The 1,030,798-nt window shown below is 44.8% G+C and overlaps 5 protein-coding genes and 4 long non-coding RNA genes across 20 annotated transcripts; 3 read left to right on the plus strand and 6 right to left on the minus strand.

Annotated features, from left to right (window-relative positions):
• Window positions 1–6,456: 6,456 nt before the first annotated feature.
• LOC146042591 (leukocyte antigen CD37-like) lies at window positions 6,457–109,128 on the minus strand. The gene is made up of 9 exons (XM_083162664.1): window positions 108,930–109,128; window positions 60,879–60,957; window positions 51,391–51,466; window positions 50,137–50,261; window positions 34,373–34,447; window positions 23,112–23,216; window positions 22,032–22,235; window positions 20,947–21,030; window positions 6,457–8,201 (listed from the first exon to the last, which is right to left on the minus strand). The coding sequence occupies exons 2-9, from the start codon at window positions 60,942–60,944 to the stop codon at window positions 8,124–8,126; spliced, it is 813 nt and encodes a 270-aa protein (XP_083018790.1). The 5' UTR covers window positions 60,945–60,957; window positions 108,930–109,128; the 3' UTR covers window positions 6,457–8,123.
• LOC146041854 (uncharacterized) lies at window positions 56,759–58,706 on the plus strand. The gene is made up of 2 exons (XM_083161730.1): window positions 56,759–57,386; window positions 57,584–58,706. The coding sequence occupies exons 1-2, from the start codon at window positions 56,774–56,776 to the stop codon at window positions 58,045–58,047; spliced, it is 1,077 nt and encodes a 358-aa protein (XP_083017856.1). The 5' UTR covers window positions 56,759–56,773; the 3' UTR covers window positions 58,048–58,706.
• A 31,785-nt stretch (window positions 109,129–140,913) lies between the features above and the next one.
• On the minus strand, window positions 140,914–891,446 carry LOC146042592 (uncharacterized). 7 transcript variants are annotated; one of them, XR_014463935.1, is made up of 8 exons: window positions 891,141–891,446; window positions 211,926–212,053; window positions 206,241–206,368; window positions 203,121–203,248; window positions 200,648–200,771; window positions 197,136–197,263; window positions 169,862–169,968; window positions 140,914–142,248 (listed from the first exon to the last, which is right to left on the minus strand). It is a non-coding gene; the product is annotated as an uncharacterized LOC146042592 (long non-coding RNA). The 7 variants fall into 7 exon arrangements; XR_014463934.1 differs by having other exon boundaries at window positions 200,648–200,775; window positions 206,241–206,364; window positions 891,141–891,445; XR_014463936.1 differs by having other exon boundaries at window positions 197,136–197,259; window positions 200,648–200,775; window positions 891,141–891,445.
• On the minus strand, window positions 606,097–638,838 carry LOC146041855 (uncharacterized). Its single transcript, XR_014463625.1, has 5 exons — window positions 638,711–638,838; window positions 635,687–635,817; window positions 620,391–620,521; window positions 611,951–612,081; window positions 606,097–606,210 (listed from the first exon to the last, which is right to left on the minus strand). It is a non-coding gene; the product is annotated as an uncharacterized LOC146041855 (long non-coding RNA).
• Window positions 891,447–913,889: 22,443 nt separating the features above from the next.
• Window positions 913,890–929,278, minus strand: LOC146042593 (uncharacterized). Of its 3 annotated transcripts, none has more exons than XR_014463938.1 (4): window positions 929,156–929,278; window positions 921,166–921,289; window positions 918,720–918,847; window positions 913,890–915,589 (listed from the first exon to the last, which is right to left on the minus strand). It is a non-coding gene; the product is annotated as an uncharacterized LOC146042593 (long non-coding RNA). The 3 variants fall into 3 exon arrangements; XR_014463937.1 differs by having other exon boundaries at window positions 921,166–921,293; window positions 929,156–929,257; XR_014463939.1 differs by lacking the exon at window positions 929,156–929,278 and adding an exon at window positions 928,273–928,387 and having other exon boundaries at window positions 921,166–921,293.
• Window positions 929,279–938,636: 9,358 nt separating this feature from the next.
• On the minus strand, window positions 938,637–975,922 carry LOC146041856 (uncharacterized). Of its 2 annotated transcripts, XR_014463627.1 has the most exons (6): window positions 975,746–975,922; window positions 971,804–971,917; window positions 971,091–971,274; window positions 967,123–967,236; window positions 941,449–941,476; window positions 938,637–940,479 (listed from the first exon to the last, which is right to left on the minus strand). It is a non-coding gene; the product is annotated as an uncharacterized LOC146041856 (long non-coding RNA). The 2 variants fall into 2 exon arrangements; XR_014463626.1 differs by lacking the exon at window positions 941,449–941,476.
• A 13,229-nt stretch (window positions 975,923–989,151) lies between these two features.
• Window positions 989,152–994,491, plus strand: NDUFA3 (NADH:ubiquinone oxidoreductase subunit A3). Its single transcript, XM_083162665.1, has 4 exons — window positions 989,152–989,245; window positions 990,091–990,165; window positions 993,458–993,535; window positions 994,268–994,491. Exons 1-4 carry the CDS (start codon window positions 989,230–989,232, stop codon window positions 994,357–994,359), a joined length of 261 nt encoding a protein of 86 aa, XP_083018791.1. The 5' UTR covers window positions 989,152–989,229; the 3' UTR covers window positions 994,360–994,491.
• A 5,738-nt stretch (window positions 994,492–1,000,229) lies between these two features.
• On the minus strand, window positions 1,000,230–1,007,519 carry TFPT (TCF3 fusion partner). Of its 2 annotated transcripts, none has more exons than XM_083162668.1 (6): window positions 1,007,061–1,007,519; window positions 1,005,429–1,005,675; window positions 1,003,901–1,003,971; window positions 1,002,542–1,002,611; window positions 1,001,318–1,001,560; window positions 1,000,230–1,001,233 (listed from the first exon to the last, which is right to left on the minus strand). In XM_083162668.1, exons 2-6 carry the CDS (start codon window positions 1,005,663–1,005,665, stop codon window positions 1,001,099–1,001,101), a joined length of 756 nt encoding a protein of 251 aa, XP_083018794.1. In that variant the 5' UTR covers window positions 1,005,666–1,005,675; window positions 1,007,061–1,007,519; the 3' UTR covers window positions 1,000,230–1,001,098. The 2 variants fall into 2 exon arrangements, with proteins under 2 accessions (XP_083018794.1, XP_083018795.1); XM_083162669.1 differs by having other exon boundaries at window positions 1,002,545–1,002,611; window positions 1,007,061–1,007,508.
• On the plus strand, window positions 1,007,146–1,019,568 carry PRPF31 (pre-mRNA processing factor 31). Of its 2 annotated transcripts, none has more exons than XM_083162666.1 (14): window positions 1,007,146–1,007,289; window positions 1,010,303–1,010,485; window positions 1,010,615–1,010,675; window positions 1,011,585–1,011,668; window positions 1,012,208–1,012,305; window positions 1,013,161–1,013,267; window positions 1,013,358–1,013,527; window positions 1,015,098–1,015,255; window positions 1,015,345–1,015,434; window positions 1,015,518–1,015,666; window positions 1,015,770–1,015,842; window positions 1,016,778–1,016,906; window positions 1,017,529–1,017,627; window positions 1,019,008–1,019,568. In XM_083162666.1, the coding sequence occupies exons 2-14, from the start codon at window positions 1,010,312–1,010,314 to the stop codon at window positions 1,019,131–1,019,133; spliced, it is 1,518 nt and encodes a 505-aa protein (XP_083018792.1). In that variant the 5' UTR covers window positions 1,007,146–1,007,289; window positions 1,010,303–1,010,311; the 3' UTR covers window positions 1,019,134–1,019,568. The 2 variants fall into 2 exon arrangements, with proteins under 2 accessions (XP_083018792.1, XP_083018793.1); XM_083162667.1 differs by having other exon boundaries at window positions 1,015,539–1,015,666.
• Window positions 1,019,569–1,030,798: the final 11,230 nt, after the last annotated feature.

The following is a 1,030,798-nucleotide window of genomic DNA, read 5'->3' on the forward strand; positions in this document are numbered from 1 at the left end:
TGGATAAGTTTGTAGCCCTGCCTACTCCTAGAGGTCAATGTACAAGAGGTACTGGGATAAAGGTGATTCTACTCAGATTGTTGCACTACTCCTGGCATACTGTACCAGCCTCTACAGTTTCCTATGATGAGATAGTCAGAGCCATAAAAGAGACCGTAACAAAAACAAGCAGACAAATGTATAAGTGTGGCGGCTCACCTTAACTCTCAACCTCTGTCTCCCATCAGGTCTCTGCAAATGAGAATAGGATTGGATCTGATTTCCACAATATTTACCACCTGAAGCAGCAAGTTGCCTCTTTATCTTCTACCCAAACAATAGGCCCGGTTCAGACCTGCTCGCTAGGCTGCGCTATAAGCCTAACAAGCAGGTTAACGCCTCCCCGGCAAAGCACACACACCCGCAGCCAGAATCACCTCGCTACGTTGCGAGCGGATGTCTACTTACATTATTGATTATTCACCATCAAATTATTTTTCCTCCGTTCGCTGCTGAAAGAAAGCCAGGACTTACTTTTCAGTTGACCGGTCTTCTGCAAATTGGGCACGGGCGCTGACTTCATGTGACATCCACCCGCCTTGATCAGACAGGGGCGTGCCTGCGTTCGCAGGGGCCCTCCCAGAATTTCTATGGGCGCGCCCACCATTTTTGTGGGCACACCCATGAAATGCTGGGTGTACACCCGGAACGCCCCTTGCCTGTCAATCAGGCAGCGAGCACCCCGTGAATTACATTTTCACTGAGGGCACTCGCTTCGGGGGTCTGCACATGCGCATTAGCGCCTATGCAGTTCCCCAGCATTGGGGACAGGGACGAATTTGGACCTGTGTGAACCGGCCTGAATCAGTGCCGATATTCTTCACGAAGGTTAACAATCTCTAGAACAGATCCAAATGGAACGACTTGAGAATTGTGGACCTCAAGGAATCATTAAAAGGCCCCGATCTAACCAGTTGTTTCTCTCTGAGCGCCCACAACTACTGGGTATCATTTAGAAGTCTCATCCTTGGAATTTGGAAAAGCTCATAGTTTAGGCCTTCAACGTGATTCTAATGTCTCCAGTCCTCAAGCCGTTATATCAAATGTCTGAACTTTCAACATAAAGAAATCATTTGGTTTTCAGCGAAACAGAAAGGCCCATTGCAATTGGACGGACTACACCTTCTTATTTTCCAAGACTTCTCGGGAGCATGCAGGAATATGTCCTCTGCTTGCAATTGAGCAAAAATTACACAAAAGTCACTCTTTTGTATCCTACTAAACTCCATATTGACACCCCCCAAGGCTCCAGAGAATTTACAGATGAGGTTGATTCCCAGACATTTGTGCACAAGGTTATTCAGGCCTCTGATTCACAATCCATGGACAATAATCCAATACAGGATACAAGAATAATGTAATAATCTAATTCAGGTTTAGTATTACTTATCCAAATATCCGTTATCCAAATTCCAAAAGCCAGTCTCCAAAATGTACTTTTATTTTTTGCTAAAAACCTACTGATTACATCTGTAACTGGCACTACTGGTGAAATAACATGTAACTGGCACTACTGATTACATCTGCAACTGGCACTACTGGTGAAATAACATGTAACTGGCACTACTGGCTACATCTGTAACTGGCACTACTGGTGAAATAACATGTAACCGGCACTACTGGGTACATCTGTAACTGGCACTACTGGGGAAATAACATGTAACTGGCACTACTGGCTACATCTGTAACTGGCACTACTGATGAAATAACATGTAATCGGCACTAAATATGTGCAAGGACATGATTGCTTGGCATTCAAATTCAGTGCCTGAGATTATACACAAACTTTGTTTCATTTTTTAAAACCTTGTTTCATGCACAAATAAAATATATTTGTATGTATTTCATGTGTTTGATGTGCTTATACAACATAAATGTAAGATACCTCAAGATATCTCATTCAAATATAAAAATATTCCAAAATAATCCGTTATCTAAAATTCTTCTGGTCCCGAGCATTTTGGATAAGGGATACTCAACCTGTATTGGGATAAGCCCTTCTCCAAATCTCCTTATCTATCATCACCTGCTGTGTTGGCTGCACTGTTGGTAATGTCATTAATTACTATAGAGGTTGTGAGGCCAGAGGAGTTGTTATTCTGCTCCATAAAGTTATCCCCAATACCATCCATTCACTGAAGTCTGATCCACAAGGCCGCTTTGGTTCTAGATATACATTGTGTAATGTATACAGTCCTAAATCATTCATTCTACATATGATCAATGAATTGCTTCCTTGGGCAGACACCCAACTTTTCTAGACTCAATTACTTGTATGAATCCGATTCTTTATCTGCAAGGGTGTTGGAGGCATTTGTACCTTGTATTGAACCTATCCCTATTTCTGACAATGCGCCAGTGTGGATAGATATTCAAGGCCAGTTCCTTGTAAGAACCAGCTCTCAGTGGCGCTTCCCTGCAAAGCTTACATCTTCTAGGAAATTTAAATCTACGTTAGAAGCAGCATGGGTAGATTTTGCTTTTCATAACCAATCCCATACAGATAATCCTGGTTTATTTTGGCAAAGGTGTGGCAAGGGTGTTCGCTAAATCCACTCTGTTTAGATATGTAGCCGATTGGCTTTTCCGAAATGAACAATATTCTAATTTATCAATAGATGAGGCATTATTTCACTCGTATGCTCCAGCAGTGCCGTTACATACCCCCAAAGCCCAACTCCCCATACAACTCCTTTCAAATGTCCTCTTTAGGGATACTTATGCCTGGATTTTCATTAATATGCACTTATGTGGAAACCCACACTTTTCACCATCTCTCGAAAATTCCAGATACAAACTCTGGTGTCAAAAAGGCATCTTATGAATCCACTCTCATTTGTATATGTGCTTACAATTTCGTCACTATGTCCAATCTTTAAATTCACCACTATTGTGTCCACAACCCCCCGATAACATCATTGCTCTCCATATGCAGATCCACTTGGTTTAGGAAGCAGTACCTTTATTGGCACTTCATTGATATGCCTACTAATAGGGATATAATTGCGAAGACTTGGTAGTCAGAAATTTCATGCCTGCCTGAGTTTCATACACTTTTGGCACCACTACATAGGGTAGTATTTAATGTTGGGGTGAGCGTCCGGCAAGGGAGTTAAACGGCTGGAATCGCAGAAAATCAGCTACCTTTGCTGTTTAACCCCCTCGCCCGGCCGCTCACCCAATTCTACATTCCGGGGGAATCCTCGCTGTCACAGGACGGCGAGGATTCCTCCAAACAGCGAGGCCCGCGGCTAATGCAGGGAACCCGCTGCATTTAGCCGCGGGTGTCGCTGCTTGTGCAGCCGCATATGGCGATTCCCCCTCGCACCAATAAAGTTTTAAAAAAAAAGACATGACAGCTTTATCTCACCCACCGAGTTCACCCAATCTCACAATGTGCAATTTTTATTTTCCTCAAATGAAAAGAGACTTTAATGAAAAACGTTTCCCTGATATTGAAGAGGTGGAAAAAAAAAACAGCAAAAGTCATCAATGACGATGAGTTGAAAACATGTTTTGATCGATATAAAAAAACAAACATTTGCCATTTGGGGCAGCTCGGGTGGTGTAATGGTTAGCATTACTGCCTCACAGAGCTGAGGACATGGGTTTGATTCCCACCCTTACTGTGTTTGTATAATCCCCCCGTGCTTGCTTGGGTTTCCTCCAGGTACTCCCATAATCCAAAAATATACTGGTAGGTTAATTAGCTCACATCAAAATTAACCCTAAAATGAATGTGTGCATTTGTACATGTGGTAGGGAATATAGATTATAAGTTCCACTGGGGCAGGGACTGATGTGAATGTTCAAATATTCTCTGTAAAGCGCTGCTGAATATGTGTGAGTGCGCTATATAAGAAACTGGTAATAAATAAAATAAATACATTTTGAAAAAAATGTATTGATTCAAGTGGAGGGAACTTTGAAAGGTAACTGACGCTTCAAAATTGACAAAGAAATATACTTTATCTTATAAAATCAATACAGTTTCTTATAAGTACCCTCTCTTTTTTTGGCAGATGTGGTTATATTTGTTTCCTTGTATTTTTTTCTGTTTTCATATGTGGTCATTTACTTAGGATCTACTGTATAATGGTAGCGCATTTATGTAAGATATTTTTTTATATGTTCTATGTTCTCAGGATAAGTGAACTCAAATGGCGCCATCAGATACTTGTATATTCTGTTTCTATGTTATGAGGTTTGGCATGTTTCCTGTTTTGATTTTGATATTGATTACTTTTTTACTCTATATGCCAAATGTATAAACATATATGTCTGCCACATTCCGTCTTCTTTTTATTTTATGTTGATGCATTGTTTAAAAGGAAAAATTCCATTTAAAAAATTACTCAATTTAAAAAAAAACGTTAATTGTGACAATATGAATACTGGATAAATAATTTATACATTTTACAATTGCATTTCATTGGAAAATTATTTATTAAATCCCATGCTAATACTGTTGTAAATGAAAACATACAAAAAATACATAGCAAAACGTAAAACAGATAAAATTTATGAACTGTTCAACTTTTTTGATTTATTTTGTCGGTGAACTGTACATTTGATTGCAATGCATAAGATAAAAAAAAGTTCTGCTCAGTTTATTTTGCAAAAGGAGGAGGTGGTGTAATATTATTGTGATCTTACATCAAGGACAAGACATAAGCTAAGTTTCTTTGTACTGGGATGACAAGTTTGAATTATGATATGACCCATTTCCCAAGATGGGCACAATACGGTGTATGAATATTCTCTGTAGGGTGTACAGCCGGGGCCCCCTATGAAACCTGAGCTCATGTGCACCCCATATTTTGCATCTGTTATAGTTTTGCTACTGACTCACTGTATTGAAGGTAATTCTGAGATTTGAGGTTAATTAGCATCTATTGGTTGTTCAACGGTCAACTAAACCTCCAGATCCCATGGCCTCCCATTAGTGTGATTAGGCAATTACCAACCACCTAACAGTCATGGTGACCATCTGTATTTTGAGCTAGGGAAGGACCTGATCTAACCTTTACTGGCTGAATAATCCTCAACATCAGTGACAGTGTGGCAATTACTGTCTAATTGGTCTAGATTGATCAAAGGAATGGCCTTATATATAGCCATGTTATCCCATCATCTAGCACAACAGGAACACGAAGCACAGTTACAACTCGTCCCAGGACAGTGTAGACAACACATCACTTAATATGTATATACCACCATGATAGGATCTTTGAGAAAGCCTCCGATGCACTAAGGAGGAGAAACGCGTCAGTTCGGATCAACTGTGGCCACAGAGTATCACCGGCCGGCACCTCGACTGACAGACTTGTAACTACGGGCGGAGGCCGCAAGTATAATTCACCTGAAGTCTGGTGGAGCAGAGTCTGCCGCCGCTTTAATATCTGGAGGGCTACTTTCCCTAGGTTTTAAATTATTACCATTAACCCTTGCGAGTAAAAGGAAATACAGTATTGGGGACAGAGGAATTACTAACCCCTGACAAACTAACCATTAACCCCACTAACCCAATGTAGACAAAGGACTGGCTATTCTAAAGCATCATATTAGCGATTTGGGAATTGCCGGACTTACTCTTTTCTTTTTTACTAATCACCAGCCGGTGTTTATACCCTGTGTATTTTATTTATTCTGTTTTTTATTTAATTAAAATGCATATATTACTTTCGTAATGATAATGGTATTTTGTCGCATTCGTAGACTTTGAATGTTTAATAGAACACCCAGTTTCAAGCACTGTCTAAACTCCTTGGTTTCCATTCTCTGCATGATTGGGGATTGAGTATTCCCCTACAGTCAGCAGCTGGTTATATCCCCCTAGCGCGCAACATATTTCTACGTGAGACCTTTTTTACCACCATATTCAGCTGGGTGTGGTATAGGGGTCCGACAGTCGGGGTCCCGACAGTCATTAGCCCGACGTAGGGATCCCGACTGGCCGGACTCAGACAGCATGGTGAGCGCAACAAATCCCCTTGCGGGCTTGCTGCGCTCGCCACGCTGTGGGCACGAGGGAGAATAGCAGGTGGCCGTCGGGAACCCATTCAGGTTCTCAGCTTAAACTATAAGAGCCATATTTTACCAAGCTCAGGGTGGCTGCTGTGAGTCTGCGTTGTGTGCGATAGTTTCAAAGGCAGAAGACAATGAATGATTCAGTGCAGGATGGCGAATGAAGCAAGTAAGTTATCTGACTGTCTATGGGTTAGTGCAAGTTATTATCTCTGCACTGAGAATAATCATTGCCTAAATTGAGCCAGGAACATATCATAAAGACAACAACTGTGCTTGTGTTTTCATGAGGGTGTGATAAATAAATCTGTAGTTCAAAGATTGGACTTATATACAGTATATATATTACAAAATGCATATTCATTATGACCAAAGCACAGAACACCGTGGTCTACATAGTTTTTCTTTAATCACATTTATGTTTGATCAATGAAAACTTCAGCTGTGTTATCATATAATCCAGGCTTCCAACCATCACACAGAACTATCACATATTTATCAAAGAATCACAGATTAAACCCATACTGTAAATGTTATTTTTCAGCGGAGAATATATGCAATTTGACTCTCAAACACACACACACATACACCCACTTACCTGGAATGGTTGAAAACCTATTGTCATACATATTTTCTTATATAAAAAAGAACCTATCCTTTCTTAATGTCTAATGGCTGGGCACTTCATAAATGTCAATTTTATTTTTAATCCAAACAACATAAATTTAAAGAGCAAGATGGCTTCTCTGGCCAATAGGAGGTGACATAGTGAGAATGCTCCTTGTAAAATATAAGTGAAGTTTTGGGGATGTGTTTCCCTTCTTCAGGATATATGTGTTTGTGCGTGTGTGAGAAAGAGATGTAGTTTCACTACTGAAACAATCATGTAGTAGAAGGTGGCAGCAGTTTCTCTATTAAAAAAAAATATGTGTATTTATGGGACAAAACAGAGAGTAGTAAATTCCAAAAAGGCCTTAATTCTGCACTGGTGTCCATGTTCCCTCAATTGTATTATTAAAAATAAAGGTGAGTGTGAGTGTGTGTGTGTGTGTGTGTGTGTATGTATGTGTGTTTGGGAGGGGGGTGTCATGTCTTTAGATCAATTGATAGAATTTTTTTTTACTTACGTAGGATACACACTAGAACGATCATGATCTGCTCCCAGCAGAAGGGATCTTTTACAAACCCTGACTGCAGCAGGTAGGATCTCCAAAACGACCGGCGGGGGCGCACATCGGATCAGAATCGGATCTAAAACATGCCAAAATATGCCCAATTTACATACAATCTGTTGAGATTGTATCAAATTGGGGGAATTGAGACCACATTGTTCTGATGTGTAGCCAGCATAAGGCAAAAACAAAACAACAACAAAAATAAAATGCACAAGAAAAGCAACATGGAAGAAAAACAATTAATCAAAATGGCCTTGTGAACCTATATTAACCAGAGCACTAATTCGCTCCATTAAGTAAAAAAATTTTTCTCCTGTATTGTAGTTTTTGTTTTTTTTCTTCAATTCCGTATCCTTGGTATCAGAAGTAATTAAACAAATAAGAAACCAAACGATTTTGTAATACGCATAATGGCCACTAGATGTCTCTGTTGTATTGGAGAGCTGGCCATAGTACCAGAGACATAAAGTAAATTCCTTTAGTTGTTCCTTGAGGATGATGGCTCTTGAAGTACATAAAAACACAACATAAAAAACTACATGACAATTCACCAGTAGGGTTCTCTAAATACTGCAAAAGGTAAGGTCTTGGTTAAACATTTCACATATAAAAATAAGTCTGATTGTGAGGTCCTTATTAAATGGAATGCTGCTTTTGCTAACCATGTTTCCAAATCCATAAACTCCAAATACTTGAAAAAGTGGCGATTGTTGGTATAGAGAACCGATAAAGCTGAAGTGGGTGTGGTAGGTGAGGTCTCTCCTAATGGGTGAGATATGGATAACAAGCAGAAAAAGAACATGCAGTTTCTTGGCTGTGGTTTGATGCTCATTTAACAGTCCTCCTCCTTTCTCATACTGTGCCAGGCGACTGAGTGGTCTTCTAGGAATAGCGGGCAAGTTTGTTGTAGTTTTGATCCAGATTTCTACACAGACACATCGACAACGTCATGACAAAGAGCTGGGAAACAGACAAGAGGGTATCAGCGTGTTAGAGATTACCAAAGGAATATGTCTGGCAACACACTAGGAGGTACATTTACCAAAGAGGGTGTTTACTATTGCGGAGCTGTTGCCCATAGCAACCCGTCAGATTCCACTTATCATTTACACCTTCTAGAAGATAATAGCTATAATTTGATTGGTTGCTACGAGCAACACCATCCACTTTTGTAAACGCAGTCGTTAGCAAATAAACCCCAGAACTTGCATTTAATTCTACAGAAAAGATACTGTAATCAGAGGCGGAACTACCAGATGCTGAGCACCTGGGCCCCCAAGTACTAAGGGGCCCACCGCTGCCCCTGTCAGCCTCTTCCTGTCACCCACTGTTTTTCCCTGTCACACTCTGCCCCGCCTGTCACCCACTGCCGTGTTGCATATTGTGATCTTGGGTTGGGGTGCAGGAGGTGGCCCAGTTTATATTTTGCACCCTGGCCAACCACGCACAAGTTCCTCCACTGACTGTAATACTGCATATTGTAAATCCAAGAAACACAAGTGGTTCTCCTGTTGTGGGACTATAGGAACCCATTGGAAACTGTAAAGCCATGGACTTCCCAAGTCAGCTGTACTTTCTTAAGGAAGGCATACAACCCCTCCCCCACACACACACACCTAATTTAACATTTAAAATGCACTGACTGAACATACATGTTAATGAAACTGAGAAGATTTGGCTGTAGACCAAAACCACTATCAGTTGTTTGTCACATTGGAGAAATACATTTATAGCTTATTAAAAAACATTGTTGAAACTGCTAGAGAAATTATATTTTGCATGTATGATAGCAAAGTGTTAATGCGTGTCATAAGTACTTGCTCTTCAGCTCATTACGTACAGATGAATGACATTTCCATGTCATATTCTTCCAGAATATACACTAAAGCCCTGTACACACATATTGCTGGCTAAACGGTCACTGAGGGACATATCACCCCTGTTTTTTGTGTGTTGTGGGCGATATTTAGCTAGGAGCATCGATGGCAGTTTATCCAAGAACCATCGATGGCTATAAACCATTCTATTGGCAGCCATCGATGGTTCCCACCATGCGCAGAAGAAACCTTATTATCCAGCGCGCCAGGTATAGTTCTATCACGCATGCGCGCACCTCCCGGCGTCGACGGCCGCCCCGGGCCCGTTCTTCCTCTCTGCATGGGCAAGTAGACGATGGTGAGAACCATCGCCCGGCCGGCTCCTGGCTCCTGCTCCGACTAGGACTCGGAGAGGGTAGTATAGCCGGGCAGCTGGCCAGCAGGGGAAAAAAAATAGCCATCGGATGCCATCAAACTATTCAACCCTCACCTATCGATGCCCAAAACATTGAGTACTAGGTCCCGACCATCAATGTTTTGGGAACGTCGATAGTCGATGGCCATCCCTACCTACTTCCCCATGCTGCAGCCTGACTCAGTGTCTGGCATCAAGATCAGGTAAGCAGCCTGTGGGGTCCAGTTATTATTATAAGGGGGAGCAGCCTGTGGGGGTCCAGTTATTATTATAAGGGGGAGCAGCCTGTAGGGGACCGTTATTATTATACAGGGGGAGCAGCCTGTGGGGTCCCGTTATTATTATACAGGGGGAGCAGCCTGTGGGGGTCCCGTTATTATTATACAGGGGGAGCAGCCTGTGGGGTCATGTTAGGAAAAAACATTTGGTATCCCAATTGCACACTGAGTGAAACATAACTACATATTAATCTGTATGTTGGGGGCCCACACCCCAAACCCAGTATTAGGGACCCCCAGTGACAGAGATGCCTTGACGTACGGCCTGGGGACTTAGCCCTATATCTGCAGATATACGCAACCAAAATCTCTGTGTTATCTGATTAATATGTAGTTATGTTTCACTCAGTGTGCAATTGGGATACCAAATGTTTTTTCCAAGACAGAATTGCCCCTCCCTTTTGGCACCTGAGTGACACACCTCTGTTAGAGCAGCTTACCAACAAAAATGTTGTGGGGTCATGTTATACAGGGGAGCAGCCTGTAGGGTCCTGTTATTATACAGGGGGAGCAGCCTGTGGTGTACTTTTATTATACAGGAGGAGCAGCCTGTGGGGGTCCTATTATTATACAGGGGAGCAGCCTGTGTTGTCCTGTTATTATTATAAGACAGGGGGAGTAGCCTGTGGTGTCCTGATATTATACAGGGGAGCAGCCTGTGGGGTCCTATTATTATACAGGGGAGCAGCCTGTGGTGTCCTAGTATTGTTTTTATTGTTTTATTAATACATATTTTTAAACCGAAAAACCTAAATTTAACGATGCGCTGTTACTTATGGGCCAGTGCTCTGGACTTGCCCCCCAGGCTAAAAGTTGCCAGCCGGCCGCTGTGCACAATGCACTGTACACCAGTGATTTCTAGTCAAAATGAGGTAGAGAGAGAATGAGACAGAATATCGTGTAATTTTCATCCAAAGTCACTGGTCGCTGATGAAACCGGTACACTGAGCAGTATGGTCGCTAAGTGGTACAGTATATTACTGAGAGATATTAAGCCAAAATTGATGAGTAACCAAATTGCACCGTATGTATACAGGACTCACTTTCAGTACCTGTACAGAATATAATAAGCTTATGTGTGGGAGATTTAAATGAGACCACCCCCAGCCCCCACCCACCCAACAAAGCAGGGTCCTGTTGTCTTAAGGATTACACTATTAAACAAGCACTTATGGGACTGATTCTGACACTGCCTCCGTTTTGTACAGAACTGACGCTCCCACTCGCAGCATCTGATGCTTATTTAGACGCAGCACAATGGTGGCTGCAGTTTCTCCGTCTGAGAGTGGCTTCCTGTGGAGCGGCTGTGCATCATTGAACGCAGCCTCTATCTGTGACATGACTGCAGCACACACGCATCGCCTTCTCCACCCCCATTACCACCCAGGAACACCCACTTAAATCCTCAGACTGTAACCCAATTGGGACCCATTCGCTATGTGACTCAGATGCATGTACTGATTTAAAACATTGACCACCTGAATTAGGCCTTATATGAGGACACCAGGCATCACTGAGAAGTGGAGAGAAGGTTTCAGAAAGCTTATGAGTGAAATATCTGGGTAATGTACAGCTTACAGGGTGGGAAGGGTAGTTATGTGTAATGTATGACTTAGAAGTGGGTAACTGCAATATATGGCTGACAAAGGAGTGGGGAATATTTGACTGGCTACAATGCCAATGTATAGTACTATGAGTGTATACTAGATGTATAGCTAGATAACTACACTAAGGGGCATATTCAATTAGCTGCTGTACTTACCGCGGGCTTGTAACAAGCCTGCCATAAGCCCGCAGTCTCCACCTACCACAGACTTCTATTATACCCTCCGGAGGTGCAAACTGAAATCAGCAGTATTCAGGGTATACCCATAGCTCTATGTAGCTATTGGCTTAGTGTGGAAGGAAATGGGCTAACAATTGAAAAGCTCTGTGAGTTCAGGCTCAAGGTTATCTTGCCCATGGTACAATACAGCTAAATTGTCCTCAGTGACAGCTACAATACAGCATACTTTTAAACAATGTGGAGGCATCCATGGAGGCAAAGACTTAGCTATGTTGTGGCCACATGCATTAAGCTCTAGAAAATATCACTTTCCAAAGGGGGTGTTTTTCAGCTAATGTCATCATTTTATAGTGAGAACTATAGAAACCTGTGGGCTTCTGCCCCACCTGCAGTGCACATGGTTTTGTCCATTTGAGAAGGAATTTGCCTCTGAGAGTGAACCAGAATAAGGCCCTCTGTGAGGAGATCTGGAAAACATGCACTGTGTGGGGTCCTGAGGACCAAGTCTGAGAACCTGTGCTCTAACCCCTTTGTGTGATAAATCCTGACTAGTTTTGACAGTAATTGTGAGCAGAGATTTGAAAGTAGAACTGGCATCTGAGGTGACCCAAGAGGTTTTTTTTAGGTTTGCAGTTGGTTTATTGGGCATGGTGAGAGCAGGTTACCTAATAGGGTCCTCTTTTGTTTAGTAACTTGCTCCATCATGCACATTATAATATGTGCTCATATGTGTTTTTTTTCCATTCTGGCCCAGAACTAAGTTCATCTCATCCTGTGTTCTGTAAACATCAGTTAACTATTATAACCATTTGGCAGAAATCCTTGATCATGACGTTGATGAAGTAAAAAAAAGTGTTCTCCCTTCTGTAACTGATATGCAGATCCTGGAAATAACCACCATGCTCCTACTCTAAGCTGGCAATCCAGTTACAGTATGTTGTATGTCTGTGACGATGGTATCAGGTAAATACAGTAGTCATGTGTTCTCCTGCATAATTAGCAGCCTCAGTTCTGTCAAGTGTTACACAATTTGCATAATAGAGCAATCCGAGGCTGACATGCAATGTGTAATATCATAACTTTCTGTCACATAATTTTCTGCTGTACTAGGTGAACAGACCAAATTATTACATTCAGTTGTCATTGTACTAAACTTTTGCAACCAACATTACCAGTAATACCCATTTGGAGCCAAAGTACCTATGTGAGGTAAATTTACTAAGATGGGGCTTGCCCATAGTAGCCAGTCAGATTATACTTCTTATTTATTTAGCACCTTCTAGAAGTTAGAGTTGTACAATTCGGGACTTTATGGCACATGGTCAAAAATCTGGGGCGTGGCCTATCGATCAGGGGGTGTGGTCTCACTTCTGCGAGGCCATGTCCCCATTTCCGCCGCTATGGGGACATGGCCAACGGCTTTGTGAGCTGCTGGCCACGCCCCCAGCCCCTCTGTCTTCGGGAATAGACGATGTACGCATTCGGTCCGGCGGAAATCGATACCTATTATCAATGTAGTCCAATGAGGTGTTACTGTCTCAGTCACACCCCACTTTATTTTGCTAGCTTCAGAACTTGCTCTAGCTTATGACCAGCTAGGCCTATGCCACAACCCAATAACACCATATCTTACACAGCTAAGGAACCATATAGGATTTTTACATTGTTGCAGTTACTGTACCTTGCCAATATTCCGTATAAAAGTCTCTGTAGGACAAGGACATAATGCAGATAAATATTACTATAAACAAGAAACAATACCTAATAGCAAGTTACCTTTCTCCATTATATATATATATATATATATATATATATATATGTATATATACACACACACACACACACACACAACAAACAACAAATGTATATTTTCTGTATGTCAAATCCAAATATTTTCACTGGCACATGTATAATCCCGGAAAGCAGACAAGAAGCACTACAAACAACTCACAAGATTATGCAATGTGACAGTTTCCATTTACTTTGTGCCTGAGAAGACATACAGGGCTTAGCATGCAAGCTACAATGAATGTTTAACATTTTTTATTTGATGCTTTTATTATAATCAGGAAAATGCAACAATATTATTGGTTGTGCGTGTTATTGTAATCCAGTTACTCAGAGGGAGGTAAAAAAAAAAACATTAGATTTTATGTGACAGTGGAAAGAATATTCTACATGCAAATAAATAAAATGAAAAAGCAACTAACCAATAAGGAACATAGCCAGAATCAAACATTAACCCTCTGAAGATCTGCCAAAAGTCATACATGCATTTGTATCATCTAATTTGGATTACTGCAATGCCCTCTACCTTGGTCTCCCAGCAAAATAACTGCACCGATTACAGCTGGTACAAAACACAGCTGCCAGACTGTTACCCAACCAGCCACATAACTTCCATTCTCTATTCCCTTCACTAACTGCCTATAAAATGGCGAATCATCTTCAAGATTAATTTACGGAGTTTCAAAGCCCTACATGACCAAGTCCCAAGACCAGATTACTGCGATCTGTAGATGAAGGACTTTTAGCAGTACCTAGGATCTCCCATAATTCATCTGGGGGTCATGCTTTTAGCCATGTGGCTCCAACTTTATGGAACGCACTTCTCTGCACAGTTCTAGAGGCATCCAATCTAGAATGCTTTATAAACAAAATCAAGACATTCCTGTTTACTCAAGCACTGCCTTCATTCCCTTAAGTATTGTTTATGAAAAGCTTTTCTGTACTTCACTGTTTCTGTATTACATTCATTCTATTAAGTGCATTAGTCCTATTGGAGAAAGAGCACTATATAAATAAAATTATTAATTATTATTATTATTATGTCCTTTCTTATAACTATTGAGCTTGAATATTACCATTGTCTTATACAGAAAAAAGGGATTAACAAAAGTTAATTATGATCTCTCGTCCTGTGTTGTTTCTCAAAGCAGCTGATTGAATCGAGTAGTCAGCTCCCTCTTGGAACAATTGTAGAAAAAAAGGAACAACTGAATCAATTAAAACATATTTAATAACAGTTATATAACAAATATCAGAATTTGATAAATATCAGGAAATAGTGACCATGTGCATCAGCAAATCAACCCAATGGGTAAAGTTATAACCTGCACTGACCCAAAGCAATAATCCCATGTGTTGGAGTCCAAGTAACAAATTAAAGTCCTGGGTGCCACTGGAGGTGCTGATCCTGATGTTTTAGATCAGTGTTTTTCAACCACTGTGCCGTGGCACACGTGTGCCTTAAGCTGTTCTCAAGTGTGCCCCCAGATCTAGAGATGCCCAAACCAGTTCACAGCCACCACCAGTTGAACTGTTATTTACTGGTCTCTTCTTTTCATGTAAAGGGCCAATATAATTTATTTTTGTTACCTGTGGGGACCAGTGTGATTGTTTTTTTTATGGGGCCGAATAGGTTTTTTTTCCCTGTGGGGCCAATGTGTTTTGCTCTGTGGGGATCTCATGGTGTGCCTTGGCAATTTTAAAATATTATTTAGTGTGCCGCAAGGTAAAAAGTTTGAAAATCACTGTTTTAGATGATATTGGACCAGATACAGGAACCTCAACGATCTTGCAGGTTGTAGATCAAGGACTTTCAAAGTGGTGGGATGTGGTGGTCAGAATGCGTATCGCTGATATAGCTAGCAGCTTTATCAAGGTGTTAGTTATATCATCGAAACACGTTGGTACAACCTGGACCTCTGGTACAGAACTTGAATTTCACCTGCTGATTCTTTTGATTCTTTTTGATTCATCCCACCACTTTGGAAGACCTTGCTCTACAACCTGTAAAATTAGCCGCAAGATCGTTGAGTTTCCGGGATGTGGTACAATATCTAAAACATCCAGATCAGCACCTCCAGTGGCACCCAGGACTTTAATTTGCTACTTGGACTCCAACACATGGGATTATCACTTTGGTTCAGTGCAGGTTATAACTTTACCCATTGGGTTGATTTCCTGATGCACATGGTCACTATTTCCTGATATTTATCAAATTCTGATATTTGTTTTTATATACATTTTATTAAATATATGTTTAATTGATTCACTTGTTAGATTGTTTTCATAGTGTTGCTTTCCTTTCTTTTCTACTATTGCCTTATACAGATGTGTCCTCATACTGTACATCATGCCTCAATACACCATGCTGCGGGAGATGCCTGGAGTGTGTGAGCTGACAGGTCCTGTGCAACTCCATTAGCGATGGGCCTCTTTTTTTCTGTGACTTGTTGGCATCTTTGTATGACTTAAGTGCTTAAGCAGACTCTGCTGACTAAAATAATATGCAGCATGCCTATATTCTGTGTGAAACCGCGCTTGTATCTGCATATGAAATGGAAAGTTTCTACATTTTGTATGCAGATAAAGCTGCAGTCAAACACAGAATATCGTTATACCACATATAATTTTAATCAGCATCAGCTGCTTGTGCATTATATTTGCATTGTTTTGTGATTATGATTAATTTTGATGGAAAGAGTTAGATGAAAAGACACTCAGTGCTACTGAATCACATCACGACATGAATAGAATGGGTATTTAACATGCAAGGAGTGCAGATGTAGACATGTTTGGGGATCTAAATATAAGGGATGTAGTCCACCACAGAATGCTGACATGGTAGTAATGCCTAATGCTTTAACCTCCTTTACTTCATCATTATGCTGTGGAAATTTTTGGACTGATTCCATGTTTTACGCTAGTGAGAGGCTGAAGGGTGCAAGTTGTTCCCATTTTATAGAAGGGAAAACCAGGGGTCTTCTTGTCAGCAGGTAGACTTCCTGGCGTCACAGACTAAGTTTCCAGGCTTACTCAGCTGGCCTTCTTGCATCTTGCAGGCTATTGCATTTGGGCAAAAGTGTCTTTCTACATGGAGGTGGAGAAGGGGACAGATATATCAATAGCATATCAGTGTTATAGAGCACAGACCACGGTGTAAGGGAGTGCGTCAGTGTGGTAGAGTGAAGGCCGCAGGGTGAGGGAGCACGTTGGTGTGATATAGCGCAGGAAGCAGATTGAGGGAGTGCATCAGTGTGATATAGTGCAGGTCGCAGGGTGAGGGAGTGAGTCTGTGTGATAATGCGCAGACCGCAGGTTGAGGGAGTGCGTCTGTGTGATACAGCGCCGGCCTCAGTGTAAGGGATCGTATCAGCATGATAGAGCACAGACCGCAGGGTGAGGGTCAGTGTGATAGAACACAGGCAACACAGGAGAGCGTCCAGTTTATATTCCAGCATGGGAGGGGTTTGATAGCGTTTGATGGGGTGGGTCCCCCAGAGATATCAGTGTATGGGGCCCCAAGATTTCTGTTGCAGGCCCTGAAGATACCATCATATAGTAAAGCAAGAAACTCTGTGATTAGCCTTTTATTATGAGAAACACTTTCCAGTTTTTTTTCTCTTGAATTAGGCTGCGTCTTTTTTTTTTATAGAGTCCTATTTATGCTGTTGCTATAACACAGTCACGGCTCAGGGAATACAGTTGCCTGTAGTCTCCCTTTGGGAGGTCATAAGGAGTTTAAACTGGAACACGGATTTATGATTCACAGATTTTCATTTATTTAAGGATTTCTTCCTTCATTTACTTCTATATAGGGCTGCAGCCAATAGATTGAGCAAACCTAAGGATTTATTTGGTGTGTATTACTTTAAACCCTGGAGATGTTTTGTGCATTTGCTACCACCTGTGTTCTAGGATTTACCCAGCAATGTGTACATAGGTCAGAGAACAGAAATGAGGAACACAAGTTTAGAATGTCTGCCCTCCCGCAGTCATGTGCTCACAACATGCATTATGCAGATAAGGGGTCAGCACCACTAGGAAAGGAAACTACAAAAAGTAACATAAAAAATAAGCTGTGTAATGATGACAGAGAGGCAAAATATGAGCACAGGTGTGTTTTCATAAGGGGAGTAGGGCATTGTTTTGGATAACAAAATAACCATGGAATTAATCTGTGACATCATGCTGAAGGTGTTTCATTTACTCAATGGCCATGCTGTAAATAAGGCGGAGATTCAGCAACTAATGGGCCCCATACATCAGCAATTAATTGTGACAATCCTCAGATCTGGAGATGATTGTCACAATTAATCTTGTGTGGGCTCCCCCTTTTGGCGATCCCGATCAAAAATTGATCGGGTTGGCCAATCGATTGCTGAATCAGATTTTATGTTTAATAATCTGGTATTATCTGCGGTTCTTTTTTATATGTGTGGGCATCCCCAATTCGTCTTCTTCATCTATTTAAATTATGAAAAGAAGTAAAACAGCTGAATTGACAATCGATTGAGGTGATGTATGGGCACTTTCCAGATATGAAGATGCAATCTTTAGATGGGAAAAATCTGCAGATCACGGAAATAAATCTGTAATGTGTGGGCAAGTCAAATAGATTGTAGAAACCATTTATCTGGCCAAAAAATCACTGGATCTGGAAAACCATTAATTGTGATTGCTGATGTATGGGGCCCATTAGCCTTTATATATGGATGTAGGGATGATAGTAGTAATGTGGGAGGACCGGGACCCCCTCTATCAGGCCTGGGTAATTAGTACCTTTCCCCCTCTTGGTGCCCCAGTATATATATATGGCTTGTGCATTGATCTTGTGTTTTGAATGATCCAGCTCAGATTACCATACAACAAATCTACTGATAATTGTGCATAGCATTGGATTACTATCAATGCAAGCAGACTAAACAAGTGGAAGACTGATAAGGAAGTATCAGGTGATAGTTTCAGAAGGATATTAACCCTTTGAGTGCCAACATCTCTGTGAGAGATGATCAAAATATTCACTAAAAATGTCACTCATATTTGTTATAAGTTCACATAAAATGTGTAAAAAAAGATTACATTTCCTATAGAAGGTAAACATTACCAGTCATTACTATGAATTAAAATGTTTGGCAATTTTCACACCTTTAAAAAAAATAAAAAATTTACTTGGCGCTTAAGGGTTAATGACTGACAACCTTTCTTGCTAGCCACAATGGTCTTGAACACCATTCAAAGTTAGGTTCTATATGTTCTTGTATGGTCTATACAGGAAAACAGTTATATTTGCAGCAAACCAAAAAGCAATTGCAGCCTTTATTAGCTCAACTTGTCTTAAGCTGTGTACACTCGGCTGCGATATGGGCTGAAATCGCTGGAAATAAGGTCGCTGGGGACCATATTGCCAGTGATGGGAGTGTGCCCCGGCGATAAATCGCCGGGTGCGCGCTCCCGTTTTCAGCCCCCTTCTAATCGCTGGTCGCAGGAGATTTTTTTTAATTTTTTTTTTTTTAAATTAAGTCACCAGAATCGCAGCAGTTCCTGCAAAATACACGCTATCACAAATGCAGAGGTTTCCTGCTGAACCACGCCACACAGAACATGCATAGCAAAAACATAACACAAGACATCACACAAGACGTAACCTGACGGGGAAGAAGAGAATATCATCGGAAGAACTTCTCATTAATCTTTTCTCTAGAGCCAAAGCCAGCATGTGGCCCAGGAACTGCAGAAACTAAAAGGCGAGTTACAAAGCCGGTTAGTAGTGCAAAGCTGTGTACACACGGGGGCGATATATTGCTCAGTGTCTCCTTTTCATCAGTGACTAGAGATGGTCGCTGATGAAAGGGAACCTCTGCCGGGAGAGCCGCAGAGGGAATCAGGTCACAGGAGCAGCGATCATACGGAGGCTAAAAACAGGAGAGCACACTCAGCGATTTATCACCGGTGCACACTCCACTCGCTGGCAATTTGGTTGCTCAGCAACCATATTGCCAGCGAGTAGAGTGTGCCAGCGATTATAGCCCGTGTGTACGCACCTTTAGTCCTTGCCTGCTCATGTTCTAGAATGAGGCAGGTGGGGAGAGTCTCACAGAGTAATGCAAATTATGATACACAACAAATAACTGCATTTAACCTTCATATGAATGGAGTGAGCACATAAAAAAGTAGATGTGACTTAAATTCCTGTAAAATGGGTCAAAAAAATGATGAGTAAAAGTGCCGAACAGGCTCCCACATCCCAAAACATAAAAATTTAGGGCCCCATATAACAATGACGATTATTACCAGTGGCAAGGCCCATCTATAAATGGCATAATCAGTAGAGTGATAAAACCGGTCAGCTAAATTTTTCAATGTTTGTTAAACATTGGAAGGAGGACATCAGTTCTTAAGGGGTATGGGTCATAGGGTCGACAAGAACAAGGTCGACATAGGGTTAGGTCAACAGGGACATTAGGTTGACAGAAGCATTAGGTTGACAGTAAAAAGGTCGACATGGGGGTTTTCACTTTTTTGTCCCGACTGTTGTTGCTGTTGACATGGACACTAAAAAAAGTGCACTCGATACGCTCGGCACACTATTTTATTTCCCCCCCCCCCCCCCCCCATGCCCTAGTGCAGTGATTTTCAACCTTTTTCAACTCACGGTGCACCCAACAAGATTTTGAAATAGCCAAGGAACACGATCAGACCCCATGGGGAAAAACACATTGGCCCTCACAGGAAAACAAACAAACCCATTCACCCACATACTGTATGAAAAAAAACAATCACACTGGTCCACACAGGTAACAAAAATAAAATACATTGGTCCTCACATGCAACCATTTCATTACAGTGGTGGATGTAACCTATTGTGGACACCTTTATCTCTGGGGGCACACCTGAGAACAGCTCAAGGCACACTAGTGTGCCATGGCACAGTGGTTGAAAAATGCTGCCCTACTGGATGGTAGGGCATGAAATACCGCCTGTCGGCACATGTCGGCTCCAAAAAGAAAAAAACCCATGTCGTCCTTTTGACTGTCAACCTTGTGCATATCGACATAATGACCCTGTCAACCTAACCTCACGTCGACCTTCAGTCATGAATATACCATTCTTAAGTGATTGCTAAAGGGATTGTGTTTCATTATGAAATGGGCCTCCTAACCTGATCAACCAATCAGTGGAGCCTGTAAACAGCAGATTATGCAGCTTGGGAGAAATGTATTGAGTCACATGTCTGTGTTCTTCTTGATGCCACGTAATGTCCACGGCATCGTAAGTAGTGCATGTATTCTTGTAGTTGTTACTGTAAGGACATTACACGCCAACAATCAGTGCTGTCACCAGATCAGTATTTTGCGTGGATCTCTAGATATTACAGAGCTACAAACCCTCTGGCAGAGCATTTGGAGACCCACAATTGATTAAGAGGTGCAGATGCCTCGGCCTCACGCGCACGGTTACACAAAGTGACCTACTGTACTTGACACAAATGTAAACTTACTAATAATGAATATGAAAAAAATGTCACAGTATAGGTCTCTATTACTGTCGTCATTCAACAATCATCAAAGCCATACAAAACAGCAGACTGATTGGTCAGTGAAAATAAGTCATCAACACTTACCTCCAGCAGGGCGATACCTATGCAGACTCCAACAATATAGATGCTATTATTTAAAATAAAGTTCTGAATACTGTTCATGCAGCCCTAAATGGGACAGCAAAGGTAAAACATAGTTACAGGTGAATAGTGCTTAGACAAGGAAATATACACAACATATAAGTAACATAAACCAAATGTGCCTGTATGTGCTGTATGAAGAGAAGTTATTGGGGAAGGGGGGGGGGGTCATTTGACGTTCCCGACAGTCGGATTCGAAGCTGTTTTTGACACATTCTGACTGTAACTCGAGAGTCGGTATTAAATGAAGCAAGTGTCGGAACAACCGCATTTTGTCATAAACGATTGGTGAGTGCCGCTATATCCACCGCCGGAAATAACGTCACAGATTGAATTCTATCTAAATCTACTTATTGCAAGGGTTGGACTGTTAAACTACATCCCACACAATGGCACGCCAGCATAATATTACCCGGTTCTCAATGACCTGCTTCTTCTCCGTAGAGGAGACACAGTGAAAGTTTATTTGGCGCCACCTCTGTTTCTGCAGTATGGCTCCTGCAAACCTTTTTATTTCTATAAGCATGGCAATGGCATACACATAGGTTCTGCCGGCACCATAACCCTTAGACTTAGAGCCAGATAAAATGGTAGGGAAGCACATACCCCAGCACTCTGGGGGGCACATTTACAGGGCATTAGTAGTGAGGGTGGGCTGTATATATAAAAATGCTCCTTGTATCATGTAATGTAGGACCAGAATAGGGATGCCTAGACGTGGCTGGCGGCTTACCATGTTCTGTGCAGATAGAAGTCTCTTTTGCTGCCCCATTGTTGTGTTTTTTTTCTAGTTTAGATTAACCCCTCCTTTGCATGCACCTATAATTGGCCAATAAATTGTTTGAGCATATATCCCACCCCTTTTATTTACTCAATTTTCTTAACCGATGTTTCTTTGTAAGATAGATGAATGGAAGAGAGAATAAAAAAGGGGGTGGTTTGGTTGGAAGACAGGGATTGACCAGAACCAGCCATGGCTGTACATAATGTTATGTTAACACTGTTCTCACAAGCAAGGGCTGACTTACTGTCTGGTACACAGGCCACTTCTCCCCAACATTAGTTGTGCAGAATCCACTCGTGGTCTCCAAAATGTCTGTGATATTGGAGATGTCATTTTTGGTGGCAGACGCATTTCTGCAGGAGCAAGGGTACAAGCTGACTGATGAGTTTTGAGAGATCTTATGATTTGTCGTCCAATCTTCAGGTGCATACCAGCCGCAGCACCCCACCTGTAAGATACAGCTGGTCAGATAAGCACTGAGGCAGTCATCCATGCAGGCTTTGAAAGTAGACAGTTTTTCAAGCAGGCTCACTTGTTTATGTCAGGATGCATGGGGGGGGGGGGGGGGGGATTCAGGTTGCTTTGCAAAAGCAAACGCCTTCTTTAATGGACAAAACCATGCGCACACAGAGTTACATTTGGGTGAGTTATTTTGTTTCTGTGCAAAGTAAATAGAGGCTGCTTTATTTTTACACTGCATTATAGATTTCAGTTTGAACATACCCCACCCCAATGTAACTCTCTCAGCACATGTTACATCTGCCCCACCTGCAGTGCACATGGTTTTGCCTATTAGAGATTTTGCTTTTGCGAGCCAACCTGAATTATGCCCAAGGTTCGTTAAAGTATACTCACAGTGGTGGCAGCCATTTTGTAGGCTTAACCAATATTTACGAGAATGGCACTATTCATTTTATTAGGAAAGAGGACACCACAGAGGCACTAAGTAGCCAGCATGAAAGGCTCTAATTGCAACTGAATTGATACTGCATTCTCATACATGTATAGCAAACAAAATGGCTTCCTCCACTGTAGGAAACAAGTGCTCCTTATGACAGCTTAACAATACTCAATGCTTGGAATAAGATAAAAATACATAATCGTTATATTTTTAATACATAAACAGTGTTTATCCCTGATACAACGTTTCCATAAGAAAGTTTTAATGTATTTTATGCACATTTATTCCTAGTTTTTTTGCATCGCCAATTGAATTGTGTCTTCATATATGGAACACCGTCAGTTCTGGTGATATCATGCACGTGGCATTGACAGAGACGGATGTGTGAAACTGGCAGTCATATGATTGCATGTACAGTAATACCTGTTCTTGAGTAAAGTCCAAATTCTCTTCCATATCTGTCGGTTTTGTTTGATTTCCATAGTTCTTTATGATATCTCTCACATATTCCCCCACTGTGTTTTTCAACTTGGAAGAAAACAAAAAAATAAATGGGACCATTCAATAGCAAACTGGGCTACAATATGACAGGGGTGTATACAATAAAGGGTATGCATTACTAAGCTGACAAATAGTATACACTACAAATTGAGGCATATATTTTAATATAGTATTGGCAGCAAGCAAGCAGCTCAAAAATACCAAGATTCATTGGCTGTAGGTGAAAGAAGCTGAAACTTGAATAATTAGCTATGTGTGGGTAGGAGAGGTTCTGTACGAACAGCTGCTAAGAAGTTTATGGGCAGTAACATTTTAAAAAAGATTAAAACATGGGCTTAGACTTTATGTAACTCATACAGTACAAAAATGTAAAAAACTGTAAAAGCCAAACATGCCAGTGGAATCTGGGAGATACCTCGCTCCTAACAGGAGTACATTAATGTATTTTGAAAGAATGTGTTCTAGATTTCAAAGTAAACTTTACAAGCTTACTAGACTCATAGACCAACCACCTAATGGTAGAATGTAAGTACCCTCATGTAAGCGCATGCCACTGTAAATAGCAATAATCACCTCAAACCATACTTGCCTACTTTTGAGATCTAGTTTCAGGGAGATTATAGTTGTTAGTAGAATTTTGCACAGCGCCCCATTGAGTGTTAGGATCCGCCTCCAGCGGATCTGTGTTATGCGCAGATTTCCATATTCTGTGTGTAGTTTCATGTTCTCCCTGGATTCTGCTCCCTGGGTTTATCTCAGCCTGTGTGTGTGTTTACTCGCTAGTGGCATCCAGTGGTCAGCCTGGGCCATTGCAGGTTACTTTCAGTACTGTGTGTTCTGGACTCAGGTGTCTTGATTAGGCTCCTAGCCTGCAGTGCACACCTTTAGGCAATGTGTAATCAGCACCACATTGTGCTCTCTATATAAACCCTCTGGTTGTTCAGTCCCATGCCGGTTATAGCTTTTGCACCTCAGGGTCTCAAGTGTTCCTGGTTCCTGCTTACCCACTGCTCCTGGTTCCTGTGTCCAGTCATCCTGCATCCTGTCATTGATTCCCAGCTGTGTCCTCCATCCAGTCTCCTGTCCTCCCGGTGTCCGTGTGTCGTCCTTTATCCGTCTCCCGGTCCCTGCAGCTCCTGTTGGTCTTTGTGGGATTCCTTCTCCAGATATTGATATCCCTCGGTTCCAGATAAGTTGGGAAGATTCCCCCTCTTTGTCTCCGTACTAATCATTTGCTTATTGTGTCAGCGTATAGTGTATTGTTACACCTGTCAGCAGTTCTTAGTGTGTCAGCATATCGTGTATTGTTACACCCGTCAGCAGTTCTTAGTGTGTCAGCATACTGTGTATGGTTTCACCTGTTAAGCATTAGCACAGCGGGTTCCTGTTTAGAGTGCTATCCACTGGCACCCCTCTCCGCAGGGCAGGGTGGTCCTCGCCTCTTTGTTTGTAGATAGGTTTCCCCTTGTTCATCACTGGCCTTGGCGTGTGTGTTGTCCTAACATAAGACCAGGTGGCATCGAGGTGGGAGCCTGACTAACGGGCTCCCACGAACGCGGCTATTATTGGTGAAGCCTAGCACCCCGCACACACACGTCAACTCCATCTGAGTACAACGGAGTCAGGTTGGCGAGGCTGCCCTGGTCCTGTCACTATCTCCTTCCAGCCAGTGTCACGTGGTGTCTCGCCAGACAGCGTGGCACAGGAGATCCTAACATTATAACCGGCCATACAGCACTCTGGAGCTGAGTTCTGCCCTCTCAGTCCAGAGATTTCCAGCCGTGTCAGTTTTTTGCCCATGTCAGTTTATTCTTGTATCAGTTTTTTTCTTGCTGGTGTATAAACTTGCATGGCCATATCATGCAGGCCATGCAAGAGTCATTAGCGGCTCTAAATTTGGCATTCAATGCCGTAAAACCTGGGCAGTGGGAGATTTTGCAGCAGTCTCTTCTGCAGCTGCAAAGACTCATCACTGATATTTTTCTGATCCTCCCAGAGGTCACTGGGGTTTGTTCAGCCCCTAATGAGGCCCTGCCTAGGGAAGTATTAGGCAGCAAGTCCTCAGACCCAGAGGGTCAGGTAAAGCATAGAAGTTATCTACGACCGAAGCTTCCGTTAGAGGAGCGTCAGCGGCGTAGAAACCTTAACCTATGCTTATACTGTGGAGATTCTGGCCACTTCTTGCAGACGTGTGGCTTGCGTAATTCCGGTGGTGCCGTCAGGGTATCTCCTCTGGCCAGGTCTGAGCAGGTTGTCAGATCTAAGCCTGTCTCCACTGTGGCAGAGGAGCTCTCTGCCGAGTCTCCCAGTAAAAGCACTCTGCCTTTTTCTACTGGTTCCAGTGCTGATGTTTTAATGACCAGGGAGTCAGAGTTGCAAACCCTTGAAGGGAAAACCCAGGTGGTTGACTCAGATACCGGGGGCCCGCTGAGCCAGTCTGATGCCGGGGGCCCGCCGAGCCGGTCAGAGGCCGGGGGCCCGCCGAGCCGGTCAGAGGCCGGGGGCCCGCCGAGCCGGTCAGATGCCGGGGGCCCGCCGAGCCGGTCAGATGCCGGGGGCCCGCCGAGCCGGTCAGATGCCGGGGGCCCGCCGAGCCGGTCAGACGCCGGGGGCCCGGAGGCCGCAGCCCCGAGTGGGGGCCCGGAGGCCGCAGCCCCGAGTGGGGGCCCGGAGGCCGCAGCCCCGAGTGGGGTTCCGAAGTGCGCAGCCCCGAGTGGGGTTCCGAAGTGCGCAGCCCCGAGTGGGGTTCCGAAGTGCGCAGCCCCGAGTGGGGTTCCGAAGTGCGCAGCCCCGAGTGGGGTTCCGAAGTGCGCAGCCCCGAGTGGGGTTCCGAAGTGCGCAGCCCCGAGTGGGGTTCAAGTTGGTGTTGCCCCAGAAGGGGTTCAAGTTGGTGTTGCCCCAGAAGGGGTTCAAGTTGGTGTTGCCCCAGAAGGGGTTCAAGTTGGTGTTGCCCCAGAAGGGGTTCAAGTTGGTGTTGCCCCAGAAGGGGTTCGAGCCGGTGTCGCCCCAGAAGGGGTTCGAGCCGGTGTCGCCCCAGAGGGGGTTCGAGCCGGTGTCGCCCCAGAGGGGGTTCGAGCCGGTGTCGCCCCAGAGGGGGTTCAAGCCGGTGTCGCCCCAGAGGGGGTTCAAGCCGGTGTCGCCCCAGAGGGGGTTCAAGCCGGTGTCGCCCCAGAGGGGGTTCAAGCCTGTGTCGCCCCAGAGGGGGTTCAAGCCTGTGTCGCCCCAGAGGGGGTTCAAGCCTGTGTCGCCCCAGAGGGGGTTCAAGCCTGTGTCTCCCCAGAGGGGGACTCTGTCCATCTAGTCCCTAAGAGGGATTCTGATTGTCTTGTCTCTGAGCAGAGTTCCAGCCATGTCGGTAACATGGAGGAACCATCTGTTGGTCTTTTTGTTGTTGCCCAGCCAGAGTTTCACTATAGTGCTGCCCACTTAGAAGTGCGTCACAATGGTGATCAGCCAGAGACTCATCATAGTGCTGCCCAACCAGAAAGACCATCAGACTTGGAAGAGGTCATAACCTCTAAGGGGGTCCCTAAAGTCTCAGCCTCAAGGGCCATAATTCCAGCTATACAGTCCAGTCAGTTAGCTGATAATGAAGTTACTGTTGATGCTTTGAACGATATCTCTACATCTATAGTTTTTGATGGGGACCTAACCCAATTTGTTGCGCTCACTAACCATTTTGTCACTATTTTGGAGTCCAGACCATTTTTAGGTATCACTTCAGATAATGTGGTGCTCTATTTAATTTACTGCTTCAGAGGTGAACCTTTCGAATGGGCATGCAAATTTTTTCAATCTGAGGATCCCATTCTTAAGAATCTCCCAGCATTCAGTGATGCTGTGGTGAAAAAATTTGGTCCCAATAAAAGTGGTTCAGATGCCTCTGGGCCGACCATCTTGTCTGCAGAGACTCCATCATGTTTAAGAGAGTCAATACAAAGGGCTCAGCCCATAGCTATTACCGCTGGATGTGCTCAACTATCTTCTCCCTGCAGGAACGCTCCTAAGGTTTCATTTCCTATGGGAATGGAACCAATCTATGGTCTTTTCTCAGATTCTGAAACTGAGGAGATTCCGAATGTGCCTAGGCATTCAGGTGGGAAAGGGAAGAATCATCTGGTTGCTCGACCTATATTTTTTGAAGATTATTTTGAACCAGAGATCTCTTCCTTTCCTAGTGTCTCCAAGCAGGCACAGGGGAAAAAGAAGAGGTATAAAAAGAGGCGCTGACAGTTGCCTTGACCCTGCTTGTTTTTTGTCTAGTCTTGTTGTGTCCGAAGGCCACCTTTGAGAGGGGGGCACTGTTACAAGCTGCAGTCACAGCTTGTTCCTGCTTGTTGGTTGATATCCCCATTCCAGGGTTTGGTATTCTCCATGTAGTGGAGAACCTGGTATTGGGGTCCCTTGACCCCTCTTCAAGGGGGGGGGTACTGTTAGGATCCGCCTCCAGCGGATCTGTGTTATGCGCAGATTTCCATATTCTGTGTGTAGTTTCATGTTCTCCCTGGATTCTGCTCCCTGGGTTTATCTCAGCCTGTGTGTGTGTTTACTCGCTAGTGGCATCCAGTGGTCAGCCTGGGCCATTGCAGGTTACTTTCAGTACTGTGTGTTCTGGACTCAGGTGTCTTGATTAGGCTCCTAGCCTGCAGTGCACACCTTTAGGCAATGTGTAATCAGCACCACATTGTGCTCTCTATATAAACCCTCTGGTTGTTCAGTCCCATGCCGGTTATAGCTTTTGCACCTCAGGGTCTCAAGTGTTCCTGGTTCCTGCTTACCCACTGCTCCTGGTTCCTGTGTCCAGTCATCCTGCATCCTGTCATTGATTCCCAGCTGTGTCCTCCATCCAGTCTCCTGTCCTCCCGGTGTCCGTGTGTCGTCCTTTATCCGTCTCCCGGTCCCTGCAGCTCCTGTTGGTCTTTGTGGGATTCCTTCTCCAGATATTGATATCCCTCGGTTCCAGATAAGTTGGGAAGATTCCCCCTCTTTGTCTCCGTACTAATCATTTGCTTATTGTGTCAGCGTATAGTGTATTGTTACACCTGTCAGCAGTTCTTAGTGTGTCAGCATATCGTGTATTGTTACACCCGTCAGCAGTTCTTAGTGTGTCAGCATACTGTGTATGGTTTCACCTGTTAAGCATTAGCACAGCGGGTTCCTGTTTAGAGTGCTATCCACTGGCACCCCTCTCCGCAGGGCAGGGTGGTCCTCGCCTCTTTGTTTGTAGATAGGTTTCCCCTTGTTCATCACTGGCCTTGGCGTGTGTGTTGTCCTAACATAAGACCAGGTGGCATCGAGGTGGGAGCCTGACTAACGGGCTCCCACGAACGCGGCTATTATTGGTGAAGCCTAGCACCCCGCACACACACGTCAACTCCATCTGAGTACAACGGAGTCAGGTTGGCGAGGCTGCCCTGGTCCTGTCACTATCTCCTTCCAGCCAGTGTCACGTGGTGTCTCGCCAGACAGCGTGGCACAGGAGATCCTAACATTATAACCGGCCATACAGCACTCTGGAGCTGAGTTCTGCCCTCTCAGTCCAGAGATTTCCAGCCGTGTCAGTTTTTTGCCCATGTCAGTTTATTCTTGTATCAGTTTTTTTCTTGCTGGTGTATAAACTTGCATGGCCATATCATGCAGGCCATGCAAGAGTCATTAGCGGCTCTAAATTTGGCATTCAATGCCGTAAAACCTGGGCAGTGGGAGATTTTGCAGCAGTCTCTTCTGCAGCTGCAAAGACTCATCACTGATATTTTTCTGATCCTCCCAGAGGTCACTGGGGTTTGTTCAGCCCCTAATGAGGCCCTGCCTAGGGAAGTATTAGGCAGCAAGTCCTCAGACCCAGAGGGTCAGGTAAAGCATAGAAGTTATCTACGACCGAAGCTTCCGTTAGAGGAGCGTCAGCGGCGTAGAAACCTTAACCTATGCTTATACTGTGGAGATTCTGGCCACTTCTTGCAGACGTGTGGCTTGCGTAATTCCGGTGGTGCCGTCAGGGTATCTCCTCTGGCCAGGTCTGAGCAGGTTGTCAGATCTAAGCCTGTCTCCACTGTGGCAGAGGAGCTCTCTGCCGAGTCTCCCAGTAAAAGCACTCTGCCTTTTTCTACTGGTTCCAGTGCTGATGTTTTAATGACCAGGGAGTCAGAGTTGCAAACCCTTGAAGGGAAAACCCAGGTGGTTGACTCAGATACCGGGGGCCCGCTGAGCCAGTCTGATGCCGGGGGCCCGCCGAGCCGGTCAGAGGCCGGGGGCCCGCCGAGCCGGTCAGAGGCCGGGGGCCCGCCGAGCCGGTCAGATGCCGGGGGCCCGCCGAGCCGGTCAGATGCCGGGGGCCCGCCGAGCCGGTCAGATGCCGGGGGCCCGCCGAGCCGGTCAGACGCCGGGGGCCCGGAGGCCGCAGCCCCGAGTGGGGGCCCGGAGGCCGCAGCCCCGAGTGGGGGCCCGGAGGCCGCAGCCCCGAGTGGGGTTCCGAAGTGCGCAGCCCCGAGTGGGGTTCCGAAGTGCGCAGCCCCGAGTGGGGTTCCGAAGTGCGCAGCCCCGAGTGGGGTTCCGAAGTGCGCAGCCCCGAGTGGGGTTCCGAAGTGCGCAGCCCCGAGTGGGGTTCCGAAGTGCGCAGCCCCGAGTGGGGTTCAAGTTGGTGTTGCCCCAGAAGGGGTTCAAGTTGGTGTTGCCCCAGAAGGGGTTCAAGTTGGTGTTGCCCCAGAAGGGGTTCAAGTTGGTGTTGCCCCAGAAGGGGTTCAAGTTGGTGTTGCCCCAGAAGGGGTTCGAGCCGGTGTCGCCCCAGAAGGGGTTCGAGCCGGTGTCGCCCCAGAGGGGGTTCGAGCCGGTGTCGCCCCAGAGGGGGTTCGAGCCGGTGTCGCCCCAGAGGGGGTTCAAGCCGGTGTCGCCCCAGAGGGGGTTCAAGCCGGTGTCGCCCCAGAGGGGGTTCAAGCCGGTGTCGCCCCAGAGGGGGTTCAAGCCTGTGTCGCCCCAGAGGGGGTTCAAGCCTGTGTCGCCCCAGAGGGGGTTCAAGCCTGTGTCGCCCCAGAGGGGGTTCAAGCCTGTGTCTCCCCAGAGGGGGACTCTGTCCATCTAGTCCCTAAGAGGGATTCTGATTGTCTTGTCTCTGAGCAGAGTTCCAGCCATGTCGGTAACATGGAGGAACCATCTGTTGGTCTTTTTGTTGTTGCCCAGCCAGAGTTTCACTATAGTGCTGCCCACTTAGAAGTGCGTCACAATGGTGATCAGCCAGAGACTCATCATAGTGCTGCCCAACCAGAAAGACCATCAGACTTGGAAGAGGTCATAACCTCTAAGGGGGTCCCTAAAGTCTCAGCCTCAAGGGCCATAATTCCAGCTATACAGTCCAGTCAGTTAGCTGATAATGAAGTTACTGTTGATGCTTTGAACGATATCTCTACATCTATAGTTTTTGATGGGGACCTAACCCAATTTGTTGCGCTCACTAACCATTTTGTCACTATTTTGGAGTCCAGACCATTTTTAGGTATCACTTCAGATAATGTGGTGCTCTATTTAATTTACTGCTTCAGAGGTGAACCTTTCGAATGGGCATGCAAATTTTTTCAATCTGAGGATCCCATTCTTAAGAATCTCCCAGCATTCAGTGATGCTGTGGTGAAAAAATTTGGTCCCAATAAAAGTGGTTCAGATGCCTCTGGGCCGACCATCTTGTCTGCAGAGACTCCATCATGTTTAAGAGAGTCAATACAAAGGGCTCAGCCCATAGCTATTACCGCTGGATGTGCTCAACTATCTTCTCCCTGCAGGAACGCTCCTAAGGTTTCATTTCCTATGGGAATGGAACCAATCTATGGTCTTTTCTCAGATTCTGAAACTGAGGAGATTCCGAATGTGCCTAGGCATTCAGGTGGGAAAGGGAAGAATCATCTGGTTGCTCGACCTATATTTTTTGAAGATTATTTTGAACCAGAGATCTCTTCCTTTCCTAGTGTCTCCAAGCAGGCACAGGGGAAAAAGAAGAGGTATAAAAAGAGGCGCTGACAGTTGCCTTGACCCTGCTTGTTTTTTGTCTAGTCTTGTTGTGTCCGAAGGCCACCTTTGAGAGGGGGGCACTGTTACAAGCTGCAGTCACAGCTTGTTCCTGCTTGTTGGTTGATATCCCCATTCCAGGGTTTGGTATTCTCCATGTAGTGGAGAACCTGGTATTGGGGTCCCTTGACCCCTCTTCAAGGGGGGGGGTACTGTTAGGATCCGCCTCCAGCGGATCTGTGTTATGCGCAGATTTCCATATTCTGTGTGTAGTTTCATGTTCTCCCTGGATTCTGCTCCCTGGGTTTATCTCAGCCTGTGTGTGTGTTTACTCGCTAGTGGCATCCAGTGGTCAGCCTGGGCCATTGCAGGTTACTTTCAGTACTGTGTGTTCTGGACTCAGGTGTCTTGATTAGGCTCCTAGCCTGCAGTGCACACCTTTAGGCAATGTGTAATCAGCACCACATTGTGCTCTCTATATAAACCCTCTGGTTGTTCAGTCCCATGCCGGTTATAGCTTTTGCACCTCAGGGTCTCAAGTGTTCCTGGTTCCTGCTTACCCACTGCTCCTGGTTCCTGTGTCCAGTCATCCTGCATCCTGTCATTGATTCCCAGCTGTGTCCTCCATCCAGTCTCCTGTCCTCCCGGTGTCCGTGTGTCGTCCTTTATCCGTCTCCCGGTCCCTGCAGCTCCTGTTGGTCTTTGTGGGATTCCTTCTCCAGATATTGATATCCCTCGGTTCCAGATAAGTTGGGAAGATTCCCCCTCTTTGTCTCCGTACTAATCATTTGCTTATTGTGTCAGCGTATAGTGTATTGTTACACCTGTCAGCAGTTCTTAGTGTGTCAGCATATCGTGTATTGTTACACCCGTCAGCAGTTCTTAGTGTGTCAGCATACTGTGTATGGTTTCACCTGTTAAGCATTAGCACAGCGGGTTCCTGTTTAGAGTGCTATCCACTGGCACCCCTCTCCGCAGGGCAGGGTGGTCCTCGCCTCTTTGTTTGTAGATAGGTTTCCCCTTGTTCATCACTGGCCTTGGCGTGTGTGTTGTCCTAACATAAGACCAGGTGGCATCGAGGTGGGAGCCTGACTAACGGGCTCCCACGAACGCGGCTATTATTGGTGAAGCCTAGCACCCCGCACACACACGTCAACTCCATCTGAGTACAACGGAGTCAGGTTGGCGAGGCTGCCCTGGTCCTGTCACTATCTCCTTCCAGCCAGTGTCACGTGGTGTCTCGCCAGACAGCGTGGCACAGGAGATCCTAACATTGAGGGGGCGTGTCATGCTCCACCCAAAGGGCGTGTCTAGTTCCATATATGGAGAGATTGTGAAAAGAGATTGTGAACGTGGCACCTAGAAGCGTGGGTGTGTACCACTACATCTGAGAGGAACCTATTAAAATTACTTCTATGCAAATGTAGATGAGCCCCAAAGCAGGTAGCAAGAGCTACTATACTTGGTAAAGTGCTGGGAAATGGTGCTGATAATTCAATGTAAATGTATCTATCTCTCATTCCTTTTTCCCCCCAAAAAATGTAACAGTGTAATGTGGGCTAGGTGACATGAGGAAAATTGTTACACTAATGAGGGAGATTGCTGCTATTTCAGGGAGTCTCCTGGAGAATGCAGGAGGGTGGCCAACTACAGTATGCCTCAAACATTAAACAGCAGGGGAGAGCACTAAACTGCTATCCAGGTAAGCCTGTTGCCTGTTGAGATATAAGACCTACAAGATCTAATTGGATGTACAAAGTAATATAAGAAGACAGAATATTGATGGCAATATCTTCTAGTGTGTATGCCTAATAACATTGACATCTTCCAGACATGCAGGTAAATCTGGCAATGTTGCTCATGCACCCAGTGTTCAGTGTGAATGCACAATATCTTTCATGATCAGCTCAAGGGAAATTGTTTACCAATATATTTTGTCGTTTTGTCTGTAGGACCAATGTGTGTCTTTTTCCATGTTTAGGGGCAAATGGTCAATTGTCATTTGCTCCCAAAAATTTCCAGATTTTCCTTCCAACCAGCTAAATTGGACAGATTACAGTTATGGGGCCTACACACATAGCGATTTTTAGCCATTTTCTAAGCAATCTGACTAGGTTGCTTCGAAAATGACCCTACATCCTACAGAGCTGTGTGTGTGTAAGGGCCAGTTATAGCGGTACGCAGCCCCGCGCAGCACTATCGCCGGTAGAATAAAGAATGAGCAGGGACCATAAATATCGTCATCGCCAGTGTTCTCTCATCGGAGAACACTGGCGCTGACAGCTCACTGAGCACACAACATTACACATGTGTGTGCGGAGCAGCGCTGTGTGCTGAGCGATCTAGCATAGCTCAGATTGTTCAGCACACTCGCTATGTGTGTAGACCCCATTGCAATAATTATATTCTAAGAAGTTTTTTTTTTTCCCATAACAAAAATGTGCATTTTCAGGTTATTGCATTCCCAATCCCTAATTACAATGTTCTTTGCCTGACTCCCCTCATGTTCCAACACTAGCCCTTATTGCAGAGGCGGAAATTGTGGGGGGTGAGCCCAGGTGTAAAAATATAATTTGGGCCCCCCTACTCCATCCCAACCCAAGTTTACAATATGCATGGTAGTGGTTGACATGGATAGGCAGGGGGAGGCAGTGGGCCTGGGAAAAACAATGGGTGACAGGAAAGGGTAACAGGGACAGCAGTGGGCCCTGTAGTCCTCAGGGGCCCAAGTGCATTGCATCTGCTACACCAATTCTAGTTCCGCCTCTGCCGTATTGTAATCATTTTTCAGGTAAGTTCAATAAATTAGAACACTGGTCAGCACAGATAGCTAACTAGATTTATACTGCATGCATGTCAGGCGATGGCGACACGTGGGATCGCGAATCACCATTGCTCAGGGGTATACACGTGCTTAGTTTCTAAGCAATCTGGTCAGATCACTTAGAAATAGGGCAAAAATTGTCCCGTGTGTAGGCCCTAATAGATTACATCATGTTATGTTGGTTCTTCTGGGAAGATCATACTCATAATAATTCCAAACAAGGTAATTTAATGAATACAAACTCTCAGCATGATCATAACATGAATACAGCATAATATATAAAAGAGTGGGTGCATCCTGTCTCCAACAATGCAAAGTTGTAAGAAAGCGTTCTCAAATAGCATGTCATATATATGTCATCACTTACGGTATTTCTCTGTGTATATGCCAGCACCCCCACAGTAACCTGAGCAGCAAACAGCAGGAGGAGGAATGCAAAATACTACAAGGATAAAAAAACAAGCAGTGATTAATATTAGAACTGCCACAGTACTAATGCAAAATAATGTGTGTGCACTGGCAATAGCTCTACTGTATTAATATTAGGTATCATCAGTGGCCTGAGAGGGCCCAGGTCAGATGGAGGGGCCTGGGGCCCGCTACCCTCCTCCACTGTTTCAGTGAGCCGGGGCACGGGGAAAGAGAGAACGACTGTACTGTAACTGCCACTGCAAAAGCCTCTCTCCCCAGCCCAGCACACGCTGTGTGCTGGGCTGGGGAGAGAGGCAGCTGAAGCAGAAGCCTGTCTTCTCTCTTCCTGTGTGGTCCCACCCATACCCAGCACACCGGCACCTCTGCTCATTTTTTTAAAGGTGTGTGGTTATGCTTTCTTCCATTGGTCACACCCATTTATTTTACCGGGGCCCGGCAGAACCGTCGGCGCCACTTTTTATGTGGGAACCTGGAATGTACACCCCCTTTGCATGTAATTGAATTCTCCCTAAGGGCCAGATGTATCAAGGGTACTTGTTTCCTAGCACGGCCACACCGATTTACATCGGGGTGGTCGTGTCGGAAAAATCGGGTCGATCGCATCGCATGCGATTTGGTCGCATGCGATGCGACCGACCGATTTTAGACCCGATTTTTTCATTGAATGAAATGTAAATAGGGTCCCTGGGACCCTATTTTACATTGGATTCAATGTAAAATATTCCCAACCCCCCCAAATTTGACGGCGTACACCCCACCCCACGATAGACGCCAACCCGAAGCGTGGCGAGCGCAGCGAGCCTGCGAGGGGCGGCGGTGCGCGTCCTCCGACCTTTTCATTCCCCTACTATCCACGCCGGCGTGGAGTTGAGAATAGAATAGTGTGGCGAGCGCAGCGAGCCACCGAGCCCGAAGCGTGGCGAGCGCACGCGTATACCTGTGAAGTTATACGCGTCCCCTCGCGGGGCTCGCTGCGCTCGCCACGCTTCGGGCTCGGTGGCTCGCTGCGCTCGCCACACTATTCTATTCTCAACTCCACGCCGATGTGGATAGTAGGGGAATGAAAAGGTCGGAGGACGCGCACCGCCGCCCCTCGCGGGCTCGCTGCGCTCGCCACACTTCGGGTTGGCGTCTATCGTGGGGTGACGACAGGGACATCTATAATGTGAAATGGGTCATATTGGCCCATTTCACATTTTTCACATTTTTTCAAGATTTCAATGTTAAAAAATATTTTAACATTGAAGCCTATGGAAAAATCGGGGGCATCGCGTCGGGACCAATGTTAATTGTCCCGACCGACGCGATGCCCCAGATATTTTACCTTTCCCGACACGATTTCAATGTTAAAATATTTTTTAACATTGAAGCCTATGGGGAAATCGGGGGCATCGCGTCGGTCGCGTCGGGACCATTGTTAATGGTCCCGACCGACGCGATGCCCCCGATATTGTGTCCTAGCCGGCAAAATGGACCTGATTTCAAAGGAAATCGGGTCCATCTTATGGATCGTGTACCTTAACTTAAAGGTACACGATCCATAAGATTGTGGCCGTGCTAGGAAACAAGTACCGTATCAAGCTTCAAAAAGTGAATACTGATACTGTCATTTTTCAAACCCAGCCTGTAACATGGCAATCATAAGCTGATTGGCTGCCGGTATATCACGCTTTTTGAAGCTTGCTATATCATTTTGCTTACGAAGTTGTTGAGGTATCTCATGCGATATCTTGGCCTAGTGTATGGTGGCCATAAGTCAGATGGATCTGTGACATTTTTCTACTGGAAATGAAATGTGTCAATTTCAGGTGTTTTCTTTCACCCAGCATAGGGGGGTATTCAATTAGTGTCGAGTTTTCCAACAGTTGTAAAATCTGCACTTGTCGCTGATTTTCAGTTGAATTTACATTCAACCTATTCTTAACTGTCAGAAAAATCAACATGGTTGGAATACACACCTGATTGGACGGAAATGTGGCCATTTTCGACTATATTCCGCCGATGCAGATTTGACTTTTTAACAAAATCGAAACTGCATTAGTGGAAAAAACATCTGAAAATGGATGCATTGAATAGGTATGTCCGGATTTTTCAGCTAGCCGAAAAATCTGGACAGCATGGAATGCCCCCCATTGTGTAGGTATACTAGTGGTGGTGACTGCAATGGCAGGTGGAACACAGTGGGGTGGAGCGATGCATACAGATGGTGCTGCTCGCATAGTTTCTGCCAGAACGCCATCTGCAGGTTTCTGGCAGATGGCAACCCGGCGGACGGGGACAGGACATGGACGTGCAAGCGTATCACACACTCGTGTGTCCATTGCCGAGAATGGGGCGAGCAAGCGTCTGATGTGCGTGTGGCTAATTGTGGTGCAGGGGGCGCACGGCGCGATGGAAGTTGCTGAGAGAAGAGCGGCCCCATCTGGATGCTCTAGGGCCTTGATGGCTAACCTTGACACTCCAGCTATTGTTGAACTACACATCCCAGCATGCTCTGCAACAGTTTTGCTATTTGGCCATGCTAAATCTGATGCAGAGCATGCTGGAATGTGTAGTTCAACAACAGCTGGAGTGTCAAGGTTAGCCATCAAGGCTCTAGGGTGAACAATATACTACTATTGTATTACTGTTTCATGATATAGGGCCTTATTTTGGTTCACTCTTTCTGACAAAATCCTTCTTAGATGGACAAAACCATGTGCACTGCAGGGGAGCATATGCAAAATGTGCAGAGAGAGTTAGATTTGGGTGGGGTTTTACTTCAAAGTGAGATCTACTGTATATTGAAGTGTAAAAATAAAGCAGCCAGTATTTTTCCCTGCACAGAAACAAAATTACTCACCCAAATCTAATTCTCTCTGCACATGTTACATCTGCCCCCCTGCAGTGCACATGGTTTTGTCCATCTAAGAAGTATTTTGTCAGAAAGAGTGAACCAAAATAAGGCCCATAGAGAGAAATAGATTAGCTATAAAATGACAGTAGCCGAGTGATTAGTACTTTGTCTGTCCACATTATCTCTCGCAAAGCTTTTTAAATGGACCCTTAAATGCAATTGGACTCAGGCCCACTGTGTATCAGGAATTAGAAGGTATAATATTTTATAAACAAAAAGTGCTGGGAGTTATTCAAAAATAAATATATGGGGTACTCTTTACTTAGAAGGGCGCCCATCATGGCCATCTCGGGCATTGAACGCACTAAAAAATCGGTGCGATGCGACCGACGAGATGCCCGAGATTTCCCATAGGGAACAATGTTAAATGTCTCAATTGACCCGATTTTCCTGTTCAATGCCTCAATTGACCCAATTTTTCCATAGGAAACAATGTTAAATGGGCCACAGAGGCCAAATAGGCACCCTGAAGTGAATAATGGCCACCCGAATTGTTAACGCCACCCCGCGATCAACGTCAACCCGAAGCGTGGCGAGCGCAGCGAGCCCGCGAGGGTCGGCGGTACGCGTCCTACGACCTTTTCATACCCCCACTATCCACGTCGGCGTGGAGCAGTGGCGTAACTATAGAGGGTGCAGGGGATGCAGCTGCTATGGGGCCCGGCAGTTTGGGGGGCCCCAAAGCAATCCCACTGCACCCTTTTTCCTATTACTGGAGTCTTGGAACTTTGGATAGACAGCAGGGACAGTTTCCAACAGTCACGCAGAGCGAGGAGGAAAGAGGGAGGCGGGGTGCAGTCCGCAGACCCAGGAGTTACCCGGAAGCAAGGAAGCGGAAGGAGGAGGTGGGGTGTTTGCGCGGGCAGGCTGCTGGCACATCGCTGATGATGATTGCTGCTGCCGCGCGATTGCGTACTGTACTACTATCAGTTGTCGTTCTATAGAAGAGCAGCAGCGGCTTCAGCGTTGTCCCGGACTCCTCCTGTGTGCCTCATCTAGCCTTCTCCTCCAGCCTGTGATCGGGAACCGCGGATGGAGGAGAGGTCACTGTCCCAGACTGTCACTGGCTCCTATGATGCTGCCTGACAGCATGCTCGAGTCTCAGCAAGCAGACAGTGCTGCATCCAGAGAACAGCGCTGCTGCTGGCTACTATGTCACCTGATTTACTGGACTGCCAGCAACAATAAGTGAGTTATAATAAATGGCATCCAATTAATAATAATGTAATATGCATAGAGGGGGAGGGTGTGTGTATTTGTCATAATGTATATATTGGAAAAGGGATGGGGGTGGGGGGTAGGCATGAAAGCACCAAGCATATAAGGGGTGGGGTAATTAACATAAAGTATATAAAGGTGTCATAAACTTATACTACAGCATGTGTCTATGTCCACTCACTCCCATGAGTCTGCATGTCCTTTTATGCCCCCTCCCACCCCTCAGTTTGTCCATCAATGCACCCTCCTATCACCCTCCTGTTCACCTGTGCGCCCTCCATCAATCTGTCTATAACCTCATTGGTGCTCTGTCTGTTTTTCTGTCCAATAATACCACCTCTTATCTTGCCATCAGTCTTTGCCCCGCCTATCTATGCCCCTCCCTTCTGTCTATACCCCCTTGCAACCATCCGTCTGTCTATATAAGCCCATTTCCTCCCTTATGTCCATCCGTCTATGCCCTTGTCTGTTCATCCGTCAAGCTATGCCCATCCTGTCAATGTGTGCCCTCACATCTGTCCATATATACCCCTCCCATCTATGTCCCCTCCCTTCTGTTTGTCACTGCCCCCTCCCCTCCATTTCTCTCTTGGTCTATCTATTTATGCCCTCTCCTTCCCTCCCAGCCATCCGTCTGTCCGTTGTTGATGCCACCACCGCGTCCTGTGCTGTAGTAGTGTCTCTCCTGCTCACTCCTCCCTCTCTCTCTCTCCCTAACAATTTTCTGCTCTCTCTCCCTCCATCTTTAGCTCACTTCTCTCGCTCTCTCTCTTTCCCCCTTACACCCTCTTTCTCTCTCTCGCTCTCCTCTCTCTACTGCACCTGAGGAGCATTGTAGTGCCGAAGAGATGGAGGGGGGGCCCTTTCAAGATTTTGCTATGGGGCCCATCGAGTTATAGTTACGCCTCTGGCGTGGAGTTGAGAATAGAAAGTGTGGCGAGCGCAGCGAGCCACCGAGCCCAAAGCGTGGCGAGCGCAGCGAGCCCCGCGAGGGGACGCGGATACCTTCACAGGTATCCGCGTCCCCTCGCGGGCTTCACAGCTGTCCGCGTACCCTCGCGGGGCTCGCTGCGCTCGCCACGCTTCGGGCTCGGTGGCTCGCTGCGCTCGCCACACTTTCTATTCTCAACTCCACGCCGACGTGGATAGTGGGGGTATGAAAAGGTCGTAGGAGGCGTACCGCCGCCCCTCGCGGGCTCGCTGCGCTCGCCACGCTTCGGGTTGACGTTGATCGTGGGGTGGCGTTAACAATTCGGGTGGCCATTATACACTTCAGGGTGCCTATTTGGCCTCTGTGGCCCATTTAACATTGTTTCCTATGGAAAAATCGGGTCAATTGAGGCATTGAACAGGAAAATTGGGTCAATTGAGACATTTAACATTGTTCCCTATGGGAAATCGCGGGCATCTCGTCGGTCGCATCGCACCCGATTTTTTAGTGCATTCAATGCCCGAGATGCCCGAGATTTTTTACTAACGATGCCCACGATCAAAATCGTGGGCGCCGTTCTAAGTAAAGAGTACCATATATGGCTTAAAGACTTATTTTTGGCAAGTTATTTCAGTAGGTGATGAAGTAAAGATTCCTTCACCCAGCGTGTGGAGTTTCAGTATAACCGCTAGGGTTTTCACTTCTCCATTTTATTACTGAGGCATCCGTTGGTCAGTGAACTGCGACTGGTAGACAAGTGCAGACTCAAGTATGTTTACTGACAACTTATTATAAAAAAAAAAAGCATTTGAAAGTAGCACATTATTATGGCTATAGTTACCAAAATGTATAGCCATATAAACATACCTAGTTAGAGTACTTATGGAGGAGGAAAGGCATACATTGTAGAGAGTCCCAAATCAACCACATATTGCGCCTAATTCATGTTTATATGCAAATGCAAGTGGTAGGGAGCCTGAATCGGACCTGATCATTCATATATAATTTGCAGATGATTGTGATTGGTTAGCTGCCACCCAGATAGAGGAAAAACCTGCCCAGTGCAAATCTGCAAGTGAATTGCTAAAAGTTCGCAATATGGTTTCCTGTTGCACAATCATACGCAATTCACTCACCATCTAATGATTTTTCCAGTCTGTGCAAATTTGCAGTGTAATCCACATTGTGAGCTGGATGTATCAAGCTTCAAAAAGAGAGAAAATGGAGAGTGATAAACAACCAGCCAATCAGCTCCTGCCTGACATTTTTCAAACCCAGCCTGTAACATTGCAGGTAGGAGCTGGTTGTTTATCACTCTCCATTTTATCACTTTTTGAAGCTTCATACAGATGGAGCCAGGCTCATTGAGCCTGCTACAGGCCCGCCAGTCGCCACACCGGCGAATGTGGTGCACGTGTATCGGAGACGCTTGTGTGCTCCATTCCCAGCAATACACGTGCGAGCACATGCGCTGCGTGCCAGCCACCAGATATGGGCTCCCAGTGCACCAGCAGAGCTGATGAGAATGGCATCTAGCCCGTCGAGAAGGTTCACAGCAGCAGCACCTCATGCACATCTCAATCCATTGCAAAATAATTTTCCATTGTGTACAAATACAATTCATTTGATTAAAAAACACAGTATAACACTTTTTTTTTATTTATTTCAAATATTAAGATAGTGTTTACAAAAATGAAAACACTAAATATAAAATGAATGGCAAACATTACTGTCGAAGTGCAAATGTCAAAGGATAAATCTGGCAGATTTACGACTACCATGAACGTGTCGGTGGTCTTTGAATCTGAGAAGTTCAATTGTATTTTAGACTGGTTAAAACATGTTCTACTGTCTCTATTCCCGGATGTCGTGTCACAACACTACAGTGACACAAAACCAGTTATGTAATAATCAGGTAGGACAGCAGATATAGTACAGTACTTTTGAAGAAACAGCTTAGTTTTTTTTTTTACTGGCAGATTAATTTTTAGTTTATCATAAATGTCTATTTATACATTTATCGATGGTTTGCCACCCATTGCCAAATATACAATAGTTCCTGCTTCTGACTGACTAACTGATCTTTTTTTTAAATATTTGTTGTTATGACATGAGCATGACTTGAGCAAACTGCTCTGAAAATGAAACAGGTGTTTGCGGCACTTACTGTACAGATGAGCAGTTGTAGGTGCTGCAAAATCATGCACAGGGCTGCAAGGAAGGGTGTGCAACTGGTGCTTTCATCGGGTTCAGTATGATTTACCGACAGACATGTTCAACTGACCAACATAGTCAAAATACAGACATTTAACATGCCGAAAGGTCAATATGTGTCTCTGGGCATTATGGTGTCTATGTCGACGTAAGTCAACATAGACATCTGCTAAGTTCCCTCGGATAGCATGTTGCTCTAGATATTCTTCGGGCACCCTCCAGGGCCGCTGAGAATATAAACTATAAAGTCTGTTTTTGGACAAATATTGCTTGAAAACTCATGTCGATGTGTTGACCTGTCGGCATGTTAAATGATGGTATTCTGACCATGTCAGTCAACTGAACATGTTGGTATATTGATCGTGTCGGTATTGTGACTGTCAGTATTATGGCCATTGGCCAAATGTCCATTGGTAAATGAACTGCATCCCCTTTCATCCAAAGCATAAAGTCAAGGGGCATGATGTCATGTGCGCTGGGGGCAGGATTGCTAGGTCCAGGAGCATATGTGCACTGCAAATACATTGATCATGCATGTAAAACACATAGATCCAGGCATGTCCAAACTATGGCCCTCCAGCTGTTGTGAATCTACAAGTCCCAATATGCCTTGCCACAGTTTTGCTATTAGGGAATGCTAAAACTATGGCAAGGCATGCTGGGATGTGTAGTTTCACAACAGCTGGAGGGCCACAGACATGCCTGGATTATACCAATAAAACCAGAAAAACTTACTGATGTCAATAATGTACTCTCCATAACTGAAACCAGATATTCCACTGTATGGAAATACCAACAAGGCTCTGACCCTCAAAAACTTACTGAAGAACCTAAAAAAACAGAAGGAACACTGTCTTCTCACAGGGAATAATATCATTCTCATAAAAAACTTTTATTGCTCAAAACATAATACACAATAGCAAATAAAAAGCATTATAATTTTGACATGTGTCGCATATTAGGGTACTTTTATTTCTTATTGTGTATTATGTTTTGAGTAATAAAGGCTTTTTATTAGAATGAGATTTTTCCTGTGAGAAGACCGCGCAACATCTGTTTTATTATACATGGATCACACTGTTGTTTGTCTGGACAAGTTTAAAGGCACCAAGATTGTTGATTGTTTATAACTAGGTTGGTGCTTCAAGGCTCCGAGAACCAACCTAAGATCTGGACTACCGTCATGGCTATATTTTGAATAAATTATGAGGAATACAATTCCAAAACAGATTTTAGAAAAAAATATGATAATAGTTGATAATGGTTTCATGAAGGACGGATTGTATCTACCAAATATGATGGACAAAGGTATCTTCCAACAGGATCTTGGGAGTAAAATTGATACAATTGGAAAAGAGTTCTTTCTGTATGATGTATATAATATTACAGTACATAAATGTAGTACTGCAATATCTGACCTATAACATTCTAGTAATTATTTAAAAAAACTTCATGGAACATATAATCAAGGATTGGAAATATAGGCCTGTTTCACCAGCACTAAGATTCGGTTTCTTTTAAGTGGCAATAATAAAAAATACTGGATTCCTGCATTTTATCAAACAATATCTTGTCATGGCAACTGAGCAATGCTGACTGCCCTGGATTGGTGAGGGTTAACTTTCTACAGACCAGCTTCCACAGGCTCAATGGAACTGAAAACCTAAGTTTGGGCTTTCAGTTCCGCTAAAAAAATGTATTAAAATATGCTATTTAATAGGATGGAAAAAAACACTTCAAAGACTAAAAAACGCTTTCTTCACAGGTTACGGCATTATTTTTCAAATGGTTGACATCTTAAGTTACTTGTTAAGTTAGGGACAAGCCCTCTCAGGGTGTAAGGTGTAAGCTGGTGAATCTTACCAACAGAGAGAGCAGTCTTTTTGTCAGTGGTAAAAGCTTTATTGCTGATAAAAGAAGCCAATTGAGGGGCATGCATGCTCAGCATAAGAAAATCCATTCTAACATTTTCAGTATTAGGAAAAGGTAAGGATATTTTTTCAGATTTTCACAGAAACATTTTCCATGAATTGTGCCTTAAACCACTTGAAATTTTCCCACTGTATAAAAATTATAGGTCTACAGATTTAATACGACATGGTTCAGGCTTGATTTAAGTGGTTACAATGCAAATTCCAGGACACAATGGATCTCCGTTACAATTCTTAACCAATTCCAGATGACCTAACACATGGCTTCAATAGCTTTCATTCTCACACAACTGGAGACCTTACATCCAGGATGACTTATAAAATGAGTGGCACAGATGGCCTCAGTATTTTTCCTACAACCATCAAATTTCCAAACATAGAAACATTGAATTTGATGGCAGATAAGAACCATATGGCTCATCCAGTCACAATTTAGTAGACATAAATGTTAGTAGGTGTCTGCCTAAATCTAACTAAGCTAAGGGGTTATTTACTATTATTATTATTATTTATAGTAACGTCAATTCTCAATGGCCTCAAATTGTAGGTGTTGCATGAACTGAAATGTTTTTTTTTTCTAGTCCAGCAGGTTCAAAGTGCTGCCTTAGAACCACACATCCCAGCTTGCCCTGACACAGTACTTCTTTTGTGTGCCCTTTATTTATCATTGGGGTATTAAAATCGCACCTTGCGATGAATAGAAACATAGACTATGATGGCAGATAAGAAACTGCATGCATCCCACCAACCATCACAGACACATGCACCTGGATATACATGCAACCTCCACCCCACCATTGGAGAGGCATGTGCCACCCCTCCCCAACCATCGTAGAGACATGCGCCCCCCGCCAGAGAAGCATGCTCCCTCGCAATCACCATTAAATATGCATGCACCTCCACCACCACCATCATAGGACAAGCATGTACCTCCAGTGGCGGATTCAGGGGGGGGGCACCCGGGCACGTGCCCCCTGTCATTTATTTTGTAGCTGAGGACCAGGGCTTTCCAACGAGCCCAGCCCCGTGTCTCTAGCCCCCCGGGAACCGGAGATATCGCCTGGCAAACCTGTAACGTTTTTTCCCCATAGGATAATATGGGACCCGTCAATTCGGACCCCCACCCGGTTCCGACGGCTGCCAGTTCTCACCCTGGCATCACCGAAGCTTGTGGTTGATTTTATTCAATTCCAAATCGCTGGGACTTCAATATGATACCAGGCTGGTCCAAATCAGTCAATCGGTTCCAGAGATATTGCGTGTAAACCGATTTTTTTATTTTTGAAATGTAATTTCATGGCTGTTCATGTTTTTGAGGGCAGATTACTCTGGAACCAAACGTTCCAGTTTCACTGGACCAAAATCATTCAAAGCCCACTCAAAAGTTCTTCAATATAATACTTGTCTCATGTAAATGGGTCAGTTGGTTCCGAAGATATAGCTGGTTAAATGAGATAACTGGTTAAAGGGGGGAGGGGTGGTTTTCTCTCCCCCTCACACCATAAAATGCAAGGACTAGGCTGGTGTAATAGGGGCCAACCTGGCAATGCATTTTCTGGTGTGAAAGGGGTATTATTTCAAATAGCCGGGACCTGCAGTGCTCTGAATACAGCCAGGCTCTGCCACTGTCAGTGGCAATCACTTCTGCCTGGCGGCAGCGGTCCCCCATTTACCATGAGCATGTATTCCCCCTTGGCAATGAGCATGTAATCCCACATGGCAACGAGCATGGAACCTCTGGCAATGAGCATGGAACCCTTGGCAATGAGCATGTAGAGAAGCAGCACTTATGTAGCATAATTTTTAATAGGCATTATGGTGTTTGGCATAACACATAATGGACATAATGGCGTGTAACTTAACGTGTAATGGTATGTATGTATGTAATGTAAATGTTTAATGCGCGCGTTTGGTGGACAATGTCCCTGTTTATGAAGTGTATTGTGAATTTTGGCTTTATCTGTGTGGCATTATGTGAATTCTGGCTCAATCCATGTGGCATTATGTGAATTTTGTCTCAATCCGTGTGGCATTATGTGAATTTTGGCTCAATCCATGTGGCATTATGGGAATTTTGGCTCAATCCGTGTGGCATTATGTGAATTTTTTCCCAATCCGTGTGGCATTATGTGAATTTTGGCTCAATCCGTGTGGCATTATGTGAATTTTGGCTCAATCCATGTGGCATTATGTGAATTTTGGCTCAATCCGTATGGCATTTTATGCATTTGGCTCAATCCGTGTGGCATTATGTGAATTTTGACACAATCCATTTGGCATTATGTGAATTTTGGCTCAATCCGTGAGTGTTATTATGTAAATTTTGGCTCAATCCATGTGGCATTATGTGAATTTGACACAATCCATGTGGCATTATTTGAATTTTGACTCAATTCATGTGGCATTATGTCAATTTTGGCTCATTCCATTTGGCATCATGTGTAAGGGGCAAGTATAATGGGGTCTAGTATTTTGTTGCATAATGTGTAGAAGTTGTATATGGTGTTGACACGCCCCCTGTTGAGTGGCCACACACCCTTTTCCGGAGTGCGCCTTTGGCGCGCGCACAACTACATCCTTCACTTTTGTCGCCATGGTGGGCCTGCGTACTTTAAATGCCAGGGCCTATTTTTAATTCCATTCCCACCCTCTCCTGCCGCTCTCTTAGCATGTACACTGGCACCACTAACACCGCCCCTCCCACACCCAAACCCTTTTTTATCATGGTGCCCCCCCTGTCATTTTATCCTGGATCCGCCCCTGTGTACCTCCACTCTCAAAGGGGCATGCATCTCCACCATGTCACCGCCATCAGAGAGGCATGTATCCCCCCCACCCACATCATTGGAGAGGCATGCACCCCCACCACCATCATAGAGAGGCATGCAACCTGACCACCACCAGAGGCAGGCACATCATTTATTATTTACAAATCGTTTTACAATCTTGTTTGATTAAAATATTCATTACATAATGATACTACACACTATCTTTATTATTTATTTATAATTGGAGTGTCTATATTCTAAATTAATATTTGGAAGATATTATATCATTGGAAGCGTCAGATAAGCACATATTCATCATTTTCCAGTACGAACATACACAACCTTCACATTAGAAAGTAAGATGCATTTGGGGGGTTATAGACAATACGCTTATAACTGATGCCAGTCTGTGATCTTAGAACCAATTACTTAGACCCAGGGTATGCTTTCATATAAATACGCTGTTTTCATGTCATAATTTACCATGTTTCAGCAAGGTTCTACAAGTCGGGCTGCTAGCCAAATAGTATCAGTATTATTCTATTAAATTTCTAAGGTGCCACAAAGGGTTTGCAACACCATATCTATGGCACACATTAGAGCAATACAGGGTACACAGAACTTAACATTACAGTAACTTTAAAAAAACAGAGCATGGCTAACAATTAGCACCAAAATTCTCAGTACACAATACAGCTGATATGTAGGGAAGCAAATAAGTTGGCCATGACAGACAGAGATCAGGCAGCAAGGTCTGAGAGCGCAAAGGAACTGGAAAAAACCTTTCTGTCAACTACTAGGGGCGGGTTGTCAGAAGCGATGAATGATTTATGAGAGGATGTGGGTTGCTGAGTAGGACAGTGTTAAGAGGCCAATGGTCTGGCTTGTGTGGAGGAGGAGAGGATGATCCATGGTGTCAAAGGTCGCAGAGAGGTCCAATAGGATAAGCAGAGAGAAATTACCCCTGGTCATTGGTGACTTTGACCAGGGCATATTTCGGGGAGTAGGCGAAAGCCATATTGATAAGGATCAAGGATGGAGTTAGCTAGTGAGATGGGTGTATGCCAGCTGCTCAGGTAGTTTGGAGGTGAATGGAAGAAGAGAGATAAAGCAGAAGCTAGAGGGTGAGGAAGGGTCAAGTTTAGTTATTTAAGAGTATGTTTGAATGGTGAGGGAAAGATGCCAGTAGAGAGGAATAGGAGGATAAGGTGAGCAAGGTGAGAGCGCACAGTGGTGGAGAGGATGGTGAGAAGGGAAGGTGTTCAGGGGACAGGTGGTGGAGGGAAAGGATGAGTGATTGAACTTCATTGTTTGTGACTGGGTGGAAAGAGCACAAGGTAGGAAGGTTGGAGGAAGAGGATGGTGTAGGCAGCTTTATCCAATAAATTGACATCGACGTTGAAGGTTAAACACATTAAAATGATTGAAAAGATTTAATTTTCTGCCCTGAACAAAAACTGTAAAATATTTTCTGGAATAGAAGTAAAAAAAAAACTGTATTGCTATTTAATATATCTATTAATATAAATTATGGAATACTAAGCAAAGTGTCCATCTTTGAAGATGATACAAAACTGTGTAATGTGTTTAGAATGGATCAGGATGTATCCATGCTACAGAGGGATCTAAATAAACTACATTATACGACGATTGGGCAGATAAATGGAAAATGAGGTTCAATGTTGATAAATGCAAGGCCATGCATCTTGGGAGACATAACCTGTGTCCTATCTATAATCTTAAGTGGGATAGAATTAGCCAAATCATAATTTTTAAAGAACCTAGAGGTGCACAATGATAACATATTTGGGTACAGTGCTCAGTGTCAGGGAGCAGCCACTAAGGACAATAGAATACTAGACTTTATAAAAAGGGGCATTGAAGCGAGGGACGAAAATGTAATTATGCCACTCTACAAGGCAGTAGTTAGACCTCATCTAGAATTCGGAGTGCAATGCTTGGCCCCACACTACAAAAAGGACATTACTGAACTGAAAAAAGGTCCAGAGAAGGGCAACAAACATAATACAAGTCAAGGAGTCCTTAAGATATGAGGACAGATTATCCAAATTCAAGCTAGAAAAAGCAAGGTCTAAGAGGAGATATGCTTAACATGTATAACTATATAAGGGGGCAATACTGTATAAGGAACCCTGTTTACTATGATGCAGGTGACTAGGACACATGGGCATTCACTTATATTAGAGGAGAGAAGATTTCGGACCCTTAGTTAGTAAGCCTAAAGTTAAAAACAAACGGAATAATCCGAGTGAGGATAGCATATATAGACCATACACTCTAATGGGTCATGTAAACAACAGGTTGAACTTGATGGATGTCCGTCTTTTTTCAACCTCATCTACTATGTTACTATGTTACTTTACATTAACAGATACAAGGTGCCATGTTCCTGCAAGGATCAGAAATATGAATACAAAGAGAAAACCAGAGGGAGCTACACAATGAATGATCAGTTCTCAAACATAGAAATGCAAAAGAATCCTCCTTGTGAAGCTGAAGAGTTTCTTATTGAGCCTATGGGGCTAATTCAAGTTGGATTGCATAAGCGATCCAACCCCCATTATGCCTGATGGTAGTGTCCTGCGATTGCAGAACAGCGAATGCCTGACATGTCGACAGTGACAAAAGTTCTTCACTTTATGTCAACATGTTGACATTTTACTTGTGTCCAACTTACGTCACTGTTGAACTAGTGCAATATATTGCTTCTCATAGTCACTGACACATATAAACTGCAGAAACAAGACACAGACCACTCTGGATATGAAGAATAGATATTACATAAACAGATGCAGGAAACTGGATCTCAGTTACTTACAAATATGGTTTGGTTCCTTGAGAGGCTAAACATGAACCCTACTGAGGTAGGCTCATCAACTGCCAGCAGACAAAGTGCTTCAACACCGTATAATCCTTGTGTGTACACTTGTGATATTGTATTGTACCTTGTATATTTTGCTCACGTGGGGATTTTGTGTCCACACTAATCCATGGGGTGGTGCACAGTGTTCTTAAGGATTAATCCCCTTCCCTGTCTCTGATAGTGGAAGAGTACATAGATGCTGAGCTGCTCACATTGGTGGTCATACTATTAGAGAATCTGTATCTAGCTTCGGGGCAAGTTGTAAAGGGGAGACCCATGACGGCGAATCAAGCTGGCCATACATCTGAATGATGTGCACACAATCTGCACCATTCGACAGGTTGTGCAATTGATTAAGTGCACATCATGTGCACGATGCGCGGTCCTGTGGGTCAAGAGGTCGGCCCTCACGTCAGACGTGCTGCACGTCTGATCTGTCAGTTTCCATTGCGGAACCGACAGATCAGTGAGCAGATCGTATGTAATATTAAAGCATACGAGGTATATTAAGGTTTACGATCGCTCATTCAACCGCACTTTTAACCTGCCTGTATGGGAGCCTCAAAGAGGCACCAAGCATGATTGTATTGTCTGGAGACACTCATGGTGGGCATCTCAGTTCACGCACATTCAGTCGCACACGTAGACAATTAAGTATGTACACAAATAAGTCACAAATGTATGGCTGGAAAAAGATGCGTACATGGATGCCGCTGCGTCCGATCAGAATCAGGCCCTTTATGTCTAGCCACTGTAGGTTTTTATGTCTTGCCAAAAATATTCATCCAACTCAAAAATAACATTGAGCAATTATCACATATACAGTAACAGAGCAACGATATGTCAAGTTTGCTTACAAATCCCAGGAGACATTTGATCTCTTTTACTGAACCGAGGCAGCCCAGAAACCCCAGCAGCATGGTAAGGATCCCAGTTCCTGAGAACACATAGGACCAAAACTTCAAGGTGGGCGATGATGACCCTGAGGAGAGCAAAAGAAGGGGTGTGAGGGATTAGGAACATGTTACATAAACATCAAATGCTGAATCATTCTGCTTTCTGCTGAACATTTCAGCCCTAGCCTGAAGGGATCACACTACAATGATTCCTGCAAGTTCCAGCACAGTCTATAGTTCCCTGTCTTCATTCTCTACAGCTCTATTAGGGAAAGACAGGGATTTATTCATTGAGTTGTTATATTGCAGTGGAATTGCTTTCCTTACATGACCTAATATTTCAAAGGTGTGTTTTTAAGTGCGTTATGGAAATATATAGAAGACAGATGCTATTGTGGTGGCGCTGCTTGCTGGATAAAGCCTACAGAACATGAGTACCATATATTACTATCCTATACGTAGGGCATGGTGGGAGAATAAAATAGTGTGCTGAGCGTAGCGAGGCACCGTGCCCGAAGCATGGCGCGCGCATTGTGCCATGCGAGTGGATGTGGTGGTACGTTTTTGTGTCCATGTCGACATAGCATGTGCCGACAGGCGGTATTTCATGCCCTACCATCCACTAAGACATAAGGGTAAAAAAATATTTAAAAAAAGAAAAAATATCGACTTTATCACTGTCGACCTTACCCATGTCGATCTAACGACCCTGGCGACCTTACCCATGTCGTCCTAATGACCCTCTCGACCTAGACTCATGTCGACCTACATGCACGTCGACCTAATGGTGTCGACCTAATAACTTGCTGGTGACCAACTGTTCCACACCCAATAATTTGTATCTTGAAAGAAAACAATTGACCTATTAAAATGATTCCTACAACATGTGCTGATGCTGATATGAATGTGGATAGATAGATATATTTATAAAAACAAATTATTACAGATGAGGACCTGGTTGAATCTCTCAGTTAAAGAAATAATATTACAATATAACATAAAATAACAGCACTTTTTTAGGCCTTGTTTTGCTGAGAAACAAAACCAGATATCAAACTGCTAAACGGCAGTTCCCAAAATGTTTTAGTAACTGCTTGCATCAGAGTTGGCGAATGAACTGAAAATGACTGAACTATGCTGACAAAAGCTCTCGTACTGTTGGTGTATGTAAATAATAAGACATGGTATGTAAGCAGCAGAAACTCTCTCACTCACCTATTATTAGAGAGGCAAAACTGTTTCTGTCAAATAGGATCCAGAGTCCGAAACACAGCATCAAGCCTCCCAGTATCTGCCAGAAGCAGAGAAACAAGGTCAGGCAATAAAGCTTATACACAGTGCAAAATGATACTGCAGTATATGTACTGGACTGAAACAAAATTGAGTATGATTAAATATTACAGAGCAGATATAGGAACATTGGAACCACATCTTTACAGTAGATCTACTAGTCACTAATTTAATAACGTGATAGATATTTCAGTAATTAATGCATCACATCCATTTTTATTAAATTGGTTTCAGATCACTATTTTTAAATATGGAAAACAAAGGTACTTTGAGACCAAAGATCATTGGGACAGGGGACTCTTTGTAACCTGTAGCATGCATTCAGACACTGATTGCACCGTAATACAAACACTGGTTACCGATCTCTTGTAAAACAACCATTATCTCACTCAGTTAACATTTATTTTTATTTTTATTAAATGCAGTGGTGGCTCGTACCTTATGGCAGGAAGGGGGCTGCCGCTGGCCGTGATGCAGGCACCCTCCTCCCTGCCACAGCCACTCCTCCTGGTCCCCACCACAGATGCAGCATTACTGGCACCTGTACTGTAATGAGAGGCGCCGGGACTGACACATGCACAGTCAAACCTCTGTACTGCTCATGTGCCCAGCTTCTATGGGCTGCTTCTATGGGCTGCTTCAGCAACAGTCCGTAGAAGGGATATCACAGTCCCAGCACCTGTATAACACAGACGACCAGCACAGGGACCGGCCGGTGTACCGACATAGGTACTGTGCATGTGCGATCCCCAAAGTTTATGGGCTGCTGCTCGGCAGCCCATAGAGAGGCATTGCGGAGGGAGGGAACACCTGCTAAAGGGACTACCTTGGTGACTGTAAGGTGTGACTTCCAATAAGAAGTCACTGCCAGTCACAGTGAAGCCAGTACAGTCTCACAGACTGCATCTGGCTTCACTACAGTGACGGATTTTACCTGGGGGGCTGCAACCCTGTAGCCAAGTACTAGACCTGCATTCGTTACCTGGTCTCATCCAAAGCCTTGCAGGCATGGGTGAAGGATTCACTGTAACTGGGCAATTTGTGGCAACTCACGCATATTCAGTTTGTATTTAAATGTGCCTATACACTGTATCATTTTTCAACCAATATCGTTCATTTTGGCACTTCTAAACAATATTGGTCAACGTTTCGTTCAGTGTGTATGCTACGAGCAATGAACGATGATGCGCAATCCTGCAGTTGGTACATTAAGGTTGTTTATTGACTGTGCAGGCAGCTCAATTTTTATATCTTTAAAAAAAAAAGCTTATGGACTGTAGCTAGATCGTTCGTCATTCATCTTTTGTCAAATCGCTCATTGTGTATGCACCACATCTTTCGTCCAGGACACTAGGGAAATTCAAGGGAAATTGGTCCTCAATGTCTTTCAGTGTATGCATCATCCAGTGTGTATCCACTTTAAGTGTGTGCTTCAGAATGGGTGTGATGTTGTTAGGCAACCAGAGATATTACTGAACGGAGCTGCTAATTGCCTATGCGCGTTTCGCGGGCAGCTCATCTGGGCATCTTTTTTTTTTTTTTTTTCAGATGAAGTTGACCACGAAATGCACATAGGCAATTAGCAGCTCCATTCACTAAGGAGCTATGCTTTTTAATGTGCCCTGTAACTTGTGTCCGAATAACTAATTTCATGATACAATGTGGTATATACTCTCTGTAATCTAATGCGATAACCAGAGCAATGGTATTGCTAATTAACTTACTCCAACATTAGCTACAATTGTGGTGACGCTCTATAATATGTGCAATTAGCAATCGGAGGCTACTTAAGATAATTAACTACACAGTGTGATACTACCCAATGATTTAAAAGTAGGAATCCAGAATTATCATATAACTGAGATTCCACTAGACAATATATCAGTGGCATACTATGAAACATCATCAGCTGTATGGGTACTTATGTATTATCTGGGCTCCCATGTTAAATGCACCCCATTTTTTCATACCCCTACTATCCAACTACGCATGGAGTTGATTTTTTATAGTGTGGTGAGCGCAGCGAGCCACCATGCCCGAAGCATGGCGAGCGCAGCGAGCCCCACGAGGGGACGCGGTCTCATAAGAAAAACGGGAGCCCAGATATTACATAAGTACCGCTGTATGATATAACAGATGAAATGGTGATATATTGAGTGTTATATAAAAAGACACGCTAGCTCTGAAAACCGGCACTCAGTTTTAACATCTCTATGCATCTGTTGGGTCGACATGCAACTAGGTCGACAGGGTTCTAGATCGACATGGTTGAAGGTCAACAGTTGTCTAGGTCGATATGGGACAAGGTCGACGTGGGTTTAGGTCGACATAGCTTTAGGTCGACATGGGCGAGCTAGACAGGTTGCGAGGTCGACATGGTTTTTTTCACTGTTTTTTTTACCTGAATGTCAACACAGTCGACATGGACACAGTAGGAAGTCAACCGCAGCCCCTCGCTTCACTCGCAATGCTTCGGGCACGGTGTCTCACTGTGCTCGGAACACTATTGTCTTCTCCCACTACGCCCTAGTGGATGGTAGGGCATGAAATACCACCTGTCGGCACATGTCGGCTCAAAAATCAGTGAAAAAGCCCATGTCGACCTGTCGACCTAACGCTATGTCAACCTAAACCCATGTTGACCTTGACACCTGTCGACATTCAACCATGTCGACCTAGAATCCTGTCGACCTAGTTGCATGTCGACCCAACGGTGTTGACCTTATGACTGTAGACCTAAGTGTGCTCGATAATACCGTATACCCTTGTTAGAAATACCCCATATTTAAATATATTAATAGAACCATACAGTATTTATGCAATTAAATATTTGAATTGAATCCGGTGGACAATCAATATAGGTGGTCCCACTACAATAATTATAACATTATACTGCTATTAAACATAATAAAAACAGGTGGGAAGATTAAGCATATGATATGGGAGCGCACAGTAATGCAGGTGGACTGTTAATTTGTAACAAGTTATATCACTATACACAGTTGTATCTAAATATGGCAACATAGTATATGAATATTAGACTCTACAGCAGTACATAATAAACATCTATTTTAATATGCTGCTAATTTCAATTCAAATGTAATTTGAAATAACTTGTGATAATTATTGTAGATGCCACATTACAGTATCTGTTTGATTGAAGTCTCCACATTGATATTAACTCATTGTGAACAAGATATAAATTAGAGAGGATAATAGAGTTCAAACAATCGGGAATAATAGAAGTGACATTTTTGCTGTGTACTGACCAACAAGGCTAAATAAGTACAATTGCGGCAGGTAATATATGCATAATTACCTAGAGACAACTATAATACCCCTTTTACATCTCCGCAAAAACCTGGGTTTTTCACTTGTGGACCCAGGTCAGCGGCAATGTAAAAGGGGTTAACCCGTGTCCCTTTACACGAGACTTCTACCCAGGTCCTGACCAAGGTAGAACATGGGCAGGATCGGGGTAGTGGTCAGTGTAAACAGGTATGCCAGGTCACAGCAATGGGGGGGGGGGGGGGGACCTCCGGTTTACAGCAATGGGGGAAGCCCAACCTCCGGACCACAGCGTTCTGTGGTCAACATTAAGGTTGGGCGGGGGCACACACAGCCTCCGCTGCTGACAGACAGCAGCAGAGGCAGCCTCCGCTGCTGACAGACAGCAGCAGAGGCAGGGAGGAGGTGAATGGATGCCAGTGTGCGGCATCCATTCACCTCGCGGCTGGGGGCTGGGGGGGAGGGGGGGTGCACAGAGGCTGGGGGCAGCCCAGCAGCTTACCTTGGAGCTGGGCTTGTTCTCAGCGTGGTGGTCCAGGGCCTGGTGATTGGTGGGCCTGGCGCTTGGAGATGATGTCATCTCCAAACGCCGCCCCTGCTACACTGCCGGTCAGCACCGCAGTGTAAATGGACTAAAATTTCAGATCTGACCTGACTCGGAACCATGTTCCAAATACGGTCGGATTCTGGATTGTGGTGTAAAAGGGGTATAAGAGAATTATAGTGTCTACTACAGGAATGTATGTCCAGAAACACAAATAGAGGACCGTGCAATGGGAGGTTAATTTGCAACTGGAGGGCGGCAATTTGGAGCAGCACCCCCCCCCCCCCCCCCCCCCCCTCCAGAGAGAGTAGACCGCATCACCCTTTCCCCTACCCACCCCTGGAGTTACTTAGAGGCACTGGCCGCATCCCCCATCACCCCCCGCCCCTGGCAACCCCCCCCCCCCCCATCCCGCAGGGCGATGCAATACCCGCAATACCCGGCACCCCCCTGTGTGGAGCGGCCGGCCTGCCGCCGGGGGGACCGGTTTTTGCTGCGGGCGAATACCTGGCGGGGGAGCGGGTGAGTGCCGGCACACACACACACACCCCCCGCGCCGGAGCACCCCCACCCGCCTGGAGTGCTCCAGTGTCTGGCACCGGCCCTGGTTGACTGGCATTTTTTTTGCAGTGCAAGCACCGGATTACCTAGCCAGCGATACCGATGCGCGGGTTCGAGCATCGACATTGCTGCAGGGCATACACCAGGAGCGTTCCGTGCGCCTTTTCTAAGAGATCTAGAGCCAGATTTACTAAGCTTGAAAAGTGATAAAATGGAGAGTGATAAACCACCAACCAATTGGCTCCTTCCTGCCATGTTACAGGCTGGATTTGAAAAATGACAGGTAGGAGCTTATTAGCTGGTTGTTTATCAATTTCCATTTTATCACTTTTCAAGACTTAGTACATCTCGCCCCTAATCAGATCACTTAGTAAAGGGGCTGAAATCACCCCCTGTGTATGCCCCTTTAGATAAACCTTAAAATAAATAATAATAAGTCCAGTGAGTGCCCCAATGAGGAATACTTATTTCTCTTGTTTTTGTATGCATGTCTAATACCCCTTTTACACCAGACTTTGGACCCGGGATATTGCCGCTCCAGTCCGGGGCAGGGCTTGGTGTAAATGGGGTGAAAAAAAATAACACGGGTACTGTTCCCCGGGAATCTGACCCGGCAAATGTTCAGGGTCGGACACGGGGCTTATCCGGGGCTCAGGGCAGTGTAAACGGCCATTATCCGGGTTATTTGGTGGGAAGAGGGGCGCAAAGACCTGATTGGAGCTTCTACGGCTCTGGCAGATGATGTCATCAGCTGGAGACCCGCACAGGGCGCATGTAGCAGCGCAGCAGCAGCGCAGCAGCAGCGTTACCGCGCTACCACGCTACAAGCTGACTCCACAGTCTCATCGGCTGCAGCACACACTGCCTGTGCAGTGTTTTCCACTTTGGCTGACCCCAAGCCTGATCTGAGCCATCATGTCCACTTCCAACTGGTCTGACAAGGAGGTACGTGAGCTCCTGCAAATCAGGGCAGATGAGGAGATTCGCCGCCAAATGACCGGCACCGTTCGGGATGCAGTGGTGTATCGCAATATCGCAGAATTGCTGGCATCCAGAGGTATTCAGCGCAGCCAACAGCAGGTTGTAAACAAATTGAAATCTCTGCGGAAGCAGTTCTGCAAAGTGAATGACCAGAAGCGCAAGAAAAGCGGTGCAGCTAGGCCCGATTGGGTGCACTATGACCTGTGCTACAGTGCGTTTGGAAACACGGCACTCTGCAACCCTGTAGCCCTGTCCTCCTCCATAGCACCCCATTGCAGCCAAACGGACAACAGCCAGGACAGCCATGATGTACCGACTACCCAGGCTTCCCAGCTGTCCCCGCCAGTCTCAACGCCTTCTGAAGCCACGCAGATGTCAGCACACATGAGCCCGGCTTCACCGCTGCTGTTTGGTGATGATGGTGCAGCAGAGAATATAATGGATGCTTCCATGCAGTCTGACAGCGCACAAGCAGCCACAGATGATGTTGTGGAAGAAAACAGTCAGCCGACGCTCCCCAATCGAAGCACTCCATTACGTTCTAATTGTAAGTAGACATTCAATATATTTACACCCATTAAACAACCAACGTGGGGTTAGGGCGGGATGAGGCCCAGTACCTGTTGCAGTATGTTGCGAGCATGCAGGTGGAAGAAGGCCACTAGCACATTTTGGCAAACAATACTGCTGTTTATTGTACACTAAACATGGAAGTATAATGTTAATTTATTTTTAAAATTACAGTGTACAGCGTTCCTGCCAAAAAGAAAAAGCTTAATCGGTCTGAACTAGCGGCTAAAGCGATGACATCGGTGATCGTGGACCATCTACGCCAATTGGATACTGATGTCCAAGCAAAGGAGGATGCTCGCATGGACAAATATTTGGAAGCTGAGAGACAGAACCAGCAGGCATTTATGTCTCAATTGCTGGCAATGCAAGATAGGCAAATGTCCTTTTTAGAACGTACATTTGGAGGTTTTTTCACACAACCTGCACCACATCCCCACCACCCACCTAACTACCCACCCAACCCATATGATCATTACAATAGAGGTGTCAGTTTCAAACCTGCCACATCTACCCAACCAAACCAGCTGACACCAGAATACAGAGGGCCCAATTATAACTTTGGCAATAGTGCTGCTAGTAGTGACCCGCCAATCCTAGAGTCCCCAGAGTTTTCCGTGTACCGGAATTTGAGCTAAGTTTTAAAGTCTTCAAATATTGCTCCAAAATGTTGCACTTTACTTATTTTTGAAATCTTCAAAAAGGTTGCACTAATGTTTTTATAGTCTTTAGAAAGGTTGCACTTTATTGCTGAATATTTGTGTGATTCTCTATAGGAGCAGTCACCATACAGTTCTATTTTATAATAATGTGTCCTATGATGTTAAACTGTATGGGCACAAAGTTTTACAATTGTTCTCTATTCCCAGTTGGACTCTCATATCTTGTTCTTTACATCTATAAACAAGATGTGAAATGTATGTACAGTTTGATGCATATTTTCATTATAAAGCAAACAACTGGAAGATTTCTGTCTGATTTTTATTTTAAATCATTGAGGGAAGGTTTGCTGCAATGGTGGCATTGAGAAGCTGCTTCAAACTCTCTATTGCAGAAAAGTACAGCACAAACTGCAACACAGCCACTCCGTCTGCCATCTTTGCTGTGAGCAGAACCCACCCCCTCCCTTTTCCCTTTCTTGTGACCTCATCTCAAACAGCCCAAAGGTCCATTTTTAATGACACCAGCAAGGAAAGACAGGGCTGATCCGTTTTCAGTGTAAAAGGGCCTTACCCGGGAATAACCCGGATTGAAGTGCAGTGTAAATGGGGTCTGAGGCAGGGCATGCCCTGGCAATATCCCGTGTTCAATTTCCCGGGTCCGATCCGGTATTCTGGTGTAAAAGGGGTATAATATTCCAGGGAGCACCTCCAGCCTAATGGATAGATATCGGGGTATGTTAATCTATCAGGAGACGATATCACTAGGAATGGACTAAAAAACACTACGGAATGAGAACAGTGGTCTGTGCGGACACCCCCAAATCTATACATCATCCTGAAATAATCTCATTGGATTTACTTATTAATAAATGCTTTGATCTCAACTTTGTCAAACACAGTTGTCGATATTGTTTTTTATAGGCTTAGGTGAAGTTTAGAATTAAATAGAAAACTCTGAATTAAGTTGAAACATACCAATGCTGTAAAATGTAAAAAAAAAAGTAACTTCCTTAATAATTACAGCATATGATGTTATTACAGTCGTTAAAAATAAATACAGATATCAATCATAGTCCTCTTATAGTAGTCAAGTCTAGTTATTTTATTTGTGAATCTAAATGTGGATATTGGTTCTATTATATTGCTGTATGTCTATATATATATTTTTCTATATGCAATATGTAATATTTTTGTACTTTGTACATTAATTCAGTCATATATATCAATTTGTATTTGATATATTGTGTATTGTGTATTCACGCTTCAATAAACATAGAGGTCATAGAGTCAGTGCTATTTTTCAGCAGGAACCAGCAGGAACTCAGTTCCTGAACCTCTTATTAAATATGACATCATCAGGAACTGAGTTCCTGAACCTGTTCTGGGCCAAAATGTACTTTCCATAAGACAAGTTTTTTTTTCTAAGTCCTCTGCGAGTGTCTTTGTTTCTAAATAAAATATATACCGCACCTCTCTCTCTCTTTCTCTCTCTATATATATACAGGCTCCTGGAGACCCCGTGATACTCGGTTGATACGCTTTCTAGGTGCCATATCCAGCCATTTGCACATAGACTCCTGGGGACCCTGTGATACTTGGTCTACACGTTTTTTAGAAATTGCATTTATTTGTGAACGGAGTGATACCCCATTTTTTGTATATGTGATTCCATTGTTGGTGTTGAAGTTCATCTTTCCACCCTAAAGGGTTGTATAAATACACCCGCTAGAATCTGAAGAAATCCACACTGTTATTTATCTATTGATCTGTGCAAATCCTGCTTTTGGTCAAAGAAGACCACATTCATTCCGAAGCGGTACAAAACCTCTTTTACTGGAACAGAGCTCTCTCAGCCTAAAGAGACTTATTTACTCTAATAGGCAACTCTAATTGAAGCCTCTAAAAAATACAAATCCCACCCACAAATTGTGTAGGTGATTTCTCCTTATTAGATTGATTCACTGCCCCTGATGAAGTCCTAAGGGACGAAACGCGTTGAGCCGCGGATTTACAGTATATGTGGCACACGTCTGAAAAACTCTGAACAAATGAAATTTTTTTTTACTGCTGGATGAACCTTCAATAAATGTTTTTCTGTTTTTATGAAAATTACAGTTTTATTCATTGTATGCATAGCCACTAAGTGGTACATCTAGCGCACCCCTATTCCTTTTTCTATATCTCTCCCCCCCCTTACCTTCACTGACAGCAGGGTACTATAGAGGTGCTGCTCTCCTAAGCGCATTATTGGGGCTACTATCCTTTCTCTCCATATATATATATGTATATATATATATATATATATATATATATATATATATATATATATATATTATATTTATTTCATCAACCCACCCCCAGACCCGGAGTTCTTGGACCTATTTTTCCATAATAATAGTACAGTCCACTGTACATAGTAAAACCTCCCAGATAAAAGGGTTGTATATTGGCGTACTGCATTCCAAAAAATATCTAGGCTTCGTAAAGCAGTTGATATAGTTTGATAAATGTTTAATGCTTTTCAATTATTAAACATGAAAATGTGGCCAAATGATCCCATAGGAATGCCTGAAAGGAAGCATTGAGAAGTGTTTTAGGTGATTAGTTACAGATTCTTCACAACTTAGAATGTTTTTAAAAGCAGCCTATCTCCTAAATCGCTATAGGGAAGAGAGTCCTCAGATAATCAGCATACGTGGGTGACATAGACAAAAGATTATAATGGAAGTTGCATTCTATACAGCAGAGCATTAGGCGCTAAAAGTGTCATTAAGAAAACAAAAACTCAAAATGAACAATGTACTTACAAAGAAGAAGAGGTTGAAGACAAACAGGAAATATTTGGTTACGCTCAGGCAGCCTTTCATCGCCATCTTCTGCCTCTTCCTGCACAGAGGAGACAAAAACAAGAGATGTACACAGTTACTTATGTGAGCACCATTACAATATGTCAGCCACTTGTCTGGTGACAGTAACCGTGGCCAATGCATTTGTAACTCACAGATAAGCAATAACATAGGGATCCTCATTATCTACAAAACATCAACAGCTACATCACCACTGTCTGCCAGCTATATTACAACAATTCCTCTAGGCAGGGTTGCCTACTTTTAAAGTCTTCTCTCTGGGAGAAGCCTGGAGAGGAGACTGTCAGAAGCACTTTCGGGAGGGGGGAGGTTTCGCATCTTTAGCCCCCCTTCCCCAAAAAGCTGCAAATCGCTGGAATTTACCACTGCGGACAGGGAGATTCGGGGGGTACCGCCAGTATCTGGAAGGGTCGCCCACCTTTTGCTGGGGGGGGGGGAGGGGTGTGGCGGGATAAGGACATGATTTTTGGGAGCCTATTCTGGGAGGGTAGGCCCCCCTGCCTCTATGACTGCTCAGCTGAACTTACATTATACCACAATACCGCAACGTCTTATATTCAATGAGCAAGAGTGAAGTTAGATTCTGACTTGGGTCCTGATTCAGACCTGTTCGCTAGGCTTCTTCCGTGGCCCTGACAAACGTCCACCCCCTGCAATGCCGTAATCCACTCACTAGCATGCGTGCAGATGCGTTCACATACACATCTACTTGCCGTGATCGCTCACCATCCAGTTATTTCCCCCCCCCCTTCGTTAATTAAGTCAGTCTAGACTGATATTTGTTCTGCCCGCAGATGGCCAAATTAGGGGAGGGTGCTGTCGTCATGTGATGTCAGCAGACCGCCCCAATCAGGCATCAACACACCCAGCTTTTCCATGGGTGCGCCCACCATTTTTGTGGGCACATGAATGCTGCTTGGTCCACCCCCTCACTCACTGAAGGCGTTTGCTGCAGGTTTTTGAACAGGCGCAAATCCCCAACATCGGATGGAGGAGGGCATTTGTCCCGTAATGTTTGCCAATAAAGTTATTCCTATTTAGCTAAACAGTTGATCATCTCTGCTCGGCTATATCGCTGGCTCACCACGGACTGCTAGACGGAAATCAGCTTGGCCGAGTCACTATATATTGGTGCTAAATTCTCACTGTAATAAAACTGTATGAAAAATAAATACCCATATTATTAATGTTATATTCCATGAGCAAATGAATATAATCTAATACTGTCAATTAACCAGCCTATTAGTGCCGGCACATACCAACATCATAACTACTGATGTATTCTAGCTTTAATATTGTTAAGTTATAATTTGTAACCCTACTATTGGCAGCACAACGTATGCGCAGTTACTGAGCCATAAATGCTCAGAGTCATTTCAAGCAACCAATGACATTAGACTCTGAATCAGGAGTTTTGACTTATACACTTTTTTCTATACTTTTTCTCACTTTTCTCAATTCTTTTTTTTTTTTTCATTTGAATGCAAACCTGCTCTTTAGAACAGTTCTATATGGTATGTAAATCCTCCCTAAGATGGTAACAGTACTTCCTGCTGCAGAAACCTCCACCGTTACTGTTAATGTAAGATAACAAGGCGGTAGGCTGCTAGTAAGCAGAAGCAGGAGTATGTGCTGCTGCACTGGATGTACTTCTATGTTCACCGCAAAGTGCAAACACTATTATATCTAGTTTTAGCATCTGCACGTCCTAGCAAACTGTGTAATAATATAATATTTTTCAAATAATTCTATCTAAAACTATGAAGCAAAAACCTGCCTTTAAAAATGACATAGCTAGGTCTGAGTCACATGACCCCTGGTCCCCTTGTATATGTTTCAGGTTGGCTTGGTAAGGTGCAAACATCGCATCTTACCAAGCACCTGAGGCGCCTCACAGCCGAATACCCTCCCCCGCCCCACGGAATCTTCTCGGTACCATGCGAGGGGATGTGTATGAGAACACATCCCTTGGCATGCCTCCTCTAGCAGGAGAAATCATTCGATGATCGCTGACCATCGATTGATTTCTCCTGCATTTGCAAATAAAAGTCAGTCAGTCTCAACTGACTTTTATTTATGAGCGCTACGACGAATGCAGGAGGCCCGACCAGGTACACATGAGAATGCCCAGCGTTTTCAAGTGGATGCCCCTAAAATGCTGGGTGTTCCCATGGTCCAGCGCCATCACAGCCCCGGGCTGGATCAAAACAGGGTCAAAAGACCAAAAGGTGAAGAGGTCAACATGGTCAAACGGTCGATATGAAACAGGTAGATAAATGAAAAGGTCAACATGAGTTGTTCACATTATTGTTGTCATTGTCAACACCTGTCAACATGGACCCACAAGTTAGTGTAATATGTGCCCTCGCATGGCTCGCCATGCTTTGGGCCTAGTGCCTTGCTCAGCTTCGCTTGGCACACTTTACCATTCTCAATTGTAGTCTATGTGGATAGTAAAGTATAAAAAAGTCCAAAACGTTAAAAACTAATGTTGACCTTTTTACATGTTGTCCACTTAACCCTGTTGACCTTTTGAACCTGTCGACCTATTGACTGTTTCTATCTAGACACTGTAGATATATCAACCTGAGCCAATAAGAATGCACCTCACCCTGGAAGACCCCTAAAACCACAACACAGGGAGCTGCAAAAGAATAGCACTGTTAGAACGTGCAGCTTCTAGTGTGCGTAGTTACATAGCCCTCATTTGTCTTAGTTGCTAATAAACTTTCATTAATCTATTTGCTGTCAGTGACCAATTACTTTTGTCTACATACCGGAAAACAAAATCCCTAGGACAGAAGTGGCTGAGGTCTAATTTGCATAACCTCAGAGATGGTGGAAAAACATGTCCATTATGTATAAGAAGATGGACTCTGCTAAAATGGAAAATTCTCCATAAAGGCATATACCCTCTTTCCCCAAAGTCCCCACTGCATTAAATCTTGTTTGTACACTAACGACCACCAAATTTAAAATGTCCCTTCTTATAGCCATACTTTCAGATCACAAAATCTCATCCACTTGGACTACTCTCACTGCACATTGGAGCAATGGTCTTTCAATTGAATTAGACAAGCAATCTCTATCTGCTCACTTCTCGTCGTCAGTCTTCTCGAAATCCTTCACTCAGCATACCTTCAAGAAGTTCACTTTAAAACTTTACATATATTATATATAGCTCCAGCACAGGGCAAACATATGTCTCCTAACGCACTTGGGGAATGTGTCAAATGTGGAATGACAGATGCAAAAAAATTTCACTGCTTTTGGTCGTGTAGGAAAATCTTGAAATTCTGGAGAAACGTCATTCACTTTATGAATGCCTTATTCTCTGCGTCAGTTAACATAGACCCCCTGGCTTGCTTGTGTCTCAATTTCAGAAATTGGCCCTCCATCTCTCATCCTAAGAGCAACATCCCTCTTCTTACTGTCATCCTCACCTTATCGAAGAAACTTATTTCCACTGGTCAAATCAACAGTTCCTTCTATATCTGAATTAAAAGACAGAGGGCGGGATGTTCTAACATCCACTTCCCATTTTCGCCCCCCCCCCCCCCCTTCGCCAGCCACCGCATTCTTAATAATCGCATATGCTCTAACATATGCGATTATTAACGCAAGGGACAGCTCTTGCGATGAGCTTTCCCTTACGATGCGGTGCCGGCACTAGACTTCCGGGTCAGAGACCCGGTAGTCAGTCTGCGCATGCGCAGAGTGACGGGGACGGCGGGGGGCATGCTGGGAGGGATCCGTGATGGATCCCTTACAGTAGCGCTGCGGTAAGAAGCCCATAGGCTTCAACAGGGAATTGCGAGCTTTTGCTGGCGATTCCTTCCGCAGCGCTGTTACTGCTGAGGGGGGACAGAGCATACAGAAATGCGGTAAAAACCCAGATAATGGGGTTTTTACCGCATTTCTGCTTTAGAGAATCTCCCCTAGACCCCTCCAACTCCTACTATTCGACTTACGTTCTCTACAATTTAGTACATTTCCTTACCAAAATAAATTTCATCAGAAATGGGGCTTGTTTATCAAAATATTGGACTCAGGGCTAATGAACCAGTCCAATATTCAACCCCCCAAATCTGTATGATTTACATATTAACCGGAACTGGAGATAGTCTAACTAGGTTGAATAGTTCTGCTTCTGGAGATACAGTAACGCTATACTCAGGTATGACTTCTGCCCATTAAGTGACTTAACACCCAAATTACCGCTCCTCCCTTCCCCATTATCCCTTATGTGTTCTCTGTTTCGTCTCCCCTTTAAATAGTGTTACATTTGAATATTACTTGTATGTTGGACTGACTGACTTTATCTCTGATAGCTACATTATTTAGTGTTAAACAACATCAACCTTATGTGTCAAGATATGATACTTTTGGTCCTCCCATATTCACAATATTTCAAGGTGGTATATCAGTATTGTACTCTCGACCATTTCGTGTAAAATTGATAACAATACAACACTTGTTTATCTCTTTATTTTATGTAAAACCCAATAAAACTTTAAAACCAAATCTTGTTTGTGCATATGTATGACTTTTACACATCCTGTAGAGCTTCTTGCTGTATACAAAGTCTCCCTCCTGGTGATAACTATCACCACTGCTAGCCTTCACCAGTGGCTGCAGCGATGGATTACCCATATCAGTATGGTGTTAGCTGAGGTGCACACAGGAAAAAAACAATATGAGTTATTATTTTAAATATTTTTTGTTCCATCGATTTTTTTTATTTTTTTATTTCTGAACAAACATATTGTTTGGGGGGAATCTAGCTGTCCAAGCCTGTATTCCTGGTTAAAATAATAATAATAATTTTATTTATATAGCACTCTTTCTTCAATAGGACTCAATGCGCTTAACAGATAGAATGAATGTAATACAGTACAGGAACAATAAAGTACAGAAAAGCTTTTCCTAAACAATAATTAAGGGAATTATAGAAATGCTTGAGTAATCAGGAACATCTTGCGTCTGTTTTTGAAGGATTCTAGAGTGGGGGCCTCTCAAACTGTGTGGGGAAGTGAGTTCCATAGAGTTAGAGCCACATGGCTTAAAGCTCGACCCCAGATGAATTACGGGAGATTCTAGGTACTGCTAAAAGTCCTATATTTACAGATCTCAGTAATCAGGTGGGACAGTATGGAATCAGAAGCTGCTTTAGGTAACTTGAGCCTTGGGCTTTGAAACTCAGTCAATCCATGAACTGCCCCCAATGCTTTGTCCTTTTATTAAACTGCATGAAATAAGATTTTCGATTCTTGTTCAAAGCCCTGGAAGTGCTGAACACTTTGTTTAATTTTACTGTACTGTTTTCTTTTGAGTGTTTTTGAATGACACCCATTTCATTGTTTGTTTAGCTGCATTCAGTTTTATTGTGCGCACAGAGATTCAGATATCTTTTTTCGATTGTTGTTCAATGAGCAGAGCTGGAAAATCTTATTAAATAGACCACTAAATTGTATATTATTCTATGAGGAATAATTTCCTGCATGTCCTCATACTGTACAGTATATTGCTTTACCGTAGCACTAGTGTAGACCAGCAGTGAACACCATTTTTTCTAGCTTGTATCATATATGTCAGTATATAGAGTTTTTGAGAGAGGCTGGTCCCTACAAAATGTTTTGCATATCCAACATTTACAGGACCTTAAAATGATATTCTTTAATGTCCCACCTAAATTCTCTGACGTTCTACCTCAATCTCAATCAATCATATTCTTGCCAAAAATGTTTGTTACTAAAAAATATTTTTTGACGATATTTATTACAGTCAAAAAATGATTACATTCTTAGTGATGTCACTGTGAATGTTAAAGAAAGAGAACACAAAACACATCTGGAAATTTGATTACAGGTTTCGGAGAAGTGAAATTACCTAAAAGAGTTATTATGCGTCATTATTCTGGGGAAATACACATGCTGCAATTGTCCTATGCTGAGACATAATGGATTTAATAGCTACTCAAACTAGTTAACTTTTAATCAGCCTCATCTTCAGCTGAAAGCACTCTGGACAGTGTACCAAGCCTCAATGCACTAAATAATATAAACATTTTGACATGCACCAATCATGTTCATGCATGATTACATAGATGAATAATTCAGTTAGTATGTAATGTAAACATACAATTAAACATTGATGGAGTGTGTTAAAAATGAGGAAATTGCAATTAGATTACTAAATTGAGTAAACGTCAGCGATAACTGGCGATGTAAAAATGCACATTGTAAGGAAAAACACATGGAATGCATTATTCAATTAGATCGTTGTGCAACGCCTGCCTTTTTGAGAAGGTGAAGATATGGTTCAAAGGTCAGAGAGAGTACAGTCACCAAGAATTATAATGTATAATAGATAGGACTGATCTGGTGATGACTCGCAACTGGGAGTGTTCATTGACAGATGGCTTAGTGTCAACTGGCAGCAAACAAAGCATGTGTAAGATACTGTATGTATGTATGTGATTCTTCTTCGATGCAAATGGACTCTAATATCAAACTGATATTTCTTCTTTTTGTGTTGTGCTCAAGAAAGTAGTTATATAGTAGATGAAAATACTGCCCCAGGAATAGACTCTTTCCCTTGTTGCTTTACGTAGTCCTTCTGCTTTCCTATTATCTCTCTCTCTCTCTCACACTCTCACTCTCTCTCCTGCCATCCTCTCTTCTCAACAAATAAAGCTTAAGGGAGTGGTGCAGATGCAGGGGAAGGCAGGAGTTTATAGCATGAAGATAAATATCTGGAGACAGGAACAAATTATCTTTAAATGGGCTGTTTAACTGCTGTTTGCAGCAGGCACTGTCATATACGGGCATCACGGACAATGTAATGGTTAGCATTACAGCCTCACCGATCTGAGGTCATGGGTTCGATTTTCACCATGGTATTAACAGTGCAGAGTTTGAATATTCCCCCGTGCTTGCGTGGGTTTCCTCCGGGTACTTTGGTTTCCTCCCACATTCCCAAAATATACTGGTAGGTTAGTTGGCTCCAAACAAAATGAACCTTAGAATGTCTGTGTGTGTGTGTGCGTACATGTGGTAGGGAATATAGGGGTTATTCTGTTTCATTTGTTCGGATGCGAATTCGCATCCTTGCGAGTGAACCAGATCCCGCCTTGCAAATGGTGATATGCCTACCATTCGCAAGGCGCTTTCCTTCACACTGGCACTGTTTTACATAAATATCCATTTGCATGTCAGTGGAACTTCCCTCATCTTTCGATGGTCACCGTGGAAGGTGCACACATATGTAAGGTTGCAACCTTACATATGTGTGTATGCTCGGGGAGAAGTGGGCGGGCAGCTGACATACGGTGATGTCAGCTGCCCAACCTCCGCATGTGTGCCACGGCCCCATTATCATGCTGGGCGTTCCCATATGCTAATGAGGCAGCCCGGCGCCCCACCCAACCTGGCACCTGTTTCCTGTCGGTAGTCGGGATGACAGAGTCGGTATTGTTAACGCTGGCATCTCCAACACCAGGATGCTTAACCCCTTCCTGACAGAGCTAGTTTTTGCGTTCCTGACAGAGCCATTTTTTTCAAATCTGACATGTCTCACTTAAGTGGGGATAACTTTTTTTTGCTTTTACTTATCCCAGTGATTTTGAGATTGTTTTTTCGTGACACATTGTACTTCAAATTAGTGGTAAATTTGGGTCGATACAGTCTGTGTTTTTTTGTGAAAAATACCAAAATGTCGTGAAAAAATGGAAAATTTAGCGATTTGCAAAATGTTAAATTTTCTGCTTGTGAGACAAATAATCATACCACTCAAAATAGTTAATAACTAACATAGACCATATGTCTACTTTATGTTTCCATCATTATTTCAACTTCCTTTTAATTTTTTTGGACACTAGGAGGCTTACAATATGAATAGCAAATTCTCAAATTTTCAAGAAAATTTCAAACACTGATTTTTTTAGGGACCAGTTCAGTTCTGATATGACTTTGAGGGACTTGTATGTGAGACACCCCCATAAATGATGCCATTTCAAAAACTGCACCCCTCACAGTATTCAAAACAGCATTTTGGAAGTTTGTTAACCCTTTAGGTGTTTCACAGGAATTAAAACAAAGTGTAGGTGAAATTTCAAAATTTCATTTTTTTTGCAGATTTGCAATTTTAATACATTTTTCTAAGGAACACAGTACATTTTACTAGAGAAATGTGACTAAAAATTGATTCCCCCAATTCTTTTGTTTTCAAAAATATCCTATATGTGGCCCTAGTGTGCACGTTGACCAAACCACAGGCTTCATAATAGAAGGAGCACCTACTTGATTTTGGAGCCTCCTTTTTATGAGATTATTTTTTAGGCACCATGTAGGTTTCTAGGCACCATAAGATGCTAAAATTTAGGAACCCCCCCACAAGATACCCCATTTTGCAAACTACACCCCTCAGGGAATTCATCTAGGGGTATAGTGTACATTTCAAACCCCCAGGGGTTTCACCAATTGTGGTACAACTGGGCAGTGAAAATGAAAAATTACATTTTTTACACAAAAATGCAGTTCTGGCTCAAAATTTTTCATTTTCAGAAGGTATGAAGGAGAAAAAGCACCCCAAAATCTGTGCCCCAATTTCTCCCGAGTACGGCAATGCCTCACATGTGACCAAAAAATACCAGTTGGGTGCATGGCAGGACTCAGAAGGGAAGGAGTGATTTTTGGATTTTGCAGCTCAGATTTTGGTGGAATGAATGGTGGGTGCTATGTTGCACCAATACAGTGGAACCCCCCCACAAGTCACCCCATTTTGCAAAGTACACCCCTCAGGGAATTCATCTAGGGGTATAGTGTACATTTCAAACCCCCAGGGGTTTCACCAATTTTGATACAAGTGGGCAGTGAAAATGAAAAATTACATTTTTTTACACAAAAATGCAGTTCTGGCTCAAAATTTTTCATTTTCAGAAGGTATGAAGGAGAAAAAGCACCCCAAAATCTGTGCCCCAATTTCTCCCGAGTACGGCAATGCCTCACATGTGACCAAAAAATACCAGTTGGGTGCATGGCAGGACTCAGAAGGGAAGGAGTGATTTTTGGATTTTGCAGCTCAGATTCTGGTGGAATTTTGGTGGGTGCTATGTCGCATTAGCAAGACCCCCCAAGCACCAAGACAGTGGAACCCCCCCACAAGTGACCCCATTTTGCAAACTACACCCCTCAGGGAATTCATCTAGGGGTATAGTGTACATTTCAAACCCCCAGGGGTTTCACCAATTTTGATACAAGTGGGCAGTGAACATGAAAAATTACATTTTTTTACACAAAAATGCAGTTCTGGCTCAAAATTTTTCATTTTCAGAAGGTATGAAGGAGAAAAAGCACCCCAAAATCTGTGCCCCAATTTCTCCCGAGTACGGCAATGCCTCACATGTGACCAAAAAATACCAGTTGGGTGCATGGCAGGACTCAGAAGGGAAGGAGTGATTTTTGGATTTTGCAGCTCAGATTCTGGTGGAATTTTGGTGGGTGCTATGTCGCATTAGCAAGACCCCCCAAGCACCAAGACAGTGGAACCCCCCCACAAGTGACCCCATTTTGCAAACTACACCCCTCAGGGAATTCATCTAGGGGTATAGTGTACATTTCAAACCCCCAGGGGTTTCACCAATTTTGATACAAGTGGGCAGTGAACATGAAAAATTACATTTTTTTACACAAAAATGCAGTTCTGGCTCAAAATTTTTCATTTTCAGAAGGTATGAAGGAGAAAAAGCACCCCAAAATCTGTGCCCCAATTTCTCCCGAGTACGGCAATGCCTCACATGTGACCAAAAAATACCAGTTGGGTGCATGGCAGGACTCAGAAGGGAAGGAGTGATTTTTGGATTTTGCAGCTCAGATTCTGGTGGAATTTTGGTGGGTGCTATGTCGCATTAGCAAGACCCCCCAAGCACCAAGACAGTGGAACCCCCCCACAAGTGACCCCATTTTGCAAACTACACCCCTCAGGGAATTCATCTAGGGGTATAGTGTACATTTCAAACCCCCAGGGGTTTCACCAATTTTGATACAAGTGGGCAGTGAACATGAAAAATTACATTTTTTTACACAAAAATGCAGTTCTGGCTCAAAATTTTTCATTTTCAGAAGGTATGAAGGAGAAAAAGCACCCCAAAATCTGTGCCCCAATTTCTCCCGAGTACGGCAATGCCTCACATGTGACCAAAAAATACCAGTTGGGTGCATGGCAGGACTCAGAAGGGAAGGAGTGATTTTTGGATTTTGCAGCTCAGATTCTGGTGGAATTTTGGTGGGTGCTATGTCGCATTAGCAAGACCCCCCAAGCACCAAGACAGTGGAACCCCCCCACAAGTGACCCCATTTTGCAAACTACACCCCTCAGGGAATTCATCTAGGGGTATAGTGTACATTTCAAACCCCCAGGGGTTTCACCAATTTTGATACAAGTGGGCAGTGAACATGAAAAATTACATTTTTTTACACAAAAATGCAGTTCTGGCTCAAAATTTTTCATTTTCACAAGGAATGAAGGAGAAAAAGCACCCCAAAATCTGTGCCCCAATATCTCCCGAGTACGGCAATGCCTCACATGTGACCAAAAAATACCAGTTGGGTGCATGGCAGGACTCAGAAGGGAAGGAGTGATTTTTGGATTTTGCAGCACAGATTTTGGTGGAATGAATGGTGGGTGCTATGTTGCACCAATACAGTGGAACCCCCCACAAGTCACCCCATTTTGCGAAGTACACCCCTCAGGGAATTCATCTAGGGGTATAGTGTACATTTCAAACCCCCAGGGGTTTCACCAATTTTGATACAAGTGGGCAGTGAAAATGAAAAATTACATTTTTTTACACAAAAATGCAGTTCTGGCTCAAAATTTTTCATTTTCAGAAGGAATGAAGGAGACAAAGCACCCCAAAATCTGTGCCCCAATTTCTCCCGAGTACGGCAATGCCTCATGTGTGACCAAAAAGTGGCAGGACTCAGAAGGGAAGGAGTGATATTTGGAGTTTGCAGCACAAATTCTGGTGGAATGATGGTGGGTGCTATGTCGCATTAGCAAGACCCCCAAAGCACCAATACAGTGGAACCCCCCCACAAGTGACCCCATTTTGCAAACTACACCCCTCAGGGAATTCATCTAGGGGTATAGTGTACATTTCAAACCCCCAGGGGTTTCACCAATTTTGATAAAACTGGGCAGTGAACATGAAAAATTACATTTTTTACACAAAAATGCAGTTCTGGCTCAAAATTTTTCATTTTCAGAAGGTATGAAGGAGAAAAAGCACCCCGAAATCTGTGCCCCAATTTCTCCCGAGTACGGCAATGCCTCACATGTGACCAAAAAATACCAGTTGGGTGCATGGCAGGACTCAGAAGGGAAGGAGTGATTTTTGGATTTTGCGGCTCAGATTCTGGTGGAATGAATGGTGGGTGCTATGTGGCATTTGCAAGACCCCCGAAGCACGGTGAAATTATGAACCTAATATTCCATAGATGTGTGGTATATTTTAAAACACTCCTTTATACATAGGCCGGGTTTGTCGGGGCAAGTGTCACACTGGAAAATAGTTTGCTTTCTTATTCCCTTTTTATAGCAAACTTTGCACCTTTTTTGTGTCCTGCCCTTTTTTCCAGTGGAGGGGATTTCATCAGGAAAATGCTGCCCTGGTACAATACGGGGGCCAGTACTAGAAGTACTGGGGCCCTCTGCCTGCTGGTTCCCAAATATTAGGCCCTTTATGACTTCCTCTTGAAAGTGCATAAATGTCCCCCTCTGGCCGGTAGAACGGAATAGCACGTAAGCGTTATACAGTGCCATCTAGATGATATACACGGCCACCTTCTTGTACCAGATTTTTGTTTTCCGCAGGGCACTGTACGGCTTCAGTACCTGATCTGAAAGATCCACTCCGCCCATGTACCTATTGTAATCCAGGATACAATTAGGTTTGGAGGTGTGGGTACTGGTACCTCGTACAGGGACGGAGGTGGTACTGTCTCCGTGAATTGTTGTCAGTATAAGGACATCCCTCTTGTCCTTATATTTGACCAACAACATATTTTCGTTGCATATTCCCCTGCTTTCACCCCTTCTCATTACTTGGGCAATGTGCGTTTTTGGGAGGCCTCTTTGGTTCTTGCGCACAGTACCGCAAGCTGCTGTACCTCTTGAACCAAGGGCCTTAAACAGGGGGATGCTAGTGTAAAAGTTATCCACATAGAGGTGATAACCTTTATCCAGGAAGGGGTGCACTAAATCCCAGACAATTTTCCCACTAACACCTACGAGGGAGGGGGGGGCATTCTGGCGGTTCAATTCTTGAATCCTTCCCTTCATAAACCCTAAACCTGTGGGTGTACCCTGAGGTGCTTTCACACAGTTTATACATTTTTATGCCATACCTTGCCCTCTTACTGGGAAGGTACTGGCGGAATTTAACCCTTCCTTTAAAATGTATAAGGGACTCGTCGATACAAATAAATTTTTCAGGGATGTACACCTCTTCAAATTTGGCACTGAAATGATCAATGACCGGCCTGACTTTGAATAGCCGGTCAAAGGTGGGATCATCTCTGGGTGGGCACTGTGCATTATCGGTGTAATGTATAAATTTAAGAATTGTCTCAAATCGAGTCCGGGTCATGGCCATACGGTAAAATGGAGTACTGTACAGAACATCTGTACTCCAATATTGCCTAATTTCTGGCTTTTTTACTATGCCCATATGAAACACCAGACCCCAAAACGTCATCATCTCTACTGCATCTACAGGGGTCCACCTAGCAAATGATGACGTGGGGTTTTGAGCAATAAACTGCTGGGCATATAAATTAGTTTGGTCCACCATTAAATTTATAAAATCATCAGAGAAAAATAATTTGAAAAAGTCAATTTCTCTGAGACCTGTGGAATCAAATTGGATTCCTGGCATGGCCAAAAACTCAGGAACCTGGGGCTCAAAATTGTCTGGTGGTGGGGTCCATACGAGATCAATTGTTGGGGGGGGGGGGGTCTCAGCTGCTCTACGGGGGCGTCTTTGAGGGGGTCCCTCATCACCAGAGGAGGAAGAGGAGCTTAAGACGAATCCTTCAAATTCCCCGCTTGCATCACTGGCTGTGTCTGAGTCAGAGGCAAGCATGGCATATGCCTCCTCCACTGAATACATTCTCCTGGATGACTGGGAGGACATTTGGGAGGACATTTGGGAGGACATTTGGGATGCCATTTTTATTTTTGTGTTACTGGTAGTGAAATGTTTCAACACGTGTATAGTGTAGGGGGGGGGTACAAACTTTATTTCAACCCGGGGGGTATGTAGTGTGTAGTGTGTATGTAGTGCAGAAAAAAAAAAAATACTTTATACCAATAAAAAAAAAAAAAATGAAGGGGTTAAAAATAAAAAATTGAAGGGGTTAAAAAAAAAAAAAAAAAAAAAGGTCCTGCGCCAAAAATTGAGCACAGATGTTGGTCAGTAACGTCTGTCACTGAACAGCGCTCAAAGGCAACAGGAATTTGATCAAAAAAAAAAAAAAATAGATCAACCCTGTGCCGAAAAAGATGATCAGTGATGTACGTCACTGATCAGCGCACAGCGGCCACAGGACACCCACAAAATCACAGTGTGTGTAAAAAAAAAATTAAAAAAAGACCCCACAGCACACACACAAAAAAAAAAGGTGATCAGTGATGCGACACTGATTACCAGTGAGGTGCAGCAGGTGCACAACCTTTGGTGCAACTGACAGTGCAACTGACAGGTATATATAAAAAAAAAAAAACCTCTGTACCCCCAAAAAAGTTGCTGATCACCTCAGATATAGTGATCAGCACAAAAGGCGGGGGCAGCAGACACAAAATTTAGCACTCTCTATCACTCTCTGTCACTATCTCTCTCTATCTCTCACTATCTATCACTCTATGACACTGCAGCAGCAGCACTGACAGGTATATCTATATATAAAAAAAAACCTGCGCCCCCAAAAAGTTGCTGATCAGTTAATTTATACTGATCAGCACAAAAGGAGGGGGCAGCAGTCAGTTATATAAAAAATATATAGCACAATCTGTCACTATCTCTCTCTATCTCTCTCTCTCTATCTCTCTCTATCTCTCTATAACTATCACACTGCAGCAGCACAAAATATAGCACTCTGTCACTAGGCCTCTCTATCTATCTCTCTCTCTCTATCTCTCTCTATCTCTCTCTCTCTATCTATAACTATATCACACTGCAGCAGCACAAAATATAGCACTCTCTGACACTATCTCTCTCTCTATCTCTCTCTATCTCTCTATCTCTCTCTATCTATCTCTCTATCTAGCTATTACACTGCAGCAGCACAATTTCACAGCACAGGAAGGCACAAGTAGCAACAGGATCCAGGAAGCATCCAGCACACTACAAGCACAGATCAAGCAGTGATCAAGCAGTGATGAAGCAGCGATCAGGTAAGTATGGAGCAAGGTTCTGGTCAGTATATGGCGGCAGGGGGGTACGGTGACCGCACTGCACGCTATTCCAGACCGGAATGGCGTCTGCAGTGCAGTCACCGTTAGTTTAAATCCCCCTCCTTGGCTGTGATTGGTCCGTCGGTCCGACGGACCAATCACGGCCTTTGGGGGCGGGCGGGGTGAGGTGGGGTGACACCAGTGTCACCCTTACACCCCGCGGTGATTGGTGCTGTACTTTACAGCACCAATCACCTCTGATCCCGTGTCACCGGCGAACGTTATTCGCCGGTGACACAGGAAAACGCTGTGAATGGCTGTTCACACTGAACAGCCAATCACAGCGATCGCCGACGGGGGGGCGGCATCGCAGCCCCCCCTGGGCATGCACGGACATGTCTGCTGTCAGGGACAGCAGACATGTTGAAACTGTCACCGCGTCTATAGACGCGGTGACAGTTTAAATCCATGACGTACATTTACGCCATGTGTCGGGAAGTGCTTCCCGACCATGACGTAAATGTACGTCAAATGTCGGGAAGGGGTTAAAATGTGTTCAGCTCAGTTTCTCTCTTCTTTCTATGTTCGTACACAACGTACCTACTAATATTTTAGAGAAAATATTTCAATCTATTTCTAAAGTTCTCTGATCACTACATTATAGGCCATTTCACTGGTGATTGCAGGACGGATAACTATAAATCCTTAAACAGTAAGAAAAAATGAATCACATCTCGGAATTTTAGCTTTTATTCTAGCAAGATGAAGTAGCAAAAGAAAACAAAACAACTTAAAAAAATGGGAGAGATTTATCAAATCGTCGAGAGAGCTTACAGTAAGTCATACTTAACTGCTTTTGAAAAAGCCCCATACACACTAGTAGGGAAGCCAATCCTGGGGCATTTTTTCAATCCTGGGATACGGGATTGGCTTCCTTATTGAAAAAAACTTGCCCGGCTGTCCTGAATATTTACATACATGTGCGGTGCGGGTGGGAGCCGGTTGAGCAGGCAATGTTGCCGGGAGGCGGGTGGGGTGCCTTGGCTGTTTATTCGGGAGCCAGGCAGAAGTCAGGACGCAGAAGGAGGGGCAGGCAGTGCACCAGGATCAAGGTGGACTGTGCGGCCTGTGCAGCATGACCTCTGACGATGCGCAGAGCCGCACTGCTGGGGATGGGAGAAGCCGGGCAGCATCTGAGCGGCTGTTCAGACGCTGCCTGGCCTTAAACTGCCCATGCACAGTATTTACCGAAATCCTGGGATTGGGGACTCCAATCCTGGGATTGAAATCCCAGCATTTTGGGGCCAAATCCCGGGATCCCGCCGATCATGTCTCCAGGAGATCAACTGTCACCACTCATCCCTACATATTGGGCCTGATTTTGAGTCTAGCAAGCTGCCAAAATCAGAGCATTTTGTTTCACACTTCTGTGTATGTGATTGTGTTACAAAAGATCAGGGACGCACAGTGCAATCCACAGTATACAGTGTTTGAAGTGCCGGTATGACATACCATTGTATACCGGCACACGTCCAGTACTGCTTGTACATATTGCTCCCTCTGTACTTTCTGCTTGACTTCCACAACTACATTGTGTTCCTATGAATATTTTCCATGTGATTTGTATGTATTGTCTGCTTCGTGTTTGGTGGACTTATATGTAGCTACAGTATATGTTCTATGCTCGCTGTTTTTTTTGTTTTCTATTGAAAATGTAATAAAATATACTTGATTTGAAAAATAACATGTACTCCATTGTGAAAAGACATATATTCAGTTCAGGGCTTTTGTTTTGCTTGATAACATATGTGAGATATGATGATGTCATATGGTTTGGTCTAGATCAGTGGTTCTCAACCTCAGCCCTAAAGTACCCCCCACAGTGCACGTTTTCCAAGACTTCTGATAGGTGCACAGGTGCACTCATTAGTCACTGACACATTTTAAAAGATCACAGGAGGAGCTAATTATTTCACCTGTGATTCTGTGTGGAGACCTGAAATACGTGAACTCTTTGGGGTATTTGGAGACTGACTGGTCTAGATATGTGGATCACTTGTCAGGATTTTTTTTTTCAAAATTTCCGTGTGTTTACCTGTTGGAGGACACATAGGATATATTTATTAGTTATAGGCTTTGTTCACTGGATTTTTTTTTATCTAACTTTTTATTGTAAACTAAGACAAAGCATATTCTGTTCCCTGGACTTTAAAGTCAAACAGAGTATACAGCAGACAAGACATTGGGTTACTGGTACATGGATCACTGCCAAATGTCCCCACATACTGTACAGTACACATGATGTTCAATTGGACAAGCCACACTTGGACTGATAGGGGGCATTACTTCTGGCTTAAATGGAGACCTAGATCTATTAATCCAGCAGATAGATAAATAAACAATACTGACAGTGGTTGTGTTTAGGCCACATTGTTCAAAATGCTTGCTAATTATGAAATTGATTTCAATTGGATTAATATTTACCATTGTTGTTATTTTGTGGCCACACAATCTGCATTCATGGGCCACTGTAGCAGGACTGGTGGCTAGTTTGTCTTTAATTCCCAGGTTAAGGCCCTTAGTTAAACTCAGTGGTGGCTCGTACCTTTTGGCAGGGGGGGCTGCTGCTGGCCGCGATGCAGGCACCTCCTCCTGCCGCTCCTCACGGTCCCCGCCACGCTGCGTTCCTGGCATCTGTACTATGATGACAGGCACCAGCACTGGCGCATGCACAGTACAAACCTCTGTACTGCGCTTGCGGCCAGCTTCTATGTGCTGCTTCGGCAACAGCCCATAGAAGGGGAATCATGGTCCCCGAGTCTGTATAATACAGATGACAGACACCAGGACCACCGTGTGCGCAGTACCAATGTAGGTACTGCGAATACGCAATCCCCAGGTTTTAGGGGCAAAAATGGTGTTGTAATTTGTCAAAATTGGTGTGAAAATTGGCAAGCAAATATTTTTTCATCATAATGGCAATGTTTACCTAATATAGGAAATATAAGCAACATTTTTTAGCGACACTGGAATTTTTGTTTTGATGTTGGCTTTCAAAGGGATAAAATGTGAGTTTAAATGTTATCATGCATTGGTGGGAACAAGCCCCTATGTTAATGCACTTTTCAGATGCTAGTGGATTGGTGTGAATGGACCTTAAATGATCTCAGCCTATAACAAACACCCGCACCCTCCATCCACCTCTTTGCTTTGTACAGAAGAATGGAAAATAAAATAAGTAAAAAATTGGGAGGGGAGAGTTCAGAGCGGGGGACACGTGTGAACCCTCTGGTTTGTATTTCTACTTGGCAAGCAGCATTCCCAACAGAAACTTTCCAGGCATAACTTCCTGAAAGTTCTCCATTAGAAAAATCATATTGTGTCAAGCATACGTATATTATTCAATCAAATGAATCTAAATAATAATAATATTAATGTAAAAGGAAAAAAACAAGAGTAATGCTATAAAGCTTTCATTTAATGTATGTCCCTTTAAGATTGGTGCTTCTTCTATATTTCTCCAGGGATTCAAGGAACAAGTCTGTCCTACAACTTGCGCAGTCAGCGGCAATTTGCTGTGTAATGTCTCCCAGATTCACTGGCAACAGAAAGCTTTAGCTTTTCCCTACTCCGGCCTTAGAGAAATGCATTCTCAACTGACACTTCTTTTCTTTCCTTCCTTAAAGAGTCTTTCCCCTATTGATACTGCTTAATTCCAACAGTTTTCCAAGCAGTGTACTTACTATTCACCTAAGATGAACTCACATAAGTTATGAGATCTCTCCAAAGGAAGTGTTCCAGGTTCTTCAACTCTCAACACTGTCCAGAGAGATTGCATGATACACGCAAGATTAAGATTTGAAAGTTATCTGAAGTGTTTTTACTTTCCTAATAAAAGATATTTATAGTTGCAGCAGGCTGAGAGGCACGAGGACATTGTACAGCAAAGTCCTGTCTGCAGAGCAGTGTTCCCTCTAAGCTGTGCGCACGTGCGCGCGCACACAACTCAACGAGCATGCGCACAGACATTACAGCAGAGCGCACAAAGCAGCACTGGTCCCTTTTTGCAGTTGTGGACTTAATTAATGTGTGTTTCACCCATTATCTACATTGTGTGCTGTGTTTTGAATGTTTAAATGTTTAATATCATTTTGAAGTAAAGTTAACACAAATTCTGAACGTCATTTTCCAGTTATATATAAGTGACGCACAAAAATTTAAATTTCCTTCTAAAGTTGCACAGCCAAAATCTTTTGCAGCACACAGCCTTCATAAAATTAGAGGGAACATTGCTGCAGAGACATTATTACAGCTGAAACAAATTGTACATTTGAAACATTCTCGCTTTTACATTAACCAGAAACAGGTAGTGTATGGCTGATGGGTGGCATGCTATGCATAGGAAACCAGCAACTATCTTTGTGTTTGACCTACTTCCCTTACTCAGCGGTGAATTAAAACTAGGATGGATGGTGAATGGAGCTGTAGCCCAGGGCCTCAAGCCACATGCATTTTTCATGCTTAATTACCCAGTGAAATAGTTCTAATTCTTGTGCTCTTATGGAGCAATCTGCAAGTCTGCAACAGCAGGGGGAGATTTATCAAATCTCGGAGAGAGAAAGTAGTAATCTAACAACTCCTGGTATGTTTCACACAGGCTATAAAATGAGTGAACAGCTAGCCGTTTGGTACTTGATCTCTCTCCATTTCATTCTCTTTAATCTTTGATATATCTCCCCCCAAGTGTTTTATGCATCAAGTGTATATGCATCAATAATCTCATACGCTCCAACATCTGAAGAGCAAAAACCGGTACAAATTCGGAAAGGGGGTTTGGCCACATCCCCTTTCCTACACTTACAATGGGCAGTTGGAGACCCAAAAAAAAAGGTACAGGCCATAAAAAAAATGGTACTGTAAAATGGTACAATTGGAGGTTATGCATTCTGCATTTATCCGTAGTCCTCCAGAAGCTTATTTTATATTTCCTGCAGGTAACAATTGTAACACGTATTAGTTTAGGGGGTTAGTTATCATTAGAAAGCATTGACAGGTGGTACATTTGGGTTAGTACTGCTACCTCTTGCAGTTATACAGTTATATTACCAATATTCCACTGGTCTGGTTAGGTCCAACAGACTCTCCCTAACTATAAGGGTTCAGAGAAGGGCAACACAATTGATAAAGGGTATGGAGACACTGAGCTATGCGGAAAGGCTCGCCAGGTTAGGCATATTTACTTCACAAAAGAGGCATCTATAATAAGATATGATTACTATACACAAATACATTAAGGGACACCCCAAGGACTGTACACAGACACATGGTCTTCCCCTAAGGTTAGAGGAGAGGAAGTTTCACAAGCGGCAAAGGAAAGGGCTCTTTACAGTAAGGGCAGTTAAGATACACTGACAGGGAAGGTTGTGATGGCAGACTCAATAGATATGTTTAAGAAAGGGTTTGACCAGGGGTTCCCAATCTTTTTCTAATCACGGCACCCTAGAGTATCAGAATTTTGTTCACGGCACCCTAGGCCCCAAAAAATATATATCAAATGAAGTAGATTGTGTTTATATGTGCTTCTTAGGTTCAGTTATGTGGTAAAGGGCAGGATTTGGTTCTGATTGTACATATTTTATGATTGGCAGCCACCAGCACTGGTTTTGTCCAGAAATAATTGATCATAAACAATTTGAATTGGTCCTGGACGACCAACCCGAGGCACCCCTGCAAGTGTCCCGAGGCACCCCAGGGAGCCGCGGCACACAGTTTGGGAACCACTGGGTTAGACAATGTTTTGCAAGAAAAAAGAGCATCCAGGGTAAAAACTGTTCATTAACATGCACAGTAGTGGGCCCAGAGAGAACTAGGACGGTCACTATGGGTCATGAGTGATTTATGGATTGAAGCAGATTGGTGGTTGCCTCATCTGGGTCATTTATAAATATAAGGGACCGCAGGAGATCCATTATAGGGTGAACTTGATGAACTGGTATCTTTTGTATTTAACTTTGTCAACTATGTAACCTTATTGGTGGCATCTTCCTCTATATTGCCTCATTGTCAGTGAAGTGTTAACCCTTTGAGTGCCAACATTGCTGTGAGAGATCCTCAAAGTATCCACTAGAAACGCCGGCCTCGCTCACAGCGGCTGTTCTTTTAGTATAAATATATACAAATACAGACAAGTCAATTCGTTGAAGTTTAGTTAAATATTTAGCCCAGAAAAGAACAGTCGCTGTGAGCGGTGCTGGCAATTCTAGCTGATATTTTGAGGATCTCTCACAGCACCGGTGGCACTCAGATAGTTAATGTGAAATACATGCACACAGTAACTGGCAGGGATCCAGCAGAGCCAGAAAATATTTCTGTCTTCCCATTTCTTTCAATGGGAACTTTATCGCTATAGCAATCTCTTGATAAAAACAGTTCAGCTGACAACCCTATAAGGTCTATTGACAATTGACAGTAATTGGGTGAAAGCTGCTCTGATTTCTTCGAATATAAACCTATGATAAATGACCCAAAGCAATAAAAAGACTGGGTGCCGGACGGCTCCCCGACAGTCGGGATTCTGACAGTTATTACTCCGACGTCAGAATCCCGACTGCTCCCTCGTGGGGGTCCACGACCCCCATAGAGGGAGAATAAAATAGGTGGTGAGCGTAGCATGGCGAGCGCAGCGAGCCCGCAAGGGGCTTCATTGCGCTTCCCCCGCTGTGCAGTCGGGATTCCGACGTCTGAGTAATGACTGTCGGAATCCCGACTGTCGGTGAAATATACCACACCCAAAAGACTATCGTGTTTTTGGCAGGGAGGAGGTTGGGGGATGTCATCTTTGGCAATGCAGACTGGAAGTGTGGCACTTGGTTGTGACATAATAGCAAAGCTCCACACTCCAAGCGTAAGATGGGCATAAAGGTTCAGCCAACAACTTCATGTGTTATAGCCGGGTGGCTGCTTTTCCTGTGTGCCAGTAGCCAGCACAACAGGTGCAGGTGCCATGGGGACATTAAAATCTCTGGACGAAGGCAATTATTAAAATGTTTTCGGTTCCTCTTAAAATCTTATTTATACTAGAATACATGTATAGTGTACATGTATGCTGTAATTAAGCACATTTCAGGAAAGTCTGACATCGCCAGTGATGTGGGCAAGCTTCTCTGCCTCTGGCCACAAACTAAGTGTGAGGATCCAACAACCTCACATTCTTACACTTTAATTCCTAAGATTCCACACTATCAGACATGAAATACAGAGCATTTGATGAATCCCAAAATACTGTAAGTTTTCTGGAAAATGTGCCTGGTCTCTGGAACTTGTCTGCAGAAAGACAATCCATGCCAGGGTGCCACTAAAGTTGTAAGACAAATAATTATAATTCGATTTTTATTTACATGAATATAGCACTTTTCTCCCGCAGGACTTGAAGTTGCTTTAAAACATGGTGCATTGTACAAAGGCATTAGAGCAAGCTATTAGAATAAGTACCCTAATAAGCATAATGTAGAATTGTAATAACTCTAAGTATCAGGTGAGATAATCGTTTTTGTTGCACTACGACTTATTACCCTTGTTGGCATAGGTCACACCCAGGAAAGATGACACAAAATATTTAGTTGCAGTGTCCCAAGCCTGAAAGAATTGTCCCATCCAAAAGCATACCAGGTGAGGCCGCCATGTTGGTTGCACTACCCAGGTTACACTGTGGGGGATAGCATACAATGTGTATAATCTTATGCTATCCCCCTGGTTATGGCCTTGGGGGGGGACCCCACACCCTTTTTTTTATTATTATTTATTAATTTTGTCTATTTTCTTTACACTGAAGCCTGCATGGATCAGTCAGATCCGTGCAGGCTAAAGCCAAATACGCCAGGAAAATGAGTACTTTCCTGGGGTATTTTTGCGGCAATTAGCGGCTGTATATTACATTTGGCCGCTTAGTCAATTAGGAATGAATAGTGAATAGTGAGATTCCTAGTCGTATTCTATCAATGGCGTATACATTCGTATTCGGAAATACTGAACGACTATGAATGTGCTATAAATACGAATAAGCATATTTTCGGCATAGTAAATGTCAAAACTACATGTAGTCAGTCGTATTTGCATACGAGTGCCTGCGAGTATTTTAAATCCAGGCATATTCCTGTTAGTAAATTTCCCCCACTGTGTGATATAATATGAACTAGGGAACTAATACAGATCTTAAAATAAACCTGGGCTTTAGTATGGGGCACAAAACTAGCACACTACTAAGATTTAAAAAAGTAACTAGGGCTCTGTTATTCAGTCTTAAAATAACTACTGTGGGAAGGTGTATCTCTAGAGGTACTGGGTCAAGGGTCCCTTCAAGATGATGCTATGGGGGCACAAAGCTCTTGCTATGCCCCTGCATACACAGGTACATTACTGAGCATGATAAACAGGTCTTGAATATGGAACAACATATTGCGCTTGCCAATGACATATGAGTTGCACAAGGCTATTCGGAGTGTTTGAGTACAGTATCATGACACTCGTATAATTGGTTTGAAAGTGAGAACAAAACATCAAATGAACTAAAACATTTCAGACTACTCAATAGCAAAATATAATAAATACAATTTTAACAAAAAAAAACATAAGGAATTTGTCAAAACCAAAACAAATACAATTAGTAAATTATATATGTAAAATAAATTAGATAAGTGAAAATCAATACATTTATTTAAATAAAAAGGTCTAGAAAAGGAAAAATAAAATAAGAAAACTCTCCTGACCATAGACCTTTTGACAGCGTGTGGTGCTTAGTACAACTACATAAGTATCTCACTGACACATTCCATTGTGTTTGGCTGATGAAATATTTAAAAGCTTCCATCTACAATCTATTATTAATGGCCTTAAATGATAAACTGTTCTACAAGACTTTTTTTTCTTGTTAATGAAAAACCGCATCATCTTGATAGTAACAAGGGTTAGTACACAGGTTATTTATCAATCCAGCATTAATGTCAGAATCGGCTGCTGTCACATTGTCACTATTGTAAAATATCTGTTAAAACACGACACAGATGAGTGATGACTCCATATGATGATTCTACAGCTGTGTATATACTGTGCGATTCTGGCTATCGATTTTGAGTATATAGATAAAATCGAATAGAAAGTTAGTCAGAATCGCAGTATTCAGCCACATTCGATGGATATTTGATCCCTATGCACGCCCCCTTTTAATCAGTATCGCATAGTAAAAATAGACTGTGTAGGCAAGTCTATCTTCATTATTTGGTCTGTAGAATGTATTTGGCCTAGGGACAAATTGCAAGATAGTCTAAAGCCCAGTACACATGGTTAGATGATGGCTAATTTCCAATTTTGACTAAGCAATTTTGACTAGATGCACAAGAGATTTTGGCTAAGCCATTTTGTCTAATTGGGCCTAGTAGTAGTAGTAGTAGTTTGTTTATTTATAGGGCACCACAAAGTGTCCGCAGCGCCGTACATAGCAAAAATAAAAACAAATTACAAGGTAACGTACAGGGTGTGATGATAAAATACAGCATAAATAGGGGTATAGCTGGGAGAACTAAAATCAGCATCAATTCTGAAGTAGGTGTCGAAATTGTCGAGGAGACTGAAGATGAAGTAGAGGAAGGGAACAACAGGGCAGGGGTGCTGGTGAGGTAAAGAGGTAGGGTGAGTACGTGAGGAAGGAGGGCCCTACTCATAAGAGTTAACAGACTAAAAGGAGGTGGGTGGAGGAATGAAAAACAATAGGATTTGTAGGAACAGATGGAGGGGTAGGGTAGGCAGGATAGGAGGAGCAAAAGAGGTTAGGAGGAGGAGGGATAGGCTAGTCGGAAGAAGTGGGTTTTGAGGGAGCGCTTAAAGGCGGTAAGGGAATCAGAAAGCCTGATGGGTGGCGGGAGGTTTTTCCAGTGCAGGGGGGCAGCGTGAGAGAAGTCTTGGACATGGGAGTGTATGGAGGTGATTAGGTAAGAGGTCAGGTGGTCAGCGGCGGAGCGAAGAGGACGGGAGGGAGTGTGGATAGAGATAAGTGAAGAGAGATAAGGAGTGGTGGAGTAGGAGAGAGCCTTGTAGGTGGTGGTGAGGAGTTTAAAGAGAACTTGGAAAGGAATGGAGAGCCAGTGAAGAGATAGACAGAGGGGGGAGGCAGAGGTAGAGCGGTGAGAGAGGAAGATGAGCCTAGCAGCTGTGTTAAAAATAGATTGGAGAGGGGCGAGGCGCACGAGAGGTAGCTCGGAGAGAAGGATGTTGCAGTAGTCAAGGCGGGAGATGACAAGAGAATGAATGAGAATTTTGGTCGCGTCAGTGGAGAGGAAGGGTCTGATGCGCGAGATGTTGCGGAGGTGAAAGCGGCAAGACTGTGAGAAAGCACGAATGTGGGGGGAGTGTTAGGGACAGGGAGATCTCGCCAACCCTAACTCCGTTATCACCCCTTGGAATTGGCGGATGCGTACTAAGCTAACCTTCACCAATAATAGCCGCGTTCGTGGGAGCCCGTTAGTCAGGCTCCCACCCCGATGCCACCTGGTCTTACAAGTGACAACGCAGCCGCCAAGGCCAGTGGTAAACAAGGGGAAATCTACCTAACAAACAAGGAGGCGAGAACCACCCTGCCCTATGGAGGGGGGTGCCAGTGGATAGGACTCTAAGCTGGAACCCGCTGTGCTAATGCTGTTGGCAACGGGTAAGACAATATACAGTAGCCAAGCTGACAGGTGTAACAATACACAAGGTGTACCCAAATGCTAAACAGGTGTAACAATACACAGTATGCTGACACAATAAGAACTGCTGACGGGTGTAACAATACACTATATGCTGACACAATAAGAACTGCTGACGGGTGTAACAATACACTATATGCTGACACAATAAGTACTGCTGACGGGTGTAACAATACACAGTATGCTGACACAATAAGTAAATAATAAGTAAGGAGACAAAGAGTGGGGAATCTCCCAACTTATCTGAACACAGAGGGGTCAGCAGGCAGGAACAGACACGGATCCTGGAGGCAGCTAGGAACAGGTGCTGGAAAACAGGAACCAAGTGTTGAGCTGGAACCTGGAACCGGAAACACTCTGGACGCAGAATCAAGAGCTATAGCCGGCGTCTGAGTGCCCCGGCAATCCAGTTTAAATAGCGCGCCAAGCGCTACCCTGACGCTGCGTCATCGGGGTTGTACGCCGGCAGCCTGACGCCCGTCATCGTCCGCCGGAAGCTCCCGACTGATGACGCGACGGCGTCGAGGTAACCCGGCAACCGCCGGGACGGCTTTAGAGGAGACTGCCGGGCGAGCGGAGGCGCTGCCCGTGCAGCTCCTAACAGGGAGAAAGAGAGAGGATGATGACACCGAGGCAGCGCGTTTTGTCAGTGGAGGTGATCTTGGTTTCACCAATGCTGATGGAGAAAGCCGGGAGAAGAGGTTATGTTCAGTTTTAGCCATGTTTAGTTTCAGGAAGCGTTGGGTTATCCAGGCTGAGATGGCAGTGAGGCATTCGGAGATGTTGGACAGGAGTGATGGGGATAGGTCGGGGTAGGAGAGATAGATTAGGGTATCATCAGCATAAAGGTGGTTATGGAAGCCATAGGAGCTGATGAGGGTGCCCAGAGAGGTGGTGTAGAGGGAGAAAAGGAGAGGGCCAAGGACTGACCCTTGGGGAACACCGACTGGCTGAGGGGTAGTAGGAGAGAAGGAGCTCGGAGTGGAGACGGAGAAGGAGCGATCGGAGAGGTATGAGGTGAACCAGGAGAAGACCGTGCCTGACCTACCATAGCTAGGTTGCCCTACACACATCACTATGTAATAATAGTCTATGATCTAGTCAAAATTGCCTTGCCTGCACAGTCTATGCTAAGCAATGCTATTTCATGCTATATTGAATAAGCAGGAGAAATACTGGGAGATTTTGGCTAACCTTCTATGAGATTTTGATTATCTAGTCAAAATCTCATGCCAAAATCAACTACATCTAAAGTGTAGTTAGTCAAAATCGGATAGTCAAAATTGGATAGTCAATATCTTCCATGAGACAGAATTGAACAGTGTGTACACAACTTTAAGCTCCATGTTATATACCCCAGCACTGACTGTTTCAAAGATGTCAACAGTATAAATGCACAGTGGTGTAACTACACATTTTGCACCCCTGTGACAGTCGTACCAACAGTTTTCCCAGCACCAACAAGACAGTGCCTCCAAGCGACCCAGTGTCTCCAACCCACTGTTAATTTTACAAAATTATTATATGAGAAGTTTATGTTTCATTGCTTCAGCAAACTAAGTGGTAAATGTGTGAAGCAAAATGCTGAACACGTCATTACAACAATTTTGGCTATTTTAAGGCACGATGTGTCTCCCCACATTACGCCTCCGGGGCTGGAAGAGGCCTCTTTGAGTAACAAAGAGCGCTCTTAGCACTGAAGCTTAGTCATAAAACACAGCTCAGCGTGACAGAAAGTTCTTTATCATGTACTTCAAGTTCCACATTGTCTATAACTCTGTAGCAGAGAAGTGAAGATATTGCTCATTAATAAGAATGAGTTACATGAAATCTAAGGGAGCATAATCTGATAGTCTTAGTTCTATTATGGAATAATGTACAGAAATGACTTCTTATTTCATAATAACTATAATACTAGTTAATAAGCCCCTATATGTTAAACTTCAGGATATTAATCTAGATTGGATAAACATTGCATATAGTATATTTCTGACTAGGGGAGAATTCCACCAACAGAGCAATTTGTTTATTGCTCCAATTTGGCACGCATGCAATTATTTCTGATCACGTCCTCTTGAGCATGTGAGCAGAAATGTACTAAAACTCTGATATTCCACAGATCTTTCTTGTTATGCCCAATAGTTTAGATGGGTATTTGGCTACAAAACCATGAACGACAAAAGGCAGTAGAGTCTGGAACAAACATTTGCTCATAGCCTCGTCTAAGGTGACAGTGATATAGTGAAAACAGGATACACTAAAACATTAGAATTACCCCTAAATGTCAGTTGTGCTCAGTCAGCCGCAGTAACATATGTAGTTGAATTTTGCCAGACATAAGCAATAGACCTTTACATCATATTCTAAACATTTATTTTATGCGTACCGACCGGGCAGCGCAGACAATGTAATAATTAGCATTACAGTCTCACAGAGTGGGGTCATGGGTTGGATTCCCACCATGGCCCTAACTGTGCAGAGTTTGTATAGTCTCCCCGAGCTTGCGTGGGTTTCCTCCGGGTACTCCGATTTCTTCCAATAATCCAAAAATATACAGGTAGATTAAATGGCACCCAAGAAAATTAGCCTTAGAATGAATTTGTGCGTACTGTATACATGTGGTACAGAATATAGATTGTAAGCTCCACTGACACTCTGGCACTATTACTCAGCATCATTTATTTAGTACTGGCAGGCTGGAGGTAGCATGATATAAAACAGATGCATGACATGCAATGACACCCCCAAAATGTAGTCTGGCCTTGAAGACACTGGACCACACCCGATCTGTGTGCACAAAATGCCCCAAAATGCAGAATTCAAATGTTTTACATGCATAAAATGTATTTAATCGAATTACTCATCACATAACCTACAACAATTGTCCAATACAGCAGAAACAACTATCTGTCTCACGTATACAAAAAAATATTTGGTACTTGTTTCCTATCTGGGCGCCCACTAAGTTAATTGAGCACCATGCTATTCTCCGTAGTGAAATCTGATCGCATCGCATCGTACACATACACGATATTGAACGATGCGATGCGATGCGATGCGATCCGATTCGATTTCCCATAGGAAACAATGTTAAATGGCTCAATTTAGCCAAATTATCATAGGAACAATAGTAAATGGGCCAAAAACACCCCTGAACATTGAAATGTCCCCCCAAAAGTAGTTGACGCCACCCCGCCATCAACGTGAACCCGAAGCGTGGCGAGCGCAGCGAGCCCGCGAGGGGCGGCGGTACGCGTCCTCCGACCTTTTCATGCCCTACTATCCACTAGGGCGTGGAGTGAGAATAGAATAGTGTGGCGAGCGCAGCGAGCCACCGAGCCCGAAGCGTGGCGAGCGCAGCGAGCCCCGCGAGGGGACGCGGATACCTTCACAGGTAAACGCGTCCCTTTGCGGGCTTCCCAGGTGTCCGCGTCGCCATGGACACCTGGGAAGCCCGCGAGGGGACGCGTATAACTGTGAAGGTATCCGCGTCCCCTCGCGGGGCTCGCTGCGCTCGCCACGCTTCGGGCTCGGTGGCTCGCTGCGCTCGCCACACTATTCTATTCTCACTCCACGCCCTAGTGGATAGTAGGGCATGAAAAGGTCGGAGGACGCGTACCGCCGCCCCTCGCGGGCTCGCTGCGCTCGCCACGCTTCGGGTTCACGTTGATGGCGGGGTGGCGTCAACTACTTTTGGGGGGACATTTCAATGTTCAGGGGTGTTTTTGGCCCATTTACTATTGTTCCTATGATAATTTGGCTAAATTGAGCCATTTAACATTGTTTCCTATGGGAAATCGGATCGCATCGCATCGCATCGCATCGCATCGTTCAATATCGTGTATGTGTACGATGCGATGCGATCCGATTTCAGTACGGTGCCGTACGTAGAAAACCTGGGCGCCCAGATAGGAAACAAGTACCAAATATTTAATACATTTGTTTAAACATGTTCACAAACAGCATGATGTATGACTGAGCACAGACGAACGCACCAATAAATGTCAACAAAGCTTTCACAAACAGCCATTCCCAAGCAGATCTCTACTGTGTGTAACAGTCATCATTATCTGTCCCATGACTACCTGCAAATAATACAGTTCTCCAATGAGTATGTATGTATTTTATACACAACAGGTATTTGCTATAGTGCAAACCCACCCTTACTGTACCAAACCTACATATGAACACCCTACCCCTATACCACCCATTCACATGCAAGATGGTGTAATCCAGCTGTTCCCAAACTTTCTTGAACCAGGGCGCCCTAGAATATCAGCATTTGTTCAAGGCACCCCATGTCAAAAGTTTCTTATGGATAAATAAGAATAAAGTAAATTGTACTTAACGGTCACCTTCAGATTCAGTTATGTGTTGGGGAAAATAGTTGCGGTTCTAATCCATACATGGTATGATAGGCAAAACCAGTGCTAGTGGCTGCCAATCAGTTTGGGCATAACTAATTTGTATTGGTTGTAGACCCACCAACCAGAGGCAACCACTGCAAGCACCCCTAGGTACCCCAATTTGCCGAGGCACACAGTTCAGGAACCACTGGTATAGGCATATCTTCATGGGAAAATCATATAAATGATAAATGCACTTTCCGATCATCTTTTCCAAGCTCCAGGTGGATTTATTTTAAATGCATTTGGAAACTAAGGGGCCAATTAAGTCGTATGTTAAGGCCAAATTCAGCCCCGTCCCTGATGTTCGCGGTTTGCGCAGGCGCAAACTCCAGAAGCAAACGGCGAGATTTGCACGTACAGAGCAATTCGCTTGAGGAGGAGAGGGAAGGAGATGGTCAGGGGAATGCCAACCCGATGATATGCAGCCTAACAGTTCTGAATGACGCCTTAAATTCCTTTGTCATTATTTGTAGCTCATTTACTGCAAATTGCATTAACAATAAATCCCTATGTGGAAGCTACAACGGGAATCACCCATGTGGGGAGGATGTAATCTTTCCCACCCCGCACAAAAATACGTTCAGCGCTACTGAGTCAAGCCATGGCATGACCTGACTATAAGGGTAAGATGTATGTGGACACAGCCGTACCAAGACCAGATTAATGACAAGGGATTAGGGGACACAAAAGGTCCATCTGCTGCCATGTTTTCTCTAACAACTTCTGTTAGCCCCTAGTAGGAGACCAGTGACAACCGAAACTGAAAAGCGCAAGAGATTGACGGCCCGATTTAGAGATGCCACAAACTCCATTGCAGCTACCAATAAATACGCATATGCTATGCAAAAACATGCCAATGTCACATCTGTCGGGAATTACATTAAGACGTCTACTGCAGGCCCCCTGGACCTCAGGTGCATTAGCAACAGTGGGCGCAGTGGACTCTTCACTGGGACTGTCACTTATCGGACCCCATCTCCAAGTAAGTTTCTTGCTAAATTCCAATTTGTCTGAAAATGATCACATCTGCATTGATAATGAGCCCATATTAGTGACAATGTTAAAATCATTTATGTCACATTTTAACAAATGGGCCAAAAAATGCCCATGTATTTCTTGTTTAAATTGCAGCAGCTGTTACTCCTGGAAGGTGTAAACATACCTTGTATTCAGTATTATGCTTTGGTGGCTAACAGCAGATATGCTCTATATCTAGATTACATATATAATTGTGTATATAGGAATCGGGTGTGGTACAGGGGTCCGACAGTCGGGATCCCGACAGTCATTAGCACGACGTCGGTATCCCGACTGGCCAGATCCAGACAGCATGGTGAGCGCAACTAAGCGCCTTGCTGGCTTGATGGCTCGCTACCCTCGCCACCTATTCTATTCTCCCTCTATGGGGGTCGTGGACCCCCACAAGGGAAAATAGCAGGTGGCCGTGGGGATCCTGGCTGTCTGTGTTTTGACAGTCGTGATCCCGACGTCGGGTAAATGCCTGTCGGGATCCCGACTGTCTGGACCCCGTCTGGCACCCATAGGAATCTAAATCAGGCCTTCTGCCCACATATGGACCTTTTGAGTTTACTTCATGCTTCTTCTGGTTGCCTTACCACCAATTTAACTAGCAACTCTTTAATTTTTACCCCAAGGTACGCCTGGAACAGTCTCAGGAAACAGGTTTATGATCTTCCATCTTCCTGTTCTGTATTTATCCCATTAATAACTTTTTTGTATTTTCTAAATGGTGAGGCAAACATAGTGGTTTTTGGATATGGACTGCTCTGCAGTTTTCACACCGTCTTAGGACAAGTATCCGTCTCTTAATTTTCCTCTTTTTGTTTCTTTTCAAGTCTGCAGAAAAATCCCGCAATTACTCTCCCAGCTTCCAATACTGACTTGTCTAGTTCTTTAGGGCCAGATGTACAGTATAAAGCTTCAAATAATGAATACAATAGAGAGTGACCAACCAGCCAATTAGCTTCAACCTGTAATTTTTTAAACATACCCTTTAGCATGACAGGAAGGAGCTGATTGGCTGGCTGTTTATCACTCTCCATTTTATCACTTTTTGAAGCGTGATACACCTGGCCCATAGACTGTGCTGTAACACACCACAGGGGTAATGTATCAAGCAATGAAAAAGTGTAGAAGTGGCATCATAGAAGTCAATCAGCTTCGAGATAGCATTTAATAAACACACAGAACTAGGGATGGCCATCGCTGCTAATGCCATCGATGGTGATAGTGCAAATGACCATTAGCATACTATGTGATGTATGACCATCAATGGTTTTAACTATCGATGGTCATCCCTTTTATTTGACTTAGTGGCCCGTGGGTCAATCAGAATGTGGAGGTGAGTCTTTGCAGGTGTCGGAGGTGGAGCTATGTCTCTGCCTCTTCGCTAAGGAATGGTTTTGCTTTGAAATCGATGGAGGGAAACCATCTGGTTCTGGGCCATTTGATACAGTATATCACTTTAAAACAACATAAAAATTAATCAAATCTGAAAATCGTTGAAAATTTTATTTTATAAATTATATTTTCAGAACAATATTGTGCATTTTACCCTGTAACTGTTAGCTCTACAGATGGAATATCACCCTAATAATCTGCAGCTTTAGGGGGGGGTATTCAATGTAGGGTCATGACTGTCGGGCTGGCCCAACAGCCATGACCCTGTCCTGTTTTCGGCCGGCTCCACACTGATTTTGCAGGCGGGATTCAATGTCTTGACTGCCGAGCGCCGAGAAGGGGCGTGGCCACTAGAAGCGGGCAGAAATTGGCAAGCTACAGCCGGGAGTTCGACAATTCCCAGACGTTCTCAACAGAACATGCCCGACTGCTTGTAAAGTCGGGCACTTTCTGCCAAGATTTCTGTTCAATGCTATCGGGGAAGACAACATTAAATAGGGCCACTCCGCCATTTCCCCCCTCGGAAAAATTACGGTGGGAGATTGAATACACCCCTTAGTATAACCTGAAATAGCAAATAAAACATAAAGTGTCTACACATTTATCTAACCAGTCTATCAGTATATTTCTGGATTTTCTCGCCTTTTGTAGCACATTTACCTTGGAACTGCAAAGCAAGCTCTGCACACACTCATCTTGTTACCATTGTTCTTTACACAGATATTTAAAAAATCAGACAAATGTTCCAGACAAATGTTTAAATTGAATACTCACTTGTGGGCTATAAATCTTCAGCTGTGCACTAATCTAAAACCCATGTTTCTAAGCAGAAAGTTTCACAGGTTTCCAAGGAGTACCTCTTTCATTTCTTTCCTGTAATGCAGCAATGCCATTTTATGGAATATATCAAATAAACAGTTTGCTGTGGCACCCTAGGGTGCCTTGAGGCAGTTCCAGGGGTGCCCTGGGTTGATGGTCCAGAACCATATAAAATGATTTAAGATCCATGTAATAGGCAAAGCTGGTGATTGGTCTTCCCATCATAAATCATGAGGACAATTTAAAGCAAATCCTGGTACTCACCCTAAGGTTGACATATATAAACAAATATTAATTACTATTTTATTTATATATTAATTTGCGCATTTCTGAAAAAAAAAACTTTTGTCCTAGGGGGTGCCTTTGAAAAAAATTCTGTTACTCTAGGACACTGCGATTCAAAAATCTTTGGGAACCATTGTGGAAGATTCCAAGAAAATTGTTGGCCTTTCCTTGGTTTACTTCTTTGTCATTTAGGGCCGGATTCTCTAAGCTTCAAAAGTGATAAAATAGAGAGTGATAAACAGCCAGCCAATCAGCTCCTGCCTGACATTTTTGCACAGTCTGAGACATGGCAGGTAGGAGCAGATTTGCTGGCTGTTAATCACTCTCCATTTTATTACTTTTGAAGCTTAGAGAATCTGGCTCTTAGTCTTTAAGTTATTCATAATATTGTAATAATAGAAAACCATGGTAACTACAGTCACATGGCACATGATGCAGTGAGCAGAAACGGTTTGAAATGCCCTCATTGGCTCTTCTTTCTATGTAATATAAAATCCTCTCCTTTCTGTTATCCCTTATGTCGGCATGAGAATATGGAATGCCATTGATTGGCTAACCATCTAACTAGGATACGTGGCTTGCCATTTAGAAAAGGTGGGTGGATGTAAGTGGTGCACAACAGGGACAGAACTGTATAGTGTGACATGTAGAAGGAAAGAGTTTTTTGCTCAGTATAGTTTTTGAGAAGGAACAGCAGTCAAAATTCAAAAGTTCACATTACTAACAGATCCCAATGCATATTTTGGGCTGCAATATTTTCGCAAACTGTGCAAAGCAAAATGCAGGTTTGCACGGTGCAGGATCTCACTGTGGCGGGGCAGTGTATACCTGATCACTAGGATCCAAAAATTAACAGCTGTGCGATCAAGTCTCAATCAGGCCCTTTGGCCCTATACCTAAACCGCCCAGCAGCCTAACCCTAATACCCCCCCCCCCCCCCTCCACCACAGCCCTATTTATTAAAATTCCTTAGAAGCGAATATTGAGAAGGTAAAAAAAAATGCATAGACTAATAGATTATCATTTAAATAACATGAACATATTAATAAAACAGACAGACATTAAGGTTTCCTTTTACCTACATTTTGTAACCTTAAAGCTTTTCTATAATTCATGAAGGAAAAATTAACACTTAGATGCCCGCTGCATGCAATATGACTGCAATCATTTTACTTTGGAAAGTAACTTTATTTTTAAAGCGGTTTCATCAGAATAAAGTGAATACTATAATTACTAATAACTTATATAGTGCCAGAATATTCTATTTTCCTTTACAATTGGGAACAATACAAACAATAGTTATAAAACAAGATTGGGTAACAATGGACAAACAAAAAAGAAGGAGGTGCCTGCTCGTAAGCTTAAACATAAACCCTTTTTATAAATAGAAACGATTTCAAGCGTCACCAATTGCCTAACCCAAGATGTTTGTGAAATCAGCGCTTTTTTTCTTAAGCAAAGTCTTCAGTTTTCTAAATTTGGGCACGGCGTTACAATGTGTGTTTACAAACACTGTTTTTGTACTTCTTGTTGGATGTCATCTTCAATCAGTAATGCAAACACCAGGCTCTTGTGGGTGCCGGATGACTTCCCAACAGTCAGGATTCCAACAGTCATTACAACGACGTTGGGCTATTCTCCCTGGTAGGGGTCCATGACCCCCATAGAGGAAGAATAAATTAGGTGGTGAGTGCAGCGAGCCACCAAATCCACGGCGTGGTGAGCACAGCAAGCCCGCAGGGGGCTTCATTGGGCTCGCCCCGCTGTCTGCGTCCTGGCAATCGGGATTCCGGCGTCGGACAAATAACTGTCGGAAGGTCATACCACACCCGCTCTTGTGCAACACGTCTGTGAAATCATTTATTAGCAATTATTTATATAGATCCACAGCTGGATTAAGGGAAGCACATGGGGTGGAGTATCTCCCGATCCCCTTCTCTCACAGGGCTACCCCTGGCCGCAGCTGATCAAACCTAGCTGCTGCTTGCACAGTTAGGCTGCACAGGGTTCCATGGCTACACTAGTAGCAGGCTAGCTTGACTGGACCACACCTCCTTCCAGCGTCACTAAGAAGAGATGGACCCTGGCAGACTAGACACTGGACAGACTTTTGGGCTGCAGCTCCTGCACTGATAAGAAGAGCTGAAGGCCAAGCAAAGTAGCTGGGACTTTGGAGAGGCGAGTACTCACCTCACATAGTAATAAGTGTTACAGGGGGAGATTTTCTAAACTAAAAATGCGGTAAAAACCCTGTTATCGGGTTTTTACCGTATTTTGGGATGCTCTAAGCATCCCCCACTGGGTTATCGCAACGGGGGGGCATCGCCAGAAAAATCTGCCAATGCCCCATAGAAGCCTATGGGCTTCTACCGCATACCACCGCAGCCCCGCATTGACCCCGCCTGAGCTGTGCTGCCCGGACCTGTGACCTCTGTCCCGCTGTCTCACCCGTAGGCTGCAGTTTCCTGCGGGTGGTGGGAAAGTTGCGAGAGATCACCGCTGCTCTGCAAAGCATCAAGTGATCGCAGAATAGATGCTGTGATAAACAGTTCAGAGAGATGGGCCGAGGAGTACCCAGCTGCCGAGTGAGTGCTGGGCATGCACTCAAAGGCCCTTATTCAGATCTGATTGCAGTACAAATTGTTCTCAAAATGGGCAAAACCATGTGCACTGCAAGTGGGGCAGAAGTAACATGTATAGAGAGAGTTAGATTTGTGTGAGTTATTTTGTTTCTGTGCAGGGTAAATACTGTCTGTCTTATTTTTACACTGCAATTTAGATTTCAGTTTCAACACACCCCACCCAAATTTAACTCTCTCTGCACATGTTACATCTGCCCCACCTGCAGTGCACATGGTTTTGCCCATTTTGAGAACAAATTTGTACTGCGATCAGATCTGAATAACAAAATGGCAAAAATGGGTGGATGTGCCTCTAGGCCATGCCCTTATCCAACTGACATTACATGGGAGGGTCCTGAGTTACAAGCAACAAAAATTGGGAGGTATGATATATATACATATGTTCATGGACTTACCATGTCACACACAGTTCAGAAATGACACTGACCATACCTAACTCCATATTGCGTAACAGCAGGGTCACTACTAAGGTGGTGTGGAGTGTGCCACATTAGATATAGCTCCAAGGTAGGGGGCGCTGTTGGTCGCACTTGTTAATTATGTTTTCTTTTCTTTAACTTGTAGTTATCTTCTTGTTTGAAGCAACGGGGGTTATTCTGATTTACAAATAACCTACCATGCGTTTGCATGGTAGGTTATTTGTCTCCTAACAAAAATTAAACCTAGAATAAATGAGTGTGCGTGACATGTGGTAGGGAATATAGATTGTAAGCTCCACTGGGGTAGGGACAGAGTGTTCAAATATTCTCTCTATAAAGCACTGCGGAATATGTGTGCGCTATATAAGAAACTGTTAATAAAAATAATAAATGTTTAGCGTCTGTACATGTGCATTTATGTGAATGCCCAGTGTTTCATGGGTGTCCCCATGAAAACGCTGGGCGTTCCCATGTAAATGCGCCCGGTTGCGGGGGACGGGCAGCTGACATCAGTGGATGTCGGGGGGCGGGCAGCTGACATCAGTGGATGTCGGGGGGCGGGCAGCTGACATCAGTGGATGTCAGCTGCCTGTCCGCCTGCTTCCCACACAAGGCGCGAGCAAACCTAAGATCACAGAGGTGTCTTAGATCTGTGAGCGGTTGCAAGATCATTAGATGGTCAGCGATCATTTTGTCCCCGCACGCAATCCTGCAAATGTATGTATATGCAAAACATCCCATGCTTGCGTAGTGGTGGGGGTGGTGGGGGTAGTGTGGACGGCATTAGATCCACATGCAAAGCGCAACATTTGCAGTTTTGCATATGGACCAGACTAAGGGCCTTATTCTGGTTGGTGCGGTCCGTACAGAATTCTTTCGGAGGGCACTTTTTAGCCATCTGCGCATGCGTAGGCAACGCAATGCGCATGTGCCACGCATGGTCTCCGTACTCGTTCTCACTAATACCGTCCAGAAATGTGCACCAAATCTACTCGGGAAATATGGGCGTAATATGGGCGTCATTCGGCCCTACACAAGGGCGTGGTTTCAAAGTGGGAAAAACTGGGCGTAAAACTGGGCGTAAATCTGGGCGTACACGAGGGAGTGCACGAACTGTGGTAGGTGTGCATTCGGACAATACACCGACTGCAAACGAACCATGAAATATGCGGTCTTCATAAGCAAGTTTCACTTTGCGGAGAGCACTTGTTCATGCGCTAGGCATTCGGTTCGCCCAATTAGTACGCCCACACCTGAAGCACTCTCAGCTGAACACAATACAATCCACTCCTCTACTCATTAGTGATTAATTACACTCTTTTCATAGCTTCAATTGGAAGCATTGCTGTCTAAATGGCCCATTACTAAATACACAAATATATGCTAAAAACACGACTGTTTGACACATTGTAGAATATTGCATTTGACGTGCAATTATTATATAATATGCATACATAAAACATAGGTAAAGGGGCAACAATAAATGAATAGCACTTTACATTATGTAAGGGTTAATCTAAAGTGGTAGTAATGTGTTAAAGTATCAATTAGGAAATAATTGATGACAATTCAAATCAATCCATTTTTTATGAGGTTGGCTAATTGCATAAGTGTGTCATGTGGCAGATGTATGAGTTCCGATTAGAGTAGTAAGGTTTGCGAAAAATACACTGCATTGGCGCATACGGGCAGCTTCCCGTCCGTTCGGACGCTGTAAGACCGTGCATAATCTTTGTGTTCCCACCGCACACGCACGGTTCGGATGTTGTCCGAAAACACACCATCTTCTTAGAGAGTGAGTCCGACCGAATGCGGACGACATGTGGGCGTTTGTTCTTACAATGTCCGCACAGCGTGGCGTTCAGTCAGCTTCGAAAGAATTCGGAACGGACGGCACCAACCAGAATAAGGCCCTAAGATCCAATATGTCAAATGCAGCCAGTTTGGGAATTACTGTGAATCTACGTATTTTGAAAGCGCCAGTCAAGTCCGTGTTGCCAGGTAAGGACCCGGAGTTGCCTTGTAAATGATGCCGCTTTCAAAATACGTTCTGGTCTGCAGAAAATTTGCAGAACAGTCTGCACCTCGCAGGCAATTACATACTGTCCCACTTCTCTGACTATGGCACAATTCCTAGATGATCACTACGAGTCTGGAACTGTTTATGGCATCCACCGAGCAGGATAAGAAAGCTGCACCAGTTTTTATTAAGAGTCATCAAAAAATTGAGAGGACATGTTTTAGCTGAATGAAAGCTGAGTCACATTTGGAATTGTGCGTCATAAATCCATATGGAAATTGTAGCTAAAACTGTAAAATGTAATTAATAAGGAAATTAGACATTTTTACAAATAAGTAATATTAAACTAGGTTTAGTAATTTAGCAAATCATTGTTCCACAGTAGACTTGCAAAGAGAGAATCGCTTGGAATTACTGTAGATGGTTTTTCCCAGACCTAGCCCTATGAACAGATCTCCCCATGGTCCAAAACACAAGAACATTTCAAGTGATGTAATAAAAACTTATACAAAGATAACTAACACGTAATAAAAAAAAAAAAGTCCAGATGGCTCCTCACTGATGACTCATTACAGCTATAAACCCAAGTGAACCAAGCAGTATTTTAGTAGAAAATAAAAAGGTTTATGATACTGAAGTGTTAGGAGGGTGGTGTTTGATGTGGTGTTTACACTTTTGCATAGAGCACATTTTCAGACTTTTCCACCTTGCATTCCTAGATGCAGTCTAGCTTGTGGAAGTGTCTCCTGAAAGCCCGATGTAGGTGTTTATCTTTCTATGCTCTGCAGCAATTTCAGGCAATGGTATACGGCAAAGTGCATGGCCCTAAGACATGTCCGATAGAAATATTAAATTCAAACGACTGGGAAAACGTGGTCAGAAGGGTATCACTATCAACCTTGCGACTGGAGAATTTGGTGCTGTTACCAGGTGCCAGAGTTTTAAATCTCCTTAATTTTCTTGGACTCGGCTTATTAGTTAAAGGTAAATAATCTGGGGGCTGTTATTGATATCATGCTACAACCAGTGGCAGATTTCCCACAAGTGCCTAGATACGCTACCTGCTGCAACGCCCGTCCCCAAATCATAGCCCTGGACTCTGTTATTGTAGCACCATTGAGTAAGGGGAGGGGTGTTGAGAGGAGTGATTTGCATGCAATGTAGTTATTGTCTGCTGAGAGGGTTCAACTTCAGAACCTGAGCCTGTAGTGACAATGGCCCTTATTCTGGTTGGTGCGGTAATATCCGCGTGCGTTCGTGCCGCCGATGTTTTGTGTCTGCGCATGTGCAGAGGCGTCTCTGCGCATGTGCGAGCGGGGCGTACGGCCAAATCCCGCATGAAATGTGAACACTCCGAACAGGGGGTGGAGAGGGGCGTGAAGGGCTGTTTGGGCTCATTACCATATGCATACGCCCCGCGTTTCATGGGCGTTCCCATGCAAACGCTGGGCGTACGTATGGTAATGCAGTCGTGACGCACGTGTATGGGGCGGACATATGACATCGCCGGATGTCAGCTGCCCGCCCAGATCCCTGCTTTTGCACTGAAAAATGTCCGTGTGGTCTGAGGTTGCGGGAGCTGGTGGAGCACTCGGTCCTGCATTCGATGGTCTGCGACCATCGTATGATGGGGGAGGTTCCCTGAGATGGAGGAGGCGTATTCCGTGAAAAATACACGTGCGGTCCGTTCGGCCAGCTTCTTACCGCGTACGGACGGAGTTGGCGATCCGTATGGAAGGCGGGGTTTCGCACGCACGGTCCTGGCCGCATATTCGGATCCGGCCGCACCGATCAGAATAAGGGCCCATATCATGTCTATGCAGAGTCACATACACTGTTGCAGGCAGGGTCTGCAGGGTTTACAGTCGATAAGTCAACAGTATAAAGGTAGGCATGGTTTAGGTCGACATAGCCACAATATCGACATGAAAAAAAGGTCCACATTTTTTTTACAAAAATCGACGTGTTTATACTTTACATTAATGGTCAACCTGTAGACCTAATTAGGACTGTAATTACTGTCGACAAAACAATCCACACCCCTGCAGCTATGCTTAGCTGACATGACAGTATTGTGATTTAGGCAGGGGGAGATGGGGAATGATTAACCCTGTCAAGTCCAACGTCTAGTCAGGCTCAACAGCCTAAAGGTGCCCATACATGCTGCGATTATCGCATGTGTTTTGTACTTTTAAACTACAAAACGCATCGCATGTGCGATAATCGCAACATGTACTGTACCTGCGGGGATGCGATGCAATGCGATGCGCGTCCCCGCAGGTACGATATTGTAAAGCACAAAAAGTATCTGCAGGCAGTACTTTTTGTGCTTCATTGCATCGCATCGCATCAGTACAGGAGTACTTGCGATGCGATGCAATGCGATGTCCATTAGTACCTATAAACTTAAAAAAAAAAGTTGCTAAAATCGCATCTCATCGCATCGCACCCACAAAGTACAGTACATCGCATCGCATCACATCCACTTCAATTGCCAAAATCGCATGGCAGCTTGAAGTACAAAACACACAGCACAGTGAAATCGGTGCATGTATGGGCACCATTAGCGCTAGTAGCAGATCCAATGGTGAGCCACTTTAAAATAAGAACATTAACATCGTTCAACATTCAATGTCGACCATTTTTGAATAATAAAAAAATGTACAATTAATTTAAACATTTAAACCAGACTGAATTGCAAAAAAAAAAAATTGGACTGCAAAAGGTTAAGTACAGGAAGGTAAATAATATTGTGCCTAGGGGCGACCTGAACCCTAAATTTGCCTCTGTCTACAAGAATCAAAATCTCTCATTCTAGAGTAAAGGAACACATCCCAGGAGCCGTGTACTTTAGCTCATAAGATTAGAAATTACTGCAGGTGCCTAACAGTTGGAAGTTATTGCTGTTGGTGCCAGATCTTCTGTGAACCCTTAGAAGATTGTGAGGTACTTGTGTATTAGCAAGGCGCCCACTAAGCAAATTGCTTAGTGGGCTATTCTGCATAAGAACATTGCATCGCATCGCATGGGCCGTTTTAGTGCTGTGCGATACGATTTTCCTATGTAATTTATTCACTGCTCTCTTGGCCCCGGCGGATCGCATCGCAGGCGATCGCACCGCACGCAAAATCGCATGCGATGGCATGCGATTTTATAGGGTGCGATGCCATTAAATATACTGTATACTTGTATGACATGCAATGAGGTTTTAGGCACTGCCCCCCCCCCCCCCACACACACACACACACACATACACTTATCTCTGTCCATCTCTCTTCATAACTTAATATAGAGACCCCTTAATCCAACTTAAAACCAACCAGTACTTGTTAATAAACCTACTGTATTTTACAGAATCTGTCACCACATTCTGGACCCGTGTTAATTATTTCAGTTTACGGATAACCAAATGCACTTCTAGGTTACAGAGGTGTCTCCTGGGATCAGATGGTAGAGGTGTATCTTGGCATAGAGTACTCTTGGCATACAACACATCCAATCTCACCAGTGCAAAAAAACAATACCTTTTATGGAGCATATCAAGGGCACCTGCTAGTTTATTCCTCAGTGACAATGTTAGTTCCTAGCTGCCAAAATGGCAGCTTCCACTGTATATAGGTGACAACTATACTTTAAAAGTCTGTAATGTATAAAGAACAACTTAAACCCTGTACAGGGCAACCTGCTCTCATGCTTTGTGCTGAGCAGGGGCTTTGCCTATTGTTTATGGGCAAAACCCCGCAATCTAGCCGGATTGGCTTTCCCTGTGGGCGGTGCTATACATATAGGTCCTGATTCTGGTTCACTAGCAAAACAGCACTATATTGTTGCTTTGCGAGCAAACTAACGCCACCCACATGAACACTCGCCCCTGCTACCTTGCATAAACATCCATTTGCAGCCTTGCGTACGGGCCCGAAATTATTCATTGGTCATCGACCATCAAATGATTTCTCAAGAGTTTGCTAATCTAAATCAATCCCTGGTGACTTAGAACAAGGTGGACAGCTGCCTGCCCCGTGAAGGCAGGATGCCACCATATCGTTTTCATGGGTACACCCAAGAAACGCTCCCAGCACACCTCCTGCACCCCCTCCTGCTGTAAGTCTCCGAGGGCGCCCGCAGAGACGACCTACACATTTGCATATTAGCATATGAGCATGCACAGATCTTTAATATCGGTCCCCGTCCCAAATTTGCAACGGGGCAAACCAATTCGAATGAGGGCCATAGAGAGATCATTACATATTGCCCCGTGTGTATGCCCCTTTACATGGCCACACACATCAAACTTTAGCTGACACTTTGTATATCTGTTGCAAGGAACAAAAAAAAAAATCAAAATCTCCAAGCATCTTTGGGTCACCTTATCTCATTTAAACGCCCTCTTTACAAATCATCCACTGTTGCCACAATACCATGTGTGCTCATACATAAATCAGAAACATATGACAAACATCATGCACAATCATCTAAAATGTCCTTGTATCAGGGCATGAATCACGAATTAAAGCTGTGAGTTTTAAAAGTAAACTTTTCCACAACATCTGGTATGAATCAGTTTTCCTAGCAACCATTACTCCATTACAGAAATGTCACAACTCTAGAATAATGCAATATAACATGCAGTTTACAAAAGAACATTTTCTTAAAATCTGTTCAACTATTGGAATACCCCAAACCAGTATATTGCATAGTGGTCTAATACCAAACAGAAATATATATGGTGAAACATGACAGACACAATCAGTTATGGCAGCTGCCAATCAAAACATATGTAAACAAACAATGCATAATCCTGTCCACAATACATAGGGTGTGGATCATTAAGTTTACAACAAGCATTAGGTTGACACCATTAGGTCGACATGCAGATAGGTCGATATGGATCAAGGTCGATATGTGTCTAGGTCGACAGGGTCATTAGGTCGACACAAGCATTAGGTCGACATGGGCAAGGTCGACAGTCAAAATGTCGACACATGGTTTTCCACTGTGTGTTTTTTTTTTTCAACCAAATGTCAAAACAGTCGACATGGACACAGGTTAAAGTGCAGCGCATCCCTCGCATGTTTCAGGCACACTATTTTATTCTCCCACCACGCTCTAGTGAATGGTAGGGCATGAAATACCGCCTGTTGGCACAAGTCCGCTCAAAAAATTTGAAAAACCCCATGTTGACCTTTTTAACTGTAGACCTTGCCCATGTTGACCTAGACCCATGTCGACCTTTCTGCATGTCGACCCAATGCTTGTCGACCTTCTTGTTGTAGACCAAATGACCGTATCCCACTAAATAAATGAAACAAGAATGAAAGCAAAGCCCAATTTACTTAGGGCCTGATTCAGGTTCATTCGGATGGGGCCAAACCCCTGTGCAAACACCTTTGGAAAGGATCACACGCGCTGTCGGGGGAAAGGGACAGGGCAGACAGGGGACGGCAGCAGGGGTATGGCCAGCATATCATGGGCTTCCCTATAAAACCGCTGGAGGTTCCCCTGGGAACACAGGCGTGTTGATGGCTGCTCGGGGCAGGCAGCTGACATCAGCGCCCACCCCAAATTCTGAGATCAGCTGCCAAAATCAATACTTACTTTGCAGACCGAGTGCTGCGGAATCATTCGATGGTGAGCAAAAAACCAAAGAGATGATGCTTGTAATTTGGGATGACATATAATTAACCCATGAGTTACATCACTAATATCTTATAATTAAATTAAAATAGCTACCACATGCACCAAGATGATAAACGTCAAATGGATTAGAAAAAAAGAAATTCCTCTTAACTGAAGGTCAGACAGTTCTCTAAATATGTGACGTTTGAAGTGAACAATCTAGTTACACCCTTAAGTGCCATACTAACATTCAAACATAGACATGTGACATCAGGACACAATAATCCCACTCGGGCAAAGCGCCACCACAATCTACGCAGAAAAAAGCCCACTTTTAGGTGAAACAATGCCAGTTTTAGCATGAGCTTGGACTTCTTTAAGATCCATCCACCAATTAGAATGAAGGTGGATGGATCTTACTTTTGCCCTCCCATAGGGATGTAAACAAACAGGGAAACAAATGCCCTAACATAATTGCTGCCTTTGTTGTCTGAATGGAAAAACATACACCCCAAACACTTAAAAATGATGTACTGTAGAAGCTACAGCAGCACATTCAAGGAACTAACATATGTGATAGCGATCTTCATAAACGGTAGTGATTGATATCACATATGTTACTTGTTTGAAGAGTTGTACAGATTTCACCTCATAAGGGGAGACACGAATGAAGAACAGCAGTGCTGTACTCTATGTGACCAATAGCTGGACACATCTGAATAGGAAGCAGGCCTATTGCCTCGGTTAAGTCTCTCATGTCTTGGTAGCCTTGGATGCCTGCATACATATGAATGTGAGGTGCACATTGCATAACAACTTTGTAATTGGGTAATGGTGCCTGGAAAATGCACAGTATAAAAATATAATGGTTCAATCACGGCTAATAATTAGTGCAGATAGGTAAGTGCATCAGGGGAAAATGTGGGCTTGTGGCTATGTATATGAACCACCACGGATTACTCATCTTCAGAAACATGTTTCCGCTGACTGCTTGCACATCTGTGACATAAACATTTACCCTTCTCTTAGGAATTTCCCCCTAACTCACACTCCTACACGTTCCAGGTACAGTATGTCACCCTGCTGATTACAGAGGAAGTGTGTGCACTGGTAGTTCCATCTCATCAGACTAGGAGGTCTATTTCAGTATATGGACACTTCTGCTTCACCTATGTCAGTAAAGGGAAGCACCCTGGCTTTTATTCTATGTTACTGTATATGTCATGTAAAGGTATGCAAAACATTATAAAATGTCTGAAAGAGATGAGTTTTAAACCTGCTTAAAGAGAGTTATCCATCCAATCTAATAAATCTATATTAAACTTATCCCACTAGTGATTTGATTGCTGCAGCACAGACATTTCTACACATCTCAGCTTCGTGATTCTACCCTGCCTGGAAAAGTCGACATAGGTCAAAATGGACACCCTATAAGTGCAACAAGTCCTCTCGCATGTCTTGCTGCCCTCTCCAAGTCAGTTTCAAAGAAAAAATCCTGAAAACTCATGTCGATTTTTGACACGTCAAATTTGAAATGTCAACATTATGACCGTGTTGGCATTTTGACCATGTCGGCATAAAGAATGTCGGCATTTTGAAGATGTCAGTAGGGATGGCCATCGTTGCCATTGCCATCGATGGTTGCCATCGATGGCAATTCGGCAACTGGCCATCGATAGTGCTTAACTATGCAATGGATGACCATCGATATTTTTACATATCGATGGTCATCCATTGTGTTTGATTGATTGGCCTGTGGGCCTTTTAAAACACGGGGGCGGGGCTTCGCGGGTGTCAGGGGCGGAGTTATGCTCTGTGTCCCAGCACTTTGAAAAAAAAAAAGCAAAACATCTGGTACTCCCCCATTGATGGCAAAAGTATTCGACATCGGCCATGAACCATCAATGATTTTGAATCATCGATGGTCGATGGCCATCCCTAGATGTCAGAATTTTGACTGACTGCCAATGTTGTCAGTATTTTGACTGTTGGTAAATTGACTGCATCCCAATAATGTGGTATGCCTGTAAATGTGTGTGTGATTTGCAGCACCATTTCCTCTGCACCACCCAAAAAGACTTCTCCTCCAAGGATATTAAAAACCATTTTACAGCAGGGTTGCCGACCCTCCCGGAATTTCCGGGAGTCTCCCGAAAATCGGGTCCCCCTCCCGGCCCCCCGTAAGGGTGGGCAACCCTCCCGGATTCAGGGGGGACCCCTGCTGACCCCCGGATCGCGGCATTAAAATGCCACAATCCTCGGGTCTCAGAGGAGGAGGCGGAGCTAAAATGACACAATTGCATCATTTTAGCCCCGCCCCCTTAACAGAGGTCCCTGAATTCGCTGGTTTACCAGCATGGGGGTGGGGCTTAGTGATTTCACGCTTAAGCCACGCTCCCCGAAGAGCCACTGAAACTCTCCTCTCCGGGCTTCTCCCGGAGAGGAGAATAAGAAAGTCGGCAACCCTGTTTTACAGTCATGTGATAGACTCTCCCAGCCTTCCAGATAATCTCATAGCAAAGGCCATCTCTACATGTAAACTTTGTATGTCCGTTATGTGTGTCCTGCATCCCACACTGAACAGTATGGTGCCTTAAAACAACAACAATAATAATAATAATAATATTTGTAGTTGTAGATTAATCAGCAAAACATTTATTTAGAAAATCTAGTGTGCAGTGTCGCTACAACTGCCGGTTGCGATGAGATGCGCGCTCCCGTGCACATCCCATTACACAGCTCAAACAGTATGTGCTGCACATACTTTTTTTTTCTTCAAAATTGTTTTTATTTTCGAGATCAAACAGAATAACAAAACATTTAGCAAGACATCATTGTAGCTTATAGTCATTTCTAATTTTCATTTCTCTTTTGCTGCACATACTTTTAAGGTGCCCATACACGTTGCGATTTTAACATGCGTTTTGAACTTTTAGAGTTTAAAACGCATCGCATCTGTTAAAATCGCACCGTGTACCTGCGGGGATGCGTTGCGATGCGTGTCCCCACGGGTACAATATTGTATAGCACAAAAAGTATGTGCAGGCAGTACTTTTTGTGCTACATCGCATCGCATCAGTTTTGTAGTACATGCGATGCGATGTCCATTAGGTAACTCTAAACTCAAAAAAAAAAGGCTAAAATCGCATTGCATTGCACCCGCACAGTACAGTAGATCACATCGCATCGCATCCCCCCCTACAAGTGCCAAAATCGCACGGCACAAATGAAGTACAAAACGCACAACACACATATCTGCAAGTGTATGGGCACCTTTAGTACTAGATTGCATTGCATTACATTGCACTGAACAGCGAAAAGCTGTACTGTCTATGTCTGTTTTTCTTTTTAATGTCCAGTAAAATGATGTGTCTGTCAGTGAAACTGCTTACATCTGCTAAACCTGGTAAACCTACAGTAGCTTCCTGAGGCGCAGATGGACCGATACTGTTTGCACATCTATTTGTTTCAGGAAGGAAGCTGTACATCAAGCCGCTATTTAGCAATAGGTTGCTCCCCACAAAAAAAACCAGACTATTATAATACTATAAACCAGAGGTTAGATCTCACTTCCACTGCAACACAATTTCATGATGACTGTCTGGACCGATTTACCAGTATCTCCGCAGGAACCCACAGAAATTGGGACTATCTGCCAAGCACATGTTACCCGTACATTCTATAACTCAGAACCGTTTAAATAATGAATACATCTGCATACACTTACTAGTCTGCACACACTCACATCCTCAGTTACTGGTTGTGTAAAAGCACATGTCACAATCACAAGCCCTGGTCTGTGGGGGGTTTATATAGCCCCAAATATGACAGAAATGATGCATTCTTATACAAACAGGAGCATAGCCATTATATAACACCAGGCACAGCGATAAAGCCACCACAATACATGTACATGAAAACATATATACTGTATAATAAAGACAGGAAAGAACTTTCTCAGTGGATGTGTTTCTCTGACTTTACATCTTTTATGTAATATATACAAATGAAACAAACTCCCAAGCTGCACAGAATACCCTGGATTTCATATATATACCCCCATAAGTGGGGAGCCACATTACACAATTACAGTACATGGACAGTAATGTAGCCACTGCCAGCTACACTGGATGCACAGTATCACACTGCAGACTAGTACACACTCACCACAATACAGTGACCGTCCTAGTAACCGCAGGTAATTGAGAAGGGATGGATTTCCACAATGAAGCAGCTGCCTCTGTCTCACGTCTTTGCTATAACACAGGATAGTGCAAACTTTCAGACTTCACCCTCTGTTCCCTCATTGACAGAGCAGGCCGGCCCCTTCCACATGTCACTGGCTGTCTCCGGCTGCCTCCCCAACAGGGAGGGGACATGTGAAGCCTGGATGTCTGCTTCTTATTGCCATCACTAGCCTTTAAGGTAGTTTGTTTTTTACAAATGATGAATCATTATTATAGTTTGATTATCACATTTCCTGCAGTGTGACCCGTCTCCCTCGCTGGAACAACCCCCCCATAGCACACACTTTATCATGAGACATACTGTAGCAGGTTCTTAGGGGGAAATTTACTAAGATGTGAAATACACTTCACAGGTCTTGTTGCTATGGGCAACCAATCAGAAGCTACTACTTATTTATTTTTCACCCTCTAAAAGATAGTAGACAGGATCTGATTGGTTGCCCATAGCAACGTGACCTGTGAAGTGTATTTCACATCTTAGTAAATAAATTTCCCCCTTATTCTGGTTGACTTGCAAGTCTGTGAATTTTGCAGCCTTGCGAGCCCACCAAGAGCCGCCCGCCCGTAGAACCACCCGACGCCCCACAGGCATGAAAATGGATGATTTGCATATCATCTATTCGCAGCCTTTGTGCAGGGGAGAAATCATTTGATGGTTGGTGACCATCAATTCATTTCTCCAGCCCTCGCAGATCTGGTGTCTCAGACCTGTGGGCGAACTGTGCGAGGACAGAGCGGGCAGCCCATGCCACTGGGCAATTTGCATGGGAACACCTATTGTTCTCATGGGAACGCCCATGAAACGCCGAGCATTCCCATATGCAAATTGCCCAACTTGCTGCTCCACGCCCCCTGTCTGGACTTCTGTGTGCGACCGCTGTAGGAGCTCGCACGTTGTGGCTGCACATGCGCATAAAACCCAATGCGCATGAGCTGTCGCAAACAATCAGTCCCCCCGTGCGAATGCGCGGGGGATCGATTGAATCAGAATACTTCCCATAGCACAAAGAGGATCAGTAGATACTGCCTGAGTAGTAAATTAGGGGCCTGATTTAGAATATAGGGATGGCCGTCGATGTTATCACCATCAAAGGTTGGCAATAGTGCAAATGATCATCAATGGTTGCATACTATGTGATGTATGACCATTGATTGTTTTAACTATCGATGGTCATACATCACATAGTATGCTACCATTGATGATCATTTGCACTATTGCAAATTTTTATTTGACTGATTGGCCCGTGTGCCAATCATAACCTGGGGGCGGGTCTTTATGGGTGTTGGGGGTGGAACTATGCTCCGTTTCCAGAACCCTAACTAAGAAAGGAAAAAAAAACTTTTCGGTTCTGTTTTGCAGTCGATGGAGGAAAACCATCTGGTTCTCCCTCATCAGTGGGAAAACTATTTTACATCGGTCATGAATCATCGAGGATTTTGAATCATCGATGGGCGATGGCCATCCCTGATTCAGATGAAATAGAGTGTGATTTTATTTAGACAGCTAAAAAATTTCCCGAAAATCGCACACGTAATTAGAACAAGCCAGAAATCATTTGTGAGTGTGCAATTACACAATACATATACTGATCTTCCTAAGGTCCCTCCCGAGTACCTGTTATCCATGCAATCCAGGGGTTAAAAAAATGCCTGATTCCACAGTGGACTGATTAAACATGTGTCTCCTCCCCGAGAATTAATGTTATGAAATAAATACTCCCTGCTATGGTGGGAAGTCTGGAGACTTTCATGTTAAGGGGGAAATTTACTAAGAATACGAATACAAAAAATTGTATTCGTATTCTTGCTACGAATGAATACGACTGCATACAGTACCTTGTATGCAATGTCGTGTTCCGGAGGAGAATTTACAAAGCAGTCAAATATGACTGCTTTGTAACCCTCTGATGTATTAATTCGTATTAGCTGGCCATATATACGGCCGCTAATACGAATTAGTGTAGGCAGTCTGCACGGACCAGTCAGATCCGCGCAGGCTGCAGTGTGTAAAAAATATATAGAAAAATAAATAAATAAATCAGCGTGGGGTCCCCCCCACAGCCGCGACCAGTACCAGGCTGAAAGAGCCGGGGCTGGTAATAAAAAATCAGGGAACCCGACAAATAGGGGTTCCCCGATTTTTTACAACCAGCCCCAGGCTCCATGTCCGGGGCTGGTTCCCAAAATAGGGGACTAGGGGTCCCCCGTATTTTAAGAACCAGCCCCAGGCCAGACCAGCCAGCAAGGTAATGTCACAGCCGGGGGACACCTATTATATAATGTCCCGCGGCCAAAACATCACCCTACTGACCAGTCAGCCTGGCCAGGGGCCTGGTGCTGTCCCCGGTGGCTCTGGAGCGGTGGCCACCGGGCTGATTTCAGTGTAAAAAATAGAATAAAAAACTATTGTTTTTAACTGTGGAACTATGAGTCTCAGAAGCCTCCCCCGCAAGCTGGGACTTGGAGAACCACAAGCCCCAGCCTACGGGGCATTAAAGGGCCCGCTGGCACTTGTAGTTCCACAGTAAAAAAAATAGTTAAATAAACACACACTGACCCTGCCTCCCCTGTCATTTGTAGCTGAGGACCAGGGCTTTCCAACGAGCCCAGCCCCGTGTCTCTAGCCCCCCGGGAACCGGAGATATCGACTGGTAAAACTGTAACTTTTTTCCCCATAGGAAAATATGGGACCCGTCAATTCCGACCCCCACCCAGTTCCGATGGGTGCAAGTCCCCCCCACAGCATCACAGAAGCTTGTAATTGATCTCATTTCATTCCAAATCGCTGGGCCTTCAATATGATACCAGGCAGGCCCATATCGGTCAATCGGTTCCAGAGATATTGCATGTAAACCGATTGTTTTATTTTTGAAATGTAATTTCATGGCTGTTCATGTTCTTTGAGGGCAGATTACTCTGGAACCAAACGTTCCAGTTTCACTGGACCAAAATCATTCAAAGCCCACTCAAAAGTTCTTCAATATGATACTTGTCTCATGTAAATGGAAAAAGTATATTCGCTAGGAAGAAAGCAGCTGCTTAAATGTGGGGGCAGTCACTCCCCACTCAAAAACAAGAGAAAGAGGACACACACAAGGCGAGTCAAGCAGCGCTTGTAATGATTGACAATATTAGATATTTAGAAAAGTATAACAAATTTTACTGAATAAAATTCACATGAAATTACAATAATACATAAAAGCAATATAACATGGTAGGGTGGGGAAATAAAAGTAAATTGGAATGAATATTAAAAATAATGATTGTAGCCACGCCTCAATGGATACGTCTGGAATATAAATTGAAAGTGATCACTTTTGGGGACAGGTAAGTGCACGTTACCAATTGGTGAGTTCAAATTCTTTCTGAGTATAGCAGAAGTGGGGTCCTCACGATGTCTGCGGCTGCTTGGATTGCCGCTGGAGGTAATGTCGCTCACTGATGATCATGATGATTGATCACCCCAAAAAAGAGGACTGAAAACATCAGTGAGCGACATTACCTCCAGCGGCAACTCAATGGGGGCTGTGTATAATGTATTACGAGGTGAGCTGTGTATAATGTAACATGAGGTGGGCTGTGTATAATGTAACATGAGGTGGGCTATGTATAATGCAATATGGAGGTGTGTATAATGTAATATGGGGGCTATGTATAATGCAATATGAGGTGGGCTGTGTATCTTATATAATAAGTTGAAGAGTCTGTGTGCGTGTGTGTGCGTGTCCGTTGCATTGCGGGTACACCGTGGCACTCAGCGCTGCCAAATTTGGCAACAAGGTACTTCTGGACCTGGTGGTGTGCACCTTGAAGCCGTTTTTGGGAAATTTCACTTAGAAATTTAAAAAACACCAAGTTTAAATTTGCCTTCATTGATGATCTGGGGAAAAAGATTGACGATCGGGGAAACCGTAGTCGAAGGAACAACTCCACACCTGATATCATTGCTGTCATTGAGTATGAATGACACATTCTAACATTATGGTGAAGGCTTTAAACAATTATTAGGAATAACTGAGGATATACATAGACCACACATCACACACACACACACACACACACACACACAGTACACCACATATGCACACAACACACATATATATAGGTAGCGCACCTCACACACTTACACATTGGACAGAAACACACAACAAAACACACACATAACACACCACAAACCCGTATACACTACAACACACACCCAAAAACAGTACAACAAACACACACACTTAAACATTGTGCAGATACAGAAACACACAAAACACACACTTAAGCATTGTCAGGATACTCACAGCACACTACACACACATATATATGTAGCGCACCTCACATTCAGCAGATACACATAACACAACACACACACATAACACACCACTCATGGTACAACACACACCCACATTCACTACAACACGCACCCAAAAACAGTACAATACAAAGAACACACACAAACATTGCACAGATACACACAGCACACTACACACACACACACATTTATACGTAACACACCTTACGCACTTACACATTGGGCAGATACACACAACACACACATAACATACCTCTAACAGCACAACACACACCCACATTCACCACACACACACACACACACCCAAAAAACAGTACAACACACAAAACACATACTTAAACACTGCACAGATACACAAATGCACAACACACACATACACATACTGTATATACATAGCACACCTCACACACTTACGCATTGGACAGATACACTACAACACACACACAAAAACAGTAACACACACAAACACATTAAAAAAATAATTTGCCATTTATTTAACAGTCTGTACCGGCTAATAAAAACTGTACCTAATGTACCAGCTTTTCTTTTTTCCCCATATCCATCTCTGCGCACCCCGGCCAGTTGCACTGAGAAATCTTTGTCCTGGCCAATGCACCAGTTGATCAATACAAAGTGGGTACACTGCACTCACCCTGTTAGTCAGTTGGATGTTAGGCACGGCTCTGCCTTAAGGGTTTCCCAGACTCTTTTGGTTCATAGATAATGTTTGGTCGATGGGCATGAGCGCTGCATGTATTTGTTTGAAGTTATGAGTGTAAGAAGTTGAAGAATAAGACTGAGATGAAGATTTGTCACGTTATAGTGTACAATTTACTCAATAAATCGTGAAATAAATATGTGTACATAGAAGTACAATCAAGAAATGAAAGTAGAATTAAAAAATAAATTCTGATTCAAACTGATAATTGTTTGGATGGGGTGGGTTGCGAAACAAATCTATAGGTGGAGGGGGTATGGATATTGTGGGCATAATTGGTGTTTGGTACACCTACAGGGGGTCCCCAGTTGATGAGAAATTTTCACTTCAGTGTCACCATAGGGGTATTTCCAATTGGGATTCAGGTGGTCTTTTAGGGGTCCCTTTACAATCCCGTTGGTCTCTTCTCCTGGAGCCTACGGTCTCCCTCAATGATTGACTATCATTAAGGGAGACCATAGGGTCAAGGAGGAGAGATCTACGGGATTGTAAAGGGTCCCTAAAAGACCAACTGGACCCCAATTGGGAATCCCGCTATGGTGACACTGTGACCGTGACACTGTACTGAAAATCCCATCAATTGAGGACCCCCTGTAGGTGTACCAAACACCAATTATGCCCACAATATCCATACCCCCCCACCTATAGATTTGTTTCGAAACCCACCCCCATCCAAACAATTATCAGTTTGAATCAGAACTTATTTTATAATCCTACTGTCATTTTTTAATTGTACTTCTATGTACACGTATATATTTTTTCACAATTTATCGAGTAAATTGTACACTTTAACATGGCAAATCTTTATCTCAGTCTTATTCTTCAACTTATTACACTCCAAACCTTATCGATGCACCCATTTATGATTGCGATGGCTGGATCGGTGTATTGGCCCGGTGGGTGTAGGGAAGAATTTGGCCCATTGCACCCGTTCCCAGCGGTTATGATGTCATGTGGCCAGGCCCGCGGACCTGCTCCCACACTCAGTGGCTGCCCCACTGCTTTACAGATCTCCAGACCTCAGAGACTGTTGCAGGCAGGATCGGTGAGGGGAGCGGCACTGGCAGGGAGCGGTGAATTTTTAATTAATTATGGCACGGTAAGTAATGCCCACCCCGGTCTCCACGCACTCAGCGCCTGTAATTACACACCCTAGAAACTGTACCATTGCAAGTATAGAAATGGATGTGTGGCCACGTCCCTTTCTGATTTTGTACCAATTTCTGACCCTCAGATGTTGGAGGATATGTCATAGGTGCTAAATCTCAGGAGTGGTTGTGGAATTCATCAACACATCAACTCAGGAGCGTTGTGTTTCAAACAACAACACCACACCTGATTTCATTGCCATCATTGAGTATCAATGCAAACACATTCTAACATTATGGTGGAATCTATAACAAATTACAATGTTAGGTCTTTGGCACAGCATATTGTAAGATTACATTTTTCAGCAATTTTGGAAATAAAAAAACCCCAAGGTTTTCCCGGGCAACGCCGGGGGGGTCAGCTAGTTGAACAATAAAACTTTGATGCAGCTCTGCCTAAAGGACAACATACGGAAACAGGTTTTGTGCTTTCCTCGTGCTCACAATGTCACAATCATATTTCCTACTGCATGAGGGCCACGAAGCCAACGGATTGCTTTGTGTTTGTTCACAGCATGTGGCTAGTAAGATCCCAGCATGAGGCTGTCATTCCCTGCTGAGGATAGAGCCCTGGGCCAAGAACAAGCTATATTTTAGGCTATGTTTTTCATGGAGAAAATAAAATATGTTAAACAATACATTTTATTATTTCATTTTATTAAAGTCACTTCTAGTCATCAAAAATCAAAAAGCTCAAAAAATAATTGATATCATTTTTTAAACAAGATATTATTTACTGCAAGGGTTTGACATACAATTATTTTTATTTATGCAAATGTCAGCACTTGGGGCGTCGTGTAGAATTGGAAGGCTCTTGAGTATGATTCAAATGTGGTTGCTATGCCAAGGCAGCAGCAATCCTTTTCAGTGACGGAACTGCAAAACTTTACAAATGTAGTAGCCGCCCACAAGTGAACAGAGACGCCCACTTTAGCTATCGCAACATGCTAAGTAACTGTGTATTCTGTCACAACACAGGAGCAAGGAACAGTGACTTCCTGAGTGCCTCCACAACCACACACAATGTCCGTGGGAGCTGTCACGCTGGTGCCATGTTTTATTTGTATGAGATTGCATTCACATTCAAAAAACACCCCCTAAACAGTCATGGCAAGCCTGCATTTTATATATATATATATATATATATATATATATATATGCAATAAGATCGCACTCCATACAAAAAATATGCAACCGCTGGGGTGACGTCCAGAACTTTCCTTACAAGAAACAAAGTCCATGTATATAAAGACCAAAAAGACACACTCTCCAGACTGTTTTGATGCAAAATAAAAAGCTGTGTATTTGTATTCACATAGACATCAATGTAAAAAGAAGGGTACTCAATGTTAGCGTTTCAGTCCATATAGGACCTTCCTCAGGAGTTAGACAACAAGGGCATCCATTTGGGGTGAAGCACAGCGTGGACCACACAGCAGGTTCCTACAGCCTGTAGGGTCCCATTGCATACTTTAATTAGTGGTATGCGATGTGATGGGCGCCCAGATAATACACAAGAACCAAAGGGTTCTATTGACCTCCCTCCAGAGTCCTGATCATATGCTACAGGCTTCGAATAGTATACTCAATGCCCTCATTCTGTTTGGTCAGCTGCCCACCATGTTCACAGAGCAAAGCACACATGGGGACAAATTTCATGGATTCACAATTTACATTTTAAGGATACATATGGAAGACCATGTTTGGAATGCCTGCACCCAAAAGGAGAGAAAGCCAATAGTGGTCAGGTAAGTATACTTACCCTCTGCCTGCTCCCCTAATTATCCCGCCTCAGCCTGATCCTAACCATCCCAGTTAGTGCCTAATCCCAACCCATGCACCTAGATCCCTACTAATGCTGCTTTCCCACTGCCTACACGGGTAATGACCTGTTTTTTTTTAAACGGATCTTTAAACGGGTATGAGCCATAAAGACCCTTTCCCACTGCAGCTTTTAAACGGTAAATTGTTGAATGGCCCACAGAGGCCAAATAGCCATCCTCAAGTGTGAAATGCCCCCCCCCAATTGTTAATGCCACCCCACGATCAACGTCAACCCGAAGTGTGGCGAGCGCCGCGAGGGGCGGCGGTACGCGTCCTACGACCTTTTCATACCCCCACTATCCACGTCGGCGTGGAGTTGAGAATAGAAAGTGTGGCGAGCCCGAAGCGTGGCGAGCCCCGCGAGGGGACGCGGATACCTGTGGAGCCTGCGAGGGGACGCAGATACCTGTGAAGGTATCCTCGCGGGCCTCGCTGCACTCGCCACGCTTCGGGCTCGGAGGCTCGCTGCGCTCGCCACACTTTCTATTCTCGACTGACGTGGATAGTGGGGGTATGAAAAGGTCGGAGGACACGTAACGCCGCCCCTCGCGGGCTCGCTGCGCTCGCCATGCTTCGGGTTGACGTTGATCGTGGGGTGGTGTTAACAATTGAGGGTGCCTATTTGGGCTCTGTGGGCCATTCAACATTGTTCCCTATGTAAAATCGGGTCAATTGGGCCATTTAACATTGTTCCCTATGTGAAATCGCGGTAATCGCGTCGGTCGCATCGCATGCGAAATTTGGTCGCATGCGATGCGACCGACGCAATTTTTTACCTTGCGATGCCCAAGATCAAAATCTTGGGCGCCGTTCTAGGTAAAGAGTACCCTATATTTATGTTCACTTTATATAATGCGCTGTTGTTTTCTTCTATTTTTCAATGGAAAGCGATGTAACAAAGATATGAGGAAGACAAGTCAGATGCAGGTGTGTAACCAGAACTTTGTGGTCTTCATAGCAATGTATTGAAGGAGACCCTATTACAATGCTTATTGAGAGACACCAATCTATTGTAGTGAGCCCGAAGCGTGGCAAGCGCAGCGAGCCCCGTGAGGGGCCGCGGATTACTTACAATGTATTCCACGTGCGCTCGCCACGTTTCGGGCTCGGTGGCTCGCTGCACTCGCCACTCTATATTAAATCAACTCTATGCCCACTTGGATAGTGGGGAAATGAACAGGACCATGTTAACATTGAATCCTATGAAAAATTGCAGCGAATTGCATGCGATCTCGCATGCAATTTCGATGCGATTCCTTAAGGTAAGGCATACAATCACAAAATCGGGTGCCCAGATATTACACAAGTACCGTAAATACGATGTGAAAAAGGGTATAAGAGTAGATCCTTTGAAGATCTTAATATTACAATTTATTACGTTTTAGATGCAGTTATGCATCAAGATTATACCCTTTTTCACATTGGGTCAGAAAGTTTTGACATCTGGAGTAAAACACCCATATTCAAGGTTAAGTTGCCTACGGAAAGTTACCCCTGAGGAAGTAGTTTTTCGACGAAACGCGTTGGATTTCCTTGCATTGACCGAATTGAATTAATGACTCCACACAGATGAAAAAGTGTTTTATTGTCTTTTTTAATGGTACTTATGTAGTATCTGGGCTGCCGATTTCTAAATCGGGTCGGATCGGGAGATCGCATCGCATCGCATGCGACCATGCGATGCGATGCGATGCGATGACCCGATTTTTCCATAGGAATCAATGTTAAAATGGACTGAGTTCATTTTAACATGGAATTCAATGGGGAAAATGGGTCATTTTCATACCCCTACTATCCAAGTGGGCATGGAGTTGGATATAAACCTGTGGCGAGCGTAGCGAGCCACCGAGCCCGGGACGAATACCGTCCCCTCGCGGGGCTCGCTTCGCTCGCCACGCTTCGGGCTCGGTGGCTCGCTACGCTCGCCACAGGTTTATATCCAACTCCATGCCCACTTGGATAGTAGGGGTATGAAAAGGACCCCTTTTTCCATAGGAATCATTTTAACATTGATTCCTATGGAAAAATCGGGTCATCGCATCCGATATCGGATGCGATGCGATGCGATGCGATATCGCATCGCATCTGATTGTATGCCTTAACTTAAGGCATACAATCAAAAAATCGGCAGCCCAGATACTACATAAGTACCTTTTTAATATTTGTATTAAACTGTTGTACAGTAACTTGTCTGCTAGTTCTGCAGTTTGTTTTGGGATATTTGGTGGTGGATATTTCCAATTAGGGGCGCACTTTGTTTCTTGCCAATCATATATATATATAAATATATATATATATATATGTAAACCCAGCAGGAGGATGTCACTCAGAGACAAACAGATATCAGCAATAATGACCCAGAAACAGTTTTCACGGCCAACGTTTCAGGGAGCTACCCCTTTTATCAAGACCTGAAAAACTATTGCAAACATAGACATATTTATAAGAAAAGACAAGACTTACAATTGCGTGCACCCAGCACCGGCCACGCATCCCGTCCAGGGTCCGGTGATGTCACACAAGCGCGACTGTACTGACAGCCGGACAACCCCCGGGGGGCGTGGCTACCACCCGATGCTTTCGTTGCCATGTGAACCAAGCCCATACTGCTGTGGCTTCTACCTACCCACTGGGAGAGGTCCAAAAAGCCGTCTAAGTCACGCTGACGGACGGACTCCTTTCGGGGGTACAGATGAGCATAATACTGTGACAACCACATCTGTGAAAAAAGTGAAAATATAAGGAAAATGTTAAAAGTCGGAGGTGAATGACATTTTAACATTTTCCTTATTTTTTCACTTTGTTTGCAATAGTTTTTCAGGTCTTGATAAAAGGGGTAGCTCCCTGAAACGTTGGCCGTGAAAACTGTTTCTGGGTCATTATTGCTGATATCTGTTTGTCTCTGAGTGACATCCTCCTGCTGGGTTTACATATTGTTTTCATCGGATGTGCACCAGAGCCAGTTGCACAATTTATTTAGAGTGCCGGACACCTTTGGACACATATATATATATATATATATATATATATATATATATATATATATATATATACCGGAGTGCCGGGAAAGATATTGTGTGTTTGTGTCTATGTATGTATGTATGTATATATATATATATATATATATATATATATATATACAGGGGCATAACTAGAACTCTGTGGGCCCCATAGCAAAATCTTGAAAGGGGCCCCCCCCAGCCGGCCGGAGGAATAATAGACAGAGACAGACTGACAAATGGGAGGAGGCTTTGATGAACAGGAGAGGGCATAGCCGGAGAGGCAGGGTGGCCCCTCTATCTACAGACAGTGCAGGGGATGCAAATTTTATGGGGAACAATGACTTGTGGTCCCAATGCACCCTTCAAAGTTTTATCATTTTTATTTTTAATCACTGCTGCCACAGGCCAGGTTGGGCCATCACCTCCTCCCTTTATATCCATTATTGTGCCACCCTCTGCCCGCATAGACCTAATTGTTCCCCATGTCCTCCAGTGTATAGCCATTGTTGTCCCCCCACACCCCATATATCCTTTATTATGCCACCTCCGCTGTTATGCAAATATGTCTCCACCCTCCCGATTCCCCCTCCCCATAGTTTTTATTGTAGCTGCCATTGCCCCATCCAGGTTGTGAGCCCTGGCTGTCAGTATGATTGAGCATGTAACTTACTGAGTGAGAGGATGGAGGTGAAGCTGCTTTGTGTGCAGACTCCGGAAGCATTGTATAGTAGCTGCCACTGCCCCATCCTGTCATCATGAGCAATGCATGTCACTTACGGGGTGAGAGGTCAGAGGTCAAGCCACTTCATGTGCAGTCTCTGAAACTACAGTAATTGTATCAGACGTTTCTCAAAAAAATATATAAACAATTTATTAAAACATACACATGAATAAAATCACACTATATATATATCATTTAAACTGAGAGTCCTTTTGTTGAAGGTATTGTCTCACTGAGAGCGAAATAGCAGGTGCTAGCTGAGAAGAATAATAATAAAGTGCTGTAATTTTTATATTACCATCCTGGTCGGTCTGGAAGATTTTTGTATACCAGAGTCGGGATCACAGTTCTGAATTAGGCCCTATGGCGGGCGGGGGTATATCACTCCTCTCAGATGGTGATGTCCTTAGGAGACTGGGATTAGGGATCATGCAGATATCTGCATGATCCCTAATCCCAGTCTCCTAAGGACATTACCATCTGAGGGGAGTGATATACCCCCGCCCGCCATAGGGCCTAATTCAGAACTGTGATCCTGACTCTGGTATACAAAAATCTTCCAGACCGACCAGGATGGTAATATAAAAATTACAGCACTTTATTATTATTCTTCTCAGCTAGCACCTGCTATTTCGCTCTCAGTGAGACAATACCTTCAACAAAAGGACTCTCAGTTTAAATGATATATATATAGTGTGATTTTATTCATGTGTATGTTTTAATAAATTGTTTATATATTTTTTTGAGAAACGTCTGATACAATTATTTGGAAGCAGCCAGCGCAGGCACAATCTCTTTTTTATTCTTATTCTGTACCCTAGGGCTTGACCGCCCTGTGCCAGCCGCTGTTGATTTGCGCACCACACAATTTTTTTCATTTTTTAGTCTGAAACTACAGTAGCTGAGGCGCCGGCTGAGCGCGGCAGACGGACGCGCAGTAAAGTGCTTGAACAGTCCGTCAGCCGCGCACAGCCGGCGCCACAGCTACTGTAGTTTCAGAGACTGCACATGAAGTGGCTTCACCTCTGTCCTCTCACCCGTAAGACAGTGACATGCTCAGGATGACTGGATGGGGCAGCGGCAGCTACTGTACAGTGCTTCCGGAGTCTGCAGCAGCTCGCACCGTCAGTAAGTTACATGCTGGTCTCACTATATTATAGAGGGTGCAGGGGATTGCCTTGGGGTCCCCCCAACCCACCGGGCCCCATAGCAATTGCATCGCCTGCACCCTATAAAGTTACGCAACTATATATATATATATATTATATGCCATTGCACTCTTTGGCTGGAGGGAGTGTGCATATATATAATCCAGTGCTCTCAGTGCTGGCGATACATGGTCGACACTGAAGCCCAAAGTCTGCAGCTGCCGCTGGAAGGTAAGTATATTCTATTTTTCCTCTTTTCTGTGCCAGGCCCTTGCATATGCCAACCTCTTTGCCATTTTCCACCCTATACTAAAGCCTTTGCATTTTTCCTATGCGAGCCCCCTGCCTTTTCCAGCATACACACACACACATTTATATATATATATATATATATATATATATATATATATATATATATATATATAGAGCTAGGGTTCTCTCAAAGAGACGCAAGCACTCTCCACTTTATCAAAGAATGATACTTTTGATAAAAATAAAGATAGTTTTATTTTCAACATAACATGTCAAGTAAATCCTGACTTCACCATAGCCCCGACGTTTCAAAAGTATCATTCTTTGATAAAGTGGAGAGTGCTTGCGTCTCTTTGAGAGAACCCTAGCTACATATTGGAGGACGGATTCCTGTCTGGACTCCTTCGCATGCACCCCACAGCTGATCTAGTACCCCCAGTGTGAGTGCGATCTTTTCCTGGAGTATATATATATATATAAAATTAGTTGAAAGTATTTACACAAATAATAGACACCCATGAGCAGACCACCCAACCAGAACACTGGTCACACCCCCACATTATTAGGTGCTGGTCACAACCCCCATTATTGCTCACAATAGGCCATTGATCATTTTCAGCTCCAGGCCCATTTAGACCTTAATCTGGCACTGCCGGGAGGAGCGCATGGGGCTATTCCAAACAGCCTGCTGTTAAGTCAGACTAGTGGATTTCTACTCATACATTTCCTGAGGTGGAAGCAGAAATCTGACAAAACAAAGTTGAAGATGCTGTTTTGTGTCCTAGCAAGGCACAGACAGCATTGTGTGTGTGTGGGGGGGGGCACTTTTGTCAGAACATGCCAGCTCTCGAGGCTAAACATCTGCGAGTACTTCCCTGCCTGACTGTGAACCTGTCTGTTAAACTAAGGATCCCAACACTGGGCTTACAGACAGGGAGATACAGAGCTGAGTCAGTCAGGATAAGCAGTTTTGTTTCTTGAGCTGGGCAAACTATTATTATTATTTTATTTATAAGGCGCCACAAGGATTTTGCAGCGCCATACGCTCGCCGCGCAGCGGGCCCGGTGCATCGCTACGCTCGGCACACTAATTTATTCTCCCTCCAGGGGTGTCGTGGACACCCACGGAGGGAGAATGTGTCGGCATTTCGGCGGTTGGGATTCCGGCGTCGGGATTCTGAACACCGGGATCCTGACCGCCGGGATTGTAACTGCATCCCGTCTGCAAAAAACAGTGAAAAACCCCATGTTGACCTTTTGACTGTCAACCTAGACACTGTCAAACTAATGACTTGCCAAACTAATGACATATTGACCTAGAACCATGTCGACCTAATGGTGTCGACCATCATGCTGTAGACCAAATCACGGCATCCCGTAATGAGGACTTGATGAACGCACTACTATGGGCTGGTAGCCAAAGAGGGACACAATGGGTGAGATTTAATAGGATGAGAGGTACAGAAAGTGAGAGATTTGGTAAGAAAGCTCCAAATTTTTTTTAAGCGGCAATCACTAAAGGTGCGTACACACGGGGGCGATTTTGTACAATATGGTCGCTAAGCGATATATTGGGGGGAGATATATTGCTCAGCCATATATTGCTAGCAGAGATGGTCGCTGATGAAAGGGAACCTCTGCCGGCAGTGCCGCAGAGTTAATCAGCTGGTCGCAGGAGCAAGCTCCTGCAACCAGCGATTAGAACGGGGCTGAAAACGGGAGCACGCACCCGGCGATTTATCGCCGGGGCACACTCCCATCAATGGCAATATGGTCGCCTGCGACCATATTTCCAGCGATTTCAGCCCCTATCGCCCCCGTGTGTACACAGCTTTAGAGAAGACATGAGTGAAGAGGGCCCTGCTCTGAAGAGCTTACAATCTACGAAATCATGCAATCACAAGGGCGCCAATGGGCATTGTTTACAGCAGTATTGTATCAGACACCAGTCACAATGAATACCTCTGAAAATGTCTCTGCCCAAATAGTCCCCATCTGAGAGGAGACGGTATGCAGTCAGTGGATGGACAATGTCTAGGTCGACAGACACTAGGTTGACCACTATTTTGACAGTGACTAGGTCAACACCTAAAAAGGTTAGACATAGGTTGACACTGCCAAAAGTTCAACACAAGCTTATGGTTGACATAGGCAAGGTCGACAGTCAAAAGGTTGAGATGACTTTTTCAGGATTTTGTTTCCAAAAAAGGTGATTTTTCATACTTTACTATGCAAGTGGGCATAGAGTAAGAATATAATAGTGTCCGAAGCATGGTGAGGGGACACAGTACATACATACGGGGACACAGTACAGTATAGTGTCCACGGCAATGTTTACATAGACAGCAAAAAATCATGAAAAATTCATGTCAACCTTTTGACTGTTGACCTTGCCTATGTCGACCATACGTTTGTGTCCACCTTTTGGCAGTGTCAACCGAAGGTATGTCAACATTTTATACACTGTGAGCACATACCTTCTTTTAACACTTCAGAGGAGTTTTTAAAGCTGTGTAGATCTAATGGGATGCATCTTTAAGAAGCGCGATTCAATAGTGTTTGCATGCCCTTATTGTTACGTATAAATTAGCCTGCAAACACCCTCAGCATAGCCCTCGCTTGCGATGTCCTCTGTCCAAATACATCAGAGGTGTCAAATTCATGGCCCTGCAGCTGTTGTAGAACTACACGTCCCAGCAAGCCCTGCCACAGATTTTATATAATGGATTGCTAAAACTGTGGCAGGGCATGCTGGGACGTGTAGTTCCACAACAGCTGGAGGGCCATGAGTTTGTCCCCACTGTACACTACATGTATAAATGCTGCAGGATGTGGTAGAGTCGGATAGTTTGAGGAAAGAGCCTGTGTACTCAAAAACAAATTAATTTTTTGGGGGATTGAATCATTGGCCACAGTTTATTTAGACTCCTAATTACATATTGCAGGGTAGGGACAGAGAACGGTGGGCAAGGCAAGCAACCTGCAAATGACCTTCATTGATTTATGATGTGGGGGCGTGCCCCTGCCTACGCTGTAGGCCCTCGGCTACGCCCCCCTGTCCCTGTGAGCCAGCCCCTGCCAATCACCCCTTGCCTGGTGCGCAGCCAGCCAGCGCGCCGTCGACAGCTAGAGCCTGGCATGTGGCCCCACCTAGGGTGAATCTGCGAACCTCAGCTGGCTCCTCCTGTCCCGATGCCTTGCGCACCGCTTCTTCCCGCCCTGCGACATACATCAAACCATTCAACTGTGACAATATTGCACAATTTTTTTTAGATTCGATAATTTTTATTGAAAGTTTTGACAATAATAATAAACAAAGCGACTGGACACAATAGTTATGACTGTGCATGAAGGAGATACATCGTGCTTGAACAGTTTCATACATGAAAGCAGATACAGCTCAAAAATGTACATATTAGTAGGATTAACAATAGAACACGGTGTATTGCATTCAGTGTAGAGGTCAAGCCAATACCCGAAGGAACCAATCGGGCAGGCATTTACAAGGAGGGAATATAACGACAGAGTCCCATGTATCCCATTTGGCATATACGACCGTTTCACAACCATTATAATTAAAAAACATGCGCATAGTACACAAGCCACCCACTACGAAAAAGAATATTAGACGTCCAGCCACTAAACACCCTAAATCTAACCTACCCTCAACTAACAAAGCAAAATCCCAAAGACCCCAAAACAAACCTCCCCAGAACCCCCCACCCTGTATGACCTAACCCCAACTTAGGTATACCTGGAGCCCATTAACATTCCCCCTACCTTCCTAACTATACTCAAAAGGAGTAAATTAGCGGCTTCAGCTATATTAGCTAAACTAGCCTAAACATAACTAAGTTACCCCTGCCTCCCGACCCACTACCCTTCTAACTTCCTAGACTATGCTAGTCTACCTAACTCCCCCCCCCCCCCCCACACCCCACCCCACCCCCCAACATCAGGATATTATTGCAGAAATGTAGCGAGGGGCAAATGAGTTTAGAGTATAGTCACATACGGATTGAAAGAAAGCTCTCCCAGATCCATAAACGCTTTTTTCACATTTGTACATACCAGATATAATATAATGTCAGATATTAAAAAATAAAGATATCCAATCAAGGAAAGCAGACAAGGAAAACACATCCAGGATGTTGGCAAAGGATCCTTCCATGGTTTTGTGTAACACACAGTGGACAGGAATAATGATGTTATCATCCAGGCACACAGGCATAGAACACCAAGGACCCTTGTAGCCGGACACGTCAATCCAGGGTAACCCGACCTGAGTAGTAGCAAATGTAGGTGCTGCATAGGTGGCAGGATCATGGCACTGAAGTGGTTTCTTCCCATCCTCAGGGTCATACTGATCAGGAGCAACGGAGGTTGACAGGGCACCCTCCTGCACCCCAGACAGTTTGGCAATAAGTCTGTCAGCAGAAGCGTTTATAGCCTGCAATAGTTGTTGAAGAGAGACTTCCATACTCATGGGATTGCTGTGTGCAGCCAGGGTTCCAAAATTTAAGAATGGTAATCTGACTGCCTTAAATGAGCCCTTATAGACAATGGTGGTGGCTAGCACACCACCAGATAAAACTAGGATAGTGGCAACAGGGGCACAATTGGCAGTGAACACCCCTACCTGCAGCCAGCAGAAGGTCTATCTATAGGAGCACGTGTCAGCGTGACTGGTCGTAGGGAACACGTGGAGCAGAGATGGCCACCGGAGCCCACACAGCAAGCCGGCAGAGGAGTGCAGGGGAGAAACAGCTGCCGCTACTATACAGGATAGTGCCGGAGTCCTTGTTGTAGATGGCCGCGTGTGAGACAGTAGTAGGCACGGCGGCCTCCCAGCAGGAGCGAATACGCCACCCCACAGCCCGGCAGGCACACTCACCACCAGAGCCGGGAGAGTGTCAGCAGGAGAGATCTCGGGGAGCAAAGAGGTGAAGGTGGTCTGCCAGTGGACCCTGGGTCAGGAAAATTAGGTAGGATTTATCGCGGAGCTCTCCCCACCAGCGTCCGCTCACATCCCAGGTCAAGCCACGCCCCCCAATATTCACTCAAAAACATTTTTACATGGCACAAATGGTTTTACATACAAACTAATAATGTTTCCTCAATTAATAAATAGTGGATTTAATGGCACGAAGAGGAATGGGCTATCACTACCGGCAGCCAGCACTAACTCTACTGTTACTCATATCAGAGCTTGTCTACACGGTAGTACTCAAGCCCCATACACACTAAGGTGGTTATTCTGGTTGACTCGCGAAGCTGCAAATTTTGCAGCTTTGAGAGTCATTTAAACACCGCCCACCGCCCACCGCACGCACCACGAATCTCCTCGCACACATGCGAATGTATGTTTTGCAAAAAAATCCATTCTCAGATTGTGTGCCGGGCGAAATCCTTCAATGGCCAGCGCTTGCAATTCTATGTCAGTCTCTCAGTCTCTGCTGACCTTAGATCTGTGGCACCCTGAATGGGAAGAGGGCAGGCAGCTGACATCAGCTGCCTGCCCCCTGCACCCGCATCATTGGCGGATTTTCATGGGAATGCCCATGAATCGCTGGCCGTTCCCATGGGCGCGACCATGGCCCTCCGCCCTCAACCCGCACTGCTGTGTGTGAGCAGCAGGCGAATAATCAATTTGCCGTGCCCGCTCGCACAAAGAGGCTTCACATGCGCATAAATGCTTATGTGCAGTCTCTAAAAAATCAATTAGAATAACCTCCTAGAAAGTAAAATATATCGCTCAGGAGGGCCCATCTAATCAATATCTTTTACTTTCTTATCTAGTATGTACACTCAATATTGTTAACAATGTGCGATCCTGTGCTCCTGTTAATGATCCCCTCCCTTGTCTGTTCAGTACAGATGATGGAGGACCTCTTTAACGAGGACCATTCTGCAGCATTGCTAACGTGCCCTCTACGCCATTGCTCCCACCCTGCCAGCATCGCCAAGTGTGTATGTACTTGCTGATACCAGCGCTGCACCTGGTCCTCGCCACCACCAATATTGCTGGGTACACAAATCGCCTAGTGTGTACACGGCGATACACTGGAAATGAATATGTGGGTAATCACTAGCCCCTGATGCTGCCCAATAACAGTTATAACAGTAGATTGTGTCAAGCATGCATAATGAGAAATACTACACTGATAACTGAAGCTGGGAATAATGTAATGATTTTACAGTTCAAGGTAATAAAATGATTGTTGCTATCTCTCATAGTGAAGCATAAGTACTGTACCAACCATCTTCTTTTTGGCAGGACTATCCCACTTTTGGAGGACTGTTCTGTGAACTCACAGTGACTCTTATTCAGATCTCATTAGTTATGCTTCCTGATATGGAAAGTACAGAGTGACAGCAAGCATGAAGCAGTGGGTTATAATGAGAGCTGAAAGGCTTTGATAAAGAACCATAGGTCCCATTTAAGAACTAGTTATACGCTGGAGGAGAAGTGCTGGATGCCGCAGGGACGCTGAAGCAGACGATGGGACCGGAGACTCTGGGGACTGGTGAGCAGGCTCATGCAATTACACTGTATCACCAACGTTAGTCGGCTGTGTGTTGGCTATAATACAGGATTATTGCATGTAGGAGATGGCGCACTAAGGAGGACTGGGCGCATTAACTAGGATTGGTCTCTGTGGTAAAAGGATCTTTCTGTGCAAAACCCAGCAAATCAGCAGGTACAAGCATTAAACCTGGAGTGCATTTTTTGTCTAGTGGGTTACACCAAAGGAATGTGGTTTGAACAGGGCCGGCGCCACCACTAGGCAAATCTAGGCATTTGCCTAGGGCGCCGGCCACTGGAGGGCGGCATTTTGCCCCCCCCCCCCCCCCGTGCCGTGGGGGTACCTGTCCTGCGGCGCTGTGTATTTAAAGCTGGCGGCGGAGGCAGCGAGGGGTCCCTGCAGTCAATTAGAAATAACGAGCGCTATCCGCCGGGCTATGCGGAAGCGCTTCTGTTGTGAAAACACTGGCAGCACGGCGCACGCTGATCTCAGCCAATCAGCGTGCGGCCAGTGTTTTCACAAAAGAATCGCTTCCGCATAGCCCGGCGGATAGCGCTCGTTATTTCTAATTGACTGCAGGGACCCCTCGCTGCCTCCGCCGCCAGCTTTAAATACACAGCGCCGCAGGACAGGTAACCCCCTCCCCCGGCACCGTACAGCGCCGCAGGACAGGTACCCCCCCCCTCCCCCGGCACCGGGGCGCCCCCACCCCGACTCACCAGGGGCGCTCCGGCGCTCCCTGGGTTTGAATTTGTATATTTCATATGCCCTGTAGTGCGCACCGCCTATAAATATGGAGGAGGGGAATCGGCAAGCAGCTAAAAAGTCAGGGTAAGCCTTGGATTTTTGTCAGGTGGTGCTTGGCATTTTGTCATTTTGTATTTTTTTTATTGCACCACTATGCTGTAAGGTTAAACACTAAGGACAGTGTGTTCTGTTGTTAGGTCTGAGACCAGCAAAGAAAAGGATATTAAAGCCAAGCATAAAAGGCCTCATGTGACTAAATGCAATGCATGTGATAAAGTTTTACCAGAAAAACATATGGGCAACCTATGTGAGGCATGTAAGACCCCGCAGAAGATACCAATGGTGCAGATGGGCAGTTTGGTAGAAATGCTGAAGAAATCACTGTCGGATACGTTTGTCACCAAAGATGATCTTTCCAAAATGAGGTCTAAAAGGAAACATGTTGTTTTGAGTGATGAATTAGAGGATTTGGTTGAGGAAACCGGCAGTGTCCATTTTCTGGATCAGGATCCTGATGTTGATGATGAGGATCATTTGCAGGACAAGTCAGACTCTGACTTTAATCCTGACATGATTGATCATTTGTTAAGACTTATCCATAAGTCACTTAACATAGAAGATCCCGCAGAGGACCTTAATTTGCAGGAAATGCTTTTTAAGGATAAAAAGAGGAATAGTAAAACTTTTCCATTGTCACAACCCTTCAAAGGTGTCATTTCTAAAGAATGGAAGCACCCAGATAAAAGGATAGCAATACCAAGCAGAAATGTAATCCTTTTGAAAAAGGAGCAGGTGTTATTTTGGGACGAGGCTCCTCGAGTAGATGCAGCTATTTCTAGATTATCTAGAAAGACCACGTTGCCATTAGAGGATGCTAACATATTCAAAGATCCAATGGAAAAGAGAATTGAATTTGGCCTTAAAAGGCAGCATATGATGGCAGGCGCATCTTTGAAACTGGCAGTGGCAATGGCGGTGACATCCAGGGTCCTCAGGGGCTAGTGTCAGCAGCTTAAAGGGGATGTCCTGGGTGGGATAAAGAGGTCGGAGCTGCTCAAGATGATTCAAGATATACAGTTGGCAGTCCAGTTTTTATGTGAAGCATCCATGGATTCTGTGCGTCTAGCTGCCAGGTCAGGGGCTACTACAGCGGCCATTAGGAGAGCTTTGTGGTTAAAGCCGTGGGCCGCAGACATCCAATCTAAAAATAAATTGCTGTCTCTTCCCTTCCAGGGAGACTATTTGTTTGGGAAACAATTGGATGACCTGATAACTAAGATTTCAGGTGGAAAGTCAGTCTGGCTGCCTCAAGACAAGGCCACTAAAAATGTACCAAATAAGTTTAACAGATTTCAGCCACAAGACTACAGAGAGGTCAGAAACTACAGGTCATGTAAGGCCTATAGAAGGGGAACTTGGATGTCCAGGGCAAATTTTTGTGCCCAAAGGGGCAAAGAGGGAAAATTCCCCTTCAGAAAGGATCAGCAATGACGCCAGCCCACAAAGGGTAGGGGCCAGGTTGCTGCAATTTTATCAGGCCCGGCAAGGGTCCACCACGGACAGGTGGGTCCTAGAAATTATTCAATCAGAATACAAGATAGACTTCAGAAGACGTCCGGGAACTCTAATGGTGAAATCTCCTATTCCCAGGGAAAGAGAAGAAAGGGATGCATTGCTATTAAGTCTGAAAGAAATGGTGGCTCAGGATGTAGTCACAGTAGTTCCAAAGGGTCAGGAACATCAAGGATGGTATTCCTGTTTTTTCGTTGTAAAAAAAGCATCCGGAGGCTTCCATACCATCCTAGATCTCAGACGTCTCAACAAGATGGTAAAATCAAAATTCTCATTCACTCATCTCCCACCTTGACTACTGCAACATCCTTCTCTCCGGGCTACCTCTCGCCCTTCTTGCCCCTCTCCAATCCATTCTTAACGCCGCTGCTAGGCTCATCTTCCTCTCCCGCCACTCTACCTCCGCCTTCCCCCTCTGTCTATCTCTTCACTGGCTCCCCATTCCTTTCCGAGTTCTCTTTAAACTCTGGACCACCACCTACAAGGCTCTCTCCTCCTCCACCACTCCTTACCTCTCTTCACTGATCTCTATCCACACTCCCTCCCGTTCTCTTCACTCTGCCACCGACCGCCACCTGACCACTCACCTAATCACCTCCTCCCACTCCCGTGTCCAAGACTTCTTTTGTGCTGCCCCCCTGCACTGGAACAACCTCCTACCACCCATCAGGCTTTCTGATTCCCTTAACTCCTTCAAGCGCTCCCTCAAAACCCACTTCTTCCGACTAGCCTATCCCTCCTCCTCCTAACCTCTTTCGCTCCTCCTATTCTGCCTACCCTACCCCTCCATCTGTTCCCATCTATTCCTACTGTTGTTTTTCATTTGTCCACCCACCTCCTTATGAGTAGGGCCCTGCTTCCTCACGTACTCACCCTACCTATTTACCTCACCAGTGCTTCTGCCCTGTTCTTCCCTTCCTCTACTTCTTCAATCTCCTCGAAAATGTCGACATCTACTTCAGAACTGATGCTGATTTTAGTTCTACCAGCTATACCCCTATTTATAGGGAAGAATGTAGTAGGACTGTCCCCTAGGGGTCAGAACTAGGGGGCGCAATGTCACAAGTGAGCTTAGCCTGCAGCTGTTCGATAAACGGGGTAGTTAGTCCCGTGAAAAATGGGGAGAATGCAAAAGAATTTGAACAGCGCAATAGTTTTGAGAATCGATTGAACAATTTATTTAACAACAATACATGTATACATAATAATAAGGTACAGTATTAAAAACTGGGGTTTTTAGAATAAAAAAATGAATGGTGGGTAGGTATAAAATTGAGGGGGCCCCCCTGCAAATGAAATATGGCTGGAAAGTCCGTTCCTATATATCCCTTGGATTAGGTTGATCAAAACAAGTATAGTTACCACCCTGATGGGTATAGAATATCCTCGTCCGAGTGTCCACTTATCGGCCCAAGTTGGCACAAATTACCGATGGTGGAGTGTTGGCGGTATATTCGGTTGCTCCCAGGAAAGATGTTAGTAGGTGTATTACCAAGAGCTGGTCCTTTCAGTGGAGACACGAGGAGACGATATCCTAGGGTGGTATTTGTATATCCAGGGAATGGTTCGGGCTGCAATCCAGTAGGGTAAAAGTAACCGAGGGAGCTACTGGGGAACCCATCCCCCCCTGCGGTTACTTTTACCCTACTGGATTGCAGCCCGAACCATTCCCTGGATATACAAATACCACCCTAGGATACCGTCTCCTCGTGTCTCCACTGAAAGGACCAGCTCTTGGTAATACACCTACTAACATCTTTCCTGGGAGCAACCGAATATACCGCCAACACTCCACCATCGGTAATTTGTGCCAACTTGGGCCGATAAGTGGACACTCGGACGAGGATATTCCATACCCATCAGGGTGGTAACTATACTTGCTTTGATCAACCTAATCCAAGGGATATATAGGAACGGACTCTCCAGCCATATTTCATTTGCAGGGGGACCCCCTCAATTTTATACCTACCCACCCTTCATTTTTTATTCTACAAACCCCAGTTTTTAATACTGTACCTTATTATGTATACATGTATTGTTGTTAAATAAATTGTTCAATCGTTTCTCAAAACTATTGCGCTGTTCAAATTCTTTTGCATACCCCTATTTATGCTGTATTTTATCAACACACCCTGTACGTTACCTTGTAATTTGTTTTTTGTTTGCTATGTACGGCTCTGCGGACACTTTGTGGCGCCTTATAAATAAACAAACTACTACAGATCAGGCCATTCAAGATGAAATCGGTCAAGTCGATAATTCCAGATATAGGTCAGGGGGACTTTATGATGTCCATCGACCTCAAGAACGCGTACTTACACGTTCCAATATTCGAATGTCATCGGAAATTTCTTCGTTTCCGAGTATTAGGAACAAGTTATCAGTTTACAGCACTTCCTTTCGGGTTGTCAACTTCGCCACGGACATTCTCAAAGGTGCTGGTGGTCCTCATGGCGAAATTAAGACAAGAAGGTATAAAACTATGGCCTTACTTGGACGATATCCTGATTATGGCAAAGTCAGAAGATGTAGTGGCCCAACACACGGAAAGGGTAATTCAGTGTTTAGAACAGCATGGGTGGCTGATAAATCAAAAAAAGAGTCAGTTAGTACCAACCCAGAGAATTCAATATCTAGGAGTGGTAATAGACTCCCAACTGATGAATGTGGCATTGACCCCAATCAGGAGAGCGAAATTGATTCAACAAGTCAATATGATGTTAAAGAAGTCAGTAGTACTATCTCAAGACTGTATGAAAATACTGAGCCTCATGGCAACCGCCTTGGAAACAGTCCAGTGGGCCAGGTTTCATATGAGGAAACTGCAGGCTTGTTTTCTAGCTCAATGGAACAAGGACAGCAAAAACCTGACCCAAAGGATAGTTCGGACAAGGTCTGCAAAATTAGATTTGGACTGGTGGTCAGACGAGGTTCGTTTGCAAGAAGGAAGATCATTTGCCTTAATGGATCAGATTGTTATAACCAAGTAGGCTGGGGTGCAACTTGCGGCTCAAAAATAGCGCAAGGAGAGTGGTCAGTGTCATGGCAGAGAGCACATTCCAACGTGAGAGAGATGGAAGCAGTGGTCAGGGCATGTCGCCAGTTTCAGCAACAGATACAGGGTAGGAAGGTCATCGTAAGGTCGGACAACCGGGCCGTGGTGGCCTATAAAAATCGACAAGGGGGCACAAGAAGTCGGAATCTTATGGATGTTGCATAAAGGCTGCTGTACTGGGCCGAACGGTACGTCTTAAACATAACAGCAGTGTTCTTGGCAGGGAAAGAGAATTGTTTGGCAGACGAACTAAGCAGAAGAACGTGCCTACAAGGAGAGTGGTCACTCAACAACAATGTTTTCGGTATGCTGGTGAGGAAATGGGGATGGCCACAGGTCGACCTCATGGCCACAGCCGAGAACAGGAAGGTACCGATAATTTTTTCCCGATTCAAAGATCTGCAGGCAGAGCAAGTAGATGCCCTAACAGTGACATGGTGGATGACGCGAGCATATGTACGTCCTCCAATTCCGGCACTCTCAAGATTATTACGGAAAATACAGAGAGAATGGGTGAAAGTGATAGCGGTGTTTCCGTACTGGCTGCAGAGAGCATGGTTCGCTACAGTATGTCAGATGGCGGTGGAAGAGCCTTGGACACTTCCATCAATGCCCGACCTTCTATTTCAGGGTCAAGTGCACCAACCACAGCCGCCGACTTGGAAGCTGATGGCATGGTTGTTGAGACCAAATCACTGACAGAGAGGGGATTTGAGAAAGTAGTAGTACAAACTCTACTCAAGGCTAGAAAAAGTTCCACCTCGTCTTCATATTACAAAGTATGGAAAAGGTATGTGACACAGTGCAAAGAGAGGCAACAACCTCCACGGAATGTGTATCTTCCGTATTAAGTTTTTTGCAAACAGGACTGCAGATGGGATTGTCTTTGAGTACGCTGAAAGTACAAGTTTCGGCCTTATCGGCAATGTTAGACTGGGACTTGGCAGGGGACCGGTATGTCCGCAGATTTATACAAGCAGTAAGAAGACTGAAGCCTAAGTTCCGGTCACCTCTAGCACCATGGGACTTGAATTTGGTTTTAGGGGTGCTTCTGAAAGCACCTTTTAAGCCTCTCCATGAGATTTAATTGAAGTTCCTTTCATGGAAAGTTATTTTCTTGGTAGCAATTACTTCCGCAAGAAGAATTTCGGAGTTACAAGCGCTGTGGGCGGAAGAGCCTTTCTTAAATTTCTTTGAAAATAGGGTAGTTTTGCGCACTAACCCTCAATTCCTACCAAAGGTTGTGACAGAATTTCACATAAATCAGGAGATCGTCTTACCATCTTTCTGTGTGAATCCCGCAAACGACAAAGAAAGTCGCTTACATAAACTAGATGTGGAAAGAGCTCTAAATATTTATGTCCAGAGAACAAAGGATATTCGTAGAGTCAAAAATCTTTTCCTTTTGACAAGTGGTAGTAGAAAGGGGCAAATGGCCTCGAAATTGACATTAGCAAGGTGGATAAAGGACTGTATCCTCAAAGAATATGAGGTAAGACAGAGGGAACCACCAGAGAGCCTGAAGGCTCATTCCACAAGAGCAGTAGCATCATCGTGGGCTGAGAAAGGATCCGCCTCAGTGGCTGAACTGTATAAAGCGTCAGGATGGTCCTCTATACATACTTTTACAAAGCATTACAGAATCGATGTAATGTCATCATCCGATGCTAAGTTCAGGAGAAAAGTTCTTAGTGCGGCATTGTGAGAAAGAAAGAAGAGGATTCTAAATTATTATTTACAGTTATTTAAAGCCAAAAGAAGCAGCAAGTTTCCATTTGGTTGTAAGTATACCCTCCCGAAAGTGAACTGCTGGGGTATAACCCATAAGTAATGGCTGCTATGGGGGAGGTAGAGGAAATATCAGATTATTTCCTGGTAATATGCTTTCCTCTACTCCACCATGGCAGCATATATTCCCTTCCCTATGTATTGTTGAGTGTCATGTGTTATGTGGAATACTGTAATTGTGTTTTATATTAAAGCTGGAGAATTCAAGACACCGGATCCTGGAGGTGGAGCCTTCTTATAGGGGCTGGTGTCTTTTTTCTTTTCTGAAGTACTACCCAGAAGGGAGAAACCAATAAGTAATGGCTGCCATGGTGGAGTAGAGGAAAGCATGTTACCCGGTAATAATCTGATATTTCTGAATTTAACAATCATTGGTAAACTTACTGTACTGCTTATGCCATCTACAGTATAGATGGGTTGAAACATGCATTAGGTCAACAGTCAAAAGGTCGACATGGGAGTTTTCACACTCTTTTTGAGCCGACAGGCGGTATTTCTTGCCCGATCAACCACTGGGGCGTGGTGGGAGAATAAAATAGTCTGCCAAGTGTAGCTAGGCACCATACCCGAAGCTACACTCACCATGCAAGGGGACGCAGTACACTTTTTTAGTGTCCTTGTGTTGACATTCGGGATTAAAAAAATGAAAAACCCCATTTCTTTTGACTGTCGCCCATGCCCATGTCGACCTACAGGTGTGTCAACCTTGATGCATGTTGACCTTCAGGGTTCTACACAATGAATTCTGACCCTATGGCCTATACCCCTATAGATGGCCAGAGCAATATGGTTCCCATTGCCAGCAATGGGTACTCAGAATCAGTCTTTGCGGCTTTAGCAAAGTTTTCCAGGGACTGCTGGGTCCATGCCGAGTGATAGAGATATAGGTCAGGGGGACTTTATGATGTCCATCGACCTCAAGAACGCGTACTTACACGTTCCAATATTCGAATGTCATTGGAAATTTCTTCGTTTCCGAGTATTAGGAACAAGTTATCAGTTTACAGCACTTCCTTTCGGGTTTTCAACTTCGCCACGGACATTCTCAAAGGTGCTGGTGGTCCTCATGGCGAAATTAAGACAAGAAGGTATAAAACTATGGCCTTACTTGGACGATATCCTGATTATGGCAAAGTCAGAAGATGTAGTGGCCCGACACACGGAAAGGGTAATTCAGTGTTTAGAACAGCATGGATGGCTGATAAATCAAAAAAAGAGTCAGTTAGTACCAACCCAGAGAATTCAATATCTAGGAGTGGTAATAGACTCGCAACTGATGAATGTGGCATTGACCCCAATCAGGAGAGCGAAATTGATTCAACAAGTCAATATGATGTTAAAGAAGTCAGTAGTACTATCTCATGACTGTATGAAAATACTGGGCCTCATGGCAGCCGCCTTGGAAACAGTCCAGTGGGCCAGGTTTTCGGTGACGTGCGGTGAGGTTAGTGGTTGGTGAGGCACTGGCTTGGTGGAGTCAGCGACCAGGGGGTCTGGGGGGAGGGCTGGGTCCGGGTTGCTTCAGCCCTGACAAACAGGTGTGGGAGCTGCCGTCTGCATAAGCAGCAGAGAGACCGGCAGAGCAGCTCCTGCCTGACAGCGCAGAAGCAACCCGGACCCCAGCACTTGCCACAAACCCCCTCGTCGCTGGCTCCACCAAGCCGTCACGGGGTCTGCCCACATACCTCTTCTACTAAAAAAAAAAAAAAAACACTTGTGGCCAAATGTACTAGACTGTGTTCAGTGGCTGTGCAGGATGCCAGCTGAACTCCGAGGTTTTTTTAAGAGGGCAATCATTTACAAGAGATGGGTTTGCCTTGTAAATGTCTGCCTCTTTAAAAGAACCTCGAGTTTAGCCGGCATCCTGCACAACCACTGAACACAGAGGCTAGTACATTTGGCCCATATACTTCACTTATTTTACAGAAACACATAGATACAGTGCACACCTCTATTACTTTACACATACACACACCTCTATTACTTTACACATACACACACCTCTATTACTTTACACATACACACACCTCTATTACTTTACACAAACACACACCTCTATTACTTTACACATACACACACCTCTATTACGTTACACATACACACACCTCTATTACTTTACACATACACACACCTCTATTACGTTACACATACACACACCTCTATTACGTTACACATACACACACCTCTATTACGTTACACATACACACACCTCTATTACTTTACACATACACACACCTCTATTACTTTACACATACACACACCTCTATTACTTTACGCAAACACACACCTCACAGCCCCCTCCCTCCACAATTGCCACACACACACAGCACCCTTTTTCACAGATACTGCTTACCTAAGCAGCACAGCACGTCCCTGGGCAGCTGTGAGACAGAATCAAGACACAGAACAGGAACTGGACAGGAGATGGTGCGGGCTGAGAGATCGCGTGTAGCACTGTGTGTGCCGGTGGGCAGATAATAGCGGGAGCTATCAGCCTGGCTCCGCACGCCCCTTCCATCCTGCCCCCCCCCTGCCGGTGCCCAGATAACAGCGGGAGCTATCAGCCTGGGCAGGGGCGGATCCAGGAGACAATGACAGGGGGGGGGGGGGGGGCACCATAATAGGGGGAGTGGAAAGGAGGAGAGCAGAGAGCCCTGGGATATAAAGTACACAGACCCACCTTGGTGTCAAACATGAAGAAACAGTTTTGCGCTCCACTCAAAAGGGACGTGTCCTTGAGTGCAGTGTACCACACCATATACCACTTCTACACATTATGCATATAGTAGATCCCACTTCTACACATTATGCATATAGTAGATCCCACTTCTACACATTATGCATATAGTAGATCCCATTATACTTGCTCTTTACACATGATGCCAAACGAAATGAGCCAAAGTCACATAATACCATACAGATTAAGCCCAAATTCACAATAAATACCATAATCAGGGACACCAAAAATTTACACCATAATGATAATTACACGTTAAGCCACACACCATGCCTATTACAAATTATGCTGCATACTGTAAATGCTGCTTACCTACATGCTCTTTGCCAGGGGTTCCGTGCTCGTTGCCATGTGGGATTACATGCTTGATGCCAGGGGTTCTATGCTCGTTGCAATGCGGCATTACATTGCTTGTTGCCATGTGGAATTACATGCTGACTGCCATGTGGGATTACGTGACTGTTGCCAGGTGTTCTATGCTCATTGCCATGGGAGGTTACATGCTCGTTGCCATGGGGGAATACATGCTCGTTGCCATGGGGGAATACATGCTCCTGGTAACGAGGGGACAGCTGTCGCCAGGAAGAACTGTGGGCACTGACAGGTGGGCAGAGAGCCAGGGGCTGCCCGGCTGTATTCACAGCGCTGTCCATCCCGGCTATTTGAAATCTCGCGCTGCCGCCTGCTGGGTCTCAGGAGCGGCAATGGTGGCTCCTGACTGGCTGGCGAACCCGGGAGACGGAAGCGCAAGATTTCTAATAGCCGGGACGTGCAGCGCTCTGAATACAACCGGGCAGCCCCTGGCTCTCTGCCTGGCTGTCAGAGCTTACAGTTCTTTCCAGCAGTGGCTGTCCCACACCCTGTTACCGGGAGCGGCCCTGCATGCCCTGTGGCACGGGCATAACTAGAACTTTGAGGGCCCCATGGAAACCTGGAGGGTGGAGACAGGAAGGTAAGAGAGGGCACTGAGAAGGCAGGGAGTGGGGAGAGGGGGCTGAGAAGACAGGGTGTGTGAAGAGGGGGTCTAGAGGGGGCTTGGGAGACAGGGAGTGGGAGAGGTGAGACAGGAAGGTAATAGAGGGCCCTGAGCAGACAGGGAGTGGGGAAACGGGGGGGGGGGGGGTGGGGGGGGGGAGAGATGGAAGGGGGATAGATGGGGGAAGCTTGGGAGACAGAAAGGTAAGATAGGGGCCTGAGCAGACAGGGAGGGGGAGAGGGTCGGGAAAGGCTGTGGAGAAAGGGTGAAAAAGACTGGGATTAGGGAGAAAGTGAGGGGGGAGTAGGGGGCTAGGTACACAGAGAGGTGGCTGAACAGACATGGAGTGGGAGAGAGAAGGTGGGTGGCGACAGTAAAAACTTTGTAAAGTGCCTCCTTACACAGTACCTGCCTAGTCCCCCTTCAATAATAGCGGTGCGGACCACTCGCTGTGCTGCGCTGGCATCTCCAGCTGCAGCCAGTGATTACTGCTGGCGCTGTGTCCCCCGTCGAGAGGCCCTGGCTATTCCCCGGAGTCCCGGAAGCTAGATCCCCAGCAGTGCGTCGGGTCTTACTGACAGGCTGCTGTGGGGGGAAGGACCCCACAGCAGCAGCTGCTGAGCGGCTCAGGTGACGGCAGCCACACTGTCACTACAAGCGCGGCAGAACAGCTAAAACGTGCCCGGGTGCCCCCCCCCCTAAATCCGCCAGCGAGCCTGGGCACAGGCTGATAGCAGCGGGAGCTATCAGCGTGCCCCTTTGCGCATCTTCTCCCCCCCCATCACGGCAATGCAAGTCGGCGCCTCCGGCTCTTCCCCCTATATAAGCGGCACTACTGTATAGATAAAACCCCTCTGTGACAGTAAGGGACGTGCTTTCTGCCTACATGAAAGCACGCCCCTGTCACTGAGGAGGCGCCACTGTCCCCAATCACATCTGCCGCAGTGACAGGGGCGTGCTTTCATGTAGGCAGAAAGCACGTCCCTGTCACTGAGGCACTGCTATAGGTGCCGTATATGCACCTTTTTTAAATGGGCTTTTGCAGCCCGATGCTCGGTCCCTCCCACTGCCCGCCCCCCTGTTTAATACTATAGTATAGGCAGCGGGAGGCACCGCACTTGGTGCCTCATAAACGGAGAAAAATGGAGAACAAAGTATTATAATAATACAAAGCATATACATATGACACATAATATGTGTCATAAGTATTTTCTTTGTATTATTTTATTATATTAATCATTAATGACAGGGGAGGCACTGCCTCCCCTGCCTCCCCTGACTGCACGTCCCGGCAGGTTTCATATGAGGAAACTGCAGGCTTGTTTTCTAGCTCAATAGAACAAGGACAGCAAAAACCTGACCCAAAGGATAGTTTTCCAGGGACTGCTGGGTCCATGCCGAGTGATAGAGTTATACGCATGTGCAGACTCCTCATTGCGCATACACATGACACAGTAGCCCATCACTGGAAGCAATAGTTTGCCAGTGACAGAATGTAGGACGCTGCTGAGGAGGGGTCCTTGCCAGGGAGGTAAGTAATGTTACATACAAACAGCGTGATTACTGCATATGTTTGTATAATTCATTTTTCTCAACATTTAAGAATAATTCAACGCTATTAAGAGTGAGTAGTAGTAGATGGATGCATAGGAAAAAAAGTGTATTTGGCGCCATCTAGTGTTGATCTATAAACAATCTACAGTTCATAAATTGGATGGTAAGGGGGAAACATACCAGTTTACATTTTGTATCCTTTTCATTTGTCATTTGTCAAAATAAAAAAATCTCATTAAATGCTCCAACATTTAAATATCAGTCCAGAGAAACACCTGCATACAACTTAAAAGCAGGTAGGCAATGTAACAAAGCAATGAAGAAGGCAAGTCAGATGCTTGGTTGCATAGGGAGAAGTATCAGCAGTAGAAAGAAAGAAGTAATAATGCCAATGTATAGGTCATTGGTACGACCTCACCTAGAGTACTGTGTTCAGTTCTGGAGGCCATATCTCCAGAAGGATATAAATACATTAGAGACTGTACAAAGAAGGGCAACTAAAATGGTGCATGGCCTACATCACAAAATGTACCAGGAAAGACTAAAGATCTTAATATGTATACTTTAGAGCAGAGAAGGGAAAGGGGGGACATGATAGAAACCTTCAAATATATCAAGGGTTTTAACAAGGTACAGGTGGGAGACATTCTTCACAGGAAGAGGAGCAACAGAACACGAGGACATGCACTGAAACTAGAGGGAGGAAGATTCAGGGGAAATGTGAGGAAGATTTTTCCACAGAAAGAGTAGTAAATAAGTGGAATAGCCTACCATCAGAGGTGGTAGAAGCAAATGCAGTAGTACAATTTAAACATGCTTGGGATAAGCATATTGATATCCTTACAAAAAAATAAGGATCAAATATGGTTTGAGGTAGCATGTTTAAAAAAGGGGCAGACTAGATGGGCCAAGTGGTTCTTATCTGCCATCAAATTCTGTGTTTCTATGTTTCTATGTAACTCCTAATGAAACAGTTAGATCAGCATTCCCAACATGGGGGTACTTGAAGATAATATTGGTAATGGTGGAAGAAGTAGTCTCCCGATGCGGAAGAAGTCTTGGATTGCCATGTGGATGAAACATGTTGTGCCACTTCCGGTTCCGTCTGCAGTGTCATCAGCGTCTCCTCATGCTTTTGCCCAACCAATCCGACATAGGAAAGAGATCCATCTATAAGTAGATCAAAGTGTGCAATCACATCAATTGTTAGCATCGTACTGATTACTGAGACAGGATTATATGCAACAAAAAAAGCTTGAAATATGCATGCAAATATGCATGAAAAAATACTTAAAATATGCATGAAAAGTAGGGATGTGCACCGGCCACTTTTCGGGTTTTGGGTTCTGATTACCTTGAGGTTTTGGGTTCTAATGGGTTTTGGCAAAACACCTCCGAAGTGTTTTGTGTTTGGATTTTTTGGATTTTGGGTTCTGATTTTTTTGTTAAAAAAGCATAAAAACGGCTAAAATCGCAGAATTTTTATTTTTTTTGCTCCTACGCTATATTAACCTCAATAACATTAATTTCCACTCATTTCCAGTCTATTCTGAACACCTCACACCTCACAATATTGTTTTTAGGGCAAAAGCTTGCACCGAGGTAGTTGGATAACTATGCTAAGCCACACAAGTGTGCGGCACAAACACGTGGCTCATGTAAGAGTGGCACTGCAGCGGTAGATACGCCGGTACTAGGCACCAGGTAGGTAGATACGGCAGTACTAGACACAAGACAGGTAGGTAAGGCAGTACTAGGCAGTGGGCCCCAGACCAGACAGGTAGATACGGCAGTATTAGGCAGTGGGCCCCAGACCAGACAGGTATATACGGCAGTATTAGGCAGTGGGCCCCAGACCAGACAGGTAGATACGGCAGTATTAGGCACCAGGCAGGTAGATACAGCAGTACTAGACACAAGACAGGTAGATACGTCAGCAATACTAGTATTGTGCACCAGCAGAATTTATAATAATTAATTTTATTATTAGGTACTGCTTGGCAGTGGCACTCAGTGGCACACGTCAGTGCACCGGCATCAAAAAAAGCTCGAGGCTGATCACTTTCGAACCCAAATTGCTGGGCCTTCAATCTGATACTAGTTATACAGTATGGGTTAATTGGTTCCAGAAATATTGCGGGTAAACTAATTTTATTATTACTGAAATGTAATTTCATGGCTGTTTTATGATCTTTGAGAGCAGATTTCCCTGGAACTAAATGGCCCAGTTTCATGGGACCAAAACATTTGAAGCTCACTTAAAATTTCTTCAATATGATACTGGTCTCACGTAAATGGGTCAGTTGGTTCCGAAGATATAGCTGGTGAAACAATATAGCCGGTTAAAGGGGGAGGGGGGTGGTTTTCTCTCCACTTCACACCAGAAAATGCAGGGACTAGGCTGGTGTAAAAGGGGCCAGTCCCTGCATGATCCTGGGACCATATTCCCGAATAAATCCCTGCATTTTCTGGTGTGGAAGGGGTATTATTTCAAATAGCCGGGACCTGCAGTGCTCTGAATACAGCCGCGCAGCCCCCCCCGCTCTTTGCCCGGCTGTCACTTCTGCCTGGAGGCAGCTGTCCCCCAGTTACCACGTGAATGTGTTCCCCCTTGGCAATGAGCATGTAAACCCACATGGCAACGAGCATGGAACCCCTGGCAATGAGCATGGAACCCCTGGCAATGAGCATGTAGGTAAGCAGCACTTATGTGCATAATTTTTAATTGGCATTATGGTGTTTGGCATAATACATATTGTAAATTAGGGTGTGTGGTTTAACATGTAATGGGCATTATGGTGTAAATGTTTAATGCGTGCCTTTGGCGGGCAATGTCTCTGTTTGAGAAGCATATTGTGAATTTTGGTTCAATCCGTTTCATATAGTGTGTATTTTGGCTCAATCAATGTGGCAAAATGTGAATTTTGCCTTAATCTGTGTGGCATAACATGAATTTTGACTCAGTGTGAATTTTGGCTCATTTCATGTGGCATAATGTGTAAGAGGCAAGTACAGTATAAGGGGTTTACTATTGTGTTGCCTGATTTGTATAAGAGGTATATGGTGTGGTAAACTTAGCTGACCACATAAAAGGTGATGAAATGTTGCCTACCAAGTTTTGGCTTTTAGTTTTTTTTTTTTAGAATGGAATGCCGCCTCACCCCGTAAGTATTTTAGGACATTGGCGTCCTGCAGCTGCACCTTTGGAGGGCTCTCGGCTATATATCTCCCTACATCCTGTGAGTGCCGAATTTGTAATATATAATTAGTTGAAAGTATTTACACAAATAGAGACACACCCATGAGCAGACCACCCAACCAGAACACTGGTCAAGCCCCCACATTATTAGGTGCTGGCCACAACCCCTATTATTGCTCATAAAAGGGCCTTGATAATTTTCAGCTCCAGGCCCATTTAGACCTTAATCTGGCACTGGGTAGGTACACTTAGGCAGTAACACTGCCAGTGGCCACAGTGGACTGAGTAAATAATACTGGCAACCTCTATTCACAGTATTCAGTGCAGTGCAGTGCAGTGGACTATATATAATTCAATTAATTATTAATAATATAGCAGCCTAGTAGGTAGAGAAAATAAACTACTGGGTAGGTAGGCAGGCAGGCAGGCAGTAGCACTGCCAGTGGTCACAACAAAAGGTAGTTATTATATTACACACTACCAGTAGCTTTATGCAGTGCACCAGCAGAATTTATAATAATTAATTTTATATTAGGTACTGCTTGGCAGTGGCGCACGTCAGTGCACCAGCAGCATGGAATTATTGGTACTCTTTACCTAGAACGGCGCCCATCGGGGTGATCGCGGGATCGCGGGCAGTACATAAACGGCCGCGACGCGATGCCCGCGATCACCGCGATTTTCCCATAGGGAACAATGTTAAAAAGCCAGATTGACCGCGATTTTGCATTCAATGCCTCAATGCCCGCGATTTTACCATAGGAATCAATGTTAAATGGGCTACAGAGCCCAAATAGGCTCAATTAACCCTTAAATGTCACCCCAATTTTTTGACGCCACCCCACGATCCACGCAAACCCGAAGCGTGGCGAGCGCAGCGAGCCCGCGAGGGGCGGCGGTACGCGTCCTCCGACCTTTTCATGCCCTACTATCCACGTCGGCGTGGAGTTGAGAATAGAATAGTGTGGCGAGCGCAGCGAGCCACCGAGCCCGAAGCGTGGCGAGCCCCGCGAGGGGACGCGGATACCTTCACAGTTATACGCGTCCCCTCGCGGACTTCACAGGTGTCCGTGGCGACGCGGACACCTGTGAAGCCCGCGAAGGGACGCGTTTACCTGTGAAGGTATCCGCGTCCCCTCGCGGGGCTCGCTGCGCTCGCCACGCTTCGGGCTCGGTGGCTCGCTGCGCTCGCCACACTATTCTATTCTCAACTCCACGCCGACGTGGATAGTGGGGGTATGAAAAGGTCGGAGGACGCGTACCGCCGCCCCTCGCGGGCTCGCTGCGCTCGCCACGCTTCGGGTTTGCGTGGATCGTGGGGTGGCGTCAAAAAATTGGGGTAACATTTAAGGGTTAATTGGGTCTATTTGGGCTCTGTAGCCCATTTAACATTGATTCCTATGAGAAAATCGCGGGCATTGAGGCATTTTACATTAAAATCGCGGTCAATTAGGCTTTTTAACATTGTTCCCTATGGGAAAATCGCGGTCATCGCGGGTACACGATTTTGATGTACCCGCGATTTACCCGTGATGCCCGCGATTTTTTACCCCTGACGCCCGCGATTTTTTACCCCTGACGCCCGCGATTCTGATCGCGGGCGCCGTTCTAGGTAAAGAGTACCGAATTATTTTTTACAGTCCCACACAGCACAAGTATTATTTTTTAATTAAATTAGATATAGCAGCCTAGTATGTACTAGGTAGGTACACTAGGTAGGCAGTGGCAACAGTGGACTGAGTAACTAAATAATACTGGCAGATTCAGTGCAGGCAGCACCAGTGGACTATATATATAATATAATTAATTGATTATTAATAGAGACAGGATTATATGCAACATAAAAAGCTTGAAATATGCATGCAAATATGCATGAAAAATACTTATTATATGCATAAAAAGTGTTAAAATATGGTACATTAAATAATAAAAAAAGTAATTTTTAACTTATTTATTTAAAAATCAGCATACAATTAGTTGCAAATAAACCTCAAAAATAGGCCCACAGCATTTGCAGATGTCTAGTGCTGTACACAGGATTTTTTCTCTTCCTCGCTGCTACAGCAGACTGCAGCGTCCAAAGCTCTTCTGGGATCAACTACACAGACCCTCATCTCCAGCGCCGATTGATCAAATGTCAGCATAGCGTGTGAGGGCGGCGCAGGGGAAGGCTTCCTCCCTGCGCCGCATACTCACTGTGACACGGCATTTCCTCTGCGCCGCGGGATGTCACAACCCTTCCGCCCACCTCCTCTGCTGCAGAAGTCTGTCTCTTGGTGTAAAGTCCCAAGCCAGGGGCAGGCAAAGGTTCAGGAGCTTCGTAATGGCATCCGCCGGACTGACTTTTATCAACATGGATTGGCAGCCTAGAGCAGTGTCAGACATATTGTACATCCAAGGTTCCCCATACTGCGCACATATTGCCCCAGCCCCAGCCTGCACACTCTACCACTACCTGGCCAGCAGCAGCAGGGCAAAGCAGTGCTGCAGGGCAAAGCAGTGCTGTAACTCGTGGGTGGGAAGAGGGCGGGGTCTAAAATATGCACCATCACTAGATTTTAGGTAAAATATGCAATAACCAGTGAGAATGGGCAAAATATGCAAATACATATGCAAATATGCAAATGCATATAATCCTGTCTCTAATTATTAATATATAATATAATATTACAGGCACAGCACAGCACCAGAGGTAGGCCCCAGCACAGAGGAGACAGTAGTACTACAGGTTCACAGTTAGACTGTTCTCCTAAGCAGAGAGGAGAACAGAGTACACAGCAGCAGTGAGGGAGACAGCCCCAGCGAATAAAATAATTAATTACAGCACAGCACACCAGAGGTAGACCGCACAGAGGAGACAGTAGTACTACAAGTACACAGTTATGCCTGGTACACACCAGGACGACTAGGGCACGATTCTGTCAATTTAGATCCAATTCCGACTGGTTGTATGCAGATTGTATGTACTTTTGTCTTTTTTTGTCATTTATTTGATCCGATTCCGATCCGATGCGCGTACACGCCACTCGTTTGGTCGCATCTTTGGTCCTACGTGCTGCAAGTAGGATCCGTCAATCCCAGGCCGACCGACCATCAATCGCATGCAGATCATTCAGTGTTTTTTGCCGCCTCCGTCGGCCGTCGGTCGGTGCGTCCGTCGTTTGATCCAGCCTATTTGAGTGGCATTTCCTAAACACTCCCCCGGCGCCATGTTTTTCCACATAGCAAACAGTGCTGGCGCTGCAGCTGGACTCTCCTTCTTGTCTCATCTCCCAGAACAACAACCTGGTACGTTTGCACTCCCAATGCTCTCCTATGCATGCCCACTGTTGCCACCAATGTATATAGTCTGTATAGAGCACTAGTTTGTCAACCGGGCACCTGATCATGTCACTGTTTGCTCAGGTGGGCCCCATGTGTGTGTGTATATATATATATATATATATATATATATAACCATTGTCCACCATTGCAGTATTCCATGCACTCCTCTCTGCTAGGCCCCATTCACCTGTTTGTTTGCGTGTGTGTGTGTGTGTGTGTGTGTATATGTGCATATATATATATATATATATATATACTGTATGTATGTGTGTATATATATATATATATATATATATATATATAGATATATAACCATTGTCCACCATTGCAGTATTCCATGCACTCCTCTCTGCTAGGCCACATTCACCTGTTTGTGCGAGTACCCACGTGGTTTATATTATCAGATGCCCTTGTGGTCTCCTCTATGTGGGGAAGACCACAAGGTCCTTTAAAGAACGCATGGGTACGCATAGGTCCACGATCAGACAATCCCTTGAGGGTAAACCTGCATCCAATGAACAGCCTGTTCCCAGACATTTTAGGGAAATGGGACAAAATTTGTCAACCCTGAGGTACAAGATAATTGACCAGATTCCTACCAATCAAAGAGGGGGTGACCGTGATAGACTCCTATTGCAGTGCGATACCCGCTGGATTCACCGTTTAAATACGGTGTTTCCAGCGGGCCTCAACGAGTACTGCAGCTTCCACTGTTTTTTGTGATTGCATATAGATTGTACATGTCGACACTTCAGGTCGACCATGCATGCCTTTCGTTTTTGGCATGCTTATTTCTTTGACCTTCATGGTCGTTACCAGCCTCTTGTATCATCCCCAGTATGCAGGTCGGTGCCGACACCCTCTGTATACACGGGACTTACGTTTTTTCCTTTTTATTGTTGATGTAGACATGCTCTAGTACATGCTGCCTTTATGCATTGTGTTATTCAGCCTGTTTGATATACTCTTTCTCTCATCGTGATGCGCAGCTGGTGCATCACGATTGCTCATTCTCTGTGTATCCACTACAGATTGTTTTTAACACATTTGTTTATTTTAGGTTGCCGGGCAACCACCCGCCCAGCCGGGTTACGGAGCCTTTGTGCGCCACAGGCGTGGTGACGTCATCGGGGACGGACCCGGAACTGGACGGGCGGCGTGCACGGTGACTGGGGAGCACGGTGGAGGTAAGGTGTATTTAAACGCTGTTTGTTTTACATTGTATTAAGCCTGATGAAAAGCGAGTAAAGCTTGAAACGTTGCTGCATACTGCAAGACCCTTGTGTTCAGTTTTTTCCTGCTATTGCTAAGTCTGACGAGTGCCTGTTCCTCTCCAGGCACCTAAATGCCAGTCATCCAGCGCATATATATATATATATACACATTACCTGGGTGACCAGGTGTCCAGCGCACCAAGGCAGTTTAATAACCCATCCTCACCTGAGTGCCAGTCATCCAGCGCATATGCATATATATATATATATATATATATATATATATATATATATATATATATATAAAACCATTGTCCACCATTGCAGTATTCCATGCACTCCTCTCTGCTAGGCCCCATTCACCTGTTTGTGTGAATAGCAATGTGCACAATAAAATGTATAGTGGTTTTCATAAAAGTTTATTAACTTTTCAAATACTTAAAACATATGAACTAGGTAAATTGGTAACTATAACTATAAAAATTTAAATATGAAACAAAACATGGCTATAAATATAATAACGAATGGTTTTATCTTTACAGTCCCAATGTCTAACGCGAAAGAACAGGAATTTTTGGAAGGTTTCATAGAGAAGTATAGTTCCCATGAATGCCTGTGGCGAACCAAGTCCAAGGAGTATTCGAATAAGATGAAAAGAAATCAAGCCTTGGAGGACTTGTCTCACCACAGTCTCCCATTTCACCCAGAGGCCAACGTAGAATGGGTGCGGAAACACATTCAGAATCTCCGGACTGTTTTCTTGAAAGAACAAAGGTGGAGGCTGCAAAGAAGTCTGGTGCTGGAGTCGACGAGATGTATCAAACATCGCTCTGGTACTACGACAGGTTGACGTTCACCCTCAGCCAGGAGTCGATGAGGACAGGAGCAGTTCTGATGGTCGAACATGATAACCAAGAAGTCATGGCGCATGAGGAGGATAATTCGCAGTCTGTGTTGGTGAGTCTAGTTTGTTGGCTATCTATATGATTCCTCCTGCCAATCCACAGCCCCCTCGCCATTAAAGTAGGCCATATACTCTTCCCTCACCTGTTTGGCTCGTGCACTCCCTGTGAAGTGTTGTGTTGGGGTTTGCAAGGAGGATATCTGCACTACCTCCTCTGGCAGATCTTGGTCTTCTTGGAGTGCTGTGCCTGTAGCCCTTTGCTGTGTGGCTTTTCTGCGGAGCAAATTGTGCAGGACACAGCACGCCGTGACAACCCAGTCAATTTTGTCCACCCTCAGGTTAATGGCAGTGTGGAAAATGTGAAACCGGCTAGCCAGGATGCCAAAAGCATTTTCCACAACATGCCGTGCCCTGGATAGCCTGTAGTTGAAGATCCTTTTGTCATGGTTCAGGCCCCTTTGCGCATATGGCTTCATGACGTGCTCGTGCAGGCCAAAAGCCTCGTCCGCCACAAACACAAAGTTAAGCCCCTGTTTAGTTTCCTGGACAGAGCAAGTGAAGGGTGTTCGCTGTGAGCCTTTCATAGAACTTTGTGTCCTTGAAAGTGCCACCATCCGATGCACGGCCATTCCTTCCTACATCCAGGAAGATAAACTCATAGTTTGCATTAACCACAGCCATTAGTACAATGCTAAAATGGCCCTTGTAATTAAAGTAGTAGGAACCACTATTGATAGGCTGGGCTATGCGGACATGTTTACCATCAATGGCTCCACCGCAATTTGGAAAGTTCCATCGTTGTTCAAACTCCTCTGCGATGACTTTCCATTCATTCACGCTGGTAGGGAACTGAAATTAGAAGTAAATAGAATTGATTAGTAAACATGTTGTTCAATTTTTTTACAGCTTGCTGACTACCCACCTCCAACGCCGGACCTGTCTGCGCTATCAGATAATGCATGTACATCGAGCGAAGCTCCTACTCCGGCACGCACTCCGCCACCCACCCTGGAACCCACTCCACCACTCCCCCGTGCAAAAAAAATGCGTGGCAAAGGAAAAAAAGGAGAAGCAGCAGCAGATGAAGAATTTATGATGCGGGCACAGCGAGTCCTGCAAAGAAACCCGGACAAACATGACAACTACTTCACTTATGTGGCAGAGTGTTCGCAACATGGCTCCGGACCAGCAACTGACTTTTGAAAAGTTATGCATGGAGTTGGTGTATAATGGCAGTTTAGGGTATCTCAGCAGAGGCACTAAAATAGTTGGCATGGGTAGTGCACCAGAAACACCACTGTCATTAGAATCACCAGTGCCTACTCCGCCTGCCACCGTACCAGGCCAGTCGAGCACACTTTCAACACACACACAGTCGACACCCACACAGGCTTCTCAACCCGCCAATTACCGTCAATTCTACAGTTCCTTACTGATAGAAGATCCGGAGTCTCCTGTTTTTGAGGATCTGTCTTAAAATATAGGCTATTTTGTCATTTGCCATCCACATGGTCTCAGCTGCAGATATGTGAAGGCCACTGCTCACATGGCGTATGGCGCACATCAATGGGACCGGGACCATTGCATCTGCGCCATGCGCCATGTGTGCCGCAGCCTTTACATATCTGCGGCAGACATCCTCTGCCCCACAGTACCTTATCCCTACTGTTGTAAGGGCCTGTTTCATAAGTTACCAGAGTGTCTTTTTTCTTGGTTTTCTACGTATATGCTGCTACCTGTACCTGCATTACCAGAGGGAGAACAGGATTCTCCTCAATCTGGAGAGCAAACTCAAATATTGCCCTTTTTTTTTTACCAATAGTATGGGGTACTGTGCGACAGACATGGTCTCAGCTGCAGATATGTGAAGGCCACTGCTCACATGGCGTATGACGCACATCAATGGGGACGGGACCATTGCATCTGCGCCATGCGCCATGTGTGCCGCAGCCTTTACATATCTGCGGCAGACATCCTCTGCCACACAGTAGCCCGTACTTATTGGGAAAGTTTAAACTGGGTCATACTTAAATGTTTATATATAGTAGTGTGTTTTTTTTGTAAAATATCTTTTATATGGTATTATAATATATTTGTGTTGACACAATAAATCTATATTTGTATATGTATTTACACATGTTTTACATATGAAAGGCCTAAAAAACCTGTTTAGGTACTTGTGAGTTATCTGGACGCCCGATTTTTTGATTGTATGCCTTAAGTTAAGGCATACAATCAGATGCGATGCGATGCGATATCGCATCGCATCGCATCGCATCGCATGCGACCATCGGATGCGATGACCCGATTTTTCCATAGGAATCAATGTTAAAATGATTCCTATGGAAAAAGGGGTCCTTTTCATACCCCTACTATCCAAGTGGGCATGGAGTTGGATATAAACCTGTGGCGAGCGTAGCGAGCCACCGAGCCCGAAGCGTGGCGAGCGAAGCGAGCCCCGCGAGGGGACGGTATTCCGTGTCCCCTCGCGGGGCTCGCTACGCTCGCCACGCTTCGGGCTCGGTGGCTCGCTACGCTCGCCACAGGTTTATATCCAACTCCATGCCCACTTGGATAGTAGGGGTATGAAAAGGACCCCTTTTTCCCATTGAATTCCATGTTAAAATGGACTCAGTCCATTTTAACATTGATTCCTATGGAAAAATCGGGTCATCGCATCGCATCGCATCGCATCCGATGGTCGCATGCGATGCGATGCGATGTGCCCGATCCGACCCGATTTTGAAATCGGGCGTCCGGATAACTCACAAGTACCCCTGTTTATGTTCTAGGCCTAAATTATAAATAAAACAATTTTGTTTGCACAATAAAGTGTACGGTGTATTTTTCATCCTTACCTTGCAATACTGGTACTGCAGCACCTTCACAATGGCTTTGCAGGTCTCCGGGATGATGAGGCCCAAAGCTTGCGGGGAGATGAGGGATCCAAACTTCAGGTCAGCAAGAGACCGTCCTGTCGCCAGAAACCTCAGGGTCACCACCAGCCGTTCCTCAGCAGGGATAGCCATGCGATACTTGGTATCCTGCTTCTCGATGCGGGGAGTCACAAGACGCAGCAATTCCTGGAAGGTGGCATCATCCATCCGCAAAAAGTTCCGGTAGTCGTCTGGGTTATTTTCCCTGATGTCCCTGAGCAGTGGCATGTGCGAACGAGTATGATGCTGCAGTAGCCACTGCTTTGTCCAGCATGATATTGCTCTCCTGTGCTGGGCCCTCTGATGCCTGAGCTTCAGCACAGCATAATAGAGCAGGTAATCTTGCTGGTGACGACCCATCACTGCATTCTCCATAGTGCAGGGTTAAAAGACACTTTGTAATGGCAGGCAAAACAAAGTAATGTGTAAAATAGCTATGTCCAGCGTTCAGCAGGTATAAACCAAGCCTCACTAGTAACAAAGCAGAAATACACTGGTTTAAAATGGCTGCTGCTATTCCTATCCCCCCAGCTAGTCCAGCCCCTTCATTTAAATTTCAAAGGACAATATGACGACGGTCGCATGTGTTCTTGCAAAAAAACAGCGATCTGACGGTCTTAACGACCATCATGGGCGCATCGGGATCGGATCTAGATCGTTCCGCAAAAAAAAAATTTTTTGCTAATCGTTTGCTGGGGACTGCCTGGGAGCTCCCGGGAAGTCCAAGGGAAATCGTCCCATGGTTGTCTATCGGTCGTGGACGACGGTGGTCGTCCTGGTGTGTACTCTTCATTAGACTACACAGCAGCACTGAAAGACAGCCCCAGCGATTAAAAAATATTGCATTCAAGGTCAAGGTCAAGCTCAAGTTTAAGCCCCAGCAGCAGCACCAACACACCCTCTCCCAACCCACTACTAGACTGGAGTGAAGATGGCGGGCGCAGCAGCCGCTTTTAAAGCCTCGCGAAATTCAGCGCCGGGAGATGACGTTCTGACCACGCGGATGTATCCGAGTCAGGCGGGAATCTCCGAGCACTGCTCGGAACCGGGCTCGGAATGATGACGTCCATGGGGGCTCGGATCTCTGGAATCCGAGTCTGCACATCTCTAATGAAAAGTGTTAAAATATGCTACATTAAATAATAATAAAAAGTAATTTTCAACTTATTTATTTAAAAATCATCATACAATTAGTTGCAAATAAACCTCAAAAATAGGCCCGCAGCATCTGCAGATGTCAGTATGCTGGCTGCTATAGCATACTGCAGCGTCCAAAGTTCTTCTTGCATCAACTACATGGACCCTCATCCAGTGCAGATGAATCAAATGTCAGTATAGCGTGTTAGGGCGGCGCAGTGGAAGGTTTCCTCCCTGCGCCGCATACTCACTGTGACACAGCATTTTCTCCGTGCCGCGTGATGTCACAACCCTTCTGCCCATCTCCTCTGCTGCAGAAGTCGGTCTCTTGGTGTAAAGTCCCAGGCCAGGAGCAGGCAAAGGTTCAGGAGCTTCATAATGGCATCTGCACTGACTGACTTATCAACATGGATTGGCAGCCTAGAGCAGTGTAAGACATCCAAGGTTCCCCACTCTGCGCACATATTGCCCCAGGCTGCACACTCTACCACTACCTGGCCAGCAGCAGCAGGGCAAAGCAGTGCTGTGACTCGCAGGTGGGAAGAGGGTGGGGTCTAAAATATGCACCATCACTAGATTTTAGGTAAAATATGCAATAACCAGTGAGAATGGGTAAAATATGCAAATGCATATAATCCTGTCTCTACTGATTACATATGCTTTATATATGTGCATTTTAAAACTTGCCAGAATTAGCTATTAAAAAGGTAGGGTGAAGTTTAATAGGATGAGAGATTTGGCAAGAAATCTCCTGTTTTTTAAAGCGGCAATCATTTACACAGCAAAACCAGTTTGATTTTGCAGTGTAAATGATTGCGGCTTTAAAAAAAAAATGGAGATTTTGGTACTTGTGTAGTTTCACGGCGCCCGATATAGCAGATGCGATATCGGCTGATATATCGATGCGATCCAAATCGATTTTTGACCTGGTTATAACCCCACTATCCACTACGCATGGAGTTGATTTTATATAGTGTGGCGAGCGCAGTAATCCGCGTCCGCTCGCCACGCTTCAGGCTCGGTGGCTCGCTGCGGTCGCCACACTATATAAAATCAACTCCATGCGTAGTGGATAGTGGGGTTATGAACAGGTCAAAAATCGCTTCGGATCGCAGCGATATATCAGCCGATATCACATCCAATATATTGACCGATATCGCATCCGATGTATCGGGCGCCGTGAAACTACACAAGTACTGAGATTTCTTACCAAATCTCTCACTTTCTGAATCGCTCATCCTATTAAATTTCACCCATTTTGTTGATCGAGCTTGCGTATTCGGGTTACTTATTAGGAGCACCACTACAACTATTGCCAGTGATCAACATATTTGATGAGTTGAATTATTTGCACCATATTTTAGTTTTTAGTCAATTTGATATGCAGCTTTGCATTTAGTAAATTTCATGGGCTTAATAAATCGCAGACAAATTACCAAAAACATGTGGTATGCACTTTTTCATTGGTTTTTACCAAATCTTTAAAATAAGAATAACTGTGTTTAGAATTTAGGCGCAGCCTCTATAAATTGGGCATTTCTACTTATTTACATTTACAAATGAGTGTTCACATTAGCATACAAATAATGCTCTTTTTTTTAGGGAGAGCACCAGTGGCGTAACGCGTAAGTAGGAATTTTGCACCCCCCTGCCAACAAAAGTTTCTGATCATAGCATTTCTGTACGCTCCTGCTCCGCCCGATATATGCGTCCGCTGCCTCCCCCGGCTCCTTCCCTGCAACCCGGCCATGTGGCCATGTGGGGACCTGCCTGAATGGAGACAGGAAGAATGCTAAGGGCTCCTGCTACTCCTGGCTACTACTGTGCACTCCCCTGCACAAGCACGCAGTGATAGCTGAGTGTGTGGCAGTACAGAGCTAGCTGTCTGCCTGTGACTCCGGAGGCTGTTCTACTCCACCAACAGCCTGCGCACAGTGCGCAGCCACAGGATTTCACTTGTCACCTTCTGACAGCTGCTGGAGCAGACAGACCAGCTATGTACTGCCACGCAGTAGGCTATCAGTGCGTACTTGTGCAGAGGAAAGCACAGTTAGTGCACCGGGGAGTAGCCGCAGCCCCCAGCATTCACCCTGTATTAACTTATCCGGTTCAGGCAACCAGGGGCAGATTGGGTTGGAAAACCAGCCCGGGAAATTTCTGGAACCAGCCCTAATGGGAGGCGGGGTCTGTTGAGGGTCGGGGTCTGTTATATGCAGTGGACAAAGTGGAAATTTCAAAGTGGGGGGGGGGGGGGTATGTAAAGAAGTGAAGGCTCTAATTATACACATGCCAAAAGCACGTACAATCTGGGAAAATGGGTGTGTCCTTAAGTGTAGTGTACCACCCCATATGCACCACAATAATAGGATACTTTATACTATCTAGTACAGGGAGAGCACAAAGGCTGAGGGAGGGGGGGGGGTACAGTGTGGGAGAAGGGACTTTACTGCAGTGGCCGCATGCACCAGTGCTGTAACTAGATATCCGTCCGGAAATGAAATTCCTACCACACACACCCACACACCCACATACAGAACAGGGATAGTGCGTGCCATTGGCATGTGGCTTCATGTGAATGGGCATGGAAACATAATAGCACAAATTCACATTACATCACACAGTGGTGTCCATTATTCACATCACACCACACAGCAGTGCCACTTACACACATTGTGCCAGGTAGACCATAACGGCCCTTAAACATTATGTCAAACACTGTAATATCCATTACACATTATGTCATACATCGTAGTGCCCATTACATATTATGTTGCACACCATAATGCCCCTTGGACATTATGCCGCACACCGTATTGCACATCACATTACGCCACACACCATAATGCTCATTATACATTGTCAAACACTTTAATGCCATTACACAGTGTGCCACACACCATAATGCCCATTACACATTATGCACATCATAATGTACATTACACATTATGCCTAACCATAATGCCCATTACACATTATGCCACAAACTGTAATGCTACCATCACTATAATATTCCCCACACACAATTAAGCCCCACAGTAAGGTTTATGAATGATTTTAAATTACCTGCTCGTTACCAGGTGGTTTTGTTGCTCGTTGCTAGTGGTTTTATGGTCGTTACCAGGGGGTTTTGTTGGTTGTTGTGATTAATTTCATGGTCGCTACTAGAGGGGTTATTGGGTACTCTTTACCTAGCACGGCGCCCATCGCGGGCATCACGGCCATCAAATGCACTAAAAAACGGGTGCGACGCGATGCCCGCGATTTCCCATAGGGAACAATGTTAAAAGTGTGATTGGACGCGATTTTACTGTTCAATGCCTCAATGCCCGCAATTTTTCCATAGGAAACAATGTTAAATGGGCCACAGAGCCCAAATAGTCCCCCTGAAGTCTGAAATGGCCCTCACAATTGTTAATGCCACCCCACGATCAACGTGAACCCGAAGCGTGGCGAGCGCAGCGAGCCCGCGAGGGGCGGCGGTACGCGTCCTCCGACCTTTTCATACCCCCACTATCCACGTCGGCGTGGAGTTGAGAATAGAATAGTGTGGCGAGCGCAGCGAGCCACCGAGCCCGAAGCGGATACCTTCACAGGTAAACGCGTCCCTTCGCGGGCTTCACAGGTATCCGCGACCCCTTGCGGGGCACGATGCGCTCACCACGCTTCGGGCTCGGTGGCTCGCCACACTATTCTATTCTCAACTCCACGCCGACGTGGATAGTGGGGGTATGAAAAGGTCGGAGGACGCGTACCGCCGCCCCTCGCGGGCTCGCTGCGCTCGCCACGCTTCGGGTTCACGTTGATCGTGGGGTGGCGTTAACAATTGTGGGGGCCATTTAAGACTTCAGGGGGACTATTATGGCTCTGTGGCCCATTTAACATTGTTTCCTATGGAAAAATCGCGGGCATTGAGGCATTGAACAGTAAAATCGCGTCCAATCACACTTTTAACATTGATCCCTATGGGAAATCGCGGGCATCGCGTCGCACCCGTTTTGCGATGGCCGCGATTTTTTACCCCCGATGACCGCGATGGACATCGTGGGCGCCGTGCTAGGTAAAGAGTACCGGTTATTGTTACTCGTTACTAGGGGTTTCAAGGTCCTTACCAGGTTTTTTTTGTCTTGATGGGAAGGGGAAGAAGAGGCAGCTTCACAGCTGCGGAGTGAGGGAACAGGAGGCTCAGTGGGGAGGAGAGATAAGAGGCTCAGCGGTGGCTCTGTTTCACCGGCAGACGCGCGGCCCGGGACATGAGCTCTGAGGCAGAGCATGAGCTTGTCACTCACATGTGCTCTGCAAAGGCCTATGGGAGGAGCTAAGAGGCTCAGTGGGAAGGTGGGACCTACCCCACTATCCATTACTCATAATTCAGTTATAAGACATCCCATGGCTGAGGACCTGGTCCTGGTCACTGTTTAGCTGATCCTGGGACTATACCTTGCACTGGGTGTTCTCTGCTCTAGTCCTTCCATCTGTCCACAGCCATGACAGGTACTTTCTTGCAGGACAGAGTCTGCAAACAAGATCTCACCACTGATCGCCATCATGGTGCAATCGTGTTGCCCAACTCACCACCTGTTCACCATGATTATTGTGAACAGTATAGAGCTGATGCTGGCGACGGGGGAAAGTGGAGTGAGGGAGCAGGGTAGGTGTCAGCATCACAGCTTCCCCGCTCGGAGGGTAGGGGGACAGCGGACTGAGGGAATGGGAGGCTCAGTGGGGAGGAGAGATAAGAGGCTCAGCGGTGGCTCTGTTTAACCACCCTTCCCCCCCCAAAAAAAGATAAAAATTACAGAAAACGTGTACAAGGTGTACTTTAAACTAAAAGCAATATGGAAGAAAAAAATATATATATAGAATAAAAAAATGCCCTTGGTAAGGTAGTTTGCGTTTATAATTACATCAGCAGCAGTGGGAATTACAATTGGCTTCCCCTCCAGCCACCTGTCTCCCCCTCACCTCAGAGGCAGACACCCAGAGCCAGCAGCTGCCGATGTGCAGGAGGAGATTCCTACACAGAGGAAGCGCACGTAGCTGCAGCAAATAGCGGAGCAGCCGCTCTACATATAACTGAGCAGGGAATCTCCGGCAGATGCAGGAAGGGAGGAAGCGGCAAGGAGCTGGACTTAGAGTACTTAACGCAGCTGCAGTGTCAAGTCTCACTGTCGAGTCCCAGGCACAGGGAAGCCACGCACAGAGCTACAGCTGCATGAGGCAGCCCAGCAGAGGATCCCCAGCAACCGCGGGTGCAGGGGGAGGGGAATAGATCTGTATGCTGAGAGGAGGTGGCTTAGGCAGGCAAGAGGAAAGCTATGACATGCCGCTGTGTCCTATCTCCCTCCTCAGCGGACTGCAGATAACAGGCCAGCATTTAGTCACCAGACAGGAAAAACTGGTCGCCGACCTGTCGACCTGGGTTTGTTGAGCCCAGCACTACATTATGTATATACCCCAACCCTAGTAATATATCTATATACACCTCACACTATATATATACCCCAGCCCTAATAATATATCTATATACAACCCACACTATGTATATACCCTAGCCCTAATAATATATCTATATACACCCTACATTATGTATATAATGTAGGGTGTATAATAATATAATATATCTATATACACCCCACACTTAGGGCAGTATTCAATGAGGATAATTCGCCCTGTTTCACGCAGAATTTGTGCTATTTTCGCGTTGGAAGGTGATTTTTTTGGGGGTCAGAAAGCGAATCACCCAATTCAACGTGCACTTCTCGCCGTCTTTCTAAGTGATTTTCGCCGTGTGTCGCCGTGTAGCAAATCGCCATCTTTTCATGGTGAAGTGGAAAGTGAACTTTTAAAATAAAGTTGTTGTTGTTTTACATTTGGTGTCAAAAAATCAGGAATTTTATTCTGTGAAGGGGCATGCTATTTGTATTCATGTGCTTATAGCACATGAATATATATTTAATTTGAAATAAAATAAATATATTTTTTACAAAGAGCAGCCAGCAGGGGGCCAGGAGCCGCTCATTAGATATTCATATGTTCACTGCAGCCGATCATTACATATGCACGATCGGGTGCAGTGAATACCTGGTCCCCTGCTGGCTCTCCTGGGGGGCAGCCTGTGCTGCCTGGTTCCCAGGGAGCCCACCTCCCCCCCACATACGTTCTGGGGCAGGCAGGGAGACTTCCATCTCCCTGCCTGCCACCGTCCTCAGGCTCCCTACGGCGTCCGACGCAGGGGTTCACACTCGCCGTCAGGGTCAACGAGCCCCTGCGACGTTGAATAGGGGGGACAGCGAGGCTCCGGAACACGGCGGGCAGTGGCGACTGTGCAGCGAATCCTAAACAGGATTCGCTGCACGCTGTGAATATTCTCATTGAATACGGCCCTTAGTGTTCCAGCTAGGCAGTTTTAGCGGTACGCTGCACCCTGCCCGATTTTTAGAGGGCAAAATGCGCCCTGCCCCTCTGGCAGCGCCCCACTAAAAAAGCCTGCCTCCGACCCCTCTGGTGTGACCGGGGAAGCCCGGCGCCGCTGTAGATAGCGATGCCCGGCACTTCCCCGGCAGTGTAGAGCCTTCAAGGTGGCAGGGGCCGCCACCTTCAGTGAAGCCGGTGGACGGGCCCGCCCCTTTTCTTAACGGCAGTGACCAGGCCCGCCCCTTTTCGTCATGGTGCGGCCACGCCCCTTTTGTTACGTTGGCAGCCTAGGACCGCTCAAAACAGTGACATTAGCGGGCTCGATCCGCACCCATTGCGCTGCCCCCGTGCAGCGGCGCCCTGTCCACCCTAGTTCCTATTAGGATCACTACACACTATGTATACCCAGCTCTTATAATATATCTATATACACCCCACACTATATATATACCTCAGCCCTAATAATATATCTATATATACATCCCACACTATGTATATACCCCAGCCATGATAATATATCTATAAAAACCCAACACTGTGTATATATATATATATATATATATATATACCCCAGCCCTAATAATATATCTATATAAACCCCACACTATGTATGTACCGCAGCCCTAATAATATATCTATATACACACTCCACAATATGTATATATCCCAGCCCTAATAATATATCTATGTAAATACCACTCCATGTATATACCCCCGCGCTAATAATATATGTATATACACCACACACTATAAATATATATATGTATATATATATACCCAAGCCCTAATAATATATCTATGTACACCCCACACTATATATATATCCCAGCCCTATTAATATATCTATATATACCCCACACTATGTATATACCCCAGCCCTAATAATATATCTATATACAACCCACACTATGTATATGCCCCAGCCCTAATAATATATCTATATAAACCCCACACTATATATATACCATAGCCCTAATACCATATCTATATATACACCCAACACTATGTATATACCCCAGCCCTAATAATATATCTATATAAACCCCACACTATGTATATACCACAGCCCTAATAATATATCTATATACTGTATACACTCCACAATATGTATATAACCCAACACTATGTATATACCCCAGCCCTAATAATATATATATGTAAATACCACTCCATGTATATACCCCAGCCCTAATAATATATCTATATACACCCCACACTATATATATATATATACTCCAGCCCTAATAATATATCTATATACACCCCAGCCGTAATAATATATCTATATACACCCTACATTATGTATATAATGTAGAGTGTATAATAATATAATATATTTATATACACCCCACACTTAGTGTTCCCGCTAGGCAGTTTGCCCGATTTTTAGAGGGCAAAATGTGCCCTGTCCCTCTGGCAGCGCCCCGCTAAAACAGCCTGCATCCGACCCCTCTGGGGTGACCGGGGAAGCCCGGCGCCGCTGTATATAGCGATGCCCGGCGCTTTCCCGGCAGTGTAGAGCCTTCAAGGTGGCAGGGGCCGCCACCTTCAGTGACGCCGGCGTCCAGGTCCGCCCCTTTTCTTATCGGCGGTGACCAGGCCCACCCCTTTTTATCACGGTGCGGCCAAGACCATTTTGTTACGTTGGCGGCCAAGGACCGCCCAAAACAGTGACGTGGCGGGCTCGGTCCGCACCCATTATGCTCCCCCATTCAGCGGCGCCCTGTCCACCCTAGTTCCTATTAGGAACATTACACACTATGTATACCCAGCTCTAATAATATATCTTTATACACCCCACACTATATATATACCTCATATATATACACCTCAGCCCTAATAATATATCTATATTAACACCCAACACTATATATATACCCCAGCCCTAATAATATATCTACATAAACCCCACACTATGTATATACCCCAGTCCTAATAATATATCTATATATACACCTCACACTATCTATATACCCCAGCCCTGATAATATAGCTATATTAACCCAACACTATATATATACCCCAGCCCTAATAGATCTATATAAACCCCACACTATGTATATACCGCAGCCCTAATAATATATCTATATATACACTCCACAATATGTATATACCCCAGCCCTAATAATATATATATATGTAAATACCACTCCATGTATATACCCCAGACCTAATAATATATCTATATACACCCCACACTATATATATACCCCAGCCCTAATAATATATCTATATACACCCTACATTATGTATATAATGTAGGGTGTATAATAATATAATATATCTATATACACCCCACACTTAGTGTTCCCGCTAGGCAGTTTTAGCGATTTTTAGAGCGCAAAATGCGCCCTGCCCCTCTGGCAGCGCCACGCTAAAACAGGAGGAAAAAAAGGTGGAGCGCTAAATGGATCAATTGGATATCACAATTTTAATGTATATAAAGTATTTTTTTTAAAAACAAGCAAAATATAGAAAGACAATAACATTAATGTGAATGACAAAAAACAATAAAAAAATATAATGAATATAAATAGGACAAGGAAGACAATACTTATGTCTTTCTATTTATATTCATTATATTTTTTATTGTTTTTTGTCATTGACATTAATGTTATTGTCTTTCTATATTTTGCTTGTTTAAAAAAAAAATACTTTATATACATTAAAATTGTGATATCCAATTGATCCATTTAGCGCTCCACCTTTTTTTCCCACTTTTGTATCCACAAGAGGGCTTTACACCCCTCAAGTAGGAGCAGCTTAGCAGCACACCCCACAGGGCGCCTATTTCTACTCTGAGTTTCCAATCTCGAGTATGCCCCGCTAAAACAGCCTGCCTCCAACCCCTCTGGTGTGACCGGGGAAGTCCGGCGCCGCTGTAGATAGCGATGACCGATGCTTCCCCGGCAGTGTAGAGCCTTCAAGGTGGCAGGGGCCGCCACCTCCAGTGATGCCGGCGGCCGGGCCCGCCCCATTTCTTATAGGCGGTGACCAGGCCCGCCCCTTCTCGTCACGGTGCGGCCACGCACATTTTGATACGTTGGCGGCCTAGGACCCCCCAAAACAGTGACGTTGGAGTGCTCAGTCCGCACTCATTACGCTGCCCTCATGCAGCGGTGCCCTGTCCACCCTAGTTCCTATTAGGAATACTACACACTATGTATACCCAGCTCTACTAATATATCTATATACACCCCACACTATGTATATAACCCAGCCCTAATAATATATCTATATACAACCCACACTATATATATATGCCCCAGTCCTAGTAATATATCTATATAAACCCCACACTATAAATATATATACCCAAGCCCTAATAATATATCTATATACATATACACCCCACACTATATATATACCCCAGCCCTAAAAATATATCTAGATAAACCCCACACTATGCATATACCCCAGCCCTAATAATATCGAATATCTCTATATACACCCCACACTATGTATATACCATTGCCTTAATAATATATCTATATATACACCCCACACTATGTATATATCCCAGCCCTGTTTATATATCTATATAAACCCAACACTATATATATATGCCTCAGCCCTAAAAATATATCTATGTAAATACCACTCCATGTATATACCCCAGCCCTAATAATATATCTATATACACCCCACACTATATATATACCCCAGCCCTAATAATATATCTATATACACCCCACACTATGTATATACCCCAGCCCTAATAATATATCTATATACACCCTACATTATGTTTATAATGTAGGGTGTATAATAATAAAAAATATCTATATACACCCCACACTTAGTGTTCCCGCTAGGCAGTTTTAGCGGTACGCTGCGCCCTGCCCGATTTTTAGAGCGCAAAATGCGCCCTGCCCCTCTGGCAGCGCCCCGCTAAAACAGTCTGCCTCCAATCCCTCTGGTGTGACCGGAGAAGCTCGGCGCTTCCCCGGCAGTGTAGAGCATTCAAGGTGGCAGGTGCCGCCACCTTCAGTGACGTCGGCGGCCGGGCCCGGCCCTTTTCTTACAGGCGGAGACCAGGCCCGTCCCTTTTCGTCACGGTGCGTCCACGCCCCTTTTGTTATGTTGGCGGCCCATGACCGCCCAATACAGTGACATTGGCGGGCTCGGTCCGCACCCATTACGCTGCCTCGGTGCAGCGGCGCCCTGTCCACCCTAGTTCCTATAAGGAACACTACACACTATGTATACCCAGATCTAAAAATATATCTATATACACCCCACACTATATATATACCTAAGCCCTAATAATATTTCTATATTAACACCCAACACTATATATATACCCCAGCCCTAATAATATATCTATATATACCCCACACTATATATATACCCCAGCCCTAATAATATATCTATATACCCCACACTATGTATATACCCCAGCCCTATTAATATATCTATATACAACACACACTATGTATATACCCCAGCCCTAATAATATATCTATATAAACCCCACACTATATATATATATATATCCCAGCCCTAATAATATATCTATATAAACCCAACACTATATATATAGACCAGCCCTAATAATATATCTGTATACACCCCACACTATATATATACCCCAGCCCTAATAATATATCTATATACACCCCACACTATGTATATACCCCAGCCCTAATAATATATCTATATACACCCTACATTATGTTTATAATGTAGGGTGTATAATAATAAAAAATATCTATATACACCCCACACTTAGTGTTCCCGCTAGGCAGTTTTAGCGGTACGCTGCGCCCTGCCCGATTTTTAGAGCGCAAAATGCGCCCTGCCCCTCTGGCAGCGCCCCGCTAAAACAGTCTGCCTCCAATCCCTCTGGTGTGACCGGAGAAGCTCGGCGCTTCCCCGGCAGTGTAGAGCATTCAAGGTGGCAGGTGCCGCCACCTTCAGTGACGTCGGCGGCCGGGCCCGGCCCTTTTCTTACAGGCGGAGACCAGGCCCGTCCCTTTTCGTCACGGTGCGTCCACGCCCCTTTTGTTATGTTGGCGGCCCATGACCGCCCAATACAGTGACATTGGCGGGCTCGGTCCGCACCCATTACGCTGCCTCGGTGCAGCGGCGCCCTGTCCACCCTAGTTCCTATAAGGAACACTACACACTATGTATACCCAGATCTAAAAATATATCTATATACACCCCACACTATATATATACCTAAGCCCTAATAATATTTCTATATTAACACCCAACACTATATATATACCCCAGCCCTAATAATATATCTATATATACCCCACACTATATATATACCCCAGCCCTAATAATATATCTATATACCCCACACTATGTATATACCCCAGCCCTATTAATATATCTATATACAACACACACTATGTATATACCCCAGCCCTAATAATATATCTATATAAACCCCACACTATATATATATATATATATATCCCAGCCCTAATAATATATCTATATAAACCCAACACTATATATATAGACCAGCCCTAATAATATATCTATGTACACCCCACACTATATATATACCCCAGCCCTAATAATATATCTATATACACCCCACACTATGTATCTACCCCAGCCCTATTAATATATCTATATACACCCCACACTATGTATATACCCCAACCCTAATAATATATCTATATACAACCCACACTATGTAAATGCCCCAGCCCTAATAATATATATATATAAATCCAACACTATATATATATATATATATATATATATACCCCAGCCCTAATAATATATCTATGTACACCCCACACTATATATATACCCCAGCCCTAAAAATATATCTATATAAACCCCACACTATGTATATACCCCAGCCCTAATAATATATCTATATACACCCCACACTATGTATATACCATAGCCTTAAAAATATATCTATATATACACCCCACACTATGTATATACCCCATCCCTGATAATATATCTATATAAACCCAACACTATATACAGTATATATACCCAGCCCTAATAATATATCTATATACACCCCACACTATGTATATACCGCAGCCCTAATAAAATATCTATATATATACACTCCACAATATGTATATAACCCAGTCCTAATAATATATCTATGTAAATACCACTCCATGTATATACCCCAGCCCTAATAATATATCTATATACACCCACACTATATATGTACACCAGCCCTAATAATATATCTATATACACCCTACATTATGTATATAATATAGGTTGTATAATAATATAATATATCTATATACACCCCACACTTAGTGTTCCCGCTAGGCAGTTTTAGCGGTACGCTGCGCCCTGCCCGATTTTTAGAGGGCAAAATGCACCATGCCCCTCTGTCAGCACCCTGCTAAAACAGCCTGCCTCCGACCCCTGTAGTGTGACCGGGGAAACCCGGCACCGCTGTAGATAGCGATGCCCGGCACTTCCCTGGCAGTGTAGAGCCTTCAAGGTGGCAGGGGCCGCCACCTTCAGTGACGCAGGTGTCCGGGCCACGCCCCTTTTCTTAAAGGCGGTGACCAGGCCCACCCCTTTTGTTATGTTGGCGGCCCAGGACCGCCCGAAACAGTGACGTGGCGGGCTTGGTCCGCACCCATTATGCTGCCGCCATGCAGCAGCGCCCTGTCCACCCTAGTTCCTATAAGGAACAATACACACTATGTATACCCAGCTCTAATAATATATCTATATAAACCCCACACTATATATATGCCTCAGCCCTAATAATATATCTATATACACCCCACACTAGTTATATACCCCAGCCCTATTAATATATCTATATACAACCCACACTATGAGCGGTATTCAATGAGCCTGATTCGCCATGTTTTTATGGCGAATTTGTGCTGTTTGGCGAATTTCTGACTAAAACGGTGAATCACCCTATTCAATGAGCAGATGGCGAATACATTTGAAGGTTTTTTTCACCATGATTCACCGAGTAGCAATCGCTATCTTTTTATGGTGAAGTGGAATGTGAACTTTTAAAATAAAGTGTTTTGTTTTTTACATTTGGTGTAAAAAAATCAGGAATTTTCTTCTGAGGAGGGGCATGCTATTTTTATTCATGTGCTGTAAGCACATGAATATATATTTAATTTTTAAAAAAATATATATATATTTTTTTTTTTAACACAGCAGCCAGCAGGGGGCGCCGGAGCCGAGCCGCTCATTACATATTCATATATTCACTGCACACGATCGTTACGATCGTGTGTAGTGAATATACGCTCCCCTGCTGGCACCCACGGGGGGGCAGCCTGTGCTGCCTGGCACCCGGGGAGCCCACCTAACCCCCACAAACGTTCTGGGCTAGGCAGAGAGACTTCCATCTCTCTGCCTGGCACCGTCCTCAGGCTCCCTGCGGCAATCGCCGCAGGAGCTCATATTCGCCAGTCAGGGGCAGCAAACCCCTGACACGTTGAATACCGGAGCCCGCCGGCTCCAGAACGTGGCGAATGTGCAGCGAATCCTAAAAAGGATTCGCTGCACCTCGCAGGTATTCTCATTGAATACCGCCCTATGTATATACCCCAGTCCTAATAATATATATCTATATAAACCCAACACTATATATATATATATATATATATATATATACCCCAGCCCTAATAATATATCTATGTACACCACACACTATATATTTACCCAAGCCCTAATAATATATCTATGTACACCCCACACTATATATATATATATATATATATATATATAAATAAACTCAAGCCCTAATCATATATCTATATACATATACACCCCACACTATACCCCAGCCCTAAAAATATATCTATATAAACCCCACACTATGTATATACCGCAGCCCTAATAATATATCTATATATACACCCCACACTCTGTATATACCCCAGCCCTGATAATATATCTATATAAACCCAACACTATATATAAATACCCCAGCCCTGATAATATATCTATATATACACTCCACAATATGTATATACTCCAGCCCTAATAATATATCTATATATACACCTCACACTATGAATAATACCCCAGCCCTGATAATATATCTATATAAATCCAACACTATATATATATACCCCAACCTTAATAATATATCTTTATACACCCCACACGATATATATACCCCAGCCCTAATAATATATCTCTATACAACCCACACTATGTATATACCGCAGCCCTAATAATATATCTATATATACACCCCACAATATGTATATACCCCAGCCATAATAATATATCTATGTAAATACCACTCCGTGTATATATCCCAGCCCTAAAAAATATATCTATATAAACCCCACACTATATATATACCCCAGCCTCAATAATATATCTATATTCACCCCACACTATGTATATACCCCAGCCATAATAATATATCTATATACACCCCACACTATGTATATACCCCAGCCCTAATAATATATGTTTATAAACCCAACACTATATATATATACCCCAGCCCTAATAATATATCTATATACACCCCACACTATTTATATACCGCAGCCCTAATAATATATCTATATATACACCCCTCAATATGTATATACCCTATCCCTAATAATATATCTATGGAAATCCCACTCCATGTATATACCCCAGCCCTAATAATATTTATATATATTACATACACCCCATATTATATACATATATATACATCTGCCCTAATAATATATCTATATACACCCACACTATGTATATATCCCAGCCCTAATAATATATCTATATACACCTCACACTTAGTGTTCCCTCTAGGCTGTTTTAAAGGGCAAAATGTGCCCTTCTCCTCTGGCAGAGCCCCTCTAAAACAGCCTGCCTCCGACTTCTCTGGTGTGACCGGGGAAGCCCGGCGCCGCTGTAGATAGCGATGCCCGGCGCTTCCCCGGCAGTGTAGAGCCTTTGGGGTAGCTGGGACTGCCCCTTTACAGTGATGCCGGCGGCCCACCCCTTTTCTTGATGGCGGAGGCCGGGCCCGCCACTTTTCATCACGTCCACGCCCCTTTTGTGACGTTGGCGGCCCAGGACAGCCCAAAACAGTGACGTCGGCGGGCCTGGTCCGCACCCCTTATGCTACCATCGTGCAGTGGCGCCCTGTCCGCCCTAGTTCATAGAAGGAATACTACACACTATATATACACCAGTATTCACACACACTTGGGTAGGATTAGGAAGTTGGTGGCTTCTTTTTTTTTTTTTATTGCATCAAAAGTTTTTTTAAACTTTACCCGCACAGTAAGCCACATATTCGGGAGACATGATTAGTGTACATTCATGTTCGTCCCTTACCCATGAAAAGTTATAGTCTACATTTCCAAACACATAGGCACACAAACACATACTGCGTTGCATGAATCATTAATTGCACCAGTGCTTGCTGGCAGGGTGACTTTTCACTATGGCGCCTATGTATTATGCCTTAAATTCTACAAAATTAGGTGGAAATTATGAATTTTACCTACTTTTGTACAAATTAAGTAGCGCTGCTATTCAATAGAAAGGCAATGCAGGAAATATCACTGATATCTCCTGCACAGATCTCAGTCCTGATCTGGCTTGCTATCCACATACAATAATATGAGGATATAATATAAGGAAGAGGGCCTTCAACAAATATACATTTTTGATAAATATCCATGTATGCCAGGAATATATTATCGCGCCTTATTACCTGTTGTGGGTCAGCTGCTCCGTTCGATCTTCCATATATCACAGAAGCCCAGAGAGGTAGCTGGCTTTGCTGTTGACGTCACAATTCAATTTACGGAGAAGGCCCAACTGAAAATAAGAAGATAGTGGCGTGATATGTTCATGACATACATGCATATTTATTATTACGGTTTATTTCTATCGTACCACACATAAACACAGTGCTGTACAGACAACACAATCATCCATATTAGTCCGTCCAGTCTAAAGTTTCTAACACACAAGATACCACACAAACACACACACACACTCACACACACAATTTTGAACAAAGGAGACAAAACACCTTCCTTACGAGAGAGACAGCTATTGACAGCCAATCAGCAGCTTATTACCATGCCAATTGCCTCTGATTGAGGGGGTTTCCATGGAAACCAAACTGAGCATGTCTATCTATGGGTAAAAGTCCTAGCACGGCACCCTCTAAAGTTTTTACAAAGGGAGGGGGGGGGTGGGCAGATTGCGCCCATCCCACCTTTGATGTCATTACATAATTATTTCAAGTGGTAAAACCCGTGATGTGTAGATAACACCCCCGTTCCCAGAACCCACAGACCCCATAACTGCGGTACATAGTTCACACAGGGCTCGCACCGTGGATGCACCGAGAAATGTCACATGTTGCTTCTGTAAAAAGCCGTTGAGCCGAGTGGGCGTAGCTTTGTCGCGATGGGCGTGGCTTATGAGTGATGCTGGAGATGATCCCGGTAGGCGTGGTTAGGCCTTGGGATGAAGCTGCTGGGGAATCGCTGACGGGGGAGAGTGTGTGCGTGAGTGTAGATGCTGACACTGCTGCTGTTCGGTGATAGATGCAGTGAGGAACTAATGCTGCTGTCATGATGTTGCAGCATGCAATGCATGCATTATGCGGAATGGCAGTGTGACAGGTTGGAGCAGTGTGGAGTGACAATGTAATGGGATAGTCTGGATGGAGTGACACGTGGCAGTAAGGTGGGTCAAGGCTGAGTGACAGTGTACTTTTTCTGAAATAATAGTGACTGACATTGCCTGCTATACAGTAAATGGCTTGTTAAGACGGTTAAGAAACATGACCGCTGCTCCTATACAATAGTAAGAAATGCACATAGGTTTAGATACACTGAGCAGGAAACAGACTAATATCTACAGAAGTGACAATAACACTAGATAAATGGCCTTAAACATTAGAACAGAATCCTTCTGGACAATAATTAGTCACATGCAAATAATGATCTAGAATGAGCAAAACAATAGCATAATAACAAAACTAGAGCTGTGATCCAGCCAAATGTCAGTCTCTGGGGAGTTGGCAGTAGGATAAATTGGGCCGTCAGCCCTCACACATAACTTTGGCAAAATAAATGTATAGGAACAAGTAACAGCTGAAGAAAACCGGATTAGGGACAAAAACCTCCACCCACGGTTTATGCCAAGCCATTGTTTGAAATAAATATTAAAGCGAAAAGCCATTCCCTCTTGTGGACTGAGAGCAAACTGGAGGATGTTATAGCGCCATTGTCCATCTTCATCGGATAAGTGACTCTGGGGGCGATTCTCTATCACAGAAATGCGGTAAAAACTCAGTTATCTGGGTTTTTACCGCATTTCTGTATGCTGTAATGTGAATCCGCAGTGGCAGCGCTGCGGAGGGAATCCCTGCAGAAGCCTATGGGTTTCTTACCGCAGCGCTGTTTGAGGGATCTGTCAGGGATCCCTCCCAGCACGCCCTGCGGCCAGCACATCACTCTGCGCATGCGCAGATGGACTCCCGGGTCACAGAACCGGAACTCCAGTGCCGGCACCGCATCGCAAGGGACAGCTCTTATTGCAAGAGCTGTCCCTTGTGTTACTAACAGCATTTGTTACAGCATATGCCGTTATTAATAATGCAATGCCTGGCGAAGGGGGGGCTGCGGATGTTACAACATCCCGCCCTCTGTGTGGCCGCAGATTGAATCTTCATGCGGGTCCGTGGAATCCCCACCAAAGAAACAGAGGCCGCCGGAGATTCCACACGCGCCATCACCAGCTGAATTTCACGGTGAATATGCGTAAGGTCATCCCTCAGCTCCTCCAGACTATTAGTAATTTGTTGCTCAAAATAACCCACAGCAGTAAGCACCTGCTGTAGTGGGGTTGTAAGTGGTGCAGGTAAAGTCTCACTAAAGGGCCCTGGGAGCTGCTGCACTGAATCAGGATTAAGGTACATAGAAGCAAAGCCATCCAATTTACCAGCTACAGTGGTAGAATTCACACATCATGACAAAGCTGGAGACTGGCCACAGAAATCCACAGGATACAGCCACCAAAACCCCTGCAGAGCACACTGGCCCTAAGCACTGGACACAGCAGAAGACAGGAGTGAGGACAGAGCTGCTGCAGCAGGAGCAGCAGCCATGCTCAGAGCAAACTCTGCCTCAGTATCCAGTCACAGATTTTACCAGCTGGTAAGTTTGGACTCTTGGTACCGAGGACCCCCAAATTCACACTGTGGGCGGGATGTATCAACGCTTACCGTGGCGTTGACATCCCGTTTTCGCGTTCATCACTTGTTCGCCTGATGTATTAATAAAGTTTTCGTTTTCTGTTGTTGAAAAAACTCCGCCGGGTTGAAGTATCGCGGAGTTTCCGTTGCGAAACATCCTCCCATTGGACAGCATTGTAGCTGAAGCGCTGTGTGATGTATTAACACTCGCAGCGCTCAGCTTCTCTTCCATATAATTCGCCTTATATTGCTGGCGAACTGCAGTTGTGACAGTTCAATTATTAAAGTATAATGTATTTTTACAGTGTGTTATTTACCTTATGGAAACAGGTTGTGCTGTGGGATGTATTTTACTTGTATGGGAGGCAAGATTGGTTCTTTTTTGGAAGGTGTGAGGCACAGATCATCAGGGCTAGGCAAGAGGCAGTGTGCCTCACACCTCACTGCCTCTTGCCTAGCCCTGATGATCTGTGCCTCACACCTTCCAAAAAAAAACCAATCTTGCCTCCCATACAAGTAAAATACATCCTACAGCACAACCTGTTTTCATAAGGTAAATAACACACTCTAAAAATACATTACTTTAATAATTGAACTGTTCGCCAGCACAGAAGCTGAGCGCTGCGAGCCGGGGAAACCCAGCCAGCAGCAGGACGCATCTGCGCATGCGCACTAAAAAAAAAAAAAAAAAAAAGATTTCGGGAGAGGTCCGCTTTAGCGCGGACCAAAGATATGCATAAAATCATCGTAAATAACGCGAAAATCATCGCAAAACAATCGCGAAAAAAGCGCGAAAAAACGGAGTCCACTTCACTACAGAAAAGTGAATATTGATACATCCCGCCCTGTGTGAGCAGAGGGGTATACTGCACTCTTGCAGATTTTTTCAGTCAAAAACCACCAGGCAAACTGGAGATAGAACAGGATATTTGCAGGAGCTCTGGCAGCAAGCTGCCTACACCATGCTGTGTCATGCCACGCCCCCCTAGATTAAAAGGGATTTTTGTAAGAACTTACCGTTCGAACCCCTTTCTCTGAGTCCAGTCCGGTGACACAGCTAACCTTGGGATGTAGAGGGGTCCGCCAGGAGCCAGGCACCTATGCTTCAAACTTTGGGAGCAGGCTCCTCCCTTCTGCATCCCATCATGCCTCAGTTCGACTTCAAAAGCACACTAGGATACATAACTCAGAACAATGCCTGAACATCTTTTATATATATATATATATATATATATATATATATGCATACAGTGGCGTAACTATATATTTTGCGCCCCCCCGCCAATTTTTTTCGGCGCGCCCCCCCCCCCCCCCAATTTTTTTCGGCGCGCCCCCACCCCTACCCCTACCCATACCCATACCTGTCTGCGCTGACTCCGCTGCGCTGCTGCCCGGCCGCATCTGCGTCACTGTCCCGTCACTCGCTCCCGGCGCCGGCTCCTGCTGATAATGAAAAGTGACTCTTAGAAAATGGCTGCCAAAACTGTCTGCAATACGGGGGCAGCCATTTTCTAAGTGTCACTTTTCATTATCAGCAGGAGCCGGCGCCGGGAGCGAGTGACGGGCAGTGACCGCAGATGCGGCCGGGCAGCAGCGCAGCGGGTAACTATAGCCCCGCAGCCCCCCAGGCGCCCATAGTTACTCTGCGCCTCCCCGCCATGGCGGGGGCTGCGGTGGCTTAGTTACGCAAGTGTATGCATATATCTTTTAAGGCAACATAACATTAACCATAACATGGAAAGATGTACACCATCTGGAACTCCCAAGTAACTGTCATGGTGTCCACCGCCCAAGCAGTAGGATCCCTTACCCGGGAGCAAAACGTCTGAACCTGACGGTTCGATCTCGTTGCCATAAGATCTATGTCTGGGAGACCCCAACGACTGACAATCTCCTGAAAAACTTCCCGATGCAGAGACCACTCTCCCTCCTGGAGGGATTCTCTGCTGAGATAATCCGCCTCCACATTTTTGACTCCCGGTATAAAAATGGCTGATAACGCTGGAACATTGATCTCCGCCCAGCTGAAAATCTTGGAGACTTCGGCCATCGCCATCCTGCTGCGAGTCCCGCCTTGATGGTTCAAATAGGCCACCGTCGTGGCATTGTCCGACTGAATTTTCAGTGGAGACCCTCTGAGAAACGTCTCCGCTTGCAGTAAGGCATTCAGTACTGCCCTCAGTTCTAGAATGTTTATGGGCAATTTTGTCTCCTCTACTGACAAAAGTCCCTGTAATCTTAAATGAAGGGTCACTGCCCCCCAGCCCTTCAGACTGGCGTCGGTCGTTATGACCAGCCAATCCCAAGACCTGAGAGATTTTCCCAGTTGTAAATTCTCCACATCCGTCCACCACAAGAGAGACCTCCTGGACTCCGTGGACAGGTAAAGAATCTCCATTTTCATCCTCTTGGCATCTCCTGACCAACAAGCCAGGATGTTCCACTGAAAAATTCTGGAGTGGAACCTGGCAAACTGCAAGGTTTCGAAGGTTGCCACCATCTTCCCTAGCAGTCTCACTCCCTGCCACACCGATGGTGCCGGAGCCTGGAGGATGTCCAAAACCATCAGCCGAATTTCCAGCGCTTTGGATTCTGGGAGAAACACCCTGTGAAGATGTGTGTCTATGATCACCCCCAAAAATTTCAGATTTTGCGTTGGTGTCAAGTGGGACTTGGGTAGATTTAAAATCCAACCCTGATCTCTCAAAAACTGTGTCGCCCTCTCCAGGTGGACCTTCAACTTCTCTGCCGATTCCGCCTTGAAAAGCAGATCGTCCAGGTAAGGGATAACAGTTATCCCCCCCAACCTGAGAGCTGCCGCCATAATGGACATCACTTTGGTGAATACTTTCGGAGCCGTGGCTAGTCCAAAGGGAAGTGCCTGGAACTGCCAATGCTTTTCTCCTATTGCAAACCTTAGCAAAGACTGGAATTCCCTGTGAATGGGAACATGGAGATAGGCATCTTGAATGTCTTTTGATGCTAAGAACTCCCCTGGTTCTATACTCAGCAGCACTGAGCGTAGAGATTCCATGCGAAAGTGATCCACCCAGAGATAAGCGTTCAAAGAATTTAAGTTTAGAATGGGCCTGAAAGACCCGTCTGGCTTGGGAACCAAAAAGAGTATCGAATAAAACCCTTTTCTTCTCTCCCCTAGGGGCACTGGAATAACTACCCCCTTCTCCTCTAGAGATATGGCTGCTGCCAAAAGAGAAGCTCTGAGAGAGGCTGTTCTTGGTAAGGGCGTTGGAAGGAATCTGTGAGGGGGCGGCCCCCTTAGTTTTATCCGATATCCTTCTGAAACAATGGAAAGCACCCACGGATCCTCCGTGGCTACCTTCCAACTGTCCTGAAACTGCAGGAGTCGACCCCCTACCCTGATTCCAGAACAGGGAGTCTCCGCCCCGTCATGCCGAGGGTTTGTCCTCCCCCTTGGCAACGTGCTTCTTATTAAAGGCGCCAAACCTGGACTTGGAAGCCCTACCTCTGCCGGCTTGAAATCTTCCCCGGCCTGACTGCCCTCTGCCAGACGCTCCGCCCCTAAAGGTGGGACGAAAGGACTGTTTGAACACTCCAAACTTCGACCCAGTAGACTTTGAAGTAGTAGGAAGAAAGGTGCTCTTACCACCCGTTGCCTGTTTGATTATCTCATCCAACTCTGAGCCAAACAACAACTCCCCTTTAAAGGGAATATTCTCTAAGGACTTCTTGGACTCACTATCTGCGTCCCAAGCTTTTAACCAGAGAGCCCTTCTGGCCGTGACAGACGTGACCGAGACTTTTGACGCCATCTTGGCGCCCTCCTCGCTGGCCTCACCAATGTACTCAGCGGCACACTTTAACTTTTCAACCATGGCCAAAGCTTCTGCATCAAGCTGCAAATGACTCTCCAATGACTCAGTCCACTTGATCATGGCCTTAGCCACCCAAGCTGAGGCAATGATGGGCCTCATAGTGAAACCCACTCCCTCAAAAATTGCCTTTAAACAGCCTTCTACCTTTTTGTCTACTGGATCTTTAAAGGCCGCGCCACCCTGCACTGGTAGTGCCGTGGCTTTTGACAATCTGGCCACGGAGGAATCCACCAACGGAACTTTCTCCCACACCTTAACATGATTCTCCGGCATGGGATACATGTTTGCATATTTTTTTGCCATTAATAGCCTCTTATCCGGGTCCTTGCCAGCCTCACCCAGCAGAGCCAACATGCCCTCATCGGATGGGAAAGAAACTGGTTCCTTTTTACTCCGCTTAAACACACACTGTGTAGAGGACTTTTCCTCTACAGGTAACCCCAATGCCTGTTTGACGGCCCAAATGAGGTCCTCAATACCAGAGGCTGAGAAATCTGCTTCCTCCCCCTGTGACCAAGTTAAATCCTCTTCCTCCACATCATCATCAGTATATACAGGAGGAACCACTGGGGACCCTTGCCGTAGCATAAATTCATCAGAAACCTTTGTGAATTGCTCCAAAAGGGAAGACATTTTATGCACCCCCTGAGCAGTATCCTGCATAGTCTGCAGCAACATGGGGTCTCCCTGTGAAAGGGAAAGAGATCCCTGAGATGAGGGAATAGAACCTGGTGATCCCACCAACGATCCCCTCTGCCTGTTTAAAGCCTCTGCCAAAGCTTTTACAGACTGTCCCAAAGCCACAGCCCAGGCCGGCTCAGCCTCCCTGGGACTTGTGGTGCGAGTACCACAGGGGACAGCTTCACAGGAAGGGCACAATTCCCCCTGGTCCAACTGTTCAACCGACATATTTACATTACATTTCTTGCAATGATAAAACATCTCAAGCGCTCCCTCCCCAGCAACAGAACTGCACTCGTCCGCCATGTTAATAAAAGTATTAAACACTGCACAACGTTCAGGCAAAGTCACAGAGCAATGCACCCAGTGTACTTATCTGTGTTCCTGTTGCTATCGATATAGTGGAGGAAGCGTTCTCCAGAGAGACTTCTGAGCAGGCTCTCTCTTTCTCAGCTCCGCAGCAAGCACAGAGTAATGGCGCCAGAAACGAGTGGAAGAGTCCAAATCTTCCTATCAGTGAGGGAAGTCGCGCTTTTGGCGCCAAATCCCCTTCAGGCGCACCCACCCTGTCTCTCTCTCATCTCCAGTGACTCCCCCTCTAGGGATCACTTGGAGTTGCCCAGAAACGCTGGGCGTCCTGTAAGGAGCCTCAACTCCCCTGGGGGATTTCAGCTCCCAAACCAGTAAAGATGGCGTCTGCCATCGCTGGAGGACCCTTCCCCAAGATCCCCTTCTAGCAAGGCGCTGGATGGGGTCCCCCGTGGCCCAGGACCAGTCTCCGTCTGAGCGGAGCTCAGCGCTGTGCAGAGCGCACATTCTCCCTGAATGTACCTCTCTGCACGCAGGACACTGACAGGACGCGCTTCTGTCTGTGTCCTGCTGCGCTCTCAGCATGTAATGACTTCCACAGAAGTCTCATGCTGGCAAAACCTGCACTATAAGTTAAGAAAATAATAAAACCTAACTAAAAACCAAAGAATAAAAGTGTGGCTGCACGCAGCCACTCAGCATTGCACCCACTCCTGTGGGCACCTAAACGAAACTGAGGCATGATGGGATGCAGAAGGGAGGAGCCTGCTCCCAAAGTTTGAAGCATAGGTGCCTGGCTCCTGGCGGACCCCTCTACATCCCAAGGTTAGCTGTGTCACCGGACTGGACGAAAGAGAAAGGTAATTTAATCGCTCATTCTGTTATACGTATTGACAGAACTGTGGCAAATAGTTTGGGCTATTTCTTTGGTCTGCTAAAAGTTTATACTGTCTCTGGCATTGTCCCTCTCTGGAACTGTGGGGTGTGTGGCTAGTAATGCAGGACTACTGACCTGTAGCATACACTGGCATTGGATCCAACTGATAATTGTGGGCTGGCAAGATGTCCTCTGTATCTGTAGCCACTGCACTCTACACATGACTGGATAAGTTCTTTGGCCACCCACGAGTTCCTGTCCTGGGATATGCCCTCCGGTCAACGGGAATGGGGTAAATAACACACAGGCACCACATAGTTTCTCTGCCACAGCCACCAACTGCCACCAACTGCCGTTCTGTCCAGTTGAAATCCTTGAGCAGCAGAGTACTCAGTGCATCTGTAATGTCCACCGCCGCCGAGGGGCCCAGTGCAAATAGTCCCTGAACGTCAATGACAACAGTGAAATTATGGCCTATTATATACCACAGTCCTAATAATATATGTATATACTCCCCACACTATATATATATAACCCAGCCCTAATAATATATCTATGTAAATCCCACTCAATGCATATACCCCAGCCCTAATAATATAGCTATATACACCCCACACTATATATATATATACATATATATATACCCCAGCCCTAATAATATATCTATATACACCCCACACTATATATATATATATATATATATATATATATATATATACCCCAACCCTTATAATATATCTATATTAACACCCCACACTATATATATACCCCAGCCCTAATAATATATCTATATATACCACACACTATATATATATATATATATATATATATATATATATATACCCCAGCCCTGATAATATATCTATAGACACCCCACACTATGTATATACCCCAGCCCTAATAATATATCTATCTAAACCCAACACCATGTACATACATATTTATATATATATATATATATATATATATATATATACATACCCCAGCCCTAATAATATATCTATAGACACCCCACACTATATATATATACCCCAGCCCTAATTATATATCTATATACACCCCACACTATCTATCTATCTATATATATCCCAGCCCTAATAATATATCTATATAAACTCCACACTATATATATACCCCAGTCCTAATAATATATCTATATATATACCCCACACTATGCATATACCTCAGCCCTAATAATATATCTATATACACACCCACACTATGTATATACCGCAGCCCTAATAATATATCTATGTAAATCCCAGTCCATGTATATACCCCAGCCTTAATAATATTTATATATATATATTTAACCCCTTCCCGACGCAGCCTGTTTTTGCCTTCCTGACAGAGGCCTTTTTTTCAAATCTGACATGTATCACTTAAGTGGGGATAACTTTTTTTTGCTTTTACTTATCCCAGTGATTTTGAGAATGTTTTCCCGTGACACATTGTACTTTAAATTAGTGGTAAATTTTGGTCGATACAGGTTTTTTTTTTTTGTGAAAAATACCAAAATGTCGTAAAAAAATTGAACATTTTGCTATTTGCAAAATGTTAAATTTTCTGCTTGTGAGACAAATAATCATACCACTCAAAATAGTTAATAACTAACATAAACCATATCTAAACTTTATTATTACATAATTATTTCAACCTCCTTTAATTTTTTTGGACACTAGGGGGCAGCAGAGTCTAAATTTTACACATCACACAGTTTAACGCTGCTTTTGGCTGTTCACGTTTGAACAGCCAATCGCAGCGATCGCCCATGACGGGGGGCATCGCTGCCCCCCCTGGGCAATGAGGGAGGATGTCTGCTGTCAGGGACAGCAGACATCGTCCCTCTGTCACCGCGTCTGTAGACGCGGTGACAATTCAAAGGCATGACGTACATTTATGCCATGTGTCGGGAAGTACATCCCGGCCATGACGTAAATGTACGTCAAATGTCGGGAAGGGGATATATATATATATACAGGATGCAGTGTGGCGGCACTCAGAATAATCAGACAGAGACAACGATGTCACCAACGTTTCTGAGCTGTTGCAGCTCTTTTATCAAGGTGCAGAAAACTCTTCTGCACCTTGATAAAAGAGCTGCAACAGCTCAGAAACGTTGGTGACATCGTTGTCTCTGTCTGATTATTCTGAGTGCCACCACACCGCATCCTGTACATACATCCAGGCAGTGGCACTGTCTGTATTCCGGAGGGCAACGGGTGATTCATTATTTATATCAAGTCGACACTGGAGTGCCGCGTCTACACATCCCTATATATATATATATATATATATATATATATATATATATATACATATATATATACACCCCAGATATATATGTATACATCTGCCCTAATAATATATCTATATACACCCCACACTATGTATATACCCCAGCCCTAATAATATATACATGTAAATACCACTCCATGTATATACCCCAGCCCGAATAATATATCTATATACACTCAAACAATGTATATACCCCAGCCCTAATAATATATCTAGGTACTTATGTAGTATCTGGGCGTCCGATTTAGAAATCGGATCGCATCGCATGCGACCAAATCGTATGCGATGGTCAAGATTTTTCCATAGGATTCAATGTTAAAATGGTCTGAGTCCATTTTAACATAGAATTCAATGGGAAAAAGGGGTCCTTTTCCTTTCCCCACTATCCAAGTGGGCATGGAGTTGGATATAAACCTGTGGCGAGCGTAGCGAGCCACCGAGCCCGAAGCGTGGCGAGCGTAGCGAGCCCCGCGAGGAGACACAGAATACTTTTTAAGAAATATGCGTTCGCTCGCCACGCTTCGGGCTCGGTGGCTCGCTGCGCTCGCCACGCTATATAAAATCAACTCTATGCCCACTTGGATAGTGGGGAAATGAACAGGACCTTCTTAACATTGAATCCTATGCAAAATCGCATCGAATCGCATCGCATCTGATTGTATGCCTTAAGGTAAGGCATACAATCACAAAATCGGACGCCCAGATACTACATAAGTACCTATATCTATATACACCCTACATTATGTATATAATGTAGGGTGTATAATAATATAATATATCTATATACACCCCACACTTAGTGTTCCCGCTAGGCAGTTTTAGCTGTGCGTTGCGCCCTGCCCGATTTTTAAAGGGCAAAATGCGCCCTGCCCCTCTGGGAGCGCCCCGCTAAAACAGCCTGCCTCCGACCCCTCTGGTGTGACCAGGGAAGCCCGGCGCCGCTGTAGATAGCGATGCCCGGCGCTTCCCTGGCAGTGTACAGCCTTCGGGGTGGCAAGGCCCGCCACCTTCAGTGATGCAGACGGCCGGGCCCGCCCCTTTTCTTAACGGCGGCGACCGGGCCCGCCCCTTTTCGGCAAGGCGTGGCCATGCCCATTTTGTTACGTTGGCGGCCCGGGACCGCCCAAAACCGTGACGTGGCGGGCTTGGTCCGCACCCATTACGCAGCCCCCATGCAGCGGCGCCCTGTCCACCCTAGTTCCTATAAGGAACACTACACACTATGGATACCCAGCTCTAATAATATATCTATATACACCCCACACTATATATATACCTCAGCTCTAATAATATATCTATATTAACACCCAACACTATATATATATACCCCAGCCCTAATAATATATATATATATATACCCCAGCCCTAATAATATATCTATATACACCCCACACTATGTATATACCCCAGCCCCAATAATATATATATATATATACACACCCTACATTATGTATATAATGTAGGGTGTATAATAATATAATATATCTATATACACCCCACACTTAGTGTTCCCGCTAGGCAGTTTTTTTAGAGCGCAAAATGCGCCCTGCCCCTCTGGCAGCGCCCCGCTAAAACAGCCTGCCTCCAACCCCTCTGGTGTGACCGGGGATGCCCGGCGCCGCCGTAGATAGCGATGCCCCTTTTCTTATAGGCGGTGACCAGACCTGCCCCTTTTCGTCACGTGCGGCCACGCCCCTTCTGTTACATTGGCGGCCCAGGACCGCCCAAAACAGTGACGTTGGCGGGCTCGGTCCGCACCCATTACGCTGCCCCCCATGCAGCGGCGCCCTGTCCACCGTAGTTCCTATTAGGAACACTACACACTATGTATACCTAGCACTAATAATATATCTATATACACCCCACTCTATATATATATATATATACCTCAGCCCTAATAATATATCTATACTAACATCCAACACTATATATAAACACCAGCCCTAATAATATATCTATATAAACCCAACACTATATATATGCTCAAGCCCTAATAATACACCCCACACTATGTATATACCACAGCCCTATTAATATATCTATATAGACCCCACACTATATATATACTGTATACCCCAGCCCTAATAATATATCTACAGTATATACAACCCACACTATGGCAGGTATTCAATGTGGAGAATCGCGGGCAGCAGCGAATCCTGTGTAGGATTCGCTGCACTTTCGCCGCAATTCTCCCTGTAGGGCGATTCGCCGGGCAGCCGCCCGTCCACCCTATTCAACGCGTCAGGGGCTCTCCACCCCTGACGGCGAAAATTCCCCCCTGCAGCGAATACCGCTCCCGGCACTCTCACCTGCTTCTGCGGCAATACTGCCACTGCAGGGGATGGAGCGGAGTCACGGCGGGGGAGCCCGCTGATGCCGCCAGGTGCCCCCGCACAGCCTCAGGTGTCAGGGACGGGTCCAGCAGCAGCAATAGCAGACCTCCGTCTCCAGCAGTCCCAGTGTGCGGACATCTGCTATCACCGCGCTGGGACTGCTGGAGCCGGAGGTCTGCTAGTGCTGCTGCTGCTGGAGCCGTCTCTCCCTTCTGTCAGTGTCCCACCTGTTGGGGTCGGGGAGTAGAGCGGGCTGCGTGTCGGATACCGGCTGAGAGGTGCCCGGGCTGCTGGGCGGCAGCTTCCTCCAGGTCAGGTGCGCCCCCCTCCTTTCCCCTCCGCAGAGGTTCGCAAAACACTGAACGGGCGGGGGGGGGAGGGGGCGCCGTTGATCTGACAGGTACCCCCTGTCCGCTGGTGGGTGGCATCCAGCAGGGTCTGGCAGGAGGTCACTGCGGTGTATGTGAGATCAGCGGCGGGGTCCCTGTAGTGGATGTGAAATACTAGTTCCCATCCACTGCAAGGACCCCGCCCCTGATATCACATACACTGCAGGGACCTCCTGCACGCCAGCACTACCTGACATGACCCTGCGCTGCCAGACCCCACTGCATGCCACCCACCAGCGGGCAGGGGGTCCCTGCAACCCTTATTTGAGATCAGCGGGGCCCCCCTGCAATATGTAACTGAATCAGCCGCACAGCATATGTAACCAGCAATATAATTAAAAATATATTTGTGTTACTTGTCCAGTTAAAAAAATAGAAAGACTCATAAAAAAATTTAATAACTGATTTTTTTACACCCCCCCCCCCCCCCCAAAAAAAAAAAAAACCATCATTTTAAAGGATCACATTCCAGTTCACCTAAAAAAGATGACGAATGTGAAATGGAGAATCATGGCATAAATCAATGGAGAAAGTAGTTCTCCATTTCAGCATTGAATACACTGTCGGCGAATTCCACTAAAAACCCCATTGAAAATCACAGGCGAATTGTGGAGAATCATTTACGGCGAATCGGCAGACATTCGCTGTTCATTTGTGGCGAATTGCCTCCATTGAATATGGCGAATTGTTTTTTCTAACAGAAAATTCGCCGTTAACCCAGCGAATTGCCAGATTCACTGAAAAAAAAACGGCGAATCTGAGGCATTGAATACTGGCCTATGTATGTGCCCCAGCCCTGATAATATATCTATATATAAACCCCACACTATATATATATATATATATATATATTTGCCCCAGCCCTAATAATATATCTACAGTATATAAACCCAACACTATATATATAACCCAGCCCTAATAATATATCTATGTACACCCCACACTATATATATACCGCAGCCCTAAAAATATATCTATATAACCCCACACTATGTATATACCAGAGGCGTAGCTACCGTAAGGCAGCCACCGCGGCTGCTTGGGGGAGCAAGCGCCCCCGGTGCCCAGGCACTCTGGTCAGACCCCCCCTTACCCCTCCGCATGCCGCCGCCACCGCATTCAGTCCGGCACCGCAGATAGCCTCTGGGCTCCGTCTCCTGCAGTAATGAAAATGACACGACAAAATGGCTGCCCCCTAATAGCAGACAGTTTTTAAGGATGCTAGAGGAGGCCGCCGCCTCCTCTAACATCCCTAAAAAAACTGTCTGCTGTACGGGGGCAGCCATTTTGTCGTGTCATTTTTCATTACTGCAGGAGACGGAGCCCGGAGGCTATCTGCGGTGCCGGACTGAATGCGGGGCCGGCGGCGGCGGCATGCGGAGGGGTAAGGTAATTTTTTGGCGGGGGGGCACCACAATATTAGTTACGCTTCTGGTATATACCATAGCCCTAATAATATATCTATATATACACCCCACACTATGTATATACCCCAGCCCTGATATCTATATGAACCCAACACTTTATATATACCCTAGCCCTAATACTATATTTATATAAAGCCCACACTATGTATATACCGCAGCCCTAAAAATATATCTATATATATATTTAGATACAGAAGTACCAACACACTCGCCATTCCTAGGAATGGGGTGCAAACAGCACCCACATCCCAGGGTGGGGTGCGGTGGCCTGTGACCACACACTCTAGTAAATACAAACACAGGGGGCCCAGCACTCACTACAACAAACTAACTCACCTTAACATTCAAATAATCAATAAATAAATAATGGGGTTTTAGTTCATGAATTGATCAATGCATTTAAGCTTGCAGCCCATCGCCAAGGGACCCCATTTCACTGCAAGTCCTACACTACCAACTGTTTTTCTTGAGAACCTGGCACCTGCTTACACATCATAGCTAAAATGAACATGTGTTTTTTTTCTGGGTTAATGCTCAACTGCCAAGTAACATGGCTTTTATAAGGTGAGACAATCCCAAACACAGCACCTGAATTAGAATTAAAGGGGCAGCTGTCACAGGTTTCAGGTAAATGAGCTTATCAAGGGTGCATGAGAAAGCTATGATCACAGTAACAGAGGTTAATTAAAAATCAACCCAAATATATAGATACAGAAGTACCAACACACTCGCCATTCCTAGGAATGGGGTGCAAACCGCACCCACATCCCAGGGTGGGGTGCGGTGGCCTGTGACCACACACTCTAGTAAATACAAACACAGGGGGCCCAGCACTCACTACAACAAACTAACTCACCTTAACATTCAAATAATCAATAAATAAATAATGGGGTTTTAGTTCATGAATTGATCAATGCATTTAAGCTTGCAGCCCATCGCCAAGGGACCCCATTTCACTGCAAGTCCTACACTAGCAACTGTTTTTCTTGAGAACCTGGCACCTGCTTACACATCATAGCTAAAATGAACATGTGTTTTTTTTCTGGGTTAATGCTCAACTGCCAAGTAACATGGCTTTTATAAGGTGAGACAATCCCAAACACAGCACCTGAATTAGAATTAAAGGGGCAGCTGTCACAGGTTTCAGGTAAATGAGCTTATCTAGGGTGCATGAGAAAGCTATGATCACAGTAACAGAGGTTAATTAAAAATCAACCCAAATATATAGATACAGAAGTACCAACACACTCGCCATTCCTAGGAATGGGGTGCAAACCGCACCCACATCCCAGGGTGGGGTGCGGTGGCCTGTGACCACACACTCTAGTAAATACAAACACAGGGGGCCCAGCACTCACTACAACAAACTAACTCACCTTAACATTCAAATAATCAATAAATAAATAATGGGGTTTTAGTTCATGAATTGATCAATGCATTTAAGCTTGCAGCCCATCGCCAAGGGACCCCATTTCACTGCAAGTCCTACACTAGCAACTGATTTTCTTGAGAACCTGGCACCTGCTTACACATCATAGCTAAAATGAACATGTGTTTTTTTTCTGGGTTAATGCTCAACTGCCAAGTAACATGGCTTTTATAAGGTGAGACAATCCCAAACACAGCACCTGAATTAGAATTAAAGGGGCAGCTGTCACAGGTTTCAGGTAAATGAGTATATATACTCCACAATATGTATATACCCCAGCCCTAATATATATATATATATATATATATATATATATATGTAAATACCACTCTATGTATATACCCAGCCCTAATAATATATCTATATACACCCCACACTGTTACACTGTTCTTGATAAAAGTGCACAGCACTGAAACGTTGAACACATACAGTGTGTGTCGACTCTTTATTTCGTCCTTGGAGTGCCCCCGTGGGAGTGAGCTATGGATACCTGACTTCAGGTTATTTCTGGAAGGAACCAGGCAAGATAAAGCACCAAGCACTTTGGAGTGCCGGCCTTATGCCCGTTACACCCCGCACTATGTATATACCATAGCCTTAAAAATATATCTATATATACACCCCACACTATGTATATACCCCAGCCCTGATAATATATCTATATAAACCCCACACTGAATATATACCCCAGCCCTAATAATATATCTATATAAACCCAACACTATATATATATATATATATATATATATATATATATATATATATATATATATACAGAAACAATACCACTGCGCACAACTTCAGAATGAGTGTGTATGCTTCCCACGTAGTGTGCAGCTATTCTCCAGGACTCAACCAGGGTCCAATGAAGGTAAGTATGCAAAAGAATGGAGAAACGCACAATGAGCAAGGTAAAATACAGTTCCTTTACTGACAATATATGCTCACATACATGTGGGTTAGGATATAACAGCTTGCCAAGCTTGTGGTGTGATGTCGGAACGGACCAGTTCGCAGGACACGGGCGCAGGGGATACTCGGTCTCAGACAGCCTCTCACGCTGGAATATGCCGGTCTCCACGCTCCGTCTCAATCTCCGTCCAAACACACAGGATGACGTTCTAGCGTCCACCGCATAGGCCACGCCCAACGCGTTTCACCCCCTGACGAAGACTTCGGTTAAAACGCGTTGGGCGTGGCCTATGCGGTGGACGCTAAAACGTCATCCTGTGTGTTTGGTCGGAGACGGAGATTGAGACGGAGCGTGGAGACCGGCATATTCCAGCGTGAGAGGCTGTCTGAGACCGAGTATCCCTTGCGCCCGTGTCCTGTGAACTGGTCCGTTCCGACATCACACCACAAGCTTGGCAAGCTGTTATATCCTAACCCACATGTATGTGAGCATATATTGTCAGTAAAGGAACTGTATTTTACCTTGCTCATTGTGCGCTTCTCCATTCTTTTGCATATATATATATATATATATATATATATATATATATATATATATACCCCAGCCCTAATAATATATCTATATAAACCCAACACTATGGGCGGTATTCAATGAGAATACCTGCGAGGTGCAGCGAATCCTTTTTAGGATTCGCTGCACATTCGCCACGTTCCGGAGCCGGCGGGCTCCGGTATTCAACGTGTCGGGGCTCGCTGCCCTTGACTGGCGAATATGAGCTCCTGCGGCGTATGCCGCAGGGAGCCTGAGGACGGTGGCAGGCAGAGAGATGGAAGTCTCTCTGCCTGCCCCAGAACGTTTGTGGGGGTTAGGTGGGCTCCCCGGGTGCCAGGCAGCACAGGCTGCCCCCCGGGGGTGCCAGCAGTTGACCTATATTCACTATACCCGATCGTAACGATCGGGTGCAGTGAATATATGAATATGTAATGAGCGGCTCGGCTCCAGCGCCCCCTGCTGGCTGCTGTGTAAAAAAAAAAAATATATATATATTTTTTTTTTAAATTAAATATATATTCATGTGCTTACAGCACATGAATAAAAGTAGCATGCCCCTCCTCAGAATAAAATTCCTGATTTTTTGACACCAAATGTAAAAAACAAAACACTTTATTTTAAAAGTTCACATTCCACTTCTCCATAAAAAGATAGCGATTGCTACTCGGTGAATCATGGCGAAAAAAACCTTCAAATGTATTCGCCATGTGGTCATTGAATAGGGTGATTCACCGTTTTAGTCAAAAATTCGCCAAACAGCACAAATTCGCCATAAAAACATGGCGAATCAGGCTCATTGAATACCGCCCTATGTATATACCCCAGCCCTAATAATATATCTATATAAATCCCACACTATGTATATACCGCAGCCCTAATAATATATCTATATATACACTCCACAATATGTATATACCCCAGCACTAATTATATATCTATGTAAATACCACTCCATGTATATACCCCAGCTCTAATAATATATCTATATACACCCACACTATATATATACCCCAGCCCTAATAATATATCTATATACACCCTACATTATGTATATAATGTAGGGTGTATAATAATATTATATATCTATATACACCCCACACTTAGTGTTCCCGCTAGGCAGTTTTAGCGGTACGCTGCGCCCTGCCTGATTTTTAGAGCGTAAAATGCGCCCTGCCCCTCTGGCAGCGCCCCACTAAAACAGCCTGCCTCCAACCCCTCTGGTGTGACCGGGGAAGCCCGGCGCCGCTGTAGATAGCGATGCCCGGCGCTTCCCCGGCAGTGTAGAGCCTTCAAGGTGGCAGGGGCCGCCACCTTCAGTGACGCAAGTGTCCGGGCCACGCCCCTTTTCTTAATAGCGGTGACCAGGCCCACCCCTTTTTTTCCCGTGCGGCCACGCCCCTTTTGTTACGTTGGCAGCCCAGGACCGCCCAAAACTGTGACATCGGCGGGCTCGGTCCGCACCCATTACGCTGCCCCCGTGCAGCGGTGCCCTGTCCACCCTATTTCCTATTAGTAACACTACACACTATGTATACCCAGCTCTAATAATAAATCTATATACACCCCACACTATATATATACCTCATGTATACACCTCACACTATCTATATACCCCAGCCCTGATAATATAGCTATATACACCCACACTATGTATATACCCCAGCCCTAATAATATATCTATATAAACCCAACACTATGTATATACCGCAGCCCTAATAATATATCTATATACTCACTCCACAATATGTATATACCCCAGCCCTAATAATATATCTATATAAACCAAACACTATAAATATATATATATATATATATATATACCTCAGCCCTAATAATATATCTATATACACCCCACACTATATATATATATACACCCCAGCCCTAATAATATATCTATATAAACCCCACACTATGTATATACCTCAGCCCGCAGTACTTGCTGTTGCCTCTTGAGAAAGGGGTACTAACCCCGAAACGAGCCGTTGAGGCTATGCAATAAATCTTTTTCAACTTTCTACAAACTGCTGCAGTGACGTGTTGTTCCTGGTGACCTTGTGGATATCTGGGAACCTTGCTTTCTATTTATATATATATATATATATATATATATATAGAACTCCAGAAGGGCCGTCACTCTGGGCTTAAGTGAGCTGCAGACAGTACAGTAGCTTGCCCCGGTGCCAACTTGCAGAGGGCAGCAGCGTAGCACTGCCCACAGAATATAGAGAAGAAATAACTGGGCACTCGAGGACTCACAGATGCAGGTAAAACAAGACCAATTTAATCCATAGTAGGTCTTACAGGCGTCATCAACGTTTCGGGGGCCGTACCCCCGTCGTCAGGACCAAGTGCAGACAGTGTGAAGTACAAAGTAAAGTGCAAGTGCATCGATATTTATGGAACATGTTAACGAATCAGCGCTAACTTACCTCCTCCCTGTAGCCATCCACCACGCACATCCACGGGCCGGTTTCCGGGATTCTGCGCTCAGCAGTGACGTCACCACGTCCGGCGGCGTCCAGCTGGGCGCACATCGTCACGGCCGTCATCCCGCGGTGACGTGGGTAGGCTATGGAAGAGATCGCAGCCCACATTAGAAAAACAGTTATAATAAGTGCAACAAAAGTTATATCATACAATACAGCATCCATGAATGAACAACAAACTTAAGAGGATGCTGGTGAGCAAAACTGAAAACAACGAGTGAATAAAAGTATTATAACTTGTCAGGTGACATCTAGTGCAAAAAAAGAGAAGACATATAAAATATGAACAGACATTTAAAAAGATTTATACACAAAGGTATATAAGCATACGGCCCCGTTTGTTAGAGCCGAGCTGGACAAAGAAAAACATGATATGTTTGCTGAGTGGGGTGCGAACCCTTTGGTGTGAGTGACAGTTATCTATTCAGTGTGAAACTGTCACTGGCAGCTATACAATTAATGCAGGTATGTGCTAATTTTATAAGACCCTGTCTATGGACAGTGGATAAAATATTGGAAACATATTGAGTTCCAAATAAGAACTCTGTGAAAGGCAGAACTGGCCCAATATGGGGTGATGCCGCCAGCATCACAGTTTGCACCAGGCTACAAAGGCCAAAGAATATGGCAGCAAAATGCTAGCATCTGCTATGTTGTCCTAGTGTATTACTAGGCCGCTAATCTCCCATCTTCCCTAATGATATATCTATATACACACCACAGTATGTATATACCCCAGCCCTAATAATATATCTATGTAAGTACCACTCCATGTATATACCCCAGCCCTAATAATATATCTATATACACCCCACACTATATATATACCCCAGCCCTAATAATATATCTATATACAACCCACACTATGTAAATGCCCCAGCCCTAAAAATATATCTATATAAACCCCACACTATGTATATACCCCAGCCCTAATAATATATCTATATAAACCCCACACTATGTATATAACACTAGGTGGTTCATCGCGCCCTACGGGCGCTCTTCACACCGGCGTAAGGGGCTACGCCCCTTAATTTGTGAACATTTGTATTGTGAGAAATATGGTTAGAATTGTATGAAAGATGCCCTGTATTGCAGCTTCTGGCAGTGGGTGAGGGTCCAGCGTGGCAGCACAGGAGTACCGGACGGTGGCCCTGAGTCAGTGTCTCCTCCTACTGGGTGGGAGTTAGGGTGCATGAGAGCAGGAGGCTGGGCTATGAGGCATGATAGGGGCATGTGGGCAAAACAGCGTCAGCGACTCCCCAGTGGTGGAAGTTACGGTTCAGGAGAGCAGGAAGCTGGGTAGTGATAAGGGTGTGTGGGCATACGGGGGACTAAAGAGGGTGGTAGACACTGTGCAGCTTCTGCCAGTGGGTGAGGGTCCAGCGTGGCAGCACAGAAGTACAGGACGGTGGCCCTGAGTCAGTGTCTCCTCCGACTGGGTGGGAGTTAGGGTGCATGAGAGCAGGAGGCTGGGATATGAGGCATGATAGGGGCATGTGGGCAAAACAGCGTCAGCGACTCCCCAGTGGTGGAAGTTACGGTTCAGGAGAGCAGGAAGCTGGGTAGTGATAGGGGTGTGTGGGCATACGGGGGACTAAAGAGGGTGGTGGACACTGTGCAGCTTCTGCCAGTGGGTGAGGGTCCAGCGTGGCAGCACAGAAGTACAGGAGTCAGTGTCTCCTCCGACTGGGTGGGAGTTAGGGTGCATGAGAGCAGGAGGCTGGGCGGTAAAGCATGATAGGGGAATGTGGGCAACACAGGGTGAGCGGGTCTCCACTGGCGGAAGTTATGGGGCAGGAGAACAGGAGGCAGGGCAGTGATAGAGGTGTGTGGGCATGAGCGGTAATAAAGGTTTTTGGCTGTTGCGGAGTAGGGATAGGCATTGGTGCAGACCCCATCGATGGTTGGCATTGATGGCGATTTTGCACAATGCCATCGATAGTAGTAACATATTACTTGGATAACCATCGATTGTTGTAGCTATCGATGGTCATCCATTATATCTGACTGAATAGGCTGTGGGTCAATCAGAACTTGGTGGCCTAAAAAAATTTGAAACTTGATCGGTTCTCCTTTGCCATCGTTGTAGGGAAACCATCTTGTCGTCCCACATTGATGGCAAAAGTATTCAACATCGGCCATAAACCATCGATTATTTGAAATCATTGATGGTCGATGGGCATCCCTAGGACTGGAGGAGGGTGGGGGACAGTATGCAGCTCCCGGCAGTGGGTGAGCGTCTCCTCCCACTGGGAGGGAGTGAGCGTGCATGAGAGCAGGAGGCTGTATAATAGTGGTATATGGGCAAGACATTGATAAAAGTTTTGGCGCTGGTGCAGAGGGCAGTGGGGAAACCTGCAGTGCGGCAGCCAGGGCCGGATTTCCCACCTAGGGGCAGCACCTGCTTGTGGTGGTACAGGATCCCCCATTGTCACGGGGGGTACGTGAAATGCGGGAGCGGGGTGGCGGTGGTCCGCTGGGGGGTGGAATTGCCGGAAGGGGGTCAGGGGGGTCTGCAAATTGCGGGAGGGGGGGTGGTGTGCGGGGGATCCGCAATTAGCGGGAGGGGGTGGGGGTCCGCAAATCGTGGGCGGGGGCGCGGGGGGGCTTGAATCGTGGGAAGGGGGGTCCGCAAATTGCGGGAGGGGGGTTGTCGGGGTTAGTGAATTGGGGGAGGGGGGTTGCGGAGGTCCGTGAATTGCGGGAGGGGCGCATGGGGTGCCGTGAGTCAAGGGGGGGTGGTGCGGGGGTCCATGAATCACGGGAGGGGTCATGAATCGCAGGAGGGGGGGTCATGGGGGGGCTGCGAATCGCAGGAGGGGGGGTGTGGGGGGTTGCCGTGAATTGCATGAGGGGGGAGTGAATCAAGGGAGGGGGGGCGCAGGGGGGTGGTGCGGGGGTCCGTGTATCGCAGGAGGGGGCATGAATCGCGGGAGGGGGGGTCGTGGGGGGCTGCGAATCGCAGGAAGGGGGGTCCCCGAATGTGTGAATTACGGAGCGGTCGCAAAAGGTGCCGAGGGGGCCCGCAAATTGCGGGAGGGGGGCGCTACGGGGGGTTCCGTGAATCGTGGGAGGGGGCGGGGCGAATTGCAGGAGGGGGGGTCGCAAATCGCAGTTGGGGGGTGCCGTGAATCGCGGGAGGGGGGGTCGCGGGGGGCCCTTTTAATGCCGGAAGGGGGGGTTGCGGGGGTCCCGCGAATCGCGGGAGGGGAGGATGCAGGGGTCCCGCGAATCGCGTGAGGGGGCTCGCGCGAGGGAGGGGTGGCTGGGGTCCCGCGATTCGCGGGAGGGTCGCGGGGGTCCCGCGTTTTGCGGGAGGGGTCCCGCGAATCGCGGGAGGGGGTGGTCGCGGGGGTCCCGCGAATCGCGGGAGGGGGGGTCGCGGGGAAAGCGGGGGTACCGCAAATCACCCGGTGGGGGGGTCGCGGGACCCCCGCGACTCGCGGGAGGGGGGAAAGCGGGGGGCCCGCAAATCGCGGGAGGGGGGGGTCGCGGGGGTCCCGCGAATAGCGGGAGGGGGGGCGCGGGGGTCCCACGAATCTCGGGTGGGGGGGGGTCGCGGGGGTCCCGCGAATCGCGGGTGGGGGGGGTGGTCGCGGGGGTCCCGCGAATCGCGGGAGTCCCGCGAATCGCGGGAGGGGGGGTCGCGGGGGGTCCCACGAATCGCGGGAGGGGGGGTCGCGGGGGTCCCGCGAATCGCGGGAGGGGGGTCGCGGGGGTCCTGGCAGAGGGTAGGGATGTGCAGGAGTAATGGTGGATGGTGGCTGTGGAGTAATGGTGGATGGTGGGCGTGTACTGTAGCCCTGGCTGGGCGGGGGGAGGTGATGTCAAGGGGGTGGAACGTCAGACACATGAAAGTGAAACTGTTCTACACAGGAACGTTCTCCACAGGGGTTGAGTGACAGATCTGGCTAAATATATAAGAGATAGCCTTCATAATATATCTATATATATACCCCACACTATGTATATACCCCAGCCCTAATAATATATCTATATATACACTCCACAATATGTATATACCCCAGCCCTAATAATATATCTATATACACCCCACACTATATACTGTATATACCCCAGCCCTAATAATATATCTATATACACCCCACACTAAGTGTTCCCGCTAGGCTGTTTTAGCGGTGCCCAATTTTTAAAGGGCAAAATGCACCCTGCCCCTCTGGCAGCGCCCCGCTAAAGCAGCCTGCCTCCGATCCCTCTGGTATGACCAGGGAAGCCCAGCGCCGCTATAGATAGCGATGCCCGGCGCTTCCCCGGCAGTGTAGAGCCTTTGGGGGGGCTGGGATAGCACCCTTACAGTGACGCCGGCGGCTGGGACCACCCCTTTTCTTGATGTCGGTGGCCAGGGCCGCCCCTTTTGTGACGTTGGTGGCCCAGGACAGCCCAAAACAGTGACGTCGGCGGGCCCGGTCCGTACCCCTTATGCTACCATCGTGCAGCGGCGCCCTGTCCGCCCTAGTTCATAGAAGGAATACTACACACTATATATACACCAGTATTCACACACACTTGGTTAGGATTAGGAAGTTGCTGGCTTTTCTTTTTTTTTTATCGCATCAAAAGGTTTTTTAAACTTTACCCGCACAGTAAGCCACATATTCGGGAGACATGATTAGTGTACATTCATGTTAGTCCCTTACCCATGAAAAGTTATAGGCCAGTATTCAATGCCTCAGATTCGCCGTTTTTTTCATTGAATCTGGCAATTCGCTGGGTTAACGGCGAATTTTCTGTTAGAAAAAACAATTCGCCATATTCAATGGAGGCAATTCGCCACAAATGAACAGCGAATGTCTGCCGATTCGCCGTAAATGATTCTCCACAATTCGCCTGTGATTTTCAATGGGGTTTTTAGTGGAATTCGCCTACAGTTTATTCAATGCTCAAATGGAGAACTGCTTTCTCCATTGATTTTCGCCATGATTCTCCGTTTAGCATTCGTTATCTTTTTTAGGTGAACTGTGATGTGTACTTGTAAAATTAATGTTTTTTTTTTTAATGTCATTAGAAAAACAGGTTTTAATTTTTTTTTAAGGTTCTTGCTTTTTTTCCCGCTTTAAAAGCACATCTATTTTATTTTGATTTTTTTTTCCCTCACCGAACTGACAGCCAGCTGAGCTGTGCCGGGGGGAGGGGGGGTTCGGGTAGGTATGCGGGTGCCGTCACATTGGAAGGCAACATATGGGGACGTGTAATTGTGTAACACACACAATCCTATATAACCTCTCTCACCCATTTCTTACCCTTACAGGGCCAGGCTGCCGCTGCAGCGTATACTGGCCAGCTTCTCCAGTTACTGCTGTCACTCACTTCTTGGATTTCTGTTTAATTTCTGTTTCTTGCAGCCAGGGGCAGATTCTCCATGACCCAGCCTATGGGAGTATCCTATTTACAGAGGCTCCCATACAGAGCAATAAAGTCATATGGTGACACAAGTCATCCTTATCAGTTCCTGCCCCAGTGATTGCAAATACATGCTACAGCACATATTAGACCCTTAACTGTGGACCCGTTACTCAGTTTTACAAACTGAGCAGGTCCCCGGGTATGTGCTCTGCAGCAGCCAGTCTTGAGGAGCTGTCAGGGACTATCACCCCCCAAAGCACCTCACAGTGCCTGGAACATCTCATGCGCCAGTTTAGGCTTTCACCCGCCTTCAAGCCCATCGCAAAAGCATGACAATCTCATGCGCCGGATCTGGCACCTCTCCAAAGCACCTCAACGCGGCCGGAACATTTCATGCGCCGCTTCCGGCTTTCACCCCCAAACACCACGCCGCGGGCAGAATATTTATTGCGCCGGTTCCAACTTTCACCCCCAAAAGCACCTCGTCGCAGCCAGAATATCTCATACGTCGGTTCAGGCTTCAACTCCTCCCAAGCACCTTGCCAAGGTGGGAACATTTCATTCACAGGTTCCAGCTTTTACCCTCCAGGCACATAGCTGCATATGGACAAGTTATTCGCCAGATCCAGTTTTCACACCCCAATCAAGTGTTATAACATTTCCTGCACCGGTTCCGGATTTCACTCCCAAAAGCACCTCGTCGCGGGCCAGAACATCTCATGCGTCGGTTCCGGCTTTCACTCCCAAAAGATCCTCGTCAAGGCCAAAACATCTCATGCGTCGGTTTCCGGCATTCACACCCCAATCGAATGTGAAAGGGTACAGCGGTGTGAAAGTAATATATGGGGCCTATAAATGATCACATTTTTTTTACCAAAGAAGGTGGAAATAACAATTTTCACCTACTTTTGTAGAAAATAAGTACCTCACAGCAGCCGGTACATCTCATGCGCCGGTTTCGGCTACCACCGCCAAACCGCCACGTCGCTACTGGAAAATTCCTTTCACCGGTTCTAGGTTTCACCCACAAAAGCACCTTGCCAAGGCAGTATCATTTCATTCACAGGTTCCAGCTTTCACCCTCCAGGCAGATAGCTGCATACGGACAAGTTATTTGCCGGATCCAGTTTTCACATCCCAATCAAGTGTGATAAGGGTACAGTGGTGTGCAAGTGGTTTATGGGGACTATATATTATCACTTAATTTCTACCAAAGTAGGTGAAATTGATAATTTTCACTTACTTTTGTAGAAAATAAGTACCTCACAGTGGGCAAAACATCTCATGCTCCGTTTTTGGCTTTCACCCCCCAACCATCACGCCGCAGCCGGAATATTTTCTGCGTCGGTTCCAGCTTTCATTCCCAAAAGCATCTCGTCGCGGGCCAGAACATCTCATCCGTCGGTTCCGGCTTTACCCCCCAAGCACCTTGCCAAGGTGGAAACATTTCATTCACAGGTTCCAGCTTTTACCCTCCAGGCACATAGCAGCGTACATAACAAGCTATTCGCCGGTTCCGGTCTTCACACCCCAATCAAATGTGAAAGGGTACAGCGGTGTGAAAGTGGTATATGGGGCCTATAAATTATCACTTTTTTTTTTACCAAAGTAGGTGAAAATTATTATTTTCACCTACTTTAGTAGAAAAAAAGAATTACTGACATTCAATAAAAAAGCAATGCAGACGATATCACTGCTATCTCCTGCACTGATATCAGCCCTGATTTGGCTCGCTGTCTGCATAAAATAATATAAGGACCTCAATTCATCAAACTTTAAACATAATTTACGGAAGACCATACATATTTGATAAATATGCATGTATGCCAGGAAGATATTATTGCGCCTGCTTACCTGTTGTGGGTAGCTGCTCCTGCAATTTGACGTTTGGAATATGCTGTAGTAAAAATTATGTCACAGTAGTCCAGAGACGTAGCTGGGTAAGTAGTTGACATCACAATTCATTTGTGGAGAAGGTCTACCTGAAAAAAAGAAGAAGGAGGCGCGATAATATGTTCATGACATACATGCATATTTATTAATAATGTGTCTTACATCGTAACACACATAAATGCAGTACTATACAGACAACACAAGTCATCCTTATCAGTTCCTGCCCAGTGATTGCAAATACATGCTACAGCACATATTAGACCCTTAACTGTGGACCCGTTACTCAGTTTTACAAACTGAGCAGGTCCCCGGGTATGTGCTCTGCAGCAGCCAGTCTTGAGGAGCTGTCAGGGACTATCACCCCCAAAGCACCTCACAGTGCCTGGAACATCTCATGCGCCAGTTTAGGCTTTCACCCGCCTTCAAGCCCATCGCAAAAGCATGACAATCTCATGCGCCGGATCTGGCACCTCTCCAAAGCACCTCACCGCGGCCGGAACATTTCATGCGCCGCTTCCGGCTTTCACCCCCCAAACACCACGCCGCGGCCAGAACATTTATTGCGCCGGTTCCAGCTTTCACCCCCAAAAGCACCTCGTCGTAGCCAGAATATCTCATACGTCGGTTCAGGCTTCAACCCCTCCCAAGCACCTTGCCAAGGTGGGAACATTTCATTCACAGGTTCCAGCTTTTACCCTCCAGGCACATAGCTGCATATGGACAAGTTATTCGCCAGATCCAGTTTTCACACCCCAATCAAGTGTTATAACATTTCCTGCACCGGTTCCGGCTTTCACTCCCAAAAGCACCTCGTCGCGGGCCAGAACATCTCATGCGTCGGTTCCGGCTTTCACTCCCAAAAGATCCTCGTCACGGCCAAAACATCTCATGCGTCGGTTTCCGGCTTTCACACCCCAATCTAATGTGAAAGGGTACAGCGGTGTGAAAGTGGTAAATGGGGCCTATAAATGATCACATTTTTTTTACCAAAGTAGGTGGAAATAATAATTTTCACCTACTTTTGTAAAAAATAAGTAACTCACACGCCGCGACCGGAACATTCCTTGCGTCGGTTACGGCTTTCACTCCCAAAAGCACCTCGTCGCGTGCCAGAACATCTCATGCGTCGGTGTCGGCTTTCAATCCCAAAAGCATACCGTCGCGGCCAGAACATCTCATGCGTCGGTTCCGGCTTTCACTCCCAAAAGATCCTCGTCACGGTCAAAACATCTCATGCGTCGGTTTCCGGCTTTCACACCCCAATCTAATGTGAAAGGGTACAGCGGTGTGAAAGTGGTAAACGGGGCCTATAAATGATCACATTTTTTTTTACCAAAGTAGGTGGAAATAATAATTTTCACCTACTTTTGTAAAAAATAAGTAACTCACACGCCGCAACCGGAACATTCCTTGCGTCGGTTCCGGCTTTCACTCCCAAAAGCACCTCGTCGCGTGCCAGAACATCTCATGCGTCGGTTCCGGCTTTCACTCCCAAAAGCATACCGTCGCGGCCAGAACATCTCATGCGTCGGTTACAGCTTTCACTTCCAAACCGCCACGTCGCTACTGGAAAATTCCTTTCACCGGTTCCAGGTTTCACCCACAAAAGCACCTTGCCAAGGCAGTATCATTTCATTCACAGGTTCCAGCTTTCACCCTCCAGGCACATAGCTGCATACGGACAAGTTGTTTGCCGGATCCAGTTTTCACATCCCAATCAAGTGTGATAAGGGTACAGTGGTGTGCAAGTGGTTTATGGGGACTATATATTATCACTTCATTTCTACCAAAGTAGGTGAATTTGATCATTTTCACTTACTTTTGTAGAAAATAAGTACCTCACAGCGGCCAAAACATCTCATGCTCCGTTTTTGGCTTTCACCCCCCAACCATCACGCCGCAGCCGGAACATTTTCTGCGTCGGTTCCAGCTTTCATTCCCAAAAGCATCTCATCGCGGGCCAGAACATCTCATGCGTTGGTTCTGGCTTTCACTCCTAAAAGCACCTCGTCGTGGCCAGAACATCTCATCCGTCGGTTCCGGCTTTACCCCCCAAGTAGTAGTAGTACATTTATTTATAAGGCGCCACAAAGTGTCCGCAGCGCCGTACATAGCAAACAAATTACAAGGTAACGTACAGGGTGTGTAGAAAGATACAGTATAAATAGGGGTATAGCTGGTAGAACTAAAATCAGCATCAGTTCAGAAGTAGGTGTCAAAATAGTCAAGGAGACCGAAGATGAAGTAGAGGAAGGGAAGAACAGGACAGGAGCACAGGTGAGGTAATGAGGTAGGGTGAGTACGTGAGGAAGGAGGGCCCTGCTCATAAGAGTTAACATACTAAAAATAGGTGGGTGGACGAACGAAATACAATAGGATAAGTAGGAACGGAGGGGAACGGAGGCAGGATAGGAGGATCAAAAGAGGTTAGGAGGAGGGATAGGCTAGTCGAAAAAAGTGGGTTTTGAGGGAGCGCTTGAAGGAGGTAAGGGAATCAGATAGCCTGATGGGTGGCGGGAGGTTGTTCCAGTGCAGGGGGGCAGCGCGAGAGAAATCTTGGACACGGGAGTGGGAGGAGGTGATTAGGTGAGAGGTCAGTCGGCGGTCAGCGATGGAGCGAAGAGGACGGGAGGGAGTGTGGATAGAGATCAGTGAAGAGAGGTAGGGAGCTGTGGAGGAGGAGAGAGCCTTGTAGGTGGTGGTGAGGAGTTTAAAGAGAACTCGGAAAGGAATTGGGAGCCAGTGAAGAGATAAACAGAGGGGGGAGGCGGAGGTAGAGCGGCGGGAGAGGAAGATGAGCCTAGCAGCAGCGTTAAGAATGGATTGGAGAGGTGCGAGGCGGGTGAGAGGTAGCCCAGAGAGAAGGATGTTGCAGTAGTCAAGGCGGGAGATGACAAGAGAGTGAATGAGAATTTTGGTCGCGTCAGTGGAGAGGAATGGTCTGATGCGTGAGATGTTGCGTAGGTGAAAGCGGCAAGACTGTGAGAGAGCACGAATGTGGGGGGTGAAAGAGAGGGAGGAGTCAATGATGACACCGAGGCAGCGCGTTTGCCAAGGTGGGAACATTTTATTCACAGGTTCCAGCTTTTACCCTCCAGGCACATAGCCGCGTACATAACAAGCTATTCGCCGGTTCCGGTCTTCACACCCCAATCAAATGTGAAAGGGTACAGCGGTGTGAAAGTGGTATATGGGGCCTATAAATTATCACTTTTTTGTTTACAAAAGTAGGTGAAAATTATTATTTTCACCTACTTTAGTAGAAAAAAAGTATTACTGACATTCAATAAAAAAGCAATGCAGACGATATCACTGCTATCTCCTGCACTGATATCAGCCCTGATTTGGCTCGCTGTCTGCATAAAATAATATAAGGACCTCAATTCATCAAACTTTAAACATAATTTACGGAAGACCATACATATTTGATAAATATGCATGTATGCCAGGAAGATATTATCGCGCCTGCTTACCTGTTGTGGGTAGCTGCTCCTGCAATTTGACGTTTGGAATATGCTGTAGTAAAAATGATGTCACAGTAGTCCAGAGACGTAGCTGGGTAAGTAGTTGACATCACAATTCATTTGTGGAGAAGGTCTACCTGAAAAAAAGAAGAAGGAGGCGCGATAATATGTTCATGACATACATGCATATTTATTAATAATGTGTCTTACATCGTAACACACATAAATGCAGTACTATACAGACAACACAAGTCATCCTTATCAGTTCCTGCCCAGTGATTGCAAATACATGCTACAGCACATATTAGACCCTTAACTGTGGACCCGTTACTCAGTTTTACAAACTGAGCAGGTCCCCGGGTATGTGCTCTGCAGCAGCCAGTCTTGAGGAGCTGTCAGGGACTATCACCCCCAAAGCACCTCACAGTGCCTGGAACATCTCATGCGCCAGTTTAGGCTTTCACCCGCCTTCAAGCCCATCGCAAAAGCATGACAATCTCATGCGCCGGATCTGGCACCTCTCCAAAGCACCTCACCACGGCCGGAACATTTCATGCGCCGCTTCCGGCTTTCACCCCCCAAACACCACGCCGCGGCCAGAACATTTATTGCGCCGGTTCCAGCTTTCACCCCCAAAAGCACCTCGTCGTAGCCAGAATATCTCATACGTCGGTTCAGGCTTCAACCCCTCCCAAGCACCTTGCCAAGGTGGGAACATTTCATTCACAGGTTCCAGCTTTTACCCTCCAGGCACATAGCTGCATATGGACAAGTTATTCACCAGATCCAGTTTTCACACCCCAATCAAGTGTTATAACATTTCCTGCACCGGTTCCGGCTTTCACTCCCAAAAGCACCTCGTCGCGAGACAGAACATCTCATTCGTCGGTTTCGGCTTTCACTCCCAAAAGATCCTCGTCACGGCCAAAACATCTCATGCGTCGGTTTCCGGCTTTCACACCCCAATCTAATGTGAAAGGGTACAGCGGTGTGAAAGTGGTAAATGGGGCCTATAAATGATCACATTTTTTTTACCAAAGTAGGTGGAAATAATAATTTTCACCTACTTTTGTAAAAAATAAGTAACTCACACACCGCGACCGGAACATTCCTTGCGTCGGTTCCGGCTTTCACTCCCAAAAGCACCTCGTCGCGTGCCAGAACATCTCATGCGTCGGTTCCGGCTTTCACTCCCAAAAGCATACCGTCGCGGCCAGAACATCTCATGCGTCGGTTCCGGCTTTCACTCCCAAAAGATCCTCGTCACGGTCAAAACATCTCATGCGTCGGTTTCCGGCTTTCACACCCCAATCTAATGTGAAAGGGTACAGCGGTGTGAAAGTGGTAAATGGGGCCTATAAATGATCACATTTTTTTTTACCAAAGTAGGTGGAAATAATAATTTTCACCTACTTTTGTAAAAAATAAGTAACTCACACGCCGCGACCGGAACATTCCTTGCGTCGGTTCCGGCTTTCACTCCTAAAAGCACCTCGTCGCGTGCCAGAACATCTCATGCGTCGGTTCCGGCTTTCACTCCCAAAAGCATACCGTCGCGGCCAGAACATCTCATGCGTCGGTTCCAGCTTTCACTTCCAAACCGCCACGTCGCTACTGGAAAATTCCTTTCACCGGTTCCAGGTTTCACCCACAAAAGCACATTGCCAAGGCAGTATAATTTCATTCACAGGTTCCAGCTTTCACCCTCCAGGCACATAGCTGCATACAGTTATGCAGTTGTTTGCCGGATCCAGTTTTCACATCCCAATCAAGTGTGATAAGGGTACAGTGGTGTGCAAGTGGTTTATGGGGACTATATATTATCACTTCATTTCTACCAAAGTAGGTGAATTTGATCATTTTCACTTACTTTTGTAGAAAATAAGTACCTCACAGCGGCCAAAACATCTCATGCTCCGTTTTTGGCTTTCCACCCCCCAACCATCACGCCGCAGCCGGAACATTTTCTGCGTCGGTTCCAGCTTTCATTCCCAAAAGCATCTCGTCGCGGGCCAGAACATCTCATCCGTCGGTTCCGGCTTGACCCCCCAAGCACCTTGCCAAGGTGGGAACATTTCATTCACAGGTTCCAGCTTTTACCCTCCAGGCACATAGCCGCGTACATAACAAGCTATTCGCCGGTTCCGGTCTTCACACCCCAATCAAATGTGAAAGGGTGCAGCGGTGTGAAAGTGGTATATGGGGCCTATAAATTATCACTTTTTTGTTTACAAAAGTAGGTGAAAATTATTATTTTCACCTACTTTAGTAGAAAAAAAGTATTACTGACATTCAATAAAAAAGCAATGCAGACGATATCACTGCTATCTCCTGCACTGATATCAGCCCTGATTTGGCTCGCTGTCTGCATAAAATAATATAAGGACCTCAATTCATCAAACTTTAAACATAATTTACGGAAGACCATACATATTTGATAAATATGCATGTATGCCAGGTAGATATTATCGCGCCTGCTTACCTGTTGTGGGTAGCTGCTCCTGCAATTTGACGTTTGGAATATGCTGTAGTAAAAATGATGTCACAGTAGTCCAGAGACGTAGCTGGGTAAGTAGTTGACATCACAATTCATTTGTGGAGAAGGTCTACCTGAAAAAAAGAAGAAGGAGGCGCGATAATATGTTCATGACATACATGCATATTTATTAATAATGTGTCTTACATCGTAACACACATAAATGCAGTACTATACAGACAACACAAGTCATCCTTATCAGTTCCTGCCCAGTGATTGCAAATACATGCTACAGCACATATTAGACCCTTAACTGTGGCGCCAGTTTAGGCTTTCACCCGCCTTCAAGCCCATCGCAAAAGCATGACAATCTCATGCGCCGGATCTGGCACCTCTCCAAAGCACCTCACCGCGGCCGGAACATTTCATGCGCCGCTTCCGGCTTTCACCCCCCAAACACCACGCCGCGGCCAGAACATTTATTGCGCCGGTTCCAGCTTTCACCCCCAAAAGCACCTCGTCGTAGCCAGAATATCTCATACGTCGGTTCAGGCTTCAACCCCTCCCAAGCACCTTGCCAAGGTGGGAACATTTCATTCACAGGTTCCAGCTTTTACCCTCCAGGCACATAGCTGCATATGGACAAGTTATTCACCAGATCCAGTTTTCACACCCCAATCAAGTGTTATAACATTTCCTGCACCGGTTCCGGCTTTCACTCCCAAAAGCACCTCGTCGCGGGCCAGAACATCTCATGCGTCGGTTCCGGCTTTCACTCCCAAAAGATCCTCGTCACGGCCAAAACATCTCATGTGTCGGTTTCCGGCTTTCACACCCCAATCTAATGTGAAAGGGTACAGCGGTGTGAAAGTGGTAAATGGGGCCTATAAATGATCACATTTTTTTTACCAAAGTAGGTGGAAATAATAATTTTCACCTACTTTTGTAAAAAAAAGGTAACTCACACGCCGCGACCGGAACATTCCTTGCGTCGGTTCCGGCTTTCATTCCCAAAAGCACCTCGTCGCGTGCCAGAACATCTCATGCGTCGGTTCCGGCTTTCACTCCCAAAAGCATACCGTCGCGGCCAGAACATCTCATGCGTCGGTTCCGGCTTTCACTCCCAAAAGATCCTCGTCACGATCAAAACATCTCATGCGTCGGTTTCCGGCTTTCACACCCCAATCTAATGTGAAAGGGTACAGCGGTGTGAAAGTGGTAAATGGGGCCTATAAATGATCACATTTTTTTTACCAAAGTAGGTGGAAATAATAATTTTCACCTACTTTTGTAAAAAATAAGTAACTCACACGCCGCGACCGGAACATTCCTTGCGTCGGTTCCGGCTTTCACTCCCAAAAGCACCTCGTCGCGTGCCAGAACATCTCATGCGTCGGTTCCGGCTTTCACTCCCAAAAGCATACCGTCGCGGCCAGAACATCTCATGCGTCGGTTCCAGCTTTCACTTCCAAAAGCACCTTGTCACGGCCAGAACATCTCATCCGTCGGTTCCGGCTTCAACCCACAAGCACCTTGCTAAGTCAGGAACATTTCATCACAGGTTCCAGATTTTACCCTCCAGGCACATAGCTGCGTACAAGTTATTCCCAGGTTCCGGTTTTCACACCCCAATCGAATGTAAAAGGGTACAGAGGTGTGAAAGTGGTATATGGGGCCTAAAAATTATCACTTTTTTTTTTTTTACCAAAGTAGGTGAAAATAACAATTTTCACCTACTTTTGTAGAAAATAAGTACCTTGCAGCAGTCGGTACATCTCATGCGCCGGTTCCGGCTTTCACTGCCCAAACATCACGCCGGAACATTTCTTGTGCCGGTTCCAGGTTTCACCCACAAAAGCACCTTGCCAAGGCGGTGATATTTTATTCACAGGTTCCAGCTTTCACCCTCCAGGCACATAGCTGCATATGGACAAGTTATTCGCCAGATCCAGTTTTCACATCCCAATCAAGTGTGATAGGGTACAATGGTGTGAAAGTGATATATGGGGCCTATATATTATCACTTCATTTCTACCAATGTAGGTGAAAATGATAATTTTCACTTACTTTTATAGAAAATAAGTACCTCACAGTGGCTGGAACATCTCATACTCTGTTTTTGGCTTTCATCCCTCAACCATTACGCCGTGGCCGGATCATTTTCTGCATCCGTTCCGGCTTTCACTCCCAAAAGCATCCCGTCGTGTCCAGAACATCTCATCCGTCGGTTCCGGCTTTACCCCCCAAGCACCTTGCCAAGTTGGGAACATTTCATTCACAGGTTCCAGCTTTCACCCTCCAGGCACATAGCTGCATACGGACAAGTTGTTTGCCGGATCCAGTTTTCACATCCCAATCAAGTGTGATAAGGGTACACTGGTGTGCAAGTGGTTTATGGGGACTATATATTATCACTTCATTTCTACCAAAGTAGGTGAATTTGATCATTTTCACTTACTTTTGTAAAAAATAAGTACCTCACAGCGGCCAAAACATCTCATGCTCCGTTTTTGGCTTTCACCCCCCCAACCATCACGCCGCAGCCGGAACATTTTCTGCGTCGGTTCCAGCTTTCATTCCCAAAAGCATCTCGTCGCGGGCCAGAACATCTCATACGTCGGTTCTGGCTTTCACTCCCAAAAGCACCTCGTCGTGGCCAGAACATCTCATCCGTCGGTTCCGGCTTTACCCCCCAAGCACCTTGCCAAGGTGGGAACATTTCATTCACAGGTTCCAGCTTTTACCCTCCAGGCACATAGCCGCGTACATAACAAGCTATTCGCCGGTTCCGGTCTTCACACCCCAATCAAATGTGAAAGGGTACAGCGGTGTGAAAGTGGTATATGGGGCCTATAAATTATCACTTTTTATTTTACAAAAGTAGGTGAAAATTATTATTTTCACCTACTTTAGTAGAAAAAAAGTATTACTGACATTCAATAAAAAAGCAATGCAGACGATATCACTGCTATATCCTGCACTGATATCAGCCCTGATTTGGCTCGCTGTCTGCATAAAATAATATAAGGACCTCAATTCATCAAACTTTAAACATAATTTACGGAAGACCATACATATTTGATAAATATGCATGTATGCCAGGAAGATATTATCGCGCCTGCTTACCTGTTGTGGGTAGCTGCTCCTGCAATTTGACGTTTGGAATATGCTGTAGTAAAAATGATGTCACAGTAGTCCAGAGACGTAGCTGGGTAAGTAGTTGACATCACAATTCATTTGTGGAGAAGGTCTACCTGAAAAAAAGAAGGAGGCGCGATAATATGTTCATGACATACATGCATATTTATTAATAATGTGTCTTACATCGTAACACACATAAATGCAGTACTATACAGACAACACAAGTCATCCTTATCAGTTCCTGCCCAGTGATTGCAAATACATGCTACAGCACATATTAGACCCTTAACTGTGGACCCGTTACTCAGTTTTACAAACTGAGCAGGTCCCCGGGTATGTGCTCTGCAGCAGCCAGTCTTGAGGAGCTGTCAGGGACTATCACCCCCAAAGCACCTCACAGTGCCTGGAACATCTCATGCGCCAGTTTAGGCTTTCACCCGCCTTCAAGCCCATCGCAAAAGCATGACAATCTCATGCGCCGGATCTGGCACCTCTCCAAAGCACCTCACCGCGGCCGGAACATTTCATGCGCCGCTTCCGGCTTTCACCCCCCCAAACACCACGCCGCGGCCAGAACATTTATTGCTCCGGTTCCAGCTTTCACCCCCAAAAGCACCTCGTCGCAGCCAGAATATCTCATACGTCAGTTCAGGCTTCAACCACTCCCAAGCACCATGCCAAGGTGGGAACATTTCATTCACAGGTTCCAGCTTTTACCCTCCAGGCACATAGCTGCATATGGACAAGTTATTCGCCAGATCCAGTTTTCACACCCCAATCAAGTGTTATAACATTTCCTGCACCGGTTCCGGCTTTCACTCCCAAAAGCACCTCGTCGCGGGCCAGAACATCTCATGCGTCGGTTCCGGCTTTCACTCCCAAAAGATCCTCGTCACGGCCAAAACATCTCATGCGTCGGTTTCCGGCTTTCACACCCCAATCTAATTTTACCCCACCACTGCTGCTGAAGTCCACTCTATCCTTCAATCCGCTTCTCCCTCCACCTGCCCGCTTGATCCTATCCCCTCCAATATTATCTGTCGTCTCAGTCCATCAGTCTGCTCTCACCTGGCTCACCTCTTTAATCTTTCCCTATCCTCTGGGATCTTCCCTTCCTCCTTCAAACACGCTCTTGTCTCCCCAATTCTCAAAAAAACAAATCTGGACTCCAACTCTCCATCCAACTACAGGCCCATCTCCCTCCTCCCTTTTGCCTCCAAACTCCTAGAACGTCTGACCTATAATCGTCTCCTAAGCCACCTTACTGCTAACTCCATTCTAGACCCCCTCCAATCCGGGTCCGCCCTTTACATTCCACTGAAACTGCCCTGACCAAAGTCACTAACGATCTACTATCGGCTAAATCCAAAGGCCTCTTCTCTATCCTCATCCAGCTTGATCTGTCGGCTGCCTTTGACACTGTTGACCACCCTCTCCTGCTCAACACCCTCCGCTCCTTTGGCATCACTGGCACGGTCTTCTCCTGGTTCACCTCATACCTCTCCGATCGCTCCTTCTCAGTCTCCACTCCGAGCTCCTCCTCTCCTACTACCCCCCAGCCAGTCGGTGTTCCCCAAGGGTCAGTCCTTGGCCCTCTCCTCTTCTCCCTCTACACCACCTCTCTGGGCACCCTCATCAGCTCCTATGGTTTTCATTACCACCTTTATGCTGATGATACCCTAATCTATCTCTCCTCCCCCGACTTTTCCCCATCACTTCTGTCCAAGGTCTCCGAATGCCTCACGGCCATCTCAGCCTGGATAACCCAACGCTTCCTGAAACTAAACATGGCTAAAACTGAACTTCTAATCTTCCATCCCCCGAACATCCCCTCTTCTCCCACTATCTCCATCAGCATTGGTGAAACCGAGATCACGTCCACCGACCAAACGCGCTGCCTCGGTGTCATCATTGACTCCTCCCTCTCTTTCACCCCCCACATTCGTGCTCTCTCACAGTCTTGCCGCTTTCACCTACGCAACATCTCACGCATCAGACCATTCCTCTCCACTGACGCGACCAAAATTCTCATTCACTCTCTTGTCATCTCCCGCCTTGACTACTGCAACATCCTTCTCTCTGGGCTACCTCTCACCCGCCTCGCACCTCTCCAATCCATTCTTAACGCTGCTGCTAGGCTCATCTTCCTCTCCCGCCGCTCTACCTCCGCCTCCCCCCTCTGTTTATCTCTTCACTGGCTCCCCATTCCTTTCCGAGTTCTCTTTAAACTCCTCACCACCACCTACAAGGCTCTCTCCTCCTCCACAGCTCCCTACCTCTCTTCACTGATCTCTATCCACACTCCCTCCCGTCCTCTTCGCTCCATCGCTGACCGCCGACTGACCTCTCACCTAATCACCTCCTCCCACTCCCGTGTCCAAGATTTCTCTCGCGCTGCCCCCCTGCACTGGAACAACCTCCCGCCACCCATCAGGCTATCTGATTCCCTTACCTCCTTCAAGCGCTCCCTCAAAACCCACTTTTTTCGACTAGCCTATCCCTCCTCCTAACCTCTTCTGATCCTCCTATCCTGCCTCCGTTCCCCTCCGTTCCTACTTATCCTATTGTATTTCGTTCGTCCACCCACCTATTTTTAGTATGTTAACTCTTATGAGCAGGGCCCTCCTTCCTCACGTACTCACCCTACCTCATTACCTCACCTGTGCTCCTGTCCTGTTCTTCCCTTCCTCTACTTCATCTTCGGTCTCCTTGACTATTTTGACACCTACTTCTGAACTGATGCTGATTTTAGTTCTACCAGCTATACCCCTATTTATACTGTATCTTTCTACACACCCTGTACGTTACCTTGTAATTTGTTTTTTTTTTGTTTGCTATGTACGGCGCTGCGGACACTTTGTGGCGCCTTATAAATAAACGTACTACTACTACTACTAATGTGAAAGGGTACAGCGGTGTGAAAGTGGTAAATGGGGCCTATAAATGATCACATTTTTTTTTACCAAAGTAGGTGGAAATAATAATTTTCACCTACTTTTGTAAAAAATAAGTAACTCACACGCCGCGACCGGAACATTCCTTGCGTCGGTTCCGGCTTTCACTCCCAAAAGCACCTCGTCGCGTGCCAGAACATCTCATGCGTCGGTTCCGGCTTTCACTCCCAAAAGCATACCGTCGCGGCCAGAACATCTCATGCGTCGGTTCCAGCTTTCACTTCCAAAAGCACCTTGTCACGGCCAGAACATCTCATCCGTCGGTTCCGGCTTCAACCCACAAGCACCTTGCTAAGTCAGGAACATTTCATCACAGGTTCCAGATTTTACCCTCCAGGCACATAGCTGCGTACAAGTTATTCCCAGGTTCCGGTTTTCACACCCCAATAGAATGTAAAAGGGTACAGAGGTGTGAAAGTGGTATATGGGGCCTAAAAATTATCACTTTTTTTTTTTTACCAAAGTAGGTGAAAATAACAATTTTCACCTACTTTTGTAGAAAATAAGTACCTTGCAGCAGTCGGTACATCTCATGCGCCGGTTCCGGCTTTCACTGCCCAACCATCACGCCGGAACATTTCTTGTGCCGGTTCCAGGTTTCACCCACAAAAGCACCTTGCCAAGGCGGTGACATTTCATCCACAGGTTCCAGCTTTCACCCTCCAGGCACATAGCTGCATATGGACAAGTTATTCGCCAGATCCAGTTTTCACATCCCAATCAAGTGTGATAGGGTACAATGGTGTGAAAGTGATATATGGGGCCTATATATTATCACTTCATTTCTACCAATGTAGGTGAAAATGATAATTTTCACTTACTTTTATAGAAAATAAGTACCTCACAGTGGCTGGAACATCTCATACTCTGTTTTTGGCTTTCATCCCTCAACCATTACGCCGTGGCCAGAACATTTTCTGCGTCGGTTCCGGCTTTCACTCCCAGAAGCATCCCGTCGCGTCCAGAACATCTCATCCGTCGGTTCCAGCTTTCAATTCCAAAAACACCTCGTCGCGGCCAGAACATCTCATCCGTCGGTTCTGGCTTTACCCCCAAGCACCTTGCCAAGGCTGTGACATTTCATTCACAGGTTCCAGATTTCACCCTCCAGGCACATAGCTGCATACGGACAAGTTATTTGCCGGATCCAGTTTTCACATTCCAATCAAGTGTGATAAGGGTACAGTGGTGTGCAAGTGGTTTATGGGGACTATATATTATCACTTCATTTCTACCAAAGTAGGTGAAATTGATAATTTTCACTTACTTTTGTAGAAAATAAGTACGTCACAGCGGCCGGAACATCTCATGCTCCGTTTTTGGCTTTCACCCCTCAACCATTACGCCGTGGCCGGAACATTTTCTGCGTCGGTTCCGGCTTTCACTCCCAAAAGCATCCCGTCGCGTCCAGAACATCTCATCCGTCGGTTCTGGCTTTCACTCCCAAAAGCACCTCGTCGTGGCCAGAACATCTCATCCGTCGGTTCCGGCTTTACCCCCAAGCACCTTGCCAAGTTGGGAACATTTCATTCACAGGTTCCAGCTTTTACCCTCCAGGCACATAGCCGTGTACGGAACAAGTTATTCCCAGGTTCCGATTTTCACACCCCAATCGAATGTGAAAGGTTACAGCGGTGTGAAAGTAATATATGGGGCCTATAAATGATCACATTTTTTTTACCAAAGAAGGTGGAAATAACAATTTTCACCTACTTTTGTAGAAAATAAGTACCTCACAGCAGCCGGTACATCTCATGCGCCGGTTTCGGCTTTCACCGCCAAACCGCCACGTCGCTACTGGAAAATTCCTTTCACCGGTTCCAGGTTTCACCCACAAAAGCACCTTGCCAAGGCAGTATCATTTCATTCACAGGTTCCAGCTTTAACCTTACAGGCACATAGCTGCATACGGACAAGTTATTTGCCGGATCCAGTTTTCACATCCCAATCAAGTGTGATAAGGGTACAGTGGTGTGCAAGTGGTTTATGGGGACTATATATTATCACTTCATTTCTACCAAAGTAGGTGAAATTGATTATTTTCACTTACTTTTGTAGAAAATAAGTACCTCACAGCGGCCAAAACATCTCATGCTCCGTTTTTGGCTTTCACCCCCCAACCATCACGCCGCAGCCGGAACATTTTCTGCATCGGTTCCAGCTTTCATTCCCAAAAGCATCTAGTCGCGGGCCAGAACATCTCATGCGTCGGTTCTGGCTTTCATTACCAAAAGCACCTCGTCGTGGCCAGAACATCTCATCCGTCGGTTCCGGCTTTACCCCCAAGCACCTTGCCAAGGTGGGAACATTTCATTCACAGGTTCCAGCTTTTACCCTCCAGGCACATAGCCGCGTACATAACAATCTATTCGCCGGTTCCGGTTTTCACACCCCAATCAAATGTGAAAGGGTACAGCGGTGTGAAAGTGGTATATGGGGCCTATAAATTATCACTTTTTTTTTTAACAAAGTAGGTGAAAATTATTATTTTCACCTACTTTAGTAGAAAAAAATTATTACTGACATTCAATAAAAAAGCAATGCAGACGATATCACTGCTAACTCCTGCACTGATATCAGCCCTGATTTGGCTCGCTGTCTGCATAAAATAATATAAGGACCTCAATTCATCAAACTTTAAACATAATTTACGGAAGACCATACATATTTGATAAATATGCATGTATGCCAGGAAGATATTATCGCGCCTGCTTACCTGTTGTGGGTAGCTGCTCCTGCAATTTGACGTTTGGAATATGCTGTAGTAAAAATGATGTCACAGTAGTCCAGAGACGTAGCTGGGTAAGTAGTTGACATCACAATTCATTTGTGGAGAAGGTCTACCTGAAAAAAAGAAGAAGGAGGCGCGATAATATGTTCATGACATACATGCATATTTATTAATAATGTGTCTTACATCGTAACACACATAAATGCAGTACTATACAGACAACACAAGTCATCCTTATCAGTTCCTGCCCAGTGATTGCAAATACATGCTACAGCACATATTAGACCCTTAACTGTGGACCCGTTACTCAGTTTTACAAACTGAGCAGGTCCCCGGGTATGTGCTCTGCAGCAGCCAGTCTTGAGGAGCTGTCAGGGACTATCACCCCCAAAGCACCTCAGGGTGCCTGGAACATCTCATGCGCCAGTTAAGGCTTTCACCTGCCTTCAAGCCCATCGCAAAAGCATGACAATCTCATGCGCCGGATCTGGAACCTCTCCAAAGCACTTCACCGCGGCCGGAACATTTCATGCGCCGCTTCCGGCTTTCACCCCCCAAAAGCACCTCGTTGCGGCCAGAACATCTCATGCGTCGGTTCCGGCTTTACTCCCCCAAGCACCCTGCCAAGGTGGTGACATTTCATTCACAGGTTACAGCTTTCACCCTCCAGGCACATAGCTGAGTATGGAAAAAGTTATTTGCTGGTTTTGGTTTTCACACCCCAATCAAGTGTGATAGGGTACAGCGGTCTGAAAGTGGTATATTGAGCCTATATATTATCATTTTATTTCGACCAAAGTAGGTGAAAATTATTATTTTCACTCACTTTTGTAGAAAATAAGCACCTCACCCTCCAGGCACATAGCTGCATATGGAAAAAGTTATTTGCCAGTTCCGGTTTTCACACCCCAATCAAGTGTGATAGGGTACAGCAGTGCGAAAAAGGTATATGGGGCCTATATATTATCACTTCATTTCTACCAAAATAGGTGAAAATTATTATTTTCACTTACTTTTGTAGAAAATAAGCACCTCACAGCGGCAGGAACATCTCATGCACCGTTTTCGGCTTTCACCCCCCAACCATCACGCCGCGGCCGGAACATTTCTTGCGCCGGTTCCGGCTTTCACTCCCAAAAGCACTTTGTCGCGGCCAGAACATCTCATGCGTCGGTTCCGGCTTTACTCCCCCAAGCACCCTACCAAGGTGGTGACATTTCATTCACAGGTTCCAGCTTTCACCCTCCAGGCACATAGCTGAGTATGGAAAAAGTTATTTGCTGGTTTCGGTTTTCACACCCCAATCAAGTGTGATAGGGTACAGCGGTTTGAAAGTGGTATATTGAGTCCATATATTATCATTTTATTTCTACCAAAGTAGGTGAAAATTATTATTTTCACTCACTTTTGTAGAAAAGAAGCACCTCACCCTCCAGGCACATAGCTGCGTATGGAAAAAGTTATTTGCCAGTTCCGGTTTTCACACCCCAATCAAGTGTGATAGGGTACAGCAGTGCGAAAAAGGTATATGGGGCCTATATATTATCACTTCATTTCTTGCGCCGGTTCCGGCTTTCACTCCCAAAAGCACCTTGTCGCGGCCAGAACATCTCATGCGTCGGTTCCAGCTTTACTCCCCCAAGCACCCTGCCAAGGTGGTGACATTTCATTCACAGGTTCCAGCTTTCACCCTCCAGGCACATAGCTGAGTATGGAAAAAGTTATTTGCTGGTTTCGGTTTTCACACCCCAATCAAGTGTGATAGGGTACAGCGGTTTGAAAGTGGTATATTGAGTCCATATATTATGATTTTATTTCTACCAAAGTAGGTGAAAATTATTATTTTCACTCACTTTTGTAGAAAATAAGCACCTCACCCTCCAGGCACATAGCTGCGTATGGAAAAAGTTATTTGCCAGTTCCGGTTTTCACACCCCAATCAAGTGTGATATGGTACAGCAGTGCGAAAAAGGTATATGGGGCCTATATATTATCACTTCATTTCTACCAAAATAGGTGAAAATTATTATTTTTACTTACTTTTGTAGAAAATAAGCACCTCACAGCGGCAGGAACATCTCATGCACCGTTTTCGGCTTTCACCCCCCAACCATCACGCCGCGGCCGGAACATTTCTTGTGCCGGTTCCGGCTTTCACTCCCAAAAGCACCTCGTCGCGGCCAGAACATCTCATGCGTCGGTTCCGGCTTTACTCCCCCAAGCACCCTGCCAAGGTGGTGACATTTCATTCATAGGTTCCAGCTTTCACCCTCCAGGCACATAGCTGAGTATGGAAAAAGTTATTTGCTGGTTTTGGTTTTCACACCCCAATCAAGTGTGATAGGGTACAGCGGTGTGAAAGTGGTATATTGAGCCTATATATTATCATTTTATTTCGACCAAAGTAGGTGAAAATTATTATTTTCACTCACTTTTGTAGAAAATAAGCACCTCACCTTCCAGGCACATAGCTGCGTATGGAAAAAGTTATTTGCCAGTTCCGGTTTTCACACCCCAATCAAGTGTGATAGGGTACAGCAGTGCGAAAAAGGTATATGGGGCCTATATATTATCACTTCATTTCTACCAAAATAGGTGAAAATTATTATTTTCACTTACTTTTGTAGAAAATAAGCACCTCACAGTGGCAGGAACATCTCATGCACCGTTTTCGGCTTTCACCCCCCAACCATCACGCCGCGACCGGAACATTTCTTGCGCCGGTTCCGGCTTTCACTCAGAAAAGCACCTTGTCGCGGCCAGAACATCTCATGCGTCGGTTTCGGCTTTACTCCCCCAAGCACCCTACCAAGGTGGTGACATTTCATTCACAGGTTCCAGCTTTCACCCTCCAGACACATAGCTGAGTATGGAAAAAGTTATTTGCTGGTTTTGGTTTTCACACCCCAATCAAGTGTGATAGGGTACAGCGGTGTGAAAGTGGTATATTGAGCCTATATATTATCATTTTATTTCGACCAAAGTAGGTGAAAATTATTATTTTCACTCACTTTTGTAGAAAATAAGCACCTCACCTTCCAGGCACATAGCTGCGTATGGAAAAAGTTATTTGCCAGTTCCGGTTTTCACACCCCAATTAAGTGTGATAGGGTACAGCAGTGCGAAAAAGGTATATGGGGCCTATATATTATCACTTCATTTCTACCAAAATAGGTGAAAATTATTATTTTCACTTACTTTTGTAGAAAATAAGCACCTCACAGCGGCAGGAACATCTCATGCACCGTTTTGGCTTTCACCCCCCAACCATCACGCCGCGGCCGGAACATTTCTTGCGCCGGTTCCAGCTTTCACACCCAAAAGCACCTCGTCGCGGCCAGAACATCTCATGCGTCGGTTCCGGCTTCACTCCCCAAGCACCCTGCCAAGGTGGTGACATTTCATTTACAGGAAAATGCTTTCACCCTCCAGGCACATAGCTGAGTATGGAAAAAGTTATTTGCTGGTTTCGGTTTTCACACCCCAATCAAGTGTGATAGGGTACAGCGGTGTGAAAGTGGTATATTGAGCCTATATATTATCATTTTATTTCTACCAAAGTAGGTGAAAATTATTATTTTCACTCACTTTTGTAGAAAATAAGCACCTCACCCTCCAGGCACATAGCTGCGTATGGAAAAAGTTATTTGCCAGTTTCGGGTTTCACACCCCAATCAAGTGTGATAGGGTACAGCAGTGCGAAAAAGGTATATGGGGCCTATATATTATCACTTCATTTCTATTAAAATAGGTGAAAATTATTATTTTCACTTACTTTTGTAGAAAATAAGCACCTCACAGCGGCAGGAACATCTCATGCACCGTTTTCGGCTTTCACCCCCCAACCATCACGCCGCGGCCGGAACATTTCTTGCGCCGGTTCCGGCTTTCACTCCCAAAAGCACCTCGTCGCGGCCAGAACATCTCATGTGTCGGTTCCGGCTTTACTCCACCGAGCACCCTGCCAAGGTGGTGACATTTCATTCACAGGTTCCAGCTTTCACCCTCCAGGCACATAGCTGAGTATGGAAAAAGTTATTTGCTGGTTTTGGTTTTCACACCCCAATCAAGTGTGATAGGGTACAGCGGTGTGAAAGTGGTATATTGAGCCTATATATTATCATTTTATTTCTACCAAAGTAGGTGAAAATTATTATTTTCACTCACTTTTGTAGAAAATAAGCACCTCACCCTCCAGGCACATAGCTGCGTATGGAAAAAGTTATTTGCCAGTTTCGGGTTTCACACCCCAATCAAGTGTGATAGGGTACAGCAGTGCGAAAAAGGTATATGGGGCCTATATATTATCACTTCATTTCTATCAAAATAGGTGAAAATTATTATTTTCACTTACTTTTGTAGAAAATAAGCACCTCACAGCGGCAGGAACATCTCATGCACCGTTTTCGGCTTTCACCCCCCAACCATCACGCCGCGGCCGGAACATTTCTTGCGCCGGTTCCAGCTTTCACACCCAAAAGCACCTCGTCGCGGCCAGAACATCTCATGCGTCGGTTCCGGCTTCACTCCCCAAGCACCCTGCCAAGGTGGTGACATTTCATTTACAGGAAAATGCTTTCACCCTCCAGGCACATAGCTGAGTATGGAAAAAGTTATTTGCTGGTTTCGGTTTTCACACCCCAATCAAGTGTGATAGGGTACAGCGGTGTGAAAGTGGTATATTGAGCCTATATATTATCATTTTATTTCTACCAAAGTAGGTGAAAATTATTATTTTCACTCACTTTTGTAGAAAATAAGCACCTCACCCTCCAGGCACATAGCTGCGTATGGAAAAAGTTATTTGCCAGTTTCGGGTTTCACACCCCAATCAAGTGTGATAGGGTACAGCAGTGCGAAAAAGGTATATGGGGCCTATATATTATCACTTCATTTCTATTAAAATAGGTGAAAATTATTATTTTCACTTACTTTTGTAGAAAATAAGCACCTCACAGCGGCAGGAACATCTCATGCACCGTTTTCGGCTTTCACCCCCCAACCATCACGCCGCGGCCGGAACATTTATTGCGCCGGTTCCGGCTTTCACTCCCAAAAGCACCTCGTCGCGGCCAGAACATCTCATGCGTCGGTTCCGGCTTTACTCCCCCAAGCACCCTGCCAAGGTGGTGACAGTTCATTCACAGGTTCCAGCTTTCACCCTCCAGGCACATAGCTGAGTATGGAAAAAGTTATTTACTGGTTTTGGTTTTCACACCCCAATCAAGTGTGATAGGGTACAGCGGTGTGAAAGTTGTATATTGAGCCTATATATTATCATTTTATTTCGACCAAAGTAGGTGAAAATTATTATTTTCACTCACTTTTGTAGAAAATAAGCACCTCACCCTCCAGGCACATAGCTGCATATGGAAAAAGTTATTTGCCAGTTTCGGTTTTCACACCCCAATCAAGTGTGATAGGGTACAGCAGTGCGAAAAAGGTATATGGGGCCTATATATTATCACTTCATTTCTACCAAAATAGGTGAAAATTATTATTTTCACTTACTTTTGTAGAAAATAAGCACCTCACAGCGGCAGGAACATCTCATGCACCGTTTTCGGCTTTCACCCCCCAACCATCACGCCGCGACCGGAACATTTCTTGCGCCGGTTCCGGCTTTCACTCCCAAAAGCACCTTGTCGCGGCCAGAACATCTCATGCGTCGGTTTCGGCTTTACTCCCCCAAGCACCCTACCAAGGTGGTGACATTTCATTCACAGGTTCCAGCTTTCACCCTCCAGACACATAGCTGAGTATGGAAAAAGTTATTTGCTGGTTTTGGTTTTCACACCCCAATCAAGTGTGATAGGGTACAGCGGTGTGAAAGTGGTATATTGAGCCTATATATTATCATTTTATTTCGACCAAAGTAGGTGAAAATTATTATTTTCACTCACTTTTGTAGAAAATAAGCACCTCACCTTCCAGGCACATAGCTGCGTATGGAAAAAGTTATTTGCCAGTTCCGGTTTTCACACCCCAATTAAGTGTGATAGGGTACAGCAGTGCGAAAAAGGTATATGGGGCTCTATATATTTTATCACTTCATTTCTACCAAAGTAGGTGAAAATTATTATTTTCACTTACTTTTGTAGAAAATAAGTACCTCACAGCGGCAGGAACATCTCGTGCACCGTTTTCGTCTTTCACCCCCCAACCATCACTCCGCGGCCGGAAGATTTCTTGCGCCGGTTCCAGCTTTCACACCCAAAAGCACCTTGTCGCGGCCAGAACATCTCATGCGTCGGTTCCGGCTTTACTCCCCCAAGCACCCTGCCAAGGTGGTGACATTTCATTCACAGGTTCATGCTTTCACCCTCCAGGCACAGAGCTGCTTATGGAGCAGGTTATTCGCCGTGTACAGTTTTCACACCCCAATCAAGTGTGATAGGGTACAGCGGTGTGAAAGTGGTATATGGGGCCTATGTACTATCACTTAATTTTTATCAAAGTAGGTGAAAATTATTATATTCACCTACTTTAGTACAAAATAAGTATTCTTGACATTCAATAAAAAGGCAATGCAGACAATATCACTGATATCTCCTGCACGGATATCAGTCCTGATTTGGCTCGCTGTCTGCTTAAAATAATATAAGGACCTAAATTCATCAAACTTTAAACGTAATGTACGGGTCTATAAAAAATATACACATTTGATAAACACGCATGTATGCCAGCAAGATATTATCGCGCCTCCTTACCTGTTGTGGGTAGCTGCTTCTGCCATCCGACGTTTGGAATATGCTGTAGTAAAAATGACGTCACAGTAGTCCAGAGATGTAGGTGGGTAAGTAGTTGACATCACAATTCATTCATGGAGAAGGTCTACCTGAAAAAAAGAAGAAGGAGGCGCGATAATATGTTCATGACATACATGAATATTTATTAATACTGTGTCTTACATCGTAACACTCATAAATGCAGTAGTGTACAGACAACACAAGTCATCCTTATCAGTCCCTGCCCCAGTGATTGCAAATACATGCTACAGCACATATTAAACCCTTAACTGTGGACCCGGCACTCAGTTTTACAAACTGAGCAGGTCCCCGGGTACGTACTTTGCAGCAGCCAGTCTTGAGGAGCTGTCAGGGACTATCACCCCCCAAGCACCTCACAGTGCCTGGAACATCTCATGCGCTAGTTTAGGCTTTCACCCCCCTTCATGCACATCGCAAAAGCATGGCAATCTCATGCGCCAGATCTGGCACCTTGCCAAAGCACCTCGCCATGGCCGTAACATTTCATGCGCCGGTTCCGGCTTTCACTCCCAAAAGCACCTCGTCGCGGCCAGAACATCTCATGCGTCGGTTCCGGCTTTACTCCCCCAAGCACCCTGCCAAGGTAGTGACATTTCATTCACAGGTTCCAGCTTTCACCCTCCAGGCACATAGCTGAGTATGTAAAAAGTTAATTGCTGGTTTCGGTTTTCACACCCCAATCAAGTGTGATAGGGTACAGCGGTTTGAAAGTGGTATATTGAGCCCATATATTATCATTTTATTTCTACCAAAGTAGGTGAAAATTATTATTTTTACTCACTTTTGTAGAAAATAGGCACCTCACCCTCCAGGCACATAGCTGCATATGGAAAAAGTTATTTGCCATTTTCGGTTTTCACACCCCAATCAAGTGTGATAGGGAACAGCAGTGCGAAAAAGGTATATGGGGCCTATATATTATCACTTCATTTCTACCAAAATAGGTGAAAATTATTATTTTCACTTACTTTTGTAGAAAATAAGCACCTCACAGCGGCAGGAACATCTCATGCACCGTTTTCGGCTTTCACCCCCCAACCATCACGCCGCGGCCGGTACATTTCTTGCGCCGGTTCCGGCTTTCACTCCCAAAAGCACCTCGTCGCGGCCAGAACATCTCATGCGTCGGTTCCGGCTTTACTCCACCGAGCACCCTGCCAAGGTGGTGACATTTCATTCACAGGTTCCAGCTTTCACCCTCCAGGCACATAGCTGAGTATGGAAAAAGTTATTTGCTGGTTTTGGTTTTCACACCCCAATCAAGTGTGATAGGGTACAGCGGTGTGAAAGTGGTATATTGAGCCTATATATTATCATTTTATTTCTACCAAAGTAGGTGAAAATTATTATTTTCACTCACTTTTGTAGAAAATAAGCACCTCACCCTCCAGGCACATAGCTGCGTATGGAAAAAGTTATTTGCCAGTTTCGGGTTTCACACCCCAATCAAGTGTGATAGGGTACAGCAGTGCGAAAAAGGTATATGGGGCCTATATATTATCACTTCATTTCTATCAAAATAGGTGAAAATTATTATTATCACTTACTTTTGTAGAAAATAAGCACCTCACAGCGGCAGGAACATCTCATGCACCGTTTTCGGCTTTCACCCCCCAACCATCACGCCGCGGCCGGAACATTTCTTGCGCCGGTTCCAGCTTTCACACCCAAAAGCACCTCGTCGCGGCCAGAACATCTCATGCGTCGGTTCCGGCTTCACTCCCCAAGCACCCTGCCAAGGTGGTGACATTTCATTCACAGGAAAATGCTTTCACCCTCCAGGCACATAGCTGAGTATGGAAAAAGTTATTTGCTGGTTTCGGTTTTCACACCCCAATCAAGTGTGATAGGGTACAGCGGTGTGAAAGTGGTATATTGAGCCTATATATTATCATTTTATTTCTACCAAAGTAGGTGAAAATTATTATTTTCACTCACTTTTGTAGAAAATAAGCACCTCACCCTCCAGGCACATAGCTGCGTATGGAAAAAGTTATTTGCCAGTTTCGGGTTTCACACCCCAATCAAGTGTGATAGGGTACAGCAGTGCGAAAAAGGTATATGGGGCCTATATATTATCACTTCATTTCTATTAAAATAGGTGAAAATTATTATTTTCACTTACTTTTGTAGAAAATAAGCACCTCACAGCGGCAGGAACATCTCATGCACCGTTTTCGGCTTTCACCCCCCAACCATCACGCCGCGGCCGGAACATTTATTGCGCCGGTTCCGGCTTTCACTCCCAAAAGCACCTCGTCGCGGCCAGAACATCTCATGCGTCGGTTCCGGCTTTACTCCCCCAAGCACCCTGCCAAGGTGGTGACAGTTCATTCACAGGTTCCAGCTTTCACCCTCCAGGCACATAGCTGAGTATGGAAAAAGTTATTTACTGGTTTTGGTTTTCACACCCCAATCAAGTGTGATAGGGTACAGCGGTGTGAAAGTTGTATATTGAGCCTATATATTATCATTTTATTTCGACCAAAGTAGGTGAAAATTATTATTTTCACTCACTTTTGTAGAAAATAAGCACCTCACCCTCCAGGCACATAGCTGCATATGGAAAAAGTTATTTGCCAGTTTCGGTTTTCACACCCCAATCAAGTGTGATAGGGTACAGCAGTGCGAAAAAGGTATATGGGGCCTATATATTATCACTTCATTTCTACCAAAATAGGTGAAAATTATTATTTTCACTTACTTTTGTAGAAAATAAGCACCTCACAGCGGCAGGAACATCTCATGCACCGTTTTCGGCTTTCACCCCCCAACCATCACGCCGCGGCCGGAACATTTCTTGCGCCGATTCCGGCTTTCACTCCCAAAAGCACCTTGTCGCGGCCAGAACATCTCATGCGTCGGTTCCGGCTTTACTCCCCCAAGCACCCTACCAAGGTGGTGACATTTCATTCACAGGTTCCAGCTTTCACCCTCCAGACACATAGCTGAGTATGGAAAAAGTTATTTGCTGGTTTTGGTTTTCACACCCCAATCAAGTGTGATAGGGTACAGCGGTGTGAAAGTGGTATATTGAGCCTATATATTATCATTTTATTTCAACCAAAGTAGGTGAAAATTATTATTTTCACTGACTTTTGTAGAAAATAAGCACCTCACCCTCCAGGCACATAGCTGCATATGGAAAAAGTTATTTGCCAGTTTCGGTTTTCACACCCCAATCAAGTGTGATAGGGTACAGCAGTGTGAAAAAGGTATATGGGGCTCTATATATTTTATCACTTCATTTCTACCAAAGTAGGTGAAAATTATTATTTTCACTTACTTTTGTAGAAAATAAGTACCTCACAGCGGCAGGAACATCTCATGCACCGTTTTCGGCTTTCACCCCCCAACCATCACGCCGCGGCCGTAACATTTCTTGCGCCGGTTCCGGCTTTCACTCCCAAAAGCACCTCGTCGCGGACAGAACATCTCATGCGTCGGTTCCGGCTTTACTCCACCGAGCACCCTGCCAAGGTGGTGACATTTCATTCACAGGTTCCAGCTTTCACCCTACAGGCACATAGCTGAGTATGGAAAAAGTTATTTGCTGGTTTTGGTTTTCACACCCCAATCAAGTGTGATAGGGTACAGCGGTGTGAAAGTGGTATATTGAGCCTATATATTATCATTTTATTTCTACCAAAGTAGGTGAAAATTATTATTTTCACTCACTTTTGTAGAAAATAAGCACCTCACAGAGGCAGGAACATCTCATGCACCGTTTTCGGCTATCACCCCCCAACCATCACACCGCGGCCGGAACATTTCTTGCGCCGGTTCCGGCTTTCACTCCCAAAAGCACCTCGTCGCGGCCAGAACATCTCATGCGTCGGTTCCGGCTTTACTCGCCCAAGCACCCTGCCAAGGTGGTGACATTTCTTTCACAGGTTCCAGCTTTCACCCTCCAGGCACATAGCTGAGTATGGAAAAAGTTATTTGCTGGTTTCGGTTTTCACACCCCAATCAAGTGTGATAGGGTACAGCGGTTTGAAAGTGGTATATTGAGTCCATATATTATCATTTTATTTCGACCAAAGTAGGTGAAAATTATTATTTTCACTCACTTTTGTAGAAAATAAGCACCTCACCCTCCAGGCACATAGCTGCGTATGGAAAAAGTTATTTGCCAGTTCCGGTTTCCACACCCCAATCAAGTGTGATAGGGTACAGCAGTGTGAAAAAGGTATATGGGGCCTATATATTATCACTTCATTTCTACCAAAATAGGTGAAAATTATTATTTTCACTTACTTTTGTAGAAAATAAGCACCTCACAGAGGCAGGAACATCTCATGCACCGTTTTCGGCTATCACCCCCGAACCATCACGCCGCGGCCGGAACATTTATTGCGCCGGTTCCGGCTTTCACTCCCAAAAGCACCTCGTCGCGGCCAGAACATCTCATGTGTCGGTTCCGGCTTTACTCGCCCAAGCACCCTGCCAAGGTGGTGACATTTCTTTCACAGGTTCCAGCTTTCACCCTCCAGGCACATAGCTGAGTATGGAAAAAGTTATTTGCTGGTTTCGGTTTTCACACCCCAATCAAGTGTGATAGGGTACAGCGGTTTGAAAGTGGTATATTGAGTCCATATATTATCATTTTATTTCGACCAAAGTAGGTGAAAATTATTATTTTCACTCACTTTTGTAGAAAATAAGCACTTCACCCTCCAGGCACATAACTGCGTATGGAAAAAGTTATTTGCCAGTTCCGGTTTCCACACCCCAATCAAGTGTGATAGGGTACAGCAGTGCGAAAAAGGTATATGGGGACTATATATTATCACTTCATTTCTATCAAAATAGGTGAAAATTATTATTTTCACTTACTTTTGTAGAAAATAAGCACCTCACAGCGGCAGGAACATCTCATGCACCGTTTTCGGCTTTCACCCCCCAACCATCACGCCGCGGCCGGAACATTTCTTGCGCCGGTTCCAGCTTTCACACCCAAAAGCACCTCGTCGCCGCCAGAACATCTCATGCGTCGGTTCCGGCTTCACTCCCCAAGCACCCTGCCAAGGTGGTGACATTTCATTCACAGAAAAATGCTTTCACCCTCCAGGCACATAGCTGAGTATGGAAAAAGTTATTTGCTGGTTTCGGTTTTCACACCCCAATCAAGTGTGATAGGGTACAGCGGTGTATAAGTGGTATATTGAGCCTATATCTTATCATTTTATTTCTACCAAAGTAGGTGAAAATTATTATTTTCACTCACTTTTGTAGAAAATAAGCACCTCACCCTCCAGGCACATAGCTGCGTATGGAAAAAGTTATTTGCCAGTTTCGGGTTTCACACCCCAATCAAGTGTGATATGGTACAGCAGTGTGAAAAAGGTATATGGGCCTATATATTATCACTTCATTTCTATCAAAATAGGTGAAAATTATTATTTTCACTTACTTTTGTAGAAAAGAAGCACCTCACAGCGGCAGGAACATCTCATGCACCGTTTTCGGCTTTCACCCCCCAACCATCACGCCGCGGCCGGAACATTTCTTGCGCCGGTTCCGGCTTTCACTCCCAAAAGCACCTCGTCGCGGCCAGAACATCTCATGCGTCGGTTCCGGCTTTACTCCCCCAAGCACCCTGCCAAGGTGGTGACAGTTCATTTACAGGTTCCAGCTTTCACCCTCCAGGCACATAGCTGAGTATGGAAAAAGTTATTTACTGGTTTTGGTTTTCACACCCCAATCAAGTGTGATAGGGTACAGCGGTGTGAAAGTGGTATATTGAGCCTATATATTATCATTTTATTTCTACCAAAGTAGGTGAAAATTATTATTTTCACTCACTTTTGTAGAAAATAAGCACCTCACCCTCCAGGCACATAGCTGCATATGGAAAAAGTTATTTGCCAGTTTCGGTTTACACACCCCAATCAAGTGTGATAGGGTACAGCAGTGTGAAAAAAGTTATATGGGGCTCTATATATTTTATCACTTCATTTCTACCAAAGTAGGTGAAAATTATTATTTTCACTTACTTTTGTAGAAAATAAGTACCTCACAGCGGCAGGAACATCTCGTGCACCGTTTTCGGCTTTCACCCCCCAACCATCACTCCGCGGCCGGAAGATTTCTTGCGCCGGTTCCAGCTTTCACACCCAAAAGCACCTTGTCGCGGCCAGAACATCTCATGCGTCGGTTCCGGCTTCACTCCCCAAGCACCCTGCCAAGGTGGTGACATTTCATTCACAGGAAAATGCTTTCACCCTCCAGGCACATAGCTGAGTATGGAAAACGTTATTTGCTGGTTTCGGTTTTCACACCCCAATCAAGTGTGATAGGGTACAGCGGTGTGAAAGTGGTATATTGAGCCTATATATTATCATTTTATTTCTACCAAAGTAGGTGAAAATTATTATTTTCACTCACTTTTGTAGAAAATAAGCACCTCACCCTCCAGGCACATAGATGCGTATGGAAAAAGTTATTTGCCAGTTCCGGTTTTCACACCCCAATCAAGTGTGATAGGGTACAGCAGTGCGAAAAAGGTATATGGGGACTATATATTATCACTTCATTTCTACCAAAGTAGGTGAAAATTATTATTTTCACTTACTTTTGTAGAAAATAAGTACCTCACAGCGGCAGGAACATCTCGTGCACCGTTTTCGACTTTCACCCCCCAACCATCACTCCGCGGCCGGAAGATTTCTTGCGCCGGTTCCAGCTTTCACACCCAAAAGCACCTTGTCGCGGCCAGAACATCTCATGCGTCGGTTCCGGCTTTACTCCCCCAAGCACCCTGCCAAGGTGGTGACATTTCATTCACAGGTTCATGCTTTCACCCTCCAGGCACAGAGCTGCTTATGGAGCAGGTTATTCGCCGTGTACAGTTTTCACACCCCAATCAAGTGTGATAGGGTACAGCGGTGTGAAAGTGGTATATGGGGCCTATGTACTATTACTTAATTTTTATCAAAGTAGGTGAAAATTATTATATTCACCTACTTTAGTACAAAATAAGTATTCTTGACATTCAATAAAAAGGCAATGCAGACAATATCACTGATATCTCCTGCACAGATATCAGTCCTGATTTGGCTCGCTGTCTGCATAAAATAATATAAGGACCTAAATTCATCAAACTTTAAACGTAATGTACGGGTCTATAAGAAATATACACATTTGATAAACACGCATGTATGCCAGCAAGATATTATCGCGCCTCCTTACCTGTTGTGGGTAGCTGCTTCTGCCATCCGACGTTTGGAATATGCTGTAGTAAAAATGACGTCACAGTAGTCCAGAGATGTAGGTGGGTAAGTAGTTGACATCACAATTCATTCATGGAGAAGGTCTACCTGAAAAAAAGAAGGAGGCGCGATAATATGTTCATGACATACATGCATATTTATTAATACTGTGTCTTACATCGTAACACTCATAAATGCAGTACTGTACAGACAACACAAGTCATCCTTATCAGTCCCTGCCCCAGTGATTGCAAATACATGCTACAGCACATATTAGACCCTTAACTGTGGACCCGGCACTCAGTTTTACAAACTGAGCAGGTCCCCGGGTACGTACTTTGCAGCAGCCAGTCTTGAGGAGCTGTCAGGGACTATCACCCCCCAAGCACCTCACAGTGCCTGGAACATCTCATGCGCCAGTTTAGGCTTTCACCCCCCTTCATGCACATCGCAAAAGCATGGCAATCTCATGCGCCAGATATGGCACCTTGCCAAAGCACCTCGCCATGGCCGTAACATTTCATGCGCTGGTTCCAGCTTTCACTCCCAAAAGCACCTCGTCGTGGCCAGAACATCTCATGCGTCGGTTCCGGCTTTACTCCCCCAAGCACCCTGCCAAGGTAGTGACATTTCATTCACAGGTTCCAGCTTTCACCCTCCAGGCATATAGCTGAGTATGGAAAAAGTTATTTGCTGGTTTCGGTTTTCACACCCCAATCAAGTGTGATAGGGTACAGCGGTTTGAAAGTGGTATATTGAGCCCATATATTATCATTTTATTTCTACCAAAGTAGGTGAAAATGATTATTTTCACTCACTTTTGTAGAAAATAAGCACCTCACCCTCCAGGCACATAGCTGCGCATGAAAAAAGTTATTTGCCAGTTCCGGTTTTCACACCCCAATCAAGTGTGATAGGGAACAACAGTGCGAAAAAGGTATATGGGGCCTATATATTATTACTTCATTTCTACCAAAATAGGTGAAAATTATTATTTTCACTTACTTTTGTAGAAAATAAGCACCTCACAGCGGCAGGAACATCTCATGCGCCGTTTTCGGCTTTCACCCCCCAACCATCACGCCGCGGCCGGAACTTTTCTTGCGCCGGTTCCGGCTTTCACTCCCAAAAGCACCTCGTCGCGGCCAGAACATCTCATGCGTCGGTTCCGGCTTTACTCCACCGAGCACCCTGCCAAGGTGGTGACATTTCATTCACAGGTTCCAGCTTTCACCCTCCAGGCACATAGCTGAGTATGGAAAAAGTTATTTGCTGGTTTCGGTTTTCACACCCCAATCAAGTGTGATAGGGTACAGCGGTTTGAAAGTGGTATATTGAGTCCATATATTATCATTTTATTTCTACCAAAGTAGGTGAAAATTATTATTTTCACTCACTTTTGTAGAAAATAAGCACCTCACCCTCCAGGCACATAGCTGCGTATGGAAAAAGTTATTTGCCAGTTCCGGTTTCCACACCCCAATCAAGTGTGATAGGGTACAGCAGTGCGAAAAAGGTATATGGGGCCTATATATTATCACTTCATTTCTACCAAAATAGGTGAAAATTATTATTTTCACTTACTTTTGTAGAAAATAAGCACCTCACAGCGGCAGGAACATCTCATGCACCGTTTTCGGCTTTCACCCCCCAACCATCACGCCGCGGCCGGAACATTTCTTGCGCCGATTCTGGCTTTCACTCCCAAAAGCACCTTGTCGCGGCCAGAACATCTCATGCGTCGGTTCCGGCTTTACTCCCCCAAGCACCCTACCAAGGTGGTGACATTTCATTCACAGGTTCCAGCTTTCACCCTCCAGACACATAGCTGAGTATGGAAAAAGTTATTTGCTGATTTGGTTTTCACACCCCAATCAAGTGTGATAGGGTACAGCGGTGTGAAAGTGGTATATTGAGCCTATATATTATCATTTTATTTCAACCAAAGTAGGTGAAAATTATTATTTTCACTCACTTTTGTAGAAAATAAGCACCTCACCCTCCAGGCACATAGCTGCATATGGAAAAAGTTATTTGCCAGTTTCGGTTTTCACACCCCAATCAAGTGTGATAGGGTACAGCAGTGTGAAAAAGGTATATGGGGCTCTATATATTTTATCACTTCATTTCTACCAAAGTAGGTGAAAATTATTATTTTCACTTACTTTTGTAGAAAATAAGTACCTCACAGCGGCAGGAACACCTCATGCACCGTTTTCGGCTTTCACCCCCCAACCATCACGCCGCGGCCGGAACATTTCTTGCGCCGGTTCCGGCTTTCACTCCCAAAAGCACCTCGTCGCGGCCAGAACATCTCATGCGTCGGTTCCGGCTTTACTCCACCGAGCACCCTGCCAAGGTGGTGACATTTCATTCACAGGTTCCAGCTTTCACCCTCCAGGCACATAGCTGAGTATGGAAAAAGTTATTTGCTGGTTTTGGTTTTCACACCCCAATCAAGTGTGATAGGGTACAGCGGTGTGAAAGTGGTATATTGAGCCTATATATTATCATTTTATTTCTACCAAAGTAGGTGAAAATTATTATTTTCACTCACTTTTGTAGAAAATAAGCACCTCACAGAGGCAGGAACATCTCATGCACCGTTTTCGGCTATCACCCCCCAACCATCACGCCGCGGCCCGAACATTTCTTGCGCCGGTTCCGGCTTTCACTCCCAAAAGCACCTCGTCGCGGCCAGAACATCTCATGCGTCGGTTCCGGCTTTACTCGCCCAAGCACCCTGCCAAGGTGGTGACATTTCTTTCACAGGTTCCAGCTTTCACCCTCCAGGCACATAGCTGAGTATGAAAAAAGTTATTTGCTGGTTTCGGTTTTCACACCCCAATCAAGTGTGATAGGGTACAGCGGTTTGAAAGTGGTATATTGAGTCCATATATTATCATTTTATTTCGACCAAAGTAGGTGAAAATTATTATTTTCACTCACTTTTGTAGAAAATAAGCACCTCACCCTCCAGGCACATAGCTGCGTATGGAAAAAGTTATTTGCCAGTTCCGGTTTCCACACCCCAATCAAGTGTGATAGGGTACAGCAGTGCGAAAAAGGTATATGGGGCCTATATATTATCACTTCATTTCTACCAAAATAGGTGAAAATTATTATTTTCACTTACTTTTGTAGAAAATAAGCACCTCACAGCGGCAGGAACATCTCATGCACCGTTTTCGGCTTTCACCCCCCAACCATCACGCCGCGGCCGGAACATTTCTTGCGCCGATTCCGGCTTTCACTCCCAAAAGCACCTTGTCGCGGCCAGAACATCTCATGCGTCGGTTCCGGCTTTACTCCCCCAAGCACCCTACCAAGGTGGTGACATTTCATTCACAGGTTCCAGCTTTCACCCTCCAGACACATAGCTGAGTATGGAAAAAGTTATTTGCTGGTTTTGGTTTTCACACCCCAATCAAGTGTGATAGGGTACAGCGGTGTGAAAGTGGTATATTGAGCCTATATATTATCATTTTATTTCGACCAAAGTAGGTGAAAATTATTATTTTCACTCACTTTTGTAGAAAATAAGCACCTCACCCTCCAGGCACATAGCTGCATATGGAAAAAGTTATTTGCCAGTTTCGGTTTTCACACCCCAATCAAGTGTGATAGGGTACAGCAGTGTGAAAAAGGTATATGGGGCTCTATATATTTTATCACTTCATTTCTACCAAAGTAGGTGAAAATTATTATTTTCACTTACTTTTGTAGAAAATAAGTACCTCACAGCGGCAGGAACATCTCATGCACCGTTTTCGACTTTCACCCCCCAACCATCACTCCGCGGCCGGAAGATTTCTTGCGCCGGTTCCAGCTTTCACAACCAAAAGCACCTTGTCGCGGCCAGAACATCTCATGCGTCGGTTCCGGCTTTACTCCCCCAAGCACCCTGCCAAGGTGGTGACATTTCATTCACAGGTTCATGCTTTCACCCTCCAGGCACATAGCTGAGTATGGAAAAAGTTATTTGCTGGTTTCGGTTTTCACACCCCAATCAAGTGTGATAGGGTACAGCGGTGTGAAAGTGGTATATTGAGTCCATATATTATCATTTTATTTCTACCAAAGTAGGTGAAAATTATTATTTTCACTCACTTTTGTAGAAAATAAGCACCTCACCCTCCAGGCACATAGCTGCGTATGGAAAAAGTTATTTGTCAGGTCCGGTTTTCACACCCCAATCAAGTGTGATAGGGTACAGCAGTGCGAAAAAGGTATATGGGTCCTATATATTATCACTTCATTTCTACCAAGGTAGGTGAAAATTATTATTTTCACTTACTTTTGTAGAAAAAAAGCACGTCACAGAGGCAGGAACATCTCATGCACCGTTTTCGGCTATCACCCCCCAACCATCACGCCGCGGCCGGAACATTTCTTGCGCCGGTTCCGGCTTTCACTCCCAAAAGCACCTTGTCGCGGCCAGAACATCTCATGCGTCGGTTCCGGCTTTACTCCCCCAAGCACCCTGCCAAGGTAGTGACATTTCATTCACAGGTTCATGCTTTCACCCTCCAGGCACATAGCTGAGTATGGAAAAAGTTATTTGCTGGTTTCGGTTTTCACACCCCAATCAAGTGTGATAGGGTACAGCGGTTTGAAAGTGGTATATTGAGTCCATATATTATCATTTTATTTCTACCAAAGTAGGTGAAAATTATTATTTTCACTCACTTTTGTAGAAAATAAGCACCTCACAGTGGCAGGAACATCTCATGCACCGTTTTCGGCTTTCACCCCCCAACCATCACGCCGCGGCCGGAACATTTCTTGCGCCGGTTCCGGCTTTCACTCCCAAAAGAACCTTGTCGCGGCCAGAACATCTCATGCGTCGGTTCCGGCTTTACTCCCCCAAGCACCCTGCCAAGGTGGTGACATTTCATTCACAGGTTCCAGCTTTCACCCTCCAGGCACATAGCTGAGTATGGAAAAATTTATTTGCTGGTTTCGGTTTTCACACCCCAATCAAGTGTGATAGGGTACAGCGGTTTGAAAGTGGTATATTGAGTCCATATATTATCATTTTATTTCTACCAAAGTAGGTGAAAATTATTATTTTCACTCACTTTTGTAGAAAATAAGCACCTCACCCTCCAGGCACATAGCTGCGTATGGAAAAAGTTATTTGCCAGTTCCGGTTTTCACACCCCAATCAAGTGTGATAGGGTACAACAGTTCGAAAAAGGTATATGGGGCCTATATATTATCACTTCATTTCTACCAAAATAGGTGAAAATTATTATTTTCACTTACTTTTGTAGAAAATAAGCACCTCACAGCGGCAGGAACATCTCATGCACCGTTTTCGGCTTTCACCCCCCAACCATCACGCCGCGGCCGGAACATTTCTTCCGCCGGTTCCGGCTTTCACTCCCAAAAGCACCTCGTCGCGGCCAGAACATCTCATGCGTCGGTTCCGGCTTTACACCCCCAAGCACCCTGCCAAGGTGGTGACATTTCATTCACAGGTTCCAGCTTTCACCCTCCAGGCACATAGCTGAGTATGGAAAAAGTTATTTGCTGGTTTTGGTTTTCACACCCCAATCAAGTGTGATAGGGTACAGCGGTGTGAAAGTGGTATATTGAGCCTATATATTATCATTTCATTTCGACCAAAGTAGGTGAAAATTATTATTTTCACTCACTTTTGTAGAAAATAAGCACCTCACCCTCCAGGCACATAGCTGCGTATGGAAAAAGTTATTTGCCAGTTCCGGTTTTCACACCCCAATCAAGTGTGATAGGGTACAGCAGTGCGAAAAAAGGTATATGGGGCCTATATATTATCACTTCATTTCTTGCGCCGGTTCCGGCTTTCACTCCCAAAAGCACCTTGTCGCGGCCAGAACATCTCATGCGTCGGTTCCAGCTTTACTCCCCCAAGCACCCTGCCAAGGTGGTGACATTTCATTCACAGGTTCCAGCTTTCACCCTCCAGGCACATAGCTGAGTATGGAAAAAGTTATTTGCTGGTTTCGGTTTTCACACCCCAATCAAGTGTGATAGGGTACAGCGGTTTGAAAGTGGTATATTGAGCCCATATATTATCATTTTATTTCTACCAAAGTAGGTGAAAATTATTATTTTCACTCACTTTTGTAGAAAATAAGCACCTCACCCTCCAGGCACATAGCTGCGTATGGAAAAAGTTATTTGCCAGTTCCGGTTTTCACACCCCAATCAAGTGTGATAGGGTACAGCAGTGCGAAAAAGGTATATGGGGCCTATATATTATTACTTCATTTCTACCAAAATAGGTGAAAATTATTATTTTCACTTACTTTTGTAGAAAATAAGCACCTCACAGCGGCAGGAACATCTCATGCGCCGTTTTCGGCTTTCACCCCCCAACCATCACGCCGCGGCCGGAACTTTTCTTGCGCCGGTTCCGGCTTTCACTCCCAAAAGCACCTCGTCGCGGCCAGAACATCTCATGCGTCGGTTCCGGCTTTACTCCACCGAGCACCCTGCCAAGGTGGTGACATTTCATTCACAGGTTCCAGCTTTCACCCTCCAGGCACATAGCTGAGTATGGAAAAAGTTATTTGCTGGTTTCGGTTTTCACACCCCAATCAAGTGTGATAGGGTACAGCGGTTTGAAAGTGGTATATTGAGTCCATATATTATCATTTTATTTCTACCAAAGTAGGTGAAAATTATTATTTTCACTCACTTTTGTAGAAAATAAGCACCTCACCCTCCAGGCACATAGCTGCGTATGGAAAAAGTTATTTGCCAGTTCCGGTTTCCACACCCCAATCAAGTGTGATAGGGTACAGCAGTGCGAAAAAGGTATATGGGGCCTATATATTATCACTTCATTTCTACCAAAATAGGTGAAAATTATTATTTTCACTTACTTTTGTAGAAAATAAGCACCTCACAGTGGCAGGAACATCTCATGCACCGTTTTCGGCTTTCACCCCCCAACCATCACGCCGCGGCCGGAACATTTCTTGCGCCGATTCTGGCTTTCACTCCCAAAAGCACCTTGTCGCGGCCAGAACATCTCATGCGTCGGTTCCGGCTTTACTCCCCCAAGCACCCTACCAAGGTGGTGACATTTCATTCACAGGTTCCAGCTTTCACCCTCCAGACACATAGCTGAGTATGGAAAAAGTTATTTGCTGATTTGGTTTTCACACCCCAATCAAGTGTGATAGGGTACAGCGGTGTGAAAGTGGTATATTGAGCCTATATATTATCATTTTATTTCAACCAAAGTAGGTGAAAATTATTATTTTCACTCACTTTTGTAGAAAATAAGCACCTCACCCTCCAGGCACATAGCTGCATATGGAAAAAGTTATTTGCCAGTTTCGGTTTTCACACCCCAATCAAGTGTGATAGGGTACAGCAGTGTGAAAAAGGTATATGGGGCTCTATATATTTTATCACTTCATTTCTACCAAAGTAGGTGAAAATTATTATTTTCACTTACTTTTGTAGAAAATAAGTACCTCACAGCGGCAGGAACACCTCATGCACCGTTTTCGGCTTTCACCCCCCAACCATCACGCCGCGGCCGGAACATTTCTTGCGCCGGTTCCGGCTTTCACTCCCAAAAGCACCTCGTCGCGGCCAGAACATCTCATGCGTCGGTTCCGGCTTTACTCCACCGAGCACCCTGCCAAGGTGGTGACATTTCATTCACAGGTTCCAGCTTTCACCCTCCAGGCACATAGCTGAGTATGGAAAAAGTTATTTGCTGGTTTTGGTTTTCACACCCCAATCAAGTGTGATAGGGTACAGCGGTGTGAAAGTGGTATATTGAGCCTATATATTATCATTTTATTTCTACCAAAGTAGGTGAAAATTATTATTTTCACTCACTTTTGTAGAAAATAAGCACCTCACAGAGGCAGGAACATCTCATGCACCGTTTTCGGCTATCACCCCCCAACCATCACGCCGCGGCCCGAACATTTCTTGCGCCGGTTCCGGCTTTCACTCCCAAAAGCACCTCGTCGCGGCCAGAACATCTCATGCGTCGGTTCCGGCTTTACTCGCCCAAGCACCCTGCCAAGGTGGTGACATTTCTTTCACAGGTTCCAGCTTTCACCCTCCAGGCACATAGCTGAGTATGAAAAAAGTTATTTGCTGGTTTCGGTTTTCACACCCCAATCAAGTGTGATAGGGTACAGCGGTTTGAAAGTGGTATATTGAGTCCATATATTATCATTTTATTTCGACCAAAGTAGGTGAAAATTATTATTTTCACTCACTTTTGTAGAAAATAAGCACCTCACCCTCCAGGCACATAGCTGCGTATGGAAAAAGTTATTTGCCAGTTCCGGTTTCCACACCCCAATCAAGTGTGATAGGGTACAGCAGTGCGAAAAAGGTATATGGGGCCTATATATTATCACTTCATTTCTACCAAAATAGGTGAAAATTATTATTTTCACTTACTTTTGTAGAAAATAAGCACCTCACAGCGGCAGGAACATCTCATGCACCGTTTTCGGCTTTCACCCCCCAACCATCACGCCGCGGCCGGAACATTTCTTGCGCCGATTCCGGCTTTCACTCCCAAAAGCACCTTGTCGCGGCCAGAACATCTCATGCGTCGGTTCCGGCTTTACTCCCCCAAGCACCCTACCAAGGTGGTGACATTTCATTCACAGGTTCCAGCTTTCACCCTCCAGACACATAGCTGAGTATGGAAAAAGTTATTTGCTGGTTTTGGTTTTCACACCCCAATCAAGTGTGATAGGGTACAGCGGTGTGAAAGTGGTATATTGAGCCTATATATTATCATTTTATTTCGACCAAAGTAGGTGAAAATTATTATTTTCACTCACTTTTGTAGAAAATAAGCACCTCACCCTCCAGGCACATAGCTGCATATGGAAAAAGTTATTTGCCAGTTTCGGTTTTCACACCCCAATCAAGTGTGATAGGGTACAGCAGTGTGAAAAAGGTATATGGGGCTCTATATATTTTATCACTTCATTTCTACCAAAGTAGGTGAAAATTATTATTTTCACTTACTTTTGTAGAAAATAAGTACCTCACAGCGGCAGGAACATCTCATGCACCGTTTTCGACTTTCACCCCCCAACCATCACTCCGCGGCCGGAAGATTTCTTGCGCCGGTTCCAGCTTTCACAACCAAAAGCACCTTGTCGCGGCCAGAACATCTCATGCGTCGGTTCCGGCTTTACTCCCCCAAGCACCCTGCCAAGGTGGTGACATTTCATTCACAGGTTCATGCTTTCACCCTCCAGGCACATAGCTGAGTATGGAAAAAGTTATTTGCTGGTTTCGGTTTTCACACCCCAATCAAGTGTGATAGGGTACAGCGGTGTGAAAGTGGTATATTGAGTCCATATATTATCATTTTATTTCTACCAAAGTAGGTGAAAATTATTATTTTCACTCACTTTTGTAGAAAATAAGCACCTCACCCTCCAGGCACATAGCTGCGTATGGAAAAAGTTATTTGTCAGGTCCGGTTTTCACACCCCAATCAAGTGTGATAGGGTACAGCAGTGCGAAAAAGGTATATGGGTCCTATATATTATCACTTCATTTCTACCAAGGTAGGTGAAAATTATTATTTTCACTTACTTTTGTAGAAAAAAAGCACGTCACAGAGGCAGGAACATCTCATGCACCGTTTTCGGCTATCACCCCCCAACCATCACGCCGCGGCCGGAACATTTCTTGCGCCGGTTCCGGCTTTCACTCCCAAAAGCACCTTGTCGCGGCCAGAACATCTCATGCGTCGGTTCCGGCTTTACTCCCCCAAGCACCCTGCCAAGGTAGTGACATTTCATTCACAGGTTCATGCTTTCACCCTCCAGGCACATAGCTGAGTATGGAAAAAGTTATTTGCTGGTTTCGGTTTTCACACCCCAATCAAGTGTGATAGGGTACAGCGGTTTGAAAGTGGTATATTGAGTCCATATATTATCATTTTATTTCTACCAAAGTAGGTGAAAATTATTATTTTCACTCACTTTTGTAGAAAATAAGCACCTCACAGTGGCAGGAACATCTCATGCACCGTTTTCGGCTTTCACCCCCCAACCATCACGCCGCGGCCGGAACATTTCTTGCGCCGGTTCCGGCTTTCACTCCCAAAAGAACCTTGTCGCGGCCAGAACATCTCATGCGTCGGTTCCGGCTTTACTCCCCCAAGCACCCTGCCAAGGTGGTGACATTTCATTCACAGGTTCCAGCTTTCACCCTCCAGGCACATAGCTGAGTATGGAAAAATTTATTTGCTGGTTTCGGTTTTCACACCCCAATCAAGTGTGATAGGGTACAGCGGTTTGAAAGTGGTATATTGAGTCCATATATTATCATTTTATTTCTACCAAAGTAGGTGAAAATTATTATTTTCACTCACTTTTGTAGAAAATAAGCACCTCACCCTCCAGGCACATAGCTGCGTATGGAAAAAGTTATTTGCCAGTTCCGGTTTTCACACCCCAATCAAGTGTGATAGGGTACAACAGTTCGAAAAAGGTATATGGGGCCTATATATTATCACTTCATTTCTACCAAAATAGGTGAAAATTATTATTTTCACTTACTTTTGTAGAAAATAAGCACCTCACAGCGGCAGGAACATCTCATGCACCGTTTTCGGCTTTCACCCCCCAACCATCACGCCGCGGCCGGAACATTTCTTCCGCCGGTTCCGGCTTTCACTCCCAAAAGCACCTCGTCGCGGCCAGAACATCTCATGCGTCGGTTCCGGCTTTACACCCCCAAGCACCCTGCCAAGGTGGTGACATTTCATTCACAGGTTCCAGCTTTCACCCTCCAGGCACATAGCTGAGTATGGAAAAAGTTATTTGCTGGTTTTGGTTTTCACACCCCAATCAAGTGTGATAGGGTACAGCGGTGTGAAAGTGGTATATTGAGCCTATATATTATCATTTCATTTCGACCAAAGTAGGTGAAAATTATTATTTTCACTCACTTTTGTAGAAAATAAGCACCTCACCCTCCAGGCACATAGCTGCGTATGGAAAAAGTTATTTGCCAGTTCCGGTTTTCACACCCCAATCAAGTGTGATAGGGTACAGCAGTGCGAAAAAAGGTATATGGGGCCTATATATTATCACTTCATTTCTTGCGCCGGTTCCGGCTTTCACTCCCAAAAGCACCTTGTCGCGGCCAGAACATCTCATGCGTCGGTTCCAGCTTTACTCCCCCAAGCACCCTGCCAAGGTGGTGACATTTCATTCACAGGTTCCAGCTTTCACCCTCCAGGCACATAGCTGAGTATGGAAAAAGTTATTTGCTGGTTTCGGTTTTCACACCCCAATCAAGTGTGATAGGGTACAGCGGTGTGAAAGTGGTATATTGAGTCCATATATTATCATTTTATTTCTACCAAAGTAGGTGAAAATTATTATTTTCACTCACTTTTGTAGAAAATAAGCACCTCACCCTCCAGGCACATAGCTGTGTATGGAAAAAGTTATTTGCCAGTTTCGGGTTTCACACCCCAATCAAGTGTGATAGGGTACAGCAGTGCGAAAAAGGTATATGGGGCCTATATATTATCACTTCATTTCTACCAAAATAGGTGAAAATTATTATTTTCACTTACTTTTGTAGAAAATAAGCACCTCACAGTGGCAGGAACATCTCATGCACCGTTTTCGGCTTTCACCCCCCAACCATCACGCCGCGGCCGGAACATTTCTTGCGCCGGTTCCGGCTTTCACTCCCAAAAGCACCTTGTCGCGGCCAGAACATCTCATGCGTCGGTTCCGGCTTTACTCCCCCAAGCACCCTACCAAGGTGGTGACATTTCATTCACAGGTTCCAGCTTTCACCCTCCAGACACATAGCTGAGTATGGAAAAAGTTAATTGCTGGTTTTGGTTTTCACACCCCAATCAAGTGTGATAGGGTACAGCGGTGTGAAAGTGGTATATTGAGCTTATATATTATCATTTTATTTCGACCAAAGTAGGTGAAAATTATTATTTTCACTCACTTTTGTAGAAAATAAGCACCTCACCTTCCAGGCACATAGCTGCGTATGGAAAAAGTTATTTGCCAGTTCCGGTTTTCACACCCCAATTAAGTGTGATAGGGTACAGCAGTGCGAAAAAGGTATATGGGGCCTATATATTATCACTTCATTTCTACCAAAATAGGTGAAAATTATTATTTTCACTTACTTTTGTAGAAAATAAGCACCTCACAGCGGCAGGAACATCTCATGCACCGTTTTCGGCTTTCACCCCCCAACCATCACGCCGCGGCCGGAACATTTCTTGCGCCGGTTCCGGCTTTCACTCCCAAAAGCACCTCGTCGCGGCCAGAACATCTCATGCGTCGGTTCCGGCTTTACTCCCCCAAGCACCCTGCCAAGGTGGTGACATTTCATTCACAGGTTCCAGCTTTCACCCTCCAGGCACATAGCTGAGTATGGAAAAAGTTATTTGCTGGTTTCGGTTTTCACACCCCAATCAAGTGTGATAGGGTACAGCGGTTTGAAAGTGGTATATTGAGTCCATATATTATCATTTTATTTCTACCAAAGTAGGTGAAAATTATTATTTTCACTCACTTTTGTAGAAAATAAGCACCTCACCCTCCAGGCACATAGCTGCGTATGGAAAAAGTTATTTGCCAGTTCCGGTTTTCACACCCCAATCAAGTGTGATAGGGTACAGCAGTGCGAAAAAGGTATATGGGGCCTATATATTATCACTTCATTTCTACCAAAATAGGTGAAAATTATTATTTTCACTTACTTTTGTAGAAAATAAGCACCTCACAGCGGCAGGAACATCTCATGCACCGTTTTCGGCTTTCACCCCCCAACCATCACGCCGCGGCCGGAACATTTCTTGCGCCGGTTCCGGCTTTCACTCCCAAAAGCACCTTGTCGCGGCCAGAACATCTCATGCGTCGGTTCCGGCTTTACTCCCCGAAGCACCCTACCAAGGTGGTGACATTTCATTCACAGGTTCCAGCTTTCACCCTCCAGACACATAGCTGAGTATGGAAAAAGTTATTTGCTGGTTTTGGTTTTCACACCCCAATCAAGTGTGATAGGGTACAGCGGTGTGAAAGTGGTATATTGAGCCTATATATTATCATTTTATTTCGACCAAAGTAGGTGAAAATTATTATTTTCACTCACTTTTGTAGAAAATAAGCACCTCACCCTCCAGGCACATAGCTGCATATGGAAAAAGTTATTTGCCAGTTTCGGTTTTCACACCCCAATCAAGTGTGATAGGGTACAGTAGTGTGAAAAAGGTATATGGGGCTCTATATATTTTATCACTTCATTTCTACCAAAATAGGTGAAAATTATTATTTTCACTTACTTTTGTAGAAAATAAGCACCTCACAGCGGCAGGAACATCTCATGCACCGTTTTCGGCTTTCACCCCCCAACCATCACGCCGCGGCCGGAACATTTCTTGCGCCGGTTCCGGCTTTCACTCCCAAAAGCACTTTCTCGCGGCCAGAACATCTTATGCGTCGGTTAAGGCTTTACTCCCCCAAGCACCCTACCAAGGTGGTGACATTTCATTCACAGGTTTCAGCTTTCACCCTCCAGACACATAGCTGAGTATGGAAAAAGTTATTTACTGGTTTTGGTTTTCACACCCCAATCAAGTGTGATAGGGTACAGCGGTTTGAAAGTGGTATATTGAGTCCATATATTATCATTTTATTTCGACCAAAGTAGGTGAAAATTATTATTTTCACTCACTTTTGTAGAAAATAAGCACCTCACCTTCCAGGCACATAGCTGCGTATGGAAAAAGTTATTTGCCAGTTCCGGTTTTCACACCCCAATTAAGTGTGATAGGGTACAGCAGTGCGAAAAAGGTATATGGGGCCTATATATTATCACTTCATTTCTACCAAAATAGGTGAAAATTATTATTTTCACTTACTTTTGTAGAAAATAAGCACCTCACAGCGGCAGGAACATCTCATGCACCGTTTTCGGCTTTCACCCCCCAACCATCACGCCGCGGCCGGAACATTTCTTGCGCCGGTTCCGGCTTTCACTCCCAAAAGCACCTCGTCGCGGCCAGAACATCTCATGCGTCGGTTCCGGCTTTACTCCCCCAAGCACCCTGCCAAGGTGGTGACATTTCATTCACAGGTTCCAGCTTTCACCCTCCAGGCACATAGCTGAGTATGGAAAAAGTTATTTGCTGGTTTCGGTTTTCACACCCCAATCAAGTGTGATAGGGTACAGCGGTTTGAAAGTGGTATATTGAGTCCATATATTATCATTTTATTTCTACCAAAGTAGGTGAAAATTATTATTTTCACTCACTTTTGTAGAAAATAAGCACCTCACCCTCCAGGCACATAGCTGCGTATGGAAAAAGTTATTTGCCAGTTCCGGTTTTCACACCCCAATCAAGTGTGATAGGGTACAGCAGTGCGAAAAAGGTACTGTATATGGTGCCTATATATTATCACTTCATTTCTACCAAAATAGGTGAAAATTATTATTTTCACTTACTTTTGTAGAAAATAAGCACCTCACAGCGGCAGGAACTTCTCATGCACCGTTTTCGGCTTTCACCCCCCAACCATCACGCCGCGGCCGGAACATCTCATGCGTCGGTCCCGGCTTTACTCCCCGAAGCACCCTACCAAGGTGGTGACATTTCATTCACAGGTTCCAGCTTTCACCCTCCAGACACATAGCTGAGTATGGAAAAAGTTATTTGCTGGTTTTGGTTTTCACACCCCAATCAAGTATGATAGGGTACAGCGGTGTGAAAGTGGTATATTGAGCCTATATATTATCATTTTATTTCTACCAAAGTAGGTGAAAATTATTGTTTTCACTCACTTTTGTAGAAAATAAGCACCTCACCTTCCAGGCACATAGCTGCGTATGGAAAAAGTTATTTGCAAGTTCCGGTTTTCACACCCCAATCAAGTGTGATAGGGTACAGCAGTGCGAAAAAGGTATATGGGGCCTATATATTATCACTTCATTTCTACCAAAAAAGGTGAAAATTATTATTTTCACTTACTTTTGTAGAAAATAAGCACCTCACAGCGGCAGGAACTTCTCATGCACCGTTTTCGGCTTTCACCCCCCAACCATCACGCCACGGCCGGAACATCTCATGCGTCGGTCCCGGCTTTACTCCCCCAAGCACCCTACCAAGGTGGTGACATTTCATTCACAGGTTCCAGCTTTCACCCTCCAGACACATAGCTGAGTATGGAAAAAGTTATTTGCTGGTTTTGGTTTTCACACCCCAATCAAGTATGATAGGGTACAGCGGTGTGAAAGTGGTATATTGAGCCTATATATTATCATTTTATTTCTACCAAAGTAGGTGAAAATTATTATTTTCACTCATTTTTGTAGAAAATAAGAACCTCACCCTCCAGGCACATAGATGCGTATGGAAAAAGTTATTTGCCAGTTCCGGTTTTCACACCCCAATCAAGTGTGATAGGGTACAGCAGTGCGAAAAAGGTATATGGGGCCTATATATTATCACTTCATTTCTACCAAAGTAGGTGAAAATTATTATTTTCACTTACTTTTGTAGAAAATAAGCACCTCACAGCGGCAGGAACATCTCATGCACCGTTTTCGGCTTTCACCCCCCAACCATCATGCCGCGGCCGGAACATTTCTTGCGCCGGTTCCGGCTTTCACTCCCAAAAGCACCTCGTTGCGGCCAGAACATCTCATGCGTCGGTTTCGGCTTTACTCCCCCAAGCAACTTGCCAAGTCGGGAACATTTCATTCACAGGTTCCAGCTTTCACCCTCCAGGCACAGAGCTGCTTATGGAGCAGGTTATTCGCCGTGTACAGTTTTCACACCCCAATCAAGTGTGATAGGGTACAGCGGTGTGAAAGTGGTATATAGGGCCTATGTACTATCACTTAATTTTTATCAAAGTAGGTGAAAATTATTATATTCACCTACTTTAGTACAAAATAAGTATTCTTGACATTCAATAAAAAGGCAATGCAGACAATATCACTGATATCTCCTGCACAGATATCAGTCCTGATTTGGCTCGCTGTCTGCATAAAATAATATAAGGACCTAAATTCATCAAACTTTAAACGTAATGTACGGGTCTATAAAAAATATACACATTTGATAAACACGCATGTATGCCAGCAAGATATTATCGCGCCTCCTTACCTGTTGTGGGTAGCTGCTTCTGCCATCCGACGTTTGGAATATGCTGTAGTAAAAATGACGTCACAGTAGTCCAGAGATGTAGGTGGGTAAGTAGTTGACATCACAATTCATTCATGGAGAAGGTCTACCTGAAAAAAAGAAGAAGGAGGCGCGATAATATGTTCATGACATACATGAATATTTATTAATACTGTGTCTTACATCGTAACACTCATAAATGCAGTACTGAACAGACAACACAAGTCATCCTTATCAGTCCCTGCCCCAGTGATTGCAAATACATGCTACAGCACATATTAGACCCTTAACTGTGGACCCGGCACTCAGTTTTACAAACTGAGCAGGTCCCCGGGTACGTACTTTGCAGCAGCCAGTCTTGAGGAGCTGTCAGGGACTATCACCCCCCAAGCACCTCACAGTGCCTGGAACATCTCATGCGCCAGTTTAAGCTTTCACCCCCCTTCATGCACATCGCAAAAGCATGGCAATCTCATGCGCCAGATCTGGCACCTTGCCAAAGCACCTCGCCATGGCCGTAACATTTCATGCGCCGGTTCCGGCTTTCACTCACAAAAGCACCTCGTCGCGGCCAGAACATCTCATGCGTCGGTTCCGGCTTTACTCCCCCAAGCACCCTGCCAAGGTAGTGACATTTCATTCACAGGTTCCAGCTTTCACCCTCCAGGCACATAGCTGAGTATGGAAAAAGTTAATTGCTGGTTTCGGTTTTCACACCCCAATCAAGTGTGATAGGGTACAGCGGTTTGAAAGTGGTATATTGAGCACATATATTATCATTTTATTTCTACCAAAGTAGGTGAAAATTATTATTTTCACTCACTTTTGTAGAAAATAAGCACCTTACCCTCCAGGCACATAGCTGCATATGGAAAAAGTTATTTGCCATTTTCGGTTTTCACACCCCAATCAAGTGTGATAGGGAACAGCAGTGCGAAAAAGGTATATGGGGCCTATATATTATCACTTCATTTCTACCAAAATAGGTGAAAATTATTATTTTCACTTACTTTTGTAGAAAATAAGCACCTCACAGCGGCAGGAACATCTCATGCACCGTTTTCGGCTTTCACCCCCCCAACCATCACGCCGCGGCCGGAACATTTCTTGCGCCGGTTCCAGCTTTCACACCCAAAAGCACCTCGTCGCGGCCAGAACATCTCATGCGTCGGTTCCGGCTTCACTCCCCAAGCACCCTGCCAAGGTGGTGACATTTCATTTACAGGAAAATGCTTTCACCCTCCAGGCACATAGCTGAGTATGGAAAAAGTTATTTGCTGGTTTCGGTTTTCACACCCCAATCAAGTGTGATAGGGTACAGCGGTGTGAAAGTGGTATATTGAGCCTATATATTATCATTTTATTTCTACCAAAGTAGGTGAAAATTATTATTTTCACTCACTTTTGTAGAAAATAAGCACCTCACCCTCCAGGCACATAGCTGCGTATGGAAAAAGTTATTTGCCAGTTTCGGGTTTCACACCCCAATCAAGTGTGATAGGGTACAGCAGTGCGAAAAAGGTATATGGGGCCTATATATTATCACTTCATTTCTATTAAAATAGGTGAAAATTATTATTTTCACTTACTTTTGTAGAAAATAAGCACCTCACAGCGGCAGGAACATCTCATGCACCGTTTTCGGCTTTCACCCCCCAACCATCACGCCGCGGCCGGAACATTTCTTGCGCCGGTTCCGGCTTTCACTCCCAAAAGCACCTCGTCGCGGCCAGAACATCTCATGCGTCGGTTCCGGCTTTACTCCACCGAGCACCCTGCCAAGGTGGTGACATTTCATTCACAGGTTCCAGCTTTCACCCTCCAGGCACATAGCTGAGTATGGAAAAAGTTATTTGCTGGTTTTGGTTTTCACACCCCAATCAAGTGTGATAGGGTACAGCGGTGTGAAAGTGGTATATTGAGCCTATATATTATCATTTTATTTCTACCAAAGTAGGTGAAAATTATTATTTTCACTCACTTTTGTAGAAAATAAGCACCTCACCCTCCAGGCACATAGCTGCGTATGGAAAAAGTTATATGCCAGTTTCGGGTTTCACACCCCAATCAAGTGTGATAGGGTACAGCAGTGCGAAAAAAGTATATGGGGCCTATATATTATCACTTCATTTCTATCAAAATAGGTGAAAATTATTATTTTCACTTACTTTTGTAGAAAATAAGCACCTCACAGCGGCAGGAACATCTCATGCACCGTTTTCGGCTTTCACCCCCCAACCATCACGCCGCGGCCGGAACATTTCTTGCGCCGGTTCCAGCTTTCACACCCAAAAGCACCTCGTCGCGGCCAGAACATCTCATGCGTCGGTTCCGGCTTCACTCCCCAAGCACCCTGCCAAGGTGGTGACATTTCATTTACAGGAAAATGCTTTCACCCTCCAGGCACATAGCTGAGTATGGAAAAAGTTATTTGCTGGTTTCGGTTTTCACACCCCAATCAAGTGTGATAGGGTACAGCGGTGTGAAAGTGGTATATTGAGCCTATATATTATCATTTTATTTCTACCAAAGTAGGTGAAAATTATTATTTTCACTCACTTTTGTAGAAAATAAGCACCTCACCCTCCAGGCACATAGCTGCGTATGGAAAAAGTTATTTGCCAGTTTCGGGTTTCACACCCCAATCAAGTGTGATAGGGTACAGCAGTGCGAAAAAGGTATATGGGGCCTATATATTATCACTTCATTTCTATTAAAATAGGTGAAAATTATTATTTTCACTTACTTTTGTAGAAAATAAGCACCTCACAGCGGCAGGAACATCTCATGCACCGTTTTCGGCTTTCACCCCCCAACCATCACGCCGCGGCCGGAACATTTATTGCGCCGGTTCCGGCTTTCACTCCCAAAAGCACCTCGTCGCGGCCAGAACATCTCATGCGTCGGTTCCGGCTTTACTCCCCCAAGCACCCTGCCAAGGTGGTGACAGTTCATTCACAGGTTCCAGCTTTCACCCTCCAGGCACATAGCTGAGTATGGAAAAAGTTATTTACTGGTTTTGGTTTTCACACCCCAATCAAGTGTGATAGGGTACAGCGGTGTGAAAGTTGTATATTGAGCCTATATATTATCATTTTATTTCGACCAAAGTAGGTGAAAATTATTATTTTCACTCACTTTTGTAGAAAATAAGCACCTCACCCTCCAGGCACATAGCTGCATATGGAAAAAGTTATTTGCCAGTTTCGGTTTTCACACCCCAATCAAGTGTGATAGGGTACAGCAGTGCGAAAAAGGTATATGGGGCCTATATATTATCACTTCATTTCTACCAAAATAGGTGAAAATTATTATTTTCACTTACTTTTGTAGAAAATAAGCACCTCACAGCGGCAGGAACATCTCATGCACCGTTTTCGGCTTTCACCCCCCAACCATCACGCCGCGACCGGAACATTTCTTGCGCCGGTTCCGGCTTTCACTCCCAAAAGCACCTTGTCGCGGCCAGAACATCTCATGCGTCGGTTTCGGCTTTACTCCCCCAAGCACCCTACCAAGGTGGTGACATTTCATTCACAGGTTCCAGCTTTCACCCTCCAGACACATAGCTGAGTATGGAAAAAGTTATTTGCTGGTTTTGGTTTTCACACCCCAATCAAGTGTGATAGGGTACAGCGGTGTGAAAGTGGTATATTGAGCCTATATATTATCATTTTATTTCGACCAAAGTAGGTGAAAATTATTATTTTCACTCACTTTTGTAGAAAATAAGCACCTCACCTTCCAGGCACATAGCTGCGTATGGAAAAAGTTATTTGCCAGTTCCGGTTTTCACACCCCAATTAAGTGTGATAGGGTACAGCAGTGCGAAAAAGGTATATGGGGCTCTATATATTTTATCACTTCATTTCTACCAAAGTAGGTGAAAATTATTATTTTCACTTACTTTTGTAGAAAATAAGTACCTCACAGCGGCAGGAACATCTCGTGCACCGTTTTCGTCTTTCACCCCCCAACCATCACTCCGCGGCCGGAAGATTTCTTGCGCCGGTTCCAGCTTTCACACCCAAAAGCACCTTGTCGCGGCCAGAACATCTCATGCGTCGGTTCCGGCTTTACTCCCCCAAGCACCCTGCCAAGGTGGTGACATTTCATTCACAGGTTCATGCTTTCACCCTCCAGGCACAGAGCTGCTTATGGAGCAGGTTATTCGCCGTGTACAGTTTTCACACCCCAATCAAGTGTGATAGGGTACAGCGGTGTGAAAGTGGTATATGGGGCCTATGTACTATCACTTAATTTTTATCAAAGTAGGTGAAAATTATTATATTCACCTACTTTAGTACAAAATAAGTATTCTTGACATTCAATAAAAAGGCAATGCAGACAATATCACTGATATCTCCTGCACGGATATCAGTCCTGATTTGGCTCGCTGTCTGCTTAAAATAATATAAGGACCTAAATTCATCAAACTTTAAACGTAATGTACGGGTCTATAAAAAATATACACATTTGATAAACACGCATGTATGCCAGCAAGATATTATCGCGCCTCCTTACCTGTTGTGGGTAGCTGCTTCTGCCATCCGACGTTTGGAATATGCTGTAGTAAAAATGACGTCACAGTAGTCCAGAGATGTAGGTGGGTAAGTAGTTGACATCACAATTCATTCATGGAGAAGGTCTACCTGAAAAAAAGAAGAAGGAGGCGCGATAATATGTTCATGACATACATGAATATTTATTAATACTGTGTCTTACATCGTAACACTCATAAATGCAGTAGTGTACAGACAACACAAGTCATCCTTATCAGTCCCTGCCCCAGTGATTGCAAATACATGCTACAGCACATATTAAACCCTTAACTGTGGACCCGGCACTCAGTTTTACAAACTGAGCAGGTCCCCGGGTACGTACTTTGCAGCAGCCAGTCTTGAGGAGCTGTCAGGGACTATCACCCCCCAAGCACCTCACAGTGCCTGGAACATCTCATGCGCTAGTTTAGGCTTTCACCCCCCTTCATGCACATCGCAAAAGCATGGCAATCTCATGCGCCAGATCTGGCACCTTGCCAAAGCACCTCGCCATGGCCGTAACATTTCATGCGCCGGTTCCGGCTTTCACTCCCAAAAGCACCTCGTCGCGGCCAGAACATCTCATGCGTCGGTTCCGGCTTTACTCCCCCAAGCACCCTGCCAAGGTAGTGACATTTCATTCACAGGTTCCAGCTTTCACCCTCCAGGCACATAGCTGAGTATGTAAAAAGTTAATTGCTGGTTTCGGTTTTCACACCCCAATCAAGTGTGATAGGGTACAGCGGTTTGAAAGTGGTATATTGAGCCCATATATTATCATTTTATTTCTACCAAAGTAGGTGAAAATTATTATTTTCACTCACTTTTGTAGAAAATAAGCACCTCACCCTCCAGGCACATAGCTGCATATGGAAAAAGTTATTTGCCATTTTCGGTTTTCACACCCCAATCAAGTGTGATAGGGAACAGCAGTGCGAAAAAGGTATATGGGGCCTATATATTATCACTTCATTTCTACCAAAATAGGTGAAAATTATTATTTTCACTTACTTTTGTAGAAAATAAGCACCTCACAGCGGCAGGAACATCTCATGCACCGTTTTCGGCTTTCACCCCCCAACAATCACGCCGCGGCCAGTACATTTCTTGCGCCGGTTCTGGCTTTCACTCCCAAAAGCACCTCGTCGCGGCCAGAACATCTCATGCGTCGGTTCCGGCTTTACTCCACCGAGCACCCTGCCAAGGTGGTGACATTTCATTCACAGGTTCCAGCTTTCACCCTCCAGGCACATAGCTGAGTATGAAAAAAGTTATTTGCTGGTTTTGGTTTTCACACCCCAATCAAGTGTGATAGGGTACAGCGGTGTGAAAGTGGTATATTGAGCCTATATATTATCATTTTATTTCTACCAAAGTAGGTGAAAATTATTATTTTCACTCACTTTTGTAGAAAATAAGCACCTCACCCTCCAGGCACATAGCTGCGTATGGAAAAAGTTATTTGCCAGTTTCGGGTTTCACACCCCAATCAAGTGTGATAGGGTACAGCAGTGCGAAAAAGGTATATGGGGCCTATATATTATCACTTCATTTCTATCAAAATAGGTGAAAATTATTATTTTCACTTACTTTTGTAGAAAATAAGCACCTCACAGCGGCAGGAACATCTCATGCACCGTTTTCGGCTTTCACCCCCCAACCATCACGCCGCGGCCGGAACATTTCTTGCGCCGGTTCCAGCTTTCACACCCAAAAGCACCTCGTCGCGGCCAGAACATCTCATGCGTCGGTTCCGGCTTCACTCCCCAAGCACCCTGCCAAGGTGGTGACATTTCATTCACAGGAAAATGCTTTCACCCTCCAGGCACATAGCTGAGTATGGAAAAAGTTATTTGCTGGTTTCGGTTTTCACACCCCAATCAAGTGTGATAGGGTACAGCGGTGTGAAAGTGGTATATTGAGCCTATATATTATCATTTTATTTCTACCAAAGTAGGTGAAAATTATTATTTTCACTCACTTTTGTAGAAAATAAGCACCTCACCCTCCAGGCACATAGCTGCGTATGGAAAAAGTTATTTGCCAGTTTCGGGTTTCACACCCCAATCAAGTGTGATAGGGTACAGCAGTGCGAAAAAGGTATATGGGGCCTATATATTATCACTTCATTTCTATTAAAATAGGTGAAAATTATTATTTTCACTTACTTTTGTAGAAAATAAGCACCTCACAGCGGCAGGAACATCTCATGCACCGTTTTCGGCTTTCACCCCCCAACCATCACGCCGCGGCCGGAACATTTATTGCGCCGGTTCCGGCTTTCACTCCCAAAAGCACCTCGTCGCGGCCAGAACATCTCATGCGTCGGTTCCGGCTTTACTCCCCCAAGCACCCTGCCAAGGTGGTGACAGTTCATTCACAGGTTCCAGCTTTCACCCTCCAGGCACATAGCTGAGTATGGAAAAAGTTATTTACTGGTTTTGGTTTTCACACCCCAATCAAGTGTGATAGGGTACAGCGGTGTGAAAGTTGTATATTGAGCCTATATATTATCATTTTATTTCGACCAAAGTAGGTGAAAATTATTATTTTCACTCACTTTTGTAGAAAATAAGCACCTCACCCTCCAGGCACATAGCTGCATATGGAAAAAGTTATTTGCCAGTTTCGGTTTTCACACCCCAATCAAGTGTGATAGGGTACAGCAGTGCGAAAAAGGTATATGGGGCCTATATATTATCACTTCATTTCTACCAAAATAGGTGAAAATTATTATTTTCACTTACTTTTGTAGAAAATAAGCACCTCACAGCGGCAGGAACATCTCATGCACCGTTTTCGGCTTTCACCCCCCAACCATCACGCCGCGGCCGGAACATTTCTTGCGCCGATTCCGGCTTTCACTCCCAAAAGCACCTTGTCGCGGCCAGAACATCTCATGCGTCGGTTCCGGCTTTACTCCCCCAAGCACCCTACCAAGGTGGTGACATTTCATTCACAGGTTCCAGCTTTCACCCTCCAGACACATAGCTGAGTATGGAAAAAGTTATTTGCTGGTTTTGGTTTTCACACCCCAATCAAGTGTGATAGGGTACAGCGGTGTGAAAGTGGTATATTGAGCCTATATATTATCATTTTATTTCAACCAAAGTAGGTGAAAATTATTATTTTCACTGACTTTTGTAGAAAATAAGCACCTCACCCTCCAGGCACATAGCTGCATATGGAAAAAGTTATTTGCCAGTTTCGGTTTTCACACCCCAATCAAGTGTGATAGGGTACAGCAGTGTGAAAAAGGTATATGGGGCTCTATATATTTTATCACTTCATTTCTACCAAAGTAGGTGAAAATTATTATTTTCACTTACTTTTGTAGAAAATAAGTACCTCACAGCGGCAGGAACATCTCATGCACCGTTTTCGGCTTTCACCCCCCAACCATCACGCCGCGGCCGTAACATTTCTTGCGCCGGTTCCGGCTTTCACTCCCAAAAGCACCTCGTCGCGGACAGAACATCTCATGCGTCGGTTCCGGCTTTACTCCACCGAGCACCCTGCCAAGGTGGTGACATTTCATTCACAGGTTCCAGCTTTCACCCTACAGGCACATAGCTGAGTATGGAAAAAGTTATTTGCTGGTTTTGGTTTTCACACCCCAATCAAGTGTGATAGGGTACAGCGGTGTGAAAGTGGTATATTGAGCCTATATATTATCATTTTATTTCTACCAAAGTAGGTGAAAATTATTATTTTCACTCACTTTTGTAGAAAATAAGCACCTCACAGAGGCAGGAACATCTCATGCACCGTTTTCGGCTATCACCCCCCAACCATCACACCGCGGCCGGAACATTTCTTGCGCCGGTTCCGGCTTTCACTCCCAAAAGCACCTCGTCGCGGCCAGAACATCTCATGCGTCGGTTCCGGCTTTACTCGCCCAAGCACCCTGCCAAGGTGGTGACATTTCTTTCACAGGTTCCAGCTTTCACCCTCCAGGCACATAGCTGAGTATGGAAAAAGTTATTTGCTGGTTTCGGTTTTCACACCCCAATCAAGTGTGATAGGGTACAGCGGTTTGAAAGTGGTATATTGAGTCCATATATTATCATTTTATTTCGACCAAAGTAGGTGAAAATTATTATTTTCACTCACTTTTGTAGAAAATAAGCACCTCACCCTCCAGGCACATAGCTGCGTATGGAAAAAGTTATTTGCCAGTTCCGGTTTCCACACCCCAATCAAGTGTGATAGGGTACAGCAGTGTGAAAAAGGTATATGGGGCCTATATATTATCACTTCATTTCTACCAAAATAGGTGAAAATTATTATTTTCACTTACTTTTGTAGAAAATAAGCACCTCACAGAGGCAGGAACATCTCATGCACCGTTTTCGGCTATCACCCCCGAACCATCACGCCGCGGCCGGAACATTTATTGCGCCGGTTCCGCCTTTCACTCCCAAAAGCACCTCGTCGCGGCCAGAACATCTCATGTGTCGGTTCCGGCTTTACTCGCCCAAGCACCCTGCCAAGGTGGTGACATTTCTTTCACAGGTTCCAGCTTTCACCCTCCAGGCACATAGCTGAGTATGGAAAAAGTTATTTGCTGGTTTCGGTTTTCACACCCCAATCAAGTGTGATAGGGTACAGCGGTTTGAAAGTGGTATATTGAGTCCATATATTATCATTTTATTTCGACCAAAGTAGGTGAAAATTATTATTTTCACTCACTTTTGTAGAAAATAAGCACTTCACCCTCCAGGCACATAACTGCGTATGGAAAAAGTTATTTGCCAGTTCCGGTTTCCACACCCCAATCAAGTGTGATAGGGTACAGCAGTGCGAAAAAGGTATATGGGGACTATATATTATCACTTCATTTCTATCAAAATAGGTGAAAATTATTATTTTCACTTACTTTTGTAGAAAATAAGCACCTCACAGCGGCAGGAACATCTCATGCACCGTTTTCGGCTTTCACCCCCCAACCATCACGCCGCGGCCGGAACATTTCTTGCGCCGGTTCCAGCTTTCACACCCAAAAGCACCTCGTCGCCGCCAGAACATCTCATGCGTCGGTTCCGGCTTCACTCCCCAAGCACCCTGCCAAGGTGGTGACATTTCATTCACAGGAAAATGCTTTCACCCTCCAGGCACATAGCTGAGTATGGAAAAAGTTATTTGCTGGTTTCGGTTTTCACACCCCAATCAAGTGTGATAGGGTACAGCGGTGTATAAGTGGTATATTGAGCCTATATCTTATCATTTTATTTCTACCAAAGTAGGTGAAAATTATTATTTTCACTCACTTTTGTAGAAAATAAGCACCTCACCCTCCAGGCACATAGCTGCGTATGGAAAAAGTTATTTGCCAGTTTCGGGTTTCACACCCCAATCAAGTGTGATATGGTACAGCAGTGTGAAAAAGGTATATGGGCCTATATATTATCACTTCATTTCTATCAAAATAGGTGAAAATTATTATTTTCACTTACTTTTGTAGAAAATAAGCACCTCACAGCGGCAGGAACATCTCATGCACCGTTTTCGGCTTTCACCCCCCAACCATCACGCCGCGGCCGGAACATTTCTTGCGCCGGTTCCGGCTTTCACTCCCAAAAGCACCTCGTCGCGGCCAGAACATCTCATGCGTCGGTTCCGGCTTTACTCCCCCAAGCACCCTGCCAAGGTGGTGACAGTTCATTCACAGGTTCCAGCTTTCACCCTCCAGGCACATAGCTGAGTATGGAAAAAGTTATTTACTGGTTTTGGTTTTCACACCCCAATCAAGTGTGATAGGGTACAGCGGTGTGAAAGTGGTATATTGAGCCTATATATTATCATTTTATTTCGACCAAAGTAGGTGAAAATTATTATTTTCACTCACTTTTGTAGAAAATAAGCACCTCACCCTCCAGGCACATAGCTGCATATGGAAAAAGTTATTTGCCAGTTTCGGTTTTCACACCCCAATCAAGTGTGATAGGGTACAGCAGTGTGAAAAAAGTTATATGGGGCTCTATATATTTTATCACTTCATTTCTACCAAAGTAGGTGAAAATTATTATTTTCACTTACTTTTGTAGAAAATAAGTACCTCACAGCGGCAGGAACATCTCGTGCACCGTTTTCGGCTTTCACCCCCCAACCATCACTCCGCGGCCGGAAGATTTCTTGCGCCGGTTCCAGCTTTCACACCCAAAAGCACCTTGTCGCGGCCAGAACATCTCATGCGTCGGTTCCGGCTTCACTCCCCAAGCACCCTGCCAAGGTGGTGACATTTCATTCACAGGAAAATGCTTTCACCCTCCAGGCACATAGCTGAGTATGGAAAAAGTTATTTGCTGGTTTCGGTTTTCACACCCCAATCAAGTGTGATAGGGTACAGCGGTGTGAAAGTGGTATATTGAGCCTATATATTATCATTTTATTTCTACCAAAGTAGGTGAAAATTATTATTTTCACTCACTTTTGTAGAAAATAAGCACCTCACCCTCCAGGCACATAGATGCGTATGGAAAAAGTTATTTGCCAGTTCCGGTTTTCACACCCCAATCAAGTGTGATAGGGTACAGCAGTGCGAAAAAGGTATATGGGGACTATATATTATCACTTCATTTCTACCAAAGTAGGTGAAAATTATTATTTTCACTTACTTTTGTAGAAAATAAGTACCTCACAGCGGCAGGAACATCTCGTGCACCGTTTTCGACTTTCACCCCCCAACCATCACTCCGCGGCCGGAAGATTTCTTGCGCCGGTTCCAGCTTTCACACCCAAAAGCACCTTGTCGCGGCCAGAACATCTCATGCGTCGGTTCCGGCTTTACTCCCCCAAGCACCCTGCCAAGGTGGTGACATTTCATTCACAGGTTCATGCTTTCACCCTCCAGGCACAGAGCTGCTTATGGAGCAGGTTATTCGCCGTGTACAGTTTTCACACCCCAATCAAGTGTGATAGGGTACAGCGGTGTGAAAGTGGTATATGGGGCCTATGTACTATCACTTAATTTTTATCAAAGTAGGTGAAAATTATTATATTCACCTACTTTAGTACAAAATAAGTATTCTTGACATTCAATAAAAAGGCAATGCAGACAATATCACTGATATCTCCTGCACAGATATCAGTCCTGATTTGGCTCGCTGTCTGCATAAAATAATATAAGGACCTAAATTCATCAAACTTTAAACGTAATGTACGGGTCTATAAGAAATATACACATTTGATAAACACGCATGTATGCCAGCAAGATATTATCGCGCCTCCTTACCTGTTGTGGGTAGCTGCTTCTGCCATCCGACGTTTGGAATATGCTGTAGTAAAAATGACGTCACAGTAGTCCAGAGATGTAGGTGGGTAAGTAGTTGACATCACAATTCATTCATGGAGAAGGTCTACCTGAAAAAAAGAAGGAGGCGCGATAATATGTTCATGACATACATGCATATTTATTAATACTGTGTCTTACATCGTAACACTCATAAATGCAGTACTGTACAGACAACACAAGTCATCCTTATCAGTCCCTGCCCCAGTGATTGCAAATACATGCTACAGCACATATTAGACCCTTAACTGTGGACCCGGCACTCAGTTTTACAAACTGAGCAGGTCCCCGGGTACGTACTTTGCAGCAGCCAGTCTTGAGGAGCTGTCAGGGACTTTCACCCCCCAAGCACCTCACAGTGCCTGGAACATCTCATGCGCCAGTTTAGGCTTTCACCCCCCTTCATGCACATCGCAAAAGCATGGCAATCTCATGCGCCAGATATGGCACCTTGCCAAAGCACCTCGCCATGGCCGTAACATTTCATGCGCTGGTTCCAGCTTTCACTCCCAAAAGCACCTCGTCGCGGCCAGAACATCTCATGCGTCGGTTCCGGCTTTACTCCCCCAAGCACCCTGCCAAGGTAGTGACATTTCATTCACAGGTTCCAGCTTTCACCCTCCAGGCATATAGCTGAGTATGGAAAAAGTTATTTGCTGGTTTCGGTTTTCACACCCCAATCAAGTGTGATAGGGTACAGCGGTGTGAAAGTTGTATATTGAGCCTATATATTATCATTTTATTTCGACCAAAGTAGGTGAAAATTATTATTTTCACTCACTTTTGTAGAAAATAAGCACCTCACCCTCCAGGCACATAGCTGCATATGGAAAAAGTTATTTGCCAGTTTCGGTTTTCACACCCCAATCAAGTGTGATAGGGTACAGCAGTGCGAAAAAGGTATATGGGGCCTATATATTATCACTTCATTTCTACCAAAATAGGTGAAAATTATTATTTTCACTTACTTTTGTAGAAAATAAGCACCTCACAGCGGCAGGAACATCTCATGCACCGTTTTCGGCTTTCACCCCCCAACCATCACGCCGCGGCCGGAACATTTCATGCGCCGATTCCGGCTTTCACTCCCAAAAGCACCTTGTCGCGGCCAGAACATCTCATGCGTCGGTTCCGGCTTTACTCCACCGAGCACCCTGCCAAGGTGGTGACATTTCATTCACAGGTTCCAGCTTTCACCCTCCAGGCACATAGCTGAGTATGGAAAAAGTTATTTGCTGGTTTTGGTTTTCACACCCCAATCAAGTGTGATAGGGTACAGCGGTGTGAAAGTGGTATATTGAGCCTATATATTATCATTTTATTTCTACCAAAGTAGGTGAAAATTATTATTTTCACTCACTTTTGTAGAAAATAAGCACCTCACCCTCCAGGCACATAGCTGCGTATGGAAAAAGTTATTTGCCAGTTTCGGGTTTCACACCCCAATCAAGTGTGATAGGGTACAGCAGTGCGAAAAAGGTATATGGGGCCTATATATTATCACTTCATTTCTATCAAAATAGGTGAAAATTATTATTTTCACTTACTTTTGTAGAAAATAAGCACCTCACAGCGGCAGGAACATCTCATGCACCGTTTTCGGCTTTCACCCCCCAACCATCACGCCGCGGCCGGAACATTTCTTGCGCCGGTTCCAGCTTTCACACCCAAAAGCACCTCGTCGCGGCCAGAACATCTCATGCGTCGGTTCCGGCTTCACTCCCCAAGCACCCTGCCAAGGTGGTGACATTTCATTCACAGGAAAATGCTTTCACCCTCCAGGCACATAGCTGAGTATGAAAAAAGTTATTTGCTGGTTTCGGTTTTCACACCCCAATCAAGTGTGATAGGGTACAGCGGTGTGAAAGTGGTATATTGAGCCTATATATTATCATTTTATTTCTACCAAAGTAGGTGAAAATTATTATTTTCACTCACTTTTGTAGAAAATAAGCACCTCACCCTCCAGGCACATAGCTGCGTATGGAAAAAGTTATTTGCCAGTTTCGGGTTTCACACCCCAATCAAGTGTGATAGGGTACAGCAGTGCGAAAAAGGTATATGGGGCCTATATATTATCACTTCATTTCTATTAAAATAGGTGAAAATTATTATTTTCACTTACTTTTGTAGAAAATAAGCACCTCACAGCGGCAGGAACATCTCATGCACCGTTTTCGGCTTTCACCCCCCAACCATCACGCCGCGGCCGGAACATTTATTGCGCCGGTTCCGGCTTTCACTCCCAAAAGCACCTCGTCGCGGCCAGAACATCTCATGCGTCGGTTCCGGCTTTACTCCCCCAAGCACCCTGCCAAGGTGGTGACAGTTCATTCACAGGTTCCAGCTTTCACCCTCCAGGCACATAGCTGAGTATGGAAAAAGTTATTTACTGGTTTTGGTTTTCACACCCCAATCAAGTGTGATAGGGTACAGCGGTGTGAAAGTTGTATATTGAGCCTATATATTATCATTTTATTTCGACCAAAGTAGGTGAAAATTATTATTTTCACTCACTTTTGTAGAAAATAAGCACCTCACCCTCCAGGCACATAGCTGCATATGGAAAAAGTTATTTGCCAGTTTCGGTTTTCACACCCCAATCAAGTGTGATAGGGTACAGCAGTGCGAAAAAGGTATATGGGGCCTATATATTATCACTTCATTTCTACCAAAATAGGTGAAAATTATTATTTTCACTTACTTTTGTAGAAAATAAGCACCTCACAGCGGCAGGAACATCTCATGCACCGTTTTCGGCTTTCACCCCCCAACCATCACGCCGCGGCCGGAACATTTCTTGCGCCGATTCTGGCTTTCACTCCCAAAAGCACCTTGTCGCGGCCAGAACATCTCATGCGTCGGTTCCGGCTTTACTCCCCCAAGCACCCTACCAAGGTGGTGACATTTCATTCACAGGTTCCAGCTTTCACCCTCCAGACACATAGCTGAGTATGGAAAAAGTTATTTGCTGGTTTTGGTTTTCACACCCCAATCAAGTGTGATAGGGTACAGCGGTGTGAAAGTGGTATATTGAGCCTATATATTATCATTTTATTTCAACCAAAGTAGGTGAAAATTATTATTTTCACTGACTTTTGTAGAAAATAAGCACCTCACCCTCCAGGCACATAGCTGCATATGGAAAAAGTTATTTGCCAGTTTCGGTTTTCACACCCCAATCAAGTGTGATAGGGTACAGCAGTGTGAAAAAGGTATATGGGGCTCTATATATTTTATCACTTCATTTCTACCAAAGTAGGTGAAAATTATTATTTTCACTTACTTTTGTAGAAAATAAGTACCTCACAGCGGCAGGAACATCTCATGCACCGTTTTCGGCTTTCACCCCCCAACCATCACGCCGCGGCCGTAACATTTCTTGCGCCGGTTCCGGCTTTCACTCCCAAAAGCACCTCGTCGCGGACAGAACATCTCATGCGTCGGTTCCGGCTTTACTCCACCGAGCACCCTGCCAAGGTGGTGACATTTCATTCACAGGTTCCAGCTTTCACCCTACAGGCACATAGCTGAGTATGGAAAAAGTTATTTGCTGGTTTTGGTTTTCACACCCCAATCAAGTGTGATAGGGTACAGCGGTGTGAAAGTGGTATATTGAGCCTATATATTATCATTTTATTTCTACCAAAGTAGGTGAAAATTATTATTTTCACTCACTTTTGTAGAAAATAAGCACCTCACAGAGGCAGGAACATCTCATGCACCGTTTTCGGCTATCACCCCCCAACCATCACACCGCGGCCGGAACATTTCTTGCGCCGGTTCCGGCTTTCACTCCCAAAAGCACCTCGTCGCGGCCAGAACATCTCATGCGTCGGTTCCGGCTTTACTCGCCCAAGCACCCTGCCAAGGTGGTGACATTTCTTTCACAGGTTCCAGCTTTCACCCTCCAGGCACATAGCTGAGTATGGAAAAAGTTATTTGCTGGTTTCGGTTTTCACACCCCAATCAAGTGTGATAGGGTACAGCGGTTTGAAAGTGGTATATTGAGTCCATATATTATCATTTTATTTCGACCAAAGTAGGTGAAAATTATTATTTTCACTCACTTTTGTAGAAAATAAGCACCTCACCCTCCAGGCACATAGCTGCGTATGGAAAAAGTTATTTGCCAGTTCCGGTTTCCACACCCCAATCAAGTGTGATAGGGTACAGCAGTGTGAAAAAGGTATATGGGGCCTATATATTATCACTTCATTTCTACCAAAATAGGTGAAAATTATTATTTTCACTTACTTTTGTAGAAAATAAGCACCTCACAGAGGCAGGAACATCTCATGCACCGTTTTCGGCTATCACCCCCGAACCATCACGCCGCGGCCGGAACATTTATTGCGCCGGTTCCGGCTTTCACTCCCAAAAGCACCTCGTCGCGGCCAGAACATCTCATGTGTCGGTTCCGGCTTTACTCGCCCAAGCACCCTGCCAAGGTGGTGACATTTCTTTCACAGGTTCCAGCTTTCACCCTCCAGGCACATAGCTGAGTATGGAAAAAGTTATTTGCTGGTTTCGGTTTTCACACCCCAATCAAGTGTGATAGGGTACAGCGGTTTGAAAGTGGTATATTGAGTCCATATATTATCATTTTATTTCGACCAAAGTAGGTGAAAATTATTATTTTCACTCACTTTTGTAGAAAATAAGCACTTCACCCTCCAGGCACATAACTGCGTATGGAAAAAGTTATTTGCCAGTTCCGGTTTCCACACCCCAATCAAGTGTGATAGGGTACAGCAGTGCGAAAAAGGTATATGGGGACTATATATTATCACTTCATTTCTATCAAAATAGGTGAAAATTATTATTTTCACTTACTTTTGTAGAAAATAAGCACCTCACAGCGGCAGGAACATCTCATGCACCGTTTTCGGCTTTCACCCCCCAACCATCACGCCGCGGCCGGAACATTTCTTGCGCCGGTTCCAGCTTTCACACCCAAAAGCACCTCGTCGCCGCCAGAACATCTCATGCGTCGGTTCCGGCTTCACTCCCCAAGCACCCTGCCAAGGTGGTGACATTTCATTCACAGGAAAATGCTTTCACCCTCCAGGCACATAGCTGAGTATGGAAAAAGTTATTTGCTGGTTTCGGTTTTCACACCCCAATCAAGTGTGATAGGGTACAGCGGTGTATAAGTGGTATATTGAGCCTATATCTTATCATTTTATTTCTACCAAAGTAGGTGAAAATTATTATTTTCACTCACTTTTGTAGAAAATAAGCACCTCACCCTCCAGGCACATAGCTGCGTATGGAAAAAGTTATTTGCCAGTTTCGGGTTTCACACCCCAATCAAGTGTGATATGGTACAGCAGTGTGAAAAAGGTATATGGGCCTATATATTATCACTTCATTTCTATCAAAATAGGTGAAAATTATTATTTTCACTTACTTTTGTAGAAAATAAGCACCTCACAGCGGCAGGAACATCTCATGCACCGTTTTCGGCTTTCACCCCCCAACCATCACGCCGCGGCCGGAACATTTCTTGCGCCGGTTCCGGCTTTCACTCCCAAAAGCACCTCGTCGCGGCCAGAACATCTCATGCGTCGGTTCCGGCTTTACTCCCCCAAGCACCCTGCCAAGGTGGTGACAGTTCATTCACAGGTTCCAGCTTTCACCCTCCAGGCACATAGCTGAGTATGGAAAAAGTTATTTACTGGTTTTGGTTTTCACACCCCAATCAAGTGTGATAGGGTACAGCGGTGTGAAAGTGGTATATTGAGCCTATATATTATCATTTTATTTCGACCAAAGTAGGTGAAAATTATTATTTTCACTCACTTTTGTAGAAAATAAGCACCTCACCCTCCAGGCACATAGCTGCATATGGAAAAAGTTATTTGCCAGTTTCGGTTTTCACACCCCAATCAAGTGTGATAGGGTACAGCAGTGTGAAAAAAGTTATATGGGGCTCTATATATTTTATCACTTCATTTCTACCAAAGTAGGTGAAAATTATTATTTTCACTTACTTTTGTAGAAAATAAGTACCTCACAGCGGCAGGAACATCTCGTGCACCGTTTTCGGCTTTCACCCCCCAACCATCACTCCGCGGCCGGAAGATTTCTTGCGCCGGTTCCAGCTTTCACACCCAAAAGCACCTTGTCGCGGCCAGAACATCTCATGCGTCGGTTCCGGCTTCACTCCCCAAGCACCCTGCCAAGGTGGTGACATTTCATTCACAGGAAAATGCTTTCACCCTCCAGGCACATAGCTGAGTATGGAAAAAGTTATTTGCTGGTTTCGGTTTTCACACCCCAATCAAGTGTGATAGGGTACAGCGGTGTGAAAGTGGTATATTGAGCCTATATATTATCATTTTATTTCTACCAAAGTAGGTGAAAATTATTATTTTCACTCACTTTTGTAGAAAATAAGCACCTCACCCTCCAGGCACATAGATGCGTATGGAAAAAGTTATTTGCCAGTTCCGGTTTTCACACCCCAATCAAGTGTGATAGGGTACAGCAGTGCGAAAAAGGTATATGGGGACTATATATTATCACTTCATTTCTACCAAAGTAGGTGAAAATTATTATTTTCACTTACTTTTGTAGAAAATAAGTACCTCACAGCGGCAGGAACATCTCGTGCACCGTTTTCGACTTTCACCCCCCAACCATCACTCCGCGGCCGGAAGATTTCTTGCGCCGGTTCCAGCTTTCACACCCAAAAGCACCTTGTCGCGGCCAGAACATCTCATGCGTCGGTTCCGGCTTTACTCCCCCAAGCACCCTGCCAAGGTGGTGACATTTCATTCACAGGTTCATGCTTTCACCCTCCAGGCACAGAGCTGCTTATGGAGCAGGTTATTCGCCGTGTACAGTTTTCACACCCCAATCAAGTGTGATAGGGTACAGCGGTGTAAAAGTGGTATATGGGGCCTATGTACTATCACTTAATTTTTATCAAAGTAGGTGAAAATTATTATATTCACCTACTTTAGTACAAAATAAGTATTCTTGACATTCAATAAAAAGGCAATGCAGACAATATCACTGATATCTCCTGCACAGATATCAGTCCTGATTTGGCTCGCTGTCTGCATAAAATAATATAAGGACCTAAATTCATCAAACTTTAAACGTAATTTACGGGTCTATAAGAAATATACACATTTGATAAACACGCATGTATGCCAGCAAGATATTATCGCGCCTCCTTACCTGTTGTGGGTAGCTGCTTCTGCCATCCGACGTTTGGAATATGCTGTAGTAAAAATGACGTCACAGTAGTCCAGAGATGTAGGTGGGTAAGTAGTTGACATCACAATTCATTCATGGAGAAGGTCTACCTGAAAAAAAGAAGGAGGCGCGATAATATGTTCATGACATACATGCATATTTATTAATACTGTGTCTTACATCGTAACACTCATAAATGCAGTACTGTACAGACAACACAAGTCATCCTTATCAGTCCCTGCCCCAGTGATTGCAAATACATGCTACAGCACATATTAGACCCTTAACTGTGGACCCGGCACTCAGTTTTACAAACTGAGCAGGTCCCCGGGTACGTACTTTGCAGCAGCCAGTCTTGAGGAGCTGTCAGGGACTTTCACCCCCCAAGCACCTCACAGTGCCTGGAACATCTCATGCGCCAGTTTAGGCTTTCACCCCCCTTCATGCACATCGCAAAAGCATGGCAATCTCATGCGCCAGATATGGCACCTTGCCAAAGCACCTCGCCATGGCCGTAACATTTCATGCGCTGGTTCCAGCTTTCACTCCCAAAAGCACCTCGTCGCGGCCAGAACATCTCATGCGTCGGTTCCGGCTTTACTCCCCCAAGCACCCTGCCAAGGTAGTGACATTTCATTCACAGGTTCCAGCTTTCACCCTCCAGGCATATAGCTGAGTATGGAAAAAGTTATTTGCTGGTTTCGGTTTTCACACCCCAATCAAGTGTGATAGGGTACAGCGGTTTGAAAGTGGTATATTGAGCCCATATATTATCATTTTATTTCTACCAAAGTAGGTGAAAATGATTATTTTCACTCACTTTTGTAGAAAATAAGCACCTCACCCTCCAGGCACATAGCTGCGCATGAAAAAAGTTATTTGCCAGTTCCGGTTTTCACACCCCAATCAAGTGTGATAGGGAACAACAGTGCGAAAAAGGTATATGGGGCCTATATATTATCAATTCATTTCTACCAAAATAGGTGAAAATTATTATTTTCACTTACTTTTGTAGAAAATAAGCACCTCACAGCGGCAGGAACATCTCATGCGCCGTTTTCGGCTTTCACCCCCCAACCATCACGCCGCGGCCGGAACTTTTCTTGCGCCGGTTCCGGCTTTCACTCCCAAAAGCACCTCGTCGCGGCCAGAACATCTCATGCGTCGGTTCCGGCTTTACTCCACCGAGCACCCTGCCAAGGTGGTGACATTTCATTCACAGGTTCCAGCTTTCACCCTCCAGGCACATAGCTGAGTATGGAAAAAGTTATTTGCTGGTTTCGGTTTTCACACCCCAATCAAGTGTGATAGGGTACAGCGGTTTGAAAGTGGTATATTGAGTCCATATATTATCATTTTATTTCTACCAAAGTAGGTGAAAATTATTATTTTCACTCACTTTTGTAGAAAATAAGCACCTCACCCTCCAGGCACATAGCTGCGTATGGAAAAAGTTATTTGCCAGTTTCGGGTTTCACACCCCAATCAAGTGTGATAGGGTACAGCAGTGCGAAAAAGGTATATGGGGCCTATATATTATCACTTCATTTCTATCAAAATAGGTGAAAATTATTATTTTCACTTACTTTTGTAGAAAATAAGCACCTCACAGCGGCAGGAACATCTCATGCACCGTTTTCGGCTTTCACCCCCCAACCATCACGCCGCGGCCGGAACATTTCTTTCGCCGGTTCCAGCTTTCACACCCAAAAGCACCTCGTCGCGGCCAGAACATCTCATGCGTCGGTTCCGGCTTCACTCCCCAAGCACCCTGCCAAGGTGGTGACATTTCATTCACAGGAAAATGCTTTCACCCTCCAGGCACATAGCTGAGTATGGAAAAAGTTATTTGCTGGTTTCGGTTTTCACACCCCAATCAAGTGTGATAGGGTACAGCGGTGTGAAAGTGGTATATTGAGCCTATATATTATCATTTTATTTCTACCAAAGTAGGTGAAAATTATTATTTTCACTCACTTTTGTAGAAAATAAGCACCTCACCCTCCAGGCACATAGCTGCGTATGGAAAAAGTTATTTGCCAGTTTCGGGTTTCACACCCCAATCAAGTGTGATAGGGTACAGCAGTGCGAAAAAGGTATATGGGGCCTATATATTATCACTTCATTTCTATTAAAATAGGTGAAAATTATTATTTTCACTTACTTTTGTAGAAAATAAGCACCTCACAGCGGCAGGAACATCTCATGCACCGTTTTCGGCTTTCACCCCCCAACCATCACGCCGCGGCCGGAACATTTATTGCGCCGGTTCCGGCTTTCACTCCCAAAAGCACCTCGTCGCGGCCAGAACATCTCATGCGTCGGTTCCGGCTTTACTCCCCCAAGCACCCTGCCAAGGTGGTGACAGTTCATTCACAGGTTCCAGCTTTCACCCTCCAGGCACATAGCTGAGTATGGAAAAAGTTATTTACTGGTTTTGGTTTTCACACCCCAATCAAGTGTGATAGGGTACAGCGGTGTGAAAGTTGTATATTGAGCCTATATATTATCATTTTATTTCGACCAAAGTAGGTGAAAATTATTTTTTACTCACTTTTGTAGAAAATAAGCACCTCACCCTCCAGGCACATAGCTGCATATGGAAAAAGTTATTTGCCAGTTTCGGTTTTCACACCCCAATCAAGTGTGATAGGGTACAGCAGTGCGAAAAAGGTATATGGGGCCTATATATTATCACTTCATTTCTACCAAAATAGGTGAAAATTATTATTTTCACTTACTTTTGTAGAAAATAAGCACCTCACAGCGGCAGGAACATCTCATGCACCGTTTTCGGCTTTCACCCCCCAACCATCACGCCGCGGACGGAACATTTCATGCGCCGATTCCGGCTTTCACTCCCAAAAGCACCTTGTCGCGGCCAGAACATCTCATGCGTCGGTTCCGGCTTTACTCCCCCAAGCACCCTACCAAGGTGGTGACATTTCATTCACAGGTTCCAGCTTTCACCCTCCAGACACATAGCTGAGTATGGAAAAAGTTATTTGCTGGTTTTGGTTTTCACACCCCAATCAAGTGTGATAGGGTACAGCGGTGTGAAAGTGGTATATTGAGCCTATATATTATCATTTTATTTCAACCAAAGTAGGTGAAAATTATTATTTTCACTGACTTTTGTAGAAAATAAGCACCTCACCCTCCAGGCACATAGCTGCATATGGAAAAAGTTATTTGCCAGTTTCGGTTTTCACACCCCAATCAAGTGTGATAGGGTACAGCAGTGTGAAAAAGGTATATGGGGCTCTATATATTTTATCACTTCATTTCTACCAAAGTAGGTGAAAATTATTATTTTCACTTACTTTTGTAGAAAATAAGTACCTCACAGCGGCAGGAACATCTCATGCACCGTTTTCGGCTTTCACCCCCCAACCATCACGCCGCGGCCGTAACATTTCTTGCGCCGGTTCCGGCTTTCACTCCCAAAAGCACCTCGTCGCGGACAGAACATCTCATGCGTCGGTTCCGGCTTTACTCCACCGAGCACCCTGCCAAGGTGGTGACATTTCATTCACAGGTTCCAGCTTTCACCCTCCAGGCACATAGCTGAGTATGGAAAAAGTTATTTGCTGGTTTTGGTTTTCACACCCCAATCAAGTGTGATAGGGTACAGCGGTGTGAAAGTGGTATATTGAGCCTATATATTATCATTTTATTTCTACCAAAGTAGGTGAAAATTATTATTTTCACTCACTTTTGTAGAAAATAAGCACCTCACAGAGGCAGGAACATCTCATGCACCGTTTTCGGCTATCACCCCCCAACCATCACACCGCGGCCGGAACATTTCTTGCGCCGGTTCCGGCTTTCACTCCCAAAAGCACCTCGTCGCGGCCTGAACATCTCATGCGTCGGTTCCGGCTTTACTCGCCCAAGCACCCTGCCAAGGTGGTGACATTTCTTTCACAGGTTCCAGCTTTCACCCTCCAGGCACATAGCTGAGTATGGAAAAAGTTATTTGCTGGTTTCGGTTTTCACACCCCAATCAAGTGTGATAGGGTACAGCGGTTTGAAAGTGGTATATTGAGCCTATATATTATCATTTTATTTCTACCAAAGTAGGTGAAAATTATTATTTTCACTCACTTTTGTAGAAAATAAGCACCTCACAGAGGCAGGAACATCTCATGCACCGTTTTCGGCTATCACCCCCCAACCATCACACCGCGGCCGGAACATTTCTTGCGCCGGTTCCGGCTTTCACTCCCAAAAGCACCTCGTCGCGGCCTGAACATCTCATGCGTCGGTTCCGGCTTTACTCGCCCAAGCACCCTGCCAAGGTGGTGACATTTCTTTCACAGGTTCCAGCTTTCACCCTCCAGGCATATAGCTGAGTATGGAAAAAGTTATTTGCTGGTTTCGGTTTTCACACCCCAATCAAGTGTGATAGGGTACAGCGGTTTGAAAGTGGTATATTGAGCCCATATATTATCATTTTATTTCTACCAAAGTAGGTGAAAATGATTATTTTCACTCACTTTTGTAGAAAATAAGCACCTCACCCTCCAGGCACATAGCTGCGCATGAAAAAAGTTATTTGCCAGTTCCGGTTTTCACACCCCAATCAAGTGTGATAGGGAACAACAGTGCGAAAAAGGTATATGGGGCCTATATATTATCAATTCATTTCTACCAAAATAGGTGAAAATTATTATTTTCACTTACTTTTGTAGAAAATAAGCACCTCACAGCGGCAGGAACATCTCATGCGCCGTTTTCGGCTTTCACCCCCCAACCATCACGCCGCGGCCGGAACTTTTCTTGCGCCGGTTCCGGCTTTCACTCCCAAAAGCACCTCGTCGCGGCCAGAACATCTCATGCGTCGGTTCCGGCTTTACTCCACCGAGCACCCTGCTAAGGTGGTGACATTTCATTCACAGGTTCCAGCTTTCACCCTCCAGGCACATAGCTGAGTATGGAAAAAGTTATTTGCTGGTTTCGGTTTTCACACCCCAATCAAGTGTGATAGGGTACAGCGGTTTGAAAGTGGTATATTGAGTCCATATATTATCATTTTATTTCTACCAAAGTAGGTGAAAATTATTATTTTCACTCACTTTTGTAGAAAATAAGCACCTCACCCTCCAGGCACATAGCTGCGTATGGAAAAAGTTATTTGCCAGTTTCGGGTTTCACACCCCAATCAAGTGTGATAGGGTACAGCAGTGCGAAAAAGGTATATGGGGCCTATATATTATCACTTCATTTCTATCAAAATAGGTGAAAATTATTATTTTCACTTACTTTTGTAGAAAATAAGCACCTCACAGCGGCAGGAACATCTCATGCACCGTTTTCGGCTTTCACCCCCCAACCATCACGCCGCGGCCGGAACATTTCTTTCGCCGGTTCCAGCTTTCACACCCAAAAGCACCTCGTCGCGGCCAGAACATCTCATGCGTCGGTTCCGGCTTCACTCCCCAAGCACCCTGCCAAGGTGGTGACATTTCATTCACAGGAAAATGCTTTCACCCTCCAGGCACATAGCTGAGTATGGAAAAAGTTATTTGCTGGTTTCGGTTTTCACACCCCAATCAAGTGTGATAGGGTACAGCGGTGTGAAAGTGGTATATTGAGCCTATATATTATCATTTTATTTCTACCAAAGTAGGTGAAAATTATTATTTTCACTCACTTTTGTAGAAAATAAGCACCTCACCCTCCAGGCACATAGCTGCGTATGGAAAAAGTTATTTGCCAGTTTCGGGTTTCACACCCCAATCAAGTGTGATAGGGTACAGCAGTGCGAAAAAGGTATATGGGGCCTATATATTATCACTTCATTTCTATTAAAATAGGTGAAAATTATTATTTTCACTTACTTTTGTAGAAAATAAGCACCTCACAGCGGCAGGAACATCTCATGCACCGTTTTCGGCTTTCACCCCCCAACCATCACGCCGCGGCCGGAACATTTATTGCGCCGGTTCCGGCTTTCACTCCCAAAAGCACCTCGTCGCGGCCAGAACATCTCATGCGTCGGTTCCGGCTTTACTCCCCCAAGCACCCTGCCAAGGTGGTGACAGTTCATTCACAGGTTCCAGCTTTCACCCTCCAGGCACATAGCTGAGTATGGAAAAAGTTATTTACTGGTTTTGGTTTTCACACCCCAATCAAGTGTGATAGGGTACAGCGGTGTGAAAGTTGTATATTGAGCCTATATATTATCATTTTATTTCGACCAAAGTAGGTGAAAATTATTATTTTCACTCACTTTTGTAGAAAATAAGCACCTCACCCTCCAGGCACATAGCTGCATATGGAAAAAGTTATTTGCCAGTTTCGGTTTTCACACCCCAATCAAGTGTGATAGGGTACAGCAGTGCGAAAAAGGTATATGGGGCCTATATATTATCACTTCATTTCTACCAAAATAGGTGAAAATTATTATTTTCACTTACTTTTGTAGAAAATAAGCACCTCACAGCGGCAGGAACATCTCATGCACCGTTTTCGGCTTTCACCCCCCAACCATCACGCCGCGGACGGAACATTTCATGCGCCGATTCCGGCTTTCACTCCCAAAAGCACCTTGTCGCGGCCAGAACATCTCATGCGTCGGTTCCGGCTTTACTCCCCCAAGCACCCTACCAAGGTGGTGACATTTCATTCACAGGTTCCAGCTTTCACCCTCCAGACACATAGCTGAGTATGGAAAAAGTTATTTGCTGGTTTTGGTTTTCACACCCCAATCAAGTGTGATAGGGTACAGCGGTGTGAAAGTGGTATATTGAGCCTATATATTATCATTTTATTTCAACCAAAGTAGGTGAAAATTATTATTTTCACTGACTTTTGTAGAAAATAAGCACCTCACCCTCCAGGCACATAGCTGCATATGGAAAAAGTTATTTGCCAGTTTCGGTTTTCACACCCCAATCAAGTGTGATAGGGTACAGCAGTGTGAAAAAGGTATATGGGGCTCTATATATTTTATCACTTCATTTCTACCAAAGTAGGTGAAAATTATTATTTTCACTTACTTTTGTAGAAAATAAGTACCTCACAGCGGCAGGAACATCTCATGCACCGTTTTCGGCTTTCACCCCCCAACCATCACGCCGCGGCCGTAACATTTCTTGCGCCGGTTCCGGCTTTCACTCCCAAAAGCACCTCGTCGCGGACAGAACATCTCATGCGTCGGTTCCGGCTTTACTCCACCGAGCACCCTGCCAAGGTGGTGACATTTCATTCACAGGTTCCAGCTTTCACCCTCCAGGCACATAGCTGAGTATGGAAAAAGTTATTTGCTGGTTTTGGTTTTCACACCCCAATCAAGTGTGATAGGGTACAGCGGTGTGAAAGTGGTATATTGAGCCTATATATTATCATTTTATTTCTACCAAAGTAGGTGAAAATTATTATTTTCACTCACTTTTGTAGAAAATAAGCACCTCACAGAGGCAGGAACATCTCATGCACCGTTTTCGGCTATCACCCCCCAACCATCACACCGCGGCCGGAACATTTCTTGCGCCGGTTCCGGCTTTCACTCCCAAAAGCACCTCGTCGCGGCCTGAACATCTCATGCGTCGGTTCCGGCTTTACTCGCCCAAGCACCCTGCCAAGGTGGTGACATTTCTTTCACAGGTTCCAGCTTTCACCCTCCAGGCACATAGCTGAGTATGGAAAAAGTTATTTGCTGGTTTCGGTTTTCACACCCCAATCAAGTGTGATAGGGTACAGCGGTTTGAAAGTGGTATATTGAGTCCATATATTATCATTTTATTTCGACCAAAGTAGGTGAAAATTATTATTTTCACTCACTTTTGTAGAAAATAAGCACCTCACCCTCCAGGCACATAGCTGCGTATGGAAAAAGTTATTTGCCAGTTCCGGTTTCCACACCCCAATCAAGTGTGATAGGGTACAGCAGTGTGAAAAAGGTATATGGGGCCTATATATTATCACTTCATTTCTACCAAAATAGGTGAAAATTATTATTTTCACTTACTTTTGTAGAAAATAAGCACCTCACAGAGGCAGGAACATCTCATGCACCGTTTTCGGCTATCACCCCCGAACCATCACGCCGCGGCCGGAACATTTATTGCGCCGGTTCCGGCTTTCACTCCCAAAAGCACCTCGTCGCGGCCAGAACATCTCATGCGTCGGTTCCGGCTTTACTCGCCCAAGCACCCTGCCAAGGTGGTGACATTTCTTTCACAGGTTCCAGCTTTCACCCTCCAGGCACATAGCTGAGTATGGAAAAAGTTATTTGCTGGTTTCGGTTTTCACACCCCAATCAAGTGTGATAGGGTACAGCGGTTTGAAAGTGGTATATTGAGTCCATATATTATCATTTTATTTCGACCAAAGTAGGTGAAAATTATTATTTTCACTCACTTTTGTAGAAAATAAGCACTTCACCCTCCAGGCACATAACTGCGTATGGAAAAAGTTATTTGCCAGTTCCGGTTTCCACACCCCAATCAAGTGTGATAGGGTACAGCAGTGCGAAAAAGGTATATGGGGACTATATATTATCACTTTATTTCTATCAAAATAGGTGAAAATTATTATTTTCACTTACTTTTGTAGAAAATAAGCACCTCACAGCGGCAGGAACATCTCATGCACCGTTTTCGGCTTTCACCCCCCAACCATCACGCCGCGGCCGGAACATTTCTTGCGCCGGTTCCAGCTTTCACACCCAAAAGCACCTCGTCGCCGCCAGAACATCTCATGCGTCGGTTCCGGCTTCACTCCCCAAGCACCCTGCCAAGGTGGTGACATTTCATTCACAGGAAAATGCTTTCACCCTCCAGGCACATAGCTGAGTATGGAAAAAGTTATTTGCTGGTTTCGGTTTTCACACCCCAATCAAGTGTGATAGGGTACAGCGGTGTATAAGTGGTATATTGAGCCTATATCTTATCATTTTATTTCTACCAAAGTAGGTGAAAATTATTATTTTCACTCACTTTTGTAGAAAATAAGCACCTCACCCTCCAGGCACATAGCTGCGTATGGAAAAAGTTATTTGCCAGTTTCGGGTTTCACACCCCAATCAAGTGTGATATGGTACAGCAGTGTGAAAAAGGTATATGGGCCTATATATTATCACTTCATTTCTATCAAAATAGGTGAAAATTATTATTTTCACTTACTTTTGTAGAAAAGAAGCACCTCACAGCGGCAGGAACATCTCATGCACCGTTTTCGGCTTTCACCCCCCAACCATCACGCCGCGGCCGGAACATTTCTTGCGCCGGTTCCGGCTTTCACTCCCAAAAGCACCTCGTCGCGGCCAGAACATCTCATGCGTCGGTTCCGGCTTTACTCCCCCAAGCACCCTGCCAAGGTGGTGACAGTTCATTTACAGGTTCCAGCTTTCACCCTCCAGGCACATAGCTGAGTATGGAAAAAGTTATTTACTGGTTTTGGTTTTCACACCCCAATCAAGTGTGATAGGGTACAGCGGTGTGAAAGTGGTATATTGAGCCTATATATTATCATTTTATTTCTACCAAAGTAGGTGAAAATTATTATTTTCACTCACTTTTGTAGAAAATAAGCACCTCACCCTCCAGGCACATAGCTGCATATGGAAAAAGTTATTTGCCAGTTTCGGTTTACACACCCCAATCAAGTGTGATAGGGTACAGCAGTGTGAAAAAAGTTATATGGGGCTCTATATATTTTATCACTTCATTTCTACCAAAGTAGGTGAAAATTATTATTTTCACTTACTTTTGTAGAAAATAAGTACCTCACAGCGGCAGGAACATCTCGTGCACCGTTTTCGGCTTTCACCCCCCAACCATCACTCCGCGGCCGGAAGATTTCTTGCGCCGGTTCCAGCTTTCACACCCAAAAGCACCTTGTCGCGGCCAGAACATCTCATGCGTCGGTTCCGGCTTCACTCCCCAAGCACCCTGCCAAGGTGGTGACATTTCATTCACAGGAAAATGCTTTCACCCTCCAGGCACATAGCTGAGTATGGAAAACGTTATTTGCTGGTTTCGGTTTTCACACCCCAATCAAGTGTGATAGGGTACAGCGGTGTGAAAGTGGTATATTGAGCCTATATATTATCATTTTATTTCTACCAAAGTAGGTGAAAATTATTATTTTCACTCACTTTTGTAGAAAATAAGCACCTCACCCTCCAGGCACATAGATGCGTATGGAAAAAGTTATTTGCCAGTTCCGGTTTTCACACCCCAATCAAGTGTGATAGGGTACAGCAGTGCGAAAAAGGTATATGGGGACTATATATTATCACTTCATTTCTACCAAAGTAGGTGAAAATTATTATTTTCACTTACTTTTGTAGAAAATAAGTACCTCACAGCGGCAGGAACATCTCGTGCACCGTTTTCGACTTTCACCCCCCAACCATCACTCCGCGGCCGGAAGATTTCTTGCGCCGGTTCCAGCTTTCACACCCAAAAGCACCTTGTCGCGGCCAGAACATCTCATGCGTCGGTTCCGGCTTTACTCCCCCAAGCACCCTGCCAAGGTGGTGACATTTCATTCACAGGTTCATGCTTTCACCCTCCAGGCACAGAGCTGCTTATGGAGCAGGTTATTCGCCGTGTACAGTTTTCACACCCCAATCAAGTGTGATAGGGTACAGCGGTGTGAAAGTGGTATATGGGGCCTATGTACTATTACTTAATTTTTATCAAAGTAGGTGAAAATTATTATATTCACCTACTTTAGTACAAAATAAGTATTCTTGACATTCAATAAAAAGGCAATGCAGACAATATCACTGATATCTCCTGCACAGATATCAGTCCTGATTTGGCTCGCTGTCTGCATAAAATAATATAAGGACCTAAATTCATCAAACTTTAAACGTAATGTACGGGTCTATAAGAAATATACACATTTGATAAACACGCATGTATGCCAGCAAGATATTATCGCGCCTCCTTACCTGTTGTGGGTAGCTGCTTCTGCCATCCGACGTTTGGAATATGCTGTAGTAAAAATGACGTCACAGTAGTCCAGAGATGTAGGTGGGTAAGTAGTTGACATCACAATTCATTCATGGAGAAGGTCTACCTGAAAAAAAGAAGGAGGCGCGATAATATGTTCATGACATACATGCATATTTATTAATACTGTGTCTTACATCGTAACACTCATAAATGCAGTACTGTACAGACAACACAAGTCATCCTTATCAGTCCCTGCCCCAGTGATTGCAAATACATGCTACAGCACATATTAGACCCTTAACTGTGGACCCGGCACTCAGTTTTACAAACTGAGCAGGTCCCCGGGTACGTACTTTGCAGCAGCCAGTCTTGAGGAGCTGTCAGGGACTATCACCCCCCAAGCACCTCACAGTGCCTGGAACATCTCATGCGCCAGTTTAGGCTTTCACCCCCCTTCATGCACATCGCAAAAGCATGGCAATCTCATGCGCCAGATATGGCACCTTGCCAAAGCACCTCGCCATGGCCGTAACATTTCATGCGCTGGTTCCAGCTTTCACTCCCAAAAGCACCTCGTCGTGGCCAGAACATCTCATGCGTCGGTTCCGGCTTTACTCCCCCAAGCACCCTGCCAAGGTAGTGACATTTCATTCACAGGTTCCAGCTTTCACCCTCCAGGCATATAGCTGAGTATGGAAAAAGTTATTTGCTGGTTTCGGTTTTCACACCCCAATCAAGTGTGATAGGGTACAGCGGTTTGAAAGTGGTATATTGAGCCCATATATTATCATTTTATTTCTACCAAAGTAGGTGAAAATGATTATTTTCACTCACTTTTGTAGAAAATAAGCACCTCACCCTCCAGGCACATAGCTGCGCATGAAAAAAGTTATTTGCCAGTTCCGGTTTTCACACCCCAATCAAGTGTGATAGGGAACAACAGTGCGAAAAAGGTATATGGGGCCTATATATTATTACTTCATTTCTACCAAAATAGGTGAAAATTATTATTTTCACTTACTTTTGTAGAAAATAAGCACCTCACAGCGGCAGGAACATCTCATGCGCCGTTTTCGGCTTTCACCCCCCAACCATCACGCCGCGGCCGGAACTTTTCTTGCGCCGGTTCCGGCTTTCACTCCCAAAAGCACCTCGTCGCGGCCAGAACATCTCATGCGTCGGTTCCGGCTTTACTCCACCGAGCACCCTGCCAAGGTGGTGACATTTCATTCACAGGTTCCAGCTTTCACCCTCCAGGCACATAGCTGAGTATGGAAAAAGTTATTTGCTGGTTTCGGTTTTCACACCCCAATCAAGTGTGATAGGGTACAGCGGTTTGAAAGTGGTATATTGAGTCCATATATTATCATTTTATTTCTACCAAAGTAGGTGAAAATTATTATTTTCACTCACTTTTGTAGAAAATAAGCACCTCACCCTCCAGGCACATAGCTGCGTATGGAAAAAGTTATTTGCCAGTTCCGGTTTCCACACCCCAATCAAGTGTGATAGGGTACAGCAGTGCGAAAAAGGTATATGGGGCCTATATATTATCACTTCATTTCTACCAAAATAGGTGAAAATTATTATTTTCACTTACTTTTGTAGAAAATAAGCACCTCACAGCGGCAGGAACATCTCATGCACCGTTTTCGGCTTTCACCCCCCAACCATCACGCCGCGGCCGGAACATTTCTTGCGCCGATTCCGGCTTTCACTCCCAAAAGCACCTTGTCGCGGCCAGAACATCTCATGCGTCGGTTCCGGCTTTACTCCCCCAAGCACCCTACCAAGGTGGTGACATTTCATTCACAGGTTCCAGCTTTCACCCTCCAGACACATAGCTGAGTATGGAAAAAGTTATTTGCTGATTTGGTTTTCACACCCCAATCAAGTGTGATAGGGTACAGCGGTGTGAAAGTGGTATATTGAGCCTATATATTATCATTTTATTTCAACCAAAGTAGGTGAAAATTATTATTTTCACTCACTTTTGTAGAAAATAAGCACCTCACCCTCCAGGCACATAGCTGCATATGGAAAAAGTTATTTGCCAGTTTCGGTTTTCACACCCCAATCAAGTGTGATAGGGTACAGCAGTGTGAAAAAGGTATATGGGGCTCTATATATTTTATCACTTCATTTCTACCAAAGTAGGTGAAAATTATTATTTTCACTTACTTTTGTAGAAAATAAGTACCTCACAGCGGCAGGAACACCTCATGCACCGTTTTCGGCTTTCACCCCCCAACCATCACGCCGCAGCCGGAACATTTCTTGCGCCGGTTCCTGCTTTCACTCCCAAAAGCACCTCGTCGCGGCCAGAACATCTCATGCGTCGGTTCCGGCTTTACTCCACCGAGCACCCTGCCAAGGTGGTGACATTTCATTCACAGGTTCCAGCTTTCACCCTCCAGGCACATAGCTGAGTATGGAAAAAGTTATTTGCTGGTTTTGGTTTTCACACCCCAATCAAGTGTGATAGGGTACAGCGGTGTGAAAGTGGTAAATTGAGCCTATATATTATCATTTTATTTCTACCAAAGTAGGTGAAAATTATTATTTTCACTCACTTTTGTAGAAAATAAGCACCTCACAGAGGCAGGAACATCTCATGCACCGTTTTCGGCTATCACCCCCCAACCATCACGCCGCGGCCCGAACATTTCTTGCGCCGGTTCCGGCTTTCACTCCCAAAAGCACCTCGTCGCGGCCAGAACATCTCATGCGTCGGTTCCGGCTTTACTCGCCCAAGCACCCTGCCAAGGTGGTGACATTTCTTTCACAGGTTCCAGCTTTCACCCTCCAGGCACATAGCTGAGTATGGAAAAAGTTATTTGCTGGTTTTGGTTTTCACACCCCAATCAAGTGTGATAGGGTACAGCGGTGTGAAAGTGGTATATTGAGCCTATATATTATCATTTTATTTCGACCAAAGTAGGTGAAAATTATTATTTTCACTCACTTTTGTAGAAAATAAGCACCTCACCCTCCAGGCACATAGCTGCATATGGAAAAAGTTATTTGCCAGTTTCGGTTTTCACACCCCAATCAAGTGTGATAGGGTACAGCAGTGTGAAAAAGGTATATGGGGCTCTATATATTTTATCACTTCATTTCTACCAAAGTAGGTGAAAATTATTATTTTCACTTACTTTTGTAGAAAATAAGTACCTCACAGCGGCAGGAACATCTCATGCACCGTTTTCGACTTTCACCCCCCAACCATCACTCCGCGGCTGGAAGATTTCTTGCGCCGGTTCCAGCTTTCACAACCAAAAGCACCTTGTCGCGGCCAGAACATCTCATGCGTCGGTTCCGGCTTTACTCCCCCAAGCACCCTGCCAAGGTGGTGACATTTCATTCACAGGTTCATGCTTTCACCCTCCAGGCACATAGCTGAGTATGGAAAAAGTTATTTGCTGGTTTCGGTTTTCACACCCCAATCAAGTGTGATAGGGTACAGCGGTGTGAAAGTGGTATATTGAGTCCATATATTATCATTTTATTTCTACCAAAGTAGGTGAAAATTATTATTTTCACTCACTTTTGTAGAAAATAAGCACCTCACCCTCCAGGCACATAGCTGCGTATGGAAAAAGTTATTTGTCAGGTCCGGTTTTCACACCCCAATCAAGTGTGATAGGGTACAGCAGTGCGAAAAAGGTATATGGGTCCTATATATTATCACTTCATTTCTACCAAGGTAGGTGAAAATTATTATTTTCACTTACTTTTGTAGAAAAAAAGCACGTCACAGAGGCAGGAACATCTCATGCACCGTTTTCGGCTATCACCCCCCAACCATCACGCCGCGGCCGGAACATTTCTTGCGCCGGTTCCGGCTTTCACTCCCAAAAGCACCTTGTCGCGGCCAGAACATCTCATGCGTCGGTTCCGGCTTTACTCCCCCAAGCACCCTGCCAAGGTAGTGACATTTCATTCACAGGTTCATGCTTTCACCCTCCAGGCACATAGCTGAGTATGGAAAAAGTTATTTGCTGGTTTCGGTTTTCACACCCCAATCAAGTGTGATAGGGTACAGCGGTTTGAAAGTGGTATATTGAGTCCATATATTATCATTTTATTTCTACCAAAGTAGGTGAAAATTATTATTTTCACTCACTTTTGTAGAAAATAAGCACCTCACAGTGGCAGGAACATCTCATGCACCGTTTTCGGCTTTCACCCCCCAACCATCACGCCGCGGCCGGAACATTTCTTGCGCCGGTTCCGGCTTTCACTCCCAAAAGAACCTTGTCGCGGCCAGAACATCTCATGCGTCGGTTCCGGCTTTACTCCCCCAAGCACCCTGCCAAGGTGGTGACATTTCATTCACAGGTTCCAGCTTTCACCCTCCAGGCACATAGCTGAGTATGGAAAAATTTATTTGCTGGTTTCGGTTTTCACACCCCAATCAAGTGTGATAGGGTACAGCGGTTTGAAAGTGGTATATTGAGTCCATATATTATCATTTTATTTCTACCAAAGTAGGTGAAAATTATTATTTTCACTCACTTTTGTAGAAAATAAGCACCTCACCCTCCAGGCACATAGCTGCGTATGGAAAAAGTTATTTGCCAGTTCCGGTTTTCACACCCCAATCAAGTGTGATAGGGTACAACAGTTCGAAAAAGGTATATGGGGCCTATATATTATCACTTCATTTCTACCAAAATAGGTGAAAATTATTATTTTCACTTACTTTTGTAGAAAATAAGCACCTCACAGCGGCAGGAACATCTCATGCACCGTTTTCGGCTTTCACCCCCCAACCATCACGCCGCGGCCGGAACATTTCTTCCGCCGGTTCCGGCTTTCACTCCCAAAAGCACCTCGTCGCGGCCAGAACATCTCATGCGTCGGTTCCGGCTTTACACCCCCAAGCACCCTGCCAAGGTGGTGACATTTCATTCACAGGTTCCAGCTTTCACCCTCCAGGCACATAGCTGAGTATGGAAAAAGTTATTTGCTGGTTTTGGTTTTCACACCCCAATCAAGTGTGATAGGGTACAGCGGTGTGAAAGTGGTATATTGAGCCTATATATTATCATTTCATTTCGACCAAAGTAGGTGAAAATTATTATTTTCACTCACTTTTGTAGAAAATAAGCACCTCACCCTCCAGGCACATAGCTGCGTATGGAAAAAGTTATTTGCCAGTTCCGGTTTTCACACCCCAATCAAGTGTGATAGGGTACAGCAGTGCGAAAAAAGGTATATGGGGCCTATATATTATCACTTCATTTCTTGCGCCGGTTCCGGCTTTCACTCCCAAAAGCACCTTGTCGCGGCCAGAACATCTCATGCGTCGGTTCCAGCTTTACTCCCCCAAGCACCCTGCCAAGGTGGTGACATTTCATTCACAGGTTCCAGCTTTCACCCTCCAGGCACATAGCTGAGTATGGAAAAAGTTATTTGCTGGTTTCGGTTTTCACACCCCAATCAAGTGTGATAGGGTACAGCGGTGTGAAAGTGGTATATTGAGTCCATATATTATCATTTTATTTCTACCAAAGTAGGTGAAAATTATTATTTTCACTCACTTTTGTAGAAAATAAGCACCTCACCCTCCAGGCACATAGCTGTGTATGGAAAAAGTTATTTGCCAGTTTCGGGTTTCACACCCCAATCAAGTGTGATAGGGTACAGCAGTGCGAAAAAGGTATATGGGGCCTATATATTATCACTTCATTTCTACCAAAATAGGTGAAAATTATTATTTTCACTTACTTTTGTAGAAAATAAGCACCTCACAGTGGCAGGAACATCTCATGCACCGTTTTCGGCTTTCACCCCCCAACCATCACGCCGCGGCCGGAACATTTCTTGTGCCGGTTCCGGCTTTCACTCCCAAAAGCACCTTGTCGCGGCCAGAACATCTCATGCGTCGGTTCCGGCTTTACTCCCCCAAGCACCCTACCAAGGTGGTGACATTTCATTCACAGGTTCCAGCTTTCACCCTCCAGACACATAGCTGAGTATGGAAAAAGTTATTTGCTGGTTTTGGTTTTCACACCCCAATCAAGTGTGATAGGGTACAGCGGTGTGAAAGTGGTATATTGAGCTTATATATTATCATTTTATTTCGACCAAAGTAGGTGAAAATTATTATTTTCACTCACTTTTGTAGAAAATAAGCACCTCACCTTCCAGGCACATAGCTGCGTATGGAAAAAGTTATTTGCCAGTTCCGGTTTTCACACCCCAATTAAGTGTGATAGGGTACAGCAGTGCGAAAAAGGTATATGGGGCCTATATATTATCACTTCATTTCTACCAAAATAGGTGAAAATTATTATTTTCACTTACTTTTGTAGAAAATAAGCACCTCACAGCGGCAGGAACATCTCATGCACCGTTTTCGGCTTTCACCCCCCAACCATCACGCCGCGGCCGGAACATTTCTTGCGCCGGTTCCGGCTTTCACTCCCAAAAGCACCTCGTCGCGGCCAGAACATCTCATGCGTCGGTTCCGGCTTTACTCCCCCAAGCACCCTGCCAAGGTGGTGACATTTCATTCACAGGTTCCAGCTTTCACCCTCCAGGCACATAGCTGAGTATGGAAAAAGTTATTTGCTGGTTTCGGTTTTCACACCCCAATCAAGTGTGATAGGGTACAGCGGTTTGAAAGTGGTATATTGAGTCCATATATTATCATTTTATTTCTACCAAAGTAGGTGAAAATTATTATTTTCACTCACTTTTGTAGAAAATAAGCACCTCACCCTCCAGGCACATAGCTGCGTATGGAAAAAGTTATTTGTCAGGTCCGGTTTTCACACCCCAATCAAGTGTGATAGGGTACAGCAGTGCGAAAAAGGTATATGGGTCCTATATATTATCACTTCATTTCTACCAAGGTAGGTGAAAATTATTATTTTCACTTACTTTTGTAGAAAAAAAGCACGTCACAGAGGCAGGAACATCTCATGCACCGTTTTCGGCTATCACCCCCCAACCATCACGCCGCGGCCGGAACATTTCTTGCGCCGGTTCCGGCTTTCACTCCTAAAAGCACCTTGTCGCGGCCAGAACATCTCATGCGTCGGTTCCGGCTTTACTCCCCCAAGCACCCTGCCAAGGTAGTGACATTTCATTCACAGGTTCATGCTTTCACCCTCCAGGCACATAGCTGAGTATGGAAAAAGTTATTTGCTGGTTTCGGTTTTCACACCCCAATCAAGTGTGATAGGGTACAGCGGTTTGAAAGTGGTATATTGAGTCCATATATTATCATTTTATTTCTACCAAAGTAGGTGAAAATTATTATTTTCACTCACTTTTGTAGAAAATAAGCACCTCACAGTGGCAGGAACATCTCATGCACCGTTTTCGGCTTTCACCCCCCAACCATCACGCCGCGGCCGGAACATTTCTTGCGCCGGTTCCGGCTTTCACTCCCAAAAGAACCTTGTCGCGGCCAGAACATCTCATGCGTCGGTTCCGGCTTTACTCCCCCAAGCACCCTGCCAAGGTGGTGACATTTCATTCACAGGTTCCAGCTTTCACCCTCCAGGCACATAGCTGAGTATGGAAAAATTTATTTGCTGGTTTCGGTTTTCACACCCCAATCAAGTGTGATAGGGTACAGCGGTTTGAAAGTGGTATATTGAGTCCATATATTATCATTTTATTTCTACCAAAGTAGGTGAAAATTATTATTTTCACTCACTTTTGTAGAAAATAAGCACCTCACCCTCCAGGCACATAGCTGCGTATGGAAAAAGTTATTTGCCAGTTCCGGTTTTCACACCCCAATCAAGTGTGATAGGGTACAACAGTTCGAAAAAGGTATATGGGGCCTATATATTATCACTTCATTTCTACCAAAATAGGTGAAAATTATTATTTTCACTTACTTTTGTAGAAAATAAGCACCTCACAGCGGCAGGAACATCTCATGCACCGTTTTCGGCTTTCACCCCCCAACCATCACGCCGCGGCCGGAACATTTCTTCCGCCGGTTCCGGCTTTCACTCCCAAAAGCACCTCGTCGCGGCCAGAACATCTCATGCGTCGGTTCCGGCTTTACACCCCCAAGCACCCTGCCAAGGTGGTGACATTTCATTCACAGGTTCCAGCTTTCACCCTCCAGGCACATAGCTGAGTATGGAAAAAGTTATTTGCTGGTTTTGGTTTTCACACCCCAATCAAGTGTGATAGGGTACAGCGGTGTGAAAGTGGTATATTGAGCCTATATATTATCATTTTATTTCAACCAAAGTAGGTGAAAATTATTATTTTCACTGACTTTTGTAGAAAATAAGCACCTCACCCTCCAGGCACATAGCTGCATATGGAAAAAGTTATTTGCCAGTTTCGGTTTTCACACCCCAATCAAGTGTGATAGGGTACAGCAGTGTGAAAAAGGTATATGGGGCCTATATATTATCACTTCATTTCTTGCGCCGGTTCCGGCTTTCACTCCCAAAAGCACCTTGTCGCGGCCAGAACATCTCATGCGTCGGTTCCAGCTTTACTCCCCCAAGCACCCTGCCAAGGTGGTGACATTTCATTCACAGGTTCCAGCTTTCACCCTCCAGGCACATAGCTGAGTATGGAAAAAGTTATTTGCTGGTTTCGGTTTTCACACCCCAATCAAGTGTGATAGGGTACAGCGGTGTGAAAGTGGTATATTGAGTCCATATATTATCATTTTATTTCTACCAAAGTAGGTGAAAATTATTATTTTCACTCACTTTTGTAGAAAATAAGCACCTCACCCTCCAGGCACATAGCTGTGTATGGAAAAAGTTATTTGCCAGTTTCGGGTTTCACACCCCAATCAAGTGTGATAGGGTACAGCAGTGCGAAAAAGGTATATGGGGCCTATATATTATCACTTCATTTCTACCAAAATAGGTGAAAATTATTATTTTCACTTACTTTTGTAGAAAATAAGCACCTCACAGTGGCAGGAACATCTCATGCACCGTTTTCGGCTTTCACCCCCCAACCATCACGCCGCGGCCGGAACATTTCTTGTGCCGGTTCCGGCTTTCACTCCCAAAAGCACCTTGTCGCGGCCAGAACATCTCATGCGTCGGTTCCGGCTTTACTCCCCCAAGCACCCTACCAAGGTGGTGACATTTCATTCACAGGTTCCAGCTTTCACCCTCCAGACACATAGCTGAGTATGGAAAAAGTTATTTGCTGGTTTTGGTTTTCACACCCCAATCAAGTGTGATAGGGTACAGCGGTGTGAAAGTGGTATATTGAGCTTATATATTATCATTTTATTTCGACCAAAGTAGGTGAAAATTATTATTTTCACTCACTTTTGTAGAAAATAAGCACCTCACCTTCCAGGCACATAGCTGCGTATGGAAAAAGTTATTTGCCAGTTCCGGTTTTCACACCCCAATTAAGTGTGATAGGGTACAGCAGTGCGAAAAAGGTATATGGGGCCTATATATTATCACTTCATTTCTACCAAAATAGGTGAAAATTATTATTTTCACTTACTTTTGTAGAAAATAAGCACCTCACAGCGGCAGGAACATCTCATGCACCGTTTTCGGCTTTCACCCCCCAACCATCACGCCGCGGCCGGAACATTTCTTGCGCCGGTTCCGGCTTTCACTCCCAAAAGCACCTCGTCGCGGCCAGAACATCTCATACGTCGGTTCCGGCTTTACTCCCCCAAGCACCCTGCCAAGGTGGTGACATTTCATTCACAGGTTCCAGCTTTCACCCTCCAGGCACATAGCTGAGTATGGAAAAAGTTATTTGCTGGTTTCGGTTTTCACACCCCAATCAAGTGTGATAGGGTACAGCGGTTTGAAAGTGGTATATTGAGTCCATATATTATCATTTTATTTCTACCAAAGTAGGTGAAAATTATTATTTTCACTCACTTTTGTAGAAAATAAGCACCTCACCCTCCAGGCACATAGCTGCGTATGGAAAAAGTTATTTGTCAGGTCCGGTTTTCACACCCCAATCAAGTGTGATAGGGTACAGCAGTGCGAAAAAGGTATATGGGTCCTATATATTATCACTTCATTTCTACCAAGGTAGGTGAAAATTATTATTTTCACTTACTTTTGTAGAAAAAAAGCACGTCACAGAGGCAGGAACATCTCATGCACCGTTTTCGGCTATCACCCCCCAACCATCACGCCGCGGCCGGAACATTTCTTGCGCCGGTTCCGGCTTTCACTCCTAAAAGCACCTTGTCGCGGCCAGAACATCTCATGCGTCGGTTCCGGCTTTACTCCCCCAAGCACCCTGCCAAGGTAGTGACATTTCATTCACAGGTTCATGCTTTCACCCTCCAGGCACATAGCTGAGTATGGAAAAAGTTATTTGCTGGTTTCGGTTTTCACACCCCAATCAAGTGTGATAGGGTACAGCGGTTTGAAAGTGGTATATTGAGTCCATATATTATCATTTTATTTCTACCAAAGTAGGTGAAAATTATTATTTTCACTCACTTTTGTAGAAAATAAGCACCTCACAGTGGCAGGAACATCTCATGCACCGTTTTCGGCTTTCACCCCCCAACCATCACGCCGCGGCCGGAACATTTCTTGCGCCGGTTCCGGCTTTCACTCCCAAAAGAACCTTGTCGCGGCCAGAACATCTCATGCGTCGGTTCCGGCTTTACTCCCCCAAGCACCCTGCCAAGGTGGTGACATTTCATTCACAGGTTCCAGCTTTCACCCTCCAGGCACATAGCTGAGTATGGAAAAATTTATTTGCTGGTTTCGGTTTTCACACCCCAATCAAGTGTGATAGGGTACAGCGGTTTGAAAGTGGTATATTGAGTCCATATATTATCATTTTATTTCTACCAAAGTAGGTGAAAATTATTATTTTCACTCACTTTTGTAGAAAATAAGCACCTCACCCTCCAGGCACATAGCTGCGTATGGAAAAAGTTATTTGCCAGTTCCGGTTTTCACACCCCAATCAAGTGTGATAGGGTACAACAGTTCGAAAAAGGTATATGGGGCCTATATATTATCACTTCATTTCTACCAAAATAGGTGAAAATTATTATTTTCACTTACTTTTGTAGAAAATAAGCACCTCACAGCGGCAGGAACATCTCATGCACCGTTTTCGGCTTTCACCCCCCAACCATCACGCCGCGGCCGGAACATTTCTTCCGCCGGTTCCGGCTTTCACTCCCAAAAGCACCTCGTCGCGGCCAGAACATCTCATGCGTCGGTTCCGGCTTTACACCCCCAAGCACCCTGCCAAGGTGGTGACATTTCATTCACAGGTTCCAGCTTTCACCCTCCAGGCACATAGCTGAGTATGGAAAAAGTTATTTGCTGGTTTTGGTTTTCACACCCCAATCAAGTGTGATAGGGTACAGCGGTGTGAAAGTGGTATATTGAGCCTATATATTATCATTTCATTTCGACCAAAGTAGGTGAAAATTATTATTTTCACTCACTTTTGTAGAAAATAAGCACCTCACCCTCCAGGCACATAGCTGCGTATGGAAAAAGTTATTTGCCAGTTCCGGTTTTCACACCCCAATCAAGTGTGATAGGGTACAGCAGTGCGAAAAAAGGTATATGGGGCCTATATATTATCACTTCATTTCTTGCGCCGGTTCCGGCTTTCACTCCCAAAAGCACCTTGTCGCGGCCAGAACATCTCATGCGTCGGTTCCAGCTTTACTCGCCCAAGCACCCTGCCAAGGTGGTGACATTTCATTCACAGGTTCCAGCTTTCACCCTCCAGGCACATAGCTGAGTATGGAAAAAGTTATTTGCTGGTTTCGGTTTTCACACCCCAATCAAGTGTGATAGGGTACAGCGGTGTGAAAGTGGTATATTGAGTCCATATATTATCATTTTATTTCTACCAAAGTAGGTGAAAATTATTATTTTCACTCACTTTTGTAGAAAATAAGCACCTCACCCTCCAGGCACATAGCTGTGTATGGAAAAAGTTATTTGCCAGTTTCGGGTTTCACACCCCAATCAAGTGTGATAGGGTACAGCAGTGCGAAAAAGGTATATGGGGCCTATATATTATCACTTCATTTCTACCAAAATAGGTGAAAATTATTATTTTCACTTACTTTTGTAGAAAATAAGCACCTCACAGTGGCAGGAACATCTCATGCACCGTTTTCGGCTTTCACCCCCCAACCATCACGCCGCGGCCGGAACATTTCTTGTGCCGGTTCCGGCTTTCACTCCCAAAAGCACCTTGTCGCGGCCAGAACATCTCATGCGTCGGTTCCGGCTTTACTCCCCCAAGCACCCTACCAAGGTGGTGACATTTCATTCACAGGTTCCAGCTTTCACCCTCCAGACACATAGCTGAGTATGGAAAAAGTTATTTGCTGGTTTTGGTTTTCACACCCCAATCAAGTGTGATAGGGTACAGCGGTGTGAAAGTGGTATATTGAGCTTATATATTATCATTTTATTTCGACCAAAGTAGGTGAAAATTATTATTTTCACTCACTTTTGTAGAAAATAAGCACCTCACCTTCCAGGCACATAGCTGCGTATGGAAAAAGTTATTTGCCAGTTCCGGTTTTCACACCCCAATTAAGTGTGATAGGGTACAGCAGTGCGAAAAAGGTATATGGGGCCTATATATTATCACTTCATTTCTACCAAAATAGGTGAAAATTATTATTTTCACTTACTTTTGTAGAAAATAAGCACCTCACAGCGGCAGGAACATCTCATGCACCGTTTTCGGCTTTCACCCCCCAACCATCACGCCGCGGCCGGAACATTTCTTGCGCCGGTTCCGGCTTTCACTCCCAAAAGCACCTCGTCGCGGCCAGAACATCTCATGCGTCGGTTCCGGCTTTACTCCCCCAAGCACCCTGCCAAGGTGGTGACATTTCATTCACAGGTTCCAGCTTTCACCCTCCAGGCACATAGCTGAGTATGGAAAAAGTTATTTGCTGGTTTCGGTTTTCACACCCCAATCAAGTGTGATAGGGTACAGCGGTTTGAAAGTGGTATATTGAGTCCATATATTATCATTTTATTTCTACCAAAGTAGGTGAAAATTATTATTTTCACTCACTTTTGTAGAAAATAAGCACCTCACCCTCCAGGCACATAGCTGCGTATGGAAAAAGTTATTTGCCAGTTTCGGGTTTCACACCCCAATCAAGTGTGATAGGGTACAGCAGTGCGAAAAAGGTATATGGGGCCTATATATTATCACTTCATTTCTTGCGCCGGTTCCGGCTTTCACTCCCAAAAGCACCTTGTCGCGGCCAGAACATCTCATGCGTCGGTTCCAGCTTTACTCCCCCAAGCACCCTGCCAAGGTGGTGACATTTCATTCACAGGTTCCAGCTTTCACCCTCCAGGCACATAGCTGAGTATGGAAAAAGTTATTTGCTGGTTTTGGTTTTCACACCCCAATCAAGTATGATAGGGTACAGCGGTGTGAAAGTGGTATATTGAGCCTATATATTATCATTTTATTTCTACCAAAGTAGGTGAAAATTATTGTTTTCACTCACTTTTGTAGAAAATAAGCACCTCACCTTCCAGGCACATAGCTGCGTATGGAAAAAGTTATTTGCAAGTTCCGGTTTTCACACCCCAATTAAGTGTGATAGGGTACAGCAGTGCGAAAAAGGTATATGGGGCCTATATATTATCACTTCATTTCTACCAAAAAAGGTGAAAATTATTATTTTCACTTACTTTTGTAGAAAATAAGCACCTCACAGCGGCAGGAACTTCTCATGCACCGTTTTCGGCTTTCACCCCCCAACCATCACGCCACGGCCGGAACATCTCATGCGTCGGTCCCGGCTTTACTCCCCCAAGCACCCTACCAAGGTGGTGACATTTCATTCACAGGTTCCAGCTTTCACCCTCCAGACACATAGCTGAGTATGGAAAAAGTTATTTGCTGGTTTTGGTTTTCACACCCCAATCAAGTATGATAGGGTACAGCGGTGTGAAAGTGGTATATTGAGCCTATATATTATCATTTTATTTCTACCAAAGTAGGTGAAAATTATTATTTTCACTCATTTTTGTAGAAAATAAGAACCTCACCCTCCAGGCACATAGATGCGTATGGAAAAAGTTATTTGCCAGTTCCGGTTTTCACACCCCAATCAAGTGTGATAGGGTACAGCAGTGCGAAAAAGGTATATGGGGCCTATATATTATCACTTCATTTCTACCAAAGTAGGTGAAAATTATTATTTTCACTTACTTTTGTAGAAAATAAGCACCTCACAGCGGCAGGAACATCTCATGCACCGTTTTCGGCTTTCACCCCCCAACCATCATGCCGCGGCCGGAACATTTCTTGCGCCGGTTCCGGCTTTCACTCCCAAAAGCACCTCGTTGCGGCCAGAACATCTCATGCGTCGGTTTCGGCTTTACTCCCCCAAGCAACTTGCCAAGTCGGGAACATTTTATTCACAGGTTCCAGCTTTCACCCTCCAGGCACAGAGCTGCTTATGGAGCAGGTTATTCGCCGTGTACAGTTTTCACACCCCAATCAAGTGTGATAGGGTACAGCGGTGTGAAAGTGGTATATGGGGCCTATGTACTATCACTTAATTTTTATCAAAGTAGGTGAAAATTATTATATTCACCTACTTTAGTACAAAATAAGTATTCTTGACATTCAATAAAAAGGCAATGCAGACAATATCACTGATATCTCCTGCACAGATATCAGTCCTGATTTGGCTCGCTGTCTGCATAAAATAATATAAGGACCTAAATTCATCAAACTTTAAACGTAATGTACGGGTCTATAAAAAATATACACATTTGATAAACACGCATGTATGCCAGCAAGATATTATCGCGCCTCCTTACCTGTTGTGGGTAGCTGCTTCTGCCATCCGACGTTTGGAATATGCTGTAGTAAAAATGACGTCACAGTAGTCCAGAGATGTAGGTGGGTAAGTAGTTGACATCACAATTCATTCATGGAGAAGGTCTACCTGAAAAAAAGAAGAAGGAGGCGCGATAATATGTTCATGACATACATGAATATTTATTAATACTGTGTCTTACATCGTAACACTCATAAATGCAGTACTGAACAGACAACACAAGTCATCCTTATCAGTCCCTGCCCCAGTGATTGCAAATACATGCTACAGCACATATTAGACCCTTAACTGTGGACCCGGCACTCAGTTTTACAAACTGAGCAGGTCCCCGGGTACGTACTTTGCAGCAGCCAGTCTTGAGGAGCTGTCAGGGACTATCACCCCCCAAGCACCTCACAGTGCCTGGAACATCTCATGCGCCAGTTTAAGCTTTCACCCCCCTTCATGCACATCGCAAAAGCATGGCAATCTCATGCGCCAGATCTGGCACCTTGCCAAAGCACCTCGCCATGGCCGTAACATTTCATGCGCCGGTTCCGGCTTTCACTCACAAAAGCACCTTGTCGCGGCCAGAACATCTCATGCGTCGGTTCCGGCTTTACTCCCCCAAGCACCCTGCCAAGGTAGTGACATTTCATTCACAGGTTCCAGCTTTCACCCTCCAGGCACATAGCTGAGTATGGAAAAAGTTAATTGCTGGTTTCGGTTTTCACACCCCAATCAAGTGTGATAGGGTACAGCGGTTTGAAAGTGGTATATTGAGCACATATATTATCATTTTATTTCTACCAAAGTAGGTGAAAATTATTATTTTCACTCACTTTTGTAGAAAATAAGCACCTCACCCTCCAGGCACATAGCTGCATATGGAAAAAGTTATTTGCCATTTTCGGTTTTCACACCCCAATCAAGTGTGATAGGGAACAGCAGTGCGAAAAAGGTATATGGGGCCTATATATTATCACTTCATTTCTACCAAAATAGGTGAAAATTATTATTTTCACTTACTTTTGTAGAAAATAAGCACCTCACAGCGGCAGGAACATCTCATGCACCGTTTTCGGCTTTCACCCCCCAACCATCACGCCGCGGCCGGAACATTTCTTGCGCCGGTTCCGGCTTTCACTCCCAAAAGCACCTCGTCGCGGCCAGAACATCTCATGCGTCGGTTCTGGCTTTACTCCCCCAAGCACCCTACCAAGGTGGTGACATTACATTCACAGGTTCCAGCTTTCACCCTCCAGACACATAGCTGAGTATGGAAAAAGTTATTTGCTGGTTTTGGTTTTCACACCCCAATCAAGTGTGATAGGGTACAGCGGTGTGAAAGTGGTATATTGAGCCTATATATTATCATTTTATTTCGACCAAAGTAGGTGAAAATTATTATTTTCACTCACTTTTGTAGAAAATAAGCACCTCACCCTCCAGGCACATAGCTGCATATGGAAAAAGTTATTTGCCATTTTCGGTTTTCACACCCCAATCAAGTGTGATAGGGAACAGCAGTGCGAAAAAGGTATATGGGGCCTATATATTATCACTTCATTTCTACCAAAATATGTGAAAATTATTATTTTCACTTACTTTTGTAGAAAATAAGCACCTCACAGCGGCAGGAACATCTCATGCACCGTTTTCGGCTTTCACCCCCCCAACCATCACGCCGCGGCCGGAACATTTCTTGCGCCGGTTCCGGCTTTCACTCCCAAAAGCACCTCGTCGCGGCCAGAACATCTCATGCGAAGGTTCCGGCTTTACTCCCCCAAGCACCCTGCCAAGGTGGTGACATTTCATTCACAGGTTCCAGCTTTCACCCTCCAGGCACATAGCTGAGTATGGAAAAAGTTATTTGCTGGTTTTGGTTTTCACACCCCAATCAAGTGTGATAGGGTACAGCGGTGTGAAAGTGGTATATTGAGCCTATATATTATCATTTTATTTCGACCAAAGTAGGTGAAAATTATTATTTTCACTCACTTTTGTAGAAAATAAGCACCTCACCCTCCAGGCACATAGCTGCATATGGAAAAAGTGATTTGCCAGTTTCGGTTTTCACACCCCAATCAAGTGTGATAGGGTACAGCAGTGAGAAAAAGGTATATGGGGCTCTATATATTTTATCACTTCATTTCTACCAAAGTAGGTGAAAATTATTATTTTCACTTACTTTTGTAGAAAATAAGTACCTCACAGCGGCAGGAACATCTCGTGCACTGTTTTCGGCTTTCACCCCCCAACCATCACTCCGCGGCCGGAAGATTTCTTGCTCCGGTTCCAGCTTTCACACCCAAAAGCACCTCGTCGCGGCCAGAACATCTCATGCGTCGGTTCCGGCTTCACTCCCCAAGCACCCTGCCAAGGTGGTGACATTTCATTCACAGGAAAATGCTTTCACCCTCCAGGCACATAGCTGAGTATGGAAAAAGTTATTTGCTGGTTTCGGTTTTCATACCCCAATCAAGTGTGATAGGGTACAGCGGTGTGAAAGTGGTATATTGAGCCTATATATTATCATTTTATTTCTACCAAAGTAGGTGAAAATTATTATTTTCACTCACTTTTGTAGAAAATAAGCACCTCACCCTCCAGGCACATAGATGCGTATGGAAAAAGTTATTTGCCAGTTCCGGTTTTCACACCCCAATCAAGTGTGATAGGGTACAGCAGTGCGAAAAAGGTATATGGGGACTATATATTATCACTTCATTTCTACCAAAGTAGGTGAAAATTATTATTTTCACTTACTTTTGTAGAAAATAAGCACCTCACAGCGGCAGGAACATCTCATGCACCGTTTTCGGCTTTCACCCCCCAACCATCACCCCGCGGCCGGAACATTTCTTGCGCCGGTTCCGGCTTTCACTCCCAAAAGCACCTCGTCGCGGCCAGAACATCTCATGCGTCGGTTCCGGCTTCACTCCCCAAGCACCCTGCCAAGGTGGTGACATTTCATTCATAGGTAAATGCTTTCACCCTCCAGGCACATAGCTGAGTATGGAAAAAGTTATTTGCTGGTTTCGGTTTTCACACCCCAATCAAGTGTGATAGGGTACAGCGGTGTGAAAGTGGTATATTGAGCCTATATATTATCATTTTATTTCGACCAAAGTAGGTGAAAATTATTATTTTCACTCACTTTTGTAGAAAATAAGCACCTCACCTTCCAGGCACATAGCTGCGTATGGAAAAAGTTATTTGCCAGTTCTGGTTTTCACACCCCAATCAAGTGTGATAGGGTACAGCAGTGCGAAAAAGGTATATGGGGCCTATATATTATCACTTCATTTCTACCAAAATAGGTGAGAATTATTATTTTCACTTACTTTTGTAGAAAATAAGCACCTCACAGCGGCAGGAACTTCTCATGCACCGTTTTCGGCATTCACCCCCCAACCATCACGCCGCGGCCAGAACATCTCATGCGTCGGTTCCGGCTTTACTCCCCCAAGCACCCTACCAAGGTGGTGACATTTTATTCACAGGTTCCAGCTTTCACCCTCCAGACACATAGCTGAGTATGGAAAAAGTTATTTGCTGGTTTTGGTTTTCACACCCCAATCAAGTGTGATAGGGTACAGCGGTGTGAAAGTGGTATATTGAGCCTATATATTATGATTTTATTTCGACCAAAGTAGGTGAAAATTATTATTTTCACTCACTTTTGTAGAAAATAAGCACCTCACCTTCCAGGCACATAGCTGCGTATGGAAAAAGTTATTTGCCAGTTCCGGTTTTCACACCCCAATCAAGTGTGATAGGGTACAGCAGTGCGAAAAAGGTATATGGGGCTCTATATATTTTATCACTTCATTTCTACCAAAGTAGGTGAAAATTATTATTTTCACTTACTTTTGTAGAAAATAAGTACCTCACAGCGGCAGGAACATCTCGTGCACCGTTTTCGGCTTTCACCCCCAACCATCACTCCGCGGCCGGAAGATTTCTTGCGCCGGTTCCAGCTTTCACACCCAAAAGCACCTCGTCGCAGCCAGAACATCTCATGCGTCGGTTCCGGCTTCACTCCCCAAGCACCCTGCCAAGGTGGTGACATTTCATTCATAGGTAAATGCTTTCACCCTCCAGGCACATAGCTGAGTATGGAAAAAGTTATTTGCTGGTTTCGGTTTTCACACCCCAATCAAGTGTGATAGGGTACAGCGGTGTGAAAGTGGTATATTGAGCCTATATATTATCATTTTATTTCGACCAAAGTAGGTGAAAATTATTATTTTCACTCACTTTTGTAGAAAATAAGCACCTCACCTTCCAGGCACATAGCTGCGTATGGAAAAAGTTATTTGCCAGTTCCGGTTTTCACACCGCAATCAAGTGTGATAGGGTACAGCAGTGCGAAAAAGGTATATGGGGCCTATATATTATCACTTCATTTCTACCAAAATAGGTGAGAATTATTATTTTCACTTACTTTTGTAGAAAATAAGCACCTCACAGCGGCAGGAACTTCTCATGCACCGTTTTCGGCTTTCACCCCCCAACCATCACGCCGCGGCCAGAACATCTCATGCGTCGGTTCCGGCTTTACTCCCCCAAGCACCCTACCAAGGTGGTGACATTTTATTCAAAGGTTCCAGCTTTCACCCTCCAGACACATAGCTGAGTATGGAAAAAGTTATTTGCTGGTTTTGGTTTTCACACCCCAATCAAGTGTGATAGGGTACAGCGGTGTGAAAGTGGTATATTGAGCCTATATATTATGATTTTATTTCGACCAAAGTAGGTGAAAATTATTATTTTCACTCACTTTTGTAGAAAATAAGCACCTCACCTTCCAGGCACATAGCTGCGTATGGAAAAAGTTATTTGCCAGTTCCGGTTTTCACACCCCAATCAAGTGTGATAGGGTACAGCAGTGCGAAAAAGGTATATGGGGCCTATATATTATCACTTCATTTCTACCAAAATAGGTGAAAATTATTATTTTCACTTACTTTTGTAGAAAATAAGCACCTCACAGCGGCAGGAACTTCTCATGCACCGTTTTCGGCTTTCACCCCCCAACCATCACGCCGCGGCCGGAACATCTCATGCGTCGGTTCCGGCTTTACTCCCCCAAGCACCCTACCAAGGTGGTGACATTTCATTCACAGGTTCCAGCTTTCACCCTCCAGACACATAGCTGAGTATGGAAAAAGTTATTTGCTGGTTTTGGTTTTCACACCCCAATCAAGTGTGATAGGGTACAGCGGTGTGAAAGTGGTATATTGAGCCTATATATTATCATTTTATTTCGACCAAAGTAGGTGAAAATTATTATTTTCACTCACTTTTGTAGAAAATAAGCACCTCACCTTCCAGGCACATAGCTGCGTATGGTAAAAGTTTTTTGCCAGTTCCGGTTTTCACACCCCAATCAAGTGTGATAGGGTACAGCAGTGCGAAAAAGGTATATGGGGCCTATATATTATCACTTCATTTCTACCAAAATAGGTGAAAATTATTATTTTCACTTACTTTTGTAGAAAATAAGCACCTCACAGCGGCAGGGACATCTCATGCACCATTTTCGGCTTTCACCCCCCAACCATCACGCCGAGGCCGGAACATTTCTTGCGCCGGTTCCAGCTTTCACTCCCAAAAGCACCTTGTCGCGACCAGAACATCTCATGCGTCGCTTCCGGCTTTACTTCCCCAAGCACCCTACCAAGGTGGTGACATTTCATTCACAGGTTCCAGCTTTCACCCTCCAGATACATAGCTGAGTATGGAAAAAGTTATTTGCTAGTTTCGGTTTTCACACCCCAATCAAGTGTGATAGGGTACAGCAGTGTGAAAAAGGTATATGGGGCTCTATATATTTTATCACTTCATTTCTACCAAAGTAGGTGAAAATTATTATTTTCACTTACTTTTGTAGAAAATAAGTACCTCACAGCGGCAGGAACATCTCGTGCACCGTTTTAGGCTTTCACCCCCAACCATCACTCCGCGGCCGGAAGATTTCTTGCGCCGGTTCCAGCTTTCACACCCAAAAGCACCTCGTCGCGGCCAGAACATCTCATGCGTCGGTTCCGGCTTCACTCCCAAAGCACCCTGCCAAGGTGGTGACATTTCATTCACAGGTAAATGCTTTCACCCTCCAGGCACATAGCTGAGTATGGAAAAAGTTATTTGCTGGTTTCGGTTTTCACACCCCAATCAAGTGTGATAGGGTACAGCGGTGTGACAGTGGTATATTGAGCCTATATATTATCATTTTATTTCTACCAAAGTAGGTGAAAATTATTATTTTCACTCATTTTTGTAGAAAATAAGCACCTCACCCTCCAGGCACATAGATGCGTATGGAAAAAGTTATTTGCCAGTTCCGGTTTTCACACCCCAATCAAGTGTGATAGGGTACAGCAGTGCGAAAGAGGTATATGGGGCCTATATATTATCACTTCATTTCTACCAAAATAGGTGAAAATTATTATTTTCACTTACTTTTGTAGAAAATAAGCACCTCACAGCGGCAGGAACTTCTCATGCACCGTTTTCGGCTTTCACCCCCCAACCATCACGCCGCGGCCGGAACATCTCATGCGTCGGTTCCGGCTTTACTCCCCCAAGCACCCTACCAAGGTGGTGACATTTCATTCACAGGTTCCAGCTTTCACCCTCCAGACACATAGCTGAGTATGGAAAAAGTTATTTGCTGGTTTTGGTTTTCACACCCCAATCAAGTGTGATAGGGTACAGCGGTGTGAAAGTGGTATATTGAGCCTATATATTATCATTTTATTTCGACCAAAGTAGGTGAAAATTATTATTTTCACTCACTTTTGTAGAAAATAAGCACCTCACCTTCCAGGCACATAGCTGCGTATGGAAAAAGTTATTTGCCAGTTCCGGTTTTCACACCCCAATCAAGTGTGATAGGGTACAGCAGTGCGAAAAAGGTATATGGGGCCTATATATTATCACTTCATTTCTACCAAAATAGGTTAAAATTATTATTTTCACTTACTTTTGTAGAAAATAAGCACCTCACAGCGGCAGGAACATCTCATGCACCATTTTCGGCTTTCACCCCCCAACCATCACGCCGAGGCCGGAACATTTCTTGTGCCGGTTCCAGCTTTCACTCCCAAAAGCACCTTGTCGCGACCAGAACATCTCATGCGTCGGTTCCGGCTTTACTTCCCCAAGCACCCTACCAAGGTGGTGACATTTCATTCACAGGTTCCAGCTTTCACCCTCCAGACACATAGCTGCATATGGAAAAAGTTATTTGCCATTTTCGGTTTTCACACCCCAATCAAGTGTGATAGGGAACAGCAGTGCGAAAAAGGTATATGGGGCCTATATATTTTATCACTTCATTTCTACCAAAGTAGGTGAAAATTATTATTTTCACTTACTTTTGTAGAAAATAAGTACCTCACAGCGGCAGGAACATCTCATGCACCGTTTTCGGCTTTCACCCCCAACCATCACTCCGCGGCCGGAAGATTTCTTGCGCCGGTTCCAGCTTTCACACCCAAAAGCACCTCGTCGCGGCCAGAACATGTCATGCGTCGGTTCCGGCTTCACTCCCAAAGCACCCTGCCAAGGTGGTGACATTTCATTCACAGGTAAATGCTTTCACCCTCCAGGCACATAGCTGAGTATGGAAAAAGTTATTTGCTGGTTTCGGTTTTCACACCCCAATCAAGTGTGATAGGGTACAGCGGTGTGAAAGTGGTATATTGAGCCTATATATTATCATTTTATTTCTACCAAAGTAGGTGAAAATTATTATTTTCACTCACTTTTGTAGAAAATAAGCACCTCACCCTCCAGGCACATAGCTGCATATGGAAAAAGTGATTTGCCAGTTTCGGTTTTCACACCCCAATCAAGTGTGATAGGGTACAGCAGTGTGAAAAAGGTATATGGGGCTCTATATATTTTATCACTTCATTTCTACCAAAGTATGTGAAAATTATTATTTTCACTTACTTTTGTAGAAAATAAGCACCTCACAGCGGCAGGAACATCTCATGCACCGTTTTCGGCTTTCACCCCCCAACCATCACGCCGCGGCCGGAACATTTCTTGCGCCGGTTCCGGCTTTCACTCCCAAAAGCACCTCGTCGCGGCCAGAACATCTCATGCGTCGGTTCCGGCTTTACTCCCCCAAGCACCCTGCCAAGGTGGTGACATTTCATTCACAGGTTCCAGCTTTCACCCTCCAGGCACATAGCTGAGTATGGAAAAAGTTATTTGCTGGTTTTGGTTTTCACACCCCAATCAAGTGTGATAGGGTACAGCGGTGTGAAAGTGGTATATTGAGCCTATATATTATCATTTTATTTCGACCAAAGTAGGTGAAAATTATTATTTTCACTCACTTTTGTAGAAAATAAGCACCTCACCCTCCAGGCACATAGCTGCATATGGAAAAAGTGATTTGCCAGTTTCGGTTTTCACACCCCAATCAAGTGTGATAGGGTACAGCAGTGTGAAAAAGGTATATGGGGCTCTATATATTTTATCACTTCATTTCTACCAAAGTAGGTGAAAATTATTATTTTCACTTACTTTTGTAGAAAATAAGTACCTCACAGCGGCAGGAACATCTCATGCACCGTTTTCGGCTTTCACCCCCCAACCATCACTCCGCGGCCGGAAGATTTCTTGCTCCGGTTCCAGCTTTCACACCCAAAAGCACCTCGTCACGGCCAGAACATCTCATGCGTCGGTTCCGGCTTCACTCCCCAAGCACCCTGCCAAGGTGGTGACATTTCATTCACAGGAAAATGCTTTCACCCTCCAGGCACATAGCTGAGTATGGAAAAAGTTATTTGCTGGTTTCGGTTTTCACACCCCAATCAAGTGTGATAGGGTACAGCGGTGTGAAAGTGGTATATTGAGCCTATATATTATCATTTTATTTCAACCAAAGTAGGTGAAAATTATTATTTTCACTCACTTTTGTAGAAAATAAGCACCTCACCCTCCAGGCACATAGATGCGTATGGAAAAAGTTATTTGCCAGTTACGGTTTTCACACCCCAATCAAGTGTGATAGGGTACAGCAGTGCGAAAAAGGTATATGGGGACTATATATTATCACTTCATTTCTACCAAAGTAGGTGAAAATTATTATTTTCACTTACTTTTGTAGAAAATAAGCACCTCACAGCGGCAGGAACATCTCATGCACCGTTTTCGGCTTTCACCCCCCAACCATCACGCCGCGGCCGGAACATTTCTTGCGCCGGTTCCGGCTTTCACTCCCAAAAGCACCTCGTCGCGGCCAGAACATCTCATGCGTCGGTTCCGGCTTTACTCCACCGAGCACCCTGCCAAGGTGGTGACATTTCATTCACAGGTTCCAGCTTTCACCCTCCAGACACATAGCTGAGTATGGAAAAAGTTATTTGCTGGTTTTGGTTTTCACACCCCAATCAAGTGTGATAGGGTACAGCGGTGTGAAAGTGGTATATTGAGCCTATATATTATCATTTTATTTCGACCAAAGTAGGTGAAAATTATTATTTTCACTCACTTTTGTAGAAAATAAGCACCTCACCCTCCAGGCACATAGCTGCATATGGAAAAAGTTATTTGCCAGTTTCGGTTTTCACACCCCAATCAAGTGTGATAGGGTACAGCAGTGTGAAAAAGGTATATGGGGCTCTATATATTTTATCACTTCATTTCTACCAAAGTAGGTTAAAATTATTATTTTCACTTACTTTTGTAGAAAATAAGTACCTCACAGCGGCAGGAACATCTCGTGCACCGTTTTCGGCTTTCACCCCCAACCATCACTCCGCGGCCGGAAGATTTCTTGCGCCGGTTCCAGCTTTCACACCCAAAAGCACCTCGTCGCGGCCAGAACATCTCATGCGTCGGTTCCGGCTTCACTCCCCAAGCACCCTGCCAAGGTGGTGACATTTCATTCACAGGTAAATGCTTTCACCCTCCAGGCACATAGCTGAGTATGGAAAAAGTTATTTGCTGGTTTCGGTTTTCACACCCCAATCAAGTGTGATAGGGTACAGCGGTGTGAAAGTGGTATATTGAGCCTATATATTATCATTTTATTTCTACCAAAGTAGGTGAAAATTATTATTTTCACTCACTTTTGTAGAAAATAAGCACCTCACCCTCCAGGCACATAGATGCGTATGGAAAAAGTTATTTGCCAGTTCCGGTTTTCACACCCCAATCAAGTGTGATAGGGTACAGCAGTGCGAAAAAGGTATATGGGGCCTATAAATTATGACTTCATTTCTACCAAAGTAGGTGAAAATTATTATTTTCACTTACTTTTGTAGAAAATAAGCACCTCACAGCGGCAGGAACATCTCATGCACCGTTTTCGGCTTTCACCCCCCAACCATCACGCCGCGGCCGGAACATTTCTTGCGCCGGTTCCGGCTTTCACTCCCAAAAGCACCTCGTCGCGGCCAGAACATCTCATGCGTCGGTTTCGGCTTTACTCCCCCAAGCAACTTGCCAAGTCGGGAACATTTCATTCACAGGTTCCAGCTTTCACCCTCCAGGCACAGAGCTGCTTATGGAGCAGGTTATTCGCCGTGTACAGTTTTCACACCCCAATCAAGTGTGATAGGGTACAGCGGTGTGAAAGTGGTATATGGGGCCTATGTACTATCACTTAATTTTTATCAAAGTAGGTGAAAATTATTATATTCACCTACTTTAGTACAAAATAAGTATTCTTGACATTCAATAAAAAGGCAATGCAGACAATATCACTGATATCTCCTGCACAGATATCAGTCCTGATTTGGCTCGCTGTCTGCATAAAATAATATAAGGACCTAAATTCATCAAACTTTAAACGTAATGTACTGGTCTATAAGAAATATACACATTTGATAAACACGCATGTATGCCAGCAAGATATTATCGCGCCTCCTTACCTGTTGTGGGTAGCTGCTTCTGCCATCCAACGTTTGGAATATGCTGTAGTAAAAATGACGTCACAGTAGTCCAGAGATGTAGGTGGGTAAGTAGTTGACATCACAATTCATTCATGGAGAAGGTCTACCTGAAAAAAAGAAGAAGGAGGCGCGATAATATGTTCATGACATACATGAATATTTATTAATACTGTGTCTTACATCGTAACACTCATAAATGCAGTACTGTACAGACAACACAAGTCATCCTTATCAGTCCCTGCCCCAGTGATTGCAAATACATGCTACAGCACATATTAGACCCTTAACTGTGGACCCGGCACTCAGTTTTACAAACTGAGCAGGTCCCCGGGTACGTACTTTGCAGCAGCCAGTCTTGAGGAGCTGTCAGGGACTATCACCCCCCAAGCACCTCACAGTGCCTGGAACATCTCATGCGCCAGTTTAGGCTTTCACCCCCCTTCATGCACATCGCAAAAGCATGGCAATCTCATGCGCCAGATCTGGCACCTTGCCAAAGCACCTCGCCATGGTCGTAACATTTCATGCGCCGGTTCCGGCTTTCACTCCCAAAAGCACCTCGTCGCGGCCAGAACATCTCATGCGTCGGTTCCGGCTTTACTCCCCCAAGCACCCTACCAAGGTGGTGACATTTCATTCACAGGTTCCAGCTTTCACCCTCCAGACACATAGCTGAGTATGGAAAAAGTTATTTGCTGGTTTTGGTTTTCACACCCCAATCAAGTGTGATAGGGTACAGCGGTGTGAAAGTGGTATATTGAGCCTATATATTATGATTTTATTTCGACCAAAGTAGGTGAAAATTATTATTTTCACTAACTTTTGTAGAAAATAAGCACCTCACCTTCCAGGCACATAGCTGCGTATGGAAAAAGTTATTTGCCAGTTCCGGTTTTCACACCCCAATCAAGTGTGATAGGGTACAGCAGTGCGAAAAAGGTATATGGGGCCTATATATTATCACTTCATTTCTACCAAAATAGGTGAGAATTATTATTTTCACTTACTTTTGTAGAAAATAAGCACCTCACAGCGGCAGGAACTTCTCATGCACCGTTTTCGGCTTTCACCCCCCAACCATCACGCCGCGGCCAGAACATCTCATGCGTCGGTTCCGGCTTTACTCCCCCAAGCACCCTACCAAGGTGGTGACATTTCATTCACAGGTTCCAGCTTTCACCCTCCAGACACATAGCTGAGTATGGAAAAAGTTATTTGCTGGTTTTGGTTTTCACACCCCAATCAAGTGTGATAGGGTACAGCGGTGTGAAAGTGGTATATTGAGCCTATATATTATGATTTTATTTCGACCAAAGTAGGTGAAAATTATTATTTTCACTCACTTTTGTAGAAAATAAGCACCTCACCTTCCAGGCACATAGCTGCGTATGGAAAAAGTTATTTGCCAGTTCCGGTTTTCACACCCCAATCAAGTGTGATAGGGTACAGCAGTGCGAAAAAGGTATATGGGGCCTATATATTATCACTTCATTTCTACCAAAATAGGTGAAAATTATTATTTTCACTTACTTTTGTAGAAAATAAGCACCTCACAGCGGCAGGAACTTCTCATGCACCGTTTTCGGCTTTCACCCCCAACCATCACTCCGCGGCCGGAAGATTTCTTGCGCCGGTTCCAGCTTTCACACCCAAAAGCACCTCGTCGCGGCCAGAACATCTCATGCGTCGGTTCCGGCTTCACTCCCCAAGCACCCTGCCAAGGTGGTGACATTTCATTCATAGGTAAATGCTTTCACCCTCCAGACACATAGCTGAGTATGGAAAAAGTTATTTGCTGGTTTTGGTTTTCACACCCCAATCAAGTGTGATAGGGTACAGCGGTGTGAAAGTGGTATATTGAGCCTATATATTATCATTTTATTTCGACCAAAGTAGGTGAAAATTATTATTTTCACTCACTTTTGTAGAAAATAAGCACCTCACAGCGGCAGGAACTTCTCATGCACGGTTTTCGGCTTTCACCCAACCATCACGCCGCGGCCGGAACATCTCATGCGTCGGTTCCGGCTTTACTCCCCCAAGCACCCTACCAAGGTGGTGACATTTCATTCACAGGTTCCAGCTTTCACCCTCCAGACACATAGCTGAGTATGGAAAAAGTTATTTGCTGGTTTTGGTTTTCACACCCCAATCAAGTGTGATAGGGTACAGCGGTGTGAAAGTGGTATATTGAGCCTATATATTATCATTTTATTTCGACCAAAGTAGGTGAAAATTATTATTTTCACTCACTTTTGTAGAAAATAAGCACCTCACCTTCCAGGCACATAGCTGCGTATGGAAAAAGTTTTTTGCCAGTTCCGGTTTTCACACCCCAATCAAGTGTGATAGGGTACAGCAGTGCGAAAAAGGTATATGGGGCCTATATATTATCACTTCATTTCTACCAAAATAGGTGAAAATTATTATTTTCACTTACTTTTGTAGAAAATAAGCACCTCACAGCGGCAGGGACATCTCATGCACCATTTTCGGCTTTCACCCCCCAACCATCACGCCGAGGCCGGAACATTTCTTGCGCCGGTTCCAGCTTTCACTCCCAAAAGCACCTTGTCGCGACCAGAACATCTCATGCGTTGCTTCCGGCTTTACTTCCCCAAGCACCCTACCAAGGTGGTGACATTTCATTCACAGGTTCCAGCTTTCACCCTCCAGACACATAGCTGAGTATGGAAAAAGTTATTTGCTAGTTTCGGTTTTCACACCCCAATCAAGTGTGATAGGGTACAGCAGTGTGAAAAAGGTATATGGGGCTCTATATATTTTATCACTTCATTTCTACCAAAGTAGGTGAAAATTATTATTTTCACTTACTTTTGTAGAAAATAAGTACCTCACAGCGGCAGGAACATCTCGTGCACCGTTTTCGGCTTTCACCCCCAACCATCACTCCGCGGCCGGAAGATTTCTTGCGCCGGTTCCAGCTTTCACACCCAAAAGCACCTCGTCGCGGCCAGAACATCTCATGCGTCGGTTCCGGCTTCACTCCCCAAGCACCCTGCCAAGGTGGTGACATTTCATTCACAGGTAAATGCTTTCACCCTCCAGGCACATAGCTGAGTATGGAAAAAGTTATTTGCTGGTTTCGGTTTTCACACCCCAATCAAGTGTGATAGGGTACAGCGGTGTGAAAGTGGTATATTGAGCCTATATATTATCATTTTATTTCGACCAAAGTAGGTGAAAATTATTATTTTCACTCACTTTTGTAGAAAATAAGCACCTCACCTTCCAGGCACATAGCTGCGTATGGAAAAAGTTATTTGCCAGTTCCGGTTTTCACACCCCAATCAAGTGTGATAGGGTACAGCAGTGCGAAAAAGGTATATGGGGCCTATATATTATCACTTCATTTCTACCAAAATAGGTGAGAATTATTATTTTCACTTACTTTTGTAGAAAATAAGCACCTCACAGCGGCAGGAACTTCTCATGCACCGTTTTCGGCATTCACCCCCCAACCATCACGCCGCGGCCAGAACATCTCATGCGTCGGTTCCGGCTTAACTCCCCCAAGCACCCTACCAAGGTGGTGACATTTTATTCACAGGTTCCAGCTTTCACCCTCCAGACACATAGCTGAGTATGGAAAAAGTTATTTGCTGGTTTTGGTTTTCACACCCCAATCAAGTGTGATAGGGTACAGCGGTGTGAAAGTGGTATATTGAGCCTATATATTATGATTTTATTTCGACCAAAGTAGGTAAAAATTAATATTTTCACTCACTTTTGTAGAAAATAAGCACCTCACCTTCCAGGCACATAGCTGCGTATGGAAAAAGTTATTTGCCAGTTCCGGTTTTCACACCCCAATCAAGTGTGATAGGGTACAGCAGTGCGAAAAAGGTATATGGGGCCTATATATTATCACTTCATTTCTACCAAAATAGGTGAAAATTATTATTTTCACTTACTTTTGTAGAAAATAAGCACCTCACCCTCCAGGCACATAGCTGCGTATGGAAAAAGTTATTTGTCAGGTCCGGTTTTCACACCCCAATCAAGTGTGATAGGGTACAGCAGTGCGAAAAAGGTATATGGGGCCTATATATTATCACTTCATTTCTACCAAAATAGGTGAGAATTATTATTTTCACTTACTTTTGTAGAAAATAAGCACCTCACAGCGGCAGGAACTTCTCATGCACCGTTTTCGGCATTCACCCCCCAACCATCACGCCGCGGCCAGAACATCTCATGCGTCGGTTCCGGCTTAACTCCCCCAAGCCCCCTACCAAGGTGGTGACATTTTATTCACAGGTTCCAGCTTTCACCCTCCAGACACATAGCTGAGTATGGAAAAAGTTATTTGCTGGTTTTGGTTTTCACACCCCAATCAAGTGTGATAGGGTACAGCGGTGTGAAAGTGGTATATTGAGCCTATATATTATGATTTTATTTCGACCAAAGTAGGTGAAAATTTTTATTTTCACTCACTTTTGTAGAAAATAAGCACCTCACCTTCCAGGCACATAGCTGCGTATGGAAAAAGTTATTTGCCAGTTCCGGTTTTCACACCCCAATCAAGTGTGATAGGGTACAGAAGTGCGAAAAAGGTATATGGGGCTCTATATATTTTATCACTTCATTTCTACCAAAGTAGGTGAAAATTATTATTTTCACTTACTTTTGTAGAAAATAAGTACCTCACAGCGGCAGGAACATCTCGTGCACCGTTTTCGGCTTTCACCCCCAACCATCACTCCGCGGCCGGAAGATTTCTTGCGCCGGTTCCAGCTTTCACACCCAAAAGCACCTCGTCGCGGCCAGAACATCTCATGCGTCGGTTCCGGCTTCACTCCCCAAGCACCCTGCCAAGGTGGTGACATTTCATTCATAGGTAAATGCTTTCACCCTCCAGGCACATAGCTGAGTATGGAAAAAGTTATTTGCTGGTTTCGGTTTTCACACCCCAATCAAGTGTGATAGGGTACAGCGGTGTGAAAGTGGTATATTGAGCCTATATATTATCATTTTATTTCGACCAAAGTAGGTGAAAATTATTATTTTCACTCACTTTTGTAGAAAATAAGCACCTCACCTTCCAGGCACATAGCTGCGTATGGAAAAAGTTATTTGCCAGTTCCGGTTTTCACACCCCAATCAAGTGTGATAGGGTACAGCAGTGCGAAAAAGGTATATGGGGCCTATATATTATCACTTCATTTCTACCAAAATAGGTGAGAATTATTATTTTCACTTACTTTTGTAGAAAATAAGCACCTCACAGCGGCAGGAACTTCTCATGCACCGTTTTCGGCTTTCACCCCCCAACCATCACGCCGCGGCCAGAACATCTCATGCGTCGGTTCCGGCTTTACTCCCCCAAGCACCCTACCAAGGTGGTGACATTTTATTCACAGGTTCCAGCTTTCACCCTCCAGACACATAGCTGAGTATGGAAAAAGTTATTTGCTGGTTTTGGTTTTCACACCCCAATCAAGTGTGATAGGGTACAGCGGTGTGAAAGTGGTATATTGAGCCTATATATTATGATTTTATTTCGACCAAAGTAGGTGAAAATTATTATTTTCACTCACTTTTGTAGAAAATAAGCACCTCACCTTCCAGGCACATAGCTGCGTATGGAAAAAGTTATTTGCCAGTTCCGGTTTTCACACCCCAATCAAGTGTGATAGGGTACAGCAGTGCGAAAAAGGTATATGGGGCCTATATATTATCACTTCATTTCTACCAAAATAGGTGAAAATTATTATTTTCACTTACTTTTGTAGAAAATAAGCACCTCACAGCGGCAGGAACTTCTCATGCACCGTTTTCGGCTTTCACCCCCCAACCATCACGCCGCGGCCGGAACATCTCATGCGTCGGTTCCGGCTTTACTCCCCCAAGCACCCTACCAAGGTGGTGACATTTCATTCACAGGTTCCAGCTTTCACCCTCCAGACACATAGCTGAGTATGGAAAAAGTTATTTGCTGGTTTTGGTTTTCACACCCCAATCAAGTGTGATAGGGTACAGCGGTGTGAAAGTGGTATATTGAGCCTATATATTATCATTTTATTTCGACCAAAGTAGGTGAAAATTATTATTTTCACTCACTTTTGTAGAAAATAAGCACCTCACCTTCCAGGCACATAGCTGCGTATGGAAAAAGTTTTTTGCCAGTTCCGGTTTTCACACCCCAATCAAGTGTGATAGGGTACAGCAGTGCGAAAAAGGTATATGGGGCCTATATATTATCACTTCATTTCTACCAAAATAGGTGAAAATTATTATTTTCACTTACTTTTGTAGAAAATAAGCACCTCACAGCGGCAGGGACATCTCATGCACCATTTTCGGCTTTCACCCCCCAACCATCACGCCGAGGCCGGAACATTTCTTGCGCCGGTTCCAGCTTTCACTCCCAAAAGCACCTTGTCGCGACCAGAACATCTCATGCGTCGCTTCCGGCTTTACTTCCCCAAGCACCCTACCAAGGTGGTGACATTTCATTCACAGGTTCCAGCTTTCACCCTCCAGACACATAGCTGAGTATGGAAAAAGTTATTTGCTAGTTTCGGTTTTCACACCCCAATCAAGTGTGATAGGGTACAGCAGTGTGAAAAAGGTATATGGGGCTCTATATATTTTATCACTTCATTTCTACCAAAGTAGGTGAAAATTATTATTTTCACTTACTTTTGTAGAAAATAAGTACCTCACAGCGGCAGGAACATCTCGTGCACCGTTTTAGGCTTTCACCCCCAACCATCACTCCGCGGCCGGAAGATTTCTTGCGCCGGTTCCAGCTTTCACACCCAAAAGCACCTCGTCGCGGCCAGAACATCTCATGCGTCGGTTCCGGCTTCACTCCCAAAGCACCCTGCCAAGGTGGTGACATTTCATTCACAGGTAAATGCTTTCACCCTCCAGGCACATAGCTGAGTATGGAAAAAGTTATTTGCTGGTTTCGGTTTTCACACCCCAATCAAGTGTGATAGGGTACAGCGGTGTGAAAGTGGTATATTGAGCCTATATATTATCATTTTATTTCTACCAAAGTAGGTGAAAATTATTATTTTCACTCATTTTTGTAGAAAATAAGCACCTCACCCTCCAGGCACATAGATGCGTATGGAAAAAGTTATTTGCCAGTTCCGGTTTTCACACCCCAATCAAGTGTGATAGGGTACAGCAGTGCGAAAAAGGTATATGGGGCCTATATATTATCACTTCATTTCTACCAAAATAGGTGAAAATTATTATTTTCACTTACTTTTGTAGAAAATAAGCACCTCACAGCGGCAGGAACTTCTCATGCACCGTTTTCGGCTTTCACCCCCCAACCATCACGCCGCGGCCGGAACATCTCATGCGTCGGTTCCGGCTTCACTCCCAAAGCACCCTGCCAAGGTGGTGACATTTCATTCACAGGTAAATGCTTTCACCCTCCAGGCACATAGCTGAGTATGGAAAAAGTTATTTGCCAGTTCCGGTTTTCACACCCCAATCAAGTGTGATAGGGTACAGCAGTGCGAAAAAGGTATATGGGGCCTATATAGTATCACTTCATTTCTACCAAAGTAGGTGAAAATTATTATTTTCACTTACTTTTGTAGAAAATAAGCACCTGACAGCGGCAGGAACATCTCGTGCACCGTTTTCGGCTTTCACCCCCAACCATCACTCCGCGGCCGGAAGATTTCTTGCGCCGGTTCCAGCTTTCACACCCAAAAGCACCTCGTCGCGGCCAGAACATGTCATGCGTCGGTTCCGGCTTCACTCCCAAAGCACCCTGCCAAGGTGGTGACATTTCATTCACAGGTTCCAGCTTTCACCCTCCAGACACATAGCTGAGTATGGAAAAAGTTATTTGCTGGTTTTGGTTTTCACACCCCAATCAAGTGTGATAGGGTACAGCGGTGTGAAAGTGGTATATTGAGCCTATATATTATGATTTTATTTCGACCAAAGTAGGTGAAAATTATTATTTTCACTCACTTTTGTAGAAAATAAGCACCTCACCCTCCAGGCACATAGCTGCATATGGAAAAAGTTATTTGCCAGTTCCGGTTTTCACACCCCAATCAAGTGTGATAGGGTACAGCAGTGCGAAAAAGGTATATGGGGCCTATATATTATCACTTCATTTCTACCAAAATAGGTGAAAATTATTATTTTCACTTACTTTTGTAGAAAATAAGCACCTCACAGCGGCAGGAACTTCTCATGCACCGTTTTCGGCTTTCACCCCCAACCATCACTCCGCGGCCGGAAGATTTCTTGCGCCGGTTCCAGCTTTCACACCCAAAAGCACCTCGTCGCGGCCAGAACATCTCATGCGTCGGTTCCGGCTTCACTCCCCAAGCACCCTGCCAAGGTGGTGACATTTCATTCATAGGTAAATGCTTTCACCCTCCAGACACATAGCTGAGTATGGAAAAAGTTATTTGCTGGTTTTTGGTTTTCACACCCCAATCAAGTGTGATAGGGTACAGCAGTGTGAAAAAGGTATATGGGGCTCTATATATTTTATCACTTCATTTCTACCAAAGTAGGTGAAAATTATTATTTTCACTCACTTTTGTAGAAAATAAGCACCTCACCCTCCAGGCACATAGCTGCATATGGAAAAAGTGATTTGCCAGTTTCGGTTTTCACACCCCAATCAAGTGTGATAGGGTACAGCAGTGTGAAAAAGGTATATGGGGCTCTATATATTTTATCACTTCATTTCTACCAAAGTAGGTGAAAATTATTATTTTCACTTACTATTGTAGAAAATAAGTACCTCACAGCGGCAGGAACATCTCGTGCACCGTTTTTGGCTTTCACCCCCCAACAATCACTCCGCGGCCGGAAGATTTCTTGCTCCGGTTCCAGCTTTCACACCCAAAAGCACCTCGTCGCGGCCAGAACATCTCATGCGTCGGTTCCGGATTCACTCCCCAAGCACCCTGCCAAGGTGGTGACATTTCATTCACAGGAAAATGCTTTCACCCTCCAGGCACATAGCGGAGTATGGAAAAAGTTATTTGCTGGTTTCGGTTTTCACACCCCAATCAAGTGTGATAGGGTACAGCGGTGTGAAAGTGGTATATTGAGCCTATATATTATCATTTTATTTCTACCAAAGTAGGTGAAAATTATTATTTTCACTCACTTTTGTAGAAAATAAGCACCTCACCCTCCAGGCACATAGCTGCGTATGGAAAAAGTTATTTGCCAGTTCCGGTTTTCACACCCCAATCAAGTGTGATAGGGTACAGCAGTGCGAAAAAGGTATATGGGGACTATATATTATCACTTCATTTCTACCAAAGTAGGTGAAAATTATTATTTTCACTTACTTTTGTAGAAAATAAGCACCTCACAGCGGCAGGAACATCTCATGCACCGTTTTCGGCTTTCACCCCCCAACCATCACGCCGCGGCCGGAACATTTCTTGCGCCGGTTCCGGCTTTCACTCCCAAAAGCACCTCGTCGCGGCCAGAACATCTCATGCGTCGGTTCCGGCTTTACTCCACCGAGCACCCTGCCAAGGTGGTGACATTTCATTCACAGGTTCCAGCTTTCACCCTCCAGACACATAGCTGAGTATGGAAAAAGTTATTTGCTGGTTTTGGTTTTCACACCCCAATCAAGTGTGATAGGGTACAGCGGTGTGAAAGTGGTATATTGAGCCTATATATTATCATTTTATTTCGACCAAAGTAGGTGAAAATTATTATTTTCACTCACTTTTGTAGAAAATAAGCACCTCACCCTCCAGGCACATAGCTGCATATGGAAAAAGTTATTTGCCAGTTTCGGTTTTCACACCCCAATCAAGTGTGATAGGGTACAGCAGTGTGAAAAAGGTATATGGGGCTCTATATATTTTATCACTTCATTTCTACCAAAGTAGGTTAAAATTATTATTTTCACTTACTTTTGTAGAAAATAAGTACCTCACAGCGGCAGGAACATCTCGTGCACCGTTTTCGGCTTTCACCCCGAACCATCACTCCGCGGCCGGAAGATTTCTTGCGCCGGTTCCAGCTTTCACACCCAAAAGCACCTCGTCGCGGCCAGAACATCTCATGCGTCGGTTCCGGCTTCACTCCCCAAGCACCCTGCCAAGGTGGTGACATTTCATTCACAGGTAAATGCTTTCACCCTCCAGGCACATAGCTGAGTATGGAAAAAGTTATTTGCTGGTTTCGGTTTTCACACCCCAATCAAGTGTGATAGGGTACAGCGGTGTGAAAGTGGTATATTGAGCCTATATATTATCATTTTATTTCTACCAAAGTAGGTGAAAATTATTATTTTCACTCACTTTTGTAGAAAATAAGCACCTCACCCTCCAGGCACATAGATGCGTATGGAAAAAGTTATTTGCCAGTTCCGGTTTTCACACCCCAATCAAGTGTGATAGGGTACAGCAGTGCGAAAAAGGTATATGGGGCCTATAAATTATCACTTCATTTCTACCAAAGTAGGTGAAAATTATTATTTTCACTTACTTTTGTAGAAAATAAGCACCTCACAGCGGCAGGAACATCTCATGCACCGTTTTCAGCTTTCACCCCCCAACCATCACGCCGCGGCCGGAACATTTCTTGCGCCGGTTCCGGCTTTCACTCCCAAAAGCACCTCGTCGCGGCCAGAACATCTCATGCGTCGGTTTCGGCTTTACTCCCCCAAGCAACTTGCCAAGTCGGGAACATTTCATTCACAGGTTCCAGCTTTCACCCTCCAGGCACAGAGCTGCTTATGGAGCAGGTTATTCGCCGTGTACAGTTTTCACACCCCAATCAAGTGTGATAGGGTACAGCGGTGTGAAAGTGGTATATGGGGCCTATGTACTATCACTTAATTTTTATCAAAGTAGGTGAAAATTATTATATTCACCTACTTTAGTACAAAATAAGTATTCTTGACATTCAATAAAAAGGCAATGCAGACAATATCACTGATATCTCCTGCACAGATATCAGTCCTGATTTGGCTCGCTGTCTGCATAAAATAATATAAGGACCTAAATTTATCAAACTTTAAACGTAATGTACGGATCTATAAATAATATACACATTTGATAAACACGCATGTATGCCAGCAAGATATTATCGCGCCTCCTTACCTGTTGTGGGTAGCTGCTTCTGCCATCCGACGTTTGGAATATGCTGTAGTAAAAATGACGTCACAGTAGTCCAGAGATGTAGGTGGGTAAGTAGTTGACATCACAATTCATTCATGGAGAAGGTCTACCTGAAAAAAAGAAGAAGGAGGCGCGATAATATGTTCATGACATACATGAATATTTATTAATACTGTGTCTTACATCGTAACACTCATAAATGCAGTACTGTACAGACAACACAAGTCATCCTTATCAGTCCCTGCCCCCAGTGATTGCAAATACATGCTACAGCACATATTAGACCCTTAACTGTGGACCCGGCACTCAGTTTTACAAACTGAGCAGGTCCCCGGGTACGTACTTTGCAGCAGCCAGTCTTGAGGAGCTGTCAGGGACTATCACCCCCCAAGCACCTCACAGTGCCTGGAACATCTCATGCGCCAGTTTAGGCTTTCACCCCCCTTCATGCACATCGCAAAAGCATGGCAATCTCATGCGCCAGATCTGGCACCTTGCCAAAGCACCTCGCCATGGCCGTAACATTTCTTGCGCCGGTTCCGGCTTTCACTCCCAAAAGCACCTCGTCGCGGCCAGTACATCTCATGCGTCGGTTCCGGCTTTACTCCCCCAAGCACCCTGCCAAGGTAGTGACATTTCATTCACAGGTTCCAGCTTTCACCCTCCAGGCACATAGCTGAGTATGGAAAAAGTTAATTGCTGGTTTCGGTTTTCACACCCCAATCAAGTGTGATAGGGTACAGCGGTTTGAAAGTGGTATATTAAGCCCATATATTATCATTTTATTTCTACCAAAGTAGGTGAAAATTATTATTTTCACTCACTTTTGTAGAAAATAAGCACCTCACCCTCCAGGCACATAGCTGCATATGGAAAAAGTTATTTGCCATTTTCGTTTTTCACACCCCAATCAAGTGTGATAGGGAACAGCAGTGCGAAAAAGGTATATGGGCCTATATATTATCACTTCATTTCTACCAAAATAGGTGAAAATTATTATTTTCACTTACTTTTGTAGAAAATAAGCACTTCACAGCGGCAGGAACATCTCATGCACCGTTTTCGGCTTTCACCCCCCAACCATCACGCCGGGGCCGGAACATTTCTTGCGCCGGTTCCGGCTTTCGCTCCCAAAAGCACCTAGTCGTGGCCAGAACATCTCATGCGTCGGTTCCGGCTTTACTCCCCCAAGCACCCTACCAAGGTGGTGACATTTCATTCACAGGTTCCAGCTTTCACCCTCCAGACACATAGCTGAGTATGGAAAAAGTTATTTGCTGGTTTTGGTTTTCACACCCCAATCAAGTGTGATAGGGTACAGCGGTGTGAAAGTGGTATATTGAGCCTATATATTATCATTTTATTTCTACCAAAGTAGGTGAAAATTATTATTTTCACTCACTTTTGTAGAAAATAAGCACCTCACCCTCCAGGCACATAGCTGCGTATGGAAAAAGTTATTTGCCAGTTTCGGGTTTCACACCCCAATCAAGTGTGATAGGGTACAGCAGTGCGAAAAAGGTATATGGGGCCTATATATTATCACTTCATTTCTATCAAAATAGGTGAAAATTATTATTATCACTTACTTTTGTAGAAAATAAGCACCTCACAGCGGCAGGAACATCTCATGCACCGTTTTCGGCTTTCACCCCCCAACCATCACGCCGCGGCCGGAACATTTCTTGCGCCGGTTCCAGCTTTCACACCCAAAAGCACCTCGTCGCGGCCAGAACATTTCATGCGTCGGTTCCGGCTTCACTCCCCAAGCACCCTGCCAAGGTGGTGACATTTCATTCACAGGAAAATGCTTTCACCCTCCAGGCACATAGCTGAGTATGGAAAAAGTTATTTGCTGGTTTCGGTTTTCACACCCCAATCAAGTGTGATAGGGTACAGCGGTGTGAAAGTGGTATATTGAGCCTATATATTATCATTTTATTTCTACCAAAGTAGGTGAAAATTATTATTTTCACTCACTTTTGTAGAAAATAAGCACCTCACCCTCCAGGCACATAGCTGCGTATGGAAAAAGTTATTTGCCAGTTTCGGGTTTCACACCCCAATCAAGTGTGATAGGGTACAGCAGTGCGAAAAAGGTATATGGGGCCTATATATTATCACTTCATTTCTATCAAAATAGGTGAAAATTATTATTTTCACTTACTTTTGTAGAAAATAAGCACCTCACAGCGGCAGGAACATCTCATGCACCGTTTTCGGCTTTCACCCCCCCAACCATCACGCCGCGGCCGGAACATTTCTTGCGCCGGTTCCGGCTTTCACTCCCAAAAGCACCTCGTCGCGGCCAGAACATCTCATGCGTCGGTATCGGCTTTACTCCACCGAGCACCCTGCCAAGGTGGTGACATTTCATTCACAGGTTCCAGCTTTCACCCTCCAGACACATAGCTGAGTATGGAAAAAGTTATTTGCTGGTTTTGGTTTTCACACCCCAATCAAGTGTGATAGGGTACAGCGGTGTGAAATTGGTATATTGAGCCTATATATTATCATTTTATTTCGACCAAAGTAGGTGAAAATTATTATTTTCACTCACTTTTGTAGAAAATAAGCACCTCACACTCCAGGCACATAGCTGCATATGGAAAAAGTTATTTGCCAGTTTCGGTTTTCACACCCCAATCAAGTGTGATAGGGTACAGCAGTGTGAAAAAGGTATATGGGGCTCTATATATTTTATCACTTCATTTCTACCAAAGTAGGTGAAAATTATTATTTTCACTTACTTTTGTAGAAAATAAGTACCTCACAGCGGCAGGAACATCTCGTGCACCGTTTTCGGCTTTCACCCCCCAACCATCACTCCGCGGCCGGAAGATTTCTTGCGCCGGTTCCAGCTTTCACATCCAAAAGCACCTCGTCGTGGCCAGAACATCTCATGCGTCGGTTCCGGCTTCACTCCCCAAGCACCCTGCCAAGGTGGTGACATTTCATTCACAGGTAAATGCTTTCACCCTCCAGGCACATAGCTGAGTATGGAAAAAGTTATTTGCTGGTTTCGGTTTTCACACCCCAATCAAGTGTGATAGGGTACAGCGGTGTGAAAGTGGTATATTGAGCCTATATATTATCATTTTATTTCTACCAAAGTAGGTGAAAATTATTATTTTCACTCACTTTTGTAGAAAATAAGCACCTCACCCTCCAGGCACATAGATGCGTATGGAAAAAGTTATTTGCCAGTTCCGGTTTTCACACCCCAATCAAGTGTGATAGGGTACAGCAGTGCGAAAAAGGTATATGGGGCCTATATATTATCACTTCATTTCTACCAAAGTAGGTGAAAATTATTATTTTCACTTACTTTTGTAGAAAATAAGCACCTCACAGCGGCAGGAACATCTCATGCACCGTTTTCGGCTTTCACCCACCAACCATCACGCCGCGGCCGGAACATTTCTTGCGCCGGTTCCGGCTTTCACTCCCAAAAGCACCTCGTCGCGGCCAGAACATCTCATGCGTCGGTTCCGGCTTTACTCCCCCAAGCAACTTGCCAAGTCGGGAACATTTCATTCACAGGTTCCAGCTTTCACCCTCCAGGCACATAGCTGCTTATGGAGCAGGTTATTCGCCGTGTACAGTTTTCACACATCAATCAAGTGTGATAGGGTACAGCGGTGTGAAAGTGGTATATGGGGCCTATGTACTATCACTTAATTTTTATCAAAGTAGGTGAAAATTATTATATTCACCTACTTTAGTACAAAATAAGTATTCTTGACATTCAATAAAAAGGCAATGCAGACAATATCACTGATATCTCCTGCACAGATATCAGTCCTGATTTGGCTCGCTGTCTGCATAAAATAATATAAGGACCTAAATTCATCAAACTTTAAATGTAATGTACGGGTCTATAACAAATATACACATTTGATAAACACGCATGTATGCCAGCAAGATATATCGCGCCTCCTTACCTGTTGTGGGTAGCTGCTTCTGCCATCCGACGTTTGGAATATGCTGTAGTAAAAAGGGGATTTTGTACTTACTGTTAAATCCTTTTCTCAGACTCCATAGGTGACACTGGAGAGTTACAGTGGGAATAGAAGGCGACCACAGGGAGCTTGGGCACTTTAGAATAAATTAATAGTGACTAACTCCTCCCCTTCTACTTCCTCTCCTAGGCAGTTAAGTATGTGCCCGGAGGGAGCTGGAAGAAAGGAAAAACAACCCACTTCCGAGAGGAGGTCAAACATAACATAACAAGTCACACACACACACTCACATAGAGTGAACATATAGTTTGAAGAATAGCATTCGTAACAGAATGAACTCATCCATAAAAACTTATAAAAAAGTTAGAACTCAGACTGAGTATAGTAGTCTCTTTAACCTCAAGTAATTGATTAACCTGAAAACCAACAGTAAACCGAAGAAGCAGCGTCGGGTGGGCGTCCAGTGTCACCTATGGAGTCTGAGAAAAGGATTTAACAGTAAGTACAAAATCCCCTTTTCTCTTTCCTCCACTAGGTGACACTGGAGAGTTACAGTGGGGACGTCCCAGAGCTCCCAACACGGGTGGGATGACGCTGAGAACCCCTTAACACAGAACGGCCAAACCGCGAAGCGGCCGCCGCAAAAGTGTCAAACTTGTAAAAGCGGACAAAAGTCCTCTGACCGGACCACGTAGCCGCTCTACATAGATCTTGTATAGAAACTCCACGGGCAGCCGCCCAGGAGGTACCCACCGACCTTGTAGAATGGGCGGAAATTAAAGAAGGTGGCACCCTAGAGGAGGCCACATAAGCCTGACGAATTGTCAATCTGATCCACCTGGCCAGGGCCTGCTTGGAGGCTGGCCAGCCAGGACGCAAGGAGTCATAGAGTACAAATAAGGCATCCGACTTACGTACAGACTCTGTTCTGGCCACGTAAATGCGCAAGGCCCGGACCACGTCCAGAGCCCTAGACTCCTGTGAGTCCTCCCGAAAGGCCGGCACCACAATAGGTTGGTTAATGTGGAATGCCGAAACCACCTTAGGGAGAAAAACACTGGAGGTGCGTAGCTCCGCTCTGTCCTCATGGAACCGTAAGAAGGGTGCCCTACAAGAAAGAGCACTGAGCTCCGACACCCTTCTAGCTGAAGCCAAGGCCAATAGTATGACAGTCTTCCAGGTGACGTATTTTAGTTCCACCTCCTCCATGGGCTCAAATACAGAAGACTGGAGAAAAGCCAGTACCACATCCAGGTCCCATGGAGCAGTAGGAGGTCTGAAGGGGGGTTGCAGCCGCAACACCCCCTGGAAGAAAGTCTGTACCTGAGGAAGAAGAGCCAGCTTCTTCTGGAAGAAAATGGAGAGGGCGGATACTTGAACCTTCAAGGACCCCAGCCGGAGTCCTGAGGCCAAACCCTTTTGCAAGAATAGCAGTAATCTTGCCAGTTTGAAAGTCACAGGTGAAACCCTCCTGGATTCGCACCAGGCCACATAGGCCCTCCAAATGCGATGGTAATGCACCGAGGTAACCTGTTTCCTGGCTCCTATCATGGTTGGAATCACCGCCTGCGGGATCCCTGCCTTCCTCAGGATGGACCTCTCAACAGCCATGCCGTCAAATGAAGCTGCTGTAAGTTGGGACAAGCGAATGGCCCCTGTGTTAGCAGGTCTTCGCAGAGAGGCAGAGGCCATGGCTCGTCTACTAACAGGCCTGTTAGTACCGTGTACCACGACCGGCGAGGCCAGTCCGGGGCTATGAACAGCACCGTCACCGACTCCCGTCGGATTCTCTGCAGAACCCGAGGGATGAGAGGCACTGGTGGAAAGATGTAAAGGAACTGATCCGTCCAGGGTGCCGTGAGAGCGTCCACAGCCTCCGCCTGTGGATCTCTTGTCCGAGCGCAGTACCGGGGCAACTGATGGTTGTGTCTGGAGGCCATCATGTCTATCTGCGGACACCCCCACCGACGGGTCAGGGTCTGGAAGACCAGAGGGTTCAGACACCACTCTCCGTGGTGTACGTCCCGCCGGCTGAGGTAGTCCGCCTCCCAATTTTCTACTCCTGGTATGAAAATGGCGGACACGGCCCCTGCGTGCTCCTGCACCCAGCACAGAATCCTCTTTACCTCTCTCATCGCTGCACGGCTGCGGGTGCCTCCCTGCTTGTTGATGTAAGCCACCGCCGTGGCATTGTCGGACTGCACCCTGATGTCCTTGTTCCGGAGAATCACTTCTGCCTGGAGCATGGCATAATACACTGCTCGCAGTTCCAGCACATTGATGGACATCTGTGCTTCCTCCGGGGTCCACAGGCCTTGGAAGTGGAGGCCCAGCGTGACCGCTCCCCAGCCCCTGAGGCTGGCGTCCGTGGTGAGGAGCGTCCAATTGTGAATGGCGAACCTCCTTCCCTCCTGCAGGTTGCTGGAGTTGAGCCACCACGCCAGTGACGCTCGAGCCTGATGGGAGAGAGAAATCCTCTGGTGTAGAAACAGGTGTGAGCCTGTCCACTGGCGGAGTAGACACAGATGGAAGGGCCGAGAGTGAAACCGCCCGTACTGCACCGCCTCGAACGTGGCCACCATCCTTCCCAGCAGCCTCGTGCAAAGAAGAACTGAGACTGTTCGATGTTGCAGCACCAGTCGCACAGCTTCCTGCAGGGACAAGATCTTGTCCATGGGGAGGAACACCCTTCTCTGGACCGTGTCCAGAATCATCCCTAAGAACAGGATCCTCTGCGATGGGGTCAGCTGTGACTTCTGGATGTTGAGCATCCAGCCATAGGACTCCAGGGTCCGACGTGTTAGTTGGATGTTGTGCAGCAGAACCTCCTTGGACGGAGCCTTCAGCAGAAGGTCGTCCAAATAAGGGACAATGGTAACTCCCAGAGCCCTGAGTATTTCCATCATGACGGCCATCACTTTGGTAAATACCCGAGGCGCAGAGGAGAGGCCGAATGGGAGGGCTCGGAACTGTAGGTGATAGTTTTGGACTGCGAACCGCAAGAATGCCTGGTGAGGAGGCCAGATGGGGATGTGCAGGTATGCATCTTTGATATCGATGGATACAAGAAACTCCCCAGGTTCCAGGCCTGCAATGACAGACTGGAGAGACTCCATCTTGAAGCGAGTGAACCGTAAGAAAGGGTTGAGCTGCTTCAGGTTCAAGATGGGTCTCACTGAGCCGTCCGGCTTGGGGACCAGAAAAAGGCTGGAATAGAATCCCCTTGCCTTTTCTGGTTCCGGGACCGGGATCACCACCCCCTGATCCCTGAGCTTTTGGATGGCGGCCTGTAAGGCCCTGCCTTTTTCCTGAGAAGCTGGCAAACCTGTGGGAAAGAACCGTTGAGGAGGAGGCAACAAGAAATCTATCTTGTAGCCTACTGCTACCAGGTCCCTTACCCATGCATCCTTGCATGAACCGGCCCATACCTGATGGTAAAAGAGAAGCCGGCCTCCCACCCTGTGATCTGGACAGGAGCTGGGAGAGTCATGCTGAGGGCTTTGAGGTAACCTTTGCATCAAGTATTGGAGCATTGGCTGATCCTCTGCCTCTTCCTCGGAAGCCTCTGGAGCTAGTAGCCGCTCCCCTAGACCTGCCCCTGAATCTGGGGGTGGGGCGAAAGGACCGAAAGGACTGCCCTCCAGTAGTAGGAAATGACCTACGAGGGGGAGGGGCTGCAGTGGGCAGGAACTGAGACTTACCCCCTGTAGCCTGTGAAATCATTTTGTCCAGCTCTGGACCAAAGAGGGCCTCCCCAGCAAAGGGCAATGCCTCCACCGCCTTCTTGGAGTCGGCGTCTGCATTCCACTGTCTCAACCAAAGAGTACGGCGAGCAGACACTGAAAGAGCAGAAATCCGGGCAGCAAGCATACAAACATCTGAAGATGCTTCCACTAAGTAACCTGCAGCCTCACGTATGTGATCCACTAGGAGCAGCATATCACTTGCCCCTGGGTCTAGAGCGGAGGCCACCTGGGATGCCCATACCTCCATGGCCCTATTGACCCAGAAACCCACCTGTGCCGGCCGTTGTAAAAGACCAGCGGCTGTATAAACATTCTTCAGGGCACTCTCTAACCGCCTATCAGAGACATCTTTAAGGGTAGAGGCACCTGGAATGGGTAACACTGTCTTTTTAGACAAGCGTGATACCGAAGAATCAACAGCAGGTGGCGTTTCACATGACTTTCTAGCCTCCTTAGGAAAAGGATAGGCAGTGAAAAATCTCTGAGACACCTGAAACTTTTTGTCTGGGTGTAACCAGGCTTTTTGCAAGTGTTCATCCAGCTCCTCTGAGGCTGGAAAATATGCAGACTGTTTTTGCCTTTTAGCAAACACTGAGGGACGCGCAGCTGGTGTCACCTCCTCTGCTACATTGAGGGTTAACCGGACTGCTTGTATTAAATCCTCTAAACCCTGAGAAGGGACATCAGTGTCCTGTATAAGCGGAGCATCAGGCTCAGCATCAGGCTGAGCATCAGGGTCATGAAATTCACCCTCCTCTAGAGCTGGCATGTCATCATCTGTATCATCTAACAGAGGGACCTGAGGAAACATCCTATTAGCAGAAGCCAGTCTAGGGGGAGGGGGTGTAGAGGTGTCTGCATGCAATGCTCTAGACAGACTCTCCACAGCAGAGGTTAACTCTGCCTGCTGATCCCTGGCTGCATCCCTGTCCTGTCTAGCAGAAGATAACTCAGACGCTAACTGAGAAATTACTGTAGACAATTGTGAAGCCCATACAGGAGGTTCCTGCCCCGATGTAGATGGGGTGGGGGCTGGGGATGCAGTACATGAGGGACATAAAATGGCGCCCTCCGCTTGTGGCGCGAACTTATTGCTGCACTTTTTGCACGCAATCTTTTTACCAGCCATCATACACTCCGCAATCTTACACAGAAAGGAGAGAAAAGCTGGAATACTGGACAGGAGAGGAGGTATAGGAAAGAGGCAGAGTCTGCCACGAGGCCGCTACGCGCACTGTATATAAATATAACTTGCGCCGGCTAAGGGACCTTTTTGGACACAGTCCAAGCTGCCCTGACCTCCTATGTCCCGCTGTGACTCACTGAACCAGGGTCACCGGCACTTCACAGACGCTTCGAGGGAGCCGCGGATCACGCTGCTTCTTCAATGGCCGCCGCTCCTACAAAGAAGGAGGAAGCGGAAGTACCCAGCATGCCGCGCTCTCGCTCCTCAGGAATGGCGCCGTGTTTAAAAAGTGCGCTGCCGCGGCTTTTTACACTGAATCCCCCGCTAGCGGGGAATCAGTGTTATACTTACCCCTGCCATAGCTGTCGGGTGCGGCATGCTGAGTGGTCCTCGAGTCGCGCTGCAAGCAGCGGCGACGGGACCTCAGGATCAGTGGATCCTGCAGCCAGGTACCGGAGGCGAGCTGCATGCAGCTGCGACCGGACCTGCCGACAGCGCCCGCGTCGCAAGCAGGTAGGGACAGGGAGCTACCTGCCTGTCCTCTTGCTGATTGTAGCATCGTATATTTAAAAAATCAATAAAGCTCAGGAGTGAGCCTTGAACGCACCCAGCTCCCGCAGGGCACATGCTAAAACTGCCTAGGAGAGGAAGTAGAAGGGGAGGAGTTAGTCACTATTAATTTATTCTAAAGTGCCCAAGCTCCCTGTGGTCGCCTTCTATTCCCACTGTAACTCTCCAGTGTCACCTAGTGGAGGAAAGAGAAAATGACGTCACAGTAGTCCAGAGATGTAGGTGGTTAAGTAGTTGACATCACAATTCATTCATGGAGAAGGTCTACCTGAAAAAAAGAAGAAGGAGGCGCGATAATATGTTCATGACATACATGAATATTTATTAATACTGTGTCTTACATCGTAACACTCATAAATGCAGTACTGTACAGACAACACAAGTCATCCTTATCAGTCCCTGCCCCAGTGATTGCAAATACATGCTACAGCACATATTAGACCCTTAACTGTGGACCCGGCACTCAGTTTTACAAACTGAGCAGGTCCCCGGGTACGTACTTTGCAGCAGCCAGTCTTGAGGAGCTGTCAGGGACTATCACCCCCCAAGCACCTCACAGTGCCTGGAACATCTCATGCGCCAGTTTAGGCTTTCACCCCCCTTCATGCACATCGCAAAAGCATGGCAATCTCATGCGCCAGATCTGGCACCTTGCCAAAGCACCTCGCCATGGCCGTAACATTTCATGCGCCGGCTCCGGCTTTCACTCCCAAAAGCACCTAGTCGCGGCCAGAACATCTCATGCGTCGGTTCCGGCTTTACTCCCCCAATCACCCTGCCAAAATAAGTGACATTTCATTCACAGGTTCCAGCTTTCACCCTCCAGGCACATAGCTGAGTATGGAAAAAGTTATTTGCTGGTTTTGGTTTTCACACCCCAATCAAGTGTGATAGGGTACAGCGGTTTGAAAGTGGTATATTGAGCCCACATATTATCATTTTATTTCTACCAAAGTAGGTGAAAATTATTATTTTCGCTCACTTTTGTAGAAAATAAGCACCTCACCCTCCAGGCTCATAGCTGCGTATGGAAAAAGTTATTTGCCAGTTTCGGGTTTCACACCCCAATCAAATGTGATATTGTACAGCAGTGTGAAAAAGGTATATGGGGCTCTATATATTTTATCACTTCATTTCTACCAAAGTAGGTGAAAATTATTATTTTCACTTACTTTTGTAGAAAAAAAGCACGTCACAGAGGCAGGAAAATCTCATGCACCGTTTTCGGCTATCACCCCCCAACCATCACGCCGCGGCCGGAACATTTCTTGCGCCGGTTCCGGCTTTCACTCCCAAAAGCATCTCGTCGCGGCCAGAACATCTCATGCGTCGGTTCCGGCTTTACTCCACCGAGCACCCTGCCAAGGTGGTGACATTTCATTCACAGGTTCCAGCTTTCACCCTCCAGGCACATAGCTGAGTATGGAAAAAGTTATTTGCTGGTTTCGGTTATCACACCCCAATCAAGTGTGATAGGGTACAGCGGTTTGAAAGTGGTATATTGAGTCCATATATTATCATTTTATTTCTACCAAAGTAGGTGAAAATTATTATTTTCACTCACTTTTGTAGAAAATAAGCACCTCACCCTCCAGGCACATAGCTGCGTATGGAAAAAGTTATTTGCCAGTTCCGGTTTTCACACCCCAATCAAGTGTGATAGGGTACAGCAGTGCGAAAAAGGTATATGGGGCCTATATATTATCACTTCATTTCTACCAAAGTAGGTGAAAATTATTATTTTCACTTACTTTTGTAGAAAATAAGCACCTCACAGCGGCAGGAACATCTCATGCACCGTTTTCGGCTTTCACCCCCCAACCATCACGCCGCGGCCGGAACATTTCTTGCGCCGGTTCCGGCTTTCACTCCCAAAAGCACCTCGTCGCGGCCAGAACATCTCATGCGTCGGTTCCGGCTTTACTCCACCAAGCACCCTGCCAAGGTGGTGACATTTCATTCACAGGTTCCAGCTTTCACCCTCCAGGCACATAGCTGAGTATGGAAAAAGTTATTTGCTGGTTTCGGTTATCACACCCCAATCAAGTGTGATAGGGTACAGCGGTTTGAAAGTGGTATATTGAGTCCATATATTATCATTTTATTTCTACCAAAGTAGGTGAAAATTATTATTTTCACTCACTTTTGTAGAAAATAAGCACCTCACCCTCCAGGCACATAGCTGCGTAAGGAAAAAGTTATTTGCCAGTTCCGGTTTTCACACCCCAATCAAGTGTGATAGGGTATAGCAGTGCGAAAAAGGTATATGGGGCCTATATATTATCACTTCATTTCTACCAAAATAGGTGAAAATTATTATTTTCACTTACTTTGTAGAAAATAAGCACCTCACAGCGGCAGGAACATCTCATGCACCGTTTTCGGCTTCCACCCCCCAACCATCACGCCGCGGCTGGAACATTTCTTGCGCCGGTTCCGGCTTTCACTCCCAAAAGCACCTCGTCGCGGCCAGAACATCTCATGCGTCGGTTCCGGCTTTACTTCCCCAAGCACCCTCCCAAGGTGGTGACATTTCATTCACAGGTTCCAGCTTTCACCCTCCAGGCACATAGCTGAGTATGGAAAAAGTTATTTGCTGGTTTTGGTTTTCACACCCCAATCAAGTGTGATAGGGTACAGCGGTGTGAAAGTGGTATATTGAGCCTATATATTATCATTTTATTTCGACCAAAGTAGGTGAAAATTATTATTTTCACTCACTTTTGTAGAAAATAAGCACCTCACCTTCCAGGCACATAGCTGCGTATGGAAAAAGTTATTTGCCAGTTCCGGTTTTCACACCCCAATTAAGTGTGATATGGTACAGCAGTGTGAAAAAGGTATATGGGCCTATATATTATCACTTCTTTTCTACCAAAATAGGTGAAAATTATTATTTTCACTTACTTTTGTAGAAAATAAGCACCTCACAGCGGCAGGAACATCTCATGCACCGTTTTCGGCTTTCACCCCCAACCATCACGCCGCGGCCGGAACATTTCTTGCGCCGGTTCCGGCTTTCACTCCCAAAAGCACCTCGTCGCGGCCAGAACATCTCATGCGTCGGTTCCGGCTTTACTCCCCCAAGCACCCTGCCAAGGTGGTGACATTTCATTCACAGGTTCCAGCTTTCACCCTCCAGGCACATAGCTGAGTATGGAAAAAGTTATTTGCTGGTTTCGGTTTTCACACCCCAATCAAGTGTGATAGGGTACAGCGGTTTATAAGTGGTATATTGAGTCCATATATTATCATTTTATTTCTACCAAAGTAGGTGAAAATTATTATTTTCACTCACTTTTGTAGAAAATAAGCACCTCACCCTCCAGGCACATAGCTGCGTATGGAAAAAGTTATTTGCCAGTTCCGGTTTTCACACCCCAATCAAGTGTGATAGGGTACAGTAGTGCGAAAAAGGTATATGGGGCCTATATATTATCACTTCATTTCTACCAAAATAGGTGAAAATTATTATTTTCACTTACTTTTGTAGAAAATAAGCACCTCACAGTGGCAGGAACAGCTCATGCACCGTTTTCGGCTTTCACCCCCCAACCATCATGCCGCGGCCGGAACATTTCTTGCGCCGATTCCGGCTTTCACTCCCAAAAGCACCTTGTCGCGGCCAGAACATCTCATGCGTCGGTTCCGGCTTTACTCCCCCAAGCACCCTACCAAGGTGGTGACATTTCATTCACAGGTTCCAGCTTTCACCCTCCAGACACATAGCTGAGTATGGAAAAAGTTATTTGCTGGTTTTGGTTTTCACACCCCAATCAAGTGTGATAGGGTACAGCGGTGTGAAAGTGGTATATTGAGCCTATATATTATCATTTTATTTCGACCAAAGTAGGTGAAAATTATTATTTTCACTCACTTTTGTAGAAAATAAGCACCTCATCTTCCAGGCACATAGCTGCGTATGGAAAAAGTTATTTGCCAGTTCCGGTTTTCACACCCCAATTAAGTGTGATAGGGTACAGCAGTGCGAAAAAGGTATATGGGGCCTATATATTATCACTTCTTTTCTGCCAAAATAGGTGAAAATTATTATTTTCACTTACTTTTGTAGAAAATAAGCACCTCACAGCGGCAGGAACATCTCATGCACCGTTTTCGGCTTTCATCCCCAACCATCACGCCGCGGCCGGAACATTTCTTGCGCCGGTTCCGGCTTTCACTCCCAAAAGCACCTCGTCGCGGCCAGAACATCTCATGCGTCGGTTCCGGCTTTACTCCCCCAAGCACCCTGCCAAGGTGGTGACATTTCATTCACAGGTTCCAGCTTTCACCCTCCAGGCACATAGCTGAGTATGGAAAAAGTTATTTGCTGGTTTTGGTTTTCACACCCCAATCAAGTGTGATAGGGTACAGCGGTGTGAAAGTGGTATATTGAGCCTATATATTATCATTTAATTTCGACCAAAGTAGGTGAAAATTTTTATTTTCATTCACTTTTGTAGAAAATAAGCACCTCACCCTCCAGGCACATAGCTGCGTATGCAAAAAGTTATTTGCCAGTTCCGGTTTTCACACCCCAATCAAGTGTGATAGGGTACAGCAGTGCGAAAAAAGGTATATGGGGCCTATATATTATCACTTCATTTCTTGCGCCGGTTCCGGCTTTCACTCCCAAAAGCACCTTGTCGCAGCCAGTACATCTCATGCGTCGGTTCCGGCTTTACTCCCCCAAGAACCCTGCCAAGGTGGTGACATTTCATTCACAGGTTCCAGCTTTCACCCTCCAGACACATAGCTGAGTATGGAAAAAGTTATTTGCTGGTTTTGGTTTTCACACCCCAATCAAGTGTGATAGGGTACAGCGGTGTGAAAGTGGTATATTGAGCCTATATATTATCATTTTATTTCGACCAAAGTAGGTGAAAATTATTATTTTCACTCACTTTTGTAGAAAATAAGCACCTCACCCTCCAGGCACTTAGATGCGTATGGAAAAAGTTATTTGCCAGTTCCGGTTTTCACACCCCAATCAAGTGTGATAGGGTACAGCAGTGCGAAAAAGGTATATGGGGCCTATATATTATCACTTCATTTCTACCAAAGTAGGTGAAAATTATTATTTTCACTTACTTTTGTAGAAAATAAGCACCTCACAGCGGCAGGAACATCTCATGCACTGTTTTCGGCTTTCACCCCACCAACCATCACGCCGCGGCCGGAACATTTCTTGCGCCGGTTCCGGCTTTCACTCCCAAAAGCACCTCGTCGCGGCCAGAACATCTCATGCGTCGGTTCCGGCGTTACTCCCCCAAGCAACTTGCCAAGTCGAGAACATTTCATTCACAGGTTCCAGCTTTCACCCTCCAGGCACAGAGCTGCTTATGGAGCAGGTTATTCACCGTGTACAGTTTTCACACCCCAATCAAGTGTGATAGGGTACAGCGGTGTGAAAGTGGTATATGGGGCCTCTGTACTATCACTTAATTTTTATCAAAATAGGTGAAAATTATTATATTCACCTACTTTAGTACAAAATAAGTATTCTTGACATTCAATGAAAAGGCAATGCAGACAATATCACTGATATCTCCGGCACAGATATCAGTCCTGATTTGGCTCGCTGTCTGCATAAAATAATATAAGGACCTAAATTCATCAAACTTTAAACGTAATGTACGGGTCTATAACAAATATACACATTTGATAAACACGCATGTATGCCAGCAAGATATTATCGCGCCTCCTTACCTGTTGTGGGTAGCTGCTTCTGCCATCCGACGTTTGGAATATGCTGTAGTGAAAATGACGTCACAGTAGTCCAGAGATGTAGTAGGTGGGTAAGTAGTTGACATCACAATTCATTCATGGTGAAGGTCTACCTGAAAAAAAGAAGAAGGAGGCGCGATAATATGTTCATGACATACATGAATATTTATTAATACTGTGTCTTACATCGTAACACTCATAAATGCAGTACTGTACAGACAACACAAGTCATCCTTATCAGTCCCTGCCCCAGTGATTGCAAATACATGCTAAAGCACATATTAGACCCTTAACTGTGGACCCGGCACTCAGTTTTACAAACTGAGCAGGTCCCCGGGTACGTACTTTGCAGCAGCCAGTCTTGAGGAGCTGTCAGGGACTATCACCCCCCAAGCACCTCACAGGGCCTGGAACATCTCATGCGCCAGTTTAGGCTTTCACCCCCCTTCATGCACATCGCAAAAGCATGGCAATCTCATGCGCCAGATCTGGCACCTTGCCAAAGCACCTCGCCATGGCCGTAACATTTCATGCGCCGGTTCCGGCTTTCACTCCCAAAAGCACCTTGTCGCGGCCAGAACATCTCATGCGTCGGTTCCGGCTTTACTCCCCCAAGCACCCTACCAAGGTGGTGACATTTCATTCACAGGTTCCAGCTTTCACCCTCCAGACACATAGCTGAGTATGGAAAAAGTTATTTGCTGGTTTTGGTTTTCACACCCCAATCAAGTGTGATAGGGTACAGCGGTGTGAAAGTGGTATATTGAGTCCATATATTATCATTTTATTTCTACCAAAGTAGGTGAAAATTATTATTTTCACTCACTTTTGTAGAAAATAAGCACCTCACACTCCAGGCACATAGCTGCGTATGGAAAAAGTTATTTGCCAGTTCCGGTTTTCACACCCCAATCAAGTGTAATAGGGTACAGCAGTGCGAAAAAGGTATATGGGGCTCTATATATTTTATCACTTCATTTCTACCAAAGTAGGTGAAAATTACTATTTTTACTTACTTTTGTAGAAAATAAGTACCTCACAGCGGCAGGAACATCTCGTGCACCGTTTTCGACTTTCACCCCCCAACCATCACTCCGCGGCCGGAAGATTTCTTGCGCCGGTTCCAGCTTTCACAACCAAAAGCACCTTGTCGCGGCCAGAACATCTCATGCGTCGGTTCCGGCTTTACTCCCTCAAGCACCCTGCCAAGGTGGTGACATTTCATTCACAGGTTCATGCTTTCACCCTCCAGGCACATAGCTGAGTATGGAAAAAGTTATTTGCTGGTTTCGGTTTTCACACCCCAATCAAGTGTGATAGGGTACAGCGGTGTGAAAGTGGTATATTGAGTCCATATATTATCATTTTATTTCTACCAAAGTAGGTGAAAATTATTATTTTCACTCACTTTTCTAGAAAATAAGCACCTCACCCTCCAGGCACATAGCTGCGTATGGAAAAAGTTATTTGTCAGGTCCGGTTTTCACACCCCAATCAAGTGTGATAGGGTACAGCAGTGCGAAAAAGGTATATGGGTACTATATATTGTCACTTCATTTCTACCAAGGTAGGTGAAAATTATTATTTTCACTCACTTTTGTAGAAAATAAGCACCTCACCCTCAAGGCACATAGCTGCATATGGAAAAAGTTATTTGCCAGTTTCGGTTTTCACACCCCAATCAAGTGTGATAGGGTACAGCAGTGTGAAAAAGGTATATGGGGCTCTATATATTTTAACACTTCATTTCTACCAAAGTAGGTGAAAATTATTATTTTCACTTACTTTTATAAAAAATAAGTACCTCACAGCAGCAGGAACATCTCTTGCAACGTTTTCGACTTTCACCCCCCAACCATCACTCCGCGGCCGGAAGATTTCTTGCGCCGGTTCCAGCTTTCACACCCAAAAGCACCTTTTCGCGGCCAGAACATCTCATGCGTCGGTTCCAGCTTTACTCCCCCAAGCACCCTGCCAAGGTAGTGACATTTCATTCACAGGTTCATGCTTTCACCCTCAAGGCACATAGCTGAGTATGGAAAAAGTTATTTGTCAGGTCCGGTTTTCACACCCCAATCAAGTGTGATAGGGTACAGTAGTGCGAAAAAGGTATATGGGGCCTATATATTATCACTTCATTTATACCAAAGTAGGTGAAAATTATTATTTTCACTTACTTTTGTAGAAAAAAAGCACCTCACAGAGGCAGGAACATCTCATGCACTGTTTTCGGCTATCACCCCCCAACCATCACGCCGCGGCTTAAACATTTCTTGCGCCGGTTCCGGCTTTCACTCCCAAAAGCACCTCGTCGCGGCCAGAACATCTCATGCGTCGCTTCCGGCTTTACTCCCCCAAGCACCCTGCCAAGGTGGTGACATTTCATTCACAGGTTCCAGCTTTCACCCTCCAGGCACATAGCTGAGTATGGAAAAAGTTATTTGCTGGTTTCGGTTTTCACACCCCAATCAAGTGTGATAGGGTACAGCGGTTTGAAAGTGGTATATTGAGTCCATATATTATCATTTTATTTCTACCAAAGTAGGTGAAAATTATTATTTTCACTCACTTTTGTAGAAAATAAGCACCTCACCCTACAGGCACATAGCTGCGTATGGAAAAAGTTATTTGCCAGTTCCGGTTTTCACACCCCAATCAAGTGTGATAGGGTACAGCAGTGCGAAAAAGGTATATGGGGCCTATATATTATCACTTCATTTCTACCAAAATAGGTGAAAATTATTATTTTCACTTACTTTTGTAGAAAATAGGCACCTCACAGCGGCAGGAACATCTCATGCACCGTTTTCGGCTTTCACCCCCCAACCATCTCGCCGCGGCCGGAACATTTCTTGCGCCGGTTCCGGCTTTCACTCCCAAAAGCACCTCGTCGCGGCCAGAACATCTCATGCGTCGGTTCCGGCTTTACTCCCCCAAGCACCCTGCCAAGGTGGTGACATTTCATTCACAGGTTCCAGCTTTCACCCTCCAGGCACATAGCTGAGTATGGAAAAAGTTATTTGCTGGTTTTGGTTTTCACACCCCAATCAAGTGTGATAGGGTACAGCGGTGTGAAAGTGGTATATTGAGCCTATATATTATCATTTTATTTCGACCAAAGTAGGTGAAAATTATTATTTTCACTCACTTTTGTAGAAAATAAGCACCTCACCTTCCAGGCACATAGCTGCGTATGGAAAAAGTTATTTGCCAGTTCCGGTTTTCACACCCCAATCAAGTGTGAAAGGGTACAGCAGTGCGAAAAAGGTATATGGGGCCTATATATTATCACTTCATTTCTACTAAAATAGGTGAAAATTATTATTTTCACTTACTTTTGTAGAAAATAAGCACCTCACAGCGGCAGGAACATCTCATGCACCGTTTTCGGCTTTCACCCCCCAACCATCACGCCGCGGCCGGAACATTTCATGCGCCGGTTCCAGCTTTCACTCCCAAAAGCACCTCGTCGCGGCCAGAACATCTCATTCGTCGGTTCCGGCTTTACTCCCCCAAGCACTCTGCCAAGGTAGTGACATTTCATTCACAGGTTCCAGCTTTCACCCTCCAGGCACATAGCTGAGTATGGAAAAAGTTAATTGCTGGTTTTGGTTTTCACACCCCAATCAAGTGTGATAGGGTACAGCGGTTTGAAAGTGATATATTGAGCCCATATATTATCATTTTATTTCGACCAAAGTAGGTGAAAATTATTATTTTCACTCACTTTTGTAGAAAATAAGCACCTCACCCTCCAGGCACATAGCTGCATATGGAAAAAGTTATTTGCCAGTTTCCTTTTTCACACCCCAATCAAGTGTGATAGGGTACAGCAGTGTGAAAAAGGTATATGGGGCTCTATATATTTTATCACTTCATTTCTACCAAAGTAGGTGAAAATTATTATTTTCACTTACTTTTGTAGAAAATAAGTACCTCACAGCGGCAGGAACATCTCGTGCACCGTTTTCGGCTTTCACCCCCCAACCATCACTCCGCGGCCGGAAGATTTCTTGCGCCGGTTCCAGCTTTCACACCCAAAAGCACCTTGTCGCGGCCAGAACATCTCATGCGTCGGTTCCGGCTTCACTCCCCATGCACCCTGCCAAGGCGGTGACATTTCATTCACAGGTAAATGCTTTCACCCTCCAGGCACATAGCTGAGTATGGAAAAAGTTATTTGCTGGTTTCGGTTTTCACACCCCAATCAAGTGTGATAGGGTACAGCGTGTGAAAGTGGTATATTGAGCCTATATATTATCATTTTATTTCTACCAAAGTAGGTGAAAATTATTATTTTCACTCACTTTTGTAGAAAATAAGCACCTCACCCTCCAGGCACATAGATGCGTATGGAAAAAGTTATTTGCCAGTTCCGGTTTTCACACCCCAATCAAGTGTCATAGGGTACAGCAGTGCAAAAAAGGTATATATATATTATCACTTCATTTCTACCAAAGTAGGTGAAAATTATTTTCACTTACTTTTGTAGAAAATAAGCACCTCACAGCGGCAGGAACATCTCATGCACCGTTTCCGGCTTTCACCCCCCAACCATCACGCCGCGGCCGGAACATTTCTTGCGCCGGTTCCGGCTTTCACTCCCAAAAGCACCTCTTCGCGGCCAGAACATCTAATGCTTCGGTTCCGGCTTTACTCCACCGAGCACCCTGCCAAGGTGGTGACATTTAATTCACAGGTTCCAGCTTTCACCCTCCAGGCACATAGTTGAGTATGGAAAAAGTTATTTGCTGGTTTTGGTTTTCACACCCCAATCAAGTGTGATAGGGTACAGCGGTGTGAAAGTGGTATATTGAGCCTATATATTATCATTTAATTTCGACCAAAGTAGGTGAAAATTTTTATTTTCATTCACTTTTGTAGAAAATAAGCACCTCACCCTCCAGGCACATAGCTGCGTATGCAAAAAGTTATTTGCCAGTTCCGGTTTTCACACCCCAATCAAGTGTGATAGGGTACAGCAGTGCGAAAAAAGGTATATGGGGCCTATATATTATCACTTCATTTCTTGCGCCGGTTCCGGCTTTCACTCCCAAAAGCACCTTGTCGCAGCCAGTACATCTCATGCGTCGGTTCCGGCTTTACTCCCCCAAGAACCCTGCCAAGGTGGTGACATTTCATTCACAGGTTCCAGCTTTCACCCTCCAGACACATAGCTGAGTATGGAAAAAGTTATTTGCTGGTTTTGGTTTTCACACCCCAATCAAGTGTGATAGGGTACAGCGGTGTGAAAGTGGTATATTGAGCCTATATATTATCATTTTATTTCGACCAAAGTAGGTGAAAATTATTATTTTCACTCACTTTTGTAGAAAATAAGCACCTCACCCTCCAGGCACTTAGATGCGTATGGAAAAAGTTATTTGCCAGTTCCGGTTTTCACACCCCAATCAAGTGTGATAGGGTACAGCAGTGCGAAAAAGGTATATGGGGCCTATATATTATCACTTCATTTCTACCAAAGTAGGTGAAAATTATTATTTTCACTTACTTTTGTAGAAAATAAGCACCTCACAGCGGCAGGAACATCTCATGCACTGTTTTCGGCTTTCACCCCACCAACCATCACGCCGCGGCCGGAACATTTCTTGCGCCGGTTCCGGCTTTCACTCCCAAAAGCACCTCGTCGCGGCCAGAACATCTCATGCGTCGGTTCCGGCGTTACTCCCCCAAGCAACTTGCCAAGTCGAGAACATTTCATTCACAGGTTCCAGCTTTCACCCTCCAGGCACAGAGCTGCTTATGGAGCAGGTTATTCACCGTGTACAGTTTTCACACCCCAATCAAGTGTGATAGGGTACAGCGGTGTGAAAGTGGTATATGGGGCCTCTGTACTATCACTTAATTTTTATCAAAATAGGTGAAAATTATTATATTCACCTACTTTAGTACAAAATAAGTATTCTTGACATTCAATGAAAAGGCAATGCAGACAATATCACTGATATCTCCGGCACAGATATCAGTCCTGATTTGGCTCGCTGTCTGCATAAAATAATATAAGGACCTAAATTCATCAAACTTTAAACGTAATGTACGGGTCTATAACAAATATACACATTTGATAAACACGCATGTATGCCAGCAAGATATTATCGCGCCTCCTTACCTGTTGTGGGTAGCTGCTTCTGCCATCCGACGTTTGGAATATGCTGTAGTGAAAATGACGTCACAGTAGTCCAGAGATGTAGTAGGTGGGTAAGTAGTTGACATCACAATTCATTCATGGTGAAGGTCTACCTGAAAAAAAGAAGAAGGAGGCGCGATAATATGTTCATGACATACATGAATATTTATTAATACTGTGTCTTACATCGTAACACTCATAAATGCAGTACTGTACAGACAACACAAGTCATCCTTATCAGTCCCTGCCCCAGTGATTGCAAATACATGCTAAAGCACATATTAGACCCTTAACTGTGGACCCGGCACTCAGTTTTACAAACTGAGCAGGTCCCCGGGTACGTACTTTGCAGCAGCCAGTCTTGAGGAGCTGTCAGGGACTATCACCCCCCAAGCACCTCACAGGGCCTGGAACATCTCATGCGCCAGTTTAGGCTTTCACCCCCCTTCATGCACATCGCAAAAGCATGGCAATCTCATGCGCCAGATCTGGCACCTTGCCAAAGCACCTCGCCATGGCCGTAACATTTCATGCGCCGGTTCCGGCTTTCACTCCCAAAAGCACCTTGTCGCGGCCAGAACATCTCATGCGTCGGTTCCGGCTTTACTCCCCCAAGCACCCTACCAAGGTGGTGACATTTCATTCACAGGTTCCAGCTTTCACCCTCCAGACACATAGCTGAGTATGGAAAAAGTTATTTGCTGGTTTTGGTTTTCACACCCCAATCAAGTGTGATAGGGTACAGCGGTGTGAAAGTGGTATATTGAGTCCATATATTATCATTTTATTTCTACCAAAGTAGGTGAAAATTATTATTTTCACTCACTTTTGTAGAAAATAAGCACCTCACACTCCAGGCACATAGCTGCGTATGGAAAAAGTTATTTGCCAGTTCCGGTTTTCACACCCCAATCAAGTGTAATAGGGTACAGCAGTGCGAAAAAGGTATATGGGGCTCTATATATTTTATCACTTCATTTCTACCAAAGTAGGTGAAAATTACTATTTTTACTTACTTTTGTAGAAAATAAGTACCTCACAGCGGCAGGAACATCTCGTGCACCGTTTTCGACTTTCACCCCCCAACCATCACTCCGCGGCCGGAAGATTTCTTGCGCCGGTTCCAGCTTTCACAACCAAAAGCACCTTGTCGCGGCCAGAACATCTCATGCGTCGGTTCCGGCTTTACTCCCTCAAGCACCCTGCCAAGGTGGTGACATTTCATTCACAGGTTCATGCTTTCACCCTCCAGGCACATAGCTGAGTATGGAAAAAGTTATTTGCTGGTTTCGGTTTTCACACCCCAATCAAGTGTGATAGGGTACAGCGGTGTGAAAGTGGTATATTGAGTCCATATATTATCATTTTATTTCTACCAAAGTAGGTGAAAATTATTATTTTCACTCACTTTTCTAGAAAATAAGCACCTCACCCTCCAGGCACATAGCTGCGTATGGAAAAAGTTATTTGTCAGGTCCGGTTTTCACACCCCAATCAAGTGTGATAGGGTACAGCAGTGCGAAAAAGGTATATGGGTACTATATATTGTCACTTCATTTCTACCAAGGTAGGTGAAAATTATTATTTTCACTCACTTTTGTAGAAAATAAGCACCTCACCCTCAAGGCACATAGCTGCATATGGAAAAAGTTATTTGCCAGTTTCGGTTTTCACACCCCAATCAAGTGTGATAGGGTACAGCAGTGTGAAAAAGGTATATGGGGCTCTATATATTTTAACACTTCATTTCTACCAAAGTAGGTGAAAATTATTATTTTCACTTACTTTTATAAAAAATAAGTACCTCACAGCAGCAGGAACATCTCTTGCAACGTTTTCGACTTTCACCCCCCAACCATCACTCCGCGGCCGGAAGATTTCTTGCGCCGGTTCCAGCTTTCACACCCAAAAGCACCTTTTCGCGGCCAGAACATCTCATGCGTCGGTTCCAGCTTTACTCCCCCAAGCACCCTGCCAAGGTAGTGACATTTCATTCACAGGTTCATGCTTTCACCCTCAAGGCACATAGCTGAGTATGGAAAAAGTTATTTGTCAGGTCCGGTTTTCACACCCCAATCAAGTGTGATAGGGTACAGTAGTGCGAAAAAGGTATATGGGGCCTATATATTATCACTTCATTTATACCAAAGTAGGTGAAAATTATTATTTTCACTTACTTTTGTAGAAAAAAAGCACCTCACAGAGGCAGGAACATCTCATGCACTGTTTTCGGCTATCACCCCCCAACCATCACGCCGCGGCTTAAACATTTCTTGCGCCGGTTCCGGCTTTCACTCCCAAAAGCACCTCGTCGCGGCCAGAACATCTCATGCGTCGCTTCCGGCTTTACTCCCCCAAGCACCCTGCCAAGGTGGTGACATTTCATTCACAGGTTCCAGCTTTCACCCTCCAGGCACATAGCTGAGTATGGAAAAAGTTATTTGCTGGTTTCGGTTTTCACACCCCAATCAAGTGTGATAGGGTACAGCGGTTTGAAAGTGGTATATTGAGTCCATATATTATCATTTTATTTCTACCAAAGTAGGTGAAAATTATTATTTTCACTCACTTTTGTAGAAAATAAGCACCTCACCCTACAGGCACATAGCTGCGTATGGAAAAAGTTATTTGCCAGTTCCGGTTTTCACACCCCAATCAAGTGTGATAGGGTACAGCAGTGCGAAAAAGGTATATGGGGCCTATATATTATCACTTCATTTCTACCAAAATAGGTGAAAATTATTATTTTCACTTACTTTTGTAGAAAATAGGCACCTCACAGCGGCAGGAACATCTCATGCACCGTTTTCGGCTTTCACCCCCCAACCATCTCGCCGCGGCCGGAACATTTCTTGCGCCGGTTCCGGCTTTCACTCCCAAAAGCACCTCGTCGCGGCCAGAACATCTCATGCGTCGGTTCCGGCTTTACTCCCCCAAGCACCCTGCCAAGGTGGTGACATTTCATTCACAGGTTCCAGCTTTCACCCTCCAGGCACATAGCTGAGTATGGAAAAAGTTATTTGCTGGTTTTGGTTTTCACACCCCAATCAAGTGTGATAGGGTACAGCGGTGTGAAAGTGGTATATTGAGCCTATATATTATCATTTTATTTCGACCAAAGTAGGTGAAAATTATTATTTTCACTCACTTTTGTAGAAAATAAGCACCTCACCTTCCAGGCACATAGCTGCGTATGGAAAAAGTTATTTGCCAGTTCCGGTTTTCACACCCCAATCAAGTGTGAAAGGGTACAGCAGTGCGAAAAAGGTATATGGGGCCTATATATTATCACTTCATTTCTACTAAAATAGGTGAAAATTATTATTTTCACTTACTTTTGTAGAAAATAAGCACCTCACAGCGGCAGGAACATCTCATGCACCGTTTTCGGCTTTCACCCCCCAACCATCACGCCGCGGCCGGAACATTTCATGCGCCGGTTCCAGCTTTCACTCCCAAAAGCACCTCGTCGCGGCCAGAACATCTCATTCGTCGGTTCCGGCTTTACTCCCCCAAGCACTCTGCCAAGGTAGTGACATTTCATTCACAGGTTCCAGCTTTCACCCTCCAGGCACATAGCTGAGTATGGAAAAAGTTAATTGCTGGTTTTGGTTTTCACACCCCAATCAAGTGTGATAGGGTACAGCGGTTTGAAAGTGATATATTGAGCCCATATATTATCATTTTATTTCGACCAAAGTAGGTGAAAATTATTATTTTCACTCACTTTTGTAGAAAATAAGCACCTCACCCTCCAGGCACATAGCTGCATATGGAAAAAGTTATTTGCCAGTTTCCTTTTTCACACCCCAATCAAGTGTGATAGGGTACAGCAGTGTGAAAAAGGTATATGGGGCTCTATATATTTTATCACTTCATTTCTACCAAAGTAGGTGAAAATTATTATTTTCACTTACTTTTGTAGAAAATAAGTACCTCACAGCGGCAGGAACATCTCGTGCACCGTTTTCGGCTTTCACCCCCCAACCATCACTCCGCGGCCGGAAGATTTCTTGCGCCGGTTCCAGCTTTCACACCCAAAAGCACCTTGTCGCGGCCAGAACATCTCATGCGTCGGTTCCGGCTTCACTCCCCATGCACCCTGCCAAGGCGGTGACATTTCATTCACAGGTAAATGCTTTCACCCTCCAGGCACATAGCTGAGTATGGAAAAAGTTATTTGCTGGTTTCGGTTTTCACACCCCAATCAAGTGTGATAGGGTACAGCGTGTGAAAGTGGTATATTGAGCCTATATATTATCATTTTATTTCTACCAAAGTAGGTGAAAATTATTATTTTCACTCACTTTTGTAGAAAATAAGCACCTCACCCTCCAGGCACATAGATGCGTATGGAAAAAGTTATTTGCCAGTTCCGGTTTTCACACCCCAATCAAGTGTCATAGGGTACAGCAGTGCAAAAAAGGTATATATATATTATCACTTCATTTCTACCAAAGTAGGTGAAAATTATTTTCACTTACTTTTGTAGAAAATAAGCACCTCACAGCGGCAGGAACATCTCATGCACCGTTTCCGGCTTTCACCCCCCAACCATCACGCCGCGGCCGGAACATTTCTTGCGCCGGTTCCGGCTTTCACTCCCAAAAGCACCTCTTCGCGGCCAGAACATCTAATGCTTCGGTTCCGGCTTTACTCCACCGAGCACCCTGCCAAGGTGGTGACATTTCATTCACAGGTTCCAGCTTTCACCCTCCAGGCACATAGTTGAGTATGGAAAAAGTTATTTGCTGGTTTTGGTTTTCACACCCCAAACAAATGTGATAGGGTACAGCGGTGTGAAAGTGGTATATTGAGTCCATATATTATCATTTTATTTCTACCAAAGTAGGTTAAAATTATTATTTTCACTCACTTTTGTAGAAAATAAGCACCTCACCCTCCAGGCACATAGCAGCGTATGGAAAAACTTATTTGTCAGGACCGGTTTTCACACCCCAATCAAGTGTGATAGGGTACAGCAGTGCGAAAAAGGTATATGGGGCCTATATATTATCACTTAATTTCTACCAAAGTAGGTGAAAATTATTATTTTCACTTACTTTTGTAGAAAAAAAGCACCTCACAGAGGCAGGAACATCTCATGCACCGTTTTCGGCTATCACCCCCCAACCATCACGCCGCGGCCGGAACATTTCTTGCGCTGGTTCCGGCTTTCACTCCCAAAAGCACCTCGTCGCGGCCAGAACATCTCATGCGTCGGTTCTGGCTTTACTCCCCCAAGCACCCTGCCAAGGTGGTGACATTTCATTCACAGGTTCCAGCTTTCACCCTCCAGGCACATAGCTTAGTATGGAAAAAGTTATTTGCTGGTTTCGGTTTTCACACCCCAATCAAGTGTGATAGGGTACAGCGGTTTGAAAGTGGTATATTGAGTCCATATATTATCATTGTATTTCTACCAAAGTAGATGAAAATTATTATTTTCACTCACTTTTATAGAAAATAAGCACCTCACCCTCCAGGCACATAGCTGCGTATGGAAAAAGTTATTTGTCAGGACCGGTTTTCACACCCCAATCAAGTGTGATAGGGTACAGCAGTGCGAAAAAGGTATATGGGGCCTATATATTATCACTTCATTTCTACCAAAATAGGTGAAAATTTTTATTTTCACTTACTTTTGTAGAAAATAAGCACCTCACAGCGGCAGGAACATCTCGTGCACCGTTTTCGGCTTTCACCCCCCAACCATCACGCCGCGGCCGGAACATTTCTTGCGCCGGTTCCGGCTTTCACTCCCAAAAGCACCTCGTCGCGGCCAGAACATCTCATGCGTCGGTTCCGGCTTTACTCCCCCAAGCACCCTGCCAAGGTGGTGACATTTCATTCACAGGTTCTAGCTTTCACCCTCCAGGCACATAGCTGAGTATGGAAAAAGTTATTTGCTGGTTTCGGTTTTCACACCCCAATCAAGTGTGATAGGGTACAGCGGTTTGAAAGTGGTATATTGAGCCTATATATTATCATTTTATTTCGACCAAAGTAGGTGAAAATTATTATTTTCACTCACTTTTGTAGAAAATAAGCACCTCACCTTCCAGGCACATAGCTGCGTATGGAAAAAGTTATTTGCCAGTTCCGGTTTTCACACCCCAATTAAGTGTGATAGGGTACAGCAGTGCAAAAAAGGTATATGGGGCCTATATATTATCACTTCTTTTCTACCAAAATAGGTGAAAATTATTATTTTCACTTACTTTTGTAGAAAATAAGCACCTCACAGCGGCAGGAACATCTCATGCACCGTTTTCGGCTTTCACCCCCAACCATCACGCCGCGGCCGGAACATTTCTTGCGCCGGTTCCGGCTTTCACACCCAAAAGCACCTCGTCGCGGCCAGAACATCTCATGCGTCGGTTCCGGCTTTACTCCCCCAAGCACCCTGCCAAGGTGGTGACATTTCATTCACAGGTTCCAGCTTTCACCCTCCAGGCACATAGCTGAGTATGGAAAAAGTTATTTGCTGGTTTCGGTTTTCACACCCCAATCAAGTGTGATAGGGTACAGCGGTTTATAAGTGGTATATTGAGTCCATATATTATCATTTTATTTCTACCAAAGTAGGTGAAAATTATTATTTTCACTCACTTTTGTAGAAAATAAGCACCTCACCCTCCAGGCACATAGCTGCGTATGGAAAAAGTTATTTGCCAGTTCCGGTTTTCACACCCCAATCAAGTGTGATAGGGTACAGTAGTGCGAAAAAGGTATATGGGGCCTATATATTATCACTTCATTTCTACCAAAATAGGTGAAAATTATTATTTTCACTTACTTTTGTAGAAAATAAGCACCTCACAGCGGCAGGAACATCTCATGCACCGTTTTCGGCTTTCATCCCCAACCATCACGCCGCGGCCGGAACATTTCTTGCGCCGGTTCCGGCTTTTACTCCCAAAAGCACCTCGTCGCGGCCAGAACATCTCATGCGTCGGTTCCGGCTTTACTCCCCCAAGCACCCTGCCAAGGTGGTGACATTTCATTCACAGGTTCCAGCTTTCACCCTCCAGGCACATAGCTGAGTATGGAAAAAGTTATTTGCTGGTTTTGGTTTTCACACCCCAATCAAGTGTGATAGGGTACAGCGGTGTGAAAGTGGTATATTGAGCCTATATATTATCATTTCATTTCGACCAAAGTAGGTGAAAATTATTATTTTCATTCACTTTTGTAGAAAATAAGCACCTCACCCTCCAGGCACATAGCTGCGTATGCAAAAAGTTATTTGCCAGTTCCGGTTTTCACACCCCAATCAAGTGTGATAGGGTACAGCAGTGCGAAAAAAGGTATATGGGGCCTATATATTATCACTTCATTTCTTGCGCCGGTTCCGGCTTTCACTCCCAAAAGCACCTTGTCGCAGCCAGTACATCTCATGCGTCGGTTCCGGCTTTACTCCCCCAAGAACCCTGCCAAGGTGGTGACATTTCATTCACAGGTTCCAGCTTTCACCCTCCAGACACATAGCTGAGTATGGAAAAAGTTATTTGCTGGTTTTGGTTTTCACACCCCAATCAAGTGTGATAGGGTACAGCGGTGTGAAAGTGGTATATTGAGCCTATATATTATCATTTTATTTCGACCAAAGTAGGTGAAAATTATTATTTTCACTCACTTTTGTAGAAAATAAGCACCTCACCCTCCAGGCACTTAGATGCGTATGGAAAAAGTTATTTGCCAGTTCCGGTTTTCACACCCCAATCAAGTGTGATAGGGTACAGCAGTGCGAAAAAGGTATATGGGGCCTATATATTATCACTTCATTTCTACCAAAGTAGGTGAAAATTATTATTTTCACTTACTTTTGTAGAAAATAAGCACCTCACAGCGGCAGGAACATCTCATGCACTGTTTTCGGCTTTCACCCCACCAACCATCACGCCGCGGCCGGAACATTTCTTGCGCCGGTTCCGGCTTTCACTCCCAAAAGCACCTCGTCGCGGCCAGAACATCTCATGCGTCGGTTCCGGCGTTACTCCCCCAAGCAACTTGCCAAGTCGAGAACATTTCATTCACAGGTTCCAGCTTTCACCCTCCAGGCACAGAGCTGCTTATGGAGCAGGTTATTCGCCGTGTACAGTTTTCACACCCCAATCAAGTGTGATAGGGTACAGCGGTGTGAAAGTGGTATATGGGGCCTCTGTACTATCACTTAATTTTTATCAAAATAGGTGAAAATTATTATATTCACCTACTTTAGTACAAAATAAGTATTCTTGACATTCAATGAAAAGGCAATGCAGACAATATCACTGATATCTCCGGCACAGATATCAGTCCTGATTTGGCTCGCTGTCTGCATAAAATAATATAAGGACCTAAATTCATCAAACTTTAAACGTAATGTACGGGTCTATAACAAATATACACATTTGATAAACACGCATGTATGCCAGCAAGATATTATCGCGCCTCCTTACCTGTTGTGGGTAGCTGCTTCTGCCATCCGACGTTTGGAATATGCTGTAGTGAAAATGACGTCACAGTAGTCCAGAGATGTAGGTGGGTAAGTAGTTGACATCACAATTCATTCATGGTGAAGGTCTACCTGAAAAAAAGAAGAAGGAGGCGCGATAATATGTTCATGACATACATGAATATTTATTAATACTGTGTCTTACATCGTAACACTCATAAATGCAGTACTGTACAGACAACACAAGTCATCCTTATCAGTCCCTGCCCCAGTGATTGCAAATACATGCTAAAGCACATATTAGACCCTTAACTGTGGACCCGGCACTCAGTTTTACAAACTGAGCAGGTCCCCGGGTACGTACTTTGCAGCAGCCAGTCTTGAGGAGCTGTCAGGGACTATCACCCCCCAAGCACCTCACAGGGCCTGGAACATCTCATGCGCCAGTTTAGGCTTTCACCCCCCTTCATGCACATCGCAAAAGCATGGCAATCTCATGCGCCAGATCTGGCACCTTGCCAAAGCACCTCGCCATGGCCGTAACATTTCATGCGCCGGTTCCGGCTTTCACTCCCAAAAGCACCTTGTCGCGGCCAGAACATCTCATGCGTCGGTTCCGGCTTTACTCCCCCAAGCACCCTACCAAGGTGGTGACATTTCATTCACAGGTTCCAGCTTTCACCCTCCAGACACATAGCTGAGTATGGAAAAAGTTATTTGCTGGTTTTGGTTTTCACACCCCAATCAAGTGTGATAGGGTACAGCGGTGTGAAAGTGGTATATTGAGTCCATATATTATCATTTTATTTCTACCAAAGTAGGTGAAAATTATTATTTTCACTCACTTTTGTAGAAAATAAGCACCTCACCCTCCAGGCACATAGCTGCATATGGAAAAAGTTATTTGCCAGTTTCGGTTTTCACACCCCAATCAAGTGTGATAGGGTACAGCAGTGTGAAAAAGGTATATGGGGCTCTATATATTTTAACACTTCATTTCTACCAAAGTAGGTGAAAATTATTATTTTCACTTACTTTTATAAAAAATAAGTACCTCACAGCAGCAGGAACATCTCTTGCAACGTTTTCGACTTTCACCCCCCAACCATCACTCCGCGGCCGGAAGATTTCTTGCGCCGGTTCCAGCTTTCACACCCAAAAGCACCTTTTCGCGGCCAGAACATCTCATGCGTCGGTTCCAGCTTTACTCCCCCAAGCACCCTGCCAAGGTAGTGACATTTCATTCACAGGTTCATGCTTTCACCCTCCAGGCACATAGCTGAGTATGGAAAAAGTTATTTGTCAGGTCCGGTTTTCACACCCCAATCAAGTGTGATAGGGTACAGTAGTGCGAAAAAGGTATATGGGGCCTATATATTATCACTTCATTTATACCAAAGTAGGTGAAAATTATTATTTTCACTTACTTTTGTAGAAAAAAAGCACCTCACAGAGGCAGGAACATCTCATGCACTGTTTTCGGCTATCACCCCCCAACCATCACGCCGCGGCTTGAACATTTCTTGCGCCGGTTCCGGCTTTCACTCCCAAAAGCACCTCGTCGCGGCCAGAACATCTCATGCGTCGGTTCCGGCTTTACTCCCCCAAGCACCCTGCCAAGGTGGTGACATTTCATTCACAGGTTCCAGCTTTCACCCTCCAGGCACATAGCTGAGTATGGAAAAAGTTATTTGCTGGTTTCGGTTTTCACACCCCAATCAAGTGTGATAGGGTACAGCGGTTTGAAAGTGGTATATTGAGTCCATATATTATCATTTTATTTCTACCAAAGTAGGTGAAAATTATTATTTTCACTCACTTTTGTAGAAAATAAGCACCTCACCCTACAGGCACATAGCTGCGTATGGAAAAAGTTATTTGCCAGTTCCGGTTTTCACACCCCAATCAAGTGTGATAGGGTACAGCAGTGCGAAAAAGGTATATGGGGCCTATATATTATCACTTCATTTCTACCAAAATAGGTGAAAATTATTATTTTCACTTACTTTTGTAGAAAATAAGCACCTCACAGCGGCAGGAACATCTCATGCACCGTTTTCGGCTTTCACCCCCCAACCATCTCGCCGCGGCCGGAACATTTCTTGCGCCGGTTCCGGCTTTCACTCCCAAAAGCACCTCGTCGCGGCCAGAACATCTCATGCGTCGGTTCCGGCTTTACTCCCCCAAGCACCCTGCCAAGGTGGTGACATTTCATTCACAGGTTCCAGCTTTCACCCTCCAGGCACATAGCTGAGTATGGAAAAAGTTATTTGCTGGTTTTGGTTTTCACACCCCAATCAAGTGTGATAGGGTACAGCGGTGTGAAAGTGGTATATTGAGCCTATATATTATCATTTTATTTCGACCAAAGTAGGTGAAAATTATTATTTTCACTCACTTTTGTAGAAAATAAGCACCTCACCTTCCAGGCACATAGCTGCGTATGGAAAAAGTTATTTGCCAGTTCCGGTTTTCACACCCCAATCAAGTGTGAAAGGGTACAGCAGTGCGAAAAAGGTATATGGGGCCTATATATTATCACTTCATTTCTACTAAAATAGGTGAAAATTATTATTTTCACTTACTTTTGTAGAAAATAAGCACCTCACAGCGGCAGGAACATCTCATGCACCGTTTTCGGCTTTCACCCCCCAACCATCACGCCGCGGCCGGAACATTTCATGCGCCGGTTCCAGCTTTCACTCCCAAAAGCACCTCGTCGCGGCCAGAACATCTCATTCGTCGGTTCCGGCTTTACTCCCCCAAGCACTCTGCCAAGGTAGTGACATTTCATTCACAGGTTCCAGCTTTCACCCTCCAGGCACATAGCTGAGTATGGAAAAAGTTAATTGCTGGTTTTGGTTTTCACACCCCAATCAAGTGTGATAGGGTACAGCGGTTTGAAAGTGATATATTGAGCCCATATATTATCATTTTATTTCGACCAAAGTAGGTGAAAACTATTATTTTCACTCACTTTTGTAGAAAATAAGCACCTCACCCTCCAGGCACATAGCTGCATATGGAAAAAGTTATTTGCCAGTTTCCTTTTTCACACCCCAATCAAGTGTGATAGGGTACAGCAGTGTGAAAAAGGTATATGGGGCTCTATATATTTTATCACTTCATTTCTACCAAAGTAGGTGAAAATTATTATTTTCACTTACTTTTGTAGAAAATAAGTACCTCACAGCGGCAGGAACATCTCGTGCACCGTTTTCGGCTTTCACCCCCCAACCATCACTCCGCGGCCGGAAGATTTCTTGCGCCGGTTCCAGCTTTCACACCCAAAAGCACCTTGTCGCGGCCAGAACATCTCATGCGTCGGTTCCGGCTTCACTCCCCATGCACCCTGCCAAGGCGGTGACATTTCATTCACAGGTAAATGCTTTCACCCTCCAGGCACATAGCGGAGTATGGAAAAAGTTATTTGCTGGTTTCGGTTTTCACACCCCAATCAAGTGTGATAGGGTACAGCGTGTGAAAGTGGTATATTGAGCCTATATATTATCATTTTATTTCTACCAAAGTAGGTGAAAATTATTATTTTCACTCACTTTTGTAGAAAATAAGCACCTCACCCTCCAGGCACATAGATGCGTATGGAAAAAGTTATTTGCCAGTTCCGGTTTTCACACCCCAATCAAGTGTCATAGGGTACAGCAGTGCAAAAAAGGTATATATATATTATCACTTCATTTCTACCAAAGTAGGTGAAAATTATTTTCACTTACTTTTGTAGAAAATAAGCACCTCACAGCGGCAGGAACATCTCATGCACCGTTTCCGGCTTTCACCCCCCAACCATCACGCCGCGGCCGGAACATTTCTTGCGCCGGTTCCGGCTTTCACTCCCAAAAGCACCTCTTCGCGGCCAGAACATCTAATGCGTCGGTTCCGGCTTTACTCCACCGAGCACCCTGCCAAGGTGGTGACATTTCATTCACAGGTTCCAGCTTTCACCCTCCAGGCACATAGTTGAGTATGGAAAAAGTTATTTGCTGGTTTTGGTTTTACACCCCAAACAAATGTGATAGGGTACAGCGGTGTGAAAGTGGTATATTGAGTCCATATATTATCATTTTATTTCTACCAAAGTAGGTTAAAATTATTATTTTCACTCACTTTTGTAGAAAATAAGCACCTCACCCTCCAGGCACATAGCAGCGTATGGAAAAACTTATTTGTCAGGACCGGTTTTCACACCCCAATCAAGTGTGATAGGGTACAGCAGTGCGAAAAAGGTATATGGGGCCTATATATTATCACTTAATTTCTACCAAAGTAGGTGAAAATTATTATTTTCACTTACTTTTGTAGAAAAAAAGCACCTCACAGAGGCAGGAACATCTCATGCACCGTTTTCGGCTATCACCCCCCAACCATCACGCCGCGGCCGGAACATTTCTTGCGCTGGTTCCGGCTTTCACTCCCAAAAGCACCTCGTCGCGGCCAGAACATCTCATGCGTCGGTTCTGGCTTTACTCCCCCAAGCACCCTGCCAAGGTGGTGACATTTCATTCACAGGTTCCAGCTTTCACCCTCCAGGCACATAGCTTAGTATGGAAAAAGTTATTTGCTGGTTTCGGTTTTCACACCCCAATCAAGTGTGATAGGGTACAGCGGTTTGAAAGTGGTATATTGAGTCCATATATTATCATTGTATTTCTACCAAAGTAGATGAAAATTATTATTTTCACTCACTTTTATAGAAAATAAGCACCTCACCCTCCAGGCACATAGCTGCGTATGGAAAAAGTTATTTGCCAGTTCCGGTTTTCACACCCCAATCAAGTGTGATAGGGTACAGCAGTGCGAAAAAGGTATATGGGGCCTATATATTATCACTTCATTTCTACCAAAATAGGTGAAAATTTTTATTTTCACTTACTTTTGTAGAAAATAAGCACCTCACAGCGGCAGGAACATCTCGTGCACCGTTTTCGGCTTTCACCCCCCAACCATCACGCCGCGGCCGGAACATTTCTTGCGCCGGTTCCGGCTTTCACTCCCAAAAGCACCTCGTCGCGGCCAGAACATCTCATGCGTCGGTTCCGGCTTTACTCCCCCAAGCACCCTGCCAAGGTGGTGACATTTCATTCACAGGTTCTAGCTTTCACCCTCCAGGCACATAGCTGAGTATGGAAAAAGTTATTTGCTGGTTTCGGTTTTCACACCCCAATCAAGTGTGATAGGGTACAGCGGTTTGAAAGTGGTATATTGAGTCCATATATTATCATTTTATTTCTACCAAAGTAGGTGAAAATTATTATTTTCACTCACTTTTGTAGAAAATAAGCACCTCACCCTCCAGGCACATAGCTGCGTATGGAAAAAGTTATTTGCCAGTTCCGGTTTTCACACCCCAATCAAGTGTGATAGGGTACAGCAGTGCGAAAAAGGTATATGGGGCCTATATATTATCACTTCATTTCTACCAAAATAGGTGAAAATTATTATTTTCACTTACTTTTGTAGAAAATAAGCACCTCACAGCGGCAGGAACATCTCATGCACCGTTTTCGGCTTTCACCCTCCAACCATCACGCCGCGGCTGGAACATTTCTTGCGCCGGTTCCGGCTTTCACTCCCAAAAGCACCTCATCGCGGCCAGAACATCTCATGCGTCGGTTCCAGCTTTACTCCCCCAAGCACCCTGCCAAGGTAGTGACATTTCATTCACAGGTTCATGCTTTCACCCTCCAGGCACATAGCTGAGTATGGAAAAAGTTATTTGTCAGGTCCGGTTTTCACACCCCAATCAAGTGTGATAGGGTACAGTAGTGCGAAAAAGGTATATGGGGCCTATATATTATCACTTCATTTATACCAAAGTAGGTGAAAATTATTATTTTCACTTACTTTTGTAGAAAAAAAGCACCTCACAGAGGCAGGAACATCTCATGCACTGTTTTCGGCTATCACCCCCCAACCATCACGCCGCGGCTTGAACATTTCTTGCGCCGGTTCCGGCTTTCACTCCCAAAAGCACCTCGTCGCGGCCAGAACATCTCATGCGTCGGTTCCGGCTTTACTCCCCCAAGCACCCTGCCAAGGTGGTGACATTTCATTCACAGGTTCCAGCTTTCACCCTCCAGGCACATAGCTGAGTATGGAAAAAGTTATTTGCTGGTTTCGGTTTTCACACCCCAATCAAGTGTGATAGGGTACAGCGGTTTGAAAGTGGTATATTGAGTCTATATATTATCATTTTATTTCTACCAAAGTAGGTGAAAATTATTATTTTCACTCACTTTTGTAGAAAATAAGCACCTCACCCTACAGGCACATAGCTGCGTATGGAAAAAGTTATTTGCCAGTTCCGGTTTTCACACCCCAATCAAGTGTGATAGGGTACAGCAGTGTGAAAAAGGTATATGGGGCCTATATATTATCACTTCATTTCTACCAAAATAGGTGAAAATTATTATTTTCACTTACTTTTGTAGAAAATAAGCACCTCACAGCGGCAGGAACATCTCATGCACCGTTTTCGGCTTTCACCCCCCAACCATCTCGCCGCGGCCGGAACATTTCTTGCGCCGGTTCCGGCTTTCACTCCCAAAAGCACCTCGTCGCGGCCAGAACATCTCATGCGTCGGTTCCGGCTTTACTCCCCCAAGCACCCTGCCAAGGTGGTGACATTTCATTCACAGGTTCCAGCTTTCACCCTCCAGGCACATAGCTGAGTATGGAAAAAGTTATTTGCTGGTTTTGGTTTTCACACCCCAATCAAGTGTGATAGGGTACAGCGGTGTGAAAGTGGTATATTGAGCCTATATATTATCATTTTATTTCGACCAAAGTAGGTGAAAATTATTATTTTCACTCACTTTTGTAGAAAATAAGCACCTCACCTTCCAGGCACATAGCTGCGTATGGAAAAAGTTATTTGCCAGTTCCGGTTTTCACACCCCAATCAAGTGTGAAAGGGTACAGCAGTGCGAAAAAGGTATATGGGGCCTATATATTATCACTTCATTTCTACTAAAATAGGTGAAAATTATTATTTTCACTTACTTTTGTAGAAAATAAGTACCTCACAGCGGCAGGAACATCTCGTGCACCGTTTTCGGCTTTCACCCCCCAACCATCACTCCGCGGCCGGAAGATTTCTTGCGCCGGTTCCAGCTTTCACACCCAAAAGCACCTTGTCGCGGCCAGAACATCTCATGCGTCGGTTCCGGCTTCACTCCCCATGCACCCTGCCAAGGTGGTGACATTTCATTCAAAGGTAAATGCTTTCACCCTCCAGGCACATAGCTGAGTATGGAAAAAGTTATTTGCTGGTTTCGGTTTTCACACCCCAATCAAGTGTGATAGGGTACAGCGTGTGAAAGTGGTATATTGAGCCTATATATTATCATTTTATTTCTACCAAAGTAGGTGAAAATTTTATTTTCACTCACTTTTGTAGAAAATAAGCACCTCACCCTCCAGGCATATAGATGCGTATGGAAAAAGTTATTTGCCAGTTCCGGTTTTCACACCCCAATCAAGTGTCATAGGGTACAGCAGTGCAAAAAAGGTATATATATATTATCACTTCATTTCTACCAAAGTAGGTGAAAATTATTTTCACTTACTTTTGTAGAAAATAAGCACCTCACAGCGGCAGGAACATCTCATGCACCGTTTCCGGCTTTCACCCCCCAACCATCACGCCGCGGCCGGAACATTTCTTGCGCCGGTTCCGGCTTTCACTCCCAAAAGCACCTCTTCGCGGCCAGAACATCTAATGCGTCGGTTCCGGCTTTACTCCACCGAGCACCCTGCCAAGGTGGTGACATTTCATTCACAGGTTCCAGCTTTCACCCTCCAGGCACATAGCTGAGTATGGAAAAAGTTATTTGCTGGTTTTGGTTTTCACACCCCAAACAAATGTGATAGGGTACAGCGGTGTGAAAGTGGTATATTGAGTCCATATATTATCATTTTATTTCTACCAAAGTAGGTTAAAATTATTATTTTCACTCACTTTTGTAGAAAATAAGCACCTCACCCTCCAGGCACATAGCAGCGTATGGAAAAACTTATTTGTCAGGACCGGTTTTCACACCCCAATCAAGTGTGATAGGGTACAGCAGTGCGAAAAAGGTATATGGGGCCTATATATTATCACTTAATTTCTACCAAAGTAGGTGAAAATTATTATTTTCACTTACTTTTGTAGAAAAAAAGCACCTCACAGAGGCAGGAACATCTCATGCACCGTTTTCGGCTATCACCCCCCAACCATCACGCCGCGGCCGGAACATTTCTTGCGCTGGTTCCGGCTTTCACTCCCAAAAGCACCTCGTCGCGGCCAGAACATCTCATGCGTCGGTTCTGGCTTTACTCCCCCAAGCACCCTGCCAAGGTGGTGACATTTCATTCACAGGTTCCAGCTTTCACCCTCCAGGCACATAGCTTAGTATGGAAAAAGTTATTTGCTGGTTTCGGTTTTCACACCCCAATCAAGTGTGATAGGGTACAGCGGTTTGAAAGTGGTATATTGAGTCCATATATTATCATTTTATTTCTACCAAAGTAGATGAAAATTATTATTTTCACTCACTTTTATAGAAAATAAGCACCTCACCCTCCAGGCACATAGCTGCGTATGGAAAAAGTTATTTGCCAGTTCCGGTTTTCACACCCCAATCAAGTGTGATAGGGTACAGCAGTGCGAAAAAGGAATATGGGGCCTATATATTATCACTTCATTTCTACCAAAATAGGTGAACATTTTTATTTTCACTTACTTTTGTAGAAAATAAGCACCTCACAGCGGCAGGAACATCTCGTGCACCGTTTTCGGCTTTCACCCCCCAACCATCACGCCGCGGCCGGAACATTTCTTGCGCCGGTTCCGGCTTTCACTCCCAAAAGCACCTCGTCGCGGCCAGAACATCTCATGCGTCGGTTCCGGCTTTACTCCCCCAAGCACCCTGCCAAGGTGGTGACATTTCATTCACAGGTTCTAGCTTTCACCCTCCAGGCACATAGCTGAGTATGGAAAAAGTTATTTGCTGGTTTCGGTTTTCACACCCCAATCAAGTGTGATAGGGTACAGCGGTTTGAAAGTGGTATATTGAGTCCATATATTATCATTTTATTTCTACCAAAGTAGGTGAAAATTATTATTTTCACTCACTTTTGTAGAAAATAAGCACCTCACCCTCCAGGCACATAGCTGCGTATGGAAAAAGTTATTTGCCAGTTCCGGTTTTCACACCCCAATCAAGTGTGATAGGGTACAGCAGTGCGAAAAAGGTATATGGGGCCTATATATTATCACTTCATTTCTACCAAAATAGGTGAAAATTATTATTTTCACTTACTTTTGTAGAAAATAAGCACCTCACAGCGGCAGGAACATCTCATGCACCGTTTTCGGCTTTCACCCTCCAACCATCACGCCGCGGCTGGAACATTTCTTGCGCTGGTTCCGGCTTTCACTCCCAAAAGCACCTCATCGCGGCCAGAACATCTCATGCGTCGGTTCCGGCTTTACTCCCCCAAGCACCCTGCCAAGGTGGTGACATTTCATTCACAGGTTCCAGCTTTCACCCTCCAGGCACATAGCTGAGGATGGAAAAAGTTATTTGCTGGTTTCGGTTTTCACACCCCAATCAAGTGTGATAGGGTACAGCGGTTTGAAAGTGGTATATTGAGCCCATATATTATCATTTTATTTCTACCAAAGTAGGTGAAAATTATTATTTTCACTCACTTTTGTAGAAAATAAGCACCTCACCCTCCAGACACATAGCTGCGTATGGAAAAAGTTATTTGCCAGTTCCGGTTTTCACACCCCAATCAAGTGTGATAGGGTACAGCAGTGTGAAAAAGGTATATGGGGCCTATATATTATCACTTCATTTCTACCAAAATAGGTGAAAATTATTATTTTCACTTACTTTTGTAGAAAATAAGCACCTCACAGCGGCAGTAACATCTCATGCACCGTTTTCGGCTTTCACCCCCCAACCATCACGCCGCGGCCGGAACATTTATTGCGCCGGTTCCGGCTTTCACTCCCAAAAGCACCTCGTCGCGGCCAGAACATCTCATGCGTCGGTTCCGGCTTTACTCCCCCAAGCACCCTGCCAAGGTGGTGACATTTCATTCACAGGTTCCAGCTTTCACCCTCCAGGCACATAGCTGAGTATGGAAAAAGTTATTTGCTGGTTTCGGTTTTCACACCCCAATCGAATGTGTTATAGGGTACAGCGGTTTGAAAGTGGTATATTGAGTCCATATATTATCATTTTATTTCTACCAAAGTAGATGAAAATTATTATTTTCACTCACTTTTGTAGAAAATAAGCACCTCACCCTCCAGGCACATAGCTGCATATGGAAAAAGTTATTTGCCAGTTTCCTTTTTCACACCCCAATCAAGTGTGATAGGGTACAGCAGTGTGAAAAAGGTATATGGGGCTCTATATATTTTATCACTTCATTTCTACCAAAGTAGGTGAAAATTATTATTTTCACTTACTTTTGTAGAAAATAAGTACCTCACAGGGGCAGGAACATCTCGTGCACCGTTTTCGGCTTTCACCCCCCAACCATCACTCCGCGGCCGGAAGATTTCTTGCGCCGGTTCCAGCTTTCACACCCAAAAGCACCTTGTCGCGGCCAGAACATCTCATGCGTCGGTTCCGGCTTCACTCCCCAAGCACCCTGCCAAGGTGGTGACATTTCATTCACAGGTAAATGCTTTCACCCTCCAGGCACATAGCTGAGTATGGAAAAAGTTATTTGCTGGTTTCGGTTTTCACACCCCAATCAAGTGTGATAGGGTACAGCGTGTGAAAGTGGTATATTGAGCCTATATATTATCATTTTATTTCTACCAAAGTAGGTGAAAATTATTATTTTCACTCACTTTTGTAGAAAATAAGCACCTCACCCTCCAGGCACATAGATGCGTATGGAAAAAGTTATTTGCCATTTCCGGTTTTCACACCCCAATCAAGTGTCATAGGGTACAGCAGTGCAAAAAAGGTATATATATATTATCACTTCATTTCTACCAAAGTAGGTGAAAATTATTTTCACTTACTTTTGTAGAAAATAAGCACCTCACAGCGGCAGGAACATCTCATGCACCGTTTCCGGCTTTCACCCCCCAACCATCACGCCGCGGCTGGAACATTTCTTGCGCCGGTTCCGGCTTTCACTCCCAAAAGCACCTCTTCACGGCCAGAACATCTCATGCGTCGGTTCCAGCTTTACTCCACCGAGCACCCTGCCAAGGTGGTGACATTTCATTCACAGGTTCCAGCTTTCACCCTCCAGGCACATAGCTGAGGATGGAAAAAGTTATTTGCTGGTTTTGGTTTTCACACCCCAAACAAATGTGATAGGGTACAGCGGTGTGAAAGTGGTATATTGAGTACATATATTATCATTTTATTTCTACCAAAGTAGGTTAAAATTATTATTTTCACTCACTTTTGTAGAAAATAAGCACCTCACCCTCCAGGCACATAGCAGCGTATGGAAAAACTTATTTGTCAGGACCGGTTTTCACACCCCAATCAAGTGTGATAGAGTACAGCAGTGCGAAAAAGGTATATGGGGCCTATATATTATCACTTAATTTCTACCAAAGAAGGTGAAAATTATTATTTTCACTTACTTTTGTAGAAAAAAAGAACCTCACAGAGGCAGGAACATCTCATGCACCGTTTTCGGCTATCACCCCCCAACCATCACGCCGCGGCCGGAACATTTCTTGCGCCAGAACATCTCATGCGTCGGTTCCGGCTTTACTCCCCCAAGCACCCTGCCAAGGTGGTGACATTTCATTCACAGGTTCCAGCTTTCACCCTCCAGGCACATAGCTGAGTATGGAAAAAGTTATTTGCTGGTTTCGGTTTTCACACCCCAATCAAGTGTGATAGGGTACAGCGGTTTGAAAGTGGTATATTGAGTCCATATATTATCATTTTATTTCTACCAAAGTAGATGAAAATTATTATTTTCACTCACTTTTATAGAAAATAAGCACCTCACCCTCCAGGCACATAGCTGCGTATGGAAAAAGTTATTTGCCAGTTCCGGTTTTCACACCCCAATCAAGTGTGATAGGGTACAGCAGTGCGAAAAAGGTATATGGGGCCTATATATTATCACTTCATTTCTACCAAAATAGGGTGCTTGGGGGAGTAAAGCCGGAACCGACGCATGAGATGTTCTGGCCGCGACGAGGTGCTTTTGGGAGTGAAAGCCGGAACCGGCGCAAGAAATGTTCCGGCCGCGGCGTGATGGTTGGGGGGTGAAAGCCGAAAACGGTGCACGAGATGTTCCTGCACCTCACAGCGGCAGGAACATCTCGTGCACCGTTTTCGGCTTTCACCCCCCAACCATCACGCCGCGGCCGGAACATTTCTTGCGCCGGTTCCGGCTTTCACTCCCAAAAGCACCTCGTCGCGGCCAGAACATCTCATGCGTCGGTTCCGGCTTTACTCCCCCAAGCACCCTGCCAAGGTGGTGACATTTCATTCACAGGTTCTAGCTTTCACCCTCCAGGCACATAGCTGAGTATGGAAAAAGTTATTTGCTGGTTTCGGTTTTCACACCCCAATCAAGAGTGATAGGGTACAGCGGTTTGAAAGTGGTATATTGAGTCCATATATTATCATTTTATTTCTACCAAAGTAGGTGAAAATTATTATTTTCACTCACTTTTGTAGAAAATAAGCACCTCACCCTCCAGGCACATAGCTGCGTATGGAAAAAGTTATTTGCCAGTTCCGGTTTTCACACCCCAATCAAGTGTGATAGGGTACAGCAGTGCGAAAAAGGTATATGGGGCCTATATATTATCACTTCATTTCTACCAAAATAGGTGAAAATTATTATTTTCACTTACTTTTGTAGAAAATAAGCACCTCACAGCGGCAGGAACATCTCATGCACCGTTTTCGGCTTTCACCCTCCAACCATCACGCCGCGGCTGGAACATTTCTTGCGCCGGTTCCGGCTTTCACTCCCAAAAGCACCTCTTCACGGCCAGAACATCTCATGCGTCGGTTCCAGCTTTACTCCACCGAGCACCCTGCCAAGGTGGTGACATTTCATTCACAGGTTCCAGCTTTCACCCTCCAGGCACATAGCTGAGGATGGAAAAAGTTATTTGCTGGTTTTGGTTTTCACACCCCAAACAAATGTGATAGGGTACAGCGGTGTGAAAGTGGTATATTGAGTACATATATTATCATTTTATTTCTACCAAAGTAGGTTAAAATTATTATTTTCACTCACTTTTGTAGAAAATAAGCACCTCACCCTCCAGGCACATAGCAGCGTATGGAAAAACTTATTTGTCAGGACCGGTTTTCACACCCCAATCAAGTGTGATAGAGTACAGCAGTGCGAAAAAGGTATATGGGGCCTATATATTATCACTTAATTTCTACCAAAGAAGGTGAAAATTATTATTTTCACTTACTTTTGTAGAAAAAAAGAACCTCACAGAGGCAGGAACATCTCATGCACCGTTTTCGGCTATCACCCCCCAACCATCACGCCGCGGCCGGAACATTTCTTGCGCCAGAACATCTCATGCGTCGGTTCCGGCTTTACTCCCCCAAGCACCCTGCCAAGGTGGTGACATTTCATTCACAGGTTCCAGCTTTCACCCTCCAGGCACATAGCTGAGTATGGAAAAAGTTATTTGCTGGTTTCGGTTTTCACACCCCAATCAAGTGTGATAGGGTACAGCGGTTTGAAAGTGGTATATTGAGTCCATATATTATCATTTTATTTCTACCAAAGTAGATGAAAATTATTATTTTCACTCACTTTTATAGAAAATAAGCACCTCACCCTCCAGGCACATAGCTGCGTATGGAAAAAGTTATTTGCCAGTTCCGGTTTTCACACCCCAATCAAGTGTGATAGGGTACAGCAGTGCGAAAAAGGTATATGGGGCCTATATATTATCACTTCATTTCTACCAAAATAGGGTGCTTGGGGGAGTAAAGCCGGAACCGACGCATGAGATGTTCTGGCCGCGACGAGGTGCTTTTGGGAGTGAAAGCCGGAACCGGCGCAAGAAATGTTCCGGCCGCGGCGTGATGGTTGGGGGGTGAAAGCCGAAAACGGTGCACGAGATGTTCCTGCACCTCACAGCGGCAGGAACATCTCGTGCACCGTTTTCGGCTTTCACCCCCCAACCATCACGCCGCGGCCGGAACATTTCTTGCGCCGGTTCCGGCTTTCACTCCCAAAAGCACCTCGTCGCGGCCAGAACATCTCATGCGTCGGTTCCGGCTTTACTCCCCCAAGCACCCTGCCAAGGTGGTGACATTTCATTCACAGGTTCTAGCTTTCACCCTCCAGGCACATAGCTGAGTATGGAAAAAGTTATTTGCTGGTTTCGGTTTTCACACCCCAATCAAGAGTGATAGGGTACAGCGGTTTGAAAGTGGTATATTGAGTCCATATATTATCATTTTATTTCTACCAAAGTAGGTGAAAATTATTATTTTCACTCACTTTTGTAGAAAATAAGCACCTCACCCTCCAGGCACATAGCTGCGTATGGAAAAAGTTATTTGCCAGTTCCGGTTTTCACACCCCAATCAAGTGTGATAGGGTACAGCAGTGCGAAAAAGGTATATGGGGCCTATATATTATCACTTCATTTCTACCAAAATAGGTGAAAATTATTATTTTCACTTACTTTTGTAGAAAATAAGCACCTCACAGCGGCAGGAACATCTCATGCACCGTTTTCGGCTTTCACCCTCCAACCATCACGCCGCGGCTGGAACATTTCTTGCGCCGGTTCCGGCTTTCACTCCCAAAAGCACCTCATCGCGGCCAGAACATCTCATGCGTCGGTTCCGGCTTTACTCCCCCAAGCACCCTGCCAAGGTGGTGACATTTCATTCACAGGTTCCAGCTTTCACCCTCCAGGCACATAGCTGAGGATGGAAAAAGTTATTTGCTGGTTTCGGTTTTCACACCCCAATCAAGTGTGATAGGGTACAGCGGTTTGAAAGTGGTATATTGAGCCCATATATTATCATTTTATTTCTACCAAAGTAGGTGAAAATTATTATTTTCACTCACTTTTGTAGAAAATAAGCACCTCACCCTCCAGACACATAGCTGCGTATGGAAAAAGTTATTTGCCAGTTCCGGTTTTCACACCCCAATCAAGTGTGATACGGTACAGCAGTGCGAAAAAGGTATATGGGGCCTATATATTATCACTTCATTTCTACCAAAATAGGTGAAAATTATTATTTTCACTTACTTTTGTAGAAAATAAGCACCTCACAGCGGCAGGAACATCTCATGCACCGTTTTCGGCATTCACCCCCCAACCATCACGCCGCGGCCGGAACATTTATTGCGCCGGTTCCGGCTTTCACTCCCAAAAGCACCTCGTCGCGGCCAGAACATCTCATGCGTCGGTTCCGGCTTTACTCCCCCAAGCACCCTGCCAAGGTGGTGACATTTCATTCACAGGTTCCAGCTGTCACCCTCCAGGCTCAGAGCTGCATATGGAGCAGGTTATTCGCCGTGTACAGTTTTTACACCCCAATCATGTGTGATAGGGTACAGCGGTGTGAAAGTGGTATATGGGGCCTATGTACTATCACTTAATTTTTATCAAAGTAGGTGAAAATTATTATATTCACCTACTTTAGTACAAAATAAGTATTCTTGACATTCAATAAAAAGGCAATGCAGACAATATCACTGATATCTCCTGCACAGATATCAGTCCTGATTTGGCTCGCTGTCTGCATAAAATAATATAAGGACCTAAATTCATCAAACTTTAAACGTAATGTACGGGTCTATAACAAATATACACATTTGATAAACACGCATGTATGCCAGCAAGATATTATCGCGCCTCCTTACCTGTTGTGGGTAGCTGCTTCTGCCATCCGACGTTTGGAATATGCTGTAGTAAAAATGACGTCACAGTAGTCCAGAGATGTAGTAGGTGGGTAAGTAGTTGACATCACAATTCATTCATGGAGAAGGTCTACCTGAAAAAAAGAAGAAGGAGGCGCGATAATATGTTCATGACATACATGAATATTTATTAATACTGTGTCTTACATCGTAACACTCATAAATGCAGTACTGTACAGACAACACAAGTCATCCTTATCAGTCCCTGCCCCAGTGATTGCAAATACATGCTACAGCACATATTAGACCCTTAACTGTGGACCCGGCACTCAGTTTTACAAACTGAGCATGTCCCCGGGTACGTACTTTGCAGCAGCCAGTCTAGAGGAGCTGTCAGGGACTATCACCCCCCAAGCACCTCACAGTGCCTGGAACATCTCATGCGCAAGTTTAGGCTTTCACCCCCCTGCATGGCAATCTCATGCGCCAGATCTGGCACCTTGCCAAAGCACCTCGCCATGGCCGGAACATTTCATGCGCCGGTTCCAGCTTTCACTCTCAAAAGCACCTCGTCGCGGTCAGAACATCTCATGCGTCGGTTCCGGCTTTACTCCCCCAAGCACCCTGCCAAGGTAGTGACATTTCATTCACAGGTTCCAGCTTTCACCCTCCAGGCACATAGCTGAGTATGGAAAAAGTTATTTGCTGGTTTCGGTTTTCACACCCCAATCAAGTGTGATAGGGTACAGCGGTTTGAAAGTGGTATATTGAGCCCATATATTATCATTTTATTTCTACCAAAGTAGGTGAAAATTATTACTTTCACTCACTTTTGTAGAAAATAAGCACCTCACCCTCCAGGCACATAGCTGTGCATGGAAAAAGTTATTTGCCAGTTCCGGTTTTCACACCCCAATCAAGTGTGATAGGGAACAGCAGTGCGAAAAAGGTATATGGGGCCTATATATTATCACTTCATTTCTACCAAAATAGGTGAAAATTATTATTTTCACTTACTTTTGTAGAAAATAAGCACCTCACAGCGGCAGGAACATCTCATGCACCGTTTTCGGCTTTCACCCCCCAACCATCACGCCGCGGCCGGAACATTTCTTGCGCCGGTTCCGGCTTTCACTCCCAAAAGCACCTCGTCGCGGCCAGAACATCTCATGCGTCGGTTCCGGCTTTACTCCACCGAGCACCCTGCCAAGGTGGTGACATTTCATTCACAGGTTCCAGCTTTCATCCTCCAGGCACATAGCTGAGTATGGAAAAAGTTATTTGCTGGTTTTGGTTTTCACACCCCAAACAAGTGTGATAGGGTACAGCGGTGTGAAAGTGGTATATTGAGCCTATATATTATCATTTTATTTCTACCAAAGTAGGTGAAAATTATTATTTTCACTCACTTATGTAGAAAATAAGCACCTTACCCTCCAGGCACATAGCTGCGTATGGAAAAAGTTATTTGCCAGTTTCGGGTTTCACACCCCAATCAAGTGTGATAGTATACAGCAGTGTGAAAAAGGTACATGGGGCTCTATATATTTTATCACTTAATTTCTACCAAAGTAGGTGAAAATTATTATTTTCACTTACTTTTGTAGAAAATAAGTACCTCACAGCGGCAGGAACATCTCGTGCACCATTTTCGACTTTCACCCCCCAACCATCACTCCGCGGCCGGAAGATTTCTTGCGCCGGTTCCAGCTTTCACATCCAAAAGCACCTTGTCGCGGCCAGAACATCTCATGCGTCGGTTCCGGCTTTACTCCCCCAAGCACCCTGCCAAGGTGGTGACATTTCATTCACAGGTTCATGCTTTCACCCTCCAGGCACATAGCTGAGTATGGAAAAAGTTATTTGCTGGTTTCGGTTTTCACACCCCAATCAAGTGTGATAGGGTACAGCGGTGTGAAAGTGGTATATTGAGCCCATAAATTATCATTTTATTTCTACCAAAGTAGGTGAAAATTATTATTTTCACTCACTTTTGTAGAAAATAAGCACCTCACCCTCCAGGCACATAGCTGCGTATGGAAAAAGTTATTTGTCAGGTCCGGTTTTCACACCCCAATCAAGTGTGATAGGGTACAGCAGTGCGAAAAAGGTATATGGGGCCTATATATTATCACTTCATTTCTACCAAAGTAGGTGAAAATTATTATTTTCACTTACTTTTGTAGAAAAAAAGCACCTCACAGAGGCAGGAACATCTCATGCACCGTTTTCGGCTATCACCCCCCAACCATCACGCCGCGGCCGGAACATTTCTTGCGCCGGTTCCGGCTTTCACTCCCAAAAGCACCTCGTCGCGGCCAGAACATCTCGTGCGTCGGTTCCGGCTTTACTCCCCCAAGCACCCTGCCAAGGTGGTGACATTTCATTCACAGGTTCCAGCTGTCACCCTCCAGGCTCAGAGCTGCATATGGAGCAGGTTATTCGCCGTGTACAGTTTTTACACCCCAATCATGTGTGATAGGGTACAGCGGTGTGAAAGTGGTATATGGGGCCTATGTACTATCACTTAATTTTTATCAAAGTAGGTGAAAATTATTATATTCACCTACTTTAGTACAAAATAAGTATTCTTGACATTCAATAAAAAGGCAATGCAGACAATATCACTGATATCTCCTGCACAGATATCAGTCCTGATTTGGCTCGCTGTCTGCATAAAATAATATAAGGACCTAAATTCATCAAACTTTAAACGTAATGTACGGGTCTATAACAAATATACACATTTGATAAACACGCATGTATGCCAGCAAGATATTATCGCGCCTCCTTACCTGTTGTGGGTAGCTGCTTCTGCCATCCGACGTTTGGAATATGCTGTAGTAAAAATGACGTCACAGTAGTCCAGAGATGTAGTAGGTGGGTAAGTAGTTGACATCACAATTCATTCATGGAGAAGGTCTACCTGAAAAAAAGAAGAAGGAGGCGCGATAATATGTTCATGACATACATGAATATTTATTAATACTGTGTCTTACATCGTAACACTCATAAATGCAGTACTGTACAGACAACACAAGTCATCCTTATCAGTCCCTGCCCCAGTGATTGCAAATACATGCTACAGCACATATTAGACCCTTAACTGTGGACCCGGCACTCAGTTTTACAAACTGAGCATGTCCCCGGGTACGTACTTTGCAGCAGCCAGTCTAGAGGAGCTGTCAGGGACTATCACCCCCCAAGCACCTCACAGTGCCTGGAACATCTCATGCGCAAGTTTAGGCTTTCACCCCCCTGCATGGCAATCTCATGCGCCAGATCTGGCACCTTGCCAAAGCACCTCGCCATGGCCGGAACATTTCATGCGCCGGTTCCAGCTTTCACTCTCAAAAGCACCTCGTCGCGGTCAGAACATCTCATGCGTCGGTTCCGGCTTTACTCCCCCAAGCACCCTGCCAAGGTAGTGACATTTCATTCACAGGTTCCAGCTTTCACCCTCCAGGCACATAGCTGAGTATGGAAAAAGTTATTTGCTGGTTTCGGTTTTCACACCCCAATCAAGTGTGATAGGGTACAGCGGTTTGAAAGTGGTATATTGAGCCCATATATTATCATTTTATTTCTACCAAAGTAGGTGAAAATTATTACTTTCACTCACTTTTGTAGAAAATAAGCACCTCACCCTCCAGGCACATAGCTGTGCATGGAAAAAGTTATTTGCCAGTTCCGGTTTTCACACCCCAATCAAGTGTGATAGGGAACAGCAGTGCGAAAAAGGTATATGGGGCCTATATATTATCACTTCATTTCTACCAAAATAGGTGAAAATTATTATTTTCACTTACTTTTGTAGAAAATAAGCACCTCACAGCGGCAGGAACATCTCATGCACCGTTTTCGGCTTTCACCCCCCAACCATCACGCCGCGGCCGGAACATTTCTTGCGCCGGTTCCGGCTTTCACTCCCAAAAGCACCTCGTCGCGGCCAGAACATCTCATGCGTCGGTTCCGGCTTTACTCCACCGAGCACCCTGCCAAGGTGGTGACATTTCATTCACAGGTTCCAGCTTTCATCCTCCAGGCACATAGCTGAGTATGGAAAAAGTTATTTGCTGGTTTTGGTTTTCACACCCCAAACAAGTGTGATAGGGTACAGCGGTGTGAAAGTGGTATATTGAGCCTATATATTATCATTTTATTTCTACCAAAGTAGGTGAAAATTATTATTTTCACTCACTTATGTAGAAAATAAGCACCTTACCCTCCAGGCACATAGCTGCGTATGGAAAAAGTTATTTGCCAGTTTCGGGTTTCACACCCCAATCAAGTGTGATAGTATACAGCAGTGTGAAAAAGGTACATGGGGCTCTATATATTTTATCACTTAATTTCTACCAAAGTAGGTGAAAATTATTATTTTCACTTACTTTTGTAGAAAATAAGTACCTCACAGCGGCAGGAACATCTCGTGCACCATTTTCGACTTTCACCCCCCAACCATCACTCCGCGGCCGGAAGATTTCTTGCGCCGGTTCCAGCTTTCACATCCAAAAGCACCTTGTCGCGGCCAGAACATCTCATGCGTCGGTTCCGGCTTTACTCCCCCAAGCACCCTGCCAAGGTGGTGACATTTCATTCACAGGTTCATGCTTTCACCCTCCAGGCACATAGCTGAGTATGGAAAAAGTTATTTGCTGGTTTCGGTTTTCACACCCCAATCAAGTGTGATAGGGTACAGCGGTGTGAAAGTGGTATATTGAGCCCATAAATTATCATTTTATTTCTACCAAAGTAGGTGAAAATTATTATTTTCACTCACTTTTGTAGAAAATAAGCACCTCACCCTCCAGGCACATAGCTGCGTATGGAAAAAGTTATTTGTCAGGTCCGGTTTTCACACCCCAATCAAGTGTGATAGGGTACAGCAGTGCGAAAAAGGTATATGGGGCCTATATATTATCACTTCATTTCTACCAAAGTAGGTGAAAATTATTATTTTCACTTACTTTTGTAGAAAAAAAGCACCTCACAGAGGCAGGAACATCTCATGCACCGTTTTCGGCTATCACCCCCCAACCATCACGCCGCGGCCGGAACATTTCTTGCGCCGGTTCCGGCTTTCACTCCCAAAAGCACCTCGTCGCGGCCAGAACATCTCGTGCGTCGGTTCCGGCTTTACTCCCCCAAGTACCCTGTCAAGGTGGTGACATTTCATTCACAGGTTCCAGCTTTCACCCTCCAGGCACATAGCTGAGTATGGAAAAAGTTATTTGCTGGTTTCGGTTTTCACACCCCAATCAAGTGTGATAGGGTACAGCGGTTTGAAAGTGGTATATTGAGCCCATATATTCTCATTTTATTTCTACCAAAGTAGGTGAAAATTATTATTTTCACTCACTTTTGTAGAAAATAAGCACCTCACCTTCCAGGCACATAGCTGCGTATGGAAAAAGTTATTTGCCAGTTCCGGTTTTCACACCCCAATTAAGTGTGATAGGGTACAGCAGTGCGAAAAAGGTATATGGGGCATATATATATTATCACTTCATTTCTACCAAAATAGGTGAAAATTATTATTTTCACTTACTTTTGTAGAAAATAAGCACCTCACAGCGGCAAGAACATCTCATGCACCGTTTTCGGCTTTCACCCCCCAACCATCACGCCGCGGCCGGAACATTTCTTGCGCCGGTTCCGGCTTTCACTCCCAAAAGCACCTCGTCGCGGCCAGAACATCTCATGCGTCGGTTCCGGCTTTACTCCCCCAAGCACCCTGCCAAGGTGGTGACATTTCATTCACAGGTTCCAGCTTTCACCCTCCAGGCACATAGCTGAGTATGGAAAAATTTATTTGCTGGTTTCGGTTTTCACACCCCAATCAAGTGTGATAGGGTACAGCGGTTTGAAAGTGGTATATTGAGTCCATATATTATCATTTTATTTCTACCAAAGTAGGTGAAAATTATTATTTTCACTCACTTTTGTAGAAAATAAGCACCTCACCTTCCAGGCACATAGCTGCGTATGGAAAAAGTTATTTGCCAGTTCCGGTTTTCACACCCCAATCAAGTGTGATAGGGTACAGCAGTGCGAAAAAAGGTATATGGGGCCTATATATTATCACTTCATTTCTTGCGCCGGTTCCGGCTTTCACTCCCAAAAGCACCTCGTCGCGGCCAGAACATCTCATGCGTCGGTTCCGGCTTTACTCCCCCAAGCACCCTGCCAAGGTGGTGACATTTCATTCACAGGTTCCAGCTTTCACCCTCCAGGCACATAGCTGAGTATGGAAAAAGTTATTTGCTGGTTTCGGTTTTCACACCCCAATCAAGTGTGATAGGGTACAGCGGTTTGAAAGTGGTATATTGAGTCCATATATTATCATTTTATTTCTACCAAAGTAGGTGAAAATTATTATTTTCACTCACTTTTGTAGAAAATAAGCACCTCACCCTCCAGGCACATAGCTGCGTATGGAAAAAGTTATTTGCCAGTTCCGGTTTTCACACCCCAATCAAGTGTGATAGGGTACAGCAGTGCGAAAAAGGTATATGGGGCCTATATATTATCACTTCATTTCTACCAAAGTAGGTGAAAATTATTATTTTCACTTACTTTTGTAGAAAAAAAGCACCTCACAGAGGCAGGAATATCTCATGCACCGTTTTCGGCTATTACCCCCCAACCATCACGCCGCGGCCGGAACATTTCTTGCTCCGGTTCCGGCTTTCACTCCCAAAAGCACCTTGTCGCGGCCAGAACATCTCATGCGTCGGTTCCGGCTTTACTCCCCCAAGCACCCTGCCAAGGTGGTGACATTTCATTCACAGGTTCCAGCTTTCACCCTCCAGGCACATAGCTGAGTATGGAAAAAGTTATTTGCTGGTTTCGGTTTTCACACCCCAATCAAGTGTGATAGGGTACAGCGGTTTGAAAGTGGTATATTGAGTCCATATATTATCATTTTATTTCTACCAAAGTAGGTGAAAATTATTGTTTTCACTCACTTTTGTAGAAAATAAGCACCTCACCCTCCAGGCACATAGCTGCGTATGGAAAAAGTTATTTGTCAGGTCCGGTTTTCACACCCCAATCAAGTGTGATAGGGTACAGCAGTGCGAAAAAGGTATATGGGGCCTATATATTATCACTTCATTTCTACCAAAGTAGGTGAAAATTATTATTTTCACTTACTTTTGTAGAAAAAAAGCACCTCACAGAGGCAGGAACATCTCATGCACCGTTTTCGGCTATCACCCCCCAACCATCACGCCGCGGCCGGAACATTTCTTGCGCCGGTTCCGGCTTTCACTCCCAAAAGCACCTCGTCGCGGCCAGAACATCTCGTGCGTCGGTTCCGGCTTTACTCCCCCAAGTACCCTGTCAAGGTGGTGACATTTCATTCACAGGTTCCAGCTTTCACCCTCCAGGCACATAGCTGAGTATGGAAAAAGTTATTTGCTGGTTTCGGTTTTCACACCCCAATCAAGTGTGATAGGGTACAGCGGTTTGAAAGTGGTATATTGAGCCCATATATTCTCATTTTATTTCTACCAAAGTAGGTGAAAATTATTATTTTCACTCACTTTTGTAGAAAATAAGCACCTCACCTTCCAGGCACATAGCTGCGTATGGAAAAAGTTATTTGCCAGTTCCGGTTTTCACACCCCAATTAAGTGTGATAGGGTACAGCAGTGCGAAAAAGGTATATGGGGCATATATATATTATCACTTCATTTCTACCAAAATAGGTGAAAATTATTATTTTCACTTACTTTTGTAGAAAATAAGCACCTCACAGCGGCAGGAACATCTCATGCACCGTTTTCGGCTTTCACCCCCCAACCATCACGCCGCGGCCGGAACATTTCTTGCGCCGGTTCCGGCTTTCACTCCCAAAAGCACCTCGTCGCGGCCAGAACATCTCATGCGTCGGTTCCGGCTTTACTCCCCCAAGCACCCTGCCAAGGTGGTGACATTTCATTCACAGGTTCCAGCTTTCACCCTCCAGGCACATAGCTGAGTATGGAAAAATTTATTTGCTGGTTTCGGTTTTCACACCCCAATCAAGTGTGATAGGGTACAGCGGTTTGAAAGTGGTATATTGAGTCCATATATTATCATTTTATTTCTACCAAAGTAGGTGAAAATTATTATTTTCACTCACTTTTGTAGAAAATAAGCACCTCACCTTCCAGGCACATAGCTGCGTATGGAAAAAGTTATTTGCCAGTTCCGGTTTTCACACCCCAATCAAGTGTGATAGGGTACAGCAGTGCGAAAAAAGGTATATGGGGCCTATATATTATCACTTCATTTCTTGCGCCGGTTCCGGCTTTCACTCCCAAAAGCACCTTGTCGCGGCCAGAACATCTCATGCGTCGGTTCCGGCTTTACTCCCCCAAGCACCCTACCAAGGTGGTGACATTTCATTCACAGGTTCCAGCTTTCACCCTCCAGACACATAGCTGAGTATGGAAAAAGTTATTTGCTGGTTTTGGTTTTCACACCCCAATCAAGTGTGATAGGGTACAGCGGTGTGAAAGTGGTATATTGAGCCTATATATTATCATTTTATTTCGACCAAAGTAGGTGAAAATTATTATTTTTACTCACTTTTGTAGAAAATAAGCACCTCACCCTCCAGGCACATAGATGCGTATGGAAAAAGTTATTTGCCAGTTCCGGTTTTCACACCCCAATCAAGTGTGATAGGGTACAGCAGTGCGAAAAAGGTATATGGGGCCTATTTATTATCACTTCATTTCTACCAAAGTAGGTGAAAATTATTATTTTCACTTACTTTTGTAGAAAATAAGCACCTCACAGCGGCAGGAACATCTCATGCACTGTTTTCGGCTTTCACCCCCCAACCATCACGCCGCAGCCGGAACATTTCTTGCGCCGGTTCCAGCTTTCACTCCCAAAAGCACCTCGTCGCGGCCAGAACATCTCATGCGTCGGTTCCGGCGTTACTCCCCCAAGCAACTTGCCAAGTCGAGAACATTTCATTCACAGGTTCCAGCTTTCACCCTCCAGGCACAGAGCTGCTTATGGAGCAGGTTATTCGCCGTGTACAGTTTTCACACCCCAATCAAGTGTGATAGGGTACAGCGGTGTGAAAGTGGTATATGGGGCCTATCTACTATCACTTAATTTTTATCAAAGTAGGTGAAAATTATTATGTTCACCTACTTTAGTACAAAATAAGTATTCTTGACATTCAATGAAAAGGCAATGCAGACAATATCACTGATATCTCCGGCACAGATATCAGTCCTGATTTGGCTCGCTGTCTGCATAAAATAATATAAGGACCTAAATTCATCAAACTTTAAACGTAATGTACGGGTCTATAACAAATATACACATTTGATAAACACGCATGTATGCCAGCAAGATATTATCGCGCCTCCTTACCTGTTGTGGGTAGCTGCTTCTGCCATCCGACGTTTGGAATATGCTGTAGTAAAAATGACGTCACAGTAGTCCAGAGATGTAGGTGGGTAAGTAGTTGACATAACAATTCATTCATGGTGAAGGTCTACCTGAAAAAAAGAAGAAGGAGGCGCGATAATATGTTCATGACATACATGAATATTTATTAATACTGTGTCTTACATCGTAACACTCATAAATGCAGTACTGTACAGACAACACAAGTCATCCTTATCAGTCCCTGCCCCAGTGATTGCAAATACGTGCTACAGCACATATTAGACCCTTAACTGTGGACCCGGCACTCAGTTTTACAAACTGAGCAGGTCCCCGGGTACGTACTTTGCAGCAGCCAGTCTTGAGGAGCTGTCAGGGACTATCACCCCCCAAGCACCTCACAGTGCCTGGAACATCTCATGCGCCAGTTTAGGCTTTCACCCCCCTTCATGCACATCGCAAAAGCATGGCAATCTCATGCGCCAGATCTGGCACCTTGCCAAAGCACCTCGCCATGGCCGTAACATTTCATGCGCCGGTTCCAGCTTTCACTCCCAAAAGCACCTCGTCGCGGCCAGAACATCTCATTCGTCGGTTCCGGCTTTACTCCCCCAAGCACTCTGCCAAGGTAGTGACATTTCATTCACAGGTTCCAGCTTTCACCCTCCAGGCACATAGCTGAGTATGGAAAAAGTTAATTGCTGGTTTCGGTTTTCACACCCCAATCAAGTGTGATAGGGTACAGCGGTTTGAAAGTGGTATATTGAGCCCATATATTATCATTTTATTTCTACCAAAGTAGGTGAAAATTATTATTTTCACTCACTTTTGTAGAAAATAAGCACCTCACCCTCCAGGCACATAGCTGCGTATGGAAAAAGTTATTTGTCAGGTCCGGTTTTCACACCCCAATCAAGTGTGATAGGGTACAGCAGTGCGAAAAAGGTATATGGGGCCTATATATTATCACTTCATTTCTACCAAAGTAGGTGAAAATTATTATTTTCACTTACTTTTGTAGAAAAAAAGCACCTCACAGAGGCAGGAATATCTCATGCACCGTTTTCGGCTATTACCCCCCAACCATCACGCCGCGGCCGGAACATTTCTTGCTCCGGTTCCGGCTTTCACTCCCAAAAGCACCTTGTCGCGGCCAGAACATCTCATGCGTCGGTTCCGGCTTTACTCCCCCAAGCACCCTGCCAAGGTGGTGACATTTCATTCACAGGTTCCAGCTTTCACCCTCCAGGCACATAGCTGAGTATGGAAAAAGTTATTTGCTGGTTTCGGTTTTCACACCCCAATCAAGTGTGATAGGGTACAGCGGTTTGAAAGTGGTATATTGAGTCCATATATTATCATTTTATTTCTACCAAAGTAGGTGAAAATTATTGTTTTCACTCACTTTTGTAGAAAATAAGCACCTCACCCTCCAGGCACATAGCTGCGTATGGAAAAAGTTATTTGCCAGTTCCGGTTTTCACACCCCAATCAAGTGTGATAGGGTACAGCAGTGTGAAAAAGGTATATGGGGCTCTATATATTTTATCACTTCATTTCTACCAAAGTAGGTGAAAATTATTATTTTCACTTACTTTTGTAGAAAATAAGCACCTCCCCCCCAGGCACATAGCTGCGTATGGAAAAAGTTATTTGTCAGGTCCGGTTTTCACACCCCAATCAAGTGTGATAGGGTACAGCAGTGCGAAAAAGGTATATGGGGCCTATATATTATCACTTCATTTCTACCAAAGTTGGTGAAAATTATTATTTTCACTTACTTTTGTAGAAAAAAAGCACCTCACAGAGGCAGAAACATCTCATGCACCGTTTTCGGCTATCACCCCCCAACCATCACGCCGCGGCCGGAACATTTCTTGCGCCGGTTCCGGATTTCACTCCCAAAAGCACCTCGTCGCGGCCAGAACATCTCATGCGTCGGTTCCAGCTTTACTCCCCCAAGCACCCTGCCAAGGTGGTGACATTTCATTCACAGGTTCCAGCTTTCACCCTCCAGGCACATAGCTGAGTATGGAAAAAGTTATTTGCTGGTTTTGGTTTTCACACCCCTATCAAGTGTGATAGGGTACAGCGGTTTGAAAATGGTATATTGAGTCCATATATTATCATTTTATTTCTACCAAAGTAGGTGAAAATTATTATTTTCACTCACTTTTGTAGAAAATAAGCACCTCACCCTCCAGGCACATAGCTGCGTATGGAAAAAGTTATTTGCCAGTTCCGGTTTTCACACCCCAATCAAGTGTGATAGGGTACAGCAGTGCGAAAAAGGTATATGGGGCCTATATATTATCACTTCATTTCTACCAAAGTAGGTGAAAATTATTATTTTCACTTACTTTTGTAGAAAAAAAGCACCTCACAGAGGCAGGAATATCTCATGCACCGTTTTCGGCTATTACCCCCCAACCATCACGCCGCGGCCGGAACATTTCTTGCTCCGGTTCCGGCTTTCACTCCCAAAAGCACCTTGTCGCGGCCAGAACATCTCATGCTTTACTCCCCCAAGCACCCTGCCAAGGTGGTGACATTTCATTCACAGGTTCCAGCTTTCACCCTCCAGGCACATAGCTGAGTATGGAAAAAGTTAATTGCTGGTTTCGGTTTTCACACCCCAATCAAGTGTGATAGGGTACAGCGGTTTGAAAGTGGTATATTGAGTCCATATATTATCATTTTATTTCTACCAAAGTAGGTGAAAATTATTGTTTTCACTCACTTTTGTAGAAAATAAGCACCTCACCCTCCAGGCACATAGCTGCGTATGGAAAAAGTTATTTGTCAGGTCCGGTTTTCACACCCCAATCAAGTGTGATAGGGTACAGCAGTGCGAAAAAGGTATATGGGGCCTATATATTATCACTTCATTTCTACCAAAGTAGGTGAAAATTATTATTTTCACTTACTTTTGTAGAAAAAAAGCACCTCACAGAGGCAGGAACATCTCATGCACCGTTTTCGGCTATCACCCCCCAACCATCACGCCGCGGCCGGAACATTTCTTGCGCCGGTTCCGGCTTTCACTCCCAAAAGCACCTCGTCGCGGCCAGAACATCTCGTGCGTCGGTTCCGGCTTTACTCCCCCAAGTACCCTGTCAAGGTGGTGACATTTCATTCACAGGTTCCAGCTTTCACCCTCCAGGCACATAGCTGAGTATGGAAAAAGTTATTTGCTGGTTTCGGTTTTCACACCCCAATCAAGTGTGATAGGGTACAGCGGTTTGAAAGTGGTATATTGAGCCCATATATTCTCATTTTATTTCTACCAAAGTAGGTGAAAATTATTATTTTCACTCACTTTTGTAGAAAATAAGCACCTCACCTTCCAGGCACATAGCTGCGTATGGAAAAAGTTATTTGCCAGTTCCGGTTTTCACACCCCAATTAAGTGTGATAGGGTACAGCAGTGCGAAAAAGGTATATGGGGCATATATATATTATCACTTCATTTCTACCAAAATAGGTGAAAATTATTATTTTCACTTACTTTTGTAGAAAATAAGCACCTCACAGCGGCAGGAACATCTCATGCACCGTTTTCGGCTTTCACCCCCCAACCATCACGCCGCGGCCGGAACATTTCTTGCGCCGGTTCCGGCTTTCACTCCCAAAAGCACCTCGTCGCGGCCAGAACATCTCATGCGTCGGTTCCGGCTTTACTCCCCCAAGCACCCTGCCAAGGTGGTGACATTTCATTCACAGGTTCCAGCTTTCACCCTCCAGGCACATAGCTGAGTATGGAAAAATTTATTTGCTGGTTTCGGTTTTCACACCCCAATCAAGTGTGATAGGGTACAGCGGTTTGAAAGTGGTATATTGAGTCCATATATTATCATTTTATTTCTACCAAAGTAGGTGAAAATTATTATTTTCACTCACTTTTGTAGAAAATAAGCACCTCACCTTCCAGGCACATAGCTGCGTATGGAAAAAGTTATTTGCCAGTTCCGGTTTTCACACCCCAATCAAGTGTGATAGGGTACAGCAGTGCGAAAAAAGGTATATGGGGCCTATATATTATCACTTCATTTCTTGCGCCGGTTCCGGCTTTCACTCCCAAAAGCACCTTGTCGCGGCCAGAACATCTCATGCGTCGGTTCCGGCTTTACTCCCCCAAGCACCCTACCAAGGTGGTGACATTTCATTCACAGGTTCCAGCTTTCACCCTCCAGACACATAGCTGAGTATGGAAAAAGTTATTTGCTGGTTTTGGTTTTCACACCCCAATCAAGTGTGATAGGGTACAGCGGTGTGAAAGTGGTATATTGAGCCTATATATTATCATTTTATTTCGACCAAAGTAGGTGAAAATTATTATTTTTACTCACTTTTGTAGAAAATAAGCACCTCACCCTCCAGGCACATAGATGCGTATGGAAAAAGTTATTTGCCAGTTCCGGTTTTCACACCCCAATCAAGTGTGATAGGGTACAGCAGTGCGAAAAAGGTATATGGGGCCTATTTATTATCACTTCATTTCTACCAAAGTAGGTGAAAATTATTATTTTCACTTACTTTTGTAGAAAATAAGCACCTCACAGCGGCAGGAACATCTCATGCACTGTTTTCGGCTTTCACCCCCCAACCATCACGCCGCAGCCGGAACATTTCTTGCGCCGGTTCCAGCTTTCACTCCCAAAAGCACCTCGTCGCGGCCAGAACATCTCATGCGTCGGTTCCGGCGTTACTCCCCCAAGCAACTTGCCAAGTCGAGAACATTTCATTCACAGGTTCCAGCTTTCACCCTCCAGGCACAGAGCTGCTTATGGAGCAGGTTATTCGCCGTGTACAGTTTTCACACCCCAATCAAGTGTGATAGGGTACAGCGGTGTGAAAGTGGTATATGGGGCCTATCTACTATCACTTAATTTTTATCAAAGTAGGTGAAAATTATTATGTTCACCTACTTTAGTACAAAATAAGTATTCTTGACATTCAATGAAAAGGCAATGCAGACAATATCACTGATATCTCCGGCACAGATATCAGTCCTGATTTGGCTTGCTGTCTGCATAAAATAATATAAGGACCTAAATTCATCAAACTTTAAACGTAATGTACGGGTCTATAACAAATATACACATTTGATAAACACGCATGTATGCCAGCAAGATATTATCGCGCCTCCTTACCTGTTGTGGGTAGCTGCTTCTGCCATCCGACGTTTGGAATATGCTGTAGTAAAAATGACGTCACAGTAGTCCAGAGATGTAGGTGGGTAAGTAGTTGACATAACAATTCATTCATGGTGAAGGTCTACCTGAAAAAAAGAAGAAGGAGGCGCGATAATATGTTCATGACATACATGAATATTTATTAATACTGTGTCTTACATCGTAACACTCATAAATGCAGTACTGTACAGACAACACAAGTCATCCTTATCAGTCCCTGCCCCAGTGATTGCAAATACATGCTACAGCACATATTAGACCCTTAACTGTTGACCCGGCACTCAGTTTTACAAACTGAGCAGGTCCCCGGGTACGTACTTTGCAGCAGCCAGTCTTGAGGAGCTGTCAGGGACTATCACCCCCCAAGCACCTCACAGTGCCTGGAACATCTCATGCGCCAGTTTAGGCTTTCACCCCCCTTCATGCACATCGCAAAAGCATGGCAATCTCATGCGCCAGATCTGGCACCTTGCCAAAGCACCTCGCCATGGCCGTAACATTTCATGCGCCGGTTCCAGCTTTCACTCCCAAAAGCACCTCGTCGCGGCCAGAACATCTCATTCGTCGGTTCCGGCTTTACTCCCCCAAGCACTCTGCCAAGGTAGTGACATTTCATTCACAGGTTCCAGCTTTCACCCTCCAGGCACATAGCTGAGTATGGAAAAAGTTAATTGCTGGTTTCGGTTTTCACACCCCAATCAAGTGTGATAGGGTACAGCGGTTTGAAAGTGGTATATTGAGCCCATATATTATCATTTTATTTCTACCAAAGTAGGTGAAAATTATTATTTTCACTCACTTTTGTAGAAAATAAGCACCTCACCCTCCAGGCACATAGCTGCGTATGGAAAAAGTTATTTGTCAGGTCCGGTTTTCACACCCCAATCAAGTGTGATAGGGTACAGCAGTGCGAAAAAGGTATATGGGGCCTATATATTATCACTTCATTTCTACCAAAGTAGGTGAAAATTATTATTTTCACTTACTTTTGTAGAAAAAAAGCACCTCACAGAGGCAGGAATATCTCATGCACCGTTTTCGGCTATCACCCCCCAACCATCACGCCGCGGCCGGAACATTTCTTGCGCCGGTTCCGGCTTTCACTCCCAAAAGCACCTCGTCGCGGCCAGAACATCTCATGCGTCGGTTCCGGCTTTACTCCCCCAAGCACCCTGCCAAGGTGGTGACATTTCATTCACAGGTTCCAGCTTTCACCCTCCAGGCACATAGCTGAGTATGGAAAAAGTTATTTGCTGGTTTCGGTTTTCACACCCCAATCAAGTGTGATAGGGTACAGCGGTTTGAAAGTGGTATATTGAGTCCATATATTATCATTTTATTTCTACCAAAGTAGGTGAAAATTATTATTTTCACTCACTTTTGTAGAAAATAAGCACCTCACCCTCCAGGCACATAGCTGCGTATGGAAAAAGTTATTTGCCAGTTCCGGTTTTCACACCCCAATCAAGTGTGATAGGGTACAGCAGTGCGAAAAAGGTATATGGGGCCTATATATTATCACTTCATTTCTACCAAAGTAGGTGAAAATTATTATTTTCACTTACTTTTGTAGAAAAAAAGCACCTCACAGAGGCAGGAATATCTCATGCACCGTTTTCGGCTATTACCCCCCAACCATCACGCCGCGGCCGGAACATTTCTTGCTCCGGTTCCGGCTTTCACTCCCAAAAGCACCTTGTCGCGGCCAGAACATCTCATGCGTCGGTTCCGGCTTTACTCCCCCAAGCACCCTGCCAAGGTGGTGACATTTCATTCACAGGTTCCAGCTTTCACCCTCCAGGCACATAGCTGAGTATGGAAAAAGTTATTTGCTGGTTTCGGTTTTCACACCCCAATCAAGTGTGATAGGGTACAGCGGTTTGAAAGTGGTATATTGAGTCCATATATTATCATTTTATTTCTACCAAAGTAGGTGAAAATTATTGTTTTCACTCACTTTTGTAGAAAATAAGCACCTCACCCTCCAGGCACATAGCTGCGTATGGAAAAAGTTATTTGCCAGTTCCGGTTTTCACACCCCAATCAAGTGTGATAGGGTACAGCAGTGTGAAAAAGGTATATGGGGCTCTATATATTTTATCACTTCATTTCTACCAAAGTAGGTGAAAATTATTATTTTCACTTACTTTTGTAGAAAATAAGCACCTCCCCCCCAGGCACATAGCTGCGTATGGAAAAAGTTATTTGTCAGGTCCGGTTTTCACACCCCAATCAAGTGTGATAGGGTACAGCAGTGCGAAAAAGGTATATGGGGCCTATATATTATCACTTCATTTCTACCAAAGTTGGTGAAAATTATTATTTTCACTTACTTTTGTAGAAAAAAAGCACCTCACAGAGGCAGAAACATCTCATGCACCGTTTTCGGCTATCACCCCCCAACCATCACGCCGCGGCCGGAACATTTCTTGCGCCGGTTCCGGATTTCACTCCCAAAAGCACCTCGTCGCGGCCAGAACATCTCATGCGTCGGTTCCAGCTTTACTCCCCCAAGCACCCTGCCAAGGTGGTGACATTTCATTCACAGGTTCCAGCTTTCACCCTCCAGGCACATAGCTGAGTATGGAAAAAGTTATTTGCTGGTTTTGGTTTTCACACCCCTATCAAGTGTGATAGGGTACAGCGGTTTGAAAATGGTATATTGAGTCCATATATTATCATTTTATTTCTACCAAAGTAGGTGAAAATTATTATTTTCACTCACTTTTGTAGAAAATAAGCACCTCACCCTCCAGGCACATAGCTGCGTATGGAAAAAGTTATTTGCCAGTTCCGGTTTTCACACCCCAATCAAGTGTGATAGGGTACAGCAGTGCGAAAAAGGTATATGGGGCCTATATATTATCACTTCATTTCTACCAAAATAGGTGAAAATTATTATTTTCACTTACTTTTGTAGAAAATAAGCACCTCACAGCGGCAGGAACATCTCATGCACCGTTTTCGGCTTTCACCCCCCAACCATCACGCCGTGGCCGGAACATTTCTTGCTCCGGTTCCGGCTTTCACTCCCAAAAGCACCTTGTCGCGGCCAGAACATCTCATGCGTCGGTTCCGGCTTTACTCCCCCAAGCACCCTACCAAGGTGGTGACATTTTATTCACAGGTTCCAGCTTTCACCCTCCAGACACATAGCTGAGTATGGAAAAAGTTATTTGCTGGTTTCGGTTTTCACACCCCAATCAAGTGTGATAGGGTACAGCGGTTTAAAAATGGTATATTGAGTCCACATATTATCATTTTATTTCTACCAAAGTAGATGAAAATTATTATTTTCACTCACTTTTATAGAAAATAAGCACCTCACCCTCCAGGCACATAGCTGCGTATGGAAAAAGTTATTTGCCAGTTCCGGTTTTCACACCCCAATCAAGTGTGATAGGGTACAGCAGTGCGAAAAAGGTATATGGGGCCTATATATTATCACTTCATTTCTACCAAAATAGGTGAACATTTTTATTTTCACTTACTTTTGTAGAAAATAAGCACCTCACAGCGGCAGGAACATCTCGTGCACCGTTTTCGGCTTTCACCCCCCAACCATCACGCCGCGGCCGGAACATTTCTTGCGCCGGTTCCGGCTTTCACTCCCAAAAGCACCTCGTCGCGGCCAGAACATCTCATGCGTCGGTTCCGGCTTTACTCCCCCAAGCACCCTGCCAAGGTGGTGACATTTCATTCACAGGTTCTAGCTTTCACCCTCCAGGCACATAGCTGAGTATGGAAAAAGTTATTTGCTGGTTTCGGTTTTCACACCCCAATCAAGAGTGATAGGGTACAGCGGTTTGAAAGTGGTATATTGAGTCCATATATTATCATTTTATTTCTACCAAAGTAGGTGAAAATTATTATTTTCACTCACTTTTGTAGAAAATAAGCACCTCACCCTCCAGGCACATAGCTGCGTATGGAAAAAGTTATTTGCCAGTTCCGGTTTTCACACCCCAATCAAGTGTGATAGGGTACAGCAGTGCGAAAAAGGTATATGGGGCCTATATATTATCACTTCATTTCTACCAAAATAGGTGAAAATTATTATTTTCACTTACTTTTGTAGAAAATAAGCACCTCACAGCGGCAGGAACATCTCATGCACCGTTTTCGGCTTTCACCCTCCAACCATCACGCCGCGGCTGGAACATTTCTTGCGCCGGTTCCGGCTTTCACTCCCAAAAGCACCTCATCGCGGCCAGAACATCTCATGCGTCGGTTCCGGCTTTACTCCCCCAAGCACCCTGCCAAGGTGGTGACATTTCATTCACAGGTTCCAGCTTTCACCCTCCAGGCACATAGCTGAGGATGGAAAAAGTTATTTGCTGGTTTCGGTTTTCACACCCCAATCAAGTGTGATAGGGTACAGCGGTTTGAAAGTGGTATATTGAGCCCATATATTATCATTTTATTTCTACCAAAGTAGGTGAAAATTATTATTTTCACTCACTTTTGTAGAAAATAAGCACCTCACCCTCCAGACACATAGCTGCGTATGGAAAAAGTTATTTGCCAGTTCCGGTTTTCACACCCCAATCAAGTGTGATAGGGTACAGCAGTGCGAAAAAGGTATATGGGGCCTATATATTATCACTTTATTTCTACCAAAATAGGTGAAAATTTTTATTTTCACTTACTTTTGTAGAAAATAAGCACCTCACAGCGGCAGGAACATCTCATGCACCGTTTTCAGCTTTCACCCTCCAACCATCACGCCACGGCTGGAACATTTCTTGCGCTGGTTCCGGCTTTCACTCCCAAAAGCACCTCATCGCGGCCAGAATATCTCATGCGTCGGTTCCGGCTTTACTCCCCCAAGCACCCTGCCAAGGTGGTGACATTTCATTCACAGGTTCCAGCTTTCACCCTCCAGGCACATAGCTGAGGATGGAAAAAGTTATTTGCTGGTTTCGGTTTTCACACCCCAATCAAGTGTGATAGGGTACAGCGGTTTGAAAGTGGTATATTGAGCCCATATATTATCATTTTATTTCTACCAAAGTAGGTGAAAATTATTATTTTCACTCACTTTTGTAGAAAATAAGCACCTCACCCTCCAGACACATAGCTGCGTATGGAAAAAGTTATTTGCCAGTTCCGGTTTTCACACCCCAATCAAGTGTGATACGGTACAGCAGTGCGAAAAAGGTATATGGGGCCTATATATTATCACTTCATTTCTACCAAAATAGGTGAAAATTATTATTTTCACTTACTTTTGTAGAAAATAAGCACCTCACAGCGGCAGGAACATCTCATGCACCGTTTTCGGCATTCACCCCCCAACCATCACGCCGCGGCCGGAACATTTATTGCGCCGGTTCCGGCTTTCACTCCCAAAAGCACCTCGTCGCGGCCAGAACATCTCATGCGTCGGTTCCGGCTTTACTCCCCCAAGCACCCTGCCAAGGTGGTGACATTTCATTCACAGGTTCCAGCTGTCACCCTCCAGGCTCAGAGCTGCATATGGAGCAGGTTATTCGCCGTGTACAGTTTTTACACCCCAATCATGTGTGATAGGGTACAGCGGTGTGAAAGTGGTATATGGGGCCTATGTACTATCACTTAATTTTTATCAAAGTAGGTGAAAATTATTATATTCACCTACTTTAGTACAAAATAAGTATTCTTGACATTCAATAAAAAGGCAATGCAGACAATATCACTGATATCTCCTGCACAGATATCAGTCCTGATTTGGCTCGCTGTCTGCATAAAATAATATAAGGACCTAAATTCATCAAACTTTAAACGTAATGTACGGGTCTATAACAAATATACACATTTGATAAACACGCATGTATGCCAGCAAGATATTATCGCGCCTCCTTACCTGTTGTGGGTAGCTGCTTCTGCCATCCGACGTTTGGAATATGCTGTAGTAAAAATGACGTCACAGTAGTCCAGAGATGTAGTAGGTGGGTAAGTAGTTGACATCACAATTCATTCATGGAGAAGGTCTACCTGAAAAAAAGAAGAAGGAGGCGCGATAATATGTTCATGACATACATGAATATTTATTAATACTGTACAGACAACACAAGTCATCCTTATCAGTCCCTGCCCCAGTGATTGCAAATACATGCTACAGCACATATTAGACCCTTAACTGTGGACCCGGCACTCAGTTTTACAAACTGAGCATGTCCCCGGGTACGTACTTTGCAGCAGCCAGTCTAGAGGAGCTGTCAGGGACTATCACCCCCCAAGCACCTCACAGTGCCTGGAACATCTCATGCGCAAGTTTAGGCTTTCACCCCCCTGCATGGCAATCTCATGCGCCAGATCTGGCACCTTGCCAAAGCACCTCGCCATGGCCGGAACATTTCATGCGCCGGTTCATGCTTTCACTCTCAAAAGCACCTCGTCGCGGTCAGAACATCTCATGCGTCGGTTCCGGCTTTACTCCCCCAAGCACCCTGCCAAGGTAGTGACATTTCATTCACAGGTTCCAGCTTTCACCCTCCAGGCACATAGCTGAGTATGGAAAAAGTTATTTGCTGGTTTCGGTTTTCACACCCCAATCAAGTGTGATAGGGTACAGCGGTTTGAAAGTGGTATATTGAGCCCATATATTATCATTTTATTTCTACCAAAGTAGGTGAAAATTATTACTTTCACTCACTTTTGTAGAAAATAAGCACCTCACCCTCCAGGCACATAGCTGTGCATGGAAAAAGTTATTTGCCAGTTCCGGTTTTCACACCCCAATCAAGTGTGATAGGGAACAGCAGTGCGAAAAAGGTATATGGGGCCTATATATTATCACTTCATTTCTACCAAAATAGGTGAAAATTATTATTTTCACTTACTTTTGTAGAAAATAAGCACCTCACAGCGGCAGGAACATCTCATGCACCGTTTTCGGCTTTCACCCCCCCAACCATCACGCCGCGGCCGGAACATTTCTTGCGCCGGTTCCGGCTTTCACTCCCAAAAGCACCTCGTCGCGGCCAGAACATCTCATGCGTCGGTTCCGGCTTTACTCCACCGAGCACCCTGCCAAGGTGGTGACATTTCATTCACAGGTTCCAGCTTTCATCCTCCAGGCACATAGCTGAGTATGGAAAAAGTTATTTGCTGGTTTTGGTTTTCACACCCCAAACAAGTGTGATAGGGTACAGCGGTGTGAAAGTGGTATATTGAGCCTATATATTATCATTTTATTTCTACCAAAGTAGGTGAAAATTATTATTTTCACTCACTTATGTAGAAAATAAGCACCTCACCCTCCAGGCACATAGCTGCGTATGGAAAAAGTTATTTGCCAGTTTCGGGTTTCACACCCCAATCAAGTGTGATAGTATACAGCAGTGTGAAAAAGGTACATGGGGCTCTATATATTTTATCACTTAATTTCTACCAAAGTAGGTGAAAATTATTATTTTCACTTACTTTTGTAGAAAATAAGTACCTCACAGCGGCAGGAACATCTCGTGCACCATTTTCGACTTTCACCCCCCAACCATCACTCCGCGGCCGGAAGATTTCTTGCGCCGGTTCCAGCTTTCACATCCAAAAGCACCTTGTCGCGGCCAGAACATCTCATGCGTCGGTTCCGGCTTTACTCCCCCAAGCACCCTGCCAAGGTGGTGACATTTCATTCACAGGTTCATGCTTTCACCCTCCAGGCACATAGCTGAGTATGGAAAAAGTTATTTGCTGGTTTCGGTTTTCACACCCCAATCAAGTGTGATAGGGTACAGCGGTGTGAAAGTGGTATATTGAGCCCATAAATTATCATTTTATTTCTACCAAAGTAGGTGAAAATTATTATTTTCACTCACTTTTGTAGAAAATAAGCACCTCACCCTCCAGGCACATAGCTGCGTATGGAAAAAGTTATTTGTCAGGTCCGGTTTTCACACCCCAATCAAGTGTGATAGGGTACAGCAGTGCGAAAAAGGTATATGGGGCCTATATATTATCACTTCATTTCTACCAAAGTAGGTGAAAATTATTATTTTCACTTACTTTTGTAGAAAAAAAGCACCTCACAGAGGCAGGAACATCTCATGCACCGTTTTCGGCTATCACCCCCCAACCATCACGCCGCGGCCGGAACATTTCTTGCGCCGGTTCCGGCTTTCACTCCCAAAAGCACCTCGTCGCGGCCAGAACATCTCGTGCGTCGGTTCCGGCTTTACTCCCCCAAGTACCCTGTCAAGGTGGTGACATTTCATTCACAGGTTCCAGCTTTCACCCTCCAGGCACATAGCTGAGTATGGAAAAAGTTATTTGCTGGTTTCGGTTTTCACACCCCAATCAAGTGTGATAGGGTACAGCGGTTTGAAAGTGGTATATTGAGCCCATATATTCTCATTTTATTTCTACCAAAGTAGGTGAAAATTATTATTTTCACTCACTTTTGTAGAAAATAAGCACCTCACCTTCCAGGCACATAGCTGCGTATGGAAAAAGTTATTTGCCAGTTCCGGTTTTCACACCCCAATTAAGTGTGATAGGGTACAGCAGTGCGAAAAAGGTATATGGGGCATATATATATTATCACTTCATTTCTACCAAAATAGGTGAAAATTATTATTTTCACTTACTTTTGTAGAAAATAAGCACCTCACAGCGGCAGGAACATCTCATGCACCGTTTTCGGCTTTCACCCCCCAACCATCACGCCGCGGCCGGAACATTTCTTGCGCCGGTTCCGGCTTTCACTCCCAAAAGCACCTCATCGCGGCCAGAACATCTCATGCGTCGGTTCCGGCTTTACTCCCCCAAGCACCCTGCCAAGGTGGTGACATTTCATTCACAGGTTCCAGCTTTCACCCTCCAGGCACATAGCTGAGTATGGAAAAATTTATTTGCTGGTTTCGGTTTTCACACCCCAATCAAGTGTGATAGGGTACAGTGGTTTGAAAGTGGTATATTGAGTCCATATATTATCATTTTATTTCTACCAAAGTAGGTGAAAATTATTATTTTCACTCACTTTTGTAGAAAATAAGCACCTCACCTTCCAGGCACATAGCTGCGTATGGAAAAAGTTATTTGCCAGTTCCGGTTTTCACACCCCAATCAAGTGTGATAGGGTACAGCAGTGCGAAAAAAGGTATATGGGGCCTATATATTATCACTTCATTTCTTGCGCCGGTTCCGGCTTTCACTCCCAAAAGCACCTTGTCGCGGCCAGAACATCTCATGCGTCGGTTCCGGCTTTACTCCCCCAAGCACCCTACCAAGGTGGTGACATTTCATTCACAGGTTCCAGCTTTCACCCTCCAGACACATAGCTGAGTATGGAAAAAGTTATTTGCTGGTTTTGGTTTTCACACCCCAATCAAGTGTGATAGGGTACAGCGGTGTGAAAGTGGTATATTGAGCCTATATATTATCATTTTATTTCGACCAAAGTAGGTGAAAATTATTATTTTTACTCACTTTTGTAGAAAATAAGCACCTCACCCTCCAGGCACATAGATGCGTATGGAAAAAGTTATTTGCCAGTTCCGGTTTTCACACCCCAATCAAGTGTGATAGGGTACAGCAGTGCGAAAAAGGTATATGGGGCCTATTTATTATCACTTCATTTCTACCAAAGTAGGTGAAAATTATTATTTTCACTTACTTTTGTAGAAAATAAGCACCTCACAGCGGCAGGAACATCTCATGCACTGTTTTCGGCTTTCACCCCCCAACCATCACGCCGCAGCCGGAACATTTCTTGCGCCGGTTCCAGCTTTCACTCCCAAAAGCACCTCGTCGCGGCCAGAACATCTCATGCGTCGGTTCCGGCGTTACTCCCCCAAGCAACTTGCCAAGTCGAGAACATTTCATTCACAGGTTCCAGCTTTCACCCTCCAGGCACAGAGCTGCTTATGGAGCAGGTTATTCGCCGTGTACAGTTTTCACACCCCAATCAATTGTGATAGGGTACAGCGGTGTGAAAGTGGTATATGGGGCCTATCTACTATCACTTAATTTTTATCAAAGTAGGTGAAAATTATTATGTTCACCTACTTTAGTACAAAATAAGTATTCTTGACATTCAATGAAAAGGCAATGCAGACAATATCACTGATATCTCCGGCACAGATATCAGTCCTGATTTGGCTCGCTGTCTGCATAAAATAATATAAGGACCTAAATTCATCAAACTTTAAACGTAATGTACGGGTCTATAACAAATATACACATTTGATAAACACGCATGTATGCCAGCAAGATATTATCGCGCCTCCTTACCTGTTGTGGGTAGCTGCTTCTGCCATCCGACGTTTGGAATATGCTGTAGTAAAAATGACGTCACAGTAGTCCAGAGATGTAGGTGGGTAAGTAGTTGACATAACAATTCATTCATGGTGAAGGTCTACCTGAAAAAAAGAAGAAGGAGGCGCGATAATATGTTCATGACATACATGAATATTTATTAATACTGTGTCTTACATCGTAACACTCATAAATGCAGTACTGTACAGACAACACAAGTCATCCTTATCAGTCCCTGCCCCAGTGATTGCAAATACATGCTACAGCACATATTAGACCCTTAACTGTGGACCCGGCACTCAGTTTTACAAACTGAGCAGGTCCCCGGGTACGTACTTTGCAGCAGCCAGTCTTGAGGAGCTGTCAGGGACTATCACCCCCCAAGCACCTCACAGTGCCTGGAACATCTCATGCGCCAGTTTAGGCTTTCACCCCCCTTCATGCACATCGCAAAAGCATGGCAATCTCATGCGCCAGATCTGGCACCTTGCCAAAGCACCTCGCCATGGCCGTAACATTTCATGCGCCGGTTCCAGCTTTCACTCCCAAAAGCACCTCGTCGCGGCCAGAACATCTCATTCGTCGGTTCCGGCTTTACTCCCCCAAGCACTCTGCCAAGGTAGTGACATTTCATTCACAGGTTCCAGCTTTCACCCTCCAGGCACATAGCTGCGTATGGAAAAAGTTATTTGTCAGGTCCGGTTTTCACACCCCAATCAAGTGTGATAGGGTACAGCAGTGCGAAAAAGGTATATGGGGCCTATATATTATCACTTCATTTCTACCAAAGTAGGTGAAAATTATTATTTTCACTTACTTTTGTAGAAAAAAAGCACCTCACAGAGGCAGGAATATCTCATGCACCGTTTTCGGCTATCACCCCCCAACCATCACGCCGCGGCCGGAACATTTCTTGCGCCGGTTCCGGCTTTCACTCCCAAAAGCACCTCGTCGCGGCCAGAACATCTCATGCGTCGGTTCCGGCTTTACTCCCCCAAGCACCCTGCCAAGGTGGTGACATTTCATTCACAGGTTCCAGCTTTCACCCTCCAGGCACATAGCTGAGTATGGAAAAAGTTATTTGCTGGTTTCGGTTTTCACACCCCAATCAAGTGTGATAGGGTACAGCGGTTTGAAAGTGGTATATTGAGCCCATATATTCTCATTTTATTTCTACCAAAGTAGGTGAAAATTATTATTTTCACTCACTTTTGTAGAAAATAAGCACCTCACCTTCCAGGCACATAGCTGCGTATGGAAAAAGTTATTTGCCAGTTCCGGTTTTCACACCCCAATTAAGTGTGATAGGGTACAGCAGTGCGAAAAAGGTATATGGGGCATATATATATTATCACTTCATTTCTACCAAAATAGGTGAAAATTATTATTTTCACTTACTTTTGTAGAAAATAAGCACCTCACAGCGGCAGGAACATCTCATGCACCGTTTTCGGCTTTCACCCCCCAACCATCACGCCGCGGCCGGAACATTTCTTGCGCCGGTTCCGGCTTTCACTCCCAAAAGCACCTCATCGCGGCCAGAACATCTCATGCGTCGGTTCCGGCTTTACTCCCCCAAGCACCCTGCCAAGGTGGTGACATTTCATTCACAGGTTCCAGCTTTCACCCTCCAGGCACATAGCTGAGTATGGAAAAATTTATTTGCTGGTTTCGGTTTTCACACCCCAATCAAGTGTGATAGGGTACAGTGGTTTGAAAGTGGTATATTGAGTCCATATATTATCATTTTATTTCTACCAAAGTAGGTGAAAATTATTATTTTCACTCACTTTTGTAGAAAATAAGCACCTCACCTTCCAGGCACATAGCTGCGTATGGAAAAAGTTATTTGCCAGTTCCGGTTTTCACACCCCAATCAAGTGTGATAGGGTACAGCAGTGCGAAAAAAGGTATATGGGGCCTATATATTATCACTTCATTTCTTGCGCCGGTTCCGGCTTTCACTCCCAAAAGCACCTTGTCGCGGCCAGAACATCTCATGCGTCGGTTCCGGCTTTACTCCCCCAAGCACCCTACCAAGGTGGTGACATTTCATTCACAGGTTCCAGCTTTCACCCTCCAGACACATAGCTGAGTATGGAAAAAGTTATTTGCTGGTTTTGGTTTTCACACCCCAATCAAGTGTGATAGGGTACAGCGGTGTGAAAGTGGTATATTGAGCCTATATATTATCATTTTATTTCGACCAAAGTAGGTGAAAATTATTATTTTTACTCACTTTTGTAGAAAATAAGCACCTCACCCTCCAGGCACATAGATGCGTATGGAAAAAGTTATTTGCCAGTTCCGGTTTTCACACCCCAATCAAGTGTGATAGGGTACAGCAGTGCGAAAAAGGTATATGGGGCCTATTTATTATCACTTCATTTCTACCAAAGTAGGTGAAAATTATTATTTTCACTTACTTTTGTAGAAAATAAGCACCTCACAGCGGCAGGAACATCTCATGCACTGTTTTCGGCTTTCACCCCCCAACCATCACGCCGCAGCCGGAACATTTCTTGCGCCGGTTCCAGCTTTCACTCCCAAAAGCACCTCGTCGCGGCCAGAACATCTCATGCGTCGGTTCCGGCGTTACTCCCCCAAGCAACTTGCCAAGTCGAGAACATTTCATTCACAGGTTCCAGCTTTCACCCTCCAGGCACAGAGCTGCTTATGGAGCAGGTTATTCGCCGTGTACAGTTTTCACACCCCAATCAATTGTGATAGGGTACAGCGGTGTGAAAGTGGTATATGGGGCCTATCTACTATCACTTAATTTTTATCAAAGTAGGTGAAAATTATTATGTTCACCTACTTTAGTACAAAATAAGTATTCTTGACATTCAATGAAAAGGCAATGCAGACAATATCACTGATATCTCCGGCACAGATATCAGTCCTGATTTGGCTCGCTGTCTGCATAAAATAATATAAGGACCTAAATTCATCAAACTTTAAACGTAATGTACGGGTCTATAACAAATATACACATTTGATAAACACGCATGTATGCCAGCAAGATATTATCGCGCCTCCTTACCTGTTGTGGGTAGCTGCTTCTGCCATCCGACGTTTGGAATATGCTGTAGTAAAAATGACGTCACAGTAGTCCAGAGATGTAGGTGGGTAAGTAGTTGACATAACAATTCATTCATGGTGAAGGTCTACCTGAAAAAAAGAAGAAGGAGGCGCGATAATATGTTCATGACATACATGAATATTTATTAATACTGTGTCTTACATCGTAACACTCATAAATGCAGTACTGTACAGACAACACAAGTCATCCTTATCAGTCCCTGCCCCAGTGATTGCAAATACATGCTACAGCACATATTAGACCCTTAACTGTGGACCCGGCACTCAGTTTTACAAACTGAGCAGGTCCCCGGGTACGTACTTTGCAGCAGCCAGTCTTGAGGAGCTGTCAGGGACTATCACCCCCCAAGCACCTCACAGTGCCTGGAACATCTCATGCGCCAGTTTAGGCTTTCACCCCCCTTCATGCACATCGCAAAAGCATGGCAATCTCATGCGCCAGATCTGGCACCTTGCCAAAGCACCTCGCCATGGCCGTAACATTTCATGCGCCGGTTCCAGCTTTCACTCCCAAAAGCACCTCGTCGCGGCCAGAACATCTCATTCGTCGGTTCCGGCTTTACTCCCCCAAGCACTCTGCCAAGGTAGTGACATTTCATTCACAGGTTCCAGCTTTCACCCTCCAGGCACATAGCTGCGTATGGAAAAAGTTATTTGTCAGGTCCGGTTTTCACACCCCAATCAAGTGTGATAGGGTACAGCAGTGCGAAAAAGGTATATGGGGCCTATATATTATCACTTCATTTCTACCAAAGTAGGTGAAAATTATTATTTTCACTTACTTTTGTAGAAAAAAAGCACCTCACAGAGGCAGGAATATCTCATGCACCGTTTTCGGCTATCACCCCCCAACCATCACGCCGCGGCCGGAACATTTCTTGCGCCGGTTCCGGCTTTCACTCCCAAAAGCACCTCGTCGCGGCCAGAACATCTCATGCGTCGGTTCCGGCTTTACTCCCCCAAGCACCCTGCCAAGGTGGTGACATTTCATTCACAGGTTCCAGCTTTCACCCTCCAGGCACATAGCTGAGTATGGAAAAAGTTATTTGCTGGTTTCGGTTTTCACACCCCAATCAAGTGTGATAGGGTACAGCGGTTTGAAAGTGGTATATTGAGTCCATATATTATCATTTTATTTCTACCAAAGTAGGTGAAAATTATTATTTTCACTCACTTTTGTAGAAAATAAGCACCTCACCCTCCAGGCACATAGCTGCGTATGGAAAAAGTTATTTGCCAGTTCCGGTTTTCACACCCCAATCAAGTGTGATAGGGTACAGCAGTGCGAAAAAGGTATATGGGGCCTATATATTATCACTTCATTTCTACCAAAGTAGGTGAAAATTATTATTTTCACTTACTTTTGTAGAAAAAAAGCACCTCACAGAGGCAGGAATATCTCATGCACCGTTTTCGGCTATTACCCCCCAACCATCACGCCGCGGCCGGAACATTTCTTGCTCCGGTTCCGGCTTTCACTCCCAAAAGCACCTTGTCGCGGCCAGAACATCTCATGCGTCGGTTCCGGCTTTACTCCCCCAAGCACCCTGCCAAGGTGGTGACATTTCATTCACAGGTTCCAGCTTTCACCCTCCAGGCACATAGCTGAGTATGGAAAAAGTTATTTGCTGGTTTCGGTTTTCACACCCCAATCAAGTGTGATAGGGTACAGCGGTTTGAAAGTGGTATATTGAGTCCATATATTATCATTTTATTTCTACCAAAGTAGGTGAAAATTATTGTTTTCACTCACTTTTGTAGAAAATAAGCACCTCACCCTCCAGGCACATAGCTGCGTATGGAAAAAGTTATTTGCCAGTTCCGGTTTTCACACCCCAATCAAGTGTGATAGGGTACAGCAGTGTGAAAAAGGTATATGGGGCTCTATATATTTTATCACTTCATTTCTACCAAAGTAGGTGAAAATTATTATTTTCACTTACTTTTGTAGAAAATAAGCACCTCCCCCCCAGGCACATAGCTGCGTATGGAAAAAGTTATTTGTCAGGTCCGGTTTTCACACCCCAATCAAGTGTGATAGGGTACAGCAGTGCGAAAAAGGTATATGGGGCCTATATATTATCACTTCATTTCTACCAAAGTTGGTGAAAATTATTATTTTCACTTACTTTTGTAGAAAAAAAGCACCTCACAGAGGCAGGAACATCTCATGCACCGTTTTCGGCTATCACCCCCCAACCATCACGCCGCGGCCGGAACATTTCTTGCGCCGGTTCCGGATTTCACTCCCAAAAGCACCTCGTCGCGGCCAGAACATCTCATGCGTCGGTTCCAGCTTTACTCCCCCAAGCACCCTGCCAAGGTGGTGACATTTCATTCACAGGTTCCAGCTTTCACCCTCCAGGCACATAGCTGAGTATGGAAAAAGTTATTTGCTGGTTTTGGTTTTCACACCCCTATCAAGTGTGATAGGGTACAGCGGTTTGAAAATGGTATATTGAGTCCATATATTATCATTTTATTTCTACCAAAGTAGGTGAAAATTATTATTTTCACTCACTTTTGTAGAAAATAAGCACCTCACCCTCCAGGCACATAGCTGCGTATGGAAAAAGTTATTTGCCAGTTCCGGTTTTCACACCCCAATCAAGTGTGATAGGGTACAGCAGTGCGAAAAAGGTATATGGGGCCTATATATTATCACTTCATTTCTACCAAAATAGGTGAAAATTATTATTTTCACTTACTTTTGTAGAAAATAAGCACCTCACAGCGGCAGGAACATCTCATGCACCGTTTTCGGCTTTCACCCCCCAACCATCACGCCGTGGCCGGAACATTTCTTGCTCCGGTTCCGGCTTTCACTCCCAAAAGCACCTTGTCGCGGCCAGAACATCTCATGCGTCGGTTCCGGCTTTACTCCCCCAAGCACCCTACCAAGGTGGTGACATTTCATTCACAGGTTCCAGCTTTCACCCTCCAGACACATAGCTGAGTATGGAAAAAGTTATTTGCTGGTTTTGGTTTTCACACCCCAATCAAGTGTGATAGGGTACAGCGGTGTGAAAGTGGTATATTGAGCCTATATATTATCATTTTATTTCGACCAAAGTAGGTGAAAATTATTATTTTCACTCACTTTTGTAGAAAATAAGCACCTCACCTTCCAGGCACATAGCTGCGTATGGAAAAAGTTATTTGCCAGTTCCGGTTTTCACACCCCAATCAAGTGTGATAGGGTACAGCAGTGCGAAAAAGGTATATGGGGCCTATATTTTATCACTTCATTTCTACCAAAATAGGTGAAAATTATTATTTTCACTTACTTTTGCAGAAAATAAGCACCTCACAGCGGCAGGAACATCTCATGCACCGTTTTCGGCTTTCACCCCCCAACCATCACGCCGCGGCCGGAACATTTCTTGCGCCGGTTCCGGCTTTCACTCCCAAAAGCACCTCGTCGCGGCCAGAACATCTCATGCGTCGGTTCCGGCTTTACTCCCCCAAGCACCCTGCCAAGGTAGTGACATTTCATTCACAGGTTCCAGCTTTCACCCTCCAGGCACATAGCTGAGTATGGAAAAAGTTATTTGCTGGTTTTGGTTTTCACACCCCAATCAAGTGTGATAGGGTACAGCGGTGTGAAAGTATTATATTGAGCCTATATATTATCATTTTATTTCGACCAAAGTAGGTGAAAATTATTATTTTCACTCACTTTTGTAGAAAATAAGCACCTCACCCTCCAGGCACATAGCTGCGTATGGAAAAAGTTATTTGCCAGTTCCGGTTTTCACACCCCAATCAAGTGTGATAGGGTACAGCAGTGCGAAAAAGGTATATGGGGCCTATATATTATCACTTCATTTCTACCAAAATAGGTGAAAATTATTATTTTCACTTACTTTTGTAGAAAATAAGCACCTCACAGCGGCAGGAACATCTCATGCACCATTTTCGGCTTTCACCCCCCAACCATCACGCCGCGGCCGGAACATTTCTTGCGCCGGTTCCGGCTTTCACTCCCAAAAGCACCTCGTCGCGGCCAGAACATCTCATGCGTCGGTTCCGGCTTTACTCCCCCAAGCACCCTGCCAAGGTGGTGACATTTCATTCACAGGTTCCAGCTGTCACCCTCCAGGCTCAGAGCTGCATATGGAGCAGGTTATTCGCCGTGTACAGTTTTCACTCCCCAATCAAGTGTGATAGGGTACAGCGGTGTGAAAGTGGTATATGGGGCCTATGTACTATCACTTAATTTTTATCAAAGTAGGTGAAAATTATTATGTTCACCTACTTTAGTACAAAATAAGTATTCTTGACATTCAATAAAAAGGCAATGCAGACAATATCACTGATATCTCCTGCACAGATATCAGTCCTGATTTGGCTCACTGTCTGCATAAAATAATATAAGGACCTAAATTCATCAAACTTTAAACGTAATGTACGGGTCTATAACAAATATACACATTTGATAAACACGCATGTATGCCAGCAAGATATTATCGCGCCTCCTTACCTGTTGTGGGTAGCTGCTTCTGCCATCCGACGTTTGGAATATGCTGTAGTAAAAATGACGTCACAGTAGTCCAGAGATGTAGGTGGGTAAGTAGTTGACATCACAATTCATTCATGGAGAAGGTCTACCTGAAAAAAAGAAGAAGGAGGCGCGATAATATGTTCATGACATACATGAATATTTATTAATACTGTGTCTTACATCGTAACACTCATAAATGCAGTACTGTACAGACAACACAAGTCATCCTTATCAGTCCCTGCCCCAGTGATTGCAAATACATGCTACAGCACATATTAGACCCTTAACTGTGGACCCGGCACTCAGTTTTACAAACTGAGCAGGTCCCCGGGTACGTACTTTGCAGCAGCCAGTCTTGAGGAGCTGTCAGGGACTATCACCCCCCAAGCACCTCACAGTGCCTGGAACATCTCATGCGCCAGTTTAGGCTTTCACCCCCCTTCATGCACATCGCAAAAGCATGGCAATCTCATGCGCCAGATCTGGCACCTTGCCAAAGCACCTCGCCATGGCCGTAACATTTCATGCGCCGGTTCCAGCTTTCACTCCCAAAAGCACCTCGTCGCGGCCAGAACATCTCATTCGTCGGTTCCGGCTTTACTCCCCCAAGCACTCTGCCAAGGTAGTGACATTTCATTCACAGGTTCCAGCTTTCACCCTCCAGGCACATAGCTGAGTATGGAAAAAGTTAATTGCTGGTTTCGGTTTTCACACCCCAATCAAGTGTGATAGGGTACAGCGGTTTGAAAGTGGTAAATTGAGCCCATATATTATCATTTTATTTCTACCAAAGTAGGTGAAAATTATTATTTTCACTCACTTTTGTAGAAAATAAGCACCTCACCCTCCAGGCACATAGCTGCGTATGGAAAAAGTTATTTGTCAGGTCCGGTTTTCACACCCCAATCAAGTGTGATAGGGTACAGCAGTGCGAAAAAGGTATATGGGGCCTATATATTATCACTTCATTTCTACCAAAGTAGGTGAAAATTATTATTTTCACTTACTTTTGTAGAAAAAAAAGCACCTCACAGAGGCAGGAATATCTCATGCACCGTTTTCGGCTATCACCCCCCAACCATCACGCCGCGGCCGGAACATTTCTTGCGCCGGTTCCGGCTTTCACTCCCAAAAGCACCTCGTCGCGGCCAGAACATCTCATGCGTCGGTTCCGGCTTTACTCCCCCAAGCACCCTGCCAAGGTGGTGACATTTCATTCACAGGTTCCAGCTTTCACCCTCCAGGCACATAGCTGAGTATGGAAAAAGTTATTTGCTGGTTTCGGTTTTCACACCCCAATCAAGTGTGATAGGGTACAGCGGTTTGAAAGTGGTATATTGAGTCCATATATTATCATTTTATTTCTACCAAAGTAGGTGAAAATTATTATTTTCACTCACTTTTGTAGAAAATAAGCACCTCACCCTCCAGGCACATAGCTGCGTATGGAAAAAGTTATTTGCCAGTTCCGGTTTTCACACCCCAATCAAGTGTGATAGGGTACAGCAGTGTGAAAAAGGTATATGGGGCTCTATATATTTTATCACTTCATTTCTACCAAAGTAGGTGAAAATTATTATTTTCACTTACTTTTGTAGAAAATAAGCACCTCCCCCCCAGGCACATAGCTGCGTATGGAAAAAGTTATTTGTCAGGTCCGGTTTTCACACCCCAATCAAGTGTGATAGGGTACAGCAGTGCGAAAAAGGTATATGGGGCCTATATATTATCACTTCATTTCTACCAAAGTTGGTGAAAATTATTATTTTCACTTACTTTTGTAGAAAAAAAGCACCTCACAGAGGCAGGAACATCTCATGCACCGTTTTCGGCTATCACCCCCCAACCATCACGCCGCGGCCGGAACATTTCTTGCGCCGGTTCCGGATTTCACTCCCAAAAGCACCTCGTCGCGGCCAGAACATCTCATGCGTCGGTTCCAGCTTTACTCCCCCAAGCACCCTGCCAAGGTGGTGACATTTCATTCACAGGTTCCAGCTTTCACCCTCCAGGCACATAGCTGAGTATGGAAAAAGTTATTTGCTGGTTTTGGTTTTCACACCCCTATCAAGTGTGATAGGGTACAGCGGTTTGAAAATGGTATATTGAGTCCATATATTATCATTTTATTTCTACCAAAGTAGGTGAAAATTATTATTTTCACTCACTTTTGTAGAAAATAAGCACCTCACCCTCCAGGCACATAGCTGCGTATGGAAAAAGTTATTTGCCAGTTCCGGTTTTCACACCCCAATCAAGTGTGATAGGGTACAGCAGTGCGAAAAAGGTATATGGGGCCTATATATTATCACTTCATTTCCACCAAAATAGGTGAAAATTATTATTTTTACTTACTTTTGTAGAAAATAAGCACCTCACAGCGGCAGGAACATCTCATGCACCGTTTTCGGATTTCACCCCCCAACTATCACGCCGTGGCCGGAACATTTCTTGCTCCGGTTCCGGCTTTCACTCCCAAAAGCACCTTGTCGCGGCCAGAACATCTCATGCGTCGGTTCCGGCTTTACTCCCCCAAGCACCCTACCAAGGTGGTGACATTTCATTCACAGGTTCCAGCTTTCACCCTCCAGACACATAGCTGAGTATGGAAAAAGTTATTTGCTGGTTTCGGTTTTCACACCCCAATCAAGTGTGATAGGGTACAGCGGTTTAAAAATGGTATATTGAGTCCACATATTATCATTTTATTTCTACCAAAGTAGATGAAAATTATTATTTTCACTCACTTTTATAGAAAATAAGCACCTCACCCTCCAGGCACATAGCTGCGTATGGAAAAAGTTATTTGCCAGTTCCGGTTTTCACACCCCAATCAAGTGTGATAGGGTACAGCAGTGCGAAAAAGGTATATGGGGCCTATATATTATCACTTCATTTCTACCAAAATAGGTGAAAATTTTTATTTTCACTTACTTTTGTAGAAAATAAGCACCTCACAGCGGCAGGAACATCTCGTGCACCGTTTTCGGCTTTCACCCCCCAACCATCACGCCGCGGCCGGAACATTTCTTGCGCCGGTTCCGGCTTTCACTCCCAAAAGCACCTCGTCGCGGCCAGAACATCTCATGCGTCGGTTCCGGCTTTACTCCCCCAAGCACCCTGCCAAGGTGGTGACATTTCATTCACAGGTTCTAGCTTTCACCCTCCAGGCACATAGCTGAGTATGGAAAAAGTTATTTGCTGGTTTCGGTTTTCACACCCCAATCAAGAGTGATAGGGTACAGCGGTTTGAAAGTGGTATATTGAGTCCATATATTATCATTTTATTTCTACCAAAGTAGGTGAAAATTATTATTTTCACTCACTTTTGTAGAAAATAAGCACCTCACCCTCCAGGCACATAGCTGCGTATGGAAAAAGTTATTTGCCAGTTCCGGTTTTCACACCCCAATCAAGTGTGATAGGGTACAGCAGTGCGAAAAAGGTATATGGGGCCTATATATTATCACTTCATTTCTACCAAAATAGGTGAAAATTATTATTTTCACTTACTTTTGTAGAAAATAAGCACCTCACAGCGGCAGGAACATCTCATGCACCGTTTTCGGCTTTCACCCTCCAACCATCACGCCGCGGCTGGAACATTTCTTGCGCCGGTTCCGGCTTTCACTCCCAAAAGCACCTCATCGCGGCCAGAACATCTCATGCGTCGGTTCCGGCTTTACTCCCCCAAGCACCCTGCCAAGGTGGTGACATTTCATTCACAGGTTCCAGCTTTCACCCTCCAGGCACATAGCTGAGGATGGAAAAAGTTATTTGCTGGTTTCGGTTTTCACACCCCAATCAAGTGTGATAGGGTACAGCGGTTTGAAAGTGGTATATTGAGCCCATATATTATCATTTTATTTCTACCAAAGTAGGTGAAAATTATTATTTTCACTCACTTTTGTAGAAAATAAGCACCTCACCCTCCAGACACATAGCTGCGTATGGAAAAAGTTATTTGCCAGTTCCGGTTTTCACACCCCAATCAAGTGTGATACGGTACAGCAGTGCGAAAAAGGTATATGGGGCCTATATATTATCACTTCATTTCTACCAAAATAGGTGAAAATTATTATTTTCACTTACTTTTGTAGAAAATAAGCACCTCACAGCGGCAGGAACATCTCATGCACCGTTTTCGGCATTCACCCCCCAACCATCACGCCGCGGCCGGAACATTTATTGCGCCGGTTCCGGCTTTCACTCCCAAAAGCACCTCGTCGCGGCCAGAACATCTCATGCGTCGGTTCCGGCTTTACTCCCCCAAGCACCCTGCCAAGGTGGTGACATTTCATTCACAGGTTCCAGCTGTCACCCTCCAGGCTCAGAGCTGCATATGGAGCAGGTAATTCGCCGTGTACAGTTTTTACACCCCAATCATGTGTGATAGGGTACAGCGGTGTGAAAGTGGTATATGGGGCCTATGTACTATCACTTAATTTTTATCAAAGTAGGTGAAAATTATTATATTCACCTACTTTAGTACAAAATAAGTATTCTTGACATTCAATAAAAAGGCAATGCAGACAATATCACTGATATCTCCTGCACAGATATCAGTCCTGATTTGGCTCGCTGTCTGCATAAAATAATATAAGGACCTAAATTCATCAAACTTTAAACGTAATGTACGGGTCTATAACAAATATACACATTTGATAAACACGCATGTATGCCAGCAAGATATTATCGCGCCTCCTTACCTGTTGTGGGTAGCTGCTTCTGAGATCCGACGTTTGGAATATGCTGTAGTAAAAATGACGTCACAGTAGTCCAGAGATGTAGTAGGTGGGTAAGTAGTTGACATCACAATTCATTCATGGAGAAGGTCTACCTGAAAAAAAGAAGAAGGAGGCGCGATAATATGTTCATGACATACATGAATATTTATTAATACTGTGTCTTACATCGTAACACTCATAAATGCAGTACTGTACAGACAACACAAGTCATCCTTATCAGTCCCTGCCCCAGTGATTGCAAATACATGCTACAGCACATATTAGACCCTTAACTGTGGACCCGGCACTCAGTTTTACAAACTGAGCATGTCCCCGGGTACGTACTTTGCAGCAGCCAGTCTAGAGGAGCTGTCAGGGACTATCACCCCCCAAGCACCTCACAGTGCCTGGAACATCTCATGCGCAAGTTTAGGCTTTCACCCCCCTGCATGGCAATCTCATGCGCCAGATCTGGCACCTTGCCAAAGCACCTCGCCATGGCCGGAACATTTCATGCGCCGGTTCCAGCTTTCACTCTCAAAAGCACCTCGTCGCGGTCAGAACATCTCATGCGTCGGTTCCGGCTTTACTCCCCCAAGCACCCTGCCAAGGTAGTGACATTTCATTCACAGGTTCCAGCTTTCACCCTCCAGGCACATAGCTGAGTATGGAAAAAGTTATTTGCTGGTTTCGGTTTTCACACCCCAATCAAGTGTGATAGGGTACAGCGGTTTGAAAGTGGTATATTGAGCCCATATATTATCATTTTATTTCTACCAAAGTAGGTGAAAATTATTACTTTCACTCACTTTTGTAGAAAATAAGCACCTCACCCTCCAGGCACATAGCTGTGCATGGAAAAAGTTATTTGCCAGTTCCGGTTTTCACACCCCAATCAAGTGTGATAGGGAACAGCAGTGCGAAAAAGGTATATGGGGCCTATATATTATCACTTCATTTCTACCAAAATAGGTGAAAATTATTATTTTCACTTACTTTTGTAGAAAATAAGCAACTCACAGCGGCAGGAACATCTCATGCACCGTTTTCGGCTTTCACCCCCCCAACCATCACGCCGCGGCCGGAACATTTCTTGCGCCGGTTCCGGCTTTCACTCCCAAAAGCACCTCGTCGCGGCCAGAACATCTCATGCGTCGGTTCCGGCTTTACTCCACCGAGCACCCTGCCAAGGTGGTGACATTTCATTCACAGGTTCCAGCTTTCATCCTCCAGGCACATAGCTGAGTATGGAAAAAGTTATTTGCTGGTTTTGGTTTTCACACCCCAAACAAGTGTGATAGGGTACAGCGGTGTGAAAGTGGTATATTGAGCCTATATATTATCATTTTATTTCTACCAAAGTAGGTGAAAATTATTATTTTCACTCACTTATGTAGAAAATAAGCACCTCACCCTCCAGGCACATAGCTGCGTATGGAAAAAGTTATTTGCCAGTTTCGGGTTTCACACCCCAATCAAGTGTGATAGTATACAGCAGTGTGAAAAAGGTACATGGGGCTCTATATATTTTATCACTTAATTTCTACCAAAGTAGGTGAAAATTATTATTTTCACTTACTTTTGTAGAAAATAAGCACCTCCCCCCCAGGCACATAGCTGCGTATGGAAAAAGTTATTTGTCAGGTCCGGTTTTCACACCCCAATCAAGTGTGATAGGGTACAGCAGTGCGAAAAAGGTATATGGGGCCTATATATTATCACTTCATTTCTACCAAAGTTGGTGAAAATTATTATTTTCACTTACTTTTGTAGAAAAAAAGCACCTCACAGAGGCAGGAACATCTCATGCACCGTTTTCGGCTATCACCCCCCAACCATCACGCCGCGGCCGGAACATTTCTTGCGCCGGTTCCGGCTTTCACTCCCAAAAGCACCTCGTCGCGGCCAGAACATCTCATGCGTCGGTTCCAGCTTTACTCCCCCAAGCACCCTGCCAAGGTGGTGACATTTCATTCACAGGTTCCAGCTTTCACCCTCCAGGCACATAGCTGAGTATGGAAAAAGTTATTTGCTGGTTTTGGTTTTCACACCCCTATCAAGTGTGATAGGGTACAGCGGTTTGAAAATGGTATATTGAGTCCATATATTATCATTTTATTTCTACCAAAGTAGGTGAAAATTATTATTTTCACTCACTTTTGTAGAAAATAAGCACCTCACCCTCCAGGCACATAGCTGCGTATGGAAAAAGTTATTTGCCAGTTCCGGTTTTCACACCCCAATCAAGTGTGATAGGGTACAGCAGTGCGAAAAAGGTATATGGGGCCTATATATTATCACTTCATTTCTACCAAAATAGGTGAAATTTATTATTTTCACTTACTTTTGTAGAAAATAAGCACCTCACAGCGGCAGGAACATCTCATGCACCGTTTTCGGCTTTCACCCCCCAACCATCACGCCGTGGCCGGAACATTTCTTGCTCCGGTTCCGGCTTTCACTCCCAAAAGCACCTTGTCGCGGCCAGAACATCTCATGCGTCGGTTCCGGCTTTACTCCCCCAAGCACCCTACCAAGGTGGTGACATTTCATTCACAGGTTCCAGCTTTCACCCTCCAGACACATAGCTGAGTATGGAAAAAGTTATTTGCTGGTTTTGGTTTTCACACCCCAATCAAGTGTGATAGGGTACAGCGGTGTGAAAGTGGTATATTGAGCCTATATATTATCATTTTATTTCGACCAAAGTAGGTGAAAATTATTATTTTCACTCACTTTTGTAGAAAATAAGCACCTCACCTTCCAGGCACATAGCTGCGTATGGAAAAAGTTATTTGCCAGTTCCGGTTTTCACACCCCAATCAAGTGTGATAGGGTACAGCAGTGCGAAAAAGGTATATGGGGCCTATATTTTATCACTTCATTTCTACCAAAATAGGTGAAAATTATTATTTTCACTTACTTTTGCAGAAAATAAGCACCTCACAGCGGCAGGAACATCTCATGCACCGTTTTCGGCTTTCACCCCCCAACCATCACGCCGCGGCCGGAACATTTCTTGCGCCGGTTCCGGCTTTCACTCCCAAAAGCACCTCGTCGCGGCCAGAACATCTCATGCGTCGGTTCCGGCTTTACTCCCCCAAGCACCCTGCCAAGGTGGTGACATTTCATTCACAGGTTCCAGCTGTCACCCTCCAGGCTCAGAGCTGCATATGGAGCAGGTTATTCGCCGTGTACAGTTTTCACTCCCCAATCAAGTGTGATAGGGTACAGCGGTGTGAAAGTGGTATATGGGGCCTATGTACTATCACTTAATTTTTATCAAAGTAGGTGAAAATTATTATGTTCACCTACTTTAGTACAAAATAAGTATTCTTGACATTCAATAAAAAGGCAATGCAGACAATATCACTGATATCTCCTGCACAGATATCAGTCCTGATTTGGCTCACTGTCTGCATAAAATAATATAAGGACCTAAATTCATCAAACTTTAAACGTAATGTACGGGTCTATAACAAATATACACATTTGATAAACACGCATGTATGCCAGCAAGATATTATCGCGCCTCCTTACCTGTTGTGGGTAGCTGCTTCTGCCATCCGACGTTTGGAATATGCTGTAGTAAAAATGACGTCACAGTAGTCCAGAGATGTAGGTGGGTAAGTAGTTGACATCACAATTCATTCATGGAGAAGGTCTACCTGAAAAAAAGAAGAAGGAGGCGCGATAATATGTTCATGACATACATGAATATTTATTAATACTGTGTCTTACATCGTAACACTCATAAATGCAGTACTGTACAGACAACACAAGTCATCCTTATCAGTCCCTGCCCCAGTGATTGCAAATACATGCTACAGCACATATTAGACCCTTAACTGTGGACCCGGCACTCAGTTTTACAAACTGAGCAGGTCCCCGGGTACGTACTTTGCAGCAGCCAGTCTTGAGGAGCTGTCAGGGACTATCACCCCCCAAGCACCTCACAGTGCCTGGAACATCTCATGCGCCAGTTTAGGCTTTCACCCCCCTTCATGCACATCGCAAAAGCATGGCAATCTCATGCGCCAGATCTGGCACCTTGCCAAAGCACCTCGCCATGGCCGTAACATTTCATGCGCCGGTTCCAGCTTTCACTCCCAAAAGCACCTCGTCGCGGCCAGAACATCTCATTCGTCGGTTCCGGCTTTACTCCCCCAAGCACTCTGCCAAGGTAGTGACATTTCATTCACAGGTTCCAGCTTTCACCCTCCAGGCACATAGCTGAGTATGGAAAAAGTTAATTGCTGGTTTCGGTTTTCACACCCCAATCAAGTGTGATAGGGTACAGCGGTTTGAAAGTGGTAAATTGAGCCCATATATTATCATTTTATTTCTACCAAAGTAGGTGAAAATTATTATTTTCACTCACTTTTGTAGAAAATAAGCACCTCACCCTCCAGGCACATAGCTGCGTATGGAAAAAGTTATTTGTCAGGTCCGGTTTTCACACCCCAATCAAGTGTGATAGGGTACAGCAGTGCGAAAAAGGTATATGGGGCCTATATATTATCACTTCATTTCTACCAAAGTAGGTGAAAATTATTATTTTCACTTACTTTTGTAGAAAAAAAAGCACCTCACAGAGGCAGGAATATCTCATGCACCGTTTTCGGCTATCACCCCCCAACCATCACGCCGCGGCCGGAACATTTCTTGCGCCGGTTCCGGCTTTCACTCCCAAAAGCACCTCGTCGCGGCCAGAACATCTCATGCGTCGGTTCCGGCTTTACTCCCCCAAGCACCCTGCCAAGGTGGTGACATTTCATTCACAGGTTCCAGCTTTCACCCTCCAGGCACATAGCTGAGTATGGAAAAAGTTATTTGCTGGTTTCGGTTTTCACACCCCAATCAAGTGTGATAGGGTACAGCGGTTTGAAAGTGGTATATTGAGTCCATATATTATCATTTTATTTCTACCAAAGTAGGTGAAAATTATTATTTTCACTCACTTTTGTAGAAAATAAGCACCTCACCCTCCAGGCACATAGCTGCGTATGGAAAAAGTTATTTGCCAGTTCCGGTTTTCACACCCCAATCAAGTGTGATAGGGTACAGCAGTGCGAAAAAGGTATATGGGGCCTATATATTATCACTTCATTTCTACCAAAATAGGTGAAATTTATTATTTTCACTTACTTTTGTAGAAAATAAGCACCTCACAGCGGCAGGAACATCTCATGCACCGTTTTCGGCTTTCACCCCCCAACCATCACGCCGTGGCCGGAACATTTCTTGCTCCGGTTCCGGCTTTCACTCCCAAAAGCACCTTGTCGCGGCCAGAACATCTCATGCGTCGGTTCCGGCTTTACTCCCCCAAGCACCCTACCAAGGTGGTGACATTTCATTCACAGGTTCCAGCTTTCACCCTCCAGACACATAGCTGAGTATGGAAAAAGTTATTTGCTGGTTTTGGTTTTCACACCCCAATCAAGTGTGATAGGGTACAGCGGTGTGAAAGTGGTATATTGAGCCTATATATTATCATTTTATTTCGACCAAAGTAGGTGAAAATTATTATTTTCACTCACTTTTGTAGAAAATAAGCACCTCACCTTCCAGGCACATAGCTGCGTATGGAAAAAGTTATTTGCCAGTTCCGGTTTTCACACCCCAATCAAGTGTGATAGGGTACAGCAGTGCGAAAAAGGTATATGGGGCCTATATTTTATCACTTCATTTCTACCAAAATAGGTGAAAATTATTATTTTCACTTACTTTTGCAGAAAATAAGCACCTCACAGCGGCAGGAACATCTCATGCACCGTTTTCGGCTTTCACCCCCCAACCATCACGCCGCGGCCGGAACATTTCTTGCGCCGGTTCCGGCTTTCACTCCCAAAAGCACCTCGTCGCGGCCAGAACATCTCATGCGTCGGTTCCGGCTTTACTCCCCCAAGCACCCTGCCAAGGTGGTGACATTTCATTCACAGGTTCCAGCTGTCACCCTCCAGGCTCAGAGCTGCATATGGAGCAGGTTATTCGCCGTGTACAGTTTTCACTCCCCAATCAAGTGTGATAGGGTACAGCGGTGTGAAAGTGGTATATGGGGCCTATGTACTATCACTTAATTTTTATCAAAGTAGGTGAAAATTATTATGTTCACCTACTTTAGTACAAAATAAGTATTCTTGACATTCAATAAAAAGGCAATGCAGACAATATCACTGATATCTCCTGCACAGATATCAGTCCTGATTTGGCTCACTGTCTGCATAAAATAATATAAGGACCTAAATTCATCAAACTTTAAACGTAATGTACGGGTCTATAACAAATATACACATTTGATAAACACGCATGTATGCCAGCAAGATATTATCGCGCCTCCTTACCTGTTGTGGGTAGCTGCTTCTGCCATCCGACGTTTGGAATATGCTGTAGTAAAAATGACGTCACAGTAGTCCAGAGATGTAGGTGGGTAAGTAGTTGACATCACAATTCATTCATGGAGAAGGTCTACCTGAAAAAAAGAAGAAGGAGGCGCGATAATATGTTCATGACATACATGAATATTTATTAATACTGTGTCTTACATCGTAACACTCATAAATGCAGTACTGTACAGACAACACAAGTCATCCTTATCAGTCCCTGCCCCAGTGATTGCAAATACATGCTACAGCACATATTAGACCCTTAACTGTGGACCCGGCACTCAGTTTTACAAACTGAGCAGGTCCCCGGGTACGTACTTTGCAGCAGCCAGTCTTGAGGAGCTGTCAGGGACTATCACCCCCCAAGCACCTCACAGTGCCTGGAACATCTCATGCGCCAGTTTAGGCTTTCACCCCCCTTCATGCACATCGCAAAAGCATGGCAATCTCATGCGCCAGATCTGGCACCTTGCCAAAGCACCTCGCCATGGCCGTAACATTTCATGCGCCGGTTCCAGCTTTCACTCCCAAAAGCACCTCGTCGCGGCCAGAACATCTCATTCGTCGGTTCCGGCTTTACTCCCCCAAGCACTCTGCCAAGGTAGTGACATTTCATTCACAGGTTCCAGCTTTCACCCTCCAGGCACATAGCTGAGTATGGAAAAAGTTAATTGCTGGTTTCGGTTTTCACACCCCAATCAAGTGTGATAGGGTACAGCGGTTTGAAAGTGGTAAATTGAGCCCATATATTATCATTTTATTTCTACCAAAGTAGGTGAAAATTATTATTTTCACTCACTTTTGTAGAAAATAAGCACCTCACCCTCCAGGCACATAGCTGCGTATGGAAAAAGTTATTTGTCAGGTCCGGTTTTCACACCCCAATCAAGTGTGATAGGGTACAGCAGTGCGAAAAAGGTATATGGGGCCTATATATTATCACTTCATTTCTACCAAAGTAGGTGAAAATTATTATTTTCACTTACTTTTGTAGAAAAAAAAGCACCTCACAGAGGCAGGAATATCTCATGCACCGTTTTCGGCTATCACCCCCCAACCATCACGCCGCGGCCGGAACATTTCTTGCGCCGGTTCCGGCTTTCACTCCCAAAAGCACCTCGTCGCGGCCAGAACATCTCATGCGTCGGTTCCGGCTTTACTCCCCCAAGCACCCTGCCAAGGTGGTGACATTTCATTCACAGGTTCCAGCTTTCACCCTCCAGGCACATAGCTGAGTATGGAAAAAGTTATTTGCTGGTTTCGGTTTTCACACCCCAATCAAGTGTGATAGGGTACAGCGGTTTGAAAGTGGTATATTGAGTCCATATATTATCATTTTATTTCTACCAAAGTAGGTGAAAATTATTATTTTCACTCACTTTTGTAGAAAATAAGCACCTCACCCTCCAGGCACATAGCTGCGTATGGAAAAAGTTATTTGCCAGTTCCGGTTTTCACACCCCAATCAAGTGTGATAGGGTACAGCAGTGTGAAAAAGGTATATGGGGCTCTATATATTTTATCACTTCATTTCTACCAAAGTAGGTGAAAATTATTATTTTCACTTACTTTTGTAGAAAATAAGCACCTCCCCCCCAGGCACATAGCTGCGTATGGAAAAAGTTATTTGTCAGGTCCGGTTTTCACACCCCAATCAAGTGTGATAGGGTACAGCAGTGCGAAAAAGGTATATGGGGCCTATATATTATCACTTCATTTCTACCAAAGTTGGTGAAAATTATTATTTTCACTTACTTTTGTAGAAAAAAAGCACCTCACAGAGGCAGGAACATCTCATGCACCGTTTTCGGCTATCACCCCCCAACCATCACGCCGCGGCCGGAACATTTCTTGCGCCGGTTCCGGATTTCACTCCCAAAAGCACCTCGTCGCGGCCAGAACATCTCATGCGTCGGTTCCAGCTTTACTCCCCCAAGCACCCTGCCAAGGTGGTGACATTTCATTCACAGGTTCCAGCTTTCACCCTCCAGGCACATAGCTGAGTATGGAAAAAGTTATTTGCTGGTTTTGGTTTTCACACCCCTATCAAGTGTGATAGGGTACAGCGGTTTGAAAATGGTATATTGAGTCCATATATTATCATTTTATTTCTACCAAAGTAGGTGAAAATTATTATTTTCACTCACTTTTGTAGAAAATAAGCACCTCACCCTCCAGGCACATAGCTGCGTATGGAAAAAGTTATTTGCCAGTTCCGGTTTTCACACCCCAATCAAGTGTGATAGGGTACAGCAGTGCGAAAAAGGTATATGGGGCCTATATATTATCACTTCATTTCTACCAAAATAGGTGAAAATTATTATTTTTACTTACTTTTGTAGAAAATAAGCACCTCACAGCGGCAGGAACATCTCATGCACCGTTTTCGGATTTCACCCCCCAACTATCACGCCGTGGCCGGAACATTTCTTGCTCCGGTTCCGGCTTTCACTCCCAAAAGCACCTTGTCGCGGCCAGAACATCTCATGCGTCGGTTCCGGCTTTACTCCCCCAAGCACCCTACCAAGGTGGTGACATTTCATTCACAGGTTCCAGCTTTCACCCTCCAGACACATAGCTGAGTATGGAAAAAGTTATTTGCTGGTTTCGGTTTTCACACCCCAATCAAGTGTGATAGGGTACAGCGGTTTAAAAATGGTATATTGAGTCCACATATTATCATTTTATTTCTACCAAAGTAGATGAAAATTATTATTTTCACTCACTTTTATAGAAAATAAGCACCTCACCCTCCAGGCACATAGCTGCGTATGGAAAAAGTTATTTGCCAGTTCCGGTTTTCACACCCCAATCAAGTGTGATAGGGTACAGCAGTGCGAAAAAGGTATATGGGGCCTATATATTATCACTTCATTTCTACCAAAATAGGTGAAAATTTTTATTTTCACTTACTTTTGTAGAAAATAAGCACCTCACAGCGGCAGGAACATCTCGTGCACCGTTTTCGGCTTTCACCCCCCAACCATCACGCCGCGGCCGGAACATTTCTTGCGCCGGTTCCGGCTTTCACTCCCAAAAGCACCTCGTCGCGGCCAGAACATCTCATGCGTCGGTTCCGGCTTTACTCCCCCAAGCACCCTGCCAAGGTGGTGACATTTCATTCACAGGTTCTAGCTTTCACCCTCCAGGCACATAGCTGAGTATGGAAAAAGTTATTTGCTGGTTTCGGTTTTCACACCCCAATCAAGAGTGATAGGGTACAGCGGTTTGAAAGTGGTATATTGAGTCCATATATTATCATTTTATTTCTACCAAAGTAGGTGAAAATTATTATTTTCACTCACTTTTGTAGAAAATAAGCACCTCACCCTCCAGGCACATAGCTGCGTATGGAAAAAGTTATTTGCCAGTTCCGGTTTTCACACCCCAATCAAGTGTGATAGGGTACAGCAGTGCGAAAAAGGTATATGGGGCCTATATATTATCACTTCATTTCTACCAAAATAGGTGAAAATTATTATTTTCACTTACTTTTGTAGAAAATAAGCACCTCACAGCGGCAGGAACATCTCATGCACCGTTTTCGGCTTTCACCCTCCAACCATCACGCCGCGGCTGGAACATTTCTTGCGCCGGTTCCGGCTTTCACTCCCAAAAGCACCTCATCGCGGCCAGAACATCTCATGCGTCGGTTCCGGCTTTACTCCCCCAAGCACCCTGCCAAGGTGGTGACATTTCATTCACAGGTTCCAGCTTTCACCCTCCAGGCACATAGCTGAGGATGGAAAAAGTTATTTGCTGGTTTCGGTTTTCACACCCCAATCAAGTGTGATAGGGTACAGCGGTTTGAAAGTGGTATATTGAGCCCATATATTATCATTTTATTTCTACCAAAGTAGGTGAAAATTATTATTTTCACTCACTTTTGTAGAAAATAAGCACCTCACCCTCCAGACACATAGCTGCGTATGGAAAAAGTTATTTGCCAGTTCCGGTTTTCACACCCCAATCAAGTGTGATACGGTACAGCAGTGCGAAAAAGGTATATGGGGCCTATATATTATCACTTCATTTCTACCAAAATAGGTGAAAATTATTATTTTCACTTACTTTTGTAGAAAATAAGCACCTCACAGCGGCAGGAACATCTCATGCACCGTTTTCGGCATTCACCCCCCAACCATCACGCCGCGGCCGGAACATTTATTGCGCCGGTTCCGGCTTTCACTCCCAAAAGCACCTCGTCGCGGCCAGAACATCTCATGCGTCGGTTCCGGCTTTACTCCCCCAAGCACCCTGCCAAGGTGGTGACATTTCATTCACAGGTTCCAGCTGTCACCCTCCAGGCTCAGAGCTGCATATGGAGCAGGTAATTCGCCGTGTACAGTTTTTACACCCCAATCATGTGTGATAGGGTACAGCGGTGTGAAAGTGGTATATGGGGCCTATGTACTATCACTTAATTTTTATCAAAGTAGGTGAAAATTATTATATTCACCTACTTTAGTACAAAATAAGTATTCTTGACATTCAATAAAAAGGCAATGCAGACAATATCACTGATATCTCCTGCACAGATATCAGTCCTGATTTGGCTCGCTGTCTGCATAAAATAATATAAGGACCTAAATTCATCAAACTTTAAACGTAATGTACGGGTCTATAACAAATATACACATTTGATAAACACGCATGTATGCCAGCAAGATATTATCGCGCCTCCTTACCTGTTGTGGGTAGCTGCTTCTGCCATCCGACGTTTGGAATATGCTGTAGTAAAAATGACGTCACAGTAGTCCAGAGATGTAGGTGGGTAAGTAGTTGACATAACAATTCATTCATGGTGAAGGTCTACCTGAAAAAAAGAAGAAGGAGGCGCGATAATATGTTCATGACATACATGAATATTTATTAATACTGTGTCTTACATCGTAACACTCATAAATGCAGTACTGTACAGACAACACAAGTCATCCTTATCAGTCCCTGCCCCAGTGATTGCAAATACATGCTACAGCACATATTAGACCCTTAACTGTGGACCCGGCACTCAGTTTTACAAACTGAGCATGTCCCCGGGTACGTACTTTGCAGCAGCCAGTCTAGAGGAGCTGTCAGGGACTATCACCCCCCAAGCACCTCACAGTGCCTGGAACATCTCATGCGCAAGTTTAGGCTTTCACCCCCCTGCATGGCAATCTCATGCGCCAGATCTGGCACCTTGCCAAAGCACCTCGCCATGGCCGGAACATTTCATGCGCCGGTTCCAGCTTTCACTCTCAAAAGCACCTCGTCGCGGTCAGAACATCTCATGCGTCGGTTCCGGCTTTACTCCCCCAAGCACCCTGCCAAGGTAGTGACATTTCATTCACAGGTTCCAGCTTTCACCCTCCAGGCACATAGCTGAGTATGGAAAAAGTTATTTGCTGGTTTCGGTTTTCACACCCCAATCAAGTGTGATAGGGTACAGCGGTTTGAAAGTGGTATATTGAGCCCATATATTATCATTTTATTTCTACCAAAGTAGGTGAAAATTATTACTTTCACTCACTTTTGTAGAAAATAAGCACCTCACCCTCCAGGCACATAGCTGAGTATGGAAAAAGTTATTTGCTGGTTTTGGTTTTCACACCCCAAACAAGTGTGATAGGGTACAGCGGTGTGAAAGTGGTATATTGAGCCTATATATTATCATTTTATTTCTACCAAAGTAGGTGAAAATTATTATTTTCACTCACTTATGTAGAAAATAAGCACCTCACCCTCCAGGCACATAGCTGCGTATGGAAAAAGTTATTTGCCAGTTTCGGGTTTCACACCCCAATCAAGTGTGATAGTATACAGCAGTGTGAAAAAGGTACATGGGGCTCTATATATTTTATCACTTAATTTCTACCAAAGTAGGTGAAAATTATTATTTTCACTTACTTTTGTAGAAAATAAGCACCTCCCCCCCAGGCACATAGCTGCGTATGGAAAAAGTTATTTGTCAGGTCCGGTTTTCACACCCCAATCAAGTGTGATAGGGTACAGCAGTGCGAAAAAGGTATATGGGGCCTATATATTATCACTTCATTTCTACCAAAGTTGGTGAAAATTATTATTTTCACTTACTTTTGTAGAAAAAAAGCACCTCACAGAGGCAGGAACATCTCATGCACCGTTTTCGGCTATCACCCCCCAACCATCACGCCGCGGCCGGAACATTTCTTGCGCCGGTTCCGGCTTTCACTCCCAAAAGCACCTCGTCGCGGCCAGAACATCTCATGCGTCGGTTCCAGCTTTACTCCCCCAAGCACCCTGCCAAGGTGGTGACATTTCATTCACAGGTTCCAGCTTTCACCCTCCAGGCACATAGCTGAGTATGGAAAAAGTTATTTGCTGGTTTTGGTTTTCACACCCCTATCAAGTGTGATAGGGTACAGCGGTTTGAAAATGGTATATTGAGTCCATATATTATCATTTTATTTCTACCAAAGTAGGTGAAAATTATTATTTTCACTCACTTTTGTAGAAAATAAGCACCTCACCCTCCAGGCACATAGCTGCGTATGGAAAAAGTTATTTGCCAGTTCCGGTTTTCACACCCCAATCAAGTGTGATAGGGTACAGCAGTGCGAAAAAGGTATATGGGGCCTATATATTATCACTTCATTTCTACCAAAATAGGTGAAATTTATTATTTTCACTTACTTTTGTAGAAAATAAGCACCTCACAGCGGCAGGAACATCTCATGCACCGTTTTCGGCTTTCACCCCCCAACCATCACGCCGTGGCCGGAACATTTCTTGCTCCGGTTCCGGCTTTCACTCCCAAAAGCACCTTGTCGCGGCCAGAACATCTCATGCGTCGGTTCCGGCTTTACTCCCCCAAGCACCCTACCAAGGTGGTGACATTTCATTCACAGGTTCCAGCTTTCACCCTCCAGACACATAGCTGAGTATGGAAAAAGTTATTTGCTGGTTTTGGTTTTCACACCCCAATCAAGTGTGATAGGGTACAGCGGTGTGAAAGTGGTATATTGAGCCTATATATTATCATTTTATTTCGACCAAAGTAGGTGAAAATTATTATTTTCACTCACTTTTGTAGAAAATAAGCACCTCACCTTCCAGGCACATAGCTGCGTATGGAAAAAGTTATTTGCCAGTTCCGGTTTTCACACCCCAATCAAGTGTGATAGGGTACAGCAGTGCGAAAAAGGTATATGGGGCCTATATTTTATCACTTCATTTCTACCAAAATAGGTGAAAATTATTATTTTCACTTACTTTTGCAGAAAATAAGCACCTCACAGCGGCAGGAACATCTCATGCACCGTTTTCGGCTTTCACCCCCCAACCATCACGCCGCGGCCGGAACATTTCTTGCGCCGGTTCCGGCTTTCACTCCCAAAAGCACCTCGTCGCGGCCAGAACATCTCATGCGTCGGTTCCGGCTTTACTCCCCCAAGCACCCTGCCAAGGTAGTGACATTTCATTCACAGGTTCCAGCTTTCACCCTCCAGGCACATAGCTGAGTATGGAAAAAGTTATTTGCTGGTTTTGGTTTTCACACCCCAATCAAGTGTGATAGGGTACAGCGGTGTGAAAGTGGTATATTGAGCCTATATATTATCATTTTATTTCGACCAAAGTAGGTGAAAATTATTATTTTCACTCACTTTTGTAGAAAATAAGCACCTCACCCTCCAGGCACATAGCTGCGTATGGAAAAAGTTATTTGCCAGTTCCGGTTTTCACACCCCAATCAAGTGTGATAGGGTACAGCAGTGCGAAAAAGGTATATGGGGCCTATATATTATCACTTCATTTCTACCAAAATAGGTGAAAATTATTATTTTCACTTACTTTTGTAGAAAATAAGCACCTCACAGCGGCAGGAACATCTCATGCACCATTTTCGGCTTTCACCCCCCAACCATCACGCCGCGGCCGGAACATTTCTTGCGCCGGTTCCGGCTTTCACTCCCAAAAGCACCTCGTCGCGGCCAGAACATCTCATGCGTCGGTTCCGGCTTTACTCCCCCAAGCACCCTGCCAAGGTGGTGACATTTCATTCACAGGTTCCAGCTGTCACCCTCCAGGCTCAGAGCTGCATATGGAGCAGGTTATTCGCCGTGTACAGTTTTCACTCCCCAATCAAGTGTGATAGGGTACAGCGGTGTGAAAGTGGTATATGGGGCCTATGTACTATCACTTAATTTTTATCAAAGTAGGTGAAAATTATTATGTTCACCTACTTTAGTACAAAATAAGTATTCTTGACATTCAATAAAAAGGCAATGCAGACAATATCACTGATATCTCCTGCACAGATATCAGTCCTGATTTGGCTCACTGTCTGCATAAAATAATATAAGGACCTAAATTCATCAAACTTTAAACGTAATGTACGGGTCTATAACAAATATACACATTTGATAAACACGCATGTATGCCAGCAAGATATTATCGCGCCTCCTTACCTGTTGTGGGTAGCTGCTTCTGCCATCCGACGTTTGGAATATGCTGTAGTAAAAATGACGTCACAGTAGTCCAGAGATGTAGTAGGTGGGTAAGTAGTTGACATCACAATTCATTCATGGAGAAGGTCTACCTGAAAAAAAGAAGAAGGAGGCGCGATAATATGTTCATGACATACATGAATATTTATTAATACTGTGTCTTACATCGTAACACTCATAAATGCAGTACTGTACAGACAACACAAGTCATCCTTATCAGTCCCTGCCCCAGTGATTGCAAATACATGCTACAGCACATATTAGACCCTTAACTGTGGACCCGGCACTCAGTTTTACAAACTGAGCAGGTCCCCGGGTACGTACTTTGCAGCAGCCAGTCTTGAGGAGCTGTCAGGGACTATCACCCCCCAAGCACCTCACAGTGCCTGCAACATCTCATGCGCCAGTTTAGGCTTTCACCCCCCTGCATGGCAATCTCATGCGCCAGATCTGGCACCTTGCCAAAGCACCTCGCCATGGCCGTAACATTTCATGCGCCGGTTCCAGCTTTCACTCCCAAAAGCACCTCGTCGCGGCCAGAACATCTCATTCGTCGGTTCCGGCTTTACTCCCCCAAGCACTCTGCCAAGGTAGTGACATTTCATTCACAGGTTCCAGCTTTCACCCTCCAGGCACATAGCTGAGTATGGAAAAAGTTAATTGCTGGTTTCGGTTTTCACACCCCAATCAAGTGTGATAGGGTACAGCGGTTTGAAAGTGGTAAATTGAGCCCATATATTATCATTTTATTTCTACCAAAGTAGGTGAAAATTATTATTTTCACTCACTTTTGTAGAAAATAAGCACCTCACCCTCCAGGCACATAGCTGCGTATGGAAAAAGTTATTTGTCAGGTCCGGTTTTCACACCCCAATCAAGTGTGATAGGGTACAGCAGTGCGAAAAAGGTATATGGGGCCTATATATTATCACTTCATTTCTACCAAAGTAGGTGAAAATTATTATTTTCACTTACTTTTGTAGAAAAAAAGCACCTCACAGAGGCAGGAATATCTCATGCACCGTTTTCGGCTATCACCCCCCAACCATCACGCCGCGGCCGGAACATTTCTTGCGCCGGTTCCGGCTTTCACTCCCAAAAGCACCTCGTCGCGGCCAGAACATCTCATGCGTCGGTTCCGGCTTTACTCCCCCAAGCACCCTGCCAAGGTGGTGACATTTCATTCACAGGTTCCAGCTTTCACCCTCCAGGCACATAGCTGAGTATGGAAAAAGTTATTTGCTGGTTTCGGTTTTCACACCCCAATCAAGTGTGATAGGGTACAGCGGTTTGAAAGTGGTATATTGAGTCCATATATTATCATTTTATTTCTACCAAAGTAGGTGAAAATTATTATTTTCACTCACTTTTGTAGAAAATAAGCACCTCACCCTCCAGGCACATAGCTGCGTATGGAAAAAGTTATTTGCCAGTTCCGGTTTTCACACCCCAATCAAGTGTGATAGGGTACAGCAGTGTGAAAAAGGTATATGGGGCTCTATATATTTTATCACTTCATTTCTACCAAAGTAGGTGAAAATTATTATTTTCACTTACTTTTGTAGAAAATAAGCACCTCCCCCCCAGGCACATAGCTGCGTATGGAAAAAGTTATTTGTCAGGTCCGGTTTTCACACCCCAATCAAGTGTGATAGGGTACAGCAGTGCGAAAAAGGTATATGGGGCCTATATATTATCACTTCATTTCTACCAAAGTTGGTGAAAATTATTATTTTCACTTACTTTTGTAGAAAAAAAGCACCTCACAGAGGCAGGAACATCTCATGCACCGTTTTCGGCTATCACCCCCCAACCATCACGCCGCGGCCGGAACATTTCTTGCGCCGGTTCCGGCTTTCACTCCCAAAAGCACCTCGTCGCGGCCAGAACATCTCATGCGTCGGTTCCAGCTTTACTCCCCCAAGCACCCTGCCAAGGTGGTGACATTTCATTCACAGGTTCCAGCTTTCACCCTCCAGGCACATAGCTGAGTATGGAAAAAGTTATTTGCTGGTTTTGGTTTTCACACCCCTATCAAGTGTGATAGGGTACAGCGGTTTGAAAATGGTATATTGAGTCCATATATTATCATTTTATTTCTACCAAAGTAGGTGAAAATTATTATTTTCACTCACTTTTGTAGAAAATAAGCACCTCACCCTCCAGGCACATAGCTGCGTATGGAAAAAGTTATTTGCCAGTTCCGGTTTTCACACCCCAATCAAGTGTGATAGGGTACAGCAGTGCGAAAAAGGTATATGGGGCCTATATATTATCACTTCATTTCTACCAAAATAGGTGAAAATTATTATTTTCACTTACTTTTGTAGAAAAAAAGCACCTCACAGAGGCAGGAACATCTCATGCACCGTTTTCGGCTATCACCCCCCAACCATCACGCCGCGGCCGGAACATTTCTTGCGCCGGTTCCGGCTTTCACTCCCAAAAGCACCTCGTCGCGGCCAGAACATCTCATGCGTCGGTTCCGGCTTTACTCCCCCAAGCACCCTGCCAAGGTGGTGACATTTCATTCACAGGTTCCAGCTTTCACCCTCCAGGCACATAGCTGAGTATGGAAAAAGTTATTTGCTGGTTTTGGTTTTCACACCCCTATCAAGTGTGATAGGGTACAGCGGTTTGAAAATGGTATATTGAGTCCATATATTATCATTTTATTTCAACCAAAGTAGGTGAAAATTATTATTTTCACTCACTTTTGTAGAAAATAAGCACCTCACCCTCCAGGCACATAGCTGCGTATGGAAAAAGTTATTTGTCAGTTCCGGTTTTCACACCCCAATCAAGTGTGATAGGGTACAGCAGTGTGAAAAAGGTATATGGGGCTCTATATATTTTATCACTTCATTTCTACCAAAGTAGGTGAAAATTATTATTTTCACTTACTTTTGTAGAAAATAAGCACCTCCCCCCCAGGCACATAGCTGCGTATGGAAAAAGTTATTTGTCAGGTCCGGTTTTCACACCCCAATCAAGTGTGATAGGGTACAGCAGTGCGAAAAAGGTATATGGGGCCTATATATTATCACTTCATTTCTACCAAAGTTGGTGAAAATTATTATTTTCACTTACTTTTGTAGAAAAAAAGCACCTCACAGAGGCAGGAACATCTCATGCACCGTTTTCGGCTATCACCCCCCAACCATCACGCCGCGGCCGGAACATTTCTTGCGCCGGTTCCGGCTTTCACTCCCAAAAGCACCTCGTCGCGGCCAGAACATCTCATGCGTCGGTTCCAGCTTTACTCCCCCAAGCACCCTGCCAAGGTGGTGACATTTCATTCACAGGTTCCAGCTTTCACCCTCCAGGCACATAGCTGAGTATGGAAAAAGTTATTTGCTGGTTTTGGTTTTCACACCCCTATCAAGTGTGATAGGGTACAGCGGTTTGAAAATGGTATATTGAGTCCATATATTATCATTTTATTTCTACCAAAGTAGGTGAAAATTATTATTTTCACTCACTTTTGTAGAAAATAAGCACCTCACCCTCCAGGCACATAGCTGCGTATGGAAAAAGTTATTTGCCAGTTCCGGTTTTCACACCCCAATCAAGTGTGATAGGGTACAGCAGTGCGAAAAAGGTATATGGGGCCTATATATTATCACTTCATTTCTACCAAAATAGGTGAAAATTATTATTTTCACTTACTTTTGTAGAAAATAAGCACCTCACAGCGGCAGGAACATCTCATGCACCGTTTTCGGCTTTCACCCCCCAACCATCACGCCGTGGCCGGAACATTTCTTGCTCCGGTTCCGGCTTTCACTCCCAAAAGCACCTTGTCGCGGCCAGAACATCTCATGCGTCGGTTCCGGCTTTACTCCCCCAAGCACCCTACCAAGGTGGTGACATTTCATTCACAGGTTCCAGCTTTCACCCTCCAGACACATAGCTGAGTATGGAAAAAGTTATTTGCTGGTTTTGGTTTTCACACCCCAATCAAGTGTGATAGGGTACAGCGGTGTGAAAGTGGTATATTGAGCCTATATATTATCATTTTATTTCGACCAAAGTAGGTGAAAATTATTATTTTCACTCACTTTTGTAGAAAATAAGCACCTCACCTTCCAGGCACATAGCTGCGTATGGAAAAAGTTATTTGCCAGTTCCGGTTTTCACACCCCAATCAAGTGTGATAGGGTACAGCAGTGCGAAAAAGGTATATGGGGCCTATATTTTATCACTTCATTTCTACCAAAATAGGTGAAAATTATTATTTTCACTTACTTTTGCAGAAAATAAGCACCTCACAGCGGCAGGAACATCTCATGCACCGTTTTCGGCTTTCACCCCCCAACCATCACGCCGCGGCCGGAACATTTCTTGCGCCGGTTCCGGCTTTCACTCCCAAAAGCACCTCGTCGCGGCCAGAACATCTCATGCGTCGGTTCCGGCTTTACTCCCCCAAGCACCCTGCCAAGGTAGTGACATTTCATTCACAGGTTCCAGCTTTCACCCTCCAGGCACATAGCTGAGTATGGAAAAAGTTATTTGCTGGTTTTGGTTTTCACACCCCAATCAAGTGTGATAGGGTACAGCGGTGTGAAAGTGGTATATTGAGCCTATATATTATCATTTTATTTCGACCAAAGTAGGTGAAAATTATTATTTTCACTCACTTTTGTAGAAAATAAGCACCTCACCCTCCAGGCACATAGCTGCGTATGGAAAAAGTTATTTGCCAGTTCCGGTTTTCACACCCCAATCAAGTGTGATAGGGTACAGCAGTGCGAAAAAGGTATATGGGGCCTATATATTATCACTTCATTTCTACCAAAATAGGTGAAAATTATTATTTTCACTTACTTTTGTAGAAAATAAGCACCTCACAGCGGCAGGAACATCTCATGCACCATTTTCGGCTTTCACCCCCCAACCATCACGCCGCGGCCGGAACATTTCTTGCGCCGGTTCCGGCTTTCACTCCCAAAAGCACCTCGTCGCGGCCAGAACATCTCATGCGTCGGTTCCGGCTTTACTCCCCCAAGCACCCTGCCAAGGTGGTGACATTTCATTCACAGGTTCCAGCTGTCACCCTCCAGGCTCAGAGCTGCATATGGAGCAGGTTATTCGCCGTGTACAGTTTTCACTCCCCAATCAAGTGTGATAGGGTACAGCGGTGTGAAAGTGGTATATGGGGCCTATGTACTATCACTTAATTTTTATCAAAGTAGGTGAAAATTATTATGTTCACCTACTTTAGTACAAAATAAGTATTCTTGACATTCAATAAATAGGCAATGCAGACAATATCACTGATATCTCCTGCACAGATATCAGTCCTGATTTGGCTCACTGTCTGCATAAAATAATATAAGGACCTAAATTCATCAAACTTTAAACGTAATGTACGGGTCTATAACAAATATACACATTTGATAAACACGCATGTATGCCAGCAAGATATTATCGCGCCTCCTTACCTGTTGTGGGTAGCTGCTTCTGCCATCCGACGTTTGGAATATGCTGTAGTAAAAATGACGTCACAGTAGTCCAGAGATGTAGGTGGGTAAGTAGTTGACATCACAATTCATTCATGGAGAAGGTCTACCTGAAAAAAAGAAGAAGGAGGCGCGATAATATGTTCATGACATACATGAATATTTATTAATACTGTGTCTTACATCGTAACACTCATAAATGCAGTACTGTACAGACAACACAAGTCATCCTTATCAGTCCCTGCCCCAGTGATTGCAAATACATGCTACAGCACATATTAGACCCTTAACTGTGGACCCGGCACTCAGTTTTACAAACTGAGCAGGTCCCCGGGTACGTACTTTGCAGCAGCCAGTCTTGAGGAGCTGTCAGGGACTATCACCCCCCAAGCACCTCACAGTGCCTGGAACATCTCATGCGCCAGTTTAGGCTTTCACCCCCCTGCATGGCAATCTCATGCGCCAGATCTGGCACCTTGCCAAAGCACCTCGCCATGGCCGTAACATTTCATGCGCCGGTTCCAGCTTTCACTCCCAAAAGCACCTCGTCGCGGCCAGAACATCTCATTCGTCGGTTCCGGCTTTACTCCCCCAAGCACTCTGCCAAGGTAGTGACATTTCATTCACAGGTTCCAGCTTTCACCCTCCAGGCACATAGCTGAGTATGGAAAAAGTTAATTGCTGGTTTCGGTTTTCACACCCCAATCAAGTGTGATAGGGTACAGCGGTTTGAAAGTGGTAAATTGAGCCCATATATTATCATTTTATTTCTACCAAAGTAGGTGAAAATTATTATTTTCACTCACTTTTGTAGAAAATAAGCACCTCACCCTCCAGGCACATAGCTGCGTATGGAAAAAGTTATTTGTCAGGTCCGGTTTTCACACCCCAATCAAGTGTGATAGGGTACAGCAGTGCGAAAAAGGTATATGGGGCCTATATATTATCACTTCATTTCTACCAAAGTAGGTGAAAATTATTATTTTCACTTACTTTTGTAGAAAAAAAGCACCTCACAGAGGCAGGAATATCTCATGCACCGTTTTCGGCTATCACCCCCCAACCATCACGCCGCGGCCGGAACATTTCTTGCGCCGGTTCCGGCTTTCACTCCCAAAAGCACCTCGTCGCGGCCAGAACATCTCATGCGTCGGTTCCGGCTTTACTCCCCCAAGCACCCTGCCAAGGTGGTGACATTTCATTCACAGGTTCCAGCTTTCACCCTCCAGGCACATAGCTGAGTATGGAAAAAGTTATTTGCTGGTTTCGGTTTTCACACCCCAATCAAGTGTGATAGGGTACAGCGGTTTGAAAGTGGTATATTGAGTCCATATATTATCATTTTATTTCTACCAAAGTAGGTGAAAATTATTATTTTCACTCACTTTTGTAGAAAATAAGCACCTCACCCTCCAGGCACATAGCTGCGTATGGAAAAAGTTATTTGCCAGTTCCGGTTTTCACACCCCAATCAAGTGTGATAGGGTACAGCAGTGCGAAAAAGGTATATGGGGCCTATATATTATCACTTCATTTCTACCAAAGTAGGTGAAAATTATTATTTTCACTTACTTTTGTAGAAAAAAAGCACCTCACAGAGGCAGGAATATCTCATGCACCGTTTTCGGCTATCACCCCCCAACCATCACGCCGCGGCCGGAACATTTCTTGCTCCGGTTCCGGCTTTCACTCCCAAAAGCACCTTGTCGCGGCCAGAACATCTCATGCGTCGGTTCCGGCTTTACTCCCCCAAGCACCCTGCCAAGGTGGTGACATTTCATTCACAGGTTCCAGCTTTCACCCTCCAGGCACATAGCTGAGTATGGAAAAAGTTATTTGCTGGTTTCGGTTTTCACACCCCAATCAAGTGTGATAGGGTACAGCGGTTTGAAAGTGGTATATTGAGTCCATATATTATCATTTTATTTCTACCAAAGTAGGTGAAAATTATTATTTTCACTCACTTTTGTAGAAAATAAGCACCTCACCCTCCAGGCACATAGCTGCGTATGGAAAAAGTTATTTGCCAGTTCCGGTTTTCACACCCCAATCAAGTGTGATAGGGTACAGCAGTGTGAAAAAGGTATATGGGGCTCTATATATTTTATCACTTCATTTCTACCAAAGTAGGTGAAAATTATTATTTTCACTTACTTTTGTAGAAAATAAGCACCTCCCCCCCAGGCACATAGCTGCGTATGGAAAAAGTTATTTGTCAGGTCCGGTTTTCACACCCCAATCAAGTGTGATAGGGTACAGCAGTGCGAAAAAGGTATATGGGGCCTATATATTATCACTTCATTTCTACCAAAGTTGGTGAAAATTATTATTTTCACTTACTTTTGTAGAAAAAAAGCACCTCACAGAGGCAGGAACATCTCATGCACCGTTTTCGGCTATCACCCCCCAACCATCACGCCGCGGCCGGAACATTTCTTGCGCCGGTTCCGGCTTTCACTCCCAAAAGCACCTCGTCGCGGCCAGAACATCTCATGCGTCGGTTCCAGCTTTACTCCCCCAAGCACCCTGCCAAGGTGGTGACATTTCATTCACAGGTTCCAGCTTTCACCCTCCAGGCACATAGCTGAGTATGGAAAAAGTTATTTGCTGGTTTTGGTTTTCACACCCCTATCAAGTGTGATAGGGTACAGCGGTTTGAAAATGGTATATTGAGTCCATATATTATCATTTTATTTCTACCAAAGTAGGTGAAAATTATTATTTTCACTCACTTTTGTAGAAAATAAGCACCTCACCCTCCAGGCACATAGCTGCGTATGGAAAAAGTTATTTGCCAGTTCCGGTTTTCACACCCCAATCAAGTGTGATAGGGTACAGCAGTGCGAAAAAGGTATATGGGGCCTATATATTATCACTTCATTTCTACCAAAATAGGTGAAAATTATTATTTTCACTTACTTTTGTAGAAAATAAGCACCTCACAGCGGCAGGAACATCTCATGCACCGTTTTCGGCTTTCACCCCCCAACCATCACGCCGTGGCCGGAACATTTCTTGCTCCGGTTCCGGCTTTCACTCCCAAAAGCACCTTGTCGCGGCCAGAACATCTCATGCGTCGGTTCCGGCTTTACTCCCCCAAGCACCCTACCAAGGTGGTGACATTTCATTCACAGGTTCCAGCTTTCACCCTCCAGACACATAGCTGAGTATGGAAAAAGTTATTTGCTGGTTTTGGTTTTCACACCCCAATCAAGTGTGATAGGGTACAGCAGTGCGAAAAAGGTATATGGGGCCTATATTTTATCACTTCATTTCTACCAAAATAGGTGAAAATTATTATTTTCACTTACTTTTGCAGAAAATAAGCACCTCACAGCGGCAGGAACATCTCATGCACCGTTTTCGGCTTTCACCCCCCAACCATCACGCCGCGGCCGGAACATTTCTTGCGCCGGTTCCGGCTTTCACTCCCAAAAGCACCTCGTCGCGGCCAGAACATCTCATGCGTCGGTTCCGGCTTTACTCCCCCAAGCACCCTGCCAAGGTAGTGACATTTCATTCACAGGTTCCAGCTTTCACCCTCCAGGCACATAGCTGAGTATGGAAAAAGTTATTTGCTGGTTTTGGTTTTCACACCCCAATCAAGGCCCTTATTCTGGTTGGTGCGGTCGAGCCGCATATGCGGCTCCGACCGCACCAGACGAATCCCCGCCCACGCTACGGATCGCCACGGCCGTCCGTACACGGACGGCTGGCGATCCGCACGAAAATGGTGGAGGCGTACGCCTCCACCATGGTGGGAGCTGCCCCCTGCATTCGATGGTCGTCGACCATCGAAGGCAGGGCCGCACGCCGCGGCAGCTCCCGCAAGCTGAGACCACACGGACAATCGTCCGTGTGGTAGCTTGTATGGGGGCTGAAAGCTGACATCCGCCGACGTCAGCTTTCCGCCCCCATGAGTGGCGTCATGCCCTCATTACCATGCGTACGCCCCGCGTTTGCATGGGAACGCCCATGAAACGCGGGGCGTATACATAGGGAAATGAGGGACTGAAGCCCCTCACGCCCCTATACGCCCCCTTTGCGGCGTCTAATTTTTTTAAACGGAGATTTCCCCTGCACATGCGCAGAGTGACCTCTGCGCATGTGCAGAGAGAAAACATCGGCGGTACGGCCGCATGCGGGCCGTACCGCTTCAATCTGAATAAGGGCCCAAGTGTGATAGGGTACAGCGGTGTGAAAGTGGTATATTGAGCCTATATATTATCATTTTATTTCGACCAAAGTAGGTGAAAATTATTATTTTCACTCACTTTTGTAGAAAATAAGCACCTCACCCTCCAGGCACATAGCTGCGTATGGAAAAAGTTATTTGCCAGTTCCGGTTTTCACACCCCAATCAAGTGTGATAGGGTACAGCAGTGCGAAAAAGGTATATAGGGCCTATATATTATCACTTCATTTCTACCAAAATAGGTGAAAATTATTATTTTCACTTACTTTTGTAGAAAATAAGCACCTCACAGCGGCAGGAACATCTCATGCACCATTTTCGGCTTTCACCCCCCAACCATCACGCCGCGGCCGGAACATTTCTTGCGCCGGTTCCGGCTTTCACTCCCAAAAGCACCTCGTCGCGGCCAGAACATCTCATGCGTCGGTTCCGGCTTTACTCCCCCAAGCACCCTGCCAAGGTGGTGACATTTCATTCACAGGTTCCAGCTGTCACCCTCCAGGCACAGAGCTGCATATGGAGCAGGTTATTCGCCGTGTACAGTTTTCACACCCCAATCAAGTGTGATAGGGTACAGCGGTGTGAAAGTGGTATATGGGGCCTATGTACTATCACTTAATTTTTATCAAAGTAGGTGAAAATTATTATGTTCACCTACTTTAGTACAAAATAAGTATTCTTGACATTCAATAAAAAGGCAATGCAGACAATATCACTGATATCTCCTGCACAGATATCAGTCCTGATTTGGCTCACTGTCTGCATAAAATAATATAAGGACCTAAATTCATCAAACTTTAAACGTAATGTACGGGTCTATAACAAATATACACATTTGATAAACACGCATGTATGCCAGCAAGATATTATCGCGCCTCCTTACCTGTTGTGGGTAGCTGCTTCTGCCATCCGACGTTTGGAATATGCTGTAGTAAAAATGACGTCACAGTAGTCCAGAGATGTAGGTGGGTAAGTAGTTGACATCACAATTCATTCATGGAGAAGGTCTACCTGAAAAAAAGAAGAAGGAGGCGCGATAATATGTTCATGACATACATGAATATTTATTAATACTGTGTCTTACATCGTAACACTCAATGCAGTACTGTACAGACAACACAAGTCATCCTTATCAGTTCCTGCCACAGTGATTGCAAATACATGCTACAACACATATTAGACCCTTAACTGTGGACCCGGCACTCAGTTTTACAAACTGAGCATGTCCCCGGGTACGTACTTTGCAGCAGCCAGTCTAGAGGAGCTGTCAGGGACTATCACCCCCCAAGCACCTCACAGTGCCTGGAACATCTCATGCGCCAGTTTAGGCTTTCACCCCCCTGCATGGCAATCTCATGCGCCAGATCTGGCACCTTGCCAAAGCACCTCGCCATGGCCGGAACATCTCATGCGTCGGTTCCGGCTTTACTCCCCCAAGCACCCTGCCAAGGTGGTGACATTTCATTCACAGGTTCATGCTTTCACCCTCCAGGCACATAGCTGAGTATGGAAAAAGTTATTTGCTGGTTTCGGTTTTCACACCCCAATCAAGTGTGATAGGGTACAGCGGTGTGAAAGTGGTATATTGAGCCCATAAATTATCATTTTATTTCTACCAAAAAAGGTGAAAATTATTATTATCACTCACTTTTGTAGAAAATAAGCACCTCACCCTCCAGGCACATAGCTGCGTATGGAAAAAGTTATTTGTCAGGTCCGGTTTTCACACCCCAATCAAGTGTGATAGGGTACAGCAGTGCGAAAAAGGTATATGGGGCCTATATATTATCACTTCATTTCTACCAAAGTACAGTAGGTGAAAATTATTATTTTCACTTACTTTTGTAGAAAAAAAGCACCTCACAGAGGCAGGAACATCTCATGCACCGTTTTCGGCTATCACCCCCAACCATCACGCCGCGGCCGAAACATTTCTTGCGCCGGTTCCGGCTTTCACTCCCAAAAGCACCTCGTTGCGGCCAGAACATCTCATGCGTCGGTTCCGGCTTTACTCCCCCAAGCACCCTGCCAAGGTGGTGACATTTCATTCACAGGTTCCAGCTTTCACCCTCCAGGCACATAGCTGAGTATGGAAAAAGTTATTTGCTGGTTTCGGTTTTCACACCCCAATCAAGTGTGATAGGGTACAGCGGTTTGAAAGTGGTATATTGAGCCCATATATTATCATTTTATTTCTACCAAAGTAGGTGAAAATTATTATTTTCACTCACTTTTGTAGAAAATAAGCACCTCACCTTCCAGGCACATAGCTGCGTATGGAAAAAGTTATTTGCCAGTTCCGGTTTTCACACCCCAATTAAGTGTGATAGGGTACAGCAGTGCGAAAAAGGTATATGGGGCCTATATATTATCACTTCATTTCTACCAAAATAGGTGAAAATTATTATTTTCACTTACTTTTGTAGAAAATAAGCACCTCACAGCGGCAGGAACATCTCATGCACCGTTTTCGGCTTTCACCCCCCAACCATCACGCCGTGGCCGGAACATTTCTTGCGCCGGTTCCGGCTTTCACTCCCAAAAGCACCTCGTCGCGGCCAGAACATCTCATGCGTCGGTTCCGGCTTTACTCCCCCAAGCACCCTGCCAAGGTGGTGACATTTCATTCACAGGTTCCAGCTTTCACCCTCCAGGCACATAGCTGAGTATGGAAAAAGTTATTTGCTGGTTTTGGTTTTCACACCCCAATCAAGTGTGATAGGGTACAGCGGTGTGAAAGTGGTATATTGAGCCTATATATTATCATTTTATTTCGACCAAAGTACAGTAGGTGAAAATTATTATTTTCACTCACTTTTGTAGAAAATAAGCACCTCACCTTCCAGGCACATAGCCGCGTATGGAAAAAGTTATTTGCCAGTTCCGGTTTTCACACCCCAATCAAGTGTGATAGGGTACAGCAGTGCGAAAAAAGGTATATGGGGCCTAAATTTTATCACTTCATTTCTACCAAAATAGGTGAAAATTATTATTTTCACTTACTTTTGCAGAAAATAAACACCTCACAGCGGCAGGAACATCTCATGCACCGTTTTCGGCTTTCACCCCCCAACCATCACGCCGCGGCCGGAGCATTTCTTGCGCCGGTTCCGTCTTTCACTCCCAAAAGCACCTCGTCGCGGCCAGAACATCTCATGCGTCGGTTCCGGCTTTACTCCCCCAAGCACCCTGCCAAGGTGGTGACATTTCATTCACAGGTTCCAGCTTTCACCCTCCAGGCACATAGCTGAGTATGGAAAAAGTTATTTGCTGGTTTCGGTTTTCACACCCCAATCAAGTGTGATAGGGTACAGCGGTTTGAAAGTGGTATATTGAGCCCATATATTATCATTTTATTTCTACCAAAGTAGGTGAAAATTATTATTTTCACTCACTTTTGTAGAAAATAAGCACCTCACCTTCCAGGCACATAGCTGCGTATGGAAAAAGTTATTTGCCGGTTCCGGTTTTCACACCCCAATTAAGTGTGATAGGGTACAGCAGTGCGAAAAAGGTATATGGGGCCTATATATTATCACTTCATTTCTAACAAAATAGGTGAAAATTATTATTTTCACTTACTTTTGTAGAAAATAAGCAAGTCACAGCGGCAGGAACATCTCATGCACCGTTTTCGGCTTTCACCCCCCAACCATCACGCCGCGGCCGGAACATTTCTTGCGCCGGTTCCGGCTTTCACTCCCAAAAGCACCTCGTCGCGGCCAGAACATCTCATGCGTCGGTTCCGGCTTTACTCCCCCAAGCACCCTACCAAGGTGGTGACATTTCATTCACAGGTTCCAGCTTTCACCCTCCAGACACATAGCTGAGTATGGAAAAAGTTATTTGCTGGTTTTGGTTTTCACACCCCAATCAAGTGTGATAGGGTACAGCGGTGTGAAAGTGGTATATTGAGCCTATATATTATCATTTTATTTCGACCAAAGTACAGTAGGTGAAAATTATTATTTTCACTCACTTTTGTAGAAAATAAGCACCTCACCTTCCAGGCACATAGCCGCGTATGGAAAAAGTTATTTGCCAGTTCCGGTTTTCACACCCCAATCAAGTGTGATAGGGTACAGCAGTGCGAAAAAAGGTATATGGGGCCTAAATTTTATCACTTCATTTCTACCAAAATAGGTGAAAATTATTATTTTCACTTACTTTTGTAGAAAATAAGCACCTCACAGCGGCAGGAACATCTCATGCACCGTTTTCGGCTTTCACCCCCCAACCATCACGCCGCGGCCGGAACATTTCTTGCGCCGGTTCCGGCTTTCACTCCCAAAAGCACCTCGTCGCGGCCAGAACATCTCATGCGTCGGTTCCGGCTTTACTCCCCCAAGCACCCTGCCAAGGTGGTGACATTTCATTCACAGGTTCCAGCTTTCACCCTCCAGGCACATAGCTGAGTATGGAAAAAGTTATTTGCTGGTTTCGGTTTTCACACCCCAATCAAGTGTGATAGGGTACAGCGGTTTGAAAGTGGTATATTGAGCCCATATATTCTCATTTTATTTCGACCAAAGTAGGTGAAAATTATTATTTTCACTCACTTTTGTAGAAAATAAGCACCTCACTCTCCAGGCACATAGCTGCATATGGAAAAAGTTATTTGCCAGTTTCGGTTTTCACACCCCAATCAAGTGTGATAGGGTACAGCAGTGTGAAAAAGGTATATGGGGCTCTATATATTTTATCACTTCATTTCTACCAAAGTAGGTGAAAATTATTATTTTCACTTACTTTTGTAGAAAATAAGCACCTCCCCCCCAGGCACATAGCTGCGTATGGAAAAAGTTATTTGTCAGGTCCGGTTTTCACACCCCAATCAAGTGTGATAGGGTACAGCAGTGCGAAAAAGGTATATGGGGCCTATATATTATCACTTCATTTCTACCAAAATAGGTGAAAATTATTATTTTCACTTACTTTTGTAGAAAATAAGCACCTCACAGCGGCAGGAACATCTCATGCACCGTTTTCGGCTTTCACCCCCCAACCATCACGCCGCGGCCGGAACATTTCTTGCGCCGGTTCCGGCTTTCACTCCCAAAAGCACCTCGTCGCGGCCAGAACATCTCATGCGGCGGTTCCGGCTTTACTCCCCCAAGCACCCTGCCAAGGTGGTGACATTTCATTCACAGGTTCCAGCTTTCACCCTCCAGGCACATAGCTGAGTATGGAAAAATGTATTTGCTGGTTTCGGTTTTCACACCCCAATCAAGTGTGATAGGGTACAGCGGTTTGAAAGTGGTATATTGAGTCCATATATTATCATTTTATTTCTACCAAAGTAGGTGAAAATTATTATTTTCACTCACTTTTATAGAAAATAAGCACCTCACCTTCCAGGCACATAGCTGCGTATGGAAAAAGTTATTTGCCAGTTCCGGTTTTCACACCCCAATCAAGTGTGATAGGGTACAGCGGTGTGAAAGTGGTATATTGAGCCTATATATTATCATTTTATTTCGACCAAAGTAGGTGAAAATTATTATTTTCACTCACTTTTGTAGAAAATAAGCACCTCACCCTCCAGGCACATAGATGCGTATGGAAAAAGTTATTTGCCAGTTCCGGTTTTCACACCCCAATCAAGTGTGATAGGGTACAGCAGTGCGAAAAAGGTATATGGGGCCTATATATTATCACTTCATTTCTACCAAAGTAGGTGAAAATTATTATTTTCACTTACTTTTGTAGAAAATAAGCACCTCACAGCGGCAGGAACATCTCATGCACTGTTTTCGGCTTTCACCCCCCAACCATCACGCCGCGGCCGGAACATTTCTTGCGCCGGTTCCGGCTTTCACTCCCAAAAGCACCTCGTCGCGGCCAGAACATCTCATGCGTCGGTTCCGGCGTTACTCCCCCAATCAACTTGCCAAGTCGAGAACATTTCATTCACAGGTTCCAGCTTTCACTCTCCAGGCACAGAGCTGCTTATGGAGCAGGTTATTCGCCGTGTACAGTTTTCACACCCCAATCAAGTGTGATAGGGTACAGCGGTGTGAAAGTGGTATATGGGGCCTATGTACTATCACTTAATTTTTATCAAAGTAGGTGAAAATTATTATATTCACCTACTTTAGTACAAAATAAGTATTCTTGACATTCAATGAAAAGGCAATGCAGACAATATCACTGATATCTCCTGCACAGATATCAGTCCTGATTTGGCTCGCTGTCTGCATAAAATAATATAAGGCCCTAAATTCATCAAACTTTAAACGTAATGTACGGGTCTATAACAAATATACACATTTGATAAACACGCATGTATGCCAGCAAGATATTATCGCGCCTCCTTACCTGTTGTGGGTAGCTGCTTCTGCCATCCGACGTTTGGAATATGCTGTAGTAAAAATGACGTCACAGTAGTCCAGAGATGTAGTAGGTGGGTAAGTAGTTGACATCACAATTCATTCATGGAGAAGGTCTACCTGAAAAAAAGAAGAAGGAGGCGCGATAATATGTTCATGACATACATGAATATTTATTAATACTGTGTCTTACATCGTAACACTCATAAATGCAGTACTGTACAGACAACACAAGTCATCCTTATCAGTCCCTGCCCCAGTGATTGCAAATACATGCTACAGCACATATTAGACCCTTAACTGTGGACCCGGCACTCAGTTTTACAAACTGAGCAGGTCCCCGGGTACGTACTTTGCAGCAAGCTCTGTCCACTCCACGCATTGACCTGGTATTGCAGTACTTCCAGGACCGGTGCACCATCCTAATCTGTTATCCAAAAATAGACTAATTCCATTCCTGGCACTTGATTTAGTGTATCAATTGTTTGTGCACCTTTGTTCTAACTTTGTATTTAGAAATGCATGCATTTGCTTCAAGGTTTAACCCTTGTGCATAAAAAGTTTGAAATCCTGCCTCCAGTGTATCATTTTGTGACTATTTCTTGACTCCTTGAATTGTACTTTCTGGAATCGAGGCAGTTTAATACTTGATGTGACACTACACTTGAAATCAGCATGTGCGGCCTAGCCAAAAGACCGGAAGCCTGCCTAAATTAAATGACTTATCAATCGCTGCGCCCTCCCAATATATATGCAAACACTATGTGACTTACCTACGATCTTACCACAGAAACATCAACTGGAACACAGCAATGGAATTTTTGGACCCCCCTCCCTCTCGATTTGAAATGGCTTGGTTTTTGTTTTGTTTTTCTTTTATTTCTTTTTCGCTTCTCTTATATTTTGTTTTCTTTTGTTAAACTTATATTTTTTTCTTTTCTCTTTTCTCTCTTTTGTTTTGGGAATTTTTTTTCCTTTTCAATTTTTTCCGAGCCAAACAATTGATGATCATTGAGAGGGGGATTTAGAAAAAGTATCACTTACCTTCTTCGGACCATCATTTGGGTGGTAACTGCCAATAAAAGAAAACATTGGCCCACCCAGCTCACCTACACATGACTGTCCTGTCTGCCTGTCTGTTCCAAGTGACTGTCTGGCTGTCAGGTTCCGGAATCCGAGTGAGCAGCTTGTGATGTCATAGAGGGCAGATTGTGATGTCACACAAAGGTTCCTGCCACATGAATGCTTGTCCATCTGACTGTCTACTACTGCTGCTGAATGGGCTCAAAACAGGAAAGCCGTCATTGCACCTGATTGTGCAAGATTCCTCCTTCTCCTCTGCAGCAGCTAGCTGATTGATTTAGCCATCAGCAGTCAGGGACTATCACCCCCCAAGCACCTCACAGTGCCTGGAACATCTCATGCGCCAGTTTAGGCTTTCACCCCCCTTCATGCACATCGCAAAAGCATGGCAATCTCATGCGCCAGATCTGGCACCTTGCCAAAGCACCTCGCCATGGTCGTAACATTTCATGCGCCGGTTCCAGCTTTCACTCCCAAAAGCACCTCGTCGCGGCCAGAACATCTCATGCGTCGGTTCCGGCTTTACTCCCCCAAGCACCCTGCCAAGGTAGTGACATTTCATTCACAGGTTCCAGCTTTCACCCTCCAGGCACATAGCTGAGTATGGAAAAAGTTAATTGCTGGTTTCGGTTTTCACACCCCAATCAAGTGTGATAGGGTACAGCGGTTTGAAAGTGGTATATTGAGCCCATATATTATCATTTTATTTCTACCAAAGTAGGTGAAAATTATTATTTTCACTCACTTTTGTAGAAAATAAGCACCTCACCCTCCAGGCACATAGCTGCGTATGGAAAAAGTTATTTGTCAGGTCCGGTTTTCACAAGCCAATCAAGTGTGATAGGGTACAGCAGTGCGAAAAAGGTATATGGGGCCTATATATTATCACTTCATTTCTACCAAAGTAGGTGAAAATTATTATTTTCACTTACTTTTGTAGAAAAAAAGCACCTCACAGAGGCAGGAACATCTCATGCACCGTTTTCGGCTATCACCCCCCAACCATCACGCCGCGGCCGGAACATTTCTTGCGCCGGTTCCGGCTTTCACTCCCAAAAGCACCTCGTCGCGGCCAGAACATCTCATGCGGCGGTTCCGGCTTTACTCCCCCAAGCACCCTGCCAAGGTGGTGACATTTCATTCACAGGTTCCAGCTTTCACCCTCCAGGCACATAGCTGAGTATGGAAAAATGTATTTGCTGGTTTCGGTTTTCACACCCCAATCAAGTGTGATAGGGTACAGCGGTTTGAAAGTGGTATATTGAGTCCATATATTATCATTTTATTTCTACCAAAGTAGGTGAAAATGATTATTTTCACTCACTTTTATAGAAAATAAGCACCTCACCTTCCAGGCACATAGCTGCGTATGGAAAAAGTTATTTGCCAGTTCCGGTTTTCACACCCCAATCAAGTGTGATAGGGTACAGCGGTGTGAAAGTGGTATATTGAGCCTATATATTATCATTTTATTTCGACCAAAGTAGGTGAAAATTATTATTTTCACTCACTTTTGTAGAAAATAAGCACCTCACCCTCCAGGCACATAGATGCGTATGGAAAAAGTTATTTGCCAGTTCCGGTTTTCACACCCCAATCAAGTGTGATAGGGTACAGCAGTGCGAAAAAGGTATATGGGGCCTATATATTATCACTTCATTTCTACCAAAGTAGGTGAAAATTATTATTTTCACTTTCTTTTGTAGAAAATAAGCACCTCACAGCGGCAGGAACATCTCATGCACCGTTTTCGGCTTTCACCCCCCAACCATCACGCCGTGGCCGGAACATTTCTTGCTCCGGTTCCGGCTTTCACTCCCAAAAGCACCTTGTCGCGGCCAGAACATCTCATGCGTCGGTTCCGGCTTTACTCCCCCAAGCACCCTACCAAGGTGGTGACATTTCATTCACAGGTTCCAGCTTTCACCCTCCAGACACATAGCTGAGTATGGAAAAAGTTATTTGCTGGTTTTGGTTTTCACACCCCAATCAAGTGTGATAGGGTACAGCGGTGTGAAAGTGGTATATTGAGCCTATATATTATCATTTTATTTCGACCAAAGTAGGTGAAAATTATTATTTTCACTCACTTTTGTAGAAAATAAGCACCTCACCTTCCAGGCACATAGCTGCGTATGGAAAAAGTTATTTGCCAGTTCCGGTTTTCACACCCCAATCAAGTGTGATAGGGTACAGCAGTGCGAAAAAGGTATATGGGGCCTATATTTTATCACTTCATTTCTACCAAAATAGGTGAAAATTATTATTTTCACTTACTTTTGCAGAAAATAAGCACCTCACAGCGGCAGGAACATCTCATGCACCGTTTTCGGCTTTCACCCCCCAACCATCACGCCGCGGCCGGAACATTTCTTGCGCCGGTTCCGGCTTTCACTCCCAAAAGCACCTCGTCGCGGCCAGAACATCTCATGCGTCGGTTCCGGCTTTACTCCCCCAAGCACCCTGCCAAGGTAGTGACATTTCATTCACAGGTTCCAGCTTTCACCCTCCAGGCACATAGCTGAGTATGGAAAAAGTTATTTGCTGGTTTTGGTTTTCACACCCCAATCAAGTGTGATAGGGTACAGCGGTGTGAAAGTGGTATATTGAGCCTATATATTATCATTTTATTTCGACCAAAGTAGGTGAAAATTATTATTTTCACTCACTTTTGTAGAAAATAAGCACCTCACCCTCCAGGCACATAGCTGCGTATGGAAAAAGTTATTTGCCAGTTCCGGTTTTCACACCCCAATCAAGTGTGATAGGGTACAGCAGTGCGAAAAAGGTATATGGGGCCTATATATTATCACTTCATTTCTACCAAAATAGGTGAAAATTATTATTTTCACTTACTTTTGTAGAAAATAAGCACCTCACAGCGGCAGGAACATCTCATGCACCATTTTCGGCTTTCACCCCCCAACCATCACGCCGCGGCCGGAACATTTCTTGCGCCGGTTCCGGCTTTCACTCCCAAAAGCACCTCGTCGCGGCCAGAACATCTCATGCGTCGGTTCCGGCTTTACTCCCCCAAGCACCCTGCCAAGGTGGTGACATTTCATTCACAGGTTCCAGCTGTCACCCTCCAGGCTCAGAGCTGCATATGGAGCAGGTTATTCGCCGTGTACAGTTTTCACTCCCCAATCAAGTGTGATAGGGTACAGCGGTGTGAAAGTGGTATATGGGGCCTATGTACTATCACTTAATTTTTATCAAAGTAGGTGAAAATTATTATGTTCACCTACTTTAGTACAAAATAAGTATTCTTGACATTCAATAAATAGGCAATGCAGACAATATCACTGATATCTCCTGCACAGATATCAGTCCTGATTTGGCTCACTGTCTGCATAAAATAATATAAGGACCTAAATTCATCAAACTTTAAACGTAATGTACGGGTCTATAACAAATATACACATTTGATAAACACGCATGTATGCCAGCAAGATATTATCGCGCCTCCTTACCTGTTGTGGGTAGCTGCTTCTGCCATCCGACGTTTGGAATATGCTGTAGTAAAAATGACGTCACAGTAGTCCAGAGATGTAGGTGGGTAAGTAGTTGACATCACAATTCATTCATGGAGAAGGTCTACCTGAAAAAAAGAAGAAGGAGGCGCGATAATATGTTCATGACATACATGAATATTTATTAATACTGTGTCTTACATCGTAACACTCATAAATGCAGTACTGTACAGACAACACAAGTCATCCTTATCAGTCCCTGCCCCAGTGATTGCAAATACATGCTACAGCACATATTAGACCCTTAACTGTGGACCCGGCACTCAGTTTTACAAACTGAGCAGGTCCCCGGGTACGTACTTTGCAGCAGCCAGTCTTGAGGAGCTGTCAGGGACTATCACCCCCCAAGCACCTCACAGTGCCTGGAACATCTCATGCGCCAGTTTAGGCTTTCACCCCCCTGCATGGCAATCTCATGCGCCAGATCTGGCACCTTGCCAAAGCACCTCGCCATGGCCGTAACATTTCATGCGCCGGTTCCAGCTTTCACTCCCAAAAGCACCTCGTCGCGGCCAGAACATCTCATTCGTCGGTTCCGGCTTTACTCCCCCAAGCACTCTGCCAAGGTAGTGACATTTCATTCACAGGTTCCAGCTTTCACCCTCCAGGCACATAGCTGAGTATGGAAAAAGTTAATTGCTGGTTTCGGTTTTCACACCCCAATCAAGTGTGATAGGGTACAGCGGTTTGAAAGTGGTAAATTGAGCCCATATATTATCATTTTATTTCTACCAAAGTAGGTGAAAATTATTATTTTCACTCACTTTTGTAGAAAATAAGCACCTCACCCTCCAGGCACATAGCTGCGTATGGAAAAAGTTATTTGTCAGGTCCGGTTTTCACACCCCAATCAAGTGTGATAGGGTACAGCAGTGCGAAAAAGGTATATGGGGCCTATATATTATCACTTCATTTCTACCAAAGTAGGTGAAAATTATTATTTTCACTTACTTTTGTAGAAAAAAAGCACCTCACAGAGGCAGGAATATCTCATGCACCGTTTTCGGCTATCACCCCCCAACCATCACGCCGCGGCCGGAACATTTCTTGCGCCGGTTCCGGCTTTCACTCCCAAAAGCACCTCGTCGCGGCCAGAACATCTCATGCGTCGGTTCCGGCTTTACTCCCCCAAGCACCCTGCCAAGGTGGTGACATTTCATTCACAGGTTCCAGCTTTCACCCTCCAGGCACATAGCTGAGTATGGAAAAAGTTATTTGCTGGTTTCGGTTTTCACACCCCAATCAAGTGTGATAGGGTACAGCGGTTTGAAAGTGGTATATTGAGTCCATATATTATCATTTTATTTCTACCAAAGTAGGTGAAAATTATTATTTTCACTCACTTTTGTAGAAAATAAGCACCTCACCCTCCAGGCACATAGCTGCGTATGGAAAAAGTTATTTGCCAGTTCCGGTTTTCACACCCCAATCAAGTGTGATAGGGTACAGCAGTGCGAAAAAGGTATATGGGGCCTATATATTATCACTTCATTTCTACCAAAGTAGGTGAAAATTATTATTTTCACTTACTTTTGTAGAAAAAAAGCACCTCACAGAGGCAGGAATATCTCATGCACCGTTTTCGGCTATCACCCCCCAACCATCACGCCGCGGCCGGAACATTTCTTGCTCCGGTTCCGGCTTTCACTCCCAAAAGCACCTTGTCGCGGCCAGAACATCTCATGCGTCGGTTCCGGCTTTACTCCCCCAAGCACCCTGCCAAGGTGGTGACATTTCATTCACAGGTTCCAGCTTTCACCCTCCAGGCACATAGCTGAGTATGGAAAAAGTTATTTGCTGGTTTCGGTTTTCACACCCCAATCAAGTGTGATAGGGTACAGCGGTTTGAAAGTGGTATATTGAGTCCATATATTATCATTTTATTTCTACCAAAGTAGGTGAAAATTATTATTTTCACTCACTTTTGTAGAAAATAAGCACCTCACCCTCCAGGCACATAGCTGCGTATGGAAAAAGTTATTTGCCAGTTCCGGTTTTCACACCCCAATCAAGTGTGATAGGGTACAGCAGTGTGAAAAAGGTATATGGGGCTCTATATATTTTATCACTTCATTTCTACCAAAGTAGGTGAAAATTATTATTTTCACTTACTTTTGTAGAAAATAAGCACCTCCCCCCCAGGCACATAGCTGCGTATGGAAAAAGTTATTTGTCAGGTCCGGTTTTCACACCCCAATCAAGTGTGATAGGGTACAGCAGTGCGAAAAAGGTATATGGGGCCTATATATTATCACTTCATTTCTACCAAAGTTGGTGAAAATTATTATTTTCACTTACTTTTGTAGAAAAAAAGCACCTCACAGAGGCAGGAACATCTCATGCACCGTTTTCGGCTATCACCCCCCAACCATCACGCCGCGGCCGGAACATTTCTTGCGCCGGTTCCGGCTTTCACTCCCAAAAGCACCTCGTCGCGGCCAGAACATCTCATGCGTCGGTTCCAGCTTTACTCCCCCAAGCACCCTGCCAAGGTGGTGACATTTCATTCACAGGTTCCAGCTTTCACCCTCCAGGCACATAGCTGAGTATGGAAAAAGTTATTTGCTGGTTTTGGTTTTCACACCCCTATCAAGTGTGATAGGGTACAGCGGTTTGAAAATGGTATATTGAGTCCATATATTATCATTTTATTTCTACCAAAGTAGGTGAAAATTATTATTTTCACTCACTTTTGTAGAAAATAAGCACCTCACCCTCCAGGCACATAGCTGCGTATGGAAAAAGTTATTTGCCAGTTCCGGTTTTCACACCCCAATCAAGTGTGATAGGGTACAGCAGTGCGAAAAAGGTATATGGGGCCTATATATTATCACTTCATTTCTACCAAAATAGGTGAAAATTATTATTTTCACTTACTTTTGTAGAAAATAAGCACCTCACAGCGGCAGGAACATCTCATGCACCGTTTTCGGCTTTCACCCCCCAACCATCACGCCGTGGCCGGAACATTTCTTGCTCCGGTTCCGGCTTTCACTCCCAAAAGCACCTTGTCGCGGCCAGAACATCTCATGCGTCGGTTCCGGCTTTACTCCCCCAAGCACCCTACCAAGGTGGTGACATTTCATTCACAGGTTCCAGCTTTCACCCTCCAGACACATAGCTGAGTATGAAAAAAGTTATTTGCTGGTTTTGGTTTTCACACCCCAATCAAGTGTGATAGGGTACAGCAGTGCGAAAAAGGTATATGGGGCCTATATTTTATCACTTCATTTCTACCAAAATAGGTGAAAATTATTATTTTCACTTACTTTTGCAGAAAATAAGCACCTCACAGCGGCAGGAACATCTCATGCACCGTTTTCGGCTTTCACCCCCCAACCATCACGCCGCGGCCGGAACATTTCTTGCGCCGGTTCCGGCTTTCACTCCCAAAAGCACCTCGTCGCGGCCAGAACATCTCATGCGTCGGTTCCGGCTTTACTCCCCCAAGCACCCTGCCAAGGTAGTGACATTTCATTCACAGGTTCCAGCTTTCACCCTCCAGGCACATAGCTGAGTATGGAAAAAGTTATTTGCTGGTTTTGGTTTTCACACCCCAATCAAGGCCCTTATTCTGGTTGGTGCGGTCGAGCCGCATATGCGGCTCCGACCGCACCAGACGAATCCCCGCCCACGCTACGGATCGCCACGGCCGTCCGTACACGGACGGCTGGCGATCCGCACGAAAATGGTGGAGGCGTACGCCTCCACCATGGTGGGAGCTGCCCCCTGCATTCGATGGTCGTCGACCATCGAAGGCAGGGCCGCACGCCGCGGCAGCTCCCGCAAGCTGAGACCACACGGACAATCGTCCGTGTGGTAGCTTGTATGGGGGCTGAAAGCTGACATCCGCCGACGTCAGCTTTCCGCCCCCATGAGTGGCGTCATGCCCTCATTACCATGCGTACGCCCCGCGTTTGCATGGGAACGCCCATGAAACGCGGGGCGTATACATAGGGAAATGAGGGACTGAAGCCCCTCACGCCCCTATACGCCCCCTTTGCGGCGTCTAATTTTTTTAAACGGAGATTTCCCCTGCACATGCGCAGAGTGACCTCTGCGCATGTGCAGAGAGAAAACATCGGCGGTACGGCCGCATGCGGGCCGTACCGCTTCAATCTGAATAAGGGCCCAAGTGTGATAGGGTACAGCGGTGTGAAAGTGGTATATTGAGCCTATATATTATCATTTTATTTCGACCAAAGTAGGTGAAAATTATTATTTTCACTCACTTTTGTAGAAAATAAGCACCTCACCCTCCAGGCACATAGCTGCGTATGGAAAAAGTTATTTGCCAGTTCCGGTTTTCACACCCCAATCAAGTGTGATAGGGTACAGCAGTGCGAAAAAGGTATATAGGGCCTATATATTATCACTTCATTTCTACCAAAATAGGTGAAAATTATTATTTTCACTTACTTTTGTAGAAAATAAGCACCTCACAGCGGCAGGAACATCTCATGCACCATTTTCGGCTTTCACCCCCCAACCATCACGCCGCGGCCGGAACATTTCTTGCGCCGGTTCCGGCTTTCACTCCCAAAAGCACCTCGTCGCGGCCAGAACATCTCATGCGTCGGTTCCGGCTTTACTCCCCCAAGCACCCTGCCAAGGTGGTGACATTTCATTCACAGGTTCCAGCTGTCACCCTCCAGGCACAGAGCTGCATATGGAGCAGGTTATTCGCCGTGTACAGTTTTCACACCCCAATCAAGTGTGATAGGGTACAGCGGTGTGAAAGTGGTATATGGGGCCTATGTACTATCACTTAATTTTTATCAAAGTAGGTGAAAATTATTATGTTCACCTACTTTAGTACAAAATAAGTATTCTTGACATTCAATAAAAAGGCAATGCAGACAATATCACTGATATCTCCTGCACAGATATCAGTCCTGATTTGGCTCACTGTCTGCATAAAATAATATAAGGACCTAAATTCATCAAACTTTAAACGTAATGTACGGGTCTATAACAAATATACACATTTGATAAACACGCATGTATGCCAGCAAGATATTATCGCGCCTCCTTACCTGTTGTGGGTAGCTGCTTCTGCCATCCGACGTTTGGAATATGCTGTAGTAAAAATGACGTCACAGTAGTCCAGAGATGTAGGTGGGTAAGTAGTTGACATCACAATTCATTCATGGAGAAGGTCTACCTGAAAAAAAGAAGAAGGAGGCGCGATAATATGTTCATGACATACATGAATATTTATTAATACTGTGTCTTACATCGTAACACTCAATGCAGTACTGTACAGACAACACAAGTCATCCTTATCAGTTCCTGCCACAGTGATTGCAAATACATGCTACAACACATATTAGACCCTTAACTGTGGACCCGGCACTCAGTTTTACAAACTGAGCATGTCCCCGGGTACGTACTTTGCAGCAGCCAGTCTAGAGGAGCTGTCAGGGACTATCACCCCCCAAGCACCTCACAGTGCCTGGAACATCTCATGCGCCAGTTTAGGCTTTCACCCCCCTGCATGGCAATCTCATGCGCCAGATCTGGCACCTTGCCAAAGCACCTCGCCATGGCCGGAACATCTCATGCGTCGGTTCCGGCTTTACTCCCCCAAGCACCCTGCCAAGGTGGTGACATTTCATTCACAGGTTCATGCTTTCACCCTCCAGGCACATAGCTGAGTATGGAAAAAGTTATTTGCTGGTTTCGGTTTTCACACCCCAATCAAGTGTGATAGGGTACAGCGGTGTGAAAGTGGTATATTGAGCCCATAAATTATCATTTTATTTCTACCAAAAAAGGTGAAAATTATTATTATCACTCACTTTTGTAGAAAATAAGCACCTCACCCTCCAGGCACATAGCTGCGTATGGAAAAAGTTATTTGTCAGGTCCGGTTTTCACACCCCAATCAAGTGTGATAGGGTACAGCAGTGCGAAAAAGGTATATGGGGCCTATATATTATCACTTCATTTCTACCAAAGTACAGTAGGTGAAAATTATTATTTTCACTTACTTTTGTAGAAAAAAAGCACCTCACAGAGGCAGGAACATCTCATGCACCGTTTTCGGCTATCACCCCCAACCATCACGCCGCGGCCGAAACATTTCTTGCGCCGGTTCCGGCTTTCACTCCCAAAAGCACCTCGTTGCGGCCAGAACATCTCATGCGTCGGTTCCGGCTTTACTCCCCCAAGCACCCTGCCAAGGTGGTGACATTTCATTCACAGGTTCCAGCTTTCACCCTCCAGGCACATAGCTGAGTATGGAAAAAGTTATTTGCTGGTTTCGGTTTTCACACCCCAATCAAGTGTGATAGGGTACAGCGGTTTGAAAGTGGTATATTGAGCCCATATATTATCATTTTATTTCTACCAAAGTAGGTGAAAATTATTATTTTCACTCACTTTTGTAGAAAATAAGCACCTCACCTTCCAGGCACATAGCTGCGTATGGAAAAAGTTATTTGCCAGTTCCGGTTTTCACACCCCAATTAAGTGTGATAGGGTACAGCAGTGCGAAAAAGGTATATGGGGCCTATATATTATCACTTCATTTCTACCAAAATAGGTGAAAATTATTATTTTCACTTACTTTTGTAGAAAATAAGCACCTCACAGCGGCAGGAACATCTCATGCACCGTTTTCGGCTTTCACCCCCCAACCATCACGCCGTGGCCGGAACATTTCTTGCGCCGGTTCCGGCTTTCACTCCCAAAAGCACCTCGTCGCGGCCAGAACATCTCATGCGTCGGTTCCGGCTTTACTCCCCCAAGCACCCTGCCAAGGTGGTGACATTTCATTCACAGGTTCCAGCTTTCACCCTCCAGGCACATAGCTGAGTATGGAAAAAGTTATTTGCTGGTTTTGGTTTTCACACCCCAATCAAGTGTGATAGGGTACAGCGGTGTGAAAGTGGTATATTGAGCCTATATATTATCATTTTATTTCGACCAAAGTACAGTAGGTGAAAATTATTATTTTCACTCACTTTTGTAGAAAATAAGCACCTCACCTTCCAGGCACATAGCCGCGTATGGAAAAAGTTATTTGCCAGTTCCGGTTTTCACACCCCAATCAAGTGTGATAGGGTACAGCAGTGCGAAAAAAGGTATATGGGGCCTAAATTTTATCACTTCATTTCTACCAAAATAGGTGAAAATTATTATTTTCACTTACTTTTGCAGAAAATAAACACCTCACAGCGGCAGGAACATCTCATGCACCGTTTTCGGCTTTCACCCCCCAACCATCACGCCGCGGCCGGAGCATTTCTTGCGCCGGTTCCGTCTTTCACTCCCAAAAGCACCTCGTCGCGGCCAGAACATCTCATGCGTCGGTTCCGGCTTTACTCCCCCAAGCACCCTGCCAAGGTGGTGACATTTCATTCACAGGTTCCAGCTTTCACCCTCCAGGCACATAGCTGAGTATGGAAAAAGTTATTTGCTGGTTTCGGTTTTCACACCCCAATCAAGTGTGATAGGGTACAGCGGTTTGAAAGTGGTATATTGAGCCCATATATTATCATTTTATTTCTACCAAAGTAGGTGAAAATTATTATTTTCACTCACTTTTGTAGAAAATAAGCACCTCACCTTCCAGGCACATAGCTGCGTATGGAAAAAGTTATTTGCCGGTTCCGGTTTTCACACCCCAATTAAGTGTGATAGGGTACAGCAGTGCGAAAAAGGTATATGGGGCCTATATATTATCACTTCATTTCTAACAAAATAGGTGAAAATTATTATTTTCACTTACTTTTGTAGAAAATAAGCACCTCACAGCGGCAGGAACATCTCATGCACCGTTTTCGGCTTTCACCCCCCAACCATCACGCCGCGGCCGGAACATTTCTTGCGCCGGTTCCGGCTTTCACTCCCAAAAGCACCTCGTCGCGGCCAGAACATCTCATGCGTCGGTTCCGGCTTTACTCCCCCAAGCACCCTACCAAGGTGGTGACATTTCATTCACAGGTTCCAGCTTTCACCCTCCAGACACATAGCTGAGTATGGAAAAAGTTATTTGCTGGTTTTGGTTTTCACACCCCAATCAAGTGTGATAGGGTACAGCGGTGTGAAAGTGGTATATTGAGCCTATATATTATCATTTTATTTCGACCAAAGTACAGTAGGTGAAAATTATTATTTTCACTCACTTTTGTAGAAAATAAGCACCTCACCTTCCAGGCACATAGCCGCGTATGGAAAAAGTTATTTGCCAGTTCCGGTTTTCACACCCCAATCAAGTGTGATAGGGTACAGCAGTGCGAAAAAAGGTATATGGGGCCTAAATTTTATCACTTCATTTCTACCAAAATAGGTGAAAATTATTATTTTCACTTACTTTTGTAGAAAATAAGCACCTCACAGCGGCAGGAACATCTCATGCACCGTTTTCGGCTTTCACCCCCCAACCATCACGCCGCGGCCGGAACATTTCTTGCGCCGGTTCCGGCTTTCACTCCCAAAAGCACCTCGTCGCGGCCAGAACATCTCATGCGTCGGTTCCGGCTTTACTCCCCCAAGCACCCTGCCAAGGTGGTGACATTTCATTCACAGGTTCCAGCTTTCACCCTCCAGGCACATAGCTGAGTATGGAAAAAGTTATTTGCTGGTTTCGGTTTTCACACCCCAATCAAGTGTGATAGGGTACAGCGGTTTGAAAGTGGTATATTGAGCCCATATATTCTCATTTTATTTCGACCAAAGTAGGTGAAAATTATTATTTTCACTCACTTTTGTAGAAAATAAGCACCTCACTCTCCAGGCACATAGCTGCATATGGAAAAAGTTATTTGCCAGTTTCGGTTTTCACACCCCAATCAAGTGTGATAGGGTACAGCAGTGTGAAAAAGGTATATGGGGCTCTATATATTTTATCACTTCATTTCTACCAAAGTAGGTGAAAATTATTATTTTCACTTACTTTTGTAGAAAATAAGCACCTCCCCCCCAGGCACATAGCTGCGTATGGAAAAAGTTATTTGTCAGGTCCGGTTTTCACACCCCAATCAAGTGTGATAGGGTACAGCAGTGCGAAAAAGGTATATGGGGCCTATATATTATCACTTCATTTCTACCAAAATAGGTGAAAATTATTATTTTCACTTACTTTTGTAGAAAATAAGCACCTCACAGCGGCAGGAACATCTCATGCACCGTTTTCGGCTTTCACCCCCCAACCATCACGCCGCGGCCGGAACATTTCTTGCGCCGGTTCCGGCTTTCACTCCCAAAAGCACCTCGTCGCGGCCAGAACATCTCATGCGGCGGTTCCGGCTTTACTCCCCCAAGCACCCTGCCAAGGTGGTGACATTTCATTCACAGGTTCCAGCTTTCACCCTCCAGGCACATAGCTGAGTATGGAAAAATGTATTTGCTGGTTTCGGTTTTCACACCCCAATCAAGTGTGATAGGGTACAGCGGTTTGAAAGTGGTATATTGAGTCCATATATTATCATTTTATTTCTACCAAAGTAGGTGAAAATTATTATTTTCACTCACTTTTATAGAAAATAAGCACCTCACCTTCCAGGCACATAGCTGCGTATGGAAAAAGTTATTTGCCAGTTCCGGTTTTCACACCCCAATCAAGTGTGATAGGGTACAGCGGTGTGAAAGTGGTATATTGAGCCTATATATTATCATTTTATTTCGACCAAAGTAGGTGAAAATTATTATTTTCACTCACTTTTGTAGAAAATAAGCACCTCACCCTCCAGGCACATAGATGCGTATGGAAAAAGTTATTTGCCAGTTCCGGTTTTCACACCCCAATCAAGTGTGATAGGGTACAGCAGTGCGAAAAAGGTATATGGGGCCTATATATTATCACTTCATTTCTACCAAAGTAGGTGAAAATTATTATTTTCACTTACTTTTGTAGAAAATAAGCACCTCACAGCGGCAGGAACATCTCATGCACTGTTTTCGGCTTTCACCCCCCAACCATCACGCCGCGGCCGGAACATTTCTTGCGCCGGTTCCGGCTTTCACTCCCAAAAGCACCTCGTCGCGGCCAGAACATCTCATGCGTCGGTTCCGGCGTTACTCCCCCAATCAACTTGCCAAGTCGAGAACATTTCATTCACAGGTTCCAGCTTTCACTCTCCAGGCACAGAGCTGCTTATGGAGCAGGTTATTCGCCGTGTACAGTTTTCACACCCCAATCAAGTGTGATAGGGTACAGCGGTGTGAAAGTGGTATATGGGGCCTATGTACTATCACTTAATTTTTATCAAAGTAGGTGAAAATTATTATATTCACCTACTTTAGTACAAAATAAGTATTCTTGACATTCAATGAAAAGGCAATGCAGACAATATCACTGATATCTCCTGCACAGATATCAGTCCTGATTTGGCTCGCTGTCTGCATAAAATAATATAAGGCCCTAAATTCATCAAACTTTAAACGTAATGTACGGGTCTATAACAAATATACACATTTGATAAACACGCATGTATGCCAGCAAGATATTATCGCGCCTCCTTACCTGTTGTGGGTAGCTGCTTCTGCCATCCGACGTTTGGAATATGCTGTAGTAAAAATGACGTCACAGTAGTCCAGAGATGTAGTAGGTGGGTAAGTAGTTGACATCACAATTCATTCATGGAGAAGGTCTACCTGAAAAAAAGAAGAAGGAGGCGCGATAATATGTTCATGACATACATGAATATTTATTAATACTGTGTCTTACATCGTAACACTCATAAATGCAGTACTGTACAGACAACACAAGTCATCCTTATCAGTCCCTGCCCCAGTGATTGCAAATACATGCTACAGCACATATTAGACCCTTAACTGTGGACCCGGCACTCAGTTTTACAAACTGAGCAGGTCCCCGGGTACGTACTTTGCAGCAAGCTCTGTCCACTCCACGCATTGACCTGGTATTGCAGTACTTCCAGGACCGGTGCACCATCCTAATCTGTTATCCAAAAATAGACTAATTCCATTCCTGGCACTTGATTTAGTGTATCAATTGTTTGTGCACCTTTGTTCTAACTTTGTATTTAGAAATGCATGCATTTGCTTCAAGGTTTAACCCTTGTGCATAAAAAGTTTGAAATCCTGCCTCCAGTGTATCATTTTGTGACTATTTCTTGACTCCTTGAATTGTACTTTCTGGAATCGAGGCAGTTTAATACTTGATGTGACACTACACTTGAAATCAGCATGTGCGGCCTAGCCAAAAGACCGGAAGCCTGCCTAAATTAAATGACTTATCAATCGCTGCGCCCTCCCAATATATATGCAAACACTATGTGACTTACCTACGATCTTACCACAGAAACATCAACTGGAACACAGCAATGGAATTTTTGGACCCCCCTCCCTCTCGATTTGAAATGGCTTGGTTTTTGTTTTGTTTTTCTTTTATTTCTTTTTCGCTTCTCTTATATTTTGTTTTCTTTTGTTAAACTTATATTTTTTTCTTTTCTCTTTTCTCTCTTTTGTTTTGGGACTTTTTTTTCCTTTTCAGTTTTTTCCGAGCCAAACAATTGATGATCATTGAGAGGGGGATTTAGAAAAAGTATCACTTACCTTCTTCGGACCATCATTTGGGTGGTAACTGCCAATAAAAGAAAACATTGGCCCACCCAGCTCACCTACACATGACTGTCCTGTCTGCCTGTCTGTTCCAAGTGACTGTCTGGCTGTCAGGTTCCGGAATCCGAGTGAGCAGCTTGTGATGTCATAGAGGGCAGATTGTGATGTCACACAAAGGTTCCTGCCACATGAATGCTTGTCCATCTGACTGTCTACTACTGCTGCTGAATGGGCTCAAAACAGGAAAGCCGTCATTGCACCTGATTGTGCAAGATTCCTCCTTCTCCTCTGCAGCAGCTAGCTGATTGATTTAGCCATCAGCAGTCAGGGACTATCACCCCCCAAGCACCTCACAGTGCCTGGAACATCTCATGCGCCAGTTTAGGCTTTCACCCCCCTTCATGCACATCGCAAAAGCATGGCAATCTCATGCGCCAGATCTGGCACCTTGCCAAAGCACCTCGCCATGGTCGTAACATTTCATGCGCCGGTTCCAGCTTTCACTCCCAAAAGCACCTCGTCGCGGCCAGAACATCTCATGCGTCGGTTCCGGCTTTACTCCCCCAAGCACCCTGCCAAGGTAGTGACATTTCATTCACAGGTTCCAGCTTTCACCCTCCAGGCACATAGCTGAGTATGGAAAAAGTTAATTGCTGGTTTCGGTTTTCACACCCCAATCAAGTGTGATAGGGTACAGCGGTTTGAAAGTGGTATATTGAGCCCATATATTATCATTTTATTTCTACCAAAGTAGGTGAAAATTATTATTTTCACTCACTTTTGTAGAAAATAAGCACCTCACCCTCCAGGCACATAGCTGCGTATGGAAAAAGTTATTTGTCAGGTCCGGTTTTCACAAGCCAATCAAGTGTGATAGGGTACAGCAGTGCGAAAAAGGTATATGGGGCCTATATATTATCACTTCATTTCTACCAAAGTAGGTGAAAATTATTATTTTCACTTACTTTTGTAGAAAAAAAGCACCTCACAGAGGCAGGAACATCTCATGCACCGTTTTCGGCTATCACCCCCCAACCATCACGCCGCGGCCGGAACATTTCTTGCGCCGGTTCCGGCTTTCACTCCCAAAAGCACCTCGTCGCGGCCAGAACATCTCATGCGGCGGTTCCGGCTTTACTCCCCCAAGCACCCTGCCAAGGTGGTGACATTTCATTCACAGGTTCCAGCTTTCACCCTCCAGGCACATAGCTGAGTATGGAAAAATGTATTTGCTGGTTTCGGTTTTCACACCCCAATCAAGTGTGATAGGGTACAGCGGTTTGAAAGTGGTATATTGAGTCCATATATTATCATTTTATTTCTACCAAAGTAGGTGAAAATGATTATTTTCACTCACTTTTATAGAAAATAAGCACCTCACCTTCCAGGCACATAGCTGCGTATGGAAAAAGTTATTTGCCAGTTCCGGTTTTCACACCCCAATCAAGTGTGATAGGGTACAGCGGTGTGAAAGTGGTATATTGAGCCTATATATTATCATTTTATTTCGACCAAAGTAGGTGAAAATTATTATTTTCACTCACTTTTGTAGAAAATAAGCACCTCACCCTCCAGGCACATAGATGCGTATGGAAAAAGTTATTTGCCAGTTCCGGTTTTCACACCCCAATCAAGTGTGATAGGGTACAGCAGTGCGAAAAAGGTATATGGGGCCTATATATTATCACTTCATTTCTACCAAAGTAGGTGAAAATTATTATTTTCACTTTCTTTTGTAGAAAATAAGCACCTCACAGCGGCAGGAACATCTCATGCACCGTTTTCGGCTTTCACCCCCCAACCATCACGCCGCGGCCGGAACATTTCTTGCGCCGGTTCCGGCTTTCACTCCCAAAAGCACCTCGTCGCGGCCAGAACATCTCATGCGTCGGTTCCGGCTTTACTCCCCCAAGCACCCTGCCAAGGTGGTGACATTTCATTCACAGGTTCCAGCTTTTACCCTCCAGGCACATAGCTGAGTATGGAAAAAGTTATTTGCTGGTTTTGGTTTTCACACCCCAAACAAGTGTGATAGGGTACAGCGGTGTGAAAGTGGTATATTGAGCCTATATATTATCATTTTATTTCGACCAAAGTAGGTGAAAATTATTATTTTCACTCACTTTTGTAGAAAATAAGCACCTCACTCTCCAGGCACATAGCTGCATATGGAAAAAGTTATTTGCCAGTTTCGGTTTTCACACCCCAATCAAGTGTGATAGGGTACAGCAGTGTGAAAAAGGTATATGGGGCTCTATATATTTTATCACTTCATTTCTACCAAAGTAGGTGAAAATTATTATTTTCACTTACTTTTGTAGAAAATAAGCACCTCCCGCCCAGGCACATAGCTGCGTATGGAAAAAGTTATTTGTCAGGTCCGGTTTTCACACCCCAATCAAGTGTGATAGGTCACAGCAGTGCGAAAAAGGTATATGGGGCCTATATATTATCACTTCATTTCTACCAAAATAGGTGAAAATTATTATTTTCACTTACTTTTGTAGAAAATAAGCACCTCACAGCGGCAGGAACATCTCATGCACCGTTTTCGGCTTTCACCCCCCAACCATCACGCCGCGGCCGGAACATTTCTTGCTCCGGTTCCGGCTTTCACTCCCAAAAGCACCTTGTCGCGGCCAGAACATCTCATGCGTCGGTTCCGGCTTTACTCCCCCAAGCACCCTACCAAGGTGGTGACATTTCATTCACAGGTTCCAGCTTTCACCCTCCAGACACATAGCTGAGTATGGAAAAAGTTATTTGCTGGTTTTGGTTTTCACACCCCAATCAAGTGTGATAGGGTACAGCGGTGTGAAAGTGGTATATTGAGCCTATATATTATCATTTTATTTCTACCAAAGTAGGTGAAAATTATTATTTTCACTCACTTATGTAGAAAATAAGCACCTCACCCTCCAGGCACATAGCTGCGTATGGAAAAAGTTATTTGCCAGTTTCGGATTTCACACCCCAATCAAGTGTGATAGTGTACAGCAGTGTGAAAAAGGTATATGGGGCTCTATATATTTTATCACTTAATTTCTACCAAAGTAGGTGAAAATTATTATTTTCACTTACTTTTGTAGAAAATAAGTACCTCACAGCGGCAGGAACATCTCGTGCACCATTTTCGACTTTCACCCCCCAACCATCACTCCGCGGCCGGAAGATTTCTTGCGCCGGTTCCAGCTTTCACACCCAAAAGCACCTTGTCGCGGCCAGAACATCTCATGCGTCGGTTCCGGCTTTACTCCCCCAAGCACCCTGCCAAGGTGGTGACATTTCATTCACAGGTTCATGCTTTCACCCTCCAGGCACATAGCTGAGTATGGAAAAAGTTATTTGCTGGTTTCGGTTTTCAGACCCCAATCAAGTGTGATAGGGTACAGCGGTGTGAAAGTGGTATATTGAGCCCATAAATTATCATTTTATTTCTACCAAAGTAGGTGAAAATTATTATTTTCACTCACTTTTGTAGAAAATAAGCACCTCACCCTCCAGGCACATAGCTGCGTATGGAAAAAGTTATTTGTCAGGTCCGGTTTTCACACCCCAATCAAGTGTGATAGGGTACAGCAGTGCGAAAAAGGTATATGGGGCCTATATATTATCACTTCATTTCTACCAAAGTAGGTGAAAATGATTATTTTCACTTACTTTTGTAGAAAAAAAGCACCTCCCAGAGGCAGGAACATCTCATGCACCGTTTTCGGCTATCACCCCCCAACCATCACGCCGCGGCCGGAACATTTCTTGCGCCGGTTCCGGCTTTCACTCCCAAAAGCACCTCGTCGCGGCCAGAACATCTCATGCGTCGGTTCCGGCTTTACTCCCCCAAGTACCCTGTCAAGGTGGTGACATTTCATTCACAGGTTCCAGCTTTCACCCTCCAGGCACATAGCTGAGTATGGAAAAAGTTATTTGCTGGTTTCGGTTTTCACACCCCAATCAAGTGTGATAGGGTACAGCGGTTTGAAAGTGGTATATTGAGCCCATATATTCTCATTTTATTTCTACCAAAGTAGGTGAAAACTATTATTTTCACTCACTTTTGTAGAAAATAAGCACCTCACCTTCCAGGCACATAGCTGCGTATGGAAAAAGTTATTTGCCAGTTCCGGTTTTCACACCCCAATTAAGTGTGATAGGGTACAGCAGTGCGAAAAAGGTATATGGGGCCTATATATTATCACTTCATTTCTACCAAAATAGGTGAAAATTATTATTTTCACTTACTTTTGTAGAAAATAAGCACCTCACAGCGGCAGGAACATCTCATGCACCGTTTTCGGCTTTCACCCCCCAACCATCACGCCGCGGCCGGAACATTTCTTGCGCCGGTTCCGGCTTTCACTCCCAAAAGCACCTCGTCGCGGCCAGAACATCTCATGCGGCGGTTCCGGCTTTACTCCCCCAAGCACCCTGCCAAGGTGGTGACATTTCATTCACAGGTTCCAGCTTTCACCCTCCAGGCACATAGCTGAGTATGGAAAAATGTATTTGCTGGTTTCGGTTTTCACACCCCAATCAAGTGTGATAGGGTACAGCGGTTTGAAAGTGGTATATTGAGTCCATATATTATCATTTTATTTCTACCAAAGTAGGTGAAAATTATTATTTTCACTCACTTTTATAGAAAATAAGCACCTCACCTTCCAGGCACATAGCTGCGTATGGAAAAAGTTATTTGCCAGTTCCGGTTTTCACACCCCAATCAAGTGTGATAGGGTACAGCGGTGTGAAAGTGGTATATTGAGCCTATATATTATCATTTTATTTCGACCAAAGTAGGTGAAAATTATTATTTTCACTCACTTTTGTAGAAAATAAGCACCTCACCCTCCAGGCACATAGATGCGTATGGAAAAAGTTATTTGCCAGTTCCGGTTTTCACACCCCAATCAAGTGTGATAGGGTACAGCAGTGCGAAAAAGGTATATGGGGCCTATATATTATCACTTCATTTCTACCAAAGTAGGTGAAAATTATTATTTTCACTTACTTTTGTAGAAAAAAAGCACCTCACAGCGGCAGGAACATCTCATGCACTGTTTTCGGCTTTCACCCCCCAACCATCACGCCGCGGCCGGAACATTTCTTGCGCCGGTTCCGGCTTTCACTCCCAAAAGCACCTCGTCGCGGCCAGAACATCTCATGCGTCAGTTCCGGCTTTACTCCCCCAAGCACCCTGCCAAGGTGGTGACATTTCATTTACAGGTTCCAGCTTTCACCCTCCAGGCACATAGCTGAGTATGGAAAAAGTTATTTGCTGGTTTCGGTTTTCACACCCCAATCAAGTGTGATAGGGTACAGCGGTTTGAAAGTGGTATATTGAGTCCATATATTATCATTTTATTTCTACCAAAGTAGGTGAAAATTATTATTTTCACTCACTTTTGTAGAAAATAAGCACCTCACCCTCCAGGCACATAGCTGCGTATGGAAAAAGTTATTTGCCAGTTCCGGTTTTCACACCCCAATCAAGTGTGATAGGGTACAGCAGTGCGAAAAAGGTATATGGGGCCTATATATTATCACTTCATTTCTACCAAAGTAGGTGAAAATTATTATTTTCACTTACTTTTGTAGAAAATAAGCACCTCACCCTCCAGGCACATAGCTGCGTATGGAAAAAGTTATTTGTCAGGTCCGGTTTTCACACCCCAATCAAGTGTGATAGGGTACAGCAGTGCGAAAAAGGTATAAGGGGCCTATATATTATCACTTCATTTCTACCAAAGTGGGTGAAAATTATTATTTTCACTTACTTTTGTAGAAAAAAAGCACCTCACAGAGGCAGGAACATCTCATGCACCGTTTTCGGCTATCACCCCCCAACCATCACGCCGCGGCCGGAACATTTCTTGCGCCGGTTCCGGCTTTCACTCCCAAAAGCACCTCGTCGCGGCCAGAACATCTCATGCGTCGGTTCCAGCTTTACTCCCCCAAGCACCCTGCCAAGGTGGTGACATTTCATTCACAGGTTCCAGATTTCACCCTCCAGGCACATAGCTGAGTATGGAAAAAGTTATTTGCTGGTTTCGGTTTTCACACCCCAATCAAGTGTGATAGGGTACAGCGGTGTGAAAATGGTATATTGAGTCCATATATTATCATTTTATTTCTACCAAAGTAGGTGAAAATTATTATTTTCACTCACTTTTGTAGAAAATAAGCACCTCACCCTCCAGGCACATAGCTGCGTATGGAAAAAGTTATTTGCCAGTTCCGGTTTTCACACCCCAATCAAGTGTGATAGGGTACAGCAGTGCGAAAAAGGTATATGGGGCCTATATATTATCACTTCATTTCTACCAAAATAGGTGAAAATTATTATTTTCACTTACTTTTGTAGAAAATAAGCACCTGACAGCGGCAGGAACATCTCATGCACCGTTTTCGGCTTTCACCCCCCAACCATCACGCCGCGGCCGGAACATTTCTTGCTCCGGTTCCGGCTTTCACTCCCAAAAGCACCTTGTCGCGGCCAGAACATCTCATGCGTCGGTTCCGGCTTTACTCCCCCAAGCACCCTACCAAGGTGGTGACATTTCATTCACAGGTTCCAGCTTTCACCCTCCAGACACATAGCTGAGTATGGAAAAAGTTATTTGCTGGTTTTGGTTTTCACACCCCAATCAAGTGTGATAGGGTACAGCGGTGTGAAAGTGGTATATTGAGCCTATATATTATCATTTTATTTCGACCAAAGTAGGTGAAAATTATTATTTTCACTCACTTTTGTAGAAAATAAGCACCTCACCTTCCAGGCACATAGCTGCGTATGGAAAAAGTTATTTGCCAGTTCCGGTTTTCACACCCCAATCAAGTGTGATAGGGTACAGCAGTGCGAAAAAGGTATATGGGGCTCTATATATTTTATCACTTCATTTCTACCAAAGTAGGTGAAAATTATTATTTTCACTTACTTTTGTAGAAAATAAGTACCTCACAGCGGCAGGAACATCTCGTGCACCGTTTTCGACTTTCACCCCCCAACCATCACTCCGCGGCCGGAAGATTTCTTGCGCCGGTTCCAGCTTTCACACCCAAAAGCACCTTGTCGCGGCCAGAACATCTCATGCGTCGGTTCCGGCTTTACTCCCCCAAGCACCCTGCCAAGGTGGTGACATTTCATTCACAGGTTCATGCTTTCACCCTCCAGGCACATAGCTGAGTATGGAAAAAGTTATTTGCTGGTTTCGGTTTTCACACCCCAATCAAGTGTGATAGGGTACAGCGGTGTGAAAGTGGTATATTGAGCCTATATATTATCATTTTATTTCGACCAAAGTACAGTAGGTGAAAATTATTATTTTCACTCACTTTTGTAGAAAATAAGCACCTCACCTTCCAGGCACATAGCTGCGTATGGAAAAAGTTATTTGCCAGTTCCGGTTTTCACACCCCAATCAAGTGTGATAGGGTACAGCAGTGCGAAAAAGGTATATGGGGCTCTATATATTTTATCACTTCATTTCTACCAAAGTAGGTGAAAATTATTATTTTCACTTACTTTTGTAGAAAATAAGTACCTTACAGCGGCAGGAACATCTCGTGCACCGTTTTCGACTTTCACCCCCCAACCATCACTCCGCGGCCGGAAGATTTCTTGCGCCGGTTCCAGCTTTCACACCCAAAAGCACCTTGTCGCGGCCAGAACATCTCATGCGTCGGTTCCGGCTTCACTCCCCAAGCACCCTGCCAAGGTGGTGACATTTCATTCACAGGTAAATGCTTTCACCCTCCAGGCACATAGCTGAGTATGGAAAAAGTTATTTGCTGGTTTCGGTTTTCACACCCCAATCAAGTGTGATAGGGTACAGCGTGTGAAAGTGGTATATTGAGCCTATATATTATCATTTTATTTCTACCAAAGTAGGTGAAAATTATTATTTTCACTCACTTTTGTAGAAAATAAGCACCTCACCCTCCAGGCACATAGATGCGTATGGAAAAAGTTATTTGCCAGTTCCGGTTTTCACACCCCAATCAAGTGTGATAGGGTACAGCAGTGCAAAAATGGTATATATATATATATTATCACTTCATTTCTACCAAAGTAGGTGAAAATTATTATTTTCACTTACTTTTGTAGAAAATAAGCACCTCACAGCGGCAGGAACATCTCATGCACCGTTTTCGGCTTTCACCCCCCAACCATCACGCCGCGGCCGGAACATTTCTTGCGCCGGTTCCGGCTTTCACTCCCAAAAGCACCTCGTCGCGGCCAGAACATCTCATGCGTCGGTTCCGGCTTTACTCCCCCAAGCAACTTGCCAAGTCGGGAACATTTCATTCACAGGTTCCAGCTTTCACTCTCCAGGCACAGAGCTGCGTATGGAGCAGGTTTTCCGCCGTGTACAGTTTTCACACCCCAATCAAGTGTGATAGGGTACAGCGGTGTGAAAGTGGTATATGGGGCCTATGTACTATCACTTAATTTTTATCAAAGTAGGTGAAAATTATTATATTCACCTACTTTAGTACAAAATAAGTATTCTTGACATTCAATAAAAAGGCAATGCAGACAATATCACTGATATCTCCTGCACAGATATCAGTCCTGATTTGGCTCGCTGTCTGCATAAAATAATATAAGGCCCTAAATTCATCAAACTTTAAACGTAATGTACGGGTCTATAACAAATATACACATTTGATAAACACGCATGTATGCCAGCAAGATATTATCGCGCCTCCTTACCTGTTGTGGGTAGCTGCTTCTGCCATCCGACGTTTGGAATATGCTGTAGTAAAAATGACGTCACGGTAGTCCAGAGATGTAGTAGGTGGGTAAGTAGTTGACATCACAATTCATTCATGGAGAAGGTCTACCTGAAAAAAAGAAGAAGGAGGTGCGATAATATGTTCATGACATACATGAATATTTATTAATACTGTGTCTTACATCGTAACACTCATAAATGCAGTACTGTACAGACAACACAAGTCATCCTTATCAGTCCCTGCCCCAGTGATTGCAAATACATGCTACAGCACATATTAGACCCTTAACTGTGGACCCGGCACTCAGTTTTACAAACTGAGCAGGTCCCCGGGTACGTACTTTGCAGCAAGCTCTGTCCACTCCACGCATTGACCTGGTATTGCAGTACTTCCAGGACCGGTGCACCACCCTAATCTGTTATCCAAAAATAGACTAATTCCATTCCTGGCACTTGATTTGGTGTATCAATTGTTTGTGCACCTTTGTTCTAACTTTGTATTTAGAAATGCATGCATTTGCTTCAAGGTTTAACCCTTGTGCATAAAAAGTTTGAAATCCTGCCTCCAGTGTATCATTTTGTGACTATTTCTTGACTCCTTGAATTGTACTTTCTGGAATCGAGGCAGTTTAATACTTGATGTGACACTACACTTGAAATCAGCATGTGCGGCCTAGCCAAAAGACCGGAAGCCTGCCTAAATTAAATGACTTATCAATCGCTGCGCCCTCCCAATATATATGCAAACACTATGTGACTTACCTACGATCTTACCACAGAAACATCAACTGGAACACAGCAATGGAATTTTTGGACCCCCCTCCCTCTCGATTTGAAATGGCTTGGTTTTTGTTTTGTTTTTCTTTTATTTCTTTTTCGCTTCTCTTATATTTTGTTTTCTTTTGTTAAACTTATATTTTTTTCTTTTCTCTTTTCTCTCTTTTGTTTTGGGAATTTTTTTTCCTTTTCAATTTTTTCCGAGCCAAACAATTGATGATCATTGAGAGGGGGATTTAGAAAAAGTATCACTTACCTTCTTCGGACCATCATTTGGGTGGTAACTGCCAATAAAAGAAAACATTGGCCCACCCAGCTCACCTACACATGACTGTCCTGTCTGCCTGTCTGTTCCAAGTGACTGTCTGGCTGTCAGGTTCCGGAATCCGAGTGAGCAGCTTGTGATGTCATAGAGGGCAGATTGTGATGTCACACAAAGGTTCCTGCCACATGAATGCTTGTCCATCTGACTGTCTACTACTGCTGCTGAATGGGCTCAAAACAGGAAAGCCGTCATTGCACCTGATTGTGCAAGATTCCTCCTTCTCCTCTGCAGCAGCTAGCTGATTGATTTAGCCAGCAGCAGTCAGGGACTATCACCCCCCAAGCACCTCACAGTGCCTGGAACATCTCATGCGCCAGTTTAGGCTTTCACCCCCCTTCATGCACATCGCAAAAGCATGGCAATCTCATGCGCCAGATCTGGCACCTTGCCAAAGCACCTCGCCATGGTCGTAACATTTCATGCGCCGGTTCCGGCTTTCACTCCCAAAAGCACCTCGTCGCGGCCAGAACATCTCATGCGTCGGTTCCGGCTTTACTCCCCCAAGTACCCTGTCAAGGTGGTGACATTTCATTCACAGGTTCCAGCTTTCACCCTCCAGGCACATAGCTGAGTATGGAAAAAGTTATTTGCTGGTTTCGGTTTTCACACCCCAATCAAGTGTGATAGGGTACAGCGGTTTGAAAGTGGTATATTGAGCCCATATATTCTCATTTTATTTCTACCAAAGTAGGTGAAAATTATTATTTTCACCCACTTTTGTAGAAAATAAGCACCTCACCTTCCAGGCACATAGCTGCGTATGGAAAAAGTTATTTGCCAGTTCCGGTTTTCACACCCCAATTAAGTGTGATAGGGTACAGCAGTGCGAAAAAGGTATATGGGGCCTATATATTATCACTTCATTTCTACCAAAATAGGTGAAAATTATTATTTTCACTTACTTTTGTAGAAAATAAGCACCTCACAGCGGCAGGAACATCTCATGCACCGTTTTCGGCTTTCACCCCCCAACCATCACGCCGCGGCCGGAACATTTCTTGCGCCGGTTCCGGCTTTCACTCCCAAAAGCACCTCGTCGCGGCCAGAACATCTCATGCGGCGGTTCCGGCTTTACTCCCCCAAGCACCCTGCCAAGGTGGTGACATTTCATTCACAGGTTCCAGCTTTCACACTCCAGGCACATAGCTGAGTATGGAAAAATGTATTTGCTGGTTTCGGTTTTCACACCCCAATCAAGTGTGATAGGGTACAGCGGTTTGAAAGTGGTATATTGAGTCCATATATTATCATTTTATTTCTACCAAAGTAGGTGAAAATGATTATTTTCACTCACTTTTATAGAAAATAAGCACCTCACCTTCCAGGCACATAGCTGCGTATGGAAAAAGTTATTTGCCAGTTCCGGTTTTCACACCCCAATCAAGTGTGATAGGGTACAGCGGTGTGAAAGTGGTATATTGAGCCTATATATTATCATTTTATTTCGACCAAAGTAGGTGAAAATTATTATTTTCACTCACTTTTGTAGAAAATAAGCACCTCACCCTCCAGGCACATAGATGCATATGGAAAAAGTTATTTGCCAGTTCCGGTTTTCACACCCCAATCAAGTGTGATAGGGTACAGCAGTGCGAAAAAGGTATATGGGGCCTATATATTATCACTTCATTTCTACCAAAGTAGGTGAAAATTATTATTTTCACTTTCTTTTGTAGAAAATAAGCACCTCACAGCGGCAGGAACATCTCATGCACCGTTTTCGGCTTTCACCCCCCAACCATCACGCCGCGGCCGGAACATTTCTTGCGCCGGTTCCGGCTTTCACTCCCAAAAGCACCTCGTCGCGGCCAGAACATCTCATGCGTCGGTTCCGGCTTTACTTCCCCAAGCACCCTGCCAAGATGGTGACATTTCATTCACAGGTTCCAGCTTTTACCCTCCAGGCACATAGCTGAGTATGGAAAAAGTTATTTTTTGGTTTTGGTTTTCACACCCCAAACAAGTGTGATAGGGTACAGCGGTGTGAAAGTGGTATATTGAGCCTATATATTATCATTTTATTTCGACCAAAGTAGGTGAAAATTATTATTTTCACTCACTTATGTAGAAAATAAGCACCTCACCCTCCAGGCACATAGCTGCGTATGGAAAAAGTTATTTGCCAGTTTCGGGTTTCACACCCCAATCAAGTGTGATAGTGTACAGCAGTGTGAAAAAGGTATATGGGGCTCTATATATTTTATCACTTCATTTCTACCAAAGTAGGTGAAAATTATTATTTTCACTTACTTTTGTAGAAAATAAGTACCTCACAGCGGCAGGAACATCTCGTGCACCATTTTCGACTTTCACCCCCCAACCATCACTCCGCGGCCGGAAGATTTCTTGCGCCGGTTCCAGCTTTCACACCCAAAAGCACCTTGTCGCGGCCAGAACATCTCATGCGTCGGTTCCGGCTTTACTCCCCCAAGCACCCTGCCAAGGTGGTGACATTTCATTCACAGGTTCATGCTTTCACCCTCCAGGCACATAGCTGAGTATGGAAAAAGTTATTTGCTGGTTTCGGTTTTCAGACCCCAATCAAGTGTGATAGGGTACAGCGGTGTGAAAGTGGTATATTGAGCCCATAAATTATCATTTTATTTCTACCAAAGTAGGTGAAAATTATTATTTTCACTCACTTTTGTAGAAAATAAGCACCTCACCCTCCAGGCACATAGCTGCGTATGGAAAAAGTTATTTGTCAGGTCCGGTTTTCACACCCCAATCAAGTGTGATAGGGTACAGCAGTGCGAAAAAGGTATATGGGGCCTATATATTATCACTTCATTTCTACCAAAGTAGGTGAAAATGATTATTTTCACTTACTTTTGTAGAAAAAAAGCACCTCCCAGAGGCAGGAACATCTCATGCACCGTTTTCGGCTATCACCCCCCAACCATCACGCCGCGGCCGGAACATTTCTTGCGCCGGTTCCGGCTTTCACTCCCAAAAGCACCTCGTCGCGGCCAGAACATCTCATGCGTCGGTTCCGGCTTTACTCCCCCAAGTACAGTGTCAAGGTGGTGACATTTCATTCACAGGTTCCAGCTTTCACCCTCCAGGCACATAGCTGAGTATGGAAAAAGTTATTTGCTGGTTTCGGTTTTCACACCCCAATCAAGTGTGATAGGGTACAGCGGTTTGAAAGTGGTATATTGAGCCCATATATTCTCATTTTATTTCTACCAAAGTAGGTGAAAACTATTATTTTCACTCACTTTTGTAGAAAATAAGCACCTCACCTTCCAGGCACATAGCTGCGTACGGAAAAAGTTATTTGCCAGTTCCGGTTTTCACACCCCAATTAAGTGTGATAGGGTACAGCAGTGCGAAAAAGGTATATGGGGCCTATATATTATCACTTCATTTCTACCAAAATAGGTGAAAATTATTATTTTCACTTACTTTTGTAGAAAATAAGCACCTCACAGCGGCAGGAACATCTCATGCACCGTTTTCGGCTTTCACCCCCCAACCATCACGCCGCGGCCGGAACATTTCTTGCGCCGGTTCCGGCTTTCACTCCCAAAAGCACCTCGTCGCGGCCAGAACATCTCATGCGGCGGTTCCGGCTTTACTCCCCCAAGCACCCTGCCAAGGTGGTGACATTTCATTCACAGGTTCCAGCTTTCACCCTCCAGGCACATAGCTGAGTATGGAAAAATGTATTTGCTGGTTTCGGTTTTCACACCCCAATCAAGTGTGATAGGGTACAGCGGTTTGAAAGTGGTATATTGAGTCCATATATTATCATTTTATTTCTACCAAAGTAGGTGAAAATGATTATTTTCACTCACTTTTATAGAAAATAAGCACCTCACCTTCCAGGCACATAGCTGCGTATGGAAAAAGTTATTTGCCAGTTCCGGTTTTCACACCCCAATCAAGTGTGATAGGGTACAGCGGTGTGAAAGTGGTATATTGAGCCTATATATTATCATTTTATTTCGACCAAAGTAGGTGAAAATTATTATTTTCACTCACTTTTGTAGAAAATAAGCACCTCACCCTCCAGGCACATAGATGCGTATGGAAAAAGTTATTTGCCAGTTCCGGTTTTCACACCCCAATCAAGTGTGATAGGGTACAGCAGTGCGAAAAAGGTATATGGGGCCTATATATTATCACTTCATTTCTACCAAAGTAGGTGAAAATTATTATTTTCACTTACTTTTGTAGAAAATAAGCACCTCACAGCGGCAGGAACATCTCATGCACTGTTTTCGGCTTTCACCCCCCAACCATCACGCCGCGGCCGGAACATTTCTTGCGCCGGTTCCGGCTTTCACTCCCAAAAGCACCTCGTCGCGGCCAGAACATCTCATGCGTCGGTTCCGGCGTTACTCCCCCAATCAACTTGCCAAGTCGAGAACATTTCATTCACAGGTTCCAGCTTTCACTCTCCAGGCACAGAGCTGCATATGGAGCAGGTTATTCGCCGTGTACAGTTTTCACACCCCAATCAAGTGTGATAGGGTACAGCGGTGTGAAAGTGGTATATGGGGCCTATGTACTATCACTTAATTTTTATCAAAGTAGGTGAAAATTATTATATTCACCTACTTTAGTACAAAATAAGTATTCTTGACATTCAATGAAAAGGCAATGCAGACAATATCACTGATATCTCCGGCACAGATATCAGTCCTGATTTGGCTCGCTGTCTGCATAAAATAATATAAGGACCTAAATTCATCAAACTTTAAACGTAATGTACGGGTCTATAACAAATATACACATTTGATAAACACGCATGTATGCCAGCAAGATATTATCGCGCCTCCTTACCTGTTGTGGGTAGCTGCTTCTGCCATCCGACGTTTGGAATATGCTGTAGTAAAAATGACGTCACAGTAGTCCAGAGATGTAGGTGGGTAAGTAGTTGACATCACAATTCATTCATGGTGAAGGTCTACCTGAAAAAAAGAAGAAGGAGGCGCGATAATATGTTCATGACATACATGAATATTTATTAATACTGTGTCTTACATCGTAACACTCATAAATGCAGTACTGTACAGACAACACAAGTCATCCTTATCAGTCCCTGCCCCAGTGATTGCAAATACATGCTACAGCACATATTAGACCCTTAACTGTGGACCCGGCACTCAGTTTTACAAACTGAGCAGGTCCCCGGGTACGTACTTTGCAGCAGCCAGTCTTGAGGAGCTGTCAGGGACTATCACCCCCCAAGCACCTCACAGAGCCTGGAACATCTCATGCGCCAGTTTAGGCTTTCACCCCCCTTCATGCACATCGCAAAAGCATGGCAATCTCATGCGCCAGATCTAGCACCTTGCCAAAGCACCTCGCCATGGCCGTAACATTTCATGCGCCGGTTCCAGCTTTCACTCCCAAAAGCACCTCGTCGCGGCCAGAACATCTCATTCGTCGGTTCCGGCTTTACTCCCCCAAGCACTCTGCCAAGGTAGTGACATTTCATTCACAGGTTCCAGCTTTCACCCTCCAGGCACATAGCTGAGTATGGAAAAAGTTAATTGCTGGTTTCGGTTTTCACACCCCAATCAAGTGTGATAGGGTACAGCGGTTTGAAAGTGGTATATTGAGTCCATATATTATCATTTTATTTCTACCAAAGTAGGTGAAAATTATTATTTTCACTCACTTTTGTAGAAAATAAGCACCTCACCCTCCAGGCACATAGCTGCGTATGGAAAAAGTTATTTGTCAGGTCCGGTTTTCACACCCCAATCAAGTGTGATAGGGTACAGCAGTGCGAAAAAGGTATATGGGGCCTATATATTATCACTTCATTTCTACCAAAGTAGGTGAAAATTATTATTTTCACTTACTTTTGTAGAAAAAAAGCACCTCACAGAGGCAGGAATATCTCATGCACCGTTTTCGGCTATCACCCCCCAACCATCACGCCGCGGCCGGAACATTTATTGCGCCGGTTCCGGCTTTCACTCCCAAAAGCACCTCGTCGCGGCCAGAACATCTCATGCGTCAGTTCCGGCTTTACTCCCCCAAGCACCCTGCCAAGGTGGTGACATTTCATTCACAGGTTCCAGCTTTCACCCTCCAGGCACATAGCTGAGTATGGAAAAAGTTATTTGCTGGTTTCGGTTTTCACACCCCAATCAAGTGTGATAGGGTACAGCGGTTTGAAAGTGGTATATTGAGTCCATATATTATCATTTTATTTCTACCAAAGTAGGTGAAAATTATTATTTTCACTCACTTTTGTAGAAAATAAGCACCTCACCCTCCAGGCACATAGCTGCGTATGGAAAAAGTTATTTGCCAGTTCCGGTTTTCACACCCCAATCAAGTGTGATAGGGTACAGCAGTGCGAAAAAGGTATATGGGGCCTATATATTATCACTTCATTTCTACCAAAGTAGGTGAAAATTATTATTTTCACTTACTTTTGTAGAAAAAAAGCACCTCACAGAGGCAGGAATATCTCATGCACCGTTTTCGGCAATCACCCCCCAACCATCACGCCGCGGCCGGAACATTTCTTGCGCCGGTTCCGGCTTTCACTCCCAAAAGCACCTCGTTGCGGCCAGAACATCTCATGCGTCGGTTTCGGCTTTACTCCCCCAAGCAACTTGCCAAGTCGGGAACATTTCATTCACAGGTTCCAGCTTTCACTCTCCAGGCACAGAGCTGCGTATGGAGCAGGTTATTCGCCGTGTACAGTTTTCACACCCCAATCAAGTGTGATAGGGTACAGCGGTGTGAAAGTGGTATATGGGGCCTATGTACTATCACTTAATTTTTATCAAAGTAGGTGAAAATTATTATATTCACCTACTTTAGTACAAAATAAGTATTCTTGACATTCAATAAAAAGGCAATGCAGACAATATCACTGATATCTCCTGCACAGATATCAGTCCTGATTTGGCTCGCTGTCTGCATAAAATAATATAAGGCCCTAAATTCATCAAACTTTAAACGTAATGTACGGGTCTATAACAAATATACACATTTGATAAACACGCATGTATGCCAGCAAGATATTATCGCGCCTCCTTACCTGTTGTGGGTAGCTGCTTCTGCCATCCGACGTTTGGAATATGCTGTAGTAAAAATGACGTCACGGTAGTCCAGAGATGTAGTAGGTGGGTAAGTAGTTGACATCACAATTCATTCATGGAGAAGGTCTACCTGAAAAAAAGAAGAAGGAGGCGCGATAATATGTTCATGACATACATGAATATTTATTAATACTGTGTCTTACATCGTAACACTCATAAATGCAGTACTGTACAGACAACACAAGTCATCCTTATCAGTCCCTGCCCCAGTGATTGCAAATACATGCTACAGCACATATTAGACCCTTAACTGTGGACCCGGCACTCAGTTTTACAAACTGAGCAGGTCCCCGGGTACGTACTTTGCAGCAAGCTCTGTCCACTCCACGCATTGACCTGGTATTGCAGTACTTCCAGGACCGGTGCACCACCCTAATCTGTTATCCAAAAATAGACTAATTCCATTCCTGGCACTTGATTTGGTGTATCAATTGTTTGTGCACCTTTGTTCTAACTTTGTATTTAGAAATGCATAAATTTGCTTCAAGGTTTAACCCTTTTGCATAAAAAGTTTGAAATCCTGCCTCCAGTGTATCATTTTGTGACTATTTCTTGACTCCTTGAATTGTACTTTCTGGAATCGAGGCAGTTTAATACTTGACGTGACACTACACTTGAAATCAGCATGTGCGGCCTAGCCAAAAGACCGGAAGCCTGCCTAAATTAAATGACTTATCAATCGCTGCGCCCTCCCAATATATATGCAAACACTATGTGACTTACCTACGATCTTACCACAGAAACATCAACTGGAACACAGCAATGGAATTGTTGGACCCCCCTCCCTCTCGATTTGAAATGGCTTGGTTTTTGTTTTGTTTTTCTTTTATTTCTTTTTCGCTTCTCTTATATTTTGTTTTCTTTTGTTAAACTTATATTTTTTTCTTTTCTCTTTTCTCTCTTTTGTTTTGGGAATTTTTTTTCCTCTTCAATTTTTTCCGAGCCAAACAATTGATGATCATTGAGAGGGGGATTTAGAAAAAGTATCACTTACCTTCTTCGGACCATCATTTGGGTGGTAACTGCCAATAAAAGAAAACATTGGCCCACCCAGCTCACCTACACATGACTGTCCTGTCTGCCTGTCTGTTCCAAGTGACTGTCCGAGTGAGCAGCTTGTGATGTCATAGAGGGCAGATTGTGATGTCACACAAAGGTTCCTGCCACATGAATGCTTGTCCATCTGACTGTCTACTACTGCTGCTGAATGGGCTCAAAACAGGAAAGCCGTCATTGCACCTGATTGTGCAAGATTCCTCCTTCTCCTCTGCAGCAGCTAGCTGATTGATTTAGCCAGCAGCAGTCAGGGACTATCACCCCCCAAGCACCTCACAGTGCCTGGAACATCTCATGCGCCAGTTTAGGCTTTCACCCCCCTTCATGCACATCGCAAAAGCATGGCAATCTCATGCGCCAGATCTGGCACCTTGCCAAAGCACCTCGCCATGGTCGTAACATTTCATGCGCCGGTTCCAGCTTTAACTCCCAAAAGCACCTCGTCGCGGCCAGAACATCTCATGCGTCGGTTCCGGCTTTACTCCCCCAAGCACCCTGCCAAGGTAGTGACATTTCATTCACAGGTTCCAGCTTTCACCCTCCAGGCACATAGCTGAGTATGGAAAAAGTTAATTGCTGGTTTCGGTTTTCACACCCCAATCAAGTGTGATAGGGTACAGCGGTTTGAAAGTGGTATATTGAGCCCATATATTATCATTTTATTTCTACCAAAGTAGGTGAAAATTATTATTTTCACTCACTTTTGTAGAAAATAAGCACCTCACCCTCCAAGCACATAGCTGCGTATGGAAAAAGTTATTTGTCAGGTCCGGTTTTCACACCCCAATCAAGTGTGATAGGGTACAGCAGTGCGAAAAAGGTATATGGGGCCTATATATTATCACTTCATTTCTACCAAAGTAGGTGAAAATTATTATTTTCACTTGCTTTTGTAGAAAAAAAGCACCTCACAGAGGAAGGAACATCTCATGCACCGTTTTCGGCTATCACCCCCAACCATCACGCCGCGGCCGGAACATTTCTTGCGCTGGTTCCGGCTTTCACTCCCAAAAGCACCTCGTTGCGGCCAGAACATCTCATGCGTCGGTTCCGGCTTTACTCCCCCAAGCACCCTGCCAAGGTGGTGACATTTCATTCACAGGTTCCAGCTTTCACCCTCCAGGCACATAGCTGAGTATGGAAAAAGTTATTTGCTGGTTTCGGTTTTCACACCCCAATCAAGTGTGATAGGGTACAGCGGTTTGAAAGTGGTATATTGAGCCCATATATTATCATTTTATTTCTACCAAAGTAGGTGAAAATTATTATTTTCACTCACTTTTGTAGAAAATAAGCACCTCACCTTCCAGGCACATAGCTGCGTATGGAAAAAGTTATTTGCCAGTTCCGGTTTTCACACCCCAATTAAGTGTGATAGGGTACAGCAGTGCGAAAAAGGTATATGGGGCCTATATATTATCACTTCATTTCTACCAAAATAGGTGAAAATTATTATTTTCACTTACTTTTGTAGAAAATAAGCACCTCACAGCAGCAGGAACATCTCATGCACCGTTTTCGGCTTTTACTCCCAAAAGCACCTCGTCGCGGCCAGAACATCTCATGCGTCGGTTCCGGCTTTACTCCCCCAAGCACCCTGCCAAGGTGGTGACATTTCATTCACAGGTTCCAGCTTTCACCCTCCAGGCACATAGCTGAGTATGGAAAAATTTATTTGCTGGTTTCGGTTTTCACACCACAATCAAGTGTGATAGGGTACAGCGGTTTGAAAGTGGTATATTGAGTCCATATATTATCATTTTATTTCTACCAAAGTAGGTGAAAATTATTATTTTCACTCACTTTTGTAGAAAATAAGCACCTCACCCTCCAGGCACATAGCTGCGTATGGAAAAAGTTATTTGCCAGTTCCGGTTTTCACACCCCAATCAAGTGTGATAGGGTACAGCAGTGCGAAAAAAGGTATATGGGGCCTATATATTATCACTTCATTTCTACCAAAATAGGTGAAAATTATTATTTTCACTTACTTTTGTAGAAAATAAGCACCTCACAGCGGCAGGAACATCTCATGCACCGTTTTCGGCTTTCACCCCCCAACCATCACGCCGCGGCCGGAACATTTCTTGCGCCGGTTCCGTCTTTCACGCCCAAAAGCACCTCGTCGCGGCCAGAACATCTCATGCGTCGGTTCCGGCTTTACTCCCCCAAGCACCCTACCAAGGTGGTGACATTTCATTCACAGGTTCCAGCTTTCACCCTCCAGACACATAGCTGAGTATGGAAAAAGTTATTTGCTGGTTTTGGTTTTCACACCCCAATCAAGTGTGATAGGGTACAGCGGTGTGAAAGTGGTATATTGAGCCTATATATTATCATTTTATTTCGACCAAAGTAGGTGAAAATTATTATTTTCACTCACTTTTGTAGAAAATAAGCACCTCACAGCGGCAGGAACATCTCATGCACCGTTTTCGGCTTTCACCTCCCAACCATCACGCTGCGGCCGGAACATTTCTTGCGCCGGTTCCAGCTTTCACACCCAAAAGCACCTTGTCACGGCCAGAACATCTCATGCGTCGGTTCCGGCTTTACTCCCCCAAGCACCCTGCCAAGGTGGTGACATTTCATTCACAGGTTCATGCTTTCACCCTCCAGGCACATAGCTGAGTATGGAAAAAGTTATTTGCTGGTTTCGGTTTTCACACCCCAATCAAGTGTGATAGGGTACAGCGGTGTGAAAGTGGTATATTGAGCCCATATATTATCATTTTATTTCTACCAAAGTAGGTGAAAATTATTATTTTCACTCACTTTTGTAGAAAATAAGCACCTCACCCTCCAGGCACATAGATGCGTATGGAAAAAGTTATTTGCCAGTTCCGGTTTTCACACCCCAATCAAGTGTGATAGGGTACAGCAGTGCAAAAAAGGTATATTTATATTATCACTTCATTTCTACCAAAGTAGGTGAAAATTATTATTTTCACTTACTTTTGTAGAAAATAAGCACCTCCCAGCGGCAGTAACATCTCATGCACCGTTTTCGGCTTTCACCCCCCAACCATCACGCCGCGGCCGGAACATTTCTTGCGTCGGTTCCGGCTTTACTCCCCCAAGCAACTTGCCAAGTCGGGAACATTTCATTCACAGGTTCCAGCTTTCACTCTCCAGGCACAGAGCTGCGTATGGAGCAGGTTATTCGCCGTGTACAGTTTTCACACCCCAATCAAGTGTGATAGGGTACAGCGGTGTGAAAGTGGTATATGGGGCCTATGTACTATCACTTAATTTTTATCAAAGTAGGTGAAAATTATTATATTCACCTACTTTAGTACAAAATAAGTATTCTTGACATTCAATAAAAAGGCAATGCAGACAATATCACTGATATCTCCTGCACAGATATCAGTCCTGATTTGGCTCGCTGTCTGCATAAAATAATATAAGGACCTAAATTCATCAAACTTTAAACGTAATGTACGGGTCTATAACAAATATACACATTTGATAAACACGCATGTATGCCAGCAAGATATTATCGCGCCTCCTTACCTGTTGTGGGTAGCTGCTTCTGCCATCCGACGTTTGGAATATGCTGTAGTAAAAATGACGTCACAGTAGTCCAGAGATGTAGTAGCTGGGTAAGTAGTTGACATCACAATTCATTCATGGAGAAGGTCTACCTGAAAAAAAGAAGAAGGAGGCGCGATAATATGTTCATGACATACATGAATATTTATTAATACTGTGTCTTACATCGTAACACTCATAAATGCAGTACTGTACAGACAACACAAGTCATCCTTATCAGTCCCTGCCCCAGTGATTGCAAATACATGCTACAGCACATATTAGACCCTTAACTGTGGACCCGGCACTCAGTTTTACAAACTGAGCAGGTCCCCGGGTATGTACTTTGCAGCAAGCTCTGTCCACTCCACGCATTGACCTGGTATTGCAGTACTTCCAGGACCTGTGCACCACCCTAATCTGTTATCCAAAAATAGACTAATTCCATTCCTGGCACTTGATTTGGTGTATCAATTGTTTGTGCACCTTTGTTCTAACTTTGTATTTAGAAATGCATGCATTTGCTTCAAGGTTTAACCCTTGTGCATAAAAAGTTTGAAATCCTGCCTCCAGTGTATCATTTTGTGACTATTTCTTGACTCCTTGAATTGTACTTTCTGGAATCGAGGCAGTTTAATACTTGACGTGACACTACACTTGAAATCAGCATGTGCGGCCTAGCCAATAGACCGGAAGCCTGCCTAAATTAAATGACTTATCAATCGCTGCGCCCTCCCAATATATATGCAAACACTATGTGACTTACCTACGATCTTACCACAGAAACATCAACTGGAACACAGCAATGGAATTTTTGGACCCCCCTCCCTCTCGATTTGAAATGGCTTGGTTTTTGTTTTGTTTTTCTTTTATTTCTTTTTCGCTTCTCTTATATTTTGTTTTCTTTTGTTAAACTTATATTTTTTCTTTTCTCTTTTCTCTCTTTTGTTTTGGGAATTTTTTTTCCTCTTCAATTTTTTCCGAGCCAAACAATTGATGATCATTGAGAGGGGGATTTAAACAAAGTATCACTTACCTTCTTCGGACCATCATTTGGGTGGTAACTGCCAAAAAAAGAAAACATTGGCCCACCCAGCTCACCTACACATGACTGTCCTGTCTGCCTGTCTGTTCCAAGTGACTGTCTGGCTGTCAGGTTCCGGAATCCGAGTGAGCAGCTTGTGATGTCATAGAGGGCAGATTGTGATGTCACACAAAGGTTCCTGCCAAATGAATGCTTGTCCATCTGACTGTCTACTACTGCTGCTGAATGGGCTCAAAACAGGAAAGCCGTCATTGCACCTGATTGTGCAAGATTCCTCCTTCTCCTCTGCAGCAGCTAGCTGATTGATTTAGCCAGCAGCAGTCAGGGACTATCACCCCCCAAGCACCTCACAGTGCCTGGAACATCTCATGCGCCAGTTTAGGCTTTCACCCCCCTTCATGCACATCGCAAAAGCATGGCAATCTCATGCGCCAGATCTGGCACCTTGCCAAAGCACCTCGCCATGGTCGTAACATTTCATCCGCCGGTTCCAGCTTTCACTCCCAAAAGCACCTCGTCGCGGCCAGAACATCTCATGCGTCGGTTCCGGCTTTACTCCCCCAAGCACCCTGCCAAGGTAGTGACATTTCATTCACAGGTTCCAGCTTTCACCCTCCAGACACATAGCTGAGTATGGAAAAAGTTAATTGCTGGTTTCGGTTTTCACACCCCAATCAAGTGTGATAGGGTACAGCGGTTTGAAAGTGGTATATTGAGCCCATATATTATCATTTTATTTCTACCAAAGTAGGTGAAAATTATTATTTTCACTCACTTTTGTAGAAAATAAGCACCTCACCCTCCAGGCACATAGCTGCGTATGGAAAAAGTTATTTGTCAGGTCCGGTTTTCACACCCCAATCAAGTGTGATAGGGTACAGCAGTGCGAAAAAGGTATATGGGGCCTATATATTATCACTTCATTTCTACCAAAGTAGGTGAAAATTATTATTTTCACTTACTTTTGTAGAAAAAAAGCACCTCACAGAGGCAGGAACATCTCATGCACCGTTTTCGGCTATCACCACCAACCATCACGCCGCGGCCGGAACATTTCTTGCGCCGGTTCCGGCTTTCACTCCCAAAAGCACCTCGTTGCGGCCAGAACATCTCATGCGTCGGTTCCGGCTTTACTCCCCCAAGCACCCTGCCAAGGTGGTGACATTTCATTCACAGGTTCCAGCTTTCACCCTCCAGGCACATAGCTGAGTATGGAAAAAGTTATTTGCTGGTTTCGGTTTTCACACCCCAATCAAGTGTGATAGGGTACAGCGGTTTGAAAGTGGTATATTGAGCCCATATATTATCATTTTATTTCTACCAAAGTAGGTGAAAATTATTATTTTCACTCACTTTTGTAGAAAATAAGCACCTCACCTTCCAGGCACATAGCTGCGTATGGAAAAAGTTATTTGCCAGTTCCGGTTTTCACACCCCAATTAAGTGTGATAGGGTACAGCAGTGCGAAAAAGGTATATGGGGCCTATATATTATCACTTCATTTCTACCAAAATAGGTGAAAATTATTATTTTCACTTACTTTTGTAGAAAATAAGCACCTCACAGCAGCAGGAACATCTCATGCACCGTTTTCGGCTTTCACCCCCCAACCATCACGCCGCGGACGGAACATTTCTTGCGCCGGTTCCGGCTTTCACTCCCAAAAGCACCTCGTCGCGGCCAGAACATCTCATGCGTCGGTTCCGGCTTTACTCCCCCAAGCACCCTGCCAAGGTGGTGACATTTCATTCACAGGTTTCAGCTTTCACCCTCCAGGCACATAGCTGAGTATGGAAAAATTTATTTGCTGGTTTCGGTTTTCACACCCCAATCAAGTGTGATAGGGTACAGCGGTTTGAAAGTGGTATATTGAGTCCATATATTATCATTTTATTTCTACCAAAGTAGGTGAAAATTATTATTTTCACTCACTTTTGTAGAAAATAAGCACCTCACCCTCCAGGCACATAGCTGCGTATGGAAAAAGTTATTTGTCAGGTCCGGTTTTCACACCCCAATCAAGTGTGATAGGGTACAGCAGTGCGAAAAAGGTATATGGGGCCTATATATTATCACTTCATTTCTACCAAAGTAGGTGAAAATTATTATTTTCACTTACTTTTGTAGAAAAAAAGCACCTCACAGAGGCAGGAACATCTCATGCACCGTTTTCGGCTATCACCACCAACCATCACGCCGCGGCCGGAACATTTCTTGCGCCGGTTCCGGCTTTCACTCCCAAAAGCACCTCGTTGCGGCCAGAACATCTCATGCGTCGGTTCCGGCTTTACTCCCCCAAGCACCCTGCCAAGGTGGTGACATTTCATTCACAGGTTCCAGCTTTCACCCTCCAGGCACATAGCTGAGTATGGAAAAAGTTATTTGCTGGTTTCGGTTTTCACACCCCAATCAAGTGTGATAGGGTACAGCGGTTTGAAAGTGGTATATTGAGCCCATATATTATCATTTTATTTCTACCAAAGTAGGTGAAAATTATTATTTTCACTCACTTTTGTAGAAAATAAGCACCTCACCCTCCATGCACATAGCTGCGTATGGAAAAAGTTATTTGCCAGTTCCGGTTTTCACACCCCAATCAAGTGTGATAGGGTACAGCAGTGCGAAAAAGGTATATGGGGCCTATATATTATCACTTCATTTCTACCAAAGTAGGTGAAAATTATTATTTTCACTTACTTTTGTAGAAAAAAAGCACCTCACAGAGGCAGGAATATCTCATGCACCGTTTTCGGCTATCACCCCCCAACCATCACGCCGCGGCCGGAACATTTCTTGCGCCGGTTCCGGCTTTCACTCCCAAAAGCACCTCGTCGCGGCCAGAACATCTCATGCGTCGGTTCCGGCTTTACTCCCCCAAGCACCCTGCCAAGGTGGTGATATTTCATTCACAGGTTCCAGCTTTCACCCTCCAGGCACATAGCTGAGTATGGAAAAAGTTATTTGCTGGTTTCGGTTTTCACACCCCAATCAAGTGTGATAGGGTACAGCGGTTTGAAAGTGGTATATTGAGTCCATATATTATCATTTTATTTCTACCAAAGTAGGTGAAAATTATTATTTTCACTCACTTTTGTAGAAAATAAGCACCTCACCCTCCAGGCACATAGCTGCGTATGGAAAAAGTTATTTGCCAGTTCCGGTTTTCACACCCCAATCAAGTGTGATAGGGTACAGCAGTGCGAAAAAGGTATATGGGGCCTATATATTATCACTTCATTTCTACCAAAATAGGTGAAAATTATTATTTTCACTTACTTTTGTAGAAAATAAGCACCTCACCCTCCAGGCACATAGCTGCGTATGGAAAAAGTTATTTGTCAGGTCCGGTTTTCACACCCCAATCAAGTGTGATAGGGTACAGCAGTGCGAAAAAGGTATATGGGGCCTATATATTATCACTTCATTTCTACCAAAGTGGGTGAAAATTATTATTTTCACTTACTTTTGTAAAAAAAAAGGCCCTCACAGAGGCAGGAACATCTCATGCACCGTTTTCGGCTATCACCCCCTAACCATCACGCCGCGGCCGAAACATTTCTTGCGCCGGTTCCGGCTTTCACTCCCAAAAGCACCTCGTCGCGGCCAGAACATCTCATGCGTCGGTTCCAGCTTTACTCCCCCAAGCACCCTGCCAAGGTGGTGACATTTCATTCACAGGTTCCAGATTTCACCCTCCAGACACATAGCTGAGTATGGAAAAAGTTATTTGCTGGTTTCGGTTTTCACACCCCAATCAAGTGTGATAGGGTACAGCGGTGTGAAAATGGTATATTGAGTCCATATATTATCATTTTATTTCTACCAAAGTAGGTGAAAATTATTATTTTCACTCACTTTTGTAGAAAATAAGCACCTCACCCTCCAGGCACATAGCTGCGTATGGAAAAAGTTATTTGCCAGTTCCGGTTTTCACACCCCAATCAAGTGTGATAGGGTACAGCAGTGCGAAAAATGTATATGGGGCCTATATATTATCACTTCATTTCTACCAAAATAGGTGAAAATTATTATTTTCACTTACTTTTGTAGAAAATAAGCACCTCACAGCGGCAGGAACATCTCATGCACCGTTTTCGGCTTTCACCCCCCAACCATCACGCCGCGGCCGGAACATTTCTTGCTCCGGTTCCGGCTTTCACTCCCAAAAGCACCTTGTCGCGGCCAGAACATCTCATGCGTCGGTTCCGGCTTTACTCCCCCAAGCACCCTACCAAGGTGGTGATATTTCATTCACAGGTTCCAGCTTTCACCCTCCAGACACATAGCTGAGTATGGAAAAAGTTATTTGCTGGTTTTGGTTTTCACACCCCAATCAAGTGTGATAGGGTACAGCGGTGTGAAAGTGGTATATTGAGCCTATATATTATCATTTTATTTCGACCAAAGTAGGTGAAAATTATTATTTTCACTCACTTTTGTAGAAAATAAGCACCTCACCTTCCAGGCACATAGCTGCGTATGGAAAAAGTTATTTGCCAGTTCCGGTTTTCACACCCCAATCAAGTGTGATAGGGTACAGCAGTGCGAAAAAGGTATATGGGGCTCTATATATTTTATCACTTCATTTCTACCAAAGTAGGTGAAAATTATTATTTTCACTTACTTTTGTAGAAAATAAGTACCTCACAGCGGCAGGAACATCTCGTGCACCATTTTCGACTTTCACCCCCCAACCATCACTCCGCGGCCGGAAGATTTCTTGCGCCGGTTCCAGCTTTCACACCCAAAAGCACCTTGTCGCGGCCAGAACATCTCATGCGTCGGTTCCGGCTTTACTCCCCCAAGCACCCTGCCAAGGTGGTGACATTTCATTCACAGGTTCATGCTTTCACCCTCCAGGCACATAGCTGAGTATGGAAAAAGTTATTTGCTGGTTTCGGTTTTCACACCCCAATCAAGTGTGATAGGGTACAGCGGTGTGAAAGTGGTATATTGAGCCTATATATTATCATTTTATTTCGACCAAAGTACAGTAGGTGAAAATTATTATTTTCACTCACTTTTGTAGAAAATAAGCACCTCACCTTCCAGGCACATAGCTGCGTATGGAAAAAGTTATTTGCCAGTTCCGGTTTTCACACCCCAATCAAGTGTGATAGGGTACAGCAGTGCGAAAAAGGTATATGGGGCTCTATATATTTTATCACTTCATTTCTACCAAAGTAGGTGAAAATTATTATTTTCACTTACTTTTGTAGAAAATAAGTACCTCACAGCGGCAGGAACATCTCGTGCACCGTTTTCGACTTTCACCCAACAACCATCACTCCGCGGCCGGAAGATTTCTTGCGCCGGTTCCAGCTTTCACACCCAAAAGCACCTTGTCGCGGCCAGAACATCTCATGCGTCGGTTCCGGCTTCACTCCCCAAGCACCCTGCCAAGGTGGTGACATTTCATTCACAGGTAAATGCTTTCACCCTCCAGGCACATAGCTGAGTATGGAAAAAGTTATTTGCTGGTTTCGGTTTTCACACCCCAATCAAGTGTGATAGGGTACAGCGTGTGAAAGTGGTATATTGAGCCTATATATTATCATTTTATTTCTACCAAAGTAGGTGAAAATTATTATTTTCACTCACTTTTGTAGAAAATAAGCACCTCACAGAGGCAGGAACATCTCATGCACCGTTTTCGGCTATCACCCCCCAACCATCACGCCGCGGCCGGAACATTTCTTGCGCTGGTTCCGGCTTTCACTCCCAAAAGCACCTCGTCGCGGCCAGAACATCTCATGCGTCGGTTCCGGCTTTACTCCCCCAAGCACCCTGCCAAGGTGGTGACATTTCATTCACAGGTTCCAGCTTTCACGCTCCAGGCACATAGCTGAGTATGGAAAAAGTTATTTGCTGGTTTCGGTTTTCACACCCCAATCAAGTGTGATAGGGTACAGCGGTTTGAAAGTGGTATATTGAGTCCATATATTATCATTTTATTTCTACCAAAGTAGATGAAAATTATTATTTTCACTCACTTTTATAGAAAATAAGCACCTCACCCTCCAGGCACATAGCTGCGTATGGAAAAAGTTATTTGCCAGTTCCGGTTTTCACACCCCAATCAAGTGTGATAGGGTACAGCAGTGCAAAAAAGGTATATATATATTATCACTTCATTTCTACCAAAGTAGGTGAAAATTATTATTTTCACTTACTTTTGTAGAAAATAAGCACCTCACAGCGGCAGGAACATCTCATGCACCGTTTTCGGCTTTCACCCCCCAACCATCACGCCGCGGCCGGAACATTTCTTGCGCCGGTTCCGGCTTTCACTCCCAAAAGCACCTCGTCGCGGCCAGAACATCTCATGCGTCGGTTCCGGCTTTACTCCCCCAAGCAACTTGCCAAGTCGGGAACATTTCATTCACAGGTTCCAGCTTTCACTCTCCAGGCACAGAGCTGCGTATGGAGCAGGTTATTCGCCGTGTACAGTTTTCACACCCCAATCAAGTGTGATAGGGTACAGCGGTGTGAAAGTGGTATATGGGGCCTATGTACTATCACTTAATTTTTATCAAAGTAGGTGAAAATTATTATATTCACCTACTTTAGTACAAAATAAGTATTCTTGACATTCAATAAAAAGGCAATGCAGACAATATCACTGATATCTCCTGCACAGATATCAGTCCTGATTTGGCTCGCTGTCTGCATAAAATAATATAAGGCCCTAAATTCATCAAACTTTAAACGTAATGTACGGGTCTATAACAAATATACACATTTGATAAACACGCATGTATGCCAGCAAGATATTATCGCGCCTCCTTACCTGTTGTGGGTAGCTGCTTCTGCCATCCGACGTTTGGAATATGCTGTAGTAAAAATGACGTCACGGTAGTCCAGAGATGTAGTAGGTGGGTAAGTAGTTGACATCACAATTCATTCATGGAGAAGGTCTACCTGAAAAAAAGAAGAAGGAGGCGCGATAATATGTTCATGACATACATGAATATTTATTAATACTGTGTCTTACATCGTAACACTCATAAATGCAGTACTGTACAGACAACACAAGTCATCCTTATCAGTCCCTGCCCCAGTGATTGCAAATACATGCTACAGCACATATTAGACCCTTAACTGTGGACCCGGCACTCAGTTTTACAAACTGAGCAGGTCCCCGGGTACGTACTTTGCAGCAAGCTCTGTCCACTCCACGCATTGACCTGGTATTGCAGTACTTCCAGGACCGGTGCACCACCCTAATCTGTTATCCAAAAATAGACTAATTCCATTCCTGGCACTTGATTTGGTGTATCAATTGTTTGTGCACCTTTGTTCTAACTTTGTATTTAGAAATGCATAAATTTGCTTCAAGGTTTAACCCTTTTGCATAAAAAGTTTGAAATCCTGCCTCCAGTGTATCATTTTGTGACTATTTCTTGACTCCTTGAATTGTACTTTCTGGAATCGAGGCAGTTTAATACTTGACGTGACACTACACTTGAAATCAGCATGTGCGGCCTAGCCAAAAGACCGGAAGCCTGCCTAAATTAAATGACTTATCAATCGCTGCGCCCTCCCAATATATATGCAAACACTATGTGACTTACCTACGATCTTACCACAGAAACATCAACTGGAACACAGCAATGGAATTGTTGGACCCCCCTCCCTCTCGATTTGAAATGGCTTGGTTTTTGTTTTGTTTTTCTTTTATTTCTTTTTCGCTTCTCTTATATTTTGTTTTCTTTTGTTAAACTTATATTTTTTTCTTTTCTCTTTTCTCTCTTTTGTTTTGGGAATTTTTTTTCCTCTTCAATTTTTTCCGAGCCAAACAATTGATGATCATTGAGAGGGGGATTTAGAAAAAGTATCACTTACCTTCTTCGGACCATCATTTGGGTGGTAACTGCCAATAAAAGAAAACATTGGCCCACCCAGCTCACCTACACATGACTGTCCTGTCTGCCTGTCTGTTCCAAGTGACTGTCCGAGTGAGCAGCTTGTGATGTCATAGAGGGCAGATTGTGATGTCACACAAAGGTTCCTGCCACATGAATGCTTGTCCATCTGACTGTCTACTACTGCTGCTGAATGGGCTCAAAACAGGAAAGCCGTCATTGCACCTGATTGTGCAAGATTCCTCCTTCTCCTCTGCAGCAGCTAGCTGATTGATTTAGCCAGCAGCAGTCAGGGACTATCACCCCCCAAGCACCTCACAGTGCCTGGAACATCTCATGCGCCAGTTTAGGCTTTCACCCCCCTTCATGCACATCGCAAAAGCATGGCAATCTCATGCGCCAGATCTGGCACCTTGCCAAAGCACCTCGCCATGGTCGTAACATTTCATGCGCCGGTTCCAGCTTTAACTCCCAAAAGCACCTCGTCGCGGCCAGAACATCTCATGCGTCGGTTCCGGCTTTACTCCCCCAAGCACCCTGCCAAGGTAGTGACATTTCATTCACAGGTTCCAGCTTTCACCCTCCAGGCACATAGCTGAGTATGGAAAAAGTTAATTGCTGGTTTCGGTTTTCACACCCCAATCAAGTGTGATAGGGTACAGCGGTTTGAAAGTGGTATATTGAGCCCATATATTATCATTTTATTTCTACCAAAGTAGGTGAAAATTATTATTTTCACTCACTTTTGTAGAAAATAAGCACCTCACCCTCCAAGCACATAGCTGCGTATGGAAAAAGTTATTTGTCAGGTCCGGTTTTCACACCCCAATCAAGTGTGATAGGGTACAGCAGTGCGAAAAAGGTATATGGGGCCTATATATTATCACTTCATTTCTACCAAAGTAGGTGAAAATTATTATTTTCACTTGCTTTTGTAGAAAAAAAGCACCTCACAGAGGAAGGAACATCTCATGCACCGTTTTCGGCTATCACCCCCAACCATCACGCCGCGGCCGGAACATTTCTTGCGCCGGTTCCGGCTTTCACTCCCAAAAGCACCTCGTTGCGGCCAGAACATCTCATGCGTCGGTTCCGGCTTTACTCCCCCAAGCACCCTGCCAAGGTGGTGACATTTCATTCACAGGTTCCAGCTTTCACCCTCCAGGCACATAGCTGAGTATGGAAAAAGTTATTTGCTGGTTTCGGTTTTCACACCCCAATCAAGTGTGATAGGGTACAGCGGTTTGAAAGTGGTATATTGAGCCCATATATTATCATTTTATTTCTACCAAAGTAGGTGAAAATTATTATTTTCACTCACTTTTGTAGAAAATAAGCACCTCACCTTCCAGGCACATAGCTGCGTATGGAAAAAGTTATTTGCCAGTTCCGGTTTTCACACCCCAATTAAGTGTGATAGGGTACAGCAGTGCGAAAAAGGTATATGGGGCCTATATATTATCACTTCATTTCTACCAAAATAGGTGAAAATTATTATTTTCACTTACTTTTGTAGAAAATAAGCACCTCACAGCAGCAGGAACATCTCATGCACCGTTTTCGGCTTTTACTCCCAAAAGCACCTCGTCGCGGCCAGAACATCTCATGCGTCGGTTCCGGCTTTACTCCCCCAAGCACCCTGCCAAGGTGGTGACATTTCATTCACAGGTTCCAGCTTTCACCCTCCAGGCACATAGCTGAGTATGGAAAAATTTATTTGCTGGTTTCGGTTTTCACACCACAATCAAGTGTGATAGGGTACAGCGGTTTGAAAGTGGTATATTGAGTCCATATATTATCATTTTATTTCTACCAAAGTAGGTGAAAATTATTATTTTCACTCACTTTTGTAGAAAATAAGCACCTCACCCTCCAGGCACATAGCTGCGTATGGAAAAAGTTATTTGCCAGTTCCGGTTTTCACACCCCAATCAAGTGTGATAGGGTACAGCAGTGCGAAAAAAGGTATATGGGGCCTATATATTATCACTTCATTTCTACCAAAATAGGTGAAAATTATTATTTTCACTTACTTTTGTAGAAAATAAGCACCTCACAGCGGCAGGAACATCTCATGCACCGTTTTCGGCTTTCACCCCCCAACCATCACGCCGCGGCCGGAACATTTCTTGCGCCGGTTCCGTCTTTCACTCCCAAAAGCACCTCGTCGCGGCCAGAACATCTCATGCGTCGGTTCCGGCTTTACTCCCCCAAGCACCCTACCAAGGTGGTGACATTTCATTCACAGGTTCCAGCTTTCACCCTCCAGACACATAGCTGAGTATGGAAAAAGTTATTTGCTGGTTTTGGTTTTCACACCCCAATCAAGTGTGATAGGGTACAGCGGTGTGAAAGTGGTATATTGAGCCTATATATTATCATTTTATTTCGACCAAAGTAGGTGAAAATTATTATTTTCACTCACTTTTGTAGAAAATAAGCACCTCACAGCGGCAGGAACATCTCATGCACCGTTTTCGGCTTTCACCTCCCAACCATCACGCTGCGGCCGGAACATTTCTTGCGCCGGTTCCAGCTTTCACACCCAAAAGCACCTTGTCACGGCCAGAACATCTCATGCGTCGGTTCCGGCTTTACTCCCCCAAGCACCCTGCCAAGGTGGTGACATTTCATTCACAGGTTCATGCTTTCACCCTCCAGGCACATAGCTGAGTATGGAAAAAGTTATTTGCTGGTTTCGGTTTTCACACCCCAATCAAGTGTGATAGGGTACAGCGGTGTGAAAGTGGTATATTGAGCCCATATATTATCATTTTATTTCTACCAAAGTAGGTGAAAATTATTATTTTCACTCACTTTTGTAGAAAATAAGCACCTCACCCTCCAGGCACATAGATGCGTATGGAAAAAGTTATTTGCCAGTTCCGGTTTTCACACCCCAATCAAGTGTGATAGGGTACAGCAGTGCAAAAAAGGTATATTTATATTATCACTTCATTTCTACCAAAGTAGGTGAAAATTATTATTTTCACTTACTTTTGTAGAAAATAAGCACCTCCCAGCGGCAGTAACATCTCATGCACCGTTTTCGGCTTTCACCCCCCAACCATCACGCCGCGGCCGGAACATTTCTTGCGTCGGTTCCGGCTTTACTCCCCCAAGCAACTTGCCAAGTCGGGAACATTTCATTCACAGGTTCCAGCTTTCACTCTCCAGGCACAGAGCTGCGTATGGAGCAGGTTATTCGCCGTGTACAGTTTTCACACCCCAATCAAGTGTGATAGGGTACAGCGGTGTGAAAGTGGTATATGGGGCCTATGTACTATCACTTAATTTTTATCAAAGTAGGTGAAAATTATTATATTCACCTACTTTAGTACAAAATAAGTATTCTTGACATTCAATAAAAAGGCAATGCAGACAATATCACTGATATCTCCTGCACAGATATCAGTCCTGATTTGGCTCGCTGTCTGCATAAAATAATATAAGGACCTAAATTCATCAAACTTTAAACGTAATGTACGGGTCTATAACAAATATACACATTTGATAAACACGCATGTATGCCAGCAAGATATTATCGCGCCTCCTTACCTGTTGTGGGTAGCTGCTTCTGCCATCCGACGTTTGGAATATGCTGTAGTAAAAATGACGTCACAGTAGTCCAGAGATGTAGTAGCTGGGTAAGTAGTTGACATCACAATTCATTCATGGAGAAGGTCTACCTGAAAAAAAGAAGAAGGAGGCGCGATAATATGTTCATGACATACATGAATATTTATTAATACTGTGTCTTACATCGTAACACTCATAAATGCAGTACTGTACAGACAACACAAGTCATCCTTATCAGTCCCTGCCCCAGTGATTGCAAATACATGCTACAGCACATATTAGACCCTTAACTGTGGACCCGGCACTCAGTTTTACAAACTGAGCAGGTCCCCGGGTATGTACTTTGCAGCAAGCTCTGTCCACTCCACGCATTGACCTGGTATTGCAGTACTTCCAGGACCTGTGCACCACCCTAATCTGTTATCCAAAAATAGACTAATTCCATTCCTGGCACTTGATTTGGTGTATCAATTGTTTGTGCACCTTTGTTCTAACTTTGTATTTAGAAATGCATGCATTTGCTTCAAGGTTTAACCCTTGTGCATAAAAAGTTTGAAATCCTGCCTCCAGTGTATCATTTTGTGACTATTTCTTGACTCCTTGAATTGTACTTTCTGGAATCGAGGCAGTTTAATACTTGACGTGACACTACACTTGAAATCAGCATGTGCGGCCTAGCCAATAGACCGGAAGCCTGCCTAAATTAAATGACTTATCAATCGCTGCGCCCTCCCAATATATATGCAAACACTATGTGACTTACCTACGATCTTACCACAGAAACATCAACTGGAACACAGCAATGGAATTTTTGGACCCCCCTCCCTCTCGATTTGAAATGGCTTGGTTTTTGTTTTGTTTTTCTTTTATTTCTTTTACGCTTCTCTTATATTTTGTTTTCTTTTGTTAAACTTATATTTTTTCTTTTCTCTTTTCTCTCTTTTGTTTTGGGAATTTTTTTTCCTCTTCAATTTTTTCCGAGCCAAACAATTGATGATCATTGAGAGGGGGATTTAGACAAAGTATCACTTACCTTCTTCGGACCATCATTTGGGTGGTAACTGCCAAAAAAAGAAAACATTGGCCCACCCAGCTCACCTACACATGACTGTCCTGTCTGCCTGTCTGTTCCAAGTGACTGTCTGGCTGTCAGGTTCCGGAATCCGAGTGAGCAGCTTGTGATGTCATAGAGGGCAGATTGTGATGTCACACAAAGGTTCCTGCCAAATGAATGCTTGTCCATCTGACTGTCTACTACTGCTGCTGAATGGGCTCAAAACAGGAAAGCCGTCATTGCACCTGATTGTGCAAGATTCCTCCTTCTCCTCTGCAGCAGCTAGCTGATTGATTTAGCCAGCAGCAGTCAGGGACTATCACCCCCCAAGCACCTCACAGTGCCTGGAACATCTCATGCGCCAGTTTAGGCTTTCACCCCCCTTCATGCACATCGCAAAAGCATGGCAATCTCATGCGCCAGATCTGGCACCTTGCCAAAGCACCTCGCCATGGTCGTAACATTTCATCCGCCGGTTCCAGCTTTCACTCCCAAAAGCACCTCGTCGCGGCCAGAACATCTCATGCGTCGGTTCCGGCTTTACTCCCCCAAGCACCCTGCCAAGGTAGTGACATTTCATTCACAGGTTCCAGCTTTCACCCTCCAGACACATAGCTGAGTATGGAAAAAGTTAATTGCTGGTTTCGGTTTTCACACCCCAATCAAGTGTGATAGGGTACAGCGGTTTGAAAGTGGTATATTGAGCCCATATATTATCATTTTATTTCTACCAAAGTAGGTGAAAATTATTATTTTCACTCACTTTTGTAGAAAATAAGCACCTCACCCTCCAGGCACATAGCTGCGTATGGAAAAAGTTATTTGTCAGGTCCGGTTTTCACACCCCAATCAAGTGTGATAGGGTACAGCAGTGCGAAAAAGGTATATGGGGCCTATATATTATCACTTCATTTCTACCAAAGTAGGTGAAAATTATTATTTTCACTTACTTTTGTAGAAAAAAAGCACCTCACAGAGGCAGGAACATCTCATGCACCGTTTTCGGCTATCACCACCAACCATCACGCCGCGGCCGGAACATTTCTTGCGCCGGTTCCGGCTTTCACTCCCAAAAGCACCTCGTTGCGGCCAGAACATCTCATGCGTCGGTTCCGGCTTTACTCCCCCAAGCACCCTGCCAAGGTGGTGACATTTCATTCACAGGTTCCAGCTTTCACCCTCCAGGCACATAGCTGAGTATGGAAAAAGTTATTTGCTGGTTTCGGTTTTCACACCCCAATCAAGTGTGATAGGGTACAGCGGTTTGAAAGTGGTATATTGAGCCCATATATTATCATTTTATTTCTACCAAAGTAGGTGAAAATTATTATTTTCACTCACTTTTGTAGAAAATAAGCACCTCACCCTCCATGCACATAGCTGCGTATGGAAAAAGTTATTTGCCAGTTCCGGTTTTCACACCCCAATCAAGTGTGATAGGGTACAGCAGTGCGAAAAAGGTATATGGGGCCTATATATTATCACTTCATTTCTACCAAAGTAGGTGAAAATTATTATTTTCACTCACTTTTGTAGAAAATAAGCACCTCACCTTCCAGGCACATAGCTGCGTATGGAAAAAGTTATTTGCCAGTTCCGGTTTTCACACCCCAATTAAGTGTGATAGGGTACAGCAGTGCGAAAAAGGTATATGGGGCCTATATATTATCACTTCATTTCTACCAAAATAGGTGAAAATTATTATTTTCACTTACTTTTGTAGAAAATAAGCACCTCACAGCAGCAGGAACATCTCATGCACCGTTTTCGGCTTTCACCCCCCAACCATCACGCCGCGGACGGAACATTTCTTGCGCCGGTTCCGGCTTTCACTCCCAAAAGCACCTCGTCGCGGCCAGAACATCTCATGCGTCGGTTCCGGCTTTACTCCCCCAAGCACCCTGCCAAGGTGGTGACATTTCATTCACAGGTTTCAGCTTTCACCCTCCAGGCACATAGCTGAGTATGGAAAAATTTATTTGCTGGTTTCGGTTTTCACACCCCAATCAAGTGTGATAGGGTACAGCGGTTTGAAAGTGGTATATTGAGTCCATATATTATCATTTTATTTCTACCAAAGTAGGTGAAAATTATTATTTTCACTCACTTTTGTAGAAAATAAGCACCTCACCCTCCAGGCACATAGCTGCGTATGGAAAAAGTTATTTGTCAGGTCCGGTTTTCACACCCCAATCAAGTGTGATAGGGTACAGCAGTGCGAAAAAGGTATATGGGGCCTATATATTATCACTTCATTTCTACCAAAGTAGGTGAAAATTATTATTTTCACTTACTTTTGTAGAAAAAAAGCACCTCACAGAGGCAGGAACATCTCATGCACCGTTTTCGGCTATCACCACCAACCATCACGCCGCGGCCGGAACATTTCTTGCGCCGGTTCCGGCTTTCACTCCCAAAAGCACCTCGTTGCGGCCAGAACATCTCATGCGTCGGTTCCGGCTTTACTCCCCCAAGCACCCTGCCAAGGTGGTGACATTTCATTCACAGGTTCCAGCTTTCACCCTCCAGGCACATAGCTGAGTATGGAAAAAGTTATTTGCTGGTTTCGGTTTTCACACCCCAATCAAGTGTGATAGGGTACAGCGGTTTGAAAGTGGTATATTGAGCCCATATATTATCATTTTATTTCTACCAAAGTAGGTGAAAATTATTATTTTCACTCACTTTTGTAGAAAATAAGCACCTCACCTTCCAGGCACATAGCTGCGTATGGAAAAAGTTATTTGCCAGTTCCGGTTTTCACACCCCAATTAAGTGTGATAGGGTACAGCAGTGCGAAAAAGGTATATGGGGCCTATATATTATCACTTCATTTCTACCAAAATAGGTAAAAATTATTATTTTCACTTACTTTTGTAGAAAATAAGCACCTCACAGCAGCAGGAACATCTCATGCACCGTTTTCGGCTTTCACCCCCCAACCATCACGCCGCGGACGGAACATTTCTTGCGCCGGTTCCGGCTTTCACTCCCAAAAGCACCTCGTCGCGGCCAGAACATCTCATGCGTCGGTTCCGGCTTTACTCCCCCAAGCACCCTGCCAAGGTGGTGACATTTCATTCACAGGTTTCAGCTTTCACCCTCCAGGCACATAGCTGAGTATGGAAAAATTTATTTGCTGGTTTCGGTTTTCACACCCCAATCAAGTGTGATAGGGTACAGCGGTTTGAAAGTGGTATATTGAGTCCATATATTATCATTTTATTTCTACCAAAGTAGGTGAAAATTATTATTTTCACTCACTTTTGTAGAAAATAATCACCTCACCCTCCAGGCACATAGCTGCGTATGGAAAAAGTTATTTGCCAGTTCCGGTTTTCACACCCCAATCAAGTGTGATAGGGTACAGCAGTGCGAAAAAGGTATATGGGGCCTATATATTATCACTTCATTTCTACCAAAATAGGTGAAAATTATTATTTTCACTTACTTTTGTAGAAAATAAGCACCTCACAGCGGCAGGAACATCTCATGCACCGTTTTCGGCTTTCACCCCCCAACCATCACGCCGCGGCCGGAACATTTCTTGCGCCGGTTCCGTCTTTCACTCCCAAAAGCACCTCGTCGCGGCCAGAACATCTCATGCGTCGGTTCCGGCTTTACTCCCCCAAGCACCCTACCAAGGTGGTGACATTTCATTCACAGGTTCCAGCTTTCACCCTCCAGACACATAGCTGAGTATGGAAAAAGTTATTTGCTGGTTTTGGTTTTCACACCCCAATCAAGTGTGATAGGGTACAGCGGTGTGAAAGTGGTATATTGAGCCTATATATTATCATTTTATTTCGACCAAAGTAGGTGAAAATTATTATTTTCACTCACTTTTGTAGAAAATAAGCACCTCACCTTCCAGGCACATAGCTGCGTATGGAAAAAGTTATTTGCCAGTTCCGGTTTTCACACCCCAATTAAGTGTGATAGGGTACAGCAGTGCGAAAAAGGTATATGGGGCCTATATATTATCACTTCATTTCTACCAAAATAGGTGAAAATTATTATTTTCACTTACTTTTGTAGAAAATAAGCACCTCACAGCAGCAGGAACATCTCATGCACCGTTTTCGGCTTTCACCCCCCAACCATCACGCCGCGGACGGAACATTTCTTGCGCCGGTTCCGGCTTTCACTCCCAAAAGCACCTCGTCGCGGCCAGAACATCTCATGCGTCGGTTCCGGCTTTACTCCCCCAAGCACCCTGCCAAGGTGGTGACATTTCATTCACAGGTTTCAGCTTTCACCCTCCAGGCACATAGCTGAGTATGGAAAAATTTATTTGCTGGTTTCGGTTTTCACACCCCAATCAAGTGTGATAGGGTACAGTGGTTTGAAAGTGGTATATTGAGTCCATATATTATCATTTTATTTCTACCAAAGTAGGTGAAAATTATTATTTTCACTCACTTTTGTAGAAAATAATCACCTCACCCTCCAGGCACATAGCTGCGTATGGAAAAAGTTATTTGCCAGTTCCGGTTTTCACACCCCAATCAAGTGTGATAGGGTACAGCAGTGCGAAAAAGGTATATGGGGCCTATATATTATCACTTCATTTCTACCAAAATAGGTGAAAATTATTATTTTCACTTACTTTTGTAGAAAATAAGCACCTCACAGCGGCAGGAACATCTCATGCACCGTTTTCGGCTTTCACCCCCCAACCATCACGCCGCGGCCGGAACATTTCTTGCGTTGGTTCCGTCTTTCACTCCCAAAAGCACCTCGTCGCGGCCAGAACATCTCATGCGTCGGTTCCGGCTTTACTCCCCCAAGCACCCTACCAAGGTGGTGACATTTCATTCACAGGTTCCAGCTTTCACCCTCCAGACACATAGCTGAGTATGGAAAAAGTTATTTGCTGGTTTTGGTTTTTACACCCCAATCAAGTGTAATAGGGTACAGCGGTGTGAAAGTGGTATATTGAGCCTATATATTATCATTTTATTTCGACCAAAGTAGGTGAAAATTATTATTTTCACTCACTTTTGTAGAAAATAAGCACCTCACAGCGGCAGGAACAGCTCATGCACCGTTTTCGGCTTTCACCCCCCAACCATCACGCCGTGGCCGGAACATTTCTTGCGCCGGTTCCAGCTTTCACACCCAAAAGCACCTTGTCACGGCCAGAACATCTCATGCGTCGGTTCCGGCTTTACTCCCCCAAGCACCCTGCCAAGGTGGTGACATTTCATTCACAGGTTCCAGCTTTCACCCTCCAGGCACATAGCTGAGTATGGAAAAAGTTATTTGCTGGTTTCGGTTTTCACACCCCAATCAAGTGTGATAGGGTACAGCGGTTTGAAAGTGGTATATTGAGCCCATATATTAGCATTTTATTTCTACCAAAGTAGGTGAAAATTATTATTTTCACTCACTTTTGTAGAAAATAAGCACCTCACCTTCCAGGCACATAGCTGCGTATGGAAAAAGTTATTTGCCAGTTCCGGTATTCACACCCCAATTAAGTGTGATAGGGTACAGCAGTGCGAAAAAGGTATATGGGGCCTATATATTATCACTTCATTTCTACCAAAATAGGTGAAAATTATTATTTTCACTTACTTTTGTAGAAAATAAGCACCTCACAGCAGCAGGAACATCTCATGCACCGTTTTCGGCTTTCACCCCCCAACCATCACGCCGCGGACGGAACATTTCTTGCGCCGGTTCCGGCTTTCACTCCCAAAAGCACCTCGTCGCGGCCAGAACATCTCATGCGTCGGTTCCGGCTTTACTCCCCCAAGCACCCTGCCAAGGTGGTGACATTTCATTCACAGGTTTCAGCTTTCACCCTCCAGGCACATAGCTGAGTATGGAAAAATTTATTTGCTGGTTTCGGTTTTCACACCCCAATCAAGTGTGATAGGGTACAGCGGTTTGAAAGTGGTATATTGAGTCCATATATTATCATTTTATTTCTACCAAAGTAGGTGAAAATTATTATTTTCACTCACTTTTGTAGAAAATAATCACCTCACCCTCCAGGCACATAGCTGCGTATGGAAAAAGTTATTTGCCAGTTCCGGTTTTCACACCCCAATCAAGTGTGATAGGGTACAGCAGTGCGAAAAAGGTATATGGGGCCTATATATTATCACTTCATTTCTACCAAAATAGGTGAAAATTATTATTTTCACTTACTTTTGTAGAAAATAAGCACCTCACAGCGGCAGGAACATCTCATGCACCGTTTTCGGCTTTCACCCCCCAACCATCACGCCGCGGCCGGAACATTTCTTGCGCCGGTTCCGTCTTTCACTCCCAAAAGCACCTTGTCGCGGCCAGAACATCTCATGCGTCGGTTCCGGCTTTACTCCCCCAAGCACCCTACCAAGGTGGTGACATTTCATTCACAGGTTCCAGCTTTCACCCTCCAGACACATAGCTGAGTATGGAAAAAGTTATTTGCTGGTTTTGGTTTTCACACCCCAATCAAGTGTGATAGGGTACAGCGGTGTGAAAGTGGTATATTGAGCCTATATATTATCATTTTATTTCGACCAAAGTAGGTGAAAATTATTATTTTCACTCACTTTTGTAGAAAATAAGCACCTTACCTTCCAGGCACATAGCTGCGTATGGAAAAAGTTATTTGCCAGTTCCGGTATTCACACCCCAATTAAGTGTGATAGGGTACAGCAGTGCGAAAAAGGTATATGGGGCCTATATATTATCACTTCATTTCTACCAAAATAGGTGAAAATTATTATTTTCACTTACTTTTGTAGAAAATAAGCACCTCACAGCAGCAGGAACATCTCATGCACCGTTTTCGGCTTTCACCCCCCAACCATCACGCCGCGGACGGAACATTTCTTGCGCCGGTTCCGGCTTTCACTCCCAAAAGCACCTCGTCGCGGCCAGAACATCTCATGCGTCGGTTCCGGCTTTACTCCCCCAAGCACCCTGCCAAGGTGGTGACATTTCATTCACAGGTTTCAGCTTTCACCCTCCAGGCACATAGCTGAGTATGGAAAAATTTATTTGCTGGTTTCGGTTTTCACACCCCAATCAAGTGTGATAGGGTACAGCGGTTTGAAAGTGGTATATTGAGTCCATATATTATCATTTTATTTCTACCAAAGTAGGTGAAAATTATTATTTTCACTCACTTTTGTAGAAAATAATCACCTCACCCTCCAGGCACATAGCTGCGTATGGAAAAAGTTATTTGCCAGTTCCGGTTTTCACACCCCAATCAAGTGTGATAGGGTACAGCAGTGCGAAAAAGGTATATGGGGCCTATATATTATCACTTCATTTCTACCAAAATAGGTGAAAATTATTATTTTCACTTACTTTTGTAGAAAATAAGCACCTCACAGCGGCAGGAACATCTCATGCACCGTTTTCGGCTTTCACCCCTCAACCATCACGCCGCGGCCGGAACATTTCTTGCGCCGGTTCCGTCTTTCACTCCCAAAAGCACCTCGTCGCGGCCAGAACATCTCATGCGTCGGTTCCGGCTTTACTCCCCCAAGCACCCTACCAAGGTGGTGACATTTCATTCACAGGTTCCAGCTTTCACCCTCCAGACACATAGCTGAGTATGGAAAAAGTTATTTGCTGGTTTTGGTTTTTACACCCCAATCAAGTGTAATAGGGTACAGCGGTGTGAAAGTGGTATATTGAGCCTATATATTATCATTTTATTTCGACCAAAGTAGGTGAAAATTATTATTTTCACTCACTTTTGTAGAAAATAAGCACCTCACAGCGGCAGGAACAGCTCATGCACCGTTTTCGGCTTTCACCCCCCAACCATCACGCCGTGGCCGGAACATTTCTTGCGCCGGTTCCAGCTTTCACACCCAAAAGCACCTTGTCACGGCCAGAACATCTCATGCGTCGGTTCCGGCTTTACTCCCCCAAGCACCCTGCCAAGGTGGTGACATTTCATTCACAGGTTCCAGCTTTCACCCTCCAGGCACATAGCTGAGTATGGAAAAAGTTATTTGCTGGTTTCGGTTTTCACACCCCAATCAAGTGTGATAGGGTACAGCGGTTTCAAAGTGGTATATTGAGCCCATATATTAGCATTTTATTTCTACCAAAGTAGGTGAAAATTATTATTTTCACTCACTTTTGTAGAAAATAAGCACCTCACCTTCCAGGCACATAGCTGCGTATGGAAAAAGTTATTTGCCAGTTCCGGTATTCACACCCCAATTAAGTGTGATAGGGTACAGCAGTGCGAAAAAGGTATATGGGGCCTATATATTATCACTTCATTTCTACCAAAATAGGTGAAAATTATTATTTTCACTTACTTTTGTAGAAAATAAGCACCTCACAGCAGCAGGAACATCTCATGCACCGTTTTCGGCTTTCACCCCCCAACCATCACGCCGCGGACGGAACATTTCTTGCGCCGGTTCCGTCTTTCACTCCCAAAAGCACCTCGTCGCGGCCAGAACATCTCATGCGTCGGTTCCGGCTTTACTCCCCCAAGCACCCTACCAAGGTGGTGACATTTCATTCACAGGTTCCAGCTTTCACCCTCCAGACACATAGCTGAGTATGGAAAAAGTTATTTGCTGGTTTTGGTTTTCACACCCCAATCAAGTGTGATAGGGTACAGCGGTGTGAAAGTGGTATATTGAGCCTATATATTATCATTTTATTTCGACCAAAGTAGGTGAAAATTATTATTTTCACTCACTTTTGTAGAAAATAAGCACCTCACCTTCCAGGCACATAGCTGCGTATGGAAAAAGTTATTTGCCAGTTCCGGTTTTCACACCCCAATCAAGTGTGATAGGGTACAGCAGTGCGAAAAAGGTATATGGGGCCTATATATTATCACTTCATTTCTACCAAAATAGGTGAAAATTATTATTTTCACTTACTTTTGTAGAAAATAAGCACCTCACAGCGGCAGGAACATCTCATGCACCGTTTTCGGCTTTCACCCCCCAACCATCACGCCGCGGCCGGAACATTTCTTGCGCCGGTTCCGTCTTTCACTCCCAAAAGCACCTTGTCGCGGCCAGAACATCTCATGCGTCGGTTCCGGCTTTACTCCCCCAAGCACCCTACCAAGGTGGTGACATTTCATTCACAGGTTCCAGCTTTCACCCTCCAGACACATAGCTGAGTATGGAAAAAGTTATTTGCTGGTTTTGGTTTTCACACCCCAATCAAGTGTGATAGGGTACAGCGGTGTGAAAGTGGTATATTGAGCCTATATATTATCATTTTATTTTGACCAAAGTAGGTGAAAATTATTATTTTCACTCACTTTTGTAGAAAATAAGCACCTCACCTTCCAGGCACATAGCTGCGTATGGAAAAAGTTATTTGCCAGTTCCGGTATTCACACCCCAATTAAGTGTGATAGGGTACAGCAGTGCGAAAAAGGTATATGGGGCCTATATATTATCACTTCATTTCTACCAAAATAGGTGAAAATTATTATTTTCACTTACTTTTGTAGAAAATAAGCACCTCACCGCAGCAGGAACATCTCATGCACCGTTTTCGGCTTTCACCCCCCAACCATCACGCCGCGGACGGAACATTTCTTGCGCCGGTTCCGGCTTTCACTCCCAAAAGCACCTCGTCGCGGCCAGAACATCTCATGCGTCGGTTCCGGCTTTACTCCCCCAAGCACCCTGCCAAGGTGGTGACATTTCATTCACAGGTTTCAGCTTTCACCCTCCAGGCACATAGCTGAGTATGGAAAAATTTATTTGCTGGTTTCGGTTTTCACACCCCAATCAAGTGTGATAGGGTACAGCGGTTTGAAAGTGGTATATTGAGTCCATATATTATCATTTTATTTCTACCAAAGTAGGTGAAAATTATTATTTTCACTCACTTTTGTAGAAAATAATCACCTCACCCTCCAGGCACATAGCTGCGTATGGAAAAAGTTATTTGCCAGTTCCGGTTTTCACACCCCAATCAAGTGTGATAGGGTACAGCAGTGCGAAAAAGGTATATGGGGCCTATATATTATCACTTCATTTCTACCAAAATAGGTGAAAATTATTATTTTCACTTACTTTTGTAGAAAATAAGCACCTCACAGCGGCAGGAACATCTCATGCACCGTTTTCGGCTTTCACCCCTCAACCATCACGCCGCGGCCGGAACATTTCTTGCGCCGGTTCCGTCTTTCACTCCCAAAAGCACCTCGTCGCGGCCAGAACATCTCATGCGTCGGTTCCGGCTTTACTCCCCCAAGCACCCTACCAAGGTGGTGACATTTCATTCACAGGTTCCAGCTTTCACCCTCCAGACACATAGCTGAGTATGGAAAAAGTTATTTGCTGGTTTTGGTTTTTACACCCCAATCAAGTGTAATAGGGTACAGCGGTGTGAAAGTGGTATATTGAGCCTATATATTATCATTTTATTTCGACCAAAGTAGGTGAAAATTATTATTTTCACTCACTTTTGTAGAAAATAAGCACCTCACAGCGGCAGGAACAGCTCATGCACCGTTTTCGGCTTTCACCCCCCAACCATCACGCCGTGGCCGGAACATTTCTTGCGCCGGTTCCAGCTTTCACACCCAAAAGCACCTTGTCACGGCCAGAACATCTCATGCGTCGGTTCCGGCTTTACTCCCCCAAGCACCCTGCCAAGGTGGTGACATTTCATTCACAGGTTCCAGCTTTCACCCTCCAGGCACATAGCTGAGTATGGAAAAAGTTATTTGCTGGTTTCGGTTTTCACACCCCAATCAAGTGTGATAGGGTACAGCGGTTTCAAAGTGGTATATTGAGCCCATATATTAGCATTTTATTTCTACCAAAGTAGGTGAAAATTATTATTTTCACTCACTTTTGTAGAAAATAAGCACCTCACCTTCCAGGCACATAGCTGCGTATGGAAAAAGTTATTTGCCAGTTCCGGTATTCACACCCCAATTAAGTGTGATAGGGTACAGCAGTGCGAAAAAGGTATATGGGGCCTGTATATTATCACTTCATTTCTACCAAAATAGGTGAAAATTATTATTTTCACTTACTTTTGTAGAAAATAAGCACCTCACAGCAGCAGGAACATCTCATGCACCGTTTTCGGCTTTCACCCCCCAACCATCACGCCGCGGCCGGAACATTTCTTGCGCCGGTTCCGTCTTTCACTCCCAAAAGCACCTTGTCGCGGCCAGAACATCTCATGCGTCGGTTCCGGCTTTACTCCCCCAAGCACCCTACCAAGGTGGTGACATTTCATTCACAGGTTCCAGCTTTCACCCTCCAGACACATAGCTGAGTATGGAAAAAGTTATTTGCTGGTTTTGGTTTTCACACCCCAATCAAGTGTGATAGGGTACAGCGGTGTGAAAGTGGTATATTGAGCCTATATATTATCATTTTATTTCGACCAAAGTAGGTGAAAATTATTATTTTCACTCACTTTTGTAGAAAATAAGCACCTCACCTTCCAGGCACATAGCTGCGTATGGAAAAAGTTATTTGCCAGTTCCGGTATTCACACCCCAATTAAGTGTGATAGGGTACAGCAGTGCGAAAAAGGTATATGGGGCCTATATATTATCACTTCATTTCTACCAAAATAGGTGAAAATTATTATTTTCACTTACTTTTGTAGAAAATAAGCACCTCACAGCAGCAGGAACATCTCATGCACCGTTTTCGGCTTTCACCCCCCAACCATCACGCCGCGGACGGAACATTTCTTGCGCCGGTTCCGGCTTTCACTCCCAAAAGCACCTCGTCGCGGCCAGAACATCTCATGCGTCGGTTCCGGCTTTACTCCCCCAAGCACCCTGCCAAGGTGGTGACATTTCATTCACAGGTTTCAGCTTTCACCCTCCAGGCACATAGCTGAGTATGGAAAAATTTATTTGCTGGTTTCGGTTTTCACACCCCAATCAAGTGTGATAGGGTACAGCGGTTTGAAAGTGGTATATTGAGTCCATATATTATCATTTTATTTCTACCAAAGTAGGTGAAAATTATTATTTTCACTCACTTTTGTAGAAAATAATCACCTCACCCTCCAGGCACATAGCTGCGTATGGAAAAAGTTATTTGCCAGTTCCGGTTTTCACACCCCAATCAAGTGTGATAGGGTACAGCAGTGCGAAAAAGGTATATGGGGCCTATATATTATCACTTCATTTCTACCAAAATAGGTGAAAATTATTATTTTCACTTACTTTTGTAGAAAATAAGCACCTCACAGCGGCAGGAACATCTCATGCACCGTTTTCGGCTTTCACCCCTCAACCATCACGCCGCGGCCGGAACATTGCTTGCGCCGGTTCCGTCTTTCACTCCCAAAAGCACCTCGTCGCGGCCAGAACATCTCATGCGTCGGTTCCGGCTTTACTCCCCCAAGCACCCTACCAAGGTGGTGACATTTCATTCACAGGTTCCAGCTTTCACCCTCCAGACACATAGCTGAGTAAGGAAAAAGTTATTTGCTGGTTTTGGTTTTTACACCCCAATCAAGTGTAATAGGGTACAGCGGTGTGAAAGTGGTATATTGAGCCTATATATTATCATTTTATTTCGACCAAAGTAGGTGAAAATTATTATTTTCACTCACTTTTGTAGAAAATAAGCACCTCACAGCGGCAGGAACAGCTCATGCACCGTTTTCGGCTTTCACCCCCCAACCATCACGCCGTGGCCGGAACATTTCTTGCGCCGGTTCCAGCTTTCACACCCAAAAGCACCTTGTCACGGCCAGAACATCTCATGCGTCGGTTCCGGCTTTACTCCCCCAAGCACCCTGCCAAGGTGGTGACATTTCATTCACAGGTTCCAGCTTTCACCCTCCAGGCACATAGCTGAGTATGGAAAAAGTTATTTGCTGGTTTCGGTTTTCACACCCCAATCAAGTGTGATAGGGTACAGCGGTTTCAAAGTGGTATATTGAGCCCATATATTAGCATTTTATTTCTACCAAAGTAGGTGAAAATTATTATTTTCACTCACTTTTGTAGAAAATAAGCACCTCACCTTCCAGGCACATAGCTGCGTATGGAAAAAGTTATTTGCCAGTTCCGGTATTCACACCCCAATTAAGTGTGATAGGGTACAGCAGTGCGAAAAAGGTATATGGGGCCTATATATTATCACTTCATTTCTACCAAAATAGGTGAAAATTATTATTTTCACTTACTTTTGTAGAAAATAAGCACCTCACAGCAGCAGGAACATCTCATGCACCGTTTTCGGCTTTCACCCCCCAACCATCACGCCGCGGACGGAACATTTCTTGCGCCGGTTCCGTCTTTCACTCCCAAAAGCACCTCGTCGCGGCCAGAACATCTCATGCGTCGGTTCCGGCTTTACTCCCCCAAGCACCCTACCAAGGTGGTGACATTTCATTCACAGGTTCCAGCTTTCACCCTCCAGACACATAGCTGAGTATGGAAAAAGTTATTTGCTGGTTTTGGTTTTCACACCCCAATCAAGTGTGATAGGGTACAGCGGTGTGAAAGTGGTATATTGAGCCTATATATTATCATTTTATTTCGACCAAAGTAGGTGAAAATTATTATTTTCACTCACTTTTGTAGAAAATAAGCACCTCACCTTCCAGGCACATAGCTGCGTATGGAAAAAGTTATTTGCCAGTTCCGGTTTTCACACCCCAATCAAGTGTGATAGGGTACAGCAGTGCGAAAAAGGTATATGGGGCCTATATATTATCACTTCATTTCTACCAAAATAGGTGAAAATTATTATTTTCACTTACTTTTGTAGAAAATAAGCACCTCACAGCGGCAGGAACACCTCATGCACCGTTTTCGGCTTTCAACCCCCAACCATCACGCCGCGGCCGGAACATTTCTTGCGCCGGTTCCGGCTTTCACTCCCAAAATCACCTTGTTGCGGCCAGAACATCTCATGCGTCGGTTCCGGCTTTACTCCCCCAAGCACCCTACCAAGGTGGTGACATTTCATTCACAGGTTCCAGCTTTCACCCTCCAGACTCATAGCTGAGTATGGAAAAAGTTATTTGCTGGTTTTGGTTTTCACACCCCAATCAAGTGTGATAGGGTACAGCGGTGTGAATGTGGTATATTGAGCCTATATATTATCATTTTATTTCGACCAAAGTAGGTGAAAATTATTATTTTCACTCACTTTTGTAGAAAAAAAGCACCTCACCCTCCAGGCACATAGCTGCATATGGAAAAAGTTATTTGCCAGTTTCGTTTTTCACACCCCAATCAAGTGTGATAGGGTACAGCAGTGTGAAAAAGGTATATGGGGCTCTATATATTTTATCACTTCATTTCTACCAAAGTAGGTGAAAATTATTATTTTCACTTACTTTTGTAGAAAATAAGTACCTCACAGCGGCAGGAACATCTCGTGCACCGTTTTCGGCTTTCACCACCCAACCATCACGCCGCGGCCGGAACATTTCTTGCGTCGGTTCCGGCTTTACTCCCCCAAGCAACTTGCCAAGTCGGGAACATTTCATTCACAGGTTCCAGCTTTCACTCTCCAGGCACAGAGCTGCATATGGAGCAGGTTATTCGCCGTGTACAGTTTTCACACCCCAATCAAGTGTGATAGGGTACAGCGGTGTGAAAGTGGTATATGGGGCCTATGTACTATCACTTAATTTTTATCAAAGTAGGTGAAAATTATTATATTCACCTACTTTAGTACAAAATAAGTATTCTTGACATTCAATAAAAAGACAATGCAGACAATATCACTGATATCTCCTGCACAGATATCAGTCCTGATTTGGCTCGCTGTCTGCATAAAATAATATAAGGACCTAAATTCATCAAACTTTAAACGTAATGTACGGGTCTATAACAAATATACACATTTGATAAACACGCATGTATGCCAGCAAGATATTATCGCGCCTCCTTACCTGTTGTGGGTAGCTGCTTCTGCCATCCGACGTTTGGAATATGCTGTAGTAAAAATGACGTCACAGTAGTCCAGAGATGTAGTAAGTGGGTAAGTAGTTGACATCACAATTCATTCATGGAGAAGGTCTACCTAAAAAAAAGAAGAAGGAGGCGCGATAATATGTTCATGACATACATGAATATTTATTAATACTGTGTCTTACATCGTAACACTCATAAATGCAGTACTGTACAGACAACACAAGTCATCCTTATCAGTCCCTGCCCCAGTGATTGCAAATACATGCTACAGCACATATTAGACCCTTAACTGTGGACCCGGCACTCAGTTTTACAAACTGAGCAGGTCCCCGGGTACGTACTTTGCAGCAAGCTCTGTCCACTCCACGCATTGACCTGGTATTGCAGTACTTCCAGGACCGGTGCACCACCCTAATCTGTTATCCAAAAATAGACTAATTCCATTCCTGGCACTTGATTTGGTGTATCAATTGTTTGTGCACCTTTGTTCTAACTTTGTATTTAGAAATGCATGCATTTGCTTCAAGGTTTAACCCTTGTGCATAAAAAGTTTGAAATCTTGCCTCCAGTGTATCATTTTGTGACTATTTCTTGACTCCTTGAATTGTACTTTCTGGAATCGAGGCAGTTTAACCCCTTCCTGACAGAGCCAGTTTTTGCCTTCCTGACAGAGCCCTTTTTTTCAAATCTGACATGTATCACTTAAGTGGGGATAACTTTTTTTTGCTTTTACTTATCCCAGTGATTTTGAGATTGTTTTTTCATGACACATTGTACTTCAAATTAGTTGTAAATTTGGGTCGATACAGTCTGTGTTTTTTTGTGAAAAATACCAAAATGTCGTAAAAAAATGGAAAATTTAGCAATTTGCAAAATGTTAAATTTTCTGCTTGTGAGACAAATAATCATACCACTCAAAATAGTTAATAACTAACATAGACCATATGTCTACTTTATGTTTCCATCATTATTTCAACTTCCTTTTAATTTTTTTGGACACTAGGAGGCTTACAATATGAATAGCAAATTCTCAAATTTTCAAGAAAATTTCAAACACTGATTTTTTTAGGGACCAGTTCAGTTCTGATGTGACTTTGAGGGACTTGTATGTGAGACACCCCCATAAATGATGCCATTTCAAAAACTGCACCCCTCACAGTATTCGAAACAGCATTTTGGAAGTTTGTTAACCCTTTAGGTGTTTCACAGGAATTAAAACAAAGTGTAGGTGAAATTTCAAAATTTCATTTTTTTTGCAGATTTGCAATTTTAATACATTTTTCTAAGGAACACAGTACATTTTACTAGAGAAATGTGACTAAAAATTGATTCCCCCAATTCTTTTGTTTTCATAAATATCCTATATGTGGCCCTAGTGTGCACGTTGACCAAACCACAGGCTTCATAATAGAAGGAGCACCTACTTGATTTTGGAGCCTCCTTTTTATGAGATTATTTTTTAGGCACCATGTAGGTTTCTAGGCACCATAAGATGCTAAAATTTAGGAACCCCCCCACAAGTGACCCCATTTTGCAAACTACACCCCTCAGGGAATTCATCTAGGGGTATAGTGTACATTTCAAACCCCCAGGGGTTTCACCAATTTTGATACAACTGGGCTGTGCAAATGAAAAATTACATTTTTTTACACAAAAATGCAGTTCTGGCTCAAAATTTTTCATTTTCAGAAGGTATGAAGGAGAAAAAGCACCCCAAAATCTGTGCCCCAATTTCTCCCGAGTATGGCAATGCCTCACATGTGACCAAAAAATACCATTTGGGTGCATGGCAGGACTCAGAAGGGAAGGAGTGATTTTTGGATTTTGCAGCTCAGATTCTGGTGGAATGTTGGTGGGTGCTATGTCGCATTAGCAAGACCCCCCAAGCACCAATACAGTGGAACCCCCCCACAAGTGACCCCATTTTGCAAACTACACCCCTCAGGGAATTCATCTAGGGGTATAGTGTACATTTCAAACCCCCAGGGGTTTCACCAATTTTGTTACAACTGGGCTGTGCAAATGAAAAATTACATTTTTTACACAAAAATGCAGTTCTGGCTCAAACTTTTTCATTTTCACAAGGAATGAAGGAGAAAAAGCACCCCAAAATCTGTGCCCCAATTTCTCCCCAGTACGGCAATGCCTCACATGTGACCAAAAAATACCATTTGGGTGCATGGCAGGACTCAGAAGGGAAGGAGTGATTTTTGGATTTTGCAGCTCAGATTCTGGTGGAATGTTGGTGGGTGCTATGTCGCATTAGCAAGACCCCCAAATCACCAATACAGTGGAACCCCCCCACAAGTGACCCCATTTTGCAAACTACACCCCTCAGGGAATTCATCTAGGAGTATAGTGTACATTTCAAACCCCCAGGGGTTTCACCAATTTTGATACAACTGGGCTGTGCAAATGAAAAATTACATTTTTTTACACAAAAATGCAGTTCTGGCTCAAAATTTTTCATTTTCAGAAGGTATGAAGGAGAAAAAGCACCCCAAAATCTGTGCCCCAATTTCTCCCAAATACGGCAATGCCTCATGTGTGACCAAAAAGTGGCAGGACTCAGAAGGGAAGGAGTGATATTTGGATTTTGCAGCACAAATTCTGGTGGAATGTTGGTGGGTGCTATGTCGCATTAGCAAGACCCCCAAAGCACCAATACAGTGGAACCCCCCCACAAGTGACCCCATTTTGCAAACTACACCCCTCAGGGAATTCATCTAGGGGTATAGTGTACATTTCAAACCCCCAGGGGTTTCACCAATTTTGATACAACTGGGCAGTGAAAATGAAAAATTACATTTTTTTACACAAAAATGCAGTTCTGGCTCAAAATTTTTCATTTTCAGAAGGTATGAAGGAGAAAAAGCACCCCAAAATCTGTGCCCCAATTTCTCCCGAGTACGGCAATGCCTCATGTGTGACCAAAAAGTGGCAGGACTCAGAAGGGAAGGAGTGATATTTGGATTTTGCAGCACAAATTCTGGTGGAATGTTGGTGGGTGCTATGTCGCATTAGCAAGACCCCCCAAGCACCAATACAGTGGAACCCCCCCACAAGTGACCCCATTTTGCAAACTACACCCCTCAGGGAATTCATCTAGGGGTATAGTGTACATTTCAAACCCCCAGGGGTTTCACCAATTCTGATACAACTGGGCAGTGAAAATGAAAAATTACATTTTTTTACACAAAAATGCAGTTCTGGCTCAAAATTTTTCATTTTCAGAAGGTATGAAGGAGAAAAAGCACCCCAAAATCTGTGCCCCAATTTCTCCCGAGTACGGCAATGCCTCACATGTGACCAAAAAGTGGCAGGACTCAGAAGGGAAGGAGTGATATTTGGATTTTGCAGCACAAATTCTGGTGGAATGTTGGTGGGTGCTATGTCGCATTAGCAAGACCCCCAAAGCACCAATACAGTGGAACCCCCCCACAAGTGACCCCATTTTGCAAACTACACCCCTCAGGGAATTCATCTAGGGGTATAGTGTACATTTCAAACCCCAAGGGGTTTCACCAATTTTGATACAACTGGGCAGTGAAAATGAAAAATTACATTTTTTTACACAAAAATGCAGTTCTGGCTCAAAATTTTTCATTTTCAGAAGGTATGAAGGAGAAAAAGCACCCCAAAATCTGTGCCCCAATTTCTCCCGAGTACGGCAATGCCTCACATGTGACCGAAAAATACCAGTTGGGTGCATGGCAGGACTCAGAAGGGAAGGAGTGATTTTTGGATTTTGCGGCTCAGATTCTGGTGGAATGAATGGTGGGTGCTATGTGGCATTAGCAAGACCCCCGAAGCATGGTGAAATTATGAACCTAATAATCCATAGATGTGTGGTATAATTTAAAACACTCCTTTATACATAGGCCGGGTTTGTCGGGGCAAGTGTCACACTGGAAAATAGTTTGCTTTCTTATTCCCTTTTTATAGCAAACTTTGCACCTTTTTTGTGTCCTGCCCTTTTTTCCAGTGGAGGGGATTTCATCAGGAAAATGCTGCCCTCGTACAATACGGGGGCCAGTACTAGAAGTACTGGGGCCCTCTGCCTGCTGGTTCCCAAATATTAGGCCCTTTATGACTTCCTCTTGAAAGTGCATAAATGTCCCCCTCTGGCCGGTAGAACGGAATAGCACGTAAGCGTTATACAGTGCCATCTGGATGATATACACGGCCAGCTTCTTGTATCAGATTTTTGTTTTCCGCAGGGCACTGTACGGCTTCAGTACCTGATCTGAAAGATCCACTCCGCCCATGTACCTATTGTAATCCAGGATACAATTAGGTTTTGAGGTGTGGGTACTGGTACCTCGTACAGGGACGGAGGTGGTACTGTCTCCGTGAATTGTTGTCAGTATAAGGACATCCCTCTTGTCCTTATATTTGACCAACAACATATTTTCGGTGCATATTCCCCTGCTTTCACCCCTTCTCATTACTTGGGCAATGTGCGTTTTGGGGAGGCCTCTTTGGTTCTTGCGCACAGTACCGCAAGCTGCTGTACCTCTTGAACCAAGGGCCGTAAACAGGGGGATGCTAGTGTAAAAGTTATCAACATAGAGGTGATAACCTTTATCCAGGAAGGGGTGCACTAAATCCCAGACAATTTTTCCACTAACACCTACGAGGGAGGGGGGGCATTCTGGCGGTTCAATTCTTGAATCCTTCCCTTCATATACCCTAAACATGTGGGTGTACCCTGAGGTGCTTTCACACAGCTTATACATTTTTATGCCATGCCTTGCTCTCTTACTGGGAAGGTACTGGCGGAATTTAACCCTTCCTTTAAAATGTATAAGGGACTCGTCAATACAAATAAATTTTTCAGGGATGTACATCTCTGCAAATTTGGCACTGAAATGATCAATGACCGGCCTGACTTTGAATAGCCGGTCAAAGGTGGGATCATCTCTGGGTGGGCACTGTGCATTATCGTTGTAATGCAAAAATTTAAGGATCGTCTCAAATCGAGCCCGGGTCATGGCCATACGGTAAAATGGGGTGCTGTACAGAACATCTGTACTCCAATATTGCCTAATTTCTGGCTTTTTTACTATGCTCATATGAAACACCAGACCCCAAAACGTCATCATCTCTACTGCATCTACAGGGGTCCACCTAGCAAATGATGATGTGGGGTTTTGAGCAATAAACTGCTGGGCATATAAATTAGTTTGGTCCACCATTAAATTTATAAAATCATCAGAGAAAAATAATTTGAAAAAGTCAATTTCTCTGAGACCTGTGGAATCAAATTGGATTCCTGGCATGGTTAAAAACTCAGGAACCTGGGGCTCAAAATTGTCTGGTGGTGGGGTCCATACAAGATCAATTATTGGGGGGGGGGGTCTTAGCTGCTCTACGGGGGCGTCTTTGAGGGGGTCCCTCATCACTAGAGGAGGAAGAGGAGCTTAAGACAAATCCTTCAAATTCCCTGCTTGCCTCACTGGCTGTGTCAGAGTCAGAGGCAAGCATGGCATATGCCTCCTCCGCTGAATACATTCTTCTGGATGACTGGGATGACATTTGGGATGACATTTGGGATGCCATTTTTATTTTTGTGTTACTGGTAGTGAAATGTTTCAACACGTGTATAGTGTAGGGGGGGGTACAAACTTTATTTCAACCCGGGGGGTATGTAGTGTGTAGTGTGTATGTAGTGCAGAAAAAAAAAATACTTTATACAGGAATTTGATCCCAATTAAAAAAAAAAAGGTCCTGCGCCAAAAATTGAGCACAGATGTTGGTCAGTAACGTCCGTCACTGAACAGCGCTCAAAGGCAACAGGAATTTGATAAAAAAAAAAAAAAATAGATCAACCCTGTGCCGAAAAAGCTGATCAGTGATGTATGTCACTGATCAGCGCACAGTGGCCACAGGACACCCACAAAATCACAGTGTGTGTAAAAAAAAAATTAAAAAAAGACCCCACAGCACCCTCAAAAAAAAAAAAAGGTGATCAGTGATGCGACACTAATTACCAGTGAGGGGCAGCAGGTGCACAACCTTTGGTGCAACTGACAGTGCAACTGGCAGCAACTGACAGGTATATATAAAAAAAAAAACCCTGCGCCCCCAAAAAGTTGCTGATCAGCACAGATATACTGATCAGCACAAAAGGGGGGGTAGCAGACACAAAATATACACTCTCTATCACTCTCTGTCACTATCTCTCTCTATCTCTCTATCTCTCACTATCTATCACTATCTATCACTATCTATCACTATCTATCACTCTAGGACACTGCAGCAGCAGCACTGACAGTTATATGTATAAAAAAAAACCTGCACCCCCAAAAAGGGGGGGTAGCAGACACAAAATATACACTCTCTATCACTCTCTGTCACTATCTCTCTCTATCTCTCTATCTCTCACTATCTATCACTATCTATCACTCTATGACACTGCAGCAGCAGCACTGACAGTTATATATATAAAAAAAAAACCTGCACCCCCAAAAAGGGGGGGTAGCAGACACAAATCTCTCTATCTCTCTATCTCTCACTATCTATCACTATCTATCACTATCTATCACTCTATGACACTGCAGCAGCAGCACTGACAGTTATTTATATATAAAAAACCCCTGCACCCTCAAAAAGGGGGGGTAGCAGACACAAAATATATCTCTCTCTGTCACTATCTCTCTATCTCTCTCTCTCTCTATCTCTCTATTACACTGCAGCAGCAGCAGGAAATCACAAGAAGTCAGATCCAGGAAGCATCCAGCACGCTACAAGCAGTTATCAGGTGATCAGGTAAGGTATTTGCAAGGATCAGGTAAGTATTAGCAAGGATCAGGTCAGTATCACGGCAGATAGGCACGGTGACCGCTCTGCACGCTATTCCAGACCGGAATGGCGTCTGCAGCGCAGTCACCGTTAGTTTAAATGTCGCGCCTTGGCTGTGATTGGCTGTCGGTCCGACGGACCAATCACAGCCTTGGGGGCAGGTGGGGTGAGGGTGGGGTGAGGTGTCATCGTCACCGATGACCCCCTCATGCCCCCTGACGCCCGGCGGTGATTGACACCTGTGTTACCGAGCGTCTGATTCGCTGGTAACACAGGAAAACGCTGTGAATGGCTGTTCACACTGAACAGCCAATCACAGCGATCGCCGACGGGGGGGCGGCATCGCAGCCCACCCTGGGCATGCAGGGACATGTCTGCTGTCAGGGACAGCAGACATCGTCCCTCTGTCACTGCGTCTCTAGACGCAGTGACAGTTTAAAATCATGACGTACATTTATGCCATGTGTCGGGAAGTACATCCCGGCCATGACGTAAATGTACGTCAAATGTCGGGAAGGGGTTAATACTTGACGTGACACTACACTTGAAATCAGCATGTGCGGCCTAGCCAAAAGACCGGAAGCCTGCCTAAATTAAATGACTTATCAATCGCTGCGCCCTCCCAATATATATGCAAACACTATGTGACTTACCTACGATCTTACCACAGAAACATCAACTGGAACACAGCAATGGAATTTTTGGACCCCCCTCCCTCTCGATTTCACTTACCTTCTTCGGACCATCATTTGGGTGGTAACTGCCAATAAAAGAAAACATTGGCCCACCCAGCTCACCTACACATGACTGTCCTGTCTGCCTGTCTGTTCCAAGTGACTGTCTGGCTGTCAGGTTCCGGAATCCGAGTGAGCAGCTTGTGATGTCATAGAGGGCAGATTGTGATGTCACACAAAGGTTCCTGCCACATGAATGCTTGTCCATCTGACTGTCTACTACTGCTGCTGAATGGGCTCAAAACAGGAAAGCCGTCATTGCACCTGATTGTGCAAGATTCCTCCTTCTCCTCTGCAGCAGCTAGCTGATTGATTTAGCCAGCAGCAGTCAGGGACTATCACCCCCCAAGCACCTCACAGTGCCTGGAACATCTCATGCGCCAGTATATGCTTTCACCCCCCTTCATGCACATCGCAAAAGCATGGCAATCTCATGCGCCAGATCTGGCACCTTGCCAAAGCACCTCGCCATGGTCGTAACATTTCATGCGCCGGTTCCAGCTTTCACTCCCAAAAGCACCTCGTCGCGGCCAGAACATCTCATGCGTTGTTTCCGGCTTTACTCCCCCAAGCACCCTGCCAAGGTAGTGACATTTCATTCACAGGTTCCAGCTTTCACCCTCCAGGCACATAGCTGAGTATGGAAAAAGTTAATTGCTGGTTTCGGTTTTCACACCCCAATCAAGTGTGATAGGGTACAGCGGTTTGAAAGTGGTATATTGAGCCCATATATTATCATTTTATTTCTACCAAAGTAGGTGAAAATTATTATTTTCACTCACTTTTGTAGAAAATAAGCACCTCACCCTCCAGGCACATAGCTGCGCATGGAAAAAGTTATTTGCCAGTTACGGTTTTCACACCCCAATCAAGTGTGATAGGGAACAGCAGTGCGAAAAAGGTAAATGGGGCCTATATATTATCACTTCATTTCTACCAAAATAGGTGAAAATTATTATTTTCACTTACTTTTGTAGAAAATAAGCACCTCACAGCGGCAGGAACATCTCATGCACCGTTTTCGGCTTTCACCCCCCAACCATCACGCCGCGGCCGGAACATTTCTTGCGCCGGTTCCGGCTTTCACTCCCAAAAGCACCTCGTCGCGGCCAGAACATCTCATGCGTCGGTTCCGGCTTTACTCCCCCAAGCACCCTGCCAAGGTGGTGACATTTCATTCACAGGTTCCAGCTTTCACCCTCCAGGCACATAGCTGAGTATGGAAAAAGTTATTTGCTGGTTTCGGTTTTCACACCCCAATCAAGTGTGATAGGGTACAGCGGTGTGAAAGTGGTATATTGAGTCCATATATTATCATTTTATTTCTACCAAAGTAGGTGAAAATTATTATTTTCACTCACTTTTGTAGAAAATAAGCACCTCACCCTCCAGGCACATAGCTGCGTATGGAAAAAGTTATTTGCCAGTTTCGGGTTTCACACCCCAATCAAGTGTGATAGTGTACAGCAGTGTGAAAAAGGTATATGGGGCTCTATATATTTTATCACTTCATTTCTACCAAGTAGGTGAAAATTATTATTTTCACTTACTTTTGTAGAAAATAAGTACCTCACAGCGGCAGGAACATCTCGTGCACCGTTTTCGACTTTCACCCCCCAACCATCACTCCGCGGCCGGAAGATTTCTTGCGCTGGTTCCAGCTTTCACACCCAAAAGCACCTTGTCTCGGCCAGAACATCTCATGCGTCGGTTCCGGCTTTACTCCCCCAAGCACCCTGCCAAGGTGGTGACATTTCATTCACAGGTTCATGCTTTTACCCTCCAGGCACATAGCTGAAAATGGAAAAAGTTGTTTGCTGGTTTCGGTTTTCACACCCCAATCAAGTGTTATAGGGTACAGCGGTGTGAAAGTGGTATATTGAGTCCATATATTATCATTTTATTTCTACCAAAGTAGGTGAAAATTATTATTTTCACTCACTTTTGTAGAAAATAAGCACCTCACCCTCCAGGCACATAGCTGCGCATGGAAAAAGTTATTTGTCAGGTCCGGTTTTCACACCCCAATCAAGTGTGATAGGGTACAGCAGTGCGAAAAAGGTATATGGGGCCTATATATTATCACTTCATTTCTACCAAAGTAGGTGAAAATTATTATTTTCACTTACTTTTGTAGAAAAAAAGCACCTCACAGAGGCAGGAACATCTCATGCACCGTTTTCGGCTATCACCCCCCAACCATCACGCCGCGGCCGGAACATTTCTTGCGCCGGTTCCGGCTTTCACTCCCAAAAGCACCTCGTCGCGGCCAGAACATCTCATGCGTCGGTTTTGGCTTTACTCCCCCAAGCACCCTGCCAAGGTGGTGACATTTCATTCACAGGTTCCAGCTTTCACCCTCCAGGCACATAGCTGAGTATGGAAAAAGTTATTTGCTGGTTTCGGTTTTCACACCCCAATCAAGTGTGATAGGGTACAGCGGTTTGAAAGTGGTATATTGAGTCCATATATTATCATTTTATTTCTACCAAAGTAGATGAAAATTATTATTTTCACTCACTTTTATAGAAAATAAGCACCTCACCCTCCAGGCACATAGCTGCGTATGGAAAAAGTTATTTGCCAGTTCCGGTTTTCACACCCCAATCAAGTGTGATAGGGTACAGCAGTGCGAAAAAGGTATATGGGGCCTATATTTTATCACTTCATTTCTACCAAAATAGGTGAAAATTATTATTTTCACTTACTTTTGCAGAAAATAAGCACCTCACAGCGGCAGGAACATCTCATGCACCGTTTTCGGCTTTCACCCCCCAACCATCACGCCGCGGCCGGAACATTTCTTGCGCTGGTTCCGGCTTTCACTCCCAAAAGCACCTCGTCGCGGCCAGAACATCTCATGCGTCGGTTCCGGCTTTACTCCCCCAAGCACCCTGCCAAGGTGGTGACATTTCATTCACAGGTTCCAGCTTTCACCCTCCAGGCACATAGCTGAGTATGGAATAAGTTATTTGCTGGTTTTGGTTTTCACACCCCAATCAAGTGTGATAGGGTACAGCGGTGTGAAAGTGGTATATTGAGCCTATATATTATCATTTTATTTCGACCAAAGTAGGTGAAAATTATTATTTTCACTCACTTTTGTAGAAAATAAGCACCTCACCCTCCAGGCACATAGCTGCGTATGGAAAAAGTTATTTGCCAGTTCCGGTTTTCACACCCCAATCAAGTGTGATAGGGTACAGCAGTGCGAAAAAGGTATATGGGGCCTATATATTATCACTTCATTTCTACCAAAATAGGTGAAAATTTTTATTTTCACTTACTTTTGTAGAAAATAAGCACCTCACAGCGGCAGGAACATCTCATGCACCGTTTTCGGCTTTCACCCCCCAACCATCACGCCGCGGATGGAACATTTCTTGCGCCGGTTCCGGCTTTCACTCCCAAAAGCACCTCGTCGCGGCTAGAACATCTCATGCGTCGGTTCCGGCTTTACTCCCCCAAGCACCCTGCCAAGGTGGTGACATTTCATTCACAGGTTCCAGCTTTCACCCTCCAGATACATAGCTGAGTATGGAAAAAGTTATTTGCTGGTTTCGGTTTTCACACCCTAATCAAGTGTGATAGGGTACAGCGGTGTGAAAGTGGTATATTGAGTCCATATATTATCATTTTATTTCTACCAAAGTAGGTGAAAATTATTATTTTCACTCACTTTTGTAGGAAATAAGCACCTCACCCTCCAGGCACATAGCTGCGTATGGAAAAAGTTATTTGCCAGTTCCGGTTTTCACACCCCAATCAAGTGTGATAGGGTACAGCAGTGCGAAAAAGGTATATGGGGCCTATATTTTATCACTTCATTTCTACCAAAATAGGTGAAAATTATTATTTTCACTTACTTTTGCAGAAAATAAGCACCTCACAGCGGCAGGAACATCTCATGCACCGTTTTCGGCTTTCACCCCCCAACCATCACGCCGCGGCCGGAACATTTTTTGCGCCGGTTCCGGCTTTCACTCCCAAAAGCACCTCGTCGCGGCCAGAACATCTCATGCGTCGGTTCCGGCTTTACTCCCCCAAGCACCCTGCCAAGGTGGTGACATTTCATTCACAGGTTCCAGCTTTCACCCTCCAGGCACATAGCTGAGTATGGAAAAAGTTATTTGCTGGTTTTGATTTTCACACCCCAATCAAGTGTGATAGGGTACAGCGGTGTGAAAGTGGTATATTGAGCCTATATATTATCATTTTATTTCGACCAAAGTAGGTGAAAATTATTATTTTCACTCACTTTTGTAGAAAATAAGCACCTCACCCTCCAGGCACATAGCTGCGTATGGAAAAAGTTATTTGCCAGTTCCGGTTTTCACACCCCAATCAAGTGTGATAGGGTACAGCAGTGCGAAAAAGGTATATGGGGCCTATATATTATCACTTCATTTCTACCAAAATAGGTAAAAAAAATTATTTTCACTTACTTTTGTAGAAAATAAGCACCTCACAGCGGCAGGAACATCTCATGCACCGTTTTCGGCTTTCACCCCCCAACCATCACGCCGCGGATGGAACATTTCTTGCGCCGGTTCCGGCTTTCACTCCCAAAAGCACCTCGTCGCGGCTAGAACATCTCATGCGTCGGTTCCGGCTTTACTCCCCCAAGCACCCTGCCAAGGTGGTGACATTTCATTCACAGGTTCCAGCTTTCACCCTCCAGGCACATAGCTGAGTATGGAAAAAGTTATTTGCTGGTTTCGGTTTTCACACCCCAATCAAGTGTGATAGGGTACAGCGGTGTGAAAGTGGTATATTGAGTCCATATATTATCATTTTATTTCTACCAAAGTAGGTGAAAATTATTATTTTCACTCACTTTTGTAGGAAATAAGCACCTCACCCTCCAGGCACATAGCTGCGTATGGAAAAAGTTATTTGCCAGTTTCGGGTTTCACACCCCAATCAAGTGTGATAGTGTACAGCAGTGTGAAAAAGGTATATGGGGCTCTATATATTTTATCACTTCATTTCTACCAAAGTAGGTGAAAATTATTATTTTCACTTACTTTTGTAGAAAAAAAGCACCTCACAGAGGCAGGAACATCTCATGCACCGTTTTCGGCTATCACCCCCCAACCATCACGCCGCGGCCGGAACATTTCTTGCGCTGGTTCTGGCTTTCACTCCCAAAAGCACCTCGTCGCGGCCAGAACATCTCATGCGTCGGTTCCGGCTTTACTCCCCCAAGCACCCTGCCAAGGTGGTGACATTTCATTCACAGGTTCCAGCTTTCACCCTCCAGGCACATAGCTGAGTATGGAAAAAGTTATTTGCTGGTTTCGGTTTTCACACCCCAATCAAGTGTGATAGGGTACAGCGGTTTGAAAGTGGTATATTGAGTCCATATATTATCATTTTATTTCTACCAAAGTAGATGAAAATTATTATTTTCACTCACTTTTGTAGAAAATAAGCACCTCACCCTCAAGGCACATAGCTGCGTATGGAAAAAGTTATTTGCCAGTTCCGGTTTTCACACCCCAATCAAGTGTGATAGGGTACAGCAGTGCGAAAAAGGTATATGGGGCCTATATATTATCACTTCATTTCTACCAAAATAGGTGAAAATTTTTATTTTCACTTACTTTTGTAGAAAATAAGCACCTCACAGCGGCAGGAACATCTCATGCACCGTTTTCGGCTTTCACCCCCCAACCATCACGCCGCGGATGGAACATTTCTTGCGCCGGTTCCGGCTTTCACTCCCAAAAGCACCTCGTCGCGGCTAGAACATCTCATGCGTCGGTTCCGGCTTTACTCCCCCAAGCACCCTGCCAAGGTGGTGACATTTCATTCACAGGTTCCAGCTTTCACCCTCCAGATACATAGCTGAGTATGGAAAAAGTTATTTGCTGGTTTCGGTTTTCACACCCCAATCAAGTGTGATAGGGTACAGCGGTGTGAAAGTGGTATATTGAGTCCATATATTATCATTTTATTTCTACCAAAGTAGGTGAAAATTATTATTTTCACTCACTTTTGTAGGAAATAAGCACCTCACCCTCCAGGCACATAGCTGCGTATGGAAAAAGTTATTTGCCAGTTTCGGGTTTCACACCCCAATCAAGTGTGATAGTGTACAGCAGTGTGAAAAAGGTATATGGGGCTCTATATATTTTATCACTTCATTTCTACCAAAGTAGGTGAAAATTATTATTTTCACTTACTTTTGTAGAAAATAAGTACCTCACAGCGGCAGGAACATCTCGTGCACCGTTTTCGACTTTCACCCCCCAACCATCACTCCGCGGCCGGAAGATTTCTTGCGCCGGTTCCAGCTTTCACACCCAAAAGCACCTTGTCTCGGCCAGAACATCTCATGCGTCGGTTCCGGCTTTACTCCCCCAAGCACCCTGCCAAGGTGGTGACATTTCATTCACAGGTTCATGCTTTTACCCTCCAGGCACATAGCTGAGTATGGAAAAAGTTGTTTGCTGGTTTCGGTTTTCACACCCCAATCAAGTGTTATAGGGTACAGCGGTGTGAAAGTGGTATATTGAGTCCATATATTATCATTTTATTTCTACCAAAGTAGGTGAAAATTATTATTTTCACTCACTTTTGTAGAAAATAAGCACCTCACCCTCCAGGCACATAGCTGCGTATGGAAAAAGTTATTTGCCAGTTTCGGGTTTCACACCCCAATCAAGTGTGATAGTGTACAGCAGTGTGAAAAAGGTATATGGGGCTCTATATATTTTATCACTTCATTTCTACCAAAGTAGGTGAAAATTATTATTTTCACTTACTTTTGTAGAAAAAAAGCACCTCACAGAGGCAGGAACATCTCATGCACCGTTTTCGGCTATCACCCCCCAACCATCACGCCGCGGCCGGAACATTTCTTGCGCTGGTTCCGGCTTTCACTCCCAAAAGCACCTCGTCGCGGCCAGAACATCTCATGCGTCGGTTCCGGCTTTACTCCCCCAAGCACCCTGCCAAGGTGGTGACATTTCATTCACAGGTTCCAGCTTTCACCCTCCAGGCACATAGCTGAGTATGGAAAAAGTTATTTGCTGGTTTCGGTTTTCACACCCCAATCAAGTGTGATAGGGTACAGCGGTTTGAAAGTGGTATATTGAGTCCATATATTATCATTTTATTTCTACCAAAGTAGATGAAAATTATTATTTTCACTCACTTTTATAGAAAATAAGCACCTCACCCTCCAGGCACATAGCTGCGTATGGAAAAAGTTATTTGCCAGTTCCGGTTTTCACACCCCAATCAAGTGTGATAGGGTACAGCAGTGCGAAAAAGGTATATGGGGCCTATATTTTATCACTTCATTTCTACCAAAATAGGTGAAAATTATTATTTTCACTTACTTTTGCAGAAAATAAGCACCTCACAGCGGCAGGAACATCTCATGCACCGTTTTCGGCTTTCACCCCCCAACCATCACGCCGCGGCCGGAACATTTTTTGCGCCGGTTCCGGCTTTCACTCCCAAAAGCACCTCGTCGCGGCCAGAAGATCTCATGCGTCGGTTCCGGCTTTACTCCCCCAAGCACCCTGCCAAGGTGGTGACATTTCATTCACAGGTTCCAGCTTTCACCCTCCAGGCACATAGCTGAGTATGGAAAAAGTTATTTGCTGGTTTTGGTTTTCACACCCCAATCAAGTGTGATAGGGTACAGCGGTGTGAAAGTGGTATATTGAGCCTATATATTATCATTTTATTTCGACCAAAGTAGGTGAAAATTATTATTTTCACTCACTTTTGTAGAAAATAAGCACCTCACCCTCCAGGCACATAGCTGCGTATGGAAAAAGTTATTTGCCAGTTCCGGTTTTCACACCCCAATCAAGTGTGATAGGGTACAGCAGTGCGAAAAAGGTATATGGGGCCTATATATTATCACTTCATTTCTACCAAAATAGGTAAAAAAAATTATTTTCACTTACTTTTGTAGAAAATAAGCACCTCACAGCGGCAGGAACATCTCATGCACCGTTTTCGGCTTTCACCCCCCAACCATCACGCCGCGGATGGAACATTTCTTGCGCCGGTTCCGGCTTTCACTCCCAAAAGCACCTCGTCGCGGCTAGAACATCTCATGCGTCGGTTCCGGCTTTACTCCCCCAAGCACCCTGCCAAGGTGGTGACATTTCATTCACAGGTTCCAGCTTTCACCCTCCAGGCACATAGCTGAGTATGGAAAAAGTTATTTGCTGGTTTCGGTTTTCACACCCCAATCAAGTGTGATAGGGTACAGCGGTGTGAAAGTGGTATATTGAGTCCATATATTATCATTTTATTTCTACCAAAGTAGGTGAAAATTATTATTTTCACTCACTTTTGTAGGAAATAAGCACCTCACCCTCCAGGCACATAGCTGCGTATGGAAAAAGTTATTTGCCAGTTTCGGGTTTCACACCCCAATCAAGTGTGATAGTGTACAGCAGTGTGAAAAAGGTATATGGGGCTCTATATATTTTATCACTTCATTTCTACCAAAGTAGGTGAAAATTATTATTTTCACTTACTTTTGTAGAAAATAAGTACCTCACAGCGGCAGGAACATCTCGTGCACCGTTTTCGACTTTCACCCCCCAACCATCACTCCGCGGCCGGAAGATTTCTTGCGCCGGTTCCAGCTTTCACACCCAAAAGCACCTTGTCTCGGCCAGAACATCTCATGCGTCGGTTCCGGCTTTACTCCCCCAAGCACCCTGCCAAGGTGGTAACATTTCATTCACAGGTTCATGCTTTTACCCTCCAGGCACATAGCTGAGTATGGAAAAAGTTGTTTGCTGGTTTCGGTTTTCACACCCCAATCAAGTGTTATAGGGTACAGCGGTGTGAAAGTGGTATATTGAGTCCATATATTATCATTTTATTTCTACCAAAGTAGGTGAAAATTATTATTTTCACTCACTTTTGTAGAAAATAAGCACCTCACCCTCCAGGCACATAGCTGTGCATGGAAAAAGTTATTTGTCAGGTCCGGTTTTCACACCCCAGTCAAGTGTGATAGGGTACAGCAGTGCGAAAAATGTATATGGGGCCTATATATTATCACTTCATTTCTACCAAAGTAGGTGAAAATTATTATTTTCACTTACTTTTGTAGAAAAAAAGCACCTCACAGAGGCAGGAACATCTCATGCACCGTTTTCGGCTATCACCCCCCAACCATCACGCCGCGGCCGGAACATTTCTTGCGCTGGTTCCGGCTTTCACTCCCAAAAGCACCTCGTCGCGGCCAGAACATCTCATGCGTCGGTTCCGGCTTTACTCCCCCAAGCACCCTGCCAAGGTGGTGACATTTCATTCACAGGTTCCAGCTTTCACCCTCCAGGCACATAGCTGAGTATGGAAAAAGTTATTTGCTGGTTTCGGTTTTCACACCCCAATCAAGTGTGATAGGGTACAGCGGTTTGAAAGTGGTATATTGAGTCCATATATTATAATTTTATTTCTACCAAAGTAGATGAAAATTATTATTTTCACTCACTTTTATAGAAAATAAGCACCTCACCCTCCAGGCACATAGCTGCGTATGGAAAAAGTTATTTGCCAGTTCCGGTTTTCATACCCCAATCAAGTGTGATAGGGTACAGCAGTGCGAAAAAGGTATATGGGGCCTATATTTTATCACTTCATTTCTACCAAAATGGGTGAAAATGATTGTTTTCACTTACTTTTGCAGAAAATAAGCACCTCACAGCGGCAGGAACATCTCATGCACCGTTTTCGGCTTTCACCCCCCAACCATCACGCCGCGGCCGGTACATTTCTTGCGCCGGTTCCGGCTTTCACTCCCAAAAGCACCTCGTCGCGGCCAGAACATCTCATGCGTCGGTTCCGGCTTTACTCCCCCAAGCACCCTGCCAAGGTGGTGACATTTCATTCACAGGTTCCAGCTTTCACCCTCCAGGCACATAGCTGAGTATGGAAAAAGTTATTTGCTGGTTTTGGTTTTCACACCCAAATCAAGTGTGATAGGGTACAGCGGTGTGAAAGTGGTATATTGAGCCTATATATTATCATTTTATTTCGACCAAAGTAGGTGAAAATTATTATTTTCACTCACTTTTGTAGAAAATAAGCACCTCACCCTCCAGGCACATAGCTGCGTATGGAAAAAGTTATTTGCCAGTTCCGGTTTTCACACCCCAATCAAGTGTGATAGGGTACAGCAGTGCGAAAAAGGTATATGGGGCCTATATATTATCACTTCATTTCTACCAAAATAGGTGAACATTTTTATTTTCACTTACTTTTGTAGAAAATAAGCACCTCACAGCGGCAGGAACATCTCATGCACAGTTTTCGGCTTTCACCCCCCAACCATCACGCCGCGGATGGAACATTTCTTGCGCTGGTTCCGGCTTTCACTTCCAAAAGCACCTCGTCGCGGCCAGAACATCTCATGTGTCGGTTCCGGCTTTACTCCCCCAAGCACCCTGCCAAGGTGGTGACATTTCATTCACAGGTTCCAGCTTTCACCCTCCAGGCACATAGCTGAGTATAGAAAAAGTTATTTGCTGGTTTCGGTTTTTACACCCCAATCAAGTGTGATAGGGTACAGCAGTGCGAAAAAGGTATATGGTGCCTATATATTATCACTTCATTTCTACCAAAATAGGTGAAAATTATTATTTTCACTTACTTTTGTAGAAAATAAGCACCTCACAGCGGCAGGAACATCTCATGCACCGTTTTCGGCTTTCACCCTCCAACCATCACGCCGCGGCCGGAACATTTCTTGCGCCGATTTCCGGCTTTCACTCCCAAAAGCACCTCATCGCGGCCAGAACATCTCATGCGTCGGTTCCGGCTTTACTCCCCCAAGCACCCTGCCAAGGTGGTGACATTTCATTCACAGGTTCCAGCTTTCACCCTCCAGGCACATAGCTGAGTATGGAAAAAGTTATTTGCTGGTTTCGGTTTTCCCACCCCAATCAAGTGTGATAGGGTACAGCGGTTTGAAAGTGGTATATTGAGCCCATATATTATCATTTTATTTCTACCAAAGTAGGTGAAAATTATTATTTTCACTCACTTTTGTAGAAAATAAGCACCTCACCCTCCAGGCACATAGCTGCGTATGGAGCAGGTTATTCGCCGTGTACAGTTTTCACACCCCAATCAAGTGTGATAGGGTACAGCGGTGTGAAAGTGGTATATGGGGCCTATGTACTATCACTTAATTTTTATCAAAGTAGGTGAAAATTATTATATTCACCTACTTTAGTACAAAATAAGTATTCTTGACATTCAATAAAAAGGCAATGCAGACAATATCACTGATATCTCCTGCACAGATATCAGTCCTGATTTGGCTCGCTGTCTGCATAAAATAATATAAGGACCTAAATTCATCAAACTTTAAACGTAATGTACGGGTCTATAACAAATATACACATTTCATAAACACGCATGTATGCCAGCAAGATATTATCGCGCCTCCTTACCTGTTGTGGGTAGCTGCTTCTGCCATCCGACGTTTGGAATATGCTGTAGTAAAAATGACGTCACAGTAGTCCAGAGATGTAGGTGGGTAAGTAGTTGACATCATAATTCATTCATGGAGAAGGTCTACCTGAAAAAAAGAAGAAGGAGGCGCGATAATATGTTCATGACATACATGAATATTTATTAATACTGTGTCTTACATCGTAACACTCATAAATGCAGTACTGTACAGACAACACAAGTCATCCTTATCAGTCCCTGCCACAGTGATTGCAAATACATGCTACAGCACATATTAGACCCTTAACTGTGGACCCGGCACTCAGTTTTACAAACTGAGCATGTCCCCGGGTACGTACTTTGCAGCAGCCAGTCTAGAGGAGCTGTCAGGGACTATCACCCCCCAAGCACCTCACAGTGCCTGGAACATCTCATGCGCCAGTTTAGGCTTTCACCCCCCTGCATGGCAATCTCATGCACCAGATCTGGCACCTTGCCAAAGCACCTCGCCATGGCCGGAACATTTCATGCGCCGGTTCCAGCTTTCACTCCCCCAAGCACCCTGCCAAGGTAGTGACATTTCATTCACAGGTTCCAGCTTTCACCCTCCAGGCACATAGCTGAGTATGGAAAAAGTTAATTGCTGGTTTCGGTTTTCACACCCCAATCAAGTGTGATAGGGTACAGCGGTTTGAAAGTGGTATATTGAGCCCATATATTCTCATTTTATTTCTACCAAAGTAGGTGAAAATTATTATTTTCACTCACTTTTGTAGAAAATAAGCACCTCACCCTCCAGGCACATAGCTGCGCATGGAAAAAGTTATTTGCCAGTTCCGGTTTTCACACCCCAATCAAGTGTGATAGGGAACAGCAGTGCGAAAAAGGTAAATGGGGCATATATATTATCACTTCATTTCTACCAAAATAGGTGAAAATTATTATTTTCACTTACTTTTGTAGAAAATAAGCACCTCACAGCGGCAGGAACATCTCATGCACCGTTTTCGGCTTTCACCCCCCAACCATCACGCCGCGGCCGGAACATTTCTTGCGCCGGTTCCGGCTTTCACTCCCAAAAGCACCTCGTCGCGGCCAGAACATCTCATGCGTCGGTTCCGGCTTTACTCCCCCAAGCACCCTGCCAAGGTGGTGACATTTCATTCACAGGTTCCAGCTTTCACCCTCCAGGCACATAGCTGAGTATGGAAAAAGTTATTTGCTGGTTTCGGTTTTCACACCCCAATCAAGTGTGATAGGGTACAGAGGTGTGAAAGTGGTATATTGAGTCCATATATTATCATTTTATTTCTACCAAAGTAGGTGAAAATTATTATTTTCACTCACTTTTGTAGAAAATAAGCACCTCACCCTCCAGGCACATAGCTGCGTATGGAAAAAGTTATTTGCCAGTTTCGGGTTTCACACCCCAATCAAGTGTGATAGTGTACAGCAGTGTGAAAAAGGTATATGGGGCTCTATATATTTTATCACTTCATTTCTACCAAAGTAGATGAAAATTATTATTTTCACTTACTTTTGTAGAAAATAAGTACCTCACAGCGGCAGGAACATCTCGTGCACCGTTTTCGACTTTCACCCCCCAACCATCACTCCGCGGCCGGAAGATTTCTTGCGCCGGTTTCAGCTTTCACACCCAAAAGCACCTTGTCTCGGCCAGAACATCTCATGCGTCGGTTCCGGCTTTACTCCCCCAAGCACCCTGCCAAGGTGGTGACATTTCATTCACAGGTTCATGCTTTTACCCTCCAGGCACATAGCTGAGTATGGAAAAAGTTGTTTGCTGGTTTCGGTTTTCACACCCCAATCAAGTGTTATAGGGTACAGCGGTGTGAAAGTGGTATATTGAGTCCATATATTATCATTTTATTTCTACCAAAGTAGGTGAAAATTATTATTTTCACTCACTTTTGTAGAAAATAAGCACCTCACCCTCCAGGCACATAGCTGCGTATGGAAAAAGTTATTTGCCAGTTTCGGGTTTCACACCCCAATCAAGTGTGATAGTGTACAGCAGTGTGAAAAAGGTATATGGGGCTCTATATATTTTATAACTTCATTTCTACCAAAGTAGGTGAAAATTATTATTTTCACTTACTTTTGTAGAAAATAAGTACCTCACAGCGGCAGGAACATCTCGTGCACCGTTTTCGACTTTCACCCCCCAACCATCACTCCGCGGCCGGAAGAATTCTTGCGCTGGTTCCAGCTTTCACACCCAAAAGCACCTTGTCTCGGCCAGAACATCTCATGCGTCGGTTCCGGCTTTACTCCCCCAAGCACCCTGCCAAGGTGGTGACATTTCATTCACAGGTTCATGCTTTTACCCTCCAGGCACATAGCTGAAAATGGAAAAAGTTGTTTGCTGGTTTCGGTTTTCACACCCCAATCAAGTGTAATAGGGTACAGCGGTGTGAAAGTGGTATATTGAGTCCATATATTATCATTTTATTTCTACCAAAGTAGGTGAAAATTATTATTTTCACTCACTTTTGTAGAAAATAGGCACCTCACCCTCCAGGCACATAGCTGCGCATGGAAAAAGTTATTTGTCAGGTCCGGTTTTCACACCCCAATCAAGTGTGATAGGGTACAGCAGTGCGAAAAAGGTATATGGGGCCTATATATTATCACTTCATTTCTACCAAAGTAGGTGAAAATTATTATTTTCACTTACTTTTGTAGAAAAAAAGCACCTCACAGAGGCAGGAACATCTCATGCACCGTTTTCGGCTATCACCGCCCAACCATCACGCCGCGGCCGGAACATTTCTTGCGCTGGTTCCGGCTTTCACTCCCAAAAGCACCTCGTCGCGGCCAGAACATCTCATGCGTCGGTTCCGGCTTTACTCCCCCAAGCACCCTGCCAAGGTGGTGACATTTCATTCACAGGTTCCAGCTTTCACCCTCCAGGCACATAGCTGAGTATGGAAAAAGTTATTTGCTGGTTTCGGTTTTCACACCCCAATCAAGTGTGATAGGGTACAGCGGTTTGAAAGTGGTATATTGAGTCCATATATTATCATTTTATTTCTACCAAAGTAGATGAAAATTATTATTTTCACTCACTTTTATAGAAAATAAGCACCTCACCCTCCAGGCACATAGCTGCGTATGGAAAAAGTTATTTGCCAGTTCCGGTTTTCACACCCCAATCAAGTGTGATAGGGTACAGCAGTGCGAAAAAGGTATATGGGGCCTATATTTTATCACTTCATTTCTACCAAAATAGGTGAAAATTATTATTTTCACTTACTTTTGCAGAAAATAAGCACCTCACAGCGGCAGGAACATCTCATGCACCGTTTTCGGCTTTCACCCCCCAACCATCACGCCGCGGCCGGAACATTTCTTGCGCCGGTTCCGGCTTTCACTCCCAAAAGCACCTCGTCGCGGCCAGAACATCTCATGCGTCGGTTCCGGCTTTACTCCCCCAAGCACCCTGCCAAGGTGGTGACATTTCATTCACAGGTTCCAGCTTTCACCCTCCAGGCACATAGCTGAGTATGGAAAAAGTTATTTGCTGGTTTCGGTTTTCACACCCCAATCAAGTGTGATAGGGTACAGCGGTGTGAAAGTGGTATATTGAGTCAATATATTATCATTTTATTTCTACCAAAGTAGGTGAAAATTATTATTTTCACTCACTTTTGTAGGAAATAAGCACCTCACCCTCCAGGCACATAGCTGCGTATGGAAAAAGTTATTTGCCAGTTTCGGGTTTCACACCCCAATCAAGTGTGATAGTGTACAGCAGTGTGAAAAAGGTATATGGGGCTCTATATATTTTATCACTTCATTTCTACCAAAGTAGGTGAAAATTATTATTTTCACTTACTTTTGTAGAAAATAAGTACCTCACAGCGGCAGGAACATCTCGTGCACCGTTTTCGACTTTCACCCCCCAACCATCACTCCGCGGCCGGAAGATTTCTTGCGCCGGTTCCAGCTTTCACACCCAAAAGCACCTTGTCTCGGCCAGAACATCTCATGCGTCGGTTCCGGCTTTACTCCCCCAAGCACCCTGCCAAGGTGGTGACATTTCATTCACAGGTTCATGCTTTTACCCTCCAGGCACATAGCTGAGTATGGAAAAAGTTGTTTGCTGGTTTCGGTTTTCACACCCCAATCAAGTGTTATAGGGTACAGCGGTGTGAAAGTGGTATATTGAGTCCATATATTATCATTTTATTTCTACCAAAGTAGGTGAAAATTATTATTTTCACTCACTTTTGTAGAAAATAAGCACCTCACCCTCCAGGCACATAGCTGCGCATGGAAAAAGTTATTTGTCAGGTCCGGTTTTCACACCCCAGTCAAGTGTGATAGGGTACAGCAGTGCGAAAAAGGTATATGGGGCCTATATATTATCACTTCATTTCTACCAAAGTAGGTGAAAATTATTATTTTCACTTACTTTTGTAGAAAAAAAGCACCTCACAGAGGCAGGAACATCTCATGCACCGTTTTCGGCTATCACCCCCCAACCATCACGCCGCGGCCGGAACATTTCTTGCGCTGGTTCCGGTTTTCACTCCCAAAAGCACCTCGTCGCGGCCAGAACATCTCATGCGTCGGTTCCGGCTTTACTCCCCCAAGCACCCTGCCAAGGTGGTGACATTTAATTCACAGGTTCCAGCTTTCACCCTCCAGGCACATAGCTGAGTATGGAAAAAGTTATTTGCTGGTTTTGGTTTTCACACCCCAATCAAGTGTGATAGGGTACAGCGGTGTGAAAGTGGTATATTGAGCCTATATTATCATTTTATTTCGACCAAAGTAGGTGAAAATTATTATTTTCACTCACTTTTGTAGAAAATAAGCACCTCACCCTCCAGGCACATAGCTGCGTATGGAAAAAGTTATTTGCCAGTTCCGGTTTTCACACCCCAATCAAGTGTGATAGGGTACAGCAGTGCGAAAAAGGTATATGGGGCCTATATATTATCACTTCATTTCTACCAAAATAGGTGAACATTTTTATTTTCACTTACTTTTGTAGAAAATAAGCACCTCACAGCGGCAGGAACATCTCATGCACAGTTTTCGGCTTTCACCCCCCAACCATCACGCCGCGGATGGAACATTTCTTGCGCTGGTTCCGGCTTTCACTCCCAAAAGCACCTCGTCGCGGCCAGAACATCTCATGCGTTGGTTCCGGCTTTACTCCCCCAAGCACCCTGCCAAGGTGGTGACATTTCATTCACAGGTTCCAGCTTTCACCCTCCAGGCACATAGCTGAGTATGGAAAAAGTTATTTGCTGGTTTCGGTTTTCACACCCCAATCAAGTGTGATAGGGTACAGCGGTTTGAAAGTGGTATATTGAGTCCATATATTATCATTTTATTTCTACCAAAGTAGATGAAAATTATTATTTTCACTCACTTTTATAGAAAATAAGCACCTCACCCTCCAGGCACATAGCTGCGTATGGAAAAAGTTATTTGCCAGTTCCGGTTTTCACACCCCAATCAAGTGTGATAGGGTTCAGCAGTGCGAAAAAGGTATATGGGGCCTATATTTTATCACTTCATTTCTACCAAAATAGGTGAAAATTATTATTTTCACTTACTTTTGCAGAAAATAAGCACCTCACAGCGGCAGGAACATCTCATGCACCGTTTTCGGCTTTCACCCCCCAACCATCACGCCGCGGCCGGAACATTTCTTGCGCCGGTTCCGGCTTTCACTCCCAAAAGCACCTCGTCGCGGCCAGAACATCTCATGCGTCGGTTCCGGCTTTACTCCCCCAAGCACCCTGCCAAGGTGGTGACATTTCATTCACAGGTTCCAGCTTTCACCCTCCAGGCACATAGCTGAGTATGGAAAAAGTTATTTGCTGGTTTTGGTTTTCACACCCCAATCAAGTGTGATAGGGTACAGCGGTGTGAAAGTGGTATATTGAGCCTATATATTATCATTTTATTTCGACTAAAGTAGGTGAAAATTATTATTTTCACTCACTTTTGTAGAAAATAAGCACCTCACCCTCCAGGCACATAGCTGCGTATGGAAAAAGTTATTTGCCAGTTCCGGTTTTCACACCCCAATCAAGTGTGATAGGGTACAGCAGTGCGAAAAAGGTATATGGGGCCTATATATTATCACTTCATTTCTACCAAAATAGGTGAACATTTTTATTTTCACTTACTTTTGTAGAAAATAAGCACCTCACAGCGGCAGGAACATCTCATGCACCGTTTTCGGCTTTCACCCCCCAACCATCACGCAGCGGATGGAACATTTCTTGCGCCGGTTCCGGCTTTCACTCCCAAAAGCACCTCGTCGCGGCTAGAACATCTCATGCGTCGGTTCCGGCTTTACTCCCCCAAGCACCCTGCCAAGGTGGTGACATTTCATTCACAGGTTCCAGCTTTCACCCTCCAGGCACATAGCTGAGTATGGAAAAAGTTATTTGCTGGTTTCGGTTTTCACACCCCAATCAAGTGTGATAGGGTACAGCGGTGTGAAAGTGGTATATTGAGTCCATATATTATCATTTTATTTCTACCAAAGTAGGTGAAAATTATTATTTTCACTCACTTTTGTAGGAAATAAGCACCTCACCCTCCAGGCACATAGCTGCGTATGGAAAAAGTTATTTGCCAGTTTCGGGTTTCACACCCCAATCAAGTGTGATAGTGTACAGCAGTGTGAAAAAGGTATATGGGGCTCTATATATTTTATCACTTCATTTCTACCAAAGTAGGTGAAAATTATTATTTTCACTTACTTTTGTAGAAAATAAGTACCTCACAGCGGCAGGAACATCTCGTGCACCGTTTTCGACTTTCACCCCCCAACCATCACTCCGCGGCCGGAAGATTTCTTGCGCCGGTTCCAGCTTTCACACCCAAAAGCACCTTGTCTCGGCCAGAACATCTCATGCGTCGGTTCCGGCTTTACTCCCCCAAGCACCCTGCCAAGGTGGTGACATTTCATTCACAGGTTCATGCTTTTACCCTCCAGGCACATAGCTGAGTATGGAAAAAGTTGTTTGCTGGTTTCGGTTTTCACACCCCAATCAAGTGTTATAGGGTACAGCGGTGTGAAAGTGGTATATTGAGTCCATATATTATCATTTTATTTCTACCAAAGTAGGTGAAAATTATTATTTTCACTTACTTTTGTAGAAAATAAGCACCTCACCCTCCAGGCACATAGCTGCGTATGGAAAAAGTTATTTGCCAGTTTCGGGTTTCACACCCCAATCAAGTGTGATAGTGTACAGCAGTGTGAAAAAGGTATATGGGGCTCTATATATTTTATCACTTCATTTCTACCAAAGTAGGTGAAAATTATTATTTTCACTTACTTTTGTAGAAAATAAGTACCTCACAGCGGCAGGAACATCTCGTGCACCGTTTTCGACTTTCACCCCCCAACCATCACTCCGCGGCCGGAAGAATTCTTGCGCTGGTTCCAGCTTTCACACCCAAAAGCACCTTGTCTCGGCCAGAACATCTCATGCGTCGGTTCCGGCTTTACTCCCCCAAGCACCCTGCCAAGGTGGTGACATTTCATTCACAGGTTCATGCTTTTACCCTCCAGGCACATAGCTGAAAATGGAAAAAGTTGTTTGCTGGTTTCGGTTTTCACACCCCAATCAAGTGTGATAGGGTACAGCGGTTTGAAAGTGGTATATTGAGCCCATATATTATCATTTTATTTCTACCAAAGTAGGTGAAAATTATTATTTTCACTCACTTTTGTAGAAAATAAGCACCTCACCTTCCAGGCACATAGCTGCGTATGGAAAAAGTTATTTGCCAGTTCCGGTTTTCACACCCCAATTAAGTGTGATAGGGTACAGCAGTGCGAAAAAGGTATATGGGGCCTATATATTATCACTTCATTTCTACCAAAGTAGGTGAAAATTATTATTTTCACTTACTTTTGTAGAAAATAAGCACCTCACAGCGGCAGGAACATCTCATGCACTGTTTTCGGCTTTCACCCCCCAACCATCACGCCGCGGCCGGAACATTTCTTGCCCCGGTTTCGGCTTTCACTCCCAAAAGCACCTCGTCGCGGCCAGAACATCTCATGCGTCGGTTCCGGCTTTACTCCCCCAAGCACCCTGCCAAGGTGGTGACATTTCATTCACAGGTTCCAGCTTTCACCCTCCAGGCACATAGCTGAGTATGGAAAAATTTATTTGCTGGTTTCGGTTTCCACACCCCAATCAGGTGTGATATGGTACAGCGGTTTGAAAGTGGTATATTGAGCCCATATATTATCATTTTATTTCTACCAAAGTAGGTGAAAATTATTATTTTCACTCACTTATGTAGAAAATAAGCACCTCACCCTCCAGGCACATAGCTGCGTATGGAAAAAGTTATTTGCCAGTTTCGGGTTTCACACCCCAATCAAGTGTGATAGTGTACAGCAGTGTGAAAAAGGTATATGGGGCTCTATATATTTTATCACTTCATTTCTACCAAAGTAGGTGAAAATTATTATTTTCACTTACTTTTGTACAAAATAAGTACCTCACAGCGGCAGGAACATCTCGTGCACCATTTTCGACTTTCACCCCCCAACCATCACTCCGCGGCCGGAAGATTTCTTGCGCCGGTTCCAGCTTTCACAAGCAAAAGCACCTTGTCGCGGCCAGAACATCTCATGCGTCGGTTCCGGCTTTACTCCCCCAAGCACCCTGCCAAGGTGGTGACATTTCATTCACAGGTTCATGCTTTCACCCTCCAGGCACATAGCTGAGTATGGAAAAAGTTATTTGCTGGTTTCGGTTTTCACACCCCAATCAAGTGTGATAGGGTACAGCGGTGTGAAAGTGGTATATTGAGCCCATAAATTATCATTTTATTTCTACCAAAGTAGGTGAAAATTATTATTTTCAATCACTTTTGTAGAAAATAAGCACCTCACCCTCCAGGCACATAGCTGCGTATGGAAAAAGTTATTTGTCAGGTCCGGTTTTCATACCCCAATCAAGTGTGATAGGGTACAGCAGTGCGAAAAAGGTATATGGGGCCTATATATTATCACTTCATTTCTACCAAAGTAGGTGAAAATTATTATTTTCACTTACTTTTGTAGAAAAAAAGCACCTCACAGAGGCAGGAACATCTCATGCACCGTTTTCGGCTATCACCCCCCAACCATCACGCCGCGGCCGGAACATTTCTTGCGCCGGTTCCGGCTTTCACTCCCAAAAGCACCTCGTCGCGGCCAGAACATCTCATGCGTCGGTTCCGGCTTTACTCCCCCAAGTACCCTGCCAAGGTGGTGACATTTCATTCACAGGTTCCAGCTTTCACCCTCCAGGCACATAGCTGAGTATGGAAAAAGTTATTTGCTGGTTTCGGTTTTCACACCCCAATCAAGTGTGATAGGGTACAGCGGTTTGAAAGTGGTATATTGAGCCCATATATTATCATTTTATTTCTACCAAAGTAGGTGAAAATTATTATTTTCACTCACTTTTGTAGAAAATAAGCACCTCACCTTCCAGGCACATAGCTGCGTATGGAAAAAGTTATTTGCCAGTTCCGGTTTTCACACCCCAATTAAGTCTGATAGGGTACAGCAGTGCGAAAAAGGTATATGGGGCCTATATATTATCACTTCATTTCTACCAAAATAGGTGAAAATTATTATTTTCACTTACTTTTGTAGAAAATAAGCACCTCACAGCGGCAGGAACATCTCATGCACCATTTTCGGCTTTCACCCCCCAACCATCACGCCGCGGCCGGAACATTTCTTGCGCCGGTTCCGGCTTTCACTCCCAAAAGCACCTCGTCGCGGCCAGAACATCTCATGCGTCGGTTCCGGCTTTACTCCCCCAAGCACCCTGCCAAGGTGGTGACATTTCATTCACAGGTTCCAGCTTTCACCCTCCAGGCACATAGCTGAGTATGGAAAAATGTATTTGCTGGTTTCGGTTTTCACACCCCAATCAAGTGTGATAGGGTACAGCGGTTTGAAAGTGGTATATTGAGTCCATATATTATCATTTTATTTCTACCAAAGTAGGTGAAAATTATTATTTTCACTCACTTTTGTAGAAAATAAGCACCTCACCTTCCAGGCACATAGCTGCGTTTGGAAAAAGTTATTTGCCAGTTCCGGTTTTCACACCCCAATCAAGTGTGATAGGGTACAGCAGTGCGAAAAAAGGTATATGGGGCCTATATATTATCACTTCATTTCTTGCGCCGGTTCCGGCTTTCACTCCCAAAAGCACCTTGTCGCGGCCAGAACATCTCATGCGTCGGTTCCGGCTTTACTCCCCCAAGCACCCTACCAAGGTGGTGACATTTCATTCACAGGTTCCAGCTTTCACCCTCCAGACACATAGCTGAGTATGGAAAAAGTTATTTGCTGGTTTTGAATTTCACACCCCAATCAAGTGTGATAGGGTACAGCGGTGTGAAAGTGGTATATTGAGCCTATATATTATCATTTTATTTCGACCAAAGTAGGTGAAAATTTTTATTTTCACTCACTTTTGTAGAAAATAAGCACCTCACAGAGGCAGGAACATCTCATGCACCGTTTTCGGCTATCACCCCCCAACCATCACGCCGCGGCCGGAACATTTCTTGTGCCGGTTCCGGCTTTCACTCCCAAAAGCACCTCGTCGCGGCCAGAACATCTCATGCGTCGGTTCCAGCTTTACTCCCCCAAGCACCCTGCCAAGGTGGTGACATTTCATTCACAGGTTCCAGCTTTCACCCTCCAGGCACATAGCTGAGTATGGAAAAATTTATTTGCTGGTTTCGGTTTTCACACCCCAATCAAGTGTGATAGGGTACAGCGGTTTGAAAGTGGTATATTGAGTCCATATATTATCATTTTATTTCTACCAAAGTAGGTGAAAATTATTATTTTCACTCACTTTTGTAGAAAATAAGCACCTCACCTTCCAGGCACATAGCTGCGTTTGGAAAAAGTTATTTGCCAGTTCCGGTTTTCACACCCCAATCAAGTGTGATAGGGTACAGCAGTGCGAAAAAGGTATATGGGGCCTATATATTATCACTTCATTTCTACCAAAATAGGTGAAAATTTTTATTTTCACTTACTTTTGTAGAAAATAAGCACCTCACAGCGGCAGGAACATATCATGCACAGTTTTCGGCTTTCACCCCCCAACCATCACGCCGCGGATGGAACATTTCTTGCGCTGGTTCCAGCTTTCACTCCCAAAAGCACCTCGTCGCGGCCAGAACATCTCATGCGTCGGTTCCGGCTTTACTCCCCCAAGCACCCTGCCAAGGTGGTGACATTTCATTCACAGGTTCCAGCTTTCACCCTCCAGGCACATAGCTGAGTATAGAAAAAGTTATTTGCTGGTTTCGGTTTTCACACCCCAATCAAGTGTGATAGGGTACAGCGGTTTGAAAGTGGTATATTGAGTCCATATATTATCATTTTATTTCTACCAAAGTAGGTGAAAATTATTATTTTCACTCACTTTTGTAGAAAATAAGCACCTCACCCTCCAGGCACATAGCTGCGTATGGAAAAAGTTATTTGCCAGTTCCGGTTTTCACACCCCAATCAAGTGTGATAGGGTAAAGCAGTGCGAAAAAGGTATATGGGGCCTATATATTATCACTTCATTTCTACCAAAATAGGTGAAAATTATTATTTTCACTTACTTTTGTAGAAAATAAGCAGCTCACAGCGGCAGGAACATCTCATGCACCGTTTTCGGCTTTCACACTCCAACCATCACGCCGCGGCCGGAACATTTCTTGCGCCGGTTCCGGCTTTCACTCCCAAAAGCACCTCATCGCGGCCAGAACATCTCATGCGTCGGTTCCGGCTTTACTCCCCCAAGTACCCTGCCAAGGTGGTGACATTTCATTCACAGGTTCCAGCTTTCACCCTCCAGGCACATAGCTGAGTATGGAAAAAGTTATTTGCTGGTTTCGGTTTTCACACCCCAATCAAGTGTGATAGGGTACAGCGGTTTGAAAGTGGTATATTGAGCCCATATATTATCATTTTATTTCTACCAAAGTAGGTGAAAATTATTATTTTCACTCACTTTTGTAGAAAATAAGCACCTCACCCTCCAGGCACATAGCTGCGTATGGAAAAAGTTATTTGCCAGTTCCGGTTTTCACACCCCAATCAAGTGTGATAGGGTACAGCAGTGCGAAAAAGGTATATGGGGCCTATATATTATCACTTCATTTCTACCAAAGTAGGTGAAAATTATTATTTTCACTTACTTTTGTAGAAAATAAGCACCTCACAGCGGCAGGAACATCTCATGCACTGTTTTCGGCTTTCACCCCCCAACCATCACGCCGCGGCCGGAACATTTCTTGCGCCGGTTCCGGCTTTCACTCCCAAAAGCACCTCGTCGCGGCCAGAACATCTCATGCTTCGGTTCCGGCTTTACTCCCCCAAGCACCCTGCCAAGGTGGTGACATTTCATTCACAGGTTCCAGCTGTCACCCTCCAGGCTCAGAGCTGCATATGGAGCAGGTTATTCGCCGTGTACAGTTTTCACACCCCAATCAAGTGTGATAGGGTACAGCGGTGTGAAAGTGGTATATGGGGCCTATGTACTATCACTTAATTTTTATCAAAGCAGGTGAAAATTATTATATTCACCTACTTTAGTACAAAATAAGTATTCTTGACATTCAATAAAAAGGCAATGCAGACAATATCACTGATATCTCCTGCACAGATATCAGTCCTGATTTGGCTCGCTGTCTGCATAAAATAATATAAGGACCTAAATTCATCAAACTTTAAACGTAATGTACGGGTCTATAACAAATATACACATTTGATAAACACGCATGTATGCCAGCAAGATATTATCGCGCCTCCTTACCTGTTGTGGGTAGCTGCTTCTGCCATCCGACGTTTGGAATATGCTGTAGTAAAAATGACGTCACAGTAGTCCAGAGATGTAGGTGGGTAAGTAGTTGACATCACAATTCATTCATGGAGAAGGTCTACCTGAAAAAAAGAAGAAGGAGGCGCGATAATATGTTCATGACATACATGGATATTTATTAATACTGTGTCTTACATCGTAACACTCATAAATGCAGTACTGTACAGACAACACAAGTCATCCTTATCAGTCCCTGCCACAGTGATTGCAAATACATGCTACAGCACATATTAGACCCTTAACTGTGGACCCGGCACTCAGTTTTACAAACTGAGCATGTCCCCGGGTACGTACTTTGCAGCAGCCAGTCTAGAGGAGCTGTCAGGGACTATCACCCCCCAAGCACCTCACAGTGCCTGGAACATCTCATGCGCCAGTTTAGGCTTTCACCCCCCTGCATGGCAATCTCATGCACCAGATCTGGCACCTTGCCAAAGCACCTCGCCATGGCCGGAACATTTCATGCGCCGGTTCCAGCTTTCACTCCCAAAAGCACCTCGTCGCGGCCAGAACATCTCATGCGTCGGTTCCGGCTTTACTCCCCCAAGCACCCTGCCGAGGTAGTGACATTTCATTCACAGGTTCCAGCTTTCACCCTCCAGGCACATAGCTGAGTATGGAAAAAGTTATTTGCTGGTTTCGGTTTTCACACCCCAATCAAGTGTGATAGGGTACAGCGGTTTGAAAGTGGTATATTGAGCCCATATATTATCATTTTATTTCTACCAAAGTAGGTGAAAATTATTATTTTCACTCACTTTTGTAGAAAATAAGCACCTCACCCTCCAGGCACATAGCTGCGCATGGAAAAAGTTATTTGCCAGTTCCGGTTTTCACACCCCAATCAAGTGTGTTAGGGAACAGCAGTGCGAAAAAGGTATATGGGGCCTATATATTATCACTTCATTTCTACCAAAATAGGTGAAAATTATTATTTTCACTTACTTTTGTAGAAAATAAGCACCTCACAGCGGCAGGAACATCTCATGCACCGTTTTCGGCTTTCACCCCCCAACCATCACGCCGCGGCCGGAACATTTCTTGCGCCGGTTCCGGCTTTCACTCCCAAAAGCACCTTGTCGCGGCCAGAACATCTCATGCGTCGGTTCCGGCTTTACTCCACCGAGCACCCTGCCAAGGTGGTGACATTTCATTCACAGGTTCCAGCTTTCACCCTCCAGGCACATAGCTGAGTATGGAAAAAGTTATTTGCTGGTTTTGGTTTTCACACCCCAAACAAGTGTGATAGGGTACAGCGGTGTGAAAGTGGTATAATGAGCCTATATATTATCATTTTATTTCTACCAAAGTAGGTGAAAATTATTATTTTCACTCACTTATGTAGAAAATAAGCACCTCACCCTCCAGGCACATAGCTGCGTATGGAAAAAGTTATTTGCCAGTTTCGGGTTTCACACCCCAATCAAGTGTGATAGCGTACAGCAGTGTGAAAAAGGTATATGGGGCTCTATATATTTTATCACTTCATTTCTACCAAAGTAGGTGAAAATTATTATTTTCACTTACTTTTGTAGAAAATAAGTACCTCACAGCGGCAGGAACATCTCGTGCACCATTTTCGACTTTCACCCCCCAACCATCACTCCGCGGCCGGAAGATTTCTTGCGCCGGTTCCAGCTTTCACAAGCAAAAGCACCTTGTCGCGGCCAGAACATCTCATGCGTCGGTACCGGCTTTACTCCCCCAAGCACCCTGCCAAGGTGGTGACATTTCATTCACAGGTTCATGCTTTCACCCTCCAGGCACATAGCTGAGTATGGAAAAAGTTATTTGCTGGTTTCGGTTTTCACACCCCAATCAAGTGTGATAGGGTACAACGGTGTGAAAGTGGTATATTGAGCCCATAAATTATTATTTTATTTCTACCAAAGTAGGTGAAAATTATTATTTTCACTCACTTTTGTAGAAAATAAGCACCTCACCCTCCAGGCACATAGCTGCGTATGGAAAAAGTTATTTGTCAGGTCCGGTTTTCACACCCTAATCAAGTGTGATAGGGTACAGCAGTGCGAAAAAGGTATATGGGGCCTATATATTATCACTTCATCTCTACCAAAGTAGGTGAAAATTATTATTTTCACTTACTTTTGTAGAAAAAAAGCACCTCACAGAGGCAGGAACATCTCATGCACCGTTTTCGGCTATCACCGCCCAACCATCACGCCGCGGCCGGAACATTTCTTGCGCTGGTTCCGGCTTTCACTCCCAAAAGCACCTCGTCGCGGCCAGAACATCTCATGCGTCGGTTCCGGCTTTACTCCCCCAAGCACCCTGCCAAGGTGGTGACATTTCATTCACAGGTTCCAGCTTTCACCCTCCAGGCACATAGCTGAGTATGGAAAAAGTTATTTGCTGGTTTCGGTTTTCACACCCCAATCAAGTGTGATAGGGTACAGCGGTTTGAAAGTGGTATATTGAGTCCATATATTATCATTTTATTTCTACCAAAGTAGATGAAAATTATTATTTTCACTCACTTTTATAGAAAATAAGCACCTCACCCTCCAGGCACATAGCTGCGTATGGAAAAAGTTATTTGCCAGTTCCGGTTTTCACACCCCAATCAAGTGTGATAGGGTACAGCAGTGCGAAAAAGGTATATGGGGCCTATATTTTATCACTTCATTTCTACCAAAATAGGTGAAAATTATTATTTTCACTTACTTTTGCAGAAAATAAGCACCTCACAGCGGCAGGAACATCTCATGCACCGTTTTCGGCTTTCACCCCCCAACCATCACGCCGCGGCCGGAACATTTCTTGCGCCGGTTTCGGCTTTCACTCCCAAAAGCACCTCGTCGCGGCCAGAACATCTCATGCGTCGGTTCCGGCTTTACTCCCCCAAGCACCCTGCCAAGGTGGTGACATTTCATTCACAGGTTCCAGCTTTCACCCTCCAGGCACATAGCTGAGTATGGAAAAAGTTATTTGCTGGTTTCGGTTTTCACACCCCAATCAAGTGTGATAGGGTACAGCGGTGTGAAAGTGGTATATTGAGTCAATATATTATCATTTTATTTCTACCAAAGTAGGTGAAAATTATTATTTTCACTCACTTTTGTAGGAAATAAGCACCTCACCCTCCAGGCACATAGCTGCGTATGGAAAAAGTTATTTGCCAGTTTCGGGTTTCACACCCCAATCAAGTGTGATAGTGTACAGCAGTGTGAAAAAGGTATATGGGGCTCTATATATTTTATCACTTCATTTCTACCAAAGTAGGTGAAAATTATTATTTTCACTTACTTTTGTAGAAAATAAGTACCTCACAGCGGCAGGAACATCTCGTGCACCGTTTTCGACTTTCACCCCCCAACCATCACTCCGCGGCCGGAAGATTTCTTGCGCCGGTTCCAGCTTTCACACCCAAAAGCACCTTGTCTCGGCCAGAACATCTCATGCGTCGGTTCCGGCTTTACTCCCCCAAGCACCCTGCCAAGGTGGTGACATTTCATTCACAGGTTCATGCTTTTACCCTCCAGGCACATAGCTGAGTATGGAAAAAGTTGTTTGCTGGTTTCGGTTTTCACACCCCAATCAAGTGTTATAGGGTACAGCGGTGTGAAAGTGGTATATTGAGTCCATATATTATCATTTTATTTCTACCAAAGTAGGTGAAAATTATTATTTTCACTCACTTTTGTAGAAAATAAGCACCTCACCCTCCAGGCACATAGCTGCGCATGGAAAAAGTTATTTGTCAGGTCCGGTTTTCACACCCCAGTCAAGTGTGATAGGGTACAGCAGTGCGAAAAAGGTATATGGGGCCTATATATTATCACTTCATTTCTACCAAAGTAGGTGAAAATTATTATTTTCACTTACTTTTGTAGAAAAAAAGCACCTCACAGAGGCAGGAACATCTCATGCACCGTTTTCGGCTATCACCCCCCAACCATCACGCCGCGGCCGGAACATTTCTTGCGCTGGTTCCGGTTTTCACTCCCAAAAGCACCTCGTCGCGGCCAGAACATCTCATGCGTCGGTTCCGGCTTTACTCCCCCAAGCACCCTGCCAAGGTGGTGACATTTAATTCACAGGTTCCAGCTTTCACCCTCCAGGCACATAGCTGAGTATGGAAAAAGTTATTTGCTGGTTTTGGTTTTCACACCCCAATCAAGTGTGATAGGGTACAGCGGTGTGAAAGTGGTATATTGAGCCTATATTATCATTTTATTTCGACCAAAGTAGGTGAAAATTATTATTTTCACTCACTTTTGTAGAAAATAAGCACCTCACCCTCCAGGCACATAGCTGCGTATGGAAAAAGTTATTTGCCAGTTCCGGTTTTCACACCCCAATCAAGTGTGATAGGGTACAGCAGTGCGAAAAAGGTATATGGGGCCTATATATTATCACTTCATTTCTACCAAAATAGGTGAACATTTTTATTTTCACTTACTTTTGTAGAAAATAAGCACCTCACAGCGGCAGGAACATCTCATGCACAGTTTTCGGCTTTCACTCCCCAACCATCACGCCGCGGATGGAACATTTCTTGCGCTGGTTCCGGCTTTCACTCCCAAAAGCACCTCGTCGCGGCCAGAACATCTCATGCGTTGGTTCCGGCTTTACTCCCCCAAGCACCCTGCCAAGGTGGTGACATTTCATTCACAGGTTCCAGCTTTCACCCTCCAGGCACATAGCTGAGTATGGAAAAAGTTATTTGCTGGTTTCGGTTTTCACACCCCAATCAAGTGTGATAGGGTACAGCGGTTTGAAAGTGGTATATTGAGTCCATATATTATCATTTTATTTCTACCAAAGTAGATGAAAATTATTATTTTCACTCACTTTTATAGAAAATAAGCACCTCACCCTCCAGGCACATAGCTGCGTATGGAAAAAGTTATTTGCCAGTTCCGGTTTTACACCCCAATCAAGTGTGATAGGGTACAGCAGTGCGAAAAAGGTATATGGGGCCTATATTTTATCACTTCATTTCTACCAAAATAGGTGAAAATTATTATTTTCACTTACTTTTGCAGAAAATAAGCACCTCACAGCGGCAGGAACATCTCATGCACCGTTTTCGGCTTTCACCCCCCAACCATCACGCCGCGGCCGGAACATTTCTTGCGCCGGTTCCGGCTTTCACTCCCAAAAGCACCTCGTCGCGGCCAGAACATCTCATGCGTCGGTTCCGGCTTTACTCCCCCAAGCACCCTGCCAAGGTGGTGACATTTCATTCACAGGTTCCAGCTTTCACCCTCCAGGCACATAGCTGAGTATGGAAAAAGTTATTTGCTGGTTTTGGTTTTCACACCCCAATCAAGTGTGATAGGGTACAGCGGTGTGAAAGTGGTATATTGAGCCTATATATTATCATTTTATTTCGACTAAAGTAGGTGAAAATTATTATTTTCACTCACTTTTGTAGAAAATAAGCACCTCACCCTCCAGGCACATAGCTGCGTATGGAAAAAGTTATTTGCCAGTTCCGGTTTTCACACCCCAATCAAGTGTGATAGGGTACAGCAGTGCGAAAAAGGTATATGGGGCCTATATATTATCACTTCATTTCTACCAAAATAGGTGAACATTTTTATTTTCACTTACTTTTGTAGAAAATAAGCACCTCACAGCGGCAGGAACATCTCATGCACCGTTTTCGGCTTTCACCCCCCAACCATCACGCAGCGGATGGAACATTTCTTGCGCCGGTTCCGGCTTTCACTCCCAAAAGCACCTCGTCGCGGCTAGAACATCTCATGCGTCGGTTCCGGCTTTACTCCCCCAAGCACCCTGCCAAGGTGGTGACATTTCATTCACAGGTTCCAGCTTTCACCCTCCAGGCACATAGCTGAGTATGGAAAAAGTTATTTGCTGGTTTCGGTTTTCACACCCCAATCAAGTGTGATAGGGTACAGCGGTGTGAAAGTGGTATATTGAGTCCATATATTATCATTTTATTTCTACCAAAGTAGGTGAAAATTATTATTTTCACTCACTTTTGTAGGAAATAAGCACCTCACCCTCCAGGCACATAGCTGCGTATGGAAAAAGTTATTTGCCAGTTTCGGGTTTCACACCCCAATCAAGTGTGATAGTGTACAGCAGTGTGAAAAAGGTATATGGGGCTCTATATATTTTATCACTTCATTTCTACCAAAGTAGGTGAAAATTATTATTTTCACTTACTTTTGTAGAAAATAAGTACCTCACAGCGGCAGGAACATCTCGTGCACCGTTTTCGACTTTCACCCCCCAACCATCACTCCGCGGCCGGAAGATTTCTTGCGCCGGTTCCAGCTTTCACACCCAAAAGCACCTTGTCTCGGCCAGAACATCTCATGCGTCGGTTCCGGCTTTACTCCCCCAAGCACCCTGCCAAGGTGGTGACATTTCATTCACAGGTTCATGCTTTTACCCTCCAGGCACATAGCTGAGTATGGAAAAAGTTGTTTGCTGGTTTCGGTTTTCACACCCCAATCAAGTGTTATAGGGTACAGCGGTGTGAAAGTGGTATATTGAGTCCATATATTATCATTTTATTTCTACCAAAGTAGGTGAAAATTATTATTTTCACTTACTTTTGTAGAAAATAAGCACCTCACCCTCCAGGCACATAGCTGCGTATGGAAAAAGTTATTTGCCAGTTTCGGGTTTCACACCCCAATCAAGTGTGATAGTGTACAGCAGTGTGAAAAAGGTATATGGGGCTCTATATATTTTATCACTTCATTTCTACCAAAGTAGGTGAAAATTATTATTTTCACTTACTTTTGTAGAAAATAAGTACCTCACAGCGGCAGGAACATCTCGTGCACCGTTTTCGACTTTCACCCCCCAACCATCACTCCGCGGCCGGAAGAATTCTTGCGCTGGTTCCAGCTTTCACACCCAAAAGCACCTTGTCTCGGCCAGAACATCTCATGCGTCGGTTCCGGCTTTACTCCCCCAAGCACCCTGCCAAGGTGGTGACATTTCATTCACAGGTTCATGCTTTTACCCTCCAGGCACATAGCTGAAAATGGAAAAAGTTGTTTGCTGGTTTCGGTTTTCACACCCCAATCAAGTGTGATAGGGTACAGCGGTTTGAAAGTGGTATATTGAGCCCATATATTATCATTTTATTTCTACCAAAGTAGGTGAAAATTATTATTTTCACTCACTTTTGTAGAAAATAAGCACCTCACCTTCCAGGCACATAGCTGCGTATGGAAAAAGTTATTTGCCAGTTCCGGTTTTCACACCCCAATTAAGTGTGATAGGGTACAGCAGTGCGAAAAAGGTATATGGGGCCTATATATTATCACTTCATTTCTACCAAAGTAGGTGAAAATTATTATTTTCACTTACTTTTGTAGAAAATAAGCACCTCACAGCGGCAGGAACATCTCATGCACTGTTTTCGGCTTTCACCCCCCAACCATCACGCCGCGGCCGGAACATTTCTTGCCCCGGTTTCGGCTTTCACTCCCAAAAGCACCTCGTCGCGGCCAGAACATCTCATGCGTCGGTTCCGGCTTTACTCCCCCAAGCACCCTGCCAAGGTGGTGACATTTCATTCACAGGTTCCAGCTTTCACCCTCCAGGCACATAGCTGAGTATGGAAAAATTTATTTGCTGGTTTCGGTTTCCACACCCCAATCAGGTGTGATATGGTACAGCGGTTTGAAAGTGGTATATTGAGCCCATATATTATCATTTTATTTCTACCAAAGTAGGTGAAAATTATTATTTTCACTCACTTATGTAGAAAATAAGCACCTCACCCTCCAGGCACATAGCTGCGTATGGAAAAAGTTATTTGCCAGTTTCGGGTTTCACACCCCAATCAAGTGTGATAGTGTACAGCAGTGTGAAAAAGGTATATGGGGCTCTATATATTTTATCACTTCATTTCTACCAAAGTAGGTGAAAATTATTATTTTCACTTACTTTTGTACAAAATAAGTACCTCACAGCGGCAGGAACATCTCGTGCACCATTTTCGACTTTCACCCCCCAACCATCACTCCGCGGCCGGAAGATTTCTTGCGCCGGTTCCAGCTTTCACAAGCAAAAGCACCTTGTCGCGGCCAGAACATCTCATGCGTCGGTTCCGGCTTTACTCCCCCAAGCACCCTGCCAAGGTGGTGACATTTCATTCACAGGTTCATGCTTTCACCCTCCAGGCACATAGCTGAGTATGGAAAAAGTTATTTGCTGGTTTCGGTTTTCACACCCCAATCAAGTGTGATAGGGTACAGCGGTGTGAAAGTGGTATATTGAGCCCATAAATTATCATTTTATTTCTACCAAAGTAGGTGAAAATTATTATTTTCAATCACTTTTGTAGAAAATAAGCACCTCACCCTCCAGGCACATAGCTGCGTATGGAAAAAGTTATTTGTCAGGTCCGGTTTTCATACCCCAATCAAGTGTGATAGGGTACAGCAGTGCGAAAAAGGTATATGGGGCCTATATATTATCACTTCATTTCTACCAAAGTAGGTGAAAATTATTATTTTCACTTACTTTTGTAGAAAAAAAGCACCTCACAGAGGCAGGAACATCTCATGCACCGTTTTCGGCTATCACCCCCCAACCATCACGCCGCGGCCGGAACATTTCTTGCGCCGGTTCCGGCTTTCACTCCCAAAAGCACCTCGTCGCGGCCAGAACATCTCATGCGTCGGTTCCGGCTTTACTCCCCCAAGTACCCTGCCAAGGTGGTGACATTTCATTCACAGGTTCCAGCTTTCACCCTCCAGGCACATAGCTGAGTATGGAAAAAGTTATTTGCTGGTTTCGGTTTTCACACCCCAATCAAGTGTGATAGGGTACAGCGGTTTGAAAGTGGTATATTGAGCCCATATATTATCATTTTATTTCTACCAAAGTAGGTGAAAATTATTATTTTCACTCACTTTTGTAGAAAATAAGCACCTCACCTTCCAGGCACATAGCTGCGTATGGAAAAAGTTATTTGCCAGTTCCGGTTTTCACACCCCAATTAAGTCTGATAGGGTACAGCAGTGCGAAAAAGGTATATGGGGCCTATATATTATCACTTCATTTCTACCAAAATAGGTGAAAATTATTATTTTCACTTACTTTTGTAGAAAATAAGCACCTCACAGCGGCAGGAACATCTCATGCACCATTTTCGGCTTTCACCCCCCAACCATCACGCCGCGGCCGGAACATTTCTTGCGCCGGTTCCGGCTTTCACTCCCAAAAGCACCTCGTCGCGGCCAGAACATCTCATGCGTCGGTTCCGGCTTTACTCCCCCAAGCACCCTGCCAAGGTGGTGACATTTCATTCACAGGTTCCAGCTTTCACCCTCCAGGCACATAGCTGAGTATGGAAAAATGTATTTGCTGGTTTCGGTTTTCACACCCCAATCAAGTGTGATAGGGTACAGCGGTTTGAAAGTGGTATATTGAGTCCATATATTATCATTTTATTTCTACCAAAGTAGGTGAAAATTATTATTTTCACTCACTTTTGTAGAAAATAAGCACCTCACCTTCCAGGCACATAGCTGCGTTTGGAAAAAGTTATTTGCCAGTTCCGGTTTTCACACCCCAATCAAGTGTGATAGGGTACAGCAGTGCGAAAAAAGGTATATGGGGCCTATATATTATCACTTCATTTCTTGCGCCGGTTCCGGCTTTCACTCCCAAAAGCACCTTGTCGCGGCCAGAACATCTCATGCGTCGGTTCCGGCTTTACTCCCCCAAGCACCCTACCAAGGTGGTGACATTTCATTCACAGGTTCCAGCTTTCACCCTCCAGACACATAGCTGAGTATGGAAAAAGTTATTTGCTGGTTTTGGTTTTCACACCCCAATCAAGTGTGATAGGGTACAGCGGTGTGAAAGTGGTATATTGAGCCTATATATTATCATTTTATTTCGACCAAAGTAGGTGAAAATTTTTATTTTCACTCACTTTTGTAGAAAATAAGCACCTCACAGAGGCAGGAACATCTCATGCACCGTTTTCGGCTATCACCCCCCAACCATCACGCCGCGGCCGGAACATTTCTTGTGCCGGTTCCGGCTTTCACTCCCAAAAGCACCTCGTCGCGGCCAGAACATCTCATGCGTCGGTTCCAGCTTTACTCCCCCAAGCACCCTGCCAAGGTGGTGACATTTCATTCACAGGTTCCAGCTTTCACCCTCCAGGCACATAGCTGAGTATGGAAAAATTTATTTGCTGGTTTCGGTTTTCACACCCCAATCAAGTGTGATAGGGTACAGCGGTTTGAAAGTGGTATATTGAGTCCATATATTATCATTTTATTTCTACCAAAGTAGGTGAAAATTATTATTTTCACTCACTTTTGTAGAAAATAAGCACCTCACCTTCCAGGCACATAGCTGCGTTTGGAAAAAGTTATTTGCCAGTTCCGGTTTTCACACCCCAATCAAGTGTGATAGGGTACAGCAGTGCGAAAAAGGTATATGGGGCCTATATATTATCACTTCATTTCTACCAAAATAGGTGAAAATTTTTATTTTCACTTACTTTTGTAGAAAATAAGCACCTCACAGCGGCAGGAACATATCATGCACAGTTTTCGGCTTTCACCCCCCAACCATCACGCCGCGGATGGAACATTTCTTGCGCTGGTTCCAGCTTTCACTCCCAAAAGCACCTCGTCGCGGCCAGAACATCTCATGCGTCGGTTCCGGCTTTACTCCCCCAAGCACCCTGCCAAGGTGGTGACATTTCATTCACAGGTTCCAGCTTTCACCCTCCAGGCACATAGCTGAGTATAGAAAAAGTTATTTGCTGGTTTCGGTTTTCACACCCCAATCAAGTGTGATAGGGTACAGCGGTTTGAAAGTGGTATATTGAGTCCATATATTATCATTTTATTTCTACCAAAGTAGGTGAAAATTATTATTTTCACTCACTTTTGTAGAAAATAAGCACCTCACCCTCCAGGCACATAGCTGCGTATGGAAAAAGTTATTTGCCAGTTCCGGTTTTCACACCCCAATCAAGTGTGATAGGGTAAAGCAGTGCGAAAAAGGTATATGGGGCCTATATATTATCACTTCATTTCTACCAAAATAGGTGAAAATTATTATTTTCACTTACTTTTGTAGAAAATAAGCAGCTCACAGCGGCAGGAACATCTCATGCACCGTTTTCGGCTTTCACACTCCAACCATCACGCCGCGGCCGGAACATTTCTTGCGCCGGTTCCGGCTTTCACTCCCAAAAGCACCTCATCGCGGCCAGAACATCTCATGCGTCGGTTCCGGCTTTACTCCCCCAAGTACCCTGCCAAGGTGGTGACATTTCATTCACAGGTTCCAGCTTTCACCCTCCAGGCACATAGCTGAGTATGGAAAAAGTTATTTGCTGGTTTCGGTTTTCACACCCCAATCAAGTGTGATAGGGTACAGCGGTTTGAAAGTGGTATATTGAGCCCATATATTATCATTTTATTTCTACCAAAGTAGGTGAAAATTATTATTTTCACTCACTTTTGTAGAAAATAAGCACCTCACCCTCCAGGCACATAGCTGCGTATGGAAAAAGTTATTTGCCAGTTCCGGTTTTCACACCCCAATCAAGTGTGATAGGGTACAGCAGTGCGAAAAAGGTATATGGGGCCTATATATTATCACTTCATTTCTACCAAAGTAGGTGAAAATTATTATTTTCACTTACTTTTGTAGAAAATAAGCACCTCACAGCGGCAGGAACATCTCATGCACTGTTTTCGGCTTTCACCCCCCAACCATCACGCCGCGGCCGGAACATTTCTTGCGCCGGTTCCGGCTTTCACTCCCAAAAGCACCTCGTCGCGGCCAGAACATCTCATGCTTCGGTTCCGGCTTTACTCCCCCAAGCACCCTGCCAAGGTGGTGACATTTCATTCACAGGTTCCAGCTGTCACCCTCCAGGCTCAGAGCTGCATATGGAGCAGGTTATTCGCCGTGTACAGTTTTCACACCCCAATCAAGTGTGATAGGGTACAGCGGTGTGAAAGTGGTATATGGGGCCTATGTACTATCACTTAATTTTTATCAAAGCAGGTGAAAATTATTATATTCACCTACTTTAGTACAAAATAAGTATTCTTGACATTCAATAAAAAGGCAATGCAGACAATATCACTGATATCTCCTGCACAGATATCAGTCCTGATTTGGCTCGCTGTCTGCATAAAATAATATAAGGACCTAAATTCATCAAACTTTAAACGTAATGTACGGGTCTATAACAAATATACACATTTGATAAACACGCATGTATGCCAGCAAGATATTATCGCGCCTCCTTACCTGTTGTGGGTAGCTGCTTCTGCCATCCGACGTTTGGAATATGCTGTAGTAAAAATGACGTCACAGTAGTCCAGAGATGTAGGTGGGTAAGTAGTTGACATCACAATTCATTCATGGAGAAGGTCTACCTGAAAAAAAGAAGAAGGAGGCGCGATAATATGTTCATGACATACATGGATATTTATTAATACTGTGTCTTACATCGTAACACTCATAAATGCAGTACTGTACAGACAACACAAGTCATCCTTATCAGTCCCTGCCACAGTGATTGCAAATACATGCTACAGCACATATTAGACCCTTAACTGTGGACCCGGCACTCAGTTTTACAAACTGAGCATGTCCCCGGGTACGTACTTTGCAGCAGCCAGTCTAGAGGAGCTGTCAGGGACTATCACCCCCCAAGCACCTCACAGTGCCTGGAACATCTCATGCGCCAGTTTAGGCTTTCACCCCCCTGCATGGCAATCTCATGCACCAGATCTGGCACCTTGCCAAAGCACCTCGCCATGGCCGGAACATTTCATGCGCCGGTTCCAGCTTTCACTCCCAAAAGCACCTCGTCGCGGCCAGAACATCTCATGCGTCGGTTCCGGCTTTACTCCCCCAAGCACCCTGCCGAGGTAGTGACATTTCATTCACAGGTTCCAGCTTTCACCCTCCAGGCACATAGCTGAGTATGGAAAAAGTTATTTGCTGGTTTCGGTTTTCACACCCCAATCAAGTGTGATAGGGTACAGCGGTTTGAAAGTGGTATATTGAGCCCATATATTATCATTTTATTTCTACCAAAGTAGGTGAAAATTATTATTTTCACTCACTTTTGTAGAAAATAAGCACCTCACCCTCCAGGCACATAGCTGCGCATGGAAAAAGTTATTTGCCAGTTCCGGTTTTCACACCCCAATCAAGTGTGTTAGGGAACAGCAGTGCGAAAAAGGTATATGGGGCCTATATATTATCACTTCATTTCTACCAAAATAGGTGAAAATTATTATTTTCACTTACTTTTGTAGAAAATAAGCACCTCACAGCGGCAGGAACATCTCATGCACCGTTTTCGGCTTTCACCCCCCAACCATCACGCCGCGGCCGGAACATTTCTTGCGCCGGTTCCGGCTTTCACTCCCAAAAGCACCTTGTCGCGGCCAGAACATCTCATGCGTCGGTTCCGGCTTTACTCCACCGAGCACCCTGCCAAGGTGGTGACATTTCATTCACAGGTTCCAGCTTTCACCCTCCAGGCACATAGCTGAGTATGGAAAAAGTTATTTGCTGGTTTTGGTTTTCACACCCCAAACAAGTGTGATAGGGTACAGCGGTGTGAAAGTGGTATATTGAGCCTATATATTATCATTTTATTTCTACCAAAGTAGGTGAAAATTATTATTTTCACTCACTTATGTAGAAAATAAGCACCTCACCCTCCAGGCACATAGCTGCGTATGGAAAAAGTTATTTGCCAGTTTCGGGTTTCACACCCCAATCAAGTGTGATAGTGTACAGCAGTGTGAAAAAGGTATATGGGGCTCTATATATTTTATCACTTCATTTCTACCAAAGTAGGTGAAAATTATTATTTTCACTTACTTTTGTAGAAAATAAGTACCTCACAGCGGCAGGAACATCTCGTGCACCATTTTCGACTTTCACCCCCCAACCATCACTCCGCGGCCGGAAGATTTCTTGCGCCGGTTCCAGCTTTCACAAGCAAAAGCACCTTGTCGCGGCCAGAACATCTCATGCGTCGGTACCGGCTTTACTCCCCCAAGCACCCTGCCAAGGTGGTGACATTTCATTCACAGGTTCATGCTTTCACCCTCCAGGCACATAGCTGAGTATGGAAAAAGTTATTTGCTGGTTTCGGTTTTCACACCCCAATCAAGTGTGATAGGGTACAACGGTGTGAAAGTGGTATATTGAGCCCATAAATTATTATTTTATTTCTACCAAAGTAGGTGAAAATTATTATTTTCACTCACTTTTGTAGAAAATAAGCACCTCACCCTCCAGGCACATAGCTGCGTATGGAAAAAGTTATTTGTCAGGTCCGGTTTTCACACCCTAATCAAGTGTGATAGGGTACAGCAGTGCGAAAAAGGTATATGGGGCCTATATATTATCACTTCATCTCTACCAAAGTAGGTGAAAATTATTATTTTCACTTACTTTTGTAGAAAAAAAGCACCTCACAGAGGCAGGAACATCTCATGCACCGTTTTCGGCTATCACCCCCCAACCATCACGCCGCGGCCCGGAACATTTCTTGCGCCGGTTCCGGCTTTCACTCCCAAAAGCACCTTGTCGCGGCCAGAACATCTCATGCGTCGGTTCCGGCTTTACTCCCCCAAGTACCCTGCCAAGGTGGTGACATTTCATTCACAGGTTCCAGCTTTCACCCTCCAGGCACATAGCTGAGTATGGAAAAAGTTATTTGCTGGTTTCGGTTTTCACACCCCAATCAAGTGTGATAGGGTACAGCGGTTTGAAAGTGGTATATTGAGCCCATATATTATCATTTTATTTCTACCAAAGTAGGTGAAAATTATTATTTTCACTCACTTTTGTAGAAAATAAGCACCTCACCTTCCAGGCACATAGCTGCGTATGGAAAAAGTTATTTGCCAGTTCCGGTTTTCACACCCCAATTAAGTGTGATAGGGTACAGCAGTGCGAAAAAGGTATATGGGGCCTATATATTATCACTTCATTTCTACCAAAGTAGGTGAAAATTATTATTTTCACTTACTTTTGTAGAAAATAAGCACCTCACAGCGGCAGGAACATCTCATGCACTGTTTTCGGCTTTCACCCCCCAACCATCACGCCGCGGCCGGAACATTTCTTGCCCCGGTTTCGGCTTTCACTCCCAAAAGCACCTCGTCGCGGCCAGAACATCTCATGCGTCGGTTCCGGCTTTACTCCCCCAAGCACCCTGCCAAGGTGGTGACATTTCATTCACAGGTTCCAGCTTTCACCCTCCAGGCACATAGCTGAGTATGGAAAAATTTATTTGCTGGTTTTGGTTTCCACACCCCAATCAAGTGTGATAGGGTACAGCGGTTTGAAAGTGGTATATTGAGCCCATATATTATCATTTTATTTCTACCAAAGTAGGTGAAAATTATTATTTTCACTCACTTATGTAGAAAATAAGCACCTCACCCTCCAGGCACATAGCTGCGTATGGAAAAAGTTATTTGCCAGTTTCGGGTTTCACACCCCAATCAAGTGTGATAGTGTACAGCAGTGTGAAAAAGGTATATGGGGCTCTATATATTTTATCACTTCATTTCTACCAAAGTAGGTGAAAATTATTATTTTCACTTACTTTTGTACAAAATAAGTACCTCACAGCGGCAGGAACATCTCGTGCACCATTTTCGACTTTCACCCCCCAACCATCACTCCGCGGCCGGAAGATTTCTTGCGCCGGTTCCAGCTTTCACAAGCAAAAGCACCTTGTCGCGGCCAGAACATCTCATGCGTCGGTTCCGGCTTTACTCCCCCAAGCACCCTGCCAAGGTGGTGACATTTCATTCACAGGTTCATGCTTTCACCCTCCAGGCACATAGCTGAGTATGGAAAAAGTTATTTGCTGGTTTCGGTTTTCACACCCCAATCAAGTGTGATAGGGTACAGCGGTGTGAAAGTGGTATATTGAGCCCATAAATTATCATTTTATTTCTACCAAAGTAGGTGAAAATTATTATTTTCAATCACTTTTGTAGAAAATAAGCACCTCACCCTCCAGGCACATAGCTGCGTATGGAAAAAGTTATTTGTCAGGTCCGGTTTTCATACCCCAATCAAGTGTGATAGGGTACAGCAGTGCGAAAAAGGTATATGGGGCCTATATATTATCACTTCATTTCTACCAAAGTAGGTGAAAATTATTATTTTCACTTACTTTTGTAGAAAAAAAGCACCTCACAGAGGCAGGAACATCTCATGCACCGTTTTCGGCTATCACCCCCCAACCATCACGCCGCGGCCGGAACATTTCTTGCGCCGGTTCCGGCTTTCACTCCCAAAAGCACCTCGTCGCGGCCAGAACATCTCATGCGTCGGTTCCGGCTTTACTCCCCCAAGTACCCTGCCAAGGTGGTGACATTTCATTCACAGGTTCCAGCTTTCACCCTCCAGGCACATAGCTGAGTATGGAAAAAGTTATTTGCTGGTTTCGGTTTTCACACCCCAATCAAGTGTGATAGGGTACAGCGGTTTGAAAGTGGTATATTGAGCCCATATATTATCATTTTATTTCTACCAAAGTAGGTGAAAATTATTATTTTCACTCACTTTTGTAGAAAATAAGCACCTCACCTTCCAGGCACATAGCTGCGTATGGAAAAAGTTATTTGCCAGTTCCGGTTTTCACACCCCAATTAAGTCTGATAGGGTACAGCAGTGCGAAAAAGGTATATGGGGCCTATATATTATCACTTCATTTCTACCAAAATAGGTGAAAATTATTATTTTCACTTACTTTTGTAGAAAATAAGCACCTCACAGCGGCAGGAACATCTCATGCACCATTTTCGGCTTTCACCCCCCAACCATCACGCCGCGGCCGGAACATTTCTTGCGCCGGTTCCGGCTTTCACTCCCAAAAGCACCTCGTCGCGGCCAGAACATCTCATGCGTCGGTTCCGGCTTTACTCCCCCAAGCACCCTGCCAAGGTGGTGACATTTCATTCACAGGTTCCAGCTTTCACCCTCCAGGCACATAGCTGAGTATGGAAAAATTTATTTGCTGGTTTCGGTTTTCACACCCCAATCAAGTGTGATAGGGTACAGCGGTTTGAAAGTGGTATATTGAGTCCATATATTATCATTTTATTTCTACCAAAGTAGGTGAAAATTATTATTTTCACTCACTTTTGTAGAAAATAAGCACCTCACCTTCCAGGCACATAGCTGCGTTTGGAAAAAGTTATTTGCCAGTTCCGGTTTTCACACCCCAATCAAGTGTGATAGGGTACAGCAGTGCGAAAAAAGGTATATGGGGCCTATATATTATCACTTCATTTCTTGCGCCGGTTCCGGCTTTCACTCCCAAAAGCACCTTGTCGCGGCCAGAACATCTCATGCGTCGGTTCCGGCTTTACTCCCCCAAGCACCCTACCAAGGTGGTGACATTTCATTCACAGGTTCCAGCTTTCACCCTCCAGACACATAGCTGAGTATGGAAAAAGTTATTTGCTGGTTTTGGTTTTCACACCCCAATCAAGTGTGATAGGGTACAGCGGTGTGAAAGTGGTATATTGAGCCTATATATTATCATTTTATTTCGACCAAAGTAGGTGAAAATTATTATTTTCACTCACTTTTGTAGAAAATAAGCACCTCACAGAGGCAGGAACATCTCATGCACCGTTTTCGGCTATCACCCCCCAACCATCACGCCGCGGCCGGAACATTTCTTGTGCCGGTTCCGGCTTTCACTCCCAAAAGCACCTCGTCGCGGCCAGAACATCTCATGCGTCGGTTCCAGCTTTACTCCCCCAAGCACCCTGCCAAGGTGGTGACATTTCATTCACAGGTTCCAGCTTTCACCCTCCAGGCACATAGCTGAGTATGGAAAAATTTATTTGCTGGTTTCGGTTTTCACACCCCAATCAAGTGTGATAGGGTACAGCGGTTTGAAAGTGGTATATTGAGTCCATATATTATCATTTTATTTCTACCAAAGTAGGTGAAAATTATTATTTTCACTCACTTTTGTAGAAAATAAGCACCTCACCTTCCAGGCACATAGCTGCGTTTGGAAAAAGTTATTTGCCAGTTCCGGTTTTCACACCCCAATCAAGTGTGATAGGGTACAGCAGTGCGAAAAAAGGTATATGGGGCCTATATATTATCACTTCATTTCTTGCGCCGGTTCCGGCTTTCACTCCCAAAAGCACCTTGTCGCGGCCAGAACATCTCATGCGTCGGTTCCGGCTTTACTCCCCCAAGCACCCTGCCAAGGTGGTGACATTTCATTCACAGGTTCCAGCTTTCACCCTCCAGGCACATAGCTGAGTATGGAAAAATTTATTTGCTGGTTTTGGTTTTCACACGCCAATCAAGTGTGATAAGGTACAGCGGTGTGAAAGTGGTATATTGAGCCTATATATTATCATTTTATTTCGACCAAAGTAGGTGAAAATTATTATTTTCACTCACTTTTGTAGAAAATAAGCACCTCACAGAGGCAGGAACATCTCATGCACCGTTTTCGGCTATCACCCCCCCAACCATCACGCCGCGGCCGGAACATTTCTTGTGCCGGTTCCGGCTTTCACTCCCAAAAGCACCTTGTCGCGGCCAGAACATCTCATGCGTCGGTTCCGGCTTTACTCCCCCAAGCACCCTACCAAGGTGGTGACATTTCATTCACAGGATCCAGCTTTCACCCTCCAGACACATAGCTGAGTATGGAAAAAGTTATTTGCTGGTTTTGGTTTTCACACCCCAATCAAGTGTGATAGGGTACAGCGGTGTGGTGTGAAAGTGGTATATTGAGCCTATATATTATCATTTTATTTCTACCAAAGTAGGTGAAAATTATTATTTTCACACACTTTTGTAGAAAATAAGCACCTTACCCTCCGTGTGGTGTGAAAGTGGTATATTGAGCCTATATATTATCATTTTATTTCTACCAAAGTAGGTGAAAATTATTATTTTCACTCACTTTTGTAGAAAATAAGCACCTTACCCTCCAGGCACATAGCTGCGTTTGGAAAAAGTTATTTGCCAGTTCCGGTTTTCACACCCCAATCAAGTGTGATAGGGTACAGCAGTGCGAAAAAGGTATATGGGGCCTATATATTATCACTTCATTTCTACCAAAGTAGGTGAAAATTATTATTTTCACTTACTTTTGTAGAAAATAAGCACCTCACAGCGGCAGGAACATCTCATGCACCGTTTTCGGCTTTCACCCCCCAACCATCACGCCGCGGCCGGAACATTTCTTGCGCCGGTTCCGGCTTTCACTCCCAAAAGCACCTTGTCGCGGCCAGAACATCTCATGCGTCGGTTCCGTATATTATCATTTTATTTCTACCAAAGTAGGTGAAAATTATTATTTTCACTCACTTTTGTAGAAAATAAGCACCTCACCCTCCAGGCACATAGCTGCGTATGGAAAAAGTTATTTGTCAGGTCCGGTTTTCACACCCCAATCAAGTGTGATAGGGTACAGCAGTGCGAAAAAGGTATATGGGGCCTATATATTATCAATGAAGTGATAATATATAGGCCCCATATACCTTTTTCGCACTGCTGGGGGCGAGGGGGCAGCTTGCCCCCCCCAAAATTTCTGTGGCGGCGGCGCTAAGGCAGATGCGGAAGCCAGGGGAAGGAGACGTGACGTCTCCTTCCCCTGACTAGTGAGCGGCTCATGTGGGCGGGGGCTGAAGATGCGGCCAGCGCGCGCCAAGCCCAGCCGCCCTCCCTCCCGCCCGGCGCTGCCCGGCCGTCCTCCCTGCTGCCCGCCCGGCGCTGCCCGGCCGTCCTCCCTGCTGCCCGGCCGCCCTCCCTCCCGCCCGGCCGCCCGCCCGCCCTCCCTCCCTCCCGCCCGGCGCTGCCCGCCCGCCCTCCCTCCCTCCCGCCCGGCGCTGCCCGCCCGCCCTCCCTCCCTCCCGCCCGGCGCTGCCCGCCCGCCCTCCCTCCCTCCCGCCCGGCGCTGCCCACCCGCCCGCAGAATCAAGGACCAAAGAGGTGAGCAAAATTGCCAGCAGTGTCCCCATATTGCAAGCAGTGTGCCCTTATTGCAAGCAGTGTGCCCTTATTGCCAGCAGTGTGCCCTTATTGCCAGCATTGTGCCCTTATTGCCAGCAGTGTCCCCATATTGCCAGCAGTGTGCCCTTATTGCCAGCATTGTGCCCTTATTGCCAGCATTGTGCCCTTATTGCCAGCAGTGTGCCCTTATTGCCAGCAGTGTCCCTGTATTGCCAGCAGTGTCCCCGTATTGCCAGCAGTGTCCCCGTATTGCCAGCATTGTGCCCGTATTGCCAGCATTGTCCCCATATTGCCAGCATTGTGCCTGTATTGCCTGTATTGCCAGCAGTGTCCCCGTATTGCCAGCATTGTGCCTGTATTGTGCCCGTATTGCCAGCATTGTGCCTGTATTGTGCCCGTATTGCCAGCATTGAGCCCTTATTGCCAGCATTGTGCCCTTATTGCCAGCATTGTGCCCTTATTGCCAGCAGTGTCCCCGTATTGCCAGCAGTGTCCCCGTATTGCCAGCAGTGTCCCCGTATTGCCAGCAGTGTCCTCGTATTGCCAGCAGTGTGCCCTTATTGCCAGCATTGTGCCCTTATTGCCAGCAGTGTGCCCTTATTGCCAGCATTGTGCCTGTATTGCCAGCATTGTGCCCTTATTGCCAGCATTGTGCCCTTATTGCCAGCAGTGTCCCCGTATTGCCAGCAGTGTCCCCGTATTGCCAGCAGTGTCCCCGTATTGCCAGCAGTGTGCCCGTATTGCCAGCAGTGTCCCCGTATTGCCAGCAGTGTGCCCGTATTGCCAGCAGTGTCCCCGTATTGCCATCATTGTGCCTGTATTGTGCCCGTATTGCCAGCATTGTGCCCGTATTGCCAGCATTGTGCCCGTATTGCCAGCATTGTGCCTGTATTGCCCGTATTGCCAGCAGTGTCCCCGTATTGCCAACATTGTGCCTGTATTGGCAGCATTGTCCCCGTATTGGCAGCATTTTTTGGACATCGACCAAAATCATTTCAAAATTCCGGACTCCATCAAAAATTACTTGCCTACCCCTGGCCTATATTACTGATTAATCGCAGCCGCCCGCCCGCACAGCTGCTTTAGCGCCTCAGCAAGAATCCGATTCCTATTCGCAGCCGTCCGCCCACATGGATGACTGCTGCGGGGAGCCGAAGAGGAAGGAGGGACACGCGGGCGTAGAGACCCTCCCCACTTGAAGCAGCCCAGAGCAGAAGCGGTGCATCTGAGTGTGGCAACGCTGCAATAGCAGCGCCCACACTAGAACGCCCCTGCACAGGAGAGGAAGCCAGCGCCAGCCTGACCGATGGCCGGAGGACCAGTCGAGACGGGCAGGAGCCTGCACCTTGTTCCAGGATACAGGTACTCTCCCTTACAAGGGCCCCTGACTGGTGTCCCACGCTCCACTCCCTGCCACCAACGTCTCGCTGTGCTAAAGCTAGGCTAGGAGCCCACGTTGAATTCCCTGTCCCTACCCTGATGTGTGGCTGGAGCCTCAGGGACTCCCGGAAAAGACCCTCTTTGCCCCATTCATCATTTGCCCGTCTGCCGCTCCGTAGAAGTACAAAGTGTACTTTCCCTGCTAGAACTGAATGCATGTGTCAGCAGGCTCTCAGCATTGCAGCACTCCTGCTCTAGCTCCAGCAGTGACAGTCCCCTCAATCCCCCCGGTGTATAATGCCCACGTGTATATGCCGCTGCCCTGTGCATAATGCCCATGCGTAAATGCAGCTGCCTTGTGTATAATGCCCACGCATATATGCCGCTGCCCTGTGTATAATGCCCATGCATATATGCCGCTGCCCTGTGTATAATGCCCACGTGTATATGCCGCTGCCAGTGTGTATAGTGCCCGGGGGTAACATATAGCAATTTAGGGGGCGCCAAAATGAGATTATATCTTGCCCCCCCCAACCTAAAAACGTTCCAGCGCCCCTGACTTCATTTCTACCAAAGTAGGTGAAAATTATTATTTTCACTTACTTTTGTAGAAAAAAAGCACCTCACAGAGGCAGGAATATCTCATGCACCGTTTTCGGCTATCACCCCCCAACCATCACGCCGCGGCCGGAACATTTCTTGCGCCGGTTCCGGCTTTCACTCCCAAAAGCACCTCGTCGCGGCCAGAACATCTCATGCGTCAGTTCCGGCTTTACTCCCCCAAGCACCCTGCCAAGGTGGTGACATTTCATTCACAGGTTCCAGCTTTCACCCTCCAGGCACATAGCTGAGTATGGAAAAAGTTATTTGCTGGTTTTGGTTTCACACCCCAATCAAGTGTGATAGGGTACAGCGGTGTGAAAAAGGTATATGGGGCTCTATATATTTTATCACTTCATTTCTACCAAAAGTAGGAGAAAATTATTATTTTCACTTACTTTTGTAGAAAATAAGCACCTCACAGCGGCAGGAACATCTCATGCACTGTTTTCGGCTTTCACCCCCCAACCATCACGCCGCGGCCGGAACATTTCTTGCGCCGGTTCCGGCTTTCACTCCCAAAAGCACCTCGTCGCGGCCAGAACATCTCATGCGTCGGTTCCGGCGTCACTCCCCCAAGCAACTTGCCAAGTCGAGAACATTTCATTCACAGGTTCCAGCTTTCACCCTCCAGGCACAGAGCTGCTTATGGAGCAGGTTATTCGCCGTGTACAGTTTTCACACCCCAATCAAGTGTGATAGGGTACAGCGGTGTGAAAGTGGTATATGGGGCCTATGTACTATCACTTAATTTTTATCAAAGTAGGTGAAAATTATTATATTCACCTACTTTAGTACAAAATAAGTATTCTTGACATTCAATGAAAAGGCAATGCAGACAATATCACTGATATCTCCGGCACAGATATCAGTCCTGATTTGGCTCGCTGTCTGCATAAAATAATATAAGGACCTAAATTCATCAAACTTTAAACGTAATGTACGGGTCTATAACAAATATACACATTTGATAAACACGCATGTATGCCAGCAAGATATTATCGCGCCTCCTTACCTGTTGTGGGTAGCTGCTTCTGCCATCCGACGTTTGGAATATGCTGTAGTAAAAATGACGTCACAGTAGTCCAGAGATGTAGGTGGGTAAGTAGTTGACATCACAATTCATTCATGGTGAAGGTCTACCTGAAAAAAAGAAGAAGGAGGCGCGATAATATGTTCATGACATACATGAATATTTATTAATACTGTGTCTTACATCGTAACACTCATAAATGCAGTACTGTACAGACAACACAAGTCATCCTTATCAGTCCCTGCCCCAGTGATTGCAAATACATGCTACAGCACATATTAGACCCTTAACTGTGGACCCGGCACTCAGTTTTACAAACTGAGCAGGTCCCCGGGTACGTACTTTGCAGAAGCCAGTCTTGAGGAGCTGTCAGGGACTATCACCCCCCAAGCACCTCACAGTGCCTGGAACATCTCATGTGCCAGTTTAGGCTTTCACCCCCCTTCATGCACATCGCAAAAGCATGGCAATCTCATGCGCCAGATCTGGCACCTTGCCAAAGCACCTCGCCATGGCCGTAACATTTCATGCGCTGGTTCCAGCTTTCACTCCCAAAAGCACCTAGTCGCGGCCAGAACATCTCATGCGTCGGTTCCGGCTTTACTCCCCCAAGCACCCTACCAAGGTAGTGACATTTCATTCACAGGTTCCAGCTTTCACCCTCCAGGCACATAGCTGAGTATGGAAAAAGTTAATTGCTGGTTTCGGTTTTCACACCCCAATCAAGTGTGATAGGGTACAGCGGTTTGAAAGTGGTATATTGAGCCCATATATTATCATTTTATTTCTACCAAAGTAGGTGAAAATTATTATTTTCACTCACTTTTGTAGAAAATAAGCACCTCACCCTCCAGGCACATAGCTGCGTATGGAAAAAGTTATTTGTCAGGTCCGGTTTTCACACCCCAATCAAGTGTGATAGGGTACAGCAGTGCGAAAAAGGTATATGGGGCCTATATATTATCACTTCATTTCTACCAAAGTAGGTGAAAATTATTATTTTCACTTACTTTTGTAGAAAAAAAGCACCTCACAGCGGCAGGAACATCTCATGCACCGTTTTCGGCTTTCACCCCCCAACCATCATGCCGCGGCCGGAACATTTCTTGCGCCGGTTCCAGCTTTCACTCCCAAAAGCACCTCGTCGCGGCCAAAACATCTCATTCGTCGGTTCCGGCTTTACTCCCCCAAGCACTCTGCCAAGGTGGTGACATTTCATTCACAGGTTCCAGCTTTCACCCTCCAGGCACATAGCTGAGTATGGAAAAAGTTAATTGCTGGTTTCGGTTTTCACACCCCAATCAAGTGTGATAGGGTACAGCGGTTTGAAAGTGGTATATTGAGCCCATATATTATCATTTTATTTCTACCAAAGTAGGTGAAAATTATTATTTTCACTCACTTTTGTAGAAAATAAGCACCTCACCCTCCAGGCACATAGCTGCGTATGGAAAAAGTTATTTGTCAGGTCCGGTTTTCACACCCCAATCAAGTGTGATAGGGTACAGCAGTGCGAAAAAGGTATATGGGGCCTATATATTATCACTTCATTTCTACCAAAGTAGGTGAAAATTATTATTTTCACTTACTTTTGTAGAAAAAAAGCACCTCACAGAGGCAGGAATATCTCATGCACAGTTTTCGGCTATCACCCCCCAACCATCACGCCGCGGCCGGAACATTTCTTGCGCCGGTTCCGGCTTTCACTCCCAAAAGCACCTCGTCGCGGCCAGAACATCTCATGCGTCAGTTCCGGCTTTACTCCCCCAAGCACCCTGCCAAGGTGGTGACATTTCATTCACAGGTTCCAGCTTTCACCCTCCAGGCACATAGCTGAGTATGGAAAAAGTTATTTGCTGGTTTTGGTTTCACACCCCAATCAAGTGGGATAGGGTACAGCGGTGTGAAAGTGGTATATTGAGCCTATATATTATCATTTTATTTCGACCAAAGTAGGTGAAAATTATTATTTTCACTCACTTTTGTAGAAAATAAGCACCTCACTCTCCAGGCACATAGCTGCATATGGAAAAAGTTATTTGCCAGTTTCGGTTTTCACACCCCAATCAAGTGTGATAGGGTAAAGCAGTGTGAAAAAGGTATATGGGGCTCTATATATTTTATCACTTCATTTCTACCAAAGTAGGTGAAAATTATTATTTTCACTTACTTTTGTAGAAAATAAGCACCTCACCCTCCTGGCACATAGCTGCGTATGGAAAAAGTTATTTGTCAGGTCCGGTTTTCACACCCCAATCAAGTGTGATAGGGTACAGCAGTGCGAAAAAGGTATATGGGGCCTATATATTATCACTTCATTTCTACCAAAGTGGGTGAAAATTATTATTTTCACTTACTTTTGTAGAAAAAAAGCACCTCACAGAGGCAGGAACATCTCATGCACCGTTTTCGGCTATCACCCCCCAACCATCACGCCGCGGCCGGAACATTTCTTGAGCCGGTTCCGGTTAACACTCCCAAAAGCACCTCGTCGCGGCCAGAACATCTCATGCGTCGGTTCCAGCTTTACTCCCCCAAGCACCCTGCCAAGGTGGTGACATTTCATTCACAGGTTCCAGCTTTCACCCTCCAGGCACATAGCTTAGTATGGAAAAAGTTATTTGCTGGTTTCGGTTTTCACACCCCAATCAAGTGTGATAGGGTACAGCGGTTTGAAAATGGTATATTGAGTCCATATATTATCATTTTATTTCTACCAAAGTAGGTGAAAATTATTATTTTCACTCACTTTTGTAGAAAATAAGCACCTCACCCTCCAGGCACATAGCTGCGTATGGAAAAAGTTATTTGCCAGTTCCGGTTTTCACACCCCAATCAAGTGTGATAGGGTACAGCAGTGCGAAAAAGGTATATGGGGCCTATATATTATCACTTAATTTCTACCAAAATAGGTGAAAATTATTATTTTCACTTACTTTTGTAGAAAATAAGCACCTCACAGCGGCAGGAACATCTCATGCACTGTTTTCGGCTTTCACCCCCCAACCATCACGCCGCGGCCGGAACATTTCTTGCGCCGGTTCCGGCTTTCACTCCCAAAAGCACCTCGTCGCGGCCAGAACATCTCATGCGTCGGTTCCGGCGTTACTCCCCCAAGCAACTTGCCAAGGTGGTGACATTTCATTCACAGGTTCCAGCTTTCACCCTCCAGGCACATAGCTGAGTATGGAAAAAGTTATTTGCTGGTTTCGGTTTTCACACCCCAATCAAGTGTGATAGGGTACAGCGGTGTGAAAGTGGTATATTGAGTCCATATATTATCATTTTATTTCTACCAAAGTAGGTGAAAATTATTATTTTCACTCACTTTTGTAGGAAATAAGCACCTCACCCTCCAGGCACATAGCTGCGTATGGAAAAAGTTATTTGCCAGTTTCGGGTTTCACACCCCAATCAAGTGTGATAGTGTACAGCAGTGTGAAAAAGGTATATGGGGCTCTATATATTTTATCACTTCATTTCTACCAAAGTAGGTGAAAATTATTATTTTCACTTACTTTTGTAGAAAATAAGTACCTCACAGCGGCAGGAACATCTCGTGCACCGTTTTCGACTTTCACCCCCCAACCATCACTCCGCGGCCGGAAGATTTCTTGCGCCGGTTCCAGCTTTCACACCCAAAAGCACCTTGTCTCGGCCAGAACATCTCATGCGTCGGTTCCGGCTTTACTCCCCCAAGCACCCTGCCAAGGTGGTGACATTTCATTCACAGGTTCATGCTTTTACCCTCCAGGCACATAGCTGAGTATGGAAAAAGTTGTTTGCTGGTTTCGGTTTTCACACCCCAATCAAGTGTTATAGGGTACAGCGGTGTGAAAGTGGTATATTGAGTCCATATATTATCATTTTATTTCTACCAAAGTAGGTGAAAATTATTATTTTCACTCACTTTTGTAGAAAATAAGCACCTCACCCTCCAGGCACATAGCTGCGTATGGAAAAAGTTATTTGCCAGTTTCGGGTTTCACACCCCAATCAAGTGTGATAGTGTACAGCAGTGTGAAAAAGGTATATGGGGCTCTATATATTTTATCACTTCATTTCTACCAAAGTAGGTGAAAATTATTATTTTCACTTACTTTTGTAGAAAATAAGTACCTCACAGCGGCAGGAACATCTCGTGCACCGTTTTCGACTTTCACCCCCCAACCATCACTCCGCGGCCGGAAGAATTCTTGCGCTGGTTCCAGCTTTCACACCCAAAAGCACCTTGTCTCGGCCAGAACATCTCATGCGTCGGTTCCGGCTTTACTCCCCCAAGCACCCTGCCAAGGTGGTGACATTTCATTCACAGGTTCATGCTTTTACCCTCCAGGCACATAGCTGAAAATGGAAAAAGTTGTTTGCTGGTTTCGGTTTTCACACCCCAATCAAGTGTAATAGGGTACAGCGGTGTGAAAGTGGTATATTGAGTCCATATATTATCATTTTATTTCTACCAAAGTAGGTGAAAATTATTATTTTCACTCACTTTTGTAGAAAATAAGCACCTCACCCTCCAGGCACATAGCTGCGCATGGAAAAAGTTATTTGTCAGGTCCGGTTTTCACACCCCAATCAAGTGTGATAGGGTATAGCAGTGCGAAAAAGGTATATGGGGCCTATATATTATCACTTCATTTCTACCAAAATAGGTGAACATTTTTATTTTCACTTACTTTTGTAGAAAATAAGCACCTCACAGCGGCAGGAACATCTCATGCACCGTTTTCGGCTTTCACCCCCCAACCATCACGCCGCGGATGGAACATTTCTTGCGCCGGTTCCGGCTTTCACTCCCAAAAGCACCTCGTCGCGGCTAGAACATCTCATGCGTCGGTTCCGGCTTTACTCCCCCAAGCACCCTGCCAAGGTGGTGACATTTCATTCACAGGTTCCAGCTTTCACCCTCCAGGCACATAGCTGAGTATGGAAAAAGTTATTTGCTGGTTTCGGTTTTCACACCCCAATCAAGTGTGATAGGGTACAGCGGTGTGAAAGTGGTATATTGAGTCCATATATTATCATTTTATTTCTACCAAAGTAGGTGAAAATTATTATTTTCACTCACTTTTGTAGGAAATAAGCACCTCACCCTCCAGGCACATAGCTGCGTATGGAAAAAGTTATTTGCCAGTTTCGGGTTTCACACCCCAATCAAGTGTGATAGTGTACAGCAGTGTGAAAAAGGTATATGGGGCTCTATATATTTTATCACTTCATTTCTACCAAAGTAGGTGAAAATTATTATTTTCACTTACTTTTGTAGAAAATAAGTACCTCACAGCGGCAGGAACATCTCGTGCACCGTTTTCGACTTTCACCCCCCAACCATCACTCCGCGGCAGGAAGATTTCTTGCGCCGGTTCCAGCTTTCACACCCAAAAGCACCTTGTCTCGGCCAGAACATCTCATGCGTCGGTTCCGGCTTTACTCCCCCAAGCACCCTGCCAAGGTGGTGACATTTCATTCACAGGTTCATGCTTTTACCCTCCAGGCACATAGCTGAGTATGGAAAAAGTTGTTTGCTGGTTTCGGTTTTCACACCCCAATCAAGTGTAATAGGGTACAGCGGTGTGAAAGTGGTATATTGAGTCCATATATTATCATTTTATTTCTACCAAAGTAGGTGAAAATTATTATTTTCACTCACTTTTGTAGAAAATAAGCACCTCACCCTCCAGGCACATAGCTGCGCATGGAAAAAGTTATTTGTCAGGTCCGGTTTTCACACCCCAATCAAGTGTGATAGGGTATAGCAGTGCGAAAAAGGTATATGGGGCCTATATATTATCACTTCATTTCTACCAAAATAGGTGAACATTTTTATTTTCACTTACTTTTGTAGAAAATAAGCACCTCACAGCGGCAGGAACATCTCATGCACCGTTTTCGGCTTTCACCCCCCAACCATCACGCCGCGGATGGAACATTTCTTGCGCCGGTTCCGGCTTTCACTCCCAAAAGCACCTCGTCGCGGCTAGAACATCTCATGCGTCGGTTCCGGCTTTACTCCCCCAAGCACCCTGCCAAGGTGGTGACATTTCATTCACAGGTTCCAGCTTTCACCCTCCAGGCACATAGCTGAGTATGGAAAAAGTTATTTGCTGGTTTCGGTTTTCACACCCCAATCAAGTGTGATAGGGTACAGCGGTGTGAAAGTGGTATATTGAGTCCATATATTATCATTTTATTTCTACCAAAGTAGGTGAAAATTATTATTTTCACTCACTTTTGTAGGAAATAAGCACCTCACCCTCCAGGCACATAGCTGCGTATGGAAAAAGTTATTTGCCAGTTTCGGGTTTCACACCCCAATCAAGTGTGATAGTGTACAGCAGTGTGAAAAAGGTATATGGGGCTCTATATATTTTATCACTTCATTTCTACCAAAGTAGGTGAAAATTATTATTTTCACTTACTTTTGTAGAAAATAAGTACCTCACAGCGGCAGGAACATCTCGTGCACCGTTTTCGACTTTCACCCCCCAACCATCACTCCGCGGCAGGAAGATTTCTTGCGCCGGTTCCAGCTTTCACACCCAAAAGCACCTTGTCTCGGCCAGAACATCTCATGCGTCGGTTCCGGCTTTACTCCCCCAAGCACCCTGCCAAGGTGGTGACATTTCATTCACAGGTTCATGCTTTTACCCTCCAGGCACATAGCTGAGTATGGAAAAAGTTGTTTGCTGGTTTCGGTTTTCACACCCCAATCAAGTGTTATAGGGTACAGCGGTGTGAAAGTGGTATATTGAGTCCATATATTATCATTTTATTTCTACCAAAGTAGGTGAAAATTATTATTTTCACTCACTTTTGTAGAAAATAAGCACCTCACCCTCCAGGCACATAGCTGCGCATGGAAAAAGTTATTTGCCAGTTTCGGGTTTCACACCCCAATCAAGTGTGATAGTGTACAGCAGTGTGAAAAAGGTATATGGGGCTCTATATATTTTATCACTTCATTTCTACCAAAGTAGGTGAAAATTATTATTTTCACTTACTTTTGTAGAAAATAAGTACCTCACAGCGGCAGGAACATCTCGTGCACCGTTTTCGACTTTCACCCCCCAACCATCACTCCGCGGCCGGAAGAATTCTTGCGCTGGTTCCAGCTTTCACACCCAAAAGCACCTTGTCTCGGCCAGAACATCTCATGCGTCGGTTCCGGCTTTACTCCCCCAAGCACCCTGCCAAGGTGGTGACATTTCATTCACAGGTTCATGCTTTTACCCTCCAGGCACATAGCTGAAAATGGAAAAAGTTGTTTGCTGGTTTCGGTTTTCACACCCCAATCAAGTGTAATAGGGTACAGCGGTGTAAAAGTGGTATATTGAGTCCATATATTATCATTTTATTTCTACCAAAGTAGGTGAAAATTATTATTTTCACTCACTTTTGTAGAAAATAAGCACCTCACCCTCCAGGCACATAGCTGCGCATGGAAAAAGTTATTTGTCAGGTCCGGTTTTCACACCCCAATCAAGTGTGATAGGGTACAGCAGTGCGAAAAAGGTATATGGGGCCTATATATTATCACTTCATTTCTACCAAAGTAGGTGAAAATTATTATTTTCACTTACTTTTGTAGAAAAAAAGCACCTCACAGAGGCAGGAACATCTCATGCACCGTTTTCGGCTATCACCCCCCAACCATCACGCCGCGGCCGGAACATTTCTTGCGCTGGTTCCGGCTTTCACTCCCAAAAGCACCTCGTCGCGGCCAGAACATCTCATGCGTCGGTTCCGGCTTTACTCCCCCAAGCACCCTGCCAAGGTGGTGACATTTCATTCACAGGTTCCAGCTTTCACCCTCCAGGCACATAGCTGAGTATGGAAAAAGTTATTTGCTGGTTTCGGTTTTCACACCCCAATCAAGTGTGATAGGGTACAGCGGTTTGAAAGTGGTATATTGAGTCCATATATTATCATTTTATTTCTACCAAAGTAGATGAAAATTATTATTTTCACTCACTTTTATAGAAAATAAGCACCTCACCCTCCAGGCACATAGCTGCGTATGGAAAAAGTTATTTGCCAGTTCCGGTTTTCACACCCCAATCAAGTGTGATAGGGTACAGCAGTGCGAAAAAGGTATATGGGGCCTATATTTTATCACTTCATTTCTACCAAAATAGGTGAAAATTATTATTTTCACTTACTTTTGCAGAAAATAAGCACCTCACAGCGGCAGGAACATCTCATGCACCGTTTTCGGCTTTCACCCCCCAACCATCACGCCGCGGCCGGAACATTTCTTGCGCCGGTTCCGGCTTTCACTCCCAAAAGCACCTCGTCGCGGCCAGAACATCTCATGCGTCGGTTCCGGCTTTACTCCCCCAAGCACCCTGCCAAGGTGGTGACATTTCATTTACAGGTTCCAGCTTTCACCCTCCAGGCACATAGCTGAGTATGGAAAAAGTTATTTGCTGGTTTCGGTTTTCACACCCCAATCAAGTGTGATAGGGTACAGCGGTGTGAAAGTGGTATATTGAGTCCATATATTATCATTTTATTTCTACCAAAGTAGGTGAAAATTATTATTTTCACTCACTTTTGTAGGAAATAAGCACCTCACCCTCCAGGCACATAGCTGCGTATGGAAAAAGTTATTTGCCAGTTTCGGGTTTCACACCCCAATCAAGTGTGATAGTGTACAGCAGTGTGAAAAAGGTATATGGGGCTCTATATATTTTATCACTTCATTTCTACCAAAGTAGGTGAAAATTATTATTTTCACTTACTTTTGTAGAAAATAAGTACCTCACAGCGGCAGGAACATCTCGTGCACCGTTTTCGACTTTCACCCCCCAACCATCACTCCGCGGCCGGAAGATTTCTTGCGCCGGTTCCAGCTTTCACACCCAAAAGCACCTCATCGCGGCCAGAACATCTCATGCGTCGGTTCCGGCTTTACTCCCCCAAGCACCCTGCCAAGGTGGTGACATTTCATTCACAGGTTCTAGCTTTCACCCTCCAGGCACATAGCTGAGTATGGAAAAAGTTATTTGCTGGTTTTGGTTTTCACACCCCAATCAAGTGTGATAGGGTACAGCAGTGCGAAAAAGGTATATGGGGCCTATATATTATCACTTCATTTCTACCAAAGTAGGTGAAAATTATTATTTTCACTTACTTTTGTAGAAAATAAGCACCTCACAGCGGCAGGAACATCTCATGCACTGTTTTCGGCTTTCACCCCCCAACCATCACGCCGCGGCCGGAACATTTCTTGCGCCGGTTCCGGCTTTCACTCCCAAAAGCACCTCGTCGCGGCCAGAACATCTCATGCTTCGGTTCCGGCTTTACTCCCCCAAGCACCCTGCCAAGGTGGTGACATTTCATTCACAGGTTCCAGCTGTCACCCTCCAGGCTCAGAGCTGCATATGGAGCAGGTTATTCGCCGTGTACAGTTTTCACACCCCAATCAAGTGTGATAGGGTACAGCGGTGTGAAAGTGGTATATGGGGCCTATGTACTATCACTTAATTTTTATCAAAGCAGGTGAAAATTATTATATTCACCTACTTTAGTACAAAATAAGTATTCTTGACATTCAATAAAAAGGCAATGCAGACAATATCACTGATATCTCCTGCACAGATATCAGTCCTGATTTGGCTCGCTGTCTGCATAAAATAATATAAGGACCTAAATTCATCAAACTTTAAACGTAATGTACGGGTCTATAACAAATATACACATTTGATAAACACGCATGTATGCCAGCAAGATATTATCGCGCCTCCTTACCTGTTGTGGGTAGCTGCTTCTGCCATTCGACGTTTGGAATATGCTGTAGTAAAAATGACGTCACAGTAGTCCAGAGATGTAGGTGGGTAAGTAGTTGACATCACAATTCATTCATGGAGAAGGTCTACCTGAAAAAAAGAAGAAGGAGGCGCGATAATATGTTCATGACATACATGAATATTTATTAATACTGTGTCTTACATCGTAACACTCATAAATGCAGTACTGTACAGACAACACAAGTCATCCTTATCAGTCCCTGCCACAGTGATTGCAAATACATGCTACAGCACATATTAGACCCTTAACTGTGGACCCGGCACTCAGTTTTACAAACTGAGCATGTCCCCGGGTACGTACTTTGCAGCAGCCAGTCTAGAGGAGCTGTCAGGGACTATCACCCCCCAAGCACCTCACAGTGCCTGGAACATCTCATGCGCCAGTTTAGGCTTTCACCCCCCTGCATGGCAATCTCATGCACCAGATCTGGCACCTTGCCAAAGCACCTCGCCATGGCCGGAACATTTCATGCGCCGGTTCCAGCTTTCACTCCCAAAAGCACCTCGTCGCGGCCAGAACATCTCATGCGTCGGTTCCGGCTTTACTCCCCCAAGCACCCTGCCGAGGTAGTGACATTTCATTCACAGGTTCCAGCTTTCACCCTCCAGGCACATAGCTGAGTATGGAAAAAGTTATTTGCTGGTTTCGGTTTTCACACCCCAATCAAGTGTGATAGGGTACAGCGGTTTGAAAGTGGTATATTGAGCCCATATATTATCATTTTATTTCTACCAAAGTAGGTGAAAATTATTATTTTCACTCACTTTTGTAGAAAATAAGCACCTCACCCTCCAGGCACATAGCTGCGCATGGAAAAAGTTATTTGCCAGTTCCGGTTTTCACACCCCAATCAAGTGTGTTAGGGAACAGCAGTGCGAAAAAGGTATATGGGGCCTATATATTATCACTTCATTTCTACCAAAATAGGTGAAAATTATTATTTTCACTTACTTTTGTAGAAAATAAGCACCTCACAGCGGCAGGAACATCTCATGCACCGTTTTCGGCTTTCACCCCCCAACCATCACGCCGCGGCCGGAACATTTCTTGCGCCGGTTCCGGCTTTCACTCCCAAAAGCACCTCGTCGCGGCCAGAACATCTCATGCGTCGGTTCCGGCTTTACTCCACCGAGCACCCTGCCAAGGTGGTGACATTTCATTCACAGGTTCCAGCTTTCACCCTCCAGGCACATAGCTGAGTATGGAAAAAGTTATTTGCTGGTTTTGGTTTTCACACCCCAAACAAGTGTGATAGGGTACAGCGGTGTGAAAGTGGTATATTGAGCCTATATATTATCATTTTATTTCTACCAAAGTAGGTGAAAATTATTATTTTCACTCACTTATGTAGAAAATAAGCACCTCACCCTCCAGGCACATAGCTGCGTATGGAAAAAGTTATTTGCCAGTTTCGGGTTTCACACCCCAATCAAGTGTGATAGTGTACAGCAGTGTGAAAAAGGTATATGGGGCTCTATATATTTTATCACTTCATTTCTACCAAAGTAGGTGAAAATTATTATTTTCACTTACTTTTGTAGAAAATAAGTACCTCACAGCGGCAGGAATATCTCGTGCACCATTTTCGACTTTCACCCCCCAACCATCACTCCGCGGCCGGAAGATTTCTTGCGCCGGTTCCAGCTTTCACAAGCAAAAGCACCTTGTCGCGGCCAGAACATCTCATGCGTCGGTACCGGCTTTACTCCCCCAAGCACCCTGCCAAGGTGGTGACATTTCATTCACAGGTTCATGCTTTCACCCTCCAGGCACATAGCTGAGTATGGAAAAAGTTATTTGCTGGTTTCGGTTTTCACACCCCAATCAAGTGTGATAGGGTACAACGGTGTGAAAGTGGTATATTGAGCCCATAAATTATTATTTTATTTCTACCAAAGTAGGTGAAAATTATTATTTTCACTCACTTTTGTAGAAAATAAGCACCTCACCCTCCAGGCACATAGCTGCGTATGGAAAAAGTTATTTGTCAGGTCCGGTTTTCACACCCTAATCAAGTGTGATAGGGTACAGCAGTGCGAAAAAGGTATATGGGGCCTATATATTATCACTTCATTTCTACCAAAGTAGGTGAAAATTATTATTTTCACTTACTTTTGTAGAAAAAAAGCACCTCACAGAGGCAGGAACATCTCATGCACCGTTTTCGGCTATCACCCCCCAACCATCACGCCGCGGCCCGGAACATTTCTTGCGCCGGTTCCGGCTTTCACTCCCAAAAGCACCTTGTCGCGGCCAGAACATCTCATGCGTCGGTTCCGGCTTTACTCCCCCAAGTACCCTGCCAAGGTGGTGACATTTCATTCACAGGTTCCAGCTTTCACCCTCCAGGCACATAGCTGAGTATGGAAAAAGTTATTTGCTGGTTTCGGTTTTCACACCCCAATCAAGTGTGATAGGGTACAGCGGTTTAAAAGTGGTATATTGAGCCCATATATTATCATTTTATTTCTACCAAAGTAGGTGAAAATTATTATTTTCACTCACTTTTGTAGAAAATAAGCACCTCACCTTCCAGGCACATAGCTGCGTATGGAAAAAGTTATTTGCCAGTTCCGGTTTTCACACCCCAATTAAGTGTGATAGGGTACAGCAGTGCGAAAAAGGTATATGGGGCCTATATATTATCACTTCATTTCTACCAAAGTAGGTGAAAATTATTATTTTCACTTACTTTTGTAGAAAATAAGCACCTCACAGCGGCAGGAACATCTCATGCACTGTTTTCGGCTTTCACCCCCCAACCATCACGCCGCGGCCGGAACATTTCTTGCCCCGGTTTCGGCTTTCACTCCCAAAAGCACCTCGTCGCGGCCAGAACATCTCATGCGTCGGTTCCGGCTTTACTCCCCCAAGCACCCTGCCAAGGTGGTGACATTTCATTCACAGGTTCCAGCTTTCACCCTCCAGGCACATAGCTGAGTATGGAAAAATTTATTTGCTGGTTTCGGTTTCCACACCCCAATCAAGTGTGATAGGGTACAGCGGTTTGAAAGTGGTATATTGAGCCCATATATTATCATTTTATTTCTACCAAAGTAGGTGAAAATTATTATTTTCACTCACTTATGTAGAAAATAAGCACCTCACCCTCCAGGCACATAGCTGCGTATGGAAAAAGTTATTTGCCAGTTTCGGGTTTCACACCCCAATCAAGTGTGATAGTGTACAGCAGTGTGAAAAAGGTATATGGGGCTCTATATATTTTATCACTTCATTTCTACCAAAGTAGGTGAAAATTATTATTTTCACTTACTTTTGTACAAAATAAGTACCTCACAGCGGCAGGAACATCTCGTGCACCATTTTCGACTTTCACCCCCCAACCATCACTCCGCGGCCGGAAGATTTCTTGCGCCGGTTCCAGCTTTCACAAGCAAAAGCACCTTGTCGCGGCCAGAACATCTCATGCGTCGGTTCCGGCTTTACTCCCCCAAGCACCCTGCCAAGGTGGTGACATTTCATTCACAGGTTCATGCTTTCACCCTCCAGGCACATAGCTGAGTATGGAAAAAGTTATTTGCTGGTTTCGGTTTTCACACCCCAATCAAGTGTGATAGGGTACAGCGGTGTGAAAGTGGTATATTGAGCCCATAAATTATCATTTTATTTCTACCAAAGTAGGTGAAAATTATTATTTTCAATCACTTTTGTAGAAAATAAGCACCTCACCCTCCAGGCACATAGCTGCGTATGGAAAAAGTTATTTGTCAGGTCCGGTTTTCATACCCCAATCAAGTGTGATAGGGTACAGCAGTGCGAAAAAGGTATATGAGGCCTATATATTATCACTTCATTTCTACCAAAGTAGGTGAAAATTATTATTTTCACTTACTTTTGTAGAAAAAAAGCACCTCACAGAGGCAGGAACATCTCATGCACCGTTTTCGGCTATCACCCCCCAACCATCACGCCGCGGCCGGAACATTTCTTGCGCCGGTTCCGGCTTTCACTCCCAAAAGCACCTCGTCGCGGCCAGAACATCTCATGCGTCGGTTCCGGCTTTACTCCCCCAAGTACCCTGCCAAGGTGGTGACATTTCATTCACAGGTTCCAGCTTTCACCCTCCAGCAGGGGCGGATCCAGGATAAAATGACAGGGGGGGCACCATTATAAAAGAGGGTTTAGGTGGGGGGGCGGTGTTAGTGGTGCCCAGTGGTGCAAGTATGGCGGTACGGGGTGGTACGGCGTACCGGTAAAAGATATACTGCCGGTACCCCGTACCGCCATAACAAATGCCCCCAAAAATGCTCAATGCGCATGCGCGCATATGGAAGTGGCGGGGGGCGTGGCCTGCGCCGCCCCGCCACAGCTGATAGCGTTCGGAGGGGAGCGTATCTCCCTTTCCCTCCCTGTGTCACTGTGACACAGGCACCTGCTCTCCAATCAGAGCTCGCGGGCTGGCAGCCAATCAGGAGCCAGCCCGCGAGAGAGACTGCAGGGCTGGAGAGTGGAGACACGGAAGATGCGCTCCCCTCCAGTCCCCAGGGAAGAAGCAGACAGCGGCCCCAGGGAAGATGCAGGCAGCGGCGGCGGAGAACTAGAGGAGGGGGAGAACACCTGACGGTGAGTTGCTGCTGAATACTGTGGGGGCATTCATGTGTGGCACTGTGGGGGCAGATCTGGCACTGGGGGCATATGTGTGGCCCTGTGGGGGCAGATCTGGCACTGGGGGCATATGTGTGGCACTGTGGGGCATATGATATCTGGCACTGGGGGCATGTGTGGCACTGTGGGGGCAGATCTGGCACTGGGGGCATATGTGTGGCACTGTGGGGGCATATCTGGCACTCGGGGCATATCTGACACTGCTGGGGCATAAGTGGCACTTTGCGGGCATATGTATGGCACTGTGGGGCATACTTAGCACTGTGTGGGCATATCTAGCACTGTGGGGGCATATGTGTGGCACTGTGGGGAATATGATATTTGGCACTAGGGGCATATGTGTGACACTGTGGGGGCATTTATGTGCGGCACTGTGGGCATACCTAGCACTGTGAGGGCATATGTGTGGCACTGTGGGGGCATACTTAGCACTGTGGGGGCATATCTGGGACTAGCGGCATATGTGTGGCACTGTGGGGGCATGTGTGGCACTGGGGGCATACTAAGCACTGTGGGGGAATATCTGGCACTAGGGGCTAATCTGGCACTGCTGGCGCATATCTGGCACTTTGGGGGCATATGTATGGCACTGTGGGGGCGTATGTGTGGCACTGGGGGGGCATATGTGTGGCACTGTGGGGGCATATGTGTGGAACTGTGGGGGCATATCTGGCACTGGGGGCATACTTGGCACTGTGGGGGCATATATGTCTGGCACTGTGGGGGCATATATGTGCACAAGCCCAAACAGAAATGTCATTGTGTTTTAAAGTTTTGTCATGTAGCCACTCCCCCTCGTGTCATATGACCACACCCATGACCACGCCTACGGCGCGCAACACAGTACCACTAAGAAGTTTTTTCTACTTGCACCACTGGTGGTGCCAGTGTACATGCTAAGAGAGCGGCAGAGAGAGGGTGGGAATGGGATTAAAAATAGGCCCTGGCATTTAAAGTACGCAGGCCCATCATGGTGACAAAAGTGAAGGATGCAGTTTTGCGCGCGCCGAAGGCGCGCTACGGAAAATGTGGTGTGGCCACTCAACAGGGGGCATGTCCTTGAGTGTAGTGTACAACACCATATACAACTTCTACACACTATGCAACAAAATACTAGACCCCATTATACAGTACTTGCCCCTTACACATGATGCCAAATGGAATGAGCCAAAATTCACATAATGCCACACGGATTGATCCAAAATTCACATAATGCCACACGGATTGAGCCAAAATTCAAATAATGCCACATGGATTGTGTCAAAATTCACATCAAGCCACACGGATTGAGCCAAAATTCTCATAATGCCAAATGGATTGAGCCAAAATAAACATAATGCGACACGGATTGAGGCAAAATTCACATAATGCCACACGGATTGAGCCAAAATTCACATAATGCCACACGGATTGAGACAAAATTCACATAATGCCACACGTATTGAGCCAAAATTCACATAATGCCACACGGATTGTGACAAAATTCACATAATTCCACATGGATTGAGCCAAAATTCACATAATGCCACACATATTAAGCCAAAATTCACAATACGTTTCATAAATAGGAACATTGTCCACCAAAGGCGCGCATTAAACATTTACACCATAATGTCCATTACACGTTAAATTACATGCCATTATATCCATTATGTATTATGTCAAACACCATAATGCCTATTAAAAATTATGCTACATAAGTGCTGCTTATCTACATGCTCATTGCCAAGGGTTCCATGCTTATTGCCAGAGGTTCCATGCTCATTGCCATGTGGGATTACATGCTCATTGCCAAGGGGAATACATGCTCGTGGTAAATGGGGGACAGCCGCTAGGCAGAAGTGATAGCCACTGACAGTGGCAGAGCCTGGCTGTATTCAGAGCACTGCAGGTCCAGGCTATTTGAAATAATACCCCTTTCACACCAGAAAATGCATTCCCAGGTTGGCCCCTTTTACACCAGCCTAGTCCCTGCATTTTCTTGTGTGAGGGGGAGAGAAAACCACCCCTCCCCCCCCCTTTAACCAGTTATCTTATTTAATCGGCTATATCTTCGGAACCAACCGATCCATTTACATGAGACAAGTATCATATTGAAGAACTTTTGAGTGGGCTTTGAATGATTTTGGTCCAGTGAAACTGGAACATTTGGTTCCAGAGTAATCTGCCCTCAAAGAACATGAACAGCAATGAAATTACATTTCAAAAATAAAAAAATTAGTTTACACGTAATATCTCTGGAATCGATTAACCTATATGGACCAGCCTGGTATCATATTGAAGGCCCAGCGATTTGGAATTGAATGAGATCAACCACAAGCTTCTGTGATGCCAGGGCGGGAACTGGCAGCCGTCGGAAACGGGTGGGGGTCGGAATTGACGGGTCCCATATTATCCTATGGGGAAAAAACGTTACAGCTTTGCCAGGCGATATATCTGGTTCCTGGAGGGCTAGAGACACGGGGCTGGGCTCGTTGGAAAGCCCTGGTCCTCAGCTACAAAATGAAATGACAGGGGGGGCACGTGCCCGGGTGCCCCCCCCCTGAATCCGCCACTGCCCTCCAGGCACATAGCTGAGTATGGAAAAAGTTATTTGCTGGTTTCGGTTTTCACACCCCAATCAAGTGTGATAGGGTACAGCGGTTTGAAAGTGGTATATTGAGCCCATATATTATCATTTTATTTCTACCAAAGTAGGTGAAAATTATTATTTTCACTCACTTTTGTAGAAAATAAGCACCTCACCTTCCAGGCACATAGCTGCGTATGGAAAAAGTTATTTGCCAGTTCCGGTTTTCACACCCCAATTAAGTCTGATAGGGTACAGCAGTGCGAAAAAGGTATATGGGGCCTATATATTATCACTTCATTTCTACCAAAATAGGTGAAAATTATTATTTTCACTTACTTTTGTAGAAAATAAGCACCTCACAGCGGCAGGAACATCTCATGCACCATTTTCGGCTTTCACCCCCCAACCATCACGCCGCGGCCGGAACATTTCTTGCGCCGGTTCCGGCTTTCACTCCCAAAAGCACCTCGTCGCGGCCAGAACATCTCATGCGTCGGTTCCGGCTTTACTCCCCCAAGCACCCTGCCAAGGTGGTGACATTTCATTCACAGGTTCCAGCTTTCACCCTCCAGGCACATAGCTGAGTATGGAAAAATTTATTTGCTGGTTTCGGTTTTCACACCCCAATCAAGTGTGATAGGGTACAGCGGTTTGAAAGTGGTATATTGAGTCCATATATTATCATTTTATTTCTACCAAAGTAGGTGAAAATTATTATTTTCACTCACTTTTGTAGAAAATAAGCACCTCACCTTCCAGGCACATAGCTGCGTTTGGAAAAAGTTATTTGCCAGTTCCGGTTTTCACACCCCAATCAAGTGTGATAGGGTACAGCAGTGCGAAAAAAGGTATATGGGGCCTATATATTATCACTTCATTTCTTGCGCCGGTTCCGGCTTTCACTCCCAAAAGCACCTTGTCGCGGCCAGAACATCTCATGCGTCGGTTCCGGCTTTACTCCCCCAAGCACCCTACCAAGGTGGTGACATTTCATTCACAGGTTCCAGCTTTCACCCTCCAGACACATAGCTGAGTATGGAAAAAGTTATTTGCTGGTTTTGGTTTTCACACCCCAATCAAGTGTGATAGGGTACAGCGGTGTGAAAGTGGTATATTGAGCCTATAAATTATCATTTTATTTCGACCAAAGTAGGTGAAAATTATTATTTTCACTCACTTTTGTAGAAAATAAGCACCTCACAGAGGCAGGAACATCTCATGCACCGTTTTCGGCTATCACCCCCCAACCATCACGCCGCGGCCGGAACATTTCTTGTGCCGGTTCCGGCTTTCACTCCCAAAAGCACCTCGTCGCGGCCAGAACATCTCATGCGTCGGTTCCAGCTTTACTCCCCCAAGCACCCTGCCAAGGTGGTGACATTTCATTCACAGGTTCCAGCTTTCACCCTCCAGGCACATAGCTGAGTATGGAAAAATTTATTTGCTGGTTTCGGTTTTCACACCCCAATCAAGTGTGATAGGGTACAGCGGTTTGAAAGTGGTATATTGAGTCCATATATTATCATTTTATTTCTACCAAAGTAGGTGAAAATTATTATTTTCACTCACTTTTGTAGAAAATAAGCACCTCACCTTCCAGGCACATAGCTGCGTTTGGAAAAAGTTATTTGCCAGTTCCGGTTTTCACACCCCAATCAAGTGTGATAGGGTACAGCAGTGCGAAAAAAGGTATATGGGGCCTATATATTATCACTTCATTTCTTGCGCCGGTTCCGGCTTTCACTCCCAAAAGCACCTTGTCGCGGCCAGAACATCTCATGCGTCGGTTCCGGCTTTACTCCCCCAAGCACCCTACCAAGGTGGTGACATTTCATTCACAGGTTCCAGCTTTCACCCTCCAGACACATAGCTGAGTATGGAAAAAGTTATTTGCTGGTTTTGGTTTTCACACCCCAATCAAATGTGATAGGGTACAGCGGTGTAAAAGTGGTATATTGAGCCTATATATTATCATTTTATTTCGACCAAAGTAGGTGAAAATTATTATTTTCACTCACTTTTGTAGAAAATAAGCACCTCACAGAGGCAGGAACATCTCATGCACCGTTTTCGGCTATCACCCCCCAACCATCACGCCGCGGCCGGAACATTTCTTGTGCCGGTTCCGGCTTTCACTCCCAAAAGCACCTCGTCGCGGCCAGAACATCTCATGCGTCGGTTCCAGCTTTACTCCCCCAAGCACCCTGCCAAGGTGGTGACATTTCATTCACAGGTTCCAGCTTTCACCCTCCAGGCACATAGCTGAGTATGGAAAAATTTATTTGCTGGTTTTGGTTTTCACACCCCAATCAAGTGTGATAAGGTACAGCGGTGTGAAAGTGGTATATTGAGCCTATATATTATCATTTTATTTCGACCAAAGTAGGTGAAAATTATTATTTTCACTCACTTTTGTAGAAAATAAGCACCTCACAGAGGCAGGAACATCTCATGCACCGTTTTCGGCTATCACCCCCCAACCATCACGCCGCGGCCGGAACATTTCTTGTGCCGGTTCCGGCTTTCACTCCCAAAAGCACCTTGTCGCGGCCAGAACATCTCATGCGTCGGTTCCGGCTTTACTCCCCCAAGCACCCTACCAAGGTGGTGACATTTCATTCACAGGATCCAGCTTTCACCCTCCAGACACATAGCTGAGTATGGAAAAAGTTATTTGCTGGTTTTGGTTTTCACACCCCAATCAAGTGTGATAGGGTACAGCGGTGTGGTGTGAAAGTGGTATATTGAGCCTATATATTATCATTTTATTTCTACCAAAGTAGGTGAAAATTATTATTTTCACTCACTTTTGTAGAAAATAAGCACCTTACCCTCCGTGTGGTGTGAAAGTGGTATATTGAGCCTATATATTATCATTTTATTTCTACCAAAGTAGGTGAAAATTATTATTTTCACTCACTTTTGTAGAAAATAAGCACCTTACCCTCCAGGCACATAGATGCGTATGGAATAAGTTATTTGCCAGTTCCGGTTTTCACACCCCAATCAAGTGTGATAGGGTACAGCAGTGCGAAAAAGGTATATGGGGCCTATATATTATCACTTCATTTCTACCAAAGTAGGTGAAAATTATTATTTTCACTTACTTTTGTAGAAAATAAGCACCTCACAGCGGCAGGAACATCTCATGCACCGTTTTCGGCTTTCACCCCCCAACCATCACGCCGCGGCCGGAACATTTCTTGCGCCGGTTCCGGCTTTCACTCCCAAAAGCACCTCGTCGCGGCCAGAACATCTCATGCGTCGGTTCCGTATATTATCATTTTATTTCTACCAAAGTAGGTGAAAATTATTATTTTCACTCACTTTTGTAGAAAATAAGCACCTCACCCTCCAGGCACATAGCTGCGTATGGAAAAAGTTATTTGTCAGGTCCGGTTTTCACACCCCAATCAAGTGTGATAGGGTACAGCAGTGCGAAAAAGGTATATGGGGCCTATATATTATCACTTCATTTCTACCAAAGTAGGTGAAAATTATTATTTTCACTTACTTTTGTAGAAAAAAAGCACCTCACAGAGGCAGGAATATCTCATGCACCGTTTTCGGCTATCACCCCCCAACCATCACGCCGCGGCCGGAACATTTCTTGCGCCGGTTCCGGCTTTCACTCCCAAAAGCACCTCGTCGTGGCCAGAACATCTCATGCGTCAGTTCCGGCTTTACTCCCCCAAGCACCCTGCCAAGGTGGTGACATTTCATTCACAGGTTCCAGCTTTCACCCTCCAGGCACATAGCTGAGTATGGAAAAAGTTATTTGCTGGTTTTGGTTTCACACCCCAATCAAGTGTGATAGGGTACAGCGGTGTGAAAGTGGTATATTGAGCCTATATATTATCATTTTATTTCGACCAAAGTAGGTGAAAATTATTATTTTCACTCACTTTTGTAGAAAATAAGCACCTCACTCTCCAGGCACATAGCTGCATATGGAAAAAGTTATTTGCCAGTTTCGGTTTTCACACCCCAATCAAGTGTGATAGGGTAAAGCAGTGTGAAAAAGGTATATGGGGCTCTATATATTTTATCACTTCATTTCTACCAAAAGTAGGAGAAAATTATTATTTTCACTTACTTTTGTAGAAAATAAGCACCTCACAGCGGCAGGAACATCTCATGCACTGTTTTCGGCTTTCACCCCCCAACCATCACGCCGCGGCCGGAACATTTCTTGCGCCGGTTCCGGCTTTCACTCCCAAAAGCACCTCGTCGCGGCCAGAACATCTCATGCGTCGGTTCCGGCGTCACTCCCCCAAGCAACTTGCCAAGTCGAGAACATTTCATTCACAGGTTCCAGCTTTCACCCTCCAGGCACAGAGCTGCTTATGGAGCAGGTTATTCGCCGTGTACAGTTTTCACACCCCAATCAAGTGTGATAGGGTACAGCGGTGTGAAAGTGGTATATGGGGCCTATGTACTATCACTTAATTTTTATCAAAGTAGGTGAAAATTATTATATTCACCTACTTTAGTACAAAATAAGTATTCTTGACATTCAATGAAAAGGCAATGCAGACAATATCACTGATATCTCCGGCACAGATATCAGTCCTGATTTGGCTCGCTGTCTGCATAAAATAATATAAGGACCTAAATTCATCAAACTTTAAACGTAATGTACGGGTCTATAACAAATATACACATTTGATAAACACGCATGTATGCCAGCAAGATATTATCGCGCCTCCTTACCTGTTGTGGGTAGCTGCTTCTGCCATCCGACGTTTGGAATATGCTGTAGTAAAAATGACGTCACGGTAGTCCAGAGATGTAGTAGGTGGGTAAGTAGTTGACATCACAATTCATTCATGGTGAAGGTCTACCTGAAAAAAAGAAGAAGGAGGCGCGATAATATGTTCATGACATACATGAATATTTATTAATACTGTGTCTTACATCGTAACACTCATAAATGCAGTACTGTACAGACAACACAAGTCATCCTTATCAGTCCCTGCCCCAGTGATTGCAAATACATGCTACAGCACATATTAGACCCTTAACTGTGGACCCGGCACTCAGTTTTACAAACTGAGCAGGTCCCCGGGTACGTACTTTGCAGAAGCCAGTCTTGAGGAGCTGTCAGGGACTATCACCCCCCAAGCACCTCACAGTGCCTGGAACATCTCATGTGCCAGTTTAGGCTTTCACCCCCCTTCATGCACATCGCAAAAGCATGGCAATCTCATGCGCCAGATCTGGCACCTTGCCAAAGCACCTCGCCATGGCCGTAACATTTCATGCGCTGGTTCCAGCTTTCACTCTCAAAAGCACCTAGTCGCGGCCAGAACATCTCATGCGTCGGTTCCGGCTTTACTCCCCCAAGCACCCTACCAAGGTAGTGACATTTCATTCACAGGTTCCAGCTTTCACCCTCCAGGCACATAGCTGAGTATGGAAAAAGTTAATTGCTGGTTTCGGTTTTCACACCCCAATCAAGTGTGATAGGGTACAGCGGTTTGAAAGTGGTATATTGAGCCCATATATTATCATTTTATTTCTACCAAAGTAGGTGAAAATTATTATTTTCACTCACTTTTGTAGAAAATAAGCACCTCACCCTCCAGGCACATAGCTGCGTATGGAAAAAGTTATTTGTCAGGCCCGGTTTTCACACCCCAATCAAGTGTGATAGGGTACAGCAGTGCGAAAAAGGTATATGGGGCCTATATATTTTCACTTCATTTCTACCAAAGTAGGTGAAAATTATTATTTTCACTTACTTTTGTAGAAAAAAAGCACCTCACAGCGGCAGGAACATCTCATGCACCGTTTTCGGCTTTCACCCCCCAACCATCATGCCGCGGCCGGAACATTTCTTGCGCCGGTTCCAGCTTTCACTCCCAAAAGCACCACGTCGCGGCCAAAACATCTCATTCGACGGTTCCGGCTTTACTCCCCCAAGCACTCTGCCAAGGTGGTGACATTTCATTCACAGGTTCCAGCTTTCACCCTCCAGGCACATAGCTGAGTATGGAAAAAGTTAATTGCTGGTTTCGGTTTTCACACCCCAATCAAGTGTGATAGGGTACAGCGGTTTGAAAGTGGTATATTGAGCCCATATATTATCATTTTATTTCTACCAAAGTAGGTGAAAATTATTATTTTCACTCACTTTTGTAGAAAATAAGCACCTCACCCTCCAGGCACATAGCTGCGTATGGAAAAAGTTATTTGTCAGGTCCGGTTTTCACACCCCAATCAAGTGTGATAGGGTACAGCAGTGCGAAAAAGGTATATGGGGCCTATATATTATCACTTCATTTCTACCAAAGTAGGTGAAAATTATTATTTTCACTTACTTTTGTAGAAAAAAAGCACCTCACAGAGGCAGGAATATCTCATGCACCGTTTTCGGCTATCACCCCCCAACCATCACGCCGCGGCCGGAACATTTCTTGCGCCGGTTCCGGCTTTCACTCCCAAAAGCACCTCGTCGCGGCCAGAACATCTCATGCGTCAGTTCCGGCTTTACTCCCCCAAGCACCCTGCCAAGGTGGTGACATTTCATTCACAGGTTCCAGCTTTCACCCTCCAGGCACATAGCTGAGTATGGAAAAAGTTATTTGCTGGTTTTGGTTTCACACCCCAATCAAGTGGGATAGGGTACAGCGGTGTGAAAGTGGTATATTGAGCCTATATATTATCATTTTATTTCGACCAAAGTAGGTGAAAATTATTATTTTCACTCACTTTTGTAGAAAATAAGCACCTCACTCTCCAGGCACATAGCTGCATATGGAAAAAGTTATTTGCCAGTTTCGGTTTTCACACCCCAATCAAGTGTGATAGGGTAAAGCAGTGTGAAAAAGGTATATGGGGCTCTATATATTTTATCACTTCATTTCTACCAAAGTAGGTGAAAATTATTATTTTCACTTACTTTTGTAGAAAATAAGCACCTCACCCTCCTGGCACATAGCTGCGTATGGAAAAAGTTATTTGTCAGGTCCGGTTTTCACACCCCAATCAAGTGTGATAGGGTACAGCAGTGCGAAAAAGGTATATGGGGCCTATATATTATCACTTCATTTCTACCAAAGTGGGTGAAAATTATTATTTTCACTTACTTTTGTAAAAAAAAAGCACCTCACAGAGGCAGGAACATCTCATGCACCGTTTTCGGCTATCACCCCCCAACCATCACGCCGCGGCCGGAACATTTCTTGAGCCGGTTCCGGTTAACACTCCCAAAAGCACCTCGTCGCGGCCAGAACATCTCATGCGTCGGTTCCAGCTTTACTCCCCCAAGCACCCTGCCAAGGTGGTGACATTTCATTCACAGGTTCCAGCTTTCACCCTCCAGGCACATAGCTGAGTATGGAAAAAGTTATTTGCTGGTTTCGGTTTTCACACCCCAATCAAGTGTGATAGGGTACAGCGGTTTGAAAATGGTATATTGAGTCCATATATTATCATTTTATTTCTACCAAAGTAGGTGAAAATTATTATTTTCACTCACTTTTGTAGAAAATAAGCACCTCACCCTCCAGGCACATAGCTGCGTATGGAAAAAGTTATTTGCCAGTTCCGGTTTTCACACCCCAATCAAGTGTGATAGGGTACAGCAGTGCGAAAAAGGTATATGGGGCCTATATATTATCACTTCATTTCTACCAAAATAGGTGAAAATTATTATTTTCACTTACTTTTGTAGAAAATAAGCACCTCACAGCGGCAGGAACATCTCATGCACTGTTTTCGGCTTTCACCCCCCAACCATCACGCCGCGGCCGGAACATTTCTTGCGCCGGTTCCGGCTTTCACTCCCAAAAGCACCTCGTCACGGCCAGAACATCTCATGCGTCGGTTCCGGCGTTACTCCCCCAAGCAACTTGCCAAGTCGAGAACATTTCATTCACAGGTTCCAGCTTTCACCCTCCAGGCACAGAGCTGCTTATGGAGCAGGTTATTCGCCGTGTACAGTTTTCACACCCCAATCAAGTGTGATAGGGTACAGCGGTGTGAAAGTGGTATATGGGGCCTATGTACTATCACTTAATTTTTATCAAAGTAGGTGAAAATTATTATATTCACCTACTTTAGTACAAAATAAGTATTCTTGACATTCAATGAAAAGGCAATGCAGACAATATCACTGATATCTCCGGCACAGATATCAGTCCTGATTTGGCTCGCTGTCTGCATAAAATAATATAAGGACCTAAATTAATCAAACTTTAAACGTAATGTACGGGTCTATAACAAATATACACATTTGATAAACACGCATGTATGCCAGCAAGATATTATCACGCCTCCTTACCTGTTGTGGGTAGCTGCTTCTGCCATCCGACGTTTGGAATATGCTGTAGTAAAAATGACGTCACAGTAGTCCAGAGATGTAGGTGGGTAAGTAGTTGACATCACAATTCATTCATGGTGAAGGTCTACCTGAAAAAAAGAAGAAGGAGGCGCGATAATATGTTCATGACATACATGAATATTTATTAATACTGTGTCTTACATCGTAACACTCATAAATGCAGTACTGTACAGACAACACAAGTCATCCTTATCAGTCCCTGCCCCAGTGATTGCAAATACATGCTACAGCACATATTAGACCCTTAACTGTGGACCCGGCACTCAGTTTTACAAACTGAGCAGGTCCCCGGGTACGTACTTTGCAGCAGCCAGTCTTGAGGAGCTGTCAGGGACTATCACCCCCCAAGCACCTCACAGTGCCTGGAACATCTCATGCGCCAGTTTAGGCTTTCACCCCCCTTCATGCACATCGCAAAAGCATGGCAATCTCATGCGCCAGATATGGCACCTTGCCAAAGCACCTCGCCATGGCCGTAACATTTCATGCGCCGGTTCCAGCTTTCACTCCCAAAAGCACCTCGTCGCGGCCAGAACATCTCATTCGTCGGTTCCGGCTTTACTCCCCCAAGCACTCTGCCAAGGTAGTGACATTTCATTCACAGGTTCCAGCTTTCACCCTCCAGGCACATAGCTGAGTATGGAAAAAGTTAATTGCTGGTTTCGGTTTTCACACCCCAATCAAGTGTGATAGGGTACAGCGGTTTGAAAGTGGTATATTAAGCCCATATATTATCATTTTATTTCTACCAAAGTAGGTGAAAATTATTATTTTCACTCAATTTTGTAGAAAATAAGCACCTCACCCTCCAGGCACATAGCTGCGTATGGAAAAAGTTATTTGTCAGGTCCGGTTTTCACACCCCAATCAAGTGTGATAGGGTACAGCAGTGCGAAAAAGGTATATGGGGCCTATATATTGTCACTTTATTTCTACCAAAGTAGGTGAAAATTATTATTTTCACTTACTTTTGTAGAAAAAAAGCACCTCACAGAGGCAGGAATATCTCATGCACCGTTTTCGGCTATCACCCCCCAACCATCACGCCGCGGCCGGAACATTTCTTGCGCCGGTTCCGGCTTTCACTCCCAAAAGCACCTCGTCGCGGCCAGAACATCTCATGCGTCGGTTCCGGCTTTACTCCCCCAAGCACCCTGCCAAGGTGGTGACATTTCATTCACAGGTTCCAGCTTTCACCCTCCAGGCACATAGCTGAGTATGGAAAAAGTTATTTGATGGTTTCGGTTTTCACACCCCAATCAAGTGTGATAGGGTACAGCGGTTTGAAAGTGGTATATTGAGCCCATATGTTATCATTTTATTTCTACCAAAGTAGGTGAAAATTATTATTTTCACTCACTTTTGTAGAAAATAAGCACCTCACCCTCCAGGCACATAGCTGCGTATGAAAAAAGTTATTTGTCAGGTCCGGTTTTCACACCCCAATCAAGTGTGATAGGGTACAGCAGTGCGAAAAAGGTATATGGGGCCTATACATTATCACTTCATTTCTACCAAAGTAGGTGAAAATTATTATTTTCACTAACTTTTGTAGAAAAAAAGCACCTCACAGAGGCAGGAATATCTCATGCACCGTTTTCGGCTATCACCCCCCAACCATCACGCCGCGGCCGGAACATTTCTTGCGCCGGTTCCGGCTTTCACTCCCAAAAGCACCTCGTCGCGGCCAGAACATCTCATGCGTCGGTTCCGGCTTTACTCCCCCAAGCACCCTGCCAAGGTGGTGACATTTCATTCACAGGTTCCAGCTTTCACCCTCCAGGCACATAGCTGAGTATGGAAAAAGTTATTTGCTGGTTTCGGTTTTCACACCCCAATCAAGTGTGATAGGGTACAGCGGTTTGAAAGTGGTATATTGAGTCCATATATTATCATTTTATTTCTACCAAAGTAGGTGAAAATTATTATTTTCACTCACTTTTGTAGAAAATAAGCACCTCACCCTCCAGGCACATAGCTGCGTATGGAAAAAGTTATTTGCCAGTTCCGGTTTTCACACCCCAATCAAGTGTGATAGGGTACAGCAGTGCGAAAAAGGTATATGGGGCCTATATATTATCACTTCATTTCTACCAAAATAGGTGAAAATTATTATTTTCACTTACTTTTGTAGAAAATAAGCACCTCACAGCGGCAGGAACATCTCATGCACCGTTTTCGGCTTTCACCCCCCAACCATCACGCCGCGGCCGGAACATTTCTTGCGCCGGTTCCGGCTTTCACTCCCAAAAGCACCTCGTCGCGGCCAGAACATCTCATGCGTCGGTTCCGGCTTTACTCCCCCAAGCACCCTGCCAAGGTGGTGACATTTCATTCACAAGTTCCAGCTTTCACCCTCCAGGCACATAGCTGAGTATGGAAAAAGTTATTTGCTGGTTTTGGTTTTCACACCCCAATCAAGTGTGATAGGGTACAGCGGTGTGAAAGTGGTATATTGAGCCTATATATTATCATTTTATTTCGACCAAAGTAGGTGAAAATTATTATTTTCACTCACTTTTGTAGAAAATAAGCACCTCACTCTCCAGGCACATAGCTGCATATGCAAAAAGTTATTTGCCAGTTTCGGTTTTCACACCCCAATCAAGTGTGATAGGGTACAGCAGTGTGAAAAAGGTATATGGGGCTCTATATATTTTATCACTTCATTTCTACCAAAGTCGGTGAAAATTATTATTTTCACTTACTTTTGTAGAAAATAAGCACCTCACCCTCCAGGCACATAGCTGCGTATGGAAAAAGTTATTTGTCAGGTCCGGTTTTCACACCCCAATCAAGTGTGATAGGGTACAGCAGTGCGAAAAAGGTATATGGGGCCTATATATTATCACTTCATTTCTACCAAAGTGGGTGAAAATTATTATTTTCACTTACTTTTGTAGAAAAAAAGCACCTCACAGCGGCAGGAACATCTCATGCACCGTTTTCGGCTTTCACCCCCCAACCATCACGCCGCGGCCGGAACATTTCTTGCGCCGGTTCCGGCTTTCACTCCCAAAAGCACCTCATCGCGGCCAGAACATCTCATGCGTCGGTTCCGGCTTTACTCCCCCAAGCACCCTGCCAAGGTGGTGACATTTCATTCACAGGTTCCAGCTTTCACCCTCCAGGCACATAGCTGAGTATGGAAAAATTTATTTGCTGGTTTCGGTTTTCACACCCCAATCAAGTGTGATAGGGTACAGCGGTTTGAAAGTGGTATATTGAGTCCATATATTATCATTTTATTTCTACCAAAGTAGGTGAAAATTATTATTTTCACTCACTTTTGTAGAAAATAAGCACCTCACCTTCCAGGCACATAGCTGCGTATGGAAAAAGTTATTTGCCAGTTCCGGTTTTCACACCCCAATCAAGTGTGATAGGGTACAGCAGTGCGAAAAAAGGTATATGGGGCCTATATATTATCACTTCATTTCTTGCGCCGGTTCCGGCTTTCACTCCCAAAAGCACCTCGTCGCGGCCAGAACATCTCATGCGTCGGTTCCGGCGTTACTCCCCCAAGCAACTTGCCAAGTCGAGAACATTTCATTCACAGGTTCCAGCTTTCACCCTCCAGGCACAGAGCTGCTTATGGAGCAGGTTATTCGCCGTGTACAGTTTTCACACCCCAATCAAGTGTGATAGGGTACAGCGGTGTGAAAGTGGTATATGGGGCCTATGTACTATCACTTAATTTTTATCAAAGTAGGTGAAAATTATTATATTCACCTACTTTAGTACAAAATAAGTATTCTTGACATTCAATGAAAAGGCAATGCAGACAATATCACTGATATCTCCTGCACAGATATCAGTCCTGATTTGGCTCGCTGTCTGCATAAAATAATATAAGGACCTAAATTCATCAAACTTTAAACGTAATGTACGGGTCTATAACAAATATACACATTTGATAAACACGCATGTATGCCAGCAAGATATTATCGCGCCTCCTTACCTGTTGTGGGTAGCTGCTTCTGCCATCCGACGTTTGGAATATGCTGTAGTAAAAATGACGTCACAGTAGTCCAGAGATGTAGGTGGGTAAGTAGTTGACATCACAATTCATTCATGGTGAAGGTCTACCTGAAAAAAAGAAGAAGGAGGCGCGATAATATGTTCATGACATACATGAATATTTATTAATACTGTGTCTTACATCGTAACACTCATAAATGCAGTACTGTACAGACAACACAAGTCATCCTTATCAGTCCCTGCCCCAGTGATTGCAAATACATGCTACAGCACATATTAGACCCTTAACTGTGGACCCGGCACTCAGTTTTACAAACTGAGCAGGTCCCCGGGTACGTACTTTGCAGAAGCCAGTCTTGAGGAGCTGTCAGGGACTATCACCCCCCAAGCACCTCACAGTGCCTGGAACATCTCATGTGCCAGTTTAGGCTTTCACCCCCCTTCATGCACATCGCAAAAGCATGGCAATCTCATGCGCCAGATCTGGCACCTTGCCAAAGCACCTCGCCATGGCCGTAACATTTAATGTGCCGGTTCCAGCTTTCACTCCCAAAAGCACCTCGTCGCGGCCAAAACATCTCATTCGTCGGTTCCGGCTTTACTCCCCCAAGCACTCTGCCAAGGTAGTGACATTTCATTCACAGGTTCCAGCTTTCACCCTCCAGGCACATAGCTGAGTATGGAAAAATTTATTTGCTGGTTTCGGTTTTCACACCCCAATCAAGTGTGATAGGGTACAGCGGTTTGAAAGTGGTATATTGAGTCCATATATTATCATTTTATTTCTACCAAAGTAGGTGAAAATTATTATTTTCACTCACTTTTGTAGAAAATAAGCACCTCACCTTCCAGGCACATAGCTGCGTATGGAAAAAGTTATTTGCCAGTTCCGGTTTTCACACCCCAATCAAGTGTGATAGGGTACAGCAGTGCGAAAAAAGGTATATGGGGCCTATATATTATCACTTCATTTCTTGCGCCGGTTCCGGCTTTCACTCCCAAAAGCACCTCGTCGCGGCCAGAACATCTCATGCGTCGGTTCCGGCGTTACTCCCCCAAGCAACTTGCCAAGTCGAGAACATTTCATTCACAGGTTCCAGCTTTCACCCTCCAGGCACAGAGCTGCTTATGGAGCAGGTTATTCGCCGTGTACAGTTTTCACACCCCAATCAAGTGTGATAGGGTACAGCGGTGTGAAAGTGGTATATGGGGCCTATGTACTATCACTTAATTTTTATCAAAGTAGGTGAAAATTATTATATTCACCTACTTTAGTACAAAATAAGTATTCTTGACATTCAATGAAAAGGCAATGCAGACAATATCACTGATATCTCCTGCACAGATATCAGTCCTGATTTGGCTCGCTGTCTGCATAAAATAATATAAGGACCTAAATTCATCAAACTTTAAACGTAATGTACGGGTCTATAACAAATATACACATTTGATAAACACGCATGTATGCCAGCAAGATATTATCGCGCCTCCTTACCTGTTGTGGGTAGCTGCTTCTGCCATCCGACGTTTGGAATATGCTGTAGTAAAAATGACGTCACAGTAGTCCAGAGATGTAGGTGGGTAAGTAGTTGACATCACAATTCATTCATGGTGAAGGTCTACCTGAAAAAAAGAAGAAGGAGGCGCGATAATATGTTCATGACATACATGAATATTTATTAATACTGTGTCTTACATCGTAACACTCATAAATGCAGTACTGTACAGACAACACAAGTCATCCTTATCAGTCCCTGCCCCAGTGATTGCAAATACATGCTACAGCACATATTAGACCCTTAACTGTGGACCCGGCACTCAGTTTTACAAACTGAGCAGGTCCCCGGGTACGTACTTTGCAGAAGCCAGTCTTGAGGAGCTGTCAGGGACTATCACCCCCCAAGCACCTCACAGTGCCTGGAACATCTCATGTGCCAGTTTAGGCTTTCACCCCCCTTCATGCACATCGCAAAAGCATGGCAATCTCATGCGCCAGATCTGGCACCTTGCCAAAGCACCTCGCCATGGCCGTAACATTTAATGTGCCGGTTCCAGCTTTCACTCCCAAAAGCACCTCGTCGCGGCCAAAACATCTCATTCGTCGGTTCCGGCTTTACTCCCCCAAGCACTCTGCCAAGGTAGTGACATTTCATTCACAGGTTCCAGCTTTCACCCTCCAGGCACATAGCTGAGTATGGAAAAAGTTAATTGCTGGTTTCGGTTTTCACACCCCAATCAAGTGTGATAGGGTACAGCGGTTTGAAAGTGGTATATTGAGCCCATATATTATCATTTTATTTCTACCAAAGTAGGTGAAAATTATTATTTTCACTCACTTTTGTAGAAAATAAGCACCTCATCCTCCAGGCACATAGCTGCGTATGGAAAAAGTTATTTGTCAGGTCCGGTTTTCACACCCCAATCAAGTGTGATAGGGTACAGCAGTGCGAAAAAGGTATATGGGGCCTATATATTATCACTTCATTTCTACCAAAGTAGGTGAAAATTATTATTTTCACTTACTTTTGTAGAAAAAAAGCACCTCACAGAGGCAGGAATATCTCATGCACCGTTTTCGGCTATCACCCCCCAACCATCACGCCGCGGCCGGAACATTTCTTGCGCCGGTTCCGGCTATCACTCCCAAAAGCACCTCGTCGCGGCCAGAACATCTCATGCGTCGGTTCCAGCTTTACTCCCCCAAGCACCCTGCCAAGGTGGTGACATTTCATTCACAGGTTCCAGCTTTCACCCTCCAGGCACATAGCTGAGTATGGAAAAAGTTATTTGCTGGTTTCGGTTTTCACACCCCAATCAAGTGTGATAGGGTACAGCGGTTTGAAAATGGTATATTGAGTCCATATATTATCATTTTATTTCTACCAAAGTAGGTGAAAATTATTATTTTCACTCACTTTTGTAGAAAATAAGCACCTCACCCTCCAGGCACATAGCTGCGTATGGAAAAAGTTATTTGCCAGTTCCGGTTTTCACACCCCAATCAAGTGTGATAGGGTACAGCAGTGCGAAAAAGGTATATGGGGCCTATATATTATCACTTCATTTCTACCAAAATAGGTGAAAATTATTATTTTCACTTACTTTTGTAGAAAATAAGCACCTCACAGCGGCAGGAACATCTCATGCACCGTTTTCGGCTTTCACCCCCCAACCATCACGCCGCGGCCGGAACATTTCTTGCGCCGGTTCCGGCTTTCACTCCCAAAAGCACCTCGTCGCGGCCAGAACATCTCATGCGTCGGTTACGGCTTTACTCCCCCAAGCACCCTGCCAAGGTGGTGACATTTCATTCACAGGTTCCAGCTTTCACCCTCCAGGCACATAGCTGAGTATGGAAAAAGTTATTTGCTGGTTTTGGTTTTCACACCCCAATCAAGTGTGATAGAGTACAGCGGTGTGAAAGTGGTATATTGAGCCTATATATTATCATTTTATTTCTACCAAAGTAGGTGAAAATTATTATTTTCACTCACTTTTGTAGAAAATAAGCACCTCACCTTCCAGGCACATAGCTGCGTATGGAAAAAGTTATTTGCCAGTTCCGGTTTTCACACCCCAATCAAGTGTGATAGGGTACAGCAGTGCGAAAAAGGTATATGGGGCCTATATATTATCACTTCATTTCTACCAAAGTGGGTGAAAATTATTATTTTCACTTACTTTTGTAGAAAAAAAGCACCTCACAGAGGCAGGAACATCTCATGCACCGTTTTCGGCTATCACCCCCCAACCATCACGCCGCGGCCGGAACATTTCTTGTGCCGGTTCCGGCTATCACTCCCAAAAGCACCTCGTCGCGGCCAGAACATCTCATGCGTCGGTTCCAGCTTTACTCCCCCAAGCACCCTGCCAAGGTGGTGACATTTCATTCACAGGTTCCAGCTTTCACCCTCCAGGCACATAGCTGAGTATGGAAAAAGTTATTTGCTGGTTTCGGTTTTCACACCCCAATCAAGTGTGATAGGGTACAGCGGTTTGAAAATGGTATATTGAGTCCATATATTATCATTTTATTTCTACCAAAGTAGGTGAAAATTATTATTTTCACTCACTTTTGTAGAAAATAAGCACCTCACCCTCCAGGCACATAGCTGCGTATGGAAAAAGTTATTTGCCAGTTCCGGTTTTCACACCCCAATCAAGTGTGATAGGGTACAGCAGTGCGAAAAAGGTATATGGGGCCTATATATTATCACTTCATTTCTACCAAAATAGGTGAAAATTATTATTTTCACTTACTTTTGTAGAAAATAAGCACCTCACAGCGGCAGGAACATCTCGTGCACCGTTTTCGACTTTCACCCCCCAACCATCACTCCGCGGCCGGAAGAATTCTTGCGCTGGTTCCAGCTTTCACACCCAAAAGCACCTTGTCTCGGCCAGAACATCTCATGCGTCGGTTCCGGCTTTACTCCCCCAAGCACCCTGCCAAGGTGGTGACATTTCATTCACAGGTTCATGCTTTTACCCTCCAGGCACATAGCTGAAAATGGAAAAAGTTGTTTGCTGGTTTCGGTTTTCACACCCCAATCAAGTGTAATAGGGTACAGCGGTTTGAAAGTGGTATATTGAGTCCATATATTATCATTTTATTTCTACCAAAGTAGATGAAAATTATTATTTTCACTCACTTTTATAGAAAATAAGCACCTCACCCTCCAGGCACATAGCTGCGTATGGAAAAAGTTATTTGCCAGTTCCGGTTTTCACACCCCAATCAAGTGTGATAGGGTACAGCAGTGCGAAAAAGGTATATGGGGCCTATATTTTATCACTTCATTTCTACCAAAATAGGTGAAAATTATTATTTTCACTTACTTTTGCAGAAAATAAGCACCTCACAGCGGCAGGAACATCTCATGCACCGTTTTCGGCTTTCACCCCCCAACCATCACGCCGCGGCCGGAACATTTCTTGCGCCGGTTCCGGCTTTCACTCCCAAAAGCACCTCGTCGCGGCCAGAACATCTCAAGCGTCGGTTCCGGCTTTACTCCCCCAAGCACCCTGCCAAGGTGGTGACATTTCATTCACAGGTTCCAGCTTTCACCCTCCAGGCACATAGCTGAGTATGGAAAAAGTTATTTGCTGGTTTCGGTTTTCACACCCCAATCAAGTGTGATAGGGTACAGCGGTGTGAAAGTGGTATATTGAGTCCATAAATTATCATTTTATTTCTACCAAAGTAGGTGAAAATTATTATTTTCACTCACTTTTGTAGGAAATAAGCACCTCACCCTCCAGGCACATAGCTGCGTATGGAAAAAGTTATTTGCCAGTTTCGGGTTTCACACCCCAATCAAGTGTGATAGTGTACAGCAGTGTGAAAAAGGTATATGGGGCTCTATATATTTTATCACTTCATTTCTACCAAAGTAGGTGAAAATTATTATTTTCACTTACTTTTGTAGAAAATAAGTACCTCACAGCGGCAGGAACATCTCGTGCACCGTTTTCGACTTTCACCCCCCAACCATCACTCCGCGGCCGGAAGATTTCTTGCGCCGGTTCCAGATTTCACACCCAAAAGCACCTTGTCTCGGCCAGAACATCTCATGCGTCGGTTCCGGCTTTACTCCCCCAAGCACCCTGCCAAGGTGGTGACATTTCATTCACAGGTTCTAGCTTTCACCCTCCAGGCACATAGCTGAGTATGGAAAAAGTTATTTGCTGGTTTTGGTTTTCACACCCCAATCAAGTGTGATAGGGTACAGCAGTGCGAAAAAGGTATATGGGGCCTATATATTATCACTTCATTTCTACCAAAGTAGGTGAAAATTATTATTTTCACTTACTTTTGTAGAAAATAAGCACCTCACAGCGGCAGGAACATCTCATGCACTGTTTTCGGCTTTCACCCCCCAACCATCACGCCGCGGCCGGAACATTTCTTGCGCCGGTTCCGGCTTTCACTCCCAAAAGCACCTCGTCGCGGCCAGAACATCTCATGCTTCGGTTCCGGCTTTACTCCTCCAAGCACCCTGCCAAGGTGGTGACATTTCATTCACAGGTTCCAGCTGTCACCCTCCAGGCTCAGAGCTGCATATGGAGCAGGTTATTCGCCGTGTACAGTTTTCACACCCCAATCAAGTGTGATAGGGTACAGCGGTGTGAAAGTGGTATATGGGGCCTATGTACTATCACTTAATTTTTATCAAAGTAGGTGAAAATTATTATATTCACCTACTTTAGTACAAAATAAGTATTCTTGACATTCAATAAAAAGGCAATGCAGACAATATCACTGATATCTCCTGCACAGATATCAGTCCTGATTTGGCTCGCTGTCTGCATAAAATAATATAAGGACCTAAATTCATCAAACTTTAAACGTAATGTACGGGTCTATAACAAATATACACATTTGATAAACACGCATGTATGCCAGCAAGATATTATCGCGCCTCCTTACCTGTTGTGGGTAGCTGCTTCTGCCATCCGACGTTTGGAATATGCTGTAGTAAAAATGACGTCACAGTAGTCCAGAGATGTAGGTGGGTAAGTAGTTGACATCACAATTCATTCATGGAGAAGGTCTACCTGAAAAAAAGAAGAAGGAGGCGTGATAATATGTTCATGACATACATGAATATTTATTAATACTGTGTCTTACATCGTAACACTCATAAATGCAGTACTGTACAGACAACACAAGTCATCCTTATCAGTCCCTGCCACAGTGATTGCAAATACATGCTACAGCACATATTAGACCCTTAACTGTGGACCCGGCACTCAGTTTTACAAACTGAGCATGTCCCCGGGTACGTACTTTGCAGCAGCCAGTCTAGAGGAGCTGTCAGGGACTATCACCCCCCAAGCACCTCACAGTGCCTGGAACATCTCATGCGCCAGTTTAGGCTTTCACCCCCCTGCATGGCAATCTCATGCACCAGATCTGGCACCTTGCCAAAGCACCTCGCCATGGCCGGAACATTTCATGCGCCGGTTCCAGCTTTCACTCCCAAAAGCACCTCGTCGCGGCCAGAACATCTCATGCGTCGGTTCCGGCTTTACTCCCCCAAGCACCCTGCCGAGGTAGTGACATTTCATTCACAGGTTCCAGCTTTCACCCTCCAGGCACATAGCTGAGTATGGAAAAAGTTATTTGCTGGTTTCGGTTTTCACACCCCAATCAAGTGTGATAGGGTACAGCGGTTTGAAAGTGGTATATTGAGCCCATATATTATCATTTTATTTCTACCAAAGTAGGTGAAAATTATTATTTTCACTCACTTTTGTAGAAAATAAGCACCTCACCCTCCAGGCACATAGCTGCGCATGGAAAAAGTTATTTGCCAGTTCCGGTTTTCACACCCCAATCAAGTGTGTTAGGGAACAGCAGTGCGAAAAAGGTATATGGGGCCTATATATTATCACTTCATTTCTACCAAAATAGGTGAAAATTATTATTTTCACTTACTTTTGTAGAAAATAAGCACCTCACAGCGGCAGGAACATCTCATGCACCGTTTTCGGCTTTCACCCCCCAACCATCACGCCGCGGCCGGAACATTTCTTGCGACGGTTCCAGCTTTCACTCCCAAAAGCACCTCGTCGCGGCCAGAACATCTCATGCGTCGGTTCCGGCTTTACTCCACCGAGCACCCTGCCAAGGTGGTGACATTTCATTCACAGGTTCCAGCTTTCACCCTCCAGGCACATAGCTGAGTATGGAAAAAGTTATTAGCTGGTTTTGGTTTTCACACCCCAAACAAGTGTGATAGGGTACAGCGGTGTGAAAGTGGTATATTGAGCCTATATATTATCATTTTATTTCTACCAAAGTAGGTGAAAATTATTATTTTCACTCACTTATGTAGAAAATAAGCACCTCACCCTCCAGGCACATAGCTGCGTATGGAAAAAGTTATTTGCCAGTTTCGGGTTTCACACCCCAATCAAGTGTGATAGTGTACAGCAGTGTGAAAAAGGTATATGGGGCTCTATATATTTTATCACTTCATTTCTACCAAAGTAGGTGAAAATTATTATTTTCACTTACTTTTGTAGAAAATAAGTACCTCACAGCGGCAGGAACATCTCGTGCACCATTTTCGACTTTCACCCCCCAACCATCACTCCGCGGCCGGAAGATTTCTTGCGCCGGTTCCAGCTTTCACAAGCAAAAGCACCTTGTCGCGGCCAGAACATCTCATGCGTCGGTACCGGCTTTACTCCCCCAAGCACCCTGCCAAGGTGGTGACATTTCATTTACAGGTTCATGCTTTCACCCTCCAGGCACATAGCTGAGTATGGAAAAAGTTATTTGCTGGTTTCGGTTTTCACACCCCAATCAAGTGTGATAGGGTACAACGGTGTGAAAGTGGTATATTGAGCCCATAAATTATTATTTTATTTCTACCAAAGTAGGTGAAAATTATTATTTTCACTCACTTTTGTAGAAAATAAGCACCTCACCCTCCAGGCACATAGCTGCGTATGGAAAAAGTTATTTGTCAGGTCCGGTTTTCACACCCTAATCAAGTGTGATAGGGTACAGCAGTGCGAAAAAGGTATATGGGGCCTATATATTATCACTTCATTTCTACCAAAGTAGGTGAAAATTATTATTTTCACTCACTTATGTAGAAAATAAGCACCTCACCCTCCAGGCACATAGCTGCGTATGGAAAAAGTTATTTGCCAGTTTCGGGTTTCACACCCCAATCAAGTGTGATAGTGTACAGCAGTGTGAAAAAGGTATATGGGGCTCTATATATTTTATCACTTCATTTCTACCAAAGTAGGTGAAAATTATTATTTTCACTTACTTTTGTACAAAATAAGTACCTCACAGCGGCAGGAACATCTCGTGCACCATTTTCGACTTTCACCACCCAACCATCACTCCGCGGCCGGAAGATTTCTTGCGCCGGTTCCAGCTTTCACAAGCAAAAGCACCTTGTCGCGGCCAGAACATCTCATGCGTCGGTTCCGGCTTTACTCCCCCAAGCACCCTGCCAAGGTGGTGACATTTCATTCACAGGTTCCAGCTTTCACCCTCCAGGCACATAGCTGAGTATGGAAAAAGTTATTTGCTGGTTTCGTTTTTCACACCCCAATCAAGTGTGATAGGGTACAGCGGTTTGAAAGTGGTATATTGAGCCCATATATTATCATTTTATTTCTACCAAAGTAGGTGAAAATTATTATTTTCACTCACTTTTGTAGAAAATAAGCACCTCACCTTCCAGGCACATAGCTGTGTATGGAAAAAGTTATTTGCCAGTTCCGGTTTTCACACCCCAATTAAGTGTGATAGGGTACAGCAGTGCGAAAAAGGTATATGGGGCCAATATATTATCACTTCATTTCTACCAAAATAGGTGAAAATTATTATTTTCACTTACTTTTGTAGAAAATAAGCACCTCACAGCGGCAGGAACATCTCATGCACCATTTTCGGCTTTCACCCCCCAACCATCACGCCGCGGCCGGAACATTTCTTGCGCCGGTTCCGGCTTTCACTCCCAAAAGCCCCTCTTCGCGGCCAGAACATCTCATGCGTCGGTTCCGGCTTTACTCCCCCAAGCACCCTGCCAAGGTGGTGACATTTCATTCACAGGTTCCAGCTTTCACCCTCCAGGCACATAGCTGAGTATGGAAAAATTTATTTGCTGGTTTCGGTTTTCACACCCCAATCAAGTGTGATAGGGTACAGCGGTTTGAAAGTGGTATATTGAGCCCATATATTATCATTTTATTTCTACCAAAGTAGGTGAAAATTATTATTTTCACTCACTTTTGTAGAAAATAAGCACCTCACCTTCCAGGCACATAGCTGCGTATGGAAAAAGTTATATGCCAGTTCCGGTTTTCACACCCCAATTAAGTGTGATAGGGTACAGCAGTGCGAAAAAGGTATATGGGGCCTATATATTATCACTTCATTTCTTGCGCCGGTTCCGGCTTTCACTCCCAAAAGCACCTTGTCGCGGCCAGAACATCTCATGCGTCGGTTCCGGCTTTACTCCCCCAAGCACCCTACCAAGGTGGTGACATTTCATTCACAGGTTCCAGCTTTCACTCTCCAGACACATAGCTGAGTATGGAAAAAGTTATTTGCTGGTTTTGGTTTTCACACCCCAATCAAGTGTGATAGGGTACAGCGGTGTGAAAGTGGTATATTGAGCCTATATATTATCATTTTATTTCGACCAAAGTAGGTGAAAATTATTATTTTCACTCACTTTTGTAGAAAATAAGCACCTCACAGAGGCAGGAACATCTCATGCACCGTTTTCGGCTATCACCCCCCAACCATCACGCCGCGGCCGGAACATTTCTTATGCCGGTTCCGGCTTTCACTCCCAAAAGCACCTCGTCGCGGCCAGAACATCTCATGCGTCGGTTCCAGCTTTACTCCCCCAAGCACCCTGCCAAGGTGGTGACATTTCATTCACAGGTTCCAGCTTTCACCCTCCAGACACATAGCTGAGTATGGAAAAATTTATTTGCTGGTTTCGGTTTTTACACCCCAATCAAGTGTGATAGGGTACAGCGGTTTGAAAGTGGTATATTGAGTCCATATATTATCATTTTATTTCTACCAAAGTAGGTGAAAATTATTATTTTCACTCACTTTTGTAGTAAATAAGCACCTCACCTTCCAGGCACATAGCTGCGTTTGGAAAAAGTTATTTGCCAGTTCCGGTTTTCACACCCCAATCAAGTGTGATAGGGTACAGCAGTGCGAAAAAAGGTATATGGGGCCTATATATTATCACTTCATTTCTTGCGCCGGTTCCGGCTTTCACTCCCAAAAGCACCTTGTCGCGGCCAGAACATCTCATGCGTCGGTTCCGGCTTTACTCCCCCAAGCACCCTACCAAGGTGGTGACATTTCATTCACAGGTTCCAGCTTTCACCCTCCAGACACATAGCTGAGTATGGAAAAAGTTATTTGCTGGTTTTGGTTTTCACACCCCAATCAAGTGTGGTAGGGTACAGCGGTGTGAAAGTGGTATATTGAGCCTATATATTATCATTTTATTTCGACCAAAGTAGGTGAAAATTATTATTTTCACTCACTTTTGTAGAAAATAAGCACCTCACAGAGGCAGGAACATCTCATGCACCGTTTTCGGCTATCACCCCCCAACCATCACGCCGCGGCCGGAACATTTCTTGTGCCGGTTCCGGCCTTCACTCCCAAAAGCACCTCGTCGCGGCCAGAACATCTCATGCGTCAGTTCCAGCTTTACTCCCCCAAGCACCCTGCCAAGGTGGTGACATTTCATTCACAGGTTTCAGCTTTCACCCTCCAGGCACATAGCTGAGTATGGAAAAAGTTATTTGCTGGTTTTGGTTTTCACACCCCAATCAAGTGTGATAGGGTACAGCGGTGTGAAAGTGGTATATTGAGCCTATATATTATCATTTTATTTCGAACAAAGTAGGTGAAAATTATTATTTTCACTCACTTTTGTAGAAAATAAGCACCTCACAGAGGCAGGAACATCTCATGCACCGTTTTCGGCTATCACCCCCCAACCATCACGCCGCGGCCGGAACATTTCTTGTGCCGGTTCCGGCTTTCACTCCCAAAAGCACCTCGTCGCGGCCAGAACATCTCATGCGTCGGTTCCAGCTTTACTCCCCCAAGCACCCTGCCAAGGTGGTGACATTTCATTCACAGGTTCCAGCTTTCACCCTCCAGACACATAGCTGAGTATGGAAAAATTTATTTGCTGGTTTCGGTTTTTACACCCCAATCAAGTGTGATAGGGTACAGCGGTTTGAAAGTGGTATATTGAGTCCATATATTATCATTTTATTTCTACCAAAGTAGGTGAAAATTATTATTTTCACTCACTTTTGTAGAAAATAAGCACCTCACCTTCCAGGCACATAGCTGCGTTTGGAAAAAGTTATTTGCCAGTTCCGGTTTTCACACCCCAATCAAGTGTGATAGGGTACAGCAGTGCGAAAAAAGGTATATGGGGCCTATATATTATCACTTCATTTCTTGCGCCGGTTCCGGCTTTCACTCCCAAAAGCACCTTGTCGCGGCCAGAACATCTCATGCGTCGGTTCCGGCTTTACTCCCCCAAGCACCCTACCAAGGTGGTGACATTTCATTCACAGGTTCCAGCTTTCACCCTCCAGACACATAGCTGAGTATGGAAAAAGTTATTTGCTGGTTTTGGTTTTCACACCCCAATCAAGTGTGGTAGGGTACAGCGGTGTGAAAGTGGTATATTGAGCCTATATATTATCATTTTATTTCGACCAAAGTAGGTGAAAATTATTATTTTCACTCACTTTTGTAGAAAATAAGCACCTCACAGAGGCAGGAACATCTCATGCACCGTTTTCGGCTATCACCCCCCAACCATCACGCCGCGGCCGGAACATTTCTTGTGCCGGTTCCGGCCTTCACTCCCAAAAGCACCTCGTCGCGGCCAGAACATCTCATGCGTCGGTTCCAGCTTTACTCCCCCAAGCACCCTGCCAAGGTGGTGACATTTCATTCACAGGTTCCAGCTTTCACCCTCCAGGCACATAGCTGAGTATGGAAAAATTTATTTGCTGGTTTCGGTTTTCACACCCCAATCAAGTGTGATAGGGTACAGCGGTTTGAAAGTGGTATATTGAGTCCATATATTATCATTTTATTTTTACCAAAGTAGGTGAAAATTATTATTTTCACTCACTTTTGTAGAAAATAAGCACCTCACCTTCCAGGCACATAGCTGCGTTTGGAAAAAGTTATTTGCTAGTTCCGGTTTTCACACCCCAATCAAGTGTGATAGGGTACAGCAGTGCGAAAAAAGGTATATGGGGCCTATATATTATCACTTCATTTCTTGCGCCGGTTCCGGCTTTCACTCCCAAAAGCACCTTGTCGCGGCCAGAACATCTCATGCGTCGGTTCCGGCTTTACTCCCCCAAGCACCCTACCAAGGTGGTGACATTTCATTCACAGGTTCCAGCTTTCACCCTCCAGACACATAGCTGAGTATGGAAAAAGTTATTTGCTGGTTTTGGTTTTCACACCCCAATCAAGTGTGATAGGGTACAGCGGTGTGAAAGTGGTATATTGAGCCTATATATTATCATTTTATTTCGACCAAAGTAGGTGAAAATTATTATTTTCACTCACTTTTGTAGAAAATAAGCACCTCACAGAGGCAGGAACATCTCATGCACCGTTTTCGGCTATCACCCCCCAACCATCACGCCGCGGCCGGAACATTTCTTGTGCCGGTTCCGGCTTTCACTCCCAAAAGCACCTTGTCGCGGCCAGAACATCTCATGCGTCGGTTCCAGCTTTACTCCCCCAAGCACCCTGCCAAGGTGGTGACATTTCATTCACAGGTTCCAGCTTTCACCCTCCAGGCACATAGCTGAGAATGGAAAAAGTTATTTGCTGGTTTCGGTTTTCACACCCCAATCAAGTGTGATAGGGTACAGCGGTTTGAAAATGGTATATTGAGTCCATATATTATCATTTTATTTCTACCAAAGTAGGTGAAAATTATTATTTTCACTCACTTTTGTAGAAAATAAGCACCTCACCCTCCAGGCACATAGCTGCGTATGGAAAAAGTTATTTGCCAGTTCCGGTTTTCACACCCCAATCAAGTGTGATAGGGTACAGCAGTGCGAAAAAGGTATATGGGGCCTATATATTATCACTTCATTTCTACCAAAATAGGTGAAAATTATTATTTTCACTTACTTTTGTAGAAAATAAGCACCTCACAGCGGCAGGAACATCTCATGCACCGTTTTCGGCTTTCACCCCCCAACCATCACGCCGCGGCCAGAACATTTCTTGCGCCGGTTTCGGCTTTCACTCCCAAAAGCACCTCATCGCGGCCAGAACATCTCATGCGTCGGTTCCGGCTTTACTCCCCCAAGCACCCTGCCAAGGTGGTGACATTTCATTCACAGGTTCCAGCTTTCACCCTCCAGGCACATAGCAGAGTATGAAAAAAGTTATTTGCTGGTTTCGGTTTTCACACCCCAATCAAGTGTGATAGGGTACAGCGGTGTGAACGTGGTATATTGAGCCTATATATTATCATTTTATTTCGACCAAAGTAGGTGAAAATTATTATTTTCACTCACTTTTGTAGAAAATAAGCACCTCACCCTCCAGGCACATAGCTGCTTATGGAAAAAGTTATTTGCCAGTTCCGGTTTTCACACCCCAATCAAGTGTGATAGGGTACAGCAGTGCGAAAAAGGTATATGGGGCCTATATATTATCACTTCATTTCTACCAAAGTAGGTGAAAATTATTATTTTCACTTACTTTTGTAGAAAATAAGCACCTCACAGCGGCAGGAACATTTCATGCACTGTTTTCGGCTTTCACCCCCCAACCATCACGCCGCGGCCGGAACATTTCTTGCGCCGGTTCCGGCTTTCACTCCCAAAAGCACCTCGTCGCGGCCAGAACATCTCATGCGTCGGTTCCGGCGTTACTCCCCCAAGCAACTTGCCAAGTCGAGAACATTTCATTCACAGGTTCCAGCTTTCACCCTCCAGGCACAGAGCTGCTTATGGAGCAGGTTATTCGCCGTGTACAGTTTTCACACCCCAATCAAGTGTGATAGGGTACAGCGGTGTGAAAGTGGTATATGGGGCCTATGTACTATCACTTAATTTTTATCAAAGTAGGTGAAAATTATTATATTCACCTACTTTAGTACAAAATAAGTATTCTTGACATTCAATGAAAAGGCAATGCAGACAATATCACTGATATCTCCGGCACAGATATCAGTCCTGATTTGGCTCGCTGTCTGCATAAAATAATATAAGGACCTAAATTCATCAAACTTTAAACGTAATGTACGGGTCTATAACAAATATACACATTTGATAAACACGCATGTATGCCAGCAAGATATTATCGCGCCTCCTTACCTGTTGTGGGTAGCTGCTTCTGCCATCCGACGTTTGGAATATGCTGTAGTAAAAATGACGTCACAGTAGTCCAGAGATGTAGTAAGTGGGTAAGTAGTTGACATCACAATTCATTCATGGAGAAGGTCTACCTGAAAAAAAGAAGAAGGAGGCGCGATAATATGTTCATGACATACATGAATATTTATTAATACTGTGTCTTACATCGTAACACTCATAAATGCAGTACTGTACAGACAACACAAGTCATCCTTATCAGTCCCTGCCCCAGTGATTGCAAATACATGCTACAGCACATATTAGACCCTTAACTGTGGACCCGGCACTCAGTTTTACAAACTGAGCAGGTCCCCGGGTACGTACTTTGCAGCAGCCAGTCTTGAGGAGCTGTCAGGGACTATCACCCCCCAAGCACCTCACAGTGCCTGGACTCAGGAGCCGCTATTTGCGCTGATGCCTATCACCCTGCCTCAACCCAGCCCTCTTCACACGCGCAGGATAACACATCTACCTGCCGGAGTCACAGCAGGTTCAGGTACGGGAGCAACCTCAGACTGCCATCGCGTCTGAGCTCTGCTCCACAGATCATACCACGCTGTCTATATCAGAATATATATTCTCTCTGATTAAATTTTCCAACGGTGAATACATCCAGCCAGTGCGCCCAGACGAGACAGTACCTCTTATATTTAGAAATTGTTGTATTGGTTACTTGTGGCATTATCAGTCAGTCGGACAGAGGTCTTTTCTATTATTAGCTGTCTAAAGCGCACAACGGGTATATTGGGATACCAGCGGATTGTACATTGATTTAACTTCTAATCTTCAAAACAATCTGCCAGCGCAGTGCGCCAATATCAGTTTATAACCACCAGCATTCAATTATTGTACCAGAACATTTGTGGCTTCTCTGTTTTGTTTGATTATCAGCTGTCTAAACCGCACGACTGTTATTGTCTGAAACCAGCAAAAATTTATTTGCTGGTTTCGGTTTTCACACCCCAATCAAGTGTGATAGGGTACAGCGGTTTGAAAGTGGTATATTGAGTCCATATATTATCATTTTATTTCTACCAAAGTAGGTGAAAATTATTATTTTCACTCACTTTTGTAGAAAATAAGCACCTCACCCTCCAGGCACATAGCTGCGTATGGAAAAAGTTATTTGCCAGTTCCGGTTTTCACACCCCAATCAAGTGTGATAGGGTACAGCAGTGCGAAAAAGGTATATGGGGCCTATATATTATCACTTCATTTCTACCAAAATAGGTGAAAATTATTATTTTCACTTACTTTTGTAGAAAATAAGCACCTCATAGCGGCAGGAACATCTCATGCACCGTTTTCGGCTTTCACCCCCCAACCATCACGCCGCGGCCGGAACATTTCTTGCGCCGGTTCCGGCTTTCACTCCCAAAAGCACCTCGTCGCGGCCAGAACATCTCATGCGTCGGTTCCGGCTTTACTCCCCCAAGCACCCTGCCAAGGTGGTGACATTTCATTCACAAGTTCCAGCTTTCACCCTCCAGGCACATAGCTGAGTATGGAAAAAGTTATTTGCTGTTTTTGGTTTTCACACCCCAATCAAGTGTGATAGGGTACAGCGGTGTGAAAGTGGTATATTGAGCCTATATATTATCATTTTATTTCGACCAAAGTAGGTGAAAATTATTATTTTCACTCACTTTTGTAGAAAATAAGCACCTCACTCTCCAGGCACATAGCTGCATATGGAAAAAGTTATTTGCCAGTTTCGGTTTTCACACCCCAATCAAGTGTGATAGGGTACAGCAGTGTGAAAAAGGTATATGGGGCTCTATATATTTTATCACTTCATTTCTACCAAAGTCGGTGAAAATTATTATTTTCACTTACTTTTGTAGAAAATAAGCACCTCACCCTCCAGGCACATAGCTGCGTATGGAAAAAGTTATTTGTCAGGTCCGGTTTTCACACCCCAATCAAGTGTGATAGGGTACAGCGGTTTGAAAGTGGTATATTGAGTCCTATATATTATCACTTCATTTCTACCAAAGTGGGTGAAAATTATTATTTTCACTTACTTTTGTAGAAAAAAAGCACCTCACCTTCCAGGCACATAGCTGCGTATGGAAAAAGTTATTTGCCAGTTCCGGTTTTCACACCCCAATCAAGTGTGATAGGGTACAGCAGTGCGAAAAAAGGTATATGGGGCCTATATATTATCACTTCATTTCTTGCGCCGGTTCCGGCTTTCACTCCCAAAAGCACCTTGTCGCGGCCAGAACATCTCATGCGTCGGTTCCGGCTTTACTCCCCCAAGCACCCTACCAAGGTGGTGACATTTCATTCACAGGTTCCAGCTTTCACCCTCCAGACACATAGCTGAGTATGGAAAAAGTTATTTGCTGGTTTTGGTTTTCACACCCCAATCAAGTGTGATAGGGTACAGCGGTGTGGTGTGAAAGTGGTATATTGAGCCTATATATTATCATTTTATTTCTACCAAAGTAGGTGAAAATTATTATTTGCACTCACTTTTGTAGAAAATAAGCACCTCACCCTCCAGGCACATAGCTGCGTATGGAAAAAGTTATTTGTCAGGTCTGGTTTTCACACTCCAATCAAGTGTGATAGGGTACAGCAGTGCGAAAAAAGGTATATGGGGCCTATATATTATCACTTCATTTCTTGCGCCGGTTCCGGCTTTCACTCCCAAAAGCACCTTGTCGCGGCCAGAACATCTCATGCGTCGGTTCCGGCTTTACTCCCCCAAGCACCCTGCCAAGGTGGTGACATTTCATTCACAGGTTTCAGCTTTCACCCTCCAGGCACATAGCTGAGTATGGAAAAAGTTATTTGCTGGTTTTGGTTTTCACACCCCAATCAAGTGTGATAGGGTACAGCGGTGTGAAAGTGGTATATTGAGCCTATATATTATCATTTTATTTCGAACAAAGTAGGTGAAAATTATTATTTTCACTCACTTTTGTAGAAAATAAGCACCTCACAGAGGCAGGAACATCTCATGCACCGTTTTCGGCTATCACCCCCCAACCATCACGCCGCGGCCGGAACATTTCTTGTGCCGGTTCCGGCTTTCACTCCCAAAAGCACCTCGTCGCGGCCAGAACATCTCATGCGTCGGTTCCAGCTTTACTCCCCCAAGCACCCTGCCAAGGTGGTGACATTTCATTCACAGGTTCCAGCTTTCACCCTCCAGACACATAGCTGAGTATGGAAAAATTTATTTGCTGGTTTCGGTTTTTACACCCCAATCAAGTGTGATAGGGTACAGCGGTTTGAAAGTGGTATATTGAGTCCATATATTATCATTTTATTTCTACCAAAGTAGGTGAAAATTATTATTTTCACTCACTTTTGTAGAAAATAAGCACCTCACCTTCCAAGCACATAGCTGCGTTTGGAAAAAGTTATTTGCCAGTTCCGGTTTTCACACCCCAATCAAGTGTGATAGGGTACAGCAGTGCGAAAAAAGGTATATGGGGCCTATATATTATCACTTCATTTCTTGCGCCGGTTCCGGCTTTCACTCCCAAAAGCACCTTGTCGCGGCCAGAACATCTCATGCGTCGGTTCCGGCTTTACTCCCCCAAGCACCCTACCAAGGTGGTGACATTTCATTCACAGGTTCCAGCTTTCACCCTCCAGACACATAGCTGAGTATGGAAAAAGTTATTTGCTGGTTTTGGTTTTCACACCCCAATCAAGTGTGGTAGGGTACAGCGGTGTGAAAGTGGTATATTGAGCCTATATATTATCATTTTATTTCGACCAAAGTAGGTGAAAATTATTATTTTCACTCACTTTTGTAGAAAATAAGCACCTCACAGAGGCAGGAACATCTCATGCACCGTTTTCGGCTATCACCCCCCAACCATCACGCCGCGGCCGGAACATTTCTTGTGCCGGTTCCGGCCTTCACTCCCAAAAGCACCTCGTCGCGGCCAGAACATCTCATGCGTCGGTTCCAGCTTTACTCCCCCAAGCACCCTGCCAAGGTGGTGACATTTCATTCACAGGTTCCAGCTTTCACCCTCCAGGCACATAGCTGAGTATGGAAAAATTTATTTGCTGGTTTCGGTTTTCACACCCCAATCAAGTGTGATAGGGTACAGCGGTTTGAAAGTGGTATATTGAGTCCATATATTATCATTTTATTTTTACCAAAGTAGGTGAAAATTATTATTTTCACTCACTTTTGTAGAAAATAAGCACCTCACCTTCCAGGCACATAGCTGCGTTTGGAAAAAGTTATTTGCTAGTTCCGGTTTTCACACCCCAATCAAGTGTGATAGGGTACAGCAGTGCGAAAAAAGGTATATGGGGCCTATATATTATCACTTCATTTCTTGCGCCGGTTCCGGTTTTCACTCCCAAAAGCACCTTGTCGCGGCCAGAACATCTCATGCGTCGGTTCCGGCTTTACTCCCCCAAGCACCCTACCAAGGTGGTGACATTTCATTCACAGGTTCCAGCTTTCACCCTCCAGACACATAGCTGAGTATGGAAAAAGTTATTTGCTGGTTTTGGTTTTCACACCCCAATCAAGTGTGATAGGGTACAGCGGTGTGAAAGTGGTATATTGAGCCTATATATTATCATTTTATTTCGACCAAAGGTGCTTATTTTCGACTTTTGTAGAAAATAAGCACCTCACAGAGGCAGGAACATCTCATGCACCGTTTTCGGCTATCACCCCCCAACCATCACGCCGCGGCCGGAACATTTCTTGTGCCGGTTCCGGCTTTCACTCCCAAAAGCACCTTGTCGCGGCCAGAACATCTCATGCGTCGGTTCCAGCTTTACTCCCCCAAGCACCCTGCCAAGGTGGTGACATTTCATTCACAGGTTCCAGCTTTCACCCTCCAGGCACATAGCTGAGAATGGAAAAAGTTATTTGCTGGTTTCGGTTTTCACACCCCAATCAAGTGTGATAGGGTACAGCGGTTTGAAAATGGTATATTGAGTCCATATATTATCATTTTATTTCTACCAAAGTAGGTGAAAATTATTATTTTCACTCACTTTTGTAGAAAATAAGCACCTCACCCTCCAGGCACATAGCTGCGTATGGAAAAAGTTATTTGCCAGTTCCGGTTTTCACACCCCAATCAAGTGTGATAGGGTACAGCAGTGCGAAAAAGGTATATGGGGCCTATATATTATCACTTCATTTCTACCAAAATAGGTGAAAATTATTATTTTCACTTACTTTTGTAGAAAATAAGCACCTCACAGCGGCAGGAACATCTCATGCACCGTTTTCGGCTTTCACCCCCCAACCATCACGCCGCGGCCAGAACATTTCTTGCGCCGGTTTCGGCTTTCACTCCCAAAAGCACCTCATCGCGGCCAGAACATCTCATGCGTCGGTTCCGGCTTTACTCCCCCAAGCACCCTGCCAAGGTGGTGACATTTCATTCACAGGTTCCAGCTTTCACCCTCCAGGCACATAGCAGAGTATGAAAAAAGTTATTTGCTGGTTTCGGTTTTCACACCCCAATCAAGTGTGATAGGGTACAGCGGTGTGAACGTGGTATATTGAGCCTATATATTATCATTTTATTTCGACCAAAGTAGGTGAAAATTATTATTTTCACTCACTTTTGTAGAAAATAAGCACCTCACCCTCCAGGCACATAGCTGCTTATGGAAAAAGTTATTTGCCAGTTCCGGTTTTCACACCCCAATCAAGTGTGATAGGGTACAGCAGTGCGAAAAAGGTATATGGGGCCTATATATTATCACTTCATTTCTACCAAAGTAGGTGAAAATTATTATTTTCACTTACTTTTGTAGAAAATAAGCACCTCACAGCGGCAGGAACATTTTATGCACTGTTTTCGGCTTTCACCCCCCAACCATCACGCCGCGGCCGGAACATTTCTTGCGCCGGTTCCGGCTTTCACTCCCAAAAGCACCTCGTCGCGGCCAGAACATCTCATGCGTCGGTTCCGGCGTTACTCCCCCAAGCAACTTGCTAAGTCGAGAACATTTCATTCACAGGTTCCAGCTTTCACCCTCCAGGCACATAGCTGCGTATGGAGCAGGTTATTCGCCGTGTACAGTTTTCACACCCCAATCAAGTGTGATAGGGTACAGCGGTGTGAAAGTGGTATATGGGGCCTATGTACTATCACTTAATTTTTATCAAAGTAGGTGAAAATTATTATATTCACCTACTTTAGTACAAAATAAGTATTCTTGACATTCAATAAAAAGGCAATGCAGACAATATCACTGATATCTCCTGCACAGATATCAGTCCTGATTTGGCTCGCTGTCTGCATAAAATAATATAAGGACCTAAATTCATCAAACTTTAAACGTAATGTACGGGTCTATAACAAATATACACATTTGATAAACACGCATGTATGCCAGCAAGATATTATCGCGCCTCCTTACCTGTTGTGGGTAGCTGCTTCTGCCATCCGACGTTTGGAATATGCTGTAGTAAAAATGACGTCACAGTAGTCCAGAGATGTAGGTGGGTAAGTAGTTGACATCACAATTCATTCATGGTGAAGGTCTACCTGAAAAAAAGAAGAAGGAGGCGCGATAATATGTTCATGACATACATGAATATTTATTAATACTGTGTCTTACATCGTAACACTCATAAATGCAGTACTGTACAGACAACACAAGTCATCCTTATCAGTCCCTGCCCCAGTGATTGCAAATACATGCTACAGCACATATTAGACCCTTAACTGTGGACCCGGCACTCAGTTTTACAAACTGAGCAGGTCCCCGGGTACGTACTTTGCAGCAGCCAGTCTTGAGGAGCTGTCAGGGACTATCACCCCCCAAGCACCTCACAGTGCCTGGACTCAGGAGCCGCTATTTGCGCTGATGCCTATCACCCTGCCTCAACCCAGCCCTCTTCACACGCGCAGGATAACACATCTACCTGCCGGAGTCACAGCAGGTTCAGGTACGGGAGCAACCTCAGAATGCCATCGCGTCTGAGCTCTGCTCCACAGATCATACCACGCTGTCTATATCAGAATATATATTCTCTCTGATTAAATTTTCCAACGGTGAATACATCCAGCCAGTGCGCCCAGACGAGACAGTACCTCTTATATTTAGAAATTGTTGTATTGGTTACTTGTGGCATTATCAGTCAGTCGGACAGAGGTCTTTTCTATTATTAGCTGTCTAAAGCGCACAACGGGTATATTGGGATACCAGCGGATTGTACATTGATTTAACTTCTAATCTTCAAAACAATCTGCCAGCGCAGTGCGCCAATATCAGTTTATAACCACCAGCATTCAATTATTGTACCAGAACATTTGTGGCTTCTCTGTTTTGTTTGATTATCAGCTGTCTAAACCGCACGACTGTTATTGTCTGAAACCAGCAAAAATTTATTTGCTGGTTTCGGTTTTCACACCCCAATCAAGTGTGATAGGGTACAGCGGTTTGAAAGTGGTATATTGAGTCCATATATTATCATTTTATTTCTACCAAAGTAGGTGAAAATTATTATTTTCACTCACTTTTGTAGAAAATAAGCACCTCACCCTCCAGGCACATAGCTGCGTATGGAAAAAGTTATTTGCCAGTTCCGGTTTTCACACCCCAATCAAGTGTGATAGGGTACAGCAGTGCGAAAAAGGTATATGGGGCCTATATATTATCACTTCATTTCTACCAAAATAGGTGAAAATTATTATTTTCACTTACTTTTGTAGAAAATAAGCACCTCATAGCGGCAGGAACATCTCATGCACCGTTTTCAACTTTCACCCCCCAACCATCACGCCGCGGCCGGAACATTTCTTGCGCCGGTTCCGGCTTTCACTCCCAAAAGCACCTCGTCGCGGCCAGAACATCTCATGCGTCGGTTCCGGCTTTACTCCCCCAAGCACCCTGCCAAGGTGGTGACATTTCATTCACAAGTTCCAGCTTTCACCCTCCAGGCACATAGCTGAGTATGGAAAAAGTTATTTGCTGGTTTTGGTTTTCACACCCCAATCAAGTGTGATAGGGTACAGCGGTGTGAAAGTGGTATATTGAGCCTATATATTATCATTTTATTTCGACCAAAGTAGGTGAAAATTATTATTTTCACTCACTTTTGTAGAAAATAAGCACCTCACTCTCCAGGCACATAGCTGCATATGGAAAAAGTTATTTGCCAGTTTCGGTTTTCACACCCCAATCAAGTGTGATAGGGTACAGCAGTGTGAAAAAGGTATATGGGGCTCTATATATTTTATCACTTCATTTCTACCAAAGTCGGTGAAAATTATTATTTTCACTTACTTTTGTAGAAAATAAGCACCTCACCCTCCAGGCACATAGCTGCGTATGGAAAAAGTTATTTGTCAGGTCCGGTTTTCACACCCCAATCAAGTGTGATAGGGTACAGCGGTTTGAAAGTGGTATATTGAGTCCTATATATTATCACTTCATTTCTACCAAAGTGGGTGAAAATTATTATTTTCACTTACTTTTGTAGAAAAAAAGCACCTCACCTTCCAGGCACATAGCTGCGTATGGAAAAAGTTATTTGCCAGTTCCGGTTTTCACACCCCAATCAAGTGTGATAGGGTACAGCAGTGCGAAAAAAGGTATATGGGGCCTATATATTATCACTTCATTTCTTGCGCCGGTTCCGGCTTTCACTCCCAAAAGCACCTTGTCGCGGCCAGAACATCTCATGCGTCGGTTCCGGCTTTACTCCCCCAAGCACCCTACCAAGGTGGTGACATTTCATTCACAGGTTGCAGCTTTCACCCTCCAGACACATAGCTGAGTATGGAAAAAGTTATTTGCTGGTTTTGGTTTTCACACCCCAATCAAGTGTGATAGGGTACAGCGGTGTGGTGTGAAAGTGGTATATTGAGCCTATATATTATCATTTTATTTCTACCAAAGTAGGTGAAAATTATTATTTGCACTCACTTTTGTAGAAAATAAGCACCTCACCCTCCAGGCACATAGCTGCGTATGGAAAAAGTTATTTGTCAGGTCTGGTTTTCACACTCCAATCAAGTGTGATAGGGTACAGCAGTGCGAAAAAGGTATATGGGGCCTATATATTATCACTTAATTTCTACCAAAATAGGTGAAAATTATTATTTTCACTTACTTTTGCAGAAAATAAGCACCTCACAGCGGCAGGAACATCTCATGCACCGTTTTCGGCTTTCACCCCCCCAACCATCACGCCGCGGCCGGAACATTTCTTGCGCCGGTTCCGGCTTTCACTCCCAAAAGCACCTCGTCGCGGCCAGAACATCTCATGCGTCGGTTCCGGGTTTACTCCCCCAAGCACCCTGCCAAGGTGGTGACATTTCATTCACAGGTTCCAGCCTTCATCCTCCAGGCACATAGCTGAGTATGGAAAAAGTTATTTGCTGGTTTTGGTTTTCACACCCCAATCAAGTGTGATAGGGTACAGCGGTGTGAAAGTGGTATATTGAGCCTATATATTATCATTTTATTTCGACCAAAGTAGGTGAAAATTATTATTTTCACTCACTTTTGTAGAAAATAAGCACCTCACCCTCCAGGCACATAGCTGCGTATGGAAAAAGTTATTTGCCAGTTCCGGTTTTCACACCCCAATCAAGTGTGATAGGGTACAGCAGTGCGAAAAAGGTATATGGGGCCTATATATTATCACTTCATTTCTACCAAAATAGGTGAAAATTATTATTTTCACTTACTTTTGTAGAAAATAAGCACCTCACAGCGGCAGGAACATCTCATGCACCGTTTTCGGCTATCACCCCCAACCATCACGCCGCGGCCGGAACATTTCTTGCGCCGGTTCCGGCTTTCACTCCCAAAAGCACCTCGTCGCGGCCAGAACATCTCATGCGTCGGTTCCGGCTTTACTCCCCCAAGCACCCTGCCAAGGTGGTGACATTTCATTCACAGGTTCCAGCTTTCACCCTCCAGGCACATAGCTGAGTATGGAAAAAGTTATTTGCTGGTTTCGGTTTTCACACCCCAATCAAGTGTGATAGGGTACAGCGGTGTGAAAGTGGTATATTGAGCCTATATATTATCATTTTATTTCGACCAAAGTAGGTGAAAATTATTATTTTCACTCACTTTTGTAGAAAATAAGCACCTCACCTTCCAGGCACATAGCTGCGTATGGAAAAAGTTATTTCCCAGTTCCGGTTTTCACACATAAATCAAGTGTGATAGGGTAGAGCAGTGCGAAAAAGGTATATGGGGCTCTATATATTTTATCACTTCATTTCTACCAAAGTAGGTGAAAATTATTATTTTCACTTTCTTTTGCAGAAAATAAGTACCTCACAGCGGCAGGAACATCTCGTGCACCGTTTTCGACTTTCACCCCCCAACCATCACTCCGCGGCCGGAACATTTCTTGCGCCGGTTCCAGCTTTCACACCCAAAAGCACCTTGTCGCGGCCAGAACATCTCATGCGTCGGTTCCGGCTTTACTCCCCCAAGCACCCTGCCAAGGTGGTGACATTTCATTCACAGGTTCATGCTTTCACCCTCCAGGCACATAGCTGAGTATGGAAAAAGTTATTTGCTGGTTTCGGTTTTCACACCCCAATCAAGTGTGATAGGGTACAGCGGTGTGAAAGTGGTATATTGAGCCCATAAATTATCATTTTATTTCTACCAAAGTAGGTGAAAATTATTATTATCACTCACTTTTGTAGAAAATAAGCACCTCACCCTCCAGGCACATAGCTGCGTATGGAAAAAGTTATTTGTCAGGTCCGGTTTTCACACCCCAATCAAGTGTGATAGGGTACAGCAGTGCGAAAAAGGTATATGGGGCCTATATATTATCACTTCATTTCTACCAAAGTAGGTGAAAATTAATATTTTCACTTACTTTTGTAGAAAAAAAGCACCTCACAGAGGCAGGAACATCTCATGCACCGTTTTCGGCTATCACCCCCAACCATCACGCAGCGGCCGGAACATTTCTTGCGCCGGTTCCGGCTTTCACTCCCAAAAGCACCTCGTTGCGGCCAGAACATCTCATGCGTCGGTTCCGGCTTTACTCCCACAAGCACCCTGCCAAGGTGGTGACATTTCATTCACAGGTTCCAGCTTTCACCCTCCAGGCACATAGCTGAGTATGGAAAAAGTTATTTGCTGGTTTCGGTTTTCACACCCCAATCAAGTGTGATAGGGTACAGCGGTTTGAAAGTGGTATATTGAGCCCATATATTATCATTTTATTTCTACCAAAGTAGGTGAAAATTATTATTTTCACTCACTTTTGTAGAAAATAAGCACCTCACCTTCCAGGCACATAGCTGCGTATGGAAAAAGTTATTTGCCAGTTCCGGTTTTCACACCCCAATTAAGTGTGATAGGGTACAGCAGTGCGAAAAAGGTATATGGGGCCTATATATTATCACTTTATTTCTACCAAAATAGGTGAAAATTATTATTTTCACTTACTTTTGTAGAAAATAAGCACCTCACAGCGGCAGGAACATCTCATGCACCGTTTTCGGCTTTCACCCCCCAACCATCACGCCGCGGCCGGAACATTTCTTGCGCCGGTTCCGGCTTTCACTCCCAAAAGCACCTCGTCGCGGCCAGAACATCTCATGCGTCGGTTCCGGCTTTACTCCCCCAAGCACCCTGCCAAGGTGGTGACATTTCATTCACAGGTTCCAGCTTTCACCCTCCAGGCACATAGCTGAGTATGGAAAAATTTATTTGCTGGTTTCGGTTTTCACACCCCAATCAAGTGTGATAGGGTACAGCGGTGTGAAAGTGGTATATTGAGCCCATATATTATCATTTTATTTCTACCAAAGTAGGTGAAAATTATTATTTTCACTCACTTTTGTAGAAAATAAGCACCTCACCCTCCAGGCACATAGCTGCGCATGGAAAAAGTTATTTGCCAGTTCCGGTTTTCACACCCCAATCAAGTGTGATAGGGAACAGCAGTGTGAAAAAGGTATATGGGGCCTACATATTATCACTTCATTTCTACCAAAATAGGTGAAAATTATTATTTTCACTTACTTTTGTAGAAAAAAAGCACCTCACAGAGGCAGGAACATCTCATGCACCGTTTTCGGCTTTCACCCCCCAACCATCACGCCGCGGCCGGAACATTTCTTGCGCCGGTTCCGGCTTTCACTCCCAAAAGCACCTTGTCGCGGCCAGAACATCTCATGCGTCGGTTCCGGCTTTACTCCCCCAAGCACCCTGCCAAGGTGGTGACATTTCATTCACAGGTTCATGCTTTCACCCTCCAGGCACATAGCTGAGTATGGAAAAAGTTATTTGCTGGTTTCGGTTTTCACACCCCAATCAAGTGTGATAGGGTACAGCAGTGTGAAAGTGGTATATTGAGCCCATATATTATCATTTTATTTCTACCAAAGTAGGTGAAAATTATTATTTTCACTCACTTTTGTAGAAAATAAGCACCTCACCCTCCAGGCACATAGCTGCGTATGGAAAAAGTTATTTGCCAGTTCCGGTTTTCACACCCCAATCAAGTGTGATAGGGTACAGCAGTGCGAAAAAGGTATATGGGGCCTATATATTATCACTTCCTTTCTACCTAAATAGGTGAAAATTATTATTTTCACTTACTTTTGTAGAAAATAAGTACCGTATTTAATCAAGTGTGATAGGGTACAGCGGTGTGAAAGTGGTATATTGAGCCCATATATTATCATTTTATTTCTACCAAAGTAGGTGAAAATTATTATTTTCACTCACTTTTGTAGAAAATAAGCACCTCACCCTCCAGGCACATAGCTGCGCATGGAAAAAGTTATTTGCCAGTTCCGGTTTTCACACCCCAATCAAGTGTGATAGGGATCAGCAGTGCGAAAAAGGAATATGGGGCCTATATATTATCACTTAATTTCTACCAAAATAGGTAAAAATTATTATTTTCACTTACTTTTGTAGAAAATAAGCACCTCACAGTGGCAGGAACATCTCATGCACCGTTTTCGGCTTTCACCCCCCAACCATCACGCCGCGGCCGGAACATTTCTTGCGCCGGTTCCGGCTTTCACTCCCAAAAGCACCTCGTCGCGGCCAGAACATCTCATGCGTCGGTTCCGGCTTTACTCCCCCAAGCACCCTGCCAAGGTGGTGACATTTCATTCACAGGTTCCAGCTTTCACCCTCCAGGCACATAGCTGAGTATGGAAAAAGTTATTTGCTGGTTTCGGTTTTCACACCCCAATCAAGTGTGATAGGGAACAGCGGTGTGATAGTGGTATATTGAGTCCATATATTAATATTTTATTTCTACCAAAGTAGGTGAAAATTATTATTTTCACTCACTTTTGTAGAAAATAAGCACCTCACCCTCCAGGCACATAGCTGCGTATGGAAAAAGTTATTTGCCAGTTTCGGGTTTCACACCCCAATCAAGTGTGATAGTGTACAGCAGTGTGAAAAAGGTATATGGGGCTCTATATATTTTATCACTTCATTTCTAACAAAGTAGGTGAAAATTATTATTTTCACTTACTTTTGTAGAAAATAAGTACCTCACAGCAGCAGGAACATCTCGTGCACCGTTTTCGACTTTCACCCCCCAACCATCACTCTGCGGCCGGAAGATTTCTTGCGCTGGTTCCAGCTTTCACACCCAAAAGCACCTTGTCGCGGCCAGAACATCTCATGCGTTGGTTCCGGCTTTACTCCCCCAAGCACCCTGCCAAGGTGGTGACATTTCATTCACAGGTTCATGCTTTTACCCTCCAGGCACATAGCTGAGTATGGAAAAAGTTGTTTGCTGGTTTCGGTTTTCACACCCCAATCAAGTGTTATAGGGTACAGCGGTGTGAAAGTGGTATATTGAGTCCATATATTATCATTTTATTTCTACCAAAGTAGGTTAAAATTATTATTTTCACTCACTTTTGTAGAAAATAAGCACCTCACCCTCCAGGCACATAGCTGCGTATGGAAAAAGTTATTTGTCAGGTCCGGTTTTCACACCCCAATCAAGTGTGATAGGGTACAGCAGTGCGAAAAAGGTATATGGGGCCTATATATTATCACTTCATTTCTACCAAAGTAGGTGAAAATTATTATTTTCACTTACTTTTGTAGAAAAAAAGCACCTCACAGCAGCAGGAACATCTCGTGCACCGTTTTCGACTTTCACCCCCCAACCATCACTCTGCGGCCGGAAGATTTCTTGCGCTGGTTCCGGCTTTCACTCCCAAAAGCACCTCGTCGCGGCCAGAACATCTCATGCGTCGGTTCCCGCTTTACTCCCCCAAGCACCCTGCCAAGGTGGTGACATTTCATTCACAGGTTCCAGCTTTCACCCTCCAGGCACATAGCTGAGTATGGAAAAAGTTATTTGCTGGTTTCGGTTTTCACACCCCAATCAAGTGTGATAGGGTACAGCGGTTTGAAAATGGTATATTGAGTCCATATATTATCATTTTATTTCTACCAAAGTAGATGAAAATTATTATTTTCACTCACTTTTATAGAAAATAAGCACCTCACCCTCCAGGCACATAGCTGCGTATGGAAAAAGTTATTTGCCAAATCCGGTTTTCACACCCCAATCAAGTGTGATAGGGTACAGCAGTGCGAAAAAGGTATATGGGGCCTATATTTTATCACTTCATTTCTACCAAAATAGGTGAAAATTATTATTTTCACTTACTTTTGCAGAAAATAAGCACCTCACAGCGGCAGGAACATCTCATGCACCGTTTTAGGCTTTCACCCCCCAACCATCACGCCGCGGCCGGAACATTTTTTGCGCCGGTTCCGGCTTTCACTCCCAAAAGCACCTCGTCGCGGCCAGAACATCTCATGCGTCGGTTCCGGCTTTACTCCCCCAAGCACCCTGCCAAGGTGGTGACATTTCATTCACAGGTTCCAGCTTTCACCCTCCAGGCACATAGCTGAGTATGGAAAAAGTTATTTGCTGGTTTTGGTTTTCACACCCCAATCAAGTGTGATAGGGTACAGCGGTGTGAAAGTGGTATATTGAGCCTATATATTATCATTTTATTTCGACCAAAGTAGGTGAAAATTATTATTTTCACTCACTTTTGTAGAAAATAAGCACCTCACCCTCCAGGCACATAGCTGCGTATGGAAAAAGTTATTTGCCAGTTCCGGTTTTCACACCCCAATCAAGTGTGATAGGGTACAGCAGTGCGAAAAAGGTATATGGGGCCTATATATTATCACTTCATTTCTACCAAAATAGGTGAAAATTATTATTTTCACTTACTTTTGTAGAAAATAAGCACCTCACAGCTGCAGGAACATCTCATGCACCGTTTTCGGCTTTCACCCCCCAACCATCACGCCGCGGCCGGAACATTTCTTGCGCCGGTTCCGGCTTTCACTCCCAAAAGCACCTTGTCGCGGCCAGAACATCTCATGCGTCGGTTCCGGCTTTACTCCCCCAAGCACCGTGCCAAGGTGGTGACATTTCATTCACAGGTTCCAGCTTTCACCCTCCAGGCACATAGCTGAGTATGGAAAAAGTTATTTGCTGGTTTCGGTTTTCACACCCCAATCAAGTGTGATAGGGTACAGCGGTTTGAAAGTGGTATATTGAGTCCATATATTATCATTTTATTTCTACCAAAGTAGGTGAAAATTATTATTTTCACTCACTTTTGTAGAAAATAAGCACTTCACCCTCCAGGCACATAGCTGCGTATGGAAAAAGTTATTTGCCAGTTCCGGTTTTCACACCCCAATCAAGTGTGATAGGGTACAGCAGTGCGAAAAAGGTATATGGGGCCTATATATTATCACTTCATTTCTACCAAAGTAGGTGAAAATTATTATTTTCACTTACTTTTGTAGAAAAAAAGCACCTCACAGAGGCAGGAACATCTCATGCACCGTTTTCGGCTTTCACCCCCCAACCATCACGCCGCGGCCGGAACATTTCTTGCGCCGGTTCCGGCTTTCACTCCCAAAAGCACCTCGTCGCGGCCAGAACATCTCATGCGTCGGTTCCGGCTTTACTCCCCCAAGCACCCTGCCAAGGTAGTGACATTTCATTCACAGGTTCCAGCTTTCACCCTCCAGGCACATAGCTGAGTATGGAAAAAGTTATTTGCTGGTTTCGGTTTTCACACCCCAATCAAGTGTGATAGGGTACAGCGGTTTGAAAGTGGTATATTGAGCCCATATATTATCATTTTATTTCTACCAAAGTAGGTGAAAATTATTATTTTCACTCACTTTTGTAGAAAATAAGCACCTCACCCTCCAGGCACATGGCTGCGCATGGAAAAAGTTATTTGCCAGTTCCGGTTTTCACACCCCAATCAAGTGTGATAGGGTACAGCAGTGCGAAAAAGGTATATGGGGCCTATATTTTATCACATCATTTCTACCAAAATAGGTGAAAATTATTATTTTCACTTACTTTTGCAGAAAATAAGCACCTCACAGCGGCAGGAACATCTCATGCACCATTTTCGGCTTTCACCCCCCAACCATCACGCCGCGGCCGGAACATTTCTTGCGCCGGTTCCGGCTTTCACTCCCAAAAGCACCTCGTCGCGGCCAGAACATCTCATGCGTCGGTTCCGGCTTTACTCCCCCAAGCACCCTGCCAAGGTGGTGACATTTCATTCACAGGTTCCAGCTTTCACCCTCCAGGCACATAGCTGAGTATGGAAAAAGTTATTTGCTGGTTTTGGTTTTCACACCCCAATCAAGTGTGATAGGGTACAGCGGTGTGAAAGTGGTATATTGAGCCTATATATTATCATTTTATTTCGACCAAAGTAGGTGAAAATTATTATTTTCACTCACTTTTGTAGAAAATAAGCACCTCACCCTCCAGGCACATAGCTGCGTATGGAAAAAGTTATTTGCCAGTTTCGGTTTTCACACCCCAATCAAGTGTGATAGGGTACAGCAGTTTGAAAGTGGTATATTGAGTAAATATATTATAATTTTATTTCTACCAAAGTAGGTGAAAATTATTATTTTCACTCACTTTTGTAGAAAATAAGCACCTCACCCTCCAGGCACATAGCTGCGTATGGAAAAAGTTATTTGCCAGTTCCGGTTTTCACACCCCAATCAAGTGTGATAGGGTACAGCAGTGCGAAAAAGGTATATGGGGCCTATATATTATCACTTCATTTCTACCAAAATAGGTGAAAATTATTATTTTCACTTACTTTTGTAGAAAATAAGCACCTCACAGCGGCAGGAACATCTCATGCACCGTTTTCGGCTTTCACCCTCCAACCATCACGCCGCGGCCGGAACATTTCTTGCGCCGGTTCCGGCTTTCACTCCCAAAAGCACCTCATCGCGGCCAGAACATCTCATGCGTCGGTTCCGGCTTTACTCCCCCAAGCACCCTGCCAAGGTGGTGACATTTCATTCACAGGTTCCAGCTTTCACCCTCCAGGCACATAGCTGAGTATGGAAAAAGTTATTTGCTGGTTTCGGTTTTCACACCCCAATCAAGTGTGATAGGGTACAGCCGTTTGAAAGTGGTATATTGAGCCTATATATTATCATTTTATTTCTACCAAAGTAGGTGAAAATTATTATTTTCACTCACTTTTGTAGAAAATAAGCACCTCACCCTCCAGGCACATAGCTGCGTATGGAAAAAGTTATTTGCCAGTTCCGGTTTTCACACCCCAATCAAGTGTGATAGGGTACAGCAGTGCGAAAAAGGTATATGGGGCCTATATATTATCACTTCATTTCTACCAAAATAGGTGAAAATTATTATTTTCACTTACTTTTGTAGAAAATAAGCACCTCACAGCGGCAGGAACATCTCATGCACCGTTTTCGGCTTTCACCCCCCAACCATCACGCCGCGGCCGGAACATTTATTGCGCCGGTTCCGGCTTTCACTCCCAAAAGCACCTCGTCGCGGCCAGAACATCTCATGCGTCGGTTCCGGCTTTACTCCCCCAAGCACCCTGCCAAGGTGGTGACATTTCATTCACAGGTTCCAGCTGTCACCCTCCAGGCTCAGAGCTGCATATGGAGCAGGTTATTCGCCGTGTACAGTTTTCACACCCCAATCAAGTGTGATAGGGTACAGCGGTGTGAAAGTGGTATATGGGGCCTATGTACTATCACTTAATTTTTATCAAAGTAGGTGAAAATTATTATATTCACCTACTTTAGTACAAAATAAGTATTCTTGACATTCAATAAAAAGGCAATGCAGACAATATCACTGATATCTCCTGCACAGATATCAGTCCTGATTTGGCTCGCTGTCTGCATAAAATAATATAAGGACCTAAATTCATCAAACTTTAAACGTAATGTACGGGTCTATAACAAATATACACATTTGATAAACACGCATGTATGCCAGCAAGATATTATCGCGCCTCCTTACCTGTTGTGGGTAGCTGCTTCTGCCATCTGACGTTTGGAATATGCTGTAGTAAAAATGACGTCACAGTAGTCCAGAGATGTAGTAAGTGGGTAAGTAGTTGACATCACAATTCATTCATGGAGAAGGTCTACCTGAAAAAAAGAAGAAGGAGGCGCGATAATATGTTCATGACATACATGAATATTTATTAATACTGTGTCTTACATCGTAACACTTATAAATGCAATACTGTACAGACAACACAAGTCATCCTTATCAGTCCCTGCCACAGTGATTGCAAATACATGCTACAGCACATATTAGACCCTTAACTGTGGACCCGGCACTCAGTTTTACAAACTGAGCATGTCCCCGGGTACGTACTTTGCAGCAGCCAGTCTAGAGGAGCTGTCAGGGACTATCACCCCCCAAGCACCTCACAGTGCCTGGAACATCTCATGCGCCAGTTTAGGCTTTCACCCCCCTGCATGGCAATCTCATGCGCCAGATCTGGCACCTTGACAAAGCACCTCGCCATGGCCGGAACATTTCATGCGCCGGTTCCAGCTTTCACTCCCAAAAGCACCTCGTCGCGGCCAGAACATCTCATGCGTCGGTTCCGGGCTTTACTCCCCCAAGCACCCTACCAAGGTGGTGACATTTCATTCACAGGTTCCAGCTTTCACCCTCCAGACACATAGCTGAGTATGGAAAAAGTTATTTGCTGGTTTTGGTTTTCACACCCCAATCAAGTGTGATAGGGTACAGCGGTGTGAAAGTGGTATATTGAGCCTATATATTATCATTTAATTTCGACCAAAGTAGGTGAAAATTATTATTTTCACTCACTTTTGTAGAAAATAAGCACCTCACCTTCCAGGAACATAGCTGCGTATGGAAAAAGTTATTTGCCAGTTCCGGTTTTCACACCCCAATCAAGTGTGATAGAGTACAGCAGTGCGAAAAAGGTATATGGGGCCTATATATTATAACTTCATTTCTACCAAAATAGGTGAAAATTATTATTTTCACTTACTTTTGTAGAAAATAAGCACCTCACAGCGGCAGGAACATCTCATGCACCGTTTTCGGCTTTCACCCCCCAACCATCACGCCGCGGCCGGAACATTTCTTGCGCCGGTTCCGGCTTTCACTCCCAAAAGCACCTCATCGCGGCCAGAACATCTCATGCGTCGGTTCCGGCTTTACTCCCCCAAGCACCCTGCCAAGGTGGTGACATTTCATTCACAGGTTCCAGCTTTCACCCTCCAGGCACATAGCTGAGTATGGAAAAAGTTATTTGCTGGTTTCGGTTTTCACACCCCAATCAAGTGTGATAGGGTACAGCAGTTTGAAAGTGGTATATTGAGTAAATATATTATCATTTTATTTCTACCAAAGTAGGTGAAAATTATTATTTTCACTCACTTTTGTAGAAAATAAGCACCTCACCCTCCAGGCACATAGCTGCGTATGGAAAAAGTTATTTGCCAGTTCCGGTTTTCACACCCCAATCAAGTGTGATAGGGTACAGCAGTGCGAAAAAGGTATATGGAGCCTATATATTATCACTTCATTTCTACCAAAATAGGTGAAAATTATTATTTTCACTTACTTTTGTAGAAAATAACCACCTCACAGCGGCAGGAACATCTCATGCACCGTTTTCGGCTTTCACCCTCCAACCATCACGCCGCGGCCGGAACATTTCTTGCGCCGGTTCCGGCTTTCACTCCCAAAAGCACCTCATCGCGGCCAGAACATCTCATGCGTCGGTTCCGGCTTTACTCCCCCAAGCACCCTGCCAAGGTGGTGACATTTCATTCACAGGTTCCAGCTTTCACCCTCCAGGCACATAGCTGAGTATGGAAAAAGTTATTTGCTGGTTTCGGTTTTCACACCCCAATCAAGTGTGATAGGGTACAGCCGTTTGAAAGTGGTATATTGAGCCTATATATTATCATTTTATTTCTACCAAAGTAGGTGAAAATTATTATTTTCACTCACTTTTGTAGAAAATAAGCACCTCACCCTCCAGGCACATAGCTGCGTATGGAAAAAGTTATTTGCCAGTTCCGGTTTTCACACCCCAATCAAGTGTGATAGGGTACAGCAGTGCGAAAAAGGTATATGGGGCCTATATATTATCACTTAATTTCTACCAAAATAGGTGAAAATTATTATTTTCACTTACTTTTGTAGAAAATAAGCACCTCACAGCGGCAGGAACATCTCATGCACCATTTTCGGCTTTCACCCCCCAACCATCACGCCGCGGCCGGAACATTTCTTGCGCCGGTTCCAGCTTTCACACCCAAAAGCACCTTGTCGCGGCCAGAACATCTCATGCGTCGGTTCCGGCTTTACTCCCCCAAGCACCCTGCCAAGGTGGTGACATTTCATTCACAGGTTCATGCTTTAACCCTCCAGGCACATAGCTGAGTATGGAAAAAGTTATTTGCTGGTTTCGGTTTTCACACCCCAATCAAGTGTGATAGGGTACAGCGGTGTGAAAGTGGTATATTGAGCCTATATATTATCATTTTATTTCGACCAAAGTAGGTGAAAATTATTTTTTTCACTCACTTTTGTAGAAAATAAGCACCTCACCTTCCAGGAACATAGCTGCGTATGGAAAAAGTTATTTGCCAGTTCCGGTTTTCACACCCCAATCAAGTGTGATAGAGTACAGCAGTGCGAAAAAGGTATATCGTGCCTATATATTATCACTTCATTTCTACCAAAATAGGTGAAAATTATTATTTTCACTTACCTTTGTAGAAAATAAGTACCTCACAGCGGCAGGAACATCTCATGCACCGTTTTCGGCATTCACCCCCCAACCATCACGCCGCGGCCGGAACATTTCTTGCGCCGGTTCCAGCTTTCACACCCAAAAGCACCTTGTCGCGGCCAGAACATCTCATGCGTCGGTTCCGGCTTTACTCCCCCAAGCACCCTGCCAAGGTGGTGACATTTCATTCACAGGTTCATGCTTTCACCCTCCAGGCACATAGCTGAGTATGGAAAAAGTTATTTGCTGGTTTCGGTTTTCACACCCCAATCAAGTGTGATAGGGTACAGCGGTGTGAAAGTGGTATATTGAGCCTATATATTATCATTTTATTTCGACCAAAGTAGGTGAAAATTATTCTTTTCACTCACTTTTGTAGAAAATAAGCACCTCACCCTCCAGGCATATAGCTGCGTATGGAAAAAGTTATTTGCCAGTTCCGGTTTTCACACCCCAATCAAGTGTGATAGGGTACAGCAGTGCGAAAAAGGTATATGGGGCCTATATATTATCACTTCATTTCTACCAAAGTAGGTGAAAATTATTATTTTCACTTACTTTTGTAGAAAAAAAGCACCTCACAGAGGCAGGAACATCTCATGCACCGTTTTCGGCTATCACCCCCAACCATCACGCCGCGGCCGGAACATTTCTTGCGCCGGTTCCGGCTTTCACTCCCAAAAGCACCTCGTTGCGGCCAGAACATCTCATGCGTCGGTTCCGGCTTTACTCCCCCAAGCACCCTGCCAAGGTGGTGACATTTCATTCACAGGTTCATGCTTTCACCCTCCAGGCACATAGCTGAGTATGGAAAAAGTTATTTGCTGGTTTCGGTTTTCACACCCCAATCAAGTGTGATAGGGTACAGCGGTGTGAAAGTGGTATATTGAGCCCATATATTATCATTTTATTTCTACCAAAGTAGGTGAAAATTATTATTTTCACTCACTTTTGTAGAAAATAAGCACCTCACCCTCCAGGCACATAGCTGCGTATGGAAAAAGTTATTTGCCAGTTCCGGTTTTCACACCCCAATCAAGTGTGATAGGGTACAGCAGTGCGAAAAAGGTATATGGGGCCTATATATTATCACTTCATTTCTACCAAAATAGGTGAAAATTATTATTTTCACTTACTTTTGTAGAAAATAAGCACCTCACAGCGGCAGGAACATCTCATGCACCGTTTTCGGCTTTCACCCCCCAACCATCACGCCGCGGCCGGAACATTTCTTGCGCCGGTTCCGGCTTTCACTCCCAAAAGCACCTCGTCGCGGCCAGAACATCTCATGCGTCGGTTCCGGCTTTACTCCCCCAAGCACCCTGCCAAGGTAGTGACATTTCATTCACAGGTTCCAGCTTTCACCCTCCAGGCACATAGCTGAGTATGGAAAAAGTTATTTGCTGGTTTCGGTTTTCACACCCCAATCAAGTGTGATAGGGTACAGCGGTTTGAAAGTGGTATATTGAGCCCATATATTATCATTTTATTTCTACCAAAGTAGGTGAAAATTATTATTTTCACTCACTTTTGTAGAAAATAAGCACCTCACCCTCCAGGCACATGGCTGCACATGGAAAAAGTTATTTGCCAGTTCCGGTTTTCACACCCCAATCAAGTGTGATAGGGTACAGCAGTGCGAAAAAGGTATATGGGGCCTATATTTTATCACATCATTTCTACCAAAATAGGTGAAAATTATTATTTTCACTTACTTTTGCAGAAAATAAGCACCTCACAGCGGCAGGAACATCTCATGCACCATTTTCGGCTTTCACCCCCCAACCATCACGCCGCGGCCGGAACATTTCTTGCGCCGGTTCCGGCTTTCACTCCCAAAAGCACCTCGTCGCGGCCAGAACATCTCATGCGTCGGTTCCGGCTTTACTCCCCCAAGCACCCTGCCAAGGTGGTGACATTTCATTCACAGGTTCCAGCTTTCACCCTCCAGGCACATAGCTGAGTATGGAAAAAGTTATTTGCTGGTTTTGGTTTTCACACCCCAATCAAGTGTGATAGGGTACAGCAGTTTGAAAGTGGTATATTGAGTAAATATATTATCATTTTATTTCTACCAAAGTAGGTGAAAATTATTATTTTCACTCACTTTTGTAGAAAATAAGCACCTCACCCTCCAGGCACATAGCTGCGTATGGAAAAAGTTATTTGCCAGTTTCGGTTTTCACACCCCAATCAAGTGTGATAGGGTACAGCAGTTTGAAAGTGGTATATTGAGTAAATATATTATCATTTTATTTCTACCAAAGTAGGTGAAAATTATTATTTTCACTCACTTTTGTAGAAAATAAGCACCTCACCCTCCAGGCACATAGCTGCGTATGGAAAAAGTTATTTGCCAGTTCCGGTTTTCACACCCCAATCAAGTGTGATAGGGTACAGCAGTGCGAAAAAGGTATATGGGGCCTATATATTATCACTTCATTTCTACCAAAATAGGTGAAAATTATTATTTTCACTTACTTTTGTAGAAAATAAGCACCTCACAGCGGCAGGAACATCTCATGCACCGTTTTCGGCTTTCACCCCCCAACCATCACGCCGCGGCCGGAACATTTCTTGCGCCGGTTCCGGCTTTCACTCCCAAAAGCACCTCGTCGCGGCCAGAACATCTCATGCGTCGGTTCCGGCTTTACTCCCCCAAGCAACTTGCCAAGTCGGGAACATTTCATTCACAGGTTCCAGCTTTCACTCTCCAGGCACAGAGCTGCGTATGGAGCAGGTTATTCGCCGTGTACAGTTTTCACACCCCAATCAAGTGTGATAGGGTACAGCGGTGTGAAAGTGGTATATGGGGCCTATGTACTATCACTTAATTTTTATCAAAGTAGGTGAAAATTATTATATTCACCTACTTAAGTACAAAATAAGTATTCTTGACATTCAATAAAAAGGCAATCCAGACAATATCACTGATATCTCCTGCACAGATATCAGTCCTGATTTGGCTCGCTGTCTGCATAAAATAATATAAGGACCTAAATTCATCAAACTTTAAACGTAATGTACGGGTCTATAACAAATATACACATTTGATAAACACGCATGTATGCCAGCAAGATATTATCGCGCCTCCTTACCTGTTGTGGGTAGCTGCTTCTGAGATCCGACGTTTGGAATATGCTGTAGTAAAAATGACGTCACAGTAGTCCAGAGATGTAGTAAGTGGGTAAGTAGTTGACATCACAATTCATTCATGGAGAAGGTCTACCTGAAAAAAAGAAGAAGGAGGCGCGATAATATGTTCATGACATACATGAATATTTATTAATACTGTGTCTTACATCGTAACACTCATAAATGCAGTACTGTACAGACAACACAAGTCATCCTTATCAGTCCCTGCCACAGTGATTGCAAATACATGCTACAGCACATATTAGACCCTTAACTGTGGACCCGGCACTCAGTTTTACAAACTGAGCAGGTCCCCGGGTACGTACTTTGCAGCAAGCTCTGTCCACTCCACGCATTGACCTTGTATTGCAGTACTTCCAGGACCGGTGCACCACCCTAATCTGTTATCCAAAAATAGACTAATTCCATTCCTGGCACTTGATTTGGTGTATCAATTGTTTGTGCACCTTTGTTCTAACTTTGTATTTAGAAATGCATGCATTTGCTTCAAGGTTTAACCCTTGTGCATAAAAAGTTTGAAATCCTGCCTCCAGTGTATCATTTTGTGACTATTTCTTGACTCCTTGAATTGTACTTTCTGGAATCGAGGCAGTTTAATACTTGACGTGACACTACACTTGAAATCAGCATGTGCGGCCTAGCCAAAAGACCGGAAGCCTGCCTAAATTAAATGACTTATCAATCGCTGCGCCCTCCCAATATATATACAAACACTATGTGACTTACCTACGATCTTACCACAGAAACATCAACTGGAACACAGCAATGGAATTTTTGGACCCCCCTCCCTCTCGATTTGAAATGGCTTGGTTTTTGTTTTGTTTTTCTTTTATTTCTTTTTCGCTTCTCTTATATTTTGTTTTCTTTTGTTAAACTTATATTTTTTCTTTTCTCTTTTCTCTCTTTTGTTTTGGGAATTTTTTTTCCTCTTCAATTTTTTCTGAGCCAAACAATTGATGATCATTGAGAGGGGGATTTAGACAAAGTATCACTTACCTTCTTCGGACCATCATTTGGGTGGTAACTGCCAATAAAAGAAAACATTGGCCCACCCAGCTCACCTACACATGACTGTCCTGTCTGCCTGTCTGTTCCAAGTGACTGTCTGGCTGTCAGGTTCCGGAATCCGAGTGAGCAGCTTGTGATGTCATAGAGGGCAGATTGTGATGTCACACAAAGGTTCCTGCCACATGAATGCTTGTCCATCTGACTGTCTACTACTGCTGCTGAATGGGCTCAAAACAGGAAAGCCGTCATTGCACCTGATTGTGCAAGATTCCTCCTTCTCCTCTGCAGCAGCTAGCTGATTGATTTAGCCAGCAGCAGTCAGGGACTATCACCCCCCAAGCACCTCACAGTGCCTGGAACATCTCATGCGCCAGTTTAGGCTTTCAACCCCCTTCATGCACATCGCAAAAGCATGGCAATCTCATGCGCCAGATCTGGCACCTTGCCAAAGCACCTCGCCATGGTCGTAACATTTCATGCGCCGGTTCCAGCTTTCACTCCCAAAAGAACCTCGTCGCGGCCAGAACATCTCATGCGTCGGTTCCGGCTTTACTCCCCCAAGCACCCTGCCAAGGTAGTGACATTTCATTCACAGGTTCCAGCTTTCACCCTCCAGGCACATAGCTGAGTATGGAAAAAGTTATTTGCTGGTTTTGGTTTTCACACCCCAATCAAGTGTGATAGGGTACAGCGGTGTGAAAGTGGTATATTGAGCCTATATATTATCATTTTATTTCTACCAAAGTAGGTGAAAATTATTATTTTCACTCACTTTTGTAGAAAATAAGCACCTCACCCTCCAGGCACATAGCTGCGCATGGAAAAAGTTATTTGCCAGTTCCGGTTTTCACACCCCAATCAAGTGTGATAGGGATCAGCAGTGCGAAAAAGGAATATGGGGCCTATATATTATCACTTCATTTCTACCAAAATAGGTAAAAATTATTATTTTCACTTACTTTTGTAGAAAATAAGCACCTCACAGCGGCAGGAACATCTCATGCACCGTTTTCGGCTTTCACCCCCCAACCATCACGCCGCGGCCGGAACATTTCTTGCGCCGGTTCCGGCTTTCACTCCCAAAAGCACCTCGTCGCGGCCAGAACATCTCATGCGTCGGTTCCGGCTTTACTCCCCCAAGCACCCTGCCAAGGTGGTGACATTTCATTCACAGGTTCCAGCTTTCACCCTCCAGGCACATAGCTGAGTATGGAAAAAGTTATTTGCTGGTTTCGGTTTTCACACCCCAATCAAGTGTGATAGGGTACAGCGGTGTGGTGTGAAAGTGGTATATTGAGTCCATATATTATCATTTTATTTCTACCAAAGTAGGTGAAAATTATTATTTTCACTCACTTTTGTAGAAAATAAGCACCTCACCCTCCAGGCACATAGCTGCGTATGGAAAAAGTTATTTGCCAGTTTCGGGTTTCACACCCCAATCAAGTGTGATAGTGTACAGCAGTGTGAAAAAGGTATATGGGGCTCTATATATTTTATCACTTCATTTCTAACAAAGTAGGTGAAAATTATTATTTTCACTTACTTTTGTAGAAAATAAGTACCTCACAGCAGCAGGAACATCTCGTGCACCGTTTTCGACTTTCACCCCCCAACCATCACTCTGCGGCCGGAAGATTTCTTGCGCTGGTTCCAGCTTTCACACCCAAAAGCACCTTGTCGCGGCCAGAACATCTCATGCGTTGGTTCCGGCTTTACTCCCCCAAGCACCCTGCCAAGGTGGTGACATTTCATTCACAGGTTCATGCTTTTACCCTCCAGGCACATAGCTGAGTATGGAAAAAGTTGTTTGCTGGTTTCGGTTTTCACACCCCAATCAAGTGTTATAGGGTACAGCGGTGTGAAAGTGGTATATTGAGTTCATATATTATCATTTTATTTCTACCAAAGTAGGTTAAAATTATTATTTTCACTCACTTTTGTAGAAAATAAGCACCTCACCCTCCAGGCACATAGCTGCGTATGGAAAAAGTTATTTGTCAGGTCCGGTTTTCACACCCCAATCAAGTGTGATAGGGTACAGCAGTGCGAAAAAGGTATATGGGGCCTATATATTATCACTTCATTTCTACCAAAGTAGGTGAAAATTATTATTTTCACTTACTTTTGTAGAAAAAAAGCACCTCACAGCAGCAGGAACATCTCGTGCACCATTTTCGACTTTCACCCCCCAACCATCACTCTGCGGCCGGAAGATTTCTTGCGCTGGTTCCGGCTTTCACTCCCAAAAGCACCTCGTCGCGGCCAGAACATCTCATGCGTCGGTTCCGGCTTTACTCCCCCAAGCACCCTGCCAAGGTGGTGACATTTCATTCACAGGTTCCAGCTTTCACCCTCCAGGCACATAGCTGAGTATGGAAAAAGTTATTTGCTGGTTTTGGTTTTCACACCCCAATCAAGTGTGATAGGGTACAGCGGTGTGAAAGTGGTATATTGAGCCTATATATTATCATTTTATTTCGACCAAAGTAGGTGAAAATTATTATTTTCACTCACTTTTGTAGAAAATAAGCACCTCACCCTCCAGGCACATAGCTGCGTATGGAAAAAGTTATTTGCCAGTTCCGGTTTTCACACCCCAATCAAGTGTGATAGGGTACAGCAGTGCGAAAAAGGTATATGGGGCCTATATATTATCACTTCATTTCTACCAAAATAGGTGAAAATTATTATTTTCACTTACTTTTGTAGAAAATAAGCACCTCACAGCGGCAGGAACATCTCATGCACCGTTTTCGGCTTTCACCCCCCAACCATCACGCCGCGGCCGGAACATTTCTTGCGCCGGTTCCGGCTTTCACTCCCAAAAGCACCTCGTCGCGGCCAGAACATCTCATGCGTCGGTTCCGGCTTTACTCCCCCAAGCACCGTGCCAAGGTGGTGACATTTCATTCACAGGTTCCAGCTTTCACCCTCCAGGCACATAGCTGAGTATGGAAAAAGTTATTTGCTGGTTTCGGTTTTCACACCCCAATCAAGTGTGATAGGGTACAGCGGTTTGAAAGTGGTATATTGAGTCCATATATTATCATTTTATTTCTACCAAAGTAGGTGAAAATTATTATTTTCACTCACTTTTGTAGAAAATAAGCACTTCACCCTCCAGGCACATAGCTGCGTATGGAAAAAAGTTATTTGCCAGTTCCGGTTTTCACACCCCAATCAAGTGTGATAGGGTACAGCAGTGCGAAAAAGGTATATGGGGCCTATATATTATCACTTCATTTCTACCAAAATAGGTGAAAATTATTATTTTCACTTACTTTTGTAGAAAATAAGCACCTCACAGCGGCAGGAACATCTCATGCACCGTTTTCGGCTTTCACCCTCCAACCATCACGCCGCGGCCGGAACATTTCTTGCGCCGGTTCCGGCTTTCACTCCCAAAAGCACCTCATCGCGGCCAGAACATCTCATGCGTCGGTTCCGGCTTTACTCCCCCAAGCACCCTGCCAAGGTGGTGACATTTCATTCACAGGTTCCAGCTTTCACCCTCCAGGCACATAACTGAGTATGGAAAAAGTTATTTGCTGGTTTCGGTTTTCACAGCCCAATCAAGTGTGATAGGGTACAGCGGTTTGAAAGTGGTATATTGAGCCCATATATTATCATTTTATTTCTACCAAAGTAGGTGAAAATTATTATTTTCACTTACTTTTGTAGAAAATAAGCACCTCACAGCGGCAGGAACATCTCATGCACCGTTTTCGGCTTTCACCCCCCAACCATCACGCCGCGGCCGGAACATTTCTTGCGCCGGTTCCGGCTTTCACTCCCAAAAGCACATCGTCGCGGCCAGAACATCTCATGCGTCGGTTCCGGCTTTACTCCCCCAAGCACCCTGCCAAGGTAGTGACATTTCATTCACAGGTTCCAGCTTTAACCCTCCAGGCACATAGCTGAGTATGGAAAAAGTTATTTGCTGGTTTCGGTTTTCACACCCCAATCAAGTGTGATAGGGTACAGCGGTTTGAAAGTGGTATATTGAGCCCATATATTATCATTTTATTTCTACCAAAGTAGGTGAAAATTATTATTTTCACTCACTTTTGTAGAAAATAAGCACCTCACCCTCCAGGCACATGGCTGCGCATGGAAAAAGTTATTTGCCAGTTCCGGTTTTCACACCCCAATCAAGTGTGATAGGGTACAGCAGTGCGAAAAAGGTATATGGGGCCTATATATTATCACTTCATTTCTACCAAAGTAGGTGAAAATTATTATTTTCACTTACTTTTGTAGAAAAAAAGCACCTCACAGAGGCAGGAACATCTCATGCACCGTTTTCGGCTATCACCCCCAACCATCACGCCGCGGCCGGAACATTTCTTGCGCCGGTTCCGGCTTTCACTCCCAAAAGCACCTCGTCGCGGCCAGAACATCTCATGCGTCGGTTCCGGCTTTACTCCCCCAAGCACCCTGCCAAGGTAGTGACATTTCATTCACAGGTTCCAGCTTTCACCCTCCAGGCACATAGCTGAGTATGGAAAAAGTTATTTGCTGGTTTCGGTTTTCACACCCCAATCAAGTGTGATAGGGTACAGCGGTTTGAAAGTGGTATATTGAGCCCATATATTATCATTTTATTTCTACCAAAGTAGGTGAAAATTATTATTTTCACTCACTTTTGTAGAAAATAAGCACCTCACCCTCCAGGCACATAGCTGCGTATGGAAAAAGTTATTTGCCAGTTCCGGTTTTCACACCCCAATCAAGTGTGATAGGGTACAGCAGTGCGAAAAAGGTATATGGGGCCTATATATTATCACTTCATTTCTACCAAAATAGGTGAAAATTATTATTTTCACTTACTTTTGTAGAAAATAAGCACCTCACAGCGGCAGGAACATCTCATGCACCGTTTTCGGCTTTCACCCCCCAACCATCACGCCGCGGCCGGAACATTTCTTGCGCCGGTTCCGGCTTTCACTCCCAAAAGCACCTCGTCGCGGCCAGAACATCTCATGCGTCGGTTCCGGCTTTACTCCCCCAAGCACCCTGCCAAGGTAGTGACATTTCATTCACAGGTTAATGCTTTCACCCTCCAGGCACATAGCTGAGTATGGAAAAAGTTATTTGCTGGTTTCGGTTTTCACACCCCAATCAAGTGTGATAGGGTACAGCGGTTTGAAAGTGGTATATTGAGCCCATATATTATCATTTTATTTCTACCAAAGTAGGTGAAAATTATTATTTTCACTCACTTTTGTAGAAAATAAGCACCTCACCCTCCAGGCACATGGCTGCGCATGGAAAAAGTTATTTGCCAGTTCCGGTTTTCACACCCCAATCAAGTGTGATAGGGTACAGCAGTGCGAAAAAGGTATATGGGGCCTATATTTTATCACATCATTTCTACCAAAATAGGTGAAAATTATTATTTTCACTTACTTTTGCAGAAAATAAGCACCTCACAGCGGCAGGAACATCTCATGCACCATTTTCGGCTTTCACCCCCCAACCATCACGCCGCGGCCGGAACATTTCTTGCGCCGGTTCCGGCTTTCACTCCCAAAAGCACCTCGTCGCGGCCAGAACATCTCATGCGTCGGTTCCGGCTTTACTCCCCCAAGCACCCTGCCAAGGTGGTGACATTTCATTCACAGGTTCCAGCTTTCACCCTCCAGGCACATAGCTGAGTATGGAAAAAGTTATTTGCTGGTTTTGGTTTTCACACCCCAATCAAGTGTGATAGGGTACAGCGGTGTGAAAGTGGTATATTGAGCTTATATATTATCATTTTATTTCGACCAAAGTAGGTGAAAATTATTATTTTCACTCACTTTTGTAGAAAATAAGCACCTCACCCTCCAGGCACATAGCTGCGTATGGAAAAAGTTATTTGCCAGTTTCGGTTTTCACACCCCAATCAAGTGTGATAGGGTACAGCAGTTTGAAAGTGGTATATTGAGTAAATATATTATAATTTTATTTCTACCAAAGTAGGTGAAAATTATTATTTTCACTCACTTTTGTAGAAAATAAGCACCTCACCCTCCAGGCACATAGCTGCGTATGGAAAAAGTTATTTGCCAGTTCCGGTTTTCACACCCCAATCAAGTGTGATAGGGTACAGCAGTGCGAAAAAGGTATATGGGGCCTATATATTATCACTTCATTTCTACCAAAATAGGTGAAAATTATTATTTTCACTTACTTTTGTAGAAAATAAGCACCTCACAGCGGCAGGAACATCTCATGCACCGTTTTCGGCTTTCACCCTCCAACCATCACGCCGCGGCCGGAACATTTCTTGCGCCGGTTCCGGCTTTCACTCCCAAAAGCACCTCATCGCGGCCAGAACATCTCATGCGTCGGTTCCGGCTTTACTCCCCCAAGCACCCTGCCAAGGTGGTGACATTTCATTCACAGGTTCCAGCTTTCACCCTCCAGGCACATAGCTGAGTATGGAAAAAGTTATTTGCTGGTTTCGGTTTTCACACCCCAATCAAGTGTGATAGGGTACAGCCGTTTGAAAGTGGTATATTGAGCCTATATATTATCATTTTATTTCTACCAAAGTAGGTGAAAATTATTATTTTCACTCACTTTTGTAGAAAATAAGCACCTCACCCTCCAGGCACATAGCTGCGTATGGAAAAAGTTATTTGCCAGTTCCGGTTTTCACACCCCAATCAAGTGTGATAGGGTACAGCAGTGCGAAAAAGGTATATGGGGCCTATATATTATCACTTCATTTCTACCAAAATAGGTGAAAATTATTATTTTCACTTACTTTTGTAGAAAATAAGCACCTCACAGCGGCAGGAACATCTCATGCACCGTTTTCGGCTTTCACCCCCCAACCATCACGCCGCGGCCGGAACATTTATTGCGCCGGTTCCGGCTTTCACTCCCAAAAGCACCTCGTCGCGGCCAGAACATCTCATGCGTCGGTTCCGGCTTTACTCCCCCAAGCACCCTGCCAAGGTGGTGACATTTCATTCACAGGTTCCAGCTGTCACCCTCCAGGCTCAGAGCTGCATATGGAGCAGGTTATTCGCCGTGTACAGTTTTCACACCCCAATCAAGTGTGATAGGGTACAGCGGTGTGAAAGTGGTATATGGGGCCTATGTACTATCACTTAATTTTTATCAAAGTAGGTGAAAATTATTATATTCACCTACTTTAGTACAAAATAAGTATTCTTGACATTCAATAAAAAGGCAATGCAGACAATATCACTGATATCTCCTGCACAGATATCAGTCCTGATTTGGCTCGCTGTCTGCATAAAATAATATAAGGACCTAAATTCATCAAACTTTAAACGTAATGTACGGGTCTATAACAAATATACACATTTGATAAACACGCATGTATGCCAGCAAGATATTATCGCGCCTCCTTACCTGTTGTGGGTAGCTGCTTCTGCCATCTGACGTTTGGAATATGCTGTAGTAAAAATGACGTCACAGTAGTCCAGAGATGTAGTAAGTGGGTAAGTAGTTGACATCACAATTCATTCATGGAGAAGGTCTACCTGAAAAAAAGAAGAAGGAGGCGCGATAATATGTTCATGACATACATGAATATTTATTAATACTGTGTCTTACATCGTAACACTTATAAATGCAATACTGTACAGACAACACAAGTCATCCTTATCAGTCCCTGCCACAGTGATTGCAAATACATGCTACAGCACATATTAGACCCTTAACTGTGGACCCGGCACTCAGTTTTACAAACTGAGCATGTCCCCGGGTACGTACTTTGCAGCAGCCAGTCTAGAGGAGCTGTCAGGGACTATCACCCCCCAAGCACCTCACAGTGCCTGGAACATCTCATGCGCCAGTTTAGGCTTTCACCCCCCTGCATGGCAATCTCATGCGCCAGATCTGGCACCTTGACAAAGCACCTCGCCATGGCCGGAACATTTCATGCGCCGGTTCCAGCTTTCACTCCCAAAAGCACCTCGTCGCGGCCAGAACATCTCATGCGTCGGTTCCGGCTTTACTCCCCCAAGCACCCTACCAAGGTGGTGACATTTCATTCACAGGTTCCAGCTTTCACCCTCCAGACACATAGCTGAGTATGGAAAAAGTTATTTGCTGGTTTTGGTTTTCACACCCCAATCAAGTGTGATAGGGTACAGCGGTGTGAAAGTGGTATATTGAGCCTATATATTATCATTTAATTTCGACCAAAGTAGGTGAAAATTATTATTTTCACTCACTTTTGTAGAAAATAAGCACCTCACCTTCCAGGAACATAGCTGCGTATGGAAAAAGTTATTTGCCAGTTCCGGTTTTCACACCCCAATCAAGTGTGATAGAGTACAGCAGTGCGAAAAAGGTATATGGGGCCTATATATTATAACTTCATTTCTACCAAAATAGGTGAAAATTATTATTTTCACTTACTTTTGTAGAAAATAAGCACCTCACAGCGGCAGGAACATCTCATGCACCGTTTTCGGCTTTCACCCCCCAACCATCACGCCGCGGCCGGAACATTTCTTGCGCCGGTTCCGGCTTTCACTCCCAAAAGCACCTCATCGCGGCCAGAACATCTCATGCGTCGGTTCCGGCTTTACTCCCCCAAGCACCCTGCCAAGGTGGTGACATTTCATTCACAGGTTCCAGCTTTCACCCTCCAGGCACATAGCTGAGTATGGAAAAAGTTATTTGCTGGTTTCGGTTTTCACACCCCAATCAAGTGTGATAGGGTACAGCAGTTTGAAAGTGGTATATTGAGTAAATATATTATCATTTTATTTCTACCAAAGTAGGTGAAAATTATTATTTTCACTCACTTTTGTAGAAAATAAGCACCTCACCCTCCAGGCACATAGCTGCGTATGGAAAAAGTTATTTGCCAGTTCCGGTTTTCACACCCCAATCAAGTGTGATAGGGTACAGCAGTGCGAAAAAGGTATATGGGGCCTATATATTATCACTTCATTTCTACCAAAATAGGTGAAAATTATTATTTTCACTTACTTTTGTAGAAAATAACCACCTCACAGCGGCAGGAACATCTCATGCACCGTTTTCGGCTTTCACCCTCCAACCATCACGCCGCGGCCGGAACATTTCTTGCGCCGGTTCCGGCTTTCACTCCCAAAAGCACCTCATCGCGGCCAGAACATCTCATGCGTCGGTTCCGGCTTTACTCCCCCAAGCACCCTGCCAAGGTGGTGACATTTCATTCACAGGTTCCAGCTTTCACCCTCCAGGCACATAGCTGAGTATGGAAAAAGTTATTTGCTGGTTTCGGTTTTCACACCCCAATCAAGTGTGATAGGGTACAGCCGTTTGAAAGTGGTATATTGAGCCTATATATTATCATTTTATTTCTACCAAAGTAGGTGAAAATTATTATTTTCACTCACTTTTGTAGAAAATAAGCACCTCACCCTCCAGGCACATAGCTGCGTATGGAAAAAGTTATTTGCCAGTTCCGGTTTTCACACCCCCAATCAAGTGTGATAGGGTACAGCAGTGCGAAAAAGGTATATGGGGCCTATATATTATCACTTAATTTCTACCAAAATAGGTGAAAATTATTATTTTCACTTACTTTTGTAGAAAATAAGCACCTCACAGCGGCAGGAACATCTCATGCACCGTTTTCGGCTTTCACCCCCCAACCATCACGCCGCGGCCGGAACATTTCTTGCGCCGGTTCCAGCTTTCACACCCAAAAGCACCTTGTCGCGGCCAGAACATCTCATGCGTCGGTTCCGGCTTTACTCCCCCAAGCACCCTGCCAAGGTGGTGACATTTCATTCACAGGTTCATGCTTTCACCCTCCAGGCACATAGCTGAGTATGGAAAAAGTTATTTGCTGGTTTCGGTTTTCACACCCCAATCAAGTGTGATAGGGTACAGCGGTGTGAAAGTGGTATATTGAGCCTATATATTATCATTTTATTTCGACCAAAGTAGGTGAAAATTATTCTTTTCACTCACTTTTGTAGAAAATAAGCACCTCACCTTCCAGGAACATAGCTGCGTATGGAAAAAGTTATTTGCCAGTTCCGGTTTTCACACCCCAATCAAGTGTGATAGAGTACAGCAGTGCGAAAAAGGTATATCGTGCCTATATATTATCACTTCATTTCTACCAAAATAGGTGAAAATTATTATTTTCACTTACCTTTGTAGAAAATAAGTACCTCACAGCGGCAGGAACATCTCATGCACCGTTTTCGGCATTCACCCCCCAACCATCACGCCGCGGCCGGAACATTTCTTGCGCCGGTTCCAGCTTTCACACCCAAAAGCACCTTGTCGCGGCCAGAACATCTCATGCGTCGGTTCCGGCTTTACTCCCCCAAGCACCCTGCCAAGGTGGTGACATTTCATTCACAGGTTCATGCTTTCACCCTCCAGGCACATAGCTGAGTATGGAAAAAGTTATTTGCTGGTTTCGGTTTTCACACCCCAATCAAGTGTGATAGGGTACAGCGGTGTGAAAGTGGTATATTGAGCCTATATATTATCATTTTATTTCGACCAAAGTAGGTGAAAATTATTCTTTTCACTCACTTTTGTAGAAAATAAGCACCTCACCCTCCAGGCATATAGCTGCGTATGGAAAAAGTTATTTGCCAGTTCCGGTTTTCACACCCCAATCAAGTGTGATAGGGTACAGCAGTGCGAAAAAGGTATATGGGGCCTATATATTATCACTTCATTTCTACCAAAGTAGGTGAAAATTATTATTTTCACTTACTTTTGTAGAAAAAAAGCACCTCACAGAGGCAGGAACATCTCATGCACCGTTTTCGGCTATCACCCCCAACCATCACGCCGCGGCCGGAACATTTCTTGCGCCGGTTCCGGCTTTCACTCCCAAAAGCACCTCGTTGTGGCCAGAACATCTCATGCGTCGGTTCCGGCTTTACTCCCCCAAGCACCCTGCCAAGGTGGTGACATTTCATTCACAGGTTCATGCTTTCACCCTCCAGGCACATAGCTGAGTATGGAAAAAGTTATTTGCTGGTTTCGGTTTTCACACCCCAATCAAGTGTGATAGGGTACAGCGGTGTGAAAGTGGTATATTGAGCCCATATATTATCATTTTATTTCTACCAAAGTAGGTGAAAATTATTATTTTCACTCACTTTTGTAGAAAATAAGCACCTCACCCTCCAGGCACATAGCTGCGTATGGAAAAAGTTATTTGCCAGTTCCGGTTTTCACACCCCAATCAAGTGTGATAGGGTACAGCAGTGCGAAAAAGGTATATGGGGCCTATATATTATCACTGCATTTCTACCAAAATAGGTGAAAATTATTATTTTCACTTACTTTTGTAGAAAATAAGCACCTCACAGCGGCAGGAACATCTCATGCACCGTTTTCGGCTTTCACCCCCCAACCATCACGCCGCGGCCGGAACATTTCTTGCGCCGGTTCCGGCTTTCACTCCCAAAAGCACCTCGTCGCGGCCAGAACATCTCATGCGTCGGTTCCGGCTTTACTCCCCCAAGCACCCTGCCAAGGTAGTGACATTTCATTCACAGGTTCCAGCTTTCACCCTCCAGGCACATAGCTGAGTATGGAAAAAGTTATTTGCTGGTTTCGGTTTTCACACCCCAATCAAGTGTGATAGGGTACAGCGGTTTGAAAGTGGTATATTGAGCCCATATATTATCATTTTATTTCTACCAAAGTAGGTGAAAATTATTATTTTCACTCACTTTTGTAGAAAATAAGCACCTCACCCTCCAGGCACATGGCTGCACATGGAAAAAGTTATTTGCCAGTTCCGGTTTTCACACCCCAATCAAGTGTGATAGGGTACAGCAGTGCGAAAAAGGTATATGGGGCCTATATTTTATCACATCATTTCTACCAAAATAGGTGAAAATTATTATTTTCACTTACTTTTGCAGAAAATAAGCACCTCACAGCGGCAGGAACATCTCATGCACCATTTTCGGCTTTCACCCCCCAACCATCACGCCGCGGCCGGAACATTTCTTGCGCCGGTTCCGGCTTTCACTCCCAAAAGCACCTCGTCGCGGCCAGAACATCTCATGCGTCGGTTCCGGCTTTACTCCCCCAAGCACCCTGCCAAGGTGGTGACATATCATTCACAGGTTCCAGCTTTCACCCTCCAGGCACATAGCTGAGTATGGAAAAAGTTATTTGCTGGTTTTGGTTTTCACACCCCAATCAAGTGTGATAGGGTACAGCGGTGTGAAAGTGGTATATTGAGCCTATATATTATCATTTTATTTCGACCAAAGTAGGTGAAAATTATTATTTTCACTCACTTTTGTAGAAAATAAGCACCTCACCCTCCAGGCACATAGCTGCGTATGGAAAAAGTTATTTGCCAGTTTCGGTTTTCACACCCCAATCAAGTGTGATAGGGTACAGCAGTTTGAAAGTGGTATATTGAGTAAATATATTATCATTTTATTTCTACCAAAGTAGGTGAAAATTATTATTTTCACTCACTTTTGTAGAAAATAAGCACCTCACCCTCCAGGCACATAGCTGCGTATGGAAAAAGTTATTTGCCAGTTCCGGTTTTCACACCCCAATCAAGTGTGATAGGGTACAGCAGTGCGAAAAAGGTATATGGGGCCTATATATTATCACTTCATTTCTACCAAAATAGGTGAAAATTATTATTTTCACTTACTTTTGTAGAAAATAAGCACCTCACAGCGGCAGGAACATCTCATGCACCGTTTTCGGCTTTCACCCCCCAACCATCACGCCGCGGCCAGAACATTTCTTGCGCCCGTTTCGGCTTTCACTCCCAAAAGCACCTCATCGCGGCCAGAACATCTCATGCGTCGGTTTCGGCTTTACTCCCCCAAGCACCCTGCCAAGGTGGTGACATTTCATTCACAGGTTCCAGCTTTCACCCTCCAGGCACATAGCAGAGTATGAAAAAAGTTATTTGCTGGTTTCGGTTTTCACACCCCAATCAAGTGTGATAGGGTACAGCGGTGTGAACGTGGTATATTGAGCCTATATATTATCATTTTATTTCGACCAAAGTAGGTGAAAATTATTATTTTCACTCACTTTTGTAGAAAATAAGCACCTCACCCTCCAGGCACATAGCTGCTTAAGGAAAAAGTTATTTGCCAGTTCCGGTTTTCACACCCCAATCAAGTGTGATAGGGTACAGCAGTGCGAAAAAGGTATATGGGGCCTATATATTATCACTTCATTTCTACCAAAGTAGGTGAAAATTATTATTTTCACTTACTTTTGTAGAAAATAAGCACCTCACAGCGGCAGGAACATTTCATGCACTGTTTTCGGCTTTCACCCCCCAACCATCACGCCGCGGCCGGAACATTTCTTGCGCCGGTTCCGGCTTTCACTCCCAAAAGCACCTCGTCGCGGCCAGAACATCTCATGCGTCGGTTCCGGCGTTACTCCCCCAAGCAACTTGCCAAGTCGAGAACATTTCATTCACAGGTTCCAGCTTTCACCCTCCAGGCACAGAGCTGCTTATGGAGCAGGTTATTCGCCGTGTACAGTTTTCACACCCCAATCAAGTGTGATAGGGTACAGCGGTGTGAAAGTGGTATATGGGGCCTATGTACTATCACTTAATTTTTATCAAAGTAGGTGAAAATTATTATATTCACCTACTTTAGTACAAAATAAGTATTCTTGACATTCAATGAAAAGGCAATGCAGACAATATCACTGATATCTCCGGCACAGATATCAGTCCTGATTTGGCTCGCTGTCTGCATAAAATAATATAAGGACCTAAATTCATCAAACTTTAAACGTAATGTACGGGTCTATAACAAATATACACATTTGATAAACACGCATGTATGCCAGCAAGATATTATCGCGCCTCCTTACCTGTTGTGGGTAGCTGCTTCTGCCATCCGACGTTTGGAATATGCTGTAGTAAAAATGACGTCACAGTAGTCCAGAGATGTAGTAGGTGGGTAAGTAGTTGACATCACAATTCATTCATGGAGAAGGTCTACCTGAAAAAAAGAAGAAGGAGGCGCGATAATATGTTCATGACATACATGAATATTTATTAATACTGTGTCTTACATCGTAACACTCATAAATGCAGTAGTGTACAGACAACACAAGTCATCCTTATCAGTCCCTGCCCCAGTGATTGCAAATACATGCTACAGCACATATTAGACCCTTAACTGTGGACCCAGCACTCAGTTTTACAAACTGAGCAGGTCCCCGGGTACGTACTTTGCAGCAGCCAGTCTTGAGGAGCTGTCAGGGACTATCACCCCCCAAGCACCTCACAGTGCCTGGACTCAGGAGCCGCTATTTGCGCTGATGCCTATCACCCTGCCTCAACCCAGCCCTCTTCACACGCGCAGGATAACACATCTACCTGCCGGAGTCACAGCAGGTTCAGGTACGGGAGCAACCTCAGACTGCCATCGCGTCTGAGCTCTGCTCCACAGATCATACCACGCTGTCTATATCAGAATATATATTCTCTCTGATTAAATTTTCCAACGGTGAATACATCCAGCCAGTGCGCCCAGACGAGACAGTACCTCTTATATTTAGAAATTGTTGTATTGGTTACTTGTGGCATTATCAGTCAGTCGGACAGAGGTCTTTTCTATTATTAGCTGTCTAAAGCGCACAACGGGTATATTGGGATACCAGCGGATTGTACATTGATTTAACTTCTAATCTTCAAAACAATCTGCCAGCGCAGTGCGCCAATATCAGTTTATAACCACCAGCATTCAATTATTGTACCAGAACATTTGTGGCTTCTCTGTTTTGTTTGATTATCAGCTGTCTAAACCGCACGACTGTTATTGTCTGAAACCAGCAAAAATTTATTTGCTGGTTTCGGTTTTCACACCCCAATCAAGTGTGATAGGGTACAGCGGTTTGAAAGTGGTATATTGAGTCCATATATTATCATTTTATTTCTACCAAAGTAGGTGAAAATTATTATTTTCACTCACTTTTGTAGAAAATAAGCACCTCACCCTCCAGGCACATAGCTGCGTATGGAAAAAGTTATTTGCCAGTTCCGGTTTTCACACCCCAATCAAGTGTGATAGGGTACAGCAGTGCGAAAAAGGTATATGGGGCCTATATATTATCACTTCATTTCTACCAAAATAGGTGAAAATTATTATTTTCACTTACTTTTGTAGAAAATAAGCACCTCATAGCGGCAGGAACATCTCATGCACCGTTTTCGGCTTTCACCCCCCAACCATCACGCCGCGGCCGGAACATTTCTTGCGCCGGTTCCGGCTTTCACTCCCAAAAGCACCTCGTCGCGGCCAGAACATCTCATGCGTCGGTTCCGGCTTTACTCCCCCAAGCACCCTGCCAAGGTGGTGACATTTCATTCACAAGTTCCAGCTTTCACCCTCCAGGCACATAGCTGAGTATGGAAAAAGTTATTTGCTGGTTTTGGTTTTCACACCCCAATCAAGTGTGATAGGGTACAGCGGTGTGAAAGTGGTATATTGAGCCTATATATTATCATTTTATTTCGACCAAAGTAGGTGAAAATTATTATTTTCACTCACTTTTGTAGAAAATAAGCACCTCACTCTCCAGGCACATAGCTGCATATGGAAAAAGTTATTTGCCAGTTTCGGTTTTCACACCCCAATCAAGTGTGATAGGGTACAGCAGTGTGAAAAAGGTATATGGGGCTCTATATATTTTATCACTTCATTTCTACCAAAGTCGGTGAAAATTATTATTTTCACTTACTTTTGTAGAAAATAAGCACCTCACCCTCCAGGCACATAGCTGCGTATGGAAAAAGTTATTTGTCAGGTCCGGTTTTCACACCCCAATCAAGTGTGATAGGGTACAGCGGTTTGAAAGTGGTATATTGAGTCCTATATATTATCACTTCATTTCTACCAAAGTGGGTGAAAATTATTATTTTCACTTACTTTTGTAGAAAAAAAGCACCTCACCTTCCAGGCACATAGCTGCGTATGGAAAAATTTATTTGCCAGTTCCGGTTTTCACACCCCAATCAAGTGTGATAGGGTACAGCAGTGCGAAAAAAGGTATATGGGGCCTATATATTATCACTTCATTTCTTGCGCCGGTTCCGGCTTTCACTCCCAAAAGCACCTTGTCGCGGCCAGAACATCTCATGCGTCGGTTCCGGCTTTACTCCCCCAAGCACCCTACCAAGGTGGTGACATTTCATTCACAGGTTCCAGCTTTCACCCTCCAGACACATAGCTGAGTATGGAAAAAGTTATTTGCTGGTTTTGGTTTTCACACCCCAATCAAGTGTGATAGGGTACAGCGGTGTGGTGTGAAAGTGGTATATTGAGCCTATATATTATCATTTTATTTCTACCAAAGTAGGTGAAAATTATTATTTGCACTCACTTTTGTAGAAAATAAGCACCTCACCCTCCAGGCACATAGCTGCGTATGGAAAAAGTTATTTGTCAGGTCTGGTTTTCACACTCCAATCAAGTGTGATAGGGTACAGCAGTGCGAAAAAGGTATATGGGGCCTATATATTATCACTTAATTTCTACCAAAATAGGTGAAAATTATTATTTTCACTTACTTTTGCAGAAAATAAGCACCTCACAGCGGCAGGAACATCTCATGCACCGTTTTCGGCTTTCACCCCCCCAACCATCACGCCGCGGCCGGAACATTTTTTGCGCCGGTTCCGGCTTTCACTCCCAAAAGCACCTCGTCGCGGCCAGAACATCTCATGCGTCGGTTCCGGGTTTACTCCCCCAAGCACCCTGCCAAGGTGGTGACATTTCATTCACAGGTTCCAGCCTTCATCCTCCAGGCACATAGCTGAGTATGGAAAAAGTTATTTGCTGGTTTTGGTTTTCACACCCCAATCAAGTGTGATAGGGTACAGCGGTGTGAAAGTGGTATATTGAGCCTATATATTATCATTTTATTTCGACCAAAGTAGGTGAAAATTATTATTTTCACTCACTTTTGTAGAAAATAAGCACCTCACCTTCCAGGCACATAGCTGCGTATGGAAAAAGTTATTTGCCAGTTCCGGTTTTCACACCCAAATCAAGTGTGATAGGGTAGAGCAGTGCGAAAAAGGTATATGGGGCTCTATATATTTTATCACTTCATTTCTACCAAAGTAGGTGAAAATTATTATTTTCACTTTCTTTTGCAGAAAATAAGTACCTCACAGCGGCAGGAACATCTCGTGCACCGTTTTCGACTTTCACCCCCCAACCATCACTCCGCGGCCGGAACATTTCTTGCGCCGGTTCCAGCTTTCACACCCAAAAGCACCTTGTCGCGGCCAGAACATCTCATGCGTCGGTTCCGGCTTTACTCCCCCAAGCACCCTGCCAAGGTGGTGACATTTCATTCACAGGTTCATGCTTTCACCCTCCAGGCACATAGCTAAGTATGGAAAAAGTTATTTGCTGGTTTCGGTTTTCACACCCCAATCAAGTGTGATAGGGTACAGCGGTGTGAAAGTGGTATATTGAGCCCATAAATTATCATTTGATTTCTACCAAAGTAGGTGAAAATTATTATTATCACTCACTTTTGTAGAAAATAAGCACCTCACCCTCCAGGCACATAGCTGCGTATGGAAAAAGTTATTTGTCAGGTCCGGTTTTCACACCCCAATCAAGTGTGATAGGGTACAGCAGTGCGAAAAAGGTATATGGGGCCTATATATTATCACTTCATTTCTACCAAAGTAGGTGAAAATTATTATTTTCACTTACTTTTGTAGAAAAAAAGCACCTCACAGAGGCAGGAACATCTCATGCACCGTTTTCGGCTATCACCCCCAACCATCACGCCGCGGCCGGAACATTTCTTGCGCCGGTTCCGGCTTTCACTCCCAAAAGCACCTCGTTGCGGCCAGAACATCTCATGCGTCGGTTCCGGCTTTACTCCCACAAGCACCCTGCCAAGGTGGTGACATTTCATTCACAGGTTCCAGCTTTCACCCTCCAGGCACATAGCTGAGTATGGAAAAAGTTATTTGCTGGTTTCGGTTTTCACACCCCAATCAAGTGTGATAGGGTACAGCGGTTTGAAAGTGGTATATTGAGCCCATATATTATCATTTTATTTCTACCAAAGTAGGTGAAAATTATTATTTTCACTTACTTTTGTAGAAAATAAGCACCTCACCTTCCAGGCACATAGCTGCGTATGGAAAAAGTTATTTGCCAGTTCCGGTTTTCACACCCCAATTAAGTGTGATAGGGTACAGCAGTGCGAAAAAGGTATATGGGGCCTATATATTATCACTTTATTTCTACCAAAATAGGTGAAAATTATTATTTTCACTTACTTTTGTAGAAAATAAGCACCTCACAGCGGCAGGAACATCTCATGCACCGTTTTCGGCTTTCACCCCCCAACCATCACGCCGCGGCCGGAACATTTCTTGCGCCGGTTCCGGCTTTCACTCCCAAAAGCACCTCGTCGCGGCCAGAACATCTCATGCGTCGGTTCCGGCTTTACTCCCCCAAGCACCCTGCCAAGGTGGTGACATTTCATTCACAGGTTCCAGCTTTCACCCTCCAGGCACATAGCTGAGTATGGAAAAATTTATTTGCTGGTTTCGGTTTTCACACCCCAATCAAGTGTGATAGGGTACAGCGGTGTGAAAGTGGTATATTGAGCCCATATATTATCATTTTATTTCTACCAAAGTAGGTGAAAATTATTATTTTCACTCACTTTTGTAGAAAATAAGCACCTCACCCTCCAGGCACATAGCTGCGCATGGAAAAAGTTATTTGCCAGTTCCGGTTTTCACACCCCAATCAAGTGTGATAGGGAAAAGCAGTGTGAAAAAGGTATATGGGGCCTACATATTATCACTTAATTTCTACCAAAATAGGTGAAAATTATTATTTTCACTTACTTTTGTAGAAAAAAAGCACCTCACAGAGGCAGGAACATCTCATGCACCGTTTTCGGCTTTCACCCCTCAACCATCACGCCGCGGCCGGAACATTTCTTGCGCCGGTTCCGGCTTTCACTCCCAAAAGCACCTTGTCGCGGCCAGAACATCTCATGCGTTGGTTCCGGCTTTACTCCCCCAAGCACCCTGCCAAGGTGGTGACATTTCATTCACAGGTTCATGCTTTCACCCTCCAGGCACATAGCTGAGTATGGAAAAAGTTATTTGCTGGTTTCGGTTTTCACACCCCAATCAAGTGTGATAGGGTACAGCAGTGTGAAAGTGGTATATTGAGCCCATATATTATCATTTTATTTCTACCAAAGTAGGTGAAAATTATTATTTTCACTCACTTTTGTAGAAAATAAGCACCTCACCCTCCAGGCACATAGCTGCGTATGGAAAAAGTTATTTGCCAGTTCCGGTTTTCACACCCCAATCAAGTGTGATAGGGTACAGCAGTGCGAAAAAGGTATATGGGGCCTATATATTATCACTTCCTTTCTACCTAAATAGGTGAAAATTATTATTTTCACTTACTTTTGTAGAAAATAAGTACCGTATTTAATCAAGTGTGATAGGGTACAGCGGTGTGAAAGTGGTATATTGAGCCCATATATTATCATTTTATTTCTACCAAAGTAGGTGAAAATTATTATTTTCACTCACTTTTGTAGAAAATAAGCACCTCACCCTCCAGGCACATAGCTGCGTATGGAAAAAGTTATTTGCCAGTTCCGGTTTTCACACCCCAATCAAGTGTGATAGGGTACAGCAGTGCGAAAAAGGTATATGGGGCCTATATATTATCACTTCATTTCTACCAAAGTAGGTGAAAATTATTATTTTCACTCACTTTTGTAGAAAATAAGCACCTCACAGCGGCAGGAACATCTCATGCACCGTTTTCGGCTTTCACCCCCCAACCATCACGCCGCGGCCGGAACATTTCTTGCGCCGGTTCCAGCTTTCACACCCAAAAGCACCTTGTCGCGGCCAGAACATCTCATGCGTCGGTTCCGGCTTTACTCCCCCAAGCACCCTGCCAAGGTGGTGACATTTCATTCACAGGTTCATGCTTTCACCCTCCAGGCACATAGCTGAGTATGGAAAAAGTTATTTGCTGGTTTCGGTTTTCACACCCCAATCAAGTGTGATAGGGTACAGCGGTGTGAAAGTGGTATATTGAGCCCATAAATTATCATTTTATTTCTACCAAAGTAGGTGAAAATTATTATTTTCACTCACTTTTGTAGAAAATAAGCACCTCACCCTCCAGGCACATAGCTGCGTATGGAAAAAGTTATTTGTCAGGTCCGGTTTTCACACCCCAATCAAGTGTTATAGGGTACAGCAGTGCGAAAAAGGTATATGGGGCCTATATATTATCACTTCATTTCTACCAAAGTAGGTGAAAATTATTATTTTCACTCACTTTTGTAGAAAATAAGCACCTCACAGCGGCAGGAACATCTCATGCACCGTTTTCGGCTTTCACCCCCCAACCATCACGCCGCGGCCGGAACATTTCTTGCGCCGGTTCCAGCTTTCACACCCAAAAGCACCTTGTCGCGGCCAGAACATCTCATGCGTCGGTTCCGGCTTTACTCCCCCAAGCACCCTGCCAAGGTGGTGACATTTCATTCACAGGTTCATGCTTTCACCCTCCAGGCACATAGCTGAGTATGGAAAAAGTTATTTGCTGGTTTCGGTTTTCACACCCCAATCAAGTGTGATAGGGTACAGCGGTGTGAAAGTGGTATATTGAGCCCATATATTATCATTTTATTTCTACCAAAGTAGGTGAAAATTATTATTTTCACTCACTTTTGTAGAAAATAAGCACCTCACCCTCCAGGCACATAGCTGCGTATGGAAAAAGTTATTTGTCAGGTCCGGTTTTCACACCCCAATCAAGTGTGATAGGGTACAGCAGTGCGAAAAACGTATATGGGGCCTATATATTATCACTTCATTTCTACCAAAGTAGGTGAAAATTATTATTTTCACTTACTTTTGTAGAAAAAAAAGCACCTCACAGAGGCAGGAACATCTCATGCACCGTTTTCGGCTATCACCCCCCAACCATCACGCCGCGGCCGGAACATTTCTTGCGCCGGTTCCGGCTTTCACTCCCAAAAGCACCTCGTCGCGGCCAGAACATCTCATGCGTCGGTTCCGGCTTTACTCCCCCAAGCACCCTGCCAAGGTGGTGACATTTCATTCACAGGTTCCAGCTTTCACCCTCCAGGCACATAGCTGAGTATGGAAAAAGTTATTTGCTGGTTTCGGTTTTCACACCCCAATCAAGTGTGATAGGGTACAGCGGTTTGAAAGTGGTATATTGAGCCTATATATTATCATTTTATTTCGACCAAAGTAGGTGAAAATTATTATTTTCACTCACTTTTGTAGAAAAAAAGCACCTCACCCTCCAGGCACATAGCTGCATATGGAAAGTTATTTGCCAGTTTCGTTTTTCACACCCCAATCAAGTGTGATAGGGTACAGCAGTGTGAAAAAGGTATATGGGGCTCTATATATTTTATCACTTCATTTCTACCAAAGTAGGTGAAAATTATTATTTTCACTTACTGTTGTAGAAAATAAGTACCTCACAGCGGCAGGAACATCTCGTGCACCGTTTTCGGCTTTCACCCCCCAACCATCACTCCGCGGCCGGAACATTTCTTGCGCCGGTTCCGGCTTTCACACCCAAAAGCACCTTGTCGTGGCCAGAACATCTCATGCGTCGGTTCCGGCTTCACTCCCCAAGCACCCTGCCAAGGTGGTGACATTTCATTCACAGGTAAATGCTTTCACCCTCCAGGCACATAGCTGAGTATGGAAAAAGTTATTTGCTGGTTTCGGTTTTCACACCCCAATCAAGTGTGATAGGGTACAGCGTGTGAAAGTGGTATATTGAGCCTATATATTATCATTTTATTTCTACCAAAGTAGGTGAAAATTATTATTTACACTCACTTTTGTAGAAAATAAGCACCTCACCCTCCAGGCACATAGATGCGTATGAAAAAAGTTATTCACCAGTTCCGGTTTTCACACCCCAATCAAGTGTGATAGGGTACAGCAGTGCAAATAAGGTATATATATATATTATCACTTCATTTCTACCAAAGTAGGTGAAAATTATTATTTTCACTTACTTTTGTAGAAAATAAGCACCTCACAGCGGCAGGAACATCTCATGCACCGTTTTCGGCTTTCACCCCCCAACCATCACGCCGCGGCCGGAACATTTCTTGCGCCGGTTCCGGCTTTCACTCCCAAAAGCACCTCGTCGCGGCCAGAACATCTCATGCGTCGGTTCCGGCTTTACTCCCCCAAGCAACTTGCCAAGTCGGGAACATTTCATTCACAGGTTCCAGCTTTCACTCTCCAGGCACAGAGCTGCGTATGGAGCAGGTTATTCGCCGTGTACAGTTTTCACACCCCAATCAAGTGTGATAGGGTACAGCGGTGTGAAAGTGGTATATGGGGCCTATGTACTATCACTTAATTTTTATCAAAGTAGGTGAAAATTATTATATTCACCTACTTAAGTACAAAATAAGTATTCTTGACATTCAATAAAAAGGCAATCCAGACAATATCACTGATATCTCCTGCACAGATATCAGTCCTGATTTGGCTCGCTGTCTGCATAAAATAATATAAGGACCTAAATTCATCAAACTTTAAACGTAATGTACGGGTCTATAACAAATATACACATTTGATAAACACGCATGTATGCCAGCAAGATATTATCGCGCCTCCTTACCTGTTGTGGGTAGCTGCTTCTGAGATCCGACGTTTGGAATATGCTGTAGTAAAAATGACGTCACAGTAGTCCAGAGATGTAGTAAGTGGGTAAGTAGTTGACATCACAATTCATTCATGGAGAAGGTCTACCTGAAAAAAAGAAGGAGGCGCGATAATATGTTCATGACATACATGAATATTTATTAATACTGTGTCTTACATCGTAACACTCATAAATGCAGTACTGTACAGACAACACAAGTCATCCTTATCAGTCCCTGCCACAGTGATTGCAAATACATGCTACAGCACATATTAGACCCTTAACTGTGGACCCGGCACTCAGTTTTACAAACTGAGCAGGTCCCCGGGTACGTATTTTGCAGCAAGCTCTGTCCACTCCACGCATTGACCTTGTATTGCAGTACTTCCAGGACCGGTGCACCACCCTAATCTGTTATCCAAAAATAGACTAATTCCATTCCTGGCACTTGATTTGGTGTATCAATTGTTTGTGCACCTTTGTTCTAACTTTGTATTTAGAAATGCATGCATTTGCTTCAAGGTTTAACCCTTGTGCATAAAAAGTTTGAAATCCTGCCTCCAGTGTATCATTTTGTGACTATTTCTTGACTCCTTGAATTGTACTTTCTGGAATCGAGGCAGTTTAATACTTGACGTGACACTACACTTGAAATCAGCATGTGCGGCCTAGCCAAAAGACCGGAAGCCTGCCTAAATTAAATGACTTATCAATCGCTGCGCCCTCCCAATATATATACAAACACTATGTGACTTACCTACGATCTTACCACAGAAACATCAACTGGAACACAGCAATGGAATTTTTGGACCCCCCTCCCTCTCGATTTGAAATGGCTTGGTTTTTGTTTTGTTTTTCTTTTATTTCTTTTTCGCTTCTCTTATATTTTGTTTTCTTTTGTTAAACTTATATTTTTTCTTTTCTCTTTTCTCTCTTTTGTTTTGGGAATTTTTTTTCCTCTTCAATTTTTTCTGAGCCAAACAATTGATGATCATTGAGAGGGGGATTTAGACAAAGTATCACTTACCTTCTTCGGACCATCATTTGGGTGGTAACTGCCAATAAAAGAAAACATTGGCCCACCCAGCTCACCTACACATGACTGTCCTGTCTGCCTGTCTGTTCCAAGTGACTGTCTGGCTGTCAGGTTCCGGAATCCGAGTGAGCAGCTTGTGATGTCATAGAGGGCAGATTGTGATGTCACACAAAGGTTCCTGCCACATGAATGCTTGTCCATCTGACTGTCTACTACTGCTGCTGAATGGGCTCAAAACAGGAAAGCCGTCATTGCACCTGATTGTGCAAGATTCCTCCTTCTCCTCTGCAGCAGCTAGCTGATTGATTTAGCCAGCAGCAGTCAGGGACTATCACCCCCCAAGCACCTCACAGTGCCTGGAACATCTCATGCGCCAGTTTAGGCTTTCAACCCCCTTCATTCACATCGCAAAAGCATGGCAATCTCATGCGCCAGATCTGGCACCTTGCCAAAGCACCTCGCCATGGTCGTAACATTTCATGCGCCGGTTCCAGCTTTCACTCCCAAAAGAACCTCGTCGCGGCCAGAACATCTCATGCGTCGGTTCCGGCTTTACTCCCCCAAGCACCCTGCCAAGGTAGTGACATTTCATTCACAGGTTCCAGCTTTCACCCTCCAGGCACATAGCTGAGTATGGAAAAAGTTATTTGCTGGTTTTGGTTTTCACACCCCAATCAAGTGTGATAGGGTACAGCGGTGTGAAAGTGGTATATTGAGCCTATATATTATCATTTTATTTCTACCAAAGTAGGTGAAAATTATTATTTTCACTCACTTTTGTAGAAAATAAGCACCTCACCCTCCAGGCACATAGCTGCGCATGGAAAAAGTTATTTGCCAGTTCCGGTTTTCACACCCCAATCAAGTGTGATAGGGATCAGCAGTGCGAAAAAGGAATATGGGGCCTATATATTATCACTTCATTTCTACCAAAATAGGTAAAAATTATTATTTTCACTTACTTTTGTAGAAAATAAGCACCTCACAGCGGCAGGAACATCTCATGCACCGTTTTCGGCTTTCACCCCCCAACCATCACGCCGCGGCCGGAACATTTCTTGCGCCGGTTCCGGCTTTCACTCCCAAAAGCACCTCGTCGCGGCCAGAACATCTCATGCGTCGGTTCCGGCTTTACTCCCCCAAGCACCCTGCCAAGGTGGTGACATTTCATTCACAGGTTCCAGCTTTCACCCTCCAGGCACATAGCTGAGTATGGAAAAAGTTATTCACCAGTTCCGGTTTTCACACCCCAATCAAGTGTGATAGGGTACAGCAGTGCAAATAAGGTATATATATATTATCACTTCATTTCTACCAAAGTAGGTGAAAATTATTATTTTCACTTACTTTTGTAGAAAATAAGCACCTCACAGCGGCAGGAACATCTCATGCACCGTTTTCGGCTTTCACCCCCCAACCATCACGCCGCGGCCGGAACATTTCTTGCGCCGGTTCCGGCTTTCACTCCCAAAAGCACCTCGTCGCGGCCAGAACATCTCATGCGTCGGTTCCGGCTTTACTCCCCCAAGCAACTTGCCAAGTCGGGAACATTTCATTCACAGGTTCCAGCTTTCACTCTCCAGGCACAGAGCTGCGTATGGAGCAGGTTATTCGCCGTGTACAGTTTTCACACCCCAATCAAGTGTGATAGGGTACAGCGGTGTGAAAGTGGTATATGGGGCCTATGTACTATCACTTAATTTTTATCAAAGTAGGTGAAAATTATTATATTCACCTACTTAAGTACAAAATAAGTATTCTTGACATTCAATAAAAAGGCAATCCAGACAATATCACTGATATCTCCTGCACAGATATCAGTCCTGATTTGGCTCGCTGTCTGCATAAAATAATATAAGGACCTAAATTCATCAAACTTTAAACGTAATGTACGGGTCTATAACAAATATACACATTTGATAAACACGCATGTATGCCAGCAAGATATTATCGCGCCTCCTTACCTGTTGTGGGTAGCTGCTTCTGAGATCCGACGTTTGGAATATGCTGTAGTAAAAATGACGTCACAGTAGTCCAGAGATGTAGTAAGTGGGTAAGTAGTTGACATCACAATTCATTCATGGAGAAGGTCTACCTGAAAAAAAGAAGAAGGAGGCGCGATAATATGTTCATGACATACATGAATATTTATTAATACTGTGTCTTACATCGTAACACTCATAAATGCAGTACTGTACAGACAACACAAGTCATCCTTATCAGTCCCTGCCACAGTGATTGCAAATACATGCTACAGCACATATTAGACCCTTAACTGTGGACCCGGCACTCAGTTTTACAAACTGAGCAGGTCCCCGGGTACGTATTTTGCAGCAAGCTCTGTCCACTCCACGCATTGACCTTGTATTGCAGTACTTCCAGGACCGGTGCACCACCCTAATCTGTTATCCAAAAATAGACTAATTCCATTCCTGGCACTTGATTTGGTGTATCAATTGTTTGTGCACCTTTGTTCTAACTTTGTATTTAGAAATGCATGCATTTGCTTCAAGGTTTAACCCTTGTGCATAAAAAGTTTGAAATCCTGCCTCCAGTGTATCATTTTGTGACTATTTCTTGACTCCTTGAATTGTACTTTCTGGAATCGAGGCAGTTTAATACTTGACGTGACACTACACTTGAAATCAGCATGTGCGGCCTAGCCAAAAGACCGGAAGCCTGCCTAAATTAAATGACTTATCAATCGCTGCGCCCTCCCAATATATATACAAACACTATGTGACTTACCTACGATCTTACCACAGAAACATCAACTGGAACACAGCAATGGAATTTTTGGACCCCCCTCCCTCTCGATTTGAAATGGCTTGGTTTTTGTTTTGTTTTTCTTTTATTTCTTTTTCGCTTCTCTTATATTTTGTTTTCTTTTGTTAAACTTATATTTTTTCTTTTCTCTTTTCTCTCTTTTGTTTTGGGAATTTTTTTTCCTCTTCAATTTTTTCTGAGCCAAACAATTGATGATCATTGAGAGGGGGATTTAGACAAAGTATCACTTACCTTCTTCGGACCATCATTTGGGTGGTAACTGCCAATAAAAGAAAACATTGGCCCACCCAGCTCACCTACACATGACTGTCCTGTCTGCCTGTCTGTTCCAAGTGACTGTCTGGCTGTCAGGTTCCGGAATCCGAGTGAGCAGCTTGTGATGTCATAGAGGGCAGATTGTGATGTCACACAAAGGTTCCTGCCACATGAATGCTTGTCCATCTGACTGTCTACTACTGCTGCTGAATGGGCTCAAAACAGGAAAGCCGTCATTGCACCTGATTGTGCAAGATTCCTCCTTCTCCTCTGCAGCAGCTAGCTGATTGATTTAGCCAGCAGCAGTCAGGGACTATCACCCCCCAAGCACCTCACAGTGCCTGGAACATCTCATGCGCCAGTTTAGGCTTTCAACCCCCTTCATGCACATCGCAAAAGCATGGCAATCTCATGCGCCAGATCTGGCACCTTGCCAAAGCACCTCGCCATGGTCGTAACATTTCATGCGCCGGTTCCAGCTTTCACTCCCAAAAGAACCTCGTCGCGGCCAGAACATCTCATGCGTCGGTTCCGGCTTTACTCCCCCAAGCACCCTGCCAAGGTAGTGACATTTCATTCACAGGTTCCAGCTTTCACCCTCCAGGCACATAGCTGAGTATGGAAAAAGTTATTTGCTGGTTTTGGTTTTCACACCCCAATCAAGTGTGATAGGGTACAGCGGTGTGAAAGTGGTATATTGAGCCTATATATTATCATTTTATTTCTACCAAAGTAGGTGAAAATTATTATTTTCACTCACTTTTGTAGAAAATAAGCACCTCACCCTCCAGGCACATAGCTGCGCATGGAAAAAGTTATTTGCCAGTTCCGGTTTTCACACCCCAATCAAGTGTGATAGGGATCAGCAGTGCGAAAAAGGAATATGGGGCCTATATATTATCACTTCATTTCTACCAAAATAGGTAAAAATTATTATTTTCACTTACTTTTGTAGAAAATAAGCACCTCACAGCGGCAGGAACATCTCATGCACCGTTTTCGGCTTTCACCCCCCAACCATCACGCCGCGGCCGGAACATTTCTTGCGCCGGTTCCGGCTTTCACTCCCAAAAGCACCTCGTCGCGGCCAGAACATCTCATGCGTCGGTTCCGGCTTTACTCCCCCAAGCACCCTGCCAAGGTGGTGACATTTCATTCACAGGTTCCAGCTTTCACCCTCCAGGCACATAGCTGAGTATGGAAAAAGTTATTTGCTGGTTTCGGTTTTCACACCCCAATCAAGTGTGATAGGGTACAGTGGTGTGAAAGTGGTATATTGAGTCCATATATTATCATTTTATTTCTACCAAAGTAGGTGAAAATTATTATTTTCACTCACTTTTGTAGAAAATAAGCACCTCACCCTCCAGGCACATAGCTGCGTATGGAAAAAGTTATTTGCCAGTTTCGGGTTTCACACCCCAATCAAGTGTGATAGTGTACAGCAGTGTGAAAAAGGTATATGGGGCTCTATATATTTTATCACTTCATTTCTAACAAAGTAGGTGCATTTCTAACAAAGTAGGTGAAAATTATTATTTTCACTTACTTTTGTAGAAAATAAGTACCTCACAGCAGCAGGAACATCTCGTGCACCGTTTTCGACTTTCACCCCCCAACCATCACTCTGCGGCCAGAAGATTTCTTGCGCTGGTTCCAGCTTTCACACCCAAAAGCACCTTGTCGCGGCCAGAACATCTCATGCGTTGGTTCCGGCTTTACTCCCCCAAGCACCCTGCCAAGGTGGTGACATTTCATTCACAGGTTCATGCTTTTACCCTCCAGGCACATAGCTGAGTATGGAAAAAGTTGTTTGCTGGTTTCGGTTTTCACACCCCAATCAAGTGTTATAGGGTACAGCGGTGTGGAAGTGGTATATTGAGTCCATAAATTATCATTTTATTTCTACCAAAGTAGGTTAAAATTATTATTTTCACTCACTTTTGTAGAAAATAAGCACCTCACCCTCCAGGCACATAGCTGCGTATGGAAAAAGTTATTTGTCAGGTCCGGTTTTCACACCCCAATCAAGTGTGATAGGGTACAGCAGTGCGAAAAAGGTATATGGGGCCTATATATTATCACTTCATTTCTACCAAAGTAGGTGAAAATTATTATTTTCACTTACTTTTGTAGAAAAAAAGCACCTCACAGCAGCAGGAACATCTCGTGCACCGTTTTCGACTTTCACCCCCCAACCATCACTCTGCGGCCGGAAGATTTCTTGCGCTGGTTCCGGCTTTCACTCCCAAAAGCACCTCGTCGCGGCCAGAACATCTCATGCGTCGGTTCCAGCTTTACTCCCCCAAGCACCCTGCCAAGGTGGTGACATTTCATTCACAGGTTCCAGCTTTCACCCTCCAGGCACATAGCTGAGTATGGAAAAAGTTATTTGCTGGTTTCGGTTTTCACACCCCAATCAAGTGTGATAGGGTACAGCGGTTTGAAAATGGTATATTGAGTCCATATATTATCATTTTATTTCTACCAAAGTAGATGAAAATTATTATTTTCACTCACTTTTATAGAAAATAAGCACCTCACCCTCCAGGCACATAGCTGCGTATGGAAAAAGTTATTTGCCAGTTCCGGTTTTCACACCCCAATCAAGTGTGATAGGGTACAGCAGTGCGAAAAAGGTATATGGGGCCTATATTTTATCACTTCATTTCTACCAAAATAGGTGAAAATTATTATTTTCACTTACTTTTGCAGAAAATAAGCACCTCACAGCGGCAGGAACATCTCATGCACCGTTTTAGGCTTTCACCCCCCAACCATCACGCCGCGGCCGGAACATTTCTTGCGCCGGTTCCGGCTTTCACTCCCAAAAGCACCTCGTCGCGGCCAGAACATCTCATGCGTCGGTTCCGGCTTTACTCCCCCAAGCACCCTGCCAAGGTGGTGACATTTCATTCACAGGTTCCAGCTTTCACCCTCCAGGCACATAGCTGAGTATGGAAAAAGTTATTTGCTGGTTTTGGTTTTCACACCCCAATCAAGTGTGATAGGGTACAGCGGTGTGAAAGTGGTATATTGAGCCTATATATTATCATTTTATTTCGACCAAAGTAGGTGAAAATTATTATTTTCACTCACTTTTGTAGAAAATAAGCACCTCACCCTCCAGGCACATAGCTGCGTATGGAAAAAGTTATTTGCCAGTTCCGGTTTTCACACCCCAATCAAGTGTGATAGGGTACAGCAGTGCGAAAAAGGTATATGGGGCCTATATATTATCACTTCATTTCTACCAAAATAGGTGAAAATTATTATTTTCACTTACTTTTGTAGAAAATAAGCACCTCACAGCGGCAGGAACATCTCATGCACCGTTTTCGGCTTTCACCCCCCAACCATCATGCCGCGGCCGGAACATTTCTTGCGCCGGTTCCGGCTTTCACTCCCAAAAGCACCTCGTCGCGGCCAGAACATCTCATGCGTCGGTTCCGGCTTTACTCCCCCAAGCACCCTGCCAAGGTGGTGACATTTCATTCACAGGTTCATGCTTTCACCCTCCAGGCACATAGCTGAGTATGGAAAAAGTTATTTGCTGGTTTCGGTTTTCACAACCCAATCAAGTGTGATAGGGTACAGCGGTTTGAAAGTGGTATATTGAGTCCATATATTATCATTTTATTTCTACCAAAGTAGGTGAAAATTATTATTTTCACTCACTTTTGTAGAAAATAAGCACTTCACCCTCCAGGCACATAGCTGCGTATGGAAAAAAGTTATTTGCCAGTTCCGGTTTTCACACCCCAATCAAGTGTGATAGGGTACAGCAGTGCGAAAAAGGTATATGGGGCCTATATATTATCACTTCATTTCTACCAAAATAGGTGAAAATTATTATTTTCACTTACTTTTGTAGAAAATAAGCACCTCACAGCGGCAGGAACATCTCATGCACCGTTTTCGGCTTTCACCCTCCAACCATCACGCCGCGGCCGGAACATTTCTTGCGCCGGTTCCGGCTTTCACTCCCAAAAGCACCTCATCGTGGCCAGAACATCTCATGCGTCGGTTCCGGCTTTACTCCCCCAAGCACCCTGCCAAGGTGGTGACATTTCATTCACAGGTTCCAGCTTTCACCCTCCAGGCACATAGCTGAGTATGGAAAAAGTTATTTGCTGGTTTCGGTTTTCACACCCCAATCAAGTGTGATAGGGTACAGCGGTTTGAAAGTGGTATATTGAGCCCATATATTATCATTTTATTTCTACCAAAGTAGGTGAAAATTATTATTTTCACTCACTTTTGTAGAAAATAAGCACCTCACCCTCCAGGCACATAGCTGCGTATGGAAAAAGTTATTTGCCAGTTCCGGTTTTCACACCCCAATCAAGTGTGATAGGGTACAGCAGTGCGAAAAAGGTATATGGGGCCTATATATTATCACTTCATTTCTACCAAAATAGGTGAAAATTATTATTTTCACTTACTTTTGTAGAAAATAAGCACCTCACAGCGGCAGGAACATCTCATGCACCGTTTTCGGCTTTCACCCCCCAAACATCACGCCGCGGCCGGAACATTTCTTGCGCCGGTTCCGGCTTTCACTCCCAAAAGCACATCGTCGCGGCCAGAACATCTCATGCGTCGGTTCCGGCTTAACTCCCCCAAGCACCCTGCCAAGGTAGTGACATTTCATTCACAGGTTCCAGCTTTCACCCTCCAGGCACATAGCTGAGTATGGAAAAAGTTATTTGCTGGTTTCGGTTTTCACACCCCAATCAAGTGTGATAGGGTACAGCGGTTTGAAAGTGGTATATTGAGCCCATATATTATCATTTTATTTCTACCAAAGTAGGTGAAAATTATTATTTTCACTCACTTTTGTAGAAAATAAGCACCTCACCCTCCAGGCACATGGCTGCGCATGGAAAAAGTTATTTGCCAGTTTCGGTTTTCACACCCCAATCAAGTGTGATAGGGTACAGCAGTGCGAAAAAGGTATATGGGGCCTATATATTATCACTTCATTTCTACCAAAGTAGGTGAAAATTATTATTTTCACTTACTTTTGTAGAAAAAAAGCACCTCACAGAGGCAGGAACATCTCATGCACCGTTTTCGGCTATCACCCCCAACCATCACGCCGCGGCCGGAACATTTCTTGCGCCGGTTCCGGCTTTCACTCCCAAAAGCACCTCGTCGCGGCCAGAACATCTCATGCGTCGGTTCCGGCTTTACTCCCCCAAGCACCCTGCCAAGGTAGTGACATTTCATTCACAGGTTCCAGCTTTCACCCTCCAGGCACATAGCTGAGTATGGAAAAAGTTATTTGCTGGTTTCGGTTTTCACACCCCAATCAAGTGTGATAGGGTACAGCGGTTTGAAAGTGGTATATTGAGCCCATATATTATCATTTTATTTCTACCAAAGTAGGTGAAAATTATTATTTTCACTCACTTTTGTAGAAAATAAGCACCTCACCCTCCAGGCACATAGCTGCGTATGGAAAAAGTTATTTGCCAGTTCCGGTTTTCACACCCCAATCAAGTGTGATAGGGTACAGCAGTGCGAAAAAGGTATATGGGGCCTATATATTATCACTTCATTTCTACCAAAATAGGTGAAAATTATTATTTTCACTTACTTTTGTAGAAAATAAGCACCTCACAGCGGCAGGAACATCTCATGCACCGTTTTCGGCTTTCACCCCCCAACCATCACGCCGCGGCCGGAACATTTCTTGCGCCGGTTCCGGCTTTCACTCCCAAAAGCACCTCGTCGCGGCCAGAACATCTCATGCGTCGGTTCCGGCTTTACTCCCCCAAGCACCCTGCCAAGGTAGTGACATTTCATTCACAGGTTCCAGCTTTCACCCTCCAGGCACATAGCTGAGTATGGAAAAAGTTATTTGCTGGTTTCGGTTTTCACACCCCAATCAAGTGTGATAGGGTACAGCGGTTTGAAAGTGGTATATTGAGCCCATATATTATCATTTTATTTCTACCAAAGTAGGTGAAAATTATTATTTTCACTCACTTTTGTAGAAAATAAGCACCTCACCCTCCAGGCACATGGCTGCGCATGGAAAAAGTTATTTGCCAGTTCCGGTTTTCACACCCCAATCAAGTGTGATAGGGTACAGCAGTGCGAAAAAGGTATATGGGGCCTATATTTTATCACATCATTTCTACCAAAATAGGTGAAAATTATTATTTTCACTTACTTTTGCAGAAAATAAGCACCTCACAGCGGCAGGAACATCTCATGCACCATTTTCGGCTTTCACCCCCCAACCATCACGCCGCGGCCGGAACATTTCTTGCGCCGGTTCCGGCTTTCACTCCCAAAAGCACCTCGTCGCGGCCAGAACATCTCATGCGTCGGTTCCGGCTTTACTCCCCCAAGCACCCTGCCAAGGTGGTGACATTTCATTCACAGGTTCCAGCTTTCACCCTCCAGGCACATAGCTGAGTATGGAAAAAGTTATTTGCTGGTTTTGGTTTTCACACCCCAATCAAGTGTGATAGGGTACAGCGGTGTGAAAGTGGTATATTGAGCCTATATATTATCATTTTATTTCGACCAAAGTAGGTGAAAATTATTATTTTCACTCACTTTTGTAGAAAATAAGCACCTCACCCTCCAGGCACATAGCTGCGTATGGAAAAAGTTATTTGCCAGTTTCGGTTTTCACACCCCAATCAAGTGTGATAGGGTACGGCAGTTTGAAAGTGGTATATTGAGTAAATATATTATCATTTTATTTCTACCAAAGTAGGTGAAAATTATTATTTTCACTCACTTTTGTAGAAAATAAGCACCTCACCCTCCAGGCACATAGCTGCGTATGGAAAAAGTTATTTGCCAGTTCCGGTTTTCACACCCCAATCAAGTGTGATAGGGTACAGCAGTGCGAAAAAGGTATATGGGGCCTATATATTATCACTTCATTTCTACCAAAATAGGTGAAAATTATTATTTTCACTTACTTTTGTAGAAAATAAGCACCTCACAGCGGCAGGAACATCTCATGCACCGTTTTCGGCTTTCACCCTCCAACCATCACGCCGCGGCCGGAACATTTCTTGCGCCGGTTCCGGCTTTCACTCCCAAAAGCACCTCATCGCGGCCAGAACATCTCATGCGTCGGTTCCGGCTTTACTCCCCCAAGCACCCTGCCAAGGTGGTGACATTTCATTCACAGGTTCCAGCTTTCACCCTCCAGGCACATAGCTGAGTATGGAAAAAGTTATTTGCTGGTTTCGGTTTTCACACCCCAATCAAGTGTGATAGGGTACAGCCGTTTGAAAGTGGTATATTGAGCCTATATATTATCATTTTATTTCTACCAAAGTAGGTGAAAATTATTATTTTCACTCACTTTTGTAGAAAATAAGCACCTCACCCTCCAGGCACATAGCTGCGTATGGAAAAAGTTATTTGCCAGTTCCGGTTTTCACACCCCAATCAAGTGTGATAGGGTACAGCAGTGCGAAAAAGGTATATGGGGCCTATATATTATCACTTCATTTCTACCAAAATAGGTGAAAATTATTATTTTTACTTACTTTTGTAGAAAATAAGCACCTCACAGCGGCAGGAACATCTCATGCACCGTTTTCGGCTTTCACCCCCCAACCATCACGCCGCGGCCGGAACATTTATTGCGCCGGTTCCGGCTTTCACTCCCAAAAGCACCTCGTCGCGGCCAGAACATCTCATGCGTCGGTTCCGGCTTTACTCCCCCAAGCACCCTGCCAAGGTGGTGACATTTCATTCACAGGTTCCAGCTGTCACCCTCCAGGCTCAGAGCTGCATATGGAGCAGGTTATTCGCCGTGTACAGTTTTCACACCCCAATCAAGTGTGATAGGGTACAGCGGTGTGAAAGTGGTATATGGGGCCTATGTACTATCACTTAATTTTTATCAAAGTAGGTGAAAATTATTATATTCACCTACTTTAGTACAAAATAAGTATTCTTGACATTCAATAAAAAGGCAATGCAGACAATATCACTGATATCTCCTGCACAGATATCAGTCCTGATTTGGCTCGCTGTCTGCATAAAATAATATAAGGACCTAAATTCATCAAACTTTAAACGTAATGTACGGGTCTATAACAAATATACACATTTGATAAACACGCATGTATGCCAGCAAGATATTATCGCGCCTCCTTACCTGTTGTGGGTAGCTGCTTCTGCCATCCGACGTTTGGAATATGCTGTAGTAAAAATGACGTCACAGTAGTCCAGAGATGTAGTAAGTGGGTAAGTAGTTGACATCACAATTCATTCATGGAGAAGGTCTACCTGAAAAAAAGAAGAAGGAGGCGCGATAATATGTTCATGACATACATGAATATTTATTAATACTGTGTCTTACATCGTAACACTTATAAATGCAATACTGTACAGACAACACAAGTCATCCTTATCAGTCCCTGCCACAGTGATTGCAAATACATGCTACAGCACATATTAGACCCTTAACTGTGGACCCGGCACTCAGTTTTACAAACTGAGCATGTCCCCGGGTACGTACTTTGCAGCAGCCAGTCTAGAGGAGCTGTCAGGGACTATCACCCCCCAAGCACCTCACAGTGCCTGGAACATCTCATGCGCCAGTTTAGGCTTTCACCCCCCTGCATGGCAATCTCATGCGCCAGATCTGGCACCTTGACAAAGCACCTCGCCATGGCCGGAACATTTCATGCGCCGGTTCCAGCTTTCACTCCCAAAAGCACCTCGTCGCGGCCAGAACATCTCATGCGTCGGTTCCGGCTTTACTCCCCCAAGCACCCTACCAAGGTGGTGACATTTCATTCACAGGTTCCAGCTTTCACCCTCCAGACACATAGCTGAGTATGGAAAAAGTTATTTGCTGGTTTTGGTTTTCACACCCCAATCAAGTGTGATAGGGTACAGCGGTGTGAAAGTGGTATATTGAGCCTATATATTATCATTTTATTTCGACCAAAGTAGGTGAAAATTATTATTTTCACTCACTTTTGTAGAAAATAAGCACCTCACCCTCCAGGCACATAGCTGCGTATGGAAAAAGTTATTTGCCAGTTCCGGTTTTCACACCCCAATCAAGTGTGATAGGGTACAGCAGTGCGAAAAAGGTATATGGGGCCTATATATTATCACTTCATTTCTACCAAAATAGGTGAAAATTATTATTTTCACTTACTTTTGTAGAAAATAAGCACCTCACAGCGGCAGGAACATCTCATGCACCGTTTTCGGCTTTCACCCTCCAACCATCACGCCGCGGCCGGAACATTTCTTGCGCCGGTTCCGGCTTTCACTCCCAAAAGCACCTCATCGCGGCCAGAACATCTCATGCGTCGGTTCCGGCTTTACTCCCCCAAGCACCCTGCCAAGGTGGTGACATTTCATTCACAGGTTCCAGCTTTCACCCTCCAGGCACATAGCTGAGTATGGAAAAAGTTATTTGCTGGTTTCGGTTTTCACACCCCAATCAAGTGTGATAGGGTACAGCCGTTTGAAAGTGGTATATTGAGCCTATATATTATCATTTTATTTCTACCAAAGTAGGTGAAAATTATTATTTTCACTCACTTTTGTAGAAAATAAGCACCTCACCCTCCAGGCACATAGCTGCGTATGGAAAAAGTTATTTGCCAGTTCCGGTTTTCACACCCCAATCAAGTGTGATAGGGTACAGCAGTGCGAAAAAGGTATATGGGGCCTATATATTATCACTTCATTTCTACCAAAATAGGTGAAAATTATTATTTTCACTTACTTTTGTAGAAAATAAGCACCTCACAGCGGCAGGAACATCTCATGCACCGTTTTCGGCTTTCACCCCCCAACCATCACGCCGCGGCCGGAACATTTATTGCGCCGGTTCCGGCTTTCACTCCCAAAAGCACCTCGTCGCGGCCAGAACATCTCATGCGTCGGTTCCGGCTTTACTCCCCCAAGCACCCTGCCAAGGTGGTGACATTTCATTCACAGGTTCCAGCTGTCACCCTCCAGGCTCAGAGCTGCATATGGAGCAGGTTATTCGCCGTGTACAGTTTTCACACCCCAATCAAGTGTGATAGGGTACAGCGGTGTGAAAGTGGTATATGGGGCCTATGTACTATCACTTAATTTTTATCAAAGTAGGTGAAAATTATTATATTCACCTACTTTAGTACAAAATAAGTATTCTTGACATTCAATAAAAAGGCAATGCAGACAATATCACTGATATCTCCTGCACAGATATCAGTCCTGATTTGGCTCGCTGTCTGCATAAAATAATATAAGGACCTAAATTCATCAAACTTTAAACGTAATGTACGGGTCTATAACAAATATACACATTTGATAAACACGCATGTATGCCAGCAAGATATTATCGCGCCTCCTTACCTGTTGTGGGTAGCTGCTTCTGCCATCCGACGTTTGGAATATGCTGTAGTAAAAATGACGTCACAGTAGTCCAGAGATGTAGTAAGTGGGTAAGTAGTTGACATCACAATTCATTCATGGAGAAGGTCTACCTGAAAAAAAGAAGAAGGAGGCGCGATAATATGTTCATGACATACATGAATATTTATTAATACTGTGTCTTACATCGTAACACTTATAAATGCAATACTGTACAGACAACACAAGTCATCCTTATCAGTCCCTGCCACAGTGATTGCAAATACATGCTACAGCACATATTAGACCCTTAACTGTGGACCCGGCACTCAGTTTTACAAACTGAGCATGTCCCCGGGTACGTACTTTGCAGCAGCCAGTCTAGAGGAGCTGTCAGGGACTATCACCCCCCAAGCACCTCACAGTGCCTGGAACATCTCATGCGCCAGTTTAGGCTTTCACCCCCCTGCATGGCAATCTCATGCGCCAGATCTGGCACCTTGACAAAGCACCTCGCCATGGCCGGAACATTTCATGCGCCGGTTCCAGCTTTCACTCCCAAAAGCACCTCGTCGCGGCCAGAACATCTCATGCGTCGGTTCCGGCTTTACTCCCCCAAGCACCCTACCAAGGTGGTGACATTTCATTCACAGGTTCCAGCTTTCACCCTCCAGACACATAGCTGAGTATGGAAAAAGTTATTTGCTGGTTTTGGTTTTCACACCCCAATCAAGTGTGATAGGGTACAGCGGTGTGAAAGTGGTATATTGAGCCTATATATTATCATTTTATTTCGACCAAAGTAGGTGAAAATTATTATTTTCACTCACTTTTGTAGAAAATAAGCACCTCACCTTCCAGGAACATAGCTGCGTATGGAAAAAGTTATTTGCCAGTTCCGGTTTTCACACCCCAATCAAGTGTGATAGAGTACAGCAGTGCGAAAAAGGTATATGGGGCCTATATATTATAACTTCATTTCTACCAAAATAGGTGAAAATTATTATTTTCACTTACTTTTGTAGAAAATAAGCACCTCACAGCGGCAGGAACATCTCATGCACCGTTTTCGGCTTTCACCCCCCAACCATCACGCCGCGGCCGGAACATTTCTTGCGCCGGTTCCGGCTTTCACTCCCAAAAGCACCTCATCGCGGCCAGAACATCTCATGCGTCGGTTCCGGCTTTACTCCCCCAAGCACCCTGCCAAGGTGGTGACATTTCATTCACAGGTTCCAGCTTTCACCCTCCAGGCACATAGCTGAGTATGGAAAAAGTTATTTGCTGGTTTCGGTTTTCACACCCCAATCAAGTGTGATAGGGTACAGCAGTTTGAAAGTGGTATATTGAGTAAATATATTATCATTTTATTTCTACCAAAGTAGGTGAAAATTATTATTTTCACTCACTTTTGTAGAAAATAAGCACCTCACCCTCCAGGCACATAGCTGCGTATGGAAAAAGTTATTTGCCAGTTCCGGTTTTCACACCCCAATCAAGTGTGATAGGGTACAGCAGTGCGAAAAAGGTATATGGGGCCTATATATTATCACTTCATTTCTACCAAAATAGGTGAAAATTATTATTTTCACTTACTTTTGTAGAAAATAACCACCTCACAGCGGCAGGAACATCTCATGCACCGTTTTCGGCTTTCACCCTCCAACCATCACGCCGCGGCCGGAACATTTCTTGCGCCGGTTCCGGCTTTCACTCCCAAAAGCACCTCATCGCGGCCAGAACATCTCATGCGTCGGTTCCGGCTTTACTCCCCCAAGCACCCTGCCAAGGTGGTGACATTTCATTCACAGGTTCCAGCTTTCACCCTCCAGGCACATAGCTGAGTATGGAAAAAGTTATTTGCTGGTTTCGGTTTTCACACCCCAATCAAGTGTGATAGGGTACAGCAGTTTGAAAGTGGTATATTGAGCCTATATATTATCATTTTATTTCTACCAAAGTAGGTGAAAATTATTATTTTCACTCACTTTTGTAGAAAATAAGCACCTCACCCTCCAGGCACATAGCTGCGTATGGAAAAAGTTATTTGCCAGTTCCGGTTTTCACACCCCAATCAAGTGTGATAGGGTACAGCAGTGCGAAAAAGGTATATGGGGCCTATATATTATCACTTCATTTCTACCAAAATAGGTGAAAATTATTATTTTCACTTACTTTTGTAGAAAATAAGCACCTCACAGCGGCAGGAACATCTCATGCACCGTTTTCGGCTTTCACCCCCCAACCATCACGCCGCGGCCGGAACATTTCTTGCGCCGGTTCCAGCTTTCACACCCAAAAGCACCTTGTCGCGGCCAGAACATCTCATGCGTCGGTTCCGGCTTTACTCCCCCAAGCACCCTGCCAAGGTGGTGACATTTCATTCACAGGTTCATGCTTTCACCCTCCAGGCACATAGCTGAGTATGGAAAAAGTTATTTGCTGGTTTCGGTTTTCACACCCCAATCAAGTGTGATAGGGTACAGCGGTGTGAAAGTGGTATATTGAGCCTATATATTATCATTTTATTTCGACCAAAGTAGGTGAAAATTATTCTTTTCACTCACTTTTGTAGAAAATAAGCACCTCACCTTCCAGGAACATAGCTGCGTATGGAAAAAGTTATTTGCCAGTTCCGGTTTTCACACCCCAATCAAGTGTGATAGAGTACAGCAGTGCGAAAAAGGTATATCGTGCCTATATATTATCACTTCATTTCTACCAAAATAGGTGAAAATTATTATTTTCACTTACCTTTGTAGAAAATAAGTACCTCACAGCGGCAGGAACATCTCATGCACCGTTTTCGGCTTTCACCCCCCAACCATCACGCCGCGGCCGGAACATTTCTTGCGCCGGTTCCAGCTTTCACACCCAAAAGCACCTTGTCGCGGCCAGAACATCTCATGCGTCGGTTCCGGCTTTACTCCCCCAAGCACCCTGCCAAGGTGGTGACATTTCATTCACAGGTTCATGCTTTCACCCTCCAGGCACATAGCTGAGTATGGAAAAAGTTATTTGCTGGTTTCGGTTTTCACACCCCAATCAAGTGTGATAGGGTACAGCGGTGTGAAAGTGGTATATTGAGCCTATATATTATCATTTTATTTCGACCAAAGTAGGTGAAAATTATTCTTTTCACTCACTTTTGTAGAAAATAAGCACCTCACCCTCCAGGCATATAGCTGCGTATGGAAAAAGTTATTTGCCAGTTCCGGTTTTCACACCCCAATCAAGTGTGATAGGGTACAGCAGTGCGAAAAAGGTATATGGGGCCTATATATTATCACTTCATTTCTACCAAAGTAGGTGAAAATTATTATTTTCACTTACTTTTGTAGAAAAAAAGCACCTCACAGAGGCAGGAACATCTCATGCACCGTTTTCGGCTATCACCCCCAACCATCACGCCGCGGCCGGAACATTTCTTGCGCCGGTTCCGGCTTTCACTCCCAAAAGCACCTCGTTGCGGCCAGAACATCTCATGCGTCGGTTCCGGCTTTACTCCCCCAAGCACCCTGCCAAGGTGGTGACATTTCATTCACAGGTTCATGCTTTCACCCTCCAGGCACATAGCTGAGTATGGAAAAAGTTATTTGCTGGTTTCGGTTTTCACACCCCAATCAAGTGTGATAGGGTACAGCGGTGTGAAAGTGGTATATTGAGCCCATATATTATCATTTTATTTCTACCAAAGTAGGTGAAAATTATTATTTTCACTCACTTTTGTAGAAAATAAGCACCTCACCCTCCAGGCACATAGCTGCGTATGGAAAAAGTTATTTGCCAGTTCCGGTTTTCACACCCCAATCAAGTGTGATAGGGTACAGCAGTGTGAAAAAGGTATATGGGGCTCTATATATTTTATCACTTCATTTCTAACAAAGTAGGTGAAAATTATTATTTTCACTTACTTTTGTAGAAAATAAGTACCTCACAGCAGCAGGAACATCTCGTGCACCGTTTTCGACTTTCACCCCCCAACCATCACTCTGCGGCCGGAAGATTTCTTGCGCTGGTTCCAGCTTTCACACCCAAAAGCACCTTGTCGCGGCCAGAACATCTCATGCGTTGGTTCCGGCTTTACTCCCCCAAGCACCCTGCCAAGGTGGTGACATTTCATTCACAGGTTCATGCTTTTACCCTCCAGGCACATAGCTGAGTATGGAAAAAGTTGTTTGCTGGTTTCGGTTTTCACACCCCAATCAAGTGTTATAGGGTACAGCGGTGTGGAAGTGGTATATTGAGTCCATATATTATCATTTTATTTCTACCAAAGTAGGTTAAAATTATTATTTTCACTCACTTTTGTAGAAAATAAGCACCTCACCCTCCAGGCACATAGCTGCGTATGGAAAAAGTTATTTGTCAGGTCCGGTTTTCACACCCCAATCAAGTGTGATAGGGTACAGCAGTGCGAAAAAGGTATATGGGGCCTATATATTATCACTTCATTTCTACCAAAGTAGGTGAAAATTATTATTTTCACTTACTTTTGTAGAAAAAAAGCACCTCACAGCAGCAGGAACATCTCGTGCACCGTTTTCGACTTTCACCCCCCAACCATCACTCTGCGGCCGGAAGATTTCTTGCGCTGGTTCCGGCTTTCACTCCCAAAAGCACCTCGTCGCGGCCAGAACATCTCATGCGTCGGTTCCAGCTTTACTCCCCCAAGCACCCTGCCAAGGTGGTGACATTTCATTCACAGGTTCCAGCTTTCACCCTCCAGGCACATAGCTGAGTATGGAAAAAGTTATTTGCTGGTTTCGGTTTTCACACCCCAATCAAGTGTGATAGGGTACAGCGGTTTGAAAATGGTATATTGAGTCCATATATTATCATTTTATTTCTACCAAAGTAGATGAAAATTATTATTTTCACTCACTTTTATAGAAAATAAGCACCTCACCCTCCAGGCACATAGCTGCGTATGGAAAAAGTTATTTGCCAGTTCCGGTTTTCACACCCCAATCAAGTGTGATAGGGTACAGCAGTGCGAAAAAGGTATATGGGGCCTATATTTTATCACTTCATTTCTACCAAAATAGGTGAAAATTATTATTTTCACTTACTTTTGCAGAAAATAAGCACCTCACAGCGGCAGGAACATCTCATGCACCGTTTTAGGCTTTCACCCCCCAACCATCACGCCGCGGCCGGAACATTTCTTGCGCCGGTTCCGGCTTTCACTCCCAAAAGCACCTCGTCGCGGCCAGAACATCTCATGCGTCGGTTCCGGCTTTACTCCCCCAAGCACCCTGCCAAGGTGGTGACATTTCATTCACAGGTTCCAGCTTTCACCCTCCAGGCACATAGCTGAGTATGGAAAAAGTTATTTGCTGGTTTTGGTTTTCACACCCCAATCAAGTGTGATAGGGTACAGCGGTGTGAAAGTGGTATATTGAGCCTATATATTATCATTTTATTTCGACCAAAGTAGGTGAAAATTATTATTTTCACTCACTTTTGTAGAAAATAAGCACCTCACCCTCCAGGCACATAGCTGCGTATGGAAAAAGTTATTTGCCAGTTCCGGTTTTCACACCCCAATCAAGTGTGATAGGGTACAGCAGTGCGAAAAAGGTATATGGGGCCTATATATTATCACTTCATTTCTACCAAAATAGGTGAAAATTATTATTTTCACTTACTTTTGTAGAAAATAAGCACCTCACAGCGGCAGGAACATCTCATGCACCGTTTTCGGCTTTCACCCCCCAACCATCATGCCGCGGCCGGAACATTTCTTGCGCCGGTTCCGGCTTTCACTCCCAAAAGCACCTCGTCGCGGCCAGAACATCTCATGCGTCGGTTCCGGCTTTACTCCCCCAAGCACCCTGCCAAGGTGGTGACATTTCATTCACAGGTTCCAGCTTTCACCCTCCAGGCACATAGCTGAGTATGGAAAAAGTTATTTGCTGGTTTCGGTTTTCACACCCCAATCAAGTGTGATAGGGTACAGCGGTTTGAAAGTGGTATATTGAGTCCATATATTATCATTTTATTTCTACCAAAGTAGGTGAAAATTATTATTTTCACTCACTTTTGTAGAAAATAAGCACTTCACCCTCCAGGCACATAGCTGCGTATGGAAAAAAGTTATTTGCCAGTTCCGGTTTTCACACCCCAATCAAGTGTGATAGGGTACAGCAGTGCGAAAAAGGTATATGGGGCCTATATATTATCACTTCATTTCTACCAAAATAGGTGAAAATTATTATTTTCACTTACTTTTGTAGAAAATAAGCACCTCACAGCGGCAGGAACATCTCATGCACCGTTTTCGGCTTTCACCCTCCAACCATCACGCCGCGGCCGGAACATTTCTTGCGCCGGTTCCGGCTTTCACTCCCAAAAGCACCTCATCGTGGCCAGAACATCTCATGCGTCGGTTCCGGCTTTACTCCCCCAAGCACCCTGCCAAGGTGGTGACATTTCATTCACAGGTTCCAGCTTTCACCCTCCAGGCACATAGCTGAGTATGGAAAAAGTTATTTGCTGGTTTCGGTTTTCACACCCCAATCAAGTGTGATAGGGTACAGCGGTTTGAAAGTGGTATATTGAGCCCATATATTATCATTTTATTTCTACCAAAGTAGGTGAAAATTATTATTTTCACTCACTTTTGTAGAAAATAAGCACCTCACCCTCCAGGCACATAGCTGCGTATGGAAAAAGTTATTTGCCAGTTCCGGTTTTCACACCCCAATCAAGTGTGATAGGGTACAGCAGTGCGAAAAAGGTATATGGGGCCTATATATTATCACTTCATTTCTACCAAAATAGGTGAAAATTATTATTTTCACTTACTTTTGTAGAAAATAAGCACCTCACAGCGGCAGGAACATCTCATGCACCGTTTTCGGCTTTCACCCCCCAAACATCACGCCGCGGCCGGAACATTTCTTGCGCCGGTTCCGGCTTTCACTCCCAAAAGCACATCGTCGCGGCCAGAACATCTCATGCGTCGGTTCCGGCTTTACTCCCCCAAGCACCCTGCCAAGGTAGTGACATTTCATTCACAGGTTCCAGCTTTCACCCTCCAGGCACATAGCTGAGTATGGAAAAAGTTATTTGCTGGTTTCGGTTTTCACACCCCAATCAAGTGTGATAGGGTACAGCGGTTTGAAAGTGGTATATTGAGCCCATATATTATCATTTTATTTCTACCAAAGTAGGTGAAAATTATTATTTTCACTCACTTTTGTAGAAAATAAGCACCTCACCCTCCAGGCACATGGCTGCGCATGGAAAAAGTTATTTGCCAGTTCCGGTTTTCACACCCCAATCAAGTGTGATAGGGTACAGCAGTGCGAAAAAGGTATATGGGGCCTATATATTATCACTTCATTTCTACCAAAGTAGGTGAAAATTATTATTTTCACTTACTTTTGTAGAAAAAAAGCACCTCACAGAGGCAGGAACATCTCATGCACCGTTTTCGGCTATCACCCCCAACCATCACGCCGCGGCCGGAACATTTCTTGCGCCGGTTCCGGCTTTCACTCCCAAAAGCACCTCGTCGCGGCCAGAACATCTCATGCGTCGGTTCCGGCTTTACTCCCCCAAGCACCCTGCCAAGGTAGTGACATTTCATTCACAGGTTCCAGCTTTCACCCTCCAGGCACATAGCTGAGTATGGAAAAAGTTATTTGCTGGTTTCGGTTTTCACACCCCAATCAAGTGTGATAGGGTACAGCGGTTTGAAAGTGGTATATTGAGCCCATATATTATCATTTTATTTCTACCAAAGTAGGTGAAAATTATTATTTTCACTCACTTTTGTAGAAAATAAGCACCTCACCCTCCAGGCACATAGCTGCGTATGGAAAAAGTTATTTGCCAGTTCCGGTTTTCACACCCCAATCAAGTGTGATAGGGTACAGCAGTGCGAAAAAGGTATATGGGGCCTATATATTATCACTTCATTTCTACCAAAATAGGTGAAAATTATTATTTTCACTTACTTTTGTAGAAAATAAGCACCTCACAGCGGCAGGAACATCTCATGCACCGTTTTCGGCTTTCACCCCCCAACCATCACGCCGCGGCCGGAACATTTCTTGCGCCGGTTCCGGCTTTCACTCCCAAAAGCACCTCGTCGCGGCCAGAACATCTCATGCGTCGGTTCCGGCTTTACTCCCCCAAGCACCCTGCCAAGGTAGTGACATTTCATTCACAGGTTCCAGCTTTCACCCTCCAGGCACATAGCTGAGTATGGAAAAAGTTATTTGCTGGTTTCGGTTTTCACACCCCAATCAAGTGTGATATGGTACAGCGGTTTGAAAGTGGTATATTGAGCCCATATATTATCATTTTATTTCTACCAAAGTAGGTGAAAATTATTATTTTCACTCACTTTTGTAGAAAATAAGCACCTCACCCTCCAGGCACATGGCTGCGCATGGAAAAAGTTATTTGCCAGTTCCGGTTTTCACACCCCAATCAAGTGTGATAGGGTACAGCAGTGCGAAAAAGGTATATGGGGCCTATATTTTATCACATCATTTCTACCAAAATAGGTGAAAATTATTATTTTCACTTACTTTTGCAGAAAATAAGCACCTCACAGCGGCAGGAACATCTCATGCACCATTTTCGGCTTTCACCCCCCAACCATCACGCCGCGGCCGGAACATTTCTTGCGCCGGTTCCGGCTTTCACTCCCAAAAGCACCTCGTCGCGGCCAGAACATCTCATGCGTCGGTTCCGGCTTTACTCCCCCAAGCACCCTGCCAAGGTGGTGACATTTCATACACAGGTTCCAGCTTTCACCCTCCAGGCACATAGCTGAGTATGGAAAAAGTTATTTGCTGGTTTTGGTTTTCACACCCCAATCAAGTGTGATAGGGTACAGCGGTGTGAAAGTGGTATATTGAGCCTATATATTATCATTTTATTTCGACCAAAGTAGGTGAAAATTATTATTTTCACTCACTTTTGTAGAAAATAAGCACCTCACCCTCCAGGCACATAGCTGCGTATGGAAAAAGTTATTTGCCAGTTTCGGTTTTCACACCCCAATCAAGTGTGATAGGGTACAGCAGTTTGAAAGTGGTATATTGAGTAAATATATTATCATTTTATTTCTACCAAAGTAGGTGAAAATTATTATTTTCACTCACTTTTGTAGAAAATAAGCACCTCACCCTCCAGGCACATAGCTGCGTATGGAAAAAGTTATTTGCCAGTTCCGGTTTTCACACCCCAATCAAGTGTGATAGGGTACAGCAGTGCGAAAAAGGTATATGGGGCCTATATATTATCACTTCATTTCTACCAAAATAGGTGAAAATTATTATTTTCACTTACTTTTGTAGAAAATAAGCACCTCACAGCGGCAGGAACATCTCATGCACCGTTTTCGGCTTTCACCCTCCAACCATCACGCCGCGGCCGGAACATTTCTTGCGCCGGTTCCGGCTTTCACTCCCAAAAGCACCTCATCGCGGCCAGAACATCTCATGCGTCGGTTCCGGCTTTACTCCCCCAAGCACCCTGCCAAGGTGGTGACATTTCATTCACAGGTTCCAGCTTTCACCCTCCAGGCACATAGCTGAGTATGGAAAAAGTTATTTGCTGGTTTCGGTTTTCACACCCCAATCAAGTGTGATAGGGTACAGCCGTTTGAAAGTGGTATATTGAGCCTATATATTATCATTTTATTTCTACCAAAGTAGGTGAAAATTATTATTTTCACTCACTTTTGTAGAAAATAAGCACCTCACCCTCCAGGCACATAGCTGCGTATGGAAAAAGTTATTTGCCAGTTCCGGTTTTCACACCCCAATCAAGTGTGATAGGGTACAGCAGTGCGAAAAAGGTATATGGGGCCTATATATTATCACTTCATTTCTACCAAAATAGGTGAAAATTATTATTTTCACTTACTTTTGTAGAAAATAAGCACCTCACAGCGGCAGGAACATCTCATGCACCGTTTTCGGCTTTCACCCCCCAACCATCACGCCGCGGCCGGAACATTTATTGCGCCGGTTCCGGCTTTCACTCCCAAAAGCACCTCGTCGCGGCCAGAACATCTCATGCGTCGGTTCCGGCTTTACTCCCCCAAGCACCCTGCCAAGGTGGTGACATTTCATTCACAGGTTCCAGCTGTCACCCTCCAGGCTCAGAGCTGCATATGGAGCAGGTTATTCGCCGTGTACAGTTTTCACACCCCAATCAAGTGTGATAGGGTACAGCGGTGTGAAAGTGGTATATGGGGCCTATGTACTATCACTTAATTTTTATCAAAGTAGGTGAAAATTATTATATTCACCTACTTTAGTACAAAATAAGTATTCTTGACATTCAATAAAAAGGCAATGCAGACAATATCACTGATATCTCCTGCACAGATATCAGTCCTGATTTGGCTCGCTGTCTGCATAAAATAATATAAGGACCTAAATTCATCAAACTTTAAACGTAATGTACGGGTCTATAACAAATATACACATTTGATAAACACGCATGTATGCCAGCAAGATATTATCGCGCCTCCTTACCTGTTGTGGGTAGCTGCTTCTGCCATCCGACGTTTGGAATATGCTGTAGTAAAAATGACGTCACAGTAGTCCAGAGATGTAGTAAGTGGGTAAGTAGTTGACATCACAATTCATTCATGGAGAAGGTCTACCTGAAAAAAAGAAGGAGGCGCGATAATATGTTCATGACATACATGAATATTTATTAATACTGTGTCTTACATCGTAACACTTATAAATGCAATACTGTACAGACAACACAAGTCATCCTTATCAGTCCCTGCCACAGTGATTGCAAATACATGCTACAGCACATATTAGACCCTTAACTGTGGACCCGGCACTCAGTTTTACAAACTGAGCATGTCCCCGGGTACGTACTTTGCAGCAGCCAGTCTAGAGGAGCTGTCAGGGACTATCACCCCCCAAGCACCTCACAGTGCCTGGAACATCTCATGCGCCAGTTTAGGCTTTCACCCCCCTGCATGGCAATCTCATGCGCCAGATCTGGCACCTTGACAAAGCACCTCGCCATGGCCGGAACATTTCATGCGCCGGTTCCAGCTTTCACTCCCAAAAGCACCTCGTCGCGGCCAGAACATCTCATGCGTCGGTTCCGGCTTTACTCCCCCAAGCACCCTACCAAGGTGGTGACATTTCATTCACAGGTTCCAGCTTTCACCCTCCAGACACATAGCTGAGTATGGAAAAAGTTATTTGCTGGTTTTGGTTTTCACACCCCAATCAAGTGTGATAGGGTACAGCGGTGTGAAAGTGGTATATTGAGCCTATATATTATCATTTTATTTCGACCAAAGTAGGTGAAAATTATTATTTTCACTCACTTTTGTAGAAAATAAGCACCTCACCTTCCAGGAACATAGCTGCGTATGGAAAAATATTATTATTTGCCAGTTCCGGTTTTCACACCCCAATCAAGTGTGATAGAGTACAGCAGTGCGAAAAAGGTATATGGGGCCTATATATTATAACTTCATTTCTACCAAAATAGGTGAAAATTATTATTTTCACTTACTTTTGTAGAAAATAAGCACCTCACAGCGGCAGGAACATCTCATGCACCGTTTTCGGCTTTCACCCTCCAACCATCACGCCGCGGCCGGAACATTTCTTGCGCCGGTTCCGGCTTTCACTCCCAAAAGCACCTCATCGTGGCCAGAACATCTCATGCGTCGGTTCCGGCTTTACTCCCCCAAGCACCCTGCCAAGGTGGTGACATTTCATTCACAGGTTCCAGCTTTCACCCTCCAGGCACATAGCTGAGTATGGAAAAAGTTATTTGCTGGTTTCGGTTTTCACACCCCAATCAAGTGTGATAGGGTACAGCGGTTTGAAAGTGGTATATTGAGCCCATATATTATCATTTTATTTCTACCAAAGTAGGTGAAAATTATTATTTTCACTCACTTTTGTAGAAAATAAGCACCTCACCCTCCAGGCACATAGCTGCGTATGGAAAAAGTTATTTGCCAGTTCCGGTTTTCACACCCCAATCAAGTGTGATAGGGTACAGCAGTGCGAAAAAGGTATATGGGGCCTATATATTATCACTTCATTTCTACCAAAATAGGTGAAAATTATTATTTTCACTTACTTTTGTAGAAAATAAGCACCTCACAGCGGCAGGAACATCTCATGCACCGTTTTCGGCTTTCACCCCCCAAACATCACGCCGCGGCCGGAACATTTCTTGCGCCGGTTCCGGCTTTCACTCCCAAAAGCACATCGTCGCGGCCAGAACATCTCATGCGTCGGTTCCGGCTTTACTCCCCCAAGCACCCTGCCAAGGTAGTGACATTTCATTCACAGGTTCCAGCTTTCACCCTCCAGGCACATAGCTGAGTATGGAAAAAGTTATTTGCTGGTTTCGGTTTTTACACCCCAATCAAGTGTGATAGGGTACAGCGGTTTGAAAGTGGTATATTGAGCCCATATATTATCATTTTATTTCTACCAAAGTAGGTGAAAATTATTATTTTCACTCACTTTTGTAGAAAATAAGCACCTCACCCTCCAGGCACATGGCTGCGCATGGAAAAAGTTATTTGCCAGTTCCGGTTTTCACACCCCAATCAAGTGTGATAGGGTACAGCAGTGCGAAAAAGGTATATGGGGCCTATATATTATCACTTCATTTCTACCAAAGTAGGTGAAAATTATTATTTTCACTTACTTTTGTAGAAAAAAAGCACCTCACAGAGGCAGGAACATCTCATGCACCGTTTTCGGCTATCACCCCCAACCATCACGCCGCGGCCGGAACATTTCTTGCGCCGGTTCCGGCTTTCACTCCCAAAAGCACCTCGTCGCGGCCAGAACATCTCATGCGTCGGTTCCGGCTTTACTCCCCCAAGCACCCTGCCAAGGTAGTGACATTTCATTCACAGGTTCCAGCTTTCACCCTCCAGGCACATAGCTGAGTATGGAAAAAGTTATTTGCTGGTTTCGGTTTTCACACCCCAATCAAGTGTGATAGGGTACAGCGGTTTGAAAGTGGTATATTGAGCCCATATATTATCATTTTATTTCTACCAAAGTAGGTGAAAATTATTATTTTCACTCACTTTTGTAGAAAATAAGCACCTCACCCTCCAGGCACATAGCTGCGTATGGAAAAAGTTATTTGCCAGTTCCGGTTTTCACACCCCAATCAAGTGTGATAGGGTACAGCAGTGCGAAAAAGGTATATGGGGCCTATATATTATCACTTCATTTCTACCAAAGTAGGTGAAAATTATTATTTTCACTTACTTTTGTAGAAAAAAAGCACCTCACAGAGGCAGGAACATCTCATGCACCGTTTTCGGCTATCACCCCCAACCATCACGCCGCGGCCGGAACATTTCTTGCGCCGGTTCCGGCTTTCACTCCCAAAAGCACCTCGTCGCGGCCAGAACATCTCATGCGTCGGTTCCGGCTTTACTCCCCCAAGCACCCTGCCAAGGTAGTGACATTTCATTCACAGGTTCCAGCTTTCACCCTCCAGGCACATAGCTGAGTATGGAAAAAGTTATTTGCTGGTTTCGGTTTTCACACCCCAATCAAGTGTGATAGGGTACAGCAGTGCGAAAAAGGTATATGGGGCCTATATTTTATCACATCATTTCTACCAAAATAGGTGAAAATTATTATTTTCACTTACTTTTGCAGAAAATAAGCACCTCACAGCGGCAGGAACATCTCATGCACCATTTTCGGCTTTCACCCCCCAACCATCACGCCGCGGCCGGAACATTTCTTGCGCCGGTTCCGGCTTTCACTCCCAAAAGCACCTCGTCGCGGCCAGAACATCTCATGCGTCGGTTCCGGCTTTACTCCCCCAAGCACCCTGCCAAGGTGGTGACATTTCATTCACAGGTTCCAGCTTTCACCCTCCAGGCACATAGCTGAGTATGGAAAAAGTTATTTGCTGGTTTTGGTTTTCACACCCCAATCAAGTGTGATAGGGTACAGCGGTGTGAAAGTGGTATATTGAGCCTATATATTATCATTTTATTTCGACCAAAGTAGGTGAAAATTATTATTTTCACTCACTTTTGTAGAAAATAAGCACCTCACCCTCCAGGCACATAGCTGCGTATGGAAAAAGTTATTTGCCAGTTTCGGTTTTCACACCCCAATCAAGTGTGATAGGGTACAGCAGTTTGAAAGTGGTATATTGAGTAAATATATTATCATTTTATTTCTACCAAAGTAGGTGAAAATTATTATTTTCACTCACTTTTGTAGAAAATAAGCACCTCACCCTCCAGGCACATAGCTGCGTATGGAAAAAGTTATTTGCCAGTTCCGGTTTTCACACCCCAATCAAGTGTGATAGGGTACAGCAGTGCGAAAAAGGTATATGGGGCCTATATATTATCACTTCATTTCTACCAAAATAGGTGAAAATTATTATTTTCACTTACTTTTGTAGAAAATAAGCACCTCACAGCGGCAGGAACATCTCATGCACCGTTTTCGGCTTTCACCCTCCAACCATCACGCCGCGGCCGGAACATTTCTTGCGCCGGTTCCGGCTTTCACTCCCAAAAGCACCTCATCGCGGCCAGAACATCTCATGCGTCGGTTCCGGCTTTACTCCCCCAAGCACCCTGCCAAGGTGGTGACATTTCATTCACAGGTTCCAGCTTTCACCCTCCAGGCACATAGCTGAGTATGGAAAAAGTTATTTGCTGGTTTCGGTTTTCACACCCCAATCAAGTGTGATAGGGTACAGCCGTTTGAAAGTGGTATATTGAGCCTATATATTATCATTTTATTTCTACCAAAGTAGGTGAAAATTATTATTTTCACTCACTTTTGTAGAAAATAAGCACCTCACCCTCCAGGCACATAGCTGCGTATGGAAAAAGTTATTTGCCAGTTCCGGTTTTCACACCCCAATCAAGTGTGATAGGGTACAGCAGTGCGAAAAAGGTATATGGGGCCTATATATTATCACTTCATTTCTACCAAAATAGGTGAAAATTATTATTTTCACTTACTTTTGTAGAAAATAAGCACCTCACAGCGGCAGGAACATCTCATGCACCGTTTTCGGCTTTCACCCCCCAACCATCACGCCGCGGCCGGAACATTTACTGCGCCGGTTCCGGCTTTCACTCCCAAAAGCACCTCGTCACGGCCAGAACATCTCATGCGTCGGTTCCGGCTTTACTCCCCCAAGCACCCTGCCAAGGTGGTGACATTTCATTCACAGGTTCCAGCTGTCACCCTCCAGGCTCAGAGCTGCATATGGAGCAGGTTATTCGCCGTGTACAGTTTTCACACCCCAATCAAGTGTGATAGGGTACAGCGGTGTGAAAGTGGTATATGGGGCCTATGTACTATCACTTAATTTTTATCAAAGTAGGTGAAAATTATTATATTCACCTACTTTAGTACAAAATAAGTATTCTTGACATTCAATAAAAAGGCAATGCAGACAATATCACTGATATCTCCTGCACAGATATCAGTCCTGATTTGGCTCGCTGTCTGCATAAAATAATATAAGGACCTAAATTCATCAAACTTTAAACGTAATGTACGGGTCTATAACAAATATACACATTTGATAAACACGCATGTATGCCAGCAAGATATTATCGCGCCTCCTTACCTGTTGTGGGTAGCTGCTTCTGCCATCCGACGTTTGGAATATGCTGTAGTAAAAATGACGTCACAGTAGTCCAGAGATGTAGTAAGTGGGTAAGTAGTTGACATCACAATTCATTCATGGAGAAGGTCTACCTGAAAAAAAGAAGAAGGAGGCGCGATAATATGTTCATGACATACATGAATATTTATTAATACTGTGTCTTACATCGTAACACTTATAAATGCAATACTGTACAGACAACACAAGTCATCCTTATCAGTCCCTGCCACAGTGATTGCAAATACATGCTACAGCACATATTAGACCCTTAACTGTGGACCCGGCACTCAGTTTTACAAACTGAGCATGTCCCCGGGTACGTACTTTGCAGCAGCCAGTCTAGAGGAGCTGTCAGGGACTATCACCCCCCAAGCACCTCACAGTGCCTGGAACATCTCATGCGCCAGTTTAGGCTTTCACCCCCCTGCATGGCAATCTCATGCGCCAGATCTGGCACCTTGACAAAGCACCTCGCCATGGCCGGAACATTTCATGCGCCGGTTCCAGCTTTCACTCCCAAAAGCACCTCGTCGCGGCCAGAACATCTCATGCGTCGGTTCCGGCTTTACTCCCCCAAGCACCCTACCAAGGTGGTGACATTTCATTCACAGGTTCCAGCTTTCACCCTCCAGACACATAGCTGAGTATGGAAAAAGTTATTTGCTGGTTTTGGTTTTCACACCCCAATCAAGTGTGATAGGGTACAGCGGTGTGAAAGTGGTATATTGAGCCTATATATTATCATTTTATTTCGACCAAAGTAGGTGAAAATTATTATTTTCACTCACTTTTGTAGAAAATAAGCACCTCACCTTCCAGGAACATAGCTGCGTATGGAAAAAGTTATTTGCCAGTTCCGGTTTTCACACCCCAATCAAGTGTGATAGAGTACAGCAGTGCGAAAAAGGTATATGGGGCCTATATATTATAACTTCATTTCTACCAAAATAGGTGAAAATTATTATTTTCACTTACTTTTGTAGAAAATAAGCACCTCACAGCAGCAGGAACATCTCATGCACCGTTTTCGGCTTTCACCCTCCAACCATCACGCCGCGGCCGGAACATTTCTTGCGCCGGTTCCGGCTTTCACTCCCAAAAGCACCTCATCGTGGCCAGAACATCTCATGCGTCGGTTCCGGCTTTACTCCCCCAAGCACCCTGCCAAGGTGGTGACATTTCATTCACAGGTTCCAGCTTTCACCCTCCAGGCACATAGCTGAGTATGGAAAAAGTTATTTGCTGGTTTCGGTTTTCACACCCCAATCAAGTGTGATAGGGTACAGCGGTTTGAAAGTGGTATATTGAGCCCATATATTATCATTTTATTTCTACCAAAGTAGGTGAAAATTATTATTTTCACTCACTTTTGTAGAAAATAAGCACCTCACCCTCCAGGCACATAGCTGCGTATGGAAAAAGTTATTTGCCAGTTCCGGTTTTCACACCCCAATCAAGTGTGATAGGGTACAGCAGTGCGAAAAAGGTATATGGGGCCTATATATTATCACTTCATTTCTACCAAAATAGGTGAAAATTATTATTTTCACTTACTTTTGTAGAAAATAAGCACCTCACAGCGGCAGGAACATCTCATGCACCGTTTTCGGCTTTCACCCCCCAAACATCACGCCGCGGCCGGAACATTTCTTGCGCCGGTTCCGGCTTTCACTCCCAAAAGCACATCGTCGCGGCCAGAACATCTCATGCGTCGGTTCCGGCTTTACTCCCCCAAGCACCCTGCCAAGGTAGTGACATTTCATTCACAGGTTCCAGCTTTCACCCTCCAGGCACATAGCTGAGTATGGAAAAAGTTATTTGCTGGTTTCGGTTTTCACACCCCAATCAAGTGTGATAGGGTACAGCGGTTTGAAAGTGGTATATTGAGCCCATATATTATCATTTTATTTCTACCAAAGTAGGTGAAAATTATTATTTTCACTCACTTTTGTAGAAAATAAGCACCTCACCCTCCAGGCACATGGCTGCGCATGGAAAAAGTTATTTGCCAGTTCCGGTTTTCACACCCCAATCAAGTGTGATAGGGTACAGCAGTGCGAAAAAGGTATATGGGGCCTATATATTATCACTTCATTTCTACCAAAGTAGGTGAAAATTATTATTTTCACTTACTTTTGTAGAAAAAAAGCACCTCACAGAGGCAGGAACATCTCATGCACCGTTTTCGGCTATCACCCCCAACCATCACGCCGCGGCCGGAACATTTCTTGCGCCGGTTCCGGCTTTCACTCCCAAAAGCACCTCGTCGCGGCCAGAACATCTCATGCGTCGGTTCCGGCTTTACTCCCCCAAGCACCCTGCCAAGGTAGTGACATTTCATTCACAGGTTCCAGCTTTCACCCTCCAGGCACATAGCTGAGTATGGAAAAAGTTATTTGCTGGTTTCGGTTTTCACACCCCAATCAAGTGTGATAGGGTACAGCGGTTTGAAAGTGGTATATTGAGCCCATATATTATCATTTTATTTCTACCAAAGTAGGTGAAAATTATTATTTTCACTCACTTTTGTAGAAAATAAGCACCTCACCCTCCAGGCACATAGCTGCGTATGGAAAAAGTTATTTGCCAGTTCCGGTTTTCACACCCCAATCAAGTGTGATAGGGTACAGCAGTGCGAAAAAGGTATATGGGGCCTATATATTATCACTTCATTTCTACCAAAATAGGTGAAAATTATTATTTTCACTTACTTTTGTAGAAAATAAGCACCTCACAGCGGCAGGAACATCTCATGCACCGTTTTCGGCTTTCACCCCCCAACCATCACGCCGCGGCCGGAACATTTCTTGCGCCGGTTCCGGCTTTCACTCCCAAAAGCACCTCGTCGCGGCCAGAACATCTCATGCGTCGGTTCCGGCTTTACTCCCCCAAGCACCCTGCCAAGGTAGTGACATTTCATTCACAGGTTCCAGCTTTCACCCTCCAGGCACATAGCTGAGTATGGAAAAAGTTATTTGCTGGTTTCGGTTTTCACACCCCAATCAAGTGTGATAGGGTACAGCGGTTTGAAAGTGGTATATTGAGCCCATATATTATCATTTTATTTCTACCAAAGTAGGTGAAAATTATTATTTTCACTCACTTTTGTAGAAAATAAGCACCTCACCCTCCAGGCACATGGCTGCGCATGGAAAAAGTTATTTGCCAGTTCCGGTTTTCACACCCCAATCAAGTGTGATAGGGTACAGCAGTGCGAAAAAGGTATATGGGGCCTATATTTTATCACATCATTTCTACCAAAATAGGTGAAAATTATTATTTTCACTTACTTTTGCAGAAAATAAGCACCTCACAGCGGCAGGAACATCTCATGCACCATTTTCGGCTTTCACCCCCCAACCATCACGCCGCGGCCGGAACATTTCTTGCGCCGGTTCCGGCTTTCACTCCCAAAAGCACCTCGTCGCGGCCAGAACATCTCATGCGTCGGTTCCGGCTTTACTCCCCCAAGCACCCTGCCAAGGTGGTGACATTTCATTCACAGGTTCCAGCTTTCACCCTCCAGGCACATAGCTGAGTATGGAAAAAGTTATTTGCTGGTTTTGGTTTTCACACCCCAATCAAGTGTGATAGGGTACAGCGGTGTGAAAGTGGTATATTGAGCCTATATATTATCATTTTATTTCGACCAAAGTAGGTGAAAATTATTATTTTCACTCACTTTTGTAGAAAATAAGCACCTCACCCTCCAGGCACATAGCTGCGTATGGAAAAAGTTATTTGCCAGTTTCGGTTTTCACACCCCAATCAAGTGTGATAGGGTACAGCAGTTTGAAAGTGGTATATTGAGTAAATATATTATCATTTTATTTCTACCAAAGTAGGTGAAAATTATTATTTTCACTCACTTTTGTAGAAAATAAGCACCTCACCCTCCAGGCACATAGCTGCGTATGGAAAAAGTTATTTGCCAGTTCCGGTTTTCACACCCCAATCAAGTGTGATAGGGTACAGCAGTGCGAAAAAGGTATATGGGGCCTATATATTATCACTTCATTTCTACCAAAATAGGTGAAAATTATTATTTTCACTTACTTTTGTAGAAAATAAGCACCTCACAGCGGCAGGAACATCTCATGCACCGTTTTCGGCTTTCACCCTCCAACCATCACGCCGCGGCCGGAACATTTCTTGCGCCGGTTCCGGCTTTCACTCCCAAAAGCACCTCATCGCGGCCAGAACATCTCATGCGTCGGTTCCGGCTTTACTCCCCCAAGCACCCTGCCAAGGTGGTGACATTTCATTCACAGGTTCCAGCTTTCACCCTCCAGGCACATAGCTGAGTATGGAAAAAGTTATTTGCTGGTTTCGGTTTTCACACCCCAATCAAGTGTGATAGGGTACAGCCGTTTGAAAGTGGTATATTGAGCCTATATATTATCATTTTATTTCTACCAAAGTAGGTGAAAATTATTATTTTCACTCACTTTTGTAGAAAATAAGCACCTCACCCTCCAGGCACATAGCTGCGTATGGAAAAAGTTATTTGCCAGTTCCGGTTTTCACACCCCAATCAAGTGTGATAGGGTACAGCAGTGCGAAAAAGGTATATGGGGCCTATATATTATCACTTCATTTCTACCAAAATAGGTGAAAATTATTATTTTCACTTACTTTTGTAGAAAATAAGCACCTCACAGCGGCAGGAACATCTCATGCACCGTTTTCGGCTTTCACCCCCCAACCATCACGCCGCGGCCGGAACATTTATTGCGCCGGTTCCGGCTTTCACTCCCAAAAGCACCTCGTCGCGGCCAGAACATCTCATGCGTCGGTTCCGGCTTTACTCCCCCAAGCACCCTGCCAAGGTGGTGACATTTCATTCACAGGTTCCAGCTGTCACCCTCCAGGCTCAGAGCTGCATATGGAGCAGGTTATTCGCCGTGTACAGTTTTCACACCCCAATCAAGTGTGATAGGGTACAGCGGTGTGAAAGTGGTATATGGGGCCTATGTACTATCACTTAATTTTTATCAAAGTAGGTGAAAATTATTATATTCACCTACTTTAGTACAAAATAAGTATTCTTGACATTCAATAAAAAGGCAATGCAGACAATATCACTGATATCTCCTGCACAGATATCAGTCCTGATTTGGCTCGCTGTCTGCATAAAATAATATAAGGACCTAAATTCATCAAACTTTAAACGTAATGTACGGGTCTATAACAAATATACACATTTGATAAACACGCATGTATGCCAGCAAGATATTATCGCGCCTCCTTACCTGTTGTGGGTAGCTGCTTCTGCCATCCGACGTTTGGAATATGCTGTAGTAAAAATGACGTCACAGTAGTCCAGAGATGTAGTAAGTGGGTAAGTAGTTGACATCACAATTCATTCATGGAGAAGGTCTACCTGAAAAAAAGAAGAAGGAGGCGCGATAATATGTTCATGACATACATGAATATTTATTAATACTGTGTCTTACATCGTAACACTTATAAATGCAATACTGTACAGACAACACAAGTCATCCTTATCAGTCCCTGCCACAGTGATTGCAAATACATGCTACAGCACATATTAGACCCTTAACTGTGGACCCGGCACTCAGTTTTACAAACTGAGCATGTCCCCGGGTACGTACTTTGCAGCAGCCAGTCTAGAGGAGCTGTCAGGGACTATCACCCCCCAAGCACCTCACAGTGCCTGGAACATCTCATGCGCCAGTTTAGGCTTTCACCCCCCTGCATGGCAATCTCATGCGCCAGATCTGGCACCTTGACAAAGCACCTCGCCATGGCCGGAACATTTCATGCGCCGGTTCCAGCTTTCACTCCCAAAAGCACCTCGTCGCGGCCAGAACATCTCATGCGTCGGTTCCGGCTTTACTCCCCCAAGCACCCTACCAAGGTGGTGACATTTCATTCACAGGTTCCAGCTTTCACCCTCCAGACACATAGCTGAGTATGGAAAAAGTTATTTGCTGGTTTTGGTTTTCACACCCCAATCAAGTGTGATAGGGTACAGCGGTGTGAAAGTGGTATATTGAGCCTATATATTATCATTTTATTTCGACCAAAGTAGGTGAAAATTATTATTTTCACTCACTTTTGTAGAAAATAAGCACCTCACCCTCCAGGCACATAGCTGCGTATGGAAAAAGTTATTTGCCAGTTCCGGTTTTCACACCCCAATCAAGTGTGATAGGGTACAGCAGTGCGAAAAAGGTATATGGGGCCTATATATTATAACTTCATTTCTACCAAAATAGGTGAAAATTATTATTTTCACTTACTTTTGTAGAAAATAAGCACCTCACAGCGGCAGGAACATCTCATGCACCGTTTTCGGCTTTCACCCCCCAACCATCACGCCGCGGCCGGAACATTTCTTGCGCCGGTTCCGGCTTTCACTCCCAAAAGCACCTCATCGCGGCCAGAACATCTCATGCGTCGGTTCCGGCTTTACTCCCCCAAGCACCCTGCCAAGGTGGTGACATTTCATTCACAGGTTCCAGCTTTCACCCTCCAGGCACATAGCTGAGTATGGAAAAAGTTATTTGCTGGTTTCGGTTTTCACACCCCAATCAAGTGTGATAGGGTACAGCAGTTTGAAAGTGGTATATTGAGTAAATATATTATCATTTTATTTCTACCAAAGTAGGTGAAAATTATTATTTTCACTCACTTTTGTAGAAAATAAGCACCTCACCCTCCAGGCACATAGCTGCGTATGGAAAAAGTTATTTGCCAGTTCCGGTTTTCACACCCCAATCAAGTGTGATAGGGTACAGCAGTGCGAAAAAGGTATATGGGGCCTATATATTATCACTTCATTTCTACCAAAATAGGTTAAAATTATTATTTTCACTTACTTTTGTAGAAAATAACCACCTCACAGCGGCAGGAACATCTCATGCACCGTTTTCGGCTTTCACCCTCCAACCATCACGCCGCGGCCGGAACATTTCTTGCGCCGGTTCCGGCTTTCACTCCCAAAAGCACCTCATCGCGGCCAGAACATCTCATGCGTCGGTTCCGGCTTTACTCCCCCAAGCACCCTGCCAAGGTGGTGACATTTCATTCACAGGTTCCAGCTTTCACCCTCCAGGCACATAGCTGAGTATGGAAAAAGTTATTTGCTGGTTTCGGTTTTCACACCCCAATCAAGTGTGATAGGGTACAGCCGTTTGAAAGTGGTATATTGAGCCTATATATTATCATTTTATTTCTACCAAAGTAGGTGAAAATTATTATTTTCACTCACTTTTGTAGAAAATAAGCACCTCACCCTCCAGGCACATAGCTGCGTATGGAAAAAGTTATTTGCCAGTTCCGGTTTTCACACCCCAATCAAGTGTGATAGGGTACAGCAGTGCGAAAAAGGTATATGGGGCCTATATATTATCACTTCATTTCTACCAAAATAGGTGAAAATTATTATTTTCACTTACTTTTGTAGAAAATAAGCACCTCACAGCGGCAGGAACATCTCATGCACCGTTTTCGGCTTTCACCCCCCAACCATCACGCCGCGGCCGGAACATTTCTTGCGCCGGTTCCAGCTTTCACACCCAAAAGCACCTTGTCGCGGCCAGAACATCTCATGCGTCGGTTCCGGCTTTACTCCCCCAAGCACCCTGCCAAGGTGGTGACATTTCATTCACAGGTTCATGCTTTCACCCTCCAGGCACATAGCTGAGTATGGAAAAAGTTATTTGCTGGTTTCGGTTTTCACACCCCAATCAAGTGTGATAGGGTACAGCGGTGTGAAAGTGGTATATTGAGCCTATATATTATCATTTTATTTCGACCAAAGTAGGTGAAAATTATTCTTTTCACTCACTTTTGTAGAAAATAAGCACCTCACCTTCCAGGAACATAGCTGCGTATGGAAAAAGTTATTTGCCAGTTCCGGTTTTCACACCCCATTCAAGTGTGATAGAGTACAGCAGTGCGAAAAAGGTATATCGTGCCTATATATTATCACTTCATTTCTACCAAAATAGGTGAAAATTATTATTTTCACTTACCTTTGTAGAAAATAAGTACCTCACAGCGGCAGGAACATCTCATGCACCGTTTTCGGCTTTCACCCCCCAACCATCACGCCGCGGCCGGAACATTTCTTGCGCCGGTTCCAGCTTTCACACCCAAAAGCACCTTGTCGCGGCCAGAACATCTCATGCGTCGGTTCCGGCTTTACTCCCCCAAGCACCCTGCCAAGGTGGTGACATTTCATTCACAGGTTCATGCTTTCACCCTCCAGGCACATAGCTGAGTATGGAAAAAGTTATTTGCTGGTTTCGGTTTTCACACCCCAATCAAGTGTGATAGGGTACAGCGGTGTGAAAGTGGTATATTGAGCCTATATATTATCATTTTATTTCGACCAAAGTAGGTGAAAATTATTCTTTTCACTCACTTTTGTAGAAAATAAGCACCTCACCCTCCAGGCATATAGCTGCGTATGGAAAAAGTTATTTGCCAGTTCCGGTTTTCACACCCCAATCAAGTGTGATAGGGTACAGCAGTGCGAAAAAGGTATATGGGGCCTATATATTATCACTTCATTTCTACCAAAGTAGGTGAAAATTATTATTTTCACTTACTTTTGTAGAAAAAAAGCACCTCACAGAGGCAGGAACATCTCATGCACCGTTTTCGGCTATCACCCCCAACCATCACGCCGCGGCCGGAACATTTCTTGCGCCGGTTCCGGCTTTCACTCCCAAAAGCACCTCGTTGCGGCCAGAACATCTCATGCGTCGGTTCCGGCTTTACTCCCCCAAGCACCCTGCCAAGGTGGTGACATTTCATTCACAGGTTCATGCTTTCACCCTCCAGGCACATAGCTGAGTATGGAAAAAGTTATTTGCTGGTTTCGGTTTTCACACCCCAATCAAGTGTGATAGGGTACAGCGGTGTGAAAGTGGTATATTGAGCCCATATATTATCATTTTATTTCTACCAAAGTAGGTGAAAATTATTATTTTCACTCACTTTTGTAGAAAATAAGCACCTCACCCTCCAGGCACATAGCTGCGTATGGAAAAAGTTATTTGCCAGTTTCGGTTTTCACACCCCAATCAAGTGTGATAGGGTACAGCAGTGCGAAACAGGTATATGGGGCCTATATATTATCACTTCATTTCTACCAAAATAGGTGAAAATTATTTTTTTCACTCACTTTTGTAGAAAATAAGCACCTCACAGCGGCAGGAACATCTCATGCACCGTTTTCGGCTTTCACCCCCCAACCATCACGCCGCGGCCGGAACATTTCTTGCGCCGGTTCCAGCTTTCACACCCAAAAGCACCTTGTCGCGGCCAGAACATCTCATGCGTCGGTTCCGGCTTTACTCCCCCAAGCACCCTGCCAAGGTGGTGACATTTCATTTACAGGTTCATGCTTTCACCCTCCAGGCACATAGCTGAGTATGGAAAAAGTTATTTGCTGGTTTCGGTTTTCACACCCCAATCAAGTGTGATAGGGTACAGCGGTGTGAAAGTGGTATATTGAGCCCATAAATTATCATTTTATTTCTACCAAAGTAGGTGAAAATTATTATTTTCACTCACTTTTGTAGAAAATAAGCACCTCACCCTCCAGGCACATAGCTGCGTATGGAAAAAGTTATTTGTCAGGTCCGGTTTTCACACCCCAATCAAGTGTGATAGGGTACAGCAGTGCGAAAAAGGTATATGGGGCCTATATATTATCACTTCATTTCTACCAAAGTAGGTGAAAATTATTATTTTCACTCACTTTTGTAGAAAATAAGCACCTCACAGCGGCAGGAACATCTCATGCACCGTTTTCGGCTTTCACCCCCCAACCATCACGCCGCGGCCGGAACATTTCTTGCGCCGGTTCCAGCTTTCACACCCAAAAGCACCTTGTCGCGGCCAGAACATCTCATGCGTCGGTTCCGGCTTTACTCCCCCAAGCACCTTGCCAAGGTGGTGACATTTCATTCACAGGTTCATGCTTTCACCCTCCAGGCACATAGCTGAGTATGGAAAAAGTTATTTGCTGGTTTCGGTTTTCACACCCCAATCAAGTGTGATAGGGTACAGCGGTGTGAAAGTGGTATATTGAGCCCATAAATTATCATTTTATTTCTACCAAAGTAGGTGAAAATTATTATTTTCACTCACTTTTGTAGAAAATAAGCACCTCACCCTCCAGGCACATAGCTGCGTATGGAAAAAGTTATTTGTCAGGTCCGGTTTTCACACCCCAATCAAGTGTGATAGGGTACAGCAGTGCGAAAAAGGTATATGGGGCCTATATATTATCACTTCATTTCTACCAAAGTAGGTGAAAATTATTATTTTCACTCACTTTTGTAGAAAATAAGCACCTCACAGCGGCAGGAACATCTCATGCACCGTTTTCGGCTTTCACCCCCCAACCATCACGCCGCGGCCGGAACATTTCTTGCGCCGGTTCCAGCTTTCACACCCAAAAGCACCTCGTCGCGGCCAGAACATCTCATGCGTCGGTTCCGGCTTTACTCCCCCAAGCACCCTGCCAAGGTGGTGACATTTCATTCACAGGTTCATGCTTTCACCCTCCAGGCACATAGCTGAGTATGGAAAAAGTTATTTGCTGGTTTCGGTTTTCACACCCCAATCAAGTGTGATAGGGTACAGCGGTGTGAAAGTGGTATATTGAGCCCATATATTATCATTTTATTTCTACCAAAGTAGGTGAAAATTATTATTTTCACTCACTTTTGTAGAAAATAAGCACCTCACCCTCCAGGCACATAGCTGCGTATGGAAAAAGTTATTTGTCAGGTCCGGTTTTCACACCCCAATCAAGTGTGATAGGGTACAGCAGTGCGAAAAACGTATATGGGGCCTATATATTATCACTTCATTTCTACCAAAGTAGGTGAAAATTATTATTTTCACTTACTGTTGTAGAAAATAAGTACCTCACAGCGGCAGGAACATCTCGTGCACCGTTTTCGGCTTTCACCCCCCAACCATCACTCCGCGGCCGGAACATTTCTTGCGCCGGTTCCGGCTTTTACACCCAAAAGCACCTTGTCGTGGCCAGAACATCTCATGCGTCGGTTCCGGCTTCACTCCCCAAGCACCCTGCCAAGGTGGTGACATTTCATTCACAGGTAAATGCTTTCACCCTCCAGGCACATAGCTGAGTATGGAAAAAGTTATTTGCTGGTTTCGGTTTTCACACCCCAATCAAGTGTGATAGGGTACAGCGTGTGAAAGTGGTATATTGAGCCTATATATTATCATTTTATTTCTACCAAAGTAGGTGAAAATTATTATTTACACTCACTTTTGTAGAAAATAAGCACCTCACCCTCCAGGCACATAGATGCGTATGAAAAAAGTTATTCACCAGTTCCGGTTTTCACACCCCAATCAATTGTGATAGGGTACAGCAGTGCAAATAAGGTATATATATATTATCACTTCATTTCTACCAAAGTAGGTGAAAATTATTATTTTCACTTACTTTTGTAGAAAATAAGCACCTCACAGCGGCAGGAACATCTCATGCACCGTTTTCGGCTTTCACCCCCCAACCATCACGCCGCGGCCGGAACATTTCTTGCGCCGGTTTCGGCTTTCACTCCCAAAAGCACCTCGTCGCGGCCAGAACATCTCATGCGTCGGTTCCGGCTTTACTCCCCCAAGCAACTTGCCAAGTCGGGAACATTTCATTCACAGGTTCCAGCTTTCACTCTCCAGGCACAGAGCTGCGTATGGAGCAGGTTATTCGCCGTGTACAGTTTTCACACCCCAATCAAGTGTGATAGGGTACAGCGGTGTGAAAGTGGTATATGGGGCCTATGTACTATCACTTAATTTTTATCAAAGTAGGTGAAAATTATTATATTCACCTACTTAAGTACAAAATAAGTATTCTTGACATTCAATAAAAAGGCAATCCAGACAATATCACTGATATCTCCTGCACAGATATCAATCCTGATTTGGCTCGCTGTCTGCATAAAATAATATAAGGACCTAAATTCATCAAACTTTAAACGTAATGTACGGGTCTATAACAAATATACACATTTGATAAACACGCATGTATGCCAGCAAGATATTATCGCGCCTCCTTACCTGTTGTGGGTAGCTGCTTCTGAGATCCGACGTTTGGAATATGCTGTAGTAAAAATGACGTCACAGTAGTCCAGAGATGTAGTAAGTGGGTAAGTAGTTGACATCACAATTCATTCATGGAGAAGGTCTACCTGAAAAAAAGAAGAAGGAGGCGCGATAATATGTTCATGACATACATGAATATTTATTAATACTGTGTCTTACATCGTAACACTCATAAATGCAGTACTGTACAGACAACACAAGTCATCCTTATCAGTCCCTGCCCCAGTGATTGCAAATACATGCTACAGCACATATTAGACCCTTAACTGTGGACCCGGCACTCAGTTTTACAAACTGAGCAGGTCCCCGGGTACGTACTTTGCAGCAGCCAGTCTTGAGGAGCTGTCAGGGACTATCACCCCCCAAGCACCTCACAGTGCCTGGAACATCTCATGCGCCAGTTTAGGCTTTCACCCCCCTTCATGCACATCGCAAAAGCATGGCAATCTCATGCGCCAGATCTGGCACCTTGCCAAAGCACCTCGCCATGGCCGTAACATTTCATGCGCCGGTTCCGGCTTTCACTCCCAAAAGCACCTCGTCGCGGCCAGAACATCTCATGCGTCGGTTCCGGCTTTACTCCCCCAAGCACCCTACCAAGGTGGTGACATTTCATTCACAGGTTCCAGCTTTCACCCTCTAGACACATAGCTGAGTATGGAAAAAGTTATTTGCTGGTTTTGGTTTTCACACCCCAATCAAGTGTGATAGGGTACAGCGGTGTGAAAGTGGTATATTGAGCCTATATATTATGATTTTATTTCGACAAAAGTAGGTGAAAATTATTATTTTCACTCACTTTTGTAGAAAATAAGCACCTCACCTTCCAGGCACATAGCTGCGTATGGAAAAAGTTATTTGCCAGTTCCGGTTTTCACACCCCAATCAAGTGTGATAGGGTACAGCAGTGCGAAAAAGGTATATGGGGCCTATATATTATCACTTCATTTCTACCAAAATAGGTGAGAATTATTATTTTCACTTACTTTTGTAGAAAATAAGCACCTCACAGCGGCAGGAACATCTCATGCACCGTTTTCGGCTTTCACCCTCCAACCATCACGCCGCGGCCGGAACATTTCTTGCGCCGGTTCCGGCTTTCACTCCCAAAAGCACCTCATCGCGGCCAGAACATCTCATGCGTCGGTTCCGGCTTTACTCCCCCAAGCACCCTGCCAAGGTGGTGACATTTCATTCACAGGTTCCAGCTTTCACCCTCCAGGCACATAGCTGAGTATGGAAAAAGTTATTTGCTGGTTTTGGTTTTCACACCCCAATCAAGTGTGATAGGGTACAGTGGTGTGAAAGTGGTATATTGAGCCTATATATTATGATTTTATTTCGACCAAAGTAGGTGAAAATTATTATTTTCACTCACTTTTGTAGAAAATAAGCACCTCACCTTCCAGGCACATAGCTGCGTATGGAAAAAGTTATTTGCCAGTTCCGGTTTTCACACCCCAATCAAGTGTGATAGGGTACAGCAGTGCGAAAAAGGTATATGGGGCCTATATATTATCACTTCATTTCTACCAAAATAGGTGAAAATTATTATTTTCACTTAGTTTTGTAGAAAATAAGCACCTCACAGCGGCAGGAACTTCTCATGCACCGTTTTCGGCTTTCACCCCCCAACCATCACGCCGCGGCCGGAACATCTCATGCGTCGGTTCCGGCTTTACTCCCCCAAGCACCCTACCAAGGTGGTGACATTTCATTCACAGGTTCCAGCTTTCACCCTCCAGACACATAGCTGAGTATGGAAAAAGTTATTTGCTGGTTTTGGTTTTCACACCCCAATCAAGTGTGATAGGGTACAGCGGTGTGAAAGTGGTATATTGAGCCTATATATTATCATTTTTTTTCGACCAAAGTAGGTGAAAATTATTATTTTCACTCACTTTTGTAGAAAATAAGCACCTCACCCTCCAGGCACATAGCTGCATATGGAAAAAGTTATTTGCCAGTTTCGGTTTTCACACCCCAATCAAGTGTGATATGGTACAGCAGTGTGAAAAAGGGATTTTTGTAAGAACTTACCGTTCGAATCCCTTTCTCTGATATGGTCCTGGTGACACAGCTCAACACTGGGATGTAGGAGGGTCCGAAGGAGCCAGGCACCTATCCTAAAGCTTTAGAGGGTAGGCTCCTCCCCTACTGCATCCCTGGACTCTTCAGTTCAATCTTTCAAAGCCACTGGAATACATTAACTCAGTACAAACGCCTGCACATATTATATGCACATTTTATAACAGAAACTGTTAACTTTTAACCATTTTAACATGAACATCATGAAACTTCTGGCATACTTACTGAGCGTAAGGGAGAGATCGCTGTGTCACCAGGACCATATCAGAGAAAGGGATTCGAACGGTAAGTTCTTACAAAAATCCCTTTTTCTCTTTCAATGGTCCTGGTGACACAGCTCAACACTGGGACGTTCCAGAGCCGGTCCTTTGGGAGGGTACGCTCAGGTCTGCAGCTCTCAGCACTGCTCGCCCGAATGATGCGTCCTCCGACGCGAACTCATGGAATCTATAGAATTTGGCAAATGTGTGAACGAATGACCAAGTGGCAGCTCTGCAAACCTGCTCAGCTGTGGCCCCATGTCGGACCGCCCAAGAGGTGGCAACTGACCTGGTGGTATGCGCATTAATTCTGGCCGGTACAGGCCTACCCACTTTGGTGTATGCAAAGGCTATCACAGATCGCAACCACCTAGCAATAGTCTGCTTAGAACCAGGCCAACCAATTTTGTGTACGTCATACAGTACCAATAATGTGTCAGTCTTTCTAAAACTCTTCACTCTGTCCACATATATGCGTAAGGCACGCACAACATCCAAAGTCTTCAACTTGTCCCTTTTCTTAGAACCCTCTGGGGGTTGAAACACAGGTAGAACTATCTCCTGATTTAAATGGAAGGCAGAGACTACCTTCGGTAAAAATTGAGGCACTGTTCTCAGAACAGCCCTGTCATCATGAAAAATTAAGAAGGGAGATTTGCATGACAAGGCTCCCAACTCTGACACTCTTTTAGCAGATGCTACTGCCAACAAAAACACTAGCTTCCACGTGAGAAACTTAAAGTCCGCCAACCTTAAAGGTTCAAAAGGTGCCTTCTGAAGGCAATCCAAAACCAGTGACAGGTCCCAAGGCGCTACTGGTTGCTTGTAAGGGGGTTTCAATCTGGATACCCCTTGTAAAAAAAAGTTTGAATCTCCGGCAAAATGGCTATTCTTTTTTGGAAATAGATGGACAAGGCCGAAATCTGCACCTTCAATGATTGAAGGCTTAGGCCCGATGAAAACCCATCTTGTAAGAATTCCAACATTCTTGATAATTTGAAGTGAGATGTGTGAGCTTTTCGCCTCTCACACCATCTAATGTAAGTCTTCCAGACTCTATAATAATTTGCCGAGGAAACAGCTTTCCTGGCTTTTATCATAGTCTGCACTACTGCGTCAGAAAACCCTTTCCTTTTCAAAATGGCGGCTTCAATAGCCAGGCCGTCAAAATCAATCGATCGGAATCCAGGTGATTGAATGGGCCTTGTCTTAGCAGATCTGGTCTCAGAGGTAGACGCCATGAGTCCACAGACAACCTCTGAAGCCTCGAGTACCAGGACCTCCTTGGCCAATCTGGGGCCACAAGGATCACCGGAACCTTCTGGTCCTGTACCCTCTTCAAAAGTCTCGCTAACATTGGAATTGGAGGGAATGCATACAGAAGATCTCCCTGCCAATGAGTAGTCATGGCATCCACTGCCTCTGCTAGCGGATCTCTCGTTCTGGCATAGAACCTGGGCACCTGATGGTTGAACCTGGATGCCATCAGGTCCAAATCCGGAGTTCCCCACATCGCAGTGATCTGGTGAAACACCTGAGGGTGTAAGCTTCATTCTCCTTCCTTGAGCTCCTCCCTGCTCAGGAAGTCTGCTTCTATATTCTCCACTCCTGGAATGAATATAGCCGACACAGCAGGAACATTCTGTTCCGCCCATAGGAAGATTCTGGACACCTCCCACATGGCCAATCTGCTGCGTGTACCTCCCTGGTGATTCAGATACGCCACAGCTGTGGCATTGTCGGTCTGAAACCTCAAAGGGAGGTTCCGTAACCTGTCTCCCGCCAAGGAAATCACTTTCCAGACAGCTCTCAGCTCCAAGATGTTGATTGGTAACACTGATTCCTCTGCCGTCCATAGGCCCTGCAGCCTGAGATCCAGGACTACTGCCCCCCAGCCCCTGAGACTGGCGTCGGTAGTTACTACCAACCAGTCCCAGGTCTGTAATGACCGACCCCACTGAAGGGAATCTACTTCTGTCCACCATTTCAAGGAGTCTCGAGTGTCCGAAGACAGCACTATCATCTCCGCCTTCATGGTCAGAGTGTTTCCTGACCAGGCTGACAAAATGTTCCATTGGAACACCCGAGAGTGGAACCTGGCAAATTGAAGCGTCTCGAATGACGCCACCATTTTCCCCAGGAGCTTGAGGCACCTCCATACTGACAAGCTCGGAGCTCTGAGAATCTCCTGAACTAAGGTGACCAGATCCCTGGCCTTTACCTCCGGGAGAAATACCCGATGGAGATGGGTATCCAGTAAGACTCCCAAGAATTGAAGCCTCTGTGATGGTACCAACTGAGATTTTTGTAAATTTAAAATCCAGCCGTGAGCCTGCAAAAAACTGATGGCCTCTGCCAAGTGACTCTGAAGCATGGCCGCTGACCCTGCTTTGAACAGGAGATCGTCCAAATAGGGTATTTCTGTGATTCCCCTGAGCCTCAGCACCGCCGCCATCACTGACATTATCTTTGTGAATACCCTTGGCGCGGTTGCTAGCCCAAAGGGTAACGCCCGGAATTGTAAATGCAGGTCTCCTATAGCAAACCTCAACAGGGTCTGATTTTCCGGGTGAATGGGAACGTGCAGATATGCGTCCTGGACATCCATGGACGCCAAAAATTCTCCCTGGTCCAGACTCAGGAGTACAGACCTTAAAGACTCCATTTTGAAATGGTCTACCCATAGGTGGACATTTAAGGACTTCAAGTTTAGTATTGGTCTGAAAGACCCGTCTGGTTTGGGCACCAGGAACAGCGTGGAGTAAAAGCCTTTCTTCCACTCTGCCCTGGGAACCGGAATAACCACCCCTTTTTCCAAAAGGGAATGAGCCGCTCTCATAAGAGCTGTGCGAAGGAGCGCCTGTTTCGGCACGGGTGTGGGGATGAACCTCTTCGGAGGCAACCCTCTGAAAGGGATTTTGTAACCCTGGGTAATAATCTCTAAGACCCAGGCATCCTGGTCCAGAGAAGCCGATGCGTCCCTGAAGTGTGTGAGACGCCCCCCAACCTTTATCACTGTCGGGCCCATCCCCTGACAGTCATGCGGAGGGTTTGTCCTCTCCTTTGGAGGCAGGCTTCTTATGGAAGGAGCCAAACTTGGACCTTTGAGTTTTGCCCCTAGAGGCCTGAAACTTTCCCCTGAAAGACTGTCCTCGAAAGGACGCACCACCTCTAGGGGAGGGCCGAAAGGACAGCCTAAAAGCAGCGAATCTGGATGTCTGCTTTGCTGAGGAGGCCGGCAGAATGTACTCTTGCCGCCCGTGGCTTGTTTTATAATCTCCTCTAGCTCAGAACCAAAAAGTAACTTTCCCTTGAAAGCTAACATTTCTAGGGCCTTCTTGGACTCATTGTCCGCTTCCCAGGCCTTAAGCCAGAGCACTCTCCTGGTATTAATAGAGACTGTGGACACTCTGGTTGCCATTTTAAGAGCTTCCTCCTCTGCTTCCACCGCATATTCTGCAGCAGCCTTAATCTTTTCTGCTACAAGCAAAGCACCAGGGTCAGCCTGCAGCATGGTGCATAATTCACCAGCCCACTCTATCATGGCCTTAGAGACCCAGGCTGAAGCAATAAGGGGGCGTAGGGTAAACCCCACCCCTTCAAAAATAGCCTTGAGGTTTCCCTCCAGCTTTTTATCCACAGAATCTTTAAAAGCTGCACCGCCCTGTACAGGCAATACCGTAGCTTTGGATAAACGTGCCACTGAAGCATCCACAACAGGCACCTTTTCCCAGAGTTCAGCATGAGACTCTGGCATGGGGTACAGACTAAGGAATCTCTTAGGCATCTGTAGCCTCTTATCCGGGGTTTTCCAAGCCCCTTCCAATAATTCCTGCAACCCCTCATCTGAAGGAAAAGTAACAGCCTCCTTCCGCTGTCGCTTAAAAACACCTTTAACAGGAGTCTTATCCTCCACAGACAGTTTTAAAGCCTGTTTTACAGCTACAATGAGATCCTCTATACCAGCAGCAGAGGTCTCTTCAAAATCATCACCCTGATCCCAGGGTGTGGCAGTATACTCTCCCTCCTCCTCATCTACCACAGTAGGCATAGCATAAGACCTTTTAGGGGTCCCTGCAACATCATCCATTTTGTCCAGTATTTCACTGAACCTGTTGATCCCCTTAGCAGTATCCTGCATCACCTGAATAAGCACAGGATCTGCCTGGGTAAGAGGCAAGGAGCCAGAAGACTGCTGAGATGATGGCATAGGTCTCTGTGATTCTACCAACACATCACTCTGCCTGTCCAGAAGCTGCACCAAAGCGTTTACTGACCTGCCTAGGGCACTGGCCCACGCAGGTTCACTCTGCTCTGCCCTATGGGGTTCACTGCCCATAGTCTCACATCAGCGCAAGTAATACATAAGCCCCCCTTGGCCATCTGCTCAGGGACAAACTTTTGTGTGCAAACATTGCACGTGCTCAGTGCACTAAGGGCTCCCTCCCCCAAAACCACAGCCTGATGCTCAGACATGATGCAAGTGAAAAATATATATATCTCAGTATACACAGTGCAAACAATGTACAAGCGTTTATACAGAGTCAATGCACCCAGTCACTTAGCTGTCTGTTGGTTTCAACTGCGGGGAAGCGATGCCCAGGAAATCCAAGTCACTCTACCAGGATCAGTAAGCCAGCTCAGCTCCGCTGCAAGCGTTCTGAAAGGCACCAAAGTCAGAGTGAAGGAAGAGACCAAAAGTCCCTGCTGCTGCGGGGTCCGTGACCTTTTGGCGCCTACCACCCCCAGCCAACCGCTCCTTAGGTAGGATTTCCTAGTTCCAGTGTCTCCCCCTCGACTGGGGACCACTTGGAACATGCCTGTCACAACGCTGCTGTCCTCTCATATAGGAGCTCAGCGTGTAAGCTCCGCATAAAATGGCCGCCGCCATCACGGAGCGCCTGTCCCCCATGATCCCCACCTAAATGTGGAGCCGGTTTCAGGCTACTCCGGAGCCCAGGCAGCCTCTTAATAGAGGCTGAAAGCGCTGCACAGGGAGGCCAGACAGCGTCTCCCCTGTGCACAGAGAGCTGACAGGACGCGATTCTGTCAGCTCCTGCTGCGCTAGCAGTGTGAGGATTCACTATGAGAATCCTCACACTGTGCCTACCTAGCTAGGGAGAAAGTTAATAAAACAATAAAAATTCCCTAACTACTCTATTTCTTCGGCTGCTCCCGCAGCCCTTTAGAATAGCACCCACTCCAGTGGGCACCTAACACGAACTGAAGAGTCCAGGGATGCAGTAGGGGAGGAGCCTACCCTCTAAAGCTTTAGGATAGGTGCCTGGCTCCTTCGGACCCTCCTACATCCCAGTGTTGAGCTGTGTCACCAGGACCATTGAAAGAGAAAAAGGTATATGGGGCTCTATATATTTTATCATTTCATTTCTACCAAAGTAGGTGAAAATTATTATTTTCACTTACTTTTGTAGAAAATAAGTACCTGACAGCGGCAGGAACATCTCGTGCACCGTTTTCGGCTTTCACCCCCAACCATCACTCCGCGGCCGGAAGATTTCTTGCGCCGGTTCCAGCTTTCACACCCAAAAGCACCTCGTCGCGGCCAGAACATCTCATGCGTCGGTCCCGGCTTCACTCCCCAAGCACCCTGCCAAGGTGGTGACATTTCATTCACAGGTAAATGCTTTCACCCTCCATGCACATAGCTGAGTATGGAAAAAGTTATTTGCTGGTTTCGGTTTTCACACCCCAATCAAGTGTGATAGGGTACAGCGGTGTGAAAGTGGTATATTGAGCCTATATATTATCATTTTATTTCTACCAAAGTAGGTGAAAATTATTATTTTCACTCATTTTTGTAGAAAATAAGCACCTCACCCTCCAGGCACATAGATGCGTATGGAAAAAGTTATTTGCCAGTTCCGGTTTTCACACCCCAATCAAGTGTGATAGGGTACAGCAGTGCGAAAAAGGTATATGGGGCCTATATATTATCACTTCATTTCTACCAAAGTAGGTGAAAATTATTATTTTCACTTACTTTTGTAGAAAATAAGCACCTCACAGCGGCAGGAACATCTCATGCACCGTTTTCGGCTTTCACCCCCCAACCATCACGCCGCGGCCGGAACATTTCTTGCGCCGGTTCCGGCTTTCACTCCCAAAAGCACCTTGTCGCGGCCAGAACATCTCATGCGTCGGTTTCGGCTTTACTCCCCCAAGCAACTTGCCAAGTCGGGAACATTTCATTCACAGGTTCCAGCTTTCACCCTCCAGGCACAGAGCTGCTTATGGAGCAGGTTATTCGCCGTGTACAGTTTTCACACCCCAATCAAGTGTGATAGGGTACAGCGGTGTGAAAGTGGTATATGGGGCCTATGTACTATCACTTAATTTTTATCAAAGTAGGTGAAAATTATTATATTCACCTACTTTAGTACAAAATAAGTATTCTTGACATTCAATAAAAAGGCAATGCAGACAATATCACTGATATCTCCTGCACAGATATCAGTCCTGATTTGGCTCGCTGTCTGCATAAAATAATATAAGGACCTAAATTTATCAAACTTTAAACGTAATGTACGGATCTATAAATAATATACACATTTGATAAACACGCATGTATGCCAGCAAGATATTATCGCGCCTCCTTACCTGTTGTGGGTAGCTGCTTCTGCCATCCGACGTTTGGAATATGCTGTAGTAAAAATGACGTCACAGTAGTCCAGAGATGTAGGTGGGTAAGTAGTTGACATCACAATTCATTCATGGAGAAGGTCTACCTGAAAAAAAGAAGAAGGAGGCGCGATAATATGTTCATGACATACATGAATATTTATTAATACTGTGTCTTACATCGTAACACTCATAAATGCAGTACTGTACAGACAACACAAGTCATCCTTATCAGTCCCTGCCCCCAGTGATTGCAAATACATGCTACAGCACATATTAGACCCTTAACTGTGGACCCGGCACTCAGTTTTACAAACTGAGCAGGTCCCCGGGTACGTACTTTGCAGCAGCCAGTCTTGAGGAGCTGTCAGGGACTATCACCCCCCAAGCACCTCACAGTGCCTGGAACATCTCATGCGCCAGTTTAGGCTTTCACCCCCCTTCATGCACATCGCAAAAGCATGGCAATCTCATGCGCCAGATCTGGCACCTTGCCAAAGCACCTCGCCATGGCCGTAACATTTCTTGCGCCGGTTCCGGCTTTCACTCCCAAAAGCACCTCGTCGCGGCCAGAACATCTCATGCGTCGGTTCCGGCTTTACTCCCCCAAGCACCCTGCCAAGGTAGTGACATTTCATTCACAGGTTCCAGCTTTCACCCTCCAGGCACATAGCTGAGTATGGAAAAAGTTAATTGCTGGTTTCGGTTTTCACACCCCAATCAAGTGTGATAGGGTACAGCGGTTTGAAAGTGGTATATTGAGCCCATATATTATCATTTTATTTCTACCAAAGTAGGTGAAAATTATTATTTTCACTCACTTTTGTAGAAAATAAGCACCTCACCCTCCAGGCACATAGCTGCATATGGAAAAAGTTATTTGCCATTTTCGTTTTTCACACCCCAATCAAGTGTGATAGGGAACAGCAGTGCGAAAAAGGTATATGGGCCTATATATTATCACTTCATTTCTACCAAAATAGGTGAAAATTATTATTTTCACTTACTTTTGTAGAAAATAAGCACCTCACAGCGGCAGGAACATCTCATGCACCGTTTTCGGCTTTCACCCCCCAACCATCACGCCGGGGCCGGAACATTTCTTGCGCCGGTTCCGGCTTTCGCTCCCAAAAGCACCTAGTCGTGGCCAGAACATCTCATGCGTCGGTTCCGGCTTTACTCCCCCAAGCACCCTACCAAGGTGGTGACATTTCATTCACAGGTTCAAGCTTTCACCCTCCAGACACATAGCTGAGTATGGAAAAAGTTATTTGCTGGTTTTGGTTTTCACACCCCAATCAAGTGTGATAGGGTACAGCGGTGTGAAAGTGGTATATTGAGCCTATATATTATCATTTTATTTCTACCAAAGTAGGTGAAAATTATTATTTTCACTCACTTTTGTAGAAAATAAGCACCTCACCCTCCAGGCACATAGCTGCGTATGGAAAAAGTTATTTGCCAGTTTCGGGTTTCACACCCCAATCAAGTGTGATAGGGTACAGCAGTGCGAAAAAGGTATATGGGGCCTATATATTATCACTTCATTTCTATCAAAATAGGTGAAAATTATTATTATCACTTACTTTTGTAGAAAATAAGCACCTCACAGCGGCAGGAACATCTCATGCACCGTTTTCGGCTTTCACCCCCCAACCATCACGCCGCGGCCGGAACATTTCTTGCGCCGGTTCCAGCTTTCACACCCAAAAGCACCTCGTCGCGGCCAGAACATTTCATGCGTCGGTTCCGGCTTCACTCCCCAAGCACCCTGCCAAGGTGGTGACATTTCATTCACAGGAAAATGCTTTCACCCTCCAGGCACATAGCTGAGTATGGAAAAAGTTATTTGCTGGTTTCGGTTTTCACACCCCAATCAAGTGTGATAGGGTACAGCGGTGTGAAAGTGGTATATTGAGCCTATATATTATCATTTTATTTCTACCAAAGTAGGTGAAAATTATTATTTTCACTCACTTTTGTAGAAAATAAGCACCTCACCCTCCAGGCACATAGCTGCGTATGGAAAAAGTTATTTGCCAGTTTCGGGTTTCACACCCCAATCAAGTGTGATAGGGTACAGCAGTGCGAAAAAGGTATATGGGGCCTATATATTATCACTTCATTTCTATCAAAATAGGTGAAAATTATTATTTTCACTTACTTTTGTAGAAAATAAGCACCTCACAGCGGCAGGAACATCTCATGCACCGTTTTCGGCTTTCACCCCCCCAACCATCACGCCGCGGCCGGAACATTTCTTGCGCCGGTTCCGGCTTTCACTCCCAAAAGCACCTCGTCGCGGCCAGAACATCTCATGCGTCGGTATCGGCTTTACTCCACCGAGCACCCTGCCAAGGTGGTGACATTTCATTCACAGGTTCCAGCTTTCACCCTCCAGACACATAGCTGAGTATGGAAAAAGTTATTTGCTGGTTTTGGTTTTCACACCCCAATCAAGTGTGATAGGGTACAGCGGTGTGAAATTGGTATATTGAGCCTATATATTATCATTTTATTTCGACCAAAGTAGGTGAAAATTATTATTTTCACTCACTTTTGTAGAAAATAAGCACCTCACACTCCAGGCACATAGCTGCATATGGAAAAAGTTATTTGCCAGTTTCGGTTTTCACACCCCAATCAAGTGTGATAGGGTACAGCAGTGTGAAAAAGGTATATGGGGCTCTATATATTTTATCACTTCATTTCTACCAAAGTAGGTGAAAATTATTATTTTCACTTACTTTTGTAGAAAATAAGTACCTCACAGCGGCAGGAACATCTCGTGCACCGTTTTCGGCTTTCACCCCCCAACCATCACTCCGCGGCCGGAAGATTTCTTGCGCCGGTTCCAGCTTTCACATCCAAAAGCACCTCGTCGTGGCCAGAACATCTCATGCGTCGGTTCCGGCTTCACTCCCCAAGCACCCTGCCAAGGTGGTGACATTTCATTCACAGGTAAATGCTTTCACCCTCCAGGCACATAGCTGAGTATGGAAAAAGTTATTTGCTGGTTTCGGTTTTCACACCCCAATCAAGTGTGATAGGGTACAGCGGTGTGAAAGTGGTATATTGAGCCTATATATTATCTTTTTATTTCTACCAAAGTAGGTGAAAATTATTATTTTCACTCACTTTTGTAGAAAATAAGCACCTCACCCTCCAGGCACATAGATGCGTATGGAAAAAGTTATTTGCCAGTTCCGGTTTTCACACCCCAATCAAGTGTGATAGGGTACAGCAGTGCGAAAAAGGTATATGGGGCCTATATATTATCACTTCATTTCTACCAAAGTAGGTGAAAATTATTATTTTCACTTACTTTTGTAGAAAATAAGCACCTCACAGCGGCAGGAACATCTCATGCACTGTTTTCGGCTTTCACCCACCAACCATCACGCCGCGGCCGGAACATTTCTTGCGCCGGTTCCGGCTTTCACTCCCAAAAGCACCTCGTCGCGGCCAGAACATCTCATGCTTCGGTTCCGGCTTTACTCCCCCAAGCAACTTGCCAAGTCGGGAACATTTCATTCACAGGTTCCAGCTTTCACCCTCCAGGCACATAGCTGCTTATGGAGCAGGTTATTCGCCGTGTACAGTTTTCACACATCAATCAAGTGTGATAGGGTACAGCGGTGTGAAAGTGGTATATGGGGCCTATGTACTATCACTTAATTTTTATCAAAGTAGGTGAAAATTATTATATTCACCTACTTTAGTACAAAATAAGTATTCTTGACATTCAATAAAAAGGCAATGCAGACAATATCACTGATATCTCCTGCACAGATATCAGTCCTGATTTGGCTCGCTGTCTGCATAAAATAATATAAGGACCTAAATTCATCAAACTTTAAATGTAATGTACGGGTCTATAACAAATATACACATTTGATAAACACGCATGTATGCCAGCAAGATATATCGCGCCTCCTTACCTGTTGTGGGTAGCTGCTTCTGCCATCCGACGTTTGGAATATGCTGTAGTAAAAAGGGGATTTTGTACTTACTGTTAAATCCTTTTCTCAGACTCCATAGGTGACACTGGAGAGTTACAGTGGGAATAGAAGGCGACCACAGGGAGCTTGGGCACTTTAGAATAAATTAATAGTGACTAACTCCTCCCCTTCTACTTCCTCTCCTAGGCAGTTAAGTATGTGCCCGGAGGGAGCTGGAAGAAAGGAAAAACAACCCACTTCCGAGAGGAGGTCAAACATAACATAACAAGTCACACACACACACTCACATAGAGTGAACATATAGTTTGAAGAATAGCATTCGTAACAGAATGAACTCATCCATAAAAACTTATAAAAAAGTTAGAACTCAGACTGAGTATAGTAGTCTCTTTAACCTCAAGTAATTGATTAACCTGAAAACCAACAGTAAACCGAAGAAGCAGCGTCGGGTGGGCGTCCAGTGTCACCTATGGAGTCTGAGAAAAGGATTTAACAGTAAGTACAAAATCCCCTTTTCTCTTTCCTCCACTAGGTGACACTGGAGAGTTACAGTGGGGACGTCCCAGAGCTCCCAACACGGGTGGGATGACGCTGAGAACCCCTTAACACAGAACGGCCAAACCGCGAAGCGGCCGCCGCAAAAGTGTCAAACTTGTAAAAGCGGACAAAAGTCCTCTGACCGGACCACGTAGCCGCTCTACATAGATCTTGTATAGAAACTCCACGGGCAGCCGCCCAGGAGGTACCCACCGACCTTGTAGAATGGGCGGAAATTAAAGAAGGTGGCACCCTAGAGGAGGCCACATAAGCCTGACGAATTGTCAATCTGATCCACCTGGCCAGGGCCTGCTTGGAGGCTGGCCAGCCAGGACGCAAGGAGTCATAGAGTACAAATAAGGCATCCGACTTACGTACAGACTCTGTTCTGGCCACGTAAATGCGCAAGGCCCGGACCACGTCCAGAGCCCTAGACTCCTGTGAGTCCTCCCGAAAGGCCGGCACCACAATAAGTTGGTTAATGTGGAATGCCGAAACCACCTTAGGGAGAAAAACACTGGAGGTGCGTAGCTCCGCTCTGTCCTCATGGAACCGTAAGAAGGGTGCCCTACAAGAAAGAGCACTGAGCTCCGACACCCTTCTAGCTGAAGCCAAGGCCAATAGTATGACAGTCTTCCAGGTGACGTATTTTAGTTCCACCTCCTCCATGGGCTCAAATACAGAAGACTGGAGAAAAGCCAGTACCACATCCAGGTCCCATGGAGCAGTAGGAGGTCTGAAGGGGGGTTGCAGCCGCAACACCCCCTGGAAGAAAGTCTGTACCTGAGGAAGAAGAGCCAGCTTCTTCTGGAAGAAAATGGAGAGGGCGGATACTTGAACCTTCAAGGACCCCAGCCGGAGTCCTGAGGCCAAACCCTTTTGCAAGAATAGCAGTAATCTTGCCAGTTTGAAAGTCACAGGTGAAACCCTCCTGGATTCGCACCAGGCCACATAGGCCCTCCAAATGCGATGGTAATGCACAGAGGTAACCTGTTTCCTGGCTCCTATCATGGTTGGAATCACCGCCTGCGGGATCCCTGCCTTCCTCAGGATGGACCTCTCAACAGCCATGCCGTCAAATGAAGCTGCTGTAAGTTGGGACAAGCGAATGGCCCCTGTGTTAGCAGGTCTTCGCAGAGAGGCAGAGGCCATGGCTCGTCTACTAACAGGCCTGTTAGTACCGTGTACCACGACCGGCGAGGCCAGTCCGGGGCTATGAACAGCACCGTCACCGACTCCCGTCGGATTCTCTGCAGAACCCGAGGGATGAGAGGCACTGGTGGAAAGATGTAAAGGAACTGATCCGTCCAGGGTGCCGTGAGAGCGTCCACAGCCTCCGCCTGTGGATCTCTTGTCCGAGCGCAGTAGCGGGGCAACTGATGGTTGTGTCTGGAGGCCATCATGTCTATCTGCGGACACCCCCACCGACGGGTCAGGGTCTGGAAGACCAGAGGGTTCAGACACCACTCTCCGTGGTGTACGTCCCGCCGGCTGAGGTAGTCCGCCTCCCAATTTTCTACTCCTGGTATGAAAATGGCGGACACGGCCCCTGCGTGCTCCTGCACCCAGCACAGAATCCTCTTTACCTCTCTCATCGCTGCACGGCTGCGGGTGCCTCCCTGCTTGTTGATGTAAGCCACCGCCGTGGCATTGTCGGACTGCACCCTGATGTCCTTGTTCCGGAGAATCACTTCTGCCTGGAGCATGGCATAATACACTGCTCGCAGTTCCAGCACATTGATGGACATCTGTGCTTCCTCCGGGGTCCACAGGCCTTGGAAGTGGAGGCCCAGCGTGACCGCTCCCCAGCCCCTGAGGCTGGCGTCCGTGGTGAGGAGCGTCCAATTGTGAATGGCGAACCTCCTTCCCTCCTGCAGGTTGCTGGAGTTGAGCCACCACGCCAGTGACGCTCGAGCCTGATGGGAGAGAGAAATCCTCTGGTGTAGAAACAGGTGTGAGCCTGTCCACTGGCGGAGTAGACACAGATGGAAGGGCCGAGAGTGAAACCGCCCGTACTGCACCGCCTCGAACGTGGCCACCATCCTTCCCAGCAGCCTCGTGCAAAGAAGAACTGAGACTGTTCGATGTTGCAGCACCAGTCGCACAGCTTCCTGCAGGGACAAGATCTTGTCCATGGGGAGGAACACCCTTCTCTGGACCGTGTCCAGAATCATCCCTAAGAACAGGATCCTCTGCGATGGGGTCAGCTGTGACTTCTGGATGTTGAGCATCCAGCCATGGGACTCCAGGGTCCGACGTGTTAGTTGGATGTTGTGCAGCAGAACCTCCTTGGACGGAGCCTTCAGCAGAAGGTCGTCCAAATAAGGGACAATGGTAACTCCCAGAGCCCTGAGTATTTCCATCATGACGGCCATCACTTTGGTAAATACCCGAGGCGCAGAGGAGAGGCCGAATGGGAGGGCTCGGAACTGTAGGTGATAGTTTTGGACTGCGAACCGCAAGAATGCCTGGTGAGGAGGCCAGATGGGGATGTGCAGGTATGCATCTTTGATATCGATGGATACAAGAAACTCCCCAGGTTCCAGGCCTGCAATGACAGACTGGAGAGACTCCATCTTGAAGCGAGTGAACCGTAAGAAAGGGTTGAGCTGCTTCAGGTTCAAGATGGGTCTCACTGAGCCGTCCGGCTTGGGGACCAGAAAAAGGCTGGAATAGAATCCCCTTGCCTTTTCTGGTTCCGGGACCGGGATCACCACCCCCTGATCCCTGAGCTTTTGGATGGCGGCCTGTAAGGCCCTGCCTTTTTCCTGAGAAGCTGGCAAACCTGTGGGAAAGAACCGTTGAGGAGGAGGCAACAAGAAATCTATCTTGTAGCCTACTGCTACCAGGTCCCTTACCCATGCATCCTTGCATGAACCGGCCCATACCTGATGGTAAAAGAGAAGCCGGCCTCCCACCCTGTGATCTGGACAGGAGCTGGGAGAGTCATGCTGAGGGCTTTGAGGTAACCTTTGCATCAAGTATTGGAGCATTGGCTGATCCTCTGCCTCTTCCTCGGAAGCCTCTGGAGCTAGTAGCTGCTCCCCTAGACCTGCCCCTGAATCTGGGGGTGGGGCGAAAGGACCGAAAGGACTGCCCTCCAGTAGTAGGAAATGACCTACGAGGGGGAGGGGCTGCAGTGGGCAGGAACTGAGACTTACCCCCTGTAGCCTGTGAAATCATTTTGTCCAGCTCTGGACCAAAGAGGGCCTCCCCAGCAAAGGGCAATGCCTCCACCGCCTTCTTGGAGTCGGCGTCTGCATTCCACTGTCTCAACCAAAGAGTACGGCGAGCAGACACTGAAAGAGCAGAAATCCGGGCAGCAAGCATACAAACATCTGAAGATGCTTCCACTAAGTAACCTGCAGCCTCACGTATGTGATCCACTAGGAGCAGCATATCACTTGCCGCTGGGTCTAGAGCGGAGGCCACCTGGGATGCCCATACCTCCATGGCCCTATTGACCCAGCAACCCACCTGTGCCGGCCGTTGTAAAAGACCAGCGGCTGTATAAACATTCTTCAGGGCACTCTCTAACCGCCTATCAGAGACATCTTTAAGGGTAGAGGCACCTGGAATGGGTAACACTGTCTTTTTAGACAAGCGTGATACCGAAGAATCAACAGCAGGTGGCGTTTCACATGACTTTCTAGCCTCCTTAGGAAAAGGATAGGCAGTGAAAAATCTCTGAGACACCTGAAACTTTTTGTCTGGGTGTAACCAGGCTTTTTGCAAGTGTTCATCCAGCTCCTCTGAGGCTGGAAAATATGCAGACTGTTTTTGCCTTTTAGCAAACACTGAGGGACGCGCAGCTGGTGTCACCTCCTCTGCTACATTGAGGGTTAACCGGACTGCTTGTATTAAGTCCTCTAAACCCTGAGAAGGGACATCAGTGTCCTGTATAAGCGGAGCATCAGGCTCAGCATCAGGCTGAGCATCAGGGTCATGAAATTCACCCTCCTCTAGAGCTGGCATGTCATCATCTGTATCATCTAACAGAGGGACCTGAGGAAACATCCTATTAGCAGAAGCCAGTCTAGGGGGAGGGGGTGTAGAGGTGTATGCATGCAATGCTCTAGACAGACTCTCCACAGCAGAGGTTAACTCTGCCTGCTGATCCCTGGCTGCATCCCTGTCCTGTCTAGCAGAAGATAACTCAGACGCTAACTGAGAAATTACTGTAGACAATTGTGAAGCCCATACAGGAGGTTCCTGCCCCGATGTAGATGGGGTGGGGGCTGGGGATGCAGTACATGAGGGACATAAAATGGCGCCCTCCGCTTGTGGCGCGAACTTATTGCTGCACTTTTTGCACGCAATCTTTTTACCAGCCATCATACACTCCGCAATCTTACACAGAAAGGAGAGAAAAGCTGGAATACTGGACAGGAGAGGAGGTATAGGAAAGAGGCAGAGTCTGCCACGAGGCCGCTACGCGCACTGTATATAAATATAACTTGCGCCGGCTAAGGGACCTTTTTGGACACAGTCCAAGCTGCCCTGACCTCCTATGTCCCGCTGTGACTCACTGAACCAGGGTCACCGGCACTTCACAGACGCTTCGAGGGAGCCGCGGATCACGCTGCTTCTTCAATGGCCGCCGCTCCTACAAAGAAGGAGGAAGCGGAAGTACCCAGCATGCCGCGCTCTCGCTCCTCAGGAATGGCGCCGTGTTTAAAAAGTGCGCTGCCGCGGCTTTTTACACTGAATCCCCCGCTAGCGGGGAATCAGTGTTATACTTACCCCTGCCATAGCTGTCGGGTGCGGCATGCTGAGTGGTCCTCGAGGCGCGCTGCAAGCAGCGGCGACGGGACCTCAGGATCAGTGGATCCTGCAGCCAGGTACCGGAGGCGAGCTGCATGCAGCTGCGACCGGACCTGCCGACAGCGCCCGCGTCGCAAGCAGGTAGGGACAGGGAGCTACCTGCCTGTCCTCTTGCTGATTGTAGCATCGTATATTTAAAAAATCAATAAAGCTCAGGAGTGAGCCTTGAACGCACCCAGCTCCCGCAGGGCACATGCTAAAACTGCCTAGGAGAGGAAGTAGAAGGGGAGGAGTTAGTCACTATTAATTTATTCTAAAGTGCCCAAGCTCCCTGTGGTCGCCTTCTATTCCCACTGTAACTCTCCAGTGTCACCTAGTGGAGGAAAGAGAAAATGACGTCACAGTAGTCCAGAGATGTAGGTGGTTAAGTAGTTGACATCACAATTCATTCATGGAGAAGGTCTACCTGAAAAAAAGAAGAAGGAGGCGCGATAATATGTTCATGACATACATGAATATTTATTAATACTGTGTCTTACATCGTAACACTCATAAATGCAGTACTGTACAGACAACACAAGTCATCCTTATCAGTCCCTGCCCCAGTGATTGCAAATACATGCTACAGCACATATTAGACCCTTAACTGTGGACCCGGCACTCAGTTTTACAAACTGAGCAGGTCCCCGGGTACGTACTTTGCAGCAGCCAGTCTTGAGGAGCTGTCAGGGACTATCACCCCCCAAGCACCTCACAGTGCCTGGAACATCTCATGCGCCAGTTTAGGCTTTCACCCCCCTTCATGCACATCGCAAAAGCATGGCAATCTCATGCGCCAGATCTGGCACCTTGCCAAAGCACCTCGCCATGGCCGTAACATTTCATGCGCCGGCTCCGGCTTTCACTCCCAAAAGCACCTAGTCGCGGCCAGAACATCTCATGCGTCGGTTCCGGCTTTACTCCCCCAATCACCCTGCCAAAATAAGTGACATTTCATTCACAGGTTCCAGCTTTCACCCTCCAGGCACATAGCTGAGTATGGAAAAAGTTAATTGCTGGTTTCGGTTTTCACACCCCAATCAAGTGTGATAGGGTACAGCGGTTTGAAAGTGGTATATTGAGCCCATATATTATCATTTTATTTCTACCAAAGTAGGTGAAAATTATTATTTTCGCTCACTTTTGTAGAAAATAAGCACCTCACCCTCCAGGCTCATAGCTGCGCATGGAAAAAGTTATTTGCCAGTTCCGGTTTTCACACCCCAATCAAGTGTGATAGGGAACAGCAGTGCGAAAAAGGTATATGGGGCCTATATATTATCACTTCATTTCTACCAAAATAGGTGAAAATTATTATTGTCACTTACTTTTGTAGAAAATAAGCACCTCACAGCGGCAGGAACATCTCATGCACCGTTTTCGGCTTTCACCCCCCAACCATCACGCCGCGGCCGGAACATTTCTTGCGCCGGTTCCGGCTTTCACTCCCAAAAGCACCTCGTCGCGGCCAGAACATCTCATGTGTCGGTTCCGGCTTTACTCCACCGAGCACCCTGCCAAGGTGGTGACATTTCATTCACAGGTTCCAGCTTTCACCCTCCAGGCACATACCTGTAGCTGAGTATGGAAAAAGTTATTTGCTGGTTTTGGTTTTCACACCCCAATCAAGTGTGATAGGGTACAGCGGTGTGAAAGTGGTATATTGAGCCTATATATTATCATTTTATTTCTACCAAAGTAGGTGAAAATTATTATTTTCACTCACTTTTGTAGAAAATAAGCACCTCACCCTCCAGGCACATAGCTGCGTATGGAAAAAGTTATTTGCCAGTTTCGGGTTTCACACCCCAATCAAGTTTGATATTGTACAGCAGTGTGAAAAAGGTATATGGGGCTCTATATATTTTATCACTTCATTTCTACCAAAGTAGGTGAAAATTATTATTTTCACTTACTTTTGTAGAAAAAAAGCACGTCACAGAGGCAGGAAAATCTCATGCACCGTTTTCGGCTATCACCCCCCAACCATCACGCCGCGGCCGGAACATTTCTTGCGCCGGTTCCGGCTTTCACTCCCAAAAGCATCTCGTCGCGGCCAGAACATCTCATGCGTCGGTTCCGGCTTTACTCCACCGAGCACCCTGCCAAGGTGGTGACATTTCATTCACAGGTTCCAGCTTTCACCCTCCAGGCACATAGCTGAGTATGGAAAAAGTTATTTGCTGGTTTCGGTTATCACACCCCAATCAAGTGTGATAGGGTACAGCGGTTTGAAAGTGGTATATTGAGTCCATATATTATCATTTTATTTCTACCAAAGTAGGTGAAAATTATTATTTTCACTCACTTTTGTAGAAAATAAGCACCTCACCCTCCAGGCACATAGCTGCGTATGGAAAAAGTTATTTGCCAGTTCCGGTTTTCACACCCCAATCAAGTGTGATAGGGTACAGCAGTGCGAAAAAGGTATATGGGGCCTATATATTATCACTTAATTTCTACCAAAATAGGTGAAAATTATTATTTTCACTTACTTTTGTAGAAAAAAAGCACCTCACAGAGGCAGGAACATCTCATGCACCGTTTTCGGCTATCACCCCCCAACCATCACGCCGCGGCCGGAACATTTCTTGCGCCGGTTCCGGCATTCACTCCCAAAAGCACCTCGTCGCGGCCAGAACATCTCATGCGTCGGTTCCGGCTTTACTCCCCCAAGCACCCTACCAAGGTGGTGACATTTCATTCACAGGTTCCAGCTTTCACCCTCCAGACACATAGCTGAGTATGGAAACAGTTATTTGCTGGTTTTGGTTTTCACACCCCAATCAAGTGTGATAGGGTACAGCGGTCTGAAAGTGGTATATTGAGCCTATATATTATCATTTTATTTCGACCAAAGTAGGTGAAAATTATTATTTTCACTCACTTTTGTAGAAAAAAAGCACCTCACCCTCCAGGCACATAGCTGCATATGGAAAAAGTTATTTGCCAGTTTCGGTTTTCACACCCCAATCAAGTGTGATAGGGTACAGTAGTGTGAAAAAGGTATATGGGGCTCTATATATCTTATCACTTCATTTCGACCAAAGTAGGTGAAAATTATTATTTTCACTTACTTTTGTAGAAAATAAGTACCTCACAGCGGCAGGAACATCTCGTGCACCGTTTTCGGCTTTCACCCCCCAACCATCACTCCACGGCCGGAACATTTCTTGCGCCGGTTCCAGCTTTCACACCCAAAAGCACCTTGTCGCGGCCAGAACATCTCATGCGTCGGATCCGGGTTCACTCCCCAAGCACCCTGCCAAGGTGGTGACATTTCATTCACAGGTAAATGCTTTCACCCTCCAGGCACATAGCTGAGTATGGAAAAATTATTTGCTGGTTTCGGTTTTCACACCCCAATCAAGTGTGATAGGGTACAGCGGTGTGAAAGTGGTATATTGAGCCTATATATTATCATTTTATTTCTACCAAAGTAGGTGAAAATTATTATTTTTACTCACTATTGTAGAAAATAAGCACCTCACCCTCCAGGCACATAGATGAGTATGGAAAAAGTTATTTGCCAGTTCCGGTTTTCACACCCCAATCAAGTGTGATAGGGTACAGCAGTGCGAAAAAGGTATATGGGGCCTATATATTATCACTTCTTTTCTACCAAAGTAGGTGAAAATTATTATTTTCACTTACTTTTGTAGAAAATAAGCACCTCACAGCGGCAGGAACATCTCATGCACCGTTTTCGGCTTTCACCCCCCAACCATCACGCCGCGGCCGGAACATTTCTTGCGCCGGTTCCGGCTTTCACTCCCAAAAGCACCTCGTCGCGGCCAGAACATCTCATGCGTCGGTTCCGGCTTTACTCCACCAAGCACCCTGCCAAGGTGGTGACATTTCATTCACAGGTTCCAGCTTTCACCCTCCAGGCACATAGCTGAGTATGGAAAAAGTTATTTGCTGGTTTCGGTTATCACACCCCAATCAAGTGTGATAGGGTACAGCGGTTTGAAAGTGGTATATTGAGTCCATATATTATCATTTTATTTCTACCAAAGTAGGTGAAAATTATTATTTTCACTCACTTTTGTAGAAAATAAGCACCTCACCCTCCAGGCACATAGCTGCGTAAGGAAAAAGTTATTTGCCAGTTCCGGTTTTCACACCCCAATCAAGTGTGATAGGGTATAGCAGTGCGAAAAAGGTATATGGGGCCTATATATTATCACTTCATTTCTACCAAAATAGGTGAAAATTATTATTTTCACTTACTTTTGTAGAAAATAAGCACCTCACAGCGGCAGGAACATCTCATGCACCGTTTTCGGCTTTCACCCCCACCCATCACGCCGCGGCCGGAACATTTCTTGCGCCGGTTCCGGCTTTCACTCCCAAAAGCACCTCGTCGCGGCCAGAACATCTCATGCGTCGGTTCCGGCTTTACTCCCCCAAGCACCCTGCCAAGGTGGTGACATTTCATTCACAGGTTCCAGCTTTCACCCTCCAGGCACATAGCTGAGTATGGAAAAAGTTATTTGCTGGTTTCGGTTTTCACACCCCAATCAAGTGTGATAGGGTACAGCGGTTTATAAGTGGTATATTGAGTCCATATATTATCATTTTATTTCTACCAAAGTAGGTGAAAATTATTATTTTCACTCACTTTTGTAGAAAATAAGCACCTCACCCTCCAGGCACATAGCTGCGTATGGAAAAAGTTATTTGCCAGTTCCGGTTTTCACACCCCAATCAAGTGTGATAGGGTACAGTAGTGCGAAAAAGGTATATGGGGCCTATATATTATCACTTCATTTCTACCAAAATAGGTGAAAATTATTATTTTCACTTACTTTTGTAGAAAATAAGCACCTCACAGTGGCAGGAACAGCTCATGCACCGTTTTCGTCTTTCACCCCCCAACCATCATGCCGCGGCCGGAACATTTCTTGCGCCGATTCCGGCTTTCACTCCCAAAAGCACCTTGTCGCGGCCAGAACATCTCATGCGTCGGTTCCGGCTTTACTCCCCCAAGCACCCTACCAAGGTGGTGACATTTCATTCACAGGTTCCAGCTTTCACCCTCCAGACACATAGCTGAGTATGGAAAAAGTTATTTGCTGGTTTTGGTTTTCACACCCCAATCAAGTGTGATAGGGTACAGCGGTGTGAAAGTGGTATATTGAGCCTATATATTATCATTTTATTTCGACCAAAGTAGGTGAAAATTATTATTTTCACTCACTTTTGTAGAAAATAAGCACCTCATCTTCCAGGCACATAGCTGCGTATGGAAAAAGTTATTTGCCAGTTCCGGTTTTCACACCCCAATTAAGTGTGATAGGGTACAGCAGTGCGAAAAAGGTATATGGGGCCTATATATTATCACTTCTTTTCTGCCAAAATAGGTGAAAATTATTATTTTCACTTACTTTTGTAGAAAATAAGCACCTCACAGCGGCAGGAACATCTCATGCACCGTTTTCGGCTTTAACCCCCCAACCAAAACGCCGCGGCCGGAACATTTCTTGCGCCGGTTCCGGCTTTCACTCCCAAAAGCACCTCGTCGCGGCCAGAACATCTCATGCGTCGGTTCCGGCTTTACTCCCCCAAGCACCCTGCTAAGGTGGTGACATTTCATTCACAGGTTCCAGCTTTCACCCTCCAGGCACATAGCTGAGTATGGAAAAAGTTATTTGCTGGTTTTGGTTTTCACACCCCAATCAAGTGTGATAGGGTACAGCGGTGTGAAAGTGGTATATTGAGCCTATATATTATCATTTCATTTCGACCAAAGTAGGTGAAAATTTTTATTTTCATTCACTTTTGTAGAAAATAAGCACCTCACCCTCCAGGCACATAGCTGCGTATGCAAAAAGTTATTTGCCAGTTCCGGTTTTCACACCCCAATCAAGTGTGATAGGGTACAGCAGTGCGAAAAAAGGTATATGGGGCCTATATATTATCACTTCATTTCTTGCGCCGGTTCCGGCTTTCACTCCCAAAAGCACCTTGTCGCAGCCAGTACATCTCATGCGTCGGTTCCGGCTTTACTCCCCCAAGCACCCTGCCAAGGTGGTGACATTTCATTCACAGGTTCCAGCTTTCACCCTCCAGACACATAGCTGAGTATGGAAAAAGTTATTTGCTGGTTTTGGTTTTCACACCCCAATCAAGTGTGATAGGGTACAGCGGTGTGAAAGTGGTATATTGAGCCTATATATTATCATTTTATTTCGACCAAAGTAGGTGAAAATTATTATTTTCACTCACTTTTGTAGAAAATAAGCACCTCACCCTCCAGGCACTTAGATGCGTATGGAAAAAGTTATTTGCCAGTTCCGGTTTTCACACCCCAATCAAGTGTGATAGGGTACAGCAGTGCGAAAAAGGTATATGGGGCCTATATATTATCACTTCATTTCTACCAAAGTAGGTGAAAATTATTATTTTCACTTACTTTTGTAGAAAATAAGCACCTCACAGCGGCAGGAACATCTCATGCACTGTTTTCGGCTTTCACCCCACCAACCATCACGCCGCGGCCGGAACATTTCTTGCGCCGGTTCCGGCTTTCACTCCCAAAAGCACCTCGTCGCGGCCAGAACATCTCATGCGTCGGTTCCGGCGTTACTCCCCCAAGCAACTTGCCAAGTCGAGAACATTTCATTCACAGGTTCCAGCTTTCACCCTCCAGGCACAGAGCTGCTTATGGAGCAGGTTATTCGCCGTGTACAGTTTTCACACCCCAATCAAGTGTGATAGGGTACAGCGGTGTGAAAGTGGTATATGGGGCCTCTGTACTATCACTTAATTTTTATCAAAATAGGTGAAAATTATTATATTCACCTACTTTAGTACAAAATAAGTATTCTTGACATTCAATGAAAAGGCAATGCAGACAATATCACTGATATCTCCGGCACAGATATCAGTCCTGATTTGGCTCGCTGTCTGCATAAAATAATATAAGGACCTAAATTCATCAAACTTTAAACGTAATGTACGGGTCTATAACAAATATACACATTTGATAAACACGCATGTATGCCAGCAAGATATTATCGCGCCTCCTTACCTGTTGTGGGTAGCTGCTTCTGCCATCCGACGTTTGGAATATGCTGTAGTGAAAATGACGTCACAGTAGTCCAGAGATGTAGGTGGGTAAGTAGTTGACATCACAATTCATTCATGGTGAAGGTCTACCTGAAAAAAAGAAGAAGGAGGCGCGATAATATGTTCATGACATACATGAATATTTATTAATACTGTGTCTTACATCGTAACACTCATAAATGCAGTACTGTACAGACAACACAAGTCATCCTTATCAGTCCCTGCCCCAGTGATTGCAAATACATGCTAAAGCACATATTAGACCCTTAACTGTGGACCCGGCACTCAGTTTTACAAACTGAGCAGGTCCCCGGGTACGTACTTTGCAGCAGCCAGTCTTGAGGAGCTGTCAGGGACTATCACCCCCCAAGCACCTCACAGGGCCTGGAACATCTCATGCGCCAGTTTAGGCTTTCACCCCCCTTCATGCACATCGCAAAAGCATGGCAATCTCATGCGCCAGATCTGGCACCTTGCCAAAGCACCTCGCCATGGCCGTAACATTTCATGCGCCGGTTCCGGCTTTCACTCCCAAAAGCACCTTGTCGCGGCCAGAACATCTCATGCGTCGGTTCCGGCTTTACTCCCCCAAGCACCCTACCAAGGTGGTGACATTTCATTCACAGGTTCCAGCTTTCACCCTCCAGACACATAGCTGAGTATGGAAAAAGTTATTTGCTGGTTTTGGTTTTCACACCCCAATCAAGTGTGATAGGGTACAGCGGTGTGAAAGTGGTATATTGAGTCCATATATTATCATTTTATTTCTACCAAAGTAGGTGAAAATTATTATTTTCACTCACTTTTGTAGAAAATAAGCACCTCACACTCCAGGCACATAGCTGCGTATGGAAAAAGTTATTTGCCAGTTTCGGTTTTCACACCCCAATCAAGTTTGATAGGGTACAGCAGTGTGAAAAAGGTATATGGGGCTCTATATATTTTATCACTTCATTTCTACCAAAGTAGGTGAAAATTACTATTTTCACTTACTTTTGTAGAAAATAAGTACCTCACAGCGGCAGGAACATCTCGTGCACCGTTTTCGACTTTCACCCCCCAACCATCACTCCGCGGCCGGAAGATTTCTTGCGCCGGTTCCAGCTTTCACAACCAAAAGCACCTTGTCGCGGCCAGAACATCTCATGCGTCGGTTCCGGCTTTACTCCCCCAAGCACCCTGCCAAGGTGGTGACATTTCATTCACAGGTTCATGCTTTCACCCTCCAGGCACATAGCTGAGTATGGAAAAAGTTATTTGCTGGTTTTGGTTTTCACACCCCAATCAAGTGTGATAGGGTACAGCGGTGTGAAAGTGGTATATTGAGTCCATATATTATCATTTTATTTCTACCAAAGTAGGTGAAAATTATTATTTTCACTCACTTTTCTAGAAAATAAGCACCTCACCCTCCAGGCACATAGCTGCGTATGGAAAAAGTTATTTGTCAGGTCCGGTTTTCACACCCCAATCAAGTGTGATAGGGTACAGCAGTGCGAAAAAGGTATATGGGTACTATATATTGTCACTTCATTTCTACCAAGGTAGGTGAAAATTATTATTTTCACTCACTTTTGTAGAAAATAAGCACCTCACCCTCAAGGCACATAGCTGCATATGGAAAAAGTTATTTGCCAGTTTCGGTTTTCACACCCCAATCAAGTGTGATAGGGTACAGCAGTGTGAAAAAGGTATATGGGGCTCTATATATTTTAACACTTCATTTCTAAAAAAGTAGGTGAAAATTATTATTTTCACTTACTTTTATAAAAAATAAGTACCTCACAGCAGCAGGAACATCTCTTGCAACGTTTTCGACTTTCACCCCCCAACCATCACTCCGCGGCCGGAAGATTTCTTGCGCCGGTTCCAGCTTTCACACCCAAAAGCACCTTTTCGCGGCCAGAACATCTCATGCGTCGGTTCCAGCTTTACTCCCCCAAGCACCCTGCCAAGGTAGTGACATTTCATTCACAGGTTCATGCTTTCACCCTCCAGGCACATAGCTGAGTATGGAAAAAGTTATTTGTCAGGTCCGGTTTTCACACCCCAATCAAGTGTGATAGGGTACAGTAGTGCGAAAAAGGTATATGGGGCCTATATATTATCACTTCATTTATACCAAAGTAGGTGAAAATTATTATTTTCACTTACTTTTGTAGAAAAAAAGCACCTCACAGAGGCAGGAACATCTCATGCACTGTTTTCGGCTATCACCCCCCAACCATCACGCCGCGGCTTGAACATTTCTTGCGCCGGTTCCGGCTTTCACTCCCAAAAGCACCTCGTCGCGGCCAGAACATCTCATGCGTCGGTTCCGGCTTTACTCCCCCAAGCACCCTGCCAAGGTGGTGACATTTCATTCACAGGTTCCAGCTTTCACCCTCCAGGCACATAGCTGAGTATGGAAAAAGTTATTTGCTGGTTTCGGTTTTCACACCCCAATCAAGTGTGATAGGGTACAGCGGTTTGAAAGTGGTATATTGAGTCCATATATTATCATTTTATTTCTACCAAAGTAGGTGAAAATTATTATTTTCACTCACTTTTGTAGAAAATAAGCACCTCACCCTCCAGGCACATAGCTGCGTATGGAAAAAGTTATTTGCCAGTTTCGGGTTTCACACCCCAATCAAGTGTGATATTGTACAGCAGTGTGAAAAAGGTATATGGGGCTCTATATATTTTATCACTTCATTTCTACCAAAGTAGGTGAAAATTATTATTTTCACTTACTTTTGTAGAAAAAAAGCACGTCACAGAGGCAGGAAAATCTCATGCACCGTTTTCGGCTATCACCCCCCAACCATCACGCCGCGGCCGGAACATTTCTTGCGCCGGTTCCGGCTTTCACTCCCAAAAGCATCTCGTCGCGGCCAGAACATCTCATGCGTCGGTTCCGGCTTTACTCCACCGAGCACCCTGCCAAGGTGGTGACATTTCATTCACAGGTTCCAGCTTTCACCCTCCAGGCACATAGCTGAGTATGGAAAAAGTTATTTGCTGGTTTCGGTTATCACACCCCAATCAAGTGTGATAGGGTACAGCGGTTTGAAAGTGGTATATTGAGTCCATATATTATCATTTTATTTCTACCAAAGTAGGTGAAAATTATTATTTTCACTCACTTTTGTAGAAAATAAGCACCTCACCCTCCAGGCACATAGCTGCGTATGGAAAAAGTTATTTGCCAGTTCCGGTTTTCACACCCCAATCAAGTGTGATAGGGTACAGCAGTGCGAAAAAGGTATATGGGGCCTATATATTATCACTTCATTTCTACCAAAATAGGTGAAAATTATTATTTTCACTTACTTTTGTAGAAAAAAAGCACCTCACAGAGGCAGGAACATCTCATGCACCGTTTTCGGCTATCACCCCCCAACCATCACGCCGCGGCCGGAACATTTCTTGCGCCGGTTCCGGCATTCACTCCCAAAAGCACCTCGTCGCGGCCAGAACATCTCATGCGTCGGTTCCGGCTTTACTCCCCCAAGCACCCTACCAAGGTGGTGACATTTCATTCACAGGTTCCAGCTTTCACCCTCCAGACACATAGCTGAGTATGGAAAAAGTTATTTGCTGGTTTTGGTTTTCACACCCCAATCAAGTGTGATAGGGTACAGCGGTCTGAAAGTGGTATATTGAGCCTATATATTATCATTTTATTTCGACCAAAGTAGGTGAAAATTATTATTTTCACTCACTTTTGTAGAAAAAAAGCACCTCACCCTCCAGGCACATAGCTGCATATGGAAAAAGTTATTTGCCAGTTTCGGTTTTCACACCCCAATCAAGTGTGATAGGGTACAGTAGTGTGAAAAAGGTATATGGGGCTCTATATATCTTATCACTTCATTTCGACCAAAGTAGGTGAAAATTATTATTTTCACTTACTTTTGTAGAAAATAAGTACCTCACAGCGGCAGGAACATCTCGTGCACCGTTTTCGGCTTTCACCCCCCAACCATCACTCCACGGCCGGAACATTTCTTGCGCCGGTTCCAGCTTTCACACCCAAAAGCACCTTGTCGCGGCCAGAACATCTCATGCGTCGGATCCGGGTTCACTCCCCAAGCACCCTGCCAAGGTGGTGACATTTCATTCACAGGTAAATGCTTTCACCCTCCAGGCACATAGCTGAGTATGGAAAAATTATTTGCTGGTTTCGGTTTTCACACCCCAATCAAGTGTGATAGGGTACAGCGGTGTGAAAGTGGTATATTGAGCCTATATATTATCATTTTATTTCTACCAAAGTAGGTGAAAATTATTATTTTTACTCACTATTGTAGAAAATAAGCACCTCACCCTCCAGGCACATAGATGAGTATGGAAAAAGTTATTTGCCAGTTCCGGTTTTCACACCCCAATCAAGTGTGATAGGGTACAGCAGTGCGAAAAAGGTATATGGGGCCTATATATTATCACTTCATTTCTACCAAAGTAGGTGAAAATTATTATTTTCACTTACTTTTGTAGAAAATAAGCACCTCACAGCGGCAGGAACATCTCATGCACCGTTTTCGGCTTTCACCCCCCAACCATCACGCCGCGGCCGGAACATTTCTTGCGCCGGTTCCGGCTTTCACTCCCAAAAGCACCTCGTCGCGGCCAGAACATCTCATGCGTCGGTTCCGGCTTTACTCCACCAAGCACCCTGCCAAGGTGGTGACATTTCATTCACAGGTTCCAGCTTTCACCCTCCAGGCACATAGCTGAGTATGGAAAAAGTTATTTGCTGGTTTCGGTTATCACACCCCAATCAAGTGTGATAGGGTACAGCGGTTTGAAAGTGGTATATTGAGTCCATATATTATCATTTTATTTCTACCAAAGTAGGTGAAAATTATTATTTTCACTCACTTTTGTAGAAAATAAGCACCTCACCCTCCAGGCACATAGCTGCGTAAGGAAAAAGTTATTTGCCAGTTCCGGTTTTCACACCCCAATCAAGTGTGATAGGGTATAGCAGTGCGAAAAAGGTATATGGGGCCTATATATTATCACTTAATTTCTACCAAAATAGGTGAAAATTATTATTTTCACTTACTTTTGTAGAAAATAAGCACCTCACAGCGGCAGGAACATCTCATGCACCGTTTTCGGCTTTCACCCCCACCCATCACGCCGCGGCCGGAACATTTCTTGCGCCGGTTCCGGCTTTCACTCCCAAAAGCACCTCGTCGCGGCCAGAACATCTCATGCGTCGGTTCCGGCTTTACTCCCCCAAGCACCCTGCCAAGGTGGTGACATTTCATTCACAGGTTCCAGCTTTCACCCTCCAGGCACATAGCTGAGTATGGAAAAAGTTATTTGCTGGTTTCGGTTTTCACACCCCAATCAAGTGTGATAGGGTACAGCGGTTTATAAGTGGTATATTGAGTCCATATATTATCATTTTATTTCTACCAAAGTAGGTGAAAATTATTATTTTCACTCACTTTTGTAGAAAATAAGCACCTCACCCTCCAGGCACATAGCTGCGTATGGAAAAAGTTATTTGCCAGTTCCGGTTTTCACACCCCAATCAAGTGTGATAGGGTACAGTAGTGCGAAAAAGGTATATGGGGCCTATATATTATCACTTCATTTCTACCAAAATAGGTGAAAATTATTATTTTCACTTACTTTTGTAGAAAATAAGCACCTCACAGTGGCAGGAACAGCTCATGCACCGTTTTCGTCTTTCACCCCCCAACCATCATGCCGCGGCCGGAACATTTCTTGCGCCGATTCCGGCTTTCACTCCCAAAAGCACCTTGTCGCGGCCAGAACATCTCATGCGTCGGTTCCGGCTTTACTCCCCCAAGCACCCTACCAAGGTGGTGACATTTCATTCACAGGTTCCAGCTTTCACCCTCCAGACACATAGCTGAGTATGGAAAAAGTTATTTGCTGGTTTTGGTTTTCACACCCCAATCAAGTGTGATAGGGTACAGCGGTGTGAAAGTGGTATATTGAGCCTATATATTATCATTTTATTTCGACCAAAGTAGGTGAAAATTATTATTTTCACTCACTTTTGTAGAAAATAAGCACCTCATCTTCCAGGCACATAGCTGCGTATGGAAAAAGTTATTTGCCAGTTCCGGTTTTCACACCCCAATTAAGTGTGATAGGGTACAGCAGTGCGAAAAAGGTATATGGGGCCTATATATTATCACTTCTTTTCTGCCAAAATAGGTGAAAATTATTATTTTCACTTACTTTTGTAGAAAATAAGCACCTCACAGCGGCAGGAACATCTCATGCACCGTTTTCGGCTTTAACCCCCCAACCATCACGCCGCGGCCGGAACATTTCTTGCGCCGGTTCCGGCTTTCACTCCCAAAAGCACCTCGTCGCGGCCAGAACATCTCATGCGTCGGTTCCGGCTTTACTCCCCCAAGCACCCTGCCAAGGTGGTGACATTTCATTCACAGGTTCCAGCTTTCACCCTCCAGGCACATAGCTGAGTATGGAAAAAGTTATTTGCTGGTTTTGGTTTTCACACCCCAATCAAGTGTGATAGGGTACAGCGGTGTGAAAGTGGTATATTGAGCCTATATATTATCATTTCATTTCGACCAAAGTAGGTGAAAATTATTATTTTCATTCACTTTTGTAGAAAATAAGCACCTCACCCTCCAGGCACATAGCTGCGTATGCAAAAAGTTATTTGCCAGTTCCGGTTTTCACACCCCAATCAAGTGTGATAGGGTACAGCAGTGCGAAAAAAGGTATATGGGGCCTATATATTATCACTTCATTTCTTGCGCCGGTTCCGGCTTTCACTCCCAAAAGCACCTTGTCGCAGCCAGTACATCTCATGCGTCGGTTCCGGCTTTACTCCCCCAAGCACCCTGCCAAGGTGGTGACATTTCATTCACAGGTTCCAGCTTTCACCCTCCAGACACATAGCTGAGTATGGAAAAAGTTATTTGCTGGTTTTGGTTTTCACACCCCAATCAAGTGTGATAGGGTACAGCGGTGTGAAAGTGGTATATTGAGCCTATATATTATCATTTTATTTCGACCAAAGTAGGTGAAAATTATTATTTTCACTCACTTTTGTAGAAAATAAGCACCTCACCCTCCAGGCACTTAGATGCGTATGGAAAAAGTTATTTGCCAGTTCCGGTTTTCACACCCCAATCAAGTGTGATAGGGTACAGCAGTGCGAAAAAGGTATATGGGGCCTATATATTATCACTTCATTTCTACCAAAGTAGGTGAAAATTATTATTTTCACTTACTTTTGTAGAAAATAAGCACCTCACAGCGGCAGGAACATCTCATGCACTGTTTTCGGCTTTCACCCCACCAACCATCACGCCGCGGCCGGAACATTTCTTGCGCCGGTTCCGGCTTTCACTCCCAAAAGCACCTCGTCGCGGCCAGAACATCTCATGCGTCGGTTCCGGCGTTACTCCCCCAAGCAACTTGCCAAGTCGAGAACATTTCATTCACAGGTTCCAGCTTTCACCCTCCAGGCACAGAGCTGCTTATGGAGCAGGTTATTCGCCGTGTACAGTTTTCACACCCCAATCAAGTGTGATAGGGTACAGCGGTGTGAAAGTGGTATATGGGGCCTCTGTACTATCACTTAATTTTTATCAAAATAGGTGAAAATTATTATATTCACCTACTTTAGTACAAAATAAGTATTCTTGACATTCAATGAAAAGGCAATGCAGACAATATCACTGATATCTCCGGCACAGATATCAGTCCTGATTTGGCTCGCTGTCTGCATAAAATAATATAAGGACCTAAATTCATCAAACTTTAAACGTAATGTACGGGTCTATAACAAATATACACATTTGATAAACACGCATGTATGCCAGCAAGATATTATCGCGCCTCCTTACCTGTTGTGGGTAGCTGCTTCTGCCATCCGACGTTTGGAATATGCTGTAGTGAAAATGACGTCACAGTAGTCCAGAGATGTAGGTGGGTAAGTAGTTGACATCACAATTCATTCATGGTGAAGGTCTACCTGAAAAAAAGAAGAAGGAGGCGCGATAATATGTTCATGACATACATGAATATTTATTAATACTGTGTCTTACATCGTAACACTCATAAATGCAGTACTGTACAGACAACACAAGTCATCCTTATCAGTCCCTGCCCCAGTGATTGCAAATACATGCTAAAGCACATATTAGACCCTTAACTGTGGACCCGGCACTCAGTTTTACAAACTGAGCAGGTCCCCGGGTACGTACTTTGCAGCAGCCAGTCTTGAGGAGCTGTCAGGGACTATCACCCCCCAAGCACCTCACAGGGCCTGGAACATCTCATGCGCCAGTTTAGGCTTTCACCCCCCTTCATGCACATCGCAAAAGCATGGCAATCTCATGCGCCAGATCTGGCACCTTGCCAAAGCACCTTGCCATGGCCGTAACATTTCATGCGCCGGTTCCGGCTTTCACTCCCAAAAGCACCTTGTCGCGGCCAGAACATCTCATGCGTCGGTTCCGGCTTTACTCCCCCAAGCACCCTACCAAGGTGGTGACATTTCATTCACAGGTTCCAGCTTTCACCCTCCAGACACATAGCTGAGTATGGAAAAAGTTATTTGCTGGTTTTGGTTTTCACACCCCAATCAAGTGTGATAGGGTACAGCGGTGTGAAAGTGGTATATTGAGTCCATATATTATCATTTTATTTCTACCAAAGTAGGTGAAAATTATTATTTTCACTCACTTTTGTAGAAAATAAGCACCTCACACTCCAGGCACATAGCTGCGTATGGAAAAAGTTATTTGCCAGTTTCGGTTTTCACACCCCAATCAAGTTTGATAGGGTACAGCAGTGTGAAAAAGGTATATGGGGCTCTATATATTTTATCACTTCATTTCTACCAAAGTAGGTGAAAATTACTATTTTCACTTACTTTTGTAGAAAATAAGTACCTCACAGCGGCAGGAACATCTCGTGCACCGTTTTCGACTTTCACCCCCCAACCATCACTCCGCGGCCGGAAGATTTCTTGCGCCGGTTCCAGCTTTCACAACCAAAAGCACCTTGTCGCGGCCAGAACATCTCATGCGTCGGTTCCGGCTTTACTCCCCCAAGCACCCTGCCAAGGTGGTGACATTTCATTCACAGGTTCATGCTTTCACCCTCCAGGCACATAGCTGAGTATGGAAAAAGTTATTTGCTGGTTTTGGTTTTCACACCCCAATCAAGTGTGATAGGGTACAGCGGTGTGAAAGTGGTATATTGAGTCCATATATTATCATTTTATTTCTACCAAAGTAGGTGAAAATTATTATTTTCACTCACTTTTCTAGAAAATAAGCACCTCACCCTCCAGGCACATAGCTGCGTATGGAAAAAGTTATTTGTCAGGTCCGGTTTTCACACCCCAATCAAGTGTGATAGGGTACAGCAGTGCGAAAAAGGTATATGGGTACTATATATTGTCACTTCATTTCTACCAAGGTAGGTGAAAATTATTATTTTCACTCACTTTTGTAGAAAATAAGCACCTCACCCTCAAGGCACATAGCTGCATATGGAAAAAGTTATTTGCCAGTTTCGGTTTTCACACCCCAATCAAGTGTGATAGGGTACAGCAGTGTGAAAAAGGTATATGGGGCTCTATATATTTTAACACTTCATTTCTAAAAAAGTAGGTGAAAATTATTATTTTCACTTACTTTTATAAAAAATAAGTACCTCACAGCAGCAGGAACATCTCTTGCAACGTTTTCGACTTTCACCCCCCAACCATCACTCCGCGGCCGGAAGATTTCTTGCGCCGGTTCCAGCTTTCACACCCAAAAGCACCTTTTCGCGGCCAGAACATCTCATGCGTCGGTTCCAGCTTTACTCCCCCAAGCACCCTGCCAAGGTAGTGACATTTCATTCACAGGTTCATGCTTTCACCCTCCAGGCACATAGCTGAGTATGGAAAAAGTTATTTGTCAGGTCCGGTTTTCACACCCCAATCAAGTGTGATAGGGTACAGTAGTGCGAAAAAGGTATATGGGGCCTATATATTATCACTTCATTTATACCAAAGTAGGTGAAAATTATTATTTTCACTTACTTTTGTAGAAAAAAAGCACCTCACAGAGGCAGGAACATCTCATGCACTGTTTTCGGCTATCACCCCCCAACCATCACGCCGCGGCTTGAACATTTCTTGCGCCGGTTCCGGCTTTCACTCCCAAAAGCACCTCGTCGCGGCCAGAACATCTCATGCGTCGGTTCCGGCTTTACTCCCCCAAGCACCCTGCCAAGGTGGTGACATTTCATTCACAGGTTCCAGCTTTCACCCTCCAGGCACATAGCTGAGTATGGAAAAAGTTATTTGCTGGTTTCGGTTTTCACACCCCAATCAAGTGTGATAGGGTACAGCGGTTTGAAAGTGGTATATTGAGTCCATATATTATCATTTTATTTCTACCAAAGTAGGTGAAAATTATTATTTTCACTCACTTTTGTAGAAAATAAGCACCTCACCCTACAGGCACATAGCTGCGTATGGAAAAAGTTATTTGCCAGTTCCGGTTTTCACACCCCAATCAAGTGTGATAGGGTACAGCAGTGCGAAAAAGGTATATGGGGCCTATATATTATCACTTCATTTCTACCAAAATAGGTGAAAATTATTATTTTCACTTACTTTTGTAGAAAATAAGCACCTCACAGCGGCAGGAACATCTCATGCACCGTTTTCGGCTTTCACCCCCCAACCATCTCGCCGCGGCCGGAACATTTCTTGCGCCGGTTCCGGCTTTCACTCCCAAAAGCACCTCGTCGCGGCCAGAACATCTCATGCGTCGGTTCCGGCTTTACTCCCCCAAGCACCCTGCCAAGGTGGTGACATTTCATTCACAGGTTCCAGCTTTCACCCTCCAGGCACATAGCTGAGTATGGAAAAAGTTATTTGCTGGTTTTGGTTTTCACACCCCAATCAAGTGTGATAGGGTACAGCGGTGTGAAAGTGGTATATTGAGCCTATATATTATCATTTTATTTCGACCAAAGTAGGTGAAAATTATTATTTTCACTCACTTTTGTAGAAAATAAGCACCTCACCTTCCAGGCACATAGCTGCGTATGGAAAAAGTTATTTGCCAGTTCCGGTTTTCACACCCCAATCAAGTGTGAAAGGGTACAGCAGTGCGAAAAAGGTATATGGGGCCTATATATTATCACTTCATTTCTACTAAAATAGGTGAAAATTATTATTTTCACTTACTTTTGTAGAAAATAAGCACCTCACAGCGGCAGGAACATCTCATGCACCGTTTTCGGCTTTCACCCCCCAACCATCACGCCGTGGCCGGAACATTTCATGCGCCGGTTCCAGCTTTCACTCCCAAAAGCACCTCGTCGCGGCCAGAACATCTCATTCGTCGGTTCCGGCTTTACTCCCCCAAGCACTCTGCCAAGGTAGTGACATTTCATTCACAGGTTCCAGCTTTCACCCTCCAGGCACATAGCTGAGTATGGAAAAAGTTAATTGCTGGTTTTGGTTTTCACACCCCAATCAAGTGTGATAGGGTACAGCGGTTTGAAAGTGATATATTGAGCCCATATATTATCATTTTATTTCGACCAAAGTAGGTGAAAATTATTATTTTCACTCACTTTTGTAGAAAATAAGCACCTCACCCTCCAGGCACATAGCTGCATATGGAAAAAGTTATTTGCCAGTTTCCTTTTTCACACCCCAATCAAGTGTGATAGGGTACAGCAGTGTGAAAAAGGTATATGGGGCTCTATATATTTTATCACTTCATTTCTACCAAAGTAGGTGAAAATTATTATTTTCACTTACTTTTGTAGAAAATAAGTACCTCACAGCGGCAGGAACATCTCGTGCACCGTTTTCGGCTTTCACCCCCCAACCATCACTCCGCGGCCGGAAGATTTCTTGCGCCGGTTCCAGCTTTCACACCCAAAAGCACCTTGTCGCGGCCAGAACATCTCATGCGTCGGTTCCGGCTTCACTCCCCATGCACCCTGCCAAGGTGGTGACATTTCATTCACAGGTAAATGCTTTCACCCTCCAGGCACATAGCTGAGTATGGAAAAAGTTATTTGCTGGTTTCGGTTTTCACACCCCAATCAAGTGTGATAGGGTACAGCGTGTGAAAGTGGTATATTGAGCCTATATATTATCATTTTATTTCTACCAAAGTAGGTGAAAATTATTATTTTCACTCACTTTTGTAGAAAATAAGCACCTCACCCTCCAGGCACATAGATGCGTATGGAAAAAGTTATTTGCCAGTTCCGGTTTTCACACCCCAATCAAGTGTCATAGGGTACAGCAGTGCAAAAAAGGTATATATATATTATCACTTCATTTCTACCAAAGTAGGTGAAAATTATTTTCACTTACTTTTGTAGAAAATAAGCACCTCACAGCGGCAGGAACATCTCATGCACCGTTTCCGGCTTTCACCCCCCAACCATCACGCCGCGGCCGACACATTTCTTGCGCCGGTTCCGGCTTTCACTCCCAAAAGCACCTCTTCGCGGCCAGAACATCTAATGCGTCGGTTCCGGCTTTACTCCACCGAGCACCCTGCCAAGGTGGTGACATTTCATTCACAGGTTCCAGCTTTCACCCTCCAGGCACATAGTTGAGTATGGAAAAAGTTATTTGCTGGTTTTGGTTTTCACACCCCAAACAAATGTGATAGGGTACAGCGGTGTGAAAGTGATATATGGAGTCCATATATTATCATTTTATTTCTACCAAAGTAGATGAAAATTATTATTTTCACTCACTTTTATAGAAAATAAGCACCTCACCCTCCAGGCACATAGCTGCGTATGGAAAAAGTTATTTGCCAGTTCCGGTTTTCACACCCCAATCAAGTGTGATAGGGTACAGCAGTGCGAAAAAGGTATATGGGGCCTATATATTATCACTTCATTTCTACCAAAATAGGTGAAAATTTTTATTTTCACTTACTTTTGTAGAAAATAAGCACCTCACAGCGGCAGGAACATCTCGTGCACCGTTTTCGGCTTTCACCCCCCAACCATCACGCCGCGGCCGGAACATTTCTTGCGCCGGTTCCGGCTTTCACTCCCAAAAGCACCTCGTCGCGGCCAGAACATCTCATGCGTCGGTTCCGGCTTTACTCCCCCAAGCACCCTGCCAAGGTGGTGACATTTCATTCACAGGTTCTAGCTTTCACCCTCCAGGCACATAGCTGAGTATGGAAAAAGTTATTTGCTGGTTTCGGTTTTCACACCCCAATCAAGTGTGATAGGGTACAGCGGTTTGAAAGTGGTATATTGAGTCCATATATTATCATTTTATTTCTACCAAAGTAGGTGAAAATTATTATTTTCACTCACTTTTGTAGAAAATAAGCACCTCACCCTCCAGGCACATAGCTGCGTATGGAAAAAGTTATTTGCCAGTTCCGGTTTTCACACCCCAATCAAGTGTGATAGGGTACAGCAGTGCGAAAAAGGTATATGGGGCCTATATATTATCACTTCATTTCTACCAAAATAGGTGAAAATTATTATTTTCACTTACTTTTGTAGAAAATAAGCACCTCACAGCGGCAGGAACATCTCATGCACCGTTTTCGGCTTTCACCCTCCAACCATCACGCCGCGGCTGGAACATTTCTTGCGCCGGTTCCGGCTTTCACTCCCAAAAGCACCTCGTCGCGGCCAGAACATCTCATGCGTCGGTTCCGGCTTTACTCCCCCAAGCACCCTGCCAAGGTGGTGACATTTCATTCACAGGTTCTAGCTTTCACCCTCCAGGCACATAGCTGAGTATGGAAAAAGTTATTTGCTGGTTTCGGTTTTCACACCCCAATCAAGTGTGATAGGGTACAGCGGTTTAAAAGTGGTATATTGAGTCCATATATTATCATTTTATTTCTACCAAAGTAGGTGAAAATTATTATTTTCACTCACTTTTGTAGAAAATAAGCACCTCACCCTCCAGGCACATAGCTGCGTATGGAAAAAGTTATTTGCCAGTTCCGGTTTTCACACCCCAATCAAGTGTGATAGGGTACAGCAGTGCGAAAAAGGTATATGGGGCCTATATATTATCACTTCATTTCTACCATAATATGTGAAAATTATTATTTTCACTTTCTTTTGTAGAAAATAAGCACCTCACAGCGGCAGGAACATCTCATGCACCGTTTTCGGCTTTCACCCTCCAACCATCACGCCGCGGCTGGAACATTTCTTGCGCCGGTTCCGGCTTTCACTCCCAAAAGCACCTCATCGCGGCCAGAACATCTCATGCGTCGGTTCCAGCTTTACTCCCCCAAGCACCCTGCCAAGGTAGTGACATTTCATTCACAGGTTCATGCTTTCACCCTCCAGGCACATAGCTGAGTATGGAAAAAGTTATTTGTCAGGTCCGGTTTTCACACCCCAATCAAGTGTGATAGGGTACAGTAGTGCGAAAAAGGTATATGGGGCCTATATATTATCACTTCATTTATACCAAAGTAGGTGAAAATTATTATTTTCACTTACTTTTGTAGAAAAAAAGCACCTCACAGAGGCAGGAACATCTCATGCACTGTTTTCGGCTATCACCCCCCAACCATCACGCCGCGGCTTGAACATTTCTTGCGCCGGTTCCGGCTTTCACTCCCAAAAGCACCTCGTCGCGGCCAGAACATCTCATGCGTCGGTTCCGGCTTTACTCCCCCAAGCACCCTGCCAAGGTGGTGACATTTCATTCACAGGTTCCAGCTTTCACCCTCCAGGCACATAGCTGAGTATGGAAAAAGTTATTTGCTGGTTTCGGTTTTCACACCCCAATCAAGTGTGATAGGGTACAGCGGTTTGAAAGTGGTATATTGAGTCCATATATTATCATTTTATTTCTACCAAAGTAGGTGAAAATTATTATTTTCACTCACTTTTGTAGAAAATAAGCACCTCACCCTACAGGCACATAGCTGCGTATGGAAAAAGTTATTTGCCAGTTCCGGTTTTCACACCCCAATCAAGTGTGATAGGGTACAGCAGTGCGAAAAAGGTATATGGGGCCTATATATTATCACTTCATTTCTACCAAAATAGGTGAAAATTATTATTTTCACTTACTTTTGTAGAAAATAAGCACCTCACAGCGGCAGGAACATCTCATGCACCGTTTTCGGCTTTCACCCCCCAACCATCTCGCCGCGGCCGGAACATTTCTTGCGCCGGTTCCGGCTTTCACTCCCAAAAGCACCTCGTCGCGGCCAGAACATCTCATGCGTCGGTTCCGGCTTTACTCCCCCAAGCACCCTGCCAAGGTGGTGACATTTCATTCACAGGTTCCAGCTTTCACCCTCCAGGCACATAGCTGAGTATGGAAAAAGTTATTTGCTGGTTTTGGTTTTCACACCCCAATCAAGTGTGATAGGGTACAGCGGTGTGAAAGTGGTATATTGAGCTTATATATTATCATTTTATTTCGACCAAAGTAGGTGAAAATTATTATTTTCACTCACTTTTGTAGAAAATAAGCACCTCACCTTCCAGGCACATAGCTGCGTATGGAAAAAGTTATTTGCCAGTTCCGGTTTTCACACCCCAATCAAGTGTGAAAGGGTACAGCAGTGCGAAAAAGGTATATGGGGCCTATATATTATCACTTCATTTCTACTAAAATAGGTGAAAATTATTATTTTCACTTACTTTTGTAGAAAATAAGCACCTCAGAGCGGCAGGAACATCTCATGCACCGTTTTCGGCTTTCACCCACCAACCATCACGCCGCGGCCGGAACATTTCATGCGCCGGTTCCAGCTTTCACTCCCAAAAGCACCTCGTCGCGGCCAGAACATCTCATTCGTCGGTTCCGGCTTTACTCCCCCAAGCACTCTGCCAAGGTAGTGACATTTCATTCACAGGTTCCAGCTTTCACCCTCCAGGCACATAGCTGAGTATGGAAAAAGTTAATTGCTGGTTTTGGTTTTCACACCCCAATCAAGTGTGATAGGGTACAGCGGTTTGAAAGTGATATATTGAGCCCATATATTATCATTTTATTTCGACCAAAGTAGGTGAAAATTATTATTTTCACTCACTTTTGTAGAAAATAAGCACCTCACCGTCCAGGCACATAGCTGCATATGGAAAAAGTTATTTGCCAGTTTCCTTTTTCACACCCCAATCAAGTGTGATAGGGTACAGCAGTGTGAAACAGGTATATGGGGCTCTATATATTTTATCACTTCATTTCTACCAAAGTAGGTGAAAATTATTATTTTCACTTACTTTTGTAGAAAATAAGTACCTCACAGCGGCAGGAACATCTCATGCACCGTTTTCGGCTTTCACCCCCCAACCATCACTCCGCGGCCGGAAGATTTCTTGCGCCGGTTCCAGCTTTCACACCCAAAAGCACCTTGTCGCGGCCAGAACATCTCATGCGTCGGTTCCGGCTTCACTCCCCATGCACCCTGCCAAGGTGGTGACATTTCATTCAAAGGTAAATGCTTTCACCCTCCAGGCACATAGCTGAGTATGGAAAAAGTTATTTGCTGGTTTCGGTTTTCACACCCCAATCAAGTGTGATAGGGTACAGCGTGTGAAAGTGGTATATTGAGCCTATATATTATCATTTTATTTCTACCAAAGTAGGTGAAAATTTTATTTTCACTCACTTTTGTGGAAAATAAGCACCTCACCCTCCAGGCACATAGATGCGTATGGAAAAAGTTATTTGCCAGTTCCGGTTTTCACACCCCAATCAAGTGTCATAGGGTACAGCAGTGCAAAAAAGGTATATATATATTATCACTTCATTTCTACCAAAGTAGGTGAAAATTATTTTCACTTACTTTTGTAGAAAATAAGCACCTCACAGCGGCAGGAACATCTCATGCACCGTTTCCGGCTTTCACCCCCCAACCATCACGCCGCGGCCGGAACATTTCTTGCGCCGGTTCCGGCTTTCACTCCCAAAAGCACCTCTTCGCGGCCAGAACATCTAATGCGTCGGTTCCGGCTTTACTCCACCGAGCACCCTGCCAAGGTGGTGACATTTCATTCACAGGTTCCAGCTTTCACCCTCCAGGCACATAGCTGAGTATGGAAAAAGTTATTTGCTGGTTTTGGTTTTCACACCCCAAACAAATGTGATAGGGTACAGCGGTGTGAAAGTGGTATATTGAGTCCATATATTATCATTTTATTTCTACCAAAGTAGGTTAAAATTATTATTTTCACTCACTTTTGTAGAAAATAAGCACCTCACCCTCCAGGCACATAGCAGCGTATGGAAAAACTTATTTGTCAGGACCGGTTTTCACACCCCAATCAAGTGTGATAGGGTACAGCAGTGCGAAAAAGGTATATGGGGCCTATATATTATCACTTAATTTCTACCAAAGTAGGTGAAAATTATTATTTTCACTTACTTTTGTAGAAAAAAAGCACCTCACAGAGGCAGGAACATCTCATGCACCGTTTTCGGCTATCACCCCCCAACCATCACGCCGCGGCCGGAACATTTCTTGCGCTGGTTCCGGCTTTCACTCCCAAAAGTACCTCGTCGCGGCCAGAACATCTCATGCGTCGGTTCTGGCTTTACTCCCCCAAGCACCCTGCCAAGGTGGTGACATTTCATTCACAGGTTCCAGCTTTCACCCTCCAGGCACATAGCTTAGTATGGAAAAAGTTATTTGCTGGTTTCGGTTTTCACACCCCAATCAAGTGTGATAGGGTACAGCGGTTTGAAAGTGGTATATTGAGTCCATATATTATCATTTTATTTCTACCAAAGTAGATGAAAATTATTATTTTCACTCACTTTTATAGAAAATAAGCACCTCACCCTCCAGGCACATAGCTGCGTATGGAAAAAGTTATTTGCCAGTTCCGGTTTTCACAACCCAATCAAGTGTGATAGGGTACAGCAGTGCGAAAAAGGTATATGGGGCCTATATATTATCACTTCATTTCTACCAAAATAGGTGAACATTTTTATTTTCACTTACTTTTGTAGAAAATTAGCACCTCACAGCGGCAGGAACATCTCGTGCACCGTTTTCGGCTTTCACCCCCCAACCATCACGCCGCGGCCGGAACATTTCTTGCGCCGGTTCCGGCTTTCACTCCCAAAAGCACCTCGTCGCGGCCAGAACATCTCATGCGTCGGTTCCGGCTTTACTTCCCCAAGCACCCTGCCAAGGTGGTGACATTTCATTCACAGGTTCTAGCTTTCACCCTCCAGGCACATAGCTGAGTATGGAAAAAGTTATTTGCTGGTTTCGGTTTTCACACCCCAATCAAGTGTGATAGGGTACAGCGGTTTGAAAGTGGTATATTGAGTCCATATATTATCATTTTATTTCTACCAAAGTAGGTGAAAATTATTATTTTCACTCACTTTTGTAGAAAATAAGCACCTCACCCTCCAGGCACATAGCTGCGTATGGAAAAAGTTATTTGCCAGTTCCGGTTTTCACACCCCAATCAAGTGTGATAGGGTACAGCAGTGCGAAAAAGGTATATGGGGCCTATATATTATCACTTCATTTCTACCAAAATAGGTGAAAATTATTATTTTCACTTACTTTTGTAGAAAATAAGCACCTCACAGCGGCAGGAACATCTCATGCACCGTTTTCGGCTTTCACCCTCCAACCATCACGCCGCGGCTGGAACATTTCTTGCGCTGGTTCCGGCTTTCACTCCCAAAAGCACCTCATCGCGGCCAGAACATCTCATGCGTCGGTTCCGGCTTTACTCCCCCAAGCACCCTGCCAAGGTGGTGACATTTCATTCACAGGTTCCAGCTTTCACCCTCCAGGCACATAGCTGAGGATGGAAAAAGTTATTTGCTGGTTTCGGTTTTCACACCCCAATCAAGTGTGATAGGGTACAGCGGTTTGAAAGTGGTATATTGAGCCCATATATTATCATTTTATTTCTACCAAAGTAGGTGAAAATTAATATTTTCACTCACTTTTGTAGAAAATAAGCACCTTACCCTCCAGACACATAGCTGCGTATGGAAAAAGTTATTTGCCAGTTCCGGTTTTCACACCCCAATCAAGTGTGATAGGGTACAGCAGTGTGAAAAAGGTATATGGGGCCTATATATTATCACTTCATTTCTACCAAAATAGGTGAAAATTATTATTTTCACTTACTTTTGTAGAAAATAAGCACCTCACAGCGGCAGTAACATCTCATGCACCGTTTTCGGCTTTCACCCCCCAACCATCACGCCGCGGCCGGAACATTTATTGCGCCGGTTCCGGCTTTCACTCCCAAAAGCACCTCGTCGCGGCCAGAACATCTCATGCGTCGGTTCCGGCTTTACTCCCCCAAGCACCCTGCCAAGGTGGTGACATTTCATTCACAGGTTCCAGCTTTCACCCTCCAGGCACATAGCTGAGTATGGAAAAAGTTATTTGCTGGTTTCGGTTTTCACACCCCAATCGAATGTGTTATAGGGTACAGCGGTTTGAAAGTGGTATATTGAGTCCATATATTATCATTTTATTTCTACCAAAGTAGATGAAAATTATTATTTTCACTCACTTTTGTAGAAAATAAGCACCTGACCCTCCAGGCACATAGCTGCATATGGAAAAAGTTATTTGCCAGTTTCCTTTTTCACACCCCAATCAAGTGTGATAGGGTACAGCAGTGTGAAAAAGGTATATGGGGCTCTATATATTTTATCACTTCATTTCTACCAAAGTAGGTGAAAATTATTATTTTCACTTACTTTTGTAGAAAATAAGTACCTCACAGGGGCAGGAACATCTCGTGCACCGTTTTCGGCTTTCACCCCCCAACCATCACTCCGCGGCCGGAAGATTTCTTGCGCCGGTTCCAGCTTTCACACCCAAAAGCACCTTGTCGCGGCCAGAACATCTCATGCGTCGGTTCCGGCTTCACTCCCCAAGCACCCTGCCAAGGTGGTGACATTTCATTCACAGGTAAATGCTTTCACCCTCCAGGCACATAGCTGAGTATGGAAAAAGTTATTTGCTGGTTTCGGTTTTCACACCCCAATCAAGTGTGATAGGGTACAGCGTGTGAAAGTGGTATATTGAGCCTATATATTATCATTTTATTTCTACCAAAGTAGGTGAAAATTATTATTTTCACTCACTTTTGTAGAAAATAAGCACCTCACCCTCCAGGCACATAGATGCGTATGGAAAAAGTTATTTGCCAGTTCCGGTTTTCACACCCCAATCAAGTGTCATAGGGTACAGCAGTGCAAAAAAGGTATATATATATTATCACTTCATTTCTACCAAAGTAGGTGAAAATTATTTTCACTTACTTTTGTAGAAAATAAGCACCTCACAGCGGCAGGAACATCTCATGCACCGTTTCCGGCTTTCACCCCCCAACCATCACGCCGCGGCTGGAACATTTCTTGCGCCGGTTCCGGCTTTCACTCCCAAAAGCACCTCTTCGCGGCCAGAACATCTCATGCGTCGGTTCCAGCTTTACTCCACCGAGCACCCTGCCAAGGTGGTGACATTTCATTCACAGGTTCCAGCTTTCACCCTCCAGGCACATAGCTGAGGATGGAAAAAGTTATTTGCTGGTTTTGGTTTTCACACCCCAAACAAATGTGATAGGGTACAGCGGTGTGAAAGTGGTATATTGAGTACATATATTATCATTTTATTTCTACCAAAGTAGGTTAAAATTATTATTTTCACTCACTTTTGTAGAAAATAAGCACCTCACCCTCCAGGCACATAGCAGCGTATGGAAAAACTTATTTGTCAGGACCGGTTTTCACACCCCAATCAAGTGTGATAGGGTACAGCAGTGCGAAAAAGGTATATGGGGCCTATATATTATCACTTAATTTCTACCAAAGTAGGTGAAAATTATTATTTTCACTTACTTTTGTAGAAAAAAAGAACCTCACAGAGGCAGGAACATCTCATGCACCGTTTTCGGCTATCACCCCCCAACCATCACGCCGCGGCCGAAACATTTCTTGCGCTGGTTCCGGCTTTCACTCCCAAAAGCACCTCGTCGCGGCCAGAACATCTCATGCGTCGGTTCCGGCTTTACTCCCCCAAGCACCCTGCCAAGGTGGTGACATTTCATTCACAGGTTCCAGCTTTCACCCTCCAGGCACATAGCTGAGTATGGAAAAAGTTATTTGCTGGTTTCGGTTTTCACACCCCAATCAAGTGTGATAGGGTACAGCGGTTTGAAAGTGGTATATTGAGTCCATATATTATCATTTTATTTCTACCAAAGTAGGTGAAAATTATTATTTTCACTCACTTTTGTAGAAAATAAGCACCTCACCCTCCAGGCACATAGCTGCGTATGGAAAAAGTTATTTGCCAGTTCCGGTTTTCACACCCCAATCAAGTGTGATAGGGTACAGCAGTGCGAAAAAGGTATATGGGGCCTATATATTATCACTTCATTTCTACCAAAATAGGTGAAAATTATTATTTTCACTTACTTTTGTAGAAAATAAGCACCTCACAGCGGCAGGAACATCTCATGCACCGTTTTCGGCTTTCACCCTCCAACCATCACGCCGCGGCTGGAACATTTCTTGCGCCGGTTCCGGCTTTCACTCCCAAAAGCACCTCATCGCGGCCAGAACATCTCATGCGTCGGTTCCGGCTTTACTCCCCCAAGCACCCTGCCAAGGTGGTGACATTTCATTCACAGGTTCCAGCTTTCACCCTCCAGGCACATAGCTGAGGATGGAAAAAGTTATTTGCTGGTTTCGGTTTTCACACCCCAATCAAGTGTGATAGGGTACAGCGGTTTGAAAGTGGTATATTGAGCCCATAGATTATCATTTTATTTCTACCAAAGTAGGTGAAAATTATTATTTTCACTCACTTTTGTAGAAAATAAGCACCTCACCCTCCAGACACATAGCTGCGTATGGAAAAAGTTATTTGCCAGTTCCGGTTTTCACACCCCAATCAAGTGTGATAGGGTACAGCAGTGCGAAAAAGGTATATGGGGCCTATATATTATCACTTCATTTCTACCAAAATAGGTGAAAATTTTTATTTTCACTTACTTTTGTAGAAAATAAGCACCTCACAGCGGCAGGAACATCTCATGCACCGTTTTCAGCTTTCACCCTCCAACCATCACGCCACGGCTGGAACATTTCTTGCGCTGGTTCCGGCTTTCACTCCCAAAAGCACCTCATCGCGGCCAGAATATCTCATGCGTCGGTTCCGGCTTTACTCCCCCAAGCACCCTGCCAAGGTGGTGACATTTCATTCACAGGTTCCAGCTTTCACCCTCCAGGCACATAGCTGAGGATGGAAAAAGTTATTTGCTGGTTTCGGTTTTCACACCCCAATCAAGTGTGATAGGGTACAGCGGTTTGAAAGTGGTATATTGAGCCCATATATTATCATTTTATTTCTACCAAAGTAGGTGAAAATTATTATTTTCACTCACTTTTGTAGAAAATAAGCACCTCACCCTCCAGACACATAGCTGCGTATGGAAAAAGTTATTTGCCAGTTCCGGTTTTCACACCCCAATCAAGTGTGATACGGTACAGCAGTGCGAAAAAGGTATATGGGGCCTATATATTATCACTTCATTTCTACCAAAATAGGTGAAAATTATTATTTTCACTTACTTTTGTAGAAAATAAGCACCTCACAGCGGCAGGAACATCTCATGCACCGTTTTCGGCATTCACCCCCCAACCATCACGCCGCGGCCGGAACATTTATTGCGCCGGTTCCGGCTTTCACTCCCAAAAGCACCTCGTCGCGGCCAGAACATCTCATGCGTCGGTTCCGGCTTTACTCCCCCAAGCACCCTGCCAAGGTGGTGACATTTCATTCACAGGTTCCAGCTGTCACCCTCCAGGCTCAGAGCTGCATATGGAGCAGGTTATTCGCCGTGTACAGTTTTTACACCCCAATCATGTGTGATAGGGTACAGCGGTGTGAAAGTGGTATATGGGGCCTATGTACTATCACTTAATTTTTATCAAAGTAGGTGAAAATTATTATATTCACCTACTTTAGTACAAAATAAGTATTCTTGACATTCAATAAAAAGGCAATGCAGACAATATCACTGATATCTCCTGCACAGATATCAGTCCTGATTTGGCTCGCTGTCTGCATAAAATAATATAAGGACCTAAATTCATCAAACTTTAAACGTAATGTACGGGTCTATAACAAATATACACATTTGATAAACACGCATGTATGCCAGCAAGATATTATCGCGCCTCCTTACCTGTTGTGGGTAGCTGCTTCTGCCATCCGACGTTTGGAATATGCTGTAGTAAAAATGACGTCACAGTAGTCCAGAGATGTAGTAGGTGGGTAAGTAGTTGACATCACAATTCATTCATGGAGAAGGTCTACCTGAAAAAAAGAAGAAGGAGGCGCGATAATATGTTCATGACATACATGAATATTTATTAATACTGTGTCTTACATCGTAACACTCATAAATGCAGTACTGTACAGACAACACAAGTCATCCTTATCAGTCCCTGCCCCAGTGATTGCAAATACATGCTACAGCACATATTAGACCCTTAACTGTGGACCCGGCACTCAGTTTTACAAACTGAGCATGTCCCCGGGTACGTACTTTGCAGCAGCCAGTCTAGAGGAGCTGTCAGGGACTATCACCCCCCAAGCACCTCACAGTGCCTGGAACATCTCATGCGCAAGTTTAGGCTTTCACCCCCCTGCATGGCAATCTCATGCGCCAGATCTGGCACCTTGCCAAAGCACCTCGCCATGGCCGGAACATTTCATGCGCCGGTTCCAGCTTTCACTCTCAAAAGCACCTCGTCGCGGTCAGAACATCTCATGCGTCGGTTCCGGCTTTACTCCCCCAAGCACCCTGCCAAGGTAGTGACATTTCATTCACAGGTTCCAGCTTTCACCCTCCAGGCACATAGCTGAGTATGGAAAAAGTTATTTGCTGGTTTCGGTTTTCACACCCCAATCAAGTGTGATAGGGTACAGCGGTTTGAAAGTGGTATATTGAGCCCATATATTATCATTTTATTTCTACCAAAGTAGGTGAAAATTATTACTTTCACTCACTTTTGTAGAAAATAAGCACCTCACCCTCCAGGCACATAGCTGTGCATGGAAAAAGTTATTTGCCAGTTCCGGTTTTCACACCCCAAACAAGTGTGATAGGGTACAGCGGTGTGAAAGTGGTATATTGAGCCTATATATTATCATTTTATTTCTACCAAAGTAGGTGAAAATTATTATTTTCACTCACTTATGTGGTACAGCGGTTTGAAAGTGGTATATTGAGCCCATATATTATCATTTTATTTCTACCAAAGTAGGTGAAAATTATTACTTTCACTCACTTTTGTAGAAAATAAGCACCTCACCCTCCAGGCACATAGCTGTGCATGGAAAAAGTTATTTGCCAGTTCCGGTTTTCACACCCCAAACAAGTGTGATAGGGTACAGCGGTGTGAAAGTGGTATATTGAGCCTATATATTATCATTTTATTTCTACCAAAGTAGGTGAAAATTATTATTTTCACTCACTTATGTAGAAAATAAGCACCTCACCCTCCAGGCACATAGCTGCGTATGCAAAAAGTTATTTGCCAGTTTCGGGTTTCACACCCCAATCAAGTGTGATAGTATACAGCAGTGTGAAAAAGGTACATGGGGCTCTATATATTTTATCACTTAATTTCTACCAAAGTAGGTGAAAATTATTATTTTCACTTACTTTTGTAGAAAATAAGTACCTCACAGCGGCAGGAACATCTCGTGCACCATTTTCGACTTTCACCCCCCAACCATCACTCCGCGGCCGGAAGATTTCTTGCTCCGGTTCCGGCTTTCACTCCCAAAAGCACCTTGTCGCGGCCAGAACATCTCATGCGTCGGTTCCGGCTTTACTCCCCCAAGCACCCTACCAAGGTGGTGACATTTCATTCACAGGTTCCAGCTTTCACCCTCCAGACACATAGCTGAGTATGGAAAAAGTTATTTGCTGGTTTTGGTTTTCACACCCCAATCAAGTGTGATAGGGTACAGCGGTGTGAAAGTGGTATATTGAGCCTATATATTATCATTTTATTTCGACCAAAGTAGGTGAAAATTATTATTTTCACTCACTTTTGTAGAAAATAAGCACCTCACCTTCCAGGCACATAGCTGCGTATGGAAAAAGTTATTTGCCAGTTCCGGTTTTCACACCCCAATCAAGTGTGATAGGGTACAGCAGTGCGAAAAAGGTATATGGGGCCTATATTTTATCACTTCATTTCTACCAAAATAGGTGAAAATTATTATTTTCACTTACTTTTGCAGAAAATAAGCACCTCACAGCGGCAGGAACATCTCATGCACCGTTTTCGGCTTTCACCCCCCAACCATCACGCCGCGGCCGGAACATTTCTTGCGCCGGTTCCGGCTTTCACTCCCAAAAGCACCTCGTCGCGGCCAGAACATCTCATGCGTCGGTTCCGGCTTTACTCCCCCAAGCACCCTGCCAAGGTAGTGACATTTCATTCACAGGTTCCAGCTTTCACCCTCCAGGCACATAGCTGAGTATGGAAAAAGTTATTTGCTGGTTTTGGTTTTCACACCCCAATCAAGTGTGATAGGGTACAGCGGTGTGAAAGTGGTATATTGAGCCTATATATTATCATTTTATTTCGACCAAAGTAGGTGAAAATTATTATTTTCACTCACTTTTGTAGAAAATAAGCACCTCACCCTCCAGGCACATAGCTGCGTATGGAAAAAGTTATTTGCCAGTTCCGGTTTTCACACCCCAATCAAGTGTGATAGGGTACAGCAGTGCGAAAAAGGTATATGGGGCCTATATATTATCACTTCATTTCTACCAAAATAGGTGAAAATTATTATTTTCACTTACTTTTGTAGAAAATAGGCACCTCACAGCGGCAGGAACATCTCATGCACCATTTTCGGCTTTCACCCCCCAACCATCACGCCGCAGCCGGAACATTTCTTGCGCCGGTTCCGGCTTTCACTCCCAAAAGCACCTCGTCGCGGCCAGAACATCTCATGCGTCGGTTCCGGCTTTACTCCCCCAAGCACCCTGCCAAGGTGGTGACATTTCATTCACAGGTTCCAGCTGTCACCCTCCAGGCTCAGAGCTGCATATGGAGCAGGTTATTCGCCGTGTACAGTTTTCACTCCCCAATCAAGTGTGATAGGGTACAGCGGTGTGAAAGTGGTATATGGGGCCTATGTACTATCACTTAATTTTTATCAAAGTAGGTGAAAATTATTATGTTCACCTACTTTAGTACAAAATAAGTATTCTTGACATTCAATAAAAAGGCAATGCAGACAATATCACTGATATCTCCTGCACAGATATCAGTCCTGATTTGGCTCGCTGTCTGCATAAAATAATATAAGGACCTAAATTCATCAAACTTTAAACGTAATGTACGGGTCTATAACAAATATACACATTTGATAAACACGCATGTATGCCAGCAAGATATTATCGCGCCTCCTTACCTGTTGTGGGTAGCTGCTTCTGCCATCCGACGTTTGGAATATGCTGTAGTAAAAATGACGTCACAGTAGTCCAGAGATGTAGGTGGGTAAGTAGTTGACATCACAATTCATTCATGGAGAAGGTCTACCTGAAAAAAAGAAGAAGGAGGCGCGATAATATGTTCATGACATACATGAATATTTATTAATACTGTGTCTTACATCGTAACACTCATAAATGCAGTACTGTACAGACAACACAAGTCATCCTTATCAGTCCCTGCCCCAGTGATTGCAAATACATGCTACAGCACATATTAGACCCTTAACTGTGGACCCGGCACTCAGTTTTACAAACTGAGCAGGTCCCCGGGTACGTACTTTGCAGCAGCCAGTCTTGAGGAGCTGTCAGGGACTATCACCCCCCAAGCACCTCACAGTGCCTGGAACATCTCATGCGCCAGTTTAGGCTTTCACCCCCCTTCATGCACATCGCAAAAGCATGGCAATCTCATGCGCCAGATCTGGCACCTTGCCAAAGCACCTCGCCATGGCCGTAACATTTCATGCGCCGGTTCCAGCTTTCACTCCCAAAAGCACCTCGTCGCGGCCAGAACATCTCATTCGTCGGTTCCGGCTTTACTCCCCCAAGCACTCTGCCAAGGTAGTGACATTTCATTCACAGGTTCCAGCTTTCACCCTCCAGGCACATAGCTGAGTATGGAAAAAGTTAATTGCTGGTTTCGGTTTTCACACCCCAATCAAGTGTGATAGGGTACAGTGGTTTGAAAGTGGTAAATTGAGCCCATATATTATCATTTTATTTCTACCAAAGTAGGTGAAAATTATTATTTTCACTCACTTTTGTAGAAAATAAGCACCTCACCCTCCAGGCACATAGCTGCGTATGGAAAAAGTTATTTGTCAGGTCCGGTTTTCACACCCCAATCAAGTGTGATAGGGTACAGCAGTGCGAAAAAGGTATATGGGGCCTATATATTATCACTTCATTTCTACCAAAGTAGGTGAAAATTATTATTTTCACTTACTTTTGTAGAAAAAAAGCACCTCACAGAGGCAGGAATATCTCATGCACCGTTTTCGGCTATCACCCCCTAACCATCACGCCGCGGCCGGAACATTTCTTGCGCCGGTTCCGGCTTTCACTCCCAAAAGCACCTTGTCGCGGCCAGAACATCTCATGCGTCGGTTCCGGCTTTACTCCCCCAAGCACCCTGCCAAGGTGGTGACATTTCATTCACAGGTTCCAGCTTTCACCCTCCAGGCACATAGCTGAGTATGGAAAAAGTTATTTGCTGGTTTCGGTTTTCACACCCCAATCAAGTGTGATAGGGTACAGCGGTTTGAAAGTGGTATATTGAGTCCATATATTATCATTTTATTTCTACCAAAGTAGGTGAAAATTATTATTTTCACTCACTTTTGTAGAAAATAAGCACCTCACCCTCCAGGCACATAGCTGCGTATGGAAAAAGTTATTTGCCAGTTCCGGTTTTCACACCCCAATCAAGTGTGATAGGGTACAGCAGTGTGAAAAAGGTATATGGGGCTCTATATATTTTATCACTTCATTTCTACCAAAGTAGGTGAAAATTATTATTTTCACTTACTTTTGTAGAAAATAAGCACCTCCCCCCCAGGCACATAGCTGCGTATGGAAAAAGTTATTTGTCAGGTCCGGTTTTCACACCCCAATCAAGTGTGATAGGGTACAGCAGTGCGAAAAAGGTATATGGGGCCTATATATTATCACTTCATTTCTACCAAAGTTGGTGAAAATTATTATTTTCACTTACTTTTGTAGAAAAAAAGCACCTCACAGAGGCAGGAACATCTCATGCACCGTTTTCGGCTATCACCCCCCAACCATCACGCCGCGGCCGGAACATTTCTTGCGCCGGTTCCGGCTTTCACTCCCAAAAGCACCTCGTCGCGGCCAGAACATCTCATGCGTCGGTTCCAGCTTTACTCCCCCAAGCACCCTGCCAAGGTGGTGACATTTCATTCACAGGTTCCAGCTTTCACCCTCCAGGCACATAGCTGAGTATGGAAAAAGTTATTTGCTGGTTTTGGTTTTCACACCCCTATCAAGTGTGATAGGGTACAGCGGTTTGAAAATGGTATATTGAGTCCATATATTATCATTTTATTTCTACCAAAGTAGGTGAAAATTATTATTTTCACTCACTTTTGTAGAAAATAAGCACCTCACCCTCCAGGCACATAGCTACGTATGGAAAAAGTTATTTGCCAGTTCCGGTTTTCACACCCCAATCAAGTGTGATAGGGTACAGCAGTGCGAAAAAGGTATATGGGGCCTATATATTATCACTTCATTTCTACCAAAATAGGTGAAAATTATTATTTTCACTTACTTTTGTAGAAAATAAGCACCTCACAGCGGCAGGAACATCTCATGCACCGTTTTCGGCTTTCACCCCCCAACCATCACGCCGTGGCCGGAACATTTCTTGCTCCGGTTCCGGCTTTCACTCCCAAAAGCACCTTGTCGCGGCCAGAACATCTCATGCGTCGGTTCCGGCTTTACTCCCCCAAGCACCCTACCAAGGTGGTGACATTTCATTCACAGGTTCCAGCTTTCACCCTCCAGACACATAGCTGAGTATGGAAAAAGTTATTTGCTGGTTTTGGTTTTCACACCCCAATCAAGTGTGATAGGGTACAGCGGTGTGAAAGTGGTATATTGAGCCTTTATATTATCATTTTATTTCGACCAAAGTAGGTGAAAATTATTATTTTCACTCACTTTTGTAGAAAATAAGCACCTCACCTTCCAGGCACATAGCTGCGTATGGAAAAAGTTATTTGCCAGTTCCGGTTTTCACACCCCAATCAAGTGTGATAGGGTACAGCAGTGCGAAAAAGGTATATGGGGCCTATATTTTATCACTTCATTTCTACCAAAATAGGTGAAAATTATTATTTTCACTTACTTTTGCAGAAAATAAGCACCTCACAGCGGCAGGAACATCTCATGCACCGTTTTCGGCTTTCACCCCCCAACCATCACGCCGCGGCCGGAACATTTCTTGCGCCGGTTCCGGCTTTCACTCCCAAAAGCACCTCGTCGCGGCCAGAACATCTCATGCGTCGGTTCCGGCTTTACTCCCCCAAGCACCCTGCCAAGGTAGTGACATTTCATTCACAGGTTCCAGCTTTCACCCTCCAGGCACATAGCTGAGTATGGAAAAAGTTATTTGCTGGTTTTGGTTTTCACACCCCAATCAAGTGTGATAGGGTACAGCGGTGTGAAAGTGGTATATTGAGCCTATATATTATCATTTTATTTCGACCAAAGTAGGTGAAAATTATTATTTTCACTCACTTTTGTAGAAAATAAGCACCTCACCCTCCAGGCACATAGCTGCGTATGGAAAAAGTTATTTGCCAGTTCCGGTTTTCACACCCCAATCAAGTGTGATAGGGTACAGCAGTGCGAAAAAGGTATATGGGGCCTATATATTATCACTTCATTTCTACCAAAATAGGTGAAAATTATTATTTTCACTTACTTTTGTAGAAAATAAGCACCTCACAGCGGCAGGAACATCTCATGCACCATTTTCGGCTTTCACCCCCCAACCATCACGCCGCGGCCGGAACATTTCTTGCGCCGGTTCCGGCTTTCACTCCCAAAAGCACCTCGTCGCGGCCAGAACATCTCATGCGTCGGTTCCGGCTTTACTCCCCCAAGCACCCTGCCAAGGTGGTGACATTTCATTCACAGGTTCCAGCTGTCACCCTCCAGGCTCAGAGCTGCATATGGAGCAGGTTATTCGCCGTGTACAGTTTTCACACCCCAATCAAGTGTGATAGGGTACAGCGGTGTGAAAGTGGTATATGGGGCCTATGTACTATCACTTAATTTTTATCAAAGTAGGTGAAAATTATTATGTTCACCTACTTTAGTACAAAATAAGTATTCTTGACATTCAATAAAAAGGCAATGCAGACAATATCACTGATATCTCCTGCACAGATATCAGTCCTGATTTGGCTCGCTGTCTGCATAAAATAATATAAGGACCTAAATTCATCAAACTTTAAACGTAATGTACGGGTCTATAACAAATATACACATTTGATAAACACGCATGTATGCCAGCAAGATATTATCGCGCCTCCTTACCTGTTGTGGGTAGCTGCTTCTGCCATCCGACGTTTGGAATATGCTGTAGTAAAAATGACGTCACAGTAGTCCAGAGATGTAGGTGGGTAAGTAGTTGACATCACAATTCATTCATGGAGAAGGTCTACCTGAAAAAAAGAAGAAGGAGGCGCGATAATATGTTCATGACATACTTGAATATTTATTAATACTGTGTCTTACATCGTAACACTCATAAATGCAGTACTGTACAGACAACACAAGTCATCCTTATCAGTTCCTGCCACAGTGATTGCAAATACATGCTACAACACATATTAGACCCTTAACTGTGGACCCGGCACTCAGTTTTACAAACTGAGCAGGTCCCCGGGTACGTACTTTGCAGCAGCCAGTCTTGAGGAGCTGTCAGGGACTATCACCCCCCAAGCACCTCACAGTGCCTGGAACATCTCATGCGCCAGTTTAGGCTTTCACCCCCCTGCATGGCAATCTCATGCGCCAGATCTGGCACCTTGCCAAAGCACCTCGCCATGGCCGGAACATTTCATGCGCCGGTTCCAGCTTTCACTCCCAAAAGCACCTCGTCGCGGCCAGAACATCTCATGCGTCGGTTCCGGCTTTACTCCCCCAAGCACCCTGCCAAGGTGGTGACATTTCATTCACAGGTTCATGCTTTCACCCTCCAGGCACATAGCTGAGTATGGAAAAAGTTATTTGCTGGTTTCGGTTTTCACACCCCAATCAAGTGTGATAGGGTACAGCGGTGTGAAAGTGGTATATTGAGCCCATAAATTATCATTTTATTTCTACCAAAAAAGGTGAAAATTATTATTATCACTCACTTTTGTAGAAAATAAGCACCTCACCCTCCAGGCACATAGCTGCGTATGGAAAAAGTTATTTGTCAGGTCCGGTTTTCACACCCCAATCAAGTGTGATAGGGTACAGCAGTGCGAAAAAGGTATATGGGGCCTATATATTATCACTTCATTTCTACCAAAGTACAGTAGGTGAAAATTATTATTTTCACTTACTTTTGTAGAAAAAAAGCACCTCACAGAGGCAGGAACATCTCATGCACCGTTTTCGGCTATCACCCCCAACCATCACGCCGCGGCCGAAACATTTCTTGCGCCGGTTCCGGCTTTCACTCCCAAAAGCACCTCGTTGCGGCCAGAACATCTCATGCGTCGGTTCCGGCTTTACTCCCCCAAGCACCCTGCCAAGGTGGTGACATTTCATTCACAGGTTCCAGCTTTCACCCTCCAGGCACAGAGCTGCATATGGAGCAGGTTATTCGCCGTGTACAGTTTTCACTCCCCAATCAAGTGTGATAGGGTACAGCGGTGTGAAAGTGGTATATGGGGCCTATGTACTATCACTTAATTTTTATCAAAGTAGGTGAAAATTATTATGTTCACCTACTTTAGTACAAAATAAGTATTCTTGACATTCAATAAAAAGGCAATGCAGACAATATCACTGATATCTCCTGCACAGATATCAGTCCTGATTTGGCTCGCTGTCTGCATAAAATAATATAAGGACCTAAATTCATCAAACTTTAAACGTAATGTACGGGTCTATAACAAATATACACATTTGATAAACACGCATGTATGCCAGCAAGATATTATCGCGCCTCCTTACCTGTTGTGGGTAGCTGCTTCTGCCATCCGACGTTTGGAATATGCTGTAGTAAAAATGACGTCACAGTAGTCCAGAGATGTAGGTGGGTAAGTAGTTGACATCACAATTCATTCATGGAGAAGGTCTACCTGAAAAAAAGAAGAAGGAGGCGCGATAATATGTTCATGACATACATGAATATTTATTAATACTGTGTCTTACATCGTAACACTCATAAATGCAGTACTGTACAGACAACACAAGTCATCCTTATCAGTCCCTGCCCCAGTGATTGCAAATACATGCTACAGCACATATTAGACCCTTAACTGTGGACCCGGCACTCAGTTTTACAAACTGAGCAGGTCCCCGGGTACGTACTTTGCAGCAGCCAGTCTTGAGGAGCTGTCAGGGACTATCACCCCCCAAGCACCTCACAGTGCCTGGAACATCTCATGCGCCAGTTTAGGCTTTCACCCCCCTTCATGCACATCGCAAAAGCATGGCAATCTCATGCGCCAGATCTGGCACCTTGCCAAAGCACCTCGCCATGGCCGTAACATTTCATGCGCCGGTTCCAGCTTTCACTCCCAAAAGCACCTCGTCGCGGCCAGAACATCTCATTCGTCGGTTCCGGCTTTACTCCCCCAAGCACTCTGCCAAGGTAGTGACATTTCATTCACAGGTTCCAGCTTTCACCCTCCAGGCACATAGCTGAGTATGGAAAAAGTTAATTGCTGGTTTCGGTTTTCACACCCCAATCAAGTGTGATAGGGTACAGCGGTTTGAAAGTGGTAAATTGAGCCCATATATTATCATTTTATTTCTACCAAAGTAGGTGAAAATTATTATTTTCACTCACTTTTGTAGAAAATAAGCACCTCACCCTCCAGGCACATAGCTGCGTATGGAAAAAGTTATTTGTCAGGTCCGGTTTTCACACCCCAATCAAGTGTGATAGGGTACAGCAGTGCGAAAAAGGTATATGGGGCCTATATATTATCACTTCATTTCTACCAAAGTAGGTGAAAATTATTATTTTCACTTACTTTTGTAGAAAAAAAGCACCTCACAGAGGCAGGAATATCTCATGCACCGTTTTCGGCTATCACCCCCCAACCATCACGCCGCGGCCGGAACATTTCTTGCGCCGGTTCCGGCTTTCACTCCCAAAAGCACCTCGTCGCGGCCAGAACATCTCATGCGTCGGTTCCGGCTTTACTCCCCCAAGCACCCTGTCAAGGTGGTGACATTTCATTCACAGGTTCCAGCTTTCACCCTCCAGGCACATAGCTGAGTATGGAAAAAGTTATTTGCTGGTTTTGGTTTTCACACCCCTATCAAGTGTGATAGGGTACAGCGGTTTGAAAATGGTATATTGAGTCCATATATTATCATTTTATTTCTACCAAAGTAGGTGAAAATTATTATTTTCACTCACTTTTGTAGAAAATAAGCACCTCACCCTCCAGGCACATAGCTGCGTATGGAAAAAGTTATTTGCCAGTTCCGGTTTTCACACCCCAATCAAGTGTGATAGGGTACAGCAGTGCGAAAAAGGTATATGGGGCCTATATATTATCACTTCATTTCTACCAAAATAGGTGAAAATTATTATTTTCACTTACTTTTGCAGAAAATAAGCACCTCACAGCGGCAGGAACATCTCATGCACCGTTTTCGGCTTTCACCCCCCAACCATCACGCCGCGGCCGGAACATTTCTTGCGCCGGTTCCGGCTTTCACTCCCAAAAGCACCTCGTCGCGGCCAGAACATCTCATGCGTCGGTTCCGGCTTTACTCCCCCAAGCACCCTGCCAAGGTAGTGACATTTCATTCACAGGTTCCAGCTTTCACCCTCCAGGCACATAGCTGAGTATGGAAAAAGTTATTTGCTGGTTTTGGTTTTCACACCCCAATCAAGTGTGATAGGGTACAGCGGTGTGAAAGTGGTATATTGAGCCTATATATTATCATTTTATTTCGACCAAAGTAGGTGAAAATTATTATTTTCACTCACTTTTGTAGAAAATAAGCACCTCACCCTCCAGGCACATAGCTGCGTATGGAAAAAGTTATTTGCCAGTTCCGGTTTTCACACCCCAATCAAGTGTGATAGGGTACAGCAGTGCGAAAAAGGTATATGGGGCCTATATATTATCACTTCATTTCTACCAAAATAGGTGAAAATTATTATTTTCACTTACTTTTGTAGAAAATAAGCACCTCACAGCGGCAGGAACATCTCATGCACCATTTTCGGCTTTCACCCCCCAACCATCACACCGCGGCCGGAACATTTCTTGCGCCGGTTCCGGCTTTCACTCCCAAAAGCACCTCGTCGCGGCCAGAACATCTCATGCGTCGGTTCCGGCTTTACTCCCCCAAGCACCCTGCCAAGGTGGTGACATTTCATTCACAGGTTCCAGCTGTCACCCTCCAGGCTCAGAGCTGCATATGGAGCAGGTTATTCGCCGTGTACAGTTTTCACACCCCAATCAAGTGTGATAGGGTACAGCGGTGTGAAAGTGGTATATGGGGCCTATGTACTATCACTTAATTTTTATCAAAGTAGGTGAAAATTATTATGTTCACCTACTTTAGTACAAAATAAGTATTCTTGACATTCAATAAAAAGGCAATGCAGACAATATCACTGATATCTCCTGCACAGATATCAGTCCTGATTTGGCTCGCTGTCTGCATAAAATAATATAAGGACCTAAATTCATCAAACTTTAAACGTAATGTACGGGTCTATAACAAATATACACATTTGATAAACACGCATGTATGCCAGCAAGATATTATCGCGCCTCCTTACCTGTTGTGGGTAGCTGCTTCTGCCATCCGACGTTTGGAATATGCTGTAGTAAAAATGACGTCACAGTAGTCCAGAGATGTAGGTGGGTAAGTAGTTGACATCACAATTCATTCATGGAGAAGGTCTACCTGAAAAAAAGAAGAAGGAGGCGCGATAATATGTTCATGACATACATGAATATTTATTAATACTGTGTCTTACATCGTAACACTCATAAATGCAGTACTGTACAGACAACACAAGTCATCCTTATCAGTTCCTGCCACAGTGATTGCAAATACATGCTACAACACATATTAGACCCTTAACTGTGGACCCGGCACTCAGTTTTACAAACTGAGCATGTCCCCGGGTACGTACTTTGCAGCAGCCAGTCTAGAGGAGCTGTCAGGGACTATCACCCCCCAAGCACCTCACAGTGCCTGGAACATCTCATGCGCCAGTTTAGGCTTTCACCCCCCTGCATGGCAATCTCATGCGCCAGATCTGGCACCTTGCCAAAGCACCTCGCCATGGCCGGAACATTTCATGCGCCGGTTCCAGCTTTCACTCCCAAAAGCACCTCGTCGCGGCCAGAACATCTCATGCGTCGGTTCCGGCTTTACTCCCCCAAGCACCCTGCCAAGGTGGTGACATTTCATTCACAGGTTCATGCTTTCACCCTCCAGGCACATAGCTGAGTATGGAAAAAGTTATTTGCTGGTTTCGGTTTTCACACCCCAATCAAGTGTGATAGGGTACAGCGGTGTGAAAGTGGTATATTGAGCCCATAAATTATCATTTTATTTCTACCAAAAAAGGTGAAAATTATTATTATCACTCACTTTTGTAGAAAATAAGCACCTCACCCTCCAGGCACATAGCTGCGTATGGAAAAAGTTATTTGTCAGGTCCGGTTTTCACACCCCAATCAAGTGTGATAGGGTACAGCAGTGCGAAAAAGGTATATGGGGCCTATATATTATCACTTCATTTCTACCAAAGTACAGTAGGTGAAAATTATTATTTTCACTTACTTTTGTAGAAAAAAAGCACCTCACAGAGGCAGGAACATCTCATGCACCGTTTTCGGCTATCACCCCCAACCATCACGCCGCGGCCGAAACATTTCTTGCGCCGGTTCCGGCTTTCACTCCCAAAAGCACCTCGTTGCGGCCAGAACATCTCATGCGTCGGTTCCGGCTTTACTCCCCCAAGCACCCTGCCAAGGTGGTGACATTTCATTCACAGGTTCCAGCTTTCACCCTCCAGGCACATAGCTGAGTATGGAAAAAGTTATTTGCTGGTTTCGGTTTTCACACCCCAATCAAGTGTGATAGGGTACAGCGGTTTGAAAGTGGTATATTGAGCCCATATATTATCATTTTATTTCTACCAAAGTAGGTGAAAATTATTATTTTCACTCACTTTTGTAGAAAATAAGCACCTCACCTTCCAGGCACATAGCTGCGTATGGAAAAAGTTATTTGCCAGTTCCGGTTTTCACACCCCAATTAAGTGTGATAGGGTACAGCAGTGCGAAAAAGGTATATGGGGCCTATATATTATCACTTCATTTCTACCAAAATAGGTGAAAATTATTATTTTCACTTACTTTTGTAGAAAATAAGCACCTCACAGCGGCAGGAACATCTCATGCACCGTTTTCGGCTTTCACCCCCCAACCATCACGCCGCGGCCGGAACATTTCTTGCGCCGGTTCCGGCTTTCACTCCCAAAAGCACCTCGTCGCGGCCAGAACATCTCATGCGTCGGTTCCGGCTTTACTCCCCCAAGCACCCTGCCAAGGTGGTGACATTTCATTCACAGGTTCCAGCTTTCACCCTCCAGGCACATAGCTGAGTATGGAAAAATTTATTTGCTGGTTTCGGTTTTCACACCCCAATCAAGTGTGATAGGGTACAGCGGTTTGAAAGTGGTATATTGAGTCCATATATTATCATTTTATTTCAACCAAAGTAGGTGAAAATTATTATTTTCACTCACTTTTGTAGAAAATAAGCACCTCACCCTCCAGGCACATAGCTGCGTATGGAAAAAGTTATTTGCCAGTTCCGGTTTTCACACCCCAATCAAGTGTGATAGGGTACAGCAGTGTGAAAAAGGTATATGGGGCTCTATATATTTTATCACTTCATTTCTACCAAAGTAGGTGAAAATTATTATTTTCACTTACTTTTGTAGAAAATAAGCACCTCCCCCCCAGGCACATAGCTGCGTATGGAAAAAGTTATTTGTCAGGTCCGGTTTTCACACCCCAATCAAGTGTGATAGGGTACAGCAGTGCGAAAAAGGTATATGGGGCCTATATATTATCACTTCATTTCTACCAAAGTTGGTGAAAATTATTATTTTCACTTACTTTTGTAGAAAAAAAGCACCTCACAGAGGCAGGAACATCTCATGCACCGTTTTCGGCTATCACCCCCCAACCATCACGCCGCGGCCGGAACATTTCTTGCGCCGGTTCCGGCTTTCACTCCCAAAAGCACCTCGTCGCGGCCAGAACATCTCATGCGTCGGTTCCAGCTTTACTCCCCCAAGCACCCTGCCAAGGTGGTGACATTTCATTCACAGGTTCCAGCTTTCACCCTCCAGGCACATAGCTGAGTATTGAAAAAGTTATTTGCTGGTTTTGGTTTTCACACCCCTATCAAGTGTGATAGGGTACAGCGGTTTGAAAATGGTATATTGAGTCCATATATTATCATTTTATTTCTACCAAAGTAGGTGAAAATTATTATTTTCACTCACTTTTGTAGAAAATAAGCACCTCACCCTCCAGGCACATAGCTGCGTATGGAAAAAGTTATTTGCCAGTTCCGGTTTTCACACCCCAATCAAGTGTGATAGGGTACAGCAGTGCGAAAAAGGTATATGGGGCCTATATATTATCACTTCATTTCTACCAAAATAGGTGAAAATTATTATTTTCACTTACTTTTGTAGAAAATAAGCACCTCACAGCGGCAGGAACATCTCATGCACCCTTTTCGGCTTTCACCCCCCAACCATCACGCCGTGGCCGGAACATTTCTTGCTCCGGTTCCGGCTTTCACTCCCAAAAGCACCTTGTCGCGGCCAGAACATCTCATGTGTCGGTTCCGGCTTTACTCCCCCAAGCACCCTACCAAGGTGGTGACATTTCATTCACAGGTTCCAGCTTTCACCCTCCAGACACATAGCTGAGTATGGAAAAAGTTATTTGCTGGTTTTGGTTTTCACACCCCAATCAAGTGTGATAGGGTACAGTGGTGTGAAAGTGGTATATTGAGCCTATATATTATCATTTTATTTCGACCAAAGTAGGTGAAAATTATTATTTTCACTCACTTTTGTAGAAAATAAGCACCTCACCTTCCAGGCACATAGCTGCGTATGGAAAAAGTTATTTGCCAGTTCCGGTTTTCACACCCCAATCAAGTGTGATAGGGTACAGCAGTGCGAAAAAGGTATATGGGGCCTATATTTTATCACTTCATTTCTACCAAAATAGGTGAAAATTATTATTTTCACTTACTTTTGCAGAAAATAAGCACCTCACAGCGGCAGGAACATCTCATGCACCGTTTTCGGCTTTCACCCCCCAACCATCACGCCGCGGCCGGAACATTTCTTGCGCCGGTTCCGGCTTTCACTCCCAAAAGCACCTCGTCGCGGCCAGAACATCTCATGCGTCGGTTCCGGCTTTACTCCCCCAAGCACCCTGCCAAGGTAGTGACATTTCATTCACAGGTTCCAGCTTTCACCCTCCAGGCACATAGCTGAGTATGGAAAAAGTAATTTGCTGGTTTTGGTTTTCACACCCCAATCAAGTGTGATAGGGTACAGCGGTGTGAAAGTGGTATATTGAGCCTATATATTATCATTTTATTTCGACCAAAGTAGGTGAAAATTATTATTTTCACTCACTTTTGTAGAAAATAAGCACCTCACCCTCCAGGCACATAGCTGCGTATGGAAAAAGTTATTTGCCAGTTCCGGTTTTCACACCCCAATCAAGTGTGATAGGGTACAGCAGTGCGAAAAAGGTATATGGGGCCTATATATTATCACTTCATTTCTACCAAAATAGGTGAAAATTATTATTTTCACTTACTTTTGTAGAAAATAAGCACCTCACAGCGGCAGGAACATCTCATGCACCATTTTCGGCTTTCACCCCCCAACCATCACGCCGCGGCCGGAACATTTCTTGCGCCGGTTCCGGCTTTCACTCCCAAAAGCACCTCGTCGCGGCCAGAACATCTCATGCGTCGGTTCCGGCTTTACTCCCCCAAGCACCCTGCCAAGGTGGTGACATTTCATTCACAGGTTCCAGCTGTCACCCTCCAGGCTCAGAGCTGCATATGGAGCAGGTTATTCGCCGTGTACAGTTTTCACACCCCAATCAAGTGGGATAGGGTACAGCGGTGTGAAAGTGGTATATGGGGCCTATGTACTATCACTTAATTTTTATCAAAGTAGGTGAAAATTATTATGTTCACCTACTTTAGTACAAAATAAGTATTCTTGACATTCAATAAAAAGGCAATGCAGACAATATCACTGATATCTCCTGCACAGATATCAGTCCTGATTTGGCTCACTGTCTGCATAAAATAATATAAGGACCTAAATTCATCAAACTTTAAACGTAATGTACGGGTCTATAACAAATATACACATTTGATAAACACGCATGTATGCCAGCAAGATATTATCGCGCCTCCTTACCTGTTGTGGGTAGCTGATTCTGCCATCCGACGTTTGGAATATGCTGTAGTAAAAATGACGTCACAGTAGTCCAGAGATGTAGGTGGGTAAGTAGTTGACATCACAATTCATTCATGGAGAAGGTCTACCTGAAAAAAAGAAGAAGGAGGCGCGATAATATGTTCATGACATACATGAATATTTATTAATACTGTGTCTTACATCGTAACACTCATAAATGCAGTACTGTACAGACAACACAAGTCATCCTTATCAGTTCCTGCCACAGTGATTGCAAATACATGCTACAACACATATTAGACCCTTAACTGTGGACCCGGCACTCAGTTTTACAAACTGAGCATGTCCCCGGGTACGTACTTTGCAGCAGCCAGTCTAGAGGAGCTGTCAGGGACTATCACCCCCCAAGCACCTCACAGTGCCTGGAACATCTCATGCGCCAGTTTAGGCTTTCACCCCCCTGCATGGCAATCTCATGCGCCAGATCTGGCACCTTGCCAAAGCACCTCGCCATGGCCGGAACATTTCATGCGCCGGTTCCAGCTTTCACTCCCAAAAGCACCTCGTCGCGGCCAGAACATCTCATGCGTCGGTTCCGGCTTTACTCCCCCAAGCACCCTGCCAAGGTGGTGACATTTCATTCACAGGTTCATGCTTTCACCCTCCAGGCACATAGCTGAGTATGGAAAAGGTTATTTGCTGGTTTCGGTTTTCACACCCCAATCAAGTGTGATAGGGTACAGCGGTGTGAAAGTGGTATATTGAGCCCATAAATTATCATTTTATTTCTACCAAAAAAGGTGAAAATTATTATTATCACTCACTTTTGTAGAAAATAAGCACCTCACCCTCCAGGCACATAGCTGCGTATGGAAAAAGTTATTTGTCAGGTCCGGTTTTCACACCCCAATCAAGTGTGATAGGGTACAGCAGTGCGAAAAAGGTATATGGGGCCTATATATTATCACTTCATTTCTACCAAAGTACAGTAGGTGAAAATTATTATTTTCACTTACTTTTGTAGAAAAAAAGCACCTCACAGAGGCAGGAACATCTCATGCACCGTTTTCGGCTATCACCCCCAACCATCACGCCGCGGCCGAAACATTTCTTGTGCCGGTTCCGGCTTTCACTCCCAAAAGCACCTCGTTGCGGCCAGAACATCTCATGCGTCGGTTCCGGCTTTACTCCCCCAAGCACCCTGCCAAGGTGGTGACATTTCATTCACAGGTTCCAGCTTTCACCCTCCAGGCACATAGCTGAGTATGGAAAAAGTTATTTGCTGGTTTCGGTTTTCACACCCCAATCAAGTGTGATAGGGTACAGCGGTTTGAAAGTGGTATATTGAGTCCATATATTATCATTTTATTTCAACCAAAGTAGGTGAAAATTATTATTTTCACTCACTTTTGTAGAAAATAAGCACCTCACCCTCCAGGCACATAGCTGCGTATGGAAAAAGTTATTTGCCAGTTCCGGTTTTCACACCCCAATCAAGTGTGATAGGGTACAGCAGTGTGAAAAAGGTATATGGGGCTCTATATATTTTATCACTTCATTTCTACCAAAGTAGGTGAAAATTATTATTTTCACTTACTTTTGTAGAAAATAAGCACCTCCCCCCCAGGCACATAGCTGCGTATGGAAAAAGTTATTTGTCAGGTCCGGTTTTCACACCCCAATCAAGTGTGATAGGGTACAGCAGTGCGAAAAAGGTATATGGGGCCTATATATTATCACTTCATTTCTACCAAAGTTGGTGAAAATTATTATTTTCACTTACTTTTGTAGAAAAAAAGCACCTCACAGAGGCAGGAACATCTCATGCACCGTTTTCGGCTATCACCCCCCAACCATCACGCCGCGGCCGGAACATTTCTTGCGCCGGTTCCGGCTTTCACTCCCAAAAGCACCTCGTCGCGGCCAGAACATCTCATGCGTCGGTTCCAGCTTTACTCCCCCAAGCACCCTGCCAAGGTGGTGACATTTCATTCACAGGTTCCAGCTTTCACCCTCCAGGCACATAGCTGAGTATGGAAAAAGTTATTTGCTGGTTTTGGTTTTCACACCCCTATCAAGTGTGATAGGGTACAGCGGTTTGAAAATGGTATATTGAGTCCATATATTATCATTTTATTTCTACCAAAGTAGGTGAAAATTATTATTTTCACTCACTTTTGTAGAAAATAAGCACCTCACCCTCCAGGCACATAGCTGCGTATGGAAAAAGTTATTTGCCAGTTCCGGTTTTCACACCCCAATCAAGTGTGATAGGGTACAGCAGTGCGAAAAAGGTATATGGGGCCTATATATTATCACTTCATTTCTACCAAAATAGGTGAAAATTATTATTTTCACTTACTTTTGTAGAAAATAAGCACCTCACAGCGGCAGGAACATCTCATGCACCGTTTTCGGCTTTCACCCCCCAACCATCACGCCGTGGCCGGAACATTTCTTGCTCCGGTTCCGGCTTTCACTCCCAAAAGCACCTTGTCGCGGCCAGAACATCTCATGCGTCGGTTCCGGCTTTACTCCCCCAAGCACCCTACCAAGGTGGTGACATTTCATTCACAGGTTCCAGCTTTCACCCTCCAGACACATAGCTGAGTATGGAAAAAGTTATTTGCTGGTTTTGGTTTTCACACCCCAATCAAGTGTGATAGGGTACAGCGGTGTGAAAGTGGTATATTGAGCCTATATATTATCATTTTATTTCGACCAAAGTAGGTGAAAATTATTATTTTCACTCACTTTTGTAGAAAATAAGCACCTCACCTTCCAGGCACATAGCTGCGTATGGAAAAAGTTATTTGCCAGTTCCGGTTTTCACACCCCAATCAAGTGTGATAGGGTACAGCAGTGCGAAAAAGGTATATGGGGCCTATATTTTATCACTTCATTTCTACCAAAATAGGTGAAAATTATTATTTTCACTTACTTTTGCAGAAAATAAGCACCTCACAGCGGCAGGAACATCTCATGCACCGTTTTCGGCTTTCACCCCCCAACCATCACGCCGCGGCCGGAACATTTCTTGCGCCGGTTCCGGCTTTCACTCCCAAAAGCACCTCGTCGCGGCCAGAACATCTCATGCGTCGGTTCCGGCTTTACTCCCCCAAGCACCCTGCCAAGGTAGTGACATTTCATTCACAGGTTCCAGCTTTCACCCTCCAGGCACATAGCTGAGTATGGAAAAAGTAATTTGCTGGTTTTGGTTTTCACACCCCAATCAAGTGTGATAGGGTACAGCGGTGTGAAAGTGGTATATTGAGCCTATATATTATCATTTTATTTCGACCAAAGTAGGTGAAAATTATTATTTTCACTCACTTTTGTAGAAAATAAGCACCTCACCCTCCAGGCACATAGCTGCGTATGGAAAAAGTTATTTGCCAGTTCCGGTTTTCACACCCCAATCAAGTGTGATAGGGTACAGCAGTGCGAAAAAGGTATATGGGGCCTATATATTATCACTTCATTTCTACCAAAATAGGTGAAAATTATTATTTTCACTTACTTTTGTAGAAAATAAGCACCTCACAGCGGCAGGAACATCTCATGCACCATTTTCGGCTTTCACCCCCCAACCATCACGCCGCGGCCGGAACATTTCTTGCGCCGGTTCCGGCTTTCACTCCCAAAAGCACCTCGTCGCGGCCAGAACATCTCATGCGTCGGTTCCGGCTTTACTCCCCCAAGCACCCTGCCAAGGTAGTGACATTTCATTCACAGGTTCCAGCTTTCACCCTCCAGGCACATAGCTGAGTATGGAAAAAGTTATTTGCTGGTTTTGGTTTTCACACCCCAATCAAGTGTGATAGGGTACAGCGGTGTGAAAGTGGTATATTGAGCCTATATATTATCATTTTATTTCGACCAAAGTAGGTGAAAATTATTATTTTCACTCACTTTTGTAGAAAATAAGCACCTCACCCTCCAGGCACATAGCTGCGTATGGAAAAAGTTATTTGCCAGTTCCGGTTTTCACACCCCAATCAAGTGTGATAGGGTACAGCAGTGCGAAAAAGGTATATGGGGCCTATATATTATCACTTCATTTCTACCAAAATAGGTGAAAATTATTATTTTCACTTACTTTTGTAGAAAATAAGCACCTCACAGCGGCAGGAACATCTCATGCACCATTTTCGGCTTTCACCCCCCAACCATCACACCGCGGCCGGAACATTTCTTGCGCCGGTTCCGGCTTTCACTCCCAAAAGCACCTCGTCGCGGCCAGAACATCTCATGCGTCGGTTCCGGCTTTACTCCCCCAAGCACCCTGCCAAGGTGGTGACATTTCATTCACAGGTTCCAGCTGTCACCCTCCAGGCTCAGAGCTGCATATGGAGCAGGTTATTCGCCGTGTACAGTTTTCACACCCCAATCAAGTGTGATAGGGTACAGCGGTGTGAAAGTGGTATATGGGGCCTATGTACTATTACTTAATTTTTATCAAAGTAGGTGAAAATTATTATGTTCACCTACTTTAGTACAAAATAAGTATTCTTGACATTCAATAAAAAGGCAATGCAGACAATATCACTGATATCTCCTGCACAGATATCAGTCCTGATTTGGCTCACTGTCTGCATAAAATAATATAAGGACCTAAATTCATCAAACTTTAAACGTAATGTACGGGTCTATAACAAATATACACATTTGATAAACACGCATGTATGCCAGCAAGATATTATCGCGCCTCCTTACCTGTTGTGGGTAGCTGCTTCTGCCATCCGACGTTTGGAATATGCTGTAGTAAAAATGACGTCACAGTAGTCCAGAGATGTAGGTGGGTAAGTAGTTGACATCACAATTCATTCATGGAGAAGGTCTACCTGAAAAAAAGAAGAAGGAGGCGCGATAATATGTTCATGACATACATGAATATTTATTAATACTGTGTCTTACATCGTAACACTCATAAATGCAGTACTGTACAGACAACACAAGTCATCCTTATCAGTTCCTGCCACAGTGATTGCAAATACATGCTACAACACATATTAGACCCTTAACTGTGGACCCGGCACTCAGTTTTACAAACTGAGCATGTCCCCGGGTACGTACTTTGCAGCAGCCAGTCTAGAGGAGCTGTCAGGGACTATCACCCCCCAAGCACCTCACAGTGCCTGGAACATCTCATGCGCCAGTTTAGGCTTTCACCCCCCTGCATGGCAATCTCATGCGCCAGATCTGGCACCTTGCCAAAGCACCTCGCCATGGCCGGAACATTTCATGCGCCGGTTCCAGCTTTCACTCCCAAAAGCACCTCGTCGCGGCCAGAACATCTCATGCGTCGGTTCCGGCTTTACTCCCCCAAGCACCCTGCCAAGGTGGTGACATTTCATTCACAGGTTCATGCTTTCACCCTCCAGGCACATAGCTGAGTATGGAAAAAGTTATTTGCTGGTTTCGGTTTTCACACCCCAATCAAGTGTGATAGGGTACAGCGGTGTGAAAGTGGTATATTGAGCCCATAAATTATCATTTTATTTCTACCAAAAAAGGTGAAAATTATTATTATCACTCACTTTTGTAGAAAATAAGCACCTCACCCTCCAGGCACATAGCTGCGTATGGAAAAAGTTATTTGTCAGGTCCGGTTTTCACACCCCAATCAAGTGTGATAGGGTACAGCAGTGCGAAAAAGGTATATGGGGCCTATATATTATCACTTCATTTCTACCAAAGTACAGTAGGTGAAAATTATTATTTTCACTTACTTTTGTAGAAAAAAAGCACCTCACAGAGGCAGGAACATCTCATGCACCGTTTTCGGCTATCACCCCCAACCATCACGCCGCGGCCGAAACATTTCTTGCGCCGGTTCCGGCTTTCACTCCCAAAAGCACCTCGTTGCGGCCAGAACATCTCATGCGTCGGTTCCGGCTTTACTCCCCCAAGCACCCTGCCAAGGTGGTGACATTTCATTCACAGGTTCCAGCTTTCACCCTCCAGGCACATAGCTGAGTATGGAAAAAGTAATTTGCTGGTTTTGGTTTTCACACCCCAATCAAGTGTGATAGGGTACAGCGGTGTGAAAGTGGTATATTGAGCCTATATATTATCATTTTATTTCGACCAAAGTAGGTGAAAATTATTATTTTCACTCACTTTTGTAGAAAATAAGCACCTCACCCTCCAGGCACATAGCTGCGTATGGAAAAAGTTATTTGCCAGTTCCGGTTTTCACACCCCAATCAAGTGTGATAGGGTACAGCAGTGCGAAAAAGGTATATGGGGCCTATATATTATCACTTCATTTCTACCAAAATAGGTGAAAATTATTATTTTCACTTACTTTTGTAGAAAATAAGCACCTCACAGCGGCAGGAACATCTCATGCACCATTTTCGGCTTTCACCCCCCAACCATCACGCCGCGGCCGGAACATTTCTTGCGCCGGTTCCGGCTTTCACTCCCAAAAGCACCTCGTCGCGGCCAGAACATCTCATGCGTCGGTTCCGGCTTTACTCCCCCAAGCACCCTGCCAAGGTAGTGACATTTCATTCACAGGTTCCAGCTTTCACCCTCCAGGCACATAGCTGAGTATGGAAAAAGTTATTTGCTGGTTTTGGTTTTCACACCCCAATCAAGTGTGATAGGGTACAGCGGTGTGAAAGTGGTATATTGAGCCTATATATTATCATTTTATTTCGACCAAAGTAGGTGAAAATTATTATTTTCACTCACTTTTGTAGAAAATAAGCACCTCACCCTCCAGGCACATAGCTGCGTATGGAAAAAGTTATTTGCCAGTTCCGGTTTTCACACCCCAATCAAGTGTGATAGGGTACAGCAGTGCGAAAAAGGTATATGGGGCCTATATATTATCACTTCATTTCTACCAAAATAGGTGAAAATTATTATTTTCACTTACTTTTGTAGAAAATAAGCACCTCACAGCGGCAGGAACATCTCATGCACCATTTTCGGCTTTCACCCCCCAACCATCACACCGCGGCCGGAACATTTCTTGCGCCGGTTCCGGCTTTCACTCCCAAAAGCACCTCGTCGCGGCCAGAACATCTCATGCGTCGGTTCCGGCTTTACTCCCCCAAGCACCCTGCCAAGGTGGTGACATTTCATTCACAGGTTCCAGCTGTCACCCTCCAGGCTCAGAGCTGCATATGGAGCAGGTTATTCGCCGTGTACAGTTTTCACACCCCAATCAAGTGTGATAGGGTACAGCGGTGTGAAAGTGGTATATGGGGCCTATGTACTATTACTTAATTTTTATCAAAGTAGGTGAAAATTATTATGTTCACCTACTTTAGTACAAAATAAGTATTCTTGACATTCAATAAAAAGGCAATGCAGACAATATCACTGATATCTCCTGCACAGATATCAGTCCTGATTTGGCTCACTGTCTGCATAAAATAATATAAGGACCTAAATTCATCAAACTTTAAACGTAATGTACGGGTCTATAACAAATATACACATTTGATAAACACGCATGTATGCCAGCAAGATATTATCGCGCCTCCTTACCTGTTGTGGGTAGCTGCTTCTGCCATCCGACGTTTGGAATATGCTGTAGTAAAAATGACGTCACAGTAGTCCAGAGATGTAGGTGGGTAAGTAGTTGACATCACAATTCATTCATGGAGAAGGTCTACCTGAAAAAAAGAAGAAGGAGGCGCGATAATATGTTCATGACATACATGAATATTTATTAATACTGTGTCTTACATCGTAACACTCATAAATGCAGTACTGTACAGACAACACAAGTCATCCTTATCAGTTCCTGCCACAGTGATTGCAAATACATGCTACAACACATATTAGACCCTTAACTGTGGACCCGGCACTCAGTTTTACAAACTGAGCATGTCCCCGGGTACGTACTTTGCAGCAGCCAGTCTAGAGGAGCTGTCAGGGACTATCACCCCCCAAGCACCTCACAGTGCCTGGAACATCTCATGCGCCAGTTTAGGCTTTCACCCCCCTGCATGGCAATCTCATGCGCCAGATCTGGCACCTTGCCAAAGCACCTCGCCATGGCCGGAACATTTCATGCGCCGGTTCCAGCTTTCACTCCCAAAAGCACCTCGTCGCGGCCAGAACATCTCATGCGTCGGTTCCGGCTTTACTCCCCCAAGCACCCTGCCAAGGTGGTGACATTTCATTCACAGGTTCATGCTTTCACCCTCCAGGCACATAGCTGAGTATGGAAAAAGTTATTTGCTGGTTTCGGTTTTCACACCCCAATCAAGTGTGATAGGGTACAGCGGTGTGAAAGTGGTATATTGAGCCCATAAATTATCATTTTATTTCTACCAAAAAAGGTGAAAATTATTATTATCACTCACTTTTGTAGAAAATAAGCACCTCACCCTCCAGGCACATAGCTGCGTATGGAAAAAGTTATTTGTCAGGTCCGGTTTTCACACCCCAATCAAGTGTGATAGGGTACAGCAGTGCGAAAAAGGTATATGGGGCCTATATATTATCACTTCATTTCTACCAAAGTACAGTAGGTGAAAATTATTATTTTCACTTACTTTTGTAGAAAAAAAGCACCTCACAGAGGCAGGAACATCTCATGCACCGTTTTCGGCTATCACCCCCAACCATCACGCCGCGGCCGAAACATTTCTTGCGCCGGTTCCGGCTTTCACTCCCAAAAGCACCTCGTTGCGGCCAGAACATCTCATGCGTCGGTTCCGGCTTTACTCCCCCAAGCACCCTGCCAAGGTGGTGACATTTCATTCACAGGTTCCAGCTTTCACCCTCCAGGCACATAGCTGAGTATGGAAAAAGTTATTTGCTGGTTTCGGTTTTCACACCCCAATCAAGTGTGATAGGGTACAGCGGTTTGAAAGTGGTATATTGAGCCCATATATTATCATTTTATTTCTACCAAAGTAGGTGAAAATTATTATTTTCACTCACTTTTGTAGAAAATAAGCACCTCACCTTCCAGGCACATAGCTGCGTATGGAAAAAGTTATTTGCCAGTTCCGGTTTTCACACCCCAATTAAGTGTGATAGGGTACAGCAGTGCGAAAAAGGTATATGGGGCCTATATATTATCACTTCATTTCTACCAAAATAGGTGAAAATTATTATTTTCACTTACTTTTGTAGAAAATAAGCACCTCACAGCGGCAGGAACATCTCATGCACCGTTTTCGGCTTTCACCCCCCAACCATCACGCCGCGGCCGGAACATTTCTTGCGCCGGTTCCGGCTTTCACTCCCAAAAGCACCTCGTCGCGGCCAGAACATCTCATGCGTCGGTTCCGGCTTTACTCCCCCAAGCACCCTGCCAAGGTGGTGACATTTCATTCACAGGTTCCAGCTTTCACCCTCCAGGCACATAGCTGAGTATGGAAAAATTTATTTGCTGGTTTCGGTTTTCACACCCCAATCAAGTGTGATAGGGTACAGCGGTTTGAAAGTGGTATATTGAGTCCATATATTATCATTTTATTTCAACCAAAGTAGGTGAAAATTATTATTTTCACTCACTTTTGTAGAAAATAAGCACCTCACCCTCCAGGCACATAGCTGCGTATGGAAAAAGTTATTTGCCAGTTCCGGTTTTCACACCCCAATCAAGTGTGATAGGGTACAGCAGTGTGAAAAAGGTATATGGGGCTCTATATATTTTATCACTTCATTTCTACCAAAGTAGGTGAAAATTATTATTTTCACTTACTTTTGTAGAAAATAAGCACCTCCCCCCCAGGCACATAGCTGCGTATGGAAAAAGTTATTTGTCAGGTCCGGTTTTCACACCCCAATCAAGTGTGATAGGGTACAGCAGTGCGAAAAAGGTATATGGGGCCTATATATTATCACTTCATTTCTACCAAAGTTGGTGAAAATTATTATTTTCACTTACTTTTGTAGAAAAAAAGCACCTCACAGAGGCAGGAACATCTCATGCACCGTTTTCGGCTATCACCCCCCAACCATCACGCCGCGGCCGGAACATTTCTTGCGCCGGTTCCGGCTTTCACTCCCAAAAGCACCTCGTCGCGGCCAGAACATCTCATGCGTCGGTTCCAGCTTTACTCCCCCAAGCACCCTGCCAAGGTGGTGACATTTCATTCACAGGTTCCAGCTTTCACCCTCCAGGCACATAGCTGAGTATGGAAAAAGTTATTTGCTGGTTTTGGTTTTCACACCCCTATCAAGTGTGATAGGGTACAGCGGTTTGAAAATGGTATATTGAGTCCATATATTATCATTTTATTTCTACCAAAGTAGGTGAAAATTATTATTTTCACTCACTTTTGTAGAAAATAAGCACCTCACCCTCCAGGCACATAGCTGCGTATGGAAAAAGTTATTTGCCAGTTCCGGTTTTCACACCCCAATCAAGTGTGATAGGGTACAGCAGTGCGAAAAAGGTATATGGGGCCTATATATTATCACTTCATTTCTACCAAAATAGGTGAAAATTATTATTTTCACTTACTTTTGTAGAAAATAAGCACCTCACAGCGGCAGGAACATCTCATGCACCGTTTTCGGCTTTCACCCCCCAACCATCACGCCGTGGCCGGAACATTTCTTGCTCCGGTTCCGGCTTTCACTCCCAAAAGCACCTTGTCGCGGCCAGAACATCTCATGCGTCGGTTCCGGCTTTACTCCCCCAAGCACCCTACCAAGGTGGTGACATTTCATTCACAGGTTCCAGCTTTCACCCTCCAGACACATAGCTGAGTATGGAAAAAGTTATTTGCTGGTTTTGGTTTTCACACCCCAATCAAGTGTGATAGGGTACAGCGGTGTGAAAGTGGTATATTGAGCCTATATATTATCATTTTATTTCGACCAAAGTAGGTGAAAATTATTATTTTCACTCACTTTTGTAGAAAATAAGCACCTCACCTTCCAGGCACATAGCTGCGTATAGAAAAAGTTATTTGCCAGTTCCGGTTTTCACACCCCAATCAAGTGTGATAGGGTACAGCAGTGCGAAAAAGGTATATGGGGCCTATATTTTATCACTTCATTTCTACCAAAATAGGTGAAAATTATTATTTTCACTTACTTTTGCAGAAAATAAGCACCTCACAGCGGCAGGAACATCTCATGCACCGTTTTCGGCTTTCACCCCCCAACCATCACGCCGCGGCCGGAACATTTCTTGCGCCGGTTCCGGCTTTCACTCCCAAAAGCACCTCGTCGCGGCCAGAACATCTCATGCGTCGGTTCCGGCTTTACTCCCCCAAGCACCCTGCCAAGGTAGTGACATTTCATTCACAGGTTCCAGCTTTCACCCTCCAGGCACATAGCTGAGTATGGAAAAAGTAATTTGCTGGTTTTGGTTTTCACACCCCAATCAAGTGTGATAGGGTACAGCGGTGTGAAAGTGGTATATTGAGCCTATATATTATCATTTTATTTCGACCAAAGTAGGTGAAAATTATTATTTTCACTCACTTTTGTAGAAAATAAGCACCTCACCCTCCAGGCACATAGCTGCGTATGGAAAAAGTTATTTGCCAGTTCCGGTTTTCACACCCTAATCAAGTGTGATAGGGTACAGCAGTGCGAAAAAGGTATATGGGGCCTATATATTATCACTTCATTTCTACCAAAATAGGTGAAAATTATTATTTTCACTTACTTTTGTAGAAAATAAGCACCTCACAGCGGCAGGAACATCTCATGCACCATTTTCGGCTTTCACCCCCCAACCATCACGCCGCGGCCGGAACATTTCTTGCGCCGGTTCCGGCTTTCACTCCCAAAAGCACCTCGTCGCGGCCAGAACATCTCATGCGTCGGTTCCGGCTTTACTCCCCCAAGCACCCTGCCAAGGTGGTGACATTTCATTCACAGGTTCCAGCCTTCATCCTCCAGGCACATAGCTGAGTATGGAAAAAGTTATTTGCTGGTTTTGGTTTTCACACCCCAAACAAGTGTGATAGGGTACAGCGGTGTGAAAGTGGTATATTGAGCCCATATATTATCATTTTATTTCTACCAAAGTAGGTGAAAATTATTATTTTCACTCACTTTTGTAGAAAATAAGCACCTCACCTTCCAGGCACATAGCTGCGTATGGAAAAAGTTATTTGCCAGTTCCGGTTTTCACACCCCAATTAAGTGTGATAGGGTACAGCAGTGCGAAAAAGGTATATGGGGCCTATATATTATCACTTCATTTCTACCAAAATAGGTGAAAATTATTATTTTCACTTACTTTTGTAGAAAATAAGCACCTCACAGCGGCAGGAACATCTCATGCACCGTTTTCGGCTTTCACCCCCCAACCATCACGCCGCGGCCGGAACATTTCTTGCGCCGGTTCCGGCTTTCACTCCCAAAAGCACCTCGTCGCGGCCAGAACATCTCATGCGTCGGTTCCGGCTTTACTCCCCCAAGCACCCTGCCAAGGTGGTGACATTTCATTCACAGGTTCCAGCTTTCACCCTCCAGGCACATAGCTGAGTATGGAAAAATTTATTTGCTGGTTTCGGTTTTCACACCCCAATCAAGTGTGATAGGGTACAGCGGTTTGAAAGTGGTATATTGAGTCCATATATTATCATTTTATTTCAACCAAAGTAGGTGAAAATTATTATTTTCACTCACTTTTGTAGAAAATAAGCACCTCACCCTCCAGGCACATAGCTGCGTATGGAAAAAGTTATTTGTCAGGTCCGGTTTTCACACCCCAATCAAGTGTGATAGGGTACAGCAGTGCGAAAAAGGTATATGGGGCCTATATATTATCACTTCATTTCTACCAAAATAGGTGAAAATTATTATTTTCACTTACTTTTGTAGAAAATAAGCACCTCACAGCGGCAGGAACATCTCATGCACCGTTTTCGGCTTTCACCCCCCAACCATCACGACGTGGCCGGAACATTTCTTGCTCCGGTTCCGGCTTTCACTCCCAAAAGCACCTTGTCGCGGCCAGAACATCTCATGCGTCGGTTCCGGCTTTACTCCCCCAAGCACCCTACCAAGGTGGTGACATTTCATTCACAGGTTCCAGCTTTCACCCTCCAGACACATAGCTGAGTATGGAAAAAGTTATTTGCTGGTTTTGGTTTTCACACCCCAATCAAGTGTGATAGGGTACAGCGGTGTGAAAGTGGTATATTGAGCCTATATATTATCATTTTATTTCGACCAAAGTAGGTGAAAATTATTATTTTCACTCACTTTTGTAGAAAATAAGCACCTCACCTTCCAGGCACATAGCTGCGTATGGAAAAAGTTATTTGCCAGTTCCGGTTTTCACACCCCAATCAAGTGTGATAGGGTACAGCAGTGCGAAAAAGGTATATGGGGCCTATATTTTATCACTTCATTTCTACCAAAATAGGTGAAAATTATTATTTTCACTTACTTTTGCAGAAAATAAGCACCTCACAGCGGCAGGAACATCTCATGCACCGTTTTCGGCTTTCACCCCCCAACCATCACGCCGCGGCCGGAACATTTCTTGCGCCGGTTCCGGCTTTCACTCCCAAAAGCACCTCGTCGCGGCCAGAACATCTCATGCGTCGGTTCCGGCTTTACTCCCCCAAGCACCCTGCCAAGGTAGTGACATTTCATTCACAGGTTCCAGCTTTCACCCTCCAGGCACATAGCTGAGTATGGAAAAAGTAATTTGCTGGTTTTGGTTTTCACACCCCAATCAAGTGTGATAGGGTACAGCGGTGTGAAAGTGGTATATTGAGCCTATATATTATCATTTTATTTCGACCAAAGTAGGTGAAAATTATTATTTTCACTCACTTTTGTAGAAAATAAGCACCTCACCCTCCAGGCACATAGCTGCGTATGGAAAAAGTTATTTGCCAGTTCCGGTTTTCACACCCCAATCAAGTGTGATAGGGTACAGCAGTGCGAAAAAGGTATATGGGGCCTATATATTATCACTTCATTTCTACCAAAATAGGTGAAAATTATTATTTTCACTTACTTTTGTAGAAAATAAGCACCTCACAGCGGCAGGAACATCTCATGCACCATTTTCGGCTTTCACCCCCCAACCATCACGCCGCGGCCGGAACATTTCTTGCGCCGGTTCCGGCTTTCACTCCCAAAAGCACCTCGTCGCGGCCAGAACATCTCATGCGTCGGTTCCGGCTTTACTCCCCCAAGCACCCTGCCAAGGTGGTGACATTTCATTCACAGGTTCCAGCCTTCATCCTCCAGGCACATAGCTGAGAATGGAAAAAGTTATTTGCTGGTTTCGGTTTTCACACCCCAATCAAGTGTGATAGGGTACAGCCGTTTGAAAGTGGTATATTGAGCCTATATATTATCATTTTATTTCTACCAAAGTAGGTGAAAATTATTATTTTCACTCACTTTTGTAGAAAATAAGCACCTCACCCTCCAGGCACATAGCTGCGTATGGAAAAAGTTATTTGCCAGTTCCGGTTTTCACACCCCAATCAAGTGTGATAGGGTACAGCAGTGCGAAAAAGGTATATGGGGCCTATATATTATCACTTCATTTCTACCAAAATAGGTGAAAATTATTATTTTCACTTACTTTTGTAGAAAATAAGCACCTCACAGCGGCAGGAACATCTCATGCACCATTTTCGGCTTTCACCCCCCAACCATCACGCCGCGGCCGGAACATTTCTTGCGCCGGTTCCGGCTTTCACTCCCAAAAGCACCTCGTCGCGGCCAGAACATCTCATGCGTCGGTTCCGGCTTTACTCCCCCAAGCACCCTGCCAAGGTGGTGACATTTCATTCACAGGTTCCAGCTGTCACCCTCCAGGCTCAGAGCTGCATATGGAGCAGGTTATTCGCCGTGTACAGTTTTCACACCCCAATCAAGTGTGATAGGGTACAGCGGTGTGAAAGTGGTATATGGGGCCTATGTACTATCACTTAATTTTTATCAAAGTAGGTGAAAATTATTATGTTCACCTACTTTAGTACAAAATAAGTATTCTTGACATTCAATAAAAAGGCAATGCAGACAATATCACTGATATCTCCTGCACAGATATCAGTCCTGATTTGGCTCACTGTCTGCATAAAATAATATAAGGACCTAAATTCATCAAACTTTAAACGTAATGTACGGGTCTATAACAAATATACACATTTGATAAACACGCATGTATGCCAGCAAGATATTATCGCGCCTCCTTACCTGTTGTGGGTAGCTGCTTCTGCCATCCGACGTTTGGAATATGCTGTAGTAAAAATGACGTCACAGTAGTCCAGAGATGTAGGTGGGTAAGTAGTTGACATCACAATTCATTCATGGAGAAGGTCTACCTGAAAAAAAGAAGAAGGAGGCGCGATAATATGTTCATGACATACATGAATATTTATTAATACTGTGTCTTACATCGTAACACTCATAAATGCAGTACTGTACAGACAACACAAGTCATCCTTATCAGTTCCTGCCACAGTGATTGCAAATACATGCTACAACACATATTAGACCCTTAACTGTGGACCCGGCACTCAGTTTTACAAACTGAGCATGTCCCCGGGTACGTACTTTGCAGCAGCCAGTCTAGAGGAGCTGTCAGGGACTATCACCCCCCAAGCACCTCACAGTGCCTGGAACATCTCATGCGCCAGTTTAGGCTTTCACCCCCCTGCATGGCAATCTCATGCGCCAGATCTGGCACCTTGCCAAAGCACCTCGCCATGGCCGGAACATTTCATGCGCCGGTTCCAGCTTTCACTCCCAAAAGCATCTCGTCGCGGCCAGAACATCTCATGCGTCGGTTCCGGCTTTACTCCCCCAAGCACCCTGCCAAGGTGGTGACATTTCATTCACAGGTTCATGCTTTCACCCTCCAGGCACATAGCTGAGTATGGAAAAAGTTATTTGCTGGTTTCGGTTTTCACACCCCAATCAAGTGTGATAGGGTACAGCGGTGTGAAAGTGGTATATTGAGCCCATAAATTATCATTTTATTTCTACCAAAAAAGGTGAAAATTATTATTATCACTCACTTTTGTAGAAAATAAGCACCTCACCCTCCAGGCACATAGCTGCGTATGGAAAAAGTTATTTGTCAGGTCCGGTTTTCACACCCCAATCAAGTGTGATAGGGTACAGCAGTGCGAAAAAGGTATATGGGGCCTATATATTATCACTTCATTTCTACCAAAGTACAGTAGGTGAAAATTATTATTTTCACTTACTTTTGTAGAAAAAAAGCACCTCACAGAGGCAGGAACATCTCATGCACCGTTTTCGGCTATCACCCCCAACCATCACGCCGCGGCCGAAACATTTCTTGCGCCGGTTCCGGCTTTCACTCCCAAAAGCACCTCGTTGCGGCCAGAACATCTCATGCGTCGGTTCCGGCTTTACTCCCCCAAGCACCCTGCCAAGGTGGTGACATTTCATTCACAGGTTCCAGCTTTCACCCTCCAGGCACATAGCTGAGTATGAAAAAAGTTATTTGCTGGTTTCGGTTTTCACACCCCAATCAAGTGTGATAGGGTACAGCGGTTTGAAAGTGGTATATTGAGCCCATATATTATCATTTTATTTCTACCAAAGTAGGTGAAAATTATTATTTTCACTCACTTTTGTAGAAAATAAGCACCTCACCTTCCAGGCACATAGCTGCGTATGGAAAAAGTTATTTGCCAGTTCCGGTTTTCACACCCCAATTAAGTGTGATAGGGTACAGCAGTGCGAAAAAGGTATATGGGGCCTATATATTATCACTTCATTTCTACCAAAATAGGTGAAAATTATTATTTTCACTTACTTTTGTAGAAAATAAGCACCTCACAGCGGCAGGAACATCTCATGCACCGTTTTCGGCTTTCACCCCCCAACCATCACGCCGCGGCCGGAACATTTCTTGCGCCGGTTCCGGCTTTCACTCCCAAAAGCACCTCGTCGCGGCCAGAACATCTCATGCGTCGGTTCCGGCTTTACTCCCCCAAGCACCCTGCCAAGGTGGTGACATTTCATTCACAGGTTCCAGCTTTCACCCTCCAGGCACATAGCTGAGTATGGAAAAATTTATTTGCTGGTTTCGGTTTTCACACCCCAATCAAGTGTGATAGGGTACAGCGGTTTGAAAGTGGTATATTGAGTCCATATATTATCATTTTATTTCAACCAAAGTAGGTGAAAATTATTATTTTCACTCACTTTTGTAGAAAATAAGCACCTCACCCTCCAGGCACATAGCTGCGTATGGAAAAAGTTATTTGCCAGTTCCGGTTTTCACACCCCAATCAAGTGTGATAGGGTACAGCAGTGTGAAAAAGGTATATGGGGCTCTATATATTTTATCACTTCATTTCTACCAAAGTAGGTGAAAATTATTATTTTCACTTACTTTTGTAGAAAATAAGCACCTCCCCCCCAGGCACATAGCTGCGTATGGAAAAAGTTATTTGTCAGGTCGGGTTTTCACACCCCAATCAAGTGTGATAGGGTACAGCAGTGCGAAAAAGGTATATGGGGCCTATATATTATCACTTCATTTCTACCAAAGTTGGTGAAAATTATTATTTTCACTTACTTTTGTAGAAAAAAAGCACCTCACAGAGGCAGGAACATCTCATGCACCGTTTTCGGCTATCACCCCCCAACCATCACGCCGCGGCCGGAACATTTCTTGCGCCGGTTCCGGCTTTCACTCCCAAAAGCACCTCGTCGCGGCCAGAACATCTCATGCGTCGGTTCCAGCTTTACTCCCCCAAGCACCCTGCCAAGGTGGTGACATTTCATTCACAGGTTCCAGCTTTCACCCTCCAGGCACATAGCTGAGTATGGAAAAAGTTATTTGCTGGTTTTGGTTTTCACACCCCTATCAAGTGTGATAGGGTACAGCGGTTTGAAAGTGGTATATTGAGTCCATATATTATCATTTTATTTCTACCAAAGTAGGTGAAAATTATTATTTTCACTCACTTTTGTAGAAAATAAGCACCTCACCCTCCAGGCACATAGCTGCGTATGGAAAAAGTTATTTGCCAGTTCCGGTTTTCACACCCCAATCAAGTGTGATAGGGTACAGCAGTGCGAAAAAGGTATATGGGGCCTATATATTATCACTTCATTTCTACCAAAATAGGTGAAAATTATTATTTTCACTTACTTTTGTAGAAAATAAGCACCTCACAGCGGCAGGAACATCTCATGCACCGTTTTCGGCTTTCACCCCCCAACCATCACGCCGTGGCCGGAACATTTCTTGCTCCGGTTCCGGCTTTCACTCCCAAAAGCACCTTGTCGCGGCCAGAACATCTCATGCGTCGGTTCCGGCTTTACTCCCCCAAGCACCCTACCAAGGTGGTGACATTTCATTCACAGGTTCCATCTTTCACCCTCCAGACACATAGCTGAGTATGGAAAAAGTTATTTGCTGGTTTTGGTTTTCACACCCCAATCAAGTGTGATAGGGTACAGCGGTGTGAAAGTGGTATATTGAGCCTATATATTATCATTTTATTTCGACCAAAGTAGGTGAAAATTATTATTTTCACTCACTTTTGTAGAAAATAAGCACCTCACCTTCCAGGCACATAGCTGCGTATGGAAAAAGTTATTTGCCAGTTCCGGTTTTCACACCCCAATCAAGTGTGATAGGGTACAGCAGTGCGAAAAAGGTATATGGGGCCTATATTTTATCACTTCATTTCTACCAAAATAGGTGAAAATTATTATTTTCACTTACTTTTGCAGAAAATAAGCACCTCACAGCGGCAGGAACATCTCATGCACCGTTTTCGGCTTTCACCCCCCAACCATCACGCCGCGGCCGGAACATTTCTTGCGCCGGTTCCGGCTTTCACTCCCAAAAGCACCTCGTCGCGGCCAGAACATCTCATGCGTCGGTTCCGGCTTTACTCCCCCAAGCACCCTGCCAAGGTAGTGACATTTCATTCACAGGTTCCAGCTTTCACCCTCCAGGCACATAGCTGAGTATGGAAAAAGTAATTTGCTGGTTTTGGTTTTCACACCCCAATCAAGTGTGATAGGGTACAGCGGTGTGAAAGTGGTATATTGAGCCTATATATTATCATTTTATTTCGACCAAAGTAGGTGAAAATTATTATTTTCACTCACTTTTGTAGAAAATAAGCACCTCACCCTCCAGGCACATAGCTGCGTATGGAAAAAGTTATTTGCCAGTTCCGGTTTTCACACCCCAATCAAGTGTGATAGGGTACAGCAGTGCGAAAAAGGTATATGGGGCCTATATATTATCACTTCATTTCTACCAAAATAGGTGAAAATTATTATTTTCACTTACTTTTGTAGAAAATAAGCACCTCACAGCGGCAGGAACATCTCATGCACCATTTTCGGCTTTCACCCCCCAACCATCACGCCGCGGCCGGAACATTTCTTGCGCCGGTTCCGGCTTTCACTCCCAAAAGCACCTCATCGCGGCCAGAACATCTCATGCGTCGGTTCCGGCTTTACTCCCCCAAGCACCCTGCCAAGGTGGTGACATTTCATTCACAGGTTCCAGCCTTCATCCTCCAGGCACATAGCTGAGAATGGAAAAAGTTATTTGCTGGTTTCGGTTTTCACACCCCAATCAAGTGTGATAGGGTACAGCCGTTTGAAAGTGGTATATTGAGCCTATATATTATCATTTTATTTCTACCAAAGTAGGTGAAAATTATTATTTTCACTCACTTTTGTAGAAAATAAGCACCTCACCCTCCAGGCACATAGCTGCGTATGGAAAAAGTTATTTGCCAGTTCCGGTTTTCACACCCCAATCAAGTGTGATAGGGTACAGCAGTGCGAAAAAGGTATATGGGGCCTATATATTATCACTTCATTTCTACCAAAATAGGTGAAAATTATTATTTTCACTTACTTTTGTAGAAAATAAGCACCTCACAGCGGCAGGAACATCTCATGCACCATTTTCGGCTTTCACCCCCCAACCATCACGCCGCGGCCGGAACATTTCTTGCGCCGGTTCCGGCTTTCACTCCCAAAAGCACCTCGTCGCGGCCAGAACATCTCATGCGTCGGTTCCGGCTTTACTCCCCCAAGCACCCTGCCAAGGTGGTGACATTTCATTCACAGGTTCCAGCTGTCACCCTCCAGGCTCAGAGCTGCATATGGAGCAGGTTATTCGCCGTGTACAGTTTTCACACCCCAATCAAGTGTGATAGGGTACAGCGGTGTGAAAGTGGTATATGGGGCCTATGTACTATCACTTAATTTTTATCAAAGTAGGTGAAAATTATTATGTTCACCTACTTTAGTACAAAATAAGTATTCTTGACATTCAATAAAAAGGCAATGCAGACAATATCACTGATATCTCCTGCACAGATATCAGTCCTGATTTGGCTCACTGTCTGCATAAAATAATATAAGGACCTAAATTCATCAAACTTTAAACGTAATGTACGGGTCTATAACAAATATACACATTTGATAAACACGCATGTATGCCAGCAAGATATTATCGCGCCTCCTTACCTGTTGTGGGTAGCTGCTTCTGCCATCCGACGTTTGGAATATGCTGTAGTAAAAATGACGTCACAGTAGTCCAGAGATGTAGGTGGGTAAGTAGTTGACATCACAATTCATTCATGGAGAAGGTCTACCTGAAAAAAAGAAGAAGGAGGCGCGATAATATGTTCATGACATACATGAATATTTATTAATACTGTGTCTTACATCGTAACACTCATAAATGCAGTACTGTACAGACAACACAAGTCATCCTTATCAGTTCCTGCCACAGTGATTGCAAATACATGCTACAACACATATTAGACCCTTAACTGTGGACCCGGCACTCAGTTTTACAAACTGAGCATGTCCCCGGGTACGTACTTTGCAGCAGCCAGTCTAGAGGAGCTGTCAGGGACTATCACCCCCCAAGCACCTCACAGTGCCTGGAACATCTCATGCGCCAGTTTAGGCTTTCACCCCCCTGCATGGCAATCTCATGCGCCAGATCTGGCACCTTGCCAAAGCACCTCGCCATGGCCGGAACATTTCATGCGCCGGTTCCAGCTTTCACTCCCAAAAGCACCTCGTCGCGGCCAGAACATCTCATGCGTCGGTTCCGGCTTTACTCCCCCAAGCACCCTGCCAAGGTGGTGACATTTCATTCACAGGTTCATGCTTTCACCCTCCAGGCACATAGCTGAGTATGGAAAAAGTTATTTGCTGGTTTCGGTTTTCACACCCCAATCAAGTGTGATAGGGTACAGCGGTGTGAAAGTGGTATATTGAGCCCATAAATTATCATTTTATTTCTACCAAAAAAGGTGAAAATTATTATTATCACTCACTTTTGTAGAAAATAAGCACCTCACCCTCCAGGCACATAGCTGCGTATGGAAAAAGTTATTTGTCAGGTCCGGTTTTCACACCCCAATCAAGTGTGATAGGGTACAGCAGTGCGAAAAAGGTATATGGGGCCTATATATTATCACTTCATTTCTACCAAAATAGGTGAAAATTATTATTTTCACTTACTTTTGTAGAAAATAAGCACCTCACAGCGGCAGGAACATCTCATGCACCGTTTTCGGCTTTCACCCCCCAACCATCACGCCGCGGCCGGAACATTTCTTGCGCCGGTTCCGGCTTTCACTCCCAAAAGCACCTCGTCGCGGCCAGAACATCTCATGCGTCGGTTCCGGCTTTACTCCCCCAAGCACCCTGCCAAGGTGGTGACATTTCATTCACAGGTTCCAGCTTTCACCCTCCAGGCACATAGCTGAGTATGGAAAAATTGATTTGCTGGTTTCGGTTTTCACACCCCAATCAAGTGTGATAGGGTACAGCGGTTTGAAAGTGGTATATTGAGTCCATATATTATCATTTTATTTCAACCAAAGTAGGTGAAAATTATTATTTTCACTCACTTTTGTAGAAAATAAGCACCTCACCCTCCAGGCACATAGCTGCGCATGGAAAAAGTTATTTGCCAGTTCCGGTTTTCACACCCCAATCAAGTGTGATAGGGTACAGCAGTGCGAAAAAGGTATATGGGGCCTATATATTATCACTTCATTTCTACCAAAATAGGTGAAAATTATTATTTTCACTTACTTTTGTAGAAAATAAGCACCTCACAGCGGCAGGAACATCTCATGCACCGTTTTCGGCTTTCACCCCCCAACCATCACGCCGCGGCCGGAACATTTCTTGCGCCGGTTCCGTCTTTCACTCCCAAAAGCACCTCGTCGCGGCCAGAACATCTCATGCGTCGGTTCCGGCTTTACTCCCCCAAGCACCCTGCCAAGGTGGTGACATTTCATTCACAGGTTCCAGCTTTCACCCTCCAGGCACATAGCTGAGTATGGAAAAAGTTATTTGCTGGTTTCGGTTTTCACACCCCAATCAAGTGTGATAGGGTACAGCGGTTTGAAAGTGGTATATTGAGCCCATATATTATCATTTTATTTCTACCAAAGTAGGTGAAAATTATTATTTTCACTCACTTTTGTAGAAAATAAGCACCTCACCTTCCAGGCACATAGCTGCGTATGGAAAAAGTTATTTGCCGGTTCCGGTTTTCACACCCCAATTAAGTGTGATAGGGTACAGCAGTGCGAAAAAGGTATATGGGGCCTATATATTATCACTTCATTTCTAACAAAATAGGTGAAAATTATTATTTTCACTTACTTTTGTAGAAAATAAGCACCTCACAGCGGCAGGAACATCTCATGCACCGTTTTCGGCTTTCACCCCCCAACCATCACGCCGCGGCCGGAACATTTCTTGCGCCGGTTCCGGCTTTCACTCCCAAAAGCACCTCGTCGCGGCCAGAACATCTCATGCGTCGGTTCCGGCTTTACTCCCCCAAGCACCCTACCAAGGTGGTGACATTTCATTCACAGGTTCCAGCTTTCACCCTCCAGACACATAGCTGAGTATGGAAAAAGTTATTTGCTGGTTTTGGTTTTCACACCCCAATCAAGTGTGATAGGGTACAGCGGTGTGAAAGTGGTATATTGAGCCTATATATTATCATTTTATTTCGACCAAAGTACAGTAGGTGAAAATTATTATTTTCACTCACTTTTGTAGAAAATAAGCACCTCACCTTCCAGGCACATAGCCGCGTATGGAAAAAGTTATTTGCCAGTTCCGGTTTTCACACCCCAATCAAGTGTGATAGGGTACAGCAGTGCGAAAAAAGGTATATGGGGCCTAAATTTTATCACTTCATTTCTACCAAAATAGGTGAAAATTATTATTTTCACTTACTTTTGCAGAAAATAAACACCTCACAGCGGCAGGAACATCTCATGCACCGTTTTCGGCTTTCACCCCCCAACCATCACGCCGCGGCCGGAACATTTCTTGCGCCGGTTCCGGCTTTCACTCCCAAAAGCACCTCGTCGCGGCCAGAACATCTCATGCGTCGGTTCCGGCTTTACTCCCCCAAGCACCCTGCCAAGGTGGTGACATTTCATTTACAGGTTCCAGCTTTCACCCTCCAGGCACATAGCTGAGTATGGAAAAAGTTATTTGCTGGTTTTGGTTTTCACACCCCAATCAAGTGTGATAGGGTACAGCGGTGTGAAAGTGGTATATTGAGCCTATATATTATCATTTTATTTCGACCAAAGTAGGTGAAAATTATTATTTTCACTCACTTTTGTAGAAAATTAGCACCTCACCCTCCAGGCACATAGCTGCGTATGGAAAAAGTTATTTGCCAGTTCCGGTTTTCACACCCCAATCAAGTGTGATAGGGTACAGCAGTGCGAAAAAGGTATATGGGGCCTATATATTATCACTTCATTTCTACCAAAATAGGTGAAAATTATTATTTTCACTTACTTTTGTAGAAAATAAGCACCTCACAGCGGCAGGAACATCTCATGCGCCGTTTCCGGCTTTCACTCCCAAAAGCACCTCGTCGCGGCCAGAACATCTCATGCGTCGGTTCCGGCTTTACTCCCCCAAGCACCCTGCCAAGGTGGTGACATTTCATTCACAGGTTCCAGCTGTCACCCTCCAGGCTCAGAGCTGCATATGGAGCAGGTTATTCGCCGTGTACAGTTTTCACACCCCAATCAAGTGTGATAGGGTACAGCGGTGTGAAAGTGGTATATGGGGCCTATGTACTATCACTTAATTTTTATCAAAGTAGGTGAAAATTATTATATTCACCTACTTTAGTACAAAATAAGTATTCTTGACATTCAATAAAAAGGCAATGCAGACAATATCACTGATATCTCCTGCACAGATATCAGTCCTGTTTTGGCTCACATTCTGCATAAAATAATATAAGGACCTAAATTCATCAAACTTTAAACGTAATGTACGGGTCTATAACAAATATACACATTTGATAAACACGCATGTATGCCAGCAAGATATTATCGCGCCTCCTTACCTGTTGTGGGTAGCTGCTTCTGCCATCCGACGTTTGGAATATGCTGTAGTAAAAATGACGTCACAGTAGTCCAGAGATGTAGGTGGGTAAGTAGCAGTGGCGTAGCTACAATAAAGGCAGCCCCCGCGGCTGCTTGGGGGAGCCGCCTGCGGTGGGCGCCCGGCATACTAATCTAGTGCGGAGGCTGAGATGCGGCTGCCACTGTGTGCAGGGAGGGATGTGTCACAGCGTGTGACAGGCAGCAGCGCCGGCCGGGAGCCTGGGATGAAAGCAGCAGTTGCTGCTGGAAGGGACTCAGGAGCCGGGGCTTACATAGGAGGGCAGCAGCAGCAGAGGAAGTCCCTTTACTTTCAGTTTCCACGCTGCAGTTCTGAGCCCCGCCTCCTCCCTCCAGTCACTGCTGAGCAGAACAAGCATGTATTCCATTTCCTGGAGCCGGAGCTGCTGCCTGCCTCTTCTATGCCAGTGGAAGCTGGCCCCCGACAAACACCTGCTGCTGGTCTCCCTAGTGCTGCTGCTGGTGGGCCCTCTACCCAGCGCCAGTGGTATGTTACTATTATTAATATATTGGGATATATGTATAGATGTAATTTTGGGGACATATGTATGTATGTATGTATGTATGTATGAGGGAGGCAGTGTATGTATGTATGTATGTATGCATAAGGAAGTCAGTGTATGTATGTATGTATGTATGTATGCATGCATGCATGCATGAGGTAGGTAGTGTATGGATGGTTGTATGTATGTATGTATTAGGTAGGCAGTGTATGGATGGTTGTATGTATGTATGTATGTATGTATGAGGTAGGCAGTGTATGGATGTACTGTATGTATCAGGGAGGCAGTGTATGTATGTATGTATGTATGTATGTATGAGGTAGGCAGTGTATGGATGTGCTGTATGTATCAGGGAGGCAGTGTATGTATGTATGTATGTATGTATGTATGAGGTAGGCAGTGTATGTATGTATGTATGTATGCATGAGGGTTCAATGTATGTATGTATGTATGTATGTATGTATGTATGTATGCATAAGGAAGTCAGTGTATGTATGTATGTATGTATGTATGTATGCATGCATGCATGAGGTAGGTAGTGTATGGATGGTTGTATGTATGTATGTATGTATGAGGTAGGCAGTGTATGGATGTACTGTATGTATCAGGGAGGCAGTGTATGTATGTATGTATGTATGTATGTATGTATGTATGTATATATGAGGTAGGCAGTGTATGGATGTGCTGTATGTATCAGGGAGGCAGTGTATGTATGTATGTATGTATGTATGTATGAGGTAGGCAGTGTATGTATGTATGTATGCATGAGGGTTCAATGTATGTATGTATGTATGTATCAGGGAGGCAGTGTGTGTATGTATGTATGTATGTATGTATGCATAAGGAAGTCAGTGTATGTATGTATGTATGTATGCATGCATGCATGCATGAGGTAGGTAGTGTATGGATGGTTGTATGTATGTATGTATGTATTAGGTAGGCAGTGTATGGATGGTTGTATGTATGTATGTATGTATGTATGTATGAGGTAGGCAGTGTATGGATGTACTGTATGTATCAGGGAGGCAGTGTATGTATGTATGTATGTATGAGGTAGGCAGTGTATGGATGTGCTGTATGTATCAGGGAGGCAGTGTATGTATGTATGTATGTATGTATGTATGAGGTAGGCAGTGTATGTATGTATGTATGCATGAGGGTTCAATGTATGTATGTATGTATGTATGTATGTATGCATAAGGAAGTCAGTGTATGTATGTATGTATGTATGTATGTATGTATGCATGCATGCATGAGGTAGGTAGTGTATGGATGGTTGTATGTATGTATGTATGAGGTAGGCAGTGTATGGATGTACTGTATGTATCAGGAAGGCAGTGTATGTATGTATGTATGTATGTATGTATGAGGTAGGCAGTGTATGGATGTACTGTATGTATCAGGGAGGCAGTGTGTGCATGTATGTATATATGTATGTATGAGGTAGGCAGTGTATGGATGTACTGTATGTATCAGGGAGGCAGTGTGTGCATGTATGTATATATGTATGTATGAGGTAGGCAGTGTATGGATGTACTGTATGTATCAGGGAGGCAGTGTGTGTATGTTTGTATGTATGAGGTAGTCCGTCTATGCCCACCCCCCAGTCCTTCGTTCCATCCCAGTGCCTACTCCCACTCCCTGCCCAATATTTGTCCCCACTCTACCTGCCCAGTATCTGCCCCACTTCTCCCTGCCTAGTATTCTCCGCCGACTCACTGGATATCCTCTCTCTCCCCCCTATGCCTGCCCAGCATCTGCCCCCCTCCTCTCCCTGCCAACCATCCGTACCCCTTCTCCCTGTCCACCATCCGGCCTCTGTCTGCCCACCATCCGTTCCCCCTCTCCCTGCAAACCACCCCCTCTCTCTGCCACCATGCATCCCCCCTCCCTCTTCCCAGCACCTGTCTTCCTCTCTCTGTCCAATGTCTGCCCCCCTCCATCCCCAGCATCTCTCCCCCTCTCTCTGTCCAGCATCTGTACCCACCTCCCTGCCCATACCCTGTCCCCCTCTTCCTGCCCAACATCTGTACCACCCTCTCTCTACCCAGCATCTGCCCCATGTGCACTCCTCAGCATCTATCTCCCCTCTCCCCACATCTGTCTCCCTCTCTCTGCCCAGCATATACCCATCTGCCCCCCCCCCCCTTCTCCACAGCATCTGTCCCCAGCTAGAACTGTATCCCATGCACCCAAAATGATGAAAATGAATTTGTGGCTCCTGGGAACAGTATTTCCTTGGAGTCCACAATATATAGTTAGTGGGGGGGGCGCCACAACTTTTTGGCTTGGGGGAGCAAAATTTATAGTTACGCCACTGGTAAGTAGTTGACATCACAATTCATTCATGGAGAAGGTCTACCTGAAAAAAAGAAGAAGGAGGCGCGATAATATGTTCATGACATACATGAATATTTATTAATACTGTGTCTTACATCGTAACACTCATAAATGCAGTACTGTACAGACAACACAAGTCATCCTTATCAGTCCCTGCCACAGTGATTGCAAATACATGCTACAACACATATTAGACCCTTAACTGTGGACCCGGCACTCAGTTTTACAAACTGAGCAGGTCCCCGGGTACGTACTTTGCAGCAGCCAGTCTAGAGGAGCTGTCAGGGACTATCACCCCCCAAGCACCTCACAGTGCCTGGAACATCTCATGCGCCAGTTTAGGCTTTCACCCCCCTGCATGGCAATCTCATGCGCCAGATCTGGCACCTTGCCAAAGCACCTCGCCATGGCCGGAACATTTCATGCGCCGGTTCCAGTTTTCACTCCCAAAAGCACCTCGTCGCGGCCAGAACATCTCATGCGTCGGTTCCGGCTTTACTCCCCCAAGCACCCTGCCAAGGTAGTGACATTTCATTCACAGGTTCCAGCTTTCACCCTCCAGGCACATAGCTGAGTATGGAAAAAGTTATTTGCTGGTTTCGGTTTTCACACCCCAATCAAGTGTGATAGGGTACAGCGGTTTGATAGTGGTATATTGAGCCCATATATTATCATTTTATTTCGACCAAAGTAGGTGAAAATTATTATTTTCACTCACTTTTGTAGAAAATAAGCACCTCACTCTCCAGGCACATAGCTGCATATGGAAAAAGTTATTTGCCAGTTTCGGTTTTCACACCCCAATCAAGTGTGATAGGGTACAGCAGTGTGAAAAAGGTATATGGGGCTCTATATATTTTATCACTTCATTTCTACCAAAGTAGGTGAATATTCTTATTTTCACTTACTTTTGTAGAAAATAAGCACCTCCCCCCCAGGCACATAGCTGCGTATGGAAAAAGTTATTTGTCAGGTCCGGTTTTCACACCCCAATCAAGTGTGATAGGGTACAGCAGTGCGAAAAAGGTATATGGGGCCTATATATTATCACTTCATTTCTACCAAAGTGGGTGAAAATTATTATTTTCACTTACTTTTGTAGAAAAAAGCACCTCACAGAGGCAGGAACATCTCATGCACCGTTTTCGGCTATCACCCCCCAACCATCACGCCGCGGCCGGAACATTTCTTGCGCCGGTTCCGGCTTTCACTCCCAAAAGCACCTCGTCGCGGCCAGAACATCTCATGCGTCGGTTCCAGCTTTACTCCCCCAAGCACCCTGCCAAGGTGGTGACATTTCATTCACAGATTCCAGCTTTCACCCTCCAGGCACATAGCTGAGTATGGAAAAAGTTATTTGCTGGTTTCGGTTTTCACACCCCAATCAAGTGTGATAGGGTACAGCGGTTTGAAAATGGTATATTGAGTCCATATATTATCATTTTATTTCTACCAAAGTAGGTGAAAATTATTATTTTCACTCACTTTTGTAGAAAATAAGCACCTCACCCTCCAGGCACATAGCTGCGTATGGAAAAAGTTATTTGCCAGTTCCGGTTTTCACACCCCAATCAAGTGTGATAGGGTACAGCAGTGCGAAAAAGGTATATGGGGCCTATATATTATCACTTCATTTCTACCAAAATAGGTGAAAATTATTATTTTCACTTACTTTTGTAGAAAATAAGCACCTCACAGCGGCAGGAACATCTCATGCGCCGGTTCCGGCTTTCACTCCCAAAAGCACCTCGTCGCGGCCAGAACATCTCATGCGTCGGTTCCGGCTTTACTCCCCCAAGCACCCTGCCAAGGTGGTGACATTTCATTCACAGGTTCCAGCTTTCACCCTCCAGGCACAGAGCTGCTTATGGAGCAGGTTATTCGCCGTGTACAGTTTTCACACCCCAATCAAGTGTGATAGGGTACAGCGGTGTGAAAGTGGTATATGGGGCCTATGTACTATCACTTAATTTTTATCAAAGTAGGTGAAAATTATTATATTCACCTACTTTAGTACAAAATAAGTATTCTTGACATTCAATAAAAAGGCAATGCAGACAATATCACTGATATCTCCTGCACAGATATCAGTCCTGATTTGGCTCACTGTCTGCATAAAATAATATAAGGACCTAAATTCATCAAACTTTAAACGTAATGTACGGGTCTATAACAAATATACACATTTGATAAACACGCATGTATGCCAGCAAGATATTATCGCGCCTCCTTACCTGTTGTGGGTAGCTGCTTCTGCCATCCGACGTTTGGAATATGCTGTAGTAAAAATGACGTCACAGTAGTCCAGAGATGTAGGTGGGTAAGTAGTTGACATCACAATTCATTCATGGAGAAGGTCTACCTGAAAAAAAGAAGAAGGAGGCGCGATAATATGTTCATGACATACATGAATATTTATTAATACTGTGTCTTACATCGTAACACTCATAAATGCAGTACTGTACAGACAACACAAGTCATCCTTATCAGTCCCTGCCACAGTGATTGCAAATACATGCTACAACACATTTTAGACCCTTAACTGTGGACCCGGCACTCAGTTTTACAAACTGAGCATGTCCCCGGGTACGTACTTTGCAGCAGCCAGTCTAGAGGAGCTGTCAGGGACTATCACCCCCCAAGCACCTCACAGTGCCTGGAACATCTCATGCGCCAGTTTAGGCTTTCACCCCCCTGCATGGCAATCTCATGCGCCAGATCTGGCACCTTGCCAAAGCACCTCGCCATGGCCGGAACATTTCATGCGCCGGTTCCAGCTTTCACTCCCAAAAGAACCTCGTCGCGGCCAGAACATCTCATGCGTCGGTTCCGGCTTTACTCCCCCAAGCACCCTGCCAAGGTAGTGACATTTCATTCACAGGTTCCAGCTTTCACCCTCCAGGCACATAGCTGAGTATGGAAAAAGTTATTTGCTGGTTTCGGTTTTCACACCCCAATCAAGTGTGATAGGGTACAGCGGTTTGAAAGTGGTATATTGAGCCCATATATTATCATTTTATTTCTACCAAAGTAGGTGAAAATTATTATTTTCACTCACTTTTGTAGAAAATAAGCACCTCACCCTCCAGGCACATAGCTGCGCATGGAAAAAGTTATTTGCCAGTTCCGGTTTTTACACCCCAATCAAGTGTGATAAGGAACAGCAGTGCGAAAAAGGTATATGGGGCCTATATATTATCACTTAATTTCTACCAAAATAGGTGAAAATTATTATTTTCACTTACTTTTGTAGAAAATAAGCACCTCACAGCGGCAGGAACATCTCATGCACCGTTTTCGGCTTTCACCCTCCAACCATCACGCCGCGGCCGGAACATTTCTTGCGCCGGTTCCGGCTTTCACTCCCAAAAGCACCTCGTCGCGGCCAGAACATCTCATGCGTCGGTTCCGGCTTTACTCCCCCAAGCACCCTGCCAAGGTGGTGACATTTCATTCACAGGTTCCAGCTTTCACCCTCCAGGCACATAGCTGAGTATGGAAAAAGTTATTTGCTGGTTTCGGTTTTCACACCCCAATCAAGTGTGATAGGGTACAGCGGTTTAAAAGTGGTATATTGAGCCCATATATTCTCATTTTATTTCTACCAAAGTAGGTGAAAATTATTATTTTCACTCACTTATGTAGAAAATAAGCACCTCACCCTCCAGGCACATAGCTGCGTATGGAAAAAGTTATTTGCCAGTTCCGGTTTTCACACCCCAATCAAGTGTGATAGGGTACAGCAGTGCGAAAAAGGTATATGGGGCCTATATATTATCACTTAATTTCTACCAAAATAGGTGAAAATTATTATTTTCACTTACTTTTGTAGAAAATAAGCACCTCACAGCGGCAGGAACATCTCATGCACCGTTTTCGGCTTTCACCCTCCAACCATCACGCCGCGGCCGGAACATTTCTTGCGCCGGTTCCGGCTTTCACTCCCAAAAGCACCTCGTCGCGGCCAGAACATCTCATGCGTCGGTTCCGGCTTTACTCCCCCAAGCACCCTGCCAAGGTGGTGACATTTCATTCACAGGTTCCAGCTTTCACCCTCCAGGCACATAGCTGAGTATGGAAAAAGTTATTTGCTGGTTTCGGTTTTCACACCCCAATCAAGTGTGATAGGGTACAGCGGTTTGAAAGTGGTATATTGAGCCCATATATTCTCATTTTATTTCTACCAAAGTAGGTGAAAATTATTATTTTCACTCACTTTTGTAGAAAATAAGCACCTCACCCTCCAGGCACATAGCTGCGTATGGAAAAAGTTATTTGCCAGTTCCGGTTTTCACACCCCAATCAAGTGTGATAGGGTACAGCAGTGCGAAAAAGGTATATGGGGCCTATATATTATCACTTCATTTCTACCAAAATAGGTGAAAATTATTATTTTCACTTACTTTTGTAGAAAATAAGCACCTCACAGCGGCAGGAACATCTCATGCACCGTTTTCGGCTTTCACCCCCCAACCATCACGCCGCGGCCGGAACATTTCTTGCTCCGGTTCCGGCTTTCACTCCCAAAAGCACCTTGTCGCGGCCAGAACATCTCATGCGTCGGTTCCGGCTTTACTCCCCCAAGCACCCTACCAAGGTGGTGACATTTCATTCACAGGTTCCAGCTTTCACCCTCCAGACACATAGCTGAGTATGGAAAAAGTTATTTGCTGGTTTTGGTTTTCACACCCCAATCAAGTGTGATAGGGTACAGCGGTGTGAAAGTGGTATATTGAGCCTATATATTATCATTTTATTTCGACCAAAGTACAGTAGGTGAAAATTATTATTTTCACTCACTTTTGTAGAAAATAAGCACCTCACCTTCCAGGCACATAGCTGCGTATGGAAAAAGTTATTTGCCAGTTCCGGTTTTCACACCCCAATCAAGTGTGATAGGGTACAGCAGTGCGAAAAAGGTATATGGGGCCTATATTTTATCACTTCATTTCTACCAAAATAGGTGAAAATTATTATTTTCACTTACTTTTGCAGAAAATAAGCACCTCACAGCGGCAGGAACATCTCATGCACCGTTTTCGGCTTTCACCCCCCAACCATCACGCCGCGGCCGGAACATTTCTTGCGCCGGTTCCGGCTTTCACTCCCAAAAGCACCTCGTCGCGGCCAGAACATCTCATGCGTCGGTTCCGGCTTTACTCCCCCAAGCACCCTGCCAAGGTGGTGACATTTCATTCACAGGTTCCAGCTTTCACCCTCCAGGCACATAGCTGAGTATGGAAAAAGTTATTTGCTGGTTTTGGTTTTCACACCCCAATCAAGTGTGATAGGGTACAGCGGTTTGAAAGTGGTATATTGAGCCTATATATTATCATTTTATTTCGACCAAAGTAGGTGAAAATTATTATTTTCACTCACTTTTGTAGAAAATAAGCACCTCACCCTCCAGGCACATAGCTGCGTATGGAAAAAGTTATTTGCCAGTTCCGGTTTTCACACCCCAATCAAGTGTGATAGGGTACAGCAGTGCGAAAAAGGTATATGGGGCCTATATATTATCACTTCATTTCTACCAAAATAGGTGAAAATTATTATTTTCACTTACTTTTGTAGAAAATAAGCACCTCACAGCGGCAGGAACATCTCATGCGCCGGTTCCGGCTTTCACTCCCAAAAGCACCTCGTCGCGGCCAGAACATCTCATGCGTCGGTTCCGGCTTTACTCCCCCAAGCACCCTGCCAAGGTGGTGACATTTCATTCACAGGTTCCAGCTGTCACCCTCCAGGCTCAGAGCTGCATATGGAGCAGGTTATTCGCCGTGTACAGTTTTCACACCCCAATCAAGTGTGATAGGGTACAGCGGTGTGAAAGTGGTATATGGGGCCTATGTACTATCACTTAATTTTTATCAAAGTAGGTGAAAATTATTATATTCACCTACTTTAGTACAAAATAAGTATTCTTGACATTCAATAAAAAGGCAATGCAGACAATATCACTGATATCTCCTGCACAGATATCAGTCCTGATTTGGCTCACTGTCTGCATAAAATAATATAAGGACCTAAATTCATCAAACTTTAAACGTAATGTACGGGTCTATAACAAATATACACATTTGATAAACACGCATGTATGCCAGCAAGATATTATCGCGCCTCCTTACCTGTTGTGGGTAGCTGCTTCTGCCATCCGACGTTTGGAATATGCTGTAGTAAAAATGACGTCACAGTAGTCCAGAGATGTAGGTGGGTAAGTAGTTGACATCACAATTCATTCATGGAGAAGGTCTACCTGAAAAAAAGAAGAAGGAGGCGCGATAATATGTTCATGACATACATGAATATTTATTAATACTGTGTCTTACATCGTAACACTCATAAATGCAGTACTGTACAGACAACACAAGTCATCCTTATCAGTCCCTGCCACAGTGATTGCAAATACATGCTACAACACATATTAGACCCTTAACTGTGGACCCGGCACTCAGTTTTACAAACTGAGCATGTCCCCGGGTACGTACTTTGCAGCAGCCAGTCTAGAGGAGCTGTCAGGGACTATCACCCCCCAATCACCTGACAGTGCCTGGAACATCTCATGCGCCAGTTTAGGCTTTCACCCCCCTGCATGGCAATCTCATGCGCCAGATCTGGCACCTTGCCAAAGCACCTCGCCATGGCCGGAACATTTCATGCGCCGGTTCCAGCTTTCACTCCCAAAAGAACCTCGTCGCGGCCAGAACATCTCATGCGTCGGTTCCGGCTTTACTCCCCCAAGCACCCTGCCAAGGTAGTGACATTTCATTCACAGGTTCCAGCTTTCACCCTCCAGGCACATAGCTGAGTATGGAAAAAGTGATTTGCTGGTTTCGGTTTTCACACCCCAATCAAGTGTGATAGGGTACAGCGGTTTGAAAGTGGTATATTGAGCCCATATATTATCATTTTATTTCTACCAAAGTAGGTGAAAATTATTATTTTCACTCACTTTTGTAGAAAATAAGCACCTCACCCTCCAGGCACATAGCTGCGCATGGAAAAAGTTATTTGCCAGTTCCGGTTTTTACACCCCAATCAAGTGTGATAGGGAACAGCAGTGCGAAAAAGGTATATGGGGCCTATATATTATCACTTAATTTCTACCAAAATAGGTGAAAATTATTATTTTCACTTACTTTTGTAGAAAATAAGCACCTCACAGCGGCAGGAACATCTCATGCACCGTTTTCGGCTTTCACCCTCCAACCATCACGCCGCGGCCGGAACATTTCTTGCGCCGGTTCCGGCTTTCACTCCCAAAAGCACCTCGTCGCGGCCAGAACATCTCATGCGTCGGTTCCGGCTTTACTCCACCGAGCACCCTGCCAAGGTGGTGACATTTCATTCACAGGTTCCAGCTTTCACCCTCCAGGCACATAGCTGAGTATGGAAAAAGTTATTTGCTGATTTTGGTTTTCACACCCCAAACAAGTGTGATAGGGTACAGCGGTGTGAAAGTGGTATATTGAGCCTATATATTATCATTTTATTTCTACAAAAGTAGGTGAAAATTATTATTTTCACTCACTTTTGTAGAAAATAAGCACCTCACCCTCCAGGCACATAGCTGCGTATGGAAAAAGTTATTTGCCAGTTCCGGTTTTCACACCCCAATCAAGTGTGATAGGGTACAGCAGTGCGAAAAAGGTATATGGGGCCTATATATTATCACTTCATTTCTACCAAAATAGGTGAAAATTATTATTTTCACTTACTTTTGTAGAAAATAAGCACCTCACAGCGGCAGGAACATCTCATGCACCGTTTTCGGCTTTCACCCCCCAACCATCACGCCGCGGCCGGAACATTTATTGCGCCGGTTCCGGCTTTCACTCCCAAAAGCACCTCGTCGCGGCCAGAACATCTCATGCGTCGGTTCCGGCTTTACTCCCCCAAGCACCCTGCCAAGGTGGTGACATTTCATTCACAGGTTCCAGCTTTTACCCTCCAGGCACATAGCTGAGTATGGAAAAAGTTATTTGCTGGTTTTGGTTTTCACACCCCAAACAAGTGTGATAGGGTACAGCGGTGTGAAAGTGGTATATTGAGCCTATATATTATCATTTTATTTCGACCAAAGTAGGTGAAAATTATTATTTTCACTCACTTTTGTAGAAAAAAAGCACCTCACTCTCCAGGCACATAGCTGCATATGGAAAAAGTTATTTGCCAGTTTCGGTTTTCACACCCCAATCAAGTGTGATAGGGTACAGCAGTGTGAAAAAGGTATATGGGGCTCTATATATTTTATCACTTCATTTCTACCAAAGTAGGGGAAAATTATTATTTTCACTTACTTTTGTAGAAAATAAGCACCTCCCCCCCAGGCACATAGCTGCGTATGGAAAAAGTTATTTGTCAGGTCCGGTTTTCACACCCCAATCAAGTGTGATAGGGTACAGCAGTGCGAAAAAGGTATATGGGGCCTATATATTATCACTTCATTTCTACCAAAATAGGTGAAAATTATTATTTTCACTTACTTTTGTAGAAAATAAGCACCTCACAGCGGCAGGAACATCTCATGCACCGTTTTCGGCTTTCACCCCCCAACCATCACGCCGCGGCCGGAACATTTCTTGCGCCGGTTCCGGCTTTCACTCCCAAAAGCACCTCGTCGCGGCCAGAACATCTCATGCGGCGGTTCCGGCTTTACTCCCCCAAGCACCCTGCCAAGGTGGTGACATTTCATTCACAGGTTCCAGCTTTCACCCTCCAGGCACATAGCTGAGTATGGAAAAATGTATTTGCTGGTTTCGGTTTTCACACCCCAATCAAGTGTGATAGGGTACAGCGGTTTGAAAGTGGTATATTGAGTCCATATATTATCATTTTATTTCTACCAAAGTAGGTGAAAATTATTATTTTCACTCACTTTTATAGAAAATAAGCACCTCACCTTCCAGGCACATAGCTGCGTATGGAAAAAGTTATTTGCCAGTTCCGGTTTTCACACCCCAATCAAGTGTGATAGGGTACAGCGGTGTGAAAGTGGTATATTGAGCCTATATATTATCATTTTATTTCGACCAAAGTAGGTGAAAATTATTATTTTCACTCACTTTTGTAGAAAATAAGCACCTCACCCTCCAGGCACATAGATGCGTATGGAAAAAGTTATTTGCCAGTTCCGGTTTTCACACCCCAATCAAGTGTGATAGGGTACAGCAGTGCGAAAAAGGTATATGGGGCCTATATATTATCACTTCATTTCTACCAAAGTAGGTGAAAATTATTATTTTCACTTACTTTTGTAGAAAATAAGCACCTCACAGCGGCAGGAACATCTCATGCACTGTTTTCGGCTTTCACCCCCCAACCATCACGCCGCGGCCGGAACATTTCTTGCGCCGGTTCCGGCTTTCACTCCCAAAAGCACCTCGTCGCGGCCAGAACATCTCATGCGTCGGTTCCGGCGTTACTCCCCCAATCAACTTGCCAAGTCGAGAACATTTCATTCACAGGTTCCAGCTTTCACTCTCCAGGCACAGAGCTGCTTATGGAGCAGGTTATTCGCCGTGTACAGTTTTCACACCCCAATCAAGTGTGATAGGGTACAGCGGTGTGAAAGTGGTATATGGGGCCTATGTACTATCACTTAATTTTTATCAAAGTAGGTGAAAATTATTATATTTACCTACTTTAGTACAAAATAAGTATTCTTGACATTCAATGAAAAGGCAATGCAGACAATGGCCCTTATTCTAATCTATGCGGTACGGCCCGCGTGCGGCCGTACCGCCGATGTTTTGACACTGCACATGCGCAGAGGTCAATCTGCGCATGTGCAGCCCCCTTCGCCGCAGACGGATTTCGTCCGCCGCAAAGGGGGCGTATAGGGGCGTGAGGGGCTTCATGCCCTCATTTCCCTATGTGTACGCCCCGCGTTTCATGGGCGTTCCCATGCAAACGCGGGGCGTATGCATGGTAATGAGGGCATGACGCAACTCATGGGGGCGGAAAGCTGACGTCGCCGGATGTCAGCTCTCAGCCCCCATACAAGCTACCACACGGACGATTGTCCGTGTGGTCTCAGCTTGCGGGAGCTGCTGGGGCGTGCGGACCTGCCTTCGATGGTCGACGACCATCGAATGCAGGGGGCAGCTCCCACCATGGTGGAGGCGTACGCCTCCACCATTTTTATGCGGATCGCCAGCCGTCCGTGTACGGACGGCCGTGGCGATCCGTCTCGTGGGCGGGGCTTGGTTTGTGCGGCCGGGGCACCGTGTGCGGCTCCGGCCGCACCAACCAGAATAAGGGCCAATATCACTGATATCTCCGGCACAGATATCAGTCCTGATTTGGCTCGCTGTCTGCATAAAATAATATAAGGACCTAAATTCATCAAACTTTAAACGTAATGTACGGGTCTATAACAAATATACACATTTGATAAACACGCATGTATGCCAGCAAGATATTATCGCGCCTCCTTACCTGTTGTGGGTAGCTGCTTCTGCCATCCGACGTTTGGAATATGCTGTAGTAAAAATGACGTCACAGTAGTCCAGAGATGTAGGTGGGTAAGTAGTTGACATCACAATTCATTCATGGTGAAGGTCTACCTGAAAAAAAGAAGAAGGAGGCGCGATAATATGTTCATGACATACATGAATATTTATTAATACTGTGTCTTACATCGTAACACTCATAAATGCAGTACTGTACAGACAACACAAGTCATCCTTATCAGTCCCTGCCCCAGTGATTGCAAATACATGCTACAGCACATATTAGACCCTTAACTGTGGACCCGGCACTCAGTTTTACAAACTGAGCAGGTCCCCGGGTACGTACTTTGCAGCAGCCAGTCTTGAGGAGCTGTCAGGGACTATCACCCCCCAAGCACCTCACAGAGCCTGGAACATCTCATGCGCCAGTTTAGGCTTTCACCCCCCTTCATGCACATCGCAAAAGCATGGCAATCTCATGCGCCAGATCTAGCACCTTGCCAAAGCACTTTGCCATGGCCGTAACATTTCATGCGCCGGTTCCAGCTTTCACTCCCAAAAGCACCTCGTCGCGGCCAGAACATCTCATTCGTCGGTTCCGGCTTTACTCCCCCAAGCACTCTGCCAAGGTAGTGACATTTCATTCACAGGTTCCAGCTTTCACCCTCCAGGCACATAGCTGAGTATGGAAAAAGTTAATTGCTGGTTTCGGTTTTCACACCCCAATCAAGTGTGATAGGGTACAGCGGTTTGAAAGTGGTATATTGAGCCCATATATTATCATTTTATTTCTACCAAAGTAGGTGAAAATTATTATTTTCACTCACTTTTGTAGAAAATAAGCACCTCACCCTCCAGGCACATAGCTGCGTATGGAAAAAGTTATTTGTCAGGTCCGGTTTTCACACCCCAATCAAGTGTGATAGGGTACAGCAGTGCGAAAAAGGTATATGGGGCCTATATATTATCACTTCATTTCTACCAAAGTAGGTGAAAATTATTATTTTCACTTACTTTTGTAGAAAAAAAGCACCTCACAGAGGCAGGAATATCTCATGCACCGTTTTCGGCTATCACCCCCCAACCATCACGCCGCGGCCGGAACATTTCTTGCGCCGGTTCCGGCTTTCACTCCCAAAAGCACCTCGTCGCGGCCAGAACATCTCATGCGTCAGTTCCGGCTTTACTCCCCCAAGCACCCTGCCAAGGTGGTGACATTTCATTCACAGGTTCCAGCTTTCACCCTCCAGGCACATAGCTGAGTATGGAAAAAGTTATTTGCTGGTTTCGGTTTTCACACCCCAATCAAGTGTGATAGGGTACAGCGGTTTGAAAGTGGTATATTGAGTCCATATATTATCATTTTATTTCTACCAAAGTAGGTGAAAATTATTATTTTCACTCACTTTTGTAGAAAATAAGCACCTCGCTCTCCAGGCACATAGCTGAATATGGAAAAAGTTATTTGCCAGTTTCGGTTTTCACACCCCAATCAAGTGTGATAGGGTACAGCAGTGTGAAAAAGGTATATGGGGCTCTATATATTTTATCACTTCATTTCTACCAAAGTAGGTGAAAATTATTATTTTCACTTACTTTTGTAGAAAATAAGCACCTCACCCTCCAGGCACATAGCTGCGTATGGAAAAAGTTATTTGTCAGGTCCGGTTTTCACACCCCAATCAAGTGTGATAGGGTACAGCAGTGCGAAAAAGGTATAAGGGGCCTATATATTATCACTTCATTTCTACCAAAGTGGGTGAAAATTATTATTTTCACTTACTTTTGTAGAAAAAAAGCACCTCACAGAGGCAGGAACATCTCATGCACCGTTTTCGGCTATCACCCCCCAACCATCACGTCGCGGCCGGAACATTTCTTGCGCCGGTTCCGGCTTTCACTCCCAAAAGCACCTCGTCGCGGCCAGAACATCTCATGCGTCGGTTCCAGCTTTACTCCCCCAAGCACCCTGCCAAGGTGGTGACATTTCATTCACAGGTTCCAGATTTCACCCTCCAGGCACATAGCTGAGTATGGAAAAAGTTATTTGCTGGTTTCGGTTTTCACACCCCAATCAAGTGTGATAGGGTACAGCGGTGTGAAAATGGTATATTGAGTCCATATATTATCATTTTATTTCTACCAAAGTAGGTGAAAATTATTATTTTCACTCACTTTTGTAGAAAATAAGCACCTCACCCTCCAGGCACATAGCTGCGTATGGAAAAAGTTATTTGCCAGTTCCGGTTTTCACACCCCAATCAAGTGTGATAGGGTACAGCAGTGCGAAAAAGGTATATGGGGCCTATATTTTATCACTTCATTTCTACCAAAGTAGGTGAAAATTATTATTTTCACTTACTTTTGTAGAAAATAAGTACCTCACAGCGGCAGGAACATCTCGTGCACCGTTTTCGACTTTCACCCCCCAACCATCACTCCGCGGCCGGAAGATTTCTTGCGCTGGTTCCAGCTTTCACACCCAAAAGCACCTTGTCGCGGCCAGAACATCTCATGCGTCGGTTCCGGCTTTACTCCCCCAAGCACCCTGCCAAGGTGGTGACATTTCATTCACAGGTTCATGCTTTCACCCTCCAGGCACATAGCTGAGTATGGAAAAAGTTATTTGCTGGTTTCGGTTTTCACACCCCAATCAAGTGTGATAGGGTACAGCGGTGTGAAAGTGGTATATTGAGCCTATATATTATCATTTTATTTCGACCAAAGTACAGTAGGTGAAAATTATTATTTTCACTCACTTTTGTAGAAAATAAGCACCTCACCTTCCAGGCACATAGCTGCGTATGGAAAAAGTTATTTGCCAGTTCCGGTTTTCACACCCCAATCAAGTGTGATAGGGTACAGCAGTGCGAAAAAGGTATATGGGGCTCTATATATTTTATCACTTCATTTCTACCAAAGTAGGTGAAAATTATTATTTTCACTTACTTTTGTAGAAAATAAGTACCTCACAGCGGCAGGAACATCTCGTGCACCGTTTTCGACTTTCACCCCCCAACCATCACTCCGCGGCCGGAAGATTTCTTGCGCCGGTTCCAGCTTTCACACCCAAAAGCACCTTGTCGCGGCCAGAACATCTCATGCGTCGGTTCCGGCTTCACTCCCCAAGCACCCTGCCAAGGTGGTGACATTTCATTCACAGGTAAATGCTTTCACCCTCCAGGCACATAGCTGAGTATGGAAAAAGTTATTTGCTGGTTTCGGTTTTCACACCCCAATCAAGTGTGATAGGGTACAGCGTGTGAAAGTGGTATATTGAGCCTATATATTATCATTTTATTTCTACCAAAGTAGGTGAAAATTATTATTTTCACTCACTTTTGTAGAAAATAAGCACCTCACCCTCCAGGCACATAGATGCGTATGGAAAAAGTTATTTGCCAGTTCCGGTTTTCACACCCCAATCAAGTGTGATAGGGTACAGCAGTGCAAAAAAGGTATATATATATTATCACTTCATTTCTACCAAAGTAGGTGAAAATTATTATTTTCACTTACTTTTGTAGAAAATAAGCACCTCACAGCGGCAGGAACATCTCATGCACCGTTTTCGGCTTTCACCCCCCAACCATCACGCCGCGTCCGGAACATTTCTTGCGCCGGTTCCGGCTTTCACTCCCAAAAGCACCTCGTCGCGGCCAGAACATCTCATGCGTCGGTTCCGGCTTTACTCCCCCAAGCAACTTGCCAAGTCGGGAACATTTCATTCACAGGTTCCAGCTTTCACTCTCCAGGCACAGAGCTGCGTATGGAGCAGGTTTTCCGCCGTGTACAGTTTTCACACCCCAATCAAGTGTGATAGGGTACAGCGGTGTGAAAGTGGTATATGGGGCCTATGTACTATCACTTAATTTTTATCAAAGTAGGTGAAAATTATTATATTCACCTACTTTAGTACAAAATAAGTATTCTTGACATTCAATAAAAAGGCAATGCAGACAATATCACTGATATCTCCTGCACAGATATCAGTCCTGATTTGGCTCGCTGTCTGCATAAAATAATATAAGGCCCTAAATTCATCAAACTTTAAACGTAATGTACGGGTCTATAACAAATATACACATTTGATAAACACGCATGTATGCCAGCAAGATATTATCGCGCCTCCTTACCTGTTGTGGGTAGCTGCTTCTGCCATCCGACGTTTGGAATATGCTGTAGTAAAAATGACGTCACAGTAGTCCAGAGATGTAGTAGGTGGGTAAGTAGTTGACATCACAATTCATTCATGGAGAAGGTCTACCTGAAAAAAAGAAGAAGGAGGCGCGATAATATGTTCATGACATACATGAATATTTATTAATACTGTGTCTTACATCGTAACACTCATAAATGCAGTACTGTACAGACAACACAAGTCATCCTTATCAGTCCCTGCCCCAGTGATTGCAAATACATGCTACAGCACATATTAGACCCTTAACTGTGGACCCGGCACTCAGTTTTACAAACTGAGCAGGTCCCCGGGTACGTACTTTGCAGCAAGCTCTGTCCACTCCACGCATTGACCTGGTATTGCAGTACTTCCAGGACCGGTGCACCACCCTAATCTGTTATCCAAAAATAGACTAATTCCATTCCTGGCACTTGATTTGGTGTATCAATTGTTTGTGCACCTTTGTTCTAACTTTGTATTTAGAAATGCATGCATTTGCTTCAAGGTTTAACCCTTGTGCATAAAAAGTTTGAAATCCTGCCTCCAGTGTATCATTTTGTGACTATTTCTTGACTCCTTGAATTGTACTTTCTGGAATCGAGTCAGTTTAATACTTGATGTGACACTACACTTGAAATCAGCATGTGCGGCCTAGCCAAAAGACCGGAAGCCTGCCTAAATTAAATGACTTATCAATCGCTGCGCCCTCCCAATATATATGCAAACACTATGTGACTTACCTACGATCTTACCACAGAAACATCAACTGGAACACAGCAATGGAATTTTTGGACCCCCCTCCCTCTCGATTTGAAATGGCTTGGTTTTTGTTTTGTTTTTCTTTTATTTCTTTTTCGCTTCTCTTATATTTTGTTTTCTTTTGTTAAACTTATATTTTTTTCTTTTCTCTTTTCTCTCTTTTGTTTTGGGAATTTTTTTTCCTTTTCAATTTTTTCCGAGCCAAACAATTGATGATCATTGAGAGGGGGATTTAGAAAAAGTATCACTTACCTATTTCGGACCATCATTTGGGTGGTAACTGCCAATAAAAGAAAACATTGGCCCACCCAGCTCACCTACACATGACTGTCCTGTCTGCCTGTCTGTTCCAAGTGACTGTCTGGCTGTCAGGTTCCGGAATCCGAGTGAGCAGCTTGTGATGTCATAGAGGGCAGATTGTGATGTCACACAAAGGTTCCTGCCACATGAATGCTTGTCCATCTGACTGTCTACTACTGCTGCTGAATGGGCTCAAAACAGGAAAGCCGTCATTGCACCTGATTGTGCAAGATTCCTCCTTCTCCTCTGCAGCAGCTAGCTGATTGATTTAGCCAGCAGCAGTCAGGGACTATCACCCCCCAAGCACCTCACAGTGCCTGGAACATCTCATGCGCCAGTTTAGGCTTTCACCCCCCTTCATGCACATCGCAAAAGCATGGCAATCTCATGCGCCAGATCTGGCACCTTGCCAAAGCACCTCGCCATGGTCGTAACATTTCATGCGCCGGTTCCAGCTTTCACTCCCAAAAGCACCTCGTCGCGGCCAGAACATCTCATGCGTCGGTTCCGGCTTTACTCCCCCAAGCACCCTGCCAAGGTAGTGACATTTCATTCACAGGTTCCAGCTTTCACCCTCCAGGCACATAGCTGAGTATGGAAAAAGTTAATTGCTGGTTTCGGTTTTCACACCCCAATCAAGTGTGATAGGGTACAGCGGTTTGAAAGTGGTATATTGAGCCCATATATTATCATTTTATTTCTACCAAAGTAGGTGAAAATTATTATTTTCACTCACTTTTGTAGAAAATAAGCACCTCACCCTCCAGGCACATAGCTGCATATGGAAAAAGTTATTTGTCAGGTCCGGTTTTCACACCCCAATCAAGTGTGATAGGGTACAGCAGTGCGAAAAAGGTATATGGGGCCTATATATTATCACTTCATTTCTACCAAAGTAGGTGAAAATTATTATTTTCACTTACTTTTGTAGAAAAAAAGCACCTCACAGAGGCAGGAACATCTCATGCACCGTTTTCGGCTATCACCCCCCAACCATCACGCCGCGGCCGGAACATTTCTTGCGCCGGTTCCGGCTTTCACTCCCAAAAGCACCTCGTCGCGGCCAGAACATCTCATGCGTCGGTTCTGGCTTTACTCCCCCAAGTACCCTGTCAAGGTGGTGACATTTCATTCACAGGTTCCAGCTTTCACCCTCCAGGCACATAGCTGAGTATGGAAAAAGTTATTTGCTGGTTTCGGTTTTCACACCCCAATCAAGTGTGATAGGGTACAGCGGTTTGAAAGTGGTATATTGAGCCCATATATTCTCATTTTATTTCTACCAAAGTAGGTGAAAATTATTATTTTCACTCACTTATGTAGAAAATAAGCACCTCACCCTCCAGGCACATAGCTGCGTATGGAAAAAGTTATTTGCCAGTTTCGGGTTTCACACCCCAATTAAGTGTGATAGGGTACAGCAGTGCGAAAAAGGTATATGGGGCCTATATATTATCACTTCATTTCTACCAAAATAGGTGAAAATTATTATTTTCACTTACTTTTGTAGAAAATAAGCACCTCACAGCGGCAGGAACATCTCATGCACCGTTTTCGGCTTTCACCCCCCAACCATCACGCCGCGGCCGGAACATTTCTTGCGCCGGTTCCGGCTTTCACTCCCAAAAGCACCTCGTCGCGGCCAGAACATCTCATGCGGCGGTTCCGGCTTTACTCCCCCAAGCACCCTGCCAAGGTGGTGACATTTCATTCACAGGTTCCAGCTTTCACCCTCCAGGCACATAGCTGAGTATGGAAAAATGTATTTGCTGGTTTCGGTTTTCACACCCCAATCAAGTGTGATAGGGTACAGCGGTTTGAAAGTGGTATATTGAGTCCATATATTATCATTTTATTTCTACCAAAGTAGGTGAAAATGATTATTTTCACTCACTTTTATAGAAAATAAGCACCTCACCTTCCAGGCACATAGCTGCGTATGGAAAAAGTTATTTGCCAGTTCCGGTTTTCACACCCCAATCAAGTGTGATAGGGTACAGCGGTGTGAAAGTGGTATATTGAGCCTATATATTATCATTTTATTTCGACCAAAGTAGGTGAAAATTATTATTTTCACTCACTTTTGTAGAAAATAAGCACCTCACCCTCCAGGCACATAGATGCGTATGGAAAAAGTTATTTGCCAGTTCCGGTTTTCACACCCCAATCAAGTGTGATAGGGTACAGCAGTGCGAAAAAGGTATATGGGGCCTATATATTATCACTTCATTTCTACCAAAGTAGGTGAAAATTATTATTTTCACTTTCTTTTGTAGAAAATAAGCACCTCACAGCGGCAGGAACATCTCATGCACCGTTTTCGGCTTTCACCCCCCAACCATCACGCCGCGGCCGGAACATTTCTTGCGCCGGTTCCGGCTTTCACTCCCAAAAGCACCTCGTCGCGGCCAGAACATCTCATGCGTCGGTTCCGGCTTTACTCCCCCAAGCACCCTGCCAAGGTGGTGACATTTCATTCACAGGTTCCAGCTTTTACCCTCCAGGCACATAGCTGAGTATGGAAAAAGTTATTTGCTGGTTTTGGTTTTCACACCCCAAACAAGTGTGATAGGGTACAGCGGTGTGAAAGTGGTATATTGAGCCTATATATTATCATTTTATTTCGACCAAAGTAGGTGAAAATTATTATTTTCACTCACTTTTGTAGAAAATAAGCACCTCACTCTCCAGGCACATAGCTGCATATGGAAAAAGTTATTTGCCAGTTTCGGTTTTCACACCCCAATCAAGTGTGATAGGGTACAGCAGTGTGAAAAAGGTATATGGGGCTCTATATATTTTATCACTTCATTTCTACCAAAGTAGGTGAAAATTATTATTTTCACTTACTTTTGTAGAAAATAAGCACCTCCCCCCCAGGCACATAGCTGCGTATGGAAAAAGTTATTTGTCAGGTCCGGTTTTCACACCCCAATCAAGTGTGATAGGGTACAGCAGTGCGAAAAAGGTATATGGGGCCTATATATTATCACTTAATTTCTACCAAAATAGGTGAAAATTATTATTTTCACTTACTTTTGTAGAAAATAAGCACCTCACAGCGGCAGGAACATCTCATGCACCGTTTTCGGCTTTCACCCCCCAACCATCACGCCGCGGCCGGAACATTTCTTGCTCCGGTTCCGGCTTTCACTCCCAAAAGCACCTTGTCGCGGCCAGAACATCTCATGCGTCGGTTCCGGCTTTACTCCCCCAAGCACCCTACCAAGGTGGTGACATTTCATTCACAGGTTCCAGCTTTCACCCTCCAGACACATAGCTGAGTATGGAAAAAGTTATTTGCTGGTTTTGGTTTTCACACCCCAATCAAGTGTGATAGGGTACAGCGGTGTGAAAGTGGTATATTGAGCCTATATATTATCATTTTATTTCTACCAAAGTAGGTGAAAATTATTATTTTCACTCACTTATGTAGAAAATAAGCACCTCACCCTCCAGGCACATAGCTGCGTATGGAAAAAGTTATTTGCCAGTTTCGGATTTCACACCCCAATCAAGTGTGATAGTGTACAGCAGTGTGAAAAAGGTATATGGGGCTCTATATATTTTATCACTTAATTTCTACCAAAGTAGGTGAAAATTATTATTTTCACTTACTTTTGTAGAAAATAAGTACCTCACAGCGGCAGGAACATCTCGTGCACCATTTTCGACTTTCACCCCCCAACCATCACTCCGCGGCCGGAAGATTTCTTGCGCCGGTTCCAGCTTTCACACCCAAAAGCACCTTGTCGCGGCCAGAACATCTCATGCGTCGGTTCCGGCTTTACTCCCCCAAGCACCCTGCCAAGGTGGTGACATTTCATTCACAGGTTCATGCTTTCACCCTCCAGGCACATAGCTGAGTATGGAAAAAGTTATTTGCTGGTTTCGGTTTTCACACCCCAATCAAGTGTGATAGGGTACAGCGGTGTGAAAGTGGTATATTGAGCCCATAATCTATCATTTTATTTCTACCAAAGTAGGTGAAAATTATTATTTTCACTCACTTTTGTAGAAAATAAGCACCTCACCCTCCAGGCACATAGCTGCTTATGGAAAAAGTTATTTGTCAGGTCCGGTTTTCACACCCCAATCAAGTGTGATAGGGTACAGCAGTGCGAAAAAGGTATATGGGGCCTATATATTATCACTTCATTTCTACCAAAGTAGTTGAAAATGATTATTTTCACTTACTTTTGTAGAAAATAAGCACCTCACAGCGGCAGGAACATCTCATGCACCGTTTTCGGCTTTCACCCCCCAACCATCACGCCGCGGCCAGAACATTTCTTGCGCCGGTTCCGGCTTTCACTCCCAAAAGCACCTCGTCGCGGCCAGAACATCTCATGCGTCGGTTCCGGCTTTACTCCCCCAAGTACCCTGTCAAGGTGGTGACATTTCATTCACAGGTTCCAGCTTTCACCCTCCAGGCACATAGCTGAGTATGGAAAAAGTTATTTGCTGGTTTCGGTTTTCACACCCCAATCAAGTGTGATAGGGTACAGCGGTTTGAAAGTGGTATATTGAGCCCATATATTCTCATTTTATTTCTACCAAAGTAGGTGAAAATTATTATTTTCACTCACTTATGTAGAAAATAAGCACCTCACCCTCCAGGCACATAGCTGCGTATGGAAAAAGTTATTTGCCAGTTTCGGGTTTCACACCCCAATCAAGTGTGATAGTGTACAGCAGTGTGAAAAAGGTATATGGGGCTCTATATATTTTATCACTTAATTTCTACCAAAGTAGGTGAAAATTATTATTTTCACTTACTTTTGTAGAAAATAAGTACCTCACAGCGGCAGGAACATCTCGTGCACCATTTTCGACTTTCACCCCCCAACCATCACTCCGCGGCCGGAAGATTTCTTGCGCCGGTTCCAGCTTTCACACCCAAAAGCACCTTGTCGCGGCCAGAACATCTCATGCGTCGGTTCCGGCTTTACTCCCCCAAGCACCCTGCCAAGGTGGTGACATTTCATTCACAGGTTCATGCTTTCACCCTCCAGGCACATAGCTGAGTATGGAAAAAGTTATTTGCTGGTTTCGGTTTTCACACCCCAATCAAGTGTGATAGGGTACAGCGGTGTGAAAGTGGTATATTGAGCCCATAAATTATCATTTTATTTCTACCAAAGTAGGTGAAAATTATTATTTTCACTCACTTTTGTAGAAAATAAGCACCTCACCCTCCAGGCACATAGCTGCGTATGGAAAAAGTTATTTGTCAGGTCCGGTTTTCACACCCCAATCAAGTGTGATAGGGTACAGCAGTGCGAAAAAGGTATATGGGGCCTATATATTATCACTTCATTTCTACCAAAGTAGGTGAAAATTATTATTTTCACTCACTTTTGTAGAAAATAAGCACCTCACCCTCCAGGCACATAGCTGCGCATGGAAAAAGTTATTTGCCAGTTCCGGTTTTTACACCCCAATCAAGTGTGATAAGGAACAGCAGTGCGAAAAAGGTATATGGGGCCTATATATTATCACTTAATTTCTACCAAAATAGGTGAAAATTATTATTTTCACTTACTTTTGTAGAAAATAAGCACCTCACAGCGGCAGGAACATCTCATGCACCGTTTTCGGCTTTAACCCTCCAACCATCACGCCGCGGCCGGAACATTTCTTGCGCCGGTTCCGGCTTTCACTCCCAAAAGCACCTCGTCGCGGCCAGAACATCTCATGCGTCGGTTCCGGCTTTACTCCCCCAAGCACCCTGCCAAGGTGGTGACATTTCATTCACAGGTTCCAGCTTTCACCCTCCAGGCACATAGCTGAGTATGGAAAAAGTTATTTGCTGGTTTCGGTTTTCACACCCCAATCAAGTGTGATAGGGTACAGCGGTTTGAAAGTGGTATATTGAGCCCATATATTCTCATTTTATTTCTACCAAAGTAGGTGAAAATTATTATTTTCACTCACTTATGTAGAAAATAAGCACCTCACCCTCCAGGCACATAGCTGCGTATGGAAAAAGTTATTTGCCAGTTCCGGTTTTCACACCCCAATCAAGTGTGATAGGGTACAGCAGTGCGAAAAAGGTATATGGGGCCTATATATTATCACTTCATTTCTACCAAAATAGGTGAAAATTATTATTTTCACTTACTTTTGTAGAAAATAAGCACCTCACAGCGGCAGGAACATCTCATGCACCGTTTTCGGCTTTCACCCCCCAACCATCACGCCGCGGCCGGAACATTTCTTGCTCCGGTTCCGGCTTTCACTCCCAAAAGAACCTCGTCGCGGCCAGAACATCTCATGCGTCGGTTCCGGCTTTACTCCCCATAGCACCCTGCCAAGGTGGTGACATTTCATTCACAGGTTCCAGCTTTCACCCTCCAGGCACATAGCTGAGTATGGAAAAAGTTATTTGCTGGTTTCGGTTTTCACACCCCAATCAAGTGTGATAGGGTACAGCGGTTTGAAAGTGGTATATTGAGCCCATATATTATCATTTTATTTCTACCAAAGTAGGTGAAAATTATTATTTTCACTCACTTTTGTAGAAAATAAGCACCTCACCCTCCAGGCACATAGCTGCGCATGGAAAAAGTTATTTGCCAGTTCCGGTTTTTACACCCCAATCAAGTGTGATAAGGAACAGCAGTGCGAAAAAGGTATATGGGGCCTATATATTATCACTTAATTTCTACCAAAATAGGTGAAAATTATTATTTTCACTTACTTTTGTAGAAAATAAGCACCTCACAGCGGCAGGAACATCTCATGCACCGTTTTCGGCTTTCACCCTCCAACCATCACGCCGCGGCCGGAACATTTCTTGCGCCGGTTCCGGCTTTCACTCCCAAAAGCACCTCGTCGCGGCCAGAACATCTCATGCGTCGGTTCCGGCTTTACTCCCCCAAGCACCCTGCCAAGGTGGTGACATTTCATTCACAGGTTCCAGCTTTCACCCTCCAGGCACATAGCTGAGTATGGAAAAAGTTATTTGCTGGTTTCGGTTTTCACACCCCAATCAAGTGTGATAGGGTACAGCGGTTTGAAAGTGGTATATTGAGCCCATATATTCTCATTTTATTTCTACCAAAGTAGGTGAAAATTATTATTTTCACTCACTTTTGTAGAAAATAAGCACCTCACCCTCCAGGCACATAGCTGCGTATGGAAAAAGTTATTTGCCAGTTCCGGTTTTCACACCCCAATCAAGTGTGATAGGGTACAGCAGTGCGAAAAAGGTATATGGGGCCTATATATTATCACTTCATTTCTACCAAAATAGGTGAAAATTATTATTTTCACTTACTTTTGTAGAAAATAAGCACCTCACAGCGGCAGGAACATCTCATGCACCGTTTTCGGCTTTCACCCCCCAACCATCACGCCGCGGCCGGAACATTTCTTGCTCCGGTTCCGGCTTTCACTCCCAAAAGCACCTTGTCGCGGCCAGAACATCTCATGCGTCGGTTCCGGCTTTACTCCCCCAAGCACCCTACCAAGGTGGTGACATTTCATTCACAGGTTCCAGCTTTCACCCTCCAGACACATAGCTGAGTATGGAAAAAGTTATTTGCTGGTTTTGGTTTTCACACCCCAATCAAGTGTGATAGGGTACAGCGGTGTGAAAGTGGTATATTGAGCCTATATATTATCATTTTATTTCGACCAAAGTACAGTAGGTGAAAATTATTATTTTCACTCACTTTTGTAGAAAATAAGCACCTCACCTTCCAGGCACATAGCTGCGTATGGAAAAAGTTATTTGCCAGTTCCGGTTTTCACACCCCAATCAAGTGTGATAGGGTACAGCAGTGCGAAAAAGGTATATGGGGCCTATATTTTATCACTTCATTTCTACCAAAATAGGTGAAAATTATTATTTTCACTTACTTTTGCAGAAAATAAGCACCTCACAGCGGCAGGAACATCTCATGCACCGTTTTCGGCTTTCACCCCCCAACCATCACGCCGCGGCCGGAACATTTCTTGCGCCGGTTCCGGCTTTCACTCCCAAAAGCACCTCGTCGCGGCCAGAACATCTCATGCGTCGGTTCCGGCTTTACTCCCCCAAGCACCCTGCCAAGGTGGTGACATTTCATTCACAGGTTCCAGCTTTCACCCTCCAGGCACATAGCTGAGTATGGAAAAAGTTATTTGCTGGTTTTGGTTTTCACACCCCAATCAAGTGTGATAGGGTACAGCGGTTTGAAAGTGGTATATTGAGCCTATATATTATCATTTTATTTCGACCAAAGTAGGTGAAAATTATTATTTTCACTCACTTTTGTAGAAAATAAGCACCTCACCCTCCAGGCACATAGCTGCGTATGGAAAAAGTTATTTGCCAGTTCCGGTTTTCACACCCCAATCAAGTGTGATAGGGTACAGCAGTGCGAAAAAGGTATATGGGGCCTATATATTATCACTTCATTTCTACCAAAATAGGTGAAAATTATTATTTTCACTTACTTTTGTAGAAAATAAGCACCTCACAGCGGCAGGAACATCTCATGCGCCGGTTCCGGCTTTCACTCCCAAAAGCACCTCGTCGCGGCCAGAACATCTCATGCGTCGGTTCCGGCTTTACTCCCCCAAGCACCCTGCCAAGGTGGTGACATTTCATTCACAGGTTCCAGCTGTCACCCTCCAGGCTCAGAGCTGCATATGGAGCAGGTTATTCGCCGTGTACAGTTTTCACACCCCAATCAAGTGTGATAGGGTACAGCGGTGTGAAAGTGGTATATGGGGCCTATGTACTATCACTTAATTTTTATCAAAGTAGGTGAAAATTATTATATTCACCTACTTTAGTACAAAATAAGTATTCTTGACATTCAATAAAAAGGCAATGCAGACAATATCACTGATATCTCCTGCACAGATATCAGTCCTGATTTGGCTCACTGTCTGCATAAAATAATATAAGGACCTAAATTCATCAAACTTTAAACGTAATGTACGGGTCTATAACAAATATACACATTTGATAAACACGCATGTATGCCAGCAAGATATTATCGCGCCTCCTTACCTGTTGTGGGTAGCTGCTTCTGCCATCCGACGTTTGGAATATGCTGTAGTAAAAATGACGTCACGGTAGTCCAGAGATGTAGGTGGGTAAGTAGTTGACATCACAATTCATTCATGGAGAAGGTCTACCTGAAAAAAAGAAGAAGGAGGCGCGATAATATGTTCATGACATACATGAATATTTATTAATACTGTGTCTTACATCGTAACACTCATAAATGCAGTACTGTACAGACAACACAAGTCATCCTTATCAGTCCCTGCCACAGTGATTGCAAATACATGCTACAACACATATTAGACCCTTAACTGTGGACCCGGCACTCAGTTTTACAAACTGAGCATGTCCCCGGGTACGTACTTTGCAGCAGCCAGTCTAGAGGAGCTGTCAGGGACTATCACCCCCCAATCACCTGACAGTGCCTGGAACATCTCATGCGCCAGTTTAGGCTTTCACCCCCCTGCATGGCAATCTCATGCGCCAGATCTGGCACCTTGCCAAAGCACCTCGCCATGGCCGGAACATTTCATGCGCCGGTTCCAGCTTTCACTCCCAAAAGAACCTCGTCGCGGCCAGAACATCTCATGCGTCGGTTCCGGCTTTACTCCCCCAAGCACCCTGCCAAGGTAGTGACATTTCATTCACAGGTTCCAGCTTTCACCCTCCAGGCACATAGCTGAGTATGGAAAAAGTTATTTGCTGGTTTCGGTTTTCACACCCCAATCAAGTGTGATAGGGTACAGCGGTTTGAAAGTGGTATATTGAGCCCATATATTATCATTTTATTTCTACCAAAGTAGGTGAAAATTATTATTTTCACTCACTTTTGTAGAAAATAAGCACCTCACCCTCCAGGCACATAGCTGCGCATGGAAAAAGTTATTTGCCAGTTCCGGTTTTTACACCCCAATCAAGTGTGATAGGGAACAGCAGTGCGAAAAAGGTATATGGGGCCTATATATTATCACTTAATTTCTACCAAAATAGGTGAAAATTATTATTTTCACTTACTTTTGTAGAAAATAAGCACCTCACAGCGGCAGGAACATCTCATGCACCGTTTTCGGCTTTCACCCTCCAACCATCACGCCGCGGCCGGAACATTTCTTGCGCCGGTTCCGGCTTTCACTCCCAAAAGCACCTCGTCGCGGCCAGAACATCTCATGCGTCGGTTCCGGCTTTACTCCACCGAGCACCCTGCCAAGGTGGTGACATTTCATTCACAGGTTCCAGCTTTCACCCTCCAGGCACATAGCTGAGTATGGAAAAAGTTATTTGCTGATTTTGGTTTTCACACCCCAAACAAGTGTGATAGGGTACAGCGGTGTGAAAGTGGTATATTGAGCCTATATATTATCATTTTATTTCTACAAAAGTAGGTGAAAATTATTATTTTCACTCACTTTTGTAGAAAATAAGCACCTCACCCTCCAGGCACATAGCTGCGTATGGAAAAAGTTATTTGCCAGTTCCGGTTTTCACACCCCAATCAAGTGTGATAGGGTACAGCAGTGCGAAAAAGGTATATGGGGCCTATATATTATCACTTCATTTCTACCAAAATAGGTGAAAATTATTATTTTCACTTACTTTTGTAGAAAATAAGCACCTCACAGCGGCAGGAACATCTCATGCACCGTTTTCGGCTTTCACCCCCCAACCATCACGCCGCGGCCGGAACATTTATTGCGCCGGTTCCGGCTTTCACTCCCAAAAGAACCTCGTCGCGGCCAGAACATCTCATGCGTCGGTTCCGGCTTTACTCCCCCAAGCACCCTGCCAAGGTAGTGACATTTCATTCACAGGTTCCAGCTTTCACCCTCCAGGCACATAGCTGAGTATGGAAAAAGTTATTTGCTGGTTTCGGTTTTCACACCCCAATCAAGTGTGATAGGGTACAGCGGTTTGAAAGTGGTATATTGAGCCCATATATTATCATTTTATTTCTACCAAAGTAGGTGAAAATTATTATTTTCACTCACTTTTGTAGAAAATAAGCACCTCACCCTCCAGGCACATAGCTGCGCATGGAAAAAGTTATTTGCCAGTTCCGGTTTTTACACCCCAATCAAGTGTGATAGGGAACAGCAGTGCGAAAAAGGTATATGGGGCCTATATATTATCACTTAATTTCTACCAAAATAGGTGAAAATTATTATTTTCACTTACTTTTGTAGAAAATAAGCACCTCACAGCGGCAGGAACATCTCATGCACCGTTTTCGGCTTTCACCCTCCAACCATCACGCCGCGGCCGGAACATTTCTTGCGCCGGTTCCGGCTTTCACTCCCAAAAGCACCTCGTCGCGGCCAGAACATCTCATGCGTCGGTTCCGGCTTTACTCCACCGAGCACCCTGCCAAGGTGGTGACATTTCATTCACAGGTTCCAGCTTTCACCCTCCAGGCACATAGCTGAGTATGGAAAAAGTTATTTGCTGATTTTGGTTTTCACACCCCAAACAAGTGTGATAGGGTACAGCGGTGTGAAAGTGGTATATTGAGCCTATATATTATCATTTTATTTCTACAAAAGTAGGTGAAAATTATTATTTTCACTCACTTTTGTAGAAAATAAGCACCTCACCCTCCAGGCACATAGCTGCGTATGGAAAAAGTTATTTGCCAGTTCCGGTTTTCACACCCCAATCAAGTGTGATAGGGTACAGCAGTGCGAAAAAGGTATATGGGGCCTATATATTATCACTTCATTTCTACCAAAATAGGTGAAAATTATTATTTTCACTTACTTTTGTAGAAAATAAGCACCTCACAGCGGCAGGAACATCTCATGCACCGTTTTCGGCTTTCACCCCCCAACCATCACGCCGCGGCCGGAACATTTATTGCGCCGGTTCCGGCTTTCACTCCCAAAAGCACCTCGTCGCGGCCAGAACATCTCATGCGTCGGTTCCGGCTTTACTCCCCCAAGCACCCTGCCAAGGTGGTGACATTTCATTCACAGGTTCCAGCTTTTACCCTCCAGGCACATAGCTGAGTATGGAAAAAGTTATTTGCTGGTTTTGGTTTTCACACCCCAAACAAGTGTGATAGGGTACAGCGGTGTGAAAGTGGTATATTGAGCCTATATATTATCTTTTTATTTCGACCAAAGTAGGTGAAAATTATTATTTTCACTCACTTTTGTAGAAAAAAAGCACCTCACTCTCCAGGCACATAGCTGCATATGGAAAAAGTTATTTGCCAGTTTCGGTTTTCACACCCCAATCAAGTGTGATAGGGTACAGCAGTGTGAAAAAGGTATATGGGGCTCTATATATTTTATCACTTCATTTCTACCAAAGTAGGTGAAAATTATTATTTTCACTTACTTTTGTAGAAAATAAGCACCTCCCCCCCAGGCACATAGCTGCGTATGGAAAAAGTTATTTGTCAGGTCCGGTTTTCACACCCCAATCAAGTGTGATAGGGTACAGCAGTGCGAAAAAGGTATATGGGGCCTATATATTATCACTTCATTTCTACCAAAATAGGTGAAAATTATTATTTTCACTTACTTTTGTAGAAAATAAGCACCTCACAGCGGCAGGAACATCTCATGCACCGTTTTCGGCTTTCACCCCCCAACCATCACGCCGCGGCCGGAACATTTCTTGCGCCGGTTCCGGCTTTCACTCCCAAAAGCACCTCGTCGCGGCCAGAACATCTCATGCGGCGGTTCCGGCTTTACTCCCCCAAGCACCCTGCCAAGGTGGTGACATTTCATTCACAGGTTCCAGCTTTCACCCTCCAGGCACATAGCTGAGTATGGAAAAATGTATTTGCTGGTTTCGGTTTTCACACCCCAATCAAGTGTGATAGGGTACAGCGGTTTGAAAGTGGTATATTGAGTCCATATATTATCATTTTATTTCTACCAAAGTAGGTGAAAATTATTATTTTCACTCACTTTTATAGAAAATAAGCACCTCACCTTCCAGGCACATAGCTGCGTATGGAAAAAGTTATTTGCCAGTTCCGGTTTTCACACCCCAATCAAGTGTGATAGGGTACAGCGGTGTGAAAGTGGTATATTGAGCCTATATATTATCATTTTATTTCGACCAAAGTAGGTGAAAATTATTATTTTCACTCACTTTTGTAGAAAATAAGCACCTCACCCTCCAGGCACATAGATGCGTATGGAAAAAGTTATTTGCCAGTTCCGGTTTTCACACCCCAATCAAGTGTGATAGGGTACAGCAGTGCGAAAAAGGTATATGGGGCCTATATATTATCACTTCATTTCTACCAAAGTAGGTGAAAATTATTATTTTCACTTACTTTTGTAGAAAATAAGCACCTCACAGCGGCAGGAACATCTCATGCACTGTTTTCGGCTTTCACCCCCCAACCATCACGCCGCGGCCGGAACATTTCTTGCGCCGGTTCCGGCTTTCACTCCCAAAAGCACCTCGTCGCGGCCAGAACATCTCATGCGTCGGTTCCGGCGTTACTCCCCCAATCAACTTGCCAAGTCGAGAACATTTCATTCACAGGTTCCAGCTTTCACTCTCCAGGCACAGAGCTGCTTATGGAGCAGGTTATTCGCCGTGTACAGTTTTCACACCCCAATCAAGTGTGATAGGGTACAGCGGTGTGAAAGTGGTATATGGGGCCTATGTACTATCACTTAATTTTTATCAAAGTAGGTGAAAATTATTATATTTACCTACTTTAGTACAAAATAAGTATTCTTGACATTCAATGAAAAGGCAATGCAGACAATGGCCCTTATTCTAATCTATGCGGTACGGCCCGCGTGCGGCCGTACCGCCGATGTTTTGACACTGCACATGCGCAGAGGTCAATCTGCGCATGTGCAGCCCCCTTCGCCGCAGACGGATTTCGTCCGCCGCAAAGGGGGCGTATAGGGGCGTGAGGGGCTTCATGCCCTCATTTCCCTATGTGTACGCCCCGCGTTTCATGGGCGTTCCCATGCAAACGCGGGGCGTATGCATGGTAATGAGGGCATGACGCAACTCATGGGGGCGGAAAGCTGACGTCGCCGGATGTCAGCTCTCAGCCCCCATACAAGCTACCACACGGACGATTGTCCGTGTGGTCTCAGCTTGCGGGAGCTGCTGGGGCGTGCGGACCTGCCTTCGATGGTCGACGACCATCGAATGCAGGGGGCAGCTCCCACCATGGTGGAGGCGTACGCCTCCACCATTTTTATGCGGATCGCCAGCCGTCCGTGTACGGACGGCCGTGGCGATCCGTCTCGTGGGCGGGGCTTGGTTTGTGCGGCCGGGGCACCGTGTGCGGCTCCGGCCGCACCAACCAGAATAAGGGCCAATATCACTGATATCTCCGGCACAGATATCAGTCCTGATTTGGCTCGCTGTCTGCATAAAATAATATAAGGACCTAAATTCATCAAACTTTAAACGTAATGTACGGGTCTATAACAAATATACACATTTGATAAACACGCATGTATGCCAGCAAGATATTATCGCGCCTCCTTACCTGTTGTGGGTAGCTGCTTCTGCCATCCGACGTTTGGAATATGCTGTAGTAAAAATGACGTCACAGTAGTCCAGAGATGTAGGTGGGTAAGTAGTTGACATCACAATTCATTCATGGTGAAGGTCTACCTGAAAAAAAGAAGAAGGAGGCGCGATAATATGTTCATGACATACATGAATATTTATTAATACTGTGTCTTACATCGTAACACTCATAAATGCAGTACTGTACAGACAACACAAGTCATCCTTATCAGTCCCTGCCCCAGTGATTGCAAATACATGCTACAGCACATATTAGACCCTTAACTGTGGACCCGGCACTCAGTTTTACAAACTGAGCAGGTCCCCGGGTACGTACTTTGCAGCAGCCAGTCTTGAGGAGCTGTCAGGGACTATCACCCCCCAAGCACCTCACAGAGCCTGGAACATCTCATGCGCCAGTTTAGGCTTTCACCCCCCTTCATGCACATCGCAAAAGCATGGCAATCTCATGCGCCAGATCTAGCACCTTGCCAAAGCACCTCGCCATGGCCGTAACATTTCATGCGCCGGTTCCAGCTTTCACTCCCAAAAGCACCTCGTCGCGGCCAGAACATCTCATTCGTCGGTTCCGGCTTTACTCCCCCAAGCACTCTGCCAAGGTAGTGACATTTCATTCACAGGTTCCAGCTTTCACCCTCCAGGCACATAGCTGAGTATGGAAAAAGTTAATTGCTGGTTTCGGTTTTCACACCCCAATCAAGTGTGATAGGGTACAGCGGTTTGAAAGTGGTATATTGAGCCCATATATTATCATTTTATTTCTACCAAAGTAGGTGAAAATTATTATTTTCACTCACTTTTGTAGAAAATAAGCACCTCACCCTCCAGGCACATAGCTGCGTATGGAAAAAGTTATTTGTCAGGTCCGGTTTTCACACCCCAATCAAGTGTGATAGGGTACAGCAGTGCGAAAAAGGTATATGGGGCCTATATATTATCCCTTCATTTCTACCAAAGTAGGTGAAAATTATTATTTTCACTTACTTTTGTAGAAAAAAAGCACCTCACAGAGGCAGGAATATCTCATGCACCGTTTTCGGCTATCACCCCCCAACCATCACGCCGCGGCCGGAACATTTCTTGCGCCGGTTCCGGCTTTCACTCCCAAAAGCACCTCGTCGCGGCCAGAACATCTCATGCGTCAGTTCCGGCTTTACTCCCCCAAGCACCCTGCCAAGGTGGTGACATTTCATTCACAGGTTCCAGCTTTCACCCTCCAGGCACATAGCTGAGTATGGAAAAAGTTATTTGCTGGTTTCGGTTTTCACACCCCAATCAAGTGTGATAGGGTACAGCGGTTTGAAAGTGGTATATTGAGTCCATATATTATCATTTTATTTCTACCAAAGTAGGTGAAAATTATTATTTTCACTCACTTTTGTAGAAAATAAGCACCTCGCTCTCCAGGCACATAGCTGAATATGGAAAAAGTTATTTGCCAGTTTCGGTTTTCACACCCCAATCAAGTGTGATAGGGTACAGCAGTGTGAAAAAGGTATATGGGGCTCTATATATTTTATCACTTCATTTCTACCAAAGTAGGTGAAAATTATTATTTTCACTTACTTTTGTAGAAAATAAGTACCTCACAGCGGCAGGAACATCTCGTGCACCGTTTTCGACTTTCACCCCCCAACCATCACTCCGCGGCCGGAAGATTTCTTGCGCTGGTTCCAGCTTTCACACCCAAAAGCACCTTGTCGCGGCCAGAACATCTCATGCGTCGGTTCCGGCTTTACTCCCCCAATAAGCACCTCACCCTCCAGGCACATAGCTGCGTATGGAAAAAGTTATTTGTCAGGTCCGGTTTTCACACCCCAATCAAGTGTGATAGGGTACAGCAGTGCGAAAAAGGTATATGGGGCCTATATATTATCACTTCATTTCTACCAAAGTAGGTGAAAATTATTATTTTCACTTACTTTTGTAGAAAAAAAGCACCTCACAGAGGCAGGAATATCTCATGCACCGTTTTCGGCTATCACCCCCCAACCATCACGCCGCGGCCGGAACATTTCTTGCGCCGGTTCCGGCTTTCACTCCCAAAAGCACCTCGTCGCGGCCAGAACATCTCATGCGTCAGTTCCGGCTTTACTCCCCCAAGCACCCTGCCAAGGTGGTGACATTTCATTCACAGGTTCATGCTTTCACCCTCCAGGCACATAGCTGAGTATGGAAAAAGTTATTTGCTGGTTTCGGTTTTCACACCCCAATCAAGTGTGATAGGGTACAGCGGTGTGAAAGTGGTATATTGAGCCTATATATTATCATTTTATTTCGACCAAAGTACAGTAGGTGAAAATTATTATTTTCACTCACTTTTGTAGAAAATAAGCACCTCACCTTCCAGGCACATAGCTGCGTATGGAAAAAGTTATTTGCCAGTTCCGGTTTTCACACCCCAATCAAGTGTGATAGGGTACAGCAGTTCGAAAAAGGTATATGGGGCTCTATATATTTTATCACTTCATTTCTACCAAAGTAGGTGAAAATTATTATTTTCACTTACTTTTGTAGAAAATAAGTACCTCACAGCGGCAGGAACATCTCGTGCACCGTTTTCGACTTTCACCCCCCAACCATCACTCCGCGGCCGGAAGATTTCTTGCGCCGGTTCCAGCTTTCACACCCAAAAGCACCTTGTCGCGGCCAGAACATCTCATGCGTCGGTTCCGGCTTCACTCCCCAAGCACCCTGCCAAGGTGGTGACATTTCATTCACAGGTAAATGCTTTCACCCTCCAGGCACATAGCTGAGTATGGAAAAAGTTATTTGCTGGTTTCGGTTTTCACACCCCAATCAAGTGTGATAGGGTACAGCGTGTGAAAGTGGTATATTGAGCCTATATATTATCATTTTATTTCTACCAAAGTAGGTGAAAATTATTATTTTCACTCACTTTTGTAGAAAATAAGCACCTCACCCTCCAGGCACATAGATGCGTATGGAAAAAGTTATTTGCCAGTTCCGGTTTTCACACCCCAATCAAGTGTGATAGGGTACAGCAGTGCAAAAAAGGTATATATATATTATCACTTCATTTCTACCAAAGTAGGTGAAAATTATTATTTTCACTTACTTTTGTAGAAAATAAGCACCTCACAGCGGCAGGAACATCTCATGCACCGTTTTCGGCTTTCACCCCCCAACCATCACGCCGCGGCCGGAACATTTCTTGCGCCGGTTCCGGCTTTCACTCCCAAAAGCACCTCGTCGCGGCCAGAACATCTCATGCGTCGGTTCCGGCTTTACTCCCCCAAGCAACTTGCCAAGTCGGGAACATTTCATTCACAGGTTCCAGCTTTCACTCTCCAGGCACAGAGCTGCGTATGGAGCAGGTTTTCCGCCGTGTACAGTTTTCACACCCCAATCAAGTGTGATAGGGTACAGCGGTGTGAAAGTGGTATATGGGGCCTATGTACTATCACTTAATTTTTATCAAAGTAGGTGAAAATTATTATATTCACCTACTTTAGTACAAAATAAGTATTCTTGACATTCAATGAAAAGGCAATGCAGACAATATCACTGATATCTCCTGCACAGATATCAGTCCTGATTTGGCTCACTGTCTGCATAAAATAATATAAGGCCCTAAATTCATCAAACTTTAAACGTAATGTACGGGTCTATAACAAATATACACATTTGATAAACACGCATGTATGCCAGCAAGATATTATCGCGCCTCCTTACCTGTTGTGGGTAGCTGCTTCTGCCATCCGACGTTTGGAATATGCTGTAGTAAAAATGACGTCACAGTAGTCCAGAGATGTAGTAGGTGGGTAAGTAGTTGACATCACAATTCATTCATGGAGAAGGTCTACCTGAAAAAAAGAAGAAGGAGGCGCGATAATATGTTCATGACATACATGAATATTTATTAATACTGTGTCTTACATCGTAACACTCATAAATGCAGTACTGTACAGACAACACAAGTCATCCTTATCAGTCCCTGCCCCAGTGATTGCAAATACATGCTACAGCACATATTAGACCCTTAACTGTGGACCCGGCACTCAGTTTTACAAACTGAGCAGGTCCCCGGGTACGTACTTTGCAGCAAGCTCTGTCCACTCCACGCATTGACCTGGTATTGCAGTACTTCCAGGACCGGTGCACCACCCTAATCTGTTATCCAAAAATAGACTAATTCCATTCCTGGCACTTGATTTGGTGTATCAATTGTTTGTGCACCTTTGTTCTAACTTTGTATTTAGAAATGCATGCATTTGCTTCAAGGTTTAACCCTTGTGCATAAAAAGTTTGAAATCCTGCCTCCAGTGTATCATTTTGTGACTATTTCTTGACTCCTTGAATTGTACTTTCTGGAATCGAGGCAGTTTAATACTTGATGTGACACTACACTTGAAATCAGCATGTGCGGCCTAGCCAAAAGACCGGAAGCCTGCCTAAATTAAATGACTTATCAATCGCTGCGCCCTCCCAATATATATGCAAACACTATGTGACTTACCTACGATCTTACCACAGAAACATCAACTGGAACACAGCAATGGAATTTTTGGACCCCCCTCCCTCTCGATTTGAAATGGCTTGGTTTTTGTTTTGTTTTTCTTTTATTTCTTTTTCGCTTCTCTTATATTTTGTTTTCTTTTGTTAAACTTATATTTTTTTCTTTTCTCTTTTCTCTCTTTTGTTTTGGGAATTTTTTTTCCTTTTCAATTTTTTCCGAGCCAAACAATTGATGATCATTGAGAGGGGGATTTAGAAAAAGTATCACTTACCTTCTTCGGACCATCATTTGGGTGGTAACTGCCAATAAAAGAAAACATTGGCCCACCCAGCTCACCTACACATGACTGTCCTGTCTGCCTGTCTGTTCCAAGTGACTGTCTGGCTGTCAGGTTCCGGAATCCGAGTGAGCAGCTTGTGATGTCATAGAGGGCAGATTGTGATGTCACACAAAGGTTCCTGCCACATGAATGCTTGTCCATCTGACTGTCTACTACTGCTGCTGAATGGGCTCAAAACAGGAAAGCCGTCATTGCACCTGATTGTGCAAGATTCCTCCTTCTCCTCTGCAGCAGCTAGCTGATTGATTTAGCCAGCAGCAGTCAGGGACTATCACCCCCCAAGCACCTCACAGTGCCTGGAACATCTCATGCGCCAGTTTAGGCTTTCACCCCCCTTCATGCACATCGCAAAAGCATGGCAATCTCATGCGCCAGATCTGGCACCTTGCCAAAGCACCTCGCCATGGTCGTAACATTTCATGCGCCGGTTCCAGCTTTCACTCCCAAAAGCACCTCGTCGCGGCCAGAACATCTCATGCGTCGGTTCCGGCTTTACTCCCCCAAGCACCCTGCCAAGGTAGTGACATTTCATTCACAGGTTCCAGCTTTCACCCTCCAGGCACATAGCTGAGTATGGAAAAAGTTAATTGCTGGTTTCGGTTTTCACACCCCAATCAAGTGTGATAGGGTACAGCGGTTTGAAAGTGGTATATTGAGCCCATATATTATCATTTTATTTCTACCAAAGTAGGTGAAAATTATTATTTTCACTCACTTTTGTAGAAAATAAGCACCTCACCCTCCAGGCACATAGCTGCGTATGGAAAAAGTTATTTGTCAGGTCCGGTTTTCACACCCCAATCAAGTGTGATAGGGTACAGCAGTGCGAAAAAGGTATATGGGGCCTATATATTATCACTTCATTTCTACCAAAGTAGGTGAAAATTATTATTTTCACTTACTTTTGTAGAAAAAAAGCACCTCACAGAGGCAGGAACATCTCATGCACCGTTTTCGGCTATCACCCCCCAACCATCACGCCGCGGCCGGAACATTTCTTGCGCCGGTTCCGGCTTTCACTCCCAAAAGCACCTCGTCGCGGCCAGAACATCTCATGCGTCGGTTCCGGCTTTACTCCCCCAAGTACCCTGTCAAGGTGGTGACATTTCATTCACAGGTTCCAGCTTTCACCCTCCAGGCACATAGCTGAGTATGGAAAAAGTTATTTGCTGGTTTCGGTTTTCACACCCCAATCAAGTGTGATAGGGTACAGCGGTTTGAAAGTGGTATATTGAGCCCATATATTCTCATTTTATTTCTACCAAAGTAGGTGAAAATTATTATTTTCACTCACTTATGTAGAAAATAAGCACCTCACCCTCCAGGCACATAGCTGCGTATGGAAAAAGTTATTTGCCAGTTCCGGTTTTCACACCCCAATCAAGTGTGATAGGGTACAGCAGTGCGAAAAAGGTATATGGGGCCTATATTTTATCACTTCATTTCTACCAAAGTAGGTGAAAATTATTATTTTCACTTACTTTTGTAGAAAATAAGTACCTCACAGCGGCAGGAACATCTCGTGCACCGTTTTCGACTTTCACCCCCCAACCATCACTCCGCGGCCGGAAGATTTCTTGCGCTGGTTCCAGCTTTCACACCCAAAAGCACCTTGTCGCGGCCAGAACATCTCATGCGTCGGTTCCGGCTTTACTCCCCCAAGCACCCTGCCAAGGTGGTGACATTTCATTCACAGGTTCATGCTTTCACCCTCCAGGCACATAGCTGAGTATGGAAAAAGTTATTTGCTGGTTTCGGTTTTCACACCCCAATCAAGTGTGATAGGGTACAGCGGTGTGAAAGTGGTATATTGAGCCTATATATTATCATTTTATTTCGACCAAAGTACAGTAGGTGAAAATTATTATTTTCACTCACTTTTGTAGAAAATAAGCACCTCACCTTCCAGGCACATAGCTGCGTATGGAAAAAGTTATTTGCCAGTTCCGGTTTTCACACCCCAATCAAGTGTGATAGGGTACAGCAGTGCGAAAAAGGTATATGGGGCTCTATATATTTTATCACTTCATTTCTACCAAAGTAGGTGAAAATTATTATTTTCACTTACTTTTGTAGAAAATAAGTACCTCACAGCGGCAGGAACATCTCGTGCACCGTTTTCGACTTTCACCCCCCAACCATCACTCCGCGGCCGGAAGATTTCTTGCGCCGGTTCCAGCTTTCACACCCAAAAGCACCTTGTCGCGGCCAGAACATCTCATGCGTCGGTTCCGGCTTCACTCCCCAAGCACCCTGCCAAGGTGGTGACATTTCATTCACAGGTAAATGCTTTCACCCTCCAGGCACATAGCTGAGTATGGAAAAAGTTATTTGCTGGTTTCGGTTTTCACACCCCAATCAAGTGTGATAGGGTACAGCGTGTGAAAGTGGTATATTGAGCCTATATATTATCATTTTATTTCTACCAAAGTAGGTGAAAATTATTATTTTCACTCACTTTTGTAGAAAATAAGCACCTCACCCTCCAGGCACATAGATGCGTATGGAAAAAGTTATTTGCCAGTTCCGGTTTTCACACCCCAATCAAGTGTGATAGGGTACAGCAGTGCAAAAAAGGTATATATATATTATCACTTCATTTCTACCAAAGTAGGTGAAAATTATTATTTTCACTTACTTTTGTAGAAAATAAGCACCTCACAGCAGCAGGAACATCTCATGCACCGTTTTCGGCTTTCACCCCCCAACCATCACGCCGCGGCCGGAACATTTCTTGCGCCGGTTCCGGCTTTCACTCCCAAAAGCACCTCGTCGCGGCCAGAACATCTCATGCGTCGGTTCCGGCTTTACTCCCCCAAGCAACTTGCCAAGTCGGGAACATTTCATTCACAGGTTCCAGCTTTCACTCTCCAGGCACAGAGCTGCGTATGGAGCAGGTTTTCCGCCGTGTACAGTTTTCACACCCCAATCAAGTGTGATAGGGTACAGCGGTGTGAAAGTGGTATATGGGGCCTATGTACTATCACTTAATTTTTATCAAAGTAGGTGAAAATTATTATATTCACCTACTTTAGTACAAAATAAGTATTCTTGACATTCAATAAAAAGGCAATGCAGACAATATCACTGATATCTCCTGCACAGATATCAGTCCTGATTTGGCTCGCTGTCTGCATAAAATGATATAAGGCCCTAAATTCATCAAACTTTAAACGTAATGTACGGGTCTATAACAAATATACACATTTGATAAACACGCATGTATGCCAGCAAGATATTATCGCGCCTCCTTACCTGTTGTGGGTAGCTGCTTCTGCCATCCGACGTTTGGAATATGCTGTAGTAAAAATGACGTCACAGTAGTCCAGAGATGTAGGTGGGTAAGTAGTTGACATCACAATTCATTCATGGAGAAGGTCTACCTGAAAAAAAGAAGAAGGAGGCGCGATAATATGTTCATGACATACATGAATATTTATTAATACTGTGTCTTACATCGTAACACTCATAAATGCAGTACTGTACAGACAACACAAGTCATCCTTATCAGTCCCTGCCCCAGTGATTGCAAATACATGCTACAGCACATATTAGACCCTTAACTGTGGACCCGGCACTCAGTTTTACAAACTGAGCAGGTCCCCGGGTACGTACTTTGCAGCAAGCTCTGTCCACTCCACGCATTGACCTGGTATTGCAGTACTTCCAGGACCGGTGCACCACCCTAATCTGTTATCCAAAAATAGACTAATTCCATTCCTGGCACTTGATTTGGTGTATCAATTGTTTGTGCACCTTTGTTCTAACTTTGTATTTAGAAATGCATGCATTTGCTTCAAGGTTTAACCCTTGTGCATAAAAAGTTTGAAATCCTGCCTCCAGTGTATCATTTTGTGACTATTTCTTGACTCCTTGAATTGTACTTTCTGGAATCGAGGCAGTTTAATACTTGATGTGACACTACACTTGAAATCAGCATGTGCGGCCTAGCCAAAAGACCGGAAGCCTGCCTAAATTAAATGACTTATCAATCGCTGCGCCCTCCCAATATATATGCAAACACTATGTGACTTACCTACGATCTTACCACAGAAACATCAACTGGAACACAGCAATGGAATTTTTGGACCCCCCTCCCTCTCGATTTGAAATGGCTTGGTTTTTGTTTTGTTTTTCTTTTATTTCTTTTTCGCTTCTCTTATATTTTGTTTTCTTTTGTTAAACTTATATTTTTTTCTTTTCTCTTTTCTCTCTTTTGTTTTGGGAATTTTTTTTCCTTTTCAATTTTTTCCGAGCCAAACAATTGATGATCATTGAGAGGGGGATTTAGAAAAAGTATCACTTACCTTCTTCGGACCATCATTTGGGTGGTAACTGCCAATAAAAGAAAACATTGGCCCACCCAGCTCACCTACACATGACTGTCCTGTCTGCCTGTCTGTTCCAAGTGACTGTCTGGCTGTCAGGTTCCGGAATCCGAGTGAGCAGCTTGTGATGTCATAGAGGGCAGATTGTGATGTCACACAAAGGTTCCTGCCACATGAATGCTTGTCCATCTGACTGTCTACTACTGCTGCTGAATGGGCTCAAAACAGGAAAGCCGTCATTGCACCTGATTGTGCAAGATTCCTCCTTCTCCTCTGCAGCAGCTAGCTGATTGATTTAGCCAGCAGCAGTCAGGGACTATCACCCCCCAAGCACCTCACAGTGCCTGGAACATCTCATGCGCCAGTTTAGGCTTTCACCCCCCTTCATGCACATCGCAAAAGCATGGCAATCTCATGCGCCAGATCTGGCACCTTGCCAAAGCACCTCGCCATGGTCGTAACATTTCATGCGCCGGTTCCAGCTTTCACTCCCAAAAGCACCTCGTCGCGGCCAGAACATCTCATGCGTCGGTTCCGGCTTTACTCCCCCAAGCACCCTGCCAAGGTAGTGACATTTCATTCACAGGTTCCAGCTTTCACCCTTCAGGCACATAGCTGAGTATGGAAAAAGTTAATTGCTGGTTTCGGTTTTCACACCCCAATCAAGTGTGATAGGGTACAGCGGTTTGAAAGTGGTATATTGAGCCCATATATTATCATTTTATTTCTACCAAAGTAGGTGAAAATTATTATTTTCACTCACTTTTGTAGAAAATAAGCACCTCACCCTCCAGGCACATAGCTGCGTATGGAAAAAGTTATTTGTCAGGTCCGGTTTTCACACCCCAATCAAGTGTGATAGGGTACAGCAGTGCGAAAAAGGTATATGGGGCCTATATATTATCACTTCATTTCTACCAAAGTAGGTGAAAATTATTATTTTCACTTACTTTTGTAGAAAAAAAGCACCTCACAGAGGCAGGAACATCTCATGCACCGTTTTCGGCTATCACCCCCCAACCATCACGCCGCGGCCGGAACATTTCTTGCGCCGGTTCCGGCTTTCACTCCCAAAAGCACCTCGTCGCGGCCAGAACATCTCATGCGTCGGTTCCGGCTTTACTCCCCCAAGTACCCTGTCAAGGTGGTGACATTTCATTCACAGGTTCCAGCTTTCACCCTCCAGGCACATAGCTGAGTATGGAAAAAGTTATTTGCTGGTTTCGGTTTTCACACCCCAATCAAGTGTGATAGGGTACAGCGGTTTGAAAGTGGTATATTGAGCCCATATATTCTCATTTTATTTCTACCAAAGTAGGTGAAAATTATTATTTTCACTCACTTATGTAGAAAATAAGCACCTCACCCTCCAGGCACATAGCTGCGTATGGAAAAAGTTATTTGCCAGTTTCGGGTTTCACACCCCAATTAAGTGTGATAGGGTACAGCAGTGCGAAAAAGGTATATGGGGCCTATATATTATCACTTCATTTCTACCAAAATAGGTGAAAATTATTATTTTCACTTACTTTTGTAGAAAATAAGCACCTCACAGCGGCAGGAACATCTCATGCACCGTTTTCGGCTTTCACCCCCCAACCATCACGCCGCGGCCGGAACATTTCTTGCGCCGGTTCCGGCTTTCACTCCCAAAAGCACCTCGTCGCGGCCAGAACATCTCATGCGGCGGTTCCGGCTTTACTCCCCCAAGCACCCTGCCAAGGTGGTGACATTTCATTCACAGGTTCCAGCTTTCACCCTCCAGGCACATAGCTGAGTATGGAAAAATGTATTTGCTGGTTTCGGTTTTCACACCCCAATCAAGTGTGATAGGGTACAGCGGTTTGAAAGTGGTATATTGAGTCCATATATTATCATTTTATTTCTACCAAAGTAGGTGAAAATGATTATTTTCACTCACTTTTATAGAAAATAAGCACCTCACCTTCCAGGCACATAGCTGCGTATGGAAAAAGTTATTTGCCAGTTCCGGTTTTCACACCCCAATCAAGTGTGATAGGGTACAGCGGTGTGAAAGTGGTATATTGAGCCTATATATTATCATTTTATTTCGACCAAAGTAGGTGAAAATTATTATTTTCACTCACTTTTGTAGAAAATAAGCACCTCACCCTCCAGGCACATAGATGCGTATGGAAAAAGTTATTTGCCAGTTCCGGTTTTCACACCCCAATCAAGTGTGATAGGGTACAGCAGTGCGAAAAAGGTATATGGGGCCTATATATTATCACTTCATTTCTACCAAAGTAGGTGAAAATTATTATTTTCACTTTCTTTTGTAGAAAATAAGCACCTCACAGCGGCAGGAACATCTCATGCACCGTTTTCGGCTTTCACCCCCCAACCATCACGCCGCGGCCGGAACATTTCTTGCGCCGGTTCCGGCTTTCACTCCCAAAAGCACCTCGTCGCGGCCAGAACATCTCATGCGTCGGTTCCGGCTTTACTCCCCCAAGCACCCTGCCAAGGTGGTGACATTTCATTCACAGGTTCCAGCTTTTACCCTCCAGGCACATAGCGGAGTATGGAAAAAGTTATTTGCTGGTTTTGGTTTTCACACCCCAAACAAGTGTGATAGGGTACAGCGGTGTGAAAGTGGTATATTGAGCCTATATATTATCATTTTATTTCGACCAAAGTAGGTGAAAATTATTATTTTCACTCACTTTTGTAGAAAATAAGCACCTCACTCTCCAGGCACATAGCTGCATATGGAAAAAGTTATTTGCCAGTTTCGGTTTTCACACCCCAATCAAGTGTGATAGGGTACAGCAGTGTGAAAAAGGTATATGGGGCTCTATATATTTTATCACTTCATTTCTACCAAAGTAGGTGAAAATTATTATTTTCACTTACTTTTGTAGAAAATAAGCACCTCCCCCCCAGGCACATAGCTGCGTATGGAAAAAGTTATTTGTCAGGTCCGGTTTTCACACCCCAATCAAGTGTGATAGGGTACAGCAGTGCGAAAAAGGTATATGGGGCCTATATATTATCACTTAATTTCTACCAAAATAGGTGAAATTTATTATTTTCACTTACTTTTGTAGAAAATAAGCACCTCACAGCGGCAGGAACATCTCATGCACCGTTTTCGGCTTTCACCCCCCAACCATCACGCCGCGGCCGGAACATTTCTTGCTCCGGTTCCGGCTTTCACTCCCAAAAGCACCTTGTCGCGGCCAGAACATCTCATGCGTCGGTTCCGGCTTTACTCCCCCAAGCACCCTACCAAGGTGGTGACATTTCATTCACAGGTTCCAGCTTTCACCCTCCAGACACATAGCTGAGTATGGAAAAAGTTATTTGCTGGTTTTGGTTTTCACACCCCAATCAAGTGTGATAGGGTACAGCGGTGTGAAAGTGGTATATTGAGCCTATATATTATCATTTTATTTCTACCAAAGTAGGTGAAAATTATTATTTTCACTCACTTATGTAGAAAATAAGCACCTCACCCTCCAGGCACATAGCTGCGTATGGAAAAAGTTATTTGCCAGTTTCGGATTTCACACCCCAATCAAGTGTGATAGTGTACAGCAGTGTGAAAAAGGTATATGGGGCTCTATATATTTTATCACTTAATTTCTACCAAAGTAGGTGAAAAATATTATTTTCACTTACTTTTGTAGAAAATAAGTACCTCACAGCGGCAGGAACATCTCGTGCACCATTTTCGACTTTCACCCCCCAACCATCACTCCGCGGCCGGAAGATTTCTTGCGCCGGTTCCAGCTTTCACACCCAAAAGCACCTTGTCGCGGCCAGAACATCTCATGCGTCGGTTCCGGCTTTACTCCCCCAAGCACCCTGCCAAGGTGGTGACATTTCATTCACAGGTTCATGCTTTCACCCTCCAGGCACATAGCTGAGTATGGAAAAAGTTATTTGCTGGTTTCGGTTTTCACACCCCAATCAAGTGTGATAGGGTACAGCGGTGTGAAAGTGGTATATTGAGCCCATAATCTATCATTTTATTTCTACCAAAGTAGGTGAAAATTATTATTTTCACTCACTTTTGTAGAAAATAAGCACCTCACCCTCCAGGCACATAGCTGCTTATGGAAAAAGTTATTTGTCAGGTCCGGTTTTCACACCCCAATCAAGTGTGATAGGGTACAGCAGTGCGAAAAAGGTATATGGGGCCTATATATTATCACTTCATTTCTACCAAAGTAGTTGAAAATGATTATTTTCACTTACTTTTGTAGAAAATAAGCACCTCACAGCGGCAGGAACATCTCATGCACCGTTTTCGGCTTTCACCCCCCAACCATCACGCCGCGGCCGGAACATTTCTTGCGCCGGTTCCGGCTTTCACTCCCAAAAGCACCTCGTCGCGGCCAGAACATCTCATGCGTCGGTTCCGGCTTTACTCCCCCAAGTACCCTGTCAAGGTGGTGACATTTCATTCACAGGTTCCAGCTTTCACCCTCCAGGCACATAGCTGAGTATGGAAAAAGTTATTTGCTGGTTTCGGTTTTCACACCCCAATCAAGTGTGATAGGGTACAGCGGTTTGAAAGTGGTATATTGAGCCCATATATTCTCATTTTATTTCTACCAAAGTAGGTGAAAATTATTATTTTCACTCACTTATGTAGAAAATAAGCACCTCACCCTCCAGGCACATAGCTGCGTATGGAAAAAGTTATTTGCCAGTTTCGGGTTTCACACCCCAATCAAGTGTGATAGTGTACAGCAGTGTGAAAAAGGTATATGGGGCTCTATATATTTTATCACTTAATTTCTACCAAAGTAGGTGAAAATTATTATTTTCACTTACTTTTGTAGAAAATAAGTACCTCACAGCGGCAGGAACATCTCGTGCACCATTTTCGACTTTCACCCCCCAACCATCACTCCGCGGCCGGAAGATTTCTTGCGCCGGTTCCAGCTTTCACACCCAAAAGCACCTTGTCGCGGCCAGAACATCTCATGCGTCGGTTCCGGCTTTACTCCCCCAAGCACCCTGCCAAGGTGGTGACATTTCATTCACAGGTTCATGCTTTCACCCTCCAGGCACATAGCTGAGTATGGAAAAAGTTATTTGCTGGTTTCGGTTTTCAGACCCCAATCAAGTGTGATAGGGTACAGCGGTGTGAAAGTGGTATATTGAGCCCATAAATTATCATTTTATTTCTACCAAAGTAGGTGAAAATTATTATTTTCACTCACTTTTGTAGAAAATAAGCACCTCACCCTCCAGGCACATAGCTGCGTATGGAAAAAGTTATTTGTCAGGTCCGGTTTTCACACCCCAATCAAGTGTGATAGGGTACAGCAGTGCGAAAAAGGTATATGGGGCCTATATATTATCACTTCATTTCTACCAAAGTAGGTGAAAATGATTATTTTCACTTACTTTTGTAGAAAAAAAGCACCTCCCAGAGGCAGGAACATCTCATGCACCGTTTTCGGCTATCACCCCCCAACCATCACGCCGCGGCCGGAACATTTCTTGCGCCGGTTCCGGCTTTCACTCCCAAAAGCACCTCGTCGCGGCCAGAACATCTCATGCGTCGGTTCCGGCTTTACTCCCCCAAGTACCCTGTCAAGGTGGTGACATTTCATTCACAGGTTCCAGCTTTCACCCTCCAGGCACATAGCTGAGTATGGAAAAAGTTATTTGCTGGTTTCGGTTTTCACACCCCAATCAAGTGTGATAGGGTACAGCGGTTTGAAAGTGGTATATTGAGCCCATATATTCTCATTTTATTTCTACCAAAGTAGGTGAAAACTATTATTTTCACTCACTTTTGTAGAAAATAAGCACCTCACCTTCCAGGCACATAGCTGCGTATGGAAAAAGTTATTTGCCAGTTCCGGTTTTCACACCCCAATTAAGTGTGATAGGGTACAGCAGTGCGAAAAAGGTATATGGGGCCTATATATTATCACTTCATTTCTACCAAAATAGGTGAAAATTATTATTTTCACTTACTTTTGTAGAAAATAAGCACCTCACAGCGGCAGGAACATCTCATGCACCGTTTTCGGCTTTCACCCCCCAACCATCACGCCGCGGCCGGAACATTTCTTGCGCCAGTTCCGGCTTTCACTCCCAAAAGCACCTCGTCGCGGCCAGAACATCTCATGCGGCGGTTCCGGCTTTACTCCCCCAAGCACCCTGCCAAGGTGGTGACATTTCATTCACAGGTTCCAGCTTTCACCCTCCAGGCACATAGCTGAGTATGGAAAAATGTATTTGCTGGTTTCGGTTTTCACACCCCAATCAAGTGTGATAGGGTACAGCGGTTTGAAAGTGGTATATTGAGTCCATATATTATCATTTTATTTCTACCAAAGTAGGTGAAAATTATTATTTTCACTCACTTTTATAGAAAATAAGCACCTCACCTTCCAGGCACATAGCTGCGTATGGAAAAAGTTATTTGCCAGTTCCGGTTTTCACACCCCAATCAAGTGTGATAGGGTACAGCGGTGTGAAAGTGGTATATTGAGCCTATATATTATCATTTTATTTCGACCAAAGTAGGTAAAAATTATTATTTTCACTTACTTTTGTAGAAAATAAGCACCTCACAGCGGCAGGAACATCTCATGCACTGTTTTCGGCTTTCACCCCCCAACCATCACGCCGCGGCCGGAACATTTCTTGCGCCGGTTCCGGCTTTCACTCCCAAAAGCACCTCGTCGCGGCCAGAACATCTCATGCGTCGGTTCCGGCGTTACTCCCCCAATCAACTTGCCAAGTCGAGAACATTTCATTCACAGGTTCCAGCTTTCACTCTCCAGGCACAGAGCTGCTTATGGAGCAGGTTATTCGCCGTGTACAGTTTTCACACCCCAATCAAGTGTGATAGGGTACAGCGGTGTGAAAGTGGTATATGGGGCCTATGTACTATCACTTAATTTTTATCAAAGTAGGTGAAAATTATTATATTCACCTACTTTAGTACAAAATAAGTATTCTTGACATTCAATGAAAAGGCAATGCAGACAATATCACTGATATCTCCGGCACAGATATCAGTCCTGATTTGGCTCGCTGTCTGCATAAAATAATATAAGGACCTAAATTCATCAAACTTTAAACGTAATGTACGGGTCTATAACAAATATACACATTTGATAAACACGCATGTATGCCAGCAAGATATTATCGCGCCTCCTTACCTGTTGTGGGTAGCTGCTTCTGCCATCCGACGTTTGGAATATGCTGTAGTAAAAATGACGTCACAGTAGTCCAGAGATGTAGGTGGGTAAGTAGTTGACATCACAATTCAATCATGGTGAAGGTCTACCTGAAAAAAAGAAGAAGGAGGCGCGATAATATGTTCATGACATACATGAATATTTATTAATACTGTGTCTTACATCGTAACACTCATAAATGCAGTACTGTACAGACAACACAAGTCATCCTTATCAGTCCCTGCCCCAGTGATTGCAAATACATGCTACAGCACATATTAGACCCTTAACTGTGGACCCGGCACTCAGTTTTACAAACTGAGCAGGTCCCCGGGTACGTACTTTGCAGCAGCCAGTCTTGAGGAGCTGTCAGGGACTATCACCCCCCAAGCACCTCACAGAGCCTGGAACATCTCATGCGCCAGTTTAGGCTTTCACCCCCCTTCATGCACATCGCAAAAGCATGGCAATCTCATGCGCCAGATCTAGCACCTTGCCAAAGCACCTCGCCATGGCCGTAACATTTCTTGCGCCGGTTCCAGCTTTCACTCCCAAAAGCACCTCGTCGCGGCCAGAACATCTCATTCGTCGGTTCCGGCTTTACTCCCCCAAGCACTCTGCCAAGGTAGTGACATTTCATTCACAGGTTCCAGCTTTCACCCTCCAGGCACATAGCTGAGTATGGAAAAAGTTAATTGCTGGTTTCGGTTTTCACACCCCAATCAAGTGTGATAGGGTACAGCGGTTTGAAAGTGGTATATTGAGCCCATATATTATCATTTTATTTCTACCAAAGTAGGTGAAAATTATTATTTTCACTCACTTTTGTAGAAAATAAGCACCTCACCCTCCAGGCACATAGCTGCGTATGGAAAAAGTTATTTGTCAGGTCCGGTTTTCACACCCCAATCAAGTGTGATAGGGTACAGCAGTGCGAAAAAGGTATATGGGGCCTATATATTATCACTTCATTTCTACCAAAGTAGGTGAAAATTATTATTTTCACTTACTTTTGTAGAAAAAAAGCACCTCACAGAGGCAGGAATATCTCATGCACCGTTTTCGGCTATCACCCCCCAACCATCACGCCGCGGCCGGAACATTTCTTGCGCCGGTTCCGGCTTTCACTCCCAAAAGCACCTCGTCGCGGCCAGAACATCTCATGCGTCAGTTCCGGCTTTACTCCCCCAAGCACCCTGCCAAGGTGGTGACATTTCATTCACAGGTTCCAGCTTTCACCCTCCAGGCACATAGCTGAGTATGGAAAAAGTTATTTGCTGGTTTCGGTTTTCACACCCCAATCAAGTGTGATAGGGTACAGCGGTTTGAAAGTGGTATATTGAGTCCATATATTATCATTTTATTACTACCAAAGTAGGTGAAAATTATTATTTTCACTCACTTTTGTAGAAAATAAGCACCTCGCTCTCCAGGCACATAGCTGAATATGGAAAAAGTTATTTGCCAGTTTCGGTTTTCACACCCCAATCAAGTGTGATAGGGTACAGCAGTGTGAAAAAGGTATATGGGGCTCTATATATTTTATCACTTCATTTCTACCAAAGTAGGTGAAAATTATTATTTTCACTTACTTTTGTAGAAAATAAGCACCTCACCCTCCAGGCACATAGCTGCGTATGGAAAAAGTTATTTGTCAGGTCCGGTTTTCACACCCCAATCAAGTGTGATAGGGTACAGCAGTGCGAAAAAGGTATATGGGGCCTATATATTATTACTTCATTTCTACCAAAGTAGTTGAAAATGATTATTTTCACTTACTTTTGTAGAAAATAAGCACCTCACAGCGGCAGGAACATCTCATGCACCGTTTTCGGCTTTCACCCCCCAACCATCACGCCGCGGCCGGAACATTTCTTGCGCCGGTTCCGGCTTTCACTCCCAAAAGCACCTCGTCGCGGCCAGAACATCTCATGCGTCGGTTCCGGCTTTACTCCCCCAAGTACCCTGTCAAGGTGGTGACATTTCATTCACAGGTTCCAGCTTTCACCCTCCAGGCACATAGCTGAGTATGGAAAAAGTTATTTGCTGGTTTCGGTTTTCACACCCCAATCAAGTGTGATAGGGTACAGCGGTTTGAAAGTGGTATATTGAGCCCATATATTCTCATTTTATTTCTACCAAAGTAGGTGAAAATTATTATTTTCACTCACTTATGTAGAAAATAAGCACCTCACCCTCCAGGCACATAGCTGCGTATGGAAAAAGTTATTTGCCAGTTTCGGATTTCACACCCCAATCAAGTGTGATAGTGTACAGCAGTGTGAAAAAGGTATATGGGGCTCTATATATTTTATCACTTAATTTCTACCAAAGTAGGTGAAAATTATTATTTTCACTTACTTTTGTAGAAAAAAAGTACCTCACAGCGGCAGGAACATCTCGTGCACCATTTTCGACTTTCACCCCCCAACCATCACTCCGCGGCCGGAAGATTTCTTGCGCCGGTTCCAGCTTTCACACCCAAAAGCACCTTGTCGCGGCCAGAACATCTCATGCGTCGGTTCCGGCTTTACTCCCCCAAGCACCCTGCCAAGGTGGTGACATTTCATTCACAGGTTCATGCTTTCACCCTCCAGGCACATAGCTGAGTATGGAAAAAGTTATTTGCTGGTTTCGGTTTTCACACCCCAATCAAGTGTGATAGGGTACAGCGGTGTGAAAGTGGTATATTGAGCCCATAATCTATCATTTTATTTCTACCAAAGTAGGTGAAAATTATTATTTTCACTCACTTTTGTAGAAAATAAGCACCTCACCCTCCAGGCACATAGCTGCTTATGGAAAAAGTTATTTGTCAGGTCCGGTTTTCACACCCCAATCAAGTGTGATAGGGTACAGCAGTGCGAAAAAGGTATATGGGGCCTATATATTATCACTTCATTTCTACCAAAGTAGTTGAAAATGATTATTTTCACTTACTTTTGTAGAAAATAAGCACCTCACAGCGGCAGGAACATCTCATGCACCGTTTTCGGCTTTCACCCCCCAACCATCACGCCGCGGCCGGAACATTTCTTGCGCCGGTTCCGGCTTTCACTCCCAAAAGCACCTCGTCGCGGCCAGAACATCTCATGCGTCGGTTCCGGCTTTACTCCCCCAAGTACCCTGTCAAGGTGGTGACATTTCATTCACAGGTTCCAGCTTTCACCCTTCAGGCACATAGCTGAGTATGGAAAAAGTTATTTGCTGGTTTCGGTTTTCACACCCCAATCAAGTGTGATAGGGTACAGCGGTTTGAAAGTGGTATATTGAGCCCATATATTCTCATTTTATTTCTACCAAAGTAGGTGAAAATTATTATTTTCACTCACTTATGTAGAAAATAAGCACCTCACCCTCCAGGCACATAGCTGCGTATGGAAAAAGTTATTTGCCAGTTTCGGGTTTCACACCCCAATCAAGTGTGATAGTGTACAGCAGTGTGAAAAAGGTATATGGGGCTCTATATATTTTATCACTTAATTTCTACCAAAGTAGGTGAAAATTATTATTTTCACTTACTTTTGTAGAAAATAAGTACCTCACAGCGGCAGGAACATCTCGTGCACCATTTTCGACTTTCACCCCCCAACCATCACTCCGCGGCCGGAAGATTTCTTGCGCCGGTTCCAGCTTTCACACCCAAAAGCACCTTGTCGCGGCCAGAACATCTCATGCGTCGGTTCCGGCTTTACTCCCCCAAGCACCCTGCCAAGGTGGTGACATTTCATTCACAGGTTCATGCTTTCACCCTCCAGGCACATAGCTGAGTATGGAAAAAGTTATTTGCTGGTTTCGGTTTTCAGACCCCAATCAAGTGTGATAGGGTACAGCGGTGTGAAAGTGGTATATTGAGCCCATAAATTATCATTTTATTTCTACCAAAGTAGGTGAAAATTATTATTTTCACTCACTTTTGTAGAAAATAAGCACCTCACCCTCCAGGCACATAGCTGCGTATGGAAAAAGTTATTTGTCAGGTCCGGTTTTCACACCCCAATCAAGTGTGATAGGGTACAGCAGTGCGAAAAAGGTATATGGGGCCTATATATTATCACTTCATTTCTACCAAAGTAGGTGAAAATGATTATTTTCACTTACTTTTGTAGAAAAAAAGCACCTCCCAGAGGCAGGAACATCTCATGCACCGTTTTCGGCTATCACCCCCCAACCATCACGCCGCGGCCGGAACATTTCTTGCGCCGGTTCCGGCTTTCACTCCCAAAAGCACCTCGTCGCGGCCAGAACATCTCATGCGTCGGTTCCGGCTTTACTCCCCCAAGTACCCTGTCAAGGTGGTGACATTTCATTCACAGGTTCCAGCTTTCACCCTCCAGGCACATAGCTGAGTATGGAAAAAGTTATTTGCTGGTTTCGGTTTTCACACCCCAATCAAGTGTGATAGGGTACAGCGGTTTGAAAGTGGTATATTGAGCCCATATATTCTCATTTTATTTCTACCAAAGTAGGTGAAAACTATTATTTTCACTCACTTTTGTAGAAAATAAGCACCTCACCTTCCAGGCACATAGCTGCGTATGGAAAAAGTTATTTGCCAGTTCCGGTTTTCACACCCCAAATAAGTGTGATAGGGTACAGCAGTGCGAAAAAGGTATATGGGGCCTATATATTATCACTTCATTTCTACCAAAATAGGTGAAAATTATTATTTTCACTTACTTTTGTAGAAAATAAGCACCTCACAGCGGCAGGAACATCTCATGCACCGTTTTCGGCTTTCACCCCCCAACCATCACGCCGCGGCCGGAACATTTCTTGCGCCGGTTCCGGCTTTCACTCCCAAAAGCACCTCGTCGCGGCCAGAACATCTCATGCGGCGGTTCCGGCTTTACTCCCCCAAGCACCCTGCCAAGGTGGTGACATTTCATTCACAGGTTCCAGTTTTCACCCTCCAGGCACATAGCTGAGTATGGAAAAATGTATTTGCTGGTTTCGGTTTTCACACCCCAATCAAGTGTGATAGGGTACAGCGGTTTGAAAGTGGTATATTGAGTCCATATATTATCATTTTATTTCTACCAAAGTAGGTGAAAATTATTATTTTCACTCACTTTTATAGAAAATAAGCACCTCACCTTCCAGGCACATAGCTGCGTATGGAAAAAGTTATTTGCCAGTTCCGGTTTTCACACCCCAATCAAGTGTGATAGGGTACAGCGGTGTGAAAGTGGTATATTGAGCCTATATATTATCATTTTATTTCGACCAAAGTAGGTGAAAATTATTATTTTCACTCACTTTTGTAGAAAATAAGCACCTCACCCTCCAGGCACATAGATGCGTATGGAAAAAGTTATTTGCCAGTTCCGGTTTTCACACCCCAATCAAGTGTGATAGGGTACAGCAGTGCGAAAAAGGTATATGGGGCCTATATATTATCACTTCATTTCTACCAAAGTAGGTGAAAATTATTATTTTCACTTACTTTTGTAGAAAATAAGCACCTCACAGCGGCAGGAACATCTCATGCACTGTTTTCGGCTTTCACCCCCCAACCATCACGCCGCGGCCGGAACATTTCTTGCGCCGGTTCCGGCTTTCACTCCCAAAAGCACCTCGTCGCGGCCAGAACATCTCATGCGTCGGTTCCGGCGTTACTCCCCCAATCAACTTGCCAAGTCGAGAACATTTCATTCACAGGTTCCAGCTTTCACTCTCCAGGCACAGAGCTGCTTATGGAGCAGGTTATTCGCCGTGTACAGTTTTCACACCCCAATCAAGTGTGATAGGGTACAGCGGTGTGAAAGTGGTATATGGGGCCTATGTACTATCACTTAATTTTTATCAAAGTAGGTGAAAATTATTATATTCACCTACTTTAGTACAAAATAAGTATTCTTGACATTCAATGAAAAGGCAATGCAGACAATATCACTGATATCTCCTGCACAGATATCAGTCCTGATTTGGCTCGCTGTCTGCATAAAATAATATAAGGACCTAAATTCATCAAACTTTAAACGTAATGTACGGGTCTATAACAAATATACACATTTGATAAACATGCATGTATGCCATTAAGATATTATCGCGCCTCCTTACCTGTTGTGGGTAGCTGCTTCTGCCATCCGACGTTTGGAATATGCTGTAGTAAAAATGACGTCACAGTAGTCCAGAGATGTAGGTGGGTAAGTAGTTGACATCACAATTCATTCATGGAGAAGGTCTACCTGAAAAAAAGAAGAAGGAGGCGCGATAATATGTTCATGACATACATGAATATTTATTAATACTGTGTCTTACATCGTAACACTCATAAATGCAGTACTGTACAGACAACACAAGTCATCCTTATCAGTCCCTGCCCCAGTGATTGCAAATACATGCTACAGCACATATTAGACCCTTAACTGTGGACCCGGCACTCAGTTTTACAAACTGAGCAGGTCCCCGGGTACGTACTTTGCAGCAGCCAGTCTTGAGGAGCTGTCAGGGACTATCACCCCCCAAGCACCTCACAGAGCCTGGAACATCTCATGCGCCAGTTTAGGCTTTCACCCCCCTTCATGCACATCGCAAAAGCATGGCAATCTCATGCGCCAGATCTAGCACCTTGCCAAAGCACCTCGCCATGGCCGTAACATTTCATGCGCCGGTTCCAGCTTTCACTCCCAAAAGCACCTCGTCGCGGCCAGAACATCTCATTCGTCGGTTCCGGCTTTACTCCCCCAAGCACTCTGCCAAGGTAGTGACATTTCATTCACAGATTGTAAGCTTGCAGCAGGGCCCTCCTACCTCCATGTCTGTCTGTTGTTACCCAGTTTGTTTTATCACTGTTTACTATTGTAAAGCGCAACGGAATCTGCTGCGCTATATAAGAAACTGCAAATAAATAAATAAATAAATAAATAAATTCACAGGTTCCAGCTTTCACCCTCCAGGCACATAGCTGAGTATGGAAAAAGTTAATTGCTGGTTTCGGTTTTCACACCCCAATCAAGTGTGATAGGGTACAGCGGTTTGAAAGTGGTATATTGAGCCCATATATTATCATTTTATTTCTACCAAAGTAGGTGAAAATTATTATTTTCACTCACTTTTGTAGAAAATAAGCACCTCACCCTCCAGGCACATAGCTGCGTATGGAAAAAGTTATTTGTCAGGTCCGGTTTTCACACCCCAATCAAGTGTGATAGGGTACAGCAGTGCGAAAAAGGTATATGGGGCCTATATATTATCACTTCATTTCTACCAAAGTAGGTGAAAATTATTATTTTCACTTACTTTTGTAGAAAAAAAGCACCTCACAGAGGCAGGAATATCTCATGCACCGTTTTCGGCTATCACCCCCCAACCATCACGCCGCGGCCGGAACATTTCTTGCGCCGGTTCCGGCTTTCACTCCCAAAAGCACCTCGTCGCGGCCAGAACATCTCATGCGTCAGTTCCGGCTTTACTCCCCCAAGCACCCTGCCAAGGTGGTGACATTTCATTCACAGGTTCCAGCTTTCACCCTCCAGGCACATAGCTGAGTATGGAAAAAGTTATTTGCTGGTTTCGGTTTTCACACCCCAATCAAGTGTGATAGGGTACAGCGGTTTGAAAGTGGTATATTGAGTCCATATATTATCATTTTATTTCTACCAAAGTAGGTGAAAATTATTATTTTCACTCACTTTTGTAGAAAATAAGCACCTCGCTCTCCAGGCACATAGCTGAATATGGAAAAAGTTATTTGCCAGTTTCGGTTTTCACACCCCAATCAAGTGTGATAGGGTACAGCAGTGTGAAAAAGGTATATGGGGCTCTATATATTTTATCACTTCATTTCTACCAAAGTAGGTGAAAATTATTATTTTCACTTACTTTTGTAGAAAATAAGCACCTCACCCTCCAGGCACATAGCTGCGTATGGAAAAAGTTATTTGTCAGGTCCGGTTTTCACACCCCAATCAAGTGTGATAGGGTACAGCAGTGCGAAAAGGGTATAAGGGGCCTATATATTATCACTTCATTTCTACCAAAGTGGGTGAAAATTATTATTTTCACTTACTTTTGTAGAAAAAAAGCACCTCACAGAGGCAGGAACATCTCATGCACCGTTTTCGGCTATCACCCCCCAACCATCACGCCGCGGCCGGAACATTTCTTGCGCCGGTTCCGGCTTTCACTCCCAAAAGCACCTCGTCGCGGCCAGAACATCTCATGCGTCGGTTCCGGCTTTACTCCCCCAAGCACCCTGCCAAGGTGGTGACATTTCATTCACAGGTTCCAGCTTTCACCCTCCAGGCACATAGCTGAGTATGGAAAAAGTTATTTGCTGGTTTCGGTTTTCACACCCCAATCAAGTGTGATAGGGTACAGCGGTTTGAAAGTGGTATATTGAGTCCATATATTATCATTTTATTTCTACCAAAGTAGGTGAAAATTATTATTTTCACTCACTTTTGTAGAAAATAAGCACCTCACCCTCCAGGCACATAGCTGCGTATGGAAAAAGTTATTTGCCAGTTCCGGTTTTCACACCCCAATCAAGTGTGATAGGGTACAGCAGTGCGAAAAAGGTATATGGGGCCTATATATTATCACTTCATTTCTACCAAAATAGGTGAAAATTATTATTTTCACTTACTTTTGTAGAAAATAAGCACCTCACAGCGGCAGGAACATCTCATGCACCGTTTTCGGCTTTCACCCCCCAACCATCACGCCGCGGCCGGAACATTTCTTGCGCCGGTTCCGGCTTTCACTCCCAAAAGCACCTCGTCGCGGCCAGAACATCTCATGCGGCGGTTCCGGCTTTACTCCCCCAAGCACCCTGCCAAGGTGGTGACATTTCATTCACAGGTTCCAGTTTTCACCCTCCAGGCACATAGCTGAGTATGGAAAAATGTATTTGCTGGTTTCGGTTTTCACACCCCAATCAAGTGTGATAGGGTACAGCGGTTTGAAAGTGGTATATTGAGTCCATATATTATCATTTTATTTCTACCAAAGTAGGTGAAAATTATTATTTTCACTCACTTTTATAGAAAATAAGCACCTCACCTTCCAGGCACATAGCTGCGTATGGAAAAAGTTATTTGCCAGTTCCGGTTTTCACACCCCAATCAAGTGTGATAGGGTACAGCGGTGTGAAAGTGGTATATTGAGCCTATATATTATCATTTTATTTCGACCAAAGTAGGTGAAAATTATTATTTTCACTCACTTTTGTAGAAAATAAGCACCTCACCCTCCAGGCACATAGATGCGTATGGAAAAAGTTATTTGCCAGTTCCGGTTTTCACACCCCAATCAAGTGTGATAGGGTACAGCAGTGCGAAAAAGGTATATGGGGCCTATATATTATCACTTCATTTCTACCAAAGTAGGTGAAAATTATTATTTTCACTTACTTTTGTAGAAAATAAGCACCTCACAGCGGCAGGAACATCTCATGCACTGTTTTCGGCTTTCACCCCCCAACCATCACGCCGCGGCCGGAACATTTCTTGCGCCGGTTCCGGCTTTCACTCCCAAAAGCACCTCGTCGCGGCCAGAACATCTCATGCGTCGGTTCCGGCGTTACTCCCCCAATCAACTTGCCAAGTCGAGAACATTTCATTCACAGGTTCCAGCTTTCACTCTCCAGGCACAGAGCTGCTTATGGAGCAGGTTATTCGCCGTGTACAGTTTTCACACCCCAATCAAGTGTGATAGGGTACAGCGGTGTGAAAGTGGTATATGGGGCCTATGTACTATCACTTAATTTTTATCAAAGTAGGTGAAAATTATTATATTCACCTACTTTAGTACAAAATAAGTATTCTTGACATTCAATGAAAAGGCAATGCAGACAATATCACTGATATCTCCTGCACAGATATCAGTCCTGATTTGGCTCGCTGTCTGCATAAAATAATATAAGGACCTAAATTCATCAAACTTTAAACGTAATGTACGGGTCTATAACAAATATACACATTTGATAAACATGCATGTATGCCATTAAGATATTATCGCGCCTCCTTACCTGTTGTGGGTAGCTGCTTCTGCCATCCGACGTTTGGAATATGCTGTAGTAAAAATGACGTCACAGTAGTCCAGAGATGTAGGTGGGTAAGTAGTTGACATCACAATTCATTCATGGAGAAGGTCTACCTGAAAAAAAGAAGAAGGAGGCGCGATAATATGTTCATGACATACATGAATATTTATTAATACTGTGTCTTACATCGTAACACTCATAAATGCAGTACTGTACAGACAACACAAGTCATCCTTATCAGTCCCTGCCCCAGTGATTGCAAATACATGCTACAGCACATATTAGACCCTTAACTGTGGACCCGGCACTCAGTTTTACAAACTGAGCAGGTCCCCGGGTACGTACTTTGCAGCAGCCAGTCTTGAGGAGCTGTCAGGGACTATCACCCCCCAAGCACCTCACAGAGCCTGGAACATCTCATGCGCCAGTTTAGGCTTTCACCCCCCTTCATGCACATCGCAAAAGCATGGCAATCTCATGCGCCAGATCTAGCACCTTGCCAAAGCACCTCGCCATGGCCGTAACATTTCATGCGCCGGTTCCAGCTTTCACTCCCAAAAGCACCTCGTCGCGGCCAGAACATCTCATTCGTCGGTTCCGGCTTTACTCCCCCAAGCACTCTGCCAAGGTAGTGACATTTCATTCACAGGTTCCAGCTTTCACCCTCCAGGCACATAGCTGAGTATGGAAAAAGTTAATTGCTGGTTTCGGTTTTCACACCCCAATCAAGTGTGATAGGGTACAGCGGTTTGAAAGTGGTATATTGAGCCCATATATTATCATTTTATTTCTACCAAAGTAGGTGAAAATTATTATTTTCACTCACTTTTGTAGAAAATAAGCACCTCACCCTCCAGGCACATAGCTGCGTATGGAAAAAGTTATTTGTCAGGTCCGGTTTTCACACCCCAATCAAGTGTGATAGGGTACAGCAGTGCGAAAAAGGTATATGGGGCCTATATATTATCACTTCATTTCTACCAAAGTAGGTGAAAATTATTATTTTCACTTACTTTTGTAGAAAAAAAGCACCTCACAGAGGCAGGAATATCTCATGCACCGTTTTCGGCTATCACCCCCCAACCATCACGCCGCGGCCGGAACATTTCTTGCGCCAGTTCCGGCTTTCACTCCCAAAAGCACCTCGTCGCGGCCAGAACATCTCATGCGTCAGTTCCGGCTTTACTCCCCCAAGCACCCTGCCAAGGTGGTGACATTTCATTCACAGGTTCCAGCTTTCACCCTCCAGGCACATAGCTGAGTATGGAAAAAGTTATTTGCTGGTTTCGGTTTTCACACCCCAATCAAGTGTGATAGGGTACAGCGGTTTGAAAGTGGTATATTGAGTCCATATATTATCATTTTATTTCTACCAAAGTAGGTGAAAATTATTATTTTCACTCACTTTTGTAGAAAATAAGCACCTCGCTCTCCAGGCACATAGCTGAATATGGAAAAAGTTATTTGCCAGTTTCGGTTTTCACACCCCAATCAAGTGTGATAGGGTACAGCAGTGTGAAAAAGGTATATGGGGCTCTATATATTTTATCACTTCATTTCTACCAAAGTAGGTGAAAATTATTATTTTCACTTACTTTTGTAGAAAATAAGCACCTCACCCTCCAGGCACATAGCTGCGTATGGAAAAAGTTATTTGTCAGGTCCGGTTTTCACACCCCAATCAAGTGTGATAGGGTACAGCAGTGCGAAAAGGGTATAAGGGGCCTATATATTATCACTTCATTTCTACCAAAGTGGGTGAAAATTATTATTTTCACTTACTTTTGTAGAAAAAAAGCACCTCACAGAGGCAGGAACATCTCATGCACCGTTTTCGGCTATCACCCCCCAACCATCACGCCGCGGCCGGAACATTTCTTGCGCCGGTTCCGGCTTTCACTCCCAAAAGCACCTCGTCGCGGCCAGAACATCTCATGCGTCGGTTCCGGCTTTACTCCCCCAAGCACCCTGCCAAGGTGGTGACATTTCATTCACAGGTTCCAGCTTTCACCCTCCAGGCACATAGCTGAGTATGGAAAAAGTTATTTGCTGGTTTCGGTTTTCACACCCCAATCAAGTGTGATAGGGTACAGCGGTTTGAAAGTGGTATATTGAGTCCATATATTATCATTTTATTTCTACCAAAGTAGGTGAAAATTATTATTTTCACTCACTTTTGTAGAAAATAAGCACCTCACCCTCCAGGCACATAGCTGCGTATGGAAAAAGTTATTTGCCAGTTCCGGTTTTCACACCCCAATCAAGTGTGATAGGGTACAGCAGTGCGAAAAAGGTATATGGGGCCTATATATTATCACTTCATTTCTACCAAAATAGGTGAAAATTATTATTTTCACTTACTTTTGTAGAAAATAAGCACCTCACAGCGGCAGGAACATCTCATGCACCGTTTTCGGCTTTCACCCCCCAACCATCACGCCGCGGCCGGAACATTTCTTGCGCCGGTTCCGGCTTTCACTCCCAAAAGCACCTCGTCGCGGCCAGAACATCTCATGCGTCGGTTCCGGCTTTACTCCCCCAAGCACCCTGCCAAGGTGGTGACATTTCATTCACAGGTTCCAGCTTTCACCCTCCAGGCACATAGCTGAGTATGGAAAAAGTTATTTGCTGGTTTTGGTTTTCACACCCCAATCAAGTGTGATAGGGTACAGCGGTGTGAAAGTGGTATATTGAGCCTATATATTATCATTTTATTTCGACCAAAGTAGGTGAAAATTATTATTTTCACTCACTTTTGTAGAAAATAAGCACCTCGCTCTCCAGGCACATAGCTGAATATGGAAAAAGTTATTTGCCAGTTTCGGTTTTCACACCCCAATCAAGTGTGATAGGGTACAGCAGTGTGAAAAAGGTATATGGGGCTCTATATATTTTATCACTTCATTTCTACCAAAGTAGGTGAAAATTATTATTTTCACTTACTTTTGTAGAAAATAAGCACCTCACCCTCCAGACACATAGCTGCGTATGGAAAAAGTTATTTGTCAGGTCCGGTTTTCACACCCCAATCAAGTGTGATAGGGTACAGCAGTGCGAAAAAGGTATATGGGGCCTATATATTATCACTTCATTTCTACCAAAGTAGTTGAAAATGATTATTTTCACTTACTTTTGTAGAAAATAAGCACCTCACAGCGGCAGGAACATCTCATGCACCGTTTTCGGCTTTCACCCCCCAACCATCACGCCGCGGCCGGAACATTTCTTGCGCCGGTTCCGGCTTTCACTCCCAAAAGCACCTCGTCGCGGCCAGAACATCTCATGCATCGGTTCCGGCTTTACTCCCCCAAGTACCCTGTCAAGGTGGTGACATTTCATTCACAGGTTCCAGCTTTCACCCTCCAGGCACATAGCTGAGTATGGAAAAAGTTATTTGCTGGTTTCGGTTTTCACACCCCAATCAAGTGTGATAGGGTACAGCGGTTTGAAAGTGGTATATTGAGCCCATATATTCTTATTTTATTTCTACCAAAGTAGGTGAAAATTATTATTTTCACTCACTTATGTAGAAAATAAGCACCTCACCCTCCAGGCACATAGCTGCGTATGGAAAAAGTTATTTGCCAGTTTCGGGTTTCACACCCCAATCAAGTGTGATAGTGTACAGCAGTGTGAAAAAGGTATATGGGGCTCTATATATTTTATCACTTAATTTCTACCAAAGTAGGTGAAAATTATTATTTTCACTTACTTTTGTAGAAAATAAGTACCTCACAGCGGCAGGAACATCTCGTGCACCATTTTCGACTTTCACCCCCCAACCATCACTCCGCGGCCGGAAGATTTCTTGCGCCGGTTCCAGCTTTCACACCCAAAAGCACCTTGTCGCGGCCAGAACATCTCATGCGTCGGTTCCGGCTTTACTCCCCCAAGCACCCTGCCAAGGTGGTGACATTTCATTCACAGGTTCATGCTTTCACCCTCCAGGCACATAGCTGAGTATGGAAAAAGTTATTTGCTGGTTTCGGTTTTCAGACCCCAATCAAGTGTGATAGGGTACAGCGGTGTGAAAGTGGTATATTGAGCCCATAAATTATCATTTTATTTCTACCAAAGTAGGTGAAAATTATTATTTTCACTCACTTTTGTAGAAAATAAGCACCTCACCCTCTAGGCACATAGCTGCGTATGGAAAAAGTTATTTGTCAGGTCCGGTTTTCACACCCCAATCAAGTGTGATAGGGTACAGCAGTGCGAAAAAGGTATATGGGGCCAATATATTATCACTTCATTTCTACCAAAGTAGGTGAAAATGATTATTTTCACTTACTTTTGTAGAAAAAAAGCACCTCCCAGAGGCAGGAACATCTCATGCACCGTTTTCGGCTATCACCCCCCAACCATCACGCCGAGGCCGGAACATTTCTTGCGCCGGTTCCGGCTTTCACTCCCAAAAGCACCCTGCCAAGGTGGTGACATTTCATTCACAGGTTCCAGCTTTCACCCTCCAGGCACATAGCTGAGTATGGAAAAATGTATTTGCTGGTTTCGGTTTTCACACCCCAATCAAGTGTGATAGGGTACAGCGGTTTGAAAGTGGTATATTGAGTCCATATATTATCATTTTATTTCTACCAAAGTAGGTGAAAATTATTATTTTCACTCACTTTTATAGAAAATAAGCACCTCACCTTCCAGGCACATAGCTGCGTATGGAAAAAGTTATTTGCCAGTTCCGGTTTTCACACCCCAATCAAGTGTGATAGGGTACAGCGGTGTGAAAGTGGTATATTGAGCCTATATATTATCATTTTATTTCGACCAAAGTAGGTGAAAATTATTATTTTCACTCACTTTTGTAGAAAATAAGCACCTCACCCTCCAGGCACATAGATGCGTATGGAAAAAGTTATTTGCCAGTTCCGGTTTTCACACCCCAATCAAGTGTGATAGGGTACAGCAGTGCGAAAAAGGTATATGGGGCCTATATATTATCACTTCATTTCTACCAAAGTAGGTGAAAATTATTATTTTCACTTACTTTTGTAGAAAATAAGCACCTCACAGCGGCAGGAACATCTCATGCACTGTTTTCGGCTTTCACCCCCCAACCATCACGCCGCGGCCGGAACATTTCTTGCGCCGGTTCCGGCTTTCACTCCCAAAAGCACCTCGTCGCGGCCAGAACATCTCATGCGTCGGTTCCGGCGTTACTCCCCCAATCAACTTGCCAAGTCGAGAACATTTCATTCACAGGTTCCAGCTTTCACTCTCCAGGCACAGAGCTGCTTATGGAGCAGGTTATTCGCCGTGTACAGTTTTCACACCCCAATCAAGTGTGATAGGGTACAGCGGTGTGAAAGTGGTATATGGGGCCTATGTACTATCACTTAATTTTTATCAAAGTAGGTGAAAATTATTATATTCACCTACTTTAGTACAAAATAAGTATTCTTGACATTCAATGAAAAGGCAATGCAGACAATATCACTGATATCTCCGGCACAGATATCAGTCCTGATTTGGCTCGCTGTCTGCATAAAATAATATAAGGACCTAAATTCATCAAACTTTAAACGTAATGTACGGGTCTATAACAAATATACACATTTGATAAACACGCATGTATGCCAGCAAGATATTATCGCGCCTCCTTACCTGTTGTGGGTAGCTGCTTCTGCCATCCGACGTTTGGAATATGCTGTAGTAAAAATGACGTCACAGTAGTCCAGAGATGTAGGTGGGTAAGTAGTTGACATCACAATTCATTCATGGTGAAGGTCTACCTGAAAAAAAGAAGAAGGAGGCGCGATAATATGTTCATGACATACATGAATATTTATTAATACTGTGTCTTACATCGTAACACTCATAAATGCAGTACTGTACAGACAACACAAGTCATCCTTATCAGTCCCTGCCCCAGTGATTGCAAATACATGCTACAGCACATATTAGACCCTTAACTGTGGACCCGGCACTCAGTTTTACAAACTGAGCAGGTCCCCGGGTACGTACTTTGCAGCAGCCAGTCTTGAGGAGCTGTCAGGGACTATCACCCCCCAAGCACCTCACAGAGCCTGGAACATCTCATGCGCCAGTTTAGGCTTTCACCCCCCTTCATGCACATCGCAAAAGCATGGCAATCTCATGCGCCAGATCTAGCACCTTGCCAAAGCACCTCGCCATGGCCGTAACATTTCATGCGCCGGTTCCGGCTTTCACTCCCAAAAGCACCTCGTCGCGGCCAGAACATCTCATTCGTCGGTTCCGGCTTTACTCCCCCAAGCACCCTGCCAAGGTAGTGACATTTCATTTACAGGTTCCAGCTTTCACCCTCCAGGCACATAGCTGAGTATGGAAAAAGTTATTTGCTGGTTTCGGTTTTCACACCCCAATCAAGTGTGATAGGGTACAGCGGTTTGAAAGTGGTATATTGAGTCCATATATTATCATTTTATTTCTACCAAAGTAGGTGAAAATTATTATTTTCACTCACTTTTGTAGAAAATAAGCACCTCACCCTCCAGGCACATAGCTGCGTATGGAAAAAGTTATTTGTCAGGTCCGGTTTTCACACCCCAATCAAGTGTGATAGGGTACAGCAGTGCGAAAAAGGTATATGGGGCCTATATATTATCACTTCATTTCTACCAAAGTAGATGAAAATTATTATTTTCACTTACTTTTGTAGAAAAAAAGCACCTCACAGAGGCAGGAATATCTCATGCACCGTTTTCGGCTATCACCCCCCAACCATCACGCCGCGGCCGGAACATTTCTTGCGCCGGTTCCGGCTTTCACTCCCAAAAGCACCTCGTCGCGGCCAGAACATCTCATGCGTCAGTTCCGGCTTTACTCCCCCAAGCATCCTGCCAAGGTGGTGACATTTCATTCACAGGTTCCAGCTTTCACCCTCCAGGCACATAGCTGAGTATGGAAAAAGTTATTTGCTGGTTTCGGTTTTCACACCCCAATCAAGTGTGATAGGGTACAGCGGTTTGAAAGTGGTATATTGAGTCCATATATTATCATTTTATTTCTACCAAAGTAGGTGAAAATTATTATTTTCACTCACTTTTGTAGAAAATAAGCACCTCACCCTCCAGGCACATAGCTGCGTATGGAAAAAGTTATTTGCCAGTTCCGGTTTTCACACCCCAATCAAGTGTGATAGGGTACAGCAGTGCGAAAAAGGTATATGGGGCCTATATATTATCACTTCATTTCTACCAAAATAGGTGAAAATTATTATTTTCACTTACTTTTGTAGAAAATAAGCACCTCACAGCGGCAGGAACATCTCATGCACCGTTTTCGGCTTTCACCCCCCAACCATCACGCCGCGGCCGGAACATTTCTTGCGCCGGTTCCGGCTTTCACTCCCAAAAGCACCTCGTCGCGGCCAGAACATCTCATGCGTCGGTTCCGGCTTTACTCCCCCAAGCACCCTGCCAAGGTGGTGACATTTCATTCACAGGTTCCAGCTTTCACCCTCCAGGCACATAGCTGAGTATGGAAAAAGTTATTTGCTGGTTTTGGTTTTCACACCCCAATCAAGTGTGATAGGGTACAGCGGTGTGAAAGTGGTATATTGAGCCTATATATTATCATTTTATTTCGACCAAAGTAGGTGAAAATTATTATTTTCACTCACTTTTGTAGAAAATAAGCACCTCGCTCTCCAGGCACATAGCTGAATATGGAAAAAGTTATTTGCCAGTTTCGGTTTTCACACCCCAATCAAGTGTGATAGGGTACAGCAGTGTGAAAAAGGTATATGGGGCTCTATATATTTTATCACTTCATTTCTACCAAAGTAGGTGAAAATTATTATTTTCACTTACTTTTGTAGAAAATAAGCACGTCACCCTCCAGGCACATAGCTGCGTATGGAAAAAGTTATTTGTCAGGTCCGGTTTTCACACCCCAATCAAGTGTGATAGGGTACAGCAGTGCGAAAAAGGTATAAGGGGCCTATATATTATCACTTCATTTCTACCAAAGTGGGTGAAAATTATTATTTTCACTTACTTTTGTAGAAAAAAAGCACCTCACAGAGGCAGGAACATCTCATGCACCGTTTTCGGCTATCACCCCCCAACCATCACGCCGCGGCCGGAACATTTCTTGCGCCGGTTCCGGCTTTCACTCCCAAAAGCACCTCGTCGCGGCCAGAACATCTCATGCGTCGGTTCCAGCTTTACTCCCCCAAGCACCCTGCCAAGGTGGTGACATTTCATTCACAGGTTCCAGATTTCACCCTCCAGGCACATAGCTGAGTATGGAAAAAGTTATTTGCTGGTTTCGGTTTTCACACCCCAATCAAGTGTGATAGGGTACAGCGGTGTGAAAATGGTATATTGAGTCCATATATTATCATTTTATTTCTACCAAAGTAGGTGAAAATTATTATTTTCACTCACTTTTGTAGAAAATAAGCACCTCACCCTCCAGGCACATAGCTGCGTATGGAAAAAGTTATTTGCCAGTTCCGGTTTTCACACCCCAATCAAGTGTGATAGGGTACAGCAGTGCGAAAAAGGTATATGGGGCCTATATATTATCACTTCATTTCTACCAAAATAGGTGAAAATTATTATTTTCACTTACTTTTGTAGAAAATAAGCACCTCACAGCGGCAGGAACATCTCATGCACCGTTTTCGGCTTTCACCCCCCAACCATCACGCCGCGGCCGGAACATTTCTTGCTCCGGTTCCGGCTTTCACTCCCAAAAGCACCTTGTCGCGGCCAGAACATCTCATGCGTCGGTTCCGGCTTTACTCCCCCAAGCACCCTACCAAGGTGGTGACATTTCATTCACAGGTTCCAGCTTTCACCCTCCAGACACATAGCTGAGTATGGAAAAAGTTATTTGCTGGTTTTGGTTTTCACACCCCAATCAAGTGTGATAGGGTACAGCGGTGTGAAACTGGTATATTGAGCCTATATATTATCATTTTATTTCGACCAAAGTAGGTGAAAATTATTATTTTCACTCACTTTTGTAGAAAATAAGCACCTCACCTTCCAGGCACATAGCTGCGTATGGAAAAAGTTATTTGCCAGTTCCGGTTTTCACACCCCAATCAAGTGTGATAGGGTACAGCAGTGCGAAAAAGGTATATGGGGCTCTATATATTTTATCACTTCATTTCTACCAAAGTAGGTGAAAATTATTATTTTCACTTACTTTTGTAGAAAATAAGTACCTCACAGCGGCAGGAACATCTCGTGCACCGTTTTCGACTTTCACCCCCCAACCATCACTCCGCGGCCGGAAGATTTCTTGCGCCGGTTCCAGCTTTCACACCCAAAAGCACCTTGTCGCGGCCAGAACATCTCATGCGTCGGTTCCGGCTTTACTCCCCCAAGCACCCTGCCAAGGTGGTGACATTTCATTCACAGGTTCATGCTTTCACCCTCCAGGCACATAGCTGAGTATGGAAAAAGTTATTTGCTGGTTTCGGTTTTCACACCCCAATCAAGTGTGATAGGGTACAGCGGTGTGAAAGTGGTATATTGAGCCTATATATTATCATTTTATTTCGACCAAAGTACAGTAGGTGAAAATTATTATTTTCACTCACTTTTGTAGAAAATAAGCACCTCACCTTCCAGGCACATAGCTGCGTATGGAAAAAGTTATTTGCCAGTTCCGGTTTTCACACCCCAATCAAGTGTGATAGGGTACAGCAGTGCGAAAAAGGTATATGGGGCTCTATATATTTTATCACTTCATTTCTACCAAAGTAGGTGAAAATTATTATTTTCACTTACTTTTGTAGAAAATAAGTACCTCACAGCGGCAGGAACATCTCGTGCACCGTTTTCGACTTTCACCCCCCAACCATCACTCCGCGGCTGGAAGATTTCTTGCGCCGGTTCCAGCTTTCACACCCAAAAGCACCTTGTCGCGGCCAGAACATCTCATGCGTCGGTTCCGGCTTCACTCCCCAAGCACCCTGCCAAGGTGGTGACATTTCATTCACAGGTAAATGCTTTCACCCTCCAGGCACATAGCTGAGTATGGAAAAAGTTATTTGCTGGTTTCGGTTTTCACACCCCAATCAAGTGTGATAGGGTACAGCGTGTGAAAGTGGTATATTGAGCCTATATATTATCATTTTATTTCTACCAAAGTAGGTGAAAATTATTATTTTCACTCACTTTTGTAGAAAATAAGCACCTCACCCTCCAGGCACATAGATGCGTATGGAAAAAGTTATTTGCCAGTTCCGGTTTTCACACCCCAATCAAGTGTGATAGGGTACAGCAGTGCAAAAAAGGTGTATATATATATATATTATCACTTCATTTCTACCAAAGTAGGTGAAAATTATTATTTTCACTTACTTTTGTAGAAAATAAGCACCTCACAGCGGCAGGAACATCTCATGCACCGTTTTCGGCTTTCACCCCCCAACCATCACGCCGCGGCCGGAACATTTCTTGCGCCGGTTCCGGCTTTCACTCCCAAAAGCACCTCGTTGCGGCCAGAACATCTCATGCGTCGGTTCCGGCTTTACTCCCCCAAGCAACTTGCCAAGTCGGGAACATTTCATTCACAGGTTCCAGCTTTCACTCTCCAGGCACAGAGCTGCGTATGGAGCAGGGTTTCCGCCGTGTACAGTTTTCACACCCCAATCAAGTGTGATAGGGTACAGCGGTGTGAAAGTGGTATATGGGGCCTATGTACTATCACTTAATTTTTATCAAAGTAGGTGAAAATTATTATATTCACCTACTTTAGTACAAAATAAGTATTCTTGACATTCAATAAAAAGGCAATGCAGACAATATCACTGATATCTCCTGCACAGATATCAGTCCTGATTTGGCTCGCTGTCTGCATAAAATAATATAAGGCCCTAAATTCATCAAACTTTAAACGTAATGTACGGGTCTATAACAAATATACACATTTGATAAACACGCATGTATGCCAGCAAGATATTATCGCGCCTCCTTACCTGTTGTGGGTAGCTGCTTCTGCCATCCGACTTTTGGAATATGCTGTAGTAAAAATGACGTCACAGTAGTCCAGAGATGTAGTAGGTGGGTAAGTAGTTGACATCACAATTCATTCATGGAGAAGGTCTACCTGAAAAAAAGAAGAAGGAGGCGCGATAATATGTTCATGACATACATGAATATTTATTAATACTGTGTCTTACATCGTAACACTCATAAATGCAGTACTGTACAGACAACACAAGTCATCCTTATCAGTCCCTGCCCCAGTGATTGCAAATACATGCTACAGCACATATTAGACCCTTAACTGTGGACCCGGCACTCAGTTTTACAAACTGAGCAGGTCCCCGGGTATGTACTTTGCAGCAAGCTCTGTCCACTCCACGCATTGACCTGGTATTGCAGTACTTCCAGGACCGGTGCACCACCCTAATCTGTTATCCAAAAATAGACTAATTCCATTCCTGGCACTTGATTTGGTGTATCAATTGTTTGTGCACCTTTGTTCTAACTTTGTATTTAGAAATGCATGCATTTGCTTCAAGGTTTAACCCTTGTGCATAAAAAGTTTGAAATCCTGCCTCCAGTGTATCATTTTGTGACTATTTCTTGACTCCTTGAATTGTACTTTCTGGAATCGAGGCAGTTTAATACTTGATGTGACACTACACTTGAAATCAGCATGTGCGGCCTAGCCAAAAGACCGGAAGCCTGCCTAAATTAAATGACTTATCAATCGCTGCGCCCTCCCAATATATATGCAAACACTATGTGACTTACCTACGATCTTACCACAGAAACATCAACTGGAACACAGCAATGGAATTTTTGGACCCCCCTCCCTCTCGATTTGAAATGGCTTGGTTTTTGTTTTGTTTTTCTTTTATTTCTTTTTCGCTTCTCTTATATTTTGTTTTCTTTTGTTAAACTTATATTTTTTTCTTTTCTCTTTTCTCTCTTTTGTTTTGGGAATTTTTTTTCCTTTTCAATTTTTTCCGAGCCAAACAATTGATGATCATTGAGAGGGGGATTTAGAAAAAGTATCACTTACCTTCTTCGGACCATCATTTGGGTGGTAACTGCCAATAAAAGAAAACATTGGCCCACCCAGCTCACCTACACATGACTGTCCTGTCTGCCTGTCTGTTCCAAGTGACTGTCTGGCTGTCAGGTTCCGGAATCCGAGTGAGCAGCTTGTGATGTCATAGAGGGCAGATTGTGATGTCACACAAAGGTTCCTGCCACATGAATGCTTGTCCATCTGACTGTCTACTACTGCTGCTGAATGGGCTCAAAACAGGAAAGCCGTCATTGCACCTGATTGTGCAAGATTCCTCCTTCTCCTCTGCAGCAGCTAGCTGATTGATTTAGCCAGCAGCAGTCAGGGACTATCACCCCCCAAGCACCTCACAGTGCCTGGAACATTTCATGCGCCAGTTTAGGCTTTCACCCCCCTTCATGCACATCGCAAAAGCATGGCAATCTCATGCGCCAGATCTGGCACCTTGCCAAAGCACCTCGCCATGGTCGTAACATTTCATGCGCCGGTTCCAGCTTTCACTCCCAAAAGCACCTCGTCGCGGCCAGAACATCTCATGCGTCGGTTCCGGCTTTACTCCCCCAAGCACCCTGCCAAGGTAGTGACATTTCATTCACAGGTTCCAGCTTTCACCCTCCAGGCACATAGCTGAGTATGGAAAAAGTTAATTGCTGGTTTCGGTTTTCACACCCCAATCAAGTGTGATAGGGTACAGCGGTTTGAAAGTGGTATATTGAGCCCATATATTATCATTTTATTTCTACCAAAGTAGGTGAAAATTATTATTTTCACTCACTTTTGTAGAAAATAAGCACCTCACCCTCCAGGCACATAGCTGCGTATGGAAAAAGTTATTTGTCAGGTCCGGTTTTCACACCCCAATCAAGTGTGATAGGGTACAGCAGTGCGAAAAAGGTATATGGGGCCTATATATTATCACTTCATTTCTACCAAAGTAGGTGAAAATTATTATTTTCACTTACTTTTGTAGAAAAAAAGCACCTCACAGAGGCAGGAACATCTCATGCACCGTTTTCGGCTATCACCCCCCAACCATCACGCCGCGGCCGGAACATTTCTTGCGCCGGTTCCGGCTTTCACTCCCAAAAGCACCTCGTCGCGGCCAGAACATCTCATGCGTCGGTTCCGGCTTTACTCCCCCAAGTACCCTGTCAAGGTGGTGACATTTCATTCACAGGTTCCAGCTTTCACCCTCCAGGCACATAGCTGAGTATGGAAAAAGTTATTTGCTGGTTTCGGTTTTCACACCCCAATCAAGTGTGATAGGGTACAGCGGTTTGAAAGTGGTATATTGAGCCCATATATTCTCATTTTATTTCTACCAAAGTAGGTGAAAATTATTATTTTCACTCACTTTTGTAGAAAATAAGCACCTCACCTTCCAGGCACATAGCTGCGTATGGAAAAAGTTATTTGCCAGTTCCGGTTTTCACACCCCAATTAAGTGTGATAGGGTACAGCAGTGCGAAAAAGGTATATGGGGCCTATATATTATCACTTCATTTCTACCAAAATAGGTGAAAATTATTATTTTCACTTACTTTTGTAGAAAATAAGCACCTCACAGCGGCAGGAACATCTCATGCACCGTTTTCGGCTTTCACCCCCCAACCATCACGCCGCGGCCGGAACATTTCTTGCGCCGGTTCCGGCTTTCACTCCCAAAAGCACCTCGTCGCGGCCAGAACATCTCATGCGGCGGTTCCGGCTTTACTCCCCCAAGCACCCTGCCAAGGTGGTGACATTTCATTCACAGGTTCCAGCTTTCACCCTCCAGGCACATAGCTGAGTATGGAAAAATGTATTTGCTGGTTTCGGTTTTCACACCCCAATCAAGTGTGATAGGGTACAGCGGTTTGAAAGTGGTATATTGAGTCCATATATTATCATTTTATTTCTATCAAAGTAGGTGAAAATGATTATTTTCACTCACTTTTATAGAAAATAAGCACCTCACCTTCCAGGCACATAGCTGCGTATGGAAAAAGTTATTTGCCAGTTCCGGTTTTCACACCCCAATCAAGTGTGATAGGGTACAGCGGTGTGAAAGTGGTATATTGAGCCTATATATTATCATTTTATTTCGACCAAAGTAGGTGAAAATTATTATTTTCACTCACTTTTGTAGAAAATAAGCACCTCACCCTCCAGGCACATAGATGCGTATGGAAAAAGTTATTTGCCAGTTCCGGTTTTCACACCCCAATCAAGTGTGATAGGGTACAGCAGTGCGAAAAAGGTATATGGGGCCTATATATTATCACTTCATTTCTACCAAAGTAGGTGAAAATTATTATTTTCACTTTCTTTTGTAGAAAATAAGCACCTCACAGCGGCAGGAACATCTCATGCACCGTTTTCGGCTTTCACCCCCCAACCATCACGCCGCGGCCGGAACATTTCTTGCGCCGGTTCCGGCTTTCACTCCCAAAAGCACCTCGTCGCGGCCAGAACATCTCATGCGTCGGTTCCGGCTTCACTCCCCCAAGCACCCTGCCAAGATGGTGACATTTCATTCACAGGTTCCAGCTTTTACCCTCCAGGCACATAGCTGAGTATGGAAAAAGTTATTTGCTGGTTTTGGTTTTCACACCCCAAACAAGTGTGATAGGGTACAGCGGTGTGAAAGTGGTATATTGAGCCTATATATTATCATTTTATTTCGACCAAAGTAGGTGAAAATTATTATTTTCACTCACTTTTGTAGAAAATAAGCACCTCACTCTCCAGGCACATAGCTGCATATGGAAAAAGTTATTTGCCAGTTTCGGTTTTCACACCCCAATCAAGTGTGATAGGGTACAGCAGTGTGAAAAAGGTATATGGGGCTCTATATATTTTATCACTTCATTTCTACCAAAGTAGGTGAAAATTATTAATTTCACTTACTTTTGTAGAAAATAAGTACCTCACAGCGGCAGGAACATCTCGTGCACCATTTTCGACTTTCACCCCCCAACCATCACTCCGCGGCCGGAAGATTTCTTGCGCCGGTTCCAGCTTTCACACCCAAAAGCACCTTGTCGCGGCCAGAACATCTCATGCGTCGGTTCCGGCTTTACTCCCCCAAGCACCCTGCCAAGGTGGTGACATTTCATTCACAGGTTCATGCTTTCACCCTCCAGGCACATAGCTGAGTATGGAAAAAGTTATTTGCTGGTTTCGGTTTTCACACCCCAATCAAGTGTGATAGGGTACAGCGGTGTGAAAGTGGTATATTGAGCCCATAATCTATCATTTTATTTCTACCAAAGTAGGTGAAAATTATTATTTTCACTCACTTTTGTAGAAAATAAGCACCTCACCCTCCAGGCACATAGCTGCTTATGGAAAAAGTTATTTGTCAGGTCCGGTTTTCACACCCCAATCAAGTGTGATAGGGTACAGCAGTGCGAAAAAGGTATATGGGGCCTATATATTATCACTTCATTTCTACCAAAGTAGTTGAAAATGATTATTTTCACTTACTTTTGTAGAAAATAAGCACCTCACAGCGGCAGGAACATCTCATGCACCGTTTTCGGCTTTCACCCCCCAACCATCACGCCGCGGCCGGAACATTTCTTGCGCCGGTTCCGGCTTTCACTCCCAAAAGCACCTCGTCGCGGCCAGAACATCTCATGCGTCGGTTCCGGCTTTACTCCCCCAAGTACCCTGTCAAGGTGGTGACATTTCATTCACAGGTTCCAGCTTTCACCCTCCAGGCACATAGCTGAGTATGGAAAAAGTTATTTGCTGGTTTCGGTTTTCACACCCCAATCAAGTGTGATAGGGTACAGCGGTTTGAAAGTGGTATATTGAGCCCATATATTCTCATTTTATTTCTACCAAAGTAGGTGAAAATTATTATTTTCACTCACTTATGTAGAAAATAAGCACCTCACCCTCCAGGCACATAGCTGCGTATGGAAAAAGTTATTTGCCAGTTTCGGGTTTCACACCCCAATCAAGTGTGATAGTGTACAGCAGTGTGAAAAAGGTATATGGGGCTCTATATATTTTATCACTTAATTTCTACCAAAGTAGGTGAAAATTATTATTTTCACTTACTTTTGTAGAAAATAAGTACCTCACAGCGGCAGGAACATCTCGTGCACCATTTTCGACTTTCACCCCCCAACCATCACTCCGCGGCCGGAAGATTTCTTGCGCCGGTTCCAGCTTTCACACCCAAAAGCACCTTGTCGCGGCCAGAACATCTCATGCGTCGGTTCCGGCTTTACTCCCCCAAGCACCCTGCCAAGGTGGTGACATTTCATTCACAGGTTCATGCTTTCACCCTCCAGGCACATAGCTGAGTATGGAAAAAGTTATTTGCTGGTTTCGGTTTTCAGACCCCAATCAAGTGTGATAGGGTACAGCGGTGTGAAAGTGGTATATTGAGCCCATAAATTATCATTTTATTTCTACCAAAGTAGGTGAAAATTATTATTTTCACTCACTTTTGTAGAAAATAAGCACCTCACCCTCCAGGCACATAGCTGCGTATGGAAAAAGTTATTTGTCAGGTCCGGTTTTCACACCCCAATCAAGTGTGATAGGGTACAGCAGTGCGAAAAAGGTATATGGGGCCTATATATTATCACTTCATTTCTACCAAAGTAGGTGAAAATGATTATTTTCACTTACTTTTGTAGAAAAAAAGCACCTCCCAGAGGCAGGAACATCTCATGCACCGTTTTCGGCTATCACCCCCCAACCATCACGCCGCGGCCGGAACATTTCTTGCGCCGGTTCCGGCTTTCACTCCCAAAAGCACCTCGTCGCGGCCAGAACATCTCATGCGTCGGTTCCGGCTTTACTCCCCCAAGTACCCTGTCAAGGTGGTCACATTTCATTCACAGGTTCCAGCTTTCACCCTCCAGGCACATAGCTGAGTATGGAAAAAGTTATTTGCTGGTTTCGGTTTTCACACCCCAATCAAGTGTGATAGGGTACAGCGGTTTGAAAGTGGTATATTGAGCCCATATATTCTCATTTTATTTCTACCAAAGTAGGTGAAAACTATTATTTTCACTCACTTTTGTAGAAAATAAGCACCTCACCTTCCAGGCACATAGCTGCGTATGGAAAAAGTTATTTGCCAGTTCCGGTTTTCACACCCCAATCAAGTGTGATAGGGTACAGCAGTGTGAAAAAGGTATATGGGGCTCTATATATTTTATCACTTCATTTCTACCAAAGTAGGTGAAAATTATTATTTTCACTTACTTTTGTAGAAAATAAGTACCTCACAGCGGCAGGAACATCTCGTGCACCATTTTCAACTTTCACCCCCCCAACCATCACTCCGCGGCCGGAAGATTTCTTGCGCCGGTTCCAGCTTTCACACCCAAAAGCACCTTGTCGCGGCCAGAACATCTCATGCGTCGGTTCCGGCTTTACTCCCCCAAGCACCCTGCCAAGGTGGTGACATTTCATTCACAGGTTCATGCTTTCACCCTCCAGGCACATAGCTGAGTATGGAAAAAGTTATTTGCTGGTTTCGGTTTTCACACCCCAATCAAGTGTGATAGGGTACAGCGGTGTGAAAGTGGTATATTGAGCCCATAATCTATCATTTTATTTCTACCAAAGTAGGTGAAAATTATTATTTTCACTCACTTTTGTAGAAAATAAGCACCTCACCCTCCAGGCACATAGCTGCTTATGGAAAAAGTTATTTGTCAGGTCCGGTTTTCACACCCCAATCAAGTGTGATAGGGTACAGCAGTGCGAAAAAGGTATATGGGGCCTATATATTATCACTTCATTTCTACCAAAGTAGTTGAAAATGATTATTTTCACTTACTTTTGTAGAAAATAAGCACCTCACAGCGGCAGGAACATCTCATGCACCGTTTTCGGCTTTCACCCCCCAACCATCACGCCGCGGCCGGAACATTTCTTGCGCCGGTTCCGGCTTTCACTCCCAAAAGCACCTCGTCGCGGCCAGAACATCTCATGCGTCGGTTCCGGCTTTACTCCCCCAAGTACCCTGTCAAGGTGGTGACATTTCATTCACAGGTTCCAGCTTTCACCCTCCAGGCACATAGCTGAGTATGGAAAAAGTTATTTGCTGGTTTCGGTTTTCACACCCCAATCAAGTGTGATAGGGTACAGCGGTTTGAAAGTGGTATATTGAGCCCATATATTCTCATTTTATTTCTACCAAAGTAGGTGAAAATTATTATTTTCACTCACTTATGTAGAAAATAAGCACCTCACCCTCCAGGCACATAGCTGCGTATGGAAAAAGTTATTTGCCAGTTTCGGGTTTCACACCCCAATCAAGTGTGATAGTGTACAGCAGTGTGAAAAAGGTATATGGGGCTCTATATATTTTATCACTTAATTTCTACCAAAGTAGGTGAAAATTATTATTTTCACTTACTTTTGTAGAAAATAAGTACCTCACAGCGGCAGGAACATCTCGTGCACCATTTTCGACTTTCACCCCCCAACCATCACTCCGCGGCCGGAAGATTTCTTGCGCCGGTTCCAGCTTTCACACCCAAAAGCACCTTGTCGCGGCCAGAACATCTCATGCGTCGGTTCCGGCTTTACTCCCCCAAGCACCCTGCCAAGGTGGTGACATTTCATTCACAGGTTCATGCTTTCACCCTCCAGGCACATAGCTGAGTATGGAAAAAGTTATTTGCTGGTTTCGGTTTTCAGACCCCAATCAAGTGTGATAGGGTACAGCGGTGTGAAAGTGGTATATTGAGCCCATAAATTATCATTTTATTTCTACCAAAGTAGGTGAAAATTATTATTTTCACTCACTTTTGTAGAAAATAAGCACCTCACCCTCCAGGCACATAGCTGCGTATGGAAAAAGTTATTTGTCAGGTCCGGTTTTCACACCCCAATCAAGTGTGATAGGGTACAGCAGTGCGAAAAAGGTATATGGGGCCTATATATTATCACTTCATTTCTACCAAAGTAGGTGAAAATGATTATTTTCACTTACTTTTGTAGAAAAAAAGCACCTCCCAGAGGCAGGAACATCTCATGCACCGTTTTCGGCTATCACCCCCCAACCATCACGCCGCGGCCGGAACATTTCTTGCGCCGGTTCCGGCTTTCACTCCCAAAAGCACCTCGTCGCGGCCAGAACATCTCATGCGTCGGTTCCGGCTTTACTCCCCCAAGTACCCTGTCAAGGTGGTGACATTTCATTCACAGGTTCCAGCTTTCACCCTCCAGGCACATAGCTGAGTATGGAAAAAGTTATTTGCTGGTTTCGGTTTTCACACCCCAATCAAGTGTGATAGGGTACAGCGGTTTGAAAGTGGTATATTGAGCCCATATATTCTCATTTTATTTCTACCAAAGTAGGTGAAAACTATTATTTTCACTCACTTTTGTAGAAAATAAGCACCTCACCTTCCAGGCACATAGCTGCGTATGGAAAAAGTTATTTGCCAGTTCCGGTTTTCACACCCCAATTAAGTGTGATAGGGTACAGCAGTGCGAAAAAGGTATATGGGGCCTATATATTATCACTTCATTTCTACCAAAATAGGTGAAAATTATTATTTTCACTTACTTTTGTAGAAAATAAGCACCTCACAGCGGCAGGAACATCTCATGCACCGTTTTCGGCTTTCACCCCCCAACCATCACGCCGCGGCCGGAACATTTCTTGCGCCGGTTCCGGCTTTCACTCCCAAAAGCACCTCGTCGCGGCCAGAACATCTCATGCGGCGGTTCCGGCTTTACTCCCCCAAGCACCCTGCCAAGGTGGTGACATTTCATTCACAGGTTCCAGCTTTCACCCTCCAGGCACATAGCTGAGTATGGAAAAATGTATTTGCTGGTTTCGGTTTTCACACCCCAATCAAGTGTGATAGGGTACAGCGGTTTGAAAGTGGTATATTGAGTCCATATATTATCATTTTATTTCTACCAAAGTAGGTGAAAATTATTATTTTCACTCACTTTTATAGAAAATAAGCACCTCACCTTCCAGGCACATAGCTGCGTATGGAAAAAGTTATTTGCCAGTTCCGGTTTTCACACCCCAATCAAGTGTGATAGGGTACAGCAGTGCGAAAAAGGTATATGGGGCCTATATATTATCACTTCATTTCTACCAAAGTAGGTGAAAATTATTATTTTCACTTACTTTTGTAGAAAATAAGCACCTCACAGCGGCAGGAACATCTCATGCACTGTTTTCGGCTTTCACCCCCCAACCATCACGCCGCGGCCGGAACATTTCTTGCGCCGGTTCCGGCTTTCACTCCCAAAAGCACCTCGTCGCGGCCAGAACATCTCATGCGTCGGTTCCGGCGTTACTCCCCCAATCAACTTGCCAAGTCGAGAACATTTCATTCACAGGTTCCAGCTTTCACTCTCCAGGCACAGAGCTGCTTATGGAGCAGGTTATTCGCCGTGTACAGTTTTCACACCCCAATCAAGTGTGATAGGGTACAGCGGTGTGAAAGTGGTATATGGGGCCTATGTACTATCACTTAATTTTTATCAAAGTAGGTGAAAATTATTATATTCACCTACTTTAGTACAAAATAAGTATTCTTGACATTCAATGAAAAGGCAATGCAGACAATATCACTGATATCTCCGGCACAGATATCAGTCCTGATTTGGCTCGCTGTCTGCATAAAATAATATAAGGACCTAAATTCATCAAACTTTAAACGTAATGTACGGGTCTATAACAAATATACACATTTGATAAACACGCATGTATGCCAGCAAGATATTATCGCGCCTCCTTACCTGTTGTGGGTAGCTGCTTCTGCCATCCGACGTTTGGAATATGCTGTAGTAAAAATGACGTCACAGTAGTCCAGAGATGTAGGTGGGTAAGTAGTTGACATCACAATTCATTCATGGTGAAGGTCTACCTGAAAAAAAGAAGAAGGAGGTGCGATAATATGTTCATGACATACATGAATATTTATTAATACTGTGTCTTACATCGTAACACTCATAAATGCAGTACTGTACAGACAACACAAGTCATCCTTATCAGTCCCTGCCCCAGTGATTGCAAATACATGATACAGCACATATTAGACCCTTAACTGTGGACCCGGCACTCAGTTTTACAAACTGAGCAGGTCCCCGGGTACGTACTTTGCAGCAGCCAGTCTTGAGGAGCTGTCAGGGACTATCACCCCCCAAGCACCTCACAGAGCCTGGAACATCTCATGCGCCAGTTTAGGCTTTCACCCCCCTTCATGCACATCGCAAAAGCATGGCAATCTCATGCGCCAGATCTAGCACCTTGCCAAAGCACCTCGCCATGGCCGTAACATTTCATGCGCCGGTTCCAGCTTTCACTCCCAAAAGCACCTCGTCGCGGCCAGAACATCTCATTCGTCGGTTCCGGCTTTACTCCCCCAAGCACTCTGCCAAGGTAGTGACATTTCATTCACAGGTTCCAGCTTTCACCCTCCAGGCACATAGCTGAGTATGGAAAAAGTTAATTGCTGGTTTCGGTTTTCACACCCCAATCAAGTGTGATAGGGTACAGCGGTTTGAAAGTGGTATATTGAGCCCATATATTATCATTTTATTTCTACCAAAGTAGGTGAAAATTATTATTTTCACTCACTTTTGTAGAAAATAAGCACCTCACCCTCCAGGCACATAGCTGCGTATGGAAAAAGTTATTTGTCAGGTCCGGTTTTCACACCCCAATCAAGTGTGATAGGGTACAGCAGTGCGAAAAAGGTATATGGGGCCTATATATTATCACTTCATTTCTACCAAAGTAGGTGAAAATTATTATTTTCACTTACTTTTGTAGAAAAAAAGCACCTCACAGAGGCAGGAATATCTCATGCACCGTTTTCGGCTATCACCCCCCAACCATCACGCCGCGGCCGGAACATTTCTTGCGCCGGTTCCGGCTTTCACTCCCAAAAGCACCTCGTCGCGGCCAGAACATCTCATGCGTCAGTTCCGGCTTTACTCCCCCAAGCACCCTGCCAAGGTGGTGACATTTCATTCACAGGTTCCAGCTTTCACCCTCCAGGCACATAGCTGAGTATGGAAAAAGTTATTTGCTGGTTTCGGTTTTCACACCCCAATCAAGTGTGATAGGGTACAGCGGTTTGAAAGTGGTATATTGAGTCCATATATTATCATTTTATTTCTACCAAAGTAGGTGAAAATTATTATTTTCACTCACTTTTGTAGAAAATAAGCACCTCACCCTCCAGGCACATAGCTGCGTATGGAAAAAGTTATTTGCCAGTTCCGGTTTTCACACCCCAATCAAGTGTGATAGGGTACAGCAGTGCGAAAAAGGTATATGGGGCCTATATATTATCACTTCATTTCTACCAAAGTAGGTGAAAATTATTATTTTCACTTACTTTTGTAGAAAAAAAGCACCTCACAGAGGCAGGAATATCTCATGCACCGTTTTCGGCTATCACCCCCCAACCATCACGCCGCGGCCGGAACATTTCTTGCGCCGGTTCCGGCTTTCACTCCCAAAAGCACCTCGTCGCGGCCAGAACATCTCATGCGTCGGTTCCGGCTTTACTCCCCCAAGCACCCTGCCAAGGTGGTGACATTTCATTCACAGGTTCCAGCTTTCACCCTCCAGGCACATAGCTGAGTATGGAAAAAGTTATTTGCTGGTTTCGGTTTTCACACCCCAATCAAGTGTGATAGGGTACAGCGGTTTGAAAGTGGTATATTGAGTCCATATATTATCATTTTATTTCTACCAAAGTAGGTGAAAATTATTATTTTCACTCACTTTTGTAGAAAATAAGCACCTCACCCTCCAGGCACATAGCTGCGTATGGAAAAAGTTATTTGCCAGTTCCGGTTTTCACACCCCAATCAAGTGTGATAGGGTACAGCAGTGCGAAAAAGGTATATGGGGCCTATATATTATCACTTCATTTCTACCAAAATAGGTGAAAATTATTATTTTCACTCACTTTTGTAGAAAATAAGCACCTCACAGCGGCAGGAACATCTCATGCACCGTTTTCGGCTTTCACCCCCCAACCATCACGCCGCGGCCGGAACATTTCTTGCGCCGGTTCCGGCTTTCACTCCCAAAAGCACCTCGTCGCGGCCAGAACATCTCATGCGTCGGTTCCGGCTTTACTCCCCCAAGCACCCTGCCAAGGTGGTGACATTTCATTCACAGGTTCCAGCTTTCACCCTCCAGGCACATAGCTGAGTATGGAAAAAGTTATTTGCTGGTTTTGGTTTTCACACCCCAATCAAGTGTGATAGGGTACAGCGGTGTGAAAGTGGTATATTGAGCCTATATATTATCATTTTATTTCGACCAAAGTAGGTGAAAATTATTATTTTCACTCACTTTTGTAGAAAATAAGCACCTCGCTCTCCAGGCACATAGCTGAATATGGAAAAAGTTATTTGCCAGTTTCGGTTTTCACACCCCAATCAAGTGTGATAGGGTACAGCAGTGTGAAAAAGGTATATGGGGCTCTATATATTTTATCACTTCATTTCTACCAAAGTAGGTGAAAATTATTATTTTCACTTACTTTTGTAGAAAATAAGCACCTCACCCTCCAGGCACATAGCTGCGTATGGAAAAAGTTATTTGTCAGGTCCGGTTTTCACACCCCAATCAAGTGTGATAGGGTACAGCAGTGCGAAAAAGGTATAAGGTGCCTATATATTATCACTTCATTTCTACCAAAGTGGGTGAAAATTATTATTTTCACTTACTTTTGTAGAAAAAAAGCACCTCACAGAGGCAGGAACATCTCATGCACCGTTTTCGGCTATCACCCCCCAACCATCACGCCGCGGCCGGAACATTTCTTGCGCCGGTTCCGGCTTTCACTCCCAAAAGCACCTCGTCGCGGCCAGAACATCTCATGCGTCGGTTCCAGCTTTACTCCCCCAAGCACCCTGCCAAGGTGGTGACATTTCATTCACAGGTTCCAGATTTCACCCTCCAGGCACATAGCTGAGTATGGAAAAAGTTATTTGCTGGTTTCGGTTTTCACACCCCAATCAAGTGTGATAGGGTACAGCGGTGTGAAAATGGTATATTAAGTCCATATATTATCATTTTATTTCTACCAAAGTAGGTGAAAATTATTATTTTCACTCACTTTTGTAGAAAATAAGCACCTCACCCTCCAGGCACATAGCTGCGTATGGAAAAAGTTATTTGCCAGTTCCGGTTTTCACACCCCAATCAAGTGTGATAGGGTACAGCAGTGCGAAAAAGGTATATGGGGCCTATATATTATCACTTCATTTCTACCAAAATAGGTGAAAATTATTATTTTCACTTACTTTTGTAGAAAATAAGCACCTCACAGCGGCAGGAACATCTCATGCACCGTTTTCGGCTTTCACCCCCCAACCATCACGCCGCGGCCGGAACATTTCTTGCTCCGGTTCCGGCTTTCACTCCCAAAAGCACCTTGTCGCGGCCAGAACATCTCATGCGTCGGTTCCGGCTTTACTCCCCCAAGCACCCTACCAAGGTGGTGACATTTCATTCACAGGTTCCAGCTTTCACCCTCCAGACACATAGCTGAGTATGGAAAAAGTTATTTGCTGGTTTTGGTTTTCACACCCCAATCAAGTGTGATAGGGTACAGCGGTGTGAAAGTGGTATATTGAGCCTATATATTATCATTTTATTTCGACCAAAGTAGGTGAAAATTATTATTTTCACTCACTTTTGTAGAAAATAAGCACCTCACCTTCCAGGCACATAGCTGCGTATGGAAAAAGTTATTTGCCAGTTCCGGTTTTCACACCCCAATCAAGTGTGATAGGGTACAGCAGTGCGAAAAAGGTATATGGGGCTCTATATATTTTATCACTTCATTTCTACCAAAGTAGGTGAAAATTATTATTTTCACTTACTTTTGTAGAAAATAAGTACCTCACAGCGGCAGGAACATCTCGTGCACCGTTTTCGACTTTCACCCCCCAACCATCACTCCGCGGCCGGAAGATTTCTTGCGCCGGTTCCAGCTTTCACACCCAAAAGCACCTTGTCGCGGCCAGAACATCTCATGCGTCGGTTCCGGCTTTACTCCCCCAAGCACCCTGCCAAGGTGGTGACATTTCATTCACAGGTTCATGCTTTCACCCTCCAGGCACATAGCTGAGTATGGAAAAAGTTATTTGCTGGTTTCGGTTTTCACACCCCAATCAAGTGTGATAGGGTACAGCGGTGTGAAAGTGGTATATTGAGCCTATATATTATCATTTTATTTCGACCAAAGTACAGTAGGTGAAAATTATTATTTTCACTCACTTTTGTAGAAAATAAGCACCTCACCTTCCAGGCACATAGCTGCGTATGGAAAAAGTTATTTGCCAGTTCCGGTTTTCACACCCCAATCAAGTGTGATAGGGTACAGCAGTGCGAAAAAGGTATATGGGGCTCTATATATTTTATCACTTCATTTCTACCAAAGTAGGTGAAAATTATTATTTTCACTTACTTTTGTAGAAAATAAATACCTCACAGCGGCAGGAACATCTCGTGCACCGTTTTCGACTTTCACCCCCCAACCATCACTCCGCGGCCGGAAGATTTCTTGCGCCGGTTCCAGCTTTCACACCCAAAAGCACCTTGTCGCGGCCAGAACATCTCATGCGTCGGTTCCGGCTTCACTCCCCAAGCACCCTGCCAAGGTGGTGACATTTCATTCACAGGTAAATGCTTTCACCCTCCAGGCACATAGCTGAGTATGGAAAAAGTTATTTGCTGGTTTCGGTTTTCACACCCCAATCAAGTGTGATAGGGTACAGCGTGTGAAAGTGGTATATTGAGCCTATATATTATCATTTTATTTCTACCAAAGTAGGTGAAAATTATTATTTTCACTCACTTTTGTAGAAAATAAGCACCTCACCCTCCAGGCACATAGCTGCGTATGGAAAAAGTTATTTGTCAGGTCCGGTTTTCACACCCCAATCAAGTGTGATAGGGTACAGCAGTGCGAAAAAGGTATAAGGTGCCTATATATTATCACTTCATTTCTACCAAAGTGGGTGAAAATTATTATTTTCACTTACTTTTGTAGAAAAAAAGCACCTCACAGAGGCAGGAACATCTCATGCACCGTTTTCGGCTATCACCCCCCAACCATCACGCCGCGGCCGGAACATTTCTTGCGCCGGTTCCGGCTTTCACTCCCAAAAGCACCTCGTCGCGGCCAGAACATCTCATGCGTCGGTTCCAGCTTTACTCCCCCAAGCACCCTGCCAAGGTGGTGACATTTCATTCACAGGTTCCAGATTTCACCCTCCAGGCACATAGCTGAGTATGGAAAAAGTTATTTGCTGGTTTCGGTTTTCACACCCCAATCAAGTGTGATAGGGTACAGCGGTGTGAAAATGGTATATTAAGTCCATATATTATCATTTTATTTCTACCAAAGTAGGTGAAAATTATTATTTTCACTCACTTTTGTAGAAAATAAGCACCTCACCCTCCAGGCACATAGCTGCGTATGGAAAAAGTTATTTGCCAGTTCCGGTTTTCACACCCCAATCAAGTGTGATAGGGTACAGCAGTGCGAAAAAGGTATATGGGGCCTATATATTATCACTTCATTTCTACCAAAGTAGGTGAAAATTATTATTTTCACTTACTTTTGTAGAAAAAAAGCACCTCACAGAGGCAGGAATATCTCATGCACCGTTTTCGGCTATCACCCCCCAACCATCACGCCGCGGCCGGAACATTTCTTGCGCCGGTTCCGGCTTTCACTCCCAAAAGCACCTCGTCGCGGCCAGAACATCTCATGCGTCGGTTCCGGCTTTACTCCCCCAAGCACCCTGCCAAGGTGGTGACATTTCATTCACAGGTTCCAGCTTTCACCCTCCAGGCACATAGCTGAGTATGGAAAAAGTTATTTGCTGGTTTCGGTTTTCACACCCCAATCAAGTGTGATAGGGTACAGCGGTTTGAAAGTGGTATATTGAGTCCATATATTATCATTTTATTTCTACCAAAGTAGGTGAAAATTATTATTTTCACTCACTTTTGTAGAAAATAAGCACCTCACCCTCCAGGCACATAGCTGCGTATGGAAAAAGTTATTTGCCAGTTCCGGTTTTCACACCCCAATCAAGTGTGATAGGGTACAGCAGTGCGAAAAAGGTATATGGGGCCTATATATTATCACTTCATTTCTACCAAAATAGGTGAAAATTATTATTTTCACTTACTTTTGTAGAAAATAAGCACCTCACAGCGGCAGGAACATCTCATGCACCGTTTTCGGCTTTCACCCCCCAACCATCACGCCGCGGCCGGAACATTTCTTGCGCCGGTTCCGGCTTTCACTCCCAAAAGCACCTCGTCGCGGCCAGAACATCTCATGCGTCGGTTCCGGCTTTACTCCCCCAAGCACCCTGCCAAGGTGGTGACATTTCATTCACAGGTTCCAGCTTTCACCCTCCAGGCACATAGCTGAGTATGGAAAAAGTTATTTGCTGGTTTTGGTTTTCACACCCCAATCAAGTGTGATAGGGTACAGCGGTGTGAAAGTGGTATATTGAGCCTATATATTATCATTTTATTTCGACCAAAGTAGGTGAAAATTATTATTTTCACTCACTTTTGTAGAAAATAAGCACCTCGCTCTCCAGGCACATAGCTGAATATGGAAAAAGTTATTTGCCAGTTTCGGTTTTCACACCCCAATCAAGTGTGATAGGGTACAGCAGTGTGAAAAAGGTATATGGGGCTCTATATATTTTATCACTTCATTTCTACCAAAGTAGGTGAAAATTATTATTTTCACTTACTTTTGTAGAAAATAAGCACCTCACCCTCCAGGCACATAGCTGCGTATGGAAAAAGTTATTTGTCAGGTCCGGTTTTCACACCCCAATCAAGTGTGATAGGGTACAGCAGTGCGAAAAAGGTATAAGGTGCCTATATATTATCACTTCATTTCTACCAAAGTGGGTGAAAATTATTATTTTCACTTACTTTTGTAGAAAAAAAGCACCTCACAGAGGCAGGAACATCTCATGCACCGTTTTCGGCTATCACCCCCCAACCATCACGCCGCGGCCGGAACATTTCTTGCGCCGGTTCCGGCTTTCACTCCCAAAAGCACCTCGTCGCGGCCAGAACATCTCATGCGCCGGTTCCAGCTTTACTCCCCCAAGCACCCTGCCAAGGTGGTGACATTTCATTCACAGGTTCCAGATTTCACCCTCCAGGCACATAGCTGAGTATGGAAAAAGTTATTTGCTGGTTTCGGTTTTCACACCCCAATCAAGTGTGATAGGGTACAGCGGTGTGAAAATGGTATATTGAGTCCATATATTATCATTTTATTTCTACCAAAGTAGGTGAAAATTATTATTTTCACTCACTTTTGTAGAAAATAAGCACCTCACCCTCCAGGCACATAGCTGCGTATGGAAAAAGTTATTTGCCAGTTCCGGTTTTCACACCCCAATCAAGTGTGATAGGGTACAGCAGTGCGAAAAAGGTATATGGGGCCTATATATTATCACTTCATTTCTACCAAAATAGGTGAAAATTATTATTTTCACTTACTTTTGTAGAAAATAAGCACCTCACAGCGGCAGGAACATCTCATGCACCGTTTTCGGCTTTCACCCCCCAACCATCACGCCGCGGCCAGAACATTTCTTGCTCCGGTTCCGGCTTTCACTCCCAAAAGCACCTTGTCGCGGCCAGAACATCTCATGCGTCGGTTCCGGCTTTACTCCCCCAAGCACCCTACCAAGGTGGTGACATTTCATTCACAGGTTCCAGCTTTCACCCTCCAGACACATAGCTGAGTATGGAAAAAGTTATTTGCTGGTTTTGGTTTTCACACCCCAATCAAGTGTGATAGGGTACAGCGGTGTGAAAGTGGTATATTGAGCCTATATATTATCATTTTATTTCGACCAAAGTAGGTGAAAATTATTATTTTCACTCACTTTTGTAGAAAATAAGCACCTCACCTTCCAGGCACATAGCTGCGTATGGAAAAAGTTATTTGCCAGTTCCGGTTTTCACACCCCAATCAAGTGTGATAGGGTACAGCAGTGCGAAAAAGGTATATGGGGCTCTATATATTTTATCACTTCATTTCTACCAAAGTAGGTGAAAATTATTATTTTCACTTACTTTTGTAGAAAATAAGTACCTCACAGCGGCAGGAACATCTCGTGCACCGTTTTCGACTTTCACCCCCCAACCATCACTCCGCGGCCGGAAGATTTCTTGCGCCGGTTCCAGCTTTCACACCCAAAAGCACCTTGTCGCGGCCAGAACATCTCATGCGTCGGTTCCGGCTTTACTCCCCCAAGCACCCTGCCAAGGTGGTGACATTTCATTCACAGGTTCATGCTTTCACCCTCCAGGCACATAGCTGAGTATGGAAAAAGTTATTTGCTGGTTTCGGTTTTCACACCCCAATCAAGTGTGATAGGGTACAGCGGTGTGAAAGTGGTATATTGAGCCTATATATTATCATTTTATTTCGACCAAAGTACAGTAGGTGAAAATTATTATTTTCACTCACTTTTGTAGAAAATAAGCACCTCACCTTCCAGGCACATAGCTGCGTATGGAAAAATTTATTTGCCAGTTCCGGTTTTCACACCCCAATCAAGTGTGATAGGGTACAGCAGTGCGAAAAAGGTATATGGGGCTCTATATATTTTATCACTTCATTTCTACCAAAGTAGGTGAAAATTATTATTTTCACTTACTTTTGTAGAAAATAAATACCTCACAGCGGCAGGAACATCTCGTGCACCGTTTTCGACTTTCACCCCCCAACCATCACTCCGCGGCCGGAAGATTTCTTGCGCCGGTTCCAGCTTTCACACCCAAAAGCACCTTGTCGCGGCCAGAACATCTCATGCGTCGGTTCCGGCTTCACTCCCCAAGCACCCTGCCAAGGTGGTGACATTTCATTCACAGGTAAATGCTTTCACCCTCCAGGCACATAGCTGAGTATGGAAAAAGTTATTTGCTGGTTTCGGTTTTCACACCCCAATCAAGTGTGATAGGGTACAGCGTGTGAAAGTGGTATATTGAGCCTATATATTATCATTTTATTTCTACCAAAGTAGGTGAAAATTATTATTTTCACTCACTTTTGTAGAAAATAAGCACCTCACCCTCCAGGCACATAGATGCGTATGGAAAAAGTTATTTGCCAGTTCCGGTTTTCACACCCCAATCAAGTGTGATAGGGTACAGCAGTGCAAAAAAGGTATATATATATTATCACTTCATTTCTACCAAAGTAGGTGAAAATTATTATTTTCACTTACTTTTGTAGAAAATAAGCACCTCACAGCGGCAGGAACATCTCATGCACCGTTTTCGGCTTTCACCCCCCAACCATCACGCCGCGGCCGGAACATTTCTTGCGCCGGTTCCGGCTTTCACTCCCAAAAGCACCTCGTCGCGGCCAGAACATCTCATGCGTCGGTTCCGGCTTTACTCCCCCAAGCAACTTGCCAAGTCGGGAACATTTCATTCACAGGTTCCAGCTTTCACCCTCCAGGCACAGAGCTGCGTATGGAGCAGGTTATTCGCCGTGTACAGTTTTCACACCCCAATCAAGTGTGATAGGGTACAGCGGTGTGAAAGTGGTATATGGGGCCTATGTACTATCACTTAATTTTTATCAAAGTAGGTGAAAATTATTATATTCACCTACTTTAGTACAAAATAAGTATTCTTGACATTCAATAAAAAGGCAATGCAGACAATATCACTGATATCTCCTGCACAGATATCAGTCCTGATTTGGCTCGCTGTCTGCATAAAATAATATAAGGCCCTAAATTCATCAAACTTTAAACGTAATGTACGGGTCTATAACAAATATACACATTTGATAAACACGCATGTATGCCAGCAAGATATTATCGCGCCTCCTTACCTGTTGTGGGTAGCTGCTTCTGCCATCCGACGTTTGGAATATGCTGTAGTAAAAATGACGTCACAGTAGTCCAGAGATGTAGTAGGTGGGTAAGTAGTTGACATCACAATTCATTCATGGAGAAGGTCTACCTGAAAAAAAGAAGAAGGAGGCGCGATAATATGTTCATGACATACATGAATATTTATTAATACTGTGTCTTACATCGTAACACTCATAAATGCAGTACTGTACAGACAACACAAGTCATCCTTATCAGTCCCTGCCCCAGTGATTGCAAATACATGCTACAGCACATATTAGACCCTTAACTGTGGACCCGGCACTCAGTTTTACAAACTGAGCAGGTCCCCGGGTACGTACTTTGCAGCAAGCTCTGTCCACTCCACGCATTGACCTGGTATTGCAGTACTTCCAGGACCGGTGCACCACCCTAATCTGTTATCCAAAAATAGACTAATTCCATTCCTGGCACTTGATTTGGTGTATCAATTGTTTGTGCACCTTTGTTCTAACTTTGTATTTAGAAATGCATGCATTTGCTTCAAGGTTTAACCCTTGTGCATAAAAAGTTTGAAATCCTGCCTCCAGTGTATCATTTTGTGACTATTTCTTGACTCCTTGAATTGTACTTTCTGGAATCGAGGCAGTTTAATACTTGATGTGACACTACACTTGAAATCAGCATGTGCGGCCTAGCCAAAAGACCGGAAGCCTGCCTAAATTAAATGACTTATCAATCGCTGCGCCCTCCCAATATATATGCAAACACTATGTGACTTACCTACGATCTTACCACAGAAACATCAACTGGAACACAGCAATGGAATTTTTGGACCCCCCTCCCTCTCGATTTGAAATGGCTTGGTTTTTGTTTTGTTTTTCTTTTATTTCTTTTTCGCTTCTCTTATATTTTGTTTTCTTTTGTTAAACTTATATTTTTTTCTTTTCTCTTTTCTCTCTTTTGTTTTGGGAATTTTTTTTCCTTTTCAATTTTTTCCGAGCCAAACAATTGATGATCATTGAGAGGGGGATTTAGAAAAAGTATCACTTACCTTCTTCGGACCATCATTTGGGTGGTAACTGCCAATAAAAGAAAACATTGGCCCACCCAGCTCACCTACACATGACTGTCCTGTCTGCCTGTCTGTTCCAAGTGACTGTCTGGCTGTCAGGTTCCGGAATCCGAGTGAGCAGCTTGTGATGTCATAGAGGGCAGATTGTGATGTCACACAAAGGTTCCTGCCACATGAATGCTTGTCCATCTGACTGTCTACTACTGCTGCTGAATGGGCTCAAAACAGGAAAGCCGTCATTGCACCTGATTGTGCAAGATTCCTCCTTCTCCTCTGCAGCAGCTAGCTGATTGATTTAGCCAGCAGCAGTCAGGGACTATCACCCCCCAAGCCCCTCACAGTGCCTGGAACATCTCATGCGCCAGTTTAGGCTTTCACCCCCCTTCATGCACATCGCAAAAGCATGGCAATCTCATGCGCCAGATCTGGCACCTTGCCAAAGCACCTCGCCATGGTCGTAACATTTCATGCGCCGGTTCCAGCTTTCACTCCCAAAAGCACCTCGTCGCGGCCAGAACATCTCATGCGTCGGTTCCGGCTTTACTCCCCCAAGCACCCTGCCAAGGTAGTGACATTTCATTCACAGGTTCCAGCTTTCACCCTCCAGGCACATAGCTGAGTATGGAAAAAGTTAATTGCTGGTTTCGGTTTTCACACCCCAATCAAGTGTGATAGGGTACAGCGGTTTGAAAGTGGTATATTGAGCCCATATATTATCATTTTATTTCTACCAAAGTAGGTGAAAATTATTATTTTCACTCACTTTTGTAGAAAATAAGCACCTCACCCTCCAGGCACATAGCTGCGTATGGAAAAAGTTATTTGTCAGGTCCGGTTTTCACACCCCAATCAAGTGTGATAGGGTACAGCAGTGCGAAAAAGGTATATGGGGCCTATATATTATCACTTCATTTCTACCAAAGTAGGTGAAAATTATTATTTTCACTTACTTTTGTAGAAAAAAAGCACCTCACAGAGGCAGGAATATCTCATGCACCGTTTTCGGCTATCACCCCCCAACCATCACGCCGCGGCCGGAACATTTCTTGCGCCGGTTCCGGCTTTCACTCCCAAAAGCACCTCGTCGCGGCCAGAACATCTCATGCGTCAGTTCCGGCTTTACTCCCCCAAGCACCCTGCCAAGGTGGTGACATTTCATTCACAGGTTCCAGCTTTCACCCTCCAGGCACATAGCTGAGTATGGAAAAAGTTATTTGCTGGTTTCGGTTTTCACACCCCAATCAAGTGTGATAGGGTACAGCGGTTTGAAAGTGGTATATTGAGTCCATATATTATCATTTTATTTCTACCAAAGTAGGTGAAAATTATTATTTTCACTCACTTTTGTAGAAAATAAGCACCTCACCCTCCAGGCACATAGCTGCGTATGGAAAAAGTTATTTGCCAGTTCCGGTTTTCACACCCCAATCAAGTGTGATAGGGTACAGCAGTGCGAAAAAGGTATATGGGGCCTATATATTATCACTTCATTTCTACCAAAGTAGGTGAAAATTATTATTTTCACTTACTTTTGTAGAAAAAAAGCACCTCACAGAGGCAGGAATATCTCATGCACCGTTTTCGGCTATCACCCCCCAACCATCACGCCGCGGCCGGAACATTTATTGCGCCGGTTCCGGCTTTCACTCCCAAAAGCACCTCGTCGCGGCCAGAACATCTCATGCGTCGGTTCCGGCTTTACTCCCCCAAGCACCCTGCCAAGGTGGTGACATTTCATTCACAGGTTCCAGCTTTCACCCTCCAGGCACATAGCTGAGTATGGAAAAAGTTATTTGCTGGTTTCGGTTTTCACACCCCAATCAAGTGTGATAGGGTACAGCGGTTTGAAAGTGGTATATTGAGTCCATATATTATCATTTTATTTCTACCAAAGTAGGTGAAAATTATTATTTTCACTCACTTTTGTAGAAAATAAGCACCTCACCCTCCAGGCACATAGCTGCGTATGGAAAAAGTTATTTGCCAGTTCCGGTTTTCACACCCCAATCAAGTGTGATAGGGTACAGCAGTGCGAAAAAGGTATATGGGGCCTATATATTATCACTTCATTTCTACCAAAATAGGTGAAAATTATTATTTTCACTTACTTTTGTAGAAAATAAGCACCTCACAGCGGCAGGAACATCTCATGCACCGTTTTCGGCTTTCACCCCCCAACCATCACGCCGCGGCCGGAACATTTCTTGCGCCGGTTCCGGCTTTCACTCCCAAAAGCACCTCGTCGCGGCCAGAACATCTCATGCGTCGGTTCCGGCTTTACTCCCCCAAGCACCCTGCCAAGGTGGTGACATTTCATTCACAGGTTCCAGCTTTCACCCTCCAGGCACATAGCTGAGTATGGAAAAAGTTATTTGCTGGTTTTGGTTTTCACACCCCAATCAAGTGTGATAGGGTACAGCGGTGTGAAAGTGGTATATTGAGCCTATATATTATCATTTTATTTCGACCAAAGTAGGTGAAAATTATTATTTTCACTCACTTTTGTAGAAAATAAGCACCTCGCTCTCCAGGCACATAGCTGAATATGGAAAAAGTTATTTGCCAGTTTCGGTTTTCACACCCCAATCAAGTGTGATAGGGTACAGCAGTGTGAAAAAGGTATATGGGGCTCTATATATTTTATCACTTCATTTCTACCAAAGTAGGTGAAAATTATTATTTTCACTTACTTTTGTAGAAAATAAGCACCTCACCCTCCAGGCACATAGCTGCGTATGGAAAAAGTTATTTGTCAGGTCCGGTTTTCACACCCCAATCAAGTGTGATAGGGTACAGCAGTGCGAAAAAGGTATAAGGTGCCTATATATTATCACTTCATTTCTACCAAAGTGGGTGAAAATTATTATTTTCACTTACTTTTGTAGAAAAAAAGCACCTCACAGAGGCAGGAACATCTCATGCACCGTTTTCGGCTATCACCCCCCAACCATCACGCCGCGGCCGGAACATTTCTTGCGCCGGTTCCGGCTTTCACTCCCAAAAGCACCTCGTCGCGGCCAGAACATCTCATGCGTCGGTTCCAGCTTTACTCCCCCAAGCACCCTGCCAAGGTGGTGACATTTCATTCACAGGTTCCAGATTTCACCCTCCAGGCACATAGCTGAGTATGGAAAAAGTTATTTGCTGGTTTCGGTTTTCACACCCCAATCAAGTGTGATAGGGTACAGCGGTGTGAAAATGGTATATTGAGTCCATATATTATCATTTTATTTCTACCAAAGTAGGTGAAAATTATTATTTTCACTCACTTTTGTAGAAAATAAGCACCTCACCCTCCAGGCACATAGCTGCGTATGGAAAAAGTTATTTGCCAGTTCCGGTTTTCACACCCCAATCAAGTGTGATAGGGTACAGCAGTGCGAAAAAGGTATATGGGGCCTATATATTATCACTTCATTTCTACCAAAATAGGTGAAAATTATTATTTTCACTTACTTTTGTAGAAAATAAGCACCTCACAGCGGCAGGAACATCTCATGCACCGTTTTCGGCTTTCACCCCCCAACCATCACGCCGCGGCCGGAACATTTCTTGCTCCGGTTCCGGCTTTCACTCCCAAAAGCACCTTGTCGCGGCCAGAACATCTCATGCGTCGGTTCCGGCTTTACTCCCCCAAGCACCCTACCAAGGTGGTGACATTTCATTCACAGGTTCCAGCTTTCACCCTCCAGACACATAGCTGAGTATGGAAAAAGTTATTTGCTGGTTTTGGTTTTCACACCCCAATCAAGTGTGATAGGGTACAGCGGTGTGAAAGTGGTATATTGAGCCTATATATTATCATTTTATTTCGACCAAAGTAGGTGAAAATTATTATTTTCACTCACTTTTGTAGAAAATAAGCACCTCACCTTCCAGGCACATAGCTGCGTATGGAAAAAGTTATTTGCCAGTTCCGGTTTTCACACCCCAATCAAGTGTGATAGGGTACAGCAGTGCGAAAAAGGTATATGGGGCTCTATATATTTTATCACTTCATTTCTACCAAAGTAGGTGAAAATTATTATTTTCACTTACTTTTGTAGAAAATAAGTACCTCACAGCGGCAGGAACATCTCGTGCACCGTTTTCGACTTTCACCCCCCAACCATCACTCCGCGGCCGGAAGATTTCTTGCGCCGGTTCCAGCTTTCACACCCAAAAGCACCTTGTCGCGGCCAGAACATCTCATGCGTCGGTTCCGGCTTTACTCCCCCAAGCACCCTGCCAAGGTGGTGACATTTCATTCACAGGTTCATGCTTTCACCCTCCAGGCACATAGCTGAGTATGGAAAAAGTTATTTGCTGGTTTCGGTTTTCACACCCCAATCAAGTGTGATAGGGTACAGCGGTGTGAAAGTGGTATATTGAGCCTATATATTATCATTTTATTTCGACCAAAGTACAGTAGGTGAAAATTATTATTTTCACTCACTTTTGTAGAAAATAAGCACCTCACCTTCCAGGCACATAGCTGCGTATGGAAAAATTTATTTGCCAGTTCCGGTTTTCACACCCCAATCAAGTGTGATAGGGTACAGCAGTGCGAAAAAGGTATATGGGGCTCTATATATTTTATCACTTCATTTCTACCAAAGTAGGTGAAAATTATTATTTTCACTTACTTTTGTAGAAAATAAATACCTCACAGCGGCAGGAACATCTCGTGCACCGTTTTCGACTTTCACCCCCCAACCATCACTCCGCGGCCGGAAGATTTCTTGCGCCGGTTCCAGCTTTCACACCCAAAAGCACCTTGTCGCGGCCAGAACATCTCATGCGTCGGTTCCGGCTTCACTCCCCAAGCACCCTGCCAAGGTGGTGACATTTCATTCACAGGTAAATGCTTTCACCCTCCAGGCACATAGCTGAGTATGGAAAAAGTTATTTGCTGGTTTCGGTTTTCACACCCCAATCAAGTGTGATAGGGTACAGCGGTGTGAAAGTGGTATATTGAGCCTATATATTATCATTTTATTTCGACCAAAGTACAGTAGGTGAAAATTATTATTTTCACTCACTTTTGTAGAAAATAAGCACCTCACCTTCCAGGCACATAGCTGCGTATGGAAAAAGTTATTTGCCAGTTCCGGTTTTCACACCCCAATCAAGTGTGATAGGGTACAGCAGTGCGAAAAAGGTATATGGGGCTCTATATATTTTATCACTTCATTTCTACCAAAGTAGGTGAAAATTATTATTTTCACTTACTTTTGTAGAAAATAAATACCTCACAGCGGCAGGAACATCTCGTGCACCGTTTTCGACTTTCACCCCCCAACCATCACTCCGCGGCCGGAAGATTTCTTGCGCCGGTTCCAGCTTTCACACCCAAAAGCACCTTGTCGCGGCCAGAACATCTCATGCGTCGGTTCCGGCTTCACTCCCCAAGCACCCTGCCAAGGTGGTGACATTTCATTCACAGGTAAATGCTTTCACCCTCCAGGCACATAGCTGAGTATGGAAAAAGTTATTTGCTGGTTTCGGTTTTCACACCCCAATCAAGTGTGATAGGGTACAGCGTGTGAAAGTGGTATATTGAGCCTATATATTATCATTTTATTTCTACCAAAGTAGGTGAAAATTATTATTTTCACTCACTTTTGTAGAAAATAAGCACCTCACCCTCCAGGCACATAGATGCGTATGGAAAAAGTTATTTGCCAGTTCCGGTTTTCACACCCCAATCAAGTGTGATAGGGTACAGCAGTGCAAAAAAAGGTATATATATATTATCACTTCATTTCTACCAAAGTAGGTGAAAATTATTATTTTCACTTACTTTTGTAGAAAATAAGCACCTCACAGCGGCAGGAACATCTCATGCACCGTTTTCGGCTTTCACCCCCCAACCATCACGCCGCGGCCGGAACATTTCTTGCGCCGGTTCCGGCTTTCACTCCCAAAAGCACCTCGTCGCGGCCAGAACATCTCATGCGTCGGTTCCGGCTTTACTCCCCCAAGCAACTTGCCAAGTCGGGAACATTTCATTCACAGGTTCCAGCTTTCACTCTCCAGGCACAGAGCTGCGTATGGAGCAGGTTTTCCGCCGTGTACAGTTTTCACACCCCAATCAAGTGTGATAGGGTACAGCGGTGTGAAAGTGGTATATGGGGCCTATGTACTATCACTTAATTTTTATCAAAGTAGGTGAAAATTATTATATTCACCTACTTTAGTACAAAATAAGTATTCTTGACATTCAATAAAAAGGCAATGCAGACAATATCACTGATATCTCCTGCACAGATATCAGTCCTGATTTGGCTCGCTGTCTGCATAAAATAATATAAGGCCCTAAATTCATCAAACTTTAAACGTAATGTACGGGTCTATAACAAATATACACATTTGATAAACACGCATGTATGCCAGCAAGATATTATCGCGCCTCCTTACCTGTTGTGGGTAGCTGCTTCTGCCATCCGACGTTTGGAATATGCTGTAGTAAAAATGACGTCACAGTAGTCCAGAGATGTAGTAGGTGGGTAAGTAGTTGACATCACAATTCATTCATGGAGAAGGTCTACCTGAAAAAAAGAAGAAGGAGGCGCGATAATATGTTCATGACATACATGAATATTTATTAATACTGTGTCTTACATCGTAACACTCATAAATGCAGTACTGTACAGACAACACAAGTCATCCTTATCAGTCCCTGCCCCAGTGATTGCAAATACATGCTACAGCACATATTAGACCCTTAACTGTGGACCCGGCACTCAGTTTTACAAACTGAGCAGGTCCCCGGGTACGTACTTTGCAGCAAGCTCTGTCCACTCCACGCATTGACCTGGTATTGCAGTACTTCCAGGACCGGTGCACCACCCTAATCTGTTATCCAAAAATAGACTAATTCCATTCCTGGCACTTGATTTGGTGTATCAATTGTTTGTGCACCTTTGTTCTAACTTTGTATTTAGAAATGCATGCATTTGCTTCAAGGTTTAACCCTTGTGCATAAAAAGTTTGAAATCCTGCCTCCAGTGTATCATTTTGTGACTATTTCTTGACTCCTTGAATTGTACTTTCTGGAATCGAGGCAGTTTAATACTTGATGTGACACTACACTTGAAATCAGCATGTGCGGCCTAGCCAAAAGACCGGAAGCCTGCCTAAATTAAATGACTTATCAATCGCTGCGCCCTCCCAATATATATGCAAACACTATGTGACTTACCTACGATCTTACCACAGAAACATCAACTGGAACACAGCAATGGAATTTTTGGACCCCCCTCCCTCTCGATTTGAAATGGCTTGGTTTTTGTTTTGTTTTTCTTTTATTTCTTTTTCGCTTCTCTTATATTTTGTTTTCTTTTGTTAAACTTATATTTTTTTCTTTTCTCTTTTCTCTCTTTTGTTTTGGGATTTTTTTTTCCTTTTCAATTTTTTCCGAGCCAAACAATTGATGATCATTGAGAGGGGGATTTAGAAAAAGTATCACTTACCTTCTTCGGACCATCATTTGGGTGGTAACTGCCAATAAAAGAAAACATTGGCCCACCCAGCTCACCTACACATGACTGTCCTGTCTGCCTGTCTGTTCCAAGTGACTGTCTGGCTGTCAGGTTCCGGAATCCGAGTGAGCAGCTTGTGATGTCATAGAGGGCAGATTGTGATGTCACACAAAGGTTCCTGCCACATGAATGCTTGTCCATCTGACTGTCTACTACTGCTGCTGAATGGGCTCAAAACAGGAAAGCCGTCATTGCACCTGATTGTGCAAGATTCCTCCTTCTCCTCTGCAGCAGCTAGCTGATTGATTTAGCCAGCAGCAGTCAGGGACTATCACCCCCCAAGCACCTCACAGTGCCTGGAACATCTCATGCGCCAGTTTAGGCTTTCACCCCCCTTCATGCACATCGCAAAAGCATGGCAATCTCATGCGCCAGATCTGGCACCTTGCCAAAGCACCTCGCCATGGTCGTAACATTTCATGCGCCGGTTCCAGCTTTCACTCCCAAAAGCACCTCGTCGCGGCCAGAACATCTCATGCGTCGGTTCCGGCTTTACTCCCCCAAGCACCCTGCCAAGGTAGTGACATTTCATTCACAGGTTCCAGCTTTCACCCTCCAGGCACATAGCTGAGTATGGAAAAAGTTAATTGCTGGTTTCGGTTTTCACACCCCAATCAAGTGTGATAGGGTACAGCGGTTTGAAAGTGGTATATTGAGCCCATATATTATCATTTTATTTCTACCAAAGTAGGTGAAAATTATTATTTTCACTCACTTTTGTAGAAAATAAGCACCTCACCCTCCAGGCACATAGCTGCGTATGGAAAAAGTTATTTGTCAGGTCCGGTTTTCACACCCCAATCAAGTGTGATAGGGTACAGCAGTGCGAAAAAGGTATATGGGGCCTATATATTATCACTTCATTTCTACCAAAGTAGGTGAAAATTATTATTTTCACTTACTTTTGTAGAAAAAAAGCACCTCACAGAGGCAGGAACATCTCATGCACCGTTTTCGGCTATCACCCCCCAACCATCACGCCGCGGCCGGAACATTTCTTGCGCCGGTTCCGGCTTTCACTCCCAAAAGCACCTCGTCGCGGCTAGAACATCTCATGCGTCGGTTCCGGCTTTACTCCCCCAAGTACCCTGTCAAGGTGGTGACATTTCATTCACAGGTTCCAGCTTTCACCCTCCAGGCACATAGCTGAGTATGGAAAAAGTTATTTGCTGGTTTCGGTTTTCACACCCCAATCAAGTGTGATAGGGTACAGCGGTTTGAAAGTGGTATATTGAGCCCATATATTCTCATTTTATTTCTACCAAAGTAGGTGAAAATTATTATTTTCACTCACTTTTGTAGAAAATAAGCACCTCACCTTCCAGGCACATAGCTGCGTATGGAAAAAGTTATTTGCCAGTTCCGGTTTTCACACCCCAATTAAGTGTGATAGGGTACAGCAGTGCGAAAAAGGTATATGGGGCCTATATATTATCACTTCATTTCTACCAAAATAGGTGAAAATTATTATTTTCACTTACTTTTGTAGAAAATAAGCACCTCACAGCGGCAGGAACATCTCATGCACCGTTTTCGGCTTTCACCCCCCAACCATCACGCCGCGGCCGGAACATTTCTTGCGCCGGTTCCGGCTTTCACTCCCAAAAGCACCTCGTCGCGGCCAGAACATCTCATGCGGCGGTTCCGGCTTTACTCCCCCAAGCACCCTGCCAAGGTGGTGACATTTCATTCACAGGTTCCAGCTTTCACCCTCCAGGCACATAGCTGAGTATGGAAAAATGTATTTGCTGGTTTCGGTTTTCACACCCCAATCAAGTGTGATAGGGTACAGCGGTTTGAAAGTGGTATATTGAGTCCATATATTATCATTTTATTTCTACCAAAGTAGGTGAAAATGATTATTTTCACTCACTTTTATAGAAAATAAGCACCTCACCTTCCAGGCACATAGCTGCGTATGGAAAAAGTTATTTGCCAGTTCCGGTTTTCACACCCCAATCAAGTGTGATAGGGTACAGCGGTGTGAAAGTGGTATATTGAGCCTATATATTATCATTTTATTTCGACCAAAGTAGGTGAAAATTATTATTTTCACTCACTTTTGTAGAAAATAAGCACCTCACCCTCCAGGCACATAGATGCGTATGGAAAAAGTTATTTGCCAGTTCCGGTTTTCACACACCAATCAAGTGTGATAGGGTACAGCAGTGCGAAAAAGGTATATGGGGCCTATATATTATCACTTCATTTCTACCAAAGTAGGTGAAAATTATTATTTTCACTTTCTTTTGTAGAAAATAAGCACCTCACAGCGGCAGGAACATCTCATGCACCGTTTTCGGCTTTCACCCCCCAACCATCACGCCGCGGCCGGAACATTTCTTGCGCCGGTTCCGGCTTTCACTCCCAAAAGCACCTCGTCGCGGCCAGAACATCTCATGCGTCGGTTCCAGCTTTACTCCCCCAAGCACCCTGCCAAGGTGGTGACATTTCATTCACAGGTTCCAGATTTCACCCTCCAGGCACATAGCTGAGTATGGAAAAAGTTATTTGCTGGTTTCGGTTTTCACACCCCAATCAAGTGTGATAGGGTACAGCGGTGTGAAAATGGTATATTGAGTCCATATATTATCATTTTATTTCTACCAAAGTAGGTGAAAATTATTATTTTCACTCACTTTTGTAGAAAATAAGCACCTCACCCTCCAGGCACATAGCTGCGTATGGAAAAAGTTATTTGCCAGTTCCGGTTTTCACACCCCAATCAAGTGTGATAGGGTACAGCAGTGCGAAAAAGGTATATGGGGCCTATATATTATCACTTCATTTCTAACCAAAATAGGTGAAAATTATTATTTTCACTTACTTTTGTAGAAAATAAGCACCTCACAGCGGCAGGAACATCTCATGCACCGTTTTCGGCTTTCACCCCCCAACCATCACGCCGCGGCCGGAACATTTCTTGCTCCGGTTCCGGCTTTCACTCCCAAAAGCACCTTGTCGCGGCCAGAACATCTCATGCGTCGGTTCCGGCTTTACTCCCCCAAGCACCCTACCAAGGTGGTGACATTTCATTCACAGGTTCCAGCTTTCACCCTCCAGACACATAGCTGAGTATGGAAAAAGTTATTTGCTGGTTTTGGTTTTCACACCCCAATCAAGTGTGATAGGGTACAGCGGTGTGAAAGTGGTATATTGAGCCTATATATTATCATTTTATTTCGACCAAAGTAGGTGAAAATTATTATTTTCACTCACTTTTGTAGAAAATAAGCACCTCACCTTCCAGGCACATAGCTGCGTATGGAAAAAGTTATTTGCCAGTTCCGGTTTTCACACCCCAATCAAGTGTGATAGGGTACAGCAGTGCGAAAAAGGTATATGGGGCCTATATATTATCACTTCATTTCTACCAAAATAGGTGAAAATTATTATTTTCACTTACTTTTGTAGAAAATAAGCACCTCACAGCGGCAGGAACATCTCATGCACCGTTTTCGGCTTTCACCCCCCAACCATCACGCCGCGGCCGGAACATTTCTCGCGCCGGTTCCGGCTTTCACTCCCAAAAGCACCTCGTCGCGGCCAGAACATCTCATGCGTCGGTTCCGGCTTTACTCCCCCAAGCACCCTGCCAAGGTGGTGACATTTCATTCACAGGTTCCAGCTTTCACCCTTCAGGCACATAGCTGAGTATGGAAAAAGTTATTTGCTGGTTTTGGTTTTCACACCCCAATCAAGTGTGATAGGGTACAGCGGTGTGAAAGTGGTATATTGAGCCTATATATTATCATTTCATTTCGACCAAAGTAGGTGAAAATTATTATTTTCACTCATTTTTGTAGAAAATAAGCACCTCACCCTCCAGGCACATAGCTGCGTATGGAAAAAAGTTATTTGCCAGTTCCGGTTTTCACACCCCAATCAAGTGTGATAGGGTAGAGCAGTGCGAAAAAAGGTATATGGGGCCTATATATTATCACTTCATTTCTTGCGCCGGTTCCGGCTTTCACTCCCAAAAGCACCTTGTCGCGGCCAGAACATCTCATGCGTCGGTTCCGGCTTTACTCCCCCAAGCACCCTAAGGAGGTGGTGACATTTCATTCACAGGTTCCAGCTTTCACCCTCCAGACACATAGCTGAGTATGGAAAAAGTTATTTGCTGGTTTTGGTTTTCACACCCCAATCAAGTGTGATAGGGTACAGCGGTGTGAAAGTGGTATATTGAGCCTATATATTATCATTTTATTTCGACCAAAGTAGGTGAAAATTATTATTTTCACTCACTTTTGTAGAAAATAAGCACCTCACCCTCCAGGCACATAGATGCGTATGAAAAAAGTTATTTGCCAGTTCCGGTTTTCACACCCCAATCAAGTGTGATAGGGTACAGCAGTGCGAAAAAGGTATATGGGGCCTATATATTATCACTTCATTTCTACCAAAATAGGTGAAAATTATTATTTTCACTTACTTTTGTAGAAAATAAGCACCTCACAGCGGCAGGAACATCTCATGCACTGTTTTCGGCTTTCGCCCCCCAACCATCACGCAGCGGCCGGAACATTTCTTGCGCCGGTTCCGGCTTTCACTCCCAAAAGCACCTTGTCGCGGCCAGAACATCTCATGCGTCGGTTCCGGCTTTACTCCCCCAAGCACCCTACCAAGGTGGTGACATTTCATTCACAGGTTCCAGCTTTCACCCTCCAGACACAGAGCTGAGTATTGAAAAAGTTATTTGCTGGTTTTGGTTTTCACACCCCAATCAAGTGTGATAGGGTACAGCGGTGTGAAAGTGGTATATTGAGCCTATATATTATCATTTTATTTCGACCAAAGTAGGTGAAAATTATTATTTTCACTCACTTTTGTAGAAAATAAGCACCTCACCCTCCAGGCACATAGCTGCGTATGGAAAAAGTTATTTGCCAGTTCCGGTTTTCACACCCCAATCAAGTGTGATAGGGTACAGCAGTGCGAAAAAAGGTATATGGGGCCTATATATTATCACTTCATTTCTTGCGCCGGTTCCGGCTTTCACTCCCAAAAGCACCTTGTCGCGGCCAGAACATCTCATGCGTCGGTTCCGGCTTTACTCCCCCAAGCACCCTAAGGAGGTGGTGACATTTCATTCACAGGTTCCAGCTTTCACCCTCCAGACACATAGCTGAGTATGGAAAAAGTTATTTGCTGGTTTTGGTTTTCACACCCCAATCAAGTGTGATAGGGTACAGCGGTGTGAAAGTGGTATATTGAGCCTATATATTATCATTTTATTTCGACCAAAGTAGGTGAAAATTATTATTTTCACTCACTTTTGTAGAAAATAAGCACCTCACCCTCCAGGCACATAGATGCGTATGAAAAAAGTTATTTGCCAGTTCCGGTTTTCACACCCCAATCAAGTGTGATAGGGTACAGCAGTGCGAAAAAGGTATATGGGGCCTATATATTATCACTTCATTTCTACCAAAATAGGTGAAAATTATTATTTTCACTTACTTTTGTAGAAAATAAGCACCTCACAGCGGCAGGAACATCTCATGCACTGTTTTCGGCTTTCGCCCCCCAACCATCACGCAGCGGCCGGAACATTTCTTGCGCCGGTTCCGGCTTTCACTCCCAAAAGCACCTTGTCGCGGCCAGAACATCTCATGCGTCGGTTCCGGCTTTACTCCCCCAAGCACCCTACCAAGGTGGTGACATTTCATTCACAGGTTCCAGCTTTCACCCTCCAGACACAGAGCTGAGTATTGAAAAAGTTATTTGCTGGTTTTGGTTTTCACACCCCAATCAAGTGTGATAGGGTACAGCGGTGTGAAAGTGGTATATTGAGCCTATATATTATCATTTTATTTCGACCAAAGTAGGTGAAAATTATTATTTTCACTCACTTTTGTAGAAAATAAGCACCTCACCCTCCAGGCACATAGCTGCGTATGGAAAAAGTTATTTGCCAGTTCCGGTTTTCACACCCCAATCAAGTGTAATAGGGTACAGCAGTGCGAAAAAGGTATATGGGGCCTATATATTATCACTTCATTTCTACCAAAATAGGTGAAAATTATTATTTTCACTTACTTTTGTAGAAAATAAGCACCTCACAGCGGCAGGAACATCTCATGCACCGTTTTCGGCTTTCACCCCCCAACCATCACGCCGCGGCCGGAACATTTCTTGCGCCGGTTCCGGCTTTCACTCCCAAAAGCACCTTGTCGCGGCCAGAACATCTCATGCGTCGGTTCCGGCTTTACTCCCCCAAGCACCCTACCAAGGTGGTGACATTTCATTCACAGGTTCCAGCTTTCACCCTCCAGACACAGAGCTGAGTATTGAAAAAGTTAATTGCTGGTTTCGGTTTTCACACCCCAATCAAGTGTGATAGGGTACAGCGGTTTGAAAGTGGTATATTGAGCCCATATATTATCATTTTATTTCTACCAAAGTAGGTGAAAATTATTATTTTCACTCACTTTTGTAGAAAATAAGCACCTCACCCTCCAGGCACATAGCTGCGCATGGAAAAAGTTATTTGCCAGTTCCGGTTTTCACACCCCAATCAAGTGTGATAGGGAACAGCAGTGCGAAAAAGGTATATGGGGCCTATATATTATCACTTCATTTCTACCAAAATAGGTAAAAATTATTATTTTCACTTACTTTTGTAGAAAATAAGCACCTCACACCGGCAGGAACATCTCATGCACCGTTTTCGGCTTTCACCCCCCAACCATCACGCCGCGGCCGGAACATTTCTTGCGCCGGTTCCGGCTTTCACTCCCAAAAGCACCTCGTCGCGGCTAGAACATCTCATGCGTCGGTTCCGGCTTTACTCCACCGAGCACCCTGCCAAGGTGGTGACATTTCATTCACAGGTTCCAGCTTTCACCCTCCAGGCACATAGCTGAGTATGGAAAAAGTTATTTGCTGGTTTTGGTTTTCACACCCCAATCAAGTGTGATAGGGTACAGCGGTGTGAAAGTGGTATATTGAGCCTATATATTATCATTTTATTTCTACCAAAGTAGGTGAAAATTGTTATTTTCACTCACTTTTGTAGAAAATAAGCACCTCACCCTCCAGGCACATAGCTGCGTATGGAAAAAGTTATTTGCCAGTTTCGGGTTTCACACCCCAATCAAGTGTGATAGTGTACAGCAGTGTGAAAAAGGTATATGGGGCTCTATATATTTTATCACTTCATTTCTACCAAAGTAGGTGAAAATTATTATTTTCACTTACTTTTGTAGAAAAAAAGCACCTCACAGAGGCAGGAATATCTCATGCACCGTTTTCGGCTATCACCCCCCAACCATCACGCCGCGGCCGGAACATTTCTTGCGCCGGTTCCGGCTTTCACTCCCAAAAGCACCTCGTCGCGGCCAGAACATCTCATGCGTCGGTTCCGGCTTTACTCCCCCAAGCACCCTGCCAAGGTGGTGACATTTCATTCACAGGTTCCAGCTTTCACCCTCCAGGCACATAGCTGAGTATGGAAAAAGTTATTTGCTGGTTTCGGTTTTCACACCCCAATCAAGTGTGATAGGGTACAGCGGTTTGAAAGTGGTATATTGAGTCCATATATTATCATTTTATTTCTACCAAAGTAGGTGAAAATTATTATTTTCACTCACTTTTGTAGAAAATAAGCACCTCACCCTCCAGGCACATAGCTGCGTATGAAAAAAGTTATTTGCCAGTTCCGGTTTTCACACCCCAATCAAGTGTGATAGGGTACAGCAGTGCGAAAAAGGTATATGGGGCCTATATATTATCACTTCATTTCTAACAAAATAGGTGAAAATTATTATTTTCACTTACTTTTGTAGAAAATAAGCACCTCACAGCGGCAGGAACATCTCATGCACCGTTTTCGGCTTTCACCCCCCAACCATCACGCCGCAGCCGGAACATTTCTTGCGCCGGTTCTGGCTTTCACTCCCAAAAGCACCTCGTCGCGGCCAGAACATCTCGTGCATCGGTTCCGGCTTTACTCCCCCAAGCACCCTGCCAAGGTGGTGACATTTCATTCACAGGTTCCAGCTTTCACCCTCCAGGCACATAGCTGAGTATGGAAAAAGTTATTTGCCAGTTCCGGTTTTCACACCCCAATCAAGTGTGATAGGGTACAGCAGTGCGAAAAAGGTATATGGGGCCTATATATTATCACTTAATTTCTACCAAAATAGGTGAAAATTATTATTTTCACTTACTTTTGTAGAAAATAAGCACCTCACAGCGGCAGGAACATCTCATGCACCGTTTTCGGCTTTCACCCCCCAACCATCACGCCGCGGCCGGAACATTTCTTGTGCCGGTTCCGGCTTTCACTCCCAAAAGCACCTCGTCGCGGCCAGAACATCTCATGCGTCGGTTCCGGCTTTACTCCCCCAAGCACCCTACCAAGGTGGTGACATTTCATTCACAGGTTCCAGCTTTCACCCTCCAGACACATAGCTGAGTATGAAAAAAGTTATTTGCTGGTTTTGGTTTTCACACCCCAATCAAGTGTGATAGGGTACAGCGGTGTGAAAGTGGTATATTGAGCCTATATATTATCATTTTATTTCGACCAAAGTAGGTGAAAATTATTATTTTCACTCACTTTTGTAGAAAATAAGCACCTCACCTTCCAGGCACATAGCTGCGTATGGAAAAAGTTATTTGCCAGTTCCGGTTTTCACACCCCAATCAAGTGTGATAGGGTACAGCAGTGCAAAAAAGGTATATGGGGCCTATATATTATCACTTCATTTCTACCAAAATAGGTGAAAATTATTATTTTCACTTACTTTTGTAGAAAATAAGCACCTCACAGCGGCAGGAACACCTCATGCACCGTTTTAGGCTTTCACCCCCCCAACCATCACGCCGCGGCCGGAACATTTCTTGCGCCGGTTCCGGCTTTCACTCCCAAAAGCACCTCGTCGCGGCCAGAACATCTCATGCGTCGGTTCCGGCTTTACTCCCCCAAGCACCCTACCAAGGTGGTGACATTTCATTCACAGGTTCCAACTTTCACCCTCCAGACACATAGCTGAGTATGGAAAAAGTTATTTGCTGGTTTTGGTTTTCACACCCCAATCAAGTGTGATAGGGTACAGCGGTGTGAAAGTGGTATATGGGGCCTATGTACTATCACTTAATTTTTATCAAAGTAGGTGAAAATTATTATATTCACCTACTTTAGTACAAAATAAGTATTCTTGACATTCAATGAAAAGGCAATGCAGACAATATCACTGATATCTCCGGCACAGATATCAGTCCTGATTTGGCTCGCTATCTGCATAAAATAATATAAGGACCTAAATTCATCAAACTTTAAACGTAATGTACGGGTCTATAATAAATATACACATTTGATAAACACGCATGTATGCCAGCAAGATATTATCGCGCCTCCTTACCTGTTGTGGGTAGCTGCTTCTGCCATCCGACGTTTGGAATATGCTGTAGTAAAAATGACGTCACAGTAGTCCAGAGATGTAGTAGGTGGGTAAGTAGTTGACATCACAATTCATTCATGGAGAAGGTCTACCTGAAAAAAAGAAGAAGGAGGCGCGATAATATGTTCATGACATACATAAATATTTATTAATACTGTGTCTTACATCGTAACACTCATAAATGCAGTACTGTACAGACAACACAAGTCATCCTTATCAGTCCCTGCCCCAGTGATTGCAAATACATGCTACAGCACATATTAGACCCTTAACTGTGGACCCGGCACTCAGTTTTACAAACTGAGCAGGTCCCCGGGTACGTACTTTGCAGCAGCCAGTCTTGAGGAGCTGTCAGGGACTATCACCCCCCAAGCACCTCACAGTGCCTGGAACATCTCATGCGCCAGTTTAGGCTTTCACCCCCCTTTATGCACATCGCAAAAGCATGGCAATCTCATGCGCCAGATCTGGCACCTTGCCAAAGCACCTCGCCATGGCCGTAACATTTCATGCGCCGGTTCCAGCTTTCACTCCCAAAAGCACCTCGTCGCGGCCAGAACATCTCATTCGTCGGTTCCGGCTTTACTCCCCCAAGCACTCTGCCAAGGTAGTGACATTTCATTCACAGGTTCCAGCTTTCACCCTCCAGGCACATAGCTGAGTATGGAAAAAGTTAATTGCTGGTTTCGGTTTTCACACCCCAATCAAGTGTGATAGGGTACAGCGGTTTGAAAGTGGTATATTGAGCCCATATATTATCATTTTATTTCTACCAAAGTAGGTGAAAATTATTATTTTCACTCACTTTTGTAGAAAATAAGCACCTCACCCTCCAGGCACATAGCTGCGCATGGAAAAAGTTATTTGCCAGTTCCGGTTTTCACACCCCAATCAAGTGTGATAGGGAACAGCAGTGCGAAAAAGGTATATGGGGCCTATATATTATCACTTCATTTCTACCAAAATAGGTGAAAATTATTATTTTCACTTACTTTTGTAGAAAATAAGCACCTCACAGCGGCAGGAACATCTCATGCACCGTTTTCGGCTTTCACCCCCCAACCATCACGCCGCGGCCGGAACATTTCTTGCGCCGGTTCCGGCTTTCACTCCCAAAAGCACCTCGTCGCGGCTAGAACATCTCATGCGTCGGTTCCGGCTTTACTCCACCGAGCACCCTGCCAAGGTGGTGACATTTCATTCACAGGTTCCAGCTTTCACCCTCCAGGCACATAGCTGAGTATGGAAAAAGTTATTTGCTGGTTTCGGTTTTCACACCCCAATCAAGTGTGATAGGGTACAGCGGTGTGAAAGTGGTATATTGAGTCCATATATTATCATTTTATTTCTACCAAAGTAGGTGAAAATTATTATTTTCACTCACTTTTGTAGAAAATAAGCACCTCACCCTCCAGGCACATAGCTGCGTATGGAAAAAGTTATTTGTCAGGTCCGGTTTTCACACCCCAATCAAGTGTGATAGGGTACAGCAGTGCGAAAAAGGTATATGGGGCCTATATATTATCACTTAATTTCTACCAAAGTAGGTGAAAATTATTATTTTCACTTACTTTTGTAGAAAAAAAGCACCTCACAGAGGCAGGAATATCTCATGCACCGTTTTCGGCTATCACCCCCCAACCATCACGCCGCGGCCGGAACATTTCTTGCGCCGGTTCCGGCTTTCACTCCCAAAAGCACCTCGTCGCGGCCAGAACATCTCATGCGTCGGTTCCGGCTTTACTCCCCCAAGCACCCTGCCAAGGTGGTGACATTTCATTCACAGGTTCCAGCTTTCACCCTCCAGGCACATAGCTGAGTATGGAAAAAGTTATTTGCTGGTTTCGGTTTTCACACCCCAATCAAGTGTGATAGGGTACAGCGGTTTGAAAGTGGTATATTGAGTCCATATATTATCATTTTATTTCTACCAAAGTAGGTGAAAATTATTATTTTCACTCACTTTTGTAGAAAATAAGCACCTCACCCTCCAGGCACATAGCTGCGTATGGAAAAAGTTATTTGCCAGTTCCGGTTTTCACACCCCAATCAAGTGTGATAGGGTACAGCAGTGCGAAAAAGGTATATGGGGCCTATATATTATCACTTCATTTCTACCAAAATAGATGAAAATTATTATTTTCACTTACTTTTGTAGAAAATAAGCACCTCACACCGGCAGGAACATCTCATGCACCGTTTTCGGCTTTCACCCCCCAACCATCACGCCGCGGCCGGAACATTTCTTGCGCCGGTTCCGGCTTTCACTCCCAAAAGCACCTCGTCGCGGCTAGAACATCTCATGCGTCGGTTCCGGCTTTACTCCACCGAGCACCCTGTCAAGGTGGTGACATTTCATTCACAGGTTCCAGCTTTCACCCTCCAGGCACATAGCTGAGTATGGAAAAAGTTATTTGCTGGTTTTGGTTTTCACACCCCAATCAAGTGTGATAGGGTACAGCGGTGTGAAAGTGGTATATTGAGCCTATATATTATCATTTTATTTCTACCAAAGTAGGTGAAAATTGTTATTTTCACTCACTTTTGTAGAAAATAAGCACCTCACCCTCCAGGCACATAGCTGCGTATGGAAAAAGTTATTTGCCAGTTTCGGGTTTCACACCCCAATCAAGTGTGATAGTGTACAGCAGTGTGAAAAAGGTATATGGGGCTCTATATATTTTATCACTTCATTTCTACCAAAGTAGGTGAAAATTATTATTTTCACTTACTTTTGTAGAAAATAAGTACCTCACAGCGGCAGGAACATCTCGTGCACCGTTTTCGACTTTCACCCCCCAACCATCACTCCGCGGCCGGAAGATTTCTTGCGCTGGTTCCAGCTTTCACACCCAAAAGCACCTTGTCGTGGCCAGAACATCTCATGCGTCGGTTCCGGCTTTACTCCCCCAAGCACCCTGCCAAGGTGGTGACATTTCATTCACAGGTTTATGCTTTCACCCTCCAGGCACATAGCTGAGTATGGAAAAAGTTATTTGCTGGTTTCGGTTTTCACACCCCAATCAAGTGTGATAGGGTACAGCGGTGTGAAAGTGGTATATTGAGTCCATATATTATCATTTTATTTCTACCAAAGTAGGTGAAAATTATTATTTTCACTCACTTTTGTAGAAAATAAGCACCTCACCCTCCAGGCACATAGCTGCGTATGGAAAAAGTTATTTGTCAGGTCCGGTTTTCACACCCCAATCAAGTGTGATAGGGTACAGCAGTGCGAAAAAGGTATATGGGGCCTATATATTATCACTTAATTTCTACCAAAGTAGGTGAAAATTATTATTTTCACTTACTTTTGTAGAAAAAAAGCACCTCACAGAGGCAGGAATATCTCATGCACCGTTTTCGGCTATCACCCCCCAACCATCACGCCGCGGCCGGAACATTTCTTGCGCCGGTTCCGGCTTTCACTCCCAAAAGCACCTCGTCGCGGCCAGAACATCTCATGCGTCGGTTCCGGCTTTACTCCCCCAAGCACCCTGCCAAGGTGGTGACATTTCATTCACAGGTTCCAGCTTTCACCCTCCAGGCACATAGCTGAGTATGGAAAAAGTTATTTGCTGGTTTCGGTTTTCACACCCCAATCAAGTGTGATAGGGTACAGCGGTTTGAAAGTGGTATATTGAGTCCATATATTATCATTTTATTTCTACCAAAGTAGGTGAAAATTATTATTTTCACTCACTTTTGTAGAAAATAAGCACCTCACCCTCCAGGCACATAGCTGCGTATGAAAAAAGTTATTTGCCAGTTCCGGTTTTCACACCCCAATCAAGTGTGATAGGGTACAGCAGTGCGAAAAAGGTATATGGGGCCTATATATTATCACTTCATTTCTAACAAAATAGGTGAAAATTATTATTTTCACTTACTTTTGTAGAAAATAAGCACCTCACAGCGGCAGGAACATCTCATGCACCGTTTTCGGCTTTCACCCCCCAACCATCACGCCGCAGCCGGAACATTTCTTGCGCCGGTTCTGGCTTTCACTCCCAAAAGCACCTCGTCGCGGCCAGAACATCTCGTGCGTCGGTTCCGGCTTTACTCCCCCAAGCACCCTGCCAAGGTGGTGACATTTCATTCACAGGTTCCAGCTTTCACCCTCCAGGCACATAGCTGAGTATGGAAAAAGTTATTTGCCAGTTCCGGTTTTCACACCCCAATCAAGTGTGATAGGGTACAGCAGTGCGAAAAAGGTATATGGGGCCTATATATTATCACTTAATTTCTACCAAAATAGGTGAAAATTATTATTTTCACTTACTTTTGTAGAAAATAAGCACCTCACAGCGGCAGGAACATCTCATGCACCGTTTTCGGCTTTCACCCCCCAACCATCACGCCGCGGCCGGAACATTTCTTGCGCCGGTTCCGGCTTTCACTCCCAAAAGCACCTCGTCGCGGCCAGAACATCTCATGCGTCGGTTCCGGCTTTACTCCCCCAAGCACCCTACCAAGGTGGTGACATTTCATTCACAGGTTCCAGCTTTCACCCTCCAGACACATAGCTGAGTATGAAAAAAGTTATTTGCTGGTTTTGGTTTTCACACCCCAATCAAGTGTGATAGGGTACAGCGGTGTGAAAGTGGTATATTGAGCCTATATATTATCATTTTATTTCGACCAAAGTAGGTGAAAATTATTATTTTCACTCACTTTTGTAGAAAATAAGCACCTCACCTTCCAGGCACATAGCTGCGTATGGAAAAAGTTATTTGCCAGTTCCGGTTTTCACACCCCAATCAAGTGTGATAGGGTACAGCAGTGCGAAAAAGGTATATGGGGCCTATATATTATCACTTCATTTCTACCAAAATAGGTGAAAATTATTATTTTCACTTACTTTTGTAGAAAATAAGCACCTCACAGCGGCAGGAACACCTCATGCACCGTTTTAGGCTTTCACCCCCCCAACCATCACGCCGCGGCCGGAACATTTCTTGCGCCGGTTCCGGCTTTCACTCCCAAAAGCACCTCGTCGCAGCCAGAACATCTCATGCGTCGGTTCCGGCTTTACTCCCCCAAGCACCCTACCAAGGTGGTGACATTTCATTCACAGGTTCCAACTTTCACCCTCCAGACACATAGCTGAGTATGGAAAAAGTTATTTGCTGGTTTTGGTTTTCACACCCCAATCAAGTGTGATAGGGTACAGCGGTGTGAAAGTGGTATATGGGGCCTATGTACTATCACTTAATTTTTATCAAAGTAGGTGAAAATTATTATATTCACCTACTTTAGTACAAAATAAGTATTCTTGACATTCAATGAAAAGGCAATGCAGACAATATCACTGATATCTCCGGCACAGATATCAGTCCTGATTTGGCTCGCTGTCTGCATAAAATAATATAAGGACCTAAATTCATCAAACTTTAAACGTAATGTACGGGTCTATAATAAATATACACATTTGATAAACACGCATGTATGCCAGCAAGATATTATCGCGCCTCCTTACCTGTTGTGGGTAGCTGCTTCTGCCATCCGACGTTTGGAATATGCTGTAGTAAAAATGACGTCACAGTAGTCCAGAGATGTAGTAGGTGGGTAAGTAGTTGACATCACAATTCATTCATGGAGAAGGTCTACCTGAAAAAAAGAAGAAGGAGGCGCGATAATATGTTCATGACATACATGAATATTTATTAATACTGTGTCTTACATCGTAACACTCATAAATGCAGTACTGTACAGACAACACAAGTCATCCTTATCAGTCCCTGCCCCAGTGATTGCAAATACATGCTAGAGCACATATTAGACCCGTAACTGTGGACCCGGCACTCAGTTTTACAAACTGAGCAGGTCCCCGGGTACGTACTTTGCAGCAGCCAGTCTTGAGGAGCTGTCAGGGTCTATCACCCCCCAAGCACCTCCCAGTGCCTGGAACATCTCATGCGCCAGTTTAGGCTTTCACCCCCCTTCATGCACATCGCAAAAGCATGGCAATCTCATGCGCCAGATCTGGCACCTTGCCAAAGCACCTCGCCATGGTCGTAACATTTCATGCGCCGGTTCCAGCTTTCACTCCCAAAAGCACCTCGTCGCGGCCAGAACATCTCATGCGTCGGTTCCGGCTTTACTCCCCCAAGCACCCTGCCAAGGTAGTGACATTTCATTCACAGGTTCCAGCTTTCACCCTCCAGGCACATAGCTGAGTATGGAAAAAGTTAATTGCTGGTTTCGGTTTTCACACCCCAATCAAGTGTGATAGGGTACAGCGGTTTGAAAGTGGTATATTGAGCCCATATATTATCATTTTATTTCTACCAAAGTAGGTGAAAATTATTATTTCCACTCACTTTTGTAGAAAATAAGCACCTCACCCTCCAGGCACATAGCTGCGCATGGAAAAAGTTATTTGCCAGTTCCGGTTTTCACACCCCAATCAAGTGTGATAGGGAACAGCAGTGCGAAAAAGGTATATGGGGCCTATATATTATCACTTCATTTCTACCAAAATAGGTGAAAATTATTATTTTCACTTACTTTTGTAGAAAATAAGCACCTCACAGCGGCAGGAACATCTCATGCACCGTTTTCGGCTTTCACCCCCCAACCATCACGCCGCGGCCGGAACATTTCTTGCGCCGGTTCCGGCTTTCACTCCCAAAAGCACCTCGTCGCGGCTAGAACATCTCATGCGTCGGTTCCGGCTTTACTCCACCGAGCACCCTGCCAAGGTGGTGACATTTCATTCACAGGTTCCAGCTTTCACCCTCCAGGCACATAGCTGAGTATGGAAAAAGTTATTTGCTGGTTTCGGTTTTCACACCCCAATCAAGTGTGATAGGGTACAGCGGTGTGAAAGTGGTATATTGAGTCCATATATTATCATTTTATTTCTACCAAAGTAGGTGAAAATTATTATTTTCACTCACTTTTGTAGAAAATAAGCACCTCACCCTCCAGGCACATAGCTGCGTATGGAAAAAGTTATTTGTCAGGTCCGGTTTTCACACCCCAATCAAGTGTGATAGGGTACAGCAGTGCGAAAAAGGTATATGGGGCCTATATATTATCACTTAATTTCTACCAAAGTAGGTGAAAATTATTATTTTTACTTACTTTTGTAGAAAAAAAGCACCTCACAGAGGCAGGAATATCTCATGCACCGTTTTCGGCTATCACCCCCCAACCATCACGCCGCGGCCGGAACATTTCTTGCGCCGGTTCCGGCTTTCACTCCCAAAAGCACCTCGTCGCGGCCAGAACATCTCATGCGTCGGTTCCGGCTTTACTCCCCCAAGCACCCTGCCAAGGTGGTGACATTTCATTCACAGGTTCCAGCTTTCACCCTCCAGGCACATAGCTGAGTATGGAAAAAGTTATTTGCTGGTTTCGGTTTTCACACCCCAATCAAGTGTGATAGGGTACAGCGGTTTGAAAGTGGTATATTGAGTCCATATATTATCATTTTATTTCTACCAAAGTAGGTGAAAATTATTATTTTCACTCACTTTTGTAGAAAATAAGCACCTCACCCTCCAGGCACATAGCTGCGTATGGAAAAAGTTATTTGCCAGTTCCGGTTTTCACACCCCAATCAAGTGTGATAGGGTACAGCAGTGCGAAAAAGGTATATGGGGCCTATATATTATCACTTCATTTCTACCAAAATAGGTGAAAAATTATTATTTTCACTTACTTTTGTAGAAAATAAGCACCTCACAGCGGCAGGAACATCTCATGCACCGTTTTCGGCTTTCACCCCCCAACCATCACGCCGCGGCCGGAACATTTCTTGCGCCGGTTCCGTCTTTCACTCCCAAAAGCACCTCGTCGCGGCCAGAACATCTCATGCGTCGGTTCCGGCTTTACTCCCCTAAGCACCCTACCAAGGTGGTGACATTTCATTCACAGGTTCCAGCTTTCACCCTCCAGACACATAGCTGAGTATGGAAAAAGTTATTTGCTGGTTTTGGTTTTCACACCCCAATCAAGTGTGATAGGGTACAGCGGTGTGAAAGTGGTATATTGAGCCTATATATTATCATTTTTTTTCTACCAAAGTAGGTGAAAATTATTATTTTCACTTACTTTTGTAGAAAAAAAAGCACCTCACAGAGGCAGGAACATCTCATGCACCGTTTTCGGCTATCACCCCCCAACCATCACTCCGCGGCCGGAACATTTCTTGCGCCGGTTCCGGCTTTCACTCCCAAAAGCAAATTGTCGCGGCCAGAACATCTCATGCGTCGGTTCCGGCTTTACTCCCCCAAGCAGTCTGCCAAGGTGGTGACATTTCATTCACAGGTTCCAGCTTTCACCCTCCAGGCACATAGCTGAGTATGGAAAAAGTTATTTGCTGGTTTCGGTTTTCACACCCCAATCAAGTGTGATAGGGTACAGCGGTTTGAAAGTGGTATATTGAGCCCATATATTATCATTTTATTTCTACCAAAGTAGGTGAAAATTATTATTTTCACTCACTTTTGTAGAAAATAAGCACCTCACCTTCCAGGCACATAGCTGCGTATGGAAAAAGTTATTTGCCAGTTCCGGTTTTCACACCCCAATTAAGTGTGATAGGGTACAGCAGTGCGAAAAAGGTATATGGGGCCTATATATTATCACTTCATTTCTACCAAAATAGGTGAAAATTATTATTTTCACTTACTTTTGTAGAAAATAAGCACCTCACAGCGGCAGGAACATCTCATGCACCGTTTTCGGCTTTCACCCCCCAACCATCACGCCGCGGCCGGAACATTTCTTGCGCCGGTTCCGGCTTTCACTCCCAAAAGCACCTCGTCGCGGCCAGAACATCTCATGCGTCGGTTCCGGCTTTACTCCCCCAAGCACCCTACCAAGGTGGTGACATTTCATTCACAGGTTCCAGCTTTCACCCTCCAGACACATAGCTGAGTATGACAAAAGTTATTTGCTGGTTTTGGTTTTCACACCCCAATCAAGTGTGATAGGGTACAGCGGTGTGAAAGTGGTATATTGAGCCTATATATTATCATTTTATTTCGACCAAAGTAGGTGAAAATTATTATTTTCACTCACTTTTGTAGAAAATAAGCACCTCACCTTCCAGGCACATAGCTGCGTATGGAAAAAGTTATTTGCCAGTTCTGGTTTTCACACCCCAATCAAGTGTGATAGGGTACAGCAGTGCGAAAAAGGTATATGGGGCCTATATATTATCACTTCATTTCTACCAAAATAGGTGAAAATTATTATTTTCACTTACTTTTGTAGAAAATAAGCACCTCACAGCGGCAGGAACACCTCATGCACCGTTTTAGGCTTTCACCCCCCCCAACCATCACGCCGCGGCCGGAACATTTCTTGCGCCGGTTCCGGCTTTCACTCCCAAAAGCACCTCGTCGAGGCCAGAACATCTCATGCGTCGGTTCCGGCTTTACTCCCCCAAGCACCCTACCAAGGTGGTGACATTTCATTCACAGGTTCCAACTTTCACCCTCCAGACACATAGCTGAGTATGGAAAAAGTTATTTGCTGGTTTTGGTTTTCACACCCCAATCAAGTGTGATAGGGTACAGCGGTGTGAAATTGGTATATTGAGCCTATATATTATCATTTTATTTCGACCAAAGTAGGTGAAAATTATTATTTTCACTTACTTTTGTAGAAAATATGTACCTCACAGCGGCAGGAACATCTCGTGCACCGTTTTCGGCTTTCACCCCCCAACCATCACTCCGCGGCCGGAAGATTTCTTGCGCCGGTTCCAGCTTTCACACCCAAAAGCACCTTGTCGCGGCCAGAACATCTCATGCGTCGGTTCCGGCTTCACTCCCCAAGCACCCTGCCAAGGTGGTGACATTTCATTCACAGGTTCATGCTTTCACCCTCCAGGCACATAGCTGAGTATGGAAAAAGTTATTTGCTGGTTTTGGTTTTCACACCCCAATCAAGTGTGATAGGGTACAGCGGTGTGAAAGTGGTATATGGGGCCTATGTACTATCACTTAATTTTTATCAAAGTAGGTGAAAATTATTATATTCACCTACTTTAGTACAAAATAAGTATTCTTGACATTCAATAAAAAGGCAATGCAGACAATATCACTGATATCTGCTGCACAGATATCAGTCCTGATTTGGCTCGCTGTCTGCATAAAATAATATAAGGACCTAAATTCATCAAACTTTAAACGTAATGTACGGGTCTATAACAAATATACACATTTGATAAACACGCATGTATGCCAGCAAGATATTATCGCGCCTCCTTACCTGTTGTGGGTAGCTGCTTCTGCCATCCGACGTTTGGAATATGCTGTAGTAAAAATGACGTCACAGTAGTCCAGAGATGTAGTAGGTGGGTAAGTAGTTGACATCACAATTCATTCATGGAGAAGGTCTACCTGAAAAAAAGAAGAAGGAGGCGCGATAATATGTTCATGACATACATGAATATTTATTAATACTGTGTCTTACATCGTAACACTCATAAATGCAGTACTGTACAGACAACACAAGTCATCCTTATCAGTCCCTGCCCCAGTGATTGCAAATACATGCTACAGCACATATTAGACCCTTAACTGTGGACCCGGCACTCAGTTTTACGAACTGAGCAGGTCCCCGGGTACGTACTTTGCAGCAAGCTCTGTCCACTCCACGCATTGACCTGGTATTGCAGTACTTCCAGGACCGGTGCACCACCCTAATCTGTTATCCAAAAATAGACTAATTCCATTCCTGGCACTTGATTTGGTGTATCAATTGTTTGTGCACCTTTGTTCTAACTTTGTATTTAGAAATGCATGCATTTGCTTCAAGGTTTAACCCTTGTGCATAAAAAGTTTGAAATACTGCCTCCAGTGTATCATTTTGTGACTATTTCTTGACTCCTTGAATTGTACTTTCTGGAATCGAGGCAGTTTAATACTTGACGTGACACTACACTTGAAATCAGCATGTGCGGCCTAGCCAAAAGACCGGAAGCCTGCCTAAATTAAATGACTTATCAATCGCTGCGCCCTCCCAATATATATGCAAACACTATGTGACTTACCTACGATCTTACCACAGAAACATCAACTGGAACACAGCAATGGAATTTTTGGACCCCCCTCCCTCTCGATTTGAAATGGCTTGGTTTTTGTTTTGTTTTTCTTTTATTTCTTTTTCGCTTCTCTTATATTTTGTTTTCTTTTGTTAAACTTATATTTTTTTCTTTTCTCTTTTCTCTCTTTTGTTTTGGGAATTTTTTTTCCTCTTCAATTTTTTCCGAGCCAAACAATTGATGATCATTGAGATGGGGATTTAGAAAAAGTATCACTTACCTTCTTCGGACCATCATTTGGGTGGTAACTGCCAATAAAAGAAAACATTGGCCCACCCAGCTCACCTACACATGACTGTCCTGTCTGCCTGTCTGTTCCAAGTGACTGTCTGGCTGTCAGGTTCCGGAATCCGAGTGAGCAGCTTGTGATGTCATAGAGGGCAGATTGTGATGTCACACAAAGGTTCCTGCCACATGAATGCTTGTCCATCTGACTGTCTACTACTGCTGCTGAATGGACTCAAAACAGGAAAGCCGTCATTGCACCTGATTGTGCAAGATTCCTCCTTCTCCTCTGCAGCAGCTAGCTGATTGATTTAGCCAGCAGCAGTCAGGGACTATCACCCCCCAAGCACCTCACAGTGCCTGGAACATCTCATGCGCCAGTTTAGGCTTTCACCCCCCTTCATGCACATCGCAAAAGCATGGCAATCTCATGCGCCAGATCTGGCACCTTGCCAAAGCACCTCGCCATGGTCGTAACATTTCATGCGCCGGTTCCAGCTTTCACTCCCAAAAGCACCTCGTCGCGGCCAGAACATCTCATGCGTCGGTTCCGTCTTTACTCCCCCAAGCACCCTGCCAAGGTAGTGACATTTCATTCACAGGTTCATGCTTTCACCCTCCAGGCACATAGCGGAGTATGGAAAAAGTTAATTGCTGGTTTCGGTTTTCACACCCCAATCAAGTGTGATAGGGTACAGCGGTTTGAAAGTGGTATATTGAGCCCATATATTATCATTTTATTTCTACCAAAGTAGGTGAAAATTATTATTTTCACTCACTTTTGTAGAAAATAAGCACCTCACCCTCCAGGCACATAGCTGCGCATGGAAAAAGTTATTTGCCAGTTCCGGTTTTCACACCCCAATCATGTGTGATAGGGAACAGCAGTGCGAAAAAGGTATATGGGGCCTATATATTGGGATGCAGTTAATATCCCGGCGGTCGGGATCCCGGCGTTCAGAATCCCGACGCCGGAATCCCGACCGCCGAAATGCCGACACATTCTCCCTCCTGGGGTGTCCACGACACCCCTGGAGGGAGAATAAATTAGTGTGCCGAGCGTAGCGAGGCACCGGGCCCGCTGCGTGGCGAGCGCAGCGAGCCCGCAAGGGGGGGCGATCCGCGTCCCCCCCTTGTCGGCATTTCGGCTGTCGGGATTCCGGCGTCGGGATTCTGAACGCCGGGATCCCGACCGCCGGGATTCAATACTGAATCCTATATATTATCACTTAATTTCTACCAAAATAGGTGAAAATTATTATTTTAACTTACTGTTGTAGAAAATAAGCACCTCACAGCGGCAGGAACATCTCATGCACCGTTTTTGGCTTTTACCCCCCAACCATCACGCCGCGGCCGGAACATTTCTTGCGCCGGTTCCGGCTTTCACTCCCAAAAGCACCTCGTCGCGGCCAGAACATCTCATGCGTCGGTTCCGGCTTTACTCCCCCAAGCACCCTGCCAAGGTGGTGACATTTCATTCACAGGTTCCAGCTTTCACCCTCCAGGCACATAGCTGAGTATGGAAAAAGTTATTTGCTGGTTTCGGTTTTCACACCCTAATCAAGTGTGATAGGGTACAGCGGTGTGAAAGTGGTATATTGAGCCCATAAATTATCATTTTATTTCTACCAAAGTAGGTGAAAATTATTATTTTCACTCACTTTTGTAGAAAATAAGCACCTCACCCTCCAGGCACATAGCTGCGTATGGAAAAAGTTATTTGCCAGTTTCGGGTTTCACACCCCAATCAAGTGTGATAGTGTACAGCAGTGTGAAAAAGGTATATGGGGCTCTATATATTTTATCACTTCATTTCTACCAAAGTAGGTGAAAATTATTATTTTCACTTACTTTTGTAGAAAATAAGTACCTCACAGCGGCAGGAACATCTCGTGCACCGTTTTCGGCTATCACCCCCCAACCATCACGCCGCGGCCGGAACATTTCTTGCGCCGGTTCCGGCTTTCACTCCCAAAAGCACCTTGTCGCGGCCAGAACATCTCATGCGTCGGTTCCGGCTTTACTCCCCCAAGCACCCTGCCAAGGTGGTGACATTTCATTCACAGGTTCCAGCTTTCACCCTCCAGGCACATAGCTGAGTATGGAAAAAGTTATTTGCTGGTTTCGGTTTTCACACCCCAATCAAGTGTGATATTGTACAGCGGTTTGAAAGTGGTATATTGAGCCCATATATTATCATTTTATTTCTACCGAAGTAGGTGAAAATTATTATTTTCACTCACTTTTGTAGAAAATAAGCACCTCACCTTCCAGGCACATAGCTGCGTATGGAAAAAGTTATTTGCCAGTTCCGGTTTTCACACCCCAATTAAGTGTGATAGGGTACAGCAGTGCGAAAAAGGTATATGGGGCCTATATATTATCACTTCATTTCTACCAAAATAGGTGAAAATTATTATTTTCACTTACTTTTGTAGAAAATAAGCACCTCACCGCGGCAGGAACATCTCATGCACCGTTTTCGGCTTTCACCCCCCAACCATCACGCCGCGGCCGGAACATTTCTTGCGCCGGTTCCGGCTTTCACTCCCAAAAGCACCTCATCGCGGCCAGAACATCTCATGCGTCGGTTCCGGCTTTACTCCCCCAAGCACCCTGCCAAGGTGGTGACATTTCATTCACAGGTTCCAGCTTTCACCCTCCAGGCACATAGCTGATTATGGAAAAATTTATTTGCTGGTTTCGGTTTTCACACCCCAATCAAGTGTGATAGGGTACTGCGGTTTGAAAGTGGTATATTGAGTACATATATTATCATTTTATTTCTTCCAAAGTAGGTGAAAATTATTATTTTCACTCACTTTTGTAGAAAATAAGCACCTCACCCTCCAGGCACATAGCTGCGTATGGAAAAAGTTATTTGCCAGTTCCGGTTTTCACACCCCAATAAAGTGTGATAGGGTACAGCAGTGCGAAAAAGGTATATGGGGCCTATATATTATCACTTCATTTCTACCAAAATAGGTGAAAATTATTATTTTCACTTACTTTTGTAGAAAATAAGCACCTCACAGCGGCAGTAACATCTCATGCACCGTTTTCGGCTTTCACCCCCCAACCATCACGCCGCGGCCGGAACATTTCTTGCGCCGGTTCCGTCTTTCATTCCCAAAAGCACCTCGTCGTGGCCAGAACATCTCATGCGTCGGTTCCGGCTTTACTCCCCCAAGCACCCTGCCAAGGTGGTGACATTTCATTCACAGGTTCCAGCTTTCACCCTCCAGGCACATAGCTGAGTATGGAAAAAGTTATTTGCTGGTTTTGGTTTTCACACCCCAATCAGGTGTGATAGGGTACAGCGGTGTGAAAGTGGTATATTGAGCCTATATATTATCATTTTATTTCGACCAAAGTAGGTGAAAATTATTATTTTCACTCACTTTTGTAGAAAATAAGCACCTCACCCTCCAAGCACATAGCTGCGTATGGAAAAAGTTATTTGCCAGTTCCGGTTTTCACACCCCGATCAAGTGTGATAGGGTAGAGCAGTGCGAAAAAGGTATATGGGGCCTCTATATTTTCACTTCATTTCTACCAAAATAGGTGAAAATTATTATTTTCACTTACTTTTGTAGAAAATAAGCACCTCACAGCGGCAGGAACATCTCATGCACCGTTTTCGGCTTTCACCCCCCAACCATCACGCCGCGGCCGGAACATTTCTTGCGCCGGTTCCGGCTTTCACTCCCAAAAGCACCTCATCGCGGCCAGAACATCTCATGCGTCGGTTCCGGCTTTACTCCCCCAAGCACCCTGCCAAGGTGGTGACATTTCATTCACAGGTTCCAGCTTTCACCCTCCAGGCACATAGCTGAGTATGGAAAAAGTTATTTGCTGGTTTCGGTTTTCACATCCCAATCAAGTGTGAAAGGGTACAGCGGTGTGAAAGTGGTATATTGAGCCTATATATTATCATTTTATTTCTACCAAAGTAGGTGAAAATTATTATTTTCACCTACTTTAGTAGAAAAAAAGTATTACTGACGTTCAATAAAAAAGCAATGCAGACGATATCACTGCTATCTCCTGCACTGATATAAGCCCTGATTTGGCTCGCTGTCTGCATAAAATAATATAAGGACCTCAATTCATCAAACTTTAAACATAATTTACGGAAGACCATACATATTTGATAAATATGCATGTATGCCAGGAAAATATTATCGCGCCGGCTTACCTGTTGTGGGTAGCTGCTCCTGCAATTTGACGTTTGGAATATGCTGTAGTAAAAATGATGTCACAGTAGTGATAGGGTACAGCGGTTTGAAAGTGGTATATTGAGCCCATATATTATTATTTTATTTCTACCAAAGTAGGTGAAAATTATTATTTTCACTCACTTTTGTAGAAAATAAGCACCTCACCCTCCAGGCACATAGCTGCGCATGGAAAAAGTTATTTGCCAGTTCCGGTTTTCACACCCCAATCATGTGTGATAGGGAACAGCAGTGCGAAAAAGGTATATGGGGCCTATATATTGGGATGCAGTTAATATCCCGGCGGTCGGGATCCCGGCGTTCAGAATCCCGACGCCGGAATCCCGACCGCCGAAATGCCGACACATTCTCCCTCCTGGGGTGTCCACGACACCCCTGGAGGGAGAATAAATTAGTGTGCCGAGCGTAGCGAGGCACCGGGCCCGCTGCGTGGCGAGCGCAGCGAGCCCGCAAGGGGGGGCGATCCGCGTCCCCCCCTTGTCGGCATTTCGGCTGTCGGGATTCCGGCGTCAGGATTCTGAACGCCGGGATCCCGACCGCCGGGATTCAATACTGAATCCTATATATTATCACTTAATTTCTACCAAAATAGGTGAAAATTATTATTTTCACTTACTGTTGTAGAAAATAAGCACCTCACAGCGGCAGGAACATCTCATGCACCGTTTTCGGCTTTTACCCCCCAACCATCACGCCGCGGCCGGAACATTTCTTGCGCCGGTTCCGGCTTTCACTCCCAAAAGCACCTCGTCGCGGCCAGAACATCTCATGCGTCGGTTCCGGCTTTACTCCCCCAAGCACCCTGCCAAGGTGGTGACATTTCATTCACAGGTTCCAGCTTTCACCCTCCAGGCACATAGCTGAGTATGGAAAAAGTTATTTGCTGGTTTCGGTTTTCACACCCTAATCAAGTGTGATAGGGTACAGCGGTGTGAAAGTGGTATATTGAGCCCATAAATTATCATTTTATTTCTACCAAAGTAGGTGAAAATTATTATTTTCACTCACTTTTGTAGAAAATAAGCACCTCACCCTCCAGGCACATAGCTGCGTATGGAAAAAGTTATTTGCCAGTTTCGGGTTTCACACCCCAATCAAGTGTGATAGTGTACAGCAGTGTGAAAAAGGTATATGGGGCTCTATATATTTTATCACTTCATTTCTACCAAAGTAGGTGAAAATTATTATTTTCACTTACTTTTGTAGAAAAAAAGCACCTCACAGAGGCAGGAATATCTCATGCACCGTTTTCGGCTATCACCCCCCAACCATCACGCCGCGGCCGGAACATTTCTTGCGCCGGTTCCGGCTTTCACTCCCAAAAGCACCTCGTCGCGGCCAGAACATCTCATGCGTCGGTTCCGGCTTTACTCCCCCAAGCACCCTGCCAAGGTGGTGACATTTCATTCACAGGTTCCAGCTTTCACCCTCCAGGCACATAGCTGAGTATGGAAAAAGTTATTTGCTGGTTTCGGTTTTCACACCCCAATCAAGTGTGATAGGGTACAGCGGTTTGAAAGTGGTATATTGAGTCCATATATTATCATTTTATTTCTACCAAAGTAGGTGAAAATTATTATTTTCACTCACTTTTGTAGAAAATAAGCACCTCACCCTCCAGGCACATAGCTGCGTATGGAAAAAGTTATTTGCCAGTTCCGGTTTTCACACCCCAATCAAGTGTGATAGGGTACAGCAGTGCGAAAAAGGTATATGGGGCCTATATATTATCACTTCATTTCTACCAAAATAGGTGAAAATTATTATTTTCACTTACTTTTGTAGAAAATAAGCACCTCACAGCGGCAGGAACATCTCATGCACCGTTTTCGGCTTTCACCCCCCAACCATCACGCCGCGGCCGGAACATTTCTTGCGCCGGTTCCGTCTTTCACTCCCAAAAGCACCTCGTCGCGGCCAGAACATCTCATGCGTCGGTTCCGGCTTTACTCCCCTAAGCACCCTACCAAGGTGGTGACATTTCATTCACAGGTTCCAGCTTTCACCCTCCAGACACATAGCTGAGTATGGAAAAAGTTATTTGCTGGTTTTGGTTTTCACACCCCAATCAAGTGTGATAGGGTACAGCGGTGTGAAAGTGGTATATTGAGCCTATATATTATCATTTAATTTCGACCAAAGAAGGTGAAAATTATTATTTTCACTCACTTTTGTAGAAAATAAGCACCTCACCCTCCAGGCACATAGCTGCGTATGGAAAAAGTTATTTGTCAGGTCCGGTTTTCACACCCCAATCAAGTTTGATAGGGTACAGCAGTGCGAAAAACGTATATGGGGCCTATATATTATCACTTCATTTCTACCAAAGTAGGTGAAAATTATTATTTTCACTTACTTTTGTAGAAAAAAAAGCACCTCACAGAGGCAGGAACATCTCATGCACCGTTTTCGGCTATCACCCCCCAACCATCACGCCGCGGCCGGAACATTTCTTGCGCCGGTTCCGGCTTTCACTCCCAAAAGCAAATCGTCGCGGCCAGAACATCTCATGCGTCGGTTCCGGCTTTACTCCCCCAAGCAGTCTGCCAAGGTGGTGACATTTCATTCACAGGTTCCAGCTTTCACCCTCCAGGCACATAGCTGAGTATGGAAAAAGTTATTTGCTGGTTTCGGTTTTCACACCCCAATCAAGTGTGATAGGGTACGGCGGTTTGAAAGTGGTATATTGAGCCCATATATTATCATTTTATTTCTACCAAAGTAGGTGAAAATTATTATTTTCACTCACTTTTGTAGAAAATAAGCACCTCACCTTCCAGGCACATAGCTGCGTATGGAAAAAGTTATTTGCCAGTTCCGGTTTTCACACCCCAATTAAGTGTGATAGGGTACAGCAGTGCGAAAAAGGTATATGGGGCCTATATATTATCACTTCATTTCTACCAAAATAGGTGAAAATTATTATTTTCACTTACTTTTGTAGAAAATAAGCACCTCACAGCGGCAGGAACATCTCATGCACCGTTTTCGGCTTTCACCCCCCAACCATCACGCCGCGGCCGGAACATTTCTTGCGCCGGTTCCGGCTTTCACTCCCAAAAGCACCTCGTCGCGGCCAGAACATCTCATGCGTCGGTTCCGGCTTTACTCCCCCAAGCACCCTACCAAGGTGGTGACATTTCATTCACAGGTTCCAGCTTTCACCCTCCAGACACATAGCTGAGTATGACAAAAGTTATTTGCTGGTTTTGGTTTTCACACCCCAATCAAGTGTGATAGGGTACAGCGGTGTGAAAGTGGTATATTGAGCCTATATATTATCATTTTATTTCGACCAAAGTAGGTGAAAATTATTATTTTCACTCACTTTTGTAGAAAATAAGCACCTCACCTTCCAGGCACATAGCTGCGTATGGAAAAAGTTATTTGCCAGTTCCGGTTTTCACACCCCAATCAAGTGTGATAGGGTACAGCAGTGCAAAAAAGGTATATGGGGCCTATATATTATCACTTCATTTCTACCAAAATAGGTGAAAATTATTATTTTCACTTACTTTTGTAGAAAATAAGCACCTCACAGCGGCAGGAACACCTCATGCACCGTTTTAGGCTTTCACCCCCCCAACCATCACGCCGCGGCCGGAACATTTCTTGCGCCGGTTCCGGCTTTCACTCCCAAAAGCACCTCGTCGCGGCCAGAACATCTCATGCGTCGGTTCCGGCTTTACTCCCCCAAGCACCCTACCAAGGTGGTGACATTTCATTCACAGGTTCCAACTTTCACCCTCCAGACACATAGCTGAGTATGGAAAAAGTTATTTGCTGGTTTTGGTTTTCACACCCCAATCAAGTGTGATAGGGTACAGCGGTGTGAAAGTGGTATATGGGGCCTATGTACTATCACTTAATTTTTATCAAAGTAGGTGAAAATTATTATATTCACCTACTTTAGTACAAAATAAGTATTCTTGACATTCAATGAAAAGGCAATGCAGACAATATCACTGATATCTCCGGCACAGATATCAGTCCTGATTTGGCTCGCTGTCTGCATAAAATAATATAAGGACCTAAATTCATCAAACTTTAAACGTAATGTACGGGTCTATAATAAATATACACATTTGATAAACACGCATGTATGCCAGCAAGATATTATCGCGCCTCCTTACCTGTTGTGGGTAGCTGCTTCTGCCATCCGACGTTTGGAATATGCTGTAGTAAAAATGACGTCACAGTAGTCCAGAGATGTAGGTGGGTAAGTAGTTGACATCACAATTCATTCATGGAGAAGGTCTACCTGAAAAAAAGAAGAAGGAGGCGCGATAATATGTTCATGACATACATGAATATTTATTAATACTGTGTCTTACATCGTAACACTCATAAATGCAGTACTGTACAGACAACACAAGTCATCCTTATCAGTCCCTGCCCCAGTGATTGCAAATACATGCTACAGCACATATTAGACCCTTAACTGTGGACCCGGCACTCAGTTTTACAAACTGAGCAGGTCCCCGGGTACGTACTTTGCAGCAGCCAGTCTTGAGGAGCTGTCAGGGACTATCACCCCCCAAGCACCTCACAGTGCCTGGAACATCTCATGCGCCAGTTTAGGCTTTCACCCCCCTTCATGCACATCGCAAAAGCATGGCAATCTCATGCGCCAGATCTGGCACCTTGCCAAAGCACCTCGCCATGGCCGTAACATTTCATGCGCCGGTTCCAGCTTTCACTCCCAAAAGCACCTCGTCGCGGCCAGAACATCTCATTCGTCGGTTCCGGCTTTACTCCCCCAAGCACTCTGCCAAGGTAGTGACATTTCATTCACAGGTTCCAGCTTTCACCCTCCAGGCACATAGCTGAGTATGGAAAAAGTTAATTGCTGGTTTCGGTTTTCACACCCCAATCAAGTGTGATAGGGTACAGCGGTTTGAAAGTGGTATATTGAGCCCATATATTATCATTTTATTTCTACCAAAGTAGGTGAAAATTATTATTTTCACTCACTTTTGTAGAAAATAAGCACCTCACCCTCCAGGCACATAGCTGCGCATGGAAAAAGTTATTTGCCAGTTCCGGTTTTCACACCCCAATCAAGTGTGATAGGGAACAGCAGTGCGAAAAAGGTATATGGGGCCTATATATTATCACTTCATTTCTACCAAAATAGGTGAAAATTATTATTTTCACTTACTTTTGTAGAAAATAAGCACCTCACAGCGGCAGGAACATCTCATGCACCGTTTTCGGCTTTCACCCCCCAACCATCACGCCGCGGCCGGAACATTTCTTGCGCCGGTTCCGGCTTTCACTCCCAAAAGCACCTCGTCGCGGCTAGAACATCTCATGCGTCGGTTCCGGCTTTACTCCACCGAGCACCCTGCCAAGGTGGTGACATTTCATTCACAGGTTCCAGCTTTCACCCTCCAGGCACATAGCTGAGTATGGAAAAAGTTATTTGCTGGTTTCGGTTTTCACACCCCAATCAAGTGTGATAGGGTACAGCGGTGTGAAAGTGGTATATTGAGTCCATATATTATCATTTTATTTCTACCAAAGTAGGTGAAAATTATTATTTTCACTCACTTTTGTAGAAAATAAGCACCTCACCCTCCAGGCACATATCTGCGTATGGAAAAAGTTATTTGTCAGGTCCGGTTTTCACACCCCAATCAAGTGTGATAGGGTACAGCAGTGCGAAAAAGGTATATGGGGCCTATATATTATCACTTAATTTCTACCAAAGTAGGTGAAAATTATTATTTTCACTTACTTTTGTAGAAAAAAAGCACCTCACAGAGGCAGGAATATCTCATGCACCGTTTTCGGCTATCACCCCCCAACCATCACGCCGCGGCCGGAACATTTCTTGCGCCGGTTCCGTCTTTCACTCCCAAAAGCACCTCGTCGCGGCCAGAACATCTCATGCGTCGGTTCCGGCTTTACTCCCCCAAGCACCCTGCCAAGGTGGTGACATTTCATTCACAGGTTCCAGCTTTCACCCTCCAGGCACATAGCTGAGTATGGAAAAAGTTATTTGCTGGTTTCGGTTTTCACACCCCAATCAAGTGTGATAGGGTACAGCGGTTTGAAAGTGGTATATTGAGTCCATATATTATCATTTTATTTCTACCAAAGTAGGTGAAAATTATTATTTTCACTCACTTTTGTAGAAAATAAGCACCTCACCCTCCAGGCACATAGCTGCGTATGGAAAAAGTTATTTGCCAGTTCCGGTTTTCACACCCCAATCAAGTGTGATAGGGTACAGCAGTGCGAAAAAGGTATATGGGGCCTATATATTATCACTTCATTTCTACCAAAATAGATGAAAATTATTATTTTCACTTACTTTTGTAGAAAATAAGCACCTCACACCGGCAGGAACATCTCATGCACCGTTTTCGGCTTTCACCCCCCAACCATCACGCCGCGGCCGGAACATTTCTTGCGCCGGTTCCGGCTTTCACTCCCAAAAGCACCTCGTCGCGGCTAGAACATCTCATGCGTCGGTTCCGGCTTTACTCCCCCAAGCACCCTGCCAAGGTGGTGACATTTCATTCACAGGTTCATGCTTTCACCCTCCAGGCACATAGCTGAGTATGGAAAAAGGTATTTGCTGGTTTCGGTTTTCACACCCCAATCAAGTGTGATAGGGTACAGTGGTGTGAAAGTGGTATATTGAGTCCATATATTATCATTTTATTTCTACCAAAGTAGGTGAAAATTATTATTTTCACTCACTTTTGTAGAAAATAAGCACCTCACCCTCCAGGCACATAGCTGCGTATGGAAAAAGTTATTTGTCAGGTCCGGTTTTCACACCCCAATCAAGTGTGATAGGGTACAGCAGTGCGAAAAAAGGTATATGGGGCCTATATATTATCACTTAATTTCTACCAAAGTAGGTGAAAATTATTATTTTCACTTACTTTTGTAGAAAAAAAGCACCTCACAGAGGCAGGAATATCTCATGCACCGTTTTCGGCTATCACCCCCCAACCATCACGCCGCGGCCGGAACATTTCTTGCGCCGGTTCCGGCTTTCACTCCCAAAAGCACCTCGTCGCGGCCAGAACATCTCATGCGTCGGTTCCGGCTTTACTCCCCCAAGCACCCTGCCAAGGTGGTGACATTTCATTCACAGGTTCCAGCTTTCACCCTCCAGGCACATAGCTGAGTATGGAAAAAGTTATTTGCTGGTTTCGGTTTTCACACCCCACTCAAGTGTGATAGGGTACAGCGGTTTGAAAGTGGTATATTGAGTCCATATATTATCATTTTATTTCTACCAAAGTAGGTGAAAATTATTATTTTCACTCACTTTTGTAGAAAATAAGCACCTCACCCTCCAGGCACATAGCTGCGTATGAAAAAAGTTATTTGCCAGTTCCGGTTTTCACACCCCAATCAAGTGTGATAGGGTACAGCAGTGCGAAAAAGGTATATGGGGCCTATATATTATCACTTCATTTCTAACAAAATAGGTGAAAATTATTATTTTCACTTACTTTTGTAGAAAATAAGCACCTCACAGCGGCAGGAACATCTCATGCACCGTTTTCGGCTTTCACCCCCCAACCATCACGCCGCAGCCGGAACATTTCTTGCGCCGGTTCTGGCTTTCACTCCCAAAAGCACCTCGTCGCGGCCAGAACATCTCATGCGTCGGTTCCGGCTTTACTCCCCCAAGCACCCTGCCAAGGTGGTGACATTTCATTCACAGGTTCCAGCTTTCACCCTCCAGGCACATAGCTGAGTATGGAAAAAGTTATTTGCCAGTTCCGGTTTTCACACCCCAATCAAGTGTGATAGGGTACAGCAGTGCGAAAAAGGTATATGGGGCCTATATATTATCACTTAATTTCTACCAAAATAGGTGAAAATTATTATTTTCACTTACTTTTGTAGAAAATAAGCACCTCACAGCGGCAGGAACATCTCATGCACCGTTTTCGGCTTTCACCCCCCAACCATCACGCCGCGGCCGGAACATTTCTTGCGCCGGTTCCGGCTTTCACTCCCAAAAGCACCTCGTCGCGGCCAGAACATCTCATGCGTCGGTTCCGGCTTTACTCCCCCAAGCACCCTACCAAGGTGGTGACATTTCATTCACAGGTTCCAGCTTTCACCCTCCAGACACATAGCTGAGTATGAAAAAAGTTATTTGCTGGTTTTGGTTTTCACACCCCAATCAAGTGTGATAGGGTACAGCGGTGTGAAAGTGGTATATTGAGCCTATATATTATCATTTTATTTCGACCAAAGTAGGTGAAAATTATTATTTTCACTCACTTTTGTAGAAAATAAGCACCTCACCTTCCAGGCACATAGCTGCGTATGGAAAAAGTTATTTGCCAGTTCCGGTTTTCACACCCCAATCAAGTGTGATAGGGTACAGCAGTGCAAAAAAGGTATATGGGGCCTATATATTATCACTTCATTTCTACCAAAATAGGTGAAAATTATTATTTTCACTTACTTTTGTAGAAAATAAGCACCTCACAGCGGCAGGAACACCTCATGCACCGTTTTAGGCTTTCACCCCCCCAACCATCACGCCGCGGCCGGAACATTTCTTGCGCCGGTTCCGGCTTTCACTCCCAAAAGCACCTCGTCGCGGCCAGAACATCTCATGCGTCGGTTCCGGCTTTACTCCCCCAAGCACCCTACCAAGGTGGTGACATTTCATTCACAGGTTCCAACTTTCACCCTCCAGACACATAGCTGAGTATGGAAAAAGTTATTTGCTGGTTTTGGTTTTCACACCCCAATCAAGTGTGATAGGGTACAGCGGTGTGAAAGTGGTATATGGGGCCTATGTACTATCACTTAATTTTTATCAAAGTAGGTGAAAATTATTATATTCACCTACTTTAGTACAAAATAAGTATTCTTGACATTCAATGAAAAGGCAATGCAGACAATATCACTGATATCTCCGGCACAGATATCAGTCCTGATTTGGCTCGCTGTCTGCATAAAATAATATAAGGACCTAAATTCATCAAACTTTAAACGTAATGTACGGGTCTATAATAAATATACACATTTGATAAACACGCATGTATGCCAGCAAGATATTATCGCGCCTCCTTACCTGTTGTGGGTAGCTGCTTCTGCCATCCGACGTTTGGAATATGCTGTAGTAAAAATGACGTCACAGTAGTCCAGAGATGTAGTAGGTGGGTAAGTAGTTGACATCACAATTCATTCATGGAGAAGGTCTACCTGAAAAAAAGAAGAAGGAGGCGCGATAATATGTTCATGACATACATGAATATTTATTAATACTGTGTCTTACATCGTAACACTCATAAATGCAGTACTGTACAGACAACACAAGTCATCCTTATCAGTCCCTGCCCCAGTGATTGCAAATACATGCTACAGCACATATTAGACCCTTAACTGTGGACCCGGCACTCAGTTTTACAAACTGAGCAGGTCCCCGGGTACGTACTTTGCAGCAGCCAGTCTTGAGGAGCTGTCAGGGACTATCACCCCCCAAGCACCTCACAGTGCCTGGAACATCTCATGCGCCAGTTTAGGCTTTCACCCCCCTTCATGCACATCGCAAAAGCATGGCAATCTCATGCGCCAGATCTGGCACCTTGCCAAAGCACCTCGCCATGGCCGTAACATTTCATGCGCCGGTTCCAGCTTTCACTCCCAAAAGCACCTCGTCGCGGCCAGAACATCTCATTCGTCGGTTCCGGCTTTACTCCCCCAAGCACTCTGCCAAGGTAGTGACATTTCATTCACAGGTTCCAGCTTTCACCCTCCAGGCACATAGCTGAGTATGGAAAAAGTTAATTGCTGGTTTCGGTTTTCACACCCCAATCAAGTGTGATAGGGTACAGCGGTTTGAAAGTGGTATATTGAGCCCATATATTATCATTTTATTTCTACCAAAGTAGGTGAAAATTATTATTTTCACTCACTTTTGTAGAAAATAAGCACCTCACCCTCCAGGCACATAGCTGCGCATGGAAAAAGTTATTTGCCAGTTCCGGTTTTCACACCCCAATCAAGTGTGATAGGGAACAGCAGTGCGAAAAAGGTATATGGGGCCTATATATTATCACTTCATTTCTACCAAAATAGGTGAAAATTATTATTTTCACTTACTTTTGTAGAAAATAAGCACCTCACAGCGGCAGGAACATGTCATGCACCGTTTTCGGCTTTCACCCCCCAACCATCACGCCGCGGCCGGAACATTTCTTGCGCCGGTTCTGGCTTTCACTCCCAAAAGCACCTCGTCGCGGCTAGAACATCTCATGCGTCGGTTCCGGCTTTACTCCACCGAGCACCCTGCCAAGGTGGTGACATTTCATTCACAGGTTCCAGCTTTCACCCTCCAGGCACATAGCTGAGTATGGAAAAAGTTATTTGCTGGTTTCGGTTTTCACACCCCAATCAAGTGTGATAGGGTACAGCGGTGTGAAAGTGGTATATTGAGTCCATATATTATCATTTTATTTCTACCAAAGTAGGTGAAAATTATTATTTTCACTCACTTTTGTAGAAAATAAGCACCTCACCCTCCAGGCACATAGCTGCGTATGGAAAAAGTTATTTGTCAGGTCCGGTTTTCACACCCCAATCAAGTGTGATAGGGTACAGCAGTGCGAAAAAGGTATATGGGGCCTATATATTATCACTTAGGGGGAGATTCAATCGCCGTCGAGCATCTCCCGTGGGGGAGATGCTCGACGGGCCCTATTCAGTGCTGTCTTGCCTGACAGCATTGAACAGGGTTTCCTGTCAGAACGAGCCCGACATCTCTAGCTGTCGGGCTCGTTCTGCCGAGAACAGCAGGGAAGTGACGAGCTGCCGGCTGCAGCTCGTCACTTCCCGGCCGCAACTCGCGGCCACGCCCCCTTCTCGCCCCGCTGCAGGCGGGACATTGAATCCCGCCTGCATGTTCTCGGTCGAGCTGACCGAGAACGGGACTGGGTCACGGCAGGCGAGCAAGCTCGTCTGCCGTGACCCGAACATTGAATACCCCCCTTAATTTCTACCAAAGTAGGTGAAAATTATTATTTTCACTTACTTTTGTAGAAAAAAAGCACCTCACAGAGGCAGGAATATCTCATGCACCGTTTTCGGCTATCACCCCCCAACCATCACGCCGCGGCCGGAACATTTCTTGCGCCGGTTCCGGCTTTCACTCCCAAAAGCGCCTCGTCGCGGCCAGAACATCTCATGCGTCGGTTCCGGCTTTACTCCCCCAAGCACCCTGCCAAGGTGGTGACATTTCATTCACAGGTTCCAGCTTTCACCCTCCAGGCACATAGCTGAGTATGGGAAAAGTTATTTGCTGGTTTCGGTTTTCACACCCCAATCAAGTGTGATAGGGTACAGCGGTTTGAAAGTGGTATATTGAGTCCAAGGGCCTTATTTTGGTTCATTCTTTCTGACAAAATCCTTCTTAGATGGGCAAAACCATGTGCACTGCAGGTGGGGCAGTCGTAACTTGTGCAGAGAGAATTAGATTTGGGTGGGGTTTTACTTCAAAGTGAGATCTATATTGCAGTGTAAAAATAAAGCAGCCAGTATTTTCCCTGCACAGAAACAAAATTACTCACCCAAATCGAATTCTCTCTGCACATGTTACATCTGCCCCCCCTGCAGTGCACATGGTTTTGTCCATCTAAGAAGGATTTTGTCAGAAAGAATGAACCAAAATAAGGCCCCATATATTATCATTTTATTTCTACCAAAGTAGGTGAAAATTATTATTTTCACTCACTTTTGTAGAAAATAAGCACCTCACCCTCCAGGCACATAGCTGCGTATGGAAAAAGTTATTTGCCAGTTCCGGTTTTCACACCCCAATCAAGTGTGATAGGGTACAGCAGTGCGAAAAAGGTATATGGGGCCTATATATTATCACTTCATTTCTACCAAAATAGATGAAAATTATTATTTTCACTTACTTTTGTAGAAAATAAGCACCTCACACCGGCAGGAACATCTCATGCACCGTTTTCGGCTTTCACCCCCCAACCATCACGCCGCGGCCGGAACATTTCTTGCGCCGGTTCCGGCTTTCACTCCCAAAAGCACCTCGTCGCGGCTAGAACATCTCATGCGTCGGTTCCGGCTTTACTCCCCCAAGCACCCTGCCAAGGTGGTGACATTTCATTCACAGGTTCATGCTTTCACCCTCCAGGCACATAGCTGAGTATGGAAAAAGTTATTTGCTGGTTTCGGTTTTCACACCCCAATCAAGTGTGATAGGGTACAGCGGTGTGAAAGTGGTATATTGAGTCCATATATTATCATTTTATTTCTACCAAAGTAGGTGAAAATTATTATTTTCACTCACTTTTGTAGAAAATAAGCACCTCACCCTCCAGGCACATAGCTGCGTATGGAAAAAGTTATTTGTCAGGTCCGGTTTTCACACCCCAATCAAGTGTGATAGGGTACAGCAGTGCGAAAAAGGTATATGGGGCCTATATATTATCACTTAATTTCTACCAAAGTAGGTGAAAATTATTATTTTCACTTACTTTTGTAGAAAAAAAGCACCTCACAGAGGCAGGAATATCTCATGCACCGTTTTCGGCTATCACCCCCCAACCATCACGCCGCGGCCGGAACATTTCTTGCGCCGGTTCCGGCTTTCACTCCCAAAAGCACCTCGTCGCGGCCAGAACATCTCATGCGTCGGTTCCGGCTTTACTCCCCCAAGCACCCTGCCAAGGTGGTGACATTTCATTCACAGGTTCCAGCTTTCACCCTCCAGGCACATAGCTGAGTATGGAAAAAGTTATTTGCTGGTTTCGGTTTTCACACCCCAATCAAGTGTGATAGGGTACAGCGGTGTGAAAGTGGTATATTGAGTCCATATATTATCATTTTATTTCTACCAAAGTAGGTGAAAATTATTATTTTCACTCACTTTTGTAGAAAATAAGCACCTCACCCTTAAGGCACATAGCTGCGTATGAAAAAAGTTATTTGCCAGTTCCGGTTTTCACACCCCAATCAAGTGTGATAGGGTACAGCAGTGCGAAAAAGGTATATGGGGCCTATATATTATCACTTCATTTCTAACAAAATAGGTGAAAATTATTATTTTCACTTACTTTTGTAGAAAATAAGCACCTCACAGCGGCAGGAACATCTCATGCACCGTTTTCGGCTTTCACCCCCCAACCATCACGCCGCAGCCGGAACATTTCTTGCGCCGGTTCTGGCTTTCACTCCCAAAAGCACCTCGTCGCGGCCAGAACATCTCATGCGTCGGTTCCGGCTTTACTCCCCCAAGCACCCTGCCAAGGTGGTGACATTTCATTCACAGGTTCCAGCTTTCACCCTCCAGGCACATAGCTGAGTATGGAAAAAGTTATTTGCCAGTTCCGGTTTTCACACCCCAATCAAGTGTGATAGGGTACAGCAGTGCGAAAAAGGTATATGGGGCCTATATATTATCACTTAATTTCTACCAAAATAGGTGAAAATTATTATTTTCACTTACTTTTGTAGAAAATAAGCACCTCACAGCGGCAGGAACATCTCATGCACCGTTTTCGGCTTTCACCCCCCAACCATCACGCCGCGGCCGGAACATTTCTTGCGCCGGTTCCGGCTTTTACTCCCAAAAGCACCTCGTCGCGGCCAGAACATCTCATGCGTCGGTTCCGGCTTTACTCCCCCAAGCACCCTACCAAGGTGGTGACATTTCATTCACAGGTTCCAGCTTTCACCCTCCAGACACATAGCTGAGTATGAAAAAAGTTATTTGCTGGTTTTGGTTTTCACACCCCAATCAAGTGTAAGAGGGTACAGCGGTGTGAAAGTGGTATATTGAGCCTATATATTATCATTTTATTTCGACCAAAGTAGGTGAAAATTATTATTTTCACTCACTTTTGTAGAAAATAAGCACCTCACCTTCCAGGCACATAGCTGCGTATGGAAAAAGTTATTTGCCAGTTCCGGTTTTCACACCCCAATCAAGTGTGATAGGGTACAGCAGTGCGAAAAAGGTATATGGGGCCTATATATTATCACTTCATTTCTACCAAAATAGGTGAAAATTATTATTTTCACTTACTTTTGTAGAAAATAAGCACCTCACAGCGGCAGGAACACCTCATGCACCGTTTTAGGCTTTCACCCCCCCAACCATCACGCCGCGGCCGGAACATTTCTTGCGCCGGTTCCGGCTTTCACTCCCAAAAGCACCTCGTCGCGGCCAGAACATCTCATGCGTCGGTTCCGGCTTTACTCCCCCAAGCACCCTACCAAGGTGGTGACATTTCATTCACAGGTTCCAACTTTCACCCTCCAGACACATAGCTGAGTATGGAAAAAGTTATTTGCTGGTTTTGGTTTTCACACCCCAATCAAGTGTGATAGGGTACAGCGGTGTGAAAGTGGTATATGGGGCCTATGTACTATCACTTAATTTTTATCAAAGTAGGTGAAAATTATTATTTCTCACCTACTTTAGTACAAAATAAGTATTCTTGACATTCAATGAAAAGGCAATGCAGACAATATCACTGATATCTCCGGCACAGATATCAGTCCTGATTTGGCTCGCTGTCTGCATAAAATAATATAAGGACCTAAATTCATCAAACTTTAAACGTAATGTACGGGTCTATAATAAATATACACATTTGATAAACACGCATGTATGCCAGCAAGATATTATCGCGCCTGCTTACCTGTTGTGGGTAGCTGCTTCTGCCATCCGACGTTTGGAATATGCTGTAGTAAAAATGACGTCACAGTAGTCCAGAGATGTAGTAGGTGGGTAAGTAGTTGACATCACAATTCATTCATGGAGAAGGTCTACCTGAAAAAAAGAAGAAGGAGGCGCGATAATATGTTCATGACATACATGAATATTTATTAATACTGTGTCTTACATCGTAACACTCATAAATGCAGTACTGTACAGACAACACAAGTCATCCTTATCAGTCCCTGCCCCAGTGATTGCAAATACATGCTAGAGCACATATTAGACCCGTAACTGTGGACCCGGCACTCAGTTTTACAAACTGAGCAGGTCCCCGGGTACGTACTTTGCAGCAGCCAGTCTTGAGGAGCTGTCAGGGTCTATCACCCCCCAAGCACCTCCCAGTGCCTGGAACATCTCATGCGCCAGTTTAGGCTTTCACCCCCCTTCATGCACATCGCAAAAGCATGGCAATCTCATGCGCCAGATCTGGCACCTTGCCAAAGCACCTCGCCATGGTCGTAACATTTCATGCGCCGGTTCCAGCTTTCACTCCCAAAAGCACCTCGTCGCGGCCAGAACATCTCATGCGCCGGTTCCGGCTTTACTCCCCCAAGCACCCTGCCAAGGTAGTGACATTTCATTCACAGGTTCCAGCTTTCACCCTCCAGGCACATAGCTGAGTATGGAAAAAGTTAATTGCTGGTTTCGGTTTTCACACCCCAATCAAGTGTGATAGGGTACAGCGGTTTGAAAGTGGTATATTGAGCCCATATATTATCATTTTATTTCTACCAAAGTAGGTGAAAATTATTATTTCCACTAACTTTTGTAGAAAATAAGCACCTCACCCTCCAGGCACATAGCTGCGCATGGAAAAAGTTATTTGCCAGTTCCGGTTTTCACACCCCAATCAAGTGTGATAGGGAACAGCAGTGCGAAAAAGGTATATGGGGCCTATATATTATCACTTAATTTCTACCAAAGTAGGTGAAAATTATTATTTTCACTTACTTTTGTAGAAAATAAGCACCTCACAGCGGCAGGAACATCTCATGCACCGTTTTCGGCTTTCACCCCCCAACCATCACGCCGCGGCCGGAACATTTCTTGCGCCGGTTCCGGCTTTCACTCCCAAAAGCACCTCGTCGCGGCCAGAACATCTCATGCGTCGGTTCCGGCTTTACTCCCCCAAGCACCCTGCCAAGGTGGTGACATTTCATTCACAGGTTCCAGCTTTCACCCTCCAGGCACATAGCTGAGTATGGAAAAAGTTATTTGCTGGTTTCGGTTTTCACACCCCAATCAAGTGTGATAGGGTACAGCGGTTTGAAAGTGGTATATTGAGTCCATATATTATCATTTTATTTCTACCAAAGTAGGTGAAAATTATTATTTTCACTCACTTTTGTAGAAAATAAGCACCTCACCCTCCAGGCACGTAGCTGCGTATGGAAAAAGTTATTTGCCAGTTCCGGTTTTCACACCCCAATCAAGTGTGATAGGGTACAGCAGTGCGAAAAAGGTATATGGGGCCTATATATTATCACTTCATTTCTACCAAAATAGGTGAAAATTATTATTTTCACTTACTTTTGTAGAAAATAAGCACCTCACAGCGGCAGGAACATCTCATGCACCGTTTTCGGCTTTCACCCCCCAACCATCACGCCGCGGCCGGAACATTTCTTGCGCCGGTTCCGTCTTTCACTCCCAAAAGCACCTCGTCGCGGCCAGAACATCTCATGCGTCGGTTCCGGCTTTACTCCCCTAAGCACCCTACCAAGGTGGTGACATTTCATTCACAGGTTCCAGCTTTCACCCTCCAGACACATAGCTGAGTATGGAAAAAGTTATTTGCTGGTTTTGGTTTTCACACCCCAATCAAGTGTGATAGGGTACAGCGGTGTGAAAGTGGTATATTGAGCCTATATATTATCATTTTATTTCGACCAAAGAAGGTGAAAATTATTATTTTCACTCACTTTTGTAGAAAATAAGCACCTCACCCTCCAGGCACATAGCTGCGTATGGAAAAAGTTATTTGTCAGGTCCGGTTTTCACACCCAAATAAAGTTTGATAGGGTACAGCAGTGCGAAAAACGTATATGGGGCCTATATATTATCACTTCATTTCTACCAAAGTAGGTGAAAATTATTATTTTCACTTACTTTTGTAGAAAAAAAAGCACCTCACAGAGGCAGGAACATCTCATGCACCGTTTTCGGCTATCACCCCCCAACCATCACTCCGCGGCCGGAACATTTCTTGCGCCGGTTCCGGCTTTCACTCCCAAAAGCAAATTGTCGCGGCCAGAACATCTCATGCGTCGATTCCGGCTTTACTCCCCCAAGCAGTCTGCCAAGGTGGTGACATTTCATTCACAGGTTCCAGCTTTCACCCTCCAGGCACATAGCTGAGTATGGAAAAAGTTATTTGCTGGTTTCGGTTTTCACACCCCAATCAAGTGTGATAGGGTACAGCGGTTTGAAAGTGGTATATTGAGCCCATATATTATCATTTTATTTCTACCAAAGTAGGTGAAAATTATTATTTTCACTCACTTTTGTAGAAAATAAGCACCTCACCTTCCAGGCACATAGCTGCGTATGGAAAAAGTTATTTGCCAGTTCCGGTTTTCACACCCCAATTAAGTGTGATAGGGTACAGCAGTGCGAAAAAGGTATATGGGGCCTATATATTATCACTTCATTTCTACCAAAATAGGTGAAAATTATTATTTTCACTTACTTTTGTAGAAAATAAGCACCTCACAGCGGCAGGAACATCTCATGCACCGTTTTCGGCTTTCACCCCCCAACCATCACGCCGCGGCCGGAACATTTCTTGCGCCGGTTCCGGCTTTCACTCCCAAAAGCACCTCGTCGCGGCCAGAACATCTCATGCGTCGGTTCCGGCTTTACTCCCCCAAGCACCCTACCAAGGTGGTGACATTTCATTTACAGGTTCCAGCTTTCACCCTCCAGACACATAGCTGAGTATGACAAAAGTTATTTGCTGGTTTTGGTTTTCACACCCCAATCAAGTGTGATAGGGTACAGCGGTGTGAAAGTGGTATATTGAGCCTATATATTATCATTTTATTTCGACCAAAGTAGGTGAAAATTATTATTTTCACTCACTTTTGTAGAAAATAAGCACCTCACCTTCCAGGCACATAGCTGCGTATGGAAAAAGTTATTTGCCAGTTCCGGTTTTCACACCCCAATCAAGTGTGATAGGGTACAGCAGTGCGAAAAAGGTATATGGGGCCTATATATTATCACTTCATTTCTACCAAAATAGGTGAAAATTATTATTTTCACTTACTTTTGTAGAAAATAAGCACCTCACAGCGGCAGGAACACCTCATGCACCGTTTTAGGCTTTCACCCCCCCCCCAACCATCACGCCGCGGCCGGAACATTTCTTGCGCCGGTTCCGGCTTTCACTCCCAAAAGCACCTCGTCGAGGCCAGAACATCTCATGCGTCGGTTCCGGCTTTACTCCCCCAAGCACCCTACCAAGGTGGTGACATTTCATTCACAGGTTCCAACTTTCACCCTCCAGACACATAGCTGAGTATGGAAAAAGTTATTTGCTGGTTTTGGTTTTCACACCCCAATCAAGTGTGATAGGGTACAGCGGTGTGAAATTGGTATATTGAGCCTATATATTATCATTTTATTTCGACCAAAGTAGGTGAAAATTATTATTTTCACTTACTTTTGTAGAAAATATGTACCTCACAGCGGCAGGAACATCTCGTGCACCGTTTTCGGCTTTCACCCCCCAACCATCACTCCGCGGCCGGAAGATTTCTTGCGCCGGTTCCAGCTTTCACACCCAAAAGCACCTTGTCGCGGCCAGAACATCTCATGCGTCGGTTCCGGCTTCACTCCCCAAGCACCCTGCCAAGGTGGTGACATTTCATTCACAGGTTCATGCTTTCACCCTCCAGGCACATAGCTGAGTATGGAAAAAGTTATTTGCTGGTTTTGGTTTTCACACCCCAATCAAGTGTGATAGGGTACAGCGGTGTGAAAGTGGTATATGGGGCCTATGTACTATCACTTAATTTTTATCAAAGTAGGTGAAAATTATTATATTCACCTACTTTAGTACAAAATAAGTATTCTTGACATTCAATAAAAAGGCAATGCAGACAATATCACTGATATCTGCTGCACAGATATCAGTCCTGATTTGGCTCGCTGTCTGCATAAAATAATATAAGGACCTAAATTCATCAAACTTTAAACGTAATGTACGGGTCTATAACAAATATACACATTTGATAAACACGCATGTATGCCAGCAAGATATTATCGCGCCTCCTTACCTGTTGTGGGTAGCTGCTTCTGCCATCCGACGTTTGGAATATGCTGTAGTAAAAATGACGTCACAGTAGTCCAGAGATGTAGTAGGTGGGTAAGTAGTTGACATCACAATTCATTCATGGAGAAGGTCTACCTGAAAAAAAGAAGAAGGAGGCGCGATAATATGTTCATGACATACATGAATATTTATTAATACTGTGTCTTACATCGTAACACTCATAAATGCAGTACTGTACAGACAACACAAGTCATCCTTATCAGTCCCTGCCCCAGTGATTGCAAATACATGCTACAGCACATATTAGACCCTTAACTGTGGACCCGGCACTCAGTTTTACAAACTGAGCAGGTCCCCGGGTACGTACTTTGCAGCAAGCTCTGTCCACTCCACGCATTGACCTGGTATTGCAGTACTTCCAGGACCGGTGCACCACCCTAATCTGTTATCCAAAAATAGACTAATTCCATTCCTGGCACTTGATTTGGTGTATCAATTGTTTGTGCACCTTTGTTCTAACTTTGTATTTAGAAATGCATGCATTTGCTTCAAGGTTTAACCCTTGTGCATAAAAAGTTTGAAATACTGCCTCCAGTGTATCATTTTGTGACTATTTCTTGACTCCTTGAATTGTACTTTCTGAAATCGAGGCAGTTTAATACTTGACGTGACACTACACTTGAAATCAGCATGTGCGGCCTAGCCAAAAGACCGGAAGCCTGCCTAAATTAAATGACTTATCAATCGCTGCGCCCTCCCAATATATATGCAAACACTATGTGACTTACCTACGATCTTACCACAGAAACATCAACTGGAACACAGCAATGGAAATTTTGGACCCCCCTCCCTCTCGATTTGAAATGGCTTGGTTTTTGTTTTGTTTTTCTTTTATTTCTTTTTCGCTTCTCTTATATTTTGTTTTCTTTTGTTAAACTTATATTTTTTTCTTTTCTCTTTTCTCTCTTTTGTTTTGGGAATTTTTTTTCCTCTTCAATTTTTTCCGAGCCAAACAATTGATGATCATTGAGATGGGGATTTAGAAAAAGTATCACTTACCTTCTTCGGACCATCATTTGGGTGGTAACTGCCAATAAAAGAAAACATTGGCCCACCCAGCTCACCTACACATGACTGTCCTGTCTGCCTGTCTGTTCCAAGTGACTGTCTGGCTGTCAGGTTCCGGAATCAGAGTGAGCAGCTTGTGATGTCATAGAGGGCAGATTGTGATGTCACACAAAGGTTCCTGCCACATGAATGCTTGTCCATCTGACTGTCTACTACTGCTGCTGAATGGACTCAAAACAGGAAAGCCGTCATTGCACCTGATTGTGCAAGATTCCTCCTTCTCCTCTGCAGCAGCTAGCTGATTGATTTAGCCAGCAGCAGTCAGGGACTATCACCCCCCAAGCACCTCACAGTGCCTGGAACATCTCATGCGCCAGTTTAGGCTTTCACCCCCCTTCATGCACATCGCAAAAGCATGGCAATCTCATGCGCCAGATCTGGCACCTTGACAAAGCACCTCGCCATGGTCGTAACATTTCATGCGCCGGTTCCAGCTTTCACTCCCAAAAGCACCTCGTCGCGGCCAGAACATCTCATGCGTCGGTTCCGTCTTTACTCCCCCAAGCACCCTGCCAAGGTAGTGACATTTCATTCACAGGTTCATGCTTTCACCCTCCAGGCACATAGCGGAGTATGGAAAAAGTTAATTGTTGGTTTCGGTTTTCACACCCCAATCAAGTGTGATAGGGTACAGCGGTTTGAAAGTGGTATATTGAGCCCATATATTATCATTTTATTTCTACCAAAGTAGGTGAAAATTATTATTTTCACTCACTTTTGTAGAAAATAAGCACCTCACCCTCCAGGCACATAGCTGCGCATGGAAAAAGTTATTTGCCAGTTCCGGTTTTCACACCCCAATCATGTGTGATAGGGAACAGCAGTGCGAAAAAGGTATATGGGGCCTATATATTGGGATGCAGTTAATATCCCGGCGGTCGGGATCCCGGCGTTCAGAATCCCGACGCCGGAATCCCGACCGCTGAAATGCCGACACATTCTCCCTCCTGGGGTGTCCACGACACCCCTGGAGGGAGAATAAATTAGTGTGCCGAGCGTAGCGAGGCACCGGGCCCGCTGCGTGGCGAGCGCAGCGAGCCCGCAAGGGGGGGCGATCCGCGTCCCCCCCTTGTCGGCATTTCGGCTGTCGGGATTCCGGCGTCGGGATTCTGAACGCCGGGATCCCGACCGCCGGGATTCAATACTGAATCCTATATATTATCACTTAATTTCTACCAAAATAGGTGAAAATTATTATTTTCACTTACTGTTGTAGAAAATAAGCACCTCACAGCGGCAGGAACATCTCATGCACCGTTTTCGGCTTTTACCCCCCAACCATCACGCCGCGGCCGGAACATTTCTTGCGCCGGTTCCGGCTTTCACTCCCAAAAGCACCTCGTCGCGGCCAGAACATCTCATGCGTCGGTTCCGGCTTTACTCCCCCAAGCACCCTGCCAAGGTGGTGACATTTCATTCACAGGTTCCAGCTTTCACCCTCCAGGCACATAGCTGAGTATGGAAAAAGTTATTTGCTGGTTTCGGTTTTCACACCCTAATCAAGTGTGATAGGGTACAGCGGTGTGAAAGTGGTATATTGAGCCCATAAATTATCATTTTATTTCTACCAAAGTAGGTGAAAATTATTATTTTCACTCACTTTTGTAGAAAATAAGCACCTCACCCTCCAGGCACATAGCTGCGTATGGAAAAAGTTATTTGCCAGTTTCGGGTTTCACACCCCAATCAAGTGTGATAGTGTACAGCAGTGTGAAAAAGGTATATGGGGCTCTATATATTTTATCACTTCATTTCTACCAAAGTAGGTGAAAATTATTATTTTCACTTACTTTTGTAGAAAATAAGTACCTCACAGCGGCAGGAACATCTCGTGCACCGTTTTCGGCTATCACCCCCCAACCATCACGCCGCGGCCGGAACATTTCTTGCGCCGGTTCCGGCTTTCACTCCCAAAAGCACCTTGTCGCGGCCAGAACATCTCATGCGTCGGTTCCGGCTTTACTCCCCCAAGCACCCTGCCAAGGTGGTGACATTTCATTCACAGGTTCCAGCTTTCACCCTCCAGGCACATAGCTGAGTATGGAAAAAGTTATTTGCTGGTTTCGGTTTTCACACCCCAATCAAGTGTAATATTGTACAGCGGTTTGAAAGTGGTATATTGAGCCCATATATTATCATTTTATTTCTACCGAAGTAGGTGAAAATTATTATTTTCACTCACTTTTGTAGAAAATAAGCACCTCACCTTCCAGGCACATAGCTGCGTATGGAAAAAGTTATTTGCCAGTTCCGGTTTTCACACCCCAATTAAGTGTGATAGGGTACAGCAGTGCGTAAAAGGTATATGGGGCCTATATATTATCACTTCATTTCTACCAAAATAGGTGAAAATTATTATTTTCACTTACTTTTGTAGAAAATAAGCACCTCACAGCGGCAGGAACATCTCATGCACCGTTTTCGGCTTTCACCCCCCAACCATCACGCCGCGGCCGGAACATTTCTTGCGCCGGTTCCGGCTTTCACTCCCAAAAGCACCTCGTCGCGGCCAGAACATCTCATGCGTCGGTTCCGGCTTTACTCCCCCAAGCACCCTGCCAAGGTGGTGACATTTCATTCACAGGTTCCAGCTTTCACCCTCCAGGCACATAGCTGAGTATGGAAAAATTTATTTGCTGGTTTCGGTTTTCACACCCCAATCAAGTGTGATAGGGTACAGCGGTTTGAAAGTGGTATATTGAGTACATATATTATCATTTTATTTCTTCCAAAGTAGGTGAAAATTATTATTTTCACTCACTTTTGTAGAAAATAAGCACCTCACCCTCCAGGCACATTGCTGCGTATGGAAAAAGTTATTTGCCAGTTCCGGTTTTCACACCCCAATAAAGTGTGATAGGGTACAGCAGTGCGAAAAAGGTATATGGGGCCTATATATTATCACTTCATTTCTACCAAAATAGGTGAAAATTATTATTTTCACTTACTTTTGTAGAAAATAAGCACCTCACAGCGGCAGGAACATCTCATGCACCGTTTTCGGCTTTCACCCCCCAACCATCACGCCGCGGCCGGAACATTTCTTGCGCCGGTTCCGTCTTTCATTCCCAAAAGCACCTCGTCGCGGCCAGAACATCTCATGCGTCGGTTCCGGCTTTACTCCCCCAAGCACCCTGCCAAGGTGGTGACATTTCATTCACAGGTTCCAGCTTTCACCCTCCAGGCACATAGCTGAGTATGGAAAAAGTTATTTGCTGGTTTTGGTTTTCACACCCCAATCAGGTGTGATAGGGTACAGCGGTGTGAAAGTGGTATATTGAGCCTATATATTATCATTTTATTTCGACCAAAGTAGGTGAAAATTATTATTTTCACTCACTTTTGTAGAAAATAAGCACCTCACCCTCCAAGCACATAGCTGCGTATGGAAAAAGTTATTTGCCAGTTCCGGTTTTCACACCCCGATCAAGTGTGATAGGGTAGAGCAGTGCGAAAAAGGTATATGGGGCCTCTATATTTTCACTTCATTTCTACCAAAATAGGTGAAAATTATTATTTTCACTTACTTTTGTAGAAAATAAGCACCTCACAGCGGCAGGAACATCTCATGCACCGTTTTCGGCTTTCACCCCCCAACCATCACGCCGCGGCCGGAACATTTCTTGCGCCGGTTACGGCTTTCACTCCCAAAAGCACCTCATCGCGGCCAGAACATCTCATGCGTCGGTTCCGGCTTTACTCCCCCAAGCACCCTGCCAAGGTGGTGACATTTCATTCACAGGTTCCAGCTTTCACCCTCCAGGCACATAGCTGAGTATGGAAAAAGTTATTTGCTGGTTTCGGTTTTCACACCCCAATCAAGTGTGAAAGGGTACAGCGGTTTGAAAGTGGTATATTGAGCCTATATATTATCATTTTATTTCTACCAAAGTAGGTGAAAATTATTATTTTCACCTACTTTAGTAGAAAAAAAGTATTACTGACGTTCAATAAAAAAGCAATGCAGACGATATCACTGCTATCTCCTGCACTGATATAAGCCCTGATTTGGCTCGCTGTCTGCATAAAATAATATAAGGACCTCAATTCATCAAACTTTAAACATAATTTACGGAAGACCATACATATTTGATAAATATGCATGTATGCCAGGAAAATATTATCGCGCCGGCTTACCTGTTGTGGGTAGCTGCTCCTGCAATTTGACGTTTGGAATATGCTGTAGTAAAAATGATGTCACAGTAGTCCAGAGACGTAGCTGGGTAAGTAGTTGACATCACAATTCATTCGTGGAGAAGGTCTACCTGAAAAAAGAAGAATGTTTATGAATATTTATTAATAATGTGTCTTACATCGTAACACACACAAATGCAGTACTATAAAGACAACACAAGTCATCCTTATCAGTTCCTGCCCAGTGATTGCAAATACATGCTACAGCACATATTAGACCCTTAACTGTGGACCCGTTACTCAGTTTTACAAACTGTGCAGGTCCCCGGGTATGTGCTCTGCAGCAGCCAGTCTTGAGGAGCTGTCAGGGACTATCACCCCCAAAGCACCTCACAGTGCCTGGAACATCTCATGCACCAGTTTAGGCTTTCACCCGCCTTCAAGCCCATCGCAAAAGCATGACAATCTCATGCGCCGGATCTGGCACCTCTCCAAAGCACCTCAACGCGGCCGGAACATTTCATGCGCCGCTTCCGGCTTTCACCCCCAAACACCACTCCGCGGCCAGAACATTTATTGCGCCGGTTCCAACTTTCACCCCCAAAAGCACCTCGTCGCAGCCAGAATATCTCATACGTCGGTTCAGGCTTCAACCCCTCCCAAGCACCTTGCCAAGGTGGGAACATTTCATTCACAGGTTCCAGCTTTTACCCTCCAGGCACATAGCTGCATATGGACAAGTTATTTACCAGATCCAGTTTTCACACCCCAATCAAGTGTTATAACATTTCCTGCACCTGTTCCGGCTTTCACTCCCAAAAGCACCTCGTCTCGGGCCAGAACATCTCATGCGTCGGTTCCGGCTTTCACTCCCAAAAGATCCTCGTCACGGCCAAAACATCTCATGCGTCGGTTTCCGGCTTTCACACCCCAATCTAATGTGAAAGGGTACAGCGGTGTGAAAGTGGTAAATGGGGCCTATAAATGATCAAATTTTTTTTACCAAAGTAGGTGGAAATAACAATTTTCACCTACTTTTGTAGAAAATAAGTAACTCACACGCCGCGACCGGAACATTCCTTGCGTCGGTTCCGGCTTTCACTCCCAAAAGCACCTCGTCGCGTGCGAGAACATCTCATGCGTCGGTTCCGGCTTTCACTCCCAAAAGCATACCGTCGCGGCCAGAACATCTCATGCGTCGGTTCCAGCTTTCACTTCCAAAAGCACCTCGTCACGGCCACAACATCTCATCCGTCGGTTCCGGCTTCAACCCCCAAGCACATTGCTAAGTCAGGAACATTTCATCACAGGTTCCAGATTTTACCCTGCAGGCACATAGCTTTGTACAAGTTATTCCCAGATTCCGGTTTTCACACCCCAATCGAATGTGAAAGGTTACAGCGGTGTGAAAGTGGTATATGGGGTCTAAAAATTATCACATTTTTTTTACCAAAGTAGGTGAAAATAACAATTTTCACCTACTTTTGTAGAAAATAAGTACCTTGCAGCAGTCGGTACATCTCATGCGCCGGTTCCGGCTTTCACTGCCCAACCATCACGCCGGAACATTTCTTGTGCCGCTTCCAGGTTTCACCCACAAAAGCCCCTTGCCAAGGCGGTGACATTTCATTCACAGGTTCCAGCTTTCACCCTCCAGGCACATAGCTGCATATGGACAAGTTATTCGCCGGATCCAGTTTCCACATCCCAATCAAGTGTGATAGGGTACAATGGTGTGAAAGTGATATATGGGGCCTATATATTATCACTTCATTTCTACCAATGTAGGTGAAAATGATAATTTTCACTTACTTTTATAGAAAATAAGTACCTCACAGTGGCTGGAACATCTCATACTGTTTTTGGCTTTCATCCCCCAACCATTACGTCGTGGCCAGAACATTTTCTGCGTCGGTTCCGGCTTTCACTCCCAGAAGCATCCCGTTGCGTCCAGAACATCTCATGCGTCGGTTCTGGCTTTCACTCCTAAAAGCACCTCGTCGTGGCCAGAACATCTCATCCGTCGGTTCCGGCTTAACCCCCCCAAGCACCTTGCCAATTCGGGAACATTTCATTCACAGGTTCCAGCTTTTACCCTCCAGGCACATAGCCGTGTACGGAACAAATTATTCCCAGGTTCCGATTTTCACACCCCAATCAAATGTGAAAGGGTACAGCGGTGTGAAAATAATATATGGGGCCTATAAATGATCACATTTTTTTTTACCAAAGAAGGTGGAAATAACAATTTTCACCTACTTTTGTAGAAAATAAGTACCTCACAGCAGCCGGTACATCTCATGCGCCGGTTTCGGCTTTCACCGCCATACCACCACGCCGCTACTGGAACATTCCTTTCACCGGTTCCAGGTTTCACCCACAAAAGCACCTTGCCAAGGCAGTACCATTTCATTCACAGGTTCCAGCTTTCACCCTCCAGGCACATAGCTGCATATGGACAAGTTATTTGCCGGATCCAGTTTTCACATCCCAATCAAGTGTGATAGGATACAGTGGTGTGAAAGTGGTTTATGGGGACTATATATTATCACTTCATTTCTACCAAAGTAGGTGAAATTGATAATTTTCACTTACTTTTGTAGAAAATAAGTACCTCACAGCGGCCGAAACATCTCATGCTCCGTTTTTGGCTTTCACCCCCCAACCATTACGCCGTGGCCAGAACATTTTCTGCGTCGGTTCCAGCTTTCATTCCCAAAAGCATCTCGTCGCAGGCCAGAACATCTCATGCGTCGGTTCTGGCTTTCACTCCCAAAAGCACCTCGTCGTGGCCAGAACATCTCATACGTCGGTTCCGGCTTTACCCCCCAAGCACCTTGCCAAGGTGGGAACATTTCATTCACAGGTTCCAGCTTTTACCCTCCAGGCACATAGCCGAGTACATAACAAGCTATTCGCCGGTTCCGGTTTTCACACCCCAATCAAATATGAAAGGGTACAGCGGTGTGAAAGAGGTATATGGGGCCTATAAATTATCACTTTTTTTTTTACCAAAGTAGGTGAAAATTATTATTTTCACCTACTTTAGTAGAAAAAAGTATTACTGACATTCAATAAAAAAGCAATGCAGACAATATCACTGCTATCTCCCGCACTGATATCAGCCCTGATTTGGCTCGCTGTCTGCATAAAATAATATAAGGACCTCAATTCATCAAACTTTAAACATAATTTAAGGAAGACCATACATATTTGATAAATATACATGTATGCCAGGAAGATATTATCGCGCCTGCTTACCTGTTGTGGGTAGCTGCTCCTGCAATTTGACGTTTGGAATATGCTGTAGTAAAAATGATGTCACAGTAGTCCAGAGACGTAGCTGGGTAAGTAGTTGACATCACAATTCATTCGTGGAGAAGGTCTACCTGAAAAAAAGAAGAAGGAGGCGCGATAATATGTTCATGACATACATGCATATTTATTAATAATGTGTCTTACATCGTAACACACATAAATGCAGTACTATACAGACAACACAAGTCATCCTTATCAGTTCCTGCCCCAGTGATTGCAAATACATGCTACAGCACATATTAGACCCTTAACTGTGGACCCGTTACTCAGTTTTACAAACTGAGCAGGTCCCCGGGTATGTGCTCTGCAGCAGCCAGTCTTGAGGAGCTGTCAGGGACTATCACCCCCCAAAGCACCTCACAGTGCCTGGAACATCTCATGCGCCAGTTTAGGCTTTCACCCGCCTTCAAGCCCATCGCAAAAGCATGACAATCTCATGCGCCGGATCTGGCACCTCTCCAAAGCACCTCAACGCATCCGGAACATTTCATGCGCCGCTTCCGGCTTTCACCCCCAAACACCACGCCGCGGCCAGAACATTTATTGCGCCGGTTCCAACTTTCACCCCCAAAAGCACCTCGTCGCAGCCAGAATATCTCATACGTCGGTTCAGGCTTCCACCCCTCCCAAGCACCTTGCCAAGGTGGGAACATTTCATTCACAGGTTCCAGCTTTTACCCTCCAGGCACATAGCTGCATATGGACAAGTTATTCGCCAGATCCAGTTTTCACACCCCAATCAAGTGTTATAACATTTCCTGCACCGGTTCCGGCTTTCACTCCCAAAAGCACCTCGTCGCGGGCCAGAACATCTCATGTGTCGGTTCCGGCTTTCACTCCCAAAAGATCCTCGTCACGGCCAAAACATCTCATGCGTCGGTTTCCGGCTTTCACACCCCAATCTAATGTGAAAGGGTACAGCGGTGTGAAAGTGGTATATGGGGCCTATAAATTATCACATTTTTTTACCAAAGTAGGTGGAAATAACAATTTTCACCTACTTTTGTAGAAAATAAGTAACTCACACGCCGCGACCGGAACATTCCTTGCGTCGGTTCCGGCTTTCACTCCCAAAAGCACCTCGTCGCGTGCCAGAACATCTCATGCGTCGGTTCCGGCTTTCACTCCCAAAAGCATACCGTCACGGCCAGAACATCTCATCCGTCGGTTCCGGCTTCAACCCCCAAGCACCTTGCTAAGTCAGGAACATTTCATCACAGGTTCCAGATTTTACCCTCCAGGCACATAGCTGTGTACAAGTTATTCCCAGGTTCCGGTTTTCACACCCCAATCGAATGTAAAAGGGTACAGAGGTGTGAAAGTGGTATATGGGGCCTAAAAATTATCACTTTTTTTTTTTTACCAAAGTAGGTGAAAATAACAATTTTCACCTACTTTTGTAGAAAATAAGTACCTTGCAGCAGTCGGTACATCTCATGCGCCGGTTCCGGCTTTCATTGCCCAACCATCACGCCGGAACATTTCTTGTGCTGGTTCCAGGTTTCACCCACAAAAGCACCTTGCCAAGGCGGTGACATTTCATTCACAGGTTCCAGCTTTCACCCTCCAGGCACATAGCTGCATATGGACAAGTTATTCGCCGGATCCAGTTTCCACATCCCAATCAAGTGTGATAGGGTACAATGGTGTGAAAGTGATATATGGGGCCTATATATTATCACTTCATTTCTACCAATGTAGGTGAAAATGATAATTTTCACTTACTTTTATAGAAAATAAGTACCTCACAGTGGCTGGAAAATCTCATACTGTTTTTGGCTTTCATCCCCCAACCATTACGCCGTAGCCGGAACATTTTCTGCGTCGGTTCCGGCTTTCACTCCCAAAAGCATCCCGTCGCGTCCAGAACATCTCATGCGTCGGTTCTGGCTTTCACTCCTAAAAGCACCTCGTCGTGGCCAGTACATCTCATCCGTCGGTTCCGGCTTAACCCCCCAAGCACCTTGCCAAGTCGGGAACATTTCATTCACAGGTTCCAGCTTTTACCCTCCAGGCACATAGCCGTGAACGGAACAAATTATTCCCAGGTTCCGATTTTCACACCCCAATCAAATGTGAAAGGGTACAGCGGTGTGAAAGTGGTACATGGGGCCTATAAATTATCACTTTTTTTTTAGCAAAGTAGGTGAAAATTATTATTTTCGCCTACTTTAGTAGAAAAAAAAGTATTACTGACATTCAATAAAAAAACAATGCAGACGATATCACTGCTATCTCCTGCACTGATATCAGCCCTGATTTGGCTCGCTGTCTGCATAAAATAATATAAGGACCTCAATTCATCAAACTTTAAACATAATTTACGGAAGACCATACATATTTGATAAATATGCATGTATGCCAGGAAGATATTATCGCGCCTGCTTACCTGTTGTGGGTAGCTGCTCCTGCAATTTGATGTTTGGAATATGCTGTAGTAAAAATGACGTCACAGTAGTCCAGAGACGTAGCTGGGTAAGTAGTTGACATCACAATTCATTCGTGGAGAAGGTCTACCTGAAAAAAAGGAGGCGTGATAATATGTTCATGACATTTATTTTTATTTATTATTACTGTGTCTTACATCGTAAGTTATTCACCGGTTGCGGTTTTCATACCCCAATCAAGTGTGAAAGGGTACAGCAGTGTAAAAGTGGTATATGGGGCCTATATATTATCACTTCATTTTACAAAAGTAGGTGAAAATAAAAATGTTGGGCTACAAACGGTCAGACCTTAAAGTAATACTGTCACAGCTCAAAGTGAAAGTACATCCCAAAAGCCCTCATTTTGGCAGACTTTTAACTAGTGCTTAAGGGTGAGGGTTAAAGTAATTAGTGTTAGGGGATTTATTAAGACTAAATAATATATACACTGAAGCTTCTAAAAGCAAAAAGTGGGATGTTGTGCATAGCAACCAATCAGACTCTGGCTCAAATAATTTCTCTATTGCATCCTAGAAAATGATAGAAAGAATCTGATTGGTTGCTATGGACAACAGCATCACTTTACACATTTAGAGGTTTTTAGTACATTTACCCCTAAAGGCAGTATTCAATGCTGCCGATTAACAGGTTTTTTTTTTCGGCGAATTGGGGGTGTTTTCACTCCCTGCGATGAATCTTTTTACTGAAAATCTGATTCACCCTATTCAATGTTCGCTGTTTGCCGAAAGCGAACAGTGAATGATGGCCAGTTCCATAGATATAAAGGCTGGTATCCAAATACTGGCCCTTATTCTGATTGATGCGGACTTTACCGCGTTCTTACGGATCGCGTCTTTACGGCGTCTGCGCATGCGTGGAGAACGCTACGCGCATGTGCCACGCCTTGACTCGGTACCAGTTCGGACAAAGCCCGTCCAAAACTGGTCACCGCAATCAGTCGGGAAATAGGGGCGTATTATGGGCGTCATGCGGAATGACACATGGGCGTAGTTTCAAAGTGGGCAAAACGGGGCGGAAACATGGGCGGACACGGGGGAGTACACTTATGTTGGGGGGCGTACATTCGGAAACCACTCCGAATGCACGCGAGCAAAAAGGGCTGAAATGTGCGGTGTCCACAAGTGTACTATTGCTTTGCGGACACCACTCGTTCATGCGGTAGGCGAACGTACGCCTAATGACTACAACCATTAACACCTGAACCCAATACAATCTACTCCTTTACTCATTACTCACTAATAGGACGCTTGTCAGTGCTTTAATTGAAACCATTGCTGCTTCAAGGAAACCGTAGTAATCCCCCACATATGCTGTACTTGTCCCACACTTAAAAACTGCTAACAATTGACATGACAGAATATTAATACTAGCAATACACATGTGTATTCGACATGTACTCATGAAACCACACATTTTGGGTAAAGTAAACACATTTATTTATATTCATGTCACACTCAATGCCACTGTCATGCAATGACCATAAAATTAAACATCAAAACTATAAACAACATGCCAGGAATGCAGCAAAATAAATAATAATAAAACACAAATATAATAGCACACAGATGGACTCCAGCACCTCCTATGTGCCACTGCACATGTAGCCAGTGGGAAATGAGGAGGCTGCTGGCCCTTCTACAGCAGGGCAAGCTGCACCTGACCATTCTCCAGCAGGGCACCCTACACCTGGCCCTTCTGCAGCAGGCCAACCTGCAGCTGGCTCATATGCACCATCAGCAGACTCATTTGGAACACAACCGGGGACTTCACCAGATAGTACCATGGCCATCACTTCAAGTACAGCTGACAGTAATGCCAGGCACAAGAGGGCAACAGGGGAACCACAAAGGACATATGAAGCAAGGGCTCATCTGGTTCCCCTCAGCACGTGATTGGACACAAGAAGCTGACACACACAGCACAATGGAAGATTTGGGAACACATAACGGTAGAGATTAATGCGGCCACAAGTTCATTTCCGACCACGTTTGGCCTTGGTAGGCTCCTTGGCCTGTGCAGCAGCTCTTCGGGGACGCCCAGATGCTGGGGCAGGTGGAGCAGATGATGTGGAGGGGTTGGCTGGTCTACCCCTCCTGCCAGCAGGGAGTGTTTCCGCTGGTAATGCACCAGAAACGGATGACATTAGGACCCTGTTGCTGGTAACCAGCTCCACCATAAGCTCATTATGGTGGAGGAGGAGGTGGAGGAGGAGTTTGTGGCGGAGGAGGAGGTGTTGGTGGCGGAGGAGGAGGAGGAGGTGGTGGTGGTGGTGGAGGAGGAGTTGGAGGAGGAGGTGGAGGAGGAGGTGGAGGAGGAGGTGGAGGAGGAGGTGGAGGAGGAGTTGCAGGAGGAGGATGTTGTGCCCGAGGAGATGGCGGAGGAGGGGGCTGAGGATGCCACAGTTGCCCCGGACACCTCCAATTCAGAGGGGGAGGAGGCGTGCCAGGCACCGGAGTCGGCGCAGATCGGTATGTTGACATAATGCATAATTCATGAAGTAGTTGTACTGGTATTTGTTTTTTAGCACTGTTGATTACAAATTTTGGGCCCATACTAATCATATAGACCCCAAAGTGGGTAGCTACAGATACAGGTACGGGTTAGATGGGGTGTCCAAGGCATCCCTTTCATCCAGGACACCTCTGAATTACACAGGTTTGTGGGATGGGTTGGAGGTCCATTTTGACTGCCACATAACCGTTGTAGTTAAACAGGATCCTGGAGTAAAGGGATGAGTGGATCATTTGTGGCTTAAATTCACCTGCTGCAAGCGTGGATTATGACCCATCAAATAGTGGAATCTATATTGTTGGTGAATGTTATTTATAAACTCTAGGATGTATGCTATAAATGGAGTATGGCCCGGCCTACCTTGGAATGGAGTCAGAAGTTGCCAGTGTCCCAGGAGCCTCCTCTACCTAAACACCCCCTGTACTTCAGTTTTTTTTTTGCCCGTCACAGAATTGTAGGTTGGTTTAGACAGAATTATGATTTTGAGGATGTGTACTGTGCATTCCTTACATTTGCATAACTCCCATGCCACGAACCATCACTGAACTTATAGACTGAGCAGATTGTGACAAGTTCTTATTGACGGAGCCCATGACCTGCTTGTCATTGGTTAGTCATGGGTGGGTTGTGACTGAGAAGAAACAATATGACTGTTATGTCTTCTGCAGAGTAAAGTGTATAGGCCACAAAATACAGTATGTAGTAAATAACTTAGCATGTATGTATATATGTGTCATATCTATTTATCTATGTGTGTCTCTATCTCTCTACATCATGGGTCCTCAAAGTGCGGCCCTCCAGATGTTGTGAAACTACAAATCCCGCCATGCCTTGCCACAGTTTTAACACTTCCTTATAGCAAAACTGTGGCAAGGCATGCTGGGATTTGTAGTTTCCCAACATCTGGAGGGCCGCAGTTTGAGGACCCATGCTCTACATAGATATATATATATATATATATACACACATGTCACCTAGCATTTGTGCAATTTATGTCGCAGTATGTGAAATGTATGCAAGAATAACATGACTAATTGTTGCCCCTTTGACATGCCCACAGATGACACCACACCGGCAGATGAGGGTGTGCATGGGGCCCTCCGGCGACTTGAGCACCATCTGCGGCTGGCGCAAGCCGACCTGCAGGACCTCAAGGACCAGCTTCTTTAATTTTGATTTTTATATTTTTTAAATTATGTTAATTGTGGCATTAATAAAATTGTTTATGCAAGTTCACAGTTGTTGGTTTTATTTGCACTTTAAATAGTATATGTGTAGATTGTTTATAATCTTTTACACAGGGTGTAATACAAAGCATTGCACTTACATTGCTGTAAGGGTTAATGTGTGCTATGCATGTGTTAGGCATGCTTGTAAGGATATATTGGAATCTAATTGATTCCAATTCCAAATAAGCAGTTTTTTATGAGGATAGGTAATTGAATAAGTGGGTCATGTGATGTCTTGCAGAAGATACTTCATAGTGGGTTGTTTGGCGTAAATCCTCCGCTTACGTGCGGTAGCACCGCTTGGCTCCCGTTCGGATGCGGTATTCCCGAGCATACTCTGTAATACTCTGTAATACCGTGCCGAATCGGAGTGTTTCTCCCGCACACGCATGGTTTGTATGTCGTCCGTAAACACGCCCTGTTCTTAAAGAGTGAGTCCGTCCGAATGCGGAGGACACGTGGGCGTTTCTACGGACGATGGCCGCATGCGGCAAAACACCGTGGCGTGCGGACCGCTCCGTAAGAATGCGGGAATATCCGCACAGATCAGAATAAGGGCCACTGTCTTTCACTGAGGGCTATCCAATTAGCCCTGATGCCGGCATCTTTATCATACAATGCCTGCACTTCAGGGATCGTGTGAGGCACGGAAAGCATAATCATTGGTAAATAGCAGCCGGAGCTGCTGTAATGCATGGGATTGGAGAATTATCCCCTAAACCCATATTTTGTATGCAATCCCTAGTTCATTTTTGCCCAGTAAAAACAGCCTCTAATTGGATACCAGTGGGAGAAAGGAGAACAAGATAACCAAATGGGGCACCTTGTTTTGAGCCGTTTAGCCAAGCAGCAACCAAGAGAAAAAATAAGATTATATCATTAAAATTACATTTATTAATAAAATAAGAAATGGCTTAGTAGCTTGTAAATTTTAAATAAAGAATTTAGGGCCTGATTCAGTTTCATTCACAAAGCACATTTGGTTTGCTACTGGACAAACCATGTGTACTGCAGGTGGGGCAGATGTAATGTTAGGGTATTATATTAGAGATAGAGATTACATTAGAGATGTTAGGGTATTAGAGAGTTACATTTGGGTGGATTATGTATTTCAAACTGATATCTATATTGCAGTGTAAAATGAAAGCAGCCTGTACTTACCCTGCACAGAAACAAAATAACTCACCCAAATCTAACTCTCTCTCTCTATACATGTTACATCTGCCCCACCTGCGGTGCACATGATTTTTTACATTAGCAAACCAAATGTAGGGGCCAAAGCGATAGCAATGCGCCACCCCGGTGATTAATATCCAGCATGCTGGATAAATCTATAATAATCTATAAACAACTGATTTGTTCTTGCCATAGGTACACATTCCAAAAAGGGAGAGCGGCCTTGCAAGAAGACTACTTTATGCCCCAGTTTTGTAACCTACACACCCATACATTGGCCACCACAGAGGGAAAAAAATCCTTATTCATGCCTCATACAATGGGCCGGATGTATCAAGCTTTAAAAAGAGAAAACATGGAGAGTGATAAACAGCCAGCCAATCGGTCATGTTAAAGGTTGATTTTGAAAAATGTCAGGTAGGAGCTGATTGGCTGGTTGTTTATCGCTCTCCACATTATCACTTTTTGAAGCAAAGGAAAAAAAGAAAGAAATAATACTATACAGTAACTACACATTATGCCACACCCGTAGTGCCTATTACATATTGTGCCACACTGTAATTAACAAATTGTGCCATGCACCATAAGACCCATTACATATTATGCCACACACCGTAATGCCTATTATACAATATACCACACACCGCAGGACCCATTACACACGGTAAGGACCATTACACGTAATGCCACACACCGTAATGCCCTTTACCTATTAGAACACACACCGAAATGCCCCTTACATACCACACTCATTTATGCCGCTGACACCATTTTATGACACACACAAAAACACCCCTTACAATTACATATAAACCATAATACTATAATATCTAGCAACAGCGGGGCTAGTATAAAACAATCTTTTATACCAAGGTCTACAGTAAAAATTTTGGCTGTCAAATACACCAAGATTACCCTCATCAGTGGGTTAGAATATAACCAATAATGCAAACATATATTAAACTAAAAAAAAAAAAAAAGGGGGGGCTGTTAAGCTTGTTTTGTATTTTAAGCTGTAAAGACAATGGTAAAGCACTTTGAGTCCCATTGGGAGAAAAGCGCTATATAAATATAATTATTATTATTATTATTATGAGGGGAGAAAAAATGCAAGGAAAAAAAGAGAATAATACTATAACTGCAAAGAATGATCTATATAATATACGGTATATGGTGTCCGCTTCAGGGATATGGTCAGGGTTAGGGGTTCAGCCGCGCGTGCGTCTCCTGCACAAAGTGGGGTGCAAGTGCGTCTTATGCACAATAAAGGATGCATTTGCCAGTGCTCCATGCTACATAGTGGCAAATGCCTCCATTTAAAACCCCCACTATCCATGTCAGCCCGAAGCGTGGCGAGCGCAGCAAGCCCCTCGAGGGGACGCAGTACGCCTCCTCCCGACCAGTTCATACCCCCACTATCCACGTTGGCGTGGAGTTGATTTTATAAAGTGTAGTGCAGCGAGCCACCAAACACGAAGCGTGGTGAGCACAGCGAGCCCCACGAGGGGACACGGAATACATGTAAAGTAATCCACGGCCCCTCACAGGGCTTGCTGCACTGCGGGCTTGTTTCCCGCATCCCCTCAAGGAGATCGCTGCCCTCGCCACGCTTCGGGCTCGCCACACTTTATAAAATGAACTCCACACCAATGTGGATAGTGGGGGTATGAACAGGTTGGGAGGACACGTACCGCGTGTGCTCGCCACGCTTCGGGCTGACGTGGATAGTGGGGGTGTTTCAGGAACACATTCACACCTGTCATGTCAGGCAGGTTAAAAATGGTCAATGCTTCCCACACAATGTAATAAGCAGTGACACAACGCTGACTGACTATGCTAACTGGGTAACGCTGACTAAGCTAACTGCGTAACAATGACTGACTACGCTAACTAGGTAAGCTCCGGTTAGTCGCGAACGTACACACAGTCGCAGACACAAGCTGATTACACTAACTATGCTGACTACGGGAACACAACGCTGATGCTAACTGGGACACTACGCTGACTACGTAAGTGGCACCGTGAAAATACACAAGTACCTAATATACACACATCATTTTTGACAGGCTGAACAGCAGAACAAGGAGAGTGGTGGGCACCGAGGTGATTGGTTTCATTATACTACTAACTTACCCGGTGTATGAAGTGGAGAGGTGGGAGGATTAATACAGGCTTAAAAGGAGCATAGGATACAGAAGGGCGGAGGATAGGAGACTGGAGAGGAGGGGCCGGCCTGGTAAGGAACTTAACTCATGGCTTGTCCCAGGGGCGGGGCCAACCACTGTATTGGCTAAAGGAGGCTGTCAATAATAATTCTTGAAGACAACACTTTCAGTTATAAATAAGGGGCTTGACCTGAATTGCACCGCCTCCAAAACACTGACCCCTGAGGTCACATGAGCATGGGTCTTATGCACAGGGCAGCCGAGAGGGCCAATCACAGGCCAATCAGCTTCTACCTGTGAAGTTACAGGCTTGGTTTGAAAAATGCCAGGTAGGAGCTGATTGGCCGGTGATAAAAAACAGACAGTTCATCACTTCACCGAGTTAATAAATCTACCCCTCAATGAGTAATTAATTGACCTGGTTTCTGGAGAACACTATAGGTCAGGAAGCTGGACATGGAGAACACTATAGGTCAGGAAGCTGGACATGGAGAATACTATAGGTCAGGAAGCTGGACATGGAAGAGAAGGATTAGGCTGGAAAACATCTCCTCCCATTGATGGCTGGTCCTAGCGGAGGGCAATGTACAATTTTGACTAAACCGGACAATCAATTACCCTCACGGTCAACACTCTCACTATATGTAAGTGAGGGGATGTGAATGATGAGTGTCCCGGAAACCGCGCCCCCGAACTCTGCCTCCTGACACCGAGCTGCTGACAGCTTATTCCTCTCGCCCCTATTTGGCAGCGGCCTTTAACAACCCCGCGGTGGCAGACACCCCCGCCCGCTACCTCTCCCTCCCCGTACTGGGACATATGCTGGCAGGCAATGGCTGTAAATAACCCACCTGAAGATGGAAACATTGACAATGTAACGGCCGCCTCCAGCTCGCGTCTCACCTCGTCTCCCACCGCTCTGTAATCTGGCCCCAACGTAACGGTCATGATTGATGACGTAACAGACGCGTTGGACACGCCCCCAGGGGGCGGAGCTTGCAGTCGTGGCTCGTGGTGGGCGTGGCAGAGGAGGGAGCGGCAGTCACGTGTACTAGCCAGGCAGTCACGTGTACTAGCCAGGTCGGAGAACCGCATGATGGGGAGGGATTGGCCGATGCAGTTGCAGAGGTGACACAGCGGGGGAGGCTGTTGTGTACAGGGCCAGGCAGAAAAAGGCAGCAGATCTGCCCCACCATCTCTCTGTCCCCATCAATCCTAGTGCCCCCTATATCATTGTATATCAACCCGGATCCAGCGCTGGCTCCCTGCTCCACAGTCGGTTCACCCCACACGGACAGCGGGATGAACAGGCTTTCCCCGGCGCAGCAATCACCTTCTGTAGTGCTGTCCCAGCGGTGCAGAGGCTGAGAGCTTGATTGGCTGATGCGTCTCCATGGAGATGCATAGCTCAGCCCTGATTGGCTGACGCATAAGCCGAAGATGCTCTCAGCCTCTGTAGCGCTACAGAGGCTGTTATCTGCACCAGAGAAAGCCGTCTCATCCCGCTGTCCGTCCAGGGTTAGCCGGCTGTGGAGCAGGGAGCCAGCGCTGGATCCTGGATTGGTAAGTATATTGGTGTAAAAGTGAGGTGTGTGTATGTGTGTAAAATAAAGTTACACTTTTCTGTGTGTGTGTTTTCTGTTAACATTCTTTTTTACAGGTGGACTACTAGTCCCAGCGGGCCCATTAATGCCCCGCATGCTGGGTCTTGTGGTTCTCCAAGTCCCAGCATGCGGGGGAGGTCTGCTGGCACTTGTAGTTCTCCTGCATAAAGCAATGTTACGTAGCTGAGATTTAACCCAATCAGGCCGTCGTCCACTGGCCACGGACGTCGGTGACAGGCCTGGGCTTCAGCCCTGGATGGGTGAAGCCTGGGGGGGACCCAGTGGCGTAGCTACGTTTTGGGCGCCCCCCCGCCGCCCATGCAAACCCCCCCCCCCCAATCCCCCGCAGCCTTACCTATCTCGCTGGTCCCGGCGGCTCCGTTCTTCTGTTGAGGACCACCACAAAATGGCCACCCCCATTCAGCAGACAGTTTCAGAGAACTGTGTGCTATATGGGGACGGCCATTTTGTGGTGGTCCTCAGCAGAAGAACGGAGCCGCCGGGACTAGCGAGATAGGTAAGTCTGCGGGGGATTGGGGGGGGGGTAACTATAGCACCGCAGCCCCCGGCGCCCCCACATGCACAGCGCCCCCGCGGTGGCGGGGGCTGCGGTGCTATAGTTACGCCGCTGGGGTGACCCCTTTATTGGGGGAAAAATGACAGGTAGGAGCTGATTGGCCGGTGATAAAAAACAGACAGTTCATCACTTCACCGAGTTAATAAATCTACCCCTCAATGAGTAATTAATTGACCTGGTTTCTGGAGAACACTATAGGTCAGGAAGCTGGACATGGAGAATACTATAGGTCAGGAAGCTGGACATGGAAGAGAAGGATTAGGCTGGAAAACATCTCCTCCCATTGATGGCTGGTCCTAGCGGAGGGCAATGTACAATTTTGACTAAACCGGACAATCAATTACCCTCACGGTCAACACTCTCACTATATGTAAGTGAGGGGATGTGAATGATGAGTGTCCCGGAAACCGCGCCCCCGAACTCTGCCTCCTGACACCGAGCTGCTGACAGCTTATTCCTCTCGCCCCTATTTGGCAGCGGCCTTTAACAACCCCGCGGTGGCAGACACCCCCGCCCGCTACCTCTCCCTCCCCGTACTGGGACATATGCTGGCAGGCAATGGCTGTAAATAACCCACCTGAAGATGGAAACATTGACAATGTAACGGCCGCCTCCAGCTCGCGTCTCACCTCGTCTCCCACCGCTCTGTAATCTGGCCCCAACGTAACGGTCATGATTGATGACGTAACAGACGCGTTGGACACGCCCCCAGGGGGCGGAGCTTGCAGTCATGGCTCGTGGTGGGCGTGGCAGAGGAGGGAGCGGCAGTCACGTGTACTAGCCAGGCAGTCACGTGTACTAGCCAGGTCGGAGAACCGCATGATGGGGAGGGATTGGCCGATGCAGTTGCAGAGGTGACACAGCGGGGGAGGCTGTTGTGTACAGGGCCAGGCAGAAAAAGGCAGCAGATCTGCCCCACCATCTCTCTGTCCCCATCAATCCTAGTGCCCCCTATATCATTGTATATCAACCCGGATCCAGCGCTGGCTCCCTGCTCCACAGTCGGTTCACCCCACACGGACAGCGGGATGAACAGGCTTTCCCCGGCACAGCAATCACCTTCTGTAGTGCTGTCCCAGCGGTGCAGAGGCTGAGAGCTTGATTGGCTGATGCGTCTCCATGGAGATGCATAGCTCAGCCCTGATTGGCTGACGCATAAGCCGAAGATGCTCTCAGCCTCTGTAGCGCTACAGAGGCTGTTATCTGCACCAGAGAAAGCCGTCTCATCCCGCTGTCCGTCCAGGGTTAGCCGGCTGTGGAGCAGGGAGCCAGCGCTGGATCCTGGATTGGTAAGTATATTGGTGTAAAAGTGAGGTGTGTGTATGTGTGTAAAATAAAGTTACACTTTTCTGTGTGTGTGTTTTCTGTTAACATTCTTTTTTACAGGTGGACTACTAGTCCCAGCGGGCCCATTAATGCCCCGCATGCTGGGTCTTGTGGTTCTCCAAGTCCCAGCATGCGGGGGAGGTCTGCTGGCACTTGTAGTTCTCCTGCATAAAGCAATGTTACGTAGCTGAGATTTAACCCAATCAGGCCGTCGTCCACTGGCCACGGACGTCGGTGACAGGCCTGGGCTTCAGCCCTGGATGGGTGAAGCCTGGGGGGGACCCAGTGGTGTAGCTACGTTTTGGGCGCCCCCCCGCCGCCCATGCAAACCCCCCCCCCCAATCCCCTGCAGCCTTACCTATCTCGCTGGTCCCGGCGGCTCCGTTCTTCTGTTGAGGACCACCACAAAATGGCCGCCCCCATTCAGCAGACAGTTTCAGAGAACTGTGTGCTATATGGGGACGGCCATTTTGTGGTGGTCCTCAGCAGAAGAACGGAGCCGCCGGGACTAGCGAGATAGGTAAGTCTGCGGGGGATTGGGGGGGGTAACTATAGCACCGCAGCCCCCGGCGCCCCCACATGCACAGCGCACCCCCCCGCGGTGGCGGGGGCTGCGGTGCTATAGTTACGCCGCTGGGGTGACCCCTTTATTGGGGGGGTCCCCACTCCTCCTGGTACCCCGTCCAAGGCTGACCAGCCACGGTGCTCATGATTCGGCCGGGGGACCTTATATAAAAAGTGTCCCCCCGCTGTGGCATGACACCGTGGGCTGTTGGAGCCCGGTGCTGGTTTCAAAATACGGGGGACCCCCAGATTTTTTGTCCCCCAGATTTTTGGATCCAGGACCGGTCCATGAGTCCGGGGCTGGTTTCAGAAATACGGGGGACCCCTATGCTTTTTGTCCCCCGTATTTTTGGAACCAGGTCCGGCTCAATGAGTCCTATTATTTTGATGTAGTATGCATTTTAAAATGAATACGCCTGTGAAAAGAATATGAACAGCGTATATCGGCCATAGTAAATCCCGGAAATTTCAGACATATTTGTCTTAGTAAATTTCCCCCATTGTGTCTCCCTCTACATGCTTCATTAGTATAAAGATAATATGAGTGTTTAGTTGTGAAGAACTACATTTACCAGCATTTGCAGCATTTTTTTCCTACACCATGGCTCACTCCCCCAAACATTTCTGTGTCTCAGTGTACTTTGACCACTTTACCTTTTGTTTTATTTTTATCAGGGATGTAGTGCAGGGTATATTGGGGCCTGGGATGTAGTGTAGGATAAACAGAGGGGTCAGGTAAGTAGTGTAGGCTAAAGAGGGGCCAGGGATATATATATATATATATGTCTCAGAGGCCATGCCCACTTTTAATAAGACCACACACCCTTTTAGGCCACGCCCACTGTTCCAGGAGCGGGCGTGCATTATTAACAGGGGGGAGAGTATCAACAGGAATCCCCAATGACTGAGGTGGCAACCCTAATTGTAGGATACAGAGGGTCCAGGGATGTATTGTAGGCTAAACAGAGGGGTCAGGGATATTGTGTAGGATATAGAGGGATCAGGGATGTAGTGTAGGGTATAGAGCAGGGGTGGGGAACCTCCGGCCTGTGGCCGGATACGGCCCCCGCACCCAGTTTGTCCGGCCCGCCGCCCACCCGCCTATATTACATTAAACAATGCCACTGGAGCCATGGGGAAGGGAGACGAGGGGAGGGGAGCGCATTGCGCATCTCTCCTTCCCCTCTTCCTGTGACTGGGCTCTCAGCCAATCATAGCTCGCGGGCCGGCAGCCAATCAGGAGCCAGCCCGCGAGGTATGATTGGCTGGAGGCCCGGACACAGTGACCCCGGGGAAGGAGAGACGCGCAATGCGCTCCCCGTCCCCCGTCCAGACCAGTCACGTTGCTCCCCACAGGGCGGCGGCTCCTCTCACGAGCGCCAAGAAACAAGCAAGCCGCACGACCAGTCAGATCCCAGCAGACAGTACACCACCGGGGCTCCGGGTCTCAACAAGCAGGTCCCCGAGTAACATCAAGCCTCCACATAGGTAGAACTGTAAACACTGATGAGGCAGGGAGGAGGGAGGGGAAGGTGTTTCAGCACACAGTCCCACTCCCCTCAGGGAGAGCAGCACATATAATGCAGGCTTGGTTGCCATGCAGACAACCATTGCCAATGGCCAGCACTGCCCCGGGGAGTGGCTGTGGGTAGCTGACAGCAGGGTCCGGACATCAGAGGCTGGGCCTGGGAGGTTGTAACACTATTTGACAGGTGGTGGGGCAAGAAGAGATGCTGAATTTGAAAAGACTGACCGGACACTGATTAGCTGATAGAATTCAGCCAATCAGCGTCCAGCCAATCTTTTCAAATTCAGCAGTGCATACTTAGCACTGTGGGGGCATATGTGTGGCATTATGGGGCATATCTGGCATTGGAGGCATAACTGCCACTGTGGGGGCATATCTGGCACTGTGGGGCACTGGGGCATACCTAGCTCTGTGGGGGGCTTATCTGGCACTGGAGGCATAAAGTTTTGTTGTGTAGCCACTCCCCCCTTGTGTCATATGACAACGCCCCTGACCATGCCCATTTTTCGCTGTGCATCGCACAGTTCCACTAGGACGTTTTTTTGCTACTTGCACCACTGTTAATGATTAAGCAGTAATATGGGCAGGTGGGCAGCTGTCTAAGCAGTAATATAGGCGGGCGGCTGATGCATTAATTAGCCAGTCCTGGTGTCTCTGCCCACATGTATATGCTGCTTCCCGTGTGTATAATGCCGACATGTATATGCTGCTTCCTGTGTGTATAATGCTGACATGTATATGCCGCTGCCCGTGTATTTTTTGAGTTGATAATTTTTATATGGCCCCCGAAGGGTTTTAAAATTTTCCAAATGGCCCTTGGTAGAAAAAAGGTTCCCCACCCCTGGTATAGAGAGACCAGGGATGTAGTGTAGGATATAGAGGGGCCAGGGATGTAGTGTAGGTTATAGAGGGGCGATGGATGTAGTGTAGGCTAAACATAGGGGTCAGGGATATTGTGTAGTGTATAAAGAGGTCAGGGATGCAGTGTAGGCTGTAGAGGGACCAGGGATGTAGTGTAGGTTATAGAGGGGCCAAGGATGTAGTGTGCAGGCTATACAAAGGGTCAGGGATGTAGTATAGGATATAGAGGGGTCAGGGATGTAGTGTAGGGTATAGAGAGGCCAGGGATGTAGTGTAGGATATAGAGGGGCCAGGGATGTAGTGTACGATATAAAGTGGCCAGGGATGTAGTGTAGGATATAGAGGGGTCAGGGATGTAGTGTAGGGTATAGAGAGGCCAGGGATGTAGTGTAGGATATAAAGTGGCCAGGGATGTAGTGTAGGATATAAAGTGGCCAGGGATGTAGTGTAGGGTATAGAGAGGCCAGGGATGTAGTGTAGGATATAGAGGGGCCAGGGATGTAATGTAGGATATAAAGTGACCAGGGATGTAGTGTAGGATATAGAGGGGTCAGGGATGTAGTGTAGGGTATAGAGAGGCCAGGGATGTAGTGTAGGATATAGAGGGGCCAGGGATGTAGTGTACGATATAAAGTGGCCAGGGATGTAGTGTAGGCTAAACAGAGTGGTCAGCAGTGGCGTAACTATGGAGGGTGCAGGGGGTGCAGCTGCTATGGGGCCCGGCCACTGGGGGGGCCCCAAAGCCCAGTCCCCCACTGCACCGCACTTCCATAGTTGCGCCAGTAGTTATAGGGGATAATAAGAGGGAGGGGGTATCGCCGGGACCCTGAACAGGCTGAACTCACTGTGACTGTGCCCAGCCGGAGCCTACTGGAGACAGGACAGGGGACGGGAGACACTCGTGAGATGATGGTGACATCATCATCTCACGACAGCAGGAATCTATGCAGCGGCGGCCGCACGGGAGCAGCAGCAGAGAGATCCCTGCTTCAAGTGCCCGCTCTCAGCACCCACTCCTTGCGTGCCTCTCCCCAGCTTAGCCGGTCCTGTAATGCAGCGGAGGTCTCCCTGACTGCTGCTCAGGGGAAGGTGCATGCACCCCCAGCACTGACCTGCACTGCAAGGACCCAGGACCTGCTGACGCCAGTCCCGGCCACAGAACAAGAAATGAGTAAATTAAAGAAAGAAAAATTAAACTCTGTTACATCCAGCGTTTCACCTCTGTTCTCACCATCTTGTCCCTGCCCTCTCTGTAGTTACTCCTGCCCTCCATCCTGACCCCACGGAGCTGTCATGTCCCCTCTGTCCTGTTCTTGCTGACATGTCCCTGTCCCATCTGTCCTCATGCTATCACTCCTCTCTCTCCTGTTCTTATCCTTTCTGTCCCTTTCCTGTCCCCTCTGTCCTGGTGCTGTCACTCATTTCACCTGTCCTCGTCCTCTCTGTCCTTGTCCTGTCACCACTGTACTGCCTTCTCTGTCCCTGTCCTGTCCCCTCTGTCCTGGTGCTGTCACTCATTTCTCCTGTCCTTATCTTCTCTGTCCTTTTCCTGTCACCACTGTACTGTCTTCTCTGTCCCTGTCCCCTCTGTCCTGGTGCTGTCACTCATTTCTGCTGTCCTTGTCCTCTCTGTCCTTGCCCTGTCACCACTGTACTGCCTTCTCTGTCCCTGTCCTGTCCCCTCTGTCCTGGTGCTGTCACTCATTTCTCCTGTCCTTATCTTCTCTGTCCTTGTCCTGTCACCACTGTACTGTCTTCTCTGTCCCTGTCCTGTCCCCTCTGTCCTGGTGCTGTCACTCATTTCACCTGTCCTCGTCCTCTCTGTCCTTGTCCTGTCACCACTGTACTGCCTTCTCTGTCCCTGTCCTGTCCCCTCTGTCCTGGTGCTGTCACTCATTTCTCCTGTCCTTATCTTCTCTGTCCTTGTCCTGTCACCACTGTACTGTCTTCTCTGTCCCTGTCCCCTCTGTCCTGGTGCTGTCACTCATTTCTGCTGTCCTTGTCCTCTCTGTCCTTGTCCTGTCACCACTGTAATGCCTTCTCTGCCCCTGTCCTGTCCCCTCTGTCCTGGTGATGTCACTCATTTCTCCTGTCCTTATCTTCTCTGTCCTTTTCCTGTCACCACTGTACTGTCTTCTCTGTCCCTGTCCTGTCCTGTCCCATCTGTCCTCATGCTATCACTCCTCTCTCTCCTGTTCTTATCCTTTCTGTCCCTTTCCTGTCCCCTCTGTCCTGGTGCTGTCACTCATTTCACCTGTCCTCGTCCTCTCTGTCCTTGTCCTGTCACCACTGTAATGCCTTCTCTGCCCCTGTCCTGTCCCCTCTGTCCTGGTGCTGTCACTCATTTCTCCTGTCCTTATCCTCTCTGTACTTTCCTGTCCTGTCACCACTTTACTGTCTTCTCTGTCCCTGTCTTGTCACCTCTGTAGTGTTCCTGTCACTCCTCTCTCCTGTCCCCTTGATCCTTTATCTTCTCCTTCTGTCCTGGTCTTGACACCTCTGTTGTAGCCCTGTTATGTGTTACAGGATACATATAATAACCCGGTGATGGTTGGCAGGGCTCCGTAACAGCCATAACCCTATCCCCCTTACCCTAAATCCCTTCCCCTGCAGCCTGACCATATCCCTCCCTAATAGTGCCTTAACCTAACCCCCTCAGCCCCTAGCCTAACACACACCCCACCTTCCCACAGCCTAACACTAACTTCCCCCTCCATAGCCTAACCTTGTCCTGCCTTGTCTTTTGTCCTGTCCCCAATGTCATGTCCCTGCCACCCCTGTTCATTACAGTATGTCCTGGTCCAGTCATATCTGTCCTTACCTTCTCCCTGTCAGCTCTATCCTGACCCTGTCACATCTGTCCTGACAATTTCACTTCTTTCCTGCTGTCCCCTCTCTCCTGTTCCCACTGTCGTTTCCCTGTCCTGTCACCCGTCTCTCTTGCCTTCCTGTTCTGTCGTGTCCCTGTCACCTCTGTCTGGATTTATCACCTCTGTGTTGGCCCTTTCCTTTTCACCTCTTTCCTGGTTCTGTTACATTTTATTCCTACGAGTCCCAATCTGTGTGTAATTATTTTTCAACACTGAGTGCCAATGAGGAGGGGGGCCCCATTCAAGATTTTGCTATGGGGCCCACTAAGTTCTAGTTACACCTCTGGTGGTCAGGGATATTGTTTAGGGTATAAAGAGGTCAGGGATGTAGTGTAGGATATAGAGGGGCCAGGGATGTAGGGTGAGATTTAATAGGATGAGAGATTCAGAAAGTGAGAGATTTGGTAAGAAATCTCCAGTTTTTTTAAAGTGACAATCATTTACACTGCAAAATCAAAACTGGTCATTTTTTTTTTTTAGCTAAAGGTTTTGTGCTTGGAAATGGGGTAGTGCTGCAGCTTCACCTATCTGCCAATGTGACAATGATTAATGGTGCTGAGCATCAGGAGCCAAGGCATACTGATTGCACAAGTGTGCAGTGCATTACTGGGAGTTGACTAAGTCCCATGACACTTTGCAACAGAGGGCAGAGGCTTAGACGTTTGTGCTGAGCTCTGATTGGTATAGCTCATTACATGCTTCTCAGGCCCATGGAGAACAGCAGCAGCAGCCTAGTCATGGGAGGGTTTTAATCAGAGGCAATACTGGGTCAAACACAGGCTTTTCATGTGGTATGTATGTATGTATGTATGTATGCATGCAAGTATGTATGTGTGTGTTTGTATATAGATATATATAGATATAGATATAGCAAGTGAGTGTCCAAAGACACAGAGGGGGCGGCACTCCAACGGAATTCAGTATAGAATGAAACACAGAGCCACAATGTAGTGATCTAACGTTTCGGCAACTTAATGCCTTTATCAAAGACACAGATAAACATACAGAAACACTTACTTATAGGAGGTGACATCCATGCTGATTCCGGTGTTCCCACGCTCGCAGCCAGGTTGGCGCCTAAGACTGACGTCATCGGATTCCCCTCCGTGCAGTCAGCTGCTCTGCTTGGCGCGTTGCTATGGGAACCCTCCGGAGCCTGCAAAAACCAAGTGACAAATGTGCAATATTAAATATAACATAGCAACATGTTAAGAGCAAACTTGAAATGGAAACATGGTAAGGTCAACATGACCAGGCTGGCGACATAAAACCAAGTCGACAGTGGACAGAGATAAGGCATAGATACGGATCAACGAGCATAAATGCGATAAATGTAACGTATATACTGTTAAAGACAGTGTATAATACACAAAAGGGAAAACATGTAGCAATTCAGCGGAGGGACAAAGGCAAAGTACATGAAAAACGGAAACATTCAAGAGTCGGAGAAGGAGAAACAGACAAGTGAGCCATGTAAGCTAAATTGAAAAGGGAAACATGTAATAACAAGGTAAATTACATGTGGTTAGAGAAAACAATTAAGGGAGGAATACTCATTGAGGCCAGCCGGTGCGATAACGTTCAATTTAAAAATCCATTTAGCCTCTAATTGAAGCAGTTTCTTATCGCGATCGCCACCACGCACATTGGCAGCCACCTGGTCAATCATCTTGTACTTCAGTGTTGGCAACGTGTGGCAATTGTCCCTGAAGTGACGCGCCACAGGCTGTTCGGCTGGCTGTCCCTCAAGGGCTTGCTTGATTGAAGAGCGATGGAGCCCCATACGCTCTTTAAAAGTTCTGCTGGTCTTGCCCACGTAAACCAATCCACATGGGCATCTTATAATATAGACGACGTACCGGCTCATACATGTGAAGATGTGCTTGATCTTGTATCTGTGTCCAGTGTGTGGGTGCGTGAATGAATCACCCCGTTCTAGATAGCCACATGTAACACAGCCTGTGCAGCGATAGTTGCACACCAATGGCCATATCTGCTTGACTGATTTTACCAATACAGAGCTAGCCGTCGTATATGTATTGATAAATGGCATCTTTACTGGCAACTTAGAGGGGGCCTTACTGCGAAGGGTATCCTCTCTGGGGATTGTAAGGGCTTTGGCTTCAGATTGTAGGAGCATCTCGCGATCATAGCCTTGATTTTCAAATTTATTAATCATCATGTCCATTTGCTCTGCCGCTACTGTTGGTGCGCTGCATATTCTTCTGACGCGCAGCATCTGAGAAAACGGCAGGCCACGCTTAGCAGCAGGGGGGTGATGGCCAGTTGCTTCAAGGAGGGTGTTCCTATCTGTGGCTTTTTTGAACACAGACGTTGACAGACCACAGCCATCGATGGTGATTTGGACGTCAAGGTAGCTTATGGTTGATGCACTGTAGGTTGACGTAAATTTAATGTGTGGGTCTGCTGTATAGATATAGATATATAAATAGATACGTGATTACCGGCACTCCAAGATACACATGACAACTGCCTGGGTGCTGCACTCAAAGAAATGGTTCTATCCTTGAAAACTGAGTAAAATCTGAAATGTTGGAGCTGATTGCGTCTGCATAGTCATTTTTGTGAAGTCCAAAGGAGTGCCACTTACCACACACATCTCTCTCTCTCTCTCTCTCTCTCTCTCTCTCTAACTATATATATATATATATATATATATATAGTGAAAGAGGCGTTGTCCTTAATGCGCTGATTAAATAACAAAACCAGCTGAATAACCAAATATTAATGTGGTTAAAAAGTCACCAAAGTCCCAAATATCGGACTGCTGCTCCTCCTCTCGTGTAGGACACGAATGCCAAGGGTCCAACTGGCAAATGGAGATCTAGAGTGAAGAGAATAGAAGAGGGCGCTTCATGGTGCATTAAACGAGTAGATTTATTGGATCCAAATACACAATAAAATCCAGAGTAAAAGCAATTGCTCGTACCAAGTATCACAACACTGTGGGCTGGTTACCACAAGGCATGAATAAATCACACAAGGCAAGGCTGCTCACTTGTCCGGCACAGGCGAACTGGAGAACTCCGGGAGTCTGCTACTGACAGGCGCTGGCTTGCGCTGCTGGAGGCAGGAGAACGGGGAGACACCACCGCCGGGTAGGACCAGAGGGAGACAGCCAAACAGTCGGGTAGAGTGTCACGTAGCCACGCCCTGACGCGTTTCGTCACTGGGACTTCGTCAGAGGGCGTGGCTACCGTGACTCAAGACCCGATACTTAACAGAATAAACAGCCAATGGAAGCAAGTCCACTGATTGCACTCCATGAACGCCGGGGCAGCTGTACTAGATGTCTCTGGATGGCTTCCACAGGAAAGCTAACTGATTCTTAAAGAGACCGTATCAGACTGACTCCGGCGACACGTGTGTAGACAAATCATAAAACACATGTCAACACTTTTGTGCATATAAAAAACTGGTACAATCGATGAACAATTTTCACAGAACGACCATATTTGAATATGAAATACTGAGCAATTGATACAAAATATTTCAAAAAACATTTGATACATATATATATATATAATCTACTGTATATATCCCCTGCAGTTACCCATTGACCAAGTTTATACTGCCTTTACTCTGTGTTTTGACAGTGTAATATTCTCCTATGCAGTTTGCGGCCAGTAATGACAAGTGCAAGGTGGCCCCCCTGTCTAAAGTGCCCCGGGCCCCCCGAAGGCTTAATCTGGCACTGCCCTAATCCCAGTATGGACTACTATAAGAGGGCCACTGGTGGAGGATGGGGTGGCACAGGTGGACATATAAAGCCCTGGAGAGTGCTGAATCTCACCTGAGGATGCATTATTGTTTTCTTGTGTCTGTAACATAGAAACAAAACATTACTGCAATAAATTTTAAATGACAAGCCAATATGCGGGTTGTAAATTTGTCAAAGGGAATTTCTCTTTAGACAGTCCTACTATGTTCTACTCTTTTAAAGACTTCAGCATGGACATGTCCTGTGGGTTTCACCTCAATGATTGAGAGATGAATCCTCCTGGGTCAGACTTTGCGGAGGTCCAGGATATCGCAGAGATTGCCCTCAATTTGAAAGCAGCCATCAAGGAAAAAAACATGTTTATTTTGCCTTGTAAATGGCTGCTGCTTTAAAAATACGGTCAATCTCAGACAAAATCCCAAACCTCTGCAAACTTGGACCCTATTACATTTCCCCACATATGTACATTGAGTAGCAGGCCCTGGGATACTGACATGGGTGCAATGCTACTTAGAGCATTTTACCTGTGCATGTGGTTATATAGAAGTAGTGTTCCCACTAGGCAAATCCTTTTGCCTAAAACAGCGGGCCCGGGTCTGGACGTCCCCTCCGCCACGTTAGGTGTCAATCGATGCAAGGGAGAGCTTGGGGGAAGGAAGCCCAACATCTACATAGGTGCCGGTCCTGCCCCCAATAGTGACGGTGGTGGCTGGGCCCACCCCTGACATCAGTGGGCCCATTCTTTTTGTGCCCTAGGTGAGCACGCCACCCCCCGATACAGGGACTGTGGTGACCGGGGTTCCGATCTGTGGGCCGCAGTCCGTTGCTGCCCTGTGCGCATGGCTGCGGCTCCCCCCTGAGATTGAAGCTGCCTCTCCTCCCCATCCCACTCTGGCTTCCAGCAGCTCTGGGACACACAGACCCATCCCCCTCCCAGCTGGAAGCAGAAGCTGCCTCTTACCTGCTCCAACCCTGTCCCTCTAGCGACGGATGCCCCTCCGCTGGCAGCAGTGTGGAGCTTGTAGATTGCCTCTCCCCCTCCCTACCGAGCACATCTCTCACTGCTGCTCTGCTCTCCTCCTCTCACCACAGCAGCAGTGAAGGCAGAGGATGCCGGCCTGACTGGACTGGGAACAAAATTTAAGTGGGACTTTTGGGGGCATTGTTTAAGGTGCACTACTGGTGGCATTAAGTTTATAAACAGTACTGGGGGCATTACATGTAAGAATAATATGTAATGGACATCACAGTATGCAGCATATTGTGTAATGGGCATTACAGTGTGCCATGTAGTGTGTTTAATGGGCATTACGGTTTGCTGTGTAGAATGTAAGGGGCATTATGGTGTGATGTGTAATGGCCATTATGGTGTGCGGCTTAATGTGTTATGGGCATTACAGTGTGCGGCATAATGTTTAATGGGCATTATAATGTGCGGCATAATGTGTAATGGGCATTATAATGTGCAGCAAAGTGTGTAATGAACATTATAGTGCTATTGGTATTATGTGGCCACGCCCCTTCCCTATAAATCCATGCCCCTTATTTTTTACGTGTGCCTTCGGTGTACACTGTGCCTTTATTTGCTATAGGAGCAGCAAATTTCTTCCTGACACAGGTCACCAAAATGTCTAGATACCGCACTGACTGTGTGGTGGTAATGTCTTACCATATGTATGTAGCCTGTAGCATCCATTATACATAACTAGCCTTCATAGGCGTGTGCAGCACATTTTATTAGGGGGTGCACCGTCAAAGGAGTGTGCATAGCTCCACCTATTGGGCGTATCTAACACCGCCAATTAGGCGTGTCTTCCATCATCTATTGGCACTCGCTACCATATAAAAAGTCTCTCAGCCACACCAAAATCTCCTGCCTATTTCAGTTTTAATCTTCTAATTACTCTGTGTAACAGTACATGCAAATAAAGTCATAAACATATATGGATGCCGCAGGTATTTAGTGATATGACAATGGTCTAGTTCAATTAACAATGCAAACACACATATAGTTGATTGATGGGCGCTTCTTTGAATGAATACAGTTCTAGAAAGCAAAAGTCTTTGGCTAAGGGTATTGCTGGTATTGGTAGCGGCAGAGGTGTTCATAAGGGTGGGGCACAGCATTAGGGGGTTCCTGTGCACCCCTAACACACAATGTGCACACACCTATGCTAGCCTTCTGTACAAGCTGGTGGTGGTGATACCACTGTTACAAGAATCACACTATAAATCTGTGGTCACAGAAATAAAGTTATATTAAAGGTTAGGTAATGTCTGATGTAGGGGTGGTTGGGCACCTGGCCAAAGTAACGAAAAAGGGGGCATGTCATGAGGCTGCACCCCTTTCTGTGGACATGTGCCCTCTTCAGTGGTACCACCCTGCCCTAAAAAAATCCTAGAGTGAACACTATGATTCAGAGGGTGCCCCTTTGTTTAAGGATTCACCCCAAAATGCAAAATATGGTATGACTCTACCACTACACCAAGCGCCAGGCAGCATCCAGTCTATTCTCATGTAAAGGTGCCCATACACGGAGCTAATTTGGTCCGATTTCAGCCGATTCCAACGGATCGGGCCTTGAAATTGGACCAAATCGGCTGTCCCTGACATGCGTATTCCCGTGCACATCGGACCCGGACCCTGTGGTTGCACCGGCGTGCAGCCAGCAGTGAGGTCCGTGTGGCGGAGGCAGGCAGCGGGGCACTTGGGGTGTGCAGCTCCTAGTGGCAGTCAACAGGGTCCTTGTGGTGTGGTCTGTGGTGCGATCAGCCGGTAGTGCTGCCAGTGGGGTCCATGTGGCGTGGGGCAGCGGTGTGGTCCGTGTGGCAGGCGGCTGGTTCTGTGACTCTCCGATAAGCGGCGGCAGGGAGCTACAGTAGCGGCACAGGCAGCTCCTCAGAAATATCAGGGTCCTGAAAAAATTGTCCCTGGTCCAACTTTCCAGGATTTCAACCCGGGTCTTGACCAGGATTAGACCCGGGACATCTCCCAGCGCTGCCCTGGGCCCACCTCCCAATTATGCCACACGCCTGGCTTTATGCCATGGCAGGTGGCTAGTGTGAAAGAGTTTGCAAGTCAGGGCAACTGGGATTTTGTACCAGGCTCGCAAACACTTTCTAGTGTGAAAGGGGTATCAATGAGGGTTCTGCTCTGCATTCCTCTGCCTCTGCTGCTACAGAAGCTGCAGATTAGCCACCTGTGTGAGTTCTGTACAAGTCTCATGCTCTTCCTGAACAGGGATTGTAGCGGTTCATTATGATTTCTGACATTCAAAATACAGACAGTCAAAATACCGACAAGCATCAGCAGAGATTGTTCAAAATGCTGACATGGACAAAATACAGATATTTACAATGTCGACATGCCAAAAAGTTGACATTTTGAACTTGTCTGTATATGTACCAATGGTTGCCGGTATTTTGGTCGTCCGTATTTTGACAGACAATAAATGGACTGCATCCCAAATGATGGTTAGATATTTAGATAGTTAGATATTTTGTGCATATAGTGTGTATGTGTGGTACCCCACTCCTGTGGTACCTTTTTGTGTGCTTAAACTGTGGACCTCATGGACTAGGGCTGCAGGGGTTAATTGCCCTTCTTGGTTGAGGGTGCCGGACGGCTCCCCGACAGTCGGGATTCCGACAGTCATTACTCCGACGTCAGAATCCCGACTGCTCCCTCGTGGGGGTCCACGACCCCCATAGAGGGAGAATAAAATAGGTGGCGAGCACAGCTCGCCACCGTGCCCACAGCGTGGCGAGGTCAGCGAGCCCGCAAGGGGCTTCATTGTGCTCCCCCCACTGGGCATTCGGAGTAATGACTGTCAGAATCCTGACTGTCGGTGTGTTATACCAGACCCCTGGTTGACTGGACAGAGCCAGCAGCTGCAGACATCCTGAAGAGCCCTTATCAGGAACCTTACTGCCAGCAGCACAGAGAGATCCTCCATCGGAAGCCTATGCTGTACCTAGCACCACCTGTTGGAAGCTTATTCTTTACACAACAAGTGCCTGTTCAATAAAACCAATTTGGATTACAAATACTGTGCACAGGTTTGCTTCATTTCACGCTTTCATCTGGAAGACATTCCCCAGCACATGATTGGTGCAGTGCCATCCCGTAGACAGTTTATATATTATGACAGTTCATGACATATTATTTATCTGTGACCATTATAATTGAAGGTGCCATTACCTGTAATATATGTGAATAACTAAGGATATTTTCTGTCTCTTTCAATGTGTCATTTGCGGTTGTGATTGAGCCCAACATCTTACCAGTGTATTATGCAAATTATTGTTACATGCGTTTTGACATTAACCAAGTTTGATTCTGCAGTGGTGACCAATATATTCCTGCATAATAAACTATTGTCACTGTTATTTTGTGTAGCATTCTATTTGTGGAGTTCTCCTTGGGGTTTCAATCCTTCTGCCACAGACTCCTGCATGAAGAAATTGTAAGAGGTCCTGATTCAGCCATTTCCTCAGGGATTACAGGTATGACATCACACCATCACAGGGGTGCTATCACAACTATGCATAGGATTACAGATACCCCTGTGAATGACAAGATGTACGCAGACTCAACAACAAGCCTAAGATATTTGCCTAAAGCACCCACAGTGATACCACCTGCACTCATGCCCTACTATGTTGGAGCCCCATGGCTACCGACCTATGCAGAAGATTCTTGCACGCAAAGAGCAAGCTCCTTCAAAGAGTTTAAGGAGCCCCAGAAAACTCAAGGAACCACCATTCAACAAGCTCAAGCCAGTCAGGCCCCCTTCGTGGCCATAGCCTGATCGGTTTTGGAAGTGATTGAAATAATTAGTAAAATACGTCCGTTACAGATAGAAAGTGAACATGGAAGATGGCACCTCAAATCCAGTAGAAGAAACTGACAACAGTGGGATGCTCCACAGGGGTCAAAGACGACTCCCCGCCAATCAAATCAATACTCAAAGAAGGCCTGTATGCCAACAGACCTCAAGAAGTCCCATACGAGGAGGTACACCTGAAGTGATTCAGAGCACAATGCTCTGGTGTATGAAATGCCGTTGATAAAAAATCAATGGCAGGTCATGTCCTGTGGTTCAGTGTACCACAGGGGTATAGATTCATCAAATGTGCGGATACCAGTCAAAGTGTATATGAATGCCAATCCTGAAAACAGTTTCAGGAGTCTCAGTAGTGGTGAAGTTGTGGAGTTTGAGCTGACAAATGGAAAGAAATGCATAAAGGCTGTGAAAGTGACCAGTTCAAATGGAGCCCCGGTACAAGGTAACAGACCTGCCACAGAGCAAAGCTAACATTGGCGCTGTCTGCATTATAAAGAGCCTCCACCCTACTACCAGCAAGATTACCGGCAAAGTGCAAGCAGAGAGGAACCCAAAGATTTTAACAGTGAGATTGATAGGCCTAACATCGATCCTCCTTGAACTGACCAAATGCCCCGACCACCAGAACCTGACGTCCAAAAGCAATGTAAACTGGAAGGAAGAAACCAGTTGTGCAGAGTGAGGCAGTACAGCAAAGCCTGGAAGAGATAGCTAGGCCTCAGATTTCCCCTGAACCAAATCGGGAGTACATCCCAAGAACAGAAAACAATTACCAGGCTTCAAAACTTCAGGCAGACTGATGCCAGTGCGACCGACCAGAAAAGGAGCAGTGGCCATGACAGAAAAAGTGGAGCCATTGGAACCCAGAAGCCCAGAGCTTCAGGATTATACTGTACAACGCTTACTGGAGAAGAGTTTGAATTTCATATACAGCAGACTATAAAGAGGTCCATCAGACATAATAAAGGCACACCACAGGCTCAGTGATATAGCAGATTGCACACCGTGATATAGGGTACCATCCATGTGCATCATGGAAGAACCTGTACCACAGAGGGATGGGAGTCCTGTGGTGGAGGGATAGGGGCCACTTGGGACATACCCTTGCTTGACCCTTAGCCATTTACGTGATGGAGTAAAAAGTAGAAATGTATACCTGTTTATGTTTAACTTGATTGCATTTAAATGTTTAAGTTTGTTGTGATATTCCAAAGACTTTTGCTCAAGACTGGGAATAATTTTAGTATGCCTGAGGACACGCATAATTCCAGCAGGGAAATTTGTGTTAGCCTACTCCTGTGGTACCCCTTTTTGTGTGCTTAAATTTTGACTGCGGCCAATTGCTGTTTATAGAGCCTTTATGGACTGGGGCTGCATGGAGTTAAATGCCCTTCCTGGTTGACTGGTAACAGCAGCAGAGCACTAGGACCCAAGGGAGTTGTCAGAATCCCTGGGAGGGAAACAGCTGTGCTGCAATTGGGCAGTGAGGACTTGCGAATTTGCAACGGTGAGCGATATTTGGTGACTGCGCATGCACATAATCATTTATGCGCATGTGCAGCCGCTTAGTGGCTAAATGGTGAATTGATTCAATGGTGAATTGATTATTCAACGTCTGCTCACACACAGCACTGCGGGTGGGGGGTGTGGGGCGGCAGGCCGTTGTCGTGCCCATGGGAATGTCCATCGTTTCAATGGGTGTTCCCATTGTAATTCGCTGATGACGTGGGTGCGGGGGGGTGGGCAGCTGATGTTAGCGTAAGTCAGCTGCCCGCCCTCTTCCCATACAGCGACCATCGAATGATTTTTTTACCCGCACGCAACCTGCGAATGGATGTTTATGCAAAACATCAATTTACATGTGTGCGGGGTGGCATTATAGAACATGCAAAGCTGCAAATTTTGCAGGTTTGTGTATCAACCCGAATGAGGGCACAAGTGTATTATTAACCTTAATTACATTGATTTTCAGTCAATTTTGCCCACCAGTTGTCTCAGCCAATCAGCAGCCCCCAGTTGATTTCAATGGCAATTTTTGAAAGTGCCAAACAAGGTAAAACTTTGAGATATGACAGCGGGATTGCCTCAGATGCCATAATGGTGGGCAGGTTCAGATTTTTAAAAATCAAAAACGCTCAGTTCTAGTAGTCTTGCTTAAATATACAGTATTTGCAAAGATATCATTAAGTCGCCACCACTTCAGTGTCTTTGATACGTTGATCCTTACACTACATGATAATACTATCCACTTTGGGTCATACCTTTGTGTATTGCTACTGTATATAATAATGTCACATACATTACTACAATTCTAAATTGAAAGCTACGTCACCTGGAGGCGGAATGCCTCCCAACTACTGATCCCATACATCTCTCTTAGAACAATGATACAACATTGCATACCTCCAACAACTAGGTCGACAAGCATTGGGTCGACACCACTAGGTCAACATGCAGCAAGGTTAACGTGGGTTAAGGTCGACAGGGGTCAAGGTCGACGTGGATCTAGGTCAACATGACATTAGGTCAACACAAGCATTAGGTCGACATGGGCTAGGTCATGGGTCCTCAAACTGTGGCCCTCCAGATGTTGTGAAACTACAAAACCCAGCATGCCTTGCCACAGTTTTAACACTCCCTTATAGCAAAACCGTGGCAAGGCATGCTGGGATTTGTAGTTTCACAACATCTGGAGGGCCGCAGTTTGAGGACCCATGGGCTAGGTCAACAGTCAAAAGGTCAACATGGGTTTTTTCTCAGTTTTTTTACCCGAATGTCAACACAGTCGACATGGACACAGTTTCAAGTGCACCGCATACCCTTGCATCTCTCAATTCGCTTACAATACTTCAGGCTCGTTGCCTCACTACACTCGGCACACTATTTTATTCTCCCACCGCGCCCTAGTGGATGGTAGGGCATGAAATACCGCCTGACGGCACATGTCGGCTCAAAAATCAGTGGAAAACCCCATGTCGACCGTTTGACTGTCGACCTTGCCCATGTCGACCTAGACCGATGTCGACCTAAATCCATGTTGACCTTGACCCATGTCAACCTAATGGCGTCGACCCAATGCTTGTCGACCTAGTTGTTGTAGACCTAATGAGCGTTTCCCGGCCTGAAGCATGGAGCCAGAGCCTGCTCTGTGTGTGTGGTGGTTGGGGCCAGCTTGAGTGAAACAGAGCCCCGGCTGCCTGCTCTAGTCTCCAGCTCCTCCTGATGCAGAGACTTCCTGTAAGTGCACACACACAGCTGTGCCCTCCCGTGGGCACACCCGACACTTGCCATTTCCGGATGTGCGCACACACGCAGTCTGGATTTCAATGGAGGGGTCACAAAAACTGGGAGGTATGAAGGGGATGGCGGGGCAGCGGGAGGCTCATGCAAAAGTCGGGAGCATCCCGGTGAATGTGGGAGGGTAGGCAAGTCTGCATACCTCTGCTCTGCAAAGCAGCTGGTGATCACCGAATAGATGCACTCATGGTATCTAACAGTGCAAGGAGGGGAGACCGGCTGCTCAGGGAGCGCTGAGCACTCCCCCAAAATGACAACAACAGGGGTCACGGCACTATGCCACACCCGCCATTCCAGATTCCCTGATGGCCAAAGTTGTAAGGTATGAATTGTATTTAAAAATGATATTTTATTTAAAATGTTCTAATGTGACAAAATAAAACCAAGTCTATGGGCCAGATGTATCAAGCTCTATAGTGGTCCTTATTCACACTCAGCCTGTGACATGACAGAGATAATTGGACGGTTGTTTATTACTCTCCATTTTATCACTTTGTGAAGCTTGATACATTTGGCCCATTGTCTCGTATATTGGAGCATGTGTTTACAATACAATACCGCAGATGGGCCAGAAGGTGGCAGGATCACCATAGAGTACAAATTCCATTTTTCTCTATAGTGTACAATGTGTGGATGATCTGTACAGTTGTGCTTAGGGGCAATTTATTAAATTGATCATTGAGCAGAAGAATGAGATACTGTAACAGTAAAAATACATTTACACAAAATAAATTCTCCAAAAACTTGGTGACAGCAAATTCTTCTACTGTACATGATATGGAAATGACCATATATGTCCTTGGAACAAAACAATACAGCCTAGAATTTGCTGAACAATGTAAAGAATAAAGCTATAATAGGGAAATAAGAAACAGGTTATTATTGTGATTTATCCCGATGGTCGTTGTCGGACTATACAGTTATATGGTCATCCTACCCTGCAATGGTTTATGGCAGGTTGCATATTGGCAATTTGAGGGACATTTGTAGGTGCAAAGCCACATTTGCCTTCCGGGGTAGCCATTAAATGCATTTGCAGAATTTTCCTACAATGGATCTTATTCGACAATTGACGCAGAAGTGCAAAAATTGTAATCAGGTGGTTTTTGCATTTGGATTGGATATCCCCCTTAATGTTGCTATGTAGCTGGTATTCACTTTCTAATAAGATGGACTAAAGTAAGGTCACTATTTATTTATCAAGTAATATTTCCAACATATCCCCTGGAAACGGATGATCACTTTTGTGATCATTTCACTTATTTATACTTAAAGAGGGACAGGCTCCTATTACATGCATGTGATTCTAAGGACATATGGATTAATCCTCATTTATTATTGGAGCACCATGGAAAGCCATCCACCCCATTGCACATCTGCTGGTAATACCAGCAGATGAGTGGCGATGATACGGGAGCACGCATCACCGCTCATCGCTGCCCTGCAGGATAACATGGGACCCGCTAATTCCGACCCCCACCCAGTTCATCGGCTGCCAGTTCCCCCTTCGGCATCACTGAAGCTCGAGGTTGATCTCAGTCGCAGCAGCAGGGAGAGATGGAGTGACACTTTTGGGGGCATTGCTTAAGGGACGCTACATGTGGCAGTATGTGGGGGCATTACGCATAATGTGTGGCTTAATGTGTAAGGGGCTTTACAGTGTGCAGCATCATGTGTAAGGGGCATTATGTGTGCAGCATCATGTGTAAGGGGCATTATGTGCGTAGCATCATGTGTAAGGGATACTATGGTGCGCGGCATCATGTGTAATGGGTACTATGGTGTGCGGCATCATGTGTAATGGGTACTATGGTGTGCGGCATCATGTGTAATGGGTACTATGGTGTGCGGCATCATGTGTAATGGGTACTATGGTGCCATCAAGCAAGAACCCCCTAGCAATGAGCACGTAGGTAAGCAGCACTTATGTGGCAAATATGTAATGGGCATTACGGTTTGTTATATAGTATGTAATGGGCATCATGATGTGTGGCACAATGTGTAATGGGCATTATGGTGTGTGGCCTTACGTGTAATTGGCATTACGGCATGTGGCTTTATGTGTAATAGGTATTATGGAGTATGCTAAAATGTGTAATGGGCATTACTGTGTATGGTCTAAAGCAGTGGTAGCCAACTCCAGTTTCGAGAGCTACCAACAGGTCACATTTTCCAGACAACCTAGCTGCTGCACGGGTGCACTCATTACTAGCTGAAACATTTTAAACGATCCACAGGTGGAGCTAGTTACTTCACTTGTGATTCTGTAAGGTGATCTGGAAAACATGCACTGTTGGTAGCTCTCGAGGACTGGAGTTGGCTACCCCAGGTCTAAAGTGTAATACCACACCCCTTTTTGTGATGCCATGCCTCCTTCCCATGAGGCCACGCCCCCTTTTGACATGCAGCTACACCGCGCAAAGGTCCCCCTGCTATTATGTCTAGATCTGGGACCACCCATTACCATGATTCTAGATTCGCCTATGATATGGCGATATATATACTGGCAGATTCTCAGTTAGTTTAGTAATACCACTCAGGTGCATGAAAGGGATGGGTGATACTGGATAAGAAAAAAATGGTTATAATGCCAATCATTGTGCTGAAGGGAATCAATGTATTTTTTTCTTACCCAGAATCTTTTTTTCTTCCCTTTCATGCACCTGGGTGGCTTTACTAAAGTAATTGATTATCTGCCAGTATATACAGTATGGGCGAGATTTATTGTGTTGACCGTTTTTCCGAAAATGCGATTTTTGCTCAAATCGCCCTGTATCGCCGTTTTTTAAAATCGCATTTTTGCCGCAAAATTGCATATTTAATGAGGTGTGTATTCCGGCATGAAAAGTGCGAGAAAGTGTGATGTTGGGCGATTTTCGGGATGAAAAGTGCGATTTTTTAGTCATGAAAAAGTTTTTTTTAAAATGTGCGATTTCGTGAAAAAAAAAAATAAATTGGCGTGAGGTCCCCCCTCCTGTACATAACCAGCCCCGGGCTCATTGAGCCGGACCTGATTCCAAAAATACGGGGGACCCCTACGCTTTTTGTCCCCCGTATTTTTGGAACCAGCCCCGGACTCTTGGACCGGTCCTGGTTCCAAAAATACGGGGGACAAAAAATCTGGGGGTCCCCCGTATTTTGAAACCAGCACCGGGCTCCAACAGCCCGCAGTGTCATGCCACAGCCGGGGGACACTTTTTACACAAGGTCCCCCGGCCGTACCATGAGCACCGTGGCTGGTCAGCCTTGGATGGGGTACCTGGAGGAGTGGGGACCCCCCCAATAAAGGGGTCCCCCCCAGGCTTCACCCGTCCAGGGCTGAAGCCCGGGGCTGTCACCGGCGTCCCTGGCCATTGGACGCCGGCCTGATATGGTTAAATTCACATTCCTAACATTGCTTAATACAGGAGAACTACAAGTGCCAGCAGACCTCCCCCGCAGGCTGGGACTTGGAGAACCACAAGTCCCAGCATGCGGGGCATTAATGGGCCCGCTGGGACTTGTAGTCCACCTGTAAAAAGAATGATAAAAAAAACACACACACAGAGAAGTAAAACTTTATTACACACACACACACACCTCACTTTTACACCCACATACTCACCGATCCAGGATCCAGCGCTGGTCTCCCTTCTGCTGCAGAGCCGGCTACCCCCGCACTGACAGCGGGGACAACCGGCTCTCTCCGATGCCGCTAACAGCCTATGTAGCGCTGTTCCATCGCTACAGAGGCTGAGAGCGTCTTTGGCTTATGCGTCTCCATGGAGCCAATCAGGGCTGAGCTATGCGTCTCCATGGAGACGCATCGGCCAATCACGCTCTCAGCCTCTGTAGCGCTGGGACAGCGCTACAGAGGCTGTTAGCGGCATCGGAGAGAGCCGGTTGTCTCCGCTGTCAATGCGGGGGTAGCCGGCTCTGCAGCAGAAGGGAGACCAGCGCTGGATCCTGGATCGGTGAGTATGTGGGTGTAAAAGTGAGGTGTGTGTGTGTAATAAAGTTTTACTTCTCTGTGTGTGTTTTTTTAACATTCTTTTTTACAGGTGGACTACAAGTCCCAGCGGGCCCATTAATGCCCCGCATGCTGGGACTTGTGGTTCTCCAAGTCCCAGCATGCGGGGGAGGTCTGCTGGCACTTGTAGTTCTTCTGTATCAAGCAATGTTATGTATGGAAGATTTAACACTATCAGGTCGGAGTCCACTGGCCACGGACGCCGGTGACAGCCCCGGGCTTCAGCCCTGGACGGGTGAAGCCTGGGGGGGGGGGACCCATTTATGGGGGGGTCCCCACTCCTCCAGGTACCCCGTCCACGGCTGACCAGCCACGGTGCTCATGTTTCGGCAGGGGGACCTTATATAAAAAGTGTCCCCCGGCTGTGGCATGACACCGAGGGCTGTTGGAGCCCGGTGCTGGTTTCAACATACGGGGGACCCCTATGCTTTTTGTCCCCCGTATTTTTGGAACCAGCCCCAGCTCAATGAGCCCGGGGCTGGTTATGCTCAGGAGGGGGGACCCCACGCAATTTTTTTTGTCAAAAAACACTTTTCCACATTTTTTAACACAGGGCCATGCACAGATCTCTATGATCTGTACAGGGTTCTGGCCAAATCGCATATCAGAACCTGGTCTGATTTTTTTGAGATTTTTAGACACATTTTTCAAATTCGCATCTCATTAAATATGCGAATTGTATACTTTTCAATGTGAAAACATCTGGATGCGAGTTCTGGCAAAAACTAAAAATCTCACTTCTAAAAAGTGCGATTTCGCGGAAAAACCGCACTTTTTGCCGATTTTCGCATCTCATTAAATATGCGAATTAGGGAAAAAGTGCGAAAACGGCCGTTTTTGCAATAAAATTCGCCAAAGTCAGATTATCTCATCCCATAGAATGTCACCCCACGTGTTCCCGCTAGGCAGTTTTAGCGGTACGCTGCGCCCTGCCCGATTTTTAGAGCGCAAAATGCGCCCTGCCCCTCTGGCAGCACTCCGCTAAAACAGCCTGCCTCCAACCCCTCTGGTGTGACCAGGGAAGCCCGGCGCCGCCGCCACCTCCAGTGAAGCCGGCGGCCGGGCCCGCCCCTTTTCTTATAGGCGGTGACCAGGCCCGCCCTTCTAGGCCGTTGGCGGCCTAGGACCCCCCAAAACAGTGACGTTGGAGTGCTCAGTGCGCACCCATTACGCTGCCCTCATGCAGCGGCGCCCTCTATTAGGAACACTACACACTATGTATACCCAGCTCTATTAATATATCTATATACACCCCACACTATGTATATACCCCAGCCCTAATAATATATCTATATACAACCCACACTATATATATGCCCCAGTCCTAGTAATATATCTATATAAACCCCACACTATATATATATACCCAAGCCCTAATAATATATCTATATACATATACACCCCACACTATATATATACCCCAGCCCTAAAAATATATCTACATAAACCCCACACTATGTATATACCCCAGCGCTAATAATATCGAATATCTCTATATACACCCCACACTATGTATATACCATTGCCTTAATAATATATCTATATATACACCCCACACTATGTATATATCCCAGCCTTGATTATATATCTATATAAACCCAACTATATATATGCCCCAGCCCTAATAATATATCTCTGTAAATACCACTCCATGTATTTACCCCAGCCCTAATAATATAGCTATATACACCCCACACTATATATATACCCCAGCCCTTATAATATATAGGTACTTGTTTCCTATCTGGGCGCCCGCTAAGTTAATTGCGCACCATGCTATTCTCCGTATAAAAATCGGATCGCATCGCATCGGATACCACAAATGCACATACACGATATTGAACGATGCGATGCGATCCGATTTCCCATAGGAAACAATGTTAAATGGATTAATTTACCCAAATCAGCATAGGGAAGAATGGTAAATGGGCCAGAAACCCCAAAAAAAACCACAGAGCAGTGGAATGTCCCCCCAAAAGTAGTTGACGCCACCCCGCCATCAACGTGAACCCGAAGCGTGGTGAGCGCAGCGAGCCCGCGAGGGGCGGCGGTACGCGTCCTCCAACCTTTTCATGCCCTACTATCCACTAGGGCGTGGAGTGAGAATAGAATAGTGTGGCGAGCGCAGCGAGCCACCGCGCCCGAAGCGTGGCGAGCGCAGCGTGCCCCGCGAGGGGACGCGGATACCTTCACAGGTAAACGCGTCCCTTCGCGGGCTTCCCAGGTGTCCGGGTCGCCATGGACACCTGGGAAGCCCGCGAGGGGACGCAAATAACTGTGAAGGTATCCGCGGCCGCTCGCCACGCTTCGGGCTCGGTGGCTCGCTGCGCTCGCCACACTATTCTATTCTCACTCCACGCCCTAGTGGATAGTAGGGCATGAAAAGGTCGGAGGACGCGTACCGCCACCCCTCGCGGGCTCGCTGCGCTCGCCAGGCTTCTGGTTCACGTTGATGGCGGGGTGGCGTCAACTACTTTTGGGGGGACATTCCACTGCTCTGTGGCTTTTTTTGGGGTTTCTGGCCCATTTACCATTCTTCCCTATGCTGATTTGGGTAAATTGATCCATTTAACATTGTTTCCTATGGGAAATCGAATCGGATCGCATCGCATCGTTCAATATCGTGTATGTGCATTTGTGGTATCCGATGCGATCCGGAGGAAATCGGATCGGATAGCATCGTATGCCATCGTACATCATCGAGTACCGAATCCGATGCGATCCGATTTCATTACGGTGCCGTACGTAGAAAACCTGGGCGCCCAGATAGGAAACAAGTACCAATATATCTATATACACCCGACTCTATGTATATACCCCAGCCCTAATAATATATCTATATACACCCTACATTATGTTTATAATGTAGGGTGTATAATAATACAAAATATCTATATACACCCCACACTTAGTGTTCCCGCTAGGCAGTTTTAGCGGTACGCTGCGCCCTGCCCGATTTTTAGAGCGCAAAATGCGCCCTGCCCCTCTGGCAGCGCCCCGCTAAAACAGCCTGCCTCCAACCCCTCTAGTGTGACCAGAGAAGCTCGGCGCTTCCCCGGCAGTGTAGAGCCTTCAAGGTGGCAGGGGCCGACACCTTCAGTGACGCCGGACCCAGGCCCGGCCCTTTTCTTATAGGCGGAGACCAGGCCTGTCCCTTTTCGTCACGGTGCGGCCACGCCCCATTTGTTATGTTGGCAGCCCAGGACCGCCCAATACAGTGACATTGGCGGGCTCGTTCCGCACCCATTACGCTGCTCCGGTGCAGCGGCGCCCTGTCCACCCTAGTTCCTATAAGGAACACTACACACTATGTATACCCAGATCTAATAATATATCTATATACACCCCAAACTATATATATACCTAAGCCCTAATAATATATCTATATTAACACCCAACACTATATATATACCCCAGCCCTAATAATATATCTATATATACCCCACACTATATACATACCCCAGCCCTAATAATATATCTATATACATACCTCCCAACTTTTGAAGTTGGGAGGTCGGGACATTCGCGCGGAAAAGGGGGCGTGGCCTCTCGAAAAGGGGGCGTGGCATCACGGGGTGATGCGAACTCCGGCCACGCCCCGTTTTCGCCGCTCGTCGGCGCTGAATAGACGCTGTGCACATGCGCACAGTGTCTATTCTCGGCAAGCTGGGGGGGCTCCCAACTGTCCCCCCCACCACGGGACAATGGCGGCCCCGGGCGGGACGCGGGAACGTCCCCGAATATCGGGACGTTCCCGCGGCAATCGTGACAGTTGGGAGGTATGCTATATACCCCACACTATGTATATACCCCAGCCCTATTAATATATCTATATACAACACACACTATGTATATACCCCAGCCCTAATAATATATCTATATAAACCCCACACTATATATATACCCCAGCCCTAATAATATATCTATGTACACCCCACACTATATATATATACCCAAGCCCTAATAATATATCTATATAAACCCGACACTATGTATATACCCCAGCCCTAATAAATATATCTATATACACCCCACACTATGTATATACCATAGCCTTAAAAATATATCTATATATACCTATATACAACCCACACTATGTATATGCCCCAGCCCTGATAATATATCTATATAAACCCCACACTGTATATATACCCCAGCCCTAATAATGTATCTATATAAACCCAACACTATATCTCCTATATATTTGGCTACATCTGTCACTCAAAGTGGGTGTCTGTGTCTATAACGCTCTGTTCCTGGACTTTCCTCTTAATGTGTGATTGCCTTCATCTGTGCTGAACACCTTTCTGAGAAATTAACCTGTTTAAAACAGGTGATGGTAATCATACATTAAGGGGAAGTCTAGAAACAGAGCATTGTGTCCCTCCTGGAGAGGGTCATGTTGGGAGGTATGTGACAGAGAACCAGCCCAGTGAGCCCACAGACAGTGCCAGACACAAACTGCCTTCCCATGTTGCCCAGCACTGCTACTCCACAGCCACCAGGTGAGCGCCCCCCTCCCGCGATTTGCGGCAAACCCCCCCCCCCCGCCCCCCCTCCCGCGATTCGCGGCAAAAACACCCGCTCCCCCGCGACCCCCCCTACCGTGATTCGCTTTAAAAACACCCCCGCGACCCCCCCTCCCGCGATTCGCTGCAAAAAGACCCCCCCCACGACCCCTCCCGCAATTCGCGGCATAACCACCCCTCCCGCAATTCGCGGCATACCCCCCCCTCCCGCGAATCGCGGCAAACCCTCCCCCGTGACACCCCCCCCCCCCGATTCGCGGAAAAAACACCCCCACCGCGACCTCCCTCCAGCGATTCGCGGCAAAAAGAACCCCCCCGCGACCCCCCCTTGCACGATTGGCGGCACCCCCCCTGCGACCCCCCTCCCGCGATTCGCGGCACCCCCCCCCCCTAAATTCGCAGCAGCCCCAGGATTAAATGGCACATGCAAAACACTGACATGGCTATGGTCGACAATGAAAAAGGTTGACATGAGTTTTTGAAGATTTATTTTTAATTTTTTTAATTTTTTCATATTCATTGTCATGTGTCGACATGGACACCAATGAAGTGGCACACTTATGTCAACATTAACATGTGTTGACCTTTCTGTGTTGATTTTTTCTTGTGGCGATTCGCGTCACACCCCCCCCCCCCGCAACCCCCCCCTCCCGCGATTCGCGGCACCCCCGTGACCCCCCACCTCCCGCAATTCGCGGCACCCACCCCCGCGACCCCCCCTCCCGCAATTCGCGGCACCCCTCCGTGATTCGCGGCAGCTCCAGAATTAAATTGCACATGGAAAACACTGACATGGCTATGGTCGACAATGAAAAAGGTTGACATGAGTTTTTGAAGTTTTTTTGTCATTTTTTGAATATTTTCATATTCATTCTCATGTGTCGACATGGACACCAATGAAGTGCCACACTTATGTCAACATTTACATGTGTTGACCTTTCTGTGTTGATTTTTTTCTTGTGGCGATTCGCGTCACACCCCCCGCAACCCCCCCTCCGGCAATTCGCGGCACCCCCCCGCGACCCCCCCCCCTCCCGCAATTCGCGACAACCACCCACCGGAACCCCCATGAACCCCGCTCTCCCGCGATTCGCGGCACCCACCCCCCGCAAACCCCCCCCTCCCGCAAATCGCGGCACCCCCCGCGATTCGCGGCAGCCCCAGGATTAAATGGCACATGGAAAACACTGACATGGCTATGGTCGACAATGAAAAAGGTTGACATGAGTTTTTGAAGTTTTTTTTTTCATTTTTTGAATATTTTCATATTCATTCTCATGTGTCGACATGGACACCAATGAAGTGCCACACTTATGTCAACATTTACATGTGTTGACCTTTCTGTGTTGATTTTTTCTTGTGGCGATTTGCGTCACACCCCCCCCCACCCCCCCCCACAACCCCCACTCCCGCGATTCACGGCACACACACACACACCTCCCCCGCGATTCTCGGCAGCCCACCCCGTGACCCCCCCTCCCGTGATTCACGGCACACCCCCGCGACCCCCCCTCCCATGATTCGCCGCAACCCCCACCCCGTAACCCCCCCTCCCGCGATTCGCGGCACCCACCCCCGCGACCCCCCCTCCCGCAATTCGCGGCACCCCCCCCCCCCCCGCGATTCGCGGCAGCTCCAGAATTAAATTGCACATGGAAAACACTGACATGGCTATGGTCGACAATGAAAAAGGTTGACATGAGTTTTTGAAGTTTTTGTTTTCATTTTTTGAATGTTTTCATATTCATTCTCATGTGTCGACATGGACACCAATGAAGTGCCACACTTATGTCAACATTTACATGTGTTGACCTTTCTGTGTTGATTTTTTCTTGTGGCGATTCGCGTCACACTCCCCCCACCCCCCCCGCAACCCCCACTCCCGCGATTCACGGCACACACACACCCCCCCGCGATTCTCGGCACCCCACCCCGTGACCCCCCCCTTCCGTGATTCACGGCACACCCCCCGCGACCCCCCCTACCATGATTCGCCGCAACCCCCGCCCCGTAACCCCCCTCCCGCGATTCGCAGCATCCACCCCCCCACAACCCCCCCTCCTGCAATTCGCGGCACCCCCCGCGACCCCCCCTCCTGCAATTTGCGGCACCCTCCACGACCCCCCCTCCCGCGATTCGCGGACACCTAAGTTGCAATACAGGGCATCTTTCATACAATTCTAACCATATTTCTCATATACAAACGTTCACAAATTCAGGGGGCGCAGCCCCTTACGACGGTGTGAAGAGCGCCCGTAGGGCGCGATGAATCACCTAGTATATATATATATATATATATATATATATACCCCAGCCCTAATAATATATCTATATAAACCCCACACTATGTATATACCCCAGCCCTAATAATATATCTATATAAACCCCACACTATGTATATACCGCAGCCCTAATAATATATCTATATATACACTCCACAATATGTATATACCTCAGCACTAATTATATATCTATGTAAATACCACTCCATGTATATACCCCAGCTCTAATAATATATCTATATACACCCACACTATATATATACCCCAGCCCTAATAATATATCTATATACACCCTACATTATGTATATAATGTAGGGTGTATAATAATATTATATATCTATATACACCCCACACTTAGTGTTCCCGCTAGGCAGTATTAGCGGTACGCTGCGCCCTGCCCAATTTTTAGAGCGCAAAATGCGCCCTGCCCCTCTGGCAGCGCCCCGCTAAAACAGCCTGCCTCCAACCCCTCTGGTGTGACCGGGGAAGCCCGGCGCCGCTGTAGATAGCGATGCCCGGCGCTTCCCCGGCAGTGTAGAGCCTTCAAGGTGGCAGGGGCCGCACCCATTACGCTGCTCCGGTGCAGCGGCGCCCTGTCCACCCTAGTTCCTATGAGGAACACTACACACTATGTATACCCAGATCTAATAATATATCTATATACACCCCACACTATATATATACCTAAGCCCTAATAATATATCTATATTAACACCCAACACTATATATATACCTCAGCCCTAATAACATACCTCCCAACTGTCACGATTCCGTCGGGACAGTCCCGATTTTCGGGTCCTGTCCCGACGTCCCACCCGCGGCAGGCATTGTCCCGCTGCGGGGGGTGACAGTTGGGAGACCCCCCAATCTAGTAGAATAGACGCTGTGCGCATGCGCACAGCGTCTATTCTCGTATGAAAATGAGGTCGCGGCTAATTAGCATAAGCCGCGCCCTCATTTGCATACGCCCCGCCCCCTTTTCGGGCGCTCGGAGTGTCCCTATTTCCTCCGGCCAGAAGTTGGGAGGTATGCTAATAATATATCTATATATACCCCACACTATATATATACCCCAGCCCTAATAATATATCTATATACAACACACACTATGTATATACCCCAGCCCTAATAATATATCTATATAAACCCCACATTATATATATACCCCAGCCCTAATAATATATTAAGTCATGGTGTATTCTCATACTGGCATAGAACATACAAGCTTATGGACATGGGCTTACTTTATTATACAGGTGGGGAATCCCTTACCCAAATACCTGTTATACAAATTATTCTGAAAACCATAATCTCCAGAATGTACTTTTTTGTTGTTGTTGCTGCTAAAAGCAACTACTGGGGACATCTGTCACTGGCACTACTGGGCACTGTGAAGAGAGCAAAGGGGATGGCTTGACATTTCAGAGTAAAAAAGAGGGGGGAGGGGAGAAGAGGGGAGAGAGATGTGAGAGGAGGTATGGGGGGAGCGGCAGTGGGATTTGAAACGGTGTACATGCATGCCTTTGTTGCAACCCCCCCCCCCAGTTCATGAGCTGTTGTAGCAGGTCTTACTCTCACCTCTGCGCAATGTCGGGTCTCCTGTGCCCCGGCTCCTGCAGTGGCTGCTCTTCTGTACTGCTGCACCATTCTCCTGCAGCGGCGGTTCTCCTGTGCCCCCTTCTCCTGCATCGGCGTCTACAGTGGCAGGTGACCTCCTGCGCCCTGGGTCACACATATTCGGGCTCAGCCCCCAGCTGCAGCAGGTCTCCTGCCACCTGTGCCCGGCAGAGGCAACCCGGCTCTGGCTCCAGCATTGAGTCACATGCGCCAGGGTGGCAGCGATTGGTCTCCTAGGTACTGGTGCAGCGGCACCTTTTCACCAATGCTGGAGCCACTGAAGGGGGGTGTCACTGGACGGCGGGCAGCCATTTAAAAAAATGGCCACTGGGCCCCATAGCAGCTGCATCTCCTGCACCCTGCATAGTTACACCACTGACATCTGTCCCTGGCACTACATATGTGCAAGAAAATGATTTCTTAGCATTCAATCTCAGTTCCAGGATAGTACACAAATTTTGTTTCATGTTTTGAAACCATCATGCACAAATAAAACCTAGTTGTGTGTATTTCATGTGTTTGATGTGTTTATACAACATAAATGCCTTTTGTGTTAACACATGGGTCCCGTCCTCAAGATAGTGTACCTCATTGAAATATAAAAATATTTTGAACTATGGAATAATTTGTTATCCAAAATGCTTCTGGTCCCAAACATTTTGGATAAGGAATACCCAACCTGTAGTACTGCATTGGGTGTTTTTGATGATGGAAGGGGTTTGACAATCAGTACTGTAGCAAGGCTTCAAAAACAGTTATTGCTATAGAACAGTGGTTCCCAACCTGTGGTACGCGTACCCCTGGGGGTACATGGCGGCCCGGCCTTTAATGGCGGCCGCGGCAATCAGACAGGTTGCTGGATGGGAGTTGAGTGCATTGCGCATCTCTCCTACCACTCAGTGTGCTTCCCTGTGACTGGCCGCCTGTCCGCCAATCAGAGCTTGCGGGCCGGCAGCCAATCAGGAGCCGGCCCGCAAACTTTGATTGGCGGACAGCCCAGTCACAGTGAAGGGAAGGAGAGATACGCAGTGTGCTGTACTCTCCTTCCCTGAGAGAAGCAGCGGCGGCAGCTACACGGCAGGGGGACACTGGACTGTCCTCTCCCCAGCAGCAGTATAAATGGTGAGTGTGCTGCTGCTGGGAAATACTATGGGGGCATTGCTGGCACTGTGTGGGCATATTTATTGCTGGCACTGTGGGGGCATTGCTGGCACTGTGGGGCATACTTGTTACTGGCACTGTGGGGCATACTTGTTGCTGGCACTGTGGGGCATACTTGTTGCTGGCACTGTGGGGCATTGCTGGCACTGTGGGGCATACTTGTTCCTGGCACTGTGGGGCATACTTGTTGCTGGCACTGTAGGGGCATTGTTGGCACTGTGGGCGCATACCCAGTACCATGGGGGTCATACCTGGCACCGTGGTGGCATTCCCGTTTCTGGCACTGTGGGGGCATACCTGGCACCATTGGAGCATATGTGTATCTGGCACTTTTGGGGGCATATGTGTATCTGGCACTATTGGAAGGCAAACGTGATCCGTTGGAATGTCTGTTGCTTCAGTAATAGAGATTTGACAGTGTTCTGTTATTTTATATGCTGTCCGCAGAATGGGCTGAGCTTATATTGTGGTCAAGTGGTCGCACTTTTTTTTTTCTCGTCATTGCCAGTATGACGTGCCCCTGTTAAGCCACACCCTTCAAATGAGGCCACACCCCTTTTAGGTCACACCCCTAAAAATTCACGAGGGGGTACTCATAAATGAAAAGCCTAATCAAGGGGTACGGGAGACAAAAAAGGTTGGGAACCACTACTATAGGAGGTAATTTCAGAAATGGATCACAATTATATCACTGTTGCATCTTTTAAGGGGCCAGAAAAAGATAGTGGGAGTTTGGTATGGACTATTCAAAAATAGGCTTCAGCCTACACTGGCACTAGGATCCAGGACACACAGCTTGCAGAATGGCGCCCACATAGCCACCAGTGGTGGCAGCGGCACAGGGAATCTAGGCAGCTGCTGCCAAATGCAGTTTTCACTGAATTATTTTAGATAAAAAAACAGCGTGACCCTGCATCGCTGGGAGTATGTCTGATGTTCTGATTACATCAGAGTGGCAGTGCCCGAGGTAGCTGTAACAAGGCGAGCAGCGATCGGTGCCTTGTAGGGTAGCCCCACGCTGGGGACTGAATAGCCTGATGCCAGAAACAAAGTCACACACAAAAAAAAATGCAAGCCAAACATATTACAGGATGTGCTTAATAAGTTACTGCACGCTGACATGTGTTACGCAACAATAAGCTGGTGAACAAATACTCGAGAAACCCATAGTGTGGTATAATAAGTATAATAAAGCTGTAATAAGCCATTTATAGCAGTCAGTGTAGTCACCATTATTTCAGATGGGATGCGGTCAGCAGGTCGACAGTCAATAGGTCGACCACTATTGGTCGACATATACAATTTGTCAACATGGAAAAGGTTGACATAAGTTTTCCCACTTTTTTTTCCCAGAACAGGTGACTTTCCTACTTAACTATGCACATGGACATAGGCTGAAAATATAAAAGTGTCCAAGTTGACACAAGAACATAGACATCAAAAGCTGTGAAAGACTTATCCACGACGTATTTCTTGTGTCGACATTAGCCCTGTTGACCTTTTCATGTGTCAACCAATAGTGGTCGACCTATTGACTGTTGACCTTAATCGGGTTGACCCTATGTTCCATACCCATTTCAGACAAGGCCACCAGTACACTGTCCCTCAGCCCTGACCCACCATTGCCATTTGTCACTCAGGCCCTTATTCTGATCGGTGCGGCCAGAGCCGATTATGCGGCCAGGACCGTGCGTGCGAAACCCTGCCTTCCATACGGATCGCCAACTCCGTCCGTATGCGGTAAGAAGCTGGCCGAACGGACCGCACGTGTATTTTTCACGGAATACGCCTCCTCCATCTAAGGGAACCTCCCCCATCATTCGATGGTCGCAGACCATCGAATGCAGGACCGAATGCTCCACCAGCTCCCGCAACCTCAGACCACACGGACATGGTTCCATGTAAAAGCAGGGATCTGGGCGGGCAGCTGACATCCGGCGATGTCATATGTCCGCCCCCTACACGTGCGTCACGGCCACATTACCATACGTACGCCCAGCGTTTTCATGGGCACTCCCATGAAACGCGGGGCGTATGCATATGGTAATGAGCCCAAATAGCCCTTCACGCCCCTCTCCACCCCCTGTTCGGAGTGTTCACATATCATGCAGGATTCGGCCGTACGCCCCGCTCGCACATGCGCAGAGACGCCTCTGCACATGCGCAGACACAAAACATCGGCGGCCCGAACGCACGCGGATATATCCGCACCGATCAGAATAAGGGCCTCAATCCAGAACCCCCCCACTATACTGTCACTCCACGCTGGCCCAACCTGTCACACTGCCATTCCACAGACTGATAGTGTGTACCCAGCTCAAGGTGACTACGACCCTGAAATCCTCGTAGATACGTGAGCTTGGCTCTGTATCATGCACAATGCAAACATGGGCAGAGACTCCACAGAAGTCAGTTGTGTTCAGCTTTTCCAACAGGTGTTATCTTATGTGTGGAAGGTGACATAGTGGTAAGAATACTACACTGTGGGCTCACGCCTAGAGGTGTCCGGGATGGGAAGTTGCATCAGTGGATGCTAGAATAACATTGGATACACGTTAGCCAATATATCACTGGCCCATCAGCCAGTGTGTACTAGAAATATGTATGTGAATGACATTGTTCACAGACCTATTGCGTTGGCTGTGTGGTATAGCCTTGGCTGATATAGCTAAAGATATTGGCCAGCAGCGCATGCAGGGGGGGTTTCTGAGTACCCAGAAACCCCTCCAGGAGTCTAAGGGCCCTCAGCTTAAAGCTGAGGGTCTCCTCTTTCCATGGGTACAAGAATTTTAAAAATCGGCCCTTGGGAACCGTAGATATCTGACTTCAAAGCAGTGGTCCCCATCCAAGCCTGTTAATTGCTCTTCCCAGTCAGATATTTCAGGTTCTGTCTAACGTAGAGTTTTTCTGAGGGTATATTCCAAAAGCTGGGACTCTCCCCCTTTGATGGACACTAGTAGCTTGTCTCTACTGTTTCTAGAACCAGAGATATCAGCCTTCCAGCAGCTGGTTACTGCTCCAGCTCCACACACCTGGTATGTAGTTTTATATACTCGTTGGCGGATTGCTCTGCCACCTGAACTCTGATCCCCTAGTCCCCAATACCATTGGTAGGTGGGATTCTCTAGTTTTTAATTCCTTTAAAATCTAAGAAATCTATTTCTGGGAACTGGAGATATCTGCAGTCAAGCAAGCTGTCCTCCCACCAGAAAAGTATGAATAATAAGCCCACTCCACTATACACCCCATCTCTGCATATTAAACATCCTCTACCACCCTGGAAGTTATGTATAAGGGCCCCTTCATTCAGCCCAATGCCCCCTTCTCCCACCCCATCTCCCACCATCTGTGCAGTAAAGGGGTAATTAGTGGAAATTACTGATCCTACATGCTGAGCTGTTGATATAATACCCCCTACCACCCACGGACATCAAAGCTTCCCCCACCCCTACCGCTGGAGGATCGGTAGGGGCCCCAGTACATTGCTATGCCCAGGGGTCTACACTGCTGTTATGTATATATATATATATGTGTGTGTGTGTGTGTGTGTGTATATTATATTATTATTATTTATATACATTTGGTTTATCTATACTACTTTAACTGACCCGGCATATACTGGGTCACCTAAGTGTCCATCTCCGTGCTTTGCTCCGCCCCTCTGGAAACCCCCTTCTGAAAATCCTGCATTTGCCACTGGAGAGAGTTACATTTGGGTGGGGTGTTTTGAAACTGAAATCTAAATTGCAGTGTCAAAATAATGCAGTCAGTATTTACCCTGCACAGAAACAAAATCTAACTCTCTCTACACATGTTACATCTGTCCCACCTGGAGGGCACATGGTTTTGCCCATTTTGAGAACAAATTTGTTCTGCGATCAGATCTGAATAAGGGCCCTAATTTGTGTGAATGGCCATACAGCACATGTTGTGATCTTATCAGTGAGAAACACTCTGCGTCCTCCTAGCAGCACAATGTCCATTCTCAAACTATAGCCTGTTACCTCTGCCCTGGTGATGAGAATTTGGATTAACATATCCTCATCTGTCCCAGTCCCCATCATGGTTTTTGTAAGGATCCTTGGCATAATATCCTTGGCGGTCCTTAATGCATTGTACTGCAGAAAGAGAGGACATGAGCTGGTTTATTACAAGGTAACTGTACATGGTTAGTATATATCTCCTGATTATAAAACTGCCGCGAGAGATGAAGCAGTATTCACACTATACTAAAGTAATTAATAATTTGGCCACTGGAGGCGCACTTCCACTGGCATCTGTGGGCAACATATATTTTCTTTCAGAACTAATACAATTGCTCCCACTGCTGTGTATGGCTACAAACATGCAGAGATAAAAGGTTCTTTGTGCCTATTAACTTTTATCACGTAAATAAGTAAGAGGTAAGACATCCCAGGGGGACCAGAAGACGATACCACTTCTGTAACAGCAGACCCTGGATGAGATACATAGCAGTGCCCTTCTGCCATATGGCAGCTAGTGATGTCACAATGGGCCATGATGTCACAATGGGCCGATGATGTCACAATGGGCCGATGATGTCACAATGGGCTGTGATGGGTAGAACACTGGCAGCTGACTGCTTCCTGAGTCATATCTAATATTGCTGGACTTGTGCCAACACAGATAATTTTTCACTCTTTTCTGAAGATTGAAGTTTGATATAAAATGAAGAAGGCGAAAGCTAATAAAGCTATAGACCACCAAATGACTGTCGCTCTGCGCATCCGTCCCATTAATTTGACGGAGACTAAGAACCTCGCCCGATGCATCACACACCAGCTCGGACCGCAGACAGTGCTATTGCAGGACCCCGGTGAGGATCCTAACGATGTCCTGCGCTCCACCAGGACAAGAGAAACAACATTCCAATTTAACCAGGTGTTTGACCAGGCAGCTACCCAGGAGACTGTGTATGATTCCACAGTGAAGCCCTTATTGGGTGACATCCTGTCCGGGTACAATGCTGCCATATTTGCCTACGGCCCCACAGACACCGGAAAGACCTTCACCATGATGGGTAAGGACCGCGAACCTGGAGTAATATATCGCACCCTGAAGGACCTGTTTAAAGCCATTGAGGAGACTGGGGAAAAAAATAATTTCTCCGTATCATTATCATACGCGGAGATCTATAATGAAACCGTCCGAGACCTATTAAGACCTTCCTCTAGGTCTTTGGTCCTCAGAGAGGATCCCAATGGCAACACCAACATAGAAGGGATTTCTACATTCTCCCTTAGCACTCCTGAGGAAGCCATGACCCTGCTGAAGAAGGGCAACAAGCGGCGCACAGAAGCTCCCACAGCCGCTAATAAGACCTCATCCCGCTCACATGCAGTATTGCAGGTCACCATAAAGCAGACAGCCAGTGATAGTGTGAGCACAGGCAAGTTGTACATGGTAGACCTTGCGGGATCAGAACGAGCAAGCCAGACTAAGAACAGCGGCCAGACCATGAAAGAAGGAGGATACATCAACCGATCCCTTCTTACCCTCAGGATGTGTATCATGGCGCTGCGTGACAGACCAGGCAGCCATATAAACTATCGGGACAGCAAGCTGACCTGGCTGCTAAAGGGAGCACTGAGCGGGAAAAGCCGATTGGTTATGATCACGCACATCAGCCCTGCGGATAGTGCTTATGAAGAATCCCGCAGCACAATGACCTACGGATGCAAGGCCAAGTTTATCAAGACGCGAGTGGAGAGAAACCGTGTCTGTGTCCCCAATAAGACTTCCGAGGGCGTCAGAGGGACCACAGTGCTGCCGGAAGTCCCTCATCCTCCAGAGCATGGCCGTGGGATCCTGCCCAGGTCTGGGAATATTTATCAAGTGAGAAAAAGTGCAAGGCCGCTGCGTGATTTTCCTCCCTGTATCCAGCAAAGAATCCCCAACCGCAATTTGAGACCAAAGCCACAGCATCTTACGGTGTACACTCCTTTCAAGGTTGGTCATTAAACATTGCAAACATGAACAGCAATCGGGCTGGCAGTAAAGGTACCCATACACGTTACAATTATTGTATACAGTATTATATACAATACTGTATTCAATAATTGTAACGTGTATGGAAACTTTTACACCTGAAGGAAAACTGGGGAATAGGGCTACTGGCGAAACCCCAACAAAAAAAAAACGACACTCAGCAGCCACCCCATGGGTGTGTTGGAAGAGCTGCCAATAATTTATAAATGATAACCGTTATATCCAACTCATTGATAATTTAATAACTCAAAGGCTTAAACCAGGACAATGCCAGGTACGTCAGTCAGTTATACATAATGTGTGCTGTTAGTGGTTTTATTGTATTCTTGTTATGTAATAGATCCACAAAAAATTCCTAGTGTGCACAAGCACACATGGCCAATAAAGTTGATTCTGATTCTGATACATAGATCTTTTAATAATTATGCTAGGACACTACCAGTAGATGGGTGATGGGGCTTCATAGCACATTCCTGACAGGGGCCCCAATACATTGCTATGCGCAGGGGTCTACACTGCTGTTGACGCCCCTGTATGTATGTATGTATGTATGTGTGTATTTATATATATATATATATTTTTTTATTATTAATATTATTTATATACATTTGGTCTATCTATAATACTTTAACTGACCCGGCATATACTGAGTCACCTAAGTGTCCATCTCCGTGCTTTGTTCCGCCCCTCTGGAAACCCCCTTCTGAAAATCCTGCGTTTGCCACTGGTCGCATATTATTATGGTTATTATACTTTATTTATATGGCACCACAAAGGATCCCCCGGGCCCAATTACAGAGTACATATACAAATGAGGGAAACAGTGACCTACAGCTGAATACAATAGAGGACAAGTACAGGGCACATAACTATAGCTACATCCGCAGGGTATCAGCGTGGTAGAAAACCACAGGGTTTGGTGCTATCAAAGATGGCTTAAGTAAAGGCCCCCATGCACTATGCAAATTCTCTGAAGGGAGAAGTCGCACCTGATCCCCCGCCGAATGTCCAACCTCCGACTCCGCTCCGATGAACACAGGACTGTGCATCAGAACGGATATTATACACATGCGATTTGGACCGATTTCACCCAATATCTCAGCTTGATCTACCGGAATTGGCCCAAATCGCATAGTGTATGGGACATTAAGAGAAGGAAAGCACACGAGGGATGAGGGTCCTGCTCATCTATTCATGAAAATCTTTATCACTATTTATAAATAATACAGACAATATAAGTAAGATTTTAAATCAGTTTTATTTTTCAAAATTTTTTTTTTTTTTTAACGTTTTGGCATTGAGAAAGCAAATAGGTAATGTAACATCATGCCAAATACTGTAGGGAAATGAGAAACCAGTACAGTGGATTTGCAAACCAATATACCCCATTATATATACTCTGCCAAGTTCATAAAAGCTACTTCATACGTTATATTAAATTATATATATTCTTACATATTACTTCAGTAGTAACCAGTAATAATGCGTTTGTAAATAAACTTTTCCAGTGGCATGAACCTGGCCTGCCATTGGAATTCTGGGATACATGGCGCACCTATAGTTCCTGATTGGACCGCTCTCTCAGTATTGGCAAGTGTTTAGGTTTTGATCCCGCACTAGGGTCTGCACGAATTTCGATATTAACAGATGGAATCAATACCATAGGAGTAGGTCATACTTGCTGACAGCAGCAAGTCAGGGGGGCGGGACAGGCAGACGTCATCAAGCCCCACCCCCACGACAGTCAAACAACGTAATTCGCGGACCCGCAAAAAAAGGTCATTTTGTGCTGCAGGGAAGGGGGTGCGGGGGCTGCCTGGCCAATGCGGGAGGATTGCCCACCTTCCCGGGGGACCCGATTTTCGGGAGCCTCACGGCAATTCCAGGAGGGTAGGCAAACCTGGAGTATGTAATACAATTAGGAACAAATAGAAAAATAATATAATACAAGATAATTAATTACCTCTAAGTAGGAGACTGCTTTGTCCACAGTCTCGTGCCAGAGTAACATGAGGCCCAAAGTGGAGCCAAGTTGGTGGGGTAGAAGTTTGGATTGTGTCTATGATCCTCTATATTAAAGTCCAACCAGACTCCTATTTCCTTGTCCCACAGAACAGCCTGCACAGCATCCAGTCGCTCCGGCATATCTGTAGCAAATGACAAGAACAGAAATGATACAATATAGAAATTATAATACAGCCAATTGGAAAAATGGTGAAATAAACTTTAACAAAAGACCAATTGTTCTGATAATGTTGTTAAATAAAATGGATTGACCTAGGCCCTTATTCAGATCTGATCGCAGTACAAAATTGTTCTCAATATGGGCAAAACCTTGTGCACTGCAGGTGGGGCAGATGTAACATGTGCAGAGAGAGTTACATTTGGGTGGGGAGTTTTAAAACTGTAATCTAAATTGCAGTGTCAAAATAATGCAGTCAGTATTTACCCTGCACAGAAACAAAATCTAACTCTCTCTACACATGTTACATCTGTCCCACCTGGAGGGCACATGGTTTTGCCCATTTTGAGAACAAATTTGTTCTGCGATCAGATCTGAATAAGGGCCCTAATTTGTGTGAATGGCCATACAGCACATGTTGTGATCTTATCAGTGAGAAACACTCTGCGTCCTCCTAGCAGCACAATGTCCATTCTCAAACTATAGCCTGTTACCTCTGCCCTGGTGATGAGAATTTGGATTAACATATCCTCATCTGTCCCAGTCCCCATCATGGTTTTTGTAAGGATCCTTGGCATAATATCCTTCGCGGTCCTTAATGCATTGTACTGCAGAAAGAGAGGACATGAGCTGGTTTATTACAAGGTAACTGTACATGGTTAGTATATATCTCCTGATTATAAAACTGCCGCGAGAGATGAAGCAGTATTCACACTATACTAAAGTAATTCATAATTTGGCCACTGGAGGCGCACTTCCACTGGCATCTGTGGGCAACATATATTTTCTTTCAGAACTAATACAATTGCTCCCACTGCTGTGTATGGCTACAAACATGCAGAGATAAAAGGTTCTTTGTGCCTATTAACTTTTATCACGTAAATAAGTAAGAGGTAAGACATCCCAGGGGGACCAGAAGACGATACCACTTCTGTAACAGCAGACCCTGGATGAGATACATAGCAGTGCCCTTCTGCCATATGGCAGCTAGTGATGTCACAATGGGCCGATGATGTCACAATGGGCCGATGATGTCACAATGGGCTGTGATGGGTAGAACACTGGCAGCTGACTGCTTCCTGAGTCATATCTAATATTGCTGGACTTGTGCCAACACAGATAATTTTTCACTCTTTTCTGAAGATTGAAGTTTGATATAAAATGAAGAAGGCGAAAGCTAATAAAGCTATAGACCACCAAATGACTGTCGCTCTGCGCATCCGTCCCGTTAATTTGACGGAGACTAAGAACCGCGCCCGATGCATCACACACCAGCTCGGACCGCAGACAGTGCTATTGCAGGACCCCGGTGAGGATCCTAACGATGTCCTGCGCTCCACCAGGACAAGAGAAACAACATTACAATTTAACCAGGTGTTTGACCAGGCAGCTACCCAGGAGACTGTGTATGATTCCACAGTAAAGCCCTTATTGGGTGACATCCTGTCCGGGTACAATGCTGCCATATTTGCCTACGGCCCCACAGGCACCGGAAAGACCTTCACCATGATGGGTAAGGACCGCGAACCTGGAGTAATATATCGCACCCTGAAGGACCTGTTTATAGCCATTGAGGAGACTGGGGAAAAAAAGAATTTCTCCGTATCATTATCATACGCGGAGATCTATAATGAAACCGTCCGAGACCTATTAAGACCTTCCTCTAGGTCTTTGGTCCTCAGAGAGGATCCCAATGGCAACACCAACATAGAAGGGATTTCTACATTCTCCCTTAGCACTCCTGAGGAAGCCATGACCCTGCTGAAGAAGGGCAACAAGCGGCGCACAGAAGCTCCCACAGCCGCTAATAAGACCTCATCCCGCTCACATGCAGTATTGCAGGTCACCATAAAGCAGACAGCCAGTGATAGTGTGAGCACAGGCAAGTTGTACATGGTAGACCTTGCGGGATCAGAACGAGCAAGCCAGACTAAGAACAGCGGCCAGACCATGAAAGAAGGAGGATACATCAACCGATCCCTTCTTACCCTCAGGATGTGTATCATGGCGCTGCGTGACAGACCAGGCAGCCATATAAACTATCGGGACAGCAAGCTGACCTGGCTGCTAAAGGGAGCACTGAGCGGGAAAAGCCGATTGGTTATGATCACGCACATCAGCCCTGCGGATAGTGCTTATGAAGAATCCCGCAGCACAATGACCTACGGATGCAAGGCCAAGTTTATCAAGACGCGAGTGGAGAGAAACCGTGTCTGTGTCCCCAATAAGACTTCCGAGGGCGTCAGAGGGACCACAGTGCTGCCGGAAGTCCCTCATCCTCCAGAGCATGGCCGTGGGATCCTGCCCAGGTCTGGGAATATTTATCAAGTGAGAAAAAGTGCAAGGCCGCTGCGTGATTTTCCTCCCTGTATCCAGCAAAGAATCCCCAACCGCAATTTGAGACCAAAGCCACAGCATCTTACGGTGTACACTCCTTTCAAGGTTGGTCATTACACATTGCACACATGAACAGCAATCGGGCTGGCAGTAAAGGTACCCATACACGTTACAATTATTGTATACAGTATTATATACAATACTGTATTCAATAATTGTAACGTGTATGGAAACTTTTACACCTGAAGGAAAACTGGGGAATAGGGCTACTGGCGAAACCCCAACAAAAAAAAAACGACACTCAGCAGCCACCCCATGGGTGTGTTGGAAGAGCTGCCAATTATTTATAAATGATAACCGTTATATCCAACTCATTGATAATTTAATAACTCAAAGGCTTAAACCAGGACAATGCCAGGTACGTCAGTCAGTTATACATAATGTGTGCTGTTAGTGGTTTTATTGTATTCTTGTTATGTAATACGATCCACAAAAAATTCCTAGTGTGCACAAGCACACATGGCCAATAAAGTTGATTCTGATTCTGATACATAGATCTTTTAATAATTATGCTAGGACACTACCAGTAGATGGGTGATGGGGCTTCATAGCACATTCCTGACAGGGGCCCCAATACATTGCTATGCGCAGGGGTCTACACTGCTGTTGACGCCCCTGTATGTATGTATGTATGTATTTATATATATATATATATATTTTTATTATTAATATTATTTATATACATTTGGTCTATCTATAATACTTTAACTGACCCGGCATATACTGGGTCACCTAAGTGTCCATCTCCGTGCTTTGTTCCGCCCCTCTGGAAACCCCCTTCTGAAAATCCTGCGTTTGACACTGGTCGCATATTATTATGGTTATTATACTTTATTTATATGGCACCACAAAGGATCCCCCGGGCCCAATTACAGAGTACATATACAAATGAGGGAAACAGTGACCTACAGCTGAATACAATAGAGGACAAGTACAGGGCACATAACTATAGCTACATCCGCAGGGTATCAGCGTGGTAGAAAACCACAGGGTTTGGTGCTATCAAAGATGGCTTAAGTAAAGGCCCCCATGCACTATGCAAATTCTCTGAAGGGAGAAGTCGCACCTGATCCCCCGCCGAATGTCCAACCTCCGACTCCGCTCCGATGAACACAGGACTGTGCATCAGAACGGATATTATACACATGCGATTTGGACCGATTTCACCCAATATCTCAGCTTGATCTACCGGAATTGGCCCAAATCGCATAGTGTATGGGACATTTAGAGAAGGAAAGCACACGAGGGATGAGGGTCCTGCTCATCTATTCATGAAAATCTTTATCACTATTTATAAATAATACAGACAATATAAGTAAGATTTTAAATCAGTTTTATTTTTCAAAAAGTTTTTTTTTTTTTACGTTTTGGCATTGAGAAAGCAAATAGGTAATGTAACATCATGCCAAATACTGTAGGGAAATGAGAAACCAGTACAGTGGATTTGCAAACCAATATACCCCATTATATATACTCTGCCAAGTTCATAAAAGCTACTTCATACGTTATATTACATTATATATATTCTTACATATTCCTTCAGTAGTAACCAGTAATAATGCGTTTGTAAATAAACTTTTCCAGTGGCATGAACCTGGCCTGCCATTGGAATTCTGGGATACATGGCGCACCTATAGTTCCTGATTGGACCGCTCTCTCAGTATTGGCAAGTGTTTAGGTTTTGATCCCGCACTAGGGTCTGCACGAATTTCGATATTAACAGATGGAATCAATACCATAGGAGTATGTCATACTTGCTGACAGCGGCAAGTCAGGGGGGCGGGACAGGCAGACGTCATCAAGCCCCACCCCCACGACAGTCAAACAACGTAATTCGCGGACCCGCAAAAAAAGGTCATTTTGTGCTGCAGGAAAGGGGGTGCGGGGGCTGCCTGGCCAATGCGGGAGGATTGCCCACCTTCCCGGGGGACCAGATTTTCGGGAGCCTCACGGCAAATCCAGGAGGGTAGGCAAACCTGGAGTATGTAATACAATTAGGAACAAATAGAAAAATAATATAATACAAGATAATTAATTACCTCTAAGTAGGAGACTGCTTTGTCCACAGCCTCGTGCCAGAGTAACATGAGGCCCAAAGTGGAGCCAAGTTGGTGGGGTAGAAGTTTGGATTGTGTCTATGATCCTCTATATTAAAGTCCAACCAGACTCCTATTTCCTTGTCCCACAGAACAGCCTGCACAGCATCCAGTCGCTCCGGCATATCTGTAGCAAATGACAAGAACAGAAATGATACAATATAGAAATTATAATACAGCCAATTGGAAAAATGGTGAAATAAACTTTAACAAAAGACCAATTGTTCTGATAATGTTGTTAACCCCTTCACGACCGTTGACGTATATATACGTCATGGCTTAAAACTGTCACTGCGTCTAGAGACGCAGTGACAGAGGGACGATGTCTGCTGTCCCTGACAGCAGACATGTCCGTGCATGCCCAGGGGGGGCTGCGATGCCGCCCCCCTGTCGGCGATCGCTGTGATTGGCTGTTCAGTGTGAACAGCCATTCACAGCGTTTTCTGTGTCACCGGCGAATAACGTTCGCCGGTGACACGGGATCGGAGGTGATTGGTGCTGTAAAGTACAGCACCAATCACCGCGGGGTGTAAGGGTGACACTGGTGTCACCCCACCTCACCCCGCCCGCCCCCAAAGGCCGTGATTGGTTCGTCGGACCGACGGACCAATCACAGCCAAGGAGGGGGATTTAAACTAACGGTGACTGCACTGCAGACGCCATTCCGGTCTGGAATAGCGTGCAGTGCGGTCACCGTGCCCAGCTGCCGCCACTACTGACCAGAACCCATCCAAATACTTACCTGATCACTGCCTAGATATTGCTTATTCTTGTGACATCTTGTGACATCCTGTGATATCTTGTGCTGCTGCGAGTTATTAGATAGAGAGATAGAGAGAGATAGAGAGAGATAGAGAGAGATAGAGAGGCCTAGTGCTATATTTTGTGCTGCTGCAGTGTGATAGAGCTATAGATAGAGAGATAGAGAGAGATAGAGAGAGAGAGATAGAGAGATAGTGACAGATTGTGCTATATATTTTTTATATAACTGAAAGAGATAGAGAGAGATAGAGAGAGATAGAGAGGCCTAGTGCTATATTTTGTGCTGCTGCAGTGTGATAGAGCTATAGATAGATAGAGAGAGATAGAGAGAGATAGAGAGAGAGAGATAGAGAGTGATAGAGAGATAGTGACAGATTGTGCTATATATTTTTTATATAACTGACTGCTGCCCCCCCTTTTGTGCTGATCAGTATAAATTAACTGATCAGCAACTTTTTGGGGGCGCAGGTTTTTTTTTATATATATATATATATATACCTGTCAGTGCTGCTGCTGCAGTGTCATAGAGTGATAGATAGTGAGAGATAGAGAGATAGAGAGATAGAGAGAGATAGTGACAGAGAGTGATAGAGAGTGCTAAATTTTGTGTCTGCTGCCCCCGCCTTTTGTGCTGATCACTATATCTGAGGTGATCAGCAACTTTTTGGGGGTACAGAGGTTTTTTTTTTTTATATATACCTGTCAGTTGCTGCCAGTTGCACTGTCAGTTGCACCAAAGGTTGTGCACCTGCTGCCCCTCACTGTTAATCAGTGTCGCATCACTGATCACCTTTTTTTATTTTTTGTGAGTGCTGTGGGGTCTTTTTTAAAAAAATTTTTTACACACACTGTGATTTTGTGTGTGTCCTGTGGCCACTGTGCGCTGATCAGTGACGTACAACACTGATCAGCTTTTTCGGCACAGGGTTGATCTATTTTTTTTTTTTTTTTTGATCAAATTCCTGTTGCCTTTGAGCGCTGTTCAGTGACGGACGTTACTGACCAACATCTGTGCTCAATTTTTAGCGCAGGACCTTTTTTTTTTTTTTTTAACCCCTTCCATTTTTTTTTTTTTAACCCCTTCCATTTTTTTTTTTAACCCCTTCCATTTTTTTTTTTTTTTTTTAACCCTTCAATTTTTTTTTTTTTGTATTTTTTTTCTGCACTACATACACACTACACACTACATACCCCCCGGGTTGAAATAAAGTTTGTACCCCCCCCCTACACTATACACGTGTTGAAACATTTCACTACCAGTAACACAAAAATATAAATGGCATCCCAAATGTCATCCCAAATGTCATCCCAGTCATCCAGAAGAATGTATTCAGTGGAGGAGGCATATGCCATGCTTGCCTCTGACTCTGACACAGCCAGTGAGGCAAGCGGGGAATTTGAAGGATTCGTCTTAAGCTCTTCTTCCTCCTCTGGTGATGAGGGACCCCCTCAAAGACGCCCCCGTAGAGCAGCTGAGACCCCCCCCCCCAATAATTGATCTCGTATGGACCCCACCACCAGACAATTTTGAGCCCCAGGTTCCTGAGTTTTTGGCCATCCCAGGAATCCAATTTGATTCAACAGGTCTCAGAGAAATTGACTTTTTCAAATTATTTTTCTCTGATGATTTAATAAATTTAATGGTGGACCAAACTAATTTATATGCCCAGCAGTTTATTGCTCAAAACCCCACGTCATCATTTGCTAGGTGGACCCCTGTAGATGCAGTAGAGATGATGACGTTTTGGGGTCTGGTGTTACATATGGGCATAGTAAAAAAGCCACAAATTAGGCAATATTGGAGTACAGATGTTCTGTACAGCACCCCATTTCACCGTATGGCCATGCCCCGGGCTCGTTTTGAGGCAATCCATAAATTTATACATTACACCGATAATGCACAGTGCCCACCCAGAGATGATCCCACCTTTGACAGGCTATTCAAAGTCAGGCCGGTCATTGATCATTTCAGTGCCAAATTTGCAGAGCTATACATCCCTGATAAATGTATTAGTATCGACGAGTCCCTTATACATTTTAAAGGAAGGGTTAAATTCCGCCAGTACCTTCCCAGTAAGAGGGCAAGGTATGGCCTAAAAATGTATAAGCTGTGTGAAAGCACCACAGGGTACACCCACAAGTTTAGGGTATATGAAGGGAAGGATTCAAGAATTGAACCACCAGAATGCCCCCCCTCCCTCGTAGGTGTTAGTGGAAAAATTGTCTGGGATTTAATGCACCACTTCCTGGATAAGGGTTATCACCTCTATGTGGATAACTTTTACACCAGCATCCCCCTGTTTAAGGCCCTTGGTTCAAGAGGTACAGCAGCTTGCGGTACTGTGCGCAAGAACCAAAGAGGCCTCCCCAAAACGCACATTGCCCAAGTAATGAGAAGGGGTGAAAGCAGGGAAATATGCACCGAAAATATGTTGTTGGTCAAATATAAGGACAAGAGGGATGTCCTTATACTGACAACAATTCATGGAGACAGTACCACCTCCATCCCTGTACGAGGTACCAGTACCCACACCTCAAAACCAAATTGTATCCTAGATTACAATAAGTACATGGGCGGAGTGGATCTTTCAGATCAGGTACTGAAGCCGTACAGTGCCCTGCGGAAAACAAATATCTGGTACAAGAAGCTGGCCGTGTATATCATCCAGATGGCACTGTATAACGCTTACGTGCTATTCCGTTCTACCGGCCAGAGGGGGACATTTATGCACTTTCAAGAGGAAGTCATAAAGAGCCTAATATTTGGGAATCAGCAGGCAGAGGGCCCCAGTACTTCTAGTACTGGCCCCCGTATTGTACCAGGGCAGCATTTTCCCAATGAAATCCCCTCCACTGCAAGAAAGGGCAGGACACAAAAAAGGTGCAAAGTTTGCTATAAAAAGGGAATAAGAAAGGAAACTATTTTCCACTGTGAAACTTGCCCCGACAAACCCGGCCTATGTATAAAGGAGTGTTTCAAAATATACCACACATCTATGGATTATTAGGTTCATCATTTCACCGTGCTTCGGGGGTCTTGCTAATGCCACATAGCACCCACCATTCATTCCACCAGAATCTGAGCTGCAAAATCCAAAAATCACTCATTCCCTTCTGAGTCCTGCCATGCACCCAACTGGTATTTTTTGGTCACATGTGAGGCATTGCCGTACTCTGGAGAAATGGGGGCACAGATTTTGGGGTGCTTTGTCTCCTTCATTCCTTGTGAAAATGAAAAATTTTGAGCCAGAAGTACATTTTTGTGTAAAAAAATGTATTTTTTTCATTTTCACTGCCCAGTTGTACCAAAATTGATGAAACCCCTGGGGGTTTGAAATGTACACTATACCCCTAGATGAATTCCCTGAGGGGTGTAGTTTGCAAAATGGGGTCACTTGTGGGGGGGTTCCACTGTATTGGTAATGCAACATAGCACCCACCATTCATTCCACCAAAATCTGTGCTCCAAAATCCAAAAATCACTCCTTCCCTTCTGAGTCCTGCCATGCACCCAACTGGTATTTTTTGGTCACATGTGAGGCATTGCCGTACTCTGGAGAAATGGGGGCACAGATTTTGGGGTGCTTTGTCTCCTTCATTCCTTGTGAAAATGAAAAATTTTGAGCCAGAAGTACATTTTTGTGTAAAAAAATTATTTTTTTCATTTTCACTGCCCAGTTGTACCAAAATTGATGAAACCCCTGGGGGTTTGAAATGTACACTATACCCCTAGATGAATTCCCTGAGGGGTGTAGTTTGCAAAATGGGGTCACTTGTGGGGGGGTTCCACTGTATTGGTAATGCAACATAGCACCCACCATTCATTCCACCAAAATCTGTGCTCCAAAATCCAAAAATCACTCCTTCCCTTCTGAGTCCTGCCATGCACCCAACTGGTATTTTTTGGTCACATGTGAGGCATTGCCGTACTCTGGAGAAATGGGGGCACAGATTTTGGGGTGCTTTGTCTCCTTCATTCCTTGTGAAAATGAAAAATTTTGAGCCAGAAGTACATTTTTGTGTAAAAAAATGTATTTTTTTCATTTTCACTGCCCAGTTGTACCAAAATTGATGAAACCCCTGGGGGTTTGAAATGTACACTATACCCCTAGATGAATTCCCTGAGGGGTGTAGTTTGCAAAATGGGGTCACTTGTGGGGGGGTTCCACTGTATTGGTAATGCAACATAGCACCCACTATTCATTCCACCAAAATCTGTGCTCCAAAATCCAAAAATCACTCCTTCCCTTCTGAGTCCTGCCATGCACCCAACTGGTATTTTTTGGTCACATGTGAGGCATTGCCGTACTCTGGAGAAATGGGGGCACAGATTTTGGGGTGCTTTGTCTCCTTCATTCCTTGTGAAAATGAAAAATTTTGAGCCAGAAGTACATTTTTGTGTAAAAAAATGTATTTTTTTCATTTTCACTGCCCAGTTGTACCAAAATTGATGAAACCCCTGGGGGTTTGAAATGTACACTATACCCCTAGATGAATTCCCTGAGGGGTGTAGTTTGCAAAATGGGGTCACTTGTGGGGGGGTTCCACTGTATTGGTGCTTGGGGGGTCTTGCTAATGCGACATAGCACCCACCAAAATTCCACCAGAATCTGAGCTGCAAAATCCAAAAATCACTCCTTCCCTTCTAAGTCCTGCCATGCACCCAACTGGTATTTTTTGGTCACATGTGAGGCATTGCCGTACTCGGGAGAAATTGGGGCACAGATTTTGGGGTGCTTTGTCTCCTTCATTCCTTGTGAAAATGAAAAATTTTGAGCCAGAACTGCATGTTTGTGTAAAAAAATGTAATTTTCCATTTTCACATCCCAGTTGTACCAAAATTGGTGAAACCCCTGGGGGTTTGAAATGTACACTATACCCCTAGATGAATTCCCTGAGGGGTGTAGTTTGCAAAATGGGGTCACTTGTGGGGGGGTTCCACTGTATTGGTGCTTGGGGGGTCTTGCTAATGCAACATAGCACCCACCAAAATTCCACCAGAATCTGAGCTGCAAAATCCAAAAATCACTCCTTCCCTTCTAAGTCCTGCCATGCACCCAACTGGTATTTTTTTGTCACATGTGAGGCATTGCCGTACTCTGGAGAAATGGGGGCACAGATTTTGGGGTGCTTTGTCTCCTTCATTCCTTGTGAAAATGAAAAATTTTGAGCCAGAAGTACATTTTTGTGTAAAAAAATGTAATTTTTCATTTTCACTGCCCAGTTGTATCAAAATTGATGAAACCCCTGGGGGTTTGAAATGTACACTATACCCCTAGATGAATTCCCTGAGGGGTGTACTTTGCAAAATGGGGTGACTTGTGGGGGGGTTCCACTGTATTGGTGCTTTGGGAGTCTTGCTAATGCAACATAGCACCCACCATTCATTCCACCAAAATCTTTGCTGCAAAATCCAAAAATCACTCCTTCCCTTCTGAGTCCTGCCATGCACCCAACTGGTATTTTTTGGTCACATGTGAGGCATTGCCGTATTCGGGAGAAATTGGGGCACAGATTTTGGGATGCTTTGTCTCCTTCATTCCTTGTGAAAATGAAAAATTTTGAGCCAGAACTGCATGTTTGTGTAAAAAAATGTAATTTTCCATTTTCACATCCCAGTTGTACCAAAATTGGTGAAACCCCTGGGGGTTTGAAATGTACACTATACCCCTAGATGAATTCCCTGAGGGGTGTACTTTGCAAAATGGGGTGACTTGTGGGGGGGTTCCACTGTATTGGCGCAACATAGCACCCACCATTCATTCCACCAAAATCTGTGCTGCAAAATCCAAAAATCACTCCTTCCCTCTGAGTCCTGCCATGCACCCAACTGGTATTTTTTGGTCACATGTGAGGCATTGCCGTACTCGGGAGAAATTGGGGCACAGATTTTGGGGTGCTTTGTCTCCTTCATTCCTTGTGAAAATGAAAAATTTTGAGCCAGAACTGCATGTTTGTGTAAAAAAATGTAATTTTCCATTTTCACATCCCAGTTGTACCAAAATTGGTGAAACCCCTGGGGGTTTGAAATGTACACTATACCCCTAGATGAATTCCCTGAGGGGTCTAGTTTGCAAAATGGGGTCACTTGTGGGGGGGTTCCACTGTATTGGTGCTTGGGGGGTCTTGCTAATGCGACATAGCACCCACCAAAATTCCACCAGAATCTGAGCTGCAAAATCCAAAAATCACTCCTTCCCTTCTAAGTCCTGCCATGCACCCAACTGGTATTTTTTGGTCACATGTGAGGCATTGCCGTACTCTGGAGAAATGGGGGCACAGATTTTGGGGTGCTTTGTCTCCTTCATTCCTTGTGAAAATGAAAAATTTTGAGCCAGAATTACATTTTTGTGTAAAAAAATGTAATTTTTCATTTTCACTGCCCAGTTGTATCAAAATTGATGAAACCCCTGGGGGTTTGAAATGTACACTATACCCCTAGATGAATTCCCTGAGGGGTGTACTTTGCAAAATGGGGTGACTTGTGGGGGGGTTCCACTGTATTGGTGCTTTGGGAGTCTTGCTAATGCAACATAGCACCCACCATTCATTCCACCAAAATCTTTGCTGCAAAATCCAAAAATCACTCCTTCCCTTCTGAGTCCTGCCATGCACCCAACTGGTATTTTTTGGTCACATGTGAGGCATTGCCGTACTCGGGAGAAATTGGGGCACAGATTTTGGGGTGCTTTGTCTCCTTCATTCCTTGTGAAAATGAAAAATTTTGAGCCAGAACTGCATGTTTGTGTAAAAAAATGTAATTTTCCATTTTCACATCCCAGTTGTACCAAAATTGGTGAAACCCCTGGGGGTTTGAAATGTACACTATACCCCTAGATGAATTCCCTGAGGGGTGTACTTTGCAAAATGGGGTCACTTGTGGGGGGGTTCCACTGTATTGGTAATGCAACATAGCACCCACCATTCATTCCACCAAAATCTGTGCTGCAAAATCCAAAAATCACTCCTTCCCTCTGAGTCCTGCCATGCACCCAACTGGTATTTTTTGGTCACATGTGAGGCATTGCCGTACTCGGGAGAAATTGGGGCACAGATTTTGGGGTGCTTTGTCTCCTTCATTCCTTGTGAAAATGAAAAATTTTGAGCCAGAACTGCATGTTTGTGTAAAAAAATGTAATTTTCCATTTTCACATCCCAGTTGTACCAAAATTGGTGAAACCCCTGGGGGTTTGAAATGTACACTATACCCCTAGATGAATTCCCTGAGGGGTGTAGATTGCAAAATGGGGTGACTTGTGGGGGAGGTTCCTAACTTTTAGCACTTATGGTGCCTAGAAACCTACATGGTGCCTAAAAAAAAATCTCATAAAAAGGAGGCTCCAAAATCAAGTAGGTGCTCCTTCTATTATGAAGCCTGTGGTTTGGTCAACGTGCACACTAGGGCCACATATAGGATATTTTTGAAAACAAAAGAATTGGGGGAATCAATTTTTAGTCACATTTCTCTAGTAAAATCTACTGTATTCATTAGAAAAATGTATTAAAATTGAAACTCTGCAAAAAAAAAGAAATTTTGAAATTTCACCTACACTTTGTTTTAATTCCTGTGAAACACCTAAAGGGTTAACAAACTTCCAAAATGCTGTTTTGAATACTGTGAGGGGTGCAGTTTTTGAAATGGCATCATTTATGGGGGTGTCTCACATACAAGTCCCTCAAAGTCACATCAAAACTGAACTGGTCCCTAAAAAAATCAGTGTTTGAAATTTTCATGAAAATTTGAGAATTTGCTAGTCATATTTGAAGCCTCCTAGTGTCCAAAAAAATGAAAAGGAGGTTGAAATAATGATTGCAACATAAAGTAGACATATGGTCTTTGTTAGTTATTAACTATTTTAAGTGGTATGATTATATATCTCACAAGCAGAAAATGTGACATTTTGCATATTGCTAAATTTTCCATTTTTTCACGATATTTTGGTATTTTTCACAAAAAAACACAGACTGTATCGACGAAAATTTACCACTAACTTGAAGTACAATGTGTCACGAGAAAACAATCTCAAAATCACTGGGATAAGTAAAAGCAAAAAAAAGTTATCCCCACTTAAGTGAGACATGTCAGATTTGAAAAAAAGGGCTCTGTCATGAAGGCACAAACTGGCTCTGTCATGAAGGGGTTAAATAAAATGGATTGACCTAGGCCCTTATTCAGATCTGATCGCAGTACAAAATTGTTCTCAATATGGGAAAAACCTTGTGCACTGCAGGTGGGGCAGATGTAACATGTGCAGAGAGAGTTACATTTGGGTGGGGAGTTTTGAAACTGTAATCTAAATTGCAGTGTCAAAATAATGCAGTCAGTATTTACCCTGCACAGAAACAAAATCTAACTCTCTCTACACATGGTTTTGCCCATTTTGAGAACAAATTTGTTCTGCGATCAGATCTGAATAAGGGCCCTAATTTGTGTGAATGGCCATACAGCACATGTTGTGATCTTATCAGTGAGAAACACTCTGCGTCCTCCTAGCAGCACAATGTCCATTCTCAAACTATAGCCTGTTACCTCTGCCCTGGTGATGAGAATTTGGATTAACATATCCTCATCTGTCCCAGTCCCCATCATGGTTTTTGTAAGGATCCTTGGCATAATATCCTTGGCGGTCCTTAATGCATTGTACTGCAGAAAGAGAGGACATGAGCTGGTTTATTACAAGGTAACTGTACATGGTTAGTATATATCTCCTGATTATAAAACTGCCGCGAGAGATGAAGCAGTATTCACACTATACTAAAGTAATTAATAATTTGGCCACTGGAGGCGCACTTCCACTGGCATCTGTGGGCAACATATATTTTCTTTCAGAACTAACACAATTGCTCCCACTGCTGTGTATGGCTACAAACATGCAGAGATAAAAGGTTATTTGTGCCTATTAACTTTTATCACGTAAATAAGTAAGAGGTAAGACATCCCAGGGGGACCAGAAGACGATACCACTTCTGTAACAGCAGACCCTGGATGAGATACATAGCAGTGCCCTTCTGCCATATGGCAGCTAGTGATGTCACAATGGGCCGATGATATCACAATGGGCCGATGATGTCACAATGGGCTGTGATGGGTAGAACACTGGCAGCTGACTGCTTCCTGAGTCATATCTAATATTGCTGGACTTGTGCCAACACAGATAATTTTTCACTCTTTTCTGAAGATTGAAGTTTGATATAAAATGAAGAAGGCGAAAGCTAATAAAGCTATAGACCACCAAATGACTGTCGCTCTGCGCATCCGTCCCGTTAATTTGACGGAGACTAAGAACCGCGCCCGATGCATCACACACCAGCTCGGACCGCAGACAGTGCTATTGCAGGACCCCGGTGAGGATCCTAACGATGTCCTGCGCTCCACCAGGACAAGAGAAACAACATTCCAATTTAACCAGGTGTTTGACCAGGCAGCTACCCAGGAGACTGTGTATGATTCCACAGTGAAGCCCTTATTGGGTGACATCCTGTCCGGGTACAATGCTGCCATATTTGCCTACGGCCCCACAGGCACCGGAAAAACCTTCACCATGATGGGTAAGGACCGCGAACCTGGAGTAATATATCGCACCCTGAAGGACCTGTTTATAGCCATTGAGGAGACTGGGGAAAAAAAGAATTTCTCCGTATCATTATCATACGCGGAGATCTATAATGAAACCGTCCGAGACCTATTAAGACCTTCCTCTAGGTCTTTGGTCCTCAGAGAGGATCCCAATGGCAACACCAACATAGAAGGGATTTCTACATTCTCCCTTAGCATTCCTGAGGAAGCCATGACCCTTCTGAAGAAGGGCAACAAGCGGCGCACAGAAGCTCCCACAGCCGCTAATAAGACCTCATCCCGCTCACATGCAGTATTGCAGGTCACCATAAAGCAGACAGCCAGTGATAGTGTGAGCACAGGCAAGTTGTACATGGTAGACCTTGCGGGATCAGAACGAGCAAGCCAGACTAAGAACAGCGGCCAGACCATGAAAGAAGGAGGATACATCAACCGATCCCTTCTTACCCTCAGGATGTGTATCATGGCGCTGCGTGACAGACCAGGCAGCCATATAAACTATCGGGACAGCAAGCTGACCTGGCTGCTAAAGGGAGCACTGAGCGGGAAAAGCCGATTGGTTATGATCACGCACATCAGCCCTGCGGATAGTGCTTATGAAGAATCCCGCAGCACAATGACCTACGGATGCAAGGCCAAGTTTATCAAGACGCGAGTGGAGAGAAACCGTGTCTGTGTCCCCAATAAGACTTCCGAGGGCGTCAGAGGGACCACAGTGCTGCCGGAAGTCCCTCATCCTCCAGAGCATGGCCGTGGGATCCTGCCCAGGTCTGGGAATATTTATCAAGTGAGAAAAAGTGCAAGGCCGCTGCGTGATTTTCCTCCCTGTATCCAGCAAAGAATCCCCAACCGCAATTTGAGACCAAAGCCACAGCATCTTACGGTGTACACTCCTTTCAAGGTTGGTCATTACACATTGCACACATGAACAGCAATCGGGCTGGCAGTAAAGGTACCCATACACGTTACAATTATTGTATACAGTATTATATACAATACTGTATTCAATAATTGTAATGTGTATGGAAACTTTTACACCTGAAGGAAAACTGGGGAATAGGGCTACTGGCGAAACCCCAACAAAAAAAAAACGACACTCAGCAGCCACCCCATGGGTGTGTTGGAAGAGCTGCCAATTATTTATAAATGATAACCGTTATATCCAACTCATTGATAATTTAATAACTCAAAGGCTTAAACCAGGACAATGCCAGGTACGTCAGTCAGTTATACATAATGTGTGCTGTTAGTGGTTTTATTGTATTCTTGTTATGTAATACGATCCACAAAAAATTCCTAGTGTGCACTAAGTTGATTCTGATTCTGATACATAGATCTTTTAATAATTATGCTAGGACACTACCAGTAGATGGGTGATGGGGCTTCATAGCACATTCCTGACAGGGGCCCCAATACATTGCTATGCGCAGGGGTCTACACTGCTGTTGACGCCCCTGTATGTATGTATGTATGTATGTATGTATGTATTTATATATATATATATTTTTATTATTAATATTATTTATATACATTTGATCTATCTATAATACTTTAACTGACCCGGCATATACTGGGTCAACTAAGTGTCCATCTCCGTGCTTTGCTCCGCCCCTCTGGAAACCCCCTTCTGAAAATCCTGCGTTTGCCACTGGCTCAGCATGTAGGGCCTGGATCAGTAATTTCCACTAATTACCCCTTTACTGCACAGATGGTGGGAGAAGGGGGCATTGGGCTGAATGAAGGGGCCCTGATACATAACTTCCAGGGTGGTAGGACATGTTTAATATGCAGAGGAGGGGTGTATAGTGGAGTGGGCTTATTATTCATAATTTTCTGGTGGGAGGATAACTTGCTTGACTGCAGATATCTCCAGTTCCCGGAAATAGATTTATTAGATTTTAATGGAATTAAAAACTAGAGAATCCCACCTACCAAATGGTATTGGGGACTAGGGGATCAGAGTTCAGGAGGCAAAGCAATCTGCCAACGAGTATATAAAACTACATACCAGGTGTGTGGAGCTGGAGCAGTAACCAGCTGCTGGAAGGCTGATATATCTGGTTCTGGGAACAGTAGAGACAAGCTTCTAGTGTCCTTCAAAGGGGGAGAGTCACAGATTTTGGAATATACCCTCAGACTCTAAGTCAGAAAGAACCTGAAATATCTGACTGGGAACAGCAATTAACAGGCTTGGATGGGGACCACTGCTTTAAAGTCAGATATCTCTGGTTCCCAAGGTCTGATTTTAAAAATTCTTATACTCTTGGAAAGAGGGGACCCTCAGCTTTCAGACAATGGTCCTTAGACTCCTGGGGGGGTTTCTGGGTACTCGGAAACCCCCCCTGCGTGCGCTACTGTGAGCGGTTGATATAATACCCCCTACCACCCGCGGGACATCAAAACATATACTGGGTCACCTAAGTGTCCATCTCCGTACTTTGCTCCGCCCCTCTGGAAACCCCCTTCTGAAAATCCTGCGTTTGCCCCTGCTAGATCCAACAGCAAATCCACCAACTGGTAATCAACCATTCCCCTTCTCCGGTGGCAATTGTCAGATTTGTACAAAGCTGCATAGGTGTAAATAAGATGCGTACAACCTGTTTCTGGACATGTACAGAGCAAATGTACGCTATGGAGTCAAAATCAGCATCACCAGCCCCATCTGGCTCTGCTATGTTGAACATTCGGGGGTGCTGTAGTGATGAAATGCAGTTTAGTCTGGAGACAGCCTGGTGTCACACTGGCACAGGGGCAAAATGGCTGCTTGCACCTGGGGCCTATTCACGGTGCACTGCAGCTTCGGGCAAACCCACATATCCTAATAAATTACACATTTTCAGAGAGAAAAGTATAATTCATTTCAGGAAACTAGCTCTGTATATTCCGGGCAATTTACTAAAACTATTACTACTACTGCTGCTGCTTATACTGACGTAGCCTACAGTTTAGCCTAGGCGTCAGGACAGGGCTGCGCTGCTATAAACAACCTACAGAGGGCGATATAATGTATCGCTCTAGCGCTGTCTTCCGGGAACTGCAAATCCCGACAGGCAGCGCGGCGCCTCCTCTGACTTCCGGGTGAGTCAAGATGGCGGTGATCTCCAGTAAGTGCTTGTCAAGGAGACTGGAATTATTGTCATTTACTTACTGCTGTCCGATTAGATTGTGGGGGTGATCCTTCAGCGCTCTCACTGGTGTGTGAGGGGGTAATGTTACTGCTCCTGCAGCTTACTGACCCCAGTACATATATTTTAATATTTCGTGTCAGCCTATGCTGTCAAACCATACATCCCAACATGACCCTCTCCACGAGGGACCTCTGCTCCTGCACTTTCCTCTTAATGTATGATTACCTTCATATGTGTTGAACAGGATTATCAGGTTGAACACAGATGAGGGCAAGCATACATTAAGAGGAATGTGCAGGAGCAGAGCATTATGTCCCTCCTTAGAGAGGGTCTTGTTTGGATGAATGATCAAACTGTTTTTTAATAATAATAATCCACTCTTCTATTACAGTCTAATACATTTTTCATGATAATTTTCCAAACAACGTCTGGAATTCAGGGCATTCTGGAACATGTAGTTTTAAATCAGCTGACAAGCCACTTGTTTCCTCCCCCAGAGTAGGCTTGAAGGAGGCTGCTTGAATTATATTATCATTGATCTTAACATGAATGTAGCATCTAGTGTTCATCTTCAAAACCTATGTAGTTCCTCTTACCTGCCCAGGGGTGGTGCTACTAGCACAATGTGGTATGTATTTCAGCACTGATAAGCAGACCAAACCTGTGCTAGCTGCACTACAGCAGAGAGACAGCCCATGGATAGAAGAGGAGCTGCATGGGCTTTGAAAATTCAGGGTGATAAAATGAACCTTAGCATCTGCATATGCTGTAGTGCTGTGTCTTTGTTATTATACACTGTCATTATTTTCCCTTCATTGCAGAAGTGGCATCGTTCCTGAAAAATGCTTGGAACAAAGAACCCGTCCTAACAGTGTCTGCCGGCATTGGCCTCTTGGGTAATGCTTTCTGGTTTTACATAAACACATTTCAGATGGCAAAATGTGACTAGGCTAAAGGGGTGAATCTGTAAAAAATGACGGGGGCACAATGACAGATGAAGAGGCATGCGGTCTCCTTGAAAAAGTGGGCGTGGCTTTGGAAAAAGGGTCATGGCCTAAAAAGGAATGCCCCCCCCCCCCCCATATACGGAGGAGCAGTTGGTGGCACTCGGAGGATTTATCAACAGGTACACGGGACACATATAGTGTAGCAACGTTTCGGTTTTTAATAACCTTTGTCAAGCTTGACAAAGGTTATTAAAAACCGAAACGTTGCTACACTATATGTGTCCCGTGTACCTGTTGATAAATCCTCTGAGTGCCACCAACTGCTCCTCCGTATATTTCGTGTGCTTGCACATGCTGAGAGGCACCAGAGTGCCGACTCCAACACTTCAATATATATATGTGTGTGTGTATATATATATATATGTGTGTGTGTGTGTATGTATGTATGTATATATATATATATATAGTTGTATCAGCCCGGCACTCCCATCGTGAGAAGCAGCTGTCGTGGGTGCCTTCCAGGAGAAGGGTATATGGCTCGGTACTATGACAAGTAGAGGCACTCCAGCGAACATAGAAAAGACTTTTAATGTGCAATATTTCTGACGTTTCGGGGAAACAACCACCCCGTCTTCAAGGTGTGCAAAAAAACAAGTAAAAAACCGAATGATCATACCTTAAATACAAGTGAGTATTTAAGGTATGATCAGTTTTTCACTTGTTTGTTTGCACACCTTGAAGAAGGGGTGGTTGTTGCACCGAAATGTCGGAAACATTGCACATTAAACGTCTTTTCTAAGTTCGCTGGAGTGCCTCTACTTGTCATAGTACCGAGCCATAAAGATATATCTATCTCGCAGAAGCAGGCGGCACTCAGGGGCTGAAATCATGAGGGATACAAAACTCCCACATATTCAAGTTGAACGTTTTGATTTATTCAATCGTTTGAATAAATCAAAACGTTGAACGTGAATACATGTGGGAGTTTTGTATCTCTCATCATTTCAACCTATGAGTGTCGCTTGCTTCTGCGACCTGTTCTCAATCTTGAGGAGGGCACCCGGCAATCTACCTCCTATGCATTATTTTGCTTTACACAATTTAAATGGGCTCCTTTCTATTTAATTCTGTTTTATTCTTTACTTGATGGTTTTGAAACACCAATGCTGTCCAACTAAGGCGAGGTGGTTGATATTATGGTGTATTAATGTACATATTTTTGCTAGCTATTCAGTAGTCCTAGATGCGTTAAGAGTTATACCAATGGTAGCCAACTCCAGTCCTCGAGAGCTACCAATACTGTAGTTCACATTTTCTGCTCACCTCGCTGGTGCACTCATTACTGGCTAACATGTTTTAAAAGATCAACAGGTGGAGCTAATTACTTCACTTGTGATTCTGTGAGGAGACCTGGAAAATGTTAACTGTTGGTAGCTCTCGAGGACTGGAGTTGGCTACCCCAGAGTTATACAATATTCAGTTTTTATAATCCTATTCTCTGCCAATGTCAAGTGAGACTTTCTACAGGTTACAACCTGCTGTGATTGCTACACTACATTGTCCTAGCAGGCTATTTGCCTGATTCAGAGGTGGATGCTAATGCATGCCCAGCGCTAATATGGAAATGCTTGTTTTGTGTACTGCCATTGCTAAATGCAAGCCCTGAGATGCCCACTTTTAATGCCAACTCCACTGGCGGTTCTGAACACTCCACTATCTGTGAATCTTTGGCACTTAGTCTTGGTACATACTGGACAATAATATGAACAATTTTGCAGATTCAGATGGGTCACAATGACAAAACATCATATCGTCAAGTGTGCACTATGTTGCTGACAATGCACGCTTCTTCGGGTCATCAACAGCGTCATCTGTCTTTTATATGTGTAGGCCCTTATTCAGATTTGATCGCAGTACAAATTTGTTCTCAAAATGGGCAAAACCATGTGTACTGCAGGTGGGGCAGATGTAACATGTGCAGAGAGAGTTCAATTTGGGTGGGGGGTGTTGAAACTGAAATCAAAATTGCAGTGTAAAATAATGAAGCCAGTATTTACCCTGCACAGAAACAAAATAACTCGCAGAAATCTAACTTTCTATACATATTACATCTGCCCCACCTGCAGTGCACATGGTTTTACCCATTTTGAGAACGAATTTGTACTGTGATCAATCTGAATAAGGGCCATAGTCCGATGAAGGAGATGGCAAGCTAGAGCCATGTGGTGGAATAAAACATGGCTTCCTTTCCATTGCAGCCAACATTGGCAAGTGTGTATGCATTTGCCGATGCCGGGTCCTGTACTCTGTGATGTCGATGGGTACACACATCGCATAATATGTACTGAGCATTTAACCAGCTTATGGTCTTCTGAAATTCCATAAACATGGCTCTGTGGCTGGATTTACTGATATATACCCATGCCACTCCTAGAACACAGCCTTTTGCCACCTTTTGCATAGCTGCAGTAATAACTGCGACTCCGAACGCAGCATTGGTCTCTGCATACTGTCAGGGGAATATGTGCATTAGGGGTGTTCAGAACATTTTTGGAATGCACACAAGCAAATAATCACAAAGAAGACAAAACGGGATCCGGAGTTTACTGTTCAATCTTATTTCTTGCCAGTTTACAAATACATTTTAATGTAGAATAGAACTCCTATATTTAATTCCTTGTTTATTGAAAGCATTGTTTGTTCCATGCTGTGCTGTAATGGGGCCTACACACATAGCGATGTGCTGCTGAGCGTTCTGTCCGTGTTCTCCGGTGAGAACACTGGACCTAACCGATTAGTAACCAGCATGCTGGTTATTCATCACCAGGAGATGGCTACACATTAGCAATGTAGGGGCGTTTTCTGACCGATGTAGTTAAATTACATGTAGGGTGTAGGGCCCATAATACTAACTTGAAGAATTGGTAGGGTGTATTGTTGTAAATATTGGTTGAGCTCCCAAAATGGCTGATTCCAATTTATTTCGAAGACCGATGCACACCTTTACTTACCAGTGTTACTTTTCACTATGGATAAGCAACAGATGCACTTTTAATATAAAGATTTTTTTTTTTTTGTGTAAAGGCTTAGAAACTATTTTTTTCTATTTAAAAGAATTTTGGTTAATGTTGAGTAAAATGTACAAATACTTTTTTACAATTCAAAACTTTTTTTTTTTTTTACTTGTGCGATCTAAGAAGCTAATTTTCCATGCATAAATTGGATCATCTTTGTTTTTCAGCTGTTTTACTTCCCATAGTCAATCCTTACAAGAAATATGTGTCAATGTACAACGAGGCTGTGCCATACACTTATCCAGGTAACTTGATTCAGAACACAGACTTTTTTTTTTTTTTAATGGGACGACAATTATTCGCCTAGAAAATCTGTGCAACACAACTTTTTGTTATTTTATCAGCCAAGGGGGAAAGTTGGGTTTACCCACACACTACCTGATTGGTACACCTGGGCATATGGTCAGATTATTGACAGTGCACACACTGGTCTATATTGTGAGATCAAGGCTGAGATTTTTGGTCACGCCTTACTGATCAGATAATCCTACATTCCTATTTATATGCAAGATTTGCAGACATGATCATTCGTACACAATACAATAAATCTGTCCTCTCTTCCTATTGTCAAATCTGCCCAATAATTTTATAGTGTGTACTTATCTGTTAAGGAAGAATAAGAGGACTGAATTTATTTCTGAGGGCAACAGGGAGTGACCGCAGACTGGGGGAGGTGAAGCATCACAAGGAAAACATGGCATGCAGCAAAATGAAGGCTTTATAACCGCTAGTTCCATTTTGCTGCTGTGAAAGTATAGCATTGGTGCAGGTATCGAAGATGCTTTAAGTTCGGAATGCACTGGAAGATATACAGGCCCCATGTGGCAATCTTACGTGTACAATGATCAGACCAGCTAGTAGTTTTGTTGCTGTATTATTATTTTGTATGTGTACCTTTATTACACCCTACAGAGGAGATCAAGTTTGATTAATGTTGGTAGTTTCTGTTTTATTTATAACATTTCATCTTTCTGTAGTTCCAGTCCGAGATGATGGAAACATGCCTGATATCCCCAGTCATCCCACTGACAAGATTGGGCCCAACTTGGAATGGTTGAAGAATCTGTAACCATATGGACATAATCAGAATTTGTGTCCTGTCTGAAGACCGCTGTAGACTGCTACCAAATTCCTTTTGTAACCAGGCAGTTGGGTTATTATGTTGTAAGAAAATAAATTATTCTCTTTAAAATGAAAATAATAGGTGATGTGAAAAGGATGTTTCTTGAAAGCTCAGCTGTAAGAAGCATGTATTCCCCGGGTTGCCTCCTGGGACGACAGGCACTTTATAGTCATCCCTTTGAACCTTTTGACTTGTTGAACCTCATGTGGAAGATTAGTTTCTCCTGACTGAATATCTATCAAGTGCCTTGTCTCTCAGGTAAGTTTCTGATCTTTCACCCTGCCTGAGCAGTCCTGCACACCAAGATAATACTGGGAAGCTAAGTAACCCTCTGCACACACTTTTATTAAACTCTACAAATTTGCCACCTTTTCCTCTAGAGCAGCTGTTCCTAACCTTGGGTACTTAAAAATAATATTGGTAATGGCGGAAGAAGTCTCCCATTGCCATAGAGACGAACCATGTTGCTTCACTTCCGGTTCCATCTGCAGCGGCATAGTCTCCTCGTGCTTCTGGCTGACCAGCAATCCACTGGGAGCTACCTGCGCTGCCCTCAGACGGTTGTGGATCATTTGGTCACCAGCAAGTTGTTAGACAGTCATTAGGTCGACATGTGTTTAGGTCGACATGCAGGAAGGTCAACATGGGTAAGGTCGAGAGTGAAAAAGTTTATTTTTTTTTCTACCCTTATGTCCTAGTGCATGCGGCTCGCCACGCTGTAATGTGCGGCTCCCATCGGCGACGCAGGGTTTTGAATTTGTCGCCAATTCAAAACGCCGCATCGGCGGCCAATAGGAAACGGCCGCGGTGAGCCAATCAGCGCTCGCTGCGCCGTCCCCGCCCCGGCGTCTGACAGACGCCAGCGGGAGGGCGAAAAGTATTTTCCACGCCGGCGGAGCGCTCCTGAAGACGCGAGAAGGATGCCGGAGGACAGCGCATAAGACGGCGGCGGGTAGAAGAGTTCCGGCGCCGCTGAAGAGGCCAGAAGACGCCGGGATCAAGACAGAAGATCTCCGGCGCCTTCTGCAAGAAGAAAAAAGATGGCTCCCGGAGAGGCCAGCCGGGGTGGGAAGCAAAAGAGCTGACAAAGCTCCCCCCAGCGGCCTCTCCCAACATCAGGTAGGGGCCTTTGGCCTCCTACCCCCCATCCACCCTAGACCACCGGGTGTCGGGCACTAGGCCTGTGGGCACATTCAGGCCCTCGCGGCCTGTGGGCGCATTAGTCGGGCCCTCTTGGTCCGTGGCTCATTTGTTTGTTGGGCCCTCCTGGCCATCTAGGTGGGCCCTTTTAGTTAGGAAGCTGGGCCCTCCAGCATAGGTGTTGCACTGTGGGCAACACCTGTGCTGGAGGGCCCAGCTTCCTAACTATGGGGGCATATGATGTTTGGCACTGTGGGGGGCATATCTGGCACTGGTGGCATAAAATTTTGTCATGTGGCCACTCCCCTTGTGTCATATGACCACGCCCCTGGCCACTCCCCCGATCAGGCCCTTTTTCGGCGCACGCATGATGTTGGCTCTTTGGCTTGACCAACGATATTTTTCGGCTCTTTACCTCTGACCGGTTGGCCACCCCTGTCCTAGTGCATGGGTCTTAAACCTGTGGCCCTCCAGATGTTGTGAAACTACATGTTCCAACATGCATTGCCACATTTTTTCCTATAAGAGCATGCCAAAAAACCTCAGGGCATGCTGGGACATGTAGTTCCATGACATCTGGAGGGCCACAGGTTGAAGACCTGTGTCCTAGTGGATGGTAGGGCATGAAATACCGCCTGTCGGCATATGTTGTGTCGACATGAAGACCGAAACGTATCACCACGTCCCCTCGCATGGCTCGCCATGCTTCGGGTGCATTGCTACACTCGGCACACTTTTATTCTCCCACCACGCCCTAGTGATTGGTAGGGCATGAAATACCGCCTGTCGGCTCAAAAAAAAAAAAAAAAACATGTCGACCCAATGACCCTGTTGACCTTACTGCATGTCGACCTAGTGGTGTCGAGCTAATGCTTGTCGACCTACTTGGTGGTGACCCAATGACCGTATCCCCGCAGACATCGGCAATCATCTGTCCCATGCGGACTCTGGTGGCGTAAGCAGCAGCATTAATCCTAAAGGCCAGGCATTCCCAAACACGGTCCTCAAGGCACACCAACAGTGCAGGTTTTGTAGATATCCAGGCTTGAGCACAGGTGACCTAATTAGTATCTGAGGGATTCTGATTAAACCATCTGTGCTGAAGCCTGGATATCACTAAAACCTGCACTGTTGGTGTGCCTTGAGGACTGTGTTTGGGAATGCCTGCTATAGGCATTAGCAGGAACCTGGTAAACAGTACACAGCCAGCGGCCAGACACAGAGGGATTGACCGCACACTACTCTTCCGCTACTTAATATAAGGACGCACATACCGCTCACTTCTCCACTCATAAGCTCTGTGGATATTTCAAATTGTGAGGAGTGGGTACTCCTAAATGAAAAGCCTAATCAATGGGTATGGGAGAGAAAAAAGGTTGGGAACCGCTGCTCTAGAGGCTTTTGAGTCCTATATACAGGGGGGAATTTACTAAGATGTGTATTCGACTTCACATGTGATGTTGCTATGGGCAACCAATCAGATCCTGTGTACTATCTTCTAGAAGATGGTGCTAAATAAATAAGTAGATTCAGATTGGTTGGCCATAGCAACATCACATGTGAAGTAGAATACACATCTTAGTAAATTTCCCCCACAGTGTCCCCCATTGATGTAATTTTGCATTTTACCTTACACTGGACATCCACCCTTATGTCTCTGATTTTTCTTGAGGTTTGTTTATTTGTACTTTGCAGTCCAGGCCCGCTGGTTACCTTCTGTATATGGTTGCTGTCTGGTTTGCTTCCTCTTGCTCTGACCTTTTGTTAACTGGCTACAGGAGTAGGGTATAGGGGAGTAGCATGCGGTGTCAAGTTTTAACTGTTTAGTGACTGTACTGTTCTCGCCTACCTCCTCTGAGATTCTGAGAACAGGATTTATCATTCAGATATGAATCAAAATCCCTTTTTGTTACTTACAGGAGTACCATAAGGCATGCACCCCTGCCATGATGCCTCCAATAACTCCATAGTCTGTCTGCTAGCGACCCCTGTGCTAAATTGTGACAATTTTCATGTTGTGTAAATAAAATGAATGCTCAGTTCCATCAAACATACCTGGGACTTTCAGCTTCACATATATTGTATATACTGTAGAACACAGGTCTTCAACCTGTGGCCCTCCAGATGTTGTGGAACTACATTTCCCAGCATGCCCTGACAGTTTTGGCATGCTCTTATAGGAAAAAATGTGGCAATGCATGTTGGAACATGTAGTTTCACAACATCTGGAGGGCCATAGGTTGAAGACCCATGCTGTAGAACAACCCTCCTGCTACTGAATAGTGCAGCTTTCATTTATAAGGGGGTATGCAATTCTGTGGCTAATTGGCAATGGCATGCAATCCGCATTGCACGGAAGACCCCATAGCTCCAGTATAGAGTATACATAGCTTATGTAAATGCAGTTGCAAATAATGACCAGAAAATGGACCTGTTGTTTTGTTACGATTACCATATAAAATACAATCATTAACTTGCAGACTATGAATGCATCAATCTAAATACGCTTGAGCACCTACAACTATAATGACAATCTAACCTTAGATGCAAGAAGCAAATGTAGGAACCCATAAAAGAACACGTGATTAAGCAGGGTATCCTATTCTAATGGCAGTTATTGAACCTATCCACCAAAAAACACGCTTATTGTGGGTATGCATGCTCCAGTTTTTCATTCTATCCTTTTAGAAAATCAATTGAGGAATTGTAAAGATGGCGACAACCGGGGAAATTTATCAAAGATTGTTTGGTACTTTTCTCTCCAATCAAATCCTAAGGGGTTTATTTACTAAGATGGGAGTCCTATTGGAGATCGGCTGTTGCTATGGGCAACCAATTAGAATCTACTTGTATATTTTGTTCCTAGAAGATAATAGAATCTGATTGGTTGCCCATAGCAACATCTGCTCTTTAATAGAACGCCCATCTTTATAAATAAACTCCTAAGTCAGGCATGCCCAAAGTCAGGCCCGGGGGCCAATTGCGGCCTGCGCTGTAATTTCAAGTGGCCTCCAGCTGGAAGCGGGCAGAGCATCAGTTGTGGGAAGCACAGCACAGGACACTAAAGGTGGGGCCCCGGCGAGTGCGCCTTTACCTTGCTGTCTGCTGCAGTCAGATGTGTTTGGCATCCTACCCCTGCTGCTGCAATCGCATATCACACTACTCCACAATCACAGTGACAGCAGTGTTTGGGGAGGGGGGCAGCAAGGGGGAAGCTTGCTCCCGTAACATGCAGAGCGGAGGAGGGCAGCAGCGGGAGCTCAAGCATCTCCTGTCCTTGCAGTGCCTGCTTTGCCTCTCCGTCCTCTGGCTTATACAAGGGGCTGGGAAACCTACAGAGAAGGGAGGGGGCAGAGTGGGGAACATACAGTGAATGGAGGCAGTGATGGCCATTCAGAGAAGGGGGAGCAGGGGCAGGCTGGGGGACATACAGTGAATGGGGCAGAGTGGGGGACATAGTGGAGGCACTGATGGACATTAAGAGAAGGGGGCAGGCTGTGGGACAGAGTGAATGGGTGCAGAGGGGAACATACAGTGAATGGGGGACATACAGTGAAGGAGGGGCAGGCTGGGGGACCATTCTGATGTGATTAATGCTTCTAAGAATGTCAGGCTGTATGGTCGGCCCCCCACATTTTCACCTCACCAAATCTGGCCCTTGTCCCAAAAAGTTTGGACACCCCTGCCCTAAGTGTAATTTTAAAGGCTGATTGAAAAAGGACACGAGCAGATTGGTTGGGACTTACTGGGGCAGATGTATCATTAAGCTTGTTACGTTTGTGAAATAACGAGTCCCGCTTCTCCTGCATAACGAGGAGAAGCGGACACTCGTTATGGGGAGATGTATTAACATCCCCCAAGCCGATAAGGAGAGCCGTTATGCCCAGCGTTAACGGCTCTCCTTATCGGCTCCCTCGCCGCCCCGCACATGCGCACTGCCCGTCCCCCCCCCCTGCCCGGCTTACTGGGCATGCGCGAGATCTCGCAAAAACCGCGAGATCTCCAGCGCAGCCCAAGCCAGACGCAGGGCTAGCGTTGTCCCCATAGTGGGGGATAGGACAACGCTAGCTCTGAGCTGGCGAAGCGGCCGGGGCGAATTAACACCTTGAAGGCTGTTAATACATCGCCCCGGCCGTTAATCCCTGGGGGGGATTGCAGGGACAGCCCCGCCGAGCTGTCACTAGCGCACGTTAGGTGCGCTAGTATTACAGTAGGGACAGACGTAATCCCCCCCAGTTAACCAGCGTTAAGTGCATTTTTGCACTTAACGCTGGTTAATACATCTGCCCCACTCTCTCTACAAGCTTTGAAATCCACCCAATGTTCTCTAAGGCACATAAATGAGAAATAAGGCTTTTCCTAAATACAACAGTTTCCTGGAGGTGTAGAATTGGTCTATGTTGCAGTGACTGGGTAGAAGCACAGTGCTATTTGAGAATAGCAATCTGATGCCAGTGTTGGATTCTGTTCTAGGGAGATTTTGTCAGCGAACTCCCTGAGATATAAAATTGAATTTGCAACTTTACTAACAAAGGGACAGCTACACACACACGTCTCTTGTCTGGCAATGTGTCATTCATTTCACATTAATCATCACCATGTGATATTTTCAAGCATAAAAACCAGAAATTCATAGATTTGACAGTCACTCATACAGTACAATCCAGTTTACAATGGAAAAGTAAAAAAACATCTTTATTCCATACAGATCTGAAGCAGATATACATTTAGGAACCTCTATAGCATAATATTCTTCATTTTTAAAGAAAACCTTCAGTCCTCCTGTACATTATACATAAATTCCATACTGCAGTGGTTCCCAAACCGTGTGCCGTGTCACCCTGGGGTGCCTTGTGATGCTTGCAGGGGTGCCACAGGACCACTTCAAATTATTTATGGTCAATGTAATAGACAAAACTAATGCTGGTGGCTGATGTTCATAAAAATGTGTACAAAGAAGCAAATCCTTTCGCTCGCAACGTACAGTAACTGAACATTATGTAGTGATTTGTCCATATTATTAACGATGAATAATAAACAAAATCGACTTAATTTTATATATTTTTATCTACATTTTATTTGGCCAAAGGGGTGCGGTCAAAAATGTCTGATACTATAGGGTGCTGTGATTCTGAAAAGTTTAGGAACCACTGCCATAGTGCACGATGAGATTGCAGGTTGGGAGTGGCAGGAGAGCCAGGCTATTTAGCTAGATGAAAAACAAAGGTCAAAGTAAATCATTTCATTTTTAACTGCAGTTCTCTTGTGAAAAGACTCTGCCTGGATTACAGGAGTCTGTAATATGCAAGAACGTGCAGTTGGGAACTGGTGGTATAGAAGATTCATCTTTACACAATAAGAACTTTTCAAATTCAATAAATATCCAATGACCTATTTTATCCTATCCAGGTCACAATCTACAAAGACATAAAAGAAACCTACCTTTGCTGATTCCAGAAATAAATACATTTATTTGTATAAACAGATTACCGCAGCTCCTGACAGACTAAACACACATTTTATAAGTGAAAAATTAATTGGGATATTAATCAAAGTCCGAGCAGGGTCCAGGGCTGGAGAATTTAGTATACTGAAGAATTTTATCTCGTGGGCTGAGGGGACGCCAACTGAGTGGGAGTTCCTCATCCCCGTCACATAGATAATCCTCTTCTATCTTCACCTGTAGAGACAATCAGTAAATAGATAATATTGGCCTATAGAGCAATAAGTATATTTATAAACATACATTGAGATGTTCATCTACCTGTGCTAGCAGTGGCTCTGATGGAAGGAGAGATGGGCTTATTTTTTTCCCAAGATCTTTCTCCTCTTTGTACTTTTTTCTCCTCTTAGTTGGAGGTCCTTCTGCAAGAGAGGAACTTTCCGGACTAGTAGCTTCCAATCCAAGGGGCGGCCCAGACAGACACCTGGAGAGGTCCTCATTATCTGGGTGTTCATTTTCGGAGTTTGCAGGGGTTGGTGTATTGCACGTACGAGTATCCTCATCCTGTAAATAAGAACAATGGAACTATAAAAGTCAAACAAACAGTTGTTACCATACCTTCCAAAAAGTGTTGGCATTTTGACCAGCAGGATGCTGCTGTAAGTATTGTGACAATCATCATCCTGACCCTTACCCAAACCAATAATCAAAGGGTAGGAAATACGCGAGTCAGACAACTAAGTTATCAAGGTTCTAGGGGACTGGACTCAGAATAAAGGGATAAGAGGTGACAAACTTGAAGGAGGAGCCAAGAGAAGAACAGATGTGGATTTCAAAGAATGAGAAGGAGATGGAGAAAAGAATTTACGAGTAGGAATATCACTCGTATTGAGGTCATTCTCATCTATGCTCACCGTTGTGAATTTGCAACGGTGACCGATGCAGATGGGCTGCGCATATATGCTTATGTACAGGCCATCTGTGGCAGCAGATGCCGCAACTTGTATAATCACTGGATCGTTCGCATGGAGCGGCGGCGGCGGGGGGCTGCAGTCACTCTCTGATGACATAGATATGCAGTGCCTTGATACGGGAAGAGGGTGGGCAGCTGACATCACCGGATGTCAGCTGTAGGCCCTCTTCCCGTACCAAGGTGCCGCATATCTGTGTCACCAGAGAGACTTAGATTTGCAAATGCCTTAGAAATTGTTCGATGGTCATCAGCCACCGAATGATTTTGTCCACGCCCGAAAACTGCGAATGGATGTTTAAGCAAAACATCCATTCCCATGCATGCGGGTGAAGTCGGCACGCGTGAAGAGTTTCGTTGACTCGCAAAGCTGCAAATTTTTCAGCTTTGCAAGTCAACCAGAATGATGTCCCGAGACCCTATTTGTCATCAGGATGGAAACATATGAAGCTTGATAAAGGCCTGCAAGGGGGAAACATGAGGAAAAGTTACTAGCAACCCCACCAGATGCTAGAACAGGGAAAATGGGAGGCATTGGCGGGAATATATATTTATGTTTTATAGAATAATGTTACTACTAGCAAGAAGGTGAGATGGCTCTTTCTGTAATCATCTCCATAGGAATCCAAGACTTTCATCAGACATCTAAGAAATAAAAAGAAACCGATACATGGTCAATTGTGCAGTTTTATAAACTACTGATACTACAATTTGAGCAGAAACATGATGATTTCTCATAAAACAACTTGTAGAGTAGACTTCAAACAACTTTCTTGTCTGACATGTTCTCTATATATCCACATTCAGTGGAGGGCGCAGAGCCCCCATCATTCTATAATTCATCCTTAGGATCCTTGCTACCTGAACTTTTGGTCCAATTTCAATAAGGATCTGGTTGTTTGGTAATTCAGCTTAATGGATATATACAAGATGGGTGGTCGCCACAATAAAATAACAGTAATAATACACCGTTTTTAAATACTATTCTAAGGGGTAAATTTTCCAAGATGGGAGTCCTATTGAAGATGGGATGCTGCACGGAGCATCCAATCAGATTCTATCTTGTATCTTCTAGAACAGGGGTGGCCAAACCGGTCCTCGAGATCTACCAACGGTCCACGTTTTCCAAGTTACCTAGCTGGTGCACAGCTGTAGTCATTACTAACTGTCACGTTTTAAAACCTGCTGCATTCATTTCTACTATAGAGCCACAGGTTGCCTGGAAAACATGCACCGTTGGTAGATCTTGAGGACAGGTTTGGCCACCCCTGTTCTAGAACATACTAAATAAATAGTACTTGTTTGCTAGCATGGCGCCCATCGCATACCATACTTAGTGGTGTGCGATGCAATGCGATATTCCCGTTAAATTAACAGGAGTGCTTGTACAATGAAATATCACATAGCATTGCATGCCAACAAACGGCATGCAATGCGATTTTTAATTGCACCCCCATTGTCAACGCCATCCCCACTATCAACGCCAAACCGAAGTGTGGCGAGCACAGCGGTACGCGTCATCCGACCTTTTCATACCCCCACTATCCACGTCCGCGTGGAGTTGATTTTAGATAGTGTGGCGAGTGCAGCAAGCCACCGAGCCTGAAGCGTGGTGAGCAAAGCGAGGGGACACTGATTACTTTACATGTATTCCGCGTGCGCTCGCCACGCTTCGGGCTCCTATTCTGCGTCCACTCGCACTATCTAAGATCAACTCCACGCCGACGTGGCAGTGAGAAAGGGTCTGTTTCTATTGCTTGAAACGTGTTCCTTGGGGGTTAAACGGGTTGAATGTGTGAATGGCATTTAAGTGTGCTGCAATTCATCCATCTGTACAAATAACCAGCTGTACTGACTGGAGGCTTTTTAAAAGGTGACATACAGACATTGTTCTTCAAAACATGTCAACAGCATCATTGCTCGTAACTACCAACCTTCTTTCCTGTTTCAGTCTCCGTGTTATCTTTTGCACTTGGTGAAGTCTGTTAAGAATTTTCTCATTGACCTTAAAAGACAAAATTGTGCTGTAAAACATTCAACCATCAGTTCCACACAAAACAATAGCACATAGCTAATGGTATGTAATATCATATTGTATACATTTCTGCACAGAACACACTATGCTATCCACGGGTTGGTCTACAGCATGATGGACGACAGTCATTAGGTGGGAAAAGGTCGTTAGTTCGACAATGTATATGTCGACACTCAAAAGGTCAACATGGGGTTTTCCAATTTTTTTACCTGAATGTCAACACAGTCGACATGGACACAGTTTAAAGTGCAGCGCACCGCATCGCTCGCTATGCGTCTGGCACGGTGCTTTGCTACGCTCGGCACACTATTTTGTGAATGCCCTAGTGCAGGCATTCCCAACACAGTCCTCAAGGCACACCAACAGTGCAGTTTTTGTAGATATCCAGGCTTGAGCACAGGTGACTCTGATTAAACCATCTGTGCTGAAGCCTGGATATCACTAAAACCAGCACTGTTGGTGTGCCTTGAGGACCGTGGTTGGGAATGCCTGCCCTAGTGGATGGTAAGGCATGAAATACCGCCTGTCGGCACATGTCAGCTCGCAAAACAGTGAAAAACCCAATGTCGACCTTTTGACTGTCGACCTAGACATTGTCGAACTAATGACCTGTTGAACTAACGACCTGTCGAACTAATGACCTTTCGACCTAGAACAATGTCGACCTAATGACTGTCGACCATCATGCTGTAGACCAAATGACCGCATCCCCTATCCACTGTATAACACATTCTATTATTACATGTGGTCCTTTCTTTGGGGAAATAGGTGGGAACTCAATTCAATGCCAAGTCCATCGTGGCTGCGCCAATATCTGACACTTACGGTAGTGATAATCGCAAAGCCAGCTAGCACAATGTGCAGTTCTGAAATGGTATAATGTGTCAACAATGGGGAAATTACATTCCTGACAGAGGTGTAAACCTCCAGTCAAAATCTTAACATCCAAATAGACATGTATTATTCACCTTGTAATGTACAGATGAAAGCTATCTGCATTTCATGGTTATGGTTTTACTGCAAATTTGTATCTTTGATTAATGTTAGAAAATAATTCTTACAAATATGACAGGCTAAAGTGGCTCTTATGTGTGTAGCTAAACTAATTACCAGTTTCACATTGCACAAATAACACAGGTTATTGCTTGGCTGACCCGGGTTGAGGTGCAGTGTGAAAACACCAAAGTAAATAACCTGGAAAGAGCAACCCGGCATTTCAACCCCCGGTTAAGCCCAGGTCACAGTGTGTAGAATGGGTGACCTGGCTTCAGTGTGAAAAGGGTCTGACCTGGGTTTGCGATCTGAAAGTGGTAAAAAGGGATTATATGGTTTTGAGGACATTACTGGGGAGAAAGATGCGGTGAGCAGACAGAATGGCATAAGACATATGCTGTGTGATCAGTTCGCCGTATCGGCTCTGTACGCACCTGTTCAATTTCTTTGCAGCGCCGGTTCAAAGCGAGAAATTTGCTTTTATTAAGTTCCCTCATTCGCTGGTGAGCCTCCTCTTCCTCATCTTGTATATTATCACCGCTGAGGCCTCCATCAACAAACTCAACTTCTGTTTCTAGTTCACTCTCCAAGATATTCCCACCAAAAAGTGGTGGAAGAGCAAGCTCTGACCCAGGTGGGACAGAAAACTCTTCAAAGCTCACAGCAGCCATAATGAAACATCTTCAGGAAAAGAGTAGGGGAGTAACAATTAAGAACTATGGGCCTTATTCTAGTTCACTCGTTCTTACAAAATCCTTCTTAGATGGACAAAACCATGTGCGCTGCAGAGGGACAGATGTAAAATGTGCAAAGAGAGTTAGATTTGGGTGAGTTATTTTGTTTCTGTGCACGGTAAATATTGACTACTTTATTTTTACACTGCAATATAGATCTCACTTTGAAGTAAAACCCCACCCAAATCTAACTCTCTCGGCACAAGTAACATCTGCCCCACCTGCAGTGCACATGGTTTTGTCCATCTAAGAAGGAATTTGTCAGAGTGAACTAAAATAACCCCCTATGTTGTAATGCAGCTATAAATGATAACTCACAGACAGAATAACACTTAATTAGGCTTACTGTAGGTGTACAATAAAACCAGATGGGCACCATTTGGTGGCAACAGACATCCCATTGTTTAGTTACTTTTTAAACTCAAGACAATAATAGGACAGTGGTAGGAATGGAAAGCATTGTTATGTGAGGGTAGCACGGATGGTAATGGTTAGCATTACTGCCTCACAGCGTTGTAGTCATGGGTTGTATTCCCACCATGGCCCTAACTGTGTGGAGTTTGTATATTCTCCCCGTTCTCCCGCTAATCCGCCCGCCCCCCACCACCAGCGCATCCCCTCACTAGCATGTGAGGGGAGGTGTACAAGAATCATTCCCAGGGGAACACCCAGCGTTCTCATGGGGAGGCCGTCCTCCTCCCTCCCCTGCCCACACACCCAAACAGAGTCCCAAAAAATTAAGAAAACAAGTGTGAAAAACTCATGTCCATCTTTTGTCATTGTCGACTTTTAGACATTGTTTGCCAGTGACCATGTCTCACCGCTGTGCAGCGCTGAGGTGCACTGCAGCATTTTACACAATAAAATAATAATATAAATAATGGTGTGTACACAAGGTGCTATTTGATCCCGATGCGATCCAATCGCATGGCAAGCCATGAGACATGCATGCTTTTTTGACTATATAGTACGGATATGTACTATTTTGTGCTGTGCGGGAGCGCAAGGTTAAAAACCTGTGCGATCTGCATGCGATCCTGGTGCGATTTTGACTACATAGTCAAAATTGTAGGCTGGATTGTACCATGTGTACACACCAAGTGTATGCTGCTGTGACATTTCACACAAGAATAATAACAATAACATAAATAAGTGTATGCTACGCCTACGACATTCTGGAGCAAATATAAGAATTCCAGACAGATAAGAGACTGCTGACACGGGCTTATCCCACTACAGGTAATGGCAATGTCTGCCACTAGTACAGGTAATGCCAGGCAGCATGGCGTATGTATAATTAGTAACAGAACAGAGTCCCGATCAACCACATACCGGCTATTGCTCGCTCACACGGCTCCCTCCTGAATCCGAGTCCCGAAACATAGATGATTACAGCAGATGCAAATTAAATAAAGTTATTTAAGGAAAAAAAAAACTTTCATTCCTGGCGGAAACAGCACTGTATTCCGGTGTGACATCATCTGTGGGCGCCTCGGCTTTCTGTAGCAGACAGGAGAGAGTTCAGACAGCGTTGGTGCAGTTTTTTCTGTGGACACAGCAGGTGAGAACTGTGAGCGCTGAGTCGGATATCGGTGATAGCTAGCAGCAGGTACTCTGCAGACAGTAGGCCGTGCTTAACTCACCCGGGGTCTGGTATGTGTAGTGCCGGGGAGCTAGAGGTAGCCTGAGCAATGTGGGCCCTATATACACCCTGTAAGGGTGATTCATAGCAGGAACTCTCTTCCAGGAAATTATTCAATAAACATATTTAGCTATTAAATTTGTTCTGTGTAGTTGTGTCAGTGGATCTCTGGTGCTCTGTAGCAGGGTTTCTCGGGACTATGTAAAAACCGGACCGGACTAAACTCCGGACCGCCGGACAGGACATCAAAATCTGCAGTCCGGAGCTTGTAGGGTCCGGTCCGGGGGGTGTCCTGCCTGGGGGGTGTCTTGTCCGGGGGTCCCTGTTATAGCTATCACCAGGGACATGGTGGAGGGGAGATTACAGCCTCCCCGTGTGGTCCGGACTGTCCGGTTTTTGCTACATGCCCGGACCATACAGGGAGGCTTTATTCTACCTCCTCCTCCTCTACTTGGTGACAGGTGTCACAGGCAGCCCCCCGGACAGGACACCCCCGAACAGGACACACCCCGGACCGGAGGCTACAAGCTCCAAAATGCAGAGTTTGATGTCTGGTCCGGGGGTTTAGTTAGGGTTACCACCTTTTTGTTGAGAGATTCCCGGACAGTGACCCGCCCCTTGACACACACACTGCCCCGCCCCTTTGACCCGCCTTATGTTGAGATTTTTTTTAGCTTTGCTTCAATTGATTTTGCATACCATAATGCCCGTTACATGTTACATCACACGCAGTAATGCCCATTACATGTTATGCCACACACCGTGATGCCTATTACATGTTACACCATACACCGCAATGCCCATTACATGTTATGCCAGGACTCAAAAAGTATTTTGTAAAGTAGGGATAATATGGACAGTGCGCGCCATAGGCGCGCGCAAAAAAATTTCAACATAGTGCCGATTACACGTCACACACCCATTACATAGTATACAAAATGCCATAGTATACCACATGCCATAATGCCCATTACATGTTATGCCACACAACGTGATGCCCATTACACATTATGCTTATTACTTGCCAGGACTCAAATGTTTTCTAAATTAGGGACAACACGGACACCGTAATGCCGATTACATATCACACACCCATTACATAGTATACCACATGCCATAATGCCCATTACATGTTATACCAAACACCATAATGCCCATTACACCAAACACCGTAATGCCCATTACACATTATACTAAACACCATAATGCCCATTACATGTTATACCAAACACCGTAATGCCCATTACACATTATATTAAACACCATAATGCCCATTACACGGTATCCCAAACACTGTAATGCCCATTGCTACGCCTCACATGATGCACATTACATCACACATTCTAATGCCCATCACACATTATGCGACACACCCTGATGCCCACACACACACACACACACACACACACACACACACATGGGGTGACAGAGCTGCACACACAGGGTGACGGGGGCACACACAGGGTGACGGGGGCACACACAGGGTGACGGGGGCACACACAGGGTGACAGATGAATAAACAATAATAGTGTTATAAATACCAATTACTATAATCAGTATGAACATAAATATGTAACTATGCCTCAAGGTGTGACAGCAGAGGTACAGGGGGATTATTAGGACACAGCCAGGTAGTGTGGGAGGGAAGTTTGCAGCAGAAATAAAGAGCAGATGCCTGGATACAAGCAGGCACAACATGCACAGTGTACAGGCACCAGAGAAAGCGCCCGAGGTGAGATGCCTACCTGCCCCAGGATCAGTTAGCCAACTCTGTCGCTTCTAGGGTCCCGCCTGCACTCAAAGAGCCCAGTGAAGTAGACACTGCAGTGCGGAGCGGGGGTTCAGCAACAGCCACGCACATGGGCAGGAGGAGGAGCAGGCACAATTACAGCGGACTAGTGGCAGCCAGATGGAGCACAGCTCCGCCCCAAAGATGATGGTCAGGAAGCACCCAACCACTGCCAGACTCCGCTGGGACAACGCGAGGTCAGGTGACCCCATGAGACGGAGGCGCGTCACAGTGTTTGCCCAGTGCCCAGGTGAGAGGGGAGGGGCGGAGAGTCGCAGCAGCCCAGGCCAGAGGGGGACAGAAGAAGAGGAGGCAGCTTGGGGGGCACGATCGCTGGAGGCAGCAAGGTAATGACATGTCCTCTGCCGCGGTGCCCACTGCCTCCTCCTCCGCGGCGGCTGTAGGGATGCCCGCCACAAGCTCCAGTTCCCGGACATTGAATAGTCCGGGAACGCCACCTGTCCGGACTCCGGACACCCGGTCTAATTACCGGACTGTCCGGAGTAATCCCGGACGGGTGGTAACCCTAGGTTTAGTCCTGGTCCGGTTTTCACCCATACCCGGGTTTCTCTAGTGTAGTTCTGGCACCCGGTATCCTACAGCGGCTGCTGTTCTGGTGCTTCTTCCAGGGTCCTGCTGTGGGTGCTGTTCTGGCGTAGCTGCTGGGAGTGCTGCTCCAGGGTGCAGCTCGGTGGTCCTGCAGTAGGTGCTTATTTATTAAGTTTCTTATATAGCGCAGCAAATTTTGTTGCAGTTTACAAAAGGAGACCGTGATACAACAAACAGGGTATTTACAGACAGTCAAAAGGTAGGTGGGCCCAGCTCACAAGCTTACAATCTTCTGGGGTCCTGCTGTGATTTAGCTCTGGGGTTCTGTAACTGGGCTGCTCCTGTGGTGAGTTGCAATGCACGAAAAGCAATTCTTTGAATGCTCAATTGGGATTTTTCATGTCGCCCTTATTAGTTTGTTCAGGTTTAGCTGCTAGATCCAAATTTAATGAGCATGATATGAGCATCAATTGAATATCCCACCATCTATAGTCAATTTAGACAGGAGGTCATACAGAGATAACATTTAAATTACTTCAATAGTGTTGATAGACATTATGTAATTTTATTTATTCTTCTATGGATTTTTCTCAGTGGTAAAACATGTCTTTAGCGGATGAATTGCTGGCTGACCTGGAGGAGGCAGCAGAGGAAGAGGAAGAAAACTTAATAGATGAGGATGATTTGGAGACCATTGAAGAAGTGGAGGAGGAGATGCAGATTGACCTTAATGCGGAGTCTGTGAAAAGTATAGCTAAGCTATGGGACAGCAAACAGGTGAGGTGAACATGTAACCTACATTAAGCATGATACATGGGATTTCTTCATAAATGTAATCTAATGGCTTAATAGTGGATGCATTCTAATATATAAAAATTCTAAATGTGTATATATTTTCCTACTTAGTTTTCAGAAATTCTGGTCAAGATTGAAGAATATGTGAAGAAGCAGCCCAAAGCATCTGAAGGTATTGTACACTAATCCTCTGTGTGCCGACATGTCCCGTGTCCCACTGTAGAGAAATATAGATTATAAGCTCCACTGGGGCAGGGACTGATGTAAATGTTCAAATATTCTCTTTAAAGCACTGTGGAATATGAAGATACTGTTAATAAATAAATGGTAAAACAGGAAATAAAAGGTGCAATTACACAAAATGTGTGTATACAGACAAAGTATGCATTAAAAATATATATTTATTGTGGATATTATGTGGGTTCTTTTTATATCCATGTACAAATCATAAATATGCCATGAATATTTCCACTTCAAACAGAAAATGGGCAAAGAGAGGGTTCCCTACTACATGTACACACAGACATTCTAGGGTAAATTTTTTGTTGGGAGCCAATTAGCCTACCAGTATATTTTTGTATTGTGGGAGGTACCCGGAGTAAACCCACGCAAGTACGGGGAGAATATACAAACTCTGCACAGTTAGAGCCATGGTGGGAATCAAACCCATGACCTCAGCGCTGTGTGTAGTAATGCTAACCATTTCACAATCCGTACTACCATTTGTGGTAGTACTGAGATTTCTAGTCATGAAATATAAAGAGCAGGTTAAACCTAATACTGGTTGAATTACAATGTTCGCTGTAATTAGGATTTCACTTTGTATTAGGCACTTTATAAATGTAACCAACATTAGAACATGATCTCGACGAGAAGAAATGGGACCGGGCCTAAACAGAAGGCTGAGCTCCAAAACTCACTACCTGTAAAATTATATTCAATCCCACAAGATTTTTAGGGCTGACTTTAGTGTGTACAATGTGTGTGAAGGGCTACACAAGGATGTATTTATAAATTGTTACTATACATATAAATCTACTTTTAGGATGTTACATTTTGTATTTTGTTTCCATACATCCAGTCATGGGACCTGTGGAAGCTGCTCCCGAGTACAAAGTAATCGTTGATGCAAACAATTTGACTGTGGAAATTGAGAATGAATTGAGTAAGTTAAAGACATACTGTACTGCAATGTATACCTGCAATTATTACTGAGTGATACACGTGTGTGTGTGTGTGTGTGTGTGTGTGTGTGTGTGTATATGTATGTCCCCAAACCATGTTGTATCAGGCTTCCATGCCTGAAATGCCAAAAGTTCATGTGACCACTGCAATCAATGGTGTAAGAGGGACAATTGTAGCATGTTGTATGTACTGCAAATTTGTCCTCAAGCACACTTTTCATATTACTGTGTGTCCAAATATACACTTGGACATATCTGCTTTTACATTATTGCTGCCACTAATGGCCCCATAATATCTACACTTATGTTCTTGTGCACCACAAAAAGGAAGGGGATCTAATTGCATGGACAGTGGCATTATAGAAGGTATTACTGTGAATTATAACTATATTGCAAGTCACCAAAATATCTCTGGCTATTTAGTTGGTGCATTAATACCCATCAGGTTAGAATAATGTTTAAAACCTCTGTGTACATTTATGGCGTGGGTTTAAGGCATTCTGCTATTTCTTCCTTGCAGATATCATTCACAAATTTATCAGGGATAAATATTCTAAAAGGTTTCCTGAGCTGGAGTCCTTGGTCCCAAATGCCCTGGACTATATAAGAACAGTGAAGGTAGGTGTCTGTGCATCACATGTACAGAGAAGGGACCAGATGGACTCTGCTTTCCAACCACCTATACAGATTAGTAGGTTGGGAATGTATGGTGAAGAATCTGTCCCATTAAACAAAGATTGTGACGTAAATTAAGTAAAAGTTTGAACACAGAAAATTGGCGGTGTTGCCCACAGCAACCAATCACATTCTAGAATTCAATACAGACATGAATGTTAATGGCCAACCATATGTTAAAACATAAGAGATATAAAGAATAGAATAGTGTAATACGTTCTAATAAATGTTTGTCACAAACACTCTTTAAAATCTAATTACCCATAAGACATGGGAAAACAGCTTCAATAAAATAGGATGGGGACTTTTACCAGACAGATGTATAAATGGCTCATCAGATTTTACTTGGTGATTTTTGGATCTCCAGATCTCCAGATGACACGACTGACGGGGCCTCAGTATGTACATTGCAATAGCAAGGTCTCCAATCCTTTCAAAACCCCTCCTGCAGACTGTTTTGGATCCTCTCTGGTTCCTTTCTCAAGCAGTAATGCAGGATGGGATGAGGTCTCCAGTATATAATTACTTCCGGGTACTCATTTTACAATGCATCTTCACCTCCACCCACGGGATACTGTGGCCTGAGGGTGGGGACAACCCCTCCCCCGTAGGCTGGTTCAACGGGGCATAGCTATAAGGGCAGGGCGCATTTTAAAATTGGGCATGGGATGACAACCTTGCACGGCAATACATCCAACCCTATATATTGCATGCAGTTCATAATTGGGGTGTATATATATTTTTTTTTTTTGGCGATTCGCATGCAGTCTCTTTATAAAAAATATTTTTGCCTTGCAGGAGCTGGGGAACAGTTTAGATAAATGTAAGAACAATGAAAATCTTCAACAAATTCTTACCAATGCAACTATAATGGTGGTCAGCGTAACTGCCTCCACTACCCAAGGGTAAGCCCATTAATAGTAGAGACCATGCTTTTCTGTGTTATATTACAACATACAGCTGACTCCTAGCGTTGGTGTCTGGTTTATGTACAGACAACAGCTGACCGATGATGAATTGGAACGTATTGAAGAAGCCTGTGATATGGCGCTGGAACTGAACCAATCCAAGCACAGAATCTATGAGTATGTGGAATCTCGCATGTCCTTCATTGCTCCAAATCTCTCCATCATTGTTGGTGCTTCAACTGCAGCCAAAATAATGGGTAAGTTGTGCACATCCTTTTAGGAACTTGTTCACCGAAATATCCACAAATTATCCATTTATGAGACCATGTTTGAAGTGCCTAAAGGTTGCCATCTTTTATGGGCTTTTGGCCTATCGGCTAGTACTTTGGCCGATCGGCCCTAGAAATCTGGTGTAAACCATGTGTTTGACATTACATTCAATCTGATGCGTGGCCCTGTGCGCATCGGATCCGAGATTGACCGTCCTACGCATTGCAGCTGTCCGTGCACATCAGGACTGCATCAATTTATCGCATTCAATGTCCCTTGAACTCTCCCGGCAGCTCCCCTGGGAGTCATTCAGTGCTTCTTCTTCTTCTTTTTTTTTTTTTTTTTTTTTTTAATATGCAGTAAGTCTCATGCAATAAATCACATTTAAAAATGGCACATCGTGTCAATTCAGATGGCATAACTACCGGGGAGCTGCTGCAGGAAATCTGATGTGACTTGCCCTTCAGACAAGTCACACTAATGTACGGAGGCCTTAACCCTTTGAGTGCCAAGTGAATTTGTCAAAATTGGTGTGAAAATTGCCAAGCAAGTATATTCGTCATAATGACCTGTAATGTTAACGTTTATATAGCAAATATGTTTTTTTTTTAATTTGAAATCATGTAACAAATGTGAGCGATGCTGGAATTTTTAGACGTTATTTTGTGTATCTCTCACAGATGTTGGCACTCAAAGGGTCAAAGTACATAAACAAATGAGCATAACAAGAAAACAGAGACTTATATTACAAGATACTGTAGGGATAAGTATGTGGTATATAAGCATTGCTTTGTCAGCAGACATGACATTGAAGCAATTATCATGGTTGCAGAAATTGAAGGCGGAGTCCTGTGACTGACAGTGGGTCCGATGCAATGTGCGGTCCCATGCGCTTTGCACTGGACCATCTGAGTCGCCCCTGCTTTAGAAGCAATCTGGATTGCTTTTGAGCCGGGCAGGCTTGGCTGGGATTGCATGCGATATTGCCGCCTGGGAAGGTCCCTCTTGCAAGGGGAGAAGTTGCCGCAATGTATAGGGGCCTTTAGGGTTAGATGCCTATTGTAGGAATATGCAGTAGAAGGTTGTCAACGTAAGAGAAAGAAAAAAACATAATGGGAGAGGGCGAACCTCAGGAAAGCTAACATTCTAAAGGGGAAGGGGGTGACAGACTTGGAAATCAGTAATCCTGGAACAGAGGGCTTATTATAATCATTTAATACAAACCAAGTGCTTTTAATATCATTCCTGTAATTAAAAGAACACACAAACTAGTCTTATCCAAATTGGAATTGGAGGTCTTAACTCCTGAAGCCATCCATAAACTTAGAACTCAGAAAGCAATCCCTGCAGTAACCTAGAAGGCAATCCCTGCATTTCTATGAGCTCACCTGAACCTATTCCTTCAGAATATACCAATAATCTCCCCCCCCCCCCCCCCCCCCCAAAAAAAAATAATAATAATAATTGTGTATGTTTTTGAGCTGAAAAGATTAGCGCGCACTTACCCTCGTGCAGAGTGGCTAAAATGTTTCTACAGCTCTGCTTTGTTCCTTCCAGGTGTAGCTGGTGGCCTCACCAACCTCTCAAAGATGCCTGCCTGTAACGTCATGCTCTTGGGTGCCCAAAGGAAAACACTGTCTGGGTTCTCTAGTACTTCTGTGCTGCCCCACACCGGTTACATCTATCATAGTGATATTGTCCAGGCCTTGCCAGCAGTAAGTAATGGAACAGTTTACGTGTTTATGTGTAGTGGTTTCTTCTCGTAATACTGCTTATGTAACTGTTTTGAATTTCACCGTTCTAGGACTTGCATCGAAAGGCAGCGAGATTAGTGTCTGCAAAATGCACATTGGCGGCACGTGTAGATAGTTTTCATGAGAGTTCTGAGGGAAAGGTCAGTTCTAAAGCACAACCTATTAATCCTAAACATTTATTTCAGGTTCATACATTTTGTTACTAATAGTCTTGGGGCCTTAGTCCTTGTCTCCTCCCTTACAGGTTGGCTATGACCTTAAAGAAGAGATTGAACGAAAGTTTGATAAATGGCAAGAGCCTCCCCCAGTCAAGCAGGTGAAACCATTACCAGCGCCACTTGATGGGCAGAGAAAGAAACGAGGTGGTCGCAGGTGAGTGGCGTTCCCTGGGGCACTAAAGCAAACTTTGTAATTGCTCTTGTACACCCAGATTTCATTTTTTTTTTTATTTTTTTTTTTTTATGGATTTTATTAGGTACCGGAAAATGAAGGAACGATTGGGATTAACAGAGATTCGCAAGCAGGCTAATAGGATGAGTTTTGGAGAGGTGTGTCCCCTAAATCCATCCGTTTTTCATTGGTTATTTACATAGGTTTGGGTCCTAAGATGTAGAAATTAACTTGTTTAGATATTTCTTCATGTATAAATTTACACGTTTTGATATTTTAGCAGATTTACTAGGTAAGAACTAATGCACAGATGAATTAAACTTTGTTTTATTAGGTTGGTGAGAGAACAATATGCGGTACATGTTTCCTAGCACGGCGCCCCCGATTTTTTTATCGTAGTGCATGCAATATAGCGGCATGCGATGCGATTTTTAATTGTACAAGCACCCTGATGGGGACACGGAATACGAGCCTGAAGCGTCGTGAGGCGACGCGGAATACATGTAAAGTAAACCGTGTCCGCTCGCCACGCTTCGGGCTCGCTTCGCTTGCCACACTATCTAAAGTCAACTCCACGCCAACGTGGTTAGTAGGGGTATGAAAAGGTTGGACGCGTACCGCTGCCCCTCGCGTACTGCTGTGCTCACCACGCTTCAGGTTGGCGTTGATAGTGGGGGTGGCATTGACAATGGGGGTGCATTTAACATTTTAAGCACCCATCAGGGTGCTTGTACAATTAAAACTCACATTACATGCCATTTGCTGGCATGCAATGCTATGCGATATTTCATTGTACAAGCACTCCTGTTAATTTAATGTGAATATCGCATCACACCACTAAGTACGGTATACGATGGGCGCCGTGCTAGGAAACAAATACCCAATTTGCTGACTACCAGGTTTTGATTGCAACCAATGGCTAAGCAATATGGGATGCTACGGAGGATTTTTAGTTTGTGGAAAGTAAAATAATTGACATTTGATATACAGTCATTTTATTCATTTTTTTTTTTAGTTATCCCAGCGTATGAATATTACAGAATGTCCTGAGAAGATGGGCACACCATAAATTGTATTTTCTTGACCTCCTTAGATTGAAGAAGATGCATACCAGGAAGATCTAGGTTTCAGCTTGGGGCATCTTGGGAAGTCTGGAAGTGGAAGAATACGTCAAATCCAGGTCAATGAGGCAACAAAGGCCAAAATCTCCAAAACATTACAGGTAAAATAAAAAATGTAAGAACTATATTGTTCCTTTTTAATAACTGTTTTATGTGTGTGTATATAACAGCATTACCGCAAGTCCCCCTTCTCCAAGCGGCAGGTGGGATGCTGAATGCATCCTGTTTGAGTGTTCTTTTTATGATTTACATTGGGCAAACCTTTTATCAATGGAATCCTAATAACTGAGTAAAATATAATCCGCTAAACAGCATGCACTTTACCATGTGGTCTCAGTCATGCTTTAATTAAATGTGTACATATAGAAATTTAAATTTTTAGCTATGATAGGTCTGAATGTTTCATAGCACAAACAGGACCAGTTTAAACTGGATCTAATAGATCTGCTTTTGTTCAATTAATTTTAAATCTATCTAATAGTCCTGACCTGCAGAGAGATCTCATGCTGGTATCCCATCACTGCTTTGTGGTGATATGAGATGCTGGTGGGTTTCGCTTGGTGTTGTATGAATGCTGTGTCGCACTGGACCTTTGCTGGATCTGGAATTCAGAGCTGATTGGGAAATGTTATCATAAGACACATGGTTGGGAAGGGATTACAGTATATAATGTAGAGGTTACTCATCACCTGTATGTCACTTTTCTCTTCCGGTTATCAACAGCGTACACTGCAGAAGCAAAGTGTGGTCTATGGTGGAAAGTCCACAGTAAGAGACCGGTCTTCGGGTACTGCATCCAGTGTTGCCTTTACGCCCCTTCAGGTAAGCCATATTGCATAAAAGTCTCTTGATTACTAAATAGGGCTTTTTACAAGAACGTTTTCCAAATAGTAATTATTGAACTGTCCAGTAGAATCCGACGATGGTTTAAGGACAAATAGCTGTATGGTTGCACCATGTTTATGCTGTTATTCGTGCATGCTTCTAGAACACCTGAGGAGGTAAAATGCTCTAACAGTACAGCTGGGTCATTATCGAAGCGCTGTCATTTTCATATACACATAACACTGGAGACCTAGCGAGAAGCAACCAATCCTACAGATCCCCTCTTCTATATCCTGCTGCACAGTGGGGCACACTTCATATACTAAATTTCCAGCTTGAAAGGAACATACATAAAGCAAAAAAGAAAGTACAGACTATGCCAATTGCCTGGTAATCCGTTCAGTCATTGTATATAATGCACACATGTTAATTACATCTGCCAAACACAATAAATGTAAGAGCTTGTCTGGGAGTCTGTTTTTCTACAGTTTAGAGGCTGTGGGAGGTATTTGAAGGTCAGTGGGGGGTGTATGTAGAGGATGGAATATGGGGGGGGGGGGGCTCCATTAAGAAAACTTGACTTCTGGGGGGGGGGGGGGGGGGGGGAGATGCCTGTGGGGTGTAGTCACGCTCCGGGGGATACCACCGACAATCTGCCACCCTGCTGGAATGGATGTGCTGTATTATTGGTGGTGTACAGTACCTGTATTTTCAATAAAGAGGGTGCCTTTACACCAGAGGTTCTGAAAAAGCAGTCCTCAGGGTTTCAATCTGGGCCAGATTTTACAATATCCAGGGCTCAGCACAGATCACCCTTGGCCATGTTTGGGAACCTCTGCTATGGATAGTGTATTGCCAATTCAGTCATTCTTTTTATAATTGGATACAAATTGCAGCATGCATGGGTCGTAGGAGAACACCAGACATGGGGGCCCCCTTCAGGCCTGCGCATGCGTGTTTTAAAAAAAAAAAATTATAAAGTCCCTCTCCTTTTGTGCAGCTATGTGTATGGACACATTAGACATTTCCAGGTCTATTGCTTGATATCTATGTTCTATTTTTGCACTTTCATATTTATCTATATATAATCTGTGAATATTTAAAACTATCCTGCATATGCTGTCTATTAATGGTGGTTATTTTAAATGGTTTAAGTGTTATTCTCCAGTGATCACACAATTATGAAACCATTTTTGCTATATACAGAATTATTAAAACCCATTTTGTGCACACCCATTGAGAGTGGGACTAACGTATGTTTGTAATGATATGCTATTACTCTGTGACTTTTCAAATTTGAACTGTTTTAGTGTGTGCGGTCTGTTATGAGCCTTTAATAGAAGTTGTGCATTATATTCTAATGGTCTTTCTCTGTAGGGTCTGGAGATTGTTAATCCTCATGCTGCAGAGAAGAAGGTGGCAGAGACGAATCAGAAATATTTTTCCAGCATGGCAGAGTTCCTGAAAGTGAAGCACGAAAAGAATGGGACAATGACCGAATGATAATAGTTGTGTCTCTTGTTCATTCAGTTTGGTGGCTGTCAAGATCTCCTCATGATCAATTTGAAACCGATTCCATCAAATTTCAAATGTACTGTTGTAAAAACCGCACGGACCTAGGAAGATGAATTAGAGCAATGTTTAACCTTTGACCTGGAAGCGAACAGATAATGAATCCATTGACTGTGAAAAACAAGTTCCACATAAAGACTTACCACTCCTACTCTTCTTGATGGACTGGTGTCTTGTAATGTAGACATGCCTGTACCAAGATGGGTATAAAGGAGGAGATTTTCTGGTGTGACGTGTGTGATGTCCATATGGGAGGAATACTTTATTTTCAATAGACTGAAACTGTTTTTATTTTGATCACTTTGGAATTTGTTTTAGTGTTTTTATGATTATTGTATAGAATAAATGGTCATGTATTCCAACCTTTTTGCTTTCTAAATCTGTGGAATCCATTACATTATCTTTAGTAGCAGACCATTCTACCGTCAGTGGATATTTGTTAACTATGCCACACCCAGAAGCTCTGGACATTGGATAATGGAATTGTTAGAGCTTCGCAGTTGGCTTTTTCTGCCCAGGGAAATGGCAACATTGTCAGTGGGCAGTACCCAAGATTGGAAAGGGCAATTTTGGAGGGGACAAAGGCTACCGTTTGGAAGTAATCATGGTCCCAGGTTCCTCCAACACATTCAAGAGTAAAGGTTACTTTGTGGCAGAAATTTCATGTTAAACATTATAGTATAAAGTAAACTACATGCCTTTCTCAATGAGTGATCGATTTATTTTTATTTAGCTCAGTGAAGTGATAAAGTGTCTGGTTTTTATCACCGGCCAATCAGCTCCTAACTGTGAAGTTACAGGCTTGGTTTGAAAAATGACAGGTAGGAGCTGATTGGCCGGTGATAAAAGCCAGACACTTTATCACTTCGCCGAGCTTAATAAATCTGCACCTGAATACCTTCAAAGTCATTAAGATGGTACCTAGTCGCTGGAAGACTCTAAAGTACTTAACCACATACATCTCATATATGCTGGCGGCATTGTGACCAGGTCAGACCTTTTTCAAATACGGTAGACACGCACCAAAATTAGCCGCTTCTCTATCAATGTCATTCATATCTGATGGGAATGGCTGGTCTACTACTCTTCTCTTGCCAGAGTTTACACAAATAAGCATATCAAATTGGTTTTGCATAGTGGTTGCCATTTGGGGTGGGGGGGCAGTGCCACTGGTGCCCAAAATCTGTCCTTAAGTCACTCTAACCAGTCCAGGTTTTAAAGCTATCCATGGCTCCACACAGATGCTTAAGTCATAATTGGCAAAGTTGCTAATTAGGCTGCATGTTATATACTTACTTAAAGGTCCATACACACTGGGGGAATATGCCCAGTGTGTATGGACAGCAATGCCTGGCACCGACAACGGGGGGCGGACGGCTTTGCAGAGCTATGCAAAGCAGTCCTCAAAGCAGCTCATCTGCTGGTAATGCCAGAAGATGAGCGGCTTTCCCAGCGATGATGCAGCAGCTGATCACCACCCACCCCACTGCTCCTCTCTGCCCACCACCGCTGCCCGGAGGTAGGACACACATAAAGATGTGTGCCAGCCGTGCGGTATCGCTGGCACACACCTCGGAATCGGACTGGATACATCGCTGGTGCTTTTTAGCTTTGTGCCGCTGATGGGTCAGATCCGACAGATATAACCTGCTGCAGGTTCAATCTGTAGGGTCTGACCTGATGTGCACGGGACCCAGCATATGGTCGGATGAGGTGTCAAACACACCTCATTCGATAAGTGTATAAGGGGGCCTGAAGTTTCTCTAAACTTCTGGGTTGCATGCTAAGATTACAAATCAAATTATTGTCAGACACAGAAAGGGAACTAATCTATTGTAAATAAAACTTGATTACTTCTAGTTCCTCTGTGTCATTTGAATCGCCTTCATCTTGTCAATCAACCCACAAATCAAATATTTCCCTAGTTAGCAGTGAAATACATATTATTATAAGATGCCTCACAGATAACCGGTCAATATTTTAATTGATTTACACTATTTTACATTTCTTGGAGCACTATGTTATATGTCTATTTGTTGTATATGTCTTGATTTTAACCCCTTGATATTTCACCCAAGCAAGTTTCCCAACTGCCTTTATATAATAAAAGGTTGAAGGGATTCCCCTCTTTTCAAAATTTCTAAAGAAAATGATCTCTAAGTGTGCATCCACCAAATGCAACTTATTTTTTTCATGTTCAGGTTTACATAGTGCCCCAGCAACCTTCCAGAGGGCTATGAATAAGTTGTTGCGGCCCCACAGGGAATATACAGGCGCATATTTAGACGACATTGTTATGTTCAGCTCTAACTGGGAATCACACCTACCAAAGGTAGAGGCCGTCTTAAAGTCTCTCTGTGCAAACGGGTTTTCCGCCAACCCTGAGAAATGTGCCAATGGTATGGTGGAAGCCAAAGTATTTGGGGTACATTGTGCGCAGAGGACAGGTTAAACCTCAGCCTAGTAAGGTAGAAGCGGTTCTCACTTGGTCTAAACACAAACGAAAGTCGCAACTTAGGACATTTCTCGGTCTGGTGGGTTAATATAAATTCAAGTTCATATGGGATTTTGGGGGTTATTCACATCCATTTGGTCCTCTGCATTCGCATGGAGGGCCGATGGTGCACATCTTCGCAGGCGCATATGTGCAGATGTAGGGTGCGTGCACCCACGGCAAACTTTCGATTCGCCCGCTGCACGCACTCTACACGGCGTTCGGGGGGGGGGGCACATGCTGGGCTGCCCCACTACCATATGGGAATACCCAGGGTTCCATGGGTGTTCCCATGAGCAAGGTTGAAACTAAGGTTTCCGGCGCCCGGGGCAAGGCAGTCATTTTGGTGCCCCCTGGCCAGGGGGGCAAATGACCGCCTTGCCCCTGGTGCCGGAGACCCCCCCCCCCCTCTCCGCTGACAACCTCACCAGAGACCCCTCCCCGCTAACAACACCGCCGGAGACCCTCCCCGCTGACAACATGCATACCTCCTGTGTGCAGCCAGCGGGGGTCTGGGGACTGGTGTAGCCGCTGTAGCAGCAGCTTGACTCCGTCCGTCTCTCTCTCTCCTACTAGCGCGGCAGCGGGAAGCGCTGATGAGTTTGAAAAGACTTGCCGGACGCTGATTGGCTGAATTCAGCCAATCAGCGTCCAGCAAGTCTTTTCAAAGTCATCAGCGCTTCCCGCCGCCGCGCTAGTAGAAGAGACGGACAGAGTCAAGCTGCAGCTACCCGGAATCCCGCTGGCTGTCCCCGGACATAACAGCCCCCCCCCCCCCCCCCTTAGTTACGGACCTACCATGAGAATGCTGGGCATTCTCATGGTAATGAGGCGGTGATGTAGTGCGGGGGGCTGGCAGCTGACATCACCGGATGTCAGCTGCCAACCCATATTCGTGCCAGTGTGCATGCATATGTAAGGGACTTAAAAGTCACTTTTATATGCGTGTGCCGACCATTGAAAGATGTGGGTGGTTACCCCAGGCAAAACATGTTATGCTAAACATCCATCTGAAGCCTGTACGGGCGAACCCCCACTTCGAGGAGGGGGCGGGTGGCGTTCATTCGCCGGGAGGGGTTTGGTGGACTCGCAAGGCTGCGAATCACCCAGATTAACCCCCCTTGTCACTAGAGTGGTTCCACTGACAAAATGTCTTCAAGATAACATGGTCCAGACCAGTGGAAACCGCTTGGCAAGATTTAAGAAGAGCTTTATGTACAGAACGTCTCTTGCAAAAACAGTTTGTGTTGCAGACAGATGCCTCTAGGACAGGATTAGGAGCATTCATTTCCCAGGAGGTATATGGAGAGGAGAACCCAATCCTCTACCTTAGCTCTAAATTACTGCCCAGAGAGCGCAAGTATTCAATTGTAGAGCAGGAGTGCTTCGCAATTAAGTGGGCAGGGGAGTCCTTATATTATTTGTTCAGATGAGAGTTTTTATTGGTCACAGACCATGTTCTCTTGCAATGGATGAACAAGAACAAAGATGTAAATACTGGTGTGACCTTGTGGTTTGTGGCCTTACAGCCATTTAAGTTTGAGGTGCAGCATCGTCCAGGCAAACAGTACCTCAATGCGGATGCCCTTTCAAGGAAGTTTGTAGGTCCTGATCCTCCAAGTAACCCTATAAAGAAGCTAGGGGAGGAGGGAAGAGGGTGACCTTTGGAAAGTGGTGAAGGGCTGTGTACCTTGCCGCATGACTCAACTAGAGGTGGGCGAGGCAGAGAGCTTGCCTGAAAATTTGTTCGCTTCACCTTTATGGTTGAAGCTAAGGGGGGATGAGTGTGGCAGGAACAGCATTTTTACACATGAAAGTAATGTGGAAAATCCAATCCAGGTTTTAGAGAAGCAGCAACAGCAGCAGCAAGGAAACCGTTGTAATCAAGCAGCACCTGTGGCTTTCTGATACAAGTGTTTCCAGGGCAGGGGGTTGTTACTCATGATGGTGGAATAGCTGCCCAAGTGATAGTATGCGGTGTGGGCTACGGTATGGACCTCTGCAGCTTTCTGAAAAGTTTGTACTATGCTGTGAGAACTGTATGCTACAATGCTGTAACCATTCTTGCTTATGCTGATTACCTGGTAACTGCATAACTGCTACAAAATAAAGACGAAGAGATCATCTTATCCAGTGTATCATTAGGTGCATTATCCAGTGTATCATTAGGTGCATTATCCAGTGTATCATTAGGTGTGGAGGGCGCAGGGAATCGGAAGCTGGGAGACTTGCGGTATCTGGAGCTCATGCACGAAGGGATGGAGAATGATAACCTACCGGGGACAAAGAGGATTGGCTGAACCTAAGGCAGAGGCGCAGGTGACAGTGGTGCTCACCAGTGACCCCCGCAAGGGGATATGGACTTAGCTGCAACTACTCTGGAGACTGGTAGAGCAAAGATGTTATGGGGTACTTAAACCATCGATGGTGATCGATGGCACTGAATGCTTGGTAGCAACACAGAGGGCACAGAGTAATGTAGGTAGCAAGGTGTACACAGTATAGGGGAATGAGTACAGTGGGATGCGGCCTGGGATCCGGTTGATGGTATTCGATGGTGAGGCCTGGGAGCTGAAACAGTGGGTCAAGATTGAACAACAGGAGGTGCGCCACTATCTCCAATCCATGGGCACCTCCAGTACTTTCTCTAAGCCCCCTACACCCTTTGAACACCTGTGTGCCAGCACATCCCCTCTCTCCCATACTTTACAACCTCCTCTTAGACGACACCAGCAGCAAACGCCCCCACTTTACTGTAGTTTGGGATCGGGAGTTGGGTGGGGAGGTTAGTGAAACCAATTGGGGAAAAAAAATTCTGCCTAGCACACGCGTGCTCCCCTAGTGTGGGGGTACGCGAGACTCAATACATTACTGTCCTGTTGGTACCGATGCCCGGATGTTCTCTCTAAGATGGGCACCGGGGTTCCCAATGTCTGTTGGCGATGCTCGGGGGCTCCCGGCAACCCGCTCCACATATGGTGGGAATGTCCCCTCATATTACCCTTCTGGTCTGAGATTTTTAAACTCTCTAAGTCTATACTGGGAGACCCGGTTCCTACAGACCCACTGTTCTGGTTGTTCCACCTTTCCCCTGCTCCTCTCTCAATAGACAAAAAAAAATTCCCTGCTATGCCACCTAAACAATGCCGCTAAGTCGGTAATACCGGTGAGATGGTGATCCTCCTCTCCTTCAACGATTAAGGCGTGGTTTAAGAAAGTGGACTTCTATATGGATATGGAAGATATCTTGTCCTCAGTGGACGATAGACACACTCAGTTCAGGGATACTTGGACACGCTGGCTAGTCTTCCGGGACTCCAAGATTTACAAAGAAGTCATGGCATCCCAATCCATATGAATCCTCCCTCTCCCTATGTCTTGATAGTCCTCCTTCCCTCTGCTATTTATGTTTATTTTCTTCCTGTGGCCTATATGTATGTGGTATACTCACTAGTCCGACCTAGAGCGATCCGGAGTGTCCCTCCCCCCCCCCCCCCTGCTCTCTCTTCTCTCCTCTATTCTTTAATTTCACAAATTATTTTCAAATTATACTGGTACGCAGATATTTTGACTGCATGGCAGTGAAACCAAAGAATGTTTATGTACTTGTATTTAAAATCAATAAAAATGTAATTTGCAAAAAAAAATAAAAAATTCCACTCGTCAGTTATTTGAAACTTGGTTAAAAAGCGACCGCTGATGCACTGAATTTTTAGGCAAGCACCAACCATAAGTGAACTTTATCACTTATGAACATTATGTTCTTTGAAAGATAAGCCACACTTCTGGATTGCACTTGGTAGCAGGGCTGGCAACAGAAATCTTGGGGCCCTGTAAAATTTCTGGGACCCAAACCTAATCCCAAATCCACACAACTCTCATAACCTTTTGCTGCTCCAGATCCTGTTTTGAGGTGCGGATTTCTCTCATTCTCAGTCCTTGCTGGCCTGGCTCCTGGCTGCTGCTTCCTGCTGACTCCCGGCTACTGCTGGCCTGTCAATAATGCCAGAGACTGAGGCCACAGTGCCTCTGTGCGACTGCAGCCCCAGGCCGTATGCACCCACAGAGTAGATGGCTGAGCGCCGAGCAGCAGGGCGCACACACAGTAGACAGCAGTGGCACATTGTGAGTCAGTCAGACTCAGGGGTAGATTTACGAAGTGGCGTTGATGTGTAAATGCGCTATCCCCGTGCACTGAAGCAGGGGATAGCGCATCGCCTAATCTATCACACCCGCCGAGCGTTTACTCTAACGCCGGCGGTGTGGGGCAGGAGGCATAGCGCAGGGGCGATATTTTGCACTGCGCCCCTGCCTCCTGCCAGATTTATGAACGGTCAGCATAGGTGACCATTCCGCCGCCTGCAGCTGTCGACTTCGCCAGCTGCAGGCGGCAATGCCCTATACCTACAGCAGGGACAGCGCTGTCCCTGCTGCTGGAGAAGAGCTGCGATCTCGCGAGACTAGCAAGATCCCGCGCATGCGCAGTGAGCCGGCCGGGGGGAAAGGAGACAGCGCATCAGTATTAACTGATGCGCTGTCTCCAGGAGGGACATCGCCGGAGGGGGGAGTTAGAACTCCCCCACTCCGGCGGCAAGATCTTAATAGATCTTGTCGGTGTCCCCTCCTTCTTCGCCTCGCTAATGAGGTGAAGCAGGAACTGTTATAGCGGCGCGATAGGCGCCGCTATAATAAATCTACCCCTCAGCCACACTCAGGTGGTGCACAGTAGATGGCCGGGCCGTGAGGGTCACTGACAGGCCAGCTAGTACAGGCTGTGGCAGTGTTTGGGCAGAAATATGGATCAGAATAGTAAACTGATATAGTATACCTGGAATTCCCAAATGGTTTATATGTGTAATCATATCATTCTGTTGCATTTAATCCAAGCATCTTCTCTAACTGCACACTTCATGTCCCCCCCTCCCCCTTATTTTCTTTTTTAAGATTCCTATAGATATTGTCGAGATGTTCACCAAAAATAATTTACACATGGACAAATGAAAATAGGTTTTGAAATAGATTTCTTTATTAAGATAAGCATTTGAATATATTCAGTAAGCTATGCAAATAATGATCTCTATTATTTTATTACCATACTGTATGATATATTGTCACAGTCTATACTAGTACACATTTTTTGTATTCTCTGATATTTTAAGGATGCAATATGTTTCTTAATTATGTGATGTAAAGCCAATACGTTTTAATCAAAATTTACAGTATACCGTGATAGCAAGCTTTTCAGATAAGCTATAGCAGTGGTTCCCAAACTTTTTGAATCCTGGCACCCTAAAGTATCAGAATATTTTTCACAGCACCCCTAGGCCAAAAGTTGGTTAGTAATTTCAGGAAAAATATTAAATTAGTTGCGATTTAAATGTTTTTCTTGGGTCCACTTATGTGGTGAGAAACATGATTCACTTCTGTTTACCCACATATTCTTAATTGGAAGCCACAAGCACTGATTTTTGCCTATTTCATTGGCCATAAATAACTTGAATTGCTTCTGGACTACCAACCTGAGGCACCCCTGCAAGTGGTCCAAGGCACCCAGGGAGCCTAGGCACACAGTTTGGGAACCACTGAGCTATAGGATTGCTGAATATAGATCACGCACAGTAACTAGAAGTGTGAAAATACAGTACATGCTGTACAAGAGCTGAATGTCATTTTCCTGCTGCTTTCCAGACCGGTTTGCAGGTCGCTTTATAAAATGACCTAGAACAGGAACTATGAATACCATCATACAATATTTTGCTACCTGCGCTATATTTTTCTTGGGGGGGGGGGGGGGGGGGGACGGGACGGACGGACGACTTAAGGCACTGATGCAGCCGGTCTTTGTGCCATGTGATTTGGCACCACTGTAGAGTCTGTTCTCGCTTTAAGTTACGCTGAAAAAAACAACAAAAAAAAAGACAGTCTAAGATTTAAAGCACAATATGGGACAATAGTATAAGCCAGTGAACATACCATACATTTCCAAATGGAGAAAGTGACCTGTCTGAAGGCAGCACGCGAGCACCATTCTGAACACCCTCCAGGGAGACCACACCTATGGAGTTATGGTTAGCATATGATTTTTAACGTGGCATTCAAGGCCGAATGAGTGACCATGTAGCAGGTTTACAAAATGGCAGTGGCTGGTGTCCAGAGCTGGGCCAACTCTGCTTGACAGGTGCAGCAGCAGTTTTGCAGGGCACATGAATTGTCCCTAGGGTTGTTAAGGGGGCATGGCCATGCGTGTCTGATTAGGCCACACTCCTGACTTTGCCTGGGCCCTGGCTGTCTTTGTGCAGCCTGCCTGCTTCTTCTGAGACTGGCTCCTGCGGTCACCGGACTCGGATGGAACGGCTGTGGTGTGTTTGTGTTAGATTCTCATTGTGTAAATATCTGTGCGTGCATGCGTGTATGTCAGCATGTGAGTAGAACCTGCTCATATCGTCATTGGAATAATTTCAAAACATTTGTTCCCTATACCACACAATCTGTGGCGGATTTATCAATGTATAGTATAAGAGTTAAACCTGGATCACCCTGTTTATAATTGGTGACCCAGGTTTAATGTGAAAGTGCCGAAAACCCGGGCTTGACCCTGCATATAGATGTGAAGGTGGTATTAGGGTGTCATGACCCAGGTGATTAAACAGACTCTTACCATGAAACTGTCTGCGCAGACTGTGCCTGCGTCTCAAGCCAGGGTGCAGCCGGCATCCTGTGTGAAGTGCGGTTGCTCCGCAATCATCACCATGTTCACCCAGCACCACTGAGCCTGCAACTGCGCAGCATGTCTCCTCTCTCCCGCTGGGTGACAGTCCTTAGCGCCCTGCAGTCTCCTAGTCCGCTTCCATTGCTTCTGGCCACAAGCATGGGGTGTACAAATGTACTCTCCCGCCATAGCCTGACATGGGGGCTGCCATGTTAGCTCTAGTCAGAGGTTATTCTGAGCCAATCCTGTAAGGTCTATTTTCTGTCATACTTCCTCAGCCAATCCACGCTTCCCAGTGGGTATAAGTATGCTGGGAAATCTAGACCTAATTGCTAGTGCTTTAATGGCCATTGCTGAATACAGTTGTGTGCTGAATACAGTTGTGTCTCTCGCTGCTGCAGTATGTTTGCTTCCAGGTATTCCAGCTCCTGTGATCCTCTGCCCAGAGAAGGATACTCACCTCAGCATTACTTTGCCTAGGGATTGATGTTCCAGCCATTGTTTCTGGAGCTATCGATGTTCCAGCCATTGCTCCCCAGCATCTGGTGTTCTAACCATCGCTCCCCAGCTCTTCATGTAACCTACCTGCTTCACTTCTTATGTTCAGTGGCTTTAGCCCTAAATAAGAACTACATCAGTGCTCTGCACCACACCTCAACACATCTCTGCTGTATTACAGTCATTATCTTACCAATTACTGCTTGATCATCTGCATGACCTCTTTTTCAAGTACATTCTTCAGTGCTGTTATCGCCTGTGCTTTAATAAAAGGAATTGTACATTTACCTGTTATCTTCTCCATACTGGTTCTACCTCTGGGCTTACTCCAGTGTCAAACCCTGGGTCTATGTACAAGAGTCTACTTAAGCCACCCCAATTTATTCATCAATTTGAGCATACGCCTGAGGCATTAGTAATCTCGACTCAGACCGATGAGCTGGGTCAGGGGGCTGAGGGGTGCTTGATCAGAGATGGAACTAGCTGTGGTGTTAGGAGGGACCGAACAGAGGGGGGGGGATTTGTCCACCCCTACTGTGCAAAGGATGACATATGTCTCTATGCTGTGTTTCCATCGGGCATGCAGCACATACAAGGGGTGATTGATAAGTACCAGTGTTGGGCAATCATTTTTTTTTTTTTTTGGGGGGGGGGGGGGGGGGGGGGTTTCATAGTCCCCCTTTTAGCTCAATACACTGGGCCCAACAATTTTTGGAATGCTTTCAAAGCCTCCCAAAAAATTTAGCTTTAGTTTTGGCGATTAACTCCTTGATGGATGCAGGAAAAAAAAAAAAAAATCGCAGGAGGCCAAATCTGCAGTATACGGCGAATGTGGCAGCAACTGGTAGACCAATGCCACAGATTTCCCTGTGCCAGTGCATTGTCGTGGTGGAACAGCACTTTTTTCTTCGCCAATTGGGGCAGTATTCTCTTCAATGTGTTGTCGAATCTGCCCAATAATTCAGCATAATTGCCCTGTGATCGTTCTTCCCTTTTCCAAACAGTTGATGAAGATTAGGCCTTTAGAATCATCTTCGCCTTCTTTGGTGCAAGTCGCAGGTGAAGTCCGCTGTTTTGACTGTTCCATCATTTCTGGAGTGTAATGATGGATCCATGTTTCATCAACAGTGTAAAAACTTCTTAGGATTACACTTAAACAGGTCCAAACACTGCATTGAAGTTGTCATTTGATTCCGCTTGTGTCAGCAGCGCTGCTGCAGGGTGCCGGGACACTTCCGACCGGTGGCGCTGGGTCCCACGGCGTCACTTCCAATGCAGGGGCTGTGCAGGCCGCGTCGCCGGCGGATGCCTAGCAGCCGGGGGGGGGGGGGGGGAACCTCTCATAGTCCCCTTTTAGCTCAATACACTGGGCCCAACAATTTTTCGGGCGCTCAGCCACCCGCAGTGATTAGCTAATCACTGGGGGGGCTGGTCTGATGGCGGGGGCTGATTGGCCAGAGCATACCTTTTAAGGGATCTGGCCCAGCTCAGCCATGCCTGTGATATTAGTTTCTAGCAGTGTGTCCTGGCCACGCTGCAGTCTCATCTTGGTCTTGTCCTGGTCATCGTTCCGGTCTTGTCCAGTCCTGCCAGACGTTCCCTGCTCACACTTCTCCATCTTGTGCCGCTGGGTGTCGCGGTCTGGTCACTGTGTCCGTTCAGGTCTCGTAAGTGTTCCAGTGGAGCTTGATTCTGTTACTTTCTTTATTACGGTGGGCAAGCTGCCCTTTGTCCTTATGGTTTACTTTATCTGGCTCTCCTAGGTACGTAGAGGCCCATGGTTGTGGATTTACGCCTGTTTTGGGGTACCGAAGGCGATTGTGTACTCAGTATTTACTTTGGCGTGTTTTTGTCTGGTGGCACCCCAGTCCATCTGTATCTGGTTCCTGTGACTA

Source organism: Crinia signifera, chromosome 19 (genome assembly GCF_055691185.1).
Source record: "Crinia signifera chromosome 19, ASM5569118v1, whole genome shotgun sequence".
Classification (NCBI taxonomy): domain Eukaryota; kingdom Metazoa; phylum Chordata; class Amphibia; order Anura; family Myobatrachidae; genus Crinia; species Crinia signifera.

Bases quoted from the DNA above. Each gene is read 5' to 3' on its own strand.
- LOC146041854 (XM_083161730.1), top strand. From the start codon at position 56,774: ATGTCCACTTCCAACTGGTCTGACAAGGAGGTACGTGAGCTCCTGCAA. The intron at 57,387-57,583 runs GTAAGTAGACAT...TTAAAATTACAG, and splicing joins CACTCCATTACGTTCTAATT to TGTACAGCGTTCCTGCCAAA.
- LOC146042591 (XM_083162664.1), bottom strand. From the start codon at position 60,944: ATGGCGATGAAAGGCTGCCTGAGCGTAACCAAATATTTCCTGTTTGTC. The intron at 51,467-60,878 runs GTAAGTACATTG...TGCTTCTGGCAG, and splicing joins TCTTCAACCTCTTCTTCTTT to ATACTGGGAGGCTTGATGCT. The intron at 34,448-50,136 runs GTAAGCAAACTT...TTATCCTTGTAG, and splicing joins TCAAATGTCTCCTGGGATTT to TATTTTGCATTCCTCCTCCT.
- NDUFA3 (XM_083162665.1), top strand. The intron at 990,166-993,457 runs GTAATGCTTTCT...TTTGTTTTTCAG, and splicing joins TGCCGGCATTGGCCTCTTGG to CTGTTTTACTTCCCATAGTC. The intron at 993,536-994,267 runs GTAACTTGATTC...ATCTTTCTGTAG, and splicing joins TGTGCCATACACTTATCCAG to TTCCAGTCCGAGATGATGGA.
- TFPT (XM_083162668.1), bottom strand. From the start codon at position 1,005,665: ATGGCTGCTGTGAGCTTTGAAGAGTTTTCTGTCCCACCTGGGTCAGAG. The intron at 1,001,561-1,002,541 runs GTAACATTATTC...TCTTATTTACAG, and splicing joins ATCTCACCTTCTTGCTAGTA to GATGAGGATACTCGTACGTG. The intron at 1,001,234-1,001,317 runs GTAGATGAACAT...TTGTCTCTACAG, and splicing joins CAGAGCCACTGCTAGCACAG to GTGAAGATAGAAGAGGATTA.
- PRPF31 (XM_083162666.1), top strand. From the start codon at position 1,010,312: ATGTCTTTAGCGGATGAATTGCTGGCTGACCTGGAGGAGGCAGCAGAG. The intron at 1,015,256-1,015,344 runs GTAAGTAATGGA...TCACCGTTCTAG, and splicing joins TTGTCCAGGCCTTGCCAGCA to GACTTGCATCGAAAGGCAGC. The intron at 1,015,843-1,016,777 runs GTGTGTCCCCTA...TGACCTCCTTAG, and splicing joins ATAGGATGAGTTTTGGAGAG to ATTGAAGAAGATGCATACCA.